Source organism: Heteronotia binoei, chromosome 13, assembly GCF_032191835.1.
Source record: "Heteronotia binoei isolate CCM8104 ecotype False Entrance Well chromosome 13, APGP_CSIRO_Hbin_v1, whole genome shotgun sequence".
In the NCBI taxonomy this organism is placed as follows: Eukaryota; Metazoa; Chordata; class Lepidosauria; order Squamata; family Gekkonidae; genus Heteronotia; species Heteronotia binoei.
In genome coordinates this window covers 60,274,997-61,177,188 of record NC_083235.1, presented here as the reverse complement: position 1 = coordinate 61,177,188, position 902,192 = coordinate 60,274,997, and the positions used below count along the sequence as shown (strand labels likewise).

The 902,192-nt window shown below is 45.0% G+C and overlaps 8 protein-coding genes across 32 annotated transcripts; 2 read left to right on the top strand and 6 right to left on the bottom strand.

Moving 5' to 3' along the window:
- Positions 1-8,167: 8,167 nt before the first annotated feature.
- CYTH1 (cytohesin 1) lies at positions 8,168-73,149 on the bottom strand. Of its 5 annotated transcripts, none has more exons than XM_060252226.1 (13): positions 73,017-73,149; positions 28,518-28,600; positions 26,075-26,139; positions 24,817-24,883; positions 23,758-23,876; positions 22,685-22,765; positions 22,291-22,403; positions 20,762-20,910; positions 20,200-20,311; positions 12,049-12,125; positions 10,903-10,974; positions 10,082-10,236; positions 8,168-9,883 (listed from the first exon to the last, which is right to left on the bottom strand). In XM_060252226.1, the coding sequence occupies exons 1-13, from the start codon at positions 73,042-73,044 to the stop codon at positions 9,805-9,807; spliced, it is 1,200 nt and encodes a 399-aa protein (XP_060108209.1). In that variant the 5' UTR covers positions 73,045-73,149; the 3' UTR covers positions 8,168-9,804. The 5 variants fall into 5 exon arrangements, with proteins under 5 accessions (XP_060108209.1, XP_060108208.1, XP_060108210.1 ...); XM_060252225.1 differs by having other exon boundaries at positions 12,049-12,132; positions 20,204-20,311; positions 73,017-73,143; XM_060252227.1 differs by lacking the exon at positions 73,017-73,149 and adding an exon at positions 48,129-48,293.
- Positions 73,150-84,565: 11,416 nt separating this feature from the next.
- Positions 84,566-121,945, bottom strand: USP36 (ubiquitin specific peptidase 36). 4 transcript variants are annotated; one of them, XM_060252027.1, is made up of 20 exons: positions 121,768-121,945; positions 118,535-118,836; positions 118,229-118,444; positions 110,840-110,950; positions 110,161-110,263; positions 109,726-109,793; positions 109,474-109,544; positions 106,197-106,279; positions 105,357-105,468; positions 103,348-103,488; positions 100,305-100,405; positions 98,945-99,083; positions 96,134-96,781; positions 95,338-95,453; positions 92,743-93,249; positions 90,767-91,017; positions 89,255-89,410; positions 88,155-88,270; positions 86,715-86,850; positions 84,566-86,290 (listed from the first exon to the last, which is right to left on the bottom strand). In XM_060252027.1, the coding sequence occupies exons 2-19, from the start codon at positions 118,785-118,787 to the stop codon at positions 86,719-86,721; spliced, it is 3,324 nt and encodes a 1,107-aa protein (XP_060108010.1). In that variant the 5' UTR covers positions 118,788-118,836; positions 121,768-121,945; the 3' UTR covers positions 84,566-86,290; positions 86,715-86,718. The 4 variants fall into 4 exon arrangements, with proteins under 4 accessions (XP_060108010.1, XP_060108012.1, XP_060108013.1 ...); XM_060252029.1 differs by having other exon boundaries at positions 89,255-89,407; XM_060252030.1 differs by having other exon boundaries at positions 106,197-106,276.
- Positions 121,946-128,042: 6,097 nt separating this feature from the next.
- TIMP2 (TIMP metallopeptidase inhibitor 2) lies at positions 128,043-184,883 on the bottom strand. Its single transcript, XM_060253340.1, has 5 exons — positions 184,268-184,883; positions 148,622-148,722; positions 146,164-146,272; positions 144,666-144,790; positions 128,043-130,625 (listed from the first exon to the last, which is right to left on the bottom strand). The coding sequence occupies exons 1-5, from the start codon at positions 184,395-184,397 to the stop codon at positions 130,428-130,430; spliced, it is 663 nt and encodes a 220-aa protein (XP_060109323.1). The 5' UTR covers positions 184,398-184,883; the 3' UTR covers positions 128,043-130,427.
- Positions 184,884-199,045: 14,162 nt separating this feature from the next.
- LGALS3BP (galectin 3 binding protein) lies at positions 199,046-220,205 on the bottom strand. Its single transcript, XM_060253155.1, is given in 7 exon segments — positions 199,046-200,423; positions 204,239-204,509; positions 205,024-205,139; positions 205,141-205,153; positions 210,250-210,441; positions 213,700-213,777; positions 220,186-220,205. Coding segments are annotated over 6 exon segments (1,647 nt in total). The 5' UTR covers positions 213,746-213,777; positions 220,186-220,205; the 3' UTR covers positions 199,046-199,414.
- Positions 220,206-232,464: 12,259 nt separating this feature from the next.
- Positions 232,465-240,792, bottom strand: CANT1 (calcium activated nucleotidase 1). 3 transcript variants are annotated; one of them, XM_060252377.1, is made up of 4 exons: positions 240,690-240,792; positions 235,483-236,140; positions 234,923-235,126; positions 232,465-234,508 (listed from the first exon to the last, which is right to left on the bottom strand). In XM_060252377.1, exons 1-4 carry the CDS (start codon positions 240,783-240,785, stop codon positions 234,138-234,140), a joined length of 1,329 nt encoding a protein of 442 aa, XP_060108360.1. In that variant the 5' UTR covers positions 240,786-240,792; the 3' UTR covers positions 232,465-234,137. The 3 variants fall into 3 exon arrangements, with proteins under 3 accessions (XP_060108360.1, XP_060108361.1, XP_060108362.1); XM_060252378.1 differs by lacking the exon at positions 240,690-240,792 and adding an exon at positions 237,488-237,682; XM_060252379.1 differs by lacking the exon at positions 240,690-240,792 and adding an exon at positions 237,448-237,469.
- A 12,043-nt stretch (positions 240,793-252,835) lies between these two features.
- On the top strand, positions 252,836-268,540 carry C1QTNF1 (C1q and TNF related 1). Its single transcript, XM_060252441.1, has 4 exons — positions 252,836-253,079; positions 257,670-257,805; positions 261,613-261,752; positions 267,751-268,540. The coding sequence occupies exons 2-4, from the start codon at positions 257,678-257,680 to the stop codon at positions 268,299-268,301; spliced, it is 819 nt and encodes a 272-aa protein (XP_060108424.1). The 5' UTR covers positions 252,836-253,079; positions 257,670-257,677; the 3' UTR covers positions 268,302-268,540.
- Positions 268,541-297,284: 28,744 nt separating this feature from the next.
- On the top strand, positions 297,285-331,539 carry ENGASE (endo-beta-N-acetylglucosaminidase). The gene is made up of 14 exons (XM_060252440.1): positions 297,285-297,438; positions 300,276-300,352; positions 300,447-300,648; positions 301,390-301,538; positions 303,017-303,171; positions 304,698-304,846; positions 306,508-306,673; positions 307,274-307,377; positions 307,662-307,770; positions 323,041-323,225; positions 326,316-326,467; positions 327,425-327,527; positions 327,745-327,859; positions 330,480-331,539. Exons 1-14 carry the CDS (start codon positions 297,296-297,298, stop codon positions 330,906-330,908), a joined length of 2,238 nt encoding a protein of 745 aa, XP_060108423.1. The 5' UTR covers positions 297,285-297,295; the 3' UTR covers positions 330,909-331,539.
- A 4,210-nt stretch (positions 331,540-335,749) lies between these two features.
- RBFOX3 (RNA binding fox-1 homolog 3) lies at positions 335,750-845,491 on the bottom strand. 16 transcript variants are annotated; one of them, XM_060253334.1, is made up of 16 exons: positions 845,353-845,484; positions 764,754-764,856; positions 662,179-662,277; positions 586,662-586,706; positions 451,725-451,774; positions 374,254-374,511; positions 372,908-373,048; positions 372,141-372,194; positions 370,317-370,409; positions 369,169-369,229; positions 368,715-368,768; positions 368,116-368,248; positions 346,975-347,014; positions 346,011-346,072; positions 339,448-339,526; positions 335,750-338,263 (listed from the first exon to the last, which is right to left on the bottom strand). In XM_060253334.1, the coding sequence occupies exons 6-16, from the start codon at positions 374,476-374,478 to the stop codon at positions 338,219-338,221; spliced, it is 987 nt and encodes a 328-aa protein (XP_060109317.1). In that variant the 5' UTR covers positions 374,479-374,511; positions 451,725-451,774; positions 586,662-586,706; positions 662,179-662,277; positions 764,754-764,856; positions 845,353-845,484; the 3' UTR covers positions 335,750-338,218. The 16 variants fall into 16 exon arrangements, 14 of the variants coding, with proteins under 14 accessions (XP_060109317.1, XP_060109315.1, XP_060109316.1 ...); XM_060253332.1 differs by lacking the exon at positions 764,754-764,856 and having other exon boundaries at positions 845,353-845,491; XM_060253333.1 differs by lacking the exons at positions 451,725-451,774; positions 764,754-764,856 and having other exon boundaries at positions 845,353-845,491.
- Positions 845,492-902,192: the final 56,701 nt, after the last annotated feature.

Genomic DNA, 902,192 nt, shown 5'->3' with positions numbered 1-902,192 from the left:
GTCACTGTTTATTAAACTTGTGCTTCGTAGAGTAATATGAAAATAGGAGATATAGTCTCCGAAAAGTTTAATGAAACTTAAAACATTCAACCTAAACAAACAATTAATTTGGGTCAATTTATAAGGTAGACAACACAGGTATTTGAAAATTTTAAAGATCTGCTCCTGGGTTTTTTTTTCTTTTTTCTTTTAGCAATAGAATCTGTTGATATTGTAATAGATAAAGTATTGTCTGCTAGGTTTTATTTTGGGCTTTTGTTATTTTTTTTTTCATTTTTTTCTCTGTTGGAAGCAATTAAGGTAGTATTAAGGATAAAGAAATTATATTCACCTTCTCTGCTTTTGACTATTGTCAATATTGTTAGTTAGTGCTTATCCCTAACATGGTTAAAATTAACCAGTGGGCTTTATGTTGTAGTTGATTTCTTTGCTTTTCTCATTTGTTTGTATTAAAGATGAACAGCTTAGATTTATATCATAAGCAATAGAATAGTAAAAAATATATATATATAATAAAATAATAAGACTGTAGAATGTAATGGCTGTATTGGGTTAAAATTTAAGACTTGCATGTAGAAAGAATTTAGTATCAGGTTTGGAAGGTAGAAATGTAACAGCTATATTTACTGCTTTTCTTTTTCTTTTTTGTTCTTCCCCTAACTCTTTTCTTTTTTTGCTTCTGTATTTCTTGGGGGAAATTCTGTAAAGAATGTGTAGTCCAGCTAGGGGGAATAACGGCTGTGGTGGAAGCCATCAGGCCAAGCAGGTGCTGGATGGACCTAACTGATTACCACCTTTTCTGGATAAAGGTAACAACCATAGCTTTAATGGCCCTGCCCCTGAGGCAAAAAACCCTAGCACACGTAGAGTTGAGGGAAGCCCCAATAAATAGAACCAGGAGTGAAGGTTCAAAACAGAATTTGTCCTATTACCCACCAGCCCTAACCTTTGACATGTGAAAAGAACCAAGTCCACATGAGCCCTTAGGACAGGAGTATCAAACTCATTTGTTATAAGGGCCAGATCTGACATTATCGAGACCTTGTCAGGTCAGGCCCTGTGTGTCATAAAATGTAATGCTGGGTAGCTCAGATATAAACTTTATAAAGGACATAAACACAACCAAAAGTTTTTTTAAAAAACTTAAAATAATATATGCTTAAAAGACTAGCACTCTTGCAATATTTTGCTTATTTAACATTTTCTGATAACTGACACCTCTTGCTTTGAATTATTGCATCAAACTCTGGAGACAATATCTGTGCTGTAGCAATCTTGAGTATGCTGTTCAGGTGCTGCTCAGCTGTGTGTCTGTAAGTTGCAAACCCACTTTTGATTTATTGACATTCATTTCAAAAACCTCTTGGTCAATGCTTTGATCCTAAAACCAAGAGGAAAACATGAAATGGCTGGGCCTTGAGAGCTTTTGTACATAAGTTGCTTTGTGTGTTGGTCAGCCAATGGAGAAAATAGAGGCTTTGCTCTGAAACTCCTGTGAGATTGAGCAAGCCTGGCAAAGCAAGCTGTGATGCAGAAGGAAGCAAGAGAGAGAAGGGAGCAGATGACAGTGAGTTGTTTGTGGGCCTCATAAGAGCCCTTTGGGGGCCTGATCTGGTCCTAGGGCCACACTTTGACACTCCTGCCTTAGGAGCTCCCTAGAAGATGTGATAATGAATTGGCCATCCATATAGAGGGAAATGGTGCAGCCTTGAATTCTTAGAAGGGCAACCACCACCACTGTGCATTTGGAGAAGACCCTAGGTGCTGCAGCCAAGCCAAACATTAGGACGGAATACTGGAAAACCTCAGAACCATATCTGAAGTGAAGGTACTTCTTATGTGAGGGGTGAATGGAAATGTGAAAATAGCCATCTTTAAATTCTAGCACTCCAGACAAGACTCAGGTGTAAGGAACTCAATTACAGATGAAAGAGAAATCAGTCTACATTTAGGCACCTTCAAAACTTAATGTTCCTAGAGATGAAACTCAGGATATGGTTGTCAACTGCAATGAGGGCAATGAGGTAAATTATTATTTTTTTTAAAAAAAATCACTATGCAGAATCCAACTATCAAAACAGATTTTGCCATTCCTCATAATAGTGTGCTATCTGTCCCTGAAACAGACCTTCTGCCTGAAAATTAATGGATTAGGGTTGCCAAGTCCCCACCAGCAGCCAGTGGGGGACTTTTTTCACAGATGCACCTGCAAGTGACACCATTGCACCAGACACGTTGCGTAGGGACGCTCTAGCAATTTGGGGAAAACTCTATGGTTTTGTGTGGGATGCTCTAGCAATTTTGTGGGAACTCTATGGCACCACAGAGTTTCCCCCCCTTGCTAAAGTGTCCCTGCGCAAAACCAGTTTTCCCCGAATTGCTATAGTGTCCCCACATGATGTGCCCGGCACAATGACATCACTTCTGGGTGATGTCATTGCGCCATGTATAACAGAGTTCTTTGGGGGCTATAAAGAAGTTTCTGAGCAGGAGCTTGGGAAGCCTAGATTGGATAGTCATAACTTTGACTACTGCTGACTCTGATCTCTCTTGGGGACTTGTTGGCCTCCAGGCCTAGGTTGTATGGCACTTTCTTTTCTGGAAGGGAGGAGATTGATACTGATGATGAGAATTGTGGTGAATAGCCTGGTGCTGCTGATGCCTTTGGCAACAGAAGGCGGCGGCAAAACCCTCTTAGCGTGGGGTAAAGCACTGACGTGGAGTTGTAGAAGGCAGGACCCAGAGGGATTTGGCAGTCTGTTCTTTTTAAGCATAGAAAGGAATTCATCTGTGGTCTGTGAAAAAATACTCAGACCCTAACATGGAAGTCTTCTACTCTACGGTGCATTTCCACAGGCCATCACACACAGCCAAGAATGCTTTCCCAGAACAATGGCTGAGGCCATAAATCTTGCAGATGTGTGTGCAGTGCCTACTCACATTTATTTCCTGATTGGAGGGCTTTATGGCCCCAGCCTGAATTAGTCTGGCCAGGGATTGAGGGTATCAAAAGTACTGAGACAGGTTTTCCCACAGGAAGCACTGTTAGCCACGCCCCCCCCCAATGGTCTGCTAATTTGAGATCCTGAAGTTCAAACTGCTGAAGGATATAGTTTATGTCCCAGAGAGTCTAGAACTTGACTCTCTTTATTGAATGAGGCTGAATGCTGACCCTGCCTTTGGCATATCTGTATCTTTTTGGTGATGACGGAAGTAGGTGATGGGTAGGTGGATAGGAAGACACAGGAATCCTGTTTGTCTTTATACAAGTTTTCTACCCTCTGGGAGGGGGCTGGTATTGATGCTGGCTTTTGCCAAACTGGCGCTGTGAGGTCAGTAAGGCTCTCTAAAACTAGAAATGCCATAATGCTAGAATATTTCAGGTAAAGTACCTTGCCTTTTGGATTATTATCTGTTGTGGTGATGTCTATATCCAATGCCTTGGCCATTCTTAACATCTGCTTGCCATACAGGCAAAGATCCTCACTTAGGGAAACTGAGGAGGGGTCTCCAACCCTTCCATCTGGAGAGAGTTTGGAGCACCACTGTCCCCTTGTCTTTAGGCTCAATGTCAGGGAACAGCAAAGGCATAAAGCGTAAATGGACCTTTTGATACCTTGAGTCTCCTAGAGAAGTTTCTGTATCTCAGAACGGAGGGCCCAGAATGAGGTCATTGTATTTCTAACCACACCAGACCAGGGATCTTTCCACTCTTCAGAGCTAACTCCCTGTTTAACTGGGTGGGAAATTCTCCTCTCACTAGATCTGTCCCTTTTCTTTGGCTTGAATGGGAGTATTTGTCTACTTCCCAAACATCCTTGCCAACTTCCCCTCAGTTCTCCAGTTGGTGTTAAAGTGGCCTCAATAAGGGCTGAATTCCAAAACTGTCAGTCACTGGCTCTTCTAATCCAGGGTTGAAATCAGACTGAATCTCCTCAGCATTCAATTCAGAAGTCTTTCTCTGTTCAGTAGATAATAACCAGATTCCTTTGAGTGGCATGTCACTCAAGGCTTTCTGGCTCTGTGAAGAATTAACTCTTCACAGTCCATTATCTGTTGTACAGCACGTTTAAGCTTCTTAGTAGAGCCGTCCATCACACAGGCACAGTCCCAATGTGGGGCTGCACTGAAGACAGAAGATGAATGGGTGGTATTTATTCCAAGCAAAAGGTAAGGAATGATGAACACAAGATGAAGAGTTGATGGGAAGCCTACCTCTTACATAGAGCTGAGCATTCCTTTTCACCTGTACTCTCCAGGTTGTTGCATCCCATTCTCTCCATAAACACTCCCTAATAAAACCAGTTTCTCATCAAATTCTGACATAAATACAAGCATCCCCAAAGGCTTCTTTTGTCTACTCACAAGTCCATAATGCAGCCTGGAGCATGCTGATTAAATGGCTCAAAAGTAAGTTTGCAAATTTGCAGGTAGAGCTTGAAGATCTCCTGGAATCCAGATTACAGAGATCAGATCGCCTGGAGAAAATGACAGCTGTGGAAGGTGAATTCTATGGCATTATATCCCCTCCCCAAATTCCACCCTCCACCCCCCCCAAACCTCTAGGCCAGGGGTCCTCAAACTACGGCCTGCGGGCCAGATGCGGCCCACCGGGTTATGGCAAAATCAGACCGGAAGTGACGTTCGACCTAAACTCGCGTTAGCAACGCACTTCCGGCACTGGGCTGAGGCGGCGGAGACAGAGTGTGAGGTGATACCAAGGTGAGGTGAGTTCCCAGGCCGGGGTATGTGGTGTGGGGAAGGGAGAGAGATGCAGAAGTCGGAGAACTGACGGCCCGTGGCCTTGTACAGTAACGGCAGTCCGGCCCTCCAACAGTCTGAGGGACAGTGAACTGGCCCCCTATTTAAAAAGTTTGAGGACCCCTGCTCTAGGCATTTGGCAACCCTACACATGAGCACTTTGACATTGCATCTGGCAGCCACAAGCTCATTGTCTGGCCTTTCTGAACCCTTTTCTCCTTCAGTTTTCTTGTTCAAACTCATTACTAGCAAGATACAAGCAAATTTGAATTCCCATGTTTTCTGCTGAAAGATTACTATTTCTCTGGAGACAAGACATGTGTGTCTATTGATATGGGGAAGGCCTTGGTTAAGAGACTGCTGGGAAATTAGTTTGGGTGGGACAGAATGGAGCGTTGAGCCCAAGACTTCAGTTACAGGCACCAGTCCACAGCAATAGTGGGTAATTGTGAACACTAAATGACATTTTGTAGGAGGTACTGAATCCTTAAAAAAAAATACTGAAGCATATGCCTTCAGCAAAATATGGACTATTAAAAGTCAAGCTATTGAATCTATGAAATGTCTTTCTGCTTAGTGAAACAAATCTGGTTCTCTGCTGCCATCTGATGGCTTCCCATTAAATAGCACAGCATTTGATTTTCAAAAACTTTAAGGCAAAAGAGAGCAACATGAAGGCAAAAAAAGAGCAGCCTTACATTTAACCAGAGGAAGGCCCAGGACATATCTTCATAATTCCAGCACAAGAGCCCATTAAAATTTTTGGTGCTGTAGTAACGAACGATCCCATTAAGTGTAGCCTCACCCATTTGGCTTTGAGTGAGGAGGAACAGCAACTGCAGTAAAGAAACTGCCATCTGGTAACACCTCTGCAATCTTGTTCTCATGCATGACTAAACAAATGCACTTCCATTACTGAGCATTTTTGTAGATGCTGAAAGGGGCAGTGGGGGCAAGTGGTGATGAATATGAAGTTGACAGTCTACTTTTAAAGAAAAGCTTACTGAAGCCAACATTTCTAAGAGCAATTTAAGAGGGTGGGTATCTTGGAAAGGAATTTTGCACACACACACACACACACACAAATGATGTAATCCTTGTGTTCTGTGCATATGCCAAGAAACAGTATGTGCTAAACCTGGGGTGTCAAAAGTGCAGCTCGCGGGCCAAACCGGTCCACCCAGGGCTTCAATCAGGCCCGTGGGGCTCTCTTCTCCACCCCTCATGCCCTCACCTTGTGAAGCTCCAAGGCTGCCTGCAATGAGGTACCCAGCTCCTTCTGCCTTTTCTTTGTGGAGGCTAAAAGCTGATACCAAAGCTGCAAAGAAAATACAGAATGGATTTTCTTTTCAGGCTTCTGGGAAGAGCAGATGTGAACAGAAAATCCACTCCATGTTTTCCTTGCAACTTTAGTCTATGTATTTCAATGGAGAGGAATTTCCCAGCGTTCCTAAGGCCAGCTGAAGCTTCCTGGAGTTGTGTCGTTGCAAACCAAGCGTTGATGCTTTGAGCCAGCTTTGTCTCTTCTCAGTGGAGTGAGAACTAATGCCTAGTGAGTACTCTACCTTAGAAACCCACAGCAAAAGGGGGATATTACACTGGAGAGCCATTGCTAATCTGAGTAGGGGAGGGGGGGAGAGAAGCTTGCAGTGCCTTGCCATTTCATGTTTTCCCAGTCTGAGAGCATTTTATTTTTTTTTAAGTTTCTGCTGTGATCCTTGTGCTTTTTCTTGATGTTTTATTTTTAAAACTGCATTGCAAAATCCCCCTTTCTGTTTCAAACAAAATACTGCAAGAGTATTAAGCATGTTCGTATTTTAAATTTTAAAAATGATATCTTTGTGTTGACCTGTAACCTCTATAAAGTCTATATCTCTGCTATCTGGCATTTACATTTTGGGACACACACAGCTCAGCCCCACAAAGTCCCATTTAAGTCAGATCCGGCCCTCCTAGCAAATGAGTTTGACATCTCTGTGCTAAACATTCAGAAACAAAATTAAGGATTTTGATTTACTGGATTTTGATGGAGGGTGACACTTTTTGACTGTCCCTACTGATATTTCCCTTTTCTTTCCTGCCATTAGCCCCACAAATCACCAAATTAATATTTTCATATTTCACATTTGCAAGTCTGCATTTTGGGAGTGTCATCTAACCATGCTCAAAGGCAACATAATTCCTTAATCTGACTTCACATTCTACAAACTGCAAGGCTGGAAATTCTACAGTCTACTGGAGGCTGGAAATTCTACTGGAGAGCCAGTTTGGTGTAGTGGTTAAGTGTGCGGACTCTTATCCGGGAGAACCGGGTTTGATTCCCCACTCCTCCACTTGCACCTGCTAGCATGGCCTTGGGTCAGCCATAGCTCTGGCAGAAGTTGTCCTTGAAAGGGCAGCTGCCGTGAGAGCCCTCTCCAGCCCCACCCACCTCACAGGGTGTCTGTTGTGGGGGAGGAAGGTAAAGGAGATTGTGAGCCGCTCTGAGACTCTTTGGATAGGAGGGCGGGATATAAATCCAATATCTTCATCTACCTCACAGGGTGTCTGTTGTGGGGGAGGAAGGTAAAGGAGATTGTGAGCCGCTCTGAGACTCTTCGGAGTGGAGGGCAGGATATAAATCCAATATCTTCTTCTACAGTTCAAATGAAGTACTGATTATCTGCAAATGCAGTAGATCATTCACTTAACTGCTAAGGATTCTCCCCCCATGCCTGGCATTTATGTTATTTCTTTATTTTTCTAGTATATAAACCCCTATACCTGTTGTACATTCACACACACACTACTGATTTAGGACTGCACTGTGCATATAAATCTCAACTATACGCATCTCAAGAAATAGCTCAGACAGGCTAACTCTGAGCAAAATGGAGGAATGGTTAGTTTTTGCACCTCTTTCATACATGAGACCAGGGTTGTTTGGTCTTACAGAAAGAAGGCACCAATTCCCTGCAAAATGAAGCTTGGAGAGTCTCACACAGATGGATATTTGGCAGAGAACATGCACACTAATACCTCTGTTCCAGGTATACTACACCCAGTGTTCAAATTAAAAGCGGCTAGAAAACAGTGCCTGCCACCCACTTCTTCTGAGAGGACCCTTCACTATTATTTCAGAAGGCCCAAAGGGCCACAATTGGGCACCTCCTAGAAGGAGCTCCTGCTACCATATGCTATGTGGCAGGGGAGGAAGACACTCTGGTCTCCAGCTCTAGATCCATGCATAAATCTCTCTTTAGCCAAAGAGTTACCTGCCCACCCATCACTCCCCCTTCAATTTTTGCCCTGGTACTCATCATACACCTCCAGCAGCCCAACACACCAGACTCTGACTGAGGATGTTACTCAGTCAAACAAAACAGGAAATCCACATAACTCAAGAACAGGAAGACACAGGTGGAGATTTGAGTCAAGTGTGAGATCAACATTTATTTGCTGCAGTTGCTCTGCACTAGATCACAAGGTTGTTGCAAAGACTAAAAAAAAGGAAAAGGATTCAGAATAAAACTGTACCCAAGTGGTCTGAACCTTCCACCCTCTTCCCACAACCCCCTTGCTTTCCCCTTGTGCCACAGCAGTGCTTCAGAATCCTGTTCTGTTTCACAAAAACAGGGTTTTTTTATTTAAAACAAATACAAATAAATCTAAAAGGAGGGGGGAAAAAATCTATACAGAGTATGTACATCTCAGATAAATACTCCAATACTGCGTCAAGAAAGTGGAGTTTGTCAAGGTGTCCAATAGATGAAGAGCACCATGATCCTTTAACAAGGGGAAGGCAATCTTCTAACAGATCAGCCCCACCTCCCACACACATACAAACCTCAAGGCAGCCAGAAACTCCCCAGCAGCATATTTCAAACATCAGCAGTCCCACCCGTCTCCCCCTCACCACCCACCTGCTTGTGCTTCCGGGCAGCCTCTGCCCTAACCCACCGAACCCCCATCCCTGCTGAAAAATACAACCGCAGCAAGACAGACACCTCTTTTCCTTCTGTAGAGGAATGCTGCCAGCTCTCTCCTTTTCAAGATCTCGAGCTATCAGCTGCAAAGGTAACAAAAGATGACAAGTGCTCTGGGCTGCCTGCATAAGACAGGATCACGCCCAACTACGAGTAGCCGTTGGCAGAATACCCTGTAAAGCATCAGCAAGGGTTACCCCACTGGGCCCACCCACAGCCACACATGCCCCTCCCCTGGCTCACAACAGCCTCACCTGCTCCTGATGGCACAGTGGAGCAGTGAGCCCCATGCTGGCCTCAGAGACAGCCTAAGTCAGTGCCCTCTAGAACAAGGGCGATACAGCTTTTGGAGGTGGCTGACCGGCTACTCTGCATGTTAGTTGCTGGGGGTGACATTCTCTGTTGCTCTTTACCCAACACAGTTCATAAAACTTCTTATTAAGGAGAACCCCCTGGAAATCAAGAAGCTCCATTGCTTTGGGGAGGAAAGAAGCCAAAAGGCTTGCTCAACTAAAGAAAAAGGTAGTAATGTCAAGCCAGAGAGTGGCACAGGAATCTCTATGCTGCAAAGCTAGAGTCTTGACCCCTTGTTATTGCAGAGGGAGCAGTGCCCTCACAGTACACAGTCCATGCCTAGTTCTGGGTCTCAGAGTATTAAACCAGCACCAAGCACAGTGAGTCTTCCCAATGGCAGCTTGAATGGATTTTTGCCCCTTCTCTCTACATTACACACTCTGCCCCCCCACCAGCTCAAGCAATGACAAGTGGTGGGGAATGGAAGACGACGACAGCCTCCCTTCCTGACCTTTGGACTACTGATGCTGCAGTTGGCTTCAAGCAGACCAGTGGAGGGACTAGCAAGGAAGACGGCCTCCTTGTAGTAAAGAGTCAGCGAGGGCTGCTGTTAGTTTAGCCCCTCCCTCCTGCCCCCCAAGCCAGAAAAGAATAGCGGAAGTTGAAGCTAGTCTCCCCAGTCAGGGTGGCAGGTGGTTTTGCACAGCCTCTTCGCCCTCTGCCAGGGGACTGAGCGGCATCAGCTGCCAATGCTGCTGCCACCGTTCAAGTAGACCAGGGGAAACTAATGTCGCTTGGTAGAGGACACCTTCTTCTTGCGTGCTGCGAGCATCTCATAGAATGGGTCCCGGCTGATGGCAGCTCTGAAGTGAAACAAATGTGGAAAGTGTAGGAGGAAGTTAGGAAAATCCAAAACTGATCAGGGATGCTTCCCCAACCCACAAAACCGCTGGACAAAAGATCAGCAAGGGACGTGTCCCTTGCGACAGGGGACCCCTTCCAAGCCTGTTATTCAAGTCCCAGCGAAACCTCAAGGTTCCTCCCCTCCCATCCAAGCTCACTTGATGCATTTGATCCACTCTTCCTTCTCCTCTGGGGTGGGTGCAGAGATGCGGTACACAGTGTGGTTCCCTTCCACCACACGCCCATCTGCCTCGGTCTTGCATGCCTTAATCACCTGGTCCTTGTTGTCAGGAATATACAGTTCAAAGCAATTCTGTAAGGGGAAAGGTGGGGAGGATTGGTGATTACCATGGCTTCCGGACTCTGACATTTCCTGGGATATCACAGCATGGAGCATTCCCTTGCCTGCTGGGTTTGGCCAGAAGTCACAGGATTTCTGCAATGAATGTCAGGATTCCCTACAGCTTTCCTGGGCATGAACTCCTGCTAGGAAAGCAATTCTTAGGGTCTTTCCATAAACTAACATGGTTTCTGGCCCAAAGCAGCTACCCTCAAGACCAGGGCTGTAAACCAGCTGAGATCAGACTGTTGGCTTGCCTGAGGTAAGCTGGTCCCCATTCCTGACAAGCTGTTTTAGGGTAGGGAGCTAACAGGAATGCTAAAGGTGGCATCTCTCATCCTCTCACTACATAGATATTTCCATCAGGTCTCTGTATATTCTGCATTTTTGCTGTGCAAGCATAGAAAATGTCTCAGAGTGCAAAATTCAACAGTCAAATCAAGCTTCTATCCTTTTAAGAGCTGTCTAGAAATGTGACACCTGGTGATGCCTCAGAAGCCTCTTTATAGCAGGCTTCCCAGTGAGGGATTTAATTGTGCAGGATGTAGCTCTGCTAGTAGCTGTTTCTGAAACACCAAATATACACAACCTTGGCTCCCACCCTCCCAGTTAGTGAACTCTCCCAGGCGTAGTACTTACTGGCTTTTTTGAATCCTCTACCTCACGGATACTCAGATTCTCCAATGGGATGATGCCTCGTGGTTCTTTGTCCTGTGAAATGATCACTTGTGAATTCAACAAGGATAACACTGCATGCTTTTCCATCCCAAAACTGAACAAATGGGAAGATATCCCTTTCTCCTAGACCAGGGATCTCCAACATGGTGCTGGTGGGAACTGATGCTCACCAAATGTTTGAAGACAGTGAGTGGGGCCACGTCTGATTGGCTGTGCAGATTAAAGAATGCTGACTGTCCCCACAGTATTGGTTTTATTCTGTTTCCTTCCTCTTTCCTTCCTATCCCTGATTAAATATCAGAATACTAGAGCACGGGCATTTTCAATCGCGGCCCCTACCCTATGGAATCGACTCCCCGAGGAGGTGCGGGCCCTGCGGAACCTTGATCAGTTCCGCAGGGCCTGCAAGACCGCCCTTTTTAAACTTGCACACTTGGACTGCTAAGAAGATCGGTAATTAAGGATCCGCCAATGCGGGTTGAAGATCTATACCGCTGAATAACTGTACTTATTGGATTGGTTTTAATGTTATTAAGTTTAATGTTTTAATGTTTTATATTGTTAAATCTAAAGGCTTTTATCTACTATTGTATGTTTTTATAAAATGCTGTTAGCCGCCCTGAGCCTGCCGAGGTGGGGAGGGCGAGATATAAATAAAATTTATTATTATTATTATTATTATTATTTCCTAGTGTATTTTTTAAAATTATCAGTCTTCTCCCCCCTCCCCCGCATACTTATATTTCATCCGGTTGTGTGTGCAGCTCTGCCTCACGTGGCAGCCATTTTGTGGTTGTGTGTGCAGCTCTGCCTCACGTGGCGGCCATTTTGTGGTTGTGTCCGCCAACCTGTTGCAGAATTCAAAAGGTTGCCAAAGGCTGAAAAAGGTTCAGGACCCCCATCCTAGACATAATCCTCACTTAAAATGTAGGGAGTTCAGCCACACACCCTATTTCTAAAATAAAAAAAGAGACCAGATATCTAAAAGGCCTGCTTGCAATCAAAAGTCCCTCTTACAGGGTCATGCATTAGCATCCCTCTTGCATACATACTCCTGTATTACGTACGTACGTGCATAGATAATTAGTACGTCCCTTTGGCACTCACCGTGGTATACTCAAAGTAGTAAAGGCAGTTATCTGTCAAGATGAACCATCGCCGTTTCCACGTCTTCACCCGTCCACCTGCACAGTGAAGAAGCAAGCTTGACAATGCATGGCCTGGCCGAAGACAGAGCTCTGGGCACGTAAGCAGCAAAGGCAGAGCTAGAGCTTATCAGCATGGACAGACATGTGTTGGAGCGAGCAGTGTCAAAGAGCAGAAGCAGAGCCACCCCACAGCAGCAGGTGGCTACATGGTGACCATAATATGGGGGGAGGTGGTTGGGGGAAGACCCGACTCTGTACGTAGCAGTTGAAAAGTGGCAATGGCAGATATCATCACACCTGAGAGGAGGAGAAGCCAGAGCTGGAATATGCTTCACAAATCAATCTTAGGCACAAAATGGCTACGACAAAGGGGAGTGATCTGTGGGAAATCTCCAGTGCTTCTCCAGGTGTGTGCGTATGTGGGGGGGGGGAGGGTAGAAGAGGGGGCAATTCAAATCAGGACAGGAGAAGTTAACCCATTTTCACTACCTCAATCCTCACAGGGAATATTTACCCCAATGGGGGTATATATCCAAAATGCATGCATGTTAGTATCTCCAGGGTGTAACTGGTAGGAAGAAGAAATTACCCCCCAATGTCATCCATGTAAACTAAGGACTCCTATTGCTCTTTCCAAGTGTGGAAGATCCACATACACATCTCCTATTATCACATCTTAGTCACAGCTGTTCTCCACAAGATTATGCTTGGGGCCTAGACCTTCTAACAGAACATCTTAATTCACAGTCAGCCCCATGTGTTTTAAAATAGAGAGAAGGAAGAATAATCCTCCCCATAAAGAATTACCTATCAGGGAGAATGTGAAGGCCAGCTATCAAGAGAGAAAGGTTTCTTCCTTTTAATTATAGTTGTATGAACCATTTCAGGCCTCAAGCCTTGGTCACCTGTCCTGTCCTGCCAACATGCTATTCTGGGTGAAACAATGGGAATGAACGACGACAAACCTGAATAAGGGTACTATTTGTTCATTTTTCCCTTGGACTACCTGGAATGTCTATGACAGGAATAGTTTCTCCACCCAATTTCAGCATGCCTTTTGAGCACTAGGCCACAAAAGCCAAGACAGAGATAACAACATGGCACTCGAGTTGGGGGCTGAATGAAATAGGAAATACAGGCTGAGTTCCTCACAGGAAAAAAGAGGAAGCTATGAGGCCTGACTTATAGCCACAATCACCAGGAACCCACTAAAACAATAATTTATTGGAAGGAAAGTTTCCCTGATCCATTCCTATCACTTGGGGGAGGGGAGTTGACAGCTTAGAACTGGCACTTGTTAGGGAGGGATACCCCACTGTTCCCACCTGAGACCACCATAGACTCTCTACACAAGTCTCCAAGCCGATGCTAATCTTTCAGTGCTCAGGCCCAGCCAAGATTTTTAATCAAGGAAATCAAAGAGGCCATCAACAAGGCAGGATGAAGTCTGGGTACAGAGGAAGTGAAATGCACCAACGTTTATAAAAACTGGGAATAATAATAAATAATCCCTGATCTGTTAAGATATCCTGACACTGCCAAATCAATACAGCTTGAGCTTTTCTAAGCAGAAAGCACACAGAGAGGGCCCTAAAGCAAGCTGCTTGCCCTCACTGATGGGGAAATTATACAGAAGAGGATATAAGTCCATAGGTTTCTCCAGATTAGAGCTGGTCTACCCCTGTCAAAGGTTACACCACATGTCCATCATACAGATCCATATGGGATCAGAGAGTCAGGTGACCAAGGGCAAGCAAGGTGCAGAAATCTGGAAGTGGCGATAATAGCTTTGAAAAGCTTCTGCTAGCTTTCACTGCTTGCTGAAGCCCAAGGAAACGGTGGTTATCGAACCACAGACTAAGGATACAGAAGTTATAAGCAGAAGCCCTCCCGCAGAAACTCTTACAGCCACATACACACATAGAAAACAATGACGCCCCATTCAGCAACATACACACAAGACAAAACAAGCCAGTTGCTCCAGATAGTGCCTGTCACAGTCCCCAGGGAACACAGAAGGCCCCACCACTTGTCGCAAGTCCCTGAGATCATAGGATGGCCCACTTCACCTCAGCAGCAGGTAAGATCCTCCCCAATAAAGCAAAAGGGAGCAAACAAATATACAGTGAAGTGACTTCTAGGCTGGCTGCCTTGTCATGCAAGGGTTCAAACAGGCTGTATCAAGGAGAGGTGACACTCCAATGCCAGCTGGAACACTACACATTGAAGTAATTCAATACTAAATGGGTAAATCAACAACTGAGGAAAAGAATCCCAAAATCACCAGGCAGCAGCTCTTACTTGCTCCTGATTTCACAAGAAGAGGAAAAGCACGGGAGCAAGAATGCAGGCGATGCCTAGATACTTGTGGGAAGCCCAAGGCAGGATTGTTAGTATAACAAGGCTGAGTTATCTGAAGTTGTTTTCAAAACTGGTTCTCCCATAATGTACTTACAAGCTCAAGAGGCCGGAATATGTCACAAGAGAGAAGTGGAGCACAAGTTTTTTCTAACAGTTATTTTCAGGCCCTTCCACTCATTGTACAGCCAAGTCCACATAAAACTCCCAGTTCCAGGTAGTTATTCTGGAGTAGCCTAATTTGTAGTTGAGTAGCCAGTTCATGAACTTTTAATTAGATGTGTGGGATATAAAGGGTCTCTAGTGCGTAGGTTTAAAGGCTGAGAGAACAGGTCAGCTTTCCCCTGTTGGCCACGAGACCAAAGGACATTAAAATTAGAAGCCAGGACTATCGTTATGGTGTCTTTTTAGTGGGGCTTAGTGGAAAAGCAGCTGCTTTGGATGCAAAAGGTCTCAGGTTCAACCCCTGGCTCACAAGTTTTCAAGCAGGAAACAGCCATCTTCATCTCAGAACCTGGAGAATAACTCCCAGTCCAAGAGAATACTGAATTTGAGAAATCAACGGTGCAACTTGGTATGAGGTGGATTCAAATGAAATTCATGATAATTTCAGCTGATTAAATAGTGTGATTTTGAACCTCTTATGAGTGTCAAGAAACTCTTGAAAATATAGCTGCCCAGTATGCTGATACAATAATAATAATATAATAATAATAGAAATAAAAAGTTATTGTTATTATATTATTATTATTGTATCAGCATACTGGGCAGCTATATTTTCAAGAGTTTCTTGACACTCATAAGAGGTTCAAAATCACACTATTTAATCAGCTGAAATTATCCTGAATTTCATTTGAATCCACCTCATACCAAGTTGCACCGTTGATGGATGTGTGCAATGCTGGCCAATACAGCTCCCAATACCATGGATGTGTTTAATGCTGCTTTTTTTAAGGCACGTGGAAGCTGGGGGTCTCCCACGTATGAAGCAAAGGACTAACACCTTCATGGCCATGGATTCATTAAGTGGCATCAGGCAAATATCCATCTCTGCCTCATGTGCAATTAAAATTAGAAAAAAAAATCATCACTTACTTAGCAGGGTTGTTGCAGAAATCAAAGGGCTATAGATGGTAAAGGATTTATGGTGAACTGATAAGAACCATGGCATGACCCAATGAAGATCTGATCAGCATACAGAGGTTGAACATTTTGACTTGGCAATACTTCCTCAACTGACTGGGATTCCACTAGACACATAAACAGGGCTCTTTCCTTCACCAATAGGCTCTGAGCATAAAGTGGCTACCAGCATGCATCAGTTTAATGGGATTAATACTTGATTAGTCTTTATTATACAAGCAACACCTTTTTCTGCCAGCTAGAAATAGTTAGGGTCTCTCTCGATATATGCCAGAATATCATCTGGATGGATTAATTATGGTTGTGCAGAGATCTGGAGAGGGTTTTTGAAGAGCGCCAAGAAGCTAGTCCGAAGCATCACGCCTGCTGAAGCAAGTGAAACTCAGAGTTCACCTAACAAATTAAAGTGTGTGCGCTTTGTCTACACAAATCACACCACAGGGAAGAGGCCACACATCTGCTTCAAGTAAGAATGCCATGCAAACTGCTGAAAGGGCAGTTTGCTTGTTCTTAAATGCTGGCAGAAACTCTCTGCTTCATCAGCCCAAATAAAACTGTCAGTTTAAGACTAGGACATTCAAGATGGCTTTGCCCCATTACAGCTCCCTAAAAGAAATGCCAAAGAGCCTAAAACTATCAAAATCCCAGGTGTTGGGGAAAAGAAAACGAACAGTTTCAGGCATTATTCCACCTGGGGTTTCTCGCTCTCTATTTCTGTGCCTTGCAGGATAGGTGCTTCTGGACCACCCGTCCCCCTGTTCCCCTCTATCCCAGTTCCCCAGGGACTGTGCAGCCAGTTAGCAACAGCAGCGATAAGACTAAATCACCAGCAATTCAAAATAAAATGAGAACAGAAAAATTAAAAAAAAACAAGCACTGCAGCACACCCCTGGCCCCAGCAAAGCTAGCAAGGGGATATTGGGGTACGTACCTCCTGGAGTTTGGGGGGCAAGGAAAGGTAGAGCCAAAATCATGGAAACATACAAAATGAGGGAGAAAAGAAAATTAAAAAACAAAGGACTTTAACTTGCCCTTGGTGAACACCCCGTTGCAGTCAACAAGGGGTGCTTCCAGAGCTAAAAGGTTTTGAGCAGCAGGGAAGGGTAGGAGGAAGGGCTTAAATCTTAAAGCTAGGCCAGTGTCTTGGATGTTGCTTATGCAGGTTACCCTCTCCACTAGAATACTCAGAAGGGAGCACTGGTCAGTCCACAGATTCTGGGTCAGCAGCATGCCAAGTCCAAGAATACCAGCAGCCATTTGATTTTTTTTTTTTCTGGCAGGAAAAGTTTACCCAGGTCCTAATAAGGACATTCTGGCAGCATCACCAACACGTTTATCACAGGAACAGGCAATCAGGGTTAGTTAGTGATTTTAGTGCTAAGGTAAGTGGTAAAAACGGTTTGCAGCCAGGACCCCTCTGTGGGAATGGCATGCATCAACAAGGGCACCAAGCTGGACCTTTGCCAATGGCATACAACCAGGACAGAGCCAGGACTCATGTCTCTGAAATCCTGGATCACCAAGTACCGTATTACCTCTGGTGGCTAACACCTCAGCTGAGAGCATCATAGATACAATGTCTTCTTCCAGGTCCCGTTAGCCCCATTTTCTTGATCTGTCTGCCTCAGTAGGACTGCATTCCAGAAAGCAATTCTAAGCATCCCTGGACATGTAGTGAAACTATAAAGCCACAGAATTCTCCCCTGGGGTGTTACCCCTAGAGAGCTGTAGCTCTAAGCCAGTCCTGAGAATCAAAGTCCAGTTTCGGTTATGGCTGCAGTGTGGATTGATTATCAGCTCACCACTCCCTCCAGACAGAAGGCATATTTCTTTTAGGAAAAATTATTCATGGCTGTTAGTTCCATACCCTTCTAATGCTCCTGAGGGGGACAGCCACAAAAGGAATAATACCCAAAGTTCAAGCAGAACTGAGTTCTCAGAGCCATCTTTGCACTTGTTACATCAGAATTCACATTCTTTTAATGACAATCAAAATCTGAAGTGTAAAATAATAGCTTTGTACCCGAACAGACATGCATACCAGCACAGGTCTGGGGAATGTTTCTTGAGATGGGACACAAGAGTTAGAATTTGAGTAAAAATTCTACTTTAAAATTCTACTGAGATGGAACACAAGAGTTAGAATTTGAACCCCATTTTCAAATCCTCATTCCTTTTTCTTTCAATCAAGGCTTGTTTTATTTGATGGAAATGAACTGTGTAGGTCATTACCGATACTATAAAAAGAGGTTTTTTTAAAAAAAAGACAGGCCATGGTCTAGCAGTAGAGCACACACATTGCATGCAGAAGGTCCCAGGTTCAGACTCTGGAACCTCCAGTTAAAGGCTCTCAGTTAGCAGATGCCAGGAAAGACCTTTCTTAAATCCCAGAGAGTTGCCGCCAGATACTCAGTTTGATGGAACAATGTTCTGACTTGGTATAAGGCAGCTTTGACTATGAAAGGGATCATGCATCAGTGATAAAGCAACTGCTTTGCATGCAAAAGTCCAGGTTCAATTAAAAGGATCAGGTACAAGGTGATGCAGCCAGGACCCCTCCACCTAAGATTCTAGAAAGCCACTGCCAGCCAGAGTAGACAGACCTAGAAAAGCCAGTAGCCTGGCTCAGTATAAGGCAGCATCAGGTGTTCATATGTTCTTCATTGCCAGTTATAATGTGTGTTATTTTGTGTATCAGTTTTATATCTGTCTTGACTATAGTGAAGTCAAATTACTTGTACCAAATTCACAATAGAGTGCAAACTTACCATGCTCACAGACTTGACTATTTTTTTGTTGTTTGTGTACATTTATCTCCATCTGTGTATTTCCATAAGTAGTACAGCTGTGGCAGCTATTCTTAAGTATCAGTTCAAGACACTTAAATCATCCTAAGGCTGGGTCTGAATGTATGCTGGCTCAGTTACATCAGCTTCCTCTGTATTTGCACCCTTCACCACACACTGTAGCTAAAACCACAGATCCCACTATATGTACAGCTTAATTATTCTCCATAGATATTGCAGATATTCTATAGCTTGCCCCCACGCACAAAGTCCTTTTGTTAGGGCAGTGTGTAAAGTTCCTTTATGTTGCCATCAAAGAGTCAGTTAATTGCTCCTGTAGCATGAACTTCACAGCTACAGAGCAAGTCATTTGAAGGGGAGGGAGAAAAATAATAAATCCAAGCCCAGCACTGTGGAAGAATTCTCTGGTGTCTTGAACGGGACTGACACCCTGACTCCATTGCACAGTACGAATCTAAGGCAGGGCCAAGCTTTGAAAAGTAAGGCTCCAACAAGGAGCCAGAAAATATTCAGCCAAATCAGACTCAGTATTGAACCTCTGCTCCCTCCCATGCTAGCTGAGGTGCAGAATTAAGTACATTTTTCTCAGTACATCTCCTCCTGAGGAACAGAAAAGATGCACAGTTTCCCACAAACTAAGTGGTGTTTTGCTAGAGGGCTGGAGTAACATGTAACTGTGTTTTCAAATAACCACATACTTGCTGCTTACATGTATATCTAATACTGGTAAGTTTCAGGTCTTGTTTACGTAGAAGTTACATTGGCCTTAACTGTGCACTCCTACAGCCCAGGACCTGGTTCCAGGCTTTGCTGGAGGGTTGTATGACCCCGGTTGTTTTCCTTAGTGAACATACAGCTGTTCTTTACAGCCTTCTGCAAAACCTTACTTGAAAGGAAAAGGAGGAGTGGACTTCAGAGGGCAGAAGGGAAACCTCTAACCTAGTCTCAGTTCAGATACCATTAAATCAAAGCTAATTCCCTACTGCCCTTGGAATCAAAAGCATCTGTTTTACTTAAATTCATGAAGACATAAAGCAAAATCAGAAAAGGTCGCATTAAAACACAGATGAATAATTCCATTAGTCATATTTCATGGAAGATTCAACAATGGCAAATCTGAATATTCAGAGAACTGGGAGTTTTCAAATTTGATTTGCAGATTCCAAGAGATTTAGCAGCCCTGAAGGAGAGCGGGTAAAAAAACCTGACCCTGACCAGGTCAAACAGCAGCAAAACAACTGAAAACTTGGAATGAGCTGGTAAAGAGCGGCAAGTGCTATGCAAGGAGGACTAGTGATTGTCTTAGATGCCATATGTGCACTGCCTGTGTGTGCACAAGCTGTGAGGTGTGCGGTGATGCCACATGTGAGCCTGCAATGTGGAGGTGAGAAGCACAGTGCTCGAACGCAGTCTGGTGCTCAGAATCAGGGAAAAACCCCTTTATTACCTGCTGCTCCTGGGACTCACAAAGCCAATGAGCTGTTCCCCATCACCATAAATATGTTCTTTGCACACAATCAAAGCAAGAACTGGCTGGCCGCACCCAATTCTAGAGGCCCACAGGAAGTTAGCCAAGCATTGCAGTCAAGACCCTCCCTTCTTGTTGGATATGCTGCCCATACAGGATGATACGTCTCCGAGATCTGCAATGTTCTTCTGCACTATACTGTGGACCCCTCCAAAGCCTCATGCAAAGAAGGTCACCAGACTTCTGCAGAGCTCCATGCTCCCTGCAACCCATGCTATGGCACAGCAACCCTGCTCCCCGTGGCTCCAGCTTTGCCTTGTGCGAACACACTTACCAAGTTTCAGAAGCCAGCCCTCACGGTCGGGGTTGAAGAAGGTGTGCGTCAAATCGTTGCCATCATCCTCGGGAATTTTGAAAGGTTCATTTTTTATACTCTCATAGAGGTTCTGGTAGGGAGTGAGACATGCATGGCGGTCAGTCTTGTCTATCTACGTGAACCCAGCATGCAATTTCACCACCACGATCCCGTCAGTATCTATCTGGAAAGGGAAAGGTCCTCTGTGCAAGCACCAGCCATTTCCGACTCTGGGGTGACGTTACTTTCACAACGTTTTCATGGCAGGCTTTTTTGCAGGGTGGTTTGCCATTGCCTTCTCCAGTCATCTACACTTTCCCCCCAACAAGCTCATTTTACCAACCTCAGAAGGATGGAAGACTGAGTCAACCTCGAGCTGGCTACCTGAAAACCCAGCTTCCACCAGGGATTAAACTCAGGTCATGAGCAAAGCTTAGGACTGCAGTACTGCAGCTTTAACACTCCACACCACGGGGCTCTTCCAAGTATCTAGCTACACCCTTGTTAACAAAACGCCACTCCAATTCCCCACCAAGCTCACTCTGAGCAGCTCCTCGGGCAGGTCTCCACCATCATTGATGCCACGGTTCATGGCAATGAAACGCTCCACTGATGGCTTGTCCTTGACATTGGGGTTGTGCAGGCTGGTGTTGAGCATGATGATAGCAAAGGAGAGCACATAACAAGTATCTGCGGAGAAGCGGGCAAGAGGCATGAGAGAGGGAATCAAGCACTGAGTGGGCTATCCTTATGGCCTCCTTTATCAAGACACAAACACAACATCAAGCCCCATATTGCAAGTCAAACTCCTTGGGTTATTAACTGCCTCCAGTGTGTGTTGTGAGTGGGGGAGGTATTGTTCCCATTTGCGGGTGAAAATCAGAATACAAACGTAAGAACAAAACTCCCCACTTCAAATCTCATATAGTAGATGAAGAAGATGAAGATATTGGATTTATATCCCGCCCTCCACTCCGAAGAGTCTCAGAGCGGCTCACAATCTCCTTTGCCTTCCTCCCCCACAACAGACACCCTGTGAGGTAGATGAAGATATTGGATTTATATCCCGCCCTCCACTCCGAAGAGTCTCAGAGCGGCTCACAATCTCCTGTACCTTCCTCCCTGACAGCAGACACCCTGTGAGGTGGGTGGGGCTGGAGAGGGCTCTCACAGCAGCTGCCCTTTCAAGGACAACCTCTGCCAGAGCTATGGCTGACCCAAGGCCATGCCAGCAGGTGCAAGTGGAGGAGTGGGGAATCAAACCCGGTTCTCCCAGATAAGAGTCCGCACACTTAACCACTACACCAAACTGGCTCTCATAGTACAATGATTATTTTTAAAAAGTTATAGCCTGCCTTTCGGGTTAAGAAGGGTTTTCAGGCAGCTTACAATTCAAAAATACAACTCACCAACAACATTAGTTAAAACATCAAACTTTGTGATTTAACAACTACAATGACCACATTGAATCCTTTTAATCATCATAAACCAAATAAACTAGGTTAAGGTATCATAAATCACACACACACACACACACACTCCCAGAGGGAACCAGGATTTAAACTATGTTAAAAGTGCCAAATCTTCCTTCTTGCCCAAGACAAGCAAAACTAAAAGCCTAGGTGAACCTTTGGGTATACTGGGTAAAATTCAAATGGTTTAGATGCCAGACAGATAGCCATCAAGAAGGCAATTTGTTGACTCAAGTGCCACCAGAGAGACAAACAAGCAGCCAGCCTTTCCCCCCTTCCATAAGAGCAGTCTTGCTGGATCTGATAAAAAGTTCTTCCCGTCCAAACAAACAGCATTAGCCCTCCACTACCTGTTGTTTCTCCCACCCCCACCCCCACGTAGCACCTGGTATGCAGAGGCACACTGCTTCTGAACATGCAAGTGGCCTTTAGCCATAAAGGCTCATTAGCTGCTTATAAGCCTATGCTCTGTGAAGATGTCTAATCCCTCCCCATAACTCCCAGAAGCATGCCAGAAGATTAAGCAATGAAAACCCGGCTAGACGATATTCTGCTAGCACTTTTAGCCAAGTGCCGCCTACATACTTCAGGACAATACCTGTGGACTGGAAGACACCAGGGTTGCATTGGCAGTATCGTTGTGCAAAAGCCTCCATCATTCTGTCAATTTTCTGAGCTTCCCCTGGCAGCCGGAAGCTCCAGAGGAACTGCCTGCAGATGCAACAGGAATGTACAAGCGGTAAGCATGAATTTGCATTATGCTCTGTCAGCACTATAAACTGTTTTAGAGAACTGGCTACTTATTGCAAAAAAGACCTTCCCACAAAGCAGAGTAGTTTCATTTGGTAATTTCTTAGGCATCACCAACCTACGCAAATGTGTATATATGGTTATATGCGGTTTCTTGGATGCAAGCAAGAAAAGGAGACGTTCAGTTGCAGCTCTGCTAGTCACAGACCCCGAGAGTTCCTCCTCCTCCCACTGTTACTCACCGCAGTGCCTGCACCAGGTTGAGGTCAGTAAACTCATGCAGCTCCACAAACGCATGCAGCACCTGGATATTGAAGTCATCTCTAGAGGGGGGGAAAAGAACAGAGTGAAGGTGGAAGCAAGCAAATGACTCTACAGCTGGGGCTCTTAACCTGTGGTCCCGTATGGGGTCTATGAACTGGGCAAAAATGATTTTTCCCACTTTGATTTCCTTCCTATTCATTTGTGGGGGGAAATGGTGAAAAACAATTATTTTTACATCAAATTGTGGCATTAAAGCATTGTTTCACTTCAAACGTAGGGTGGCATGGGATGCTACTGTACACAGTCAGATGTGTCTACTATTGTCACCATGTTCTGTCATTTAGAAGAAAGTCCCCCATTACCAGGAACTAAAAATAATCTATCCTACCATTATGATTATGGACATCTATTTTTTCTTTATTATGCATATCCTCCTGCTGAGGGGTTCTGTAGTTTTCACCAGATTCTCAAAGGGCTTCATGACCCCCGCTACTCTACAACACACAGTTGCCATAGGCTACACCATCCACCCCTCTTGCCTGCTAGAATTATCACAGTAGGAAAAAAGAGTTGCATGCAAGCAGACCTTGAATGTAGTCTACAGTATATTCAGAAGAAGCGACTGCAAGTGTTCCAAGTGGTTAAGACCACAGACTGCTTCAGGGTTCTAGATTTTATGCAGGACCCCCCTTGGGAAGCACAGCTGCAGAAACAACAGTTATACAGGCACGATCTCATCTGGCATTTCTAGTTAATCTCTCTACCAGGATGAGCAGTTATGCACTGGGTCAGACCACAGAAACACTCCAAATGGCCAGAGGCACTAAAAGATCTGGACCAACAAAGTGTTCCTCTGCCAGTCCATGTGGTAAGTTAAAAGCCATGAGAAGGAGCCATGCATAGTTGGATCTAGAGACCACCACACATACACCACCATGTCCAAATCCCTTCCTGAATGTAGCCAAGAAATAGGAAGCAAGTTACAATATGGCTCCTAAGAGAGCAGGCTGAGCATCATGAATGGAGAGCCCCAGTGCACCCATCTGATTACCTTTCACCCAAGTAATCACCAATGGCTGTCTTGTTGAGCCCTTCCCCCTTGTAGAGAAACTGGGCAATGTCATCACATGTGTTCTTCAACAAGTCGTTTTCAATCAAGAACTGGATCCCCTGAAAACACAAGGAGGGGAGTCTCAACAAGGAACAACTCTAATTCTGTACTTGGCATGCATACAGCACATTCCAGTGGTTACAAATGCATCACATAAACTATCTTAGCAATTTCTGTATCAGCCCTGAAGGTAGGCCACATTGCAGATGGGGGGGGGGTGTCAGGGGAGAGATTCAGCCATGATGGACAGAAGCACAGCTTGTTGCTATACTTCATCACTCCCCTAACTCCTGCATTCATGCCCGTCACAGACAAATCTTAGAAGAAGAAGAACTGCAGATTTATACCCCGCCTTCTCTCTGAAGCAGAGACTCAGAGCGGCTTACAATCTTCTATGTCTTCTCCCCCCACAACAGACACCCTGTGAGGTGGGTGGGGCTGGAGAGGGCTCTCACAGCAGCTGCCCTTTCAAGGACAACCTCTGCCAGAGCTATGGCTGACCCAAGGCCATTCCAGCAGGTGCAAGTGGAGGAGTGGGGAATCAAACCCGGTTCTCCCAGATAAGAGTCCGCACACTTAACCACTACACCAAACTGGCTCAATGCCACAATGTCTGAATACAATTTAGGACTGGGGAGATGCAGGTTCAAGTCCTCATTCTACCATGACATTCACTAAGTGAGAGTCATACACTCTCGGCCTCATCCACCTCATAAGGCTATTGCAAAGTGCAGGGGTCATGATCCAATGAGCTCTGCAGATAAGAAACATCTCCAGCCTAGTTCCCCCCATTAAGAAGGTGCTACAAGAGAAACATGAGCCTCCAATGAGGAGGAAGCAGATTAGAATGGGATAAATGAATAATTCAGAGTCAGAGGACAAATTCAGCCAAGGCGTTCAGAATGAAACTAGCTATTTTGTGTTCAGACCCTTTCAGTCCAGCCCGTCATGGAGGACCTTGCCACAATTCTTGCCTCTCAGTCAGGCAGCAACGGTTACCTTCTTAGGGTCCATGTTGAACTTCTTCCTGCCCATTGCCACCTGCTTGTTTCTCTGCATTGTTTTCCTAGATGGCATAAAAAAAGACCAATTTGGTGAGGCACAGCGAGCGGACACAGCTTCATGGAGCCTCTCTGCCTCATGGTTTCTCAAAGGCACACAAAAGGCTACGAACAGAGCTCTTCTCTGTTCCCATCTCAGACAGGGTGTATAGCCTCCCTCTCCACTCCCACCCAGAAGTCAAGGTCTTGTGACACAAGCAACTACATTCCCTCCCAACCACCCAAAGGGATCACACCTCTCAGGCCCCCAACTGAGTATTGTGGAATGTGAACATGTCCCAGCTTTAGGGTACTGCAAGGAAATGGCATAAATCCCTCAATCTGCCCTGAGATGCAGCTGCAGGGGAGCCCAATGCTTTCTGGGTTGCCTTAAATAGCAAAAGCCTGGCTGCTGCGGGGAAAACAGAGGAAAACACACTGAGTGGCTGAGAGGGGCACCACATGCCAAGTTTCCATTCACAATTAGGGCTACCTAATCCACTGGTAACTCCGCTTGCTCCAGTTCAGTTCAGCTGCCTAAGACAGGGAATCTAGTACCAGATGGAGGAAGCAAAACTAATCTTAGTGGAGTTTGGGCTGGGGGGAGAAGAAGGGAAAGGAGACACAATCAAGCCAGAGATTCTTTGATAACACCACAGGGAAACAGGAAGTCTGAGAGATTCCTCTAATTTGTACCAGTTGCTCACAGGGCAGGGCATTTTGGTCACCCAGTATAAATTGATGCAGCCTTCCTCAGACGTTTAACGGGCCTATACCTCAGGTTATTGGGCCTGAACACAAAGATCCTGCCCTGTGAACCAGTGCTGAGAAGAAAAATGAGGTGCTGCACACAACTGTGAGGGAATCTCAGATCAAGGAGCAGATTTTACTAGGTAACTGGAACATATCTACTCAACCCTCATCTGCATGTCTATGGAAGCTTGTCTCTGTATGGGTATTGTTTTATACACAGCATGGCCCAAATGTTATTTGCACTGAAGTACAGAAGCTGCCCCAGAAACTGACAGTTCTATTTCAATGGGTAAATTTGAACCCAAGTATCAAGGTAATAGCAGAATTCATTTCAGCTTCACTACAGGGGTTTTGGCAGTCCATTCACTTTACTCTTCCCAATTTTCCTTTTCTCCAAAAGTCCAAAATAAAACGTGAACATCCGCTTTCTCCCTCCCCTCCTTTCCAAGAGAAGCAGCACTCACCTCTCTTCTGTGGACCCCAGGTTCTCGATTTCATTAGTCACCTCTGCTATCTCATCTTTCAGGCGCTGCAAATAGGGGGAAGGGGAAAAGAACATGACTACGGAAGCCATAAAAGGGGGAAAGCTCTTGTTCAGCATTAAAAAAAAAAGAACTTCAAGATTAGGAGAAAGGTTTCTATCACTCCAGCCTTATCTGATTGCCATGTCTTTTCTCCAATCTCATTAATTCGGGTCTGAGGGAAATTAGTGGAGAAGAGACGCACACAAAAGGCTGGAAAGGCTTTATGTCCACAGAGCCTGCTTACGGGAAGGAGAGGTCAGAGTTCTGATCATAAATATAATAGCTCTCTCCTGCTTAAAGGACAACTAACCACTGCACTTTAGGTCCTTCAGTGCTCACCAGTTTTAGCCAAAGCCTGCTACAGACGCCCCCAGTGTGCCACCTCCCCCCCCCCTCCCACAATACAGGGACCTAAGATAAGCACATGGCTCAGTCTTGGCTCAGAGGCCAGGCAGACTGGGGATGAGAGTCTGTAGGTGGCACCCATGTGCCGGGGATCCTCTAGGAAGGAATCAAGATGAGTGAACCCCTGGGGCTAAATCAATTACTAGCTAATCTCATTAGGAAGTGTCCAGCATATGGCAGTGATTAGCCTCCGTGCCGCCTTAATTATTGTTGATGGGACTGATGAGTATCTCTGCCAAACACAGCACCCTGAAGCAAATTGCCAGAGGGAATGAAAAGCCCCATGCCTCAGCCACAAATAGGCTAGTGGCAAATTCAATGAGCAGCTAGGACACAGGCAAATGTTATTACACATTCCTTTAGAAGAGGATGACTCCCCCCCCCCTCCATCTCAGAGAAGGGCACCTATTTCAGACAGCCTTGAAAACAAAAAAGGGACTCAAGGCAGACAGCCCGACTCTTCTCTCCATCTTGTACTTACCACAAGAAGCAACAAGACAGAGCCAGAGGCAGGTGGGGTGGAAGATTTCCCCCCTCCCAAACCACAAGATGCTTAGGCACCAAGATGCACCTCCCATCTCCTGCTGGCTGAGGCAGGCAGTAGCATGGCAGCTGACCTATCTGCAAAGACATGCGCTCACCATGTAAACCCTCCCTCCTGGCTGCCAAGCACAGAATCCACTTTGGATTTAGAAGAAGAAGAAGATATTGGATTTATATCCCGCCCTCCACTCCGAAGAGTCTCAGAGCGGCTCACAATCTCCTTTCCCTTCCTCCCCCACAACAGACACCCTGTGAGGTAGATGAAGATATTGGATTTATATCCCGCCCTCCACTCCGAAGAGTCTCAGAGCAGCTCACAATCTCCTTTACCTTCCTCCCCCACAACAGACACCCTGTGAGGTAGATGAAGATATTGGATTTATATCCTGCCCTCCACTCCGAAGAGTCTCAGAGCGGCTCACAATCTCCTTTCCCTTCCTCCCCCACAATAGACACCCTGTGAGGTAGATGAAGATATTGGATTTATATCCCGCCCTCCACTCCGAAGAGTCTCAGAGCGGCTCACAATCTCCTTTCCCTTCCTCCCCCACAACAGACACCCTGTGAGGTAGATGAAGATATTGGATTTATATCCCGCCCTCCACTCCGAAGAGTCTCAGAGCGGCTCACAATCTCCTTTACCTTCCTCCCCCACAACAGACACCCTGTGAGGTAGATGAAGATATTGGATTTATATCCCGCCCTCCACTCCGAAGAGTCTCAGAGCGGCTCACAATCTCCTTTACCTTCCTCCCCCACAACAGACACCCTGTGAGGTAGATGAAGATATTGGATTTATACCCCGCCCTCCACTCCGAAGAGTCTCAGAGCGGCTCACAATCTCCTTTACCTTCCTCCCCCACAACAGACACTCTGTGAGGTGGGTGGGGCTGGAGAGGGCTCTCACAGCAGCTGCCCTTTCAAGGACAACCTCTGCCAGAGCTATGGCTGACCCAAGGCCATGCTAGCAGGTGCAAGTGGAGGAGTGGGGAATCAAACCCGGTTCTCCCAGATAAGAGTCCGCACACTTAACCACTACACCAAACTGGCTCTCAACCTGGCTCTTTAGTTTTGGGGGGTTTTTGTTTTTTTGGGGGGGGTTACTGCAAAGAAGCATCTGATACCGGCACAAGATGTATAGGGGCTGGCTTTAGTTAGGAAAGAAACACTGCGCATGCTCAGAGACACTCTTATTTCAACTGTCTTGTTTCCAGGACTGAGTTTTAGCACCAGATATAAGTTCTGTCTCAAAGAGGGAGACAGCAGCCAGTACACAACATCAGGACTAGAAGTATCCTAAAGTAGCCAAACAGCCTTCAAGAGAAAACCTGGGCTAGCAGGAAGTGCTGACTTATATCAGAAACACCCCCCCCCTTTCATTCAACCCCAGCTACATCTCTTCTCATTCCCCCCCCCAACCCCCCCCAGACCCTACCTGTATGTCCGCCAGCAGCTCCTGCTTGCGTCGACGGATGTTTTCAAGCTCCTGGCACTCCTCGGGGGATAGGTCGCTGGGCACTGTAAGGATAAAGGAGGAAGGTAATTTACAATGAGTGGACCTATGTAACATATAATTTATTTATTTAAATCATTTCTATGCTGCCCTGCTGCCCAAATAGGATCCCCTAAGGCAGCAAGCATAAAACATTATAAACATGTATATGTTAATTCAATAAAAACATATAAACAGATGTACCAAAAACCAGGGAGGAGGCCAATGACAGTTTTGCAATGCCATGGCCTGCTCCTGGAGACTCTGATCCAACAGCGGCAATTAGAGGCCTTGCTACTTTCTGTAACCAGAATGTATAAAAATGTTTTTTAGGCTATGGTCATTGGGGCACACCCATTTTGTTTATGCTCCAGTCTCTGCAGTGCTTATGCTCCACTCTCTCAAATTCTTACGTTTCTAAATGGAATTCATTACATCACCTAAGCGTCCTTGGTTTGTTTGTATTTTTAAAAGGGGGATTAGATAAATCAACGGAAGTCAGACCTATCTGTAGTGTTAGCCATGACAAGCCAACAAAATGATCCTGGGTAATTAGAAGCAGTGTACTTCAGGCTGCTTCAGGAAAATAAGGTGTGACCGTGTCATCAAGCCCAGCTTGCAAGCTTTCCAGAAGCATTTGGCTTGCCGCTGTTGGGCACAGAATGCTGGGCAAGAAGGGGGTATTTGTCTGATTCTACCATGTAGCAGGCCCTTCAGAAAGCTGAAACCAGCTTACACTGGGTTCCCAGGCAAACCAAGACCCCCCCCCCCCCTTTAGCTTTAACAGCCAGTGGCATCAAGCCCACTCAAATCATTTTGTCCTCCTCTGAGAACAGAATGAGCGTGACAAGTTTTGCATGTGAGGTTGCAGATGCCTGTCATTAGGTCATTGGCAATGAAAGATGCTTTGAAAAACAATAGCAGTTATACACACTACATTCTGCTTAACACAGTAATGGAAAAGGAGGCATTATTTTACAAAACCGGAAAGCCACAAAATCCACGGGGAAGGGCAATGTGACAGAAGTTAAGGTAGCAAGGAAAAGAAGCCAAAAGGTATTTTCTTCTCTAACACTCCTAAACGTGCAGAAATTCAAATTCAGCTGTTATAATTAGTTGCATACAAGGAAAATACTGCAAAAGGGCACACGCTTCCCCCCTGTAATTTTGGAGTAGCAGAAGAATTTACACCCACTGAGAAATTTTCTTTCTACACAGCTGTTACAAAGGTACAGGGGCGGCCTGAAACCTAATGAATCCAGCTAACCTACTACATGCTGCTGCACCAGGGTTTACAGTTTCCAGGTTATACTTTGCATTTTTTTTCTTTCTGAAAAGCAGACTGCAAGAGAAGTGGAGCTAGCAATGGTTTAATTCATTCAAGATCATTGAACGTGGGTGTGAACTACAGGAAGCCTGCTCCTGTTCAGCATTGTACACAACAACATGTGATCCTGTTCTCTGCATGTGAAGCCCCCCTCTGGACAACTTCGGATCCTGCCACTCCCCGCCCCCTCCCCAATGAGCTGAGCCCAAAGGTGTATTGCCTTAAGATTACAGGAGAATGGCAATGGCAGACATCACTCTTACACAGTTAACCTTCACTAAGCGGCTCTAACTGCAGCCATCTCTGTCGATCCCTTTCCCAATAACCCTCAACATAGAGTTTGCCTTTTTTACTGCTGCAGCACACTGGATTGACACTTTCATTATAAATTATATAAACTGGAATGGTTTTTAACTACTGTATAATTTTTAATGCCGTTTTTAATTATTGTATATTGTATAATGTATATTGTATAATGTTTTATTTGAATGTTGTTAGCCGCCCTGAGCCTGCCTAGGCGGGGAGGGCGGGATACAAATAAAATATAATAATAATAATAATAATAATAATAATAATAATAATAATAATAATAATAATAATAATAATAATAATAATAATAAAGCTATCCACTATGACCCCAAGATCTTTTCTCTTCTCAGTCTCTCAGCAAAATCAGCCTCCATTAACCTATACTTGGGATTTTTTGTCCCACACGTCACCTTACACTTAACACTGAACTTCATTTGCCACATTGTCACCCACTCACCAAGTCAGCCTTGTTTTTTCACCATCCTGAATCACTGTGTCATATGCAAACTTGGCCACTATACTACTCACCCCTAACTCCAGATCATTTATGAATAAATTAAATAGTACTGGTCCCAATACTGATTCCTTGTGGCAGCATACTGCTTAATTTCCTCCATTGTGAGAACTGTCCATTTATTCCTACTCTTTGCTTTTCATCATGTAATCAATTTTTAATTCAGAAGAGTACCTGTCCTCTATTTATTTATAATTTATTTTGTATACCGCCCTTCTCTGAATTCACAGAGCTCAAGGTAATTAACAGCAAAATATATAATTTAAAACCAAAGTAAAATTGTTAAAAAATATCACAATGGTGCCAATTAGACATACAATACGTATTACTATCGCCACAAAAAGTGAGAAAAGCAGAGAGGGTGGAGGGGAAGGGAGTGCCGAATAAGATGGTACCCATTGCTGTTCTCAGCCAAAAGCCTGATGGAACATCTCTGCCTTGTGTGTTCTGCAGGTCCCACAGGGCATGGATGTCACTTGGCAGAGAGTTCCACCAGGTAGGACTGCTAAATTTACTCAGGAGTCTTTGGTGATGTTTTGCGTCAAAAGCCTTTTGAAAGTCCAAGTATATAAATGTCTATTGGGTCACCAATGTCCACATGTTTGTTCATTTTTTCAAAGAACTCCAAAAGGCTGCTGAGGCAGGACTTCCCTTTGCAGAAGCCATGTTGATTTTCCCTCAACAGGCTTTGTCCCTCTATGTGCGTAACAATTCTATAATTGATTCAATTTCTATTCATTTGTCTAGGATAGACATTAGGCTAACTGGTCCGTAATTTCCTGGCTCTCTTTTTAAAAACTGGTAAAACATTTGCAACTCTCCAGTCTTCTGGTTCAGGGCTGAATTTAGTTCATTACTAACACACACATACAAACCTATCGCGCATCTGATTTCCTCAAGAACTCTTGAGTGTATGCCATCAGGACCTGGAGACTTACTGGTTTTTAATTTCCCCAATAGGTCTAGAACTTCATCTCTGGTCACCTCAATCTGGCCCAGTTCTTCAGATTCCCTTCCTGAAAATAGGTGTGGTAGTATAGGTACATGTCCCACACTTTCCACAGCGAGCACAGAAGCAAAAAACTAGTTGAGCATCTCTGCCAACTCCCCATCTTCTTTTAGCAATCCCTTTATTCCTTTGTCATCCAAAGACCCCAACTGCTTATCTGGCTGGTTTCCTGTTCTGGATATTGAAAAAAATGTTTGTTTGTCTTGATGCTTTTAAGCAACTTCCTCCTCAAAATCTTCTTACATTTCTTTTCCCAGAGCCTGTGGTCACTCCTGTTCAATTCATTGGGGCAGACGTTACACTTTTTAAAAGAAGCCTCTTTACTTTTAATAGCTTCCTTGACTTAATTGTTAACCATGCAGGCATACTTTTAGACTTGGCAGTGCCTTTCCTAACCAGTGGAATGCATTCTATTTGGGCTTCAAGTAGTATAGTTTCAAATAGCTTCCAAGCATCCTGTAGAGATCCTGTGTTTCCCCTTCAGCTTCCTTTCTACTATTACCCTCATTTTTGTAAAGTTACCTTTTTCGAAATCAAATGTGACCGTTTTGGACTTAGGAATAACTTTCCACTGGCTTGAATGCTGAATTTAACAGAACTGTGGTCACTACTCCAATTAGTGTAACAACTTCTGTATCTCTCACCTGCTCAGAACCAAGTCCAAGATCACTATTTCTCTGGCTGGCTCTGATGAAGCTCTTCCAGTGCACAGATAGAAAAGTGAGAAAAGTTTGCTTAAAATCAGAACAGCATGGAAGAAACAGCGTGGTAGAGAGATTGAAAGGAAAAAGAGTCTGGATGGATGAATTGAAAATGCTGAAAAGTGAAAGGTTTTTTTAAAATACACTAAAAGTGTACCTTCTGGATGGGATAGGTAGGAAAAACTACTGAGATTACAGATTTTGTTTGGCAACACATAATTAGATTACAACCATTAAATACTGGAGAAGTTACCATGGTTTAAAAGTGAAGACACTGGCTCCGAAACAGTCACTGAGCAATAAGGTGTGACTTTTTAACCTGGATTTAAAAACAGCAGTACAATGGTTTGTTGTAATTCTTTTACATTGAAAATTGTGCTCCAATCAATTTCCTTTTGTAACTAGTGCTCTCCATTTCCTACTTTGCCATACCAGATGACGAGGTCACAGAGGAAAGGAACACACAAGGCAGATCACAACCCACCTTCTGCTTTATGAATACAAAACAGAATTGTCTTGAAGACCATAATTGGCCAGGGCTTTCTAGCAGGACAAAAGGCACAATTCAATTTAAGCACCCTATCTGCCATACATGTCCCAGAAGGACGGACTACGAGAAAGCTGAACTACTCCAGATATTGGCTCTACTAGCTACCTCTGCATGGTAGCACAGCCCCAGAGGGCTCTCATGTCTCCAAAAAAACAAGCAAACAAAACAAAAAAACCCACCACACCACGAGATGGACATTCCCCAAATACCACTGGAAGAATCTGAGCAATGCTTATGTCCCTCACATTCTAGCAGCTGCAGGGAGGGGGAATGTCTCGGCTTGACCCTGCCAGGATTTCTGCAAACTCAGCTGGCTTCAATTGGGAGAGGCAGGACAGAGCCTAGAGGCCCCAATGAGAACCAGGATTGCTTCTACCACTCCTACCATGGTTGCAGACAGAATGGAAGGGACAATGATCCAATGGGAGAAGATCTCATTTATTTCAGGCACTGGGAATAGGACAAGAAACTTCACTATACCTCAGCACTCCTCAATCTTTCTGGAGGAGGAGAAGAGAGCAATGCCCCCCACACCACAACTGACTTTAGGGGCAACCCAGATTCATAGCTGGAGTGGGGAGCCAAGCCTCAGCCTCAAGCCTATTTCAGAGAGATCAAAGTTCCTGACACAACAAGGCTCCATTGTGTATCTGTATGAACAGAGAAGCCAAACAAGGGAAGTAAGTGCCTTTTTGTTGCTTTGCAGTTGGACACGAGGGCAGGAGCCCAGAGCCAAACTTACTGCAGCAGTAGCAGCATACAAAGGAGGCTGCTCTTAAAGAGCCGGCAGCTCTCTGCTTCAGCAAACCGGGTGTGCGATATGGCTGAAAGTTTAAGCCTAGAGACAGCCATTTGTATTTTTTTTTAGAAGGTACTTGGTCAACTGGCGAATCAGATATAGATGAAACACCGTCGAGGATTTGAAACATCCAAAAACCACCACCACAGAGAATTATGTTAATTTCGAGAACTTCTAATTTCTCCTGTAAGCGTCACAGAGCACAATGCCAGATCTTCTGGAGACTTCCCTTCCTCCCTGCAAATGCCATGACCCTCGACTCCTGTAAGCCATATAGGATTGCTGCTTTTTATTAATAAAAACTGCTGGCATCTAAGACCTGGCCAAGCCAAGCATAAGCAGAATTCCTTTCCAATGGAAAGATTCATTCAAAAGAAGGAATCAAGGGCCAAACTACACAGTCACATTTTTAGGAGTTGGGTCTGGATTCCATGGATCCAACATGGTTCCTCACAGCTACACAGCAGCTGCACAGAATGGGTTTTAAAAATGGGTTCTGAATGCTGTCACTGGGGAGGGGAGGGGTGTGGCCCGCTCCTGCCTTCCCCTCAAGCCATTTTTCCATGTCAAAACACCACGGGCGGGGGGGGGGGGGGTGATGGTTCCGTTTTTGCTGCTCTATGGGCCCATAATGCTATATGCAAAGCAACAAAAATGGGTAAATAACTTCTTCCGGTGCTATTTCCTCCAGGGGAAAGTGACTTAGGAGAGAAAGCAGAAGCCCTTCCTCTTGACATGGTGGCTTTCCAAGCACAAACAGGCTCTCCTTTCTTTTTTATAAGCCATTCCCTATAGTGGCTGCATGGCTGCAGGAAATCCAGACCCAACTCTTTAAAAATACAAAAACGTGTACTTTGATCCTTTAAATACCTCCAGGCATGTGCAAAGCATCTTTCCCTTGTGAAAGGAGTAATTCCTTGCCAGTCCAGGGACTGTAGCATCTTATGTCCCATGCCTTGCAGCTTGCTCACCTAGGAAACAGCCCCAAAACTGCTGTACTGCCTGAAAAGTATCTTAGGGCAAGATGCTAGTAAATCGGTTGCATGAGGAAAGGAAAGCTCAGACTTTGGGAAAGGGTTAGGTAGCTCAAATGCGTGACATCTGGGAGTCAACAAGCATGCAGTGCTCTGCAAAAACAATGCCAGCCATTTGCATAGTCTCCTTCTTAAGGGCAGAGCTTAGGAAAACAACACAACTTGTGTGAGTTTGCATTCATATCACAAACACTTCAAAGCAGGCTTATATGGGCTATAAGCACATCATCCCTCCCAAGCAAAATTCTGGCTAGCTGGGGATGCTAGACTTCTACCACTCATGTAATGTGGAACACACTCAGTCCCCCACTCTTCTGCCTCTAGCTGCTTCTTTTTAAAGGGTCCAACAGCGGAGAGCAGAGCCATTCCAGAAGTCTCTCAAAGTGACTAAATCCCCACATTCTCCCTACCAATGTCTCATGCAAGCTGACTTCGTGCTGCTTCTTGAACCTGGTGTTCTCCATCAGAGATTCCAAGTAGAAGAAGCCAGGCCTTGAGGCTTAATTAGAAAGGGAAGGGCAAGAGATGACCTCCACAGTGCAATAAAAAGGTAGGGTGCCATTCACACAAGGTCATTCTAGATTTCACGGTACCTGCAGCTGAATCAAAATATATGAAGCAATTGACAATATTTGCCCAGGTGACAAGAGGTCAACCCTGCGATGTAGGAAATGCATCTGCAAGGGCTTCTGCAAAGAGACCAAGTGTAGTGACCCAAGGCACTCTGGACACTGGCAGTCCAAGGAAACCCGCTAATCAGTTCTTTAGGCATACAAGCAGCAATTCCCAAGGGGTGACGACTCATCCAGACTTATTCATCATTGTATCAATATATACACACAGCTCTCTCTTCCCAGATGATTCTATACCTGATTTCAGGCATTAGATAAGACACATTTGTAGAACTGCACACATTTTATTACCAAACAGGCAACCTGCTGATGCCAGGGAGCTTCATAAGAACATAAGAGAAGCCATGTTGGATCAGGCCAATGGCCCATCCAGTCACACAGTGGCCAAAAAAACCAAATGCCACCGGGAAGTCCTCCCACTGTGCTCCCCCAAGCACCATATTTGCTATACAGAAGTTTCTCCCTTCATCTGAGGGGCAAACAGTCAGCCTAAGTGAGCTATCTCTGAGTTGGGGTCTAGGCCCAAAAAGAAGAAAAGTTTGCAACACCTCAGTTCCCTGTCAAAGACAGTCCAAGCTAACTTTCATGAGAGTCCTGCTCAACTCCTAGAGACAGGAAGGGCTGCTCACAGACACACGGAGCAACCGTGTTTCCCCTGTCTCTTTAATGCTTCTCCAAATGTCCAGAAGCATTCTGGGTAGGATCTCAACAGAGCTGAGGATAAGGGACAAGTCCAGGCACTCTAAGGGCATACTGATAACAGACTCATACTCTTGCCAGGACACTAGCTGGCTGTTCCCAAGTATTTCTATTTTTCCTCCCTTCTCAGGCAAGCGACCCCCCCTCCAAGCCATTTTGCCAATGCCTTCAATTTCTTCTTTTCCCTAGGATTCACCTGCTGTTTCTGAACTCAATTTCCTCAGCCCCTTGAGCTTTAACGTCTTTCTGTTCTCAACACATGTCACTGGCATGCTGCACAGAAGATTCCTTTGAATGAGACTCTGGGGCAGGGATGGCCAAACTGTGGCTCGGAAGCCATATGCGGCTCTTTCACATATACTGTGCGGCTCTTGAAGCCCCCATTGCCCCATCAGCTGGCTTGGAGAATATATCTGTCTCTTTAAATAACTTCTCCAAGCCAAGCCAGCTGGTGTTTTGGAGAATGCATTTAACGTTAAAGTTGCTTTCTTTCCACCTCTCCCCCCCAAATCTCCCTTCTTTCCTGCCTGCCTGCCCTGCAGCTCTCAAACATCTGATGTTTATTCTTTGTGGCTCTTACATTAAGCAAATTTGTCCACCCCTGTTCTGGTGCAAGAGCTGCCATAAACTGGATTCTCCCAGATGTGTGTCAACTCTTTGGGCAGGACACTGGGAGGGCACGCTGATGATAGTGATGGGAGATCTTCTCTACCATCATCACCCTGCACCAATTCATCCTGGGCACAAACCATCTGACCCTTCATTATGGAACTTTAAACACCCACATACTAAAAAGTTATAATCCCCCTCAAGTGAAAACTCCGCCCCCCCCCCAAGCATTCCATTCACTCCAGTAAAATCTGGTTCTGACACACTGAACTGAAAGATGGGGAAAATGCTGAGAGCTGGTAGAAATAGTGATTCCAATGAATAAACCAGGAGGTTTTTCAAACCACATTAACACTCCATCTTCCTTCATAGCAGCCTCTCCCACTTCAAGAGCATGGGCCCGAAGGAAAGCAGCTCTCACATGGTGCCCTCCATCCCCAAAGTGTGCCACTGGGGAAATGCAGACAAGCAGGCAGGCACAGAAAGCACACCATGTCCAGGAGAGAATCGAAAGCCACACTGCACCAAGCATGGCTTTGACGGCAAGGAAAGACACATGGTGCTGAACATGAACGAGGCACAGAGACACATGGCACTAAATGCAGTCATGATGGACAAATCCATCACACCAAACAGCAGCATTTTTCTGGGTAAAGCAGCATCACAATTTTCATTCTGTATACACACACACACACGGGCTTACCACAGGCTGCCGCCCCACTCCTCCTGCCCGCTGTCAAAGCGAGCCCTGTGACACACCATCAGTGCGCTAGTAGCCCATGTGCTGGGGAGCCCAGCCCTGTCAAGGGAAATGGGCCGTGTCTTGGCCTCCGCTCATTCTACTTTGCTGAGCTTCCCTGCCTGTGCTGGCTTCCATGGAGGATGACAGCTTTGGAACCGCCCACTTGCCACTGAACGGAGCTCAAGAATTAACCACTGCCTGCCCGCTATGCAGCACAGCAAGAAGGCAGGGGACATGCATGCATACAGGCAGTGACAGAGCCAAGAGAAAAATCTACTAAGACTGCTGAATATCAGGCAAGCTAGTTCTTTCTGAACCGGGGCTGCCTCTATTTGAGTATGACGACAGGGCTTCTAGGGGAATAATGCAACCTAATTAGGAAATTCCTTCCAGTCTTTTAACAAATTCCTTTCCCCTACAGTCTCCATGTCAGACCTTACCCAGAGCTCTAATAAACTGCAAAAATTGTAACCACACAGGTACACAACTCAGTAACTGGGCATTGTGTTCATCATGCCAAACATACACATCTCCCTATATACACACATTTTTATATATTTCACGCAAGTCTAACATTTTAATTCAAGTGAACATGAGCTCAGAAATACAAAAGCCCATAATTCAGGCACAGAAAACAGCAGCCCCAAGCATTGCACAATTCAGCTTTTATCCTGTGAATCCCAAACAGTGCACCAGAACCTTCTGCTTAAAGATTCTTGCCAACAAATTCAAGCTTGTATCAAGTTGCATAAATGAATAAACTATTTTCAGAGAGGATGCCCCAGCATTAACCCCCACCATGAATACAGATCTTCTTTATTCCAACTTTATGCTCTGCAAAGTGTGTACATTCGCATAAACTATAATGGATTTTCTTGCTCCTTCAGTACAGCCATGGCAGTTTCTTGGAAGAACAAAGCAGGAGTCAAGTCACGCCTTTAAGACCAACCAAGTTTTATTCAGAATGTTAAGCTTTCATGTGCTCTATACCGGATCCCCTCGTCTGATGAAGTGTGCTTACGTTCTGAATAAAACTTGGTTGGTCTTAAAGGTACAACTTGACTCCTGCTTTGTTCAACTGCTTCAGACCAACACGGCTGGCCCACTTGGAAGTTTCTAGGGAGCTTTCTGGAAAGTTATCTTTTATCCTTCATTCTGCCCATTTAATTTAAAGAGGTGATGCTGATCAGATACAACTTCTATAGTAGCTCTTATAACTTCATCAAAAGCCAGTCATCTTATATTTCAGGTTTTTAACAATCACATTAGTCAGGTTTCCACACAAAGCTTGCTGATTTGGTGCTTCTTTTCTAGCGTCCTACCTACTTACTAAGCAAAACAACCTTTCCTGATGTGAGCAGGAATCAGCTATCAAGAATGGCCTGTGTGGTTTAGTGATTATTGTATAACATCAGAACTGGAAAGACCGCGATTCAAAACCCACCTCTGCCATGAAGCTCTACGGATGATCCTAAACCAGTCACTTCCTCTTGGCCTAACCTATCTAACAAGATCATTGTAAGGGTAAGCAGGGTGGTATAATAATAAAATTAAAGGTAAAGGTAATCTCCTGTGCAAGCACTGGGTCGTTACCAACCCATGGGGTTTTCTTGGCAGACTTTTAGGGGGTTGTTAGCTATTGCCTTCTCCAGTCATCTACATAATACTAAAAGCATCACATTCTGGTTCAAAAAAAAAATGACTCATATTTTGATATATGAGTGCATCTTGTGAGGCTGAGTAGTCTTATGCATTTTAAATGGCTAGAAAGCTAAGTGAGAGTCCCTTGCTTATGCCTCCTGCTTGCAATGAAGGTAGATTCCCATCCTAAGAAAGTCCCATTATAATCCAGAATTCTATAATCCACCAGCAATTAGTAACATTTGCTCTTTTCCCCCCATTTCCTCCCTGTTTCAGGCTATATCACCTCCACTGCTTAGAGTTACTTATTTAACCAAAGGAGTGCAGCTTCCTTTATCCTTATGGATAAGCCTCTTTGGATGCACCTCTTCCCCTCTCATCCTCCTTCTGGCTTGGATTAGTGCCTACCAGGCTTCCTTCAAGCCATTAACACAAACCACTAGGGAATGCTGAACCACTCTCAACTCACTCTTACATAAATTAGGCATTTCTTGACTCACTGGCACCTCCTCCCACATGCCCTAAGTAAACTGGCTCAAGATGCAATAGGTTCAGATCAGTATCCAACCCTGGGGTGGCATCAGAACTATTCATATTCATCTTAGCCCTCTGACCTCACCAGGTTTAGGTTCCAACCTCTTGCAGTTTCCAAGGATAAAGGTGAGGCCAGGTCATACCACCACTGCCTGTAACTTTCTAAAATAATCAAATTGGGGCAGCAGGTCTATAATCCATCTGGCTCTTTCCTGACCATCCCCTACACTAAACCATTCATTTCCAAGGAAAGTTTAAATGCAGGCCCACCCCACCCCCAAATGCTTTTTCTTCATATCCAATGTATTTTTCTTTAGCATTCCCTTCCTGCATAAACAAGGACGTCCCTTTCTTTGTTCTACCAAAAAAGCAAGGATTGGATTCCACTCCCTGACATAGCTGTGAATATGTAATTCAACTAACTAGACACTGCAGGGTAAGAATCAATGTCCTTGCCAATGACACTTGGTTTGTCTGTTGATGTAGGGCTACAACCTACGATGCCGGCCACAGCAGCTTGCAGTAGAGAGCAAGACATCAACTCCCAACCGATGTGAACTCTAGAGCCACCAGACAAGCAGTAGCTGCCATGAAGTGGGCACTCTAACAGCACTCCAACATGATGGCTCTTGCCACGTGGCAAAACTGTTTGTGTACTAAGATAGAGAACGGGAGGTTTTTACCATGCAACCGGAAACTGCAAAATATAAAGGTGTGCCATGGAAGAGAAATATCACCCAGTCTTTGTGGAGAACTGCTGTTCAGCTGCAATGAGGAGATATTTAAGCCAGCCTCTGGGTGGCAGCCATGCAGCATGGATTCAGGCCTTGAGAATCACTTACTACTTGCAAGAGCTTCCCATGACATTAAAAAGCTTTATCCAGTTTCTCACATTCTTTTAGGACACGCTAATCCTACCATAAGGTAACATTCATCTTCTTTTTATGATGAATGCTGCTTCCTGGAGCTACCGTATAACAAGATGGAAGATTTATTATGACCTGCGTTACTTTAAGTTTTGTAGTCGCCTTTAGGACACTGTAAATTTTAGGTTCTGCTATATAGCCAAGAAGGAACATCCATCAAGCAACAAAGGGCAGTAAGTCACCTCACAGTGAGCTTAGGAGATCAGAAATTAAACGTAAGAATCCATCATTGTTAACAGGTGGTGAAGAAAAGGACAACCACAGCATGCAAAAAGGTTTCCTGCAGCCGAAGCTCATATGGGCAGGTCAGAAAAAAACACTTTGCAGGATGAGAAAGGATGAAGAAACACACATGCAGGCAAGATAGTTTGGAAGGTGGTAAGACTTACGAGTGCATATTTTCATTATCTTCTCTCCTAGCCAGGCCTGGGCAAAATGGGGAGGGAAGGGGGTTGAGGTGGTGCCTTAGTGCCCTAAGGGAGAGGACTTTTGAATGCCAAATATCCTCTCTCTCTCTCTCTCTCTCGGCTTGGCTTCGCGAACGAAGATTTAAGAAGGGTGCAATAGTCCACGTTTGCTGCAGGCTCGCTGGTGGCTGACAAGACCAATGTGGGACAGGCAGGTCCGGCCACAGCGGCTGCAGGGAAAAGTCTGATTTAGGGTTGGTCCTGTAGCAGTGCGATTCTTCCTCAATCTCCTTTTGTCCTCAAGACCAGCTATGCGTGCGTTCTCAAAGGAAGAGACAGCCTGGTGGATGGTGTGCCTCCATGCTTTGCGATCTGAGGCTAGGTCAGACCACTGGTGATGGTTGATGTGACAGGTGCTAAGGGATTTCTTCAAGTAGCTACTGAATGCAGCAAATGAAGGCTGAGTATCAGTGTTCTTGTCAATTACACTTGGTCAGTCTGCTGATGCATGGTACAAGGGGTAGACAAACTCCTAAAATTGTCAGTTTAACACAAGAATGGTAACCCTTTTCCCCAACGGATACCCTTCCCAATTCTTGTTTCACCCTGACCACAGTGCCTCAACAGGATAAGACTCCAAGGAGCCAAGTCAATTACACTTACATCACCATTACAGCCACAGACTGAAGCTGCAAGCCACGATAAGAGGGTTTCCTGGACAATCTAGGCCAACAGGACATTTTTCTAGCCTTCACCACAGGAACTGTGGTCAGGCAGCCACTCAAACTTCCTCTCAAACAAAGCTCCTTTGGAGCAAACCACTGACAACACTGCACAGGACAGGCAAGACTCTTCCAAGAGTCTACAGAAAAGCAAGCCCATCCTTAAAAAGAGTTTCACTTCCTTGCAATGTCTGAACAGACCCTTTAGGATCACTGCCTGCTTCGTTGGGAGCAGGATCTACTAGCTAGGACATCTATCATTTTAAGCCACAGGCCAAATGCTTGCCTGGCAAGTAACTACCCCTAGTTACCACTTCACACAGCAAGCCAGGGTACTTACTCACTAGCCATTTTTAGTGACTCTGCCAACCACACAGCCATAAAGAGCAGCATAGGAGAAGAGAGTTTGTTTCAAAAAGATACTGGGTAAAGTACACATAACAATTTCCTATAAAATATTCTAGGGCACCAGAATAAAACTATGCGTTTCATTTACCTTCCATTTAAAAATATTACATCACTGCAACCCAGCTTGGTAGCTGAACAATCCTGCCCACAGAAATTCTACTGGAGGGGAGAAGGAGATTTATTATCCAGTTTTTATTCCAGTTGGAATTCAGCACTAGGGCCTACATATCAGGCCTACAAGGGGAGGGACGGTGGCTCAGTGGTAGAGCATCTGCTTGGGAAGCAGAAGGTCCCAGGTTCAATCCCCAACTAAAAAGGGTTCAGGTAAATAGGTGTGGAAAACCTCCGCTTGAGACCCTGGAGAGCCGCTGCCAGTCTGAGTAGACAATACTGACTTTGATGGTCCGAGGGTCTGATTCAGTATAAGGCAGTTTCATATGTTCATCCGTTCATATCAGAGTACTGTTCACATACTGACCCAAGGGCTTAGTTATTAAATCTTGACATACCATCCTCATAAGTTATGTTTGGGGAAAAGGAGATTTCCCACAGTTTCAGAGTGGCCAAAAGAAGAAACTCCAGCAGTTCAGCAGCCAGCACCATAATGTCATGTAAGAATGGTACATCCACATCCAGTGTGGGTAATGCCATGCAGCTTTGGTAGAGAATAGAGCCACCACATTTATTCCCCCTGGAGCATGGCATAAATAAGTACTGTCCATGGCTGTTGGTCGTTTTGCCAGCTGGAGCTCACTGAGTCAATGCAGAGTCCACTTAGACAGACAACCTTCTTTCCCAAGAGACATGCAGCGTTACATGCTAGCTAGAGAGCAGCTCTCAGTACTAGTTACACAGAAAGATAATTAAACAGTAAAGCAACTTTGTGTAGATCTTGGCCAATTCCGTAGGGCGTGCAAAACCGGCCTCTTCCGGCTAGCCTTCTAAGATGGAGCTTGGAATAAACATCACACCATCATTAATATAACTGAGATAGTAGCACTATTAGATTATATTTTTAGACTGTTTTTAGATTTAAATACTTAATTGTTAATTTTACTGAACTGTATAATCTTGTTTTATTGTTTTAATATGGCTTTTGCCATGTCCTGTAAGCTGCCCTGAGCCTGCCGCGGCGAGGAGGGTGGGGTATAAATTTATTATTATTATTATTAGATATGGGGCTGGTTTCCCTTCATCCAGTCCAGGCAGCATTCAACTCCCGACGCCCGCCCCAACCAAAATACACAAACCCAAGCAGCTCAAAAGCGAGTGTGCTAGTCCCCACCAAATACTAGACAAGGGTTGCAAGGAACACATAGGATTAACTGATTCATAAGTCACATAAAATGGCAATTTGTAGAAGACATCTGATCCAACTGGTTCTACCAGGCAAACACAAGGCAAATTTATATGGATTAGAGAGTGAAAAGTCAGCATTTATAAGGGCCCCTAACCTTGTTGAGCCTGTAAGGATTTGGAAAGAGAGTAATGGTGCCAATGCAAAATGGCTGCCACCGAACAGCTAATCACCAGATGTTGGAAAGTTCCAAGCCAGCTGTCCTACAGTGGAGGAAACTGAATGGATGCTCCTAATTGATGCAAAAGGCAAAAGCCTACACTGAGCTTGTATGAAGCACCTTCTGAACCAAGAGATTGTGGAAAATGAAGATCAAATGTTTGCTGCAGGACCAAGATGCTGTTTGGTTTTAGTTTCCAAAGAAAGGGGAGGACATACTTCCTACATACCCACAAGGAGGAATTCCCGAACCCAGAAACATAAGAAAATAAATATATATAGCTGTATTAGTTGTGATACATCTGCCTGTGACCAGCTCAGCTTCCACCGCCCAATCAACTGTGTTAAGGAACAACCCTGAACTCCGCGTTTCGTAATTTCATTTCCTGTTCAAGACATTTTGACTTTAGCCCAAAAGCTAAACAAGCAAGTGGGCACCAGGAATCGTGGTGGCAGAAGCTCAAAGAGTAAGGCCAGATCTATGCTGTCACGTTCTAGACACTGCAAATAATAATGACCCATTCTCACGAACATCATGTCCATTCTAACAAAGGTCTGTGCTTGTTTTACAAGGGTGGATCAACTGAAGCAAACAAGCTCCTTCTCACCTTGATTCTAGGGAGCCAAGTTCTCAAGCACCCAGGTATCACTGCAGAGGAATACAAATGCAGCACCGTTGGGTAATTCAACAGGTGCTTCGTGCTGAACCCTAGACATTTGGTTTTTTTCCTTTTCAGATAGGTCTTACTGGTGTAGCGGCCCCGTGGCGCAGAGTGGTAAAGCAGCAGTACTGCAGTACTGTGGTCTGAACTCTCTGTTCACGACCTGAGTTTGATTCCAGCGGAAGCTGGATTCAGGTAGTCGGCCCAAGGTTGACTCGGTCTTCCATCCTTCCGAGGTCGGTAAAATGAGTACCTAGCTTGCTGGGGGGAAAGTGTAAAAGACTGGGGAAGGCAATGGCAAACCACCCCGTAAAAAGTCCGCCGTGAAAACGTTGTGAAAGCAACATCACCCCAGAGTCGGAAATGACTGGTGCTTCCACAGGGGACCTTTCCTTTCCTTACTGGTGTCAGTATCCCATGCTCTGCACAGAATTGGGGTCAGGACAGAGACTGCAAGCCAGAAAGTCCTGTTCCACCAGGCGTTCATTCCACCAGGCCTTTAGTTAAGGCAGCTGATGTCCAACCGATTCAGCCCCTCCTGCTCAAGCCGCCCTTGATCTTGATGGCAGCGAATTTACCATTCTGAGAACCCATATCAAGCAGGTTCCACATTCACTCTGATGGAAACAGGCCCAGGACACCACAGGTTTTTGGAATGCCATTTTGTTTATCAGGTGATCCGGAATGGTTGTTTTTAGAGTTTTTAAAGCTGATTAATCTTTTGTTAGTATTTGTACGTTGTGATCTGTCCTAAGCCCACTTGTGGGGAGGGTGGAATAGAAATCCAACCAATGAAACAAGAAATCCAACCAATGAAATCCAACCAAATACAGGTAAGCAGAAACTCATTGCACATAAGCAGGCACATATGAAAGCAGTGCTATGGGTTTTCAAAGAATACTGAAACTGATCTCTCCCCCTAGAAAATGTAAATATTAAATACTGTTAGGAAAGACAAATGTACAAATATGAGCCTGAACCATGTATAAGCCCATGTTTAATAACCCAAATTTAGCACATCTAACATGACTGATTTTAGGAGTGTGCATTCGGTTATATCCAAACTGAAAAAAAAAGCCAAAAAAAATACCTTCTGGGTATTTTCCAGCTATCCTTTCAGCTGGATACAGATCTCAGTATTTTTTCAGCTATCTAAAATAACCGAGTCCCAAATATCCTGAAAATATTCTGGATTTTGGGGAGTGCTGGGTAGCTGTTCAAAGGGTCTGCAGTTCTCCGCAGCTGAGAACGAAACATCTGGAAGGAAAACTTTCTCCAGTAGAACACGGCACTTGATCCCGAAAGATTCTATAAACCCTAAGGACTGCAGTTCCTTTAAAAACCTTGAAAGACTTCTCCTCCATGAATCTATCCAATCCATATTTAAAGCAATTTATTCCTATGGCCCTCATGACATCCTCTGGCAGCCAATTCCACATTTTAATCACTCTCTGTGTAAAGTAGGATTCCCTTTTGTCTGTCCTGAATCTACTGCCCATCAGCTTCATCGGATGTCCTTGAGTTCTAGTATTTTGGGAGAGGGCAAAAAATTTCTCTTTCTCAATGCTATTTACCCTGTGCATAATTTCACAAACCTCTATCATGATTCATGTCCCCCCTTAGTCACCTATCTAAACTGAAAAGCCCCAGACTGTTCAGCGTTTCCTCATAGGGAAGGTGCTCCAACCCCCTAATCATTTTGGGTGCTCTCCTGTGTACTTCTTTCCAGCTCTGCAATGTCCGTTTTGAGACATGGTGACCAGAACTGTACAAAGTATTTCAAATGAGGCTGCACCACAGATCTATATAGGGGCATTACAATATAGGCCGTTTTATTCTCAATCCCTTCCCTAATAATCTCCAACACAGAGTTGGCCTTTTTCACCACTGGGTTGACACTTCCACTGAGCCATCTACTACGACCCCAAGATCTTTCCCCCTGTCAGTCTCAGCAAGTTCAGATCCCATTAGCCTATACTTGAAATTGGGATTATTTGTCCCACTGAGCATCATGTTACACTGACCAACAGTGAACTTCATTTGCCACAGGGTTGCCCACTCTGATCTGTAGGTCAGAATTTTGTGGGGCTCCCAGACTTGCACAATATCTATTTCCAAGGCTCATGATATCTCCCAGGTTTCCCCCTGCCACTGTGTAGTCTGCAAAATGCTAGTTACTGCACTAGTTTCTTACAGTGTTACTTTAAAGATTTCATTATGTGCAGGGGTTTTTTGTAGAAAAAGCCCAGCAGGAACTCATTTGGATATTAGGCCACACCCCCAACTTCATCATTGTTTCACACAGGGCTTTTGTAGAAAAAGTCCAGCAGGAACTCATTTGCAAACTAGGCCACACTCCGATGCCAAGCCAGCCGGAGCTGCGTTCCTGTTAGGGTTGCCAAGTCCAACCCCAGAAATATCTGGGGACTTTGGGGGTGGAGCCAGGAGACTTTGGGGGTGGAGCCAGGAGACACTGGGGTGGAGCTAGGGGAGGGGGGGGAACGGCGCCAGGGAGCGTGGAGAGCCGCCCCGTCTCGAAGCGGGCGATGCCGCCGCGCCGCTGCCGCCACTTCTCCGCTCGCCATGGCTGCTCCTCGGAAATGGGCTCAGCCTGAGCCCATCTCGGAGGAGCAGCCACGGCGAGCGGAGAAGAGGCAGCAGCAGCACGGCGGCCTCGCCTGCTCCGCTCCGCCTCTGGGGTGGAATCGGAGGGGGGGTGGAGGCGGGCCGGGGGCGTGGCGAGCCATGAATCCGGGTCCTAGAAGGGCCCGGATTCACGGCTCGCCATGCTCCTGGCCTGCCTCCGCCCTCCCTTCTCTGGTTTTGCCTGTGCTGCTGCCGTCTCTTGGCTGCTCCTCCAAATGGGCTCAACCTGGGCCCATCTCGGAGGAGCAGCTGCGGTGGGCGGGGAGGGGGCGGCAGCGGCGCGGCGGCCTCGCCCGCTCCAGGATGGGGCGGCTCGCCATGCTCCCTGGCGCCGTTTCCCCCCCTCCCCCGCTTCCATTTTTTGGGGGAGAGGGGGAAGAGGGTGGAAATCCTGAGGTCCCCCGCCAGGGCGGGAGGGTTGGGAAGCCTAGTTCCTGTGCGTTCCTGCTAAAAAAAAAAAAGCCCTGATTATGTGCTTGTGTGGCAGTCACATTATCACCCTGTGCACACAAGCTGTGGAGCTAAAGAAGCAGAAGTCCAGCCCCCAAATACATGAGAAGAAACATGTTGCTTTACTTGCCCACCTGCTCAACTCCCAGCAGCCTCTTGATGCCTGAGGGCTGAGGTGTAACCAGAACAGGCAGGCAGTGTCTTGTACCAGAGACACGCCAGAGCATGCAGCTCAAGAGCTGCCAACAGAAACTCTCACCCTTCAAGTACAGTGAAAATCTTGGCTCATCCCACACATGCAAGAGAAGGGTGAAATCCCTCATAATCTAATCCACAGCTAGTTTCATGGGATCAGTTGGCAGTCCTGTCCACATTTAAATTGTAACCCCTCTTCCATTTTTGTGCAGCAGCTCTGAAAAGCAGTCCCCCTCCCCATCCCCAGCCAGCATAATGTGAAAATGGAACACACAGCCAGTTATTAGTCAGAGTCTCAAAGAACTTTTCTACCAACAGTACATTAGGGTACCATTCGCGGTAGGACTAAAACACATACACACACAAGGCATAGGATATAGGGTAAGCCCTTCAAAAGAAGCGATCCTCCGTACAGCACCAGGATAGACTTTAGAGTCCCCACCACCCTAGGCAAACAAATGTTTCAAAGGACTCTCCTTGCCCAGTGAGGAAGCATGGAAGTTCCCCCCAACACAAGCTCACCATTCTCCATTCTAAGCACCATGCTGCCAGCAGCACCAAGAGACCGAGGACCACTGATGGTTGTCTGTTCAGCGGTAGTACAGCTTAGCTGGATAGACACCTGAGTCTAGCTTACTGACTGCTGCTTCCTGGAATGAGTCAGGTTTATCCCAGCCAATCAGCAGCCCTTGCCTGGGCCGGATAGGGACAGGCGTCATTACAACCCAAACAGCAACTGAGATAACCAGCAACGCCCTGTTCCTGTGCTGATCCCCTATTGCTTTAGACAGCAGTTAACCCCTCATGCTCAAGGCCAGAGAGGAAAAACTATAGTCCGATTAAAGCAAATGCAAGTGGACAAGAGCTGCCCTGTCTGGAAGCTCCACAGCAGCAGAAAGCGCCACTTCTCACAAAGTTGAGAGCAAAAGAATAAGGATGCTGGATACTGATCATTACAGCATACCTTGAGACTGATAAGTACTTTAACCTACAAGCTCAGAATTATTATCCCACAAATGTACAGCATTTGTTTGGACAATAAACAGGATAGGAAAATAACCAGCTATTAAAGGAAAGCTTAGGAATGAAGGTGTGTCAGTGTCCGACTAGGAACTGAAATGTCAATTTAATTTGGAGGATATCTTGTTTGTACAGATGGCTCTAAAGGTTCAGGGGAGAGGGGCTGACGGAAGGAACCAGACTTTGCACATTCTTCCATAGATAAATAAGGGCAGCCAACCACAGTGCAGCTTTTCTTATCCGCTGGGGCCCCTTGCTTCCACTATCCTTCATCATGAGGAGCAATGGACTACGTGAGCCTAACTCACCCCCACCCCAAGAACCTGGCTGTGACTGCCCCATGCCCCCATGCCAGACATTTTGTGGTGGTAAACCATTACCGATTCTCAAAAAACCAAGAGTACCTACTGGATCAAACTAGTTGGCAACCTCCAGTCTTATAACTATTCCCATACTTCACAGTCAATACTCATCCACAGATGGCCAGTACAGAAGTATAAATGTGTTTCCACAAATGAACTATTTGTGTATAATACAAACAGTACTGATAAGCATATCCAACAAAATATGAAGGCAGTTAAGCCCAACTCCTGCATTTATTGTTACTCACATACAGCATTTTGTAGAAAAACAGGTGGTGGAGCTCATCCAGGGACTGTTATGCAGCTGCACATACTATTCAATGGACAAGGAGGTGGAACTCTCAGAAGGACGGGGAGGAACTCTCAGAAAGGTGCAGGAGCTGCACTCCTGTGAGCTCCCACTGAATCTGAGGTCTGCTCACATACACACAAGCACCGCTGTCATAAAAGTTCTTGTCCTTTACAAAAATCTGAACAGCGGAATTACAACTTGGGAAATGTATTAGAATATGCCATGTACCCAGCAGAATTCCAATTATGCTATATACAGCCACAGCTTGCAGTCACTACATCCCAAACCTAACAAATGTTTGCAGCTGGCAACCAATGCAGCAAAAAGTTTGTCATTAATACATAGCTGTTTTGACACATTCATAATAATTGTTCTATGCTATCATACAGCATTTATCCAAATGCAAGATTAATTCCCCCCTCCTGGTATGCCAGAGGTTATTTTACAGTTGCTTACAAGTTACACTTAGGTGCAATAATGTGTGTGTGTGTGTAACATTTTTTACAGTGCTTTTCTTATATTCAGGTTCGTCTTCCTTTTGAGAAAATACAGCAGTTCTGAGAAAAAAATTGAAAAGCAAGTTCTAATACAGCAGAAGAAGCTATGCTGCAAGAAACGTAATGCTGGAGGTGCAGGTGTGTAATGCAAGAAGGAAGCAAAAAGTGGGAAAAGTCAGCAGCCAAATCAGCACTCACATCACAGAAAACTCCTCTTCAGATAGTACAAAAGCACTTTGCCATTCCACCTGTACAAGTATTGTTAAGCAATCCCATTTAAAGCCAAGAAAACCACCACAACACACATACAGTACATAACAGGAAAAGCATGGATGGCAATATAATGGTTTGTGAGTAGGACTGCCAGCTCCTGGTTAGCAAATATCAGGAGATTTTTGGAGCAGAGCCTGAGGAGGGAGGGGTTTGGGGAGGGACTTCAATGGGATGTAATGCCATAGAGCCCTCCTTCCAAAATGGCTATTTTCTCTACGTGAAACCAATCCCTGACACAGGGAGATCAGCTGTAATAAAGGGAGACCTCCAGCCACCACCTGGAAATTGGCAACCCTATTTGTGAGCAATATCAGACAGATGCACTTATGGCTAGTGAGGCAATACACAAAGTGTTCCAAGATTTTCAAAAATAAGGAGAACTAAGAACCAACAGCTCTCCCACTCCTAATTATGTATGAAGGTAGACCATTCAGATAAGTACACTGTATCATGTACTTAAGACGTTTCCAGGATATCTACGGACTGACCTGCAATTCAAACTCAAGGCAAGCAAAAGCGGCATACAAGGGAAAGTTGGCCCTCTGCTGGACAGAGAATGGCATTGTTACTCTATCACACAAAACACACACAATCAGCAGAGGAAAGCATACGGAAGAAGCTCCTTCCTTAGAACAAAGGCATGTGCTAGCATAACTCCTATAATGCATTCTGTTGGCAAAATGTATTACACATTTATTTTTATGGGAAATGTTGAGTTCACCTTCAGGGTACTCTTTCTTCTCTAGGACTTCTGGAAGGACATACATGTGAATCATTCTGGACTCACCCTGTGATTCTGGCTGATCTAGTGCCAAATTCTTACTCAGCCTATGAGCATCACATCCTGACAGCAGCCCAAAGACAGACAGCAGGGCACCCAGATCAAAAAGTTATTTGAAAGAAAATTAAAGAAAGCCATGACTCTAGATGTCACTGATAAAAAGTCAAGGAAACATATTTGCAGTATCCTTGTACATAAGCCTGCACCTATGAACCTTTTAAAAAAGATTCTGTTCTTTTCCCGTTATTGGGCATTCAATGGGTACATATGAACACATATGAACATATGAAGCTGCCTTATACTGAATCAGACCCTCGGTCCATCAAAGTCAGCATTGTCTTCTCAGACTGGCAGCGGCTCTCCAGGGTCTCAAGCTGAGGTTTTTCACACCTATTTGCCTGGACCCTTTTTTGGAGATGCCAGGGATTGAACCTGGGACCTTCTGCTTCCCAAGCAGATGCTCTACCACTGAGCCACCGTCCCTCCCCTTCCATTTCTTCTTCCCTGGCCACAACTACAACCAACACCTTTCTTATAGGTGGCTAGAGAGCAGCTAAATAGGTAATCAGCCTCAGTACAAAAATCAAAATATGTTTGTGGAAACCATGTGCAGCTACTGAATCATTCAGAACTGCTTCCAGGCAGACCAAGAAAAGAAACAGACTTGAGCTATATTATTTCCAGGAAAATGGTACTAAACCAGGCTTAAGAAATAACACACTGGGGATGGAGAAAAGCCTAAAAAGATGTAAGGTTGTGTAGATGCTCTCAGAAAAATCCCAGCTGCGGTTTGCAAACCCCATTAGAGAAAACCGCCCATGTGGATGTAGCCTGGAAGGCTGTTAAGACATAAATTCTCTCTAACTGCAAGCTGAGCTGAGGACCTACAAAAAGCTTGAATTTTTAAAAGGAGCGATTAAAAAGCAAGGATGACTCTGGAAAGAGCTCTGGATCACTCCCCAGTTTAAAACATTGTCAGACACACATTCAGGGTTTCCAGTTATTTTTTTTTTTTTAATCAGCGCAAGGTTTAAAATGCCCTACTACAACTTCCTGCCTTCGGCTGCTGTGCCTACCGCATCCTGTTTTCCTGATGACAGCCGCCTGTTGCTATTGCCTCACGCAACCAGCAAATTTCATGCCAGAAGGTACCCACTCAGGCCAACCCCTTTAGCAGCAGCACCTTCTGCTCCCAAGCCCCAACTTCTCTAAGGTGGAGGGTACACAAAGAAATGCCCATTGTCCCCCTCCCATTCAATTACAGCTGAGACATGACCTATATCATGCTTTGCCTGGATCTTCTTGGTTGTGCAAATTAGAGGCCTGGTTTCCATGGACACCATCTGGCTTCAGCTTTCCACAGTTCCTGCCCAGTCAGAATCCCCTTCTGTTTCACCGCTGGGGATGCAGCTAGCTAACCGTCTGGGAAATGGATCTCCCCGACATCTGCGGAGGTAAGGAGAACAGAGCAAATCAGCCATTTGGATTTCCCCCTTACCTCCTTCATGAGAAATGCCAGCTGTGCCCTCTTTCCAAGCCACTGGAGGATGACAGTCTTCTCCTAGTCTAGCATGCCAGCCATTGGCCAGTTCCACAGTATTGCCAGGCTGCAAGCTTCAGCTGAGACAGTGGTTGCAATGTCGGTGTCACAGAATTAATATTTTTAAATGTAGGCAATGTTTTACTCAATCTATATCTGTAAATGTAGGCGTCTGTGAGCAGGAATCACAAAAAGTATTTTATCAGACTGAATGAAAAGATAGCGAGACTTTTTTTTTTGCATAATAATTTTTATTGAGAGAATTTTTCCATTACAAATACAAAAGAGAGAGGAGAAGCATAATCTAAAGACTAAAAAGAAAAACTACAAACACTAAAAATCTTGTTGAAAAAGAGAACATTTATTTATTTATTTATTTCCGTTTTTAGCCTGCCCTTCCCGTAGAACAGGCTCAGGGTGGGTTATGTCATAAAAACAGTCAACAGTAAAAACAGTAAAAGACCAATTTAAAAATATAAAAATCTAAGATTACAAAGACTAAGGTGGGAGAATTCTCCCTCACAGATGTGACCTATTGTCCAGATCCAGAATATTGTAGCGCTGGGATGGAATGAGGGGGAGAGGCCTGTGACGAGTGACAGCCACTGCCTCAGCTGAAAGCCTGGCAAAAGAGCTCTGTTTTACAGGCCCTGCAGAACTGAAGCAGATTCCGCAGGGCCCGGATCTCCACGGGGAGCTAATTCCACCAGGCAGGGGCCAGGGCTGAAAAGGCCCTGGCCCTTGTTGAGGCCAGATGGACGTCTCCGGGGCCGGGTATTACCAAAAGTTGTTGGTTTGCTGATCATAAGGACCTACGGGGCTCATACAGGGAGAGGCAGTCCTGAAGTATGCTGGCCCCTGGCTGTCTAGGGCTTTAAAGATAAGTACCAACACCTCGAACCGGATCTGGTACTCAATGGGCAGCCAGTGCAGTTCACCAAGCACAAGATGGATCCGTGCCCGTACAGGCGACGAAGTCAACAGCCACATTCTGCACCAACTGGAGTTTCCGGAGGAGGGTCAAGGGCAGCCCCACGTAGAGAGAGTTACAATAATCTAACCTGGAAGTGACCATTGCATGGGTTACTGTGGCCAGGTCGGGAGGGATGAGATATGGGACCAACTGTCTGACCCGCCTCAGATGGAAAAAGGCCGATCTGGCAGTGGTGGTAACCTGGGCCTCCATAGTTAGAGAGGCATCCTGAAATACCCCCAAGCTCTTCACCTTTGATGTGGGCATCAATGGAGTCCCATCAAAGGATGGGAGCCTGATCTCTAATACCAGCACCATGATCTAGTTGATCAGGGTACTTCATGACTCTACATATGCACAACATATAAAGTATCAACAGTATAAATAAATCACGTGAGAAGGAAGAACACACCATTACAACATAAGCCACAATCTATATTCATTATTTCTAGGCAAAAATTTATATTCACTCAGATAATCTACAACAGGGTTCCACACTTCTGCAAGCAACTTCTTATCGAAAGGGTGGATTGACATATTCATTTAAAACAAGTATAAACCCAACTTTCTCCCCAAAACTGGGACCCAAGGAAGGTGGGTAACGTCAATAAAAGCAGTACACGTTTTTATTTCATTTATATCCAAACTGTCTCCCCAATGGAGAACTCAAGGTGGCTTACATAATTTTTTCTCTCTTCCATTTTAACCTCACAACAACCCTGTGAGGTAGGTAAGGCTGAGAGAGTATGACTGGTCCAGCAAGTTTACATGGCAGAGCGGGGATTTGAACCTTGGCCTCCCAGATCATTGTCCAACATTCTAAGTACCACATCACACCGGCTCTCATACTGGCATGCTTCATTTGGACTGCAGAATTCTGATTTCATTTTCTTTAGGAAATGAACTGGACGTTCTTTCAATCTGCCAGAATGTCGGGGCCAAACAGACTTGACACCAAGAGCAACTCATAGCAATCCAATTCAGATTACAATATTCGGGGGGGGGGGGGGGTAATGAGCCACTTTCCAACCCTTAAGTAGCCCTGTACAGGTGCGACTGGTTTTGTCTAAGCCAAATATATAAGTAATAGTGCCTACACATTTGCCCTAAGAAAGAAAGCAACGGTTCTTTTGTGTCATTGCAGGTTAAAAAAAAATTGCACAGGGAAAATGCTTTTACACACGCACACTCAGTCATGAGCCTACTCCAAATCAGGATCCTGGATTCCTGCTATTTACAAAAAAAGTAGTTGGGAGGACCAGATCTTACATCTGTTGAGGAAAGTGGAAGATGGCTCAAAACGTGGTGGGAGGGGTGGTGGTCTAAATGGCAGGGGAGTTAAGGTGACGACGGGAGAGACCCGGAAAGAAGCATCAACACCTCTTGGCAGCGAGACCAACTATGGTTCCTAAAGTCATAACCAGAAATCATTCTTTTAAAACACTTTCTTATAGAGACGAGAGAGACCAGGACTTACTCTTCTTTAAAAAGTTAAGAACCGGGTGCTAAGGATCACGGAAGAGTCCCTAGCTGTTCTAAACAATTTGCAGTGGGTATGAATCTCAGCCATCTAAGTTGACCTTACTTTAGGAGGCTTGGCAAAGAATCCTCTAACTATAACTGAAACAACTTGGGTGTGTGTGTGTGTGTGTGGTTTCCACACATTCACACAAACAAACCACAAACACTGTCAGCCAAACCAGTCCCCTCCACCCATCCGGTTTTCTTTCTGTGTGACAGAGGCAAACCCAATGCTGTCTGTTCAGTTATTTGTACTGGCACAAGCTCTATACAACGAAGTCCCCGAGTCCAGTGGCACCTTTAAGATCAACAAAGTTTGATCTTTGTTAAACTTTGTTGGTCTCAAAAATACCACTGGATTCAAACTATGTTCTGTTGCTTCAGAACGACACAGCTACCCACCTGATTCTAAGCTCTATACAGACAGGCAGCAAATTATCAGGTGAATTTTCATCAATCACCAAACTGTAGCCATGTAGCCAGCCAACTCAGAAGCAGCCCTTCCTCCTGACAATTCAGACAGGGTATACCATTATACTGTTCGTTCTGTCTTCTCTGTACAGCACTTTACCGTATATTACTGCAATATAGCACTCATGGCAGATTTTGTGAAGGAGGAACTTTCCCTCTCCCCTCCCACTACAGTCCACTGAGCCCCCCCCCCCCCCAAATTTCTGTGCCTCAGCAGACCCTCAGGATCAGCACTGCGGCAAAGCAGAGGTCTACAAAGAGGGAAAGAAATCTTCCAAAGAGCCCCTCTTCCAAAAACTAAAGCACCATTAAGCCTTTGGAACTGTGTGACTGGAGGCACACCACTGATTTTATTGTAAACCATCTCCCTGTGGTGAGCTAGCTAATACATTTTAAAAATAAAGGACAGGCTAAGAATGGAGAGAGGCTAAGACCCAAGAAGCAGATTCTATTTAATATAATCCCAGTTTATCCCTCATACTCCATAAAGCAAACCCCAAATTGCTCAGCCAGAGTTCATGGCCCATTACAGCACACATGAGGTTGGAGAGTGTACATGGTCCCTAGAGAGGTCAAGAAAGAGGTCACAGCCACAGTCCCACAGACAGAAATCCAACTAAGTCAGTGGGAGAACTATCTCTTTACACAATTCACAAGGGTTACTTCAATTACCTACACAAAAAGAAGAAAAAAATGTACAGATTCATGTGTGAAGACAGCACAAGGGACCTTTTTTTTAAACAATAATAATGCACACACAAATATATACAGAGAAGTGTACAACCGGAAGTATGAATAAGGAAAACGTCACTTGTAATGTGGGCCAAAGTTTGCATCCAGCATAAGTCTCCCCTGTGCATGAGATAACATTCTCACCCAGAATCCAAAGCAGATATGAACATATGAAGCTGCCTTATATTGAATCAGACCCCCGGTCCATCAGTCAGTATTGTCTACTCAGACCGGCAGCGGCTCTCCAGGGTCTCAAGCTGAGGTTTTTTTATGCCTACTTGCCTGGACCCTTTTTAGTTGGAGATGCCAGGGATTGAACCTGGGACCTTCTGCTTACCAAGCAGATGCTCTACCACTGAGCCACCATACGGCTTGTAACTAAACATGAATTCATCTTCACTGCACTTTTACTCGAGAGATTACATAGGCCCTTAAGAACAGACTACCCAAGCTTCCCAACCAAAGGCACCAATGCCCCTTTTGAGTTTATAAGCTCTCAGACAACACAAGACCATCAGGAACTGAATCTCAGCAAGATGCAGAGGGAAGCTACACACAGCTAAAATGCAAAAAAGCTGTGGTCCAGACCCCTTCCCACCAGCAACCATGACTCAGGAGACACCAGCAAACTATTCCTACCATGACTCACCTTGCAAAAGAACTCAGTACCAGGGAAAAAAAAGGGGGGGGGGAGGAGAAAGGTAATCACAAAAGACAACTAACCCTCTCCCATACATGCACTTTCTTTCCCCCCTTCCTGTAACTCAAATTTTCTTGCCATCAGCAAGCATCACCTGAAAAGGATTTATCAAGCACTTACCTGACTTACTGGCTAAGGCAGAGGGACAGAGGAGGAAGGCTTGGAAACTGGAAGCACAAAGCTCACTGACTGTGCCCATAATGTAGACAGAATGGGCCTAGGACACAGCCAGCAGCCAGAAGGTATAGCTAAGAGGCTGGAGCCTCTGGAGGGCCAGATCTGCAGCACCAAGCAACTCTGCAAGCAGCAGCAGCAGCTGCCGTCGCCTCCTCTTCCTAGTGGGAGGCAGGGGAGAGACACCAATGGAGGGATCCCCAGTCCGGCTGGAGCAGAAGGAACAGTAGAGTCTCCCACGCACTGAGCCTGGCCAATCCCAGCACCCTGCCAGGAAATTATTACTAGTATACTGTACAGCTGACGAGACGCGCAAAGCCATTTCACAGGCCAATTCAGTTTGAGAACTTTTTCCTAGGTTCCCCCCGGCTCCATCCCAGCCACTTCTCCCAGCTGCCCAGGGGAGGTTTGGACAAGGGGTATTTTTAGGCTGGTTTTATCAGGCTGCATTATTAGAGCTTTAAGCATCTAGCAAGCTGGGCTGTTGCATAGCAACAGTTGCTGCATAAGAGGAAGGTGTATGAAAGTATAGTGTATACAGAAGCCAAAGACTGTTGTGTATGTGTATGGAAAATGCAAAAAAGCAGCCGGGCTGCAGAGGTAGAATGAGGAAGCCAGCAGGACTCTTGCTTCCTTTTGCCCAACTCTATAAACGGGAATTAGAACCAGCACCCATGAATCTTTCTGACAGACACAGTTCGAGACCACTTCTCTAAGCAGTGGGCAACACGACCCTTTTCTCTAGGCTGCATCACCCACCTAGGAAGGCAAGACTGGTAAGCTATACCTGGCCTCCTCCCATTCAAAAGGTTGCATGCAACTGTGCTCTGCTGAGGCAAATGTGGCATTTTACTGTGTGATATTAGATTGCCTCTTTTAAAGTTTCTAGCCCTCATAGTAACAGGGATATTAGATCATAGCTCGGGTAAAAAGAAGACGGGTCTGCCTACCAGTTTCCTCTGTCACAACTGCTGGCTAACTTGCTGAGAAATCATACAACAGGTGTAACCTCTGCATCCCTTCACAAGAAGGACTTTCTATTATATTTTGTTTATTTCACCATCATCATCATCATCATTTTATTTATATCCCACCCTCCCCGCCGGAGCAGGCTCAGGGCGGCTAACAACATAATCAATACATTAAATTATACAATGATATTTAAAATATTATTTAGAAAACATACAGACCACCTCCTCAAATACCAGTCTGAATCAATTTTCAACTAAAAACAAAAACAAAATAAAGCTGTTACTGAGAAAACCACTAAAAGAAGTCACTAAAAAACAGAAGCCAATGCCATTTAGACAGGGCATAACACCACCATACAATCACAATCAAGCAGTCTAAATTAAAGTTGACCTCGGGCCAGAAACAGATCAAAAAACATTTAAGAGATAAAATCCCTTAGTTGAAAGAGAATGTTTTAGTCTGCTAAGTAAAAGAAAGCAGTAATTTTAAAAGCTTCTGCAAAGAATCTGAAATCCACATGAGACAGCTCAGTACAAATAATGCCAACTGCTGTTAATTCACGGTGTAACTCCCCTAACTCCTTTGCATCACAAAAATTCATACTTCTTGGCCACCTGGGCAAGGAAAAAGGCTACCTTCCCCAAATCACTGAACTGGGGAGCAAGATAACTGAAGGCTACCACAAAGTCAATGGCATCAGGAGCACTGATGGGCAATAGAAAAAGCTGCAGAAAGAAAGCGCTCCATCCTTCAACGTTATTTAAACATATATGAAGTTGCAGAAACACTGGATTTCTTCCCCTCATCTCTATCGGTTGTTTCACAAAACAGAACCTTGGATACTCACTGTGAGGGTTCCTTCTGCTTTGACATTTGGAGATATGGTTCCCAGCCTCCCACTGGGGGACAAATTTCCTCCAATTTCAGAGCCTCCAACCCACCGCCACAGAACTGGCCAGCGGATAGAACCCATCTCAAAGAGCACTGGTGTGCAGCAACATGCCCGACCCAATGACATCACCCAGAAATGAGGTTATCCTACCAGGCACATCACAAGGGGGGGGGGGACACTCTAGCACTTGGGGGAAAGCTCTATGATAACCATAGAGTTTCTCCCCTAGTGCCACAGCACCCCTGTGACATGCTGAGCATGGTAGCATCACTTCCAGGTGACGTATTACGCTGTACACACGAGGAAGATCCCTTGCCAGCTGCCAGGTAAGACTTGGCAACCCTATTAGGAGGGCATCTTGGAATGGGAGTCACCCTGGATCAGAGTGGTCACTTCACAAGCTAATTATTCCAACAACAGAAAGGAACAGAACAGAACAACCAGAACTGAGCTCACTGTGAGAAGCATAACAGATGATAACCAGAGAAAATACATGAATGGGGGTGTCATGGTCCTAGGCCTAGTGTAGCCTGCAGGCTCCAGGGAAGCCTGTATTGGAGTAATAACTGAGCCTACATTTCCCAGGACTCCTTGTGTCCCTCTGGTTGGGTGGGCAGTAATTTTGGAGGGAAAACTTGCCCAGAGGGGTGGGACCTGAAAGGAAGGAAATAAAAGACCCAGCTACAGAGGAAGGGTTGCTCTCCCAGGAAAGGCTGCAAGTCAGGGTGTTCTCTCTGAAAAGGCTGCAGCAGGAGGGTTCCCTCAACCAAGGAATGGTCAGTCTATCAGCATTAGAGGAAGGGAATGTCTAGCTACGGTAGTTGCTTAGGGCTTTTCTTATTTCTTTGCACCACTTCTATAGTTTTTTTCATTTCCACAGTTGCACCAAGAATAAAAACCACTTGTTCTGAGCACTTGCAATAAACTTATTGTTATACTGCTTGGGTCCTCATGTCTCTTCAGTCACAGATAGACGGTGTTTTATTAAGGAAGACACAGGTTGGGTGGTGATCTGGGTCCTCCCAGATAGACCCTTACCAGAGTGGTAGCAGCCAGTAGGCCCTTCCTGGTCCCGCTTGTGACAGGGGGATTACAGCCACCAGGCATCTTCCCTTCAGTTAGATCCCAGTGGATTAGTCAGACTCAGGATCCTGCTTTTCTAGACATTCTTACTGGGTTGGTAGGGGTCAAGATGCCCTCCTAATCGCAGAACAGAAGGAATCCTCACAGTGAATATTCAAAGTTCCGTTCTCACATCGAGGAGGAGGTCATCTTGGAATGCGACTTTCAATAGCAGGGTCCCAGGGACAAGTGGAAATTGATGGTTTTCCACCACATTCTGTGCCACTCTACATCCAAAGTGTCAGCTGATGAGAAAGAATTAAGTTTGTAGTGTATAATGAATGTCAAGGCTGAAGACCATGTTGCCACCTTGCATATTTCTTCCACTAAGGTTTGATGACCAAAGGTTATGGTAGTGGCCGCACTTCTCACTGAGTGGGCCATGATACCTGCTGGAACCAGAAAGTTGCTTGCTTTGCAGGTATGGGATATGCACTGTTGAATGGTGCAGCTGATGGTCAAGCTGGACAGCATCTTCCTTTATTTGGGGCTGTTTACAAAATGAAACGACTGTACATTTTTCTGATGGGTTTTGTACACTGGGGGTGGATTCTGAGGGCCCTCAGGAGGTCTGTTACTCTCTCCCCCTGGGGTGGTTAGGATATGGGCAGAAGGAACGGAGGAGAATCTCCTGACTCCTGTAAAAAGTTTAATTCACCTGGGTGATAAAGGCAGGATCTGGTAGGATCATGCATTCTCCATGAAGGCTATCTGTGGATCACAGTAGGGTTGATCTGTGCGACCCCTTAGAGAAAGCAGAAGATATGATGATGTCTAGTCAAGAGATGTCAACTATATAAAGTAGGATTGTGGCAACAGTTGCTACCTGGTAACCCAGGATGGACATTTGTATTCTTAAATGAAAAGCCTCATGCCAGGGTTGAGGGGGTTGGCATGCTCGCATTGGCATCACCTCAAGAAGGTTCTTTCCCATGTAGTATTGAACCAGTTTGGTGTAGTGATTGTGTGGACTCTTATCTGGGAAAACCAAGTTTGATTCCCCACTCCTCCGCTTGCAGCTACTGGAATGGCCTTGGGTCAGCCATTGCTATTGCAGGAGTTGTCCTTGAAAGGGCAGCTGCTGTGAGAGCCGTCTCAGCCCTACCCACCTCACAGGGTGCCTGTTGTGGGGGGGGGGGGAGAAGATACAGGAGATTGTAAGGTCAAGGAGGTGTGCTAAGGGCATCAGCTGAGTAGCTTTGGCTTTGACCAGATCTTTTGGCAAAGTTCAAAATCCTGAAGGTCTTGGGAAACTGACCTCTCTGAGAAAGGAGCCCTGGAAAAAATGTCTTGTTCCCCCTGGGCCCTGGATCTGTTATGCCAGATTTGTTTTGAGGACTCGACGTTGCAATTAAAAATGTAGGAGAAAACTTTTTAAAGTATAAATACGGTTATAAATAGGCAACAATAAGAAATAATTTTACATTTTTTGATCCATGTTCATTGAAATGCTATATATCATCAAGGTTAGAAAACAATGGAATAAAAGACGTTTTTGTTTCATACAAATAACGATTTCGCCTTAGAATATGTTTTTTTAAAATTGTCCACCGACATTGATTTCTATAGAAAGAGGATTTTCAGAATGGAAAAGTATGCTGTCAAGATCACGTACTTTCAATAGAGATAATATCAGATCATAGCTTCCTTTATAATCTTTGGAAAGGTGATTAAAAATAGTTTTCAATAAATTTTTACATTTGCATTTTCCCCTTTATTATTGCATTTCCCCTTATAACTTTATTTAAAAATGTATTTGGAAGTTCTGAAAATTTGCATTTTTTCCTGTTGCCCTAATTATAAGTAAATAACATTTTATATTGCATACTGCTATTTAGTGTTAAAGAAATAAGAATAAAGTTTATATTTAATGTAGTTGTAGAATCTGGCCTGGGAAAAAACCTGAATGTTTAATCTCTTAATTTCACCTTCACACTTACAGCATCTTCATGTCTTGTCAGTTAAGCACCGGAAGGGCCGAGGGGCACCACTGCTGGGCTACGCTTAGGCCATCGGTTGGCCTTACTCTGGCCCTGCATTCAGTCTAGCATTCTGCTCATACAGCAGCCAACAAGTTCCTCTGGAGGGCGAACAACAGGGCATAAAGACCGAAGCGTTCCCTTGATGTTGCCTCCTAGCACTGGTATTAAGAAGTTACTCTGGACAAGGAGGTACCCTTCAGTCACCACAGCTAGTAGCCACTAGGAGATCTATCTTCCTTGCAACCGTCTAATCCCCTTTTAAAAGCCATCTATGCCTGTGGCCATCAATACATCATAAGAACATAAGAGAAGCCATGTTGGATCAGGCCAATGGCCCATCCAGTCCAACACTGTGTCACACAGTAGCAAAAAAAAAATTATATATATATATATACACACACACACACACACACACACACACTGTGGCTAATAGCCACTGATGGACCTCTGCTCCATATTTTTATCTAAACCCCTCTTGAAGGTGGCTATGCTTGTGGCCGCCACCACCTCCTGTGGCAGTGAATTCCACATGTTAATCACCCTTTGGGTGAAGAAGTACTTCCTTTTATCCATTTTAACCTGTCTGCTCAGCAATTTCATCGAATCCCCACGAGTTCTTGTATTGTGAGAAAGGGAGAAAAGTACCTCTTTCTCTACTTTCTCCATCCCATGCATTATCTTGTAAACCTCTATCATGTCACCCTGCAGTCGACGTTTCTCCAAGCTAAAGAGTCCCAAGCGTTTCAACCTTTCTTCATAGGGAAAGTGTTCCAGCCCTTTAATCATTCTAGTTGCCCTTTTCTGGACTTTTTCCAATGCTATAATATCCTTTTTGAGGTGCGGCGACCAGAACTGCACACAGTACTCCAAATGAGACCGCACCATCGATTTATACAGGGGCATTATGATACTGGCTGATTTGTTTTCAATTCCCTCCCTAATAATTCCCAGCATGGCGTTGGCCTTTTTTATTGCAAACACACACTGTCTTGACATTTTCAGTGAGTTATCTACCACGACCCCAAGATCTTTCTCTTGGTCAGTCTCTGGCAATGAGTTCTACATTTTAATCACTCTGCGTAAAGTAGGGGTTTTTTGTTTGTCCTGAATCTACTACTCATTGGCTTCACTGGATGCCCCACAGTTCCAGCATTTTGGGAGACAGAGAAGTTGTTCTGTTCACTCCCCCGCCTCCAATCATATCACTTTCTTCCTGGGTTTACTTCATTTTGGATCCCAACTGGGAGAAAAGCATTTAAGAACCCTCTGAGAGGCACATCTGCAGAACACAATATGTGAGCATGGGAAAAGGTTAACCAGAAATGAGGGACAGCAGTTGCAAATGCTACTAAGCACAACTGCACAAATGTAGTATATAATCCTCATTTTACATATAACCTTTAAAAAGAATTATAAATCATTATAAAACTGCATGTAAATGACCAAATACACTGTGATCAGACTAGTAACTTTCCGGTTCTTCTATCATTTCAATGGGTTCCAACAGAGAACATATCCTCTGGAGTCCTCTTTAAGCCCCCGATTATAGAAATCTGAGGCATGCGCTCACTTGCTCAGCTGCTCTCATTATTCAGCTTGCAAGAGCTGATGCAGGATATTTAGAAAAGACTCTGGAGTTGTAATACCAACTGAAGGAATCCTGGCAGAAGGCTGTGGTTATGTTTGATTGGATGGAAGCCATTAAAGAGACTAATCAATGGTACCCCTATGAAAATGTCTGCGGAGGAGGCAAACGTCAAAATAGAAAAGTTACTGGATTCCTGTGAAATGTCTAATGAATTTGTTTTTATATATATAAAAAGGATTCTGTGCTACAATTGGGGGGGCAGGTTAAGCATTCCCTCTGATAATTTTAGTCTCTTCTCCATATGTCCCCCCATCAGGTTAGAATAAGCGACAGAAACATGTAGCTGGGGACCTCAGATATATTGCTTGAATATATATTCCCCAGCTAGTGGTGTAAGAACTATCTCCAGTGAGTACTGGGGCTGGCTTTGTTGCCCTTCCACCTCTAGAGAGCAGCAATGCATTCCCTTTGATAGCAAGAACCTCCCACTTCTCCTAGTCAGTCAGCCACCCACTCCTTCCCAGTTCCCATGCAGGCCCCATCCCCCCTGTCCCTCCCCAGCTCTTTGTACCAAAATCCTTTAATCCTGGGGTCTGATAATCCTCCACACAGCAGGATTAATGCCAGGGCCAATCTGTTTCAGACAGAGACAAGGAAGCACAGGAATTCAAACCCACCACCTGGAGGGCGGGGGGGGGGGGGATAAGGCCACTACTTTGGGGAGCCAGAAAAATAAAAGGTTAACCCTCCTCCAGCAAAGTAGAAGCAACACGTGCCTCATACAATACTCCACACGCCTCTGTCCTATAATCCTGAAGGGCCTGGACTCCACACTATGCCCTCCGCCTTCAAGACCTTGACTGGCACCAATGCTCAGTGCTTGGGGGGAGAGAAAAGGAGGCACTATTAAGCATAAACACAGTAGAGACTTCAGTGATGTGCAGAAATCAAGTTTTATTTCCAACTTTAGTCTACTGCAGAGAACATTTGTCTGCTGTTGGGGGGGGGGAGGAATCCTGAAAAGATTAACAAATTCTTATTCTGGCATAAACGTCTATGGGTTACAGCCCCCTTTGTCAGACATTATGCACCTGACAAAACAAGCAGCCTTTACATGGCCAAAGTCCTGGGGAGAATGCAATGCCCACCTGTGAAAGTGTTGGTGTGCCAGCAAACAATATGGGGGGAGGAGGACAACAAGTTAAGCCTCAGCAGCAGAGAGGATTCCCTCTATAAAGGGGCCACACTAGAGAAGGTCCTGTCTGCAGTGACCACACAGTCTTCTTCAGAAGGTGGCTGCACAGAGAACAGGGCCTCCTCAGATGAACTTAGTAAAAGAGATAGCGCTCCTTTAAGTATCCCTGTTTCTAGCTGTTTAGGACTTGCAAGGTAATAGCCAGCCCAAGAAACAATGTGTAGTCATTTTAATACACATGCACCCTACAGCAGGGGTGACAATGGGGTTGCCAAGTCCAATTCAAGAAATATCTGGGAACTTTGGGGGTGGAACCAGGAGCCATGAGGGGTGGAGCCAAGATCAAGGCTGTGACAAGCATCATTGAACTCCAAAGGGAGTTCTGGCCGTCACATTTAAAGGGACGGCACACCTTTTCAATCCCTTCCTTCCATAGGAAATCATGAAGGATAGGGGCACCTTCTTTTGGGGCTCATAGAATTGGAACCCCTGGTCCAATCTTTTTGAAACTTGGTGGGTATTTTGGGGAGAGGCACTAGATGCTATACTGAAAATTTGGTGCCTCTACCCCAAAAAACAGCCCCCCCCAGAGCCCCGGATACCCGCAGATCAAGTCTCCATGATTTTCTATGGGAATAAATCTCCATAGGGAATAACAGAGTTCCCAGCAGACATTTCCCTCCCCTCCCCCCGCTTTCTGACGACCCTGAAGTGGGGGGAGGGCCTCCAAACCGGGGGATCCCCTGCCCCCACCAGGGGATTGGCAACCCTAGGTGACAAATGTGTGGCCCAAGGGCTGAATCAAGCCCCCAGAGGCCCATGAGCAATTCACTGTCATCTGCTTCCTTCTGCATCACAGCCCGCTTTGCCAGGCTTTCTCAACTGCACAGGAGCTACATAGCAAAGCCTCTGTTTTTTTCATTGGCTTTCATCTCCGTTACCTGGTATTGCATTTTATGACACACGTGGCCTGGCCCAACAAGGTCTCATTTATGTCAGATCCGCCCCTCATAACAAATGAGTTCAACACCCCTACAGCTTACATCTGCTTTGTTACAAAAATACATTTTAGAAGGCTGCGTCAACTTCACTTGCGTTTCCCTATCTCCATCATTTACTGAATCCAAAATCTTTGGAGAAGACTGTCTCTAGCAGGCTGGGATGGGGAAGATAAAAAGACTGGTGAGGTGCTGTTAAACATGTAAGGCTTGCCCCCTTTGCTCTGCCCAAGACCAAAGAAAAAAGGGAAATGCAACACAGGAATTGTCCTTACTGTCTAAGTACGGTCCTCCTCTCAGTCCACCGTGGTCCCCTGCACCACTTCAGTTGAAGTCCTTAACGGATACTGCCTCGGTTCTTTCTACCATCATGGAGACTAGAAGGCTGCTTTTCAGTTAAATAAATAAATAAAAGTGTCAGGGAAACAAAGATACTTTTGCTAATAGCAGAACAGAGATTTAGTGAAAAGTCTAGATACCAATTACGGTATCTTAAAGAGACTTCCTAAGCTTTATCTACTCACAGTCACAAATACATTTTGGGATCTTTCCAGTACTTCAGCAGTCTGCTTAGATTTAGTGCACAGAAATGCAACTTCCTCTGAAGTGAGGAATACCCAAGTTTAGCAATATTGTACTGGAAGAGCTGGCGTTACCAAACATGAGAGGAAATGGAAGACTCCTGAAGCATTTTCAGTGAAAGGTGAGGCAATCAGTTGAGGCCTCAAAGAAAAGAGAAATGGTATTCCAAATCCATGCTCCCCTCCCCCCTCCCTGATCAAGCAATGGCTTGTTACATACACCATGCTACACCAATTCAACTCCCCATTTCCCTTGTGATCAGAATCAAAAGAGACAAGACAGAAGTTGCATCCTCAGCAACATTCCACCAGTAGAACCACCCCTCCCCCCCCCAAAAAAGCCAGAGCACATTATATGCACATCTGTTTGTTTTCCAGAGCAAGTTCCGTTGTGAAATCTGCTGACTGGGCAAGTAGATTTTGTTCTGAAGTGACTCGTCCCCGCAAAACTGCCAGTTCTCTGTGAGCAAACCATTTCCCACGGGACAGCATATTTACAGTGTTGCTACAGACAGCGGGATAGCTACCTTATAGCAAGTCTTTTATAAAAATGAAATGAACCCTGGTTGTGCACAGGCCATGCTGTCATTCTGGGTTTTAGGAATCTCACACAGAAGCCTGAAATCACAATGCTTTGGTTTTTTTTAAATCCATTCCTTGCAGTTACCTATACATTTCTGCAAATGTGCTGACCTCACCACAGCTCAGAAGCCAGAGGACAACTGCAAGGTGCTTTCTAATCACCCAAAAGTAAAGTGTCTACACTTCACAATACCCTACATCCCTTTTTCTGGCACCCATTAGTCCTTCATGAATTTCCTCCGCAGTCGGAGTTATACAAGAAGATTTTAAATTCTGCATCTCCCCTAAACACAAACCTGAAAAGTGGAATCTGTTAACATTGCATGAGATGCTCAAAGTATGTGCTGTTTGTATCTCTAGTTTGCAGAAGGACAGCACTTAACGTTTGGCAACCAAGTCCTCATGTGATGTAAAGCCTTTGTTCTGGCCATGTAAAATCCAAGAACCACAAGAAAGCCTAAGGTCTCTCAGAGAAGGAGTAATGCATATCACCTTTCCTTAGGCAGATATTCAAGCAGTTTGGCTCAGCAAAATCAGGCTATCAACTCAGCAATCCTTGGGACAGAATAATAAACAGCAGCAAGAGAAAGATACACATTACTGGGCAACACACACACACAGGACCACTGAAAATCCAATTTGGACACTGATGTACAATTAGAAATAGAAGATTTCAATGAAACAGCGCCACCTGCTGGTTCTACAGCATCATTTCGGAGCTTCCTGGACAGTCATATTAACCTGAAAGAAGTCTCTCAAAGAGAACTGGGCAGCCCAACCTCACTGAGTGGAAGTCTGAGGGAATATTCCTTTGTTAGCAAGAAAAGCAAGCCTATAGGAGCATCAACAGCAGCCTGTTTTCCCATGAGGCTCCAAGAAAAATTGAAACTGTTACTTAGGGTGTTCAGAGAAGTCTATTTGCAGACTGTAGAACCACACCCCATTGTTGCCCTATAAGACTCCTCTGCCACTTTTGCATTTAACAGCTGATCAGGGGCATCCTTGCCTCCCTGAACTTACAAACTCTGCAGGCAATGGCTGTGTGTAGCTAGAACAAGGCAACGTAACACAGGCCTAGCATCTGCCCTGTTTGCGTCACAGACCCAAAGATTTCATTACCAGCCCAGCATAAGAGGATATGCCAGCTGCATGCAAACAAAAAAAAACAGAGTGAAAATCTGCAAGATATATCCCCACCAGTCTAGAAGAGAGACTGTTGCCAGTGCAAAACAGAAGAGTCCAGGAAATTGTGTGACTAAAAACAAGGTAGAGTTTAAGAGGGCACACATACTATACAAGTCCTATTTTTTTAAAATAAACTTGAGTGGTTAGCTCTCTCCAACCCCAAAGACAAAGCAGCAGACAGTAGGAACAAGGCAGGAAGGGGGTCTGGATAAAACCGGCAGAAGAAAGTGAAGCCAAAGATATAGAGGCAAGTTGAGCACCCATTACTCTCAAGAAGAGGAACAGAGATGTGGGGCAAGAGCCTGTTATGAGGAAAGATGTGCTACAGAGGATGTGGTATTCAACGCATGAGTGCACGCACAGCAGTTTTTCTCTCTGTTCTCAGATGTCATGCAGGATAAGGCAGAAGAACGTATCTGCTAACAGTTTCAGACCTTGCTCTCTGCATGGGGCTCAAAGCTGCAGATATTTCGCCAGTAGCCTGACATGTGCCCAACCATCAGAACAACTCAACTACTCCCACCTACTGTCCCTAACGGCTTGCTGCATTCAATCAATGGAAACAATTCAAGGAATACCTTGTATTTCAGGGATGCCCCTCGTGGACAGACTCTTACCATGAGAGGAGAATTACGGCCATTGGCAAGGGTGCCCTTTGCGTCCTCTCCAGCTGGAACAACCTGACAACTCCCATGCAAATCCAGATATATTTAGCTGCCCTGTAAACAAATAGGCCAACACACCAGAGCCAGCTCCCTGCCTCCACAAGGTGATGGCACTCAGTGCTGTCCTACAACTGCTAGAGCAGAGAGGCAACAAGCACACTGGTGAGCTGTAACAGGCAAAGGAGCACCTCAGAAGCTATGGCTAACCAGAAGTGGGGAGAATATTGGGGGGGGGGAAAGAAAGCAGATACATTAGGGTTTGTAGAATCTTTTGGGCTCAAGTGCCGTGTTCTACTGGAGAAAGTTTTCCTTCCAGACGTTTCGTTCTCAGCTGCGGAGAACATCCTCAGGGGCGTTGCAGCCGGAGCAGGCGCTCTGACCTTCTTGGCTGCTGTGCATTGAGTGGGGCCAGGGCTGCTGGAGAGCTGCTATTTCTAGGCTGGAGGGGGTGTGGTGAAAGGGCAATGGTCACATTCAACAGCCAGTTTCCTTATCACTACCCTTCCAGGAAGCCCCACCAAACAATGGGCACATCCACAAACCAACTGCTCTTTCACCACACCCCCTCCAGCCTAGAAATAGCAGCTCTCCAGCAGCCCTGGCCTCACTCAATGCACAGCAGCCAAGAAGGTCAGAGCGCCTGCTCTGGCTGCAACACCACTGAGGATGTTCTCCGCAGCTGAGAACGAAACGTCTGGAAGGAAAACTTTCTCCAGTAGAACACGGCACTTGAGCCCGAAAGATTCTACAAACCCTAATGATGTTACCAGCCGTGAAAACCTGAAATCTTTGATAAAAGCAGATACAGTTTCTCCTGTGTAGTGCAGTTCTAGAAGAGTCCCCCCCAAAGGTCTGAATTATCTCCCCATCTTTACCAGTTCCTTCTGGATGAGCAAGACAGTTTGGTTTTTTAAAATATCCCTATATGAAAAGTTCTGAGCAGAACCACAGTAAAAGCACAAACAATCTTGCAGCTATTTAAATGGAAATGTGCTGTGGGAGGCGGACATTAGACATGGTCTGTAAAAATCCCAAGCATCTGATAGTTCAAACAACTAAAAAAGTATTCTCCAACTTTCTGCTACCACAGAGCAGCCATAATCACAAGCTGTTTTATAGCAGAGGCATGACTCTGATAAAATATCTATGTTAGTGAAAACCAAGAGGCAGCTGAGCTTCAGAAAGCCTTAATCTTCCAGCCCATCCTGGGAGCCACTGGCTGACACTGAGAGGGAGGGTGATGATGGTGGAGAGCTTCTGTCCCTGGAGCTGCTGCTGTCCCCAGGTCACCTCAACTGATGAAAACACAGGAACCCGCCCCCCCCCCATGTGACTGGGCAGCACTCTCCAGGTGGAGCACTCAGACACACAGGCCTCCACAACATGATGAGCAGAGTTGGGCAGCCTGTCACTTGCCTGAAAGGGAGATTAGCACTGTACGCTTAATCCAGCACTCATCAATGAGAAAGCAGCTGCATTCATCAAAGCTTAGCATCATCCCACGTTTGCCAGACTTGGGGAATCACAGCAAGGAGGAAGCAACAGAGCTGGGCTATTCACCCTACTATACTAGAGGCAGGTATGCTGACAGCAGGGATATACGCACGGGCTGCTGGAAAGCGCTTCTTGCCTCTCGAGCATAACCCTACAGCTATGGCTTTCATCTCTGGCACGGGGTATCTATGATTAAACATCGGTGCATTCAAGCCAACCAAGGTTCAAAGATAACGTGTGCCAAATCCACACAACAGCACAGCACAGCAACATCAAAGGGCATCTGGTTCCGTCAGTCATCCTGGGCAGAGAAAGCCCAGGGTGTCCTTTTCATAACAGGATATGCAAGAGGGGGAATAAACTGAGCAGGTCTTTTCACCCTAAGCATGCGTCACAGCCGCTAAACCAAGGCTGAGTTCCCAGCTCCACTGGGGGAAGCCTCTAAGTCCATAAATGGGTCATACGTATTGATTCATTCTCTTGCTGCGACCACACTGCAGTGAGGCTCCCAATATTACAGAGCTCAGAAGGACTGAGGAACGGCACAAATGAGAAATTCTTAAAGCAGGAGGGGGAATTTCCACAGTTGCAGCGTCATACACACCAAGCTGAGTAAGTAGAAGGCCGTTTGGTGGTGGGGGATCTCCAACCATATCCCTCAGTTATGACCCAACATGTACCAAGAAAGCTGCTTTCAGCATACACTGTAACAGCCATTGAGCTAGAAAGCCTAGAGAACAGAGTATATGATTCAAAGAATGTCGCCACTCAAACTACTTCAGCAAACTTAAATCTTGAATCAATACGTAGATTTCATACCCTTTCTCCTTTTTCTCATGACCAGGTCTTTGATTTTGAAAGATAAAGATTAAAGATATTGGATTTATATCCCGCCCTCCGCTCCAAAGAGTCTCAGAGCAGCTCACAATCTCCTTTACCTTCCTCCCTCACAACAGACACCCTGTGAGGTAGATGAAGATATTGGATTTATATCCCGCCCTCCACTCCGAAGAGTCTCAGAGCGGCTCACAATCTCCTTTACCTTCCTCCCCCACAACAGACACCCTGTGAGGTGGGTGGGACTGGAGAGGGCTCTCACAGCAGCTGCCCTTTCAAGGACAACTTCTGCCAGAGCTATGGCTGACTCAAGGCTATTCCAGCAGGTGCAAGTGGAGGAGTGGGGAATCAAACCCGGTTCTCCCAGATAAGAGTCTGCACACTTAACCACTACACCATGCTATAGTATCCTGACTACCCGGTCTAGACCACACAGCAACGGCAAGTGATAGAGAATCTGGCTCATAAATAGACTTAGCTTGTTCATTTCTTCCGGGTACAACTTCTCAGAAAAAAAGAAGAAGTATTTCAAACTCCTGAAATAATTGCAGTGCAAGCTTTCACGAGCTTTGTCAGATTGGGAGGGGGGGGGGAGAAGAAACCAACGCTTAGAAATTGAGTCCCTCTTGTATTGCTTACTATATAAATGGTAGCATTTCTGAATTTATTCCAGCTCTTTGTGCCTGGAGGATTCAAGAGGTTTGTCTTTAGTCTTCCAGGTCTGGGTCTATTGCTTCCTCTCACACCCATTTCAGCTCCACTGGGGTTAAAAAGTACACCCTCTGAACTTTGACCATTTTGGGAGCATTGCATGCATTCCTACTGGTGCTTCGGAAGAGGTATACCTATGGCGGTGATTTGGCTAAGAACACCGCCTGGCTCAGGGCTTTTTTTTTCTACGAGTCACCCAAGGCACTGGACGGGCCAATCAACCAGAAGTCACCCACCAGACCCTCCTAGGCCTCGGCTGTCATCAACGAGTGAGCAGACAGTGGGGTGCACCAACCAAACACAGCAAGAGGTCTGTTCTAGCCCCAAAGACAGGCACTAATCTGACAGCACTCGGCCTCCCAAAGAATTCCAGCCATCCCTATCTACATAAGCAGCCCCCAGTCTGCCTGGGGGAGGACAGAGAGCAGGCAGGAAAAAGGAGGGGACATCAACTACCCACGCAGCTGTTGCTGCCCTGTAGCCATCCCCCTTCCCAGGCAGAGTTTACGCTTCTCTACCCACTTTACATCCCCGCACAGTCCAGCGCATAAACGCCAGCAGAAAGTCCCCGACCAAGGCACGCAGCCCAGCTGTCTCTCATTAACCCTCTCCTCACCGCTCGGCCCGCGGCCCTCCCCTTCCCTTCCCCGTCGCCCGTTTGCCGCCGCTCGCAAGATGCAGCAATTCCCTGAACTGATTCTGCCAAACGCCGCTCCAGTCAACTCCACGCGCAACCCTCCCCTTCTCCCAGAAATGGAACAGCTGTCCTTGCCCTGTGACCGCCCAGCACAACAGCTGTCTAGTAGCCTCCCCTCTGGCAATGGGGCAACTGCCCTCCGAAGCGAGCTCGGGCTGGAGAGAGCCTCAGCACCCCGCAACAGCTGCAGCCAACACCCTCCCCCCCTCACCCCGCTGCTTCGCACCACACATGCCGGGGCCCAGCACCGACGACCCTTTTGCACCGTGGATTCCAGGCTGCAAACAGCGGGCTCTCCTTGACGTCCACTCCCGCATTCCTTAACGGCAGCTCGCGACTTTTACTGGTAGGTCTTTCAATGCAATGCAGCACTTTCCCACCTTCTTCAAAAAACCCAAGGCGAAAGCCAGCCCGCCCGCCCCCCGATTCTTTTTGTAGACAGTTTGATCCCTGCTGCAACACAGTCGACGAACAGTTTGCGATGCACCTAAGGGCCACTCCCACTCCAGTCGCCCGCCCGCCTCCCCCAACAGGCCACCCCCGTGCAAGCGTTTAATTCATTCGCTCGCTCACCGTAGCCGCTCTCATCCTCTTCCTCCATGTTACCAACCAGAGCCCCGCGCGGCTGCCGCTGCAGGATATGCGAGGCTCCTGCCGCTACTCAGCGAGTTCCTTCCCACCACCGAGCACACGTGACGGAGCCAGGAGGGGCGGGACCTCTGCCACCCCGGCCTGGAAAGAGGCGTGGGGCTTGCGCCACGTGATTGCACGACTTACTGCGGGCGCCGGTTGCAGCGACCCGCGCCAAATAGCGGCCCGCCGCATGCTATGCGTCGCTTAATCCGAAATAACTCTGGCTTTAGATTCACGAGAATTGCTACTGCAACCACCCCAAAGGCTGGGTGGGGGGAGAGAAAGCGTCACCCCTTTTACCACGCCTTAACTACCCTAATTGCATGGCGACAAGCACTTTAAAAGGCATCGAGGGGCAACAAATCCATGCTGCTCGCTAAACGGTTACACCCTGCAGGTTCATTCATTTCAGTGGATTTGGACGGGCGCGGCTCTTTATAACGTGGGCGCTGCTGCTGGGAATGCTAATCCGGAAAGAAAGGGGGAGCAGGTCGCCTCGAGCCTGTTTGAGGCAGGCAGAAAAGTGGAAAGAAGAGCGGACTGGAAGGGCACCACTGATTGGGAGGGGGGGGATGTTAGGTGGCTTCTGTTCTGTACGAAGGAGGGGCAAACGAGGGCCCGTTGTCTTTTGCCTTGATACAACCCCGCCGAAGTAGAATACGACCAGTCTACCCAAACGAGCTCGTCCTCTCCATAGCCTTCAGAGTTTACAAAAGGGACGGCGAGCGCATATTTCCCAATGAGTTCACACCATAAACGCGCAGTCGTTAATTGTTATAGGAAGATCGGGAGAGAATCGGCGGCTTCGTTTTGTCTAATGCGGAAATCGCTTTTTCTGTGGTTTACCGGCACTGAAACGTCCTGGATTTCCAAAAAGGAGAAATCAACACAGCAATTCCGATGCAAAAGGGTAGGGTGGAGGGCGGTTGAAGTTGGCTGGCCGAATCTGATCTATTGGACAGTGGGAATGAGAACAGAAGCAAAACAATGCAATTTCGGGAGGGGGGGATTATTTAGATACTGCTCAGCAGCCGCAAAAGGTACTTTAAAAATACTTAAGCAGCAAAAACAAAACAAAAATCATTGCCCAACAAGCCAACTCTTTTGTGGTTTTCTCCACATTTCTGCAGTCCTCTCTAGCTTTAGAAAAGATGCAATGTCTGCACATGACTACCTCCTTTCACAAAAGCTTCACCCACTCACTATCAAGAGACACAGCTGCTACATAGTAATGCTAGCGCCCAGGCTAAGCTAAACAAAAAAAAGATCAAGAGTTTGGGGGAGTGCTGGCTCTACAAGAGAGGACTAGTCTGTGTACACCTCTTGCTTCTCATTCATGTCTTCAAGGGAAACTAAACTAGATATCATACTGACCAAGGTATTAGCTGTGTTAGGGATATGAGAATGCTCCAAGGCTGGAGAGCCAGTCATTCCAACTCTCTAACCAAACTGGCCAGAGCTTAGGCAAGCATAATGAACAATAGTCCTGGTATCTTTGGAAAAGTAAAACCTTGTTCACAGGGCAACCACACGGAACTTAATACATTCCCTTGGTTGGGTCATGGTGGCTCTTGGAATGAGACACAACCAGGCAGTTTAAGATAAAAAAAAAAAGAATATGGTTCACAGGATAATTGGCTTGTGGAACAGGGATGCAAGTTATGCAGAAAACACAAGAATATTGAAAACTATCGGGTCAAATAATCCAGATTTATTTCAACACATTCTCACTCCCTAAATTTAAGCACAGCATTTGCTAGAACTGAATGGCAGAAAATCCTTGCACAGCCTTTCTACCTTGGGTAGCATCTGCCCTTCACCGCTATGGCACCACTGTTATAATGGACTTGGACTCCTGATGGGTCTCTTGAAACTGCTTCTCAAAGGGTAAAGAGGCTTTTAAAAAATAATGTACAAAAGAATATCAGAGCGGTCAACATTTCTGTCCCTCTGTCAAATCCACAGGCAGAACATCTCTACCTCTTCAACAGTGCAAGTTGTATGTAGTTCTGGTTAACATGAGAGATGGCTGAAGACAGCCGTGTCCTATATTATAGCCTTCTAACCTTAATAGCACTCCTGAAGAGAGTTTTGAGAGCCTGGGCCTCAGCTCAGAAGTACAGCATCTTTTTTTCTAGCATAGCCGGTGCTTATAAACCAGAATTATTATGGAAACTGCAAGAGAAATGCCACTGCTGAAGTAAGGGCTATTCCATTGGCTGTGATAACAGTAAATTCAGTGCTGAATGCAGGGCTTTTCTTGAGCGGGAGCACACACATATGCAGTTCCAGCTGGCGTGATGTCAGGGGGTGTGGGCTAATAGGCAAATGAGTTTCTGCTGGTTTTTTTCTACCAAAAAAAGCCCTGGCTGAATGTCTTGACAGGCTCAGTGCTAGAGCTTAAAGCATACCCAGATGAACAAGCAATCTAACAGTCCAAGTAAATCCTTCTGCTCTCCTAAATGCCATTACAATAACACAGTGGCATTCATGCTGTTGCTCTTCCAGATGCCACCTCCAGGTCTTCTTCAGGTTTCAGTTCCTTGAGGTTTTCTCCACACCTCTGACCACATGCCCAAACATAAAGGCATGCGATAAACAAGTGTTTGTCATATTGAAAAATGATTTGGTTATATTCAGAGGTTTTTGTTCTGGAGGAACACATCAGGATGAAGTTCCAGAACCCATTCATGGAAACAAAATTATATTTAAAAAAATGTTTAAGGAGGTGGTGGCGGCTACAGGCATAGCCAGCTTCAAGTAGGGGTTAGATAAAAATATGGAGCAGAGGTCCATCAGTGGCTATTAGCCACAGTGTGTATATATATGTGTGTATATGTATGTATATATATATAAATTATTGGCCACTGTGTGATACAGAGTGTTGGACTGGATGGGCCGTTGGCCTGATCCAACATGGCTTCTCTTATGTTTAAAAGTTCACGAGGGGCACCTGTGTGTTTCTCCTTAATTTCCCCTCAAGAGTTCTACAAATAAACCTTTGGATTTTGAGCAAAAAGTCTCTGCCTGGTTAAATTGTTCTGGGTTTCAGGGCTGTGGCCCCGAAACCGGTTAACTGTTCCACCACTCTTTTTCTAGAAAATAGGCCCTAGTTATATTAATAGCGATATACTTATTATATTGTGTATGTGCGGCAAGCTAATGAGCAGGGCATGCAGTTGTGATGTGGCACTTTTGGTTGATGGGACTGTAGACATGGCTTTCTGCAAGTAAGAACTGCATGCCACTACAAAAGTAGTATCCAGTAACAGGGCATCCAGTAACAGGGATCCAATAATGTGTCCCCAACTTCCTTATACCAATTGCTCCCCTTCACTACCTTAAGTTTAAAATCAAAGTGGTTTCATTTAAAAAAAAATAGACTAGGAATGGAAGAGCCCCGTGGCACAGAGTGGTAAGCTGCAGTACTGGAGCCCAAGCTCTGCTCACAATCTTGAGTTCGATCCTGGTGGAAGCTGAGTTCAGGTAGCCGGCTTCAGGTTGACTCAACCTTCCATCCTTCCGAGGTCGGTAAAATAAGTACCCAGCTTGCTGGGGGGAAAGTGTAGATGACTGGGGAAGGCAATGGCAAACCACCCCGTAAAAAGTCTGCTATGAAAACGTTGTGAAAGCAATGTCATCCCAGAGTCTGAAACAACTGGTGCTTGCACAGGGGATTACCTTTACCTTTAAGACTCGGGATATAGGTGTTAGCTAGCAGAGCTTTCTAAATGCAGCACTCTTCTCAATTTTCTTTCACTGCAACATGGGAAAACTACATTTTCCTCACCATTAAGTGTATGTCTAAGATACTTTTAAGGTCCCATGAGAACTACTGAGTAATGAAAGATATCCTGATCTACTGCTCCACACCAGCACGTTGCCAAGTTTTGTTCTGTCCCAGAAGCAAAATACTGTTTAGGAAGGATGAAACTATCAGCTAAGCAGCACAAAGAAAACAAAGAGCTAAAGCTTCTCACAGTCTTTTCCTGGGGGGTACACAAGCTACCCCATAGCAGACAGTAAATGTATGAGTTACCTGTTGGAGATCCCTGGTCCAAGGATGAACCAGAGAAAAAACATTTTGCAGCTATTGCAGAACACTGTGGCTAGACTTCTTGTCATGGCCAGCTATCAGGAATCTGTGACCCCAATATTGCAGCAATTACACTGGCTACTGATCTGCTCCAAAGTCCAATTAAAGGTATTGGTTTTGACCTTTAAAACCCTGGATGGCTTGGAACCAGGGTTTATGAAGGACCATCTTCTCTCATATGTTCCTGCCCAGGAATTAAGATCACAGGGAGTAAGCAGTAAAAGAAGCGCATTTGTTGGGTTCATGAAGGAAGACCTTTTCAGTAGCAGCCCCACAAGTATGAAACTATCTCCCCAGGGAGGCATGCCTGGTCCCCACATGTTCAATCTTTAGGAGGCAGCTGAATACTTTTTTATTTCAGACTATATTTGGTTAAGTTGAGCCCGCTTTGGTGGGGTAGGCCGGGATATAAATCGAACAAAATTAAAAAAAATAAAGTTTACTAGCAGTCCTAAATTGTGATTTTAAATTTAATTTAAAAAATGTTTTAGATGTATTTTCTGTGTTGCATCTATGTTGTAAACCACTAAGCTCTGTAAGGAAGAAAGGTGGCTGATAAATGGTTTAAATAAATAAGGATTTAAAGACCCCTTCCATACTGAATATTAAACCTCAAGCCATAGATCCTTGTGGTAACTTGGGGTCACCGGCAAGCCGCTGCCTTCCGGGCAGTAAAGGACATTTTAACTTCAAACAGCTTGCTGGCGCACTTTGACGAGCGGCTGCCTGTCATTTTACCGTGCGATGCTTCGCCCAATGGGGTGGGCGCTGTGTTGGCCACATTACTGGATGGCCACGAGGTTCTGGTCAGGGGCATAGACTTTTCAATTTCCCGGGGGGGGGGGGCTGGGGCCCAGCCAGAGGCATTTGATCTAGTGACATCATAGGGAGGAGCCAGTGACATCACAGGGAGGGGCCTCCATTATCACTATCTATGAATTTATGGAGAAGCTCCCTCCCCATAAATTTAGTGAGCACCCCCCCCAGCAATGCCCATGGAATGGGAAAAGGTGGGAGTTTGCCAGTGGTTATAGTAGTATCTCAGAGGTCTCTTGCTGTGTCCTGTTTCTGAAATTCACTTTTAGAATAGTCACTTTAAGATCTGCAAATATACATATCATGTGCTCACAGAACTGGATCCCCTGGTCCAATGTTTTTTAAACTTTTTAAACTTGGATGGTGTTTTGAAGAGAGGCACTGGATGCTATGCTGAAAATTTGGTGCCTCTACCTCAAAAAACAGTCCCTCCAGAGCTCCAGATACCCACAGATCAATTCACCATTATACCCTATGGGAATCGATCTCCATAGGGAATAATGGAGTGTCCAGCAGACATTTCCCTTCCCCCCCGCTGTTTTCTGATGACCCCGAAGCAGGGGGAGGGCCTCCAAACTGAGGGATCCCCTGCCCCCAACTGGGGATTGGCAACCCTATGCCTAGGTGGTGAACAATTGTCAATACACACCTACTTGATCAAGTCTTTAAGAATGTAGTCATTTTGAGAAGTAGAAAAAAGACTTGCTGGGGCCATTAATTTTCAAAAGCAACTGGTTCAGTATCCACTTAAATGAATGTAAACAGGCTTGAAGAAGATACAAAAGAACCCCCAAATACTATAGCAATATGTATGCAACATAGCAATACATAGCAATTCTTCCCCCCAATTTCTTCTCCATTAACTAGTTAAACAAAAGTTTGAGTCCAATAACACCTTTAAGACCAACAAGGTTTTATTGTTTCAGCTCAATTAGCATTTCTAAGCTGAGGTTGTAAAGTCATTTACACCTCTGACTTCTTCGCAGAGCCCAGAGGGAAAATCACACAGACTCTACCACACCATTCATGCCTTTGAAGATAATGATCCTTGTCTGGCGGGGGCTCAGCCCCTGCTGGGAAAATCCAAGAGGGGCTCAAAGCCCCGCAGCCCCTGGGTAGGTTACGCCTATGGTTCTGGTAGCATATTATTCTAGGACTTTACAGAAACCAGAGCGAAACTACGCTCAGATTGACAAAGAGGGCTTGGCCATCATGGCAGGGGTTAAAAAATTCCATGATTACCTGTATGGCTGGCCCTTCACCATCTTGACGGACCACAAGCCCCTGCTGGGCCTGTTTGCCCCTGACCAACAAATGCTTTCACTGCAGGTGTTGAGGTGGTCCATCTTCCTTGCGGGGTACCTGTATGACCTCAAGTACCACCCGGGGAAGGCGATGGGTCACGCTAATGCTCTAAGCCGCCTGCCACTGCCCTCAACGGACCCTGATCCAGCCCCGGCATTCCAAATCATGTCGTTGGAGTCCCTCCCAGACTGTCTGGTGCACGCCAAGGACATTGCCTGCTGCTCCTCGAAGGACAAAACCCTCTCCTGGGTTCTGGACCGGGTGTGGAGGGGGTGGCCTGAGGGCCAGGTTGGCTCAGAATTCTTGGTGTTTGCGTCCCACCGGGGCGAACTGTCGGTACATAAAGGGTGTTTGTTGTGGGGAAGTAGGGTGGTGGTGCCCCGGTACTGCAGCAGCAAGTCCTAACAGTGCTGCATGAAACCCATCCGGGGATTGTGTGCATGAAGGCACTGGCCTGCATCTATGTATGGTGGCTGGGAATAGATGACACCATTGAGTCCTGGGTGGCCCGATGTCAGCCATGTCAGGAGACCTGTCCAGCGCCGCCCCGCACCCCAGCCCAAAATGGGAGTCCACCCGCAACCCCTGGTCCCGCTTGCACCTCAACGCAGGGCCTTTCCTGGGGCAGATATTCTTTCTTATTGTGGACTCCTACTCTAAGTGGATGGAGGTAGTATCATCCCGGGTTGCATTGGGGGCTCTCTGCAGGGTTTTCGCCACACATAGCCTCCCCGATACGATGGTATCAGATAACTGGACGGCTTTCACCTTGGCCGAATTTCAGGATTTCTGCGGCCAAAACTTAATAAAGCACATAAAGTCAGCCCCCTTTCACCCAGCCACCAACGGCCAAGCAGAAAGGATGGTGCGGGCTATGAAGGAAACGCTCCACCACATCATATATGGGGAGTGGGTAGCCCATCTAGCTGAGTGCCTCCCAGCACAACATTCCACCCCCAGCACCGTCACCGGCCGCAGCCCAGCCGAGCTTCTCGTGGGCCGGCAGTTGACAACCCTGCTTGACCAGGTCCCAGACCTACAAGAGGTGCCAGAAGCAGTCCAGGCTCCCCAGGGTTTCAATACAGGGACTCAGTGTTTGCCGAAAACTTAGGGGGGGGGGGCAGCATGGATACCAGCACTTGTATCCAGAGTATTAGGTGCCATCATGTACGAGGTCACCTCCGAGGGGGCTTTCAAAATGAGGTGGTACATTGACCAAGTATGGGCATGCGAGGCGCCTGGAGATGAAGACAAAGATGAGAGCGCTGAAAGTCCGGCAGCCGCACCAGACGCAACGATTCACGAGCCGGAGGAAGCAGAGAGGCCGGCAGCAACACTCCTGCCGGCGCCCGAGACAGCAGAGCTGCCAGAATTACCATTAGAGCCAGAGACCAGCCGGCCGAGCTCCCCTCAGCACCAGGCCCTCCACTCGCTGCGCCTGCACTCACGCCAGCGCTCAGGCGGTTGACGTGAGAGTGTTGCAAGTCTGCGTACCTAAAAGACTATGTCCATTAAGGGCTTACAAACTAAGGGGGGGAAGGATGTTATGTATGTGGTCTCAAGGGAAGACTTTGGGTGTTCCTGCCAGGCTCATTGGAGCCATATGGACTAAGCTTGGGGACTTGGGAACAAAGGGCTGCAGGATTCAAATCTCTGCAGCCCTAGACCAATTTGGTGTAGTGGTTAAATGTGCGGACTCTTATCTGGAAGAACCGGATTTGATTCCCCACCCCTCCACTTGCACCTGCTGGCATGGCCTTGGGTCAGCCATAGCTCTGGCAGAGGTTGTTCTTGAAAGCGGAGCTGCTGTGAGAGCCCTCTCCAGCCCCACCCACCTCACAGGGTGCCTGTTGTGGGGAAGGAAAGTAAAGGAGATTGTGAGCTGCTCTGAGACTCTTCAGAGTGGAGGGTGGGATATAAATCTAATATCTTCTTCTTCTTCGATCACAAGCTCCCAATGGTTTGAATGACCCAATAATGTGCTTGTGTGGGAATCCAGAGGTGTATATAAGTTTGGCCCCGTCCCCAATGTTGTAATGCAGCCTTATACTATGTTACACCTATTAAAGAGCTTATCCTCCATGCACAGAACGCAGTATACAATATTTAGTGATTGGATTGGGAGGGCAAGTTAGGGCCCCCCAGAAAACACTTTTCTGAGGAAATCACAACTGCAGGTTCAGGAGTGTGTCAAACAGACCCACTGCAAGCTGCAGGCACTGAACTTGCAGAGGACCTCCCCAGGATGTCTCTCTACCTGCTCTCCAAGCTTGGTGAGGATTGGCTGGGGGTGTAGCAAGCAAGGAAAGTACTGACGAAATCTCCGCCACAGGTTCAGACTGAGTGTGTTGAAGTGTGTAAGCTAGAGGCATCGAACTCACAGACCTACCCAGAATGTCTCTCTACCTGCCCTCAAGTTTGTTGACTATTTGCTTGGGGAGGGCGAGTACTGCTCACATCCTAATTGTAGACATTGTTGCTGCAGATGGATAATCCTCCTCCTTGGACCCAGAAGGCAGTCATCCGCCCACCTTCCTCTTATGGCAGGGTTTTTTTGAGGGTGGCCTGGCGCACTCCCCCTCAGGCCTGGGAGGTGGTCAACTGCTCACCTCCTCCTGGTGACAGGGTTTGGGGGGGGGGATTGACCTTCCTTGCTGCCTCTCAGGTTTGGGAGGAAGCCATCTGTACACCTTCTCATTGTGGAGATGGATTCTGGTAGTAGCAACCGTTCCCCTCAGGCCCAGGAGGTGGTCACCTACCTGCCTTTTCCTGGTAACAGAGGTTGGGAGGCAGTCACCTCCTAACTTGTATGGGTGGATGTTTGATGAGGTAGAAGCTTGTATAGGTGGATGTCAGTCCATGAAGTGGGTATTGCACTATTAGGTAAATCTTGGTTCATGAGGTGGATGTTACGCTGTAAGGTAGATATTGGTCCATTAGGTATAAGTAGATATTCTGATATTACGTGAATGTTGTTTGGGTTGTGTTGGTCCTGCCCACCCCGCAGAGGCAGGTGTGTGAACCCAAAACACTGCTGAGATGGAATGCTTATCTACAGCCACGAGGTCCTCAGTGAGTGAGGCAAGCTGGAGATATGAGGATGTGGACATAGGGGAAGTTGTAACTGCCAATTCTTTGTGGCAGGGGAGAGGTAATAGTGAAGAATTGAAGATTTATATACCCACCTTTCTCTCTGAATCAGAGAGGCTTACAATCTCCTATATCTTCTCCCCCCACAATAGACACCCTGTGAGGTGGGTGGGGCTGAGAGGACTCTCACAGCAGCTGCCCTTTCAAGGACAACCTCTGCCAGAGCTATGGCTAACCCAAGGCCATTCCAGCAGGTGCAAGTGGAGGAGTGGGGAATCATACCTGGTTCTCCCAGATAAGAGTCCACGCACTTAACCACTTCCACAAACTGTCCACGCACTTAACCACTACACCAAACTGAAGAGTTGGATGTGTGTGTGTTGGGGGGTAGGCTGGAAGCACCAATTCATGGTGTAGGGACGGATATGGTGAAGCTGCATGGACAGGGGGAGACTGGAATAAACATGTTTGGAGAGGTGGCTGTCCTCCCAATTTGGTATTTCAAGGAGGTCTTCCATCTAAGTACTTGCCAGCATTGACCCTGCTTAGCTTCTGAGATCTGACGAGATCAGGCTTGCCTGGGCTATCCAGGACATAGCAGGAAATACCAATTCTTAGTGGGACACAAGTTATTAGGAGGCAGATATGTATTGGGGTGGGGGGAGGCTGGAAGCTCCCATTCTTGGTAGGACACAGGTTGTGAGGAAACACATGTGGATAGCGGAGGCTGGAAGGGATGATTCTTGGGGGGACATAGCTCATGAGAAGGCAGATGTGGGTAGGGCAAGGCTGGAAGTGACAATTATTGGTGGTACGGATATGGTGAAGAGACATGTGTGGGGGGAAGAGACTGGAAGCTCCAGTTCTTGGGGGAACAGAAATTGTGAAGAGGTTGATGTGGGGTAGAGACAGGGGTCCTGGATCTTTATTCCTCAAGGTCCAGAGAGGGGTAAGCCCACCAGGGGGGTGGTTGACCATGAGGAGGGCCAACTCATCCACCAGGGCCGTGTCCAGACTTGAGCTGTGGGGGCTGAGGGTATCTTCCAGGCAGGCCCATAGCTACAGGGGGACCTGTGGGGCCCTACCTCTTGACTTCCTCTTGGGTGCTCCAATTCAGATGCCCTGACCTTTGCTCCTTCCCCCCGCCACTGTCATGAGAGTGAACGCTGAGAGACTGGGGCTGGCCCTTTCCCTCTCTCCATGATTTAAATTGCACAGGAGGGATACCTAGGAGCAGCCGCTGTTCCTCCTGGCCCTTTAAATGGTGTGGGAGGGTCAGTGGCTACTCCTGGGTAAGCCTCCCATGTAATTTAAATCACATTTCAACCCAAAACTGAACGCTGATGGATAGAAACTGGCAGAGGCCTTCCAAGTCTACTGAACGCATGAACATGACAAGACGGTCTCTTGAAGTAGGATAGTATATCTGAAATGAAATTGGACTGGTTCTTTTATCGTTGGACTTTATTATTATGATTTGTAGGCAGTAGCTATGTTGTGCACCGGATGGTCTTTCAAGTGCATTGTTGTATTGTATCTTTAAAACCTATTTGGAAATTGAAGACGACTGTTTAATTATACTGTATGACTTTGTAAATGGAGAGAGTTTGCTGTTTTTTTCAGTGGCTTGAGGAGAGGAACAGGTGGTGGCTCGGAGCCCTAAGCCCACCAGACATCCCCAACTCGTGTTCACAGTGCTGAGGAATGACTTGCAGTTCCCTTCCCTCTCTGCCTTAACTGCCTGCTCCCAAGTAAAAAAAGCTGTGTTTGAGCTGAGGGTATATATTCATTCTGCTGCCATCTTGTTGGCAGCCAGTACTGCCTGTCAAGCTTTGGAGGGCCACTACTGGTGTTTCCAGGGCTGCAGCCCATTCCCGCCTCCCCCCCCCCCCCGCCGTTGCTTGACTATTGACTGGTGCCATCGTGTCTGTCTCATGAACTGCTGACATAAACCACATGAACCTGTTAAAAACATGGCGGTTCATGAAAGGTTTGTGGGAGACATGATAATGTGAACTGCAGCTCACAAACTGAGTGACTTTCGTGACAAGCTTAGGTTCCTGACAAGGTTTGTGCCCATCTCTAGTCATCACCATTCAACAGTGGCACAACTCTCAACTGCATGAGTGTGTTAGTAGCCAAACACTAGAGGTTGAGTGACAGACTAAACAACGAGAAGACATACACAAAACATTCCTTTTATTGCACCATGAACCTTTGCTACAGCCAGGGTTATTTGCAATAAACCCCAGCACAAGGTGCAAAATATACCCCCCCATCAAGGGTATCTACACAGGTATTTTAGACTTGTTTGGCAGGAGATTGTAAAAGGGCACTGCAAAAAGGGCAAGTGGGTGAGACTTGGCTCCCTCCCCCCTACTGAGAGAGTGAAGTGTCTCAATGTCCCCCTCCCCACTAGGGAAAAAAACTGTTAGCTCAAAATAAATTAAAGGGTCAAAACTATTTTGATAATTGTTTCAATGTTTTCATGCTGGAGTGAATTAGGCTCATATTCAACTCATGCACCCACTATGCAAATAAGAGGAGATGGGTGCCAGAGTTGAATGGGCAACAATATGGACAATGCAAGGGTGTGAGAATTAACGGGATGGATGCACAATGACCTGCCCCTGGAACTGATCATGCAGATTTGGGAAGTTGCAGGTTATGGCTGCTCATTTAGGAGAGCCATGGAGGCTAGACAACAGCAGCCCAACATTAGGAACAAAAGAGAAGACCAGTCCACAGTTCTGGCGAAGCACAACCCCTTTGAGCTTGGCAAGAGTGCCACCACACTGGGAAAGCTCAGCTTGGCAAGGAACAGTTGGGTCTCTTCTGGTAGGGATCAGGCCAATCTGCCAACTTCTTCAATACAAATTTAGGTGAAAACCTGCTGCTGTCCGGAGTTGGGTCCTCTTGAATCCACAGCTTCCATCAAGCAAACTGTGGAATGACAGCCAGCAGAAATGAATTAGCAAAAGGGCAGAAGTGTGCTGGAAGAGCCAAGAGAGACAGCTTTGCCTCATTCCTGCAGCCTTGATTTGAGATGACAACATACTTGATCAACATCCCCCAGTCACTGGACTCTACTCAGCTCAGACCCCAGGCAAGGAATGGAATGTCTGAATAACATGCAGGAGCATTTGACTATCTGACTCCCCACCTCCAGATGTTCAACCCAACAAGAGATGTACCACAACCTCACTGGTGTGCAACTCATGTATAGGGTACCACTGAGCAGTTGTCATGGGTTGAGCAGCAATTTGAGGGTTCCTAACACCTTCTCTGAAAAAAATATTGAGGGCAGTCAAAAACCCACTAACAGTTTTCCTTGCTGTGCAGATCTCAGCTCCAAAAAGCTCCACACAGCAAGAATGGGATCTGGAGAAGTTTTGGGGGAAATGTGTCTGAAAGGGTAGAAACCAGAGGCAGGATGCATGAAGAATGGAGAATAGCCACATCAGTAACCTTGTCTTAATGACAACATCACCAGGGATGACAGAAAGGGGCAACTGCCACATCAGGCAAGGCAATCACCAGCTCCCTGGAGCTGGACATAGCTCTCTTCATTTCCTCCTGGCAGGAAAGGCAGAAGGGGGCTATGGCTCACCAAAACCAGGCTTCTGGGGGCAGAAGCAACAGACGGCTTTTATTCCAAGGGTCTGGTCAACCCAGGCTAGGACAAACAGTTCCACTACTACTGCCTTCCAGAGAAACAGCTCCTCAAAGCCCAATGCCTACTTCCCCAGATCCTGCATAAAAGAACCAGTCCTCAGTGATGGAAGCATCCTGCTCAGGACGAGAAGAGGACCTCTCCTGTAGAGTTGGGCAGCTTTCAACTGTGTTGATGACATTATGCTCCAACATACAGGAATCCATCAGAGAATTGTTGGAGCCAAGAATTCATCTGTGAGGTTAAGAAAGAACAGCTTAGCACCATAGGAAAACCTTTTCTGATTGCATCATACTCACTTGTATATACAGTGTTTGTACACTGCAGAATTCTTAAAAAGACCTTCCCACTCAGATTTCAAAACAGACCCTGGAATCTCATTTTTTTGTTTGCCATAAATGTTGGGATTTGTCTAGTCAGATTCTGCATTATTCTGGATACAGAAATTGCATGGCAGGATAACCAAAAATCAATAAAGGAAGTTGGGTTTTGGATAATTTTGTTGCACATTTTCACATTTGTTATTGTAGAATTAAAAGCATCTTTTGACCTCTAGTACACAGTCCCTTTGCTCTTCCATCCTGGGTTTTCTCTCAGCCTATGCCAAGAACCCTCATCCTTGCAAGTGAATAATCCCCTGAATATACAACTTCCTCACCGTCTCAGAGTCGATAGCTCAGACTAGCCACCTTAGCTGGGTGTGTGATAGCCCAGAAATTACGACGACTTTGCAACTTCTGGAAGGCATTGAAGTTTCTCCTCCGCTCACGTTTGATTTTTTTGCTTTTCTTCATCTGTGGGTAAGATAAGAAGAGCTGGTGGATATTTCTAACATTCAAGCAGCCACCCCCTCAAAGAGCAGGATAAAACGGAAGGCCTTTATGCAGTTAGCTAAGTCACTTTTACGGTGGACGAAGGATAAGAATTTAAAAATCATGTACTTCAAGAGGGCAGCCATGTTGATCTACAATTAAAATTCAAGTCCAGGAGAACTTTCGACACTAACAAGATTTTCCAGATAGAAGCTCCTGAAGTGCTGGGTCTCAAAAGCTTGTATCAGAAGAACTTGTTGGACTTGGTGCTAATGGACTTGATTCTAACTACACTTACTGTTGTGTCTTCCTACCAGCCTTAGAGACCAGTCAGCCAATGCATGCCCTAGGATAAAGAATATGCCTTCTGATACATTACCACAGATAATCCATACATTGTCTCCTGGTGACTCTGTACTCGTATTTTATCCTTTGCAGCTATCTGAATTCTGCTATGTGTTTTGTTCACAAGTGATGAGTATTTAGGATATTACTAACAACATCGGCATCTACTCTCCATTCCCTGGAGAAACTCTATATGAGTAAGCAGCCCTAGATTATACAAAATACTTGCAGCCCAATCCTGCATATGCACATTTGAAAGCAAACACAAAAATAGATTGTGGATTTCTGTCTGTCTGTAAAAGTCCAATTGTGCACACACAGAGACGTACTGGAGTTATGTGTCAGTTTTGCTAATCGAAGCCAATGCTGGGCTAATCGAAGCCAATAAAAAATGGGCTTTAAAGAGCACATTTTTCCCTTTAAAATATCCAACAGTACACATTAGTGAAACCACTCAGAGAATGAAAAGTTAAGCCCCCTTTCCTCTTCCTACAGACCTGATCCAAACCAGGATTGTGTATAGTCCCACATTATTTTAATAAATTTACCTTTTACAGGCAATTGAGGATCCATGGTCCCATTATGTCTGTTCATACCCTACACATACCATCTTGTTCAATGGGATTTTCTTCCAAATAAGCGTTTGCAGAATTGTAACCCTAACCTTGCAATAAACGCTTGTTGCTTGCTATCCTTGGATGTTTGTGGAGGCAAACACAAACATCTTTTGTCTCTAACCAGACTTAATTTTGCTAGTGGACACGTGCTGCATGAACAAAGATTTCTGATTATTTTCCCAGATAAAATAACGGCTGTTTAGTGGCAAATCAATATGTTTAAACTGCCATAGCAACCAAAAATGTATGTTTGTTCAGGCAATATATTGTTTTTAAAATGAAACTGCATTTTCAGTCTACCTGGAGCAGTTCACAGAGGCTCACCTTCCCACTGTCAAACTCTTCATCCCAATCATCAAGGACTGTTTGGCTCTGGAAACACACAGTATCACGCACGGCATCCTGGCTGACAGCTGACACTTCACCATCCCACGTCAATACTGTGGAACAAATTAGAAGAACTCAGAAACCGTGGAAACTTGGTGTCCTGTGGACTTTGCTTTCCTTCCATAAATGAGCTCTCTCTGAAGCACTACGATCATTTCAAACAGTGCTGGTTCCCCCCTCCCTTTTTGCCGTGTGAATTTCCTCAGACTTAAATTCCAGCTCATGCATGACACCTGCAATTGCTGAAGACTCAAAAAGAAAAGGAAGTGTGCATGGAGCATCATTTCCACATATCCACCAAGTTCTATGCTTCTGACACATGTTGCTTTTGCTTACTTCGGTAATATCCACCACACTATGCCTCCACTGGCAAAAAGCATGAGATACAGACTAGGTATACGCTTACTGAGTAGATTTAAAGATGCTTTATTTAACCCAACCACTTAGCCTACTATTTCTTCGTTGCAAGTCGCAGCAGCACACACAAAACCACAAGCCAGGGAAGATTAAACTGTTTTTAAATTACATAAGAACATAAGAGAAGCCATGTTGGATCAGGCCAATGGCCCATCCAGTCCAACACTCTGTGTCACATAAGAACATAAGAGAAGCCATGTTGGATCAGGCCAATGGCCCATCCAGTCTAACACTCTGTGTCACACAGTGGCAAAAATTTTTATATATACACACACACTGTGGCTAATAGCCACTGATGGACCTGTGCTCCATATTTTTATCTAAACCCCTCTTGAAGGTGGCTATGCTTGTGGCCGCCACCACCTCCTGTGGCAGTGAATTCCACAAGTTAATCACCCTTTGGGTGAAGAAGGACTTCCTTTTATCCGTTTTAACCTGTCTGCTCAGCAATTTCATCGAATGCCCACGAGTTCTTGTATTGTGAGAAAGGGAGAAAAGTACTTCTTTCTCTACTTTCTCCATCCCATGCATTATCTTGTAAATTAACTTCACAAAGTTCTCCTAGCATATAAAGGCTTCATCTGCCTACAGATGGCCACTGAAAAGTCTGCATTCATTACCTTCTTTTCCATAAGCTTTATCCAAAGAATCCTTCAGCAGTTCCTGGACCACATCAGACTGCCCACGCTTGTGCTGAGCCACTTCCTTTCTTGGACTCAGGACATTTGAGGGGCTCTTGTCCCAGTGTTTAAGCTGGCTGTCCCAGCTTAATGCTGCTGTGTAAAGAACGCGGTAGCAGACAGAGAAACATTTGAGCACATAAATAAGAGATGCAAGTGCAGCACTGGGCTTTTAATTTTCAGTTGTCCTGAGTACCAGCTAAGTTTTTTAAAAAGTCATCTGCAAGGGAACATTTCTCCCCTCAAAAAAAAAATCCATCAACATACAAATAAGCATTTCTATACAGAATTGCCAATGCCAAACAGTCCACTAAACAATAATACTGTTTAATCCACACAGGACTAGTCACAAAGTTCTGTTTAGTCTGAACATTACCATAAACTCCACATGTCTATGCTAGGAACTGTAGTGGATATGAGTTGCCTGCCTATTTGAACTGAACCCAGAACCACTTCTGGAGCACTTGTACTACAATGACTGATGCCTAACTCCAGCCAACCCCCAAAGAGGAAATCAAACCTGGAGACAAACCATGAGGGGTTTTTTTGTTTGTTTGGGGGGGGGGGGGTAGGTCACAGCCATATCTTATATTCTAATACAAAAATCAGGATATCTTTCGGATACTTAAATCTAGTGACTGGATCTGTGAAGGAGCAAGACAGCTCTTTCAACATGGTCCCAGTTGTGCAAAAAAGAAAAGAAAAGTGAAATCTTTAAAAAAAGGTACACTGTGCAGCTTAAAAAATCTGAAAATATAAAAGAAGCACTTGTAGCTTTAAGCAATGGACTACCTCAGTGGCTGTTGCTAAGCAACCGCAGTATTGCAGCGTTCAGTTTCTGGAAGTAAGAAGGCAGAGGGAGGGTGCCTTCCAGCCATATTTTGGCCTTTGAGGGAGCACTCATTGGGGCCAGGCCTGGCTATGGGTGCCTGCTCAAGGTTGGAAAATTCCTGGAGAATTTGAGAACAAGAATGAAATATAATACTAAAAGTAGATTTGCTGCTAAAAAACCCCCTCCTCTCTAAGTTCCTGAAACTATGTAAGTCAGTACTAGTTAATTCTTTTTATCGGGAGGTATGGCAACAATTCAAGTTCTTTGAATATGGGTTAGAGATGCTAAATAATATGAAAGTAAATAGTTAGGAACTTTGAAGAACTGTAGCTACAGCACCATTTGTCCTTAGTAAAATAAAGGCAGGTTGACTAAGCAGCTATTTATCTGGGATTTATATCCCGCCCTGAGCCACTCGGTGGGAAGGGCGGGATACAAATCCCAGATAAAATAAATAAATAAATAAATAATTATGCATAACAACCAAGTCACAGTTTGGTTCTGGGAAGCAGTGAGACTGGCCTGGCTTAGACTACCAAGGGAGTATGAACCACAGATCCCAGGCCATTTTACACCCACATAAACCCAAACCACTCTTAATGCAGACAGTTCTGCCATACCTGGAGAGCCAACCCTGGCTGAGCAAAGGCCATTCTCACTTAGCTCTTCTGAGGGGCTGACGACCTCAGAAGTAGAACCACCCAGTTTCTCCCGCCTCTTCTGCTTGCGATGCTCACTCTCTGCAGCAGTGCCACCTTTGTCTAAACCTGGTAAAGACAGCTGCTTTTTCTTCTTTCTCTTCTTCAGGCAGCAGGACTCTTTTGTAGACACATGTTCTACACAAATCTCTGCCTCATACTGTGGAGGGCAGCTGCAAATATAGAAAGTTTATACTCAACCACATAAAACTGAATCCATGATGCATACTCACAGAATTCAATATAAAGAAATGAACTAGGGGGGAAATATCCAACTTCCGGGCAAATACCTTAAGTACAGCACAATGGGTCCTATTTATACTTTTATTACTGTGTCAATTCCAAATGCCTGGGGTGGTGAAAAAACATAGGGACATTTACTTCCCATGTCTCAGTCATAGCCAGACAGCGCCTTCAATCCTGCCTACAATTTCTGCAAATGCAAAGGAGGGGACAATTTCTGCCAATGTCCCGCTCCCACAGCAGACAAAACTCCCTCTGAAAATGCTGTTTCGATGAGAAGAAGAAGAAGAAGAAGATATTGGATTTATATCCCGCCCTCCACTCCTAAGAGTCTCAGAGCGGCTCACAATCTCCTTTCCCTTCCTCCCCCACAACAGACACCCTGTGAGGTAGTTGAAGATATTGGATTTATATCCCTCCCTCCACTCCGAAGAGTCTCAGAGCGGCTCACAATCTCCTTTCCCTTCCTCCCCCACAACAGACACCCTGTGAGGTAGTTGAAGATATTGGATTTATATCCCGCCCTCCACTCCTAAGAGTCTCAGAGCGGCTCACAATCTCCTTTCCCTTCCTCCCCCACAACAGACACCCTGTGAGGTGGGTGGGGCTGGAGAGGGCTCTCACAGCAGCTGCCCTTTCAAGGACACAGCTTCAGAGCGGCCTACAATCTCCTTTACCTTCCTCCCCCACAACAGACACCCTGTGAGGTGGGTGGGGCTGGAGAGGGCTCTCACAGCAGCTGCCCTTTCAAGGACACAGCTTCAGAGCGGCCTACAATCTCCTTTACCTTCCTCCCCCACAACAGACACCCTGTGAGGTGGGTGGGGCTGGAGAGGGCTCTCACAGCAGCTGCCCTTTCAAGGACAACCTCTGCCAGAGCTATGGCTGACCCAAGGCCATTCCAGCAGGTGCAAGTGGAGGAGTGGGGAATCAAATCCGGTTCTCCCAGATAAGAGTCTGCACACTTAACCACTACACCAAACTGAGAGAAGCATAGGGGAGGGGAAATAGGCAACTTCCCCCTTCCCCATGGAAATCCTAGGCAGGATCCAAGCCAATATTTCCAGAAAGTTCTGGGCACTTACTCCTGCTAAACAGCCTCACTCAGTGATCACGTACATAAATTGAACCAGGCAGAAATTCTAAATCTCACAACTTACTTCTCTAACCAGTTCTAAATTATGGCGTACAAAATTCCGCAATTATTTGCAATGAGCGGCTCAGTATTTAATTGTGAAAAGATTTTTAAAAACAGTTATAGCACCAATATTAACACAAATGCTCACTCAGAATATACAGGAGATGTAGACGTGGTTTTAAAAATCCAACCTGATTGCCGATGCATCCTGTCAAATCTGTGCCAGAAGAGCACCAGGAAGCAACAGCTCAAAAGCACAATCTGCACTTGGCAGCATTGGGTTCAAAAGGTTATTATAAGAGGAGAGGCCACTGGCATCCTAAACTAGTGCGAAGGAGACCTCTGCCTAGGAATGCAGGCCCCCATAAAGGAATAGCCAGGGCTGTTATGTCAGCATGAAGAAAAGGCCCTGCATGTCGAGAAGGTTTGTGGGCTCTGTTCAGCTATACTAGCAATTTGTGCCAATGCTGCTGTGAGTCACCCAACACCCCAAGGAGTGGGGGCAGCAAACTCTTACCTGTTCACAGGGGACAGCAAAGGTTGGCAGTCTTCCTCTCTCTGCTGCAGCCTCCTTTTTCTCTTTTTTTTCGGGATGGAACTGGTTAGACTCAAACCATGTGCTGTCTGGTCCTCAGCCATTTCTGCCTCTTCTCCCTTCCTGGCTGCCACCTTTGCCTGTAAAGAAGACATGCTGCCATTTTCCTTCAGTTGCCTCTTCTTCTTGGGAGGTTTGGTGAGGCAGGTCCTGTCAGCATTGTCTAATGCCATGCCTGGGCTGCAAGGTGTACCTTGTTCCTCCCCTGGAAGGCTATGCTTTCTTTTTCTTTTCTTGGAGCTGGCAAAGAAAGGGCCCTTGGCCTTATCTGAGTTCAAGTGGCTCCATGCCCCTTTGGGCATAGCAGGTGGTGACGGAAGGGCAGCAGAGGGGCAGCATGATTTGAAGCTGGATGAGGGTGTAAAGATGACAGAGGTGCTGTTGGCTGAGTGCGGAGGTGCTGAAGATTTGGAAGCAGGTGAGAGCACCCTGGAGAAAGAGGCATACACAGAGCTTAAAACCCAGCACATTCTGCCATTGTAAATGTTGCTACAGAAAGTCACTATATTTTCTACTAGGGGTTCATGTATATTGAACCTGAAAAAATATCAGTATTTCCTGATATTCCCAAATTCAGGAAATATTTGGGATTAGCAAATTTTTTCCAGATCCATTATATGGGGACCATTATAGTCAATGGCCAGGGACATCTGGGTCCTAGGCTATAGTTTAGAACCGAGCCAGAGGTATCTGGGATGAGGCTGTTTGGAGGCAAAGGTACCAAATTTGCAGCATGGAGGACTCACCATTCAAGAGTTCACTGCTTAAAGGAAAGGCAATCCTTTTAAACACCAGCTTTCTGGCACCTCTGAAAATCCCGAATATTTTGGGGATGGCCATTTTTGGATAGTTGAATCAGCAGCCCACTCAGTAACTGGCTGAGAAAATACCTGATAAATACTAATAAAATACTTTCGGCTTGACTACATAAGACTTGCAGCCATCTATCCCACCATTGTCAAACATGTAAGCCCCATGCACATGTGCCTACATAGACTTTTACCAGGCATTAGAATGCACAGGCTGTTTCCAGTCTCATGCTCTGTAGAGTGGTACGACATCAGATTCAGGAATCACTGAGCCCGCCTTGGCAGGGAGGACAGGGTATAAATCAAAATAAACATAAACACTTTAACTAATTTTCCAGCCCCCTCTAACTTCCAACATGTGACATTTCTTTAAAGGCTCCACTTCCATCCCTGTCCAAGCTTGCTAGCACAGCCTTTTCAAATACAGCTATCACAATTGCCACCAAGCAGGATTGTCTCTCCACACATTTTTACAAAACAGGCATGCAACTTTTGTGTGTGCATACAGAATTATAATCTAAATCACGGAATTTATAAAGGCTGTGGCTCAGTAGCAAAGGAAATGCAGAAGGTCCTTTTGAAAACCCAAATTTGGCTAAGTATATGTAATAAATCAATCCTAGGTCCAATCTCAGCCTTCTCCAGCTCAAGTATCCTGGTTAACAGGTGCTGGAAAAAGACTTCTCTGCCTGAGACCCTAGCAAGCCAGTGCTATTCAAGTGTTGCCAGTATTGAGCTAGATGGATCAGTGATCTGATTCCACACAAAAGGGGTTCAAGTTTTGTGACTGCACTCAAAACACAGCATGGAGGGCACACACAATGGAGGGCACACACAAGAAGGAAGGAAGTTTTGTGACTGCATTCAAAACACACTCTCTGAAGACTTGCTGGTGTTTAGTGTTAAATCTTACTAACATAAGGAGTATCGCTGATATCCAGAGTTGTTTCTCTTTAGGACAATTCTTCAGGTAAAAAATTCCAAATCCTAAACATCTTATTGATTTTTAGTGCTCCTCCTGCTAGCACACTGCTTCTTGTTTTATGCAGATAAAGCATGCAAATTCAACCAGTTTATGCTAAACAAACAAGTTAGGAGTGTAGAATTTAGATACTTTCACTGCAAAGCACAAAGGACATTGAACACAGCATGAAAACTAATTGTTATTAAGCAATGTAACTGTGTCTTTGGAGAGGCAGAAGTATATGGAAGCCCTGAGCGAAGAGGTACTATTTGTTCCTGGGGAACTTAGATAAATCATGCTGAGATTATCAGGTCCCAAGGAAGGGAGCAGCCTGCTGAGGACTAGCAAAGAATGGAGGGCACACACAAGAAGGAGGGAAGAACAATCTGTACTGTTGTGTGAAGTTATATAGCTAGATTGTGTTTTTCAAGCATTGTGATGAAGCATGGTAAGGACTCTCAGCCCGACTGGGAGGCTGTTGATTCTAGACCATATCAGCAGAAGTACAATAGAAGCATCTGAAGAAGCAACAGTCAGCAGCTGGTGAATGCCAACAGACAGCCAAACTTACTAGGGATCCCAGCACTAAAACCAACTCAATCCACCTATGAAGTGCTCTGAGCTCTTAGCACCTTTCCTAAGTACTTCAATTGTACTACATCAACTAAGACAGTTACATAGCAAGGAGAATTTCCTGATGATGCCAAGCATTATCACCCAGAAGACTATCTGGGGATAGCTTACCTGGGATAGCCAAGTACAGCGGCGCAGACAGGGTGGGTGGTGTTTGTGGCGGCTGGTGGGGAGTAGGGCGGTGCCCGACGCTCACTGCCGCTCACTTTCTGCAGTGTGTTGTTGCCCTGTAGTTATCGACATAAATAAAAACTTGGTGGTCTAAAAAAGGTTTCCATGACCCAAGGGAGCAGGGGGTGGAGTAAGAAGAGAGGGAGGGGACAAAAACAAAAAGAGGTGGGGGTGGGGACAAGGAGAGGAAGAAGAATCAGAAAAGTGTTTGTTGTTAGAAACAAAAGAAGAGGAAGGACATGTAAGAAGACAGAACAGTGTTAGCATGAGCGCTCGCCCCAGGAGCACTAGTCTGGGCATCTGAGTTCTACATCTGAAGCCAGGCCAGACCACACCCCTTTCTGGACACACCCTGTCCACGCAAAACAACTGGGGGTAAGAATTAGGGGACATCAGCTCTACACAGGCCTCAAATGCTTCTTTTGGCCCAAGGGTCACCTTTAGAGAATGGGAACGCAGCTCCCACAATAATGAGTGAGAGCTTGAGGCAAGCAGTTTTCCTTCAAAAATTCTGCTCCAGGTATACAACTGGAGGCAGGAACAGTCTGCTAATACCTGGCCTTCCAAACTAGTAAGTTGGGCCAGGTTAGAATTTTATTTGGGCTATTATCAGCACAGTACTAAGCCTAAAAGTGCTACCAATGGATTAGGGTTACAATTCTGTACACTCCACCTTCCTTTCACCTCCCTCACCCCACCATTTTCTCCTCAACTGGGAGAGCCCCCCCAAACGCACCTTCCTGGCAGAGAGCGCCAGTTTCTTTGCAGGTGGGGGTGACATGGTGCTTCCCAGCTCTAGATTGGTCACAGTAGCCAGCAACGGTGATTTTAACTTGGCAAATTTGGAGACCTCGGAAACAGGTTTTCCAGAGGCACAGTCTGTTTCCTGAGAGGAGCAGTAGCCATTGATGCCCATCGTGGTCTGTGGGAGCCCCTTGATCGAGTGATGTGCTGGACTGGAGGAAGAGGAGCTGCTCGAAGATGAAGAAGAGGTTAAGGATGAGGAGTCCTTGCTTGGCAGCTCCACGCTTTCTTCACGAACTTTGCCCTCAAAGTCTTCTGCAGGACTCTGTAGCAGCTGGGAAGAGGGTGTCAAGCCCTTGTCTTCCCAGGAATTCTGCTTGCACATCTCCACCCTGACACCACCACTGTAGTCCTGAGATGTTTTGAGGAGAGGCTGCTTCTTGGATCTCTTGCTTAAGTCATCTAGGAAAGTTGGCTTGCTGGGGAGTTTTGGTGACAAGAAGCCAGCAGTAGGGAAGAGCTTGGGAGAAGGACCAGTCCCATTCTGAGGTTTGGAGTTGAGAGCAAAGGAGCTGCGGGCCACAGAAACGCCACACTCCTCAGGCTCCAGGGTTTTCTTGGCCTGAGTCACATCTGGCCTCTGCAGAGAGGAAAGACACAGACACTGGAGAGAGATGCAGAGTCAACAGCATGGAGTATTGAGCCCAATTTCACAGGAAGATAGCATCCATGTAATAAAGACAACTACAGTCTCAGAATCTGCTGATACATATACTCTCAAACCAGCCCACCAAAAGCATTAAAATGATTAATCGCATTGAATATTGTCCTATAAACATCGAGATTCTCCCAAAACATAATAATAATATAATAATAATAAATTTATTTTTATATCCCGTCCTCCCCCGCCAAAGGCGGGCTCAGGGCAGCTAACACGACATGGTATGCACCATGATTACAGTAAAATACAATCATTACTACAAAACAATTAAACAATTAAAATAGATAAAATTACATTCATAAGTTAAGTTAAAATTAGATAAACAGTTAAACCATTGTAAGTTATAGATTTCGGTACTACAGTTCAAACTATGTATAGGATGGCTAGATGTCATTTCCCGGGTTTCATCTTAATGCGAGCTGAAAGAGGGCCGTTTTGCAAGCCCTGTGAAACTGATTTAGGTCTCGCAGGGCTCGCACCTCTTCTGGTAGTTGATTCCACCACTGGGGAGCCATTGTTGAGAAGGCTTGCTCCCTTGTTGTTTTCAATCTAACCTCCCTTGGTCCAGGGACTTTTAAAAGTTTTTGAGAGCTAGATCTCAGTGCTCTCTGAGGAACCTATGGGGAGAGGCGGTCTTTAAGGTAGGCAGGTCCTCGGCCATATAGGGCTTTAAAGGTAATAACCAGCACCTTATAGCGAACTCGGTACACAATCGGCAGCCAGTGCAGGTCCCGCAGCCTAGGCTGCACATGTTCCCACCGAGGTAGTCCCACCAACAGCCTGGCCGCCGCATTCTACACTAGCTGCAGTTTCCGCGTTCGGTATAAAGGCAGCCCCATGTAGAGGGCAGCATTACAGTAGTCTAGCCTCGAAGTGACCGTTGCATGGATCACAGTTGCCAGGTCTCTGTGTTCCAGGAAGGGGGCCAACTGCCTCGCCCTCCTAAGATGGAAGAAGGCGGATTTAGCGGTGGCAGCTATCTGGACCTCCATTGTCAAGGAAGGCTCCAGTAGCACTCCCAAACTCTTGACTCTGCGCACTGGAATCAGTGACGCACCGTCGAAGGTTGGTAGGGAGATCTCCCCCCCCCCCATGCTATTAAGGAATGAATCAATATTACAAATTTTGAGCCATGTTCTCCAAAACTGCAGGTGAAGCAGTAAACCTGTGTCAACTGAGATTATAGATAAATGTGTCTTTACCTCTTCCTCCCCCCCACTCATAGCATACAAAAACAGTTCTCCCAGATATCCAGGGTTTTGTGAGCAGAGCATTTTATATGAAGGAATACTCAAATCATTTGACATCCCTCCACATCTAAAGTGGTACAGCTCAGGCAGAAGCTTAACACCTAAGTGAGAGCTAGTTCCAATACACAATGCCTCAACCACAGGAACACTTATGGTACTGTAACTAAAGTTCACTTTTAAGTTGCTACCATGCTTGTCTACAAACATATTGGAGAAGAGAACTGGCTCCTATCCAAATAAAAATCCAGGTTTTGCACTGGATGTTCCTCCATCCCTCATCTCCACCCAACTAACTGGCTGAGAGCAACCTCACTGCTAGCTGCAGCTATCTTAGTTAGGGAGGTGGAGGTTGCATCTTGCAGTGGGGGTGGGTGGGGGGTGGGGCAGAGCTTCCTGGGTGCCTGCAGGGAAAGGTACAATAAAAGGACGCTGCTTCCTGAAAATCTCAAGCACTATATCTTTTTGAAAACCAAGATTCCAGTCTCTATAGCTGTGAAGATATAGCACGGGGCACAACCTGCTGGAACCTTAAAAGTCAGAAATGTGAGTGAATAAAATTTTCAGCAATCAGACACTGGATTTCTACAGCCTTGAGTCTCTCTCAGGACTAGCAAAATCAGAATTATGCAAAGTCGTTATGTAATTTTGCTGCACTGGAACAAGTTATATAGGGCCCATTGTACTGATCATTGGTCAAATAAATAAATAAACACAAGGCCCAGAATTTGGACTGCCTGATTGCAATATTTAGTTAATTTCAGACTGGGAATAAATAGTTCTTAAAAAGTAGCTGATTCTGGAGATAAGGTGAGCTAACTAAGCAGAAACTCACTCTGCTGATCAGTGGTGATGCAAGGGCACCATTGGTCGTGCTTCTCTTCATATGGTCAGAGACAATGCTTGCTCGGTTTGACACAGGGCAGTTGGTCTTGGAGATAGACCCTTCAGGACTCTTCCTAGTGCTTGGGATCCTTGGAAGGAAAGAAGGAAATACATGAAATGACATCTCACTGGAGTCTTGCTCCAAAGGACATTTACACAACAGAGGATGAGATCAAAACCAAATGTTTTGCTAATGGAAAGAGTGAAGTAATTTCCACTAATTCTCTCTTCCTGCTGCAGACCCCTGATTCACCTTCCCCCGTGCAACTGATGAGAGTTCCCTGATCCCCAAGGAGCATTTTGGGGAGATCTGTGAGTTGCTGAGGTTGGGGAGAAATGTTCTAATCCACTGACAGAAGTGCTTTCCAGAAGCATATAAATCGATGTATAAATCGATGGTGCGGTCTCATTTGGAGTACTGTGTGCAGTTCTGGTCGCCGCACCTCAAAAAGGATATTATAGCATTGGAGAAAGTCCAGAAAAAGGCAACTAGAATGATTAAAGGGCTGGAGCACTTTCCCTATGAAGAAAGGTTGAAATGCTTGGGACTCTTTAGCTTGGAGAAACGTCGACTGCGGGGTGACGTGATAGAGGTTTACAAGATAATGCATGGGATGGAGAAAGTAGAGAAAGAAGTACTTTTCTCCCTTTCTCACAATACAAGAACTTGTGGGCATTCGATGAAATTGCTGAGCAGACAGGTTAAAACGGATAAAAGGAAGCCCTTCTTCACCCAAAGGGTGATTAACATGTGGAATTCACTGCCACAGGAGGTGGTGGCGGCCACAAGCATAGCCAGCTTCAAGAGGGGTTTAGATAAAAATATGGAGCACAGGTCCATCCGTGGCTATTAGCCACAGTGTATGTGTATATATAAAATTTTTTACCACTGTGTGACACAGAGTGTTGGACTGGATGGGCCGTTGGCCTGATCCAACATGGCTTCTCTTATGTTCTTATGTTAAGCAGAAAAGTTAGCCTGGATGTAACCCGGAATCCAGGACTAACACACAGCATGACGGGTTAAAACTACCTTGGATGGTAGAACTCTTGAGACCATCAGAGAACAGTGACAGATTAAGAGCTGCTAGCCAAGAATACAGGCTTGCACTGACAAAGAGTTTTATCATCATCCCCCATATGTTATTAAGTCAGTTCAGCTCTCCATTTTCAAACTGACCCTTCACTCCTCTTCCACCCCATCTGGTGAACAGACTAAGCATGCATAGGCAACAAGGTTTCCTTGAGAAACAACAAAAATGGCTAAGAAGACTTCTGCCGGTAGCTGATACCACAGACACCCCACTTACCTAAGATAGAACAACACATAGGCCTGCTGATTGAGAACAACTTTGATGTTGCTTGAGTGTACCAAAGAGTCATTCATCTGGTACCATTGACCATTGCTTGCCTGAACATGGGAGAAAGAAAGGAGGATTTGTAACTCACTCCCTGCACTGACAGTCAGGCAAAAGTTACTAGCACTTCAAAGGCTGACATCACTGAACACACAACAGGATAAATTCAAGAAACAGAGGTCTCTCAATCATGGCAGCCAGAAAAGTAATATCAGTATTTTCTGAGAGCAATACCAAGACAACCAGATGCTGAAGACTATCCCAGGAGATGGATAATGTCAGCCCCACCTCACTCCTTCAGAACTGCTCTCCTGACTTGTGATGGACTACTACTGTTAAAATATTATACTGAACTAGATCAGGTCCCTAGTTGTTCACAACCGTTTTGCTGCCAAAAACCATGCATAGGGATTGCAAGCCTCAGCAGCTTGTAATGCTCACCTACTATGCAGAAGTATATATTGCAGCTTCACATTTTTCTGTGGCTTGGATTATCTATCTGAGCCAGAAAATAACTCCCCTTTCCTCCCCTCTCCGCTTGTGGCTATGGTATAGGCAGCAACAGACTACATGCAGGCTGGTAAATTCACTTGCCAATTAGGGTTTGTAGAATCTTTCGGGATCAAGTGTCATGTTCTACTGGAGAAAGTTTTCCTTCCAGACATTTCGTTCTCAGCTGCGGAGAACATCCTCAGTGGCGTTGCAGCCGGAGCAGGCGCTCTGACCTTCTTGGCTGCTGTGCATTGAGTGGGGCCAGGGCTGCTGGAGAGCTGCTATTTCTAGGCTGGAGGGGGTGTGATGAAAGGGCAGTTGGTTTGTGGATGTGCCCATTGTTTGGTGGGGCTTCCTGGAAGGGGAGTGATAAGGAAACTGGCTGTTGAATGTGACCATTGCCCTTTCACCACACCCCCTCCAGCCTACAAATAGCAGCTCTCCAGCAGCCCTGGCCCCACTCAATGCACAGCAGCCAAGAAGGTCAGAGCGCCTGCTCCGGCTGCAACACCACTGAGGATGTTCTCCGCAGCTGAGAACGAAACGTCTGGAAGGAAAACTTTCTCCAGTAGAACACGGCACTTGATCCCGAAAGATTCTACAAACCCTAATGATGTTACCAGCCGTGAAAACCTGAAATCTTTGGTATCACTTGCCAATCTCCAGGTGGGGCATGAGATCTCCTGGAGTTACAGCTCATCTCCAGATGACAGAGGTCAGTTCTCCTGGAGAAAACTACTTCTTTGAAAGGTGGAGTCTATGGCTTTTAAAAGGTAAAGGTGATCCCCTATGCAAGAACCAGTAGTTTTCGACTCTGGGGTGATATTGAATCATGACGTTTTCACGGCAGACTTTTTTTACAGAGTGGTTTGCCATTGCCTTTCCCAGTCATCTACACTTTCCCCCCACAGCAAGCTGGGTAATCATTTTACTGACCTCGGAAGGATGGAAGGCTGAGTCAACCAGGAGCTGGCTACCTGAACCCAGCTTCTGCTGGGAACAAACTCAGATCCTGAGCAGAGCTTAGGACTGCAGTACTGCAGCTTACCACTCTGCACCATGGGGTTGCTTTCTATGGCTTTACCCCCTGCTAAAGTCCCCAAACCTCTCCCTCCCCAGACTCCACCCCCAAATCTCCAGGAATTTCAATTGAGTGGCAACCCTACTGGCAAAACAGCCACTCATTTCTCTCTTTTGTATCCTCCACCCTCTCTCCTTCCTGTGCCCTGAATGCTGTTCCAGCACTCTCTAAGCCATGCTCAGGACATCCTGGGGAATGGAGTATTTGGAGTGCCTGACGTTCAACCTTTTGATCACCTGTCAGCAGCCTACTCAGTCAGCCATTACCAGCTCTACAAAGTCAGCAGAGGAAGAATGGAGGGAAGAGCTGACTCTCCTGAATCATTATGAGCTTGGAATGGAGCTCTGAAAAGGCTGAGTTATTTGCCAGTTCTGTTCTCAGGAAGATGAAGAAGATATTGGATTTATATCCTGCCCTCCACTCCGAAGAGTCTCAGAGCAGCTCACAATCTCCTTTCCCTTCCTCCCCCACAACAAACACCCTGTGAGGTGGGTGGGGCTGGAGAATGCTCTCACAGCAGCTGCCCTTTCAAGGACAACCTCTGCCAGAACTATGGTGGACCCAAGGACATGCTAGCAGGTGCAAGTGGAGGAGTGGGGAATCAAACCCGGTTCTCCCAGATAAGAGTCCGCACACTTAACCACTACATCAAACTGGCTTCTCAAAAGCCTACTCAAACATGAGTCCTTCTCCAATGCTTAAGCTATATGAAAAAACAGCTTATTTATCTATCATCTGCCTGCTGCTACTTCCAGTCAACCCTTCACTTTCAACACTAAGGAGTTTTAGAAACTGCATATTCTGCAGCAACCACTTACTCTTGCAGTTAAATCCCTGAACGTGGTGAGATTAAAAGTGCAGAGTGAAACTTGAAATAGCAGTGAATGAGAGACATCCAACCACATTCAAGCACAGTCGGGTGTTGAAGGGGCATTCATGCAAACTGGTATTCAAACTGTGAGCTACTGGCATTGAAGTTGTGAGCCACTGCATAAATTATTGTCCTCTAGGGTCATCCTTCCTGAGCTAAGACAAAAATGTGTGAGCTGGAGGCTAAAAAAATCTGTGAGCTAGCTCACGCTAACTCAGCTTAGAGGGAACACTGGCTGGGTGCTGTCTAGTCTTAGGGGTGAGTCGACTGAGGCGTGATATGATAGAGGTTTACAAGATTATGCATGGGATAGAGAAGTTAGAGAAAGAGCACTTTTCTTCTTTCTCACAATACAAGAACTCATGGGCATTCGATGAAATTGCTGACCTGTTGGGTTAGAACAGGTTAAAGGGAGAACAGATATACACCAGAAATATCCTTGCAGAAGCTGCAAATTATCTCCTCACAGCCTTGAGTGCAAGTTATCCCTTCCCATACAACACTACAACCACTGCAACTCCTTGCTTAGTTCCAACAGGTAAAGGACTCACCTTGACATAGCAGTAGTAATGCCCTGCATGGCAGCTGTATCCTGAATGCACAAGCACGGCATAGAGACCGTACATGACAGGCTCACCACTGCTCTGTGACATATAAGGACGGATATTCAGGAACTCAGGATAGCCCACATCCTGCAAGGAGGGAGACAGAGTTTGGTATTCATGGGCAACTAGTCCCAACTCACGTGAAATAGCTCTTTAGTGGCCATACAGGCAAGCACAAGTGCCAGGAGATCCGCTGCATGTGAGACAGTCAACCAGGATTTATAGCTTCTGCAAACCACATGAGGCACCTACTCCAACAGGAGTCAGCATCATGACATGTCCGTGTTCAGAAAGATAGTGGCTTGGTTCACTACAAAAACAGGCCCGGAAGGAGCTGTACGATAACATTTATTCCAGGCATGGGCATTAACTGGATAAATGGTGGTTCGGATTTGTTTGATTTCTGAAGCAGTTTGTGGTTCATTTGGGAGGTGTACAACTCACCAGGAGTCTTTAGCAGACTCTCCCCCCATCCACCTTCCAAGTTTGGAGAAGACTGGATTTGGAATGTCCGAGTTACAGCTCCCCCCCACCCCAACCAGGTGCCCCCAGGAAAGCTCAACTTCAACTCTCACGACAACTAACTCTTCTTTGTGTTGCAGAATGGGAGCTCCATGACTGGCTCCCAGAGCTGCCAATCAAGAGGAAGAGGAAGGAGGAGATTGGATTTATACCCTGCCCTTCACTAACCAAAGAAGTCTCAGAGCGGCTTACAAATCTCCTTCCCCTTCCCCTCCCCACAACAGACACCCTGTGAGGTATGTGAAACTGAGAGAGCTCTCCCAGAACTGCACTTGAGCAGAACAGTTCTGAGAGAACTTGTGGCTGACTCAAGGTCACATCAGCAGGTGTATGTGGAGTGGGGAATCAATCCCGGTTCACCCAGATAAGAGTCTGCATACTTAACCACAACACCAAGCTATGGACAACTGTTATGGGTGCCTCTAGGGCTCTCAGAAGTCCGCCCCCCAGCATTGCCTAGGAATTGAATGAATCAGCGCCAGGCTGCCTGGGAAAACGAACTCCAAAAACAAAAGAAATGAAGTACTAAGGTCTGAACCGGTTTGGAATAAACCACAAATCGACCTAGGGTTGCCAATCCCCAGGTGGGGGCAGGGGATCCCCTGGTTTGGAGGCCTCCCCCCTCTTCAGGGTAATCAGAAAGTGGAGGGGGGGAATGTCTGCTAGGCACTCCATTATTCCCTATGGAGACTGATTCCCATAGGGTATAACGGAGAATTGATCCGCGGGTATCTGGGGCTCTAGGGGGGGCTGGGGTTTTTTTGAGATAGAGGCACTGAAATTTCAGCATAGCATCCGATGCCTCTCCTCAAAACACCCTCCAAGTTTCAAAAGGATTGGACCAGGGGGATCAATTCTATGAGCCCCCAAAGAAGGTGCCCCCATCCATTATTTCTAATGGAGGGAAGGCATTTTAAAGGTGTGCGGTCCCTTTAAATGTGATTGCCAGAACTCCCTTTGGAGTTCAGTTGTGCTCGTCACAACCTTGCTCCTGGCTCCACCCCCAAAGTCCCCAGATATTTCTTGAATTGGACCTGGCAACCCTAAATCAACCGGATTAGCGCACGAATCACAATCTGTGGACTGGTTCATGCCCATGTCTAATTTATACCATAAACTATATAAACAATTTGCAGCAAGCCATAGCTTGCTGCTGCAATACTGTTTCATTTCATTCTGATGTAACAATGGCATGTTTCCAATTTTAAATCGGAGTTTGCAAGGGCAAGCGCAAGGCTGAGTTTGCCATTTCGGATATACGTATGTATGCACCCAGGATGTGTCTAGTGATCAAAAGGCAAGAAATAAAGGGCGCAAAAGGGATTGTGTAAGTGACCCAGGGTTTGAACCAAGCCACTGGCCACTTCAGTTCTTCCAAATTTTCTTAAGAAGGGATCATTTCAGGTACTCTTCCTGCTTCCAGATCTCCGCACCTTGGTGATTTTGCCTCCACTAAAATTGGCAAAACGCTTGAGGGAGATTGTGAGTACATTCGATGCACGATGGATGGTGAAGCGCTTGGTAGCTGGCACCTTTTTTTTGCACCTGCACAGAAAAGAGGAAAGGCAATGTTTTGCAGACAGCCATGCAGATCCTTAATGCAGAATCCAGAGAGTTAAGTAGAGAATGCCCCAGATGCTCATAATTGTTCTTTGGCTATGCAACTGCCCCTCACAAACACAAAAAAGGGCGTGCGCCCTTGTCCAGCTCCATCTGTGCTACATGCAGTCTCTAAACTTCCAGTGGAATAATTTGATGTCAAGTAGAAGGTGGATGTACCAACATAACATAACTACTTCTCCTCCTAATCATTTGCATCCCCTCCATTGTTTTGCCCAGGGTTTGGTGAACATCCCCTCCATTGAACATATGAACATATGAAGCTGCCTTATACTGAATCAGACCCTTGGTCCATCAAAGTCAGTATTGTCTTCTCAGACTGGCAGCGGCTCTCCAGGGTCTCAAGCTGAGGTTTTTCACACCTATTTGCCTGGACCCTTTTTTGGAGATGCCAGGGATTGAACCTGGGACCTTCTGCTTCCCAAGCAGATGCTCGACCACTGAGCCACCGTCCCTCCATTGCCCCCTTTTGCTTCTACAGCCTCTATTTTCAATAAGCAGAACACATCTGCTCAACTGTTTGAGGCAAGACTCTGGTACTAGACATATACTTCTATTTAAAATGCACAAGTTATCTTTACTGGGGGGCGGGGGGGGAGAAAAGCACATGGTGAACACAAGTAGGTGGAGTGTAAGCCTACATTAAAACTTACTTGGCACACATGTAAGCATTCTCTCCACTCAACACATCTGCCTTCACAAACAACTCCAATGCTCGAACAATGTTGGCAGCCTGCTGTTAATAAAAAGGAAAAAAAGATTCATTCAGAGGGATCTCCTACAAAACCAGCCAAAGAACAGGCTTACACAGAAGCTGAGATTGCTCCTTACTCAGCTGAACACTACCCCCAACTCTTTGGGACATAAGCCTTAAAGAAGGGTTGGGGCCTCTTCCCAGCTTAATCAGGCCTGGCTCTTTGGAAGGGGCATTATACCTTCCACCAGTATCCATGAAATTCAGTTTACATTGGATCCCCCACCTTCCTATACAGACAGTAGTCCTTCTTACCCTAGGTAAGTGGCAACAGCTGAATGTCAGAGAGATAAATCCCATGTCACATCACCCTTTAGAACAGGGGTCCTCAACCTTTTTAAATAGGGGGCCAGTTCACTGTCCCTCAGACTGTTGGAGGGCCGGGCTGCTGTTACTGTACAAGGCCGCGGGCCTTGTACAGTTCTCCGTCTTCTGCATCTCTCTCCCTTCCCCAAACCACACACCCTGGCCTGGGAACTCACCTCACCTCGGTATCACCTCACACTCTGTCTCCGCCGCCTCAGCCCAGTGCCAGAAGTGTGCGTTGCTAACGCAAGTTTAGGTCGAACATCACTTCCGGTCTGATTTTGCCATAACCCGGCGGGCCGCATAAACGTCCTCAGCGGGCCGCATGTGGCCCGCGGGCCGTAGGTTGAGGACCCCTGCTTTAGAAGATGGCCTTAATACTAACCAGTTCTCCTGGACCCTGAGGTTTGCACCTCGTGTCACAAGAATCCCATATTTTAAAAGAAAGTTTCCAAACCCTAGCCTAAGGATAAGGATTAAGCTTCTTCTAAGCAGGAGGTCACAACAGAAAGCGAATACAGCGTATTAGGTATTATTTTGGCTTCACTTGGTTAAGAGTTCAACACAAAGAACCCACAATGTGAAATAATCATAAAACCAAAGGCCATGTCCGCACAGGTTATCTGTCTCAGTTTTCAATGCCATGGGGAAGCTGTTGTCTTTTTCCTCCTTCCTTACAGCATCATGGCATAATCATGAACCTCCAAGGGTTCCACCAACATTCTGCTCTATTTCTCAAATCTGCTTTGCTGTGAAATTTTGGTAAAGATAACAGCAGAACCTGGATGGCTGCTCTGTGGGTGGGGATGTTTGGATTTTCCTCTGTCACTCCTCACCACACACTGGTAGTTATTTCTTCCCTTCACCATGTTTTTTTGGTTTTTTATTGCCAACTGAATATTGTTATATCAATATAACACGTTGTTATAATAGCATAAAGATATTCAACTGCTGTTTTAAAAAAAAACTGAACAGGCCCCAGTGGCCCAGGGGAGGGGTGATGACTGCTGCTTGAGGGGCAAGAAAATTAAATCCATGGCATAGACCAGGATGTCAAACATGTGGCCCGCGGGTCAAACCAGCCCACCTAAGGCTTCAATCAGGCCCGCAGGGCTCTCTTCTCCCCCCTCCCCTTCCTGTCCTCACCCTGTGAAGCTCCAAAGGCTATGGCAATGTTCCCAGCTCACTCTGCCTTCTCTTTGCAGAGGCTAAAGCTGAAAGCAAGCTGCAAAGAAAATGCGGAATGGATTTCCCTCTCTGGCTTCTGGACAGCGCAAAGGTGAACAGAAAATGAAGTCCCATTTATATCAGATCTGGCCCTCCTAACAAATGAGTTTGACACCCATGGCATAGACAAGAAACCAATAAACATTTTTATACCAAACTTTACTAGTGTGATTACTATATATTTAAAGTGATAAGCATAACGTACTACGATATAAAATACTTAAAGATACAATATCCATAACGTAACAACATAAGACAGATTAAGATAACATGTTTCCTAGGGTCGCCTAAAGGACTCACAAACAATTAGTATGACAATTCATAAAGGAAGGAATCATGCCACAAAATCCAAAGTCCATATACAAATCTATTATTGAAAGATTAACCATGAGGTGTGCTCAGACATCCAATTTCTGTATCTTTAACATATAGTACTACCAAATAGTTCTCAAGCTCCCCTCAACAAATTCTAAAAGGTTTTCATTTTTAATGTGAAATCCTTAAGATTTAATGTGAGATTCTTAAGATTATCAAAGATTTCAGGTTTTCACGGCTGGTAACAGTATTAAGGTTTGTAGAATCTTTCGGGATCAAGTGCCGTGTTCTACTGGAGAAAGTTTTCCTTCCAGACGTTTCGTTCTCAGCTGTGGAGAACATCCTCAGTGGCGTTGCAGCCAGAGCAGGCGCTCAGACCTTCTTGGCTGCTGTGCATTGAGTGGGGCCAGGGCTGCTGGAGAGCTGCTATTTGTAGGCTGGAGGGGGCGTGATGAAAGGGCAATTGGTTTGTGGATGTGCCCATTGTTTGGTGGGGCTTCCTGGAAGGATAGTGATAAGGAAACTGGCTGCAGCTCTCCAGCAGCCCTGGCCCCACTCAATGCACAGCAGCCAAGAAGGTTTGAGCGCCTGCTCCGGCTGCAACGCCACTGAGGATGTTCTCCGCAGCTGAGAACGAAACGTCTGGAAGGAAAACTTTCTTCAGTAGAACACGGCACTTGATCCCGAAAGATTCTACAAACCTTAATTCTTAAGATTCTTAGAAGATCCCAAGAACTAAACAAATTCAAATACAGTATGCAAAGGTCAGATTATGTTAGTAACCCCAGCAAGTTCACAGATTTTCCTTCCACTTGGATTCCGTGCCTAGAATTTTACTACTCCAAGATTTACTGCAACAATGGCATTAGGGAAGAAGTGAGGTCTAGCGTCACTGAAAGCTCATAATGAAATAAATGTCAGGTGACTTTACGGTGCCGCTAGACGTTTGTTTCACTATGGAAGGATATGAGTTTCTTCTGCAAAGGTTTCAGAAATGAGAACTTTCAAGCTGAGTGTGGACTTTTTGTATCAGTGCATGTGAAGGTAACATCACCCTGCGTGTTCACTCCTTTGAGATCCACATTTCATCATCCATTTCCCCAGATAACCTTCTCCATTGTTATTTTGTCCTCTTTATTTTCTACAAGGGACCAAATCTGCTTATTACATTCCGCAATGTATAAAGCATCTTCCTATACCTGCTGATAATGCAGAAGAGACCAGTCAAAATCTACTAGAGACCAATTCATATACAAAGATCCACACATTTTAGCATCTTTTTCTTTGACCACCAAGGTATTTCTGCCACAAATGAATAACTGCCATACCCTGATCTCCAAAGCCACGTCCAGGTAGGGGTCATAAGTGTCAGAAACACTCTTGCATACAGAGCACTTCACTGCAATGAAAGAAAGAATTATAATTGTTATAAATGGACTCAATGCTGCAGCTGCACAAATGTTGAAACAGTTGTAGGGTGGTAAGGGGATCTCCCAGTAGACTCTCACCAAGGATTCAAAATGAGCAGGTCCTGGTATGCATAACACCTTCAAAGATACTTGCTAAACTACATTCCTCACCTCGTGATCGGAGGTAGCCACCAAAGATCTGATGCACCAACGTAGTAGCCTGAGTCTGACGATCCAACCTGAAGACACAAATGATGGCGCATTAAAACACACCAGAGCACATTTCCTAAGTGATGTGTGTCAAGACCAATTCAGTACAACAACTTGGGCGCATGGGCAGTCTAAGGCAAAGGCTTTCCTCCTTGGTAGAATTACTAGCTCAATACACAGGTTCATTCCTCCCTGGGTAAAGAAAAGAACCCAACAGCTGAACAGTTCTTTACAAAGCAATAAGCCCACATCCCCTGTCCATATCCTACCCAACAAAATATCAGGATTTAATCTTCCACTAAACACTCTGTAAGGGGGGAGGGATTAAAAACTCAGGCTATTCAACATGCCCAAGCTCAGTGAAAATTCCAACCAGACATAAAGAGTCGTCCATACTTGGTGTAACCATTGAGACAGGCCTTCTGCATGGCATCAATGGTGTAGCGCAAGAACTCATGTGCGTCCTCCTGACTGCCAAAACGGAAGTGTCGAGCAATCTCTGTTAGGGTGAAGGAAAAAGAAACAGATTTTGCCTCCTGTGCCACTTAACAACTGCCCCACAGTGCCAGAAATACACAACTTACACTGGAGTGAAGGAAAATGAGAAACTGTCCATGGAAGCTCCACACACCCCACCCCCGTAAAAATCCAATTCCCACAGCAAGAAAATTCCAGTTCTTTACTCAATATAACTAAGCAAAATTACAACCAGCACTACTTACATATAATATGTGAGGAGGGGGGTTAAAATGGTACTGGCTACAACAGAGGGAGCTGAAAGAATGTGAGGACTCACATATCACTAGTTCATGCCTCCCCCACTCATTGGTGTCATGCTTTGAAGATTCCTTCTGACCAGAAACCTGTTGAAGCCAATATTCTCAGCATTCCCTATTGTGCATACATGACAGGATATGCACACATGGCGAAGATATACCATACCTAGGGCTTTAAATAATGAGGTTTCTGATCACTGCCCTTAATAGAATGTTCACGCATTACTCTCACATAAGTATTCACACCTAAAGCTGGAAATGATCTACAAAGGCCTCCAGAGCTTCCCTCCAATACTTACTTTTAAGGTCTCGGATGAAGGACACTGGCTTGATGGCATTGCCACTGTTAGCAAAAGCCTGAATCATGTGATTCTGCATAATGCACATCATGCAGAAGCCTCCCTGGTGGCCTGGAAAAGAGGAAAGCAAGAATGATCTCACACACTTCAGAATAACACATCTATCTTAAGGACTGCAGCAAGCATTGAAATGGTGGAGAGAACCCACAGGTTCAAAGAACGTCCCTGAAAGGATCCCAAAAGCCTCTTGATTTCAAATTTCCAGAAATGTCCATGGGGGGGGAGGGGGGAAATCTTCTTTTTTACTATGGGAAAACAGAAATGGGGGGTGGGGGGTGGAACTGAAATACATGTGATGCTTTCCAGTAAAATCTAAGCTTCTTTTTCTGATTGAACAACATAAAATACGTACTTTATAACATAGCAAATAAATTGTATTATTAGGCCATATTTATGCAATTCAAAAGTACAAATAGTTTCTTTTTCTGTAAGAAAAAGTGTAGGTATACTAGAGAAAGACTAGCAGACCACTGCACTCGATGCTACCACAGGGCAAATACATTTTTACCATCTGATAGGTAGGAAAAATAAAAGGTGAAAGCAGAAAACAAATTTATAGTATTTGAATGGAGGATCTCTTATAATGTCACAGTAGGTGGGACCGGTCAGCATGTTTGGATGCTGCTAAATGTTATAAGACACTAAAATACCAAACTCTTTAATAATATATCACCAGTAAACACATTGTAGTAAATTAATTGGTGTCAACATTATTTTTATTTAAACAAAAAATTCTTGAAAATGTTGTACATGTATACACTAAAAGAGTGTTTTTCCCTAGTTCTCCATCAAATTTCCCCAGGTTTTCCCCTGGAAAAACTAGGAACTTTTCATGCTGTACATTTAGAATGAATGAAGTGCTTTGTAAAACAAGATTTTCCTCACTCAAAACCAAATTATTTCATAAAAGTTTTTTTCCCAGCACACTCCAATTTTTCCACTACAAAAATCTTAGACTACACTAGGATTTCCACTACAAAAATCCTATTTTGACTGTGAAAAATCTTGATTTAAGAAGCATTTTACTCATCCTATAAGATCATTTCATAGGAGTTTGTTTTCAGTGCTACCCACAAATGAAAAATCAAACAGGTTCCACCCTGCCCCCCCCCCCCGCACGCATTTTTCTGAAACCTTCACATTTCTACAACAGTCTTGCTTCAGCCTGAGGAGAAAACAATTGGCTAGCTAATACTACATACTTGTTTTGCCAACTGTTACTGAAGAAAGCAAAAAAAAGGAAAAGGCACATTTTGATGCAAGTGCTATACTTGCTTTAGTCATCTATAGTGTCAGGATCCATAGTATGTCTCCTGTCATGTGCTCTTCTTCTTCCTGGCTGGTTTTACCTACAACATAACTATCACTGTTTGTAGTTTGTGCAAGGCTGTTTTGTGTTTCACACTGAGACTGTTAGTAGCTGCTTGGGGACGCAGGGCCTCCTCAACCTTCTTCCTTTACATCATCTGGAGGTAAAGGCTGGGAATGTCCTCTGTGTCTCTGTAGATGAGTGCACTATGAATTGCTGCCTGAAGAATTATGACTTTGAAGTTGGGGGGAGGAGGAAGCCGCACTTTTCTTAAATTACTGTTCGTGGGTTTTAGTTTAGTTTGCTGTTTGTAGGTTTTATTTAACTCCTGGCAAGACCTCTGTAGAGGAAGGTCTGAACTAGTAACATGTTAATAAAGCTTCACCTACGCTTTTATAAGCCTATCTGAGTGTTACTTGGCAAAACCTCACATATAGCAATAGCTGCACACTACATATGTGAAACTACTTTTTCAATTCATCCAAATAAAAACATTGGGAATTTGGGGGTGCATTTGGGGGAAAAACCCCACCTGTGAAATATTGTGTCTTTTGGAGTGAATTAAATATTTCCTTAAGACCATGTTTTAAATGTACATTATGATAATTTTTATTTAGAACAACAACCTACAACATTATAGGATTAATTCCTATGTACACTGTGGATATAGACAACAATAAAATCCAAACTGTGTTCTTACACTAAGAGAGAAGCAGGTAGACCCTTCTTTGTTTGTGAACTGACTGGTGTGGTTCCAGCTTGATGGAACTAATAGGAGCTCTTACCCTGAACTAGGTGTTTGGGAGGAAACCTCCATAATTGGGAGGAAACCCAGTGTCCTGCCTAGCTTGCCCCCCTCCTCGTCCCTCCCTTCCCCAGCACAGGTCAATTTCAATGTCTGGAAGGGCTCCACTCTGGGATGTGTAAAGGGAACCCCCCACCCCCGTCGATCACCTGATCAGAGAGGAAAGTGGCGCTGACTTCACTTAGCACCCGGGCAGGCCAGTGGCAGCAGGAACCAACCCAATCCCAAAAGGGCACCGCTGCTGCAGAGGCTAGAGCCAAGCCCCAAAGCCAGCCTCTCCCTCACCCCCACCCCGTGCCTGATCAGAGGGAAGCCACGAGGAGGCTAGGGCCGATACAGCAGGACCGGGCTGATTCTAGCACGCCGAAGGAGGCTTCTCCCCCTCCCCTTCCAGAAGGGAGAGAGGGGCAAAGCTCCTCCTCCTCCAGCCTGCTCTTCCAAGAATGTCAAATCAGGCTGGTCCCTGTTGAAGTGGGTAGGGCCTCCCTCTGATTGCATGGGAGGGGGGTGGAGCACAGCTTGGGCGCTGGGGACAGGCCCTGGTGGTGGCGGCAAGCCAAGGCTCGTCATGTGGGGGGGTGACTGAGTGGCGGCGGTGCTCCAAAAGGTGGGGGGGCGGCGGCAGCGAAGGAGGGTGTCGGAGGGCAGGGAGTGGGGGCCCGGCTGCTTACAGGCCGCGGACCGATCCCGGTTCGGGACCCGGGGTTTGGGAACCTCTGCTCTAGACCTTCATGGTCTGGAGTTTTCTCCTAAAAGACCATGCACCCACAAATTGGAACAATCTGCTTATTGCCATGCCTTTCTGTAGGCAATGCTAGTATTTAAGGAATATGTTTGTATCAGTATGTTTGACCTGTCAATATGCCTGTCCGATAACCATATATAGAACAGTGTTTTCAATGCTATAAAGTTTTCAGTGCTATAAAGTTCTATATCCAAATGTGCTGCTAGTCCTATTACAACTGTATGAGCCTGTTTTTGTCCAAGGAACACACTTCATTCTGTTACTCCAACTTATTTTTCCTACCTCTCAGATGGCAAAAGCTAAGACATACATGCTAAAGTAGCAGTGGGTACAGTAATTTGCCATTTACTTTCTCTTTAGCATTCAGTGAACTTAAAATCCTACTTACATTAAAATAAGGAATTTGTACTTTTCAAATTTCATAACCAAAGAGTTAGCATATATAACTGAAGTGAGTCATAAAGTACATGTTATTTAATAGTAAAAATGAGTTTATGCATGAGTTGCAAACAAGGTTGCAAGTCAACGCTTAGCCTGACTGAGGAAAACCCACCACTAAGAGTCAACATGAGGTGGGCAGAGCATTTTCCTCGAGGCTGTCAAGACTGAGAGGATATGACTGCAGCCATTGCTACAACAAGTAGGGCAGCTGGAAGTTTCTGGAAAGAACTAGAAATGAACACTTTATGTTCAGAACAAGAACCAAGTTGCCATTCCTATGAACATATGAAGCTGCCTTATACTGAATCAGACCCTTGGTCCATCAAAGTCAGTATTGTCTTCTCAGACTGGCAGCGGCTCTCCAGGGTCTCAAGCTGAGGTTTTTCACACCTATTTGCCTGGACCCTTTTTTGGAGATGCTGGGGATTGAACCTGGGACCTTCTGCTTCCCAAGCAGATGCTGTACCACTGAGCCGCCGTCCCTCCCCTAAAAGCAATCCAAGGCATGAACATATGAACATATGAACATATGAAGCTGCCTTATACTGAATCAGAACCTCGGTCCATCAAAGTCAGTATTGTCTACTCAGACAGGCAGTGGCTCTCCAGGGTCTCAAGCTGAGGATTTTCACACCTATTTGCCTGGACCCTTTTTTGGAGATGCTGGGGATTGAACCTGGGACCTTCTGCTTCCCAAGCAGATGCTCTACCACTGAGCCACCAATCCTAATCACTTGTTCCCAACTTTCTAACATAATCATCACTCCAAAACACAATTTCTCCAACACACGTTTCTCTGCTTTCTATAAGAAAAACTGCTACTTCTCCTAATATGGATTTCTGCAAAGTGCTTCAACAGCAGATGCCATTTTTTGTATTTGACACCGGTATCAGTTTGAACTGAAAACCACTTTGGGAGTCAATTTGGTCAAGAAGCAGAGCATAAATATCAATCCAATGCAATCCTTTCCGCTGAGCAGCTCAAGGGACCAAAAGCTAGGCAGTGGTCGAAGTTGATGACGTCTGCACATTAAGCAGATGTGCAATTTTGACAGGTGTAACGCAACCTACACTTTTCCACCAAATAGTTCCCTTAGCAGTAGCTTTTGTTTATCCACATCTCACCCCAGCTATTCACATTCACTCTCCCAACCAGCAGTCAACACTATTAGCAGGGCAGGATGGGTGCTGAGAGCAGCAATTCTCATGCAACCATGTGCCGGCTCTGCTCCTTTGCAGCTGTTTGCACAGGCTGCCAGACCCTCCCTGGAAGGATGAATGCATGGCCCATAAAGCAGCCACTTGGCACAAAACACTGTTCATTAAGAAACAAGCTGCATGGCCTGCAAGCTGTCCTTGGAACCATGCCCCCTGCCACCTCTTTATTCCCAGCTACCTAACTAGTAGCCCTCCTCCTTCCTTCAATCTTCCAAAATATTGCAAGTCCATTACTACCACTGCAGCAGAGTACCCGAAGTACTTCAATCATATAGTTTTGTTGAAGTACTTCAAATAACATGCAACCAAGAGCTAAATAATCCTGAATGATTTAAGTCTCACTGAGAAGGCAGCAAAGTATGACATTCTTTACTGCTAGTAGGGGTGGGCATGAACCGGGAACCCCTGGCGCAGTTCATGGACCCAAACTGGCCTGGTTCGTGAAGCAGTTCATGTGAGAGGTGCCCCCCACTGGGTCCTAGGGGCTCCAAAATTACAAGGAATCTCTAGCTGACTCTTCTCTATCTGCCCACCAGGTTTGGTGAAGACTGGACTTTGGGAGTTCGAGTTACAGAACCCCAAACAAAGCACCACAAGAAAGCGCTTTTTGGGGAGATGTAATGCGCGGGTTCAGAAGTGTATAGGTTGAGCTAGAGGCATCCAACCCATTGCATACTTCCCCAGGATGTCCCTCCACAGTTACATGTGGGTTGAACTGTGTCAGAGTTACAGATCCTCACATGTACTCTCAGGAAAGCACTTTTTGGAAAGATGCCAGTTGCGGCTTCAGGAGTGCATAGACACCCCCCCCCCCCCGTCCAACTGAAAATGTGATCAGTGAGCAGGACAAGCCCATCCATCCTGCCTGGGCATCGCCCACATGCTTGTGAGTGCCTGTTTCTACCTGGACCCACCCTCCCTCCCTCCGCAGACTGTCAAAGTTCTTATGGGGCAGGGACAACCATCCCACCCCCTGCCCAGGGCCTGGGAGCTACTTACATACTTGCAGGTGCTATTTCTCCTCAGAGCCCAGAAGCCACTTCCAGAGCGGGTGGCTCTGTCTCCCTGGACCCACCCTCCCACGTCATATTGCTGGCCATACGAGCAATGTGATAACTGGGCAGGGCCAACTCTCCTACACTGCCTGGAGCCTGAGAGCCACTCGCAGAGCAGGTGATCATGTCACCCTGGGCCCACCGGGGCTGTGTCTCCCTGGGACTCCCCTCACCATATGGCTCACCTTACGGTCAAGGTGATAGTTGGGCTAGGCAAACCCTCTTGGCTCCCCGGGGCCCAGGACTCACCCACAGGGTTGTAGGTGGCTGTTTCTCTCTGGGCCTGCCCTCCACTGGCACAGTAACTGCTGGGCAGGACCAACCCTCCTGCCTTGCCCGGGGCCTTGGAGCCACTCTCCCTCCCCATATGGCTCACCTTCTGGAACCAGGCAGGCACCCACACAAATCAGACCCAAAGAAGTGGAATGAGGTTTGAAATGAAAAGTTGTTAAGGGACCTCATTCAGCAACTCAGGAATCAGGCTGGCAAACCCCACCCCCAGGAGAAGTGGGGTGGTGTCTGAAATGAAGAGGAGCAAGGTACCCCAGGCAGTAACTCTGGAACCAGGCAGGCACCCACACAGATCAGACCCAAAGGAAAAATGGGGTGGAAATGGAGGGGAGTCAAGGGAAGGCACCCCAAGCAGTAATTTTAGGATCAGGCAGGCAACCTGCCCCCCCCTCAGAAGTGGGGTGGCGTCTGAAATGAAGAGGAATAAGAGATCCCAGACAGTAACTCTGGGATAAGACAGGCACCCACCCTCCCCAAAGAAGCGGGGTGGCATTTGTATGGATAACTAGCCAAACCGGGCAAATCCAAATCTGCAATTAGCACATTCCAGATGAGTATTCCTAGGAAGTAAATGAATGTGAACATCATATTTACACCACATACAATTTATTGTTTTCCCCCAATCCAATATTTCAGAGCTCTATCAGTTTTGCCCAGAAAACTATTTTGAGGTATTTATATCTAAACTGTATTAGTAAAGCATACTTTAGTTTCATTATCTAATCTAAATCAAGCAAACATGTCATATCCAATCCCAAGCAGTTCAGGCTGCAGGGAACATTTCCCAATTCAAAGCCTTCCAGAAAACTCACATTACTGATCAAAACACACTGGACTGAAGTCAGTAAGACTTGATTCTTTTATACAAGAAGATATTACGAGTGCTTCACAAAACAGTTATACTACTAAATATTATTTTTTTACTGCAGAGCTGCTCCAGGTTCCACGCCCCCCCCCACTCATAGAAAGTGCTCTTGGATGTAGAGCAGGGGTCCTCAAACTACTGCCCGCGGGCCAGATGCGGCCCGCTGAGGACGTTTATGCGGCCCGCCGAGTTATGGCAAAATCAGACCGGAAGTGACGTTCGACCTAAACTCGCGTTAGCAACGCACACTTCCGGCACTGGGCTGAGGCGGCAGAGACAGAGTGTGAGGTGATACCGAGGTGAGGTGAGTTCCCAGGCCGGGGTGTGTGGTGTGGGGAAGGGAGAGAGATGCAGAAGACGGAGAACTGACGGCCCGCGGCCTTGTACAGTAATGGCAGTCCGGCCCTCTAACAGTCTGAGGGACAGTGAACTGGCCCCCTATTTAAAAAGTTTGAGGACCCCTGATGTAGAGAATGAATACAGCAGCTTTTGCCCTACAGAATCTCAAGTGTCAAATCACGTGTGCTTTGTGTCGGGGCATCAAGTGGGGCCTCACCCTAGAAAGAAAAGAACACTCCAAAGCCCCATTTTTGTACTCACAAGTACGGCTATGCTCCTTGGAAAGCAGATAATTGGCTAGAGGAGGCGTATACGTCAGACATTGCAAAGTGGAGTTGAGGAAACAAGTGTTGCCGAGGTTGTGGAGACCAGCTCCAACACGGTACACCCGCTCCCATTTCAAAGAGAGACGCTCTACAGGAAAGAGGACCTTCTGTGGGGCTGGCACACCATCACCTCCCAGTAAAAGCTCAGTGCCTGCCAGAGAGAAGAGAGAAAGAGGTCAGCAAACTTAGCCAAGACAGGAACACAGCCAAATTCTTCAAACATGGGTACAGCAGGAGGCACCTTGTTTCCGAATGGATCCTTCTTCATTGCCTTTATGCCTACTAGAGTTTTCTGTCTTTGGATTTAGCAGAACGTATTTGCTTTTGAGGCTCTCCAGCTGGTATGAAAAGCTTTTGGAGGCTGGTTCAAACTCAATCTTTTGCAGCAAGACCTTCTTGGCAGAAGCAGCCAGCAGCTTGCCCAGCTCACCATCATCAGCAGAGTCTTTCCGCCCAGACTTTAGGGCTTCTTTCAGCTTGTCCACTATGGGCATGGTGCGTCACCATGTGGTGGCAAGAACTGCCCTGCTAGCAAGGGAACTGCTCTACAGGACAAAGAAAAAAGGAAAGAGAAACTGGCAGGTTAATTCTCAGTGGTGTCTGTTAAGAAGAAATTAAAAACCATTACTATGAAATTTATTTCAACAATATTATTTCCAGAGAATATACACTTAACCCAACATTCTTTAGCACCATTCCTCCATTTCTTTTCCGGGAAAAAGGTCAGGTCATTTTTTTTCTGATGTGTTTCAGTCACAAATTGTGAATTTTTAAGGAGGAGTTCGTGGGAGCACCACACGAATCTTGCCTTATATTTACTAGAAAACCTGCAATACCTTAATTGGTTTTGCAGCAACAGACCTTCCTCCAGTATTTCCAACATTTTCTCACCATGAAGGTTAGAAACTCACTTTTCGAAAAGCCAAAATACAATAGCGTAGTACAGAAATTACAAAAGGAATGAATTTGAAGATTCCATTCTAGGCAGCCCGACTTGTGTGTCACAATCATGGCAATGTAGGTATCTAAGCAACCCAAAACACTTCTCGGCATCCACACTCCGCAGGTCTGACATCTTCTACTCCCGACAGAGAGTAAGGCTCTGAGATGGGTGGCCACGGATGACTACATGTTCTCCCACATTAAGCTCTTTAACAAACAAGGTGTTCCTAAATTAGTTCTCAATATGTTCCGCATCTATTCAGAAACAGTTTACTAAAGAAGAACGATGCATTTTGAATTTGTTTTGGAAGATGCAGATATAATGCTTTCATTCTGTAGCAATCTCAGCCACAAGGCAGCTTCGCTTTGCAGCAAACAATTCACATCAAGGTCTTTTATTATCAGGCTTGAGATTTGCCACATCTTCAGGTAGGCAGGTTAATAGCAGCGTGTAAACAAAGAGTCTACTATATCACTTGACACTGCTTGGACTGCTCCAAGGTTGTCGTAGCAATGGAAGAAAAACAACATGCCATCCAGAAACCCCAGGTGTCTCTGCTGATGGAGAATTTTTGTTTTAAACTGTAAATGCAATAGGCCTTCCTGGAAGACAAGGCTGTACCTGATTCTTGGAAAAGAGAGGTTTATCTGAATAATAATAATAATAATAATAATAATCCCCTACAATTATCACAAAACCAACAGAAAGCCTGCAACTGCTCTTGAAAAGCTCTGAGATGCTTAGCACTGGTGTTACAATTGCTATCCAAAAATATTTGTACTGGCATCTGGAGAAGGGGGCAGGGCAGAAACAGAAATAAGCAATTTCCTCTGTAAATACCACACCTGCTTGGGAACCATTGGCACAGGGAATTTAGCCACCTGGCAAGCATTTCCATATGTTATAACCACTACCTGAAATCCTCAGCACACAGGATCAGTTTTCAGTAGTAATCAAACTAATTCCATCACATACAAACCTGAGCTCATGAACACCATAGAGCGCCACATCCCATCAGAGTAGCACAATGGCATTTTATATGCTTCCAAAAGAAAACAGGTCCTTTATTACCAGCATCACCCTACATATGGTAGCATGGAGGTATGCTTCGGCTGGTTATTCTTTCAAGTAAGAAATTTTGGAACAGGCTTCCTTGCTCTTAATTTTCTACACTCAGCCAGCATGTTCTCATTTGGTAAGCAAAAGACGTGTTCTAGGGATAGACTGTTATCCATGTGGCCAGCTGCTCAGTGCTATGACACCCTTGCCTCTTGCCACAGCAGCAGCATCTAACCCAACAGCCAAGGGATACTGGGCTCAAACAGGAAGAAGAGAACAACCAGGGGAGGAGGGACACCGCTCTGGGCACTTTTGGGCCTGAAATGCAATTCAGCAAAACAGGCATCAAAGCAAAGACAGGAACACAGATTCATCCTTGAGATCAAGGCGCTCACCAGAAGTGTTTGGTCACATGCAGCGAACATATCCTCTACAGCTCAGATGGGGATAAGAACTATAATGAAGGTTCCTCTGTGAACAAACATGCAGGACGTGGAGGCTCAAACCCAATCTGTGCCTGTGTCCGAACAAGGTGGAAGAAGAACTGACGTGATAGTCTAGAATACTTCAGACCGTAGGTGAGGGATTACACTGTTCAGCATCCCCTCACTTTAATAATTTCCAATAACTAGCACAGCACACAAAGGTACAGGGTAGAACCCAAAACGGGCTGCGCCGGTTTTGGGGAATACCTGCATATCTAGACCAGCCCTACTACAACGTAGCAGGAAGGAAGATGCAATGGTATTCAGCATGGCCTGGCTGTAAGAGCGATTCCGCCACTTCCGTTCTGTCTACCCGAGGCGGTCTGCCCCCCGCGCTTTCCCTCCTTCTCCAACGCCGGAACGCACATTCGACCTGCCACCTTCGCACGACAAACGGGTGCCGCTGCGCACAGGACGAAAGCCAAACGCGGTCCCCCCAAGTCAGACTCAAGGATGCCTCTCTCCCCTAGCCACAGGCGAGCCTGTCAGGGCCAGCAGCTTCCCAAGCAGCATTCTGCATTGGTGCAAAGAACCCCCCTGCCACCAATCACCCATCTCGCCTCCTCGCAAATAACGTCGCAAGCGGGCGGTAGAAGAAGCCTCTGACCCAGGGGCTTTCTCACCAAACATCCCGCCTCTTGCCTTGTTTTATTGTATTTCTTTTCTCAAGCCCAGGGGTCCAGGCAATCTGCTCGGCAAGCCGGGCGGCGAGACAGAGTGAGGATTACAACCCAATCGGCCAGACTGGCCTCACTAGCAGGGCCCCGGGGCGGCGGGGAGAACAGAGAGACGAAAAGGAGGCGCATTGACTCGGCCAAGGGTTAGAACCGCTCAAGCCCCCCAACCCCACCCCACCCGTAAAGCTGAACCTACCTCGCTCCCGGCTTCCCCCCAACACTGGGACTGAGCAGGAGGTCACAAGCCGGCGAGGGAAGGCTTGGCTATCTTGCAACTCTTCCAAGCGCCCTGCCCTGCCCTTTGCCACACTCACCATAGGGGGTCCCTGCCCTCGCCCCGCGTGCGCGCTCATCCACACACGTGTCCCCGCGGCGTTGAGAGAAGGCAAGAGCACGGCCCCGGCCGATGCTAGGCCGCCGCGCAGGGCCCAATCCTCACCCTAAAGGGGCGGAGGAAGCCGGGCGCTCCGCCCGTCCCCTCTGACGCCACCAAGGCCGCCTGCCTGCAGCTTTCGGGAAGGTAGCGCCGCCTGGTGCCGCAGCGCCTTCGCCGGAACGTCACCCCCTCTGGCGAGTAAGGCAGCCCGTCACACTTTGTGCAGCAGCAGCAGCAGCAGCAGCAGGAGGGGATGTGCTCGCCGTGCTACCGGCCCCCCGGCCTATTTCTGTTACACTGCCTAGATGCATATGTGATATATGAAGCAAGGGCAATGACGCAGGACAGGAGGAGAAGCATGTCCAGAATCCAGAAGGCGCAGCGTCCCGCAGCAGCTGGCTAGGAAGGGCTTCCTGCCACGTGCTCGAGGGAGGAGTATATTTTAGGTCGGGAAAAGTAGAGGAGAGTTCACTTCGGCAGGAACGCGCGAGAGGAGAAAAAATGACCGAGTTATGTCGCTTAATTGGCTTTTCCTTCGGTTTTCCAGTTTAAAGACACGGTGAACAGCTAGGCAGCAAAGTCCTCACGTCGAACTGCCTTAGCCCACCTCAGCATACGACGACCCCTCTGTACATTGAACCAGCGCAGGGGAGATGAAGAGCGGGCAGGAGCGAGAGTTGCTCCCGTGCCCTTTCTCTGCGCCACGGCACTGCACTGGTAAGCCGGCGATCGGGCGGAGGCAGGGCGACCTCCTGGATGATCGCCTTCCTCTCCCAGCGCTGAGTGAACGGGAGGAGGAGAAGTCCCCTGCTCAGAGCTACTGAATGTCGGGAATACATCGGAATGTCAGTGTTGTCTACTGCTGTTTGGCAGTAGCCTTTCATATCGTCGCCTACAAGAAATTTTCAACTGAGGATGCCGGCGCTTTAATAGGAGATATTCTGCTTGCAAAGTTGATGCTCTACTATTGAGCTACTGCCCTGTCCCTACTATTGAGCTACTGCCCTGTCCCTGGTAATGGTATCCTTGGCAATGATGGAGAAAAAGAATATGTGCATGTTGGGAGAAGGAAGGAAAGTAGAGGGGAAAGGCAGCTACTACTAACACAGATATCAAGAGGTCACTCTCCTAGAAGGCAAAGCAAATCCCATAGTCATGTAGCAGTTAGCGCATCAGACTAAGATTTGGGAAACACAGATTCAAATCTCCATGCTGTAATAGACGTTTCCTGGGCAACTTTGGGCTGGTCGCTCTCTCTCAGCCTTCCCTACCTCGCAGGGTGGTTGTTGTGAAGATTAAATAGAAAAGCGTAGAATTTATAGACTCCCATGGGGGGGGATATAGTGTTCTGAACATCGCTTTTTAGAAAGACTGAGAAAACAGGTTCTGTTCAGATCAGTACCTTATCGGCACACAACAGATAGTGTTATAAATAGTACATTAGTCATTCTATGCATCTTGAACGGGGTGCTTTTCATTATCCAGTATATCCAGAAAAGGCTTGTAGCCCTAATCAAAAGAGTGCCCTCTAATTGGCCTTTTATCTGTGGTTTCCTGCTGCTGCACCAACATGCATCCTACACTTGGTAGAAGGTGCCATCAGTAGTAACCCTGGGCTTCCTTGGTGGTCTTCCATCCAAGGACTAACCAGGTCTGACCTGCTTAGTTTCTACCAAGACTGGGCTGCCCTGGGCTTTCCAGAACTACTAAGCACCACTATTTTAACTGCCCACATGAAATCCCCCCCCCCATTTTTTCTTTCTTCATCATAAATCAGGAGAGAAACTCATGATTATTAAACACATTCCAAACTGAGCTGAGAGTTCTCACTGTCCAGCAGTAGAGTGCAAATTTTTGCAAAAATAAATAAATGAATAAACAGGCTTTCCCTATATAGTAAGGATATCTCTCAGAAGCAAAACTAACCCCCTCTGATTCAAGGTCCTCCTCCTCCAAATAAGAACATGAGTTTCCTTACACACTATAGGTGTTAATAGCTTAGCATGACCCACCCTTTTGTGGCTGTGAATTTGTTCAACTGTAGTTTTACAAACACTTTGTACTGCCCGCTTTGATTGGATCTACTTACCTGATTTCACAGCTGCTCCTTCCTTGATTATCTCTGATTTACTCTGACTGTCAATCAGCAATTGGGAGTGTTCCTCACACCACTGAATAGATTAATCTGTCTTTTGATTGGTGATTGTCTTTAACTGGCCTTTCTTTATAACATCTCCCCCCTCCTTTCTGTTGCTTTGAGCATACACCTCATATATCTGAGGAACTGAACTCTGAGTCACAAAAGCTTGTGCTGGAATGATTTTTTTAGTCTTCGAGATGTCATTGGATTTATTTAGCTAACGGCTATCCAGCTGCAATTATTCTGCTCTCTGAATAGGATAATAATGCTTAAGTAGCAGGAAATTGATGTTATCCTATCCCTTGCAGGACTAGAATTTTGGTATGGAAAGGTCATGTATAACTGGTTCTTTGTTTCAGAAAGTTCGATCAGAATGCATATTAAATGGCTTAGCACTTTGACTCTGGCCTATATAATAGTACAATCCTAAGCAGCAGTACACCCTTCTACTTCCATTGCCTTAAAGGGACATACAAAGGTTTCACATAACATAGGACTGCATGGTAAAATGGCTAACATCGCTTTCACTCCAATGTGAATGGAAGAACTGATTGCCAGGACAATTCTAGAGACCCTCTTCTGGGGCTCAGAGGCATCAAGTCCAGAGTGAGCAGCAACAAATCCTGCTACAATTTCCTTTTGACCATTGTTCCCTGCCATCCTCTTTAGGCTGCAACTAACTATCTTTACGGTCAGCAAAAACAAGACCTGGAGCTGACTGCGGCTCAGATCATGAGCTACTCATTGCAAAATTCAGGCTTACACTGAAGAAAACTGGGGAAGCCATTCAGGTTTGATCTTGATCACATCCCTTATGAATATACAGTGGAGGTGAAGAATAGGTTTAAGAAACTAGAGTTCATAGACAGAGTGCCTGAAGAACTATGGACGGAGGTTCGTGACATTGTACAGATTCACCCAACTGAATGCAGATTTTCAGAGAACAGCAAAGAGAGATAAGGAGATCTTCCTGAAGGAACAATGCAAAGCAATAGAGGAAAATAACAGAATGGGAAGAACAAGAGATCTCTTCAAGAAAATTGGAAACATCAAGGGAACGTTTTGTACAAAGATGGCCATGATAAAGGACAAAAACAGTAGGGACCTAACAAAAGCAGAAGAGATCAGGAAAAGGTGGGAAAGACAGAAGGCAAAAGAAGAAGGGGACGGCAAAAGATGAGATGGCTGGACAGCGTTACTGATGTAACAAACACGAATTTGAGCAGACTTCGGAGGATGGTGGAAGACAGGAGGGCCTGGGGTCGCAAAGAGTCAGACTCGACAGTGCGACTGAACAAAAACAGCAACATCCTAGCAATAGTATTTGCGTGCATCTTGCAACCCTAGCCTATGATTATGATATCTGACATAAGCAATCCCTTCATTGGGCATGCCAAAATCAGTGGTCTGTCATTACACTTAAAGAGTTTTTTTCAGTGGTATGCAATAGCTGATTTTCAGATCAAACTACTTAACATTGAATCAGACCATTTGTCTGCCATGGTCAGTGCTACTTAATCTGATATGAAGCAGTTTTCCAGTTTCTCAAGCAAAGGCTATTCCTGTTTTTTATACCTGCGAATATTTTAATTGGAAATGGTAGGAATTGTCCCAGGAGCTATCTGCACATAAAGCATATACTCTATCATAGAGCTGGTGACTAAAACAATGATCTGCCGTGACATAGTGCAACATCCATTACAATGATATGTTCTTTCAGGGTATAGAACCCTTGGAATGCTGTCATTACACATCTGCAAGATTAGGTTTTCCATAGATCCATCCCATTAGAGAAATGACATGTTCACCCCAGATAGGCATATGATCAGTACTACCACCATTGACATTATAAAATAACCGGAGATCTCTACCCTCCATACGTTTTAACATTCTTCCCACTGTATGTTGATAGCTTCCAATGCAGAACCCCTTTTGAAATATAAAGCATAAATCTACTGCTAAACAAGGACATTTAAAATAATAATAATAATAAAAACAGAGCACAGGGAAGACAAAATGTTTTGTGAATTGTAGAAGGGTAGCCATGTTTGTCTGTTGTAGCAAAGCAGATGCCAATGGTACCTTAATGCTTTGTAGCCAAAGTCTCTGTGTTAAGGGGCTGCAAATAAAGTATCCAAACTCGGCTAGTTAAATATATTAATCTAGCCATGAAACATCTTCAGAGTGGGAGAAATGGACTGAAATGGTAGTCTATGATCTACGATTGCCAGTCCGCAGTTGGGGGCAGGGGATCCCCTGGTTTGGAGGCCCTCCCCCACTTCAGAGTTCAGAAAGCGAGTGTCTGCTGGACACTCCAAATGTCTGCTGGACACACCCTATGAAGACTGGTTCCCATAGGGTATAATGGAGAATTGATCTGTGGGTATCTGGGGCTCTGGGAGTGGGGCTGTTTTTTGAGGTAGAGGCACCAAATTTGCAGCATAGTATCTGGTGTAGTAAAGCTGCAGTACTGCAGTCCTAAGCTCTGCTCACGACCTGAGTTCGATCCTGGTGGAAGCTGGGTTCAGGTAGCCGGCTTGAGGTTGACTCAGCCTTCCATTCTTCCGAGGTCAGTAAAATGAGTACCCAGCTTGCTGGGGGGAAAGTGTATATGACTGGGGAAGGCAATGGAAAACCACCCCATAAAAAGTCTGCCGTGAAAACGTTGTGAAAGCAACATCACCTCAGAGTCAGAAATGACTGGTGCTAGCACAGGGGACTACCTTTACCTTTTTTTTTTTTAATATGGTCCCTCTGCTCAGCACCCCCCCTTCCAAATAAAAAAAGATTGGACCAGGGGGTCTAATTCTATGAGCTCCAAAAGAAGGTGCTCCTATCCTCCATTATTTCCAACGAGGAAAGCATTTTATAAGAATGTGGTCCCTTTAAATGTGATGGCCAGAACTCCCTTCAAAGTTCAACTGTGCTTGTTGCAACCATGCCCCTGGCTCCGCCTCCAAAGTCTCCTGGCTCCACTCCCAAAGTCCCCAGATATTTCCTAAATTGGACCTGGCAACTCTGCTATGATCCTATCTCAGTTTTATCTTCTTTGTTTTTCTAAACTTCTAGATAATTCTCTCTCTGTCTGTCATTCCTACAGAACTCCAGGTGTATGTCAAGTAGAAAAGCAAGAAACACCCTTGTTGACAAATTAAGACACTTTGGACCCAACTGATTGCCAGATTAACTGGGACCTCATGAAAAGTCAGAGATACTTTCTGTAATGTCAGAACGAGATTCTTGATACCTGTTAAATTCCTTCAATAAAGTAGCTAAAGGTGTTTGATACAGAATCTGATTTGGATAAATCACGCCAATGAAATAACTGCTTTTGAGGAGAGCCCTTTCCTTACAAGCACACTGTTCATAAGGATGTAAAACCAGCCATGCTGGACCAGACCAATGGCCCATCTGGTCCATCCTATTTCACACCGATCAGATGTTCCCATGAAGGGCTATAAACTAGGCTGAAGCCTCCCCTTCTTGTTGTTCTCCATCACTAGTATTCAGAATGTTACTACCTCTGAACATGGAGGTTTCATTGATGAGCCTATCCTCCATGCATTTATCTAACCCTTTTCAAAGCCAGATTAAGTACAGTCCATCACTACATGTGAAATCCATGACGTAATTACTTTTCAGCCTCTTGGTGTCTGCCCTGGAGGTCATAGAAGGCATCAGCACAGGAACTGAAAGAACTTTAGAAATAACCTTAGGAACAGCAAACCAACCATCTCCATTGTTGGAATCACAGTTCAGTTTATGCCAAGGAAGGAAGGGAAAAAAGAGAGAAAGAAAGAAAGAAAGAAAGAAAGAAAGAAAGAAAGAAAGAAAGAAAGAAAGAAAGAAAGAAAGAAAGAAAGAAAGAGAAAGAAAGTCCACCTAGAGGAAACTTAGACTCCTTAGCTTAGCTCAGCTTTATGCCATGACAATTTTGTTACATGGTTCACAGCAGTCAAAAGGCCTAGATGGCAATACAGATCCCTTCTCAGGGCTGTGTGTGCTCATTTCCAATTACTGCCCTTTTGTAGATTCAAACTATTCTCCAGATAAGGAGAGACTGTTCCCATTTTATTTGATAATACTGTTTATTGTCCGAAGACTCAAATGTCCACTTATGAATTATACAAAGCGTCTGAGACATGCACAGTCTGCTTGTCTATTCAACAACTTTCATGTGTTCCCAGCACAAGAAAATCTCAGCTTTCAGAATCCAACAGAAAAAAAAAAGATCCCCCCACCCCCCAATATTACTTCACCCACCAAACAACATCCCAGCTCCCCAATAAGCTTTAAATTATGGCTGCAAGTTAGATACTTATTTTCCATACTTACTAAGCAAAGATTTGAAAATAATGTAAACTTTCTTTTAAATATTTTGAGTTGCCGGCATGAGGAAGAAGGGGAACCTGTATATTTGTGTGTTCTTATGTGTTTCCGTGAAGGTTCAGAGTGGCACCAGAAGCCAAGTGATAAATTAAGCCAAATGAAGAGCCTTTGATAACTGCTTTTTCCATAAATAGATTTTTAAACAATGGATGCTTTTCATACAGCTACTGGAATGGCAAGTTGATCTTATTCCCTGGCAGGTTCTAGGACTGCAATTTGGCTAGCAAGAAGCAGTCATACATCACAGCCAGCCTCCAACCTTTGGAAAAAGTCTGTGCCTGTTGTAGGGGCAGGAGGAGGAAGACAGAAGGAGAAATACTACCGCCACTGGCATTTCAACATAACTGGAGGTCTCTATCCTCCATACATTTTAACATTCTTCCCACTGTATGTTGAAAGCTTCCAATGCAGAACCCCTTTAAAAATAGTAAGTGCAAATCTAACAGCTAAACAAGGAAATTTAAAATAATAATAATAATAATAATAGAGCACAGGAATGATACATCTGATTGCAAAAACAAATGGAAAACATTACAATCAAAGAGTATCAGCAGAGAGAGGTAAATGTCACATATGATATAACCATACAGGAGGCAAAAACAGGAGTCTTATATTGGATTGAACAGATTTTTTTTCTTTTTTTAAATATACTGAAAATCAAACAGACTGGTCCAATATGACATCTTTTTAAAAGTTACCTTGATGAACAGCATGAAAAGGCCATGGGGAGGCAGATCTGGCTGAAAGTACTTCTGGGCACCCTCCCAGTTGATTTTGGGGTCTTGCAAATGGGGATGGCTAAGAAGAGCTTGGGAGCCACAGCAAAGAAACAAAGCTGGCTCAGAAAATCTGGAAACAGAGCTGGATGATGTGATTACTTTGCAGGCAGCCAGTGTTCATTTTGTGACTCCAAAGGAAAATTTATAATCACAGTTTAGATAGGTGTGCCTCGACTTTCTGGCTCCCGTGATCACATTTTTGGGAGGGGGACACAAACTCTCACTTCTAGGGCAGTTCTTTCCACAAAGGTTCACTTCTGTACTGTGCAGGCTAAAGAGCTTGACGCATGGTCATGGTAAAATAGCATGACATTTCAGGTAGGGGGAGAAGAAGGGCCCCTTTGATCTACCAATACTAAAAAGGAACCGTGAGTCTTTCCACTGATTGGAAAGGGCTTTGGCACTAGATTTACATTTATGGCACAAGCATGCTGTAGGAAGTAGATACAGCAAATGGTTGATTGAGAGACCTGATAGGTAACCCAGCTTCCCACATGAATATTCTTTTATTAAAGCTTTTTACTTGAGAGTGCAGTACTAAAATCTGCACACAGCTATCCCATACACACAGCAGCGGTTTAATATCCATTAACTAACTTTGTGACCCAACTAGTCACCAAAATATTGTTCTTAAAAGTAGGGAATGCCCCTTTGTTCTTGCAGCACTCAGGAGCAGGATGCTTTGCAATAGAAAGGGGAATGCAGTGCTCACCAGTATTGTGGCAAATCAATCCTCTTTTGCGTTGGGGGGCTAGATTTGCTCTCAGTCCATTAGCTGTGTGTGCATGTGGCAGAGAAGGGAATGATTCTGAAGCACTGAGGGTGGAGTTCAATTTGTGCTCTGTGTGTGCATGTGTGTATATAAAGGGGAAGATAGCATTTTACACAAGCAGAAGCCAGTAGGGTTGGGATGGGAGCTGTCCCCAGAGTGGTGGCTGCCCTCTCTCAAAACAATAAGAACCTGGTAGGCCTGCTACACAGAATCAGAGGGAATACTTCTCAGCCATTCGTACTGTTCATTCTGGTTCCCCCCCGATTATGCCTTCGCATGTTGATAACTGTGATCCCAGTTATAAGAAACCATTTGTTGACCCAACACAGGGGAGGAAGCTAACAAACCAACCTATAAGTGGCTTAGACATCTCCTTTTGCCCCTCCCCTCCATCACCACAGTGCCTGCCCAGGAGACCTTGTTTTCATGCTGTTTCCAGGAAATGATGTCAGAGGTGGACCAGTCTAATTTCTTGCAGGCTTTGTTGCTACTGGACTGCCATGGCGCTGGGGACTCAGGGGTCCTCAATGTCAAGAAACTCTTGCTTAGGTGGGGCCACTCCACGGTACCATGCACACGAACCATCACTTCGCTTGATGCAGGCATAGTGCTTTGCCTGCCGCCCATTGATGTTCTTCTCAGTCACCCAGTCAGTCCACAGACATTCATCCTGAGCAGAGACATAGCAAGGGATGGAGGGGCAGCGGGAGATCTGTAGAGAGAAAAGACAACCATCAATAAACTAAACAACCATTTCAATTGCTAGTGTACATTCCTCAGCTCTAGGGGAGAGTGAAGTTTCTTGTACAAGCACATTTCTCCTAAAGCTGAGAATAGGTGCAACCTTGGTATCAAACCAGGCAGGAGTTATTGCTTTGAGCAACTAAGGGCCTCCACAGCCACAGTTAGAGCCAGTCTCTTCAGCTGCTCAGCAGCAAGCATACAAGTCATCAAGCCATTCTTTAGGCTTATCCAGGACCTAAATTTCCTTCAAAACATGAAGGATGTGATTAAAAGCAAACTAAACATAGCCCTTCCAGATAATTATTGTCACTCAGTGCTGGGCTTTCCACACCTTTCACCCTTTCCTGCTAGCATTTTGGTTGCATTTTTCCTCCAAATGTCAACTTGGAATTTCACATCCAGCTAGTCCTTCAGTTGCAGTCATAAAAAGAGGGTTCCCAGTGGCATATACAGAATTTATTTCTTTCCCAATGAACCACCATAGCCTAAAATAAGAAAAGCCTTGCTGGATTAGACCTGTGATCCATCTAATCCAGCATCTTGCCTCACACTGTGGCCAACCAGTTCCTCAGGACAGCCAACAACAGGGTAGAGAGGCCAAAGCCTTCTCCCTGATGTTGCCTCATGGCACTAATGTTCAGAGGTTTGTTGCCTCTGAATGTGGAAAACGATCCCTTTAGCCAACATAGCTAGTAACCACTGACAGGACTATCCTCCATGAATCTGTCTAATCCCCTTTTAAAGACATTAGTGCCTGTGGCCATCACTATATCCTTTGGCAGTGAATTTAACCATTTGTGGAATAAAGAAGTATTTCATTTTGTCTGTCCTAAATGTACTGTCCGTCAATTTCATTAGGTGCCTCCCAAGTTCTAGTATTTTGGGAGAAGAAGAAAAGTTCTCTCTGTCTACTTTCTCTACCCTGTGCATAATTTTGTAAACCTCTCATGCCCCCCCTTAGCTGTCTCTTCTAAAAACTCCCAAAGTATTCAGCCTTTCCTCGCAGGGAAAGTGTTCCAATCCCTTAGTCATCTTTGTTGCCCTCTTCTGTGCATTTTCCAGCACTGCAATGTCCTTTTTGAGATACAGTGACCAGAATTATACACATTATCCCAAATGAGGCTGCACCATAGCTCTATATAGGGACATTGTAATTTCCATTTTATTTCCAGTCCTTTTTCCTAATAATCCCCTACACTGAGTTTGCCTTTTTCACTGCTGTGGTATACTAGGTCCATATTTTCATTAAACTATCCACTACAGTCCCAAAGTCTCTTTCCCTCTCAGTCAGTTCATACTCTATTAACATATAGTTCAAGCTAGGATTTTTTTGTTCCAGTGTGCATCAGTTTATACTTATGCTAAATTTTATTTGCCACATTGTTGCCCACTCACCCATTTTGTAGAGATCACAGAATCAAAGAGTTGGAAGGAATCACCAGAGTCATCTAGTCCAACCCTTTCACAATGCAGAAAATTCGCAAATGACTGTCAAGCATGCAGTTTCAATGACGAGTCAAGTGGATACAAAACTACGTTTATTGATAGACTGATATGCTTTCTTAAGGCAGGTTCTTGAGAGTGATACAGATAGTACATTGATACAGTTCTTTTAAGGCACACTTCAAAGGGTTCCCAAAGGTGGGGGCTAGGAATGCTCTCTAACACATAAACTATCATAAATGTCTACATTCTAACAATGTTATCAGTATCTTGTCCTTGCTTTCCCCCAGATGTTTCACACTCCCAACCAGGAATGCATGGGAAGGTGCAAATACTCTTTATCTTTGTTAGCTTTGTTTCTTTCTACTCTACTTCACAGCAATAAGCAGGAAAGGGGGAGGGGTAAGAATAACAGAGTCAAACTACTTCAGTCCTCCATGATACTTCTCAGACCAGTTTTATGGAGGGCTATTAAACTATTAATTACCATTGGAATTTTACCATGCTTGACAATGCCTCACCTCTCACCCCCAGTTACCCCTGCTCCATGCCCAAAAGATGGCAACCCCCCCCCCCAAACCCTCCAGGATCCCTGGCCAAACTGTCCTAGAGAAAACTGCTTCCTGACTCCAAAGTTGTGATCAGCATTTCTCTGGGTGTGTAAAGGCAATAAGAACTGATGCAACCCTTCCTGCCCTCCCTCTCATTATCTGTCTAAATTCACAGAATAAACATTGCTGTCAGATGGCCATCTTGTTTCTGTTTGAAAACCTCCAAAGAAGGAGAGCCCATCACCTCCCAAGGAAACTTGTTCCACTGAGGAACTGCTCTGTCAGGACATTTTCCTGATGTTTAGCCAAAAACTCTTTTGCTTTAATCTCAATCTGTTGGTTCTGTTCCAGCCTTCTGGAGCAAGAGAAATCAACTCCACACCATCCTCCAGATTGTCCCGGAGGTCTTTACAGTCCACAGTTTTCACCATCCTGAATAATTTTGTGTCATCTGCCGATTTGGCCACTATACTTCTCACCCCCAGTTCCAGACTATGTATGAACAAATTAAATAGCACCAACCCCAGTACCAATCCTTGTGGGACCCCGCTGTGTACTTCCTTCCACGAAAGTGACTGTCCATTTATTCCTGCTTTCTGCTTCAAATTGTTAGCCAGTTTTTAATCTATAAAAGCACCCATCCTCTCATCCCATGATTGCTAAACTTGCTCAGGAATCTTTGGTGAGGTACCTTGTCAAAACCTTTTTCAAATTACAAGTATATAATGCCTACTGGCAGTGGCGGACTGGGTCTAAAAATACTTGTTGTCAGGAGACAGAGGGGCCCACCCACAACGATAAGGTTATCATTGCATTTTTGTAAGAAATAAAATTTTCAAAAAATGTGCCAGTGGGAAAAAAGGTATAATTAAAACTTTTGCAAAATAAATATATATATTTTAGTAAATACAGTGTACATATATTGTACATATTACTGGCAGTATACAGCAGATACTAAATGTAAGTACAGATTGCATTTTCTCTCCAGGGGAGCTGATCTCTGCCAGCTGGAGATCAGTTGTAAAAGCGAGAGATGCCCCAGGCCCCACCTGGAGGCTGGCAACCCTAAATACAACGTAATTTTTAGCTACATTACAGTAATAATTCTGGAACTTCTATTCCATTTTCAAGCTACTAAAAGGTCATTAACATTTTTAATATCTTGTCTAATGTTTAAGGGGTCCCACATGCAATCAGGCAAGCTGACACCCTGGCCAGTCCGCCACTGCCTACTGGGTCACCATTGTCTACTACTTTATTCACTTTCTCAAAGAACTCCAGAGGTCTGGTTAGGCAGAAACCATGACGATTTTCCCTCAGTGGATTTTGTTTCTCTGTGTGCCTAATAATTCTGTCTCTGATTACTATTGCCACTAGTTTGTCTGGAAGGTATGCTCAGCTAACTGGCCTGTAATTTCCTGGTTCTCCTCTGCATCCCTTGTTTTAAAAAAACACACAAAACAACAGTGTAATTGCTACTCTCTGGTCTTCTGATACGGTGGCTAATTTTAGTGACAAGTTACATACACTGCTTAGTAGATCAACAATTTCACATATGGAGTTGTATGCCATCAGAACCCCGAGACTTACTGGTTTTTAATTTTCCCCAGCCTTTTCGAGCCTGAAGGCACTTTTGGAATTCTTTTTTTTTTTTTTTTTTTAATGTCCAAAAACTTTTTTATTGAATTTAGTAAACATACAAATAAAGCAATCAATGACTGTATCTGCAATCATTCTTTGTGTATAAGCATAGCATACCAGCAGAAAACAGAATATATATATATACACAAAATACAAACAAAACAACACATACATACATTCACACATACATACATACTTGGCAGCTGAATTAAAAAATAAGTACTCTGTCCATATGTTAATTACATCAAATTAATAATGTCATAATATCTACCAGGAATACATGTACGCATCTGATCTACAGGACTAAAAGAAAATTTAAGAAATGGAAGCCACTTGTACATCAGAGAATCGTTACCTTCTGAATTATTTATATTGCATAAACTATCTGCTATCTTGTCCATAGCATAGACCTCCCAGATTTTAGCATACCAGGCTTTAACTGGAGGAATATTGGGAGATTTCCAAAATTGGGCTAACACCATTTTAGCAGCAGCTAGTAAAAGGGATATCAGGGATTTATTGAGAGAAGTAATAGAAATACCTTTCCAACAGTCAAGCAAAATGAGTTCCAATCTTAAGGGTAAACTATAGCCCGTGATATCCTTGATTTTTGCCACAATTACTGCCCAAAACGACTGCACCCTCGGGCAAGACCACCAGCAGTGTATAAATGTGCCCACCTCTCCACAATTTTTCCAACATTTGGAGGATTGATTTATCGCCATATGGCTTAATCTCTGAGGTGTTAAATACCACCGGAACAAAATTTTTTGAGTTTGTAATTGTATATTCAATGATTTTGAAACAAACGAAGGAGATGACCAGATTTGTTGCCAAACATCCTCCTGAAAATTAATTGAACTATTCCTTTGCCAAATTTCTTGATAGGATAACAAATCAACATCATCAATGTCTAGCAAACCCTTATAGATAAATGAAATCAGTCCCTTCCGCTTTAAAAATGGAGATTGTAGCAAGGATTCAAAGAAAGTAAGAGGTCGATTGAAATTGTATTTCTTTGAGAGTGATGTCACCAAGTTGTTGATTTGCAAGTATTCAAACCATGGGATTTTTGTCCCACCAGTTTTCTCTTCTAAAGATTTTTTGTCGAGCACTTTTCCATTGGACAAAATATCCACAAACCTATAAAGATTATATTTTTTCCAAATTGGAAAAGACTTGTAAAAAAACCCCGGTTGAAACCAAGAAACATCCATAAAATGAGATAGTGGAGACATAGGAGGGGCTAAAAAGAGGCGGCGTTTGTCCCAAATCTGAAAAATGGCTTTAAGGAAAAGGTTGGAGGAGATATTAGGAGGTCTCTTCTTTGGAAATTCCCATAATGTAGATTGAAACGATTTGTTATTTAGATAGGTATCTTCTAGGACCTTCCAGCCTGAATTTAAATCAGCATCATGGTATCTGACAAGGCCTCCTAAAATGGCAGCTTCATAAAATTTATGCAGATCCAGAAGAGCCAGACCACCTGAGGATTTAGAACGAATAAGAGTTGCATACCCTATTCTAGATAAGCCCTTGTTCCAAATGTATCTTAAGAACGAACGACGCCAACCCACAAATAAGTCCTCAGGAATAAGAATAGGAATGGCTCGAAATAAAAACAGAAATTTGGGAAAAATAAAAGATTTAATAATCTGAATTTTTTCATTCCAGGGAATGAGTGAAGAATTTTTATTCTTTTGCATAGTAAGAATGTCCTTAATCAATAAATGATGATTGACTTTAAAAATATCTCCCAATTTTAAAGGTATATTGATCCCCAAATATGTCCAATATCTATCCATTTTTTTGAAGTGATAATTTGAGTAGATGGAATCTTGGAGAGCATCTGAAATTGTGATGGGATAAAGAATGGTTTTAGATGGGTTTACTCGAAGACCCGATATAGAAGAAAATACAGATAATAAATCAAAGACAGCTGGTAAAGAAGTCTTAGGTTTTGTAACAAAAAGCACTAGGTCATCTGCAAACAAAGACACCTTAATTTGTTTCTTTCTAATAGGGATACCAGCAATAATATTGGTATTACGGATAGCATTAGCAAGAGGTTCAATTGCGATTGCAAAAAGCAGAGGAGACAAGGGGCAACCTTGCCTCGTCCCTCTGAAAAGATTAAATTCTTCAGAATCCAAATTATTAATAGAAAGAATAGCAGAAGGCGACTTATATAAAGAATGGATTATCTTCAGAAAATTCGGGCCAAAATTCATTTTCTGCAGTAAGGTTGTAAGATAAGAAACTTCAACGGAATCAAAGGCTTTTTCAAAATCAATAGACAAGATAAAGGAAGACTCAATATTAAATTTCCGGCAGTATTGAATAACATCAAGGACCATTCTAGTATTGTCCGTTAACTCACGGTGTGGGATAAAGCCCGATTGGTCAGGATGAATGTAGTTCCCTATAAAAGTATTAAGCCTAGCCACCAGGGCTGCTGTAAAAATCTTGTAATCGCAATTAAGGAGCGATATCGGCCTGTATGAACTAGGGTCTAGCAAGTCTTTGTCTTTCTTTGGAAGAAGAATGATTTTTGCCTGTGACCAAGTAGCTGGAAAAGAACCAGACTGTACAAACTGATTACAGGCGTCCGCCAAGATGGGAGCCAACAAAGTATTAAAAAATTTATAAAATTCTGGTATAAAGCCATCTCGGCCTGGAGATTTATTGGATTTCATAGACTTGATAGTCTCCTGTATTTCAAGTGCAGTAAAAGGTTTGTCCAAAAGGGATTTAACCTCAGGAGAAACAGGCTTAATAACTGAGTGAGTGTCTAAAAAAGATGAAATAAGGTCTGATGCTGGATGCTGGGAGGAATATAAAGATGAATAGTATTTTTTAAAAACTCCTACAATATCCTTAGTGGAATGTTTCAAGGTACCGGATTTAGAACGAATGGAAGAAATAGCCATTGAGGATATTCTCTTTTTAACCTTCCATGATAGGAGTTTAAGGGATTGAGGAGTTCGAAACCAATATTTTTGTTTTATATAAGCCATTTGTTTTTGAATCTTGGAGACGTCAAAAGATTCTAATTTTTTCCTTTCTATAAGAAGTTTTGAATAAGTTTTTTTGCTACCAAATTTTTTAAATTTCTCTTCCAATTTGGTAATGTTGGCAACCAAATCTGATCTAATTTTGTCTTTTTCTTTTTTATACGAAGAGGCAATAGCCAAAAATCTGCCACGAATTACAGCTTTAAACGAGTCCCAAACTATATGCTGAGGTACTCCACACTCAGTATTGAATTGAAAAAATTCTTTAATGTCTTTTTCAATGGAATCTGTAACCGATTTCATAGACAGAAGTTTACTATCCAATCTCCAATTAAAAGAAAAAGATCTTTCAGTGATTCCTGACATATAACCTTCCAACCATGCATGATCAGACCAAATCATTGGGCCAATGTCTACTTTAAAAAAAAGGTTAGAAATAGAATCCGAAACTAAAAGAAAATCTATTCTGGAATAAGTTTGATGACGAGAAGAAAAGAAGGTATAGTCTCTTTCTTTTGGATGCCTGCTTCTCCAAATGTCTGACAGATTATAGGATTGAAAGATTTGAGCTAAATCATTTTGGCCATTCGAATCTTTTGATTGAGACCATTTATTGGCAGATAGAGGTAGCAGGCTTTTTTGAGATCTATCTAAAGAAGGATTGACAACATAGTTGAGATCTCCTCCCAAAATAATGGGCCCTTTATGAAAAGTTTGAAGTTGTGACAACGTATCTTTAATAAATGCAATTTGTCCATCATTTGGAGCATACACCGATGCCAGAGTATAAGGGCTACCATTAAAGACCCCATTGATAAAAATATACCGACCCCTAGGGTCAATTGAGGAATTTTCAAAAGTGAATTGGACTGATTTACCTATTAAGATGGCCACACCTCTTGCTTTGGAGGACCCGTAAGCTTGAAATTGATGAGCAAAAAATTTTGACTGGAAGACCTTGGGCTGGTTACCCTTAAGGTGAGTTTCTTGCAAAAAAACTATATCTGGTTTCTGATGAGAGATGGCAGAGGCAACCCGTTTTTTCTTAATTAAATTATTTAGCCCATTACAGTTTAGAGATAGAAATTTCAAGTGGCACTCTGCCATAATTGAAAGAGGAAATAACCAAGGTTATCAAAATTATTGCAATTCATAGCTTTGAACCCAGGTGCCACCAGGATAGCTAGAGGCGAATCCTGTAGATCAAATTTCAAAGGTATGAGGACAGATTTCAGATTAAAGGCTTTAAAAAACTTCCAACTAAATCCATAATAATTCAATACAGTTATGCTGCCCGTAACACAAACAAAAAACCATAACCAACACCAGTGGTCTAGCATTAACAGACACTAGCCACTAACTCACCCTCCAACTCTGTTAACCCAAACTTGGGAAAACAACAACTATTTACTTAAAAGGATAAATTTGAAGCGGAAGTCTTCGTTACTGAAGACACCACACAACTAGCAACAACTACCAAATGGAGCTAATTAAAAAAAACTGAAGTTCTCCATTCTCCCTCTCTGCCAAAAATGCTTATATTTAACACTATCAACCCAGCAAAAATAAAATTTATAAACAGAATAACAGAGCCGAATGTATAGAAAGTTTATAATGAAAGGCCAAACAAAGCTGATCGAGTCAAGGCTAAAATGCCTAGAAAGCCACATATAATAAAACCTGTGCCTTTTACCAACTCAGGTTAGTGAATTAAAGATAATTACAGGCAAACTAATATACCATGTGTAACAGCATCAGATCTCGATCACAAAGTTATTGTAAGACTTAAGACACTATGATAAAAATACAATGAAACTTTAAACAGAACTATGAACGCTATTAAATACTGGTCTCCCCAAACACTCCCCACCAACTATCCTTCAGCCACTTATAAGCCTATGTAGGGAGATATGATGGTGAGGGAAACAAGTTTCCAAACCTTCATAGTAGCATAAGGCACAAACTGAAACACACATACATTCCCTACCCACCCTCTGTCTCACAGATTCATTTCCATTCAACAATTCACACAGGAAGGGAAAAGGTCCTGACAATTCATTAACTCATAGTAGAAAGAAATATATTGATATAAAACCCTAATCATACTATTCAAGTTTCTCACTCTGATCTACCCCCCCCCTCACTCACTCTCTCTCCCTCCCTCTCTCCCACTCCCTCACTCAACACCCAGCCTCCCCATTCCAGCTCCTACTCAAACCATATATTCCAAGTCACCCCATTCTTCCAATCATGCATACCCAATCAACCAAGAAGATTTCCTTTAATGAGTTGATTTGAATTAATAACTCCCTCACATTCATAACATTGTGTTCAAAAGATATAAATAACCAAAAAAAAAAGGGGGGGGACCCCCCAATTTCGTATATAAACATTGCTTCATAGGCACGAAACAATCATCAGCATATTTCTAAGCCGTGACAGAGTTACACGTAGGCAAAGCTTATAAGTCAGCAGTTCAGTAGGCAAAGCTTATATGTCAGGAAAAAAAAAAAAAAAAAGGGGGGGGACGTCAAGAATCCACACAAAAAAGGGAAGATTTCTGCATAGCAACAGTTCCAGTGTTTAGCTTCTAGGAGAAACAGGCCGATCAGGACGGTTCATAGGCACACGACGCCATCTAGTGTCTGAAGTTATTGAGTGAACATGTGAAACTGCTTCTATAAGGCCGGTGGGAACAGGAAGATTCAAATCTCTCAGCATGCTTAGGCCTGAGTCAAGGCCTCCAGCGACAAACGACCGATCCTGTACAGTAACTTGCAGCTTGTACGAAGCAACCCATCGATATCTGATGTTTTCCCTGTTCAGGATTTCAATAATTGGCTTCAAAATTTTCCGCCTTTGCAAGGTTTCAGAAGACAAATCCTGTAGAATTTGGATGTTGTAATCTCCTAGCAGAAGTGGATTTATAGCCCGGGCTTTTTGCAGCAGCTTGGATTTAACTGAGGCAGAAGAGAAACGGACTAAAATGTCCCTAGGCAACGAAGTTTTCTGTGTGCGCAAAGGGCCAATTCTATATGCAGCCTCCAGGGCACAAAGATCAGATTCAGAAAAACCCAATGCCTTTGATAGCCAGGAGGCTATAAGAGATTTTAGGTCAGAGGGAGAGGCAGAGTTCTCGGGGAGCCCGCGAATTTTAACATTCCCCATTTTCAGTTGGTTCTCAAGTGCAATAATTTTATCAGTGGCCCATTCATCTCTTTTATAAAAATACTGAGTGTCCTCCTGCACAGCACATGCCATGTTAAAAGCAGAATCTGCAGTCTCTGCCACCTTCTCTAAGGACGTTTTGAAACCCTCCAACTGAGCAGAAAGGGGCTGGATCATGGCAGATATTTTGTCAGTCATATTTTTTTCCAGTTTTTGAAAAGCCTCCATTACCTCAGAACGAAATGAAGCTAGGTCTGCTGCTGTGTTTTCCCCTTCTCCCGACGCCATCTTGCTTGCAGGGCTGCTTGCTTTTCCTGAGGCCTTAGCCTTAGGCTTTTTGGGAAAATAGTCTTTAACAGAGTTCCTTGAGTTTCTTTTTGATCTGGATTTTTGACCATCTACTGTTCCCATACTAATTAAAGAAAAAAAAGAAAACAAACAACAACGCTGGGCGCTTGCTTAAGTGGATTTGGCAGGGGTAAGTAAGGAGCTCTGTTTTCAGGCGTCCATTCCCTATGCGTGCGACGCCACGCCCCCACTTTTGGAATTCTGACACAGCATGGTGGGCACAGCCATAGGAGGTGGAGCCAGCCACAAAATGGCCCCTGCAGCTTACCTTCAGTCACACACTGAAGATCCTTCTGCTACCAAAGCGATGTTTTAAAAACCTTCCCAAGTGATCAAATCTCCAGTGCCCAATCAGAAGCTTTGCTGGGACAAAGCCTCACAGAACCCCGCCCTCTTTCTAAAAACACTTGGTGGGCACCAGGAAAAGTGCTGCTGAGTGCCATGGTGGCCATGACACCCCGTTGGAGACTCTGGTCTAGAATTACCATCTCTCATCAACTCAGCTTGACTTAGTTCTTCAGGCCCCCTTCCTGAAAACAGTTACTCTGGTCTGGGTACGTGCCCCAAATGTTCCACAGTTTACACAAATGCAAAGAATTCATTTAGCTTCTCTCCCATCTTAACATCTTCCTTTAGCAAGCCTTTTATTCCTTTGTCATTAAAATGCTCATCTGCCTCTCTGGCCAGTTTCTTTGCTCTGGAAGTGTTTAAAGAAATGCTTATTGTTTGTCTTGAGGCTTTTAGCAATCCCACTAATCAAATTCTCCTTTTGCTTGCCTAATAATTAACTCGCACTTCTTTTGCCAGATCCTGGGCTCCCTTTGCTTCATTTCAGTAGGGCAGACATTCCACTTCCTAAAAGAAGCCTTTTTACATCTTATGGCTCCCCTGACTTGGATCGTAAACCACAAAGGCATCCTTTTAGAGTTGACAGGACCTTTCCTAACCCGGGGAATGCATACTATCTGTGCCTCAACTAGTGTGGTTTTAAATAACCTTCAAGCATACTCCAAGTATTTGAATCTCTTGAGTTTCCATTTCATCGTTACACAGCAGAGCTTATGAGAATGTCCTCCTACGGCTGTGCCCACCATGCTATGTCAGAATTCCAAGAATGCCTTCAGGCTCAAAAAGGCTGGGGAAATGAGCAATGGCAAATCATTTTCAATATTTACCACTAATAAAAGGTGAAGGAATAGTCCCCATTACTGTTCAAATTGACGGACTGAAAGTGCTTCAGTCTCATGTTATGGCTACAAAATATTCCCATCAATCATTAACTTGGACACATTCTTGTTACCTTAAGCAAGTGTCTAAAACATGGGTGTCAAACATCCATCCCGCAGGCCTGATCCAGCCCCCAAAGGGCTTCTATTTGGGCCGCTATGGTTTGCTTCCTTCTCCCTCTCTCCTGCATCTATTGTCACCATTTTTGTTTTTCTCCAAGGGATTGAGGCAGCTGAGCAAAGCTGCCTCTCCTTGCTCTTTCCCTCTTCCCCCTCCCTCTTCACCAAGGGAGAGGGAGGGAGAGCCTCAGCCAATGGAGGAGCTTGGCACTATAGCTCTACTGAGTGACTGAGAGAGCCTGGCATAGCTAGAGCTCTCTCAATCACACAACAGAGCTACAGAGCCAAGCTCCTCCATTGGCCGAGGTTCTCCCTCCCTCCATCTCCCTTGGGGAAGAGAGAGACACAGCTATGCTCAGCTGCCTCAATCCCATGGAAGAAATACAAAAAGCACCTTTAAGACCAATACAGTTTTATTCAAGGTAAGTAAGAGTTTTTTGCCTTGCTTCTGTCTCTCTGTCTCTCTGTCTCTCTCTCTCTTTTGCCGGGGCTTTCCTGGGTGCAACTGAGTTTCCTCCTCCTTTTCACCGTATTCATGCTTTCCTGATCCAATTTGTCTCAGTAGGAAAGCAATATGAACTGTTTAGATGAGGAATAACAAGCCAGCGACGTGGAGACCGCAGATTTTGAATTTAGGCTTTCCAGATAGTAGGCTGATACTGACCACTATACATTGCCGTATGTCTATTCTTGCACTGCCTCATAGGAGTTACAGTTATTTTGGGGGGGAAGACGATAGCTTTGTAGTACCTTCACATGTTCTTGACCAGCATACAAAGCAACTTATGTACAAAAGCTCACAGTGCCCAGCCATTTCATGATTTCCCCTGGGTCCTAGGGCACAGAGCATTGGCCATGAGATTTCTATAATGAATGACAATAAATCAGATGTAGGTTTGCAACTTAGAGATACACACCTGAACAACACCTGAACAGCATACTCAAGATAGATAGATAGATAGATGAATTTATTGTCATTGTTCTCAACAAAAAGAGAGCAACGAAATGAGGTGCTCTTCCACAAACATACCAACACATCAAACACACATATTCATAAACCATTTAAATACATCTAAAACCATTAAACCATTTAAACCATTAAAACCATTTAAATACATCTAAAACGGATAAACATTCATAAAACCATTAAAACCATTTAAACCATTAAATAAACATTCATAAAACCATTAAACATTCATAAAACCATTAAAACCATTTAAACCATTAAATACATCTAAAACAGATAATCCTTCATAACCCTGCATTTAACCTAACCACAGCACTTGGATAGAAACTGTCCTTAAATCTGTTTGTCCTAGCCTTCAACACTCTATATCGTCTACCTGACGGTAAGATCTCAAAAAGCAAATGGCCCAGATGTGTATGGTCCCTTAGGATCATTTGTATCTTCCTTTTACATGCCATATTATACAGATCCACCAATGAGGGGAGAGAACATCCACAAATCTTTTGTGCTCTTCTCGTCACTCTTTGGAGCACCCTTCTCTCTGCTTCCGTGCAGCTCCCAAACCACGCGCAGAGGCAATAAGATAAAATGCTCTCAATGGAACTACGATAAAAGGCAACCAGCAGACTCCCTGACAATTGTAGTGATCTTAAGAGTCTTAAGTAGTATAGTCGTTGCTGGGCCTTCTTCTCTAGAGCTAAAGTATTTGCCCCCCATGTTAGATCCTGTTTCATGGTAATTCCCAGAAACTTCCATTCTGTCACCTGTTCTACCATAACACCATCAATAAACAACGGCTGGGTGTCCAAACTACTCTTCCTGTAATCCACTATAATTTCCTTTGTCTTATTTATATTTAAAATAAGATTATTTACTTTACACCAAAGGGACAGCTGTTGAACTTCCCTCCTGTACGCAGACTCATCATCCTCAGAGATGAGCCCTACCAACGTTGTATCATCTGCATACTTAATGATTTTGTTACTCAGACTGCTAGAAACACAATCAGACGTGTAAATAGTGAAAAGAAGTGGACTCAAGACACATCCCTGAGGGGTGCCAGTATTTAAGATCTTCGCGGAGGAAATATATCCATCCATTTTAACCCTTTGTGAACGACCTGACAAAAAATTCAAAATCCACTCAAGATTGCTACAGCACAGACATTGTATCCAGATTTTGATGCAATAATTCAGAGCAAGTGGTGTCAGTTATCAGAGACTGTTAAATAAAATATTGTAAGGGTGCTAACGTTTTAAGCATGTTTTATTATTTTTTTAAATCTTTAATTGTGTTTGTGCCCTTTATAAAGTTTACATCTCCACTACCGGGCATTACATTTTATGACACGCATGGCCTGGCCTGACAAAGTCTCATTTCTTGTCAGATTTGGCCCTCACAACAAATGAGTCCCACACCCCTGGTCTAAAATGTTTCCTAACAAGGGCCAGACACCTCAGCCTGAAATTCAGGATCTTCCTATAAAGTAGGAGGAAGTCCAAAATCAAAGATGTTCATATTTAGATTTACCTTGCACTCACAGCCCATTTGGTATCGCTGGTTTAGACTCTTCTTCTGAGTAGCGCTGAGGGAATCCCAAGGGACAATGAAGTCACACAGTGTAATGTGCATGTTGCCGTTGCCCTCAGATTTTCCTAGCAGAACAAACAAAAAATTTTAATTGGGATGTATCACACCAAGGTATCAAATATCTTCTTAATCAGCTCCCAGTCAGCTTATCCACTTGCAGGTGTCTCACCTTCCCCAAGAAGTGCCAACTATATCAGTATGGGCTGCAAAAAGGATCTATTGATACCAAGACCAGTACAGTCAAGAGTGGAGCCCGGACTGGGTAATGTTTGGGTAGGGAAGGTACCGCAGTAGTCCACCCTCTAAAATAGCAAAGTTTCTCCAAGAAAACTAATCTCTGTGGTCTGGTGATCAATTGTAATCCCAGGAGATCCCCAGGCCCCACCTGGAGGCTGGCAACTGTGCCTTGAAGATCGCTGCGTGGCGTGCCTCATTACAGCCCCCCCCCCCCGAGTTTTGCTGAAATATAGTAGGCAGCAGAAAGGATTTTGGTGATCCTTGCATGAAAATGCCAGTAGGTGGCGCTTGGCAAAGCTCTGTGCCTATAATTTAAAAGCAAGAGCAGCTCAAAGGCTCCAGTTGCAGCTCCTCACTCTGACATCAGCACAGCCGAGTATCATAGATCAAAAGCTCCGTCTGCCCCAAGAGTCGAGGGATATTGCATTTATTTCAGTGGGAAGCACATATAATCCTAGTGACACCTGGTAGCCAGCACAGGACATAAGGGAAATAATTGCTTTATTATGTTCCAAGGAATTCATTATATCCGCATCCCATTCTTTCTCTGAGAAGTTCAAAAGGCAGAGTTTTCACAACAGATCAATGAGGTAGTTTAGGCTGAGGGACAGTGTTTCATAGTGAAGTACAGGTCTGAATCTGGACACCCAAAATAACATCTTCCAGATGCAGTATAGTTGTTCTCTTCCTTCTCCCTGGCCTTTCGGGGGGTGACGGTGATTCTGGGTTGGAAGCAATGGTCCCTCTAAGCTGTGGAGTCTTGTGAGCAAAAATCCTAATTTGTGAGCTACTGGCATCAAAGTTATGAGCTACTGCATAAATTAATTTGCTCTGGGGCCATTTTTCCTGCACTAAGACAAAAATGCGTGAGCCAGAGGCTAAAAAACGGTTAGCTAGCTCACACTAATGTTTAATTCGATTTATACCCCACCCTCCGGCTCAGGGCGGCTTACATCTGAGTCATAGCATGCTATGATCACCGTCACAAAAGAATGACAATTTAAATAGATAAGTTAAAACTCATAAATTAAAACAATATACAGTTTGGTGCTAACACGTTAGATGTTCCTCATCGTTCCAGGATGGTGGTTATTCCAGAAATCTCCTACGATAGGTTGAAGGCCTGCTGGAAGAGAGCCGTCTTTTTGTCAGTTTGCTCTAACTCAGCTAGGAAGGAACACTTGTTGGAGGTATTCCTTACCCGCAATGAGATATTCCTTTTTGCCGCCAACATCCAGTGTCACCCCACATACTGCTGATGAAGGAGCAGTGTAGATGAATTCAATGTCCTGGTCAGGTCCTTTGAACATCTAGAAGGGAAAAGGTTGGTGAGGCCAAGTACAGGAAACACCAGTGTCAGTATTTCTGTGATGTAGGTAATCTAGAGAGCACAAGACAAGGTGCTGTTGGGTTCAAGCCAGCAGCAGTCTTGGGATAAATTGGATATCCATTCATGGTGCCAGCTAGGGGCGCGTCTAGCCAGGTGTTTGGTGATGTTCAGCCTTTCCAACTGCAGCCTTTTGGCTCATTTTGGAGTGTGGTCAGGGCTTTTTTTGTAGCAGGAACTCCTTTGCATATTAGGACACACACACCCGATGTAGCCAATCCTCCAAGAGCTTACAGGGCTGTTATTACAGGGCCTACTGTAAGCTCTTGAAGGATTGGCTACATTAGGGGTGTGTGGTCTAACATGCAGAAGAGTTCCTGCTACAAAAAAAGCCCTGAGTGTGGTGATGACAAGTGACAGGCATGCCTGCCCCCACAACAGCAAGTATTTGACCAGATTGTTTACCACTACAGTGTATTCGTCAACCCAAACACAGCAGTTGAACACACACTTCCCAGAACATAAGCAGGAGGCAGCAATCCAAGTTTGATTTTGGAGGAGGGAGGTAGACAATGCCCTAGGAAGCCCAAGCACTGAGCATCACAGGGACTATAAAATGCCAGTCTGCTTTTATCACAAGGATTCTTCAAGCCAGTTCACTCTTTCCTATTCACCCCTCCCCAAAACCCCCATTCCAGCTGAACGCTGCTTATTCTGTAAGACACGTTAGAGTGAAAAACCTCTGCCACCAAGCATCTTGCCTCAAACAAAAGAGCTCTTTTTCCCTAAGAGCAATCTACAGGGCTCCTGCATCTTCAGTTTTTTTGTCTCTAATCACAGACATCAATGTATTTAGTACATGGAAATATGCTACAGAAGTGGGTGAGATTAAGGTTGCCTAATGCAGGCTTGCAAGATCAAGTAAGGGTCAGTGGGTATGGACAGTTGTGTATGCTTTGAAGATAAAAGTCATGCTCTGAAATAAGACGCATCCATTGTATTCTACTGAGTTGCGATGTCTTAGAAAAGGAGTTCCAACATGTTGTCATAACAAGCCTCCTCCAAAGTATTTGAGCCAAACTAAAAGCATGCAAACAACTTGACTAGTGATACTAGCTCTACTCCCAGGCCCCAAAGTCTGGCAAAGCCAATGACAATACGTTTAACACCTCCTACATAATGACAAAGCAAGATAGAATGCTGCACTGTCACTCAGTGGCCTGAGCTTCATTGGCACTGCTACTGCTGCACGTAAATCATGAAAGGATGCACTGCACTCTCCAAGGTCTTTGTACTATACAAGTTCTTACTTGTCATAATGACAGACATTTTGTAGTAGAAGAAGAAGAAGATATTGGATTTATATCCCGCCCTCCACTCCGAAGAGTCTCAGAGCGGCTCACAATCTCCTTTCCCTTCCTCCCCCACAACAGACACCCTGTGAGGTGGGTGGGGCTAAGAGGGCTCTCAAGCAGCTGTCCTTTCAAGGACAACCTCTGCCAGAGCTATGGCTGACCCAAGGCCATGCTAGCAGGTGCAAGTGGAGGAGTGGGGAATCAAACCCGGTTCTCCCAGATAAGAGTTTGCACACTTAACCACTACACCAAACTGGCTCTCCCACACCAAACTGGCTATTAATATTAGTAGCTATTAATATTTTGCAGCTTAATTGATTATGGCTGAAGCTATTTTTAGAATATGAAGCTTGTGTCAGAAGTAGAAGTGCCAATCCAAGTTCTTCCAGAAAAGTAGTTAAAGACAAGGTTTGTGATCAATAGTTGTCATGGTCTTTTCCCCCTCGGCTCAATCAGTGTTTTAGCCAGAGAGATGCAAGGTAATCCGAAGTCCAGATGTTCTAAAGGGATATGTGTGTTCATCTTTTTGAGAAATCACCATTCCTTAATAAGACTATGCCTACTTCCATATCCCAAATTCACTGTGGACTGATAGGATTCCTGGGTTCTAACTCTAGGGTGTATGAGGGCCTTATTTTACCATGAAACAGGCTTTATTAATATTATCACAGTGCTATCTGAGTCCCAAGTTGTGGATTCCTTCTGTTGTTCCAAGCTTTGGCATTTAAGAAACAGGAGTGAAAGAGACATCATCACCTATAAGATATCAGTGGTAACTAAAAATCTTCAGAGCCCTTTTTTGGCACCATTCCTTCTGTTAACAAATCAACTGTATTGCCCCACCAGCTAGAACAACACAAAGGTAACATGCTGGTAGGGTCTTTGTATTTTTTTAATCCTTGGTATTATATTGTGTTCCTCTTAATTTTTTTCAACTGTTGTTTTTTAATCCCATGTAAATGAGATGCTATAATTACCTTTATCTGCTTGATCTCATACTGGATACGTTTGATGGGATTTCCATAGATGTCATTACCAGAGTCTACCTCTCTCGCAGAAACAGCTTTTGCTCTGATCACTGAAAATACAAAGACACAGAGGAAATTAGTGGACACATGTAACACCAGTGCTCCCTCTAAGCCTTCTGAGGCTTATTATTGTCCTAGCTACAGTGACTCTCACTGCTCATCACACCCCACACCCAACAACTGTACCAGCAGACAGGCCTAAAGCTGTTAGGCCCCAATCTGCGGATAGCTAAATACACTGATCAGGGCCAGGTAGAGGCTAAACAGATTTTTTTTAGCAAACTTGGGGCACTCCCCAAGTTTGCAGAAAAATTTGAAAATGGAAAGAAAATGGGAGGCTAATCCCCCCCCCCCTCAATAGAGAGAACAAATAGGGAGGGACAGTGGCTCAGTGGTAGAGCATCTGCTTGGGAAGCAGAAGGTCCCAGGTTCAATCCCCGGCATCTCCAACTAAAAAAGGGGTCCAGGCAAATAGATGTGAAAAACCTCAGCTTGAGACCCTGGAGAGCCGCTGCCAGTCTGAGTAGACAATACTGACTTTGAAGGACCGAGGGTCTGATTCAGTATAAGGCAGCTTCATATGTTCATAACACAGCTCCTTCAGATGGTCAGCAGCTGCACAGCCTGTGGCTCTGTGCTTAGTCCAGCGGTGGCCCACACTGGATTTAGTAACAGCAGCCACACTACAGTGGAGCCGTGCTGGGCCTGGTGGCAGCCATCCCACCCAAAAGCCACACTGGGCATGCTGCCAGAGCCTGGGAGCTGTACCGGCATGCTACTGGTGGCATCACAGCCCAGGAGCCACATTGGGCTCAGCAATAGCTGTGCAGCCCAGGGAGAGCATGGGAGCCATGCTGGGCCTGGCAACTGATGCCGTACAGCTCAGGGGTCCACACTGAACCCAATGACAACAGCTGGATAGCTCAGGGGCTGCACTGGGCCTGGCAAGAGAGTGGAGGGATGGGATTCCCCTCCATGAGTCTTGCAGGCCCCCCCTTGTCTATATACTATTAGCAGCATGTGCCCCCATCTGTAGATACCAAACTCTGTGGGTCAAATTGATGTTAAATAGATTTTTCAACAAACTTGAGGGGCTTCCCGTGTTTGCAGAAAAAAAACTGAAATAAAAAAAATATATGAGAAGGTTTAATCTCCAAAAAAATGCAGTTGCATCGTCTGCACATGCACAGACAGACCAGAGCAGACCAGAGCAGTTTCAAACAGGCTCACTGGCAGATATCGGCAGCCACTCCAGGCCTGCAGCAGCAGAGACACTGACAGTTGCTGCAGAGGACACCGCCTGCCGCTCCAGGCTCGGTCACAACAAAGAAGGACACCAACCCAAAAGTAGGTGGTGCAGCATGGAGTCACACTTGGCTTGGCGATGGAGGATATGGGATTTCCCTCCCCGAGTCTTTCCCGTCCTTCCCACTGCACCATGTGTGGGGGAAACCGGCAGTGATGGGGGAGGTGGAGAATTGTGGGTTCTCTCTTGTCCTTGTATATTTTTCAGGGGGCAGTTTACGTAGCATGCTTGGGAGGGGCATGAGGGGTGGTGAGTGGAACAGAAACACTTTCCCGGGTCCTGGAGAGACCAGCTCAGGTCGCAGGCTGATGATGATATGTTCCATTACATCATTTCAGAAATAATGTAGATATTTTTCTTTTCATGATAGATGAGATTGTATGTATGGGACAGGCTCACCAGGGGCAGTGGGTGTGCTCAAATTTTTACTGTGAACCCTGATTCCAAGAAGGGGTGGGTTGTTGTAACTGAAGCAACCGGAACACTGATAGACTGCTTGTTAACAACAATTAGCAGTGAGTAGCTGTCCCTGTTAATATTCAGGCCACGCATCTGGTAAGTTATATTTAGGGAAGCTGTTCAATTTTACTCACTGAAACGTCTCCAAGTAAATCTTTGGCCTTATTATAGAGACCTATTGTCATGTTGATCCTTAAGGACAAGATACACAAATGAAGCAATATAATATCTATTATTTAAACCTGAATGATTTCACCAAATAAATGAACACTGAAATTCCCACTGTGGGTCCAGACATACCTATCTCAACAATCATTCTTCTGCCATCCAAGCATTACAGGAAAGCTTACAAGCTGGGCACAAAGGCAATATTAGCTATTGTTAGACTTCATTACGCTAGCTCCGAACATGGAGTCTATGCCTCTTACTACTGCACTAGGAGATACCAATGTGTCCTCCACCCATTGTTCTACCCACTATCATATCCTTTTCAACAATAATCACACATTCTGTGCCAACATTTGGAAAGAGATCAATTTAAATCTGTTCCATATGGCCCCATCCCTGAACCTTCTCAGCAATAAGGAAAAAGTACCTTGCTCATCTGATTTCCTTCACATAAAACTGGGGACAGAACTGTTGCACAGAAAATATATTCCAGGTCTAAGCTCATGAGTAAAGGCATCCTCTTATCATTACTGCCTCTCAAACTGTAGTGCCCAGGGCTGGCAAAACCCAGAGTTCAAATAATGCCTTGAAATCCCTTCACACACTCCCATTCTAGCACAAGCTGTTTTTATTAATAACACTGATACAAAAACCTCTAAGAACTAACTCTGCGAACAAGCAACAGTTTACCCCCTTCAACCGAAAGATGTTTTTTTTAAAAGACCATCACAAGGTCCCTTGCAAATCCCTGCATATTAAACTCCCACACACTATAGACCACACAGTGCCTCAAACAAAGCAGGAACTAACCAGGTCCACCACACCTAAGTGCATGAACAGCATGTGAGGTAAGCCACACAATAAAAGGTGTAACAAAATTACACACATATGCACACACACTGTAAATTGTTTAGAAATTGAGTTTGCTTGCTTCTAAGAAACATGCACCAAAAGGGCTGGGAGGAAGGAATTGTTTCTTTTCTCACTTGTACTCTACCAGGGAGCGGAGGGGAGGGGAAGGAAGGAAGGAAATTATGGATCCAGAGACCAGAACTTTAAAAATGACAGCTTAGAAGTGGAGGTGGTGTTTCAAACTAAAATTCAGTGCGACAACTGAGAAAATAAGGTTTTTTATCAGATCTGTGAAACATCCTGCAGCAATATATTCCCTCAGTCAACTATGCACTATGTTTGCTATGTTACTTCCTTCTGTTTGCCATACACATGTTGCCCATCAATTTCCCTAGAATAAAGTTTTGGTGTTTTGAGAGTGAATGACTTTTCCCTCTGATGCTAAGAAGGGCACAAGTCTGACTCAACATCCTGTTTACCAAGCAGAGTCCACCTACGAAAATATGAAACTGCATTATGTCAGCACAGTCCAATGACCCATTATGGCCAGGCTGAATGGCAGGGACTTTCTAAGGCCACAAGCTGAGAGAACTTTCCTAACCCTTTTACTAGAGCTACTTTGTCACTGAAAATGCTGGGGACTGAACATGAAATATTTTCCATACAAAACATACTACTGGATTATATTTATTGAATTTATGTGTAACTGTTGTTGCTTTATTGGTGCATTGTAACCTGTTCTGAGTCTGCTTGTGGGGGATGGCGGGATAGAAATCTCATGAAATAAATAAACATATGATCAGCCAAGAGCTTTGGGCTTTTCTGGTTGTGCAATTCCATATTGGATAGCATAGGCAATTCTGAAATTGGCTTTCACAGAAGACTTCTGCAAGTATTTTAATTGCAAAAGAGGCAGGAAAAGTTTTAGCGTGATTTTTAGTCAGCCCCCTATGTATTTCACAGAGCTTTTGCTTGGAGTTGGCCTTCATACTGACCTGTAATTTTTAACTTAAGCTAATGAGAATAAGGAGGAGAAAGAAATAAAGGGGCCTATCTTATTAATTTTTTCAAAGCAGATGGGCCCCCAATTAGCTCTCCAGCCATATGTGACAGAACTGACTTTACATAAACATAAACGTCGACTGCGGGGTGACATGATAGAGGTTTACAAGATAATGCATGGGATGGAGAAAGTAGAGAAAGAAGTACTTTTCTCCCTTTCTCACAATACAAGAACTCATGGGCATTCGATGAAATTGCTGAGCAGACAGGTTAAAACGGATAAAAGGAAGTCCTTCTTCACCCAAAGGGTGATTAACATGTGGAATTCTCTGCCACAGGAGGTGGTGGCGGCCACAAGCATAGCCACCTTCAAGAGGGGGTTAGATAAAAATATGGAGCAGAGGTCCATCAGTGGCTATTAGTCACAGTATGTGTGTGTGCATGTGTGTGTGTATATATATATATATATATATATATATATATATATATATATAAAAATTTTTTGCCACTGTGTGACACAGAGTGTTGGACTGGATGGGCCATTGGCCTGATCTAACATGGCTTCTCTTATGTTCTTATGTGCACCACAGATTCTGCAGAACAGGCCCTATGTGAACAGGGCCATGCATAACGACATTTATTTAAATTAATGGATAAATTTTTAGCACAGAACTTATCATGAAGCTGCAGAAGCATCAGCTAATCAGCAAATAGATGTGAAAGAGCAGAGGCCTGAACAGAGTTCTTTGTTTGGGAGCTCCACTAGCTACACAGACCACTACTTTAAATATAGCTTATCATATCCATACTACATTCTTGGTTGTCGTGAACAACAAGGGATCTGGAATACGCTTCATCAGCATCTATCTCAGTCTTCCTAAGAAGAGACTTATCTAGGAGGTGCTTCTCCTACTTCAGACAAAACGTCTCTCAATAAAGCAAGTCTCAAACCAAATGGCCACATTCAGAATACAGAAAATTAAAGGGGATGCACTAAAGACAGCCACAAATAAAATACAAAGCACTTGATTACCTTTGCAATAAACGTTTAGAAAGATGGAGTTTTACATTCTCAAATAGTGGCCTATTGGAGCATAAATGGTGTGCTTATCTCTTCACAGTGGATCCTGATCCAAAAGCCTAACCAGGGCAACTTCTATGGCTGAATAAGAAAGCAAATTCCAAACATTTTTGGTGGTTCCCTTTACCTGAAAATTTGGAAACACTTTTTGCACATAGGAATATTAATGGGGGAACCTCTTCAGGAAGGCAACTGGACAACTGCAAAAAGCTTTCAAGAAAACTATGAAATCTCCCGGTTGTTTGTCAAGACAACACGATGTGTGCTCCACACCCTCACTGAAACACATCTGTTCTCCTCCCCCTCTAAAAATTTATTTTTGCAAGCATCCAAACTGAGGAAGTGTTCTGTATAACTTTAAAAGCTTATTACATTATGCACACCAACTAATCCTAACAGAGGGGTCATTTTATTGAATTTGTGATTCTGGAGGGACTGCATCATTCAGTACAGAGAGCTGTGGACAGAAGGACCTTGGAAGTCAATTTTGAATCTGATTCTGAATCACTTACGTTTTCCTTCTCTGCGAGTCCTAGCCAGAAGTTTCCAGCATAACTGAACAGGGAAGGATACATCTCTGTTTGCAGAGTCCTATCCCAGCATAATGCACATATGGTACATTCATCATCCGGCTCAGTTTCACAACCTTCTTTCAATTCAGTTTGAAGCGAACTGCCTGTGGCCTGGCTTGAATGCTTCTGGCCTGGCTGAGATGATTGTGTGACAGCGGCTCAGAGTTTTTAGGCCTAGTTAATAGTTATGGCTCCAGGCTTTTCCACTCACGTGCTGCTGAATCACTGGCAAAAAATGCAACCTCGTCGGAGGAGGATTTTTGTTCTGAACAGTGCGGCTTTGTAGAGGGAACTGCTGCTTTGCACTTTCTAAGCCAAGCATCCAGAAGTTCAGCCAAGCCAGGGACCAGGGATATACAGCAAGAGTATATGCATGAGGTTACATACATATATGGATCCCAGGAAAACAAAAGAGAGGAAAGGAAATTTTATGTGCTGTCTTCCTTTTATAGCCACCCCCCCCTACCCCCAGAAAAGGGTGCTTGCTCTAAAGATCTCATTTGAGCACAGAATTCCTCCCTCTCTGAGAAATTTGCATTCATCTGAGACAATCCAGGTCATGGGTGCACATGGTTTTAGAAGAAGTTCATAGCTGTTTCAAACATGTCAGAGGTTGCAAATGTAGATCACTGGTTTGTAACAAGAACTCACAGAGACACATAAAGTAGTCTTCTCTCTTCCAAACATACCAACCAGAAATTATATTAATGTCACTCCAAAAGTATCCTTTCAGTGACTTTTTAAAATTGCTCTGATGCACTGCCCTAAGCCCCCAACCATGGTACCCATAAACTGGATCTGATACAGGAAATAATCTTCTCACAACTCCTGCAGGTGTGTGCACCCTGTTTATTGTCCCTTTTGCTTCTCCTGACAGGTCAACAAACTTCAGGCCCATTTCCAAGAGCTCCAGGTAAGACTGCTTTAGCAGATCTCTCCACATATAAAGAGGCAGTGTGGTGTAGCAGCTAGAGTGTCGGGCTAGGATCTTCAGGTTAGAATCTTAATTCTTTGATGAAAACTTGCTATGTGGCCTTAGGGCAGTCACACACTCTCAGCCCTGATATACCCCACAGTGTTTTTGTAAAAGAAAAAAGGAAAAGAATGATGTAAGCCACTTTGGGTCCCATTGGGAGAAAGGCAGGGTATAAATGAACTAAATAAATATAGGAAGCAACAGGGATGTTCATGGCTGTTCTAATACTTAACCCATCAAGATGCCATATAGGTCTCTGTGTTGAAACTGACAAAAAGGAGCCAAAAATGACAAAGAAATTTAACATATTTTACACATATAAGGTGAAGGTGGAGCATCTTATAAACTTCATCTATATCAACATTTCTGGTTCAGGACAAACTCTAGACAAGCAGCCTGCTTATACCAAAAACCCCTCACCCTTCTTCCCACTGGATGGACAGTGAAAGAGCTGAATCACTGAGGGTTGGGTTTCACCTGCATAATCTGTTCCAGCCAACGGAAGTCATTCCTCTGAAAGCTGAAAGACTGAGTTGTGGGAAGCCCTCCTTCTCCCACCCCCTCTTTTGCTAGCTGACCTTCCTTTTCTCCTCAGTGCTAGCTTTAGCACAGAGGTTGCCAAACTGCACAGCATGCGAAGACAGGAAACCTCTACACAGGAGAGACAGGAACAATAGATAACCTAGGTATGGAAAGGCCCCTAATCTATCTTATGTATTTTATTTATTTCATGTATACACTGCCTTTATCCTGAATGGGGACTCAAAGTGACTTACATAAGTCTTACCATTTTATCCTCATGACAACCCCAAGAGGTAGGGTAGGTGAAGAGAGTGACAGGCCTAAGGTCACCCAGCAAGTTTCCATGGAACAATGAGGATTTGAACTGGGTGTCCCACTATACTAAGTAATGGGAGAGAGAAGAGAAAAGAACCACAATGAGGTATCCTAAGCCTCTGCAATACCCAAAGTCCAGGCAAACTCCACTACTCCTTGATTCCACCTGCCCTCCTCTGAACCAGGCTGACCCTAGGTGCTCCAAGATAACACACAAGCTCTTAGAACTTTACTCCCTGATAAACCCAGGAAATGCCTTCCCAGAACTTGCACATGGTTTGGTTTTGTTGGTCTTAATAAATGCTATTAAAAGGTGGCTCTTTTGTGTGTGTGTGTTGGGAGGGGGGGACAAACCCATATCCACTTAGAAGTGCAACAGAAGTAATAGGAAAGAAATGCTACTTTTGTAATACCAACAGTTGACCAACACACCTTAGATCCTCTCCCATTAACTACTCACTTCTTCCACACCCACTTATAATGAGTCAAAAAAGGTATTTACATTAGTCACATGGGACAGTATTTACTTATTAGAGGTCTATCTTCCCCCTCACACACCCAGTGTGAGCTGTTTCATGGTGTCACTATTCTGTCAGTAAATTTCCAGTGTCCACACAGCCCAGCCTTGTCCCAAGCCTTGTCTTTGTGCCCGCAGGTTTTCAGATAGGAGCAGATTTAACAAGAAACTAGAATTATCCCTTTGACAACTATAGTTTGAGGAGAAACAGATACAAAACTGACCTTTTAAAAAGACTGAGGATGATAAATAGTGTAAATGGAGGGGGGGGATTGGATAGTCTTGTGAATATTACAACATATAGTTATTGCAGAAGACAGGTCTTCTAGTAACAAGAGGAAGCACTATATAAGTTCCAGGGCAAATTAATATGACTGACTTTTTCAAATGAAACAAGGTATCTGTGGGTGAGATAAAGAAAGAGTACTTTATACTGGATTAAATGTAATTAATTTAGCTCCTCCTTTTCCTTCTTTACACACACAAACGGTACTAGGCTCTGTGTAGGGCAAAGTTGCACAAGGGTATAGAAAAAGGGCACAAACCACACTTCAGTTATGCTTCTCTGCACAATTGATTTTCTGGGTATCCATTCCTCTCATAAATCTGTATATTCCATCTCTGTTCAAGCCAGGCTTACTCAAAGAATTCAGGGCACCATGGTTGCCTGTTTTATGAAAGGCCAGCAAGATCAAGAGGATTTAATAAAGACAGCTTTGTTTCTAAAGTTTTTGATGGGGCTATTGGTTGTTAAATTCTGATTAACTGGTCTGGGGTATGCAGTGGGTTGTTGCAGTGATTTAACTGTAATTCTGACATTTGGCAAATTATTAGCCACCTTGAGTCTTGGAGAAAGGCAACATACAAATAAATAAATGTAAGGATTTAGTAGTTGGCATAAGATTCAGCTGCCTGAGAATACAAAGTTGTTTTTTAATCAAGTTTTTAGACCATATTAGCCACATTGAGTCTGCAGAGAAAATACAAATATCATAAATATAAGATGGTAGTAGGCATAAGAGTCAACTTCCTGAGAATCCCAGGTTTAGAGACCTTATTACTATAATGATATGCTTGAAAATGCATAGCAAATCCCTGCTGAAATAGAGAGAAAAATCAGAGGAACTGCTGAGCAATGTTCCCTCTAAGGGGCAAAGTCTTGTGAGCAAAAATTCTACTTTGTGAGCTAGTGGCATTAAAGTTGTGAGCTACTGCATAAATTAGTGTGCTCTGAGGTCATCCTTCCTGAGCTACGACAAAAATGTGTGAGTTGGGGTGTAAAAATCTGTGTGCTAGCTAGGGTTGCCAAGTCCAATTCAAGAAATATCTGGGGACTTTGGGGGTGGAGCCAGGAGACTTTGGGGGTGGAGCCAGGAGACATTGGGGTGGAGCCAAGATCAAGGCTGTGACAAGCATCATTGAACTCCAAAGGGAGTTCTGGCCATCACATTTAAAGGGACAGCACACCTTTTTAATGCCTTCCTTCCATAGGAAATAATGAAGGATAGGGGCACCTTCTTTGGGGGCTCATAGAATTGGACCCCCTGGTCCAAACTTTTTGAAACTTGGTGGGTACTTTGGGGAGAGGCACTAGATGTTATACTGAAAATTTGGTGCCTCTAACCCAAAAAACAGCTCCCCCAGAGCCCCAGGGATCAATTCTCCATGATTTTCTATGGGAATAAATTTCCATAGGGAATAACAGAGTTCCCAGCAGACATTTCCCTCCCCTCCCCCTGCTTTCTGACGACCCTGAAGCGGGGGGAGGGCCTCCAAACCGGGGGATCCCCTGCCCCCACCTGGGGATTGGCAACCCTAGTGCTAGCTCATGCTCACTCAGCTTGAAGAGAACACTGCTGCTGAGTAAGATTTTCAGTGGTTGAGGGTGAAGTTTCAGTGACTATGCCTCTCCCTTGACTAACAAACTCAAATTAAGCAAAACAGGAAAAAATACAGACTTTCCTTTCCTTTTATGCCCTTAGAAGCTCATTGATTCACATTTCTTGAAGAAGAGAAGACTTCTTCTTCAGCATCTTCTGCTGCTGCTGTTGCTAGGGTCCTTAATATCACTGAGCAAAAGACCTATGGTTTCCAGAGTGCAGGGGGATGATTGGTAGATTAAAGGCTTAATATAGTGATCCCTTCCATCCTTCTGAGGTCGGTAAAATGAGTACCCAGCTTGCTGGGGGGAAAGCGTAGATGACTGGAGAAGGCAATGGCAAACCACTCCGTAAAAAGTCTGCGGTGAAAACGTTGTGAAAGCAGCGTCACCCCAGAGTCGGAAACGATTGGTGCTTGCACAGGGGACCTTTCCTTTTCCTATATTCTCAAAGAACCTGCATTCAAGCAGGGCATGGAAGGATGTTTCTATCCTATTAAGGCCACAAGGGCAGATTTTGTCAGAATAGGGCCTATTCAAAAATCTCACCTGTAAGATCACTGTAGATAAAAATATTCAATCTTGTGAACAAAAATGCTCTACAGTAACATGGGATGGTAAGATAGTACATATACAGGGAGGTAAATATCTAGGGAAAGACAGACCAAAAGATAGGGGTAAACAAACTCTGTGGGCTCTCAAGATCAGACTACTATAATTGATTTCTAGGACATGCCTTTTGATTGGGGAAAATGCTTTGAATTTGCCCATCTCAAAAATATCATTAATTGACATTCCAGCTATCATCAGTTTCTCATCCAGGGCTTTCATCCAAATTGATTTGTGGGTATCGCAATTTAGAGCAGCTAACAGATCATATTCATCGCAGAGCTGTTTTAATCTCAGTTTAAAGGCATAAAGCCAAGCTCTGGTTTCCAAGGGTATCTGTCCAAATTCTGCCTGCCATCAATGTTTGACACAGCAGGGGAGATTCAATATTTCCTTAAAAACTGGGCTAACGGTTGGTCGATGCTATCAGAGATAGCTTTAATACAAATAGCTGAGCCGTAAAGGATGAGGGGAACCACTTTCAAATTAAAGGCTTGCACCACTCCAGGAATATACTGCCCCCCCCCCTTATGAAAGAATCTATGAAATTTGTGCATGGTTTAGCTTTATTAAGTGCTGTTCTAAATTGAAGGGTCCAAGACAGTTCTGCTGAAAACAAAATCCCCAAATAGGAGAAGGCCTTGACTGGTTCAATAACGGACCCATTGAGACAGGTTCTATTTTCTGGTCTTGATGAAAACCAGGATTTTAGATATCAAAGAGTTAATCCCCAGGCTTTCTTGAGAGCAAAACTTACAAAAAAATTGACAGGCACTTTACAGTGCAACCCTAGTGTGGGACAAGATCACAGCATCATCAGTACAAAGCAAAATAGACACCCCAATCACAGCTAATTTTGGTGGATGGCAGTAAAAATATAGACTTATGCAACATTAGGTAAATTATGCAGATACACTAATTAGCATAATTAGCTAATTAGCATAATTTGCATAACTAAAGATTTATTTTCTTAGGAGAGCAACAGGATGGCCTAGATGCAGAATTTTTTTTTTGTCCAGAGCATACAAAACCCTCCATATTACCCTTCCAATATTACATTTCCATACATCATAATATTTGGCTTGTCTCTCCCCCCAAAAAATAATTTGTATTATTATAATAAATTGAAATAGGGGTACAGAAATGAAAGAAGGAAGGAAGGGGGGGAATCATATTTATCTCTTATTTGTTCATCATAAGGACAAACAGAATCAGAGTAAATATAAAACATAAGTATTTAAGATACCTAATATTCAGTATTTCTACATACTATGTTGCTAAAACCTAAGATTTATTTTCATAAGTTACTATGAAACATTCATTGTTTCTTGCTGTAACAGGCTTCTTTGCTTAAAGTGAAATCTGAAAGTTATATATTTTAATACATCCTAGTATTATCACAGTAGTAATACATCCTAATACATTATCACAGTCATCATAGTTAAATTTAAATCTGAGAGTATTTTAAAACACATTTCTAAAAATGTAGAAAGAGAACAATAAAATTCATATGTACATAAAAGTTAACATTTGTAATCTTAACTGTATCATTATTTCATAAAGTATAACGTTGTTGCAAAAATATTTACATTTATGCCATTATAATACGTGTAACAACCTAAATTATATTAATAGTTATATTAATGCCTATACTAACTTTATACTAATAATTGAAATAATAAAAAGCACTTCAGTAGCTAATACAAATAATTCATTTTTCATCCTTACTTATACTAAGCATGGTAATTTCCCCATATTTCATATTTTTTGACCAGTCTTCTATTTATATAATTAGTTTGGCATCCATTCCAGAACTGCTTTCAAGTACCAATTCAGGGCTTCTGCAGCCTCATCAGCTGAAAGGAGGAGATAGAGCTGAGTGTCATCTGTATATTGGTGACAGTGCAGCCCAGATCTCCAGATGATCTCACCCAGTGGTTCCATGTAGAAGTAGGGGCGTCTACCTCATTTGTTATGAGGGATGGATCTGACATAAATGAGACCTTGTTGGGCTGGGCCATGTGTGTCATAAAATGTAATGCCAGGTAGTAGGGAAGTAAATTTTATAAAGGACACATACAAACACAATTAAATATTTTAAAACTTAAAATAAAACATGCTTAAACATTAGCACTCTTGCAATAGTTTATTTAACAGTTTTTGATAACGTGCTCTGAATTATTGCATCAAAACTAGAGACAGTGTCCGTGCTGCAGCAATCTTGAGTATGCTATTCAGGTGTGTATCTGTAAGCTGCAAACCTACTTTTGATTTATTGACATTCATTACAGAATTCTCATGGTCAATGCTTTGAGCCTAAAAACCAGATGGCTGGGCATTGTGAGCCTTATGTATATAAGTTGCTTCTTGTGCTGGTCAAGAACATGTGGAGGGACCATGACACAGACTGAGGGCTATGTGGGCTATGTACAAAAATATAGTCTTCCCTAGAGAAATAATGACAACTCCTATGTGGTTGTGCAAGAATAGAGAGACCGCCATATATAGTAGTCTGCATCAGCCTACAATCTGGGAAGTCTAAGTTCAAAACCCCCATTCTGTGAAGGAAATATGCTGGGTGAACTTGGTCTGAACACATACTCTCAGCCTAATCCACTTCACTGGCTTGTTATTCCTCATCTAAATAGCTCACATTGCTTTCCTACTGAGAAAGACAGGATCATGAGTGCATGAATACAGTGAAAAACAGAAGGGGAACCCAGTTGCACCCTGGCATAACAGCCTAACAGAACATTATCTCTCTCTCTCTAGCAAGGCAAAAAGCTCATACCTTGAAAATAAAACTTAGTTGGTCTTAAAGGTGTTTTCTTTGTCTCTCTCCTGTGCAACTGAGGGATCTGGGCAAAGTAAGCTCTCACTCTTTCCCTCCCTCCCTAGAGGACAAGGATGGGAGGAGCCTCAGCCGATGAAGGGCAGGAAAGGCTTGGCTCAGTAGCTCTTTTGTGCAACTGAAAGAGCCTGCCAAAGCAAGATCTCTTTCTCCATAAATCCTGTATGATTGAGAGAGCCTAGCAAAGCCAGCTCCCTTGCTCTGTAGCTCCTGTGCAATAGAGAGAGCCTGGCAAAGCAAGCTGTGACACAGAAGAAAGCAAGAGAGAGGGAAAAGGAAGCAGATGACAGTGAGTTGCTTGCAGGCTGTATACAAGCCCTGTGGGGATGGCCCACAGGCCACATGTGTATTGCCCCTGTTAAAGAGCATAGGGGATAAGATGGAACCTTGTGGGACCCTATAAGTCAAGAAGTCCCCCAGACCACCTTTTTAAAGCTATCCTCTATGTAGGACAGGAACCACTGCAGAACAATGCCTTTCAATCCCAGTTTAGAAAGTGGTCCAGAAAGATGCTATGATTGATGGTACCGAAAGCTATCCTTGTACCCTCTTATAGCTTATAAATTACCCATTTTATTTTGTTAAAGGGAATGATTACAGATGAAGCTATATTGAAGCAGAGGTTTATACTCTGAGCCAACAATTATAGTATGTTACTCTGAAAGACACAAATACCCTATCAAGAGACAAGCCAGATGTTAAATTTTGGAAAGATATACATGAAGAGATTCAGAAAGTTTCAAAATTTAATTTTAAAATGAAACCAGAGACTATACTACCGGGAATTTCACCAGGTAAAACTGAAAGAATACTTCATGAATTGTTCAGATGCACGTTCAGATCAAACAAAACAACTGTGCTACTGGTGAATGAAATGGAAAGTCTGACCTGGGATTTAAGGGGTCACCTGTTCAGGATGGGATTGCACTCCCCTTGAAGGAACAGGTCCATAGTCTGGGGGTCCTCTTGGACCAAGTCCTACTGCTGGATAAGCAGGTGGCAGCTGTGGCCAACTATGCCGTTCACCAGCTTCAAATGGTTAATCAGCTGTGACCTTCCCAGGGCAAAAAAGATCTGGCCACGGTGATACATGCCCTGGCTGTATCTAGATTAAATTACTACAATGTGCATTAGGTAGGGCTGCCCTTGAGAAATGTTTGGAAACTTCAATTGGTTCAGAATGCCACCACTAGGATGTTGACTGGAGTCAGTCACAGGGACCGTATTCCAGTCTTGGCCCACCTACATGACCTCCCAGTTTCTTTCTGTGCACAATTCAAGGTGCTGGTGTTGAACTTTAAAGTCCCACATGGTTTGGGACCACGTACTTGAAAGACTACATACCTGAAAGCCTACCTGTTTCCTAATGAAACTGCCTGTGCACTATGATCATCTTCAGAGGCAGTTTCATAAGCCCCTGCCTTCTGAGATCAGGCAGGTAGCAACTTGGGACAGGTTCTTCTTAGTTGCAGCAAAACTTCAGAAGTTTCTCCCCAGAGGTATTTGTGTGTCCCCTTCTGTTACTATCTCGCACCAGCAGGTGAATAGTTTTTGTTGTTGTTCATTTCATTTGGCATTCCCTTAGTGATCCTCCCTTTGAGCCTGACAAATGTTTTCATTGTTGCTTTTATGTTTTTGTGTGTATTTTAGTTCAACTTTCAATTCTTTGAATGATGTGTATTTGGTTGGTTTTAAAATGTGGTTTTATTTATGTATGTTTTAATACGTTAGCTGCTTTAGTGGAAGAAAGGGGGTATATAAATTCTGTCAAATAAATGAAACAAAAATACAGTCAGAATCTTGGTATTCAGAACTCCAAAAATGGTGAAGGTCAAAATCTGCTGCCCTGATTCATTAGAGAACAGTATGTAGGCCCAAACCCTCACACCATTAAATTTTAATTGTTTTAATGAGTTTTACAACCAGTGTTTTATAGTGTTTTTATAATGTTTAAAACATACTGTATAAGCAACTGACACAAAGGAGAAATGCAGCTAATAAGTATTTTAAACTAAGAAAAAGGCCCATTGTGAAGAAAAATACAATGGGTTCTAGAAAGAGGCTCTGGGTGAGTGCCCCCCTTGCTGTCTTCCCACCCATCAACCCAAGACAAAACACTGACTCCTCCTCACCCTTGATATCTTCCTCCCCACCCCCAACCATCTCTTCCTCTCAACTACACCTGCACCCTTGGCACTCTACTACTCCCACCTCATGACTTTCACTCACTCTTCACCCTTGCTGCCTTCCTGCCCACCCCCAACGCTTGGCATTCACTCACCCTCCCCTTGCTGTCTTCCCACCCACCCCGCAGCTGAAACAGATGCCAGCTCCCCCACCCCACCCCACATGTGTGTTCCTGTGTATGGGGTGGCTCAAAACTCTGAAACAGACCCAGAATTGAGGGAAGGAAAAATAATTATGGGGTCTGCTGGGGGACCATGACGATGGTCACACAGACACTAAAGCTCAACATTCCTTTTGTTTGCACTGCATTGCTGCCACCTTTCCTGTTATATTCAGCCTTTTGATGTTTAGCATCAGTGTGAATTTGTGGGGTGATCTGGTTTTTTTGTGGGCTGGCCTGGTTGTGTTATGGTATACCATAGAGTATGTGCCTCAAGGCATTTTCTCCAGGGGAGCTGATCTCTGCCATCTGGAGAGCAGTTGCAATTCTGAGTGATCTCCAGCCTTCACCTGGAGATTGGCAACAATGGTTCTCCAGGCAGAAATAGCTGGTTTGGAGAGTAGAGTCTATGGCATTGTACCCCCTCCCTCAAACCTCATCCTGTCAAGGCTCCACCCCTCAAATCTCCAATAATTTCCCAACCTGAAGTTGGCAACCCTATCTCCTTTCCAGCCAACTATCAACCTACCTTTATCAGTCCCCCTGAGTTCAGCTTTCCATCTCCTCCCCCTCCTTGCAGCCTCTACCTAGGAAAAGTGCAATCTTTTCCTACCATGGGGACCAAAGCAGTTTACAAAATTCTCCTCTTCCCCCTTTCAGTCTGTACAACAACCCTGTGAGGTAGGCTGAAAGTTTGTGACTGGTCCAAAATCACCTAGCCAACTTCCACAGCAAGAACCTGTGTCTGGGAGACCATTGTCTGAAGCATGTCACACTGGCTGTCATGGGGGGAGGGGCAGGGACGGCAGCTGAACAGTAGGAAACAGCTAGGCCTAGGATAGCCAACCTCCAGATAGAGCCTGAAGATCTCCTGGTATCACAACTGAACTCCAGACAACAGATCTGTCTCCCCCTGGAGGAAATAATTGCTTTAGAGGGTGGAGTATATGGCATTATATTCAACTGAGGCCTCTCCCCTTCTCAAACTCTGGCTTCCTTAGATTCCACCACAAAATCTCCAAGAATTTCCCACCAGCCTGGAGCTGGCAGCCCTAGTCAGGACTGGACCCAATGAGTTCTCCCTCAAGGGCCAAAATAGGCCTAGAAAGGGCCTCCAACCCCCACCTGTTACTGACAAAACCAAGTTTGGTTGGCTTTTACTGACAGAAGCAAACTTGGTTGCCTAGCCACTGCCTAACAGCTTCCCCAGTGGCCCAGCAGGCAGGAGAGCAGCAGACAACCAATGGGAGGTAAGTACAGTTGACTGGTGGTTGATGTGCCAATGGCTGATTGGTATGCACCACAGCCAACAGGAGAGCTGGAAATATATATATATAGGATAGGTTAAATAAAAAAGAAATAAATCACCTTAGGTAGGTGTTAAGCTAAAGGGGTCGACTTGACTGTTGTTGTGAGCACTGAATCTAGGGGAAGGGAGGAAACTAGTCTCAGCCTTCAAGCATAACATCTTTCTAATACAATTTTCTTCTTCTGCATAGGCTTCTGAAAGGGGGTTTGCTCCTTGCAATTTGACAGACACAGGGGACTGGCCTCAGACACAAGGCCAACTCTCTCTTCCCTTTTCAGTTTTAACACACTCCATATGCTACTTCAGATTCAGAAAGCGTAGGAAACTTTCACACACCATTTGTCCACTAAAAACTATTATATCCACTGGAGCCAGGAATCATTTAACAGGAGCAGAAGGATTACTGTGGGTCTCCCCATAGAGGGAGAAACTGAGAGATCTCACTCCTCCCCTAAAACAAAGACTCTGAAGAAAGTAGGAAGAAGCAATAATTTTAGTTCTGGGGCATTAACTTATTGCCATTGTGTATGAGATGGTAATCAACTCCCTTCCTCTTAAACCTTTCTGAAGATTGGTATTATTGTTACTGTTATTATTATCATCATTATTGTATGGTTTTGTGTGTAGTACAGTTAGGAGATCTTAAGATTGTCTGACAGCCAGGAGTTCTAGCTCTTTTAGCGTTATGCACCACTAGGTGGCAAGTTAGACTTAGTTTTTAAGCAAGAGACGTTTCAGAGGTGGTTTGCCATTGTCTGCCTTTGCATCATGACGTTGGTATTCCTTGGAGGTCACCCATCAAAGGTAAGGTCAGCCTTACTGAGTCTCCAAGATCTGACTAAAGCAGGCTAGCCTGGGCTATCCCCGTCAGGGCAGAAGAAGATGGGTAAACTATCTTGAAATGTTGTGAGTAATGCTCACTGAGCAAATAATCCTAATTTCTCACACACACGCACAGACACAGTGATTGAGTCTGAATGGGCATTGACCAAGAAAGACGTCAAGTCGGATAGCTCAACAAAAAATGTCTACACTGAAAAAAGGCAAATTCAATCCTATCAATTATTAGGAAAGGGTTTGTAAATAAAATATCCAGTATATTTGGAATATGCTATACTACTCTATCCAGACTCAAAAAGAAATGGTACAAAAAAAGAACCAAAAAGATCAAGAGGTTGGAGTACTTCCCTTGAAAAGGAAGTCAAAAGCACCTAAGTCTTTTAAACCTAGAAAAGAAGCCCGGGGATGGGATACAGTTACCAATAGGTCTGGAGCAAATGACCTGTCTCTTTAATACAAGGTTAATATATGGAAATAGTCATCTGAAGCTGTTCATGGCATGGAGGTAAATAACATCACGTGATAAAAATCCTATTAAGCCTCTATTAAAGTGACAGGAACTTCTTTTGTCCAGGTAGTTGGTAACCCTAGGAGGGGAATATCAGAGATTTTTGAAAATAAATTTAGTAATGGTTTGGAGGAATTGCATAGGAATTTTTCTCCCTCTCCTACAATACAACAGCTCAGAGTCACCCAATGAGATTAATCAACAGTAGAGTCAGGACAGAGAAAAGAAAACAATTCTTAATGCAATTTGCTACCACAAGAAACAGTAGTATCTACAATCAAGAGGCAGCCCAAACACAGCAGAAACTGTGTTGTCAACAGAACTGCAGCAACTGCAAAAAGAACGAAGACTACAGTCAACATCCTTGCAGAAGACATAAAGTACACATCTCACTATGCAGCAATGTGCACAGAATGCACTACTGACAAAAGTGATTAAGTTGTAACCACAAATGCTTATTCATCCAGCAACAGAAGGCAACAAGAGTAAAATGCACCAATATATAAGAGCACAAGAACAGTGGCTGGGGTGGCGGCGGGGGGGAGTTGATTTGTCCGGGTAGCCACCTACCTCATTTCTGAAGATGGATGCACACTGCCTGCGACTTCTGGCAAAAATGTGAGAGGTTTTTTATTTTATGGGAGCAAAACAGATATCCTGGTAGAAGCCTGTTTACGGTTTTAAATTTTGATTTTTACCTGAAACAAAACTGGCAGTCAAGTTCCTTCACGTTCAAGAGAAGCATGTTCCTAATAATCCGTACCAATGAGCAGTCTTGCCGTTTCTGAACACTCTTCAAAGGCAGCCCCATACATTGCAGTAATCTGATCTGGATGGGACAAGAGCTTAGTACTGTCACCAGATTAGATTTTTTTTTTTTAATAGAAGGGCTGCAGCTGGCAAATTACTGCAGATCATATTTGGAGGACTAATCTGAAGCCACAGATCAAAAGGCACATTAGTTAGGGTTGCCAATCCCCAGGTGGGGGCAGGGGATCCTCCGGTTTGGAGGCCCTCCCTCCGCTTCAGGGTCATCAGAAAGCAGGGGGAGGGGAGGGAAATGTCTGTTGGGCACTCCATTGTTCCCTATAGAGAGCGATTCCCATAGGGGATAATGGAGAATTGATCTGTGTGTATCTTGGGCTCAGGGGGGCTGTCTTTTGAGGTAGAGGCACCACATTTGCAGCATAGCCTCTCCTCAAAACACCCTCCAAGTTTCAAAAAGATTGAACCAGGGGGTCCAACTCTTTGAGCCCCCAAAGAAGGCATTTAAAAGGTGTGCGGTCCCTTTAAATGTGATGGCCAGAACACCCTTTGGAGTTCAATTAAGACGGTCGCACCCTTGCTCCTGGCTCCACCCCCAATGTCTCCTGGCTCCACCCCCAAAATCAAGATATTTCTTGAAGTGGACTTGGCAAACCTAACTTTAGATGTTGCAAATCTGCTCCATTTAGAACAGGCTGTCTCCTCAATTCTGCCTTACAGTCTCTCTGAAATCTTTCCTCACATCCTCAGGAAATCCATTTCATAGAACAGGAGTGGCCCCGAGAAAGCCTGAGGCCACACAGAAACAGTTCTCATCAACCTACTAATGAACTCTGGTTTGACAATCGGAACAGTCTTGTGTGAGCATCTAATAGTTAACCATGTTATGTTATGCTAGCCAGGATGGGGACAAAATGGAAACCTGCAGGACACCACAGCACAAGGGCCATGGAGTCAAGCAACAGTTCCCCAGTAACACTTTCCGGAACCAGCTGGCTTGGATAAATCCTCTCTTTGCCAAAGGTATGGCAGGGACAGGCTGCCAAGGTCATTTGGCATCCCAGTCTGCCCTGTCTTTCAAAGGCCAGGAACTGTCTCTGTGGGAATTAAACTCCAGAAGTCTGGCTCTAGCATTTAACTTTGGAATACAATTAGCAGAGTGCTACAGATACCCACCTCAGACAGGCCGTGCAAAAGTGTACTACACGGTAGATAGTACTGGAAATCACCAAGAGGACCAGGAGAATGAAAAGGGTTACACTATATGTCTCCCCCGGCAGAGGTCATCAGTCAAGACAGATTCAGTTTCAAAACTGGGCATGAAGCCACACTGAAATCATTTTAAACAATTCTTGTCATCCAAGAAAATATGAAAGTCCATACCCTCAGTCCAAAAAGGATAAATGTGCAAGTGTGAATTCAGAGGCACCTTTAAGACCAACAAGCTTTGGTGTGCATGCACCCTCCTTCAGATTGCCATTAACAAGCTGAGGCCAAGGCTGGCTTCTTCAGGATATGCTTCATGACTTGTCAAGGTGGATGGAACCTCCCCATTTTTCAAAGAAGCATTGACTCATGCCCAGATTTATTCTGTACTCTTCAGCATGATGTCAAAGAATTAAACAAAGCATGATTATAATCTCCTTCCCATATATTGCATAATCACTATCAGAATTTAAATTTAAATAGTGCCAGTTTGGTATAGTGGTTAAGTGTGCAGACTCTTATCTGGGAGGACCAGGTTTGATTCCCCACTCCTCCATTTGCACCTGCTGGGATGGCCTTGAGTTAGCCATAGCTTTTGTAGGAGTTGTCCTTGAAAGGGCAGCTGCTGTGAGAACTCTCTCAGCCCAACCCACCTCACAGGAAGGAGAAAAGGGGGGGGGGAGGAGATTATAAGCCACTCTGAGACTCTGATTCAAAGAGAAGGGCGGGGTATAAATCTGCGGTCTTCTTCTTCTAAATCAAGATTCTAGAGCATAATTGTTCCTTATCTTTATTCTTCCACCTTACACTTTGGAAGAAATAGTGCATGAGATACATGGGCAATGTGACAAATAGCTTCTGAGATTTTAAGAGAATGGACAACTGAGACCATCAATCTAGAACAGACCAGACAACTCACTCTCATTTCTTCTATATCTGAAGTTACACATGGCTCCAATCCAATATTGACAAAGGCTCCTAGCCTTGGCAGGGAGGGCCAAGCCAAAGAGAATCAATTCCATCTAGACCAACCAGTTCCCAATGTTTAGTACCTCAGAGCCATGTAGGCAGAGTCTTTTCCATAGGCTAACTCTGAACCAGATAGGCAACCAATCCACATGACCTGTTCTGCATTGTGTCAGTTGGAAGGTTGGTGCAAAGTTTGTCCCATGCCACATACCGTAATTTCTTTTTCAAAAGCTATATTCTGCTGTAGGAGATGTTACTTCACAGCACTATCAACACAGCCACAGGTACAGACTCTGGACCTAACTCACTCAGATAAAACAGGCCTTTTGCAGCACCTTAAAGACTAACAGATTTATCATGTGCTTTGGAGGGCAAGAATTTTACTATTTGTGTACCTCACTTATCATACATGAAAAAAGCTGCTCCGGGAGTCAGCGACCTAGCTGGGATCTTTATAAGCAGCACTCCAGACTGCCCACAGGGATTTCTTGAAAGAGAAAGGGAATAGTTTAACTCACTGGGAAGTGGGATCATTTCTTTAGCAATTATGGGATTGAAGCAGGAAGGTGACAAATATGACACATCTTCAAAGCTATGCCAGTTTGTTCAGCACTTAATTCTTCATTTCAACCCTTTCTCCATGCCATTTTCCTGATCTAAAATGGCTCCAGGGAGACACTATTTGCTTTGTAGGAATAACATGCGATTACAAATATGGGTTACTTGTATGTTTTCCCCAAGGAATAAACAGAATCTCTCTGGGGTCATTTTAGATCAGAAGAAAAACACAGAGGCTTAAACATCCCCTACCCTTGCACTGCAGTCCCCCTTTGAATCAGACAATCAAGTACTTGATAACAGCACTGTAAAAACACCTGGAGCTCCAGACTCAGAACTCCCAATGTCTCATCTATTTTGGCCCTAGGCAAGAAATAGAGTCAGCGGTACAAACCTAAATAATCCAAACACACTCAAATACATATTATGGGGTAAGATGAACTCTCACCCTATCCAGATGCACCAGATGGTCCACCTTCAGTGTTTGAGAACTAGGGGAAATGTCTTTGCCAAGGCTCTCTATGCTACTTACAGATTTATTTAGAAGTCTGAACGAACTGATGTCAAAAAGGCACATATGAAACTTAACCCAGCCACAACACATTTAGTTTTAATGCAGATGGAAAATGCCAGCAGCACTTTGAGAAACTGCAGGATGTGTGTAAACAGAAGACAAAAAGGTCTAAAAAGTAATAACAGTAATGCGATCCCAGTTGAGATCTAGAGAGAAGCACTGGCAATACAACACACAATAATAACGAGGTTTAAATGGATTCCCTGGCAGATGTCCCAGAGAGATTCTCAGACTAAAGTATGAGTAAAGACTGACCCATGCGAAAAGAAGATACATAACTGATAACTTGTATTGGTTTTTTTTAAGGAGGCCCCATAATGGGATCTTGATTAAGAGTTGACTCTCCATTCTGTACATTTAGATATGGAAATTTTGCACTTCGCTGCGCCCTTTCTCAGTCTGCAATCATCTGTTGCTCCACTTTACCCTTTCCCAGCATCCTGGTGTGCTTAGCACAAGATTCAGTTGCTGGGCTGACCCACCAATCTCTTCCATAAACTGCCATGCAAAACAAGCCCCAACAGCGAGCCCTGTCTTGGCATGGTCCTCTAGATAAAATTAAATCAGTACAGTTAACTTTCCAAACACTGAACTGGAATCATGTTGGGAGGGGGGAACAAAACAGGATGTCCATGACTCACATGGTATGAAGCTTGTTTACACCATCATCTGTCTCTTATAAAAGGGGAGGGGCTGTTTTTAAGAGCCAATGAGGTACATGTGTAATGGGTGCTAGACCCACACACACTTCCTCCACCTTATAACCTACAGCTTCATTCTCCCATTCCACCACCACCCCCCACACACCCCGTGCCTGGCTCAATTGTCACAAGTGAGCAAAACTGGGGGAAAGTATCCAGGGAGAAGGAACTGCATGCAGATAAGGCATGACAGCCCTAACCTGGGTGGCCCAGGATGGCCTGACCTTGTCAGATCTCAGAAGCCAAGTTGGGTTGACCCTGGTTAATACATGGATGGGAGATCACCAGGGAAGTCCAGGGTTGCTATACAAAGGCAGACAATGGCAAACCACCTCAGTTTGTCGCTTGCCTTGAAAACCCTATGTGGTCACAAGTCAGCTACAACTTGTAATGACACCATAAATTGGCTGGGAAATGTGATGACATTTCCCACCACCACCAAACCATGGGAGGAATAAGAAGAAGAAAAAGAAGTCAATAGATCCCCACCCTTTGCTTTATAAGTTTTTCCAGCAGACCCCAGATCAGCTGCCATCACATCTGACTTGAGCCAAAAATATTAGAACAATTCATATTACAGCACGATGTGTTTATTTATCTATTTGTTTGTAATTTTGAGTTTTATTTTCAAATTTTCCTCTCGCTAACACTGGGGAACAGGGGCAATGATACTGGACTGATTGAAAGAAAATACAAAACTGAGCCAAAGGAGTGACCAGACCTATCCTAAAAAGAAACAAAACAGAAGATGCAACGGAATTTCACTGATTTCTCTCAACAGCTTTGTAACCCAACCAAAGCAGAGTTGGGTTGTAACAGAGAAGGATATAACTGTTCGGGATTGCACTGTAACTCATCAGATTCTCTTTCTAAATCCCACACGAGTCAGCTGGCAACATTTCTGTTATCATTCTAATGCAGAAGTAGACAAATAGCAGTCCAAAGCTTTAATCTGGCCCCCAGCAATGACCTTGGTCCCAATGACATTCCTTAGGGTGCATCTTGACTACTATATTCCATAAGACTCATAGGCATTAGAATCTTGATTCCCCTCCTTCCCAGTATGAATTGGTAACCCAATGTCACTCAGTGTAAATAGCCAGCAATCAGTGTTCCCCCTAAGATGAGTCAGTGCGAGCCAGCTCAGTTTTTTAGCCCCCGGCTCATATATTTTTATCTTAGCTCAAGGAAAATGGCCTTAAAGCAAGCTATTTTACGCAGTACTTCACAAAGCAGAATTTTTGCTCACAAGACTCCACAGCTTAAGAGGGAACATTGCCGGCAATGTCTCTAACTCACAGCTCTATACATTCAGCATTTGCTCAATTCAAAGTCTGGTCTTTCTCAAGATTTTGCTGTGGATCAAAATTCTAGTTGCTAATGAGCTCTCTACTCCCACCAATACAGAATAATTTAAGCCCTATATGGCCAGGGGCTAGTATATCTTCTTGATTACCTCTCCCCATATGAGCCCCACAGAACCCTACAACCAGAGAACCAGCAACTCTGGGTGTTCCCCAGCCCCAGGGACTTCTGACTTGCCTTGACTACGGCCGGGGCTTTTTCAGCCCTGGCCCCTGGCTGGGGGAATGAGTTTCCAGCAGAAATCAGGGTCCTGCCGGACCTATTACCAGTTTGGTGTAGTGGTTAAGTGTGCGGACTCTTATCTGGGAGAACCGGGTTTGATTCCCCACTCCTCCACTTGCACCTGCTGAGATGGCCTTGGGTCAGCCATAGCTCTGGCAGAGGTTGCCCTTGAAAAGGCAGCTGCTGTGAGAGCCCTCTCAGCCCCACCCACCTCACAGGGTGTCTGTTGTGGGGGAGGAAGGTAAAGGATATTGTGAGCCGCTCTGAGACTCTTTGGAGTGGAGGGCGGGATATAAATTCAATATCTTCATCTACCTCACAGGGTGTCTGTTGTGGGGGAGGAAGGGAAAGGAGATTGTGAGCCGCTCTGAGACTCTTCGGAGTGGAGGGCGGGATATTAATCCAATATCTTCATCTACCTCACAGGGTGTCTGTTGTGGGGGAGGAAGGGAAAGGAGATTGTGAGCCGCTCTGAGACTCTTCGGAGTGGAGGGCGGGATATTAATCCAATATCTTCATCTACCTCACAGGGTGTCTGTTGTGGGGGAGGAAGGGAAAGGAGATTGTGAGCCGCTCTGAGACTCTTCGGAGTGGAGGGCGGGATATAAATCCAATATCTTCATCTACCTCACAGGGTGTCTGCTGTGGGGGAGGAAAGTAAAGGAGATTGTGAGCTGCTCTGAGACTCTTCGGAGTGGAGGGCGGGATATAAATCCAATATCTTCTTCTTCTTCTTTACAGTTCCGCAGGGCCTGTAAAATGAAGCTCTTCTGCCAGGCCTTTAGCTGAGGCAGCAGGCGTCTCGTCTCCTCGCTGTTCAGCCTCCCCCTAAGACCGAGGGCCCTGAAACGACCATCGTATTTGTTGGCGGTCTATGTTGAGGCACTGATTACTATGCTGAGTCTTTAGATATTTTATGTGATTGTTATGCTACTAACATATGATGGGACCCGCCCAGAGCCCGCTTGTAAGAAGGGTGGGATATAAATCTAAAAATCTACAAAAATAAAATAAAATAAACACAGGATCATAGATGAACTATATATTCACTACCTCTGGTTTGATCTGAATTGTCTGAGCTCCCCCCCGCATTAGTTACTAAATCCTGAGATGGTGCCACTTGCATGCCTATTGGTTACCATAGCAAGGCTGCTAGTGCTGTCAGGGCCTGTTGCTCTGGAAAAGACTTATGATTCACCCTAAACCACCTCCAAATGCCAAATATGCAGCTTATATAGCCAATGGAGAAAATCAGTCAGCCGATGGAGACAAAAAAAAAGAAAATCAGTCAGGTGCTCTTTTGGAATTAGGACCAGGAGAGCCCAAGCTGTACAACTAAGAAGTCAGTTTGCTTGCACCACCTACAACACATTTCCTGTGAGACATTTCCGGTCACTCTGGTGTCCCTTTGGATATCTGTGCAGTCTGCTACAGTTTCCAACTTTGATTTCACTTGGATACCCTTTTTCTTCGAGCTCTCAGGCAAACCCCACTAGATTCCGGTCATAGTTATGCCTTTCCCATCAGCACTCTACATAAGAAAAAACCCAGCTGGATTAGATTAGGGACCCATCTAGCCAAGCATACTTTCCCTGAAAAGTCAGCTTTATACTTAAGCAGAATATGAAGGCAGCTCCCTGACTACCTTTGCACTATTACTGAGACACATTGCCTCTGAACATGGAGGTTCCATTTGAATGTCATAGCTAACAATTGCTTACGGACGTATCCTATATATATTTGTGTGACCACCTTTAAAAAAACATCTCAGCTGGTATACATCACCATATTTTGTGGAACAAGTATCATAAGGTAATTATACATGTTACTATACATATTAGGAATGCCAACATAAAAACAAATCAGTTCATATTATTCTGATTCCATAACCTGAATATTCCATTGCAAGAACATGGACCGTCAAAGTGCAGAAATCTTATGTATATGCACATACGCATATTTTATGACCTTAGGCTCCACAGCAGAAACCTATAGACTTGTTCACTGTTTCTGTGCTGCAAACTATTTGCATTGACAGCATCAATGTAGGTTATCACAGTGAAGTCCTGAGAAATCAGGACTGTATGTTCAGTTCCCTGCTTACTAAGGAACTTACTGGGTAATCTAGGCCAGCCATTCTCTCTCAGTCTGACCTACCTTGCATGGCTGCTGTGAGGATAAAATGGACAAAGACAGATCCATGTATGTTTCTCTTAGCTCCTTAGAGGAAGGGCAGGATAAAAATGCACTAAATAAATATTGTACAGTGAATTAATTGAGCTCCTGTACTGTAACATTTCGGTGTTCTTGACCTCTAAGAAAAAGAAGTGGTACGCTAGCCATATTGCCATACCCGACAACAATTAGTTGTCAGGTACCCTCCCTCCCCTTTTCAGTCTTTCCTCCTATTCAAGAAAAAAAAGGGGGGGGGAAGGTGTGTGACTGCCCTATATTGATAACCTTGCTCTTATTAGGAAATTGTGAGCAGTAATAGTAACAAAAACTCATAAAGAGACATTGTTTGTTTTCAGTCAAATGTTGAATCTATCCATGAGTAGGTCTCTGAAACTTATAGTGAATTATTCCCCCACCCCACACACACAGACGTACACACACAGAAATCCGAAATGGTGCACGAACAACAAAAATAATTTATATTACAAAGAGAAAGGGGGTAACAGAAAATTAAAACCTATTTTGTACCCAAGGGCTGCAGTCAGGATGAATGCAGAGGACAGCAGTCCAGGAGAATTAAATTTAGAACAACGGAGGGAGACGGGTTTGTGCAGTCCAAACAATGTCTTTTAATTACAGAGAGGGATGTAGCACGAACCCAGCTTCCCAACAGAGCCGCAGAAAGGTGGGTTTTATAATGCGGCAGTACCGAGTCGTCTGAAGCAAAATGATGGAAACAGTGAGTGCTGAGATGGAAAATCCTCAGCTTGGAAAGATTAAAGGAGGCAGCCTTTATGTTTCCTATGCAATTAAACTGACCACTAGGAAAGCTTTCCTAAGAGACGAGGATAGCAGCCTCACCAACATGGCAACCAGCCAGAGCTGGACTGGCCCCTGCTATGGCTCTGCCAGAGGCAAGTGAAAGCAACATGGGCAAGTCAGGTTTTCAGAATGGAAAATGCCCAGTAGCATTCATTTGGCTTCTGCATTCCAACCAGGGCCATAACTAGGTGGGGACTGTGGGGGTAGCGCCCCCTCCCAAATCTGCCAGACACACCCTCTCCTGGTCCCCTGACCCCCTCTCCTCTTGTTTATGCTTTGTTAATTTAATTAGCATCCCCTGGCGCCCCCTCCAGAAAAAAAATCCTAGATAAAGGCCTGACTACAAACAAGGCAAGCAGGTGCCTAAACAACAGCCTGAGATTTACAGCTCCGCTTGATCTAGGAGATGTACAGAACAGACACGGGTCAACTCTGAAATGATCTTTTTACGACCAGAGAATTTAGAAATCAGTGTGGCTGCAATTCTGTTGTACAATGTGGAATCTATCTGGTCACTGGAGCTTCTGATGGCACACACACATTCCTTTTCAAGTATTAACAGGAACACATCTGGTCACTGGAGCTTCTGATGGCACACACACATTTCTTTTCAAGTATTAACAGGAACACACTCTAGCCCTCATCGCTGTGGAAAAGAACCTTGAAAATGTTTGGGCCAGGCCTGTTAATGTCACTAGCAAGATGTTTCCACTAACCAAGTGGCAGAATATTTGAATGCTGTAATCTTTCTGCACCATCCACGCATTTCCCTTCATGCACATTGCTTCTCTGAATCCTATGCATACTCCAGTCTCTACATCACCTTTTTACATTCTGAAAAGTCACCCTTTTGCAACAATCATATATTAGGAATGCCAACATAAAAACAAATCAGTTCATATTATTCTGATTCCATAATCTGAATATTCCATTGCAAGAACATGGACCGTCAAAGTGCAGAAATCTTATGTATATGCACATACGCATATTTTATGACCTTAGGCTCCACAGCAGAAACCTATAGACTTGTTCACTGTTTCTGTGCTGCAAACTATTTGCATTGACAGCATCAATGTAGGTTATCACAGTGAAGTCCTGAGAAATCAATTCATTATTATTATTATGTTCAGTTTCTAATCTGCCCTCCCCCGAATAGCAAGAGTGAACAACTAACAACTAGGACATCTACCAGGATGCTCTGCCCTCAGAAAGAACAGAGACAGAAAGAACTAGAGCCAAACCTTGGTATTCTGGGAACAGAATCCAGGCACTGACGCTAGGGGTGTATGTATGTGGATGGAAGGGTGTGGATGAAAAAAGATGTAATACAAAAACAGAGCTCGCAGCTAATTCTTCAACTGCAGTACAAACCCAGCTTCCCAAATACAATGACAGACATGCATGTTAGCAAACCAAACTCCAGTCAACTATCAATCTTGCCCCCTCTCTGTATGCATTGTGCATATTGCCTGTTTTGTTGGGTTTTTTTATAATACTGTTTTATGTATTTATCTGCTCATTTGTCACCTTATTTAAAAATGAAAAACTACTCTAGAGGTTAAAGGGAAGAAGAGGGTTTTGTTTTTGTTTTTAGATGTCACAGGCCAGCCAATTGGTGCTTCACAGCTGGTTTCTGCTTCACACTTACAGACCTTTTTTGGTTTTTGGCATTGGAGAGGAAAGTATATTTTTACTGGGGATTGTAAGAGCACTTCCATAGCAGCCTCACTGCTCTAAAAAAGTTATGAGTGCCTTCAGCTTGAAATTTTCACAGGCTAAGGTGGAGCTGGAGGGAAGAAGGGGCTCCAAGAACAGCCAGTGCAACCTATAGTCCCATATCTATATGCTTTATGAATTTGGAAGTGATGCATGAGCTGAGGCTAGATGTGGATACGGCTTTCTATACTTATCTGACATGACAGGCAATGAACTGGGAGAGTTCCAAAGCAATCAGAAGGCCTGGGAGGAAACAGATAGCCATACAAGCACCAGCTGTCTGGTACAGCATAAAGTTTCTGCTACAAATTCTAGATTTGGAACACAGCCTGGAGATTATGCCACCCTATGGTCCAGTGCTCTCTGATGATGACATGAAAAGCAATGTCAAAAAGAATATATATATTAGAACAATTGTTGTTTTCTACAGGCACTACTACAAGCCGGTGCAATAGAATGCAAATAAAGAGACCATCTGTTGGTTCTTCGTGGACCAAGTCAGCCAAAGGAAGTGAAAACAACCCAACAGTGCGCATGTCTATGTACTGGCATATGCTCAAATATGTGAGAAAGAATGACATAGAGGCACATGAGTCGTCTTCCTGGATCAGACCATCTTGTACAGCACTCTGTTTCTAACAGCAACCTGCAAGATCTTCTAGGGAAGTCACATGGCTCAGTGGAAAGGTGATGTCCACCCCTAGTCATTTGTTGCCAGAGTCTTGAGCTCAGAAGCAGCGTGCCTTTAAACATGCAATTTCCATTCGGCTATCATGATTAATGACCATTAACAGACCTATGACCCACAAATGCATCTCATCTTCCTTTTAAGCGACCAAATCATTTTTAAAAACAACAGCCATGTGTTTAAAAAAAATCTGTGTGGCTCTAAGCCTAACCCGCTGGGTCACAACAATTTGATACCGGCAATGACACCCCTTGGTAAAACACAACGTATCAGATTGCCCACCTGTCCACTCAGAAACAGCAATGCAGGAGGCAAGCAGCAGAGACAAGGGAAAGTGCTATATACCATTTCATTTATTTTTCCCTCCATCATGTCTACTCATTCCCCAGTTTAAAAAAACCCTGCAAAATCTTACATGCACCCAAGTTAGAGAGCTCAACATATAGATTGGCATAGACAGACCCTTCAGTGGTTATGCTGGCTCTTTCCCATCAGTGTTTCTTGCCAACCTACATTTATTTCTAGATCATTCACTGCCACTTCGATGCTTCTGTTCACAGAGTAAACACCCTTCCACTAGGGTCTTCAGAAACTGGCTGCGAACAGCAGTCACCTATAAAATGAGAGCCTTGCAGCAGCCAGTTCTATGGGAAGATGTACGAGGGTAGGAATAGGAACTTTTTATCACAAAGTATGGTTTGCAAGAATGGAATTTGGGCAGTAAAGACAGAAGAGACAAAACATCTGACCTTCACTGCTCCTCATCCCTGCACTATCTTTTGTGGTCCCAGAAAGCCAACAGACTGCCTACCTGCTCAGTGATGAGAGACAAAAGGGTTTTATTCTTCTCCAACACTGGTGCTCACATGGCTAGTTAGCTACCCCCCTCCATCCCCCTACTACAAACATAAAACTAGAATTTTCAGGTATATGTTGCTGTATATATTTTTTTAACCTTTTACCAAGAATTTTTATGTCAGTTGTTCCTCATACACTGGTTCCTACTGTGACTTACATTTCCTGTCTGGTTCTTTTTCCATGGATGGCACCCATTCTGGGATGTTTCCTTCCCTTTTTCTCAGGTAAGGTATCAAGGGACCCTCCTATTAAGCCATGATGACATGAGCCTCTATGTCTGTCTTGGGCAGCTCTTCTATGAATTTTGGAAGGAAACCCCAGCAGCAGCTATCAGTAGGATACTATGTGAAAATATTATTTAACGACATAATAAAGGGGAGGTCCCTTCACAAAAGAAGCCAGCAAGATGTCTCCTTATCAACTGTATCCAAAGGCAACCTCATATCCTGCATTCCAGTTGACAGGACTAACTTTACAATGAGGTGATTTGAGGTTGTTGCCCGAGGCAGCAGATTTGGGGGTTTGCCTCTTCTCCCACATGTTGCCTGCCTGCCTACTTGAGACCTGTTCATTGGCCACTCTTGCCTTGCAGCCACCAAAGATAATTATCCTTACCTCTTTGTTGCCTCAGGACTCTTTAAAAGCAGTGTGGCAAACAGCCATGTTCCACTTCCCCAGTTCTGAAAGATTTGCTCTTCTCACGAGAATTCAGCTCCCATTTCTTGTTGCCTGCCCCCAGACAACAAAAATGGTGGCCAGACTCTTGTAAGAGGAAGAAATCTTATGAGAGTTCCTGTGATAAATGTTTTGTTTTATATTTTATGGATAACCAATATTGTTTCTCTCTAATCTCCGGATGCTATTAGGATATTTATTTTCCTCACTAAACATTTGGTTTACATTGCTATAAATTCGTCTGTAGTATGCAATTCAAAGGATACAAAAGAGAAGGGCTGTTTTCGCACTGACCTTTTACTGGCGCGAGCACCCTCTTCACACCGGAGGATCTGCCCAGATTTCGCACAAGAAGCGCCGGCGCACCCAAAAGAGCCGGCTACTTCCGTCGCAAAACCCGCTCAAACGTTTTCCTGCTTCTTGGCGGTTTCCGTTTGAGCGGGTTTCGCGACGGAAGTAGCCGGCTCTTTTGGGTGCGCCGGCGCTTCTTGTGCGAAATCCGGGCAGATCCTCCGGTGTGAAGAGGGTGCTCGCGCCAGTAAAAGGTCAGTGCGAAAACAGCCAAGGAGTAAACAGGTTAAATTGCATGCTCTGATTCCACATCTGGAAGAGTATTGAGGACTCAGATTGTCCTGGCTCACTGCTGCCAGCTGTAACAATGGTTACAGTATCACACTATAGAATCTGGAGGATTCAGGTCCAGATCCTCTCTCCACTATGGAAGCCTGCTAGGTGATCTTTGGTTAGCTAGGGCCAGTGTCCAAAAACCAATGTGCTCACAAAGAGGGCTCACCCCTGCTGCCTTCAGGGATCAGAGGAGCCCCAATGCGGATCTAGGGATCAAAGGAGCTATCATAAGAGCCACATACAAGATGTCGTATGTTCGGAATGTGTTCACAAGGGAGAATGCAAATAGCTTATTTTCATATCTCAGAAATGTCTACTCCCATGGAAGGAAAAGATATTGGAAAGCAAAATGAAACCGCAGACAGCTGCTGCTGACAACAGCTGCTCCATTTTCTGAACATCTGCGAAGGCAGTTTGGGACAGAGAGAGAGAGTCTGGATCTTCTAATTGACACCATCATTGTAGCAGAGTGGGGTGCACTGCCAAAGTATTTCCAAATTCCATCTCTGGAGTGAGATCTGGAAGCTAGGGCCAGGGCTGTTTGCTTAATATGTTAGGATTTAATAAGGGGATTATTCATGGAAAAAGGAATTTGAGTCCCAGCCCCTGCCAGCCCCTGCCTTTTAGCAGCTTCCAAGTTGAGCAAATTGGGAAGGAAGGAGGACAACGCCTACAAATAAAAAGCAACTGGTGAGTGACCCAGCACAAAGTGGCCAAGCTAGAAGGGCAAAGCAGCCTCACTCTCTTCAGTTCTCTCTGCCAATTGCCCAGTGCAAAGGGATGCACAATGACATCACAAAAAGGAATGATTAAACACTCCTTTCAGCATTTTGCTGAGCCGGCAGATGAAGGCTTTGATTGAATCAAGATGGAAACATGCAATGCTAATTTGTTTCATCAGAGGCTCAGCCATGCTGGGCTGGAGGCCACAGTAAAGACATCTCTCCATTTACAATCAAAAGATAGTACTCAAGATGCATTATGTTAAATTGCAAGAAATGAAAAAGACAACATTGGATTTATATCCCGCCCTCCACTCTGAATCTCAGAGTGGCTCACAATCGCCTTTATCTTCCTCCCCAACCTGTGAGGTGGGTGGGGCTGAGAGCAGCCCCGTAGCTAGGGGCCATGAGGGGAGGGGGCCATGGCGGGGCTGCAGGGGGAGGGGACCATTTAAATAATTCAGGAGGCTGGTGACTGCTCCTGCCACCCATCCCATGCTATTTGGACCCCACCAATCAGCTGATTTGTGGGCCCTTTAAATGGCAGGGGAGGGGCAGCAGCTGTTCCTGGGTGCCCCTCCCACCCAATTTAAATTGCACAGAAAAGAGGGGCAGCCTGGTGTGAGGGGACCCCCCAAACTGTCAGGGGGCCAGGCCCCGTGGGCCCCTGGTTAGCTACCAGCCTGGCAGAGAGTCTCTCTCGGAAGCTGCCCTTTCAAGGACAAGCTCTGCCAGAGCTCTGGCTGACCCAAGGCCATTCCAGAAGGTGCAAGTGGAGGAGTGGGGAATCAACCCTGTTTCTCCCAGATAAGAGTCCACACACATAACCACTACACCAAACGGGCTCTCTTCTGTCTCTTAAGAGTCTGTCTCCCAGGAGCAGCTTAGGAGGGAGTCTCCAAAACCCTGTATTTCTCAAAGCTATTCAAGGCAGCAGGTAGAAGGAAGAGTTATTCAGCCTCCCCAAAACAGTCTTTGTTCAGAACATTACCAGAGTTGAACACAGGCTCTCTTCTTTTGAGCCATAAATATCAATTGAGTTGCACTGCTTAATTTCTTAAAGGACAAGATGTTTGGGGATCAACCCCACCTACCCAGTGCATTAGGGAAAGACATATGCTCAGAGGCACTTTCCTCATGATTGAAACATCGTATCTTCTAAGAGTACACCTGAAAACAGGTTATGTGGGCTTGAAGAGACCAGTCTCAAGTTACATCCTATCTGGACAACATGATCAGACACAAGATGCTTGGAAGACGAGAGGGTATCACACCTATTTCTCCGCTTTCTCCAAAATAATGGATTCTAAAGTAAAATCCATTTACACGAGTGCAAAGCAGGTACCCTGTCCGTCACAGGCTCTTACGAAGCAAACTTTTGCAATAGGTAGAGTTCTTATATGGAGGAATACTGTCTTGACGTTATGCCTCTCCTCACAGTATAGCTGAAGCTTTTTCCCAGGAGAGAGAATAACCAATAAATAGGGGCCCTGGACATGACGAAAAACGAGGGGTTTTCTTTTAAGCAACATGGGACTCGCTGCACAGGAAGGATATGCTGATGAGGCAAGAAGAAGCCTTTTGGCTACAATAAGAATGCATCCAGGGGTTTGCTGAATGCACCTGAAAGCAAAAGCAGGCTGGCATGAATGCAGCAAAAATGGCAACAAGGCTAAACTGCTCCTGGGAGACCGACTCTTAAGAGACAGAAGATATTTATGTGCAGTAAGGAGATGAGAAAAGAGCTTCCGCTTTGTGCCAACCCAGCTTGCTCATATCCCGCAGCCTCTGCTGTTACCATCAGCCGAGCAGTAGACTCATATCCTTCCATGCCTCCCTCCATATGTCTCTCTGGTTTCCTCCACTCTGTAGGTCAAAGGCCTCCACCCCAGGCCTCTGCGGGCTACCAGGATGGAAAGGCTGAAACAGCATTTCATTCTGAGGTTTCTCCAAATAGATCTGCTTAAAGGGAACTGCCTAGCTTCAGGATGTGCATGTGTACGAGAATCCCAAAACAGGGATAGCGGCAATCTGCACCTTGACTTCAAGAGAGATAAATAAAAAAACTTTTTGTGCACATGCCAATTTAAACTAGAACAGTCCAGCAACCTGAACACATGGATGGCCAACCGGTAGGTTTGGTGGGCCAAGGTGAGATATGGGGATGCCTCCCCCTCCAGTAAAGAAATAACTCCTCTTAAATGTGTATTTGTTTACATAATTAAGCTATGTAAAGTGGAAAGTAGCATTCTTCCCCTGTCTGTGTCTGTTGGAAGGTATTCCTAGTTTTCTGTGAAGTTTTGATTACGGAATCGCTTCCCTTCCACTTTCCACCAGCTTTTGGCAGCCTCGTAGGTCTTGCAGGCAGAGAGCCGTCGCCAGAAAAAAAAAAAGGAATTTGAGTCCGTGGTTGCCTTTGTGCTTTCAAGTGAATTCCTGTGGATCGGGTCAGAGGAAGCGTGTTTGGGCGTGGGGAAGGAGGTTAAAAGAAAAAGGGTGGGGGGAAGGATAGTGTTTTATAAACCGGGGGGGGGGGGTGTCACTGGGCGGAAGGGCAATCTGACGAAGCCCTCGTTTAACAATAGAAGCTAGCAGGATTTGTCCGGGAATGGAATAATCCTCCCCTCGCTCCCCTCCCCGCATCCCCGTGGTTCTTTTTCCCCCCTTTTCTTTGCAAGGATAAAGGGGTGGGGTTGTTTTGGCTGTTAACAAGTGAGTTTGCAGGGCGAGACAAGGCAGCTCCCGCTGGAGAAAGACATACGGGGTTGGCTCACGCCACGAAAAGAAACCACTAGGGGAGCCGCAGAGAAGGGCGGGTGGGCGGGCGTCCTTTCCTTACCTACATCTGCATTGCAAAACGCCTGTTGCGGATGCACCGGAGAGCAGCTGCAGGCGTCGGCGAGGCGGTCCGTCCTTCCCAGGAGCAAAAGGGCCAGCCAGGCCACAAGGCTGGGGAGCGCAGCACTCATCTTGCAGGGGGAGGGAGGGCGGGCGGGCGCGCGAGATTCGCTGCTCACCGCTCCAGCCGCTTCATCCAGGCGCGCGCGCGCGCGCACCCGCTCGATCGCTGCTGGGCTCTGCGTCTGCGGCGACCCTGGCGAGGGGAGGGCGGAAGCTCGGGGGTTTCAGCAGGCGAAGCCCTTCCAGTTGGACTCGTCGCGGGCCTCTCGCTCGGCTGCGGAGGGAAAGCAAGATCCGGCCGCTGGGGAAGGCGCTCCCGGTAGCCGCGGCTGCTCCGTTGCCTTCTATGGAGGTGTTTGCTTCGCCTGGCTTCTGTTAAAGCCTGGCTTTTTAATGGGCTCTGGGGATTCGCTGCCCCTCCTCTCGGTGGCACGGGGCCAGAGCGGGCGGCTCGCCTACTCCCGGCAGCGCTCTTGCGCCGCTCTCGCTTCCTTCGCCTCCGGCCCCGGGCAGGCTCGGCTGCTGCTGCTTTGCGCGGGCTTCCTTCGCTTGACAGCTGCCTCGGGCTTAACTGCAGGCAAAGCCCAGGCGCGCGCGGGGCGGGGTGGGGAGAGTGTGGCCTGCTTGGGGTTGTGCAGCGCCAAGCCCGCGGACAGACATTAGGGGAAGATTGATGAGAGACGGACTGGGTGGGAAATGCTTCAGAGGGATAGTAGTTTAGGAGTGTGACGAAAGGAAGCACCGCGTCGTGACGTGGCCTCCCCCCCCACCCACCCCGAACAAATACTCTGCGTGCTGAACTCTCGGCAAAGAAGCGGCGACGCCAGTCTGCCGCTGACCCGCATCAACTTGCTTATTGCAGCCCGCCCATCTCACGAAACCGTCCCATAATATCTGTCGGCAAACCTGGCCTGCATACGGCTGTTTTTCCTCTGCTCTGAGCGAAAAGCAGCTCCCCGTCCCCGGCTTCCAGGATCATGCGTGCGCACTTGCCAAGCAATTAGCAAGGATCTGCTACCAATCTAAGGTTGTGGCGTTGGGTATCTGCCGGGATCCCTCAAGAGACGACTGTTTGCAAGTTAGGAATGGAGGCGAGAGCTCCAGTAGACATTCCTGAAGGGATAGTGTTGGGAAGAATGCAGGCCTTGGAACAAGCGCCTTTTGGACATGCTTAGCCTGAAATGCGTCCCAGCAGCAGCCAAACTGGGTCAGAGTGGTACACTGGGTTCTGTTTCACACACAGTTGGCCAGCAAGATGCCCCTGGAAGAGCTACAAGCAGGGCATGGAGGCCAAAGTCTCCACCTCTTGTTACCCTCCCCAGTGCTGACATTTGGAAGGTTACAGCCTCTGAACGTGGAGGTTCCATTTAGTGTTGTTGGACCTGTCCTCTCCTTTTAAAGACAACTTTAGCGTCATCCCTACATCTTGTGAAAGTGAATTCCACAAGTTGACAGCACAGGCCTGAGTAGAGTTGACTTCAGTGGGCTTAGAAGAGTGTAACATTCCTTAGGATTGCACTGTAAATCCCCTAGGCATACCAGAGCACAAGTGAGTATAAAAATTAAACAGGTAAAGCATAAAAATTACCAGACAGTAAATTTGCCTAGAACTTTTGCCCTCTGACTTGAAAGCTTTTCTCTCCGACCTAGTGAAATATGTAGCTTTCTAGAACTCCTGGTGTTGATGCACCAATGTGATTTATCTGGGTTGCATGTTATTTCCCTATAACTTCTTTTATCAGTATTCTCATCCCAGATATTTAGAGGCTTTATGTTGGCTATACTGGTACAAGGACTCCTTGAAGAAATCCCTTAGCACCTGTCACATCAACCATCACCAGTGGTCTGACCTAGCCTCAGATCGCAAAGCATGGAGGCACACCATCCACCAGGCTGTCTCTTCCTTTGAGAACGCACGCATAGCTGGTCTTGAGGACAAAAGGAGATTGAGGAAGAATCGCACTGCTACAGCACCAACCCCAAATCAGACTTTTCCCTGCAGCCGCTGTGGCCGGACCTGCCTGTCCCACATTGGTCTTGTCAGCCACCAGCGAGCCTGCAGCAAACGTGGGCTATTGCACCCTTCTTAAATCTTCGTTCGCGAAGCCAAGCCGAGAGAGAGAGAGACTGGTGAGAGAGGATCATTCCCATTTATTATTACATCACATATTTGGGGGCAGAAGCATGACATTAAAAACAATTCCCAGGGCTAAACCCCAGTGAGTCCTGGCTCCCTGGAAACTGTTGTCATTGTCATTCATAGATCAAACATGATTAGTTCCTACCACTGCTATGCCGGGTATTGGGCTTGCTATTTTATCTTTGGCATTAGCTGGGGATGTTTCAGTGTTATAGTAAGCTGCCTTGAACCAAGAGGAAAGGAGAGATATAAATGTTTTAATAAATAGCAATACAAAGAAAAGGTTTAAGCTCTTGACCACAAGGCAGAAGTTTACACAATATCAGCTTCCAATATACTTTCCCTATTTCTCACTCCTGACCAGAATCTAACCAGGATTTGCAGGCTGTTAAGGAGTTGAGAACCACAGATCTGCATTTCCGTTTATTTAGAATTAAAAATCTTAGGAGCTTCTTCTGTCACAGTCCTTCCCAAGCATCCCAGTTTGGTTCTGCTGAACTGATTTTCCTAGTCGTATCAAGTGCTATAATTCTTCATATATGTTGACTATCAGTGAATCCTAAACTCCCAAGAAAAGGGGGAAAAGTTAAAAATTCTCTGTTTTGAGTGTGCTGAAGGAGTAATATGAGTTTCAGAAGGTGAGATTATTGTTTATTTTTAGACACTTCAAAAAAACAAATGTGGTGTCCCCCCAAAAACATAAAAAGAATACCCTATATCCTGTTTTAGCCCTGACCTCATTAGATCTCAGCAACTAAGCTGGGTTGGCTCTGGTTAGTATTTGGTTGGGAGACCACCGAGGAAGTCCAGAGTAGCAACACAGAGGCAGGTAATGACAAACCACCTCTGAACGTCTCTTGCCTTGAAAACCCTGTGGAGTCACCCTAAGTCAACTAACTTTCCGTCCACCACCATATCCTGTTTGTTACCTGTGCTTTGCAGCAGGGGCCATAGCTCCTGTCCTGATGGGAAGCTTGGGCATTAAGCTTGACAATACACTGTTGATGAGAACATTCTATGGAAGAAAACACTTGTTCTTATAATTGCCCCTTGTTCTGTTACCTTTGTTTCCTCCATACTTTGGTATTCACTATTGAGATGAAATGCTCAGAGCTCCTTTGGAGGCCTTCTTCCTTTTAAAAACTTTCTGTATCCTTACTCCTCTGTCCTCCCGTGGACTTTCATCCAGGCACTGACTCTTGCTGCCCACCCACTCCATCCATCTCTGTACTCTTATGGTAGCATTCCCCCCTCTTACAAGTTCTGAGTCTGAACTCAGACCCAGATGCTGAGAAACAGGTGATAGTAGACACCTTTAACATTCCTTGGTGATGTGCAGAGATTTGCTATAGGCACAGAAATATCCAAATTAGTGTTTTGTCAGTGCTAGGGTCAGGAAGCCAAGATGGAGGCGAGTCCTGCTGACAGCTAGGGAGTGGAGCCGGCCGAATGCCTAGCAGTGAGTCATGGCTCTTGGAGTTAAATGAAACACATGTGCAACCATTTGCTGGTTTTATTGCTCATAGCATATAAAACATGGATACTTGGTAAACACAAGCCCAGGGATGGTTCAAGCAGATGATCCACAAGTTGGTTAGCACTTCTTACACCCATTATTATCCCTGCCGAGGCGTGCTGCTTTATGCCCAGATTCCAACAATGGCTTCACCCTGTGCCAGTCCAGTTTATAACTATGTGTTCTGCACATATCCTACTGCAAATCCTGTGTTGGGAAACGACCTGCAGCTATGGGGTAATCCCATGAGTCATTCCAACGCTGAACTTTAGTAACTGACAATATTTGGTTTTGAGACACTTCTATTGTTGTTGTGGTTGTTTTATTTTTATTAAATCTGTGACCTTGTAAATCAATACAGTACATTTCTAAATCAATTTGTAAATTGTGAATCATAAGAACATAAGAGAAACCATGTTGGATCAGGCCAGTGGCCCATCCAGTTGAACACTCTGTGTCACACAGTGGACAATATATGTGTGTGTGTGTGTATATACACACACATATATATCTATATACACTGTGGCTAATAGCCACTGATGGACCTCTGCTCCATATTTTTATCCAATCCCCTCTTAAAGCTGGCTGTGCTTGTAGCCGCCACTGCCTCCTGTGGCAGTGAATTGCACATGTTAATCACCCTTTGGGTGAAGAAGTACTTCCTTTTATCCGTTTTAACCTGACTGCTCAGCAATTTCATTGAATGCCCATGAGTTCCTATATTGTGAGAAAGGGAGAAAAGTACTTATTTCTCTACTTTCTCCATCCCATGCATAATCTTGTAAACCTCTATCATGTCACCCCACAGTCAACGTTTCTCCAAGCTAAAGAGCCCCAAGTGTTTTAACCTTTCTTCATAGAGAAAGTGTTCCAACCCTTTAACCATTCTAGTTGCCCTTTTCTGGACTTTTTCCAATGCTATAATATCCTTTTTGAGGTGTGGTGACCAGAATTGTACACAGTATTCCAAATGAAACCGCACCATTGATTTATACAGGGGCATTATGATACTGGCTGATTTGTTTTCAATTCCCTTCCTAATAATTCCTAGCATGGCGTTGGCCTTTTTTATTGCAGTCGCACACTATCTTGACATTTTCAGTGAGTTATCTACCACGACCCCAGGATCTCTCCCTTGGTCAGTCTCTGCCAGTTCACACCCCATCAACTTGTATTTGTAGCTGGGATTCTTGGCCCCAATGTGCATTGCTTTGCACTTGGCCACATTTACCCTCATCTGCCAAGTTGACACCCACTCACCCAGCCTCAAAAGGTTGTCATCTAATCCCTTTGGAGTGCCTCACAATCCTCTCTGGTTCTCACCACCCTGATTAATTTAGTGTCATCTGCAAACTTGGCCACTTCACTGCTTACTCCCAACTCCAGATCATTAATGAACAAGTTAAAGAGCATGGGACCCAGTACTGAGCCCTGCGGCACCCCACTGCTTACCATCCTCCACTGCAAAGACTGCCCATTTATACTCACTCTCTGCTTCCTATTAATTAGCCAGTTTTTGATCCACAAGAGGACCTGTCCTTTTACTCCATTACTCGAGTTTACTAAGGAGCCTTTGATGAGGAACTTTATCAAAAGCTTTCTGGAAGTCAAGGTAAACAACATTTATTGGGTCCTCTTTGTCCACATGTTTGCTCACCCCCTAAAAGAAATGTAACAGGTTAGTGAAGCAAGATCTTCTCTTACAGAACCCATGCTGAGTATTCCTCAATAACTTGTGTTCAGCAATGTGCCTACTCATTCTGTCCTTGATAATGGCTTCTACCAACTTTCCTGGTATTGAAGTCAGACTGACTGGCCTGTAATTTCCCGGATCACCTCTGGAACCCTTTTTAAAGATGGGGGTGACATTTGCTACCTTCCAGTCCTCAGGAATGGAGGCAGATGTCAATGAAAGATTACATATTTTTGTCAGGAGATCCACAAGTTCAACTTTGAGTTCTTTCAGTGACTGGTGACTTTTTAATTTGTCTATCAGTTGTAGGACCTCCTCTCTTGTCACCTCAATCTGACTCAGGTCTTTCAACACCCCTTCCAAAATTAGTGGTTCTGGAGCGGGCAAACACTTCTCGTCTTCCACGGTGAAAACGGAGGGGGAAAATGCATTCAGCTTCTCAGCCATTTCCCTAGCCTCCTTCAGTAATCCTTTTACCCCTTGGTCATCCAAGGGCCCCACTGCCTCCCTGGCTGGTTTCCTGCTTCTAATATATTTGAAGAAATTTTTATTGTTGGTCTTTATGCTTTTTGCAATATGCTGCTCATAGTCCCTTTTTGCCTGCCTGATCACAGTCTTGCATTTGATTTGCCACAGCCTGTGTTCCCTTTTATTAATCTCACTTGGACTAGCTTTCCACCGCTTAAATGAGTCCTTCTTACCTTTTATAGCTTCCATTACTTTGTTTGTTAACCATGCAGGCCTTTTCTTATACCTGTTTGTGCCTTTCCTAACTTGTGGTATATATTTTATCTGAGCTTCTAGGATTGTAGTTTTAAATAGCCTCCAAGCTTCCCCAAGGGTTTTGACTGTATTTACATTTCCTTTCAGTTTCCTCTTCACATGCCTCCTAATCTCAGAGAATTTACCCCTTTTAAAGTTAAACATGGTTGTGCCGGTCTTTTGGGGCAACTCCCTATTTATACAAATGGTGAAATCAATAACGTTATGGTCACTGCTCCCAAGTGGTGTGATCACTTTTACATTTCTCACCAAGTCTTGGGCATTACTTAGGACCAAATCCAGGATTGCCCCACTCCTGGTAGGTTCTGTGACCATCTGCTCCATAGCACAGTCATTGAGAGCATCTAGAAACTCAATCTCTTTCTCTTGACCTGAACACATATTGACCCAATCAATCTGTGGATAGTTAAAATCACCTATTACAACACAGTTTTTACATTTAGCCGCTATCTTTAATCCTTCCATCATATTATAATCATCCTCTATCTTTTGATTTGGTGGGCGATAACAAACTCCCATAGTTAAATTTCCTTTTGGGCCCTCTATTTCGACCCAAAGCATTTCTAGGAGGGAATCAATATACTTTTCCCCTCTGCTAATGGACAAACTTAGCTAAACCCAGGTTCTGTTCCACTTCTTATGCCAAGAACTTTTAGAAGACTGGCAATCAAAATCATAGTGATTCTCTTATACATAAGTTCTGCAGAGAGATGGCATTCACACTGTACTGAGGCAAGTAATATCCTTTAGAAATCCTCTGTGTGGTCATGGCTATTGTTTTTGAGAGCTGGCAGAGTAAAGCATGAACATGAGCTATCTCCTTTCCAACCCTCTCTCTTCTATCGCAGCTGCAACTGCCCATTCCTAGGCAGTTGTGCTTTAGATCTATAGCTTTCTCACTAGATGACTACACAAAATGTCTTTGTTGGGTACAAAATTAAACACATGTTTGGAGCAGTTGAGGCCAGGTTACTTGCATCAAAGAGACTGATTTCAGTCCATGTTGGGTTTAATTAAAAAAAAAAAAGGAATGAGTGTCATACAGAATATGAAGAAGCTATATACACCCAGAAGCCAGTATCAGTGTACTAAGAGTTGAATTGGCCGGACTGTGTTTCAGTGGTGCGTGTCCCCTGCACAGTAGATTCTCTCTAGAACTTTTCTGTTTGGAAATTCTTGTGCTGATCATTGGATATATTTGAGTACAAATTTAAACTGATAATTACAATTTCCTTTTGTTGGGAAATCTTGGGAAGTGTAACTCCATGAGGAAGGAGAGTGGTATCTTCTAACAGATTTTTCAGTAGTTGCATCAAACTACAATTCCCAGGATTCTTTGGAGAAAAATCATGTCTATGTTGTCAATGTGTTATCAGGTGTCTGTGATGTCTCTGTGTTATCAGGTGTTCAGCCTTTTGCTTTTCTACCAGTGTTAGAGCCAATGTGGTATAGTAGTTGGACTAGGACTTGGGAAACCCAGGTTCAAATTTCCGCTCTGTCATGGAAGCTCATTCAATCTGACCTACCTCACAGGGTCATTGTAAAGATAAAATGGAAAAAAATAGAACAATATAAGCCACTTGGAGCCCTCAGTGGGGAGAAAGGTGGGATACAAATGAAATAAATGAAGTAAATAAAAATAAATCCCATACATACAGTCAGTGCCAGAAGTGCCACACAAGTTAGAAAGAAGAAATCCATATTCAAAGTGGTCACAGTCCACTTCCTCATAGATGTTTTGCTGGTTTTCCTTCCAGCCTGAAGCATGCTTGTTTTGAGTATTCTCAAAATGTTGTCATCTAATCCTCCAATTTCTAGATTTTTCTGTGTTTTTCTTTGCTCTTTTCCAATACCTTAGCTACAATTTTTTAAAAGGAGCAGTCCTAGCACATTTGCACACTATATGGGTGGGGAGAGGGTGCGTTTCCAAAGGGCCTACCCACATCAGTGCCATTTTCCTTCTGTTAGCTTTTTGCAGCCCTCATTTTCCCTGCTGTGCCACCAAATGCTTTTATGAAAACTTTAAAAATGTAATTACTATTGCATTATTGTGCAATGCAACCTATTGCCACAATCTGTTAGTTCCTCTGAATTCCCAACTTTCATTATTTTTAAGGTACATTGTTGACGATATAAGAGGAAAGGTACAGGTAGCTTTTGTCTACATTGTCTGGAAAGGAATAGGAAGGGGAAGCTGCAAGATGGCTGGAGCAGAGGGGGAATTCACTTTTCAATCTGTCATGTGGACACTCCATTACTGATTCAAATGGAGATATTTGAAGTATCATGAAAGAACTGTTGCTTTGTAAATGCAACCTTACACTGGATTCACACTGGATATTACACTGGTGTAATTCACCTGATTTTCTTCCTACACAAAATCCAATAGGTAAATTTTTACAACAGGACAAAATCGAGCAATTCTGTCATAGGGAATTTCTAATCAGCTCTGTGTACGGTACAGAAACATGCCTCTAGCTGATACACTACAATAAGTTAGTTTGATTCAGATCTCTTGGAGACTCAAAAACACTTTTAATCTTGCTAAATTTGTATAGTTTTAAAAAGAAATATTTGTACTACAGAAAACTTAAATAACACATACCTGTAGGAGCACACTAAGCACAGAAAACATGAATGGAATACAATTAGAGACTCTAAGAGGCTGGACTGTGTGGCTGTGCTTGAAAGACATAGGATAGCTCCTTGTTACCTTGTTATTCATAAGATGGGAATCATATGCTGAGGCAGCCTATGTTGCCAGAATAAATGGCAGACGGACCTCTTCTATGTTCCTTGTATGGCACAAACACAGCTATTCTTGTTTTGCTTCTTTGCAAGGCATTCAAAGGAATTCAGCATATAGAGCCTACAGTGGTTGCGATATTGCTTTTCAGCCTGAAGTGCTGATGATGCTCATGTGTAGCTTCACAGCTGAACAATGCAATCAGCTCTTAAAATGCTGATCTTGCTCAGGAAATGACAAATTTCTCCTCTGCGTGGTACAAACAGTCTGATTGAGGCAGAGATGGACATTTCTCTAGAAATTAAGACTCAACCACCCCACCCACAGCAACACAGCTTGTCAAGGAGTCATGAGATCATCACCCACTAGATAAATGCATTTGGAGAGTAACTGATCAGAACCTGAGTTGAAAACATTCTGATATTTAACCTTGGAAGCCTGACTAATCTAAATGAAGTTGCCTATGACTTTCAGACTCCATCCAATTAGTTAGTACTGGCTACTATTCTGATAATGCTGCAATGTCCACAGATGCACTGTGCTTCCATTCAGTTTTCATAACTATTTCCTGAGGGTCGCGAAAGGGAGGAGAGACAGCGACTCAGTAGAAACAGAGAGATCTCCCCCAATTACACAGCTGGTTGACTGGCTTAGGAAGGATGTACTTTCACAGGTAAAATGGGAATTGGTGTGAGGATTGTTTGCTTAGAGAATTTGGGCAAAGGTAGGTGAAGCTCCTGCTCTCCCGTGTTTTAGCACTATGTTATCCAAGCCAAGCAAGACACTGGCTTGAGGAAACATCCTGAAATCAATGGACCTTAGCGTAGTTGTGCAGAGTTTGGTGCTGCTTGTTTTTTCTGTTTCAAAATAATCCTCCTCTTCATCAGGATCCTGGCATTGGAGGGAAAAATATGGAAAGAAATAACTGCCAGCTTTGCATGCCCATTCTGCAAGGGAGAAATTTAATGGACTATGAAACAGGAGTGCTTTGTCTTTTCTATCTGCTATTGAGCAGGGAGAATCCCCTTGGTGGGGTTTACAATCACAAAGAATTTTATCCCAACTAGATTGCAAGAGAAGATCTGGAGATGTGTTATATCTTTCATGGCGTCTAGAATGATTTATCTGCCAGAACTTTAAGAAAGAGTCTCTTCTTAAGTACTCAGAATGTCGCCCTAATTAAGTGAATAGATGAGAGAGTCGGGGGTGAGAAAGCACTTCCAACTGAAACAAATATAGTGAATGGAGTGCTGTTTTACAATATGCGAGACCTGGGTTAAAATTCCCACTCTTCCTTGCAAATTCGCTGGGTGACCTTGGGATAGTCACATACTCGGAGCCTAACCTTTTCCACAAAGTTGTCATGAAGATAAATGGAGGAGTGGAGGATTAGGTAAGCTGCTTTGGGTTCCCACTGAGGAGAATGGATAGGTTTGATGCCTGGGGGTGGGGGGTTTATGGTAAGGGGGAATGGAGGACTTCTTCCCCTCATGATAAGCACCCTTTGCACCCATTTTTACCCTCATGGCACAGACGTGTTGGTTCACAAGCAGTAGGGATCATCAGAAATTTTAATATCTGGAATTACAAAATTCAGGTTTGGAATTTTTTTAAATTTTCAAAATATGGCATTATTTTCTGGATTTCTGGCTGGTTTGTGTTTCTCAAAACAACAATGCAATACCCTAGGCAACCCTACAATGTGATATGACAATACTCTGCAGCATGTTTATCCCACTTTTCATCCATGGACCTCAGGGCTACCTAGATGGTTTTTTTCCCTTTCTCCATTTTATCATCTCAACAGCCCTGTGACATAGATTTCGGTGAGCATCAAAGCTGCAAACATTACTGAGCAAGCAGGAACTATGCAGGTGCAAAGCTCCTCAGCATGGCACTGTGCTCAAGTATACTGTATTAGGGAACATTGAAATGAACCAATCAGCAGTGCACCTTGAAGTAATCAAAGGAGTCCAAACAACAGGTGAGAAGGATGTTCTCCACAAAGTTCTCAGCATGCCTAGTTGTTGCTGTGCATTCACCACATCTACTCAGCTCCTTGGGATTGGCATAGGTACAAGGAAACGACCAAGGGAGTGAGATAAACTTTCTCAAAACATTTTGCTTTTCTTATTGACTTAGAATTCCAAATATTCAGGAATTCCTACTTTTTAAAATTCCAAATCTGAAGGGTCATAATTCCATATTTGTATTCTGAATCCCAGTGCTGGTGCATATCTCATATGTGTATGCCATAATTAGGATTGTCTCCGTTTTTTACTAATGCTTTCTAAAATGAGCTATCCCTATGCCCTACTAAATATGTGTCTGGTTTTAATCATGGTTCAGAACTGACTGAGACTGTCAAGCATATTAAGGATTATAGCTTTGGAACGTTTACTGAAGTGTAATAGGACTACATATTTTTCTTAATTATGCAATTAGGAGTTTTTACATAAATCTGCATTTGAATCATTCTGAAGACCAAATACTAGCTTGTATTAATTCATGTGTGGATTGTAATTTAACTCAGTAAGTAAAGATTCTAAACAATGATCTAGAGCAGTGTTTCCCATTTGCAGGGTCATGACGCGGTACTGGGCCACAGAAGCCTCACTAGCGGGTCACAAGAAAAGCCAAAGCTAGCCCTGCCCCCAGCAAAGCTAGCCCTGCCCCATCTCTATGTTGTGCAGAAAGGAGCAGGGCTGCCTCTCCTTCCTTCTCCCCCACTCCCAGTGTTTGAGAGAAAAGCTGGCATCCACTGGTGCTTTAGACCCATTAAGTATTCTTCAAGGTATGAGCTTTCATGTGCCTTGCAGTATGTTCTTTTGGGGAGATTTCCCCGGGAGGCCTGGGCGGCAAAGAAGGGTGTGTGTGTTTTTTTCAGCCGGGAGGGGCGGGGAGTGGGCATTCCAGTAGCTTTTTTTTTTTTTTTTGACCAAACAACCCCTGGGCAGAATTTTTGCTGACTGGGGTCATCTGATGGTGAGGAAGGCTTTTTTTTTTCTTTGCCCCCCTCCTTCTTTCTTCCGCTGCAAGTGACGCTCTGTCTGTATTCTTGGTGCTTGGAGTGGGGAAGCAACAGTGGGAGGGCTTCTAGTGCCCTGGCCCCACTGGTGGATATCCTGGTGCTTTTTGGGCATTGTATGAGGGAATTTTGGACTGGATAGTCCACTGGCCTGATCCAACATTGCTCCTCTTATGTTTGTGTTCTTTCTTTCCATGTCTTTCTTTTCCTTTCCTTCCATTTCATTCTTTCCCTTTCTCTTTCTTTCTTTCCTTCCATTTTTACTGGATTAAACTTTTCTGTTCATCATACTGTTATTGCAGACATAGGAGCTCTGCCAATGAAATGTTGGCACCCCAGTTGTAGCCAGGTGGCCTTCTATGAGATTTCTGTACAAGTGAGCGAGAGTAAGGGGTGTGGGGCAGAAAGAGATTATTGGAGATTACTGCAGTATAGCTCAACAGCGCTGGAAGAGATGGTACTATGAACTTGGCACCATTTTACTGGTCCTGCTTTTAACAGTTGTCTGACACCAAAATTAAACTCCTCCTGTAGCTATTAAAAAGGATGAAAGTAGTTCACTGGCTAAGTATCTGCACAACAGGTTGCTTTTAAAGTCATGGGAAACACAGCCAGTAAAAAGCTGCAAGCCCCTCTTAAATATCCTTTTTGGGATAACTGCAGAAAAACTTGTATGAACTTCATATAACTTGAAATTCATTAATTGCAATACAATTCTCTGCTACCCTTCACAGCAATTTCCCCATGTTTCAACCAAAGAAAAGTATGAAAAATAGCTGTTGAAAGATTTTCTTGAAACCAAGCAAGCTTGGTTGTAGCTTGAGGCAGGGTTCCTGTAGTAGCAGCTGAAGGAAGGGCCTACTAAATGTGTCAGTATATTTTGAGGTACAGCAGCTGCCAGGGCCGTGTGGGTGGTACACAGTGCTGGCATTCCTGATGGCAATGGCAACAGCACTCCCAATTGCATACATTGGCCAGTGCTGTTGAGGAAGGAATGTGTAGGTGGGCATTGAAAATGGGCATTAGGAGTGCTTGCAAGCTGGAGAAGAATACACAAACAGATAAGTGCATGCAGGTGTGGGGGTGAAAAGACGACTGCCCACTTTCCACCCCCATTTTGGCTCAGCATGAGTTTCAGAGAGATTTTTCTGAAAATGAATTTACTTCCGAAGAAGAGGCAGGTTTGGGGGAGTGCCCTGGAAGTGACATCACAGGAAAAGGTGGAGTTTTGCCTGGAAGTGACATCACTTGGTCCTTGACACCACAGGAAATGACATAATTCCTGTCTCCCAGCTCCACCCCCAAAGTCTCCTGGCTCCACCCCCAAATTTTACTGGGCCATGAAGGAGAAGTGTAAAAATAACCGGGCCACGGGAAAGAAAAGTTTGGGAAACCCTGATCTAGAGGAAACTGGGAAGCCAGGGATATTGTATTCCATACCTAGATTGGTATCAAACCAAAGCTAGAAATCTTGGTCAAATTAATATATTATTAGAGGAAAAAGTTTTATTAAGAGAGCTAAAATGGAACAGCCTGATATTCTTCTGCCTCCCACCTAACAAAAATGGTTGTTTTCTCTTGTTTGTGCACAAATTACTTGAAAATTAGTGGCAATTTATTCTTCATTTACTATGATACATCAAATTCACAGGGTGTCTTCCAGGTTTCTTTGTGTACTAACAACATCCAATGCATATTGCATGAGTCTCTCCATGCCTTGGAGAGAGGGTGGAAGTTTCCATGAAGCCATGTGCAAGCCCTCCACCCATGGCATGAGGGAGATCTTGCTTTCCATGGAGTATGTCTATGTCAGAAAGAGCAGGACTGTTTTATTGTCTTGCTTCATCTTAGGCAACTTCCCCTGTCTTATATCCACCCCAGAAACCTTGCAGTCTGTGTTCCCTCACTTATTTAGAGTTGCTGGCCTCACTCCTTTTACAAATCCTCTCATAGATTATAATTACCATATTTACCCAAAAGGAAGACAACCCCGAATGTAGGACAATTTACCTTTTAAAAGGTTGTATTCAAAAAATGTATTTTAAATTGTACATAACTGTAATTTGCATGCAAATTTAAGATGTCCCCTTCTTTTCATAATGGCACATGTAGAGGAAAACTGAATCTTCCTTTCAGTTGAATAAGGTATTATGAGCCATTCCCTGCTGCTTCTCACCATCCCATCATATAGCATTTCCCCCATAAACTTGCAAAAGATATACAAGGCCATATCTGTATAGGTTGTGAGTTTGGTGTTTTGTTCTGTATTTGGTGTTATCAATCTTGTTAACACCAAAAGGTTAAGCTTTCAAACTAAGACAATTGTTGAATGTGTTGGGGGTGGGTGGGAAGTCAGCGAGTGTGTGGGGGGGCTGAATGAAGGCCAAGGGTTGGTGGGTGAGTGTGTGGTAAGACAGCTAGGGTTGGGGTGAGTGAATGTCATGGGTGGGGGCAGTAGTAGAGTGCCAAGGGTACAAGGGTGGTTGAGAGGAAGAGGTGGTTGAGTGGATGGTAGTTAGGAGAGGTTGGGGGCACAGAGTGGTAAGCTGCAGTACTGCAGTCCGAGCTCTGCTCATGACCAGAGTTCGATCCTGGTGGAAGCTGGGTTCAGGTAGCCAGCTCAAGGTTGACTCAGCCTTCCATCCTGTAAGAAAACATCATGATGTGACATCACCCCAAACTGGAGCTGACTACCCTAGCACACTTGTACATCCCCTTTGTATAGCCTCAGACCTCCCCCCACCAATGACTGCAGTTCTTAAAAGTTTGAAACCGGCTTGTGTGATTGTTGTAAGATAACTAGTCCAAAATGCTTTAAAAATCCAAAAAATTATTTGCAGAAGAGGTAGAGCTTAACATACATGAAGCAATCCAAATTGAAACCAAATAATACACAGAAGTATCACACAGCCAAATGCAAAAATGCTGTAGAATCTTGAGATCCTATTGGCACATGGACAGGTGTTGAATTTCTCTCACTATTGCTATTGGAACAAAAATTCTGAACCTTTAAGAGTTATGCTTTAAGTGAGCATTGCAATCAAGTTACAGTTCTGGATCTAGAACAGGTGTGGAAACCAGAAAAACGATAGAAGCAGGGATGTTAGCAGATGTGCCACAAGAGAAAGATTTCTGCTCTTCTCAGATCCTACCTCACTAAGAAGGAAATACCTACCTCTTTACGCATTCAGCTTGTAACCAGGACGCACCAGAGCCAGGAAGCCTGTGTAGCCAGTTGGGCAAGGGAAGCCAAACATGTTGGCCTTGGGGACTACAGCTGTACCATTTTTAAGGTCAAGGATATCTATGATATAGAAATCCTGGCAGACCACAAGTGCTTTGTTCTCATACCAGATGGTGTCATCTTGGGAACCTGTCGGTGCAAGGTGGAGAGTGGGGAAAGTGTCTGAGGAGCAGAAGGGATCATTTTGGCAGCCCTGTACAATGTCATGGTAAGTGAAGGACCAGGATATGTTTTGGGTGTTGAAAAGAAAACTAGGGTGTTTGGAGGTTTTAAATGACTGGAAGGCACTAGATCCATTGTGCTGTGTCAAGAGTTCATGTGTTAGGTACCTGGTCCAAGCGGAAGCAAAATAACAACGAGGGACATATGCATCACTTTTGAGTTCTTGGGGTTTGTGTTGCCTAAAGACTTCGAATGGCACTGTGTGGAATTCAAGGGCCTCCAGAATCTTCCTCTGGAAGACATAATTATAGTCTTCGTACAATGTCAGGTTGAAATGCAGTTTAAACAGCTGTTCTGGGACAAGCATAGGAAATCTGATCTTTTCCAAAAGTCTTTCTGTTATTTTACCTGGCCCATTGGCCTGAGCCCAGCGGCCAAGAGCTTTCAACAGTGACCACTCACTCTCAATCACCAAATCAGTACGAGAGAGCAGAACCTCCATATCATCTGGTTTGAGGCCCAACCAGGCCTCAGTGTGGGACAGGTCCTCACAGTTCCAGGCCATGTACTGCAGGACGAGCCGCTGCAAGGTCCTATCGCCACTAGATAGGCTATGTTCATACAGCTGCAGCGGGCCATGAAAGTAGGGGTCCAATGGAAGAATATATGAGAAGACCTGCCGGCAGTAAGCTTGCAGACCTGGCACCCGATAGGCTGAAGCCAACTTGTGGATGCACTTTACTGAATCCAAGGTGATTTCAATTTGCCTGGAGTAGAAGTATCTGAGTAGACGAAAAGAAAAGAAAAGAAAAGAGTGAGCTGCTATTGAACATCCCAATTCTAAATAACATTGCGAAGGTTTTGGAATGATCTTCAAGTGAAACTTTTTGTTTTGCCCAAAACCTGAAACAACAAAGTGAGGCTTTAATAAGTCGCTCAGTTTCCAGGACCTTCCATGCATTAATACACATATAAGCAAGAGTCGGTATAGTTGAATGGATGACGATTAAGCCTTCACTTAATTGAACTGGGTTCACTTTCAGAGGCAAACCACATGTTACATGCAAGAAGTTGTGACTTTTCTTTGGGGAAAAAAGCAGCCTCAGAAGGCTACAGTTTTGAGCAGATGAAGATAAAGGGAGAACGTTTAACCCTTTCTGCTGATTAAAACAGCCTCCCTTCAGTTCTTGCCTTTCTCCTGGTCACTTCTCTCAGTTCAACATATTTGTTCCAAACCGGTTCTTCTGGAGCAGGGCTGGCCCTACCACTAAGCAAACTACGTAGGTGACTGCCTAGGGCACTAGCCTTTGGGGGGCACCAAATTGGATGCCCCCCATGTAACTTGGTGACATTCTCAGTGCCGGGGGGGGGGCATCAGAAATTAGCCTTGCCTAGGGTGCCAGACAGTCTAGGGCCGGCCCTACCCTGGGGAGCCAACAACAGGGCTGAGGCCCTCCCCTGAGGTTGCCTCCTGGTTCCAGGATTCAGAAGTTTAATGAGAGCCAGTTTGGTGTAGTAATTAAGTGCATGGGCTCTTTCTGGGAGAACTGGGTTTGATTCCTCACTCCACCGCTTGCAGCTGCTGGAATTGCCTTGGGTCAGTCATAGCTCTGGCAGAGCTGTCCTTGAAAGAGCAGCTTCCGTGAGAGCTCTTTCAGCCTCGCCCACCTCACAGGGTGTCTGTTGCGGGGGGGAGGCAGATAAAGGAGATTGTGAGCCACTCTGAGATTCAGGGCAGGATATAAATCCAGTATCTTCTTCTAATGCCTCTGGATATGGCACTCCCCTCAGTCACCAGGGCTAGTAGCCATTGATAGACTTGTCCTTCAAGAATCAATCCAATCCACCTTTAAGACTGTTTATTCCTGTGTCCAGCACTATATCCTCTCTGGCCACATTTTCATCACTCTGTGTAAAGTAGTACTTCCTTTTGCTCGTCCTGAACCTACTGCTCACCAGCTTCATTTGGATGCCCATGAGTTCTAGTGTTTTAGGAGAGGGAGAAACAATTATTTGTCAACTCTCTCCACCCCATGCAGGTTATCTCCACTAGGAAGGTACGTTTGAGGGGCAAAACAAAATGAACCTGGAGATCCCTTAACTCTGAATTGGTTCAGATGTCATGTGAAGCCCCCCCCCCCCCCACTTTTGCTGTCAAGTTACAGCAAAGGTATGACAACCTCATAGGGTTTTTGAAGCAAAAAACAGAGGTGGTTTGCCATTGCCTGCATTGACTGCCTCACATCACAATCATGATATTCCTTGGTGGTCTCCCATCCAAATACTAATTGAGACTGACCCTGCTTGGCTTCTGAGATCTGATGAGATCCATAGTTTCATTAAACTAACTGTGGTTAATGCGATTGTTCAAATGCAGGCCATTATATTTAGTTATAATCTGTCAAATGCGGAGCTTTTTTTTAGCAGGAACGCACAGGAACACACATGACTATGGGACTGATTCTTGCTGGGCTTTTTTCTACAAAAAAGCCCTGTGTGAAATAATGGTGATGTCAGGGATGTGGCCTAATATGAATATAAGTTCCTGCTGGGTTTTTCTATTAAAAAAAAAGGCCATGGTCAAATATAAAACCCTAGTTGGAGGTTGGTTTATTAAACACAGATAGTCTTAACCGGGCTTTTTTTTGTAGCAGGAACTCCTTTGCATATTGGGCCACACACCCCTGAGGTAGCCAATCCTCCTGGAGCTTACAGAGCTCTTATTGCAGGGTCTACTGTAAGCTCCAGGAGGACTGGTTACATCAGGGGTGTGTGGCTCAATATGCAAAGGAGTTCCTACTATAAAAAAAAGCCCTGGTCTTAACTATGGTTTTGCATGCTATACAGTAGCAGAATCCTGATTTAATCCTGGCTTGTTCCTTGGCATTGCCCTTGCTGCAAAGCTCACTGGGATATTAACTGGATCTTTGTTGGAGAGAGGAAAGAATGAGGAAAGGCAACGAAACCTCTGTTCGTTGAATGGTCATCTGTGAGCCACATCCTGGGTTATAAAGTAACTGCAGTTAAAATAAACAATGGTTTTGTGTCACGGATGAACTGAGTCTGAGAATTCATAAAATATGTAAATTGGAGGTGAACAAACCAATGTTCTGAGGTAAAGCAAGTGCCTTTTTTCATAAAGTTAAGGGTAGTCTTAATGGTGGGGGGAGGATTGCTATAGAAACAAATAACTTATCAAACTATATCCCAGGGACAGTTATTTCCTTCTTATAGGTGAGATGAGAGTGGCTTCCACACAGGGATGGGATTTGGTGGCTTCCCTGGTGCTGGTATGGCTGCAGATGAAGCACAGCAGCAAAAGGGCTTCCACATGACAGCAGGGCCAACTAGGGTTGCCAATTCCCAGGTGGGGGCAGGGGATCCCCCTGTTTGGAGACCATCCCCCCGCTTCAGAGTCATCAGAAAGCGGGGGGAGGGGAGGGAAATGTCTGCTGGGAACTCTATTATTCCCTATGGAGATTTATTCCCATAGAAAATCATGGAGAATTGATCTGCGGGTATCTGGGGCTCTGTTTTTTGGGGTAGAGGCACCAAATTTTCAGTATAGCATCTAGTGCCTCTCCCAAAAATACCCCCCAAGTTTCAAAAAGATTGGACCAGGGGGTCCAATTCTATGAGCCCTAAAAGAAGGTGCCCCTATCCTTCATTATTTCCTATGGAAGGAAGGAATTGAAAAGGTGTGCCGTCCCTTTAAATGTGATGCCTGGAACTCCCTTGGAGTTCAATCATGCTTGTCACACTCTTGCTCCTGGCCCCGCCCCTGATGTCTCCTGGCTCCACCCCCAAAGTCCCCAGATATTTCTTGAATTGGACTTGGCAACCCTAGGGCACAGCAGCAAAAGGGCTTCCACATGACAGCAGGTCCAACCCTGCCACTAGGCAAACTAGGCGACCACCTAGGGCACCAGCCTTCTGGGGGCACTGAATTGGGTGCTCCCCATGTGACTCGTTGATGTTGTCAGTGCAAGGGCAGGGCAACAGAAGTTAGCCATGCCGAGGGTGCCACACAGTCTAAGGCTGGCCTACACGACAGGCTTCCTCTCAGTTAAACGGCCAGGTCACACTGTCCCTGAGGCTTTTTCAATCTTTTAAAAGTCAGCACTTAGAATATCATTATATCGATGTACCGCGGTAGCAACAATTGTAGCAAGTTTTCTGAATTCCCAACTTTCATTTAAAAAATAAAAAGTATCTAGCCCCTTGCCTAGTGAAGATATGCATTTCCCCACAAGAAAAAGGAATGGATGCTATTCGAGTGCCATTAAAAAAAAAAAAAAAGGCCCCCTCAGTGGCATGGGAAGGAAATGGCTGCCACAGGGACAGGAGGCAAGAAAAGAAGGGTCATACCAAGCATGGAACAAAAAACAAGAGACGGCTGGTGTAGTGGGAAAATTAAGTTTAATCAATTCTGAGACTCCCTATGCATTTCATATTTGCTTTAGAAGATCCCAACACAGAGGAGGCAGCCCTAACTTTCAGGAAGGTTCACTGGATTCCGGTGCTGGAGGAGAGGGCAGGCGATGCACTACAAATCATGAGAACAAGTTGGATTTAGTATGCCACATATATGTCTTACCTGAGAAAGCTGTTCACACTAGGCAAACACTCCTCTTCCACCAGCAATTTGTATGAGTTATTATTTTGCTGCAGCAGAATGCTGGCCTCACTGTTTGTACGGAGAACCAGGCTATGTGCGCACACCCGACTACGGGACTCTGAGTTGCTTGCTGCTGTAATGACTGTGATGTTGATGTCGCAATCTTGCTGGCTGTCATATAATTTACCAAGGTCCTCAGCAAAATTTCCAGAATGATTCAAAAGAAAAGTCCCAGGATTGTATACAGCTCCTGAAATGAGAGGTCCAACACTGAATCCAAAATGGTATAACAGGCCTAAATAGATAAACTAATTACTATGAATTTAAGGTCCTGCAACAGATATGCCCAACAGAGTAAAAGATAGCATAACTGAAACAACAGCAGGAAATAACCACTTCTGTGATGATTAAGGAGAAAATCTGAAGCCACTGGAGAAACAGTTTTATTTCAATATACAAAAGTCAATGGAATTAGTCTAGATCTAAGGCCCCAGCTTTATAAAAGAGTGCTTGAAAATTAGAGGAGAGTGAAAATAAGATCTGCAAGAATCATCTGGAAAATTATAAATGAGGGATTGGGAGAGAAATATTGGTTTGGTGAGATCTTAGACAAGGAGAGCAAGACAGAGAGTTCCCTAAGGTATCTCACAATCTGAAATTGGGCAGCTTGATCCTTCTGACATATACATCAGTGACTGGAAGAAACCAAATAGACAAAACACAATGTTGATGACACAGCTAACAACAGCTCACTGGAGACTCACTGTTGATGCACACCACCCCTGCATCCTCTCCATGTCCACAGTTGTTGTTGAACCATCCTGCAGAACCACACTGTGTGAGAGATGTCTCTGTCCCGATGCAGTTGACGTCATCTAACAATGGGTCCTGATCCTATGCAGAAAGCAAACATACAGCCAGTCATACTGGAATACGAAGCTGGTTCTCCTGCACTTGTAATGTTAAGGGGCTGAATTATTCCAGTTGCCAGTCTGGATTTCAGAAGTTCACAGCAAGCCTTTCCAGGAAGGCTGGAGACCTGAATACAATTAAGTGATATACAGTATGTTGAAACTCCAGATATGGAAGGCATTGTTGTTATATACCAGCATTACTATGCATGACACTTTAGAGGAAAAGGCAAATCCTTGTACCTAAAGAATTTGTTTCTGTGCCCAAATTCTGATTGCAAAAGATTTGGATACTCAGTTTTATATACCAGTTTTTCAGCCAACACCTTCTTCAAAAAGTAGCATGTATTGATCTTCCCTGCAAAATTATTGATGTCAGCGTGGAAATATTCCTAGAACATCATGAGAAAAATGGGCACTTGGTTGGTCAATTTATTGAGTTAATCTACCTTTCACCAACTTCCTACAGGCAACTTGGGGCAGCATTTAAAATATAATAAATAAATACAAGTATAAAAGTATAAAATGATAAGGCCTGTTAAAACCAAACTGATAAAACCCAATTAAAACATCAGCTCGACAAGCCAAACTGAAAGGATCTTCTATCTCCCCTCTCTACTCAATATTCTATATAATTATGGGCCCCAATCCAGGAAAGAACGGTGCATCTTAGAGCAGGATCTGCTGACTATTGACGTGTTATATTCTCTGGTTTGGTATAGTCAGGAATCATTCATAACTTAGCAGAGTGCACAACGGCTTAGCACACAGCAAAAGTGTGTGTGTGTGTGTGTGTGTGTGCTGGTAAAGAAACAAAAGTAACATGGAGCATCTTTTGGAACTCCATTCTAGACAGAATGAAATAGAGAGAGGATAGAGATCTAATCTAGCTAACTAGGATGGATGCAGAATGCACGTCCTGCATCCATGATGTCAAGATGGAGAGTTTGGCAATGTGTGTGAGAGAGGTGTCAAACCGGAAGGAAGGAAACAGTTCCTGAGAATAGCAATCTAGACTTCAAAGGAAAGTGTTGGACAACAGAAAGGAAGGATGTTCTGTGTTCTGACCTCTTTCTCTAACTCTCTTGTAATCTTCCCCTGAACTCTGAGGCAGGAGACAGCACAAAATCCTTTCTTTCAACAAGACACAGGTAATGCTAAAATCCTTTCTTTCAACAAGACACAAGTAATGCTAAGAATGTTTGATGTTATAGCAAGGCAAGTTCTGCCCTGCCATGCCAACCTGGCAGTATGACCATACTTGTGGAAATGCTTCAACATTTGAATGAAAATTACATCACCTTCCTGAACAATTTCTCTCAGTTCAATGTGTGCCCCACATTTACATGTATTCTTAGAGACATTTTAAAAGTCAGATGCTACAGCTCTTCCTGCTTTCATCCTTTCTCACAGGCACACCATTCCCAGGTCACTGGCAGCTGGTGCTTATATGGAAAATTTAGTTCTGATCTGTTTCTGTTTCATAAGAACACTAGAAATAAGGCCCCTTGTGAGGCATAATGCAATGGGCTCTAGAAAGAGGCTCTTGGCAAGTCCCCCCCTTGCTGTCTTCCCACTCACCCAGTTAAAGGCATTCACTTCCCACCACCCCTGGTGTCTTCCCACCCCCCTACAACTACCACCCATCCCCCAACCACCTCATCCTCTCAATTACCCCTGCACCATTGGCACTGTACTACTCCCCTACCCTTACTGTCTTCACACCCACCCCACAGCTGAAACAGATGCTGGCTCCCTCCCCCCACATGTGTGTGTCTCCGTGTCTGTGGTGGCTCAAAGCCCTGAAAGAGGCCCAGAATAGAGATAGGGAAGAATAATTTTTGAGGGGGCAGGAGGGGGATGACAAGATGCTGAAGCTTAGAATTCCTTTTGTTTGCAGTGCATTGTTGCACCTTTTCCTATCATATTCAGCCTTGCAGTGTTTAGCATCAGCATGAGCTTGTGGTGTGAGCTGGGTTTTTTTGTCCTGGCATGGTTGTGTTATGGTATACCATAGAGCAGGGGTCCCCAACCTCCGGTGCATGGACTGGTACCGGTCCGTGACCTGTGAGCAACGGGGCCATGAGTTGTATAATTATTTCGTTATATATCACAATGTTGTAGTAGTAGTAGTAGTAGTAGTAGTAGTAGTAGTAGTAGTAGTAGTAGTAGTAGTAGTAATAATAGATTGGATTTATATCCTGCCCTCCACTCCAAAACTCAGAGTCTCAGAGCAGCTCACAATCTCCTTTACCTTCCTCCCCCACAACAGACACCCTGTGAGGTGGGTGGGGCTGAGAGAGCTCTCCCCAGTAGCAGTCCTTTCAAGGACAGCTCTGCGAGAGCTATGGCTAACCCAAGGAGATTCCAGCAGCTGCAAGAGGAGGAGTGGGGAATCAAACCCAGAGCGGTACCGGTGTGTCACCTGTGAGCAATCAGGCCGTGAGTTGTATAATTATTTAATTATATATCACAGTGTAGTAGTAGTAATAATAATAATAATAGATTGGATTTATATCCTGCTCTCCACTCCAAATCTCAGAGTCTCAGAACAGCTCACAATCTCCTTTACCTTCTCCCCCCTATAACAGACACCCTGTGAAGTGGGTGGGGCTGAGAGAGCTCTCCCCAGAAGCTGCCCTTTCAAGGACAGCTCTGCGAGAGCTATGGCTAACTCGAGGAGATTCCAGCAGTTGCAAGTGGAGGAGTGGGGAATCAAACCCGGTTCTCCCAGATAAGAGTCCATGCACTTAACCACCACACCAAATTAATAGAGATAAAGTGCACAATTGTATCATCCTGAAACCACCCCCACCCCCCCGCCCTGGTCCGTGGGAAAATTTTTTTCTACAGAACTGGTCCCTGGTGCCAAAAAGGCTAGGGACAGCTGCCAAAGAGTATGTGCCTCAAGGCAGCTGGGAATTGATCTAACTGTATGAAGTTCCTCTTGGAGCTCTTCACAAAAAGTCCTGTAGCCAGGAATTTTTTCTGAAGGGGCGCTGGGGCTTGCTAATTAAATTATTAAGCGCTCCTTATTCTTGCAGAGAGGGGGGGATGTGTCACAATCAAATGACTGCTCCCCACCCTCCTCAAAGGGTTGCCTGAATGCACAAGAGGTTCCCCCTGCCCAGCCAGCTTCACTTTGTCTAGACCACTTTGTCTGGTAAGGAGCGAAGCTGTGGCACACTCTGGGCCTCAGCCAGCCCCACCCACTCTATCAAGGCAGCATTGGCTCTACAAGCTTCATAAACCATTGGCTCATCACGGCTCAGTCAGCATCTCTGGCCTCACATTGGCTGACTCCCCTGCCCCCGCCTACCGCAGGCCTGAAAATGGAAATGCCGGGGATTGAACCTGAGACCTTCTGCTTATCAAGCAGATGCTCTACCACTGAGCTGCCATCCCTCCCCTAAAGTTGTAGCTCACAACTTTAATGCCAGCAGCTCACAAAGTAGAATTTTTGCTCACAAGGCTCCACAGCTTAGAGGGAACATTGCTGTCAACCATGAAAAGTGTTGCCAGCAAGCATTGTCATGAAAAGCATTGCTAGCAACAGACCTCTACCACCCCATCAAGAGCCCACACAGATGGCCTCCCAGCACACACAGCCTGTGGAGGCCGCAGAAATAGCAAGGGAGCTGCCAACTTATTGCAACTTGGTGGCAAGGTCTGGCACCATAGGGAGCGTTTCCTCACAGGCTATGGCTCTTTCCTGTCACTCCCTCTCTCCTTCCTCCCCTCAGCCTCACCCCTAACCAGAGGCTGTTGCTAGGCAACCAACTTCTGTCAGTAAAGGGAGAGACCTCAGGTGAACAGAATGGGATACAGTCCACACTCCAAAGCAGTTATTTTTTCCAGGATGGGGAGAGAGATCTGTTGTCTGGTGTTCAGTTGTGATCCCAGGAGATCTTCAGGATCCATCTGGAGGTTGGCTACCCTATGCCTGACAACACCCTCTGGGTGACTTGATGTCACCTGACTGGCATGACTTAACTAGGCCTGGCTGCTTGCTACTGTTCAGCAGCAGCCTCCCATTAAAGCCACTGTGACTTAGCAGTTGCCAACTCCAAGTTGGCAAATTCCTGGAGATTTGAGGGGTAGAGCCTGGAGAGGGTGGGTTTCATAAGGGGTAGAACCTCAGACAGGTACAATCCCATAGACTCCACTCTCCAAACCAGCCATCTCCTCCTAGGGAACTACTGTTGACAATCTCCAAGTGAATCTCCAAGATCACTCAGAATTACAACTGCTTGCCAGATGGCAGAGACCAGCTCCCCTTGATGTGCCTTCACTTGGGTGGGTGGGAAGACAGCAAGGGTGGGGGGGCACTCACCCAGAGCCTCTTTCTAGAGCTCGTATTTTTGTTCACAATGGGCCTTATTCCTAGTATTTAAGTAAATGTTTATGGTTTGTCTTTGATGCTTTTAGCAATCTGCTCCTCAAAATCTCTTTTTCAGTGCCTAATTATTGACTAAGATTTCTTTTGCCAGAGCCTGTAGTCACTCCTGTTCAATTCTTTGGGGCAGACCTTCTACTTTTTAAAAGAAGCCTCTTACTTTTTATAAATTCCTTGACTTGCATTGTTAACCATGCAGGGATTATTTGGGATTTTCCATTGCCTTTTCTAACCTATGGAATGCGTTCTATTTGGACTTCACTTAGTGTGGTTTTAAAACAACATCCAAGCATCCTCTAGGGAATTGACCTTCATGTTTCTCTTTCAGCATCCTTTTTCCTATTCCCCTCAAAAGTCCCCTCTTTTGAAATCAAAGCTGGACTTTAGGAATAATGTTCCATTGACCTGAATGCTGAACTTAATAGCATTGTTGTCACTGTTCCCAGTTGGTGCAATAATCTCTACATCTCTCACCATGTCTTGATATCTGGCTCTATGACCAAGTATTCCAGTGCACAGTCATTTATGATTTCTAGGAATCTTTTTTTCTACAACATGCCTCCAGCACATGTTTACCCAGTCAATGTGGTTAGTGTCTCCAAATGCATTAAGATTTGGGCCAGGAACTATTGTGTCGTAGTAAAGAGGACAAATGCATGCTTCTGTATTCTGTTCTATTGTACCTTCCCCAAATGCTGCACTTGTCTTTACTTCTGTGGCACCTTGGAAGCCCAGAGAGCGGCAGACAACATGTGCATCTGCCATGTCCCAGTCATCATCACATATTGTCCCCCACTGTCCATCATAGTAGATCTCCACACGGCCCTCACTGAAGGAGTTTCCATTGACCAACCGCACATCTCTGTTGTGGATAGCTGTAGATGCAAAAAAGAAACATAATAAAAGCACATAGTGACAAAATACCAGCACAACAGAGGCTTATATAACTTTAAAATGATAGAACTTTCTAAAATTATGCATGGTGCTAAGAAAGTAGATAGAGGAACCTTTCCCCCTCCCTCTCCCAAAAGTCTGGAATTGAGGAGCACATAATGAGACTGATGGACAATAATTTCAGGACAAATTACTTTACAAATACACAATTAACTTGTGGAACTCACTGCTCCCCTTGATGAGATGATGTCCACTAGCTTAGATGGCTTTAAAGGGGATGTAAGCGAATTCATGGAGTATGAATTGGGCCACACACCCCTGAGGTTTTATCTTAAAATGGCTATTAGCTATGGCATCTAAATGGGACTCTTATGCTCAGACAGTATAACTATGAATGCTGGGGCCCACAGAGATGGTTTATTGGCAATTCAACAATCGAGCAAACAAAAAATTTTAAATACTTGGGGATCACTTTTAACCACAAGTTAAGCTGGGTTTCACATCGTAACAACACCATCAACTTGGCTAAGTGTTCAGCTGCTCAAATTAAACAGTTTTTCTTTGCAAGGGGCAACCAATTAGTTCCAGCAGCTATTAAAGTATTCAAAGCCAAAACGCTTGCCCAAATCCTCTATGGTATCCCTATATGGATCTCAGCTTTTACCAGGAAAGTGGAGGGCATTCAAGCCTCATTCTTTAGACAAATTCTTGGTTTGCCAAAATGTGTGTCCTACTTTGCTCTCTGCTCTGAAGTGGGTCAGTCTTTGGTGGAGACAAAAGCCTGGATTGCAGTGTTTAAATTCTGGCTCAAAATTCATTTTAGAACAGATCCCAACAGCCTTCTTGATTGTATGAAAAGAGACCCATATATTTCGTCCTGGACAGCAGTGCTTCTGTCTAAACTCAATCAATTGGGGTTAGAGGTAGATGATTTTTCTACCTCTGAAGAGTCATATATCTTCAGATGTATTAAACTGAGACTGTGGGAATTGGAGGAAACGAAATTACGGCCAACTCTCCCGTATACTTGCTCTCCAGCTTCCTTAGGTCTTTATGCTTTTTGTGGCAAAATGCCCAATTATCTATCAGACCTAACCACTCCAAGTCATCGCAGGGCATTTATGTTGGCCAGACTAAACGCGTTTCCCTCCAAAGTTTTACAAGGGAGATATCAGCGAGTCCCTTTAGCCGACAGACTTTGCTCCTGTGGAGCGAATACCCCTGACTCAATCCAGCATATATTGCTTGATTGTTCTTTTTACCATAACCTCCGTAAAGATTTATTTGGCAAGCTTTCTTTTTCTCCAGATTTGTCTATTCTGCCACCCTGTTATTATTTATTGAGTGATACTGAGGGGGTGGTTAGTGAGGCTGTGGCAAAATTTCTGGCTGACATCCTTAAATTTAATTCTGACCATGTTTGAATGTATCTGTAAGCTCGGTTTTATTTTGATTTTATCTCCAATGTTTAAATTTTTATATTCTGTGTATTTTTATCTGAATCTATTATGCCATTAAAGGTTTGGTATGGGTATGGTAACTATGAATGCAAAATGCTGGAGGGGAGAGAATAGCAACAGAGAAAAGGTTTGGCCATTGTGCCTCTGATGTGAGCCTTCCAAGGATATGTGGGTAGCTGCACTGCAGGAAACAGAATCCTGAACTGGATGGGCTGAACCCACTTGACTTGCTTCAGGGCTCTTGTAACATAGACCACATTCCTCTCTGAGACAGCTCTGGGCTCTAGATCCCTGAAAGGTTGGTGTCCCTGAATTGGAGCCTCTTGGATGTTTTGATCTGTTCCCATGTTCAAAACAGAGATAAATAGAATACACTCTCCATTTAAGGTTGTTTTCACACTTCTTGCTGGCTTGCCCAATAAAGTTGCCAAACTCCAGGTGTTGACTGGAGATTTTCTGGAATTACAACTGATTCCCAGCCAACAGACATCAGCTCCCCTGCAAAAATGGCTGCTTTGAAAGGTAGAATCCATGACACTATACTCTGCTGAAGTCCCTCCCCTTCTCAAACCCCACCATCCCCAAATAGAGAGAAGAGAAGAGAAGATATTGGATTTATATCCCGCCCTCCACTCCGAAGAGTCTCAGAGCGGCTCACAATCTCCTTTACCTTCCTCCCCCACAACAAACACCCTGTGAGGTGGGTGGGGCTGGAGAGGGCTCTCACAGCAACTGCCCTTTCAAGGACAACTTCTGCCAGAGCTATGGCTGACCCAAGGCCATTCCAGCAGGTGCAAGTGGAGGAGTGGGGAATCAAACCCGGTTCTCCCAGATAAGAGTCCGCACACTTAACCACTACACCAAACTGGCTCTCCAGGAATTTCCAACCGAGTTGACAGCCCTAATATGCATACTGCAGAAAGTTAATTGAACACAGTATGCACTGTTGCATATTACTAGTTTAATTATGAAAGTGTATTGTTCTACTAAATTCTTTGGTAAATAATTGTTTGGTTAACAGAACAGCAAACAAAAACCAAGTGCACCTTTAAATTGCCAGAAGTATTAGAGGAAAACCTTAGCTGTTCATGTTGCATGGTCTGGTTAATACAGCATTTGGGGAAGTGTAAGAGAAGCAGAGCTGTCTGGTTTCCCCCATGAAATCTCTAGTCATAAGGCAAAGATGTAGGAACCTCATCCTCAGTTGTGGCTGTGGGGATTAACTGGTATAGTTAGTTCAGTTACTACTAGTTAGCGGGGTGCTTAAATAAAGCTACAAACACAGGAGCATCACTTTACCAGGTTATTCAGTTTACAGAGCTACACAGAGCCACGTTTAAAGGAGAAATACTTCTCTCTTTATTTGAGAAGTATACTTTTAGATAGAAGAGAGGACAGATAGGATAAACTTGTTAGCTAAGGATGGAACTCACTTGTTAGCTAAGGATGGAAGCAGATGGCAAGAGGGCCATCTCCCTCATGGTGCCAAGAGAGGACAGCATGTTGTTCCTCTTGGTGTGTGCAGGGAGAAGGGCACTGTGTGAGAGAGTGAGTGGAAGTTGTTCCCTGAGAACACAATCTACACTTCAAAGGGGATAGTGGCAGAAGAGTAAACACAGGAAGGAAAAGTCAATCTAGCTATCTAGATGCCACAAGACCTGGATGCTGAAAGAGGGGACAGCACCTTCACTTCCAACAGTGGCTAGGCCCTGCTTACTACAGAAGCTGGTCCTTCTTGACAAGGTGTCACTGTTCAAGAACATGAGCAGCCTAACTTACCCAGTGAGTCAGTTAAGCCTGGCCACAGCAAAAGCAGACTGAGCATTAGCAGTCCAGACAGAGTCCTGTGCAACCAACCTGATGAAAAATAACACAACATTGGACAAGCAGGTAGGGCCAGGCATGTCATGGATGACCAGCATTTAAAGTACGTGTAAAAGTTCAGTCCAACACAAGGGGATGATTTCAGCTTAATTCCTCATTCTGAAGAAATTAGATTGGTTTGGAGATAGGGAAATTGATGGGGAACAGGAGCGAGGGTAAGTAAAACTGAGAATCAATAATATGCAATTTTGCCCAGTAAATTTGCATCATATGGCCACATATTCCTCATATGAGTCCTTAAAAAAAATTCCAGAATGTAAATTTATTGTAAAGTGTAAATTAAAGCAAAATTAAATGGTACATCAACATGCCTGCATGGCTGACAGTCAATCCAGAAAACCAAATTCAAGCCCCGAAAAGGAAGGAAAGGGGAGGGAAGGGAAGGTGTAATGTATGCGGACTCAAGTGAGAACTGAAAGCGTGCTTCTGCCGGACTCATTGGAGCCAGAGGGCCAGAGCTTGGGGACTTGGGAACAATGGGCAGCAGGATCCAAAACCCTGCCGCCCTGCTCCAATCATGGGCCCCCTGCTGGTTTGAATGGTCCAATCAAACGCTTGCGCAGGAACACGAGTGTATATAGTTGGCCCTGTGGGCCCAGTTAGCCAGTCTTATGTGTATGCCTCAAGATGCTGTAATCAATAAAGAGCTGATGATTCACTACCACCTCGCCTCTACCGTGCATTGAGAGAGAGAGAGAGAGAATGTAGAAGCAAGCAGAAATGTACCTATTATAACCTCATTTCCCTCTGCTCCACAGCAAGGAAAGAACTTTCCCATCACTACTTCTCTACTTTCAATCATCTAATTATAAACAATATTTTTTCAATTCACATTTATGTATCTATTCTATAATCTAATAAAACCCCTTTTGTCTTTGTCACGACTGGGGGGGGGCGGGTCTTACCAAGTGCTGCCACCACTTTGGGTTAAGAGTTCCCCTTGAGAAGGCCCACAGTACCCTCCCAAGCCCTTCAGGCCTCCTGTAGCTTAAGCCAAATAATAGGCATGAGGACCAGGCAAAGTGAACAACAAAAGGGTTTATTGCAGTGCAATATAAATTAACAAGGTGCAATAAAACAGTAAAAGGGTGAAGGGAAAATAAACAAATGGTCTAATGTGTCTGAGCTTACTGTCCCTACTGTCTCACCCTACCTCACAGGGCGAGGGTCTCTTCCTGGCAGCAACTCCTCCTCAGCTATGCCTCCTAGGAAAAGAACCCCCACTTCCTGGATTTGGCCTTTATATATTCTCTTCCCAGAGCCCCCCCCCCCCAAGCCTGTTTCCCTCCAAAGCCCTCGCTACCCAATCAGAGGGGCTCCTGAGAGACGTAGGCTTTTCCCATTAACTCCTAAGCAGGCTTCCCTGGGGCCTGCAGGCCTCGGGATCATGATAGTCTTGGCAAAACCGAACAACCTGATTGGTTGGGTGAGACTGTGGTGCATCCACCTTTGGCCCGTTAAACTATCAATCAAGCATACTTGTGTGCCATTGGTTGAGACCACTTCTCTCTCCCACTCAAGTGGCTGTTTCTAGGCAGCAAAACTGATTCTGTCACTAAAGGCAACCAACCTCAATGCTGGCAGTTACTGGCTCTCCCTGCTCTTACATTGGCTGAACCACCTGTCACACTGATTCACAGAGGAGAGAGAGGAATCTTTCCCTTGACTGGCTGGAGGAGGAGGGAAACTGTCAGAGAAAGGCTTCCCTTGATTGGCTGAGGACTCCTCCCTCTCCTCCTCAGGAAAGGAGAAAAAATGGCATCCTGTAGCAACAGACCAGATACAGAAAAAAAGATATGGAGGGAAAGAGAGACACAGAAAGAAATTGAAGTCCTCTGCTTAAGACCAACAACTTTATCAGCAACAGACTGTTGGTCTGAAAGGTATCACTAAAGGCCTCTGAGGCAGAACACATTGGAACCAGTCTTAACTACGGCTGCCAGTTCCAGGTTGGTGGGAAATTCCTGGATATTCTGGGGTGGAGCTTGAGGAAAGCATATGAGTTAGAGCTTCAGAGTGGGGTGTGCCAGACACAGGTTCTTTGCTGTGGAAGCTGACTGGGTCACATACTTCTAGCCTAAGTTGCCTCACAGGGTTGTTGTTCAGATGAAAGGGGGGAGAGGAGAATGATGTAAACTGGTTTGGTCCCCCTCCCCTCCACTGTGGAGAAAGCCTGTCCTTTTCCTATATAAAGGCTGCAGAGAGGGGGAAGGCAATGGAAAGCTGAAGTCAGAGGGGGCAGATAGAGGGAAGGAGAGAAGGTTGCCAACTCCATTTCCTGGAGATTTAAGAGGTGGGTCCTGGAGAGGTTGAGGTTTGAGGAAGGGTGGGACCTCAGACAGGTACAGAGCCATTTCCTCCTGGGCAACTACTGTTGCCAATCTCCAGGTGAGGGCTGGAGATCACTCAGAATTATATCAGCTCCCCTTGATATGGGGGGGGGGGAGTGAATGCCTTCACTTGAGTGGGTGGGTGGGAAGACAGCAAGGGCGAGGGGCACTCACCCTGAGCCTCCTTCTAGAGCCCATTGTATTAATTAGCATGTAATAGCACAGAATGAGGAGAATGAGAAGTTTTACTAGGTCTTCACATGCTCTCATGTCACTTTCCAGATGCTTTGGTTTATCTTTGGGGAACATACAGCCATAATTTGGACCCAGGGTTGTGCAGTGGTGTTAGTGTCAGACTTGGATCTCATATATATACATGAAGCTGCCTTATCTGAATCAGACCCTTGGTCTATCAGTGTCAGCATAACTTTTTTTTTTTTTTTAGCAGGAACGCACAGGAACGCAGTTCCGGCTGGCTCGGCATCAGGGGGTGTGGCCTAATATGCAAATGAGTTTCTGATGGATTGTTTCTTTTTAAAGCCCTATGTGAAACAATGGTGATGTCAGGGGTGTGGCCTAACATGCAAATGAGTCCCTGCTGTACCAAAAAAGCCCTGAATGTCAATACTGCCTATTCAGACTGGCAGCATTTCTCCAGCCTATCAGGCACAAGACTTTCACATCACCCACTGCCTGGTATCTGAAGAAGTGTGTGTGTACACACAAAAGCTTATACTTTGGATAAAAGAATAGTTGGTCTTAAATGTGCTACTGGACTCTAACTTTACTCTGTTACCTGGTCCTTTAAACAGAGATGCTGGGGACTGAAAGGGGGATGTTCTGAATGCCAAACAGATGCTCTACTTACCCCTCCCCTCTGCTGCAGAGGTTTGCAGGGTGTCACACACTCACGACCTAATCTACCTCACAGGTTTATTGTGAGGATAAAATGGAGGCGGGGAGACTGATGTAAGTCACTTTGGGCCCCCATTAGGGAGAAAGGCAGGATATAAATGAAGTAAATAAAGAAATAAAATAAGTGAACCTGGCAACATCTGTTAAACTAATGCTTTAGTTTGGTGAGACAGTTTAGTTTGGAGAACCAGTTTGGTGTAGTGGTTAGGTGTGCGGATTCTTATCTGGGAGAACCGGGTTTGATTCTCCACTCCTCCACTTGCACCTGCTGAGATGGCCTTGGGTCAGCCATAGCTTTGGTAGAGTTGTCATTGAAAGGGCAGCTGCTGTGAGAGCCCTCTCAGCCCCACCCACCTCACAGGGTGTCTGTTGTGGGGGAGGAAGGTAAAGGAGATTGTGAACCGCTCTGAGACTCTTCAGAGTGGAGGGCAGGATATAAATCCAATATCATCTTCTTCTTCATCTTCTTCTTTGATTGGGGTGGAAGGACTCACCATTAACTAGCACACAATCTAGTAACCCACATTTCTGGTATACTCTGATTCTTTACCCTTCAGGAGTGTTCTTTGCAGTGAGGATGGATATTGGGATATTTGTTTTAAATTAGAGGCGAGGAGTTTGCATAAAGGAGTAAAAGACCATTGCTTATCAAAAGAAACAAAGTTTACTAACATAAAACATCAGGAAAAGGTACTTGGGAATAAAAAGAAATAAACACTGCATTCTGCATGCTGCATCTATGTCCTAACTGCTACATGGATAGTTTATGACTCTTTGTCTCCTGGCTTCTTGTTCGCAGGGAACGTTGAGACAGGAAATAGGACAATTCAACTTGCATACAAGATCAAAGCTTCTCACACTCAAGTTGCTAGCTGACCAATACAGCGTTTACAATTTTCCCGGGCTTAGAAGAGGCAGATCCTAATCGGGTTTATTTATTTATTTAGAATTTATATCCCGCCCTTCCCACGAATGGCTCAGGGCGGCTTCCAATAATGAATCCAACATAAAAATTAAACAATATTTAGGCATGTAAAGGGTTAAACATTTAAAACAGATAATACAGATAAAACCTTAAAATTAATAAATAATCCATATGTATATAAAAGAGATCTGGCAAGTACATTAAGTTCTCAAGCTAGGTATAGGCTAGCCGGAAGAGGGTCGTCTTACAGGCCCTGCGGAACTGGACAAGGTCCCGCAGGGCCCTCACCTCTTCCGGCAGCTGATTCCACCATGTAGGGGCCATAACAGAGAAAGCCCTTTCTCTGGTGGATTTCAAGCGGGCTTCTTTCGGCCCAGGGACAGTAAGGAGATTTTGTGTTCCCGACCTCAGTACTCTCTGGGGAACATGCGGGGAAAGACGGTCCTTCAGGTAGACAGGTCCCAAGCCATATAGGGCTTTAAAGGTGATAACCAGCACCTTGTACCGGACTCGGTATATCACTGGAAGCCAGTGCAGGGTCCGAAGGCCCGGCTGAATGTGTCCCCACTTTGGGAGACCCAGTAACAGCCGGGCCGCGGCATTCTGCACCAGCTGTAATTTCCGAGTTCGGGACAGGGGCAGCCCCATGTAGAGGGCATTACAGTAGTCCAACCTCGAGGTGACCGTAGCATGTTACAATACATCACATCCATGTTTTCTGGTAAATAACAGCTAACTCTATAATGTCTGAAATGTTCATAGCTTGCTTTCCAACAATGGAAGCGGAGCTAATGGCACAGGAACTGACTGTGACGTCTTTGAGAAGAACCTCACCAAATCCTTTCCCCCTCATATACTCAGGCCATTCACCTTGCCAAGTTTCATCTGATTCCTCTCACCACCTCATCTTTCCTTCAGAGCTGCATATTCATCTTCCACAGGACTCCACTGCAACTTGACTTCCTGCGACTTAAAACAGTGCAGAGCTGTCACACCTGGGGGCAGGCATGTTCAACACTGCCTCCTTTAATTGTGGAGGGGCAAAATGCTAGAGATAGGTAAGTCCATTCCAAGAAAAAGCTGCAGTTGAATAATCAAAGAGAAAACACTGGAACGAGCTCTGAGTAGTTTCTTAAACAAAAATCTCCATGACAAGCAACTCTAGCAAAGTTCCTCCTTGCCCTGCTAATTCATTTCCACCGTAACATAGCGCAGAAGGAACTGAGTTTGTATTTTGAATCCTTTTAAGGAGCCTCCATGTGGCAACCATTCAGCTATTAAAGGAAGAAAATGCAGTAGGAACACAGTGAAAACAAGAGAACCCAAATAGTGGTGAACCATATGATGCAATTTAAGTATTACTGTATTACATTTATCAAAGATTTCAGGTTTTCACGGCTGGCATCATCATTAGGGTTTGTAGAATCTTTCGGGCTCAAGTGCCGTGTTCTACTGGAGAAAGTTTTTCTTCCAGACGTTTCGTTCTCGGCTGCGGAGAACATCCTCAGTGGTGTTGCAGCCGGAGCAGGCGCTCTGTGCACAGCAGCCAAGAAGGTCAGAGCGCCTGCTCCGGCTGCAACGCCACTGAGGATGTTCTCCGCAGCCGAGAACGAAACATCTGGAAGAAAAACTTTCTCCAGTAGAACACGGCACTTGAGCCCGAAAGATTCTACAAACCCTAATGTAATACATTTGTTTATCCATAAAATGGTCTGTTCCAGCAGAATGATTTCAATTCAGACCAGTAGTTAAAGTTCATGCATAAATATACTGGTAGATGGAAGAGAATTACTTTTCCATAGACATATCTTTCTCATGCTGTTTTGGACCAACACATTAGCCAATTTTTAGATATCCCAACACATTAGCCAATTTGTAGATATGGTGAGATAATAAAACAAAGTTAAACTACAGTCTCCAGCAGTTATACATTCCAGCATGGTGTGCTCTTTCCTGATTTACCAGGAAGCTTATCCCCAGGGATTTCCTATGCTCTTGGGTTTAGTGCTCTGACATATAAGAGGAAGGTCAAAGCTTAACGTTTCTCTCAGTATACTATCTCTAGGTCATGAAAGCACTACAAGAAGTCCAAGGAGGTTCCTACTCATAACCAGTGGTTAATATTGCACACCAGGACAAAGAAAACAGAAAAATCCATGAATAGGTGTATATCTCCCACCCTGCCAATTATGTATACCATTTTGTACTCACTCACTCTTCCAACACATTTCTCCTTGAACTTACCCTGGAAGATGCGAGTTACTAGAAGAGACATCATTGACCCAGGGAGATATAAGAGACAGAATTCTGGAACTGGCATTTTAAAAGAAGTTGAGGCAGAGGTATTTCTCTACCAAAATCACGTGGCTTCAAAAACTTATCCCGGGACTTCCTTAATTCAGTGCAGGCTGCCCTGTTTCTCCCTGGAGCAGGTCTTGTGCATGTGCAGAGGCTTGCATGAGGGATTTACCTTTGCCCACCATGCCCAGCTGCATCTTGGAGGTCACTCCACCACTCACATCAAGGTTGCTGCCGCCAAAGTACAAACCAACAGACCAGCCAGCTGAGCTCGCATCCCTCTATGGGTCACCTGGAGAAGCCCAGCAGTGGCAAGGCAAAGAAAGTGGGGGAGTGGAAAGGACAGGAGAGAAAGGGGAGGCTACAGTGTGCCCCCTCCCTCACATATGCACTCAGCCAAGTTGGTGGTGGTTTCCCTGAGTCAGCTTCTCCTCCTCAGCTTGCCTTGTCCTCCCTTCTCTCACCTGCCTGTCCACCACTCCAAGCTGGGCGTACCCAAGCATCTGCTCAGCGGCTATCCTCTTCCTTTCATCAGTGTACAGTTTCTGTACTGACTAAAAACAAAAGGGGCGTCATCAGCACAGAATGAAATTGACAGGTCTGTGGAGGGGGGGGGGGAGACTGTCATTGGGTTGCTCCTTTCACGTTTTCTGCATTGGTCGATGACAAAATAGACAATGCAGGAGTGTCGAACTAATTTGTTATGAGGGATGGATATGACATAAATGGGACTTTGTGGGGCTGGGCCAAAGGATATAATGTTAGGCAGTGGGGATATAAACTTTATAAAGGACACAAACACAATTAAAGACATTTTGAAATTTAAAATACAAACATGCTTAAAACCCTCAAACTATTTTGTGTAAAATGTAAAGGTGAGTGAATAGTGGGATTTAGCAATGCAATTTTTAAAATAAAACATCAAGAAAAAGCACAAGGATCACAGCAGAAACTAAAACTATAAAATGCTCTGAGCCTAGGAAAACATGAAATGACTGGGCATTGAAAACTTCTCTCCACCCGCCCCCCCAGTCTACTCAGATTGGCAATAGCTGTGGGTTCCCAGGTTAGAGTACTCACTAGGCACCAGTTCTCAGGTTCATTCAGCAGAGACAAACTGGCTCAAAGCACCAGCCCTTTATTTGCAAGGACATAACTCCAGGAAGCAACAGCTTCAGTTGGCCATAGGAATGCTGGAAAGTGAAACTGAGCTCCACTCCACTGAAACACATTGCAGCACAAAGTTGCAAGGAAAAAGTGGAATGGATTTTCCATTAAGGTCTCTGGGCCCAGATAAGGCTATCTGTCTGAGCACAGAGACTTTAATGGAAAATCCATTCTGCATTTTCTTTGCAGCTTTGCAAGCCCAGAAGAGCTTCCTGCTGCAGGCAACAAAGACAAGGCTGAAGGAGCTGGGAACTTCGGCAGCCTTGGAGCGTCAAAGGGTGAGGACAGGATGGGGAAGAGGGGTGGATAAAAGAGCTGTGGGACTGGTTAAAGCCTTGGGCAGGCTGATTCTGGCCCACGGGCCAGACATTTGACACCCCTGCACTAGAGCTTGGAAATAAGAAAAGAGAGTTTCACAGCTGCTCTAGTCAGTTTCATTAATGGAAATGAACAAATAGGATATAAATGGGAGGTGCTCCCTGGACACTACTGCACTACATGGATGTTTGGTCATTCAGGATATTCAGATGTGTTTTATCCACATCACAATGTACCACTACCATAGTTTTGGTTAGTGTGCTGATATACCAAGGTGAGTGGCAAAATTCTGTTGTAAATGTTTATTTTATTTTAAATGAAGAACAGACATAGGTGTCTTCTAGACTGCAGCCTTGAAACATAATATTATTAGCAAAAGTCTTAACAAATATTGATCTGATTAGACATTAACACTGTCCCAGGGAGTCAGGTGTGAATCTTCATACACTTATATGTTCCTTTTGGGGATCACAGTCTATATCTCATGGGCCAACAAAAATCATTGCTAATATTTGGACCAAGAAAAAAGTTTTTGCTCTAAGACACAAAATATTCCACAATTCAACTTAAAACAAATTATTAAATCACTATAATCAATCTAATTCTCAAGCTGGCCACATCTGAAGATACTTAAATCCAGGTATTGGAGCCCTGAATTGACAGATTTTTGTATAAACCTGAGGAACATAAGAACCTAAGCAATGCTTAATCAGGCCAATGGCCCATCTAGTCCAACACTCTGACTGATTTCGCACTCACCTTACTCCGCTCTCATGTTTGTCTTCTCAGCGGGCTTTCTTCCGATTTCCCACTATCAGCCCCGGGGCTGCAGCAAGGATCGGCGTTTTCGCAAAGCAACCAGAAACTGCAAAAAAACAGCTTCTGGTTTTTACTTGCCATGCTGAGAAGATGAACATGAAAGCAGTGTAAGGTGAGTGCAAAACTGGTCTCTGTATCACACAGGGGCCAAAATGCAGGTCCTGTCAAGAGGTCCAGTGGAAAGCCCCAAGTTTGCAGAAAAATCTGAACTCTTTAATTTAAAAGAAACTATTGGAGGCAGATTTTAAATGCATAATGATACAAAAGTACCTGTAGTTTTAAGGAATAGATACCCTCAGTAACTGTTGCTAGGCAACCACAACAGATTTGCCAGGATTTCAGGTTGGGTTTCTATCTGTAAAAGGCAGGTGGAAAGGACAGTGTCCTCTCCAGGGCTGTTTTGGCTTTGAGGACTCATCAGGTTCAGATCTGCTATCAATCGCCAGTGTCTCAATACTGTGCAAGTTGCATGACTCATCCGAATTGGCTGCTTGCTGCTGTTCAAAAGCAGCCTCATTCCTGACAAAAGCTAGTGTGATGTAACAGAGTTTTAGACCAGGATCTCAGACTGGGATCTGGGAGACCCAAGTTTAAATCACCACCCTGTCATTGAAGCTCACTGGGTAACCTTGGGCCAGTTATAAATTTTCAGCCTCACAGGCTTATTGTGAGGATAAAGTGGAGGAGAGGATAATGGTATAATATTTTGGTTTCCATTGGGACAAATGAAGGATATAAGCGAAGTAAGTAAATCATAAATATACAGCTAATGCTGGGAGGAGCAGAAAAGGTAGGGTAGTTGGTGGGTAGGAAGGAGAGAAAGAAGAAAGGAACAGTGCTAATATGGGGCATAGCAGGAGGGGGAAAAGAGGAAATCGCATGGAAAAATGAGGAGCCCCACCTACAAGTTCTTGTAGAAACTGGGCCTAGCTCAGCAGCTAGCATTGGGTGGTCAATTTCACATTGGGGTCTGTGATTGGTGTAGGGCAGCAGGTATTTGGATCCCACTCCCCATTGTTCTCCAGTCCTCAAGCTCTGTCTCCTGGCTCCAATGAGTCGGCAGGAATCACATATTTTAAGGCACATACATAACAGTATCCATCTCTGCTCTACTTTCCCCGTGGTCACATATGTTATGGCACCAGCGCACAACTTTTGTTTCCGCAGGGAAATGCAATTTTTTTTTTTTATCAAATTTATATCCTGCCCTCTCCTAATGGGTTCAATACAATAAGCTTTGTAAATGCCTGCCTCTGAAAAGCAGACACACAGGGTGTGTGGGGTGTCCTGGAGAGAACATGAGATGCTAGACCTAATTGCAATATGGGGCGAACAGAAGGTTCAGAAGTCACTAAGCACCTTGCATCGCAACATTGATGTTTATCAGAGCATATCTACTGAGATGTCGAAAAAGGGGCATTGTTGTAACACTGTAGAGTGCTGCACCAAAACAAAGTATCTCAGGAAGGAATACAAGCATTCAGTGGTGCATAATAACAACAGGGAACTCCTGACATCTCCACATATGTCTAGCAACAGAATGCTGAGAGTGAACACTGCAGGTGAGAGTAGAGAGCAGTAGGTCACTCAGGGGTCTTAGGAGATGTTCAATGGCCCAATGAGAAATGTGGAGAGTCAACAAGACACCCCGTCCTCTAGTCAGGAATCATACAATGAGGTGGGGAGGGGGGAATGCACTGTGTGTGGGAAATTTTATGCCAGTCTCTTGGATGCCAATGTGATTTTCAGGTGCATGTTCCCCAATCTTGTGTGTGTTTTGATCACTTGGATCAACATTTGTGTTTCCTCGCAGCTCTCCCACAGTTAACAGAGGATGCAGAGGTGGGACCCGTAGTCATATTGATCGATGCACAAGGTAAGTATGGTGTTTTACAATGATTGATGGGTGCACTAAATAAAAGATTGAGTGATGCCTTTGTGGATGCTGCATGATTGTAACTTTATCTCATATTTGTTTGACTCTGTGCTGTTGGTCTCTCTGAGAGATTACGGATTCAGCCAGTGATAGCTTCCAGTGCTTTTTTCACATCTTCAGTGTCTCTGCTAGCTGGTATTACATTGGTGGAAGAATTTTCTTTTTTTGGCTGCAATAGCTGTTATGTCAGGGTGGAAAAATAGGGTGGTATTAAAGTTATTTGCGTAAATAATGAAAGAAAGCTGTCTCATCCAATTTTAACATTTCCTCTTTCAGAGTTCATTTCTCCATTGGGAGAAACAAAACCCATTAGTCTTTCTTTTTCGACCAGTTTCTCCATTGTGAGAAACAAAACACATTAGTCTTTCTTTTCTGACCAGTTTCTTTTCCTGACACCAATTCCCCCCCCCCCCATTAAAATTAACTCTCTTTCAGTTTATTTTTTCATCAATTACACACAAATGATGTATAATATGAAACTGGTGGAAGGGGGAGAATAAAAGTATGATCAACAATTACAAAAAACAAAAGGTAGACTGGAAAATATGACAAGAACAACATCTGAATAAATAGAAGCAACAAGGGCCATCTTTAAAAAGAAGCTGTGGTTCACTGGTAAATCATCTGCTCTGGAAAATGGGACATAGACAGGCCTCCTAATAGCAGTTGGCAGCAAGACTTGCTGTTGAGGGGTCCCCACCTCCAAGCTAATCTCGTAACTGATTAAGATTTTACCCCAAAGCTATGTGCCATAACCTTGGGCCTATTGATTAGCACATCACCACATTTGCAATCTAAGATGAGCACTAGCCCCAGGTGCTAGTTCTTTGTACAATCGAACTTTCTAGGTTGAGGGGCACCAACAAAGCATGGAGATTCAGTGCTTAGATACAGGAGAGTAAAGGCACCTTTGGCATTAATCACGCAAGGAAAATATGATGTGCCACATAAACTGGCAACATATCTTCCTGTTTTATCTTAAAATGCAAAATGTCTTTGTGTTTATTTTCTTTCCACCCCCAATCCCTGCAGTTGCAGTTTCCAATGGAGGAACATGATGCAACAAACAGGTAATGAGTGAAATTTTGTGAAGGGTGAATTGAGCCTATATACCATTATTTAATATAATTTACATTACTTATTATAAACAGCAAAAAAGTATACTTTCCTCTTCCTACGATAACGTCTTTGATCATTTTCTCTAGTTACAGATCTGCTTGCTTCAGTTCTGTATAAGTAGCAGAGATATGAGACATTGCTATAACTGCCAGAAAAGGAGAAGAATGGATGAATGGTCAATTAAATCCATGTTTCAGTCAATATCCCTGATAGCATTTCATGGACAAGATCCCATGGCAGTAGCTAAAGAACCATCACAGATTTTATGCCAGCAATCAATTGCTTTGTGCCTCTGTTTCTGAAGACTCATCTTCAAGAGCTGGGATGTACAGTAGAAATCATTAAATCTCACACTGTTATAATGGAACCCACATTCCAGTAATTGCAAAAGATCATTGTACTCCTAGGCAAAATTGATAAAATTGAATTGGCCTGAAATGAATTAAGAAAATTAATTTCTCAGAAAGTTTGGTACTTTTTTTACAGTGCAAATTTTCCGTTGAGTTGTTGGGCACTGGGGACAAGTGATTTTCAGTGTGATGTTAAAAGTGCTAGAATAGGTAATGCAGATACTTGCCTGAATGTAGTCACCAAAAGCAAAATGACAACACCTTTGGCAGTTTACCAGTTCTGAATGAAATATATTTAAAAGACAGTGCAACGTTTATGGTGTTCTAGAAGCCATGTTCAAATCCTGAATGACTTGCCTGAATCTTGAAGCACATCCTGTTTTCCTTCCATTTCCTCAAATAATGTAATTATTGCTCATATAATGACATTCTGAGATGCTCCGTCCTAGATTTTTTCTCCTTTACAATGATTACTATGCACAATGGCTAATAGTTCATCTACAAGTGCTGCGGAGAACAGACTAGTCACTAGGTTGTGAGATATTTATAGTGCATTCAATTTTGATCAGATATTCATAAAATAGCTCACTCAATGCACAGCAGCCAAGAAGGTCAGAGCACCTGCTCCGGCTGCAACGCCACTGAGGATGTTCTCCGCAGCCGAGAACGAAACGTCTGGAAGGAAAACTTTCTCCAGTAGAACACGGCACTTGAGCCCGAAAGATTCTACAAACCCTAAATAGTCTTTTCTCAGCAATAAATTTAGACCAAATGATGAAAATAGTGCCAGTCAAAGGTGATGATGGCGCAACAGAGCTGAGATTTTTCAGCACAGAGAAAGCTAGATGGCTGGCACAAATTAACTGAGCAATTCAATAGTGATATTCAGTCAGGAACATTAAAACTTTGCAGCCATCCCCAAGAACAGCACTAGTTATTCTAGACTAAACTCAAAGCAAAAGTGTACACAGTGGGACATAGCTTCAAACTGTTTGATGATCCATTTATGGAAACTGGTCAAGGTCTTGTTTTGACAGTGGACTCTTTGAAGTTGCTGGGATAGTAGTTTCTCCATATCTGGGAAACAAGGATGCTGGATGGCTTTTGGAAGATCAGTCATAGCAACGGAAAGGGTCAAGATCTGGGATGCATGTCATAAACTATTGCACTGTGTATGTGTGTGTTTAAGTGGACAACCAAAGCCTGTGATCAAGTTATTACCTGCCTTGTATGATGATGTGTGTGCAAACTGAAAAGACGACTGTGGGTTTTAATTTGTACATCTATTCCCCTTTTTTGTCAAGTACAAAGCCATGATACAGATTGCGGAAAATAGAATTACAAATGTCTTCAGTGTGTGTGTGTGTGTATTCAGATTTGATCTATTATTGTGTACATTATAACCTACTGTAGGAGACTGAAATGTATATATACTCTGCTTTGAATGGGTTCTTCTACACCTTAAATGATTTACTTATCTAACACTTCCTTTCCGATTATTTTAATAAGGTAACTGTTCATTGTATAACTTACTGTGCAGAAATAACATAATGTATTAAAATAATCACATACCTATAAACCTGTTTCTTGTTTTACTCTTAATGTATTTTTCATTTTCAAGTGGCTTCCTAGACCACAAAACACACAGCAGCAGCCCTGAATATATTTTCATGTACCACACAGAAACATTTCAACACTAAAAATATTTTTGAGGTCACAATTTTTATATGGCCACCATATTAGAATTTGTGAATTTTCAATGCAGCTTCACATCAAAATATATACGGTAACTATCATTTTGCAAATGAAGAAGAAGAAGATATTGGATTTATATCCCGCCCTCCACTCCGAAGAGTCTCAGAGCGGCTCACAATCTCCTTTACCTTCCTCCCCCACAACAAACACCCTGTGAGGTGGGTGGGGCTGGAGAGGGCTTTCACAGCAGCTGCCCTTTCAAGGACAACTTCTGCCAGAGCTATGGCTGACCCAAGGCCATTCCAGCAGGTGCAAGTGGAGGAGTGGGGAATCAAACCCGGTTCTCCCAGATAAGAGTCCACACACTTAACCAGTACACCAAACTGGCTCTCCAAATGGAGTCCTTCTCATCACAGTTTGCAGTTTTATCAGTGACCTCAGTTAACACCTCAGATATTTAGTAGGGAGACAGAGGCTTCGTTTGGAGGTTACCTTTGGTGAAGGAAAAATATTCACAAACCAGGCTGAGCTCTCATGTAACCCACTTATCTTCCTCTCTTGTGCATAGAGGCTGATAATGAAACATGAGCTCTGGTTACTGAAACACATGTGGAAAGGTTGGGTTAGTGCTCCCTCTCCAATATATACACACTACCCAGGATTCTAAACCAGAATTTAATATAGGATTCGAATCCTGGCTGTCGGTGGGACAGACCAACTATTTCCAGTTAACCCATGTGCCTTCATTCATGGGCTACTGGAATTAATTAAAAAGTACAGTTGCTGACGCAAGAAAAGAAGGGGAAGGAGTGAAGTAAGCAGGAACCTGGAAATAAACTGGGTTCCTGCACATATGTTTTTTACCAAGATGAAATGTGATATCTGAATGCAACTTTACATTTCATGATTCAAAACTCAAATTTTTGTGCAACTACAGTCACCCTTTTGTATTTCAAGCCGAATGGTCAGATTTGGGTTTTAACTGCCTAACCAGACTTGAAATTATCATGTATTCTGACAGGTAACCACATTCCTGCAAACTAATGTTCATGTCATCCTTCCTCTTAAATGCGCTTCCTCTCAATTCTCATGTCCCCCTTGTTAGTATGATTGTCTATACATGTGTGGCGCTTGTATTCCTCCAAGGCAGCGGCACAGTATGTTGATCATAGGTTAAGGTTTATGCTGGCCAATCTATGCTTTATGTCCACCATGTTTGCATTCACAAGGAACATCACAGGGAAGTGCTACGTGCCAGTATCTTTATGTTTTGTCATGTGGAGAAACAGCTGAAATCCTGTTTAGAAAGCTATTGTATATATAAACAGTACAACTAAGAGCTCTGTTTACATTAAAATGTACAATGCATGTTATGCAACTTAAGATAAAAATATTGGCTATCAAAAAAACAACAACTAATAGTTCTGTATAAAAACATGGGTTTAGTTCTGAGGTAAATCTAGTGATTTTGTGTTTATGAGGAAGGTAAAACTAAAACAGTTTGTCGGCCTCTGGCCGTCCTGTCAAGCTGTGGATATGATGGTTCATTATTATTACCAAAGGAGTGGTTTTCTCTCAGGTTTTCTGTGAGTCCATTTCATATTTCTACAGGAGAGAAGGATTCAAAATGTATGACTTCTGATTGGTCACATTTATGAATGGTCAGTTAGTGGAAAATTTAACCATTTTCATTGTCTTTTATCTTGAAGCCCACGAAGCCAGGGCCTGAGAAGTAGTGAACTTTAACTGGTTCAAGTTGAAGAGAATAAAAGGTCAGCCTCAAAAGATTTAAGTTGACAGGTCACTCCGGAAGTGTGAAGTGGAAGATTTAGCAACTGCTGGTGGAAACAACAGATGGAGCTGAGAAAGATCTGTATGAAGGAAGCTGCCTGTGATCTGGAAGAGGAAGGAAGACAGAAGCTGCAGCTAAGCGGGTCAGCTGTACAACTGGTGGAGTCTTCCAAGTGCAGCACCTTGGTATCCTTATGCCAGCATCTTCAGTGAGCAGTGCTGACTCAAGAGAAATCAGTAGCTTTGTACAAGTGCCAGTGCCTTCAAAATAGAGAACAAGCTAAGGAAGAATTGACCTTGAGACTTCAGAGCACCACAAGAAAAGCTCTGCAAGCCCTAGCTTGGGTGGAGGGACAGAGAAAGGGAAATGACCTCTTCATTTTATTAAGGAGAGCTAGCATAGGGACTGCTGCTTCTTTTAGTTGCATTAATGAAACAATCAGAATACATACTGGCATAACAATGTTGAATTGGTTGAGGACAATGATGGCTAGCATCTTGGCTAGCACTCTTCTCCGTTCTCTAGATGTTTTGCCTCCTCCCCCTGCCTGTAAAGTAGCCAGCAGTCTGAACTGGGATTAATTACCATCTGGTTTTAAAACATAAATATTACTAATACTACTACTTTAGTGACACTCTGGTTTTTGGGCAAAAACTTTATGGTAGAATTAGCTTCTATCATAGAGTTTTTGTCCCAAAACCAGAGCATCATCCTGACATCCACAACCTGCCTCTATCACTTCTGGGTCAGGCTGAAGTCATATAGGCATGTTGCTGAAACATTGGGTGTTCTTTCTTTTCTTAGGGGTAAGTTCCCTGCTCATTAGCTGATCAGCAGTGGAGAGGTGGGGCCTGACAGTTGGGGACTGAGTGGTCTGGCAACCCTAGTTGAAACTAATGCAGCTGCAGAATGTCTGACTGATAAGTCCCTCTGATTGGTCAGATCACCACCTTAGCAACAGGCTTGGTACTTAGGTTACATCATTTGCCCTACACCTGACTGGCTCATTAGAATCAGGCCAACACCAGTCCTGGGTTGTGTTGGGATACAAACCAGAAGTGCGTTGGGATATACCAGAAGTGTTGGGCTACCAGCCAGGAGCTGCGTTCAGCCATTTGGGTCTTAGCCACTATGCTGGGCCACAAACCACTGCCTCAGGTGTTTGCTTTTGACTGGCCCTGTGCTTGGATGAGCCTAGCTGCTGTCTTGTTTGGTGGGTCTTACTGATTGGAAACATCGCTTTGGACTTTGAAGCTTGGAACCATGAAGACTTCAGTCTGCTGTTGGGTAGTATCTGAAACATTGAACCACTGTTTGTAAAAGTGTTTAGATTTAGTTTTATTATTTTATCCTCACTGTTCATCGCTCTGCTTTATTTCTGCAGAATTTTAAATAAATCACTTTAATTATATTCTTGTGGAGTTACTGAATTCAGGATGATTAAGTCTGAATCCAGTACTTCAGCCCTCATTGGCTACAGCTACCAGAGTAATTGTTTGTAAAACTCACCTTGAATGTGTCCTATCTTGCAAGGGTGACTCTCTTGACTTTAATTCCAGGAAGGCATAAGACTTCGGTCTCTGGCTGTTTGAATAGTAGAAGGGGACTGGTTGCAGAACTACTCTGAGGTGTGAGGATTCAGCCTTTTTTGGTTGTTTATCTCACTTGGTCAGCCCCTATAAAAGACTCCTGCCCTGGTTTGGCAGTTTGGGCTTGAAGTCTTCCAAGATCTGACGAGATGGGATTAGCCTGGCCAATCCAGGGCAGGGCAGCAGAATTATTTACTGAAGTTTAAATAAAAAAGAGAATTTTACCTTTATGGGGAAATAGTGGCAGTGGAAAACAAAGTAATTGATAGTAGGCAAGACCACAGTCTCATGTTAGTGGACAAATGGCTAAAAAGAGTACAATTAAAGCCAATGATCCCCAGTTGCTATATAACTTGTACCTGATATGATTGGTTAATATCTTTTTTTTTTTTTGCAGTGGGTAACAGATGCACACATACATTAAGCACAATCTTTTTCTTGAATGCTTGCACATACAAGCTCAGGCTTAAACCAGTCAAAATCAGCAACCAGCAATGTAGGATTCAACTCAACCACACCACAGTGGATATTTTAATTGATGCCACCTTGTGGCCATCTGGCAACAGTAAAAATAACAAGCCCCTTATTTTAAAGGAGATAAGGAGCATGCTCAAACTGTGAGGCATCAGGGAATAGCGGTCTGTGATATAAAACTCCCATGCTGGCACTCTAAAACAGAACATGACAGGACCTCCAAATGTGGGTGAGACAGCCCATCTCTTATGTGCATAAAAAATGGTACATGTGCACCAAGGAAAAGTTACAGGATAATGTCATGTCTGATTATGCCCTTTAAGATCTTGACGGGGCAGTTTCGAAGGAAAGATCTTGAAAAAATAATCATCCACATTCTTTCAGAACTGCACTTAACAAAAAAGATCAACTTACAGCTGTGGCAGCAAGTTCCTATTCTTCAAAAGAGAGAGCAAACTCTATAGTGGGGGTGGTATGTATGGGGGGCTTATTGCAACTTGGTACTTTTCATCCTGTTTTTCTGCTCTTGAAGAACTATTGCTAAGTTGTCTATGCAATGCAAGGCCAGCTTCACAGACGTCGTTAGCACAGATCCATAAGGTCTTGATCCTTGACGATGCAGATTAGCTCAGGTTTCCATCAGAGTAAAACTATATATTACTGTTTTTTCTGCTCTTTCAAATGTATGTTCATATTAGCAACTGTAATCACAAAACTTAAGCAATGAGTACAAATGTGAGATCATTGATTAATGGTACTCACTGCTATTCCACTCTGACTGCACCTCCCAGCCTGACATCTGACTTGTGTAGGCAGAAGCGACTCTGCAGCCATTTTTGCCTGTTTAGAATACTGTTGAGCTGCAGCAACAATAGGCCTGCTCTATTTTACTGACACAATAACACTCTCCATCCAAAACAAACAGTGCGGTTATTAAATTTTGAATGCCAAACTCATTTATTTTTTATCCTGAATTAAGCTTTATATTTTACAGTGTTATTTGAATGTTATTAATATTTAACAGTAAAAACTAACAGAACACATTGATCTGGCTTGACATAGCTGATGTAAACACTGCGACACTCCTTCTCCCCCCCATCTTTGCAGGGAAGGTTGAAGGAGCTGAGAAACAACCACCTGACTGTGCAACAACTGAGTGCTGCCATCTAGCGGTTTATCTTTCTTAACACAATCCCATAACTGATTCAGCAGCTAGGTACAGATAAACCAAATGAATGGGGTGGAGAGCATTTTGAGAATATCTGACTTGGGTGAGCAATGCTGATGTCACTTATTTTGCAACAGAACATTATTTTGCAACAGAACATTTCTACAAAAATGTATGTTATCATATAAACTAAAAGTACTTTTGGGATAGTTGATAGCCTAAATTCCTCCCAAGTGGATTCATAAGTCTCATACACACATAGAAAAGTCTACTTGGCAAGAAATAAGTACATTTCCTGTAAAATTAGGACTTGTGGCCCAAACAAGAAGCCATTAGAACAGCAAGGTATCACAGGCTCTTGGACTGGAAAAGGTCATTGATAATGGACTGTAAGGAGTACACACCATACTTGGGCTGCTTTCAGGGACCCTGCCCAGGAAAAAGACCACAGAGCTGTGTTCCCCCTTCCCATTGCACAATGAGACCAAGGAACACACACATTCAAAAAAATGCATTCCATTTATTCTAATTTCAATATAGTATTTTGGCTTCCTGTCCCTAAATCCCACCCTACCCCTTTTTGAAAAATATGACATTAAAACAGGAGCATGATTACGGAGAGCAGACTTCTCTAATAATGACTTCCAAACAACAGAGGATCGATTGTTCCTACACCTATCTTCTGAAGTATTTAGGGTCACTGAATTCACTCTAAAAGATAGCTTATGGCATTTTGAGCACGTGCATGCAGTGTTTTAGAATATCATTTCCCAAAATTACAAATGACACAAAGTGCATCAAATATCCTTCTGCCTCAGACCAATACCCCCTAGCTCCAGCACAACAAGGCCCAGTTATGCAGTTATCCCCTCCCTACTGAGGGAGGGCCTGTTCCCAAATCAGAAGCCTAGTCCCATCAGAAAAACACCTATCCAATCAATATCAACACGATTGTGGGATGAGGTGGGGAGGATGAAGGTAGTAACTGGATAATCTCAGTAACTGGATAATCACCTTGCTGAAGAATCAGGTGCCAAAACCTCCCCTTCCCAGCAAGGCACATGTGAATCATAGTAAATAAGAGCTGAGGGAGATGGAGCAGGGTAGGAAGAAAACCAAGCCCATTCTTCCTCACATATGCCCACCTGACTAGTTGAGCAAAGCAGGGAAACAGATGGAAGCCAGACAAATTCCTTGGAGGATGCCATGAAGCAGAGAAAAGTAAACTGCAGAGGCACTGCCCAGGTTGCACCACTAGGCGGTGGCACAGAAACAGCCAGGCCACATGTGCAGTAAGAAAGTTGCTTTTATGGTGATGAAAACTATGCCACTGCCTAATCCCATCATGCTCTGCAATTAGAGGAAGATACCCAAGAGAGACCACCCCCCCATGCTCCCTTAGTCCACTTGTTCTATCTCGAAATGTCCATCCTCTCAACTAAATAAACTCAATGCCCTCATATTTCACAGAACCAATGTGGGTCTCAGGCATTAGGGAACGCCCATCCAGGGTGAAGGCTGTGATGTAGGTAGCCACGCGTCCGGCATCCTCCTCAGACTTCAGCGCCACAATGATCTGGTCATCGGTGCCAGGAACAAACTTGAAGGAGGAGAAGCCATGGGTGGGAGTGATATCACCAATATGGCTCACAGTGATATCGGCAAAGTTTGGTGTTGAACTAAGAAGTAAATTGGTGCCACGATGTTCATCCTCCTGTTCATTGTAACGTTTATGACTAGCCCTGCGAGGCAGGAAGAACCAGCGCTGGAGTGTTTCACTCCAGGAGGCAGATTCATGGATCAAGTAACCTGGGAGAGATGGAACAAAAGTAGACACTGGTGAGTGCAGGGCCAGGGATAAAAACAGTGCAGTCCCAGAAGGCCTAAACACAAGGACAGACCTATGGGAAATATTCTCAGCAAGACTCAGGAAGTGGCTACAACAAAGCACTGGGAATCAATGGTGAATAGAACTAGTGCATATGTCTTGGCAAGGCTGCCAAGAATAAAGAAACAATTCCTTACCCACCCACCCCTAAGCACTGCTGAGTCCTGCCTTCCTAAACTCCACGGCTTCCTTGCCTTCCTTTCTTCTGTTTAACCAGTCCAGTCCTCAATAAAACCATACAATCTCAAAAACTCAACATCTTGGAAGCAGAATCACATGGAGTCAACAGATGCCAACATGGTCACTTTGCAATCCAAGAATCTGCCCATACTTACCTGGGGGTTTGATCCCGGCTGCCGCCCTGAGTGCATTATAATTTGCCACCCAGTTCTCATGAGCCACATCACCTTTGTAGCCAATGACTTTCACCCATTCAGGATTCTGGTTGAGCACCTCCCCTGTGGCTGTTGTCCAGTCTTTGCCCAGGCCTCCTACATACAGATGTTCATCCTTCACTGCCAACCATTCTGCTTTAAAACCTGAGCAAAACAGGACATAGTTCATGGCATAAGATAAGACATATAATGCTTCTGAAAGTGACATTTCTAGTCAAAGTATGCACCATATGAAGGAGAAGGTGAGGTGGCAGGGAATATTTACTTCCACGCCCTGTACAAAGCACAATGGAACAGCATGCCAGCATGATTCCACTGTATTTGTCTTGGAGCCTACAGCAAAAGAACACTGCAGTGGGGATACTGCCATTCTACGGTAGCGAACATCTATTATTTGCTGATTGCCAAAAGATTTGAGGTGGCCATAGCCATACTGGGGGAAATAAAACTGGGACCATCGTCTGGCTGTTAAGGCATTCCCCAACACAAAAACAGCTCACCCTTGCCAATGCTGCCATCTCCATCTGACAAGATCACCCAAGGTACCACCTTGGTGCCATCAATTTGGTAGACAACTCCTGTACGATCATCCACAGCGTACAGCTTGCCATTAAAGACTACCAGTTCAGAGAGCTCCATGCCACGTCCCTTCTCAGCCAGGTGTGACTCCAATACATGATCCTTGGTATCCCACTCCACAGAGACATGATCTCCACTGGCTGACAGTGTCAGGTAACCCTTTTTCAGGTAGCTGAACCAGGTATGCTCACTGGGGGCCTTGGAGTTTGTGTCCAGGTCAGCAATGAGTCCGATGCGATATCTCACACCTTCAGGGATCCGCTGGGCTGGTGACAGAGGGTATGTGTCATTGTACCGTTCACTGGGCAGCACACTGATCCGCCAGTTATGAGCATTGGCAGGCACTGGCCTGCCTACTGAGGGTGTACGCTGGAAGCAGAGTAGTAGCAGCACAAGGGCCAAGGCCAGAGAAGTTGCCACAATGGCCTTCCAGCGCAGGCGGAAGCGAGGATCAGCTGCCTTGGTCATCGACGCCAGCACTGGGAGGCTGCCCACGCTAATCCGCAAGGGACTCAGAGACTCATCCCATTGCAGGCGTGGGCGGAGTGGGACTGGCATGAGCCTGAGGTTCCTGGGAACCTGGGGAAGGAAAAAACAGGGTCAGTATCGACAAGTTAAGGAGTGCAGGAGGCTGAGGGGAAGCTCTCAAGATGGCATAGAGGGAGAGGAGAGCAGCAGAGACAGGATTCCTGATGCTTGTTCAAGCCAATGGTAGAAGGGAGATGCTAGTTAAAAAGGGAAAGGAGTCAACAATAGATATTGGCTGCAGCAGCAGAGGGAAGCCAGGCAATTGGGCCAGGGACTCAGCAGTAGAACAGGCAGAGAGGCAGGACAAGCTGTAGTCCAGTCAAGCAATATGTCTAGAAGGATTCCTTCTAGGGGAAACTGGTTTCTCATTGCACGAGAGAAAAGGGTGCTCAACATCTAAGGCCATCAAATGGCTGAAATATTTATTTTGATTAACAGTGTCCCTTTTAACTGATTAGCTGATTAAGTTAAAATTAGAATATATAAAAATTACTATGTCGGGGTGGCCAAACTATGGCTCAGGAGCCACATGTGGCTCTTTCACACATAGTGTGTGGCTCTTAAAAGCCGCAACCACCCCGTTGACTGGCTTGGAGAAGACATTTTGCTCTTTAAATCACTTCTCCAAGCCAAGCCAGTCAGCAACTTGAAGAGTGCATTTAAAGTTGCTTTCTTTCCATCCCTCCACCCATCTATTTTCCTTCCTTCCTTCCTTCCTTCCTTCCTTCCTTCCTTCCTTCCTTCCTTCCTTCCTTCCGTCCTCTCCCCTCCCCTCCAGTTCTCAAACAACTGATGTTCATGTCTTACGGCGCTCAAACACCTGATGTTTATTCTATGTGGCTCTTACATTAAGCAACTTTGGCCAACTCTGCTCTATACTGATCATTCTCTTGGAAGGGAATCTTTAATACGTAAACAAACAAGAGTATTGTGAGATCTTTAAGTCAAGATTTTATCTCAGCATAAGCATTTGCTGCAAAATACCAACACAGCTACTGCCCTGGATTTAGTATTTAAGACAGCAGAAGCAAATTTAACAAGGGTCAACTTAACTTACCCCCCCATCAATAAACCAAGTAGAGCTTTAGCTGATTAACCTACTAATTATCTTGATAAAAGCAAAAAAGATGCAGGAAGGGAGCTGATGAAAGATCATGAAATAGAGTGCAGAGGTCATCCTCCCTTTCTAAATCTAAAGGCACAATCCAAGAGTCCTAGGCCACATCCTAGACCCAACATCCCAGCGGCCACATCCTAGACCCAACTTCTCTCTCAAGCAGGTTTTTCTAAGGTTGTGAACCAGACCCTCTCCGGCAAGCATTCTTATCCCCGAGAACTCAGAAATCTTAACCTCTCACCGGCTGATAAGGATCCTCAGACCCATAGTGATTCTCCCACCTCAGAAAACTGGCCGTTTACATGATCTTGATAGCAATTATGCTGGGCTCCCTGCTCTTCCAGCATTGCTTGACTGTTCCCAATTCATATCTTGCTGGCAGCTCTGGGGACATGCCACACCTGCAGGACTGTGACAGGTGGCAAAACTCAGCTCCTCCCCAGACAGAAACCAGGAACTACAGCAACTGCCACCAAGTCAAAGTCCTTGCCTTGCCCAACCCATTCTGCTTAAAGAAATAATAGGCCTTCCTTCCTCCCTGTTCTGCTTGATGCAGACTGAAAGATTCTGCAAGAATGGCAGTGCTTCTATAACCCCACACGGTGACAGCTTTCCCAGTTGTCTCCCTACACCATGCCGGCATCGGCTTCACCACCAGCGGGCCTCAAAAATATGAGAAAATAGCTATTTATTGGAAAACTTCTAGCATGGAAATGGATGGTCTTACATTCACAGCTTAGAAGTGTACCGCCATTCAACTGATCCTGTTTATTTAGAAATCGGTGTGTCAGAGACTATGATCTGGGCGGCCTAGGCTCCAATCTCCAGTCTTTCACGGAAGCTTGCTGGGTGGCCTTGGGCTGATCACATACTCTCACCCTAATGTTATCATTGCTGTGAGGGGACAACGGAGGAGAGGAAAATCCCTTAAGCCCGCTGAGGAGAAAGGTGGGGATACAGATGAAGCAAATACACCTCTCCTGAAAACCTGTGAGAGCCACAGATGCCTAAATTCCCAGAACAATTCTCTAGGGCCCTTGTTTGCCAGCCTTAGCTGAGAAAGCATATGCCGGGGCCTGTAAAAAGAAAAAAAAAAAGCATTTTGTACTGATGTTCTTCACTCAGCATAGCCAATATGCCTTAGGGTAGCCATGTTGCTCTGGAGCAACAGAACTTTGAATCAAGTGGCACCTTTAAGACCAACAAAGTTTAATTCTGGGTATAAGCTTTTGTATGCATGCACACAAAAGCCTATGATTTAGGGATGCTAGCCTCTAGGTGGGAACTGAGGATCCCCCAGAATTACAGCTCATCTCCAGACTACCGAGATCAATTCCCCTGGAGAAAACGGATGCTTTGGAGGGTGAACTCTTGCATTGTATCCCACGGAAACCCCTGTCCTTCCCAGGCTCCATTCTCAAATCTCTAGTTTTCCAACCTGCATCTGGCAACCCGACCCCTCCATCCCCTGCCAGTGACCAGAGGGCAACCCTGGTATGCCTGACTACAACTTCCCTGAACAACACAAGCCCCAGAGGGCACAACTGGGTGATAGGCCTATTTTTTTAAAAAGATAAACAGGAACATTTAAAAAAAATTGCAGAAGACCTGACCAGAATAGCCGAAGCTAGCCTGATTTTGTCAGACCTCGGAAGCTTAAACAGGGTTGGTCCTGGTCAGTACTTGGATGGAAGACCATCAAGAGGGGCCATAACCAGTGGGGGGGCATTGAGGGTGGTGCCCCCTTTCGGATTTGCAATGCCCCCACTGCGCCAGCTCGAACATCCTTGGCTGAGGAGAGAGCCTGAAGCGGGTGCTGCTGCCTTCCTCCAAAGTACGCAGCCCACTGTCCTGCCTGTCTCAGACAGAGGGGGCAGAAGACTGGGAAAGCCTTGCCTCACCTGCCAGGCTTTTCTTCTCTCTCCAGTCTCCACCCCAGCAGTTAGACAAGAGGGAGAGTCAAGCGCTGGAGGTTGCCTGGCCCTTCCTTCTGCACATGGGGATTCTTGCCAAGCCAGGGCAGCACTTGGTGGGGCTGGCTGCCTGCCTGGTGCAGCACTTAAGTAGGCTGCCAAGAGAAGAGGCACCTCCCTTTTCCTTCTGAGAAAACACCGCTGCTTGCTAGCCAGCCAGCCAATCATGTGCGGTGCACACACTTCCTCACCTGGCCATGTGCAGACTGGCCACAGGTAGCTAATAGGCCATGGTCCTGCCAATGGCTGTCAGGCTTGCATGGGTGTAGGTGCTGCTGCAGCTGTCAAGCAGGCTGCATGGGAATGCCGGGAAGACAGTTGCACTGGTCACCTCATTGCAACCAGCCTTGTTCTACTCTTGGTGGTGCAGCACCAGAGCCAGCGAGCTCAGCACCAGCTGCATGGCCCACCATGGAGGAGACATCCTGGAGCTTCGCCACTCTCTCCTTCACCACAAGGGTCAGAGGTGCAGCTTCACTCATTCCAGGCAAAACCTCCAGAAGGCCTCTTTGATGGCTGCATCGGAATGCCAGGGAAGTGCTCAGAATGCCAGGGCAGGGGCCAGCCAGCCTGCGTGTGAGTTTTTATTTTATTTTTTCTGACATCAGCAGTGACATCACACCCCTCCAGTGGCTCCCATCCCCCCTGCCAAAAGATTCCTGCTTATGGGCCTGCCACCAAAGAATACTTGGGTTGTTACACAAAGGCAGCAATAGCAAGTCACCTGTGAACATCTCCTGCCTTGAAAACTCCATGAGGGGTTGCGACTTGATGACACTTTCCATCACCACCAAGAACCGCATAGACATGGTGACATCCTGTGACAAGCCACATGCCCTACTACAAGGAGCATTTCTGTCCTTTTACTCAACACTCATAGGAATTCCACAGTGTTACAAAAGAGTACAAGACACCTCTCTGCTTCAGCTACGTCTTAACCAGTTTGGGCACACGAGGGAGGGTTGGGAGGGAAAGTATCCTTACTCCCCCACGGGGGAGAAGTGTTAAAAGTTCTGGCACCGTTGGCATACATTTCAGATGGATTACAGTGTGCAAATAATGTCTTTTGCATCTAAACCCCCCCACCCCACCCTTCAATAGCGCCTGAATTTTTCCGGGGAGGGGAGGGAAAAGCTACTGTAATCCCTGCACCGCCTTTAGGCCCACAGGGAAGGCACCCAAGTTTCCTACAGCAAAGGGCTTCCCCCGACCCAGCTACATTACGCTTCAGTTGCACCACGGAAGGCGCGCCAAAGGACTGACTAGGGGGACCAACCGGCCCATGATCTTTCCGGAATCTCCGCTGCAGTGCAACGAACGGTCAGAGCCACCCAGGGTGGGAGCCAGGCCGGCAGTACCCGACCTATCGCCCGTCCATGCCAGCGTGGGACTGAGGTCAATAAAGGGGACCCTTCAAGACGCTGGCAACTCCACTCCCCAACCAATGCGTAGCCCGGGAACCCAGGCGACGGACAAAAATACCCCCGCTTCCTTCCAGGCAACCACTCACCGACCGGGCTCCTCCCCGCGCCGGGAACCACCAGAGGGAGGGAAGGGCCTCTCGCAGGGCTCCCTCCTCTTTGGAGAGGACTACAAATTCCGACATGCATCGCGCGAGGGGGGAAAAAAACAACCCACTACTGCATGGTTTAACATCCCGCGCGGTTGAAAAGAAGGAAGCGCAAGACAGGAAAACTCTGAAGGGGGTGGGTGAGGGAGAGGCATTTCCTGGGTTATATGACGAAAGTCGGAGCGAGTTGGGGCCGCGCATTTGCCATCTCGTTTTCTTTGTTGGAGTGAGCCCCTTTGAGTTGCCAGTTTGATTCATGCGAGAGCAGAGTTTCCAACAGGAACCCTACCAGCCTTGTCCTTTGCGCAAGAAGCGCAGCGTAGTGCACGTGGCGCCCCCTCTCTCATTTTGACCTCACGACAGACTTGTGATGTAGTGCGTGAGTTGGAGAAGGGGGGGCGTTGAAGGTCTGCCAGCGAACGTCGGGGTGGAATGATTATCTCAGACCCTAATCTGGCACTCTAACCAGCAGACTGTACTGATAGGATGCTGCAGCCTTTGGCGCGCGAATATGGCAAGTTGCTAACGCCTCTGAAACGTTTTTAAAAAGAGGGCATCTTGTTTAGACCGCAGCAAGAACCAATTTGCATATTAGGCCACGCACCCCTGATGTAACCAGTCATCCTGGGGCTTACAGTAGACCCTGTACTAAGAGCCCTGTAAATTCTTGGAGGATTGGACATATGAAGCTGCCTTATACTGAATCAGACCCTTGGTCCATCAAAGTCAGTATTGTCTTCTCAGACTGGCAGCGGCTCTCCAGGGTCTCAAGCTGAGGTTTTTCACACCTATTTGCCTGGGCCCTTTTTTTGGAGATGTCAGGGATTGAACCTGGGACCTTCTGCTTCCCAAGCAGGGATTGAACCTGGGACCTTCTGCTTCCCAAGCAGATGCTCTACCACTGAGCCACCATCCCTCCCCATGAACATATGAAGCTGCCTTATACTGAATCAGACCCTGGGTCCATCAAAGTCAGTATTGTCTTCTCAGACTGGCAGCGGCTCTCCAGGGTCTCAAGCGGAGGTTTTTCACACCTAGTTGCCTGGACCCTTTTTTGGAGATGCCAGGGATTGAACCTGGGACCTTCTGCTTCCCAAGCAGATGCTCTACCACTGAGCCACTGTCCCTCCCCGATTGGCTACATCAGGGGGTGTGGCCTAATATGCAAAGCAGTTCCTGCTACAATAAAAGCCACAGACCGCAGTAACATCTTAAAAGAAATATAACATGTATATAATTGGTTGTGGAGTGGCCAGTGCTATCAAGCTGCAACTGACTAATCGCACCATAATAGGATTTTCAAGGCAAGAGACATTCAGAGGTGGTTCTGCCATTGCCTGCCTCTGCTTAGCCTTCCAAGATCTGATGAGAGGGACTTGCCTGGGCCATCCCGGTCAGCGCAGTATATAATTACTTGAGTTCCATGCCCTCGTGGCCGATAGGGAATAATCAAAATATTCAAATGGATGCAATTGAAAGAGCATGCACATTATGTTTCCCTGAAACCTTCCATAGAATCCATCCTAAGGCACTGGGTATCCCCCCCTCTCCCAGCTGCTTGCCTTTGGAGTTACTATCTGCTTAAGAAAGGTGCTCACGTGTATCCTATGCATATTGTTAGGAGTCTAGATATGGTTGATGCAGGCCCTGCGCTAGGGGTTCTGGTGCCCCAGGCTGAACCCCCCCCCCAGAGCTCTACTAAAGCACAAGCAGCCTGATGACATCACCAGAAGTGACACCATTGGGGCGTGCAAAGTACGAACCCTTGTGCCCAGCCCTAAGAATGCTTGGCTCGGGCCACCCCGTGCCCAGCCCTGCAATGCTACCTCACCGACTCCCGCACGCCAGCCCTGGGTTCATGTTGCCAGCTTTTTAACCAGGTCCTTCTCCAGTATCTTTAAGTTCATGAACATACATATGAAGCTGCCTTTTACTGAATCAGACCCTTGGTCCATCAAAGTCAGGATTGTCTTCTCAGACTGGCAGCGGCTCTCCAGGGTCTCAAGCTGAGGATTTTCACACCTATTTGCCTGGAGCCTTTTTTGGAGATGCCAGGGATTGAACCTGGGACCTTCTGCTTCCCAAGCAGATGCTCTACCGCTGAGCCACCGCCGTCCCTCCCCCAACTTCAATTTGATCTGCACATATTATTGAGTGATAACATTTATTTAACAAATTTCTGCCACTTCGGTGGCTGTGTATAGAGGACACAGGAGCAAGACAGGACTTTTATTGTAGGGTTGCCAACCTCCAGGTAGGCCTGGAGCTCTCCCAGAATGACAGAGATCAGTTCTTCTGGAGAAAATGGCAGTTTTGAAAATGGACTCTGGCATTATACCCCGCTGAAGTCCTGTCCCTCCCTGAACCCTTCCCTGGCAGTGCTCCACCCCCCCCCCCACATATCCAGGTATTTCTCGATCTAGAGTTCGTCACTCTAATGTATTCTAGTCAGCTGGCCATCCAATGGTCCCAGGAGGTCTGTGTTGTTATCAGACTCAGACATAATCATATCATTTCATCTTTTACATTTATGCTTCAAGTTGACCAGCTATGATATGATAGAAAAGTGACTTTTGTGTCTTAAGAAGGGATTTAAATAAGAGAAGTGTCCTGTTGTAGTGATTAACAGAGCAATTCCAAGGGGGAGGGGAATGGGAATAAGGAGCCAATTGACCCCTATGCTGGCATGATGCGGATTTATGCTGGTGTAAGGGGCATTTACACTGATGCAAGTGATGTAGCATGGGCACTTCCACCAGCACAGCTTCTCAGCCGCTGCATGCCAGCAAAGTGATGGTGCAAATGTGGGTGCTGGCAGAAATGTGGGTGTTCCAAGGGGTGTGTTGCCAGCTAGTCAGCTGCCAAAGCAGTTTCAACATGGGAATGCCCCCGAGAACAGGCAAAATTAAGAACATAAGAACATAAGAGAAGCCATGTTGGATCAGGCCAACGGCCCATCCAGTCCAACACTCTGTGTCACACAGTGGCAAAAAAATTTATATATACACACACGCTGTGGCTAATAGCCACTGATGGACCTGTGCTCCATATTTTTATCTAAACCCCTCTTGAAGGTGGCTATACTTGTGGCCGTCACCACCTCCTGTGGCAGTGAATTCCACATGTTAATCACCCTTTGGGTGAAGAAGTACTTCAATTGCACCAATAAAAATGCTGGTGCAGCCCATTTGTAGCCATGGTAACTCCCAATGCACTCCCCCCAGCCAACTGTGGCAATGCCCTCAGGAACCCAAGCGCTCAGGATACCAACCAAATTTACACCCAATCAGAGCACCCCCAATGCCAGCCCCACCCTTCCCTAGCAGCCTGCCCCACCCTACAAATGCCTCACTACTCCAGAGGTAGGGCATGTGACATGGAAAGCTGTCTGATGACACCTTGCAGTGCAGACTTGGAGCTAGTGCACTTGCACCTTAGTGACAGGCAATACACACAGACAGGGCACCTAGCACTGTTGGGCAAACACTTGTGGGAATACATCTCTGGGAGAGCAAGTCCACACTCTGGCTGAGCTCTCTCATATGTCAGGCCTGACAGGTTCAGCAGCTTGTCTGCCAGGATCCCAAGGGGCAGCCACACAGGAACAGATAAACAAGGCGCCCCTTTCCAAACCCTGCTCCTTCCCTTGGCCAACAACCATGGCATCAAACCAAACGACATGGCATCTCCTGCACCCAAGATTAGTAGAACATGAATGGCACGAATTAAGCTCTTCCTTGTACTGATTTATAATAAAATATATATTTCATATCTGCATGTCACAGTGATTATGTGTACATATAAATCTGTAATGTTCATATTTATACATATACAATTTGAATATATCATGTACACTTCAAATGTATAATTTTCAATATCACCATGTAGCTTGTGGCCAACCGTTATACCAGACCCTAATGGGGCCACATATATACAATTATTTCATATGACTGAAACAGTCCCAGAGTTTAGCATCCAAGTCCCATGCTCAATTCCCACAATGGAGTGGCTCACCTCCAAATCCCCTTGTGTGTGGAAGCATGGCTGCTGGAACATACGGTGGCTGGGAATGGCCATCACCAGCTAAACCGGCTTAAGGCCAAGAAGGCACTGCTGTACAGGTTGGTGATGGAGCATGCAAGCATTGCCCTTGCATGCTGCCTGGATGGAGATGTCCACTCTGAAGCACTGGAATGATTCCTTCATCCCCATTCGGAAGCATGTCTGAGCCCTCATGGCCAAAGGTGTACCTTACAAGTGGGTGGTGGAGGAGGGTCTACTGGGAGCAGAATCCATCATTAAGGCCATCGTGGTGGATGGCTATGGCATTGAGGTCTTGCGTGGTGAGTGTCATGGTCTGAGCTAACATCTGCCCCAACTGTGTGGGCCAAGGCCTGTCACCTGCTGCCTCCCATCAGCCCCCATTGTCCTGACCAATGTCCCTCCACCCCACTGACAACTCGCAGGGTGGCAATGTTGCTGTGGGCCCGTTCTCTGAGGGTGGCAAGGAGGGTCCAGGATGCAGTAGAAGCCAGAGCAGCTGGGTACCAACCCCTGCCCCCATGGGGGAGGATGACTTTGTCATCATCATGTCCCCATCTCCACAGCCAGTGTACTCTTTAAGACACCCCTGGGACCTCTTGCCAAGGACCCCACCCCCACATCTCTAACAAGGAGGAGATGGAGCTGAGTGAGGGGGAGGAAGATCAAGGCACCTCCACGGCTGGGAGTAGAGAGAGGAGAAGTGGCTCTTGAGGTAATGTGCTGAGGTCCAAGGGCTCTGCAGTTGCCTGGGAGCTCCTGTGGACTGACTGCTGTGTTTCCTCTCTGCGTCCAGGTGTCTTTTCTCCGACATTCACTGTTGATGTTGTGGACCAACTATGCACCTTACCCTGAGGAGGCACATGGCAATGACAGCTTATGTTGTCCTGCTGATCCCTGGCCCTGGCACCTGAGGAGGTGACGCAGAGGGAGGACTTGTCATCTTTGGATACCAGAGGCCCTGCCCTGGCGGATAGAGATGGGCAGGTGCCTCTGGCTTAGGTGTCATGGCTGCTGGTGGCCTGGAGTAATGAGGGGATATGGCCCCTTGCCTGCTCCCCAGGCATGGGGCCTACATCCAGCACAGCCCATCCCACTGACCTTTTCCTCTACGGGGGCAGCAATCAAGCAGGAGCAGGCGATGGGTGATGTTCTCCTCCCCACTGACAGGTGGCCAGGGCCTTTTATGGTTGCTGGTCTCTTTAAGGGTGTGTGTGCAGCAGAGGAGAAGTGTTTCTCCTGTGGACCTGCCCCTCTCTGCTCTCTGTGACAGATACTTGGCTCAACCTCCTGGACTCATGGCTTCCATTGGTCCTTCCTGCCCTATCATGCTATCCCGACCCTACTTCACAACAACATCTGAATGGGACCCTGCAATGGCATCACCACAGACATTTCTGTCGCTGCGCTTGTTGACAATGTTGAGGCTCCTTTTCTTCCATTCAGCCTCTGTGTACCTATTTCCTTAGGGGAGCTCCAGTACCACCACAGCTGCACCATGGCCAGCTGCCACAGCACAGACACAACTCAGGATCGCTTTGCCTGCGATGGCCAGCTGACATCCCTTTCCCTATAAATATACCATGAAGTTTCCAGATGTTTTTTCTCCATCAATGGGTTTGTTTGTCACTGAGCTTCCAGATGAACAAGGGAGTTGGTCTACATATCTCCTATATAGCCCATATTCTCAGTGCCCATCACTGAACAGCTCTAAACATCTGACAGTATGATTTCAAAAATGATTAAAAGTTCATTAGAAAGGACTGCTAAAACATCGCTCTTCAGAGTCCAATTCACTAGCTAGTTGCTACTACAGTTGGAGAAAGAACTAAAAAACCTTCTTGTTTGAGGAGTCTGGTCCCTTCCCCGAGATGCAGTTTCCACAGTTTGCCTGCTAGAGTAGTGTGACGTCTGCCTGGGAAATATCCAGGGCTGTCTCTATTGTTGTTGGTCTGGATGAAGGATAGACATTTGTCTGTTTGTTTTAATATCCTGCTTTTATCCCCATGTGACACAGAAAGGCTTATTACACTCTTCTCCCCGCCTCCATTTTATGCTGCAGCAACAACAACCCTGTGAGGTTTGCTTAAGATATTGGGCAGGCTCAAGGTCACCTTCTGTGGTAAAGTGGGGATTTAACCCTAGTTGTCCCAGGTCCTAGTTTGACCCAGGCAAGAGCTGGTCTAAAGAAAACTACAAAAAGCCCACAAAATGTGGAGTTATGCAACAAAATTTGGTGGGAGGGGAAAGCATTTATCTCCAACCTTCTGGGCAGCACACATGCGGTCTGTTGCAAGAGTACTTCTTTCTTCATCCCTCTGAATGTTACAGATACAATATTTTGGTATTCTGTGTTTTTGCTGATTCTGGGAATGGAACCATGTGTCTAACAGAGCAGGGCCACAGGACGATGAAATCTGTTCTGGCTCAGAATAAAAAAGATTTCCCCAAACAAATAGCACATAGTCTAATGAAGCCAAGTCTCAGAGATAACAAACCTACGGATATACCCAGAGTCACTTTCAACCCCACACATTCACAGTACAGCTCCTAAGAAAGAACTTGTTTTCTTCAGCTGGGAAGCCTTGATATTCCTTAAAATTCTCCTGAATTTGCTCCTGAAAATTCTCACATTTCTCCACTGTATATTTGGGTTTGAAGTCTGAATACGTAGGGATGTGAAAGAAAATCGTACTGTATTTTTTTCTTACTCTCCAGTGCAAAGGGTAGTTGACCTCATAGCTTCAAAGGTTTGTTTAGTTAAATTTAGCTCAGAGGAAATATATTTAAGGGCATCTTTCTTCTGATTCCCCCATACAAACATATAGAGCTTTTATGTACAAGGGGATAGTGTTCTAGACAGGTGGGAAAATAAGGCTCAGAGGGTAGATACCTGAGCACGTGTGTACAGCATGTCCACTTTCCTGCCACACCCTTTATAGATGCTTGCTTCCACATTACGCCATTGCTACAGCACTGCTCTCCTACTGCTCTCTGCAGGAAAAGGGTGCTATACTCAGCCCATCTTCCAGCTTTATAATTCTGGGAAAGGAAAGGTCCCCTGTGCAAACACCAGTCGTTTCTGACTCTGGGGTGACGTTGCTTTCACAACATTTTCACGGCAGGCTTTTTACGGGGTGGTTTGTCATTGCCTTCCCCAGTCATCTACACTTCCCCCCCCCTATCAAGCTGGGTACTCATTTTACCAACCTCGGAAGGATGGAAGGCTGAGTCAACCTCGAGCCGGCTACCTGAAAACCCAGCTTCCACTGGGGATCGAACTCAGGTTGTGAGCAGAGCTTAGGACTGCAATACTGCAGCTTTTAACACTCTGCGCCATGGGGCTCTTTTTTAATTCTGGCCCTCTCCCAAAACATTTTCCCTGCCTTATCTTTCTCTCTGTTTTGGTTCCAAGTGTATCCACTTGACAGCATTCATACAGTGCTTTTGAGCATGCTAAGTGCTTTACATAGTTTATCTCATTTCAACTCAGGATAATAGGTTTGTCTTATCTCCACATGAGCCAGTTAACTTCTAGGGGGGAAAAGTCTGAAGTCACTTTTAAATACACAAAACTGACCAATAAGGAGAGACCAACCACACAACAACAACAACAACAAAAGGAATTTTGGTGCCATGACACTATCCAGTATACACAACCCAACTGATTTGACCAGGGAAAATTGGCATTGTTGTGAGTGCATAATAGGCCTAAGGCAAGTAAAAAGTTAATTTGAGGAGTATATGAACATAAAACAAACCACGAGCATTTCTTCAAATATATCAGGAAAGGAAATCAGCTATGGAGGCAGTTTGTCCTTTAGATGACAAAAGAATAAAAGGATTGCTTAAAGAAGATGGGAGACTGAATGTATTGTTTGCATCTCTTTCACTGGGGAAATCTAGGGCACATGCTGGAGTCACTGTTTTTTGTTTTTTTTTGCAACAGGCATCTTAAGAACTGCAATAAAGAACTAGATAAAGTTCTAGGACTACTAAGCAAACAGTAAACTAATAAATCTGCTGGTTCAAATGGCATACTCCTGAGGTTTCTTAAAGAACTAACTATATGTGACATTGTTAAAATTAGCCTCTGCGCTGGATGACTGGAAAATAGTAAATATCAACCCAATGTTCTAAAAAGGGGTCCAGAGGGGATCTAGGAAATTACTGGCTAGTTAGTCTAACATCTGTTTCAGGTAAATTAGTAGAAACTGTTATTAAAGAGAGAATTATTAAACGCATTGAGGAACAAATCTACTGAAGGAAAATCAGCCTGACTTCTGCGAATGGAAGCCTTGCCTCACCAAACTCCTTTAGTTTTTTTGAGCAAGTTATGAAGCATGTGGATAAGGACAATCCAGTAGGCATCATATCCTTGGACATCCAGAAGGTACTTCACCAAAGACTCCTGGATAAGCATAGCAATAATGGGGTAAGAGGAGTGGTTTTCTCATGAATTAAAATTTGGTTATATGGCAGGAAAAAGAAAAAAGGGAAAAAAAGGCCAGTTCTCACAATGGAGATTGTGAGAATGATTGGTTTTTGGACTACTGCCTGTTTAATTTGTTCATAAATGACTTGACATTGAGGTTGAGCCGTCTAAAAGTAAGTTAGCAGGTGATACCAAATGATAATTATTCAGGATGGTGAAAATCAAGGTGGAGAGTTACAGGAGGACCTCTCTAAATTGGGTGAGTAGAGAGTCACGTGGCAAATGAAGATCAACAAGGGTAAGCATAAAATGATCCATACCGGAATTTTTAAAATCATGGTTGAGTTTGAAAGAAGTCTTTGGAGCTGTGGAAAGCTCAGCGAAAATAATGTGTGGCAGCAATGAAAAAGGCAGACTCCACGCTAGGAATTATTAAGAAAGGGATTAATAAAACAGCCAATATTGTCATGCTCTTGTAGAAAACTATGGTGTGGCTTCATTTGGAACACTGTGTGAAATCCTGGTTACCGTATTTCAGAACCGGCAAAAATATAAAGGATGGCACCCAGGGCTTTTTTTTGGTAGAAAAAGTCTAGCATGAGCTCATTTGCATATTAGGCCATACCCCCTGACATCACCGTTGTTTCACTTGGGACATTTTTGTAGGGAAAGCACACCAGGGCCTCATTTGCATATTAGGCAACACCCCTGACACCTAGCCAGCTGGAACTGTGTTCCTGTGCGTTCCTGCTGAAAAAAAGCCCTGATGGCAGCCAAGATGATTAAGGGGTTGGAACACCCTTCCTAGAGACTGAAACTTCAGTAGGGTTGCCAATCCCCAGGTGGGGGCAGGGGATCCCCCAGTTTGGAGACCCTCCCCCCGCTTCAGGGTCATCAGAAAGCGGGGGGAGGGGAGGGAAATGTCTGCTGGAAACTCTATTATTCCCTAGGGAGATTTATTCCCATAGAAAATCATGGAGAATTGATCCGCGGGTATCTGGGGCTTGGGGGGGGCTGTTTTTTGGGGGTAGAGGCACCAAATTTTCAGTATAGCATCTGGTGCCTCTCCCCAAAATACCCTCCAAGTTTCAAAAAGATTGGACCAGGGGGTCCAATTCTATGAGCCTCAAAAGAAGGTGCCCCTATCCTTCATTATTTCCTATGGAAGGAAGGGATTGAAAAGGTGTGCCGTCCCTTTAAATGTGATGGCCAGACCTCCCTTGGAGTTCAATTATGCTTGTCACAGCCTTGATCTTGGCTCCACCCCTAATGTCTCCTGGCTCCACCCCCAAAGTCCCCAGATATTTCTTGAATTGGACTTGGCAACCCTAGACTTCAGTCTAGAAAAGATTCATGGCAGAAGATTATATAATTATGGATGCAGTGAATAGAGGGAGCTTTTTCTCACATTCCCATAATACTAGATCTCAGGGACACCCAATGAAATTGTTGGGAAATAGATTCAAAACAAACAAAAGTAAATACTTCACTCAACAAGTAATTAAACTGTGGAATTCACTGCCCTGTGGAGGTAGTGACGATCATCAACACAAACGACTTTAAAAGGGAGTCAGACATTAACGGAGGAGAAGTCTTTCCACTTAAATGACTAAGGCTGTTTCAGTCCCATAGCCAAACCTGAAACCAGATTGGAATGCATTCAATCCATATTTAGGGTTGCTTCTGCCAGGCATGTAGCCATGCGGGCATTTGGGGGCCATGCCCCATGGATGACTGCCACCTCCACAGACGAATGCAATTAAAAAAAAAAACCAAATTATTATTAGTTTTAAAAAATGCAAGATGCATGGGAGGTTTCCAAAATGACCCCAAGCACAGTCAGGGGAGTTTCAGTCTCATTTTTTCCCCGCTGAGCAGGAAATAAATAGTTTTTTAAAAAAAAAAATGCAAACCCAAATATAGTAAAATAAAATCGCAAAAAATAAAATAAAATTGCAGAATGCAAAAGAGAGAGTCAGAGATTTCCCCCTCCCTGACTTATGTAGATGAGGAAGCCAGTAGAGCCATGAGGGCTGCAGGTGGGGGAGCCATTCTGTTGACAGCTTCCCCCTCTCTCCCCCCCACCTTCAGCTCCCCTACACCCTGTCACCCCAGATTTTCTGGCTACACCTCTGGCTTTCCTGCATTTTTTTCTTGCATGAGCTGTTAAAAGTCCCTGCCCCTGCAATAAGTGGAAGTACTGTGCCAAAGATGGCCACAGTTCTTGTGGCTTCTCATTTTACTCTTGAGCCAAACAAAAATACAAATGTCATTTTAATGGCTCAAAAGGCTATGGGTGGAGCATCCATGTGGATACTCATGGGGAGGCTAAATTCTGCCTCCTCCCTCTTTTAGTCCTTCAAAGGGATTTCCCTTTCCCTGTCAAGCTGTGCTGTTCTATTACAGCACAACTCATTTGGGCAAGGGGGTAGGTGGGCCATGGGGGCTCCACCAAAATCCCTGCTATATCAGCACTTTTGCATAGGTATGACAGAGGTAAGGGAGGGGAGGCAACAGCAGTGAGTAGAGCAAGAAGTGAAGCATGGGATACTGCTCCTGCCCATTCCTATCCTGTTTGCAGCTGCTGCTGTGGTTGTTTTTGCACTCCACTGTAGATGTAGCCCGGTGCGGGTAGCATTTGATATGATGTGCTATGGAACCCTGACAATCTTTGATAGGAGAAGGGAATGCCACTTCCAGCACCCTAAGTGCCTTGGAGAAAGAGCAGGACAAAAATGTATTGATAGATGACATGCAATGATGTTTACTTTTGATGACAGCCAAAATAAAAGCAATCAAGAGATACCAGCAGCTTCAAAGTGCATGAACGCTGAAGTAAAACTAATTTTCATATTTAGCAATTGAACAGTAAAATTTGATACAATGCTGGAAATTATATATATAAAAAAGTAAATATTAATTTTGGTTCTAGACCTTCTGTTGGGGGCAATATAGTACCAGGGTCAGGCTACTACAGAATTCCATGGGGCAAGTTAATTGATACTTCCGTGAGGCCAAATGAAAAGAGCTCAAAGTTCACTTTGAACATTTAACCAGAGATTTCTTTAAGGGCTAAGCTGGCAAAGACCAATATGCTACAAGAAAGCCTACTGCCTGACTTATTTTTTCATTCACATTCCAGCTCGCCGCACGCCAACTGCTAACAATTTCAGATTTTTACACACACTTTATAGTGGGATCCCTTTGCACTGTGACAGAAGTCAGAACTGGTCTGCACTAGGAGGGGAGCACATTCTCTAGGTCTTTATATTGCTTGGGAAACATGTTTGTAGTCCTACGGTATTGTGGGTCTGGGCTTCATACAAAGGGACAATCCCTGAGAAGTCAGAGGGAAACTGGCAATGAGTTTCTGTGCCAGCCTGATACAGGTTTCTTTAGAGCTGCCTCTTTGCTGCCAATCTGATCTCCACTGCTGTGGGCAGTATCTGTCATTTCCCTCCCTCCTTCCCTCCCTCCCTCCCTCCCTCCCTCCTTCCCTTCTTGGCTCTAGATCCCAACATCTGGAGATATTTTTTGGCAGAAGCAACCTGCCTTCTCTGTCTCAGCTGTGGGTGCTGGGCATACATATGGTTAACGGCAGCTGTGTTCCCATCCAAGGGAGGAGGGCCGACTTGCAGAGGCTGCCCCTTTCTTTCTCTCTCCTCTCTTTCTCTCTGGATTTTCCATAAAGTGCCTTTCTGCTTAAAGCCTGAGATCTGAAGGCTAGAAGCAGAACTGCCCTGCTCTCCTCTTCCCTACCAGGGATTGGAAGGGTTTCCTCAGAAGTGGATGCTCTAGAAGATTAAAGGTAAAGACAAGCAGTGGCTCTTTCAGCCTGTAATCCTGCCCCAAAGGTAGGTGCCAGCCAGCTGGGTAGAGTTCTGGAGCCAGGTGCTCAGATCTGTGCGGAATTACACATGGCTGGGGGAGTGGGTGGCAGGGGTATAGCAATCCAAGGCTGCCTGGGATCTTGTACAAATGTCCTTTACCCAGAGGCACAGTGAAGACTCAGACTGTTGGTATGTTTAATGCTTTGGAAGATGAGACAGAATCGTCCTCATGTGGTATCCTTCCATTACTGTAACAGGGAGATTACTTATCCAGCCCTGCTAGGCACCGGTCTATACATCATCATGCAAAATGATCCAACAGAGTGTAGCAGGACTTGTTTCTTCAGCCCCCATCTTCGGCCCCCGCTGCCACTGCTAAAGCACTGTGCTCTTGAGGAAGTATCACCAGAGGACAAGTGGTATGAGGCATGTGACTGGTGTACCATTACCCAGGCATGGGGAAGGTGGAACAGAGACTCCCACCCTCAGTTTGCTGGGGTGCTTGTCACTAGTGGTTCTGACAAACTGTGGCATCATGCTATGAACAACTGAAGGCTATTACAGCACAACTCATTTGGGCAAGGGGGTAGGTGGGCCATGGGGGCTCCACCAAAATCCCTGCTATATCAGCACTTTTGCATGGGTATGACAGAGGTAAGGGAGGGGAGGCAACAGCAGTGAGTAGAGCAAGAAGTGAAGCATGGGACACTGCTCCTGCCCATTCCTATCCTGGCTGGACCAATCCAGGAATGGCTTTCTTGTGTTCCTCACTGCACATCCAAGACAGCAGAGGTGAAAGCAGGAATTCTGGTACTCTGTCTCCTCATCACCCCAATGTCCTTTTTATTTCTGCTATGACTGAGGTGGATTTCTGTGCATCTGGGTTTCCAACGTGGTGAGATTTTCCCCCAGGATGTGGGGACTTTACATTCCCAGGCATTAAAGGCTGTTATATCAGGCCCTGCAGAGATGGAGAGTGGCCAGCATGAACCGGAAAAAACAAATGCACTCTCTCAGAGTGTATATTGCTGGATGTGCCCATGTTTTTGTCTCCATGTTATTCTATGGTAGTTCACGTTTGTGTGTCCAGTCTCTGCCAGTATCCTTGAAGAGTTATGATAAGCCTCTTTGTGGAGAGAAGCCTGCCTCATTTATTGTGTTTTTTTGTGTAGTGGGTTTGTGTACAGGGATGAAACAATTAGTTCTGAGCTGGCAGGAAGGATCTTAGTCATCTTAATTTTTCTAGAATGCTTAGTAGAGTTTTTATGATTTATAAATGATGAAAACATGATAATTAATCCCCTTAATTACTTGTCTTTCTCAACCCCAAATAACAGTGCTTTAGAAACAGGAATTAAAATTGAATAAACCACCTTCTAAATGTGGATAAATTAAAAATATTGCATACTAGTTTAACACTATCTGTACAAAATCTGCCCATACAAAAAGGTTGTACAGTCCTTTTGAAAATGCTTATGCTGAGTCTCCAATGGAAGGTAATTCCACAGTTGTGGGGCAGCCACAAGAAACATGTTTCTTCTTCTACATGAAGCTCCCATCAATATATGGCATATGTTGAAGAAGACCTAGGGCCACAATGTTTCCAAACATATAGTCACATGCTTTTGAGACTAGTTCCCCTCCCCCTCAATTGTGTGGGATACCCGATTTCCTAATTTTACCCCACTGCTGACATTTTCACACATTGATGCATACAAACTATACCTACCTATTTATATTTGTACGCTAAGGTATGCCAGTCTGTGACAAATATGGGAAGAAGGCATGTTCATTGAATTCATGTGTTGAGTGGTTGAGCTATGCATGGTGAGTATGCATATGTTTGTATGTTATGCAACAAGTACATGGAGGAGGAGGAGGAAGAGGAGGAATGCCAGCCTCCAAGTGGGGCCTGGAGATCTCTTGGAATTATAGCTCATCTCCAGAATACAGTGATCCATTCCCCTGGAGAAAATGAATGCTTTGGAGCACAGACTCTATAGCATTGTACCCTATTCAGGTCCCTGTCCACCCCAGGCTCCACCCCCAAATCTCCAAGAATTTCCCAACCTACAGCCAGGGCTGGTGCCACAAGTTCTGGCACCCTAGGCCCTGCCCCCGCCAGATCCAGGAAGGAGAAAGCAGCTGGGTGGCACCTCTTCTGAGGCTGCCTTCCCTTGCAAGAGTGCAGGAGCCGCCAAGCCCTGCCGCTTTCATCTTTTTGGGTCTGCGCAGACTTGGGAAGGTGAGAGCAGTGCAGTAGCATAGTGGGAGGGGGTGCTCAGCACTCCTGTAGGTCAAGTGGTGCCCTAGGCAGTTGTGAACCTGGCCTATTCCTGCCTACAGCTGCCAACCCTACCCCCCGACCCGGGGGGGGACCTAGCAACCCTAGGAGGGAGGGATATGTGCAATGCACAGCAGGATGTGTAAGCTATCATTCACTGTATAGTAAGTGTACGTGAGTTCTGTGCAAGTACAATTAATCATTGAGAATTTGAATGTTGCTTCCAGTGCACAGTCTTTCTTCACTAAAACTTTAAGCCGGATTGTCATGGCTTCTTCCTAACTGTAGTTTTTCTGCAAACATGCGGTCATCCTCAGAAAACTACAATTCCCAGTGATTCTTGGAGGAAGTAATTTAAGTATTGAGATGAACCACACTTAGGGTCCTCACATAGCATGCAGATGCCCATACATCCATGTACACTACAACAGCAGCTTACTCTGAGTGTACATGAGCTTTGGGTGTGGAGGTACACAGATTTACTCACACTTGGGACATCGTTGCGCCCTTTGGCTCATGTGTTGTCTCATTCTGTTCTGTCAGTAATACTTCCATGAAATTCTCCTTGTTATGAATTTTGTCCCAGCTAAGTGGCTTGTTCCCTAAGAAATGCTATCTCTCCAGAGGCTAGATAACCACACAGATTTTAGGAGAACTGCCCGGTTTTGCTTGGCACTGTACTGCCTTGCCTTATTATAGGGCAAGGGTAGGGCAAACTTCCAAACTCTGCGTATGTACATGCAGTCTGTCCCAGGAACAAATTCATGGGACTGCTGCTCTACCATGCACTTTGCGGGCTGCTCAAAGGCACTTATATGGAACCAAATCACAGTATCAGTGTAGTATTGCAGGGACAGCCTCCCCCTTCCTGGTTTCACCACTAGCCTCTTCAGCAATCATCACTGAGGCAAAAAATAATGTATAAGGAAAACAGGTCCACTTTGCTTTTCTCTGGATCTTCTAATTCTGTTAAAAGCCAATCTACGCCCTTGTTGGTATACACAGGTCTAGAAATCCTTGTAGTTACTTCTCCATGGGTGATTAGAAATAAGAAAGCAATGAGCACAGGTGTTCTTAATCCTTCCTCACTGCTACCAGATACTTTCATCCTCTTGAGAGGATGAGCCAGTTTGGTGTAGTGGTTAAGTGTGCAGACTCTTATCTGGGAGAACCGGGTTTGATTCCCCACTCCTCCACTTGCACCTGCTAGAATGGCCTTGGGTCAGCCATAGCTCTGGCAGAGGTTGTCCTTGAAAGGGCAGCTGCTGTGAGAGCCCTCTCCAGCCCCACCCACCTCACAGGGTGTCTGTTGTGGGGGAGGAAGGCAAAGGAGATTGTGAGCCGCTCTGAGACTCTTCGGAGTGGAGGGCGGGATATAAATCCAATATCTTCTTCTTCTTCTTCTTCTTGATGCAACAAACACCTACCTGAGATCCCCAGTGTGAGTTGCAGCTATGCTAGGGTGAGAAGAAGAAGGGGTTTAAACAACCTCCTCCCTTGCAAATAGCTTTCTTGCCCTCCCAAACCAGTGCAGAAGAAACAGCCAGACTGTGTCTGTTGCTGAAAGGGTAAATATTTCTTTGCTGATCATAATAAAATTGTCAGGTGGCTCAGGAGGTGATGAAGATGAGGACTTAAATTCCTCCACTGCAAATCTTCAGCCCAGGATTCAGTTTTACAAAAGTGTGAGAAAGAACATGCCCAATGCAAACGTGGAAGGAAACATGGAATCATAGTTAATCGTCACTTGCCTCTTTTTTGAACTTCTGTACCAGGAGTCAATTTTGAGCTGCCTCAGAAATTGGACTTTATACAGCAGTCTGAATCTGCCTGTGTTCCATATTCATTTGCTGTGATACTGGAGTGTGAAGAGAGGAGTGTATTTGGGGAGCAGAAGAACTGACCATATCTCCCTGTTGCATGTCTACTGTGTTTCTGGAGATATGTGTCTTCCCTTTAGCCTTTATTGTGACAAATCCTGGTGGATCAACACTGCAACCCAGCAGTGTAGTGCAAGGGCCAGATACCCTAGCATTGCCTTGCTCTGATTCTGTGGTTGCTCTGAAAGACTCTGATGTCCATTCTGTATTCTGGTCAAGGGAGGGATGACCTACTTCTTGACCCCAGACACCCAGCAGACAGATGGAAATCCTGCCTGCTATGGAGAACTCAAATCAGACATTCAGCCTCCTTAAAGTCTCCCTGGAGGACTACAGCTTTGTTCTTTCTCTTCCAGGACCAGCCCCCAGGTTCTTGTACAGCTTTAGCAAGATCTCTTTTGCCTGCCCGCCCCACCGGCACTCCTTTCCTGACTCTGTCCTCTCTGGCAGGGTACAGCATGATGAAGGGACGTCTAGCACCAAGTGCCCTTTGGCTTATCTGCCTGCTCTCCTGGGCTTATTGCAGTGAGCCAGAACAGAGGACTGGAACACCGACACAAGCACCACATCAGCATCACACTACCAGGTAGGTTGTGACAGTGAATTTGTCATGTGACAGGAGATCTCAAAAGCAACAACTTTACCCTCCAGCTGTGGAAGATGATCTGAAGCCAATCAAGCCACACAACGGGCGTTATCACTCTGGCCCTGATGAGCCATGCAGAGTGTACCTGAACTCAGAATCTCTCCTCCCCAGCTGTCATGTTTTAAAGAAATCACTTCATGTTGTACTTCAATGCCCAGTTAACTCCATTAATGTGCATCTTCAGTGTGCAGTTAATGCACAATTAGTTCTATTGCTCTGACTCACTTTGAAGGAAGCCAGAGGCTGGTGGGTGATGATAATGGCTCTAGAGGAGGTGTAAATGATTGCAAAAGAGGGCCTTGCTGGGTATTTCAGAGGCATAAAATTTAGTTTCCAATAACCAGAGTGAGCATTCCACAATGTATCTTTGTAATGCAGTGGGCTGCGCTCCTCTCGGTTTCTCTCTTGGAAACAAGAACGATCCATGCCGTCAGCGTCAACCAATTTGCATCTAATCTGTTCACTGGAATGTGAAAGGAGGGTCTGGGGAGCAGAGGTATCCCTGATATTTTTGCCTCTCCAACTGTAAGGGAAAATATACAATCCTGATTATTCAGTGGCTTCTGTCGTGCCTTCCTCAAATCTATAAATAACCCTACTTCTCTCTAATGTTAGATCAGTTATATTCTGCAGACATGGAGAGCCACATTCAAAATTCTCATCAAGCAAAAGAGGCATGTGACTATAGTATGCCTTGCATACCCCACCCCTCAAACAAACAAACAAAGAACTAGAATATAACCCTTTACCTCTGAGCAGCTAAGGTTGTCTTTCCTATTACTTAGTGTTTGGTTTTATGTGTCAGCATTTAACAGAGGTATGCCCAGTTCTACCACCTCGTTGCATATGTTTCATATGTTGACCTAGCTTCATATACAGAACTCCTACATCTGCACAACCTTTATATATATGGCCAAGTTGTGTGGCGTTTTCAAAATGAAACAGTTTTATTTTGGGCCCACAGAAACAATGAAATTATTACAATTTCCTTAAAGTTGGGGAGGTGGTACCCCAGAGATTATGCTCAGAAGAGTCAAAGGTGGCTCACAAGCCTCCGAGTAAGTATCACTGCTTTAAATCAATGAAGATTTGCTTAGGTTCTAAGAGAGCAAGTGGTTTCAAAGTGCTTCACAATTCTGTCGCAGCCCCTCCCCCTCCAGACAAACACATGATTTTAAATGTTGGCTTCAGTCTGAATGTTCCTCTCTCTCCATGTCCTGTAGAAGCTGCAAATCCACTGCCATGTTAGGATTTCAGACAGAAGCCTCCTTAGGAATAATGGGGGTCTGTGCTAAAACACAAACTGGAAGCACAGTTAAAGATATTGCCCAAGCCATGCGTTCCATCATTGCCAAAGCTAATGGGCATGGGCAACTTCCTGAAGCTGTGACAATTTGCCCAATCTATACTGTTCCAATAATAGTCCAAAAATGTACTTACAAATTTGGTTAAAATAATTTATTTCTACTCATAACAAAAAAGAAAGGCACAGTACTTATTTAAGCGACACAGCTGGAAGGCATGTTGTTCTCACTAGTGAAGGAGTGAATGAGTGAAGGAGACTTTGTTCCCACGGTGTCTTAGCTGCTGTTACTCCACTTAAAGATTTAGATGTTCTTGAACTCTCTTCACTCTAGAGATCTCCTTCTAGATCTCCACCCCACTCCATAGAATGTCTTCCCTCATGCAGTTAAATATAAATGGGGTATGGATTTGTGACAAGGTCAGTTCAGACACATGGATGTTCAGGCATGAAAAAGAGACGTAGCTGTAGGCTTGTTGTTTGCCTGCTCTTGGACCCAGTCTCCTTGATAAACTGAAGAGCAGGGTAAAAAAATTACCTTCATAACAATGCTGTAGAATGTCTCCATGTCTCTTATGGTATCTACTATAGGTGGAGGTGGAGCTGGGGAGGGTGAGGTTTTGAGAGGGGTGGGGTCACCTCAGCATGGCATAACGAGGTAGAGTCCACCCTGCAAGGCAGCCACTTTCCCCAGGGGGATGGATTTTTGTTGTCTGAAGTTCAGTTGCAATTCTAAGAGTTCTTCAAGCCCCACCTGGTGACTGGCACTCCCACTTTGCATATCTCTAACAGGCCTGTCCTGACTGCCCTGTGCATTAGAATGCTTCAGTTAAATCATTAATTTAAGTTTATTCAGACAATAAATATTTTTGGATATATTTGAATCAAGAATAATAATGACACCAGATCCACCGTGAGATTAAACAGTCTTGAGGTTGGTTGAGGCAGGTGAAGTTATAGCAAGACCTAGAGCCAGTTTGGTGTAGTGGTGAAGTGTGCGGACTCTTATCTGGGAGAACCGGGTTTGATTCCCCACTCCTCCACTTGCACCTGCTAGCATGGCCTTGGGTCAGCCATAGCTCTGGCAGAGGTTGTCCTTGAAAGGGCAGCTGCTGTGAGAGCCCTCTCCAGCCCCACCCACCTCAAAGGGTGTCTGTTGTGGGGGAGGAAGGGAAAGGAGATTGTGAGCCGCTCTGAGACTCTGTCCTTGAAAGGGCAGCTGCTGTGAGAGCCCCCTCAGCCCCACCCACCTCACAGGGTGTCTGTTGTGGGGGAGGAAGGTAAAGGAGATTGTGAGCCGCTCTGAGACTCTTCGGAGTGGAGGGCGGGATATAAATCCAATATCTTCATCTACCTCACAGGGTGTCTGTTGTGGGGGAGGAAGGTAAAGGAGATTGTGAGCCACTCTGAGACTCTTCGGAGTGGAGGGCGGGATAGAAATCCAATATCTTCTTCTTCTTCTTCTTCTTCTTCTTCTTCTTCTTCTTCTTCTTCTTCTTCTTTTATATTCTGTTTACTAATACACCCTCCATCAGAAGCCTACAGGACAAATCCAGCTCACATGTGAGAACAGGGGAGGGGTTTCAAGCACGTATATCCCTATGCTTATCTGGGGAATACCAGAGGTGGGAGGTGGGGGGGGGGGCTGCTGCTTCCCACCTTCCTCTTTCCCTTCCTCAGATCTGGCTCTCTTGGTCAGTCTGCTATTGCTTACTAGGTGCAAATTCAAATCCAACCTGAGTGGTGGTTATTGCTAGGCAACCTTATTCCATGGAAGGGGCATCACCTGCATCTGGATCTTTCTGCAGATGCCAGTTGGAGAGGTGAAGTGATGGGACAACGTTCAGGTGACACCGCAAGTGTGGGTGTTATGTATTGACATGAGCTGTGTACCGCATGGTGATCCCTATAGAAGGCGACCCCCGGGTCCCCAGATGTAGCTCGCCATACGCCCTGCCCACCAAGATCTGCGGCGGGAAGTTTTGACTGACCAGGATCGGCCTGGTCAGACGAGGGGGCAGTTCTGGGTGATGTATATAAGCGGGACCTGGCCCGCGTGTTCTCTCTCTTGTAATGTGCTCTGAATAAAGTATGTTGCCTTCAAACCATCTTGGTTCTCAGTACATTACAGTGGGGCAAAGATCCCAGGCCACCAAGTGAAGGGCCCGCCCTGCCTTAAACAGAGGCGGGAAAAAATGGAGCGAGTGATTGTTTACTTGACACTGTGGAAATTCTGTGCCCTCTCAATACCTAGGCTCTAGGATAATCCCCATCAACTGTTTTTAAATCCTTCCTTCTGGGTACGTTTTGTGAAACGATAACTAAGAAAACTGTGATTTCGTGATCACAGAACAGAGGCTGAACATTGCAAATTATCCAAGGAAAGCAGGGTTATTTTTTTCAGTTTCTGCTGATCTGTGTCTGTGCTGTTTCTGCCTTTCCAGGGCTGAGAAAGACTATGAGAAATACAACAAGCGGCTTCGAGGCTTTGAGTGTGTACGCTGTTGTGATCCTCCGGAGCACTTATCACCACATCCTGTGTACTACCAGCCTTTGCCTCAGATCAACATTACCATCTTGAAAGGTAAGGGCTATACGGACTTTGGATAGAGACCCTGGAGTACAATGAGAGGTTCTAAACTGGGTATTCCTCTGACTGGCTGTGAAAACTGCTGTTCCTGACTCCTGGTTTGTTCACTGGTCCAAGACTTAACACTTGCAGATAATTATAACAGTGTAGGAACCATCACATGTCATCCCAGAGAGCCATTTTGTAAACATCCTGTATTCTGAGATTTTGCTGTCATGGTTCTCCCACAACATGGTCCTGTTGTCTGCCACTTGCCTACCAGCAGGGCGGTGCCTACAGGGATCTGATTATTATGGGCAGTAAAGGACCAGGCAGGAATGAACTAAAAGACCAGGCAAGAACAGAACCAGGAGAGGAATGAACTAAAAGATGTTGCTGCTGCTTATTATCTCCGGATGTGCTGGTAATTTGGAGGTACAGAGTACAATTCTGGGTTTACAGTCTGACAACACTGTATGCCATGCTGTTAGAGTTGCCAGCTCTGGAATGGAAAATACCTGGAGATCTGGGGAGGGGGTAGAACATGAGAAGGGACTTCAGTGGGGTATAATGCCAAAGTGACTATTTTCTTCAAGTGAACTGATCTCTGTCACCTATTAGTGTCTTGTAATAATAGCAGATCTCCAGCCACCTCCTGGAGGCTGGCAACCCTATGTAATCCTATGCTGTAATTGTGGCTAACTGCTTGGGACATGTGGCTGCTTCTGGCTTATTGTCAGAAATACCTGATGACCTCAGCAGAACCAGATGCATTTAGCAGCTAACAGCAAAGCAGAAGGTTTCTATAAAGTGTGGCAAGTTGGCTTTTTATTCCCATGCTTTTGTCATAAGGGTGGGGTTACTGCCTTTTGGATAAACCTTTTGGTTCTTTTCATTCCAGAGAGGCCAGTTCGGGAGAAATTATGTGAGCTAAATAAATTCCCTGGCCTGAAGAAGTTGTTATGATAGTCTCCTCCAAGCTTCTTCTTTACACAGGCCAGGAGAAACAGCCAAATTAATCTTGATCCAAAACGAGGAGTCTAGAGGTTGCATTAGGACATAGCCTGACTTGGCTTGAAGAATGAGAAAGCTGTGAAAGTGAGACATCAGTCTCTTATATGGCTGAACCTCTTGGTGCCTCCTCATGAATCAATAGGAGTGGGTGTAATTTAGGGATGCCAGCCTCTAGGTGGGGCCTGGAGACCCCTGGAATTATAGATAATCTCCAGGCTACAGAGATGGCTCCTCTGGAGAAAATGGATGCTTTGAAGGGTGGACTCTATGGCATTATACCACACTGAGGGCCCAGTCTTCCCCAGGCTCCATCCCTAAAAGTTTCCCAATCTGGATTTGGCAACCCTACCTCCCATCTCTCACCAGTCATCAGGGGGATCTGGCAACCCTAGTACTACAACTAGGAAAACAGGAGGTGGCTTTGGATTGCTTCATATTTCTTTCCCTGCCCCCAGTAACCATCTCGGTCCCCTACCCTGTAATAAAGACAACAAAACAAATGACCAAATATTAACATTAGAATCCATCCATCCTTTTGCTATATTAAAAGCAAACCTGTTGAAGATATGTTCATACTGTGGGATTTCAGGATTCAAGCTGACAGAAAATTTGGGTAGATCAGAAAGCTTATAGCTTATGAATCCATCTTTTCTGTGTCAAAGTTAACAGAAACAGGGGAACAGGCTTCTGCTATTGAAATGCAATTGTTATCAAAGTGGGCCTCAGTGAGAGTCCAAAGTTGAAACCCTTACTATAACCTTGGCTTCTGGTAAATCCCCTGGAGAGGACCTGATTCCTCCAGATCTGTTAAAAACTCCCCAGGTGATGGACCATGATACGAGTCAAACTTTCACCAGATAAGTAATTTGGATATATTTCCAGTAGGATAGAAAACTAGTATTGTAGTTCCCATCCATAAAAAACGGGACAAAATGAACCCCCAAAATTATCACCCCATAAGTCTTCTTGACAAAGCTTCAAAACTTTATGGGAAATATCTTCTGCAAAAACTGGAGGATTGGGTCATTCATAATAACATCATATATCCCCAACAAGCAGGATTCAGAAAAGTTCAAGGGACTTTCTTCATCACTGTCAAACTTTGTACAATGTGGCTTATTCACCTATGAACAGACCAACAAGCTCTATATAAAGTGTTTGTCAATTTGACCACTGCTTTTGATGGAATTGACAGAGATCAACTTTAGGACAAATTGAAAAAGATCAATATTGATAAATTGTTGTTCTTTATACATTAGTTGCATTCTGACTCGTATGCAAAGATCAGAGTGGGTACCTCAGGACACTTCTTTGACTAGTGAAATCACGATAGGTAAGGGAGTTAAACAGGGTTGTGCATTGGCCTTTTTACTATTTAATTTTTATATAAACGATAATGTCCTGAGATTGTCCGGTTCGGAATTTGTTCTGCCCACAGTAGGCCAACAGAAAATTCCAATGTTTTTTGTATGGAGATGATGTGGTCCTATTCTCCTTAACCCAAATTGGCTTAAAGAGGCATTTGGATGCCCTGGGTGATTATTGTACAGAAGATAATCTTACCATCAATTATATGAAAACAAAAGTAGTTATCTTTTGGAAGAGGCCCAAAAAGTTCTCGTGGAGTAGAAATGGTATCCCAACAGAACAGTGTAAAATCTATAAGAGAGCCAGTTTGGTGTAGTGGTTAAGTGCGTGGACTCTTATCTGGGAGAACCGGGTTTGATTCCCCACTCCTCCACTTGCACCTGCTGGAATGGCCTTGGGTCAGCCATAGCTCTGGCAGAGATTGTCCTTGAAAGGGCAGCTGCTGTGAGAGCCCTCTCAGCTCCACCCACCTCACAGGGTGTCTGTTGTGGGGGGAGAAGATATGAGAGATTGTAAGCCGCTCTGAGTCTCTGATTCAGAGAGAAGGGCGGGGTATAAATCTGCAATTCTTCTTCTTCTTCTTCTTCTTCTTCTTCTTCTTCTTCTTCTTCTTCTTCTTCTTCTTCTATAAATATTTAAGCCTAATATTTAGTGTAATCCTGAACTGGAATGCCCATATGGCCTCCATAAAATCCTCAGCAACTAAGATCACTGGAGTGATACTGAGATTCTATTACACTAAGGGAGGCTTCCTAGTAGATCTAGCCCTTAAACTTTTTGTCAGCAAAGCTATTTCCCATCTACTATATAGCATTGAACTCTGGGGCTGGAAGGAACAAACACCCACTAGTCTGAAGGTAATTCAGAACCTTTGTTTGAGATGCATTTTGGCACTGCCAAAGGGGTTGCCACCAGCTCTGTTACGGGCAGAACTTGGTCTTCCTTAAATTAGAACTTCTGTCCATGTTGCAGTTTTAAAATCATGGAAGAAATATTACCTGTCAGAAACTGAATCACTTAATAAAACAAGCTTTCGCTTGTTACTAAGTAAGGTCAACACTCACTCTGGCTTTTAAAACAATATTATTTCTCACTATACAGTCCCAGATGACGTACTTCAACCATCAGGGAACAATCATGTTTTTTAAGACCAGGTGTATAATGGGGATGACTTAATCAACTATTTGTTAATTGTCCAGATGAAATCTGTTTACAAGTTTCATATTTGACAATTTACAAGTTTCATATTTGGCAGACATCACTACACACAATCTTAGAATAGTCTACAACATTACACTTGCAGGCTATGCCAAAGGAACTACACATTGGACAATACCTAAAAATACTGCAGGAACAATGCATCTGTGCTTGCAGAAATTCTGTGGAAAATCTTTTTCATTATGTTACGGTCTGCCCATTGTACTCAGAATTTAGAAATAAATTTTTGACCAGAATAACAGATTAACTGTATAATTTTCCTGACATAGATAAATTAATATTTTTGCTGTCAGACCGGGACTCCTTTGTTTCTAATAAGGTGGTATTTTTTGCATTAGCGGCTAGGAAAGTCAAAGCAAAGGTGGTTCTCATGAAAGAATGTAAATGAAATGTAATGTCCTGAGATGTAATTTGTTTTTCTTTAATCTAACTGGGAATCTTTGGAGATGGATGTCTGTATTTTAAAATTCAAGGTAATTAGTATATTTGAGTGTGAATGTGAATATTTAAAGACAGAGGTTCTATTTTAAAATCCTGGTATGTTTTAACTTGTAACGGCCGATTGGCATATACAATAAACTTGACTATTACTGAAAACTTATATGGTTTACCCTAGCAAAACAAGGGAAGAGCTCTTGAAAGTAGTGACGCAGCTCTTGTAAAACTTACCAGTAAAAAGAATGTTGAGGCAGCCTCAGCAAACAAGAAAAAACTAGATTATAATATCACTAATGAAATGGCTCAGAATAAGAACAAGATACAAGGTAGTATCTAAGATCAAAATGTGGCAGGGAAACAGATTAGCCTTCAGGGAGGAAGAGGTGTCAAGGCTGAAGAAAGCTGCCAACTGAGCCAAGAATAGCAGATTCCCAGAAAGCAGATTTGTGTCCACAGCACATGCATTACAGCTGTGTGCAGATTGCTTTACAATCCTTGCCTCATTCATTTTACAACAGCTTCGTGGAATAAGACATAGATGTCTGTCATCTCATTTTGATCCCGCCAAGGAGATCAGTGTGGCACACATACCTCTCTCCTTGTGCATTTCCTCTTCACTGCAACCCAATGAAATAGATCAGGACTGAATAACCAGCTCACGCTCACCCAGTGCACTTCCAGACATGGTGAATTTGAAAACAACACATCGTCAGTAGGGTAAAACTAAGCTGTCTCATGACAGTCAGTGGATTTGACCCCAAGTCCAAGTCTTATATGCTAACCACTACATCACACTGTCAAGATGACAAATTGAAGTTAAAGTATCATAAAAGAAAAGTGTTGTCCAGGAATGCCTGTAGACTTGAGGACAGATTTGAGCCCTGATACTGCAGACTCAAGTCTTAATGTACCGTCCTCATAGGTATGAGACTTTCCATGAGAGAGGACGGGTGATCAGAGCAGAGGCCACAGTGGATAGACACAGGAATGCCTAGACTTGCCCTTCTCCCAGAAACCTCTTACTAAATCTCTTTAACCTTCTTTCAAGATTCCGACATTTTGCTCAAGCAGGGACTTCTAATTTTGCCCTGAAATTTGCTTATGATGAAAATCTGTTTGAAACAGATAGTCATTTCCCAAGTGGCAATGAGCCATGATGGGCACACATCTCTGGTGCCTGACTAGGGTTGCCAACCCCCAGGTGGGGGCAGGGGATGCCCCGGTTTGGAGACCCTCCCCCCGCTTCAGGGTTGTCAGAAAGCGGGGGGAGGGGAAGGAAATGTCTGCTGGGAACTCTGTTATTCCCTATAGAGATTTATTCCCATAGAAAATAATGGAGAATGGATCCACGGGTATCTGGGGCTCTGGGGGGGGCTGTTTTTTGAGGTAGAGGCACCAAATTTTCAGTACAGCATCTAGTGCTTCTCCCCAAAATATCCCCCAAGTTTCAAAACGATTGGACCAGGGGGTCCAATTCTATGAGCCCCAAAAGAAGGTGCCCCTATCCTTCATTATTTCCTATGGAAGGAAGGCATTGAAAAGGTGTGCCGTCCCTTGAAATGTGATGGCCAGAACTCCCTTTGGAGTTCAATTATGCTTGTCACAGCCTTGATCTTAGCTTCACCCCAATGTCTCCTGGCTCCACCCCCAAAGTCCCCAGATATTTCTTAACTTGGACTTGGCAACCCTATGCCTGACTTAATGATGAGAATTTTACCATGTTTTTACACCCATTGTGAAACCCAGGGAAGTAGGGATGCCATATATGGCAAAAGCCTCTTTACTATGAGAGTGGGCATAAGACTTGCTTAATAATTATCTGTATTCACCCAAAGAATGATTACACTATGTTCATTAGAATAATTTCCCCTGAGTTGGAATTCATGAACACCCTCTGGGATATTGCCCTTGAGATGTGTATAAATTCCAAGGCTTAGTAGAGGTGGTGCTCAATTATAACCTCTCTGTTATTTAGGTGAGAAAGGGGACCATGGAGAACGGGGCTTCCAAGGAAAGTTGGGCAAAGCTGGTTCTCCAGGGATGAAGGGCCAGATAGGCCTCAAAGGTCAAAAAGGCAGCTTGGGGGCTCCAGGAGAGCGGTACAAGACCACCTATGCTGCCTTTTCGGTGGGCCGTAAGAAATCCCTGCACAGCAATGACTACTACCAGACACTGATCTTTGACACCGAGTTTGTGAACCTCTATGGACACTTCAACATGTTCATGGGCAAATTCTACTGCTATGTGCCTGGTGTGTACTTCTTCAGCCTCAATGTGCACACTTGGAACCAGAAGGAAACCTACCTGCACATAATGCACAACGGGGCTGAAGTTGCCATCTTGTATGCTCAGGCGAGTGATAGAAGCATAATGCAGAGCCAGAGTCTCATGTTAGATCTGCAGGACCAGGATGAAGTCTGGATACGACTCTTCAAAGGAGAACGTGATAACGCTATTTTCAGTGATGAATTTGATACGTATGTTACTTTCAGTGGATACCTAATTAAGCCCAGCTCAGAGCCCTGAATCTGCAGGCAGATGGACAACGTTCTTATAAGAACTTCACCTTGTTCCATCCTTCTGGTTTCTTCTTTATTGATTTCTGATCCTATATTTCATCCTTTGGGACTCACCACAATACTAAAATACTCCTTGGTTCATCACTCCCATAAAACTGACCTGACTTCTCCTGAACAGATCTTTCTTTATCAACCACTGGCCCTTTGGTCTTTTCTCCTCTGTCCACAGCTTTAAGCCTTGCCATATACATTCACAAACATAACAACACAGCACTTCTGCTGACAGGCAAGGCCGGCTCTGCCACTAGGCAAACTAGACAATTGCCTAGGGCGCTGGCCTTCTAGGGACATCAAATTAGGTGCCTCCCATGTGACAGTGACATTATCAGTGCGGGGGGGGGCACCAAAAATTAGCCTCGCCTAGGGTGCCAGACAGTCTAGGGCTCGCCCTGCTGACATGACTATCCATAACCTACAATTCCACTCTCCTTTCATTTTAATCTGTAATTGCCCTTCTTCTGTGCAAAACTTCCTCAGGGACCAATATGACTCCTCCTAGCCCTACATTTATAATAGAAGATGAAGAAGATATTGGATTTATATTCCGCCCTCCACTCTGAAGAGTCTCAGAGCGGCTCACAATCTCCTTTACCTTCCTCCCCCACAACAGACACCCTGTGAGGTGGGTGGGGCTGGAGAGGGCTCTCACAGCAGCTGCCCTTTCAAGAACAACCTCTGCCAGAGCTATGGCTGACCCAAGGCCATTCCAGCAGGTGCAAGTGGAGGAGTGGGGAATCAAACCCGGTTCTCCCAGATAAGAGTCCGCACACTTAACCACTACACCAAACCGGCTCTCCAAGCAGCAGACAGCATTTAGAAAAGATTGATGAGTAGCAGTAGGTATGAACCAGCTCACAAATGTAAGCTTGTGACAAATTTTAGCTGATTTGCAAACTGAAGAGCCACCATTAACTTCTAAGAATTTTAAGGCAGTTCGTGGCAGGTGCAAGTGGAGGAGTGGGGAATCAAACCCGGTTCTCCCAGATAAGAGTCCGCACACTTAACTACTACACCAAACTGGCTCTCCACAATGATGTCTGATTCTGCTCCTTTTTTATTCTCAGCCATGGAATTCTTCTTCAGCGTTTGAAATAATGACTTTGTGACCTCTGTTCACCGCTGCCCTGATTTCTGAGTTCATTTTTGCCTTTGAGGTGACTTCACAACCCTAAGGTGATTGCCTACCTTAATTAGCTGAAGCCAGCTCAATGCTCCTATCTCCTCTGTTCAGTCACATTCCCTGAAATAACTCCTGACTTCTCTGCAGTCTGCCTACCAGTCCCCATCTCTCACTTCAGCAGCTGAGCAAGGAGTTTCTCTGTGTCCAGTACATCAGGCTTCCCTTAGTTGCTTAGTGGAGTACTGAGTAGTACATCTTTATTTTCCATGTCCAAGAACAGATTGTGTTACCTGATCCTTTCCCACCCCAGTCTGGTCTATCCTTGTCCTTTTCAGTGTATCTGTCCAGAGGGATGTTATCTAGATGCCTCCTAACCAGAAAAAATTATCTAGGCACTATTCAGTCTTTGCATGGTAATGCGTAAAAACCCTATATTATTAGCTAAGCAGATTTGGAATATGAGGTGCTACTGGATGCAAAAGAGGCAAGGATTTCCCCATCCTGTTGGAAACTGGGCACTCTTGGATAACAATTTCATACTGGAGCATCATGTTCTTCTGTCCACATATGCATTTTCCAAATATCCCAGCACTGAGGAACCAATCACGGCCTCTCCAAGCTACATCCCCAGCAGCACTGAGCTCCATACACAGGGAGTGAGATAGGCAAAGGCTGATGCTATGCAGAAAAGTTGGTGCTAAATCTGCCCTGCTGGATAGGGATAACTTACAATATCCTGCCTTTCTCACCTTGTCGGAAGAGGGCGCCAGTATCCTTAGTTTTGAAACGATTTTGTGCATGAAGGGCACACAAGAGGCTGTTCTTGATCTTCAGCATTTACTGTCATGAAGCACAGCAGCTATACTTTAACTTGGAGGAGGTTCCACACCCCTCCCCCCTTGCTGTTGCATTCCACTGATACCAAATGCCTTTGTGAACAACTGGGTCCTAGTGCAGGGATGCTTGTTGGATAAGTCCAGCAGCTGTTTTGACCTCAGACTTTAGCACTGATTTCTGAGGTTGCTCAGTCACATAGTTTCCATTGCTAACAGCCTCTGTCCCTTCCCTTGTGTTTAGCAGGAAACTACAGTGGCCTGCAGTCATCTAGGCCTGTTTTTTTTCTTCGTTAGATCTGCTGATCAGGCCTCGGACTTGAGGGATAGATGATGTGTGGGTTCTGTGGAGCTCACTGTTTTTTATATAAAATATGCAAAGCCATTAGGCCCACTAACCATGCTCTTGCCAAACCTTTTCCTTCTGCTTGGCTCTTTCTCTATGTATGTCTGGGACTTAAGGTCACTGGGTAGAAGTCTCTCTATAGACTTCCATTTCTACACACATTGTGCCTGTTCTCTTTCTGGAAGACTGCTGTTTTATATATGAGGATAAAAACCTTAATCTTTTTAAAGTTGTTTGCCCAAGGAAGGAGTCTATGACAAAGTGGAGAAATAAACCAAGGCCAGCTGCTTTACTTCAGAGATTTGCATCCTAAAAGAAATCTTACCCTGTTTCTGAGGTCAGTTCTCATACTGAGAATCTCATACTGATTGTCCTTTCTGGTGTTCTTTAAAGCTTCTTCTTTAAAGGAACATGTTCACACATTGTTTGAAACTGTACCTCATGCTTCAGTGTTTTTCAGTTACAGGCTAGGTCTCCTCACACCCACTCCCCCCACACCCTGCTTTAACCCAACTCTTGTTCCAACCAAAGATGCAATCAAGCTCTGTCCTTCTATGTGTCAGCAGCTCTGGCCACCTCAAGTGTGGAAATTTAGAGTTGCAAAGTAGAGAGAGATGGAGAAGGAAAAGACCGCTGAGGTGATGTACTGAGGCTATTATTTGCAGAGGTAAGCAATGTTCCCTCTAAGCTGCAGAGTCTTGTGAGCAAAAACTCTACTTTGTGAGCTACTGGTATCAAAGTTGTGCGCTATTGGCATTAAAGTTGTGAGCTACTGCATAAATTATTGTGCTCTGGGGTCAATTTTCCTGAGCTAAGACAAAAATGTGTGAGCTGGAGGCTAGAAATCTGTGAGCTAGCTCATGCTAACTCAGTTTAGAGGGAACACTGGTGGTAAGGTAAAGTAACAAAAAGATGGAGTCATGCATTTGGGTGGCAGACAGCTTCACTGATAATTTACAGGTGCTCATGCTGTATGTTCCATGAATCAAGAACATTTTCCAAGCAGCTTCTCTTCTAAATAGACTTGTCTGGGGTTTTATTTCAGCCTGACCTTACCAATGCTTAGGCCTAGTAGGAACCAGTAAGGCTGGCAGCTTGTAAACTGGTCCTTCAAATATCTGTATGAAGTGATGATCAGGTGATGTCATTTAGCTCCATTCTTTGGAAAGCTTAAATTGCCCATTTCCACTCATTCAATGTGTGTTAAAGGGACAGGACATTTTCCCCCATCCATTTGGAAAAAAAGCAAATAGTCATCTATTGTGATGAGCCATTTAATGGTCCTGACCAAATGTAATGTTACTGTTATGTGTGTTAATTGCTCACGCTTTAATGTGCATGCATGACGGAAACCCAGTGTAATCTTCAGCTTTCCAGCATCTGTATATATCACAAAACTGTTGTATTCAGTTTTCACATACCTCAGCATCCATGAGATTCTTTTTAAAAAATGTCATGTGTGAAACAGCATGAATGTCAGAAGCAATAGCCCTGTAACCAGCTCTCTTCTTTACTCTCCAGATCAGCAAGGATTCCCTCAGGGATCGCTCCAGCATCTTTTTCCATGTAGTATTTTACAGGCGAACAACCACAGAACAGGGCTACTCTCTTTAACTGTGAACGTACAACACATGCTAGAAAATAACAAAACTAAAGCTTAGATTATTTAAATGTAATAAAGCATGAAATATGTTAGTTACAATATATTTTAAAGGAGAAACCAGTAATTTATAACCTACAAGGCACATGGGGTCTAGCAGAGCTCTGTTTTTTAAGCAAGTGCTTTAGCAGGAAGTGGCTTTAGACAATGTTGTTGTCTGCAAATATGTACATACAAACCAAGCTCTCAGGACACACACAGAGTTATGGTATTTGCCTCCAGATTATATTTGAGTGTGTTTAATCTTCATATATTGTTCCTCTTTTAACTTCCTCCACCCAGCAAAGAAGTTTCCATGGAGACTGATAAAAATAAATAAACTTCCTTCTGAGAACCATTGTTTGCATTTAAAGAGACCATGCCAACTCAAATCTAGGCCTCTTTTTGTGAAAACAAACTGTGCTTAATCTGAAGCGGGTGCTTCTGAGATGTTCCAAAAAAATTTCTCAGTGCAAATAGAAAGGGTCTCACTGCCCACCTGAATCTTCCAAGTCCCAGGGCAAATCTCTGGCAACAGGTGGTTCAATTGGTCCTTTAAAACTGAATTTATGAGAATATGCCATTAAATCCTTGTAGACTCCCTTGCTATATTGTTTAGTGACCATGGGTGACTTTTTATTGTTCTATGTCTGGGCAACTTACTTTGAAATTAGTTTTCCAAATAGCAAACAAGCTGGACAGAAATCACAGGTAAGAGTTGAGAATCCCAGCCTGCAACATGGAAGGGGGAAAATGTCTTTCCCCTTTAACAGAATCTTATTTGGGAGTCAAAGACTTTCATGACATGGAGAAAAGCATCACCTAGTAAATAGCATCTAATTAAGCCTCAATTAAAGAGACAGGACATTTTCCTTCCTGGCAGTAATCCTAATATCAGCAACATGCACCAGTGTATGATTATTCTAAAAATGCTTCTGTAATACCATGACATACAATAAGATGTCAAACAATTCATAGGAACTCTGTGAACCTGATTATCAGGAAGGCATTTTGTTTGTAGGGCCCAAGTATGTGGGGTGGAAGTAAGCTTTACCAGGCTCCACGAAGATCCAGCCCAGTCTGCAAACTTATTACTATGGTCTACTTGTGACATTTTAGAAATAAAAGAGACTTTCCTTTCATGACCTATGACATTGTACATAAGGGATGAGATCATGCAAGTGCAGGGGTTAGTGTTATAATTTCTACCAGGCCCAAAGAAATTCTGCTTAGGGCCTGATTATTTGACAAGCATTTTTTTAATGTGCTAAAATATTTAATATAAGTTAAAAAGGAGCAGAAAGTGAATACTGAACATCAAGTAGCATTCATCTTCATCATACACAACAGGGCTAGGGGCAGGTATGATGGGAGAGCTACCAGACCGCTTAAGAACAGGGGGAACTAGCTTATATCATGGAATGTGAAATGCAAAGTAATAGTTCAGATCTTAGCTTTTGTAGCTAGCAGAGTTCCATAAACTAGTAATGCAGCATCTTTTAAGGGTCCAAAGATCGGCCAGTGAAACTCCTGGTGCGTAAAGAGAGATCCCAGATAAGAGCAAATATTGCATTTTTGTTGTTCAACTGTCCAGCCTTCCAGTTGCCATGCTGGTAATTGTGTAGGAATATGTGTAAAGACAACTTGCATTCCAAACAGTGATACATAAAAGCCTCAAGACGTTGCAGTGGGAAGCTGTGTGTTCCAGCGACAGCCCTTATGGCTTGATATTGGGCAAAGCTGGGGGGGGGGGGCATGCAAAGACTTTAGACCTCATAGATGTGGGCACAGAGAGTACATACTGGGAAAGAACAATGCCTCAAACTGGTGTTGATTCTGCCAAGTGTCATCCTAACATCCTTTTGGCCACTTTGGAAATATACTGCAGCAAGCTGTTATAAGAACAGTTCAGTTGACAGGCAGCATCCCCAAATAAATATTAGCCACTTGTATATTCACATACCAGGACACACACTCTGTGTACATGATTGCTATATGTGTCTAATGAGGTGCAGGCCAGAAAACTTTGAAGGACTGTATGGGTTAGAAATACATTTTTATCTTCGTGAATAAAATCTAGGTAATCCTTTGTGCTTTCTTGTACTATAAACTCCGCTTAATAAAATGGGACTGTTTTCAACCAAATGCCTATATTTTTCTACACAATACACCGTTGTGCTCAGCTCTGCTGAGTAGGCTGTACTGCTGCAGCCTCTTTTCAGAATTCTGGCAAGAGCAAGATCAACCACACATACACCAGCTTAGATTTACAAATGAAACCAATTTATTAAGCACCATAGCACGCTACAGTAGCAGCAGCAAATAATCAAGTAAAAGTGTACAAACACACCATATTACCTCAGCCACAAGAACTGATACCATCTGAAGTGACGGAGCTGCTAGCCAGCCACTTCAAAAGCAGAAGCCACATCTGGTATTCTCAGGGACACCAAGGTGGAAAATAGACCCCATAGTTATGCCTATTGCTGTGACCAGAATATAGGGGTGGGCTTGAGCAACATTTTTTGCAGTTTGGTTCAGTTCATGGTTTGAGCAACATTTTTGCAGTTTGCTTCAGTTCATGGTTTGTGAACTGCACCAGTTTGTATTTGTTAATGAGCCATATAGGCCCCTTTTTTCAGCTCCCTGCAGAAAAGTAGAGGGAAGCAGAAAGCTGGGCGTAAAAAGGTTCTGTGCTATTTTACCCCCCCCCTTTTTTTTTTGCTCATCACTGTTTTTTGGCAGGGAGCAGAAAGCAGGGGGTTAAATGGAGTAATTTAATCACCTGCATTCTGCTCCCCACCAAATGCATCAGGGAGCAGAAAGTAGGGAGTTAAATGGCCTGGAGCCATTTAAATCCCTGTCTGCTGCTCCGTGGCAGTTAACGGGGAGCAGAAAGCAGGGTTTAAATAGCTTAGGGCCATTTAAAACCCTAATTTCTGCTCTCCACAAACTGCCACAAACTACATCAAAATTTGTGGAAGTTTGTGGCTGTTCTTCAGTTCATGAACATTGTTTTTGCAAACAACAAACTGGCCAAAATTCACGATGAACTTCAGTTTCTAATCTGGTTCATGCCCATCCCTAACAGAGACTGCAGAAACAGGCTTGGTTTCTTGGGACAGTATGTTGCTCTCTGAATTGCTCTGAGCCTCCATGGACTAGATAGTGGTGGTGAAAAACATTATCAAGTCACAGCTGAGTTATGGCAACCTGTAGACAAGAGATGTTCAGAAGTGATTTGCAACACCTTCCTCTGCATCAGTATTCCTTGGAGGTCTCCCATCCAAATGCTAGCCAGGGCTAACCCTGCTTAGCTTCCAAGATCTGACAATGTTGGGCCAGACTGGGCTACCCAGGTCCAGGCATTGACTACATAAGGGTATAACTGTGTTTAGGAATGACCAGTTGGACACACATGCCTCTTTATAGCTGGAAATCTTCCTTTTTGCCATCTATACCTTCTGAGTTTTTAATTCCTAAGCTAGGTTTTGACTTGGGTCTGAGACAGGGTTCTTGGACCCTAAATTTGGGCGTTCTTATGTTACAACACTAACTTTCCACTTATGTTCAAGCAGTTTGTGAATGGAATGGATACATTTTCTGACAGTCTCCTCTCAACTGAAATGTTTACCAAACCTCAAAGCAGTGGGGGGAAGTTTGGAATTCTCCACTCTTATGGTTGGAAGCACCTGTCATGTTGAAGGCAAAGCCTGGCATTTTTATTCAACCCAAGATTTCCAGGATGCACAAATATAATGACAACAAATAAAGCAAGATACAAGAGCAAGGGCTGCAATCCAGTCTGGAGTCAGAGATCCAAAGGTCCGGGCTCAGGGGAAAGAAAGTCCAGGGCTTGGGAACCAGCACAGGATACAAGGTCTGGGTCTCATGCTATAGGAACAATCAAGGCTAATAAAGACAGAGTACAAGGTAGCAAGCCAATGTAGAGCTCTGTTCCCCAAGCAGGTCAACTCACAGAGGGGTGTGATATACACACTTGCTCCCACACCAACCCTTGCTCAGCATGTTCCTTATCTTTCCCTCTTTTGCTGTCTCATCCCCCAAAACCCAGGTGTTGCTTCCTACCATAGGGTTCATCATCATCATCTAGGTGCAGGTCTTTACTGTTTCCCAATCAGCCTGTCAATCCTGGTCCTGTAAAGACTCCACTCCAAGAATTAACAATGATCACTGCTGGGTGATCAGGCAGGTGCTTCCTGTTCTCTCTAGAGCTGTCAACCTCTCTCTCCTTCTATACTCTGCTGGTTCAGGAGAAACTGGTGGCAAGTGAGGCCCCGGCCTCTGTGTCATCTCTTTCTTCTCCTGCTAGAATAAGCAGTCTTGCCCATGACTGGGAAGTGCTCTCACTTCCTGATGCTTCCCCTACTGGGTCTGTTTCTTGACCCAGTTGCTCAGGTGGGTATTCCACCAATGCAGGGCATAACTCTAATGATTCTGAGAAGGAGAGATGGTGGTGGTGGCTGGCTGGCCCATAACAAAGCTTCTCCCATAGTGGGGTTTGGGTTTCAGGTGGACTGAGTGCTCTGAGTCACTCAATCTCCCAGTGCAATGCCAGAAAGCAGCTGTGCCTTCCACCTTCTCCAGTCCTGGGACTTAATTTCCAGCCCACAGTTTGGAAACATCTCTGTACCTTCCCCAGTAGCAGAGTGCCAGATTTGTCACACCCATGTCCGGAGGGACACAAACCCCCAACACTTGACCTCCATCCTCCGCAGGCACCTGCAAAGGCTTCACCTAATCATGTTGCCACCCCAGCGAGAAATTCCCCCACTGAGAAAACCCCTGAATACCCCCCCTCTATGTTTATCCTCCAAAGAAAATCACCCTCACCCAACACCTACTTCATGAAACAACATAACCTCATAACACAAAACCTACCTCATGAAAGAACATCTGCTTTGTAATACAACTACCTCATGAAACAACATCCACCTCAGCAAACACCTACCTTAACAAATATATGCATATACAAGCAAGCCCGTTTGACTATCCTTTTCCATTGCATTTATACAATTCACAACAGGTGATCTTTTATCTGTACAATGTGTTCTGTTAATAGTGAATAACCAGGAATTTCACCTAGGAGCAGTGGCATACCAAGGAGAGTGGTTTGCCCTGAATGCAGATTAAGGAAGGCCTTTGAAGGCAGCCCTCGAAGTCAGCATCTTCCTTCTGCCTCCAGCCGAACATTTTCCCTTTTATTTTTAAAATACAGTTCTGACTGCAGCCATTAGAGGTGCAGGGAAGTCTGAACATGGCAAAAAGCTGTAGAATCGACCAAGCTTCCCTTTTTTTTAATGCGAGAACCAGCTTGGTGTAGTGGTTAAATGTATGGACTCTAATCTGGGAGAACTGGGTTTGATTCCCCACTCCTCCACATGCAGCTGCTGGTGTGACCTTGGGTCAGCCACAAATTCTCAATAGAGCTGTTCTCTCAAGAGCAGTTCTCTGAGAATTCTCTCAGGCCCACCTACCTCACAGGGTGTCTGTTGCGGGGAGAGGAGGGGAATGGAGAATGTAAGCCACTCTGTGACTCTGAGTGGAGGGCAGGGTATAAATCCAATCTCCTCCTTTTCTGCTGCTTCTGCTTCTAAGACTCAAGCAAACGTCCTTAAAAGTTTCCACTGAGAGCTGCTACAGTAACAGCCAAGCTGCAGGTCATTTTCTTCAATAGTCCAGCCTTTCCCTCTCCCTTTCTTTGCACCCAGCTCAACCAGATCTTGCAAAGCAGTAGTTAGGGCGTTGCAGCAAGATAAAACAACCTTTCCCTCTCTTAATTTCTCACCCTCTTTTCCACACATTTCCCATTCATTTCTGTGTCCCCCTCACACTTTATTTTCACTTCTTGGTCTCAAGACCTCATCCCTATCCTGCTTGGTGACAGAATGTATTTAATATAATAATATATATAATAATAATTTTTTATTTCTATCCCTCCCTCCCCGCCAAAGCGGGCTCAGGGCGGCTCACAACATAAAATACACATCACATCGGTTTTACATTATAAAACATCGTTAAAACAGTTATAAATTATTAAAATTAACATAACAATATGGCGTTATAAACATTAGGTTTTTGGTAGACTTCCAAGAATACAACATTAAAACATTTCCAGCAGCATGCTTAGCTTTGTCAGTGGTTCTGTCACTAGTTGAAGGCCATCTTGAAAAGGTGGGTCTTACAGGCCCTACGAAATTGATCTAAACATCTTAGGGCCCTCACTTCCTCAGGAAGTTGGTTCCATAATAGTGGAGCGGTGACAGAGAAGGCCCGATCCCGGGTGGCCTTCAGTCTGGCCTCCCTTGGCCCAGGGATATTCAACTGGTTTTTCCCAGATGACCTCAGTGCCCTCTGGGGCTCATATGGGGAGAGACGGTCCCTCAGGTAGGTAGGTCCTCGGCCATATAGGGCTTTAAAGGTAATAACCAGCACTTTGTAGCGAACTCGGTATACCACTGGCAGCCAGTGTAGCCCGGTCAGCCCCGGCTGTATGTGCTCCCATCTTGGGAGCCCCAACAACAGCCTAGCCGCCGCGTTCTGCACCAGCTGCAGCCGCCGAGTTCGGCACAAGGGCAGCCCCATGTAGAGGGCATTGCAGTAGTCCAGTCTCGAGGTGACCGTAGCATGGATCACCATTGCTAGGTCACGGCGCTCCAGGAAGGGGGCCAACTGCTTCGCCCGTCGAAGATGAAAGAACGCGGACTTGGCAGCGGCCGCTATCTGTGCCTCCATTGATAATGAAGGCCCCAGAAGAACCCCCAGGCTCCTGACCTTATGTGCCGCTTTAAGCTGCACACCGACAAGAACCGGCAGGGGGATTTCCCTTCCCAGGGCACCGCGACCCAAGCAAAGGACCTCTGTCTTCGTTGGATTCAACTTCAGCCCGCTTAGTCTGAGCCAACCTGCCACGGCTTGTAATGCTAGGTCCAGGCTTTCTGGGACGGAGCCAGGCCGGCCATCCATTAGTAGATAGAGCTGGGTGTCATCAGCGTATTGATGGCACCCAAGCCCAAACCTCCGGGCAATCTGGGCAAGGGGGCGCATATAGATGTTAAACAACATCGGGGAGAGAACTGCCCCTTGTGGCACCCCACATACTAGCGGGTGCCTCCGGGACCGTTCCCCCCCAATGGCCACCCTTTGTCCCCGTCCTTCGAGGAAGGAGGAAAGCCACTGTAAGGCCAATCCTCCAATCCCCGCGTCGGTGAGCCGGCGGGCCAGTAGCTGATGATCGACCGTATCAAATGCGGCCGACAGGTCCAGCAATATCAGCACCGCCACGCCGCCTCGATCCAGATGCCGCTGGAGGTCATCCACCAAGGCGACCAGCACTGTCTCCGTCCCATAACCAGGACGAAAGCCGGACTGGTGAGGGTCTAAGGCAGAAGTGTCATCCAAAAAAAAACTCTGCAACTGTAACACCACTGCCCTCTCTATAACCTTACCTATAAACCTTACCTAAAAATTATCGAGACCGGTCGATAATTTGCCAATTCGGCCGGATCTGCTTTACTCTTTTTTAGGAGAGGGCGGACCATGGCCTCTTTCAAAGATGTTGGAAATTGCCCTTCCAAGAGGGATCTATTTACGATATCCCGTATAGGATATCTAAGCTCCCTCTGGCAAGATTTAATTAGCCAGGAGGGGCATGGGTCAAGGTCGCAAGTTGTAGGGCGTACAGTTGAGAGGACTTCGTCGACTTCCCCAAGACTAAGCGCGTCAAAGTGATCCAAGATAACCTCAGGAGACAGGCACGGAGCCCCGGGTTCATCTACTGCATTCAATGTGGCAGAAAAGTCCTGGCGGAGCGATGAGATTTTATCTGCAAAAAATTTCGCAAAAGCCTCACAGCCTATTTCCAATTCTCTCATGTTTGGTCTGCCTTGGGGCAGAGTGGTCAGATTTTCAATTATCTTAAATAATTGTGCTGGGCGCGAATTTGCAGATGCAATCCTAGCCGCAAAGTAATCCTTCTTTGCGGCTTTGACTGCCATCTCATAAGACTTCATAAACGTTCTATAGGATGTTCTCGTCGCTTCGTCACGAGTATGCCGCCACCGCCTCTCTAGTCGTCTGAGACCCTGTTTCAGTTGGCGTAGCTCCGGGGTGTACCAAGGAGCCAGCCTACTTTGAGGGCGCAGAAAACGCCGGGGTGCAATTTCGTTGATGGCCCTGGATAACCTGTCATGCCAGGTATCTACCAGGTCATCAAGGGAGTTGCTAGGGGGCCAGGGGTCCCGCAGAGCCCTCTGGAACCGCTCAGGGTCCATCTGACTCCGCGGGCGAGCCAAAATAGGCTCGCCGCCTATACAGGGTTGAGGAGGCGCACCCATACGAGCCTTGAGGGCTAGGTGGTCCGACCATGGCACCGCCTCTACTGCGATATCGTCCACCGAGATCCCGGACGCAAAGATTAATAGTAGTATAGTATCAAACCTTTGTTAATATTATGCTGAGTACTCTGTACATTGTGCTGATTCTGCTGGGGTGCAAAAATGCCCCCTCTTCAGTTTTCACTGCTGAGATTCTCTGGTTTGAATTTAGTCCTTTGGAAACAATGGGAGATGGGGGCAACTTCTTTGGAGGGTTAGTGTACTTCTTCACGTGCAGCCTGGTGAAACTTATTATCACTATTTTGTGATGCTTTGGCTAATGTTCGCTAGTAAAAGTACAAAGGCAGACTCCTAGCTGTAAAAAGTGCCATGCAGATGTTTGGGATGGTCAGATGTTAGGCTTTAAAATGGAGAACAGAAACCCTCCCAAGTGCCTTCTCAGAACATGATGTAATGGAATCCCCCTGCCCTGTCAAGTCACAGTTGACTTATGGCCACCCTCTAGGGTTTTCAAGGCAAGAAACATTAGGAGAGGGTTTGCCTTTGCCTGACTCCATATTGGCTCTGCTTAGCTTCTGAGAACTGATGAGATCAGTCTATTTTGGGGCTATCCAGGTCAGGGATAGGCCGAGAGTAATGTGACTGGCCCAAGGTCACCCAGCAAGTTTCCATGGCACGAATGGGGATTCAAACCTGGATTTCCCAGATCCTACTGGAGAGCCAGTTTGGTGTAGTGGTTAAGTGTGTGGACTCTTATCTGGGAGAACCAGGTTTGATTCCCCACTCCTCCACTTGAACCTGCTAGCATGGCCTTGGGTCAGCCATAGCTCTGGCAGAGGTTGTCCTTGAAAGGGCAGCTGCTGTGAGAGCCCTCTCCAGCCCCACCCACCTCACAGGGCGTCTGTTGTGGGGGAGAAAGGTAAAGGAGATTGTGAGCCGCTCTGAGACTCTTCAGAGTGGAGGGTGGGATATAAATCCAATATCTTCATCTACCTCACAGGGTGTTTGTTGTGGGGGAGGAAGGTAAAGGAGATTGTGAGCCGCTCTGAGACTCTTCGGAGTGGAGGGCGGGATATAAATCCAATATCTTCATCTACCTCACAGGGCGTCTGTTGTGGGGGAGGAAGGTAAAGGAGATTGTGAGCCGCTCTGAGACTCTTCGGAGTGGAGGGCGGGATATAAATCCAATATCTTCATCTACCTCACAGGGCGTCTGTTGTGGGGGAGGAAGGTAAAGGAGATTGTGAGCCGCTCTGAGACTCTTCGGAGTGGAGGGCGGGATATAAATCCAATATCTTCATCTACCTCACAGGGCGTCTGTTGTGGGGGAGGAAGGTAAAGGAGATTGTGAGCCGCTCTGAGACTCTTCGGAGTGGAGGGTGGGATATAAATCCAATATCTTCTTCTTCATCTTCTTCTACTCCAACGCAGCACTATAGTGCCCTGCCTCTCATGATGGAATAGCGTGTTGGAATCTGAGCTTTATTTACTGGCATAATTTACTGGCCACTGAATACAAAGATCAGATCCAGCGGCATCTTTAAGGACGAGCTTTGTTCTGCCGCTTCAGGCCAACATGACTGCCTACCTGAATCTATTTTCTGGCCATTATTTTTATTCATTTTATTTCATGATTATTAATTGTTGGAATATACAAGTGCCTCCAAGAATTAATCTGTTTGTGTTTACAACCAGTAGTTAGACATTGTATAGATTTTCCCACTAGAGAAAGAGGAGGTGGTACTGTAAATAAGGGGATCTAAGTTTCCCTACTGATTAATTAATAATTTAGAGACAATTATCTGCTTTTGGTCATGTAGGCAGTTTTGGAGGACTTTTGTTTTCTTTATTCTAGAGACCACAAGAGTTTTAGCCAAGATGGAGTTTAGATCAACAGAAGCTAGCTAGTCTGCTTAAGCTTTATTATTTTTCAATTCCAATGTAACTCTCCCTTTTATCTCTTAGTAATCCTTTTCTTTTTAAGCAAACACTAAGTCTCCCCATTTTCCTGTCCAGTCACAACTGAGTTATGGTGACTCCCCTATGGTTTTCAAGGCAGGAGATGATCAGATAATCTATATATCTAATTCCCAACTGTGCCCCCTATGTGCGGATACTTATTGGGAGGGTAAATAGATTTTTCTGCAATAATGGAGGGATAATTACAATGAGGAAAGGAATTATCCCTGTGAATATAGTTGGTCCCCACATCTTGTTCTCGATATTTTAAATGGTGATTTGTAAACCACTTGGAGCTATGAGGAAAGATGGGTTATGAAGTATTTTAATAAAACAAAGTAAAAATAAAAGAGCATTAATTGGGATGGGTGCCGTTTAGAATTCCCAGCTCAAGTATGGGAACATCTTGGGCTGCCCCACTAACGGTCATGTGACTAATTTCTTAGTACTGATTCTAACAGGTCATCCTATCTCTTTTCACACACATTACCTACCTGGGACATTCAACTGACCATCTTGATTGCAGGCTGGTAATGAAAGTAGCCAATGCTAATGTCCCAAAATAACTTGAGCAAAGATTTCAGGCAGGTAGGAGCATCGAATGAAATTCTTTACAGCCTAGATCAGAGGTGTCAAACATGAGGCCCATGGGATGCATACAGCCTGCGCAGGCCTTAAATCTGGCCCCTGAGCAACTTCCTTCTCCTGCTTCTTCCTTTTCCAAGGCTAGAGAGTGGAGTCATTCAGATGCCAAATGATAATATTTATTTATTTATTTATTTATTTATTTATTTATATTAAGATTTATACCCCGCCCTTCTCACCTAAGTGTCTCAGGGCGGCTTACAACATGATAAATTAGACAACTTCAGATTGAAACATTTAAAATACAAATTAAAAAATAATAGCACACATTGGTAATGAAACAGGAAAACTAGCTCTCAGTTCAGCCCAGGAGGATGCATTCTCTTGAGCTTCATTATCAATTGCAATTCAACAGTCTCTTTTTCTACTCTCCCTTTGGAATTCCTTTGTAAGAGACTGCTGTTCTTAGATCAGCAACTGAATGTTGCGATTTCTAATGTCAGACTTATGTCCATTTATTCTTTGCATCCTCCCGAACTGAATCCTCCTGGATGGAACTGAAACCTAAGTTTCCTTACCATTACCAATATTGTCTCATTACCAATATTGATATCTCCACACCTACTACCCCTCTGCATATCACATCTAATTCATCTAATGCTATTGTCCTTCACTTGCTATTGCCATTCAATATCTGAAATCACCTTTTAAAAGTTTGTATCTCTGGCCCATCCAACAAAGTGACATTCATGTCTGATCTGGCCCTTGTAAGAAATGAGTTCAACACTTTTGGCCTAGACTGTTTTGTTGTTTCAGCCACTTACTGAAGAGCGCCTTTTTGACACCACTAAATATGCAGCCAATGCTTGTTTTTCACATGAGGATAATTTCTTCTCCACTTCTATGACAGAAAAACTCCGAGTTCCCATTTTCCTGTTAAATCAGCTGCTTCTATTAATGGGAAACTGCTTTGTCTGAACTTGCTTCTAATTTTCTTACAAAATTACTTCCCAACATGCGCTTCTCATTAGCTTAGTAATATAATTTCCCCACAGGCTGTTTTTACAAAGGCTGACCCCCTTTTAATTAATACCCACCCCTTCTTCCTACTGATTTGGACTGGCTTGCTGTCAAACCCTTTGGAGTCATAAATGTACGAAGTGTACCTTCCCCAAAAGCAGATAAAAAGTTAAAAAGCAGTCCCCAATGAACCATCCTATTGCATAAAATAAATGAAGCAAGCAGTTATGGGAATTTATATATTTTTTTAAATATTTATTGCCTGCCTTTCTTTTTCCTACTCAAGTCACATGCACGGGTCAAAACAGCCAAATGAAAAAGATCCCACTTGAGTTTGGCAAAGATGATTTGACACCTGAGATGGAAAAATCCACACAAGGCCATTTAGCATTTAAAAAATATAATAAATAGCTGCCTATTAGCCACCCGTTAACAGTACCCAAAGACTGTTACCTGAGGGCTCTGATTCATTCAGCTTAGTGCCTAATGGTAGGGCTGGCCTTAGGCCTCGTTGGCTTTCACTCCTTCTACCAGTTGGAGTAGCTGGCTGCTGACTTCAGCTCTAGCCAAGGACCATGAGGCATTTGGTCCTAGAAGAAAGATGGTGCTCTCCCTCTCCTTCTGCATGCCACACGGTGGATGGCTGCTGTGGGGGAATAAGCAAACAAACTGTAATCTGGCCTCCATTAGAGCAAAGTGGACAGGTCTTGTATCCTATGCGGTAGGCTGGGAAAACCCCAAGGACAGGCCCGTAGCTACGAGGGGTGGAGGGGAACAGCCCCCCCCCATTCAATCTCCAAGGCCTCTCCGTTGAGTCAAGACCCCAGGCAGCTGCGCTCCTGCCGATCAGCAGGTAAAACGCTGCTGCAGCTGCCATCCCCCCCCCCCCCCCCGTGGCTCTGCCGCCTGCCATACCCCCTCCTTGACGCTTTTAAGGCCTAGGGAAGGGGCGGCGAAGCACTGCTCGGGCTCTTTAAAAGGCTTCTATGCCCCTCTGGTGTGCTCACAATTAGCGCTGGGGGCGGGTCACTCGCTGCTGCTGCCCCCAGCGCTGATCGTGAGCGCATCAGAGGGGCATAGGAGCCAAGCGGCCAGCCTTCTGTGCTGGTATTCCCACTAATCAGCTGATCTGCGGGAAAGGGGGGTTGCCTTTTAAAGAGCCTGAGCAGCACTTCACCGCCCCTTTCCTGCGCCTTAAAAGTGCGTAGGAGGGAGGAGGAGGAGGCGTGGGGGGGCTGCAGAGCAGCAGGGGAAGGGAGGGAGGGCAGCAGCTGCTGCAACAGCATTTAACTCTCCCCCCCCCCAACCTAAAATTTATCCGCTGGGCCCATCAAATTTTTTCTGGCTACAGACCTGCCCAAGGATGAGCTTTCCCTGATTGCCAGACTTAGCAAGAGGCTTATCAGAGAAGTGACACATGTTTCTAGTTAAGAGGTGTTTTCTAAAATCCTGCTTTTCTAGCAGTACACCACTGGCATGCATTATCTGAAGCTGCAACGTTTCTTTTGAGCTATTAGAACTGCACACTGGGAAGAAGGGCTGCCAGCTCCAGGGCGGGAAATCCTGGAGATTTGGAGATGGAGCCTGGGGATGACAGGAAAGCCAGTGGGGTACAATGCCACAGAGTCTACCTTCCAAAGTAGCCATTTCTTCAGACAAAGATATCTTTTTAGTCTGGAGATGAGCTGTAAATCTGGGGGATCCCCAGATTCCACTGGAGGCTGGTATCCCTAGCTTAAAATATCTTATACTTTGAGATACACTTATATTTACCTACAGTTCAAACAATATTAATGTTAATTAGGGTTTGTAGAATCTTTCGGGCTCAAGTGCCGTGTTCTGCTGTTCCAGTAGAACACGGCACTTGAGCCCAAAAGATTCTACAAACCCTAATGATGTTACCAGCCGTGAAAACCTGAAATCTTTGAATATTAATGTTTGTTTACACTTAAGCACAATTCTGACATGGATCTCCTTGGTATGAGGTGTAGGATCTCTAGTAGAAGTCACTTCAGTGCAGCAGAATTTCCAGCTGGAATAACTAAAAAATTATGTCTAATTTCAGGTCGTCTTCACCTCCTGCCAAAGGTTTTTTTTTGGGGGGGGGGGGGGCGGATTGTTGTCCTGATAAGTCATTTTTCATTGATGCACTTTCTGCTGTCTTAAGTGGGCATGTTTCTTGCAGTGCATAATGAATATGTTCTCTTTTGTATTGCTTCTCAAATTAACAGGGAATCAGCCAGGGCTGGCCAAGGCTGTTTCTCTCTCTCTCTCTCTCTCTCTCTCTCTCTCTCTGTATTCAGAGGGCCTGCCATCTTATAAATCACAACAAGAAGAATGAATGCAAAGCTAATCTTCTACCTCCTCATATACTCTTATTTATGTGTTTAAATATTTATAAATATTTATATCCTACCACTCCATTAAAATCTTCAGGACAGCTAATCAGGTGCTTGTTAAGAATCAAAACACAAGCAAAAATTAAACTACATATATGTATTTTCTGTCTATGGAATAGCATTGACTGTTCTTATTCCCAGAAGGTGCTGGGTTTCTGGTTTTTTAAGTCATCTTCCACTATTGGCAACAAACTGAGAAACGAGATTTTCCCAGACAGGTGCTAATTTTTCTTACCACCAATATGATCTTGGAAAGAACATTTGGACCAACTTCAGATTGCTCTTGAGTTTCCAATTATTTCAGTACAAATGATGCAGCATTTACCAGCAATTATTACCATTGCCTAGGGCTTTTATCTGGATGTCGTCTTGTGACCCTTCACCCTCCAAACAGTTTTTATAATCATGCAAATTGATAATTTGGACTAACAAGGGCTTTGCCTTTTTCCAGAGCCTATGCCTTCCAGGTTCTCTTGCCATTTTTAGCTAGTACTTTGACAAACAGATCACAGAGTTCTTTTTTTATTTTATTTGTCTACTGGTTTTCAAGTACCAACCAGTAAGAAATGTGGTAGGATGGCTAGAATAGGGTGATGCTATGGTCACACAAATACTACTGGCACAGTAACATATTTGCCACACTATGCTCAACGTATAAAGCTTGAAGTACTATAATTCATATAACTAACCTACAAAGCACTTTGTCGTATTTATTTTGTTCTCATAAAACAATTCACTGCCACAGGAGGTGGTGGCGGCCACAAGCATGGCCACCTTCAAGAGGAGTTTAGATAAAAATATGGAGCAGAGGTCCATCAGTGGCTATTAGCCACAGTGTGTGTGTGTGTATATATATATATATATATATATATATATATATATATATATATATATATATATATATATATATATATATATATATATATATATATATATACACATTTTTTGCCACTGTGTGATACAGAGTGTTGGACTGGATGGGCCATTGGCCTAACATGGCTTCTCTTATGTTTTTATGTTCTTAAAAGCTGTGAGAAATAAGTCACCATTGTCATATTTTAATGATCTGAAACCTAGTCTGACCCCAACGTCTGACAGTAGATTCAGCCCTCAAGCCACTGTACTCATAGATCCCCTTCATACTAACCCATTTGTATATACAAAAGGTTATTATAAACAGAGTCCTCATGCTTCCGTGGTAAAAAAAAGACTCTGTAAAGCCTACCAGAACCTTTCCAATACTAAGGGAGGGGACGGGGGAAGTGTAGGCAGCAAAGGCTGCCTTGGATTTCATTATACCACTCAAGAATAGGCATCCCAAATGCATGCAACTCTACCCCTTTCCTGTTTCTCACCTGCTAGGAGCGTACCCAGGAAAAGTTTACAAGGTAAATCCCACTAATCCATCACCTGCAGTGTCATCATATTAGCTCTTCAGAATCAATAGGTTGTGACAGGGGCCACACAACGAAAGAAACAAGCAGAACGTGCTTCACCTGTATTTGCTATCACCTGGGTAGTCCCCCAAAGTCAACTTCGTAAGAACCAATCTGTCCCAGACGCATGTGCAACTTGCATTAGGACACCATAAAACTGAGTGATATTGATAGCATGAGATCTCCCTCTGTCTTTAACGACTTTTCAGCTCCAAGTTTCAAGTGGCCCCAGCATTTACCTGTGGCTGCAAGCACTGATGAAGGCACCTTGCCCGTGATGTCACTTTTTTTTTTATTCAGCTACAAAATCCTCTGAAAGGCTTGCCCATCTCTTTTAACATGAACAAAAGCTGCAACTGAGCACTGATCCATGGTGCAGAGATTTGCAATGGTTTTAAAGGGGAAAACTGGACCAAACAGTACAAGCATGATTTGGAGATCAGGTGAAGAGAAGCTGAAGGTTTCCATACACTTTCTCTGCTAGGCATTCCCTGATGGGTCCACACAAGTACAAGGGTTGCTAACCTTCAGGTGAGGCCTGGAGATCTCCTAGAACTAGAACTGATCTCCAGGCTACAGAGATCAGTTACCCTGGAGAAAACACTTGCTTTGGAAGGTGGGTTCTATTGCATCTTATCCTGCTGAGGTCCCTTCTCTTCCCAAATCCCACCCTCCCCAGGCTCCACAGCCAAATCTCCTAGAATTTCCCAATCTAGAGTTGGCAGCCCTAGCTGTCAAGCAGTCTTCCCTCTAAGCTGAGTTAGTGTGAGCTAGCTCAGTCTTTTAGCCCCTCAGCTCGCACATTTTTGTCTTAGCTCAGGAAAAATGCCCCCGGAGCAAACTACAACTTTAATGCCAGTAGCTCACAAAGCAGAATTTTTTACTCGTCACATGACTTCACAGCTTAGAGGGAACATCGCTGTCAAGCATAAGAAAACTTCAGCTCCAGCTCTGTGAAGCCTCTAGGGGACACATCCTAGGGTTGCCAAGTCCAATTCAAGAAATATCTGGGGACTTTGGGGGTGGAGCCAGGAGACATTTGGGGGCGGAGCCAGGGGCAAAGGTGTGACAAGCATAATTGAACTCCAAGGGAGTTCTGGCCATCACATTTAAAGGGACAGCACACCTTTTAGAATGCCTTCCTTCCATAGAAAATAATGAAAGATAGGGGCACCTTCTTTTGGGGCTCATAGAATTGGACCCCCTGGTCCAATCCTTTTGAAACTTGGGAGGTATTTTGGGGAGAGGCACTAGATGCTATACAGAAAATTTGGCACCTCTACCTCAAAAAACAGCCTCCCCAGAGCCCCTGACACCCGCGGATCAATTTCCCATCATTCCCTATGGGAATCGTTCCTGGAGGTGCATAATGGCTGTGGGGGTGGAGCTTCCCCTGCCGGCCAGCTGGCTGGGGGAGGGGGGAAGCCTGTAAAACCAGGGGATCCCCCGCTGGGACCTGGGGATTGGGAAGCCTAACACATCCTCTCCTACACTGTATGTTAACGGCTGGATTCCTTTGCAATACCAATTCCAGAAATCAACAAAAGCTGTGTGGCCCAATCTCCTCACCTCCACTTGTTCACACCCTGCTTCCAGGGCTGCTTTCCCCATCTGGGTCCTTCTCCCCAGTCCTGCTGTTCCTGCCCTGGCTGTTGCACCCTTTCTCAAGCCATGGGGTAGCCCACCTGTCTGTGTTAGAAGTGAAAATTTGCTCCTAGCTACCCTTAGGGCAGGAATACTGACTTCTGTTGCTGCAGGTGTGGCCCCTCTCTGTCTGCAAAGGCCTCCAGACTGCCTGTCCACAGCCCTTTCCCAATTTTCAGTCAGCCGTCCCCTTATTAGGGTTGCCAACTCTGGCTTTGGAAATTCCTGAGGATTTCTTGGCAGTGCCTAAGGGATGAGGGAGCTTGGCGGGAATATGGTGCCCCAGATTCCAGTCTCCAAAGCTACTGTTTCCTCCAGGGGGAACTGATCTTCGTAGTCTCAAGATCATTTGTAATGCTGCAAGAAGACCGGTATCAGTCATAATCCATTCATACCAATGGAGATGGGCTAGAGGCATGATCTTTTGTCTATACTTGCTGTCAGACAATAACCAGTGGCCCGGAGGGAGTGGGGAGCTGCACATAGGAATGTGGCAACCAACCCTGTTTTGGGCACCTGTAGAAAGCAACGTCACTCCAGAGTCGGAAACAACTGGTGCTTACACAGGGGACTACCTTTACTTTTTAAAAAAAATGTATTTCTTTTTTTTTTTAAAAATTTTGAAAAGCTTTATTAATATAAAGTTCAAGGTACAATAGTGATGAGACATCAACAGATGTGTAGCATGCACCAATATAAAATAGGGAAATGGAAACATACAACATTAGCTATTAAAGGCTAATGACAACATTAGTTGACATGACATCAAAATAGCATGGTATGAGTCATTAGGGTTCCTGCTGTCCTTCGAGACTTTATCAATAAAGGGACGCCATTTGCGCATAAAGTCTAGGGAATTTTTCTCTCATGTCTAAGCAATGGCTCCTTACATGCTCACCTTTGACGCCACACCAGGCTGCAATGGTAGCACTGCTGTGAAGGCCCATAGTTTTTTCAGGGTGCTGGGGTGTCTCTGCTGTCGGGAAAAGACCACCTCAGGTTGGAGGGCTGTTGCCCTTGGTAACAGCACTTTCTATCACTCTTTGCTTCTGGCCCCTTACAGTTTGGTATTCTATTACAAGGGCTGTATACTACTCTCTCTTTTATGTCACTAAGCATGTGGGACCCTTACTCTGTGCCAAATTTTAAGCAACCTCACTGCTCTAGCTAATCGTGGTTGGGAATATTTCAAACCCATGCTAAGTGAGATTATTATTCTTTGGACTGAATTTTGTTTTGAAACAGCCTATCTTGGGGGTATTTTAAAAAGCTTCTGCATGATATGGTGTTGCAGTTGTCCGCTCTCTGGGTCCTCCCTGCTTCACAGTTTTTCTTCCCAACTCGGTTTTGTAGAATTTTCTCCAAAAAAATGTACTCCAAGTGGGTTTGCCTATTGTGTGGATCTCCCTGCACACACCTAACATTTTTTTCTTACAGCATCCCCTTGTGCCTGCCACTGGCAAAACTTTGTCATAATACAATACTGATACACCAACTACTGACTTAAAACTAGCACAGGTATCTTTCTGTAATTATGGAATTTGCATAGGCAGTGTAGTGAGATGAATATAATTACATCAGACTCTCTCCAGAGCTTCAAGGTACTCAGGCTTACAATATAATTTTTTTTTTCAGAAACTAGAAATTAAAGAGTTTTGTAATTAGGGAAGCGGAAAAATATACAACAAAAGTTTTATTTCTAGGAATTACAGACTAAAGATACTAACTTGTTTTAACTCCCCTTCACATATCAAGTGCAAGTTAGAAAAGGTATTTAGAGAGTATTCAAAAGGACTCCCTCCTCCTTTCCTTCTCCCCTCTCTTCCACCCACACTAGATTTAAGAGACCTTGCCTCTGGGTGTGATCAGGTGTAGTGCTCACAGTGGGGACTCTTTCTCTCTGCAGCTGGAAGAGTCAGCAAAAAAAAGAGGTAATGTGACAGGGTGGGAGGCTAGGATGGGACCCCCATAACTCTAATGGAGATATGCAGTAAACTGGTGCTTCAGCTCAGTGCAGTGACCATTTGTTAGAAGTTTTTGCATTCTTTTTAAGGATGAGGGGAAGGGATCCAGTCTATGGTCTATTATTGTATTACAGGGGACAGCACAGTGGGGGCCCCTCTCAGGTTAGTTAACATCCATGCGGTTTAAATCAGGCTGTTCTGGAGAAAATTCACTAGAGATAATATTGACCCACCCCAGATTCATCAAAGGATGAAGGAAAGTGGGTTTGTGATCAGTGGTTTGTGATGTTGTTGGGGATGGTGGTGGCCTGGAAGGATGACTTTCTCTCACACATGAAAGATACTTTACTTGCCATAACAAAGGCAAACAGTGGTAAAGCCGATGTTAAACTGAATGGCAGAAAAGTGTAACCAATCACATTAGGAGTGAATAGGACTGCCAAGAGGATAGTAGACATGATACAGATATCTCATGAAGAGATGTTAAGAGCTCAATGAGCCTGGGGTAACGTTACACTAGAAGAAAGCAGAATGTGTGCGTGTTTGTTTAGGACAGCCACAGAATGGTATGTTCTGTACTCAGTACTCTCACGTTCCCCAGAGAGTACTGAGATCGGGAACTCAAAATCTCCTAGTTATCCCCGGGCCAAAAGAAGCCCGTTTAAAATCTACCAGGGACCGGGCCTTCTCGGTTATGGCCCCTTCCTGGTGGAACCAGCTGCTGGAAGAGGTGAGGGCCCTGCGGGACCTTGCTCAGTTCCGCAGGGCCTGTAAGACAACCCTCTTCCGGCTGGCCTATAACTAGCTGGTACAAGAAACCAAGAGTGGTTATACTAGAATTCTGCTGTCCCTAATGTTTTAAATGGTTTTAATGTCTTAAAATTTTAAATGTATTAATCATTTTAACTGTTTTATGCTTAAATCTTATTTATATGAAACTTTGTGTTGTGAGCCGCCCTGAGCCACTTGTTGGGAAGGGCGGGATATAAATCATTAAATAAATAAATAAATAAATAAATATGTTCTGTTGTTACCCCTGATGTGGTTAGAACAGGCAGGGGAATGTGTTAACATACAGACACATGGGAACATCTTAAATGAAAAGCCCATTACTAAGACCAACCAAAATGCATTTTGCAAACTTTTGAGTTCTCTATAACCCATCTGATGAAGAATCTTTCACCTTTGGTCTTGAGATGCTCAGGAGAAAGGTGAGTGTATAAATATTTTAAATAGATAAAATTCCTGATGATCAGTTCTAGACAACTCGAATGCTTGATTAGTCTTCATAAAATGTATTACATTACTTTTGGTTTTGCTATGGATCAATACAGCTCTTTTTTTTTTTGTACACATGGAAGCAGAATGATATTGAAATCACCAGGGGAGAAAAGGAAATTAATTGTCTAGAATATAATAACACTTCTCAGAATTGTGCAGATCTGATGAACACTGTAATGGCTGTCTTTAAAAGAGAAAATAACTATGGAATGACAATTCACAGCCGGAAAAAGCTGTGCTGAATGAAAGACAGTTGAATGGTAGGGTCTAGTATGGAATAACAACTGAATGATAGCATGCAGGAAAGAAAGACAGGATAAACTGGCAGTGAAATTAACAATGTCAATAGAGTAGAAAGTTAATATTTAGAACAGAGTCAGATAACAGATGAATGACAGTCCTATGCAGGAGGTATCTAGACCACTGTTCTTGTTTTTTCAACATGTATATTTATAAATATGGAGGGAGTATCTTGCACCTCCTCTATGCATAGTATGAGAGATTAATCAATAGGAATGGGCACAAACCACATTTTAGGGGTTCTTGATTTGTGACTGAACCATGAACCAATACAAACCTGGAGGCTGGTTCACAAACTGAACGTGTTCGTGACCCATTTTCTGCTCTCTGCCAAAAGTGGCAGGGAGCAGAAAGCAGGGGCTAAGTGGCTCAGAGGTATTTAGCCTTCCGCTTTCTGGTCCCAGCTAAAATCAGCTGAGTGACAGGGAGTCACACAGCTGTTTTTTGCAAGGAGCAGAAAGGGGTTTAAATGGCTCTGAGGCATTTAATCTCCTGCTTTCTGCTCTTCATAAACTGCCATGAACTGCCTTAAAATTCTTAGAAGTTCATGGTGGTTCTTCAGTTTGCAAATCAGCTAAAATTTGTCACAAGCTTACATTTGTGAGCTGGTTCATACCTACTGCTACTCATCAATCTTTTCTAAATGCTGTCTGCTGCTCTTCTTGGGTTTTTTTTTTCTCATTTGCAGTCTGCTTATATCCATTGCCTTAACATTAAAAAGTACTCAGTGAGCAAATAAAGGTAAAGGTAGTCCCCTGTGCAAGCACTGAGTCATTTACTGACCTTGGAAAGATGGAAGGCTGAGTCGACCTTGAGACGGTGATCTGAACCTGGCCTCTGCTGGGATTGAACTCAGGTTGTGAACACAGCTTGGACTACAGTACTGCAGTTTACCACTCTGCACCATGGGGCTCCTAAGTGAGAAAATACAGACAACTAATTTACCATATGGTAGTATTTTGGGGTACGTTAGATATGTACCCAATTTTATTTGAGGAATATGCTTGCACACAAAAGCTTATACCTTGAATAAAATTTTGTTGGTCTTAAAAGGTGCCACTGGACTCCAACTTTAGGTATTTGCAGATTTTGTTAGTTTTCTTTTTTTCCATTTGGTGTGTGATTGTTTTTAATTCATTGGTACTTACACACAAAGAATTTTAGCTATTGCTTTCAAACAATTTTTCATTAACCTTACAAAAAGACAGCAAAACATATGTATTTGAAACCAATTTCAACACTATGAGAAGAGTAACTATCTATCTCCATAAACCAAGAAACAGTTACAAAATGCTTCAGTGTTATATGAAGAAATATGTAGAATTATTATTTATTAACCACAGAATAACATACAGCCATCCAAGGTTGCCTGTGTTTATCACACTTAAGAACTGGGCAATCCTTCTCACACTTACAATAAGTTAAGCTCATGGTCTATAACACAGTGCTATCCTAAGTGCAGTAACACCTGTCTAAATGCACTGAAGTAAATGAATTTAGGAGGATGTAGTTATGCTTACATACTGCAATCTAGTAATGGGACATTTCCATACAAACAGTCTCTGTTGCTGTGTCAGTGACGTAAATATTTTCAGCCCAGAGTATATTATTTGAGGCTGCCCCCCCCCCCCCGCCAATCTTGCAGGGAGACTCCAAGAGCCTTAGTTTTGTATGTTTTACCCCTTATAAAGGAATTTATTTATTTAAAATAGAAGAAAGTTCCCTGTCCCACAGAGACTCACAATCTAAAATTTGAGACAATAAAAGGAGGAGAGACGGAGATGGAAACGTGTCCAATCACAGTGTATATGTGCCAATCACATTTCTGTTAATTTGAAGGACTGTTTTGTAAGGTAGGTCTGTAGAAGTGTAATATGCTGCTAACTTTGCTCATTCTTATCAAGAGGGATTTCACTGTATCCAGCACTGCCTGTTTGCTAGATGCTGGTTCAGCTGTTAGAGCATCTTGTTCAGTAGCCATGACTCATCACAGAAGTCATATGGACTCCTTGACTCAGGCATGGAATTATTTCTTAAAAGTCCCAGTGCCAAAGTTCTTGAGCTGTATCAGTGTGACAGTGTGGTATTACTACATACACACTCCTGAGCAGCCCACAGCTGTGACGCTCGACGAAAGAGGTCTACTGACTGAATAGGAAGAAAGTTTGTCCTCACTTCCTTGTAGGGTTGCCAATCCCCAGGTGGGGGCAGGGGATCCCCCGGTTTGGAGGCCTTCCCCCCGCTTCAGGGTCATCAGAAAGCGGGGGGAAGGGAAGGGAAATATCTGCTGGGAACTTTATTATTCCCTATGGAGATGTATTCCCATAGGAAATAATGGAGAATGGATCTGCAGGCACCTGAGGCTCTGGGGGGGGGGTGCTGTTTTTTGAGGTAGAGGCCCCAAATTTGCAGCGTAGCATCTGGTGCCTCTCCCCAAAATACCCTCCAAGTTTCAAAAAGATTGGACCAGGGGGTCCAATTCTATGTGCCCCCCCCCAAAAAGGTGCCCCTATCCTTCATTATTTCCCATGGAAGGAAGGCATTTAAAAGGTGTTCGGTCCCTTGAAATGTGATGGCCAGAACTCCCTTTGGAGTTCAATTGTGCTTGTCACACCCTTGCTCCTGGCTCCACCCCCAAGTCCCCAGCTATTTCTTGAATTGGACTTGGCAACCCTACTTCCTTGAAAAGGACCGGATGAAAATTAAAACCGACCCTAGAAGCGGAAAATAAAGAGGCCCAAGGCAGGGACTCGAAAGCTGTATTCTCTCTGGAGAGCCAGTTTGGTGTAGTGATTAAGTGTGTGGACTCTTATCTGGGAGAGCCAGGTTTGATTCCCCACTCCTCCAATTGCACCTGCTAGCATGGCCTTGGGTCAGCCATAGTTCTGGTAGGAGTTGTCCTTGAAAGGGCAGCTGCTGTGAGAGCCCTCTCCAGCCCCACCCACCTCACAGGGTGTCTGTTGTGGGGGAGGAAGGGAAAGGAGATTGTGAGCCGCTCTGAGACTCTGTCCTTGAAAGGGCAGCTGCTGTGAGAGCCCTCTCAGCCCCACCCACCTCACAGGGTGTCTGTTGTGGGGGTGGAAGGTAAAGGAGATTGTGAGCCGCTCTGAGACCCTGTCCTTGAAAGGGCAGCTGCTGTGAGAGCCCTCTCAGCTCCACCCACCTCACAGGGTGTCTGTTGTGGGGGAGGACGGTAAAGGAGATTGTGAGCCACTCTGAGACCCTGTCCTTGAAAGGGCAGCTGCTGTGAGAGCCCTCTCAGCCCCACCCACCTCACAGGGTGTCTGTTGTGGGGGTGGAAGGTAAAGGAGATTGTGAGCCGCTCTGAGACCCTGTCCTTGAAAGGGCAGCTGCTGTGAGAGCCCTCTCAGCCCCACCCACCTCACAGGGTGTCTGTTGTGGGGGAGGAAGGTAAAGGAGATTGTGAGCCGCTCTGAGACTCTGTCCTTGAAAGGGCAGCTGCTGTGAGAGCCCTCTCAGCCCCACCCACCTCACAGGGTGTCTGTTGTGGGGGAGGAAGGGAAAGGAGATTGTGAGCCGCTCTGAGACTCTGTCCTTGAAAGGGCAGCTGCTGTGAGAGCCCTCTCAGCCCCACCCACCTCACAGGGTGTCTGTTGTGGGGGAGGAAGGTAAAGGAGATTGTGAGCCGCTCTGAGACGCTGAGATTCAGAGTGTTGGGCGGGATATAAATCCAATATCTTCTTCTTCTTCTCTCTTCCCCTGCGTGCAGGACTTGCTTCCTAAAAGAGCCTTATGCAATTATAAGGCTGCTTGTGAGAACATCCGCTCCTCCTCACTAACCACCAACAGTCCTTGAGGCTTTGCACACAAGATATGGGGCCGAAGAGAGGCCGCGCTTTTCTCAGGCCGGAGAGAGCGCGGGAGGGGAGGGCTTGGCAACAGCAGCCGGGACCAGCGTCCCTCCCTGCGACGCCCGGGCTGCCCGGGGCTCTCTCCAGCTCTCCTGGCGGAACCGAGTCGCTGCCGCTGCCCGGATTGGCTGCAGTTCAGCCCTCCTCTGCCTCCACGTGACCGGGCGGGGAAGGAAGGCGCGAGAGATGGAGGGGAGCGAGCAGGACGGAGCGAGGCGAGGGGCCAAGCAAGCCCAGGCGGAGGGAGAGGAAGGGGAAGGGGGAGCCTGGCGCGATGACGGAAGTGAAGAGCGGCGCCCAGCGAAGGGCCGTTTCAGGCCCGGCCTGGGGTAAGGGATTCCCGGGATTGTAGAACGGCGGTGAGATTGAATAAACCCGGGGGGGGGGGGGGAGAGAAATGTCACGAAGGTGTCACAGGTTGGGCGATCCGGGGAGGAAACGGAAGGCCGGCATAAGCCAGAAGACATTTCACGGGATTGACCTTTGAACAGATGAAGCTGCCTTCTACTGAATCAGACCTTTGGTCCATCAAAGTCAGTATTGTCTTCTCAGACTGGCAGCGGCTCTCCAGGGTCTCAAGCTGAGGTTTTTTCACACCTATTTGCCTGGAGCCTTTTTTGGAGATGTCAGGGATTGAACCTGGGACCTTCTGCTTCCCAAGCAGATGCTCTACCACTGAGCCACTGTCCCTCCCCTAAAACATATGAACATATGAAGCTGCCTTCTACTGAATCAGACCCTTGGTCCATCAAAGTCAGTATTGTCTTCTCAGACTGGCAGCGGCTCTCCAGGGTCTCAAGTTGAGGTTTTTTCACACCTATTTGCCTGGAGCCTTTTTTGGAGATGTCAGGGATTGAACCTGGGACCTCCTGCTTCCCAAGCAGATGCTCTACCACTGAGCCACTGTCCCTCCCCTAAAACATATGAACATATGAAGCTGCCTTCTACTGAATCAGACCCTTGGTCCAGCAAAGTCAGTATTGTCTTCTCAGACTGGCAGCTGCTCTCCAGGGTCTCAAGCTGAGGTTTTTCACACCTATTTGCCTGGACCCTTTTTTTGGAGATGTCAGGGATTGAACCTGGGACCTTCTGCTTCCCAAGCAGATGCTCTACCACTGAGCCACTGTCCCTCCCCTCATCATCTGCTCCTGTGAAGATTGGCTGTGGTAACTCAGTAGTGATGCGAAGGCACTCTGCACATGCTCTGAATTCTCTATTCCTAGGGGCCATTGCTGCGTTAGGAGTGGATAGGTCCTTTGAAAGGGGTCTGGCAACGGGAAAGAACTCGATGCTGCCTTCAGTCCCTGATGTCCTGTGGACCATTGCTGGTGCAATACTGGGCTGGGCTTCAGTCTGCCCTGGAAAACTTTGTTTCAGGGATGAACTCCCTGTCTGAACGTTAGTCTTGGGGCTGAGGACGGGATTGTGTTATTCGGAGATGAGCATAAAACGTTCTGTTAACATCCAAAGCCATTCTCTGTAGATTTCATAATTGCTCCCTAGCACTGGGGCTGAGCAGGGCTTTTTTTTTGGGGGGGGGGGAGAGGTGCCGGAGCTCTCAAGAGAAACACACATGTGCCCCTCATGAACTTTTAAAGGGTTCGTGAGGGTTTAGACTTGTGAACTGCAGATTGAATTAAGCATATGAATAAGAGGGCTCAGTGGAGGAGTGGGGCTGCTGGACAGCCTGTGTGTGCGTGTGGTGGGGGAAATGACAAAGAGCACTTCTGAGAAATAACATGGGTTCAGCTGTAGCTGTACAGTCTGGGCTGAATGGAGGTGAACATAGCTTGGTCTCCATCTTCTTTGTACAGCACCTCTCTTCCCCTCTATGGCCTAGCTGTAGCCTAGATCAGTAGGCTGGACAGTGCCACCCGACGTTGTTTCCAGTGAGATATGGAGATGTCATGCAGGGAAAGGACACTTGTTGAACAAGATGTTGTGTTGATTCCAGCACTTTATCTGTTACTCCCTACAGAGTAAAAGAGTAGGGAGTAACAGATAAAGCTTTCTCCTTTAAACTGACCCAGTTAGCAAAAGTCTAGCCTCTGCCTGGAGGTTTGCAGCGCAATCATGTGCACAGTTCCTCTAGCCAAAGCCTATGGTTTCAAGCTGGAATAGCTTGGTGAATCATTGCCCCTATCATTACCCCCGTCTCAGCTGTCTTTCAGATGCCACACTCCCTTAAGCAGCATGGAGGATTACTGCTCCTTTACTTCTTGCTAGACATGCATATTGTCCAAGGGAGCTTTCACACAGGCAAAGAGTCAATTACGGATGTTTTACTTTGCCTTGGCTTCTTTACAGCACTGCTGTTTCCAGGAACAAACCCAGGATATTGTCCTGTGTTTTTGCTTGCTGTGCTGTTTCTCAAACATGGTGTTGTTATTTTTAAAGAAAAGATCAGTACAAGTGCCTTTAGATGCTGTGTGAAATGGGAAGATTTTTCTTATTTAAGTCCCCACTATTTCCCCCTCCTTCCACTGAAGCACTTTAAAAAAAAAATCAAGAAATGACAGATTGCTATTATGTAGTGACATTATAAGGATCTACTGCAACAATATACCAGATCTTTTGAGTCTCTACGTGGGACTATGTGGGAAAGGTACCTACTGCACATTTCCCCTTATAGCTCTGCAACAAAAATGGCTAGAGGCTTATTGTTTTAAAAAAGAGAGCTGAGAAACGGTACATTGTTGAAGAAGTTTATGACATCACATTAATGCTGTAGTGACATGTTACTTACCCATTGTTTTAAAAGTCCCCACAGTAGAGGGAGGGGAAACATGGGGGCTGAGGCAAGAAAAGTGTGAGGAAAACTGGGGATGCTGCATTGCTACTGCAGCATTTGCAGTGGCAATAAGAGCTGTGATTAGCTAAATCAGCTTCATGTGGAAGCAGTCTTGGTGAATGCTGAGAGTGATTACTGGAAATTGATTTGTAATGAACCACCATAGCAGATGTTTTGTTCAACTCATGGAAGCTGGTAGGGTAAATTAATGGCAGAGGGAGATTTAGCAGTCGTTAAACTAAGTTCCTTGAACTTAGGGGTTCAGAGAAAAAGGCAGAGAATGGAGTGTGAGCTCAGCAGGACCATTCTGGAGCAACTGCCGTTCTGGTGCACCCAAATAGGGTCCTTTTTTCTGAACCATTCTCTTGTTTTCAGTTTGCAGCTTGGTACGGAGAGCCAAAGAACTTCCGTCCTCCATAAGGTGGTCAGTTTTGCCCCTGATCCTCTCCCTGGTAAGGATTACTTTGGGAGAGTGCATCTCCATCTTTGTGGGAGCTACTATTATCATCAGCTTACAATATTAACCACTTGTTTCCATCTTCCCAGCCAGGCAGTATGACAGACACACCACTGAGCCCATCAGCTTCTACCTCTCAGGCTTGGAGGAGCTGCTGTCTTGGAAATCCACCACTGATGATGCTTTCAACGTATCTATTGAGCCATTAGCTAAACGGCAGCCTCTGCTTGACAGCAACAGGCCCCGCACTCTGGTGTGCCATGATATGAAGGGTGGCTACCTTGAAGACAGGTTGGGACTTGTTGGGATCTGGAATAGAGGCTGAAAAGGGGAAGCTTCCAAATTTGGAAACCATCGCCAAAAGTAGCCAGATCTGCCACAAGCTAGTCTTGGTGGGACATTTGAGGGAGCCTTGGGTCATTTCATATAGTTGTGAAAAGAGTCTTAAGTGTTTTATATAAATGAACTCCCGGTCCCATGCACTGGCCCTGTTATTGTCATCATATTGAGGCTGATGCAGAGAGAGGGGGCAGGGAACTGAGCAAATAGCTGCTTGCATGATTTAAGTGAATTAGGAACTGGGAATTTCCTGGTTCACACTTCCTGCAGAACCAGCGTAGCCTGTGGAGGTTGTAATTTAGCAGCTGGCTTGGTGTGAGTCCATGGTAGAAGGAGCCTGCTTTTGCAAATCCTTGCTTCATTTGGATCCTGCAGTCCCAGTTTAGCTTAGAAGCAAGGAACTAAAAGCCTGAAAAACTGGCTTATGGACGCTCTCTTTACAGGGAAAATGGAGGGGTACATTTAATTTCTGTAAGTGTCCGGGAAACTCCAGTTTTTATTATAGAGTCTCTTGAGAAAGACTGGCTCTGTGCCACTCTAGCTTCAGGGGTTGTTAACATCAGCTGTGTTGAACACTGGGATAACATGTCCTTGCTTCATACTTTGTACTTTGAAGCTGTACTTGGCTGTATATGATACCAGTCCTTACTAATTACTTATTCCTGACAAAGTCTCTCTTTTTACTGTGGACAGGTTCATCCAGGGGTCAGAGATCCATGACCCTTTTGTGTTCTACCACTGGTGCTACATCGACATCTTTGTATACTTCAGCCATCACACAGTTACCATTCCACCAGTGGTCTGGACCAATGCAGCTCATCGTAATGGTGTCCTTATGCTGGGTGAGTTTTGGGAGGAGTGGAGCATTCCGGAGCATGTGATGCCAACACTGTGTGGGGCCTGCTTTAAAGGACTACTCAGAGTGGTTGTTCTTAGCATTTAGTCTGTAATGAACATCATTCATTACATTTTGATGACACGGTTGTCACCATTCTCTGTTGTCCTCCCATATTTGTTCAGATCTGATGTGTGGCAATTTAAACAAAACTTAAAATGCAATTGCAGTATTAACGTGGACAGCAAAGTGCTGTCGAGGTTTCTTTAGAATACTGTCCCTTTAAATTTTGCTGCTTTGTTTTACAGCCACTTATTCTCTGCTCAATTAGTTACTTTTCCCACAGTGGATGCAGCATTCCTGAATTGGTCCTTAGTTATATCTTATTCCTGGTAGCGGTGGGGCATTATTTCTTGTCTCTGTTCAGCAGTGGCACATGGTTATTAATTTATACCCTTTATTTTGTAATAATTATTGCGCTGTTATAAAACTACCATAATTAAAAAAAACCCTGTTCCTCTGGCTGCGAAAAGTAAATAAGTAATTAAAGCTCACTCCTGCCTTCCTTGAACCAAATACTGATAATTACAGATCTGTTGAGGAATACCACTGCTACTGTGGTTAAGCAGAAATTAAGCAGAATTACCTGAAAACAAAGAAGCGATATTGAAAGTGGCAGTCACAAGGAGAGGTCACTTTTGCTGAATAGAATTCACTTCCAGGTAAATATTCCCTTAGGGAAGAATATTGCAGGATTGGGAAGGAGTGCCAGATAAAGTGCCATAGTGAACCACATTTTAATTCTGTTTTCAGTAGATGTGGAAGAGGAATGAGTAAATAGGACAAAGTCATTCTTTCTGCATTTCTCCAAGCTGATCTAAGTTTGATACACTGCGACAGAATGGGTCTTCCTTTTAGGGTTGCCAGACTTCATGTGGGGCCTGGAGATCTCCTGCTTTTACAGCTGATCTCCAGCTGGCAGAGATCAGCTCCCCTGGAGAAAATGGCTGCTTTGAAGGGTGGACTCTAGGGCACTGTACCATGCTGAGGCCCCACCCCTCCCCAAACCCCGCCCTCTCCTGGCTCCACCCCCAAAGTCTCCAGGTATTTTCCAACACAGGCCCGGCAACCCTAATAAGGATGCATTTTCATCCTAATACTTGCATCATTCCAAAACATTCTGAAATGGCTCATGTTGATGTGAGCTCTTGCTCATTAGGTATCACATTCTTGTTCTGAAATACGCTGCGAGTTCCTGCAAACAGCTCTTGCAGCAGTTCGTCACTTTACAGCATTCCTTAGTGGGAGAGGAATCAGAAATTACTCCGGCATTTCATGTGTTTGACGACTCCTCGTTTTCTCCTGCGGGTCCTTCAGAACCAGCACTTCCCTGTCTGCTTTTCTTCTGCTGCAAAGAGGTTCTGGATAAGGCAGGAGGCAAGAGATTGATGTTCTCTCTGCATCTCTCTCTCCCCCTGCTCTCAGGAACATTCATCACAGAGTGGACGGATGGTGCAAAGATCTGTGAGTCATTTCTGGCATGCGAGGAAGCATACCGTTCTGTGGCTGAGCAGCTAGCTGCAATTACGCAGTTCTATCGTTTCGATGGCTGGCTGGTCAACATTGAGAATTCTTTGAGTGTGAGCAATACCCCCCCCCCCCCCTTTGAAACCCTTCCCAACTCTCTTACTGCTCCCTCCATGCACAGACACATGGCCCCTTGGCTGAAGTTCAAGATCATCTTCCCTTGCTGTACGTGTGTATATGCGTGAGCCTACTCATCTGTTCCTTCTGCTGTTCCTTAAAGTCCCTGGTTGTGCTTGAGAAATCTTCTGGGGCTCAAGGGAAGCCGAAACTGTGTCTGTGGGCACACTCAGTTTCATGATGCAGCTTCATTACCTCTTATTAGGGTGATTAACAGGCAGGAGAAGGCTGGTTTTGTCTGTTCTCTTCTTTGTGGATTGATGATACTAATCTGCATGATGACTTCTAATACACATTAAGGAGTATTAGATTTTCCAGATTAATTTGAAATAAAAAGGTGTGATGTTGTGTAGGCATCCTAGAGGTGCACTGCTTATCATGGCAAATAAAGTCCCTTAAGTACAGGAAATGTAATTGGACAGTATTTCTGTGGAAAATTCCTGTTGCTGCAGAATATCATAAAAGAAAGCTTCAGCATACTGGATAATTAGGAAAGGAGGCTGGAAGTAACAGCGGTTTAGAAATCCTGTCCACCTACTTTCTCTTCCTGCCGTAGGTGACAATCTTCCTGACGACAGCACTTCCTCTGTTTCACAACAACCAACCTGCCTTTCCTCCAGCTTCTACAAAAATATAATACGATTACTATCTTCTGAACTATAGCACTGGAACTTTTTCGTCTAATGTTGTCTGGCTGAAGTATTTGGAATATAACACTTATGGTGATCTCCATACCTCCTTATTCAGAACTCTACCGAAGTGGTGGGATTTTGAGGTTCCACCTACTGTGGGGCATATATCAGTAGGGAAGAATTTTAAGAAATGGGAAGGGGTGGGAAAGACTAATCCAAAGGAAAAGACTGAAAGGAAGGAGCATGCTGAGGTGGAGGCATACCAGCTTCCTGATGTGTAAAAATAGTCTGCATTTTGCTTGTCATACTAACTTGCTAGTATATTAGTGATTTTGTTACTGCTTATGCTGAGCCATGTGGGGCATCTTGGTAAAATTAATAGGGGTGCGTCCAGGCTTCCTTAAAATCCTCTGGCAGAATTAGCTGTTACTCTCTCCCCCCTCCATTTTATAAATTACTTTGCAGCTAATTGAATCCTGCTTCAGAGATCTATCTGTCACCCCCCCCCCCCTTGCCTGTGCTTCAGGTGTGCTGTTTGTCGTCTTTAGTTTTTCAAGCTCTCCATCTAGATTCAATTGAAGTAACTCATTCATCACCTTCCCCACCTCCAGGAAAATTCAAAACCAGTTAGCAAAAAAACTGCATGGGAAAGTAAGTTTGCACATGGATGTGCAGCATTTCCATTATTGTTGAGTGAACTCTTGGTAGAACTTCAAGGACATGAACAAGACAATAACATTGTGCCTGGGGAGGGGAGGGTGAGCAACAGGATGACTGGATCTTCGAAAGGACCCTTTCCACAGGGTGATTATGCAGTTCTTTCATGTCAGGTGACAGCTGCACGGAATATGCCCCACTTCTTGCAATACCTGACAGACCGGGTGCATCAAGCTGTGCCAGGAGGAAAGGTGCTGTGGTATGACAGCGTCCTGAAGAGTGGAGAGCTCAGGTGGCAGAATGAACTCAACGATAACAATCAGTGAGTGACACGCGCCCTCCTACTTCCCCCTGCCAAAGAAATCCAGAGGTAGAGGGTCTTGCTCAGAAGGGCAGAGTAAGAAAAGCAACTCTCCCAAATGAAAGGTTATTTTTACTGTCCCATGGAGGCCGCGTCCTTATCCTATTGTATCTTCTTGTTACATTTTGGGATTGAGCCCTATGTTGATGAGGGTGTGCCAGTGTGAAAACTAGAGCAGATTTGGACTAGAGGTGCTATCTGTTTGCATGAGCACATGTTTTCAGTTTGAAAATCGCAGTTTGTGACATGGTTTTTTTCCAGCTGAGGATGCAATTGTGGGTGTCTTCGCATTCCCTGACCATACTCATGAAGTCTGGTGAATGATTACTGTTATAATGATGCTTATTTTTGGTGTTAATGGCATATAAATGCCAATAAACAACTGAACTGGGATGCCCTGCAACAAAGGTGGACAAAACAAAAGGGTTCTTGATGCCGGCATACAAAACCAGAAGGGCATACCTCAGTTTGACAGGGCAGTCTTGGATTCAGATCTGTGCCCAGTTTTGAGCATGTTCGCAGGATTGCTGTGAGGACAACATGGGACAAGCCATGTATTCTGCCCCAAGCTCCTTCGCGGGGAGCCAATATGGTGTAAAGGTTAGGATTCGAGACACCCGGTTTCTAAGCCCCATTGTGTCATCAAGCTCTCTGGCTACCTTGGGCAGGTCATTCCTCACAGCTTGTTGTGAAGATAAAACAGAGGCAGGGAGAATGCCGTTATGAGCTGCTTTAGGTCCCCATCAGAGAGAAAAGTGGAGTATATGTATCTAAATAAATTAAGGCAATATAGAAATATGATTGAAATGTAAATAGGCCTTCTTTAGCAAAGGATCAACAAGCAGTCAAAAATTAGCAGCTGTTGACCCAGCTGTACTGTCGCCATGTTGGACACCATATTAGGTTGTTAACAGCAACACAAAATCCCACCCAGACACCAGTTTAATTTTTTTTTTTGCAGTATTGATGCATGTGCAGACATTAATCTTAACTTTGGTGATTTTGTTTAATTCTTCCCATCTTTTATTTAAAGAACAATATTTTCCTGCAAAAACTGGGGTTTTCTCGAGTTTGCAGAGTCCAGAATGGTAGCCTTGACTGGTCCCATTGTGTGGATTTTTAAAATCTGCACAGATTGCCTGCTGCTGGCTTTTAGAGATAATAATTAAAGAATAAGAATGTGCTGTTGAGTTGCAAACAACCTATGGTGACCCCAAAGACAGGGTGTTTCAGGAAACAGAAGTGTTTTCCATTGCCTTCCTCTGCATAGCAACCTCAGTATTCCTTGGTGGTCTCCCATCCAAGTAATGACTGTGGCCAGCCCTGTGTAGTTCCTAATTTCTGAGAAGCTCAGGATAAGGTGGGCTGTTTTGGCTGCTAGATACAAAGGTTACCCAACCAGAAATATGGAAAGGGCAGGTACTTTTTCCATCCCAGTGCTCATAATGGGAAGTTGGCTGTGCAAATCACACAGTGTGCACTGATTCTTCTTAGCCAGGCAGGTCAGCAAAGATTGGTTGAAGGAATTCTTACAGCTAGATCCATCTCAGAAGCCAAGAGGGTCAAAATATCTGCAAAGCTTAAAGTTTTGTGGCTTCCATCTTTTGTTCGTGCCTCTGCAGGGTTTACTTTAATGCTTGCGATGGGTTCTTTACTAACTACAACTGGAAGGACGAGCAACTGCTGCAAACAAGAGAGATGGCAGGCGAGCGTCAGCATGACATCTATGTGGGGGTTGATGTGTTCGGCCGTGGTGATGTCGTCAGTGGTGGCTTTGATTCTAATAAGGTGAGTGGGCATTGTGAGCACTGGGACCTGTCCTCTACATAAATGGGTACATATGAACATATGAACATATGAAGCTGCCTTATACTGAATCAGACCCTCGGTCCATCAAAGTCAGTATTATCTTCTCAGACTGGCAGCGGCTCTCCAGGGTCTCAAGCTGAGGATTTTGACACCTATTTGCCTGGACCCTTTTTTGGAGATGCCAGGGATTGAACCTGGGACCTTCTGCTTGGGTACGGTTGTACCAAGCCACAGAGGGCTAAACTGGATTCAGTATTGTGACCAAGAGCCACAGCATTTTGCAGCTCGGGGTGCAAACGTAATAGTTACATTAATAAATTGAGCACTTTATTTTGCAAAGGGAAGAGTCAGTCTTTTTAGACATCCAGCCCTGGTGTCTTTACCATTTCTGTACAGAGGGAGTTGTCATCCCTGTAATGAAGTCAATGTCCTTTTTAAAAAAAACTTTTAATTTTTTTTTTTAATAATAGAAAAAATAACATGCAACATCTTTCAATGTCCTTGAACCCCACAGTCACCAGTGCTTTGGGGTAACATCTGGAAAGCAGTGCTCACTTTGTTTTCCTTGTGTCCCTACAGTCTCTGCGCTTGATTCGTCATCATGGCCTTTCTGTGGCCATCTTTGCACCTGGCTGGGTGTATGAGCACTTGGGCCCAACGGACTTCCTGCACAATGAGAACAAGTGAGAACAACCATGGGAAGTGGACGGGGTGGGTGGGTTTCCCCAGCCAGTCTTCTGAGGAATCGATGAGCAGTGGGGTAGGCTCTGTGCAATGAGTAGGATCTGTCTGACTGGCTTCCCCTAAACACCTGGGGCTCATCAGGCCCTACAGCCAGATATGAAGAGGCTTGCAAACACTCTGGGGTGCCAAGACTATCCCTTCTCTGCCAAACGTCCTGGCATTATGCAGCCTTTGGTGGTGCAGGAGAAAGATTGCCTGGTAACGACCTTCATTCTGTTTTTAGATTCTGGGGCCTGTTATCTGAATGGCTGCCCACTCATAGTGTTGGCTCCCTTCCCTTTGGCACTAGCTTCAGTCTAGGCATGGGCAAGAAGCATTTCAACAAGGGACAGGTAAGCACATTGGGCAAGAGGTAGAAAAAGGAGGGGAAACTGCCATGTTATGCCTTGAGTCATTAGTTTATACCAGGAAAAATACCATAAATAAATAACTATAAATGAATTATTTTATTTATTGTTATTAATTTAGTTGATTTTTTATTCCGCCGTGTCCTGCAAATGGGTTCAGGGTGGGGTACAACGAGATCAAACAAAATCAATAAAATAACACTAAAACAATTAAAACCACTCAATTTCAGAGTGGAAGACCAAATTAGTTACATTACAAACCATTTTCAAACTGAGACCGATAGCTCATAAAGATGCCATCGGTAGGCCCAACTGAAGATGGAATATTGCAGCAAAGGAGGCCACTTCAGTTTACTTTGAATGCCCACAGTCTCACTTGGTCTGGTGGAACAGCTCCACTTTGCAGGGCCTGTGAAAAGGTAAGGACAGGTTTCTTACCTGTAACTGGTGATCTTCGAGTGGTCATCTGTGCAATCACACATATGGGTATTCCGCAGGATAGGCCCTGACCTCGGAGAGTTCAAAAGCAATCTTGATCGTAGATCTGGCGCGCCTCCCACTCGTCCTGGGGAGGAGGCAGCTACTGCGCATGCCTGGACGAGGGGGAGGTGCTTAGCCACTCAGTTTCTTCCCGCCGCCGGACAGGTGGAAATAAATGAGCTAGACTAGCGTCCAGCAGCGGGGAAGGCTGGGTGGGTCTGTGTGATTGCACAGATGACCACTCGAAGATCACCAGTTACAGGTAAGAAACCTGTCCATCTTCTTCGTGGTCTCTGTGCATTCACACATATGGGTGATTAGCGAGCTATTCTTTCGGAGGTGGGTGCTGGATCTGTAAGAATATGTATGGTTAGAATGAAAAAGGAACGTAATGAGTATAGTACTCACAGTGGTTAATCGAAGATGGAGCGCAGCACTGCTTGTCCGAAGGAGGCATCACGCCGTGCACGGACGTCAAGAGCGTAGTGCGAGGCGAAGGTAGATGTCGAGGACCAGACGGCGGCAGCGCAGATGTCCTCTATAGGGATGCCTTTCATGAAGGCCGATGAGGTAGCGACGGCTCTGGTCGAGTGAGCTCGTATGTGTTGGGGGACTGGCTGTTTTGCCAGTTGGTAGCAGAGTTCGATGGCGGCAACGAGCCATTTGGAAAGTCTCTGAGTAGATATTTTGCTGCCCTTATTGTGGGCGGCGTAAGTGACGAAGAGTCTGGGGTCCTTACGGAACTGTCGGGTCCTGTCTATGTAGAATGCTAGGGCCCTACGTGCGTCCAAGTTGTGGAGCGCCCTCTGCCCTGCATCCACGGGGTGCTGGAAGAAGGCTGGTATGGTTGATTGTCTTCCCAGGTGGAAGGGAGATACGACCTTTGGCAGGAAGGTCGGGTCGGGTCGGAGTACCACCGTGCTGTTATGAAAGATCGTGTATGGAGGGTCCGCCCTGAGTGCACAGATGTCGCTGGCCCTCTTACCTGTGGTAAGAGCTGTGAGCAGCGCTGTTTTCCACGATAGCAGGTGTAGTGGAATAGAGGCCATGGGCTCAAAAGGTGGTTTCATGAGCTGGCTGAGGACGAGAGAAAGGCTCCAGGTAGGGAGGATTTGCTTGATTGGTGGGTGTAGGCGGATGATGCCCTTTAGGAAGGCTCTTGTAGCGTGGTGAGAAAAAACTGTCGTGCCCCCAATACGGGGGTGGAAGGCAGAGATGGCTGCCAGGTGTACTTTTAGCGAGGAATATGAGAGTCCCGCCCTGGAGAGTGTTAGGGTGTAAGTTAGCACCTGGGGTATGGTGGCGCAGCCAGGGTCGAAGTTGTGTTGGGAGGCATAGTGAGAGAAGCGTTTCCACTTAAGGAGATAGGATTTTCTAGTGGATGGTTTTCTGGAGTTTATTAAGACCTGGCGGACATCAGGGGGAAACTCTAGGAACTGATCCTCCAGGCTGTCAGTCTGAATGATGCTGGGTTGTGATGAAGGACCCTGCCGTCCTGCTGGGAGAGGAGGTCCTGTGTTTGAGGAAGTTGAAGGAATGTGTTGTTCGACAGAAGCAGTAAGGTTGTAAACCATGGTTGGCGGGGCCACCACGGAGTTATTAGAATGCAGTCCGTGTGGTCCAGCTGAATCTTCTGCAGAACTCTGGTGATGAGTGGAATGGGGGGGAAGAGGTAGTGAAGTGCCCTGTTCCAGGTTTGGAGAAAAGCGTCCCCCTTGGAGCGTTGGGATGGAGGGCCTCTCATGTAGAAGTGGGTGCATTGGGCATTTGATGGTGAGGCAAATACATCTATTTGCGGAGTTCCGAAGAAGTTGAAGATCTGTCGGATGTAGCGGCTGTTGATGGACCACTCGTGGTTGTTGGTCGAGTGGCGACTCAGGGCGTCTGCCTGGGTGTTCTCGGCTCCTGGTAGGTGAACAGCCGTGAGGAAGATGCCCTGGCTTATGCTCCAGTGCCACAACGCCAGAGCCCTCTTGCAGAGTCTGATGGAGGCGGTGCCTCCCTGCCTGTTGATGTAGAAGACCGTGGCGATGTTGTCGGAGGTGACCTGAACGTGTTTGTGTCTCAGCGATGGGAGGAAGGAGCGTAGAGCCTTGTGTACTGCGAGGAGCTCTAGGCAGTTTATGTGGAGAGAGCGTTCATAGTCTGACCATTGGCCCTGCACCGTGAGGGTTCCCAAGTGGGCTCCCCATCCCCACTTGGAGGCGTCTGTGGTGACAATCACCGAAGGGGGTAGCTGTTTGAACGGCATGCCCCTGTGGAGGTGATGTTCCCTTGTCCACCATTTGAGGGATGTCACGATGTGTAGTGGAAGGGTGAGTAGAGTGGACTGGTGCTGTGTGTGAGGCCGGAAGGTCCTGACGAACCACATTTGCAGGGGTCGCATGTGCAGCTTTGCGAAAGGTAGGACTGCGGTGGTTGCTGCCATGAGGCCTAGCATCCTCTGAAATGTCAGAGCTGTTTGGGAGCGCTGGGCGATGATGGCGTTGGCCAGAGACTGTATGCTGCGTACTCTGTCCTGAGGTAGGGAAGCTGTTTGAGAGACCGTGGAGATGTCTGCTCCTATGAACTGGATTCTTTGGGTGGGAACCAGTTTGGACTTTGATAGGTTGACTTGGAGGCCCAGGGTGGCCAGGAGAGAGAGGGTAGTGGAGACGTCCAGTTGCAGTTGTTCTTTTGAATGGGCGACGATCAGCCAGTCGTCTATGTACGGGTAAATTGATATGTGTTGCTGTCGTAGTGTGGCGGCTACCACTGCCATACACTTGGTGAATACCCTTGGGGCTGTGGAGAGGCCGAATGGGAGAGAACAGAACTGGAAGTGCTGCTCCCCGATGGCGAACCTGAGGAACCTTCTGTGGTGGTGATTGATTGTAATGTGGAAATAGGCATCCTGAAGGTCTATGGAGGCCATCCATGCTAGCAGGGATGCGATTTCCGTCTGTAGGGGTGTGGACGGAGGTGTGGTGAGGAATCTGTGGTGTTTCGGAGAGGATGTGAACTCTATTAGGTAGCCCCTTTGTATGACGGCGAGGACCCAGGAGTCCGATGTTATGGTCCTCCAGGCAGGGTAGAAAGGGTGCAGTCGAGTGTGTATGTGATGGTTTGGCTGATGGGGGGAAACTGGACGACTCGGGGCAGGGTGGTCAAAGAGACGGCTTGGAGGTAGCTGCGGTTTTCTTGGTCGTTTGAGGGCGTGACCTCTGCTGGAAGGAGGGTTTGGATTGTGGTTTACGTCTCCATGGTTCCTGTTGTCTTGGAGACCTGGTTCCTTTGTAGTGGCTGGGTCTCCAACTCCTCTGTCTATTGAATTGACCTTGGTGTTGCGAGACTCCCAGTCGTTTCGCCCTTTTTCTCCCATCGTCTACAGATGTGAGGATGTCGTCTGTTGTTGTGTTGAATAGCCCAAGACCATCGAAGGGTAGGTCCTCAACCTTGTATTTGATGTCAGGTTGGAGGGATGAGGATCTAAGCCACGCGTGCCTGCGTAGGGCTATGGCTGAGGCCAGGATTTTGGAGGAGCACTGTGCAGCGTGACGAGCTGTATTGATCTGCTGCTTGCTCACTCTGGCCAATTCCTGTAGAGCAGTGGTCGCTGTCTTCTGGGATGTCTCAGGCAGCGAGGGGATCAATGCGTTGAGGGAGGTAGTGAGGTTGTAGGCGTATGCTGAGAAGCACGCCATATAATTGTGTATTTTAGTCGTGGCCGTAGTGAGGGAGTATATCTTCCTCCCGATAGTGTCGAGCTTCTTGCCCTCTCGTTCTGGGGGCACTGGGTGTCTCGTTTGCTTCGACTTCGAGGAGGAGTGGACGATGATCGAGTTCGGAGCCGGGTGGGTAAATAGGAACTTGGAGTCTGGTGCGTGTATTTTGTATAGTGCTTCAACCTTCTTGGATGTCGGTGGTACCGATGCTGGCTTGTCCCATGCTTCTTTAAGCGTTTCGAGGAGGACAGGGAGCATGGGAAGAGAGGAACTCGATGGGAGGTCCGCATGCACTAGGTCGAATACAACGTCCGAGACTCTGGGTGCGTCTGTGTTCAGTTTGAGGTTCAGAGAGTTTGCCATATTCGAGACGAGGTTGAGGTAGGACTTGGGACCCTCTGACGGTGATAGGTCTGCTGGTTTGGCTATGTCGGAGTCTGGAGATTGTAGGTCCGAACCCGAGGAGTGGTCGGAGTCGGAGAGTTCCGCCTCGGAGTCGACATCGGATCCTTGGTGAGATTCCGGTTGGGTTTGAAGTGCCGGTTGTTTGTTGGGAGCAGCTTGTCCGGGTTCGAGTGGTGAAGGAAGTTCCGGTTCGGTGGTGGGGCGCACGGGGTCGTCGCGGGGCCGGAGAGGTCTCTGTAGATCAGGGTGGTGTCTGCGCGGAGAGATGTCACGGTATCGACTGTGGTCATGTCTGTCGTCGCGATCTCGGTATCGAGGAGATTTGTGGTAGCTGCGATAGTGGCGGTCTCTCGGGTCCGCGTAGTAGGCGCCGGAGGATGGCGATCGTCGGTACCTTCTTCGGTCCCGTGGGGACGGAGATCTGGACCTCGATGGGGAGTAGTAGTAGTATCTCCCCCTGCGTCGGCTGTGGGACCGTCGGCGACTGCGGGACCTTGGTCTGGTTGGGAGAACTCTCGGAGTCGAGGGTTCTCTGGTCAGCGCGTGGGCATCCAGCGGTTGCGAAAGATCCACAAATTGGCGAGGGTCGAGAGGGCAGCTCTTGGTGGAGATCGGAGAGTGGGTCTCCAGTATCTGGTCCGGTGGTGTGTTCGGGATCGACGGGGACCTGGATGAGATGCGCACGATTTCTAGTGGTGTAATCGGCGGTGTTGTGGTCGACTTCGATGCCGGGGTTTTCGGTATCGAGCCGGAGCCGCTTGTGGTCGGGTTCGATGCCTTCAGTTTGGTTGTTGTCGAGCCCGTGGCCGGGTTCGAACTCGAGTGTCCGGTCTTAGGCTTCTTTGAGCTAGCCGAGCCCGTCGGGTCCGCGTGGGCGGAATCTGATCGGTGGCGCTTTTTTGAGTCATCCGACTTCTTGGTGTGTTTGCCGGACTTAGGCTTGCAGGGCCCTTGAGCCACGGAAGCTGCCGACTGCGTCTCTCCCGCGAGAAGTGGGGAAGATGGCGCGAGTTGTTGTTGACCGCCATGCGGCATGGTCGGTCGGAGGGAGGTTTCCATAAGATGGCTCCTGAGCCTCGCGGCGCGGTTTTTACGGGCCTGTTTGCCAAATTGGCTGCAGTGCACGCAGGAGTCTATACGATGGGCCTCCCCGAGACAAAACAGACAGAGAGAGTGGCCATCGGACGAAGGGATTTTAGAGGAGCAGCGGGTGCAGCGTTTGAAAGTTATTTTGTCCCTTCCTTCCATCCGCCCGGGGGGGGGGGGGAGGGAGAAAGTCCGGAAAGTAGTAGAAAGAGGGTTTTTTTTTTTTTTAATACGATACCAGGAGAAGTGTGGAAGACGAGGATGAAATGAAGAGGAGGCTGGATTGTGAAGATTGCAGTGAAGAAGTTGGAGATCAACGAGGGAGGTGCGATCCGGTCGGCGGTAAGGAAGAAACTGAGTGGCTAAGCACCTCCCCCTCGTCCAGGCATGCGCAGTAGCTGCCTCCTCCCCAGGACGAGTGGGAGGCGCGCCAGATCTACGATCAAGATTGCTTTTGAACTCTCCGAGGTCAGGGCCTATCCTGCGGAATACCCATATGTGTGAATGCACAGAGACCACGAAGAAGATCAAATTGTTATAACAAATCTGGTAAGGCCCTAATCTCTAATAGGAGTATGTTCCACCAGGCTGGGGCTAGAGCAGAGAAAGCCCTGGCCCTAGTTGAGGTGAGGCAGGTTGGGGACAACTAGCAGATGTTGGTTTACTAAGCATAAAGTCCTTCAGGGCACATATGAGGAGAGGCAGTCCCTTAGGTATGTTGGTCCTAGGCCACGCAGGGCTTTTAAGGTCAATACCAAAAGCTTGAGGTGAATCCAGTACTCAATAGGTAGCCTGCGCAAATAGCATAGCTCTGGCCGAATGCACGGCCATAAAGGCAATGCAGTTAGCAGAAGCACCACTGTGTTTTGCACCAGATTAGCCCCAAGGGCAAGCCCACATAGACTGAGTTGCAGTAATCCAGCCTGGAAGTGACCATTTCACGGGTCACTGTAGGTAAATCCTGAGGGAAGAGGTAGGGTCCAGCTGCCTGATCTGCCGAAGATAGCAGGCCCGTAGCCAGAAAAATTTTGGTTGGGGGGGAGCCAGCAGATACATTTTTAGATGGGGGAGGACATAAAAGGCTGCTGCAACAGCTGCCACCCCCCTATCTCTTTTGCACCTCCACTCCCGCCACAGCGTCTCCTCCCTCCCTTCTTTACACTTTTAAGGCCCAGGGAAGGGGCAGTGAAGCACTGCTCCAGGCTCTTTAAAAGGTGGGCCCCCCCACCAATCAGCTGATCGGTGGGAATACCAGCACAGAAGGCTGGTCGCTTGGCTCCTATGCCCCTCTGGCGCACTCATGATCAGCGCTGGGGGCAGCAGCAGCGAGCGACCCATGGAAAAACCACTGCCACCCTTGCCTCTAGCACTGCCTTTTACTATCTTCCAGGCCTTTAGCCCCCCTTCCCCCTCGGCTACAGGCCTGGAAGATAGTAAAAGGCTGACCTGGCAACTGCAGAAACCTGGGCTTCCATATTGAGTGAGGCATCCAGGATCACTCCCAGGCTCTTCACCCTTCTGGGCCGGCAGAAGTGGTGCGCCGTCCAGGGCTGGGAGCCTGATACTTGATTCAACTCTGCCCTGGCTCAAGTACAGGACCTCTGTCTTTGTTGAGTTAAGCTTCAGCCGGCTCTGTTGCAACCACCCAGCCACAGCTCCCAGTGCCTCAGCCAGATAGTCCAGAGCGGAATCTGGGCAGCTGTTCATCAACAGATAGAGCTGAGTGCCATCCACATATTGGTGAGAACCCAGCCCAAACACCCAGGCTCGGTGGGCGAGAGGGTACATATAGATGCGAAACGTCATTAGCGAGAGAATTGCCTCCTGCAGCACACCACATTCAAGTGAGTGTTGCAAGGAGATCTACTCGCCAAGTGCCGCCCTCTGTTCCTGGCTGTGGAGAAAGGAGGAGAACCATTGTAAGCCAATCCCCTTCAAACATCCAATTCATACAGATCCCAATACATTTTATAACAATTTGTATAAGTCTATTCCTTTGTCTAAATCCATTGTGCTTGTGGAATACGTTGACAGTTTCTAGCTGGGTTGAAAGGAATGGATGCATAGGGGGATGTTCTGTCCCCTCTTTGAAAAAGTTTGTGGAAACAGAATTAAAGGCTGGCAGGCTCTGTTAGAGCAGGAACAGAAGTGTCCTTTCAACTATCCAAGTTCTGCGTCTTGAAATTTGATGAACTGGAATGAATTCTACAGCGCAAGCACTTTAATCTACTGAGAAATCTGGATGTAAATTGAACCATGGACTGAACTCTGAATTTGGATATATATTATATGGGCTTAGACAAATTGTTATAACAATATTTGTTCAGATTTGTATGAATTGGATGTTTGAATAATAAATAAGCAGGAGGAACTGGAAGTCCTAACACTGGAAGGGGATTGTGACCTAATAGGCATTACTGAAACTTGGTGGATGACACAATTGGAATATTAGGATTGAGGGGTACAATTTATTTAAAAGAGACAGACAAATAAGGAAGGGTGGATTATATGTGAAGGAAGTATATACTTGTGAGGAAATACATGAATCTGAGCATGGAAGTTCAGTTGAGAGTCTCTGGGTAAAATTAAAAGGAGTAAGGAATAACAGTGTATTATGGTAGAGGTCTGCTGTAGACCACCAAGCTAGGCAGATGGCTTGGATGAAACACTCCTAGAACAGATTACAAAGTTCTCAAACAGATGGGATGCAGTGATCATGGGAGATTGCAGTTACCTGAGCATCTGTCGGAAGTCCAACTCTGCTAAAAACCGAAGGTCAAATAAATTCCTGACTCGTCTTGCTGACAACTTCTTTTCCAGAAAGTGGAGAAGGAAACAAGGGGATCTGCTATCTTGGATTTGATTCTCACCAACAGGGAAAAACTGGTTGATGAGGTGGAAGTAGCGGGCACCCTCAGTAGCAGTGACGATGTGATTTTGGAATGTACAGTCTTGGGGAAGGGAAAAGCTGTACGTAGTCAAATGTATAGGTTGGACTTCAGGAAAACAAATTTTGACAAACTTAAGAGTGATGCTGGGCAAAATCTCATGGTCAGAAATACTTAAGGAGAAGGGAGCTCAAGAATAGTAGGAATTCCTTAAAAGCAAACTATTGAAAACACAATCACAAACGATTCCTATGAGAAGGGAAAATGGGAGGAGCATAAAGAAGACCAATATACAGGTCTCTAAAGACTTGAGAAACAAAAAGACTCATTTAGGAAATAGAGGGTCTTATAACCAAGGATGAATATAAACAAATAACCAGTGCTTGTAGAGAAAGAATTAGGAAGGCTAAAGCTCAGCATGAGCTTAGGCTAGCGAGAGATACTAAAAACAACAAAAAAGGGTTCTTTTCTTATTTACAAAGTGAGAAAAAGAGAAAGGGCATGGTAGGCCCATTGTGAGGACAAGGAAGTGAAATTGTAACAGGTGAAGAAGAAAGGGCAGAAGTGCTCAGTTCCTACTTTTCCTCTGTCTTCTCTTGTGAGGGAAATAGTGCAAAACAGAACACATGAGGAGGGAAGGGAGTTGCAGCCTAGGATCAGCATAGGGGTCATACATAAACACCTAGTTTATTTAAATGAAACTAAATCTTCAGGGCCAGATGAACTGCATCCAAGGGTACTAAAAGAACTTGCAGACATAATTTCTGAGCCTCTGGCCATTATTTTTGAGAATTTTTGGAGAACAGTTGACGTGCCAGAAGATTGGAGGTAGGTAAATATTGTCCCCATCTTCAAGAAAGGGAAAAAGGAGGATCTGGGTAACTACCAACCCATCAGCTTGATGTCTATACCTGGAAAAGTTTTAGAACAAATAATAAACAGTTCTTGAACATTTAGAAAAGATGACTGTGATTATTAAAAGTCAGCATGGGTTTCTCAAGAACAAGTCATGTCAGACTAACTTGATCTCTTTTTTTTGAGAAAGTTACTACCACCCTGGGCCAGGAGAATGTGTAGTTTATCTTGATTTCAGTAAGCCTTTTGATAAGGTTCCACATACTATTCTTGTTGACAAGTTGGTAAAATGTGGTTTGGATCCTGTTACTGTTAGGTGGATCTGTAACTGGTTGACAGGTCACACCCAATGAGTGCTTGTGAATGGTTCCTCATCCTCTTGGAGAGGAGTGACAAGTGGAGTGCCTCAAGGATCTGACCTGGGACCTGTTTTGTTCATCATCTTTATAAATGATTTGGATGAAGGAATAGAGGGAATGCTTATTAAATGTGCAGATGATACTAAATTGGGTGGTGTCACAAATACAGTAGAAGACAGAGTCAGGAAACAGGATGGATGAGCTTCACAGGCTGGAAAAGTGGACTAATACATTCATTTTTACAGGGATAAATGTAAAGTTTTGCATTTAGGTAGGAAAAAATCCAATGCATCATTTTAGGATGGGGGAATACATGTCTTGACGGTCATATGTGTGAAAAGGATCTGGGAGGTCTTAGTGGACTAGATGACCCTGGAGGTCCCTTCCATCTCTTTGATTCCATGGTTCTAATATAATTCATTCATAGTTTTATAATATAATTCATTCTAATATAATTCATTCATGGTATTTTTCCAGGTATAATCTTGAGTCATTAGTTGTCATTCGTTAGCTTTGGCTATTCGCCAGCATGGTGTTAGACTAGGTTCTGGGAAGTCCAGGTTTGAATCCTCACTCTGGTATGGAAACTTGCTGGGGAACTTTGGGCCAGTAACACTCTTCCAGCCTAAACTGCCTTGTAGGATTGCTGTGAGGATGAAATGGAGGAAGGGGAAATGTTGAAAGCCACTTTGGGTTCTCACCGGAGAGAGAAGTAGAGTATAAATGAAGAGAATAAATGAATAGCTGTCCAGTCAGTTGCTCTGCAGGGAATACCAGTGACTAGGTGGGTTTCCAGCTGTTCCATTCTAGGGCATTGGTCTTCCGAGCTGTTTTTCCTGTGGCTGCACTAGGCTTCTTGAACCCCAAGCTCCATTTAAAAAGCAAAAAAACAAGATCCTTTAGGCATTGAGGCCCAAGGGAAGGAAAAGCACATGTTCTCCATTTCCAGTTTAGCTCATGGCTTTTTTGGGGATGGACTTTTTCCCCTTCAGGTCTTTTCTGTGGCAGACTAGCTGTCTTCCTAACTAAGACTGCATAAGAACGCAAAAAAGCCCTTCTGGATCAGGCCAGTTGTCCATCTGGTCCAGCATCCTGCCTCTCAGAGTTAGAGTGGTCAGCCAGTTACTCTGGAGGGCCAACAGCAGGGCACAGAGGCTGAGGCCTCCCCCTAATGTTACCTCCTGGCACTGGGATTCAGAGGTTTACTGCCTCTGCATGTGGAAGTTCTCTTTAGTCACCATGGCTAGTAGCTCCTGACAGACCTATTCTCCTTGTATCTGTCTGCGCCCCCTTTAATCCAATCTATGTTGGGGGCCATTATTACCTCCTGGCAGTGAATTCCACATTTGAATCACTTGTCATGTAAAGAAATATTTCCTTTTCTCTGTCCTGAATCTACTGCCTATCAACTTCATTGTACGTGCGTGAGTTCTAGCATTTTTGTGAGAGGAAGAAAAAGTTCTCTGTCCACTCCCTTCTGCCCTGTGCATAATTTTATAAACCACCATTATGCCCCTACCCTGACCTGGATGGCTCTGGCTAGTTCTTGGATGGGAGATCAAGAAAGTCGAGGGGGTCTCTATGCAGAGGCGGGCAATGTCAAACTACCCCTGTTTGTCCCCTGTCTTGAAAACCCGCAGAGTTGCCATGTCAGCTGCAATTTGGCAGAACTGTCCACCACTACTACATCATGACCCTTGCTTAGTAGTCTCTTTTCTAAAGTGAAAAGTGCCAGAGTGTTCTGCCTTTCCTCATAGGAAAGGTGCTCCAACCCTTTAAAAATGTTGGTTACCATCTTCTACACTCTTTCCATGTCTGCAATGTCCTTTTTGAGATAGGTTGGCCAGTACTGCACACACTATTCCAAATTAGGCAGTAACATAGATCAATATAAGGGCATTATAATATTGGCTGTTTGATTTTCAACCCCTTTCCTAATGATCCACAACAAAGTGTTTACATCTTTCAGTGCTGCAGCACATTTCAGTTGACGTTTTCATTGAGTTTTCCACTGTGACCTCAAGGTCTCTTTTCTTAGACTCAGCAAGTCCACATCCCGTTCGTATATACTTAAAGTTGGGATTCTTTGTTCTAGTGTGCCTCACCTTACACTTACCTACATTTCATTTTCCCTACTGTTGCCCACTCATTGTGTAGAGGTCCTCCTGGAGCTCTTCACAGTCCATTTTGGGTTTTCACCATCCTGAGTAATTTTGTGTTATCTGCAGACTCGGCTGCTACATTGTCCCCCCCCCCCAGTCCCAGACTATTTATGAACAAATTAAATAGCATCAACCCCAATACCAATCCTCGTGGGGCCCCACTGTTTACACGTTTCCATTGAGAGAACTGTCCATTTATTCCTACTCTCTGCTTCAAATTGTTTAGCCAGTTTTTTTAATGCATAAAAGGGCTGATAGTCTCATCCCCTGACTGGTAAGTTTACTCAGGAGTCTTTGGAGAGGTATCTTGTCAAAACCTTTTTCAGAGTTCAAATATATAATGTCTGCTAGGCCACCTTATGTACAAGCTTGTTCATTTTCTCCAGAAGAAACTCCAGAAGGCTGGTCTGGCAAAAGCCATGCTGATTTTTTCTCTGCAGATTTTTGTTCCGCGATGTACTTAATAACTACAGTTTCTACTAATTTGCCTGGAACATGCATTGGGCTAATTGGCCTATAATTTTCTGTTTCCCCTTTGGACCCCTTTTTAAAAATGGGTCTAACATTTGCTATTCCAGTTTTTTGGTTCAGTGGATGACTTCAGTGGCAAGTTAACATATACTAGTTAGTAAATCAATAATTCTGCATTTGAGTTCTCTAAGAGCCCTTGGATGTATGCCATCAGGGCCCATTCCTGCTCTGGATGTGTTTAAAGAAATGCTTATTGTTTGCCTTGAGGCTTTTAGCAATCCCACTCGTCAATTTTTCCTTTTGCTTGCCTAATGATTAACTCACACTTCTTTTGCCACATCCTGGACTCCCTTTGGTTCACCTCATTGGGGACAACATTCCACTTACTAAAAGAAGCCTTTTTGCATCCTATGGCTTCCTTCACTTGGATCATTAACCACAAAGGCATCCTTTTAAGGCAGGACCCTTCCTAAGACTGTGCTGGTCTTTGCTGCAAGTGCAGGTTCTGTTGCGACATATCAAAGCTGTTGAATCTCATTGTCATGGTTCTAGACCAGGGGTCCTCAACCTACGGCCCGTGGGCCAGATGCGGCCCGCTGAGGGCGTTTATGCGGCCCGCCGGGTTATGGCAAAATCAGACCGGAAGTGACGTTCGACCTAAACTCGCGTTAGCAACGCACACTTCCGGCACTGGGCTGAGGCGGCGGAGACAGAGTGTGAGGTGATACCGAGGTGAGGTGAGTTCCCAGGCTGGGGTGTGTGGTGTGGGGAAGGGAGAGAGATGCAGAAGACGGAGAACTGATGGCCCGCGGCCTTGTACAGTAATGGCAGCCACCACAACAGTCCGGCCCTCCAACAGTCTGAGGGACAGTGAACTGGCCCCCTATTTAAAAAGGTTGAGGACCCCTGTTCTAGACTCAAGGCACCACGTTACTACAGCTAAGCAGTCACTAGGGGGGGTGATTTACAAAGGAATACTGGCAGGCAGGCTGAACGCTGCAAACTCACCACTTTCCATGCAGTCCCCACCCTCAGTGAGAATTCCAACTGCACTCTTGTGAAGGAAACAGAAAAGCAGTAACCTGGAAGTAACAGAGGACCTCCCCACTTCTTCTCTTTTCTCTTAGTCCTATCACATAGCTGGAAAGTTACATAGCTGCTGCTGCCATGCTAAGTGCTGCTGCGCCTAAAATGATAGAGATGGCAGTGCAACTGCTCTGAAGTTCTAGTGCAATCTCTGGGGCTAGCTGGCAACCTTTCATGGATCCAATTCCCTCCATTTTTCCCTCACAACAGCCGTATGCAGTAGGTAAGGGTGACAGAGAGTAAGTGGCCAAAGGTAGCCCGGTTTTTCGGTGGCAGCACCAGAACTTTGGAACACCCTTCCAGAAGCCATAAGGGCCCTGCGGGATTTGTCTGCGTTCCGCAGGGCCTGTAAGACCGAATTGTTTAAACAGGCCTTTGCTGTTTGACTGAAAAAGGGCTGCCACTGGACATCTTGTAAAATGCTGGCGATCACGGTCGAGAATTCAATGCCGCCTATACTGTACTGAAACAGCGCTATAGAATGGTTTTAAAATTGATATAAGTAAATTATGGTTTTATATGTTTTATTGGATTGATTGTATTTTATGATGTTGTAAGCCGCCCTGAGTCCGCTTGTGGAGAGGGCGGGATATAAATTGAAAGTAATAAATAAATAAATAAATAAATAAATATTAACTTAATGTCTAAGTAGGGATTTAAACCCACGTTTTCCCTGTTCTAATTCAACCCTGCTTCTGGTGACAAAGGCTTACTCTGGGTCACATCTCATTATGGTATGATGAGCCAGTTTGGTGTAGTGGTTAAGTGTGCAGACTCTTCTCTGGGAGAACCGGGTTTGATTCCCCACTCCCTCACTTGCACCTGCTGGAATGGCCTTGGGTCAGCCATAGCTCTGGCAGAGGTTGTCCTTGAAAGGGCAGCTGCTGTGAGAGCCCTCTCCAGCCCCACCCACCTCACAGGGTGTCTGTTGTGGGGGAGGAAGGTAAAGGAGATTGTGAGCCACTCTGAGACTCTTCGGAGTGGAGGGCGAGATATAAATCCAATATCATCTTCTATCTATGATTTGTGAGGGCACATAACAAGGTGTCCTCAGTTGTGGGACTCCTTCCAAAAAGTGATCCATTGAATCTGAACATCTGTAGGCAGATGAAAACAATTGTTCATGCAAGCATTTCAGCAGATGTAGGAATAGCATACTTTGTTTCATTGGTATTGTGCTACCAATTTCCCCACCACATATTAAATGATAAATTATGGTGATTTTTTTTATTGTAAATGAATTAATGCATGAAGTGGGTGAGAGACTCCTGATTTCAGTTAAGACTGAGATGAATGCTATCAAATCTGGAGCTAAACTCTAGTCCAGTAGTTTCACCCTGGAGTTTCTTTATGAAGCTCTTTTGTTGAACAATAGTGACTTAGATCTGCTGCGGAGAAACTTAATTACTTAGTGCTGCTCTTCATGAATATAACAATGGAATGACCTTTTGGAATATCCGCTTCGTCTCAGCAGGAAGGGTCTGCAAGTGTTTGCTGATTAGAAGGAAAACTTTGAATTATTTTGCAGGAAGAAATGCACTCACTAATTAGCTAGAAAGAAACTCATACTAGACTGACCTTTGTAGAGCGAGAGACTTGATACTTTCAGATGGTAAATGGACAGTTTGCATGAAACAGGCAAATGCAAACTTCACTGAAGTGCTCTCGAGAAGAGTGTGTATGTCTATTTAAGACAGGGAGTACAAGAATGATCACTTGTAAGTAATAGGACTGTAAATGATTTTTTTTTTTAAATCAGGAGAATGGGACTAAGCCATGGTACAACTTGAGTGCTCAGGAGGTCCAGCCCCTGTACACAAGCCACCGACTGCCCACTGGTGGCTGGCTGCGGACCCGCTGCTGCTTGCAGGATGCCTGGTGTGGGGGAAGCTCCCTTCTGCTGGAGGGGGCAATCCCACCCAGTGCTAATCACGTCACAGCAAGGTGAGTGCCAGCTGAGGGTGCAGAAACTTGTCTGGCTATACAGAAGATGCTGTGCCAAGAAGAGGAAGTTGCACCTAAGAAACACTGACTTCTAGCAGGGGAAGGAGAGGAGACCCTGCAGTGCACAATCCACGTTCTGTGCTGACAACGCTTGTGTTTGCATTTGTAATGTGTATCGTGGCTGCTCACCATCATGCAGGCCCATGTGGGATAGCGAATAGGGATGTGCAAAAAAAAAAAATTCGGAATTACACGGATTCGAAAGTATACGGGGGAAAAAATTCGGAATCCCGTATACTACTGAATACCGTATTCGGAATAGCCGCATATACGGTAGATGCGCGGCTATTTCCGAATATACGGCCCCATTATACCCTATGGGCCATTGAAATTAATGGCAAATAGGGTATATTTGAAGCCGCTTGGAGGGAAGGGAGTTTGAGGGAGAGACCCCAAATTTGCAGGGCACTCTCCCCTGCAAACCCCCCCAAGTCCCAAAAAGATTGGGCCAGGGGATCCCATTCCTATTGCACCATTATACCCTATGGGCCATTGAAATCAATGGCAACATAGGGCATAATTAGTGGCTACTGGGGGGGCAGGGGGGTTGAGGGAGAGCCCCAAAAACCTCAGGGAACCCGCAGGGGACTCTCCCCTACAAAACCCCCAAGTCCCAAAAAGATTGGGGCAGGGGGTCCCTGTCTTTGGGCTCCCCAAAAGGCCTGTTGCCAACAATGATAGGGAAAGCCCAATTAGCCACTTCCTCCACTACAATTGCTGTGGGGAAAGTGGTTCTGGCCAGAGTGGGGTTTGAGGGAGAGGCCCCAAAACTGCAGGGCAGCTTCAGGGGACTCCCCAGCATGAAACCCCCCTGGCCCAAAAAGACTGCACCCAGGTGCCAGCTTCCCTGCCATAGAACACACAATCTACAGATGCCAGCTCTCTAGCCCTGCCCCAAAGAACACGGGGAGAGCTGGCGAGCCACAACAAGCATGCTGGCTCTGGGTCTTTCACCCTGGTGCCAGCTTCCCTGCCACAGAACACCCAAGTAAGCAAAAGATCAAAAGAACAACAATGTTGCTCATGGCTGGGCCATCAGCTACACAACAGATGCATGCTTTGCAAATGCATGCTTTGGATTGGCTGCTGGGGCTCCTCTTCCCCATTCCCCCTTCCTGATTCCAGGAAGGCTATGGGAGAGGCAGGAAAAGGCTACCACAGGTGGGAAAGGAAGCAAGCAGCTCCCCTGAGGCTGCAGAAGCCCCTTTCCCGCCTTTTGCATTGAATTCCGTATACTTCCAAATATCTATTCGGAAGAATATGGTGAGCCGTATTCGGCTGCCGCATAATGGTCCCCGATTGGAATCGGCTGCAGCCGATTCCATATACAGCCGAATCAGTGGTGATTCGGCAGCTTATTCGGTTTGGCCGAACCGAATGCACACCCCTAATAGCGAATGAGGGTTCGAATGGACTTCAGTGGTTGTTCAGTTGAATCTGTGCATTTTCTAGGTTTTCTCAGCTGAAATGAGATCTGGTCAGCATCCCTGTTTCTCACCCTTCCACTGGAGAAGGATCTTTAACTTTCTTTGGCCACTGTTGCCTAGCATTTGTACAGGCAGAAAGTATATACAGATCATAGTGTCCCTGTTCTTCACTCCTTTCATCTATTTTTTTTTTTAAAAGAAACTTCCACCCCTTCAGTTTGTTCATAACAAAATTCTTGCTGCTTTTCTTCATTGTTATGCTAGCCAAGGGGTTGCCAACAGCCCTGGAGAAAAATGTTCTGTCCCTTCAATAAAGGCTTAATTTGTGGAGACGGCAGCTGAAGCTTTTCATGGCATCACCTACTAGAAACCATCCTATTAAACCTCCGTTGAAAGGCCAGGGCTTCTTTTCCTTCTGGCAGCTTGCAACTGTAGCCAAACACTTCGTTGTTGTTTTTCTTTTGCTGTCTTGCATACACTCGGCAGTCTTTGTATCTTTTTTAAAAATGTGATTTTTCTGTGCTCCCATCTTGCAGTAAACTAGAAGTTGCCTATGCACTTGGCAAATAATCAAATGCATATTCTTACATGGCGTAATAAACCTTGCTGATGCCAGTACTATGCATGAATAATGCTGTTATTGTAGCGTAGCTGGCATATTGAACTCATTTACTTCTGGTTTAACATGGTTAGAATTAAGGCAGTAAAGAACTAAAAGTTGGCAAGAGGCTATTAATTCTTACCTTTTCAGCTTTTTTTTGAGGCCACACCAGGTCTGCCTTTAGATCTTTGTGTCTGTACTGAAAACAAACTACTAGTGAGTGAAACTCTGTCCGTCTCTCTATATGAAGTCAAGCAGCTGAACTAAGAGCTTAAAATGCCACCGCGCTGGGAAGAAGAGATTGTTCTGAACAGAATTGTTTCATTACAAAGAGTATTTCGTTGAGCAACTAGATGAAGACTCTTGAGATGCTCTGCACTGTGCCTCAGGCTCGCCTTCCATTCTTTTGTCTCCCCCCAAATTTATTGGTCAAAACTTCATCCTGGATTAAATTCGTTCTCCTGCTGGTTTACTAATGAACCTGCTCTCTGCCTGGGTCCTTGGCCTGCAAAAAGTGGAATGAAGCCAGTGACTTCGTTTCTCTCTGCAGGGATCTAGATGTGGATTTGACCAAAGGCGTGGGGAATGAATAACTGAATTGGTCCTAGTAGTGGTATTCTTCATGCAAGGGACAATATGGGGATATAGAAACCAAGGATAGAGAAAGAACTTCAGGGGATAGATGCTTTCATGGACACGGTTGTTATGAGCGGAGGCTGACTAGATCTGTGTCACCGTATCCTGTCACAAATACTAGTAATGTCCGTAGGCATATGATGGGGCCTAGAGGCCTCTGGGAAGGTCTGAGATCCTTTGGGCCTCTTTCAGACAGCTAGAACTTGCTGAGTCCTGACATTGCTTGTGTACTGTCTTGACCAAGGTGCATGTAGCTGGAAGTTCTAGCTCACTGCTTTTGGAAGCCTTATGCCAGTGGCTGGCAGTGATGGTGTCCTCTCTCTGTCTCTCTCCCTGTCTGCCTGGGGGTTGGGGGGCTGTCACCAGGCTGTTTTCCTTTCAGATGCCGGCACCTCGTAGACTATACCTTGTCATAATTTATAAACATGAAGACCCATCTCAAGAAGTGACAATTGCACCGGAGTTGACGACACAGGAATCGCACACTTGCTATGCTGTCGATGTGTTCGCCCGGCCCGGTAAGGACTTCTCAGCTTCTACCTTAAAATATGGCCCCATAAGCAAGGTAATAATTTCTTGGTTCATTTGAGGAGGTGGGGGAGGGTCTTAAGTATTTATTTTCACATCCTAGCCAGCCAAAATCACTGCTCTTTCTTTTTAAAAAATCAGACATTACTGCATTTTTATATGGTTACAGTAATAAATAGTGATAAGATTTTTTTTAAAAAAACAATGGTTTGGGCTGGCTGCAGAATAAAAGCAGTATTAACACACAAACACAAACGCTGGTACAAACATTGCTTATTTACAATTGGTTCATGTGAGAGTCAGTCAGTTGATAAGACGAACAGGAAATAAATAGTTAAGCTGGGCAAGATAAGGGAGGGGAGAAAATTTAAAGGGAGAGTAGCCCTGACAAACTTCATGAGTTCTTCCGTTGTGCATCTGAGTCACTCAGGTGCTGAAACTGTATTTTAATTTTAAAAAAATGTCCGTAAGTTCGATCTGGAAAAAGAAAATAAAAAACCAACCCAGAAAACACTGGAATGTAACTGGCTACAAGGGGTGCCTTCTGAATTGTCTATTAAAATGGAGTAGACAAACAATGGCAGCTCTAGTCTGAATGGCTAGTGTCTTCAGTCTCGAGAGACTTGCCAGATTGGTGTAGTGGTTAAGTGCACGGACTCTTATCTGGGAGAACTGGGTTTGATTCCCCCACTCCTCCACATTCAGCTGCTTGTGTGACCTGGAGTCAGTCCTAAGTTCTTGCAGAGCTGTTCCTCTCAAGAGCAGTTTCTGTCAGAACTCTCTCAACCCCACCTACCTCACAGGGTGTCTGTTGTAGGGAAGGGAAGGGAAAGGAGATTCCTTCAAGTAGTGAAGGGTGGGGTATAAATCCAATCTCCTCCTCTTCTCCCCGCAACCCTTGCCTGTTCTGTCTGCTGCCTTTCTGATTGTTCTCTTTTCTCCTGTAGAAGCAACTCGGCATAAGCCCTCACTTCTTCTCGAGCCTCCTCTCCACCTGGCCCAGTTACTGAGAGGGTGTGGACAGCGTGGGGATTCTGGTTGGCAGGGTCGGTGAGTGAATGGTGAATAGCAGAAAGCATCATTCCGTAATAAGTTTCTCATGCAAACAGCTTATTTCTTACCTGGTCTCAGTAGCCTACACACTGGCCTTTGTGAGGATGCCTTTTGTGTTTCCTAATAAAAAGAGTTGTGAACATTTTTCAGTAGGGACTTCGCAGCACTTTTGCAGCTGGCCAAACCCTGACGCCTGGCTTCCTCTTATTCCCAGATGCTATGAGTTGGAGCTCCAGAACTGTGTCCTGAATGACCTTTCGGTTGCTGTCTCCCGCCGGCATAGTGGCCAGGATGAAGTGCCCTTCTCCTACTGCCTGGGAGAGATCTGGGTGAGGGAACAGTGGGGAGTATTGGTGACCAATCTGGAATGGTTGTGGGAATAGGAACAGGTGGAGTCACCTTTTCAGCAGCCCTGGTTCAGGCAGGATTTCCTGTGGCCCTGCTGCTGGCCTCCTGTTTGAGCTGGGCCTTGAAACACACCTGACCTTTTTGATTTTTATTTATTTAGACTTAATTTTCCTCCTCGGTGGGAACTTCCAGTGGCTAGGAGGACTAGTTTGGTGTAGTGGTTAAGTGTGCGGACTCTTATCTGGGAGAACCGGGTTTGATTCCCCACTCCTCCACTTGCACCTGCTAGCATGGCCTTGGGTCAGCCATAGCTCTGGCAGAGGTTGTCCTTGAAAGGGCAGCTGCTGTGAGAGCCCTCTCCAGCCCCACCCACCTCACAGGGTGACTGTTGTGGGGGAGGAAGGTAAAGGAGGTTGTGAGCCGCTCTGAGACTCTTCGGAGTGGAGGGCGGGATATAAATCCAATATCTTCTTCTTCTTCTTTTAAAGTATTCTCTCCTCCATTTTATCTTCCCGCTAACCTTGTAAGATTGGTCAGTCTGGGAAAGAGCGTCTGGCCAAAGGGCATGGCAGACTGGGGATTTGAACCTGATTTCCCAAAGGTCTTAGGGCCAAACTACAACAGAGGGAGGGCATAGATCTATCCTGTGGCTGCCAATGTCATTTTAAAAGCATTTGTAGTTCTTTAAAAATTGCCATGAAGCCAAGATCTGGATGTGGCACGGTGGCCTCAGAAACTTGTTTCCCACCCCCTCGCATTTTCAAATGCCTGTTTCTGTAAAGGCATGGGAGTGGGAACAAGACCTTCTGTGGCCACTGTGCTGCCTGCCCACCACCGTGCCACGTGCCTGAACTGGACTTCAGGGCAATTTTTAAAGAACTACAGATACTTTTAAAATGGTGTTGGGTGTCCATGGAAGGGATTTGTGCTTTTTGTCCCTTGTAGTTTGGCTTAGCTTGATGCTGTAACTGCTGCATCACACTGACATTAAATAATCCTTAAAGGAACTGTTACCTTAAAATAAACAGAGTTCTCTGTCTCAGAATAAGGTTTTCTCTGTTTATAACAAGAGGAAGAGTTAAGGCCAAAGAGTCACCTAACTCTACTAAATTCCCAAAGGAAACATCCTCATTGCCTCTCCAAGCACTCAGGTACTCACCACATACAGTCTCACTGGAAAAGAAATAAGTAGCCTTTCTTCAACCTTGTTGGAAGGCTGAGTGTGAGCAGTAAGGAGATTGGAGTCTTGCAGTCAGGTCTTGAATTCAGCAGGAGCTCAAAGGCGCACAGCTCCTGAGTCTTTCTGACAGCCCCTCCCCACCTATCTACCTTGTCCATTGAATAGTAGGTGCAGCTCCCTGGATTAAGAGAGCGGGCGGGCAGCCAGCCACCAGGAGCTTTGCCACACCCCCAGCAGCCCTCATTAACCTCTGAAGAAGCCCACACCACCCTTTCTGCACTTCTTATGTGATTTTGGTGGGTGGGTGGCTTGCTGGCCTTTTGACTGTTGGGGGGGGGAACCAAGTAGAGCCCCAGGTGAGTGAGGCTCTGGATCTCTAACCAGCCGAAGCAGGTCTCGCTCACCCGGGGCTCTCCTTTCTTGTGTCGGGTTGCTGGTAGGGGGCAGCATATACTAATGAGTTATGCTAATGAGCTCCACCACCTATTTTTCTACAAAATGACCCCTTCTTGCAGTTATGTTTTTGGTTTTCTGGCAAGATTTTTGTTTCCTCCCCAACTACAATGGATCTATTGCTCTGTTGCCAACTGGTCAGAAGAAACATGCTTGCCATATCCTGGTGCTTTAACAGCCCCATGTATAGAAGTCAACAGTGAGGTTTTTCACACCATGGAGATAAAATAAATGATCATCTCCTGTTTCTGCATATCAAACAGCTACGAAAGGCACAAAGGCAAACTATAAGATCACCATTCAAGCTGGGCTCTCCTTTATTTTTTTTTAAAAGAAGCAGTTCCCAGTTTCTGTGCGCAGCATAGGCAAACTGGTGTAAATGAGTGATGAAAAGTATAGTTCACATCGTGGTTACAGCTAGCAGTGGAAAGATTGGTAACCATACTGTTTTACAGAGTTTCCCAAGAGGCAGGGAACTCTGCAAGTTCTTTTCTGCCTAGGAACTGCTAGACTTTGGCATGTGTTCTCGAGCATCCTAATCCTGACAAGACTTCAAGCCAGTCTTTGGTCTTTGTTAAGACTCCTTTCCCCTGTGATGTGATTTGACTCACCAGGGGAGAGAGTAATGCAGAGATTACATTGGCTTTCCCCACTAATCCCTAATCCCGGAAACACTTCTCCCTGAGAGAGTCCTAGGTGCAAATCACATGGCTCTAGAAAGGCTGAAGTGGCTGCAGTTCAGTCCTGTTTTCCAAGATGGGACTTGCTCTAAATTCATTCCCCCCCCCCCCCCTACGCTCGGTTCTCTGCCCAGGGACATCTCTCTAGCCTACCTTTTGAAAATAATCATGGCTCAATTGTGCCTGCTCTTTGGGGCCACTTTATGTAACTCTGCTTCTTGCCTGCAATAGGCACTTTCCTCCTTTTGTGCTCTTCCCAACAATAACCTGGTGCCTGAATTTCCATAGGTGATGGATGGTGCCCACCTGCGCTCATCACTGTCCACTGCAGCTGCCAGTCCAGTCTCACCCATTGAAGTTGCCCACGTCCAGTGGCATCGCCCTTCCTCAGAGGAGCTCTCTGTCAGCCTTACCTTGCAGTGGACCTATCCTCCTAGCGAGGCCAAGTGCTTTCGTGTGCACTACCGAAGCGGGTCATGCGTTACTGATCCTGAACCCCCTCCGCTCCTGATTGGAGAAGCTCATGCACCCTTGTACCGTGTATCTGATCTGAGGGTGCCTAGTGCTCAGTCGGAGGCTTCCTGCCGCGTGGAGTTCCTTGTGGAACCAGTGCCCCATAATGGGGTCCAGGTAGCTGCTGCCCAATGGGGAAAACTGTTCTTTGTGTACTCTAACCCAAAGCTACCCAACACTGGTGGTGGGACTAATGCCTTGTAATTACTGTAACTTTTTAATTTTAATGTCTGGTGGGTGAGATCCTAGAGCTGTGATACTCAATGCACTAGCACTATTATTCCTGTTCTCAGGCTTCAAAAATGCAATGTCTCTGGTGCTGACATCAGGTACCTAAAGATACCTTTCGATTGAGTCAGTGGCCCAGTGTTATATTTATGCTATACCGGAAGTGAGATTTTGGGGGAAATAAATGCTGGCAAAGAGTGTGACAGTGTCCTTAGAAGACACGGTGCAAAATCACACATTTTGACCACAAACAGAGCAAAAAGGGGCATCCTCTTGTAAGCTTGTGCAAACCAGCTAAGTGAGTTCCTCAGGAAATTGCATGCCCATCTTTTAACGTATGTATTACAGAGTTGGTTATCTGTTGGTGTGAGGTAACTATGCTAGTCAGGATACAAAATTGCACAGAACAGATTTCTTGAACCCCACAACATGCTGTTAAACTTTAAAATGTATTACACGCAGTGTTGCAAACTGATACGTGTTGCTTGGACTGAGCATGCTCCTTCCATCAGACTACTATGCAGAGGCAATGCGGCATTTATCATTTGCTAAGAAATACAAGGGAAGCTGTCAGCGTATGACTTTTCATAATCTCCATGTCTGTACATCGTCTGGTAGGAAGGCTGTAGCTCTTTGGATGGAATCAATAGCCTTTTTAAACCCTCAAGATGGTGATAAAACCCAGTGATGACCATCTAAGTTCTGTTTTCTCCTCCTTTGTCCATTCATGATCACAGGAGGGCACCGCCGGCAGTGTCAAGTGGGTAGCCGTGTTGGTCTGCAGTCGAAGAGCAAGATTCAAGCCCAGGAGCACCTGCAGAACCAGCAAGGTTTCCGGGATGGAAACTTTTGAGAAATTAAAGCTCTCTGACTCTTGCTGCACTCTTAAGCCCTGCTTGATCCTTAGCTTACTTTACGTTTTACAAAATCAAAAGCAGATTGTTTTAAATGTGGCCGTCCCTATCCATTCATTCTGCTCCCTGGAATTCAGGGTGGCATATCGTTAGTTCTCCCTTCCCCTTTATTTTTCTCACAACAACCTTGAGAGGAGTGACTGACCCAAGGTCACCCAGTGAGTTGTATGACTGCAAGGATCTGAAAGCAGGCCAGTTTGGTGTAGTGGTTAAGTGTGCGGACTCTTATCTGGGAGAACCGGGTTTGATTCCCCACTCCTCCACTTGCACCTGCTGGAATGGCCTTGGGTTAGCCATAGCCCTGGCAGAGGTTGTCCTTGAAAGGGCAGCTGCTGTAAGAGCTCTCTTAGCCCCACCCACCTCACAGGGTGTCTGTTGTGGGGGAGGAAGGTAAAGGAGATTGTGAGCCACTCTGAGACTCTTCGGAGTGGAGGGCGGGATATAAATCCAATATCATCTTCTTCTTATTCTCCATAATCAAGCACCCCAGCTACAGGTAAAATTCTGGGTCACATGCCATTAAAATCAGCACTCCTATCATAAACTTATGCAACTGTACAAGTCGCAGCCATGCAGAAATTTTTCATCATTTTGCTACTTTATTTCTCTGCAGCCTCTAATAAATTCATAATGAAAGTTCTCTTGGCTTTACTACCAAGATATTAATTTAACAGTTGTAATTGCCTCCCCAAAACCCAGAACATAAAAAAAAATGAATTTATGCATGTTTCTGAATTCCAACTAAGAGTAGCCAAAAGTCTAGATGAGACTTCACCTCTCTAGTTTCTTCAAATTGCACTCAGGAGGGGCTTGTAGGCCCTTTACAAGGTGACTGAGATGGGATATAATTCAATTTTGGGAATACAACCAGGAAGAGAATGGTGGTGCAGTTCCCAACAAGGACCACCCGGTGGCAGCAGAGTGCTGTTGTGGGGCCCTGTGTCTTCTCTTATGCTGAAGTACTGAGGAGAATTAAGACCAAACCCGTCTTTCCTGGTCCAGAATCTGGCTCAATTCTGTGCCACTAATTCCGGCCTGAGCACTCGTTGTCATAAGAAACCAATAAATTATGATGGTTTTTAATGGGACTGGCTTGCACGTGTTTTATGGCTCTTTTTGTTGAGCATGTGTATACAGGTGCACTTGATATCTTGGGAGCGCAAGCGGACCACCTCCCCACCGCCATGAAAAGCCAGAATCAAGTGGCCGCGTCAGCCTTCTCATCTCCTCCTAAGCAAGTAACATAAAACTGCTGTGACTATTTCAGGTTCCCTCGTTTGTTTCTGTCTTCTAAAACAGTGGTTCCCACTGTTTTTTGGCACCAGGGACCGGTTTCATGGAAGACGATTTTTCCACGGACTGGCGGCGGTGGTGGTGGTGGTGGTGCTGGGGTTTTTGCCACCCCAGGCTGCTCATCCGGGGGTCTTTACATGAGGAGTAGGCAAAGGTCGCTGCCCCTTCTGCCTGCCCGGGAGCCAGGTGGATGGAAGAGGTGGTGCTCTGGAGTGAGGCTGTGCAGCCTCTTTCGTCTGCCTGGGTTGCGGGTGGGCAGAAGGGGTGGCAGGGCTGCCCTGCCTCATTCCAAGGCTGCCTCCCGAGAAAGGGGTGGTGCAGTGCCTCTGCCTTGCCCCACGGCCTGGTTGCTAACAGGCCATGGACTGGTACCGGTCCGCAGCCTGGGGGTTGGGGACCCCTGTTCTAGAACACTGGCCTTTGTTTTTGCTATCTGTCCTCTCCTCCCACGGAGTGATTTTTTTGAAGCTCTAGCTAAGCCCACTTTGCCCTTTTAAAGCCCTACATGGCTTGGGACTGGTAGCTGAAGGACTGTCTTCTCTAATACGTTTCTGCTTGGGAATTAAGATCACAGGGAGACTTTCTCATCAATCAGAGCTCATTTGGCAAGTAGAAAAGAGAAGGCCTTTTCAGTGGCAGCCCCATGATTGCAGAACAACCTCCACAGGGGTTCCACTCTTCAGGAGGCGGCTGAAGATGGCTTCATTTTGGACTACATTTGGTTGAGCTTGGTAGCAGTCCTTAATAGTGATTTTAAATTTTTGATTTTGTATTTTTAATGTGTTTTATCTTAAGCCCCATAAGGAAGAAAAATGGCTAATAAATATTTAAATAAATGCCTGTGTTTGGGGCTAGGAGAATTCTGCAGGCTTTTGCGGAGAATAAAGATTCGTGACCATGATAGACAGTTGACATAGAGTCCTCCTGGCTTGCAGACCAAGTGAGTGTGTTCTACAGAATAGCGCAGGGAAATAAAACCCAGAGTGCAGGGAGTGGATGTTGTTGCACAGCAAAACCTGATGGAGAAACAGAAGAGGAAGGGACTAGCTTAGAGCTGTAGCTCACCCTCTCCCCCATTTGTAAGTTTCTCTTTTCCAGTTCATCTCTGCCCAGCACTAGCCTAGAAAGGTGGTGACAGTACCCTGTCCCTTCACAGGAGAGAGCTATTGCCTCTGTGTGAGTAGAGGCAATCCTACTGCCTTGCTTTTTGCATCATTTCGACCATCACCCTTTCTCTCCTGCATGCACACACCCCTCCCGGAACCTGTGATGCAGAGCTGGCAATAGAATTGATAATGGCAATTATTCCTTCGCAGTCTGGCATGCAGACAATTAGCAGCAGGGAGTTTGGCCAAGAATGGCATGCAGAGGCTCCTTCGCTGCCTGGGCCCTGTCTATACACACAGCAGTGGCTTGAAGCTGAGGAAATTGATATGTCGACATTTACACTGCCGTTGCTGCTTAGGTGGGCATGATTACAAGATCAACAAACCAACATTGTGAAAAATGCAAGGCCTGGCACGTGGCTTTAATCACGAAACGTTCACCTTTAGCTTTAAGTGGTGTTGGAGAGTGTGTATATGTGGTGTGTGTTCACCCTGAGTTCCTATCACTGTTGCAGCCATCGTCTTCAGCCCTGTCTTTTACAGCCCCCAAAATTGTTCTTACAGTTCCATGTTTCCTGTTCTGACCCATGCTTGCAGAAACATTATTTGAAAGGGATGGAGGACAAAATACAGGAGGTGTTTCTGCACAACTGCTCTCTGTGTGTGTGTATGTATCCTGCACCTAGAGTATATTGCCTTGAGGGCTGTGTAAAGGGGGAATTGTTGGCCTGAGTCACTGAAGAGCAAAACTGGAACCCGTGAAGAGGGAAATTCCATGACGTAAGTGATCCAAGGGTGAGGGAATAGCGAATGGAGAATTTTTAAAACCCTTTGAACATATGAACATATGAAGCTGCCTTATACTGAATCAGACCTTTGGTCCATCAAAGTCAGTATTGTCTTCTCAGACTGGCAGCGGCTCTCCAGGGTCTCAAGCTGAGGCTTTTCACACCTATTTGCCTGGACCCTTTTTGGAGATGCCAGGGATTGAACCTGGGACCTTCTGCTTACCAAGCAATGCTCTACCACTGAGCCACTGTCCCTCCCCTCCTTTTTCTTAACACAGTAAATATTTTAACAGACTTCTTAGCCAGTGGTTTAAAACCCACCCAGATAAAACGAGGCACGATGTTTACCTGCTGCAGAAGGTGGCAAAGGCGATAAGGGCTGCATCTACACAGCCGGCCTGCACAGGAACACAGCCCCGCCCATTGGCTTGGTGGCAGGCGTCCATACGGGAGGGGTGGGTTGTGTGCAGGAGAGAGAGAGCCACCAGATGCACAACGCAAGCCCAAGATGAAGAAGAACCTCAACAGGGGTCATTGGTCTGCATGAGGCGCAGGCACAACATCTCTCTGTGCACTGGCTTTTGTTTAAGACAACGCTGGGCAAGGAGGCCCTGCGCTTCAACAAGTTTCGACTTGGGGATCGCATTCCCAAGCTGCGCCCCATCTATAACCTGTATCTTCCGCAGCGCCCAAATCACACTCTTGAGCCATCCTGGTTGAAGAAAGAAACCTTTATTAATAATCTTAATAATCAATAAATAATAATTAACCATAATACTGTTTTATTCGAACGGTCACACCTTAGAAGCATACAGAATGGGGCGGGTGGCCGATGCTCCCGGGGGTGGGAGTCCGCACAGCAAATGGGAGGGGCTTTGTACAAGGGCAGGGGGGGACGGGGAAGGAGGGGGCTATGTACAACGGGAATAGAAAAGGAGGATCATCTGGTTGCTGGCGTGTCAGGAGCTTTAATGCTGAATAGAAAGTGAGGTTTGATGAAATGAAGAAGCCGAGGTGGGGTCAGGGGCAAGGGGGAGGCCCTGAGTCCATCTGGCTTGGGGGGCGGAGGGGGGCAATGGGCCACAGGGCATGCGCTCCTCCTCCCACTAAAGCCCCCAGCAGGAAGGACACTGATGAGCGGAGTGCCAGTGGCAGCAGCAAGTGGGGACTCGCGCTAGCAGACGTTTGCTTTGTTTGTGCAGCAAGTAGTTCTTTCTCTTAGCGCCCTGGCCTGCCTCACTTCCTGCCACCACCAGGGGGCCCTGGCTCGGTCCTTCAGGATGTGCTTGCCCCAGGCACTGCAAAAGGGCACATGGCACCTCGTGGCCCTCGAGACCAGACGTGGAGTCTCCTGGCAGATGTGGGGTCCAGGGGCAAGGCATGGATGATCTTGGTCGAGACCAGCTGGGAGCCTCAGGTGGAGAGAGGGCAAAGTGCAATCTCTTCAAAGAACCCCTCCCCACTGGCACAGGGTGGCTGCTCCCCAAGAGCCCCTGGCCCGGCCCTGCCCAGCCTGGGGAATCCAAGGCCTTGCCACTTTGACAAATGGATGAACCAGCAAAGCACAAAAAGCATTGGGAAGCAAGAAGCAGGATTGTTAGCCCTGCAGGTGCACTCGTGGCATAATCTGCAGCATGGGAGAGCCACAGTTCTTCAGGAGGGCTGGAAGGAAGACATGGTGGCCTTGGGGCCTGCGGAGTCCAGTCTGTGTCAGCACCTCTCCCTCCTGGCCCCATGGTCCGCAGCAGGGGAGCAGGGCACGGATCTCCCGGCGTGGACAGCTTTGCAGAGTATGTGGGCAGCTGCCGTCCCTCCGTCCAGTTGGGTCGGTCGGTGCTTGCGCTCCGGAAGGCCTGTCGCTTGGGGCGCATGTGTGGACAGAAGGGGGCTTTCACTCAGTCGCTTGGCTCGTTAGTTTTGTAATTGTTTTGTTGCTTTGCTTAAAAAAAATGTTTTGTGCCCTTCCTGGTCCCAGAAGGAAACAGCTGAAGGTTTCACTACAACAGAAAACAAAGGCAGAACGTTCCATGGAGCAACCTGCAGGCAGTGGCCTTGGGGGGGCGGGGGGAGAGTGCTGCAGCAGGAGGTGGGGGAGAGCCTGGTGCTCTCTGGTGCGTGCTGGTCCATAGTGACAGAACTGGGAAGTGGAGCGCTGGCACTCAGCCCCTCTGATCCTCCACCATGGCCCACCTCCTATCTCTGCACAAAAGCCCTCCCCTCCAGTTCCCCTGCTGTGCAAAAAGCCTGTGCTGGTCTTGTCTAGAAGAGTGGGCGTGATCCACCTCCCCTACAGCACTGAAAAAGGAGCCGGGATCATTCAGCCCACTCAGAGGCTGTTCCCAGCCAGCTCCTTCATTTTGCTGTTGAACCCTTTGCTGAACCTAGGAAGGAGCCCTTCCCCTGGGCTATTGCTTCTGGGTGACATTAATCCCAGGGGACACAGGATGCTCTCTGGCCCCCACCAAGGCATGCTTAGTGGCAAAAGTCCCGCCCCGTCTCCCATCCCTCCTGAAGACGCCACTCCTGGATGAGGGTGGGAAAGGGCCTCCCTGCTGCTCATTCAGAGACTGAGCACACCTAAGCATGTAATGCCTGTGCAGCTGAGTATTCTAGGATGGCCTACGGCCCTGCCCACCTGGCCTAACCTAATGCTAGCAGCACTGATGTTCCCCCTCAGGGGTGAGTGAAGAGAACGGGCAATGTCTGTCTGAGAGGGATAAGATCCTGAGGTCTTTTGGACTACATCCTCTCCCTGTCTCTTGAGATGTGTAAGACTGAAACACCCAGCACAATGCAGGATGGTTTACTGGGTGAGGTGGGGCTGTCTTGAGTGCAACCTTGTCCCACCAAGGACTCCTAGAATGGGGTGTGACAGGAAAGCAGGACGGGCTCTGGGAATGTCCTCTTTGAGGTTCTGCTTGCTGGTGGCTTTGTCTGGTGAAAGGCGGTACCTGTCCCAACCCCCTGGCTGGTTGCTTTGGAAATGGAAACAAAACTTGGCTGTACACCATCAGAGGCCGTTGGGATGTGAGGCGTGGGAAGGCGGCTTGAGGTAAAGAAATATGTGGTTTAGGCTGCTGAGAGCCAGCAGCATGGGGCAGGGCGCCCCATGTCCATTTGATTTTGGTTTGGTTTCTAAGGAGCAGTCAGTGTTATTATTGTGAGGAGGGCCTGGGTCTGTCTTGCTAGTAGGGAGTGAAGCGGCTGTACCCTCCTCGGTATAGACTAGCCTGCAACATCAAAGACGGAGAAAAAGCCAATCAGTATAAAGGAGAGGCACAGCCCATCCCTGCCCTGTCATTTTGGCCAGTGGAGTGGTCCCTCAGGACCCCAGGCTGGCAGAGGCCCAATTTTGGGTTGGTGGCCAAGTGGGAGAAGAGTGGGAGCAACCCACCTCCCCTGGACTGAATGCTTAGCATGCACAGCTGCTTCAGGCCAGCATTCAAAGGAATTCCAGATAATGACGGATGAATCCCAGTGCCAAAATAATTTCTTAGGGGAAAAAAGTTTCAAAACAGACATCTACCTGTTTCCTGCAGACCATTACAGGACAGATGGCTGGCATTCAAGACTTGGTTTCCTCTAATGCAGCCCAGAATCCTTCCCCTCTCCCCAGGGTCCCCCAACCAAAGCAATGACAGTTGAACCCAACTGATAAGCCTCTGGGATTACTGCTACATGTTATTTTTTTGGTTTATCCACAGGAAGGCACTGAGACCAATGAGAGGACTAGTGGGTGATCCCAGGAAAGGCACTGAGGAAGATTTGTAAGAGCAAAAAATGATTGCAGGATGGCTTGGATGTTTCTCCTCTTTGATGCTGTGTCTATAGCTGCTTGCAAGGAGGCATCACTGCAAGAACTTGGGTGGGACAATGTGTGCAAGATCGGGAAGGGCGAGAGAAGACACTGGTTGTTCATCTGTGTGCATTCGCATGTACATGCACACGTAACCTACTGCAGTTCTCTAGATAAGAATTACCTGCTCCTTAGGGGAAAAGAAGACACATGTTCCTGAGCAAATTATCATATCCACCTAAACAAGTGGCCAGGCAATTTCCTATGGAGCAAGGCAGCTAGTTTCTAAGAAGCCAGCTTAAGTGGCCTGAGTGCCTCCAAGTGTGCGTCTCTGAGTGCTTTTCCCACTGGGCTGTGAAGGCTGTGAAGGGTCTGCGTCAGGCCCTGTTTGCAAGTTTTTCCTCTTTGGGGTTTTCACTCCTGCACTCCTTTGCTTTTCTTCCCTGGTGGAGCCCAGACCATGAGGGAGCAACTGCAGAATGAGGGCAGGGCACTCCCAGAGGCATCCCGATACCATCCCCTTGACTCTAAGGGGCTCAACTGACCCCAAGCAGGCATGTTTCCTACACCCCACGCAAACACACACGCTAAGATCAGGATGAAAGGAGCCGCTCTTACCATGGTGCCAATGCTGTAGGTGGCAGCAGGGCCGATGGTGTGATGGTAAGGATCTGCAGCTGCGTAAACTCTGCCGTAACTAGGAGCGAACACAGGGGGCAGCGTTAGAAACTGGGGGCCAACCCTAAATGTTCAAAAAATGATGAGTCAGGCATTGTAAGTTTAAAGAAAGTCACAATACATACAAGAGAGAGATTGAGAGATTCTTTTCTTAACTTCTGCAGAACACACTAAAGATCTGGCATCAAATGTCCTCTGCAACTATAATTTCAAACATCCGGGCGCTGTTAAAATAACAAGATTTGCGAGCCAGGTAGAGATGGGTCCCCTTCCTCCTCTGATTTTTTGTTTGCTATTTGCCTGGAAGTTTCCAGAGGGTTGGGCAGGGTTGATAATTACTAATAACCAACAGTTGGGTACTGGACAGAAAGATAAACAGGGAGACCATACGTTTGCACTTGAAAGGAAAAAAAATGGATGGAATCCCAGCAAAATACAGAAATCTCAATAGGAGTTTAAGAACATAAGAGAAGCCATGTTAGATCAGGCCAATGGCCCATCCACTTCAGCACTCTGAGTCACATAAGAGAAGCCATGTTGGATCAGGCCAATGGCCCATCCAGTCCAACACTCTGTGTCACATAAGAACATAAGAGAAGCCCTGTTGGATCAGGCCAGTGGCCCATCCAGTCCAACACTCTGTGTCACATAAGAACATAAGAGAAGCCCTGTTGGATCAGGCCAGTGGCCCATCCAGTCCAACACTCTGTGTCACATAAGAACATAAGAGAAGCCCTGTTGGATCAGGCCAGTGACCCATCCAGTCCAACGCTCTGTGTCACATAAGAACATAAGAGAAGCCCTGTTGGATCAGGCCAGTGGCCCATCCAGTCCAACACTCTGTGTCACATAAGAACATAAGAGAAGCCCTGTTGGATCAGGCCAGTGACCCATCCAGTCCAACGCTCTGTGTCACATAAGAACATAAGAGAAGCCCTGTTGGATCAGGCCAGTGGCCCATCCAGTCCAACGCTCTGTGTCACATAAGAACATAAGAGAAGCCCTGTTGGATCAGGCCAGTGGCCCATCCAGTCCAACACTCTGTGTCACATAAGAACATAAGAGAAGCCCTGTTGGATCAGGCCAGTGGCCCATCCAGTCCAACACTCTGTGTCACATAAGAACATAAGAGAAGCCCTGTTGGATCAGGCCAGTGGCCCATCCAGTCCAACACTCTGTGTCACATAAGAACATAAGAGAAGCCCTGTTGGATCAGGCCAGTGGCCCATCCAGTCCAACACTCTGTGTCACATAAGAACATAAGAGAAGCCCTGTTGGATCAGGCCAGTGGCCCATCCAGTCCAACGCTCTGTGTCACATAAGAACATAAGAGAAGCCATGTTAGATCGGGCCAATGGCCCATCCAGTCCAACGCTCTGTGTCACATAAGAACATAAGAGAAGCCATGTTAGATGGGGCCAATGGCCCATCCAGTCCAACGCTCTGTGTCACATAAGAACATAAGAGAAGCCATGTTAGATGGGGCCAATGGCCCATCCAGTCCAACGCTCTGTGTCACATAAGAACATAAGAGAAGCCATGTTAGATCGGGCCAATGGCCCATCCAGTCCAACACTCTGTGTCACATAAGAACATAAGAGGAGCCATGTTGGATCAGGCCAATGGCCCATCCAGTCCAACGCTCTGTGTCACATAAGAACATAAGAGAAGCCATGTTAGATCGGGCCAATGGCCCATCCAGTCCAACACTCTGTGTCACATAAGAACATAAGAGAAGCCCTGTTGGATCAGGCCAGTGACCCATCCAGTCCAACGCTCTGTGTCACATAAGAACATAAGAGAAGCCCTGTTGGATCAGGCCAGTGGCCCATCCAGTCCAACGCTCTGTGTCACATAAGAACATAAGAGAAGCCCTGTTGGATCAGGCCAGTGGCCCATCCAGTCCAACACTCTGTGTCACATAAGAACATAAGAGAAGCCCTGTTGGATCAGGCCAGTGGCCCATCCAGTCCAACACTCTGTGTCACATAAGAACATAAGAGAAGCCCTGTTGGATCAGGCCAGTGGCCCATCCAGTCCAACACTCTGTGTCACATAAGAACATAAGAGAAGCCCTGTTGGATCAGGCCAGTGGCCCATCCAGTCCAACACTCTGTGTCACATAAGAACATAAGAGAAGCCCTGTTGGATCAGGCCAGTGACCCATCCAGTCCAACGCTCTGTGTCACATAAGAACATAAGAGAAGCCCTGTTGGATCAGGCCAGTGGCCCATCCAGTCCAACACTCTGTGTCACATAAGAACATAAGAGAAGCCCTGTTGGATCAGGCCAGTGACCCATCCAGTCCAACGCTCTGTGTCACATAAGAACATAAGAGAAGCCCTGTTGGATCAGGCCAGTGGCCCATCCAGTCCAACGCTCTGTGTCACATAAGAACATAAGAGAAGCCCTGTTGGATCAGGCCAGTGGCCCATCCAGTCCAACACTCTGTGTCACATAAGAACATAAGAGAAGCCCTGTTGGATCAGGCCAGTGGCCCATCCAGTCCAACACTCTGTGTCACATAAGAACATAAGAGAAGCCCTGTTGGATCAGGCCAGTGGCCCATCCAGTCCAACACTCTGTGTCACATAAGAACATAAGAGAAGCCCTGTTGGATCAGGCCAGTGGCCCATCCAGTCCAACACTCTGTGTCACATAAGAACATAAGAGAAGCCCTGTTGGATCAGGCCAGTGGCCCATCCAGTCCAACGCTCTGTGTCACATAAGAACATAAGAGAAGCCATGTTAGATCGGGCCAATGGCCCATCCAGTCCAACGCTCTGTGTCACATAAGAACATAAGAGAAGCCATGTTAGATGGGGCCAATGGCCCATCCAGTCCAACGCTCTGTGTCACATAAGAACATAAGAGAAGCCATGTTAGATGGGGCCAATGGCCCATCCAGTCCAACGCTCTGTGTCACATAAGAACATAAGAGAAGCCATGTTAGATCGGGCCAATGGCCCATCCAGTCCAACACTCTGTGTCACATAAGAACATAAGAGGAGCCATGTTGGATCAGGCCAATGGCCCATCCAGTCCAACGCTCTGTGTCACATAAGAACATAAGAGAAGCCATGTTGGATCAGGCCAATGGCCCATCCCGTCCAACACTCTGTGTCACACAGTGGCAAAATTTTTATATATATATATATACACACACACACACACACACACACACACACACTGTGGCTAATAGCCACTGATGGACCTCTGCTCCATATTTTTATCTAAACCCCTCTTGAAGGTGGCTATGCTTGAGGCTGTCAAGGTAAAAACAATGGTGAAAAGGACAGACATTTTTTAAAAGGGGTTTTGAGACTGACATTCAGGACGATCTGATCAAACCTGGGCCAAGCATGTGGCCTTGTCACTAACTGCCATTTGCTTATTTAGAATATTTACAGTCCACAGTCTCAATTTATGAGCAGCCAAGGTGGGTTACAACCATGAATATTATACATTTATAAACAGTGAATGTATTGCAAATGTATAGACATGGAGTCAGAGCATTGATCCACCAGCCACCCAGTCTCCACTCTTAACTGGCAGCAGCTCCCCAAGGCCTAAAAATTTCATGGTCAGCTCAGTTGCATTTTCAACCAGCTGGCATCTCTCTTCTGCTACAAGGCAGCCTTGAGAGGCGATGGCTCACGGGAGCTGATGGAAGCATGTTTGCAAGGAGCGCATGGGTCTGAAGCCACAGATATGAGGGGCAGGGGGGAAGAAGCATCCACTGCTCACGTCGGCTGTTCTTCACTTTCCAGCTACTCCCTCCTGATGTGGCACTGTAGCAGAGAAGTGGCACGTGGGGGTTGGTAAACGGCCCTGGGCTGTGTAGTTCCAGCCACAAGCAAGATCTTTCCCAGTCTTTTCCACAGAAGTGGTCCAGGCACTGAACCTGGGGTGGTCTTCATGTGCTCTACCACTTAGCTAAAACTGACAGTGAGGTCTAGGGCAACTTCTATATGGGACCTATAAGTTAAACCAGAAAACAGACTTTTAAAAAATAATCTGAAAACCATTTGGCCCTAGAGCTTAAGGTGGAAGGGAATTAAGAACTTATATTTATGTTTTACTGGATTTCATTTTACGAACATTGAGTCCCAAGCCATTCAAACCTACAGCCCTCCAAGACACTCCTCCTATGAAAAAGAAGTGGCGGAAGTAATATATTTAAATGCTTCCACAATATGAATGTTCTTAATATATATGAAACTCCCATAAGTACCTTTTAAATGCTCAATGGGTCACAAAAGTGTCAGCTTTATTGCACAAAGTTTTATATCATCTTATCCGGCACTTCTAACAAAAACTCTAAAGGATCTTGATAACCCCCGCCTGCAAATCAGAAAGAAAATCTCAAATGGAGTGAGTGCTCCAATAACAATTGCATTGGAATGAGAAAGAAAAGACTGGGGTTGCCATGTTTCAGAAACGTGACAGGAAATGGCCAAAGTGGGGGGTGGGGAAGAGGGGGAACTTGTTCACAAATAATGCAGGATTTAAAAGACTGAGATGAGCAAGGGTGACTGGCTTCTATTCACAGGTTCCTGTGCTTGACTGGGATCCTTGAGAGCATCAGGGTGCTCGATGCCTGCATTTTAGATGCCATTTTTCACTAAGAAGAAAGTCTTTAAACCCCGTGGGCTTTTTAAATCAACCTGCAAGGGATACAAGGCAATTCCAGACCACATTAGCTGTTCATTTCTTGTCCCGGCCTTCCCAACTGGGCCCAATCAGCCTTGACAACAGGAGGCCTTCACATGATACTGCTGTAGCATAAGAGCAGCTCCCCGGAGCTTTCTCCCATTCCACTGCAGGAATGTTTGAAAGCTTGACAACATGTGGGCAGAGCTAATAAAAGGGGTGATTCCCACCAATTCATTGCCTTCCCTGCTGGCTAGGGGAAGGAGGCAGGGGAGGAAGACATGGGGAAGTTACATCTGAGCCACTGGAGGTTGCAGGAGGCCTTGATCTCTCTAACCGAGAGATGTGCCATCTCCTCTTGGATAGCTGACATAATAGAAACTAGCCGTTTTACCAGTAAATGAGAGAGGAATTGATAATTTTGAAGTTTTCATGTATCTTATGAGGCACCCTGGAACAGACCAAACGTTCCCACTTTGAAACAGAGAGAAACTGCTGCAGTTCACAAGGGCTGAGCAGCAGCACAAATCACAAGGGGCCTTCCCTCAGCCATTCATCAGCTGTGAGGGCATGCAGCTGAGCTGCCACTCCTGCCTGCTTCCTTGCCACTTGCTGATGCTGCCGCAGAAGGGGCACCTTTTCCCACCCAGTGTGGAAGTATCCATGGTTGAATGGAAGAAACGATAGGATTTTAGCTTGGTATTCCAGGACCGGAAATAACTTTTTTACTGGTAAGTCATGATCAGTAAAACCAACACAATTCTCTGGCAAGAGTGTACCATGCCTTTAAAACTGGGCATACAGCTGACTTTTTCCTTTTGCCTATCCTGGAAGAATGGCAGAAAGGAGATTCCTGCTGTCAGTTATGCATTCACAATTCTGTCTTGGCTTCAAGACTAGCCCCTTTCAGATGTTGTAATTGCAAAGAATGAGTGTACACTGGGCAGAAGGAATGGAATTGCACGTACGGAAGCTGTCAGGATGCCCATATATAGGTTATTTGCACCACCATGGTTCCTAAATGTAGCATATAGTGCCTTTAGGGAAAATCAGAGTGAATGACAATTTGGTAACTAAATGCAGGACAGAACAAACGGAAAAGAACTAGTTTTCATATGCAGGAAATGAAGATTAAATAGATTTCTGGCTGCACTTGGAAACTAATGAGAGAACGAGTGGGATTGGAGCAGATCCTTTGTCAATATTAGATCATATGAATGAAAACAATGAAATTATAAGAGGATTTTAAAAAGGGGGGGAGAAAAGAGCTGAATTTCAAAGGCTCTTAAGGCCAACATTCTGAAAGAAGAAGGAAGCTGTAACTTAAGATGGATATTCAATAGCAAAAGTCTTAAGCAGTGGAAGCTCAAGGGATTTTATAAATAACAATAAATATTTATACAGCACTATTCCTAAGCATTGAAAGAACTTCACATACATTCTCCCAGTAATCCATGAATAGCCTTATAAGGCAGGCCACTGTTGCTATCCCCACATTGGAGATGAGGAGAAGAGTAACAGATGAATTAAAACCTCCGTCAACTTAAGTAACAGATGACTTAAAAACTCACCATTCATCCTCCTAACAGCTGTGCCATACTGCTCCTTTTACATAACTTCCTATGGTTTAGATGCATATTAAACAGTGCACATTAACCAAACAGTTTCTAGGGACAAAGATGGTTTCTCTTCCCCACTTCCTGGAAAGGATCCCCTAATATGGTGGTTCTATTCTTCATCCCTGTCTCCTGGAGGCTGGCTGATAACATTCAAAGGGGGCGAGGACACAAAGTGCAAGATCAGTTCTCCATTGGGTAAAAGTGATGCTCTCTACACACAAGGTTGCTTACCTGTCGCTGTAAGCTGCTGCTGCTGCTGCAGGCTGGGCATATCTGTAGGCTGCGTAACCTCCCTGAAGCAAACAAGAGAAGCAAGACATTAAAGGCAAGGAACCTGCCCGCCTTGCCAGTTGGCGAAGGGGGTGCCTAGGCCAAGAGGCCACTTCCTACAAAGGAACTGGGCACACCAGGCACAAGCCCAGCCCAGGAGGGAGTCATGTACCCACCCCCAACACTAGCCCAACACCAGTCTCATTAGCATTCCCTGGGGGTCTTGCTAACATTAACTTGCAGAAATTAAACATGCTGAGGAGAGAATGTCACCTCCCTGGTGGGTGGCAGTGTTAACGAGATGTCGCCTCTGATAAATCCGTCACAGCCTGCCTGAAATATTGCCCAGAGCACTTTAAATATGGAGGGGAAATGCTGCTGTAATACAGCCCGCTGACACTGGGCCAGAAAATAAATTCTGCCCTCTGGGGGAGATGTAAAAAGGAACAGGCAACTAGCATTTCACACCTGCACAGCCTTAATCCCCACCCCTAGTTCATTGTCTTGCACTTGATCCAAGGTGCTTCTTCCCATTGGTTCCTTCCAAGCTCATGCACGGGGAAAGTGATTTCAAGCATTTCTACAATTACGTTTCTGAAGCTTTTTGCATTATGATTTGCAACTCAGAGGGGACAAAAAGACGCAGCTGTGAGAGATAGATTTGGAAGAGGTGACCTCACTCCTTTATCTCCACAAATCTGATGGTCCATTGTCCCTTCCAGTTCAGAACTTAGTCAGCAGGTGCAATTTGTCAGACCCAGTATAACCTCCATGAAGCGGCATGCACATCTACCAGCATTGGGCACTACTTGACGGAATGGGAAACAAGTGGCATACGTGAAAACCAGCCCTGACTTGAAACTAAAATGCTGTGTTTGCTTTACAAACAAGGATCCCCAAGAGCAATCAGAGGAGCTGGACTTACATAAATTTCAGCACCGTAGAATCCGTCCTGGTAAACCACTCTGCAAAGGAAACAAACAAACGGGAAAAAAAAAGGCAACCGTGACTCCCAGCTGTGTGGGAAGAAGCACTTTGTCCACTCTATGTGGCTGCAAATTTATTTCAAGGGACAGCCCCCGTCCTGGAACCAAATCAACCTTTGTGAGTTGGTTTAGTTGCTGTTAATTGCTTTTCTCTGCCTAGACAGTGGGAGTTATGCAAGTCATCAGGCTGATGGGATAATCTGCCTGACAGGTGAGTGGGATGACCGGGGAAGAGCAGTCACTCTCAGACACTCTTTATATATTTGGGAATTCACATGAATGCTACAACGGCTTTGCTCATTTAAATCCGTTTTTAAAAAATACACAAGTTTCTGAGCCACGTGCCAGTAGGGTATTGAAAGTAAGGGGAGGCACTCTGAGGCCATCCCAGACTACCTGCCCCTTCTTGCATGGCTTCTATTCAGTGTTTTCTTCCCCACAGGCTCCCAGATGTCCCATGCAGACTCATATTTCTCCTGCTACCAGCGTAATGCTGGTTCTTGTTATCCCCCTTCTACTCTCCACAAAATGTAAAATAATCAGTTTTAGGACAGAGCATGCAAATTGAGTATTTTCTGCAGAGAACATCTGCATACATTCAATTGGCTTGCATAATTTATGTTGGGCATGGAATCTGAAATTGTGGGGGGAAAGCCAGGACTACAAAGGATGCTTTCCCAGTTGTGAGTTGATCATGATATGATAAATGCCACACAAGTGACTTTTCATGCTGCAAGTACATGGATCTGGCAGCCACACCCGCTGCACTACTCCAGCTGCATAAAACAAACCCCCTCCCCTTCCTTTTACCGCATACCACAGTAAATTAATTTTCTTATAGAGAGATTACATCCAGGTAGAATTAACTGACTTTATTTCTGTAATTGCAAAGTTGTTGTCGCAAACAAGACCAAGACTCCCAACTGTAATGGTAAAATCTGAGTGAGAACATTAAGAGACCTCTTTCAGCCCTGGAGCCAGAAAATGTTGGGTGGGGGGAAGTATTGGGGCCAGGGGGAGAGAGGGGGGGGTAGGGGATTAGAGGAGAGGAGGAGCTCCTTACCATGGTGGGCAATGGCCGTGTGGCATCACGGGTCTTCCTGCTGCTTTGTGCTTCAAGCTGCGGCTGAGCAGGTGGGGAGGAAGAGGCTTTGAGAAGCCTGTTGCAAGGCCCTCCCCCCTCCTTTTGGCTGCAGCTGGAAGCCCAGCAATTGCCCACTGGGTTAAGCGTGACTGTTCACCGGGGTAAGCACAGTCTGGTTGGGTTGGGGGTGTGTGTTGCAGATTCAAGAGAGGATGCTGCCACTAGCTACAGATTAGCATCTACTTTTTTTTTCTGTTGATGATCAAATTATAAGTTTCCTATGAAGTTTTGTACCTACCTAATGCTAGAGGGTTTCATCATCCGTTTCACATTTATGCCCAGACAATATGGCAAAGAATGCTACTCACACAACCAGGGACAGCTAAAACAGATACTTTAGAATGTGGAACCCTAGGTCTTCCAACCACCTAATGCACAGCATCAGGACTTTTATTATTTTTTTAAATTAAACTTTTAGCCCTCCTTCCCCCGTGTCGCAAGTTTCAGGGCAGGTTAGAAGTTAAAACCAATTATACAATAAATTAGTAAAGAACAAACACACATGCAGCCACATTCTGGACCAGGTGGAGTTTCTGGATCAGTCTCAAGGGTAGTCTTCCTGCATAGAGTGAGTTACAGTAGTCTAGTCTGGAGGTGACTGTTGCATGGACCACTGTGGCTAAATCAGGGCATGACAGGAAAGGAACCAGTTGTTGAACCTGGTGCATATGGAAAATTGCCACTCTGGCAACATTTGTGATCTGTTGTTGTTCAGTCACACAGTCGAGTCCGACTTTTTGCGATCCCATGGACAAAGTCACGCCAGGCCCTCCTGTCTTCCACCATCCTCCAAAGTCTGCTCAAATTCGTGTTTGTTACATTAGTAACGTTGTCCAGCCATATCATCTTTTGCCATCCCCTTCTTCTTTTGCCTTCTGTCTTTCCCAGCATCAGGATCTTCTCCAGTGAGTGCTCCCTTCTCATTTGGTGGCCAAAGTATTTGAGCTTCAGCTTCAGCATCTGACCTTCCAGGGAACAGTCTGGGTTGATTTCCCTTAGGACTGACTGATTTGATCTTCTGGCAGGCCAAGGGACTCTCAAGATTTTTCTCCAGCACCACATCTCAAAAGCATCTGTTCTTCTGTGCTTGGCCTTCGTTATGGTCCAGCTCTCACAGCCATACATTACTACTGGGAATACCATCGCTTTGACTATACGGACTTTTGTTGGCAGGGTGATGTCTCTACTTTTTATTATACTGCCCAGGTTCGCCATAGCTGTCCTCCCAAGGAGCAACCGTCTTTTAATTTCATGGCTACAATCCACCATCTGCAGTGATCCTGGAACCCAGAAATGTGAAGTCTGTCACTACTTCCATGTCTTCTTCGATTTGCCAAGGTATGATGGGGCCGGATGCCATGATCTTAGTTTTTTTGATGTTGAGTTTCAAACCTACTTTTGTGCTCTCCTCTTTCACCCTCAACAAGAGGTTCTTTAGGTCCTCCTCACTTTCTGCCATTAGAGTGGTATCATCTGCATATCTGAGGTTGTTGATCTTAATTCCAGCAATTTTAATTCCGGCTTCTGCTTCATCCAGGCCAGCATTCCGCACGATGTACTCTGCATATAAATTAAATAAGAAAGGTGAAAATATACATCCTTGTCGAACTCCTTTTCCTATTCTAAACCAATCTTGTTCCATATCCCGTTCCGACAGTTGCTTCTTGACCCTTATACAGGTTTCTCAGGAGACGTGAGGTGGTCTGGTACTCTCATCTCTTTAAGAACTTGCCACAGTTTGTTGTGATCCACACAATCAAAGGCTTTAGCGTAGTCAATAAAACAGAAATAGACGTTTTTCTGATACTCCCGTGCTTTCTCCATAATTCAGCGAATGTTGGCAATTTGATCTCTAGTTCCTCAACCTCTCTGAAACCCAGCTTGAATTTCTGATAGTTCCCAATCTACATACTGCTGAAGCCTAGCTTGTAGTATCTTTAACATGATCTTGCTGGCATGTGAAATGAGTGCAATGGTGCGATAGTTTGAACATTCCTTGGCATTACCCTTCTTTGGGATTGGAATATAAACTGATCTTTTCCAATCCTGTGGCCACTGTAGCGTTTTCCAAATTTGTTGACATAATGTGTGCATCACTTTAACAGAATCATCTTTTAGGACTTTGAATAGCTCAACTGGGATACCGTCATCTCCGCTCGCTTTGTTGTTAGTAATGCTTTCTAAGGCCCATTTGACTTCACACTCCAGGATGTCTGGCTCAAGGTCAGTGATTTCACTGTCATGGTTGTCAAGGATATTGAGATCCTTCTTGTATAATTCTTCTGTGTATTCTTGCCACCCCTCCCTGATCTCTTCTGCTTCTGTTAAGTCCCTACCATTTTTGTCCTTTTTCATGGCCATCTTTGCATGAAACATTCCTTTGATTTCTCCAATTTTCTTGAAGAGGTCTCTTCTCCCCATTCTGTTATTTTTCTCTATTGCTTTGCATTGTTCCTTCAGGAAGGCCTCCTTATCTCTCCTTGCTGTTCTCTGGAAATCTGCATTCAGTTGGGTGAATTTTTCCTTTTCACCTTTGCCTTTCGCTTTCCTTCTTTCCTCAGCTATCTGTAAAGCCTCATAAGACAGCCACTTTGCTTTCTTGCAGTTCTTTTTCTTTGGGATGGTGCTGATTGCTGCCTTCTGTACAATGTCATGAACCATAGTTCTTCAGGCACTCTGTCTATCAGCTCTAGTTCCTTAAACATGTCACATGTATGACTATCTGCCCACAGGGCAGAAGTCTTGGGTGTGTGCTCGATGCAAGGAGCTCCTGGTCCTCAGGGAACAAGTTCCTTGAGGTCGAGGTGACTGACCTGGAGAAGCAGAGACAGTTAGTTAGGCACTCGGAGAAGACTCCTGGGGACGTATTAGATGAGCCCCACTCTGAACATGGCAGCCCCATTGCTGCCAGGGAGCATGAGGGTCGAGAGGGAACAGGGCACCATGCTGAGGATAAGGGGAATGAACCCTCAGAAGGGACCTCTTCTTCAGCTGGTGAGCAGGTATCCTTTCGTGCCAAGGAACCATCCCTGGGCAGGGAGAGAGGGGGAGGGTCTTGGTAGTTGGGTGATTCGATCCTTAGGCAAGTAGACAGCTGGGAGGCAAAACCGCGTACTGACTGTATGGTGACTTCCCTGCCTGGTGCAAAGGTAGCGGACATTACATGTGTTGTAGGTAGGCTGATAGTGCTGGGGAGAAGCCAGTGGTTGTGGTGCATGCTGGCACCAACGATGTGGGGAAATGCAGTCGTGAGGTGCTGGAGGAAAAATTTAGGCTGCTAGGCAGAAAACTTAAGGCCAGGACCTCCAAGGTAGCCTTCTCAAAAGTGCTACCTGTTCCACGTGCAGGGCTGGAGAGACAGGCACAAATTAGAAGTCTCAATGTATGGATGAGACGATGGTGTAGGGAGGAAGGGTTTAAGTTTGTTAGGCACTGGGATGCTTTCTGGAACAAGCAGGAGCTGTACAAAAGAGACGGTTTCCACTTGTCCCCAGATGGAACCAGACTGCTGGCACTTAAAATAAAAAAGGTGGCAGAGCAGTTTTTAAACTAAATCTTGGGGGAAAGCCTAAAGGAGATGAAATGTCTCTGGTTCGGGAAGACTCATCTCAAAGAGATGAAGGGTTATCTGTTACTTTTGTACCGGGTAATGAATCAGAGTTGTCCACTGAGATGGTGACAAACAGTATGGACTGTCTGCCAAAGTCTCAAGGCAGCAGGAGGAAGGTTGCGGGCCTAACTTGCCTGGGAAATTATAGATGTTTGTATACAAATCCTAGAAGTGTTCAAAGTAAAATTGGTAAGTTGGAATGTTTAGTGTTGGGGGAAAACATAGACATTGTGGGAATTTCAGAAACTTGGTGGAATGATGAGAATCAGTGGGGCACGGTGATTCCTGGATATAAGTTATATCGGAAGGATAGGGAGGGAAGGGTTCGAGGTTGGGTGGCTCTGTATGTCAGAGAGGATATACAGTCCAGTAAGACTGAGGTCAGAGAATTAGATTCCCTTCTAGAAATGCTTTGGGTCAAAATAGAGGGCCCAAAAGGAAATTTAACTATGGGAGTTTGTTATTGCCCACCAAATCAAAAGATAGAGGACGATTATAATATGATGGAAGGATTAAAGATAGTGGATAAATGTAAAAACCGTGTCATAATAGGTGATTTTAACTACCCACGGATTGATTGGGTCAATATGTGTTCTGGTTGAGAGAAAGAGATTGAGTTTCTAGACGCTCTCAATGACTGTGCTATGGAGCAGATGGTCACAGAACCTACCAGGGGTGGGGCGATCCTGGATTTGGTCCTAAGTAATGCCCAAGACTTGGTGAGAGATGTAAAAGCGATTGCACCGCTTGGGAGCAGTGAACAAATTTTGGAAGGGGTGTTGAAAGACCTGAGTCAGATTGAGGTGACAAGACAGGAGGATGAATTAAAAACTAATAAGTCACCAGGTCTGGATGGCATACATCCAAGAGTTCTGAAAGAACTCAAAGGTGAACTTCTGGCTCTCCTGACAAAAATATGTAATCTTTCATTGACATCTGCCTCCGTTCCTGAGGACTGGAAGGTAGCAAATGTCACCCCCATCTTTAAAAAGGGTTCCAGAGGAGATCTGCGAAATTACAGGCCAGTCAGTCTGACTTCAATACCAGGAAAGTTGGCAGAAACCATTATCAAGGACAGAATGAGTAGGCACATTGATGAACACGGGTTATTGACGAAGACTCAGCATGGGTTCTGTAAGGGAAGATCTTGCCTCACTAACCTGTTACATTTCTTTGAGGGGGTGAACAAACATGTGGACAAAGGGGACCCAATAAATGTTGTTTACTTTGACTTCCAGAAAGCTTTTGATAAAGTTCCTCATCAAAGGCTCCTTAGTAAGCTCGAGAGTCATGGAGTAAAAGGACAGGTCCTCTTGTGGATCAAAAACTGGCTAATTAATAAGAAGCAGAGAGTGAGTATAAATGGGCAGTCTTCGCAGTGGAGGACGGTAAGCAGTGGGGTGCCACAGGGCTCAGTACTGGGTCCCATGCTCTTTAACATGTTCATTTAATGATTTGGAGTTGGGAGTGAGCAGTGAAGTGGCCAGGTTTGCAGATGACACTAAATTGTTCAGGGTAGTGAGAACCAGAGAGGATTGTGAGGCACTCCAAAGGGATTTGTTGAGGCTGGGTGAGTGGGTGTCAACTTGGCAGATGAGGTTCAACGTGGCCAAGTGCAAAGTAATGCACATTGGGGCCAAGAATCCCAGCTACAAATACAAGTTGATGGAGTGTGAACTGGCAGAGACTAACCAAGAGAGAGATCTTGGGGTTGTGGTAGATAACTCACTGAAAATGTCAAGACAGTATGCGATTGCAATAAAAAAGGCCAACGCCATGCTGGCAATTATTAGGAAGGGAACTGAAAACAAATCAGCCAGTATCATAATGCCCCTGTATAAATCGATGGTGCGGTCTCATTTGGAATACTGTGTACAATTCTGGTCACTGCACGTCAAAAAGGATATTATAGCATTGGAAAAAATCCAGAAAAAGGCAACTAGAATGATTAAAGAATTGGAACACTTTCCCTATGAAGAAAGGTTAAAACGCTTGGGGCTCTTTAGCTTGGAGAAATGTCGACTGCAGGGTGACATGATAGAGGTTTACAAGATTATGCATGGGATGGAGAAAGTAGAGAAAGAAGTACTTTTCTCCCTTTCTCACAATAGAAGAACTTGTGGGTATTCAATTAAATTGCTGAGCAGTCAGGTTAAAACAGATAAAAGGGAGTACTTCGTCACCCAAAGGGTGATTAACATGTGCCACAGGAGGTGGTGGCGGCTACAAGCACAGCCAAGTTCAAGAGGGGATTGGATAAAAATATGGAGCAGAGGTCCATCAGTGGCTATTAGCCACAGTATATTATTGGAACTGTCTGGGGCAGTGATGCTCTGTATTCTTGGTGCTTGGGGGTGGGGCAAAGTGGAAGGGCTTCTAGACCCACGTGAACCTCCTGATGGCACTTGGTTTTTGTTTTGTTTTTGGCCACTATGTGACATAGAATGTTGAACTGGATGGGTCATTGGCCTGATCCAACATGGCTTCTCTTATGTTCTTATGTAAACCTATTCTTCATCTCCACTGTATATACATAAGGGATGTGATCAAGGTCAGACCTGAATGGCCTAATGGCTTCCCCAGTTTTCTTCAGTTTAAGCCTGAATTTTGCAATGAGTAGCTCATGATCTTAGTCACAGTCAGCTTCAGGTCTTGTTTTTGCTAACTGTAAGGAGCTTCTCCATCTTTGACTGCAGAGTATATAATTAATCTGATTTCTGTGTTGCCCATCAGGTGATGTCCATGTGTAGAGTCGCCTTTTAGGTTGTTGGAAGAGGGTGTTTGCTATGACCAGCTTGTTCTCTTGACAAAACTCTATTAGCCTTTACCCGGCTTCATTTTGTTCTCCAAGGCCAAACTTGTCAGTTGTTCCGGTTACCTTTTGACTTCCTACTTTGGCATTCCAGTCCCCTATAAGGAGGAGGACATCTTTTTTTGGTGTTAATTCTAGAAGGTGTTGTAGTTCCTCATAGAACTGGTCCACTTCAGCCTCTTCTGCATCAGTGGTTGGGGTATAGGCTTGGATTACTGTGATATTGAATGGTTTGCCTTGGATATGGACCGAGAGCATTCTGTCATTTTTGAGACTGTATCCCATTACAGCCTTCCTCACGCTCTTGTTAACTATAAATGCCACACCATTTCTTCTACAGGACTCTTGCCCACAGAAATAGATGTAGTGATCCTCTGAGTTAAATTCACCCATTCCTGTCCATTTTAGTTCTCTTATTCCCAAGATGTCGATGTTCAGTCTTGCCATCTCGTTTGACTACATCCAGCTTACCTTGATTCATAGATCTTACATTCCACGTTCCAATGCAGTATTGTTCTTTGCAGAATCAGACTGTTCTTTCACCATCAGACACATCCACAGCTAAGCGTCCTTTTGGCTTTGGCCTAGCTGCTTCACTCTTTCTGTGGTTTACTTGGACTTGCCCTCCACTCTTCCCCAGTAGCATATTGGGCACCTTCTGACCTGAAGGGCTCATCTTCCAGCACCATATCTTTTAGCCTTGTGTTACTGTCCATGGGGTCCATTTGTGATCTGAACTTCCATTAAAAGAGAGGCATCCATAGTCACTCCTAAGCTCTTCACAAGTGGCCTGGCTGTTAGTGGCTCACCATCAAGGGATCCCAACCTGGGATCTTCCTGGTCCAGCCAAAGGATCTTCATCTTAGTTTCAGCTGACTCTGCTTCAGCCAGCCAATTGGAGCCTCTAGAACAGGGGTGTCAAACATACGGCTCGCGGGCCAAATCAGGCCCGCAGAGGGCTCCAATCAGGCCCTCCTGCAACTGGCTGTCGTCTGCCTCATTTTCCCTTGCCTGCTTTTTTCGGTTGCCATTTTGTGTTTCTCCCCGGACAGGCCAGAGCAGCAAAGCAGCCTTTTCCTCTCCCCCCTCCCTTTTCCCAAAGGGAGGAGGAGGGGGGAGCAGCCTCAGCCAATGAGGGAGCTTGGGTCTATAGCTCTGCTGGGTGATTAAGTTTGCCAGACTCAATTAATCACCCTGCAGAGCTACTGAGACAAGCCTCTCTTCCTTCTAATGAATAGCTGAGGCTCCTCCCCTTCCTCATGCCCCAGGGAAGGAAAGAAAGAGCCAGATCTTCCTTTGTCAGTCCCCATCAACAGGAGAGCTACGAAGAGTGCTTTTAAGACTAGCAACATTTTAGTGAAGGTATGAGCTTTTTGCCTTGCTAGAGAGAGAGAGAGAGTTTTGTTGGGCTTGTTATGGGTGTAACTGGGTTCCTTTCCTCTTTTTCACTGTACTCATGCCCTCCAGTCTCTCTCTATAGGAAAGCATGTGAACTATTTAGAAAAGAAATATCAAAATTAGGCTGAGAGTGTGTTCCACCCCAGGTTTACCCAGAAAATTTTCCTTAAGTTTTCTTTCACATTTTCCTTTGATTGGGGGTCTTGAATTTAGACTTCCAAGATAGTAGGCTGACACTGACCACTGTACATGGCTGTCTCTCTGTTCTTGTAGTAGTTTTTTGGGGGGGAAGTTGTATTTTTTTTTTAGTTGTAGTCATTTTTCTGGGCAAAATTAGAGTTTTGTAGGCAAGCACATAGCCCTCAGTCTGTGCATTGATGCCTTCACAAGTTCTTGACAAATGCGTGAAGCAACTTATGTACAAAAGCTCAAAGTGTCCAGCTGCTTCATGTTCCTCTGGGTCTTAGGCTCAAAGCATTGACCATGAGATATCTGTAATGAATGTCAATGAATTAAAAGTAGGTTTGCAACTTACAGATGTGCACACCCGAACAGCACATATTCAAGACTGGTACAGCACAGACATTGTCTGCAGTTTTTGATGCAATAATTCATAGCAAGAGGTGACATTTATCAGAGACTGTAAAACAAAATATTGCAAGTGTGCTTATATTTTAAGCAAGTTTTATTTTAAGTAAAAAAAAATCTTTAATTGTGTGTCTGTGCCCTTTATAAAATTTATATGTCCTCTACCTGGTATTACATTTTATGATACTCATGGTCCGGCCCGACAAGGTCTCATTTATGTCAAATCCAGCCCACATAACAAATGAGTTCAACACCCCTGCTCTAGACCCCTGGCCAGATTGTCTGGGGCAGCATTTGGCTGGCAGTCCATCAACAGATACAGTTGGGTGATATCAGCATAGGGATGAAATCCCAGCCAAAACTTCCATATCAGCTGGGTGAGAGGGCACACACAGATGTTGAATAGCATTGAGAAGTGGATTGTCTGAAATCACCCAGACAGCTTCCACAGCAAGAACCTGGGTCTGGCAGACCCTGCTCTGAATCCCTAACTCCTATGCCCACCTCAAACTCCACCAAAGAATCTCCAGGAATTTCCCACCAACCTGGAACTGGCAGCTGTAGTTAGGACTGGCCCCAAAGAGTTCTGCCTCAGAGGCCTTTAGTGATACCTTTCAGACCAATAGTCTGACTGTGATACATTGTTGGTCTTAAGCAGAGGACTTCAATCTCTCTCTGTGTCATTTTCTCCTCGTATATCTCTCTGTATCTGGTCTGCTGCCACAGGATGTCGTTTTTCCCCTTTCCAGAGGAGGATAGGGAGGAGTCCTCAGCCAGTCAAGGGAAGCCTTCCTTCTGGCTGCTTCCTCCTCCTTCCTTCAGCCAACTGAAGGAAGGGTTTCTTTCTTTCCTCTGTGAATCAGTGTGACAGGTGGCTCAGCCAATGGGAGAGTAGGGAGAGCCAGTAACTTTCAGAACTAAGGTTGGTTGCCTTTTACTGACAGAGTCAGCTTTGCTGGCTAGCAACAGCCACTCCGGCAGGAGAGATGAGTGAACTCAACCAATGGCACACAAGTACTCTTGATTGATAGTTTGACGGGCCAAAGGTTGATGCACCACAGTCCCACCCAGTCCCAACCAATCAGGTTGCTCAGTTTTGCCAAGACAAAAGGGCTTTTATTACATTATCGATTTTATATTTGGAACTGCTAGCCTTCCTCTCTTTTTCTCATCTTGAAGTATTTTAAAACTTATTCTGGTTTTTTTGGCATTCCAGATAAATGCATTTATCTGTCTTTGCAACTCTGTCAGTATTCTTTTTAGATAGATAGATAGACAGACAGACAGACAGACAGATGGTGTGTGTGTGTGTGAGAGAGAGAACATTTGAAATAAAAAAAAAATTGGCAATACATTTTTGATTGCTGAAATTCTTCCTAGTCATGAAAATTTTAATTTTCCCCATCTGAATAAATCTGCTTGTATCAATTTCAAGGTCTCTGATAGTTATTTTTGAAGAGATAACAGTTTTATCCAGTTGCATTTATCCCCAGATATTTAATAAAGTCAGGGGCTGCTGTACACACTGTACTCTTTATAGCATCTCCTCCTTGTTACATTAGGAATTTCGTTATAATTTTTGTCTTCTTCAATATGTTCAATAAGTAATGTATTGATTTTTGTGGCTCCAACAGTGTTATAACCAGGGATAGGCAAGAAGAAGAAGAAGAAGAAGAAGATATTGGATTTATATCCCGCCCTCCACTCCGAAGAGTCTCAGAGCGGCTCACAATCTCCTTTCCCTTCCTCCCCCACAACAGACACCCTGTGAGGTGGGTGGGGCTCGAGAGGGCTCTCACAGCAGCTGCCCTTTCAAGGACAACCTCTGCCAGAGCTATGGCTGACCCAAGGCCATGCTAGCAGGTGCAAGTGGAGGAGTGGGGAATCAAACCCGGTTCTCCCAGATAAGAGTCCGCACACTTAACCACTACACCAAACTGGCTCTCATCACAAACCTAAATTCATCATAAAAACCACCTGGCTTGTAGTTTGTGAGCCAAGGGTCATGCAGTCACACCTGCAACAAACCTCCCATCTCCATGGTTTTTACAGAGGTTTGTGTGGTTCATGTTGGTGGTTCGTGTGGCAGACACCCTGGTGCCTATCAATTAATCATCAAAGCAGTGGTGGGGGTGGGGTGGACTTCTGCAGTCCTGGAAACTCCACTAGCGGCCCCTCCAAACAAAAGTGCCCCTTGTGGGACTTGGGGACATGGAGGAAAACATAAAAGAGCCTGGGTTGAGGGCAGAAGATGGGGGAGAGGCAGGAGGGATGCACCTTGGCAGTGGCAGCACAGTAGAGACACGAGATGGAGATATGAGGCTTGGGGAGAAAGGGGAAGGCAATCTCATTTTTTGCAGAAGTGGCATGAACGTCAGGAAACTGGCCCATGGGGCAGTCACAGGAATGCTGGTAGATGAGGCCAGGTCAAAAAGGGGGGCTTCAGGAGGTCTGGAAGTCAAAGATCATAGGGTTGGAAGGAAAAGGGGGGGGGGGGTGCAATCTCTCTTTGATGGATGTGGTGGGAGTTCTGGGAAACTGACTAATGGCGAAGTCAGAGGGAGGCCAGCAGATGAGGCCAGGCCCAAAAGGGGAAGGCCTAGAAGTTGAGGATTGCAAGGTCAGAAGGAAAAAGGGAGGTGATCTCTCTTTGGTAAAATAGGAGAGCCAGCTGGAAACTTGCCGCAAGTTTGACATCTTTTCTACTGCATCATGAACCTCAAAAAATGAACCAGTTCAGGAAGTGGGAAGGTTCGTGACACCCCACGAACAGGGACAAACTCCATTTTCCTGGTGCCCATCCCTAGTTTTTCATTTTAAATTCTGCGTCATCCACTTTTATTCCTTTAATTTTTGTATCCTGTCTAATCTTTATAGCTAACATCTCTCTCTATTCCTTCTTATTGAGCTCCAGATTCACTTACAAGAGAGAAATGAGGACGTTGCCCTCTAGTTTGCGCCTCTGGCTAAAGGGCAGGGATGAACCGGGGAGTAAAGCAGCACTGGGAAAAAAGTCTCATAGGCATTTTCCAGATTGCCTTCATGTTCTGCTTTCATTTCCTGATGTTACTGTTTCTTGCACCAAGAGAACTTTGTTAACATCCCTGTGCTGTCCTGGTATTTCTTTATTTCCCCCCATTCTTTCCTAAACCATTCCCCGCCTCCCAAACTTCCCCCCCTCCATTGTGGGATGAATTCACAAGATAGCCTCTTGCTTGGAATGGGAACATTTTTTCTTGTCTCGCGTACTGTCGCCCAAAACCTGTCCCGAAAGGACATGTTTGGACGGTGAACTTTTAAAAATATTTGCATGCCAGGGCTGAAAAGTTTCTTTAAAAACCCATTATTGAGATGTTAACCAAAACAATGCAGAGAGAGACTGAAGAAGATATACATATTAATCATAAGCTACAGCAAGGAAGGGAGTGGAGAGAGAGCAATATTCTGGATACTTAAGACTGCCCTGGATCCCATCCCCCCCTCCTGCTTTACACTAGAATAGACATGCTGAAGTCAATGGGGCTAATCCCATGTAAGGAGACTGTGCCCTGCCCATGTGTTCTGGGACAGGCCTGGATGACAACAGACACTGCTTAACTCTGATGTGAGGCCCAGAGAAGGGAACGGGAGTGAGAAGGGGGCTTTCATGGAGACTGTTCTCCAAGTCCAAGAAAGGGCAAAGGTGCTGGAGACTGGAGCAGACTCATCCTGGAAGAGTGCCTCTCCATGCATGCTTACTCAAGTGTAACGTACTTCAACAGGGATTGCGAGGGCACCCTTGAGGCTTCTGAAATACTATGATTTTTCAATGCATGCGACCCCCCCCCCACCAACCCATGACAATTCTCATTGTGAATGTGAATGACAGAACTGTGATGGGGGGGGGGGGGAGGTGAAGTATGAACTGATGGCACCGATAGCGCAATCAGAGGAATTGCCATGACACCCACAAAACCACCAAAGGCAGCTGCAGTCTGAAAAATGCCATAGTCTTTGTACTCAGCTATTCAGCCCAACGTGGGGCTTCCCAGATAGCTTGAGACACAATCCTAAGTGTGACTACTCAGAAGTAAGTCCCACTGTGTCCAATGGGGTTTATTCTCAGGGGAAGTGAGCATGGGACTGCAGTGCTGGAGACATGCCAAAGCTTCGCCAGTCTTCCTGTCCTGTCCATCCGTTTCAAGGGGTGACTACAAGTTCTAGAATTTTAGCAGAGGAATATGAGTGCTCTTTATAATTAATCTCCAGTCATGCATAATTTTACAAACGTCTATTTTGTTTCCCCTCTCTTAATTACCTCTTTTTGAAACTGAAATGCCAGAGAACCCTGAACCTTCCCTTGACTTTCCTTTATAAACTTTTTAACTCCACAAAAATCTATTTTGAAACGGGGGGGGGGGGGGGGAGGGGACCCCTGTACAATAAATGTGGCCACAACATGCTTTGTTAATGAAGTATTAACAAATTTCTATGATTGGGAATGGGTGAGAACTGGAAAATGCAGTTCGTTTTGGTAAGATATAAGATAAGATAAGATAAGATATTGGATTTATACCCCGCCCTCCACTCCGAAGAGTCTCAGAGCGGCTCACAATCTCCTTTACCTTCCTCCCCCACAACAGACACCCTGTGAGGTAGATGAAGATATTGGATTTATACCCCACCCTCCACTCCAAAGAGTCTCAGAGCGGCTCACAATCTCCTTCACCTTCCTCCCCCACAACAAACACCCTGTGAGTAGATGAAGATATTGGATTTATATCCCGCCCTCCACTCCAAAGAGTCTCAAAGCGGCTCACAATCTCCTTTACCTTCCTCCCCCACAACAGACACCCTGTGAGGTGGGTGGGGCTGGAGAGGGCTCTCACAGCAGCTGCCCTTTCAAGGACAACCTCTGCCAGAGCTATGGCTGACCCAAGGCCATGCCAGCAGGTGCAAGTGAGGGAGTGGGGAATCAAACCCGGTTCTCCCAGATAAGAGTCCGCACACTTAACCACTACACCAAACCAGCTCTCTGGTTTGTGGTTTGCAGCGTGCACATCTCTTGAGCCATGAACTGTCATGAACTTCTAGGTGCCAAATGAACCACTTCAGTTCATGATCCAGTAGAGTGCCCCACTGGCGTGCTAGAGACACCAAACTTGCAGATCTCTGGATGACTCTCCTTTACCTGCCCTCCAAATATGGTGAGGATTGGATTTATGGAGTTACAGCCCCCAAAGTAGGTGCCCCCAGGAAAGTGCTTTCTGGGGAAATGACAGAAATAGGTTCAGGAATGTATAGATGGGCCCTGTGCAAGCTAGAGACCTCCCCATGATGCTTCTCTATATCCCCTCCAAGTTCTGTGAATCTTGGACTGAGGGAGACCAAGTAATGCCCCCCCCAAAGAAAATGCCCCAGGAAAGTGCTTTTGTAAGTAAGTAAGTAAATTTATTTTTGTATCCCGCCCTCCCCCGCCAAAGGCAGGCTCAGGGCGGCTCACAGACATGGCACAACCATGATTTCAATAAAATACAATCAATACAATAAGACAAATTAAAATACAATTAAGTTACAGTTTTAAATTAGGTTAAAATGAGATAAAACAGTTGTTATATATTAATAATTAAGGTGCTAGAATTGACAGTCATATATAAGATGGTTAGAAGTCAATTTAGTCGGGTTCTATCTTGAAAGCGAGCTGAAAGAGGGTGGTTTTGCAAGCCCTGCGGAACTGATTCAGGTCCCGCAGGGCTCGCACCACCTCTGGGAGTTGATTCCACCATCGGGGGGGCCATTGCTGAGAAGGCTTGCTGCCTTGTTGTTTTCAATCTAGCCTCTCTTGGTCCAGGGATTTTTAAAAGGTTTTGGGAACTAGATCTCAGTGCTCTCTGGGGAACAATGTTAGGCACTGGTTCAAAAGTGTATAGAATTGGCCCCCTGTAAACTACCCACATTAATTCACATGGAACCTTACCCTGCCACCTGATGCTCTACAATCTCTCCAACCTGGGGATAGATGATTTTTCTGGGGTTCCAGTTATGGACTCCCAAAAAAGGTCACCCCAGTGCTCTCTCTGGAAAGGACAGCTGCAATAATGGGAGTCTGTGGAAAGCTTCAGCTGGGCAGACCCCCTGCCTAGCAATCAGTCACTGGAAGCAAGGCAAACATCCCCCCCCCCCCCCCATGCTTGTAGCCTCTGCAAGTCTCTAGAGGAGGGTTCTGAAGGACAGAAAGGCAGATATCCTCAGAGTTTTGACAGAGGCTCCCCCAAGTAACCCCACGGCAGTTTGGCAGAGACCCCTGGCAAGAACTGGAACCCAGTCAGGCATGCCTACAATGCTCCCAGGCCCCCTCAGGCCAAACACAGATCTTTTGGTTACAGCCCACCCCAAGGCAAAATTTCTGGTTATTCACCATTAGCAGAACACTTTGTAAAGATAAGAGATCACTGTCATGAATTGTACAAATGCAATGGAAAGGGGTAATCCAACAGGGGCTTGCTTGTACAGGCACATGTTTCTTAAGGTAGACAGGCCCAGCGGTGGCCTTTCCAGCACCCCAGGCTGAAATCGGCCCCCCATCCTTTTTTCACATAATTTGTGCGCATAGCGCACACAGCCCGATGACGTCACTGGAAGTGACGTCATCAGGTCACACGCAGTGTGCAGCCCCCCCTATTCTTGGCTCTCTCCCACTTTAAAGCGGGAGAGGGCCAGGAAACACCCCCCCACCACCTTGCGAGGGAGACAGCAGGCGAGCTCAAAGCCACCAGCTCTGAGCGCATTCGCTGCCTCCCCTGACTTTGCCGACGCTGGGAGGGCGTGACAGCAGCAAAGTCGGGGGTCGGGGGAGCTTTGGCGGGGTGAGGGGGAGGAGCAGAAGGGCCGAGGCGCAGCTGATCGCGCCGGGAGGGAGGCGGGAGCAGAAGGGCTGAGGCAATCACGCCGGGTGGGGTGGGGAGGTGGGATCGGAGGGGCCAAGGGGCACAGCTGATCGTGCTGGGAGGGAAGTGCCCCTGTGGGAGCCGGTGCCCTAGGCCGTTGCCTAGTTCACCAACTCCCATGCACCGGCCCTGAAGGTAGATGTTTGCTGAAGTGGGTGTTGTTCTATGAGGTTGGCGTTGTGTTACGAGATAGATGTTCCTTCATGAAGTAGGTGTTGGGTGAAGATTTTCTCTGGAAACACCAACAGTAAAAGTAAAGGGGGGGGGGTATCCAGGATTTTCTCATTGGGGGGATTTCAGTGAGAAAGGGCTGGGTGCGGGGCCAGCCCATCCCCACCTGGCAAAAGCAGCTATCCTCCCACCCAAATGCCAGGGGTGCAACTCACAGGTCAGATCATTCAGAGAAGAAAAGGAACTGGGGGATACAGAGGAGGATGACAGGAGGCCTGGATCTTGCCCTGTGAAGTCCAGAGATGGGTAATCCAGCAGGGGGAAGCTGATCTTGAGGAAAGTCAACTCATCCACCCTGACTGGATCTAGGTTGATGCGGTGGAGGCTGAGAATATCTCCCAGGAGGAAGAACTCCAGTCCATGCTGGACACAGGTGGGAGGGCAGGAGAGGAGACTCATAGCCACACAAATGAGGTCAGGCCAGATAGCAGCCTTGTGTGATCAGGATTCCAGAGAATTGGTGTTGGCAGGCTTGGGAGACTCAGCAAGGTACTCCCTCACCTTCTCCTCTGCCACTGCATGCCTGGCATTCCCACGCTGCTGACTTCCCTGTTCATCACTGAGAACCAGCAGTGGGGATTCTCCCAAGTTAGGCTTTTTGAGGCAGTGCTGGGCTGCAGCTCCCCCCTCCACCCCAGCCTCTTCCACCCTCTGTTCCCTCTGGCTACTTCTGTTCACTTGTAGCCTCCAGACATCTTTGCGAGCTCACACTTCCACTTTATGAACTCTTCATACAGAGCAATGCTTCATTTTATCTGGGGATCACAGATACAGGCCAGCTTGAATTCCCCTTCCTTGAAGAGAGGATGCAACTTGGTAGGGATGCTCACCTGCAACCTCTCTGCCAAGGTCCTGACATGTAGGAGAGCAGCTGTCCCCTCTGGTCCAAGCTCCAGTGCAGATGCTGGAGCCAAGTCCAGCCATGGAATCAGGGGGATGACCTGCTCTAGGCTGGCCATATGGGCACAGAACATGTTGCTGGTGTCCTGGAAGGGCTTGAGGACATGCACCATTTGGAAATGGGTCAGCCAGCCTTTGGAGATGATGCTGAACTCCTCTTCCCTGTGTAAGATGGTCATGGAGGAGATGACATGCTGCACCACGCGTTTCTGCTCCACCAAATGAGCAATAATGGTGCAGGTTGAGTTCTTGCAGGTGAGTCGGTCCTCCTGGATGAGCTGGTATTCAGGCTCATCCCCCTGCCTCTCGTGCAGCAAACAGGCAGACTTGATGCTGTGCAAGAAGTGGGCAGCCAGGCACTGGCAGGTCTCAAGCAAGAAACAAATCTTGAAGGTGGCAGCATCCCGGTTAGCCTTGATGGTGCTACCCAGCCCCAGAGCATCCTTCACCACCAGCTGAAGCATCTGCACCTGGCAGATGATGCCCTTGAGGCACACAGCCTTCACCTCTTCCACCATATTGGCACTGGTGTCCAATATTGTCTGTACCCACAGACAATATTGCTGCCACTCACCCACTCTCTCAGGATATTATGTATCACAGCAGTGATATTTACACCATGTGGCCTGCTTCCATCACATGTGCATGGAGCAGAACCATGTTGTAGTCAATGGCAGGACTGCCCCTTTTTGGGGCCTGAGCCATGCCCTGAAAGTGAAGATGAAGAAGATGAAGATATTGGATTTATATACCGCCCTTCACTCCGAAGAGTCTCAGAGCGGCTCACAATCTCCTTTACCTTCCTCCCCCACAACAGACACCCTGTGAGGTAGATGAAGATATTGGATTTATATCCTGCCCTCCACTCCAAAGAGTCTCAGAGCGGCTCACAATCTCCTTTACCTTCCTCCCCCACAACAGACACCCTGTGAGGTAGATGAAGATATTGGATTTATATCCCACCCTCCACTCTGAAGAGTCTCAGAGCGGCTCACAATCTCCTTTACCTTCCTCCCCCACAACAGACACCCTGTGGGGTAGATGAAGATATTGGATTTATATCCCACCCTCCACTCTGAAGAGTCTCAGAGCGGCTCACAATCTCCTTTACCTTCCTCCCCCACAACAGACACCCTGTGAGGTAGATGAAGATATTGGATTTATATCCCACCCTCCACTCTGAAGAGTCTCAGAGCGGCTCACAATCTCCTTTACCTTCCTCCCCCACAACAGACACCCTGTGAGGTAGATGAAGATATTGGATTTATATCCCACCCTCCACTCTGAAGAGTCTCAGAGCGGCTCACAATCTCCTTTACCTTCCTCCCCCACAACAGACACCCTGTGAGGTGGGTGGGGCTGGAGAGGGCTCTCACAGCAGCTGCCCTTTCAAGGACAACCTCTGCCAGAGCTATGGCTGACCCAAGGCCATGCCAGCAGGTGCAAGCGGAGGAGTGGGGAATGAAACCCGGTTCTCCCAGATAAGAGTCCGCACACTTAACCACTACACCAAACTGGCTCTCCAGTCTGGATAAAGAGGTCCTCTGGTTGCCAACAATGGTTGGTGGGGGAGAGGTAACTGTGCTGCTGCTGCTTCAGAGGTCTGCCATGAAGTGCATAGTTCTCCCTTGCGCTTTGGGAAGCTGAGCCTTGACCATCATCTGGTGCATGGCGGGCAAGGCTCATTGCCTCATGGTCCTCTGCAAGGAGATGGAGTACCAGGGAGCCAAGTGAGCAATCTACCAAGTGAGCAGTTAGTGAAAGGTTGCATCTTCTACAAGGGAGAAGGGTTGGCCACCCACAGCAATCATCTCGCTGATGAGGCGAGTGGCTGCTTCCTGGGGCTTCCACATATCCCTTTGGATGGCACTGTTGGGAGAGTGACCTCTTGGAGACGGCCTGCCTTCATGTCCCACCCATGGCATCCTGAGGAAGGGGAGCCTTTCCTCAAGAGGCCACCTGCTCACCCTCCACTTCTCCCTGCTGAGAGGGACTGGGCCTCTTCTTCCTCCTGCTGGCCACCTCTCTTTTTTCTGGCAGCAGCATAGCTGTATGCACCCTTGGAGGATGTTCATAGAAAGTGTGCAGCTGTTGACTTGCCACAAACTTCAGTTCACAAACCATGAACTGGCCAGATGGGAGTTACTTCCAATTAGACTATCTCAGGCTTGATCCTAAGAACTAAGAGGTCTATTCAGAATCCTAATTAGCTCCATTCAAGAGGTCTTACTCCCAGGAAAGTGTTCTTAGGATTGTACTGTCAGAGAACGAAAACTCAAACGTACTTATTAGGGAGTATGTCCCACTTATAAATTAGACTTACTTATAAATTAGACTTAACTTGCTTTAAGTAAACAGATCAGTCATATTGCAATGTGTAGGAATATGGAGTTACAGAATGGCACTTTAATACCACACTTGGGGAGCAATCCTGAGCAGAGCTACTCAGCTCTTTCTAGTCTCTTCAGTGAAGCTTGCTACCAGGAAAGTGTCCTTAGAACTGTAGCCTTAGCGAAGTTAAACAAAGACATTTTACTTAATTTAGAATGGAAAGCATATAAATTCATTCTAACTTCTCTGTTCAAACTCTTCACTGATGTTAACTTGTAGGCTGCCACTAAAATGTAACCACTGAATAAGAAGGGTGGGAAATCTCTCTCTCTCATCTTACGCACACAAAGAGATGACAAATAAAAGTATTTCCCGACATCCCCAAGAAGCGAAACTCCCATCATGCACTTTTGCCTCAGTTAGGAGAGAAGGAATTACTTGAAGTGACACTCTGGTCCCATTGCCCTGTCCTCTGGCAGGGGGCCACATAGCAAATGACGGGAAAGGCAGGGCTGGAGTGTGTCCCCCCCCCCCGCCCCACCATCCTGGAAGCCCAATGATAAATGGTCTGGAAGGAGCAAGCTGGAAAATGTGCCTGGGATGGAGGAGGACTGTTGTGATTAGAAGGGCTGAGTACAGCCACTGAGCAGTGGCTGACTGCAAGGGCAGGAGGAAAAGAGATGACGCCGTGGGATGGAAGGCGAAGGGAGGAAGGGCAGAAGCAGAAGGAGGTGGAGGAAGGGGAGGAAGAGGAAAGCAGGGAGGACAGAAGGAGGATTTACTGAGGCTTGTACTAGGAAGTTAGGGTTGCCTTTCTGAGATGAGCTCTTCTGCCTGCCTGAGCTGCAAGGCTTTGGGCATCGCTCTTCCAGACGATCCCCTTCACCTCTACCAATACCATTTCATTGAGTGCGGAAGGCAGATGGGAAGGGGCCAAGCTGGTGTCGCAGGAGTGTGTGAGTGCTGGGTGGCAGGTCCTGGAGGTGCCTGGAGTTCAAGAGGGGGCAGGCTTTCTCTACCGAAAGCCCTTGAGGGTACTGGCCAACCAGGCCATTTCCCAGTGAGTTTGATGGCCAATCCGATGGCTAAAGTGGTTCACCCCACCCCCACTGAAAGGCCCAGCTGCTACCAAATACTCACGCTCCGTAAGTGGGGATGGGAGGTGGCGGGGGAGCCGCCCGAAACGTGTTGTAGACTGTGCGGCCCCTTCCCCGTAAGTGTGCCCCTCGGTACGCTACTGCTGTTCCTGTGGTTGGGTATGGGAAACCTGTCACTGCAGGAGAGAAAGAAAGAAGTTTCTGTGAGCATCGGCCAGGAATAATCCTAAACACATTTAAGCATTTAATGCTAATTCCTGTGGGGCAGGCAAACAGGTGGTTCCTTGACAAAGGACTTTAGACATATTCCAATGGGCTAAGAAGCTAATACACACATCTCACCCTTCTCTTCCATCTCAGTCTTATGCACAGATCTGAAATAATCCTTCCACTCTGAATCCTCCTGCTCCACTCACTCCCTTCTACGGCCCCGCAACAAGAGGTAAGCAGTGTCACCAAAACATTACTATGCCTCAGTTCTGCTCTGTCCATCAATCCCCCTGTTACTTTCCCCCTAGTTTTTACCAGCAGCTGCATATTAGAAATAAGGAATAATTAGCATTTGCTATGAAACTCAGTGGCCTTCCCAAGCTCCCTAAGGAACAACTCTTGCCCAAGGACCTGGCCTAATCCAGACATTACCTGCATAGAACTCCGGGCCATAGACGGTGCCCACTACAGGGTTCAGCTTCCAACCTAGAGGGGGAAAAACCCAGGAGACATGAAAACACTCCTTAAGTCCTACCTGCTCTCTCTTTCCATCCCTCCTTCCTGTATGCCTGAGAAAGGGCTGGCAGCCTGACCAACTGGGAAGAAAGAAAACAAAAGCCCAGACCCTGGGGCAGAATGGATGTCAGGCCCACTAGAAATGGAGGCTGAGGACTGCTTGGTCAGTTTCTTTAGCTTGTCTTCAGTCTCTCAGAATCTATCACAAAACCAGGCTCCCCAGCAATACGTATTTTGCACTTTTCGTAGCCCCTTCAGTTCCCAGCAGACAGTCCCCACTCCAGAAATGGAGGTCAACACATATATAAAAAGGACTGCTAGTTTCACAGAAATCACCCACTCCCCAGTTCTGCCCTCCCCAACCCATTACCGTTTGTGTAGGGATTGGCTGCCTTCTTGTTTGTCATTACCCGTGCTGTGGCATTGTTGACCTGGGTAGATAAAGAGCAGAGAAAGTGTGTGATGGACAGGATTTGAACCAAATCTCTTTCTGATAGAAAAGGTGAGATCTGGGGCTGGTAACACAAGGAAAGCTTCAGGATTCACAAACATCATTTGGGATCCTGGATCAAATTCATCCTCACAGGAGATGCTCTGCCTCTTAACCCCACTGCCTGTTGATTTCCTGTCTTAGGATCTCTGCCTCATTCAAAATGTCCGTCCCTTTTCAGCTGGGGACCCCTTGCAGAGCATGGACAAGATGCAAAAGAGTTCAAAACCCCCCATAGGTTTGCCACATTCCTGAAACTTTCCCCTACACAATCCCTGTGTCACAGTCACAAGTAACATGCAGGGCTTTGCCCAGGCTGCATGCACAGTGGAAGTACCAGTTGCTGGACAGACCATGCAACGCCACACAATAGAGGACATAAGAAACCAAACCCCGGAGCAAAATGGCAGGAGATCGAGCGAAAGAGAGTGTCTGGAAAAACATGGCACTTCTTCCCTTCCACACAGCTCTGGTTTACTATAACTAAGAAACTCTGGCAGGAACACCTTACAAAACAGGCATGATCCTTATGCAGCAGTTCATGGCCTAGTAGAAGCAAGAAGGGCCACACTGGCTGCTCCAGGACAAAACCAAGCCATTTCTCCGTTGCAGTATTTACATTCACCGCTTAATATTTTAAATAAAAGCATCCATGAAGTAGGAAAGCACGGCAGCCAAATGGCAAACCTTCCCTACGCAGCTTAGGTATCTCAAGCCCATGGCTGCTACAGCTGGTTTCTTAATCGGGGAAATGTTAGGGATGCTTGGCCTTACTTCCTTTAGGTTGAATGCCAGGGGCCCCCACCAGTAGCTGCTTGTGGAAGAGATTCCGCCTTCCTCCCCTTCCACTCTGCATCCCCTCCCTCTCACCCTCTGGGCATCAACAGCACAAGGCATGCAACATCCATTTGCCCGCCTGCTTGTCCTGTGAGGCTCAAGAGGAAGGAATGGTCAAGAGGGGTGGGGTGGAGGAGAGCACACGTGGCTTCTAGTGCTCGAAGCAGAGCAGGCAGTGCACTTGGCCGCACCTCGATTTTGCGTCCTTCTACGATGGTGCCGTTCAGCTTCTCCCGTGCCCGATCGGCATCTGCACTAGTTTCAAAAGTTACAAACCCAAAACCCTGTGAGTGGAGGAGAGAAAGGGAAAAAGAGAGAGAGAGAAAGAGAGAGAGAGAGAGATGGGAAGGGAAGGGCAAGAGACAGGAGAAGGAGAAAAGAATGAAGAGAGAGAGAGGGAGGGGGGTGGGCAGGAGGGAGGGACAGGACAGAGAGAAGGGGTGAGTAAGGAGCAGCAGAGACAGAAACTCCCAGGGCCTGGGAGAAGAGGCAGGATGTGGACTTCCCAAACCACCCCAAGGACTGGGGGGAAGGGGCAATGGAAAGAGAACGGAATAGGGTAAGGCTGGAGAGGAATAAGACAGACACTAGCTTCCTAAGAGGTGATAACTGCAGGTCAAGATAGGGTAGAGTGTTTACTACTCCTGAATGAAATGGGCAATGGATGTAGGCAAGTTCTGGACTGCAGTGCTGGTGCTTGCATGGAATCCATCTAGCCCTGGATTCATTTCTTCGGAAAATGAAAGGAGGTCATAGGAAGACTTTTTAATGGGACTAAGAGCCATTAGTGAAGCTGACCAAGGCTTGGAAAAGAGGCTCACAGTGTTGTGCATCAGGGCTGGTGACTCCCTTTTAAATATATATTCGGCTGTCGCATATTAGCAAATCCAACACTAGTATATGCTATATCCACAGACTGGTCAAACCACTGCAGCCAGTTCCCTGCCCACCCCTCGGTTCAGAAAAAAAGTATTCTGAAGCTGGACACTTTACAAGGCTGCTTCTATCACAAGCGTTGGCTGTAGGGCCAACACTTTGTTTTCTAGCAGGAGAAGAAGTGCAATTGTGTGTATGCGGTGGGGGGGTGGGGAGAGGCAGATGAGAAAGCATGGCAAGAAAACTGTCTGCACCTAAGAGCTTCCTTTTGCTAGGTGTTCATTTGCTTGAGACAGAAGCAGACCAGTCTCTCTCCCCACTCCCTCCACATCAGGCAACCAGCTGCATGGAGCTTTGTTCCTTTGAGGCAGCAGAGACAGAGTGACCAGCCAGCGGCTGTAGTATATACGAGCGAGCGTTCAGTTTGCTGATCTATTACAGCTGCTCATAATGAAAGAGAGAGTGCATTCACAGCACTGCGAGACTCCTTGTAATAGATATCTGTCTTTTCCTGAGAGTTCTTTACCAGTTGGAAGGAATTTGAAATCCTGTCAAACTCTGAATACCTCATACCTGCAGGGAAATAAAATTCAGGCCATGTCAAAAATGTTTTGGTGTTTGTTTCTTAAAAAAAAAAAAAAGGCAACTGTATAACCACGCTCGTATTTGAAACCTTCAGCCTTGCGTGCCAAGCTGCCGTATGTAAAATACTGCTTTTCTTCTGTGAGAATGATTACTCATTACACCACGATCGAATGTTCTTCTCCTGCTTTGAATTGCTATTTTTATATAAGCTTGTGGCTGCTAGTTTATCATCTTAAAAAGTTACGCTGTTATGAATTTAGAATTGGAAGAACGCAAAACCTGTACAATAAGTACCATAAATTCTGCACATCAGTGTTAAGGTGGAAAGTTCATATCAAAATGCTGTTTAAACCATGGCTGCAGAGTTGTGCAGGTGGGGAGGGGTAGCTAATACAAATTTGGCAAATGAGGCGCTGAGAGGAAGTGGCTAAGAGAACGGGAGGGATAGGAGTGAGTGGGGCAGAGTGAAGAACTGAGAGGGCAGGCTTGCCCACTGGGAAGAGGCGCCCATGTTGAAATCAAGGCCCTACCAGATACCAACATGTTGAACCCACCTTGGAGCCACGTTCATTGAAAATGATCTCAACATCCAGGATCTTTCCAAATTGCTGAAAAGAAGGGCAAATGGATGGTGAAAACGGAACCCAGGCAAACATTCCCTTTCCACCCTGTTTTGGCATTCTGAACTCATCTGCTTTGATCTATCCGCTCTCCCTGAGAACTGCACTCAGGCAGCTGCTGGAATCAGAGGCCATTCACAGAAGGTAAGGAGCCCACACAGAAACACTTTGATCTGTCACCATACTCAGACATAATACCTCTTCTTTTTTATGTTCAAATTGGCCACCGGGTCCCACCTCCATCCCTTGAGAGCCCATCTGCCACAGGGTGGCTACTTCATCATTTAAGCATCATCTGTGCATTTCATGTTCTGGCAGGGAGAGCTGCTCAGTTTAAAACCTGTTTAGCCGATAAGGCATGTCGATCTGCTGGGGCCCAGAGTAACGAGAAAAGGAGGGAGCTCCTACCACGGTGTAGCTCAACAAAGGAGCGAAAGTAAATCTTGAGGGGAAGGAAGAGAGTGAGAGACCCTGCATCCTACCCGTGGCTCGGCAAGGCAGACCCAGTGGGTATTAGCTGGTGTGCAAAGGAACTACGCAGAACTTGCTCAGTCAGGACGCATGGGCTTGGGGACAAGCTTGGGAACAGCACTCCATCTCCACAGCATTGATTCTGTCTTTGCCACTGCCAGGGTACCTTCTCAACCTCCTGAGGGCAGGCATGCATGTGAATGTCGTATGTGTGGATGAACATGACTTACCCCAAACATTTGCCGCAGGTCAGGGTCCCGAAAGCGGAAAGGGATGTTGGACACATGTAACCGTTTTGGCTGCTGCTTATCGGAGCCACTGTCCGGCGGGTGTAGCGTCTGGCTGTCTGTCTGTGCCGCTTCATCTGTCTGCTGGGGGAGGGGACATATTTCTACCATGACTTCAGCACTGTTTCAAGTATCTGGGTAGGTGCATATTTCTTACCCACACCTTGCAATGGGCAAATATGCGCACAGGTATTAGCGAGTGGGTTCTGCTGATCACAGATGGGTTTAGATGGGGATATCAGCCCCCTAAGTCTGACTAGGGGCAGCCCTCAGTGTTCATGCTTGAATGTGACTTCCAAACCTTGAATGATGTACAGAGCCTGAATGGAGAGCCTGTAAGTCAGTCCTTAGGACAAATCTCTTTTTGATCACTAAGTGGTCTTTGGTAAGCCGCTATTCCTTCAACTCCAACTGTAATGCTTAATGCTACTAATTTATATTATAATGCTGTTGTGAGGTTCATTGTGAGGCACTCCAAAAGTGCAATATAAATGCTGAGCACAGTGTATGTGAGACCGTGGGATCAGGACTGGGACAGAGCAAATGCATCTGTGGATGGGGAGAAACGGTTGCCTGGCTCTGAGTTCCCATGGAGGCTTGCCTGCCTGCCTGCCTGCCATGTGGGGAGCCAGAGCTTGCTCTCCTTGCTGCGTTGTGGCACAGAGCCAGCCTGGCACTCAGGGACCGAGGAGCAGCTGGGAATTGCTCACTCAGCACTTCCTTGCCGAGCTGCATTACAACCACATCATTGGCAGGATAGGATTGGCAAACTGCCAAGCAGGTAGATTACAAGTGATTAGGGACAAGAGGGGAGCCAGGAAACTTAAGTGCTGAGCCACAAATGCCCATGGGGGCAGCAGGGTGCTACAATAGCCTCAACAGACCTGCCTCCTGCAGCACAAGCCCTCTATTGTTTCAATCCTCCCCCATCTGAATGCTGGCCCATCATTTCCCTGCTGTCTCTGAGTCTCAGTCGTACTGTGGACAAGACGGCTAGAGAGATGGAGTGTGGCCTGCTGCTTCAAACCACCCCCTTGTCAAGTAGTGCTGCCTGATAGGCCTCCCTATCCTCCATTTCCATCTACCTGAAATGTCTCCATGGGTTTCAACACCCAAGTTTTGGCATGAATTTTCCAGCCCCTTGCTTCTGTTTTGCATTCTTGCAGAGACACACCTGCCTTCCTTCTTCCTTGTTCAGTTTGCTTTCCACAAGTGCCCTGCAAGTGCCAGGCATTCTCCCTGCCAAAGCGGATCCCCTTTTCAGGCTGTCTTCACACAGAAACTCTTACCGGTACTGTTTGTGTGCCCGATATGGACTGCGTGCTGGCGTCAGTGCCCGGCTGTTCAGAGTGGCTCTGTGCTGGCGTATAGAGAGTCAAGGCATGCTCAGGTACTGTGCTCTGCCCTGAGTAATCCTGTGCTGGGTGTGGGTGTGGCGGAGGAGGAGCATACTCTGCAGGGATGCCGTTCTGTGGGGGTGGTGGGTATGTGGCTGGAGGGTAGGGCTGGGCCATCGCGTCAGGCGGAGCCGTGGCGTCCTGGTTGCCCTGAGGATACATAATGAGACAAACACGCTTACTCACTACCTAAAACTTCATGAGAAATCGTAAACTTGGTCACGGCAATCGTAAACTTGGTCATCAACTCCTCTTTGGAAGTGGCCAACACAGATATGTCTGAGAGCTTCTGTCACAGTCATTTTAGCTCCGGGCTATAATCAAAGTATGTTCTACAAACCACAGTCAATGCTGGGTTGTGAAAGAAAAAGTGGTAGTACAAATTCAGCATCTTGGAAGCCCAGAAAAAATAACTCTGAAGCAAATTGAGGATCTTTGGATGTACCAAGTTCTCCTGATTTTTAGAAAACTTGAAATCTATTGGCAAGCAAAGGGGAAATTAAAGGAGAAAAGGGGCCTGGTAAGTGAAGAGAGGTGCCTGCTGGGAGGCAGGGGAGGCACACAGAAGATGCTGGGGAAGACACGAAGCTTTTCTCAGCTCCTTCGGAGATTGCACCAAGCACTGCCCACACATTGTAATTTCTTTTAACAGCTTCTTTGAGTGGAGACTTTTTTTTTTTTTTAAAGGAGAGCATATATTTTCAGGCTGCTGGATTCTATACTGGACACCAGCTTCTCTGGCTAAGTTAAAAGCACAAGGAATGTTACCCAGCCTGGACATGGTATATCCCTGGAGGTCAGAAGGGGTAGCAATTTGCTTATGTTTCCCTGTGGCATTTCAATTTCCAGCCGGCAGGGGGGAAATCAAATGCTGGAAGTCAAGAGAACGGTTCAGTCAGAGTGGGCTTCCAGGCAGCAGGAGGCACAGTTCCAGGTCTTGCTTCTTCCAGAAGTAGAGAGTGTAATATTGCTTGGGGACTGCCTCTCCTGGTACATCCCCCAAAGAGCATTACACTCCAGTGATAACAACCTGTTTGGTGATCCCTGGCCCAAAGAATATCCGGCTGTCCTCGACCAGAACCAGGGCTTTCTTGGTCCTGGCTCCAGCCTAGTGGAACACTCCGCAGGGTGAGATCCACGCCCTGCAGGATCTCATGCAGTTCCTCAAGGCCTGTAAAATGGAGTTGTTCTACCAGGCCTACGACTGAGGGCAGCAACAGTTCTTTTCTCTTAGATTTGCCTCCCTTCCCCCTCCCCTTTCTTGCACGGATATCTTTACACCATCTATTAGCTGTCTCGGTTGTTATTTTACTCTATTTATTGCATTATAGAATCATTTAATGTTTTAATTGTATTGAATGTTTTAAAGAATGTCATACCCCACTTTGAGCCCTATTGTACAGGGAAGGGGCTATAAATCAAAATAAATGAATATGTGGTTAACTGGACAGAATTTGAAAAAGGACCTAGGTAAGATCTGAGGAACAATACTTGCTTTTTTAAAACGATGAGCATAGTTGTGGCATTTTTTTACAGGATCAAGCCTGCTAGATTAAAAGCAGTAAAGTTCTAAATGAAGACAACCTTTACTCTGAAATGTGTATGGAAGCCCAAGTTTGATCAGGTTGCTATCCAGTTCAGTGTCTCCCTTCCACATGCAACCTGGTTCTCCACTTCTGGCTTCCAACTGGGATCAAACTGGTAAACTAGATTATCTTGAAATGATAAGGAAAATGCTGCTGATTTATTCAAAAGCTCTGGATTTCTGACGGCGCTATATCAGAACCTGACACTGATCTTTCTTCCTGTAAAAAGTGTAGCAGTTTTCAAAGAGCAGGAGAGAGAAAAAGAAAGTGCAAAGGAAACATGGGGTGTACCTGTTGGTACCAGTTTGCACTGTGGCAGGGATTAGTACTGTTGAAAGGAGAAAAGAACTACATTCACAAGCATTAGGCAATTTTCTAAAAACATTACTTCCTGACCTACAGCATTTCCCATCCCCCTGTTGTCAATATTTTAGCTATGTTAGCATGTAATTTTTTTGGCTTTTTATGTCTGAATTCATATTACGTTTCCCCATATAAAACATTTTAAAAAGATTATTAGTTTTCCTCAAGTTATTCTAAAACCTCTTGCCAGTTTTAATTCCACATGGTGCTATGCTTCTTGAATAAAATAGTTCTGAGGAAACTGAAGGGGGAGACTGAAAAAGAGCCTTGGAAGGAATAAGGAAGGGATGCACAGACTTCTTGACAGTTTCAGCAGTTCTGTTACCTGTTAAACCAGGGTTTCCTACCTATCTATGCACACGTATGAGGATGAGGCAGACTGGTAGAAAAATGGCCCTGGAAAAGGTCATTACAGTGACCTCTGCCCCTGCTGCGCCTTCTTCTGATTCTTTTGCAGCTTGTTTCCTTGGTATTAAAATATGCTTTCCACAGCTGTGCTATTGCTTTGCTTTTGTGTGTCTATTGGCATATTAGTGGCATGGGCCCTAGGGCAGTATTTTCTCCCTACTGGCTGTGGCAAGGTAAGATTGTGCATAGGTTAGTTGGCAAAGGCTCAGTCGCCAGCCCCACCCCACCCCCGGCCATCTTTGACTTCTACCAGTTATGACTGCCATGTGGGAAGCTGCTTGAAACATTCTCTGTACAGCAGCTGCTCCATATGAGAGTCATGTGTGTATCTGCTCACATCATGTGGTGGATTTTTTGTGATACCCCAGTCACTAGCTGCTGCCACATTTATCTGCTGGTGGTACAGACACTATCCATGTAATGGGGACAATCCTGAAGATTTAGGTGGGTGACATGATACTGCTGCCCTGAGGAAGGCCGCACACTCACAGCTCCTTCCAGGAGCTCTCACACTTACAGCCCCTCTTCCTCTTCAATTACAGTTTCTCTCAGTTGCCCACAAACACACTGCTTCACACTTCACTGCTCCCCTTTGCCCCCCCCCCTCCCATGCCACATCATGTCCCTGTTCCTTATGCTGACAAACAGCCACAAACCCCTCTGCTTGGAGCCCAAATGCTGCTCTCAGATGCTTTATAGCCCTCACATAGCATTGCCTCTCTCTCTCTCTTGGGATGAAATACATCTGCAGCTCCTGGAGCAGAGACAGGCTCCTTAATTGTGTGTGTGGTTAATTTATGACAAAGCAAGAACACAGTGGGACAGGCTTGGGTAGGCAGCTTTCCCTGCTGGAGGAGAGAAACCTTTCCACCCCAGGCCTTGTCCATAGCCTGTTTTATTCCCTTGCTGACTGGAGGATGTTGGAAAGCCCTCTTACAAGGAACACAGCAGTAACAGAAACACATATAGAACACAAGGAAAACATTTTCAGATTGGCAAAATCATTCAAGCACTACTCAGATTCTTCCTGTCCCATGCCAGCACTTGGTATTCTGGGAAGTAGGTGTGGGAGAACATAGGTGCACCAATACCGAGGCAGCACTGTGCCGATCATCTTGCTTGTTGGAAAGGAAACCACTGAACAGGCTTGGTGCTGTGCCAGAAAAGAGATAACCTCAGGATCCCAAATTAGGCTTCTCTGCTGGGGCAGTACTGGTGCTTCCCAGATAGTTTCTTTTAAATGTTTCTTTCATTTCTTTATTTTATTTACATCATTTATAGTCCGCCTTGTAAACCTGAACTCAAGGTAGATTCCACAGAGTGAGTCAATGCAATCAACAGGATGGGGTATTCAATAAACAATGAAACCCATCAGAAATCTAAAAACAAGCGAAGCAAGTAATAAGTCTTTATGTGGCACATTAAATGGGTGCAGAAATTACATAGTAAGATCCTTGTTTTAGTAAGCTAAACACAGACAGTAGTACAGTCCACAGTCCCTAATAATTTATCTAAGTAATTTTGTGACTATTTTGTACAGTACAACTCTATGGCCTACGCAGAAAAGCTCCCTTGAATAATTCAGTTTTTCATAGCTTATGGAAAGCCCAGAGAGTGGGAGCCTTCCTGACCTCTTTAGGTAGGCCATTCCAAAAGGTGGTGGTCACAACAGAGAAGGTGGGTCTGCCCATTTGCAGAGCTGGCACCTGCAAAGGGCCTTGCTCAGATAAGCAAAGCTGATGTGGTTAGTGCATAGGGGAAGAAGTGGTTGCACAGATATGAAGGGCTTTGTATGTAATAGCCAATACTTTAAATTGAGCCTTGTAATAGATGGGCAGCCAGTGGAGCGACTAGAACGGGAGTAATACATATGCTCCATCTAGCTCCTGATAATAGCTGAACTGCAGCATTCTGCACCAACTGGAGTTTCCAAACTGATTTTGAGGGGAGACTAATGCACAGCGCATTACAGTAGTCTAGTCTGGTTGTCATTGTGGCAGGGAGCCAGATCAGCTATATCAAGGTGAGGGCTAGCCATCATGGGCTAGGCTGGGTTGGGAGAAGGTCTTTTGTACAGCTGCATTAATTTGCTTCTCCAGCAATAACAATGGATCCAGTATAACCTCAAGGCTCTTAACCAAGTCATCAAAGGTCAGCTGAACTCCATCAAAAGCGGGGAGCACAATGTTCTTCAGGATCTCTGCCTTCCCAACCACCATCACCTCTGTCTTTCCAGGGTTTAATTTCAGTTTGTTCGCTCTTAGCCAATTCACCACAGCAGCCAGGCAGTGATTTGAGACTTCTGCTGTATCACCATATAACCCGAATAAGGGTATATAGAGTTGGCTATCATCTACATATTGAAGACAACCAACCTCAAAAGCTCCAAATGAACCATAGAGCAGAAGTCCCCAACATTTTGGCACATTTGGAATTCTGACACAGCATGGTGGATGCAGCAAGAGGTGGAACCGTATAAAATCCAAAAATCATTGCTACATCTTAATTTCCGTAATACAGCGTAGATCTTTATGCTGTGGTGGTATCTGCTACTAAAGCAACATTTTAAATAATCTGCAAAGCCAGTCAAATCTCCAATAGCCAATCAGAGGTCTTGCTGGACAAAAGCCCTACCTGGCCCCACCCACTTCTTAAAAGCACTTGGCAGGCACCAGAAGAGATGTCGCCAGGCACCATTGCAATGGGCACCACATTGGGTTGCCCTGGCATGCAGATTAAAAGGCATGAGGGACAGAACTGAACTTCTGGAATGCCACAGGTGAGGTCCCGCACTGATGATCATTGGTTTCCAATAGCAACCCTTAAGAGTCCAATCTGTGAGGAATGATTTGAACCAGTTCATAATGTTTTAATTTATTTATTTCTATTTCTATTTATATACCCCCCTTCCCTGAATTCACAGAGCTCAAGGAGGTCAACAGCAAAAGATACACCTAATCCAAAGAATAAAACTGTTAAAAGGTAGCATCAGGTGGCACCAGAACAATCCAATATGTATTACGTTTTCCCAGCAGGTGAAAGAAAGCAGGGATGGGGGAGGGGAAGGGAGTGCCAGAGAAGATGGGACCCTTTCAGAAAAGGGACAAAGAATCCCTAACTCATGCTAAGCAGGCCACGCTGCCAGTGACTCCTTCAAGTTAAAGAAAAAGGCTTGGGAATTTTTAGCGGGAAAAAGAATTTCAGCTTCTGGAATCGACATTATGCGCTGTGTGCTAATTCACAACACGTATGTGATTTGTGCACTCCATGTACTTGGCACAGATGCACCATCCGGTTTTGGAAGGCATTTCTTTTTATGGGGAGTGAGGTTTCAGCATCACATTCAACTGGAAAAGTTCACTGTGGTGATTGCAGTGGGCCATGATCCAGACCCATGAAGAGAACTTTCACTCTGGCTATGGTAAATACAGTTCAGTGGATGCATAGAGCTTTTTGATTTCCATACACAGCAATAGGATATCTCTATTTCTGTACACATGATGCAGGGGAATCTCCTTGGATTGTGGCCACAGGATGGGAATGGCTGATTATTATACTGAATGAAGCTCCTGTTTCTGACTGCTGGAGCCCCTGTCTGGTCTAGTCTTATCCCATGTCTTCAGCAAACAAACACCTCTTCCCTGCAATGGTATGGGTTAGAGCAGAAGTGACCAAACTGAAGCTCGTGAGTCATGTGTGGCTCTTTCACACATATTGTGTGGCTCTTGAAGCCCCCACCGTCCTGTCTGCTAGCTTGAAGAAGTCATTTCTCTCTTTAAATTGCTTTTCCAAGCCTGCAGCTTGGAGAATGCCTTTAAAGTTAAAGCTGCTTTCTTTCCACCTCTCCCTTCCCTCAAACATCTGATGTTCATGTCTTGTGGCTGCAGCTCTCAAAATCTGACGTTTATTCTATATGGCTCATGTTAAGCAAGTTTGGCCACCCCTGGGGTTAGAAGCTAGCTGAAACATTTTAAAATAAAGCTGTAATTTTCAAGATTGTATCATGCAGATTCTTGCAATCTTGGCAAGTCTTTACATTTGTATGTCATCTCTTCCCAAAGCTTTAGTGTGAATAATTTCATTTTAAAAAAATAACAAAATCCACGTAGTGAATTCAGAAAACATTTGGATAGATGGGAAACATATGATGAGTTTCCAGTATGCTGAGAGCCAGGAGCTTGTAATGTAAACACTACCATATTATGATAATGGAGATGAGCTCACAGATTATCCATCTCCTGAACTTTATTTTGAAAACTGAGCCAGCTCAGGTGACTTCCCAGTTTTCTTAACTACCCCTTTCTTCCCGCTTTGCTTGATGGTGGAGTGGGGGACAGAGACTGTGTTTCTTCCTCAGGTTTCTCAATTGCTGCCCCCATTACCTTTTTATATAAATGGTCAGAGCTGGAACTAGCAGAACAATTTGTTCCAAAACTCTGGAACAGAAGAGGCTGAAAAGAACATTTGGACCCTGTTGGACTCTGTTTTTTCAAATGAGATTACCCTTCATTGTTTGCTTCTTCTCCCCAGAATGGAAGTGTTGCAATCCAGCACCTACAACAATTAAACTAGAGTCACAGGTGGACAGCCATATTGGCCTGAAGCAGTAGAACAAAGTCTGAGTGGCATCTTTAAGACCAATAAAGTTTTATTAAAGGTATGAGTTTTTGTGTGTGTAATGTACTGTGTTGCGAGACGGGTTGAAGGCAACATGCTTTATTCGGTGGTACATTACAAGAGAGAGAGCACGCGGGCTGGGCTCCGCTTATATACATTTCCCTGAAATGTCCCCCCAGTCTGACCAGTCCAATCCTGGCCAGTTAAACTTCCCGCCACAGATCTTGATGGGTGGGGCGTCTGGCGAGCTACATCCGGGGACCCGTGGGTTTCCCCTGGTCTCCTCTGTAGCGCTTGCCATGCGGACCTTAGTTAACGTTTCAAGACATAACACTCCTCCCCACCTAGTTCAGGACACATAGTCCTGCAAGTAAGCGGGGGCCTTGCGTTCCCTGGTTGACCTCCTAGGAGTTACTTGGGGAGTGGGAGCGGTCTCCGGGGCCGCGGCTGTTGCAGTGGCGGTTTCCCCGTGTGGTACATTACAAGAGAGAGAGCACGCGGTCCGGGCCCCGCTTATATACATTTCCCAGAACTGCCCCCCCAGTCTGACTAGTCCAATCCTGGCTAGTTAAACTCTCGCCACAGATCTTGATGGGCGGGGCGTCTCGCAAGCTACATCCGGGGACCCGTGGGTTTCCCCTGGTCTCCTCTGTAGCGCTCGCCATGCGGACCTTAATGTTTCAAGACATAACAGTGTGCATGCACACTTCCTCAGTTACTTCCATTTCAATGTATCTGTCTGTGAGTCTGGCAGCAGCTGACACCGTCTTAAGATATGGACTTGGAAAATCTGTGGGTTTTTCCCACCTTCATTTCCTAATTTTCCTTACTCCTGCCCTGATGAAGAGTTCTGGGGAGCTCAAAAGCTTGCACAATGTTTTGTGTCATTCTGGCTGGTCCTAATAAATTAAGGTATAATATGGATTTTGATTCTTTCTGGAGAGACAGAAGAACTGGCCCCCCCCCCACTGGTTACCCTTTCTCCTGCCCCATACATGATTAGGCAGTTTTATTCTAGCCACTTTCATGGAATACTAGAAAGAGGCTGCGAAACCAGAGGGAAAAGAGGAGGACGAAAATGCCTTCTCATCTCAGACTCGGTTTTTCCCCCCTTTGGGAGAGTAGGCTGTGGCTCAGTGGTAGAGCACCAGATCTATACACAGAAGGTCCCAGGTTCAATCCCAAGCATATCTAGATAAAAGGAGGAGGTGGTAGGAAAGGTTGCTACCTGAAACCTTGGCGAGCTACTGCCAGTCAGAGTTGACTACACTGAAGTAGAGAGACAATTGGTCTGACTCAACACACAAGAGCCTCCTGAGTTCATATGCTCAAAAGTCTGAAGGGGATAACTGTATTTCTCCTTTTAGGATTTCCAAAATATTCTACCGCCTCAGGTAGCTATTTGAACTGTACATTAGGTTGGACAGGTCCTACTTCTTGGTGATAGAAATGTTTGATAAGCCACCCATTTAGGGTGTGGAACTGGTAATGGTGAGGGGTCTACATAATTCCTTTTTAAAAACAGCTCAGGATTTAGCACAGAATATATGTATTCTGAATGGAAAGTCAGGATTCCGTAGAAAATATGGATGGTAGGTACCAGGGGAAGCCAAACTTGCTTAACATAAGAGCTACATAGAATAAATGTCAGATGTTTGAGGGAGGGAGGAAAGGAAGGGAAAGGAAGGGAAAGGAAGGGAAGGGAAGGGAAGGGAAGGGAAGGGGAGGGGAGGGGAGGGGAGGGGAGGGGAGGGGGAGGGGAGGGAGGGAGGGGGGAGGGAGGGAGGGAGGGAGGAAGGAAGGAAGGAAGGAAGGAAGGAAGGAAGGAAGGAAGGAAGGAAGGAAGGAAGGAAGGAAGGAAGGAAGGAAGGAAGGAAGGAAGGAAGGAAGGAAGGAAAGAAATTGGGGAGGGAAGAGGTAGAAAGAAAGCAACTTTAATTGCATTCCCCAAGCTTGGAGAAGTGATTTAAAGAGACAAATACCTTCTCCAAGCCAGCTGATGGGGTGGTGAGGGCTTCAAGAGCCACACAATATGTGTGAAAGAGCCACAGTTTGGAAACCCACCGTTTGCATACCTCCTTATCTTTAAAAATTAACTCCATGATAACAAAATTTGTGGTCAGATAATTACTAATACCTTACCTTAGCATTTGCTCGGATGTGGTAACTTGACCACATACAATTAGGATTGCCAGATTAAAAAAAAAAATACTGGACACACCAAGGCTTGATGCTGTCTTCTCCCAGAGTGAACACAGAGCACTGTTCTGGGAGGAGCAGCCGCCGCCACCACCTTTGTGCTTGGGCTGCCTGTTTCCTCCAAGCCCAAACGGTGTGCTTCACTATCTGGGCTTGGTAAGGTGGCCAGTTGACCCAGAAAGTCCAGTATTTTCACTAACTGTTTAGGAAAACTCTAAACAATACCAGACCTTTAAACTAGGGATGTCAAACACACTAAGCATGGCTGCCGTTCGTCATAATGAGATCTTACATAGATGGGACTTTATCAGGCTGGGCCTTGTGTGCCATAAAATGTAATGCCAGGTAAAAGTAAAGGCAAAGGTGCAAGCAACAGTTGTTTCCGACTCTGGCGCAGCATCACATCACGTAGCGAAGATAAAAGGACACAAACATAACTAAAGATGCAGTGTAGCACTAGGCTGATGACCCTGTACTGCCAGCTTGCTGTCATGGTCTGAGCTGGTCTGAGCTGGCCTAGGAGGACCCAGGGGAAAACATTAAATGGCTGGGCATTGCAAGCTTCTGCCCGCCATGTCAATTCAGAGTGGTTACAGCTCTCTGGAGACTCAGGTTGAAGTCTTTCTAATGATAAACCACAGCTTTCTCCTCTTAACTGGAAGTACAAGGGATAGAAGTTGGAACTCTCTGCAAGCCAAGCAGAGGCTCTTCAACTGAGCCATGGCCTGGACAGCCCAGGCAAAAATGAAATGCTAATTAAACAAACACTACCCCAAGAAGAATGGAGGGACAGAGATTAATACTGACAACCCAGAACTCTAGCAGACCATCCAGTCTTAGCTCAATCAACACAAGAGAAAAGCCTCCATTAGAAGCACAATGTTTGCAAGCAAGCTACACACACACACACACACACACACACACACACACACCCACCAGCAAACTTCAAGAAATAACTCCAGCAGAAGCCAGTGAAGATGAGGGAGGTGTGGCACCCCCATCCTCTGCTCTCTGCACTCACAGGCAGCTTGGAAGGATGAGGACAGGCAGAGGCTGGGGTGAAGAGTGGGGAGAGAAGAGAGCCGGGGGCCAGATTAAAGCCTTGGGTGAGCTAGTTCTGGCCCATGGGCCAGATGTTTGACACACCTGCTTTAAATATCTAGTATTTTTTTCAGTATTTTCCTGGACATGCAGTGAAAATACCGGACTGTCCAGGTCAATAGTGGGCACCTGGTAATTTGCATAACATATTCATCCCTTCTATATCACAAAGGCCCCAGGCAACAGATTTCCTTGCCCTTGATGGTATGTGAAGGACAGGCAAAAGTTTCAGTAGGACTGCAATTTCAGATTCCCACAGCTGTCCTTAACTAGAGTTGCCTTCCACATCTCTGGAGAAGGAAGGTGGGTTTGCTAATCTACATGGCTCATGGACAGCAATAAATAAATCTTTTCAGATCGGCGGGGGGGGGGGGGCGGTCAGTGGCGAAGGAACAGTAGGTGCTCTGCGATATCCCACAGCTGCAACATCAGCAAGCAGATAGTCTGCAACATCCCCAACAAAAGGATAATGCAATACCTAATGCACAACTTGGCAGCCACTTCAACCCATCAGCTCATATGCCAAGGAACTCCCACTTAATTAGGCCAGAAGAACCAAGGCAGGTATGACCACTGTGAACTTTCATAGCCTTGCCTACATTCGGAGGCTTTCTCTGCGCCCACTTGGTGTACTGCAGAAGTACAATGCTTACTGTGATAATGTGACAGGTGTGACTATAAGCAGAAAATAGCTCCATAGTGGAAACATGAGCCGGGGGGTGGGGGTGGGGTGGGGACATAGAACAGGCCATAAAGGAGACTGGACTTAGGTTGCAAGTAATATACATGCAATGGACCATAAAGATACACCCCCATGGGATGTTACATTGCTGGCTTCTGGCCATGAACAGAAATTTTGATTTCTTCCCATCCATATATTTATGACAGATATTCATTAAAAAACACAAAAAAACTGAGGAAGTTTTTGTCTCCTCTGCTGATTTTAAAAAATAAATATATGTGGTAAGTTCCCAGGGCTGAGCCTGGGAATTAGGAAGAAAACCTGTGCCTTTATTAATTCTGTATACCAATCAATTAAAGGCAGAACTGCAGATTAGGTGCAGACATATTAATGGGCTCGTACTAGGAAAAATATGCAGTGGGAGATACCCTCTTGTCTATCCTTGTTTCATCAAAGTCCTTTCAGCCTCTTTGGGGCTGTTATGAAGCTCAACTATATGCTCTCCCTGCATACATACACTTTGTGGTCCTGTTTGTCAGCTTCCAAAAAAGGGCCCTTATTTGAGGGAGGGTTGAGAAGAGGGTGAGGTACTCACAGTGTGGTTTGCATAGCTGCAAAGCTACCCTTACCTCTACTCACACACCTTAGTGAACATGTGGCTCAGCAGAACTCCTCTCAAAATTATTACTCAAAATTATGTTGGCCTGTCAGGGCAACCTGGTCAGCTACATATGATCCTGCTAGCTGTAGATATCTAGTAGTACATAAAAACTTGTGAATGCATTTAAAAAAAAACAACCCAAATAACCCAGCCAGTTCAATGGGATTTGGATGAGAATTGAATGTGAACGTACATAACGTACGTATTTATTTATTTAGTGAACTTATATTCCGCCCTTTCTCATAACGGGATCAGGGCGGATGTGCTTATGTATCAGCTGGACTGGAACATATCTGCCTTGCTGGATTGGAACAGAATACTTTTTGCAACTCCTTAGAGATGACAATGTGTCCCTAGAAAGAACATTCCATCATAAATCCTACACATGTTTGAAATACAGAAGCGCTAAATAACTACCAAGGGCTAAAACTGTGAACTTTGACAAGCAGGTCCAAATCCAAAACAAAATAAAAACCATCTTGCAAAGATACGACATTTTAACACATCTTAAATTTACTTATATGGGGCTCATAATAGATATGGTAGGAAGTTTCTGACTAGCTGTCAAAGCCCTTAAGGAGAAAGCGGTATGAGCTTTCTATGAAATGGAGGGCAAAAAGCCTACCGACTAAATAAAACCTGCAATAAAGCAGCAACTAACACTTTTTTCACAGCATCGAAATGCTGAGAGCTGCTTTAATTAGAGAATACACTACTTGGGGATAACAATTTTGGGAAATCTTCAGTTATACAGAACTACAGCAACCATTTATAACTTCAGCATGCTGCGGGAGGGGGGCAGTGGCTCAGTGGTAGAACATCTGCTTGGCACGCTGACGGTCTCTGGTTCAACGCCCAGCATCTCCAGTTGAAAGAATTTGGCAGTAGACAATGACGGGCTGCTGCCTGTTTCAGTAGCCAGTCCTGACCATGATGAACCAATGGTCTGATTCAGTATAAGACAGCATTATATGTTCATGTTAGTTGACATTATTCATACACCATATGAAAAAGAAACACTGGTTTCTGATGTTACCATTATCAAAGCTGTCCGCACCCAGTATATTAAGATCAGACCAGAGAGCTGGTGACACTGGAGTTGTTATTGAAGCTCCAGATATATCATTGGGTCTTGAAAAGCAACCATGAGAGTGATGTGGATCGGGTCGGTAGTACTGGGAAAGGGGGAGGGGGTAGTCCTTCCCTTTATGATATTTTGTGGATTCAAAATACACTCCCTTTAAGCTCTAGTGGGGAAAAATGCACCCTTATAATTCCCATCTTTCTTCCCTACCAGTACTTAGAGTAGGTGGAGGAGCATTTTCAATCAGGGAAATGGTGTGGAAGAGTCTGAGGAGATGAAGAGGGACAGAAATAAACACATTTAAACAGAACTCTCCATTCTACTGCAGCTGTACCTAAAATCCCAAAAATACTTCTAGAGTTTCAGTCCCCAAGGTTATGCATAACTTTACCTAGTAGATTCACATTACAAGAAGTCATTATCATCAAGTTTGTCATTACAGCTAGGCAGGACTTTTTTTGTAGAAAAAGCCCAGCAGAAGCTCATTTGCATATTAGGCCACACCCCACCAGAAGTGATGTCACCTGTTCAGCAGGTTACTTTCTGCACAGACACAGAACAGTGCAGTGCCATCAGCCACATTTCATGGATGTGTGTTCTCACACAGCCCAACGACAGACTTTATTTTGACCCCCCCCTCAACATGGCTGTAGAGACAGAGAGTCATGTGTGGCAGAGCGGGTAGCAGCAGGCCCAGTTTCTCCCAGGAGGGGGTGCTCATTGGCAGCTGCACATCTCTCACTCTCTTTGCAAGCCCGTTGGGGGCTGAAGGCAGCAGAGAGGACGGAGCGCGTGGTCTGGGAGTGTGCCTAGTGCCTTCCCTCTGCCACAGACCGTTTTTTGAGCCAGAGCCCTGGCCAAGCCAGCTGGGACTGCATTCCTGTGTGATCCTGCAGATAAGGAAAACTTGGATGCAGTCAAACAAGTTTGGGAGAAGAGCTGCCCTTTGCTCCAGTGTGGAGGCCAGCACCCTGTCCAGTCCATGGCTGGCTGTATGCTAGCAGAGGACGTTGGTGATACCCTTGAAGGGCTTCAGGACACACACCATTTGGGAGAGGGTCAGTTGCTCACTGGAGCTTATGCTGACCTCCTCTCCCCCTTACATGATGGGCGTCAAGGAGATGATGTCTTCTGGTGGAGCAGAAGAGCACAGCGCTCTTCTGCTCCACCAGAAATGCAATCATTGCATAGGTGGAATTCCAGTAGGTGGGCATGTCTTGTATGAGCTGATGTCCAGGCTCCCTCCCTCCACTTGCTTCTTGCACAGTTGGCAGGCAGACTTGATTCTGTGTGCATAGTAGGCACCAGCAGGTTCCCAACAAGGAGTAAATCTTCAGAGGGGCTGCATCCCAGGTGGGCTTGACTGTGCTTCCCAGCCTGAGAGCATCCATCACCACCAGGTGCAGTGTATGCTAGGCAGATGATGTCCTTGAGGCACACAGCCTTCACTGCCACCATCACATTGGTGCCAGCAGGACAGGTGTTGCTCAGAGAACCCTGAAGCACCAACAATGTTCACACAGTACTCCTTTGCTCTCTGCCTCTAATGGAACCTCCTCTCTCCTAACTGCTTGCTGCAAAATGAAAACAGCTGTGTGCGCGCTGGGGGTTTACATATATTATGTTCCCATAGAGCGGAATGGGAGCTCTCTTGTTGGCAGCCAGAGCTGCCCGTCAAGCTTTGGAGGGCCACTATAGGTGTTTCCAGAGCACAACGTCTATGGCACTATGCTTTCTTCCCTGCCTCTATGCTTTATCCTTCAGCAGTCACTCTCTGTGCTACTATACCTGTGGAGCACGTGGGAGTGTTTCTATCTATACAGCAGATGGGGCAACAGGGGGCAGGAGAGTGAGTGGCTGCCAGGAAGGATGCCAGAGGGGACGGGGAAGTACGCAGAGTACACACATCAGTACCATCCTTGCCATTTTCTAATGTTTCAAACCTCAGTTTCTCTGATATATGCAATGACCTAGCTAATCTCCATTATTAATGTGGCCTGTCCTAGAGGTCATCATCCTGAAGATGATTCCTTTCAGGCCCCATTAGACTCACCTGATCTCCAGCGTGTCTTTGTGTGACACATCTGCCCAGATCTATAGCTCCCTGTGACAAAACTCCTGACAGAGAGATGATCATAATATGCACACACACATGCAGGTCTGTGTGGGGTGCTAAGACTGAGTTGAACAATTTCCATCAGTTCTCTTACTGCACAGTGCTCTCTCTCTCTCTCTCACACACACACACTCATGTAAACACCAGTTAGTAATGAGATCTTCTTGAGGTTTGCTTAAGCAGGAAATCCTGCCCATATATCAGGTTCCCATCATGCCACTCTCCCCAAATCCACCTAATGTCCCCCTATGCTTCCCGCAAACTACTTCTGCACTCACTTGCTGCAGGTCAGTCAACCTCCTTTAAACATCATTTTGTCCCCTTCTATAGTTAAGTTTATGCTTTAGTGAGAATGAGTGTCCTGGGAGGGGGAGAGCACATCAACTTTTACCACGTGGTGCTCCTGTGTGGCCTGTGTGATGAGGCAGGAGTATTTCTCAGAAGGTGTCACGTCTTACTCGCCAGTGTTAATGGAGACACCTCATTAGAGGTAAATTAGACCAGTACTAAGCACCTTCAAGTGTCTTGTGCTCCCAGAGCTGCCTATCCAGGCTCCAGAGAAAGAGAAACTGCTGTTTACTACAGAGCAATGTGGACGCTAGAAACAGCTGTTGTACAACTGATGTGTTAATCCATGGCACACCAGGATTTCTCCGCCAGCACCAGTGAACTTTAAAAACAAACAAACACACAGTCCTTTTTCTGAAGTGGTTCTACTATCTTATACTAAACATGATCTAAATACAAAGACATTTGTAAATAATAAGGTAATACAGGGGTCCTCAAACTTTTTAAATAGGGGGCCAGTTCACTGTCCCTCAGACTGTTGGAGGGCCGGACTGCCGTTACTGTACAAGGCCGTGGGCCGTCAGTTCTCCGTCTTCTGCATCTCCCTTCCTTCCCCACACCACACACCCCCGCCTGGGAACTCACCTCACCTCGGTATCACCTCACACTCTGTCTCCGCCGCCTCAGCCCAGTGCCGGAAGTGTGCGTTGCTAACGTGAGTTTAGGTCGAACGTCACTTTTGGTCTGATTTTGCCATAACCCGGCGGGCCGCATAAACATCCTCAGCGGGCCGCATCTGGCCCGCGGGCCGTAGTTTGAGGACTCCTGAGGTAATAAACTGAGATGGCAGAATTCTGGCTTGTATGTATCCTTGAACGGTCTCCTTTCCTCAGTAAATAAAAAAATTCTTATAGATCAAAAACTAGAAAATCAAAGAAAAAGATTGTAGCCCAGTCATCTCTTAGCAGCATTAATTTTCTACTTGTAGGGTAGAACAGCAATATTTAACCTCCAGTACAGAACACTCCACTACCTCATGCTACCTGTATAGACTAGTATTTAGAGACTGGCTTGTGCTGTCTCTTGAGCCTTGTCCTTGGGTCATCCAAGCCAATGCAGGTGCAGCCTTCACCTCCTTAAACAAAGTCAGAGACCGAGGAGCCTAACAGCAGTCACTGGCATGGAAATGTGATCGGAAGGAAGTCAAACAGCTGAGAAGATGGCTGTCTCAACATACACTGGATGCCTTGGATTTAAGGAGCCTGGCTCATGTGCTTTTCTACCCTGCCCCTTCTGTTCTGCCCATCAGACTTCTGCCATGTTCCTTGCAAACAAACTGAGGTAAATGGAAATTCAAGAGGAAGAAATACTGGAATATGCACAGACTGTCAACGTGCATTTATCCACTTGTATCCCGCTTCAAATCTCTGCTGATAGAAGGGATTTCTATCCATGGGACATCCTTTTTCTGCCATCTCATCTTGCTGCAGCTGCAAATGCCCCCCTAATGCTATAGGCTGGGGGATGGGGGGCGCAGCATATGGGGAGGGGGGGAGTGCAGCACATGCCGCCCTGAGCCCGCCTCGGCGGGGAGGGTGGGGTTTAAATCGAATTAAACATAAACATATGGGGTGGAACTGGTGAAAATCAACCCCCTTCAATTCTTCACAGAAATGATAGATGGGATAGAATCCATCACTTTCAAAAGTCCATCTCTTTGTCCACCTGGTAGAAGAAACAGTCAAAATAAAAATGGGGGAAACATCCTGTCCTCGCTCTGTTGCTCAGGGGCAGCTCTCAAGCCCTTGACTCTCCCTTCCCAGGGATCTTCCTTCAGCTCCGTCTGCCCACACTGTCTGCTGCGGGTGTCTCAACTGCCTAGAGCTTCCTCCTCTCTGCTGGATGCCTCTGCAGCGCCTGGCCCAGGCTGCTTTGCCTGCCTCATTGGTAATACTTGGAGCTGGATCTAATCTTGCACTGATTAAATGTCCCTCATTAACGAGTTTCTTTAATTAATGGAGTTTTTGGGCTTGCTTGGCTTGCTCTCTCCCCACAGCTCTCTGCCGCCTCAGCACAAACACGGGGCCATTCCCTTTCGAGTCGTTTAGTGAGTGGGGCTGTTTCCTGCCGACACCGCACTTTGCTGATGGCGCCTGTCGCTTCACACCTGATGACTCCATTTTTAACATTTCCCCCTTTTATTTGGGTGAGGAGGAGGAAGCAACAACCATATATATATGTGAAGCTGAAGCTACACAGGAAAGGGTTTGCTATCCAGGTATCAATCGGATCCACAAGGAAAAAGGCAAAAGGGGCAAGTGCACCCAGGCTTTGGCTGTGGGTCCTGAATCTGAAACATCCCCAGTCCTTCACCCCAGCAATCCATCTGCTGAGATTTTAGAGTGCAAAGAACACCTTTTACTACAACGCCCCCCTCCCTTGCCCCATGAAATCAATGAGACATTACCTCCTGTCTCATTGCCTTTTCTGGGCAACCAGGAAACTGGAAGTTGTACTACCAGGACTGAGACTTGGTGCAAAGGTTCAAGCTCCCATTCAGTTATAAAGCAGAGCAGACAGTCTACAGTAAGCTGCGATCTCTCTAACTTTGCGAGAGTTATTTTGTCAAAATAAATGAGAAAAATATATATATAAAGCATGTTATGAATTGAAAGGTGACATGGAATACTGCTGGATCTTAAATGCACTGCACTGCTCTGTTTACCCACTACTGTTTCCAATGCAGGCCCCTAGACTAGGAAAAGGATTCCCAACTATCTTGAAGATGAGTTATAGCCACTTAGCTCAAGATATATGCAGGGCCCAAGGAAGGTAGCACAGGGGCCAGATCAGAGAACACAGATACCGCACACTGAGCCAAGCTTAGAAGGACTCAGAAGGCCCATACAGAAAACAAGCCTTCTTACTGTCTCTGGATGCAAAGCAAAACTTGACTGAGCCAGTTTGGTGTAGTGGTTAAGTGTGCGGACTCTTATCTGGGAGAACCGGGTTTGATTCCCCACTCCTCCACTTGCACCTGCTGGCATGGCCTTGGGTCAGCCATAGCCCTGGCAGAGGTTGTCCTTGAAAGGGCAGCTGCTGTGAGAGCCCTCTCCAGCCCCACCCACCTCACAGGGTGTCTGTTGTGGGGGAGGAAGGTAAAGGAGATTGTGAGCCGCTCTGAGACTCTTCGGAGTGGAGGGCAGGATATAAATCCAATATCTTCTTCTTCTTGAATGTTCAGTGAGAAACTTGGTGGGAAAGAAGAACTTACTTGCGTGGATTGCAAATACCTGCTATCTCCTTTATATCAGGACTTCATACACCACACCTATAATGCCACAGCTTTTATTAAGGACAACCAGATCAACATAAATAGTGTGCATGATCTGAGTTGTCAATGAACATTTGAACTTTGAACATTTGAAGCTGCCTTATACTGAATCAGACCCTCGGTCCATCAAAGTCAGTATTGCCTACTCAGACTGGCAGCGGCTCTCCAGGGTCTCAAGCTAAGGTTTTTCACACCTATTTACCTGGACACTTTTAGTTGGAGATGCCAGGGATTGAACCTGGGACCTTCTGCTTACCAAGCAGATGCTCTACCACTGAGCCACCATCCCAGCTTCAGAACATCAGGCTGAACGTTAAAAGTGGTGCAGGGTGGGTGGGAGAGATGTTTCAGACCATGATCTCTCTTTCAGGCATCTTTTCCGCATCCTACACATGCGGTGGTAGCATGCCAACCAGGTAGCTGCTTGCATAATGCATTCTTGGTATGCTAACAGTGCACATGGAGGAGACACGGTCTGGTTTAAACCACAGACTGGGTACGTGCAGTACTACATGGGTTAATTCTCCTTGCTTGCCTGGCATTGTGTTCAACCCGGGTCTCCTTTTAAGAAGTTCCTCAACAGGGGAAATCACCGAAACTTTTATTTTCCATAAATCAAACCAATATATTTTCCTCTCCTCTCACCAGCCTATCTCTCTATGGATGCCACTAATGCAAAAAACAAACCCCCATAGGCTGCCAGAACCGCCAAGTGCTTACTCAACAAACATCCATTGTACAGAATGTTAATAATTTACCCAGTGGCAAATATGTGCACCACGGGCCAAAAGTACACATGTATTCTGGACGTACCTAACAAGCTGGAGAAGGCAATTTCAGAAAATGAACTTGCTCCATGCACACCACAGACATTTTCGAGCCATGGATTGTTAGGGATCTGAATGCTTGGCCAGTTTAAACCACTGTAGTGTCAAGGGGTCCGTGCACTCACTGTAGTCTGTGTCTGTATTTCCTGGGTCTCTGCCAGAACAAAGCTGGCTGCCAGATAAAGCTAAGCTCAGAGTGTTATGTTCCCAGCACAAAAGCTATTAAGCAGTGCAGCTATGTCCAAGAGGACCATTCTCTCTCCTCCCTCCCCTATCTCAGTCCCCACAGCCACCCCTCTTCTTGTGCTCAGCTCAGCACATCAAAAAGACAGTGGAAAGCCTATGGCAAACAGCCACCTGCATCCACAGGTCTTGGGAGCTTGAGCAGGGGTGAAGGTTCTGGCTAGAAATGTCACGAGGTACAAGAAATTCTGGAGGCTGCAGCCACAAAAGTGCCCAGAGCAATTCACACACGTTTAACCAATTTGCACAAAGCTTATTACTGTGGCGGCCTATTTTTTTTTTGGAAACTAATGCTATGTTATATATATTATATATCATTATCTTACCAGGGCTACTCCTTCTTCCAAAAAGTTTTTAAAGTATAGCTATTACTAATTTGCAAATGAATTATTTCTTTCGCTTTCTGTGCCTGACACTGGGGCCTGTGTCATGAAAGTGGGGCTCAGCTCGGGGTGACTCGCATGCTGTCTTCTCTCCAATTTGGCCTCCTTTTCACACTAATGTCTGTTGCCAGGAAGCAGAGGTCGTGCTGTGGAAGCAACTGCCTCCCTGAGAAGGAACTGACGGCTCCCGCCATCATTCAACAAAGCACTGACCTGTGAATATTTCATCACCCTAAACACTGCATCATCCACACCAAGCAGAGAGCCTGGCCTGTGGGAACAAGTACTAGTTACACTGACAGGAAAGGGGGGGATAAGGCCAGTGGAGTTGGGGATGGACAAAACCGGATGCTGAAATAGCCTTTCCAGACATTGTCAAGAAGGAACAGTAGTCCTGTCTCTGGAGAATGTGATGAAAACTACTGTGTGGTTCAATTGCCCCTCCTTTGCAGTGTCACAGGTTAAAAGCAGTACACTGTGGCTGATGACGGTTGTGGCCTCACTGGTCAGGGTAAATCATGCAAGACCATGCAATGGTGCTCATCACCCATCTCCATACAGGATACACCCACCCCTGACTTGTGGAGGAGGCATTCTCTGCCCAGACTGCTCATTTTGTGAGGAACAGATTCTCACTCCTGGGCCTTGCGTGTCCAAGGCCATGAATCTGCGATCCCAGGCACCTGCAAAACACTCACCTCATAACGAATTTGCATTTCAGTACTTTGAATTGATTGGCTAGAGAAGTTTCACAAGTGTTGCTAAGATGTGGAGAGCAGATGCCAACAGAGGGATGGGCGGGTAAGTACAAATCAGGTAAGTTGTGCCCATATCTCAAATTTGGGTTCGATTCTCTGCATCCATTACCAAAACCAGCAGTCAGCTGCAACACAGCATGACAGAAATGCATTCAGTAAATCTCAGCCATCCTTCCCCAATTCATTTGGCAGAGATTGCAGAATGTCCTGACATCATAGTGGGGATGTAGTTACAGGGCAGGGGGACAGATCCATAGTCTGGCTCAACAAGAGAGACAGACTGACTGAGAACTGACAGATCCTGGAGCTGGAATCCAGGAAGAGCATCTGATATGACAATAACCCAACTGAAAGGGGAACTTTATAATATTTAGTGCCCTTCCACTAAACAAAACTCACCAGGGACCCAACATTCCACCCCTCCCCTCTCCCACAGAATTCTGCCTATCCATGCCTAACAAAACTTACTGTCTTCCCTTATCTATCCTCTTCATTTCCAGCCCCCTTGATGGAAGGCACAGGTTCATGCTGTTTTGCTTGTTTCTCATCTCACTGTCTGGCAATCTGGGACTCAATGAATTCAATCACATGAAGATGATGAAAAGGGCAAAAGAACAGTCTGTTCACAGCTCCTTGATGGCCAGAGTGCTGGTTCCCAGAAAGCTCAGCCTACGCTAGTCCATTCTTCACCTATGCCACACCGGACCTCATATCAGGAAACGTCCACTTGCTAGCCAGCCAGAATTGCAAAAAGGAACAAGCATATGAATTGCCCTTTAATACTTCAGAAAAGGGCTTTGCACATTTGGGCATGCACACGGTCATGATCTCTACCTACACAGAGATGCACAACTGGACTATACTACAGGACTAGCCACTGTACATACGGGGGGTCTAGTTCTTGGCTTCCTTAGCCGGAAAGCAAGGAGCTGAGACTGCATGAAATATTAATGCTGTAAATGGTGCAATTTCATTTGCATTCAGCCAACTTCATGTATATTTCAGAGTGTGATGGGATGATAATGTTGTGTAACTGAGGCAAAATGTGAGGGGTACAAATGTGCTGGGATAAGGGGGCCTTACTTGAGCCTTCCGTACTGGCATAATCAATAGGCTGGCCAGCCATGGGTCTCAGTTTCACTGGGAGAAAGAGCAGAATGTTCTGGATGGCAATTTGTCGATATGTATTCTCTAAACTGGAAGGGCATGGCGTTGCCTCCATAGGTATTAACTATATTCAGTGAAAAGGATGGAATGATGTCCAAGTGCCAATTAAAGACAGCCTCCAAGAAAGAACAGTCTTACTGCTAATGCTGGACACACTTGTGGTTTAAATCCCTGGGTTTTGGGGCAAGAACAGGTCAGTTTGTTTATCCTTTGCTTCTAATATTCCTTCTAGGGGGTTGACTATGACAAGCTGCAGGTTCATGAGCAATCATGGGGGTAGGAAGATAAAAATTGGAAAATGTCTGCTCTGTACACCAAAATTTCTCTATTGAAGTTTCTATGAAATCTCAGGGACCTGACCAGGCCAATTTCCCCATCTCCCTCTTTTTTGCCTTTAATTCACATCCCCTTGCAATTTTCTGTGAGGGAAAACAATTGAGATCAGGAAAACAGCACAAGAAAAGGTTTTAAAATATGTCTCCCCAGTGCTGAAGCCCTGATCTGAAGCCTCAACTCCACTTGGCTCAGTGATTTTCATTTTTTAAATCTGCAAGAAAAATATATATGAAGCGTTGCTTTTATACCTCGCCCTTCAACTATCAAAAGGAGGCTTGGAACAGCTTACAATAACCTACCCTTCCTCTCCCCACAACAAATACCTTGTCAGGCAGGTGGGGCTGAGAGAGCTCTAAGAGAACTGTGATTGATGCAAGGTCACCCAGCTGGATGCATGTGCAGGAGTGGGGAATCAAACCAGTTCTCCAGGATCAGAGTCTTCTGCTCTTAACCACTATACCACAACTACACCACTGCTCTTAATCACTACATCACCAGAGTAGATTTTAGCTACAAAGCTCCCTGGTCTTGTGGACCAGAGAAACTTTCCCTGGCAAGAGGATCTTGTAATATTTAGCATCTGTGACACAAGCTGAAATTAATCAATGAAGATTTTCTTGGTATGGAGACTGAAGGATGGAAAACCTTCTGTTGCTCAGTACCCGCTCATTGTACAGCTGTTACCAACCAACAGCTCCAAAGCCACTGAGCACACATGTACCCTATATAGTATGCTTACATGCTTCCTTATGAATCAATATACAAGATCATTTCCATTTCTGAGCACTATGCTTACAGTTGTGTTTCTCCGTAGAGACTGTCAGCTGGAGGCTCAGTATTTCCTAAAAATACAACAGTCTTTTTCTGAACTGGATTTTACTTAGCTCAATTTTTAGTCTGACTAATGCCGGAAGCTCAGTAGACAGAAAATTTCTAAAACCTCCCAGCTTATCCCTATTTCCATCTATTGCTACTCACGCACTCTCTTATGCCTCTCCTCAAACTAGACGTCTTCCCCAGGCTAGCACTACTCCCTCACTCTCCGGTCCCACCCATATGCTAAACCAGAATGAATCTTGTCTTGATTTTCATTCCTTTCTTGTCCTTGCATCAGGGACCAAATAGCAGCCCCAGTCAACTCCTTCCCCAGTCCCTAACATTCCAGTTTACCGTAATTGCTCAGACGTGAGACAGTGTAGGATAATTTTCAGAGTACAGCACTTTAAATTGTAATAGGCATTATACATTGGGTTTTTATTGGATTGCTAGTATTACTTGCCTTAAACTCATGGGACAGAACAAGTTAGGTAAATAAACAGGTATGTTTGGCAAAATCAACCCTTATGTTGTTTCCTCTGCTTCCTGCATAGTGTTTCTGCCTGATTCAGAAGGGATTCCGTTTCCTCCGAGATAGATACCAGACAGTGTCTGCTCACATACATGGCCAATCCAAGAATAAGCAGGTCCCTTCTTTTGGCTATTTCCAGAGACTGGGAAAAGAGGGACTTTACAGAAGTTAATTTATCCAAAAGGGACTCCAGAGGAATCCCAGTTGTCTGATGTGTTATGAGCAGCCCAAGAACCACGTCCATCCTGATCCACCTAAGTAAAGCATTTTAGGGGGGGGGGGAAGCTGTCTGCAGTAGGAAGAATATAAATTCAGCATCCAATTAAGATACTTCCTCAGTGTATGATAGCGCTTCCTTTGTGAGCATCCCTTTCTTAATCTGTGTCTACTAAACATTAAATGGTTTCCTTCCTATTGCAAAAATCAATTCCTTTGCCCACTTCACTGGCACATCATATTCAGAAGGCAGCTTTGACTTTTAGATCTATTAGCCCAATCACTTTGCAAGGAGACCTGCCACCTATAGTTTCCCATTTGTCTCTTTGTTAGATATGTAATCCTGTTACTTACTGGCTGGTTCCAGAAGGAAATTAGGTTAGGTTTTACATTTTTCAAATATGAATACTTAATTTATATTGAAAACCTGAGAAAGGATGTCTGAAAATACTTAGAAGGCATGCTTCAAAGGCCACACCAAACCATGGCTGGTGTTAAAGCCTGAAAGCAGCAACAGAACTGCTTGTTCCTTCCTCCCCTCACACAATAAGCTAACGTTACTTCCTGGTTTTTGAGAAACTATCCTTGGCCATTACATCCAAACTGGCAAGCTGTGTTCTAGCCTTCCAAATCAGCGTTACAAACTATGAACGTATTTTCCCCAAATTCACCACTGGTCTAATAATAATGTGGGCCCATGGAAGTCAGCATTACATTTTTATACCACCCTTCCTCCAAGGTGCTCACCTGTCTCTTTTGATCTTCTTCATGGCCCTGTGAGGTTCAATTCAGACATCATGAACAAAGTGGTGAATTAATAGCAAGGCTTCATTCAGAGTGCCAAGTTTCAGCCTGGAAGTTTTCAATTCCAATTAATTATGATGTCTGAATTTTAACATCATTTATACTCCACCTTGGTAACTTACAGTATTTATTCTCTCCTTCAATTTAACCTCACAACATCCCTGTCAGGTAGGTTAGGCTGAGAAGTGCATGACTATCCCAGGGTGACTGAGGACCCTCAATGCAGAGTGTGGATTCAAGCACAGATCTCTCAGATCCTAGTCCAACACTCTAACCACTGAACAGCACTGGCTCTCCATGCAGAACGCAGGCAGCTTTGCCAGCTGAGGTATAATGTTAACCAGGAACCGGGATTCTTCACCAAGATTAAAGTGTAATTAAGATTCCCAGCTACTAGGGAAAAACAAACCTCCATTAGTGAAGGTGCCTGCATTCAGACATCACAGTTAATTCAAGTTAGTTGAAGAATTCCACCTTCAGTCCTGGCTTGCCATGTAAGGGAGGGGGAGGAGGAATGCAGCACACAAGACTGGCAGTTAAACAAGTTCATGGTGTCTGAACTGAGGCTGAAAGACAGAGAATGAGAGAGATTGCCTTGTGTTCACCCTGAAAGCATCTTGGCCAAGAGGGGATGTGAACCCAGTTCTCGCCTGTTTGGCACACTACGATATCACATGGGAAGAAATAAAACTATGCTTATGATTCAGGAAATCAGGTCCTTTATGTGTGAAGCTGGAGTTCTAGAAGTTGTTTGAGCTATCAACGCTTAGACCCCAAGAATATTATATGCTTCACAAAAACATCAACAAGAACTTCCTCATCTTATCTATGCTAGTGCAGCTGAACACCGAGAGATAAAGGAGATTTTATATTTTTCCCTTAACTCTGCTTCACCCCGACCACCATCTCTCCACCTTCTCAGTCTCTCTCAGTTTTGTCTCTTGTTTAAGTGCAACTATGACGTAGTTTAATGAGTGCTCAACATAGGATAATATTACTATATTCTACTAAACCAATCCCAGCCATTTTTGATGGACCTCAAAGAGGGCAATGTGCTATTTGGCTTAGGTAAACTGAGCAAAGTTTGGTGATAAACCAGGTGTAATTTATTTCTTATTTAGAATTCATAAACCTTAAACATCAATTATTACTATACAGGTAAGCCAGGGCGACGCAATGGGGGAGGGCCTTAGCTGGTTCTCGGGGTTTGTGTGCCGAAGGGGCTTTACACATGCTGTGTTCTGACATGCATCTGCAATATCTGCCCACTACCCCAAACTTAGAACCCCCTGACATTTTGCTTGGGCAGCTTCAGAGTTTGGAGATCTGTCAGATATAGCACAGGTATTTCTTATTTACTTTACTTTACTTTACTTTATTCGATTTATATCCCGCCCTACCCCACCGAGGTGGGCTCAGGGCGGCTTACAACAATAAAAGCTAACAAAGGTCGATTTAAATACAATTAAAATTATACAATAAAATACATAAAAGCCTAAAAATACATAAAACTCACATCGATATACACTATGCTACTATTACTTAAATCAGTCCTTCAAATTTCCAATATTCAGTAATCTGATGTTTAAGATTTAATATTCAGGCATTCTGCTCACAGTTAATTATATGCCAACCGGAAGAGGGTTGTTTTACAGGCCCTGCGGAACTGTTCAAGGTTCCGCAGGGCCCTCACCTCCTCCGGGAGCTGATTCCACCAACAGGGAGCTGCATTTAGAAATAAATGCATTCAAGTAAATGCATATGGAAGTCATTTGCCATGATTTTGGGAAACAGAAGGTCTGGTCAGTGTAGGATATCACATAAATATACAATCATAAGTGTGCATGCCCCCCTTCCATGCAATAGTACATTCCAAGAACCATACAGATGTTTTCAAAACAAAAGTTACTGAAAAGATAAGCTGTCTGACCAATTTGTGTGGATATATGTTTGCTGCCAGTTACTACCACAGCATCGAAACACCAATACTGAGTAAATCTTTGAGGATTTATTTTTGTAAGCACTACGGGAATTAATGATTTTCACGAAAACATCCATAAAAATACGACACACTGTCAAACATGCTTTCTCAGACAAAATCACACGCCTGCACATTGTTTGACATAAAGTAGTGCACCTACACTCTTCGCAAGGCATTGAAAAACATCTGTAATGCTGGACAAAATGGCAAAGTCACACACACGGCCTGTACCTGCTCGCACACATACACACGCAATGGTCCTCCCCGATGCGGACACGCTCCTGCACACACATACACCACACTAATAGGAATCAGGAGCATAATTTTTCCCTCTAATTACATATTCAGCACTTCTGAGAAAATGAGATTTGGGTAATTCAATTGGACTGAGAAACAGGGCTCTAATAAAATGGAATTTGTAACAATTCCACAGTTAAATTAGTTAAATGGAGAGGAAGGAGCTCTGGCAAATTGACCCTTTGCTCTCCTAACGACTAATCAGACATTTGAACCACACTGTGCTAACAAAGCCCATGGGCTGCTACAGAAACTGTAGGGTAGGAACAACCACAGCGCCAACAAAGGAACAGAACCAAACATAGTGTGTTACAATTCAGAATAACATGGAAAGGAGATGAAGGATACTAACTGTAATGACGTAGAAACTAAACTGGGTTTGTTTGAATGTGGGGACAGATCTAGCTGGTCAGACTAGAGGGACTGTAGCTTTTTCAGATGTAAAGCAGAACCTTCCTAAGTGTGGTGGAAATGCAAGTTCTGGAAAGAAGAAGGAACCAAGTAATCTGAAAGAAGGAAAAGAGACAGGATGCCAGACAGATTCCATTATCATGTCTCCATTTCACAAGTCCACTTGAATTCATAAACCTTAAAAATCAATTATTACTATACAGTTAAGCCACGGCGACCCAATGGGGGAGGGCCTTAGCTGGTTCTCAGGGTTTGTGTGACAAAGGGGCTTTACACATGCTGTGTTCTGACATGCATCTGCAATATCTGCCCACTACCCCAAACTTAGAACCCCTTGACATTTTGCTTGGGCAGCTTCAGAGTTTGGAGACCTGTCAGATACAGCACAGAAATGGCACATAGCTCCTATCATTCATTTGGCTACTGTTCCTCCTTTTAGGTGAGGTTGGAGAAAGATACAGGTTTAACACAGGTATGGAATTCAGGTCTTCTTGGGCTGTATATTCAGAAGATGGACCACTGAAGCTCTTGCTATGAGGCGGCTCACCCTGGCTTCATCACATCAGAGTTTTAGTTATTTTAGTGATTTTTCCACAACAAGTTGCTACTTACTCTGCACTAGGCAATAGAGACTAAGGTCTATGAAGCCAAACAGAGCTCAGGGGGATACTGCTTGGCCTTTATTTAACTACATCCCCCCACCCCCCTTTCCCTCTATAGTAACTGAAAGCGGGTGGGAGGAAAAAAAAATCAGTAGAGAGAGAGAAAATGAGTCAAGAGTACATAAACAGAGGAGAAGCTCTTTCTCTGGCTCATGCATTCATATGCAGCCACTGAAAGTGGCACTCTAGGTAATAAGACGAAGCCCTGGCCTGGAGAGCCCAGGCAAACCCAGTCTCATCAGATCTCAGAACCTAAGCAGGGTCGACTCTGATTAGTACTTGGATTGGAGACCTCCTTGAAATACCAGCAGTCAGGAGGACAGGCGCAGGCTTTGTTCAGCCGCCTCTCTGAATATCCTCTAGGCCCCCAATAGGGGATAGTCGCCAGAAGTCACCATGACATCCAGGAGCACACACACATTTAAAAAAAACACAGAACGTATCCCCAAAATGTATCAAAACAAATGCCAGAAGCAGCCCATGTTGTATAAGCTGACCCACTATGAGACCGGGGCTCTCATTTGTGCGCCAAAGCATGCTGGTCCACAGATGTGGCTAACTGCCTCGAGTTAAACCCCACCCCCCCTGCAACAGGTAGATGTAGTTTTTCAGACAAACAGAGTCACCATGGAAGTACCTGCTCTGTGTTTAGCTCAAAGATACCCAGTGATCTCCAGAAAGTTCTGAACAACAAAACAAAAATGGCCATGCAACATTGAAACAGACGCCAGCTGTGCAGAGTGCTGATTGAGTTGAGCCAATCATAATGTCACCCTACCCCTAAAGCCCAGACTTTAAGTTTCACATTTTAACAAACAAAACACAAGTTACATATTTATTTATAGTCCACTTTTCTTACTGAAACTCAAAGGAAAATAACGAATAAAGACATGGACCCTTACATGGGGCTTTCAAAGGTGCTGAACAGCCTACATGAAGCACAAAGGAGAGACAACAGTAATGCCTGTACTTGTGTTTGATTCTCTAATATGCAAGCCTGTAATTTTAGGTACAAAGCTAAGAAGAAGGCAGGCTCATCCTGCCATCAAAAGGAGATGCCCTGTAAGCTCCTTTTATAGATTACATCTCTATATTGCATCACATTCTATATCATCACTGATGGCCGGTGCTAGGGTTTTTGGTGCGAGCTGCCCACTCGCGCCCCCCCCCCCCCAAATTTAGAAAAACAGAGAATTGTAGGAGAAATGAAGAAACCTGAAACTATTTACATTTTTAATTTATAGTTTTTTTATTTTAAAGTTTATTTTTTTAAAAAAAATTGTGAGATTAAGCAATAAAAATTGTGAGAATACTACTTGATCCTTTTGGCTGGAGGTGCCAGGGACAAGACCTTCACATGACCATTTCTACTTGATCCTTTTAGTTGGAGGTGGCAGTGGCAAGTGGCCTTGTGAATGCGAGAAAGATGCTCTACCACTGAGCTATGGCTCCCACCCCATGGCTCTGTTAAAGTAGAGTAGGAAGGATGAGTGGCAGCAGACAACTTCAACAGGAGTCAATTTTTAAAAACTGTAACTGGCTCTTCTTCAGCTTTTGCAATTGGCTAATTTATCCCTGATGGGCTCCGAGGAGTGCACTGTGCAGGCACCGTCTACTTTCGCAATTCCTGGGTCTGTAACAGACCCAGGGAATGCAAAACCGGCTGGGCAGCATCTGTGCTCCATGAAGCCTGCTTTCCATTGGGGAAGGCAGGCTCCAAGGAGCACACATGTTGCACGTGGGGAGAGGGGGTGCCTGGCAGTGCCCCCTAGGCCAGTTGGTTCCCTCAGCGGTCGCCTACTTGGCCTACTTCCATGCACCAGCCATATGATAATAATAATAATAATTATTATTATTATAATATTTAATTTGTATCCTGCCCTCCCCGCCAAAGCAGGCTCAGGACGGCTCACATAGCACAGCATAATATACAACATTTCAACAGTTAAAGCAAAGTTAATGACAAATCATATATACATGTTATACATTGAAACCATCTAATTAAAACCATCCAATCAGTTTGGTGCTAAAATCTCGATGTTACCCATCTTACTGTTTTTCCGTGGCAACGGTATTCCTTTTACAGCAGATTCCACATTAAGTAAAAGCCAGCTGAAAGAGAGAAGTCTTGCAGGCCTTGCAGAACTGGGCAAGGCTCCGCAAGGCCCGCACCTCCTCTGGCAATTGGTTCCACCAGTAGGGAGCTGTAATCGAGAAGGCCCTTTCCCTGGTGACTTTCAGTTTTGCCATAATTTTTTAGAACCAGATCATAGTACCCTCTGGGGAATATATGGGGAGAGACGGTCTCTAAGGTAGACAGGACCTCAGCCATATAGGGCTTTAAAGGTGATAATCAGCACCTTGTAACGAATCCGGTACACTACTGGCAGCCAGTGCAGCTCCCGCAGCCTCGGCTGTATGTGCTCCCACCTAGGGAGCCCCGATAACAGCCTGGCTGCAGCGTTCTGTACTAGCTGCAGTTTCCGGGTTCGGCACATATCCGGACACTATGATCAAACCAAACAGTTAGCATTCAGATCAGTAACCTTTAGGCAAATAACAAATTTGATTAAAAATGTAATAAAATGAATGACTTTTAGGGGAAGACAAATTTTCCACACACACACACACACACACAAGCATAACAGATTTTGCTTATACTTCCATTTCTATTCTTAAGTCTAAAATCCTTATCACTTGCTATGTGAAACTCCGGGTGGGTCATCATACATGGTCTCAATTCACAGACTGCCACTGGGGACTCATTTTGGCATTATCCTTTTCTTATTCTCAGTACTCTTGTTCGTCTTGCTCCTGTCATTACCTTTCAATGCCAAACAGAATACAGTTTGTAAAGAAAAGGTCCTAGGACCCCAAACAGCTCAAGTAATCATGGGCCATATTGTCCTCACACAATGCCTGTTATCTTAGCAAATAGTTCATGAAGAAATTCTCAGTCAGTAAAGCAGGGCCAACACAAAGGGCTTAGCCAGGGACCCTCAAAATCACTAAAAGGAAAGGGTTTCAGAAACCATTCTAAGAGTGGTTCCAAAGAATTTTGGCGACTCAGGAAAAGTGTGGATAAATGGAGTTGGGTTAGAATTGCCAGGCCATGTGTGTGGAGAGGGTGAATAATATCCACCCGAGTGTTCCATGGCAGAATTAGGCACTTGGTATGTCCCTCCAAGTTCCCACACTTTGTGGTGCATCAGCAGTGAGAACAGGGAAGGAGGAAAGGTGCACAAGGCCACAGCATCTCTGATCCATCACCCTGGCAGCACAGATTGGAAAGGAAAGGGGATCGATATGGAGCGAGAAGGTGTCGGCGTCAGGGATTCGTGGCTGTCAGGGGCTCTGAATGGGCTGGTGAGGGCCAGGGAAAAGTGCTCTGGCTCTGCTAGGTGGGAAAGTGCTGAAGTGGCCACTTGGAAAGGGTGGGTGATTAACAGAATCAGATTATAGCAGTAGTGCCGCGGAGGTGGTGCTAGGCAGGGGGAAATCAGCTATGTCAGTATTTGCAGCTGGAGACTGACTGTGCAAGGGATCTTGGTCTGTTTAATGTGGAGTTCCAAAACAGCTAAGGCTGGGGATGGTAAGGGTCTCATCCTGTCGTTACTTTCCAGTAAGGCACAGAAAGGTGTTCACAGGGCTTTTTTTTGTAGCAGGAACTCCTTTGCACATTAGCCCACAAACCCCCGATGTAGTCAATCCTCCTGGAGCTTACAGTAGGGCCTTGTACTGAGCCCTGTAAGCTCTTGGACGATTGGCTGCATCAACGGTGTGTGGTCTAATATACAAAGGAGTTCCTGCTACAAAAGAAGCCCTGGCTGTTCAATAAGAAATACCTGGAAATGGGTGGTTGTTGAAACTGAAGAATGGCAAAAGAGATCACTTCCCAACAGCAAGAATAATTGTCAATGAAGGAAAGTGAACGCCAATGAAGGAAAGAGAGCCAGTTTGGTGTAGTGGTTAAGTGTGTGGACTCTTATCTGGGAGAACTGTGTTCGATGCCCCACTCCTCCACTTGCACCTGCTGGCATGGCCTTGGCTCAGCCATAGCTCTGGCAGAGGTTGTCCTTGAAAGAGCCCTCTCCAGCCCCACCCACCTCACAGGGTGTCTGTTGTGGGGGAGGAAGGTAAAAGAGATTGTGAGCCGCTCTGAGACTCTTCAGAGTGGAGGGCGGGATATAAATCCAATATCATCATTATCCTGGATTGGACTGCCTCACCATTATCCTACATCCCTACAGAGTTGCCCCATCCTTTCTCAACCAAATAACAAGCTATGATTCCACGCTCTCCATCAGAAATAGGAGTAGACTTAGTGAACCTGGGGCACTTGGCCAAATTTAAGGATGCCCCCCCCCCCCAATAACTAGATTCAGGGTGGTAATCAGGGCAGCAACCCTAACATGCTCCACAGCTGATTGCTGGCCACAGGTCTGCCATGACTCTAGAGATGATAGTAAGGGATGGAGTCTTCAACCCTCACCATTGTTACCTTTGGAACTGGGAAGGTAGCGTGGCTTCAGGACAGCAGCCAACCTCCTGACCATCCAACAGCTGATTGTTGGCAGTTGCCTGAGTGATGCCAATCCCTCTGCAACTTTAGAGGCAATGACAGTGGAGGATGAGGTGCAGGGCCGGATTAAGGCTAAATGTTGCCCTAAGCACAGTCCAACAATAGTCCCCCTCAGCCTTCCATGGTTTAACTGACAAATTTGATTATTAAGATGGAAGCAAAACTCTCATGCCATGAGATGCAGACAAATGTGATATCTGATGACACTTTTAAAACCAAACATGGCAGATTACAAAATTACAAAAGGACAATTACAAAAAAAACTGACTAAAGTCAAGTGTGGCAGTGAAAGAGCTAAGGGCGTGACAGCTGAGGGGGAACTCTGTGGTGTGTCCCTTCCCTTGGTGCCCAAAGCATGTGCTTGTTTTGCTTAATGGTTAATCCAGGGCTGCTGAGGCATCTAGAGCTGAGGTGGTGGTGGCTTCACAGCAGCATCAGCAATCAGGGAGGTGTGGGATGGCAGTGCCCTGTTAGCCATCTGACCCCAAAACTCAAGCAGCAGCCATCAAATGCCATCTGCTGAGAGGCAGTCAGGGGCCCCTTTCTATGGCCCTGCAGCTGAACGCTGTGGCCACTGCCTAAGTGAATCCCTTCCCCATTGTCACCTGCAGCAGCGGCAGAGAGCCCAAGAGTGGCAGCTGGCAACCAGGACAGCTCAGTGGTCAAGGGGTCCCCAGCATGCTCCCGATCACAACTGCCCCAGCTGATCAAATACCTCAGTAATTAGTGGTGAAGCCACACAATTTGATCTGTATTATGCATCGGAGGATATCACACTCTTCAGGAGCTTCAACCACTGCTCAGCATAATCAAGGATTATGCCATCATTATAGGCGAAGAGGGACATAATACACAGAGAGAGTTCACTGTCCATCCTTCAGTAAGCATGGCTTTGCAGCTGATATGTATACCCACATATTAAATTATGGCTCTGTTATCGGTTATGTTCCTCCATTTATACAAACAGGAGTATAGGCTATACTCCTATAAAAACATTTTAAAGGAACTTTTTTTAAAAAAAGCCGAATTGCTCTAGTGAGGGTGTTTCTCGGTATCATCACAAGGGGTCAGCCGATCGGGACTGTGCACAGCTGACTGATGCTTCTACTCAGAGCTGTTTCCTCCCCCTCGTCAGAGATCAGTCTTGGAGATGAATGGGCATGTTTGTCCTGAGTGCAGACTATGCTTCCAGAGTGGCTCCACAGTTTCATAATTGTCACGCTGCCTTGAAATCTGTAGCACATCATCTTATTCTGGTGAAGTCTATGGGTTTCCAGTTCAGCTGCTATATTAGGGATTGGCCATCAAGGCAACACGCATTTAAATAACTCAAACAAGGGGTGTTGTTGAGAGACCAGGAGAGGGTGTGGGCTGGGAAGTTTGGAGAGTGAATGTATGTGTGCTGCAGCAAGAACAGTGAAGATTCTCACACCAAAGAGAAGGGGCAGGAATAGGTGAGATGAGGATTAGGGCGGCAGATAACTGCTATCAGATACTGCCACCACCTTTGTTTCTAGATCCAGGATAGCCACACTATGATATTTATCTGGTTAGGATTTTCATAAGAAAGAAGAAATGTTAGGAAATGCTGAGTTTCATTTGCAAGCTAATTACTCTAATTAACTCTAATTAACTCCCCACAACATGCAGCTCCCGAGCCAACATGCTGGCTCATTCTCTTTCTTGCTTCTTCCTATTCCTCTTAGAACAGCTCTTTTTCTTGGGGTGGGGAGCAGAGGAGTTACTCCAGGCTACCCATCCAGCCACCTAGGAGAGATTTCTTTTCCCTTAATACTTTGGTACTAAAAGTAGTCAGTTCTCTTTATCTGCAGCAGGGTTGGACTAGCATTTCCTGAGGTGGGGAAGCGCCTAGGGCCCAGTGCTCCTCCCAGCTCATGCAGTCTTCTCCTGCCCACTCACTTGTGAACACTTGTGGGGGGGGGGTCACAAACAGGACCAGCATTTCCTGAAGTGGGGAAGCGCCTAGGGCAGTGCTCCTCCCAGCTCACACAGTCTTCTCCTGCCCACTCACTTGTGAACACTTTACCCCCTCCTGGTTGCATGTGCTGCCCAGCACTGCCTGGCAAGGGTGAGAGGGTGAAGCAAAGTGGTAAGTTAGTCACAGTGTATTGTTGGAACTCTCTGTTTGCAGCAGTGATGCTCTGTATTCTTGGTGCCCAGTGGGAGGGCTTCTAGTGTCCTGGCTCCTCTGGTGGATCTCTGATGGCACTTGGGTTTTTTTGGCCACTGTGTGCCACAAGAGTGTTGGACTGGATGGGCCATTGGCCTGATCCAAAAAGGCTTCTCTTATGTTCTTATGGTAGTGCTCCTAGTGGCAATGGCAGAAGCACCCCCACCACACATACTACTCAGCACCATTGGAGGGAAGACATATGGAGAGTGTGTGTGAGGGGGGTGGGTCAGGAAAGCAATACACAGCCAAGTGTGTGGCATGTGGGTAGATGGCAAGGAAGCTTGATGGTGGGAAGAGGGGAATGTCGGCCCTGGGCATTCTCTGCCAAGGGCCTCCCTAAACCTGGAACTGGCCCTGACAAGGAGGCTCACTGCCAATCCAATCCCTTCCCATTAGTTGATGAGGCAACCCTCTATTTTTCACAAGCATTTTCCTCCCAAGGGTCCTACCTTCTCCCTTTCTTCTGTACTGAAAAGGGTCAGAAACAACTACTATAGTCCACTCTACCCCTCTCTAGGATACCCCTCTCATAGGTATTAATAACCTATGTGGCATACTCAATTGAGTGTTTGACTTGGACTGAGACAGAATTAAAATTTTCATTCAAACACTCTTAACCTAACCTAAACAGTGTTGTCATGTGGATAAAAATACACAACCCCACATATGGTCACTTGTGAAAAACACGGGTCCATTCATTTTGAGAAGTTATTCCCTCCCACGCATGGGCCCAATTCTGGAATGAAAACTGACAGGACTAGAAGCTGTTCAAGTGTCTTTCCTGATCACATGTAAATTAGATGAATGGGGGTGAAATTTAGAGCATAAGAGATGTGGACATTTTTGCTAGCTAGAGCAGGTAGCCGGCTCAAGGTTGACTCAGTCTTCCATCCTTCCGAGGTCGGTAAAATGAGTACCCAGCTTGCAGGGGGGAAAGCGTAGAGGACTGGGGAAGGCAATGGCAAACCACCCTGTAAAAAGTCTGCCATGAAAATGCTGTGATGCGATGTCACCCCAGAGTTGGAAAAGACTGGTGCTTGCACAGGGGACTACTTTTTTTTTTACCTTTACCTTACTGGATACCCAAGCTCAACATGGCTGGGATAAAACTGACTGGAGGATGGGTTGTAATTAGCAATTAAGAAACCCCTCACCCCCCCATCACATTTATACAGTTACTAAGATAGCACTACTGGATTCGTTAACATTGTAGTGCATTTAAAGGGGAAGTTGCTTCTGTAGTTCTTCATTAATAGTTAGGATCACGAGCTTTAATCAGTTCATGTCCTGGGCAGTCAAGATCTGCAATACTGGTGTCATAAGTGCCATAGACATTTGGGTCTTTTGGTATCTCTAGGAAAAAGCAGGAGGGAAAACAGCCGGGTCTTAAAAATAAAGAGCATATATGAAGCTTCAGTGATGTGGCAGGGTGAGGGCCAAAGCAAATGATACTGATTCTACGTACGGCACTTCCATTGTTCCTTTTCTTTTAAACAACTGGTGCACGAGGCTCAGTTTGGATTGGGACCACACTGTGGGAACAAATAGACATGCTGTGATTTAAATGGGGCAAACAGCAGCCCTGTGGTATCCTTATGGCTGAAAAAAAATGGCACGGGAGAAAGATCCCAATCCAAATCCAGGCACCGCAGGGCAATTATTTAAAAAGAAAAAACAGTGGGAGCTCCTTACTCAGAATTCCCTACGTGTCTGTTTTGATCTGAAGTCTTTTGAACTCTTTGAAAAAAGCACTATATAAATACAAGTTACTTTATTGCTTAGTTCTGTGACGGAGCAGTGAAGGCTTCAGAGGTTAGAGACTGTCCAGGAGGTATAATGCTTAGCATTTCTGATGGTCCTGTACCATAAAGGGGGTTTGGTTTCTTTTGCCCATCACTTGCTTGAAAGCAGAAAACAATCTGTACAGGGAACTGAAAACAACACTGTGGAATGAACCGAGGATTTTTTCCATCTCCATTGGCATATATTACTATAAATCAAAGATTCCACATGAACATGCTGCAAGCGATGGGGTGAATGGGGAGTAAGCACTAACAGAAGCAGAAATAGAGAGCAAACCTGATTTGTGGATTTTGGACATGTTTGTGGAGCTATGTGGAAGAACAAGGGTTTTCACTGTAGGGAAATGTATTGCCCCATATCCTCTGTTCTAACCAGGTTTATGTTGTAGATTGCTTCACTCCCTCATCCCCTGTCTAAACTGGTCTTATAAATATTCCCAAATATCATATTCAGACCTGTATCAAGAGAGAAGGCCTGCAGTCACTGTCCTTTTTTTTTTTGCATAATCAGCCCCACCACTAGGGCTGCTTTTCAGACTGTTCTCTGCCAGAGATTGCCTCACTCTTTGTAGAAGATGCCCAGTGCCAGGGATTACATTCTTGTAGAACACGATCCAAGCACATTCAGAAGCTTGGATTGGATCCTGCTGATTCAACGCAAACTTCATTGGTAATGGATGTGCTTCTCAGATACAGCGACAATGTCGCTCAGAACTGGCAGAGGCTGTTCAGAGATGGCGTAGCCAAGAGCCAGCAGCTAGATCTCTCTGGATTCAGTGAGATGGCTGGCAAGGAGAAACCCAGGCTAGGGCACACCAGGGTGTCTAAATGTCCAGGGACATTCTTCTGAACTCCACCTCTGCCTACTTCCTGATGAACTTGGTTGGTCAGTTGCCTTTATTGCCCTGATTTGCCATGGACCATCTTCTTTCCAGATTTTTTTTCTTTGCAAAGGGACATCACTTTGAAAAAAAAAACAAATAAAACATATGACAACTCCAACATGAGATAGTCTTCAAAAATGATCACAATCAAGCAGGGGAAGGAGTTTCCAAACATCTTCAGGACCATGATTGTGCAACTGGGCAGATAATTAACAGAATCTAGTATCTCTGACAAAACCTTATGATTTTTTAAAGACTGAGATTTTAACATTCACAGTCATGGCACAAAACTGAAAAATATGTAGGTGATTTCTGCCAATAAAAATAAATTTGGAGGGTCTGCATAGGACTTTCAGATTGGGGTGGGTGGGTGGAGGGAGAATATCTTCACTGGATTGTCCCTTTCCACCCCCCAGTTCCTCTGCTTCCAGATTACTGTTTACAAATATGACTCATGAGTACTGTCTTTCCTTTTCTACCATTAATCTACTCTGTCAAAATGTTTGCATTATTCTCCAAAAACACAGCTAATGTGTACCTGGTGTGGGAGCAATTAATAACCATCCCATGAGCCATGCTGGCCAAAAGCAGTTTTTGAAAACAGTTCGGAAACCATACATGAACATGGAATATCAGATTAGCAGAGTGCTCAAGGCACATGGCACAGTGGAATCACCCGGCATGTTTGTGCTGCTGTAGAGAACAAAGTTTGGTTGCAAGTTTTTAATACAAGAATCTAGGACTTGTAGGAAGAGAGAGTCAACACATTTTTTCAGTTTCATTGTCCTAAACAGTGCAAAGATTGTCCCTCAAAATCTAAAGCTTGACCAGAGTGGCCTGTGGAAAAGAACAAGACAGCAGAGATGGCAGAGATGAGTTCAGAAATCATTCGAAGTGTGGGAAAGATTATGCCATGATTAAAAAAAATGAATCTAGTGCTTGATTTCTACAATAAGATAAAATTTCTACAATAAGATAAAACCAGGCCCAAGTCTTCCCAGAATCTCCTCAAAACCTGGAAGCCTTTGTCCCCTTATCCTGCTTACATATAGTTAGTAGTAAGAGAAACTGATTTCATATGTGCTCAGAAGTACTCTTTATTACACCAGCCTTTTGAGAGGCGATGAAGTAGGGGAGGAAGGAAAGTCAAGCAAATCAAAGGAAATGGCCATTTCCTAGGTTAGCAGACTTGTGTGCTATTTTTGGACATGCTCTGTTCTACAGGAACCTCTCCTGGTCTTTCTGCCCAAGAGAGCCAGAGCATGAAAACAATGAAATGTAATCAAAAGAAGTAAAATATTATGTTGGAACCAGTATTCCCTCTAAGCTGAGTTACTGTGAGCTAACTCACAGTTTTTTAGCCTCCGGGTCACACATTTTTGTCTTAGCTCAGGAAGGATGGCCCCGGAGCAAACCAATTTATGCACTAGCCATATTGCTTGCTCACAACTTTAATGCTAGTAGCTCACAAAGTAGAATTTCTGCTCCCAAGACCCCACAGCTTAGAGGGAGCATTGGTTGGAACACATATAGGAGTCGCACATATTGGTGGTGGAAAGTGCCATCAAATCACAGCTGACTTACGGTGGCTCTGAAGGGTTTTCAAGGCAAGACGCCTTCAGAGGTGGTTTGCCATTGCCTGCCTCTGCATCACAACACTGATATTTCTTGGAGGTCTCCCATCCAAATACTAGCCAGGACTCACCCTGCTCAGCTTTCAAGATTTGAAAAGATGAGGCTATCTAGGTCCAGACATATTACCTGTTGCATTAGCCAGAGTGGGATGTTCACTGTTATGACACAGATCTCTGCCCACATTCTTTCAAGTGAAATTGTAGGAGGTGGGAGGAGAAGACCTTTTATTAAAACCACAAGATGGTTTCTAGTTAAAACAGTAACGCTATCAGATGTTTTTTGCCCTCTGCCCATTTCAATTGTGCCCTTAAAGCAAATACTGTAAATGAGTAACAGGACTGATAGATGCCAAAGGGAGAGCCTATGAACATTAATGTTTGGACAAGGACAGAGACTCACTGAATTTGTCACTGAGATAAGTATATTGGAGACAGTAGATGTATTGAATTTCATTCCTCATGTGAAAACCTAGACCGCTTTCACATTTGGGCTTGTTCTGAGTAGAGAACCTTTTTGCCCCCAGGGCTTTTCTCCATTTTTGCACAAGTTGCCCCGGAGCTGTGAGTTGGTGCGCCGCTCCCGCGGCAAGCAGAAATCACTTGTCAGAGGATCTCACTTGCTGCGGAACAATGGCTTGCCAACTTGCAGGTCCGGGGCAACCTGTGCAAAAACGGAGAGAAGCCCCAGTAGCAAAAAGGCTCTTCACCTGGAACAAGCCTAGTGCAAAATCTGTCCTGCTTTAGACGATTGGGACAACTGGAATAAAGATCTAAATCTGTATGTAAAAGTGTATGAATGTGCAGAAGATGTTTGAAACTGTTTGAGAAGTTCTGACACTGTATCTATGCATATTTCTAGACACTTCTTGAGTTCTATGAGTCTGTGTAACGGCATACTAGGCACAGGGCTTAAATACGAATAGGGGTGGAGGTGGGAGGAAAGAAAGCAGGTACATAATAACATAAGAGCAGTCACACTTGATCTGAGAAATGGTCCATCAAGTTCCATTCCACGCAATGGCTGGCAAGATGTTCCCAGAAGGCCCACAGACAGGGCATCAAGCTTAAAACCTCCTCCAGTTGTTTTTCCCCGCCCCAGCACTGGTATTTAGAAGGTTACAGTCTTTGAACATAGAGGTTTCATTTAGTCATCATGACTGCTAACAGGGATCGTTTTGTAGAAAAATACGTGGTGGAGCTCATTAGCATAACTCATTAGCATATGCTGCCGCCACCCCCAGCCAAAAGTAACCTGATGCAAGAAAGTAGAGCTCCGGGCGAGTGAGGCCTGCTTGGGCTGGCTAGAGATCCAGCCAGCCCAAGCAGGTCTCACTTGCCTGGGGCTCTCCTGCGCCTCTCCCCACAGTCAAAAGTCCAGCAAGGCATCCACCACCCAAAATCACATAAGAAGTGGAGAAAGGGCGTGCAGGCGTCTCCAGGGGTTAATGAGGGCTGCTGGGGGCATGGCATTTTCAAAGTAAGGTCATGGCTGATGGCTGGCTGCCCACTCTCCTAATCCAGGGATTGTTATGCAGCTGCACCTACTATTCAATGGACAAGGGAGGAAGAGGGAGAACTGTCAGAAAGGTTCAAGAGATGTGCTCCTGTGATCTCCTGCTGAATCTGAGGCCTGCTGCTAACTGACGATTGTCCACAAACTTATCTAATTCCCCCTTAAAGCCAACTAAACTACAACCTCACTACAACCTCTGACAGTGAATCCCACTAATTACCCTTTGAGTGAAGTTCTTCCTTTTGCGTGTCTTGCATCTGCTGCCTGAGTGTCTGTGAATTCTAGTGCTCTGGTAGAGGAAGAACACTTTCTCCACCCCTTTCATAATTTTGGTAAAACCCTACCCTGTCCCCCTTCTCAAGTGATCTTCCCTCTAAACTAAAAGGCCCTGGACTCCTTAGTTTTCCCTTGTAAGGAAGGTGCTCCAATCCTTTGAGCATTCTGTTTGTGGGGTTTTTTTTTTGTTTTTTTGCACTTTTTCTGGTGCTTTAATGTCCTTTTGTAGGATAAGAAGAAGAATTGTAGATTTATACCCCGCCCTTCTCCCTGAATCAGAGACTCAGAGCGGCTCACAATCTCCTACATCTTCTCCCCCCACAACAGACACCCTGTGATGTGGGTGGGGCTGGAGAGGGCTCTCACAGCAGCTGCCCTTTCAAGGACAACCTCTGCCAGGGCTATGGCTGACCCAAGGCCATTTCAGCAGCTGCAAAAGGAGGAGTGGGGAATCAAACCCAGTCCTCCCAGATAAGAGTCCGCACACTTAACCACTACACCAAACTGGCCAATAAGGCAACCAGAACTGCACGCAGTATTCTAAATGCACCCACATAAATTACAATATTGTTCATTTTGCTTTCACTTCCCTTTCCCAATAAACTCTAATGCAGAAATGCTCCTTTTTCATCACTGGTGCACACTGAGTTGACATTTTCATCGAGCTAACTATCACGTGGCCAGTTTACTAGGGCCTAGGACTCCACTGGGCATGCTGTAGGCTACAAACCCATATGGTCTATTTGTGACATTTCCGAAATAAGATTCTTTTCCTTTCATGGTACATGAATATCCATCTGCAAGATGGGACCGGAGAGGGGTGTATGTTACAAGTTTGTATTGATGCTTGAACCATGACTGGGCGCAAACAGCCTGTTGTATGACAATATATGTTTGGGATGCAAAACCAGCTTGTGTGACTTCAAGTAAAATGTGTACACACACAAATGGTATGACCTTACTTTGAAAATTTTCATTTGGGGGGTTGGGACATTTCCCCCATCAATATAGGAAAAATTCTTCTATTGAATAAGCAACATGGCCTAAATAGCTTACCAACTTTCATCTAGTCTCACTCTCTCTGTCTGTTATATTTTTAGTAATCTTTATTAAGGGAAAGCCAGTTTGCCAAATCAAATGAAAACATGGAACAAAAAAAAAAAACAAATTAGAAAAATATTAGCATTATTTCAAGGATCATTAAAACAAACTGGACTGACAAAACACTTCCTTTTCTGCCCCAGCTGTGACGGCTACCCCAATACTACTTTGCAGGCAAAGGACCTGGGGAGCAGAGAGGATCCTAGCTAGGCTGCAATTGTCCAAATTAAAGAAAAACGAAGAGGGTGAAGAGGCAGCACCAAGGATAGATAAACAAGAAGGGATATCACTATCAACAATGTGGTTAGTAATGAAGAAACATTTATTCTCCAAAGACAATTAACCTGATAACATTATTTCCCCACCTCTAAGCTGCCTTTAAGCTATGGCAATTTTCTGTTCAGGAAGGAGCTGTCAGCTTAGAAATGCACTCTACTTGGGGTGACCCAAAAGCTCTACAGGAACCCCGTATGCCTTCGAACTTCAAACAACTCTCAGTGGCCACGCAAGCACACATTTTACAGTAGCTTTGACCTGCTCTGCAAATTAGCATACATTAACAGAGTCACCCGTCGGCAAAAGAATCTGCTGTACACATTACCAGATATCCAGGGCATTTCATGGCAACACATGCACCAATTGGGGCAGGAAGATGGCTGCTTGCTACAGGAACCATTTAAGATTCTTTCCTAATTATGCCAAGGGCAGGTTTTAAACACCACGCAACACAGCAGGATGATCGCAATCTCCGCCTATCATGCTGCATTAAGAAAAAGATTCTGCAATTGCAACAAGCTCTCATACAGATTTGTAACAGAGACACTCTTCTAAATTAAAACAAGTATTATTACAAGTAAGCCATAAATACATAAGAATATACCGAAAAGGTATTTTGATTTATGAACACATGTTCACGTTACCTACTCACTGAAGAATTTGCACTATCTGCACCCTAATTTTCCAAAGCTCCCTGTTCCTTGGCTTTATTCTTTTGAGAAACATCACAAATATGACCAGATAAAGTTGCATACAATACATAAATGTATACACACATCCATGTAAATGGCCACATCAAGAGTATTAAGCAATTAACAACTGAAAGAGCTAGTGAAGGAGAAGCTGAATTAGTTTGTCCCTATTCTTCTAAATTATTTTACCTATCCTAAAACTACTTCTGATTTAACTCAGCTTTGGTCCATAGTCTTGAAGAGAAGATGATATTGGATTTATATTCCGCCCTCCACTCCGAATCTCAGAGTTTCAGAGCGGCTCACAATCTCCTTTACCTTCCTCCCCCACAACAAACACCCTGTGAGGTGGGTGGGGCTGAGAGGGCTCTCACAGCAGCTGCCCTTCCAAGGACAATCTCTGCCAGAGCTATGGCTAACCCAAGGCCGTTCCAGCAGGTGCAAGTGGAGGAGTGGGGAATTAAACCTGGTTCTAACAGACAGGAGTCTGCACACTTAACCACTACACCAAACTGGCTCTCTTTTTTGGCACAATGGGCTACATAAAAATACTAGTGTGCCCCTTCAACTAGTATGAGAAAACAACTAGTATTCACCTGCAACTAGTATGAGAAAACAACTAGCACTAAGGCCCCAAAGGAAACTGAACCTTGCCAGGCCTCTGGCTAGTCATGGGTTCCCAAACAAACTGGTTTTGGAGACCCCCTGTGAAATACTAATGCTATCAGAGGCATTCTTTATAATGATTAAAGAGAAACAGGCACCGGCTTCTCTCAGGGTTGTTTTAAAACATAGCTCCCCCACCCCACCCCGAGAGAAAACTGGTGTTCAGGCAGAAACCGAAGTGCATAGGGTACTATCGCTATAGTGCTATACCCTTCTTTCAGATGCCCTTCAATATGACAGAACAAACATGCAAAGTAATGGGAGCTCAGCGGAATCTTTCCAACATACTTGTGAACAAAATTTACTTTGCGCTTGCAGCCAGCGGCAGCTAACTGCAAAAGAATTGTGCAAAGAATTAATCTGCAACACGATTCGTTGTGTGGGTCACCTTGTTGTTGGATGAGAAATTTAGCAATGTAAAATATACAGTATTAATTAATATTAAAGCAATTCAGCTAAAACTTTGGCTTTACTAGGGGCTGAATAAATCAAACTTAATGAACCAAATGTTTAAATTTTATTTGAGCAGTGGTAACACCCAATTTCTTTCAGCCCTGCCATTTACTAGAGATGCTCACTGCCAACAGAGTCTGGAATCATTCATATCAGTATTCGGGCTGGTCGTTAGACACACAACAACAATCTTCTGCTCCAGCTTTGAAGCTCTGGGTTTATTCTGTTTCTACAAATACACACACACACCAGAAACACAGAGACAACATCATTAATCTCTTTAAAACAAGTATCATTACAAGTAAGCCATAAATACATAAGAACATACCGAAAAGGTATTTTGATTTATGAACACATGTTCACGTTACCTACTCACTGAAAAATTTGCACTATCTACACCCTAATTTTCCAAAGCTCCCTGTTCCTTGGCTTTATTCTTTTGAGAAACATCACAAATATGACCAGATAAAGTTGCATACAATACATAAATGTATACACACACCCATGTAAATGGCCACATCAAGAGTATTAAGCAATTAACAACTGAAAGAGCTAGTGAAGGAGAAGCTGAATTGGTTTGTCCCTATTCCTGTTTTTATTGTTTGCAATCTCAAAGTTCAAAAAGAGAGGCTACAGTCTGAACACTTAATGGGCCTGTGGGAAATAAAGAGTCACAAGAGACTGTATCAGCAATTCCTTCTGCACTTGGCATCCAAAAATGTATACACATGTTAAAAATGCATGAATGCAACCCTTTTATGACAGGGCATTTTAGCAACATTACTGTTAGACTGAGTGAGGTTCAATATTCAGTTTTTACTTCTCAGGGACGAACGTATTTTTTAAACAGGTGTTGCAAAATTAAGGACAAAGTCTGCTGTTATGCTTGGTTAAACCAACGGCCCATATCTAAGAATACCCACAAAAGCACTATTGGCTTTGATGGAGCCCACAGAAAAGCTACCCTCGGGTGACAGATCTGAAGCTCCATTAGAGGGGCAGTAAGTTGTATTATTTGATCATTGCAACATGAAGGAATACATTCACATTTGCTGCCTCAAGAGCCAAAATGTCTTAGGCCAAGCCTGACATACAGTGTGCTTGTCCATGCTCAGTGGCAAAGCACAAGAACTGCATGGAGAATTATGCAGGGTTAGCATTAGAATGTCCCAGCAGGTTCTCTGCACAGGATACCGGGACAGCTAGAGAAGGTATTTTTGAGCCTAGATGGCCCCAAATGGCTTGACTCAATATAGTGCCACTTCACACGAAATCTGAGATTATCAGTAGACCGCCAATGATATATAAATGATTGCCCATGAATCTACATGCGGCAGATGAGATTTTGAACTGTGAATACACATGTTTTCTTTCAGGGTTGTGTTTATAGGCCCCAAAGGAACTCCAGCCTGATCTCTGGATGCTCTGCCTACTGGGCTTGAGCTAGGCCAAAGTAGAAGATGACATTAATGCCTCCAGCTATTGAGAAATACAGAAAATAACCTGTAAAGATACCAAAAAGATGCTGTGGGCTTATATTTTGCCACCATGGGGTATGTATGCAGCAAGAGGCTAGGGTTACCAGGTCTGTGTTGGGAAATACCTGGAGACTTTGGGGTTGGATCCGGAAGCGGGTGGAGCTTGGGGAGGGGCCTCCACATGGACAATGCCATAGAGACCACCCTTTAATTTTCTCCAGGGCAGCTGATCTCTGCCAGCTGGAGATCAGTTGTAAGAGCAGGAAGATCTCCAAGCCCCACATGGAGGCTGGCAACTCTAAGTAAGACTTCACAAGAGGCAGACATGGAATTATAACATTTATTGACTTAGAACATTTTTATCCCGCTTTCTTCCAGGGCAGTATACACTCTATTCTGTGCTCCTCCATTTTATCTTCATAACAACCCTGTGAGATAAATTAGGCTGAGAGGAACTGACTGGCCCAAGCTTCAAGGCAGAGTGGGGATTTGCACCCAGATCTCCCAGGTTCTGGACCACTACACCACACTGCAGCAGAATAAGAATAATTGTGTCAGGAGCTCCAGATTTTGAATGCATCTAACGTTTTGAATCTTTGTGTGTGTGTGCGCTTCTTTCACTTTTCCATCTTGCAATTAGAAAACAACGCTGTTGTAAATTTCTGGGGCTCTGGATGCAGAATACTGAATTCTGTCGAACACAAGAGGAGAGAAATTTCATCCCAAACTCAAGACAAAACCCTAACTCATTCCCCACCCACTCATCTGCATACGATAAGAGCCTTCTTCTTATCCAGGATCTGAAAATCTGCAGCCCGAGTGAAGGAGACAAATAAAAAACTAATAGGACAGAAAGTGAATGAAGCCATTAAGTGAAAATCCTCCTAAATTCTTCTGTGCTAGTGTTGTGGGCAGTAGTCACTCTTTTAATGAACTCATTTGCAATATTTTCCTATCCAGTCTAAGGGAAATGCAATAAGCACCAAGCTAAACGTGTCCATGCAGCTTTCCTGAAGAGTTAGCAAACTGAAGCGCTACGCAGTGCGACCAAAAGCAGAAACCCGAAGGGATTCCACTAAAAGAATACACTCCCTGCTTTAATCGTCTCAGCCGAGACTGTTGTCTAGTCCAAAACAAGAGAGATCCCCCCACTGTTCCTCCCCCACCAGGCATCCATAAATTCTACCAGCAACTGTTTAGAACATATGGATTTTGTGAATGAGCTTTCCCTTTCATAGGAAGCCCCACAAAGTGCAATATGTGGGAATCTGCTCAAAGATCTCCACCCAGCCAATTTCTTCTTTCTCTAGGACAGTAAAGTATACTGTCTGAGCTCTCGCCCCATGTCTGGCACATTCTATGCTCAGAGAACATTTCAGAGAATTCCCATTTTTCAGACAGTGCAGAAATGAAGAAGCAGCCACCTCGTTCTGCAAAACTTGAGGAACTCCTGGGTCTCCGCTACCTTGTTCCTGCAGCTTCAAAGCTTTCAATTTCAAAACGTTAAAGAATTAAGCCAAAGAAGCACTTTCCTTTCTTCCCTCAACTAAGTGCTTAGAACAAAGCAGCCCCCCACCTCCCCAAAGCTGGTTGGCCACGTCGACAGACCACTTAGTGCCAGCGGTTAGGATGCCATGAATTTTTTAAACTCCTTCAAGCGCAAATGGAAGGGTTAGCCCAGCTGGGAAATGGGGATTTCCGATGCTGCAAAGAGGTTTTTTGAAGCAACGGCTTCTTTTCCCTCTGGAGTTCCCAGGCAAGGAAACATGTGTGGTTCTAAAGACCACAGTGATGAGGTGAAAGGAAGTGCAGTGATGGTGCTGGTGGAGGGTGGGGTAGCCACAATAAGCCCCCTCCCCCCCAGAGAACTTAACGAACTAGACTCACATCGCAGCAAGATTCTTCAGCTATGGGAGACGCCTGGGATTCAGCTGGCAATACCAAAGCTGGCTGGAAACTGGGTTGCAGCACTTTAGAGGGCCAAGTTGAGACCGACAGATTTATATTTTACATTACTTCACATATACATACAGAACAGCCACATCCAACCACCCTGGGGTCACAGAATTTGACTGCAAAGGTGGGGGGGGGGGGAGGACAGAACACACATGCCACTGAATGACATCTATACTAAAGGTCTACAATAAAGAGATTTTTTATAGCACTGTGCTGACACATGCTGTACATATGCAACATCTATTTTTTTTTAAAACATGCATTTGGCAAAAGTTGAGCACAGAGGCGCCCACACTTAATGACATAAAATTGCAGGAAACGTGTCATCTCCTTCATCTCGAGCCCACAGCTGATGCCACAGTGCCTCTGCAGCCAGACAGCACACAGGTGCTGCTGCCCCAGAGCCTTTAACAACTCGTGTGACGACCAGGACACCCGAATGGGCATGCTGTTTCGGGAAAGGGGGTAATCCCAGCGACCTTTGGCTCCGGGGATTCCACCACGTGGGAAGTAAGAGGCACCAGATGACAGACTTACCTGCTGGAGGTAGAGGAAGGCTGGGGGACAAGGTAGAGAGGGGGGGAGCAAGGCTGAGTTGGAGACCAGGAGGCAGCCCGAGTTAGCCATCGAGCAGAGCATGTGTTGCCGGCAAGCCCAGGAGCGGCTATGCTGGCAGCTCTGCTTCCAGACCCTCCTGCTCCTTCCCTTCACCGCACTTGCTTTTTCTCTGTGGCTTTTCCTTTTGGCAGGCTCCCCCGTGCGGAGCTATTTAAGAGGGCTCCATCGGAGGAGCTGCATGCTGTGCCCTCAGCTTAAACAGAGAAGGAGCAGCACACGCAAAGCTGCGAGTCACTTGATGCCATTAGACGAAGGCGCTGAATGAATGCCTGGTCCGCAAAGGGTGTGTGTGCGTGTGTGTCTGTGTGCGCGTGTGGGGAGGGGACGGGAAGAGAGCAAAGGAGGAGGGAGCGAGGGTTGAGAGGCGGGGGAGTCCCCTGTGCATCCAGACATCAAACAGCTCACTGCAAAACCAAGAAAATCCGGAACAGCTGAGCCTGCACTTAACCCCTCACCTGCTGCAGCTCTGCCTCTAGTCTTGGGATAAACAGGCCACTAAGCCAGCCTTGATACACAGGAGGGGTACCTGCCATCTGTCTTGCATCAGCTCAGAGAAACAGACTAAGTTCTAGTCAATAGAAGAAGAAGAAGAAGATGATGATATTGGATTTATATCCCGCCCTCCACTCCGAAGAGTCTCAGAGCGGCTCACAATCTCCTTTCCCTTCCTCCTCCACAACAGACACCCTGTGAGGTGGGTGGGGCTGGAGAGGGCTCTCACAGCAGCTGCCCTTTCAAGGACAACCTCTGCCAGAGCTACGGCTGACCCAAGGCCATGCTAGCAGGTGCAAGTGGAGGCGTGGGGAATCAAACCCGGTTCTCCCAGATAAGAGTCCGCACACTTAACCACTACACCAAACTGGCTCTCCAGTGACATTGTCCAGGGAATTCTGGCGCTGTGGCATCCACTACCTTTCTAGATGCCCGTCCTCAGGGACTGAAGGATTCTCTATGATACTTCCACAAGGACAGAGAACATCTGGCATAAAAACTGTGGACTGAACACATACACACACAAATATCATGAATGCATTACTTCAGCAGATATGCAAATTCAGGGACTTGAACTGCCCCCAAGAACTCCATTTGGAAACAATTTCATTTATCCAGAAAGAAATGCAGACAGACCTCGATTCTTAGCCACAGATGCCTGCACACAAAAGCCTGACGGACTTGCACCCCAAAGGCACAGAGACATCGTTGCACGCCAGGCCCACACAACTCACCTCTCTTGAATAGAAGCAGAATTCAGCAGGAGACACATTTGCTGGATTATTCCTGTGCTGGGTTGTCTTTCAAGAGTTCCAGCAGATTCCAACTCTAACTGCAGAGAGCTGGTTCCCAGCTGTACTTGCAGGAACAAAAAGATATCTCCTGCCTTCCCAGTACTAACTGAGGATGTTCCTTTTCAAGGTATGGTTTTTCCCTGGGGCTGCAAGAAGCCAGGGATGGGTGTCTCTCAGTTTTGGGGGGCTAAGGGCTGCCATTTGGTTAGTACAGAGCAGGGCTTGAACAGGTTTCTCTTTCTCTTGCTTTGAGCACATGATGCTACCCCTCACCTGCTGCAACTCTGCCTCTTGTCTTGGGATAAACAGGCCACTAAGCCAGCCTTGACACTCAGGAGGGGTACCTGCCATCTGTCTAGTATCAGTTCAGAGAAACTGACCATGGCCTATCAAGGTCAGTATCATCTACTTCTGGCAGTGGCTCTTCAGGGTCTTGAGTAGAGGTCTCTCACATCATCTAAGGCTTGGTCCCATTAACTGGAGATGCCAGGGTCTGAATCTGGAACCTTCTGCATGCCGAGCAGATGCCCTACCATTAAGCCACAACCCTATTCCAGCTATGAGACAGGATTAATAGAAGCTACTAGAAATGTAGCGAGTTACTTCTCAAGTAACATTCCTTGCTTCTTTGAAGCTTGTGGGAAGGAGTGGGTAGATGTAGGCATATATTCTACAGTTGCCAACTTTTGATTTAAATATTTCTGGGACTACTTGTCTCCAGGTATGCACACAGTTCCTTTCACCTGAAGGGATCAATCCCCTTTTCAAAAACTGTCTTAAGGATACAGAACTTCCGAGTCATCTACGCAATAGATGAGCAAGTTGGGTCAGGAACTTCCAGTCCAACTCACAGTCATATGTACCATTGGGGGACTCCCCTTAGAGAGCACTCTGTGACTTGATGCAGCTCAGGAGCACTGCATGGAGAGAGGGGGTTTGGCCTTCCCACCTGCACCATTTTCCAGAGTGAAGATAGCTGCAGGGGGACGCCGTTTGGCCCTGTCTTAGGCTCTACATGTCCTCCATCACATAATTAAAGGACACCAATAGGGAGAGGCTGATAAATCATATGAGGCCTCTATAACCCAGTGTCCTTTCTGAGGGTTGACTGAAGACACAGCTGGGTGAGATTCTGGGAATCCATGGTGAGATTTTCAGATGTCCTTAAACAAAGATACACCCAGCTGTCTTGCCCCTGTGGCCACTGCTGTTCTGGAAAAGAGTGTGTGAGGGAACGCAGAAGCCCTCCTTCCTTCACACAACACCACCAAGTAACACCAAGTCATAGAGTGCTTTCTAAGATGAGTCCCCCGATGCCAAGTGTGACTGTGAGTCAGGCTGAGGAACCCCCCATCCAAACTCGTGTCACATGTTTATGAGCCCTTTTATGCCTAAGCAGGTGTTTCTTTTGTAAATGGAACTAACGTCTCTTTCAAGACACTGTGATATAGAAGAGGATATAAAAATGATGTTTACATGTATGATTCCGTGCTTCCTGTTGTGATATTCAAAGGTGCACAGGATGCCTGTCTCACAGAAGATGCATCAGTGACAGAAATTCTATTACATATAGAGCGTTTTCGCACTGACCTTACTCGGGAGCGACATCCCTCTTCACTGCGCAGCGTCTGCATGGATTTCGCACTAATTGCTCCGCAGAACCCGGAAGAGCCGCAAAGTCCCGCGGCTTTTGCGTCGCAAATGTAAACTGGCCAAAAAACAGTTTACATTTGCGACGCAAAAGCTGCGGGACTTTGCGCTCTTCCGGGTTCTGCGGAGCAATTAGTGCGAAATCCGCGCAGATGATGCACGGTGAAGAGGGACGTCGCTCCCGAGTAAGGTCAGTGCGAAAACGCCCCTTGTATCTCCCAGTATTCACAGTACCATTGATACTGTACAAATTATGCCTGGAAATGTCCCTTGGACAAGAATCCTCCACCTTGATGATATGCCTTAAAAGAAGGCTTCTCCTGGGTGCAGCATTTAGAGGCACATGGTGCTGTAATGAAAGAACCGTACCTAGTGAAAATCCTCCCTTCGGTGTAACTTGCACACATTTCCCCTTCACATCCTTCCTAGACTGGCACCTGGGTGGAAGACAAAATTCTGGCCAGGCAAGTAAGAGTCTATATAACCCATACAACCGTCCTCATCCCTCTCCTTCTTATTAACCTTGACTTGCATACTGTTCTGTTTATATAAATAATGAAATAAAAGACAATTCTCTTCATCACTTCATAGCACATTACGGAGACAAGAAGCTTATCAAATGGTTACACACACATTGCGTCAAGTAAATCATTATCTGCACTCACCCCTCTCAATTTCATAGTATGCCACTATGGTTACACATGCTGACAGAGTCCATTTGCAAATTCCCACTCCTGTTATGGAGGAAGCCTACTGTGAAGCCTTTGCTAGTGCCTTCTCTGATGTTTAAAATGTTTGGACCAATAGGGAGAGGCTGATAAATCATATGAGGCCTCTATAACCCAGTGTCCTTTCTGAGAGTTGACTGAAGACACAGCTGGGTGAGATTCTGGAGATCCATGGTGAGATTTCCAGATGTCCTTAATTTAGGGTTGCCAATCCCCAATTGGGGGCAGGGGGTTCCCCAGTTTGGAGGCCTTCCCCCCACTTCAGGGTCATCAGAAAGTGCAGGGGGGGGGGAATGCTGATGGGCACTCCATTATACTCGATGGAGACCAATTTCCATAGGGTATAATAGAGAATTGGTCTATGGGTATCTGTGGCTCTGGGAGCGCTGTTTTTTGAAGTAGATGCACCAAATTTTCAGCATAGCATCTGCTGCCTCTCCTCAAACCCCCCCTCCCCCAAGTTTCAAAGAGACTGGATCCAGGGGTCCAATTCTATGAGCCTCAAAAGAAGGTGCCGCTATCCTTCATTATTTCCAAATGGAGGAGAGGCATTTAAAAGGTGTGCAGTCCCTTTAAATGTAACGGCCCGGACCTCCCTTTGGAATTCAATCATGCTTATCACAACCTTACCCCTGGCTCCACCCCCAAAGTCCCCATGAGTCAGACCTGGCAACCCTACCTTAATTTTCTTTAAAAGCAGCTGAAATGAGGATTTGGACTGAGCACTGATAGCGGGGTGGGGGGGATATTAACCCTTTTGGGATATACATCTGCACCCTCTTTACTTGCTACTGACCCCAATAGGGGAGAAAAAGCAATAGCAGGACTAATAGCTGATTTCTATTTGAGATTAACCACCCCCACCCCCACCACGGCTGGATTAAAATCATATACATCTTCACAGTCACTTTTAAGGGAAATTAAGGACATCTAAAGATCAGATCATGGATCTCCAATATCTTACCAAACTATACCTTCACACGACCAGGTAGTCTTAAGTAAAAGTATATTAAGCAATTTATAAGTGACAAATATTTTATTTAAGTGATTATTATATTCTATCCAGAGAAAATGGTCGCTTAGCCACATCATGCAGCTGCTGCATGAGAAAATTTGGCTATATGGATTTTCTTTATGATTTTTAACGAGCCCCATTTCAAGAGGGAGGAGCAACTTGGAAATACGCATTACTACCTGTGAAAATATAAAACTTACCATATAACACAAATTAAGATTAATCCGAGGCTAGCTAAACAAGAACGTCTCACAGCACTTCTAGCAACTGCTCAGGTCCAGGCTCTACTACTTTGGGGGCACTGTTGGGGGCCACCCCCTAAAAAAGGCAAATTACTCATTTGAACATGGGTGGCCCCAATAGCTTTGAGAGTGAGACGGCTGTCTGTTTCTCAACTGACTTCAGAGCTCCTAGCTCCAAGTGCTACTTGTAAATGTTGGGGAAGGTCAGGGCTGGACTGCCTGTCATAACTGAAGGCTTGCGTTACCCCAAGGCCAGCCCTCCAAGACCCTGGCCCATCTTTCCTCAATGCTCAAAGCTGATGCACTGCAGGGCCCCGTCTAACTGTGCTGCCCAGCTGCAGAGCCACCTGTGCTAGGCTTCGCTGCGCAGTGTGGAAGAGCAGCATAAATGTGAATCCTGCATTCGGTACAGCCACAATGTGGGGTTCACTGCAATTGGGCTGCCTTCCAAGGCTCAGAATATTCCCCGCCAGGCAGAGATGCTTCTAAGTGAGTTTTATGGGGTGATTTTTTTTTCCTGGTGTAGCAACCATCTGAAAAATGCTCAGTGCGGGATCAGGGGCTTGAATTGTTTTCAGATTTGACGCAACACATGCAGACACTCTGTCGGGGCAATGATAGCATAGTGTGTCCCTGCTCCTCTTTGCTGTACTGTGGGATACTCCTGAGGGAGCATCATCCCCTCCCATGGGAGCTCTACATAAGCTCCGTATGGCGTGGGTATTTGGTGAAAAGGTGTCGGGTGCAGCTGCGTCGGATAGCTTTGGGATAGATGGGGCGCAGGCAGTTGGAGATTTACAGCATGAACAGAAGCTGCCATAAGCCACAACATCCTGGCCTAGCTGAAGAAATGGTGCATAACAGCAGCCTTAGCAAAGAGCCGCCTGAGTGCTCGAGACTCATAAGCAGCTTCCACAGCCAGGCAAATTGCAGATTTGTGAGTGTCGTCACAGTTCCCTTAGCAGAAAGGGATATATGGCGAGAGCCACACGGAGTTGAAGGTGTGTCAGGGGTTGCCCATTCCGAGGATAGGTGAAGATGGGACGGATGGCACTTCAGCAGAGTTGGCTAGGTAGGTTGCCGATCGGCAGTTACCCCGATGTGCTAACGCCCGAGAGCAAAAAGGAGACTCACAACCATCCAGAGGATTCTGCCAGGTCCTCCACTGTAGCCTGGCATTGCCTTCACTCCCCATCCTGTACTAACTATGCAGATACCTTCAAATTCTGGATGTGATTCCCAGAATGATGCCACCATGATCCTTTTGATGTGAAATTAAGGAGGAAAGAATATTTTCAATATACAGCCATCCTTCTTGCTTCACATAGCTTGGCAGAAACAAACACACACTAACAAACAGGTGAGGGCGTAAGGCAGCAGTAGCAGGTGTCACTGAGTTCAGATACCCGTCTCCAGGGGCTGCCCATGCAAATAATTTGATATAACTTTCATAACACCCTCTCTGTCCTCAGACACAACATCTTACAACTATCCTCCAACGTGTTCGAACTCCAGACTCTAAACTTTAATTCGGCTTCATGCTCATCCAAAGCACACCTTTGCGGCAGCCCTGTGTTCCCACCGGAGAGTAACTGTGATCACGTTAGTTTATTGTCGCATAATAATAGGATCTATTCTGTTCTTCCTTCCAACAAACAGGAATCTAGTGACACCTGAGCCTGTGTTGTAGCCAAGGAATCCGCTAGGACTCAGAGTTCTAGACATCTGAACAACTCATGATAAATATACGCTCATTTTCTGACACCTCACACTAATATTAATATAACACAATGTCAAAGGCGCACAAGAGCAGTGTAATTTGGCAGCAAGTGGGCCTGCAATTCTGATGGTGACACAGTAATTCTGATAAAACAGTCTGTGAAAAAAGGAGCTTTAGATGGCGGGGGGGGGGGGGAGGGCTGAATCTCCAAACCACAGCCTTATGAATGTGGAAGCCGAAATTATCTAGCAAAAGTGAAAAGAAAAAAACAGTCTGTGTCCCAGAAAAGTACAGTAGGATATAATAATGTTTCCATTTCATGAAACCTCTTCATGAGCTATACTTGAGTTCTAACTATTCCCTCCCCTTTCATTTCCTCTTAGTTACACACAAACCACCTGCCTTTTAGTGGGATATTGCCCAGGACACATCTGGTATAGTCTGCACCTGATCTCACCTAATGCTGCTGTTCCAGACAGAGATTCTTGCAAGATTGCTATAGATAGTGGTGGCAGGTGGGTGCACTTACTTGCATGCTTGTATTTCTTATGAGGAAGTGGTCTGGCCTGCTTTTGAAGTGGCATCTGGGAAGCCTTCCTTGCAGACACCTAAAATGGTGCACCAAATAACATGCACACCTTTATAAAGAGATCAGTTGGCGAGGAAGGCCTTCAGCATCCCATGTTGAATTGCAGGTTAGAATATTCCCTTGCCAGATAATCTACCTAAGTGGAAGCAAGTCAGGAGCTATTTGTCACTTCTTATGCCACTAGTATTTTGGCGTTTTGATCATGAACATGCACAGAGCGACACAGGAACAGAGATGGACAAAGGAGAGACAACAGGATAAAAATCAGCACTCAACAACACGGAACAAGGAACAGCATTCAGTTGTGGAAAAATACTCTCCATTCCACAAATACACTCCACTTTTTGCAAGCTCATTTGCTATTCTTTTACCCTTTCAAAGCTGTTTCCTTCTCCTCCTGTAATCTTTCCCCCAAACATACTTTGGATCATTTCAGCCTCATTTGTTTTGGATTCTGCTACCATTCTTCTTATTCCCTCAGCCAGGCCCTAGCTCTTTACTCCCACCCTTTCACATTTATCTTGTCTTGCCCTCCAGGTGATTATCATGTTATTTCTGCATTCTACGCAGTCTCAGACATTCTGCGCTCTTGGTAGCTGCACCACAAATTTTGAGAGGTGCTGCCACAGAAATGCTGGGTCACATCTTTTGGATAGCATGAGCATCTGCTCACAATTTAAAGTTATGTCCTGGTGCTCTTTGCATTACTTTGCATTGCAAAGGTTCCTGGGCCCTCTTTTTAGACTGTATGGTGCTTGGCTTACTTGTGCAGTCAGGTTGGCCTGATGTATGGAGCCATACAGCTTGTACGAAGTCAATGCCAATTATTATTAGTGAGCTCATTCTGCCACAGAAAAGTGAGATAGTTCACTGCTAGAAATATTTGTCAAAATCTACCAGCTGCCAATTGGCCCCTAAGATTTCCATAAAGGCAGTGTTCTATCTTATTTTTCTGTGCAACACGTGCAGTTTCTTTCTCTTCTACGTGCTTAACTGAATCCTGTCCTCTACAAAGTGGCTCACTCTGCATCTGGATGTACTTAGAAACAAGAGAGGGGTTTTCCTGCAGGGTAATCTCTACTTCTCCCCTACTTTTCTCTTGTACCAACATGCTGTACCTGGTACCAGAGTGAAAACAAAGGGAAGAATTTGGAAGGGAGGGGCAACAGGAAAGCTTCTCCCCAGGTTACATGCACCAAGTTTACATGCTCCCAAGTTTAGGGAGGGACGGTGGCTCAGTGGTAGAGCATCTGCTTGGGAAGCAGAAGGTCCCAGGTTCAATCCCTGGCATCTCCAAAAAAGGGTCCAGGCAAATAGGTGTGAAAAGCCTCAGCTTGAGACCCTGGAGAGCCGCTGCCAGTCTGAGAAGACAATACTGACTTTGATGGACCGAGAGTCTGATTCAGTATAACGCAGCTTCATATGTTCATGGGGAGGGACGGTGGCTCAGTGGTAGAGCATCTGCTTGGGAAGCAGAAGGTCCCAGGTTCAATCCCTGGCATCTCCAAAAAAGGGTCCAGACAAATAGGTGTGAAAAAAACTCAGCTTGAGACCCTGGAGAGCCGCTGCCAGTCTGAGAAGACAATACTGACTTTGATGGACCGAGGTTCTGATTCAGTATAAGGCAGCTTCATATGTTCATATGTTCATGCCTTGGATTGCTTTTAGGGGAGGGACGGTGGCTCAGTGGTAGAGCATCTGCTTGGGAAGCAGAAGGTCCCAGGTTCAATCCCTGGCATCTCCAAAAAAGGGTCCAGGCAAATAGGTGTGAAAAGCCTCAGCTTGAGACCCTGGAGAGCCGCTGCCAGTCTGAGAAGACAATACTGACTTTGATGGACCGAGAGTCTGATTCAGTATAACGCAGCTTCATATGTTCATGGGGAGGGACGGTGGCTCAGTGGTAGACCATCTGCTTGGGAAGCAGAAGGTCCCAGGTTCAATCCCTGGCATCTCCAAAAAAGGGTCCAGACAAATAGGTGTGAAAAAAACTCAGCTTGAGACCCTGGAGAGCCGCTGCCAGTCTGAGAAGACAATACTGACTTTGATGGACCGAGGTTCTGATTCAGTATAAGGCAGCTTCATATGTTCATATGTTCATGCCTTGGATTGCTTTTAGGGGAGGGACGGTGGCTCAGTGGTAGAGCATCTGCTTGGGAAGCAGAAGGTCCCAGGTTCAATCCCCGGCATCTCCAAAAAAGGGTCCAGGCAAATAGGTGTGAAAAGCCTCAGCTTGAGACCTTGGAGAGCCGCTGCCAGTCTGAGAAGACAATACTGACTTTGATGGACCGAGGGTCTGATTCAGTATAAGGCAGCTTCATATGTTCATATATGTTCACCATCACCAGACAGTTTATCTTAAGTCACTGTTTGTATTTCACTCTGAAATTGGCCAGGGGAGGGGGGTTCACGACATGGGACATGATCCAACTGAGAAGGGGTATGTGTTGTTTTATGACTAGTACAAGATTGGGACAATCAGTTCTGCAAATCTGGCTTCACTCCCAAAATGAACGGAAAAATACGGGCCCCCTGTATCCAGTACCTACTGGGCAGAAAAATTTATCTCTGTCCCATCTGTGCTGAATGCATTTCCACAGTGGGCTCATCACTAAATTTATGCACATGTATACACAATGTTGTTCAAATCACATGTGTTTCTGATATTCATTGAGCATTTAACTGGTGAGTACTGATAGGCTCTTTGCAGTCTCTTTACTTGCTTGAAACTTGTAAAGTGAGCAAGTGACGGCATTACTGTCACAAATATTCAAATATGCTTTGTTAGTCTTCCTGCTCAAGTCCCTCATTCATGCCCTAAGAATGTACCAGACAGTTTTTCTGCCAAGTTTGAATCCTAGGATATTTCATTTGCCCTGCAGAATCGATGTGTGCCTACGATGCAGAAAAGTACATTTAAAAATGAGGTGAGCAACTTGTTCAATGTGCAAAACAGTGGCAGACCACATTACTTCCAAATTTGTATATTGGTACTTAATGTAATTTGCATAGCATTTCCCCAAAGACCGTGAACGCCAAACAGCAGAACGATGTGGATCCACTGGAAATTTCCACTGATGGAAGGGATTTCTGTCAGCAGAGCATGACTTTCTCTCCTCTCCCTTCCTGCTGCAGCCTAAAATGCCCTCTGAAATGCTGCTCTTGGGGAACAGCAGACCCCCAGGGAAAGCACAAGCAGGGATGTTGGCAATCTGCAGTGGAAAGGAGAAAATCAGTGAAATTTAACCACGCCCCCTTCTATCCATGGAAATTCCTCCAATGAACCTAAGCTCCAGTGTGCACGCTGCATTTATGTAGTAACATTTTAATTGGGAAAATGTTCCCCTTCAAATGTAGAAAACTGGGGCAGCTCTTGTAAAACCTTCCGATGTGATTTCAGAAGCCCTAAGAACTGAAGCATCATGTCTTTCCCATGCCTTCTAGCTTCCTCTAGCATTGTCTTGCTACTACTAGTTTACGAAATGACAGCTCAGAGGACTGTCAATCTGTGCAGAACAGGCACACGCGGGACTGATTGCTTTTATGGAACTCACTTATGTTTGAGTTGCTAGTCTGTATGTTCTCCGGCTGATTCAGGCTATATTTGCCTCTGAGCAAATGCACCTGGAGAACTGAGGCGCATGGGACAGAACACTCGAGATGGCAAAAAGCCAAGACAGGGCAGCCTCCTCTGAAGACCACACAGAGTGCAGCATGACCTTGGCTGCAAAGGGCACGCAGCCATAGCTGGGGGGGGGGGGGAGGGAGGACATATGACAGGTGGCTTCTCAGCAGGTCGGTTGGCTTTCCGCAGCAATTACTCCTAAGCTGGAAGAATGGAGCATGGTTCAGAGCCTAGGATCAGCAGGCATCAGAACTGCTTGGTGGATATGAGAGGTGGCAAAATCTACGAGAGAGTCCTTCCTCATATCGCAGAAATTATACCCCCTAGGGCCAGGTGTATACTTTCAAGGTTTGTTAAGGAATTCCCCCATGCTTGGGTCAGCGTGCTGGCTTACATCCTTTGCACAGAAAACTTTATAAAACGTTGCTTCTGGTTACCCAGTTCTCACACTACTTCAAACTGCTTGCAATTCCTTGTGAAAGAATTAATGAGAACCATAGTATCCCACCAGCTCAACACTTTATACAAGTGCTAACCATTTGCTGGGTGTCACCTAAATTAGAAAGACACAAGCAGGTTTGCTCTAGCTAGAAATGGGCACAGTGGGAGCTACCATCCACTCGCAATAGTGTCAACTGAAGTAAAGCAGGGTCAGGCACAGTACAGAAAGAAGAGAAAAAGAGTGTGTAAAAGTGGGAAAGGACTCTGGGCAGAGATAGGGAGGGAACTGGCATTGGATAGAGGCAAACAAGTAGGTTGGAAAACAGAGCACAGCTGTCTCCTATGCCAAGTACATTTGCGCATGCAACTAACTCATAGGTGTGCATGTATACATGTACAGATACACCAATCTCCAGTCGCAACAACCCTGAGTATTAAAAGGAAGTTTCATTGCACGACAAAGTCAGCACCAGGAACAAATTTTAGCTCATCGATATAATAACATTCAATCACTGCTTTAAGTTTAAGTTTAAGGACTCACATGGGGTGGGTGGGGTGGGTGGGGAGAAGTAGTAGCCTCTGTGTTGCATCAAGGAAAGAAAACATTCACCTACCACCTCCCCTAACCAGTTTTGCAGGCATTATTTTATATCCAATGAAATAAGATTTCTACATGGCAGGGTTGTGGAGACATGGCCAGTCCAGCACAGGATACCCCATCTGTATATCACCAACAGCTGAACTTGAAAGTTTCACTATTTCATTGTCAGGTTTACAGCTGCATGACAGAGAAGAGACTGTCAATGAAGCCCTATATAGTATTAAGTGGCTGGTCTTCAAAGAAGGCAACTCTGCTTAGGACTGCATTGTAAATGTTTAAACTAGAGTCTTGGTTGCAAAAAGTGATCTGATATCTCCATGGTGACCACTCCAGGTTGTTTTTTGTTTTGTTTTGTTTTTTTGGACAATTCATCTTTTTGGAAAGTGACCTCCTTACCAAACTGCTTTTGATGTTACCAAAAGCAAAGTTTAAAACTTGTCAGGAACTTAGATAGGATGATCAGCTATGGGTTCAGAAATACCTGGAAATTTTGAGGTGGAGCTTGAAGAGGGTAGGGTTTGAGGTGGAGAAGGACTTTGACGGGAGTATGATGCCTATCTTCCAAAGCAGCCATTTCCTCCAGATAAACTGACCTCTGTTGCCTGGAGATCAGTTGTAATCCCAGGAGATCTCCAGCTACTACCTGGAGACTAGCAACCCTGTATCACTCTTGGCACCACTTTACAAATATGCTGTGTTACCTTTGCACTGATCTTGGCTGCACGTTGGTATTGTAAATTTAGACTATATACCAGCACACCTCTTGTTCTGAGTACGAGGATGACACTAGATGCCTTAAGACATCCATGAACAGATCTCCCACTGCAGAACAAAGCAAGAGTTAAGTTGCAACTTGACTCTTGCTTTGTTCTACTGCTTCAGACCAACATGGCTGCCCACCCGGATAAATCTCTCACTGTTACCGTTTTCACACACAGCTTACCACGCAGTCACCTTCCTGTTCTCTCCGCAGCGTCCGTCGGATTTCCCACTATCTGTGCCGGAGTTACAGGAAGTGCCGCGGCTTTTGCGTAGCAAACGTAAACTGGGTTTTAGCGGTTTATGTTTGCTAGGCAAAAGCCGCAGCACTTCCTGTAACTTCGGCGCAGATAGTGGGAAATCCGACGGACGCTGCGGAGAGAACAGGAACGTGACCGCGTGGTAAGCTGTGTGCGAAAACGGTCTGTGTTTAAGACTGCAAATAGGCATGTTTGTTTCCCCCATTGCTGGGCAAACAGCCACGGGTGTGTGTGTGAAAAGTGTTGATCCCTTCTCCTTTGTTCTGTGCTACAATCTACCTGCAATACATTTTATGTCCAATTCAACTCTTATTTTCATTGGCTCTTATTCTCATTACCCCTTGTGTTTCCCCATCTATCACATCATGTTATGTAGCACAAGCTAATGTGAAATTAATTTTCAGAGTCAAAATAACTCCCATGCCCTGTGTGCTTGTGTTAAGTGGCATCAAGTCCTTTCTGACTTATGGATTAATGAATCAATTAATGACCGACAAAATATCCTATCGTTAATAGCCCTGCTCAGGTCTTGCAAACTGAGGGCTGTGGTTTCCTGTATTGAGTCAATGCGTCTCATGTCTGGTGTTCCACTTTTCCTGCTGCTTTCAAATTTTCCTAGCATTATTGTCTTTTCCAGTGACTCTTGCCTTCTCGTAATGTGATCAAAGTTTAGTCATTTTAGCTTCTAAGGAGTTCCACGCCCTATTAATTTTTAATGACTGATCTAGTTGTGATCACACACACTAAATAATGCATTTTCAATCCCCTTTTAATGCACTTTCCAACTGGATTTTGCCAGTTCACACAGTGAAATCCAGATGGAAACTTGATTGAAAGGTCATTATTTAGTGTGTGTGATCACAGCCTCTGACTACTTAAAAAAAAATCTGAGATTTTACTATTCTATTTTGGGTATTTTTGTTGTTGTTGTTCTTAGGAATCATCTCTCCAAGATTTCCCTGAAAACTAGGAAGGACAGACACATATTTAAAGCACAGGGCATTTGTTCATTGATGGAAGAAAGGAGTATTAGCAGAGCTATGGTAGGCTGGGGAACGGCAGGTCTGGCAGACATTGGGGACCACACCAGGAGAGGCAGCTGTAAGGGTTTTATGCACCAGAGTAGGGTTCATGGGCCGCTGGTTGACTTCAACAGAAGGAAAACCAAAAGCTTTCTATAAGATGTGCGGGGGCGGGAACAACTTCCTTAGAATTCTACCTTGCATCACCAGCATAAATGTTTAATTCACAGATTAAGTGGCAGCTTGGCAGGGGGCAAAGTGGATTTTCCCACACATGTGAGAGTATCATTCATTTTTCCTGCATGAAAAGCAATGACTGTCTCCCAACTCAAGGGTTCAGGTGAAGATGTATACAAAATTCCAGGTCGTGTTTTGTATGTGAAGTCAATTTCCTCATTCAAAATCTTTTAAAACCATTATTAATAGCTGCACGCTGGTTTGAGATAAACCCCCCCCAGTTATTTTTCTCAAGTTAGCACATGAACAAGCAACAGGAAAAGTAGTGGAGATCACAGAAGGACTAGATAGCTGTGAAGCATATCTTTCATTCAAGACAAACCCACCCCCACCCCCCCCAAAAAACCCCTCAGTGCAGAAAGCCAAAGGATATTTACAGCTTAATCTTGTATTTACTCAGAAGCAAGCTTAAATGTACATAGGATCATAAATGTACATAGAGGATTGTAGCCTTCCACGTAATCAGTATTTTCCACATTCAACGTAGGCATATTGGGTGGTCTGTAGCTTTCACTGCTTGATAGCCTTGGGCAGTGGCTCCCTAAGTGCTCATCTGTCACTACAGAGCAGTAAGAGCTTTGAAGTGGCCCAAACAAGTGGCTAAATTACCAAAATTCACCCATGAAAAAACAACACAAGGCAGCTACCCAACAGTGAGAGCAAAAAAAAAACACAGAAAAGCTCACTTGGGCAGGGCAGGGCTTATTGATGTTTAGGATCTTTGAACCAAGATTGCCTTGCTTTTATTACATTTGGAATGTTGTAACCTGTCCATGCAGGAGATCATACTGAATGGTCCCTCTGGCCTTGAAGCTCTGATCAAATGCTCTAGAAAGATGAGTTAATATCATCAGACTCTGAAGGAGGATATAAACCTTCCGGCTTCCGATATGGGGCCATTTGGATGAATGCTTCCTGGGGCAGATTAGCTCTGTTCTGCCCAACGCATAGGGAGTCTGGCACCAGCCTTTGAAGCAGTCAGGTGCTGCCACAGTTGGAGACAGGATAATGAGTTGGAAAGGTTTTTGGGAATGAACCAGGCAGGTAATTCCTACCTTCCTGATCTCACTATCCCAAGCAGACTTCCAGTAATCACAGCCAGCTGGCTACCTCTAATGTAGTCCCAATATCCAGGAATTCCAACTTTAAAAGTCACTGGATTTGTTTTAAAGCAATGTGGTTTGGGATTATGCTGTGCAAAATTCCCAGAAAGTGGATATTCATGGGGGAAGGGGAGAAGATCTATACCTGTTTGCAGTCTTGATATGCTATGGCAGAAGCATTATATTTAAAATTCTGCACTTTCTTACTACATAATTCTAACCAGTCATGGATCCTATAGTGAGCCTGATGTTCACTTCACATGTCCAGTCAGATCTGGCTACATAATGAGCTCAATGAGGACAAATGAATCCCTTTTAAAAGGGTCGTGGGTCAAGAGGGAATGCATTCCCCATTGGCCATGCAAACTGGTTAACCCTCCCCACCATGATGAACTGGCACGTTCTGTGCAAATCAACACTGTGCAGCAAAATCTTAGCCACAATCCACTTCTAGTCACATAAGACATGTTGTCAATTTCAGAATAAGAATGTATTTATATGGCATATTTATAGACCACCTTTTCATTCCAAAATCCTCAAGAATTAGATATTGCACATAGATATTGCACACAGAACAAGTGGATATTGGAAGCAGATATTGCACACAGAACAAGTGGATATTGGAAGTAGATATTGCACATAGAACAACTGTTTATAATATTAACATAAAAGGATCTCAAATAAGTAAACAAGTGCTGTCCCTATTTAAACTCAACTCAAAACATCCTGGAATTTCCACTTCTCTCCAGAAGATGTGTTGGGCAGCTAGAAGGGGCACTAAAGAAAACTCAAAAGTGCTTAACGTCAAGAGGACCTCTATGGTATGAAAAAAGAAGACAGGAATGCTTTAATTTATAGTCCACCTTTCTCCAAAAGACATAAGGCAGATTAAATTTGGCTAAAATAAGTATGACAAAGTAGACTGCAGGTTGGAAAACAGAGGGGCTAGATTTGAGTTCAAGATTTTCAGGGTTTTATAAGCTTTCAAAAGTCAAACCTGCCTTATCTTCATATCTTGGGCAGAAGATATGTAGAAAAAGAGTGGAAAATAAAAGGACATTGGACAATTTTTGATGATTAAGACATTTAAGACAAGAATATAACTTTTGAAGGGGGGATCTTTTTCTTTATCAATTTTTGTTTTTTCTTGATAGTTAAAGGTACCTTTAATATCTGTTTTTTTTTTAAAAAATAACACTGGCGGGGGTCAAGTATTGGGGGGAGGGGTGGGAGAAAAGTAAGATGTGGGGTAGAATGATGTGTTTTTTTATCTTAAGCTTTATATAAGTTGTAGATATAGTTCTACTACCATATGTTACTAATAAAATTGTTTATGACTATTATAAAAAAAAGAAAAAAAAAGTCAAACCTGTCTTCATTGGAAAACAGGCAAACTATGAACAGAGGAAAGATGGTTTTTGCTCTCACTGCCTTGGTTAATGCAGAGACATTCACAGTTGTGGTGAAGCTTTCACACACAAAAATATTCCCTGGATATCCTCTCCTGGCTGGCATCTGCTCCCACTACTGCTAGAGTATTTTTTAGGAAAGGGTATACCAAAGCAGTCCTGCAGAAAACTCAGAAAGCAGATGACTGCATGAGAATGTCATGCAGAAGCCTTATAAAACCACTGCCATTGGAGGGGAATGTGAAGCAAAACTTCAATGTGAAATCTGTGTGAGACAGCATCACCTTGGTACTTAAGCACAACCTGAAGCAAACAGTGATGAGGTCACAAAACACGTTTTTTTCCCTGCAAAATGCCTGTTGCCTGGGTCTGAGTACGGCTCCACACAGGTCTATGTTGACTCCTCCTCCTGCACCTCCTTTCACAATATGCAGCCTCTTCCCCAAATCCTAGGCATGTTCTCTACACAGTTCCCCTGAAACTCTCTCATAATGCTATAGGTACAGAACCACATACAGACAGAGAAGGCAAAGTCTTATTGCAGGCGTTTAATTTTACTTTTTAGCAAAAACTTTGAAGAGCAGCTACTCAGGTGTGTTGGTTTTTGCCAATAAATGGAGAGATTGTGCTGCAAAGGGGGGAAAGTGTGCAGCTTTTTAAAATGAAGAAAGGGAAGCAGCCTATGAAATGGGGGAGAAGGGTTTGCTGCAAGAATGCTGGAGTGTGATATATCTATGTTTGGCACTTTTGTGTGTGTGTTTACAGGGCTATAGGGGCAACCCTGCACTTGAATTGTACCGGCGATGGGAATTACTCAGCTACTAAAGATTAGTAATAATTAAGGTTGCAACATGAATTGACTAATCAAACCGATCAATTACATGTCTATGGATCAATTAAAAACGGGCCCCCAATTAATTGTTTGCTGCCTCCTCTGGGCTCTGTGGTTCACTGAGGCTTCGAGTGAGGTCAGCAATTTCCCCTACATTTCTCCAGACCTGAGGGAAGGGTGAAGAGAAGCTCAGCAACCTCATGCTGAGCCTTGCGGTTTGAGTCATGAGAAAATGCAATTTCCCTGCAACAAAGCGCTACCTAGGGAAAGGTCTGGATTACCCAAAATAACCCACATAACAACTGCTTTATTTTGGAGAGAGGCATTGTGATCCCTTGCAATGACTGAATAATGGTTGCACTTTTCCTTCCTTTTTGCACTAAAACAACAATCTGGTAATGTCCTGTAGCAGTACCCAGATACAGGGCTGAAGACAAAACACTGACAGCACGAGCAGCCTGCCGGAGTTCAGTAAGATTTGGCAGATCTGCCTCTGAAATATGCAGGGTATACACTGCAAGATTGGATGCTTGCAGCAGGGGGCAGAATCCTGGTCTCTCTCTCTCTGTAGCATCAAAAAACTCACTGGCCCTTTGGCTAAGGAATGGGATGTTCAGAGAACATCTGTCCTGATGTGAAAGGCAGCAGGTATTCCTTGGTGCCAGCTTATTTTCTCCTCCAATAAAGAGGATGTGGTTTAAATACATGTTTGCTGCCAAAAGTGGCAACCTCATGCCCAGTTGCCCCTCTCCTGCTGAACATTTTAGGTAGTATTCACTTCTTGAAATGAACAGAGACCCCATCACATTTCCCACCCTCCAGTCTACATCACAAGGAGCCCTGTGGCGCAGAGTGGTAAGGCTGCAGTACAGCAGTCTGAGCGCTCTGCTCATGACCTGAGCTTGATCCCAGTGGAAGCTGGGTTCAGGTAGCCAGATCAAGGTTGACTCAGCCTTCCATCCTTCTGAGGTCAGTAAAATGAGTGCTCAGCTTGCTGGGGGGAAAGTGTAGATGACTGGAGAAGGCAATGGCAAACCACCCCGTAAAAAAAATCTGCTGTGAAAACGTCATGATGCAGTATCACCCCAGAGTTGGAAACAACTGGTGCTTGCACAGGGGACTACCTTTCCCTTTTAGTCTACAATCACTGCCTGCAGTGGAAAAATGCAGGGCTGTGCCTCTAGGGCACTAAATGTGACAAGGGTAAAGATGAAACTGAGTTGGGGAGAGTGTGTATGTGCATGCGCGCAGGAGGGGGGAGGGTGCGTTGCGAGTCACAAGTATCCCAACACAAATCTCACTTTGGCCACAAGCTCACGAAGATCTCTCCACCTTATCTCCCTAACTGTAATATGAGAATAATAATATGGACCTACTCACAGGGGAGTTCTAAGGATCACTGGGAAAATATATCTGAAGGGCTTTGAATAGTGTAAAGTCCTAACTACACACGCTAAGTGTTTTGATTAATTAGAAGAAGCAGAGCATGTATGAAGAATATGGCTGATGCAATGGTACACTTTAGTCAGCAAAGAAGGAAATAAGGGTGTACAGTGTAGTGTACACTCCTCTCCACTTACAGCTCTTCTGCCTGGTGGCAAACTGCATCTCAGGATCAAGTTCTTAAGACTCTAACCAGGGAAAGCAATCTCAATTCAGTAGGAAGGAAGGTGATAGATAGATGATAGATAATAGGTGATAGATGATCGATGACTCTTAGGGCAAGTCCACAGAGAAACTCTCTGAACACTGTAACTCATAGTTAAGAGCATGGAAATATCTCTATGAAGGCATGCTTCCTTTCCCAAGGGATGCCCCACACAAGAAGTGAACACTTGGCCATGCAGAATACACAGCTCCTGCTCATCCAGTAACTGTCACTGTCAGAACTGTGATGGATGGGGAGACAAGCATGAGCTGAGCCACTTCTGAGTATGAATTGTCTGAGCATATGCACTGCAGGAACTAGATATACCACTAAACAAGAACCAAATATCTAGAAAAATGGAATCTATCATTGAAAATACTTAATGCAAAACTTGTATTAAGTCCAAACTTGCTTAACATTAGAGGTGGCCAAACTTGCTTAACATTAGAGCCACAAGGAGGAAGGAAGGAAGTTGATAGATAAACTTGCTTAACATTAGAGTCAGATGTTTGGGAAAGGAAGGAAGGTAGGAGATGATGGATTGGATAGGGATAGGGATAAGGCTTAGGATATGGATGGATAGATAGATAGATAGATAGATAGATAGATAGATAGATAGATAGATAGATAGATAGATAGATAGATAGATAGATAGATAGATAGATAGAGGTGGAAAGAAAGCAATTTTAACTTTGAATGGATTCTCCAAGCCACCAGCTGGCTTGGCTTGATTAAGTGACTTAAAGAGACAAATGCCTTCTCCAAGCTGGCTGATAGGGCAGTGGCGGCTTCGAGAGCCACACAATCTGTGTAAAAAAGCCACATATGGCTCCCAAGCCACAGTTTGGCCACCCCTGCACTAGAAGAATGGCAAGGGGAGACTGTGCTTGTCCAGAAGGGGGAGAAACTGAAGGGAGGATTTTTTGCATTATTTGTTTGGGGAGGAAGAATACCCCATGCATGTGTGAGGTTTTTTCAGTGCAAGAAGAAGGAATGCAGCCAGGGATGAAGGAAGTGTGGTACTGCCTAAGCTCGTCAGATTTCAGAAGTTAAGCAGGGCCAGTACTTGGAAGGGAGACCACCAAGGAAGGCAGTGGCAAACCACCCCTGCTTCTCACTTGCCTTGAAAGCCCTTTGCTGGAGTACCTTAAGTTGGCTATGAGTACAAGTAGCCTACGACTTGACAGCACTCTACACACACACAGGAATGCAGACCCCTAGCACTATGCCTTTCCTTCAGAGGCATTTTGATATTAATAATAATAAGAAAGCTCTTGCGACTTGGCACCGAACTGGTTGTTTATCCCACACCCAACTCATTTATAAGCACATCCTTTCTTCCCTTTGTTCATACACTTTATTGTCCTGCCACAGCCGCTACAATTCTTTAGAGATACAAAAATCCCACTTGTTAAGCCTGCAAAAGGGTTAGTTCCTTAGCTATTTGCTGCAGCATTCCTACTGCATTGTGGGCAATGACCAAAGCAACAACTGCAAGGCGACAGCCAAACTGCCACGGTTCCTTCATTCCTTCAGTGACCAGGATTCAGAGCTGGTACAGATGTTGCCAGAGTGTACATCTCCAAACGAACAACTGCTGATGGAAGTATTCAGAGAAAGGGTCTCTCAGAAGATACTGAGAGAAGCTGCATCATGATTAAAAAAAATCACACAGTTGGAACATGAACCTCTGGGAGTGCCCATTTTGTTATGCAGACTAATTACAAAAACAGTTACTTGCATGCAGTCCACAGAAAGCTGCAACCATTTCTGTACCAGTGTAGAGAAAATTCCACAAGTCAGCCATAGCCCAACCGTAGTCCTTGGCCCTCATTAAATTAATCCCTGGGGCCTGGGATTCTTGGGCAGACAAAACAGAAAGCAGCTGGTCTCCCACCCCTTTGTTTTGATCCACAGCTCATCAGGGAAGAGCACGGGAGGGTGGTGGTGGTTGTGAGTTCTGATTCTAATTACCCTAAACGTCACCATAATTACACATGCAGCTCCCTAAAGCATACTGCCTGACTCCAATCAGCACACTCAGAGGGACCCCCATTCCCTTGGCTCAGTTTCACTTCAAAATTGCTAGTGAGATAAGTTTTAATTCCAGAGTATCAGCCTACAGCCAATCACAAGTACACCAACATGCACACAGAGGGGCTATCAGGCACTCAAGTTGCCAATGAAGTTTCATAATAAACAAAGGCCAATTTTGCTGGGTTTTTGTGCTTGGTAATGTAAACTCAAGTAAAAAATATATGCGCGTCACATCACCTCTGATAAATGGGAATGTGTACAGTCAGTGTATATCTTTTGAAATAAAATCAGAAGCTGGGGACTGATTCTTTCCTGTCTGCTGCTTTTGGATTGTTGCTTTTTTTAAAAGAGATGTATATTTAATTCTCTACACTGGAGAATGCATACCAGAATACCAAATGCCAAGTGAGAATCAGCCATTGGAGACATATCGCAATACTTCTTTATACAGACATGGACAATCTCTCACACTCCCCACCTGACACTCATTTTCATCATTGATTTTAAAAGAAAAAGCTGATCTGGCAAGCATACACAAACAATTTAAATGTGTATGAGGAAACATGGGGGTCAAGTTTACGCAACTTAGAAGAAGAAGAAGAAGTAGTAGAAGAAGATATTGGATTTATATCCCGCCCTCCACTCCGAAGAGTCTCAGAGCGGCTCACAATCTCCTTCCTCCCCCACAACAGACACCCTGTGAGGTGGGTGGGGCTGGAGAGGGCTCTCACAGCAGCTGCCCTTTCAAGGACAACCTCTGCCAGAGCTATGGCTGACCCAAGGCCATGCCAGCAGGTGCAAGTGGAGGAGCGGAGAATCAAACCCGGTTCTCCCAGATAAGAGTCCGTGCACTTAACCACTACACCAAACTGGCTCACCAAACTTACCTATTCTTGTACAAGTCATCTTGGCCCTTTTGCAGATACATATGATATGAGGATGATTCCTAATATATGGTCTGGCTAATGCCCAGAAAATTCTATGGTCACTTCTGTAACTGCTGGGATCTGAGAGTTTTTCTTGCAGCAGTGTCCATGTTTGCTGGGACTGCACATTTGGTTTGTCTGTGCAAGTTCATATTTAGAGACTATCAAAGATTGCTTTTGAGTGGACCAAGAAAAGTTTGGTGTGAGTTCATTGCAGCATTTCTTTTAACAACCCCTGCCATTTTTGCTGCTGCCCTTTTACAGGTTTAAAATATTTTAGAATCCCTCCAACAGCCATCCACCCACGATAAGTCTGAGTTAGGCACCTGTCTGCATGGAGTGAGCAGCAACAACAGCAGTCAGAGAGCACTGGGGTTTCAAAGACCTTTTTCGTTCCTTTGAATGTAGTAGGGTTGCCAAGTCCAATTCAAGAAATATCTGGGGACTTTGGAGGTGAAGCCAGGAGACTTTGGGGGTGGAGCCAGGAGACATTAGGAGTGGAGCCAAGATCAAGGCTGTGACAAGCATAATTGAACTCCAAAGGGAGTTCTGGCCATCACATTTAAAGGGACGGCACACCTTTTCAATGCCTTCCTCCCATAGGAAATAATGAAGGATAGGGGCACCTTCTTTTGGGGCTCATAGAATTGGACCCCCTGGTCCAATCTTTTTGAAACTTGGGGGGTATTTTGGGGAGAGGCACTAGATTCTATACTGAAAATCTCTACCTCAAAAAACAGCCCCCCCCCCAGAGCCCCAGATACCCGCGGAGCAATTCTCCACGATTTTCTATGGGAATAAATCTCCATAGGGAATAATAGAGTTCCCAGCAGACATTTCCCTCTCCTCCCCCCGCTTTCTGACGACCCTGAAGCAGGATCCCCTGCCCCCACCTGGGGATTGGCAACCCTAGAATGTAGCCTGGATGTCAAGAGGGGCAAAGCCTTCCCAAGCAAAGCCTGTGAAAGAAGTGTAGGCAGGTCATGGCTTTTCCAAGTTTGGGCCTACAAGTCTCCTGCTGCAATGACACCAATAAAATAAACAGAAATTCAGATTCACTCTGCTTCGGACAAGTAGTCCAGGGTTATACGTTCGGTGTCATGTGTGAAACTGAGAATATCCAAAAGCTGCCCTTCATCTAAACGTATAAGCAAATGCAGAATTTCTCAATGGTTAGCATTATGATTAAAAACTGGCCAGGAAGCCATTGAAACAAAGAATTACAAACAGATCTTGTTTCTCACTCAGACCTAGCCCTGCTGCCTTGACCGTGATGCGGTTTTTGGTTGTAGTCCGGTTTCTGCTCCAGTTCTGGTTTATTGCCCACCCTCGGCATATAAAGCTCTTAGGCCAATGCTGGGTGCACCAGCAGTACTGCAATGTGACAAGGGTGTGGCCACCTCCAGGGAAATCCTTGCAATAAACAGAAAGGGATATAATGAGTTCTTAGCTGTTGCTACTGTCTGTGAACCATAACCTGGGCACCCTTGGTGAGCACACAAGTGCCACACTTACCGCTTGGTAAAATTTTGGTCTGCTCTAGACAAAACTCCACCATACCAACATTTTGTTATTGCCTCCAGGTCAGAAGTAAAGTTGGTTTCATGCCCCTGCTGAAGACGTTCAACCTCAATGTTTAGGGAAGGCGTGGGGAAGATGTCTCAGTGCTGCAGGCACAAAGGGCAATGATGACAGCCCGAAGCCCGATTAGGCTTACCACAAGCATATTTCTGTACTTGAGCCACGGGATTACTGCCTGACCAACCTCTCTGGCCCAGCTATGCACAAAAGCAAGGTAATTCCTGCATCAGTCACACACACCAGTCACCAGGGCTAATTTTGAGCAGGAATACACAAGAACACAATTCCGGCTGCCTTAATGTCAGGGGGTGTAGCCTAATATGCAAATGAGTTCCTTCTGGGCTTTTTCTACAAAAAAAAGCCCTGCCAGTCACTAACAGCTTCCCCATACACCATAACTGATAAATACACCACACTTAACAAGAGGCAAAAAAGTAGAGCTATATAGGTTTTCTCTCTAACAATTGATAAGATTAGCAGTGGTCAAGTGCTTTCTCTAAACAAGGAGTTACTTGGTACTCTTTTTTTTTTTTGGTACCAACACACTACACTGTTTGCTGCAACCTACTTTCTAAGCACGAATGCTTCACCTTTAAGTGACTGTTGGAAAATGCGCCAAGACCAAACCATAGCTGCTGGGGTGGAGTTCTCATGGCTGGGCCTGCAGAGGAACCCATATGACTACCAACAGTTCCAAGCCTCAGTTCCAGTTCCACCACAGTTCTTCCTTCATCTGTAACATTTCTGTCTATTTCACCATCTCTCCTCCTGTGCTGAGAACTTTTAAATCAGCCTCTACGACTTGCCAGAGCCCATTTTTGGGAAGGGTGGGATAGAAATCTAAAATAATCCATCCATCAGAATGGAGAAGTAGAGAGGATAGTGAATGCCTTCCAAAGAGCGGCTGCTGGGAAGGTGCAGTGAAGAAGATCTTGCAAAAGCAGATTTCTTGGAATGGAATACTGGTTCTCTTGGAAAATGTGAAAATAGCTTAACAGTGAGCACTGGCCTTTGGGGCACATCAGTCCTCTTCAGCTGTCCCACTTTAGAGAGTAAGGAGGGGTAAAATGCCATTCTCAACAAGGCCCTGCTTCACCCTAATGAAGTGAACAGTCAAGACTGAAGTGTATTTTTTATCTTAGGAAGGATTCCTTCGTCACCTGGCTGAATGTTAACTCATCTTCTGCAGCTTAAATATCTTGATGCTGAAGATTCAAAGTACTGAAGGCTCAAAGAGGCCCCTTTCATGCATAATTCAACTGCACAATGCCTTTCTTTCAGAAACAGCTTCTCCCTCCACCTCACTAATTCCATAATGGCAATGGGGCAGAAGACAAAGCTCGAAATGTGGGATTCTGCCAGGAATATCATTGAATCAGGGGCCCTACATGCCATTCTATGTAGACTAATCTGCTGGGAACTCAGATACAATAATGAGAGGTACAGAGAGGGAAGCAATAGGCTGCTACAAGAACCTGTAATTGTCACAGGCACCTCTGCTCACACTACAACCCCGCCTCCCCCCCCCCAGGATACCAGATTACAATTCACTTGTAATCCCAGCCTCTTCAGAGTAATGCACAAAGCTGGAGGAGGCTCTTCCACTGTCAAGCAGAGATTTACTACATCAGCTCTGAATCCAATGAGCACACAGTGGGGAGACAAGGTAGCTGAGAACATACACCTTCAGCTGTGTGCCTAGGCCATAGGGCTGATGTTTGTAAGTATAAAAGCAGAGGATCCCCCCTCTAACAGTAATGGGAGGAATATCCCCTGGTTAGGCTAATGCAAAGGATGGCAACACAGTCCAGGGGGGAAAGGAATATACAGCCAACCTTCACGGGAATTAAGAATGGGGATAGAAGATTAAGATCAGGAGCTCAACCCCGCTGGGCACTCAAGGAAGTAGCAAAACCCTTTGCATGAGAACACCCAACTCCAATCGGACACCAAAACTCTGGCAACCAGCAATAACATATAATGAGCCAAACTGGATTCTCCCAACACAGACCCAAAGCCAGGACCTACCCAGAAATACATCATCATGCTGGCAGCAGGGATGTCCACAGAGCCACGGAGAGGCGATCTGGCCCAGGCCGCTGGATGTGTCCCCTGCCCCCGGCTCTCTCTGTCTTGTGATGTCGGCTGGGGTTTCCCCTTTCAGTGGCACAGCCCCGTTGACAATCGTTGCAGGCCACCACGAGCCTCAGAGCTGGCCATGGGTATCCGATGTGCCAGCTTGATGAAGGAATTGCAGGTGGGGGAGGGGCTTCCAGGTGTGTGGTAAAGGTAAGGGTGCAAGACCCTAACCACAGGAGGTTGGGGGTGGGGTTGAATAGCAAAAAACACCACCCCTTTGGAGGGAAATGGAAGAGAAGCAAAGCCAGCTCAGAGCCCAGACCCCTTCTTCCTGCAGAGCTGGAATCGGGCTGCCTGGCAGTACAGGGGTTTCTTGCTGGATTATTTGGCTCCAATCAGAGAAAAGGCGCTTCAGCTGCCAGACCAGCAGGCTAAGTTGACAGGTGGGCTGTGGATGGGATGGGTGGGGGTGGAGGGGCTGTGCTGGGATTGATGCGTGTATGTGTGTGAGAGAAGGAAAGAAAGAAAGAAAGAAAAAGAGAGAGGCAGCTGGGAGCGGAGGCTCCCGCCGCTCTGACACTCTGCAGTGTATGTCCTGCCTCAGCATTTTCCAAGCTACCCTGTCAATAAGGGAACTGGCCGCTCATGTAATTAACCTGTGAGGTGCCAGCTTTCTCCTGACTAGTGCTGAGCCTCCAGCTCTCTGGCTGCTCTCTGCCCTTGCGATGCTACTAAAATCAGGGCTTGCTATGATTAAGGAGGGCCAGGACAGCTGGTAAGCCCCTGGTTTACAAGGCATCCAGCCTTCAGCTTCAAGGGAGCATGCCAAGAACCAGTTCTCTTAACTGTAAGGCTACAGAAAAAAGGCCCAGAGCAGGGGTGGGGGAACAGTAGCTCATTTATCGCCACTAAGGCAGGTTAGCATTCTATTATCATGCACATAAAAGGGGAGGGGAAGCATCTTTTTATTACTTTATGGGGGAAATTAACCCCTGCTTCTGATCGTAATATTAACAAAGGTTTGCTGCTATACTACTGTTAAATAAGTTCTAAGCTGCCAATCAGCAAGGGTGAGGAGTTGAGACCAAGTCTGAAAAATAGGGGGTGGGTGGGAATTAAAAGTGATAGAGGAATGGCAGACCATGAAAGGAAGAGAGCAGAATGAAGGATAAGAAAAGTATAGGAAAGTTAAAGAAATTAAAGAAAAGACAACAAAAGGGTTCTGTTTTTTTTTTGCTACCACACACTAACAGAACTGCTCCTTTGCAAGATCTAGCTATGCAGAAAAAACTATGGAGCTGGGTGGAACAAAAGGAAGAGGGCAACCATAGACTGCTGAAAGTAGGGACCTTATTTAGGGCTGCATCCTGACAAAGACTGTAGCTCGTCTTGGCTAGTCTTGCCTTGCTCCAGTGCTAGCTTGACTAACGGGTTTAGCAAGACCTGAGAAGCATGGGTTTGTTGCAGAGAGGCCCAGCCAGCAGAATTGGAACAACTCCTGTTTACTGTGCTCCTAGTGGCTGCAGTGCAGAACTGCATGTAAAGGTTTTGAAAAAGGTACATGGCTTTGGAGGCCCTCCAGCTGACTTGAGCCCTGGGAATGTTGTCCCCCACCCCAGCCTCCACCCCCACGCAGTGGCCCTGCAGTGATGCCACTGTGGGAAGAATTTGGCAATTCAGCTGAGGGGAGGCAACCATCAAAAACATCAACCCAAAGCTTCCCCTCCCTGCTCAGTATGGGGGTTTAACCATATAACAAGTTTTCATGCCATTGCGCTTTGCATTTGTACTCCCCACAAATATCACCCAATGAAGAGAGAGGAAAGTCAAAATGCAATGACATCACGTCCAACAGTCTGTATTATTTGACATAAAGGAGAAGAGAGGAAGAAACACAGCCACACATCTGTTGTAATATGCAGTTAGTCTCCCAGAATCCAAGTTATGAGCCAAGAAGTCCTGGGTGTGATTGAACTCACTAGGACAGGGGTGGCCAATGGTAGCTCTCCAGATGTTTTTTGCCTACAACTCCCATCAGCCCCAGCCAGCATGGACAATGGCTGGGGCTGATGGGAGTTGTAGGCAAAAAAAAAATCTGGAGAGCTACCGTTGGCCACCCCTGCACTAGGAGATGTTAAGCAACTCCGATTCCCTTCAGCCTCAGCTCCCTATCTGTAATTAGGGATTGATGCTGATTTGCCTTGGGACACTCTAAAAAGCAATAAAGGAATAACAAACATTCACTACCAGCCACTTTCAGAAGAACAGCACTGATGCCTCCTTGCTGCCACCCTCCTCAATATGTTATCCTAAAAGCGTACAAACAAGTGGCTTCGGAGATGGCAGGAGATCCTGCACCCATTCCCTCAAAAGAATTTGGTCTTTTGGGTTTCACAGATCACCAAAGTATGTTTATGTTTATTTGATTTATACCCCACCTTCCCTGCCAAAGCAGGCTCAGGGCAACCAGGGCTCAGTATGAGTTTTAGAGTCTACGGAACAGAGGAACTGGCCAGTTACAAATCCAAATACAAGCCAGCTGGCTGCAAATTTTCTCCTTCAAGAATAACCAAAGTTATTCAGACAACTGTGCCTTATTAAAGTCCCTAGCTTACTACCTGTGCCATTTTCAAATGGCACAAGAGCTACTAGTGAAGCAGTGTGCAGGGATGGGGACAGAACACCGGCAGATATTATGGCATTTCCACAAAACATTCTATCCACATTTATTTTTTAAAGAACCAGCACAAATATGAGGCCTCAGGAAAAAAACAACAACATGTAATCCCCTGAGGTTTTTCAGGAACTTCCAGATGAACCAACAGGTGGGAAAAGGAGCAGCTCACTGGAGTGGCTGAAATGGCTAACATCATGTTCTCCTCTTAGCTCTTCTCCAAAGCTACCCAGAAGGGCTAAAACGTAGTGTCGAGGGGAGGAAATTAAGCATATTGCACCAAGAATTGTCCAAATCACCCACATTCTCTGACAACTAGTACAGAATAATACTTCCATATGTAAACTGTATGTCATTAAATCCTCAGTTCAAAGCTCGTTTCCTCCATGAATTTCCTAAATTTCATTAAGAGGCATTACTTATAAGGTTCAGTTCGCATTTGGGGATGACAATGCCGCTGTCTGCCTTACAGAACTGTTGTAAGGATTATAGACAATAGGAATGTTCAAGCAGCTAAATCAGTGGTAAGTGTGACAGTAACACTGCCATGCCTTGATTTCTACTTTCAGATTCTTAAATGCCAGCACTGTAGATAAGGTTAGCAGATAGCATCTGCCCAAATGCTGCTGTCTTTTTGGACTAACGATGAACTTGCATGGAATTTCCTCTTCTGCGCATCTACTACAGAGTGACCACCTTGCCACTTGTCAGCTATTTTTTCCCCCTTCTTCTTTTCTAAATGTCTAACTCCTGAGCAGGGCAGGATGGACTTATACCGTTGACTAAAAGGGGAACATTTTCCTCCTAATCTCACACTTGGGGGAAACAGGGCTTTCTAAATTTAAAAGTTACAGCCACTTTCCCTCTATGATTTCTGGGGAAAGAAAATGGAACAATTGTGGTACCTTTGGAATCAGCCGAGCTTCCCCCGTGGCGCTTGCTCACTTGGGGATCGCTAAGAAAGAAAAGAAAGAGAAGGAAGGATTACAATCAATTATTGTTATGGCTAACACACCCACGGTCGATGCCATTTGCTCACTGACTGGCAACATCCTTTACGAGCATGTGTTATTATCTTTCTAGGAGTTTCCAGCAACCTGCCCAGACGCCAAAAGAATGGCAGCATGAGCCATGATCCTTCTTACACAAGTGAAGCAAGGTAACAACTTCTTACACAAGTGAAGCAAAGCAACAACAAATGTGTTGAAGTGAAGTCTGATGATGATTATCTGGCTTGATTTATGGCACTTGTATGAGCCCATCCCTTCCTCTGAGGGAGCTCAGCGATAGCGCAGTCTCACCTTAAGGGTTACGCTAGAAAGCTAAATTGTGGTAAGTCATTTGCAGTGCCATCCTAAACAGAGTTATACCCTTCTAAGTTCATTGACTTCAATGGACTTAGAAGGGTGTAACTGTTTAGGAAGGCACAACCAACTTCACTTAAGTGTTGCTATTTTGACATAAAAAGCGAAACTCCCAAATATCCACTTCCTACTGCCATGAACAATTCCTGTACTTTCCAATCTATAACTGGTCAGCAGGATCTAGTCACTACTTTTTCCTTCACCACCCACCTATTCAACAACTCCTTGCATGGAGCAAGAAAAATGCTGATTTTATCAAATTGCTGCTGCTCCCAATCACAGGAGAGCTTCTGATTTGAAGACTGGCCTACAGGTGCCTTGACAGAGTAACACTAGCAGAGGACAGGGGATTTTTCAAAGGTGACTGCTTGCAACCTCTAAACATTTCATTGCTGAGCAGGCTCAAGTGCATCCTCAGTGAACAGACAAATGTTTGGAGGAGCTTCAGTCACACAGCTAAGCACTGGATTTTGTAGAATGCAGAACATTTGGCATTTAGCTTCTATTGGCAGATCGATCTATCCATCCATCCATCCATCCATCCATCCATCCATCCATCCATCCATCCATCCATCCATCTCTTTTAAGAACAGCATGGCTTTTAGATGAAGCCCTGCTCACACGCTGTTGCTGAGGCTACCTCAATGAGATCCCCTGCAATCTGGGTTGCTAACTCTAGCTTGGGGAAAGTGAGGAGACAGGAGAGGAGAGAGTTCATTGGGAAATGTGATGCCATAGAGTCTGTCCTCCAAAGATAATATTGTCCCCTAGGGTCTTCTCAGTTCTGCCCGAGAAGGCTGAGCAGGTGCTACGGGCAAACCACGCATGCGCAATGCACTCTTGGAGCACCTCCAAGACAGCACTGTGCAGGCATGGCTTGCCTGCAGCCCATCCAGCCCTCCCCTGCTGAGCCACTGTGCCTGCCCCCCTGTAGGCAAGGGTGCGGTGACAGAGCAGGTACAGGTGGGGGGGGGGTGCAGGGCAGGTGCTGGCCTGGGATGCCCAAGGCTCTAGCCCCAGGCCTGGTCTCTGCAGCCTGGAAATCAGTTATAATTCCAAGAGAACTCCAGCCCCCTGTTGGAGGTTGGCATTGGCAACCCTAAAACCTTTCCCCACGAGCTCTTACTCTTCCCTGGTCTTTGAAGCTATTCCACCTTCTATGGATTCCTGGGTGCTCTGACTATCGGTGACATGCAGCAGTACGGTGATCAATGATAGAAATTCCTGTCTCTAGGAACCCAATTCTGGGACAATTGCAGCTCATTAAGCCAGAGCTCACTTTCATTAGTGCCCCGGTGATATCTACCCCCAACATTGAGGTTTCCCTGGAAATCAGTCCAAAAACTCCTCATTCACAATTCAGTTCGTTAACATGACTACTACAACTGAAGCAAAAGAAATGCTGCTCCAAAGCAGTTACTGCTTGCCTTTGCCCTACAAAAACATTTGATAGAATAGTCAGGATAGAATAGTCAGAGTCCTTGGGGAGAAAACACAGATCTTCAATCTATCCCATGAGTATGTGTCAAGAACAGATGTCTCCCTGGGCTCTGATAGAAAAATCTTGGCAGTGGACTATTTGTGGCCCCAGAGAAGTTGACAAGACCCTTGGGAGGCAAATGATGGAAGGCGGTGTGATGGTAATGCCAAGAACAATTTCATTACCAAATCATCATGTCTGCCAAGGCAAATTCAAGGGCCATTGCTGAAAGATCTCTCCAGCCAAAATTATTGGGCATGCCATGGAGCGTGGCAGGGAACTGCGCTGTCAAGTAGTTCTAGCCAACGGTGGCAGATAGGTCAGCAATTAAGAGCCCTTAAGACAACGATCTGCGACATCCTTGACAGTGGAACTAGCATGGATCCAGAGCTAAATGCAGGCAGTTGACACAATAAAGGCAAAATATCATACATATTGCTGCTTCCAGTTAGAGCAAGAAAGACACTTTCTCCATGCCTTAGCAAAATAGTCAGTGATTAACGGTGCTGGCTGTTGAAGGGGTCTCTACTTAAGGTCCCCACTAATGCTAGTTAGCAGCCTTTTTGGAGTCTGGCATATGCATCATGCCACAACTTGGAACAAGGGGCTCTCTGGAGATGGGCAAGGCCCAGGGAAGAGTCACAGGTGAGAAGTCTGCTGGGTGCTAGTGATTACTGAGCATCCAACACTGCAGACATGACACTGATCCAAGCCTTCACACACATTATGAATCTGAGTCTATCTAAGGGTTGGCTTTCCCTTCCATCTTAATGTATTTTATTCTGAATTTTATAGCACACTTACTAGGACTCTCACTGGACCCTCAAAGTGGTTAATCCACATAAAGAGGAACTGTACTGTGAGCCAGAGATCGTTATCATCACAAAACCTTTATTAGGCATTTTATATGAGCCAGACAAAAAGAAGTGCTGGACATATCTTAAAGAAGAGAACACTCACACCTACCTCAAAAGCCATTTCTTTATCGGTATAGACATACACTGAGTGCTTATGTTTCGATGAAATTGCTGAGCAGACAGGTTAAAACGGATAAAAGGAAGTACTTCTTCACCCAAAGGGTGATTAACATGTGGAATTCACTGCCACAGGAGGTGGTGGCGTCCACAAGCATAGCCACCTTCAAGAAGGGGTTAGATAAAAATATGGAGCAGAGGTCCATCAGTGGCTATTAGCCACAGTGTGTGTGTGTGTGTGTGTGTGTGTATATATATATATATATATATATATATATATATATATATATATATATATATATATATTTGGCCGCTGTGTGACACAGAATGTTGGACTGGATGGGCCATTGGCCTGATCTAACATGGCTTCTCTTATGTTCTTATGTTCTTAGGCCAAAGGCCCCACAAGGAGAAACCCGTCAGAGACTCAGGCTCCAGTCAACAAATCATGGGCAAAACTGGGGAAGGGGTGGAGAATGGTAGATCAGTCACTCTGTTTTTAGACTTCTGGCAAAACCTCCAACCCATTCACAGCCATTATATATGCCTCTGTGATAGGCTTCCCAATCCCCAGGTCCCAGAGGGGGATCCCCCAGTTTTACAGGCTTCCCCCCCTCCCCCAGCCAGCTGGCCGGCAGGGGAAGCCCCGCCCCCAGAGCCATCATGCACCTCCATGAACGATTCCCATAGGGAATGATGGGGAATTGAGCCGCTGGTATCGGGGGCTCTGGGGGGGGGCTGTTTTTTGAGATAGAGGCACAAAATTTTCAGTATAGCATCTAGTGCCTCTCCCCAAAATACCTCCCAAGTTTCAAAAAGATTGGACCAGGGGGTCCAATTCTATGAACCCCAAAAGAAGGTGCCCCTATCCTTCATTATTTCCTATGGAAGGAAGGCATTTAAAAAGATGTGCAGTCCCTTTAAATGTGATGGCCAGAACTCCCTTGAAGGTCAATTATGCTTGTCGCACCCTTGCTCTTGGCTCCACCCCAATGTCTCCTGGCTCCACCCCCAATGTCTCCTGGCTCCACCCCCAAAGTCCCCAGATATTTCTTGAATTGGACTTGGCAACCCTACTCTGTGACTGGGCTGGAAACTAGTGATATCCCTTGGGGATTTCACTCGAAGGGCCAGTGACTCATCCTTAGAATCTCAGGGCCTAAACGTGCAAGCTTACGCCCATTCTTTTTAAATAAATGGGCTCAGGATACACTAGGTTTGTCCAAGGCCATAGTGAGAAGTCTATGACAGAGCTAAGCACTGGATCTAGTACTCTAAGATTCCCTAAATATTCACTTGAAAAATCAGGCAACATCAGAGGTTTTTCAAGTGGGCTCATTTATTTTAACTATTTCTACCCTGTCTTTCTATTCCAACCAGACACTCATGGCAATTTGCAAATCCTGCATAGCAATAAAAATGTCATAAGACTGTCTATCTGTATGCTTATCTTAAAATTATAATCACCAATGTGTGGGCAGGGATTTCTAGAGGCTCAGAGACCTAAGTTGGGAGCTCTGGAGACCAGACCAAACAGCACCCTCCATCCCCTGCATTTACTCTTTCAACTACTCCTGTTAGGTTTCACCTTCTGTTCCCTTCCCTTTATTATTCCTAAACTAATTTTACTGTTTAAGCAAATTCATGAGCTGAGATTATATGGCCATATAACCTGCTCCCACCCACCTCTTCCCTATTCTTTGTCCTTCTCCGTACACAAGCAAGAGTTGAAGAGTTTCTTTATGGACCATTACAAATTTAATGTTTAATTTATCAGTACATTCTCCGGTGGGTGGGTTGGCTGGTCACAAAACCAACACTTTTAATTGCATGAGAAGAGCTTTTGCTCTGAAAAGGGACTATGTTTTCAGCAACTGATCAGGAAACCAAACCACTGTAGTGAAGGCTTGGCTCAGACAACATAGGCAAATGTTGTTCTTCTCACTAGTTGCACATGGCATGTAGGAAGAAGTTAATCTAACAAGGGAGAAAGTACCGCCCGCAGCCCCAGACTACACTAAGACCACTTGCCTGCCATTTCCAAATGCAGTCATAAGAACATATGCCCTACTGGATCAGACCTGTGGTCCATGTAATCCAGCACCTGCCTCACACAGTGGCCAATCAGTTCCTATGGAGAGCCAAAAACAGGGCATAGAGGCTGAAGCATTCCACTGATGTTGCCTCCTGGTGCTGGGATTCAGAGGTTTACTGCCTCTGAACATGGAGGCTCCCTTTTCTCACCATTGCCTGTAGCCACTGATAGACCGATCCTCCATGAATTTGTCTGAAACTTTCCTACTGAGGGGGTGAGTCAGAGATGGAATTTTTCTCTCTGTGAGATGCATCTGCCAAACCCAACTCAAGCTTTTTCTCTGCTGCAGCTCTTGTTGCTGTGGAGAAGTCCAATAAAGAGATCTGTTATTTAAAGGAGGTATCCCTTATTGCAAAAATATAACTTTTTTAAAATAGCCCCTTTATTTGAGAGCCCGGGTGCCATGCCACAGTGGCTCCTGTTCTAGAAACATATTTAGCCAGGTCACACTGGTGCCTTCTGTTTTACTAGCTGGTTCAGGCTAGGGCATCAAAGCTTCTAAATAAGAGGTGATCTGCTGGGAGAGATACGTTGGTAGGAAGAGAAGTAATAAAAGAAGGCAGTAAAGAGTTAAGGATGTTTCTAATTTTCAAACTACCAGTCCGAGTGATGTAAGTTTCTGAGAGTGCCGGGCTGGTTAAAGAAATAAAACCACTATGCTTTGGTTGTTATAGAACAAGCCCACAGTGTGTGTTACTTAGACTGGCTTGGGAAAGGCAAGTAGGCCAATCCCAGACCAATTACCTGCCCAAATTCTCAGTCCAACAGCAAACACAAAATGACAAATGATGAAGAGACGTTGCCCCTGCAAAGTGCAATTGTCTGCCTTGCATACGTAAGCAGTGAAATCAGTGATTACATGTGTACTTGATGTTGGGATCCAATTACAGACCAAGACTTTTGTATGGGTACCATTATGAAACCGTATTTAGATATGACGGACACATGTAATGCTGGCTGTAATCCTAGTACTCTGGGTTCCTTCCTGTGGTAGGTGGGATAGTAATTTTTCTGTCTGATCAGTACAGGAACCTAGAAATTCTCTTTGATCATGCCTTACTCCTTATAAGTGGGTGTCAAAAACATGTGTGTTTTATCAACCATCTCTTATGCAAGTTACATCCTTTTCTAGAGGAGACGGGTCTTGCCATACTGATCTACATATCTGTGATCTTACTGTAATTTGCTTTATGTGGGGCTGCCCAGAAGCTCCAATTAACATAAAATGCTGAAGCCCACTTCTTCATAAATGTTGGGAAATGGGAACATATCAACTCTATTATGTGGCAACGGTACTAGCAACCTGTTAGCTTTCAGGCCCAATCCAAAGGTTTTGATCTTTAAAGCCTTCTATGTGATGGAACTCATATGCCTCAAAGATGAATTCTCTGTTATGTTAATTCAAACACAGCTGTTTGCACTTTGTGGATCGCATCTTGAATAGTCTATGCTGGGGTGTCAAATGTCTGCCCCACCCAGGCTTTAATCAGACCAGTGGGGCTCTTTTCTCCTCCCTTCTGTCCTTACCCTTGGAAGCTCCAACACTGCTGAAGTTCCCCACTCTTTCAGTTCCTTGCTCTTTCTGTCTTGTCTTTACCAGCTGCAGCAGGAAGCAAAGCTGCAAGGAAAACATGGAATGGATTTTCCATTAAGGTCTCTGTGCCCAGATAGGGCCCAAAGACCTTAAAGGAAAATCCACTTCACGTTTTCCTTGTAACATTGTCTGTGCTGCAATGTGTTTCAATGGAGTGGGGATCAGTTTCACTTTCAAGTTCTGATAGCCAGTTGAAGCACATGCTTCCTGGAGTTGTGTCCCTGCAAATAAAGGATTGGTGCTTTGAGCCAGCTTGTCTCTACTGAATGGACCTGACTTAATGAGTAATCTGGGAACCCACAGCCAAAGGAGGATATTACACTGGAGAGTCATTGTCAATCTGAGCAGATTCCAGGGCGGGGTGGGGGGTGGGGGCAGGGAGAAGCTTGCAGTGCCATTTCATTGTTTTCCAAGGGTCAGAGCACTTTATATTTTTAGTTTCTGCTGTGATCCTTCTGCTTTTTCTTGATGTTTTATTTTAAAAATTGCATTGCCAAAATCCACTATTCCCTCACCTTTTGTTTTAAACAAAATATTGCAAGAGTTTTACACATGTTTGTATTTTAAGTTAAAACATAAAAAAAAATCTTTGTGTTTGTCTGTATCTTTTGTAAAGTTTATACCTCTGCTACCTCACATTACCATTTTGAGATGTACATGGCCCGGCTCCACAAAGTTCCATTTGTGTCAAATTTGCCCCCCCCCCCCGCCAACAAATGAGTTCAACACCCCCAGTCTATGTACTACATTGCATAAGACAAGAAAAATGTAGCAAAGACTTTTATTGTGCTTGTTTCAAGGCTGTGGAATCACCTCTCCAATGATGGTCCTAATTGACTGGTTCTTGTGGCTTTACAGAGAGTACAAAAACCTCTCTCTTCCAAAAAGCCTAAGCCTGGTACGTACACTATGTTCCTGTATTGCAATTGTTGTTGATACAATGGATTTATAAGCTAAATCATTTTAGCTAATTTTTAAATTGTTTTTAGTTTGTTCGTTTGTTCGCTTGTTTGTTTTATGATTTTTTTTATTGACAGCTGCCTTGAACCTTGGAAAAGCAAGGTGAAAATGATTTAAACAAAATAAATACCAAACATTAGCAAAGATACTCCCGAATACGTCGACTGCGGGGTGACATGATAGAGGTTTACAAGATAATGCATGGGATGGAGAAAGTAGAGAAAGAAGTACTTTTCTCCCTTTCTCACAATACAAGAACTCGTGGGCATTCGATGAAATTGCTGAGCAGACGGGTTAAAACGGATAAAAGGAAGTACTTCTTCACCCAAAGGGTGATTAACATGTGGAATTCACTGCCACAGGAGGTGGTGGCGGCCACAAGTATAGCCACCTTCAAGTGGGGTTTAGATAAAAATATGGAGCACAAGTCCATCAGTGGCTATTAGCCACAGTGTGTGTGTATATATAAATTTTTTTGCCATTGTGTGACACAGAGTGTTGGACTGGATGAGCCGTTGGCCTGATCCAACATGGCTTCTCTTATGTTCTTATGTTCTTATAGGGGTGGCCAAACTACAGCTCAGAAGCCACATGTAGCTCTTTCACACTTATTGTATGGCTCTCAAAGCCCTCACTGCCCCATTGGCTGACTTGGAAAAGGCACTTCTCTCTTTAATTGGAGAAGGCATTTAAAGTTAAAGTTGTTTTCTTTCCACCTCTCCCTTCCCTTTTGTCAAACATCTGATGTTCATGTTTTGTGGCTCTCAAACATCTGATGTTTGTACTATGTGGCTCTTATATTAAGCAAGTGTGGCCACCCCAGCTTCAGAATAAAAGCCATAAGGACTGGCTATGTCATGGAAAACAGAATTGTGTCTAAACTATCATAGTGGATGATTTCTTTCTCATACAGTATTGCTCAATTAAATTGATCACTAGTAGATTCAGAGGAGACAAACAAAAATACTTGAAGTCTCCAGAGAGTCAGCATATACATTTTCTAAATGAATAATAAATAATGCTTTGCCACGGAAAGCATTATTAATTTATGGAACTCACTGCAAAAAATGTGTAATCGAGGCCCCTGGCCAAGATGGACCTAGGAGACCCACATTCTAATCCCACTTGGCCTTGAAACTTGCGGGGTGATCTTAGATCAGTCACTCTTTCAGTCTAATCTATTTTTGCAGGATTGCTGTGAGTATAAAATGAGAAAGTAAGAACCACATATCAGAAAGGGAATAAAAATGTGATAAATTAAATTGGATTCAATATGACTATCTATTAGCCATGATAACTAAATGGAACCTCCATGTGAAAAGACAGCATGTCTGCAACCACCAGTTACTAAGCAAACAACACAGAAAGGCTGTTGCCTTTATAGAAAGCTTTTGGGCTTCCCAGAAATGTCTGGAAACAGGTTGCCAGATAAAATAGACTGACAGACTGATCCAGTAGGGTTCTTTTCTCCCTAGAGTGTCCATATGCAGGCATGTGTTCATGCACTGGATGTCAATTATTCAAAAAAGTAGTGGTGATCTTGCAAGGATAATACAAACATCCAAATGCCTACTATTCATCATGCCCTAATATGTTGTGTTGTAAGTGCAACTGAAATGACATATGAGGAAAGATAATTAGTTTCAAGGAAATGCCTCCTTTCTTCACATTCATCCTCACAGCAATCCTGCAAAACAGCCTTCTATTCCAGTACATTCCAAGAGAAAGACTGCTTCATAAAAACTCTGTCCCTCATTCCTGGCACTTGGGCTGGAGAAGGGATTCATAAGAGTAGGTGAGCACACTCAGAGTGCCCCTTTCTTATTAAAAGGCACTCTATATATTAAGACAAGAGTAAATGGCCTGAGAAATCTATGGCAAAACACTGCATTATGAGTACTCTTAGCCCTGGTAGTTCTTTTAGCCCAAAATCTAAGTTCCTCTCTGCCAGTTTACACTCTCGGGCTTTGTTTTCTTTTATCCACCCAGAAAGAGTGTCTGCAAGTGGGACATGCCAAGAAACTGACAGGGATAAACCATCTATCCTGAGGCATGACCTGAAGCTCACGCCAGGATGGTGCTGCCCAGAAAAATGCCCTTACAGACTTTGACAGACGTTGCCATTTCCTCCGTCCTTGGGTACTTTCCCCTGAGAGGGCAGACTTCTGTCATTGTTGCAGGCACTCCAGGAAACGGCTGGCAGAGGGAACCAGGCAAAACTGCTGCATTCATCCCTGGCAGCAGCTGCTCCCTGACACACAAGGCAACTGGGACTTGATCCCAAATAGAATATAATTGCCCTGCCCAAATAAGGCCACAGTCTCTCTTTCAAAGGTAATCTCTTAAGGTCCCATTCCCCCACACCTTCCCTCCTGACATGGATCCACTTTAATTATAAAGCTAAATAACAAGCAGGACATATTAGGGACGTTTTTTAAAAAAGAAAAGGTGGCGGGGAACCGCACGCAAAGGCGAGTTTGCTGGGGCTGGCCGCTGGCTCGTCGAGCTGGAGAACGGAGCAGCGATGGCACGGTGCCGCTCACTAAAAGCATGAGTGTCACTAAATCAATAATTCATTTACTTTAATGAGATAAGTACTTTGAAAACTAATTGCAAACCTGCTCCATTTACTCCAACCCCGGTTATAGGCCTTAATGTAAATCGCACAAGCGCCGCTGGAAGAAAGAGCTGGGGGAATCGTGTGTCATCTTTCTCCCCTCTTCTAAGAAAGAGAAATATCTGTCATACACAAGAGAGCACCTCTAAGTAACCGCATCAATCAATCGAGGCGCTCGGGAGAGCCCCCCACCTCAATGCAACATCCACACCTCAGAGAAGTGTCGCAGCAGTAGAGAAAAAGTGAGACCCCAGAAGGAATATGGTCTAAGACAGGGGTGGCCAACGGTAGCTCTCCAGATGGTTTTTTTGCCTACAATTCCCATCAGCCCCAGTCATTGGCCATGCTGGCTGGGGCTGATGGGAGTTGTAGGCAAAAAAAAACATCTGGAGAGCTACCGTTGGCCACCCCTGGTCTAACAGATCTTCATCCACTCCAAGGAATAAACAATGCTCAGAGGAGTACCACACAGCATCTGAGCACAGCAAAGCAGGCACGTGAGTAGACAGTGTGGTTGTGTGATGCTGCTTTAAGTTAACATTCACTGCCACATCTAGCTAACAAAGTGCTAAGCAACAGGCCTGGCATATGATGGTGCAAAAGATGCTGGAGAGCTGATCCAGGAATTAAACGGGCACCACAGTGGGGCCCACTGGCATCTCCCCTGGAGACATCAGCTCCAGCAACTCACAAGGGCCTATCCACACACAGCATCCTCTGCACTCTCAACAGCTGTTTCAGTACCTTCCAGGTACACTTGGTGGTCATATGCACAGTACTGCCATAGGCTGAACTCACGCATTAACTTTTAATACCATTTCACAGCAACCTCCCCAAAGCTAATCCAGGCTAAATTGTGAGGCAGTGCAATGCACACATCCACGTGGTCACAGTCCAATGTGTCTGGAAGTTACCACAGGACTGCTAAAAGAAACACACTCAGAGAAAGGGAGGGGAGACTCCACAACATTTGCTACCAGTAGTGGATGGATGCACTGTAAGCATTACACATGATAAGATGCAACAAATACCCCTGATGCTAGCAGCTTGGCAAGATAAAAGTCTGGCAAGTTCCAGCAATGGACAATTTATTCGTTTCTTGTTAAAGAGCCTAATAAATTTCATAGTGCCTGCTTGCCATTTTTAGAATTTGAACAAAAAAAAAATGAATGGATGATGTAGCAAAAAGGTTAGCCAGACAGAAATCGTTTTATTTAATAAAAGATCCTGGTCAGGGTGAATACGTGCTTTAGTTTGTATTATAATTTTTTTTTCAAGTTTGCATATTACATTAATTATAGCTGGGGGTCCTTCAAGAATTCTGTTGACAAGAACATTGTTTTGATCTAATGAGAACTTCCTGGTGGACCGTGTTGCAGCTTTGCAACAAAAAATAAAATTAAACAACATAAGAAACGGTTAAACAGATCTGGAATGTTTATAAAGAAACATCTTACAATATTATGCATTGGGATATTTTTTTTGCATGCTCAGCATTTTCTAAGCATGTGAGCCCTGCATAAAGATGCCCAGTAGATTATGGAACCAGAAAGTCTCTGGTTCAAATATTATTTCAGCCATATGCTCACAGGTGACTTTAGACAAGCCATTCTTTCTTCCCAGACTCTACTCCTTTTCAGTTTGGTGTAGTGGTTAAGTGTGCAGACTCTTATCTGGGAGAACCAGGTTTGATTCCCCACTCCTCCACTTGCACCTGCTAGCATGGCCTTGGGTCAGCCATAGCTCTGGCAGAGGTTGTCCTTGAAAGGGCAGCTTCTGTGAGAGCCCTCTCCAGCCCCACCCACCTCACAGGGTGTCTGTTGTGGGGGAGGAAGGTAAAGGAGATTGTGAGCCGCTCTGAGACTCTTCGGAGTGGAGGGCGGGATATAAATCCACTATCATCATCTTCTTCTGTCATTTAGGGGCAGTAACAATAATCTCTCATAGGGTTGTTTAGAGATGATGTACCAGAAGTATTTTGAAAAGACAAAAAGTGCTCCATAAATTCTAAAGGGACAACCCAATCTCCCTCCCTGTCCGTAGCTTGCAACAGAACTGAGTAAGATCAATGACAAACAACAAAGAAGGCATTCATGGGACTTTATCATTGTTTCCAATAATGGTTTTATCAGTGATAGGCTACTGAACACCAAATGTGGCATCTGTATGTGTTACCAGAAATGACCACTTGCGTAGTGTGGGGTAGCCCTTATGAGACACCTCCTCTTTCTTGATGATCCATGAAATTGCACAGAGGAGAGAAAGCAATTTCTTGCTCTGACCATTATGGACTTGAAAGCTGCAAACTTCTAGGTGAAATGCATCCAATCTATGTGGGCACCCATGAAAGGGGAAGAAGAATTTGTAGAATCTAAGTCCTGTTTTAAATTTATCCAGGGAAGAAGTCTTGGTAGGCACATCCACCCCTTGGTTTTAAAGTGCTGGTTCACACACGGACATAACTTCAATGGATTACTGTAAGTGAACTTCCCAAGCATTGTGAATCTGCACTTTGATGGAAGGGACAGCACTGAAGCTCTATCTGTGGTCGTTTCTGAAGAAGAAGAAGATATTGGATTTATATCCCGCCCTCCACTCCGAAGAGTCTCAGAGCGGCTCACAATCTCCTTTACCTTCCTCCCCCACAACAGACACCCTGTGAGGTAGAAGAAGATATTGGATTTATATCCCACCCTCCACTCCGAAGAGTCTCAGAGTGGCTCACAATCTCCTTTACCTTCCTCCCCCACCCACAACAGACTCCCTGTGAGGTAGATGAAGATATTGGATTTATATCCCGCCCTCCACTCTGAAGAGTCTCAGAGTGGCTCACAATCTCCTTTACCTTCCTCCCCCACAACAGACACCCTGTGAGGTGGGTGGGGCTGGAGAGGGCTCTCACAGCAGCTGCCCTTTCAAGGACAACCTCTGCCAGAGCTATGGCTGACCCAAGGCCATGCTAGCAGGTGCAAGTGGAGGAGTGGGGAATCAAACCCGGTTCTTCCAGATAAGAATCTACATACTTAACCACTACACCAAACTGGTTTCTGACAGTTCATTCTGATATACATGTCACAGTCAATGTATAAACCAGCCCTTGGATAATGTTCTTCACAGTTATATAGAACAGATAAGTAACTGGAAAGTTACAAATAAGATGCATTTAAAGGTCCCTCATACACACATGTGTACCTCAGCAAAATTATTAACCATTTTGAATCATCACTATTGGCTCAAAGAAACTTAGCAAAAGACTTGGTTTAGGTGCCAAGTTGACAGGCTTACTATTATTATAAAGCATAACAAAGAAAGCACTGAATATGTTTGGAAACAAGATTTAACAGTAGAGTCATCAGGCTGGCTTTAAGAGTACTGATATTTATTTCTGATCCCAGAAACTTTACTCTCAGTCTTCTTTTCAACTGGCCACTGTAACCCGGACCCTGCACTCTCTAACTAGGAAACAGACTTCACTTGCAGTGCTATTCCTCCGCTTCTGTTCCCTCAGATCATCCAGTGAACACACATTGAACTCTTTGGCATTTGTCAGAAATACTAAGAATTCTTAGTGGAGTGACAGCATCTTAGTGGAGTGACAGAAGCAGGCCATTCACTTTGATGCAACACCCCTTTAAACAAAGCAGTACTCAGTACTTGGGGAGGGACGGTGGCTCAGTGGTAGAGCATCTGCTTGGGAAGCAGAAGGTCCCAGGTTCAATCCCTGGCATCTCCAAAAAAGGGTCCAGGCAAATAGGTGTGAAAAACCTCAGCTTGAGACCCTGGAGAGCCGCTGCCAGTCTGAGAAGACAATACTGACTTTGATGGACCGAGGGTCTGATTCAGTATAAGGCAGCTTCATATGTTCAGAGATAATAGTGGCAAAATCAAGCAGGACACTGAATTAAGAAGCAAGAAAGTGCCGTTTGGATGAGATAAGAAAGAAGCAACACTGGCAAAAAGGGAGAAATGTAAAATGCAAACTGAGCCTATCTGCAATGCCTGAAGTCTCCAAAATTGACCGTACAAATGTGTTCTTCCACCTATTCCAAAAATAAACAAACAGATATGTCTCCTGAGGTCCAGCATCACAGAGGAAAATTATTTTGCACCTTGAATAGACGGATCATGTATTAGGTTTCCAGGGAGGGAGGAGTCTGTAACTCGGACCGATTTCCCGCTCATCCTATGTCGCTCTGACGTTCCGCTTTTTAGCATGGCGTCCTTCAGATTTCCCACTATCTGCCCTGGGGCTTCAGCTTGCATTGACATTTTTGCACGGTAAACAGAAACCGCTAAAATCAGTTTCTTGTTGCTGCGCAAAAACGCTGATGCAAGCTGAAGCCCCGGGACAGATAGTGGGAAATCAGAAGGACACCGCGCTGAAAAGAGGAACGTCAGAGCAGGGTAGGATGAGCAGGAAATCGGTCTCACTTTATTAGTTCAGTTGTCTTCACAATGTATGTGCGGGGAGCAAGTTTGTTTTGACCCAGACCAACTTTTAGCAGCCCATGTTTCAGATGAGTCTCTCTCCCTAGATATAAACCTGGTGTCCAATCCTGTCACACAGTCCTGTTCACACATTCAAGTCTACTCCGTTGTTAGGACAGGTAGATAGCCAGGTGATACCTATTTGACAGAGGCAGGGTAGAGATCGGGTGAGTCCAGAGCTGGAGGAAAACCTGATGTACTGCCCAGATTCTGACACAGATGCCAAAACTTCTTTCTGACTGGAAATGAGAAAAGAGACTCCATACAGAACCTTTGAGGGGACAGCCTATCTGTTCAGCAGCTGAGAAGGAAAAATCTCATCCTAGCCACTCATCTTATCTCACCTCTCCAGCCTGGGGTCTGTTTCCATTACTTCTGATAGTGAACTCTGGAAAATAACCAGGCCTGTTTAAGGCTCATGATTTTGATAGTGTTTAGGATTCAACTCAGAATCCTGGATTCTCACACTGGAGTGATTCGTATTTGCAGAAATGAGGCAAAATAGGTTTGTGATGGAAGTGAAAACAAGAAGATTAAAAAAAAAATCTGTGAAGGATGGTGGAGATGACAGGCATGTCATGGCAAGGGGGGCCTTCAAGAGGAACTACAACAGGGAAACTGGGAATTGGCAAAGCTAAGATTCTTGAATACTCTAAGCAATGATTCAGCTGTGCTGCAGCCTCCAATAAATTTTAGGTGTACACAAATGCTCAGTTTTTGCAGCACAACTACATTGGTACTGAATCTGTAGTAAGTCAGGATAGGCATTTGGCATGTAAAATTCCCGCAAACAGGAAAAAGCAAAGCTGTTCTCAGCCTAGCAGTGAGTTACCAGCAAACAGATGTCTTTGCTACTGCTCTCGTCTTTGGTGGCGACTGGTGGGGGGAGGAAATCAATGAGTAACAAGTCAGTTAATCACATGGGGCACTGGCAGTGTATGGGGACTGGGGTAAATTGATTAGGATCCTCAATAAGGTTGGTATGGCTATCTCCTGTGAGGGCAGGGCCCCTTCATCATCACTTTATCTAAAAGAGGAGTTGATGAGTGATTTTAGCGCTTTTTGCAATGACTGCAGTGAAGGAACAAAAGCTTTGCTGCAAGCTGTGCAAAAGTGAGCAGAAATCCCTGTTCCCCAATTGATTCTTTTTACAGTGAACCAGCACTCAAACCATTAGCTTCTCAAAGGTAAAGTTCTAAACAGAGTTACACTCTTATAAAGCAATAGGCTTCCAAGGGTATAACTCTGCTTTAGAGGCTTGAACTTGGATTTGGAGGGGGGGGGGAACTGCGATCTTTACCCAAAGTGCATTTCTGCATGTATAAATATACTGCAGTGCACAGCAAATAGTAAGTAAGGATATCTGTGTGCATGGCTGTTTTGTAAGATTGATTTGACTTATGTATGCTCCAGAGGCAGAGTCCCCCCCCCCCCCCCCACTTCATTGTTTCCTTGTCCTGTAGAGCCTAGATCGAGAATTTCAGGACATCCACCAGCACCTCTTTAGGCAACAGTTAATGTGTATTTGCAAGAACTGGCTATATGTATTCACTTTGCAACACAGGAAATTTTGGGGGACTAACATTGCAAAGCTGCAACACAGACCACTTGAGTCATAACATTTTGAAGCTAATAGACTTGTGAGTCTGATGCTGGTAAAACAGTCCTGAAAACTGCTGAGAAGGCAAAAGTAATTAGGGAAAATGATATTAAGGAATGCGTATTCCAAAAAAACCAGGCAGATTATATAAAAGTATGATGCAAGGCAGCCAAAAAGGGGAAACCCAGAGGAAAATACAAACCAAAATTCCCAATAATTTTCTCTGCCGGTGAGAGAAGACCCAATTCAGAATGGCTGGCCAGGGTTGTCAAGGAATAAGGCTTTTTACAATTCCTACAAAATATTTAACATGCAAGCAAGTGATACAGCCTCAAAGGAATTTGTGTGTGCAAAATGAGAGGCTATTATTTCTGAGCTGATTTGTTTACATTCTATATGAAGCAAAACAAAAACACAAACCAGAAAATCAGAATCTAAATTAGATGAAATTATGTAAATTAAGAATATTTACATGCAATTAGATTTTCATACTTCCTCCATAGGAACGAGGAAAGTCACTGATGCGACAGTAGCCACTGTACACCTCTTATAATCTCAAATACACAGTCTGTCTTGATTATAGTTCGTTGTTGCCTACTGCAACTTAAGTTGTGTGCACAAGTGCAGCAAATACAAGGAATAGAAACTGGGTGCTAAATCCAGTATCATGTGCATCTCAGGTTTTATTTATTTTAAAAAAGTTTCTAGTCCTCGTGGCTGTGAAGACAAGTTTCCGTGAAAGTGTATGGGTACTGAAATCAGAGAAGTTGCAGCAATAGCTGGAGATGATTTCCATGGCTCAGGGCAGATCTTTACTTATGAAGCTGCCTTATACTGAATCAGACCTTTGGTCCATCAAAGTCAGTATTGTCTACTCAGACTGGCAGCGGCTCTCCAGGGTCTCAAACTGAGGTTTTTCACACCTCTTTGCCTGGACCCTTTTTTGGAGATGCCGCGGATTGAACCTGGGACCTTCTGCTTCCCAAGCAGATGCTCTACCACTGAGCCACCGTCCCTACTTACCAGAAGCTCTGTGTTCCTGCTACCACTAGTATGGCCAGAATACACTGGGGCAATGCTGCATAATTTACGTAACTTAAAGAACTCTAATAGCCTTAGAATTTTTGCAATACCCACTGATTTCTGTATTTTATAGATGAAGGGTTCAATACTGCACAAATAGGAACAGCTATAAAATAACTTGTTTTTTTTTTAAATGGAACCTAACACTCTTGCATTTGCCTAGGGCGGCAGGCCGTGTGTGTGTGCCAGATTAGGCTCTCTCCACATAACTTCAAATAGAAAAACAATTATTTACATTAAATTTACAGGTCTGAATCATTCTCCCTTGGCGGAGCACTGTTTTTTAAGTTGATAATTTTGTATGGCCCGCAAATGATGTTATAAATATCCATATGGCCCTTGGCAGAAAAAAGGTTCCCCACTACTGACTTATATGCACTTGCTGGAAAGAGGTCAGGAAAACCAAAATGAGGTATGACTACAAATAGGCTATATTCAGTAGAAAAAAAGCATCTTTAATTTGTGGCAAGGTATGAGCTTCCCTGAGACACCGCTCACTTCTTCAGATACAGCTAGAATGTGAGTCCATCTGTCCATATAATTGGAGACTAGAATGATTTCAGATGCCAGTGGCAATAGCAGGTGAATGATAATAGCTTGGATTAGGCATGATATGCAAGGGGGTAGTAGGTGTGGTGTGGAGATGTGGAGAAATCAGCATTGGTAATGAATCAGGAAACCTAGGTCTTGATTCAGTCCAGGAGGATGCATTGCCTTGAGCTTCATTACAGTTACAATTCAGCAGTCTTTCTAATTGCCCTTTGAAATTCCTTTGTAGGAGAACTACTACTCTTAGATCAACAACTGAATGTCCTGGAAGATTAAAATGTTTCTCTATTGCTTTTTTAAAAAATGCTTTGGTTTCTAATATCAGACTTCTGTCCTTTTATTATTTGTCATATTCTTTGTCTGTCTGTCTGTCTGTCTGATGTAGAGAGTAGAACTGCACTGCTGATATGATGGCATAAATCACATTTTATAGATGAATCACATTAGAGGATAAGCAGGAGTATGAACCTGAGATGGTAAGGCTGATGTTGCTGGGTCCAGTGATGGTGTTGCTGGGATCTATATAAGAGCAAAGTTGGCATCTTGGTTTGTTTTAGGCCTTGGTACCAGAGTCCATCTGACTGTTAAGCAGTTTATCATTGTGGGTGAGAAGCTGCTTTAGGTTAGCAGGCTGTAAGCAAGAAAAGGTTGCCCCCTTCCCAGTGTCTGTGTGAGGGAAATATCAGTATTCAGCATGGGCTGTAGGTTATTAATAATACATTGAACTGGCTTGAGTTGTGAGCTGTAGGTGACCACCAGTGGTGTTCTATTGTCATTTTCTCTGGGCTTGTCTTGTAGCAAACTGTCCCTGGATATCATTCTGGCCATTCCAATAACCTTTCTTACTATAGCAGGAGGATATTGTGGTTGCAAAAATGTCTGCTGTAGATCCTTCAAGTTAGTACCTCTGTCTGAGGGGTTGAGCAGATGGGACCATAGCATAGGGCTTGGCTATAGACAATGGATTGCTTGATGGGGCTGGGGTTTCCAGTATAATGCGGTACTTATGTGACAGTATATAGACAAGTGTTTCTGTACTATGGTGTCCAGGAAGTTTATTTCTTGTGTAGAGTAGTTCATAGCTAGATTGATGATGGCACTGAAGTCGTTGAAAGCCTGGTGAAATCTCTTGAGGGCTTCTTTGCCATGGGTCCAGACAATGAAAATGACATCAGTGAATCTCAAATAAAGGAGAGGTGCCAGCGGGTAGTTCAGAAAACCCTGTTTTAGATCCACCATGAAAATGTTGTCATACTGTGGGGCCATTTAGGTGCCCATGGCTGTGCCATTGATTTGAAGGTAAAAGTCCTCAACAACACTGAAGTAGTTGTGGGTGAGAACAAACATGCAGAGTTCATTGGCAAGATCTGCTGTGGTGTTGTCAAGGATGATGATGAGGGACGGTGGCTCGGTGGTAGAGTATCTGCTTGGGAAGCAGAAGGTCCCAGGTTCAATCCCTGGGATCTCCAAAAAAGGGTCCAGGTAAATAGGTGTGAAAACCCTCAGCTTGAGACCCTGGAGAACCGCTGCCAGTCTGAGAAGACGATACTGACTTTGATGGACCAAAGGTCTGATTCAGTATAAGGCATCTTCATATGATGTTTTGAATGGCTTGCAGTCCATTCTTATGGGAGATGTTGGAGTACAGAGACTCAACATTCATGGTGGCTAGAATGCTGTTTTCTGAGAGATGGTCAATGGACTGCAGTGTCTTCAGGAAGTCTGTGGTACCATAGACATAACATATGGTCTCAGGATGGAGTCCATATATCCTGATATTCCCTACAGTGATTATATCCATGCTTGACACAATGGGATGTCCCAGGTTGCCAGATTTATGTATCTTTAGCAGGAGGTAGAAAGTTTTGTATTCAGATACCATGAGCAAACCAGAGTTTGGCTGTGAAAAGAACCCTAGTTCATCTCTGTCCAACCATGGCTGTCCATTCTCCCTCACATGAGTCCCCCTCAACAAAACTAAAAATCCAGACATTGTTAACAGATTGGATCTGAACGCAAACAAGACAGATTTGTTGCAACATTCAGATGCAGACACTGTAACAAATTGTGGTTGTATTGGAAATTTCTTACATCAGGAAATCTTCAGTCTCAGCAATATGCGCAAAGGGACTGAGTATGTATGAAAGCCACAGGATCAGCCAGGCTTGTTTTCATTTCAAATTCCAATTTTTGTCATAAAGGTTGAAAACACTTGTGCAAGCAGAGAAGCCTGAGCACCCTCCTTTTCTGGGCTAGAAAAAAACATATTTGCACTGTCTTTCTCCGCCCCCCCTCCCCAAATGTGTTCTAAATCACTGCACTTGTGCAAAAAAGGAATAAAGCCAAACATTCTGCAACTTCCAGAAAAGTTTTTTTTAAATCATAATGCTGTTTTCAAAGATTTCAGATTTTCACGGCTGGGAACATCATTAGGGTTTGTAGAATCTTTCGGGATCAAGTGCCGTGTTCTACTGGAGAAAGTTTTCCTTCCAGACGTTTCGTTCTCAGCTGCGGAGAACATCCTCAGTGGCGTTGCAGCCGGAGCAGGCGCTCTGACCTTCTTGGCTGCTGTGTATTGAGTGGGGCCAGGGCTGCTGGAGAGCTGCTATTTCTAGGCTGGAGGGTGTGTGGTGAAAGGGCACTCAATGCACAGCAGCCAAGAAGGTCTGAGCGCCTGCTCCGGCTGCAACGCCACTGAGGATGTTCTCCGCAGCTGAGAACGAAACGTCTGGAAGGAAAACTTTCTCCAGTAGAACACGGCACTTGATCCCAAAAGATTCTACAAACCCTAATAATGCTGTTTCATTAAGAGTGTCACAAAACAGCACACACTGATAATTAATGCATCTCTATTACTTTTCAAAGGAGAAGAATGAGGCATATTGAACTTTAGACTGACACGGGGCCTGTGAAACTTGTGATGGGGAATCCCATCTACCCCTCCCCACCCCCCAATTGACGAACTGGCACATCCAGGCCCAACCGCTCACCTTGGACTGCTGCCTCAGCAGTGCTACTGTCTGTGGACCACTCTGAGCCCAGTGTTTGCTACAGCCGTGGCCAGTCCTCGAGCAGCATCCAGCATCTGCTGCCATGGCTGAGCCCAAAGCAGTTCCTGATATGTGCTGCCACCACAGCTGAGCCCTGAGTAGCTCCTGGAGTCCCCTGACTTTACAGCCTGGCCTCAAGCAGCTTTTGATGTACACTGCTGCCCGCTTGAGCCCTGCAGCGTTCTCCATTGTGGCTGAGCCTGGAGCGGCTTTCAATGTGCACTGGTGTCGCAGGCATCTCCTGGAGCATTTCCTGGCATCTGCCTCTGGGGTTCATTGGAGCTACCTATCACTGCTGCAGAAGCAAAGTAAGTTACACGTTTCAGATTTTTCTGAAAGAGTCCCCCAAGTTTGCTGAAAAATCTGTTTAGCATCTGTTTGGCCCCAATCCATGGTTTTAGCTATCTGCAGATGGGAGCCACATATAGACAGTATATAGACAAGTGGGGACTCACAATAAATTCGTGAAGAGGGTGCCTCCGTTTCCCCTTTGCTTCCTGTCCTCTTCCTCCTTCTCTAATAATCTTCCTCCTCTTTCTCACCATCCCCTTATCTATCAGCCTACCTCCTCCTCTTTTGCCCCCATCCCTTCTCTGTTGACCTATCCCATTCCTCCACTTTCTCCCACTCCCTTTATTTGTCAGCCTAGTCTCCATTTCACTCTTTTCTCCCATTCCCATCTAACCCATCTCTTCCCCTCACCTTTTCTCCATCAGTCTAGCCAACCCTTGCTGCTCTTTCCATCTACCACCTACCACACTTAGCACTCCTCTCACCAGCTCCACCCTTGCAGAACTCCTCTGCCCACCTACCCTGTACCCTTGGCATTCCACTCCCCCCCCACCTTTGCAGCTCTCTCTTATCTACCCCCCACCCTTGGCACTCCATCCAGCACCACCCTTGCTCCTCTCCCTGTCTATCCCCCACCCTTGGCACGCCACTCCCTCCACCTTTGCAGCTCTCTCTCTCTAACCCTACCTTTGGCACTCTACTACCACCTCATCCTTGGCACTCATTCCCCGCCCCCATCCTTGCTCTCTTCTCACCTACCCCCCACACTTAGCACTCCGCTCTTGGCATTCACTCACCCCTCACCCTTGCTCTCTTCCCACCTGCCTTTTAGCAGACTGGTGGTAGGCGGCTTGCTTGGGGGTGGGGGGTGAGATGGAAGTTGCAGCAGGAGGAATCACGTTCCCTTCATCTGCTGCATCTTTCAAGTTGCCATGCCATGCTGCCACTGGGCCTAGCACAGCTCTCAGGCGCAGGTCCTGGGCTGCTATGCTGCCATCACCAAGTGCTCCCAGAATGCTCTGCCATTATCAGGTCCATTGCGGTTCCTGGGCTGCTGCTGTGCCAGCAGGTATGGTGCATTTTCAGCCAGCTGGGCCTCCAACACTGGTCCCAAAATAGCTCCTGACCTGTTGGGCTCCATGAGATGATTATCCATTGCTTTAGGGCTAAACACAAAGCACGTGAACAGCCTTCTAGCAATTAGCTTTGAACCAAACCAAACAAAGCAAAAAGCCTTCATGCCGGCCAAAATACTGAAGGCTTTAGCATCTGGTTAGAGAAGAGGTTCAGGAGTGGCTTGCTCCTAAATTAAACCCTTAAGTGGTACGGAGAGCTTTTTGCCATCGAAATTCAGAAGGCTTTTACATCTGACTAGAAAAGAGGTTAGGAATGGTTTGCTCCATATATAAGCATAATATAGAGAGAATTTTGCCATCAAAATTCAGCAGGCTTTTGCATCTGGTTAGAGAAGATGTAATATAGACTCCTGAGAAAGACTTGATTAAATGAGCTGGTATCCAGGTGCTCATTGAATGGAATGTTCTTTTATAATATTGTGAAGTTGTACTTACTTATAATGTGTACAAAAGATTTACATTACTCTTTAAAAAGTTTTACTACATGTATTAGGTAGTATTTCACAGTGTTTGTCTGTCTGTATTTTCTGTAATATGAACTATGATCCCAGGTTGTTGTCCCCCACCCCCAGACTGGCATCCCTAATTATTTATTTATTTATTTATTTATTTATTTCATTCGAATGAATGTGTGGTGGTGGGACAAGCTTTCCTGGATGAGTAGGACTGCCAGTCTCCAGGTGGTAGCTGGAGATCTCCTGCTATTGCAACTGACCTCCAGATAACAGAGATCAGTTCCCCTGGAGAAAATGGCTGCTTTCGAGTGTGGACTCTATGGCATTATACTCCACTGAAGTCCCTCCCTTCCTGAAACCCTGTCCTACTCAGGCTCCACTCCCACAATCACCAGGAATTCCCCAACTTGAAGCTGGCATCCCTATGGATAAGGAAAATTGTTTTGATCCTTTCCAATGTGATTTTAGGTCAGGTTATTTGACAAAACAGCCTTTCTTGCCGTGGCGGATGAAATAGCTAAAGGTTAAGCAATTATAAGCATATAAGCCAAATAACACTGTTAGTCAATTTAAAAATGAACAGATATTAACAAATATACAAAGCTACATGTACTTATTTCTCAATGGATTAAAACATTACAATAGCCTCAATTATTATTGATAATCTATAATGACATTCAAAAGTGACAAATATTGACCCTGATGAGCCATGTTTCGGCCCAATTACATTGGCATCTGAGAGCAAGAGAAACTTATTGGAGTTTTACTCTGAATACTCTTTCCCTACATGACCTAAGTGAAGAAGTGGACTGTCAGAGAAACTGGTGACCTTTTGGTGTTATTCAATATTATGCTGTATCATTTGTATTTTCCAACAAATGCTGGGTTTGTGTGCATCCCACCCCCCACCCCCACCACGGAAATTCTGTAGATTGTCAGTAATGTCATGGGCATAGGGTGTTGCACCCATTTTTCCCATCTTGATTGCATCATTTTGGTGCCTGAAATATAAGGGGGAAGATAATCTGTACTGTTACACTACTACTGACGCCTGGCTTTACAGAAGTTTTCTGACCAAGTGAGAAAGGTACTTACAATTTGTATGAAATATTGCTCTGCTCTGTTTTTCTAAATCTTACCAGTTTTCTGGGGGGGAAAACTTTCTATAAGAATATTTTTATAAAATTACATTTCAGGAACACATTTGACTAAATCATAGGAATAAGTGTACCTGATCATGGATGTGAATTCTTAGGACTGAGGGCTTATGATCAACATTCTTTCCTTTGATCGCAGAGAACAATTATCAGTAATATTTAAATTGACAATATATATTTTTTCTAAATAAATCATTTTCCAACTTATCATTTCTTATATTTGTTAAAAAAAATTCTATTTATTTCTCCTCCAGGAATAATTTCATCATGGTGAGTTTATGATGAATGAATGTTATGTTATTATGTCAAGACAGAAGCCATGTTGCAATGTTATTACTTTGACTACTGAGGAAGGCCAATTGGTCCAAAACACATCTGATCAGGGTCAACATTTGTCACTTTTGGTTGCCATTATAGATTATCAATGATAACTGAGGCTATTATAAGGCCGATACTGTTTTTTAAATCTATTGTAAATAATACATGTATTTTCATATATTTGTTAATATTTGTTAATTTTTAAATTGACGAACAGTATTATTTGGGTTTGTAGAATCTTTCGGGATCAAGTGCTGTGTTCTACTGGAGAAAGTTTTCCTTCCAGACGTTTCGTTCTCAGCTGTGGAGAACATCCTCAGTGGTGTTGCAGCTGGAGCAGGCGCTCAGACCTTCTTGGCTGCTGTGCATTGAGTGGGGCCAGGGCTGCTGGAGAGCTGCTATTTGTAGGAGGGGGTGTGATGAAAGGGCAATTGGTTTGTGGATGTGCCCATTGTTTGGTGGGGCTGGGAAGCTGGTTTTGTGGGCCATCGAGAGGGTGGCAGAGGGATGTAGCTGGTGGCAGCCCCAAGGGTGGTCGGGAGAGTGCAGTAGAGTGCCAGGGCCCAGCACAAAGCCTCCGAAGTCCGCAGGAGATGGAAGCTGTGTGTGGTTTGAGACCATCTGTGTGGGCTGCTGAGGGGCCAGCAGAGGTCTGTTGCCAGCTGCAAGGCCCTTCAGGAGTGTGCAGTAGAGCATCAGGCCTCTCTGAGGCCTGTTGAGTGAGAGGAGACAGAGAAGCATTGGAGATGTGCGTTTTTCTGAGGTAAGTATATTGTGGTGTTTTTTTGCAATGTTCCCGAGCCTTCATTGGGTGGGGGAGAGGGGAGTAGGGTTGCCAGTTCCCAGGTAGGGGCAGGGGATCTCCCCGTTTGGAGGTCCTCCCCCACTTCAGTGTCATCAGAAAGCAGGGAAGGGGACGGAAATGTTTGCTGGACATTCCATTATTCCCTATGGAGACCGATTCCCATAGGGTATAACAGAATTGATCAGTGAGTATCTGGGGCTCTGGGGAGGCTGTTTTTTGGGGTAGAGGCACCAAATTTGCAGCATAACATCCGGTGCCTCTCCTCAAGCACCTTCCAAACTTCAAAAAGATTGGAGAAGTGCAGGGGTGCTGAACTCATTTGTTATGAGGGCCGGATCTGACAAAAAATGAGACCTTATCTGGCTGTGTCGGGCTGGACCATGTGTGTACCTATTTAAGATTAGGTAGCAGAGATATAAACTTTGAAAGGACACAGACAAACATAATTAAAGATTTAAAAAAAAAACACCTTAAAATAAAACATGCTTAAAACATTAGTATCTGTTGGTCTTAAAGGTGCTTTCTTTGTATTTCTCCCATGGGATCCAGGGAACTGGGCAAAGAAAGCCGTTGCTCTTTCCCTCCCTCCCCAAGGTACCAGGAGGAGGAGAAGCCTCAAGCAATGGAGAAAATCGAGGCTTTGCTCTGTAGCTTCTGTGCAACTGAGCAAGCCTTGCAAAGCAAGGTGAGATGCAGAAGGAAACAAGAGAGGGGGAGAAGGAAGCAGACAAGAGCCAGTTGCTCGAGGGGGGCTGATAGGAGCCCTCTGGGGGCCTGATTTGGCCCCTGGGCCACATGTTTGACACTCCTAGACTGGGGGTCCAATTCTATGAGCCCCAAAAGAAGGTGCCCCTATCCTTCATTATTTCCAATGGAGGGAAGGCATTTAAAAGGTGTGCAATTCCTTTAAATGTGATAGCAAGAACTCCCTTTGGAGTTCAGTTATGCTTGTCACAACCTTGCTCCTGGCTCCACCCCCAATGTCTCCTGGCTCCACCCTAAAAGTCCCCAGATATTTAATTTAATTTTTTAGATTTATATCCCGCCCCTTCCCGCAAGTGAGTTCTGGGTTGCTTACAGCAAAAGTTTAACATACTTACAAATTAAAATATTAACATCATAAAAGCATACAGCATAAAAATCTGAGGGCAGTACAACATATCAACCGACAGGCACAAGAAAGTATGTCTACACAACAACGTATAGGCCATTGTCTGGCAATATAGTGCAGTTACAGTAATGATAAAAATGTTGGGGAGGCAGCTGGTAACAAGAGGGCACCAGCCAGATCAGTTAAAAGCCTAATGGAAGAGCTCCATCTTACAGGCCCTGTGAAACTTTGATAAGTCCCACAGGGCCCAGATCTCCAGTGGGAACTTGTTCCACTAGGTAGGGGCCCGGACCGAGAAGGCCCTAGCCCTTGTTGAAGCCTTGTTAGGACCAGGGACCACAAGAAGACGTTGCGTAGCAGATCTCAGAACCGGAGAGGGGAGCTCATATGGGGAGAGATGGTCCTGAAGATATGCGGGCCCCTTGACCTGGCAACTCTATAGAGGAGTGAGCCAACAGGAGTGCAGAGTTGTGGAGTGACAGGTGATGGGCCAATGGTTTCTGGAGTGCAGGGATAAACCAACAAGGGAACTCCATTTGGGCAATACCACTGTGCTTTTATTAGAAGGATAACCATTAATTACTTATTTCAATTTGTTTGGGGTTAAGTTTCTCCCCCCACTTTCCCCCAGCTTTTAGTTGTGCCCTGGTTGATGAGCTACACTGGGAGATGGCCAGAGGGATTGTGACTCTGTTGATTCTCCTAAACTGTCTTTCCAGACTGGTACTGGGAGGGAGTAAGAGCCCCATGGCACAGAGTGGTAAAGCTGCAATACTGTAGTCCTGCTCTGCTCACAACCTGAGTTCAATCCCAGCAGAAGCTGGGTTCAGGTAGCCGGCTTCAGGTTGACTCAACCTTCCATCCTTCCAAGGTCGGTAAAATGAGTACCCAGCTTGCTGGGAGGAAAGTGTAGATGATTGGGGAAGGCAATGGCAAACCACCCCGTAAAAAGTCTGCTGTGAAAATGTTGTGAAAACAACATCACTCCAGAGTCGGAAATGACTGGTGCTTGCACAGGGGACTACCTTTACCTTTTTACTGGGAGGGACCATTCTGCAGTGGTTCTGGTTTTATCCAGAGGGCATGTTTCAGGAGGTAGTGCTGGAAGCCTACTGAGTAGCCCTGTGGCCTAGGGTTGCAAGCCTCCTGAAACAGCACCTGGAGACAGTTATGGAGTATATGAGGTCTAATAAACTGAAGCTTAATCCTGATAAGATGGAAGCGCTGCTGGTGAGTGGAAGGTCTGATCTAGGATTTAAGGTGCCAGCTGTTCTGGATGGGGTTTCACTCCTTTTAAAGGAACAGGTCTGTCGTCTGGGAGTGCTCTTGCGCCCAGGCCTACTACTGGAAAAGCAGGTGGCAGTTGTGGCCAATCGTGTCTTTCACCAGCTTCAAATGGTTAGCACCTGTAGTCTTTCCCAACCAGAAAAGATCTGGCAACTGTAGTGCATGCCTTGGATGCATCTAAATTAGATTACTGAAATGTACTTTACAAAGGGTTGCCCTTTTGAAGTGGTCCCAAACCATATAGGGCTCTAAAGGTCAAGACCAGAACCTTGAATGGTGCCCAGAAGCAGACTGGGAGTCAATGTAGATTGGCCAAGACTGGAGTGATACAGTCCCTATAATGCTGCAGCCAGGATGTTGACTGGAATGGGTTATAGGGACTGTATCACTCCAGTCTTGGCCAATCTACATTGACTCCCAGTCTGCTTCTGGGCACCATTCAAGGTTCTGGTCTTGACCTTTAGAGCCCTACATGGTTTGGGACCAACTTACCTAATGGATCTTATATTCCCTTATGAATCTACCCAACCACTATGGTCATCTTTGGAGGCTCTACTTTGGGTGCCCTCAACTTCTGAGCTAGGCAGGTGGTAACTTAGGACAGAGCCTTCTTGGATGTAGCATCCAAATCCTGGAACTCTCTCTCTAGAGAGAGTTTGTCCTCTTCTGTTATCTTCTGCCAGCGGGTGAAGAATATTTTGTTTCATATGGCATTCCCTCAATGATCCCTCTTTCCTGCCCAGTGTTTTAATTTCTATGCATTTTAGCTCAGTTTAATTGTTTTAATGATGTGTGTGTTTCTGTTGGGGTGGTGGTTTTAAATGGTTTTAAATGTGATTTTATTATTTATGTTTTAAATTGTTAGCTGCCTTGGTGTCACTTGTGGGGGCAAAAAGGTGGGATATAAATTCTTTTTTTTTTTTTTTTTTTTTTTTAATGTATTTTTGAACTCCTTCCTTTTTTTTTTTTTTTTTTTTTTTTTTTTTGGTCCAAAAACTTTTTTATTGAATTTAATAAACATACAAATAAAGCAATCAATGACTGTATCTGCAATCATTCTTTGTGTATAAGCATAGCATACCAGCAGAACACAAAATATATATATATATACAAAATACAAACAAAACAACACATACATACATTCACACACACATACAAAATTGGCAGCTGAATTAAAAAATAAATACTCTGTCCATATATTAATTACATCAAATTAATAATGTCATAATATCTACCAGGTATACATGTACGCATCTGATCTACAGGACCAAAAGAAAATTTAAGAAATGGAAGCCACTTGTACATCAGAGATTCGTTACTTTCTGAATTGTTTATATTGCATAAACTATCTGCTATCTTGTCCATCGCATAGACCTCCCAGATTTTAGCATACCAGGCTTTAACTGGAGGAATATTGGGAGATTTCCAAAATTGGGCTAACACCATTTTAGCAGCAGCTAGTAAAAGGGATATCAGGGATTTATTGAGAGAAGTAATAGAAATATCTTTCCAACAGTCAAGCAAAATGAGTTCCAATCTTAAGGGTAAACTATAGCCCGTGATATCCTTGATTTTTGCCACAATTACTGCCCAAAACGACTGCACCCTCGGGCAAGACCACCAGCAGTGTGTAAATGTGCCCACCTCTCCACAATTTTTCCAACATTTGGAGGATTGATTTATCGCCATATGGCTTAATCTCTGAGGTGTTAAATACCACCGAAACAAAATTTTTTGAGTTTGTAATTGTATATTCAATGATTTTGAAACATACGAAGGAGATGACCAGATTTGTTGCCAAACATCCTCCTGAAAATTAATTGAACTATTCCTTTGCCAAATTTCTTGATAGGATAACAAATCAACAGCATCAGTGTCTAGCAAACCCTTATAAATAAATGAAATCAGTCCCTTCCGCTTTAAAAAAGGAGAATATAGCAAGTGTTCAAAGAAAGTAAGAGGTCGATTGAAATTGTATTTCTTTAAGAGTGATGTCACCAAGTTGTTAGTTTGCAAGTATTCAAACCATGGGATTTTTGTCCCACCAGTTTTCTCTTCCAAAGATTTTTTGTCGAGCATTTTTCCATTGGACAAAATATCCACAAACCTAGAAAGGTTATATTTTTTCCAAATTGGAAAAGACTTGTAAAAAAACCCCGGTTGAAACCAAGAAACATCCACAAAATGAGATAGTGGAGATATTGGAGGGGCTAAAGAGAGGCGACGTTTGTCCCAAATCTGAAAAATAGCTTTAAGAAAAAGGTTGGAGGAGATAATAGGAGGTCTATTCTTCGGAAATTCCCATAATATAGAGTGAAACGATTTGTTATTTAGATAGGTATCTTCTAGGGCCTTCCAACCTGAATTTAAGTCAGCATCATGGTATCTAATAAGACCACCTAAAATGGCAGCTTCATAAAATTTATGGAGATCCGAAAGAGCCAGACCCCCTGAGGATTTAGAACGAATAAGAGTTGCATACCCTATTCTAGACAAGCCCTTGTTCCAAATATATCTTAAGAACGAACGACGCCAACCCACAAATAAATCCTCAGGAATAAGAATAGGAATGGCTCGAAATAAAAACAGAAATTTGGGGAAAATAAAAGATTTAATAATCTGAATTTTTTCATTCCAGGGAATGAGTGAAGAATTTTTATTCTTTTGCAGGGTAAGAATGTCCTTAATCAATAAATGATGATTAACTTTAAAAATATCTCCCAATTTCAAAGGTATATTGATCCCCAAATATGTCCAATATCTATCAATTTTTTTAAAGTGATAATTAGAGTAGATGGAGTCTTGGAGAGCATCCGAAATTGTGATGGGATAAAGAATGGTTTTGGATGGGTTTACTCGAAGGCCTGATATAGAAGAAAATACAGATAATAAATCAAAGACAGCCGGTAAAGAAGACTTAGGTTTTGTAACAAAAAGCACTAGGTCATCTGCAAACAAAGACACCTTAATTTGTTTCTTTCTAATAGGGATACCAGTGATAATATTGGTATCACGGATAGCATTAGCAAGAGGTTCTATTGCGATCGCAAAAAGCAGAGGAGACAATGGGCAACCTTGCCTCGTCCCTCTGAAAAGATTAAATTCTTCAGAATCCAAATTATTAATAGAAAGAATAGCAGAAGGCGATTTATATAAAGAATGGATTATCTTCAGAAAATTCGGGCCAAAGTTCATTTTCTGCAGTAAGGTTGTAAGATAAGGAACTTCCACGGAATCAAAGGCTTTTTCAAAATCAATAGACAAGATAAAAGAAGACTCAATATTAAATTTCCGGCAGTATTGAATAACATCAAGGACCATTCTAGTATTGTCCGTTAACTCACGGTGTGGGATAAAGCCCGATTGGTCAGGATGAATGCAGTTCCCTATAAAGGTATTAAGCCTAGCCACCAGAGCTGCTGTAAAAATCTTATAATCACAATTAAGGAGCGATATCGGCCTGTATGAACTAGGGTCTAGTAAGTCTTTGTCCTTCTTTGGAAGAAGTATGATTTTTGCCTGTGACCAAGTAACAGGGAAAGAACCAGACTGTACAAACTGATTACAGGCGTCTGCCAAGATGGGAGCCAACAAAATGTTAAAAAATTTATAAAATTCTGGTATAAAGCCATCTCGGCCTGGAGATTTATTGGATTTCATAGACTTGATAGTCTCCTGTATTTCAAGTGCAGTAAAAGGTTTGTCCAAAAAGGATTTAACCTCAGGAGAGACAGGCTTAATAACTGAGTGAGTGTCTAAGAAAGATGAAATAAGGTCTGCTGATGGATGCTGGGAGGAATATAGAGATGAATAGTACTTTTTAAACACTCCTACAATATCCTTAGTGGAATGTTTCAAGGTACCAGTTTTAGAACGAATGGAAGAAATAGCCATTGAGGATACTCTCTTTTTAACCTTCCATGATAGGAGTTTAAGAGATTGAGGAGTTCGAAACCAATATTTTTGTTTTATAAAAGCCATTTGTTTTTGAATCTTGGAGACGTCAAGAGATTCTAATTTTTTTCTTTCTATAAGAAGTTTTGAATAAGTTTTTTTGCTACCAAATTTTTTAAATTTCTCTTCCAATTTGGTAATGTTAGCAACCAAATCAGATCTAATTTTTTCTTTTTCTTTTTTATACGAAGAGGCAATAGCCATAAATCTGCCACGAATTACAGCTTTAAAAGAATCCCAAACTATATGCTGGGGTACTCCACACTCCATATTGAATTGAAAAAATTCTTTAATGTCTTTTTCAATGGAATCAGTAACCGATTTCATAGACAGAAGTTTACTATCCAATCTCCAATTAAAAGAAAAAGATCTGTCAGTAACGCCTGACATATACCCTTCCAACCATGCATGATCAGACCAAATCATTGGGCCAATTTCTACTTTAGAAAAAAGATTAGAAATAGAATCTGAAACTAAAAGAAAATCTATTCTGGAATAAGTTTGATGACGAGAAGAAAAAAAGGTATAATCTCTTTCATTTGGATGTCTGCTTCTCCAAATGTCTGACAGATTATAGGATTGAAAAACTTGAGCTAAATCATTTTGGCCATTCAAATCTTTTGATTGAGACCGTTTATTGGCAGATATAGGTAGCAGGCTTTTTTGAGATCTATCTAAAGAAGGATTAACAACATAGTTGAGATCTCCTCCCAAGATAATGGGCCCTGTATGAAAGGTTTGAAGTTGTGACAACGTATCTTTAATAAATGCAATTTGCCCATCATTTGGAGCATACACCGATGCCAGAGTATAAGGGCTACCATTAAAGACCCCATTGATAAAAATATACCGACCCCTAGGGTCAATTGAGGAATTTTCAAAAGTGAATTGGACGGATTTACCTATTAGGATGGCCACACCTCTTGCTTTGGAAGACCCATAAGCTTGAAATTGATGAGCAAAAAATTTGGACTGGAAGACCCTGGGCTGGTTACCCTTAAGGTGAGTTTCTTGCAAAAAAATTATATCTGGTTTCTGACGAGAGATGGCAGAGGCAACCCGTTTTTTCTTAATTAAATTATTTAGCCCGTTACAGTTTAGAGAAAGAAATTTCAAGTGGCACTCTGCCATAATTGAAAGAGGAAAAAACCAAGGTTATCAAAATTATTACAATTTATAGCATTTAACCCAGGTGCCACCAGGATAGCTCGAGATGAATCCTGTAGATCAAATTTCAAAGGTATGAGGACAGATTTCAAATCAAAGGCTTTAAAAAACTTCCAGCTAAAACCATAATAATTCAATACAGTTATGCTGCCCATAACAAAAACAAAAAAACATAACCAACACCAGTGGTCTAGCATTAACAGACACTAGCCACTAACTCACCCTCCAACTCTGTTAACCCAAACTTGGGAAAACAACAACTACTTACTTAAAAGGTTAAATTTGAAGCGGAAGTCTTCCTTGCTGAAGACACCACACAACTAGCAACAACTACCAAATGGAGCTATTTAAAAAAACCCGAAGTTCTCCATTCTCCCTCTCTGCCAAAAATGCTTATATTTAACAATATCAACCCAGCAAAATTAAAATTTATAAACAAAATAACAGAGCCGAATGTATAGAGAGTTTTATAATGAAAGGCCACACAAAGCTGATTGAATCAAGGCTAAAATGCCTAGAAAGCTACATATAATAAAATCTGTGCCTTTTATCAACTCAGATTAGTGAATTAAAGATAAGTACAGGCAAACTAATATACCATGTGTAACAGCATCGGATCTCGATCACAAAGTTATAGTGAGACTTAAGACACTATGATAAAAATACAATGAAACTTTAAACAGAATTGTGAACACTATTAAATACTGATCTCCCCAAACACTCCCCACCAACTATCCTTCAGCCTCTTATAAGCCTATGTAGGGAGATGTGATAGTAAGGGAAACAAATTTCCAAACCCTCATAATATCATACGGCACAAACTGACACACACATACATTCCCTACCAACCCTCTGTCTCACACACTCATTTCCATTCAAGAATTCACAAAGGAAGGGAAAAGGACCTGACACTTCATTAACTCACAGTAGAAAGAAATATATTGATATAAAGCCCTGATCATACTATTCAAGTTTCTCACTCAGATCTACCCCCCCTCTCACTCTCTCTCACTCTCTCACTCACTCCCACACCCTCTCTCGTCACCCAGCCTCCCCATTCAAACACCTACTTCCACTTACTTTATAAACCATATATTCCAAGTCACTCCACTCTTCCAATCATGCATACCCAATCAACCAAGAAGATTTCCTTTAATGAGTTGATTTAAATTAATAACTCCCTCACATTCATAACATTGCTTTCAAAAAAATATAAATAACAAGGGGGAAAAAAAAGGGGGGGAACCCCCCAATTTCATATATAAACACTGCTTCATAAGCACCACGTAGGCAAAGCTTATAAGTCAGCAGTTCGGTAGGCAAAGCTTATATGTCAGGGGGAAAAGGACGCCAGGAATCCTCAACAAAAAAAAAAAAAAAAAAAAGGGGGGGGAGATTTCTGCATAGCAACAGTTCCAGCATTTAGCTTCTAGAAGAAACAGGCCGATCAGGACGGTTCAAAGGCACACGACGCCATCTAGTATCTGAAGTTATTGAATGAACATGTGAGGCTGCTTCCAGAAGGCGGTTGGGAACAGGAAGATTCATATCGCGGAGCATGCATAGGCCTGAGTCGAGATCTGCAGCTACAAATGACTGATCCTGCACTGTAACTTGCAGCTTGTACGAAGCAACCCATCGATATCTGATGTTTTCCCTGTTCAGGATTTCTATAATTGGCTTCAAATTTTTCCGCCTTTGCAAGGTTTCAGAAGACAAATCCTGTAGAATTTGGACGTTGTAATCTCCTAGCAGAAGAGGATTTATAGCCCGGGCTTTTTGCAGCAACTTGGATTTCACTGAGGCAGAAGAGAAACGGACTAAAATGTCCCTAGGCAACGAAGTTTTCTGTCTGCGCAATGGGCCAATTCTATATACTGTTTCCAGGGCACAGAGATCAGAGTCAGAAAAACCCAATGCCTTCGATAACCAGGAGACTATAAGAGTTTTTAAATCAGAGGGGGAGGCAGAATTCTCGGGGAGCCCACGAATTTTAACATTCCCCAATTTCAGTTGGTTCTCAAGTGCAATAATTTTATCAGTGGCCCATTCATCTCTTTTATAAAAATACTGAGAGTCCTCCTGCACAGCACTTGCCATGTTAAAAGCAGAATCTGCCGTCTCTGCCACCTTCTCTAAGGACGTTTTGAAACCCTCCAATTGAGCAGAAAGGGGCTGGATCATGGCAGATATTTTGTCAGTCATATTTTGTTCCAGTTTTTGAAAAGCCTCCATTACCTCAGAACGAAATGAAGCTAGGTCTGCTGCTGTGTTTTCCCCTCCTTCCGACGCCATCTTGCTTGCAGGGCTGCTTGCTTTTCCTGAGGCCTTAGCCTTGGGCTTTTTTGGAAAATAGTCTTTAACAGAGTTCCTTGAATTTCTTTTTGATCTGGGCTTTTGACCATCTACTGTTCCCATACTAATTAAAGAAAGAAAAGAAAACAAACAACAACGCTGGGCGCTTGCTTAAGTGGATTTGGCAGGGGTAAGTAAGGAGCTCTGCTTTCAGGCGTCCATTCCCTATGCGTGCGACGCCACGCCCCCCCGGATATAAATTCTTAAATAAAAAACCCAAACAAAAAACAGGTTGCTTACCTGTAACTGATGATCTTCGAGTGGTCATCTGTGCAGTCATACACATGGGTTTTCCGCCTGGAATAGAACCCAACCTCAGAGAATTCAAAGCTAGCCTAGGCATTTATTTTGGCGTGCATTCCCTCTCGGTCTGGGGAGCAGGCATCCACTGTGCATGCCTGGAGCAAGGGGAAGGCGCTCCACCCACCCAGTTTTTTCTAGCTGCTGTATAGAGAAAATTGTTAGTAGGATTTTCTAGTGGAAGGCTTTCCAGTGTTGAGAAGAACATGTCGGACTTCCGTGGGAAAATCTAGAAACTGATTCTCCAGACAGTTCATCGCAGAAGTCCCAGGTCATGGTGTAGGACTTTGCCGTCTTGTTGAGAGATCAGGTCCCGAGCTTGGGGAAAGCGATGAAACACACTGTTCGTGAGAAGAAGGAGGATGGTGAACCATGGTTGGCAGGGCCACCAGGGAGTGATGAGGATACAGTTGGTCCGGTCTAGTCTGATTTTCTGAAGCGTTCTCGTTAGGATATTGTTAGGATAGGAGGGAACAGATAGTGTAGCAGTCCCGACCACGAATGGAGAAAGGCATCTCCTGCAGATTGTGTGGATGGAGAGCTCCGAGTGTAGAAGCGCAGGCATTGAGCGTTGTTCGGAGAGGCAAAGACGTCTATGGCTGGAACCCTGAATGTCCTGAAAACTGTTTGAAGATAGTTGTGGTTGAGGGTCCATTCGTTGAGGGTGGTTGTGGTTGAGGGTCGTTCATAAGGTGACAACTTAGTGCATCCGCTTGAGCATTTTGGATTCCCGGCAAGTGTATGGCTGTTAGGAATATGTTGTGAGCAATGCTCCAATGCCCAAAGGCTAAGGGCTGTTTGCAGAGGCGGACAGAAGCAGTGCCCCCCTGGCGGTTGATATAAAACAGGTTGCCACGTTGTCTGAGGTGACCTGGATGTGCAGACCATAAAGGGATGGTAGGAATGACTTGAGTTCTCTGTGGACCGCTAAGAGTTCCAGGCAGTTGATACGAAGGGATTTCTCGTAGGCTGTCCACTGACCTTGTACTGTTAGTGTGCCAGAGTGGGCTTCCCAACCCCACCTCGAGGCATCTGTGGTAACAATGGCTGAGGGGTAACCTAATGAACAGCATTCCCGTCAACAGAAGATAATGTTCCAGTGTCCACCATTCCAGGGTTGGAAGAATGTGGTGTGGAATGGTGAGTAAAGTCATTTGATGTTGTCCATGCGGGCAGAACGTCCATACAAACCATAATTGTAAAGGTCACATGCGGAGCCGCGCAAAGCACAGGACAGAGGTTGTGGCAGCCATAAGCCCCAGCATGCACTGAAAGATGAAGGCTGTTTGAGTATGGTGCGATATGATGGTAGCGGCCAGAGACTGAAAATGATGGACCCTGTCTGCAGGGAGGTAGGGTACTGTTGATAGGAGTGCGCCTATGAATTGGATGTCCTGTGTAGGGATCAGATTGGACGTTGTCAAGTTGACCTGAAAACCCAATGAAGACAGGAGAGATAGAGTGGTTGATATGTCTTTTTGAAGTTGCTCTTTGGATTGGGCCACAATGAGCCAGTCGTCTATGTAAGGATATATGGAAATTTTTTGTTGGTGAAGCATCCTCCCCACCACCGCCATACACTTTGTGAAGACTCTTGGTGCTGTCGATAGGCCGAAGGGAAGGGTGCGGAACTGGTAGTGTTGGTCCCTGATGGCAAACCTCAGGAATCTTCTGTGGTGATGGTTGATGGTAAGGTGGAAGTAGGCGTCTTGAAGGTCTATCAACGCCATCCAAGCATCTTTTGGAATCAACAAAAGAACAGACTGCAGGGTAATCATGCGGAATTTTTTGTACAGGATATGGCGATTGAGCTTGTGAAAGTCCCGTACTGGACATTGTCCTTCATCTCTCTTTGGAACCAGGAAGTATCAGGAATAGAACTCTGTGCAATGGAACTGCGGTGGTTCTATGGCTGCCTTGGCCAGCAAGGCAGCGATCTCTTCCTGAAAAGGGAGGGATGGAGGAGTACATATGAAATGATGGAGCCTTGGGGGCGAATCGAACTCTATGGTGTAGTCCCTGTGGATGATCACCAGGACCCAGGAATCCGATGTTATGGATTCCCACATGGGGTAAAAAGGAAGCAGTCTTGTGATGCTGGATAGATGTTGTTGAAGAGGAGATGGTGTTATGACGTCAAAGAGACTGTTTTGGAGTAGGAGTCGCCTTTTTTGTGGTCTGTGCACGAGGTCGTTGATGGAAGGGTTGTTTAGCTGGTGGAGCTTTGCGCTTCCAGTAGTCAGCCTGTCTAGGTGAGCGGGGACGTTTATAAAAGGATGGTTTCCAGACTCTCTATTTGGCTGAGGTTGTTGTTGACTGACCCCTAATCTTCTAGCCCTTTTTCTGCTGTCATCGACTGGTCAGGATGTCATCAGTTGTAGCATTAAAGAGGCCCTGACCGTCAAAGGGTAGGTCCTCAATTTTGAATTTGATGTCCAGTTGCAGTGATGAGGAGCGGAGCCAGGCATGTCGGCGGAGGGCAATGGATGTGGCCATGGTTCTGGATGAACAAGCAACAGCATGATGAACTGAGTTGATCTGCTGTTGGCTGACTCGGGAAAACTCATGCAGGATTTGTGACGCTTGCTTCTGTGCAGAATCAGGCACAGATGGAACCAGTGTAGTGAGTTGAGACATCAAATTAAAAGTGTAGGCTGAAAAGTATGCCAAATAATTATGTATTTTAGAAGTGGCAGTTGAAAGGGAGTAAATTTTTCTCCCTAAGGTGTCAGGTTTCTTCCCTTCCTTCTCAGGTGGGACTGGGTGAGGTGTTTGTTTGGACTTGGATGAGGAGTGCACAATCATGGAGTTGGGTGCAGGGTGGTTAAATAAAAATTTAGACTCCAGTGCGTGAATTTTATATAAGGATTCGATCCTCTTTGACGTAGGTGGTACCAATGCAGGCATGTTCCAAGCCTCCTTTAAGCCTTCTAGATGGACAGGAAGCATAGGGAGGAAGGAGCCCACAGGTAAGTCTGCATGGACTTGATCATGGACCAAATAGGATACTCTCGGTTGATCAGTGGTGAGCTTTACATTGAGAGTGTTTGCCATGTTGGCGAGTAAGTCTAAGTAAGCCTTGGGTCCTTCAGATGGTGAGAGATCGGCCGGCTTGGTAATGTCGGGAACGGGTGAAGCTGGTGAGGATGCTGCAGAGTGAGAAGAATCCGAGTGTTCAGCTTCTGATTCCTCAGGAACATCAATAGGAGTCGTAGGACGGTCATGTAAGGATTTGGTAGGCAGTGATACAACCTTACCCGTAGGTTGGTCCGGTTGAAGTGTCTGTTGTTTCCGTGGAGCCGAGAAGGCAGATGTTGAGGAAGCCAGTGACATTGGTTTCAGTTCCTGACTGTAATGTCGGGGTTGATGAGGCGATGAACCTTCGTGGTATCGTGAGTAGTAGAGTTCATCACAGTACCAAGGTTGGTATGTATCTTCATGGTACCGAGGTTCACTGTACCTATGTTGATAGACTTCCTCATGGTACTGGGGCTGGTGGGATTCTTCACGGTACCGGGGTCAATGGAGCTCGTGGGATGGTGACCTAGAAGATGTGTAGTATTGCCGGTGCTGACGTGGGGACGGTGATCTGGAGCGAGATGGGCTACAGTAGTAATAACGATCCCTGTGTCAGCTTGGAGACCGTTCAGTGTAGTGTTGAGTTGGAGACTCTCGATGAAGAGGAGAGACAGCCGAATCCTTGAAGGTGTGAGGTACCAACACCTCACGGAACGAGTGGACCCCCAGGAGATTGGCTCGATGAGCCCAAAGTCGAGGTGAGGGTTCCAAGGACTCAGTGGCGAGGATGTCTTCCAGTAGGGATTTGTGGACGGATGGAGTCTAGATTGGATGTGGATGACCTCGTCGGTTATGATATCAGTGGGAGTCGAGAGTTCCGGAGGAACAGTCGATGCCGTCGATACTGAAACCAAGGTAGGTGCCGTCGGGTGTGAGGTCAAAGCCGTGGTATGGTCGGAGGGTCTCGGGTCCAAGGAGTGACGATCAGTTTTCGTGGATTTCGACGGTATCGACTCTGAGTGACGTTTGGAAGACGATTCCAAGCGGTGTTTTTTCTTGGAATCGTCAGATTTCTTGGAGTGTTTTCCGGACTTATGCTTACTGGGAGCCGATGCCGTGGAAGCTGCCGATTGAACCACATCCCTTTGCAAAGTTAGGGAAGGTGGCAAAGTCTGGGACCCAGAAGCATGGGACACTACAGGCCACAACGAGGACTCTAAAAGATGGCTCTTGAGTCTAGCTGCACGATTTTTCCTGGTCTGTTTCCTGAACCGGCTACAATGAACACAGGTATCAGTTCTGTGGGTCTCTCCCAAACAAAATAGGCACGAAGAGTGTCTGTCGGTTGAGGGAATTTTGGTCCTACACCGTGTGCACTTTTTAAAAGTCGTTTTAAGATCTTTCCCTTCCATACGTTTGGGGGGGGGGGGAGGGAAGGACGGGGTGATAGTGAAGAAGATAAAGTCTTTATATATATAATAACAATACCAGTTGGGATGTAGAAGAAGAAGAAGAAAAGGTCATCGAGAATTGAAGAAAGCAGCGAAGTTGAGGAGACGCAACAAGGTAGGTCTAATTTGAACGGCGGTTAAGAAGAAACTGGCTGGGTGGAGCGCCTTCCCCTTGCTCCAGGCATGCACAGTGGATGCCTGCTCCCCAGACCAAGAGGGAATGCATGCCAAAATAAACGCCTAGGCTAGCTTTGAATTCTCTGAGGTTGGGTTCTATTCCAGGCGGAAAACCCATGTGTGGGACTGCACAGAGACCACGATGAAGATCATAAAGGGATAAAGGTAAGCAGCAACCACTGCTACTTTTGTTTTTCTACTTATACTTGTGGCCTCTGATGGTGTTTTTTAGTAAAAACAAACAAACACAAACAATACTGTTCAGTTATCCTCTGTGTGATGTACAGGGCAGCCTTCAGCAATGTGATTTCCACTACCAAACTGCTGAAGAGTTTACAGGCACACTGCTGTGGTGACATGTAGAAACCTACTTTGTGGGTCAGTTGTGGGGTAACCATTGGGTTTGTGGATACGGAATGTTTTGTTTGCATTATGTGTCTAGCTGTGAGAATGTAGATTTAAATTAAAAAGCAAACCTCTGAAAATAATTCACAGTAGAACACCACTATCTCTAGACTGATCAACATTATCCTTTGTCAGGAAGCTGTACTTCAGGAGCCTTTGAAGGAACATGAACACTAGAAGTAAACTAAGTCACTATGCCAGATGCAAATCCAGAAGGACTATAAGGCTTCCTTTACAGCTGGGTACATCTCTTATCTAGCCTCAAAGATGCCACTATTTTTAAAGTATAATGTGCTTTTAGGCTGGTTGTGCAGAGGCAAACACAGAGAACATAGGTGCCTACTAACAGCTTTTTAATATCATGGAATTAGCAGAGGTATATGTATCATTTTCTGTTTCTGTAGGTCACCAATCCACTGGGATTTCTGGAAAGACACATGTGACAGAATCTATATGGTTTCTTTTCTGCAACATCTTTTCTAAGACTGCTAGAAGTTAACACACAAATGTGCATGTATGCATTCACATATAGTTAATATTTAATTTTTTATCATCTCAGTAGTCGTTTTGGCACATTTCCCATACAAATGTTTTTTCTTCTTACCAAAATTACATACTACCTTTTCCCCTTAATAAATATTGATTTTATGCAAGTGAAACAATATTCATCCCAATCAATTTGATATGGCATGGAGAAAAGATGGCAGATTGAAGAAAAGTGCTCTGTGTGGGGCTGCCATTGAAAACTGTCTGGTAGCTACAGTTTGTATAGAGCCTGCCCCTGTCTATCAGTGTCTTTTGCCAGTAGGTGAAGACTCCTTTCTTGTTTCATTTGGCAAGTGGTTACTCACCCTCCTTCTGGTGTCTGTGCTGTAACTGAATTATTTTAGAATTTTAAATGTATTTTAATTGCTTAAATGTTTGAATTTTTATGTTCACCACCTTGTGGACCTTGATCAGCAACATAAAATTGGTTCAAATAAATAAACAAGTAAAATTATGCCCATCAGCTTTGGCTGCAAAGGAGGCAGAAGTGCAAAGACTAGGAAGAGGAACCCTATGCATATACAGTCAAATATGATGTTGCATCTTAAAACTTCATTGAAGATACATGTGAGAAAACTGACGTATAAAAATTGTGCAAGATCACAGGAATCATTTTAGCCATAATCCCATCCTGTATGGATACCAACAGCAGAGTGTAAAAAGAAATTCCTTAACTCAGGCAGTCTGGACACCATTATAAAAACTGTTTTCTTTGTGATTTTATTTGTTCCCCGAGCTCATATCAGCAGGGGATTCTCAGCCTCTTACTGGCATACTGCATGATAGAGAAGGAGTAGTTGGGGATGGGAAAGGCTTTTATCAGAAATACAAATCTGTTGTTGTAAAATTGATTGGAAACAATAGCTAGAAAACCCAACAGCCCGGAATGTGCAGGGATTTGGCTGGAAGCGAGGATTTTGAAAGTGCTGTGGGATCCAAGACACAAAGGATGAATAAAATACATGGAAAACTTCCACACAGAAATTTTTTCACCCTTAAGGGGTTCACTGATGAATTACTTTAAGAGGGGAGGAAAAAAGAGTGGGGGGGGGGGGCTTGGGTTCTCTGCGGCTTAATTTCATCTCAGAATGGAGAAATACAAAAGCAAACTGAAATAGCTTTTTGTGTCCAACCAGGGACACTGCTGCAGTTTTAAAACTGGCACTGGACTTGCTTCACTGGAAATGTTGCTTCCATTTACTGTCTTTGGAAGAACCTTGTCCTATGTGTGCTAAATTGGTAGGAAAGGAAAAAGAAAGGTCCCCTGTGCAAGCACCAGTCGTTTCTGACTCTGGGGTGACGTTGCTTTCACAACATTTTCACGGAAGACTTTCTATGGAGTGGTTTGCCATCGCCTTCCCCAGTCTTTTACGCTTTTCCCCCCAGCAAGCTGGGTACTCATTTTACCGACCTCGGAAGAATGGAAGGCCGAGTCAACTTTGGGCCGGCTACCTGAATCCAGCTTCCGACTCAGGTCGTGAGCAGAGTTCAGATCACAGTACTGCAGTACTGCTGCTTTACCACTCTGCACCATGGGGCCGCTAGATTGGTAGACACATCATCAAACAATGCTCATTTTTAAATTCTGTTTATTTGGTGATTGATTTGGTCCTCTCTTTGCAATGCTATTGCCAGTGACTTTAGTATCAGTATATTAGTCGCCCTCTCCTACACTGCAAAGCAGCTTTGGCCTCTCATGCACATCTTCATCTCATTGCATTTCCTATTTATAAAGGGGTTTTTTTTATCAGAAAAGACAGCACAACAGCATAGTGAAGAAAACGAAAACAATGACTCAGGGCTGATACAATGAGGAAGACCATAAAACCAATACAGTGGTGGAGAATCCTTTTACGGACAAAAAGTAAGTGGTTTCAGACCCTCCATTCACTACAAAATATGACTGGGAATCTCTGCCTAGGAGACATAAAGACTCTCTTTGTGCTTCAGTCAATGCAGGTATGGTCGTCATTATGAGTTCTGCTCAATCTCCCTAATCTGTAGAGTTAACCTCAATCTTTCTGTTTCTGGCACACTTGTTTGAACCATCTATTAATGTTTTTGATTAAATGTATGCTTAACCCGACAAGTATCTCAGGTGAGGCGCATCTCAAGTGCTTTTTATGAGGAGCTGAGGTCTGAACACAGGTAAATATCTTCGTTGTTGTTAAGTCACACAGTCGAGTCCGACTCTTTGTGACCCCATGGACAAAGTCACGCCAGACCCTCCTGTCTTCTACCATTCTCCAAAGTCTGCTCAAGTTTGTGTTAGTTACATCAGTAACGCTGTCCAGCCATCTCATCTTTTGCCGTCCCCTTCTTCTTTTGCCTTCTGTCTTTCCCAGCATCAGGATCTTCTCCAGGGAGTGCTCCCTTCTCATATCTTTAGCACAAGACAAAACACCAAGCAAGAAGGCAAGCTAGAGCTAGGTCAGGAAGGTTTATGCCTGGCCAGGCTGCACTTTGATAATGTACAGAAGGGAGCTGATGGCTTCCCTCAGCAACAAGTTGCCCATATAAAGAGAAGGCAGAAACACAGTACATTTTGTTTATTTATCAAATTTATATCCCACTCCCTCTCCCCTGAATGGGACTCAAGGTGGCTAACAACATATAAAATACATAAGAACATAAGAGAAGCCATGTTGGATCAGGCCAACAGCCCATCCAGTCCAACACTCTGTGTCACACAGTGGCCAAAAAAACCAGGTGCCATCAGGAGGTCCACCAGTGGAGCCATAAGAACATAAGAGAAGCCATGTTGGATCAGGCCAATAGCCCATCCAGTCCAACACTCTGTGTCACACAGTGGCCAAAAAAACCAGGTGCCATCAGGAGGTCCACCAGTGGGGCCGTAAGAACATAAGAGAAGCCATGTTGGATCAGGCCAATAGCCCATCCAGTCCAACACTCTGTGTCACACAGTGGCCAAAAAAACCAGGTGCCATCAGGAGGTCCACCAGTGGGGCCATAAGAACATAAGAGAAGCCATGTTGGATCAGGCCAATAGCCCATCCAGTCCAACACTCTGTGTCACACAGTGGCCAAAAAAACCAGGTGCCATCAGGAGGTCCACCAGTGGGGCCGTAAGAACATAAGAGAAGCCATGTTGGATCAGGCCAATAGCCCATCCAGTCCAACACTCTGTGTCACACAGTGGCCAAAAAAATTATATATATATATGATATATATGATAACACAGTAGAAAAGATACAGTAAATAAACTTTTAAAATATAAAAGGATTAAAAAGCTATCCTGGTTAAAATGTATCCACTATTAAGTGCGGGTATTTGGTAAATACAAAGCTGGGTCAACTTTTTGGACTTAGCTGTTGGGGAGGGAGTATGTGATTGATATTTTTAATATTTCAAATACAGCTTTTAAAAATCCTCTCTTAATGCAGGCAGATGGTGCTAGATGATTTTTGAAGTCTGACTTCCAGATTTCTGCTTTATCATTCATTCATTCCGCAGTGAGCTCCTCTTCTCCCACGATCAGTGCATATTAGAGGATACTGAGATTCCCTAAATCACACCCTACGAGACAAACTAAAAATGCCTTTACATCAACTAATTGACATTTGTCATTCTCTTATCTAAAAAGTTAATTGTAGTAAATACATGCTGCTGCCCAGGGCTTTTTTTTTTCTGCTGCAGCCCACATGAGCAGAGCTCTAGCTGGCCTGACCTGCCACGCAGTAGCCATGTGCTCCCGGGCCAGGCAGTGTGGCCTAATATGCAAATGAGCTCCTGCTGGACTTTTTATACAAAAAAGCACTGCTGCTGCCCTTTCTATCACTCCTCTTTGGTGGGAACTGTCAAGGCAATATTTACTGGGACTGCAAGGACTGCACTGCTGGCTTTAGGACAAGCTACAGTTGTTGTAGAATATGGTGTTGGGTTACGAGGCATGTCACATTCCCTGGAGGTGGTCTGAGCTTCTCCTTAAATAGCAATATTTGCAACCTGCCCTTGGAATTGCACAGATAGGGAGGTAAATTGGTTAACATCGAACTCCTCCTACCTGGAATTAAGTTTCTATTGAGTGTAGGGGGCTGTGATGGCAGCACTATTTGCCCTGCATTTCATTCCTGTATGCATTTTCTTCTTGAATTTTAGGTGTTCGTTTAGATGCCCCTCCCCCAGGGAGATGTACCAACATAAAAAAAAGAACAATGAATGAATGATGGTGAAGGATCCATCACCCTGGTGTTAAGAGCATCAGAACAGAAAGCAGAATGTGAAAACTGCCCTGTGGAAAAATTCCAGAAAAAAGTTTGCTGAACAATCCCACAAATTCATATTCCTTCCATCTTCCTTTTCATTCTCTAACTCTGTCTTTAATAACACACACGCACACCTATCTACAGCATTCCCTGGCAGAGGGGCACAACCTGCCCATCTGGAGCCCTAGCAGTACCGCAAAGTGGCATATTTTATCTTGATGTGTCAGGATTTATATGAAAAGGGGATAGTTCAGCTCTAAATGTAATGAGTTAGAAGAACAGCCCTCCAGTGGCTTCCTCCAGCGAGCATGGCGTCAATAACATTGATTGCTAAAAATAACTAATAACCCAGGCCTGGCCCCGGCTGGGACCTGCTCAGAGCAGGAACATAAAAATCACTGTATGCATTTGCTGCAAACAGGTGTGCTCCCCAGACAGTAGTGAGAGTCTGGGCACACAGGTTGGATTATGAGAGGAGAGCACTTTCAGGTTTAATCAAGAGGCATGCAGGTGCCCAGAATAAGTTGGTTGTTCCTGTCCAGTGAGGCACATTTGGTGGAGGTAGGATAATATATGGAAAGGGCACAGTGGCTGCCTCTTTCACAGCTTGGGTTCAAGCGGGAAGCTAGGTCAGGCAGTATTAGCCTGTAAGAATTGCTGAAAGTATTTCGAAATGGAGCTTGTAAGAGTTTCATGTTGTGCAGTGGGTTGGATGAACCTGTAATTTACAGTAGGGAGGAGAAGGAGGAAGAGGAGAAGAGTTGGTTAAATACTCCACCCTTCACTACCCCAAAGAGTCTTGGAATAGCTTACAATCAGCTTCCTCTCCCCACAGCAGACACCACATAAGTTAGGTGGGGCTGAGTGAGTTCTGAGAGAACTGTGACAGACTCAAGGTCACTCACCTGGATTCATGTGGAGGAGTGGCGAGTCAAACCCAGTTCTCCAGATTAGAGTCTGCCACTCTTAACCACTACACCAAACTGGGAAGCTTGGTTGTAGAGCAGTTTTGTGAGCATATGGGTATGCACTCTAGGCAAAACCTAGACTCATGTGAATCATCAGACTCAGAGAATGGGGCTTCATTTAGATAGATGGTATTAATCTAGATCTGGGGGATTTTCCAGGTTTGCAGAAAAATGTGAAAACCCAAAAAAGAAAGGAGAGAGGTGGTTAATCCCCCCAAAGAGAGGAATGTACAATTCTGGTCACCACACCTCTAAAATGATATTATAGCATTGGAAAAAGTGCAGAAAAGAGCAACTAGAATGATTAAAGGGTTGGAACATTTTCCCTATGAAGGAAGATTAAAACGCTTGGGGCTCTTTAGCTTGGAGAAACATCAACTGAGGGGTGACATGATAGAGGTTTACAAGATTATGTATGGGATAGAGACGGTAGAGAAAGAAGTCCTTTTCTCCTTTTCTCACAATACGAGAACTTGTGGGCACTCAATGAAATTGCTGAGCAGTCGGGTTAGAACAGATAAAAGGAAGTAGAATCTCCCCCCCACACACACACACATTGTGGGTAGGTGAGCGGGTGGGTGAGGAAGAGTGGAAACTGCCACCATCCCCCTCTCTAGTGAATGTGGCAGATGGTGGTGGCGCTGCAGGCAGGCAACTGGGGAAGGGGAGCAGAGCCTCCATGGGAGCCAGGTGCATGAAGGCAGTGGCAATGCAAGCCAGTGGGTGGGCCAAGCGGGAGCCACCACCTCAGCCAGGCAGGCGGAGGTAGCAGCATCAAGTGGCCAGCCAAACAGGGATAGGGAGTTTTGCAGGTAGCCCTGCTTATTGAGAAGCCTACAAAGAAAGGCACAGAGATCAGAGCTGATGCTAACTAGTACTGAGCCAGGCATATTACATTGAGGGAGGAAGTAAATTTTAATCCCCAGTATCAGAGGGAAAAAAACCCATAAAATGTTGAAAGACATAATAGAAGAAGTTTGGAATATCCCTGAGGTAACAAGTGAGACAGATGAAGAAACAAGCCAGACATTTAGCAGGAACCTTTTTGTTTATCCACACACAACATACAAGGTTGGACTCACACAATGAAACACCATATTCTTCTTGATTGTTGCTCACTTAGCAAACCCTTGTCGGCCCTCTCAGACTGTCAACCTAAGAAGTTACCTCCTTCTAACTCCATGATTGACCTAGAAGGATCTGACTCTGTTTAGAATTGCAATGTCTTAATAGATGTTGAGGTCACAGACTGTCCCAGTCTTGAACTATGATGACTTTTGAACATAGTTCATCTTAATCTGAATACATACTGAAGCACTCACAAGACTGGGACTTGTGAACTCAGAAACTGTGTGACCTTGCTGTGAGGGGGGCCGGGGGAATCCGCAGACACATGAAACTCTCTTCCCATCCCCACCAGGTTTGCTAACCAGTGTACGGCTGCAAAAAAAAAAAAGAGTTTCCTGGATTGATAAAAACAATGGGTCATTGCCAAAAGAGTAATTTTCACACGTAACAAAACTGGCCTATGAGCTCTGGAGAGTAATTTTGTGAAAGATAAAAACAGTGAATGTGGAGTAGAATGGGGCCTGTATGATGGGCAAGAGGCTGTTGGGGGATGACGCCCCCCCCCCCCAAGAAACAAATTCATCCCCTTGCCTACATTCCTACATGGTTAAATTGCCCCATGCTCAAACATAACATGGAAAGTTAACAATTCAGAGTACCCTGCCTGTAAAAAATAAAGCCCGTGCCAAAATAACCCGAGTTCTGCATAAAACAGAGATGAATTCTGCAATCTCTATAAAACCATTAAATTAAGTACATTACAAGGGCAAGGAGAATTCTGAAACCTTCTGACTCTTTGGCCACTGGAAAGCTCACTCATCTGCCCCCACCCCAAGTTAACCAGCCACTAGTGCCTGTATGCTTTATAGCCAAAGTTAGAAGGCCACTTTAAATGGAAACTGACATTGAAAATCCGCATATCCATCTTCTGCATTTTCACTTCTTTTGAACTGCAAGACACAAACACACAGCTCTGGCCAACACTGTCTATTGTAACCCCATGGTTCCCAAAAGCTTATAACCTATTCAGACATATCCCATTAGAAGACAGAGAGTGCAGGTTTTTGTTCAGTGAGTCAGACTTTCCTGGAAGACAGTAGATAATTCCTGTATTCCTTGTGCATTCCATGCCATTCAGACTTCACTGAATTAACATACTTGAACCTAAATGCCAACATATCTATTGGAATGTCACCAAAAAGGGGAAATGGGAGAGAGAAAAAACATGAAAGCGGTGTGTGTGTGGGGGGGGTAGAGAAATATAGAAATCTAATGTCAATAAAACCTCTAGCTGCAGCTAGAGAGAGCGAAAGTTATTTTGTTTGTTGAAAAAAGAGGCTAACTTAATAGAGAAGGAATCAAGTGTTTTAAAATTAACAACGTAAATGTCAGCTCTGATGGCTAAGATATTAAACTATATTGCTCTTCAAGTACCTTTGCACAGGCCACTTCCCTCAAAAGCTTCAGAGCAAGAGCAGAGGAAACAAAAGAGAGAAAATGTGCTGCACCAGTGTTACCTCTCTGCTCCATTCTGTTTGGTCATGATAACAATAGCAGTCAGTATACAGGATACCCAAAATGCTTTGACATATTGGTTTATCTTGTGGACCAGTACCAACAGTAGAGTCTCTGTGCCTGAAGGTTCCACTAATATATGACCTAATTGTATGGTAAGTAGCTTACATACACCATGTCCCAAGCTTGGGAAGGTATAACGGTTATTGTTATAAGAAAAGGAGACATTGTTATAAGAGAAGGAGACGGATACACGGAGGTGCTCGGCTCCCCCTTCCAGTCTGTGTCCCATCCCGACGGTGGCAGGTAGTGGGGTCAGGTTGAATTACTCGCCTCCTTCATTGGTGTTATGCAATGCCAGGTCCATAAATAATAAGTCCTCAGTCCTTCGAGAGTTTCTACTTGAGCAGGACATGGACCTGGCTTGCGTGACTGAGACCTGGGTGTGAGACGGAGAGACTGTAGCTTTCTCCCAAACGGCTCCCCTGGGATACTCAGTCTTTCACCAATCATGGACTAGCGGGCGGGGGGGAAGGATGGCTCTATTCATACGAGAGGCCCCAGAAATCAATGGCATTGAATGTGCCAGTCTGGTGTGGGATGTGGGGGCGGGGTTGGCGATATGGCTGGTGTACCGTCTGCCTAACGCACCGGCCAGCGCCTTACCATCCCTGATGGAGGCCGTAGCAGGCTGGGCATTGGAGTACCCAAGGCTAGTGATCCTGGGCGACTTCAATGTCCATGCTGATGATGCGACCTCCAGCCAGGCGATGGACCTAGTGTCATCCATGGCGACACTGGGACTCTCCCAATTTGTTACATCACCTACCCACCAGGCGGGGCACATGTTAGAGCTGATCTTTGCGGCAGGGGTTTCGGTGGACAATATTATTGTGGAAGCAGTGCCATGGTTGCACTATCTTGCCCTTAAAGCTCGTCCCATCCCAAGCCCGTTTAGGCAGCAACCATATTTTGGCTCACCCGCAGAGCCTGATGGACTCAGAGCAGTTCCAGACAGCTCTACAGGATCCCTCGGCCCCTGCCAATTCTTTCAATGACATGGTTGAGTCCTGGCATGGCTGGCACTCTAGAGCCATCGATGAGATCACACCTCGGTGCCCTCGTGTTAAGCTGGCACCGTGGTACATCCCGGAATTGTGGCAACTGAAATAAGGGTTCAGACGGCTAGAGAGGCAATGGCGGCGTACTCGAGACGAAGAGTCTAGAACATCTTATAGAGTTTATGAGATCCTATGAGATGGCAGTCAAAGCCACAAAGAAAACTTACTTTGCAGCAAAGATTGCATCTGCAAATTCACGCCCAGCAAAAATTTTTAGGACAGTTCTGACTTTTACAACACTGCCACAAGGCAGGCAATGCTAGGGAATTGGAGATAGGCTGTGAGGCTTTTGTGGAATTTTTTGCAGATAAAATCTTGTCTCTCCGTCGCGACCTCCCCGCCACATTTAAAACAGTATGTGAATTCGAGGCCCCGTGCCTGTCTTCTGGACCAGCTCTGGATTGCTTCAACGTGCTCAGTCTGGAGGAAGTCGACAGAATCCTCTCCACTGTACATCCAACGACTTGTGATCTGGACCCTTGCCCTTCCTGGCTAATTAAAGCTTGCCAGAGGGAGCTTAGATGTCCTATATGGGACATCGTAAATAGATCCCTCTCGGAGGGGCTTTTTCCGATGCCTCTTAAAGAGGCCGTGGTCCGCCCCCTCTTGAACAAAGCTACATCAGATCCGGCCGAATTGGCAAATTACTGGCCGGTCTCGAATTTACCGTTTTTGGGTAGAATTATTCAGAGGGCAGTTGCGTTACAATTACAGAGTTTTTTGGATGACGCTTCCGTCTTAGACACCCACCAATCCGGCTTCTGCCCAGGTCATGGGATGGAGACAGTGCTGGTCGCCCTGGTAGATGACCTCCAGTGGCATCTGGATCAAGGCAGTGCTGATGCTGTTAGACCTATTGGCTGGGTTCGATACAGTCGACCATCAGTTACTGACCCGCCGCCTCGCCGATGCAGGGATTCAGGGTGGGCCTTGAAATGGCTTTCCTCTTTCCTTGATGGTCAGGGACAAAGGGTGGTGATGGGGCAAGAACTGTCCCAGAGGCTCACTTATCTGCGGGGTGCAACAGGGGGCGGTTCTTTCCCTGATGTTGTTCAACATCTACATGCGCCCCCTTGCCCAGAGGTATGGGTTGGGCAGTCACCAATATGCTGATGACATCCAGCTCTATCTATTGATGGCCGGCCTGTGTCCCAGAAAATTTAGATCTGGCACTACAGTCTGTGGCGCGGTGGCTCAGACTGAGTAGGTTGAAGCTGAATCCAGCGAAGACAGAGGTCCTTTGCCTGTCGGGGCGGTCCAGGAAGGGAAATTCCCCTACCAGCACTTGACAGTGAGCCACTGAAAGTGGCGCACAAGATCAAGAGCTTGGGGGTAGTACTGGGGCCTGCCCTGACAATGGAGGCACAGATAGCAGCCACTGCTAAATCCGCTTTCTTTCATCTTAAGTGGGTGAGGCAGTTGGTCCCCTTCCTGGATCACGACGATCTGGCAACAGTGATCCATGTAACGGTCATCTCGAGGCTGGACTACTGTAATGCCCTCTGCATGGGGCTGCTCCTGTGCCGAACCTGAAAACTACAGCTAGTGCAGAACACGGCAGCCAGGCTGTTATTGGGGCTCCCTAAGTGGGAGAACATACAGCTGGGCCTGCGGGAACTGCACTGGCTGCCAGTAGTGTACCAGATTTGTTACAAGGTGCTGGTTATTACCTATAAAGCCCTATATGGCTGAGGACCTGTCTACCTTAGGGACCGTCTCTCCCCATATATTCCCCAGAGGGTATTTCGATCTGGCTCTCAAAACCTACTGGTAATCCCCAGGCCGAAGGAGGCTAAACTGAAAGTCACCAGGGAAAAGGTCTTTTCAATCGCCACCATTGGTGGAACCAGCTACCAGAAGAAGTACAGGCCTTGTGGGATCTTGGCCAATTCCGCAGGGCCTGCAAAACCATCCTCTTTCAGCTGGCCTTTAACTAACGTGGTGCCTACAGTGCAGATGGAATGCCGTCACAATGGAAAATGGAATAATACTTAGATCTTAGCATCAAATGACATGTAATGCTGATTTTAATTCTGAATGTATAATTTTATTGAATGTATTATTTTATAGCTTGTATATTTTACTATTGTGGAGTTTTATGTTGTGAGCCGCCCTGAGCCTGCTCCGGTGGGGAGGGCGGGATATAAATAAAATAAAATAAATTGGAGCCACCATACTCCATCAATTGGAGCCACCATACTGCCCTGTGTGACTGCTGTCATGTCTTTTTATCCACTTGCAATCCTATGAATGTATCACTACACTTTTGCTGAAGGTGGTCAAAGATTGGAATAAGGCCCTAGAGTAAAAAATGTGAATGTTCTTTATATGGTTGTGTGAGGCTTCAATGGCGCAAGCTGATTGTTAGGAGGGTCTCCTGTAGCTCCGCGCTCTTGACTGAGATACCTACCCATCAGAGTTTTGAAAACATGCCATCACGGCAGGTGTGTATGTGACAGGAAAGTCGGTAAGTTAAAAAACACAGAAAGGCAGAACTGTGAGTTGGCTGACCTCTTAAGAATGCCTCTTCCTTGCCACTGATAGTGGCATACTGATGAATAAGTGGTATACTGGAGAAAAAGATCAGTAATAGAGAGAGAAACCCCATCAGTCTTCAGCGTGTTCAAGGAAAACAAACCTTTATAGCACCGCCCTTAGAACGTCTTAGTGCTCTGAGAAGAAAGCATAAAAGCATGAGGTAGATGAGACAGCAGTCTGGCAGGTTAAGATGACTGTACTAATAACCTCACCATTCTGCAAAAGGAGCAGTCTGATTCTACACATAACGCATACTGAACACATTATTTACCACTCTCCATTTATTCTGTTTTGAAAGTACTGAGATTAAGCATTTTGGGGGTTAAAGAATTAGGTTGTAAGACATAGAGAGGCACACATGCAAAATTTATGCAGCAAGGAGCATATATATATAGAGAGAAAAGAAATGGCTATGAGCTACAGAAATGACCAAAGTATCTCTTTTTGAATAGAATAGTGAGTAATGTAGCTGGCATTTGAAGCTATGACTGTGTCTTTCAACACACTGTGGGGTTAAAGGTGTTTCTATTGAATCTATCCTTACAGTGGATTCATTTGAATGTTGATCCCTCCTAATTGCAATCCTAAAACTGGGGGGTGAGGGAGGCAGCAGGGTGAGGAGACACACACCCTACAACCAGGATGGAGTGAAACAGGATACAGCTTTATTGATCAGAATATAGGGGTCCAATAGTTCTGTATCTAAAACTGAAGTATAAATATTATCAAATATGTATTTATTACAAATTTAATAAAAACAAATATAGGCCCAATATAGCCTCAATTCAGAATAAAATCATACATGAATCCTACGGATAGACCATTACTGACCCTGACCAAATGCATTTTGGCCAATTGGCCTTCCTTAATGATCAAACAATGTTGTTATGGAATGGCTCCAGAGTCTGGAGTCCCAGACATTACGATAATACAGTCATTTCTTAAATTTAGACCAAGATAAAATTGTTCTGAAAAAGAAAGGAAAAGCATAATTATTAATTATTAAAATTAGTACATTTTACAGCTGGCCCCTTACCCGGAGCGCAACAACTTAGCGACGGTAATCCATGCTACGGTCACCTCAAGAATAGATCACTGTAATGCTCTCTACATGGGGGCTACCCTTGACGCTAACCCGGAGACTACAACTAGTGCAGAACGCTGCGGCACGGCTGTTAATGGGGCTACCGCGACGGGAGCACATTCAGCCAGTGCTGAGAGAGCTGCACTGGTTGCCTGTTGTGTTCCGAGTTCGCTTCAAGGTGTTGGTATTAACCTTTAAAGCCCTCTATGGTCAGGGACCTGCCTATCTATGGGACCGCCTTTCCCCATATATCCCCCAGAGAGCACTGCGATCAGGGACAAAAAATCTGTTGTCTGCCCCTGGCCCAAAAGAAGCCAGGCTATGTACAACAAGATCCAGGGCTTTTTCGGTGGCAGCACCAGAACTTTGGAACACCCTCCCAGAAGCTATAAGGGCCCTGCGGGATTTGTCTGCGTTCCGCAGGGCCTGTAAGACCGAATTGTTCAAACAGGCTTTTGCGGTTTGATCGAAAAAGGGCTGCCACCGGACATCCTACAGAATGCTGGTGATCATAGTCGAGAAGTCACTCCGCCTATACTGGACTGAAATAGCGCTATAGAATGGTTTTAAAGTTGATATATGTAAATTATGGTTTTATATGTTTTATTGGATTGATTGTTTTTATAATGTTGTGAGCCGCCCTGAGTCCGCTTGCGGAGAGGGCGGGATATAAATGCGAAGTAATAAATAATAAATAAATAAATAAATTATGAATAATATGTCAAAAAGATGTGTTCAAAAGACATACTTTGAATCACTTACTTATAGTCAATATCTGTGACCCAAGGGAGTGATATAATCAGAGGTCACATTTTAGATAATTTGATGCCATGGTCAGGTGCGCTTTCCTTGAATAATGGTTCTACTGCGTACCTAAAATGATATTCTTCCTTTTGTATTTGTGTGTGCATGCGCCTGGAAGTCATGGTGACCTCTGAAGACTGACCCCTAGTGGAGGCATTTAGGATAATCAGAGAGGTTGCTAAATAAAGCCTGCTGCTGCCCTGGGCTTTGGTATTTCAAGGAGGTCTCCCATCCAAGTACTTGCCAGAGTTGACCCTGCTCAGCTTCCAAGATCTGATGGGGTTGAGCTTGCCTGGGCTGTCCAGGTGGAAGCTATTCAACAATATCCTGATGAACACCATTTTCAAAATTTTACAAAATATATAATAAGAGAAGAACGCAATGGAAAAATTAAAATAAAATAATATTACATATAAATAGAGATCACCTTTCTCTCGTTAAAAATTTTTATATGCAGTGTGGAGATTTGAAAATATTTATGTTTCAATTTTAGACAAAGAACTACTGAGCCCTTATATTCTGATTTCCTTAATGTTTTATCTCTTAATTAAATTCATTTTGGGTCAAGTTCCCTCCTCCTTTTATCTTTTATTACAGCTTTACTGATTACAGCTGTCATAGGGCACAAATTCAGGCATTGGGAGACCCACCTGCTGGCCAATGAAACCCATCCCTAGCCTGCCTGCTGGGAATAAACCTGGAATGGCAAGACCAGTGGTTCCACATGAGTACAAGCCTCTGTATGATTCCCTTGCCCCCTTTGTGTGGAGTCACATGACAGCCCCCAGCTGGGTATTATGCTGCCTGGCTCCATCCCTAACAAAGGAGGCCAGACTGAAGGCCACCCGGGATCGGGCCTTCTCTGTCGTCGCTCCATTATTGTGGAACCAACTCCCCGAGGAGGTGAGGGCCCTAAGACGTTTAGATCAATTCCGTAGGGCCTGTAAGACCCACCTTTTCAAGGTGGCCTTCAACTAGCGATAGAATTAGTAACAAAGCTAGGTATGCTGCTGGAAATGTTTTTATTATCTGATGTTTACGAAATCTAATGTTTATAACGCCATATTGTTATGTTAATTTTAATAATTTATAACTGTTTTAACCATGTTTTTATAATGTAAACTGATGTAATGTGTATTTTATGCTGTGAGCCGCCCTGAGCCTGCTTCGGCGGGGAGGGCGGGATAGAAATAAAAAATTATTATTATTATTATTATTATTATTATTATTATTATTATTATTATTATTATTATTATTATAACAAAGGACAAAGAGCAGTTTCCCCCCTCACAAATGGATCCATCCTAATGTCTAAAACAACCCTAAGCTGTGAGAAGAAAGAAATAACAAGATGTACAATTGTGCTACAAAGCAAGATAACTCGGGGAGGGGGGGAGAATGGCTGAAGCCAACCATGAGAAGTCCTGGCAGCCAAGTGCCCTTAAAAGCGGGAGGGGAAGGGGGATGGGCCTGGGTGAGCAAAGCTGCCCCCAGCCTGACCTGCCCCCAGCTGATGAGGTAGAGAGCTGTTGGTTGCTGCTGAGTCCTCCCATAGGCATGAAGCCTACCCCCTTCCCCAAGCTGTAAAATGGCCTCGGGTAAGTCCAGGGCCACAGCTTAGTCCAACATGTGAGGAACAGGTTTGAAACTAATTTGGCATCAGAAACAAACAAGATAATCCTCCTGGCAACAATAGTGTGTCAACAAAAATATGTACCCTAAGAGATAAATGTTTGAGAATGCCAGTGCATAAGGAACATATGAAGGTGGAGTGCACTTTAGAATTATGGTGACACATATACCCAGCAGAATGCATGGGAATATCTGCTTGCAACTATTTTTGCAAGGAAGGCAATAGTTTGGATACACTGGAGCAACTCCAAGGATAGAAGAATTTTACTCATGGAGTATGGCTTTCTTCCATCCCACTGCACTCCAGACCCCAAATGCTGTGCCTTAGGAACAGAGTGGAGAGATAAGAAAGTTTAGCTCTGTGAGCAGAAATCTTTTCATCTACAGAAATACTCCTGTGCAGTCAACTTGATGTGTGTTTAAAGGATTTGGAGTATTTCATAATTTATAGTAAGGCACAAAGTATTCATAGTTACAATTTGCAGCCTCATTTTACAAGCTGAGAGAGCATACCTGTGCGTAAGAGGAAAGAGATATGATGCCATATATTTGTAACAGGGAGGAACATCTTCTCTATGACAAAAGAGTGGAGGTACGATTTGGGTGCTAAAGAAATGTACACATTGTATTCCTAAGAGAGAAGCTAGTATTCTTGTGCATGCATTCATGTAGATACAGCCTTTGGGGCGGGGTGTGTGTGTGTCTGTGTATGCATGCATTCAAACACATGTATCTGTGGTTGAAAATAAATGCATATGTGCATGAAACGATGCTGTATATGTGCATACAGACCAGAAGCAGCACACAGGGCAGTAGCAATCACAGTCAGGTGTAAGGAATCCTTAATTAACAGGGTTTCCTGTCTGTAGGAGTCGAGGGTTATTCCAGGCAAGGGCTGGAACATTCTCTGTTCTTCCCCCTTTTCAGTTACTTTTTTCACGGCAGGGCTGGGGAAGGCACCATGGTGAATTAGAAGAGACTTTTGTTGCATTTAATATCAATTTATTTTGCAGACTTGCTGACATAGCAGTATTGCGCCACTTGGAATTTATGATCCTTTGGGAAGCGCAGGCGCAGAGAGCCTGCCTGAGGTGTTAAAAGAAAATCCCCTGCCATCAGCAGAAAAATATCAGATAAACCAGGAAGAAAGGGGTGGTCAAGTTTTTTGAATGAGACTGACAGGGGAAATACCCAGATGAGCGGGTCTGTGGATCAGTAGCTGAGAAGGGGAGGTTGGTTTCTGCCTTTTTCCAGCTTCCACCATTTCTACAGAGACTCATCCATGACATTACTATCTCATCTCCTGCCAGAATGAGACGGGTGCCCTTGGATCCAGTGCTTAGTCTCCATTTGGACCTGGCAATTCAATGCAATATCCTGGGGCTTAGAGGGCTGCCTATGAGTCAGAGACTGAATTTCAAGATGTCCCAAGATCCATCAAATCCTGCAAATGGTGATGTTGCTGACAGGACTGGGTGGTGGTTGCGGGGTCTGTCATACACCCCTGGAGATTATGGAGATTGAGTTCCTGCACTGTCACAGGCTCCAAGAATGCCCTGCTGTCATGCCCTGGGCATGAAGAAGACTTCTGCTAGTGTGTCTTGGCTAGGTCACATCATAAAAGGGTCAGGCATTGGCTGTTCTGAGCCTTGTGCCAGATACTCAGCAGCGAATCTTCTATCAGTGGAATGAGATGAGAACCAGACACACAATAAGTCAGTTACTCACCTAACAACGGAGATGTACATGCTAGGGGTGCTCAAGCACCTGCCGGTTCAGATAATTTCCCAGTGGTGATCAGGCAACCAATTAGTCAAAGGGCTGTTTAGCTGTTCACAACCTATGTATTTGCAGCAACAGGCTACTTGCAGCCATCAGAAGACACTCAGATGATGAGAGATCAGCTTGGAGCTGGTTCCTGATTTCTTGCCGAGGACATTTTACTATGGTTGTTTTTTTTGTGTGTGGGGGGGAGCCAAAGTCAGGTTCTTGTCATGACTCAGAGATTCTAACTTGGAATCCCTAGAGGAAGAGCCAAGGTCAGCGACTGAGGAGGACCAGAAGGATCAGGAAGAGCCAGCTGCAGATGTTGCCTCTTCAGTGCCATGGGCCACCTTGCCAGAGCTTGCAAGAGAAGCCTCTTACCAGCCCCTGAGATAGCCTCTAGGCCTTTTCCATGCAGGACTCAAGCCCAGCCCTGTAGCATCCCCATCCCATCCTGCAGGGACCTCTTCCCATTTGCAGGAACACCGTACAGAAGAGTGCCTGGGCTGAAGTGTTACAAAGGAGGCAAAGTGCCAGGCTGGCTGCATGCAACACCAGGGTAGAGCAGTGTACTCAGGGTGAGGCCTTGCAGGATCCTGGCTAATGTGCAGATCTGCCTCAGCAGCTGCAGTACCTGTTTGCAGTACAGCTAGACTCAGTTACATCCTAACCTATTTACAAGGCCCCGCTAGCTAGCAGGTGAAGACTTTTCTGTCTGGTCTGGCATCCCCTCACTTATTCTCACTGACCCTCATTCCCAATTCATTTGTTTATGTTTGTTTCAATTACTTTTGTTTTGCATATATTTGCTCCTGCCTTTCCGTAAAGCAACATGGCCTTGGTGTACTCTACGGTTTTTTTAGGTGGAATAGCCTTCTCAAAGAGATGTGAAGGGTGTCTTCCCCAATGAAAGTTTGGAAGTTTTGTAAGGCCATGTAAGATGAAGACATTGGACATTGGATTTATTTCCCGCCCTCCACTCAAGAGTCTCAGAGCGGCTCACAATCTCCTTTATCTCCATCCCCCACAACAGACACCCTGTGAGGTGGGTGGGACTGAGAGGACTCTCACAGCAGCTGCCCTTTCAAGGACAACCTCTGCCAGAGCTATGGCTGACCCAAGGCCATGCCAGCAGGTGCAAGTGGAGAAGTGGGGAATCAAACCTGGTTCTCCCAGATAAAGAGTCCGCACACTTAACCACTACACCAAACTGGTGTACTATCTATCTACTTCAGTATAATATTTCACTATGCAGGCAATAGTTCCCCTTGTGGTAGGACTTCCAGTCATAGCTAGCAGCCAGTGGCAATTGTGGGGGTGGGGGCAGGCTTATCCCCACTGAAATGACATAACTGTATTGGGCAACGCTCTAGGATTCCCCCATAACTCTGTGGTTAAACCATAGCGTTTTGAGTGACACCTAGAACACTGTGTCAATGCAATAACATTACTTCCAGTTTTGCACCAGAAGTGATGTTGCCAGAAATGACAGTCCAGTGGGGACTGTGGGATCTGGAGGACAAACAAATAGGTTTAAAGGCCAAGGCCTTCTGATGCTGCTCCCTAGCACCGGCATTCAGGTTGGCTGCCTTTCCAGCAGACCTTTGGCCTGGCTGTTAAGCCAGTGTGTTTCTTTGTTGATACAAATGTTAACCATCTTCAGTGTATAAATCAGCCAGATTTCTGTTGGGCCATTAAGTTTCTGCTTGTAGTCTTAACAAGCTGTTGACATGGTGTTAGTGAGATGCCATGTTTTAAGACTTGTGCTTTATATATCTTTAATCATTAGTTAACAATGGTGGGATATTATTTTTAAACAAACAAAACTATACCAAAATTCAGAAAGAGATGACAGTCAGCATCATGACAGCATCAATATTAAGGAGTATTTTGTTCTTGGGCTTAGTGAGTAGGCTGCTTCCGGAGACTGTGGGCTCCAGTCACAGGTGGGGCTGTCCACCTCCATACTAGCAGGTGAAGGAGGCAGAAAGGTGTTTGCAGCCTCTTGCTAGGACTGCCTAGTAAAGCCCTGATACAGCTCATCACTGTTCCCTCTCCAGCCAAAAAGCCACTAATCAAAGAGCCATTATTACATATCCCCAAAGGAGCTTTATACAAAGTGATGTGTAACCCAAATGGCTGCTGTAAACAGAGTTTTTAAAAGGGCAGTGTGCAAACTATAGTCTCCCCAAGGATAATGAAAATTATCTCTCTATTTCTCTACCTCACCACCTTAGTGCTCTATTAATTATTATCTATTACCCATTACTTGCTCTGCATGCAACCCACAGATCTGATAGAGGTACTTTCAAAGCTGTATTTGCTATAGGAAAAGGAGATATTCTGGAGAACAAACCTAGACATTGCTGAAGAAACACCAAAACCTACAGAACTATACTGAAAGATCAGTGAGTAACCAAAGCCAAGCAAGAGAGATTGATCTTGATGTAGAGAGGCGGCCTGGCATTTTACTTACAGGATGCTGGAGCTTCATTCTATTCCAACGCACCTAGTCAAGAGATCTCCTTTCTGCATCTCTTTGTATCCACTGTATCTACGCAGTAAGCTTTCAATGAAATAAGTAATTAAGCAATAACAACTTCCAAGATATCTCATATTTCCTGTTTGTCCCCACCCCCCCAAACACAGGAAGGCCAGAAATTCTACCCACAATGAACATAAGAGAAGCCATGTTAGATCAGGCCAATGGCCCATCCAGTCCAACATTCTGTGTCACACAGCAGCCAAAATATATAAATAATATATTATATTATATAAATAATATTTTAAAATATATATACGGTATACACACACACACTGTGGCTAATAGCCACTGATGGACCTCTGCTCCATATTTTTATCTAACCCCCTCTTGAAGGTGGCTATGCTTGTGGCTGCCACCACCTCCTGTGGCAGTGAATTCCACATGTTAATCACCCTTTGGGTGAAGAAGTACTTCCTTTTATCCGTTTTAACCTGTCTGCTCAGCAATTTCATCTTATGCCCATGAGTTCTTGTATTGTGAGAAAGGGAGAAAAGTACTTCTTTCTCTACTTTCTCCATCCCATGCATTATCTTGTAAACCTCTATCATGTCACCCCGCAGTCGACGTTTCTCCAAGCTAAAGAGCCCTAAGCGTTTCAACCTTTCTTCATAGGGAAAGTGCTCCAGCCCTTTAATCATTCTAGTTGCCCTTTTCTGGACTTTCTCCAATGCTATAATATCCTTTTTGAGGTGCAGCGACCAGAACTGCACACAGTACTCCAAATGAGACCGCACCATCAATTTATACAGGGGCAATGGATTCTGATAGTCTTTCTTCCCTTCTTCTACACTTTCTTCCCCGCATGAACCCCAGATTGCGCTGAGGTCAGCTGGTAAGAACCAGCTGAATATCCCTGGGCCAAAGGAGGCCAGATTGAAGTCCACCCGGGATCGGGCCTTCTCTGTAGCGGCCCCCCTACTGTGGAACCAACTCCCGGAGGAGGTACGGGCCCTGCGATGCTTAGATCAATTCCGCAGGGCCTGTAAGACCCACCTCTTTAAAACAGCCTTCACATAAACCGAGCCAGAAAGTCCTGTTGGATATGTCCTATGTTTTATGTTCTAATCACTGGAATTTATGAAAGATCTTAATTATAGCACCATAATCTTAACTCTAATGCAATTTTAATGTTTTTAAGGATGATTTTATATTGAATTGTATATGAATTTATAATTGACTGCACATGGTTTTATTGTATACTGTATTCATGGGTTGTGAGCCGCCCTGAGCATGCTTGCGGGGAGGGCGGGATACAAATAAAAAGTTATTATTATAATATTATTATTATTACACTCCTTTTGGTAAGCTCCTCTGTCACTTTCAGCAAACAAGTAGAGGGAAGAAACCCTCTTTGAAACTGATGGTATGTTGGGATGTCTGTAAACACAAAAATAGATTTGGATTTCAAAAGGTTAGAAGGGTAAACAAGATCCTTCATTGGGGAAAGTGCCAGTAGTTGCTACAGATGGTGAAAAACTGTATTCCTTTCTCCCCTCTAGGTCATACATTGGGAGTAAAAAGCCCAATCCTTTCATTATAGTATAATACTCAAGTGTAACCTACAATTCTGCAATAATTTAATTTTACTGAGCAACATGTTCAATATTCCATCTTTGGCCTATATAATGAACATTATTAAAGACAGAACAGTAACTGGATGCCAAGTTGTGTGATTACAGAACGAGGATCCAAGGGAAACTCAACTGTGGCATGCTTAGTCCTTGCAGAAGCAACCATTAGCCTTATTTTTTTGCATGCTCTGTAAAGGTCAGGTTGATAGTATCTAAATAAAGGCTAGGTCAGTGGGTGAATGAGCAAGCAAGCAAGCGCTTGTTTCTGCTTACTTGAGTGTCAGAGGTGCTGATTTGAACCTAAGGTGCCAAAGGATCATACAAGAACCCTGTCTTCATGTCACCCGTTCCCCTCTTATCATCTCTAAGACCATTATTCCCCAGAATACTATCAAGAGCTCATTTACTTGCTCATCATCCAATGTGATAAATGCCATCACCTGCGAACAATACCCTTCTGCTGTCTACCAGGTCAAACAGACCAGTTTCCATGTAGAATAATAACTGGAAACAAATCCAACATCAAAACTGAAAGTATTCTATACTCACTGAGGGAGTACTTCCTTCTCCCAGGATACTTTCCTGCTGACCTAATCAACATATTCAACATTTAAAGGGAGACTTCCAGTGCAAGTTTGGTGAGCCAGAATTTATTAAACCTGGCTGTACTCATTTAGGTCTTCAACAGATAGCAAGCCTTTATGAACCTAGTACAGGTATAAAACTGGTTTGGTGGGTCTAGAATGATCATTATCATTGTACAAACCCAACTGAGCTTTCCAGAAAAATCTCACACAGATTATACTTTTCACATTTCATGGCCTTTGGGCCCTACTGGATACCAGATTTCTGTCCCAGCATCCTTACCCATTTGATCCAGGTTTTCAACCCCAAGTTATTTCACTTTGATTTTTCCAGTACTCTGTACTTATTGCAGGAGTATGTTATGTATTGCAAAGGGCAACAGATGGGTGGTAGACTGACCCTGGGACCCTGCAAGGAGAGTGAGAGCTACTGTGATGCAAAACGTACTATATATTTTGAATGCAAGGCACTGTGTTACCACAAGAAAGATGGCTGGGAGCCCAGTGGAAAGGTGGGAGAAGTATTCTTCCCAAGTAAAATTGTTCCCAGAAGCCCATTCACTTTACATCTGAGCTTTCTCAGCTTACATCTGAGCTGCTCTTTTGAGATACAAGCTCTGGGGACAGCATTCCACTTAAAACTCTCCTTCAGAACTGGTGCTGGTGCTAGCTTCTCACAGGAGAAAACCAGCCTATTGTCAGCTATAGGAGCACTTTTAGGGATTGCAGGGACAACAAAGGAAGTGATTAAGAGAGATTTGTGGGAAGGGGTTGGCCTTGGGACTGATACCATAACTGAATTTGTCAAGCTAATGTGATTAAAACACAAATACAAGGGCTTCCTTTCACTTGTTAGGTTTCCATTGTCCATCATTTTCAGTCAAAGTTCTGTCTGCTCCTCCATTCTCACCTCACTAGGTTTATAGCAACCAACTGCTCAACACTTATCCAAGCCAATTCCAGTTCAATATATCAAAGCCCAACTCCTTACAATCCAGGTCATTCTTCAAAGGATGAGACCCTTTCATTATTGCCTTCACTGTACTTTGAGTCCTCCTATATATGTCAGACTATCTGACAACTTCCCTTCTCTGCCTGTTCATGCCAGTAAGGTCACATATCTTTATGTCCAACGTTGATAGTTTCATTTCAGAGGTATCTGGTGAAGGGAACTTTGACTCTCAAAAGCTTATCACCCACCCGCCCCCAATCTTGTTGGTCTTTAAGATACCACTGGATTTGAATTTAACTGGATAATTCTGTACTGAAAATATGATCTACAAAAAAGACAATACAACAAATCCTATTATGTGCAAAGATCTTTGGGGGCTTAGCAGAAAGTACTGCTGGAAGGAAGACACTTCCATCAAGCCTCCTCAAATGGCTACTTTATACAAGCCACTGGAGCTCCCAAGTCCCTGAAGTGAGCAAACTCATATCCTCTAAGTTGGGGTTGCTGAGAAAATAAGGAAGATTATTCTCTCCCACCTGCAGCTGTCATTGCTTTTGGAAGAAGTACCTCCGAGATGTCTCTAGTAAACTTTTCCAGACAGGCTTTCAGCAACCTCTCTAGGAATGTGTGGCTATAGACATTTTGGATGCATGTCCTCCAAAACACTCTCAACAAAAGAGGAAGGGAAGATAGATGGGGATTGAAGATTGAGATTGGGTGAGGAGGGACCAAAGAAAAAGGAGTCTGTGAGAGAGACTGCCATTCCTGGCTCTGCCTTGCTCCTTCCCCTCCATTACACGCTTTCTCCTCTCTGCCCACCCTAGTTCTGTACATATAAAAATGGAATTAATAGCAGAATATAGACTGGAAGGCAGAGATAAAATGGTAAAATTGTACTGAACAAAAATGTTCAGTTTGATAGCCGAATTTTCTAGGGAAGTGACAAAAACTTGGCCAAATCCAGGGCCATAGCCTTGTGCTGGTGAGACCAAAGAACTTGCTACAGAATGCTGTATGCATGCAGCATCTTAGTTAAAATGGGCATGTGGCTGCTGCACATCCAGTACTAGCATGCTTGAGATCTGTAGCCCAGGCAGATTTGCTGCTGGTGTGCTTATGCTGAATGCACAAAAAGGATTATACACATGCTAGCTCAATCTGAAAAGATCCTTGACATAGGTAAATTCTTTTGCCCAGCCTTAACTACTCAGTTCATGGTTCTCTCATTTTGGAAAGTTCTATTTCTCCCTTCAGGGGAAAAAAAACAGTTGTGGGGATCTAGATGGAGAAAATGATGCAAAGGAGGAGATAGTTTGATACCCTTCTTCGATGCAGCTCACTCCTCTAGTAGGTCCTAATGACAGCTATACAAGGGCTTTCTCATGGTTTGGACCAGCTGGCTTGGCTTGGAGAAGTGATTTAAAGAGACAAATGCCTTCTCCAAGCCAGCTGATGGGGTGGTAGGGGCTTGGGAGAAAGAGTGTGAAAGAGTTGCATGTGGATCCCTGGCCACAGTTTGGCCACTCCTGGTTTGGACCAACTGGAACCAAGTTGCTGACACCCAGGAAGATCATATGTGAAAGCTTGTTTATCCTGCTTATGCGTTCCATTTCTTAAGTGCCATCTTACATAGCTAACAGATGGGACTTTGAGCCAATTAAACCTTGCCTAACGTTTCTATCAATTTCTTCTGCCCACCTAGTAGAAGGGGATCTCAGTTGGGGCATACCCAATCCTGCAATAAAAACAATGACACAGCATTTCAGTTACAACACTTAACTGCTATACAGAAAACATGCCCTCAACTTTAGAGTAATATTTAAATATGAGTCAGAGGAAATTTTGTTTATTGCAGGTAATGACCTCAGCATGAGCCAGGACAGCTAAACTCTGGCAAGAAGTGCTAATACAATCCATGACTGTCTCTAAAAGGAAGCGTCCCAAGTAATGACTGCTCACAATCATTCAGAGATCCACTGAGTGCTCATACAGGTGACTGGGCTTGGGTTTCCCTGAACTAGGCAAAGTAAGTTGACTACATTAAAATGTTGTCTGAAGATTTTTAGGTCTCTACCATTCTTTTTAGCATAAGGTGTCTCCTATTTGAGTTCCACAAAGTCTGCTTTAAAGTTCCTGGCTAGAAGCTCCAACGGACTGATTACAAAAATAATATTTCTGAAAAGCAAGAAAAACTATTGAGACAAACTGTGGAGAGAGGCTAAGGAGAAGCATTTGTCACCACTGCATGGGTCCACCTGCAGGTCCTTCAGGGGACTATCCAGAAACAACAGTTTGGCTATTTCCTGACTCACAAGGGTTGAGACATCCTTTGGGTCCATGATCAAATCGATCTAGCCCCGCCAATGCACAACATCAGTGAAAGGATAAATGCAATATGATCTCACCAGCTCTTGCTAGAGGAGGCATGGCAAACCGATAAAAACTGATAAAAACATAGGAAAGTCAGACAGCTGGCCAGTGCAATGTGTACAGTGTTGGTCTCCCAGCTTGCCATGCAATGCTGCCTCACCACATGACACCCCATCATCCATGGGCCAGTGGCAGCCCTGATGCAAGTTGACATCTGGCAAATGAGTGGTGGGAGCAATTTTAACCTCCATCACACACACACGCTCCACTAAGAGCCACTCTTATTTGGTCCTGGATTTTATATGTTAGCAAGAGGCAGGGAAGTTCTCTGGCAGGGCTACGTTGATTGAATATATAGCTTTGCTCGCAGTCACCTTAGAAATGCATATGTTGGCAAGATCAAGCACCTGTGCAGAGTGAGCCAAAGTGCTCGCTGCCTGGCTCCAGTCCATGTCACTCTTGTTATTTCTTGCTAGAAATACCTACAGTGGGCAACACAGTTTGTCACAACCACTCTCACAGGGTAAAATGAAAAAAACAAACAAAACCCTGATGTATGCTATTCTATGCTTGAAAGAAAAGTGGGGTACAACTGGAGAGCCAGTTTGGTGTAGTGGTTAAGTGTGCGGACTCTTATCTGGGAGAACCAGGTTTGATTCCCCACTCCTCCACTTGCACTTGCTGGAATGGCCTTGGGTCAGCCATAGCTCTGGCAGAGGTTGTCCTTGAAAGGGCAGCTGCTGTGAGAGCCCTCTCCAGCCCCACCCACCTCACAGGGTGTCTGTTGTGGGGGAGGAAGGTAAAGGAGATTGTGAGCCGCTCTGAGATTCTTCGGAGTGGAGGGCGGAATATAAATCCAATATCTTCATCTACCTCACAGGGTGTCTGTTGTGGGGGAGGAAGGGAAAGGAGATTGTGAGCTGCTCTGAGATTCTTCGGAGTGGAGGGCGGGATATAAATCCAATATCTTCATCTACCTCACAGGGTGTCTGTTGTGGGGGAGGGAGGGAAAGGAGATTGTGAGCCGCTCTGAGACTCTTCGGAGTGGAGGGCGGGATATAAATCCAATCTCTTCTAATGTCATTAATACGAAATAGTGAATTCTACTCTAGACGCAATCACTGAGGATGGAAACAAAATTATGGCTCATCTTAGCTAGCCAAGTTGCTTATTGTAGATCCAAGGAGTAATGCTCATTTTCACTTTTTTTCATGCTTACACTCTATTGCAGAGGTCTCCTGTTAATCCTTCAGGCAATTCTGGAATTCTGAGAAAGGGCTGCGTGTACAAAAAAAAATTGCTACCACGCGACCAGTCACAACATAGCCATCATGCAGTAAGGCCAACCACAGAACGTTGTAAGTTTCGAAGCCAAACTTCCTTCTACAACAGAGACAGCTCTTTCTAAATGGGGTGTCCCCTACAGTGCAAAGGTGATGACTCCAGGGCTCCTTTGAATTATCTCCTGGACTGAGAAGGTAAGGTAAAGATGGCACCCAGCTCTTTACTTTGGGGAAGAGATTCAAGTTTCCATTTAAATGTCAGGGGAAGGATTTCTCCTTGTACAGCCACAGAAAGAGGATTCTGAGCCCCCAAATAAAGTCTTTGATAGTGGCCAAATCAAGAGTGGAAGGCTGTAAAGTGCTTGCTCAGGAATGAGCTCTGTGCTTTGCCAGTCAGCTGTCTGGTAGGGATTGTCCTGGAGCTCTCTGTTTTCCTATCCTATTAAGGACCCTTTAGATTTTATTTCCAAAATTCAAGCAGAAAATGGGAAACAGGAGACATATCAGTGGGCTCCATAGTCTCTCTCTCTCTCTCTCTCTCGGCTTGGCTTCGCGAACGAAGATTTAAGAAGGGTGCAATAGTCCACGTCTGCTGCAGGCTCGCTGGTGGCTGACAAGACCAATGAGGGACAGGCAGGTCCGGCCACAGTGGCTGCAGGGAAAAGTCTGATTTAGGGTTGGTGCTGTAGCAGTGCGATTCTTCCTCAATCTCCTTTTGTCCTCAAGACCAGCTATGCGTGCGTTCTCAAAAGAAGAGACAGCCTGGTGGATGGTGTGCCTCCATGCTTTGCGATCTGAGGCTAGGTCAGACCACTGGTGATGGTTGATGCGACAGGTGCCAAGGGATTTCTTCAAGGAGTCCTTGTACCTCTTATTTGGTGCCCCTCTATTTCGATGACTGGTGGAGAGTTCGCCATACAGAGCAATCTTGGGAAGGCGGTGGTTTTCCATCCTAGAAATATGCCCTGTCCAGCGCAGCTGCGTCTTCAACAGCAGTGCCTCGATGCTGGTAACCTCCGCCCGCTTGAGTACTTCAGTGTTGGTCACAAAGTCACTCCAGTGGATGTTGAGGATGGTGCGAAGGCAGCGCTGATGAAAGCGCTCAAGGAGTCGCAGGTGATGATGGTATAAAACCCACGATTCGGAGCCGTAGATGAGGGTTGTCATCACAACCGCTTTGTAAACATTGATCTTTGTGCCTTTTTTCAGATGCTTGTTGCTCCACACTCTTTTGTGCAGTCGGCCAAAGGCACGGTTTGCCTTTGCCAGCCTGTTGTCAATCTCCTTGTCAATCTTAGCATCTGAGGAGATGATGCACCCCAGGTAGCTGAACTGCTGGACTGTCTTCAGAATTGATTCACCCACAGTGATGCAGGGAGGGTGATAATCTTTCTGGGGTGCAGGCTGGTGGAGAACTTCTGTCTTCTTCAGACTAACTTCTAGGCCGAATAGCTTGGCAGCCTCTGCAAAGCAGGACGTCATATGCTGCAGAGCTGATACCGAGTGGGAGACGAGTGCAGCATCATCAGCAAACAGTAGCTCTCGGATGAGTTTTTCCATTGTCTTGGAGTGGGCCTTTAGTCGCCTCAGGTTGAACAGGCTGCCATCGGTGCGATAGCGGATGTAGACACCATCATCATCATCTAGATCTACTGCGGCTCTTTGAAGCATCATGCTAAAGAAGATCGTAAAGAGAGTTGGCGCGAGAACGCAGCCTTGCTTTACACCTGTGCCTATTGGGAAGGTCTCCGAGAGGTCGTTGCAGTGTCTGACTTGGCCTCGCTGGTCTTCGTGTAGCTGGATGATCATGCTGAGGAACCTTGGGGGACATCCTAAACGTTCCAAGATTTGCCACAGGCCTTTCCTGCTAACGGTATCGAAAGCTTTGGTAAGGTCGACAAAAGTCACATACAGAGCCTTGTTCTGTTCCCTGCATTTCTCTTGGAGCTGCCTGAGAACAAATACCATGTCGGTGGTGCTCCTGTTAGCTCTGAAGCCGCACTGGCTCTCTGGGAGGAGTTCTTCTGCAATGGCGGGCACCAGTCTGTTCAGGAGTATTCTGGCAAGGATTTTGCCTGCGATGGAGAGCAGGGTTATCCCCCGGTAGTTGGAGCAGTCTGACTTTTCCCCTTTGTTCTTGTATAGGGTGATGATGATTGCATCGCGAAAGTCCTGTGGTAATTTGCCTTGTTCCCAGCAGGTGACAAGTACTTTGTGAAGTGAGCTATGTAGTACTGTGCCCCCATGCTTCCAGATCTCTGGTGGAATTCCATCAACTCCTGCTGCCTTGCCACTTTTCAGTTGCTTGATGGCTTTAACAGTCTCTTCTAGAGTGGGGATCTCATCCAACTCTGTTTTCACTGGTTGAAGTGGGGTGAGGTGAATTGCTGAATCTTGAACTACGCGGTTGGCACTGAAGAGAACCTGAAAATACTCCGACCACCGGTTCAATATGGATGCCTTGTCTGTGAGGAGCACTTGGCCGTCTGCACTACGCAAGGGACTCTGAGTCTGATATGATGGACCATATACTGCCTTCAGGGCTTCGTAGAACCCTCTTAAATCACCAGTGTCTGCACACAGCTGGGTTCTCTCAGCAAGCTTGGTCCACCACTCGTTCTGAATGTCTCGAAGCTTGCACTGGAGGTTGCTACATGCAGCGCGAAAGGTTGCTTTTTTCCCAGGACAGGAGGGCTGAGCAAGATGTGCTTGGTAGGCAGATCTCTTTTTCGCCAGTAAATCTTGGATCTCTTGATTGTTCTCATCAAACCAGTCCTTGTTCTTCCTTGTGGAGAACCCGAGGACTTCTTCAGAGATCTGCAGGACGGTAGTTTTTAGGTGTTCCCAGAGTGCTTCTGGAGAAGGGTCTGTGGGGCAACTGGGGTCCTCAATTCTTGACTGGAGTTTTGCCTGGAAGGCAGCTTTAACTTCGGCTGACTGGAGACTGCCAACCTGAAACTTCCTCCGAGGGATACCTCCTCTCCTGGGTGTGGGTTTAAAGTGAAGACGGAGATTGCTGCGTACAAGACGATGATCCGTATGACATTCTGCACTGGGCATTACTCGGGTGTGTAAGACATCTTGAAGGTCTCTCTGGCGCACCAGAATGTAGTCGATAAGGTGCCAGTGCTTGGACCGTGGGTGCATCCAGGTTGTCTTCAGACTGTTCTTCTGCTGGAAGATAGTGTTGGTGATGGTGAGCTGGTGCTCCATGCAGAATTCTAGCAGGAGGCGCCCGTTGTCATTGCAGTTGCCAATGCCGTGTTTGCCAAGTACTCCTTTCCAGGCTTCCGAGTCTTTACCTACTCTGGCATTGAAGTCGCCAAGGATGATCACCTTGTCCTCTGTAGGGGTCTTCCGTACGAGGTTGTGTAGATCAGCATAGAACTTGTTTTTTTCTGCAGGATCTGCTTGAAGGGTTGGGGCATACACACTGAAGAGTGTTGCATGCTGCTTGTTTTGAAGTGGGAGGTGCATGGACATGATGCGATCTGAGTGACCTGTTGGCAGGTTTTCGAGTTTGGAGGCAATGGAGTTCCTGACCATGAAGCCAACGCCAGAAAGGCGGCTCTCAGCCTTTGACTTACCTGACCAGTAGAGGGTATAGCCAGCACCGTGTTCTTGAAGACTACCTTCCTCAGGGAAACGGACCTCACTGAGAGCTGCTATGTCGATATTCAACCTGAGAAGTTCGTGGGCAACTAGAGCAGAGCGTCGTTCAGGGCGACCACTGTCTACTGTGTCAAGCATGGTTCTGATGTTCCAACACGCAAGCTTTAGTCTTTGCACACTTTGTGAGGCAGGTGCATGCCTTTTCTTTGTTGTTATTTTTTGACCGCAAGTAAGGATGCCCGTTGACCGCGGCTAGCCAACTGGGGTGGAGGAGACGAGCTTTGTTTAGGCCACCTTTTCTAGGCCCCTCTCCGTGTGGAGCAAGCAGTGCTGTCCCTAGATAAGGCTGCTTGGTCGTTCAGGGTGCTGCCGAAAAATGCTTTCGTCTCCGGGTTAGCATCAGGCGACCAATACCCTGAACCGCCTACATGCAGGATCGGGACTGCGGCTTCCAGTGGCACCTTCCACCTGCCGTTTCGCCCCTTGCCCATCGCTGCAGGACTTGATGCGTTGTGGGTTGTGTATGTGGATATGCCCTTCAGGCCTGCGCAGAGGAATTTTTTAGGTGAAGCCCAGTGTGCGCGGTACTGGCTCCACCCTTTCACCTGGGGGTCATCTGCCATGGCCCAGTAAGCCGTGACGCCGGCAGCGAGTCCTCCAGGTGGTAGGTGTTACATTAACGAGCTCTATCTGCCCAGGTTTGATGTTAGAGTTTTCCTTCTCTTAGGCTGGCAAGGTTGGTGGGCCCAGCCTGCCCATCCGGTTATACCGCCGGACAATTCGGTCGCACCATGACGTAGCAAACTCTGTGAAAAACGGGGGGGACCAGCGAGAAGGTGTTGCTACGGATGCAGTAATGCAGGAGAGGCCATTGCAGTGACCATCTGCCAGGCATAGCCAGACAGTGACCACGCGGCATTCACTACACCGGGAGAGGAGAGGCTATGTATTGCGCATACACTTTCCCTGGGGGGGTAGGATACCCAGAGGGAGCCCACCCCCCCACCCCCCCGGGCTCCATAGTACTCACAGATGAAATGCAATAAACTTGTAGTTCACACAACATATTCTACCCTAAACTACTGTTTTGTTAACCAGTGCTAAAAAAATCCGGAATTTCTTTTTTAAAAAGGTTTCATTTTGGAAATGTTGTAGGTTTTCATTTCGGAAAAGTCTCTTCGGGTCCAAAGGCGGGGGGAAGAGAAGAAATTGGATTTATACCCTGCCTTTCACTCTGAAAGGCTTACAAACTCCTTTCCCTTCCCCATCTGAACAAGGGACACCCTGTGAGGTAGGTGGGGTTGAGAGAGCTCTTGAGAGAACAGCTCTGAGAGAACTTGTGAATGACCTAAGGCCCCACCAGCAGCTGCACGCGGAAGAATGAGGAACAAGGAAAAAGAAAGCCCTGCTACATTCAACCAGTTTCCCTTCTCAAAGATCTTTCAGCCTCTTCATTAGACAAGCAGAACAAATTAGTGCCTCCTTCACCACTGATCCTGGGATGCCACCCTTGCCCACAGCAGACGTATCAGTATATATGCTGCAAGCACAGCAGCAATCTTTAGCTTCCTTGCTCGCTCTTCCACCTGCCTCTGGTTGCTTCCAGCCTCCAAGATATTTATTGTCTATTTCCTTCTAAATCATGGCTGAAGGCTGGTCTGTTCACTCGCCTGCTCTCCATTATGGAGAGAGCCCTGCACTGCTGCAGTGTAGTTCCGTTTAGCTTGCAGAAAAAGCAGCCTCTCAGGAGAAACCCACCCAGGAGCTGTCCAGTGCTGAACTCTGGGATGATGGACGATTATGGACCATCTGCACTTTCAGAGGGGGATAGATTTATGAGCCGTACAGACAGCTCAAAGAGTGTCCATTACTATAACTCACTGGCCTCTTCAGAAAGATTCTAATCAGGCCTTTTCTGCCACCACTGCAACGTCCAGGTTAAGAACTGACAAGAAGGAAAATCAATTATGTTTTTTTAATATGCTCTTGGCAGCAGCATGGGGCATGGGTGTGTGTGTGTGAGAGAGGGAGAGAGAGAGAGACTAGAACTTGACCCAGAACAGCCCTTTACTGAGGGCACTCTGTGTGCTTAAAGCAAAGACAGGGAGCATAAGCTTAGCGTGATGCAACTAAATTCCTTGACAGAGCTTTCCAGCCGATCACAAACACTGCAAATGCAGAGTTTCTTCGTAGTCAGGTACCATAACCTAGTGGCTGAAAAATATCTGCAGAAATTGCTATCAGCATGGACAAACAGGTATTTTCCTCTGAATGCTTTATTGTAAAACAGTTGTTTTACACGGTTTTAGTTAATTTTATATTGTCGCTGGCTGTCCGTGGAATTTTTTTAAAAATATTACTGGACTCAAACTTTGTTCTGTTACTGTACTATGTCATCCCATGCATATTGTTAGGGAGAGGCAGTACATAAGTATTGAAAACAAACAAAATAGAAGCTTCCTATGATTTTTTTTTTCATTCTTGTAACTTCATCTTGACCCTTAGCAATTCGCTCTACGAGTTGAGTGCACCTTTTGTAGAGCTAGTTATTTTATTTCATTTGTTCGAAAACCTGCCAACACCTTTGGTGGGCATCCCGAAAGTATTGTTTGAAGGAGAACATACCAACTCCATGTGCACAGATGTATGTGTACATACATATTCCTCTTAACATCTATGCAATTTCTGAACACTTTAGCAGTTAAAAGCATGCGCTTCTCACCACATCCTCATGGATTTCAAAAAAGAGACCCAGAGAGAGAGGGGAGTGTATATAAACATGCACTGAGATCTCTCCTCTTTCCTTTCTTCCCACTTCAACTTGCTACCAAAGGTCCAAGCCTCTGAACAGAGGGAAGTATATAATGAATAGCAATAGCCAACTCACTGCGCTTCTGTTGTGGTTTTTAAGCAGTGGATTATGGCTGTCAGGCAGCAATTTTTAAAAAGTGTCATAAAATGCTAAGTGTTCCTATTTCGTGGCTCCTACCTCCTCTGCTGCAGGGAGGATTGGGCTGGGTGGAGATGAGCTGCTCCCCTGGTTTTTATTGTGGGAATAGAGGGGGGAAGATATTTTCAAGAAGGCTTTGTGCAGAGCTCATCCAGAGCATGCTGAGCCCAGGGAGATGGAGTCAAATTCTGCCCCAATATCTTCCTTGCTTCAGCCTTTGAGCAGCTTGCTTTGGAGGCACTTGCTTCTCATGTTCTTTGTGGCTTGCTGTTTGTGGCTGGAGGCCTAGCTACTCTTTTGCAGAGTACTGGAGTTCATTTCTTTGAAATTCAGTAAGGAAGAAGAAACAAACATTCAGAAAAAAAGTTTAAAAGACCAAGAAGATGCTGGTGCAGACAAATGCTGCACAAAATTCAAACACAGAGAAAGAGGAAGACACAAAATGTACATATCAGATTACTTGGTCCTTGTATGTTACTTCCTGACCTTCCAACTCTATGTTTCCACATCACTTTTGACATGCAGTATTTCTGCTATCCTACTTGTGGCCTTCCATCAGCTTCATGGGAATTTCCAGACAGCTGTGATGGGAATCTCTTTTGCCAAACGGGTGGCTCTACATAATTCCAGACTGACTGGTATTTTTCCATTTAGACAAGGTGAATCATTGGCAATGTTAGCACAACCCTATAATGTTAGCTTCTTGTTAGAATAACTGAAGGGACGCTGTTATTTTAGCGTAGCCCAAATTCTTTTTTCCAGTTTAGTGCAGAAGCAGAGACCCAAAACTAAACCAGAGACCAAGATTATCTAGTGAAGTGAAGAAGTTAAAATTACGTAACTCAGTATCTCTCATTCAAATCTTATTTCAGCCATGGCCATCTGGAACACTACCATCTTTTGCAATGCCTCATTCTCTCCCCCATGGCTAAGGCAATATGGAGACAGTAGTCTTGGCTTACTTTGCAGGAATACATTGTTGAGATCTCTGAAGTGCTTTGAATCCTTCCCAGTCACTGACCAATAATTATTACAAGTGGGGGGACCCTTAATGAATTAACAGGTGATAGAATACAATCCATCTACTGATTCCTGCTTCTTCTCGGTGATACCTCCTCTCCACATCACCACTGACATCTTCAAATGCCTCCTGTCTCTGTTGCTTACCCATTACCAGTTCTGCTTCCTCCCCTTTTTGAGAGATCTTGTTCAGCATTTTTTCTAGAAGTTGCAATGTGTGCATTTTTTCACTGGTGTGGGGGTGTTCTAGCCCACCATTTCCCTCCACTTTCCCTATTTATTTTTTCCCCCTCAAACCTGGGTGTGTGTTTTTTCCTGTGCTTGGAGAAACATTGTCTGTCTGTCTCTTGCCCTTTCTGCACAGTATTTGATCTACACTCTGGGGCCAGATTCAGAAATAGATTATTTATTATACAATACATGAAGATCCTTGTGTGACATTGGACCAGTCATTCCTCTCTTAGCCTAATTTATCTCAGAGGGGTTTTGTGAAGCTAAAATGGAGAAGGCCATCATGTGTGCTGCCTTGACTTTACAGGAGGCAGGGCAGGACAAAAATTTGATAGGTTATTTGATGGTTAAGAATTGGGTAATAAAGGGGCAATCATTGACATTCAAAGAAACCACACAGTTCATTCTGTACAAAGTCTCATTTAGCCCAACGTCTGCAAAACATTGTTAGGATTTGAGTGAAGTATGCTGTTGGTTTTTGTTGGTTGTGGTAAGAGAGAGGTGCAAATTCAGTTGCTTTCCATAGCCTGGGAAACTGCAGCCAAGTTGAAATGAGCAGAGACTTTGTAATGAAGAGAGCACAGAATGGTGCAGTTGGCAGCAGATTCCCTGTTTGTATGATGCCATTAGCTGAGAGCTTAGGCTCAGCATTTTCCTTTCCCAGCTTGAGAAATAAGTTCGTGAGGCCCAGATGCTTGTGTACATTTGTCAAGGTCCAAATAATGTTATCATACCTCTAGATTACAAACTCTAGGTCTGATGACACAGCAAAAGCCTCATTGCACCAAACCTGAGAAGTCCATTCAAGTTGCTTTGGTTTGCGATCCATGCCCCAAATCCATGATTCAATTTTAACATCTTTCCAAGCGTATTAACACTTTCCCACCCCAGCCATGTTGAAATGACCTGGGGACATTCTCATTTCCAAATTTACATTATAAACATCTGCAAGAATACTGAATACTTTCAAGAATAGTATTTTCCATAAAGGGAAAAGAGTAGGAAGGGGAAAACTTTAATGATCAGTCAAAATATAACATAACTAGGAATAAGGTCCATTGTGAAGCAAAATACAGCAAGCGCTAGAAAGAGGTTCTGGGTGAGTGCCCCTCCTGCTGTCTTCCCACCCACCCAAGTGAAGGCATTTGCTCCCCTGCAACCTCAAGGGGAGCTGATATCTGCCTTCTGGAAAGCAGCTGTAATTCCAGGTGATCTCCAGCCCTCACCTGGAGATTGAAGCCTGGAAAATAAACTGTGAAGAATAAATACAAATGCAATAACAATGTTACGAAAAAATATTTGTGTACTGAATACCAATACAAATTACAGAGTCACCTATAATAAATCAAATCTCAATCAATATTCAAAGTCCGTCAATTCTAATACTTACAAGACTTTATAGAATCATAAAGTTCCAAAGTGGATCAAAATCCCACATTCAAAGTGAGTAAGACTTCTTATCTGCTTACGAAACTTTCACAAAGTGCTAGTGCCTATTGTAAGGCTCCATTCAAAGTGCTTGTGCCATTCCAAAATCTTGTTGAAAGGTACTTTTAATTCTTTTAAAGTTGTGCCTTGTCAATTTCACATCCTCATGTAGATATGGACTCACATTGAAGCCTCTGATGGTATTGTTGATCGAATCACTATTTCCCGGTCTTTATCAAAGAGGCTGAGTTACAGGTCTTTGAATGGACTTTGAATATTGGTTGGGATGTGATGTATTATTATAAGTGACTCTGTAATTTGTATTGATATTGAGTACACAAATATTTTATCATAACATTTGTAGTTATTCTTCACAGTCTATTCTCCAGGCTTCAATCTTTTCTTGTGGTTGCCTCACCTGGAGATTGGCAACAGTGGTTCCCCAGAAGGAAATGGCTGACTTGAAGGGTACAGTCTATGGCACTGTACCTGTCTGAGGTCCCACCCCTCCTCAAACCCTACTCTCTCCAGGCTCCATCCCTCAAATCTCCAGGAATTTCCCAACCTGGAGTTGGCAACTGCTAACAGAGGAGGGAGTGACAGGAAAGAGGTGGCTGCTGTGGCCTGTGAGGAAATGCTTCATAAGGCTGCAGTAGAGCAGCAGCCCTTTCTGAGGGTGGTTGATGGAGAAGACACAGAGAAGCATCAGAGATGTGTCTGTCTCTGAGGTAAGACTGTTGGCAGTTCGCTTAGTGTTCCCGGGCCTGCAGTAGGTGGGGAACAGGGGAACCAGCCAATGGGAAACCCTAGGTACTGACTGACACATGATGGGCCAATGGTTTGTTGAGTGCACTTGTCAGCCAATGGGAGTGCTCCATTTGGTCACCACTATTAGGGAATTATATGATTGATGTAAGACACGCCAGCTCCACAAAATGGGTTCCCTTGTTTCTCTCTCTCTCTCTCTCTCTCTCTCTCTCTGTGTACCCATTATCTGACACAAACATTATTCAGTTATTTATTGAACACATGAAGCTGTCTAACACTGCACCAGACCCTCAGCCCATGAAAGTCGGTATTGTCTACTCAGACTGGCAGTGGCTCTCCAGGGTCTCTGGTAGAGGTCTTTTATATCAATTACTGCCTCATCCTTTAAACTGGAGATGCTGGGGATTGAACCAGGGACCATCAGCATGCCAAGCAGATGCTCTGCCACTAAGCTACAGCCCCTTCCATATTTGGTTAGATATTTATACCCAGTTTTTTTACCCTTTGAGAATGAAGTGTAGCTTACAACACTGTTGTCCCCTCCATTTTATCCTCACATCAACAATTGTGTGAAGTACATTAGAAAGATTACCCAGCAAGCTTTCAAGGCAGAGTGGGGATTTAAACTTGGGGCTCCCCGATCCTAGCACAACACTCTAGCCAACTATAATATGTTGTTTTTTTCCCTAAAGGTAGACATTTATTTACTCTGTGTATTTGAGAGCCAACCACTTGACAGCAGATAAGCTGAGCCATTTTGTGCAGTCACTGAATTGCAAAGAGTGCAGACTACCCCAGACTAGTATCTTCCCTGGCTCCTGTAACTGTGGCAGCAATGACTGAGATTATGGACTGCATCTGCCTCTGGTGATGAGCTGAACATGAATATTTACTAGCTTAGAAGAAAAGGCCAGCCATCTCCCTTCATTAATCAGGCTATGTGGAATTTTAGAGACAATGTGGAGAAAAGAGGCAGCCAAAACAGAGAACCTACCAAGTCTATAGTTTTCCATAGCACCCTTTTGTAGCACTCCAGCAGTTCAGAGCTGCCAACTGCCTTGATAGCTCAACAAGGAAGGCTGGTTTAAAACATGCTAAATGGCAATCTTGTTTACCAAGAGCCTGGAAAAAGATGCTTAGCCAGACAGAGAAAACAATACAGCATACACTAAAAATGCTATGGGCATACACTAAAAATGCTATGGGCCACTTCTATTACCCTATACCCATCACTGTTTCACAGTTACCCTTTGCAATGCTCATTTTTGCTGTTGGTGGTAAATCTTTGCTGCTCTTTTACTAAAGAGCGGATATGTGAGCTGAAAGCATTTGCTCCCCAACTGATCTAATGCAACAGACAGGATTGGGGCTTGAATGAAAAATCCTAAACCACTTGGAATGAAGAGCCCCATGGGCGCAGTGTGGTAAACCTGCAGTACTGCAGTCTTAAGCTCTGCTCACGACCTGAGTTCGATCCCGGTGGAAGCTGGCTTCAGGTAGCCGGCTCCAGGTTGACTCAGCCTTCCACCCTTCCGAGGTTGGTAAAATGAGCACCCAGTTTGCTGGGGGGGGGAAGCGTAGATGACTGGGGAAGATAATAGCAAACCACCCCGCAAAAAGTCTGCCGTGAAAACGTTGTGAAAGCAACGTCACCCCAGAGTCGGAAATGACTGGTGCTTGCACAGGGGACTACCTTTACCTTTTAAACCACGTGGAAGAGCTAAAGAGGAAGGTGGCTGGGAAAGAGCTGAAGATCTATGATGCAGAAGAAGTGCTATGCAGTGATTTACTCTTCATTGTGCAAAAGTGAATATGTACACATCATGGCTGGGAAAGTATCTGAGATATGCTGGAGTTCTCCCAATTGCCAGATGTGCTGTGGGGTGAAGGTGGTGGTAGGATGTCATGAAACACAAAGCTTTGGTAGTGAAGCTAGGAAGCAAAGCAGTGAGATGCTGAAAATTAAATGTTACACATTTCTTCCATTGCAGACAAGCTGAGTAGATCAGCAATTGTAAAGTGAACAGCAGGAGGGTTGTGCTTTAGCAGTAGTGGCGGCATGGTTAGGGGACAGTCCCTCCATTCAACAACTTTGGTACTGTGAAGAGGATCAACCACAACCTCATCGTCATGTGTAAAAGGTTAGACATTACACTTTCCAAATGAAAAGTGTGCCCACTTACTTGCTATGCAAGAAATACATGTCTATTTGCAAAAGGCAGCAGGGCAGCACCATCCCAGCACAAACAACTATTCATTCTTAAGCATCTAAATGAAAACCTGGCCATGCAATTTGTTGCAGAACTAGTTGTTAGTTAACCAAAGGGCGAAGAAACTCCAGAACAGTCAAAAGACAATGACGACCCACAGGCCTCAGATTCAGTGAGAGCTCACAGGAGTGCAGACCCTGAACCTTTCTGAGAGTTCCACCTCCTTGTCCATTGAATAGTATGTGCAGCTGCATAACAATCGCTGGATGAGATCCGCCACCTATTTTCCTACCCCTGATCACCCACAAAGTATAGGTTAGGGTATCACACGGGAGACTTTTGGACACCAGTTTGAGAGACACAGCTAAAAGACAAGTCCAAAAGGAAGATCTCATCCTGCTGCTAGGTTTTCTCAGATTAGAAAAAGTGTGGAAAGGACTAGTTTGGCCAGTTGTCCCACTTCAGAGTAGGATCCAGACACTCATGCAGTTAGAGCCAGTAAGGTTCTGCTTTCAGCATCCTGAACACTTCTATTCTATGCTTGGGTCGTGGTGCCCTGGGGGGGAAATCCCCCTTCCAGCTTTTGATGGTGTACCGCTGAAAGCGGCCCATAGAGTCAGGAGCCTGGGGGTTCTTCTGGAGCCTTCATTGTCAATGGAGGCACAGATAGCGGCCACTGCCAAGTCCGCGTTTTTTCATCTTCGACGGGCGAAGCAGTTGGCCCCCTTCCTTGGGCGCCAGGACCTAGCAACGGTGATCCATGCTACGGTCACCTCGAGACTGGATTACTGTAACGCCCTCTACATGGGGCTGCCCCTGTGCCGAACTCGGCGGCTGCAGCTGGTGCAGAACGCGGCGGCTAGGCTGTTGCTGGGGCTCGCAAGATGGGAGCACATACAGCCGGGGCTGCGCGGACTGCACTGGCTGCCGGTGGCGTACCGAGTTCGTTACAAGGTGCTGGTTATTACCTTTAAAGCCCTATATGGCCGAGGACCTGTCTACTTGAGGGACCGTCTCTCCCCGCATGAACCCCAGAGAGCGCTGAGGTCAGCTGGAAAGAACCAGATGAATATCCCTGGGCCAAGGGAGGCCAGATTGAAGTCCACCCGGGATCGGGCCTTCTCTATGGCGGCCCCCCTACTGTGGAACCAACTTCCGGAGGAAGTACGGGCCCTGCAATGCTTAGATCAGTTCCGCAGGGCCTGTAAGACTCACCTCTTTAAAACAGCCTTCACATAAAACCGAGCCAAGAAAGTCTTGCTGGATGTGTTCTATGTCTTATGTTTTTAACTCACTGGATTTTATGAAAGATCTTGATTATAGCACCATAGTCGTAAGTTTAATGTAATTTTAATGATTTTAAGAATGGTTTTATAACTGAAATTGTATATGTATTTATAATTGATTGCACATGGTTTTATTGTATATTGTATTTACATGTTGTGAGCCGCCCTGAGCCTGCTCGCGGGGAGGGCGAGATACAAATAAAAAGTTGTTGTTGTTGTTATTATTATTATTATTATTATTATTATTATTATTATTATTATGCTGTATGCTCCAGTTCCTGCTCTCTTCCCTCTCTTATCTATGACATCCCCATGTATCAAGCTTCTGAACACAAATGTAGCAAGAGAAGACTTTTTACTTTAGGTTGTCTGTAAAAGTGAGAACCCCCTGGACGTGCAAGATGTGGATTCTGTGGGCCAAGACTGCCCACTTTTACCTTCATGATACTTACAGCATCTTTTGCACTGAGACGGATGAGACCCAGACAAAAGCACAAAAAAACTAGCGTATCTAACCCCTTCCCATCTCTCTAGTAAGAAGAAAAGCCTCTCTCTAGGAAATTTTCTTCTGTTCCACATCAAGTCTATCAAGCTGGATTACATGTAAAGGAAGCCACTTCCTTCTCTAGGCTCATTGTGCTATGTTCAAGGAGGGCCCCCACTGTATCACTTCTTATCCTGTGTAATATTCATCATGCTGGTTTATTTATGGGCCCCCTCATTCAGGAAGGTATTTTTCAGGCCTGGTGAATAAAACATAAGGCTCTGCAGTTTGTCAGAATGCACGCAGCTCCTCTGAAGTTGGCCTGACAAACGGTCTTTGGTTTTCTCTGATGACTGCACTTCGAGAGGAATACATTTGTATTTGGATGCTTGGCACTCAGGGGAGGTACAAAAACTTCCCCCAGTGGAATAGAGAGGAAATTTTACAGCTTTCTGGCAAATGGTGATAAACCAAAGCATAAAGTTATGACTGTATACTGAAGACAAAAACATGTATTCATGGCACAAAGAGCCTAGACGGACAGAGGAACCAAAACCACGGAACTGTTAGTTACCTTCTCCCACAATTTATCTATGTGGCTGTGTTGTGAATCTCAATTTAGCTGAGTCCTACTGAGCTCCAGCCAACACAGGTGAAAAGCTTGCCTTCTCCAAGGTGCAAGCAAACTTCTGTAGATTCAGAATAGGGATGCTACTTTCCAAAAGGTCAAAAGTCTACCCAACATTCCTTTTAACTAGCAATACTTGCAGTGCAGTTACACTTAATCAAATGAATATATATATGAATATATGAAGCTGCCTTATACTGAATCAGACCTTTGGTCCATCAAAGTCAGTATTGTCTTCTCAGACCGGCAGTGGCTCTCCAGGGTCTCAAGCTGAGGTTTTTCACACCTATTTGCCTGGACCCTTTTTTGGAGATGCCAGGGATTGAACCTTAACATATATGAACATATGAAGCTGCCTTATACTGAATCAGACCCTGGGTCTATCAAAGTCAGTCTTGTCTTCTCAGACTGGCAGCGGCTCTCCAGGGTCTCAAGCTGAGGTTTTTCACACCTATTTGCCTGGACCCTTTTTTGGAGATGCCAGGGATTGAACCTGGAACCTTCTGCTTTCCAAGCAGATGCTCTACCACTGAGCCACCGTCCCTCCCCTGTATTTACAGAGGTTAGAAAGTGGATACAGACCAGGAAACAAATTCACTGTAAACTAAAAAGGCACCTAAAAGTAGAAAGCAACCTGAACACTGAAAAGTGCAACAACCTATTCTACTACTTATATCAGTAAGAAGATGCAATTGTCACTATTTCTGTGAACACTGTTGAATAGCACAAGCCAATTTCTATGCAGGTGCCATCAGATTCCTTCTGAAGCATCCAGAAAGCACTATGAAAGCAGGAAGTCTTTGAGCCTCAGTCACTCATAAAACCTGCCTACCAATTATAATCGTCTGCATTTTTCCTTCTTTGTGGGCTAATAGTCTTCGTGTAGGTATGGTGAATCTGCCAGTGGGTTAGGTTAGGAATCAATAGTTGGCTATTATACCCTGCGCATTGATGTTAGCCAAATGTAATTTAGGTGGATTTCAACCAGAGGAATTAGGCCTGATCAGGTTAGTGACCTTTTGGGGTTTTTACTTACTTAATTCACTTATACCCCACCTGTCTCTCTCATGGGGGACCCAAAGCAGTTTACATCATTCTGCTCTCCTCTAATTTATCCTTGCATCAACCCTCTGTGGTAGGTTAGGATGGGAGTATGTGACTGGCCCAAGGTCACCTCAGCAAGCTTTCATAGCAGAGTGGGGATTTACCTGACACTCTAACCAACATACCAGTCATACCCAAAACTCACAAGGATTACTGGTTATGATAACGGGAGGAGAGAAAGAGAAGGATTTGTTGTAATTGAAATAATCTTAAAAGTCAAGACAGTTCCACAGAACTGCAATACATAAACCAGCAGCCCCCACACCAAAATAAATAAATAAATTGAAGAATAAAATTACATGGCAGGTGATTTTAGCCTGGGAAAAAATAATGCTCTTTAAGACAAAAAGCAGGAAGGCTGCAACTGGAGCTATTGTTAAGAGATTACAAAGTGTCTGACTTTATTGACTAGAAGGGGAAAAAATGCAGCAAGGGAAAAAATACATTCAGGGGGAAAAATGCAGCAAGGAGCTGTAAAGAAACCAGACTGCAAGGCATCTTTTCATTCTCTAGTGTTACTGAGGCAACAGAACCTTGACTCAGCAGAGGATATACAGTGCAACACAGTCTATTCTATGAAATAGTTTGTGTTTGTCCCTTGCACCAGCAAAGGTAAACCAACTCTAGGTTCACCTTAAACCTCCAAACCAGACACAAATGAAACAGAATTGAAAGTTATATTGCCAAAGTCTGGACTATACCTTTAAACTGAGGCTTTTGATCTTTTAGAACTGTGTTTTTAATACAGGCAAGCCTTTCCTCCACATGTAATGAGAATCTAACACACCACTGTTCGCAAACCTAGTTCAAAATATCTACATAAACCCTTAATAAACTCTCTCAAATATGGATCCAGACACACACACACACACACAAGCTCAGACTCCATTTTGCCAGTTGAGGAATTCCTGGCTGCAACCCAAATCCCCTCTTATAAAAATCAAACTGTTTTAAAAAATGGAAAAAAAGAGAGAAGCCAAGAGATTTTCCTGTGCCACCATCTGCTAATTTATAGGGTTACTTGTGTCAGCAGTTTAGAAAGAAGCAATATGATGTCAAGGGACTGAAAAAAAATATCCACAGCAGAAGCATAAAACCTGCAGTTACTGATTTTAGTAAAGACAACCTACTTGAAATACAATTTAGAGGTTTCTAAACAGCAGTTACATACATATTGTATTTTTTCATCCCACAGCAAATAATTCCGCTTGCAGATCAGGGAAAAAGCAAGAAATTTCCACTGAGTAAGGGTGGCACAAATGGAGTATATATACCTAATATGCATATATTTTGAGCAATCAGCAGCAACGTCCTTCAAACTCTCTCTCAACTCCTCTCAAACACTCAGTAAATGGCCAGTAAACGACCTCCTGCTCTAGATAAGTACACTGAGCAGTAGCCATGGCTCAGTGATAAACCTCATGCTTTGTACTCAGCCATCATCACCAGCTATGAGAATCTCAGGTGATAGAGATAGAGAAACTGTTGCCTGAAATCCTGGAGAACAACTGCCACAGGAGATGACACTGCGCTAGAGGGACCAATGGTCTAACTCCATTTAACATTTCAGTTTCTAGTTAGCCCCCTAAGATCCTGGGGATGGGTAACAGTATTTAAAGAAACAAACCAAAAATAAAATGCCCACATAAGTCCTATAACATGTTCTGCCTAAAAAGAGAAGCACATAAGCCTCCAAGTAAAAGGTTATCCCACCTCATTTCTCTGTTAACAGATGGCATGCTTGATCACTAGGAATAAGGAAGTGGGCCAAGTCTCAATCACATTTATTTACTTCATTTATACCTCACCCTTCTCCCCTGTGGGAACACAAAGTTGATTATAACATCATCCCCTTCTCCATTTCATCCACACAACCACCCTGTGAGGTAGGCTAGGTTGGGAGTGCATGACTAACTCAAGATCACCCAGCAAGCTTCCACGGAAAATCAGGAATTCAGACCTCCAGCTTCTAACCACTACACCACACTGGCTCTTTCACTGACCAGAAACAAAGATCAAATAGATGTTGCTAAATGCCTAGGGAGATTAATGTTCTTGTATCTAACAGTACAAACCCATGCAAAGTTAATTTGGTCTAAGTCTCTTGAAATAAAGTATATGGATGCTAAGACAATTACAGGAGTACTTGTGAAAGATGTGAGTTGGCTGCAGGGTCAAGGCGGAGATTCTTTGAGGGAAGAAGTAAGATCCCAAAAATCCATTTGCTCCATGATGAGATGAAAGGGTTGCTGGGTACTCACTTGCTGACCAAGGGGGATGGAGGCAGGGGGGGTACAATAAATGTTGCAAGGCTAGGGAGAGTTCTATGTGCTCCAAGATAAAAATGGCTATCTTAGGAACTATCTAGAACAGACACATGTTGTAGCTGCCATACTGATTCTCTTTTGGAGGGAAGGGATCTCTTCCTTGCCTTCTACTATGGTACCTAAGATTAACTGAAAACATCACCTTAATTATACCATTTCTTCAGCAGGCCATATGATGATGGCATGTAGAGAAGCAAACTGGCAAGTTCTGCCCATAATTTAGGGAAAGAAGTGAGTTGAACTTGTGCATTAATTTTATTCCAGTGTAAAATTAGAATGCCAGAAATTTGTGGGAAGGTCTGAGAAAAGAAGGGGTCGTGTCTGTGTACAATTTTAGTTCCTGGTGGCTACCAGGTCCTAGTTCTTGACATTCATTTACTACCTGAAGAACTTTGCAAAAGATCTACAATACCATCATATTCTCTATCAAATTCTATTTATACAACTACAACATTACAGAATCTTCAGAATGCCACCCCACTTTTGACTCTTGTTTTCACAAAGCATCTAGAATTAACTCAATTGTTATTTATTTATTGGATGTGATCAATAGATTAAATGTCAACGACTCGTCTCAAACAATATGCTCTCTATTTTAAACCATGCTTCAATATCCTTACATTTGCTTACATTTCCACTGGCAACCACCTTGAGCATTCAAGATCGGGTGGATCATAATTTCAAAAAATATACTTAAAAGCTGTGCCTTGATCCAAGTATACAGTGTAAATTACAGTGTCGGTTACAGTTGTAGTGTATCAGTAAACTACTTGCGCCCGCGCAGAGGCTACTGGCCGTCCCAGAAGCCTCCAGCGCGGGGCGCGGAATCACCCGCCAATCAACAGCTGCGGCGGGTAGTTCAACAGGGCAGGATTGGCCCAACCGACCTAGTAGGCTGCACCGGGAATTGTATATAAGCGGGGCCCGGCCCGCGTGCTCTCTCTCTTGCAACGTGCTCTTAATAAACCATGTTGCCCTACTCTCGTCTCCGCTTCGAGTACGTTACAACAGTGTAAAGGCATTGGGAGCTCTCTACACACAACTGTAATACAGAATTATTATTACTGTTATTATTCATAATAGCCTTTGCTTTCAGATTTCAGATCTATGCTCCCACTTGGTTTCCAGTATCAAGAATTTTATAAGCCCTTTGTGGGGTTCTTATGAGAACGATTCAGACCCAAATAGCTCCCTAGGCTTAGAGAGAGGTCCTGGGGTTCACCAAGCCCTCTTAGGTATATGAGGTATCTTTCCTTTCCTCCTCTTTGTGGTGTTCTTTTATTTATCTCTCAGGATGGGAAGGGAAACTGGGGCTTCACAGTATTTTATCTCCAGCAAGCTCCTTCCCTCCCAGTCCCAATCCACAGATCCCTGTGCTTCTTTTTATTTGTTCATTAAGGCTTCAATAAAAGTGTGATAAAAATGCCTTTTTCCGTTGTTAATTGCACTTCCCAGTTTAATATGCAAGTTGTTCTCCTCCTCCCACTCCTAAGAGACACCCTGTGCCTCTCTGTAAATAATACAGCCAGCCTCTCTGGTGTGTGCGCTGCCTACTGGGGCAGCAAAATACAGACGTCTTGCTGATTAGCTGCTGTCCCATCCTTGCAGGCAGTTTTCCCTTTAAAAATCTGCCTTACAGTTCTCAGACCCAAGCCACCTACAAAACAATCACACAATCCCCCCTTACCACTCATTAGGTCATCAACAACAAAAGTAACGCTCCATCCACACATTCCTTCAACAGCTCTTCTTGTTCATTGCTAATAACTATCTTCCAAGCATTCAAACGTATAACTTTTCATACTGGGATGTGCATCTGTTATTAAGTAAACAGTCAGCTGGTGGCTATCACACACCATTACAGCAGGTAGGTTTTCCCCACTTAGTAATTACTACTAACTGTATATATGAACACAATAGTTAGTAGGCAGGCTTAGACTTAGTTCTAGTATCACAGTTTGCCATGTACCTGTATGTTTCACCCCCCCCCCAATTTTTTTTAAAAAGTGTATGGGCAGGTAAGAGTGAAACATAAATCAGCAGTACTTCAGCCTCAATCCACTGGTCTTTGCTTTGTGTTGTGTGTAGACTGATCCTTTGTCTCCTGCCATCTCGTCTAGCTTGGCCCTGCATAAGTGAAATAAACATGGTCAATAAGAAATGTGTGAAGTACAAGTCCATTTTTTCTTTATATTTAGCCTTCATCGATATACTCACATCCCATTTCTGCTACCCAAAATTCCTCAGTACTTTGGATGCATCAGAGCTGATGGTTTTTTGCAACATGGAACCAATAGAATATTCAAAACAAAACAACCTCCTCCAGAAACCTTTACTCACACTGTAAACCAAATATAAAGAGAAGGGCAAACCTCTGACGGACAGCAACATCGGGTAGAGGAGGGGGCATATGAGAGACATCACAGAATAAACTGGAGACAGAAAAGCACACTAAGAACCAAACTCCTGAAATAAAACAGAACCCTCATAACTGATTTCCATTCCCCTAGTTTAGCTAAGTATTCTACATGCAGGTGTGGAGAGGGCTCTCCCACCCAGATTTGGTGATCATTATTTTTTCCTTCCTCTTGTGCAGGGCAAAAGGCTATTTTTAATTGAGCATTGTACAACCGGGCAAACAAAGCCCCAATAATCTCCATGACGACTACTGCATAAGTGTAGAATGGGTGTTCCGGATAGTTTTTCTTAAGGGATCAAGACTGACCTTTCCAAACATGCCAGACTTCATATATTATATACACAAAAGCATCAAGCAAGATGGTTTGCTGGAATGTATATTTCTGTCCTGAAATATTATTAAAACCAGAGAGAGGTCCTTAGAAATTCCTTTTTAGTGGAAGCCATGACCACATGAACACACTGTCCTTGAATCATCTGTAATGCTCTGGGGGGTCTTTGAGGCTTTCCATAGTGTAGTTTGACCCCCCCCCCCCCGCAACACACACACAAAACCCCAAAAATATTTAGAGAGAGAATCCAAAATCACAAGAGTTTGAATAAGTCAATTCCTTCTTCATCCAAAACAGCTTCCTGACTTTTAATGACAAGCAAAGGCATGCGCTCAGAGGCAAGGTTACTTGCCTTAAGATTCAAGATTCTAAGGAAAGAAATACATGCTCAAGAGTGGCAATGCTATAACTGGCCTGGCAGGAGGAGGGAGGGAGGTGGGGAGAGAGAGAAGGGAGGGAGTGCACTCTCCAAGGGGTAGTGCTGACAAAAACTCTGATTGTGAAGACCCTTCTTTGCCTTTCATTGAGACTCCTGAACTACACAAGGATTGGGGACTAGCAGCAGCACTCAGAGTTAGAATGCAATGAAGATTACATTTTACTTCTAGCAGTGGCCACATATATTCACTCTTTCCCACATATATTCGTTCCAAATCCCCTTACCCCACTGACCCTGTCCTCAGTTAAGCTATTTTTTGTTCACTATAACTGGCTTAACGCAAATTAAGAAAAAGGAAATGAAGTGAGCTGGTGGAACATGCAGTATTCCTCTACCTGTATTCTCTGTCAAGCACCTTGGAAGACTCCAAGTTTTAGGTGGCTGGTACCATAGCTCCTCACCAATAAAAATCAGGCGTTTCCTTGGACATCACAGTGGCTGAGGTCAGAGTTTTAAAAAAAAAAGCTTATGACAGTTTGGGAAGTATGGGGGGTGGGGCGGTTGCTTGGACATAGACCATCGAAGGGTTGTGTGACAATCCCACTGTGTATTGACACAGGATTAAGCAAGGTGAGCAACATGCCAGATAGAATAACATTAACCTGCAATCACAGCTATCACACAGTGCTACCGAAATAACATTGCTATCTGACGCTGTACCAGGAGATTGCTTCGACAGTGCCACGGTTTCTGGTGTAACATCACATCACCAGTTAATACAGCAATGTTATCTATCCAGCATAACTAGGAGCACTGCTATTACTGCTGCAGTGCTCAGTCAGTACCACAGCAGATTTAACCAGCAGCAGCCATACTTTGAATGGACAAAGAAAAACAGAATCCATTGCTCAGTAATTAAGCCTACTTGTGGGTTACAGATATAACACACTGAAACAGGGCATAGGGCACATGGCAAATCTCTGCTTTGAAAAAGCTGGCTACCACGCTATATTATTATATTGTTCTGCTGCTGCATTGCAATCTATCAAAGTCAGCATCCCCAGAGCAAGAGAAATCAAAACATCATGAATAAAGCGCAACTTTAAAACTCCTCGCTTCTGACAGATCCCAAGCCAAGCCTCCAAACGTGCAGCCCTTTTATCGATGCTCTCCTCTAATAAAGTCAATGCTGGCTTAGCTTCCATGCATACAGCACATTTGCTCAATTAGAAAGGAACAAATAAGGCAACAAGCCAACAAGGTCTAGGTAAACACCATGGAAAGCAAGCAAGGATTGCTGTAGCCAAACAAGAGACACTGCAGCTCTTACATTTATAGTAGTGCTGGCTCCTGGGTTTTGTGGGCCATGGGGTCAAGACTATCAGTGGAGACACTGCGTTATTCTTCCACTCATCTCCCTTCCCCCCCACCCACCCACACACAGTGAGCACCTCTAACTTGAAAGGTACAAGCCAGGAAAGGAAGTGTGCCACTAATTTGAAAGGATGAGTGGATACCTCTAACCTGAAAGGCGCAAACCAGGAAAGAAGGGTGAGAAGGCATTTAGAACACTTAGCTCCCTATCACCAGAATTAGATATTTTTCTCTTTTGCTATTTTCAGTGGACTGTAAAGGCCAAGGATGAATGACCCACCCTTTGTCAGTAGCCATGATGGCACCAAGCCAAGGTGAAAACGTTTTAAGTTCTGCATCAGAGCAAAACATGGAGAAATTTCAGAAATCTTCCTTAACAATACTTTATCCCTAGCATTATGGTTTGCTTTTTGTTACTCTTTGAAAGTACAGAAAATTTGCCTCTGACTTCCAGAAGATTTATACCAGCAGTTCTCTAGGTTTAAAGACGGCTCTCTATAATCATAAAGGCTAGAACCTGGCATTGAAAAATACAAATGATCATTACTGCAGACTAGGAATAAGGCCCATTGTGGAGAAAAATACAACAGGCTTTAGAAAGAGGCTCTGGATGAGTGTCCCCCCTGCCCCCGCTGTCTTCCCATCCACTTGAGTGAAGGCACTCACTCTCCCCCCCCCCCCCACCAACTCAAGGGAAGATAATCTCTGCCATCTGGAGAGCAGTTATAATTCTGAGTGATCTCTAGCTTTCACCTTGAGACTGGCAACAATGGTTCCCCAGGAGGAAATGGTTGGTTTGGAGAATGGAATCTATGGCACTGTACCTGTCTGAGGTTCCATTCCTCCTCAAACCCCATCCTCTCCAGGCTCCACCCCTCAAATCTCCAGGAGTTTGCCAACCTGGAGTTGGCAACTGCTAAGTCACACTGGCTGTCATAGGACAGCTGAAGCTGAACAAGAGCAAGCAGCTAGGCCTAGTTAAAGTTATGCCACGTGGCATCATGTCACCTAGAGGGTGCTCCCAGGCCTAGGGTAGCCAACCTCCAGCTGGAGCCTGAAGATCTCCTGGGATCACAACTGAACCCCAAACAACAGATCTCTCTCCCTCTGGAGAAAATACTGTTTTGTGTGTGTAGGGGGGCGTAGTCGTGTAGTTTGGTGTAGTGGCTAAGTGCGCAGAGTCTTATCTGGGAGAACCAGGTTTGATCCCCCACTCCTCCACTTGCACCTACTAGAAAGTCCTTGGGTCAGCTGTAGCTTTCACAGAAGTTGTCCTGGAAAGGGCAGCTGCTGTAAAAGCTCTCTCAGCCCCACCTACCTCACAGGGTGTCTGTAGTGGGGGAGGAGGTCAAGGAGATTGTGACCACTCTGAGACTCTAAGATTCAGAGTGTAGGGTGGGATATAAATCCAATATCATCATATTTTTCTTCTTCAATCAGTTGAGGGCTCTCCCTTTACTGACAGAAACAACTTTGGTTTCCTAGCAACAGCCTCTGGCTAGCAGCTTCCCCAGTGACCCAATCCTCGTCTGTCCTGGGGTGAGGCTGAGGAGAGGAGGGAGTGACAGGAAAGAGCTGGCCACCATGGGCTCTAAGGAAATGCCTTGTGAGGCCTCAGTAGAGTTTTAGCAGCCCTTTCGGAGGCTGGTTGATGGAGAAAACACAGAGAAGCATTAGAGATGTGTCTGTCTCTGAGGTAAGACTGTTTTGACAGTTTGTTCTGTGTTCCCAGGCCTGCAGTAGGCGGGGGACAGGGGAGTCAACCAATGGGAACCCGGAGGTGGTAACTGATGCATAATGGGCCAATGGTTTGTTGAGTGTACCCATCAGCCAATGGGAACACTCCATTTGGCCACCACCATAAAGGAATTATTATCTATGATTCTTTCATGTGGATTTACAGAACATGCAAGTGCTGGAAGTCTCCTATGAACTATCGCTTCCCCATCCATGAACACACCACATATACAGTCTTGACACATGTCAGTATACACATATTTGCCCCATAGCACATATGTATTTGTTGCTAAAACGTAGTATATGAAGATGCCTGGCATCATGAGCCTAAAAACAGGCCACCTCAGCTAACAGCACAAACACACTCACACTTGCAGCCCCGACAAGGCAAGGTAGATCAAAAGTAGAAAAGCCTTGCTGACCCTCAAAGTATATATTAAGGCTTTCAAAAATGAAATGCACCCAAATGTCTGTGGAACATAAACAGAAAAAGGCCTCACTTGTACACCAACATAATATGGAAGGCCACTTAGTGATCGGGGGCAGGAAAATATATAAGGCTAAGTCTCTGCCTCCTTTTCTGGGTAAGCAGCACCCAGATCCTAATGCTAAACTGTAGATGCTGCAAGGAATTCTGCAAATGGAGCGTGAACAACCAGACACCACGGATTAGTACTGCAGAATGGGGGGGGGGGTGTACTTTACAACTCCACCCATATCATTTTCCTCAATGATCTGTCTTTGAGCAGCTGCAACCTGCCCCACTGAGAAGTATATAGGTAGCTGTATCAGAACTGGTCTGTGGGATAAATATCTCCCAGGGCTGTGTCAGGTCAGGAAAATGGGGTAGGGGGAAAACCCTCCTCTCAAATCAGGACTGATCAAAATGAGAAGCCCATGCACCTGGTCTTTCATGGAAAAACACACACACACTGGTAGCTCTATTCATGAAATTCCCAGTATTAAATGCAGTTGAACGCTTGATGGGTAAAGGATCAGGGAAAGGCTCATCTGCCCCCTGTCATGAGTCAATACCCTGCTAGGAACAAAGGAGGACCTGATATGAAAGTCAAAATCCTCAATTTTAAACCCCACAAACCTATAGAATTTACCTTGTGTAAACAGTTTTCTATTTTATAGATGACTTCATGATGGGAGCTGCAATTTCAATTTGGACTGCATTTTCTGACCTCGGAAAAGCCAGAACCTCCATGGCCAGGTAGAAACACTAAAGTTGCTCTAGGATGAGGGTTGCGCATCAAACTGACCTAGAAATGACACCTGTGGCTTCAACACAGCAAGACGATGTTCAGAAAGGTGGTTCCTCTTCCTGATGCTCATTCACCTCTCCTGTTATCTGCCATGAAAGAATGGAAGTCCTACAGGGAGGGGGGAGATGACAGAACTCGCTGTTGCAGTGCCAAGGCAGAAGCCACTTTCCCCTGGGAAATAGGCTGAAGTCTTGGACTTAGCTAAAGATACAGATTTGGAAGCCCTACCTTTTATAGGACTACTCACGAGGGATAGGGTCTTAAACTATTCAACCCCCAAGTTATTACTACAATTGAATGATGAGAATTTAAGGAAGGATTTTAAAGGAAGAGACACAGTCATGGTATCTTCCAACATAGGGACCTGTATACTTTCGGGACCGCCTTTCCCCATGTGTTCCCTGGAGAGCACTTTGGTCAGGGTCACTCACAAAACCTGCTTTCAATCCCCGGACTCAAATAGGCCAGGCTTAAGACAACCAGAGCCAGGGCCTTTTCTGTTCTACCTCTATGCTGGTAGAATGAGATTCCAGAGGAGGTTAAAGCCCTGCGAGAGCTTCCACAGTTCTGCAGGGCCTGCAAAACAGTGCTCTTCCACCAGATATTTGCTAAAGATCAATGACAACAACAGACATTGAACGATCTGGCCCGTAACAACAGACACTGAACTACCTGGCCCACCTCAAATGTACAATCCCAACAGAACATTTAGTATGTCCCAAGAGGCCATCTAGTAGTAACAGCCAAACAAAATTTAACACGAAATGAACTGGCAGCTATCCATCATTATCAACACATTAACATATTCTATTCTAAGATCGAAATAGCACCTAATACAGTTTTATGTTTTTATGTTTCTATTTATTTTGCATTTTTATATTTTTTATGTTTGTGGTTTATATTAATACTGGTTTTTATACGACTTTTGTGGCATGTAAGCCGCCCTGAGCCTGCTTCAGCCGGGAGGGCAGGATATAAGCCAAACAAACAAACATAGTGAAACTGAAAATTAAAAAGCACTCCATTCAGCCTAGAACACCTCTTAACATCATAGCGATGAAACAACCAAAGCAGCATATGTTTCCTGGCAGCCAAACTGAACTTTAAAGTGAAGGAAGTTCCATTCATTCTGCTACCAGGGACATTAGACTTTACAATCAGATTGGCTTAAGATTTCTGCCCCCGTTTGGGCATGATACCTACCTTTCTACAACGACAGCACACAGGTAGACAGATCCCTTCCATGTTCTTCTGTTGCCCCCACCATGCTATTCTCCTGATTGCTGACAGAGAGCCAGGATTAAGGGGGCTGGGGCGCAGCTCAGGTAGTTTCATATGAAAGAGCTATAGGCGTAACCTAAGGAAATTGAAATGCTGCAGGTAATGTATTAGTCACTTCTAAAGTGCTGCAAGAAACCCTGAAGGCAGTTCACATTTCCACCACCAGTTTTAGCTGCCTTTTACATAAGATCTATCAGCAATCCCCAGTCCTAACTCAGGGTACTCCCTACCCAAGTTCCAGATCTGCTGATGCCTCTAAGTCTCTGCTTCCAGCCAACACTTCTGCCTACCCCTCTCTCTCAGCCAATACCTCGTTGGCCTAATCATCAAGCATCCTGCCAATGTCAGGATTTCTAAACATCAACCGTCAGGATTTCCCCTTGTACACGGCACCGCACTGGCTTCAGAAGTGGCCCATTTACCTCAGCACACACCCCTCCTGTCTCAGACTGTGGCCCTTCTGCACTGTTTTACCTTGTTGGCCTAATCATCAAGCATCCTGCCAATGTCAGGATGTCTAAACATCAACCGTCAGGATTTCCCCTTGTACGCGACACCGCACTGGCTTCAGAAGTGGCCCATTTACCTCAGCACACACGCCTCCTGTCTCAGACTGTGGCCCTCCTGCACTGTTTTCCTCCTTTTAACCTTTAAGCCTCTGCCTGCTCAACTGTCAGACCATATCACATTTCAGCCTGTTGTAGCGCTTTGATTCTTAAGCAGAGAGGATTTTTTTTTAAAAAAAATCTATTATGCTGAGCTGTATGAAACTGCCACTGCTCTGTCACAGCCATCTGTGAGGGGAAAGGGAATCCCCACTTCCCCACAGCACTTCAGTATCTCACAACAGCCTCCTCCATGGCAAGGAGGGATTTGCTTCCCTCTCCTAGGTTTACCTAAGACATCCCTTCTATTTCACATCCCAGCTGGTCCCACTGGGGTTATTTAGTTTGCAATCCCCTCTCCCACGGGAGCCATCCGTGGCTGCTGCAGCGATAATATGTCTGCATCATCAAATCACTGAGCAGGGGTGTGCAGGGACTGTTTCCACAGCCTCTCCTTCCACTGATACCAGGGGTATGCCAGCTCACAGCCCCTGCTCTGAACCAATGCCTTCGTAGAATTCTCTGACTATTGCCCGAGAGGTTAATATTCTGCTGTGAACAAAGCGACTCAATTAAATTAACACTGGCCCCAGTGTCCCCTGCCTCCTGCCTGTTTGCTCAATTATCTCGCCCCAGATGAGCCAGCGAGACTGCAATGCTGCTGATCTAGAGATGGAGAGCAGCGAAGCACCACAAAAAAAAAAAAGGAGTATGTGGGGCAAGCAAGCATTCACCCTTCAAGATCAGCCTTCACCAGTGGGACCTTTTACTCCATGCCCCATTCTCCCAGGAGTGTCCCCAAGCCTGGAAATGACAGAGTAGTCAGAGTTTCAATCTCTTACAAGGTGGCACTCAAGGCTCTTGTGGCACACACACCCCTCCTGAAAGGAATCCCGTGGCACATTAAAGATTAACCAGCTAATTGTGGACTCAGCTCTTGTGAGGCAGAATCTACTAAGATTTAAGTCCAAGTATATGGTCCAGCCCATGAACAGCAGCAATAAACTGGTTATTCTTTCAGGTGTTGCAGGATTCCTTTGCTACTTTAGCAATATTTATTTTTGCCTACCAGAATGTAAATGGATCATCCTTGCACTGAAACCTATAAATCCTTTGGCCCCACTGATAAAGTCTTCTGTGATATCACAGGCTTCGTAAATTCTTGTGTCCACTGACAGCCTTTCTTGGATCATACAGACTGAGGGAAATGTGATGTTTTCTAAATGCGCAGCAATCCTTGCCAATTCCTTGGACTGGCTAGGAGAAAACTATGTGAGGCAAACGTGATGGATGCACTGCATGCTTAGCTAGTTGGCTGCTAGGTTCAAGAAGTGTCTTCCTTGTTCCTTTCCTGTTTCATCTCTCCCCCCACCAGTGAATGGACGGTAATGCAAATCAGTAAGCCTCCCCAAAATGATTTAGCACCAAGAAGTGGCCATCCTATTATCACAGCACAGCCTGAGGTCATTCAGTCCTAATAGATCTATTCAGTGCAGGGTGCTCTTACACACACCAAGCCTAGTCAAGTTCCACAAACCAAGTTTCACTCTGCAAGTGTGCAAAGCAGAAGCTTGGCAGGATTTCTCTGTGGGATAGAGAGATCTCTGGAGGAAATGGAACAGGACAGACCACTGAGGCAGACACAGGCACACAGCAAAGAGTTGGGAAACAAACCTCAAGTGCAAGATGATAATTCACTCTTAGAGATGCTAAATGTGAGCAAAAGTATTATGTGCTGTGAAATTTCAGCACATTAATGCTTCCGAAGTAAACACGGCCTCATCTAGGGTTATTAATGCTCTGTGCTCCAGACCACCAACTCCTGCCACCATTGCCCCTTCTCTCACTGGGACGACAGCCAAAGCAGCAGTTTTTCAGGGAGCCCTTTCTATTGTCATTTCACTGCAGTGCCTCCAAAATTATATCTCATGCAAGCAGTAAGAAAAGAGGCAAATAAGAAAGCGATAATTGGCGAGATGAGACAGCCTGCTGCTACAGCCAGCTGCCTTTCTATGTATGTGCCTTGTGATTTCCTGGTGTTGCCAGTTCACCCAAACAGATCTAATCTTCAGACACAGCAGCCGCCATGCAGCCTAGCATTCAAGGGTTTTATGACTTCTCACCTTAAAACTGTACAGCAATGCCCATCTGACAGCAAAACTGGTAAGCTATTTTGGAACGAAAGATGGTAGACTTGCTTATGTCACCGAACCCTGGGAGTTTCATGGCTGAACAAGACATGTGTCCTCCTCCCATCCCAGTGCCCTCCAAAGTTTTAGCATACTGATGTGAGTCCTGCCAAGTGAACAGAGGCCCACGTACAAAAGGCACTGAGCTGCCAGTGGAAGCTACCTTGGAGTCATTAACAGACACAGCAAAGACTCCAGTGGGCTCCGTCTTCAGAGATCTGAGCAACAGCAAATATAAGAAGGAAAGTGATACCCTTCAACCTTTCCCATTCAGTATCACAGCAGTGAGCCACAACTATCCTGATGCTTCCTTAATCAAGAGATCTGAGATCTCAAGATTTGTCTGTTTTGTGAGTCTCACTGCCTGAGATGAAGAGCATAGTGGGTCAGAGACAGTGAAGCTTTCATGAGTTGGCAATGGTTTCTCTATCATTGCTCCTTCCCCTCCTATTTTATTTTTTTTTTAAATTGTATTCCCCTCTTTGCGCCCCTCTAATCCCCTCACCATCCTTTAAAGCTCCCCACTCCTGCTTTCCTGAGTCTGCCTCGGTTGCTGGGATGGGAGCAGGGCACCAACACAGCAGAAGGATTTAATTGTGTGTCAAAATTAAATCTCTTTTGATGAAGAACAATTCAACTCCGGCTCTGTCTAATCAAATTAACAAAGTCTTTTTTGATTTTCAATTATCTCTTTCACTGGAACACTTTATCCCATGCTCCTGCGATGCTGCTGACAAGTCCCGACTAACAATTAAGACAACGGCTGTTCATTCCCTAGGCGAGGTGACTGCTGGCCCCTTCCCGGTCCTGCTCTTCACTTTACCAGCTCTTTGCGGACAAACTTGCATGGATACACGAATTCAAGGGCTCTCTTTCCCTGGCAGCTTGGTACTGTTCAGGACATTTCTAGGAAGCCACACACCCAGCACTATCCTAAGGCTAAAGCTTCTTCACATTATCTCTGGCAACCCCACTGCCCATGGAAAGCCTATGAGGTGTAAGAGCATCTTCACATGCTTTTTTTGTATCTTTATTTGCTTAATAAATTTACATTGTGCTTTCCCCGCCAATGAGGGACCCAAGTGGCTTTCTCCTCCAGGCCCAGGTTGGGAAATTCCTGAAGATCTGAAGGGCAGTGCCTGGGAAAAGCAATGTTTAGGGAGGAACCTCCAAAGCTGCCATTTTCTCCAGGAGAATTGATCTCTGAAGCCTGGAGATCAGTTGTAATTCTGGGAATTACAGCTCCCACCTGGAGACTTAGGCAACCAACCGAAGCGCCAGCAGAAACCGAGGAAATGGACCTGATAATTAATTTGTCCACGTACCAGTTGTTTGAACAGGAGAAACGGGTTCTTCATTACGGACTCGGGTTTGTGCTCACACCTAATTATGATGCTTTTCAGACACGGCTTGATTTTTAGGAGAGCCAGTTTGGTGTAGTGGTTAAGTGTGTGGACTCTTATCTGGGAGAACCGGGTTTGATTCCCCACTCCTCCACTTGCACCTGCTGGCATGGCCTTGGGTCAGCCATAGCTCTGGCAGAGGTTGTCCTTGAAAGGGCAACTGCTGTGAGAGCCCTCTCCAGCCCCACCCACCTCACAGGGTGTCTGTTGTGGAGGAGGAAGGTAAAGGAGATTGTGAGCCGCTCTGAGACTCTTCGGAGTGGAGGGCGGGATATAAATCCAATATCTTCTTCTTCTTCTTTATAAACTTACCAGACAATTAAAACTCAAAGATTTTTTTTCAGTCAGATAGTATGGAAGATCCCTCTGTGTGGCCCTTTAAGAGTAAATCCACCTTTACTCCATCCCATTGATTCTTCTATCTCAGTTTTTGAAAAATTGGTATTGAATGAAATTGAGAGGCTGGAAAATGGGAATCCCTTATCTAAATGGAATAATTTTTCCAAAATTGGCAGAATAGCGTTGAGATCTTTGGCGGACAATTCTGCCATTACGATCAAACGTGCTGATAAAGGTGGGGCAATTGTAGTTTTAAACACGGAGGACTATCTGGCAGAGGTCAATAGACAGCTTAGTGATCAAACATATTATGCCCCATTAAGGGATGATCCTACGGAAAAAGTGAGAAGGCTGATTTCTATCACGCCTACTGAGGCCAATAATATGGGCTTCATTTCGGATAAGACCAAAGACTGGTTGTTCTGTACGTATCCCAGAACACCGGTGTTCTATGTTCTACCTAAGATTCAGAAATTAACCTTTCCCCCTCCAGGTCGAACGATTGTTTCTGCCTCGGCTTCACTTTTGGAACCTTTGAGTCAGTTCATTGATTTTTTTCTGAAACCGTTTGTTGTTCAGTCTAAAACCTATATCAAGAACACTGCTGATTTTATAGCTAAGATTGAGGGTCTACAGGTTCCAGAACATGCCGTGTTATGACGTCAACACGCTCTACACTAATATCCCCCATGATGAAGCACGCATTGTTCTCCATGATGTACTTGAGTCTAGGATTCCAACTTCCTTTATACTGGAACTTGCAGATATTATTTTGGAGCATAATTTTTTTAGGTTTGATGAGCAGTTCTTTTTGCAAGTGAAAGGCATTTCTATGGGCAGTGAATTTTCTCCGAGTATAGCCTGCTTATTTATGGACTCTCTGGAAGAAAAGTTCTTTTGTAATGCCTCTGTAAATCCTTTTTGGGGTTCTATATTTAAATTTTACAAGTATATTGATGATGTTCTGGCTATTGTCACACATCAGGATGTTGTTATTCCCATGATGGAGTGGATGAATGGGGTGTACTCTTCTATCACTTTCAGCTATAAGGCTGGTTCCTATATGGTGACTTTCTTGGATACTGTAGTCTTTAAGACACCTGACTTTAAATTGGCAGTTCGACCTTACAGGAAACACATTGATAAAAATCTGCCACTAAATTTTGCTTCTTGCTATCCTGCCCACCTTAAAAAGCGTCTACCTTACTCACAACTGGTTCGAGTCAAACGGAATTCTACCAGTGATTAATTTTGATAACAAAAAGTTAAGGATTTGCAAACGCTTTAAAGCACGGGGCTACCCTGACTCTTCTTTAAAAGCTGCTTGTGATCGTGTTAGGAAGGTTTCCCGAACCTCAATGCTGAATAAAGGACTCAGTGCCCAGTTACATTCTGCCCAGCAGCCTGATCGCTTGTCCTGCGCATTCCAATTTTCCACTCTTTCGTATCCTATCCAGAGAATTTTGAAAAAATATTGGGTTTTTGTTAAGGACATTCTGGGCTGTAGTCTTTTTCCTAAATTTGGGTACCGTAGAACAAAAAATATTGCTGACATCCTTATTAGGTCCGATGTCACCAGGATGGGACCACATACGGACCATAGTGAGGGGCATCATAAATGCGGAACATACTCCGCTTGTGCCCTCTGTCTGGAACTCAAGAAATTTGTTCATCCCTCTACTGGTTTTAGGGTCATTCTTAAGGACACAACAACATGTTCTACCAAATTATGCATATATTGCATCCTGTGCCCGTGCTCTAAACTTTACCTCAGAAGCACGACACGTGTTATTAGGACACGTGTCCTTGAACATAAGTCTCATATTAAAAATGCAGTGGCAGATGCACCACTCGTTGAACATTTTTGTACGTTTCAACATGATGCTGACTCTTTAAAAAAAATTGTATTGGAAAAAATTCCCATCTGGCTTCAAGAAAAACTGATCCTAGTAAATGGCTGCTAAGACAGGAAATGCGATAGATCTTCAAACAAGCCTTTGGTACCTAATGGACTTAATAACAATTGGGATCTATCGTGTTTCGTTTAAGTGTCCTTTGGGGTTGACTTTCTGTCCTAGGATGTCTGTTACTTGAATTGACTGCGTTTGGTTAACACCTGTATGCACTTATTTGAGCATGATTTCTTTAGTGCTCACATTGTTAAGATCTTTGAAGTTCTGCTCTATTGTAAAATGTATGATGGTTTTCCAAAAGTATGTAATGCTACGTTTTAATATTTTAAAATTGTCATGGTTTGTTTCTTAGTATGCCAATTCTTGTATGTTTTTGAGCAGCTCGTAGAAGCTTGTTAGTGAAACAGGGGATCAAGTATGGCCCTGTTGCGTTTCTTGGGCCCTGCTGCACTGGATTATTTCATCTTTAAAATTCGTGAAGACGTCCTGGAGTGTTGGGACTCCCTAAAAGAACCTACTTTTGCCGCAACTTGGGCTACTCTTCTCATCTTCTTGGCATTAATTCGCCTATAAAGGGACTTGAGTGTGAACGTGATCTTTGTCTATTTCATGATTAATTTCACTTTATATGTTTGGTTGCTATATTTATAAACATTTGTATCATTTGTTATATTTTTTCTGTTTTTTTCGCAGAGGTGTATACCTTGTTCCCTGCCCCATCTGGAGACTGGCAGCCCTACATCCAGGTTATATCACTAACCTTTGAAAACTGTCCAGAAACTTAAGCTGCTCCAAAACACAGTGGCCAGGCTACTGTCAGATGTGGGATACAGGGAGGCTGGCTGGCACCCCATCACTCAGTAAGCTTCCATGGCAGAATGAAGATTTGAACCTGCGTCTCCCAAGTTGTCATGCTGCAGTCTAAGCACAAAAGGATGCTGATTCTCCCGTCTAGGGCCTGGTTAGGTTGCAGGCACTGCCTTTGACTCTGGTTTCTTTCTTTTTTTAATGGCTGGGGGAACAATCTTAAGTAGGTCAATTCAGAAGAAAGTCCCCTTCTATTCAATGGGGCTTACTCCCAGGAAAGTGTTCTTAAGATTGCAGCTTCTCAGTGCTTAGTTCTGACAAATTCTTGGTACTGCCTAGACATCTTAGCTGTATTAATTGTTGGATGAGAAAGGAAAGTTCTGACATTAGGGTTGCCTGCTCTGAATTGGGAAATACCTGGCGATCTTTTTGGGTGGAGCCAGAGGAGAGTGTGGCTTGGGGAGGGGAGGGAGCTCAGCAGGGTACACTGCCATAGAGCTCACCTTCCTGTGGCCATTTTCTCCAGGTGAACTGATCTTTATTGCCTGGAGATCAGTTGCAACAGCAGATCTCCAGCCGTCACCTGATGGTTGGCAACCCTATCTGGCACACATACACTAGTTCAGAAATACTGGGCTCAAACTACAAATCAAACGACAGAATTCTTATTTTCTTTTATCAAAGTGCTAAAATTCTGTTTTCCTTCTCATTAGGTGAGTCAGGAGTTCCCAACATGGTGCCCACCAGCGTTTCCTGGCATCCACCAAGTGTTTTTACAAAGTGGATGTAGCATATGCAAATGAGTTATCCTAATAAGCTCTGGCACCTCTTTTTCTACAAAAACGACCTCTGGTAACCATATAAACTAAACTTATTATTCCCATTTGGTCCTTGAATCTGTTAAACACTTTTATTAGGCTGTATGCTAATTTGCTGCTCTCCCTCTATTTATATGTATGGTCTGGTCATTTCCATTTCATTGTATCTGAATTAGTCTGTGCACACACAAAAACTTATACCTTGAATAAAACTTTGTTGGTATGAAAGGTGCCACTGGACACAAACTTTGTTCAATTTCCTTTATGAATCTCTTCTCTGACTACAGCAAGCTTATACACTCCCAAATGCCTCATAATTCCCTCTCCTGCTTCTATTGTTCTTTCCATGTTGGCTTTTGTCCATGGAATAATTCTTTCTCACAAACCACCACAGCCCATTTTCAAACTCCCTATTTAAGAGCATGCTTTGGGGGTAGCTTTTTCTGACTATCAGACGTCAATTGTTTTCATCCACACATACCCGAAGGTACTTTCCAACAGGCTATTCCTTCCTTTCACTAGCTCTGTGCTTTGCATCATTAGGTTCTGAAATGTATTTATTGTATATCCTGCATTTGCAATGGTTAACAAATGCCAATTAATAAAGCTATTGTCCACCTCCAAAAGTGGCTCAATAGCCATAATACATTTCTTGAGAACTCAGCTGTGGCGCTCAACAGCCCCTTTTGCAATGCCAGGCACTATATACTATTAAAAGCAAATTACAACCAGGTTGCTTAAAAACAGGATTTGCATCACAGGAAGCAAGGTCTCCTTAAGAAGTGACAAGGATCAGGAAACAGGGACGCAAATTGTCCCTTAGTGGTCTCTCTCCTCAGATCTCAAAACTTGACGTTCGCACGTTAAAAAATTCTGGCTTATTCTTATGCTTGCACAATCCCACCTGTATCCCCTTTGGGTTCAAGGCCAACAGATTTTTGTTGTTGTTAAGAAGGCTTCAAATCGAACCATACTTTGTGACATCTGACTGGATGATTTAATAGACTGGAGAACATAAGAACATAAGAGAAGCCATGTTGGATCAGGCCAATGGCCCATCCAGTCCAACACTCTGTGTCACACAGTGGCAAAAAATTTTGTATATACACACACACTGTGGCTAATAGCCACTGATGGACCTGTGCTCCATATTTTTATCTAAACCCCTCTTGAAGGTGGCTATACTTGTGGCCGCCACCACCTCCTGTGGCAGTGAATTCCACATGTTAATCGCCCTTTGGGTGAAGAAGTACTTCTTTTTATCCGTTTTAACCTGTCTGCTCAGCAATTTCATCAAATGCCCACGAGTTCTTGTATTGTGAGAAAGGGAGAAAAGTACTTCTTTCTCTACTTTCTCCATCCCATGCATTATCTTGTAAACCTCTATCATGTCACCCCACAGTCAACGTTTCTCCAAGCTAAAGAGTCCCAAGCGTTTCAACCTTCCTTCATAGGGAAAATGCTCCAGCCCTTTAATCATTCTAGTTGCCCTTTTGGAGGAGTTTAGTTGGAGTTTGTTGCTTACTAATAAACTAGGATTAAGTCCCAGTTTCAGGGAAAGAAACAAGAACCAGTTTGTTGAAGAGTCAGAACTGGAGCATCACAAGTTAAGGCAAACAATTTCCCAAATGAGAAAGACTTTGACTCTTATTTAGAGTGTTGCATTAGGGAAGCTCAGGTGCCAGGTCCCTCCTCTGCCACAAGGCTCACGATTAGTCACCTTGAAGCAGTCTCTCCCTTTCAACCTAATCTATCTCACAGGTTTCTTGTGAGGAAAAGACGGAGATCCAAATATCCCTGTAAGACAGTACAATAATAATGTACTAGATAAACAGAACAAACCTCAAAGCCCCACATCCCTTTAACAGAGGCTTAATGGGGTGTTATAGCTTCTCAAGGTGCCTGGAGGCAGTTTTGGGGTGGATGTGAGCTAATAAAATGAAGCTCAATCCCAACAAGAAGGAAGTGCTACTAGTTGGTGAAAACTGTGATCTGGGATTTAAGAGGAAAGGTGTGTGGCAAAAAACCCACCAACCCACCAACTCCGTTATGAGCCTGCCCAACCTGCGCACTACAGTCATCTTTGGAGGCTCCGCTTTGGGTGCCTCTGCCTTCTGAGATGAGACAGAAGAAGAAGAAGAAGATGAAGATATTGGATTTATATCCCACCCTCCACTCCGAAGAGTCTCAGAGCGGCTCACAATCTCCTTTACCTTCCTCCTCCACAACAGACACCCTGTGAGGTGGGTGGGGCTGGAGAAGGCTCTCACAGCAGCTGCCCTTTCAAGGACAACTCCAGCCAGAGCTATGGCTGACCCAAGGCCATGCTAGCAGGTGCAAGTGGAGGAGTGGGGAATCAAACCTGGTTCTCCCAGATAAGAGTCCTCACACTAAACCACTACACCAAACTGGCTCTCTGGCAACCCAGGGAAGGGCCTTCTTGGCCATGCCATCAAAGCTCTGGAACTCTCTCCCCAGAGAGATCCATCTTTCTTTCTTCCACCAGCAAGTGAAGACTTTTTTTTTGTTTTGATTGGCTTTCCCTCATGATCCCTTCCCTCCTAACCAACATTTTAATTGCTGTTTTATGTTTTAAATATATTTTAACCCTCTTTTTAATTATTTTAATGATGTGTGTGTTTGGAATGGTGATTTTAATGGTTTTGAAATGTGATTTTATCGTGTATGTTTTAAATTGTTAGCACATCAGGTCATATATAGTTTCTTTTCATCAGGGTTTTTTTGTAGAAAAAGCCCAGCAGGAACTCATTTGCATATCAGGCCACACCCCCTCACACCAAGCTAGCCACAACTGTGTTCCTGTGTGTTCCTGCTCAAAAAAAGCCACTTTTCATGCATGTGTTACTTTGATGATTTTATGAGGCTTCATTTGGGCCCCTACAAGGTTTTTATATGTTTTTGTAACAAACGTGCACTTTTGTCTTTAGCTATTGCTGTTTTTACCTTTGGGCCTTTTGTACTCTAAACTTCCTTGGAAGGTTTTTAAATTGCTAGCTGCCTTGGTGGTCCTTGTAAGAGCAGAAAGGCAGGATACAAATTTTGTAAATAAATAACTGTACCAGGTTATGCTTTTAAACTTCAGCTAGCCATTTCCATGAATTAAGCTTCTATTAAAGGGGCCAAAATCTAGCTATTCTTGCCAAACAAACCAGAGTTTGTGATGTCTGAATTCAAAGTGTGTGGGTCAACTCGCATACTGCAGTCCCAATGTGACAAGCTGCCTTACTGTATGAAGAGGTTCTGGACAAGTATTGAATACTCCTAATAATGGCTTGCCTGGAATCCACCCAAGCAGCCTTTCTGTGTTCTAGTTTCCATATGTTGCTGCCCAGAGCATCTACATTTACCAGTGGTCACCCATGTGAGAACTTTGAGAACAGAGGCACCATTTAAGGAGGACAGGAAGGTATTTTCTTCCCACAGTGCTTCATATGACAATAGGATTATATCTCAAGAGCACCTGTATCCCTGGCCAATTCATAGGCTGTGCACACAAAAAGGCTAGCAATATAAGCAAACATACAGGATCATATACTGGAGATGCATGCTAAAGTGACAAATATTTTTGCTTTAAAATGTGTGAGAAAACTGGATTTTTTTTGTGTTTATATCATTGATGAAGTTGTTATAAAACACAAAATATAACAAAAATGTTCTTAAAATAGACTTTTCCCAATTTAACCTTGAAGATCTCTGCGAAGGCCTTTAAAACTCAATGAGGATATTTAGCATTCCTAGCTATGGATGGGAAGGCTCACTTGTGTGTGTCCTCCAGAGGTAAGGAATTCAATACAATCTCAAGTGCATAGATGAGAAGTTCCAGAGAAGGTCAGTTGTGTTAGTCCACCAAAGCAAAATCAAAAAGGCATTTAGTGGCATCTTAAATATGTCATTCTGACATGTGGGTAGCTGCTGACCTTACTTGCAAAGGTACATACAGCAGGACCATGATAAGACTGAAGAACCCACCTTCTAAAGTAAACTTGGGCATGTTTTAAAGGTGATACTGGCAAGGCTTTGCCAGTGGAACTTTGCGCACACAACCTCATTTAAAACTGAGACTATCTTTTCCAGCCCTGTATCTATCACCAATGCCCAAAACATTCCTTGCCATTGCAGAAGGCTAGACTTCAGTTTAACTCCTCTTATTTTCTCTTAAAACCAAAAATTATTTCTTTGGAAGGAATGGGGATGAGAGAGACTCCAGTATTGCAGAGCAAATCAAATCAAAGGAACCCAGAGGGATAGAGAATGCAGCTTGGTGCCAAGCAAGGTCCCTGTGGTCGTCATGGGCCAATTATACCGTGGACAGGGAGCTTAAAGGTCATTTAAGAAATTCAGACCAGTTTTCACAAACCTGATCCTGCGGGAGAGAGGGAATGCCCAGAAGAGACCCTAAACATTTTGTTGCACCCATTGCAAGGAAACAATAGCCAACTGCAACACATTTTTTTAAACTTTTAAAAATATATTTCTTGCTTTACAATTTAAATTCCATTTTTAGTCTCTGAATGTGAAATCATATCTTGATAAAAAAAAATACACAGATCTGGATTTGAGCTCCTTATCAACTATTAACAGTTGCACTCAGATCTTCAGGCAGCAGTGGCTTACTGGAAGAGGTAATGTCCCTGCACTGCTGGAATGTGTGCTAGGGATGGGTCCATAGGATACAATGGAGAGACTCCAGAGCAGGGATTTGGGCTTTAAACATTAAACCCCTTCTTTCTAGAATCATACCATGCCCTGGCTGCAGGCTGGCTGGAGAAGGGAGGGATGGCATTTAAATGCCACCCCCTCTTTTCCCCAGACATGTGATTGCTGTCTAGTGTCCCCAGCCCACCTGGCAGACCAGCTGGATAAGCAAAGGGGAGGGACACTTCAAGCCCAGGGGAGTGAAACTGACCTGCTCTCTCTCCCCTTCACTTCCCCGGCCAGCGGCCTTCAGAGCTCTCTGGGGAAGAAGAAGAAGAACAGCAACAACAACCGCCGCCACCACCATAGATTTATACCCCGCCCTTCTCTCTGAATCAGGGTCTCAGAGCAGCTCACAATCTCCTTTATCTTCCTCCCCCACAACAGACACCCTGTGAGGTGGTTGGGGCTGAGAGAGCTCTCACAGAAGCTGCCCTTTCAAGTACAGCTCTGCGAGAGCTATGGCTGACCTAAGGCCATTCCAGCAGTTGAAGGGAAGGACTGGGGAATCAAACCCGGTTCTCCCAGATAAGTGTCTGCGCACTTAACCACTACACGAAATTGGATGAACGAACACATCACGAAATGGTTTGGGCAATCAAATGACCCATAAAAGGCAATCAAATAAACCACGAACTACCATTTTCCCGTGTGCCAAGCCTGCCAATCTCATTGCAGGTATCATTCACAATTTTCTGCTTCCTACTCCCTATTTTAATATACTCAGCTGTTAAGAGCCAAAGTGAATGTGACACTAAAGTATGCTGAATGCAATTTGTGGTGTGTAATTCAGCTGCAAAGCATGGGTGCCCAAATATTGGCGGCACAGTGCTGGTGAAGAAGGTTTCATCTCTTCCTCCCCTTCTGCAGTTTCATTAACTACTATACTTTTAACCAGGGCTTTTTTCCCCCCTGGAAAAAGAGGTGCTGGAACTCTCAAGAGGAACAAAAAGGAGAAACACACAGGTGCCTTTCACGAACTTTAAACATTTTTTCAGAATTCTGTTTCCACCAGGGCTTTTTTTTGTAGCAGGAACTTCTTTGCATATTAGGCCATACACCCCTGATGTAGACAATCCTCATGGAGCTTACAGCCGGCCCTTTACTAAGAGCCCTGTAAGGTCTTAGGAGTTCCTGCTACCAAAAAAAGCCCTGGTTTCCACAAAGAGGTTCCAGAACTCTGTTCACCGCATTTTCCCAGGAAAAAAAACCCCACCACTTTTAATCCATCCTTTTCCCAAGGAATTCAGGGCACCATATACAGTTACCCCTTTTTATCTTCACAACAAGTAGTGAGATAGTGAAGTTAAGAGAGTGTGTGACTGGCTCAGGGTCACCCAGCAAACACTATGGCCGAGTGGGGATCTGAAGTCCAGTCTCCCAGCTCTGATCACTACACCGTAGCAGCTCTTAAGTCTCAAAATAGAGCCTGAAAGGGGGATAGAAGGAGCCTTCATGTTCAGTACAAGGCTTTGACAAAACTGACTGCTGAATCAATGGAAACTGATTAGAGGCACAGATTGCTTTTGTCAGCCCAAAACTGTGCCAAAGCAGTTAAAAATGGGAGAGGCTCTGTCCCTGAGCATGTTTAGAGTGTATTTTCACTCACCACTAAGAAAAAACAGGTTTCCTACCTGTAACTGATTATCTTTGAGTGGTCATTTGTGCATTCACAGTCATGGGATGAAGCGCCAGCGCTGATCCCGGATCGGTAATTCCAAAGTCCGGGATTTTTCGCAGCCCACCCAGTGGGTGCAGATATCCCGGCAGTTCCTTCCCGCCGCCGCCTATCTAGAATACCCATGACCGGCAGCAGAGGGGAAGGAGGGCGGGTAGTGTGAATGCACAGATGATCACTCGAAGATCATTGGTTACAGGTAGGAAACTTGTGTATCTTCTTTGTGGTCTCTGTGGTTCACACTCATGGGAGATTAGCAAGCTAGGCTTACCTGGTGGAGGGAGCTGGCAGTTATGCAGAAGTAGTGGCTTGAAGGACCAGGGTACCCAGCTGTGCTCTGCAGCGCTTCTGGACATCCAAGGCATAATGTCGCATGAAGATATGAGGAGATGCCCAGGTTGCAGCCAAACAGATGTCCGCCAAGGAAACACCCTTCAGGAACGCTGTAGATGTAGCCATAGCCCTAGTGGAATGTGCATGGAGTGGCCCTGGCAAGGGACGTTTCGCCAACAGGTAGCAGAGTCTAATGGCCTCCGTGATCCACTTAGAAAGTCTCTGCGGAGAGATCTTGAAATCCAACCTAGGGGCCGCATAGGAGACAAATAGATTGGGATCCTTTCTAAACGGCTTGATGCAATGCACGAAAAACAACAGTGCCCTCTTAACATCTAGGGCATGCAAACGCCTCTTCCGCCGAAGAAGGAGAAGGGTAAAATGTAGGCAGAAACACCTCCAGATTGAGGTGGAAACTAGACGCCACTTTAGGGAGGAACGAGATGTCCGGGGCCGATGACGTATGGAATGAGATGTATGGAGCATCACACCACAGAGCCACCAATTCACCTGCCTGCCTGGCCGATATGATGGCCACTAAAAAGGCAGTCTTCCAGGTGAGAAGATGCAGTGGGCAGGTAGCCAAGGGTTCAAAGGGCTGCATCTTACATGGCGGGTGCAGCCGCAGAAGACCTTTCAGGAAACGCTTTGTATGCTGGTGTGTGAAAACTGATGCGCCACCCACCAGATCATGATGAGCTGAGATTGCACCCAGATACACTCGAATCGAGGAGTGATTGAGCCCAGCATCCACAAGAGTCATTAAGAACCCAAACACAAGCTCCAGACTAGCATTACAGACACTGATGCCCTTGTCCCCCCAGAAATGTCAGGAACCTAGACCACTTTCCCTCATAGGAGTGGCAAGTTGACAGCTTTCTACTGTTCAACATCATGCTTCACTCTGTCTGAGAATTCCGGAAGCTGACCCGCCAAGCTGTCAGTTTGAGATGAGGGATGTCGTGGTAAAACAGGCAACCTCCTTGAGCCAATAGGAGATCCAGCTCCGAAGGAAACTTGTGGTGACACCCTCCCACCATGGCCAGGAGGATAGGAAACCAGTTCTGCCTCAGCCACCACAGAGCAATCAGGATGCACTCTGGCCGCTCCTGGGCCAATTTGCGAAGCACTCTGGTGAGAAGAGGTATGGGCGGAAACATGTAGAGGAACTTGTTCGCCCACAGGAGTAGAAGACCCTCCCCCAGGGACCTTGGGTCCATTGCTCCTCTGGAACAGAATTGCTCGCATTTCCGATTGCTTGCCATGGCAAACACGTCTATCCTGGGATGACCCCAGTCCAGGAAGAGGAGTTTGATGTATATCCAGTTCACCTCCCATTTGTGATGGGAAACCTCCCCCCTGCTCAAGGAGTCCGCTTGCACATTGAGTTCCCCTGGCAGGTGGGTGGCTACAACGAAGGTCTGGGTAGCTATGCAGGCTTCCCAAAGCTGCATCGCCAGCGCACACAGTTTCCTGGACAGTTCCCCCTTGATGGTTTATATAGTTTACAGCTGTCATGTTGTCTGACGTCACAGCCACAGTCTGACCGCTGATCAAGGGTAGGAACGACCTCAGGGCTAAGTGAACTGCCATGAGCTCTAAGAAATTGATGTGATGCTGTGCCATTGACAGGGGCCATGGGCCACCTATGCGGAGATCGCCCCCCATCCCCACAGTGAGGCATCTATTGTCACCCTGACTGAAGGGAGCGGAACATGAAATGGTGCCCCTTCGCAGAGATTGGATTTCACCCTCCACCAGTCCAGAGAGCGGAGTACCACCAAAGGAATTTGAAGGATTTTGGACAAGAGGACTCTTACAGGGTTGTACTCCCTGATGAATCAGAGCTGGAGGATTCGCATCCGCAATCTCGCAAACCTCAAGACATTGGTAGTAGCCACCACGAGGCCCAAGAGACGTTGGATCTACAGAACTGAAGCGCATCTCACCGTTTGAAGGAGCTGAACCAGGGAGATGATATCCAGCGCCCGCGACTCTGGTAGGAATGCTAGATGCCACGTAGAATCGCTCCCATAAACTGAACTCTTCTCACTGGAACCAGGTGAGACTTCTTCTCATTCACCAGAAGCCCTAGTTCGTTCAGGAGGTGAAGAATCAGTTGCAGATGAGCTCGTAGAGAAGCTTCGGACACTGCAACCACCAACCAATCGTCAATATAAGAAAAAAGGATGATACCCTGGAGACGAAGGTAAGCCACCATGACTACCATGGTCTTTGTGAAAACCCTGGGGCCAATGGAGAGCCCAAAGGGGAGCACCTGGTATTGGAAATGGTTCGTCCCAATGGCAAAACAAAGAAACCTCCTGTGACTGGGGGGGATGCTGATGTGGAAATAGGCATCCTTCAGGCCCAGGTCCTTTGTTGATGAGTGGAAGAATGGTCTGCAGAGTTAGCATTCTGAACTTTTGATAAGCGATGAATTCGTTCAGTCCCCTCAGATCCATAATCGGACGAAGTCCCCTGTCCCGCTTGGGAACCGTGAAGTATCTGGAGTAAAAACCCCGACCCCTGAGATGGTCGGAAACGGGTTCTATCGCTTGCTTGCTGAGAAGATTTTGAACTTCCTCCAGTAGTACAGCTGTTGGGTGTGTGATCACCAATCTGGAATGAGCAAGGGGCTGAAGAAATTCTATCACGTAACCCTCTTCTATGACGGACAAGGGGATTTGGTCTGGTAGAGCTTCTTAAAGAATGAAGAAAAAAAGGGTAAGTAAAACTACCGACCGGAGCAACTACGAACGTGTCTATCCGACGCGGCTGTGAAGAAGGAATTGGCGGGATATCTGCGCCCACCGTGTGAGCATGCGCACTGGGGCTGTCGCGCATGCCCACCGAGGTCAGGCTGCGAAAAATCCAGGACTTTGGAATTACCGATCGGGGATCGACGCTGGCGCTTCATCCCATGATTGTGAAGCGCAGAGACCATGAAGAAGATCCACAAGCTTGTGTCATACCACCTTTTTAAAAGGGGGGGGAGGGGAAATCTGCTAGAATTGCTTTTCAGAGCTGACACATGCCTTTTTCCAGCTCAGATAATACTATGCGGGCATGTAAGTGTTTCAAAGGGAAAGCTGCTAGCAGTTTCTCCCAGTAACAGACATGAGAATGCTGCAAGAGACACCCCTGCCAAAGGAGGAATGAATGTTTCAGAGCAGAGACAAGTCGCACAAGGGCTCTATTGACAATGCGAGGAAAACAGCCAGGTCCTTTCTCCCACCCAAATGTCACCAGCTGACAGGAAGGCTCAGGTCTTCCGATGCCTGGAGGAATCCTATCCAGTTTATTAAAGTAGCACTTAAAGTTTGAAGGCCATCTCTGGTAAATCTTGTAAGACCTTGGGAGGCCTGGGAATGGCATAAACAATGGCATAAACAATGAATATGCTCCTAAAGATCCTATTAACTCATGTCCACAACTTAGCAGGTTATATTTATTCCCTGTGCCACTGTGAGTCCACACAGCCCTTGGATCACGTGGCCCCATTGAAGCGGCCCCATTTCTCAGCTCACTCCTTCAGAGACTTAAGGCAGAGGTCCTCTGCCTCCCATATAGCAGCAGCACCACAGTGTGGACAGACCCCAACACAGTAAACTTCAATAGATTTGTCTGTTACAGATACCTTGGAATAGGAGAAATGGAATGAGCATTAGCCCTTGAAGAAAGAAAAACAAACAGGGCAACAGAGATTTGGACTTCAGTTTGAAAACCACATAATCAGGTGTCATGAGTCCAGGGAAGCAAATAGGTTGTTGGCTATAAGGTAAGGAGGAGGATAAGGAGAATGGATTATACCTCACTCTTCACTCAGAGTCTTAGAGCAGTTTACAATCTGCTTCTCCTTCTTCCTACAACAGACACCCTGTGAGGTAGGTGGGGCTGAGAGAGCTCTGACAGAAACCACTCTTGAGAGAATAGTTCTGGCAGAGTTCTGACTAACTGAAGGTCACTCCAGTAGTTGCATGTGAAGAAGTGGGGAATCAAACCTGGTTCTCCCAGATAAGAGCCCACGTACTTATCCACCATACCAAACTTGTTCTCCTTTAAAACAGTACTCTCCCCACATCCCCTTTTCTGCTGCTTAGCTTCAAATCATCCACCAACTTCCAATGCCTCATTTGAACCCCCACATTTACTTATGCTTCAACACAGTACTGACTCAGGTCTAGAACTGGAAAGGGGTGGTGTTGAATCACAGATGATATAGCACAATGAAACTCATCTATTTGTATTAGCCTCTTTTTTTTAAAAAAAGGAAGTGTCTGCTGAAACCAAAAGGATTAAAAAGAAAGCAACAACAGCGTTAAGACTGGGCTAGGACAGAGAATAATACTGAAAACCAAGAAACACCAGTCCCCAATCTTAGCCATTTTATGGCTCCTATATGCCCTTCTGCCCCCACAAGAGAGCTACATGGATGAGTAACGCTTGAATTGGAAGAATGAGCAGATCCAGACCTTGAAGCTTCTTGAGGCAAAGCCTTCTGCAGTTCTCTCTATTTGTATCTAGTTCACATACTCCATATTTGTCCTTACCGAGGGGATGGCCATATTACCCAGATAAATAACCAAGGCAATAGCCTGCACTTTCCTTCTCAGCTGCCAATGGGAGAGAAACAGAAGTCAGTTTCATCTCTGTTCCCTTGTCAGTTTCCACTCAATTTCCTTGCTGGTTCTCAGGCATTAGCTCAATACTGCAGAGTTCGTTGAAGCTGCAAACCCTGCAGGAGGAAGCATTGCTTGTCGGGGGGGTTTTAATTGTTGTTATTGCTGCTGCTGCTGTTTCTGCTTTGCTTTAAAGAACTGAAAATGACTTTTAACTCCTATCGACCTTTGGTTCAGAAAGTGTCATGAAGCCTAGAACAGCGTCTACACCCCTTAGTCATGCCAGCAGCGGCATTTAAAAGCAGGGTGCATGGGATTTATGCAAAATGAGAAGCTCTGCCACATACTCCCTGCTGGGGAAACCAGCACTGTGCTTTGAGCTAACCACTGATTTATGGCAAAGGCTTCCTACCACTCTGGATAAGCTGTAGCACACTCTAGTGGATCCAGCATGGTCTGCAGTCAGCCACAGCCGCAGTGGGAAAGTAAACTGAGAAGGGAGATGCACTCGATCTTCTAAGAAATACTCCCTTTGGTTACTCAGGACCTAGTGACTTTCACATCCATAGCACAGTGTGTCATGTGGATATGATCATCAATCTCCAACTACAATAGGAAAGCACAATACGCAGGGGCCACAGAGATTATTTACCTGGGTGAAAGCCAAGCCTGAACACTGATAAATGTCACTTTCGTGCCATCATTTTTGACACAGTAGTGGCAGATCTAAACAAGTGATTATAGAAGATGGGAAATAAGAAGACAAAAAAAAAAGAGTTTGCAAAAAATTAATTCCATGAAACAAGAATGTACTGTGGTACCTTAAAGACTAAAACATTTATCATAGATAAGCTTTTATAAGCCACCATTTATTCATTTTTAAGGTGTCATAAAACTAAAATGTTTACCCCTCTGATCCCTCCCTTTATGAAGTTAATCATCAGTATTAATGCAGTTTTGGATTTAGTCCTCAATTTAACTAAAAGAGATAACGAGTATCAAAGCTAGCAGCTGAAGGGGGCTTTTTTGCAGGGGAAAGTGAGCTGCTTTTTACTACGGACTGGAGCTGTTCATTTTGCAGCAAATGGCCTTCGAGCAGGGATCCCCAGTGTGGCGAGAAACCTGCAGGTTTGATTTCTAGTAGTCGGATATTGTCTAACATTCTGACATTCCTTGTCCTTTTTCAAATTCTCTTCTCTTTGTCTTTCTTTGCCCCATCTACATTTTCTTCCTCCTTTTGTGCTCTTCTTTTTCTTTTGAGGAGAGAAGGAATAGAAGAGAGTGAAGATTTGCCCTCCCCCAGTCCCAGCCAGAGAAACCCAGACGCCCTCCTGCCACATCCAGAGTGGTGGCGGAAAGTGCCATAAAGTCACAACTGTTTATGGGTGACCCCAGAGGGCAGGGGTGGCCAAACTGCAGGTCAGGAGCCACATGAGGCTCTTTCACACATATTGTGTGGCTCTTGAAGCCCCCACCACCCTGTTGGCTGGCTTGCAGAAAACATTTGTTTCTTTAAATCACTTCTCCAAGCCAGCCTGCAGCTTGGAGAATGAAGAAGAAGATGATATTGGATTTATATCCCGCCCTCCACTCCAAAGAGTCTCAGAGCGGCTCACAGTCTCCTTTCCCTTCCTCCCCCACAACAGACACCCTGTGTGGTAGATGAAGATATTGGATTTATATCCTGCCCTCCACTCCGAAGAGTCTCAGAGCGGCTCAGTCTCCTTTCCCTTCCTCCCCCACAACAGACACCCTGTGAAGTAGATGAAGATATTGGATTTATACCCCGCCCTCCACTCTGAAGAGTCTCAGAGCGGCTCACGATCTCCTTTACCTTCCTCCCCCACAACAGACACCCTGTGAGGTAGATGAAGATATTGGATTTATACCCCGCCCTCCACTCTGAAGAGTCTCAGAGCGGCTCACAATCTCCTTTACCTTCCTCCCCCACAACAGACACCCTGTGAGGTAGATGAAGATATTGGATTTATACCCCGCCCTCCACTCTGAAGAGTCTCAGAGCGGCTCACAATCTCCTTTCTCTTCCTCCCCCACAACAGACACCCTGTGAGGTAGGTGGGGCTGAGAGGGCTCTCACAGCAGCTGCCCTTTCACGGACAGAGTCTCAGAGCGGCTCACAATCTCCTTTACCTTCCTCCCCCATAACAGACACCCTGTGAGGTGGGTGGGGCTGAGAGGGCTCTCACAGCAGCTGCCCTTTCAAGGACAGAGTCTCAGAGTGGCTCACAATCTCCTTTACCTTCCTCCCCCACAACAGACACCCTGTGAGGTGGGTGGGGCTGAGAGGGCTCTCACAGCAGCTGCCCTTTCAAGGACAGAGTCTCAGAGCGGCTCACAATCTCCTTTACCTTCCTCCCCCACAACAGACACCCTGTGAGGTGGGTGGGGCTGAGAGGGCTCTCACAGCAGCTGCCCTTTTAAGGACAACCTCTGCCAGGGCTATGGCTGACCCAAGGCCATGCTAGCAGGTGCAAGTGGAGGAGTGGGGAATCAAACCCGGTTCTCCCGGATAAGAGTCCGCACACTTAACCACTACACCAAACTGGCTCTGCATTTAAAGTTAAATCTGCTTTCTTTCTACCTCTACCTCCCCCACCTATTTGCCTGCCTGCCTTCCTTCCTTCCTTCCTTCCTTCCTTCTTGTGGCTCTCAAACATCTGATATTAATTCTATGGGGCTCTTATAGTGAGCAAGTTTGGCCATCCTTGCCATAGGGTATGCAAGACAAGAGATGAACAGAGGTGCTTTGCCATTGCCTGACTCTGCATAGCAACCCTGGGCTTCCTGATAGTCTTCCTTATAGAAAAACCAACCCTGCTTAGTGTTTTTTTCTCCCCAGTCAGTCAGTCAGACACCTTTAATGGCATATTGGGAATAAAATACACTTGATAACAAATTTCAGCTGACTAATGTATAACAGTAAACAGTAAAATACAATTTGTTTTAATAGCCTATATCTGGTATTGACCGCTTCAGCCAAAAACTTCGAAACCAAAGCTGTAATTTCAGGGTTAGTATCATTTAAAAGGTATTGAATAATTCCATCTTTGTTAGTATTGGAATTAGACTGCAATAACAATGATAAATATTTCTTGAGGGTAACTGTATGCCGTTGACAGTCTAAAATAATACACTGAATTGAATCAATGGATTTTAAGGCACAGTTACACAACCTTTTATTGTTTGTTTTGGAATCTGCTCAATAACATATTTGAAGGGAAAGTATTTAGTCGGGCTAGCCTGAATGCTCTACAAAGAGACGGAGCATCAAGGTTACAAAGATACTTTAGTTGTGTTGAGCTTCAGAGAATGAGGTTGTTGAGGACAATGATTTTGGATTTCAAGATCGAACAATCTCTGTTTGATCATTCGAAGGATGGTGGTTTCTTCCAGTGAAAGGAAATAATAAATAGAAAAGCCTAATTGATGAATTTTCTTTTCAATATCTGCAAACCAATTTATACTATATGGATCAGTTTTTAATCATGAAATTAAAGAGTCTGATGGGGCTCTGAAATGAATTTTGAGCCAATATTTAAAGCTAGATAAAACCAAATTTTCGTTTCTATGAGATGTTGTCCCAGTTCAATACAAAGTGCTGAATATGGGATACATTAGGCACACCTAGGAGTTGCCAGAAGAGATATGCTTGAATACTTTCAGGGTCTTTATTAAACACCTTTATTCTCACTGGGCTACCATATAATAACTGTGATAAAATTTTGACATGAAAGACCTTTGTTGCTGATGGGATACACTGATTACCCTTGGTATAAAAGAATTGCTTAAGGAGAGAGGTAGATTGCTTGACTACCAATATAATTCAAGATCTCTGTGTTGTCCAGCTTAGATTGTATTGGAATGATATTTCTAAGTATTTAAAAAAAAAATTCCTGAGAACTTTCAAGACCTGGGCCATTCATGTCAGCCACATCCAGGATACTGTCACTCATTCACACACACAGAGAGACCAATAAAATCCATTGTACACAGGCTTATGCACTCCTCAGTGTTGCTTTCAACTAGAAGATTTGCAGAGGGTGACAAAGGCCACCCAGAGCACAATGCATTTCAGATGGATAAATAGTAGCAAGCTGAAGCAATTACACTATTACTTAAATGTTTTCCTGATCACTTCAAAGCTGAAATCTTTTGTTTTTCTTCCTGAAATTTAAAATACATACATGGAAAGATTAGGGCCCTCCTGTGGCAGTTATTGTGTGATGGTGCCCATTACCCTCTCTCAAAATTCTCAAAATTCCTGCACTTCAAAAAGGTTGGGGACCCATGCACTAAAGAGACATCTAGGACCCTGGAGCATCAGAAGTTTGGTACAAGGACAAACAAAAGCTTACGGTCTTGCAGATGGAAAGCAAGGCTGGGGTGGGGGGGTGGATGACAGTGTATTTCCACATCATAGTGTCTCTTTGCATGTAAGGACAGTGCTTCATGGCAACCAAAGCCCGCCATTTTCATAAAAGGCAAGGGGGAAGAGCAAAGGTTCTGCTGGGAATCTCTGGCCCAGACATGTCAAACCTTGAACACATATAACTCACTTATAGAGAATTAGACCTTGATCCATCAAAGTCAATGTTGTCTACTCAGACTAGCAGTGATTTTCCAAGGTCTTAGGCAGAGGTCTTTCACATCGCTTACTAACAGATCTTTTAAATGAAGATACCAGGGATTGAAACTGGGACCTTCTGCATGTCAAGCAGATGCTCTGCCACTGAGCCACACACAGTCCCTTCTTCGCAGCTGTCATTACTTTCTTCTTGCTCCCTAGGCCCATCACTTAGTTTCCCTCCAAGCATTTCTGTGATCAGATGCAGCTTCCTCTGAAGGCTTCAGAAGTGTACAGCATTATCCCACTGCCCCTTCCCTTATCACCACAGTTGCTCCTTTTTGCTGATGCATGCCAGCTGGAGGTCAATCTAATACAGCCCCCCACCACGAATGCTTTTCCAGACTGTTTAACGGCATGCACTGAATATGCTGTTGCTGCCATCTACTGGTCAAACTGTGTTATAGAACAGGAAACGTGGGCTTCTTAGGGCACTTGACAAAACTCTAGGCTTTTGCTGGTTTGTTGAAAAAGAAGCAAAATTATCGTCAGCAATGATAAGATACAAACACTTCTCTACTATTCTTAATAAAAGTGCCCATTTAGAAAGGCTATCAAGATGTCATTAATTTTAGAGGAGGCAAGGTTGCCAGGTCCCAACCGGTGTTCCCTCTAAGCTGAGCTAGTGTGAGCTAACTCACAGTTTTTTAGCCTCCAGATCACGCATTTTTATCTTCGCTCAGAAAGGATGACCCCAGAGCAAGCTAATTTATGCAGTAGCCAAATCACCCGCTCACCACTTTAATGCCAGTAGCTCACAAAGCAGAATTTTTGCTCACAAGACTCCACAGCTTAGAGGGGGCATTGTTCCCAAACTACTCCCCAGCAGGGGGATATGGTGGGCATTGTGGGAGGGGGCGGAGCAATCACCAATGTGATGACAACATGCAGAAATGACATCATCAAACTGAGAATGCAGCGTCATGCCCATACACCCTCCCCCGCTTTCCCCAACCATTTAAAGGGACCCCCAACCATTTAAAGGAAATCCCTCAAGGTTAGATCTGCCCCAGAATGCTGCAGGAAAGAGAGGCAGTTCCTGGGTGGGAACTGCTGTTTATATCACTGGGTTTTGGGTAGGAAGCCCGTCAATCATCAGTTGAAGTCGCAGACATAGGCAGGAATAGCCCTGTTCCTGGTCCAGAGTCTGTGGCCATTTGGGGGAATATGTTGGACCAGCTTACCCCAGAGTAATGAAATAAGGTGCCTGTTCTGCATAAGTTTATAGTAGGGAGAGAGATGGAGCATTTTCACCTATGTTATTTTATTTCTTCCGCTCCCTTTTGATATGCCTGTAAATAGTTGTGAGTTTTAAATAAAATCTTTTAACTACTGAAGGAATGAAGTCCCTCTGTACCACATAGTTCCCCCAACTGCATGAGAATACTAGAAGTGGTTGGGAAATCCCCAGGAAGGAGAAAAGTCGTAAAATGGTTAATTGCCAATTCTGCAAGGAAGGCCCAAAGATTCTTGGGAAGCCCCGGGGCGGGTTCCTAGTGACACAGGAGGGAGGTTAGAAGGCTGTCCTGCCTAACCAGAGGCCAGTGAGGCAGTGGACTGGAACTGCCCCTTCAGGTCAGAGCTTGGGCTCACCATCTGACATAGGCCCAGTCTGCTACAGTGGCATTTCAAAATACCTTTTGCCCTTTGCGAAAAAGAACTGACCCATTGTATTTATTCGAGTATTATGATCCCCCATCTTTCCATTATGCATACAGCAGCCTTGGGTGCTAAAATTTTTAAAAACAAAAAACTGGCTTACTGTTGAAGATTACTGACTACAGATGTGGTGTACAGCTCAGAACGCCGGACTGGAATCTGGGAGCCAATGGCTCAAATTCCCCACACAGCCTTGACGTTTATTGTAAGTCCTTGGGTCAGTCGCTCTCAGCTTAAATAACCTCACAATGTTATAGTGAGGATAAAATGGAGAAGGGAGAACCACATGCACTGCCTGATTTCCCTGAAAGAAGGAGTCAAATAAGTTAACAAAGTTTAAGAAGTCAAGTAGGGAGTTGGGGGCGGCAATAACCTTTTTTTTAAAAAAAAAATGCTGCTGCTTTCTTTTTATTAAGTACCCAGCTCCAACTGCCTCTCAGTGAACAAGCATTATCTTTAAATAGCACTGGAAGTCTAGAAGTGGGGCCAGTGGGCTTTCCTGCATGCAGCAGCTGAAAAGGCCCTGTCTCTTGCACTTACAAACCTAATATCAGCTCCCATGCAGAAGATGGCCCCAGTAAAAGGTTTCAATTGTGGATTAGTTCCTATACATGGAGGCAGTCCCTCAGTCACCTCAATCCTAGGACTTTCTAGCATTCACCAAAACTTTGGATTGGGCCCAGAAACAAACCAATATCCAGTGTCACCAACTTTTCTCTTCTTCCTGATCAGGCCTCACCTAGGCTCTTAACTTCTGCTTTCTGCACCCACTATTATTTCTGGATAGTTCTTTCAAAAAAGTTTAATACAAAAGACATTACAGTAGCCTTACTAGATATTACCACAGGGGGTGGGGTGGGGGCTACATTGGAGAATATCCATGCTGGGAAAAAAGTAGTTGAAAAATAACTTATTGATTTTTTTTTGGCTATTTTTTTCAGCTGGATTCACACAGGAGTCTATTTTCAGCTACCTGGTATTGTCAATTCTGAAAAATCCTGAAAATATTTGGGATTATCTGGGAATGGTGGATAGCTGCAGTAAAAGGGCATTTAAAGAGCTCACCATCCCTTTAAATATCTTCAGAGTAATCTTACACCTCACAGAAGATGTTTAAAGAGACCATGAGTCTTTTAAATGCCTGAGTTCTGCTGGGCTTCTATTGCCCTTGTTTTTTTGCTATTTTTCCCTCCATTGGAAACAATGGAGGATGGGGGAACCTTCATTGGGAGCCCATGGACTTGGACCCCCTGGTACAATCTTTTTGAAACTCAGGGGTTCTTGTGAGGAGAGGCACCACCAAATTTGCTTCTTCTACCCCAGAAAACAGCCTCCCCAGACACCCTTGGATAGATTTCTAATTGACTATAATGGTCCCCAATTTCCATCAGGTATATTAGAGTTAGAAGGCCACAATCTGAGACGTGGATGGCAAGGAAATTTGATGTATGATAAAACAAAAGTAATGAAGAATTCAATAATTATTATATTAGACATGCCATTTTGAGAATGTGGAATAAGTATAAATCTAAGTTCTGCCAGGAAATACCATTTTAGTTATCACCACAAGAAGCACATTTTAGAAAAGAAATGATGGTTCATAGAAATGGTTAACATACCTGTGTGTTAGAACTGCAACAAAGTGAATACAAATTAAAATCACAAGAAGACTTAATAGTCAAAAGCCATACTTGCCATTGGTTTATGCATTTACAAATCTTGGAAAGGTTCAAAGCTGATAAAAGGTATCATGATTCTGAGCAATCAAAGTCTCCGTTTGAAATAGAATTATGTACAGATGATGAACATGTTATTACATTCTAAAGCATTCTACATGGATAACCTGCTACAACATAGCCCCACAACAACAGAACACCACTGGTGGTCACATACAGCTCTCAACTCAAACTGGTTCAATGAATCATTAATAACTTACAACCCATGCTAGACAATGATACACTTCTCTCACTGGCATTGGGGGGGGCAAACCATTTCTTGCCCACAGACAGAGTCCTTAAGCAACTTCTCATCCACAATACTGCACTTCCCAACACAGACATGGACTCTGGAACCAGGGCCTGCAATAAATCAACATGCAACTCTGTCCCCATACTCTGAAAACACAATCACCATATCTAACAACACCAGCCATACCATCTCAGGTTCATTCACTTATTCATCTTCCAACATTATATATGCCATCAGGTATCAGTAATGCCCTTCCACTCACTACATCAGACAAACAGGTCAGACCGTACACAAAAGAAAAAATGGGCATAAATCTAATATTTAAAAATTCACAGCACTCAAAAATCAGTGGGAGAACATTTTAATCTTCCAGAATATCCCACTGCTGGCCTAAGAGCTGATTAGATTTACACTGTACATTTGCGTCCTGACTCCTTTCTTTGCAACATCCCTCCCAGCTTTTTACTGTGATAAAAGAAACCAGGAATCTCCATTCTTACTTGTATCTGACAAATGGAGCTTTGACTCGAAAGCTTATACCCCAAACATCTTGTTAGTCTCTAAGGTGCTACTGGACAGAAATCTAGCTCTTCTTTTGGTTCCAGTCAATGATTTAGGCCCGGGGTTTACGCTGCCTCCCAACCCAGAATCTGACAGAAAGGAGATATTGAACTGACCATTATCCCCATACTTGATAGCACCACACTCCAAAATATGAAGTTCATGGGGTTCAATGATGGTTTCCTTAATTATGCCTCACCACTATTACAGCAGAGGAAAATGCACCCCTTAAGGAAACAAAAAATTATCTCTGCTCCCCATTAAGTCACCCCCTGACAGATTTAAATCAGTCAGGATGGACAAGGATTGAGCAAGCAGGTGGCAGAATCCACCTCTCAAAAGGTACACATCATTGGGTTGTGCCAATTGGAAAGTACCCTTATGAACCTGTCAAAGGAGAGGCCTAAAGAACATTTAATACCACTTCGGGGCCACATGCAAACAAGGGCAGCCATAATCTGCAGCACGCCTCCCCGCTCTCAGCAAAACTCTTGCCAAGGGAGGAGGAAGGAACGTCGCTCCTGCTGCAGCAAATTAACAGCTGCCACTTCAAAGGAGGTAACTGGCAGCGTAATGCACAGCATGATCTCCCCCACCTCTCTTGGCAAAGCACTGGCAAGCTGGTGAAAAGAAACAGGTTGCATACTGCTCAGTCACAAACGTGAATATTTCAAAAAAAAGTGATGTCTTACCTTTTGGTGGGAGCGTCAACCCCTTGATAAGACAAGTTTTGCACAATTTTCGCAATAAAACCTAAGCCAACACTTTCATGCCAAAAAAAGTTTTCCAGTGCCAGCGAAGCACAAATAGTTTTGCCTATCATAGATGAAAACTGCCTTATACTGTCAGTCCATCGATCCTTCTAGCTCAGTATTATCCACACTGACTGGCAGTGACTCTCTATAGTTTCTTTTTCCCCAATTTTTTTAAAATGAAAATTTAATTGTCTTAAAATATACAAAAATATAAAAGAAATAAAAGATAACAACCATTACCCCAACAACCCAACAGATAACGCTGGATCAGCTGTTAAAACTTCCCTACAGCAAAGACAAGCAAAGGTGTCAATGAGGAACCTGCCACTCCCTTCTTCACACCCCACATCTCCCTAGAGAAAAAATCAAACCGTGGAAGCTGGAATTTCTTGGAATTATTTCCAGCTCATTCAGTAAATAAACAATAGGAAACTTCAGTGCTACAAACCTCTGTTGGTAAGTTCTTGAATTGGGTATGAAGGCTTTTTGAGATATTTTCCCCAAAATAAAATGTTCCCACAACTTCTGCCCTCTCTCCTGCATAGTTGGGATCTTTGCGTCTTTCCAAAGACTCTCTACAGTTTAAAGGACAGAACTAAGTCTTCAAGTGGACATGTCAGGGACTGGACCTAGGACCTTTTCCCTATGAAGCAAATGTTCTACACCAATGGCCTCCAACCCTTTTGGCACCAGGGACTGGTTTTGTGGAAGACAATTTTTCCATGGACTGGTGGGAGTGCTAGGGTTTCTGCTGCCCCAGGCTGCCCCCATGCCCACACTCCATCCATGCTCCCCATGGGGGTCTTTAAATGAGGAATGGGAGAAGGTCTCTGCTTCACTCCATGCAGCCCCAGGGCCAGCTGCCACTAGGCAAACTAGCCCCCCCGCCCTGCCCCCTAGGCAAATCTCTGTTTGCCTCCCCAGCCTCCTCCTCCCTCCGTTCTTCACAATTTTAAGGCCTGGGAAGGGGTGGTGAAGTGCCACGTTCCCGGTCTCTTTAAAGGCCAACCCCCCCATCACCTGATCGGCAGGAAAAACTGCGCCGAAGGTTGGGCTCCTAGGCCCCTCTGCTGTGCTCACAATCAGCGCTGTGGGCAGCAGCGGTGAGTGTTGTTCACCGCTGCTGCCCCCAGCACTGATCGTGAGTGTGTCAGAAGGGCATAGGAGCCCAGTCTTCGGTGCGGTTTTCCCCACCGATCAGGTGATCATGGGGGGGGGGGTCAGCCTTTAAAGAGCCTGGGAATGCGGCACTTCACCACCCCTTCCCGGGCCTTAAAACTGTGAAGAACGGAGGGAGGAGGCACAGGGGGGGGTGTGTGTGGCACCACACATGGAGGGGGGCGGCAGGGCAGTGAGTAGGGCTCGCCCTGCGCTGCCCAGTTGCTAACAGGCCACAAGATCACTACCAGTCCACAGCCCGAGGGTTGGGGACCCCTGTTCTACACTACTGAACCACGGTCCCTCTCCAATCCATTTTAAATCCTAACCCTGTTTCACAGTTAAAGATAAAATACAGATACTTCTTATTCATTATGGTCTGGGTTGCATATTAATTGGCACCATCTTCTAGACTCTCATCAGCTATACATTAGTATATACAGCACTCTCTCATGACGAGAAAACTATACCAATTTGAGGTATCGCTCAAGTAACAGAATACCCATTTTTACCAAATTCTATTAATTGAACCCACAAGCAATCCCAGTCCACAGCAGCCCATGTAGGGAAGGCATTCATTTACCCGAATGCTTTGCCTTCAATTTGGAACAATGAGGTAATATTGAAAATACAAAATAGAACTCTAAAATGTTGGGGTTTTTTTCAGTCAAAGTCATAGCAACATGCATGCTGTGCCACCACAGCTGCAAGACTCTCGGCACAATGCTAATAAAATAGTATGCTTGATCCAGCAAAAAGTTACAAGGAAAATTACTTTGAGTGTTTCAGCTGTAGAGCAGTAGGAGATTATGGCACAACTTTGTAGCTATGTTGGAAGGGTAACTGCTTTTCAGCACCCAGGCTGCGACGGAGATAAAACAGCACTAGGAACATACAAACAAACCCAGCAGGGGGATCCAAAATACTTCCAGGAGGGAATGATGGGACAGTGCAAGGAAATGAATCATTAATAGAAGACAGAAGCAAATCCTTACATTTCAACAACTCTCTTTTCAAATGACTTCAGAACAGCTGTGGTCAGAATACAACATGAGAAACAAGTTGCATCCATTCAAGTTAGCATAAAGAAAACATCTTTGGCGGAAGGTCCAAGGAAATTCTGTTCAACTGTTGTTTAATGTCTATTTCTACACAGTCCCTACCATTAAGTAGCCAGTATGCCTTAAAAATTGCACTTAGTTTTCAAGTACCTTGCTGCAGAGTCTACATGCTTAGGGTTTTGTGGGTGTATTTGCACTGGGGGATAGTCCCACTTGATTCCCACAACAATCCTATGAAACAAGATTACTTCATGTATATCCCCCCCCCCTTTTCCCCTAATGGGGACCCAAAGCGGCCTACAACATTTTATTCTCACACTGAAATCTCCCCCTTGGGCTTAGACAGAGAGGGACAGTAGTTGAACATCACCCTATTTTACCTCCTCTCTTCTTGCTTTACCCACTTCTGAGCTAGGTGCCAGAATCAGTCTTGTCCTTACTTCAAGACTTCTTAAGGCCCAGTCTCCCCTCTATCCAGAAGCCTATGGGTGTGGCCAATTCTGTGAGGGACCAATAACACCTTCTGAGAAACCCCTCGCCTGCCATTCTCCTTCTCCACCCACACAGCATAGCTTCTCAGCAGCTGATTTTCAGATAGCTGGTTGTCAATAAAGATGTGAAGGTCCAGGGAAAAAAAGGAAAAATTAGGGGGAAAACCCGTTTTCCCCCCATTTTTTTCCTGAAGCCTTTTTTTTCTCCTGAAAAATTGAAAAAAAAAGTTGTTTTGTGGAGGTTTTTTTTGTCTGTTCCACATAAACTAGTAAACAGTTCAGGAGATCGTTGTTCCATTTGTTACAATTACAAATAAAAATTGTTTAAAAATTGTTTTGTGGAGGTTTTTTTTGTCTGTTCCACATAAACTAGTAAACAGTTCAGGAGATCGTTGTTCCATTTGTTACAATTACAAATAAATATTATTTAAAAAGTAAATTCTGTTTGTAATAATTGTTTGGATATGCTATATTTTAATATGCTAGTTGTGATAATTTCATGCCAAGTAAAATTGTCCATAGTCATATTTTATGTTCCTAAAGTAACAGAATGACTTTCAATCTGGAAAAGAAAAAAAACATGCTAATGTAGCATTTTTTTTCAGGTTTTTTTTTTTTTTTTTAATTTCCATTTTTTTCTGAGCTTCAAAATTTCTGGAAATTTTACATCTCTAACTGTAAAAGGGCCAACTGTGAGTGACTGGCTGACTATTGGTGTGAGGATTTTTACAGTGTACATCCGTCACCTCATTGGGCCTGAACTGACAACACAGGGTGCCAAGGGGGGTGTCTGTGTGTCTAGTTTTGTCCATGCCACCTCCTGACAAGCTAGGATGTGACTGGCCCAACGTCACCCAGAAAGATTCCGTGGCAGAGTATCTGACCCTACATCTCAAAAGTCATAGTCTGGCACACTAAAAAGTACACCATGCAGGCTGTCAGATTCAATTGACAAACAAATGTCCCAAAGATACCTACCAAAATGCATAGCAGACTCAGAGACTATGCGAGCACTTGATGAAATGCCATCAGGCGGCTCCTAAGAAGGGATATATATGTGGTAATATGCATTGGCTCGTTCCTGCAGCTTCAGAAGTATGGCACTATAGCAAGTGGCAGTCCTAACTCACCAGATCAGGCTGGCATGACACTACTCAACTGATTAGCCCAAGTTTAAGGCTAATAATTCAGTCATCTGGCAAACAAAACACACACTGAGGTATGAAAAAAAGAAGGATGGATGGATGGATTTTGCATCCCTCTCCACCAGGCTCTTTTGCACTTTCATTGCCAGAAGCAGACACCCAAATATGTGAAGAACACTACAGAAATTTATTCGCTGCCTATTGAAAAGCTCAACTGTTAAAGAAAATAGAGAAAACCAGAGCTAGGAATTCAGCTGTGAAGCGTCAATGAGAAGCAAAGATTTCCAGCAGAAACTTCCTGTTAAGGAATGAGAAAATGAACAGGTCCAGCTGGGGCAATACCCACAGAAGGAATCCCATTGCCAGCTTGGTTTCATAACCATTTTGCGGGCGGATCCACTGATAACTTTTTAAAAGGCCAGTGAATGTAAGAGAGTATAACTCTGCTTAGGATTTCCCTGTAAATCTTCCATCTTTCATTTAATTCATGGTGTTATGCTGTATCATGAGTGTTTATATGGTCAAAACGGAAATAAAAGTGCCTTGACCCGGATAGCCAGGCAGAGCCCAATCTTGTCAAATTTCAGCTAAGCTAAGCAGGGCTGACCCTGGCAAGTACTTGGAACGAAGACCTCCAAGGAATATCAGGGCTGGGACTAAGAGGCAGGCAATACAAGTCACCTCTCTGAAAACCATCCTAGCTTCAATAGGGGTTTGCCAGAAGCAGGGCTTTTTTGTAGCAGGAACTCCTTTGAATATTAGGCCACACACCCTTGATGTAGCCAATCCTCCCAGAGTGTACAGGGCCTACTGTAAGCTCCAGGAAGATTGGCTACATCAGCGGAGTGTGGCCTAATATGCAAAGGAGTTCCTGCTACAAAAAAAGCCATGGCCAGAAGTCATGACTTCCAGGCATGCAAGCACATACACATACGAACAAAATATTTTTAAAATAATAAAGAAATGGAATCAAAGCTAACTGGAGAAAAAAATGAACTTCCTTGGCAGTTGGCATAAGACATTGAGTACCACAAAACTACAGGCACTAAGTGATACAAAGGAGTTAAATGCAGTAGGACTGCAAACACAAGATGAGGAGGATCTGAACACATGGAGAAGTTGCTGGTCAAGTATACAACAGACTTGCGTGGGAATTTAGAATTTAGCCCAATTTCTTTTACTGCTGGATTTTAATAGCAAACATAAAAATAAAGAAACCAGGCTCTGTAGCAACTGAACCTAAGTTCTGACAGAACTATTTGAATATTTGCCAATAACGTGATTGTAGCAAGGACCCACATACACCTGGATTCTGCAACCTTTCTTAAGGCAGGCCTGCAGGGGACTTCCCACCTTTACACTGAACTGAAGTATAGGAGACACTCTTGCAACCAAGAAGTTATCCATAAAGTGCCCTATAGCCATGCTTTTTCTGACCTACTACACGGGAGAATCTGTTGGGGGCAGGGAACTAATGTCAGATGTCTGTAGACATCACATAACCTGCAAGGACTGGGTGTGCTAAGAAGCATTCCTATACCCTTCAAAACACATGCATGGCAGTTGTACCTGGGACTTTCACAGAGATTGCTGATGGGGGAGAGTGTACTGGGTTAGTCCAGTCCACCCAAAAGCTGCAGCAAGCCATAAAAGGACTGTGGCCAACCCCCAGGCTGATCTTTGCTACTCTGTATGGCAGACCAGGAGGTTAAGTGGAATCCACATAGATGCTGCAGCCCAAGTGAGAGAATGCACAATGTGGTTGCTGTATCTTCTAGATCTTCTTCACACGCGTATAGTTCTGGGCATCATCTCAGTGGCCACAGGGCCATACCACAGTGCTAGCCTAGCTGGATGAGACCCCTATCTTCACCCACCTGTGCATAATGAGTCTGCTTACAACATCAAGACATTTCTGGGAAAGAGACTCTTGTTTTCTTGCCTCCACTCACCATTCCCTCCTCCCCTTCTGTTCTGGCTTTGAAAATTTTCTGGTTCTCAGTCTATCGATTTTAAGATCCAAGCAGAAATATCTGTAGCACTCAGGTGCAGTAACCCAAGAGCAGCCAGACGGCTCCAGCTGTCTATCACAGGCCATCCCCAGTTAGCCCACGTCATTGCTTAGCCAGGCTTAAAGCCAGAGAGAATACTGAGCCCTCAAAATCTGTGTGGAAAGAGCAAGGCAGGGCCATGGAGTAAGGGATTCTGCATTCCCACCTATGCATGCCTGTCACTGTGGTAACAACACAAAAGGCAACATTAGTGGTTAGAGGCAGCTGTCACCAGACTTGGTGATGCAGACCTGAGTGCAGGCAGGACTGAAAAAGTATGAATCCATGAGACAAAGTGGGTCGTCCTCCAATTCTCTGCTGCACCATATACTCAGGGATCTCAGACTGTGCTACTCATACTTGCACTGCTAGTCCTACCAATGGTGAATACTTCTGTGCAAATTTATTTCCAGCAACTTTACAACTGGGGTGCTGGTCTATCCCTCTGGTAACAAGCTAAGTCCAATCCCATAACTTGCCTATTCTGCTGAGCCCCCAATCTGATACACTTCAATTGTGCTCTTTTAACTCATCCACTGTCCCTCTGTCTCTGCATTCCTGTTTCCCTCATCATTAAAGCTAGCCACTTTCCACCTTATAGGAGCTTGCAATTGTGTAAAAGGTTAATATATTTCCGGTTCACCAGAAGGGCAGCTAATTAGCTAATGTGCTACCCCAACCCTCTTTCCTCCAGTCCCCACCTCAATTGCTTTCAACATCAACATGTGTAAACTGTCTGCTGCAATTACCTGCTTCCCAAAGCTATTACACACCACTGAAAACCATCCAGAGCAGGTGAGAAAAGCTCTTTCCTATTGATTCATAAAAGTTAGCTGGAAGGAGGACAGCCAACTCCTTCCATCTGAGGCAAAGGAAAGTCTTCATTAAACATTTTGAGAGTTACTGCTCTGTCTTTTGTCTAAGCATCATCTAAACATGGGAGGCAACATAGACCCCAAATACTGGAATTTATCTTTAGTGATCTAATTTTTTCAGGAAACAAGGCAATAGAAAAATGCAAAGAGACCAATAATAAATGCTATTTTTGTGTTCTGATCTCAAGTTGCCCCAAATTCATATTATGGAATTTCATACACTTAGGAGAAAGGAAAGCCCCTCCTCATATAGAAGGTCGAGTTTCATTGGGGGGGTTCTGTTTCAAGTCCACTGACAACAGCTACCCATTCACAACTCTGTGACAGATTGTTCTGATGTTTATATCCATACAGAAACCTCTGTATGTTCATATCCATACAGAAACATGAGACACCCCAAAACTTTTCAGAGCCACAGGAAGTAGGACAGAGCCCTTCTGAGGACTGAACTTCAATCATCAATTAATATATCCAATTCTTAATGTAGTGTATCGGGATAACGTAATAACACAAGGACATAAGCTAGCCAGCGCGGCCCTGCGCGGAGCGACCAGGCGGTCCCCGGGCGTCTCAGCGCAGGGCGCGAACACCCCGCCAATCACCAGATGTGGCGGGAAGTTCAACAGGCCAGGATTGGACTGGCCTGTCTGGTAGGAGGTTCCAGGCATTGTATATAAGCGGGACCTGGCCCACGTGCTCCCTCTCTTGTGACGTGCCTACATTAAAGCATGTTGCCCTACCAACATCTCCTGTCTCAGTACGTTACACTTAACATGGCCAAATCTGTGGAAACTTAAATCTGGAGATCAGAGTCATGAACAGACAAGACAAATCTTTCTACAAACCCTCCAAAAGCTCCAGGTTTGCAGAAAAATCTGAAATTTAAAAACTAGTACTGGGGGTGGTGGTGGTGTTACTAGTCCTCAAGTAACAGGAGCAGTAGTTGTATCTTTAAGAAATGACTGTCTTCTGCAGTGGCCATCGTGAGAATTGCCAGGCAACTGTATCAGTACTGCTTGCCTTCAAGCATTAGTTTCTATCAGCAAATATTTGCCAATAATCAGCAAAAGCCAAAGGAAGGGGCAGAAGGCAAAGGAATGGGCAGAAACCTTTCCAGGGCTGTTCCAAATTTTGAGGAAAGACTTCTCAAGGCCAGGATGACCAACATGGCTTACATGGCTCACCCATGACTGGCTGCTTGCTACTGCTCAGCAAGAGCCACCTCACCAAAAACAGTGCGGCACAATGGTCAGAGTTTCAGACTAGGATTTAGAAGACCTAGGTCTGAATCTCTAATCTGACATGAAAGTCCTCTAGGTGACCTTGGGTCAGTCACATTCTCTCAGGCTAATGTACTTCACTGGGTTATAAATGAGTACAAGAGTATGATATGAACTACTTTGGGTCCCTATTGTGAAGAAAGGCAGATAATGAAGTAAATAAATGACAACTATAGCTGAAGATGGGAGAAATAAAATGTAGGTTAGTTGCTGGGTGGAAAGTGAGGATATGAGGGTACCCAGGAGTAAGGAAAGAGGCAATAGTATGGGGAGGGGGATATAGGGGAAAGTGAGGTGCCTCCCACAAGTTCCCATCATACAACTGGTCCCGGCCTGGTGGCTAGAGCTGCACAACTGGACCATACTTTTTCCAGGAAAAGGCTGTCAAGCAGGAAGGAAGGTACAGATAAAAGTAGGGCGGCTGCTGGATTGGAAGGAGAAAGGAAAGCAAGAAAAAGATGAGAGGCTATGGGGGCTTTCATGGGAGAGAAAGAAGAAACAGTGGGCTGGGGAAATGAGATTACCCCCTGCAAGTCCTCGAGGAGCCTCCTTTTGTACTATACAATTGTTTAAATAAAATTACCAGAAATTCATATATTTTCAATGCTACCATCAGGGTGTGGAATGAGGGTAGCAGAGGCAATTAACACTTTGAGATACCCTATAAAGATATACAACTGCTATGTCAACCAGCCAGGCTGATTTTCATGACTCAGTCCAGCATGAAATGCCAGGCCATGGCAAGCCAACTGTGAAGGGCTCTTCTGGAATTAGATCCCCTAACTCTACTTCTTTCCCAAAGGTAGAGTCACCTGCTGTGAAGCAAGCAAGGGAAAAAGAGATTGGCATCTGATGCACTTCGCAGATGTGGTGCTAATTTAAGCAGGACACAAAAGGATGGGGGGTGAAGAGGGACTGAGGGGTGCAGAGGGAAATAGGCAAGGGCAAGAGGTTCACATGCTGCCAGCTGAGGGCCTGCATATGGCTTTTGGGCCAGGTGAATCTAAAGCCAATCCTTGGAAAGGTATTTTAGCTGTACTGTCCAGTCAAGGCACATTTTGTGAGGAGATCAAGGGACAGCTGGGCTTGCACAAGCACACAGGAGACAGATGTCAAAGCAGCTTAGTTTCACAAGGAAGGGGAACTACTTCAACATCCAGTGGGCCCTGTATGTTGGGCAACATCCACTAGTCTCCAGAGGATGGCACGAGACATGGAAAGGGTGTCCAGTGTTGCGCCTTTTTTATCCATTTTTGAGTGTCTCGCAAATGCAGCATCAGAATAGCCTCCTTGGATAAAATTTACTGTAAGCAAAATCTTCTGTTGCTGTGGAAACTATTAAAAATAGATTCTCCCGTGTTCCCTCACTCTCTCTCTCTCTCTCCCTCTCCCTCACACACACACACACACACACACACACACAAACACAGAGAATGAACATGATACAGCTGGGTTCCTTCACTCTGTGTTATTATTGCTTTTTAATTATGAATAATTTCCTCCCTTGCATGGGAAGATGGATTTCTAGAAAAGCGCAAAAACTTTCCAAACGGAGTCCCTTCAGGATACATATCAATATGCAAATGAAGGCCAGCATGCATTTCAGAATGTTTATGCCACAGGGTAAACACAACAACAAATCGTTCTAGATTAACTCTTCCCATGCCAGCAAACCTGAGCCTAGTAAAACCAGCCATTGGAGCTTGGATATTGTTTTTTCTAAAGGGGGGGATATTCTCTTTGTGGGTCAAGAACTTCAGTAAGCCTGCTACATTAGTGCAAGATACCATGATGCAGTTATGCCCCTGAGCCATTCTGCTTTCCATCTGTACACTTTCCAAGGAAGTGACTACAGTGTACAGGATTTCAGAAGACAGCTGGCTCAGTTCATAGTGTTAAATGCTAGAAGAGACCAACAATTAATTGAGCCCCAGAGTCTTGTCTGACACCAGCCAATTCATTATCTCAAAATCTGTAACAGTTGCCCATGTGTGCCCATCATCTAGCCATTTTGCTTCATGCTTGTTTAGTTTACTGAATTCATGTAAACTTGTGATGGGTTATTTCAAGAATAATTGCAGCAGCATGAAAACACATGCAGTCTGTGCACGTTTATTCAGCAAGTCCCATTGATTTCAATGGATCTTATCCACAAGTATGGATAGCATTGCATTCTAAGTTTCAAACAGACAGACCACAGTAATCAACCAAACAAATGAACAGCTCCACATAAAACTTCCTGCAGTTCTACATACTTTGACTATGCTTCGTGATCCTGATTACCCGTAGCTAAAAGCTGTTAAATGGATGTTCTCTCTGTTGGTCTGTTTAATCTTCTCTTCTGCATGGCTATCACAATATTTACTGGCAATGGTCAATCACTATGGTCACGTCAATCATTGCGATCACTCTGCCCGGCCTCCTGGAAACCCAGAGCACCAAATTTATGCAGCAATTAAGGCATACCTTTTAGAGAGAAATATCTTTAACCTCCTCCTTTTCCCAGATCCTGTGCTCAGTCTCCTCTTTAATCTAGCTAAATTGCTCAGAGACTAATAACTTTCTCTGCCACGAACTCATTTCATTGTGAACATTTGTTTGCTGATCTTTAGCCCGGTAGGCCAACAGAAGAACAGGCTCTCTAACCAAATATGCAAACAATAAATTAAATTCAGTAGCATCCCTATCTAATCACTAACATGGCTTAGGGCCATGGGTAAGGTCATGCAGATGAACAAACTGAGATCTGCTGCCTGTCTTAAAGGTCTCCACTGGGCTGAAAGAGAGCATTGGGCCAGATTCCAGCAGTTACCATCTAAAACAGGCACACATGAGACAGATTAGACGTCATAAGGAGGCCAGCATTACCTCTGGCAGAGCCACAGCTCAGCGATAGAACATCTGCTTTGCCTACTAGTAGGCTACATGTTCAATCCCCGGCAACTCCTGTTAAAAGGGTCAGGTAGTACTAGGCAATGTGAACAACTTCCATTTGAGATCCTGTCAGAGCAGGAAATACCAAACACAACAGACTACAATAATCTGATTCAGTATAAGGCGACTTGATGAGTACAACCCCATAACCTAAACAGAGTGTTTGACCGCCCACCTCCAATAGTTTTTAAGATGGAGAAGAAGAGTTGGTTTTATATCCCGCCATTCGCCGCATGAAGGAGTCTTGGAGTGGCTTACAATCCCCTTGTGTGCTTGCTGCAAGAGAATACATTTTTGAAGAGCAGCAGCATCCTTCAGACACAGAAATACACATACCAGCTCCCTGCCACAAGTGTACTGTCAGGATGGAGACAGACGACAGTTTTTAAGAGAGCAGAGAATGATATGACAAATTCGTCATTGCCCATGGCATAAACACTCATATTTTTTTGTTCCATCTCATCCAACAGGTTTTACAGGGTCTCGTGGTACTTGAAATCACTTCAGAACCTGCTGTTTAACCAGCAATGATAGTGAGACAAAATAAATGAATATATACACATCATGAGCAACAATGAACCCAAATATTAATTCCCTAAACAAAACAAAACACACCCTGGCATGTGACAGCGACCTCAACACCCAGCAGAGATACACCTCTGGACAATAAGCTGGCAATACCTATAAGGTGTACACTTCATTCCACTCTGTCCCAGTGTTACATGACAAGACTAGCAAGGTTACACCTAGGCTGACTATTCTTTCAGCAACTTGCACATTTTTACAATGAGTATGGGAAAATCCCCATGACCAATGTTTGGTACACAGGCACCAAAATATGCTTAAGCAACTATCAAAGGACTATTTTTCCATTATGTTTCAGTTCTCTAGTACTGGTGGTATATATAGCTGGGGTGGGAGACTTTGTTTCTCTGAAATCCATTTCTACACGAAAAGAAAAAGCCATGAAAACACATGAGTTTTTGAAGGAACTTCTAAAACCCATACATTCATGAAACATATTGGCACAAACCATGTTGGGACGTGTAGAAAAAGGGTGCTCCCTTTTTGCAAAGAAAGTCTATGCAATGACCAACAAAACCAGCAATTTGTTAGCAAATTTACCAATTATGATATGAACTTCTTTTGGATTTAACAGCTATTAAGAAGCAGGAAGTACTCACAGCTGTCCCAGACTTCGAACTTGAATTCACTCTGTTCAGACCTGCCTCTTGGAGAGAAAAGGAGAGATGATTAAGGGAGAAAAATGACAACTACAGGGCAACTCTGCCTCCCCTTGCTCATACACAGAAGTAAGATGAAAGATAAATGCCTCCCCTAGTGCAAGAAGTGCCTGGAAACGGAGTGCGGTTGCTAAACAAGGAACTTTCTGTGCTCTCAGTAAGACTGGGTCACGGCCCATCTACACTTAATTCTCAGTAACTACATTTATATTCAGCCAGACAAATAGATTCCACAAACTGTGGGTTAAATGTGGGATAATTACACCTTTGTACATTAGGAGACAGCAGTCCCTAGCCTCATATATGTGAAAAAGAATGCATCCACTATCCTGCTAAAAGTGTAAATTGGCAGGATGTGTCCCAACAGCAGTGGTTGAGTAATTGCCAGTGATTTCATTCCTCCCCTTTCTCTTCTCATTCTATGACCGATGCCTTCTTCCCTTCACCCTCTCTCTCTTTGTATGTGTTAGGAATATGTAGCTGTTTATATTGCTCAGTATTGTTGGTATTAGTATTCCTTGACTGCAAGTGCCAATCAGAAGGATGTGGGACTCCAGAACAACCAATGCATGCACACAAGGCCTACCTGGCTTGTGCTGTTCTGGTGGTCACAAAGCAAGACAGTGACCTCTTAAGTTTTTACACACTTTATGTTCACAGAATCCATTTAAAATTTTACCTAATTTCTCTCTCTTTGCTTGGTTTCATGAGCCATTTGGAAATCACTGGATATTACACTGTGATTATGCTACTGCAGTCATTTACAACTGTCCTGTCCTGTTCACACAGGAAAATCCACTTGTGAACTATTTCTAATAATGCAATACCTGAGTGATGTGTGGATGCAGTGACTATTCACGGCAGTCTTTATTTAGTACTTCCTACAATTCCTTTTCACACCATTTCAAAAACCAGCAACTCTTCTCAACATCTGTGGCTAAAGTAACTTTTTGAAATCACTCTTCACCGAAAATAAGTTTCTCAGATGTTCCAATGCAATATTACTTTGATACTGAAGACTTCTTTCTAACAGGGGCAGCAAACAAACTCCCTATGGTTTTACATAGACAAACACATCCATTTACAGCAGTGTTTCCCAAAGTGGGCGATATTGCCCCCTGGGGGGCGCTGGAACGATCCAGGGGGACAGTAATAGCCTTGGGCGCAATTGGGGGGCGGTGAATAAAAATAAGGGGGCGGTGGAAGCATAAAGGAAGGAGAGGAGAGAGTGGGAGATGTCGAAACATCACATTTCTGGGAGGGGTCCAGAATTTCTAATTTAGAGAAAAATTCCAATTAACAAAAAAAGAGGGCTCCTTTTTGTCTTCTACTTAGTGCGAATTCACCCAATTAGACTAGTAATGAGGACCAGAATGCCTTCCAGTTAAATATAAGAAGGATGCAGTTTATTTACAAGACAGAATAAAAAAAATAGAGGTGTACAGACAAACAAGACAGACAGAAACAAAAAACCTTAGTAGTCTATCCTAGCCAATACTTGCTATAGCTAGCAGTTTCTCAAGGTTGCTTGCAGTTTCTCTCTCAGAAATACAGTACAAGTCAGGACAGTGGAAGCACTGAGACAATTACACAAACTTCTCTAAAGAGTTTCAACCTGTAGCTTGCCCCTCACAAGGTTTTCTGCAGAGCGTCAAGCTTCCTACAGTCCTCTGGTTACCAGATGGTTGCTTCTGTTGATTTCAGCTAACCGCAATGCCCCAGACACAGAGACCGATTTCTCACTCGCCTTATGGCACTCTCAAGTTCCTCTTCTCTGTGGGGCTTCCCTCTGATTTCACACTATCTGTCCCGGGACTGCAGCTAACGTCCGCTTTTTCACACCACAAACAAAACTGGGTTTTGGAGGTTTCTGTTTGCAGTGCGAAAAAGCCGAAGCTAGCTGCAGCCCCAGGGCAGATAGTGTGAAGTCAGAGAGAAGCCCCACTGAGAAGAGGAGCTCGAGAGCGGCATAAGATGAGTGGAAATCTGTCAGAGTGTCTTCTGCAGGGCCAGCGCATGGGAGTAGGTAGGTAGGCGACCACCTAGGGTGCCACCCTGCCAGGGGGCACTGCTGGGCACCCCCTTACTCCCCCCTTCTCTTGTGGCACAACTGCACCAGCCAGCAGGCAAGCCAAGAGCCCCAAGTGGTGCTGCCATGCCGCTGCTTTTCTTCGCAGGGCAAACATTGCCTGTGCTTGTCAGGAACTTCCAAAGAAGCCTACGAAGAGTGCCCCATTTTACTGCTGCCCGCTGCTTTCAGGTTGAAAGCGGCTGGGCTGGGCACCTTCCCATTGCGTTAGTTGGAGCTGACAAGGGGAGGGTGGATAATAATTATAAAGATATTTCAAAAATTCTCTGTGTATGGGAATGTTACTACGGTTGATTTTATAAAATAATTTTAGAATTTCAAGCTTCAAAGTGTCTTCTTTACAACATCTTTGTGTTTACTCTGTGTGCAAATATGTCATTGCATCTTTTAGTCCACTTCTTGAAGGCAGATTTCCAGGGGGGCGCTGCGTAACTTTTTTTCTGACAAGGAGGCGTTAGGCCAAATAAGTTTGTGAACCTGTGATTTACAGGGAAGGTAGAATGGAGCTTCCCGTGTGGTTGAGGCGACAACTCCCACTCTCTGCCAGCCCTGGCACCAATCCTTCTCAGGCATCCACTCTCACATTTCCACATTCGACGGCATGAGCACACATTGCAGGCACAGGGGGTACACACAGTGGGGATTTTCACTGGTAAATAACCACACACCTCCGTTTGTATCTGTCTGAACAAAACAAAAACAAAATCCAAACCACCTCTGAGAGCACAGAGAGAATCAAGGCAAGATACATGATACAGAAGCAACTAATCAGGGTGGCAAGAATAATGGATTGAAAAAAATTGGCTAATACAAGTGTCTCCTGAAATTGAAGGGAAAGTCTTCTATCTAATAAAAAAAATAGCATACTGCATACTGCTTCTGAATCAGGAACGGTGGACAAAAGAGAGTGCAAGAGATGCAATGTCAGGGCGCAGGTTATCACTGCTCATTGCTGCAGCATAATACAGAGAGGCAGAAAAACATAACCACACTGCTATCACTTGCAGCATGCGAACACCCTACCTACATTGGAATTAGGGTATAGGCAAGGCAGGTTCATGAAAAGCTTAGCATGGATATGTCTAAGCCCTGTACTTGGCTAGAGAGTGAACAACTGTGCATTTTTAGTTTGGAACAGGCTTCAGCATGCTGGATGCTGAAACATTCCAACACAGCTTTGTTTCCAGGAAGATTATCTGTCCAAATGCTTGAGAAAGCTCCTTTATAAAAGAGGTATGATTCCTGGAGTCTCATCTGTGCCCACTGTCTTTCCCCTGCATGAACTTGCCAATCCTGTCTGTTTTCTGAAGTTCACCACTATCAAGGCGCTTCAGAAGAAGTTCTATTGTACGAACAGCTAGATGCAGCCCTGCTTCTCTGTGTCAGCAGATGGCAGACCTCACCAGGCATTTTGAGCCTAGCAATTCCAGTTCTGGTGCAAAAAGCGCGCCTGTATGCAAAATAGTGTTTAGGCGTAAATTAATTATACCTTTGGAAGAATCATAAAGGCAGCAGTTGGAATAATGAGCTACGGATAGGGTTACAGCTAGGGGTGTGCAATTTTTTAAATTTGTATTTTTCAGTTTGGGTCTATTGTACCTGAAAAAAATTCAGTATTTCTGAAAAATTCTGGATCCCAATACCAGTATGGTATTTGCATCTGGGATTTTTCAAAGATCCCAACACTTGCAGGGTCCAAAAGACCCAAGAAGAAAAATACTGGTTAAAAAAAAAAAAAAAGCCGGTCCTATCCTGCAAGAGAAGCTGGCCCCAGGATCTGCTCTCCACCACACACAGATCCTGGGCTGGGATGGCTTCTCATGCAGCCTGGTTTAAACCACACTGCAGGAGAAGCTGGCCCTAGGATCTGCTGTGCTATGGCTAGCAGATTGCTCCCTGCAGAACAGCAGCTCCTGGGGCTGGCCTCTTCTGTAGCTCAACTTAAACCAGTCTGCACGAGAAGCCAGCCTCAAGCCAAGCTGGTGGGAACAGTCTGCTCCCCCCAAGCATAGCTGATCCTTGGACTATCATCTTCAGTCCCTTTATACTTAAAAGGGACTGATGTAGAAGCCCAACAAACAGCTGAGAAGTGGGAGCAAGCTGCTCCTGCCTCTCCACAACTTTTGGATCAACTGGTAATTCCCAAATATACCTGGGTTTTTCTTCAGATTTTTTTCAGTTTTCTTGAGAAAACTCAGACATTTGGGAAAACTGAAATATACTCCAAAAATACTGATAAGGTGTTTTTCAGGTATATTTTCGCCTCAGGTAGATCTGAATGCACACTCCTAGTTACAGCCTTCTATTTGCCAGATAGCAAATACAATAAATGATAATTGTATGAACATATTGGAAAATGTGAAATCAATGGAGAAATAAAAGAACATCTAATAGAAAAATATAAATCACAACTGAATAAAAAACTGGTGTTTCCATCTTCGCATTTCCACACAGGCAAACCCTCTATTCAATGCGGCTGAGAATCTGCCAAATAATTCATTAAAGCAGGGTTTCCAAAACTCCCCCCCCCCCCCCGCCATGGCCTGGTTATTTCTACACTTCTCCCTCGTGGCCTGCTAAAATTTGGGGGTGGAGCCAGGAGACTTTGGTGGTGGAGCCAGGAAAGTACAAACATGCTTAAAATTCTTGCAATGTTTTGTTTAGGAAGGTAGGGGAATAGTGGGATTTTGCAATGCAATCTTAAAAATAAAACATCAAGAAAAAGCACAAGGTTCACATGCAGAAAACTAAAAATATATAATGCTCTCAGCCTGGGAAAACATGAAATAGCAGGGCATTTCAAGCTTCTTCCTCCCCCCCCCCCCCCAAGGTCTACTCAGATTAGCAATGGCAGGGAAGGAAGGAAGGAAGGAAGGAGGGAAGGAAGGAAGGAAGGAAGGAGGGAAGGAAGGAAGGAAGGAAGGAAGGAAGGAGGGAAGGAAGGAAGGGGAGGGGAGGGGAGGAGAGGAGGGAGGGAGGGAGAAGACTGACTGACAGAGGGATGGAGTGGAAAATAAAGCTTCCCTCTGGCCAGCGTCTTTCCCTTTATTGCCCCACACCTCCGTCCCATGTGCCTTCTCCCTTCCCCATTCACCCCTCTGCCTGTCTCACAGCCCTCTCTCCATCCCGTTGCTGCATCCCTGTCATGAGCCCTGACGAGGAGCTGGAAGGGTTAACAGACATGGAAGAGTTCCCAGCCAGTTCCTCAGCTAAACAAACAGCAGCTGGCCCCTCAATCACTCTGGAGGCACCAGTGTCAGATGTTGACTATCGATCTCCTCCAAGCTCTCCTCCTCCCATCTCAAGAGTTCGAAGCAGGCTCCGGAAAGAACTTTCAGAGTGAAAACATGAGGCATGCTGAGGCTTCAAATTTTTCAGCCCTGAGTTCTAACAGATTCACTGCCATCCAAGGAGCAGGCTGATTGAGACTCCCATATAGCTCCCACCCAAGACCTGGTAACCTTATGGAAGCAACAAGTCTATTCTCTGGCTTGCATCCACACTCCTTCCTGATTCCTGATCCTGACCTGCTTGATCTCTTTGGCACCCTGACCTTTTGGCTTTTGGACACTTACTTCTGATTCCGGTTTGTGATTCTGCATTGGTGACTTGGCTCCTGCTTGACTTCCTGGACTTTGACCTTGGACTGGCTTTGGACTCCTGCCTGCCTGCACCCTGAGAACGTGACAATCCCTCTCCCCCTCTGCCTTTGCCCCACCCCGGGCCAGCCCTCCTCCTGTTATCTTTCTGCTTCACTCCGGCCGGGCACAGGCTGCTGGGGATGTCAGGGCTGCTGCTGCTTCAGCCGCTTGAACCTGGATGTCACTCCTCCCCTCCCCCCACTATCGTGGAGACCATCGGAGCTGGCCACAGTTCTCCTGATGGCACTGTCATCGGGTGCTGCCAAGGCTGGCCTGGGAGGCTGCACCAGGAGGACATGCTGGGCGGGACCACCCCCGCTGCTGCTCCTTGTTGCTGCATTGGGGCCCCACTGTGCTCACCACCAACAGCGAGGGACGGGGATGGTGTGCGTTCAGTGGGGCCCCAATGCAGCAATGAGGAGTAGCAGTGGGGGTGATCCCGTCCAACACATCCTCTCAGCGCAGCCTCCTGGCAGGCCTTGGCAGTGCCCGATGATGGCATTGCTGGGAGAGCTGCAGCCAGGCCTGATTATCTTCACGTTGGCGGGGGGGGAGGAGCAACACCCAGGCCCGAGCGGCTGAAGCAGCAGCAACTCTGACGTCCCCAGCAGTCTGTGCCTGGCCAGAGCGAAGCTAAAGGATAGCAGGAGGAGGGCCGGCCTTGGGGTGGGGCAAAGGCCGAGGGGGAGAGGGATGCAGCAACAGGATGAAGAGAGGGTATGGGCAGCATGGCTTTCTCTATGGGAGGCATCCATAGCCCAGTATAGAGGCGGGGCCATGGCCCGATACCGGGTTCAGACCCGGTAAATGGGAAACGCCGCACTGAAGGATAAATCATTATGTCAGCCAAAAAGAAAAGTCTTCAAAAGGTTGGAATAGTTAAGAATTTTAAATAATCTGGAAGCTCTGAAAAATATGGGGTGCTCAGTCCCCAGAAAGAGGGACACATTTTCTTTTGGCATCACTACATAACTCAAAATGGTCCCTTCATTCAAAGTCAGTGAGTATCTTATTCATAACTGAAGGGAGTTCTGAGGGAAAACTTGGATAGTGACTCCACAAGACTGAAAGTTTTTCATCTACTATCTTTGTCCAAGAAGATACAAAAGGATCAAGCTCAGCCCAGACCCGTAGCTAATGGTGGGGTCCCTGTGATCCTGCCCCCACCACTTTAACTCCAACGCAAGGGACCTTGCCCCACACTGTTTACCACCCCAGCTTCCAGCTGCATCCACCATTTACGTGCACGTTGCTCTAGGATGTAGAGGCTTCCAGTGTGCTTTTCCCAGGGAGCCTGTGGTGGCAGCAGCAGCTGCTTCCCATGTGGTTGTGGTGAAAACTTCCACTCCCTGCCAGCCCTGGCACCGATCCTCATCAGGCATCCACCCTCACATTTCCACATTCCTCACCCACCTTTCCAGACTGTTCCCGGCAGCTCACAAGAGAAAAAAACCTGCCCTGCAGGTATTCTGCTGGAAGCCAACCTCTGGTCCTTCCAGTGCAGAGACAGAGGAAGGCCAGCACGGAAAGGGAAGGGGATGACCTTTCACCAAGTGGCTCAGCCATGCATGGCTCTGGGCAGCTGGCCTCAATCCCCAAGAGAAAGGGATCCCCATCCCATGGACCTTGGCAGAGGCCTTTCCCAGCCCCCTGGCATTTGGGCTTTGATGGATCAGAAGGAGTTCAGCTGCAGGGTTCTCCCATGGATATTTTTGTCCTGAAACCATGCAAAGAGATTTCCTCACCAGTTGCCCTGAGGGATGGCAACCCTGGGAACACTTTCCTGGGAGTAAGCCCATCGAACTACATGAGACTCAGTTCCCAATTCCCCTTTATTTTGTGATGTCATTTTGGGCCCCATGGCCCTCACCACTTTCCCCACTGCCCCCTTCCATTTAAAATTTCCTAGCTACAGGCCTGGTTCAGTTCATTTTAAGACCAGGAAGAAAATCCTGGTCTAATAGGAAAAATCTGAATTTCATCACAGCTTTCCATGCTAGCAGGGAGAGGGAATCAAGACCATCCTCTAAATATAAATTGGAATTTGAAAAACCATTAGGTACTTGAAAGATGGCACAGAGAAATTTTGACTGTATAGATTCAATTTTAGGGGAAAGAGAAGGAAACCAAATTGGGCCTCCGAAAAGCAGAAAAGTTCTAATTTATAATTCCTAGAGCAAAAGGTACAAATTACCCTCCAGAATGCTAAAAGAATCAAGTAATTGCAGCTAAAGTGTATTTTATTAGATTCAAGAAGACAAAAATAATGGAATTTTCACTTATTGGAAGAGGCAAAATGAACGCCTAAGTAGCTGAAATTCAATACTTGGTCAATCATATGCCCATCCAAGATCCATGGGTTTACTTTTCTTTGTGATGGATAGGATATTTCTGAAAACACATTTCAGATTAAGCATAGTTAATATAAAGCAAATTATCATGACAGCATGAAACAAAAATTTAAGAGAAGGCATCTTAATCTTACCCTCAAGCAAGAAAGAAGGGCTGTTTAATCTACATAAAGTAGAAACAATGTAGGAACATGGGAATGGTTAACTTTTAATTCCTTTGGTAAATCATATAAATAGAGATTAAATAAATCTTGAGCCAAAATTTGTAACTAGGACTGAGATTAAAATATAACTGAGATTACCTTTTGTAACTGGGGCTGAGATTAAAATATAACAGTTATAAGGCATTCTCATGGAAGTTAAGTGGTAAAGCAGGGGTGTCAAACATATGGTTTGCAGGCCGGATCCGGAGGGCTCCAATCAGGCCCTCCAGCAACTGGCTGTTGTCTGCTTCATTCACTCTTGCCTGCTTTCTTCGGTCGCCATTTTGTGTTTCTCCCTCGATAAACCAGCCAGCAAAGTAGCCTTTCCCTCTTCCCCCTCCCTTTTCCCAAAGGGAGGAGGAGGGAAGAAGAGCCTCAGCCAGTCAAGGAGCTTGGCTCTATAGCTCTGCTGTGTTAAATTTGCCAGACTCAATTAATCACACTGCAGAGCTACTGAGCAGAGCCTCTCTTGCTTATAGTAGTTGAAGCTCCTCCCTTTCCTCATTCCTTGGGGAAGGAAGGAAAGAGCCAGGGCTTCCTTTGCCCAGTCCCCACCATCAGGAGAGATACAAAAATCACTTTTAAAACTAGCAATGTTTCATTGAAGGTATGAGCTTTTTGCCTTGCTAAAGAGAGAGAGAGAGTTTTGTTAGGCTTGTTATGGGTGCAACTGGGTTCCCCTTCTCTTTTTCACTGTATCCATGCCCTTCAGTCTTTCTCAACAGGAAAGCATATGAACTATTTAGAAGAGCCAATAACAACAAGCCAGGATTAGGCTGAGAGTGTGTGTCCAGCCTGGTTTATTCAGCAAATTTCCCTTGATTTTTCTTTCACATTTTCCTTTGATTGGTGATCTTGAATTTAGACTTCCCAGAAAGTAAGTAGGTTGATACTGACCATTGAACATGGCTGCTTTCTGTTCTTGCACTGCCACATAGGAGTTGTAGTTATTTTTCTGGGGAAGACTACAGTTTTGTAGACAAGCACATAGCCCTCAGTCTATGCCATGGTGCCTTCACATATTCTTGAATAGCACATGAAGCAACTTCTGTACAAAAGCTCACAATGCCCAGCTGCTTCATGTTTTTCTCTGGGCATTAAGTTCAAAGCATTGATTATGAAATCTCTGTAATGAATGTCAATAAATCAAAAGTAGGTCTGCAACTTACAGATGTGCACACCTGAACAGCATGTTTAAGATTGGTGCAGTACATTGTCTGCAGTTTTTGATGCAATAATTCATAGCAAGAGGTAACATTTATCAGAGACTGTGAAACAAAATGTTGTAAGCATGCTAATGTTTTAAGCATGTTTTATTTTAAGAAAAAATATCTTTAATTGTGTTTGTGCCCTTTATAAAGTTTATATGTCCGCTACCTGATATTACATTTTATGACATACATGGCCCAGCCCAACAAGGTCTCATTTATGTCAAATCTGGCCTTCAACAAATGAGTTCGACACCCTGGGTAAAGAAACAATTAGATATAATAATTGTTTAGCAACATGCAATTGGTTTAACTTGATCCAAAGCCTTCTGCATGAGATGTTATCAAAGGCCACCCTAAGGTCCATAAAAGCAGTAAACAATTTCCCCCTTAGGATATGATGAATATTTGTCAGCAAGAAAGAAGAGTACATATGCATGATGTAATGCAGATGAGCCCTTTTAAAAGTCTATTTGTTCTGGGCCTGCTATTGACAAGTTGTAACTCCAGCCACAAAGTTTTAGTTGTAGATTGGCTGCATACAGTTTTCCTGGCATAGATAACAGACTGATTTGTCCATAACTGACCAAAGAATGAAGTGAATTTCTTATACACGAGAACAACGCATTTAGGTTTCCCAGCTCTGGGTTGAGAAATACCTGGAGATTTTGGGGATGGATCCTGGGGAGGGCAGGGTTTGGGGAGGCAAGGGACCTCAGTGAGATACAACACTACAGCGTCCACCCGCCAAAGCAGCCATTTTCTCCAGAAGAAAATTGACATCTGGAGATAACTTGTAACAGCAAGAGATCTCCTGGTGCCAGCTGGAGGCTGGCAATCCTAACAACAAATGCTTCTTACCAGGGCTTTTTTTGTAGCAGGAACTCCTTTCCATATTAGGCAACACACTCCTGATGTAGCCAATCCTCCAAGAGCTTACAGGGCTCTTATTACAGGGCCTACTATAAGCTCTTGGATTGGCTACATCAGGGGTGTGTGGCCTAATGCTACAAAAAAAAGCCCAGCTTCTTACCATTTTCAGAAATTTTGCCAGTTGAATATATTTTAATAGACTCCATAGGGTCATTTTGAGTTGAAAGGTCCACTAAAGAAAGACTGGACAAAGTCACGGGGCCTAAAGAATTCAGACAATTTCATAAACTATTACAGCCAACTATTACAGCCCTTCCCACCCCTCCAGCTTTTGCTCTGGAGTGACAGGAAACACCCCCGAGGCCAGCCCCAGGTTACCTTCCTTTCCAAATTGCCAAAACATCCTGCAATTGAATTTCTGTTGTTGGCAATGGACCAGTTGCTCCCTGCACTCTTCAGAGCAACCAGCCCAGAATAATGATAAATAAGAGAAACAGAATGAATATGTCACATTTTTTAAATGATCTGTCGAAGTGAAACCATGTAATCTGGTTTCATTAAACCCTGTTGTCCCAGAGGTGACTGTGTTGTCAAATTGTAAGCAGAGGACTCTCTCAGCAGCTCTCTATTTTCTAATCACCCCCTCCTCACTCACACACATGTACAGCAAAAGATGGCAAAGATCTAATGCACAGATACAAGTTCAGCCAGTACTTCCAGGGTATGCATCACCTGTACTGGGAATCTTTGCATGCTTTAAGAATGATATACAAGCCTCAGCCGCATCCCCTATGATTTATTACATGAATCTGTCTGCTATTTATGGGGAAGAGTGGTATAGTCCAGCGTTCAGAGGTACCACATCTACCCCATGGTGCTCCCGACAAAGGCTACTAGATTCTAGACCTTCTAGCAACCTGAAATAAACAGAGGGTGGATTAAGTAAAAACATCCTTTGGTGTACCCACAGTGTGGCACTGTAGAACAGCTAAGCCACAGAGAGTCCTGACTGTAAAGCCATTCTGGGGCAAGACCTGATCACCTGAAGCACAGAAGCCTATCAAGCCCCTTTGGCACCCCCTTTGGACAGGGCATCTGGCATTCGTGATGGCTATTGACAGGGCTGGCCTGAGAGCTGGAACCTGAATTCACTCCTCCATAATGAAGCCCAGCCAGACTCTGTGGGGAGTTTATTTTCCTTTGGGCCTTTTGTGGCCGTGCTAATAAGCAGTTTAGGAGCCTCAGTGGCTGTGTATGCCCAAGCAGAGTTGCCAGGAGGCAGCACGCAGAGTGCCTCATTAAAATAATTACTTTAACATCAACAGGACAGCACAGAAGATAAATGAAGAGAAACAAAAAAAGCATTCCCCTCACTTTCTATAGGCTGCTTAAGCCCTTGGTATGAAGTCCCCCGTGACCCTCAGAGTGAACACATCTATTATGGCTTCTTCCCTCTGCAATCTAATGTGTCTATACACACTGCTGGCAGTCATCATCTCCCCACCCCACCCCACCCCCACTTCATCCCTCCAAAGATGACTGAACTAATCATCCCCCTGGCTCAAACGCTGGCATTTCAAACTAGTGAGCTGCTGTGGCAAATGGCTTCTGGAAAAATATAGGTAAATAAACATTTAACATTTACAGGCCCCTTTTTCCAAAGCGCAAAGTGACTAGGGTTGCCAAGTCCAATTCAAGAAATATCTGGGGACTTTGGGGGTGCAGCCAGGAGACTTTGGGGGTGGAGCCAGGAGACATTGGGGTGGAGCCAAGATCAAGGCTGTGACAAGCATAATTGAACTCCAAAGGGAGTTCTGGCCATCACATTTAAAGGGATGGCACACCTTTTCAATTCCTTCCTTCCATAGGAAATAATGAAGGATAGGGGCACCTTCTTTTGGGGCTCATAGAATTGGCCCCCCGGTCCAATCTTTTTGAAACTTGGCAGGTATTTTGGGGAGAGGCACTAGATGCTATACTGAAAATTTGGTGCCTCTACCCCCAAAAACAGCCCCCCCAGAGGCCCAGATACCTGCAGATCAATTCTCCATGATTTTCTATGGGAATAAATCTTCATAGGGAATAACAGAGTTCCCAGCAGCCATTTCCCCCCCCCCCACTTTCTGATGACCCTGAAGCGGGGGGAGGGCCTTCAAACCGGGGAATCCCTTGTCCCCACCTGGGGATTGGCAACCCTAAAAGTGACTTACAATATCCCAAACAGGATTTATACAAGCTACTTGAAGCAGCGTTTCAGTACACATACTTGGCTTGAACTCTTCTCAACAATACATTGGGATATGTGGCTTTGCAAGGGTAAAAAAAATACCAGGGAGAGCAATTATTTCTAAACTTTTGGCTTCACAATTAGGGTTGCCAGGTCCTCCCAGCACTGGCCAGCTAGCCAGCAGGGGAGACTTACTGTGCCAAACGCAATGTGCCTACACTACCTGTAGGCACACTGGTGATCGGGGGTGGGAGGCGATGCTCTGGTTTTTGGGCCAATCTCTATGGTAGAATTAACTTCAAACCACAGAATTGTGCCCAACCAGAGTGTTGCCCCTGATGTCACCCAGAGGTGACATAAGCATGGCTTGCTTCTTTCCTCCCCTCTCCTGGAGCATCCTATTAAGTCCCCCACCAACTTGTCACTGCACAGTCAGAAAACTATTCTTTTTTACCTTATAAAAAGTAACTTCTAGTCAAGGGATTGTAAATTTTCATGACCCTTTCACTGTTAAAAATCATGTTCAGTTTACTCTTTTTGGTGCACTGATGCATGTTACCTTACCTTGTAAGCCCCTTACCTGGAGCGCAACGACTTAGCGACGGTAATCCATGCTACGGTCACCTCAAGAATAGATCACTGTAATGCTCTCTACATGGGGCTACCCTTGACGCTAACCCGGAGACTACAACTAGTGCAGAACGCTGCAGCACAACTGTTAATGGGGCTGCCGCGATGGGAGCACATTCAGCCAGTGCTGAGGGAGCTGCACTGGTTGCCTGTTGTGTTCCGAGTTCGCTTCAAGGTGTTGGTATTAACCTTTAAAGCCCTCTATGGTCAGGGACCTGCCTATCTACGAGACCGCCTTTCCCCATATATCCCCCAGAGAGCACTGCGATCAGGGACAAAAAATCTGCTGTCTGCCCCTGGCCCAAAAGAAGCCAGGCTGTCTGTGACGAGATCAAGGGCTTTTTCGGTGGCAGCACCAGAACTTTGGAACACCCTTCCAGAAGCCATAAGGGCCCTGCTGGATTTGTCTGCGTTCCACAGGGCCTGTAAGACCGAATTGTTTAAACAGGCTTTTGTGGTTTGAAAAAGGGCTGCCACCAGACATCTTACAGAATGCTGGCGATCACAGTCGAGAATTCAATACCGCCTATACTGCACTGAAATAGCGCCATAGAATGGTTTTAAAGTTGATATATGTAAATTATGGTTTTATATGTTTTATTGGATTGATTGTATTTTATGATGTTGTAAGTCGCCCTGAGGGCGGAGAGGGCGGGATATAAACTGAAAGTAATAAAGAAATAAATAAATAAAATAAATGTTAGAATACATTCTTGAATGCATCATCATGTATCAAGATTCAATACATTCTGAAAAAACTTTCAGAAATGGGTTGCACATGACACAGTGAGTTGTGACCAGACCATGTGTTAGCAGCATCTTAAGATGTATTCAGTGTCCATAAGACTCCATCTATATTAATGCTTGCTAACTTGGTGTAGAGATTAGAGTGCTGGATGAAGACAGCTGAGACCCATGTTCTGATCCCCACTGTGCCACAGAAGTTTGCTTGGTGACCTGGAGGCAGTCACACACATTCAGCCTAACCTACCTCAGAAAATTGTTGTGAGGATAAAACGGAGGAGAGGAGAACAATATAAGCCACTTTGGGTCCCCACTGAAGAGAAAGATGGGGTATAAATGAAATACATAAGTAAATAATTATATAAGACTCAACAGTGCCCTCTTATAATGTTTTTAAAAAAGAAGGTGGCAGATATTACTCTAAGAATGCTGGGTCACAGTAACCCAGCTGTGTGCCTGTATTCGATTCAGTGCAGGGCAGAATAAAAATCAACTAACTAACTAGCTAACTATTTGTTCTAAAAAGATGGCGTATCTTTAATTAGAGCCCTTCTGTACATAGCAGAGAATTGGCCACATATCTGACTTTTGCATTTCAAGGGTCTCTCTGCTGTCACCACCCATAGCAACAAGCAATAACTCTCCTTCTTTCAAAACACATGACATCCGAAATATGTCTTTTTCTTGGCCAAATCTATAAAGGATTTTTGCCCTAGATTTGTGTTAACTTCTTAACGATACTATCCCGTTGACAGATGAGGAGCTGTTAAATCCCCAGCAACCCAGTGATGTGTTGTATTTTGACAAATGTCTCACTCCAGAATGAATGTATATTCTGTGCTTTCCTTTGCATCTGTCAATTTAATTATGTTCTTGTCAAACAAGGCTCTTAATAACCGTGCATGGGAATGAATCATGACTGGTCAAAAGTTATCTGGCGTTTGGGAGGTCTGTTGCCTCTCAACTTTTTGAGTTTGGCTTCTTTAAACAGAGACCTTTTGGAAATGTCATTTTCAATTAAACACAAAATAACTGTGATGAAAGAGAGACCACCTGCTTCTAACCAGGATTTCTGGATTGAATTTTATCTGATACTTCATTACAACAGCAGCTATTATTCTTGGTTAACCACTTCCAATAATGACTAAGTCAAAATTTAACATTTACCTTCTATGCATTTGCTTCATTCTGTATCTGCACCCACAAACAAATGATATATATATATTTTAGATGTTTCACTCTAAGCCATTCTAATAGATATGCTAATGGTAGCAAAAACCTGTGGAAAAGAATCAGTTTATATAAGGTTCCCTTGTTCTCCTTGGTGCATTACCCCAGACACTGAGACAGAAGAAAGGGAAGAGTGTGCTTTGCTTATCAGCTCTTTTCTTGTCACATAACACAATATACAATATACCACATAAATACAATATAATCAACCAACAGCCAAACTACATGAACCATGATCAGATCTCCCAGTGGTTTTTATGCTTACTGCAGTAAAGTCACACTGGAGGCTCCAATTTTCTTCAGAGCAGAAGCATTGCTGAGGGAGACTGAGGTGAACAATACAGGATGAAGAATTAATGTCCCCTCCCATTCCCGAGTGATATATCTTCTTGTGTTTGGATATTAGGGACTGAATACATACCACGCACAAACCAGCCCCTGCTCTATGTATTATAGATGCAACACAGAATGACGTTGCTTGCTAATGGATACAGTCATGACAAGCCACCAACACATGACTCCTTACACAGGAGGCACCAGACTTTGGGAGCAGTATGAAAGCATAAGAATTGGCTGGGCTTGCTGACCTGCTGCAAGGGTGCTATGTAGAAAAGAAATGGGTCTCAGGAACTGGAAAGCTCTCCAATCCTGCAGCCAACTTCAGCCATGGCTTATACTTCCTTGCAGCTTTCCATCTCTGACAGGTACACTGCATCTGCAGGTGTCCCCATTCTGACATTTGGTACACTTAGGGCGTTTTCGCACTTACCTTTTACTGGCGCGACCACCCTCCTCACGCCGGCGGATCTGCAGGGATTTCGCACCAGAAGCGCCGGCGCAGCCAAAAGAGCCGGCAACTTCCGTCGCGGAGCCAGCTCAAACGTTTTCCTGCTTCTTGGCGGTTTCCGTTTGAGCTGGCTCCGCGACGGAAGTTGCCGGCTCTTTTGGCTGCGCCGGCGCTTCTGGTGCGAAATCCCTGCAGATCCGCCGGCGTGAGGAGGGTGGTCGCGCCAGTAAAAGGTAAGTGCGAAAACGCCCTTAGATTGCTCTCTTGAGCTGGTTTCATATAGTCTTCAGTTGCTCTGCTCAGTTTATATTCCTGCAAGCTTTGCTCTGCTCATGTTATATTCCTGCATCCTTCAAGGCTTCTTGGACTGACAATTTGGGCTAAGAACTGAAATTACCAGTATCTACCTCATCTCCAAAAAGCAAGAGCTGAACTGGCTCCACTGCACTCATCAACATTATTCTGTTTGCAAAGAAGTCACCTGCCCCTATGGATGCTGAGGTTAAGGCGTCCACTCCTGCCACACTTTCTATTCCTACAAAAAAATGACATTTGCCACATTTCACTATAATATCCCTGCCCAAGTCATCCCCGCTCCATTTAAAAGGGGCAGAAGTATGTATTCTGATTAGGGGGATGCAAAGGAAAAAAAAATCAGTAAAATTTAGATTTGGGGGTATTTGGGGCAAAGATATTTGGGGGCTGAATATCTCTGAATATCAGATTTGGTGCCTGAATCTGATTCAGGATGTATTCAGCGATTCCTGAAAATACAGCTCCATTATACTCTATAGGCCATTGAAGTCAATGGCGAAACATAAGGTGGAAGTTTCAAAAAGACTGGACCAGAGGATCCAATTCTAGGGACACCCAAAGAGGGTGCCCCGCCCCACCATTGTTTCTTATGATGGGAAAAACCAACTTCTTCTGCGGCACTGCCTGCTTTGGGGGGGGGGGGGTCTCCAGACTGTTCTTTTGAAGGGTTCCCCTTTGGGTCCCTCTCTGTCATGTCCCCCTGGCACTGCACTCACTGCTCCTGAGGAATACCTTTAGGTCACCGCCCCTCGGTACTGGATACCCTGGCTTTGCTGTCTTCTGCGTGGATCCTTGGGGTTTCAGGATGCTGGAGTACTCTACCAAGCTGAGGAAGTGCCCCCTCAGCACGCCCTCCAGCTCCCTGAAAGGGGGAGGCTTTATTTCCTTCCCACCTACCTTGGTACCTTCTATATTGTGGATCCCTGGGGGGGGGGGGTGTTGGGGGTAGGCCCATAGTCCTGGGGTGCTTGATATCTCCCTGGGGGTCTCTCCCAAGCTGAGAAAGTCCCCCCCCCAATTCAACCCCTGGGGACCGCAGGAGGACTGTGGATTTAGCATGCCTCCTTTCTCCACTTCCCTTCTTCTCTCTCCTTTAGATTTTGGAGTCCCTGGGGTGGGCTGATGGACTCCCCTGATTCCCCTGACCTTCTGCTGTGAGTTCCAACCGGGTCCATGCTGGCAGCCCCCCACCCCGCTAGAGCTGTTTTTGTCTTTTTCCTACCTCACTGCATATCTGTCACCCCCCTCAACCGTGGCCTTGCAGGGCCCCCTGTTCCCAATATACCACAGAGGGTGGGGGAAGCCCCTGTGCACTAGAGTGCTGTTGTTGAGGCTGCTGGCCCCTTAACCCCTGAAGCAAACTCTAAGAGTTGCCAACTCACCAAGCTGGCTGGCATAGCCCAGCAGCAGCACCAGCCTCACAAAAGTGCACATACATGGCTGTGATTTGCAAATGCCGTGATCTGCATGGCTTGATTGGTGCTGGGGACACTGTTCCCCCTTCCGCTCCCTCGCCCATCCCAGGGAAGTGAAGGAAGAGGCAGGAAAAGTCCAGAAATGGTGAGAAAGGAGGCAAGTGCATTCCATTTAACTTTAAAACCCCCTTTCCCACTGCTATTTAGGAGCCCCAAATACCATTAAATACTTATTCCGGCTACTGTATTTGGTGCTTGAATAACATCAAAGATTCTAATTCTGCTGTATTCGGTGCCAAATGCAGCCAAATCAGCTGGTATTCAGGCTTGTATTTGTTTGGCTGAACTGAATGCACACCCCTAGTTCTCATTACCCAGCAAATCAGCATGCAATTATGCTAACTATGTCACTGTCACACTCCTGCCACTCCACAGGCTCTAGGGATGCCCACATCCAGGGAGGCCTGGAGATGTCCCAGAATTACAACTGATCTCCAGACTACGGAGAGCAGCTCCTCCGGAGAAAATAGCTGCTGCCATATGGCACTATACTTCCATTGAGGTCCCTTCCCTCCCCAGGCTACACCATCAAACTTCCAGGAATATCCCAGACTGGAGCTGGCAATCCCATTAGGCTGCCAATAGGCCTTTTTGCTTCTGTTATGATGCTGCAATAGGTACAGAGATGCACTGTGCTTTTCTACTATTTGCCTGGTGACTGCAGCATTTAGAGATAAGAAATGGTGACACCTCTCTAGTTTTCCCCTACAGGCATTAAGGGCCAACGCTATTTTCATTTGCTACTCTTTCCAGGCCAGAATTGCAAAGACGGACTTTCACAAATAGTCAGCCAGCTTCTGCTTTCTCTCTAGCCATATAAAAAAACCCCAGGATGCCAATACTACCTGCAGGCCTGGAAGACTCCACCACATTTAACTGACAGCTGTCTGCCGAAAGACTTTTAAAGCAGAAGCTCTTTCCTCCTCCTCCTGTCTCAAAACCATTTCCCCATACAGTTCCTGCTGTTGTCCCAGAAATACAAAGAAGCTGCTAAATAAATAATGCTTGGTAGGAAGGACAGCTGAGGGACAGGAAAGCCTACTGCTCCTGCAAGCAGCAGCTGCCAATCAGTGTCATCCTGAATAATGCACACAGTGGACTTCGACTCAAGCTCATAGTCCCAAGGATACTGTGGCAAGCTACTGTTTCCTGCACTGAAGTGCGTGCTGAATTCAAGTGGACAAAAAAGACGAGTCAGAATTGCATTCTCCTTGTATGTATGACCTGCACACTCGGCTCAGTTCAGTACTGCAAACAAATTATGCCAATCAGATTATAATCTGATCTACTTGCAGGAACATCAAAACTAGGGAGGAGCAGTCTGGAGAACAGGGCAGAGCCCGATAGATTAGGGTTGCCAAATCCAATTCAAGAAATCTCTGAGGACTTCGGGGGTGGAGCCAGGATCAAGGGTGCGACAAGCATAATTGAACTCCAAAGGGAGTTCTGTCCATCACATTTAAAGGGACGGCACACCTTTTTAAATGCCTTCCTTCCATAGGAAATAATGATGAATAGGGACACCTTCTTTTGGGGCTCATAGAATTAGACCCCCTGGTCCAATCTTTTTGAAACTTGGGGGGCATTTTGGGGAGAAGCCCTGGATTCTATACTGAAAAGTTGGTGCCTCTACCTCAAAAAACAGCCCCCCCACAGAGCCTCAGATATCCACAGATCAATTCTTCATTATTTCCTATAGAAATAAGTCTCCATAGGGAATAACAGAGTTCCCAGCAGATATTTCCCCCCCCCTTCTGATCACCCTGAAGCGGGAGAAGGGCCTCCAAACCAGGGGATCCCCTATCCCCACCTGGGGATTGGCAACCCTATGATAGATGTTTACTGATGACTCAGCAATTGCCTCTTTTGCTGAATGCTGCAGCTTTAGCTGTGAAGCCTGAGTGGAGCGATGGGCATACATTTAGGTGGAAGATAGTGGTTAGAAATCAGGTGGCATCTCAACGGTCGTGACTGTAAGAGCCAGAAAAAGGTTGTGTCTTTTAGGGACAAGTTCACCTTCCTTGTGTACCACAAAAATCTAAACTGTTCAAAGCTTGAGACATTTGTGTATGTGGAAAGACAAAGGAGGAAGCTAATACTGGAGAATGTTTAAATAGTTGATAATTGCCTAAATTTTGACACAGGTTTCCTGCCATTTACTAAGAGACCTTCGCTATAATACCACAGTTCTACCAGATTTACACCACATTGTCAAACAGTTATGTTAATTTGCTTACAACTGTGTACCTCACCTTTTCCAGCATGCAAAGCGGCTTGTATAATCAAAAATAAACAGCTTCAAAATATAAACTAAAAACTTGCTATAAATTAAACAGCCTTTAGAATTTCCAAATACAATTTCCAGTTTCTATGCTATAGATAAAACTTAACCCACTGTCTTCCATCCCTTCCCTAATAGACTGTTCCATTAAAAAAAAAAAAAAAGTGGCATGACTGGTGTCACGGGCTGGGGCCAGGCCAGGCGAAGTCCAGGGGCAGTCCAGGGTCTGTAGCTGGGTAGCAAGGAGGGTCCAAAGCGCCAAAACCAAATCACAGTCCAGGTATCGCAGGTCAGAGGTTCAGAAGCCAAAGTCAGGGGGTCCAGAAGTCAATGCCAGAGTCAGGGGGTCCAAAAGCCGAAGTGGATGCTAGAACGTCAGGTAAGTGACTAGTTGCTTCCACAAAGCCTTCTCTCAAAGCCCACAGCTATATAGCCCTCTGCTGTTTGTTGCCCATTTGGGCTAATTGCTGACTCAGAGGGCAGCCAGGATCCTGCTGAGACTCAAGCACCCTCACTCCTAGAAGGGCCAGAATCCTTTCAAAACTCAGGGCTCAGAGAGCGTCTTGCTCGTGAGCGTGCCGCCCTCCTCTGATCCCTGAAGTCCTGACGAAGGCGGTCACGCACACAAGCCACCCGAGAGGGCGAGGCAGGGGGGCTTGGATCTTCTCCAGCAGGAGGCAGGGGCACTGGTGCAGATGGCAGGGGCACAGTTTCTTCTGCAGGCTCGGCTTCTTCTGCAGGGCCCCCAGCACCCATGACAACTGGGCCGGCACAGGATCTCAGTGAGGTGTCATGATCGGAGGCCTCTCTCTCTCTCTCTCTCTCTCGGCTTGATCGGAGGCCTAGTGTGGCTTAAAGGGCAGAGGGAAGCCTACCTAGGAGTAGATACAGGGTCCTACATCTCCCAGGATTCCTTCTGTCCCTCTGATTGGATAGCAGTTTTGGAGGGAAAACTAGCCCAGAGGGATGGGACCTGGATAGACCAATAGCTACCTGAGGGGGTGGGGCTGGGGGGGGTCCAGGCCCCATCCAATCAAACCCTCGTTCTACCTTTATGGCCTCTCCAATCAGCTTTGACAGCTCTGCTGTGCCGCCTGGTTTCAACCAGGCGTCCCAGCAGAGCCTGTAGAGCAGCTGATCTTGTGGGGAAAGCCCTCCCTGCAGGAATGGCTGTTTTGACAGCTCTGCTGTGCTGTCTGGTTTCACCCTAGCAGAGTCTGTAGAACTCTCCCCACAGGATTTTTAAGTAGAACTCTCCCTGCAGGGGTTTAAAGTCTGAACCCCTTCTCTACTGTTGTACCACAGTAGCAGCCCAATCTCTCCACTGTAACCTATGGGCCCACATGATACAATGGAGATATCTCTCCCCAATCTTTCTCAACTTCCCGAGCCAACCCTGAAACTTTCTTAACTTCCCCAGCAAGCTGAAACTGGGCAGTGCAGCACAACCACGAAGAAGAAGATGATGATGATGGTATTGCATTTATATCCCGCCCTATACTCTGAATCTCAGAGTCTCAAAGCAGTCACAATGTCCTTTACCTTCCCACACACACACAACAGACACCCTGTGAGGTAGGTGGGGCTGAGAGAGATCTTGCAGCAGCTGCCCTTTCAAGGATGACTCCTACCAGAGCTATGGCTGACCCAAGGCCATTCCAGCAGCTGCAAGTGGAGGAGTGGGGAATCAAACCCGGTTCTCCCAGATAAGAGTCCGCACTACACCAAACTGGCTCTCAGCTGATCCTGCAGGGGAACCTGGGAGGATCTGGCTTCAGTGCCAAGAGCCCAGCCCCCTGCCCCCCCAAAAAAATCCTGTCTGTGGCCCCACCAAAATTGAAATCCTGGATCTGGGAGGGAATCAATAAAAGGCCTGGCTAGAAAGAGAAGTTGCTCTCTGGAGAGGCTGCAGGAAAAAATGTGCTCTTTAGAAAAGCTGCAGCAGGAGGGTGGGTTTTTGGCAATTGAAGAAGAGAACATATAAATAGTTGTGTCAGGGTTGTTATTTTCTTTACACTAACCTTTAATGTTTCTTTATTCACTGTTGCACTAGAAGTCTTTTATTATCCACTTATAATAATAAACTTCTTGTTGTTGTTATACTGCCTGGGTCCTCACATCTTTTCAGTCATGGTTAAGAGGCACTTGCTACTAAGGAAGACAGGGGTGGTTGGGTGCTTTGGGCCCACCCTTACCAGAGTGGTGGCAGCCAGTAGAAGGCCCTTCCTGGTCCCCTGCTGTGTGATAGAAGGGGAAAACTTTACTGATGGAGGGCACCTTAAGTGTCTGCCATGAAATTGTTGAGAGTTTATACATGAAGGAAAGGTCCTTCAGTTTGTGCATTGGCAAGGTCATGCAAGGATTTTCATTTACTCATTTGAAACATTTGTATTCTGCCTTTCTGCTCAGTTAGGGGCCTCAAGGCGGCAAATTGTTAAAAATACATTTAAAAAATCAATGTTAAAGCAGGACATATATAAAAGCAACCGTTAAAACAGAAAGGAGGAGGAGGAGGATCAATAAGGGAAACTGAAGTTTCCACCTGCTGGAGAACAGATAAATCTCTGATGGAATTCCACAATTAAAAGTTCTGTGACTAAAGTCCCTTTTTCAGGTTGCTATCCGGCTAGCCTCAGGTGATGGGGTACCTAAAGCAGACATCTGAAGTATGGCAGTAGGCATATAGTTCTCAAGCTATTAACTTTCAAGGTTAATACCAGCATCTTGAATTGGGCCTGGAAGCCAAGTGGAAGCTGGTGCAGATGGATTGATATGTTTCTTATGATCAACTCCAGACAACATTCTTACTGCAGCATTCTGTACCAATTGTAGTTTCTGGACACTCTTTGAAGAAAGCCCCCACAGAGAGTGCTTTGGAGCAACCATAAACCATCAACTCAATCTGCAGTGTGGGAGCAACCCCACCCCACAATGTTCATCTCAGCCTGTTTTAGGCGACAGCTTTTTTCTCTGATGGAGCCAGCTTGACCTGCTTGTTTTCATGCTGCAAAATAATATAAGGCTAAAAACTCAAGTAAGCCTCAGCTTGTATGCATTTATCACAATTCCAGAGTTGCCTGTGTGTCATCACCAAGGCCGAGGACCTGTTTACCTTAGGGACCGCCTCTCTCCATATGTTCCCCAGAGAGCACTGCGATCCAGCTCACAAAACCTTCTGGAAGTACCTGGGCCAAAGGAGGCCAAACTAAAAATAACCAGAGAACAGGCCTTCTCTATAAAAGCACCCCAATGGTGGAACCAGCTGCCGGAAGAGGTGCGGGCCCTATGGGACATTAGCCAATTCCGTAGGGCGTGCAAAACCGCCCTCTTCCGGCTAGCCTTCCAAGATGAAACCTGAAATGAACACCATGCCATCACTAACATCAACAATTGAGTTAGCAATAAGATAAGATTATTTTAGATTGATTTTAGATTTTTATACTATGTAAATTTAATGGTAATTTTAAATGGTACTGAATGTATAATTGTTTTATTGTTTAACATGGCTTTTGCCACACTCTGTAAGCCGCCCTGAGCCTACCTCGGTGGGGAGGGCGGGGTATAAATAAAATATTATTATTATTATTATTGTTATTATTATTATTACTGTAATGTGAGGGCTATAACACTCATTCAGACAAACCAGTAAGCCGATATGGGCTGGTGCAACTCTCAGAAAGTGGTCATCTCAGGAAAATTTGAACAGTTGGGATGTACAAAGTAGTATGAATCTGGGGTGTATGTTTGGTTTGTGGATGTGGATAGGCTAAAGTGTATTTTTTTAGTGTGACAGAAAGGAGATCTGATTGGAAACATGCTTCCAGTTGTTTTCTCTTAAATTGTGGAAGGACCGTGTTAGGGAGAAATAAAGTTCAAATATTGTAAATTTCCGTCAGAAGGAAATGAGGTACAATGCTGCCACAACAGCCTTAGCTATGAAGGAGAATGAAAATAATTGAAACAGCTTTTAAATTATTTATGTCATTCTCACATGCTTGCCATGATCCTGGAGTGGAGACTGAAGAAGTAAACAAGAAATTGGTTAATTAGTTCATTCTTTTTGGACACCCAGGCTTGAGTATTGAGGCTTCGCTGTTCGTTGTCCCACTTACTCCTTCCCACCCGAATAGGTGGCCTTTCTCTTGAGGAAGGAAGCAGAATCCAGATTCATTGTTCTTGGATTTCCCACTACCCCCTGCTCAACTCCTGCTATGACATTAATCTAACATTACTGAGGCCATTTCCTCTTCCCTGCTCCCTCTCCCCAAAGAAGCAGAGAATGACAAGGTAGAAGTTCTGCCTGATGAAGTGTCCCTCTGGTGGCAAGGCGAGGCGCTTGGAGTGATCTATGACAAGGATAAAGGCGGGAGAAGGGTGAGGCAGCAATTGGCAGGGAGCAAATGTAAATCCTGGAGCTGACAGGGCCACAGATGAGTTGCTCACTTGGCGAGGGTGGGAAAAGGAAAGTTAAAATTTGATTTTGCCCGTGCCAGCTGGTATAACAGCTCTGCTAGGAAGCAGACAAAGCCAGTGTAACCAGCAACATCCACTGATGTTCAATGAAACTGAAACTAGACTCCCTCCCAAACCCCCCCCCCCCCCTAATTTGCCTATTAGTGCTCCTTTTCCCTCATCATCCCTACTAGCATTAATGCTGGCAAGGTGAGCCCTGAAAAGGAATGTATACTATTTCATAAACTTCTCTACATAAAATGTGTTTGGCAGGTTCACCTGTAGATGAGTCAGCCCTGTCCTATCATAATAGGATCTAAGTTAGTTAACATCTGAGGCTTTGCTGCTCATTGTCTTCTTCTTCTTTTTTTAGTTACCTAGAAAACTAAGCAGCTCTGATCTCCCCCAAATTACTGCTGTGATAGTTATCTCCATATTTAAGGTCCAGAAAAAAAGATGGAGAAATTTTGTCGTCTTATAATAAAATTAGGGGATGATAACAAATGGTGCAGCGAACAAGGTATGAGACGGTTCAATAAATTGGGAAGTCTTTGGTTCAAATATGACACACTGTCATTAATTTCTTGGATGAGGTAAGCCACTTTCAGTCTCGGTCCTCCTCCCCCCCCCCCCCCCAATGCCATCTGCACAGTGGGGGTAATAATAGTAGCTAGCTAACTATATTGTAATAATTGCAATAGAATATTGTACATTCAATACTTTCAATACTTTAAACATTATTGTTGTTACTGCATTGCACAAGGCATACGTCAGCTTCAGTAGCCAAATTGAGCTGGTTAGGTAGGACACGTGATTCAGTCGCTCACCGAGGAGAAACCCCATAAAAAGACACAGGATATAACCATAAGATTTGTTTTGCACAAATGGTTCCACCTATTGCTGCAGATACACACATACACAAACATGTATATACACAGTCCCTTGAACCTAACCATAAGTGACCATCTAGCCCTAGATTGTCCATGTGGATACCGAAAGAATGGGCTTCAAAGCTCACATAATACTTTGTTTTCTACCTTCCTTTCTATTTTAGGGTGGTTGTTGTTATTTAAAAAAAAACCTTCCTCCCCTCTATGGAATGAAATCATGGTTTCCAGCAATCCATGAAACTGTAATTAAGGAGTTCAAGAAAACCTATTAACGGATCCTTACTTCCCACAAAGTCTCTCTTGAAGCAGTGCAGGGCTGGTTCTGCATCTGCAAAAACTGATTTCCAGTTAGCTTGGGCAAAGCATAGTATCAATCAATCTGTAGAAGCTAAGGCAAAGGCTGCAGAAAAGAGGAGTTGAGGAAGAAGGCAACTTCAAATCAAGGTCCAGGACAGATGGATCTGAGTGCTACTTGTAAAAATGGGAGAACAAAGGTGTGGAAGCTGGGAGTCAAAGAAGCCAAGAACAGAAAAAGCAGGGTAAGGGGACCAGCAAGCAAGCTCTTCTGGCCTATATGGTACAGTTCTGGTCACCACATCTCAAAAAAGGATACTGCAGAGCTGGAAAAAGTACAGAGAAGGGCAACCAAAATGATTAGGGAGTTGGAGCACCTTCCCTGTGAGGAAAGGATGAAGTGTCTGGGCCTTTTCAGTATAGAAAAGAGACAACTAAAGGGGGGACATGATAGAGATTTATAACATTATGCATGGGATGAAGAGAACTGACAAAGAGAAATTTTTCCCAAAATGGCACCCAGTGAAACTAATGGGCAGCAGATTCAGGACAGACAAAAGGAAATACTGTTTTACACAGAGAGTGATTAAAATATGGAATTCACTGCCAGAGAATGTGGAGATGGCCACAGGAATAAACAGTTTGAAAAGGGGTTTAGATAGATTCATGGAGGATGGCTACTAGCTATGGTGACTGACAGAAACCCCCACTTTCAGAGGGAGTCAGTCTGTGAATCCTAGAGGCAGGAGGTAATATCGGGGAAGCCTTGGCCTCTATGCCCTGTTGTTGGCCCCTGGTTGGCCACCGCATGGGACAGGATGCTGGGCTAGATGGACCACTGGTCTGATCCAGCAAGGGTCTTCTTATGGAACAGTGAAAGCATGCCTGGCCAGCATTCTTCGTCCTGTCCTGTGGATGCTGAGATGGACTAGGGTCTTGTGGGGGCCGTGCTGCTGCCTGGGCCCCAAGCAGCCACCCCCCAGCACCAGAGGTAAGGTGCGGCACAACCAACCCTGTTGCCAGCCCTCAGCTCTCAATTGTGGCTCCCAGCCCTGTCTCCAGCCCCACTGGGCCCATGATGGCATCGGGGTGGGACTGCCCAGAGGCCACAGCTGAAGTCAGGATGGCCCAACTTGGACACAAATGTGTCTGGAATACTTTATTAGTCCAGGCATATTTTTACTCCAAACTGTACCTATTTGCTGTGGAACATGCAGACATAATGCCAATGTGAGGGACAATTATCAGGGACAGCACCATCCCCAGATGAACACTCAAGATCCATTAGGAAAACTGACTGGTCTTTTAAAACACTCCTCAAAAAGTACACACCCATTTCTATATCATAGGGTTAGGGGGAGGGACAGTGGCTCAGTGGCAGAGTATCTGCTTGGCAAGCAGAAGGTCCCAGGTTCAATCCCCAGGATCTCCAACTAAAAAGGGTTCAGGTAAATAGGTGTGGAAAACCTCAGCTTGAGACCCTGGAGAGCCGCTGCAAGTCTGAGTAGACAATACTGACTTTGCTGGACCAAGGGTCTGATTCAGTAGAAGGCAGCTTCATATGTTCATATGTTTTAGGGGAGGGACGGTGGCTCAGTGGTAGAGCATCTGCTTGGGAAGCAGAAGGTCTCAGGTTCAATCCCCGGCATCTCCAAAAAAGGGTCCAGGCAAATAGGTGTGAAAAACCTCAGCTTGAGACCCTGGAGAGCCGCTGCCAGTCTGAGAAGACAATACTGACTTTGATGGACCAAGGGTCTGATTCAGCAGAAGGCAGCTTCATATGTTCATGGGGAGGGACGGTGGCTCAGTGGTAGAGCATCTGCCTGGGAAGCAGAAGGTCCCAGGTTCAATCCCTGGCATCTCCAAAAAAGGGTCCAGGCAAATAGGTGTGAAAAACCTCAGCTTGAGACCCTGGAGAGCCGCTGCCAGTCTGAGAAGACAATACTGACTTTGCTGGACCAAGGGTCTGATTCAGTAGAAGGCAGCTTCATATGTTCATAGAGTGAAGGTATGAGATGATCAGAAGTAGTTTACCATTGCCTTCTTCTGCACAGTACTAACCAGGATTAGCTGAAGTGTCATTGGTGTTGCCTATGAAAGATTCTCTGCCCCTCCACTACTGCTGCTGCCCAGTAGCTCAAGGGTTCCTCCATCGGAATTGGAACTATCCTTTTTCTTCTGCTGATGTGACCTTGCTTCCTGAAAGGAGCGGATGCCTCTTAGTCTGGGGTCTCAGCTTTGCCCATACTGCCTTGAGTGAGTCTGCTTGGACTCCACTTAACAAAGTCTCGACTCCTGATGGCACTGTTTTCAGCTTCACTGACACACCCAAACCCCCTCACCATACTAAAATGCCCATCAAAGAGAAGCATGGATGAACTCAATAAAGGAAGCCATGTCCTTCAGTTTGCAAGACCTGAGCAAGGCGCGCAATGATAGGGCATTTTAGAAGTCATTCATTCACAGGGTCACATGAGTCAGAAGTTACTTGATGGCACAGAAAACACACACACCATCTATATACAGAACCTGTCATCCCTCCCTATGCAGATAAAACACAGAAACAGAGCAGAGCACAAAACATACACACCCTGACAGGCGCAGGGCTTTTTTAATAGCAGGAACTCCTTTGCATATTAGGCCACACACCCCTGATTTAGCCAATCCTCCCAAGAACTTACAGGGCTCTTAGTACAGGGCCTACCGTAAGCTCCAGGAGGATTGGCTACATCAGGGGAGTGTGGCCTAATATGCAAAGGAGTTCCTGCTACAAAAAAAAGCCCTGGACAGGTGTCGTAACAGGGAAAGGATAATCAAGTAGCAGAGCAACAACTGGAATCTGCCAGGCAGCTTCGTTTTCCTCTTGGTCCTATTAAGGGAATCAGACAACAGAGTTGAATACTGGGGAGGGAAGAGCCTTTGCTATCAAGTGTGAGTAGTGCATCAACAAATGAGAGAAGCCTCCCTGGAATGGTCACAGGATAGGCAAGGATGGCAAGTGAGAGAGGGAGGCAAATGGAGGAGTGGCAGTGAAACATTTAAGAGGGGGAGACAGCAGCCCAGATTGCTGAAAGGGCACTCACTTGTTCAGAGAGAGAGAGAGTGCACACACACGCTCACGTGTGTATCCTGCCCACTCCTCCCCCACTGATGTGTCACAATGATCGAGTACAGGATGCATGCACTGTAATGGTTTCATCAACTTAGCTCCCTTTTATGAGAAATTTGTTCTGATCGGCCCCGCTCTCCCCGGCTGCTGTCACTGTAACGGATGCCAGAGCAGAAAGAATAATCATCACAGTAAAGAAACTTTGAAACAAAGCAAGAGACTCCCTCCCAAGAGGGCTGAGCAGTGGAGGAATGCGGGGGAGGGAGCACACGACTAAACAGCTTTTGCAGCCATTTTAGAGCTAACCTAAGGCTCAAATATCCAGCAGCCCAACCACTGTCCAGGGGTTAAAGATAAGACTGGCCTCTTCTCCTCAGCCTAAGGTACATGGCAATGTTCAGAAAACAGGGACAGGTTGACTCAGACATGAAATGCCTCCTAAACTTCAATGTTGCCTCACAAGTGCAGCATAACAACCCTGCCAACAACTGAGTAACAAAGTACCTTCCTTCCTACCCAAGATATAATATCCTTTCCATCCAACTTTCCCCTTTGTTTCTGCTTCTCCAAAATCATGCTCTAGTCCCCATGTCCAGCTGCTGATGTCTACAGTTCACTTATCCCTACCATCAGATTTCTCCCAGGTCTACCCCTCACAACCTCTGGCATCTGAGCCCCAACCTTCCTAGTCTGGTCAGATTTCTAGTTTAAGTGAATTTTGCTTCTTCACAGATTGCTAATGTCTGGGAAACCTTTTATAGCAACGTTATCCGGTCTCCAGTACCCACATCCTATTCAAAAATGGCTTGAATGTAGGCCCTACAGACTTGACCTTCAGGATTCTTGGCATGCAGGCAAATAGAGGTAGAGGTGAACACTCTCCCACGGGGCTCTTCATTGCAGTTGTTCACTTCTCCAAGTTTCACAATCATCAGAGTAAAGAGGCAACCTGCCAACTCTGTCTCCCCCAGAAGGGACTTAATAAATGCTGCTAAAAAAATAACAACCCTCCTGGCCAGCTGATACCTTAGCAAAGCAAACACAAGTTATATCATTCAATGAGAGGAAGAGAATGTGCTTTTTTGCCAGCAAAATGTAAGGTGGAACAGAAACACATGGGACAAGATAGAGCAACTCCACAGCCCTGGGCTGTTTCTGGGGAGGGGCGGTGGCTCAGTGGTAGAGCATCTGCTTGGTAAGCAGAAGGTCCCACGTTCAATCCCTGGCATCTCCTAAAAAGGGTCCAGGCAAATAGGTGTGAAAAACCTCATCTTGAGACCCTGGAGAGCCGCTGCCAGTCTGAGAAGACAATACTGACTTTGATGGACCAAAGGTCTGATTCAGTATAAGGCAGCTTCATATGTTCAGATGTTCACATTTCATGCCACATTTCACACTTCTTTGCATACATCAGATAGTGAAGACATGCACCCATATACATCCAGGGCTGCCCTCAGAGCAGATGGATAAGAGGGAAAATGTGATGAAATAGCTCTCTGAAATGTTCTACCAAATAGGAGCAAGGGTCCATTCTCCTGCATTTATGCAGATATTAATAGACAGAGATATAGATATCCACATGTGCATAATAACATCTTTATATGATTTATATTCCACCTTTCGGCCCAAATGGTACCCAAACAAGTTAACAGCAGAACTTTAGCAGCGGAAGAAGAAGAAAATATTGGATTCATACCCTGCCCTTCATTTGGAATCTCAGAGTGGTTTACAATCACCTTTTTCTTCCCCTCTCCGCAACATACACCCTGTGAGGTAAGGGTGGGGCTGAGAGAGTTCTGATAGAAACTGCTCTTGAGAGAACAGCTGAGAGAACTTATGACTGACCCAAGGTCACACCAGCAGGTGCATGTGAAGGAGTGGGGAATCAAACCCGATTCTCCCAGATAAGAGTCCGCGCACTTAACCACTACTCCAAACTTTATTAAATGCATCATAAAATCAGTTAAACCCAAAAACAAACCATCAATTAAAATGTAGGACAGGCAGAAGTGATCACTGAGGGAATGACAAAAAAAAGTCTTCACCATCCAATGGAAGATACTGATGGGAGGGAATTCCACAGTTTTAGTGCCATGACGAAGAAGACCCTTTCTTGGATTGTCACCTGCCTAAACTCAAAAGATGGGACTTCCCAAGGCAAAGCTTCAAAAGACGGTCATAATGTTCAGGTAAGTTCACACAGGAGTAGATAGTCCTTAAGGTATGCTAGTCCCAAACTGTCTAGGGATTTAAGATCAATACTAGCCCCTAGCACTGAGCCCAGAAACAAACTGGAAGTCAGTGTGCAGATGGACCAAGACTGGAGTCCCTACAGACCAATGATTTATATCCTGCATTCACCCACACATACATTCACACACACAAGAAAGACACACAAGCAGGCTATGAGGCACAGTCTGCTAGACGGCTAGAAGCTGGTACCAATAACTACTTTCCTTCCACCCATCAGTACCTTTTCCTTAAACGAGGGTACCCATTTCACTTAGTTATGTCATGGTCAAAAAAACTGTGACCATCTCAAAGCATCTGTTTTGGATTTTCCCAAAATTCTTTACTATTTCTCATTCTGTTAGGGGGAAAAGAGTGAAAGGAAGACATCAGCTACAAAGCCATTGATAAATCCATCACTGAAGCAGGTCATTCTGCGGTAGACACTGCCATTTAATCCCCCACTAAGAACTAACCCTTTCAATGGAAACAAGGCTTCCATGACAAGCTAGAAGGATGGCCCTTAGCTTCCTCGCATTCTTCTTCAAACTACTAAATTACTAGCCAGATTTTCAAGCTTTCTGCAATGCCACTGACTCTAGAATTCATAACTCATTTTAGTGAAGCCTCATGTCTGTCACCTTGATTTTCACATACAGATCTTTTTCTATAGATATATTCCATAGGATTAGAGCACCTGCTATGCTTGGAAATGCAGATAGCAGAATGCAGCAGGAACAAATAAGTACATTTCTGCTTATGCATACCAAAAGCGGTATACACATAGAGAATGATAAAACATTTGTGAAAGATTCCTGCATGGCTCTACCTTTTCCAAATTCACATGCCGGATTTCACTGGCATGCATAAAATTTGTCAAATCACCTGGGAAGCAGCTCCATGCAACAGCTTGTCACATGGATTCCCCCCCCCCCCCGGTCATTTCTATTTATGACAGCTTCCACATCACAACTATAATATGTGACCCAGTAAACACTGAGCCAGAAGATAGTAAGCTTGTGCCTGGAGATGTGGCTGACAACGTGTGGGGAAACCATGCAAAAAAAAGGGTCAAGCTTTGGTCCCTGTGCTAGAATGTTAAACTCAAAAGGAACTGGAATTTGGACAGTCAAATGACGGGACAATTTTCTCTTCCTCCTGAGCCAGGAAGATCAGAATGACCCCCAAGGGGGGACTGACTTTCCAAAGGGAGATTATAAATTCTCAGAACAAAAGGACAGCCATCTTTCAGCGTTTCCCCAAGGAAGCACAAGCCATGAAGGACTAAACATTTACCCAGGGACTGATCTCGTCCATGTGGTGAGGTACAATGAAGCAGAAGTCCCAACTCTGAGAACAAAGGCAATGAAGGATTTATAAATGCTAGAATTTCAAGATTTACTAGCCCAGGGCTGTCAAACATGCAGCCCGGGAGCCAAATCAGACCCCCAGAGGTTTCCTATCAGGCCCCCAAGCAACTGGCTGTCATCTGCTTCCTTCTTCCTCTCTCTTGCTTCCTTCTGTATAATAGCTTGCTTTGCCAGGCTTCCTCAACTGCACAGGAGCTACAGAACAAAACCTCTGTTTTCTTCATTGGCTGAGGCTCTTCCCAGGGGGAGGAAGGGGGGGGGAGAGGCAGGGCTTGCTTTGCCAGACTCTCATTCACACAGCAGAGCTACTGAGCCAAGCCTCTCTTCCTTCGATTGGCTGAGGCTCCTCCCCATCCTGGTTCTTGAGGAATGAAGGAAAAAGCCAGAGCTTCCTTTTTCCAGTCCCCTGGATCCCATGGGAGAGATACAAAGAAAGCGCCTTTAAGACCAATGAGTACTAATGTTTTAAACATGTTTTATTTTAAGGTTTTTTTTTTAAATCTTTGTGTTTGTCTGTGTCCTTTATAAAATTTATATCTCTGCTACCTAATCTTAAATAGGTACACACATGGCCTGGCGCAACAAGTTCTCATTTAGGTCAGATCCAACCCTCATAACAAATGAGTTTGACATCCCTGTACTAGCCTATCCTAATTAAACTTTGTTTAGGATAAGTATTAAGTTTAAGGCCTTGACTGCATATTTTCACCTTTTCTTTGTATCCTTGCTCAGCATGAAGCTCAAACACACTATATATACTCTTTTTATTTTTTATTAAGCTTTCTTATTTTGCATGCTTGAAGCCTGATCTAAGACCATACTTTTAGGTTTTGTTTTTTTTATAAAGCAGTAAAGGGGAAGGGCAGCAGATAAGCTCAGCATCCCTTGAACATGAAATTGGCAATACTACAGTGTTTCCTCTAAGCTGAGTTTTTTAGCCTCCAGCTCACACATTTTTGTCTTAGCTCAGGAAGGATGGCCCCAAAGCAAACTAACTTACGCAGTAGCCAAATTGCTCATTCACAACTTTAATGTCAGTAATTCACATAGTAAAATTTTTGCTCACAAGACTCCACAGCTTAGAAGGAACATTGGTACAGAGTGCTGGATGCACAAATCCGTCCAGCAGGAGACAGATTTACTAGTAAGAAAGGTTTCTAACCCAGTTTGGTTCTGGTTTCCCCTGGGAAAGAGAGAAAGGGGTGGCATCGCTGTAAGAAAATATATAATGTCCATGAGGCTTTCCAGCCTGTGGGACCCAAGGAAATGGGGCTTGAGAGTCCATTCCTTTGGAAGTTCTAAAGAGAAAAAATTAACATGCATTTACAAGGTATGATTTCTAGGGAGTGATGCTATTGCATAGGGTGGAATCCATGAGATCCAAAAGAGGTACCTTCCAATTCTGTCCTGTGTCAGCACTCTGTTCAGAATTTATTAGTCTATTACAGATACTGCCCGTCTATGGAGGGATAGGTCTCTGGGTCAACACAACTCAGATCTATGCAATCTCCAACTCTGAACTATAGACACATCTGCTGCCTTTAATTCACTTAACAGCAGTACTCCTTTTAAACAAACTGCATTTAAAAAATTTCATTGTGGCAGAATGTTTGGGGGTTCAGGGGCAGTTAGTAATTTTTAAGGAGCAAAGTCTTTTTTATAATAAAAGAAAACATTAAATACAAACTTAGCTAACTGCAGAGAGATCTCTGACTTTGGACACTTGTTTCACTTAGAAGGCAACGTTTCAAGAACGAAGGAATGGGTTTCAGTACTCTTTCTCAGGAGAGGAAAGGAAACTGTAGGAGAGGGGAAATCCAGAGATTAGTAATAGGAACCTACCATGTACCAAAATACGTGCTGACCCTCAGGATCCAGCCATCTACTTGGTGTATTTTGTCTCAGTTCTTGAGGGTTCCAGTGGATGTCGCTATTCCTTTGAAGTGTGCATGGACTTTTTAATGAAGTTTTGGTACAATATTATAAAATAAAGAATCTGGCAACGTATTCATCTCCCAGTGGACTGTTCTGAAGGGCAGCAAACCATTCCCTAAACACCTAACATTAGCCTGTGGCCTATGTTAATATACCACTTATCCTTAAGTAGTCTAACCAGTAGGAATCTTGACATAGGGGATCTGAATTGCTGAACCTTTCAGGTTAAGGTTCAGAGTTAACCCTTCAATCAATCAGGTGTTTCTGCTAGTCACCATAAGAACACTTATGGAGGGGGGCTTCTAGTATCCCGGCCCCACTGATGGACCTCCTGATGGCACTTGTTTTTTGGGCCACTGTGTGACACAGAGTGCTGGACTGGATGTGCCACTGGCCTGGTACAACATGGCTTCTCTTATGTTCTCATGTTCTTGTCAGTATGAGATAGGATTCTGTAAATAACACGCTGCTGAAAATACAACCTGGGAAAGTGAAAAGAGATTCCAGTCAATGCCCAGCCAGGCTCAAAGCCAAAGTCAAAGTTTTGGTTGCCTAACTCAAGTCAAAAAGAATCAATATTGAATGGAAACTAACTGAACCCCCCTTTTGCTAGCAATCAAGCTAAGAAGCCCTAATTAAGTCACATTCCGCGCTAACACTCTTAGGCTCTTCAGATGGAAACAAGTTTTAAAAAGTGATTAATGAGCAAGATGAAAGCCATTTAAATTAAGCTTCAGTTGCAAGAATAAATACAAAAGGGATTTTAAAGCAACAGCATGCAAGCCATGCATATACACAATGCATCTGTAACCGACCTCAACTCCTCCGGATGGAGCAAAGTAATTCAAATAAGAATTCGAACAAAGGCTCTGCAGAAGCATCTCACACCTGGCTTGGATACAATTGGCTTGCCCAGATCTAGTTTTGCTAGGTGACAGCTTAGAGCTCTGCATTTTCTCTCCCCCCAGGTTTTTTTTTAGTGTGCGTTATAAACTAAATTTAAATCTCTCCAATCTCAGCCCTGGTCATGGCCTTCTATATTGCAGCCCATTCCCTTTATTCTGATGGTTCCAAACGTATTGTTAAACCCTGTCTGTCATGATGTACTTCTAGGGATGTCTGCCAGATCCTCAGGAAAAGACTCACAAGTCAGAAGAAAAAGAGCAGCAGCACCACAGTTTTTATTTAAAATATGTAGCTAGGCAAGAAGGATCTGATCATACAGCCAACACTGTGTTTCCCAAGCACCCCTAGGAAGCAGATGACTGTCTCATGTTAACCCTCAGAGACTTATATGGCAGGTCCAACCCAAAGCTTTTTTTCCCCTTCACCTTGAGGCAAAACGGACAAATGTTGCAAGTGCTTCCTCTTCCATTTCTGGTAGGAAAAGGGAGGACAAAGAGAAACATTGTGAAGGGGATGAAATGACTTCTTGTCTTCATACCAATTCTGCATTAAGCGAAAACATTAATCAAGAACATTTTGTCACCCTCTTTTCTGGATGGACAGGAGACAACAACCATGACAAACGGTTAGCAAAATGAAGGGAAACTCTGTGTAATTCAGATCACAGAGTTCAAAGGGCCTTATAAACCAACATGCTCAATGGAGGAGCATCTCCAATAGATAGCTGTCCAGTCTCTGCTTGAGGACCTGCAACAAGGGGGAGTCATCCACCCACTATGATAACTGTTAAACTTCTCCATAGTTAAGAAATCTCTCCTAATGTTCAACTTAAAAACATTGGGCCTTCTGGAATGGCTGCAAACAAGCCTATTCTTCTTCCACATGACAGCCTTTCAAACATTTTAAGAGTTCCATCATGTCACTCCTCAGTCTTCTTTTCTCAAAGCTAAGCACACTCTATTATTTCAAATTCCTTGATATGGCTTGTTTTTCAGACCATCTTAAGTTGCCTCCTATGAACCTGTTCTAATTTGGTTACATCTTTTTTAGAAATGCAGCGCCCTCAATGTTCCAGATTAATTGATGTGGAACAGAGTGGAACTACTAATCCTCATGATTCAGATACAGTTCTATTACAGCAGACTAAAATTGCATTTACCCTTTTTGTAGCCATGTTACACTCCCACTCATGTTCAGCTTGGAATGATGCAATCCCAAGATCCTTTTCACATGTATTGTGGCTAAGGTAAGTATCCTATACTTGTGCATTTCTTTTTTCTTAAAAGCAGATTTCCACATTTGTCTGTTAAGTTTCATTTTGTTGTTTCAGCCCAGCTTTCCAAACAGTCAATGTCATGAATGTATTTCTGTCATCTGTTAACTATCCAGCCCAACCTTGTGTCATCTACAATTTTGATAAATAACTTTTTCCATCACTTAGAACATAAGAACATAAGAGAAGCGAAGCCATGTTAGATCAGGCCAATGGCCCATCCAGTCCAACATTCTGTCACACAGCGGCCAAATATATATATACATATATATATATATATATATATATATACATACACACACACACACACACACACACACACATATACACACACACACTGTGGCTAATAGCCACTGATGGACCTCTGCTCCATATTTTTATCTAACCCCCTCTTGAAGGTGGGACGCCACCACCTCCTGTGGCAGTGAATTCCACATGTTAATCACCCTTTGGGTGAAGAAATACTTCCTTTTATCTGTTTTAACCTGTCTGCTCAGCAATTTCATCGAATGCCCACGAGTTCTTGTATTGTGAGAAAGGGAGAAAAGTACTTCTTTCTCTACTTTCTTCATCCCATAGTTATCTTGCAAACCTCTATCATGTCACCCCGCAGTCGACGTTTCTCCAAGCTAAAGAGCCCTAAGCGTTTCAACCTTTCTTCATAGGGAAAGTGTTCCAGCCCTTTAATCATTCTAGTTGCCCTTTTCTGGACTTTCTCCAGTGCTATAATATCCTTTTTGAGGTGCGGCGACCAGAACTGCACACAGTACTCCAAATGAGACCGCACCATCGATTTATACAGGGGCATTATGATACTGGCTGATTTGTTTTCAATTCCCTTCCTAATAATTGCCAGCATGGCGCTGGCCTTTTTTATTGCAAACGCACACTGTCTTGACATTTTCAGTGAGTTATCTACCACGACCCCAAGATCTCTCTCATGGTCAGTCTCTGCCAGTTCACACCCCATTAACTTGTATTTGTAGCTGGGATTCTTGGCCCCAATGTGCATTACTTTGCACTTGGCCACATTGAACCGCATCTGCCATGTTGACGCCCACTTCATCCAAGTTATTGATAAACTCTTCAAGGATATCAGGAACAGGGCTGGCACCAAAATTCTGGGCACCCAAACCAACCAGACCCCATACCTCTGGCAGTGAGGGCGTGTGCAGCAGTGGCAGGGTGGCATGCACGGGAAGGCAGCCGAGTGCCTCCTAGTGCATGTGCCCCCCCCCCAGACTTCCAGCCCTGGGAAGGTGAGAGTGGCGGGATAGCATGTGTGCTCAGAGGCACTTGCAGCCTGCCCTCCCTTGCCACAGAAGGCTTCCACAGCAAGGAAGGACAGGCTGCGAGTGCATCCACCATTCTGCCACCCCCAGTGCCCAGACTAGCTAATGCCCTAGAAGACTACATGAGAGGGGGTCTGAAAAGGACAGCTGTTCCACTCCTTTGGAGTGGGTGTGGGAATCTGTGTGTGTGTGTGCGTGAGAGAGAGAGAGAGAGAGAGAGAGAGAGAGAGAGAATATCTTTTGAAGGAGGGTTCAATGTGAGGTTTGAAGAAGGATGCTGCTTGCAGGTGCAGCCCTGTGGGTGCATCATGCAACTAACAGCCGGTCTCCCTGAAGCTGGACCAGATGTTCAAGGACTGTAATTTAATGAGCCAGTCACCTTTTCTTTCATGTTCTTTTAATTTTGCTTAGCTCTAGCTAGATCTGTCTTGCAGTTACTATGAGTTGTGCCATGTAGTAATAAAATTGTTCAACTAAAGAGCCTGAACACTTCCTTACCCACTGCCTTGCTACTTGGCACACTAATGTAAAGATTTGCCTTTGCAGTCAGTCCCCCCCCAGGTGGCATCAAGGAGCAGGGGGAGATTGAGACATCTTAGGGGGGTGGGGATGGTATACTACCAAAGAGGCAAAGCAAATGGTCAAGAAGCACCTTTCTGTCCCAGCTTCTTGACAGGGCTGCAAGCCAGCAGAAGAAGCAGGATGTAATTTCATCTGATTTGAATTTATGCAGATTCATCCAAATTTAAGATTAATTTTGGGTAGTTAAGTGTTCTCAAACCAACTATTTATCCATCTTGATCTGCTGTCCTGTAACTTCAGCCTTTCACAGTAGCTTTCTGAGGTTGTATACTGTCCCACTTTTAGGAGAAGAGAGAGGTAAATTAAAAGCTAAGCTGTTCCACCCTCTGTTTCTCACCTGTTAATATTTTCCCACTGCTAATGAGCACTGGGCCATCATCTTCTTTTGAACATATCTAAAAGTACTTTTTACGTTGCTCTTGCACCTCAGCTCATTTTGAATTTTATATTTTGTCCTTACAAATCTGGCTACTCATCTGCAGGCATCCCTAGTGATCTATTCCTCCTTCCATTTTCTATGCATATCCTTTTTATTTTCAGCTCTTTTTAGGCAGTCACATTGGCTTTAGATGTTTCCCATTTTTTTTCTGGCATTGATATGGCTTTAAGAACATAAAAAGGGCCCGACAGTCCATCTAGTCCAGCATCCTGTCTCACATAGTGGCCAACCAGTTCCTCTGGTCAGCCAACAACAGAACATAGAGGCTAAGGCCTTCCCTGAGTTACCTCCTGGCTCTGAGATTTAGAGCCTTCGTGCTTCTGAATGTGGAGGTTCCCTTCAGTCACCATGGCTAGTAGCCATTGATAGACGTCCTCCACGAATCTATGGAATCTCCTTGTAAACCAATTTATTCCTGTGGCCATCTCTACATTCTCTGGCACTGAATTCCACATTTTAATCACTCTTATGTGTAAAGCAGTATTTCCTTTTGTCTGTCCAGAAGGTTGGTGAGGCAGGACTTCCCATGCTGATTTTATTTTATTTGTATTTTATTTTAGTAAATTTCTATTCTGCCCATTCCCCGTAGGGCTCAGGGTGGAGTACAACATATAATAAAACAATAAAATACAATAAAAACATTTTAAAACAGACAACAGCACTCAGATTACCATGACATCACATATTGCCCAGCCTAGCCATCTCACATCATGATATCTCATAGGGATGGCAGTTTTTATTCCAGTTCCTAGCACAGATGACAGTGCTGGCTGGGGAGGCCAACCAGATCAAAAATAGACACCCACAGCCTCAGCTAAAAGCCTGGCGGAACACATCCATTTTACAGGCCCTACAGAAAGCCAATAAGCCAGGTAGGACCTGGATCTCAATAGGGAGCTGATTCCACCAGGTTGGGACCAGGACTGAAAAAGCCCTGACCCTAGTTGAGGTGAGGCGGGCGTCTCTTGGGCCGGGGATGGCCAACAGATGTTGGGAGGCTGAACATTACGATCACCTGGGCATATATGGAAAGAGACGGTCCCGCAGGTATGTTGGTCCCAGGCCACGTAAGGCTTTAAATGTTAGCACTAGAACCTTGAAGCGGATCCGGTACTCAATGGGCAGCCAGTGCAGACTGTGGAGCGCCGGCCAAATGCCCACCAGTTTCCCTCAGCAAGCTTTGTCCCTCTATGTGATTAACAATTATATATTTGATTACAGTTTTTACTCATGTGCCTGGGACAGACATTACTTCCTGGTTCCCCTCTGAATCCCCTTTTAAAAGTTGGTGTAACATTTACTACTCTCCAGTCTCCTGGCTCAGTGGCTGAATATAGTAACAGGTTACATATATAGTTTAGTTCCTTAAAAACTCTAGGGTGTATGCCATCAGGAGCTAAAGACTATCAGTTTTTTATTTCCCCAATAGGTCTAGAACAAGCTTATCCAACCTGCGGCCCAAGGGCCACATACAGCCCAGGATGGCTTTGAATGCAACCCCAACACAAACTCATAAACTTGCTTAAAACAGCACCTGGAACTGTGTGCTGCAGCAGCAGCAGATCCTGAGACTGAGGCTATATCTGGTTGCTTTCCCTCCTGCTGGCTTTTTCCCCTTTCCACCAGAGAGGGTGCTAGAGCTGACTTAAAGCATGTGTGCGTGAGTGCTCTTCCTTTGCTCCTGGGTGCTCTCCAGCTCTTCTTTCTTCCTGCTGTGGCCCCTCTGGATCTCCCACCCAGGACAAAGAGCCCTCAGCTATGCTCTGGAGGTATCAGGGGTGGCTGTGGGCCCCTCTCTGGGAAAGTTGGGGTGTAGCAAAGCCAGCCTCCCAAGCTCCTGGGTGGGCTTGTGGGGTGGGGTGGGAGTTTTCCCTGTCGGGGGGCTGCTGGCCCCTCTCTGTGAAGGTTGGAGGTGGGGTGTGTGCAGTGGAGCTGGGCTTGCTGTCCCCAAAATGGAGATGCTCCACTGTCTCGGGTGGATTCTGTTGCATTCCTGCTCCATCTCTTCACCGTGGGGATTGTTGCAGTCTGGCCTGGTTCTTGTTTGATTTTGGCAGGCACCATATCGGCACATTTTCTGATGTTATGCCTTTTTTTTCTTTTATTGTTGGGGTGGGTGACTGAGGTAGCCTGATGGTCTGCTGCTGGCTGCTGCCTACCTGTTTCAGCTCTCGGCCAACTGCAGCAGGACTTGGAAGCAGAAAGGATATTAAGGCCCTGTGTTTCTGGGAGAGATGGGATGGTTTTTTAAAAACTGATTCTCCCCCCGCCTCCCCTTCTGCTTATATGTGGTGACGGATATCACAAAAACTATGCATGGACCTTTTTAAGCTCATCATCAGCTATCGGTAGTGTTTGTGTATTTTATGTGTGGCCCAAGACAATTCTTCTTCTTCCAATGTGGCCCAGGGCAGGGGCGTAGCTAGGGCTTTGGGGGCCTGGGGCCCAAGATTTATGTGGGGCCCCCCCTCCCTCAGCTGCCGAGGCGCCGCCTGCCTGAAGGACAGCCCCGCACTGGTTAACCCCCCCCCTCCCTCAGCCGCCGAGACCCGAAAAGTCCCCCCCCCTCCCAAAGACTAGGCGGAAATGCCACTAATAATCGGCTAGGCAGTGCGCACATTTCCTTGAAGAGACGCCGCGGCCCGGAGGAGAGGGGAGAGAGAGGAAGCTTCGGCTGCGCTTGGGGGAAAGTTCTGCGGCTGGCACCGCACGTGTTGGGGGCTAGGCGGGCTGGGTTGTTGTGTCTGCCGCGAGGCCGCGTCGCCTTCTCCGCCAACTGGGCGGGGAGCCGGTCGGGAGAGAAGAAGGGGGCGATAGCTCCAGCGGCCTTTCCCAGCGTGCAGTGCAGCACGCCAAGCGAGCTGGGGTAGAGGCAAGTTGGAGCAAATTTCCCATTGTTCGGGACCCCCCTTGGCAATGCGGGGGCCCCCCTTGGCAATGCCAGGACCCCCCAGACCTGGGGCGACCCGCCCCCCCATGCCCCCCCTCCCTACACTACTGGCCCAGGGAAGTCAAAAAGTTGGACACCCCTGGTCTAGAACATCATCTCTGGTCGCCTCAATTGGGTTTCAGTTCTTCAGACTCACTTCCTGAAAATAGGGGCTATGGCATGGGTACATGTCTCAAACTTTCCACAGTGAACAAAGAAGCAAAGAAGTACTTGAGCTTCTCTGCCACCTTCCAATTTTCCTTTATTCCACTGCTCCTCTCGCTCATTTCCTGCTCTGAATAAATGTTTGTTTGTCTTGATGCTTTAAGCAACCTGCTTCTCAGAATTTTTTTTTTGCATGCCTAATTATTGATTTACATTTCTTTTGCCAGAGCCTGTGGTCACTTCTGTTCAATTTATTGGGACAGACCTCTACTTTAAAAAAAGATGCCTCTTAACTTTTTATAGCTTCATTGACTTATGTTATTTTCTTTTATTAGGTTTATACCCCACCCCATCTCAAAAAGTACTTGGGCTGCTCAAAGCAATCAAATATAAACAATGACAAAACAATTTTAAAATCAAATTAAAAGACTCAACAACCTGCACTAAGCACATAAAAATAAACAGGATGGCAATAAACCAGAATAAGACACACGGTGACTCCTGTGGGATGACTCGTCATGTTGTTTCTAGGAAGTAATTCTATGGGCAGTAGTTCTGTGGGGCAGGGGAGGCTGAGGTGGACAACACAGATTAACTGAGATTAACTATTCAGGCCTTCTTTTATACTTGGCAGTGCCTTTCTTAAACTGTGGAATGCATTTTATTTGGGCTTCAATTAGTGTGGTTTTAAATTGCTCCCAAAATATTTTCTAGGGATTTCACACTCTTGTGTTTCCCTTTCAGCTTCCTTTTTACTACTCCCCTCATTTTTATAAAGTTCCCTCTTTTGTTCTGGACTTTAGGAGTTAACTTTCCATTGACCTGAATGCTTAAGTTAATAGTGCTGTGGTCACTGTTTCCAACTGGTGTAATAACCACTACCTCTCTCACAAGGTCTTGAAACTCAGAACCAAATCCAAGATCACTACCCTTCTGGTTGGTTCTGTGACCAACCATTCCAATACACAGTCATTTATGATGTCTAGGAATCTCATTTCTATGGTGTGACTCAAGCACAAGTGAAGGTGAGGGTAGTTGAAGTATGCCAATATAATAACATTATCTGCTCTAGTCAACTTCCTTATTTTCTTCTCCATCTCAAGATTAGCCTCGAGGATTTGCTTAGGCAGGTGATAGTACACCCTCACTTTTAAGTACAGTAACCCTTAGGGCCCAGTATTTGCATTCAAAGCACTTCTATTGATTGGGGAGTTGATTGCCCTGATGTTTTTGAATATATTTGATTCCATACCCTCTTTGATATACAATGAAACACCAACCCATCCCCTGCCTTATACCCAGGAGTGGCTGTATCCCATAGATTTCCCCCATTCTACCATGTTTCTGAGATACCTACTACATCTAAATCATCACTAAACACCAAGCACTAAATCATCACTAAACACCAAGCACTCCAGTTCCCCCATCTTGGTTCAGAGACTTCTAGCATTGGCATATAGACATCCAGAGCTTTTTTTGAGCAGGAATGCACAAGAACAAAGTTCTGGCTGGCTTGGCCAAGGCTCTGGCTCAAAAAAACGTCTCCAGCAGAGGAAAGGCACTAGGCAGCCACGTACTCCCAGATCATGTGCTCCATCCTCTCTGCTGCTTCCAGCCTCCAAAGGGCTTGTGAAAAGAGTGAGAGACACAGAGCTGCCCTTGAGCACCCCATACCAGGAGAAGCTGGTCCTGCTGTGACCCTCTCTTCCACATGTGGCTCTCTCTCTCTCTAGCCGTGTTGGGAGGGGGGTGAAACAAAGTCTCTCATTGGGCTGTGTGAGAACATACATCCATGAAATGCAACTGTTGACACTGCACTGTTCTGTGTCAATATGCTGAAAGTAACCTACTGAACAGGTGATGTCACTTCTGGTGATGTCAGGGGTGTGGCCTAATATGCAAATGATTCCTACTTCGTTTTTTCATCTCCCGGAACCCTTGCCTCCCTCTCAGCCCCTTAGTCACCATACATGGCCCTCAGTCACCATCATGCCCTCATTCTATTATGCTTCTATTAATATTACTCTGAATGTTTCGACTGAGTTCCCGAACCCAAGGCTCCACAGCTGCTGTTAACTTTCCCCAAGGGAATATTGACATGATCAGGAATTGCCATTATCTGGGAACTAGAAGTAGTACACAAAGTATCACTACTAATCATTGTTACTAACTGCTGTAGAGCACTATTGCACAGGTAGAGTGAGCAAGAATTGCACTTATATGGTCAAACTCATGCAGAGGTGAGGAGCAATCATTGAACACGAAAGATTTAGTGCAGTTCAAACAGCCAGTGCAAACAACAGAAGATCAGAAAAGCCTGTTTTGTCCTCCAGTATCACAAATCTGAAGAAATGAAAGAAGATACTCGTTATCAATTGTATACAATTTTAATGATTATGTCACAATACATCACTTCCCGTGCTATAAGCTATCATTGAACTGATTTATTCCTATACCTTGTCCTTCTCTGCTCCAGGAACAGCAAAAAGGAATGGCTCAGTCGATTTCCAGACTGCACCAGAATTCCTAATAATTAGGACTAGGGGTGCATGCAGCTCATGCCAGCTTCTGCCGCCACTAATGCTCAAGACTGACTGAGAAGGGAAGAAAAAACAGAGAGCATGCTAAAGATTGGTGTATCGATCTGGGAGCATGCTAGCTAAATTGGAGGCTCGGCTCTATCTTGATATGGCGGGGGAGGTGCAGCGGTGGCACCATCTGACTGTTGAGCAGGGAAAACGATTGGTGTTCGAAAACTTTTGGCAGGCAGCTTGGGCAAAGGAAGCAGTAAGGGAATTAGTAAGAAGACTGGAGGTATAAATTCTGAATTCTTTGACGTACAAAACTCTGTAAAGTGCCATACACATCAGTGTGTAATGATATTATTAACCACCACCACCACCCCTATCCAGACAAATACTGCTGTGCTACAAAAGAGACAGACAGACAGAATCTGAATTATTCTCTCAGGTGTGGGAAAATTAGCACTGAAAGGACATGGAGATGGTGAAGATTGGAGAGGGATTTTGAATAGCCTTCCACAGATACTACCCAGAACATTAAGTACATTCACAAGATACATCATATGCTGAAGGGGAGGGGGGGGCAGAACAAGGAAGGAAACAGCTAAGAAGGCAGAGTCTCTAGAAGACACATCCAGGCCCATTATCACATCCCCCTCCTCAGTGCCAACAGAAAGGTAATATCTGTGAAGTCCATCTCAGGAGACCTTTTCATGCTCTACACAGAGCCACTTCCCAAAAACCTATGTTCAGCAAAGAGGCCTAGGTGATGGGAAGTATGCTACAAAGCAAGCAGGAAAAGAAAAGAGCCATGAGTTTTCTAGAAAAATGTTAACAGTGCCCCTAAAGGAGAAAATAGTGTTGCAGATACACTGTGATTCTAGATCTGATAGTGCTGCATCTTCAGAGCGCCAGAGCACTGGGTCATGCAGTAAAAGAATTCTCAGAGTCTCCCAGAAGGGACAACGGCATGGGCAACATCAGGATACCTGACACTGCAATAGCACCAGGCAGGGATGCTGAGAGATGTGTGTGGGTATTAGCAACTGCCAGTGCTTTGGGAGAGACAGCATTCTCACCTTTCTCATTTTGTTGTTTGCCCTATCCATGTCTTCTGAACTCCTCATGTATTGAATTCAGGAACTGAGCTACAATCCCACATCATACCAAGCTGATCTACGATTACAGAGAACTCAAGAAAGAAAACAGAATGCAGATCAGCTAAGGAATAAGCTGTGAGCACAAAAAGCCCCCAGCAAAGAAGATAGCTGGGTGAGGCCTAAATCTTAAGCAGCCAGAAAATTATGCTGAGAATAGAACTCCAGACAATCAGTACAAGGAAGTGATCATGCATCTTTCCCTTATCATATGTACAAAAAGAGGCCATATAAGAAAGGGGAAGGAATTCTTAATAAGGGTTGCTGCAGCCCCTGAGATGACCATCAAGACTATCATAAAGTGTAGGTTTGTCTAAGAGGAATGAACGCAAAAGGCCACAGGAAACAAGATTCCCCCACATTCCTGTCAGAAATCCCAGAAAACATATCCTATCACTGATCAGTTACGCTTCAGCAGTTTGTTATAACCCCTGCCAACAGGGGATAATAGCTGCATTCAACAAGTTCTATAGCAGGGGTCTCCAACCCCCGGACTGGGGACCGGTACAGGGCCGTGGCCTGTTTGCAATGGGCTGTGCAGCCTCGCCCCCCCCCCCTTTTCCACCATTTTAAGGCCAGGGAAGGGAAGGAGGCAAGGGCAGCGTTGCTGGGAGGTGGGGTCAGCCTGCGAGGCGCTTCATGGCCCCTTCCCTGGCCTTAAAATGATGAAAACAGGGGTGGAGGAGGTGGCGAGGCTGCACAGGGGGGTGGTGAAGGAGGGAGGAGGAAACGGGAGAAGAAGGAGGCTGTGAGGGGGGACGGAGGAGGAAAACGGGGAGGAGGTGCCATGGCGGCGGCAAAGGAGGAAATGGGGGGAGGAGGTGCCACTGCAGTTGGGGTGGGGGGCCGAATTGGGTGCCCCCACCCTGCCAGCCCTGGAGCCACGGTTGGTGGGCCAGCCCTGGGGCCGGTCCCTGGAGCCAAAAAGGTTGTGGACCACTGTTCTATAGTATGGAAGACCAGAATCCAAGATTTTGCAATAAGCAGAATTATGCAAGTTCTATCAATGGTTGCCATATGGCTACAGAGCATTTTTGCTATCCTAAAAATAATCAGAATTTACTAGCACATTAAAAAAAAGGTCAAATCTACCTGCAAGCTAATGGCCTAGCAATGATTTGCTAGGTGTTCTCAGCATGTTGCACTTTCTGGGCTTGCCTGCACTATCCAGGTCATGACCCTTTACCCCATTCTCTAATCAGCTGGTCAAGGAAGCTTTAACACCTCCAAATTCTGGCAGTCCTCCTTCTACTGCAATCCATTCTTGTCCCGAAATATGTGCATTTTACCAAGTAATTTCAAATATTCTCAGTATTTTGCCTAGTACCCTGCTTCATCAATGCCCCTATTGTCCCACAAATTCAATATTTCTGACAGCACAGTTCCAAAGATCAGTTACAAGGAAACGCGTTTTCTGTTTGTTTGTTTTTTGGTTTAAACCACTTGCTTGTCCAGTTCATTAAGCAACTTCCAGTTAGAGTATTATATGAATGAAAAAATAAGTAGCCCCCATGCACTTATCTTAGTCAACATAATTTTTATACCATTTAATCGTTTTAAATCGTTTTAAATTTTTATACCATTTAAACGTTTGTTATCGCCCACCAAATCAAAAGAGAGAGGACGATTATAATATGATGGAAGGCTTAAAGATAGCGGCTAAACGTAAAAACTGTGTCGTAATAGGTGATTTTAACTACCCGCAGATTGATTGGGTCAATATGTGTTCTGGTCGAGAGAAAGAGATTGAGTTTCTTGATGCTCTCAATGACTGTGCTATGGAGCAGATGGTCTCAGAACCTACCAGGGATGGGGCGATCCTGGATCTGGTCCTAAGTAATGCCCAAGACTTGGTGAGAGACGTAAAAGTGATTGCGCCGCTTGGGAACAGTGACCATAATGTTATTGATTTCACCGTTTGTATAAATAGGGAGTTGCCCAAAAAGACCGCCACAACCATGTTTAACTTTAAAAGGGGTAAATTCTCTGAGATGAGGAGGCATGTGAGGAGGAAACTGAAAGGAAAGGTAAATACGGTCAAAACCCTTGGGGAAGCTTGGAGACTATTTAAAACTATAATCCTAGAAGCTCAGATAAAATACATACCACAAGTTAGGAAAGGCACAAACAGGTATAAGAAGAGGCCAGCATGGTTAACAAACAAAGTAATGGAAGCTGTAAAAGGTAAGAAGGACTCCTTTAAGCGGTGGAAAACCAGTCCAAGTGAGATTAATAAAAGGGAACACAGGCAGTGGCAAATCAAATGCAAGACTGTGATCAGGCAGGCAAAAAGGGACTATGAGGAGCATATTGCAAAAAACATAAAGACCAACAATAAAAATTTCTTCAAATATATTAGAAGTAGGAAACCAGCCAGGGAAGCAGTGGGGCCCTTGGATGACCATGGGGTAAAAGGATTACTGAAGGAGGATGGGGAAATGGCTGAGAAGCTGAATGCATTTTTTGCCTCCGTCTTCACCGTGGAAGATGAGAAGTGTTTGCCCGCCCCAGAACCACTAATATTGGAAGGGGTGTTGAAAGACCTGAGTCAGATTGAGGTGACAAAAGAGGAGGTCCTACAACTAATAGACAAATTAAAAACTAATAAGTCACCGGGTCCGGATGGCATACATCCGAGAGTTCTGAAAGAACTCAAAGTTGAACTTGTGGATCTTCTAACAAAAATCTGTAATCTTTCATTGAAATCTGCCTCTGTTCCTGAGGACTGGAAGGTAGCAAATGTCACCCCCATCTTTAAAAAGGGTTCCAGAGGAGATCCGGGAAATTACAGGCCAGTCAGTCTGACTTCAATACCGGGAAAGTTGGTAGAAACCATTATCAAGGACAGAATGAGTAGGCACATTGATGAACACGGGTTATTGAGGAAGACTCAGCATGGGTTCTGTAGGGGAAGATCTTGCCTCACTAACCTGTTACATTTCTTTGAGGGGGTGAACAAACATGTGGACAAAGGAGACCCGATAGATGTTGTTTACCTTGACTTCCAGAAAGCTTTTGATAAAGTTCCTCATCAAAGGCTCCTTAGAAAGCTTGAGAGTCATGGAGTAAAAGGACAGGTCCTCTTGTGGATCAAAAACTGGCTGAGTAATAGGAAGCAGAGAGTGAGTATAAATGGGCAGTCTTCGCAGTGGAGGACGGTAAGCAGCGGGGTGCCGCAGGGCTCGGTACTGGGCCCCATGCTCTTTAACTTGTTCATAAATGATTTAGAGTTGGGAGTGAGCAGTGAAGTGGCCAAATTTGCGGATGACACTAAATTGTTCAGGGTGGTGAGAACCAGAGAGGATTGTGAGGAACTCCAAAGGGATCTGTTGAGGCTGGGTGAGTGGGCGTCAACGTGGCAGATGCGGTTCAATGTGGCCAAGTGCAAAGTAATGCACATTGGGGCCAAGAATCCCAGCTACAAATACAAGTTGATGGGGTGTGAACTGGCAGAGACTGACCAAGAGAGAGATCTTGGGGTCATGGTAGATAATTCACTGAAACTGTCAAGACAGTGTGCGTTTGCAATAAAAAAAGGCCAACGCCATGCTGGGAATTATTAGGAAGGGAATTGAAAACAAATCAGCCAGTATCATAATGCCCCTGTATAAATCGATGGTGCGGTCTCATTTGGAGTACTGTGTGAAGTTCTGGTCGCCGCACCTCAAAAAGGATATTATAGCATTGGAGAAAGTTCAGAAAAGGGCAACTAGAATGATTAAAGGGCTGGAACACCTTCCCTATGAAGAAAGGTTGAAACGCTTAGGGCTCTTTAGCTTGGAGAAACGTCGACTGAGGGGTGACATGATAGAGGTTTACAAGATAATGCATGGGATGGAGAAAGTAGAGAAAGAAGTACTTTTCTCCCTTTCTCACAATACAAGAACTCGTGGGCATTCGATGAAATTGCTGAGCAGACTGGTTAAAACAGATAAAAGGAAGCAGATAAAACAGATAAAAGGAAGTACTTCTTCACCCAAAGGGTGATTAACATGTGGAATTCACTGCCACAGGAGGTGGTGGCGTCCACAAGCATGGCCACCTTCAAGAGGGGGTTAGATAAAAATATGGAGCAGAGGTCCATCTGTGGCTATTAGCCACATTGTGTGTGTGTGCATATATATATATATATATATATATTTGGCCGCTGTGTGACACAGAATGTTGGACTGGATGGGCCATTGGCCTGATCTAACATGGCTTCTCTTATGTTCTTATGTTCTTAATCAGAGCCATTCTTTAAGAGGAAAGATCTCATCAGAAAGAGTTCTATACTCTTCAACTTTTCATTCTCTCTTCCTTACCAAATATTATTAGACAGGTTTTGGAAATGGCATGTTCATAAATGCCCACATTGAAGGTATTATGTGTTCTTGCTTCTACCTTTTCTAATAACTTTTAATACTTATTTATTTACCTTTCGAATTTATATTCTGCCCTCCCCACAAATGGACTCTGGGCAGACAGGGCCAGTGCTGGGGGTTCCACCGCCCCAGGCAAGGCCCTGCACCCAATTTCCAACTGAGGGGTGGTGCAGCAGCAGGCACGCTTAGAGCCTGGCTCCAAGCGTGCCCCACTGCCATGCCACCCCCAACCCCTGCCCAGCCTTCCCATGACCCAGGAAGGCTGGGCAGGGTTGAGAGCAACCGCCTTCGAGTTCCTCGGGTCTGCGGAACACGAAAGCAGCTAGGTGACACGTTTCATCCCCAAAAGCAGCCGGGCAGCATGTTTGCAGTGTGCTCCTCAGAGCCTGTTTTCCAAGGCAGGCTCCAAGGAGCGCACTGTGCAGGTGCCACCCAGCCCCTTTTGCGTTCTCCGGATCGAAGCACAGACCCAGAGAATGCAAAAGTGGCCAGACAGCACTTACACACATGCCGCGGGGCATGGAGGCACGTGGGGGGAGGGGGCGCCCAGCAGTGCCCCTGTAGGCCTGGTGGCAACCTAGGCAGCTGTCTACTTGGCCTACGCCCACACACCGGCCCTGAGGGTGGATTACAACAGATAGTTAGGCCATTTGACATCACAACATACACACAAATTTATAAATAATTAAAACAGGATAATTTAAAAACAGGTTGTACCATCTGTTATGTGCACAATCTCCAAACTGATGCCGCTGGACTTTGAGTTTTGTGTAATCTGGACAGCGTAGGATTGGTGACTTCAGCAGGGGATGCTGACATTTTTATTGGACACCTGCCACCTTAGCCAAAGGCCTGGCAGAACAGCTCTGTTTTACAGGCCCTGTGGAACAGTAGAAGGTCCTTCAGGGCCCTGATTTCACACAGGAACATGTTCCACCAGGGCAGAAAAAGTTCCAGGCCAAGGCACAGCGCATATCCCCACCACGACCAGCCTTATCCCACCTTTCTTTACTGTTGCATGGCTGTATAATACTGAGCTAGTATTTTTCAGTGCTTAACATGCTTAACATTTCTCTTGAATGGAAATCACTAATTCACTCCTCAGCCTTGCATGTGCATAGCTAAAAGTATTTTTTTTCATGTGCATCACTTGCAATTATCAATATACTGCCAGTTCTAGAAAACCTTCCTGTAATTCTTTACAAGCTAATTTGGATGTAACCCTCTTAAAATAATTTATCATCTGCAAATTAATAAAATAAATGATAAAGTACCAAGGGAATAGATATTAAAATTAAAAGCCAAATTCTTCCTGTCGTTTTATTTAAAACCAAACTGAGGGTGCAAACTGAGGGTTTGCTGGTCTTGGGGGTGTGATTTGTTGTTTGCAATCTGTACTGAGTAATCATTCAACCCAGCATGTTTCTGATTTGGGGGGGGGGGGGCTTTGATAATTCTCAGCTGTGACAGCTGGATTTCCTGAATTTTACAATGTAAAAGTGAACATTTTCCAAGTGCTTGACAAACATTAGTGTGGGGAGTATGCTATACTAAACTACACCTACCACCACTCAGTCCACATCAGAGCAAGAGTTATATACAGCTACCCCGTCTACAAACTGAAGCACGCAGCCTGTATTCCATGTACATCTTTCACTGCTTACTCAATACCCAAAGATGTTTTCTCAGAAAAGCTCCATCCCATAATAAATTGAGCCAAGTATTCATAAGCCTGAAGGTATCATTATTGTTGTTTTGTGTGATTCTTCCCTTTTTCCAAACATATACACACATTCACTTAGTATTATTCAATATGCCCCAACAAGGACTCTTCAGACACATTCAGCATTGATAGCAATGATTCCTGTGGCAGTGCCCAGTGGAACAGATGGTGGCGTGGGCATTAGGTACCAGCCTCCCGGCAATCTGAACATCTGTTACTGTTAGAAAATGCTAATTGCCATCAATCAGGACAGCACCTACCCACATTTACATGCGAATATACATGCACGTTCACACACACACACACAAAATTACATCTAAATTTCTCTGGGCACAACACTTGCTGCATATTAAGTAACTGCCATTGCTCAGATACTGCAAGCTTCCCTGATGCCAGGGATGTACCACCTCAGCAAGCCCATAGCAAGGTATACTAGCTGGAGACAGAAGGATCACACCATTCCCTTTTCCACACATGAAAGTATTGCAAGCCCATCCCCTTTCCAAACTATCCAATTAATCTCCAGAGGTCCAAACTGTATTTACATCTAGGTTCAATGAAACCCATGGCGTCTTGCTTTCTGAAAAACAACAACACAATTTATAATCTTAGTTTCCAGAATCTAGAATGGTATCTATATCTTTTGCTCCCTACATCCAGCCTCAGATTCAGTGGGAGCTCACAGGAGCACAGCTCCTGAACCTTTCTGAGAGTTGCACCTCCTCCTTCTGAGAGTTCCTCCTCCTCCTTCTGAGAGTTCCACCTCCTCCGTCTGAGAGTTCCATCTCCTTGTCCACTGACTAGTATTGCGGCTGCATAACAATCCCTGGATGAGCTCCACCACCTATTTTTCTACAAAACAACCCCTGCCTACAACAAAAAATGGGAAAGAGGATCCTACTACTAAGCAATTTGCTGTTACCTAGAATTGTTTCTGTGGTGTGGGTGGGATTTGTTCTTTCCTAAACAAAAGTAGGCTGGGAAATTCCCCTCTCTCCTTCAAACACAAAATAGATTTAAGTTGTACACAGTGGTACAAAAAATTCTCAGGACAATGAGGAGGAACAGAACATTGTATTTTTAATTGCCCATTACATAACAGTCATTAAGCATCAGCTCCCTCTTACAATCCCTTCCTCTGCTGCAACCCACACCCCTCTTTTGGCAGTGGTTAGGTGGTGAATTCCTGGCAGAAGCAGTAGATTGCAATTCCATGGCTAGCTTCCAACAACAGTCCACCTGTCTATACTCTGCAAGTGAGGAAACTGCTTAGAACAACAAGGTCATTAAAGCACACACACACAACTACATCCAAACCATCTGTCTGAGTATCATCATGGGTTTTGACCTCAAAGAGTTTTTCAGAAGTTTTTAAAGCCTCTTCCACTCTTACTCCCAATCCCTTGAACACAGAGAAGTTCACACTAGCTGCTGTTAAAAGTACCCCAAACTAGGAAAGTATTTGTGCACCTTGTATCAATTTTCAAGAACTATACCCCATGTTCAAGCATTCCATCTTCCCATCTTTGCAGACAACATGCCCACTTTTTGGTGTAGCCCATTTGGGATAGTGGTTAGGAGCATGGACTCTAATCTGGGAGAACTTGATTTGATCCTCCACACACGCCTGCTGATGTGACCTTGAGTCAGTCACAAGTTTTCTCAGGCTGTCTGTTGTAGGGAAGGGAAGGGGGAAAGATTGTAAGCCACTCTGAGACTTCGTGTGATGGGTGGGGTATAAATCCAATCTCTTCTCTTCTTCACTTTTTGTAGCTCATCTGATACTTCCTTGACAAGGAGAACCTAATTCCCAAGAAAATTGTTTTAAAGTCCTCTACATGTAAAAAAATAGATTGAACAAAGACAGCCAAACTGCGGCTCAGAAGCCACACGTGGCTCTTTCACACACGTTATGTGGCTCTTAAAGCCCCAACTTCCCCATTGCATGGCTTGGGAAGACATTTGTGGGTGGCTTGGAAAATGCATTTAAAGTTGTTTTTCCCCACTTCTCTCTCATCCATCCATCCATCTTCCTACCTTCCAGCTCTCAAACATCTGATGTTTATTCTATGTGGTTCTTATGTTAAGCAAGTTTGGCCATCCCGGAGATAGAGACTATGTGAGCTGGACAATGCAGACCGTGATTCAAAGCCCTACATGAAGCTTTCTGAGTAAGTCTGAGCCAGTTACTATCTCTCATCCTAATTCACTTTGCAGGGTATTTACTTTACAGATAGTGAGTATTTGGAAGATGAATGGTATACCCCCACAGACACCAGTCTGTGGTACTTGGGTGAGGAGTATAAGATACAGAAGGTATTCTTCTATTACAGACTACAAGTAATATTTTTAAAATTAAAAATCATATGAATCCTATTAAAAGAGTTTCTATCCCCAGTCCTCAATTGAAGCTACTGAACAAAGAATAAAACTGTATCTAAAAATCAATTCCTTAATGATGCACTGGGACCCATCAGAGTTGTTCAGTCGCAGAGTCGAGTCCGACTCTTTGCGACCCCATAGACAAAGTCACACCAGGCCCTCCTGTCTTCCACTATCCTCCGAAGTCTGCTCAAATTCGTGTTTGTTACATCAGTAACGCTGTCCAGCCATCTCATCTTTTGCTGTCCCCTTCTTCTTTTGCCTTCTGTCTTTCCCAGCATCAGGATCTTCTCCAGTGAGTGCTCCCTTCTCATTTGGTGGCCAAAGTATTTGAGCTTCAGTTTCAGCATCTGACCTTCCAGGGAACAGTCTGGGTTGATTTCCCTTAGGACTGACTGATTTGATCTTCTTGCAGTCCAAGGGACTCTCAAGATTCTTCTCCAGCACCACATCTCAAAAGCATCTGTTCTTCTGTGCTTGGCCTTCGTTATGGTCCAGCTCTCACAGCCATACATTACTAGTGGGAATACCATCGTGTGACGGACTTGAAAACAGTCTGTGCAGCCAAGCTTGGAGTGAGTTAAATAGTAAGCTCACTGGGATTGGCTGGACTGCCTCCTAACAACCAAAGAAACTTAAATAGGGAGCAGGGCAGAGACTAGGGGTTCTTGGGCTTCAGTCTGGAGTTGCATGGACAGGGAAAAGACCTCTTTTGAGCATTCAGAGCTGTGAGGGACAGAACTAGTGATGAAATAAGGCTTTTTTCTGAAGAGATTTTTATTTCCTATAGAGGCCAAGTAAGCCTCTGGTGATAGCTCTGTTTTAGGAGTGCTGACAAGCACTCTATAGTCAGACTCCTGTGTAAAATCAGAACATCATACACACACTGATAACTGAGGGGATAAAGTGTGGTTATCAGAGGGAAGATCCAGGACAGACAAAGGCTTCAGACAAGAACGGACTTGACTCTGAAGTTGTGGGTTAGTGATAGAACCCTGAGAGAGTCAGTGTCCAGGGGGTCTGGAAGCAGGGTCTGAGGTGGACATTCAGGGATAACCAGTACCTCAGGGTTTGAAGTGCTTTTGAATGTGTGGGACAGTATAGTGCCAGCCAAACTGAAACTGAGCATAGCTGATGTTTGATTTTATTTGGGTTATCCAAACTTAGGATAACCTAGCTTTCAGTTTGTTTGTTTGAAGGCTCTGCCAGCCTTGATAAGCACCCATAGGGAGCGCTGTGTTTCTTTGTATAATGTTAAGTTCTGCCAACTGATTTACTTAATTCCTTCTTTTTATTTCTATAAATACATTCCCATCCCCTGCCTTTGAAAAACCAATAAACCTTTTCTTTTGGTTTTAAAAATTAAAAACTTTGTGTGTGCGCCACTTTCTGCTCAGGGTATTTCTAGCAGACGGCCAGGCTGGTCTGTGAGGAGAAAAGTTTTATTAAGTGACCCCCCTGGGCTGGGAAGAAGTCTCAGCTAGGTAAGGGCTTCTTCACACATCGCTGCGACTATAGTGACTTTTGTTGGCAGGATGATGTCTCTACTTTTTATTATACTGCCCAGGTTCGCCATAGCTGTCCTCCCAAGGAGCAAACGTCTTTTAATTTCATGGCTACAGTCACCATCTGCAGTGATCTTGTATCCCAGAAATGTGAAGTCTGTCACCACTTCCATGTCTTCCCCTTCTATTTGCCAAGGTGTGATGGGGCCAGATGCCATGATCTTAGTTTTTTTGATGTTGAGTTTCAAGCCTACTTTAGTGCTCTCCTCTTTCATCCTCAACAAGAGGTTCTTTAGGTCCTCCTCACTTTCTGCCATTAGAGTGGTGTCATCTGCATATCTCAGGTTGTTGATGTTTTTCCCAGCAATCTTAATTCCAGCTTCTGCTTCATCCAGGCCAGCATTCTGTATTATGTACTCTGCATATAAATTAAATAAGCAGGGTGACAATATACATTCTTGTCGAACTTCTTTTCCTATTCTAAACCAATCAGTTGTTCCATATCCCGTTCTGACCGTTGCTTCTTGATCCTTATACAGGTTTCTCAGGAGACATGTGAGGTGGTCTGGTACTCCTATCTTTTTAAGGACTTGCCACAGTTGTTGTGATCCACACAATCAAAGGCTTTAGCGTAGTCATTGAAACAGAAATAGACGTTTTTCTGATACTCACATGCTTTCTCCATAATCCAGCGAATGTTGGCAATTTGATCTCTAGTTCCTCTACCTCTTCAAAACCCAGCTTGAACTTCTGGTAGTTCCCGATCTACATACTGCTGAAGCCTAGCTTGTAGGACCTTTAACATGAACTTGCTGGCATGTGAAATGAGTGCAATGGTATGATAGTTTGAACATTCTTTAGCATTACCCTTTTTTGGGATTAGAATATAACAGGGGTGGCCAACGGTAGCTCTCCAGATGTTTTTGCCTACAACTCACATCAGCCCCAGCCATTGGCCATCTGGAGAGCTACCGTTGGCCACCCCTGGAATATAAGCTGACCTTTTCCAATACTGTGGTCACTGTTGCGTTTTCCAAATTTGTTGACATAATGCGTGCATCATCTTTTAGGACTTTGAATAGCTCAACTGGGATACCGTCATCTCCACTCGCTTTGTTGTTAGTAATGCTTTCTAAGGCCCATTTGACTTCACACTCCAGGATGTCTGACTCATGGTCAGTGATTTCACTGTCATGGTTGTCAAGGTCATTGAGATCCTTCCTGTATAATTCTTCTGTGTATTCTTGCCACTTCTTCCTGATCTCTTCTGCTTCTGTTAGGTCCCTACTATTTTTGTCCTTTATCATGGCCATCTTTGCATGAAACGTTCCCTTGATTTCTCCAATTTTCTTGAAGAGATCTCTTGTCCTTCCCATTCTGTTATTTTCCTCTATTGCTTTGCATTGTTCCTTCAGGAAGGCCTCCTTATCTCTCCTTGCTGTTCTCTCTAGAAATCTGCATTCAATTGGGTGACTTTTTCTTTTTCACCTTTGCCTTTTGCTTTCCTTCTTTCCTCAGCTATTTGTAAAGCCTCATCAGACAGCTGCTTTGCTTTCTTGCATTTCTTTTTCTTTGGGATGGTGCTGATTGCTACCTTCTGTACAATGTCACGAACCTCCATCCATAGTTCTTCAGGCACTGTGTGTATCAACTCTAGTTCCTTAAACCTGTTCTTCACCTCCACTGTATATTCATAAGGGATGTGATCAAGGTCAAACCTGTATGGCCTAATGGCTTCCCCAGTTTTCTTCAGTTTAAGCCTGAATTTTGCAATGAGTAGCTCATGATCTGAGCCGCAGTCAGTTCCAGGTCTTGTTTTTGCTGACCCATCAGTAAGTGGTGGCAATCTCAGTGCTGGGCCCAAGTATCATCAACAGATAATGAAGCATAATAAAAAGGGAACAAGGACATTTCTCCAGCAGATAATGGACTAGAGTTGATTCCAAAGAAAAATCAACTCCTGATGACCCACAGTAAAAATCTATGAGTACCATAAGCCTTACATTTAAATTCATCTGAATGAACTATGTGAAGTGACATCAAATATCCTGAAATAATATTTGCATTCTGCTGTCTCACAGAGCAGCATTTCTCAAACTGGGGTCCAGAAACCAGTCAGGGTTCACAAGGGTATACTCCAGGAGGCCTGCAAGTCCCTTGTAAGAACAGAAGGCAAGGCCTTTTTATAGCTAATGTTAAAATGAATCCTTTCCTGTTTTCTATGAATGGGGACAAGGATGCTATACCTGAAGGTAAATAATTGCCTTTCCCCTCTTTCAAAGGGTGGCAGTTCCTAGAGCTGCTGCTGCCCACAGTAATCTAGCTTCCAAGCCACCTCACAGCCACCTGCTTTAAGTGCCAAGATATAATAGCTCAGCATTAGGAAATTTAATTGCCTGAGTGGACGGCGAGTACAGTTGTCAGATGTACTTCAGGTATTTTCCAATGCACAGGATTGTACCATGGAGATAAAGAGAGGCCACTCTCTGCTCACAGACAATAATAGCCAGTAGTTGCTTTCAACTGAATATAGGAAGTTCTGGTTTTGTGCAGTGCTGGTCTTCTACTTCAATGAACAGCAGTGAACATTTTTCAAGGCCCCTTACCACCCTTGTTCAGCCAGGATCTGGACAGAATTTATTACCCAGACAGCAAGCTTTTTGCCATCTGTAGCACAAAGTCCTTTCATTAAAGGAGTGAAAATGAATTTAATTGGGATCAGGGTCTTTTAAAGTTGTAGTCTATAGAAGGGGGGGGTGGGGGGTGGGGGGTGGGCTCCCTCTGGGAATCCTACCCCCCCAGGGAAAGTGCATGCGCAATACATAGCCTCTCCTCTCCCGGTGTAGTGAACGCCGCGTGGTCACTGTCTGGCTATGCCTGGCAGATGGTCACTGCAATGGCCTCTCCTGCATTACTGCATCCGTAGCAACACCTTCTCGCTGGTCCCCCCCGTTTTCACAGAGTTTGCTACGTCATGGTGCGACCGAATTGTCCGGCGGTATAACCGGATGGGCAGGCTGGGCCCACCAACTTCGTCAGCCTAAGAGAAGGAAAACTCTAACATCAAACCCGGGCAGATAGAGCTCGTTAATGTAACACCTACCACCTGGAGGACTCACTGCCGGCGTCCCGGCTTACTGGGCCATGGCAGATGACCCCCAGGTGAAAGGGTGGAGCCAGTACCGCGCACACTGCGCTTCACCTAAACAATTCCTCTGCGCAGGCCTGAAGGGCATATCCACACACACAACTCACAACGCATCAAGTCCTGCAGCGATAGGCAAGGGGCGAAACGGCAGGTGGAAGGTGCCACTGGAAGCCGCAGTCCCGATCCTGCATGTAGGCGGTTCAGGATATTGGTCGCCTGATGCTAACCCGGAGACGAAAGCATCTTTCGGCAGCACCCTGAACGACCAAGCAGCCTTATCTAGGGACAGCACTGCTTGCTCCACACGGAGAGGGGCCTAGAAAAGGTGGCCTAAACAAAGCTCGTCTCCCCCACCCCAGTTGGCTAGCCGCGGTCAACGGGCATCCTTACTTGCGGTCGAAAAATAACAACAAAGAAAAGGCATGCACCTGCCTCACAAAGTGTGCAAAGACTAAAGCTTGCGTGTTGGAACATCAGAACCATGCTTGACACAGTAGTCAGTGGTCGCCCTGAACGACGCTCTGCTCTAGTTGCCCACGAACTTCTCAGGTTGAATATCGACATAGCAGCTCTCAGTGAGGTCCGTTTCCCTGAGGAAGGTAGTCTTCAAGAACACGGTGCTGGCTATACCCTCTACTGGTCGGGTAAGTCAAAGGCTGAGAGCCGCCTTTCAGGCGTTGGCTTCATGGTCAGGAACTCCATCGCCTCCAAACTCGAAAACCTTCCAACAGGTCACTCAGATCGCATCATGTCCATGCGCCTCCCACTTCAAAACAAGCAGCATGCAACACTCTTCAGTGTGTATGCCCCAACCCTTCAAGCAGATCCTGCAGAAAAGAACAAGTTCTATGCTGATCTACGCAACCTCGTACGGAAGACCCCTACAGAGGACAAGGTGATCATCCTTGGCGACTTCAATGCCAGAGTAGGTAAAGACTCGGAAGCCTGGAAAGGAGTACTTGGCAAACACGGCATTGGCAACTGCAATGACAACGGGCGCCTCCTGCTAGAATTCTGCATGGAGCACCAGCTCACCATCACCAACACTATCTTCCAGCAGAAGAACAGTCTGAAGACAACCTGGATGCACCCACGGTCCAAGCATTGGCACCTTATCGACTACATTCTGGTGCGCCAGAGAGACCTTCGAGATGTCTTACACACCCGAGTAATGCCCAGCGCAGAATGTCATACGGATCATCGTCTTGTACGCTGCAATCTCCGTCTTCACTTTAAACCCACACCCAGGAGAGGAGGTATCCCTCGGAGGAAGTTTCAGGTTGGCAGCCTCCAGTCAGCCGAAGTTAAAGCTGCCTTCCAGGCAAAACTCCAGTCAAGAATTGAGGACCTCAGTTGCCCCACAGACCCTTCTCCAGAAGCACTCTGGGAACACCTAAAAACTACCGTCCTGCAGATCTCTGAAGAAGTCCTCGGGTTCTCCACAAGGAAGAACAAGGACTGGTTTGATGAGAACAATCAAGAGATCCAAGAATTACTGGCAAAAAAGAGATCTGCCTACCAAGCACATCTTGCTCAGCACTCCTGTCCTGGGAAAAAAGCAACCTTTCGCGCTGCATGTAGCAACCTCCAGCGCAAGCTTCGAGACATTCAGAACGAGTGGTGGACCAAGCTTGCAGAGAGAACCCAGCTGTGTGCAGACACTGGTGATTTAAGAGGGTTCTACGAAGCCCTGAAGGCAGTATATGGTCCATCATATCAGGCTCAGAGTCCCTTGCATAGTGCAGACGGCCAAGTGCTCCTCACAGACAAGGCATCCATACTGAACCGGTGGTCGGAGTATTTTCAGGTTCTCTTCAGTGCCAACCGCGTAGTTCAAGATTCAGCAATCCACCTCACCCCACTTCAACCGGTGAAAACAGAGTTGGATGAGATCCCCACCCTAGAAGAGACTGTTAAAGCCATCAAGCAACTGAAAAGTGGCAAGGCAGCAGGAGTTGATGGAATTCCACCAGAGATCTGGAAGCATGGGGGCACAGTACTACATAGCTCACTTCACAAAGTACTTGTCACCTGCTGGGAACAAGGCAAATTACCACAGGACTTTCGTGATGCAATCATCATCACCCTATACAAGAACAAAGGGGAAAAGTCAGACTGCTCCAACTACCGGGGGATAACCCTGCTCTCCATCGCAGGCAAAATCCTTGCCAGAATACTCCTGAACAGACTGGTGCCCACCATTGCAGAAGAACTCCTCCCAGAGAGCCAGTGCGGCTTCAGAGCTAACAGGAGCACCACCGACATGGTATTTGTTCTCAGGCAGCTCCAAGAGAAATGCAGGGAACAGAACAAGGGTCTGTATGTGACTTTTGTCGACCTTACCAAAGCTTTCGATACCGTTAGCAGGAAAGGCCTGTGGCAAATCTTGGAACGTTTAGGATGTCCCCCAAGGTTCCTCAGCATGATCATCCAGCTACACGAAGACCAGCGAGGCCAAGTCAGACACTGCAACGACCTCTCGGAGCCCTTCCCAATAGGCACAGGTGTAAAGCAAGGCTGCGTTCTCGCGCCAACTCTCTTTACGATTTTCTTTAGCATGATGCTTCAAAGAGCCGCAGTAGATCTAGATGAGGACGATGGTGTCTACATCCGCTATCGCACCGATGGCAGCCTGTTCAACCTGAGGCGACTAAAGGCCCACTCCAAGACAATGGAAAAACTCATCCGAGAGCTACTGTTTGCTGATGATGCTGCACTCGTCTCCCACTCGGTATCAGCTCTGCGGCATATGACGTCCTGCTTTGCAGAGGCTGCCAAGCTATTCGGCCTAGAAGTTAGTCTGAAGAAGACAGAAGTTCTCCACCAGCCTGCACCCCAGGAAGATTATCACCCTCCCTGCATCACTGTGGGTGAATCAGTTCTGAAGACAGTCCAGCAGTTCAGCTACCTAGGGTGCATCATCTCCTCAGATGCCAAGATCGACAAGGAGATTGACAACAGGCTGGCAAAGGCAAACCGTGCATTTGGCCGACTGCACAAAAGAGTGTGGAGCAACAAGCATCTGAAAAAAGGCACAAAGATCAATGTTTACAAAGCGGTTGTGATGACAACCCTCATCTATGGCTCCGAATCGTGGGTTTTATACCGTCATCACCTGCGACTCCTTGAGCGCTTTCATCAGCGCTGCCTTCGCACCATCCTCAACATCCACTGGAGTGACTTTGTGACCAACACTGAAGTCCTCAAGCGGGCAGAGGTTACCAGCATCGAGGCACTGCTGTTGAAGACGCAGCTGCGCTGGGCAGGGCATATTTCTAGGATGGAAAACCACCGCCTTCCCAAGATTGCCCTGTATGGCGAACTCTCCACCGGCCATCGAAATAGAGGGGCACCAAAGAAGAGGTACAAGGACTCCTTGAAGAAATCCCTTAGCACCTGTCACATCAACCATCACCAGTGGTCTGACCTAGCCTCAGATCGCAAAGCATGGAGGCACACCATCCACCAGGCTGTCTCTTCCTTTGAGAACACACGCATAGCTGGTCTTGAGGACAAAAGGAGATTGAGGAAGAATCGCACTGCTACAGCACCAACCCCAAATCAGACTTTTCCCTGCAGCCGCTGTGGCCGGACCTGCCTGTCCCACATTGGTCTTGTCAGCCACCAGCGAGCCTGCAGCAAACGTGGACTATTGCACCCTTCTTAAATCTTCGTTCGCGAAGCCAAGCCGAGAGCTATAGAATCAGCTACCCTCTGAATCCTAACCTTTTAAGCCATGTATTGATATTTTACTTACACTTGTTTTTTAACGTATACTTGATCTGGCTGACAACTGTATTCTTTCAAGAACACTATAGGCTAGAGGCTTCCATGGGGCATACACAGCTTGCTGCACACTTTAAAAAGAAGGAGGTCCAGTGCATAAAGGGTACTGGTGGAGAAGGGCTTGGGTGGTCTGCAAAACTTTTAAATCAAAATGGAGATCCTCAGGTTGCCAAAGTGTGAGAACTGCTGCTATAAAGCACAACTGGAATTTGATGTGATGATTCAGTACACAAGCCAATCAGCTTTGGGATGAAACAATACCATAATTGTATTGTTATTAACACCGTAACCTGTAGCAGAAAAACACAGTAGGACAGACAAGCGCCACCCGTCAGGAACAGCAACCACAGCCTGATGTGTTTTTACTAGTATGATCTAAAACTTTCACCCACCACGGCCTCTCCAGCAAATTGAAATAGGAAATGCACCTACACTCCAGCCTGAAAAAATTTACTATTTGTACATCTGCACCAGAATATGTCATAAATACAAATTTAGAACAGATTTGCAATTGGAATGCTGCATAGTGAGGAAAACCTGCTTCTCTGCCATGCACAGAATGGCACGGTATCTAAACAGAGTATCCAGGTGTATCCCATAGCCTATGCTCTTTCCTTCTCTCCAACAACTGCTTGCATATGGGATTAGACAGCAGCCTGCCAGTTCCTATGCTTAATGCTTCTGCATCTGGAAACTCTTCACACCCTTAATTGTTCTCAGTGCTTTAACACACTGAGTGACTAATAGACACTAATTGGACAGATTTAACAGGATGCAGGGGAAAGGGGGGTGGGGAGCAATGCTGATAGTTACTGCCCCTGCCATCATCCTTGTCACAGCAAAGACTGCCCGAAGTAAAATATTTTTTTCAATCAAATCAGTGATGGGGTGGGTGGGAGAAAAGGAGTGCAATGCTAAGCTGATCATTTCTTCAGAGTATTGCTAAAGGGAGTTTCTAAGATTGAATGTACTTTTTGGACAAAATGAGGAATTTCGAAATTATAGGATAAGGAATTTACTTTTCACACAAGGAATTTCCTAGGAAGAATCATATCTAATGCAATGAAGTAGTCCTTTTAAGCATAACCACAATAACCCAGCCAAAGTTCTGGCAAAAAGGTCTTCAGCACTACCAGCCTCTCTCCCCATCTAACAAAATACTTGGAGATGCTTAAGCTTCCTGCATTGTCACTGTGAAAACAAGACTATACTGATGCTGTGGTTTCCCTTTTACATCTTCCTTGAAAGCATCTGACAAGGACTACTGGCTGACATGGAGCACTTTTCTGTGTGAACCAGAGGTCCAAACCAATACCCTATTTCTTGTGTTTGTGATAGGGCTGCAAGGTCCCTCTGGCTGCTGGTGAGGGGATAGGGTTGCCAGATCTAAGTTGGGAGACTCCTAGGGATTTGGGAATGGAGAGGATGGGGGCCTCGGTGGGCTACAATGTCATAGAGTCCACCCTCCAAACCAGCCATTTTCTCCAGAGGAAATGATCTCTGTAGTGTGGAGACGAGCTGCAATTCAAAGGGATACCCAGGGCCCACCTGGAGGCTGGCATTCCTAGATGAAGAAAAGGATCCTGAGAATCACACAGAAGCCTGCAGCCAGTGCTCCAACTGCTTGCTGTTTACAAGTGGGCAGGTAAGAATGTCCACATCCAGCCCTTCTCCACTCTGGTATTTCCCAAAGTAAGAATGATCCAGGACACACAGGCAATACCTTGGACAGCACTTGTACTTCACCCAAAAGCTGAAGGACAGACACAGAGCTAGTTGCTTCTTTTTATCCTATCCCAGCCTTGCTACAGAGACTCCTGGGAACCCCCAATTGTTTACTGAAAGCATGCTACCACAGGAAATAGACACAAATCTTGTTACACAGCAGCTAAGCCTCGCTGGGCATGTTTCCTAAAAATCGCCTGGCATTTACGATATGATAACTAGTCTGCAAGAGCTAAAATTAAATCCACAGCAAGGAAACTCACTTTCAAGTCTGACCCAATTTATTTCTTGGGGCTAGATGGGGAGGGGGAGGAGAAAGGCCCATCCTGGTTGCTAGATGCCATTTTTAATGACCTCCCTTCCTTCCTTTGCAGCCTCATTTCTCCCTCCCCCTTTCAGCTGAGACTTTGGGAATCGAACTGTGCCGCCTTTTATGTCTAAGCGGATCTAAAGACTCCTACTCATTGGAACAAAAGTACCTTGAGGGCTCCCCTCTTGGATGTTGCTCTGCTGCCTTTTGCCAGTTCTTCCTTTTAAAAGTGTTTCTTTCCCAGAAGGATTTAGGGATGACAGGGAGCATGCTAGCAGACACCAAATTACATTGTGTTCTCTCCTGACATTGCAGGCCTCTCAGGTCCTATTTCCACAATCCATGTACAAAGCACCCCAAAATCCTGCCTGAAGCTGGGAGTTCTAGAACCCAAAGACCCTTGATAATTATTAATGACACGAACTTTCCAGGGTGGACATAATGGCAGAGGAAGCCTAACCTTGGAATTACCTCAATGCTCGCATGCAAATGGAAAATGGTTTAAGACCAGACAATTGTTCCAGTGGCAGTAGAAAAGCTTTTATCATCCTGCCCTTTTCATCTCTTTGCTTTTGTGTTACTCATTGTGTATGTGTGGGCAGGTGACTTTTGGAACATTTCAGAAAAATGCATAAATAAAAAGGGGAAAGTGAAGCTGGCAAAAGAGGCAACCGAACACTCTATGCGGTATAATAATGAAGGACAAGCAATATCACAAAGGTTAGCAGCATATATCAATTGGCCTAAAGCTGCCCTGTTTGTGTCCACTTCATAATGTTATGTCACTTCCTTAGGAGCCCAAAAGTAAGCTTGCATGGCAACATGCAGAATGGTGCTCTTTAGTGCTCTATATCAGGAGTGACCAAAGTGCGGCTCGGAAGCTGCATGCGGCTCTTTCACACACATAGTGCAGCTCCCGGAGGTTGAGGAAGAACTTAATTCAGGCTTAGTCTGAAGTAAGCATGCATAGCATTGGGACTTCAGTCAACTTCTGAGCGCTGACCCATAGGTAGGTGACTATTTTTACCGTGTATGAAGTGGGGGAGGAAGGGGAAATAGGCAGGCTTGTAAGCTCTTCTCCTCCACTACAGACGTCACCCCTTAAAGTGAGGAAAGAGAGCACAAGAGCCAAGGGAGAAAAATGAATGTGTAGGGGAGGGAAGCTGCTGGTCCAGCTGGACATGCACTTGGGATTCCTGCCCTTCCCTGATGGATGGACAGAGTGACCCAAACAAAGCCACCACCAAGAAGGGCAATGAGATTGAGAGCGGTGAGTGAGAGAGTGCAAGCACCAATGGCAGCCCTTGGCTCAGTGAGGGACGATGGTGGCAGGACTGGGGAGAGGGTGATGGCTGCTCTCACCCCTCCTCTATGAGGTGCACTGGGATAGCAAATGGCTGACTAATAGAAGCTGATAGAAGAGACTGCACTGATAGAAGAGACCTGCCTACCTTCCTTGGCTGGCTGGTACATGCTTGGTAGCAGAGACTGTGGCTGACCGAGCACTGTTGTCCCCTGACAGGTTTGTGGGCCTGCTGAGCATGGAGAAACTGCTGTATCCTCCTCCTTCGCTAAACTTTAGAAGTAATTGGGTTAGCTAGTCTTCCATCAGGTTCCAGGCAGCTGCAAAAGTGGCGGTGAAGTTGTAATGTCCCTTGGTTGACCTGTGATAACACTTTGCACCTTTTCATAGATGCCTTCCCCCTGTTAAGCTGTCCTACTGGAAGTAGGGTCAGAATTAAAGAGGGTGGCACAGAGTTTCATAGTTCTTGTAGGAGCAGTATTTACCAACCCTGGTGTCAAGGCAAAGAGAGATGTATAATGATGCAAACAGTGGTCAGTGGTTTATATGGTACATGTGTGCTTCCTTCTCCCACTAGTGCCAAAAATAATGCTGGCTTTATGGAGACTGTTGTTCCCAGTTTTTGCTTTTTTTAAAAAAAAAAGTCTCCTTTTGGCATGGCCATGTTGTAAAGTGCGTGCAGGTGTATCTTATCTTTCTGCACAAAAGAGTATTAAAAGTTTTAATAAAAACATTGTGTAATATTTGTTCATGTCTTGCAGCTCTCAAGCTCACACAGTTATCAGGAACAGAGTTCCATTCCTGGAAAAGCATGTTGGCATGTCTCTTATGGCCCTGTGGCTCTATCATCCCAGCCAAGCTTCCACTGAACATGACTGCGTTACAGTAAGTGCCAAAAAAATGTAAGGACTCCTCAACCAAAGATATGCTGCTCCTCCACAGCATAAGGCACAAAAGTTCTGAAATGGTACATATTCTCTGACAACAAATCCTAATGTCTGATTTGCTAGCTCAACAAAACAGCTATAAGCCTGATTTCAGTTTCACTGCAGCAGCACCACTAATACAGACGGCCAGGCAAATGATAGTACAGCTTCACACCCAGCAGCCATCACATGACATATGAAGCCAATGAGGTCCCTCCTGGTACTATGAAGCTAGCCTGGCTCCTCAACATACGCAAATTCAAGAGCAGAGCAAGAAGTTTCTCCACTTGCCCAACTTCCGGCTTCTCTGCCTGCCCCTTTACTTGAGCAGATATCCACTGACTGCCAGGCCACCAAACCTATGCTTCTGTCACTTGCACAACCGTATGCTTTTGTCACTTGCAACCATTCTAACCATTGTTAGAATGTAGAACACAGACAGGGTAGGTTGGCATGCACTAAATATGCTATCAGTTTTAGGCTGGTCTGTTTTTTAGACAGATCCCCGAAATCTCTTCAAAAATAGCAAATAATAGTAATTGGGCAGATAATATTTTTTCTAGACATCCAAAGGAAATTCTCTCTGGCCATTCATCTCTGCACAATGACAATGAACTTGACCATCTTAGATCACAAATGCATTCTATTAATCATTCTGTAGTGAAGAGGCATGCTATTCTGCAAGATAACAATTCCAGGTAAGAGGCATGCTATTCTGCTCAGTCCTCTGATCCAGTAGCATTTTATGCCTAAGGAATGTTTTCCAAGTTTCCCTAGCACAGATGCCGTCATCAGGAATCCACCTAACAACTCTAGAAAATGGTATCTTCAGTTCTGAAAACCAAATTCATTCCATGTTGAGTCCAAGGGTTGGACCTTGCTGGCCCCAGTGCTCCACAGCCCATTTCCCAAATACTGCAAGGCCCACAAATCCCTGCAGCCTTGTACCTTCATGTCCCCATGTGAAGAATTTTACTCCCCACCCTACTCCTTTTACCTGACAGAAGGCCCACAAATACTGCAAGGCCCACAAATCCCTGCACCCTTGTACTTTCACGTCCCATGTGAAGAATTTTACTCTCCACCCTACTCCTTTTACCAGACAGAATTAACAACTGAGGCGTGAAAATGTTCAGGAGGCTATGATGATGGAAGTGTCTGAAGGCCTATTTCCATACAGATTAAAATTTAAAAATTTCCCAAATGAGCAAAGTTTTAAAACAATTTATCCCTCCTCCTCCTCCTCCTCCCCCTCCCCCAAATACCATTCTGAGTGGCAAATAGAAGCTAAGAACTGTAAGAGGAAAAAGCAGACATAAAAATACATACCCCCTAAGAGAATATGGCAGATGAAGTCCAAAGGGCAATAATAAACCTGGTCATTTAGGGGCCCATCCAGAACAACAAGGGACACGACGAGTCATGAGACAGATTTAGTGAAGAACTGAATGTGGAAAAATCCAGGGAACACTGATGCTATGGATTAAAGGTGTACTGGCAGATGTGTGGGAAGCTTGCATAACATCTGCCCACACGACGCCTGCCTGAAACCAGTACGATTGGTCTCTTTAACCCCCTCCCCCCTTTGCAAAGAGCAATATCATCCACCCAAAGTTTTTTTTTTCCAAAAGACTCTGAAGAAGCTTCAAGGTGATGCTGTGAGCTTGGCTTCCTTGAGACTGATTAATGCACCAGGGGAAATACAGCTGTGCTGCCTCTTCAGAAAGACAAGGCTTCTCTTTAATCCTTCTCTCAGGACGACCTCTGCCCCCAGTGGAGAAATGAAAGTTCTCAAGGGGGAAAAAAAAAAATCATGTTCCTTATTTTACGATTTCAGAGCATGCACTTGGGAGTAACAAAAGACTACAGCAGAACACAGCCACTGCTTGGCGGAAAGAAAGAGTGCCATATCCAGCAGACTGAGCATTTTTAATTCTCGCAACGCAGCTGCAGGCTACAGGTTTGGTCCCACATCACCAAGACAAACATAATCACTAACCTCTCGTTGCTGCCCCAGGGGTGAAAAGCTGCCATGGACCAGATAGGCAAGTAGCACATAGGCAAGTAGCACACAGTCCAGCATGCGCTTCTTAGAGCAGAGATCTCGGTATTCTGAACAACCATACTTGGCAGTACAAAATCAGTTTCCTCTTTTTCAAGTGAAAGTATGTTTCCAGCCTTCATGGCTGTTAACAATAAGAACGAGGAAAGCACAGTGCTGTTTGTTATAGCTTCCAAAACCAGAGAGCCTCTAGAAGAGGATTTTGGCCTTGACATGGTCCCTGCCCCACTCCACATACTTCCTGGATTATTTCAGAAATGTCATGTTAAGAATATGAGATGAAATAATGTACTTTTCTATCCCGACATTGTATGTTTTAGTCATCTTTAGTTATTATTGCCTATTCACTCCGCAGTCAAATATAGTGTTTTAAAATTTATAATCTGTTTTTTTGAACCTGTTGAGACCTGCACTTCTCTTTTCCAGTTATTCAAGTTCCATATCCCCCACCCCCAAATGGAAAAGGTATGTGGCAAAAAAACCCACCTACTCCCTTATGAACCTGCCCGAGTACTATGGTCATCTTCAGAGGCACTGCCCTGCATGCCCCTGCCTTCTGAGATTATGCAGGTGACAATCCAGTAGACAAGGGGTTTTTTGTAGAAAAAGCCCAGCAGGAACTCATTTGCATATTAGGCCATACCCCTGATAACAAGCCAGTCGGAACTGTGTTTCTGTGTGTTCCTGCTCAAAAAAAAGCCCTGCTAGTACAAGGCCTTCTTGGTCATGGCCTCAAAGGTCTGGAATTCCTTCCCCAGGGAGATTCATCTGTCCTCTTCTCTTACCATCTTCTACCAGTAGGTGAAGACCTCTTTGTTTCATCTGGCATTCCCTCAATGATCACTCCTTCCTAACCAATGTTTTAATTGCTGTTTTTATGTTTTGTATGTATTTTAACTCTACTTTTAATTTGTTTTAATGACGTGTGTTTGGGTAGATTTTGATGATTTTAGATTTAAAATGTGATTTTATGATGTATGTTTTAAATTATTAACCACCCTGATGGCCCTTGTAGGTGCAGAAAGGCAGGATGCACATTTTGCAGATAAACAAAAAAACCCAACCAGAGGCAGAACCATCCATAGCAAGAAAATGGATGCTAATTTGTTTAACACAATATAATCACCACACACACCTCTGTAAGTATTCAAAAATGCCATTGCAAAGCAAAACCAACACAACTTCAATGGCAATTTTGGGTATGTAAAATATGGCAATTATATTGTGTTAAGCAAATTAGCATCCATTTTCTTGAACTTCCATTTGTCCCCTCCTAGGCATCAGCTCTCTTGGTCCACACAGAAATAGTTTCTTGCCTTTCACAAGCCCTGGGTTTACTTCCTGAGGCCCTCGGCATTACCTACTTTGAACCTTTGGAGGTGCGTAGAGGCTTCCTTAAAATGTATCAGACCCTCACAATTGGCCAGTTCACTGTCCTATTCAAGTATGCACTGCCATGTTCAATAACTACAAACTTCAAAAGAATTTTAAGGACTAGCAAAATGCCCATCAATATGACACATGATGTGAGTGCTGGAGGAAGCTCTGTGAATTGCAGGGAGACTCCACAGAAAGGGAGCAGCTGCAAGTCACTGTGTTCTCCATGGGAAGTAATGTGCAGTCAAGATCCCCATTAATGACAACAGGTCATCCACCCTTGGGAAGAAAAGATGGATGTTCATGTCTCATCCATGTTACAACACTGTCAGCAAACGAAGTAATTTTCCCATAGGAATGAATGGCAGCCATTTACTTATATTGACAGAGAGCAGCAATCCAAGCACATTGCCAGAATGCAAGCAAACTGCTTTCCAGTGACCCTGACATGCATAATCAAGCCTTTTTTTTTCAGCTGCAAATCCCCACCCATTCCTAGTCACACTAGATGATGATGGACGATTGGCTCAGAATGTTGGGAAGTCACATACAATGGGCACACACATCTTGCAAGTATGTTGTACATCAACAGGTAGGCACAATAGGCAAAGAGGTATGTGGAACAAGCTGCAAGACAAATGAAGTCTAAGTTTCTTCCTTACGCTAATAAAAAAGCAAAAACAAACAATGAAGTAATTTTTAAAAACAAACAAAATAAAATATTTTCAGATGTCAAGTTAGAATAGGGAGTGACTTCATGAGCAATTGCCAAATTGGATGTCATTGAGAGTTTCCAAGCATGGGGAAAGGGGCCATTTAATTGATTCTCCCATGCTGTTTCTGGAGGTTCTCTCATCCCCACATGAAGCCACGCATTGTTGCTATTTGAGTTTCATCAGGACAGGGGAGGTTGAGAAAAACCACGCTCCATAGATGGAAATCCCTTCTGGTTGTAGAAATTTCTGGTGGATCCAAGCCAGTGTCTGAGAGTGATAGAGATGTACCTGCATAACCCAAGCACAGAATTTTGGTTTCTTGGAGCAGAGACTGAAAGCTGGGATGGGCAGGGGGAGGATTCTGGTTGTTTCCCATATTTCCTACATCATTTTGGTTACGCAGTTCTGACAGCATGCAAGCAAATGAAATTCAGAATTTGCAGAATGTCCACCCGATATCCATCCATTCAATAAAGAAAACAAAATAAAGAGAGAGAAAATGTCTTAGCAACAGCATCTTTTATACTAAGCTTGAGTTGGAGGGGGAGTCTGGCTTTCTTAATTGGGAGGGTGCATACTTCATGCAGGCTAGCAGGAGCAAAGAACAGAACAACACGACCACACCACAATGATAAAACTTTATAGTTTACTGATATGCTTCCACAAAGGATGCACAACAAAGCTAAAATGGAACTTTAACAAAGAAACATACTCTGTCTAATAGTAAATTACCGTAATTGATACATAGCATAGATGTGGGCTCTTGAATGGCTATTAAGAGTTCATTAAGTAAAGATCAGCAGTGAAACTAAGTGTCAGAAAGGATTAGACATGTTGCTGGAGTACAAAAATAGCATTAGTTGTTAGAAGACAATCCAGTGAATAGGAATGCAGCTACGTGTTTGAAAGCTGTAGCTCTAAGCCACCTAGCAAACTCTTCAAATGGTCAAGAGCTAGAAAACATCACCTTGCCTCTGTGCCTTTTTTCTCTTTACTGCCCTGCAGCTATCCCTAACTTCTTCAGTTGTCATAATTTCTTCTTTAGTGCCTTCAGCCCTAATACATGTGACATGGAACTGAGAGTGAATAGTGAGGCAGCTACCTTTGCAGATGGGTGAGCCGTGGCCAGAGCTTGCCCAAGCTGGCCAGGGGAGAGGAACTGCTGTCCCACATGTATCCACTGAGATAGTGGGGGTGGCTCAAGCCCTGCCAGATGTCCAAGGAGGGGGTACAGCAAAGCAGCGCCTCACTTGCCACCCACCCACCCACTGACAGCCTGGCCACGGCCCTCCCTGCCCCTGCTTAGAATCATAGAATCACAGAGTTGGAAGGGACCCCTGGGGTCATCTAGTCCAACTCCCTGCACAATGCAGGAAACTCACAAACACCTCCCCCCTAAATTCACAGGGTCTTCATATGGAAGGGATTTCCATCTTGGGTTATGCAGGTACATCTCTATCACTCTCAGACACTGGCTTGGATCCACCAGAAATTTCTACAACCAGAAGGGATTTCCATCTATGGAGCGTGGTTTTTCTCAACCTCCCCTGTCCTCATGAAGCTCCTTAGGTAGGCCATCTAGCCTCTGTTTAAAAACCTCCAAGGAAGGAGAGCCCACCACCTCCCAAGGAAGCCTGTTCCACTGAGAAATCGCTCTAACGGTGAGGAAATTCTTCCTAATGTTAAGCTGGAAACACTTTTAATTTAATTTCAACCCGTTGGTTCTGGTCCTACCTTCTGGGGCCACAGAAAGCAATTCCACTCCATCCTCAATATGACAGCCCTTCAAGTACTTGAAGATGGTGATATCACCTCTCAGCCGCCTCCTCTCCAGGTTAAATATCCCCAGGTCCTTCAACCTTTCCTCATAGGACTTGGTCTCCAGACCTCTCACCATCTTTGTCGCCCTCCTCTGGACTCACCCCAGCTTGTCTATATCTGTCTTAAAATGTGGTGCCCAAAACTGAGCACAATACTCCAGGTGAAGTCTTACCAGAGCAGAGCCTCCTTGGTTCCTGCTGGCCCTTGCCCACTCATGGCTTCTGGAGCTGCTGCTGCTGAGCCCTGGGTGGTAAAGCGCACTCAGCCCCAGACTCCCCCCTAATGTCCCAGGCCATTCCATCCAGAGCAGTAGAGCAAGGGGCACCTGTAAAAAGCAAGGCGAAGCTGTCCAGAAGGGGTGCAGTGCTGCCTCCTGGACTAGTTTGGAACTCAGCATGAGGAAGGAGGTCAAGCTGAGAGCCAGGAAATCTGCCACTTGAAGAGAGGATGGAGGGATGGGAAGTAAAAGCTAAGGTGGCTGGATCATGTTGAGCTAGCAACACCTAGCCTCCCTGCCTCCCTGTGCTGGGAGCCTGGCACCCTGGCCCCCCTAAACAAAAAACCCTGCCTGTGGCCGCACCAAATTTAAAACCCTGGCTACAGCCCTGGTGACAACAGAAGGGGACTGAGAAGGAGGGATGGGCACAAACTGCATTTTTGCAACTTGATATGTTTTGTGGTTCCTATGCCGGTAACTGAACCCATTCATATAGGTTTGCAAGCCATTTACAGTTTAAAACCCTGCTTTCTGCTCCATGTGAAAATGGCAGGGAGCAGAAAGCAGGCATTTAAATGTCTCTGAGCCATAAACCCTCTGGTTCTGCTCCCTCCCTCAAAATGGTGGGAAGCAAAACTGAGCCATTTAACTCTCTGTTATTGCTCCCCACTACTTTGAAGCAGTGGGGAATAAAATAAGAGTGTTAAATATGGAGGTGAAGTGCCTCCCATGGGGTATTTCACACACACACCCTGGCCAGCAAAAAGGCAGGGGTGAAGTGTCTTCCAGTGGGCACTTCAACCCCTTTCGTCTGCTGGCCATGGCCTGCAGAAAAGAGAGAGTGAAATGCTCTCTGGAAGGCACTTTACACCTTACTTTCTTCTAGCTGCAGTGAGCCATGACCAGCTGAAAGGTGGGGGTTAAATGCCTCTGGAAAGGCACTTCCCCCCACCTTCCGTTTAAACCCTGCTTTCTGCTCCCCTCAGCTTTTTTCAGGGAGCAGAAAGAAGCAGTTGTTTAAATAGCTCCGAGCCATTTAAACCAAACAGCTGAATGGTGGGGAGCTCCCTAACACTCAGCTGTTTCTTGTGGAGAACAGAAAGCAGGGGTTTCTGCTCTTACAAAACTGTCACAAGCCACTACTAATTGCACCAAAATTCAGGAAAATTTGTCATGGTTCTTCAGTTAGCAAACTTTGGTTAATGAATCCTGAACAGGCCAAAATGTGATACACTTTAGTTCATCAGCCAGTTCATGCCCATCCCTACTTTTGAATTTAGAAAAAGATCAACTGAGGGAGGTGACGTAATAAAGGTCTACAGACTTTTTCAAGGAATAGAAAAAGCGGACGGAGAATTTTTTTTCTCTTTGTCTCATAATAATAGAATTCTGCGTGACCCTATAGAACTAACTGGCAGAAGATACAAAACAGACAAAAGAATATACTATTTCATACAGTGACAATGTCATACAGTGGGTAGTTGGACTTGTAGAACTCACCATCATAACATGTAGGGTTGGCCAAGAGCTTAAATGAGCATAAGAGGGGACTAAACGGATTTATGAAGGATAGATCTGTCATTGGCAATTTGTCATGACAACTGATTGGCATCCCTGGTTTCAAGGGAAGCAGTCTGCAGGTGAAGGCTGTTGTCAGCGGATCTTCTTTGTGGCAATTTATTGCTGTATACAGGATGCCAGACTAGATGGACCACTGGTCTGATCTAGCTTGGCTACTCTTACGTTCTTTTGAAGGGCAATACAGATCATGAGAAGTCACAGGAAAAGGACAGGGGGAGAGGCAAATTTCCATTGTGTCTGTAAACACATGCTCTACCTTCTCATTCTTTGGCTTGTTCAAGAATGCTGATGCATTCCTTAAGAGTTTCCGTTTTATAACTCCTGACTCACCCAGGCAAAATGCAACAATGGGGGTGGAGGAGTGGGAGGAGCAGAAATAACAGGTAGAAATTTTAAAAATGCGAAGACTGGGAGAAGTAAGAACTAACATTTCACAAATAACCATTTTGCACAAGGTGCAGGCACAGAAAGCAAAGCATATGTTTTACTGGTATATATGTTACCAAGCCTTGGCATTCACGCATTACAAGACAAATTCTGTTTGTTCACTTAATAGAATGTGAAAGGTTGCCCTAGGGAAAAGCAGAGGAAGTTGTCCAATTAAAACTCACCTGAAAGAGTTGGGGGGGGGGGGGGGGAGAGAACTGCATAATCCTCAAGGGAGGCAACAGAGCAGACAAGCTTTAGGTAGATGTGGATTTATCACAAAGAAAATAGGTTTTTGTGAATAGAAGGTTCACAATGCCCAGTTACAATACCAAATCCTCCTCCTGGTTTTTTTTTTCTCTATAAATTTCCAAAGCTTAGTATTAGCATAAAGGTCTGAGCCTGGGAAACCATTGTAAAATTTCACTTCTCTTCCCATCTGCAGACATTTCCTAGGGTCTCTTTCTGTCCAGCTGAGGATTCTTACCTGGAGCACCAAGGGGCTGTGTTGCTTCTGATAGATGTAAAGATCCAGTGAAGCTACTAATGCTCTGTGCTAGAAAGGACAGCCATCAGGTTCCTCCACCTGGAAGAAAAGGAGAGAAGAAATTTTAGGCCTAGTTTTCATTCATATGTTACAGAGGGGAGAACAGTATGTGAAAAGCACAATGATTTCTAAGTGCCACCTTGTCTACTTGATAACAAAGTTTAATTTGCCTCACTTTTTTTTCTAGTAGTAAAAGTGCATAATGGGAAGCAAATGCTGAGAGACCCACAAACCAAAGTGGACACAGATTTTATTCATCATGTCCTCTAATGCTATCTACTGGCAAAAAGCATGTAGCCACAAGTTTTGTCTGTTACAAGGTTAAGTTATATTTAGAGAGCAACTTTTAATTGGAAGAGATCTGTGACTGAAAAATGAAATTGCTGCTCCACCGACAGAAAAAAAAAATACGTAATTTCTACTTTAAAGCGTCCTTCAGCTCTGCACCCTTGGCACACAAAATTTTCAGACTTGTAGAGCAGACTCATTACAGTAATTTGTCATTTCAGAACTTTACAGTCCATAACTTTTTTAATGTGTTGTCTCTAAAGATATGTAAAACTCACATTAAAAGAGAATAAATTAATAAGCCTGTAGTCCGCAATTTGGCTTGTTATATTTAAAAGTCTATGCGTTCTTAATCTCTAAGCAGGAAGAGGTAGCAAGTAGCCACATTGGTCCAAAGCAAAATCCAAAAAAAGAAATTCTGCATGATATCTTGTATTAGGACTAATCAAAATGACACAAAACAGCATGCAAGCTTTTGAGTTCATAATTCCTCATTAGGTTGGATGTTTAAAGCCATAATATAAGTTTGGCAGAAAAGTTGGTATTCCATATATTTCAATTTCCCCAAATTATCTTTTTCTTGAAATTTTACATCTCTGATTTCATAAAACTATAAATGCCTAGTTTCCCACAAACAAAACTGCAAATATACCTGCACTCTATTATACTTAAGCACATATGTCTTAATTTTTTGCCATCTGAAACTAGGGGAAGTGAAGTTGGAAACAGAGCACACAAATTTTGCAGCAGACAAGAGAAAGTATGTTACTTGGACAGCAACAACCTCACACAATCACAGTATGACCACCACCAGCTTATCTAGATGTTAAATTAAGCTTTGTAACATTGAAAACACTGGACTCTGTATCCATGTATTAGCATCAAGCACATTATTGCATGTTGATTGCTGCCCTCAGTATACACATTTAAACAAGATATATATCATAAGAACATAAGAAAAGCCATGCTGGATCAGGCTAATGGCCCATCCAGTCCAACACTCTGTGTCACACAGTGGCCAAAAAAACCCCAAGTGCCATCTAGAGGTCCACCAGTGGGGCTAGAAGCCCTTCCAGAATACAGAGCTTCACTGCCCCAAACAGAGTTCCAACGATAAGCTGTGGCTAATAGCCACTGATGGACCTCTGCTCCATATGCTTATCCATTCCCCTCTTGAAGCTGTCTATGCTTGTAGCTGCCACCACCTCCTGTGGCAGTGAATTCCACATGTTAATCACCCTTTGGGTGAAGAAGTACTTCCTTTTATTAGTTCTAACCCGACTGCTCAGCAATTTCACTGAATGCCCATGAGTTCTTGTATTGTGAGAAAGGGAGAAAAGTACTTCTTTCTCTACCTTCTCTATCCCATGCATAATCTTGTAAACCTCTATCATGTTACCCCTCTGTTGACATTTCTCCAAGCTAAAGAGCCCCAAGTATTTTAACCTTTCTTCATAGGGAAAGTGTCTCAACCCTTTAATCATTCTAGTTGCCCTTTTCTGGACTTTTTCCAGAAAAAAAGCTAAAGCTAAAGAGCCTCAAGTATTTTAACTTTTCTTCATAGCTAAAGGGCTTTATATCCAGGACTTTATCTGTAGAAAAAGCCCAGCAGGAACTTATTTGCATATTAGGGCACACCTCCTGACACCAAGTCAGATGGAACTGCATTCCTGTGTGTTCCTGCTCAAACAAAGCCCTGTATATAGTATTCATGAAAATAGGTCATACATACCTAAGATACACACAGGAATTATTACCTAATGGTGTAGATTGTCTTATATACACATTTTAATGCCACACAGTTTGAGTACAACTTTATCTCAGAAAGCATTTTGTTCATGCCAAAAGAGTAACTTCCAGAACTCCTCAAAGTTTAAAAAAAAAAGAAAAGAAAATCCTTAAAAGGAACTTTTTAAAACCTTTAACAATTCTAGAACCAATAAGGAGTTGGGGGAGAGAAAAAGCTCAAAAGACACTACAGGGTTGCCACTACAATTTTATTTTTCATTTCCCTAACTTTCCCTGATCAACATTTGTCAATTTCCCTGACCACCATTCAAATATAACCACAAATTAAAAAATGGATAGGTCATGTTGCATTAATGCAAGACTTAATGAAATGTTCCACTCTGCAACTACACAAGTCTCAACTGCAAAAATATTTGTCAAAGTAAGAGATCGGAAGATTCTTTTCACTTACTGTGAAGTCTTCCTTCTCTGTGGTCCCGGAGTGGTCCAGTCCTCACTTTTGGGATCATAACTCCTCCTCTCCGAAAGCAGGGCTGAGCAAACTTGACCCGGAGGGGAGGTGCTTGACCCTTGGAATCCAGTCCATCTGCAAGCCGTCACACCTCCCTAAATATAACTCTAATGTAAACTGGGGAAAGAAACCCAAGAACATTCCCCTCAAAACACCACCCCAGAACTGTCACCCAATCAAACCAATCAAGGCACAGACACTATCGGGTAATCTGAAACAGGACCTTCAGCACCAGGAACCAGGGTCGAAGCTGAGACCCCCTGACACAACTGGGTGGGTAGGACTGGGCCACTACAGGACCACAGAGAAGGAAGACTTCACGGTAAGTGAAAAGAATCTTCCATTCTCCAGTGGTCCCAGGAGTGGGCCAGTCTTCACTTTTGGGACATAAAAAAGCCTTGTCCCAGGGTCCCTCAGCTACGCCCCTAGACCACATGCTGGAGGACCTTCCTGCCGAATGCAGCCTTAGCCGAGACCACCTTATCGATTCTGAAGTGTTTGGTAAAGGAGTGGACCAATTTCCATGTGGCCGCCTTGCAAACTACCTCTAAGGAAGCAAACGATCTATAGGCAGCCGATGGCCGCCACCTGTCTACGAAGGGTACTAGTACTAAAGCCTTTCTCTAGACCGTCCTGTAGGAAGGCAAGAATAACTGGCACCAGGGCTCTCAGAGGATCCTTCCTTCTCTCCCTACACCAGGTATGGAACACTTGCCAGGTGATATTATAGGCCCTATTAGTGGAAGGTTTCCTAGAGAACAGCATTGTGTCCACCACCGACGTTGGGTAGCCTATACTAATCCATTGTAGCCGCTCAATCTCCAAACAGTGAGTTGAGCAGCTCCGGTCGTGGATGATTTAGGCTTTTTTGTGAGAGTACGTCTGGTCTCAGCGGAAGTCTCCAGGGAAGCCCCACTTCCAGTCTTTGGATTTCCTGGAACCAGGCCCTCTTGGGCCAAAAGGGAGCCACCACGATCACTTCTGCCTTCTGCTCCTGAATTCTCTGCAGAAACCACGGAAGGATCTGGAATGGAGGGAAGGCATAAATGAGTGCCTGAGGCCAGTCCGAGTTTAGGGCGTCTATTGCCATGGCCCCTCTGCTTCTGGTCCTGGTGAAGTACTGGGCCACTTGATGATTGCTGTCCGACACAAACAGGTCCACTTCCGGAGTCCCGAACATGAGGCACAGCTGATGAAAGGTCTCGCAATGAAGTGCCCATTCCGCTTGGTCCAGCACTTGACGACTCAGCCAATCTGCCACTACGTTGTCCCTTCCTGCTACGTGAGTGGCCTTGATGGTCCTCCGCCCAGTGAAACAACGTCTCTGCTTTGGACTGAAGTCTCCTGTATCTTGTGCCTCCTTGCCAGTTTACGTAAGTCCATGTTGTCTGTTTGGACCAGAACGTGAGTACCTTCCACATGCTTTGCCATCTTGAGCAGGGCTAACCTTATGGCCCGCAGCTCCAGGAGGTTTATGCTTTCCCTGGATTCCTGTGAGGTCCACTGACCCTGAATTACTGCTCCTGTTATGTGGGCTCCCCATCCGAACAGACTAGCATCTGTAGTTATCACTAATCTCCTGGGTTCCCTCATCTCCTGACCCAGGAGGAAGCGGTTGGGAACCTGCCACCATTCAAGGGTTCGATGTAGCCCAGTTGGCACCGAAACTAGTCTCGGACTCTTGAGGCTTATCTGTTTCTGAAAAGGCAGAAGAAAATGTTGTAGAGGTCTTGTGTGAAAGTGGGCCCACTGGATTACCTCCTGGCACAACACCAGCATGCCAAGTAATTTTGCCAGGCTCATCAGTTTTACAGTCTTGCTCTGTTTGACCTCGGTCAATAGCTGGAGAAGCTTCATCCTTCTCTCCAGTGTCAGGAAGACCCTGTTCCCGCTGAAGTCGATCTGGACCCCTAGGTGTGTCAAGAATTGGAATGGTAGCAGCGAACTCTTCTGGATGTTTATGATAAACCCGTGCAAGGTGAGAATCCTCATGATCTGCTCTAAGGCTTTCACGGTCTGTTCCACAGATGAAGCTTTGACCAGTTTGTTGTCCAGGTACAGAAATAAGGCCACCCCCTGCAGCCAAAGGGCTGCCACTAGGGTGACCAGAACTTTGGTGAATACTCTGGGAGAAGACTTGAGTCCAAAGGGCAAGGCCCTGTATTGGTAATGACGCCCATCATAGGCGAAACAAAGGAACCTGCGGTGCTTCTGTGCAATGGGAATGTGGAGGTAAGCCTCCAAGAGGTCTATCAAGGCCATGAAGTCCCCCTGTTGAACCGCCTCTAGAATAGAGGTCTCCATTCTGAACTTCTTTGTGACGATCCATTTGTTCATCTACTTCAGGTCCAGGATCACCTGAACATCCCCGTTTTTCTTGGGTACTACGAAAAAGACCGAGTAGACTCCTTACACATTTTTTTGTCTAAAATGGTGGAGCTCTATGTGTACAGAGAACAGCTACAAGCATTAGAAGTTATAAGGATTGCCAGGTCTATGTTGGAAAATACCTGGAGATTTTGGGGGTGGATCCAGGAGAGAGTGGAGTTTGGAGAGGGGAAGGGCCTCAGCATAGTACAATGCCCTAGAGTTCACCCTTCAAAGCAGCCATTTTCTCCAGGGGAGCTGATCTTTGCCGACTGGAGATAAGTTGTAAAAGCAAGAGATCTCCAGGCCTGACCCGGAGGCTGGCAACCCTAAAAGTTATAAAACACTTAAAAATAAAATGCTGACATACACACTCAGCAAAGCAACCAATAGAGCAAAGGATCCAAAATGAAAGTATAGACACAGAATCCTTCTGTCCCCCCACCCCCCACCCCGTACATGCCCTACCTGATGTAACGCTCAGGGAGGCTCCTTAACTTTAATAGATGCAGCAGATCTAAATTGTTCCCATTATCTTGGAAGCTCTGCTGAGGACTGAGACCGCCACATATCTGTGGCTATCTTCAGTAGGCCCCAAGTGAGTGTTCTGTCTGACAAAGTTCCACCAATTACCCTATCAAAGAACCTGGGTTCCACCATAATAAAAATAAAACTTCACTCTTTCTGAGAAGGACATTTATATGTTTACATGCATTCTGTTAGTATGTCAAATGTCTCAGATGGATAATCTTGTGACAGATGGGGTCAGCAAAAGATGGCAAGCTACAGTTGCAGATGTACATATGGACTAAGGAAGAATGAAGTCTTAGTAATTGTTATGAAACCCCTGTGTTCCACATAGATTACTGGGTGTCCCACTGGTAGAATCCACACCACCAGTTGAGAATGACCAGCATAATTATAGTCCTATTCCCTTCATAAAAGCACCCTCCGGGAGGAAGTTGACAGAATCCTCGCAACCGTACGCCCAACAACATGCGATTTGGACCCCTGCCCATCCTGGCTGATTAAAGCTTGCCGGATGGAGCTTCAATATCCTGTATGGGATATCGTAAATAGGTCCCTCTCGGATGGGCTTTTTCCAACACCTCTTAAAGAGGTAATAGTCCATCCCCTCTTGAAAAAACCAACATTAGACTCGGCCGAATTGGCGCATTATCAGACGGTCTCAAATTTACCCTTTTTGGGTAAAATTATTGAGAGGGCAGTAGCATTACAGTTGTAGAGCTTCCTGGAGGATGCTTCCATTTTAGACCCACACCAGTCCAGCTTTCGCCCGGGCCATGGGACGGAGACGGTGCTGGTCGCCTTAGTAGATGATCTCCAGCGACAACTGGATTGAGGCAGGTCAGCAGTGCTGTTGTTGTTGGACCTTTTGGCGCCGTTCGACATGGTTGACCATCAGTTGCTGGTCCACCACTTCGCTGATGCGGGGATTCAGAGGTTAGCCTTACAATGGCTTTCCTCCTTTCTCTGTGATCAGGGACAAAGGGTGGCGATCGGGGGACGATAGTCCCAGAGGCATCTGCTTAATTGTGGGATGCCTCAGGGGGCGGTGCTTTCCCCGATGTTGTTTAATATCTATATGCGCCCCCTTGCCCAGATTGTCAGGAGATTCGGGCTGGGTTGCCATCAGTATGCGGATGACACCCAGCTTTATCTGCTGATGGATGGATGGCCTGCCTCCGCCCCAGAAAAATTGGCCCTGGCGCTACAAGCTGTGGCAGGGTGGCTCAGGCTGAGTCGTCTGAAACTGAACCCAACGAAGACAGAAGTCCTTTGTCTGAGTCGCGGTGGCCTGGGAAGGGAAATCCCTTTACCAGCCTTTGATGGGATGCCACTGATATCGGCACCTAAATTCAAGAGCTTGGGGGTGCTACTGGAGCCCACATTGGCTATGGAGGCCCAGATAGCAGTCACTGCGAGATCCGCCTTTTTCCATCTTAGGTGGGCACAACAGCTGGCACCCTTCTTAGAGCACAGCGACTTAGCAACAGTGATTCATGCTACGGTCACCTTGAGACTAGACTACTGTAATGCCCTCTATATGGGGGTGCCCATGTCTCGAATCCGGAAGCTGCACCTGGTGCAGAATGCTGCAGCCAGGCTGTTACTGGGTCTCTCTATTCGGGATCATGTGCAGCCGGGGCTGCGGGGATTGCATTGGCTGCCAATAGCATTCCGGATTCGCTACAAGGTGCTGGTTATTACCTTTAAAGCCCTATATGGCCGAGGTCCTGTTTACCTTAGGGACTGTCTCTCCCCATATATTCCCCAGAGGGTACTGAGATCTGGATCACAAAATCTATTAGAAATCCCCGGGCCGAGGGAGGCGAGATTGAAGGCTACCAGAGAACGAGCCTTCTCTATTGCAGCCCCCCACTGGTGGAACCCTGATGATGTTAGAGCCTTGCGAGACCTTGCCCAATTCCGCAAGGCTTGTAAAACAACATTTTTTTCGAATGGTCTTCAACTAAAGTATAAAGCTGTTTAACATCATGGTATGGAACTTAGCACCAAAATTGTTTACAAATTGTTCAATATTTAAAGTGCAATTGTTAATTTTAATTGATTTTACTGTAATTGTTTTTAGTGTTTTATTGTGGATATTTAATGTTGTTAGCCGCCCTGAGCCTGCTTCGGTGGGGAGGGCAGGATATGAATGCGAAAATAAATAAATAAATAAATAAATAAATAAATAAATAAATAAATAAATAAATAAATAAATAAATAAATAAAAACCATTCTGCTCCTTTTATAAAAATGCTCTGCTGGTAAAAAAATTCTGTTTTGCTGCCATGTGATCTCCTGAGTAATTACCTTACAGAGGCTCCTTAAACTTTCCCAACCCCCCCCCCCCAACTTTCCTATTCATTCCTGAAGTACTTTCCTGTATAATCCTATTTTTCAATACTGAGAGTTGGGGGTAGAACCTTGCAGTAAGTCTCACTAGTTATTTTCTCTTTTTCCTCCCTACTGTCAGCTTGCATTAGCTCCAATGGATCACATTAACACCAAGGCTGTGGTATCTACTAGGCATTCATAACCAGTTATAGCTTTAAACAAAAGGGTTCCATCAATCTGTTTTCCAGGACACTGGTACCAGTTCTGTGGCTTCTAGCAGATGCTTTATTTCTAAAGATATGACCGTGTGTTTGACTACTACACTGAATAGGATGTTGTTGGAATACAGCCCAGCTGACCAAATGATCCAAATTGCTCTGTGTCTATCTCGCCCCGCCCTCGATGTTATTTACCACTCCAGCAATTTTTGTGCTGTTGATCCAAGAACTCTCCCACCAGCTGAGATCATAGAACTGGAACCTGTTTATTCAGAATACAGAAAAAGCAGCCCAGGCAAACCCCTTATCCTATTTCTTCAGGCTCTAAGTACAAAGCTAATGGCCCGTGCCAAAACATACTATCCCAAACGAACATGAGTCTGCATGGGAACAAAACCAAGTTTCAAAACCAAATACCACTTGACACTGTAAATATGTTCGTATACTTATACTTACCTGCCAGTTGTTCTTCCTAGAAGATCCATGGCAGCCATTATTTTTCATTGTTTAAAAAAACCTTCTTTGACTCAGCCATTCTAAGGTCAGGAAGAACATGATCCGACTTTTTTTGTGTGTGTACTTCAACTGGGTCAATGGGAAATATTAACATTAAGAGGTGATTATATGAAAGAAAACACTTTGTGTATTAGGGTTGCCAAGTCCAATTCAAGAAATATCTGGGGACTTTGGGGGTGGAGCCAGGAGACTTTGGGGGTGGAGCCAGGAGAAAATAGGGGTGGAGCCAATATCAAGGCTGTGACAAGCGTAATTGAACTCTAAGGGAGTTCTGGCCATCACATTTAAAAGGACGGCACACCTTTTCAATTCCTTCCTTCCACAGGAAATAATGAAGGTTAAGGGCACCTTCTTTTGGGGCTCACAGAATTGGACCCCCTGGTCCAATCTTTTTGAAACTTGGGGGGTATTTTGGGGAGAGGCACTAGATGCTATACTGAAAATTTGGTGCCTCTACCCCAAAAAACAGCCCCCCCCGGAGCCCCAGATACCTGCGGATCAATTTTCCATGATTTTCTATGGGAATAAATCTCCACAGGGAATAATAGAGTTCCCAGCAGACATTTCCCTCCCCTCCCCCTGTTTTCTGACGACCTTAAAGCGGGGGGAGGGCCTCCAAACCGGGGGATCCCCTGCCCCCACCTGGGGATTGGCAACCCTATTGTGTATGTACTATTTTCCTTCTAAATTGCCTTGGTTTATAAATAACAGTACCTGTGTGTAAATTTGGGGACTTCTTCTGATCACGACAAAGGAGTACATTCCCATTACTTTTGTAAGGGGCCAAAGCTTTATTATATCCAGAGGCATAAGAGCAGAGATGACAAAAAAAAAATAACCCTCCTTAGAGACAGAAACTCTCCTAAAGCCTGCCATGTCATTCCTGATCGATCTCCACTGGCAGAGGTTCCTTTCCATGCCTGGATTGAGCTTCTTCCCTGTTGTTATGGGGCTTTTTCACTCCTTACTCTGCATTTACAGTGCTATCAATCAAAGCACTGAGTGGAACATATGCACCCAACAACTTCAGCTATGCAGTACCCGTTTCCCCCATCATATCCCCCACAAGTCAGCAGGCAGTGAAATACACTGTGTATCCAGAATTTAAGATTTATTCCCAAGACATAATAGCAAACAGAAGCTGGGGAATATATTATGAGAAAAGCTGCAGGAACTGCATTCAAGGACTCCTGCAAGGTTGGAATGCTTTAAAACCTGAAAGAAAGGGAATAAAAATGCTGCACTGGAATGGCTCCAAAATAATCAACCCCCTCTTCCTCCAAACCCTTCAAAAGTGTAAAGGGCAAAGAAGGACCAAGGCATTTTGCATCGGTAGTGAAAAAGCTTAATGAAACTACCCTTCCTACCCTTTAATAGCACTAGTGCCTGCCACCTTTAATGATCGTACCTTTAATGCAAACAGAGGCAATGTGTGTATCTACTATCTGTGTACAACCTGTGTACAAATACGTGTGAACAAATTTACAATCTGTGTACAAATATGTGTGAACTAAGAACATGAAGAATCCCTGGAAACTGTATGATAAAACCAGGCTTTTTACTTCCACCAGCCGCTGGACTTATTTATAATATAAGTTAAAAAGAAACTGCATTCAGATGCATTCCATTAACAGAGAAACTTGCTGCGGGGTGGGGGGGCAAAGAAGGGGAGCTAGGGAATGAACTTTACATTTACAGAAAATAATCCACAGACCACCCCCAACTGGCTGGAATTCCCTTTCTGCCTAATTATACTCATTCATTAGACTCTATTGATATGCACAGCTGAGCAGCAGCTTAGCATGACTCAGCTCATTGCCAAAAGGCCCCCTGCTTTCTTAACCAGCTCTTTCCATCAGTCACCTTTAAAGGAAATACAGTCCAATTCTTTGTAGGGTATCTTCACCATTGCTCTCTGCTTTACATTAAGATCCATTTTTAGGCCTTGCCTTTTCTTCCCTCCAAAGTCCTTTTTTTTTGTTTTCTAAAATTTTTGGCTGATTTCTCCAGAGTCAGCAATCAAAGAACATGCTGATAACTACTTAGTCTCAGACTTAGACCATGCAGTGACTTAAAAACAGATTTCTGAAAGTCCACCCACTGCTACCATCTTCTCCTGCACCCAGAAGTGATTAGTGGCTAGATGGAGCTCAAGGTGTGGCTGGAAGACCTAATCCTGGCTTATGCAGGTAAGGCATTTCAACGCTGAGTTTAGGAATCAAAGTGTCCTTTCATATCAGCTATTTAGTAGAAGGCTAGATGACCATCATATTATTTGTTTGAGAGCAGTGTTCCCTCTAAGCTGAATTAGCATGAGCTAGTACACAGATTTTTAGCCTCCAGTTCACACATTTTTGTTTTAGCCCGTTTTTGTTTTAGCCTCCAGTTCACACATTTTTGTTTTAGCCCAGGAAGAATGACCCCCCAGAGCACACTAATTTATGCAGTAGCTCACAACTTTAATGCCAGTAGCTCACAAAGTAGAAATTTTGTTCACAAGACTCTGCAGCTTAGAAAACCCAAAACGGTGCATTCTAGGATTGCCAGCAACCTATTGAAAAAACGTTTTGCCTCTTGAAAAGCAGCGTAATAAATGGAAGCAGGCAGCTGAAGCTTTTCATAGCACAGAGGCAAATAATATCATCTGGTAAACAACATTCTAGTGAGCTTCTGTTAAAGGGGCAGCGCATTCTTTTCCCCCTCCAGGTTGTCACCAACCCTAATGTATTCCAGTGTGAACTGTGTATTTCATTCTTATATTCTTCCCCACCTGCACAGCACTAGCTACAGTCTGCAGCTACTTCAGATTATAGCATTCACCCCGATAATATCCCTAGATTTCTGCCCTGCCCTTAACAGACAGCCTTGGGGAGGACTTATTTTCATTTCATTTCATTTATATCCTGCCCTACCCCACCGAGGCGGGCTCAGGGCGGCTCACAACACAGAAATTCTAACAATAGGGTCTAAAAATTAAAATACATAATAATTTACATAGTTAAAACAACTAAAATCAATCGATCAATGTCAGTGTGCTATCTTCCAATCTTCCTTCAGAATATTTCAATGCCGGTCAGTTATAAGCCAACCGGAAGAGGACAGTCTTACAGGCCCTGCGGAACTGTCCAAAGTCCCACAGGGCCCTGACCTCCTCTGGTAACTGGTTCCACCAGCAAGGGGCTGAAATTGAGAAGGCCCTATCCCTAGCTGACTTCAGCCGGGCCTCCTTTGGCCCAGGGATTACAAGCAGATTTCGAGAGCCGGATTGCAGCACTCTCTGGGGAGCATATGGGAAGAGACGGTCCCTAAGGTAGGCAGGTCCTAGGCCATATAGGGCTTTAAAGGTAATAACCAGCACCTTGTGCCGAACTCGGTATGTTATTGGCAGCCAGTGCAGTCCCCGGAGCCCTGGCTGAATGTGCTCCCATCTAGGGAGCCCTAATAACAACCTGGCGGCGGCGTTCTACACTAGCTGCAACTTCCGGGTTTGGCACAGGGGCAGCCCCATGTAGAGGGCATTACAGTAGTCCAACCTTGAGGTGACCGTTGCATGGATCACTGTTGCCAGATCGTCCTGCTCCAGGAAAGGAGCTAACTGCCTTGCCTGCCTAAGATGAAAGAATGCGGACTTCGCAGTGGCTGCTATTTGAGCCTCCACAGTTAAGGCAGGCTCCAATAGTACCCCCAAGCTCTTGACCCTGTGCACCACTGTCAGTGGCACACCGTCAAAAGCCGGGAGGGGAATTTCCCTTCTCGGACCACAGCGACCCAAGCAAAGGACCTCTGTCTTCGCTGGATTTAGCTTCAACCTACTCAGCCTGAGCCATCTAGCCACAGCTTGTAATGCCAGGTCCAGGTTTTCTGGGACACAGTCAGGCCAGCCGTCCATGAGTAGATAGAGCTGGGTGTCATCAGCATACTGGTGACAACCCAGCCTATACCTCCGGGCAATCTGGGCAAGGGGGCGCATGTAGATGTTAAACAACATCGGGGAAAGAACTGCCCCCTGAGGCACCCCACAATCAAGTGTGTGCCTCCGGGAAAGTTCACCCCCAATCACCATCCTTTGTCCCCGACCATCAAGAAAAGAGGAGAGCCATTGTAGGGCTAACCCCTGAATCCCCGCGTCGGCGAGACGGCAAGTCAGCAGCCGATGGTCGACCGTATCGAACGCAGCCGATAGGTCTAACAACATCAGCACTGCCGAGCCGCCTCGATCCAGATGCCACTGGAGATCATCCATCAGAGCAACCAGCACTGTCTCCGTCCCGTGACCCGGGCGAAAGCCGGACTGATGGGGATCGAGAACGGAAGCATCCTCCAGAAAACTCTGCAACTGCAACGCCACTGCCCTCTCAATAAGTTTACCCAAAAAGGGTAAATTCGAGACCGCCCGATAGTGTGCCAATTCAGCCGGATCTAATGTTGGTTTTTTCAGTAGAGGACAGACCACCGCCTCTTTAAGAAGTGCTGGAAAATGCCCTTCCATCAGGGATCTATTTATGATATCCCGTACAGGATATCTAAGCTCCCTCTGGCAAGCTTTAATAAGCCAGGAGGGGCAGGGGTCCAGATTACAAATTGTAGTGCGTGCAGAGGATCCTGTCAACTTCCTCCAGGCTGAGAGCATTGAAGCCATCAGGACACACTCCGAAGACAGGCACGGAGCCTCAGGTTCACATACTGTCTCCAATATGGCGGGGAAGTCGCGGCGGAGCGACGCGACTTTATCTGCAAAAAAATTCGCAAAAGCCTCACAGCCAATCTCCAATTCATTAAAATTTGGTCTGCCTTGTGGCAGAGTTATAAGGGTCCAAATTGTATTGAACAATTGTGCCGGGAGCAAAGTTGCAGATGCAATCTTAGCTGCAAAGTATGTTTTCTTTGTGGCCTTGACTACCATCTCATAGGACTTCATAACTTCTCTATAAGATGTTCTAGTCGCTTCATCTCGAGTGCGCCGCCATTGCCTCTCTAGTCGTCTGAGTCCACGCTTTAATTGCCGCAAATCCTGGTTATACCAAGGTGCCGGCTTTGGGCGGGGGCGCAGAGGACGCCTAGGTGCTATCTCATCGATGGCCCTGGAGAGTCTATCATTCCAAGACTCTACCAGGTCATCTAGGGAATCACCAGGGGGGCAGGGGTCCCGTAGAGCCGTCAGGAACTGTTCCAGATCCATCTGACTCCGCAGGCGAGCTAAAATATGCTCACTGCCTAAACGGGCTTGGGGTGGGACATTGAGGGCACAGTGGTCCGACCATGGCACTGCTTCAGCAGTAATATCATCCACTGAAACTCCCGCCGCGAAGATCAAGTCTAACATGTGCCCGCCTGGTGAGTGGGCGTTGTAACAATTTGGGAGAGTCCTAGTGTTGCCATGGATGACACCAGGTCCATCGCCTGACTGGAGGTCACGTCATCAGCATGGACATTGAAGTCACCCAGGATCAAAAGCCTTGGATGTTCCAATGCCCAGCCTGCTGCAGCCTCCAGCAGGGACGGTAAGGCGCCAGCTGGTGTGTTAGGCGGTCGGTACGCCAGCCAGATCGCCAACCCCTCCCCAACGTCCCACGCCAGGCCAGCACATTCAATACCCTTGATCTCCGGGGCCGAGAGGGCTCGGAAGGAGTAAGCCTCTCGTATGAATAAAGCCACCCCTCCCCCCCCCCCGCCCGCTAGTTCGTGACTGGTGAAAGACCGAGTATCCTGGGGGGAGTCATCTGGGAGAGAGCTACGGTCTCCCCATCACGCACCCAAGTCTCGGTCATGCACGCCAGGTCCATATCCTGCTCAAGCAGGAACTCCTGAAGGGTAGAGGTTTTATTATTTATGGACCTGGCGTTGCATAACACCAGTGACGGAGGCGAGTACTTTAACCTGGCTCCACTACCTGTCACCGTCAGGATGAGACACAGACTGGAAGGGGGCCGAGCCTTGTCACGTCTCGGCCTCCTTCCCTTATAATCCCGCCTGTTCCCACCGTCATACTTTCCCTCCCCAGGAGTACTGGAATCCCCAGGCCAGTCATCTCCTGCCGGTGTTACCAGAACTTCAGACCGGTGAGACAGCTGAACCTACTCCTTCCTCAGCCCTCCCTCTCTCCAGCCAATTTATAACTTAAAACTAACCTGCCAATGCTACCCAATAGTTATTTAATTTTAAACCTTACCCTAACTCTACCCATTAATCATTAGCTAAAATATAATTTAATTAATTGACTCCATAGGCTCCTTAATTATAAAACCCTCCCCATCAATTTATCTTCCCCAATTAATTTGCCACAAATATAATTATTCAATTTAGCTAATTAGTAAACCAATAATCTTATTTAAATAACCAGCAATTATCAATCTACAGTCCAAACTAATAAAACTGGTGATTAAAATCAGCTGGAGTTGAAGGGATTAAAAGGAGGAAAGTAAACAACTGAGTAAAGTGCTGCTATTTTTTAAAGTGTCGGTGCCTATAAGGTGCGAGTGTTCTTGTTCCTATTCACGGGGTGTGCCAATGTCCGTAAAGTGCAGAAGTTCTTATACTTGGGGCAGTAGCTGTAAAGTGCAGAGTTTTTTGTTCCAGGAGCGTGATCATATCCAGGGGTACAAGATCTTCCGGCCTCCCCAGACCGCTCACCGCTGGCTTTTCGGCCAGTTCCGGCTCCCCGGCGCCCTCCAACCCCACCAGTCACAACAACACGGGGGGGGGGGAGTGGGAGAGATAGGGGCCGTCGTCCCGTCGGCAGCCTCAGCTACCGTGGTACCTCGCCCCATTGTCTCTCCTCACAGCTCGCCCATCGCCGCTCCCAGCAGCTCGGCCGGCTTATCACCATCTTGACAAGATAAGCAGCAGTCTCAGGTCACTGTCATCCAAAAACATTAAGGGACAGCCTAAACTTGACAAAATTTGTATAAGAAAGTGAAGCACAGTCTCTAATTAAAAAAAGCACAGATTCTGTAGAAAACCATTACCTTCACCTGTACTGCTTTGTCTTACAACACCCCTTTAGGAAGAGTCTTATTAAAAAAGGGCATTTAAATGTCATTGTTTGGGCAGCAAATATACAAAAATATTTTAAAAGTACAGAGTACTTGAATTTTATACATATACACACACACTTGAATATTACATACATTCTACTGTATATCGTAATGAATAACTCTGGCGCAGGTAATATTCTGGTCTTCTATGTAGCCAGGGGGGGGGTTGAGAAGGAATGCACAGGAGCACAGTTCTGGCTGGCTTGCTGTCAGGGGTGTGGCCTAATATGCAAATCAGTTCCTGCTGGGCTTTTTCTACAACCCCCCCCCTGAATGTAGCTGATAACCAGAACATCTAAAACAAAGCCATGATGACATATGCACTTTGATTGGTGTTTTTTTTTCTTAAAGGGATGTTGCATTTTTGAGTTTTGCCCAGACCTGAATAGCCCAGGCTAGCCTGGTCTCATGGAAGCTAAGCAGGGTGAGCCCTGGCTGGTATTTGAATAGGAGACTTCCATTGTGACACAGAAACAGGCTATGACAAACTACCTCAGAAATCTCTTGCCTTGAAAATCCTACAGGGTCATCATCACAAGTCAGCTGTGACTTGATGGCACTTTCCGCCACCACCATTTTTGAGTTTTACAAGTGTGGCAACTACAAGGCCTCTCTGGTTGAAATCTAATTTCACCATTACCTCTCTCCCTGTTGTGTTTCCTTTCTGTTTTCCTCAGTAATGCCTACAGCCCCTTTTCTCCCTCCCTTTCTCTCCCACCCACCTTTTCCCCCAGCAAGCAGCCTCTGCCCCCCTCACTCACTGACCCGCCATTTTCTCTTTCACCTTCCCAGTCTTCAGCTTTTCCTGTTTAGCTCCTTCTCCTTCCAGGTTTGCCATCTCTCCCTCCAACCTCTCCAGGGCTGGTGAAGAAGATGATGAAGAAGATATTGGATTTATATCCCGCCCTTCACTCCAAAGAGTCTCAGAGCGGCTCACAATCTCCTTTACCTTCCTCCCCCACAACAGACACCCTGTGAGGTGGGTGGGGCTGGAGAGGGCTCTCACAGCAGCTGCCCTTTCAAGGGCAACCTCTGCCAGAGCTATGGCTGACCCAAGGCCATTCCAGCAGGTGCAAGTGGAGGAGTGGGGAATCAAACCCGGTTCTCCCAGATAAGAGTCCGCACATTTAACCACTACACCAAACTGGCTCTCCTGCTAGGCTTTCTGGCACACTAGGCAAATCACCCACTAGTGCACCCCCATTATTAAAAAACATAGGGAAATTGAAGAGTGCCAAACTTGAAACTTTTCACATTTTTAATTTACTGATTTTTAATTTTTCCAAAAAAAAAGTGATGTTATAAAAAAATTGTGAGAATAAGTGCTTGCCGGCCATGTTAGGAAGGAGGGTGGCAGGATAGAATGAGGTGGGTGGCCAAGTCACACACTGGGGAGAGGGGGGTGGCTTGGCTTTGTTGAGGGCAGCTTGGTGATGGGAGAGGACAAGGGGACAGCGGTCAGGAGCCAGAGTCATGCGTCAGGGAAGGGGCACACAGTGGTGCCCCCTAGGCCAGGTGGCACCCTAGCCAACTGCCTACATTTCCTACTCCCACGCACCAGCCCTGAATCTCTCACACCTTTTTAATCTAAAGTTTGAGTCCAGTGGCACCCTTAAGACCAACAAAGTTTAATTCTGGGTATAAACAAGAACGGAATGATATACCAGAGATGGCTACTGAGATCTTATAACAGCCTTGCCAAATCCTCAGTGGCACACTTTTCTTTTTAAAAGCAGGCATTTATTCCTTCATTTTGAGGGTTTTAAACTCGCAATGTATTTTTTATATTTCTTTTTTTTTTTTAATCGTGGGCTTCCCCTAATCACGTAGAACAATACCCATTGCCTTTTCCCTGGCTCCATTGGGAGTGTGTGTTTATTCATACTCTATGGCCCAGTTTAGAATTGAATACAATAGGGCTGCCAACATGGTTTGTCTTTTGACTTAACGGAAGGGAGCAAAGAAAGAGATGAGGCCAGGTCATCAGCATTTATTTTAAAAACTGGAACATGCTTTTCTCACAAAGAAGACCCAAAGTGGCTCACAACATGAGTTAAAAACATTGGATATAACATAACCTAGCCAAAGAATCAGAACAAAAGGAGAGAATGTTATAGTTACTGCTTAACAATCCTCACTATTCTATACAACTCAATCCTTCACAGCTTTCCAAAGGATAGGAGAATGGATGTGATTCTGACATTCTCAGAAGCAGCACACCATAACCAGTGTTCCCTCTAAGCTGAGTTAGTGTGAGCTAGCACACAGTTTTTTTAGCCTCCAGCTCACACATTTTTACCTTAGCTCAGGAAGGACAGCCCCAAATAAACTAATTTATGCAGTAGGCAAACTGCTTGCTCACAACTTTAATGACGGAACAAAGTGTCCAATAGCACCTTAAAGACAAACAAAGATTTATTTAGGGCATGAGCTTCTGTGTGCATGAACACTTTTATCAGACAGAATGGAATGAGACTTGCCAGTCCATACATATAAGGCAGAGGTTGAACAGCAAATTGGCATGAAAGCATAAAATATAATGAAATACTTTAACAGATTGAAACAAGAATAACAAGCTAAGTTTATACAGTTATAATTTGACTCTGATTTTGTTATATTGCTTCAGACCAACACAGCTACCCACCTGGATCTAACTTTAATGCCAGTAGCTCACAAAGTAGAATTTCTGCTCACAAGACTCAACAGCTTAGAAGAGTGTCAAACTCATTTGTTATGAGGGCCGGATCTGACATAAATGAGACCTTGTTGGGCCGGGCCATGAACATATGAAGCTGCCTTATACTGAATCAGACCTTTGGTCCATCAAAGTCAGTATTGTTTTCACAGACTGGCAGCGGCTCTCCAGGGTCTCAAGCTGAGGTTTTTCACATCTATTTGCCTGGACCCTTTTTTGGAGATGCCAGGGATTGAACCTGGGACCTTCTGCTTCCCAAGCAGATGCTCTACCACTGAGCTACCGTCCCTCCCCTAAGCCACTGTCCCTCCCCTGCCATGTGTGTACCTATTTAAGATTTGGTAGCAGAGATATAAACTTTATAAAGGACACAGACAAAAACAATTAAAGATTTTTAAAAAAAACAACTTAAAATAAAACATGTTTAAAACAGTAGCACTCATCGGTCTTAAGGGTGCTTTAATTGTATTTTTCCCCATGGGATCCAAGGAACTGGGCAAAGGAAGCTCTCGCTCTTTCCTTCCTTCCCCAGTGGACCAGGAGGGGGAGGAGCCTCAGTCAATAGAAGGAAGAGAGGCTTGACTCAGTAGTTCTGCTGTGTGATTAAGAGAGCCTGGAAAAGCAAGCTCTCCATCCCTTCCCCTTCCTTCCCTAGGAAGGAGCCTCAGCCAATGGAGAAAATAGGGGGTTTGCTCTGTAGCTCCTGACTGATTGAGCAAGCCTTGCAAAGCAAGCTGTGGTGCAGAAGGAAGCAAGAGAGAGGGAGAATAAAGCAGATGACAGCCAGTAGTTCAGGGGCCCAATAGGAGCCCTCCGAAGGCCTGATTTGCCCCCTGGGCTGCATGTTTGACATTCCTGGCTTAGAGGAAGCATTGACCATAACCCTGTGGCTGCTATTCTAAGTTCTCCCTCATAGTTAGGAAGAAAAAGAGAGAGCATTGCTGGGATGACTGCAAATGACATGTAGCTTCATATAATGAGAGAGTCTTTTAAGTATTCAGCTCCCAGGTCATGAATGGTTTTAAAGGCAAGAACCACCACCATGAATAGAATTCAGAAACAAATAAGCAACAAATTCAAAAGGAAAGTGATATGTGCCAAGCAACTAGTTCCAAACGACAGGCAAGCTGTTTGCATTTTGAACCAATTGAAGCCTTGAATTTGTCTTCAAGGCAGCCACACACAAAGAATGTTAGGATTATCTAGTTATGGTTACAGCTGATTGGATAAATCATCTTTAACTAAAACAGGATGATAACTTCCATTATTTTGTTAGTTTTATATCCCGTTCCCACTCCCCTAAACAGGACTTGAGGCAGCTAACAGCTTAAAAAAATACAAAGTATACTTGTTAAAATATAAAACAATTAAAACTCTATCCCCATTAAAATCTATCAATTTCAAGCAGGATAGGATGAGTGGAAGGTGAAGACAAAGTTGAACCATACCAGCTGCCTGGTGGATCACAATCACCTAAAGGCTGCCTGAAGAAAAGCAGCCTTGCATGCCCTGTGGAACCTAGGGAAGTCCTGCAAGGCATGCACCTCTTGGGCAGATGGTTCCACAGGATGGGGGCCACTACTGAGAAGGCCCTCATTCTTGTTGACACAAGGCAAATGGTTTGGCATTTATTGGCCTTCAATAAATGCCAAGATGAAAATTGGAGAAGATGGGGAGGATCATGTCAGGAAAGGCAGTCTCAAAGGTATGAGGGACCCAGCCATTTAGGGCTTTGAACATAAGTACCAACACTTTGGATTGGCATTGGAAACTAATTGGGAGACAGTGAAGCTGCCACAGGATAGGTGTTATATGGGCTGACCAGAACACTCTTGTCAGAAATACAGCAGTTGTGTTCTGGACCATTTGGATTTTCTGAAGCATCTTCAAAGGTAGACCTGCATAGAGTGCATTACAATAGTCCAGTCTTGAGGTGACTGTTGAGTGAATTACCATGACTGATACCAAGACAGATAAGGAACCAGTTGGCAGGCCTGGCACAGATGGTAAAATGCAGTCTTCACACTGAGGACACATCTTTGTCCATGGAGAGCAAAAAATCAAACCATACTCTCTCAAATTCTTGACAGAGTCAGTAGTAGAAAGTCAGACCCCATCATGAGTCAAGACGATCCATGGTTTGTTTCGAATCAGTATGCACAACTCGCAAAACAAAGCAGCTTGTTTTTCGGGCGGTTGTGTCGTTATTGATGGGGGATCCTCCTTGTGTGCCACAATGTGCCCAGAGTGACAACATCACCCAGAATTGATACTATCACACCAGGTACACTGCACCAGCAAACATGCCTGGTGCAATAGCTTGACTTCCAGGTGATGTCATCATGCTGGGCATGATTGCGGCACACCAGCACTTTCTAGACCCCTCAAGCCAAATCAACCAACGAACCACAATTTGTTCAGAAAGTCAAAGAAACACAAAACTAAATGAACCACTGAATCAGGCAAACCAGGTACATTGCCCCAGCAAATGTGCTTGGGTGCAACAGCTTGACTTCCAGGTGAAGTCATCATGCTGGGCATGATTGTGGCGCACCAGCGCTTTCTAGCCCTCTCAAGCCAAATCAACCAACAAACCGCAATTTGTTCAGAAAATCAAAGAAACACGAAACAAAATGAACCACCAAATCAGGAAACCAATGAACCACAAAATGGAATGAACCACTATTTTCGCGTTTCGTGCCCATCCCTATTCCCCGGTCACAAAATCTCTGCCTTAGATGGGTTTAGCTTCAACCAATTCTCACCTAGCCATTCCACCACTGCATCCAGGCAGGAGGTCAAGACCTGAATTCCAGCTACTCCCAAAGTGGGAGCATATACAGCCAAGGCTGTGCGAACTGCACTGGCTGCCAGTTACATACCGGGTTCGCTACAAAGTGCTGGTCATTACCTTTAAAGCCCTATATGGTCGAGGACCTGCCTATCTGAGGGACCGTCTCTCCCCATACGAGCCCCAAAGAGCACTGAGGTCAGCAGGGAAGAACAAGCTGACTATCCCTGGGCCAAAGGAGGCGAAATTGCAGAACACTTGCGCACGGGCCTTCTCCGTTGCAGCTCTGTGCCTGTGGAACCAGCTCCTGGAAGAGATGCGGGCTCTGCGGAACCTAGACCAATTCCGCAGGGCTTGCAAGACCATCCTTTTTAGGCAGGCCTTTGCAGACTGCTGACAAAGGATGGCCGAACTGATGACCCACCAAAGTGACTCTATTTAGTGATCTTCGCCATTATGCAAATAGACAGAAGAGCGGCAAGAACATCACTGTTGCTGTTAAATTATGTAAATTGGAATGGTTTTTTAAGACACTGTTGATTTAAACTATTGTATAACTTTTTAATGTCGTTTTAAAATTACTCTATAACTTTTTATCTGAATATGTTGTTAGCCGCCCTGAGCCTGCCTAGGCGGAGAGGGCAGGATATAAATAAAATTTATTATTATTATTTATTATTATTATTATTATTATTAAATAAGAGGTAGGGCTGGGTGTCATCTGCATATTGATGACGCCCCACTCTGAACCTCCTGCCAATCTGCCAGAGGGCACATATAGATGTTAAATAACCATGCTAACCAAAGCACTTCTAGCCACCATGTTAACATGCTTTATTAACACAAAGCCCGAGCAAGCCTCTTAAACAGATCTGTCAAAGCAAGCACAATCCCTTCTGGCATATCAGCCTTGCTAACTGCTACCAACTTTGCTTTATGTATTTATTGGGCTAAGACAATTTACAAACTAAAATCTAAAAAATTTAAATATATTAAGTAAAATCCAGTCCACCATTAAAAAACAGGCAATTGACAATTAAAATGACAAAAAATGTATATATATATTTTAAAAACCCTTAATTAAAATCCTAAGTGAATGGAAATTTGGCCTGGCACCTAAAAAAAAAAAAGCAACGCAGGCATCAGACAAGCCTTAAGGGGGAAGGGCTTCCCATAAATTAGGCTACTGCAAAAGCCCTGTCTCTGAATTCAGTTTTATTTTGGGGAGGGACGGTGGCTCAGTGGTAGAGCATCTGCTTGGTAAGCAGAAGGTCTCTGGTTCAATCCCCGGCATCTCCTACTAAAAAGAGTTCCAGGCAAGTAGGCATGAAAAACCTCAGCTTGAGACCCTGGAGAGCTGCTGCCAGTCTGAGTAGACAATACTGACTTTGATGGACCCAAGGTCTGATTCAGTATAAGGCAGCTTCATATGTTCTTCTCCCTCAGCCACTTGACCACAGCAACTAGGCATCACCTAAGGACATCACCATTCTTCTCCTTGCCTGTCCTACTCATCGGTGGCTGTGCCTCCAGGTGACAGAGCCACTGCCAAAATAGACAAAGGCTCACAAAGTTCTATGCAACTTTTAAGGTTCCTCTTCTATGCAGCTTCTAAAGAGAGGGGAAACTTTATACATCTGGACCTGAAGTCCAAGTGCCAAAGGTTCACTGCCTGTCCAAACACCCTTCAGATGCTCCATTCCTAGGACTCGTGTAAGGTTTCTGATATGACTCCTTCCACCTCATCAGATCCTCAACGCCACCATTCCCTAAGGTCTGAGATACTGAGTTCATTTTTTACTACTTTCTTTAACCAACCTAAATTTTGGCAAGCCTTTCTACCTGCCCATCATGCCTCAACTGCTCCTCTGTCCCATTCTGTCAATATTATATGGCTTCAGATACTGTGCAAACTTCTGCCAGTCCAGCAGCTTGTCTGTTTGATCCTTTATCTCCATTCAAGCCTCCAGTCAACTTAACTATCATATACATCATATAGAGCACCAAGTAGAGTACTGGTGGCCACCACCGAATTTTCAGAACCGCCTATATTGTACTGTATTAACACAGCACCATGAAATGGTTTTAAATAATTTAAATATGAAATTATGTTTTATATGTTTTATTGGTTTTAATGGTAGTAATGTAATGTTGTGAGCCGCCCTGAGTCCGCTTGCGGAGAGGGCGGGATATAAGCTTAATGTAATAAATAAATAAATAAACTACTTGCCTTAAATTCCTGTATTTCACTCCTAACTTGCTGCCTTTCTTTAGCAACAGTGCCTCTGGGTTTCCTATCTCTTTGCATCCTTATCTTTTACACTGTTCCCACTCTTCACCCTGGTCATCAGCTTGTCCCACACAGTATCTTCCTAGAACATACTTAACACAAGTCCACTGGTTTCTTTTCAACTCACAGAGGCTGGACTGTGAATGCTCTCTGGGTAACAAATCTGTTTACTGAGCAGTTAAGAATGTTTATGGACACTTAATGGTATCACACCAGTTCTTCCCATTGCTGATTGCTTATCTTAGCAACAGTGCTTGGAAAATACTGATTGGGATTTGTTTAACTCTCACTATTTACAGGTTAAGGGCCTGGGGGTAATAATAATAATCATCATATGGCATTGTTTGTAGTATAGCCAGGCGATTCTAAGATTGTCTAGCAGCCTTAAGTTCTAACTCTTTTAGTGCTGTGCACCACTAGGTGGTGAGTTCAAATTATTTGGGGGACTAAGAGAGCTCTGAAAAAGCTGTGACTGACCCAAGATCATGCAGCTGGCTTCATGTGGAGGAGTGCAGAATCAAACCCAGCTCTCTGGATTAGAGCCACTGCTTTTAACTACCAGGTGAGTAGAAATAGAACATTTTGTATCATCTCCACTCAGTACCAACAGGCTACAGGTAGAAGTTATGTGGAGTTATCTGAAGAATTTCGGACATTGTAGAAATATTTTTTCCAATGTTACAAGCACATATACTGGCAGTAAGGTTGCAAGGTCCAATGACTGCACTGGCAGGAGTGGGGGAGGGGCACCACAACATGCTGACATCACACAGAAGAGATGTCATTACACTGGTAGCATTGCACAGTGACACTCTGCTTTTTGGGCAAAACTCTATGGTAAAATCACTTTCAAACCATAGTTTTGCCCAAAAAAACCCACCATTGCCAACATGATAATGTCACTTCCATGTGATGTCAGCATGACACATTTGGAGGAGGGATTTCCCCTTGCCAACCAGCTGGCTGGCAACAGGAGCCCAAAAAACCAGGAGATCTCCCACTCACAACTAAGGAATGGCATCCCTATGTCAGCTCCAGGCTGGGAAATACCTGGAGATTTGAGGGTAGAGCCTGAGGACAGTGGGGTTGTGGAGGGACTTCAATGTGGTATGATGTCATGGAGCCCACATTCCAAAGTGGCCATTTTCTCCAGATGATCTCTGTTGCCTGAAAATCAGCTGCAATAGCAGGAGATCTCCAGTCACCACCTAGAGACTGGCAACCCTAACTGGCAGCCCTCCAACCACATGCAACAGGAGTGCAACCACCTGTGATCCTCCCAGTACTGTGTACATGTAGACCATCACTACATGTGCTGACACCCGCAGAGCAAAGATCCCCTCCCCTGGGTTGAGGGTCAGGAATACAGCACGAGAGGGGAAAGTTTAAGCCCCTTCTACCTGCACAGTGATGTAGAATCAAATCAGACCTGAATGTACCTGGAAAGCACAGAACTTCAAAACAGGCCTCTCCTATATTCACCTGCTTTCAGAGGTATTTCACCAACTTGTCCACTGTAGCATCCTATTCCACATGATTGTTCCTCCATGTAGGTCCTACAACCTCAGGAACTATCTTTCAAGGGGTCAAAAGAGGCTGTAGGAATAGAAACAAATGTGGAAAAATACAATGCACTTCCCACGCAAATATGGTGCATGCAAACTAAGATATCCAGGTTCATACAAACATTTCGATAAAAAAAGAAATGGCAGGAAAATGCTATTTTTGAGTGCATTACCAATATCTATACTAAATGTGAGACAAATGTGGTGGATTCATAAACATGCTCCAGTGCAATCATAGCCTATTACATGCTACAGACATTTCAAAGACCACCACTTCCTTCCTACCATGGCTATAAAAGCAGCAAAAAATGTTTTAAAATGGAATATAATACAGTTTATTTTTACATCTTTTTCTTAGGCATTCCACGCAGGCTGTGAAGGCAGGGAGTGCTCTGCGGGCTACAGGAGGAAATGCCTCCAAGAACAAAGCATTTGTATAAAGTCGGCACATGCCACTACAAAAAGAAACCATCCCCCAAGCCAAGCACAAGCACCCCTATGAAGCACGTCCCTGCTGTTTGTAGTGGGAATTCAGGAAGGCTTCTTGCAGCATTTCTGTGCCTAGTCAATAGAGATGCCTGAAGGATTTATCACTACTGGCAGGCCACAGGAAAAAAAGAGAAAGGTTGTGAAAGCATTGCAACATTACCTAAAGTTCTTCAGGCATGTGCCATTCAGAGAGAGAGAGAGGATAAAGACACCACAGGTCAGAGTCTGATGTTTGATACCTACTAGAGCAGCAAAAGAGGCAAGACACTAAATCCTCCCTGCCCCAGAGGAAAACAAAGCAAACTTTGCTAAGTATATGCTGTACCCCAGATTAGCCCAGCCTGATCTCATATAGGGTTTTTCCCTTTCCAGATTTGCTTGTTTGACTGGAGTTATCTTTGTGGCACTCGCACTAGCTTTTGCCGCAGGGTGAGAAAGATAAGAGTTAACAGAGGAGGTGGCAGCACAGAGAAGGATTTAAGAATCTGATTTCATTGTGGCAAGGCTGCTGAAGAGCTTCTTTAGGGCTAGGGAGGCACCAGAGGGGCAGCTCTGGAGAGCCTGTCAAGGTGAGAACACGTCTAGCAAGAACATGCATACAAGAGGCACCACCCTTTCTTCCCCCATCCTCAGGTAAGTCAGAGTTCTAGCAGCTAAAGCTGCAGCGAATCTGCACTCTCTGAAGTCATCTGCTTTGAAGGGAAAAAAAATAAGGAAACATTTCCAACCTATCTGTCCACTCTGGTGTGCTGGTTAAAACAGGGGTGCCAAATTCTTACGAGGGCCGGATCTGACATAAAGGAGACCATGCTGTGCAACACAGCATCTGGCCTGCCTGCACGCCTGCCAGGTGCCATCATTAGCTCTACCAGGGAGGGGCAGGAGTTGGGCTGGGGATCAGTGGGTACTGGGCATTGTGCTCATTGGTTTCCTGCGCTCCAAGGGCACCGGGGGTATATAAGGGGGGTTATTTTTACAGATTCCATGGCCCTGCTTACTCACTATTCCTACAAAGTCTTTCAAACTAAACCATCACAGCAATCAATCAACTGAAGCCCATACGGGGTAATTGGGGTACTGGTTGCACAGCTAGCTGATTATAGATGCTAGGGTCTTTTTTTAAAATGCACAAGTATGTTAAGTATTCATTGCAGCTTTAAATCACATCATATTCAGGCTTATTGCTGAGAGTCTCTGAAAGTCAATTTTCCATGGTTTTGATAACAAAAAACTAAGATTGAGTCAAATCCGAGAAGTATTTTCTTAATAGTAATGAGGTTGCTTAAAGCAACACTTCTATATACACTGTTCTTTGCTCTGAAGATATATTAAACTGCAGGGGTCATTTTGTAGAAAAAGATGTGCCTTAGCTCATTAGAATAACTCATTTGCGTATGCCACACACCCCTGGCAGCACCGGAAGTGCATCAGAATGCCAGGTAGCAGAGATATTAACTTTATAAAGGGCACAAAGAAACACAATGAAAGATTTTTTCCCCCTTAAAACATGCTTAAAACAGCATGCTTGCAATATAACAGTCTCTGATAACTGATACCTTGTGCTCTGAATTATTGCATCAAAATCTGGAGACAATTGTGTTGTGGCAATCCTGAGTATGTTGTTCAGCTGTGTATCTGCAAGTTGCGAGCCTACTTTTGATTTATTGACATTCGTTACACAAATCTCATGTTCAGTGCCCTAGGACCCAGGGGAAAACATGAAATGGCTGGGCATTACGAGGTTTGATACATAAATTACTTCATGTGCAGGTCAAGAACATGTAAAGAAACCATGATGCAGACTGAGGGCTATGTGTTTGTCTACAAAACTATAGTCTTCCACAGAGAAATTACTACAACTCCTATGAGGCAGTACAAGAACAGAAAGAGAGCCATGTACAGAGGCGGCCCTGCCACTAAGCAAATTAGGCATTTGCCAAGGGCACCGAGTGGGGGGATGCCAAATTGGGCCCTCCCAGTGCCCTAGGCAAAAGCCCCGGCCAGCCCTGCTACCCGTTGCACTCTTCCACTGTGCCACCCACACCCTTCCACACACACACCCCGGGCACATGCACAGAAAAGTAGTGTAGGGAGGGTGCCCAGGCAGCTCCCAGCCTCTGTTCTGCGGTGCTCACCACAGAGAGCTTGCATGCCAGCCAACTAGCTTCGCTCCGCCACCCTTCCAAAATGAAAGGGCAGCAGGCAGTGAGCTTGCCTGGGGTGCTGCACACCCAGGGCCAGCTCGTCCACTAGGCAAACTAGGGAATTGCCTAGGGTGTTGGGAGGGTGGGTGCGCCAAATTGAGCTCTCCCCCCTCCCCACACCCGAGGCAAATGCCTAGTTTTCCTCGCCACCGCCATCGCTGCCGCCTCCACCCTCCCCTTCTGTAGCTGCGAGCTCCGCCACCAACCCCCCCCCCCCCTCCGTGCTCTCAAAGGAGCGCTAGAATCGGCTCTATCCGCTTAAACGCGGCTTGGGCCTCTCAGCATTGAATGAGGCTTTGTTCCTCCCCGAGGGAGGAGCAAAGCCTTGTTCGGCGCTGAGGTCCGACTGCGTTCTGCACTGAGAGGCCCAGGCCGCATTTAAGCAGGTAGGGCCGATACTAGTGATGCTACTTTGAAGGGGAGGGAGAGGGAGGAGGAGCACCGCTAAAATCAGCCTGACACACTTAAACACGGCCTTCACTCTGGAGTGAAGCCTTGTTCAGCCATGAGAGGCCCGGGGCTGTGTTTAAGTGGGTCGGGCCGATTCTAGGCGCTACTTTGAGCACGCTGAGGAGGGGGTGAGCGGTAGAGCGTGCCACAGCGGGAGGGAAGGGAGGGGGGCTGTAGTGTTTCCCAGAGGAGGGAGTGGGGCTTTAAAATGCCCGGGAAGCGCAGTGCTCCACCACCCCTTCCCAGGCATTGTAATGGTGGGGGGCAAGTCTGCCTGCAGAGGGGGGCAGCGGGCAATGAGTCTGCCTGGGGAGCTATGCGCCCCAGGGCCGGCCCTGTGCACGCCCTAGGGCTGCCCCTGACCATGTACAGTGGTCAGTATCAGCCTACTATCTGGGAAGTCTAAGTTCAAAATCAAAGGAAAATATGAAATGTGAAAGAAAAATCAAAGGAAATGTGCTGGGTGTACTAGGTCTAGACACACACACTCAGCCTAATCCTGGTTTGTTGTTATTCCTCTTCTGGATTAATACAGTGAAAAGGAGAAGGCAAATCCAATTACACCCAGGAGAGCCCAGGGATAACAAGTCAAAAAACCACAACAACAAAACAAACACAACACACTCTGTAGCAAGGCAAAAAACCTTGAAAAAAAAGTTGGTTTTAAAAGTGCTTTCTTGATATCTCTGCTATGCGATCGATGGAGGGAACTGGGAAAAGGAAACTCTCCCTCTTTCCCTCCTTCCCCATGGGATGAGGGGGAAGAGCCTCAACCAACAGATGGAAGAGAACATACCTTGCCTCTTGTGCTGTTCCTGAAGATTCACTAAATCCTAGGAACCAGACTTCAGGGGCTCAGTGAAAGGGGAAACCAGAAGAAATCACCACTCTCTTGCAGACTACTGATCTATCAGTGTCAGCAATGACTCAGTGCTTGCACAGGGAACTACCTTTACCTTTTTACCTACATGTCCTTAAGTCTTCAGAAATGCGCTGATTAGTATCAGAAGAAAGACATGATCCTCTACAGTTGTACATCTGCTTGGTATTTCCAGTTAAAAGGATATCAGAGTAGTCAGTATAAGGTTAGATCAGTGATCCCCAACTTTTTTGGCACCAGGGACCGGTTTTGTGGAAGACAATTTTTCCACAGACCAGGGATGGGAGGCGCAATGGTTTCAGGATGATCCAATCATGCACTTTATTGATATTAGTTTGGTGTAGTGGTTAAGTGTATAGAGTCTTATCTGGGAGAATCGGGTTTGATTCCCCACTCCTCCACTTGTAGCTGCTGGAATGGCCTTGGGTCAGGCATAGCTCTCACAGAATTGTCCTTGAAAGGGCAGCTTCTGGGAGAGATCTCTCAGCCCCACCTACCTCACAAGTTATCTGTTGTGGGGGAGGAAGATAAAGGAGATTTTAAGCCGCTCTGAGACCCTGAGATTCGGAGTGGAGGGCAGGATATAAACCCAGGGTCATCATCATCTTATTATTATATTGTAATATAGAATGAAATAATTATACAACTCACGGCCTGGTTGCTAACTGCCGCCCCCCTGCCATGGGTGCGCTCACTCCCTCCCTCCCCGAAGCTCACTGTGAGTAAAAGTAAACCCTGCCGGCTTCTCACAGCCCGCACCTGTGCATTTTGTTAAGAGATGTCACTTAACAAAATGCGCAGGCGTGGGCTGAGAGTAGCCGGCAGGGCTTACTTTTACTCACAGTGAGCTTCGGCGGGAGGGGGGGAGGGAGTGAGCATGGTGGCGGGTGGCATTGGCGGGCCAGAGGGGGCTAGCAGCGAGGAGGAGGCACAGGGGATGCTGGGGGGGGGGGCACCTGGCAATGAGTCTGCCTAGGGTGCCATGGGGCGGCAGGCCGCCCCTGTGGATATGTTACCCTTCTGTTTTTTTAAAGCGCAAAAAAACACATCCCTCTAAATTTCACCGGCCTCCATTTTGTATTGTAGAATTACTACAGAACATTACTGTGGTTCAGTGCTATTGGTCAAAAAGCACTGAGAGAAACACCTGCATATTTTGAGCCTCTCTGGCACAAGGAAGAATGACAGCACAAAGGAATTTTTAAAACTAAAGTACCAGCCCTGACCTGGATAGCCCAGGCAAGCCTGATCTCATCAGATCTTGAAAGCCAAGCAAGGCCAACCCTGGCAATACTTGGATGGGAGACCTCCAAGGAATACAAGGTTCAGGACACAGAGGCAGGCAGTAAGCCACCTCTCTGAATACCCTTGCCTCCCACCCCCACTAGGGGTTGCAAGAAGTTATCCATGACTTCCAGGCATGTGTGTGCATGTGCACACACACATACAATTTTTTTTAAAAAAAATAAAGTACCAGTAGAACATTTCTTGAGAGAATTTTTTTTAAAGTTATGACAAACAACATCTGCAATTATGGCCAGAAATAAAAACACAGTAATCTCCAAATAGCAGCTGGGGTAGGGAGCAGCGGTGGTAGACCACAGGAAAATAAGTTCAACCTACTTGCTCCACTTTTGCAGTCCCAAGTCACAAATTTATAAATCGCCTTCTCCACCTCCATACTTGCTTTTAAAGAAAATTAATATCTGGAAATCTCACAGCAGATCTTAAGAGTCATGTTTAGTTGATATATCCCTACCGCTGTAGAAAGATCCCAAAAAAATGCAATTAAAAACAACTATGTAGTAAGTTCAGAACCATTTATACAGTATGTCACAGAAGTGAGTACACCCCCTCACTTTTTGTAAATATTTAAGTATATCTTTTCATGTGAAAACACTGAAGAAATGACACTTGGCTACAACATAAAGCAGTGAGTCTACAGCTTGTATAACAGTGTAAATGTGCTGTCCCCTCAAAATTATGCAACACACAGCCATTAATGTCTAAACTGCTGGCAACGAAAGTATGTACACCCCTAAGTGACAATATCCAAATGGAGCCCAAAGTGTCAATATTTTGTGTGGCCACCATTATTTTCCAGCACTGCCTTAACCCTCTTGGGCATAGAGTTCATCAGAGTTTCACAGGTTGCCACTGGAGTCCTCTTCCACTCCTCCATGACATCACGTAGCTGTGGATGTTAGAGACCTTGCGCACCTCCACCTTCCATTTCAGGATGCCCCACAGATGCTCAATAGGGTTCAGGTCTGGAGACATACTTGGCCAGTCCATCACCTTTACCCTCAGCTTCTTTAGCAAGACAGTGGTCATTTTGAAGGTGTGTTTGGGGTTGTTATCATGTTGGAATACTGCCCTGCGGGGAGGGAGGAGATCATGCTCTGCTTCAGTATGTCACAGTACATGTTGGCATTCATGGTTCCCTCAATGAACTATAGCTCCCCCGTGCCAGCAGCACTCATGGAGCCCCAGACCATGACATTCCCACCACCATGCTTGACTGTAGGCAAGACACACTTGTCTTTGTACTCCTCACCTGGTTGCCACCACACATGCTTGACACCATCTGAACCAAATAAGTTTATCTTGGTCTCACTGGACCACAGGACAGGGTTCCAGAAATCCATGTCCTTAGTCTGCTTGTCTGCAGCAAACCGTTTGCGGGTTTTCTTGTGCATCATCTTTAGAAGAGGCTTCCTTCTGAGATGACAGCCCTGCAGACCAATTTGATGCAGCGTGCGGCGTATGGTCTGAGCACTGACAGGTTGACCCCCACCCCCCACAAGTTCAACCTCTATAGCAATGCTGGCAGCACTCATACATCTATTTCCCAAAGCCAGCCTCTGGATATGACGCTGAGCACAGGCACTCAACTTCTTTGGTCGACCATGGCGAGGCCTGTTCTGAGTGGAACCTGTCCTGTTAAACTGCTGTATGGTCTTGGCCACCGTGCTGCAGCTCAGTTTCAGGGTCATGGCAATCTTCTTACAGCCTAGGCCATCTTTATGTAGAGCAACAATTTGTTTTTTTCAGATTCTCAGAGAGTTCATTGCCATGAGGCGCCATGTGGAACTTCCAGTGACCAGTATGAGGGAGTGAGAGCGATAACCTGCTCCCCCTTCACACCTGATACCTTGTACCACTAACAAGTCACATGACACCAGGGAGGGAAAACTTGGACCCCATTCGACATTATCACTTAGGGGTGTACTCACTTTTGTTGCCAGCAGTTTAAACATTAACTGCTGTGTGTTGCATAATTTTGAGGGGACAGAACATTTCTACTGTTATACAAGCTGTAGACTCGCTACTTTACATTGTAGCCAAGTGTCATTTCTTCAGTGTTGTCACATGAAAACATATACTTAAATATTTACAAAATGTGAGGGGGTGTACTCACTTCTGTGACATACTGTATATGAGTTTGTTTAAGAAAGTATATAGTAGTCCACAGCTCAAAAGCATCTATTCTTCTAAGCACAGCCTTCCTTATGGTCCAACTCTCACAGCCATACATTACTACTGGGAATACCATGGCTTTGACTATATGGACTTCTGTTGGGAGGGTGATGTCTCTACTTTTTATTATACTGCCTAGGTTCACCATAGCTGTCCTCTCAAGGAGCAAACATCTTTTAATGTCATGGCTACAGTCACCATCTGCAGTGATTCTGGATCCCAGAAATGTGAAGTCTGTCAACTTCCATGTCTTCCCCTTCTATTTGCCAAGGTGTGATGGGCTCGGATGCAATAATCTTAGTTTTTTTGATGTTGAGTTTCAAGCCTACTTTTGCACTCTCAACAATCAAATAGTAGCTTGCAGGGGGGGAAAGTGTAGATGACTAGGGAGGGAAATGGCAACCACCCCGTAAAAAGTCTGCCGTGAAAATTTCATGATGCAACATCACCTCAGAGTCAGAAACGACTGGTGTTGCACAGGGGACTACCATTAAATTTTATAGCTGTGAGGAGGATGACTTAGGTAGGACTAGAAGGGGGAAAAGGCAGAGCTTTTTTTGAGCAGGAATGCACAGGAACACAGTTTGGCCTAATATGCAAATGAGTTCCTGTTGGGCTTTTTCTAAAAAAAAAAGCCGTGGAAAAAGGCAAGATGCATTCATTTTTACCACCTCATAATAATGAAGTATACATGTTCTCCCAAAAATTCTCCTAATATAAAAAGGAGACATTTCACACATTAGCCCAGGAAGCTGTCCTTAAAGGATCAGACAAATTCATGTTAAAAAATGTAATCAACAGCTATCTGTTAAAATAACTAGTGGAGGGGAGCACTCAAAATATATGCAAAATTTCTGAATGCCAGATGCAAAATAAATCATAAACTTACTCTTTTTTTAATATAGTACCTTGCTGAACATGTGGTATCAACCACTACCGGAGAAAGGCTATTAGACAATCCACAGATTATCTAAAATACAAAGATGCTTCTTTCTTACAATGATGCTAGCTTCCTTCAAACTCCTGCCTAGGCCCCTAGGCACAAAGCCATTGCTGAATGGAAGATTAGGTCTTGCAAAGAATACTAAAATACATAGTCAGATCACACACAACACTGCGTGCTGCTAAAAATAAAGCTCAAGGGACAATTGTAGTAACTATTTCACAACATGGAAGGATAAAATGAAACCTGAGATCTAGTTCATGCAAGCATATGTCTTATTTAACAACTGTAACATCCGGCAATGACTTACATGTGTGACTAAACCAAAACAGATCTAAGCTAGCTACGTTATCACCTCAGAAACAATGGTTTCCAGAGGCTCACGCATTCAGCTGGGAGTCATCAGCTAAAGACATTTAAGTGATCTGAGAGCATGTTTGAGCCAGCCACAATAGAATTTGCAACGAAGGTTAAGAAGCATGGATTAAGCAGAATGCAAACAAAATGAAACTGTATCAACTTAAATAAATCTGTGATACCACTGTGATGTATTCAATATACTATGTTCTAATACTTGTGACATGACAGATACTAGGTGTCACAATAATGCTGCTTGCACAGCTAAGCAGCCCCATGAAATGATACCATCCAGAACAAGGGGACATTCCTTGAAGACGGGGAATCCAGCGTGTGTTCTCTATAGTTGTTTTTTCTTAAGAGGAAAGGAGCAGTTAATTTGCATACTATATTCTAAAAAAAAAAACCCTTCTAAATATGAAATCTGAATTACCAGCAAAATTCAGGGCCCTCAAATCTCTTCAGTTCCTATTGTGAGCATAAAGCATGCCAGACAGCAGCTTTAAGGGCTTAAGCAGGTCTCAGTCTCATCTCAGTGTTTTGATGGTAAACTATGTGGGTATCCTATATAACCTGCTTTGAGTTCCACAGTGGATCAAGAAGGATAGGTAACTAATAAACAAATAAGTACTTCAGATATATAGTATGAGATGCCTCCTTTTCCCCCAAACAGGTGTTCTGGAATGTATCAGAAGGGGACTTATGATGGATAATTGTACTTTTTAACGCTAGCTTCACTCAATACACTTTATTGTAAATTTAATATTTTGTTCTCATCTGGCTCATCTCCTGCAAATCATTAGTAATCAAGAAGATGATGATATTGGATTTACATCCCACCCTCCACACTGAATCTCATAGTCTCAGAGCAGCTCACAATCTCCTTTGCCTTCCTCCCCCACAACAGACACCTTGTGAGGTAGGTGGGGCTGAGAGAGCTCTCACAGAAGCTGCCCTTTCAAGGACAGCTCTGCAAGAGCTATGGCTGACCCAAGGCCATTCCAGCAGTTGCAAGTGGAGGAGTGGGGAATCAAACCCGGTTCTCCCAGATAAGAGTCCATGCACTTAACCACTACACCAAACTGGCTCAAAATACACACTAAGATTCTCTACACTTCTCAGTGGGTTGTTCCTATTAAGACTTTCCTCAATAGGAACTAACTTTCTGCTTTGGCCTGTAACAGAAGGTAGAACTCCCTTATCAAGGCAAATGTGTGTTTATGATTTTCATGCCTTGTCCCACTTGTTGAAACTGTATGCATAAAGAAGTTTGTTTCTCCACACAAAACTCATTCTTCAGGACAATTTAAAGAATCATAAAAACGAAGCACAATAATCAACAGTTTAAATAAAGAAAAACAAAAGCAGTATAAAGTGAAGCAGAAGGAAACTAAAGAGCAATGAGGGGAAAAACAGATTAGAGAGCAAGTCTTACTTAATCCATCACAGAAACAAACTTGAAATGACCGAGCCATTAACTACCAAAGGCCTGGCCTAACGTGATGGACATTGCCTCATACCTAAAAGATAACAAAGATAGCCCTAGATGAAGATGTCTAGGAAAGAAGGTGCACAGGCAGGGTGCAAATCACAAATCAGGTTTTAGGTGAGGGCACTCAGGACAATTGACAGGTTTGTACAAAAACAAAGCACAATCCTTAAAGTAACCCTTGTAAAAGAGCATTTAAGACTTCATAGCTCAAAACTGGTACCCTGAATTGTGTCTAGAAACAAAACTGGCAACCAATGAAGATATGTTAAGAATGGGTGTAATATGCATTTCAGTTTATAAGCTGGTTGTGATATTCTGGACCATTTGAAGTTTCCAAAGACTTTTTTCAAAGGCAGTCCTACGTGTAATTCATTGCATTGTCAAGCTTGGGTGTTATCAGCATTGGTTCTTGGGCAGCAATGGCAGCAGCAAATCGCCGGGGGGTGGCTCTCAGCTCACTCCCAGGTTGTGCCACTGGCAGGTAGGTTCTACAGCTTCCTGCTGCTGCTGAAAGGAGGGTTGCTGAGAGTGTGGCTGAGCAGGAGGGCAGGGCTGCCCACGGCTGAGATCCATGACTCTGTGCTGCGTGCTGAAAATCGGTGCAGTAGCGCTCCTTAGTAAGAACTCTGCCTGGCACCTACTTTACTTTCTGTTAGTTGCCAAAGTAGAGCACGTATTTTTACACCCAGGCTTTTAATTAGGGCTTTTCTCTTATCAGCTTTTTAATGGTTTGCTTCTGTTTTATAAATAGTAGTTTTTATGTTGTGTATGCCTAATGAGTTTTTAACAGCTTTTTAAAATACTATGGTTTCAAATCGTAGGCCACTTTGAGCAGAACTCTGAAGAGGCAGCACAGAAATATTTTCAATAAATAAACAAACAGATACAAAGGAAATAGAGCCAGATGCTGTAAAGAAGAATCCAGTATTGGAACTGCTTTCAACACAGAGTCAAGATCAGAGCAGATATAAGTGAATCATAAAGTACTTTGCAAGTGCCTGGGTAGATTAATGAGGATTCTAAAATGATCCCCCTGGTAAGCTATATGAAAGAGCACCCAGAGACACTTGGGAAAAGTCCTGTTGTGTGGCATATAACATGAAATGGTAGTAGAGGACTACTTCTTTGCTACCATTGCTGCAAAGAGAAGGCCTTCTAACAGGATTCTGGTATTAAGTCGGATTCATCCTGAGTTTTCTTCTATTCATCTTTTAGTCAGCCGTTTAATTACCCCAAGTGTGCTAGGTCATCAGGAGAAGACACCTATAAAGAATTATGGACACTGCCCAACCCATGTTCACATCCCAAATATTGACCAGATCAAGATAACCACTCAGTCACCCTCAGGAAAACATTCAGACTCATCAGTGTCCAAGAACTCCTGCCCCCCCCCCCCTATACATTCTCAGTCTTGCCAGGTAGCCATCCATATGCCAAGAGCATTGTTAATCGTTCCCCCACTTCTGTCCAGTCCAGCATGACCTTGCTGGGGTCCATGATCTTCTAGGATAGTCATTAGCCATGCAGTCCTGAAACATCCCTGTCAAGGTGGCCTGGGTGTTGGAAGAGCACCCCAAACAGTCTCCCACTCACTCTAATGGGTCTATAGGGAAGTCAGCTTCTCATGTGAAACAGCAGGAAATACTGAGAGAGGTACAGGAAGAAGTTAAATTAGAGGAAAGAGGTAGGTATTATGGCAGGCATGCTCAACTTTTTCACTGAAATAAGCAGCAAAATTTTGCATGCAAACTAAACTGAGAGAGATGGTGGGACAGCCCTTTACAAGCCGAAGAAGAGATTCTGTGGGTGTATCTTGCTTCTCAGTTAAGCCTTTCTTTTCTTCTGTGGGGTGCTGACACAAAGTATGCGGTGGCTGACTCTTCATGACTACACAACACAGCACAAAACATGACTACTTAGCACAAAACATGACTACTCAGCACAAAACAGCCCACTTGCAACATGGTATTGTCTGATTTATTGGTCAGCTAGAAATTGTATTGCTGTGAATTACTTTGGGCGTTTTCGCACTCACCTTCAAGTGGCGCGACCACCCTCTTCACGCCGGAGGATCTGCAGGGATTTCGCATAAGAAGCGCCAGAGCAGCCAAAAGAGCCGGAAAGTTCCGTCGCGAAACCCGCTCAAACGGAAACCGCCAAGAAGCAGGAAAACATTTGAGCGGCTTTTGCGACGGAAGTCGCCGGCTCTTTTGGCTGCTCCGGCGCTTCTTATGCGAAATCCCTGCAGATCCTCCGGCGTGAAGAGGGTGGTCGCGCCACTTGAAGGTGAGTGCGAAAACGCCCTTTGTCTTCTGCTCTGTAATGAAGAGGTTATCTGTTTTAATGTACTGATTTCATTAGTTTTAATCCTACTGTTTTATTGTTTGATTATGCTGTGATCCGCTCTGAGCCCATTCGCAGGGTAGGGCGAAATATAAATTTCCTAAATAAATAGAATAAATAAATTTTAAAAAACATACAAGGTGCATCTATTATTCCTTTTTTTTACTGTAGAATTATTTGTACATATATTTTCACACATAGTAATACTTACTAATATAAATATATTGGGAGGGACAGTGGCTCAGTGGTAGAGCATCTGCTTGGTAAGCAGAAGGTCCCAGGTTCAATCCCCAGCATCTCCAAAAAAGGGTCCAGGCAAATAGGTGTGAAAAACCTCAGCTTGAGACCCTGGAGAGCCGCTGCCAGTCTGAGAAGACAATACTGACTTTGATGGACCCAGGGTCTGATTCAGTAGAAGGCAGCTTCATATGTCCATATATCCTACTCAGAATTAAAGTTTTTTGGCCTTTTTGGTCTTGCGTAACCTCCAGTTTTGTCACTCTACAGTGACCTAGAATATAAAAAGAAGTTGATGACAGGAAGGCTGTACTCTAAACAATACAATAAAAATGCCTAGTCCACTAAGCCTCTGTTCCCTGTATCCCTGGAAAGCTAGAAAGCTAGAAAGTTTTTGTTGGTGGGGCACTGGAAAATACTGCAGGGTGGGGGAGCAGCAGAGAGAGGATAAATAGGGGAAAGAGGCAGAGATCTCATCAGGTGAAGAAGAGAAGGGCCTTTCCTTACTTGCTAGCTGCACCCATTTGCCTTGGATGCTAGAGGAGGAGGAGAGACAGCTAGCTGGTGGAATTAATACTTGGCAAGTAGCAGGTAAGCGAGGCCTGCTGGTACTGTAGCGCAGAGCACATACTCACAGAGCATTAATTGCACCGGCTGGCTGGGTCTCCTTCTCCCCAGTCAGGCAGCAGGGTAGCAAGCAAGCGGATGAGGCGAGCAGGCCTTGCTGCAGTCACATGGCCCGGATCGGATCACATGACTGCAGTGAATGCATCCACCCATTTGCTTGGCCTAGGAGAGAGAGAATCAGCACCCAGTGGGCTGGTATGATTAATACATGGTGAATATGCAATCTGTACTATAGTAGCAGCAGGCCTCACCCACCCATACTGTAGCACAGAGCACAGGCTAGCCAGTATTAATAATATTAATACAGTAGCAGCAGGCCTCACCTACCCACTACTGTAGCACAGACTAGCTGAGCATTAATTGCAATGGCCAGCTGGCTGGCTCTCCTTCTCCTGTAGCGCCTGAGGCAAACAAGTGCAGCTGGCAAGTAAGGGCAGGGGCAGCAGGAGTTGCAGGGTGTGGGCCATGAGTTAAGGGACACATGCTCCTGAGGGCCCCCACTGCGGCTACGAGTCTGTCTCCCTGCATGCCTACCTCCCTGCATGTCTTAAACAGGTGGGCTGAATAGCAACAAAATCCTGCCTTGAGGATTCATCAAGATGACACCTTCTCATTCATTGGTGCTACATCGCTTCTTGATTTAGAAACAGTGTTCTTATTCTGCTTGAACCAGGTCCCCGTCTGGAGTGTAAAAAACAAGTAAACTGAAAGTTCGAAGATTTCTAAAGTGCTGGCAGCAGTTTTAAAAACCCTCCAAGAAAACAAGGTAGTTGCACATGACACGGAATCATATACACAGTTTATTATATTGTTTTTCCTCCTCCTTGGTGATACCACTGGTTATGCAAAGCAACTGCATGGGGAAAAAATGTGCCAGAAATTTCTAATACAAAAGATAATGTACATCTTTTTAACGCTGTCTGCATTTTTCAGTGATGTTCTTGGAACTGAACAGTCAGAATGCTAATAGAAGTAGGGCCCTAGTATGGCCTTTCGACAAGTTACAGTAGAAATGTCTTAATAAAATGACTAAATAGATATCTTCATAAAAGAAGGGGGCAGGTATAATGGATTGTGGTAGTGTTTGTTTCTCAACTATTTACGTAGAACCTTCTAATGCTCTACCACCAGGAACCCTGTTCAAAATTGTGGGGAAACACCTATACTTGCTTCATTTGGTTTCAGTTAGCAATGTCCTTCCTCATTTATGTCAATAAATTCTCTATTTCAAGAATAGGTTACAGCAGTGATATGGGATAAGAAGGGAATACAATGGAAGAAAATGAACACCATATAACACTTCCTTATAAAGTCTTACCACTGAGAACAAGAATTCAAAGCAGAAAGATACTCCAGGGTAGGAAAGGAACTAGTATTAGAATGGGTACTTCCACATAACTTATTTTCCAATGCAGATTACCCATTTGGCTAGAATTCATTCTTCAAGAAGTCAGTTTCATCTTATTCACTAGAAATACAGCAGGATTATGGAATCAGCTGACACATAAAGTAGAGAGTGAGAAGGAAAGAGAGTGGGGTGGAATAGGAGACAAAACAGTGAAAATCCTTTAGCCTTTACAGTTCCCAGGTTCACATAGACCTTCAGCAAGTTCATCACTGAAGCACAGAGAAGGGAGCAACTGCAGCATCATCTTTAAATATGCATCATTCTTTCAAATACATCTAACTCATAAACTGGCCCCTTACTTAAGACTCAACCTGCCATGGTGAACGACATTACTGCGATCTCCAGAATGGACTACTGTAACATGCTCTACATGGGGCTGCCTTCAAAGATATCTTGGCAGCTTCACTTGGTACAAAAATGACACTGTCTGGGGTCAACCACTCTGAACATATAATTCCAGTGCTCCATCAACTGCACTGGTTACTTACTTGCTTCCAGGCCTAATTCAAGGTGCTGGTTATTACCTTTAGAGCCCTTTAGAGCCAATGGCCCTCGTATTTAATGAGACCACATCTCTCAGTAGTTTCAGACAGCTTTCTCTATATGGTGCTTTCTTTCAGCACTGCCTGGATAGCTGCAAGCTAGGTTGCATTTTATTCCTGTGGCAGAATCAGACCTTTGAATGGCTTATCAGAGTGGGTGCAGAGGGCACCTTCACTTTCTGCATTCAGGAAGTAATGTAAAAATGGTTTCATTTCAAAGAGCATTTGCTGGGGGGTAAATTGTCCTGGAAGATCAGGCTATGATGTTTTATCTTGCTGATTTATTGTTATGTTTTATGTGTTTGCAGCAGCTTATTGTTCCTTTGGCATCCAAGGAGGTAAAGTGAGATAAATATTTGAAAAAACTAAATAATCCTAAAACAGACTGTTGGATAGAAAACAAAAAGGAGAAGAAGAAAAACAGGGATCATTGATGGAGTTTCCAGAAGCACAATTTTCCTCCACACACCTAGCCCTGCAGAGAGAAAAAGAGTGGCAGATTCCTCCAGCACTCCCTCAAGAATTCTGGCTCTAAATGTAATTTCCAGCAAATCAGGCCTCCTTGTGGGTAAGTGACACTGCAGAAAGAGGCAAAATGTCTTGTCTTGATCTTGGCACTTAAGCTCTCCAGAGGCTATAGCGGAGATGAAGGAGTGTAGCATTCAGTAACAATGTACTTCTCTTCCTCCCTCAACAGATTGAGCCAATCTGACCCCCACCCCATTTATTCCATATTCAGAATCAGAAAGCAAGCTTGCTCATCCTTTCTATGTATCTCCCCCCCCCCCAAAAAAAAATTCTGACACATATACACATCAACCTGTCTCTCAAGGTGACATCTCAGAAATACAGGGATGCATTCATTAGCCCCTTCCCACTCTTCCTTTTATTATTAGATCTTAAATTTTTCTCCTCACCATCTGCCACTCAGCAGTTATATTTTAAAGAGGGAAGTGACAGCTTCTCTTTGATCAGCCCTGCAGAAGTCCCATCAGTGTCAAGCACCAGGAAACGAGGGGAATTCATAATTCTGACTCAGGGTAGCCCTTTGACCCCTGGCACTCCCCAAGGGATTGTCACTGTGCTTAAGATTTGGCTGTTCAAGCCAATTCATGCTCCAGTCTCCCTTTTCCAACTGGCTCTAGTTGTGTGGTTTTTTTAAAAAAAAAAAACGAGTTCAGTCTCAGCTGGGGAGTTCATACTGAATTATCTTTGACCTTGCACTGTCTTCCCCAGCACTGCTGACCAGCAAGGTTTCAGAAACTATAGGTAAAAACAATCATCCTTACTGCTGCAGGCAAATTATGCTCTTCATGCTAACCTTATAATCATGGCTGCTCCTACCACTCTGCAGTCTTTCCTGCTGCAATCTGATGACATACCACATACTATACAATACTATTATCACATGCTACACACAGGAAAAAAGGGGGGGAAAGCTTAAAACAGTGACTAGGCAGTACAAAAGTCATATATTCTGTCCCTATTACTTCTTAAAGCAAAGCCACTTTGCCTCTCCAGAAGCAAGGTATCTGCAAGCTCACTCTGTTGGTTTAATCTGAGGCTAGAATGACTGCTAGATACAGAAGTAGACATTTTGCCACTGTGTATCTTCTCTGGAAGTCACATAACACTCACAGAGATGCCCACAACTCTAAGTGCAGCAACTTAAAAGATGAATATTCCCCAGTGTTTAACTGCTGCATTTTGATAACAATCCTTATTGCATGTATTTTTTTTTTATTTTTTTATGATTTATATCCCACAAAGTGGCTCAGGGCGGCTTACAACAAAGAATCAAACATAAAAATTAAACTAACATTAAATATATAAACATTTAAAACCTTTAAAACCTTAGAAACATTAAACATCACAGCAAAATGTATAACAGGAGTCTGGTAAGCTACGTTTAGTTTTTCATATCAGTTAGGTGTGGGCTAGCCGGAAGAGGGTTTTCTTGCAGGCCCTGCGGAACTGAACAAGGTCCCGCAGGGCCCTCACCTCCTCCGGCAGCTGATTCCACCACGTAGGGGCCATAACAGAGAAGGCCCTATCCCTGGTGGATTTTAGGCGGGCTTCTTTTGTAAACAATTATAGATTATGCATGTTGAATAAACAAACAAGAGTGATTAAGAACAAGTTGCTTCCCTTTTTCTTCTGGATGACATTATATTGCGTAGACAGGAAGATATAGATGTTAAAGGCTGGGGCCATTTGTCAGTGGCAGAGCACCTGCTTTGCATGCAGAAGGTCCAATCCCTGGCAATTCCAGTTTAAAATTTCAGGTAGCAGAAGATATGAAAGACCTTTGCCTGAAACTCTGGAGAGCTGTTGCTTGTCAGAGTAGACAATACTGACAGAGCAGACAGCTAACTCAATCACCAGCTTCGTTTCCTGGGGGCCTCGCCCAGCAACGCTACCAGCAAGCATGTCTGACCCGGCCGCCCCAGCCTTCAACGTGACTCAGTTCACCCAGTGGATGACGGAAAGGCAAGACCAGATGATGCGGGAGTGGATGGCACAGCAGAGGGAATCCCAGAAGACCCTAGTCCCAGACATGTGCGAAGCCTGGCAGGCCATGCACCCTAACCCTACCAGGATTGCCATGCGCCCCACACCAAGCTCACTGCGGAAGATGACATAGAAATCTTCCTCGATACCTTTGAGCGTACAGCGGAGATGCCCCAATGGCCCCAGGCCCAGTGGGCCTATATCCTGGATCCGTATTTGACTGGGGGAGCCCAGGTTACCTTTCGGGGTTTACCGCGCGAACAAATGACTGATTACGACGCGGTGCGAAACACCTTGTTGGACTGTTTTGAGGTCACCGAAGAGTCATATCGGAGCAAGTTTCGAGCCCGACAGTGGGGCTCCGAGAACCGGCCCCGTCTTATAGCGGTAGAACTGACTGAGTTAGCTACACGCTGGCTAGCACCAGGAACTACCATCAAGGAAGTGGTAATCGAGAAAGTTGTGGGGGAACAGATCCTGCACATCGTGCCGCGGGATGTCTGGCTGTGGGTCATGCGCAACAAACCCGCGGACCTAAAAGCCCTCGTGACTCTCTTGGAAAACTACTTGGCGGCCAACCCAAGTGGCAAAGCCCTCAAAACCCCCAAAAGGCTATGACGGGGGAATGCCTGGAGGACGAAAGATGTCGAGACATCTACCAGCCCAAGAAAGGCGAGCCTGCCCCTTTCAACAGAGCCAGCCACAGGAACCAATGACCCGCGGAGACTCGCCCTAACCCACCGGCAACGGACGTCCAGAGACGCTGCCCTCGCCCATAGGCCCTTGCTATATGTGGAAGCACTTGCAATGTGATTGCATCACAATGGAGTGCGACTTCTCCTGTGACTGAGCCCTACCGGCTATCTATCATCGTTCCGCCTTCTCTCCTCTCATTGTGTACGTCAAGTTGGGTCCCAACTTGGTTGAAGTGATACTGTACTCGGGCAGCACCATCTTGATGGTCAGGCAGAACCTGCTGCCTGCGGAGCTCCACGTGCAACGGTGGACAGAAATCGTGTGCTTCATGGACGAACCCTACGCGTGGCTGCTGGTGGAGGTGGTGCTGAAAGTGGACAGACAGGTGGAAGTCGTGGCTGTTCCCTGCCTCCCCTACACAGTCCTTCTTGGACAAGACTTCCCTCGCTTCAAACAACTCCTCCACCAGGCCACCGTGCTCGGCGAAAGCAATTTGCTGGGGGATGACATCCCATGCGCCGGTCCTTCCACCGACGGGAGTGATACAGAGGACCTGGGTCCGTTGACTGAGGATTCCAAACCGGAGGGAGATGATGAAGATGAGCTGGTCCACGTGAACCCGCAGTTCCGTCGCAACCAGGAGACTGACCCCACCCTACAGGCCTCATGAGAGGCAGTGGCAGTAAGTGAAGGCGCGGTGCAGGACACCCGGTGGGCCCAACGATGGTCCCACATTGAGAAGAGGGGAGGGATTTGGTATAGGGTCCTCAAGGCCGCTGAGGAAGGGCCCAAGAAGACCCAGCTCCTTATCCGCCAGCATACCGGGCCATGATCCTGAAGGCGGATCACAATCTTCCATGGGCCGGGCATCGGGGGCTGCAGAAAACCCTCTCCAAGATACTGGCCCGATTTTTTTGGCCTTCTGTGTACGCAGACATACAGTTCTGCCGCTCGTGCCCGTTATGCCAAATGGTCGCAGTACGGACGCCCCAAAAAGCCCCGCTGTACCCACTGCCCATACAGCAACACTCGTTTCAACGCATGGCCATGGATTTCATAGGGCCCCTAGAACGCACGCCTCAAGGCCATCGTTACATCCTCGTGATGATGGACTACGCCACTAGATACCCAGAGGCCATTCCCTTGTGCTCTTTGAAGACCCCCTTAGTGTCTAGGGCGATCTTGCATGTTTTTGCCCACTTTGGGCTACCAGAAGAAATTCTCACAGATCAGGGGTGTCATGGGTGCTGGGGACCCTGCAGAGGAAGTTGAGTCTGACGAGGAAACTGTGCCCCTGCCACCTGCACCAGTGCCCCTGCCTCCTGCTGGAGAAGATCCCAGCCCCCCTGCCTCGCCCTCTCGGGTGGCTCGTGTGCGTGACCGCCTCCGGCAGGACCTCAGGGATCGGAGGAGGGCGGCACGCTCACAAGCAAGACGCTCCCTGAGCCCTGAGTTCTGAGAGGATTCTGGCCCTCCTAAGAGCAAGGATGCTTGAGTTATGACAGGATCCTGGCTGCCTCCCTGAGCCAGCAATTAGCCCAAACGGGCAACAGCCAGCAGAGGGCTATATAGCTGTGGGCTTTGGGAGGAGGCTTTGTGGAAGCAACTAGTCATCTCCCTGACATCCTAGCATCCACTCCGGCTTGACTTTGGTTCCTGACTCCCTGACTTTGGCTTTTGACTTCTGGACTCCCTGACCTCGGCTTCTGGACCTCGGACCTGCGATACTTGTACACTGATTTGGATTTGGCGCCTCAGACCCTCCTGCTTACTGGCTACAGACCTCGGACTGCCTCTGGACTTTGCCTGACCCGGCCCCAGCCGTGACAGATTGCTTCCACCAGACAAACACCCACTCCACAGGATGGATGCTGAAGCAAGTGAAACCACAGAACTACTGGCTGCGCTCCAAGCCCAGGTACAGCAGCTAACACAGGCAGTAGTGCACTTGCAGCAACAACCTGCGGCCAGTGCTCCAGCCAAGTGCCCAGTTTCCCCACCTGACAGATTTGGGGGTGCCGTGGAAGAATTTCCTGCCTTCCTAGCACAGTGTCGGCTGTACTTTGAACTGAGAGCACGGGACTTCCTCAATGACAAGACAAAGGTGTGTTTCATCATCAGTCTGTTAAAGGGGCAGGCGGCCAAATGGGCCACACCCTTGCTGGTCGCATCCTCTCCCCTACTAACTAATTACCAAGGGTTTGAGGCCCACCTGTCTGCTGCTTTCTCTAGCCCAGTCCAAGCAGCCACAGCCAACCGGAAGATCAGGGCACTGAAACAAGGCAAATCCTCGGTGGCTCAGTATGCCACCGAATTCAAGCTCCTGGCCCAAGACTTGGCGTGGAATGAGGCTGCCCAGATGGACCAGTTTACCGAGGGGTTGGCAGAGGAGGTCCTGGATGAACTGGCCAGGGTGGAGCCACCACCCACGCTTCAACAACTTATCACCCTCTGCCTCCGCATCGATGGCCGCCTGGAAAGTCGCCGCCAAGCCAAGACCAGAGGGCGCCAGCTCCCTGCGCCGTGCCACTTGGCTCCTCGCCCATCCTCAGCTCGTACCAGCGCCGAGGACGAGCCTATGCGGCTTGGAGCTGCTCGACCCTGCCTGACCCCAGAGGAAAAGGCCAGACGCCGCACACAGAATCTGTGCCTCTACTGCGGCACGGCAGGCCACTATGCCTCTGGCTGCCCTGCTAAGCATCAGATACCCGGGCCTTCACCGCCACCGCCGCCAAAAGGGCAGCCCCAGGCGTAAGTGGACCCCCCAGCCTGGGGCGACTAGCTGGGTCCTCCGAACAGCGGGCTGATACCCCGGGCCCGTTCCTGCTACCAGTCAAACTCCGTCTGCCTGACGAACGCTGGCTGTTCGTGTATGCCATGCTGGACTCGGGAGCAGCCCACTGTTTTATAGATGCCGCCTTTGTAAAACAGCACCAGATCCCGGTGCAAACAAAAGAGACTCCGTCGCTGGTGGAGGCTATTGACGGGCGCCTCCTCCGTTCTGGGCCTATCACCCAGGAGACCTGTCCCATCACCTTCCACGTCCAGCAGCACCAAGAACAGCTGCAGTTTAATGTCGCCCGCATGCCTCGCTTCCCACTGATTCTGGGCCTTTCCTGGCTGAAGCTGCACAACCCCATCGTGGACTGGGCCCAGCAGGAACTACGTTTCCAAGACCCATGCCCCCATCTGACTCCTCCCACCACTCTGGCAGCTGGCATCCCGAGTGGTGGTCCTCAGCTCCCTCAGAAGTATGCGGATTTCGCCGATGTCTTCGAAGAGACGGGAGCGGATCAGCTTCCCCCTCACCGGCCCTATGACTGTGCCATTGACTTGGTACCTGGGGCACCACTCCCGGTGGGGCGTCTGTACCCAATGTCGGAGCCTGAGTTGGCCGCTCTGCGAGACTTCCTAGATAAGAACCTGAAACGCGGCTTCATCCGACCCTCAACCTCTCCCCTGTCTGCTCCAGTCCTCTTCGTGAAGAAGAAAAGTGGGGAGCTCCGGCTGTGCAATGATTACCGGGCCCTGAACAAGATCACCATCCGCGACCGGTACCCTCTACCACTGATCCCTGAACTCTTGGATCGCTTAAAGGGGGCCCAAATCTATACCAAGCTGGACCTCCGTGGAGCGTACAATTTGGTGCGCATACGACCTGGAGACGAATGGAAAACCGCATTTGGGACCCGGTACGGGCAGTACGAGCACCTGGTGATGCCCTTCGGATTGACCAACGCCCCCGCTGTCTTCCAGAGGTTCATGAACGACATATTCCGGGACCTGCTCGACCGCTTCGCAATCATATATCTAGATGACATCCTAATTTACTCCCGCAATCCTGCCCAGCACGCCGAGCACGTCCGCCAGGTCCTGCAGCGCCTACGAACCCATGGCCTTTACGCCAAGCTGGAGAAGTGCGATTTCGACCTGCGCTCTGTCGAGTTCCTCGGTCACATTGTGTCCCCGCAAGGGATCCTCATGGACCCGAAAAAAGTAGAAGCGGTCCTGACCTGGCAGGCTCCTCAGAATCGCAAAGACCTGCAGCGATTCCTTGGTTTTGCCAACTACTATCGGCAATTCATCCCGGCCTATGCCTCCCTGACAACACCCCTGACTCAACTACTCCGCCCCAAAGAACCCTTCTGCTGGTCCCCAGAGGCCGATAACGCCTTCTCCACCCTGAAGACCCGTTTTGCCACCGGGCCACTCCTGAGATACCCTGACCCCCAGCTTCCCTTTACGGTGGAAGCTGATGCCTCCAACGTGGCCCTGGGAGCAGTGCTGTCCCAGCGCGAGGAGCCATCTCAGCCACTCCAGCCCTGCGCCTATTACTCGCGCCAGCTCACGGCTGCGGAAAGGAACTATACCATCTGGGAGAGGGAGTTGCTCGCGATCAAGGCGGCTTTTGAGGTTTGGAGGCACTACCTCGAAGGGGCTCGCCACCCTGTTCAAGTGCTCACTGACCACCGGAACCTAGAGCACCTCCAGACCACCCGCCGTCTCAACCAGCGCCAGATCCGGTGGTCCCTATTCTTCTCTCGCTTTGACTTCCGGATCTCCTACATCCCCCATACCCAGAACCGGAAAGCAGACGCGCTGTCCCGGAAACCGGAATACGCCCCTGCTTCAACTGAGGCCGTGCCCGCTGCTCCCATCCTGCCGCCCTCAGTATTTGCAGCCACCTCCACTTCACCCACACTCGTGGAGGACATTCGTGCTAGCCAGGCCAACGATCCCTGGGTCCAGCAACACCTCCAGGCACTCCAAGACGACTCAGCAGGCGAGTTCACGACTCGAGGCGGTCTCTTGCTACACCGCGAACGCCTCTATGTGCCGCCCGGGCCCTTGCGGGCAGAAGTGCTACGCCTGACTCATGACTCGTTACCCGCCGGGCACTTTGGACAGCATAAGACCACCCACTTGCTGACGCGAGAATTCTGGTGGCCACGAGTGCGCTCCGATGTTGCCCGCTATGTCAGCTCCTGTGATGTCTGTCGGCGGGCCAAAGACGTCCCGGCCAAACCCTCGGGGTTGTTACAGCCCTTGCCCGCACCCTCAGGACCCTGGGACACCATCTCGATGGACTTCATTACAGAACTCCCACGATCCAAAGGTCAGACTTGCATCTTGGTGGTCGTCGACCTATTTACCAAGATGGCCCACTTCATTCCGTGTCCGAAACTTCCCACAGCTCAGGAGACAGCCCAGCTCTACCTGCAACACATCTTTCGTCTGCACGGACTCCCAGCCCACCTGATCTCAGACCGGGGCCCCCAGTTCTCCTCTCGGTTCTGGCAAGCCCTCCATTCCAGCCTGGGTACTCGAGTGCACCTGTCCTCAGCCTACCACCCACAGACTGATGGTCAGACAGAGCGCACCAATGCCACGCTAGAGCAATATCTCCGCTGTTACACCTGCTACCAGCAGGACGACTGGACCAGTCTGTTGCCTCTAGCGGAGTTTGCATACAACAACGCGGTCCACTCGTCCACCCAAATGACCCCGTTTGCTGCAACCTACGGGTACCACCCTCGGTTCTTCCCGGCGATCCTGCCACCCACGAATGTCCCCGCCGTCGAGGCCTACCTGCAAGAACTCCGCGCCAGCCAAGACTTGCTCCGGGAGCAGCTACAGCGGGCCAAGGAAGCCTATAAACTGGCTGCGGACCGGAAGAGGCAGGAAGGCCCCCCAATCCAGCCAGGGGATCAGGTGTGGCTCTCAACTCGCTACCTGCGCCGGCCTGGTCGGTCTCACAAGCTGGATGCGCGGTTCATTGGACCCTACCCCGTCACGGACCAAATAAACCCCGTCGCCTTCAGGCTCCAGTTGCCACCCCACCTCCGCATTCACCCTGTGTTCCATCGCTCCCTCCTTGTTCCAGCTGCACCCCCTGACCCAGCTCGGCCTCCTTGCCCACCGCCGCCACCACCGGTGTTGGTGGATGACGAGGAAGAATATGAGGTGCGCCAGATCCTGGACTCCCGGTACCATCGTGGAGGCCTCCAATACCTGGTGGACTGGGAGGGATATGGCCCAGAAGACCGGTCTTGGGAGCCCGAGGACAATCTTCATGCCCCGGACTTGGTGCACCGGTTCCACAACGACCACCCCGACCTTCCAGGTCCCTCGACGGAGGGGGGCCCTGGGGGGGGGGATAGTGTCATGGGTGCTGGGGACCCTGCAGAGGAAGTTGAGTCTGACGAGGAAACTGTGCCCCTGCCACCTGCACCAGTGCCCCTGCCTCCTGCTGGAGAAGATCCCAGCCCCCCTGCCTCGCCCTCTCGGGTGGCTCGTGTGCGTGACCGCCTCCGGCAGGACCTCAGGGATCGGAGGAGGGCGGCACGCTCACAAGCAAGACGCTCCCTGAGCCCTGAGTTCTGAGAGGATTCTGGCCCTCCTAAGAGCAAGGATGCTTGAGTTATGACAGGATCCTGGCTGCCTCCCTGAGCCAGCAATTAGCCCAAACGGGCAACAGCCAGCAGAGGGCTATATAGCTGTGGGCTTTGGGAGGAGGCTTTGTGGAAGCAACTAGTCATCTCCCTGACATCCTAGCATCCACTCCGGCTTGACTTTGGTTCCTGACTCCCTGACTTTGGCTTTTGACTTCTGGACTCCCTGACCTCGGCTTCTGGACCTCGGACCTGCGATACTTGTACACTGATTTGGATTTGGCGCCTCAGACCCTCCTGCTTACTGGCTACAGACCTCGGACTGCCTCTGGACTTTGCCTGACCCGGCCCCAGCCGTGACAAGGGGCCCACATTTCGTTCTCACCTCATGCATGAGTTGTGCCGTTCCTTAGGCATTAAGCAGGTCTTTACTTCATTCTACCACCCTCAAACAGACGGCCTAGTCAAACGCTTCAACCAGACTCTAAAGGCAGGCCTCCGGTGCCTCGCCCACGACCACCCTCACAACTGGAATTTGTTCCTGGACCCTTTGCTGTTCGCCCTCAGGGAGATGTCACAAGCCTCCACGGGCTTTAGCCCGTTCGAACTACTTTTTCGGCGTCAACCACACGGATTGCTCGACCTGGTCGAGGGCCAGTGGTGCTAAGCCGAAGAACCCCTCAGTCGTACCCCTACCGAACACGTCCAGCTCCTCCAGGGACGCCTACGCAAAGCCCATGAAGAAGCCTGTCGTAACCTGGCACGGGCCCAAGAAGAGCAACACCATTATTATGACCTCAGGACCCACCGAAGGGAGCTACAGGCCAGTGACCAGGTATTAGTGCACCGCAAGACCGCCCCCAGAAAGGGCCCAGACACCTGGGACCGACCCTTCTCGGTCCACCGCCAAGTCCGGCCAGTCACATACGAAGTCCAATGCAGGCAGCGAGCCCGGGACCTCCACCTAGTTCACATCAACCACCTGAAATGTTGGTAAGCCCATGAAGGGTCCTGGTGTGGTTTCAGCTGTCACCTTGAAGAGCTGCCTTTGCTGGTACTTCCCTGGGTCCCAGTGGCCCCAGCGGAAGAACCCCTGTATGTAGACCAGTTGGTGCCAGGACAACAGCAAGCCATACGGGACGTGGTGTCTGGCCAACAACCCCTTCATCTTAGTCACCGATCATGCCCCCTTGCAGTGGCTCAGTAGGATGAAGGATCACAACAACAGAGTCTCCCGCTGGTACCTGTCCCTTCTGCCTTTTAGGTTCCGTGTCCAGTATCGGAAGGGACGCCTCCACGCCAACGAGGACTTCACAATAGAAGGGGAACAAACAACAAGAGCAAGAGCGGTCGGAGGTGCCTAGGTGACTTTAACCTTCAACCTCCCCCGCTCAGTCTGAGGTGTGCCTGGTTCCTGGTTTAACCCACCCTGGAGCAATCGCCCAGCCACTCGCAGGCTCCGACAGAGGGAGAACCTGACAAAAGTTCCATGAGGAAAAAAAAGGTGACGAACATGTCTGTTGATTCTTGGAAGGTCCATTCAGCCTGAGCCATTAGGCACATTTTTAAAAAGAAGGGCTAAGAAAAATTGAAGCTTCTGCATAAACCAACTAAAAACAAGAAGAGGAGGAGAAGAGATTGGATTTATACCCCGCCCTTTACTACCCAAAGGAGTCCTTTCCCTTCCCCTCCCCACAACAGACACCTGTGAGGTAGATGAGGATGAGAGCTCTGACAGAGACTGCTCTTTCCACCAACAGCTTCTGACAGAGTTATGACAGACCCAAGGTTATGCCAGCAGCTGCATATTGAGGAGTGGGGAATCAAACCCAGTTCTCCCAGATAGGAGACTGAGCACTTACCCACGACACCAAACTGGCTCTCTCAACTCTCAACAATTCAACTCAAATTGCACAATCATGGCCAAGGATTCCTAGAAATCACTAGATACAATTTAGAACCTGGATCTGCACCACTTTCCACAATAGCGTTTCTTACAGTTAGACCAAAATGGTGTGCTGCCCCTTTTCCAAAAAACACCAGACTGTACCATTGCCTTACACAGATTCTCTTGCCCTTTGCCGAGGTGAAGGAAACAGAGATTCCCTCAAAGCGAGAATCAGATTGCTTGGAGACTGGCAAGGCTCCCGAGACAAGAAAGGTTGAGCTGCAGATTTATGGCCTACACAGGAAAGAGGAAAAGGAGAAGCTTTAGCAAAATCTATTTAAAAACTCATTGGAAATGAAGGTGCAGTCTGATGGATTGGAGAGCAAATGGGGGATGCCACGCTGGAGGGATGAGGTATGAAACATCTGGTTTAGGCAGGAATGAAGAGAGGGCAGCTGGAACCCCCTCCCCCCCAAAAAGCAGATGCCACTTAACACACACAGGAAGCTTTGCCCAAGAGCAGCAAGCTGTAAATTAGATTCCAAAGGCTACACGATGCAAATGAGTGACTGGCAGGGAAAAAAGAGGCATGATGGGGGTGGCATGGAGACAGAACAACGACAGAGATAGTGGAGATAGGAGTTGCTTTCCAGCACTGGTTGCATATTGGCTTTTATTCCGCAGGGCAAGGCTGGTCATTTGGCAGAAACTGAAGACCAGTGAAATTTCAAAACCAAAACTGACCCTTCCCAGCCAAAACCATTTCTCATGGGGTTTATTCCAACCTGCGCACCCCGCTCCTTATTATTCATCTCTGCTTAGTCACCCTCTGCTATTCAATGTTAAACCATGTCACAACTCTACAGATTGCTTGGCAGTGTCTCCTGGGGAGGAGCTTGCTAACTTTCAGCGCACATGGCACGACAGTCTGCTTCTCCTACAACAAAGACTCATCCCTCACAGCGAGGACTCACTGCAAAATGGAGCAGCATTAAAAGTGTTTCCAGCAGAGTATGAAGTGCACTGATTCAGCATGGCTGGCACTTGCAGGCCACACTGGGACCCGAGCAATCCCTAGGCTGTTCGCTTATAATCCAAAAGTAGCAAGACCATACTGGGTTGCACAGTCTAAAAGAGTAGCAGTTACAATAAAACAAACCCACCCACCACACACACACACCTGCACATTACCTGATAGTCTTCCTTGCAAGTACTCACATGCTGCCTAATACAGTATTCACCACACTCTTCTGGGTTAGCACAGCAATTATTGTTGCCGTTGTTATTATTATTATTTCAACTGGAGAGCCAGTTTGGTGTAGTGGTTAAGTGTGCGGACTCTTATCTGGGAGAACCGGGTTTGATTCCCCACTCCTCCACTGGCACCTGCTAGCATGGCCTTGGGTTAGCCAAAGCTCTCACAGAGGTTGTCCTTGAAAGGGCAGCTGCTGTGAGAGCCCTCTCCAGCCCCACCCACCTCACAGGGTGTCTGTTGGGGGGGAGGAAGGTAAAGGAGATTGTGAGCCGCTCTGAGACTCTTCGGAGTGGAGGGCGGGATATAAATCCAATCTCTTCATCTACCTCACAGGGTGTCTGTTGTGGGGGAGGAAGGGAAAGGAGATTGTGAGCCGCTCTGAGATTCTTCGGAGTGGAGGGCGGGATATAAATCCAATATCTTCATCTACCTCACAGGGTGTCTGTTGTGAGGGAGGAAGGTAAAGGAGATTGTGAGCCGCTCTGAGACTCTTCGGAGTGGAGGGCGGGATATAAATCCAATATCTTCATCTACCTCACAGGGTGTCTGTTGTGGGGGAGGAAGGTAAAGGAGATTGTGAGCCGCTCTGAGACTCTTCGGAGTGGAGGGCGGGATATAAATCCAATATCTTCATCTACCTCACAGGGTGTCTGTTGTGGGGGAGGAAGTAAAGGAGATTGTGAGCCGCTCTGAGACTCTTCGGAGTGGAGGGCGGGATATAAATCCAATATCATCTATCATCATCATCATCAACAACTTGATGAAATCACCCTATCCTGGCTGAAGCAGGGCTCTAGGTGATGTACCATAATAAAAACATACAATAATCATTAAAGCCAATTACTAAAAACAGGTTACAAACCCAATGACATCTGTTATGAAGTGCTGTCAATTCCTGTTTTCCAGATGCTGTATCATGGCAAGGAGCCCCATTTGGGGGGGCGGGGGGATGCCAGCCCAGCAACCGTCGCTGTCCTCAAACAAAAGCCTGGTGGAACATCTCTCCTTTCAGGCCCTGTGAAACTGTAAAAGAGCCCTAATGTCTTCTGGCAGAGCATTCCACCAGGTTGGGGCCAGCACTGAAAAAGTCCTGGCTCTTGTTGAGGACAGCCGGACCTCTTTAGGGCCAGGGATCACCAGCAGATTTCTACCTGCAGAGCGTAATGCTCTTCCAGGGACATAGTGGAGAAGGCGGTCCCATGGATATGTCAGTACTGGACCACTCATAACCAAAACCTTGATTCTGACTCAGAACTCAACCAGAAGCCAGTGCAGCTGGCACAGCGCAAGCAGAATGTGTGCCATCCATCGCATGTATCACATAAGGGGAAAAGTTATCTGGACAAATCTCTGGATTGGTTCCCAGTAACTTATTCCCATCCTGCCTCCCAATGTTTTTAAGGTTCCCATCAAACCCTGCGGTCCAACAAAATTATCGAATAACCTTATGTCTCTCATGAAACAGTACCCTCTTGAGTTAAGCATCCTATGTCCTCACATCCTATGTCCCATGTAAACAAAGGAGTGCAATGCACAGGTTGCCAGGGGATGGGTTTTAAACAGGGCAGGCATTTTGACACTGCAGCACAGCATATCACTGTCCTCCCAGCACCTATGACGAGGTCTGACAGCTTTTTCAGCTTGCTAAGAGGCAGAGTAAGGAATCACTGCCAAGTCTCTCATCTTTCCTGCGAGGAGGACTGTTTGGTTCCTCACAATTTGTAAACATCCCCAGTACATTTGAAGTCAGATGAGCACCCTTTCCAATGGACGTCTTAACCATCTGAATTCCTTCTGCCCAGCTGCAGCAGAGCTCATTGTTCAATTGATCTGATCTTTCATTTTGTTTTGCTTCCTTGAGCTGCTTGCTTTCCTCAGCTGACCCAGATATTCACTCCTCATCTTAATGTCGGGGGTTCTTACACAAATAAAAAAAATAGCGGCTGAACGAGAAATGGAAGCTCTGGGGTCTTTATTTTTACAGCTAGGAAAAGGTTTTTGTAGAGTTCTAAATGTCCCAGCTGGGACAAGTGTTGCCATCTTTGCAGGCCCCATCTGTGCCACAGTCAGGGCACTGCATCCCTTGAATAAAATTAGTCAAATTCAAGAACTTCTTAGCTAAGTGCTTCATTTTTATCTATGCTGGTCCTTTACCCCAACCAATATCTTCCATCTCTTTACAGAAAAGAGGATGCCTGGACAAGGACAAGATTTACTACAGCTACAACATGCATTTCAGCTGCACAGGACACGTGACATTCCTTTGTCGTCTAGGGAGATAAAATTGCATGTCCCCGTGGCCAGCATCTCCTAAAAAGTCTTATCCATCTACTTTCCTCACTGACATGGCTGTGTATAGCGGGGGTGACAAGACTGGCAATCTTTGAGAATTCCCAACAAATCAGAAGTCATGGCAAGAAAGCGGCAAGTAATGCAGAGTGACCATGAAACAGCATGTGTGTATCTAGTTCTACTTGCATACCACCCTCACGTCCCATCCCTAAAGAGAACAACAACTAGGAATGGAAGAGGTTTCTCTTCAGTACTCTGAAGGCCAATATTACTCTGCCCCTAAGCCATACACAGTCAACTACTTCAGCCCATGTATTAATTAATATTCCCCTGATCAGCCTCAGATTGCAGTTACAGCCAGTGATTAAAGGGTTGAAGGTAACTTGGTTGTATATGAGCAGATTAAACACAGGGGGGAAAGCAGACTTTTCCTCTCTCACCACCACCCTCAGCTCAGCAGTGCTGGGCAATTCTGAATAGAGGTCAGTTTGGATGTAATTAGTGAATATGCTTCTTGAAAATGCAGGGCATCCAAACTGAGTCCTCTCAGTGCAGCATATGAGTTAAGCATAGCATTACATTCAGCACCATTATCAAAAGAATCAGTAAAGTGCATCCTTGTGTTGGTGTAACATTATTGCTGTTTCAGTCTGAACACCACCATACTTTTCCATTTCCAAAGTGGCATAATAGAAGTGTGTGTGAGAATCAGAACATAATATATCTAAAAATATAACTGTTGCCTACTGACCTCAACTCCTCTCTGGCCCAGTCTATAAAAGTTACTGCTTTTTCCTCTGCTGGTCCTTCACAGATTGCACTGTTCCAGTATTGCCTGCATGCTCGAAGATATCTAATGTGCAACCAAAGAGTAACATATAAACTCCACCTAACATCACAAAAGACAGTTTAATCATCCTGGAATAATTCCACCATTGCTGACACAGTGGCAAAACCAAAAATCTGTATTGGTTGCATGGGAACCGTTGACAAGGTATCTGGTTAGCCACTGTATGAAACAAGATGTGATGTTGGACTAGACAGACCATCTGCCTGATCCAGCACAGCTCTTCTCATATTCTAGGCTACATTTTTTCCCCAGTTGGTAATAGCTAGAGACCATTAGGTTACTGAAGACCTAGTTCCATGTACTGCTTATCACATGGTAATCACAGAAGTTAATGCATAGGGGTTGGGGAGGGGACCAGGATTCTGAATTTGCTCTAAAAGAATTTAACAAAATTCTGATTTTCTATTTCCTTAGTTTGGATCATCACAAAAAGGGTTATTCTACCTATGATATATATGAAAGGAAAGACAAAAACTACTCGCTACCTTACAACATAAGCCATACAGTTCCTACAGTTCAGTTCTCTTCCTGAAAGTACAAGAACTTGGCAAAGAATTTCCAAGAGGGAAATTATGGAGCTCACTACAAGGGTAAGAAAACCCAGTAAACTGTAGACATGAGACAGTTGAAATTTATGAAGAATGCTACCCAGAAACATTTGGAGATTAGTTTCCCCTCCACTACAGAGGCCACTGTCAACAGGACACCAGCAGTATCCTCACCAGAAAATCTGCTAAAAATATTTCATGCCACATGTTTCTGAAATTATTAGAATATTTAACATGAGTGTAATTTGAAGGGTGGTTGTGGTTTTTTTTTTGAAAGGGTGATTGATTATCCATTAGGCATTATCTAGCATTAATCTGGCCTCTAACTAGGCACTACCTCTAATTAGGCACTAACTAGGAACCACTTTTGTGCCTTTTTAACTAGGCACAAAGAATAGGTGAAGTGACTCTGTGATGGTCCTCCTGCCTTTAATGGCTCCGTGAGTTACACAGGCCCCTCGCCAAAGATGCCCAGCCAACATTCAGCTACCTAGCCACCACAGGCATCCACAGTCTAATGTTTTATCCACCAATGACACAACAAGCCAAAGGGGAATCTGGCAGTCAAAGCAAGTCCCAAAGAGACAAACAATTATAAAAAGATAAGGCTATCCAATTCAATTAAAGATGACACAACATAAACCCTCATGGCTCTTTTCCTCTTTGCCCCACCAGGCTGCAAAATAAATTATTATGCAAACTTAAGAGTCTGAGCAATCAGAACAATTAAACAAAAATTAAATCTAATTCATTTATACTCCCAGAACAAAGTGGATAATGTGGGGTTGATATTTTTCTTCTCCCCCTCTCTTCTTCTCTCCTTGCACCGGCATTACCTAGGACTATTATGGGAAATTAATCACAGGGAAAGGCAATGAACATGATCTATCGCTCTTTAAAAGTGCACTGTAGTGATTATATAAAAATCTATTAAGAGGACAGAAAATTTAAGAGCAATGCTATTTTCAAAGGGAAAGTCAGCCTTAGCCTTTGATGTCAAAGGAGATTGGGGAGGGGCAGAGAGAGACAGAGAAGGAAATCAATTTTTAGCACATTCAAGTGAAGGCCTATAGAGCACAAAGTTTTAGTAAGCCTGGGTTATCAACTAAGGGTCACCCTATAAGAAAGCTATCTTACTGCTTACAGTGTCTCCAGGGCAGCATCCCATATATCAGAAAAAACTGCAAGCATAAAGATCCCTGGCAGATTTATAGATGTAGCAAACCCCCAGTTATGAAAAGAGAAGTGGACTTTTAACACAGGACATTGGTTCCAGATTCCTCTTTGAGAATGACCTGCTGGGTCAGCTTATCATCTCCACTGCCTTCATTTCCCCACCTGAGAATCCTTACCACTATTATACCAAACTGTATGAAATAAATCAAGCGTTGATTCACCATGTTGATATACATCTACAATAAATTTAGACCAATAAGCTCCAAGCCAAAAATTTAATTTTAAATGAATAATGTATTAACAAGCCATTGGCTAAAAAATACCATAAAGTGAGCACCTCCTCACCTCTTCTCTTATTGGGGGAAGAGGTGGAGAGTAGAAGGACTGACCTGCCTGTGATAAAAGAATGCATCCAAAGAAGAAACAGGTAGTGCATACTAGTACAGAAAATAAAAACTATAGCCAAAACTCAGAAGGATTTCTGATTAGAAAAATCTGGTTAAGCAAGGTTTTACTGTAAGCAATTTTAGAAGTTTAATTTTATTTCCCCCCACAGAAGTTTAATTTTAGAAGTGCACAAAAAGTTCTATGCCCAGGATGATCTTAGCTAATATCACTGCCATAAGGACCCTGATTAGGCTGGGTTCTTATTTCATAATATTAATCAGCATAAGAGCTCAAACAGCCCTGACTACACAACCTTTTGTAATGTACTCAGGGTGTCTATGAACAGTTTGCTATGTATCATACTGTGATCAGGAAGGCGTGTTCACAGGTATGCAATTCTGAGATGAAAGCCTGGGGATGGAATGGCACAGAAACAGCAGCAAAGCCAAAGAGCCACCATATCCCATAATCTCAATATTTAGAAGTGGGTAAACTCTGAATACAAGTTCTAGCAGGTAACATTAGGGGAAAGCCTTGGCCTCTATGCTCTGCTTGCTGAGCCTCCAGGGTAACTGCTTGGCTACTATGTGAGACAAGTTGCTGGACTAGATGGACCACTGGTCTGATCCAGCAGGGCTATTCTTAAGTTAATAGCTAGCCAGCATGTATGTGATCAAAAGATGGATGGATAGATAGATAGATAGATAGATAGATAGATAGATAGATAGATAGATAGATAGATAATTTTATTTGTATCCCGCCCTCCCCGCCGAAGCAGGCTCAGGGCGGCTAACAACATCATACAAATTTCAATTATTACAAAGAAAGCAAAAAACACAAAATTGCATTTAAGCATTAAAATTCTGATTAGGTTTAAAAATTAGTTAATTAGTTAATAAAAGTGCTAATACTGTTTCTTTTAGGATGGCGGTTATCATTAGCAATTTCTTTCTTCGTCAGCGAAAGCCAGTCGGAAGGTCTTGCAGGCCCTGCGGAATTGTTCAAGGTCCCGCAGGGCCCGCATTTCCTCTGGAAGTTGGTTCCATAGGCTCGGGGCTACAGAGGAGAAGGCCCGGTTACGGGTACATTGCAGCTTCACCTCTCTCGGTCCGGGAGTAGTCAACAAGTTTTTTCCAGTTGACCTCAGTGCTCTCTGGGGTTCATATGGGGAGAGATGGTCCCTAAGGTAGACAGGTCCTCGACCATATAGGGCTTTAAAGGTAATGACCAGCACTTTGTAACGAACCCGATATATAACTGGCAGCCAGTGCAGCTCGCGCAGTCCAGGCTGTATGTGCTCCCTAAAGGCACTAAAAATTGCACAGGGACTTATTTCAGAGTTACAAGACCTTGCATTCGTGGCTGTAAGGCAAGTGCTCAACCAAGGATACCGGTGAAGAGTAAATGCAAGAGTAAACCTGTTGTTGCACTAAGGATTGATAATAGTAGGTAATAATGAACACCAAGGCACAATACCACTTTGAAGCTCAATTTGCATAGTCCATCCCTAAACAAGAAATGCTGTGAAGCTAATGAGTGAGACCACGCTCAAGCAACTACATTTTTAATCCTTTTCAATTATGTAAAAGCTTTCTCACAGGGCAGAAGCCAAAGGGTTAAGCAGCTGTACATTGTGGTTTCAGCACTGCATCGTGGTTTCAGCACTGTTTTTGGCTGGGATACTGAACCTGGTGATTTTACATGGGCATAGAGATAACAGGAAAGAGGGAAGGCAAAAATAGATATTCACAAGAGCAGATGGCCATTGTGCTTTCTCCAACTGTCAGCACCTCACAGCCTGCTTTCCTCATCCCTGAGCAACCATTTCTCAACTGGAAAGATTGTCCTCAGTTTGGTCAATCCCCAGGTTTTTGCCTGATTATAGAAAAAGAAGCAACATAATTACATTAGCTGCCACCCTTTTCTCTCATTGGCCCAATTCCTACCAAAAAGAAGAGGTGTTCAATTCACAAGAGCCTCCGCAGCCAGAATGAGGATAAATCCTAATGTTCAGATTCACAAACAGGAAAACATACTAGGGATCCATTTGGACCCTCTCAGTGCCATCCTAAGTAGAGTCACATCCTCTAAGCCTATTAACAGATTTAGAAGGGCGCAACACTACTTAGGATGACACCGTTGGTCCCCACTGTCAAGGGCAATACTGCCAGAGGCAGACCTCTGTTTAGATCACCTATAGTGACATAGTCTGCTCCTTCCACAGAGTCAGGATTGAATTCCTTAAGTAATCACCATCAATTTTCTGCCTCTTGAATAATACCCCAACTCCCTCTAAATTCCTTCCCAAGTAGTCCTGATTGGTTCTTTTAAGGAACAAGGCAGCTGGTGCAGCCAAGCCCGGGAGGACTTGCCCAGTTCTGTTTAAAGCCTGCGATAAAACCTTCACCAAGGCAGATTCTGCCATAAATCCTCATTCGCAATGGAACCATCCCTGGGCTAGCTTGACACTTTAATGAGATCATCAATTCCAGAGAAGCCCGAGTGCATTTGGCCCGGGTGGGGTGTGTGTGTGAGAGGAGGAGGGATTCTTGGAGAGGACAGAAAGAGTTTGGGGAGGGATGGGAAAGGCCCGGAATCAAGTTTCTGTATAAGAAACTGGTTGCAGCCACCAGCAACAGGAATGCTTTTAAAGGACAGGCATAACTTTGTAGAGGACCTTAGAAAGTAATCGCAAGTATAGAATCAGAGTAACTGCTCAAGTAGATGGCTTTGCTCTTCTGCAGACCCTTTTATTCTTTCTAGGGTTTTAGCCTGCCCGGCATTCAACACATCTCATTTAAATTCAGGACGTATTTTTGTCAATATATCTGCACTTCCCCTTCCCAAAATTACAGGTCCTGTTCTTGTATGTTTTTTCTTAACAAAAGTTGAATTTGCATTTGCAAATATCCCAGGAAAAGAAGATGGCAGAGAGCTCTTCCTTTCAAAATCTAGAAAGGCTAGATTTTGAAGTAACTGGGTTCTGGAATCACAGAAAGGCCAGGTTTAGCTTCTGTCAACAAACCCTGACAGATGATATTAATAAATGAATTGTAGGTGAAGGTGTGGGTACCTTCAATTGGGCAAACAGATAATTGGTCCAACAATGGAGGAAGAATGACCAATTTATTCAAAAGTGTTTGCCCTTTTAATGAGATATGGGATCCTGCAAAAGAAAGCCAGGAAGTAAACCACAGACTGTATTAACTATACCTCCTGAACAGTGGATAAACTGCATCTGGGAGGTATTTTAGAATCAGAAAAAAAGCTAAGGACCAGCAGAGAGGAACAGATACACAGGAAATCAGGCCTCAGAAGAAGGCAGACATGGGTGGGAGGAAAACAAATTTAAAAAAAAACAGAAGAAGAAGAAGAAGAAGAAGAAGATGATGATGATGATATTGGATTTATATCCCGCCCTCCACTCCAAAGAGTCTCAGAGCGGCTCACAATCTCCTTTACCTTCCTCCCCCACAACAGTCACCCTGTGAGGTGGGTGGGGCTGGAGAGGGTTCTCACAGCAGCTGCCCTTTCAAGGACAGAGTCTCAGAGCGGCTCACAATCTCCTTTCTCTTCCTCCCCCACAACAGACACCCTGTGAGGTGGGTGGGGCTGGAGAGGGCTCTCACAGCAGCTGCCCTTTCAAGGACAGAGTCTCAGAACGGCCTACAATCTCCTTTCCTTCCTCCCCCACAACAGACACCCTGTGAGGTGGGTGGGGCTGGAGAGGGCTCTCACAGCAGCTGCCCTTTCAAGGACAGAGTCTCAGAACGGCCTACAATCTCCTTTACCTTCCTCCCCTACAACAGACACCCTGTGAGGTGGGGTGGGGCTGAGAGGGCTCTCACAGCAGCTGCCCTTTCAAGGACAACCTCTGCTAGAGCTATGGCTGACCCAAGGCCATGCTAGCAGGTGCAGGTGGAGGAGTGGGGAATCAAACCCAGTTTTCCCAGATAAGAGTCCGCACACTTAACCACTACAAACGGCTCTCCTAAGAAGATATCTGCTGGACTAGACCAGCAATCCATTTAGTCCAGCATCCTGTCTCACACAGGGGCTATCCAGTTGCTCCGGAGGGCGAACAACAGGGCACAGAGAAGAACACCTTCCCCTGATGTTGCCTCTTGGCTCTGGGATTCAGAGGATTAGTGCCTCTGAATGCAGAGCTTCCCCTCAAGAATTTTTAGTGATCAGATTTGAACTCTTAAGTAGCAGTTCTTGACTAGCCTACCAGCAGCCTCTTCCTTCAACAGGGAGTGCTGGCAGCAACAGCCAAAGAAAATGAAAAGGCTCTAGTGTTTCCCATTGAATATATTCCAAAACAAGGCAGGGCCAAGAGGCCATTCCTAACACTCCCTTCATGGATTATATTTATATCCAAACTGATTTCTAAGAAATTCAGGCTAGCATATAGGAGGTTGTCACAGTTTAGCTGAGCGGACTCCTTGAGAAAGGGTAGGCTGACTGATAATGGCTTGGCCAAGGAAAAACAGGGTCAATCCTTTATTCAATTATGAAGTTCTCTAGGTGACTTTAGTCCTATTGCTCTCCCCTGCAGCCTAATCTATCAAACTGGGGTGGGGTAGAGAAATGTATACTGCCCCAAGATCCATGGGGTAAAAGCAGGGTAACAATGAGAGATGTACAAAGAATGCTGGATAGATAGTAACTTCCATAGAGTCATCTAATCCTGATAGCCAAAAAAAGTTTCCAAAGTGAAAGCTTAATTCAGTACAAGTGCTATTTCAGCACTGGAACATACATTAGAGTTAAGTTCTTCTCCAAAGAACATCCAAAGGCTCACTGAAACTGTGAATCGGCCATGCTAACTTCCTGCAGTAGGGTGACCATAATGTCTGAAGGCCAGCCAGGGACACTGGGGGGGGGGGGGGGGGGTTGCTTCCGGTGACGTCACTTCCGGTGATGTCATGCCACCACCGGAAACAGGAAGTGACGTCACTTCCGGCGACGTCACTTCCGGTGATGTCATGCCACCACCGGAAACAGGAAGTGGCATCACTTCCTATGACATCATTTCCCCCGCGTCACCTGCCGGAAACAGGAAGTGACTTCACAGCACTTCTGTGACGTCCCCAAAAATCCCCCAAAATATCACCGCCGGAAACAATTTTGTTCTCAAATCCTGTATATACTTCATCAGTATATGGGATAAGGCACTTTCTCAACTGTGCTTGCATAATGCAGCCTATTTATTTTGTCCTGTTGGCTCTGTTGGCTCTATCTGCGCCACCTTCATCACTTTCGGGGTGTGGATCCCCCAGTGGGGTGGTCTCCCGACTCCCTCCGCTGACTGTTTCTGATAGCCCTGCGCCCCCTCTTTCATTTGATATGTGTCCCGTGCGGGTGCCACCCTCCTCCGCCGGGAGATGCCGCAAAATGAGCCCCCTTGAGGCTTATGGCGGCAGGGCTCGGGGGAAGCGAGCTAGACTGCTGTTCTTTTGAGGGGTTATAGAGTGTTTCGAGCCCGTCCCTGTGGCATCGGTCCCATCGTTGTGGGACCCAGGGGGCCGGCGCAGCGGCACGCCGAAGCAGCCTGTCACTAATAACACCGGTCAAGATGCAGGACAGGAACCTGGAAGTGACCGACAGGCTGCTTCAGCGTGCCGCTGCGCCGGCCCCCTGGGCCCCACAATGATGGACCGATGCCACAGGGACGGGCTCGAAACACTCTATAACCCCTCAAAAGAACAGCAGTCTAGCTCGCTTCCCCCGAGCCCTGCCGCCATAAGCCTCAAGGGGGCTCATTTTGCGGCATCTCCCGGCGGGAGGGTGGCACCCGCACGGGACACATATCAAATGAAAGAGGGGGAGCAGGGCTATCAGAAACAGCCGGCGGAGGGAGTCGGGAGACCACTCCACTGGGGGATCCACACCCCGAAAGTGATGAAGGTGGCCAGATAGAGCCAACAGAGCCAACAGGACAAAATAAATAGGCTGCATTATGCAGCACAGTTGAGAAAGTGCCTTATCCCATATACTGATGAAGTAAATACAGGATCTGAGAACAAAATTGCACTAGAAGACACAAACACAAAGCTCCCTTACACTGAATCAGTGCTTGGGTCCACCAAACTCAGTATTGTCACATAAGAGAAGCCCTGTTGGATCAGGCCAGTAGCCCATCCAGTCCAACACTCTGCGTCACATAAGAACATATGAGAAGCCCTGTTGGATCAGGCCAGTGGCCCATCCAGTCCAACACTCTGTGTCACATAAGAACATAAGAGAAGCCCTGTTGGATCAGGCCAGTGGCCCATCCAGTCCAACACTCGGTGTCACATAAGAACATGAGAGAAGCCCTGTTGGATCAGGCCAGTGGCCCATCCAGTCCAACACTCTGCGTCACATAACAACATAAGAGAAGCCCTGTTGGATCAGGCCAGTGGCCCATCCAGTCCAACACTCTGTGTCACATAAGAACATGAGAGAAGCCCTGTTGGATCAGGCCAGTGGCCCATCCAGTCCAACACTCTGCGTCACATAACAACATAAGAGAACCCCTGTTGGATCAGGCAGTGGCCCATCCAGTCCAACACTCTGCGTCACATAACAACATAAGAGAAGCCCCTGTCACATAAGAACATAAGGAGGGAGGAGGGAAGGAAGGAAGGAAGGAGAAAGGGAGGGAGGGAAGAAGGGAAGAAAGGAAGAAGGGAGGGAGGGAAGGAAGGGAGGGAAGGGAGGGAGGAAGGAAGGGAGGGAAGGAAGGAAGGAGGGAAGGAGGGAAGAAGGAAGGGGAGGAGGGAGGGAAGGAAGGAAGGAAGGGGGGAGGGAGGGAAGGAAGGAAGGAAGGGAGGAGGGAGGGAGGGAAGGAAGGAAGGAAGGGGGGAGGGAGGGAGGGAAGGAAGGAAGGAAGGAGGAGGGAGGGAGGGAAGGAAGGGAAGGGAGTGAGGGAAGGAAGGAAGGAAGGAAGGAAGGAAGGAAGGAAGGAAGGAAGGAAGGAAGGAAGGAAGAAAGGAAGGGAGGGAGGGAGGGAGGGAGGGAGGAGGGAGGGAAAGAAAGGAAGGCCGCCCCCCGCCCCCCCGCTTTCGGCCCCCTTACCTTATTCCAGGGCGGCGGAGTCCAGCGGCGGCGGCGGCGGGGAGTCCTCCGGCGGCGGCCTCGCGGCGAGGGAGGGAGGGAGCTGCCGGCGCTGGCCTCTGGAGGCCTCCAGGGACCAGCGCCGGGTGCCCCGCGGCTTCCCCGTGGCCTCCGCTGGTCCCTGGAGGCCCTCCAGAGACTCTGGAGGGCCTCCAGGGACCAGCGGAGGCCGCGGGGAAGCCTTCGCTGGCCGGCGCTGGTCCCCGAAGGCCTTCCAGAGGCTCTGGAAGGCCTTCCGGGACCAGCGCCGGGTGCTCCGCGGCTTCCCCGCGGCCTCCGCTGGTCCCTGGAGGCCCTCCAGAGACTCTGGAGGGCCTCCAGGGACCAGCGGAGGCCGCGGGGAAGCCTTCGCTGGCCGGCGCTGGTCACGGAAGGCCTCCAGAGCCTCTGGAAGGCCTTCTGGGACCAGCGCCGGGTGCCCCGCGGCCTCTCCGCGGCCTCCGCTGGTCGCTGGAGGCCCTCCAGAGTCTCTGGAGGGCTTCCAGCGACCAGCAGAGGCCACGGAGAGGCCTCCACCACTGCCGCCGGGCCCCGCGCGCGGGCGGGGAAGGCGGCGAGGGAGGGAGGGAGCGTCCCTGCGCCTGCGCAGGGGCCCTGCGCAGGCGCAGGGACGCTCCCTCCCTCCCTCACCGCCTTCCCCGCCGGCGCTCGCGGCCCACCGGCTCCGTGGCTGCCTAAACCGGGACCTTTAATGGTCCCGGTATAGGCAGCCCGGGATCCGGGATTGGGTGGCCAGATCCGGGAATGTCCCGGGAGACCGGGACGGTCTGGCCACCCTATCCTGCAGTGAACTCCCGTTATAGTAAAATGGATGCACAATGTACAGTATAATGGATATATACACACACCCAAACACACATAATAAAATAATGCAAACCAGCAAGCTTTCTAGCATCCACTGCACAGTCTTCCAAGCCCATTACCCTAGAACCAATATTTATAAACACTCTGTTTTTATGTTAACATAGGCAGAGCTGTTATGAGGATTAAATGGGTGCCTTTTCCCCCTCCTCCCAGTGAGGCTAATGGAAAAAGAAAGCATTTCTTTTGTTCAGACAGAGCCTTTTATGCAGCTTCTTTTTTGTTTTTTAAGACAAATAAACAAATACCGTATATCCTTTTGATCTTAGCAGCCCCTTTGTTCAGTCTCATACTAGTATTTAACTGAGAAGGAATGTCCTTGAATAAATGTAGGAATGTCCCCATGCCCTGGGAAGTCAGCTTCAAACTGCATCCCCCCCCCCCCCCAAAAAATACCATATTGTGTGCAAGTGTGAGATCAAGAGACATGTGGGCATTGTGAAACAGTTTGAGACCTGTTGGCACAACACATATATTAAGTAGCAAGTTATTGAGGAAGACTCAGCATGGGTTCTGTAAGGAAAGATCTTGTCTCACTAACCTGTTACAGTTCTTTTTCTTTTTTTGAAATTTTAAACGATTTTATTGGGACATAAAGGTAGCTTACAATCTATAAAACTGAGAGGTTTACAATTAGAGTCAACAGAAATAGCATCGTAAGCTTAGTAATCAAAGTACATAACAAAAACAACATTTAAAAACAAAATACAGACTAAAGATAGTAATATTTAAAGTTATTACAACACAATAATTAGAAATAAAATAAAATAAAATCGGGAAAAGAAACAAAGTAATGTGATACACTTATAGGTAGCTTGTTGGAAAATTATCTATAGCAAAAGGAAATCCTTTTGGGGGATGAACAAACATGTGGACAAAGGGGACCCAATAGATGTTGTTTACCTTGACTTCCAGAAAGTTTTTGATAAAGTTCCTCATCAAAGGCTCCTTAGTTAGCTCAAGAGTCATGGAGTAAAAGGACAGGTCCTCTTGTGGATCAAAAACTGGCTAATTAATAGGAAACAGAGAGTATAAATGGGCAATCTTCGCAGTGGAGGATGGTAAGCAGTGGGGTGCCGAAGGGCTCAGTACTGGGCTCATTAACTTGTTCATTAATGATTTGGAGTTGGGAGTAAGCAGTGAAGTTGCCAAGTTTGCAGATGACATTAAATTGTTCAGGGTGGTGAGAACTAGAGAGGATTGTGAGGCACTCCAAGGGGATCTGTTGAGGCTGCGTGAGTGGGCGTCAACGTGGCAGATGAGGTTCAATGTGGCCTAGTGCAAAGTAATGCACATTGGGGCCAAAAATCCTAGCTATAAATACAAGTTGATGGGGTGTGAACTGGCAGAGACTGACCAAGAGAGAGATCTTGGGGTCATGGTAGATAACTCACTGAAAATGTCGAGACAGTGTGCGACTGCAATAAAAACGGCCAACACCATGCTGGGAATTATTAGGAAGGGTATTGAAAACAAATCAGCCAGTATCATAATGTCCCTGTATAAATTGATGGTGCGGCGTCATTTGGAGTACTGTGTACAATTCTGGTCATCGCACCTCAAAAAAGTCAAGAAAAAGGCAACTAGAATGATTAAAGGTTTGGAACACTTTCCCTATGAAGAAAGGTTAAAACGCTTAGGGCTCTTTACCTTGGAGAAATGTCGACTGTGGGGGTGACATGATAGAGGTTTATGCATGGGATAGAGAAAATAGAGAAAGAAGTACTTTTCTCCCTTTCTCACAAAATGAGAACTCGTGGGGATTTAATGAAATTGCTGAGCAGTCGGGTTAGAGATAAAAGGAAGTACTTCTTCACCCAAAGGGTGAATAACACATGGAATTCACTGCCACAGGAGGCGGTGGCAGCTACAAGCATAGACAGCTTCAAGAGGGGATTGGATAAGCATATGGAGCAATTAGCCACAGCCTATTGTTGGAACTCTCAGTCTGGGGCAGCGATGCTCTGTATTCTTGGTGCTTGGGGGGGGGGGCAGCATAGTGGGAGGGCTTCTAGCCCCACTGGTGGACCTTTTGATGGCACTTGGTGTTTTTTGCCACTGTATGGCACAGAGTGTTGGACTGGATGGGCCATTGGCCTGATCCAACATATGTTCTCTTATGTCCTTACTAGTTATGTTCTTATGAATAAGGAAGAGCAATGGAAGCAGATATAGAGCCTCATCAAAACAAGAGTGTGACAATTTTCAGGGGAAAGAGTCTCATATGCATATATCCTGGGGACAGAATGCAGGAACTGATAAGGAAAGGAAGTTTACTTTACTCCACGTATGTCAATGGAAATCATTCATTTCCACAAGTGAAAACAGAGCCTAAATGTTAGATTGGAAACTTTATAATCCTAACACTTGATTAATCAAAGTTTCTGTAATTGATGAGTATGGACAGCCCACAGACTGTTATAGGAAGAGGAGAAAAGTCCAAAAGTCCATCCAGAAACCTCCAAAACCTTGACATTTGAGCAAATTTTATTACAGTGTAGGAGAAAAGGAAGGCAGAAATCTATAGTATCTAACTGCATCTGGTTTAAGGTGAAACAAAGTACGCATCCAGTATTTCACCCTAGTTTTCCATCACACCACTCCATGCCCTTTACCTCTCCCAAGGACATAAGGGGCATCCCCTGAAGTCTTATCTGCACTAACAGCCAAGGAGATCTATGCTTATTACATCCACAGCTTTTATACTTTGAGGTTAATGTGCCCCCTCCTCCTCCCAAACAGGCAGGTTTTCTAGGAGTCATAAAACTTGCATTCAATCGGCCCTCAGAGGAAGAGAAAGCAGTCACCTGGTTATCACCCTACAGTCACAAGTATCAATCACAGAGAAAAAGTGGAGAGAAAATGACCCAAGAGATGAGGGTTTCATATTTGCAGGCAGACGGCCTGTAAGCTAAGTCTGAGTTTTAATCTTCTCCCCTTTCTTCCTATCCTTATGCTCCCCGCTTTCTTATAGCTTCATGAAATCCTTTCTAGAGGAATGTTATAGAAGTAAATATCTGTGTATTTCTTGAAGTACTTCTGTGTGTATGTTAAAGTGCTGTCAAGTTGCCTCCCAACTTATGATGACCCTATAAATTAACTAGTGGTGCTAAGTTTTACCAATTGGCTAGCCAGTAAGAGGGACTTAATAGGAATGGGTGGAGAGGCCTAATCTGGCATGGCAATGACATCGTCATCAATGGAGCAATGTCACTTCAGCAAGCACTAGAAGTGACATCGCATTGCCATTGATGTGGGATACCCTGGCATTCTAGCAAAAGCTCCATGTAAAATGGCTTCCAACCATAGAGTTTTTACCCAAATACCAGAGCATCCCACTTTGCCAGCAACGCTGCCGCCAAGCAGGGCCTGAGCCTCCCCCCATTGCCAGTAAGTCCCCTGGTTGCTGGGGGGACTGGCAACCCTAACACAAATCCATAAAATAGGACTGCATTATCAACATACACCCTGTAAACCCAGGTTAGGGATGAGATCTGAAATATGGCCCTTCCTCTCTCTCACTTTTACAGTGCCATCCAAACCAGAATTACACATTTCCAAGTCCATTTAAATCAATGGGCTTAGAAGGGTGCTACTCTGTTTAGGATGGCACAATTAGTCATTCATTACACATCATCTTAGTAAAGAGGAAAGCACTGGAGCTGAGAAATTTCCATTTTCAGTGTGGTGGCCTGCCATGTCTGTAGCATTGCTATATCCCAAAAGGCTTAGATCATGCACTGTCAAACAGCCTTCTAATTTTTTTAAAAAAATTGGGTGGGCAGATTCACTGGAGATTCAGGACTGGAGAGCTCAAAGAGATGTGCTATAGGGATTCCAGCCTCCAGGTGGGATCTGGGGATCCCCTGGAATTACAGCTCATCTTTAGACTACAGTGATCAGTTCCCCTGGGGGAAATGGATGCTTTGGAGAGTGAACTCTATGGCATCATAACTCACTGAGGTCCCTATCCTCTCCAGGCTCCATCCCCACATCTCCAGGAATTTCCCAATCCTACACACACACACCATCCCCAGGGGGGCTTTGGCAAACCTAGTGCATATGTGTCCTGTTCATGCATTTAAAATTGGTTCTGCTCCCTTTATATATTCAAGCCTAATGGAGAAGATCAATAGCATCTGGTTTCCCATAGCAGCCAACCAATTGCCCTGAAAGGCAAACATGACATAGAAGCAGAAGGCTTCCCTGCTGCAGCTTTCCAGCACTGGTGTTCAGATGTTTGCTGTCTCTGGAGAGGGAGGCTCCCTTCAATCACTATGGCTTGTAGCCACTGATGGAACTCTCCTCCATGATTCTCCCTAACCCCCTTTAAAGGTATCTGTGCTGTATCTACGCTGCCTCCCTGGCAGTGATTTACTCATTGAGTAAAATTACTCATTAATTACTCATTGAGTAAAAAAGTATTTCTTTTTATCTGTTCTGGACTTATGTCTCAATAATTTTGTCAGGAAATATATGCTATATGGAATGCCACCACCTATGGAAGCCACCATAATACAGGACAGTTAATAAGACTGTGCAGTTCCATTTAAGTATAGTGCTCCCGTATAACACATTGTTCCTCTGATATCACGTAAACCAAATTACTCCATTAATTGTATTTGCCCTCTTATTAGACCTAGAGTAGATGGAAGAAGTTGTGTGTATTCCCTAGATTCCAAAATGTTAGTTGGTCTACGGGGACAGTTGCTTTTGTTGAGTGTCTATTTTTATTCTGCGATTATTCAGGATTCTGCTGTTCTTCTCCAGTCTGTGCTTCATCTGTTCTGGCTCCAAAGCAGCCACCCAAAGATATTTAACTGAGGAGACAAAGCTCTGACCGACATGAAAGGAAACAGCAGCAGGATATTTCCACATCAAAGGCTCAGGACACCACCTGCCACTCCCCCATTCTCAGCTCCGCTTGTGTTTGACTGAGTGAGGAAATGCCCTCTTAGTACACAAGACTTGCAGATGCAAAGCTGTCAGGCATCTCCATTTCTACCACAAGAAAGCAGCTTTCTCAGCCCTTAGCCATCGTTCTTTGCAATAGTACTTGGGCATGTATAGAAAAGCAACTATGTAATGCCGTGACAAAATAGTTAATTTATTATTAACCCAAAGTGTAGTGAGTAGATGTGAGCTGCCTGGTGTTGTGCTTTGTTGTTGTTTTTAAAAGCACTCAAAGAAGTTTTTTGTCCCGTTTCCCTGACCATTTCTCCAAGGAGATTCGTAAAATGAGAAAACATCCAGGGCAAAGCCAAAAAAAACTACTTGAAGGTGGTCAGTAGGGATGGGTACCAAATGAACCACAAAGTAAAACTCATCACAATTTTTGCCCTGTTAAGTGGTTTGGTTTGCGAACCAAAGTTCGTGACTGGTCTACTGTCACAAACCTCCATGGACTTTTAAAGCAGTTTGTGGCCGTTCATGGACAGAGCAGAAAGCAGGGGTTTAAAGAGGCTATGATTTCCTTTAACCTCCTGCTGTCTGTTCCCCACAAAACTGCAAAAACAGCTGGGCAGCAGGGAACAAGCTGCTCCCCAGTGGGCAGCTGTTTCAGGCTGTCTTGTGCAGTCCCTTTAAAGTTCAAAGGAAGTGCACAAGAAAGCCTGAAATACATCTATTGCAGGCTGTCTTGAGCTGGTCTTTAAACTGTACCATTGACTGTAATACAGATGTGCAAGCAAGTAGTGGTACAGATGGGCAAGCAAGTTTCTGGGGAGTACATAACCTGAAGTGGTTTGCAAACACAAATGTGGCCTCATTTTGTACTGTGCATCTAGATAGTTTACATCCTGGCTCCTCCCAAAGTCATTTGGTGAGATACATACTGCAATTGTCAAGCCCTATAGAAACCTCACAATCTGAAGCTTACCAATGCCACTATAAATTGCTACTTTAACAAGAGTGCATGTAGACACCATTCATTTTTTTTAAATTATAGTTAAGAAAATACTTATTTCATTTCAGCTACAAAGAAGGATTACCTTTTATCGCCATGTATGCATGTACCACAAAAACACACAAACAATGACCACAAAACCACCAGCTAAACACTGTTCACTACTGACAGAAGACAAGCATTTATCTCAAACTAACACCATGCTGATGAGACTTAAAAAGCGTAATCCCAATGGCCTCACACTGGAGTAACTCTGCATAGGATTGTACTTCCCAGCGCACACATGTGCACACAACACACAGAGAGAAATATGCTGAGCAGATTTCAGCTTTTTAAGGGTAACAAATGCTTATTACACGTTCAGCCTCAGGTAATAAAATGCTTATTACAAGTTCAGCCTTATTACACGTTCAGCCTCAGGTAAGCAAAAACAAGCAAAAATATCCAGAGCTATCAAGATTTATGAATTATGTGCTCTTAATAAAACTATAATAAACCATAAATATGTACGCAGGCGGAAAGATTTATGAATTATGTACTCTTAATAAAACTATAATCAACCATAAACATGTACGTAGGCTGAAAGGAAAAACTTTATTTGGGGAAAACACTGAAGATTTTTTATATATAACACACACACCCTGGAGTTGTGGAGGATGGAACAACAGCTCAGACGGCTAGAGCGAGTATGGCGGCATACTCATGACGAGGAGGCAAGAACTTCTTACAGAATGTTTATGAAGGTCTATGAGAAGGTTATGAAATCTGCTAAGAGGGAGTTTTATGCGGCCTCCATTGCATCTGCAAAGTTGCACCCGGCTCAATTGTTTAGGACAATTCAATCTTTAACCACATTGCCATCTGTAAGCCGCCCTGAGCCTGCCCTGGCGGGGAGGGCGGGGTATAAATAAAATATTATTATTATTATTATTATTATTATTATTATTATTATTATTATCATCTGGCAAACAAACTGATAGGGAACTGGATATCGGCTGTGAGGCTTCTGTGGACTATTTTGCAGATAAAGTCTTGACTCTCCACCAGGACCTTCCTGCCACAACTGATACAGTAAGGGAACTGGAACCCTCTTGTCCAGTTCAGGTCTAATTTTGGATCACTTCAACCAGCTCTCTCAGGAAGATGTTGACAGGATCCTGACTACAGGGAAGCCCACCACCTGCCTCCTTAGCCCATGTCCATCCTGGCTTATTAAAGCATGTGGGGATGGCATTCAGGACCCCCCTGGGTGAAATTGTCAACTTGTCCCTTTCATCAGGGATTTTCCCAGAGGGGCTGAAGGAGGCGATGATTTGCCTGCTTTTAAATAAATCAACATTGGACCCTGCAGTCTTGGCACACTACCGCCCAGTTTAGAACCTTCCGTTCCTAGGTAAGGTGGTTAAGAAAGCGATGGCTGAACAGTTTCAGGCTTTCCTGGAGGCTGCATCTATCCTTGATTCTGTCCAGCTTCTGCCCTGGCCATGGGACAGAGGCTGTATTGGTCGCTCTTACAGATGACTTCCAGAGGCATATGGATCGAGGTTAGTCAGTGCTGCTGTTGCTTCTCGATCTTTTAGCAGCATTTGACATGGTCGATTATGATCTTATGACCCACCACCATGCTGATGTTGGAGTTCAGGGGATTGCATTACAGTGGTTCTCCATCTTTCTCCAGGGACAAAGGGTGGCACTTGGTGAGCAAATCTTCATGACACCCACTTGTATGTGGTGTCCCTCAGGGAGCAATTTTCTCACCAATGATGTTCAACATCTATATATGCCCCCTTGCCCAGGTAGCCTGAAGTTTAGGGCTGGGTTGTCATCGATATGAGGATGATACCCAGCTCTATCTGTTAATGGACGGCCATCCAGACTCTGTCCCAGATCATCCGGCTGCGGCTTTGGGAATTGTGACTGGATGGTTGCAACAGAGCTGGTTGAAGCTTAATCCAACTAAGACAGAGGTCCTGTACCTTAGCTGAGGTAAAGTAGTCTCGGCTATCCAGCTCCCAGCCCTGGACAGTGCGCTACTTATGCACTGTCCCCTCAGGACTTGGCTACAGTGACCTATGTAATGGTCACTTCCAGGTTGGATTATTGTAACTCATTCTATGTGGCTAATTCTTTTGGCTAATCCAGAAACTCCAGCTGGTGCACAATGCAGTGGCGCATTTGCTAACTGCATTGCTTTTACGAGCAAGCATACAGTCAGTGCTGCATCAATTACACTGGCTACCTATTGAGTACCGGATTCATTTCAAGGTTTTGGTACTGACATTTAAAGCCCTGTGTGGCCTGGGACCAACATATCTGAGGGACCTTTCCTCATATTTTCCCCGAAGGACTTTATGTTCAGTTAATCACCATCTGCTGGTTGACCCCAGCCCAAAGTATGTCCGTCTTGCCTCAACTAGAGCTAGGGCCTTCTCTGCCCTGGCTCTGGCCTGGTGGAACATGTTTCCATTAGAGATTAGGGCCTTACCCGATCTACTACTTTTTCATAGGGCCTGTAAAATGGAGCTGTTCCACCAGGCCTTTGAGTGAGGCAGCGAATGCCCATAGTACATTAAGTCTAGCCTCCCTTGTCACCATATCCCACCATCTATTGGGCCTATTGAGATACGATCAGTTCCAGCTCTGTTTGCACTATGACCTGACTAGTTGTCTTCCACCTGAAATGGAGTAATTTTATTGTTTTAATGTTTTAACTGTTTAAATTTATTTTTAATTTTTATTGCTTAACTTTGTTGCAATCCACCCTGAGCCTGCTCATGGGATAGGGTGGGTTCCACCTGAAATGGAGGCAGACTAGAAATTTACATACATACATACATAAATAAGGTGCCGCCTATTTAAACTACAGTCTTGTAGTCTATTTATCTACACATTTCTTTCAGTGTGTTTCAGAAAAATTTATAACCTGCTTTTTTATTCTGAAGTCCCCAAAGTGGAATACAATAAAATACTATCCGCAGTGAGGATATGAGGAATGCTATGCATGGCAATGCAAGACCAAAGAAAAGATTGCTAGCAGGCAGGGCCATACCTTCTTATGGAAAGGTATTTCTGTCTGGAAGCTTGTCACATCTCATAAATAATACCTGTGTTTCAAAGAGTCAGTTACGAAGCTGAAGAATTACAATAAATATCTGTGGCAAACTCAGTTTGTTATACAGATTTGGGTGCCAGTTGTGAGAGAGGAAAAAACAAAATGGGTGGATTGGACCTAAGATTTTATACTGGGTTCTCACTCGCTGTACAAATATTCACTTACTGTATCTACCTCAACCTTTTCCCATTTGGACTCCGAATAAAACAACATTCAAAGACCTCTATTCCGTGGTTTCAGTATCTTCAGGTGCACCATGCATTGCATCAAGTAATACCTATTGTAATGCACAACAGACCACTAAACCCGGTTGAGAAACTGATAAAAAAGGCATCTCCTCTATTAAAGGTGTTATTTCTTTGCTATATACCCTTTTAAATCAAAATATTTGGAACTGCTCCTCCAACCAGCAAAACAATTGGCAAAAAGACTGTCTAATTTCAATCAATGACGACCAATGGAGTAAGCTCTGGTTATCTCCTTTATTTAAATCCAAATCACTTTATTTTCGACTTCAAAATTATAAAATATTCGCAAGATGGTATGCGACTCCCCATAGACTTTTTAAGGGCAAGGCAAAGGCTGATCCATTATGTTGGAAAGGTTGCGATCAACTGGGTACATTCGTCCACTGTTGGTGGGAATGTCTGATGGTAAATAAATTCTGGAAATCTATCCTGGAAATAATATCGAAAATAATAGGGGTTAGTATTCCATTTACGCCCGCAGTGGTTCTATTAAATCTATGGCCTGACCAGGAGCTTTCTACCTTAAAGCAGGAACTAGTCGCATTACTTTTACTTGCTGGTAAGATAACTATAGCCACTTATTGGAAACAACCTAATTGCCCCCCACTCCAGAATTGGTGTAACAAGGTGTGGGATGTACTAATCCATGACAAGATGACAACAACTATAATTTTGCTAGACAATGTAAGGGCGGGTGACTGGTTCTTACAAAAATGGTTTGACTTCCTTGAGTATGTGAATAGTGCTGATACCATATTTGGGAAACTACCGGCTAAATATTTGAACTTTATGATTTATTAACCTTTGACTGTCTGTAACCCTCGGCCTAATGACTTACTGGCATTTATACAGCATTTGTTGTATTTGTATCCAAATGCTAACTAGAAATATCTGATGTGACGGTTCATACAAAGTTTTTGTTGTGATTCCCTATGATAGGGAATGTTATTTGTAAAAAATTCCTTTTTTTTTCAATAAAATTTAAATTATAAAAAAAAAACAACATTCAAAGAACTAGTTGTGAATTACACCCAGCATACTGCATAGCAAGGATTTTCTGTGAAAGCTGAAACTTCTGCTTGAGTGTCAAAATGAAGACACAGACAAGATGGAAGCAGTTGAGTTAATTAAATTTATTGCATGCCTGCATCTAATACCAGATTTTTTGCTAGCTAGCCAGCATAACCATGAACAGGGAAATACTCAAGCAAGTCAGCTTGCTGAAAGTAGGCAACATGCTCATGACTTCAAAATACAAAGAACAATTAGGAGTGGATAATTTTGAAAAGATAGGCCTTGCAGATGCAAAATGGTGCTGGGGGAAGTAGAATCTTATTTTAAGCACAAGCTACCCAACCAACCTGTCAACCTAATAAAACAGTTGGATGAATATGACAGATTTTGCATTACAAAGGATTGCTGTTGTTGTTGTACTTACCTACACAGTTTGCCAACTGGAGATACTTTACCTACCCTCAAAAAGATGAAATTTAAAAGCATCAAACCGTTTAATTTCTGAATATTTGCCAGCAGTCTTGGGAGGAAGTTTATATAAAGAAAGCTAATCTTTCCAGACTCAGTCACCAACAAGAATGCAAGCTGAACCAAATGAACAACTGTTCAAGAGTAGCATTCCAGATTCACAGAACATTTGCCTCCTAGAAATTGGATGTCAACAACATACAATGGCTGGATCATTTAAAACAGTAGTGGTTCTTGTTCAGTTCTTCTACAGCAATTGCTACAAGCTTTGAAAAAGGGCCTCTGTGGGTATTTACCAAGGAAATGAGGAATGTCCCAGGACACAAAACTGTCAAGTTACCAGACCTCAATGTGCAGTAGCACTATTCCAGTCCTATTCCCCAGACCTGCAGTAAAAAAAAACTTAACAGATTGCCACTAACAGAAGTCTGTATCAATATGCCATATTAATCCTTCTAAAAACTAAGCCAGAGGTTCCCAACATTTTTGATCCTGCAGACACATTTGGATTCCTGACACAGGGTGGTAGGTGCACATACAAAATGTCCACCACAAGAGGTCAAGCCAAACACAAAATATTAGGGAACCTGGGAATATTTCAGGAAGAAGCTCTGTTTAACAGGATGCTTTTAAAAACAAACATATTTAAAATATTTTATGGATATACTTTCAGACTTGCAGTGAAGATCCTGGTGCTTTGATGGCAGTCACTGTCAAAGCAACTTTTAAAAAATCTGCACACCCAATCAGATCTCCAGTGGCCAATCAGGAACACTGCTGTGCAAAAACACCATCTAGCCCTGCCCACCATTTAAAAACACTTGGCTGCCACCATCAGGAAAGGTGTGGGCAGGTGCCATGGTGTCCATGGGCACCACATCGGGTGTGTGTGTGTGTGTGCCTGAGCTAAGCTGTATTACTTATTAGCTTTTGAAAAACTCTTCTTCAAATGAAGACACGCAAGCTTTTCTAGGTCACCAGCTTCCATTCACCCAAAATATAAGGGCAGTTCTTAGAAGCCAAGCACTGCCTTGGTGATTTTAAAATCCAGGCATGAGTTCTCCAATTTTCCCTTTGTCCTTTGGATAAGTATGGGCCCAAATAAAAAAGTTAGGCTTCAGTATGGAAACAGAATTACCATGATACCAATTTAATATTTTAAAAAGACTTTCCTTGAAACTAAAAAAAAAAACTGATTGCAGTAAAGAAAAAATATATGCAAACAAACATGAAATTGTCTGCTAAAATCAACTGAGCAAAGGACAAAGATGTGAGTAATAAATGCATTTTTCTGGTTTCTATAAATGCATCTCTAATGCTGGGGGAAAAGAGATGGGCCAATTTAAATGTGAAAGTTAATAAAATATAGTTACTGTGTTTCATTTCATGGCTAAAAGCTAGGGTGACTGTTCCCTTTGCTCATCAAGGAATTTCCAATCTTCTCTCAGGTTTCCGGAATGGAGGAGGAGTCCCTGATATCCCAAAGGAATTTCCTTTTTGTGATATCAGACTCCATTTTTTCTACCTGCTGAAAAATTCCCACTCTCTCTGGGTCCATGGATGGCACAGATAGGGGCCGATACTTCCAGAAGGATCTTATGTATTTTTAGATAGGGTTGCCAATCCCCAGGTGGGGGCAGGGGATCCCCCGGTTTGGAGGCCCCCCCTGCTTCAGGGTCATCAGAAAGCGGGGGGAGGGGAGGGAAATGTCTGCTGGGAACTCTTTTATTCCCTAGGGAGATTTATTCCCATAGAAAATAATGGAGAATAGATCCACGGGTATCTGGGGCTTTGGGGGGGGCTGTTTTTTGGAATAGAGGCACCAAATTTTCAGTATAGCATCTAGTGCCTCTCCCCAAAATGCCCACCAAGTTTCAAAAAGATTGGACCAGGGGATCCAATTCTATGGGTCCCAAAAGAAGGTGCCCCTATCCTTCATTATTTCCTATGGAAGGAAGGAATTGAAAAGGTGTGCTGTCCCTTTAAATGTGATGGCCAGAATTCCCTTGGAGTTCAATTATGCTTGTCACAACCTTGATCTTGGCTCCACCCCTAATGTCTCCTGGCTCCACCCCCAAAGTCCCCAGATATTTCTTGAATTGGACTTGGCAACCCTAATTTTAGATCATGGTATCAGTTGGGGGGGAGGGGTGGGCTCCCTCTTGGGTATCCTGCCCCCCCCAGGGAAAGTGTATGCGCAATACATAGCCTCTCCTTCCCGGTGTAGTGAACGCCGCGTGGTCACTGTCCGGCTATGCCTGGCAGATGGTCACTGCAATGGCCTCTCCTGCATTACTGCATCTGTGGCAACACCTTCTCGCTGGTCCCCCCCGTTTCTCACAGAGTTTGCCACGTCATGGTGCGACCGAATGTCCGGCGGTATAACCAGATGGGCAGGCTGGGCTCACTAACCTCGTCAGCCAAGAGAAGGAAAACTCTAACATCAAACCCGGGCAGATAGAGCTCGTTAATGTAACACCTACCACCTGGAGGACTCGCTGCCGGCGTCCCGGCTTACTGGGCCATGGCAGATGACCCCAAGGTGAAAGGGTGGAGCCAGTACTGCGCACACTGTGCCTCACCTAAAAATTCCTCTGCGCAGGCCTGAAGGGCATATCCACATCCACAACCCACAACACACCAAGTCCTGCAGCGATGGGCAAGGGGCGAAACGGCAGGTGGAAGGTGCCACTGGAAGCCGCAGTCCCGATCCTGCATGTAGGCGGTTCAGGGTATTGGTCGCCTGATGCTGACCCGGAGACGAAAGCATCTTTCGGCAGCACCCTGAATGACCAAGCAGCCTTATCTAGGGACAGCACTGCTTGCTCCACACGGAGAGGGGCCTAGAAAAGGTGGCCTAAACAAAGCTCGTCTCCCCCACCCCAGTTGGCTAGCCGCGGTCAATGGGCATCCTTACTTGCGGTCAAAAAATAACAACAAAGAAAAGGCATGCACCTGCCTCACAAAGTGTGCAAAGTCTTAAGCTTGCGTGTTGGAACATCAGAACCATGCTTGACACAGTAGACAGTGGTCGCCCTGAACGACGCTCTGCTCTAGTTGCCCACGAACTTCTCAGGTTGAATATTGACATAGCAGCTCTCAGTGAGGTCCGTTTCCCTGAGGAAGGTAGTCTTCAAGAACATGGTGCTGGCTATACCCTCTACTGGTCGGGTAAGTCAAAGGCTGAGAGCCGCCTTTTTGGCGTTGGCTTCATGGTCAGGAACTCCATTGCCTCCAAACTCAAAAACCTGCCAACAGGTCACTCAGATTGCATCATGTCCATGCGCCTCCCACTTCAAAACAAGCAGCATGCAACACTCTTCAGTGTGTATGCCCCAACTCTTCAAGCAGATCCTGCAGAAAAGAACAAGTTCTATGCTGATCTACGCAACCTCGTACGGAAGACCCCTACAGAGGACAAGGTGATCATCCTTGGCGACTTCAATGCCAGAGTAGGTAAAGACTCGGAAGCCTGGAAAGGAGTACTTGGCAAACACGGCATTGGCAACTGCAATGATAACGGGCGCCTCCTGCTAGAATTCTGCACGGAGCACCAGCTCACCATCACCAACACTATCTTTCAGCAGAAGAACAGCCTGAAGACAACCTGGATGCACCCACGGTCCAAGCACTGGCACCTTATCGACTACATTCTGGTGCGCCAGAGAGACCTTCGAGATGTCTTACACACCCGAGTAATGCCCAGTGCGGAATGTCATACGGATCATCGTCTTGTACGCTGCAATCTCTGTCTTCACTTTAAACCCACACCCAGGAGAGGAGGTATCCCTCGAAGGAAGCTTCAGGTTGGCAGCCTTCAGTCAGCTGAAGTTAAAGCTGCCTTCCAGGCAAAACTCCAGTCAAGAATTGAGGACCCCAGTTGCCCCACAGACCCTTCTCCAGAAGCACTCTGGGAACACCTAAAAACTACCATCCTGTTGACCTCTGAAGAAGTCCTTGGGTTCTCCACAAGGAAAAACAAGGACTGGTTTGACGAGAACAATCAAGAGATCCAAGAATTACTAGCGAAAAAGAGATCTGCCTACCAAGCACATCTTGCTCAGCCCTCCTGTCCCGGGAAAAAAGCAATCTTTCGCGCTGCATGTAGCAACCTCCAGCGCAAGCTTCGAGACATTCAGAACGAGTGGTGGACCAAGCTTGCAGAGAGAACCCAGCTGTGTGCAGACACTGGTGATTTAAGAGGGTTCTACGAAGCCCTGAAGGCAGTATATGGCCCATCATATCAGGCTCAGAGTCCCTTGCGTAGTGCAGACGGCCAAGTGCTCCTCACAGACAAGGCATCCATACTGAACCGGTGGTTGGAGTACTTTCAGGCTCTCTTCAGTGCCAACCGCGTAGTTCAAGATTCAGCAATCCACCTCACCCCACTTCAACCAGTGAAAACAGAGTTGGATGAGATCCCCACCCTAGAAGAGACTGTTAAAGCCATCAAGCAACTGAAAAGTGGCAAGGCAGCGGGAGTTGATGGAATCCCACCAGAGATCTGGAAGCATGGGGGCACAGTACTACATAGCACACTTCACAAAGTACTTGTCACCTGCTGGGAACAAGGCAAACTACCACAGGACTTTCGCGATGCAATCATCATCACTCTACAAGAACAAAGGAGAAAAGTCAGACTGCTCCAACTACCGGGGGATAACTCTGCTCTCCATCGCAGGCAAAATCCTTGCCAGAATACTCCTGAACAGACTGGTGCCCACCATTGCAGAAGAACTCCTCCCAGAGAGCCAGTGCGGCTTCAGAGCTAACAGGAGCACCACCGACATGGTATTTGTTCTCAGGCAGCTCCAAGAGAAATGCAGGGAACAGAACAAGGGTCTATATGTGACTTTTGTCGACCTTACCAAAGCTTTCGATACCGTTAGCAGGAAAGGCCTGTGGCAAATCTTGGAACGTTTAGGATGTCCCCCAAGGTTCCTCAGCATGATCATCCAGCTACATGAAGACCAGCGAGGCCAAGTCAGACACTGCAACGACCTCTCGGAGCCCTTCCCAATAGGCACAGGTGTAAAGCAAGGCTGCGTTCTCGCGCCAACTCTCTTTACAATCTTCTTTAGCATGATGCTTCAAAGAGCCGCAGTAGATCTAGATGATGACGATGGTGTCTACATCCGCTATCGCACCGATGGCAGCCTGTTCAACCTGAGGCGACTAAAGGCTCACTCCAAGACAATGGAAAAACTCATCCGAGATCTACTATTTGCTGATGATGCTGCACTCGTCTCCCACTCGGTATCAGCTCTGCAGCATATGACGTCCTGCTTTGCAGAGGCTGCCAAGCTATTCGGCCTAGAAGTTAGTCTGAAGAAGACAGAAGTTCTCCACCAGCCTGCACCCCAGGAAGATTATCACCCTCCCTGCATCACTGTGGGTGAATCAGTTCTGAAGACAGTCCAGCAGTTCAGCTACCTGGGGTGCATCATCTCCTCAGATGCCAAGATTGACAAGGAGATTGACAACAGGCTGGCAAAGGCAAACCGTGCATTTGGCCGACTGCACAAAAGAGTGTGGAGCAACAAGCACCTGAAAAAAGGCACAAAGATCAATGTTTACAAAGCGGTTGTGATGACAACCCTCATCTACGGCTCTGAATCGTGGGTTTTATACCGTCATCACCTGCGACTCCTTGAGCACTTTCATCAGCGCTGCCTTCGCACCATCCTCAACATCCACTGGAGTGACTTTGTGACCAACACTGAAGTCCTCAAGAGGGCGGAGGTTACAAGCATCGAAGCACTGCTGTTGAAGACGCAGCTGCGCTGGGCAGGGCATATTTCTAGGATGGAAAACCACCGCCTTCCCAAGATTGCTCTGTATGGCGAACTTTCCACCGGCCATCGAAATAGAGGGGCACCAAAGAAGAGGTACAAGGACTCCTTGAAGAAATCCCTTGGCACCTGTCGCATCAACCATCACCAGTGGTCTGACCTAGCCTCAGATCGCAAAGCATGGAGGCACACCATCCACCAGGCTGTCTCTTCCTTTGAGAACGCACGCATAGCTGGTCTTAAGGACAAAAGGAGATTGAGGAAGAATCGCACTGCTACAGGACCAACCCTAAATCAGAGTTTTCCCTGCAGCCGCTGTGGCCGGACCTGCCTGTCCCACATTGGTCTTGTCAGCCACCAGCGAGCCTGCAGCAGACGTGGACTACTGCACCCTTCTTAAATCTTTGTTCGCGAAGTCAAGCCGAGAGAGAGAGAGAGATCAGTTAAAATTTCTTCTAACCAAGTAGGTCTCCTGGTGAAAGGTTACTTATTAAATTTGATTTACAGTGTTTGTCCTGGTGCAGATGTTTCAGAATACCTCTGAAGAAGAGTACAATTTCCCTCCTAAAGCTCTACACAGGTTGCTAGGTGACATGTCATTTAATCACATATGCTACTGTTGGAGACTGCACACCCACTAGGCATTATGGATCTGCCCTGATCTGCCCTGGTAAAACTGTATTCTTGAGTTTTGTGCTGGCTGAGGAACAAACATTGGAGGTATATCAACTTATGTTTGTTTTTTAAATAGTGGACTGTTACAGGGATATTTTCAGAGACATACCTGCGTTATGTCTCTTATAGCAAAATAAGGTAAGTATCCAGTAGCGTATTAAAAACTAGCAATATTTGTTCCAGCACAAGCTTTAGTCAGCTCACTTCTTCAGATGCTATGAAGAGGAAATCATTTCAGAGATCTGTATAAGAAAAAAACACAGGAGGGTGGGGGGATGACAGAATCTGTTACAGAGATATAAGGTAAATGAAACTCTCCTTTTAGAGTAGAGATTCTTGTCCCATTCAGCATATAGGTATTACTAATGCCACTGCCAACAGGAACTAACACACGGGATTTCTACATATGCATTCAGACCTAAATGTGAAGAAAATCTGAATGTATAGGACCAATAATTCTGTTAGCCAAGTTAAAAACATTAAATATTGATAGATACACAAATATATACATGTATCTATTACAAAGTAAATTTTAAAACATGGGTAAAAAAAAAAAAGTGATGTAGTCAGGAGCCAAGAGTGCTGTTAAGTGAGAAAGGTACACTACTGTACCATTATTATAGGGAAGTGTACCTGACCATGGCAGCAAACTATCAAGAATGAGATGTCTGATTAATATATTTGCCTTTGGTCATCACAGACAATAATAATTTAAAAACTTCATCTTGGTCAATTTATAAGAAATCACTGTTGTACTGTAATGTCAAAAGCCATTCTGTAATATCATCTGTTTATCATTGAGGAAGGCCAATGGGCCAAAATGTGCACAGTCAGGGCCAATAATGGTCATTTTTTATTGTTATTGTACAATTTGATTCTTGAGGCTGTCATAATGCCAATATTTGGGGTTTTTACTTTACTTTGTAATAAATACATGTATATTTTTGTATATCTGTCAATATTTACTTGATTAGTAGAATTATTGGGCCTATATACTCAGGTCTTCTCAAACTTCAGGTTCTTCATTCAGTTTGGGTTAAGCTCCCCCCCCCCTTTTTTTGTTTTCAGTTGTGTTTCTACATACAGAGCCTCTTAGACTACAGATATTTCAATGCTCATGTTTTGAAAAGCCCTTTGGAACATCTTTTGCTTTAACGTACCAAAAGCTGTGGCCCAAGGCCTTCCAGAAACCACATATGGCAATACATTATGGTAATTTTGGATCCTAACTGCAAAACATATTAAATATGCAACCCTCCCAACAGCAATCCCCTCAGATCTCACCTACAAAGTATGCCCCACCCAATACTCCCATTTCCAGTTGTGGCTGTTTCTTATTTCACAGAAGGGGGGGGGGGGAATCATACCAGAGCTTTGCAAGTATATAAATCATACTGGTGATAAACTGGGGGCTAAATAAATTCTGCTGCCTTAGACAACAGTTGTGGCAAATGGCAAAGAATGGCAACAGACGGCTCAAAAAACTGTTGAGCTTTTAATAAATGTGTGAGTTCAGTATCCATGGAATAAGTGTATTAGTGGAGATAGCAGAGCATATGGGTACCTCTCCATGGACTGCCTATGTTGTTTGTACATCTGTCTCTCACTCTCTGTGGGGAAGAGGTTCACAGGCACTACACTTTTGCTTTCACAGAAGGAAGAGATGATGTCATTAGGTACAGAGATACTGTTCCTCTGTGCTTAAAAAGAGGACAAGGGAAGGGGGAATAAGAACCACATGTCTTACTAACACCCTAAATTAAAAGAAAAAACAGCACTCTTGCAGTGGACCCCACACATGAAAATTCACTAGCTTTAAGTCCACACATGCAAAGCTATCTGGAACCAAGCAACAGTCCCCTTTCATGCCTCTTGTGAGTTGCCATCTTGATATTTTGCATCCAGACTGGTTATCATTTTGGTCTAAACTGAACAGATGCTGTGGTCGCCACATGTGGGCCAAGACAGAGAGACAGACAAAATTGGGGTAGAGACTTTTTAAAATGTGTCCACCTCACAGAAGTGTGGTTCTAATTTTCAGATGTGCATTTGAGTGACAACAGATGGCTCAACCTCCCTGCTCTCTACCGCTATAAGCAGTTTTCACAAGCTTTGAGTGATGGAGAATGCAGAAAGGCAAGTCTAAAGCTACCATCATCTGTGCACAATTTGTGTTGTCAAAATTAAGACACCCTCCCCCATATAACTCCTGCCTTGTGCATCCATTCATGTGGAAGACATGAAAAAGATCAAAGTTACTATTCTTTCTTGTCACTTGTTTAAATGCCACTTACTGAGTTTATGGCTAAGGTAAGATTATCATAAAGAATTCACTAATTATAGCTCATACCTAGCTTATAGCTCCTACCAGTGGGAGGCTCACACAGTCCGCAACATAGGTATGTCAATGGAGTCTCAATTGCATCACTTCTGTGGTGACCAGAAGTGACATCATCACATTGCCAGGAGTGCTAGAGCATCCCTGATGATGTAATGATGTATTTCCAATTACCCCAGAAGTTATGTCAGTGCAGCCCTGACAATGATGGCTATATCTATCTCCCCTCCCATTTTTCTCCCACTACCCGGCTGAGTGGTGGCAGGCAGTGAGGGGTAGGAGATCTCTCACTGGAATGAGAGACTAGGCAATGCTGCTCATACCCTTATAATTGCATCACATTAGACCACTGTTCTTAATCTTCACTTTAGTACTGCCTCCTTCCCCATGCACATGTCATTATCCCATGCCCCTCCGCTTATAGTTTGTATGTTCTGCTTTCCCAGTGACCACAATGGCTTTAAAAAAAAACCCCTAAAAATTATATTTTAAAAACAAACAAGACAGGCATAGCTATACAACTTTCCCTCAAAATAACTGTAAATGCTTTCAATCATAAATAAACTTCTTTTAAAGAGGAAAAAATAATACCCCCTCAGGAAATTAACTTCAGAGAACCCACCTACAAAGAGTGTCCCTGTATTTTTTTCAGAGGCATACAACATAGGGATCCCCCTGCACCTCTGAGATGAGAGCACTGTATAATGCTGGATATCAACATAGCACTTCAGACAAAGCAACTTTGTTTATGAACAACAACAAAATAATAAATATGGCTAAAGATTGGGGAGGGGGCAGATAAAAGGCAACTTAGTTGGTGGGTGGGAAGGAGAGAAGGAAGTGGGGAAAGGTGCGACTATGCCAGGAGGAAGACAAGCGCAAATAGTGTGGGGATGGCCTGGACTGGAGAGGGATACGGGGAAATGAGGTGCCGTTTGCAAGTCCATGAAGGTTCCCTACCATGCAGCTGAGTCAGGCCCAGCAGCCAACACTGCACATATCTGGGCCACAGTTTTCACATATATAGGCTTCCGGGGGGAGAGAAGAGGGGAAAGACAGAGGTGGTGGTGACAGATAATGGCAGGTTGGCTGGTGGACAGGAAGGAGAGAAGCAAGGGAACGGCTATGCATTCCTTCAGGGAATTGAAGGAGGATATCTTAAGGAAGGGGAAAATGAGATGCTTTCCACAACTTCTTGCAGGTTCTCCACTTGTGACTGTGTATTGACACACAAATCACAGTTACGGTACATGTTCATCAGTCAACTCCTTAAGTTTCATTTGATTTCTTTTTGCTCTATGCCACTTTCAAAACTGGGGGGGAGATGGACTAGGAATAGAATAACTCTCCTTTGCATAGCGCCAAGAAGCCACTGTAAGTGGGGAGAAGGAGCTTCTTAAAAATTCAGCATTCCAAATGCTGTCCCAAACTGCTTAGATCCAAGCAGGCAGCCGTGTTGGTCTGAAGCAGTTGAACAAAGCAGGAGTCAAGTTGCACCTTTAAGACCAAACTTTTTTTTTTTAGAACGTAAGCTTTCATGTGCTCTTAAGCACACTTCATCAGACGTGGAATCCAGCACAGTGAGCAAAGCCATACATAGCTGAGCAGAGCCATACATAGCTGGTAGGCAGTGGCCAGAATGCAACCTGGTACAGATTTAAGAAGCCAATGACAGTGAAGTAAAATTATCTGGTTTAGAATGTAAAATGGTACAATGACAGAATAGTAAAATTAACAAATTGAGCAAACCTTTGATCTGAGTAGCATGAGCATGCGAAAGCAACAAAACAGCAATATGCAGTAAAATTAACAAATTGAGCAAACCTTTGATCTGAGTAGCATGCTTATGTCACTTGGCGTGAGAGAGCCTATTAAGATTCACTACTGTAAATCAAACAAAGCTATTAGGATCTACTTTATAGAAAATGGCTTTACATGTAGGCCAGTGGCTCTCAAGAAGCAGCTCACGGTGCACACTCACAAAAACACTCCCAACAAGCGCCCAAAGAAGCAAGTGCTAACAGACTAAAAAGCATTTTAACCAGGATTGTGTGCTAAAAGCTAAAATTCTGCAGCAATGTATTAAAAAATAAATGGTTATTGTTATTTAGACACAATTATAAAACATAGCTAATTCACATACATTCTAGTTACCCTTTTCTGGACTTTCTCCAATGCTATAATATCCTTTTTGAGGTGTGGTGACCAGAATTGCACACAGTATTCCAAATGAGATCGCACAATCGATTAATACAGGGGCATTATGATACTGGCTGATTTGTTTTCAATTCCCTTCCTAATAATTCCCAGCATGGCGTTGGCCTTTTTTATTGCAATCGCACACTGTCTCGACATTTTCAGTGAGTTATCTACCACGACCCCAAGATCTCTCTCTTGGTCAGTCTCTGCCAGTTCACACCCCATCAACTTGTATTTGTAGCTAGGATTCTTGGCCCCAATGTGCATTACTTTGCACTTGGCCACATTGAACCTCATCTGCCACGTTGACGCCCACTCACCCAGCCTCAACAGATTCCTTTGGAGTGCCTCACAATCCTCTCTGGTTCTCACCACCCTGAACAATTTAGCGTCATCTGCAAACTTGGCCACTTCACTGCTCACTCCCAACTCCAAATCATTTATGAACAAGTTAAAGATCATGGGACCCAGTACTGAGCCCTGCGGCACCCCACTGCTTACCGTCCTCCACTGCGAAGACTGCCCATTGATGCTCACTCTCTGCTACCTATTAATCAGCCAGTTTTTTGATCTACAAGAGGACCTGCCCTTTTACTCCGTGACTCTATCATATAATTCTATGAACCGCCGTTTCCCATTCACAAGATCATGACCCAGCACTGGGCCACGGAAGGCTCAATATCGAGTTGCAAGAAAAGCCAAAGCTAGCCCCGCCCCCAGCAAAGCATGAGCTCTGCTCTGCTTCCTTCCTTCCCCCATCTCTGTGTTGTGCACAGAAAAGCTAGCCTTGAAGACTGACACAGGCTGCAAAGCCTGAGCTCTGTTTGGCTTCCTTCCTTCCCCCGTCTCTGTGTTGTGCAGAGGAGCTGGGCTGCCTCTCCTTCCTTCTCCCTCCCTCCCAGTATTTGAGAGAAAAGCTGGCGTCCACTGGCACTTTAGACCCATGAAGTGTTCTTCAAGGTATGAGATTTCATGTGCCTTGCAGTATGTCCTTTTGGAGAGATTTCCCCAGGACGCCTGGGCGGCAAAGAAAGGGGAGGGATTTTTTTTCAGCCGGGAGGGGCAGGAGTGGGCATTCCAGTAGCTATTTTTTTGCCAAATGACCCCTGGGCAGAATTGTTGCTGGCTGGGGTCATCTGATGGTAAGGCTTTTTTTTTCCTTTGTCCCCCCCTTCTTTCTTTCATTCCCTGCAAGTGATGCTTTGTCTGTATTCTTGGTGCTGGGGGTGGGAGGAAGCAACAGTGGGAGGAGTTCTAGTGCCCTGGCCCCACTGGTGGACATTCTGGTGCTTTTGGGGCATTGCATGAGAGAATTTTGGACTGGATGGTCCACTGGCCTGATCCAACGTGGCTTCTCTTATGTTCTTTCTTTCCATGTCTTTCTTTTCTTTTCCTTTCCTTCCATTTCACTCTTTCCCTTTCTCTTTCTTTTTTTCCTTCCATTTTTACTGGATGAAACTTTTCTGTTCATCATACTGTTGTTGCAGACATAGGAGCTCTGCCAATGAAAAGTTAGCACCCCCAGTTGTAGCCAGCTGGCCTTTCTATGAGATTTCTGTGTGAGTGAGAGTGAGACGTGTGGGGCAGAAAGAGATTATTGGAGATTACTGTTGTATATCTCAACAGCATTGGAAGTGATGGTACTATGAACTTGGCACCATTTTATTGGTCCTGCTTTTAACAGCTGTCTGTCACCAAAATTAAACTCCTGTAGATATTAAAAAGGATGAAAAGTTCACTGGCTAAATATCTGCAGAACAGGTTGCTTTTAAAGGCATGGGAAACACAGCCAGTAAAAAACCTGCAAGCCCCTCATAAATATCCTTTTTGGCATAATTGCAGAAAAGCTTGTATGAACTTCATATAACTTGAAATTAATTCATTAATTGCAGTACAATTCTCTGCTACCTTCCACAGCAATTTCCCAGTGTTTCAGCCAAGGAAAAGTATGACAAATAGCTGTCAAAAGATTTTCTTGAAACCAAGCAAGCTTGGTTGTAGCTTGAGGCAGGGTTCCAGTAGTAGCAGCTGAAGGAAGGACCTTCTAAATGTGTCAGCATATTCTGAGGTAGAGCAACTGCCAGGGCCCAGTGTGGGTGGTACACAGTGCTGGCATTCCTGATGGCAATGGCAACAGCACTCCCAACTGCAAACACTGGCCAGTGCTGTTGAGGAAGGGGTATGTAGGTGGTGCAGGCAATTGAACATGGGCATTAGGAGTGCTTGCAAGCTGGAGAAGAACACACAAACAGGTGCATGCAGGTGTGGGGGTGGAAAGAGAGGACTCTGGGAATGTATGAAAAAGTTGCAGACCGCCCACTTTCCACCCCCATTTTGGCTCAGCATGAGTTTCAGAGAGGTTTTTCGGAAAATGAAGTTACTTCAGAAGAAGAGGCAGGTTTGGGGGAGTGCCCTGGAAGTGACATCACTTGGCCCTTGACCTGGAAGTGACACCACAGGAAATGAAATAATTCCTGTCTCCCAGCTCCACCCCCAAAGTCTCTTGGCTCCACCCCTGAATTTTAGTGGGCCACAAAGGAGAAGTGTAAAAATAACCAGGCCACAGAAAAAAAAAAGTTTGGTAAACCTTGCTTGTGAACCATAAAAATTATGAAAAAATAATAAATCGCATAATTTGTCTTCCTACATTATTAATTCTGCAGTTTTTACTATTTTGCATAATTTATTCTGTATTTGTTAGTCCTAAGGAAGGGCAATGAGCTGCACAAAGCCGTGATAATCTGCTGCCCAGCACTAAAAGTGACGCAGGCTTCAGGAATTTTACTAGGCTTTGTTTATACACTTTCACTTCTATCTGTGTACTCATAAGGGCTAGAAATTTGTGAGACCATATTTGATTATTGTGCACTTGTGCAAAACTAGATCACATACATATCTTCAAATTGAATTCTCCAATACCACATAAGCAACTTGGCATATCTGTACTGGTCCCATGAATGGATACAAGTGCTTCCCACATCTTGAACTGGATCTCATAAATACCTTGCAGATATGCTCCCACGAACAGTTCCCTGGTAATGTACGACTGCACTGTAATCAAAGGGTTTCAACTTAACTGCATAGGACTGAAAGAAAGGCAAGTATGCATCAGGCAACCACAAGCAGTGGCCATAACTGGTAACTTTCTAGCAATTACTTGAGAACAGTCCCACAGATTTTTGTCTGTATGATATACCTGCGATGGAACTATTTATGAAATAAAACGTGATGCAAAATTAACACAATGGAATAAAGAAAGCCAGATATGGCAAAACAAAATGCAAACAGCCTTCAGCACTCAATTCCTTTCCACTGAAGCTTGTTGCTCTCTTTAGAATGCTACCAAGAAAATGAGCATTACTAGAACGTGGTACTGTGCCTGCTTTGACTTTATGACCAGCAAATTGCTCCAGGTTAAGAAGAAGAAGATGATATTGGATTTATATCCCGCCCTCCACTCCGAAGAGTCTCAGAGCGGCTCACAATCTCCTTTACCTTCCTCCCCCACAACAGACACCCTGTGAGGTAGATGAAGATATTGGATTTATACCCCGCCCTCCACTCTGAAGAGTCTCAGAGCGGCTCACAATCTCCTTTACCTTCCTCCCCCACAACAGACACCCTGTGAGGTAGATGAAGATATTGGATTTATATCCCGCCCTCCACTCCGAAGAGTCTCAGAGCGGCTCACAATCTCCTTTACCTTCTCTTCCCCCACAACAGACACCCTGTGAGGTAGATGAAGATACTGGATTTATATCCCACCCTCCACTCCAAAGAGTCTCAGAGCGGCTCACAATCTCCTTTCCCTTCCTCCCCAACAGACACCCTGTGAGGTAGATGAAGATATTGGATTTATATCCCGCCCTCCAATCTGAAGTGTCTCAGAGCAGCTCACAATCTCCTTTACCTTCCTCCCCCACAACAGACACCCTGTGAGGTAGATGAAGATATTGGATTTATACCCCGCCCTCCACTCTGAAGAGTCTCAGAGCGGCTCACAATTTCCTTTACCTTCCTCCCCCGCAACAGACACCCTGTGAGGTAGATGAAGATATTGCACTTATACCCCGCCCTCCACTCTGAAGAGTCTCAGAGCGGCTCACAATCTCCTTTTCCTTCCTCCCCCACAACAGACACCCTGTGAGGTGGGTGGGGCTGGAGAGGGCTCTCACAGCAGCTGCCCTTTCAAGGACAACCTCTGCCAGAGCTATGGCTGACCCAAGGCCATGCTAGCAGGTGCAAGTGGAGGAGTGGGGAATCAAACCTGGTTCTCCCAGATAAGAGTCCGCACACTTAACCACTACACCAAACTGGCTCTCCACTTATTAGACTTATTCACAGACTAAGCAACACAATTTATTTATAATATTCAATTTATATTTATTTATAATATCAGCTGAGCAAGAATGAGGGGAGGATGTCTTTCCCACCAGCTCTAACAGCAGCTGCTGCAAAAAGCCTACCCCCTTCCTGAACAGAGAAACAAAAGGACTGCAACTTCCATGAAAGTTAAGATGCCTTTCTCCTTTGGAAATAAAAGCAATGTCGGTAAGCACTGCCAAGCGACAGGTTCACGCACTCCTGTAATCACGTAAGGAAAGCCAACTCTGCCCCTGGATGGTGGGCCAGGGTAAAATAATCACAAAGCTTTGCGCTTGCATTCAAAAAGCACTTTACAGGCTTTCAATAATTAATCCTCACAAACACCCTAGCAGGTTAAGCAATGCAATTATTAACCCCATCCCACTAAGCACAGAGAACAAGGAAAACAGAGTGCTCTCCATCATGTGTGAATCCAAGTGACACTTGCCAAGCTCTTCAAGTCTCTAGCGAGAACAGCACATACTACACAAGACCCACTAAGATGTGGCACGTGCACTTTATTTATTTATTTATACATACATACCCTGCCCTATCCCACAAGTGGGCTCCAGGCAGCTTACCACATAAAATCCATACGACAATAAAAGCAGTGCAACAATGGATGGAGACAGCAGATAGTAACAGAAAGCCCATGCCTCCTGAGATATGGATATTGGTATCCCAGGAGACTCCAGTACCCAAATGATATCTAGAGCAGCAGGGCACTGGGAAAGGGACCATAGACAGGGGAGGCCAGAATGACTGAATGTCTGCCTCCTCAGCCAAAAGTCTAGCGGAACAGCTCCATTTTACAGGCCCTGTGGAACTGTAGTAAGTCCCATATGGCCCTGAACTTGGGTGGGAGCATGCTTCATCTGGCTAGGGCAAGGGCTGAGAAAGTTCTTGCCCTGGTTGAGGCTAAGCAGACATCCCTCATTCCAGGGATCACCAGGTGGTGTTGATCAGAAGACTATAAAGCTGTCTGAGGCTCATATGAGGAGAGGCAGTCCTGCAGGTATGATGGTCCCAGGCCACATAGGACTTTAAAGGTCAAGACCATTACCTTGAACAGGATATGGTATTCAATCGACAGTCAGTGCACTTAGTGGAGCACCAGCGAAATGTGCACCTGCAAAGGCATCAACATCAGCAGGCATTCTGCACTAGCTGCAGTTTCTGGATCAGACCCAAGGGTGGCCCCCACGAAGAGCAAGTTACAGTAATCTAACCCAGAAGTGACCATTGTGTGGATCACTGTAACTACGTCCTGGGGGTTGAGATAGGGGACCAGTTGCATGAGTAGCCAAGGATCATAAAAGGCTGATCTGGCAACCAAAGGGAACTGGGCCTCTATAGAAAATGAGGAGTCCAGAATCACTCCAAGATGCCTCAATTTCAGCACTGGCACCAATGGTGTCCCACCATTGAGCCTGACCCCGATTCCCCACAACTCAGGTACAGGACCTCCACCTTTGTTGGATTCAACTTCATCTAGCTCTGCTGTAGCCATCCAGCCGTGGCTCCTAACTGGGGCTAATCCAAACAAAAGAGAAGGCTGTGTAACAGACGCCGAAAAAGAACTGTGATTACTGTATAGTTTTAATGCTAAATAATGCTGTATAGTTTTAATGCTAAATAATTTTAAGGTTTTTAGGTTTTTTAAATGCTTGATTTTAAATGTAATTACTTTGTTCCGATTTTATTGTTTTATTGTTTGTTGTAAGCCGCCCTGAGCCACTCGTGGGAAGGGCGGGATATAAATCCCGGAATAAATAAATAAATAAATAAATAAATAAATAAATAAACAAACAAGAACAAGCCGAACAAGAACAAGAAGCATGGGCTTGTTGTTCTTTTTCCTAACCAGGTCTGGCATGCCCGCCAGGCGACCTAAGGCAATCACATAGGGTGCGACCCTGGGAGATGCTGAATTGGGTGCCCCCTGAAAGGGTGGGGGCTGCCCACTCCCTCCTGGGTAATTTAAATAGTTTGGGAAGGCACCCAGGAGCAGCTGCTGCCCTTTCCGTGCCCAGGAAAGGTCCTACCAATCAGCTGATCAGCTGGGCCTTTATATTACCCAGGAATCTGGTGCCTTCTCGACACTCTCCTGATCGCAGGTAGCACCAGTAGAAGCAGCCAGGTCAGCCTCCCCCTCCACTTTAAGAGCCTGCCAACCAGCTGGTCAGTGGTGTCTTTAAATCATGCAGGAAGGGCACCGGCTGCTCCTGTTGCTCTTCCCATGCGATTTGAATAGTCAGTGATTCAAATCGCATGGGAATAATGGCAGGAGTAGCTGCACGTGTGTCCCCACATGATTTAAAGAACCCGCTGACCAGCTGGTTTTGGACTCTTTAAATGGAGGAGGAAGCCGACCCGGCTGCTTCTGCTGGCACTACCTGTGATTGGGAGAGTGCCCAAGAGCAGGCACCTGCCTCCCCTGGTGGTTTTATCAGCTGAATGGCAGTACCTTTCCCAGGCACAGGAAGGGCAGAGTCACCATCTTGGTCACCTCTTGGACACCATCCTGCACGATTGGAATCACCCAGGAGGGAGGGGGCAGCTCCCAGCCTCGGATGCCAGCCAGCCTGGCACTGGCCCTGCTCCTAATGCTCTGTCCAAAATGTCTGGGGTGCTGTCCAGTCAGCCATCCATCAAAAGACAGAGCTGGGTGTCATAGGCATCTCGATGACAATTCAGCCCAAACCCCAAGACTAACTGGGCGACAGGGAGCATGTAGGGCAGTGATTCCCAACCAGGGTACTCTGGGGTACTGCAAACACTTCCTAGGGGTACCGCGAGAAGTAGATGTACTGCGATGCCAGCCAACCCCCCCCCCCTCCACCTGCAAACTCCCTCTGACTAGGCTGGCCAGGTGCAGGGCAACTCCAAAAAAATGCACAAACACAAGGCTGGCAGCACCGCTGTATGCACATGTCAAGAGGCTCTGCCCAGCCCCTCCTCAGCATCCTCCTTTTTGTGCACACTGTGCCAATCAGCAGCAGGCAACAAGCAGAGCAGCAGGTGTCATCTGCTGCTACTGCTGCTGATGCCCGACTCCTCTGTCCCTTTTCCACTGCACCACCAGGTGGATAACCCGGCTGCTTTCCTCCTCCTCCATTCCTTTGGACTGACGGCTGGGCGCCACTGCCGGCCATAGTACTGAGTTGACAGCAGACTGGTAAACAGCAAGTTCATCAACATGCTATGCCACGAGGAGAGCACGCAGGGGAAAGTTGCCTGGGAGGGCCTCAGGGTCCGGGGCTCTTGAGGCTGCTGATCGTGATTCCAGAAGAAGATATTGAAGAAGATATTGGATTTATATCCTTCCCTCCACTCCGAAGAGTCTCAGAGCAGCTCACAATCTCCTTTACCTTCCTCCCCCACAACAGACAACCTGTGAGGTAGATGAAGATACTGGATTTATATCCCACCCTCCACTCCAAAGAGTCTCAGAGCGGCTCACAATCTCCTTTACCTTCCTCCCCCACAACAGACACCCTGTGAGGTAGATGAAGATATTGGATTTATATCCCGCCCTCCACTCCGAAGAGTCTCAGAGCGGCTCACAATCTCCTTTCCCTTCCTCCCCCACAACAGACACCCTGTGAGGTAGATGAAGATATTGGATTTATATCCCGCCCTCCACTCCGAAGAGTCTCAGAGCGGCTCACAATCTCCTTTCCCTTCCTCCCCCACAACAGACACCCTGTGAGGTAGATGAAGATATTGGATTTATATCCCGTCCTCCACTCCGAAGAGTCTCAGAGCGGCTCACAATCTCCTTTCCCTTCCTCCCCCACAACAGACACCCTGTGAGGTAGATGAAGATATTGGATTTATATCCCGCCCTCCACTCTGAAGAGTCTCAGAGTGGCTCACAATCTCCTTTACCTTCCTCTCCCACAACAGACACCCTGTGAGGTAGATGAAGATATTGGATTTATATCCCGCCCTCCACTCCAAAGAGTCTCAGAGCGGCTCACAATCTCCTTTCCCTTCCTCCCCCACAACAGACACCCTGCGAGGTAGATGAAGATATTGGATTTATATCCCGCCCTCCACTCCGAAGAGTCTCAGAACAGCTCACAATCTCCTTTACCTTCCGCCCCCACAACAGACACCCTGCGAGGTGGGTGGGGCTGGAGAGGGCTCTCACAGCAGCTGCCCTTTCAAGGACAACCTCTGCCAGAGCTATGGCTGACCCAAGGCCATGCCAGCAGGTGCAAGTGGAGGAGTGGGGAATCAAACCCGGTTCTCCCAGATAAGAGTCCGCACACTTAACCTCTACACCAAACTGGCTCTTCCACTTCCACAGAGGGAGCGAGAGGGAGTGAGGCAAGGCAAGTGCACAGAGATGGGACTACTGGGAGATAAGTGGGTCAAGGGGATGGGGAGGTGAGGCAGAGAGCAGGCGCTGTGCAGGCAGCCTTGTCAGTGACGGCAAGAGCTCTGCCTCTCTTCTCGAAGGCACCTAAAATGGTGGGTGCCGTACTGTGCAAAATGGACCCCCTCCCTCACTGGTATGGGGAGAGATCTTCCCACAAGTTGCACTGAGTTGCAGCACAACTCTCCCAGACAGGTCATCTCCTCAGCTCTCATTTTCTTGTAATGATCTGAAAGAACAGCACAGAGTATTTAGACATGTTTTCTAATTAGGTTTATTTTGGAGTAGCCATCCTTGGATGAATAGTAAATACAACTGGAACCGGTGTGAAGATAAACAATATGAGATAACCACCGGAAGCAATGAAACTTTCACGCAAAGCGTGTAAATACGCGTATTTAGAGAGACTCTTATCTGGGAGAACCGGGTTTGATTCCCCACTTCTCCACTTGCACCTGCTGGCATGGCCTTGGGTCAGCCATAGCTCTGGCAGAGGTTGTCCTTAAAAGGGCAGCTGCTGTGAGAGCCCTCTCCAGCCCCACCCACCTCACAGGGTGTCTGTTGTGGGGGAGGAAGGTAAAGGAGATTGTGAGCCGATCTGAGACTCTTCGGAGTGGAGGGCGGGATGTAAATCCAATACCATCTTCTTCTTTTTCTTGTTTAATCTCACAAAATATGCATATTTACATGCTTTGCATGGAAGTTTCTTTGCTTCCGGTGGTTATCTCATATTGTTTACCCTTGGATGAATGGCTGCAAAGTTGTAATGCATCCTTATCAAGGGCTAATCATACTGCGTTAAGCAGAGTCACACCCTAAACCCACTTACATCGATGAATTTAGAAGGATGAAACTCCATTTAGGATTGTACTGTTAACCAGTTTTTTCCTACATACGACTCATATTTCAAGAACCCACCCTAGAACTTTGAATGTAAAGACTACACTGGCTAGAAGAAGCATTCAGTTAAAAATGTGCTTTCTTTTGATAGATAGATAGATAGATAGATAGATAGATAGATAGATAGATAGATAGATAGATAGATAGATAGATAGATAGATAGATAGATAGATAGATAGATAGATGATAGATAGATGATAGATGATAGATGATGATAGATAGATAGATAGATAGATAGATAGATAGATAGATAGATAGATAGATAGATAGATAAATTTATTGTCATTGTTCTCAAGAAAATGAGAGCAACGAAATGAGGTGCTCTTCCACAAACATACCAACACATCAACACCCACAAAAGGACATATACATAGACCATTTAAATGCATCTAAAAACACATAACCATTCATAACCCTGCATTTAGCTTAACCACGGCACTTGGATAGAAGCTGCCCTTGAATCTATTTGTCTTTGCCTTCAACACTCTATATCGCCTACCTGACGGTAAAATCTCAAATAGCAAGTGGCCCGGATGTGAAGGGTCCCTTAAGATCATTTGTATCTTCCTTCTACATCCCATATCATACAGATCCACCAATGAGGGGAGAGAACATCCACAAATCTTCTGTGCTCTCACCATCACTCTTTGGAGCACCCTTCTCTCTGCTTCCGTGCAGCTCCCAAACGACACGCAGAGGCAATAAGATAAAATGCTCTCAATGGAACTACGATAAAAGGCAACCAGCAGACTCCCTGACAGTTGTTGTGATCTTAAGAGTCTTAAATAGTATAGTCGTTGCTGGGCCTTTTTCTCTAGAGCTAAAGTATTTGCTCCCCATGTTAGATCCTGTTTCATAGTAATTCCCAAAAACTTCCATTCTGTCACCTGTTCTACCATAACCCCATCAATAAACAACGGCTGAATGTCCAGACTACTCTTCCTATAATCCACTATAATTTCCTTCGTCTTATTTACATTAAAAATAAGATTATTTGCTTTACTCCAGAGGGACAGCTGATGAACTTCCCTCCTATACGCAGACTCATCATTCTCAGATATGAGCCCCACTAACGTTGTATCATCTGCATACTTAGTGATTTTATTGCTCAGACTACTAGAAACACAATCAGACGTGTAAATAGTGAAAAGTGACGCCAGCCATATTTGAATGAACCCACACCATCGTCTGATGAAGCGTGCTTTTAGCATACAAAAGCTTACATTCACAAGCTGCACGTTCCAGGCTAGCATCAGTTCTGACACTGAAATTTTTTGTTACAGTTTGGTGGACATTTATAAATTGCATTCAGAACCCTTTCTTAACATTACTGTTGGGACTTGCGTCTGTTGTGTGCTTTGAAGAATTTTAAAATATCATACTATTCTGTCTTAATTTAATTAGTTTAAATTACATTTATTTTCACATCATTACTTAACGAATAAACAGAAACTTAACAGCGATAAACTATTATGTCTCTCATGTAACTAGAAAGTAAATCAATTTTTTAAAAAATAGGTGTTTTCCTCAAGGGTACCGTGAGATATGAAGAGCGAGGTCAAGGGTACCGCGACGTCAAAAAGGTTGGGAAACACTGATGCAGATGTTAAATCATGTTGGAAAGAGATCGCCCCCCTATAGGATCCCACATTCAAGCAGGTAGCACAGGGATATCCTCTCCACTAGTGCTACCCTCTGTTCCCAAACATAGAGAAAGGAGGAAAGCCACTGTAAAGCAGTCTCTCATATCTTAACACTGGCAAGGTAGTGGGTCAACAGGTCGTAGTCGGCCATGTTGAACACAGCTGTCAGATCTAGACGCAACAGCAACACCAACCCGCCTTGATCCAGGTGCCTCCAGAGGTCATCTGTGAGGGAGACCAGGGCAGTCTCCACCACATGGCCAGGGCAGAAGCTGGACTGGAAGAGGTCCAGTGTGGAAGCATTTTCTAAGAAGACCTGGAGTTAGGGCTGTGCACTTGAATATATATGATTCAAAAATATATCCCCAAAAAATGTTATCAGTATTTTTGTTATATTCTGATCTGAATGCACATCAGAGAATCTCTGCCAATGCCAGTAAATCAAACCCCCAATATATTCAGATATATTCAGGTATATCCAGAGCTGGCAATTTAAACTTGAAAGCACTCCAAGGCATCATGATTATTTCCCTTTGCAGGTTTCCCAGGCAACACAAGGAAGGTGGAGGAAAGAGGCAGTTGTCACGGTCAAGTTAGGGGGAATAGATGTTAGTGTGTCTGTGTCAGTGTCCTGCAAACCTGCCTGGCTATCTCTGGATATGCTGTACTTCTGTGGACTGCCTTTGGTTCTGTTGGGCTTGATCTGCCACACTGACCCTGGGTTCTGATGGCCAACGGACTGCAATTAGTTCTGATGGGCTTACAAAAATGACCCCAAATTAAGTTTGTTCTGCTGGGATTTTCTGATTTGGCATTGATTTTCTTGAGCTTGCTCTGCAACCTTAATCCTGGGTTCTGCTGGGCTTCTCTGGATTTGAATCTGGAAAACTGGGAATACTAATATTTTTCAGCTCCCTGATATCCAGATCTGAAAAAATATCAATTATTTTCAAACAGAACGTCCCTAATATACACATGCATCCAGAAAAGGCAGCTCATTTTGAGAGTGCAGAGATTTATGTAGTTTCATCCAATCTGAATTTTTGCATTCAAAGACTTCCAGCTTCAAGATGTGAGTTTGGGCTGCTCAGGAAACACTTCAGTTTCTATGAGGAGGAGGAGAAAATCTGCTGCGAGTCTCTAACATCTCTTCATTCACCATCACAAGCTTCTCCTTCGCACATGTATTCTGAACATTTCTCAAGCAGGACGAAATTAAGCTGGTATAGTAGGGGTGATATAACTGCCCTTTCCTTAGCTTGGCAATATGACCCTGGAAACCTCCATTATACTAATGACCATCAAACACAATTGTAAAAGACTGTTCTTTTTTTAAAAAAAGAAATATAATTCTGCAATATCCCATAAATCAATCTGAACATCTCCACCTAAGCAGACCTTTCTTAATTATAATGTCATAAACATTGATTTTATAGCAGAGTCAATGTAGCAAATCAATCAGACTCAGGCTGCTGGACAAATGGACAAGGTGGCAGCATGCTGCTTCTATTGCCATGCCACAGCTATGGAAGTTCCTCCTAGTGGCTGTTGCACATCCTCCAAGGCTGCATCTCTTTCCAGCTCAACCAAGGATACTAATCCCAGAAATCTTGTGCATGTCATTATGCCAAGAGACTCAGTGCAGACTTCCATGGGCATCTGATTTCTCCATACAATCTCTCTCACATATGATGCATATAACTTCTCTAACCAGGCCATACATACACAAACTATTTCTACAAATTACAGTGGCAGCTACTGAAAGGTGACACCACCATCTTCCTTATTTGATTGTCTGTTGCTTAAGAGAACACAAATGACTAGCTTTCCCATGCATGAGCCAGTTCTTAGATTTTATAAAGGAAGATTTACCCGTCCTTTCACGGCTTCTCTGCTTCTAAGAACTTGTGTCAATACAACCAAAAATACAAAATAACTAACAAGACCTCTTCTCTTAGTTTAGATAACAAGATTCTAAACATTATTTGATATACACAGCTGCCACCAAAAAGTACTCACTTCACTTGCTGCTCCTCTCTCCTAGGTGGATAACATCTAGCAATACAAAACACACCTGACATCACTGCACAGAGAATCCTCCTGCCTCTAACAGCAGCCGTCAGTGATGAGAAACTTGAAACGTGGTGATATCACACAATGCATTTTGTATGGCTACTGGGAAGAGAGAGGGGGTGGAAATAATATCCAGAACTCTTGTTTTGGAAGTAAATAAACATCTCCTGTGGTATCTAGCTCCAGTCTTATAGAAGATGTATTATGTTTATGCTGGGTACATGGACCAAACTGTGCATATCATACAATTTTTTCATCAGTCACTCTGCTTTAACAACCCACTTATAAAACAGTTCTCATAAACTGTTGAGCCTTTTAGTCCAATTTGGAAATGCAGGTATCTTAATGGATTATGCACTTGACTCCCCACAGAAGGGGGCAGATGTTAGGATATTCTCTGGATGGTTGCATCATCTTTTACTTGACCCATCCTGCAGATTTATGATGCAACAAGTTGCAGAAACACATTCAGACATATGTTTGTACCTGCTTATAAACAGAAACTCACATGACCAACCAAATCATTATTTGGTAATACCCCCCACACTTCCAAAATAAAATCAGAAAAGGACTGAATTGCAACAATTCACATGCTTAATATCCCCTAAACCAGGGAAATTATTACAGGCCCATTCTCCCCAGATAGTGTTTCTAACCTGCTCTCTTGTAGAGTTTCCGAAGCCACAGCCAAGACATTAGCATTACAACCCACACTGATCTTTGTCAATTACGCTACAGTATTTGAGCTCTAACCAGCTTTAAATTGAATCAGGGCAAAATCATCAGTACAAAAAGAGTCCGCGTGCCTGCCTTTCAATTCCAGCACTAGGGAAAGGAGAAAAAAAAGTTATACATTTCATAATGGCCTTCTCCCCCATAATGAACAGGGAAAATAAATTAGATTCCCTGGCTAAGGGTATATTTATACAATTTCATTATGTGCCCATGAGCAAGCCTGGTTTTCACCAAGATAAAATTGAGCTCTCGGCAACTTGCACACTAAATAAATGGAGTGAGTTAGCAGCTTAACAAGCGGCATGAAAAGAGGGGCCAAGGAACAATGTCAAAAACAGAAAATAAAAATTAAAAATATATATACACAGAGAGAGATTTAAAGGGCTCTGGTTCTACAAATTATACCACTGCCCTATCACAAGGCAGAGCTAAGTACTGTTATTATTGCTGTTGATGGCAGAATCACTACCTAGAAAAACATTAGCAGCAGGAAAAAGTAGGGCCATCACTGGAAATAACCAGCTCTACAAGGAAACTCAGAAAGAGGTTTGATGTGGTTTCTTTTCACTTGCTCTTCTACCTGTCTTTCAAGCCACAGTAGACCTAATACTTTGACATCCTTTCAACCACCTCATCCTCCCTAACTCACAAAGCCTCCCTTAAAATGGCTTCCAAGACCTAGATTAGTTATTCTTTTTTCTCATTTACAGTAGAAAGCTTTGTTAGCTTCCTTCATATTGGCCATGTGGGAAACTGTCCTTCAAAAGATTTCATTCCCCCTGGGCATTACTGGGCATACCTTGTTGTATAGCTTAACATTTTACAATTGATGTGTTTGGTAATATTTACAGAGTTTCTGTCTTGTCCCCCAATGCTAAATTGTAGTTCCTGTTATTGGGGGGTGCAGTTTGTTACACAGAACCCTCATACTAGTTTTCATCTTTTCTGATGGGGCATACTTTTATCTCATGATCTTTCAAAAACCCAGGTATAATTCCTTCTTAAACATCAGATGCCTTGATTTTGATATTGTGATATTGTCCAAATAAATTTTTCTCTTCTTGTGACAATGACAGATTCCTGGAATAAAAATTTCCTACAAGCCTTATTTTCTCAAGCCTAATTTTAAGTAGCAATTTTAGCAAGTCTGGAGTTGAGTCTCTACCACAGGTGAGATTGCACACGCTGCCATTTATGCAGCATTCATATATCGCTTTAAGCCATTATCAAGCCAGGCTGTTAATAGTTAACTTTGGTTACTTGCACTGGTATGTGAATACAGGTGCTCAGACAAATTGATTAGAGTTATCGTTCCTCTTCGATTATATGGCTTAGGTAACCGGGATTAGTGTCTATCCTGGATTCTCCACATGAGAATAGAGAAGTAAGGTATAAGCACACACACACACAAAAAAGACAGGATAATGCATGTCTTGGCTTCAACTGAAGTCTAAATGCAGCCTTATTCATATGAATAGCCAGCACATACCTCCATCATCTTCATACATTTTCATTTTACCAGGGGAATAAGGAACCTCATTCCTATTCATATCTTGCTAGTTTGTAAGGTTCAAATAGGAACAGATACCCCCCCCCCCCCGGTAAAATAATCACAAAAGAAATGTGATCCATATGTATGCAGAGACATACAGCAGATACAGTTTTCTATACGGAGTGGAGGTCAGAGATCAATAAAAGCGCAAGTTCAATATATCTTTATTTTCCTGCATTTAAGACTTCCATTACTCTGCTGTATGGAGAACATATAGGCTTTATAATAATGATGCTCCCGCAGGCCCAGCTATCTCTCTCAGAACTCCAGAAACATGCGAGAAGCTGACAGAAGAAGGAATGCCAAGACTGGCACAAAACAGATCCCCTCTCCAAAGCCTGAGAATTTCTGCCTTTTAGTCACTGCCTTGAGAACAGCCCCAAACGGTAAAAAGAAGCAAGGATAATAAAGACCACCAAAGATTAACTGCTTTAAAAGGCATCCAACCCTGGTGCCTTAGGTACAAAGCCCATTAATTTGCCAGCACACGATGGGACTGAATTCAAGGGCACTATGTGAGTTCTGGCCACTGTCCAGTTGAATTTTGAAGAAACTTCCCTATAAAAAAGAGAGAACAAGAACATAAGATTCTCTCCGCTTGAAACTTCAGCAAGTGATTTGCCTCTTTCATTCTTTTACAACCATTTATGCTTTTCATTCACTCTTCAGAACCGAGAGATGTTTTTACAATGCCTTCCCCAAATTACCCTGGTTTTGTCTCTACTTCCAACAACAATTTCAATGAAACAAGACTCAGTAATGGAAGGCCTATAAGGATAAGATGAATGCCTCTTAGTTTGGATGTCAAACAAAAAATGTTCCAGTACAGTGGGAAAGTAAGTTTTGAATTTATCTCTACTTCATACAGGTAGATCCTCTGTCGTTACAGAAAACCCAGTCTCTGTACTTCTCACACAAAAGTGTTTCAATGGGCGTTTTCGCACAGGGCTTACCCTGGAGCGACGTCCCTCTTCACCGCGCAGCGTCTGCGCGGATTTCGCACCAATTGCTCCGCAGAACCCAGAAGAGCCGCAAAGTCCTGTGGCTTTTGCGTCGCAAATGTAAACTGGTTTTTGGCGGTTTACATTTGCGACGCAAAAGGTCGGGAACTTCCTGGTTCCTCGGAGCAGCCTTGGAGCAGTTGGTGGGAAATCCGCGCAGACGCTGCGCGGTGAAGAGGGACGTCGCTCCGAGGTAAGCTCAGTGGGAAAACACCCAATGTTAACCCCAAACCCCCGATCAGCCAAAGCAGAATAATTTTACCAAAAGTATGGGGGCCTAGAACTCTGAAGCACACCTCTGCACAATGTCTGGGGTGTTGCATTCGTTGATGCAGTTAAGGCCCGAAGTGGTTTGCCATTCCTTGCCATTGCATAGCAGCCCTAGGCTTCCTTGCTGGTTTCTCATTCAAATACTAACCAGGGCTGACCCTGCTTAGCTTCCAAGATTTTATGAGGTCAGCTAGCCTGAGTCATCCCGATAAGGACATCTGTTAATACTCCCCTGTATTAAAATCACCACATCCTAAAGAACCCTACACTGAACCTTTTACCCAATGTGTTCATTGTCACATGCACACAGGGTCATTTTCCCCATAGGGTGGGTTTCAAAATGCTACCTCCCCAACTTGCAGTCTAAACTGATACAGCCCAAGGTATTGTGCATAAACTTATAAAATGGTTTCAAAAATAGCCTTCCTCAGAAGAATGCACAGCAGAGACAGAGAGAGAACAGCAGACAGGTATGTTCATTTCCCCGTGTATATGGTTGAAGATTAATCCATGCTCTCTTATGAAGTGTTTCCTGCACATTGTTGCTGTTCTTTAACATACCCTTCATGCTTCAAGTTAAGATGTAAGACAGAAAACTTCAACTGTTGATCCAAGTACACTCGTTTGGGAGTTGCTGGATTCTTCCCAGAAACTGATGGTTCTTTCTGGGATGGCCCAGAATCTATGGCTGAACAGAGACAAAAGTGCAGTGAAAGATAACGAAATGCTAAGCTCAGCAACAGAACAGCGCACACACACACATGCACACTAACCAAAATTCTTCCCTGGCTTCTGTCAAGCTGAAGGCAGATATAGAATGGAACCAAAATGAAAAAGTACCGTATCATCAGCTCTTGGATGTGTCAGCCATTTTTTCTGTAGAAAACAGGCAACTAGGACTGCATCTCTATGTGGAGTTACCCTTTCGATTTCAATAGGCTTAAGGCAAGTCTAGCTGTGTCATACACAAGCTCAAGGGAGTCTTCTATTCCACCAAAAAATTCTGCCTATCATAATCTGAATCACGGAATCATCCTTTTGCTAGAGCACGGATGGGGAATGTCAGGCCCAATCACTTGGTCTGGCCCTTAGGGACTGCTGGGCCAAGCTGAACCACATCCCTGGGGCCTGCCTGGCTGGCTGGGGCCCAGCTGGCTGACGAGGATCGTGGGGCCCAGCCGCACAGTGCAGCAGCCCCCCCTGAGGCCTGGCTACCTGACAGGGACTGCAGGGCCCAGCCATGTTGCGTGGCCTCCCCCCCATTTCTTTATTTCTGTTCCTTCCTTCCTCTCTCTCTCTCTGTGGAGCCTGAGTGGTGGGCATTGTGAAGGACTGCTGCTGGGGTAAGTGGGTGCCTTTAAAGGTCTGCTGGGAGCTGCTGCAGTTTCCGCATGGAGGGAGGGATGCACTTGATTATCCCAGATGATGTGGTCTAATATGCTAATGAGTGTGTGACCTAATATGCTAATATCAGGAAATGTGGTCTAATATGCTAATGAGTTCCTGCTGGGCTTTTTCTACAAAAAAAAGTCCTGAACCTAAGCATTTGCCTAGAGCAGCAGGCCGACAGGGTGGTGGTGCGCCAAATTAGGCTCATCCCACATGACTTCAAATAGAAAAACAGTTATTTGCATTAATTTTGCTAGTCTGAATCGTTCTCTCTTGGCGGAGCACTGTTTTTTAAGTTGATTATTTTGTATGGCCCGCTAATGATGTTATAAATATCCAAATGGCCCTTGGCAGAAAAAAGGTTCCCCACCCCTGTGCTAGACCGATGCCCAGTATCAGAATGGAAACGATAACAAACATAAGGACATAAGGTGTGTGTGTGAGGGGGTGCTGTTCCGTTGCTGAGCTTAGCATTTTGTTATCTTTCAAGGCAGCCATAACGAAACTGGTTGATGTATTCAGGTGGGATAGGTAAGAAAACGTACAACAGCTGCTTTCAGTACATGCTAAAAAATGGTCAGCTAAATTTTTTAAAATGTAGATTTAATACAGATTTAATGTAATGCGGCTTCTAATTATTAAGCAGGAGATGAACTTCCTCAAAGTGATTTGACAGACCCTACAAATTAAATAATAAATTAAGGCAAATGAACAGACTGAATACTTTTTTAAAATCCTCCTGCTTCTAGGCTGGCCTATACATTATGGCAGGCACAGACACCTTGTTCTCTCCACCACCCCCACTCCCTCCCGATATGTAGGAAAACTTACGCAGTCCTTGTCATCCCCCTCCCCCCCCCCCCCAAATTGTCACTGGCTGTTTCTGGCTAGACATAAGATAACCATGCCCTGATGTCAGTCATTAGAGCATTGAATGAGGATCTGGGAGATTCAGGTACTAGCTACAATTTGCCATTAAGTTTGGTGGGGATGACCTTGGGTCAGTCACACACTCTTGACCTAACCTACCTCACAGGTTTGTTGTGAGGATAAAATGGAAGAAAATCATGTAAGTTGCTTTGCCCTCCCCCCTGCAAAACATGGGGTATAAATGAAACAAGTAAATAAATTCTGCTCACCCATCCCTGTCAGCAGCAGAAAGTTATGTGGAATGAGGAGAGAGATGGAATGAAAGCAGTACTTGGTGAGTTTTATTACACACTAGGAAGAAAGCCCATTGTAAAGAAAAGTACAATGGGCTCTAGAAAGAGGCTCTGCATGAATGCCCTCTCATCCTTGCTGTCTTCCCATCCAAGTGAAGGCATTCATTCCCCCACCCACCTTCCCACCCCCTTCCAACTACCACCCATCCACCACCTCTTCCTCTCAATTACCCTTGGCATGCCACTACTTCCCTCACTCGTGACATTCACTCACCCCATCCTTGCTGTCTTTCCACCCACCTCCAACTCTTGGCATTCACTCACCCCCCTTGCTGCCTTCCCACCCATCCCACCACTGAAACAGATGCTGCCCCCCCCCACACACGTTGGTATTCCCGCGTCTGTGTCAAAGCCCCGAAAGAGGCCCAAAATGGAGATAAGGAAAAAAAATTGGGGGGGATGTGTGCAGGGGGGCATGAAACAGTCACACAGATGCTAAAGCTCAGCATTCCTTTGGGTTGCAGTGTATCTTTGCCACCTTTTCCTGCCATATTCAGCCTTGTGGCATTTAGCATCATTGTAAGCTTGTGGTGTGATCTGGGGTTTTTTTTGATCTGGCTTAGTCGTGTTGTATTATATCATAGGGTACGTGCCTCAAGGCAGCCATTTTCTGTAGGGGAACTATGACTTCAGTATTCCATCTCCCAAGTTAACCGTACCTCACCCCATGTGACAAAAAATGCTCATGCTGAAAGAGTTAAAGGTTTTGACAAGAAACAGTTTCTAAGATGCCAGTGGGTATGCATGCCTGCCTCTCTCTCTAGGAATTCAAGGTGGCCCTTGCTTTCATAGCTACGTTTTAAAACATTCTCGGTGACAACAATTTGCCGCATGGCAGCCAATAAGCTGTCACAAACCATAGCAAGAGAGGTAAGAAGAATAAAAAAGCACTGACCCTCCTAACACTTGAGAGTTCCTTTTCTTCGGCCTGGCTGACTCCAACTCCCTGCGCCTCCTACTCCCTCTCTCTTCCAAACAATTTCACCAAGCCCGGAGGGAAATTCTTAATTCCTCCCTACAAGAGAAGCTGTTTAATCAACCTTCCCATTATCCAATTCGCCTGCAAGTTGAAACCATGGGCTTGGGTTTCTTCATGTTACTGTTTCAACTTCTTCCGCTTGTTTGAAGCTATAGTGCATATCCACCTGACTAATCTTACTGACACACGCTGGCAAAAAGATCAAAAATGACCACGTATATGCCTGCATGAACACACTACACACAGACCGGCTCCTGGGAACCTGGGTTAAGAGAGCTGCTTGCCCTTCTGAAGTCTATTTGGTGTTCTGAAATTGTTTTGCCGCGTATTGTCTTTTATAGTTGCTGGGAAAGATTCAGTAGGACTCGTCACATGTTCCACCTTGTAACCACCTTCAGGACTCTAGCAACGCAACTGAAATTATAAGATCTAGACACGGATCCCTTTGCTCGCCTGGTACTACATCCAGGTGCTGTTTGTACATTCAAACAATACATTATCATTATCTTCTTCATAAAGGAGACATTGAGTATTTTATTTATTTATTTATTTATTTATTTTATTCGATTTATATCTCGCCCTCACCACCGAGGCGGGCTCAGGGCGGCTTACAACAGAAAAAAGCTAACAAAGATCAATTTAAATACATTAATAATTATACAATAAAATACATAAAAACCTAAAAATACATAAAACTCACATCGATATACACTATGCTACGTTTCCTTAAGTCAGTCTTTCAATTTTTCCAGTATTCAATAATCTGATGTTCGAGATTTAATATTCAGGCACTCCGATCACAATTAATTATATGCCAACCGGAAGAGGGTTGTTTTACAGGCCCTGCGGAACTGTCCAAGGTTCCGCAGGGCCCTCACCTCCTCCGGGAGCTGATTCCACCAACAGGGAGCTGCAATTGAGAAGGCCCTGTCCCTGGTTGCTTTCAGACGGGCCTCCTTTGGCCCAGGGATTGTAAGGAGGTTCTGAGACCCCGACCTCAGCACTCTCTGGGGAACATGTGGGGAGAGACAGTCCCTAAGGTAGGCAGGTCCCAGACCATAAAGGGCTTTAAAGGTCATGACCAGCACCTTGTACCGAACTCGGTATGTTATCGGCAGCCAGTGCAGTCCCTGAAGCCCCGGCTGAATGTGCTCCCATCTAGGGAGCCCTAACAACAGCCGGGCAGCGGCATTCTGCACTAGCTGCAACTTCCGGGTTCGGCACAGGGGCAGCCCCATGTAGAGGGCATTGCAGTAGTCCAGCCTCGAGGTGACCGTTGCATGGATCACTGTTGCCAGGTCGCCGTCCTCCAAGAAAGGGGCCAACTGCCTTGCCCGCCTGAGATGAAAAAATGCAGACTTGGCAGTGGCTGCTATCTGGGCCTCCATAGTTAGAGTAGGCTCCAGTAGCACCCCCAGGCTCCTAACCCTGTGCGCCGCTGACAGAGGCACACCGTCGAGGGACGGTAAGGGAATCTCCCTCCCCGGACCACGGCAACCCAGGCAAAGGACCTCTGTCTTCATTGGATTTAGCTTCAGCCCACTCAGCCTGAGCCATCTAGACACGGCCTGCAATGCCAGGTCCAGGTTTTCTGGGACACAGGCAGGCCGGCCGTCTATAAGTAGATAGAGCTGGGTGTCATCAGCGTACTGGTGGCAGCCCAGCCCATATCTCCGGGCAATCTGGGTAAGAGGGCGCATATAGATGTTAAACAACATCGGGGATAGAACTGCTCCCTGAGGAACCCCGCAATCCAGCGGGTACCTCCGGGACAATTCACCCCCAATCGCCACTCTTTGTCCCCGACCCTTGAGGAAAGAGGTAAGCCATTGTAAAGCCAACCCCTGAATCCCCACGTCGGCGAGACGGCAAGTCAGCAACCGATGGTCGACCGTATCGAACGCTGCCGACAGGTCTAACAACATCAGTACCGCCGAGCCGCCTCGATCCAGTATGAAAAAACAGCAGCCAGTACACTCAATTGTGGTCTTCTGGGATTGCACAAATCACTTACATGGGATATGGTGGCAGCAAAGAAAATAAATTTATTTAAACAGAGATTATACCAATGTCTATTATTAAATACAATGATCAAGGCATGCATATACCTTCAAGCTCGGAGGTATTAGTAAACCACAAGAGGATGGAAGCTAGATGTGAATATGAAAGAACAGAATGTGTCCTCACTCTCCTAGTACTGTATCATGCTTCCTCTGTACCATCTGATGCTCAAGATACTAGGTTTACAGACTGCCAGATCAAAAAAGGCACTGCATGCATTCTTAACTAAGGGCCACCACATATGTACTGCGTAGATGAAATCAGTCCTATATGAAGCAGCTACAGCCATTTATTTAACCCATGCAGACATCACCAGGAGGGTGCAGCCAGTTTCCATTTCTCATTGTGGTATGTTAAGAAGAGCAATTGCAGCCACTTCAAATGTAATGATGAACACAATATGCACACTCAGTTCATAGCAGCTGAAATGACCCTTAAGAGTTTGCAGGGGCCAGGCTATTGAGCTATTCCAGTCCTGTCAAAAAGCAAGCCAGTATTCATCGGCAATTACAACACAAGCTCTTATCTCAATGTGATTAACAGTGCAAACCTACAGTCTTGTGCAGGGGCGTTGAACTCATTTATTACAAGGGCCGGATCTGACATAAATGACTCCTTGTTGGGCCGGGCCAGGCCAGGCTATGTTGGGCTTGGCCACATGTGTACCTATTTAAGATTAGGTAGCAGAGATACAAACTTTTTAAAGGACACAGATAAACATGACTATTTCAAAACATGCTTAAAACATTAGCACTTGTTGGTCTTAAAGGTGCTTTCTTTGTATTTCTCCCATGGGATCCAGGGAACTGGCCAAAGGAAGCTCTGGCTTTTTCCCTTCCTCCCCAGGAGAGAGAAGATCTGGGGGTAGAGAAAATGGAGGTTTTGCTCTGAATCTCTTGTGTGATTGAGAAGCCTTGTAAAGCAAACTGAGATGTAGAAGGAAGCAAGAGAGAGAGAGAGGCCGTTTTCCCACTGACCTTACCCCGGAGCGACGTCCCTCTTCACCGCACAGTGTCTGCGCGGATTTCCCACCAATTGCTGTGCATAACCAGGAAGAGCCGCAGCTTTTCCGTCGCAGATGTAAACTGGTTTTTAGCGGTTTACATCTGCGACGCAAAAACTGCGGCACTTCCTGGTTCTGCGCAGGTGGGAAATCCACGCAGAAGAGGGACGTCGCTCCGGGGTAAGGTCAGTGGGAAAACAGCCAGAGAGAGGGAAGCAGATAGGAGCCAGTTGTTTGGGGGCCTGATAGGAGCCCTCCAAGGGCCTGATTCAGCCCCCAGGCCACATGTTTGACACCCCTGATCTTGTGTGTAACTCTGTTTAGGATTGTAACTGGTAGAAAACTTGCTCTGCAGTTGAAGCCTAAACTGGATGTGCAGCAACTATGGCTGACATAGGAACAAGCGGGAACACTTGATTTCACTTCAAAACATTTTGGTGGAGCCAGGAAAAGATACAGAGTTCCTTTCCTTTAAACAAAAATGAGACAGGAAAGAAAAGGTCTTTATTTTCTAAAGGGCTATAGTTTGATTGCATAAATGCTTGCATTTTCACAGCTTCCTCCCTATATCTTACCCTTGAATATAATGGAAGAATAAATTTACCGTAGAAAACTATCAGATCGTAAGCTGTTGCATACTGTTCACAAGCCAGGTTGCGAGCCCTGAAGCCTGACAAAGCTTCCCATTTAAAGATGAAAATTACTGAGTGGCCTTGGGAAACAAAAAGAGCCTTGTAATTTAGCACATGGTTGATCACTTGTGGCAAGTAACAATTGGCTACAGAAGATCAGCCCCCCACCCCCCGTAACTTCTGCGATAGCTGCTGTTAGAGGGGACACAGAGTGGCTTGCATAGGTTACACAATGGCCTCCTCGAAGACAGTAATATGGAGTTTGCCAATACAGCTCTCTCATCTTCTTCCTCCTTGTAAAAGATAGTGAACTAATAATACTGATTTGAGACAGAACACATGAGTAGAACTCACCACACGGTCCACAGCATCAATGGGCTGTACCAGTTTGGCTTAAATTTTCTACAAAATAAATCCATGTACACATGAATCAGGGAAATGAGATCTTCCCAATGGGCACCATGGCACGCACCGACACCTCTCCTGGTGCTGCCAAGTTTTCTTAGAAAGCAGGTGGGGGTCAAATGAGGTTTTTGCCCAGCAGGGGGCTGATTGGCCATGCAGATGTTTCAAAAATTGCTTCAGCAACAACTGCCACCATAGCGTAAGGATCTTCACTAGGTTATTTTGCAGTATGCAAGAAGATACCTTAAACAATATGGTCATTTTAAAGGCATTCTGTTAAACTAAGCTTCTGCCTGAAACATCTAAGAATTACTGTTAGCATTACGCATCATCTCCCTGACTTTTGTAGTTGGCTCCATCTCTGCCAGCAGCCCTTTTGGAGTTGTGCCTACCACCCTGAGTCAGAATCCAAAGGTGTTCACAGGGTCACAAAGGCTGGGGATCCCTGGCATAGGACAGTTCTGTATACCGGGGAGTAGCTGCAGCTTAGTCAACAGGATGTTCAGAAAGAGGACTTGTTATCATTTTCCTCCAAGGCCTCCTTGCTGCTGTCAGGAAGAAGAAAGATGCAGAGAGCCAGAGCCATCAGTCAACAGTTTGGTCTGTGGGAAAACCCCACTTGACTACTAACTTCTAATGTTTGGGATGGTAGATACAATAGCAGTAGTATCTGCATCAGCAGAATACTTGGAGAAAGCACAATACATCCCTCTATCCATCAGACAGAATACTCCAAGTAAGAGTGATGCTGCTATCCTTTCAGTCACTGGCTCCCCATTTCTAGCACATCAGCCACTGAAGAATATCATCTTTCCAGGATAAAGTTTTTCCTCTCTCCAAAAGCAAACCTTTATGATGTCAATCAGACAGAGTTCTGCAGTTTGCTTCAATGGCAGCAACTGTTCCTATTATTCAAATTGTTAGCTGCTTTGGGAGCAAATCAGACTGAAAAGTAAATAATTTCATGCTTAAAGTCAAATGTGCAGCCTCTTCAGAAAGAAGAGAGCTATGAAAGCTACCACACATGTGATCTGACTCCTGTTGCCATTTCAGGCTAAGAGGTATACCTTAGAAGAAATGTGCATGGGGGAAACGGGAGGGTTTGCCAGTGCTTGTGGCAGAACAGGAGAGAAGAAAGAGAAGGTAGAAAAGTGGCATTAGTAAACACAGTAAAACATGCCTGAGGGCTGATTTAAATTCTGCTCTCACAATTTGCAAAAGCTCTGCATTGGACACTGGGAAGGGAGAAACAGCTGTGAAAAATCAAGTTGAAAATAAGATTTGTTTGCTGGACTAGGACTGAATGACTCGGTTCAAATCCCCACTCAGCTATGAAGTTCACTGGGTGACCTTGTCAGTCAGCATAATCTACTTCACAGGGTTGTTGCTAGGATAAAACAGAGCCGAGACAAACGTGAGACAAAAACGTTGCCCCCCCCCCCAAACACAGCATTATCCCTTCCAACATGGCATTCTTACCAGCTATCATTTGAAGAAAGATGGATGCTGCAAATCTTCCCAAGGCCCTTAAGGATTAAACAACAATTCTCTTTTCATCTGCCCCCCCCCCATCTTACCCATCCTTTCAACTGAAGGGAAGGAGTGGTATGTCAGTTCAATAGTAATTAGAGTGAACTGCAGCTTTTAAGCAGTCAAAGCTCATGTTACCACTGAGACACAAGAATGATCTAATCAGACACTGGGGTCAGATAACCGAAAGAAAGCAAGGTCTTTAAAGAAGATCATAACAGTTTGTATCTGCTCTGAGATTAGGTTATGCTACCTGCCTATGTCCTAGAAGGAAAACTCCTGTGGTCATGTCAGGAGACACATTGGATAAAGGCATGATGCAAGAGTGATTACATGAAAGTTATAGGACATAATGGAGACAAAACAGGCCATTAAAGTTATAGTCAGATGTAAGGAGGGAATAATGTGTTTTGATTTAACCCAGAAAAGAACATCTCCTACTTCCACTGTAATAGCATCTGAATCCCTACAATACAGGCACTATTTCCAAGCTATCAAGTAGAAGCTTTCCTTACGAGCATTTCGAAATAAATGAGTACTAGAAAGACTTATCCAGAATTTTGCTGTAGCCATTTTTTCATGTAATTTTACCTTAATCTCCTCCATGCATTAAATATTTCACTGTTTGAAATCATGACTACCTAGAGCTTCTTCATACTTTCCCTACAGACAGAAGACTTCCATGCAACTGCATTTAGATTAGTCCCAGGTTTCGCACTGTGAAATTCCTATATATAAGGTTCATCCTTTTCCCCCTACACGTTACTGATTTCCATACAACTATAGCATAACATGCAAATTAGAAAAAGATTGCCCTACGGTTGCTTTGTGGCTTCTTTTTTTTTTAATGAACAATACATTTAAATGGTTAAAACAATAAAAAACAGTAAAACAATTAAAATTACTGGGTTTCAGTTGGAAGACAACTAATCAGGCCATAAAACAAATAGAGCTGGAACTGATGATAGCAGGCCCGACAAAAGGTGGGATACTGTGGCAAGGGAGGTCAGACTCAATGTATTATGGGTACGCGCTGCCCCATTCAAGAGGCCTGGCAAAACAGCTCCATTTTACAGGCCCTACAAAAATGTAGTAGATCAGGTAGAGCCCCAATCTCTAATGGAAGCATGTTCTACCAGGCCGAAGCAGAGTCTGGCCAGCTGACCATCAACAGACAGAGCTCGGTGCCATCCGCATATTGGTTACAGCCCAGCCCAAAACCTCAGGCTAACTGGGCAAGGGGCACATATAGATGTTAAACATCACTGGTAAGAGGATTGGCCCCTGTGGAACACCACATACAAGTGGGTGTCGTGAGGAGATCTGCTCACCGTGGAGAAAGGAGTAGAACCACTGTAAGGCAATCCCCTGAACTCTAATATCAGTGAGGTGGTGAGTCAAAGATCAGAATCAACTGTGTCAAACGCGGCTGAAAGATCAAGAAGCAACAGCAGTGCTGACATGCCTCGATACAGATGCCTCCTGAGGTCATCTGTGAGAGCAACCAATACAGTCTCCGACTCATGGCCAGGGTGGAAGCAGGGCTGGTGCATGGGAGTAGGCCAACTAGGGGCACTACCTTGCCTGGGGTGCCAAGAAGCACCCCCTCTCCCACTGTGGCCAGCGCTGCTAACTTCCCGACCTTGTGGAGGCATGCAAAGCCCTCCCCCCTGACCTCAGCAAAGTCAGGGGAAGCATGGCGCCCCCTCTCTTCCCAAGGCCAGTGCCGCTAACTTCCTGACCTTCCGGAGGCTTACAAAGCTTCTACAAGGTGGGGAAGACAGTGAGCATGCTCAGAGTCAGCGGCTCTGAGGGCGCTCACTGGTACACCCTCCCCCCAATCATGCCCTCCCCCGCCTCAGCAAAGTCAGGGGAGGCAGCCCCTCTCCTGTCGTGGCTGGCGCGGCTAACTTCCCGACCTTGCGGAGCTTTTCCAAGCCTTGGCAAGGTTGGAGGGAGAGGGCTGAGAATAGGGGTGGGCCACGTGTGCAGCCTGATGATGTCACTTCCAGTGATGTCATCGGGCCACTCGCGCATAGAAATAAGAGGGGAGCGGGGTCAGGTTTTGGCCTGGGGCGCTGGAAACCCCAGTGCCAGGCCTGAATAGAAGCCAGACCAGAATGGATCAAGGATAGATGCATCCTCCAAGAAGGCCTGAAACTGCTCAGCCATGGCCTTTCTCAACCACCTTACCCAGGAACAGAAGGTTCAAAACTGGGCAGTAGTTGGCCAGGACCACAGGGTCCAATGTTGGTTTCTTTAAAAGCCAACAGATCACCACCTCCTTCAGTCCCTCTGGAGAAAACCCCGATGAAAGGGACAAATAGACAATTTCAGCCAGGGGATCCCGAATGCCATCCCTGGATTCTTCTTAGTCATTCTTAATCATTCTTCTTGGTTCCTTCTGCACAAGTTATTGTCAGAAGTGGGATACTGGACTCAATGAATCATTGACAGAAATTCTTACTGATCAGTAAGAACTGGCACATCAAAAGATATGTAATTATTTTTCCTGGCCATAAATAAATTGTACTAAAAGGAAGGCCTAGATTTTTCTCTCTCTTCAAAAAAGAGATAAACTGTTCTCAGTTTTAGTGGAACCACAAACTGGAATGAAGCCTGTACTAACGGGCAAGAACAGTGGTCTCAATTTTTTAGAATGAGCACACAATTAGGGTTGCCAGCATCCAGGTGGGGCCTGGAGATCTACTGCTTTTACATTGCCAGTTGGCAGAGATCAACTCCCCTGGAGAAAATGGCTGCTTTGAAGGGTGGGCTCTATGGCATTGTACCATGCTGAGGCCCCTCCCCTCCCCAAACCCTGCCCTCTCCTGGCTCCACCCCCAAGGTCTCTACGTATTTTCCAACACTGACCTAGCAACCCTACACATTATTAGTCTTGTCTGCATAGCCAGGGATAATATGAGCAGAGTTGATTTTGGACTCTCGAGATAAACTGGACAGAAGATTGGAAGCAACTGCCCTTCTTTTTTAAAACTGCCAAGTACTCACTGGAGGCGTGTTTTTGTTACATTCAAGCAGTGCATTAAAGCCTGCCTGCTAAGCGAAGCAATGGAATGCGTATGTCCATTCTTAGCCTAATATGAACATATGAAGCTGCCTTATACTGAATCTGACCCTTGGTCCATCAAAGTCAGTATTGTCTTCTCAGACTGGCAGCAGCTCTCCAGGGTCTCAAGCTGAGGTTTTTCACACCTATTTGCCTGGACCCTTTTTTTGGAGATGCCAGGGATTGAACCTGGGACCTTCTGCTTCCCAAGCAGATGCTCTACCACTGAGCCACCATCCCTCCCCATGAACATATGAAGCTGCCTTATACTGAATCAGACCCTGGGTCCATCAAAGTCAGTATTGTCTTCTCAGACTGGCAGCAGCTCTCCAGGGTCTCAAGCTGAGGTTTTTCACACCTATTTGCCTGGACCCTTTTTTGGAGATGCCGGGGATTAAACCTGGGACCTTCTGCTTCCCAAGGAGATGCTCTACCAGTGAGCCACCGCCCCTCCCCTGCTTCATAATCTTCATCTCAGCCATCCTTGCAAGTCTAAGTCCCTCAATTATTCTTCCTTTATTTCTGATCTGGAACATGAGGAAAATTATGAGGAATTGGGAAAGACCCTGATTCTTAACAGTACAGAAGTTACATAACTTCTGGCTGAGTTTGTTCTCTCTCATCTTTCCTCACAGGCAGTTAAAGAGGCCACAGCTGTGGATGAATGCAGGTGAGTTTTTAAAGTAGTGAACATACAAAGTACACAATTGGGTTATAAAACCAATATATTCCTTCCAGTCTGAGTGATGTGAGTTTAAATACACCCCCCCCCTTAATCATTTTTCTTTTTCTACATTCAAGTTCCAACATGAGATGGAGATCCTTCTGATCTAGATGCTACCAATGTAGGCATCTTTTGGTAGTAAATATGGCTACATGAATTTTATTTTCCGGCTAATGACTAGATGACTACTAGACCAGCATTTTCCAACCTGTGGGTCCTGACTCAAATTGGACAGTGAAACCTGTTAAAGTGTTTCATGATTTTACTGATTTGTGTGTGCTCTTTTTTTTTTTTTTAATCCAGTTGCCTTACCAAGTAAATCTGGACTTATGGGCTACCACATCTGAAAGGTTATGAACTACTGTGCTAGACTGCCATGATTACTCATTGCTAGGGCAATGAACTGAAAAAAGAATCTCGATCTTTTTAAAACCTACCTTGTGCCCACTTGATTAAAAGTTAAGTTTGCATATGATCAAGATCTCCACAGAGAGATAACTTTCTGAGATATTAAAGGAAACACTAAATGTACAGCGCAACAAACAAGAGCTATCAGTGAATGTTAAAAGTACGGAGGGAAAAGATTGCAAACCCCCCCCCCATTACAATTGCATATCAGAACCAAAACAACCTAAAAAGAAAACCCCCAACATCTGAAGTCACAGCTTCAGCCATTAAAATCTACCTTCACCAATCAATTAGAAACTTTCATTGATTAATTTACCAATTATAGCTTGCAAGTCCTACTCACTGCATACAAACTCTCACTCATTCCATTAGCAATCATACACTTACTGACAAACTTACACACAGAATCAGAAATAGAAGGGAGGAATCAACTCCGAAGGAAACTAAGGTCACTAAGTTGCCGCTCCCAAATGTTACCCCAACCAGCTGCCCATCACAAAGTCTGGTCTGAAGAAGTGTGCATGCAAATGAAAGCTTACATTCTGAATAAAAGTCTGTTGGTCTTAAAGGAGCTACTGCTTTGTTCTGCTGCTTCAGACCAACACGGCTGCTCACCTGGATCACAAAGTAGTTTCCCCTATATGGTCACTTCCAGGGTTGTTGTTTTTTTTCTGGAAAAAGAGGTGCCAGAACTCTCTCGAGAGAGAGAAATGAAGGAGAAACATATGAACTTTTAAATATTTTTTGAGAATTTTGTTTCCACAAAGAGGTTCTGGAACTCTGTTCCACCGTGTTCCCCCAGAAAAAAGGCCTTGGTCACCTCTCTTTTTAATCCACCTTTCACCACCACCACCCATCAAGAAGGAAGGTCTGGGTTAGATGCTAGAGATTAGATTGCATCTGTCTGGATATAAATAATTTACTGCTTGATGGTCAGAGTGAATTTAATTAGTCCTTGTTCTCCTGATAGAATCAGCCCACCGCTGCTACAGCATTTCACTCTGAATTAGCCTGAAAAGGCCTAACGAGGCAGTGCTAATTTTAAACACATGACATTCCCACACCCCTACTGCCTCCCAAAAAGCAAAAGGCATGTTGCTAAGTGTGCACCGCTAGTCCAGCCTGTGAGGGCTCTTGGCCACTGGAAAGGCACAGACCTCAAAATACAGTTAAGAAGGAAAAAAGGATGCAAGCTGCCAGAGTTTCCATCAGTGGAGGGGAAAGTGCCTAGGATGGTTCAGAGGTACGGGTCTTCCTTTGTGCTTTTCCACCTGCCAGCTGCTGTGGGAAACCAGAAGATGGGAAGGAGTGGGAGTTCAAGAATAAGGAAAGCCTTGTTACCATTCTGCCAGCAAGAAAAGCATTGCATATAGAGCTGCAGTCTGCAGGACAAAAAGAGTAAGTATCCAGGGGAGGTGACATTCCCAGATGTTTGTTGGTCCACTAGAGCTTGTTTCCAGGTATCCTGTTTACTGACATTTCTTCAAGGGTCATCTTCAGCATGTGAAAAGCCAGGAACTGAGCCACAGAAAGGTGAGGAGGACTGCCTGTATGATTTCCCTATTAGAAATAGCTGTACTGCTGCAGTTTTATTTTTTATTTTTTTAGAGGAAACCATCACTCGCATAATGGCTAGCCCAACATTAGCAACCAAGGAAGGAGCCCTTTGCCATCCCAGCCAAGCCAAGCAGAGGCGTCCCTATCCAGCTTGTACATAGCAGATCGTTTACAGGAAGCAAGAGATGCACTCAGGGCAGAGGGGAATGAGTACCCCAGGGCTGCATTGCAGCTGCCCTCCTTATCTCTTAGCAGACTGAATATTCACAGAATCTCTGTTTCAAGCATCCACAGCCTGATTTAAATGAAGGAACTAGAGCAGAGGAATTTCTAAGCCAGCCTGAAAAACAACAAGCACTCTTTTCCCCCTCCCCCTGTTCACTCCCATGAGCCTGTCCTTCCCTTCCCCAGCACACTCCACCTAGAACTGCAGCTGCAGATGAGAATGGTTCATTTGCCATAAAGAGCGCTAGAGAAGGATCAAAAGGGATGAGGAAATGCTCATGGCCCCAGCAGTATCAACTCTGAGGAAATGAAGAAAAGGGGGTATGCCAAGAGCCATGCATAATACTCCCCAGACTTCCTTCTGGTACAGTAGCAGCTCTCTTTACTACAATTGCTTAGATCAAAGTAAATTCCAATTAGGACAGGATGAAGATCACTTTGGCTAAATGTCCATGCCAAACAAGTACACTCCTTTAATCTGGCAATCTGCACTTGGAAAAGAGAGGAAATACATCACTGGTAAACCATGAAGCAGAAACACTCACATTGTCCAGGACATCCCAATGACACCCTGAGGGTTTAAATGGGACATTTAGCTGAACAACCTCATGGAGTACCTCTGCTTCCATTTTACCTTATTTAGGTTTTCAGGAAGCTTCCCTCAAATGTTCCACCCCTTAAATTGCAACCCAGCTCATCACCTGTTCTCATCTTGAAGAACAAGAGGCATAAAAGCACCACAGTGAAATCACTTGTCAGGGCAGAGTCCTATGACTGCCCTGCTGTCCCCTACTAATACACTCTTGAGGCAAACAGAGGATAATTGCTAAATATCCTGTAAAATTTTCCCCATTAGAAATATCCAGATGCTTATGGGTAGAACACTCCTCAACTGTGGACCACTGGGAGTGGCCACACACTTGCCCTATAATGCCACAGCATCTGTAGCCTCTCTAAGTTTTTTCTAGCACAAAATGAGAAGACAATAGGGTTGCCAACTCCTGGTTGGAAATTTCCTGGAGATTTCAGGGGTAGAACCTGCAGAGGGCAGGGTTTGAAGAAAAGAGAGAATTCAGTGGGGTATAATGCCATACAGTCTAACTCCAGAACAGCCATTTTTTCCATGGCAACTGATCTCTTATTGTCTGGAGAACACCTGTAATACTGAGAGATCTCTGAACCCCCCTGGAAGCTGGCACTCTTGAAGACTGTTAAGAAACATGAGGGTTTGTTGTTTTTTAAAGGAAGCCACTGCAAAGCAAAGTGTCATGTGAGCTCACAAACAACCTTATCCCAGCACCAATTGAAGAGCCATCAGGTAGCAGTCTAACACGGTGACCAATTTCGCACTAGACCTTTAATCCTGGTTTAGCCCTGTCCCCAAGCTGACATTGTACACTAAAATCATAGAATCATAGAGTTGGTTGCTTTGATTCTAGCATAGAATGTCAGTTTGGTGACAGAGCTAAACCAGGATTAAAGGTCTAGTGCGAAACTGAGAATTGACCCGTTGAACAAATAAAACCAGAAAGTGTCAGACTGATTGCTTATTTTGGGATAAGTTGATGGTTTTTCACTGCTAACGTGAACTGTGACTACTCCTATTCAATGGGCTATGAGAAACACCCCATTTGCAAAAGTTAACTGACAAGGAACATAAGAGACTTGGGCAGGGCTGGAAGAGGGACAAACGCCAAAGCTGGTGTTGGGTAAAAGCTTATTGCTTGTTATTGGGATTGCTCAATTCCTTCCTTTGTTTCCACAAATTCAAAGGAAGGGTTTCTAACATTCTCATCTGACGCTGTTTTTGCCCACCCGTGCTGCCTGTATTTGACTAAAAAGGTAAAGGTAGTCCCCTGTGCAAGCACCAGTCGTTTCTGACTCTGGGGTGACGTTGATTTCACAACATTTTCACGGCAAACTTTTATGTGGTGGTTTGCCACTGCCTTCCCCACTGGATTTGAGTAAGTGCCTCTTTTTGTGTCAACATCTAATAGATACTACGTAGGAGGAATAGAAACATGTTTGTTTTTCAAGCCATTTCCTTGACCTCCAGCTGGAAACAAAGTTCACGGATCCTGGACATACAGAGAAAGAGTGTCGAAGAGAAAGGTGAAAAGAATGACTATGCCCTGCAAATCAAATATGCAAGAAAAAGCTTGGACCTCTCGAACTCAAGACACAAAGGACTACCTGCCTTCTCTCATCTTCTGCTCTAAGGCATGGCTGCCACAGTTGGGCCTTTTGAGCTTTAAAAGAGCAAGCCTGCAAAAAAGATGAAAAGAGAAGGCTGCAAGGAGAGAACCGGGAGGCACATTGAGCTGCTCACCTCCCACTCAACCCTGCCACAGAGCACAAGTCCAAAAACTCTGGGCCATGACAGAAGTTTGCAAACAGAGATAGCTAGATAGATACACAGAGATCCATGCATACAGAGATGTCTCAAGAATATGCTTGTCAGACTTAGGGTACCAGCTACAACTTGGGAGATTTTGGGATATAATGCCATGGAGTCTATCTTTCAAAACAGCCATTTTCTCCAGGGGTACTGATCTATCTTGTCAGGAGATCAGGTGCAATCCAGAGAGATCTCCAGGCTCTACCTGGAGGTTGGCAAACCTACTTGACTATCATACAGAACACCTCTTCCAATGGTGCCTTACTAAAAATCTCCCCCTCAGCCTGAGTACTTCAGGCATATTTCTCTGCCAGGAAGACTGTACCACTCTGAGAGCATGAGGATATTATCTACTATGATGTACTCACAGATCTAGCAGAAACTCCTTTTCAAGTTGGAAGGAGAATGCAAAGCCCTTTTGGTCCTTGCAGCCTCTCACATGTCATATCCTCCCTTCCCTTTATAATTAGATCCTGTTTTTTTCTCTAAGGACTGTGCCTTGCTGACCGTAATGCTTTACTGATCCCATCTTACTCCTCCGACCTACCTTGTCTCTGCGGCAATTTATGCTGTGCATTAGCAATCGGCCTCCTATTGCCAAGATGGAGGAAGCTCTTGAGATCTGCTGCAGCTGTGTCAGTCAAGACAGTCCTAAAGCACCAGGTGTTTGCTGCCTGGTGGCATAGCATTTCAGCACTTCTAAACACAGGAAGTGAAGCAAATACCGCTTTGCTAAAAAGCTTTATGCAGATTTTAGGGCTTGGTGCAGGGCTTCCCAAATGGCGCTGACTGATCTCAGAGGGCATTCCTACCTAGGGCATGCTGGAAGGAGAACTGTTGGAAGGAAACAGGGATGTTTCTTCTACAGCATTAAAATGCCTTTTAGTCTTCCTTCCATCCCCTTCCCCATACATACAGGCAAGAACTAGCCATTAAAAGACATTCAGTTCTATTCCCAAAGCTGCAAATAAATAGGCTAGGAACCCCACCTTCAAACTGTTTAAGTGCTTGCATACTCTTTACCACCTCTTTTGTTTAAGGAAAAGCAGGTCTAACACCTTCTTGCTTTGGAGCCAGGGCCTTCCTAACTCTAAGGGCATGCATCTCCAAGCAGAGACTGCACCATAAATATTGTACTGGAGGTATTTCTGTTCTAGTTACAGGCTTGGCCTCTCAAATGCTTTCCATCAGAGAGCTTTAGATTGGAACTGAAGTGTATTCATATAATTTTATCAAGTTTTCACTAAGCTCAGGGTCTTGCTTTTTGATATATGGCTTTAATTAAGTTTTAAGGCAAAGAATGCAATGCCCAATATTTTATCTCACAGTCTCATGGTGCCACAAAAGCTCTTAATCAGCACATTAAAAGAAAAACCTTCCCTGTTGCCTGTGATGAACACTTCTGAACTTTTGACTGAAGCAGATCGTCTTACAGCCATCACTCAAACAATACCTGCCCTGCTTCTCTGACTACATTCTTCCTTAAGATCACCTACCCAATCCTTTCTCTTTGTGCATCAATTCAGTATCCATAACATCACCATGATAAACTTCTAGGAAATCAGACAGGACAAGTTTATATAGCATGGCTCAGGCTGAGCTGGCTAAAGCTGAATCCAACGATGACGGAGGTTCTCTAAGTCGCAGCAGCCCGGGAAGGGTGATCCCTCTACCAGCCTTCAATGGGACGCCATTGACGCCAGTGTCAAGGGTTAAGAGCTTGGGAGTGCTCCTGGAGTCCTCCTTAACTATGGAGGCCCAAGTAGCAGCCACTGCCAGAGCTGCTTTTTTTCACCTTCGGCGAACACAGCAGTTGGTCCCCTACCTTGAGCGCAGTGACTCAGCAATGATGATCCATGCCTTGGTCACCTCAAGAATCGATTACTGTAATGCTCTCTACATGGGGCTGGCCTGGACCCAGATTCGGAAGCTGCAGCTGGTGCAGAATGCTGCAGCCAGGCTACTAATGGGGCTTCCCCATCAGGAGCACATTCAGACTGTGCTGAGAGCACTGCACTGGCTGCCTATTGCGTACCGAATCCATTTCAATGTCCTGGTATTAACCTTCAAAGCCCTATATAGCCTAGGGCCTACCTATCTGCGGGACCACCTTGCCCCACATGCTCCCCAGAGAGCACTGCGATCGAGCTCTCAAAATCTTCTGGCTGTCCCTGGGCTAAAGGAGGCTAGGCTCAACTCCACCAGAGCAAGAGCCTTCTTGGTTGTGGCCCCAATACTTTGGAACACCCTTCCAGAAGCCATCAGGTCCCTGCGGGATTTATCGCAATTCCGCAGGGCCTGCAAGACTGAACTGTTTTGGATGGCATATAACATCTAATAGGAGAGGACTGCCACCACATCTGGATCCATAGTGCTTTTATTACTAACTGCCTAGGATCTGTGCGGTGAGAAAGAAAATATTACACGACCCACCTGAAGTAGAAGAAGATATTGGATTTATATCCCGCCCTCCACGCCGAAGAGTCTCAGAGCGGATCACAATCTCCTTTCCCTTCCTCCCCCACAACAGACACCCTGTGAGGTGGGTGGGGCTGGAGAGGGCTCTCACAGCAGCTGCCCTTTCAAGGACAACCTCTGCCAGAGCTATGGCTATTGTTGAAGGGGAGGTTTGGATATTTCCACATTGTCCCCCCCCCCCCTTTCACAATACTGCTACAGTTAACCATCATTCTGTTTAACTGACAGGGGGTGGTTGGTAGTCCTTATCTAGCCACTGCTGTAGCTACCTACCAACCTGATAGAACGTTCCACTCTTGGTTTGGTATTCCAGTAAATTTTTTAGTATTAAAATAAATTATCCAACTCAATGCTCATAGGCCCTATAAATGAGACTTGCCAGCCCCCAGGTTCTGATGAGGGATCCTCCAGTTTTGCAGGCTCCTCCCTGCTGCCAGCTGGCCAGCAGGGGAAATCCCACCCCAACAGCCACAATGTGCCTTTAAACCTCAACAGGCTTAGGAGATGCAACTGTTTGTGTTTTTAAAACTCAGCAGGAGGAAGCTGCACGAACAGGGTGAGAGAGCAGACCCACATGGCTCTTTCCGGTGAGTGTGTGAAACATGTGAGTAAGGAAGAGAAGTCAGTGTAGTCCCTCTGTTTGCTTTGTATTGGTTTCAGAAATTGTGTGTATAGTAAAGTGGAGTTAACTAGAACCTGATTATGGAATGGAAGAAAATCCATCTCCTAGGCTGCTCTCCTTTTGTTTTTCTGTTAGTCTGAAGATGTTAGCTGAAATACAGATGGTTACATTCAGCAACTACCATGAGTAAACTGCCCCACAAAATCACAAAAGTATGTGTTTGCAAACTGTTTATTTTGGCTGCTTTGTGAGTGTGTGTATGTCCACTTTCATTTAGTGGAAGTGTAGCTGCTGGGGGATAAGACAATGAAAACTGCTCAGAGGAACTGCACTGCTGTATTTTTATTTATTTTAGGGGAATGGGAACGTCTCCTGGCTTCACCCCAAAATTGCCAGATATTTTCTGAGTTGGACCTGGCAACCCTATTATAAATTCACCTAGGCTAGGCCCCAATTTTCAGTGTACTTAATTGGGAAAATTCAGCTTAAGTCAGTGGGACCTGCGTCAGTATAAAACTACTTTGCAATTTATTGCTGTGCAGTATTTCTGGTGTATTTTAATTCTTACCTGAATTTGATAACTTTTATGTATACCACTAAAAAGGAAGGTTTTTTTTTTAAAAATTGCTTTAGAGTAAGGCAGCAAGAACAATATCTTGGCATCCGGCAACAACCTAAATGAAGCAAAAACATGAGTAACTGCTGCTTAATGGGAAAGTAAAGATTCTGCAAAATATCGAGATTCCTATTGATTCTACTGAAGCATGTTTTTAAGAAAATAAGCTGAGTTTGCAGCCAGAGATATAGAGACAGTCAGCATCTTACAGAGCCTATATTATTAATTAGGGTTGCCATAGGGGCAGGGGATCCCCTGGTTTGGAGGCCCTCCCCCCACTTCTGGGTCATCAAAAAGCAGGGGGGGGGGTGGAAATGTCTGCTGGGCACTCTGTTATACCCTATGGAGACTGGTTCCCATAGGGTATAATGGAGAATCAATATGAGGGTATCTGGAGCTCTTGGGGGTCTGTTTTGTGATGCAGAGGCACCAAATTTTTAGCATAGCATCTGGTGCCTCTCCTCAAAAACCCTCCCAAGTTTCAAAAAGATTGCACTATCGGGTCCAATTATGAGAACCCCCAAAACAAGATGCCCCCATCCTCAATTTTTCCAGTGAACTCAGAACACAGAAGCTGCCTTATACTGAATCAGACTCTCGGTCCATCAAAGTCAGTATTGTCTACTCAGACTGGCAGTGGCTCTTCAGGGTCTCAAGCTGAGATTTTTCACACCTATTTACCTGGACCCTTTTTAAGGCAGTGAAGGGAAGGCATTTAAAAGGAGCACGGAACTCTTCAGAGTTCATTGAACTGCTAGTTTTTAACAACCAGTTGATCATGACCTATCAGTGTTAGTAAAGGCATACAAGCAGCAGAGGAAGTTGCTTGGGTAGAAAGCAGGGCACATCTTTCAGGGCAAGAGATGGGATAAACAGCCCACATTATGAAACACACTGCTACTATAACACCAGTTTTTTAAAAAGAACCACCAACTATAATATACATGTCTATATACTTAACCAGGATGCTTAACCTAGAATGTTCAATATAAAAGGAAAGTCATGGCACTTAACTTTCTCCGTCCCCCCCTCCTTTTTTAAAGTTTTATTTCTTGTTACATTCCTTCCTTCCAATGGGTATTCCATCTGATTAATTTTTACATGCAACTCAGTTCTTATTAAACATTTATATAGCACTGAGTCCTTTATTGTCAGTGTTGTGCCTCCAACTTGCAGAGGAAGAGAACTGGAGCTTTAAAAGGGGAACATGTACAGATGAACACTTGTGAACGCTTTCACATTATCTCACAGAAAAAGCCAATGCTATTTCAGGAATTGCCATTTTGATATAACATGGCACCCACCAAGGGTTTTTATAAAATTAATGGGGCTTTTGACTGGCCAATGGAGAGCTGTTTGGCTGTGTAAATTTTTTTAAAGCTGATCTGGCAGCAGCTGCCACCCCACCACAAAGAACTTCACTGTGTGATTGAAGGTAAGCTATATAAGAAAATATGTTTAATATATTAATTTTAAAAGGTATTTTGTTGGAGAATTGTTATTAAGTTGTGTATGTCCTCACTCCTTGACATTTTTCAGCTGCCTTTGCCTCCTGTTGCAGGCATTTTGCAGTTATGCCCACCATACTGTGTCCAAATTCCAAAGATACCCTCAGGCTCAAAAAAGGTTGGGGAATTTTGAAGTAAAAGGGACTTTATAAGAGTCTGGAATTCTTATCAAAAACTGTTTGGGTCACATTTCTGACTTACAAAACAGAGACGTTTCAATGTAAATATTATTCTTTGAACAAATATTCTGTGCACTTGCACATATGGAAATACACCTATGCAGCCCACATGAAGGACTTTCTAGAAAGTACTGGGAGCACCAGCTTCCTCCTGACTATGTACAATAATATGCCTCACTTGTGAAAAGAAGGCACAGCTGGTACCTCCCTGCTCAGCTCCATTCACTGAAGAAAGCATGACCCTCTGGACAATTGCCTGCAGTGGATACAGGCAGGGAACAACATGCGTAACAGCTCAGACTGACTACTGAATGACTAAGAGTTACAGGTAAGCAATCTGTTGTCTTCTCTACAAGCTCTGTGCTCTCTCAAAAATGGGAGTTTAGCAAACCCACTCACCTGGAAGGAAGAGGATAACTGTGTTTCTGACAGTTGTTCTGAGAGATCACACCTTGCACAAAGAAATAAAGCTAATGAAGGCAAGAGCTGTTGACCAGGAAATGGCTGCATGGCAGCTCCTCTGCTGAAAGTTATCATATCACCTTCTCAGTTGTGTCCTCTCCAGACTAAACATACCCAGTTCCTTCAACCTTTCCTCATAGGACTTGGTCTCCAGACCCTTTACAATCTTTGTTGTCCTTCTCTGGACACACTCCAGCTTGTCTATATCCTTAAATTGTGGTGCCCAAAACTGAACATAATACCCTAGGGGAGGTCTAACGAGAGCAGAGTACAGCAATACCATCCCTTCATGTGATCCGGACACTACATTTCTGTTGATATAGCCCAAAACCACATTTGCCCTTTTAGCTACCAGATACACTGCTGACTCATGTTCAGTATAATCAAGATATACATTATACCATTACTTTTTGGAGCACCTTCAGGATCAAGGAGAATAATGTAAAGGTACAGTAAAGTAGAAAAGTTTATGGTATGGTGAAGGCATCCACCAGGGATTCAGTATTCTTTCAAACCCATGCAAATTTGAGATCCGGCACTATCACAAATGAGTCCAATGGTGAACTTAAGAACATAAGAGAAGCTAACATTAAATTAAACCAAAATCAGCATTCTCTTCTCACAGTGGCTAACCACTTACCTCTAGGAAGCCCTCCAGCGGGAAGATTGCAACAGCATCATCAGGGAAATTGCAACAGCATCATAGTGGGTACCTCTAAAACTAGATGAACTGAATAGATGAAATGATCTACCAAAGGAATCCACCTAGATGCTGGCTGCTTGTGAGTCAGACATTGCAAGGATAGACTAGAATTATATGTATTTTTAAATTCAAGTAGAATGTCACTACAGCATTGTCTATGGTCATCTATAGCTGGACTTTCCCCCTACTCTGGCTAATAGCATCTCTGTATAACATCCTCACTGGGACACTGTATGAGGGGAAGTATTTAATGCCCCTTCAGGGCTATAGCCAGGATTTCAAATTTGGTGGGGCCACAGGCAGGATTTTTTCCTTAAGGGGACAGGCTCTCTGACTGAAAGCTGAGGGGAGAGCCTGGGGCTGAGTGCACTCTCCTGCCACTGCCACAGGGCTCAACAGCAGCAGCACTACGTGACCCTGTATGGGCACAGGGCTGGCAGAAACCAAGGCAGCAAAGGTGGCAGGAAGGGCTGAGGGCCAAGTAGTCAGTGGGTGGGTGGGTGGGCAGCAAGCAACGTGCCACTTCACCATCCCAGAACACAAAATGGTGGATGCACGTGGGGCAGCAGTTCCCCTCCCCCTGTCAGTTTCGGCAGGCTTTGGCTCCAGCTTGCCCTGCTGCCACCCGGTCCCTGGGAGGAGGTCGGCCATGGTGCCAGGTGAGTCCGCTGTGTGGCAGGGGCCAGAGGGAGGCCAAGGTGAGATGGTAACTTGTGAGGCTGGAGGCCTCAGTTTTTGGGTGGTGGGACCAGGACACTGTGGGCCCCACCATAGCTACAGACCTGTGACCCTTCTGAGAGCACTGCAGCCCCAATTCAAACCAGAAGCCCCATAGTGGCTTTTTAATATTAAAGAAAACATTGTTCCCAAGTGTTTTAATATACAGGTAGCCTGAATATACCTATACACTCTACAGTCTGAAGTGTAGACAGACGAATTGGAAACTTAAGGCTAACTTTGGCAAACAGAAAACAGATCCAGCAATTTACTAAACTGAATTGTTTTTATCTATTTTGCACAGAAATGCAGACCAAACTCAAATATGAAACTGGTTCTGAACTGTCCCTTCATAGAGAAGTGTGCCAATCAAACATGGAGAGAGTATAATAAGAGTGCAAGAGTTTGGGGAGGATCTGGAAGTATCTGGAACGGAAACAAAAAGGAGCCAGCTGTCTGTCAAAGAAGACTGGCAATCCACTCGCCATTCAATTTCTACAAAGACTGCAAGGCCATCAGAAAGTGGAGAGACTGAAGTACAGAAATATTAGTCAGAGGACAGCAAGCAACATCACACCCTAAACACTCATGCTGTGTGCAATTCACAGGGATCGCAGCAGCACAAGACCTGAGGAAAAGCCTTTTTCACTTATTCTTTCTCAATGGCTCAGAAAAGTGGCATATTTGTAATGAAGAGGTTGAAGTCACTTACAACCCTCAGAGGGACACAGCGCAAGATGCCTTCGAAACACAATTTAAGCAAGAGTGAGCAGTGCAACATCCCTGGAAGAATCAGCTTGCGTCTTTCTGATCTCCTCTTGGATCCTCACATTTCCACGTCCCTCTTTTTAAAGTTTCCAACTGTGAGATTCCAAATGTACTACACACGAATACACACAAAACTCCAAGCATAACTAAAGCTCAAGTTCCTTGTATTCCAAATTTGTACAATTTTACAATTTCATGGTTTAGTTCCTCCCCACCCCCACTGACTAAAGGCTTATTATTATTTTTTTCTTATTATTGGAATTTAAAGCATTCTAGGAATGAGTACCACTAAAATATGTGCAACATACCTACCAGCAAGGGTTTAACCAAACTGTATCAATGCAAATGCAATTAAAACTATTCATTACCTTAACAGAGCATGGAAATTAGCTATGGGTGTCCAGATGAGTACTTCTATACATCAGGGGTGGTCCAACTTGCTTTACATAAGAGCCACTTAGAATAAATTATTACCTGGTTATTACCTTTAAAGCCCTATATGGCCGAGGACCTGCCTACTTGAGGGACCGTCTCTCCCCATACGAACCCCAGAGAGCGCTGAGGTCAGCTGGAAAGAACCAGCTGAATATCCCTGGGCCAAGGTAGGCCAGATTGAAGACTACTCGGGATCGGGCCTTCTCCATTGCAGCTCCACTATTGTGGAACCAACTCCCGGAGGAAGTGCGGGCCCTGCGGTGTCTAGACCAATTCCGCAGGGCCTGCAAAACCTACCTCTTTAAAATAGCCTTCACTTAATACCGAGCCAAGAAAGATTCGCTGGATATGTATTAGCCACTGAATTTTATAGAAGATCTGAGACATAGCACCATAACGTTAATTTTAATACGTTGATTTAATGATGGTTTTATATAATTGTAATTATTGTGAATTATGGTTTTATTGTACATTGTATTTATATGTTGTGAGCCGCCCTGAGCCTGCCTCGGTGGGGAGGGCGGGATATAAATAAAAGGTATTATTATTATTATTAAATGACAGATGTTTGAGAGGCACGAGACAGGAACAAATGTTATACATGTCTTTATTAAAACTCTTAAATTCTTTTGCACAGAAAGATAAAATACAAAAGTATGCACTTTACAATACGACCATGTAAGAAGGAGACTTTAAAAAACAAAAGCTGGGAATAACAGTCCCCATAACACGAGCATAGGGAAAAGGTCAGGAGATCATTTTTGGCACCAGTGGGAGAAGGAAACACACATATAAATCACTGACCACCATTTGCATCATTATGCATCTCTCTTTGCCTTGACACCAAGGTCAGTAAATACAGCTCCTACAAGAGCTATGAAACTTAGGGGGGACCCTGTGCTGCCCTCTTTAATTCCATCACTCCTTCCAGTGGCTTTCTCAGCTCTCATTCTCTTTCCCCACTCTAGGTCACCTGGCAACTTCTGTGGTGGATAAGAGCTCGCAAGCCTGCCTATTTCCCCCTCCTTCCCTACTTCACACACAGTGGCAATAGTTGTCTACCTATGGGTCACCAGTGCACTCAGAGGCTGACTGAGGTCCTGGTGCTAAGCACGCTTACTTGAGAGTAAGCCTGCATTAAGTTCCTCCTCAACCTTTGGGAGCCACACAATGTGTGTGAAAGAGCCGTATGTGGCTCCCAAGCTGCAGTTTGACCACCCCTGGTACACACTGTAGCCCATGGCATGTGAATTCCCTTAACCTCTGGGACAATTTTTTAAAAAGAAAAAAGCATATCAGAAACAGCTGAAAACTGCAAGCATCTGTATACATCTAAGTTTAAATCCCACCCTCCAACAACAAGGAGAGCAGCACATTCCCCTCATGTTCATGCAGAATCAATTAGAAGGGCACACAAGAGGCAACGCACACAAGAGAGAGCCACTCTTACTCTCAAGCCAAGGTAGTTAAAAATTTATCACGGAATTTGCAGAAATGAACTCAATTAAAAATCATTTTAATGACATTACATTAAAAAGTAACTTGCATTTTTAGTGTCAAGGTTTCCTCCCACTACGCAAGCGAGGCAGAAATCTCTACAAATGCTGCATTAAAATGATGGGATACACACTTCACCAATTACGGCTTCCATTAGCAGCCACAGCTTGTCCCACCATGTCAGAGGTCTCTCAATAAGGCAGCAGTGGAACTTGGGAGCTAGGCAGATCTTAATTCTGCTTGTAACCAAAGTGTGAAAAAGAGGAGACCAGTGGGAAACTACTGTCCTAATCTAGGTCAGACACAACAGGGGTGAAAATTTAGAAGATAAGTTCTCCTCTACCTAACTTCCTAAATGCATGTAATAGCGTATTTGCCCTCTTCCATAATTTGTGCCTTGTTCTGCAGTCTTAACAGGAAGAAATGCTGCAGAGGAGTGCGGCTCATATGCAGAGCATAGGAACTGTGCAAGTCCTCCACTAAAGAGAGTTCTGCACTAAACTAATCCTGTGCCTGAACTCTGTAATTTAAGAATATCTATATTGAAATATTTGTTTAGTCTCCATACTATTCACCAGAAAATTACGAGTAAGGACAAGAAGCAAGGCAGATGACTGCTCAAAATTCTACTGATTCTAGGGTTGCCAACTCCGGGTTGGGAAGTACCTGGAGATTTTGGGAGCGGAGCCTGAGGAGGGTGGGTTTGAGGAAGGAATGTTCCTTCAGTAGGGTATAATGCCACAGATTCCACCCTCTAAAGCAGTCATTTGTTCCCGTGTAACTGATCACTGTCATCTGCAGACTAGTTGTAAATCTGGGAGATCTCCGTGGAGAATGACAACCTAACTGAGCCTCATCCGTGGTTTTGGAGATTTCACCAAGCGTTGTGCACACTCCAAACTCACACCATTAGAGCGAGAAGCACTTGAGAAAAATTAAAGCAAGTTTATTGAGATGATGTGCATATTTTCCTGCACAAAATTTGATACAAGGTTTGAAATTCACCATTCTGACAATGAGGACATGAGGCAAACTGTTCTACTTCTGTTGCTGAAGGGATCATCTTGGCAAAATATGCACCCATCCGTTGAAACAGAAACAGAAAACTAGTGTCAAGCTTTTGGTGGACCTCTGCACAAGGATGGCATTGTTTTTCCGCACTGGATGAGAGCTGGACTGAAAGCACAACCCCCCCCCCAAAAAAAAAGACAGAGGGAAAGAGTGATATGAGCTGAGGGAAAGAAAGAAAAAGAGAGACATTTTAACAGAATTACACTGATATGCTTTTGTTCAACTACTGCGGGTGGGAAGATGCAAAAAGCTTTAGCCACCAGGTGCAGAAAATCATCCGTCAAGCTGATTCCCAAGGCAATTTGAGCATGCCAGGGGAGCCCTCCCTTGCCAGTTACAGCATCCTATTCTCCTATGCCTCGACCTGCTACCAAGAAGTCTACTTTTCTCCACTTAAAATTTCTCAGTTCTGCAATCAGAAAATCCAAATGTGTCAGAATAAAATATGCAAGTGGGCATATTTCACGGGTACTGGCTCAATTACTCAATGCTACAATACTCAGGAAAGGGGTGCAAAATGTGACTGACTTTAACAGGGATCAGCATGGTAAAGAGAGGATGGTATATAGGGCATTTGGTAGGCGGTGCACTGGGCATACACTGGGGAGTCTAGAGACAGATAAGAATTTATGACACAGGAGAGAGTCATAGAGAGGGTTGTCTTCCATGTGTCAATATATGTCTTTTGTGCCACTGTTGCCTCCTGTCAGACAAATCACGCAGGTTTTGAAAACACAAAACCATGCAAAATCTTCTCTCAGAAGAGGAACAACTGCACACACTTACACACCACAGCCAACTCTCCCCCTTTCGAGCCAGTTTTAACTCTGAAAATAAATATTTCTCCAGCCTATCAGTGCAGGAAAAATAGGAAAAGAAGAAAGCCAAATAGCCATGAGAAAGTTTCCCTATTCACCACCACCTGAATTCCCACAGAAACCCCTCAGGTTTCCATGGTCAAAGCCCACAGGTCTTCAAGCTCTTTCTAAACCACAAGGATTCATCTAATTCTACCCCATTTAAAATAAAAAGTAAGAAACATTGAACACTTGGGCTTTCTGGCCTCAACAACAAAATCACAACCAAACTCAACTGGAGGCACCTACCCCCACCCAAGTTCACACACCAACCCTCCCCAAAATATTACTTGTTCTTAAAAACTTTGTTACCCAAAGGAAGGGAAGAACTTTGCCAGCCACTGTTACTTCTCTTAAACCTTCCTCCCAAATGTTGTAGCCCTTGTTAAAATTCTTTCACACCTAGATCTCTAATTATCTCTGACCTCACTGTCCCTTTACAATCACTTCTCCCCTCAAGCTACCACAAGCCAAGCAGGGTCAGGTAAAGTCAATACTTGACAGTCTCAAGGACACACAGAACATTGCAGAAACAAGTAGTCCCCGGTAATGCAGACATGCTCAGCCTGTCAACTTCATGTCAGAGTCAGTCTTTGTGCAGAGAAAAGAAAACTGGCCCCAATAACTTGTGGACACAAGAAGATCCCTCTTTTTAAACAACGTCTACCTTTATTGTGTTCTGTTTTCTGGGCTTAACAAAAGTCTTTACATCTTAATCTCAGATTGCCAACCTCCAGGGGAGATGTCCTGCTATTACAACTGATCTCCAGACAGCCAAGGTCAGATCCCCTGGAGAAAATGGGGGCGCTCTATGGCATTATACCCTGCTGAGGTCCTGCCCTCCCCAGGCCATACCCTCCAAATTCTCCAGGTATTCCCCAACTCAGAACTGGCAATCCTATTTCAATTTTTACCTCCTTTGCTTGTTATTTGATTCCCCACTCCTCCACTTGCACCTGCTGGAATGGCCTTGGGTCAGCCATAGCTCTGGCAGAGGTTGTCCTTGAAAGGGCAGCAGCTGTGAGAGCCCTCTCCAGCCCCACCCACCTCACAGGGTGTTTGTTGTGGGGGAGGAAGGTAAAGGAGATTGTGAGCCGCTCTGAGACTCTTCGGAGTGGAGGGCGGGATATAAATCCAATATCTTCTTCTTCTTCTTCTTCTATTTGTAACTTTTATGCAAAGTATAAAAGTGATCACTACATATGCATTTTATTTACACATCGTTCTTTACAATCTTGTTTCTTTGTGCCTTTGCAACCTAACACGTATGGCTGGCAACAAGGCGCGCACGCACTCTCTCCCTATCCCCCTCCCTCTCCCCCCTCCCTCCCCCTCCCCCTCTCATCTATCCATCCATCTATCTATCCATCTATCTTGCACCAAGTTAAAGCTACCTGTAAAAGCATTCACAAGTATATAAAATGGTTCTCAAAAGTTTTTCCAAGGAGCATTCATTTATTAACAATATGTATAATACTTTTATAACCCATAATTAAGCAAAAACACACACTGGTAAATGGCAGCACTGTTTTAAAAAATAACAAACCAAGAAACCAACACTTTTTAAAATAGTTTTCCCGCCCCCCGCCTTGTTTTTATCCCCAAAGTAGCTTATAACATCATTCTCCTCCTCCTCCATTTTATCCTCATAACAACCCTGTGAAGTAGGTTAGACTGAAAGGGCGAAAGTGTCCCAAATAACCCAGTGAGCTTCCATGGCAGAGTGGGGATTTGAACCTACATCTCCCAAATGCTAGTCCAACACACTAATCACTACGCCACACTGATTCTCAATAATAGCAAAGTGGTACCCTACTGTGATCACAAACCAGCCAGGCCAGGCAATCCACAGGCAAGGTTTCTAACACAGTTGCCCAGGCATGCAGAAGGCTATGACTGAGAAGTGACCAAAAGGCACCCTCTCCTAAACCCTCCTGATAAGGATGGTAACACACCCCAGAAGGCATGTAGTACTGAGCAGTAGAGTCAGTTAAAGCAAAACAAAGGGGGAAGAGATTCCCCCCACCCTCAAGTTTAGAGAATGCTGGCGGGGAAGATTTTGCAGTCTCTACAAAGCATCTGCAGAGCAGGAATTCCAAGGAAAGCAGACAAACTTCACGACTGGTAAATGGAGAATTCAACTGAATAAAAATATTGAACTTGTTTTGGCAATGTGTCTGTCAAGGCAATGTCTGTCATAAATGAATGCTCCTTGGAAAATGTGTCTGTCCTACACATTTACCTCTTTCCACAAAGTGCTTTTAGAAAATTTCTTTTTAGAGACCATCTTGAGATTTATTTCTTCCCCTCTTACCATTTTTGAAGTTAAATTCTTTCCCATTCACTATAGTTCAGAATAAGGTATAAACAAAAAATACCTATGTCCACCCCACCCCCCAAAAAAAGATTTATTTTCCCCACATGTCAATTTGCCCAGATGACCTGAAGGCAATTTCAGGACCTCTATATTCTTCACTCAAAACCCAAATGGTGTTACTAAAGCAGAAGGTATCTTTAGTTATTCAGTTTTATCCCTTCCTTCTTCCAAAGAGCATATAGTTCCCATTTACCCTCACAAAAACGTATGAGCTGGTTTCAGGTGAGAAACAATGACTGGCACAAGGTCAGCCAGTGAGCTTCATGGCAGAGTAATGATTTGGAATCACATCTCCCCAGACTGAATCCAATGCTCTGATTCTTTGCGAATGAAGCAAATATAAAGCCATTTTTACTAGGCTACAGGCAAGAGCTGAGAGTATGGAATTCCAATGCCTACCACTTCTACCACTGTAATTACTACTTCACTGTAAAACAGCAATTATTTGGATGTTTTGGTTATTTAGACGGGCAAAGCAATATTGGACAGATATTAGATATATTGGACAGATATATACTTTCTTTGGATCTTGCTAAGTTTCTATATGTTACCGACCTTGACAGGAAGAAATTTAATGCTGTCTGTATTTGAAAGAAGATGCTTTTAGTTAAGTGTTGCCTATGTCAGCTAATTTTAATACCACTTTGATGGATGTACAAGTTTTATATTGTTATGTTATATTTCAACTTGGTGTTGTGTTGTACTGTTATTGATGAGTTGTGTTGTTGCTGTCGATTGGCCTAGAGCCGCAATAAACTGACTGACTGACTGACAGATATTAGGTCACTAAAAAATTCCAAACACATGAACCCCAATTCCTCTACAGCAGACTCCATAGCTGGACAGTACAAAATTTGCCTTGAAGAAAACATCATTTGGATGCCATTCAAAAAAGGTAGTCAGGCATAAATCATGGCTGTGAGAAATGTTACCTGGCAGGGAGAACAAAAGCTTGCCTCTCTAGACTCGTCCATGCCAACTCATCTTCCTCACATTCACAGAGTCTTTCACCGACCTTGAATCTCAGTTGCAGGATGGCTCAATAGAACAGATAAAAAATACAGGTCTATATGCTGGAGGGTGGAGAGGGAGCAATGGCACGTCCCACAGCAAATGTTTCCATGCTAATAAGCCGAACCCACAGCAGAACAGAGCTGGGATGCAATCCAATATGCGTATGTTACAAAGCAGAAAGTGTACAAAGAGCTGCATTTTGGACCAAGAAAGGCTTTCTCCACAGACCCCCATAAAACGGTCTTGGGATTATGGCAATAACGTGCCATCATGGAGGCTGTTGTTATTATACAACGTCTGGGAGCATATTATTAAAATCCTGACCTCAGCTGACCTCATGTTCCAAGTCTGAAGAGTTTGGCTGTTACTGCGGCAAAGGGAAAAGGTGTGTATTGTTTAAGAAAGGTAGACAGAACGCTGAAAGAAACCAAGACTGTTTTGGATAGGGGCCAGAAGAATTCACTCCATCTTCCATTCACAGTAAGTACCTAATCTCATCTCCAACCTACAGCTTTCCCTTTCCTCCTGCACTTTTGATAGTCCAAATGCTTTCCTCAAGAGGAATGTCTGACCCAGCCTCCTCCAAATTCTGTCCAGTGCACAGATTTTTAGCATTCTAGAACACACACACTCCCAACTGAGATGTGGTAGCCACTAACAGAGCAAAAGCCCCACAGTTACAAGACTGCAGGAAAAGAAATAAGGCATAGAAACAAACTAAAGAAGTCTTGCCCAAGGTTACTCTGTACCCACTGAGACCAAGTTTTCTTAATTCAACTTTGTAACTTGCTGTTTTGAGAATACTAATGAAGTTTGCACCTACAACCTGCTTATAATGTGCTCATTCTGCACCACAAAGGCCATCCACCAGTATCTCCAGTGTGCGAACAGAGAGAAACGAGGCCAGCACTGGGGAAAAGCTAAATGTAATGCTGCATTGCTACATATATTTGAAAGCAAGTGCAAACATTTCTGCACCTTCTGCTTCGGAGCAAATTGGTTCCATTCTCACTAGAGCAGACACAATTTTAAGTCTCTTGGAGGTTTCCTCCTTAATTTGAGTAAGTGCCTTTGCTCTGTGAAGACAGATATTTGATCCACCTACTACAGGTTATCTCAAACTTTTGAACTCTGGCCCACTGCACTCTACCTTCTGAACTGGCTTTTCCACAACATTCCTCTCCACCAGGCATATAATCCTTGCACACTACTGGAGTATATATACAATTTACTACCATGTGCTTAAGTATGTATGGATTGGAACACTAATCCAATGACTGCATTCAAAGAGAACAAGAATGGGGACTCTCAGATTCCCTCTTAATACCAGTCAACCAGGAAAAGAGCAGGTGTGGCCAGAAGCTCCCATAAATTCCCATCCTCTCCGCAGCTTCTATGGTTAGCACAGCACTTGCAGAAACTATCCCCCTGAATGCTCTGCTGACAAAAGGAAAGGCGCAAGCTCTTGCCCACCCGCCATCCAGCACACATCGCAAGAAGCTCTAGCACTCTGGCTCTCTCAGCACTATGAGCTCATACACGTCTGTTCCTTTTATCTTGGCTAAAGCCACATTTTATGTGGGGCCTGTGGGTGAGGGGACCTCCATAGGCCTAGATAGCAGATATGACAAATAGGTGGAAAATCTATCCACCCACATCACATGACATGACATGACATGCCATTCTAGCTCACATAATTTTGTCCTTCATAGATGCAGCATCTCTTTTGTAAAGTCGCAGAACATGTGTAGTGAGGGCTGTCAGTTCAGAGGCAAGCTACAACTGCTTGATGTGGAGATTTTGGCAGTGGAAATGGATGTACCTTGCTCAGAGATTTATGCAATACGACAGCTTCTAGAAAATGAAGCACTTGTTGGGAGGAAAAGGCACAGAAATAAAGAGAATGGGAGGAAGAAGCAAGAAGGACAAAGACTTGCAAGACATCTTTCAAACCCGTAATATCTTTCTCTGAACCTCATCCAAAGCAGGAAAGAATACACAATAAGTTGATGTAGTATCTTACCAGCTCCAGTGTCTCAAAAATCAAGAATGTCACATTGTATGGCTTTATTATTTGGGAACAGAAATGACTGGTGCTTGCACAGGGGACCTTTCCTTTCCTTTCCTTTGATATATAAATGTAATTATAAAATAAAGCTTTTGGAAGGAAAATCCAGGCCAGTGTTGACTGCCTGAGTTCACTCTAGGATCTGGTGTGGGCAAAGAAACTGTTACTTCAGTCCACACAGAGGAGAAACTAGATTTATTAAACTGTGCTCCTTTTTGAAACTATGCTGCCTCCTTCTTTTGATGCCTAGCATTAAGGATGCAACACTGGCCACATAGGAATAATAAAGTACCTCAACAAACAGGAAGACTACCAAAACAAAAACAGCATGAACTAAAGGACATCATACAACAATGACACAACAGGAATCTGAGGATCAAACTACATGTGAAGTTAAGAGTTTCGTGACTGGTTCTCCTAATGTGTAAAATTTAGCTCTAAAAAGCAGGTGCAAGCAAGAACAAAAACATATCAGAGCAAGGGGATCAAGACGCACCATTTTCCCAATTCTAAAAATCGCCTCAAATGTAGGACTCACTAAGGGGGTAAAATGCCTTTGTTTCCCCCTCTTATTTAAAGCAGCCTGAAGGTAGGGCTAAGAGTGTCTTCCCAACCTCTCAGATCCTACCCAACATCACATGAAAAACAAAATTACATGGGTTCTCTAGCTCTTGGGGTCTTAAGGATAACCAGGGCCCCCAGAATTTTGTTCTCATACTCTCCCCCCTCCTCAAGTAACTTCAGCTCAACCTACTAAATAGCTTCTTAGGTAGCTGTAAATGAATTTCTCTCACCACAGAGAATCTTAACAATTTTTCCTTCTCCCAGACCACAAATGACATCACAATGAGCCAGTAATTTTTTTTTACACCTTGCCTTGCTCATGTTAAATTACCCTGTCTCTTATATGTAGGGTTGCCAATCCCCAGGTGGGGGCAGGGTATCCCCCAGTTTGGAGGCCCTCCCCCTGCTTCAGGGTCATCAGAAAGCAGCGGGAGGGGAGGGAAATGTCTGCTGGGAACTCAATTATTCCCTATGGAGACTGATTCCCATAGGAAATAATGGAGAATTGATCCGTGGGTATCTGGGGCATGGGGGGGCTGTTTTTTGAGGTAGAGGCACTAAATTTTTGGTATAGTATCCAGTGCCTCTCCCCTAAATACTCCCCAAGTTTCAAAAAGATTGGACCAAGGGGTCCAATTCTATGAGCCCCAAAAGAAGGTGCCCTTATCCTTCATTATTACCTGTGGAAGAAAGGCATTTAAAAGGTGTGTGGTCCCTTTAAATGTGAAGGTCAGAACTCCCTTTGGAGTTCAGTTATGCTTGTCACACCCTTGCTCCTGGCTCCACCTCCAAAGTCCCCAGATATTTCTTGAGTTGTACTTGTACTCACTGAAAAGGTCAAGACAGTGTGCGATTGCAATAAAAAAGGCCAGCGCCATGCTGGGAATTATTAGGAAGGGAATTGAAAACAAATCAGCCAGTATCATAATGCCCCTGTATAAATCGATGGTGCGGTCTCATTTGGAATACTGTGTACAATTCTGGTCACCGCACCTCAAAAAGCATTGGAAAAAGTCCAGAAAAGGGCAACTGGAATGATTAAAGGGTTGGAACACTTTCCCTGTGAAGAAAGGTTGAAACGCTTGGGGCTCTTTAGCTTGGAGAAACGTTGACTGAGGGGTGATATGATAGAGGTTTACAAGATTATGCATGGGATGGAGAAAGTAGAGAAAGGACTTTTCTCCCTTTCTCACAATTCAAGAACTCGTGGGCACTCGATGAAATAAAAGGAAGTACATCTTCACCCAAAGGGTGATTAACATGTGGAATTCACTGCCACAGGAGGTGGTGGCAGCTACCAGCACAGACAGCTTCAAGAGGGGAATCAAGAAGCATATGGAGCAGAGGTCCATCAGTGGCTATTAGCCACAGCATATTGTTGGAACTGTCTGGGGCAGTGATGCTCTGTATTCTTGATGCCTGGGGTGGGCGGCAAAGTGGAAGGGCTTCTAGCCTCACACGTGAACCTCCGGATGGCACTTGGGGGGGGGTGTTTGGCCACTGTGTGACACAGAGTGTTGGACTGGATGGGTCATTGGCCTGATCCAACATGGCTTCTCTTATGTTCTTATGTTGGCAACCCTACTTATATGCAAATGATACCACCTCTCTTTCAAGATCTGCAGTCAGCCTATGCAAACGTATAGGTTCCTTTTTGGAGTATTGTTCCAACAAGGGCTTAGCTAGTAATGTTACTAAGTCAAAGGTTCTTCTTTTCAGTAAAGAAATGAAGCATAAAGAAGTACAAGTGGTCAGCAGTGGGTCAATCTATGGAGCAAATGGAACATTCCAAATATCCAGGAATTATTTTTCAAGCAAGCCTTTCTTGTAAGGTACACTTGAACTCTGTTGTAAGAGTAGCTATGAGTTCTGGGAAGGCCATCTCAAGATCGTATTACACCTCTGGTGGGCAATATGTTCCTGCAGCTGTTAAAGTATTTAATGCTAGAGTCACCAGGCAGATGCTGGAGTTTGGATCAGAGCAACAACAGGCAACAGACAAGATAAACTACTCTGTGTGGCAAAATTTCTGGCAGCTGTTATTAAGTTGCATAACAACTTTTGTAGTAGTAACTTTTAGGCCAGGGGTCTCAAACATGTGTTCCAGGGGCCGAACCAGGCCCCCAGAGGGCTCCTATCAGGCCCCCGAGCAACTGGCTATCATCTGCTTCCTTCTCCCTATATCTTGATTCCTTCTGCATAACAGCTTGCTTTGCAAAGCTTGCTCTGCAAAGCTTGCTCAATTGCACAGCAGAGCTACTGAGCCAAGCCTCTCTTCCTTCTACTGGCTGAGGCTTCCTCCAGCTCCCAGTCCCCTGGGGAGTGAGGGAAAGAGCCACAGCTTCCTATGCCCAGTTCCCTGGATCCCATGGGAGAAATACAAAGAAAAGCACCTTAAACAAGTGCTAACATTTTAAGCATGTTTTAAGTTTTAAATATATATATATTTAATTGTGTCTGTGTCCTTTTATAACATTTATATCTCTGCTACCTAGTCTTAAATACATACACACGGCTCAACACAGCTCAGCCCAACCTGACATGGCCCGGCCTGACAAGATCTCATTTATGTTGATTTCAGCCACTGCAACGCCCCAGACACAAGAATGTCTTCTGCAGGGGCAGCGTGTGGGAGTAGGAAGTGTAGGTGACCGGCTAGGGTGCCACCCTGCCAGAGGGTGCTGCTGGGCACCCCCTTACTCCCCCTTCCCATGTGGCACAATCTCGCCAGCCAACAGGCAAGCCGAGAGCCCCGGGCACCACCCCCAAGGCACTGCTTTTCTTCACAGGACAAACGTTGCCTGTGCTTGACGGAGGCTTCCATAGAAGCCTCCAAAGAGAGCCCCATTTTACTGCCGCCTGCTGCTTTCAGGTTGAAAGTGGCTGGATGGCAGCACCTTCTCATTGCACTAGTCAGAGCTGATGAGCACAATGGGAAGGTGCCGCCTAACCAGCCGCTTTCAACCTGAAAGCAGCAGGCAGCAGTAAAACAGGGCGCTCTTCAGAGGCTTCCTTTGAAGCCTCTGACAAGCACAGACAATGTTTGCCCTATGAAGAAAAGTGGTGGAGCTCTCAGCTTGCCTGGTGGCAGGCACAATGATGTCATCACCGGTGCATGAAGAATATCCCCCCCTTAGGAGCACACCAGAGGGGGCACGCCTAGGGCGGCAGAACCCCTAGTGCCAGCACTGATTTTCTGCTCCTCTTCTTGAGTTTTGATATTTTACTAATCCAGATATCCCTGACTGGTTGTCAAAGTGCTAGAATTGTGCAACCAATCATTGGTACAGAACAACCAATTTAGCTGGGCCCATCTAGATCTTCTCCTGTCAAATACCTGTCAAACTAGATAGCCTCCTTTCAGTTGGAAATGACAGTTCACAGGTGTTTTCTATTTTACAAGTGTTTACCATTAAGAACATGGTCTCTAGGCTTACTTAAACTGATAGCAACCCTCATAAACACTTAGAACGTGTACTGTCATTTTCCAGGTAACGATGTACACAAACATTTACACACATGGTTAATGAAATGCTCAATTTCTTGAGAGGAGGCTTCTGCAACTTGTGGATGGGGCACCAGGACAGTCTAGTCTGCCCTTCCAACCCAATCCTGTAGCTTTGACAGTCATTAAAAAACTAAGCAATGACCAACTGGCATTACATCAAAGAAGCCTCTCTATCTCCATAGTAATAAAGCCTCTTCAAAGAAACTTCCTTATTCTTTCATGTCATTCTGGAAGCAGTTAAGTGTTTCCTGAATTTCCTGAAGCCCACTGCTAGTTGCCTGCTTCATTCATTACTTCATGTTTCCCACGCTCTGACCTTACTTCCCATGGAGCTGACTGAGATAAACAGAGATAAACAGCTGCTGCTTCAAACACTGCTCTAATCTCTGCACTGCTGATGGTAAGTAATGATTTCAAAATTAAAGAAATTGCAAAAGTGGCTTTTTCCCAACTATTCATGTGGGGGTAGGATTCCCAAGTCTGACTGAAGAAATATCTGGAGATTTTGGGGGTAGAGCCAGGAGACCTTGGGGTGGAGCTAGGAGCAAGGTTGTGACAAGCACAATTGAACTCTGAAGGGAGTTCTGCCAACACATTTAAAGTGACTGCACATTGTTTAAATGCCTTCCTTTCATTTGAAACGATGAAGGATAGGGGCTCCTTCTTTGGAGCCTCATAGAAATGGACCCCCTCCTCCTCCTCCGCCTCCTCCTCCTCATCATCTTATTTATATCCCGCCCTCCCCGCCGAAGCAGGCTCAGGGCGGCTAACAACACAAATCAATACATTCATTATACAGGATATTTAAACAAGACTAATTTAACAGTTTAATTAAAATTCTATTAAAATTCTAAAACAACAAAATTAATATTAATATGCTAGTGCTATTATACAGATGGTGGATTTACTTAGCAGTCTCTCTCTTTAGTCGGTGAAGGCCATTCGAAAAAAGATGGTCTTGCAGACCCCCTGGTCCGACTGTTTTGAAACCTGGTGTTTTGAGTAGTGGCACTGGATGCTATGCTGAACATTTGGTGCCTCTACCTCAAAAAACAGCCCTCCCAGAGCCCCAGATACCCATGGATCAATTCTCCATTATACCCTATTTTTATTTCAATATTATCCTTTGTTATCTTAATTTTCTGTGTGTATATCTTTCAAGTTGGAGGCTGCAGGGCTGCCAGTTTGTTGGAACTGAATCTATTTGAAAGAGAAGTGGATGAGCAAGACTGAGAAGCAGGACTTAACTGGCCACAACGTTTTGCAAGCCAGAACTAATTGGTGAATTGAACTCAGACTGCCTGTTGCTTTTCCTGTTTACTGCTACATGCATATTTTATCTTCATTGGTTCTGTTGCATTGTTCTGTATGATGGAAGTGATGCATTGTATACTATATTCCAATTGTTGTTACCTGCCCTGAGCCCACTTGCAGGGCAGGTGGGATAATAATTATAAATAAATTTCAAAAATTCTCGGTGTATGCAAATATTACTATGGTTTATTTTATAAAATAATTTTAGAATTTCAAGCTTCAAAGTGTCTTCTTTACAATATATCACGGCATCTTTTAGTCCACTTCTTGAAGGTAGATTTCCAGGGGGGCGCTGAGTAATTTTTTTCTGAAAAGGGGGCATTAGGCCAAATAAGTTTGGGAACCTCTGACCTAGTGGAACCAAATGGGAATATAAACTGTCTGAGAATACTGAACTGCCAATATTACATGATAATAAAAGAAGGGACGCACTGGAAAAAAAAATCTTGTAAACCATGAGAAATCCTTCCTTAGTTTTTAGAAGTATAAAAAATTTTCAAACTACTATAACAATCTTCATGCACACCCACCAGTGTTGTTGTTGCTTCAAATAAAAAATTCTAAATGAAAGACAGAAGTGGGCTACAACAACCATTACACTGGGACTGCTTTATTGGGCACTGGGAATAACACCCAGTAGTGTACCAAAGGCAGGGGGTGTACTCCACCCTGCATGCAGCTTGAGAAAGGCCTTTAAAGGAGGGCGGGGCCTTTGAAGCCAGCGTCATGCTGCCTCCAGCAGAAAGTCTTTCATTTTATTTTTAAAATGCAGTTCCTGTCGCAGTCACAAGGGGCATAGGAAAATCTGAGCATAGCAAAAAGCATTTCAGGACCAGTTATACTTCTCTTTCTCCAAGACTAAAGCAAACTTGCTTAACATATCATACAACCAACTAGAATGCTGATAGCTGCTATAATAATTGCCAGCCTGCAGGTCGTTTTCTCCAATAGTCTAGCCTTTCTCTCTTCCTTTCCTTGCACCCAGCTCAGCCAGATCTTGCAAAGCAGTAGTTAGGGTGTAGCAACAAGATAAAGCAACTTTCCCTCTCAATTTCTCTCCCTCTTTTCCATGTTTCCCATATATTTCTGTCTCCCTTCACATAATTTTTACGTGACCCCCCCCCCTTTATTTTCATTTCTTGATTTCAAGATCTTCTCTCATCTCTATCCTGCTTGGTGACAGAATGTACTTAAGAATGGAAGGTTTACTTCTCTTACCATGAATCTCCCTTCTCAGTGGTCTTGAGGTGAGGCAGTCTCTTCAGGGATGGCTCCTGAGCCAGTCTAGGTATGCTGCTTTTGATCTAGAGAATCTGGTCACATTGATGAGGGTTCTTCCTGATCCTCTGGGGTTGCTTTCTTTCTGTTTCATGTCTCTGTTCTCTCTGTTGAGGTTTTTTGGTTTGATGGTTAGCGAAAAATTTTAACCGTTGAAATACCTTTGAGTGGGAGCTGTACTGCTTCAGAAACAACCTGGGACTTGGAAAAGAATCCCCTCCCACAAGATAAGAAAAGCCATGTTGGATCAGGCATATGGCCCAGCTAGTCCAACACTCTGTGTCACACAGTGGCCAAAAATACCAGGCCCCATCAGGACGTCCATCAGAGGGGCCAGGACACTAGAAGCTCTCCCACTGCAGCCCACCCCCTCCCCAAGCACCAAGAATACAGAGGACCACTGCCCCAGGCAGAGTTCCAACAATACACTGTGACTAACAGCCACTGATGGACCTCTGCTCCATATGTTTAGCCAATCCCCTCTTGAAGCTATCTATGCTTGTAGCTGCCACCACCTCCTGTGGCAGTGAATTCCACGTGTTAGTCACCCTTTGGGTGAAGAAATACTTCCTTTTATTTGTTCTAACCCAACTGCTCAGCAATTTCATTGAATGCCCATGAGTTCTTGTATTGTGAGACAGGGAGAAAAATACTTCTTTCTCTACCTTCTCTATCCCATGCATAATCTTGCAAACCTCTATCATGTCACCCCTCAGTTGATGTTTCTCCAAGCTAAAGAGCCCCAGGGAATCACAAAGTTCAGCAACCCTGCCTGCCTACAATGAGAAGCTTTGTCCCATTATTATTATTATTAGTGTATTTATATTCCGCCCATTCCATTTGGGGGCTCAGAGCAGAGTACAACATAAATAGCAATAAAACCACAATGAAATTACAATCATAATAAAAAACCAGTCCAGACTACCCCACCCCAGAACCACCAAGAAAGGAGATCAATGATAAGTGAAACAAACCTCTCTCTCTCTCTCCATCAAATCACAGCTGATTTACAGTAATCCCGTAGGGTTTTCAAGGTAAGAGATATTTGGAAGTGTTTTGGCCTTTGTCATTGCCTGCCTCCATGTCAGCCCTGCTTACCTTCTGAGATCTGATGAGATTCTGGGGCTATCCAGGTCAGAGCTAGGCTAAAACTAATGTGACCAGCCCAGGGTCACCCAGCAAGCCTCCATGGTATCAGCAGGGCTTCAAACCTGGATTGTTCCAGATCCTAGTCTTACATTTAAACCACTATAGCACATTGGCGTTCATGATGAAATACCATGTTGGAATTTGAATCTTTTTTTACTGGCATGATTATACAAAATTAAATAAAATAAACTTTTAACTGATGGCATTTCTTTTCTGGCTATTAAAACAAAACTTGGGTCTAGTGGCACCTTTAAGACCAAACTCTGTTCTGCTGTTTCAAACCAACATGACTACCCATTCGAATCTACTTGCTGGCCAATATTATTATTCATTTAATTTCAAGATTACTGAAAACAACAACACCTGTTATATAGAAGAGAGGAAGCCCCAGCCTAGGCTGATCTCACCAGATCTCAAAAGCTAAACAAGGGCGACAGGAAAGCAGACTAGTAAATCACCTCCAAATGTCTCTTGCTTTGAAAACCCTACAGGGCCACTGTAAGTTAGCTGTGACCTGAGGGGGGGGGGACGGACAGAGGAGGGGGTATTAAAAATTATCCACTCTGGGTGCCAAATAGGTACACCACTGATAACATCTTGACTTAAATCATCAAACTGAATAATAACCTCCCTACACTGTGGCCTTCACAGATCATGGATCCCTAGTTCTAAGAATTGCTGTTCTTGGAGCCTGCAACAGCTAGGTAATTAATAGTACGTTCCTTGACATACCAACTGACAGGGCTACAAATTAACTAAAATGTGCAAATGCTTGTTTTGCTGCCTTCATTACCATCACCAATTGCACAGAGATCAGGAAATGGTCACAAAGGCTATGCAAAGATGGGGAGGGCTGAAGGGAATGCATCCCTTAATTATTCTTTTTACAAACTAAGAAAAATATGATTGACAATTTAGTAAGGGAAGCAAGAACATGAGAAGTAACAAAAAAGCAACCGCCCTATATCAAACCACATTCAGAAGACCCAAGAGTTCTTGAGCTCTCTAAAGAGTGGGTGGTGATTTCTGCCAATTTCCTGCTCCCAGAATGCTGTTCCTGAAAGCCCATTAACCCCTAGAAACAAAATTTTAGAGGGCTCAGTGAGCTGCAGCTGGGGGGGAGCAATCAGCAGAGACTGTTGCCTTGTTCTCAAGAAAATTTAAGGGCATTTCCATGGCCTGGGGCCCACAAACCTGCAGGAATGCTCCTCCTTGCATGTTCATGTGTGGTAGCTTCACTCCTCCCAGCAGGGCCTACTGTCAGGGTGTTTTCGCACTCACCTTCAGCCGGCGCCGCGACCCTCTTGACGACGGAGGATCTGTGCTGATTTCCCACACGAAGCGCTGGAGCAACCAGAAGAGCCGCCAATTTCCGTCGCGAAGCCCGCTCAAGCGTTTTCCTGCTTCTTGGCGATTTACGTTTGAGCGGGCTTCGCGCCGGAAATTGGCGGCTCTTCTGGTTGCTCCAGCGCTTCGTGTGGGAAATCAGCACAGATCCTCCGTCGTCAAGAGGGTCGCGGCGCCGGCTGAAGGTGAGTGCGAAAACACCCTCAGTGATCCCTTGGTGACAGACCAGGGTTGAGCTTTTTCAGTAGTTGCTTGTGGAATTGAAAGAAACAGGCTTCTACCCTCCTAGTCTTCCAGCAAGACTTTTATTTATTCATTCATTCAGTTTATGAATCACCTATTCCCCACAATGTAAGGCTCTAGATGACGCACAACAAATAAAAGCAAGTTAAAAAACAGAAACTAAAATGAACAGCTACATTATTTCAGATGGCATCATATATTTCTTAACCTGCTCTGAAATCCACCATAATCTTGCAGGAAGGTGGGAGAGGGCCAAAACAAAGATGGAGGGAAAAAGAGAGAAAGAAGGTGCCAAATATGATGGAACCATCACTGTCCTCAACCAAAGGCCTGGCGGAACATAATCTTAAGCAGAACTGTTCCGTAGAATGTTTAGGGCTTTCTAAGTATAAGCCAAAAGGAATATGTTCACAGGGCATTTTTAGGCAGTGTTTTTAATGCTGTCTTAATGTATTTTATTTATTGTTTTAATGTTTTAAATTATGTGATGTTTATACAGTGTTGCTGCATTTATTTCATTGCTGCCCACCTTTAATCCTGATGGTCTGGAGAAAGGCAGGCATATAAATATTTTAACTAAACAAATTGTGTTATTTCATCTACATGTAGGGTTCCTAGGCCCCTGCTCCAGGCAGGGGTTCCCCCAGTTTCAGGGGCTCCAATCCACCACCTGCCAGCTGGCCAGTGGGGAAGCCACACCCTGAATGGCCCCCTCCCACGTCGACATCATTGGTGTGATGATGTCACCCAGAAGTGACATCACTGCACTGACACATCACGTGCGGATGATCTAGCATACTAGTTAAAAAAAAACCTCTATGATAACCATAGAGTTTTTGTCCAAAATGCTAGAGCGTCCACACACAACACGCATCACTTCCAGGTGGTATCATCACAGCACGCATGCACAGGAACATCTAGGAACAGGCCCGGGAGCCCTCTACTGGAAGAAAGGTAAGACCTGGCAACCCTATCTATGTGGTTGAATACAGGTTACAAGGTTTAAAACTTCTTCCCTAGAAGAGAACTGGAACTACCATTGCTTGGGTACATGCTAATTTAAATATACTTACATTCAAATTGTCCAGAATGTGGGGTTGAGACTGAAGTTAGAAATACATTACCTGGAGAGAGAGAAATTCCAGAAGACCAACTTAACACTGGCCAAATGACAACCATGGAAGGAGCAAGCATACTTCTGTCACTCTCTCCCATGTGATTCTTCTTCCCTTATTTTAATTTCAAACTAAAACTTCTCTCCTCCAGTGACGGTTTTATGCTGCTCGCACCCATGCACACATTTTCATTCCAGTCTTTGAATGAGGTCTTTGCTGAGAATTTACAATTCCCCTGTGGCTTCAATCTTGCAGAGATTGCTTTTTTAAAGACTGTTAGGCTTTAATTCTAATAAGCCATCTCTTTATTACAGAACCAGGCCACATTGCCTTGACACAGCAAGGAAAAAAAAACCCTTTCAGTGGGAAGGAGGAGGAAAAGGGGAGATGAAAAAAACTTGAGGTGATGAAAAGATTGGGGGAGAAAAACAAGGAAATTTGGTTAATGTGAAAAAGTGGAGGGACTGTCGAAATGAAATAGTTTAACAGGATAAAAGACAAATTAGCTAAACGTCACAGTAAAAGTTACAGCCCAAATTTCCATTTTGTCTACTTCAAATTTCAGTAACATTGCTACATAGCTCATCAAGAGGTGCTTTAAAAAAATTATCATTTTTAGGTATCAAAAAACAGGATTGGTGAAAAACGACATGACAGCTTAAAACATAGCTCAGTGCTAGCACAAACTAGTGTCACTACTAGTTTATGACATCCATCCTAATAACTTGCATGCCAGGTAAACAAGGACCTGCACCAAAGCTAATTGTCCATTAAAAGTTAAATCAAAATTGCAACTTTTTTAAAAGCAGGTACATATCACATCAGTCACTGTGAGGGGCCATGATCAGAGGCAGAACATCTGCTTGGCATGCAAAAAGTTTCAGATCCAATCCCTGGTATCTCCAGTTGAAAGGATTATGTAGCAGGTGATGTGGAACACCTTGGAAAACCTCTGCCAGAGAAAACAATACCCGCCTTGACAGGCCAGACTCAATGTAAGGCAGCTTCATGTGTTCTCCCAAAAACAACAGCAAGATTTTATGCCCACTGCTCCTGTGTTTCATTTCCACTGCACACTCATTTCTTGCCATTCCAGAAAATTTTGAATAGGGAAATGTTCTGATGCCCTGAACAAAGCAATTGGATTTAGCATGTTTATTTTGACTTATATTTAATAAACTTTTTTTCTAAGTAGCCCATATTAATTTTAGGTCTCAACAGCAGTGAACACTTGAACTGAATATTTGACTGGGGAGGGGGAATCAAGTGAGGTTTAAATATCCCATTTTTAAAAGTCAAAGCTTTAAGCAGAAATTATTTTATTGGAATAATAGTTGTACAAGCTAAAAGACGCTGCAACAGTTAGTTCTTCCTTTACTTTAAATTTAAAAACCTGGAGACCCTGTTAACTGCTGACACTAATTTTAGCACACCCAAGAACAGAGCAGGATACACCAGAGATGGGGGGGAAAGAAATTCAGGGACAACCAAACTAGCATTTAACATTCTTTCACAGCATTTAACTCTCTTCAGGGCACTGGGCCACCTCAATTTCACTGTCACACTCTGTAGTATAACTTGCATTACCTGCTAGTTCCCATATCAAATTAATGATTACAATATCCCTTCTACCATTTGAGAAGAAACTTATAACAATTTTTGCTCTACTTATGATTTGAAAGGCAAAAGCAGTCCAGGTGAATTCATTATTTGAGGGTTTTTATTTGGATTATTATATTTATGGTTATAACCTCCTACATGTTTAAAAATACTCTCTCACACAATTCCTAGGGATAACCACCCGAAAAGCCACGTTACCTTTGCAATCAGCAAGCTTGTCCGATACTGTACTGGCAGTGACAGTTGTTCACTACTGCTAATTTTGTGAAACAACGGCACAGATCCTACATTCCTTCTCCACTAATTTAAAGACTGTTATGTACATAGGAGGTGAGATTTCTTTAACTTTGTGCTAGGCTCTTGCACAAGGAATACCATGATGCTCTTCGGTTCTTGTTGCTTATTTGTGTAGCTGCAGTCACTGATCACTACTACACCCGTCAGGAGATAGGAGCAGAGCTGCTGGCAGGGCCACCATGTCCAAGTAGGCCTGGTATGTAGCTCTCTGGGATGCCACCCAGCCATAGGGGCACTCAGAGGCTGCTCTCCCTGCTAAGGCTTCCACAACAAGGGAGGGCAGGCTTTGAGCGCCTCTGAGCTCACACACCACCCACCCACCGCCCTAATCAGTCTTCCGCCGGAAGCACTAATCCAGAAAAGCTGAGCAGGAGTGGTGTACGCGCTCTCAGAGATGCTTGGAGACTACCCTTCTTAGGACAGTCTTGAAATGCCTCCAAGAGCGCGCACACGGCTCACCCACAGCCACCACTCAGCTTTCCTTAGCAGACCTGTGGGCTGCGGGTGAGCTGTGGTGCACCGTGTACTCTTGGAGGCACTCAGAGAGTGTATGCACAGCTCATCCGCAGCCCCCACTCAGCCTTCTTGGGTCTGCCTAAGAAGGCTGAGCAGGGTCTGCAGTGAGCTGCATGTGTGCAGTGTGCTCTCAGAGGCACTCTTGGAACACCTCCAAGAGCACATGTGATGCTCACCCAGCCTGCCCAGCCCTCCCCTGCTGTGCTGCGAATGCCATTCCTGCCCTCCCCACAGGCAGGGGGCAGTGCAGGAGTGGGTAGGTGCTGGCCTGGGTTGTCAGAGACTCTAGCACCAGCCCTGGCTGCTGGACAGCCCACCCCAGATGTCAGCCCCTCCACCACTGCTTCCGCAACGTAAACAGATTGTTACAGTCATCTCTGTCCATACCACTCTGGTATGATGGAAACAACTGAGCATGTCCTTTTATACCATCAATTTTACCACAACATTCAAAATGTATACATTATAACCTGTTTTATATTTCTCTTCTTGGAGACTGTTGTAATGAAATTATCTTTAAAGTAGACAGATTTTGTGAACATATATGAGAACATATGAAGCTCCCTTATACTGAATCAGACCCTCGGCCCATTAAACTCAGTACTGTCTACTCAGACTGGCAGCGGCTCTCCGGGTCTCAAGTTGAGTTTTTTCACGCCTACTTACCTGGACCCTTTTTAGTTGGAGATGCCAGGGACTAAACCTGGGACCTTCTGCTTACCCAAGCAGATGGTCTACTACTGAGCCACCATGCCCAGGCATGTCTAATTAGACAGAAGAGTATAATAATAATAATAATAAAATTTTATTTATATCCCGCCGTCCCCGCCGGAGCGGGCTCAGGGCGGCTAACAACATATTCATATAGTTATACAAAGGTTTAAAATCACATTAATTTTAAAACATTCTAATTTAACCAAATACAATACAATAAAATTCAGGTGCTAATTCTATTCATAAGATAATGGTGACAGAGGTCACCTAACATCAGTCGCTCAACCGGCAAAGGCCATCCTGAAAAGGGTGGTCTTGCAGGCCCTGCGGAACTGGTCAAGGTTCCGCAGGGCTCGCACTTCTTCCGGGAGCTGGTTCCATAGGTGTGGAGCTGCGATAGAGAAGGCCCGTGTACAAGTATTTTGTAGTTTGGCCTCCTTTGGTCCGGGGATAGTCAGCTGGTATTTTGTAGTTTGGCCTCCTTTGGTCCGGGGATAGTCAGAATATGGTTTGTTATAACAAATTTTAACCAAGCATTGTAATTAAGATAACGTTTATTATTTTGATTATTTTTATTCTGTTCTCTGATCCTGGATCATAATAAATTTGACCGACAGAGCAGGAGCCACCCTCTCCACCACAGAGCCAGATAGTGAGTGGCTGGCCCAGCAAGTGAGAGGGGGAGGGAAGGATACCATTCCCCACCCCACTGTTCATGATGCTAGTTGGTCCAATGACACTTGCACTAGTAGAACCCCATTCCTTTGATACAACATGTTTTTAAAGCACTCCGCTGACATTTCATTGAATCCACATCACCAAATCTTTAGAAGCACTGGAAATTTTTCCAGAAAAAATTTCATTACACGTCTCCGTTTGCAGCACTTGTGACTTCTTTCACTCTGGTTCATAGCCAATTGCTACCTAAAAGTAGGCACAGTTCATCCCATTATAAATCCTTTTCATGATATGCTCATCAAAGGCCTTCATTTATACTAGCACCAGATCAGACATGCAAGTTCACCTTATTTAGGACACTTAACACCAGTTTAGCCATTACTTACCCATATCTTGCCTAAAATTACATCTTGACAATATTACATTATTACGATGCAACTTTGAAAGAGGGAAAAAATCAACTTCATGATATTTAAGGCATTTATATGTTGCCTTTCCAGTTTAGTAATGGATCAAAGCAGCTGCATATAGTTGCCTGAGATCTTGGATTTTCATTTCTTTGTTTAGCAGTATCTTCCAAATATTTCCCATCTAGGTCTTAAAACCAATAGGCTGTTCGACCAGAAAAAGACAGCATACAACAAAACAGTTATTGCTGTTCAATATTCATTAAAAACAGATAACAACTATATAGTTGCAGCAAGAGCAAACTATGACAGAAGAGCAAACAGGCTTATTTAGACAAGGATCCAGAAATTTTCTCAGATCTCAGTGGCAATGGACAGTGGCTTTGAGGGGGAGCAGCTTCTACCACTTCATCTTAACTTCCATTTTAACCATACTGTTGTGAGATGCAAGAGTTCTGGAAGCTCCACTGGGTATTGCTATGATTTTGTATAAAATCTATATTAGATTCTGCAATGTGTCCTAAAAGGGGCTGCCCTTGAAGACTTCCAATTTGCTTCTGAGCTCAATTCAAGGTGCTGTTATTGACCTTTAAAACTCAGTACAGCCTGGAAACCCACATGCCTCCTCCTCCTCCCATACAGCACCTTGAATGGTGCCTTGATGCACTTCTCAGAGATTTCTTGGCACCTTGGAAACTTCCAAAAATGGTATGTGAGGTGTGCAGGCCTCAGATTCAGCAGGAGCTCACAGAAAAAGATACAATGCTCAATAGTGTCTACTATTACAGATATAAACTCTAGATTCCCTTTGTTGGCCTTCAAATCATCCATGTAAGACAGCAAGCAGAAGTGATTTAATTCTTGCAAGGGGAAAAAAAAAATCTCTTGACAGCATGGCACCGTAATACTATAGAAATAATATGGTAACTGGCATTGATTAATATCTTGTAATATCATCTAAAGAAAGTATGTGGCCCAGAACTATACAGCTTTTATAATCCAATCCTATTCAGCTTAGGTTCTCAAACCTATGGCAAGTTAATAACATGTGCAATAAACCAGCAAGTGCTAGGAATCTTATTCATGGGACAAACATGGGGGAGAGGTTCCTTCAGCACACCACAAGCTGCAACTGGAGAAGAACCAATCCACTCCCTCTCCTGTGGGACAAGCCAAAAGCAGGTTGGCAGTCCCCATTATCTCCTTCTTCCCAGACCTACAGGACCTGCCTCAGCAGAACTGGCCCTTTACCCTCTCTGCTATTAAGCCCTCTAAACAAGTAATTGCTGGCTGGATTGTAAATCCTCCCCCGTATCAGTGTCAGACATACACTTTAAGCTCTATCTCATCATAGCTACCATCACAGGATGAGCCTAAAGCAGGCCTTCCTCAATTAGCTGCTTATTATGAACTGCAATATTCCACTGTAGTGTTTGTTTTATTCTCTCTCACTCTGCCCTAGTACATTTTTAAAAACTACTCTACTGTCCCAGAATTTGGGCTTCCTGTGAGGGTGTCCACCTCTCGCAACCATTTTATGGTTGGCTCTGCCTCTTGCAGAAGCCAATTTGTGGGCATGCTTACAACCCTGTGTCAGAACTCCAAAAGTGCCCTTAAGCTCAAAAAGGTTGGCGACCCCTGATCAAGGCACTGCATTGAGAAAGAGATGGCTGCCCCTAAAACCTTAATCCTTGGATACACACTAGATGCAGCTATGGGTACTTGCATGTACAACTGAACATTTTTACAGTAGGACATGGCAGGACCCAGTATAGTCGAATTATACATAATCAAGGACCATTATGGTTAATGTAATTGTTTGAATGGTGAACCCCTGGCTTAGTCAATGAAGCAAATAGCTGGATGTCACCATCATACTGGTGACACCCAACCCCACTGCTATAGATCAGCTTGATTAGCAATTTGACATAAATATTAAAAAGCATAAGTGAAAGGGCAGAACCCTGTGGAATTCCACAAGACAAATCCCAACCTTTAGATTCAGTACCCCAAGGAGCAACTCTTGAGTCTGAAAAGAAAACTAAAAGACAAACTACCATACACTTCACATCTACTTTATGTTCTAAATGACTCAGCAGAACAGAATGGTCAACTGTATAATATTCTCTGAGGCATGGTGGACAGTGGTGAGCTTACCTATCCTCCTTCCAGTTCACCCTTCTGTCATGCTCTGTAGCAAACATGCAGGAGACTCTGCTAGCTTCAATAACAGGCCTCTTTATTCCTTCTGACTGGGAGAGAACACTCAATAAGAGAAAACACTAGTCTACACTGACAGACTACAACTTCAGCAATAAACATAAGAACCAAGTGAGGCCCTTCCTATACAGGCTTAAAATGCAAAAGGAAACTAGGGCTCACAAAACTAAACACAATGCATACAACACAAATGGTATCAAGGGCTACAAATAACATAGGACCAAAAGGGATATATTATCCACCAGATAGGGTTGCCAACATCAAGTTGAAGGCTGAAGATCTACTGGAGGACAGAGTTCAGTTTCCCAAATGACTGTATTGAAGGGTGGCATTATGTCCTGCCAAGGTCCCTCATCTTCCTAAACCCCAGCCTCCCCCCCAAAAAAAATCTCCAAGTATTTAGGATTTGGCAACCATACCACAAAAGAAAACAATCCCAAAACCAGGTCTGAAACCAGGCTGAAATGGATCCAAGGGAAGATGAACTTCATGAACTTCTGAAATGTCTCTGCCACCTTACAAAAAAAGGACAATTTAAATACAAGCCAGTTAGCCAAGGAAGACGTTTTCAGCACCAGCTTAATTACTGGTTTCTTTAAGAGTTCTGAAAAGATACCTTCCACCTGGCAGGAGGGGTTCTCATTTTCTCCTGGCATGATTTTACTAGTCAGGAAAAATAAGGAGCAGCACTCACAACTCCAAAGATCCAAATCTGGAACCATCTACCAAAAATATGAGAAGTGGATAGTTTTGACAACTTCAAAGGGTTGGAAAGGGTACCAAGCTTGCAAACAGTAGACAATGTCTGCAAATTCTGAGATCAATGGCTAAAATATCAAAGAAAGTGCTAATGAACAAGAAAGTCCACTAGGTACAAAAGGGCAAAGTTCTCTCAGTGAAATTCACAAGCCAAATAGAATCCAGGTTAACAGCCAACAGCGCATTCAAAACACAACCAAAGCAGATCCCTAGTGTTCTTTTGGGGGGTGATATTTAGTGGAGTCAGATAGAGGTTTGACTGATCGACAGGCACAGGTTTATTTAATCAGTGAGCCTGAGAATTAACAGTATTTTGATTCCGTTATGTTACCACAACAAGGAATGAAAGTGAAATAAAGACTGCCTTTCTTTTGAACTATAGGTAGCAGATTTCAGTTTTGTAAGCAGACACCTATACAAAGTTTAGATAATGCATGAATACAACTGATTATGAAACAATTAACTAGTTAAGGGCAACTGAAAATGTTAACTAGTTGGCCATTTTAGGGGAGATCCCCTTTTTAATCAAAACAGTCCTGAAATCAGTGGTCTCGCTGTCCTCTTCTTTTCTTTAGCAACAGTCAGCAAGGTTTCACCAGAATATGTACTGGCCTATAATAACTGTGCCCTGGGGGCAGGTCCATGATGCTTTGCAGCCAGAAGATCCCAAGTTCAATCCCCAATCAGATATAAGGTGAGGTAAAAGACAGTGATCTGAGACCCTCGAGAGTCACTGCCAGAGTAGATTTTACTGACCTAGATAGACAAATGTTTGTCTCAGAACAAGACAGCTTCCTTCATATACAGAGGTGGGCTGATAAATCTTCATGCTTAATTCAAAACACATCTTGCAAAGAGAAACTGTCAAGAACTGCTAATCTTTGTGGACCCAATTCAGCTGTAGCCACAGCCAACTAATGGCATTCAACAGCTGGTTGCCCTGGACAGAGATGCATCTTCCTACCAGTAGACACATCCAACAAGTCCATCTGGACCCCAGATGAACATCTGTTGCACTGTCAACTACAAGAACAGAAGGCAGCTACTTTACTTGGATACTAAAAACCCTCTTCTCATAAGGGAGAAAATGTGAAGTTAAGCAAGTTAATAGGCTACTTCTTCAGAGTCAGGCAACATAAAAACCGGTCTTAGGATGGATAGAATTCAGCAGATAAATCCATCAAGAATGTGAGTTCCTGGGTTTAATTCCTGGGAAATGCAACTGAAAGCTATTAGTTAGCAGGACTAGGAAAGAACTCTACCTAAAATTCTGGAAAGCCACTTGCCAGCTAGGATAGGCAATACTGGGATACACAGACCAACAGCATGACTCACTGTAAAGACATTTCATATGTCCATGAAACATCTCCTAACGGCAGAGAAGTCAAGACAGCAAGAGGACAAGTAGCTGGGATGGACAGTGGCATGCAGCAAAATTAACCAATATGTCATTCACTGCAACTAAAACAAGGGGATAAAGTGGCAGCATTAGCCAACTGCTGGCTGAGTGCAATGCATCAATTTGCTGCTGAATTGACATGCATGACAAGGAAGCAAAATAGCTCTGCTGGGAGGAGAGTAGCGTTCTCCCTCTGGTACAAACTAATGCTGCATCCCTTTCTAAGTTCGCCTGTGCACTGTCTCTAATTATTCTAGCAAGGCAGGCAAAGACATTTTACTATGTCCAGTGTCTCAAGAGGTCTGCATTAAAACATCCTCCATTCCAGTCCCACTAAATGGCAGCCACTGAAGCTTCCTTCTCCACAAACAGGATTTACAGCTGGCAGACATTGGGGATGTTCCCAGTGTTAATGATTTAATCCTTAATGGCACCACAACTGCATTTAAGGTATGAAGAAGGCAAAGAAGCCACCAAGTATGGCAGTAACCATGGTAACTTCATGAGAGTTAAATAAAAAAAACCCTTCTTTTTAAAATTAAAGATAACGAGGTCCCTGAATCAAGCTTTATGAGTCTCATTGCTTCAAAGATAGCTGCATCTCTATCTCAGGACTCCTAATTACCTTTGCAATATAGTCTAGAGCGGCAGATCATAAACAGAAACAGACACCTCTGTCTGCAAACACAAACCCAAGCATGCTGCATAAAGTGCATTCAATACACAGAGACAAAAGAGACACAAAATAAAATAGGATTTAATATCACTTTGCTAAAGGCAGAGAAACCTATAAGTGGTGGTTAGTACAACAATCTGCAGTGAGAAGGCCAGGCAAGCCCGGCAATACAACCACCGCTGCAACGAAGGAGAGAAATAGTTCTTTTTATGTCTTATTGATGGAGACCGTGGACAACACAATGGGAAACAGTCCATGTATTTTCTTCCTGCTATAACGCTGCTTTAACTCACTGCAGCAGACAATGCACTTTAATGCACATCACCTGCAGAGTATTTCAGCACAGAACAGCATGCTTCATCCACATCTGCCGCACAGATAGGTGTATGACAGTACAATGTGCCTCTGGAGATGCTACGCAAACAAGCACACAGCGTGGTGCAGTTCAGTTGCCCACCGGCTAAACCACAGTCATGATGTCACAGCTGAGGGCAAGCCACTTTTTCAAAATGCTGCCCAACAGTACTTCAGTCTACAAGACTATACCCTTCCAACTAATCCACCGGAAAATTCATTGTTAGCACCGCAGTATCTCTAGTTCACATGCAATTCTGCCCTCGGTCCTGTAATCAAGCCAAAACATAGTTCTGGGCTGAGGAGACTCATCTTGCTAGGTCAATCATACAATATGTAATTTTTTGTTTATCAGTACAACAATGGAAGACAATAGAGGAAGACTCTCTAGGTCAGATGTGTGTAGGCTTCCCAAATCCCCCGCCTAGCCGGGGGACCCCCGACTTGGAGCCTTCTCCCCCCCCGCTCGCCAAAAATCCGGAAAGCGGGGGGGAATGGTGGCCCTTCCCACCCAGCCCCGATCCCAGCAGCTTCTCCTTGCCCTGCCCTTCCCTTCCCACCCAGCCCCGATCGCAGCAGCCTTTCTTCAGTTTTCCCAGGCTGCTTCCCGCCCCCAATCAGCTGGCTGGGGGGGGGGGAGAGGGAGCCCCGCCCGCAAAGGACCATGTGCCTTTGCACCTCCAGAGGCTTGACTTGAAAAGCTTCAATTTAGGATGGTGTGTCTGTGTTTCTGTGAAGAAGCTGGCAGCAAATGGTGAGTAGAGAGGCCGATCCGCTGCTTCAGACTCGCCAGAAAGGGGGGGGGGGGAGAGGGAAACGTCTTCATTATTCCCTATGTGATCGATTCTCATAGGGTATAATGGGGAATTGTTCTGGATGTTTTGGGGGCTCTGGGGGAGCTTTTTTGAGGTAGAGGCACCAAATTTTCAATATAGTATCTAGTGCCTCTCCCCAAAGTACCCCCCAAGTTTCAAAACGATTGGACCAGGGGGTCCAATTTTATGAGCCCCAAAAGAAGGTGCCCCTATCATTCATTATTTCCTATGGAAGGAAGACATTTAAAAAGGTGTTCTGTCCCTTTTTGGTGATGGCCAGAACTCTCTTGGAGTTCAATTATGCTTGTCACACCCTTGTTCCTGGCTCCGCCCCCAGTGTCTCCTGGCTCCACCCCCAAAGTCTCCTGGCTCCACCCCCAAAGTCCCCAGATATTTCTTGAATTGGACTTGGCAACCCTAGATGTGTGGCCTGCAGGCTGTATCCAGCCACCACAGGGCTTATATGCCGGCCGCCAACAACTGCCTGTCATCTACTTCCTTCTCTCTCTCTCTTACTTTCTTCTGCATCACAGATTGCTTTGCCAGGCTCTCTCAATCTCACAGGAGCTATGGAGCAAAAGAACTACCTTTGCCAGGCTCTCTCAATTGCACAGCACAGCTACTGAACCATGCCTCTCTCCCTTTCATTGGCTGAAGTGCCTCTCCCTCCTCATTCCCTGAGGAGGAAGAGAGCCACAGCTTGCTTTGCCCAGTTCCCCTAATCACATGGGAGAGATACAAAGAAAGCACCTTTAAGACCAACTAATATGGTTGCCAAGTCTAACTCAGAAAATACCTGGGGATTTTGGGGGTGGAGCCAGGAAATTTTCATATTCCCTAACATAACTAAAAATACAGCAGTGCAATTTCCCTGAATACAACCTTCATCTCCTCATCCCCCCAGCAGCTGCACGTCCCCCCTCCCTCTGTCACACACACTCACACACAAACACACACACACAGAGAGCAGCTGAAATAAACAGTCTGCAATCCCACACTTTTGTGATCTTACTGGGGCAATTTACTCACAGAGTTGTTGAATGTAACTATCTGTTGTATATTCAACCAAGGTCTTCAGACAAACACAGGGAAACCAAAGGTTCTAGTTTACTCTTTACTCTCTATTTTACTGTGCAAATGACTTCTGAAAAGAATATAAAACAAACCCCTCTGTTTGTTGGGCTTGGTTTTCCTTCCTTTCTAGCAGTTCACTGGGAGCAGCCATGTTGTTCTGCTAGCTTACCCTGCCCCCATCCAGCCTGGCTCCTACAGATTTAAAGGCACACACACCTAAAAAGCAAGCCATTTCCAAGCTTCTCCTAGCCTTCCAAAGTGGAAATGCACATGGTGGCTGTTGGGGTGGGGCTTCCCCCTGCCAACCACATGACTGGGGCAGAAAGGAGTCTGAAAAATCAGGGGATCCCCTGCTGGGACCTGAGAATTGGGAAGCCTACCAACAAAGTTTCATTCAAGGTATGAGTTTTTTGCCTTGCTATGGGCAGGGGGAGAAAGAGAGTGATTGTTTTGTTAGACTGTTATGCCTGGCTCCCCCGGGTACAACTGGGTTTCCCTCCTCTTTTTCACTATATTCATGCCGTCATAATCCAGTCTCTTTCAGTAGGAAAGCAATGTGAACTATTTAGATAAGAAATAATACCAAGCCAGTGAGGTGGATTAGGATAAGAGTGTGTGTCCACACCAAGTTCACACAGCACATTTCCTTTGCAGATTGGGGGTTTTGAATTTAGACTTTCTAGATTGCAGGCTGATATTGACCACTACACATTGCTGTCTTTGTATTTTTGCACTGTCTTGTAGTTATTTCTCTGGGGAAGACTATAGTTTTGTAGACAAACACATAGCCCTCAGTCTGTGTCATGATGCCTTCACATGTTCTTAGCACACAAAGCAATTTATGTACAAAAGCTCACAATACCCAGTCATTTCATGTTTTCCTCTGGATCTTAGGCTCAAAGCATTTACCATGAGTTTCTACAATGAACATCAATACATCAAAAGTAGGTTTGCAACTTACAGAAACACACCTGAACAATACCTGAACAGCATAATCAAGATTGCTACAGCACAGACATTGTCTCCAGTTTTTGATCCAATAATTCAGAGGTATCAGTTATCAGAAACTGTTAAATCTTGCAAGAGTGCTAATGTTTTAAGCATGTTTTAAGTTTTTAAAAAAAAACCTTTGCTTGTCTGTGTCCTTTATAAAGTTTGTATTTCTACTACCTGGCGTTACATTTTATGACACACATGGCCCAGCCCGACAAGGTCTCATTTATGTCAGATCCATCCCTCATAACAAATGAGTTCGAACCCCCTGCTCTAGGTAGATGTACATGGTGAAATTAAATTCAGGGGCGCAGCTGTGTTGGTCTGAAGCAGCAGAACAAAATTTGAGTCCAGCGGCATCTTTAAGACCAACAAAGTTTTATTCAAGGTAGGAGCTTCCACAAAAGCTTATACTCAAACTCCGCTATAGTGAAATTAAGTTTGCAAAATGAAAGAAATTGGGAAGTTCATATCAATAAGATTTCCTTGTTTAAAAAAATTAATTTGGCATGAATCAAAACTTTCAAAGGAAGAGATATATGAGGAAGACATATAACAAGAATTCGTATCCAGGAGAAATGTATACTTGATAACCTGCTCAGACTATACAATATTTTTCTTTATTTAAAACATGTGTTGATTCTCCCTTGCAGAACTGAAGGCGGCTTGCAATATTAATAAACATTATAAAAATACAAAACAATTATAAAAACCTATACAAGTCACAGGTTAAAAACTCCAATTAGTACTGCCAATAATAAAAAAAAAATGAATCAATCAAAATGTAGTCCCTAAAACTGTCTTCAACTGCCTCCTGAATATTGTCAACGAGGGGGCCAGGCACACCTCCCTGCGGAAGTTGTCCCATAACTGGGGAACTGCTCGAGAAAAGGCCCTCTCAAACATACCCACCAAATGAGCATCTTTAATTGGTGGGACAGTCAGAAGGACATATCCCTGTAATTACAGGAGTAGAAAGGACTGGGAGACAATTTGATTGAACAAGGTGTAACAACTTTGATGCACCGCACCACACATACCCTGACAAATCTGCTTAGCATTCAGCATCAGTGCTCCTTACACAGAAATCTCACAAAGAGCAGCACCATGATCACTGCATGTCCTAGCGCAAAGCCCCTTTGGCCTTACTTTCTTTGATCTTCATTGTACACAAAAAGGCATGTCTTGCTCGATTACCAGTCTGTACTGGTTTTATGGCTGTCACAATTGCTTAGTAAAGTATGCATGTATCACCATGCACTGATTAAGGAAATGGAAAGTTGGCCTGGTAGATGCTTTTATAAAAGCACCAGCACCTGCAGAAGTTAGGGCTGCCAGGTCCAACTCAAGGAATATCTGAGAACTTTGTGGGTGGAGCCAGGAGCAAGGCTGCGACAAGCACAACTGAACTTTAAAGAAAGTTCTGGCCATCACATTTAAAGGGACCACACTCCTTTTCAGTGCCTTCCCTTCATTGGAAATAATGGAGGATAGGGGCATCTTCTTCAGGGGCTCATAGAACTGCTGAAAAGCTGGAGCCTCTACCTCAAAAAACAGAGCCCCAAATAGCCACAGACCAATTCTCCATTAAGTCCTATAGGGACCAGTTTCCACAGGATATTATGGAGCGCAAATCATCAGACATTCAAACCCCTGCCCTGCTTTCTAATAACCCTGAAGTGGGAGGAGGGCCTTCGAACTGGAGGATCACCTGCCACCAACTGAGGATTGGCAGTCCTAGCAGAAGACACAGCTCTCTACATCCCAGAGAACTTTTGCACACACTGACTGAGTTAGGAGTTAGCTAGCTTCGGCCTCTACAGAAGTCACAGCATTCATGAGAATGCATCACCATTCCCTCTCCAAGACTAGCTCCTCATGACATTTGAACAATTACAAGTCAACTTTTTTAGGGAGGCTTGCGGATTTCCCATTTTGTCCAGGGGGAAAGGGTGGGCCTCTGCTGTTCTTCATTTCTCAGTGTGCATTTTTAAATGGAAATGCCAACAGAATTCCTCAGTTCTTTGCCCTCTTTCGTTGTGCCGCTCTATCCTCCAGCATCCATGAGACAGAATCAAGTTCTTCTGAATTCGGTAATAAAAACATTTAATCCTTTGGGGCTCATCTGTGCCAGAGTTCAGTAAACAATACTTCAGCAAATATAAACAATCATTCCTTGGGAACAATCTGCAGTAGTCCAACTGATACTGTCCAGTTTATTCTAACGTTGCTTGCAGAGAGACTTTAAATTGGCCAGTAAGTATAACAGGGAAACGTTATACTTTCTTTCATATTCCTTAGATCTAAACATGTTTGACCTCTGCTTGTTGAACCTACAAACATGCAATGAATTGGAGGGGGGGAATTAAGGTTTTTTTCTCATTTCTCTGTGTTGACTGCAGAAAGGCACAGCACAGACAAGATTTATCAATGCAGCAGGGAAGGGGCAAATGAGCGCTGCAGTGTTCCAGTTACGAACTACTATGCACTTGGTGCAATCGTAACCCCTCCAGAAGTACAACAGTTTAAAATGGGGGGCGGGAGGAGAATTGCATGGAAGTTTAGTTATAAAGGGCGTTATATAGCGGCCTAGCCATTCACCAATGTGAAATTAACACTCTGAAGAGTAGAGATTCTTAAAAACGTTGACATGAGGAATGTTCCCAGCAAAACCCACTTCCTAAGACTACACTTCTGCAAACATCTAGCAAAACCCCTGGCACCTACTTGTAGTCCAGCAGTTGAGGAGAGATCTGGGTGGGGGGAAGCCCCTTATTGTGTTTGCAATAGATCTAATTACACACAAACAACAAAACCAGTTAATTACAGAAGGATTATACAGCAACAGCCATCTGCTCAGAATGCCACTCCGGATGCAGTTCTGTCATCACCAACTAACTAGAACTTTACTCATACTTGTGTAACTTCAAAATTCTAACTCATTTCCATACTTAAAAGGATTTTGCTGACAGTGAACAAAACAAAAAGCAACATTTACTATAAACCAGGCTTCAACAGCCTCAGCCCATTCACATAGCAAGCACTGAGACTATCTACAATTTGCCTGCTAACTAATGAAGGTCTGCCTTCAAAAGGGTTACATATACAATACCAACAACAAAATATGCTACTTAATCAGCTAATTATCCTATAGGGTTTAATGTTATTTGTATTTCTTCTTGCTCAAAATAAAGCAAGGAAAGATTATTAGAAAGAAAAAAAAATAAGACTTTGATAATTCTTTTCACATCAATGTTGTGACAGACTACAGTAACTGTTTCCAGGGCACCGAGCACACAAGATATTAGCATGGTTTCCACATATTAAAAAAGCCTGTGTTCTTCTGCTTACAATGTACCAACACGACCTAAATCTTTATTTAAAATTACTTTTCATTTCAACTGCCAAAAATAAAGCTGACAAATTGCTAAAAAGGAATGAATTGTTTTGATTAAATAGAACACTTGAACTGTTTCACAAAACCCATATATTAATTCGCAGGTTACCTGAAATTAGAATTTTAGGAAATCACAATTTATCATAAGAGGCAAAGAACATTACTAAACCTCACCCTCTTGTCCTCCTAAAAAAGTCAAGAGGAAAGTTAAGTATGCAGAAAGGACAGGGTCCCAAGAACCAACAGAGGAATACCTAAGGCAGGGGTCCTCAAACTACGGCCCGCGGGCCAGATGCGGCCCGCTGAGGACATTTATGCGGCCCGCCGGGTTATGGCAAAATCAGACCGGAAGTGACGTTTGACCTAAACTTGCGTTAGCAACGCACACTTCCGGCACTGGGCTGAGGCGGCGGAGACAGAGTGTGAGGTGATACCGAGGTGAGGTGAGTTCCCAGGCCGGGGTGTGTGGTGTGGGGAAGGGAGAGAGATGCAGAAGACGGAGAACTGACGGCCCGCGGCCTTGTACAGTAATGGCAGTCCGGCCCTCCAACAGTCTGAGGGACAGTGAACTGGCCCCCTATTTAAAAAGTTTGAGGACCCCTGACCTAAGGCAAACAGAATATCACAGTCTGCAGTCCTGATCTTCCCTAAAAAACATATTCAACAATAGACTCAAGAAAATTTTCAGTTTGTGTATTTGTTCTTGCCATTTGTTACATCCCAAGCACCCACCACAGAAAAGGAGGGTGGTAGAGGCAAAAAAAAAGGGAGGGGGGAGAAGCATCTTCCACCAAGAGTCACAACAACTTATATAAAAGTGATGGGTTACCTATACTATGTTATAGATTCTGCTCATAGTTTTTAAAGTTTCTATTTTTAAAATTGTTATTATTTTTATAATGCTGTAGTTGTCTATATATTTTAAACTAACTGCGTAACTGAAATATCAATTAAAACATTTTTTTCAAAAACTGGAATAAATTTTGTTAGTCTTTAAAGTGTCACTGGATTCCTATTTAATTTTTACTCTTTTCAACTCCTGCTCTACCACCTATTTTTCTTAACATGATCCAGCTGAGGAGAACTGCTCAAGAATCACACACTGAGGGCGTTTTCGCACTCACGTTCAGCCGGCGCGACCCCCCTCTTCATCGCGCAGGATCTGCGCGGATTTCGCACTAAATGCCGCGGAGCAGCCGGAAGAGCCAGAAACTCCCGTCGCAAAAGCCGCGCAAATGGACTTTGGGGTTCAGTGATGCTTGTCACAGCAAGATCAAGGCTGTGACAAGCATCATTGAACTCCAAAGGGAGTTCGGGCCATCACTTTTAAAGGGACGGCACACATTTCAATGCCTTCCTTCCATAGGAAATAATGGATAGGGGCACCTTTTTGGGGGGCTCATAGAATTGGACCCCCTGGTCCAATCTTTTTGAAACTTGGGGAGTATTTTGAGGAGAGGCACTAGATGTTGTACTGAAACTTTGGTGCCTCTACCTCAAAGAACAGCCCCCCCCCAGAGCCCCAGATACCCGCAGATCAATTCTCCATGATTTCCTATGGGAATACATCTCCATAAGGAATAATAGAGTTCCCAGCAGACATTTCCCTCCCCTCCCCCCGCTTTCTGACGACCCTGAAGCGGGGGGAGGGTCTCCAAACCAGGGGATCCCCTGCCACCACCTGGGGATTGGCAACCCTAATTCAAGTGCAGATGTTTTCTACCCCCAATGCACTGTTTTAACAGACTGGGCTCTTGGATTCACTACAGGTTCACCCTATAGCCCTTAATCTGCAATGGGACATTCATTGTTTAAGGACTTCACATTCTCCAAGCACAACCCCTGCCCCCACTGATCCTATGTGAAGGGAAGGGAGGATGCACTAGTAACTCTGAAGGGCGACAGCACAGGACTGTACACTGCTTCCTTGCCACCAACATTTGCAAAAAGCATGAGAACTGCATGTATGCACACCTCTCTGCTCCTGCCAGTTTTGGGGAGTAGGACAATAGGGGTTCTGTTTTACCAGGACTTTTCTGTGCACCTCAGCGGTCTCTTCCATCTGTATAGCACCCCATCCAGCCCAGTCTCTTCCCCAGTTTTAATATTTTGACATCCATATACTGGACATCAACTTTACAAATACAAAGAGTAATATTATGCACATATCTGAGGTAACAGTAATTTAAGAGGTACTTGAGAAGACTCAAAATCATGAGGGAATTTGATTACAGCCAGTAAGGCAAAGCCAATATAAATTTGTTAACCTTTTTAAATAGTGCTGTTGAAATCCATGGGATAGCTCAGGGAGTCAAACCACAGCATTTTCAGCTGTAACAAGATTCTGATTTAAAACAAGCTTTCAATAATCAAATCAGCTTTGGGGGTTTTGTATTATGATGTTCTAATATTGTCCTAATGAACCCAAGTCTTACTGCTGATTGATTATACACACTATACAGAAGTTGCTGCAACTCATAAAGAATGAAACAGAAAAGGAATCTACAGGAAACAATATGCTATATCTGGATTATTACTGGATACTGAAAGATGACAAAGATATAGATGGTAAATTCCAAAAGCACATCCATTTACTCTCCCATACTCACATGCCATCCCCCTTATTGCCAGATCCCCCTTCTTTGGAGCTACCAACTTAGGCCCTAGGCCAGGGGTCCTCAAACTACGGCCTGCGGACCAGATGCAGCCCGCCGGGTTATGGCAAAATCAGACCGGAAGTGACGTTCGACCTAAACTCGCGTTAGCAATGCACACTTCCGGCACTGGGCTGAGGCGGCAGAGACAGAGTGAGGCGATGGTGAGGTGAGTTCCCAGGCTGGGGTGTGTGGTGTGGGGAAGGGAGAGAGATGCAGAAGACGGAGAACTGACTGCCCGCGGCCTTGTACAGTAACGGCAGCCACCACAACAGTCCGGCCCTCCAACAGTCTGAGGGACAGTGAACTGGCCCCCTATTTAAAAAGTTTGAGGACCCCTGCCCTAGGCAATGGGAAACTGTTGCTCTGCTTGAAGCTACACAGGACTAATTCCATTAAGATCAGCAAAAGAACTTATGCACATGGTGGCCTTTAGGTCCAAATTTATAAACATTTTTTTCCAGCAGTACTTCTAACAGCTGCAAAGACAATCTCAGCGCTACAACATGGAGGAGAAACTCTGCAACACAGAGAAATGCTGTCACCTGCTTCATCTTCTAACAGGCTGCTTATCTGTAGTCTGTTACAACAAACTACAGTCTTAAAACAGTACAATTGTGCCTCAATTCCTGCTGCCTAGAGCTTTGAAGAGAACAATCCACAAACCTAAACATCCAAAGAATAAGCATTTTTTTTAAAAAATGTATTTTGTATGTAGACATTTTTCTGTCTGTTTAGAGCCAGTGAATATATCTGTTTTTTTAGACTAACTCTGATTCTTAACTGGTAATCTTGGGTTTTTTTTAAGGTTCTGTCCCAGTCTGGGTTGAACAAAGACTACCAAATAATATTCAGCTTCCTCTCTAATTCAGGAATAAAAATAAAAGTGCAGGTTTGGTTCCGGGCTCCCATTTCATTTAGGATTGGAGAATAAAAGTGTATAGGTGTTATCAAGAATGAGATCAGAATCTACTATACTAGACAGCAGGAGAAACTAGAATTATATGAATGGACAAAGATTTATGTAGGAAAAGCATCTGAAATCAGCAACTGTGCACTGAGAACAGAAGGGCAGTCAAAAAAACAGAACAGAATGGGTATGCATTAAAGTAGCAAAACCTGAACACCCAAATGAAGTAGAAAGAGAGAACCACTTTTCTAGTATTTCATAAGTACTGTCACTGGTGGAGTCTTCATTAAGTCATTACATTGTGATATTCAGGACCTTTGTTTCCCCAAAGGGATATAATCCAGGTATTCACACCGTGTCAAACTCACATGCATCTTCCACCATTTTTGTAAGTACTGTATGGGCTCTTTAGGGGCAATGAACTTCCATCCTCCTCTGCTTTTCCCTCTACCCTAGATGTTTCATAAAAGCAAAGCTATTTATACTGTCTACACAACACTCAACATGCACATGCTCCAATAAATTAAGGAGTTTCCTACATACTCTTTTTCTTATCTCAAGTAACCTTCAAAAGGTATTTACCTGCCATCAGCTGGTATGTTTTGAAAAATTATTATGACAAACTAATTTTGTAAATGTGTGCACTTAAAAATCTGCATTTACACGCTGAATAAGTAAATATGCCCCACGGGGCTCAATAAACTACCTTGTGAACTAAAATATTTGAACAATGCCATTTATTTATGTACCCCTGGAAGTCCCTCCATCTTTATCTCTGCTGGACTAGTTTCTAGACACCACGTTCCATATTAGTTGTGACAAACAGGGCTTTTCTTGAGCAGGAACACAGTTCTGGCTGGCTTGGTGTCAGGAGGTGTGGCCTAATATGCAAATGACTTAATGCTGGGCCTTTTCTACAAAAAAGTCCTGTGTGAAACAATGGTGTCATCAGGGGGTGTGGTCTAATATGCAAATAAGTTCCCACTGGGCTTTTTCTACAAAAAAAGCCCTGCTGACAAATGTTCCTCAATGCTCAGACAAAATCCAACAGGAACCTCATCATGCTAGCATAATTCTTACAATTAGCATTTAGCTAACAGTGTAGAAGCCTGTGTACCAAATACAAGCTAACATGCTCATCCATATTCCTTCCTTGAACTATCCAACAGCAAAAATACTACAGAAACACAGCCTGTATCCATTCACACATTAGAGTATCTCTGGATTCCACTGCACTATACTGACTGGCATGAATAATAAACCTCATTCCTAGTGAGGACAGTGAATTGCAAAATAGCTCCACAGAATTATCAGATCTTGGCTGTACACAGACAACTATTAATTTCAAGAAATGCAATTCCCTCCTTACTATTAATGTGGCTTAAGTCCCAATTCAGCACCAATACTACATACATACAATGGAGGAGCAAGGTTGTGAGGGGTGGGAGAAGAAGAGATCCGTTTGCGTAGTTTTCCTAATTCCAGTCCCAAGACCTAAGCAACAACAAAAAAGGGCTAGACCAGGCCAGGGAGAATAAAAATCAATGATTTTTAAAAAATAAAAAAATGTTTTTTATTTAAATCGGATTTTTAAAATAAAATGCTTTTTGAGGAAAATATATTATCATCCAAAGGTTATTCCATCATGAAATAAGGATTAGTTTTTAATTATAAAGCATAAGGCTGTTTATTCATGCAATTTTTGGTAATAAATTCTATTAATCCATTCACAATGTCATGCTCTTCCAGAGGTTTCTCTTACTGGGCAGTTTCTCTGTCTACAAGATATTATCACAGAACACAGATGCCTGGTTTTGCAGTTCTCAAAACTGTAATTTGTGTCTTCAGAGATCACATGCCTCTTCTACACAGCAAAAATGTTATAAAACTAACAGAGTTGAGAAAAAGATCTTAATCTCATTATTCTACAAACCTATGTACACAGAATCAACTCCTTAAGTGCTAAGTTTCAAAAAGTCCAATGAATAGAAAAAGACTGCTTGGAGTGGAATAGATCTGCACAGGAAGAAACTTAAGTGTGAGGAAGGAGGGGCAAGCAATAAAAATGAAAGTGAAACTTTTTGAGCAGAATACTCCACAAGAGTTTGGCTCTTTTGTGTGTATAACCCGAGGTTTATCACATTATTTTTTCCCTGAAGGAGAAAACCTATCATGGCAGCAGGCCGTAAAACAGAGTATTTATGTAGAAAACTATGGTTTAAATCAAGTCTTACTGACTAGTTGATTTAAATCGTGATTTGATTTAAATCAAGAAGAGATTTTATTTAAATCAAATCCGCTCTGGACGAGGCTGAAAGGTTTTCAAATGTGCTCTGGCTCCAATTGGAGGGTAATCTTACTCATTACAGGCACTAGCCAATTGGCATTCAAGACAATAAAATGGCCTCTGTATCTATTTAACACTACCAGTCCTGATTTTGAGAGTTGGTTCTGGCTTTTCCAGGATACATCTAGAAGCACTATGAAAACTTACAACACTGATTTGACTGAAGGCTACAGCAGAATACACAAAACCAATGTGTTCTAATGACCGCTCCACAGTACCACACCCAAGATTCAGAAAATACTAAACAGTATTATCCTATGCAAATCTACTTGTCTGAGAACACTGATTTCAGAAGGGATTCAATGGAATACTTCTGCATAGGATTACAATGTAAAACATCCCCCTCTTCAATCTGAAAGTATATCACAGACTAAAGAAAGCTGAAAGAGAGAGCTAAATCAAGGACTTCTAATTCACTCCTTCATTCCCATTAACAACTTGTATAAACAATAACTGTTTTTGCCATCTCTGATATACAGAGGTAAGTGCAATGCAGAGTTCCTCGCAAAACATGTGAGACTTATGAATGACCCAAGACAGTAAAGCAAGGTTAGTGTGTCACTGTAACACTCTGGATTTTCTTGGTGATGTAGACCAGTTCCTTCAGATTATCTCTTAAACCAGGGGTGTCAAAAATGCAGCCCATGCACCAGATCAGGCCCCTGGAGGGCTCCTATCAGGCCCACAAGCAACTATCAGGGCCCCTTCTCCCTTTCTCTTGTGTCATTCTGTGTCCCAGTTTGCTTCGCCAGGATTTCTCAATTGCACAGAAGCTACAGAGCAAAGCCTCTATTTTCTCCATTGGCTGAGGCCTTGGAGATGAAGTGTGGGGGGAGATGCGGAAGGGAAAGCTTGCTTTAATACTGACCACAATATTGCAAGAGTGCTAGTACTTTAAGCAGGGCTTTCTTAGCAAAAAAAGCCCAGCATGAACACATTTGCATATTAGGCCACACACCCCTGACATCACCATTGTTTCACACAGGGCTTTAAAAAAAGAAAAGGCCCTACAGGAACTCATTTGCAATTGGCCACACCCCCTGACACCAAGCCAACTGGAACTGTGTTCCTGTGCATTCCTGCTCAACAAATGCCCTGACTTTAACCATGTTTTATTTTAAGGAGGGGAGGGTTACAAAAAAAAAATCTTTGTCTTTGCCCTTTATAAAGTTTGTATCTCTGCTATCTGGCATTACATTTTATGATACACATGACCCAGCCCGACAAAGTCTCATTTATGTCAGATCTGGCCCTCATAAGATATGAATTCAACACCCCTGTCTTAACACGTATGTAAACAAGCCTGCATTTAGAAGAAGAAGAAGAAGAATTGCAGATTTATATCCCGCCCTTCTCCCTGAATCAGAGACTCAGAGTGGCTTACAATCTCCTATATCTTCTCCCCTCACAACAGACACCCTGTGAGGTGGGTGGGGCTGGAGAGGGCTCTAGCAGCAGCTGCCCTTTCAAGGACAACCTCTGCCAGAGCTATGGCTGACCCAAGGCCATTCCAGCAGGTCCAAGTGGAGGAGTGGGGAATCAAACCTGGTTCTCCCAGATAAGAGTCCGCACACTTAACCACTACACCAAACTGAAGCTAGATTTAGGAGCAAATCTAGCTTCATTTCACTGCCAGAATCAAAATGAAGAAGCCTAAAAACAACAGCAATTAACACAGAGGAAATCCTCCCCAGCAATCTGGAATAGTCATTAAAAGCACAATCAGTCACAATGCTGGGACTTCCTAACAATCACTGCACCTCCAGTAAGAATGCAATACTTAGGAGTTATAAACTTTACTAGTAGGTTCCAGACCAATGGAAACTTTTCAAAATAAAAGAGCTAAAAGGCAAGGGAGACATTTGGGTAGAATATTCTATGAGCGGAACTAACTTCATAAAGGAAAATTTCTTCACAACTACTTCTCCAGGCAGAAAGCTTCCCTTCAATGTCAAATACAAAGCATTTTCAAGTTTCTTTTCAGTCATCAGAAGGGGTAAAGATGAAAATGGACACCCACCAGGCTTTAAACATCTGTTAGATGAAATTCTAGTGCAAAAATAGATAAAATTTAAAATTTAAATTGCAACCAGATTCCATGTTTACTGAGCCATGGTGTCCCAGACTTTAGCAACACTTACTTTGTGTAACGATGCTTAGAACTGAAGAGTCTATATAATGCATTGAGAATTATTATGAATTTAAAATTAAAATAAAACCAGAATTGCAAAAAAACAAAAAAAGAGAAGAACTGCAGGTTCTAACTTCTGTAACCAGAATTCACAAGTACTTGAGTTGTACTTGTGTTATATAACTCACCTTTCAAAATTTACAAGGAGAGGGCTGCACATACCATTATACACAAAGCTACAACACCAAGGTGAAGTGAGGTCTCTTCATTTCCCACAGCAATCCAATACATTCCCTCCATGCTTTCATTTAGTAGGGTTGCCAGGTCAAATTCAAGAAATATCTGGGGACTTTGGGGGTGGAGCCAGGAGGCTTTGGGGGTGGAGCCAGGAGCAAGGATGTGAAAAGCATAACTGAACTCCAAAGGGAGTTCTGGCCATCACATTTAAAGGGACCACACGCCTTTTAAGTGCCTTCCCTCCATTGGAAATAATGGATAGGGGCACCTTTCGGGGGGGGGGCTCAACTGAACCCCCGGCCTACTCCAATCTTTTTGAAACGTGGAGGGTGTTTTGAGGAGAGGTACTAGATGCTATGCTTAAAATTTGGTGCTTCTACCTCAAAAAACAGCCCCCTCCCCCGAGCTCCAGATACCCGCAGATCAATTCTCCATTATACCCTATGGGAATCTGTCTCCATAGGGAATAATAGAGTGCCCAACAGAAATTGCTCTCCGCCCCTCCCCCTCCGGGCTTTCTGATGATCCTGAAGCAGGGCGAAGGCCTCCAAACCGGGGGATCCCCTGCCCCCGTCTGGGGATTGGCAACCCTATCATTTAGGTTTCATCCCTATCTATCTGCAACTTACAATGATCTCTCCCAAGATCTCTAAGTAAACTTCTTCTCCACCCTCCTCCTCCTACTAGCAGGAAGCTCCCAGTCCTGCTCAGCCATGATGTCCCTCTCCTGTGCAACGCTTTGGACAAACTAGAATAATCAATTCTTTCTTAACCAGCAAGCAAGCATCAGTTCTTTCTTAACTCATAATACAAAGGCAACAAACAGCCCATCTTCTTGCAGTGTTGTTATAAAGACAACAAACATTTTCAAGAAGCAATTATATAAAATTGGTAGCATTTTTATTCCTTACTAGTAAAACCATATCTCAAAGCCTTAATGAAAACTTAAGAACTAGATCAATTCCTAAATTCTTAGAATGCAACAGACTGGTTTGACTTTGAATTTGCAAGTATGAAAACCAGAAGCCTACTTTTCCATATGCCTTCCCATATAGGCAAGACTAAAGCTACTTTACTAGTTCTAGCAGTGGACAAGCCTCTTAATGCACCCCTTTGGGTGCACAGTATATTTTGTGAGATTTTTAAAAGAGCATTTAAGCACTCTACAAAAAGTGGGAAGAAAAAGAAGAGTTGGTTTTCATACCATGCTTTTCTCTACCTTAAGGAGTCTCAAAGCAGCTTACAATTACCTTCCATTCCACTCCCCACAACAGGCACCTTGTGAGTTAGGAGGGGCTGAGAGAGTTCTGAGAGAATTGTGACTGGCCCAAGGTCACCCAATTGGCTGCATAGGGAAGAGTGGGGAATCAAACCCAGTTCAGATTAGAGTGTGCCACTCTTAACCATTGAACCACGCAAGATCTCAATGGGGCCATCCATTGTCTTTCTTTCATCAGTTTGCAAATAATAGTGGATTCATGGTTTATGGTAAATTTAGTTTATTGTAAGCAGACATATTTTTCAAATAAAAGCAGGATAAAAAAAATCTCCCACATTAAAAAATGGGCGTAATCAATACACACTGTTGATTTCTTTTAGTAAAGAAGGATATTTTAAACTTACTCAGAAGAACATCTTTATCCTTCCACACAACTCCCAGTCCAGCAAGTAATGGAAACTCTACCATTCAGGCATGTCTACTTAAGCTTGCTCATAAAACACATTAATACATCATGCATTTATCCCTGACCTGTCTACAAAACACATGCAAACAGCACATGAGCACCACTGTCCACACAAGAAAGAGCAGTTCATGATACACTACTTCCAATACATTATTGTATCTCTTCACTCCCCAGATATTGCCTTGCACGTATCCTACAGGTCCCTTGCAGATATTCTTTATCACAAAAGACTTTGTGGAACCTCTCTGTAGATTATAGCCTGTAGCCAAAGAATTTTCTGGCAGAAATGCTGCCTATCAGCTAGTCTCTCTCAAGCACAGTAAGACCTTTTCTGCACAATGGAATTAGTCCTGATTTACTTGGGAGTCAATAAGCACTGGAATCTGTTTGAGCAGGGTTCTTCCACATGTCTGCCCCCTGTGTATTTTTACAGTTGTGTATTTTCTTCCGCACACAGCTTAAATAATGAGGGGTTTCAAGGGACATTGCTGTTGTCATAGGTGCCATTACCAATTGCGTCACAGCATCCTGCATTTTTAAATGGCCCTAATATATCAATATAATGCTTCAGCATTATAATGATAGGTTAATCAAAAAGGTAAAGGTTGTCCCCTATGCAAGCACCAGTCGTTTCTGACTCTGGGGTGACGTTTTCACGGCAGACTTTTTACGGGGTGGTTTGCCATTGCCTTCCCCAGTCATCTACACTTTCCCCCCAGCAAACAGGGTACTCATTTTAACGACCTTGGAAGGCTGAGTCAACCTTGAGCCAGCTACCTGAACCCAACTTCCACCGGGATCAAACTCAGGTCGTGAGCAGAGCTTAGGACTGCAGTACTGCAGCTTTACCACTCTGCGCCATGGGGCTCTTGATAGGTTAATTAGGTTCTCTTCATTCCCAGCTTTCATTTAAAAAAAAAAAAGGAAATCTCTGGCCCTGTTCAGACACACAGTATAATCAGATGTCGTTGCTGTTTCCTTCCGGATTTAAAGTGGCTGATCAGACAGCAACATCTGCCTTCCGGTATTAACTCATGGTAGCCCCCCCCCCCATCCTTCCCGGAATGGGATTAATTTGTTACCTGTCCTTTGCGGTGTTTTCTGAGTTCTCCGGTTTCACCTCGTAGTTTCCTCCGTCTGGATAGTTCTGCTGCGATATTAACCAACTTCCAGATGTCTGAAGGCTGTCCTAGAGCAAAAGGAGCCTCAGACATCCGTTTTTACGGTAGCCATTCTTTTTTAATACTTAGCGATATGTGCATACCACATAATGTTTTAACCTATGCACATAACAGTGGAGGGGGGAAAAGAACTGCATGGTGCCGTCATGTGGACAGCAGAAGACTGTTTCACTGTGGAGTGATTTGAATTGCAGTATGGCAATCTGATCGATAATATCCGGAACAGAACCGGGTCAGTTTAACACGAACTCAAAACGCTGTGTGAACAGCGCCACAATCTCCTTCCTTTGAAGAGATATGCTAAACTATCATTGCAATGCTACAATATTACATTGTTATTTTAGGGCCATGTTTTTAAAAATGAAATCATTCATAGGGGGAGTGGTTTAACAATGACAAGAGTCCAATCATTGAAAAGTTGGCAGGAAAGAAAACTGATAGAAACATTATGCACTAGGAAAAAAACGATATAAATTCGCTTCTAGAAAAACATTGTGGTAAAAGTGGTCTCAGAAGAGCCAGGAAAGACCTGGGGGGGAGGGGGGGAGTGAAAATTAAAGACACAATAATGCATATAGAAATCATGTAAGATGATAGCCTGTCATTAGTTCTCATTTTATTGAGTTATTCCTGTAGCATAAAACCTAAATTACTTTCACATGCCCCAAATATGGGATACTACTCTACAAAAGCCCCATAAATTTCGAGGGAACAATGGATTTTCCTAACCAAAATACGATACCAATGCAGCCTTAAATGCCTGAAAACCTATTTGTTTGTTTGTCGTTTCCCTGAAGAAACAGAAGACAACTATTCTGCATAAGACTAACTGACAGAGGGTGATGAACTAAAAGAAAACTGGTTTCCTTAATACTCTGAAACTGGCATACAGAGCAGAAATAAGAAGCTCCATGGCCATTTCTCATTCAGTTCCCTCCCCCTCAATAACCAAGTTTTCTCTGCCCAGAAGCAAAGCCAAAATTAATGCTCAAAAGGCAAGGAAATATATTGAAACTTTAAAAAAAAAAGCAAGAAATCAGGGCCAGATTAACAATTAAGCCAAGCAGGCACTGGTCTATGGGCCCCATGCCCTGGGCTGGCTCCCCCCACCCGCGGTTCCCCCCCCCCCCCCCCGCTTGCAGCCCTCCCAGCCTACATGCACAGTGCTGCTTTATGCCTGACTTGCCTGGTGCAGTAGAAGAAGAAAAAGATTTTGGATTTATATCCCGCCCTCCACTCCAAAGAGTCTCAGAGCGGCTCACAATCTCCTTTACCTTCCTCCCCACAACAGACACCCTGTGAGGTAGATGAAGATATTGGATTTATATCCCGCCCTCCACTCCGAAGAGTCTCAGAGCGGCTCACAATCTCCTTTCCCTTCCTCCCCCACAACAGGCACCCTGTGAGGTAGATGAAGATATTGGATTTATATCCCGCCCTCCACTCCGAAGAGTCTCAGAGCGGCTCACAATCTCCTTTCCCTTCCTCCCCCACAACAGGCACCCTGTGAGGTAGATGAAGATATTGGATTTATATCCCGCCCTCCACTCCGAACAGTCTCAGAGCAGCTCACAATCTCCTTTACCTTCCTCCCCCACAACAGACACCCTGTGAGGTGGGTGGGGCTGGAGAGGGCTCTCACAGAAGCTGCCCTTTCAAGGACAACTTCTGCCAGAGCTATGGCTGACCCAAGGCCATGCTAGCAGGTGCAAGTGGAGGAGTGGGGAATCAAACCTGGTGCTCCCAGATAAGAGTCCACACGCTTAACCACTACACCAAACTGGCTTTCAGTGGCTGCTGGTGTAGTGGCCAAGTTTGCCTCTCTGCCTTTCCCCCACAGCTTCGTCAAAGGGGCTATTGAGAAGGTGCCTGCAGGCTGCAGCAGGGGTGGCAGGGCAGGTGCTCCAACTCTGAGATAATTTGCAAGGGGGCCCCCAAGATTTTGACTGCCTAGGGGCCTCCCCAGGGTTTATTCCAGCACTGCAAGAAATGTTAACTGTTTTTCACCCTTTATTCAAGAAGCCAGGTCAGTGTACATAATCCTCCTGTTCCTTCTCCATTTTACCAGAGCCAGATCTAGGGGGGAGCAGAGGGGGCGCTTACCCTGGGCACCGCCAGAGGGGGGGGACGCCAAATTGGGTATGGAGTCTATTCAATTCACCCATAAAATAGAATGGGCCCATAAGGGGACATCATTTTTTTAATTCCCCCCCCCTCAAAACATGTAGATCCGTTCCTGCATTTTACCCTCACAAAAAGTTTGCAGGGAAAGTTAAGCTGAGAAAGACTGCCCCAAGGTCATCTAGTGAGTTTAATTGCCAAGCAGAGTTTTGAACCAGGGTTTTCCCAGCCCTAGACCAACACTCTGAGCACTGCCATGGCTCTCCCTAAAGGTTACCTACTGCCTACATCTAAACGGAAGTGCCAACGTGAGCTTCAGGTTATAACATTGCCACTTTCCAATTTGGTGATCACCTTTTGCCATATGTACACCGGAACACAAACAAAATGCTGAATTCCAGAGGACAAGGACTCACCACTAAGGGCACATTGGTTAACCTATCTATACTATCTTAATACTCCGAAAATTCTGATTTAACTGTAAAGGCAATATATCAGATCACAGCAATAACATCTGTTATTTCTCTATTCAATAAAATATGTAGTGATTTGTCATCCCCACCCCCCAAAAAAAATCCTCAAAGCATCCTTGATATAGAAATCTTACTTGAAACAAAGTTCTTTAGGTACTAGTTTTCCCCACAAAATTAAAATCAAGGTACAAATGCTCAAAATTAATGATTTTGCACTTAACCCTATGCCACTGCCGAAAGTGCCATTCATACTCCTGTCCTCTTCCTCCCAGCAGCACAATAGGCTCTGAGAACTGAAAAACTAGTGGCAAGAGGGAAGGATCATGAACATCCCAAATCCACATATAAGACAGTATAAATTCTTTACCCTTGCCTTCCTTTTAATCAGCCCAAACGTCATACAAGTCTTTCCTTTACAATTTACATTCACCTACAGGGGCTGATTTTAATTAGTGTTAACGTGACTATTACAATAGCCCTAATTAAGATCTCTGCTAAGAATTCAAAATGCAAACTTAATGAGAAGGGGTTTACAGACAGAAAAAGCAGCACGTTTTACATCAAAGAGATATAATTAATAGGTATATTTAATTAAAACACAATCCATTCAGATGTTTTCAAGGGGGGGGAGGACAAGGCATCAGATCAGCAAGTCATGGGGATATACCTGTCTGCAGCCATTATTTAAACAAGAACTTAAGAAGCCAGCATGAACACCAGATGTATGTTATGTGACAACCTGACCAGAGATCCCATGCGTTTACAGCTATATTGTTTCAAAATATGTCTAGAGAGATCTGAATATCAATGGACCTTCTAATGCTATTTGATCCCATTTCCTGTTTCCTACCAGAAGGCGTTGTTCCTCAACAACAGATTTTCTGTTTGGAGAAGTAACCAATCACACATTTAACTAGTTTAAAATGCAGCTGACTTTACCATTTTAATCTTGGTTCATTTTCTTCAACATCCCAGGGATAATCCACTATTACGAATTTTCATATGTGAAGCCAATACAGAACTCTTATTTGGGGGATCAGGTGCATGAACGTATCCCACTGAGTTCGCAGTGCTGCTGGGGAAAGCTGATGAGTGTAGACCGCATATAAAGTTTGCCTAGCCAACCACAGTATCAAGGTGGGGGATGCCCTAAGAGAAAAGATTACTGCTTTTTCCAGGCCACATCCGATGCTTCCACCTCTGTGCTACTACAGTTTCAAGCCAGGAATGCAGGCAGCTGTTGTGTGGATTCACCTACATCTACCTCTTGTGACTGTATCACAGGGCTGATCTGGGATTTGAACTCAGGCCTCTCCACCCATCACATCTCCCCTTAATCACAATGGCTTTCATGAATCCCATTTCCAAACTGGAAACACACTCGCAACCCTCCCCCTTCCCCATGGCTTTTGTATCAACTAGGCTACACAACCAGAGTTTCTACAACTGTCTCATAACTGTGGGCTGCGCACCACCCCCCCCACACACACACATCCTGACAATTTAGACAAAATGCTACTCCTAAGCCTATTCTCTTTTCTGTGCTCCTACTCATACACTATCTCACAAAGCCAAAAGAACACAGCCTAAGGTCCCTGTACAGATATCAAATCTGTAAAACTGGGAGGGGGGGGGGGGTTGAAAAGAGACAAAAGACAAGGTATGAATTTGCACAATACAGTAATCTTCAACCACAGCTAGCATTTGGCTTTGTGGCTTGGCGCTTGCTGAAGTTATCTCCTATTTCCCCTGGAGCTAGTTTGCTCCAGACTGCTTCCATAATGATTTCTAAGGGAAGCTCTCATTGCGAGCTCCCTGCTGAGGTGTAATAATGTGTGTGTGATAACACAGGGGGGGAAAGGGGGAGGCCGGGAAAGAGGCACCGCTGGGTTATAAATCCCCTCTCCTTCCAGTCTGTAGCAATTCAGCCTGGGATGGTGTTGCAGATCTGTTCAGGGAGCTTAGCTCTCTGTATTGTTATTCTGCACAGCAACCCAACTTCTCTATGAAGGCTGCAGAAGAAACAATAAAGAGAAGGCTTTTGCTTCGCATTACCCCCACCCTCCAACTCTTTAGAGCCTATAACCTCTTCCTAGCAGAAGGGGGGAGGGATAAAGAGGAAGGGGGAACGATGCATTTCCCAAACGGTCTCAGATTTTCTACGCAGACCCTTTCGATCGAGAAGTTTCAGCCCTCGTTCAGCTGAGCGAAACCCCCCCACCACCACCGCCACCCCCGCGCTCAGCGTTAACCCCAGACCTATTTCGACTTCCTAATCCGAGGAAGGCCCTCGGAAGTTGCACGAGCCAGATTCCCAGCCGCCCCCGACTACGCTGGTGCGGCGCGGGCTTCCTCAGAAGTCAACCCCAGCAAGTTGTTCCCGAGCGCGCCCGGGATTCTCCAGAGAGCAGCGTCCCACTGCAGGGACAGGAGGTCAAGGGTCGCGTCCCCGGGACTTTGACATTCGACGGGGAAGCCTCTGCCGCGGAGCGAGGGGGGGGGGCAAGAGAGACGCCCTGGGAGCCGCTGACCTCCCCGGCACCCACAAGGCAGCAGCTGAGGCTCCCCCCTTCTAAACGCGCGCGCTGCTCGCCATGATGGGGAGGGGAGGGGAGGGGGGGGAGAGAGAGGATTAGCCAAGTGTCTCAGCGCCTCCCCCGCACCGAATGAATCATCTCGCAGCGCCCGGCTCCTCAGCAGCCCCAAACACCACAGGCGGCGGCGGCGGAGCGGGGAGAGGTTGCAACGGGCAGCCCAGCCCCCTCCTCGCGCCAGCTGCGCCTCCGGCCAGGATTTTCCCCGCCGCCGCCGCCGCGGGGATTTCCTCCTCTCCCCCCAAGCAGCGCGCGCGCCGACGCGCCCCCGAGCTGAGGCGAAGCCCCCCTTCCCGCGCAGAGCCCCCGAAGAGGCGGCGAGCGAGGCGAGGGAGGCAAGCCAAGCCCCTCCACCTCCCCGGGGCAGCCCCGCAGACGGACTCGCTCCCTACTCACGCTCTCTCAGTGGTCCCCGCGATCGGGGCGGCCGAGCGCAGGAGCCCCGGAACCCCTCGCGCTCAGCGACATCCCCGGGGCAGCCCCGCGGCGGGAGGAGAAAGTGGCGGCGCAGAAAGCGGCAGCGGCAGCAGGAGGAGGCGGCGGCAGCTCTTGTGTGCGCCCGGCTCCGGCTTGGCAGGCTGGCAGAGCACGCGGCTGCGCCCGAGCCGCCTGGAGCCCCGAGCAAGAGAGAAGGAGGGGACGCGCGAACCCGCCCCCGTCGCGGGGGAGGGGGAGCCCCGCCGAGGCCACGTGCGGCAGCACCTGCGCCCGCCTCCCCTGCCGCCGCTTCCCCGGGCCCTGCGCCTGACCTCCAGCCCCCCACCCCGGCGCTTCCCACAGCCAAAGGCATCGGCTCCCTTCTGGAGCTGCCCTCCAGTACACAGGGCAATAGGCTTGAGTCCCAGATGGGAGGAGAGCTGGAGTGGAGAAATTGTACCCTAGTCCTGCTCAGAGGCGTGCTTCCCGATCCCAGCAATACTACTTCCCATAGTTTGATTGCAGGCATATACAACAGGTCTCAGGGCTGGGGTTTGCATTAGTCGAGGCGTGCTAGCCTCGGACTCCTAATTCCCAGGCCCCTGTGCTGCTTTCTCACACGCGAAAGGCAGAAGCCTCAGTGGCCAGCCGATTTGAATGCTCACGGCTAATCCGCTGGTACTGGACCCCTGAATAATGAATGAGCACCCCTATAATAATAAATGGAAATATGCTCTTGCCTTTAAAAGCAAAAAAAGAGAATGTCTGATGCAACGTTTGAAGCAGCTGCAATGTGTTAGAAGCAGGCAGCCTTCGATGGGTGCGAATACACAGATGCGTATTGGATAATGGACAGGCCTCCCTGAGAAGCTCCTTGCTAAGCTGATAAGCAGAGGGACAGAAGGAATAGAAAAGTACTGGAAGGGAAGTAAGGGGGTGGGGAAATGTTGAATCAGATAATTTGTGAGGGCCTGCTTGCTAAACTTGCTTTGTGCTCAAAAGGACGATCTGAGGATCGGGAAGCGGGTTCAGTATTTTTGGAGCATTGCTGCTCAACTGGACCCTGCTAATGGTCCCAATAGTAAAATACTTCGTTTCATACCAGTAAGTGTGCAGCTCCGTTATTTTCCTGCTACAGTACTAGGTGTTGTAGTTGATGCAGTCTTATTAACATGTGGAATTCACTGCCACAGGAGGTGGCGGCGGCCACAAGCATAGCCACCTTCAAGAGGGGTTTCGATAAAAATATGGAGCAGAGGTCCATCAGTGGCTATTAGCCACAGTGTGTGTGTGTATGTATAAATTTTTTTGCCCCTGTGTGACAGAGTGTTGGACTGGATGGGCCATTGGCCTGATCCAACATGGCTTCTCTTATGTTCTTATGTGACACAGAGTGTTGGACTGGATTGGCCACTGGCCTGATCCAACATGGCTTCTCTTATGTGACACAGAGTGTTGGACTGGATGGGCCATTGGCCTGATCCAACATGGCTTCTCTTATGTTCTTATGATGTAGGATTTTCCACAAGACCAAAGTATCTGCTCCCTTCCCCTCTGACACCTAGTCTGCTGCCTTCCCCAATATGTAGTCCTCTCCCTAGACCTGTTCCACGAAGAAGCCCAAACCCTGAACTCGAGTAATTGTCCCCTCCTCAGCCATATCGAATCAATGTGAAACCCTTATTATGCCTCTGTTCCAGAAATCCCTCAAAACCAACTGAGGATCACTCAGTTCAGTAAGTCACCTCTCCACGCAAGAGTCGATACCACCAAACCCACAGGACAATTCATACCTTGTGTTGTTTTCCTTTCAGAATTCTAAACCTATAGATCAATTATCCTCACATGTGCTCTGATCCGGATGGCTCAGACTGGCTTGATCTTGTCAAATCTCAGAAGCTAAGCAGGGTTGACCCTGGTTAGTACTCGATGGGAGGCCAGCAAGGAAGTCCAGGATTGCTACATGGGAAGCCACCTCTGAACGTCTCTTGCCTTGAAAACCCATAAATCAGCAGCACCGTTCTCATATGTCACACTCTGCAGAACCAACCACCCAAGCTTACCCCAAAGAGGAGCTACCACCCAGTACAGGCTAGATTTCAGCATCCTAAAAAACTTAAATGAAGAAGAAGAAGAAGAAGATATTGGATTTATATCCCACCCTCCACTCCGAAGAGTCTCAGAGCGGCTCACAATCTTCTTTACCTTCCTCCCCCACAACAGACACCCTGTGAGGTAGATGAAGATATTGGATTTATATCCCGCCCTCCACTCCGAAGAGTCTCAGAGCGGCTCACAATCTCCTTTACCTTCCTCCCCCACAACAGACACCCTGTGAGGTAGATGAAGATATTGGATTTATATCCCGCCCTCCACTCCGAAGAGTCTCAGAGCGGCTCACAATCTCCTTTACCTTCCTCCCCCACAACAGACACCCTGTGAGGTAGATGAAGATATTGGATTTATATCCCGCCCTCCACTCCGAAGAGTCTCAGAGCGACTCACAATCTCCTTTACCTTCCTCCCCCACAACAGACACCCTGTGAGGTAGATGAAGATATTGGATTTATATCCCGCCCTCCACTCCGAAGAGTCTCAGAGCGGCTCACAATCTCCTTTACCTTCCTCCCCCACAACAGACACCCTGTGAGGTAGATGAAGATATTGGATTTATATCCCGCCCTCCACTCCAAAGAGTCTCAGAACGGCTCACAATCTCCTTTACCTTCCTCCTCCACAACAGACACCCTGTGAGGTGGGTGGGGCTGGAGAGGGCTCTCACAGCAGCTGCCCTTTCAAGGACAACCTCTGCCAGAGCTATGGCTGACCCAAGGCCATTCCAGCAGGTGCAAGTGGAGGAGTGGGGAATCAAACTCGGTTCTCCCAGATAAGAGACCGCACACTTAACCACTACACCAAACTGGCTCTATGCTATGCGTTCCCTCATTTTTGAAGCTGCCATGTGACCAAGTCTTCTTTTGGTGGACCCTCTGTCCTTCTTCCTTTAAGCGTTTCCAGAATCCCATTAATACCGTATGCAATTGACTCTAAAAAGATCAAGAAACTTAATTAACGATGTGACTGTTTTCAGTTCCTTTCTCATTTCTCTGTGACAATTCACTTTCCCAGGGGCCTACCTCAGGGATGCCAACTAGAAAATAATGGGCAGACGGACAGTGAAACCCACCCTGGGATATACAAGCTTTGTTTACAGGGTGTATTAACATAGCTGAAATAGTTCACCGTCAACCCAACTCAGAACTGACCAGGCACCAGGGTTTGTTTTGTCACCGCTTGTGATGGTGATTACACATTGCAGAAGACAAAAGAAAATGAACATTTTGTTTCTACAGGGAATCAATCACCACCTACTTACATGCTTGTGCAATACATCCTGGATAAAATTAGCTGTACAGAGAAAGTCCCTGTCTAAAGAGATGTTCTCTTAACATAGACATTGGATTCCAGCAGTTCATATCTCAATTTGTTATGATTATGCCATATAATTAATATTTGGATATTTGCAATCCCTCTGACTACGTATTTCTCACAAAGTATTAGATTGAATGGACAATACTTTCCGAAGTTAGCAGGAATTGTCTATTGTTCCAACGTCTGTCTGTGGATCTATTAGCCAGTAGCATTAATAAACAACAGGACAACTCTTTAATAACAGCAGCTTCTATGCCAAGACTAACAGCAATATAATGTACTGCATGAACATACAATAACACTATCCCATGTTTGATCAGCAGCAAATCGAGAAGCATGACAACAGCTACAGAAACATAAGTAAACTACAATAAAGGCAGACCCCCCCCATTTAAATGCTGCCTTTTTTTTTTTTGTACACAATGTTTTCATATTAGCTATCCTACTTTGCTCTCTGCTCTGAAGTGGGTCAGTCTTTGGTGGAGACAAAAGCCTGGATTGCAGTGTTTAAATTCTGGCTCAAAATTCATTTTAGAACAGATCCCAACAGCCTTCTTGATTGTATGAAAAGAGACCCATATATTTCATCCTGGACAGCAGTGCTTCTGTCTAAACTCAATCAATTGGGGTTAGAGGTAGATGATTTTTCTACCGCTGATGAGTCATATATCTTCAGATGTATTAAACGGAGACTATGGGAATCGGAGGAAACGAAATTACAGCCAACTGACCCTTATATTTGCTCTCCAGCTTCCTTAGGTCTTTATGCTTTTTGTGGCAAAATGCCCAATTATCTATCAGACCTAACCACTCCAAGTCATCACAGGGCATTTATGTTGGCTAGACTAAACGCGTTTCCCTCCAAAGTTTTACAAGGGAGATATCAGTGAGTCCCTTTAGCCGACAGACTTTGCTCCTGTGGAGCAAATACCCCTGACTCAATCCAGCATATATTGCTTGATTGTTCTTTACACCATAACCTCCGTAAAGATTTATTCGGCAAGCTTTCTTTTTCTCCAGATTTGTCTATTCTGCCACCTTGTTATTATTTATTGAGTGATACTGAGGGGGTGGTTAGTGAGGCTGTGGCAAAATTTCTGGCTGACATCCTTAAATTTAATTCTGACCATGTTTGAATGCATCTGTAAGCTCGGTTTTATTTTGATTTTATCTCCAATGTTTAATTTTTTTTTATATTCTGTGTATTTTTATCTGAATCTATTATGCCATTAAAGGTTTGGTATGGTATATTAGCTATCTATCATGCAGCAATGGCTGAAACACCACAATCAGGTGACCCAACCATCTATATCCCCAACAAATACCATATACAAGCAGGCTTTTGGGAAGAGGGGCTATGCTTCAGTGGAAGAGCATTTACTTTGCATGCAGAATCGCCCAGGTTTGTTTATTTGTTGATATTTCTATCCCACCCTCCTCTGCAACTGGGCTCATGGCGGCTTACAATAATCAATGCTCAGTAAGACAGATAAAAACAGTTCTGCATAAAAACAACCCCCCCCCCTAAGAATTAGTTGATTAACCAAGGTGGTGAGGTAGAAACCAACAGAGTCAACAACTCCCATCTGTGTATTGCAAATGTGCACTAAGGCCTGCATATCAGTAGATGGGCCAGGCTGTCGCCTATTGCATAGCTGGTTCAATACGCAGCATAGGCAGGTTAGAGCAGGGGAGGCCAATATAGCCAGACACCTGTCACCTCAACCAAAGGTGGAACATCTCCTTTTTGCAGGCCCTGCAAAATTGTACTCGGTCCCACTGGGCCCTGGTCTCACTTGGAAACATGTTCCACCAGGCTGAAGCCAGGACTGAAAAGGTTCTGGCTCTGGTCGAGACTAAACAGATGACTTTTGGTCTGGGGATTACCAGGAGATGTTGTTCTGAAGAGTGTAAAGATCTCTGGGGAACATACTGGGAGAGATGGTCCTGCAGGTATGTTGGTCCCTGACTGTATAAGGCCTTTAAGGTTAACACCATAACCTTGAACTTGATCTGGTACTCAACTGGAAGTCAATACAGCTGGTGCAGCATTGGCTGAATGTGCACTCACACAGACGTCCCAGCCAGCAAGTGCACTACTGCATTTTGCAACAGCTGCAATCAAGTTCAAGGGCAGCCCCATGAGTTGCAGTAGTCCAGCTCAATTGCATGGTTCACAGTTGTGAAATCGTAGGAGAAGAGATAGGAAACCAGTTGCCTGACCAGCCAAAGATGATAAAAGGCCACCCTGGCAACATTTGTGATCTGAGCCTCCACTGACAATGAGGCATGCAGAATCACTCCTATACTTGTCACCATTAGTGTGATGCCCCACCAACGACTGAGAGGCAGATTCCCAATTCTACCCCACCACAGCCCAGGTACAGGACCTCCATCTCGGATGGATTTAATTTCAGCTGGCTCTGCTGTAGCCAACCAGCCACAGCCTTCAGTGCTCTGGTTAAGATGTCAAGGGTGGAGTCTGGCCATCCATCCATCATAAGATATGGCTGGGTGTCATCAGTGTACTGGTGACAACCCAGCCCAACCTCCCTGATTAACTGGGCAAGTGGACACATACAGATGTTAAACAACATTGGGGAGAGGATCGCCCCTGAGGGATGCTACATACTAAGGGATAATGTGGAGAAACCCTCCCCTCAGTGCCACCCTTTGTCCCTGACCATGGTGAAAGGAGACTAGCCATCGCAAGGCTGTCCTTCCTATCCCTGTGTCAGCAGGTCAGTGGGTCATAAGATTATAACTGACCATGTCAAACACTGCATTTTAGTCAAGCAACAACAGTTGTGCTGACCTGCCTTGATCCAGGTGTCTCCGAAGGTCACCTGTGAGGGTGACCAGCACCATCTCTGTCCCATGGCCAGGGTAGAAACTGGAATGGATCCAGAATAGAGGCATCATCCAGGAAAACTTGGAGCTGTTCTACTACTGCCCTCTCACCTACCTTGCCTAGGAATGGAAAATTCAGTACTGAGTGGTAGTTGGCTGGAGCCACAGAGTCCAGAGATTTTTTTTTTCAAGAGTAGTCTCAGAGTTCAGCCCCTAGTATCTCCAGTTAAAAGGATTAGGCAGTAAGTGATGGGAAAGATCTGAAATCCCAGAGAGCTGTTACCAGTCAGAGTAAGTAGTACTGTCCTTGACAGAAGAATGGTCAGACTCATACATTCCGAATCCTCAGCGTCACCCTTATCAAAGTGAAACCCACTATTGAACAGGAAGGCCGCAATTGCTGCTTACAGGTACTAGTCCAAGGGTTTTCCTGGGAGGGATTAAAGCAATAACAGCCTGAAATGAACAAAGTCTGAATCCAGTGGCACCTTTAAGACCAACAAAGTTTTATTCAAGGTATAAGTTTTTGTGTGCACGTACACGAAAGCTCATACCCTGAATAAAACTTGGTTGGTCTTAAAGATGCCACTGGATTCAGACTTTGTCCTGCTGCTTCAGACCAAGACAGTCACCCTCTTGAGCCTGACAAAGCTACCCTGTGGCCAGAAAGAACAAGAGGGCTCTAAATGCTACTTCAGTCATGACAACTAGACATGTGTCGAGGCCATGAGCATACACAGAAGGGCCAATATTTCCATATACACAGTGTTTGTGACACTGCATACCAAGTACAGGGAACAAGCTTTTTGGGGAAGGAAGAGAAGACACCCGTATAGATAATGGGTGTTATAAAAAGCCAAGGCCTCAGGACTTTGAAAATCCTCAGTTTGCTGTTGAAGCTCAGTAGGTGCCTTGGATCAGCCACTCATTCTCAGCCTAACCTACCTGTTCTGAACATAAGATGGAGGAGAGGGGAATAAAGTAAGCTGCTTTTCATTTGCCATTGGAAAGAACAATGGACTATAACCAACCAATTAAATAAAATGCTGAGGAGCCATGGGACTTTCCAGCCTAGGTAGGTGCCTGTGGGGTTCTGTGCGTGATAGCCACCAAGAGTGACTGGCACATAGGCCAATAGTTTTGCTAATGAGCTGTTTGGCAGCCATCTAGAGGTTTGAACAGGCTCAGTTGTTCAGTGCTCTGAGCAATGTCTTTACTCTGTTTAGTAGGATGGTTGCCAATGCCATCCACCCTCTATCCATTTCATGCAGCCCATGTCTGTCTTTACACCTATGTAATGTAGGAGCTTAAACTGTTGGACTAGGAAAAGGGGAGTCCCAAGTTAAAGTTTGTTCTATGTCATGAAGGTCACTGGGTGACCTTGGAGTAGTCATCATCTCCCAACTTAACTGAGCTTTCAGGATTGTGGTGAGGATAAAGAGGAAGGAGGGGAAAGCCATGTACACTGCCTGGGGAGAAAGGGTTGGCTAAAAATATAATACATGATAATAAGGCAGCAGTGGGAACTCACTGTAACCTGCAAGATGCAGACCCTCAGTCCTGGTGTGGTGGTCACGGCTCCACTGCCCCCTTCCCAGTATGTATGATAAGCAGCGAGAGATGGGAAGTGGTTCTCCGTCTGAGAATAAAGACAGCCACAGCTTGTATTGAACAGCCTCAGCTGTGAATGAGGTGGGACAGTGTTGTGCACTTTTTCTTGTTTGCACAGGATCCCTGTTCATTTGAAAGCAGTATGATAGACAGAGGGATAACAGGTGCAGCTGTCCCTATCGCTGCATTGCCTTGCTGGGTAATGCTGCAGGTGTTACATTACTGTCCATCAGGAAATCTGAAAAGGCACCGGAACTCTACTAAAACAAAGCAGTGACAAGCACACAGAGGAAATGCTGGCTTCCCAGAAGTTACTGCTGCTGCTCTCCCTGCTGTAGACCTCACAGTGGCTTTCACAGTGCAGGGATGGGGAATGTCCTTGCCTGGGTGCAGAGGCGTCACTAGGGTGGGTTGCACCCTGGGTATAACTGATTCAAGTCACCCCCCCCCCATTGGGCATCACCCCTTTTGGAGGGCTGCGTCACCCCCTCCGCACACAACCCCGCCCACTTCACATGGCCCCTCCCTCATCCGTAATCCAAGATACCAGTTTTGTAGCATTTAAGTTTCCCCCACTCACCCACACGCTTTTAGCTGAGCCGGCGGCAGCGCGGCCCCCGTTTCAGAATCCCGGCCAGCCCACACGCAGCAGCAGCGTTCTAGTCCCAGGGCCAGCCCCTTCCTTTTGGGGGGGACCATGGGTCAGTGCCTGGGGCCAATGAGAATGCTCTGGGGGAGGGCCGATGGCCCCCTTGGCCCCGCCCTAGTGACGCCGCTGCCTGGGTGCCCGCAGGGAGGCAAGGCAGGCATGGAGATGGTAATGAACATTGGGTAGCTGTTACAATGGTCAGGCCTAGTCCTTTGGAGACGCTGACTGTGTATGTAACAAAGGGTGCTATAGCCCAAGTGATATTCCATTCTAAGTGCCTCTACCTTCCATCCTGCTTTCTAATTTGCAGTCCCCCTGCTTCTTCCAGTTTGGAGAGGTATCTGTTAGCAGAGATAATACAGTCAGCAAAGCAATACTCATCCATTCATTGCATGGAGTTGCATTCAAACCCTGTCTGCAGCTTTTGATTGTTCTGCTCCATTTGTCCTGACTATGATGCTTCAAAGAGAAATGAATGAGGAGTGTTTGACCTGGTAGTGCTTAGTGTTCATCAGTAGAGGTGACTGCGCTCTCTGTGGTCCTCACTGGTGCATGGAGGGAGTTGTCCAACTGAGGGTTTTCATATCACAGAAACAAGGGTTTTCTTACCACAGATACCATGCTTACTCTCTGATGTGTGGGGGACACTGCTGTCACCTGATACGTAAGGCAGCTTGATTAGTCATAGTACAGTTAATCCATAATTGCAGGGAGGGACACACTCCATAACTGTTTGATGAGCCATCCCACCCCAACACACATACACCAGCCTGTGTCCTGCCACTCCCCAAAGCACGCTTGAAATATTCTTCCAACTTTAGCGGCTTCCTCCTCTCGCCTCTAGGAGGCTGCATTCCTTTATGACCCTTGTGGCCTCTCTTGTCCTTGCAGTTTCAATTGCAGGAGTGATGTTGAGGTTCCTGAAGAGTGTTTGTGTCCACAATCTTATGTTATTTATCCTATTTTACTTCATTTATACCCCACCCTTTTCCCCCAATGGGAGAAAGCTGCTTACATTGTTCTCCTCATCTCCATTTTATCCTCACAACAACCTGGTGAGGTAGCTTAGGCTGAAAACGAATGACCGACACACCCACTGAATTTCTACGGCAGAGGGGAGGATTTGAACTTTGCTCTCCAAGATCCTAGTCTGACCCACTAACCACTACAAAACGCTGACTTTCCACATTTTTTGGGGACAAGATATCTGTAATGGGTTGCTGAGAAGATGAGTGGCCTCTCCTCTGCCCCTTAGTTGCTTTTAATTTCTCTCTGGCTGCTGGGAGTTGGTTAAAACACCCCATCATACAAGTTTCCACTTTGGTGCTCCCCTAGATATGGGATGTGAATGATGTACTCAAGCCATATAGCTAAATATATGCAATCTGTGTCCTCTGGCTGAGGCCTGCAGGCACCTAGTGAGAGTCTGTGATTGGCTGCAGAGTTTGTCAGAATCCTTCACTTTATTCTGGCTGTGGAATCAGAAGGGAAGGTAGTGGATGGAATGGCTTGGGGTTTTCTGTTGATTTGGATGGGAGTATTAGGGTGTATGCCAACTCTTTTTTTTACAGGCATAACTTCATGCTGTCATGAAGTTGCTGTCATGGGGAGGGGGAAGTCCAACCTCTGAGCAAGCATAGGAGTTTTACAGTTCCATCCTAAACTGTCTACTCAGAAATCTGCTCATCTACATAGTGCTCCTCACTCTCAGGAAAATGTTTGTAGGGTTTCATTGTTATTTCCCCCCCATTCCTCCTATACCATATCTCACTGAAGTTGTTGGGAGCCAGACAGACACCAGGAAATACGTTTTTATTAATTGAGTAATTAAGATTGTGGAATTCATTGTCAGATAATGTAGTGCATATGGCTTTAAAGGTGTGTTAGACAGATTCACAGAGAATAGTTCTATCAAGAACTATTAGCTTTGGTGAGGAAAGGAAACTTCCATAATCAGAGGCAGCAAGGGACCTCTGGAACCCCATGCTAGGAGGCAACATCAGAGGAAGGTCTGATTTCTGACTTATTTATTTTTCAAATGTTAATTCCGCCCTCCCTTTTTGTTGGCCCTCCAGAGGAACTAGTTGGCTGCAGTATGCAATAAGATTCTGGACTAGATGGACTACAGATCTGATTCAGCTGGGCTCTTCTTTAGTTCTTGTGCCACCACCGGGGCTTTTTTTGAGCAGAAACGCACAGGAATGCAGTTCAGGCTGGATTGGTGATGGGGGTGTGGCCTGATATGCAAATGAGTTCCTGCTGGGCTTTTTCTCCAAAAAAATGCCCTGGCCACCACTATGGATGGGCTGGGTCCAAACTGAGCGGCTCTACTGCAACCAGTGCTGCAGGGATGACTTGGGTTGGTTCGTTCCTAAGCAGCTTTAATGTCCTAACCATCTCTAGTGGAACAATGTGAGAAAAACAATGTGTACAAAACACATAGTAAGTAGCAGAGTTCCACACAGAAGAAAACAATTGTTGGTGGGAAACAGGGAATTGGAAAGAAGAGCATAACAAGTCTGGAAATAAGGAGATGTATCAATAGAAAGTGTGAATAACTATTTGAAATATTAAGCTGCCCAAGCAGACCTGTGGCCCGAATGAAAGGAAGAAAAGAAAGTCATGCTCTTGGGAGCAATGAAATGGAGAAAGACTGGGGAGCATAAAGGTTTGTTTTAGAAAGAGGAAGCTTTAACAGGAAGAGGCTATCCAAGATGCAATGGCCAAGAGACAGGAAGAAAGAGCAGCAAGAGAAAGTGAATTTAGGACAGCAGTCTAGTCAGAGGCTGTTCTCTCTGTACCAACTGGGATGTTATAAATTAACAAAAGAATTTGTTTTGGATGGTTTGTACATTCAAGCCCTTTTTACTGCGTGTTTTACCTTGAGGTTTATTTTGCGTTTTTACATTGTTTATTTGCTGTTTCCATGCCCTTTTCCTTTCTCTGATATTTTCTTTCTCTGAGTGCACATGCAATTCCATAGACAGCCACTGGTATTAATGCTTTTTGTTATGTTCCTTGAACTTATCATGTAATAATAGTAATTTCAGCCTAATCAAAATCTTTTGAATTTCATTTATTGTTCCTCTTACAACTCTTGCCTGAGGACACTGTTCTAACCATTTGACTGGTTACAGCATTAAACAAATGTAGTAGTTGTCTCAACCTGGTTCAAAAGGAATAGATAAGAACATAAGAGAAGCCATGTTGGATCAGGCCAATGGCCCATCCAGTCCAACACTCTGTGTCACATAAGAACACAAGAGAAGCTCTGTTGGATGAGGCCAATGGCCCCTCCAGTCCAACACTCTGTGTCACATAAGAACATAAGGGAAGCCCTGTTGGATCAGGCCAGTGGCCCATCCAGTCCAACACTCTGCATCACATAAGAACATAAGAGAAGCCCTGTTGGATCAGGCCAGTGGCCCATCCAGTCCAACACTCTGCGTCACATAACATAAGAGAAGCCATGTTGGATCAGGCCAATGGCCCATCCAGCCCAACACTCTGTGTCACATAAGAACATAAGAGAAGCCCTGTTGGATCAGGCCAGTGGCCCATCCAGTCCAACACTCTGCATCACATAAGAACATAAGAGAAGCCCTGTTGGATCAGGCCAGTGGCCCATCCAGTCCAACACTCTGCGTCACATAAGAACATAAGAGAAGCCATGTTGGATCAGGCCAATGGCCCATCCAGTCCAACGCTCTGTGTCACATAAGAACATAAGAGAAGCCCTGTTGGATCAGGCCAGTGGCCCATCCAGTCCAACACTCTGCGTCACATAAGAACATAAGAGAAGCCCTGTTGGATCAGGCCAGTGGCCCATCCAGTCCAACACTCTGTGTCACATAAGAACATAAGAGAAGCCATGTTGGATCAGGCCAATGGCCCATCCAGTCCAACACTCTGTGTCACACAGTGGCAAAAAAATTTATACAGACACACACACTGTGGCTAATAGCCACTGAAAGACCTCTGCATAAGAACATAAGAGAAGCCATGTTAATAGATGACAATGGGGTGGATTATTTTAGGGGTGGAATATGTACATATGGGGTGGAATATGTACATTTCTTTCTAGGGCAAACATCTTCATTCTCACCTCCTCCCTTAGCTACTTCAAAGCTTGGCTATCCAGCTTGGCACTTTTTGTCTCCCGCTGCACTTTTCACGTCTCCTGTAACTACTCATAAAGGCTGCATTATTGCCCTCCTTCAAGCTTCTTCCTTCAAGATAATCTTTGCTAATCTAAAATCTGACAATGGTCAGGCAGTCGGTGTGCGGAAGGCACTTCCTATTGTGCAGATGATCAGTATCTTTCTCTTGTTCCTTTGAGCACTGCAAGAACCCACCAGCCGTCTCTTGTCATACAGCTTATTCTCAGGTAACGTTTTTGCAAACCACAACGCTACCAGCAGTCTAGTAGCCGGCGAAATAACTCTTTACATTTCACAAGAAGCAACACATTTCCCTTCATCATTAGTATCATTAGAAACTTGGTTGACATGTGTCCTAGGCCTCCTGGGGAGTTACATAAGCTATCTATTGTGCTAATTGGTAGCTGTGTCTCACAGCAAGACTGTTTGGAAACACCATTGGAAACCCACACGGACTATGCCATGCAGTGCTTTTTTTGCAGAAAAGCCCGGCAGGAGCTCATTTGCATATTAGGCCACACCACCCGGCCTGGGAACATGGGACTGTTGCATAGTGGGTCGGGCCAGTGGGTCAGGGCAGCAGGTACCCTGGCCAACCCAGGTGGAGCTCTGGCAGAAAAAAAAAAGTTCTAATGCCATGTGTTCAGACAGTGCATGCTAAAACAGGGGCCCAGTACTAGATAATGCATACCTCCCTTAGTACATCTTGTTTTGCACTCTGTGTATCATGCCTAAATTGATTATGTGAATTTTTCACATACTATAATGTATGCCTTATATGTACAGTTTTTGAATGTATAAACAGGTTTCTGGGCTACCTGGTAGCTCCAATTTTCTCCATATTAATATTGTGCAGACTGTCTTCATAAAACAAAGTTTTATTGCAATAGCACCTCTAAGACCAACAAAGTTGAATTCTGGGTATAAGCTTTCATGATTCCATTGTCTCAGGCACAGGCACCATTGCTTTGGGGGTATCTGGATACATGGACTGTTCTAAGATTCTATGCCATCAGTGCTCCTGGTTATGTATGTGGCACCACAGACTTTCTGAGGAAAATGCAATATTTGAACAGCCATCCACAGAATACTATTTTAGCCACCATGAATGTGGAATATCTCTATACCAACGTTCCACACACAGATGGATTACAAGCCATAAGGAACATGATTTCTGAAAACACCACAGCAGACTTCAGCATCAAACTATTCCATTTTGTTCTCACTTATAACCACCTCAAATCTGGTGACAACTTGTTCCTTCATGTCAATGGTACTCCTGGGCACCACCCACATGGCTTCACAGTATGCTAACACCTTTATGGCTGACTTGGATCAATGCTTCCTAAACTCCTGCACACTCACACTTTTACTGCAAAGGAATTTCAGAAACAGACTAGAATGGGAAATTGCTGAATTACCAATTATTACAACACTCAGGACAATGGAACTCCCAGGGCTTAACAGAGATATTGGGTTCTTATTTTATTTTGTTTTTTGTTTTGTTTTGTTTTGTTTTGTTTTGTATTTATTTATTTATTTATTTATTTATTTATTTATATCCCACCCTCCCTGCCAAGGCGGGCTCAGTAGTTCTTATTGCACTATACATGCTAAGTCACTAAATTCTTAATTATGTTTTGTTTTGTTTGTTTGTTTGTTTGTTTATTTATTTATTTATTTATTTATTTATTTAATTCCATTTATATCCCACCCTCCCTGCCAAGGCGGGCTCAGTAGTTCTTATTGCACTATACATGCTAAGTCACTAAATTCTTACTTATGCCCAGAATCAAACATTGTTGGTTTTAAAGGTGCCATTGGACTCAAACTTAGTCCTCACATCAGTTGTTAACTCTGTTATTATCTTACCAATTGTGTTAATTTAATCTTAGCTATACTTGGTGCTTAGTTACTTATGCATCTTGACTCTAATTAGCCCTTCCTGGCAACTAACCCCCACCCTCTCACTACCTAGATGTAATGACTGAGGAAGTCTGTTTTAATATATGTGAACAAGTGTGCATCTACACTTGCTAAATCACTCAGTTCTTGTTTATACCCAGAATTAAACTCTGTTGGTCTTAAAGACGCTACTAGACTCAAATTTTCTTCTCACATCTGTTTGTTAACTCTTTTATTTGTATGCTAATTTGCTACTATTCACAGGTCTTACCAACTACTTTAATCCAATCTTGGCTATACTTATCGAAGATGCTGAGCTCCTTAAGCAGCCAGTATACAAGGCTCTTATCTGAATTGTAGGCATGCAAATACAACGTAGCATCTATTATGAAGATAAAACATTGCATATGAGAAGGTGCATCACTACTAGCTGGAGCAGAGGAGAGGAGAAGCTGCCAGATGCCATGGAGAGATCATGCAGGATTGCTAGGCAACCTCATGCTGCCATGGGGGGGGGGGGGAGAACCTCCTCTGATCTGGTGTCTTGGTTTTAGGATCCATGGCCTCCAGCAGAATGTGCTTATTTATGCCTGGTAGGCAAAAACGTATATGTTAGAAAAGAGTATCAAAATTGTGCAACTGCGGGAGGTGAATTGACCATGGTAAATAATAGTAAAGAAAGACTGGATATCCGAGATAAGTTGTTGATGCAGTTTGAAAAATAAAGGCTGCTTTTGTACAAAATTACAGCCGCAACATGATGTGCACCTGTACACATTGTGATGTGCATCATGTAAAAACACCGTTTATCTGTAACGTGTCATACTTCTAGGGAATTTATCCTTAACTTGACTGCTCATCTATCCTTAGCATGAAAGAGGAGTACTTTGCTTTGAAGGAGGGGAGGAGCAAAATGTGTCAAAAAGGAACACCTCCTACTGAGTTTCTAAAGTTGTGTCTGCACCCTTTGGTGCTTCAGTTCTGAAAATAGCAGGAAGTGGGAGAAAGGTCATTAGATACACCGTGGCTCTAAAATCAGAAATCGTGTGATGTGGAATGATCTAGCACTGGCAGTAAATTTGTGTACAATCCCAGAGGGGTAGTTGTGTTGGTCTGCCACAAGCAAAATAACAGAGACTTGTGGTGGCTTAAGACTCACACATTTATTGTGATATAAGATTTTATGAACCTGTGGGCTCTGGTTCACAAAAGCTTATGCCACAATAAATTCATAGTCTTTCATGTGCCACAAGATGTTTAATCTCTTTTAGTCCAATGCAGATTCTGGCACAATCAAACCAGCAATCAGTTATGCTGGTACTATGATTTAGATCCTGGCTGCATAATGCTGTATTGCTAAATACTGTACTGGCTGCGTGATGCTGTACTGTGTGTCCCCTATGGGAAATGAGTTATTCAGATGAGGACCACAACATATAGGAAGAAGGGGCATCAGTCTCTCCCTGTACTGAATTACCAATCAGAAATGACCCCAGGAAGTTCAGTTAACCCTGCTAGGGAAACCTATGTATATTCTATGATGCCTCCAATGAGGGAATCATGCCCCTGGGCCATTTCACATTGGGAAAACTGTGCAAACCTCAGCCCTTTCTCCCCACGTGCTACAGCTCCAACCTCAACTGGGTCTCCACACACTTGAGACTTGAGTCCCTCGTGAGCAACTCTCAGATGATGCTTGACTGGAAATCCTCAGTGGTAGACCCCCAAGAAGACACTTGGAAAACTGTATGCATAATTAACCCAAACCTTGTATCCCAAAATGGCTGTATCCCAAATCAATCCCTCCCCTTTCTGAAGTGACCACTGTAACTATGTTTTCACTCACATCAAACACTTCAGTTCTCCTGTCTTAGCTCTGAGACTTCCAGCATTTGCATAACAACTCCTATAACCTGTTTCTTTTACCAAAGGAGGATTCCCGGGTGTCCTCTTTTTAGAGAACATGTCTTCTTACTTTTTGTGTGTGTCCATCCTCTTTTGGGCTCTTGATAAAAACTGATGAAAATGTCCTCTTTTGGGGTTGGAAGGCTAGGAATATTCCTAGTTAGTAGCAATTATCACATAATAAATAATAGGGTGTTTAAAATGAGATTTGTCATAGTGATCCCTTGTTTGAAGTAGTCAGTTGAGAAATATGCCCTCTTTTTTGCTTTTCAGGAGGTGGTGACCCTAGTATACTCGGCTTCCTTTTTTATCTCCTTCAACAGATGTAATTTCTTACCACACTCTTAGTATTAAGTTCTAGCCCAGCCTACACTAATCAGTTCCCCAATTCTACACTAGTGTTGAACAGGGTTTTTTTGGTAGAAAAAGCCCAGCAGAATCTCATTTGCATATTAGGCCACACCCCCTGACACCATGCCAGCCAGCCGGAACTGCATTTCTGTGCGTTCCTGCTCAAAAGAAGCCCTGGTGTTGAATCATCTTGAATGAGTGTTCTCCCTCAGGAATTAGTAAGCTGTTCTGCAATCTTTTTTCAGTCTGATTTCATTTCAGTTCAAGCAGAGTGCAACACTTGTGTACATAGGTTTCCCTGACAGGGTTAACTGAATTTCCTGGGGTCATTTCTGATTGGTAATTCAGTACAGGGAGAGACTGATGCCCCTTCTTCCTATATGTTGTGGTCCTCATCTGAATAACACATTTTCCATAGGGGACACACAGTACAGCATCATGCAGCCAGTACAGTATTCAGCAATACAGCATCATGCAGCCAGGCTCATCCCAAAAATCTAAACCTTTCCTCCCAAACCATTACCTTATCCACACACCAAGATTCATAATCTCTCTTTGTGTATGGAACAGGCAGCATTTCTACCTTAGTGGTTTTAGACCTAGACTTTAACCATGTGCCTTAGATAGGTTTTTTTTTTTCTTCCTGGGCAATACAACTAACAATGCATACACACGAAAGCTTGTATCTTGAATAAAACTTTGCTGGTCTTAAAGGTGCCCCTGGACTCTAACTTCTCAACATCATTACGGCCATTGTGTAGCATGATGGCTGACTCTTCTCCCACATTATTTATCAGCCTATGTAGACAATATGTGATGTCTGCAAACTTTGCACCAGGCAGGCGTATCATCATTTGATGAAAACGCCCGTCACAAATCCAGATCTCTATGTTTATAGGGAATCACACCACCTACTACAAAGAACCTTCCTTCCCCAAGTCCAGAAAATTATCACTTCATTACCTGAGGAACAAGTCCCTTCTAAGGAATCATTTCCCCTCTCCTCACCCAGATGCCCTCACACCCTAAGATTCTCACTGTGACTGTGGAGGAGCTGTCAGCATGGGAGCAGGAAGCTTTGAATATCCCAGAAAATCTCGTCTGCACACATCTCTGCCTCTCTCAGCTTTTCTAGGTCAGCTGTCTTAGCTTCAAGGGTATGAACTTGTTCCCTGAGAGTCAGGAAATCATTGCTCTGAGCATATACTCACAGTTTCTGTTCAACAGGCTGAGATCCGTGCTACACATTGGATAGTCCTTTCTACATAGGTGAGTTTTTTTGTTCTTTTAGAAGGTTTAAGATTTTTCTTCTTTGAAAGCTAAGATAATACTTGACGTTATATAGAGTTTCTATAATAAAAGACCAAGTATCTTAAGTTCTGGCTTCTTTGGTCTTTGCTGAACTTGTTTGGTTCCCCTTTTTCAGATGCTTTGTCTCTGAGGGGTTGTTGCTGTGGTGTTGTCTTGCTTGCAATTCATGTTATCTGAATTCAGCATGTCAGTGTAATCCTGTGTGGGGAGCACTTTTGTTTACTTTGACTTTTGATTTGCTTAACATTTTGAATGAGTGAAGTTTTTTCATAATAGCAAGTTCCCCTCACCACACCACTTATTCCTTCTGTTTTTGAGCTGAACTTTCAGATCAATAATGCTGCTTTCACTGACTGTAAAAAAGAAAAGACACACACACACACACTTTTTGTCCGGAAGTTTGCACTTTATTAACATTATGGCCAAAGTCTGCCCATGATAGAAGCTGACACAGCTCCCCTTTGGCTTTTGTTAGAGCTGCAGCCACTGAGGCCAAAGCTGAATGTTAATCCTATCAATTTCATTAGCATTTCAAAATGCGCAGAGCACTCTCTCTGTTCTAATGGCAGCAGCACTCTTCTATCCACAAGCCTCTCCCTGTAACCTCAAAGATGATACTTTTCATGGCGTATATGAAAGAGGCAAAGCTCTATGTAAGTTGGGCCCATTTTTATGGGAGTAAGAGTATGCCAGTTTTCAAGTCATACAGAGCTTTCTATCAAGTGGTTTGGGAAGGATTCTAAGGCTGCAGTCACACTACAGGCTGTGCCTCTAATTATACTGTTTAATTTTGTAAAGGAAATTTTGATCAAACATCCCACACTGAACTGGCTTCACTGTACGCCAATCCCATGGTTGATCATTCAGATTGTTGTGGCATCTTTTTTTTTTTTTTTTGTCTTTCACCCATGCGTATAAGTGTTTATCCAAAGCTCCAGCTCCTTTTTGACAGCTCTACAAGCCCTTAACCAAGAACTCTGGTTTCTTTCAGTTCCTTCCCTTTGCCTCTCTTCATTGAAATAAATGAGGGGGAAGAGTGCAGATTTACATGAGAGTAGTTCCATTGACTTCAGTGCATTTATCCTTGTGTCAATCATGAGATGCTCTCCAACAGTATCTCTGATGCAGAAACAGGAGTGGATGGGGGGTTGCTGCTGAAAAACAATTCCCCTGGGGACTCTTGATTCAGAATGACTATGTGGTCATGGTGATTGACAATGCCAGGAGTTATTATGTGCTTATGCACACATTGCTACCTGATCCAAAGGGGAAAAAGGAGGCAGAAACAGAAGGGAAGGTTCAGACTTCCCAAAATACTTGACTTCACAAGAGGAGAGTTCAGACAGTGTGAAAGTGCTGGCATCTTTAAAGACCAGACTTTCCTCAGTGTCTGTTAATTCTGCTTCGAAGATAAGTCAGAGTGAGGTGGCAATGACCAGGGCACAGAAGGCAGATATCACGGTCTTATTGTGCTTTTTTAAATCCACAAGGGTACCGCAACAATAATGGATCAGACTGCTCGTGTGGCCACAGCCTAAGTCTCAGCTCCAGAGAGATAAAAAGTGGTTATAACAGAAGTTTTGAGTCATCACATAGTGGCTTCTTCACAATGGATTTAGCATTTGGTTAAACAGCAGAGTTTATGAAATACCATAATGCCTTTGAATGCAAAGGTTTCAGATGTAGAATCAGCAAGGTTATACATTTTAATGTCCAGTCACATTTATAAAATATGGTAAGGCTTTGGAATCTTTCAGGATGGGATCTGAGGATAGATTTTGATTTCTGGGTCCACTTCAGTTCTAAGGTAACCATTCATTACTTAGATGGAATGGTATGGGGAAAGGATGTTAGAATGGCATCTACCCATTCCATGGTTATGGCTTTATCCCAAGAAGAAAATAAAAGAGCCACATCAGTCCTCTCTCCCCCTCCGTCTGTGGCTTTATCCCAGACTACTGGATGAGTGCCCCACCCCCGCCCTCTTCCTCAACTCGGGGCCATTTTATACAACACACTCAAAATTTTCCATTACAACTACACAGTACAAGAAGCCATGATCAGTCAGAAGCTACCTGTAGCACATAAATTGTATAGCATATACCTTTAGCATATGACTGTAGCATATAACTTGGTACAGTATAAAACATAAATTTCTCATTACTCTACAGATTTCTAGTGCAACATTAAGGACATAAGTCAATGGGTTTAGAACCATGTAACTTTGCTTAGGATCACACTATGCAGGATAAAGATATACATTAAAACATGACATATTAAATAACTTTTATTCAGCTTGCAGGTATGCCTTGCATAAGGCCTCCAACTAAGCTCCTGGAATGATGCAGCATTCCTTCTGTATTCTTCATTCTATCTTAATTTCAGCACCTTTACTTCTATGGTGTCTCTGTGGACAGCTCCTTGCTTGCAAGCACTAATGGAGGTCTTTAAACTCCCTCTGCTATGCAGAATTAAATCCTCGCTGCGATTTGATAGCACTGCATCCTCACTCTTGAAAAGTTATTATTCTTTGAGTGCTTGAAACTCTTCTAAAATCTACTGCAAATGTATTGTGTGCCTCCCACTTCTTTCAGTTAGCTCTTGCTGTCCCCCTTCCCCATCTACTCAACCCATCCAACAGGAAAAAAATACCAGCTTAGAAAGAAGGTGCTTCTCTTGATTGACTCGAGCCTGTTGAGATGGGATGGTAGGGGAAGCTCTGTGACTTGTCTCTCTACTGCTGCATCCTTGCCCATTTTACCTTCTTGACTCCCAAAGCTGAGTATGATTGTTCCAATCAAGTGTTTTAAATGCTTTGCTGTTATTGCACTGCCACCTGGGGACAGTCGTTCAATTATCTAAGTTCTGAACATGGGCCAATATGATGGATGCCAATGACTGATGAATGTTGCCAATTGTGCAGACACAAAAGCAGCTCAGATATTCTAAATGCCATTGATTCCAAATAATCCATGTCCCTTGCATGTCGACCCTGGACACATGTAATATAAGCAAGCCAGTAAATTGTGAGAATGCATCAACAACAGGTAGCCAGCCAGCTGCAATGAACACCATCATTGCACAGGCTACCTAAAATATTGCCATTTTAAAATTGCAAACAGATCATCAGTCTGATTATATGGGGGCTTGATTCTAGTAAAAAGGGCATAATGAGCAAATGGATAGTCAAATACCTTCTCTGTAAAATCCAAATCACCACTGATGTGCTCCCTGCATTCTCAGTTGCGCCACACCTGAGCCTGCTTTGGCGGGGGAAGGCGGGATACAAATAAAATTTTACCTTACCTTACCTTACACCTACCATACCCTAGGTTTGCAAAGGTATACATGTAATTTTTAATACATGCTTGCCATCTCACACAATAGAGTTAGTATGAATTGGGAAGCTGCTTAATGCCTAAATTCAAGCGACCAGCATACATGCATGAGTTGTGGGAACTAGCCCCAAGTGTTTGGTAGACTTGATTTAAAAAAAAAAAACCTTGCAAAATTGATGTTGTTCATGATGGGAACTGTCTGGAGACATTCACAAGAACAAAATACACATGAATCCCTATGGCCAAATGTTGCAAATATTGTTGGCTCACAGATGATCTATTGTATTTAACTTACAATAGTAACTGCATTTCATAAATATTAAAATAAGTAAGAAAGAACAGTGACAGGAGAATTCAGAACCCAGTTGCTTTTCTGCATTTGCAAGCAACTCTTTTTATACCTCTGGATGGATCAGAGGTCTGAATACAGACCCTAAGGAATCAGTTACCCATTTCTGTTCTATCCATACTGACAGATGCAGGCCCAGTAAAATAACTCACCTTACGCATTCTGTTGACCAATGACCTATCATTAGCTTAGCCACCTATAAAAGTTTCTGGAAGAAGGAAAGAGAAGAAAGGTCTAAGTACCAGCAAGATGAGAGAGCAAAATACTGGGCTAATGCACTTTCAGAACAATGCATTTTACAAGTGTAATTTATGACAGATTGCATTGTTAAGTTATGCAACATAATGAGCAAATCTAAAATGTAATTGTTGCAGCATATTAACAGTAAAAGTCCGAGCTTCTATTACACTGACAAACTTATTCAATCATTGAACATCACAGTGCATCAGGAAATTATCAAAACTCAAAGCTTGCCAGTGCAATCTGATAGCCATTATAGTGAGTGAGGTACGTGCTCTAAGCTGACCACAGTTCGTGCTACATGTATTAAGTACTTTCATGGTTTTGATAGAACATTCCATCCAGAGACTCTTTGACTGCTTCTGAGTTCAAATGATAAGAAAGATGTACATTTATTAACATCTGATTTGAAGGCTACGTCATATTTTACATGAGGATATACTTCACACTGCACATAAAAGTGTACCTTATGGATGAAGATTCTGTGCAGGTATGTTTTGTTATGCATCATGAGCCTACTTTTAATTGTGATTTCCTATCATGTGGTGAACTAGACATGGGCCATGCATGATAGTATACATTTTATATCAATGTTTTACATATTGTTACCATGCATGGTCAAGAAGACACATGTGTCTTAGACACGTCAGGGGGCCTACTTCCCAATTCAAGCTTATAATCACCCATGTTGATTCCTTCCTTTATGCCAGGTCTGGAAATAAAATAATATTGTGCAACCTGACTGGATGGGGGGGGGCTTTCATTTTTTCAGGAGGCACTTAACACCTCCCCTATTGCCCTCCCTCCCACCACTGCCACTGCTTGAGGAGAAAGGATCCTTGTGGGCTGCCAGCTCACCACTCCACAGCCCCCCCCTCCTCAAATCTGCCCCACAGCCTTCCCTTCCCATCACTCACCCAGCTGCCCCACAGCCTCCCCACTACCACCCTGTGACATTGCCTTCTCTTCTCTTCCCTTCCCTTCCTGCCACTCTCACTGCTGTCTCCCTCCCTTCTATCCAGGTCTGTTGCTATGGAGAGGCTTGTAGGGGCACAGGCCCCTCCATAGCAACAGACCAGGATAGAGTACTTTTCAGAGAGGTGGCTTGTATCGCCTGCCTCTGTGTTCCAGCCCTGGTATTCCCTGGAGGTCTCATCCCAGGGCAATCTTGATCAGATTAGAGATATGCAGTTTTGGCAGGCAATTAAAAATAACTTTAGTTGGACCATAATGACAGCCAATCCAAAGCAGGAAGACTTTTATTTGGGAAATGCTATGTGGCATTTTTGTGACATACAGATTAATCAGAGTCCTTGTTTAATGGACTGATGGACAGATCCTGGGTAAGATTTCTCCTGGAGAAAGACATTCTTCTTCCTTTTATCATGGTAATAGTCAGAAATCTGTTCAATGAATTATAGAGGGGAGCTCCTCACCTGAAGGCAGAGGCACAAGGAAATACAAAAGAAGTAGGGGACCTGGAATTATACATGGAAGGGAATATGAGTTATTCCCTGGTAGCCCCTGGCCCCATGGTGTACGGGGCCAGCAGCCAGGTGATGCCAAGTGGCTTGGGGCTGAAAGCATGTCCTATGCACTTTCAGCTGTAATCTGCTTCAGAAAATTATGCTTGCCAAGTTATTGGTGTCAGCTAGATGATCAACACACACAAACCACTGCTGATCACCTGACTTATAGAGCCCTGAGTCTTCTCCCAGTGCCCACTCTGCTTCCACTCCACTTTCCCCTCCACTTCCGCCATTAACTGCTTCCCTCACAGTACCCTTATCCAATTAGCCACTCGCAACACCTATATTTTCTCCTTCCCATTCACACTCCTTTTTCACCTCCATGGTTTCTACTTTTCCCTCTTCCTGTCCTGTTTTTCCCCTCGGTTTACCTCTTTCCATCATTGGGTACAACCCAAAATACCACCTGAAATTTTCTTTTATTTTCCCTCAGCAGGGTGTGAGCACGTGCAGTCATTTCTGTTCCTTTTTTTTTTTTTAAGGGGTTATAGAAAACCTGAGGCTTCTCCTGGGTTTGTAGAAAAATCTCCCCTACCTATACATGACCCCATTGTTCAGATTTTTTTTATCCACATTTTCAGGCCAAGTTTATAATTCAATATATGCTGTGGGTGTTTTAGCAACAGTATAGCTGTAGATAAATCCCAGAAGGGTAGACAGTAAAAAAAAAAATCACCTGTGAATTCCTGAGGTACTTCTGCAATGAATTAAGGAGGAATCAAGATTGCTTTTTCTGCAAAAGGAATGTTTAGAACAGCAGAGATGTTATGGACTACTTCCTATGTTATAAACATCAGTCAGCACACTTTCATACTGCATGTGCCTATGTGTTCTCCATTGTTGTGCCTGTGGGTGCCATGGTACTTCTCAGTATGTTTCCTGATGACCACTTCTTCATTCCCAAAGCACCTTTCCTACACTGAAGAGAGTCAGTTATGGCTGTCCTCCATATCTGAGCAGCAGGACATCCTTCAAAACAGCCCACAAGGCATCATCTTCCTGTCTGCAGAGCATCCGTTTAGAAACACCTGGCATCGTCATAGGAGGATGCTTGGCTTTGAACCTCTTACTGTTTTGTAATTGGACCCAAACCCCATAGAAGCCATTCAGCAGTTGGCGGCACCCATCATGGCAGTCATTTGGTCATGGCACCACTTTAACATTCAAAAAATCCCAACAACATTGAAGACTGCTATAGTATTTCCTTAACATGTGAGAAAGATACTTATCCATTTTGATGATGTGTATACAGTATGCTGCAGAAACACTGTGCCGTGGTTCCAAATTAGCAAACACGTATTGAAATCCATCTTCCTGTCTGAGGGTGGCTCACCTTCCCCACCCTTACTGAGGAGTGACTGGATGACAACAACCACATAGCAATCTGCCAAGGTGGGCCGCTTGTGACTGCCCAGGCAGGGTGAGGCTCTCCAGCTCTCAGCATCGAGGAGAAAGGTACAAGGGCAGGCCCGGAGCTGCAGGGAAACATGGCTCACACTTCCTAATCTGTCTGTTAAAACAGCTCTAATATTGTTCAAAGAAGTTCAGGTACAGGCTCTGGGGAGTTCCAGGTTAAGGAAATTCCACAGGTTTGTACAGACCTGCAATCCCTTGAAGTCTAAAATAGGAGGCATAGATGATAAAATCCAACCTCAGATTTTTAATGGAACGTGGAAGAAAACATTATTTTGTCCACTTAAGGAATGATGACAATTCAGGCTTATACTCAGGCACAGCCGGATTAACAATTAGGCCAAGTAGGCACTGGCCTATGGGCCCACATGTTTTTAGGGGCCCCGGGCCAGCTTTCTCCCCCCCCACCCCCCAATTCCCCCCTGCTTGCAGTCCTCCCAGCATATGCAGCCAGCAACTGAGCTGCTCTTTGCTTGACTTGCCTGGTGCAGCTGCTGCTGGCGTGGTCACCAAGTTTGCCTCTCTCTGCCTCTTCCCCCACAGCTTTGTCGAAGGGGCTTTGGAGAAGGTGCCTGAAGGCTGTAGTGGGGGCCGTGGGTGGGTGGTGGGGTGGGTGCTCAGACTCTTAAGATAATTTGTGAGGGGCCCCCAAGATTTTGACTGCCTAGGGGCCTCCACAGGGTGTAATCCGGAACTATACTCAGGGCTGGGAATACTCTGTGCTAAAAATAATTAAAAAATTATATCACAAGGTAACCAAACCCCCCCCAAAAAAGTATGCAAATACAGAACATCTAAATAAGTTCTCCTGTGTTGCATAATTTATCTTAGAGTTCTTGATATAGGGAAGCTCAAGAATTATGCAAGGCAATGAAGCCTATCCTCCAACCACTGAAATGTTTATTCAGCATCCCCTCTGGCTTCTGATATTTTACAAGAAATCACATCCACATCTTTCAAGCAGAAGGGTAGGGCCTTTTTTGTTAAGAGACAAGGAAGGGGGAAAAGGAATATAAGAAACCCAAGATTCCCAAGGAGATGGATTCTGCATGTTCTGTTCATATTCTTTGCATTTTCCGCACTTCTGCAGAATCAGAACATATGCAGAGTCCAGCTTATAAATAAAACCCAGCACCTTGAATTCTGCTTCAGAAGTGTCAGGCATCAGCATGAATGCTGGGGCACAGACATGACATACTTTGGGGTCCTCCCACTCTTGATGAGAAGTGGACTGATTCTGAACTAGCTAAGCAGCTTCTGACATTCTTTACATATAGGGCACCACAACAGTAGTCTTGAGATTATCCAGGTTTGACTGTCAGTTGCCAAGTTCAAATCTGACAGAAAAGAGTACAGCCTTTTTACCAAATGGAACTGTGGGGAAGTGCTGGCTTTTGCCACAGCCTGAACTTCAAGTGCAGAGTTGGATTCAAAGCTACAAATCTGACTGCCCAGCACCCCAACACTGTTGGAAACCCTTTCTCTTAATTTCACAAAGCCTGGCAACATTTCAGTTTCAGTATGTCCAAGGGAGAGCTGGATTCTGCTGGAAGAGCCCCATGTTCAGCCTTTAAGCAAAGGCCACCATTGAGCCAACATTCAAACCGTGAGACATGAATGCCAGAATACTGATGCCTCCCTTCTTTTAAGTATCAACTGATTTCTGAACATGAAGGGAACCCTGAGGGGAAGGAGTAGAAGCAATTATTAGAACGTAAGAAAATCGGCTCAACTAGTCCAGCATCCTGTTTCACACAGCAACCAACCACTTGCATTGGCGAGCCAATAAACAGGCCATAAAGGCTGAGACTTTTCCTTGATGCTGCCTCCTAGCACTGGCATTCAGAGGTTTCTCACCTCTGTATGCAGAGGTTCCCTTTAGTCACCTTGGCTAGTAGACACTGATGGATCTATCCATGAATTTCCCATTACCCTCCAATAGAGGAGTCCTCAGCCTTGTTGAACCTGGAGTTTGAAAGCAATTCCAAGGCAGCAGGTGCTGCCACAAAACATCTGCCATGGGAACTTAAGCCAATCAGAAAGTGCTGGGGGGCTCCAAACAAAAAATATTTAACAAGTGGATTAAACAGTACACTGCTCTGCCGCTATCCTTTTGACAGCGGTGGACCAAGTGGCATTTTCTTAGTGCTAAATAGCTGAATAAAATATAAAACAAATTGATCAAAATATAGATAAAAAAGATTATATTGGTTAACAAGACATTCCTTTCAAAATTAAGACCAATACTGTTATTTCTCCTCAATCAGAGGTGCATAATGTTGCTGCTGGACTGTCTTGTATATTTTTATTTCATTTTTCCCTGAGGAGCTTAGGGCTACATCCATGGTTCCCCTCTTTGTTTTCTATCCACAATTATGTGGGGTGGATAAAATTGAGAGAGCAGCTGCCCTAAAGTTTCCCAATAAATTTCATGGCTGAGTGGCATTTGAACTTGGATTGTCAACCTCCAGGGGGCACCTGGCAATCTCCTGCTATTACAATTGATCTCCAGACTACTAAGATCAGTTCTCCTGGAGAAAATGATTGCTTTGGAGGATGGACTCTATGGCATTATACCCTGCTGAGGTCCCTCCGCTCTCCAAACTCCATCCTCCCTAGGCTCCACCTCTAAAAACTTCTAGATATTTCCCAACCTAGAGCTGGCAACCTTAATCTGGACTCAGATCTCTACTCCAACACTGTGGCCAAAATGCTATGCTGGACTAAGATAAAAAGCTCAGACAAGCAGGTATGAAAGGGTAGAAAGGATTTTTTTTTTCTTTGTTACATGCAAGGTGTTTAGGCCAGTCGCTTGAGGATACTACAAAAAGGATCATTTAGGATTAGAATTTCCTCTGGCTAGGCTGTGAGGGAGAGACAGTGCAAAATTAAAATGTTTTGGGTTTTTTTGTACTGGGACAGGGAAGGAAGGAGAGTTCTGGAAAGGATTCATCCGCAGAACACATTGCCTCGCCATTCTGTCTTTTCTTTCTTCCTTGATGCGTTTGAGTTTAGTTATTCTGCCATCCCTATCCTTTCTTATTAGCCATAACAGGACACTTGACAGCAGACCAGCCTTCAGGAAATTTGGGCAGAGACAGGGTGAAGAAAGGGAGCTATGTTTAGAAATAATTACTTTGTATTTTGCAGAGGTATTAGTGTTTCCTCTCTGGCAGTTGCATGAATTAACTCGAGGCACTGGTGACATAAGTAGCGGTAATTTTGTTTCTGTGTTCATCGTCGTTTGCTCCTATGAGAGACAAAGAGACAGTATCAGGGCAAAAGGCAGCGAGAGGCTTTCACACTGAAAGAGAAAGGCATAACCTATGCAGGCATCCACAGAAGAAGCCTAAGATTTCCCTGTAAATGGCAATGCGCTATTCATTAGGTAGACACAATGGATATATAAGACGGTGTGAGATGCATACCTTCATAGCGTTCAAACAATCTTTGCTTTAAAATGCTGAACTCTGTGATTGCAATCAGTTCCACAAGGTAGGCACTGTTCAGAGCACATATTTAATTGGCATACTATACAGGTCTGTTGTAACAAATGAAGCTTCAGGGGGAACCTGATGTAGCATAGCAGCTAAGAGACTAAGCACTAACCCAGAAGTCCACAGCTCAGATCTCTCTCCCATCATGCACTCTCAAACTATCCATCGCCCAGGGAAGAAGAAAATTGATATTGACCTACCTTGCAAGTTTGTTGTAGAGACTATTGAAATTATGGAAGTGAAGTGCTTTGAACATTCTCAATAGTTCAAAATGGATGCTACGTAGCCTTAGTAGTTAGTGCAGTGTAGTGGTTTTACTTAGAAAGGGGAGGCCCAGTTTCAGCTCTGAATAACCTTGGGCCAGTGAATCTCAGAAGGATGTTGCAAGAATAAAAGAATGGACAGAAGAAAGTGCATGCTGCCATTTTCTCCTTGGAGAATGGGTGGGATAAACATTAGAAAAAACTAAGTGGGATGGGTAGTATCTAGTCTTGTTTTCCACCAGTGGTAGGACATTTCTGCTGGAAGAGGAAAGATAGCAGCAGATGTCTGTCTCCTTGACTCCCACACTGTGTGGAAGCTCTTGGAGGTCCTCTGAATCCCTGAAGACAGCATTTCAGGGGATTCTGTAGGCTACAATGAGATGTGGATGGTGAGAAAGTTCATGTTGTGAGTGGAGCAGCTAATAGCTCATGTGATATATAACTCATTGGTTTTATAGCTATTTGAGTGACACAGGGAAAGGAATGATGAGATGAAAGCCTGGGCTAATATTTGTTTAGGGACATAGAGACTCTGTTTGTGACCTGGGGAGTGTTAGGAAGCTGCATAGAGAATGTAGCTTACAGGTCAGACTGTCAGTACAGCAGTATAGTTAAAAACAAGTGATGGTTAGAGAAGGAACAATTGTTTGCCAAGAGGTCACTGCTGGGAGATGGGGCTGCCAGTCTGATAACTATTTCACTGATTGATTAACCAATCAAAAGAATATGACTGCATTACAATGTAATTGATACATGTAGTACATTAAACAGAAGCAATACTTTTAACTGACTGACACATACAATTTATTGTTTGGAAAATCATCTAATCACACGCAATGCTCAGGAACTGAGAGTTTAAAACAGTGCCTCCCACATTGTACACCTTCTCAAATGACACTATAGCCTTAAAATCTATAGCACATGAATGATTCAGCTGCACCAGTTACCTAACTGTTGCACAAAGGAGTAGAAAGATAAAGCTACAAGCACCCTGTGCAAGCCCTGAGTCATTACCAACCCATGAGATGACGTTACATCATGACATTTATTGGCAGACTTTTTACGGTCATCTACACTTTACCCCCAGTAAGCTGTGTACTAATTTTACTGACCTCAGAAAGATGGAAGGCTGAGTAAACCTTGAGCTGGCTACCTGAACCCAGCTTCCACCAGGATCGAACTCAGGTTGTGAGCAGAGCTTGGACTATAGTCCTGCAGCTTACCACTCTGTGCCACGGGACTCTTATGCACAAAACAGTTCTAGATCATAAAAGAAGAGTCAGAGTTCCAGCTTCAAAGCTAGATGTTTACAGATAGGCCCTGTTCACACAGCGTGTTGAGTCCGTGTTAAACTGACCCGATTCTGTTCCGAATACCTTTGTTCCGGATATTATCGATCAGACTGCCATACTGCAATTCAAATCACTCCATGGTGAAACCGTCTTTTGCTGTCCACACGACGGCACCATGCAGTTCTTTTTTTTTGTTGTTTCCTTCGCTATTATGCGCACAAGAGCATAATGTGCAAGCGCATAGGTCAAAAACATTATGTGGTTATGCGCATATCGCTAAGTAGTGAAAAAAAAAATGGTGACCGTAAACTGGATGTCTGAGGTTCCTTTTGCTCTGGGACAGCCTTCAGATATCCGGAAGTTGGCTAATATTGCAGCAGAACTATCCAGACAGAGAAAACTATGAGGTGAAACCGGACAACTCAAAAAACACCGCAAAGGAGCAGGTAACAAAATAATCCGGTTTGGAGAAGGATTGGAGGGGGGCGACAACGATTGACTACCGTGAGGCAGATGTTGCTGTCTGATCAGCCACTTTTAATCCGGTAGGAAACAGCAGCGACAACTGATTAAACTGTACATCTGAACAGGCCCATAAATTCCTAGGAAAGGACATTCATTTGTGGAAAAATTTTACAAACTGTACATTTCCTGAAAAGGTTAGAAATCATCATCAAGTATTGGGGCTGTTGATAGGAGAAAAATAGATCTGATTGCCATTGAGGGAGTGCCATGGTTAGATCATTATGCCATTATCAGAAGGCCTATACAAAAATACAAAATATTGTGCAAAAACAAACACTCTTGACTAGTGTATACAAAATTCTATTGACAAGAAATGAACAGCCGCAAATTAAGATACCAAAATGGGCGTTTGAGAGGGAACTTGGCTGGAAGTTTCAGTTGACTTACGAGGAAGCTGCAGGAGCAGTGGAACGCAATCAAAGCCGGGGTTTGCGTGAAGGCTAGAATTTTTCCTTCAGAAGTCAACAAGCAACGGAGGGACTCCTGTGGAACTTTATTATTGAGTCTTAGTACTCAGTTTGGAAAACTCAGAGACTGTGTGGGGGTCCTCCCTGGAATATTGTTTTGAGACTTTCGTTTGTTTTCTATTTATACTGTATGAATGCATGCCCACTGTTGTAGGCTGTTCATTTCATGTCAATAGAATTTTGTATACACTAGTCAAGAGTGTTTGTTTTTGCACAATATTTTGTATTTTGGTATTTTACATATCGTGCTGCCACAATATGCCTTCAGGGCATTATCAGAAGGTCTAGCTGGGTTCCCTTCTGTCTAGGTGGCAAGTGGATTTATGCTCACCCATGGAGACTAATAGACCAATTGGGTTCCAGAATGCTCTGTGGGATCAGATGCCCCCTGATAATTAATTATATGAGCTGATAGAGGACTGGAATTTCCATCTTGCTGAAGCCATCAACGAAATCCTTCCCCAACATCCTCTTTGCTCCCATCCCAAACTAGCTCCCTGGTACACCATGGAGCTGAAAGGGATGAAGTGGGAGCTTAGACAACTAGAGCGAGTTTGGTGTTGGTCTTGCAATGAAGCCTCGAGGACATCTTATAGGACGTTTATGAAGTTCTATGAGATGGAGGTGAAGGGTGCGAAAAGGGAATTTTATTCAGCCTCCAATGCATCTGCTAGCTTTCACCCAGCATAATTATTTAGGGTAATCAGATCTTTAACTTCTCATTCAGAGAGAACCCAAAACATTAGAAATTTTGGCTATTGGCTGTGAGGTTTTTATGAGCTTTTTTACAGATAAAGTCTTGTCACTCCACCATGACCTGCCTGCCAATATTGATACAGTACATGAACTAGAGGTCCCCTGGCCATTTTGATTCAGTATTTAACAACTTCAGCCAAGTCTCCCAGGCTGATGTTGATAGGATTTGGGGCGCTGTTAAACCATTATCAACCTGTGCCTTGGATCAGGGGTCTATCCGGAGGGATTAAAAGAGGTTGTGCTAACACCGCTCTTAAATAAACCATCTTTGGATCTGAACAATCTTTCTAATTTCTGCCCAGGCTTGAACCTTTTGTTTCTGGGTAAGATAATTGAGAGAGTAGTGGTGGAGCAGTTCCAGAGTTTCTTGGAGGATGCATCAGTTCTGGGTCTATTCCAGTCCTGCTTCTGCCCTGGCCACAGGATGGAGACCATGCTGGTCACCCTCACAATCTCTACAGACAGCTGGGTCAAGGTGGGTTGGCACTGCTATTGTTGCTTGACCTGATAGCAGCATTTGACACAGTTGATCATGATCTATTGACTCATCATCTTACTGATGTAGGAGTTCGTGGGATAGCCTTGAAGGCTGCCAAAATAAGCCAGGGAGCTTACTTCCTTTCTTCCTTGACTCTTTCCTCACTCCCTGTCTCCCTCCTCCCCTCACCCCTATCCCACGATGGTTAGCTGAGAAGGAGATAGGGTCGCCAACTCCAGGTTGGGAAATTCCTGGAGATTTGAAGGGTGGAGCCTGGAGAGGATTGGATGTGAGGAAGGGTGGGGCCTCAGACAAGGTCACCCTCCAAACCAGCCATTTCCAGATGAGGGCTGAAGATCACTCAGAATGGCAGAGATCAGCTCCACTTGAGGTGTATGCGGGGGAGTGAATGCCTTCACTTGGGTGGGTGGGAAGACAGCAAGACTGGAGGGGCACTCGCTCAGAGGCCTTTAGCAATACGTTTCCAGGTTGGTGGGAAATTCTTGGAGGTTTTGTGGTGGACTTTGAGGAGAGCATACAAGTTAGAGCTTCAGGGTGTGGTTTGCCAGACCCAGGTTCTTACTGTGGAAGCTGACTGGGTGATTTTGGACCAGTCACAGAATTCTAGCCTAACCTGCCTCACAAGGTTGTTGTTCAGATCGGTGGGGGGAGGGAGAGGAGAATGATGTAAGCTGCCTTGGTCCCCCCCCCTCCAACTGTGGAGAAAGACTGTCTTTTTCCTATATAAAAGCTGTAGGGAGGGGGAAGGTAATGGAAAGCTGAAGTCAGGGGGGGCAGATAAAGGGAAAGAGATAGAATTGCCAACTCCAGGTTAGGATTTAAGGGGTGGGGCCTGGAGGGAGTGAGGTTTGAGGAGGGATGGGACCTCAGACAGGTACAATGCCATTTCTTTCTAGGGAACCACTGTTGCCAATCTTCAGGTGACAGCTGGAAAGCACTCAGAATTACAGCTGCTCTCCACATCCACTCTTCTTGAGGGTTTTTTTTGGGGGGGGGTGAATGCCTTCACTTGGGTGGGTGGGAAGACAGCAAGGGTGGGTGGGGCACTCGCCTGGAGCCTCCTTCTAGAGTCTGTTGTATTTTTCTCCATAACGGGCCTTACTCCTAGTTTATAAATAAATATATGTAAATGAAATAAATGTCTCTTACATTGCTGTATTATTAGAAAGGAATTGTTCTAGACTACATGGATTTGTGTGAGATCACAGAATTCTGGAGTCATTAAAAGAGCAGAAAAGGACCATGTTTGTGTGCTCTCGGACTATGTACTTGGATGCTGGGCCCCGGACTCATTGCGGGTCCTGTTTGTGGCCCTGTGGGATGGAGGGAGGGCAAAGAGGTGACGGCAGCCATGGCAGCTCTCACTGGATAAGCAGGGACAGGCCATCTCCTTCCGCCTCTCCTTTTTGCCCACCCGCCATCCCCTTTTGGCTTGGTACCATACTCCATGGGGATATTGCATGTGCGGTCTATGCTTCAAGTAACTGTCATATTTGTCACAACAGGTGGTATCAGCATGGGGCTGGATCCATTCTCAGGAAAGCTGGCCTGCATGGCCATTTTCCTGAGTATGGGGAGCCCCTTAAGGGATGTTGGGGTGGGGGTTTCAAGGGCATGCCCAGCTCAGGGGATGCTGGTGGTTACCCTCAGGTGGCAAGGAAGACCATTTAGTGGTGGTTGTCCTTGTGGGATCCAACAGCCTGTCATCCCATGGTTCCCACAACCCCAGCTGGTGGGACGGGATGAGCAGGAGAACATTGACTGGAAGGCAGGTCAGTCAGTGTCCAGATCCAGTTTCCCATGTTGTACCAAGGCTTCTTATAGCTGTAACTAATAAAGTTGTAGCCAGTTTTTACATACATATATATATATATATAAAAAGGTAAAGGTAGTCCCCTGTGCAAGCACCAGTCATTTCCAACTCTGGAGTGACATCACTTCACGATGTTTTCACAGCAAACTTTTTACGGGGCGGTTTGCCATTGCCTTCCCCAGTCATCTACACTTTCCCCCCAGCAAGCTGGGTACTCATTTTACCAACCTCGGAAGGATGGAAGGCTGAGTCAGCCTTGAGCCAGCTACCTGAACTCAGCTTCCACAGGGATCAAACTCAGGTCGTGAGCAGAGTTTGAACTGCAGTACTTACCACTCTGTGCCAAGGGCTCCTACATACACACACCTTTATTGGCATATGTGTAGCAAGTTTTATTCCAAGCTGGGTTGTATATGTGTTATTTAAACCTAGGTTGAAAATGGGGTTAATGGAGCACAGGGAATAGAGGAACCCCTTGCCTTTTGGTACCCTCCCCCACACCCTCCCTTTGGAGCCAGGGCTACACATGTTCCCCTTCATTTGTTGTCAAGCTGTTGAAAATGGCAGGAACTGAAGAGGAGTGTTGGCATTTCCCATGTATTACTAAGGGACTTGCCATTCAAGAGCCAGATGATTACATAGATCTTCCTGTCTCCTGTGGAACCCAAATGGAGTGGGGATCTGGAAGGGATTTGGGGATGCAGGGCTCAATGGTATTAATTGGCTATGGGAGCAGGAAACAAGGAACAGTGAATTTCCTCTGGGATGGTATTTTCCTATGGAGGTGTACTTATCACAGTGCACACTGGTGGAACTTTGCTTTTCCATTCTCTCTTTTGATAATCAAGGAATCACCTTTTTCTTTTTACAAGCATCCCTCTGCTTGCCTTGTTCTTCAGTTGTGTTCTTCATTGTGACCAAAAGGTTGCCTGTTGTGAACCTAGCTGGTGGAGGTTTTCCACTTTGTGGGTGATTGCAAAATACACAATGACATTTCTGCTTTGCACTGACTTCAGGTTCGTGCAACATTGTCCCCAAGGGGATTTACTACATTGGGCCAGTTTAGAGCCACTTTTAACTATGTGGAAGCACTCTTAGTACTTAGACACGAAGTGCAAAACTCCTGCTGTTGGGATGAAACATAATCTCTGATGAGATAAGGGTCATTCATTTCTTCAGGTATTAAATTCTGTACTGAATATTAAATAACTTCCTTTCCAATGATCCCAGTAAATTTAATTAGCTCTTGTTCCCCTGATAAAGTTCTCTCTCTTTTTCTATGTCTCTGTTTCTCTCTAGTCCTAAAGCACCTGCTTAGAGAGGAAGGGAAACATGTCCCATATGTTAAGCACCCTCTACCAATGGATTGCTACTGGTACATCGGCTGATACTGAAAATATTGGCAGTATTACTGCTCTTTAAAAACTGTGTTTTGTTCAGAAGGGATCATTTGTCATCCTTTCCCATCACTATTCATCATTCTGGGTAAGTTTTGAACTCTTTTATCAATAGTTCCTAAACCTGCTACACAGAGAACCCACCTGCTGGAGTTAATCATCACTATTGTGTTATTCTCTTTCTGCACACTGTGTATACCGGAGCTTCATTTATCAGACCTCTAGGACCCATCAGTGGGTGTTAGTCTATCATATGAGATCAGGATTTACTGTATACTGTGAAGAGTTACAAAAGGATCTAAAGGGCTATTAAAAGGCAGATCAAATTCTGTATAGATAAGAGCAAAAAATAATACAGGATGGGTGGGCTGAATAACTTTTAGTATAGTGACATAACATTGGGCTTTAAATTAGCTATTATTACTCCAAAAGGCATCTTGGAGGCAATAGAGCCATCAAATGGAAACATTTCATCAATTACTGGGATTATTCCTCTGATCCTTTATAAAATCTTGAACAGCCCAAACAATTCGGGACAATTCACATGAGATAAAGTCCTCATGGTTGCCTTGAGCATCTTTGATCAAATCTGAGATCAGAGTTCCCCAATGGGAACATAACTCTCAGGTGATTCAGATCAGGACCCTGGCATGCAGACAGAAAGGGCACCGGTCCCTCCCCTCCATAATGCTTTTCTGACTTGAAATGGGCCCTGGGGAACCATTACTTGAGGAGGCGTAACATGTACTGATGGCTCCTCTAAGTTTCTCTAATGGGACAAATAACAATTCCTCAAGGCCATTTCACATTGGGAAGATGCTGCCAAGGGAAGACTGAAGGTTCTCCCCACATCTTATTCAATTCAGTCTCCATCTGAATTGAGCCCATGGACTTTATAACATGTGAATCAGTCTTTGGGCATTAACAGTGTGGAAGATAAAATTCAGCTCTTCTAGAAGTTTGTGATAGCAATTGTTCCAGTAGAAAGGGAGAAATTGAGTCCTTCCTCACTTGGAAATTCCCTCAGAGCAAAGGTTCCCTGGAAAATACACCTGCTGCCACCACTCAGAACCTCCTGAGAACATCTAGACTGGCCCGCTAAGAAGGCACCCTTTCAGCACAGTAGTTGAATTTTTTTTAGAACTTTGTGATAGCAATTGTTACATTAGAAAGGGGGAAATGGAGTCTTTCCTCACTTGGAAACTCCTTTAGATCAAGGGTTTCCTGGAAAATACATTGGTCACTAGCTGCCACCACGCAGAACCTCCTGAGAACATCTAGACCGACGTGCTAAGAAGGCACCCTTTCAGCACAGTACAAGAACCATACAAAACAGCAGGATAGAAAACCTAGAAAATACCATATAACCAGCCTGGAAGCATCTGTGCAGTCTAGCACATGGAGAAGAGATTAAGTGAAATGTCCCAGAGAAATAAATTGTACTAAGCTAAGTTTTTAAAAAGTCTTTACTTAAAATTTTGTTATAAAAGAGGGGAAAATGGGAAAAGGTGGTTAGATTCCAAAAGTGGTTGGGATAGGGAAAAAACACAATAAAAGGAAAGGCACACAGCAGCAACAACACAGAGAGATTCAAATGAAAAGCAATACCATTGAACTAGCTAAGCTATCCACACATTACCAACCTGTAGCAGATTCCTCAAAGCATATGCAGAGAGTTCCTTGCAGTAACCAGAAGTCAAAGGAGTCCTTAACCACTACCCAACTTCCTGCAGATTCAGTTTCCACTGAGGGCTGAAAAATGAAAACAAAGGAAAATCCCAAATGTCCAGATATTTATATTAAATGGAAATGGGCCTCTCTTCTAAAATGACACCAGACACTCAAAAAGCAGGTACTGTGGAATACATAGATTTAAGACTATTAAAAATTAAAGAGCTGAACGTCATTTGTTTTAGTGGAATTTATTTCTGAGTATATATACAAAGGATTAAGTTACATGTTATAATGGTGTCCATGAAAGGAGGAAGGTTGCCAGCTCTGGGCTGGGAATTTCTGGATATTTGGGGGTATATCCTGGGAGGGGGGGTGAAGTTTGGGGAGGGAACTCAGCAGAATATAATGGAATTGGATGAAAAGTGACTTTTGTACTTACCCTTGACTACATTGAGACTTTGACTCTATATTATAACATTAGAAAAAGTGCAGAAAATGGCAACTAGAATGATTAAAGGGTTAGAACACTTTCCCTATGAAGAAAGGTTAAAGCGCTTGGGGCTCTTTAGCTTGGAGAAATGTCGACTGAGAGGTGACATGATAAAAGTTTACAAGATTATCCATGGGATAAAGAAGGTAGAGAAAGAAGTGCTTTTCTCCCTTTCTCACAATACAAGAACTCGTGAGCACTCAATGAAATTGCTGAGCAGTTGGGTTAGAACGGATAAAAGGAAGTACTTCTTCACCCAAAGGGTGATTAACACATGGAATTCACTGCCACAGGAGATGGTGGTGGCTGCAAGCATAGCCAGCTTCAAGAAGGGATTGGATAAACACATGGAGCAGTGGTTTATCAGTGGCTATTAGCCACAGCGTATTGTTGGAACTCTCTGTCTGGGGCAGTGATGCTCTGTATTCTTGGTGCTTGGGGGGGTGGGCACAGTGAAAGAGCTTCTAGTGTCACGGCCCCACTGATGGACCTCCTGATGGGGCCTGGGTTTTTTGGCCACTGCGTGACACAGAGTGAGGGACTGGATGGGCCATTGGCCTGATCCAACATGGCTTCTCTTATGTTCTCTTATGACTATTGTTCTGGCATTGTTGCTTGCACTGAAATATTGTGAAATATATGATGAATTTTGTATTTTGAATGTCTATGAATGAATGCAGAATATATTTATATTTGTAATTAATTCATGGTATTTTTGGTTTATTAGTCTGTCTTTCTTCCGTGAATCTCTTCTTGGTTGCATCATGCCCACCTGGAGGCAGGTGCTATGACATCAGCAAAACATGATTGTGAAGATAGTGGTGGAGAGCCAAGGAAAAGAACAGTTAAATACATAAAATAATTATAATTGCTTTCATGTCTTTGTTTTACATCCATCACACTCATAGTTGTGCAGGCCCAAATTAAAACTAATATGATAATAGCTACTAAGTTCACCCCTTCACCTCATTCCCTTTATTCTGAGAACTGCGTCTGTCCACAGGAATCCATCTCTCCAGACCTGCTCAAGGCATCTCACACAACTAATACAAACTAAGGAAACAGTAGTAAAAAAAAATTAATTTTAATAAAAATATATACAAAACAACCAATAAAAAGAAGCTGGGGCATAAAAGCACATAAAGGGCAATCTATAATGATGTCGATGAACCAGTCCTCAGGCTAGGAGGAGACTGAAAAAGATGGAATCCCTTAGTAAAAAATACCAAGTTGTGCCCAGTTGCTTTTATACTCTGAAATCCATGGGAACAAGCTTTGCTTAACCCTATAACTGCCCCAACCAGATTACATGATCCCCAGTCTTGCCATAATTTCCTCTTGCAGAAAGCATATTCTGAGGAATCCCTTCTAAATAATAGAAGCTCAATGGCCATGAAGAATCATGAGAAGGTGGTAAGTTTACATGGATGTTACAATTTGGAACCATCATTGAGAAAGCTCACTGTAGTTAGACTACATGGGCACAAGATTCTGGAAAAAGGTGGAGACAGAAAGGTACACAGGAAAACAAAGGTGATGTAACATTTTAAACTGCACAAGCAACCTAGTCTTGATATCTTATCTTTAGCACTCACACCCTTATAAGCCAATGGGCTTCAATGGACTTTGAAAGGGTGCGTTATAAAATCTAACTAATCTCTATGGTCCAGATTTCACTGATTTTCCAACCATCCAGCCATCCCTAATATAGCTCCTTTCTATCTTCAGCAATGGCCTTTACTTCCTATCTTATCTCTTTCAGTAAAAAGCCTTTCCTTGCTGCTGAGGCTCTTGTTTTATCTTGCTTTGGAATTTTAGAATTTTAGGGCAAGGTTTAAAAAAAAAAACTGTATCAAGCAACCCCATTCCTTTCCTGACGGAGGAAGCTAATCGAGGTTTATAAATGTGTCTCTGGCATGGTTCATTACCTGCGATGACATATTGAGAGCCATGAATGGTCTGATACCAGCAAATCAATTTAAAATTTAATCTGATGGAGAGAAAAAAAGAGAAAGAAAAAGACACAGTGTGCATGGAGGAGGTTTAGGTTTGTAACACATTACCAAACATTTCTGATCAGAATAAATTGAGCAGCTTCTCTGCTGTTCTGTCAGAACACTTCCTGTGTTTTAACATAGTTAATATATTTCCTTGTACCAGCTGCTATGCAAATTCATACACATATGCATTAAAATTCACACACAAGCATTAAAAATGCAGGATGCTAATTATTATTTTGTATCATGGGTGTCCTGGTGGGGTACAAGGAGGTTCCAACTATCAGCAAGGGGTCTAGAGTGATCTCTGAGTGACCTTGCCCCCCCCCCCCAATTATATCTGCACAAGGCATCCTTGACATTATATGAAGTGTTATGTTGAATCGGTATATACAAATGCCAGTTTAAGCTTTTATAAAATGAGAAAGATTAATTATTTGAGAAGGAGCTTCTTAGAATACTGGAGGCCTTCATACGTCTTATTCAGCAGGTTTTTAATACTTCTGCAACAACGCATGATTAATACATTTGTTGAGATGTCTCTGTTTCAAAGCCTCTGAAATAAGGAGAGAGGCCATGGCTCAGTGGCAAAACATCCTATGCAGAATGTCCCATGTTCAGACCCTGGCATCTTCCATTAAAAGATCAGGTAGTAGATTTATATGATCCACCTGAAACTCTGGAGAGCTGCTGGTAGTCAGCTTCTGTCATGCACAGAATTTCACAGTGGATTTGTGCCTTCTGTCTTTAAATATTACTTCAAGCATGCTTAGAAGTATCTTAAATGGGGTGGTATTCTGAGAACGGAATGAAGTGAGAACCTCTCTTTGCATTCAGGCAAAAGAGATATCCCATCCCATGATAGTGGTGTGGCGGAATGGGCCTGCTCTAGCCTGCAGGCTCTGTTCCACCCTGCCCGCCAAGGTTTTCCCAACACCTAAAGAGGCTTTTACTCTCTCCCCAGTAAGCTGCTGCCAACAGCTGACCTTTTGCAGGAATTACCCATGGGGAGGGTCAGGACTCATAACTTCCCTTCCTAGTTCTGAGGCCTTGCCTCTATGTCTCCTGCTGCCCAGCTCCTGGTCACCATGGAGACCATTTACTGCATTGTGCACCCTGGAGGAATTGCCACGTGCCCACTGACCGCCTTCCCCTGGCACTCTTTTTAAAATAGCATGTCCAAGATGGTGGAGGTCTATGTGGTACAGAGAACCACTACCAGCATCAAAAGTTATAACATATTTATTCAAATGTTTACAAGCATACTTTTAACACAGCACCAGATTGTTCAAAATAAATGGGTAAAATGCAGTTCCTCTCTTTCTATATACATGCCGTATGAGATATTAAAATAAGACAGGCTTCTTAGCTTAGAAAGTTACAGATCTTCACAGAGTCACAATTACCTTGAAGCTTCCTCCACTGCATGGCAAATGGCCTCCTACTCCAGAACTCAGCCAAGAGTTTTGTCTCCTCTGATGGACCCAGCATGAAAGAGACCTCCTCCTTGCTGAAAGGAGATTTTATCATCTCCCTTTCCCCTCTCACTTACCCAGTCAGGCAAGGTCAAGAAAGGCTTTTCCTGACGTCTTCAGAAATTTTCCTCCTGGAGATTATTCTGGGAGCCTTTCTAATCTAAAGTCCTCCAAACCTCTATCCCTGCTTGACCCAACCATTTTCTCTCCTGCTAGATCTATTAGCATTTGTATGAAGTTGGACTGAGGTACGTCTGGAAAGCAACTGACCTGACTTTACCTCTTCCTGCCTGTTCTCTGCCCAGAGAGAGAGAAAAAAATGTTTAAAACCAGAGTGAAGGTTTTTTTCTCATTTCAAACCTCCAAAGGGGGGGGGGGGGAGCACATTTCTTCACAGAAGTTGGTAGCAGAATGGGAAACTGAACTGAGGTCTACACGAGGTTGCTTCCAGTTTGAGGAAGAAAAAAAAGTTGGGGAAGCAGACACCAGGGAAATATGCTGTGGGCAGGACTTCCATCGTCAACCATATGCTCTTTTTGCTCTAGAAATGAGATGCATGCCTCTGATTTAAGCAGATGCACCTTTAAACCACCGTGACCAGTTTGGCCTGAAGACCTGAATGGCACTGAGGGTGGTGAAGTTGTTTTAGGTGAATGTTAGAGCATCTCCCATTGTAATGATGTCACTTCTAGGTTGTACTGGAAGCAACATAATTGTGCTAGGGACACCAAGAGCAACCCCTATTTCATTGGCCATTTCCCCCCTGACACCCTGCTGAGAGGCAGTTGGCAAAGGAAGTTGGGGGCAGGCAATCCCCCAACCACCCCAGTGGGAGGATGGCAAACCTAGACAGATTTCTCCTAATTTCCCTGCCCCAGCCCTCTGGTAGTGGCCACCCTAACAGCCTGCACCACCAGGTCTTCTTTTGTTTTTTTAATTAGCAATTGAATGATCTTACAACGATATGATATAACAAATGTTCATACCAACATGGCAGCCATAATGATTTTGCAGCAGCTTCCTCAAAAAGTTTACAGCAAAGCAGATTTACAAAAGACTGAAGAAAAGCAAGAAGAAGAAGAAGATATTGGATTTATATCCCGCCCTCCACTCCGAAGAGTCTCAGAGCGGCTCACAATCTCCTTTCCCTTCCTCCCCCACAACAGACACCCTGTGAGATAAATGAAGATATTGAATTTATATCCCGCCCTCCACTCCGAAGAGTCTCAGAGCGGCTCACAATCTCCTTTATCTCCCTCCCCCACAACAGACACCCTGTGAGGTGGGTGGGGCTGGAGAGGGCTCTCACAGCAGCTGCCCTTTCAAGGACAACCTCTGCCAGAGCTATGGCTGACCCAAGGCCATGCTAGCAGGTGCAAGTGGAGGAGTGGGGAATCAAACCCGGTTCTCCCAGATAAGAGTCCGCACACTTAACCACTACACCAAACTGGCTCTCCAAGGGAAATCCCACAAGGTGCATGGATGCATCATGATGCTGTGGGAAATAAGGAGAGCTCCTGCTCCCCCTTTTCATTGCTTGTCAGCCTACTGAGGACTGGTGGGAGGAAAAATGTAAATGGGGCCACATCAGTAGCGTAACATCGCTTCTGGTGAAAACTCAGAGGACATTAAGAACCGTCACTAGTGTTATAAATAAAGAAATAAACTGCTGCTAAATATACCGTAATTACTTATTTTCAAAGTGGCATGGAATAAAAAAAAAATCCCCAACTGATTGTGGGCTAAGACACTCAAAGTCCATGTGGATGTTCTAGTAGTTCACAAAGTCCATGACAAAGACTCCAGGATATTTTATTATCTGTTTCAATTAAAAATCTTCTACAGATGGTCTATACAGCAAAATGTAGCACAAAACAATATAATTTACATCTTAACAGTAATGCAATCTATCACAACCAGGGCTTTTTTTGTAGCAGGAACTTCTTTGCATATTACGCCACGCCCCTTGATGTAGTCAATCCTCCAAGAGCTTACAGTAGGTCAGTACTAAGAGTCCTGTAAGCTCTTGGAGGATTGGCTGATTTTTAATCAGGGGTGTATGACCTAAAATGCAAAGGAGTTCCTGCTACAAAAAAAGCCCTGAACCTCATTAACAGTTATAACCCAGCCTAAATATGTAATTAATCCTGATGTGTGGTTAAAATTTCAATATTGCAGTAAAGCATAACACACACCAGAGGACTTTAGGTTTGTGATTTTGGAAACCCTGAATCCATACAAGTTTGACAGATTAGATATGCAGAAGGTTTTGTTAAGGAGGGAGTCTTTTTGAATCCAATGGTTACAATCACAGACCCCAAGTATAGACTTTACCTGCTTATTTGAATACTCAGAACTGACATCACATTGCTGGCATGACAAGGTGGTCCTCTAGGTTTTGGGCAACATTCTATGTTTTTACTATAAAGTTGTACCCAAATACTAGAGCGTTGCCTCAACATCTCGCCAGTGATATGACATCACTTCTGGTATTTGCTGGAAGTGACATTGTGCCACTAGAGCAGCGTTATTTCCTTCCATTCCTGCATGTGCGCACACACACGCGCGCACACATTGATTGCCAGCCATTAGCTGGCAACCTTAGTGGGAAGCAGGAAATTCCTAACAGCTTCATACCCAGGGCACATGAGCCATAGTGTTGGGGGAGAGGGGCTAATCTTTCCCTCCTGACTAAAAGTTATCCTTCAGATCCACTGCTGTTTTCATATATTCAGCCAGATGAACAGTTCTGGAGAACTGTAAAGCTTGCACGTGGAATGGTACTAAGAGAAGTGGCTTGGCGGTGTGCGCGTGTGTATGTTTTTTTACCAATGTGGCTAATATCTGACAGCATCTGACAGCAATGAAGATCCTGTGAATTTAGGGGGATGTATTTGTGAGTTTCCTGCATTGTGCAAGGGGTTGGACTAGATGACCCTGAAGGGAGGTCCCTTCCAACTCTGATTCTAATATGGCAAAGATGGATTTTTATTGCATGTTTGCAATCTGTTAAATTGCATTGGTGGCACTTACCAGTGCAGAAAGGCAGGGTATAAATTTTGTACATCAAGAAAATAATAAGTTGTTCAGAATCTTGAGCCTGCAAAGGAGCAGGCTTGATCTCCCTTGATATAGGATCCTTCTTTTAGTGTCCTGACTTATAGACCACCACCCTCAGTATCAACTTCTTTACACACAGTATTTCAGGAGTTTGTCCCCTGCTCTCCATCATTCTATTCCTTGATTCGTTCATCAGCATTCCCCTTTCATTTTTGAATCTGGGTCTGTTTTGTAAAGCTGCATCAATCCCTGCCTCAGGGTTGACCTACATGTTGTGTGAAATTTCATGATTTTCCTTCCCACAGTTTTCTTCCGAGCAAAAGCATCCAGAGGAAGCTGGAATCTTCCAGTGAGGGAGTGGGGCTGCTTAGTCTGTTCTCTGCCAGCCATTAGTCCACTCTCCAAAGCAGCTTTTCAGCCTGCAAGGAAAAGATATGGGCTTCCTTTCATTCTGTCTACAGGTGGGGAAGCAGTTGGGAGGGGGCAATCTTGAACTCAGATGCCTGGCAAGCAGTCTGGTGCTTCCACAAAGCATAAGATTCTATGGAATAACCTCCCTGAAGCTGTTAAGGAGGCTTCTACTTTGCTGGGAGTCCGCAAGTTGTGTAAGTTATTTAGAAAGGCTTTTGACCTCATTGGTTTTGATGATCATTACATCTGTTTTCTAGGGTTTTATGGGGTTTTAATCGTATATTGTTTATATTATCATTGTAAATCATCATGAATCTAGTTTTGTAGAATGTCGGGTTAAAAATGCTCCCCAAAAAGTAAATAAATAGCTTGAGAAACTCACTGCCACAGAATGTCATGAAGGCCAATAGCATAGATGAAGTCAAAAGGGGACTACAGAGATTTATGTGGGATAGATCCATTAATGACTCTGCACCACAGTGTCTAAATGGGACCTTCATGCTTAGATGTCATATTCCTCTGGGGGCAGCAATAATGGACAGCTTTGGCCTACCTGGTTGGTCACAGCTGGAAAGAAGATCCTGACCACTCCACTGATCTGATCCTGCAGGGCTCTTTTTAGTTGCTGTGATATACAAGATTTATTTGTTAAAATATGTGTACCCCAGTCCCCATCTTTCCTCTTGGCCCAAGGCTGCTTACAGGTAATAATTAAAACCGGGCAGATTAAAACCAGATGAAAGAGAACCCCCCACATGCCTTTCTTTCCCCATCTCTAGTCACTGTTGTTGTTCTTCTGCCTGACATGGCCTCATTTGAGAATCACTTCTTACTTGCCTGCCTACTCTGACCAACAAAAGAGTTTCTGCTGCAATGAAGAAAAGAAAGATTTCACCCAAAAAGACCATTCTGCAGAAAAGAGGGGGGAAAGTAGCATTTAAGAAATATTTTACTCCCACATTACAGTAGCACTTCCTGTAATTAACAGCCAGGGTTTAATTAAACATTGATTAGCCAGTAATTAGTCTAATGATTAGTCACCTGAAAGAGATGAAGCATAAATGCACACTGGAGCTGCCAAGTGATGGGAGTGAGCAACTGGGAGGGGGGGGGGGAATGATAATGGAAAAAGATTAGAGGCCGGTCTCAGATTGTATTCCCACCTCCCTCAGGGCCACACGTTTTGTGTTGTTCTAGTGTGTTCTAAATGGTGCTTTCTCTGTGGATTTTTCTAATTGGCAAAAAAGTCCGACCGCCTCTCATGTGAGAAATGAAGCTCAGATTGAGTTTATCACTCTGTTCCATCAAATTTTGTCTTGTAAATGCAATTAAGCAACTTTTCCCCACTTAGTGAGAAAAAGGCTCAGTCTCTGTAATGAAGTTCATCAGGAGGGAGTTCAATGCAGACCTCTCCAAGTACAATACAAGAAAGGCACCATGGCTCAGCATGCTGAAAATGACAACATTTAACAACCTTGAAGCAAGCCGCTCCATGAGCAGAGGTTCTATCTTTGGCTTCTGGCGGGTACCCAAAGTGTCTAAAATGCTAGAGTACTCAGCAAGAGTCTTTTTCCTTGCATTATACATTCTCAGCCAATGCAAGGCAAAGCAACTTTTAATTTATTATTTATTTAATTAATTTGTATCTTTCCTTTCTATCCAATGGGGACTCAAAGCAGCTTATATTGTTCTCCTCTCCTCCATGTTACCTTCACAACACTGTAAGGCAGGTTAGACTGAGAGTGTGACTGGCTCAAGGTCATCCCGTTTGAACCCAGGTCTCCCTGATACTTGTCCAACACTCCTACCCACTATACCACACTGGTTCTCTGCACCCGTTAGGATCATAACACTACTTTTTGAACTGATTCACGTTACAATTCACAGTTAAAGCCTCAGTCTTTTATTTTGCCTACGGTTCACTCATAACAACATAAGAACATAAGAGAAGCCGTGTTGAATCAGGGCAATGGCTCATCCAGTCCAACACTCTGTGTCACACAGGGGCCAAAAACTTCCAGTCCATTCATATGGACAGTACTAGTAGTTTGTGTTGTCCATTGTAAAGTGTTAACTGTAAGATCAGCTTTATCTTTCAGACCTGTTTCACCTCCAAGCTTTTTGTTAAGGTACAGTGAAGTTACTTTGTTAACCAAAGATTTGAAGTCCCTATAATGAGTGAACCTAAGACTGGCACAAGTATTTTCTACTGTATTCTAAGGTGCTTTTTCCTGTTCTGATCCCAAACTCAGAGATTGGTTCTCTGACCTCCTGATCCCTAAGCAACTTTATCTCTGCAGAAAGGTCTGTTCCATTCTTATCTTTCATGAAAGGGTTTATTTTCCTTTTCTCCCTAGAAGGAATGCAGGAGATGCTCAAAACGACTGTGTGAGGCATAGTACCCTGATTTCCTGCCCCCCTCCCCTCTGGCTTGCAGAGATCTGTAATTGTGCTTCCCTAGCTACACCATCCTTTCCTCTTTCAAGGCCAAATTCAAGAATGTGGTAATTGGCTAATCATGGGAACCTGTGTTCAGTTTTGTAACTGGATGGGAGGAGCAAGCAGGAGTAGATGTTGTTATCTTCTGGAGGGTTCCATCAGGCGAGTTCCTCAATTGGGTTTGGGAGACCACCTGATGCCAGATGGCCAAAGACTCTAATTAAGCCATATACAAGAAGGAAGTCATGCTATCTTCATTATTTGACTGGGCAGTGGCTCTATGCGCCGAGCCTCATTGCAACAGACTGTTAAGTGGACAATGCTTAAGCCTCTAGCTTGGACTCTGATATTCTAACAGGTGTGCCTTCTAATACCAGGTATTGAAGTATTAAATATGTTGTCTAGAGACCAGCTGTAATTCTGAGAGCTCTCTAGCCACCACCTGGAGATTGGCAGCCTTAAGACCAGCACTTGGAATTGTGCTGTGCACCAACATAAATTGGGAGCCAGTGTAGCTGGACCAAGACTGGAGAGATATGGTACCTACAACCCACTTCAGTCAACATCCTGGTTGCAACATTCTGTATCAACTGAAGTTTCTGACCACTTCTAAAGAGCAGTCCTACATAGCATGCATTGTAACCAGGGCATGAACCACAGTAGCCAGGTATTTTCTGCCCAGGAAAAGCCAAAGCTGGTAAAAGGCATTTTTGACCACAGTTGCCACCTGCTTATTAAACAGTAGGCCTGGGTTCAAGAGCACTTCCCAGGCTACAGGCCTGTTGCTTCAAGGGTGTGCAACCCCATCCAGAGTGGATGATGCTATAAATCCAGGGTGAGACCTCCTGGGATCTAAACAATTTTCTAAACAATTTTCCTCATCCAGGAGAGCTTAGAGTTATCCAGCCACCTTGTGTTCAACCACCTTGCTCAAGAACCGAACATTTAAGACCAGATGATAATTAATTAGAGATCTCCTGGGCTGAGGGCTAGCTTCCTTAGATGTGGACTCACCACAGCCTGTTTTAAGACTGAGGTTTTGAGCCCCAGTCTTAAGAAAGCATTTGGAATAAACAATTTTATTAGTAACATATGGTAGTAGAACTATAACTACAACTTATAAAAAGCTTAATATATATTAAGAAAAAGACCATCATTCTACCCCACATCTTACTTTCTCCCACCCCTCCCCCAATTACTTGACCCCCGCCAGTGTTATTTTCTTTAAAAAAACAGATATTAAAGGTACCCTTAACTATCAAGAAAAAAAACGAAACAAAAAAGAAACATAGGGAAGAAGAACCCCCTTCAAGAATTGTATTGTTATCTTAAAAATCTTAATCCTCAAAAATTGTCCAATGTCCTTTTATTTTCCACTCTTTCTCTACATATCTTCTGAATTTCTTCCACTCTTGGTTGAAAAGTTCTAAATCACAGTCTCTTAATTTTCTTGTTAATTTGTCCATTTCACTCCATGACATAACTTTCATAATCCAGTCCCATTTTTCTGGTATTTTTTCTTGCTTCCACAACTGCGCATACAATGTCCTAGCAGCTGAGAGCAAGTACCATATTAATGTTCTATCTTCTTTTGGAAATTTTTCCATTTGTAATCCCAGCAGAAAAGTCTCTGCCTCTTTATTGAATTCATATCCCAGGATCTTAGATATCTCTTGTTGAATCATTTGCCAAAACATTTTAGCTCTTTCACAAGTCCACCACATATGGTAGAAAGAACCTTCATGCTTTTTACATTTCCAGCACCTATCTGGCATCTTATTGTTCATCTTTGCTAATTTTTTTGGAGTCATATACCATCTATACATCATCTTAAAACAGTTCTCTTTAATACTATGACATGTTGCGAGTTTCATGGAATTTTTCCACAGATATTCCCAAGATTCCATCTTTATTTCTTTATTTACATTAATTGCCCATTTTATCATTTGAGATTTCACTACTTCATCTTCTGTAGCCCATTGTAAAAGTAATTTGTACACTTTTGAAATTAATTTCTCATTATCTCCAAGCAGAACTCTTTCCATTTCTGTTTGTTCTTTCCTTATTCCTTCAGCTTTGATATCATTCTCCATCAAACTTTTTATTTGTTGCATTTGAAACCAATCATATTTATAGTTTAGTTCTTCTGCAGTTTTCAATTCTATTTTCCCGCTTTGTATTTTTAGTAACTGGTTGTATGATAGTTGTTTTTCCTTGACTGTTTTGGCCGTTAACTTTATCACTTCAGCCGGCACTATCCATAAAGGTCTCCTCTCATCACCATATTTCTTGTACTTTATCCACACATTTAATAAGCTACTCCTTATATAATGGTGAGAGAAAAGACCGTCCATCTTCTTTTTTCCATAGTACAAATATGCATGCCAGCCGAATTTTTTTCCATGGCCTTCTAACATTAGAAGTTTTTTATTTAATAACGTTATCCATTCTTTTAACCATACTAAACAAATTGCTTCATGATACAGTTTCAAATCTGGTAATTGGAATCCACCTCTCTCTTTCGCATCTATCAGGACTTTCATTTTAATTCTAGGTTTCCTCCCGGCCCACACGAATTCCGAAATTTTTCTTCGCCATTTATCAAATTGCTTAGCATCTTTCACAATGGGGATGGTTTGAAACAGATACATAATCCTTGGTAAAATATTCATTTTTACTGCAGCTATTCTACCCAACAGTGACAAATTGAGCTTGTTCCACTTTAGCGTATCTTCTTCTATTTTACGCCATAGCTTTTCATAATTGTTCTTAAACAAATCAATATTTTTCATTGTTATCTCTACCCCTAGGTATTTTACCTTAGAGGTAACTTCACAACCCGTTAGTCTTTGTAGTTCTTGTTGTCTATTTTTCTGCATATTCTTACATAAGATTTTTGATTTTTCTTTGTTTATATAAAGTCCCGCCAACTCCCCAAACTCTTGTATTCTCATTAACAACAAAGGTGTAACTTGTAAAGGATTTTCATTTATAAACATTATATCATCTGCAAATGCTCTGTATTTATAGGTAAATCCTTTTATTTGTAGTCCTTCTAAATCTTTTTCTTCTTGAATCTGCATTAGTAAAATTTCAAGAGTCATTATAAACAGCAATGGCGAAAGCGGGCAGCCTTGTCTGGTACCTTTACTAATTTTCATTTCATCTGTAAGATCTGCGTTGATGCACAGCCTTGCACTTTGTTCAGAATATATTGCCTTTATCATTCTTATAAAACTTTCTCCAAGCTCCATTTTTTCCATCACTGCAAACATAAAGTCCCAATTTAAATTGTCAAATGCTTTTTCTGCATCCGCAAAGAATAGCGCTACTTCCTTTTCTGGATGTCTTTCATAATATTCTACAATATTTACAACAGTTCTAATATTGTCTCTTATTTGTCTTTTGGGAAGAAAACCGGCTTGGTCCTCTTTTATAAAATTTATCAAATATTGCTTAAGACGTTCTGCCAGAATTCTTGTAAATATTTTATAATCATTGTTCAAAAGTGAAATTGGTCTGTAATTTTTCACATTTGTAACATCTCTTTCTTCTTTAGGTATCAAAGAAATAACAGCTTCTTTCCATGTATTTGGTACCTTCCCTTTGACTCTTATTGCATTCATCAGCTTCTGTAATTTTGGTATTAATTCATCTTTAAACATTTTAAAATACTTGGCTGTATAACCGTCTGGCCCGGGAGCTTTATCATTTTTCATCACGTTGATTGCTGCCTCAATTTCTATTTTTTCAATTGGGTCATTCAAAATTTTTCTCATATTCTCAGTTAATGGCTCAATTTTTATTTTCTGTAGATATTCATCTATCTTTTTTCTCTTTACTTCAGCACCTTTAAACAGCTTGGCATAATACTTAAAAAATTCTCTTTTTATTCCCTCTTGAGTAACTACGTCTCTTTCATCTATCACAATTCTATTAATTATTTTATTTTCCCTCTTTTTTTTCAGCTGCCACGCCAAGTATTTCCCCGTCTTATTTGCTCCTTCAAACGATTTTTGCTGGAGCCTTTTCAAGTTCCATTCTACTTCTTTGTTTAATAAATGTCTTAGTTGAGTTTGCAATATTGAAATTTCCCTTAGAATTTTCTTTTTCCCTGGTCTTTTCCTCAGCTCTCCTTCTTTTTTCTTTATTTCATTTTGAATATCCAGTAGTTGTTTTTCTTTTTCCCTTTTATCTTTATTGTTCAAAGTAATCAGCAACCCTCTCATTACTGCTTTATAAGCATCCCAGACCGTCTGAAAATCGATATCTTCTTTATCATTCACTTGGAAAAATTCTTTAGTTTCTTTTCCTAGGAAAGTCACTGTTTCTTTGTTCTGTAGCAAGTCTTCATTCAATCTCCATCTTCTCAATCTTTTGGACAGTTTTGTAATCCACATTATTGGGTTATGGTCAGTGCCAATTTTAGGCAAAATCTCTATCTTTCTTGTTATGAGGCCTAAATCTCTGGTTCCCCATAGCATGTCAATTCTAGAAAATGCCTTATGTCTTGCAGAAAAAAAAGTATAGTCCCGCACTTCAGGGTTAAACTTTCTCCATATGTCCTCCAAATTTTCCTGTTTTACTAATTCAAAAAAAGACTTTGGCAATTTTCCTTCTTTTCCACTATTTTTTTTCCCTCCGGATCTATCCAATGAGTTCTCAACTGTTCCATTAAAATCTCCCATTAAGAGTATTTGATCGTAGGTCAGCTCATCTAGTTGTTGTGTAATGTCTTTAAAAAAAACATCTTTTGCACCATTAGGTGCATATAGTCCCAATAACAGCGTTTTTTTCCCATTTGATGTTATTTCCACTGCTACAAATCTTCCATCCTTATCTTTAAATACCAATTTTGGCTCCAGGTCTTGTTTAATATAAAAAACTACTCCCCTTTTTTTCTGGTCAGCTAACGAAAAAAATTCCCTTCCCAATTGTTTGTTCCATAAAAATTTATAATCCTTTTGTTTAATGTGGACTTCTTGCAAACAAATTATATTACAATTTTGCTTTTTAATCCAATGAAAGGTTGCCCTTCTTTTTTGTGGTGAATTTAGTCCATTAACATTCCAAGACAATAGTTTGTAATCCATCATGGTGCAAATTCTTTATTTTCTTCAAAAAATCTCCTCAGTTCTCGGGCATTTGTGATCGTGACTCTCTTCCCCTGAAGTTCAAAGCTCACACCCTCGGGGATTATCCATCTATACCTTGTGCCATTGTCTTTCAATTTTTCTGTCAACTTTTTATATGTTCTCCTGTCATTTATCACTTCTTTCGGTAGCTCCTTCATAATTCTCACTCTGCTACCTCTTACTATCAATGATTGTTCAAAGTTTCTCTTCATAATCCTTCCCACCATTTCCTTTGTCATGAATCTTACAACCACATCTCTTGGTAAGTTATTTTTTTTGGCATATAGCGAGTTGACTCTATACATGTGATCATACATGCTTTTAGTCTTATCAGGGTCTTCTTCTAAGAATTCTGCGATTATGTTTGTTATATATCCTTTCAAATCATCATTCTCTTCCTCAGGTACTCCTCTCAAACGTAGCTGATTTTCCATTAATTTGCAGTCGTGAATCGTCACTTTTTCTTGTACTTTCAGCAAGGTGGTATCATGTATTTTAACTTTCTCCTCCACCTCCTGTACTTTCTTGTCTATTTTCCCAATTTGGTTTTTGAGGTCATCCACTTCTTTTTTAATCACTGTAGTAAGTTCTTCCTTCAACTCTTCCATCATTTTCTTAACTCCTTTCATAATCCTGGCTTCCATAGCCTCCATTTGGTCTTGCATTTTATCTAATGAAAGGGCTCTTGTTCGGGGCTGCCTGGGCTCTGACATTTAAGCAAAGAGCAAGGGGGATGCAATTAAAATACCAAAAATTTCCGTCGCACAATTTGCAAGTTTGACTACCAAGTTCAGAAGGTCTAAATTTTCTCTCTCAATTAAACTTTGTTCTGTTTTCTTCTGAGCTTCCCAGGCCCAGATATAAATTTTTGAAGAATTTTTCCCCTTTAAAAAAATGACGAAATTTTTGACCTCACCAATTTAAAATCTGACAGTCAGGTTCAATAGAGCAGGGCTTGCCCTTTCCAGCAAGCCCAATTTCGCTGGTTTCTGAGCCCCCAAAGCAAAGATATTTAACAAAAAAGTCTTTAAAAAATCCAAAATGGCGGCCGCGATTTTTTCTCCTTTTAAAGATTTTTTTTCCCCTTTTAAAATCACCCCAGGAGCCCACCAATAATGTAGTCAATAGTTCTTATCTTCTTACCCTTTTCCCTGTCGTTTCTGTCACTTTTTAAAGTCCCAAATCTTTTTAAAACGATGTTTTAAATTGGACCTCCCAGCAATGGCTGCCGATGTTTCTCTATGATGTAGAGTAGGCTTTTTTCTTTACTGCTTCCTGTCTCTGTCACCTTCAACCTTATAGATTGCTTGACGCACTTCCTGTCTTGCTCAGTAGAGTTAAAGGACTGTTCCAGTATATTCCTGCGCAGTATGGTTGTTTACATTCCACAAATCGTAAGTAGACACAACAATGATTTCTCTTCAATTTTTAGCAGTTTTTAACACTGTCTTTTATGTCAAAATAGTCCAAACTTCACCCTTCCCTTCTTCTACTTGCAAGTTTTATATTTTCCCCTTATTTCCACCTTTAAAACGTCTCTTTAGTCTGTAAATAGCTCCGGAGTGAAAGAAGAGTTTCTGTACCTTTTTTCCTCTGTTTATCCAAGTTCCACTGGTCTTCCAAGACTTTAGTTGTTTAAAAATGTCCCAGAAGGTTAGGATCGTGACGAGCTTATGCCAAATCCATGGCTCTGAGAGATCTTGCAGACGATAATTTTGCAAACTTCTGAGACTCCTCAAAGCCTCAAAGGACCCTTCTCCAAAGCTCCTTTTCAGCCAAGGTAAATCTCTTCTAAAGTTTTTAGTGCAAGTCTTGGACCTTTCTCTCACTGAGAAAGGTAGGCAGTGGGCTTTGGTTTGCCCTCCACTACCCCGAACAAGACCTTCAGCTTGCTCCCGTTACGAGAGACAACTCAGCTCGCCATTTTCCTCCCCGGAAGTCGTCTTAAGAAAGCATTTGGACCCAGTTAGCTAGTCCTCCTTCCCTGGCAAATTAAGTAGCAAGGATCATACAAACAGGTGGTAAGCCTCAAAACACCAAGGACCTGTCCACCTCCTCAAACTGAAAAAAGTGAAAAATATCGAACAGCTTGACAAGTCAGCATCCCAGCACCATCAGACCCTGCTACTAATGTAGAGCCCAGTTTTACAGATGCAAGTGTTTTTTTGGAAGACCTCCTCCTGCTTCAGGGTTATCAGAAAGCGGTGGGGGGTTGCATGTCTGCTGGGCAATCCATTATACCCTATGGTTCCCCTTGGAGGGGGGGGGGGGAAGAAGAAGACACCCAGTGATGTAGGTAGAACTGAGAGAGCTCTAACAGAAACTGTTCTTGAGAGGAACAGCTCTGTGAGAACTTGGGACTGACTAAAGATCACATCAGCAGGTGCATGTGGAGGAACCAAACCTGGTTCTTCCAGATTGGAATCTGTGCACTTGACCACTACACCAAACTGAATCTGTGAGTATCTGGGGCTTGAGTGGGGGGGGGGCCTGCTTTTTGAGACAGAGGCACCAGATTTTCAGCATAGCATCTGGTGCCTCTCCTCAAACCCCACTCCGCAAGTTTCAAAAATATTTTACTAGGGAGTCCAATTTTATGAGCCCCCAAAGAAAGTGCCTCCATCCTCCATTATTTCCAATGAAGGAAAGGCATTTAAAAGGAGCACGGTCCCTTTAAATGGAATGGCTGGTACTCCCTTCTATGAACCTGACTAGTTCATGATGCTCAGTGAAGACTAGGCAGTCTGCTTATATTGCATTGAGTTCAACACATCCAAAGAACTCTTTTTATCTCTCACAGAACCTAATGCACAGATGACATTAAAACATAAAAAACTTACAAAGGTGGAAGAACTTGCCAATGTAAACAAGGTGATACATAACACTCTTGTTCCACAGCAGATTGTGATGTCATCATGCTCTGCCATTTGCAAATTGCAACATGTGAACGGGGCCTTTGCGTGAGAGAATTAAACAGCTAAATCAGTTTAGCCCATTAGAAATAAGATTAAGGAGTCATTTGATGGTTGTGTATAAGCATATTCCCTGGGAGAATCTTTTGGGCAGTAGAGTGCTCTTCAATCTAACAGGAAAACGCAGAGCAAGAGCAAACAGCTGGAAGTTAAGCCTAGACAAATTCAGAGGAGGCAAGCAGGCAAATATTCATAGGGTCAACTGAAAGCAGTTCATTGACAAGTACAGCCTCTAACTTGATAACAGACACTTCCCTAAAGCAATGGTCCGAGGTCTTTTTAGACTGAGGAAGCCTGTGGCCTGTAATGGACAATTTGCAGCAGCTGATTATTTAATATGGTGCCAAGATCCACCACCCTTTCTAAAACTTCTGCTTGTTTAGTTCTTAGACTATGTAACAGATTGGAAACTCCTTTAAGGCCATTTTACACTATAGGGGAGGGTTGCCAGCCTCCAGGTGGAACCTGGAGATCTCCTGCTTTTACAGCTGATCTCCAGCAGGCAAAAATCAGCTTCCTTGGATAAAATGGCTGCTTCGAAGGGTGGGTTCTATGGCCTTGTGCCATACTGAAACCCCTCCCCTTCTCAAACCCCACCCTCTCCTGGATCCACCCCTAGGTATTTTTCAACAGAGACACCCTACTATAGGGATTGAATCTTCTGAACCAGGAATGCAAGGCAGATTTTTTCCGCCTTTCCTTTCCACCAGTTAGGGTTGCCAGTCCCCAGGTGGGGGCAGGGGATCCCTCTGTTTGGAGGTCCTCCCCCCACTTCAGGATTATCAGAAAGCAGGGTTGGGAGGGAAATGTCTGCTGGGCACTCCACTATTCCCTATGGAGACTGGTTCCCACAAGGTATAATAGAAAATCCATCTGTGGGTATCTGGGGCCCTGGAGGGGGCTGTTTTTTGGGGTAGAGACACCACATTTTCAACATAACATCTGGTGCCTCTCCTCAACCCCCCCCCCCCAATTTCAAAAAGTCTGGACCAGGGGGTCCAATTCTATGAGCCTCAAAACAAGGTGCCCCTGTTCTCCATTATTTCCAGTTGAGGGAAAGCATTTAAAAGGTATGCAGCCCCTTTAAATGTGATGGCCAGAACTCCCTTTGGAGTTCAGTCATGCTTGTCACAACTTTGTTCCTGGTTCCACCCCCAAAGTCCCCAGATATTTCTTGAGTCAGAGCTGGCAACCCTACTCCCAGTAATTCCTAAAAAGGTGAAGCTGGGGGTGAGGGCCCCATGAACAAAATGGACTACAGCCCAGAGAAGGGGACTGCAGTAAGAAGGAGAATATTGTGAAGTCTTCAGCCAGTGGAGGAAATCTACAGAGAACCTTTGCTAATGGCAGAGGGGTGTGCGTGTGTGTGTGCATGCGCGTGCATGTGTGTGTCTCTCTTTGTGTGTGTTCTCATGTTCAGTTCCCCCTCATTTCTGTAGTTCCCCTGTACTAAAATGCATTTTGTTCACAAGAGTCCTTCTGAGCCCCAGAATCACTTTTTAGGGACCCAAAAGGGCTACTGAGGAAAGGGGAAAGCAGAGAAGACCTGCCTCCATGAGTGCTTCATGCTCAGGATTCAGGGGATCCAGCACTATGTTTTTAGGTGTACATTGC

Excerpts from the sequence above, each read along its gene's own strand:
- CYTH1 (XM_060252225.1), bottom strand. The coding sequence starts at position 73,044 with ATGGAGGAAGAGGATGAGAGCGGCTACG. Across the intron at positions 22,404-22,684 it reads AACCTGGTGCAGGCACTGCG|GCAGTTCCTCTGGAGCTTCC; the intron begins GTGAGTAACAGT and ends TTGCATCTGCAG. Across the intron at positions 10,975-12,048 it reads ACTACTTTGAGTATACCACG|GACAAAGAACCACGAGGCAT; the intron begins GTGAGTGCCAAA and ends ATCATTTCACAG.
- USP36 (XM_060252027.1), bottom strand. The coding sequence starts at position 118,787 with ATGCCCATAGTGGACAAGCTGAAAGAAGCCCTAAAGTCTGGGCGGAAA. Across the intron at positions 110,951-118,228 it reads CAAGGAGCATAGCCGTACTT|GCCACCAGGGAGGCTTCTGC; the intron begins GTGAGTACAAAA and ends CCTCTTTTCCAG. Across the intron at positions 109,545-109,725 it reads TGGCTACCTCCGATCACGAG|TGAAGTGCTCTGTATGCAAG; the intron begins GTGAGGAATGTA and ends CTTTCATTGCAG.
- CANT1 (XM_060252377.1), bottom strand. The coding sequence starts at position 240,785 with ATGTCGGAATTTGTAGTCCTCTCCAAAGAGGAGGGAGCCCTGCGAGAG. Across the intron at positions 236,141-240,689 it reads CGCGGGGAGGAGCCCGGTCG|GTTCCCAGGAACCTCAGGCT; the intron begins GTGAGTGGTTGC and ends TTCCTTCCCCAG. Across the intron at positions 235,127-235,482 it reads AGATGGCAGCATTGGCAAGG|GTTTTAAAGCAGAATGGTTG; the intron begins GTGAGCTGTTTT and ends TGTTTTGCTCAG.
- RBFOX3 (XM_060253324.1), bottom strand. The coding sequence starts at position 422,379 with ATGCTCTGCTCGATGGCTAACTCGGGCTGCCTCCTGGTCTCCAACTCA. Across the intron at positions 374,512-422,277 it reads CCTTCCTCTACCTCCAGCAG|GGCAACCAGGACGCCACGGC; the intron begins GTAAGTCTGTCA and ends ATGTATCCTCAG. Across the intron at positions 368,249-368,714 it reads TGGCCCGGAGTTCTATGCAG|TGACAGGTTTCCCATACCCA; the intron begins GTAATGTCTGGA and ends TCTCTCCTGCAG.
- ENGASE (XM_060252440.1), top strand. The coding sequence starts at position 297,296 with ATGGAGGGGAGCGAGCAGGACGGAGCGAGGCGAGGGGCCAAGCAAGCC. Across the intron at positions 307,378-307,661 it reads TTCCTGCACAATGAGAACAA|ATTCTGGGGCCTGTTATCTG; the intron begins GTGAGAACAACC and ends TTCTGTTTTTAG. Across the intron at positions 326,468-327,424 it reads CGATGTGTTCGCCCGGCCCG|AAGCAACTCGGCATAAGCCC; the intron begins GTAAGGACTTCT and ends TTTCTCCTGTAG.
- TIMP2 (XM_060253340.1), bottom strand. The coding sequence starts at position 184,397 with ATGAGTGCTGCGCTCCCCAGCCTTGTGGCCTGGCTGGCCCTTTTGCTC. Across the intron at positions 146,273-148,621 it reads ATGAGATCAAGCAGATAAAG|ATGTTCAAAGGACCTGACCA; the intron begins GTAATTATAGCA and ends TTTCCCTTCTAG. Across the intron at positions 144,791-146,163 it reads AAAGGAATATCTCATTGCGG|GAAAATCTGAGGGCAACGGC; the intron begins GTAAGGAATACC and ends TTGTTCTGCTAG.
- C1QTNF1 (XM_060252441.1), top strand. The coding sequence starts at position 257,678 with ATGATGAAGGGACGTCTAGCACCAAGTGCCCTTTGGCTTATCTGCCTG. Across the intron at positions 257,806-261,612 it reads CATCAGCATCACACTACCAG|GGCTGAGAAAGACTATGAGA; the intron begins GTAGGTTGTGAC and ends CTGCCTTTCCAG. Across the intron at positions 261,753-267,750 it reads CAACATTACCATCTTGAAAG|GTGAGAAAGGGGACCATGGA; the intron begins GTAAGGGCTATA and ends TCTGTTATTTAG.